General features: G+C 45.1%; 3 protein-coding genes across 5 annotated transcripts; 1 reads left to right on the forward strand and 2 right to left on the reverse strand.

The window, feature by feature from the left end:
- Window positions 1-5,392: 5,392 nt before the first annotated feature.
- MEIG1 (meiosis/spermiogenesis associated 1) lies at window positions 5,393-126,324 on the reverse strand. Of its 2 annotated transcripts, none has more exons than XM_069230062.1 (3): window positions 126,198-126,324; window positions 47,702-47,867; window positions 5,393-5,601 (listed from the first exon to the last, which is right to left on the reverse strand). In XM_069230062.1, the coding sequence occupies exons 2-3, from the start codon at window positions 47,861-47,863 to the stop codon at window positions 5,473-5,475; spliced, it is 291 nt and encodes a 96-aa protein (XP_069086163.1). In that variant the 5' UTR covers window positions 47,864-47,867; window positions 126,198-126,324; the 3' UTR covers window positions 5,393-5,472. The 2 variants fall into 2 exon arrangements, with proteins under 2 accessions (XP_069086163.1, XP_069086165.1); XM_069230064.1 differs by lacking the exon at window positions 126,198-126,324 and adding an exon at window positions 126,015-126,191.
- A 694-nt stretch (window positions 126,325-127,018) lies between these two features.
- Window positions 127,019-471,774, forward strand: DCLRE1C (DNA cross-link repair 1C). The gene is made up of 14 exons (XM_069228721.1): window positions 127,019-127,254; window positions 130,272-130,323; window positions 130,419-130,503; window positions 130,819-130,878; window positions 166,751-166,806; window positions 188,133-188,234; window positions 234,555-234,627; window positions 259,179-259,319; window positions 294,077-294,178; window positions 321,262-321,398; window positions 369,921-369,975; window positions 410,979-411,067; window positions 452,850-452,950; window positions 470,603-471,774. Exons 1-14 carry the CDS (start codon window positions 127,146-127,148, stop codon window positions 471,628-471,630), a joined length of 2,190 nt encoding a protein of 729 aa, XP_069084822.1. The 5' UTR covers window positions 127,019-127,145; the 3' UTR covers window positions 471,631-471,774.
- A 73,222-nt stretch (window positions 471,775-544,996) lies between these two features.
- On the reverse strand, window positions 544,997-888,204 carry SUV39H2 (SUV39H2 histone lysine methyltransferase). Of its 2 annotated transcripts, XM_069228722.1 has the most exons (6): window positions 888,151-888,204; window positions 763,652-763,797; window positions 683,140-683,811; window positions 655,491-655,637; window positions 571,629-571,758; window positions 544,997-545,342 (listed from the first exon to the last, which is right to left on the reverse strand). In XM_069228722.1, exons 1-6 carry the CDS (start codon window positions 888,167-888,169, stop codon window positions 545,236-545,238), a joined length of 1,221 nt encoding a protein of 406 aa, XP_069084823.1. In that variant the 5' UTR covers window positions 888,170-888,204; the 3' UTR covers window positions 544,997-545,235. The 2 variants fall into 2 exon arrangements, with proteins under 2 accessions (XP_069084823.1, XP_069084824.1); XM_069228723.1 differs by lacking the exon at window positions 655,491-655,637.
- Window positions 888,205-1,084,361: the final 196,157 nt, after the last annotated feature.

A 1,084,361-nucleotide genomic window follows, 5' to 3' on the forward strand; every position in this document is an offset into this window, starting at 1 on the left:
TCTCTGACAGGTACAGAAGCTCCCTGTATTGCTACTCTTGGACGATACTGTGGGAGAGACAAAAACAATATGAGATAAAGCTCCTTCATAATACTGTTTGTTATTCTCTTTCTTCTGTTTTCGAGTTAGCTTCATCTTCTCCTACCTGGCTCTATAGCCTCCCAATGGAAAGGCCCTCTAACAACCATTGAGAGGATTTTTTTTCTGCAATAGCTTTATCCAACAATAATACAAAATCAGTGTAATCAGTACCAATTATGAGGTCCTGTATTAAGCCTGGTATCCCTCCCATGTTAAGTATTTATATACAACCTCTCTATTCAAGGGGTACTTGGGCAAGGTGATACGCTCGGGTCTCTCCATGTACACAGGTTATGGCTGTTTTCTGGTTGTGTTTCCATTGTTCAGGTGCTACACTTTCGGCTTTGATAACGGACTGGCAACACCCTGCATCTATCAGTACTTGGGTGGGTTGTCCATTGACTTTCAAACTAATGACATATTTAGTAGGGATACCCTCCATGCACAGAACCCTCACTTTTGTGAACCCAATTTCCATGGGTTCAGGACTCTGAACCCGCTGGGGACAATTTTGGCTGATGTGACTCCAATCGGCACAATTATAGCATCGGGGTTGGGTTCCGATCTCTCTTCCCTTCAGGTCTGGGGAGCCTAGTAGTGTCCAAGACTTCATGTGAAGATATTTTTTCTCCTGTCGGCTTACCTGTTGGAAGCAGAGCCCAGATGTTTCGAGGAGGATAGATTTTATAGTCCATGGTTCTACGATAGCCATTGGCTAAATCAATAGCCTCAGTAGTAGATACGTTAGGGTGCTGTCTTATCCGTCTAGTGGTGCTGTGTAGAGCTTCCACATATTGTTCTAGTAATATATTTTGTACTGTTTCCTCTTTAGTGGACTCCTCGGGTTTTAACCATCTTAATCCCAGATCCTGAACTCAAAAAAATAAAGCTCTGGCATTGTCTTGGTTACCCCATTTCTCCTGTCTAAATTGTACCCTGTAATGTTCACTGTCCTATCCTAATCTTTCGAGTATAGCCTTTTTGATCTTGTCATATGGGATAGTCCCACCCGGGTTGGCTGCCTGATATGCGTTTTGCAATTCGCCTGTCAACAGAGGGGCAACATACTGACCCCAACGTTCTTTGGGCCACATAAGCAGAGAGGGCAACCCTTTCAAAGTTAGTAAAGAAAGAGTCAAGGTCTTCTCTCGGCACATATTGCTATAGGACAGAGCTAGGAACATTTGGGTGTGCCTTGGAACTTGCAATTGTCTCAGTCAGCTTTTGTATTGCTGTTTCATGAACTAACTGGTTGTTAGCTGTTATGGTTGCCTGGCTTTTTTATGCTGCCTGCAATTGTTCCCGATCCTTTTCAGCATTTTTCACTTGTTCTTCGAAGATTAACCGTAAGTGTCTCTGTCCTTCTGCTAATTGGCGCATCATACCCGCTAGACTGGTATTGGCGTCCATTTTCTAGTAGGTAACGACCTAATATAAACAACGGCTAATAAAATCCCACTTCTGACACCACTGTAGGAGGCCGATATCATAAATAATTATGGGTAACACGGTCTGTAATTGGGATTTTAAAGTGTATTTGTTTTATTTCCTTTTAGAGGTGTTATAGATATATATATATATATATATATATATATATATATATATATATATATATATATATCAATCTAGTAAAGTTCTTTCGTCCTTCTTTTCTTTTTCTTAGGTTGTTTCTTCGATCCTCTGGATTGCCTTGGGTGGGAATTGGCAGCCCCGGGTAAAGCTCCTGACCGATATGCCTCGGAAGGAAGAGATGGAAACCAGGTATCAGGTAAGTGATTTTATAGTAAAGTATAGTGTAGGGTTCACCAGGGAGGGAGTGAGTGGAGGACGTGAGGTAGGGATCACTTCAGGTGCATCACAGGTGCCTTGCATGCATAGGTGGTTTATGGGGTCTTCCTTTCCCACCTGACCCACTGTATCTAGGAAGTTATCCCCCCTCGGTGTTCCCGTACCCTTCCCTCGTGTCCCCTAATCCCAATAGGAGTTCTTTTACTGAAATATGCCCGTACCTTGTGGAGCCACGTTCTGCCAGGAACATGGCTTGGTCTTCTCGAAGTGGGCTCCTCTTTGTGTGGTTCCCTGCCCGTCTCTGCCTCCGGTGTTGTGTCTGTTCTCTCTGCTTCTCTCCGTCATCACTCTTCACCATGTCTTCTTCCTCTTCTTCTCTCTCCACCTCTTCTCCCGCCTCTTTATCTTTGTTGTGCTTCACGTCTTCTCTCTGTTCCACCACGATCCTCTCCGTGTCTTCTCTCTCCTTCTTGATCTCGGGACCCCAGAAGTACTCTGGTTTCAGCGGATCTCTGTCTGTCGAAGTGCCCCCGGGGCACTTCTTCGCGAAGTCGTTTGCATTTGCCCTGGCAACAGTTGCTGTTGCGAGTAGCCCTGTAATGGGACTCCTATTACAGGAGTATTCCGTCCACCAAGATCATAATCAGGCCCTAATACTGGATTATCATATTACATTTAATAAGCGATAACTTCAGTTTTGGAACAGTTCGAGCAATACTTCTCCCATTTATTTGAATGGTATTGTAAAATGCTCTTTAATGTTAACATCGTATTTTAAGTCACTGTCTTGGAAATGCCACCTCTAGAAAGTTGGTATTTTCCTGCCAAAACCAAATATAGCTTTCTGCCAGTGCTGTGATGTATATTCCTCAAGACAGGAGACAAAGGGGCCTTGGGTGGGAGAAGGGTATTTCTCTACTAAGCAATATGGCCTTGGGGTTCTACCTAGGCCTTTCCTGAGCTTCAAAGGGTAGTCTGAGGGCTTTACCCAGCTCCCTCCTGTCTCAGACTTCAGAATATTCCTACCTTTTTACTTGCAAATGCAGCTCACACCTGGTGTTGGCTGTCCTCTGTTTCACTAGGCAGACTGGAGCCAAACCCAGGGAAAATGAAGAACTGTCCAGAACTAGTTTTAGGGTGAGACAAAGGGGCAATCCCCACCCACAGGCTGGTACTTGGTATAAAAGCAGCAGTCTCAGAACCTGAAATCAGGTACACTCCTGGACCCGAAAAGATTCAGAAGGACTGCCCTGATTGCTGAAGAGGGAAGACGGGACCTGCTGGCTTTGAACCCAAGACCCCAGAAGAGTCAGTTAGCTAACCTCCTGTTAAAGCTACAGGGAAACAACAAGCTTCCAGATGCCTCTCCTGCTTTCCAGCTAACCAGACCAAACTGGACCTGACCTGGTCCTTTCTGCTGGCCTCTATGGAAGTGAGCCCTGACCCTCCAATTCCTGGTCCCTAGGCTGGAGTCAAAGTCTACCCGCCCCTGCTCAACTGAATGTTTCACTGGATTTGGAGTGGCGCAGACAGATGCAGGACCTTGTAACGCAGCACCTCGCAGCTCCTGGTCGGCAACTTCACTAGATCCGACTCAGAACCATTCAAGATGATGCAGGGCCTTGCACTTCAGCACCACTGAGCCTCTTTTCAGCAGATTCACCGGATCCGACACAGAACGACACAAGAGCTTTGAAATTGCAGCACTGTGCAGCTTCAGACCGATGGCTTCACTGGATTCAACGCACAGCCTCACATTACAGCACCACGCAACTCCCGACTACCAGCACAAAGGACCTGACACAGAGTCCCACATTGCAATGCAGCCCTGCACCAAGGACAAAAGTTACAACTTCCAGTGGGACAATCCTGCTCACATACCCTGCCCCATCTTGGCCAGTCTGAACTTGTGACTTTGTCCAGGTCGAGTGCCACCAGATACCCGCATTAGACGCTATGTGCCCTTTGGCACTATTTGTTTATCTTCATCTTTAAAACCTCATAACTCTGGTTCTACTAGTTTTGCTGCCATTTTATTTATTAAAATATTCTCTATTGTTCTAAATTTGTTTTGGGGACTTATTGGCTGCTGTATTCGTCCAGGAATCATAGTGTTATGTATATGTGACATGTCCATAGTATACCATTTAATCTTAGTCATCAGATTCTAAGTTAAGTAAGTAGTCTCACAGAGGTTGCCAAATATCTTTAGCCCTATAGGTATGGAGTTGTAACTGTGCATAGTCTTCACTGATCTTATCACATTGAGTCACGTGTTTGAGCCAGGCAGAGTCCATGGGACAGGATTCGCCACCACAATGCAGTGCCAGTTCCCACCTAGCAAGGAGGAGCGCCACAGAAACAAATCTATGGACAGACTTAGGAATGTCATGGCTGTATCCCAACCGTGCCACTAGTGGGTGATTGTGGTATCTGTCACAGCGGAGAGTATGGAAATAAATGGTGGTCCAGTATCGCCCTATAAGGGGATACATCCAGGTTCAGTATGCAAAGGTTGCGTCCAAGGCATGACACTTGGGACATTTGGACGAGTGTGTGGGGTTGAAGCGTGTGATATCTGTAGGGGCTATGTATATGTAGTGTAGGAATTTCACATGTAGAACCTTGTGTTTGTGATTTATAAATTGTTTGGGAGTGGCAGTATGACCAAACTTTGTCGGAGAGTGGATAACCCAAGTCTGTCTCCCAGACCTCACTAGCACGCTTGGAGGAGTCAGGTTTCATGGCCAAGCAAGCGGGATATAATGTAGAAACTATCCGTCTTCCGTCACTGTTGGATATGATAAGTGTTAAAGGTGGGAAGTCACCTGGAGCTAAAGAGCATATTGCAATACGGGAATGCAGAGTGTTATAGAGCCCCCGTGGGACAAAGTGGTCAATGTAGGAGACATGAAAGTGGGTGTCATCTGTATGTGCCAGGACATGGCCATCAGGGAATACATCCCCTAGGGTATGCTGGTCATGGCAGTGTAGGGTGCGTCGGACAGTTTCTTGTGCATGAGAAGGAGCTAGGGGTTATCAGCCAGGGGCAGGGCAGGGCAGGTGAGAAGAGGATGCCCCCTCCCAATACACAACAAAGTTTTTGCTATGCCCAGGAAGTGGTGGGTAAAGTTTGTATATTGGTAGGGTCCATGGGGATGCCTTTCGGTAGCACAGAAGAGAATGTACTTTTCCAAGCTAGTCACTCTCTGTGAGGTAATAAAGGTGGAAGTCTGGGATTCTGAAGTCGCTGCACTTGTAAGGGAGAGTCAATGTGTCCCAATGGATACAGGGCTTTCGCCCGGCCCATATGAGTCACAGTAGAAGACCCACCACTTACCTCTGCCTCTTTCAATCTCTCCACGGTGCCTGCTGCCATTAACTTTGGGTAACTAGCGAAAAGGATAAAGGCGCCAGCAGCGACTAATGGCCATCAAGAACCAGCCCCCATGAGAAACTATGGGAGAAATGGCCATGGTTGTATATCATGTATTAGAAAGACATTTAAAAACAACACAATTAATAAACTTTGTTTTAATTTTATTTTTTACAGCCATCAAAGACATTAGTGAGCATACATAATGATAAAAACTAATACATGTGTTAGTAGGCGTACACTTTTACTTTATTAACTTCTTTGTCTTCACATTCCCGTTGCTTATTATAGTAATAGAAAGTGTTGTCCTTCCGCTGAAGTTTCTTCACGTACCCTGTTTCTGGCCAACGATCCACCTGCAGAAAATTAAGAAAGAACATTTAATGTGGAATTGCCCTGTAGCTATGAGATGTGGTGGCATCAAGGTTTACCTCTCTCATAGTGAACTTTATTGGGATCTTCAATTTAACTAATGCAATGCATGAATGCCAACATTTTAGAAGAGGAAAGTGAGAAAGTAAAAAATAATCGGGAAAATGTCTTTGCCTCCTTGACTTATATTGAAGCAGAGGCAATTTCAGGAGGGAGACAACCAAAATAAAGTTATTTTTGGCTTCAAAACTGCCGCTTGGATGGAGTCTATTGCCATGTATAACAATGTGTGTTTGTTTCAAATCGAAGTGGTATTTTCAAATTCCCTTTCCAAGGAGTTGGGTTTGTGATTTTAAGTTAAGACCACACAGTTCTGTTGAGAGGTTTTGGAATCATAACTACTTGAACAACCATAGAGTGCGCCAGGCAACAAACAACCAGAACTGAGACATAAATCAGAGTTTGAGTACACTGAAATGCATCTGTTTTACGAGTTTACACTTAAAAAAACATACTTCCAGATGTTTAATATTCTTGAACCTAATGAAGGTGTATATTTGTTTTAAATAGTCCTAAAGTGTCCAATGAGAAGGTGATCACAAACTACATATCATCATAAAGCAGTTTGAAATATTCATCTAGGTTACAGATCCTTGAACTGGTACTGACCACTAAGGTAATGAATGATGTGCTGAATCTGCACAGCAATGAGAGCCTTTGTTTGCATGAGTAATGTCCAATTTAGATGCATTGTATGTGACTCCATTCTACGGGCTACTAGTTACGAATAACTTCATGGCTTGCTGTGCTCTGTCCCTGAGTTCTGTTTGTATTGAGTATCATCATGCTGCAGTGTTCCTCATCACAAAAAGCCCCTGTTGTAAACCTTAGACACAGTGGTTATGATGGTGTCTTTACGAGCCTTCTTTCATGGTTTATATGCCTTCTCCAACTGTAAGAAAGCAACCAATAAAATTGGACAAGTCCACAAACAGCCACCAAAAAGAGAAAAAACATGTTTTAAAGCAGTAGTTAAACCAGAGCTGAAGAATACATCTTTGAAGATAATTCCTTTCATGATGTTATCTTTTCTAACCTCAGACATGGCCAGCAGTAACAGCAGAAACGAGAGTGCAGAGGTGAGAAAATGAAGAGGAATTACACTGCAGACACGTCCCACCAAAATATTAACCAAAAAAGCAGTTGTATTGCTGTTTCACTAGGTATATTAGGTTTGAGACCTTGATGGAGAGACTACTGAAAACAATATCTGAGAACAGTGTTTATATCTTGACAAATTTGCATCAAACTCATAAACTGGACTTCGGTGTAATAAGAGTTTCTCTATATGTAAAAATGCATCTCTCTCTCTGTTTTTATATTCTCTCGGTCTCTTCATCAGAGTAATAAGGAAACTACATCTGTTTTGCGTTTGTGACCATGTAACTTGAATTCAAAGAAGTCCACCGTGAAACATAAGGTCATAAGTGAGATAAGCATTTATGTTCTCTAGAATTGTATTTTATGTCAAGACCGGAGGCTCGTATTATGCTTCTCTATCTTGCTTTATTTTAACAGCAACAGTCAAGAAACTACAACTCCCATGGGGCTTGAAAAACAGGAAAGCCAATGGGAGGTCAAGAAGTAATAACTAATGCACCAATCACAATGTCAGGACATACGTAACCACTAAGCTTGACTAAGACCAGCCCTCTTTCTTGCTGCTCGTAGTCAAGATAAGTGGCGTTTTATTTTTCTTTCATGTTTTTCCTCTATTTACATGATGTTTTAAGTGCTGTGGCTTCGCTATCGCTACCGCTATACTGTTCTTTACTCCTGTGGGTTTAATGTGCTATTTTTAGCTTCAACGCTCCAGCGCATTTACTTTTCCCCGGGGGTTCGGGAACCCCGCTTCCTTCCTCGCGTGCCACCCGAGGCAGTTTTATGCCTCTTCCCTAACGTTCTAACGGCAGCGCTGCCTACCGTTCCACAGCCATTATCTCGGCGCTCGTGCGTCTCTGCGCTCCGGCTGCCTTGGCTTTCTGTTATAAGCCGCGCCGCTCCCCTGCTTCGTTTCTCTGCCCTCAAAACTCTTCTCATCGGGCAGACACGCCTCAGGCGTGTACTACAGTTTTAGCCAGCACTTCCTGGTTTTCTTAACCCCTTCAGTAAGGGGAATTGGCTTTCAAGGATTCTGCTCTGTCTTTTTTATTGTTTTTTCTTGTTTCTTTGGCAAAAATGGATTGTCAGGATTCTTCTTCCTTACCGGAGTTCAATGAAATTGGAACCTCTATTAATGAGGTTGTGGACAAGGCTGTTTCAGCCACTATGACCAAAACGTCAAAGAATACTGAGACCACTGTCCATAACATGGTCTACTAATCCTTTCTGGCCCATTCTGCGGGGGATAGCAGAAAAAGAAAATTAAAGGATTTGTATGTACAAAAAACATCCAATGGCCTTTTCTGACTGGTGAAGTTTCTTCACCCATGACTGAGGACGAGTTACTCCCAGGCCTCCTTCCCAGGAGGGGAATTTAAAAGTTATTTCTGGGAAATGTAAATCCAAAACAAAGCATACTGTCTCTGCGCCAAAACAGATTGTGATTTCCCACATCTCAGATTCTGATGATGATATCAGTGATGCGGATGAGGCGGATGACGTCTCGGATATATGGGGTTCGCAATCTCAGGCTTCCCCTTCAAAAAAGCCTAAATTGGAGGTTTCTGACCCTTTTTTGGCCAAAACTGTTCTTGATTCGGATGGTAACCCCATGTTTGATCCTTCATTCCTTCACCACCCTAATTCCACAGAATGGACCCGTTCTCATGTGGGCAAATACATTGCTTCCAGATTGAGGCTACCCCTGGATAAGCAGACAAGAGCCAAATTAAGATTGGAGTGTCCCAGACCGTCCCTTTTTTCCAATATCACGGCAACTCCATCCATTGATCAACCACTTCTTACCTTTTTCTCCAAATTTGGGAAAGACCCTCATAAAGGGGTAGACAAGGCCTAGTCAAACTGCCAGGATAAACTCATGGATTTGGTGGGGCCCTTGGCCGTATTTTGGACCTGGCAGAATCTGCAAAAATGGACGAGGCAGAAATTGATCCTGCAGAACTTTCCTTATGGACTCAGAGAGCCTTTTGTCTCCTAGGCAATGCGAATGCCTCCATTATTCATGAAAGGAGAAAAGGATTGCTCCTAAAGTTAGACCCCAAGTTGTCTAATCTGGCAACCATGGATCCCGGAATTAAGGCCGATGGTCGCCTTTTCGGCGATTCTTTCATTAAGGACCTAGGAAAATTTGTTTCCACATTTGCCTCTATCGACAAGGCGCAACAAAACATTAAAAAGGTCTTCAACCAGCGTGTTTTTGCCAAGGCCGGTACAGGCAGAAGCCGCTCTACCGGCCAATCCTTCCAGGGAAACAGAGGCTCCTCATACTCCTCCTATGGGACTCAATCCTACAAACCCCAGTTCTACCCCCAACGAAGCAGAGGTTACAGGGGTCGTGGTCAACGTGGATTCCGGTCCAACAACAATCAAGGTAAGCCCTGTTTCTGGCCTTCCTCCAATTGGGGGTCGGCTTCGTTACTTCATTCAAAAATTGCGCACCCTAACTTCAGATCCATGGGTTCGCGACACAATTCTAGGTTATCAAATAGAATTCTATTCAAATCCTTTCCAGATTTACCTTCCCCCTCCTATACGTTTTTCCTTGGAGATGTCTGCTCTCATTTCAGAAGAAGTTGGCTCCCTTCTTACAAAACAAGCCATTCAAATCCCTCTCCTAGATCCCTCCGGTTTTATCAGTTCTCTCTTCTTGGTTCAGAAGATAAACAAGAAATTCAGACCTGTTATAAATCTCAGAAATTTCAACCAGTTTGTTGCATATCGACATTTCAAAATGGAGACCATTCTACATCTAAGGGGCATTCTTCTTCCCTTCGATTTCATGGTTCGTCTGGACCTTCAGGATGCGTACCTTTCAGTCCCCATTCATCCAAATCACAGAAAGTATCTTCAATTTCAATGGCTAGGTCAGACATACCATGTTTTCTTCCATTCCATTCGGCCTGTCTTCAGTACCTTGGTGTTTCACCAAGTTAATGAAACAGGTCACAGCTCATCTCAGATCTTTGGGCATCAGACTGTTGATTTATCTGGACGACATTCTCATATTCCATCAGGATCGTTCCACTCTTCTATCGCATTTACAAATAACTTCTTTCCCAACTAGTTTTCTTCTCAACGAAGCAAAGTCAAACACTCTCCCATCTCAAAGGATAGACTTCTTAGGGTTTGAGATAGATTCCTCTTCCTCTACTCTCCATATCCCTCAACAAAAAGTACATACTATCAAGACAGAGATTCTAAAAACACTCCGCAGATCTCAGATTTCTCTCAGCGCTCTGGCCAGGATAGTGGGTCTTCTGTCTGCTTCGATTCAAGCCATTTTTTCCGGTCCGCTGCATTACCGAGCTCTTCAGAGGTTCAAAATCCGTCATCTCAGAAGAGGACTTTCCTATTCGGAGATGATTGCTCTTGATCACGAATCTCGTCTAGAACTCCAATGGTGGTTAGACCATTTAGATGCCTGGAACGGCAGGGCTATTTTTTCATTAGCCCCCGATCTTGTGTTGGAGTCCGATGCAAGCCTGACGGGTTGGGGCGCCCGCTGTGGTACAATCTTGACTGGAGGTACATAGTCACTAGAGGAGTCTAAATTGCACATCAATTATTTAGAGATGCTTGCCGGGTCCTTTGCAATCAAAAGCCTGGCAAAGGACAGAGTGCAGTGTACCATCCTCCTCAGCATGGACAACTTTTCGGCTGTTTGTTACATAAACCATCTAGGAGGAACCAGGTTGAAACCGTTAGCAGACCTGGCAAAAAACCTATGGGAGTTTTGCCTTCTCAACGAGATATCTCTTTCAGCAGAATATCTTCCAGGGTCACTCAACCAAACGGCGGATTGGCACTCGCGCTTCCTCAGAGATTACGGCGATAGGAAGCTTCATCCCTCGATTTTCCGTTCTATTTTTCACAAATGGGGTCCTTTTGGCAAAGACCTATTCACTTCCCGCCTCAATTCTCAGCTACCTCTCTTTTTCAGTTGGCACCCGGACCCCTCAGCATTAGCTTCGAAAGCTTTTCTTCAGGACTGGTCCAAAGCGATCAACTATGCCTTTCCTCCATTCATAATGATCACCAGAGTCTTGGCCCAGATCAGATGCCAGAAAGCAACCGTAGTGCTGGTGGTACCCTTTTGGCAATCACAGATTTGGTTTCCCCCTCTCTTGGAATTGACAATCGACTTTCCCATTCTTCTCCCCCTTTTCCCTTCCCTTCTCCGGGACCCTCTAGGGAACCCTCATCCCCTTGTCATCAACAAATCTCTCCAGCTTTCTGCTTGGAAAGTGTCGGGACTTCCCGACCTCCCATCCCAATTTTGGAAGAAGCTGCGGACCTCATCAGCAAGGCCTGGGCTCCAGGTACCAGGAAGGCATATAATTCCGCCTGGTCTCTTTGGTCAAGCTGGTGTGTGGGAAGGGACCTCGATCCAGTTTCAATAGACATAAACTATGTAATTAATTTCTTGGCCGCACAGGCCAGGTACAGGTATGTCACACAGGACGATCAATCTATGTAGGTCGGCAGTTTCCATGCATCATGCTTACGTCAATGGGAAACCCGTGGGGGAACACCCGCTACTCTGCCGTCTGTTGAAGGGAGTAAAATTTTCGATTACTCCTTTGCCTGAATACTCAAAGCTATGGTATGTCAATGTAGTACTGAATTTGTTCTTATATTGGCAAGAGAATTCTGAGATTTCTTTGAAAATGCTTTCTGCCAAGCTTACTATGTTGCTTTGTCTAGTTTCCATTAAACGGTTATCTGACGTTAAAGCTCTGGATGTTTCCTCTCAACAGTTCGCCCCTATGGGGGTTTTATTTTCTATTAACAAACATACCAAAACTAATTTGCATACAGTTTTTTATCCATATTTCCCCAATCAACCTAAATTATGCGTTGGACAATCTCTTAAATGTTACGAGGAACACGCAGCCAATCTCAGAACGTCTTTTTCCCAGTTACTTATTTCTATCCACAAACCCCATAAGCCCGTTTCTTCGGCAACTCTTGCCAGATGGGTTCGCTGGGTAATGTCATTGGCGGGTATAGATACCTCTGTTTTTGGGGCTCATTCCACTAGAGGGGCTATGGATTCCAAAGCTTTATGGGTTGGTTCCAGGTTGGAAGACATTCTGAGATCGGCTGATTGGTCTAATGATAATGTTTTCAGAACATTCTAATGCAAGCCTGTGCATACTGCGACTTCTGTGGTGATTAACATGCTTTTAAAAAGCATAATGCGAGCCTCCGGTCTTGACATAAAATGTAGATTTTCCTAGTAAGTTATGACGGAAAGTCTTAATTTTATTGAAGACACGGAGGCGAGTATTATCCCGCGTCAAGTAGGACAATCTCCTGATTTTGTCTTCTTTTCCCTCCCTCAAAGCAACCTCCACAACATCTCAACCATCTACCTGATCGGACCGTGGTTCTACCGGTTCCAGACATTTCTTCTGGATATCCAGCTTTGTTCCAGCGGAGTCTCCCGACCACTCTCCGGATTTCTCCTCGTTTCCACATTTACATGAACTTTATCCAAGAACTCTGTTCATTAATTTTGGCAGTTGCAATTGTTCTCGCTATTTTTCCATTGTTTTCTCACATTGGAGTAACTTCTTGCATCAAGAAAGAGGGCTGGTCGCAGTCAAGCTTAGTGGTTACGTATGTCCTGACATTGTGATTGGTGCGTTAGTTATTACTTCTTGACCTCCCATTGGCTTTCCTGTTTTTCAAGCCCCATGGGAGTTGTAGTTTCTTGACTGCTGCTGTTAAAATAAAGCAAGATAGAGAAGCATAATACTCACCTCCGTGTCTTTAATAAAATTAAGACTTTCCGTCATAACTTACTAGGAAAATCTACATTGTTTCCCTTTGAAATTGTGCCTGCATTTAAAATACGCGAGAAAAGGGCAGTTAAGCAAGTAGCTGTGGTGGCACACTGCAGAGTAATGTACACCAGAAATGTTTCAGGACTCTTCTTAAATGTTTGCCAGTTTGGATGCAAAGCCGCAGAGGACAGGAAAAAACTTGCTGGCAATAACAGTATTTATTGATTGTAGGTGAGGCAGAAGTTGAAAAGCAAGGCACCTAAACCGCTATGTAATCAGGGTTGGGAAAGATCCCTGTATATACTCTTCTAGAAGAGAGACTCCAGAGGGATTCTGCAGCAGACAAACAGAGTGAAAAATCAGGGAATAAAAAAAGTAACTGAGTGGGCAATGAACGTGACGAAAAATCAAGAAAACAAGTGTGTTGAGACACAGCCTTCTCTAGCCAAAGTCTCTTTATACATGATCTAGGGAAAAAACAAAAAAGAGGCTGACACCATTTTGACTTGGGAACTTCAGGCAGAAAACACTGGGTGGGGGACCAAATATGAGACTTGTCATGCCTCCTCTCCCAGGAGAATGTTGTTTTCCCAAAATAATGGGCAAAGGAAGAAGCACCCCCATCTTTGACCTCCCTTGCACCAACCACCGCCAGGAATCAACGCTGCTGAGCAGCGAACACTTGAAAATGTCCAATTTATCCAGACACAAGGGGAAATCTCCCACCACATGTTAGGCAAATAATCAAATACATGTCGCCTTGTAGCTGGACACAAGGCCAGAGGAGCATGCCACATCTGTTGAGTCCAGTTTCTAAGATGTAATATTGGGTCAACTTAAAATGTAAGTGCTACAAATGTATGGGATACTTGGATTACACCTTTCTAGTTTAGTTTTAATTTGGCAGATTAAGCCCTTTATCCTTCAAGTGAAGTTGAGTCAGTATGCAGCTCCCGGAGTTCAGTTCTTAAACTAGGACCAGGCAACGTTGTCAAACAGCTGTTCACCTCAACCAATACCTTAATATTATGTTAATAAATCTTCTATAACCCACATTTGGCCTCAAAGGCTTTTACATTCAGTTAAGAAACAAAAGATTCCAGTTCTGAGTATCTATTATACACAGTAAATAAATGGCTATTTAAGTTTTTACAGAAATCCAAATGACTTTTGTTTTCTTTCGAAGGAGAGTATTTCACGTTTATGCAGCGTGTGGTACAAAAGATCTGCCTCGTACTCTCACCTTTCTACATTTTGGAGCATTAAGAATGTTTAGAAGACTAGGCCGAAGTTTCCTCCCTGAAACGCAAATTAAACGTGCCTTTCAGAAACAGGTTTGCCTCTAAAAAAAGTGTATTTAAGTGCCAGGCACATTATCATGAACGGGATTCTTATTTTCACTGCAACCAGTGTAATCTGACAAACACTAGTGTAATATGCTCCAGTTTCTTTAGACCAAATAAACACTGGCAGTTGTTTTTTGCAACTGTTGTACTCAACAGAATAAATGAATGATGAATCAGTCCTAGTTAAGCCCCACATGCATAGTCTATCCTTGAGGTCACAAGGACCAATATTGCTTGGACATTATTAACGCATTCGAGCTAAGGAAAAAACAATGCTTATAACTTTAAAATCCTAAACTTCAGTTTTAAATTAAATATCTGCTTTTAAAGAGTAAGTCTGATGCCTATTATAAAACCTACATTTTCACGGTTCAAACAGTAGACAGACAATCCCCAGTTCACAAGTTACATTTCTTATGGCCAAGATGCCACTGACATATTGAAAATTCATTAAACCCAAATCGATTTGCTGGTTTTAGTTCAAAAAGAGTTGTTTGTTTTTGGTGTAAGTACACACTAATATTAAAATAATGTAACACATTCATCGAGGTGAGTACGTAGATATTAAACAATAATTCTCCCAAAATCCCATTCATCTACGCTGACAAACTACCAAATTGATACCAAGTTAATAGTATATTCAGAATTCCAACTACGGTGCAGGTGAAGGGTATGGTAATGGCAAACCCTATAACAATTTCTTCACAATGCAACCACTTGGTTGGTTAAGTCTTTCCGTGCACACAATCCACCAAAAATGATTTTTCTTTTTGTCGATTTCAAATAATATTTTTTTGTTCTTTATTAGTCTATGATACAAACAAAGTTATATTAAAGACTAATAGAGAAGACAAAATACAGCAAGATAAATCATATTCATGGGGTTGTGTGCGGTCAAAGACGTAACCAATCGAGGGTTTGGAGTGTGAAGAGTTTTAAGCAATGTTAGGGATATCATTAATACATTCTCAACTCCAGAGAGTAACCGAGGGTGGTTGAAACGAAATTAGATAAAACCAAACTCGGAATTCTTGAAGTATGAAGTTAGCTATTTCACAACTGAGACTTCTAGTCATATCTCACTCATTATAGTAACCAAACTGTTTTAGTTAATAGGGTCAAAGCTGGCCCCTGGCAGTGTTGCTATCCAAAGCCACATTCAGATCAACTACAACAGGTAGAATAACTCTCTCTCTTCGTAAAAGGTGTCCCGTGCCTCGTCGGACTCCACCCAGTTCCCATGCAGCAAAGCTGCTTGAACTCCATACAGTTTTACTATTATTGTCAATAAAATAGTCTCAGTTGGCTCCTCACCACTTGTTATAATACCTTCAACACATATAGTACTTTTGCGGTTGGTTAATATTTGGTAGGATCGAAAGGGTGTGATTGAGTATTTTCAGTAATGACCTCACCATAGCTTGCTTTACTTTTGCTGACATTGCCCGAGGCAAGACTTTTTCAAATACCCTAATATCATTTTTAATTTTGGATTAGTGACTAATATATTTTATAATGCAGCAGGGCTATGGCGACAGCGCCATGCACTCGAACGACAATATATATTTTTCTCCGCACTGCAGCAATCCTATGCTAGGATTGACTATTTTCTCTTCTCACACCACCTGAGCACAGTCACTACTATAGCGGACATAGGGGTGGCGGCGCTCTCTGACCATGCACCTATCTCAGTGATCTGTCGTCTACCAGACTCCATGACATGTCACCACACTTGGCACCTTAATCCTACCTTCCTGCCTCAGGACACAACAGTTACAGAAATAACATCAGCTATGACCGAGTTCTTACACCTTAACAACACTACAGAGGCTGCAGTAGCACTACTCTGGGACACTTTGAAGGTTGTAATCCGGGGAGCCTTTTATTGCAATAGCGTCCCGCATAAACAAAGTTAGGAAAGATAAGAGAATTCACCTGGAGACTGTAGTTCAGGAATTAGAAAACAAACACAAACGTAAGGGGAACCATCAGGGTACGCAGCAACAGACAACAGCTCGCAAACAACTTAAAGCTCTGGACGTGGGCAGGGCTGAATGCGCCCTGCTGCGCCTAAAGCAGAAATACTATATAGAGGGCAACAGAGTGGGGTGACTACTGGCCCATAGACTACGCTCACACACTCCGCAACAGAGAATAGTGGAGGCTGACGACTCCCAAGGCCATCAGGTAAGCCAAGATGAGCTCATAGTGCAAGCATTTGAACACTGTTATACTACACTCTACAAAGCTGAAGATTTAGATATAGGCAATGCAGAAGCATACCTAGCACACTTACCCCTAAACTGCCTCCCTGGGCCAGATTCTACAATCCTTGAGAAAGGCATCCACATCACTGAGGTACTGCAGGCCATACTAAAACTGATGCCTGGCAAAGCTCCGGGGCCAGACGGCTATACGGCAGACTTTTACAAGACCTTTGTACCCGTATCAGTGCCCATCTTAACTAGACTTTATAACTCCTTTAGCACAACCCGCTCTATTAATGACACCACGCAGTTGGCAGCCATTACTATGATCCCCAAGCTGGACAAGGACCCTCCCAGCTGCTCACCATAACGTTCCATCTCTCTACTAAATATAGATGCAAACATTTTTACGGGAATCTTGGCGACCCGCCTGGCCCCCTATACTCAATACTTGATCGACCCCAATCAAGCTGATTTCATACCAGAACGCAACTGCAGCGATAATACAAAGCAACCCTGTTGTCTTATTGCCCTCTTGTTGGTAGACACTGAAAAAGCGTTTGACAGAGTGAATTAGTCATTCCGTCAGATCGTCCTTACTAAAATAGGCTCGGGTCCAAGGTTTTGTGACTGGGTGGGGTGTAGTTACAAACACCCCAAGGCAGTGGTCAGGGCCAACAGCCTCCTATCTCAGCCATTTGAAATTTTCAGGGGCACCTGCCAGGGATGCCCCCTTTCTGTCCTGTTATTTGCTCTCTAATGGAGCCTCTAGCACAGCGGGTGAGTCTTAACAACAGCATCAGGGGTTTACCGATGGGGGGCAGGGAGCATAAGCTGGTGCTTTGTGCTGACGATGTAATAATCGTGCTGACGAACCCACTCACTTCACTCCCCCACTTATGCAGAAACTGGAGACTTTTAGGGATGTCGTGGGTTTTAAAATCAATTTCTTGAAATCTAGCATGGTCAACCTCACTTTACCAATGGCGAGCCAAACATTATTGGAGAGCCTCTTCCCTTTTACCTGAGCAACTCAGGGTGTGACATAATTGGGTCTGGAGATACTGTCAATGATGGGCCGCACCATCGGAAGCAACTGCAAAAGGCTACTGAAGCTCGCCAGAGCGGACCTCTCTGCTTGGAAAAAATATACACTTACATGGCTGGGTTGACTGGCGGCAGTCAAAATGACACTGCTCCCAAAACCGGTCTATGTTATGCAGACCTTACTGCTGCAGCCCTCCTTCCATCCTCACCAAATTCCAACGCCTCATCAATGACTTTATCTGGGGCGAGAAAAAGGGATGCATAGCTAGGAAATATGCACAAATGACTCTTGCAGAGGGTGGCTTGGCCATACCCCACTTCACAAAATATTACCAAGTGGCCTAACTGTGCTACATGGTGGAATGGGCCAGGCCCTCCACAGAGAAGCACTGGTGCTTCATTGACCAAGCAGTGGCCGGCATCCATATTTGGAAACTACCTTGGCTACTCAAACCCCTGCAACCGCCCAGGGTATACATCTCACCTGTCCTATGAGCAACCATGGGCATTTGGGACAAGGTACAGCTCAGCCATAAGCTATCTTCTCACATTTCATCCTTGACACCCTTTACAGGCAACCCAGCATTCCCACCAGCAGCCCAAAGCACTTCCTTTGACACCTGGCAAGCAGCCGGTTGTAAGAGGCTGGGAAATGTTTTTGACCTGGAGGGCTTCATGGATTTGCCACAACTTCAAGACCACTATGACCTCCCTCCAATGCTTACTGGTTATACATAGCGTTGAGACACTGGCTGTTGGAACCCCACATTCACCCCCATGCAAGTCATCCCCTTATGGTCTTTGAAAAGTGATTGATCACCCACGCATCAGACAGGCGCATACTTTCAGACATCTTTAAACTCCTTATTGCGCACCTAAACCCCAACAAATCCCCAGTGCAGAAACGATGGGAGCAAGAGTGTGAGCGCAAATTCACCGCCAAAGAATGGAGTGATATATGGCACAGGGCCCGCATATCAGGGCACCAAAATGATGTTAAAGATTGTGCACTACTGGTACTACACTCCAACTAGAATAGCCAAGTGGAAGAGAAATAGCGATGGGAGGTGCTGGAGGCAAACGGGCATGCTCACACATATACTATGGTCATGCTCCAAGATTCAGCCATTCTGGGAGGCAGTCCTATCTGACATCAATCAAATATGGTCCACAGATTTACCGCAATTTCCCAGCTATATCCTTTTAGGACTCCCCAATCACATACCTCTTACAGTCTCCGAAAAGATGGGCTATTACATTTTGCATTTGGGGCAGCAAAACAAACTATACTGGCACACTGGGGCGCTGATGAGACACTTACACACCTATATTGGCTATATAAGCCATGGCACCTGTTAGGCATGGAACAGCTTACAGCGACCACAGCCTTTGTGAAAATGTTGGGGGTTTTGTGTTAGCTTTTTAGCAGATGAATTCCGAGAGCTCACCTTCCCGTTTATCTGTGAATACTAGGCCTCACTAACATGCTCCATGCGACCTCTGATCCATCGACGGAGGGCCTCCTAGTCTCTTATGGCTCAAATATAGAGACACATACCAACAAGTCTGTAGGACCCATTGGGAATCACCCTCCACCCCGGGACCCATTCCCTCTCCCCCTCCTCTACCGTTCTTCCCACCCCCTCCTTCTTTGTTACTATGGTCTATCGTTACAGTTAACCCAACGGCCTTTGGTTGTAGGTGGAAGTATGTTGTATAATTTTATTAAGAAATAATAAACAGATGTAAACCATAATGCAGCAGGGCAGGAATCTGGTTTTGTGTCAGTTCTAAGTTCAACAATTTTTGGTTGATTGCATATTTTCTCCAACTCTCATCATAAATCTCTTGCATTTTAGAGTCAAAGAATGCTGACATTGCATCATACCATTTCTGTGATTGTTCCAGGACGTTCAGGATTTTCCACAGCTCCTTATAGTGCATTTAGATTGCTTTATTCTTAAAAACTGTTTTGTCTTCACAGTTCTAATCAAATATTTATAACTACGACCACTTCTAGTTACTGCACTTTCTGTTCCTAATAATGGTCTGGCCATCCTTTTGTATAGCCTTGCTTACTTTCAATTCATAGGTCTTTTCTTGCTCTTATGTGATCTCTTGCATGGTCGCTTATGTGGTTGGCACCTTTTACTAGGTGCATCAATAATAATCTGACTAAATTTACTAATAAGTTATTCAATCTTAGTTGAAGCCATGTCCTCTAATCAGATATGCACATGTTTTTGCGTGGTGAATGTTTTTATTCAATTTAGGAAGGAGTACAATCCACACAATGCCTTAACCAGGTCACTTATGTCATCTGAGAGCGAGAGTAACCTACGAATATGGGCCCCCCCCCCCAACATGTTATTTAGGGATTCAACTTCAACATGTTAAGTGGCTGCTTCTCTGAATTAGAGTAATTACTTGGAACTTCAGGGTGATGAATTCAATGACTAAGCGATATCGCTGCAGAGAAGATACAACCCTACTCCTCCCTGCTTGTTGATGTACCACATCTCAGTAGTGTTGTCCGTCAAGACTCGAACTGACTGACCGCGAAGAGACAAGAGGAAGGCCTTAAAAGCCAGAGGTATTGCCCATAATTTTAACAGATTGATGTGAAACATCTGTTCTACTGGAGACCAATGACCTTTGATTTCCAGGTCCCCCAGATGAGCTCTACACCCTAGAGTGGAAGCATCCGGTATGACTGTGGCCACCGGAGAAGGTAGACAAAACCGCCTTCCTTGGGAAAGGTTGCCGTCCACCGCCCACCATCGTAGATCCGCTGCAGCATCTAAGGAGATCGTTATCGACTCCTCGAGATCCCCTTTGTGTTGAAACGACTGCGACAGACACCAGCCAGTCTTCCTTGTTTAACGCCAAAAGCACCTGTGCTAGAGTCAGCATTTTGAATTTCTCCTGTTTGAGGATCCAATTCAAAATCCTCAGGTCCAGGATAGGCCTCAATCAACCATCCTTCTTGAGAATCAGGAAATATCTTGAATAGCATCCCTGACTCTTTTCCTGCTCTGGAACCAACTCCACTGCACCCTTTAACAAAAGGACTTGCACCTCCTGCTGAAGCAACAGGAGATGATCTTCTGTGCAAAACAAATGACGGGTAGGGATGAGAGGGGGAAACTCCCGAAAAGGAAGGGCATAACCTTTCCTCACAATATTCAGCACCCAAGAGTCCGATGTGACTAACTCCCTCTCGTGGAGAAAATGAAATAGCCTTCCCCCTACGGGAGAAGTATGATTCAAGATGGAGAGAAAACTAGGGCTGTTTTCCTTGTTGGGTTCCCCCAGAGGAAGAAGATGAGACGGGAGGCTGCTGAGTGGCTCCTTGTGTTCTAACCCTCCCCCACCCTCTATAAGACCTATAGAGAGGGTTAGCAGGCTGCTGCATGCTGGACTGTGGCCTTCCACGAAAAGAGGACCCACGGCCAAACCCCCTGAACCTCCGAAAAGATCTAAAGGGTGTGGACACTGAAGCCTGGAGTCCCAAGGACTTTGCAGTAGCCCTGCTGTCTTTAAAATGCTCCAAAGCAGAGTTGGCCTTGGATCTAAACAACTTCTTGCCATCAAACGGAAGGTCCACCAAAGTTGTCTGAACATCCGTGAAAAAGCCAGAAGACCTAAGCCACGCATGCCTCCTGGTCACCACCGAAGTGCCAATTGCCCTGGCAACTGAATCAGCCGTATCTAAACCAGACTGGATAACCTGCTTGGCCGCTGCTTGAGTGTCCAACAGGAGGTCATCAAACTGCCCCTGCACATCCTGAGGCAAGCTAGGCACCACAGCTCTTGCCGTGTCCATCAGGGCATGAATATATCTCCCCAGCACAGAAGTAGCATTGACCGACTTCAAGGCCATACTGCACGAGGAGAAACCCTTCTTTGCTGTTTGCTCCACCCGCTTAGGCTCTCTATCCTATGGAGTAGCAGAGAACGAACCAGGTGCAGACCGGGCAGAACAAGATGCTTGCACTACCAAGCTCTCAGTTGTTGGATGCTGTGATAAAAACTGTGGATCCCCTGGAGCAACTCTATACCTCCTAGCCACAGTCCTAGAAACCGCTGGAGTCATGACAGGTTTCCTTCAAATGTCTAAAATGGGCTAAGTAAGGGAATCATTAAAAGGGAGTAGGGGCTCCGCAGACATAGAGGAAGGATGCAACACCTCAGTCAAGATATTTGTCTTCACCTCCAATGCTGGTAAACGAAGTTCCAAGAATTCAGAAGCCTTTCTTATCACACTGTGATAAGAGGCTGCCTCCTCTGTGAATTCGCCAGGGGATGAGAGATCCCAGTCAGGGGATGTATCTAGGCCACTTGCAGAGTCCAGACCCTGAAATTCACCCATGGGCTTAGGAATCTCCCTTTCCTCCAACAGTTGTTGCTGATACTCCTGCTCCTCCAAACTGTAAAACTGTAAACTGTAAAAGACCAGCACCTCCAGCTGGATAGAAGGGTACAAACAGGGCCCATTTGTACGGGGCCAGCAAACCCAGTGTGAAAGCTAATGGACCCGTGGGACCAGCCGGTGCACCAGCAGGGGCCACAGCTCTGTTGAAAATGATAAACAGCATTAAGGAACACTGCTGGATCTGCTCCTGGAGTCGGGAAGGCAGGAAACCTCTGCTTGTCCTGAGGCACTTGAGCTAAATCCAAAGCTTGTTCCACTGGCTCTTGAGTTGGCACAGGAGAAAAGTGAAACAGAGGACTCTCCAGGGCTCGAAGACCTCTATCAACGACAGCGCTGGAGAAGCCTGTGGACTCTGAGGCTGTGGAATGACTGTTGGACTGACCTCCCACGCCGTACAGCGCCGTCTCAGAGGGAACGACACTGAGACCAATCCCTGGAAGAACAGCCTCGAGAATCGTGCCGGCGCCGCATCTTATGTGACCTCGAGGACTTATGTGAAGAAGAGTCCCTTTCCTTAGATCTTCGATGACCCTTATGCTCCTTCTTAGCTTTTGCCAAGCAGAGCTTAGCCTCTCTCTCCTTCAAGGCCTTCGGGTTCATCCACTGGCAGGACACGCACCCCTACACGTCATGGTCCAAGCTTAGGCACCACAATCAGTTCTCATAAGGACCCGTGACTGATATGCGACCCCCGCACTCATGACAAGGCTTAAAGCCCAATTTCTTCAGTGGAGACATTGTAACTAGACAACAAGAACACCTCCAAAACAGTAACTGTTCTAGAGCCAGGAAAAAAACGCTAGTGTCGAAGGCACGGAAAAAAGGGAACTGACGTCAGCACGCCGGCAAGGACTTCTTATTGCCACAATGACATCAGATGGAGTCGCGTGCAGAGCCGTGCAGTTGTGACGTCCTCGTCGACGTGAAGAGCTAAGAAGAAAATTTCCGCAGATTGCTGGAAAATTGGGAGAATATTGGTGGAGCAAAAGCCCCTCCTTCCTTGGTGATCCCCAAGCAGGGATCCATTAGGGAAAGGTACCAACGATACCTTTCCAGTCTGGATTGGTGCTCGGGGGCTGAGACAGCACCGATGCAGAGAAAGTCAAATGAGCTGATGGCTCATTTCACTTTTTGTTTTCATTGAAATGACATCAGCTCGCTGCATGCGCTGATCGTCATTTTAATAAAAACAAAGAAACAGCCTCAGAAGTTGGGGAAGCTCTCCCCCAGCTCCTGAGGCTGTTTCTTTGAAAAAGAAATCCCTCTGGTACCCGCACCAGACTGATTTCAAGTGCCATGCTGCAGGTGGCCAGGAGTGGTCAAACGCACAGGAGCACTGCAGTGTCAGACGGCTCCCGGCTCTCCGACATACCAAACCAGTTAATATAACTTGAGTTCATAGCTGTATGTTAAAAAGCGCGAGCAAAGGAGAAATGAGGAGCTAGGGAAGAAGGAAAGGAAGGTGAAGAGACATGCAAGAGAAAGAATAAGGCAGAATAAGTCATAAAAAGGAAGAAATGTCTGACATGTCCTGGAGTACTAAAGCTACTGCACTTACCGAAGCACCCCCTTACTGCAACTGTCCCAGACCAGGCAGCCTTTTAGAGGCACTGGCCTAACATGTACTGACTCTTCCAATAGCCTTTGCCCAACTTAGCAGTCATTCTACTGAGATGGTGCTTCATTTGTGAAGAAATAAGTGCATAGCTAGACGCCCAGCATTTGTCGATTGCATCTGATGCCCCTTTTATCCACAACCTATCCTCACTCCATTAGGTTCTTTGTCATCCCTGCCATGTACCCCTTCTGCCTTTCTCTTGTTCTGGGTCAAGGTCCAATGAGAAAGCCTTTGGAAGTGCGGCACACTTTTTTTAGTGATCTATACAGGGGTTGTGGTCTGAACCAAAGCAAGCACCAGCAACAATGTGCGCCTTGCTGCAGACCATTTAGACCATTTTTGTTTTTGTGTATGTATGTTCATACATACATTCATACATCTTTGCCAGTAGGTGGTTATAGTTAGGCCCTAGTTTTCATAGACAAAGCATTTTTTGTTTTGCAAATAACTTTGGCGCCATTTGACAAATCCTATTGAAACTTTCACAACTAATGTACTAGTCGCTGCTGTGTGGAAAGTTTCAGGTGATTCGTCAAGTGAGGGCTTAGAAAAAAGGGTCCCAAAATGCGTTTCCCTCATGCAATTTCCCATAGGGATTTTATAAACAACTACAGCCCGAACCGCTGGATGGAATTACACCACATTTGGCAGAAAGCTAGCTCTTGGTCCAGGAAGAGCCCTTTTGTGATTTGGTGTAAATCCATTCAGTAGTTTTGAAGTTGGTAAAGGAAAAAAATATATAGATAACTAGGGACATGGAGGGCCGAATTTTGCTATTTATTTCACTGCGGTTTTGCAGAGGATCTTGTGAATCTGTGGTAAAAATTAAAAAAGACAAATGCGGGCTCCCGCACTTGTTTGTTATATGCCTTCTGGATGGGCTAGGTCCCAGGGGTGAATTTATTTATATAATTTGGGGAGCGGGATGCATACCAGGTATCAGAAGCTCGGAGCACTTCATTGACTTCAATGGAGCTCTCAACATTCCAATGTTCTAATAATATTTAAACAAGTAGCACTTGGCTTGAAAGGGGCTAAACTAGTTCTTGACGATCCCAACATTATTGCCTTTAAGCAGGGCTACCCGTCATTAAAAAATTACTTGAAAGGGTTGTGTAAAGGCAATTTTGGTTGTGTTTGCTATTTGATCCTACTTATGAGCATAGCTAGCCTTGGCTAAGATAGACAGCCATCCTAGAAAGTCTCCTAGGAACCCCTGATAAGAGACACCTTTGCAATGCAAGTTTCAATTGACTTTCTAAAGTTGACTATTCTCTGCTGCTCTACAGTCTGTATTAAGGCTATTAAGGGAGACAAGTTACTGTCTAAGTAATTTTACTTCCATTATTTCGCCACCACTGTTCACCTTGAACCTTGTTTAGTCATTTCTACACAGGTTGATTTTTGGGGTGCCTTATGATACCTTTCACTTTATCTCTTTAGAGAGTATATCAAGCCAGTGGTCAGAAACATCCTAGGTTTTGGGGCTGCTTTGTCAGTCATATATTGATTATTGAACTTTTCACCATGAGACGCACTAGATTCTTATTTGTGTTGCAGTTAATAATGTTGGGTACATAACTATACTTTGAGCCAACAAATTCCCACTATCACATCTTCTTTAGGTTACACTAGTTCAGGAGTGCAGAGTACTTAGAATTTCCACTTAAGGGTATAACTTTGAATACCCTGGTCTCAGTCCCACTATTTCTTTCCTTCAAAGCTTTTCTTAGTCTCCTATCCTACTTTCCTATTATCCTAAAGTAGTAACTAAGAAAACTACACATGCTTCTTGTTCCCACTCCCCATCTTCTATCTGTTCTTCCCATTTTAAATCTTCCTGTGGTCCTGTCTCCCTCCTTCTCCTGCTGGTTTCTGGCACTTCAATGTCATTCCAGCTTTGACACCTCTCTTGGAAATTGTTGCAGTTTGCCTACAGGTATTTGTCTGGCTGGGCCCATCCGAGCTAATCCTTTAATCGTCCCCCTCTCCTTCCTTTGTTTATCTTCTTACAATTTCTGTATTGATGAGGAACTGCTGCTGTTGCACACAGCAACCCATCTTCTACAGCTTCCTTTTCTATGCATCATCACCTGCCCTGCTAGGCACAATCTTGAAATCCCTAGCTGTACTTGCCCCATTCCATTAGCCGCCTATTTCCTGCATGGCTCCATTGTAACACTGTGCTGAAATCTGCCATGCTCATCACCCAGCCCTAGGTGTACACACCAGACGACTGCAGACTGGGCACACCGCCCACTTAGAAAAGCAAGGCAAGCCTATCTGCCCTGGGACTGTGCTATCAGCCTTAAATGTGCTGGAGCTCTCAAGACCCACTCTGCCCTGAACACCCGCACCTTTTCCTTTCCCCGCACCCTGGTCAAAGAGACTCACTTGATAATTATCATTATTTCATAATTATTATTGTTATCATTATCAGTATGCATCATTAACGTCACACAAGTAGGTTGCGATGATAATGGTTGGGTCACCTGACTAGTAATCACAGTCTGGAAGCACGGGAGACTTAGAACATACTCCATTCTGCAATACTGTCCGAAAGGAATCTTCTGCAAGAGAGACTGGAGAGTATTCTCAGTTTCATTAAAGATCGTTTACAGAGCTGCGAAGGGTACAGTAAACCATTGAGTTTTACGGATTTTTCTAAGGTGTTGAAATGGAATATTCATCTAACAGGAGAATCCAGTTATTTTCCAAATTGAAGCAATATTTAGCTTCTTCTGTTGACTTTCAGATCCTGGCACATAGACAGAAATGGCTCGTTTTCTATGTTTTTCATTCCAACAGAGCAGTACTTAGAGCAACGGGCTTCAAACTGTTTTATGCCGGTGCTGCATGAGTAATCAGAAAAATATGGCCACATTCACCGGGTGTCGAAACCTGCTAAAGTGTTTTAACAGTGAAAGTTAAATATTGATATCCGACTGTTTGAAGTTAATGGATGTTTGTTTCGGGCTAAACTCAAAGATGGCTGAACAAACAAGGAATTTAGTAGTACATGTTCACGCAATAATTCTCAAAAAATTAACTGTAAATTGTACCAAAGCCTGGAGGCAGCGGTGTATATTTCCCTCACATACACTGAAAAGGGATAGCATAATAGGGAGCAATGCAAAGCAAGGCCCTTAACACTCGACAGGTAGGACGAGGACAGCAGCAGTGCAATCTTCTCGTTAAAAGAGTGCAAGCTTCCCTAACACACAACAGGCAGAAGTAACGCAAGCTAACCTCAGAGACCAAACTGCTGTAGCATAGGTAGGCTAAAGCCAAGCGTGGAGGATGCAAAGATCTTATAGTGAGGGCCTCCATTATGCAGGCATTTAGTTGTAAGAAAGGCCCAGCTATGGGGTCCTCATGACCATAACAATGTGTGTCTGCTCCAGGGTTCTTCTGCCGTCAACAGTATGTGGGGTAATGAGCCTTCTTGGTGAGTTGAGAAAAGGTCCTCTATCCACCCCAGAACTCCTCTACCACTACTGCTAGTCCTTCTACAGGCCATTCAGCCTTTTAGACTTATACTGGTCCATGGAAATCCAGGAGTCGTTACTCATTCTGCTGTTAAGAGGGTTATTACAGATCATCTCCTGCCTCTCATACCCCCAGCCAGCCCCCATAGACCCTCATTCAGCCATTAAATAACCTCAGATCACTGTAAGTTATACCGTAGCAGCCAGACGCTGTTCCTCGCCAACTAACAGACACCTAGATAGCTGACAGTCCTCAGAGGTCAGCATTCCGTAGCTGACACTCAATCCTTCCACTAGCCCTCCATCATGCATAACTCACCTTCAGATACACTCTGCAGGTGCTCAAAGTATTTCTACCTACTCTTCCAGCCCCCATCTTTCCCCAGACACCCTCAGCATACTCACCACATCTTTTCTAGCTCACAAAAATCCAAAAGACCCTTAATCATCCTGACAGATCCTGTCCTAAGCTTGAGAACCCTCACAGATCATCAGCCACACCCTCCCAGCAACGAGACCTCCCAGGATCCTTTCTAATGATTCTTAGAATATATCAATCAATCATGCAGAGGACAACAGCTGGCACTCGGGCCCTTTATGTCATTTATACTTAAAGTACCTCTCGTAGTCCCTATCCTCATGTTAAGACCTAACAAAACATCTGTCTCTACCATGTGGTCCTAAAAATCCTTCGGACACCCTCCACTAACCCTCAAGCGCCCATTTCCCAGCCTTCACTATAGATAGAACTCCCTGAGAGGCTACACTTATCCCCCCAGACCACTGATTCCCCAAGCATCTACACTGAATGAACAGACAGGTTCACCACTAATCTGCAGCTCCTAGGATACTATTGTTTCTTCCAGTAAAATCCAGACATTTACTCCAGCCAGGCATAAAGTGCTTTTGCAACAACTTTTATAAAACAGTACATAAATCGCCAATAGTCGTTACCTGGCCCCTCTGCAGGCCACATTCCACGTTGCAGCAGATTCTTATCCTTGAGAAAGTATGATGCTATTAAACCCAATCTTTCCGCTCTTCACTGGCACTCAGTTGATGCAAGATGTAAGTTGGGATGCCTCACATACAAATCACTATATCTTCACACCTCGCACACTTGGTCAAAATCTCCATTAGTCATAGTGATATGTGCAGTAACAATACACTGCTCTTAGAATGCCTTAGTTTCAGAAAATCCCATGCTCAACATCATTCATTCTTAGGTGTCACTATAATCTTCGGAACTAAGACTGAACCTCAGCTTTATGTCCAATCACAGACAATTAGAAACGTTTTTTTCAGAATATATTGTCTAATGAATGGTAGTGACCTTTGGTAATTCAATTTAATGCACACTTTTGGATTCTTTCCTATCATGTTCAAATATTCCTGCTGTTTCTCCGTTAGTATTGATTCAAACTCTATATTCTTTTGAGTGAGGTTACCCGTTTATTTGTTTTATTATCACTGCTGCTATTAAATGCATCCGATTTTTCTGTGGGCAGAGCGCCCACTCGAAAACACTCAAATAATGAAATGATGATATATATATATATATATACACAGACACACATATAGATACACACACACACACATATATATATATATATACATACATTTTATTATATATATATATATATATATATATATATATATATATATATATATACACATACTCAAATGTCTATTGGTTTTCCTACACGTAACTTGTTTCCAGAATCGTGTAGTTAATAACCATGTTAATGTGCTTTTGGCACAGCACTGCATATAGCTGCTGGCTACAGGCTCTAACCCTAATAAAATAGTTCAATGAGTTCATGGGTTTATTACAGAGATCCTTGTGTGAAGTGCATGCCACAAGTTTCAATCCAGGAAAATATCACAGTGGGGTACACCGGCTGCAGACATCTGCATGAGCCTAGCCTATTGCTGAATTCTTGCAGGGTTAGGTCACATTTTCATGGGTTAGTCATCGAAAGAAGGAGGAACCATGTGGTTACTACCCGTAAGCTCCTGAAATAAAACCCAAGTAACCTCCCATCATAACACATCAAAGGCAGAGTAATTCAACAAAAAATGTAATATGTAGACGACATGAAGGATAACTGTTTACTGTGGCCGTTGGCGAAATATTCAGGACATATTAAAACATGAGAATAATGCATAGTCCCTATTTCCATGATGCATCAGCCTGTTCAGTGCCTCTGCAACATGCAATATCATAACAGCAGACAGGCCACCCCACCCCATCCTTATCCAATGCCTGCACAACATTGGAATCCAAGGACATACTCCAATGGATCTTGAAGGATCCATTCAATCAGCCTGGCACCGTACACTTTGCCAGTGACCTCACCTGCGGTGTTCTGCAAGGATCCGCTCTGAGCCCGACCTGTCAATGCATACATGATCCTTCTAGCCAGCATCATCCACTCTTGTGATATTGACGTCATCTCCTATGCCGAAGACACACAACTCATTCTCTCCCTCACAGACAAGACACCCAGCACCCGGCTCAAGTTCAATGCCTGCATGACTGAAATCACTCACTGTATGAAGACCAACTGTCTAAAGCTGAACACTGACAAGACCGAAATCATGATCTTTGGGAAGAGCACATCACTGTTGGACTCCACCTAGTGGTCAACAGAGCTAGGAACAACATCCACACCCACCACCCACGCCAAGAACCCCAGGATCATCATAAAAAGCAAAGTCAACATGACTACCCAGTGCCAACACCACCTCATATCCTGAAGATGCTGAGGAAGATTTTTAAATGGCTCCCAATCAGCACCTGGAAAACTGTAACACATGCATTGATCATAAGCAAGCTGGACTATGGGAACACCTTCTATACAGAGATCAACACAAAACTCACCAGAAGCCTGCAGAACATTCAGAGCGCGGCGGCCGGAATCACTCACAACCTCCCACACTACACTCACATCAAAACACACCTGAAGCAGGTCCACTAGCTCCCCATTCACAAATGAACTCAATTCAAACTCCATACCCAACTTTAAAGGCACTACATAACACTGGGCCAGCATACCTCAACAATTGCATCTGCTCTTCCAGACCTTCCAGATACTCCGCTTGCACAAATCCCACATGTACAGAAAGCCAGATACAGTGGTCAAGACTTCTACATTTCTCCTAAAGCTTGAAACAATCTGCTGCTAAGCATAAGAGCCTCCTCCTCATTTCCTGAATTCCGCAAGAATCTGAAGACCTTGCTTTTCGAGTAGACCCCTAGATCATAGGTGTGCCTAGACTCACACCTGCTTAGCACCTGTGGACCCCACCCAGATAATAGTGCGCTCTACAAATCTGTATGCCATAACAGGTCCGTTGGGCTTACTTCCGCTCTCTGTAAGATTTTATCATTACCTGTATACCTGGTCCAAAGAGTGTATTACTGGGTGCTCTTTCTGTCCTGAATCTCCAACTGTTTTAGTCAAAATCTTTACAGACGGTCCAATGTAAGCTGAAAGACGCCTATTCTGCCTCATCAATCTAAACTGGAAGAACCGATGTTCAAGGTTCTTTTTTATTCAATGGGAGGGCTTTTACTTCCAACAGCAAGCCTTTGCTGATTACCACTGAAGAGCTGAAAAGGGTAGTTATGAAGCTGTGCCATTGTACTGGTATTTCAGGACACAGAGGAGTCAAGCACAAACAATGGTTTAAAACTTTAATAATGGCATGTTTTAATTCATGGTTTTCCGAATACCATAATTTCTGATATGTTATCTCAGACTAGCAGCCAGATGGCAATGGTGAATCATTGTCTGAAACCATATCTACGATGCTTCAGTAACTGAAAAGAAATGGTCAAAGTACGTGGCTACGGCTGAACTTTCGTAAAATATTGCCAAACATGGTGTCCTCTGGGTTTCACTTGTCTATTCTATCCAAAGGCTTCATCCTTCAACTTTTTCACACCCATATCTTATGGATCCAGTGATTCAAGTGGCTACACCATTTTTAAACCATTCCAAGATTCAAGGATGTTCAGTTGTTGAAAATCTGAACAATACCAAGGATTGCAGGGTTAAAGAAGCCAATCATTTCCACGGTTTTCGTCCCTACGTTTTCTCCTTGGGATCCTGTCTGGTTGCTTTCTGATTTTTGCCAGCTTGTTCCCTACCTTTCAAACTTAAACCATGTTCCATTTTTTTTGGACCCTTCCGAATTGTTAAATACATAAACACAGTGACTTATCGTGTTCAATGACCTGCCTCCTGGAAGGTCCATCCAGCTTTCCATGTTTCCCAACTTATGTCATATGTGGCTGACTCTTTGCAAAGGGAAGATCCAGAGGGTCACCCAGAATACAAAATCTATCTGTTCTTCCCAATTGTTTAGTTCTTGGTTGACCAGAAGGGTTATCCTCCCAGTAAATACTCTTGGATGGTGGCCTATTCTGTTCCTGTTCTCCTTTATTTCATGATTTTTTGTCAAGTTTTTCGTGATAAACCTGGAGCTCCTAGATAGGGATACACTGCATTGCCACACATTTGGTGGGACAGTGGGAGAGACCCCCGGGTCGACGATACCCTCTCAGGTGACTAGTGCACTATACAAATCAGCATAGCACAGCATACAATATAACATAACATAACATAACATGTGTCATCATCTGGGTGTTGCAATGCTTATGGGCGTGACTCACTGTTGCAGGGCTTGGTTTTGCAATCAGGACCAAGGCCTGCTCCGATGGGGAGAGTGGGGTGTCTATCTTTCTTTCTCTGTTCTAGCATGTCGGAAAGATTCTAAATATTATTGCTCCCTCTCATACAACAAATTCTGTTAAAAGGCTGTTTGGGGAAAATCTTTTCTGTCCACTAACACCCTTACCTTAGAAACGTCTTTATGAAACTGGTTCCAAGTTCACACACAATATGGCTCCATTCTCTGTTTCCTCTGGCCATGAAATAGGAAGTGACACAAAAAGACTGCCCCAGTCCAATTCAGACTCCTCCACTAATACCTTGTCTGTGGGTTTCCCAATCCGTCATAACAGAGCAACTTCCTGTATGTCACTTCCTGCTTCTTCTTAGTCTTCATTTCAGGTATCTCCCTTTATAAGGAACTGGAATCACCAGTATTATGTGCCACTAATGACTGTGGTACCTGTGGTAATGGGTTTCTCCCTCGTGGTTGCTTTGCTACTTGTTTCCTGTTTTTTCTGCCCTTCGGATACTGGTTCTCTTGAGGGAATTTCTTCAGCTACAGCTCAATCGTTCTCTACCAGGATCCAATTTGATCTACTCCAGTTCAAGTTTGTGAGTGCCAGATTATCTACTTTGGATTTCTCCTGTCTGCCTGGAGGGTTTTTATATCGCTTGGCTTTTCCCTCCCTTTAGTGGCCATTCAAGGAAGCATCTGTTGCTTCTACACGATAATCAGAAGCGTTACGCAATACCATGGTTACAAGAAGGAATAACCCTTACTTCTGGCAGCCTCGACAAGAGAAGACAGTAGGATTGTTGCATCCAGTAGTAGACAGCTTACACTGTTCAGAGATCAAGATGAAAGAATATGCTCCTCTCGTTTTGTTTCTGGAATTAAGGTTTGGCTTCTCATTTTGTCCAGTGCATACACTGTGGGTCAAAATTCGACCATTACTTTTTGGTCCACTTGTGTTCAATAATCACATCAGTCCTTTCAAACGTCCTAGGCGCTAAACTATATTCAGAACCATTTCCCATTACTCTCTAAGGACGATAGAGGGCGCTGACTCCACATTTGCTCTGGAAATGACACCATTATGACAGCACTAGAGCCATAACGCACCCATCAATGCACTTCAATGCCTGTCGCCTTTTTCTGCGCTTAGGACAAGCTCACTTTATTAAAATGTATCTCTCTCTCTCGCATAGTTTTTGCTTCGATTTTCCTAGGTGATTTGCTATCATGTCACCTACAAAATGGTCAGGTTTCAAACCCTGCCAGGACTGCGATGGACAGATTTTCATTGCCAACCACAACCACCAGTCATCTGTCTCTGAGTACGCGACAAAATCATGAGAGTCATGCCAATACATGCACTCTTATCATTGACGTCATTTAGGGGTAGCCAGGGATCACACCTGCGACCCCTGGCTTCAAATCAGCAGCACAGGGAAAGGGTAGGCTAGATAGGGTTAGTTTTCTGAAAGAAAAGCGCAGCACAGCTTGAGTTTTTTTAATTTGTTTTTCTAAAGTGTTAAAACTGTGTAGACATAGCAATAATAAGTGAAAAAGGAGGAAAAGAAAATAAGTATTTCCAATGCAACGGGTCTCGCATTTGCAAGAGTTATTGGTGATGTGAATGACAATGTATTTAACTCTTGTGTTTTGGTTTGGAGTCAAAGCCACTGACTAACCAGACCGTTAGCGCCTCCCTGTTCCAACAGCTCACTCCAAGCGCTAGGACCACACTCCTCCTATACCGCACTATAAACAAGGATATTATCCCTCCCTTGAGTGAGAAAGGGATGATCAAAAAGGTAGCAGGACACAGCTATTGACAAAGTTTAACGACAGGTTATAGTGCTGTAGAAATATGGCCCATTGATCTGAATTCTACCGTAGAATAGCAGGTCCGAGCTTCCGAGCCCCGGCAGAAGGGGGACGCGCTGGCCGCAGGCGCTCCTGAGCAGCCGGGCCTCTGAGTGAGAGCACTCATGGAGTGAAGAAGCCACTCAGAGCGCTGCTGGAAAATAACGTCACCTTTTCTACGTTTCAAAAAGAATTGCCACTTATACCTTTGCTGCCAGACTTGAAACCCCATCACAGGGAATAAAGATATAACCAGGTACCAGTTTGCAAGTCGCCAAAAGATAAACTGCAATTTAAAAGTCTTTTTAACAATCTGGCACTCTTTATCGATGTCAGATACATAGGTCTGTGTGTTCTCTGGGAATTTCAGGGTAGTGGGGAATTGCACTAATGTTAGCCATTAAGATAGCTTAACAGAAATGTGAGTTGCTTGTTCCCCTTAACTTCCTGAATGCCCCATTGATGTGAGTATGTATACCTCTAAAGGGTGTGCCCAGTATGCCCTCATGGTATATATCCACATATCATGGGCATGGGGCATGAATGTCAAGTGAAGTGCCCCTTCCAGTTTGTACAAAGTCTGTGCAAACATCGGGGACTATGTCTGGCTCAAGGCCGCGCAGGCACTTTGGCAACAGTGTTATTAGTATCTTTCTAGAACTCAATGGAACCCATTCTGTCACTCTTAGAAGAAGAAAGAAGACAGAGTTCAAACTTTATTCTTGTAACTGCTGTATAGCAGATTAAACATTTACTATGATTGTAACAATCCACAATAAAAGGCTGACTGCCAGGGTTATGAAATATAGCCTTAAAGCCCGCCGTAACAGGCTATACCGGCCATTAAAGGCCCGCTCCAGCATTTCAGATCAAGTCTTTAACAAGGGAGCAGTACTTTAATTGTCCGTATAGCCCAGCTACGAAGGGACTAGATCGCACAATGTCCTAATAAATAAAACAAAGTCCTCACGGAGCCTGAGAGGTTTAAAATCTCCTTGGACTCCGCGAGTCCTTTGTTCACAGCTGTTGTGAACACTGGAATGTTGACGCTCCAGCCAGTAAAAGCCCGGAGCACTCCACTGTGTCCAATGAAGCCAATGAAGCCCCCAACATTCTAATGTTCTAATGTTCTAATGATGAGTCAACACCTGCCCAGAGATTACACACAGATAGCTCCAGCAAGGGAATTTTATGTCAAGAACGGAGGCTCATATTATGCTTCTCTAACTTGCTTTAATTTTCAATAGCAGCAGTCAAGAAAACTACAACTCCCAAAAGGCTTATAACAGAGAAGCCAATGGGAGAGAAAAACGTAATAATAAATGCACCAATCAGAACCATGGATGCTATGTATACACTAAGCTTGACTGCGACCAGCCCTCTTTCTTGCTGCTCGAAGTCAAGATAAGTCACGTTCTTTTCTCTCCTATGTATTTGTACTCATAATGCATGTCTATTATACTTATTTTCTAATATTATTGTATGGTTGCGATGTTTAAAGAGTATCGGCGTTTTATTGCTTGTTTCCTAAACTTCTTAACACCAGCGCTCGATGTTTACTCGGGTTCCAGGACCCGTTTGGGCAACGCGCTCGCGCGCGTCTGAGGCAGCTTTGCTGCCTCGAGCGTTCTAATGGTCGCGCTTCATTGAAGACACATCCGTTGAACTGTTTGGTTTAGCGCATACCTCAACTCGCCTCAGACTGCCGTTTTTCTTCATTTCTCTGGGTGCCGGCTCATCGCTTTTACCTCCGGACCTCGTTTTACGAGGTGAAGAGTTTCCGGTTTCCTTCCCTCGGTGTTTTAGGGCTGGGCCACACCTCTTAGGGCGTGTTTATAGTCTCCTTCAGCCTTGCTGATAATTTAACCCCTTCCAACCAGGTTTTTTTTCCCCCCTTTTTTCCTTGTTTTTCTTTCTACATTATGGAAGGGCAAGACCCTTTTTCCGAATGATCAAATAATAATGAAATTGGAGCCTTTATTAATGAGGCTGTGACGTAGGCTGTGTCAGCCACTATGAACAAAATGTCAAAGAACATTGAAAGTTCTGTACAAAATATGGTTCTCAAATCCTTTATGGCCCAATCTGCGGGGGATAGCAGAAAGAGAAAAAATAAGGATTTGTCACTACAAAAAGACGGCGCTTTGTTGACTGGTGAAGTCTCTTCACCCATGACTGAGGATGAAATGCCTCCCAGGCCTCCTTCTCAGGAAGGGAACTCTAATAACGTTTCTGGCAAACGTAAGTCCAAAACAAAAAATAATTTTTCAGCGCCAAAACAGGTTATAATTACACATATGTCTGATACCGATGATGACATCGGTGACATGGATGACTGTGACGATGATTCTGATGTATGGGGCTCGCTCTCGCAGGTTTCTCCCCCCAAAAAGCCTAAATTAGAAATTTCTAACCCTTTTTCTGCAAAGATTGTTTTAGATTCAGAAGGTAACCCCATGTTTGATCCCTCCTACCTCCACCATCCTAACTCCACTGAGTGGTCTCCTGCGGGTCATGTGGGTCAATATATAGCTTCCAGGTTTAGGCTTCCCCTGGACAAGCAAACAAGAGCTAAGTTAAGGTCAGAATGCCCCAGACCCTCCCTCTCTTCCAACATCACTACGACCCCAGTGATTGATGAATCACTCTTGACCTTTTTCTCTAAATTTGGCAAAGACCCCCGTAAAGGGGTAGATAAGGCCTGGTCAAATTGCCAGGACAAGCTCCTGGATCTGGTGAGTCCCCTAGCTCATATTTTGGATCTGGCAGAATCAGCCAAAGCGGACAATGCAGACATCGACCCTTCAGAACTCTGCCTCTGGACTCAGAGAGCATTCTGTTTGTTGGGCAACGCCAATGCTGCCATTACCCATGAGAGAAGGAAGGGATCGTTACTTAAATTGGACCCTAAGCTGTCTAATCTGGCTTCCATGGACCCTGGGATGAAAGCAGAGGGTCGTCTCTTCGGAGACTCGTTTATTAAAGATTTAGGAAAGTTTGTTGCAACCTTTTCTTCTATCGACAAGGCTCAGCAGAACATCAAAAAAGTGTTCAATCAACAGGTTTTTGCCAGGGCCGGTACAGGCAGGGGCCGCTCTACCGGCCGATTCACTCATCCTCAAGGATTCAGAGGCTCCTCATACTCATACTCGAATTATGGATATCAATCCTACAAGCCCCAGTTTTACCCTCAGAGAGGCAGAGGTTACAGGGGCCGTGGACAACGCGGTTTCAGATCCAACAAAACTCAAGGTAAGCCTTACCTCTGGCCCTCCTCCAATAGGGGGCAGACTCAGCTTTTTCATTCAAAAATGGCGCTCTTTAACTACCGATCCATGGGTTCTGAATACTATTCAGGGATACCAAATAGAATTTTATTCACAACCTCACCAAGTTTATTTTCCTCCACCGCTAAGTTTCTCGACGGAAATGTCTCTTCTTATTTCAGTAGAAGTAAATTCTCTCCTTTCCAAAAATGCCATTCAAATTTCACCTCCAGATCCCTCAGGGTTCCTCAGTTCGTTATTCCTGGTTCAGAAGAAAAACAAAAAGTTCAGGCCAGTCATAAATCTAAAGTATTTCAACCAGTTTGTCGTCTACCGACATTTCAAAATGGAGACAATTCTTCATTTACGGGATATTCCCCTCCCGTTGGACTTCATGGTACGATTAGATCTTCAGGATGCGTACCTTTCAGTTCCCATTCACTGGGGTCACCGCAAGTGCCTTCAGTTTCAGTGGCTCGGTCAAACTTACCAGTTTTCTTCCCTTCCGTTCGGTCTGTCGTCAGCACCCTGGTGCTTCACAAAGCTGATGAAACCAATAACGGCACATCTCAGATCTTTGGGCATCAGGCTACTGATTTATCTCGACGATATCCTTATCTTACATCAGAATCGCAAGACTCTTCTTTCCCATTTACAATTAACTTGTTCTCTTCTCTCCTAACTAGGGTTTCTAGTCAACGAAGAAAAATCAAGCATGGTTCCTTCGCAAAGAATCCAGTTTTTGGGGTTCGAAATAGATTCTTCTTCCTCCACCCTTCATCTTCCCCTACAAAATGTGAACTCCATCAAATCGGAGATCTTAAGAACGCTCCGAAAAACCCAGATCTCTCTAAGATTTCTAGCCAAGATTGTGGGCCTCTTGTCCTCTTCAATTCAAGCCATATTTCCCGGCCCCTTACATTATCGGGCTCTTCAAAGACTGAAAATCCGTCATCTCAGAAAAGGTCTAGCCTATTCGGATATGGTCTTTCTGGATCAAGAATCCCGCCTAGAACTCCAATGGTGGATAGACCATTTAGATGCCTGGAATGGCAGAAGTATCTTTCCATCAGCCCCAGATCTTGTGTTAGAGTCCGATGCAAGCCTGACGGGTTGGGGCGCCCGCTGTGGACCAATCTCGACTGGCGTTACATGGTCGTTAAGGGAGTCCAGATTGCACATCAACTATTTAGAGATGCTTGCAGGTTCCTTTGCAATAAAGAGTCTGGCAAAAGGCAGGTTTCAGTGTACCATCCTCCTCCGCATGGACAATGTTTCGGCTGTCCGATACATAAACCATCTAGGAGGAACCAGATCAAAGCCGTTAGCAGACCTGGCAAAAAGCCTGTGGGAATATTGTTTGAGCAACGAAATATCGCTCACATCGGAATATCTCCCGGGCTCCCTCAATCAGACGGTGGACTGGCATTCTCGTTTCCTCAGGGACTACAGCGATTGGAAACTTCACCCCTCAGTATTTCAATCTATCCTCCACAAGTGGGGCCCCTTCAGTATAGACCTTTTTGCCTCCCGCCTCAACGCCCAACTCCCCCTCTTTTTCAGTTGGCGTCCGGATCCTTCGGCATTGGCCTCCGATGCTTTTCTTCAGGATTGGTCACAGACGACCAATTACGCCTTTCCTCCTTTTATTATGATCACCAGAGTTCTGGCCCAAGTCAGACGTCAGGAAGCAACTCTGGTCCTCGTGGTACCTTTTTGGCAATCTCAGATTTGGTTTCCCCCTCTTTTGGAATTGGCAATCGATTTTCCCTTTCTTCTACCCTCTTTTCCTTCCCCTCTGCTAGATCCCTTAGGGAATCCTCATCCCTTGGTACTCAACAAGACACACACTCTTTCAGGATGGAAGGTATCAGGAATGCCCCATCTACCATCCCAATTTCGGAAGAGGCCACTGACTTCATCAATAAGGCCTGGGCTCCCGGCACCAGGAAAGCATATTCTTCCACCTGGTCTCTTTGGTCTAGCTGGTGTATGGGAAGGGACCTCAATCCCATTTCAGCAGATATAAATTATGTAATTAACTTTCTGGCTGTGCAAGCTAGTGCTGCTAAGTCTTACAGGACAATTAATTTGTAAAGGTCTGCTATTTCCATGCATCACGCCCATGTCAGCGGGAAACCGGTAGGTGAACACCCTTTACTTTGTCGGCTGTTGAAGGGAGTAAGATTTTCAATCCCCCCATTACCTAAATATTCAAAGTTATGGGATGTCAATTTGGTTTTGAATTTGTTCCTGTTTTGGCAGGACAATGCTGACTTGTCTTTAAAAATGCTTTCCGCAAAACTTACTATGTTGCTTTGCTTAGTTTCTATTAAGCGTTTATCTGATGTTAGAGCTCTTGATGTTACTTCTCAACAGTTTGCCCCCACAGGGGTACTATTTTCCATTAACAAACGCACCAAAACCAACTTACGTACAGTCTTTTATCCATATTTTCCAGATCAACCTAAGCTCTGTGTGGGACAATGTCTCAAATGTTACGAAGAACGTACAGCTAATCTCAGAAAGTCCTCTGTTTCCCAACTGTTAATTTCTTTCCAGAAACCACACAATCCCGTGTCTGCTGCAACTATAGCCAGATGGGTTCGTTGGGTGATGTCCCTTGCGGGTATTGATACCTCCATATTTGGAGCTCACTCAGTTAGAGGTGATATGGCTTCCAAGGCCTTCTGGGTTGGATCCAGGTTAGAGGACATTCTGAGATCGGCTGATTGGTCCAATGATAATGTTTTTAGGACATTTTATTGTAAACCAGTTCATACTGCTACATCAATAGTGATTAATATGCTTTAAAATAGCATAATATGAGCCTCCGTTCTTGACATAATATGTAGATTTTCCTAGTAGATTATGACGGAAAGTCTTAATTTTATTAAAGACACGGAGGCGAGTATTATCCCGCCTCAACAAGGAGATATTTCTGATTTGTCTTGTTTTTTTCCCTCCCTTGCAGCTACCTCCACTCCAGATCAAACTTCTACCTGATCAGACGGCGGTTTTGCCGAACATGAACATATCGGCTGGACAGTCGGATCCTTTCCGAAGCACTCCCTCTTCTCCCTACCAGATACCTGCTTCACTTCGTTTTTGTCTGGCACTGATCCAGGACTTTTGTTCTTTGACTTTAGCAATTGCTATAATCTTTGCCATTTTTCCGCTGTTTTCTCGTAATTTCTAGCCTTCTCGCATCAAGAAAGAGGGCTGGTCGCAGTCAAGCTTAGTGCATGCATAGCTTCCATGGTTCTGATTGGTGCATTTATTATTACGTTTTTCTCTCCCATTAGCTTCTCTGTTATAAGCCTTTTGGGAGTTGTAGTTTTCTTGACTGCTGCTACTGAAAATTAAAGCAAGTTAGAGAAGCATAATACTCACCTCCCTGTCTTTAATAAAATTAAGACTTTCCGTCATAATCTACTAGGAAAATCTACATTATATGGATGAGCTATTGTACCAGTGTAATACCCTGAGACTTGCTTGGTGCACATTTTAAAATGCGTTATACTCAACTTTGGGTGAGAGCCCTACGGTAATAGTAAGATCGTTTAGAATGACATAATTTATATATTTTTTTCTTTAGGGCAGATCCCACACCTGACGTCGGTTTCGTGCTTAATGGACCCACAAAATAAAAGTGCTAATAAGTTTTAAATGTTATTAAGCTCAAAACGAAATACTGTTGCGCAGACTATTCTGCAATTCTGCCAGCAGGTGGCAGTAGATAATAAACAAACAAATCAATGGAAGATTTCGTGCTGTCCCTGGTTGCAGAACCTGTGTTAAAGATAAACAGTTTAAATTATAAAATTCGCTAGAGTACAAATTCACCCTTTTAAATTGCATATGGTGATTTTGTAAGTGCAAGTAGGATTTCTCACAGTCTAAGTAAATCTAATGACGGGGACAGGTGTAGCCTTTCCCAGCGCGTTTGCAGACTGTTTTCCACACTGAAAACAATCTTCTCAAGCGGAGGACAGAAAAATGTGATTTCAAGGTCAGAAAATAGGAAGTGTGGAGGACGTGAAGCAGTCACTGCAAGCCTAACAAAAAACAAACACAAGTGGGATGTATTGGTTCATAATTCCTAGAGGGTGTGGTGTAACATTCAGCACTGCCGACTTTGGCACTGGGGAACCAGGTTGGATTAAACAATGTCAATCTAAACAACAAAATCCAGAAAGTAAACAAAATTACAAATAAATGCCGATCAGTTCTGGTTGATCTGTTCTGAAGGCCACATTGAAGAAAACAAGAGAGCAGCAGAAAGGGAAGTGGGTGTTCACATTGGGAAGGAGCCGGGGCAAAAGAAACAAACATTTTCAATGCAACGGGTCTCGCATTTGCTCGAGTTAGAGCTATTACCATTGTAAAGCAAAAAAATGCGCTGCGTGTAAAATAAACAGATAAAGTAGTCCGGACTCCAGGCTGAAAACATCGAGCCTCATGTTTTTGGTACTTTACCAGTGCTGTGTAGGTGGGCTAAACACCGGAAAAGGCATGACGCATGCATGTCTTTCACAAATGAAAGCAATCGGATTTTAAAAGGAAAGCCCACAAACCAATGTATGTAACTGATGTGGCATGGGCGTGGTTTTAAGCCCAAATAGAGATTACAGAATGGACGGAGCACTTTGTGCTCGCTCATGAAAAGTAGTGAGCTGCAACTGACATAAATGGCCAAAAGGGAACTGATCCATGTAACAGGGCCAGTCTCCAGGGTGGAACAAAACAGCCAAAAGGCAGGACAAATGTAAGCTATTCACCAAAGGTACAACAGGAAGCAGAGGCTTGAACCAATAAAAAGTGACAGGCATGGCCATGCCCACAGAGAAGATAACAGCTTCTCTTGTAGAGCTTTAGGCTCGACTTAAAAACACGTTGGCAGGCAGAAAGCAGAAAGAACTTGTTGCATCTTTCACCATTAAGTTATATCCAGTATAAATCAGTAAATATGCAAAAGCCAAAAGCCACATTGCATTGAGTCAGTGTATTTTTGGCAAGGGGCACAAGTTCAGATATGTAATACCTTACAAAGCCTTGATCACCTTCTAACTGCTTGTTTTTCTCCTTCTTGGCAAAGTATACTATGAGAGGGCCCCTGCTATTCCAGGTACAAAATATGCTGGGTTGGAGCATAACATTGTTCCTGCACATTCATCTCACACCACCACATCTCTAATCCCCTTTGGGAGTTGGACTGCATTAATAACATAGTTACTGTTTGTTTAGCTAGCAGTAATGAAATAGTAGCCAGTCTTCTGAATGTCTGGGATTTCTTGCACACAGCTCAGCAGGGCCACTGGAGGCATTGTTGTGTGTCTACATCTAATATCCTTAACTTAATTTCCTTTTAAATAATATAGGTCAAATATCATGTAATGTCACTTCCTCTGAAATCATGAGGGGAGGGATTAAAGAGAGTGATGCCACTTCCGCTACTCGTAGCATTTTGTTGAATTGATGCCTATGACTCTAATGCCATTAAATAGCAGAAAGCTGAACTCTTTAACGCTAAAGCCCAGGAGGACTGCCATGCTAGACAAAAATCCGGACCTCGGTTGAAGTGCAGGACTCCTCCTCTTCTAAGAAAAACACCAAAAGCACAAAATGAAGAGGAGATACAACAGCTTCTTGAAATGCCATTCCAAAAGTAAGTCTCCCAGGTAATCCTCAACCCTAGTCTGTATATGTTCTGGAATTAGAAGAGAATCCAATTCTCTAAGATTTGGCGCCTGAGGCTCCACTGGATCTAATGCAGTCTCTGGGGCCTTAGATGCTTCAGGACCCAGCTCTGAGGCCCCGGGTTCCTTCAGCCTGCGTGGTGTTCTCTTTTTCAGGGTGAGACCCGACACGTTTTCTAAACCAAGTGGTCAACGTATTTAGAAGGGCCGTGGTCCCCTTAGCAGCACCTCCAGGCCCTATGGTACCCCGAGAATGCCTTTCCTCTGTGTCGTTCACCCCCTTCGTGCCCTTGCTTGAGGTGTCTCCTCCAATGCTGGTGGTAGCTGACTCTTTGCTGACCCCGACTTTGGTGCTGGTTCTTATTCCTCTGGCTCAGACGAGTCTGGCACCAACTTGAGTGTCTTTACTGGCTTCGGACCCCTCTGAATTTCAGTCTGGGGCTATGAGGATCATTTCACATACGGATGTGCAAAGGCTGGAAGATTAACAGCAATTCCAGCACAAGTCAAGTCAAGATACAGTGAAACTATGCATGCTCAGTTTGGTAGCGACTTTGTTCTCCTAGAGGATGACAATTGGGATGTGCAGTTACTTTCAGCCACTGACCCAGACATCTGGGCTCTAAGAGGTGCTAGTGGGATGGCCACATCTCCCAAGCTGGAAACTGATGTCCTTTCTATATCTCCTCTGCCAGATGCAACATTTTATCACAGTGGAACTGAGGGTCAACATTTTAGGCCTTGAACCAGCTAGCCAAACGTCTGAGCCCCTTTAGTCATGCTCTGCTGAACTTAGTAATAATAGCCAGGGAAAAAACACTTCGCCTGCACTGAGCAGGATAGTGGCTAGGCACTACAGGCCTGCACCTGCACTTGGCAATCCACCTTTTCTGTGCCTCACCTTTCGCCAGGTAGCTTGATTGTTCAAATTTCATGCTCTACAAAGCTGTTACTTGGGGCAGCCATTTCCACTCCTGCAGTCAGAGAGTCTAAAAAGCATTAGGCTTTTGGGAAGAAAATGTTCTAGGCTGAAAGTCTAGCTCTCAAATCTTTAAATTAACCTGCTGTTAGGGTGTTACACACACACCTTGTGGGACAGTGACCACCGTATAGTTCCATACTTGCCAGATTATCTGCAGACATGTTTCACAGAACTAGTGAGGTATGGGCAGGTGGTGGCAAGGCAAGTTATCTAATCCAACTTCCATATGGCGGACTCAGTGGCGAGAGCCGTGGGATATCCGTTGCCATGCGTGGCTCCGAAACACTGGATTATTCACTGGTGTCCAGTTCGCACTGATGGGCTTATTATTCGATGCTGCCAAATTGTTCAGAGAAAAGGACATATCAGCCATTGAGTGTTTCAAGGAAAGTAAAGTGACTGCAAGGTTCCTTGGTTTACAACCTCCCCAAAGGAACACCAAGGCATGTTTTGAGGCTTCACAAGAGGTTTCACTTTTCAACAACAGCAGCCCTCTCAACCATAACAACAATAATCTCAGAATTTGCTAGTCAAACAATACTGGGGTTGCAGAAAAGGAAGAACATGTAACATGTAACGTGTCCAATGGTCACCCTGTTCCTCCTCTTCCCTTGCCTCAACCAGGAATCACTCTAGTTCCATGTTATTGAGCTACAGGGCAGTTGTGGGAGGTTGGATAACCATGGACTAGTGGGTCATTCATATTGTGGTAAGGGTGGTAAGCCCTACCCTTCCAGCAGCCCCCACTCCAGGTCCTTCCTCCCTATTCCTGTGAGAAAGAAGAATACCTACATATCCTATAGCAGGAGGTTCTGGTCCTGCTGCAAAAATGGGCAGCTGAGTTGGTGCCAGAGCAGGAAAATGGGCATGGACACAATTATCAGTACTTCCTAGTTCCTAAGAAGGATAGCTGTTTTTCTTTGATCTTAGATCTCAGGGTCTTGAATCCTTTCCTCTACAAGGAGAAATAATTTAAAGATCTGTCCCAAGTTCAAGTTCCTTTTGCGCTGGAAAAAAAGCCAGGTTGGTGTCCCTAGGCTTACAGCACAAATGTTTCCACATACTGATCTTACTGTTGTACCGGAAGTACCTGTGGTTCGTGGCTGGATCCAATCACTATCAGTTAATGGTCCTTATCTCTGAACTAACATCAGTACCTCAAGTTCTTACAAAGATGATGGAAGTGATGGTGTCCATTTCAAAAGGTCAAGACTCCCATTATTTCTGTACCTGGACAACTGGCTGCTGAAAGCAGAGGACCCAGACATGTTGTGCCATTTAAAGTCGAAAGCAGCCCTGCTGGTGGAGCTGGGATTTTTCATCAATGTGCCCAAATCTCACCTGGATCTCTCTCAGAGCCTTCTGTTCATATTGCCACCATTGGACACAACATTGCTGCATAGTTTTCCACCAACTCAGAGGATCTGAAATATTCAAGAAGTGATTCAGATTTTTCTAGAGAAAGCACGGATTCCAATGTTGAAGGTTTTATGCCTTCTAGGTGCTTCAGCTTCTTGCATCCTTCTCATCATATATGCACACTGGCTAGAGGAGCAACTAGCTAGTATATGTAAAGATTTGCTATTCTTTTTCCACCACATGCACATGCCATGAAGATATATAGGTAACTTACCGATATATATTTATTTTTACTACCTTCACAATATAGTCTTAGTCAAAATCCTGCACCCAGTGTCTTTGGAGGACAAGTAAATACTTAATACTGTGCTAGAACACAACTAAAATACACAGGGCCAAACTGATTAGAGCTTTGAACATCTCTTACAAGATAGTGAATGGGTCAGTAAAAATTCCTGCCATAACATTGCTCCTAAAAACAGTTTATTTTTCTAATTAGACATCCACCCATGCCTAACATAACCTGGAAGCCGGATTTACTAAGGGCTGTGTGGGGCAAAGGCATGCATAGTGACACAAAGGAGCACAAACCTCGCTAAGGTATTTATTTTCCAGCCCAAATATTTTTTTGCACTAGAAAGGTGCCCTTTTCTCAGCAAAAAGAATGCTTTGCTTCATTCTTCGTGTGGGGGTGAGTGGTGGGGGGGGGTTACTTGGGTGTAACTTGGCCAGATCCGCACAAGCACCCACAGTCTTTCATGCAAAGCATGATCGATTAACATAGCCTTACCAGACACTGAATAATAAAATAACACCTCCTTGAAACAGGCACTAACATGAAGAAATGTTTGAATTTATCCAAACATTCCACACTCTTCATATGTGCTGTACTGTACAGCACACTTACAATGTGGAAAATATTTAAGAATTTGTTTTGGCAAAGTATTTTGCACTGGAACGGTATACTCCCAGTACAAATGCTTTGTTAGACAGAATACACACACCTCTGCACCATTACGCCAAGGTTGCATGTGGGGGTAAGCAGTCTGTGCGCCAGCTATGGGTAGTGAGCAGCAGCAGACCATTTGTAATTGTAATAAATATGGCTCTTCTTTGCTTTCTACTCTAGCAGAAAGCAGCACACTAACATGGTTGCTGCACTGCGTTGTACTAAAAAACATAAATAAACATGCCTGTTAATGTGAATGCCTGGCATGCCCATCCTTAAACATAGCAATCTCAGGCAGCTGGTGGCAATTACATTGAAAAGTAATCTTTCTGTGCATTTTTCTCTACTTACTTCACCTCTTCACCGAACCCTATCCCTTTCTCTTAACCTCTTTCAATCTCTACTTTTCTATGTACCTTCATTCTGTCTATCTCAACGCTATACTTCACCTTTGTCTACCTCACCTCTCTCAATATACCTTATTTGTCTTCATCTCTTTGTATCCCTCTGTCCTGACAGATATTTTATCATGTTTTAATTCATTCTTATACATGTATTGAATAAAAGTAACCTTGACGTTCATATACAGGTGCTACATAGTTACCCAAGTATCCCCAGGCTTCCAAGCCCGTCCATTATCTAACGTGTTAAGCTATTGGGCAATAGCTCTGTTAGGGACTGCTTGTTTGCAAGTATGAAATTATAGCTCCATAGCCTTTTGGTAATATTGGTAAATTGTGTATTTTGTTGCTTATTTAATGATTCTCTCTAAAACCATGACAAATACTCAAGGGAGGCATGGTTCAACTTAGGGTACCATAAAAGTCTACACCAGTGGCACTGGTGCCCACACGGACTGCACCAAGCAAACATTGTGGGAAGCTGCACCCGCTGGCGCTGCCCAAGGTAAAGTGTGACACAGTACATATTCTGTGGGAATACCGAAGCTCTGCCCCTTCTGGAGGCGCATATGGAGGGAGGTACAGTGCATGGCTGAAACAGGGAGGGGACTGGGTGCCCTCGGGTTTGCTCCATAATTTCACTCACTATCCACAAATTACTCCTGGACATGGGCAATGGTGGGTAACAACGCTGCCTGTCGCCTAGCTTTGCATCCTTCGTCAATGGAAATCGGACACTGTTCCCATGACAGAGATGTGGCTTAGGGAAATGATTCACACAGCCTCTTACAAGAGGCTCATATATAAACTAGAGGAAGTGTTTGAACTGACATGGGTTAATTTATTGGATCAAGGCGAGTGCCCAGTCAATAAATGGGGATGGCAGCTCCCTTCCCCTTTATTGTTTGCCGAAGGGAACTGTGTGCTATTTCAACCCAACAACTTCCCCTTTACCACTATACACATGGGCTCTAGATGTCATCCCTTACCGTCCTCTAGTAATACCAACAGGGGTTCACACACTATTTTACAGCAATAACACCTGGACAAATTATATTATTAGTCTTATTGTGCTGGCACTGTTGTACGTTTCCTATCTGAATTCCGTACAGGGGACGGGGAGTACATGATTTATCAATCCCCATTGCAAATGACACCTGTATTACTCCGGCTGTGTATTTCTGAATTGGCCTTCATCGCCGATATATATTGGGTGCTCTTTTGTTGTTTTTCATACCCTTGGGTTGGGGTATTGTTTCTTGAGATGTATGCTAATGTTCCTTTCCTTCCACTATTCTGTGATTTTATTTATTTTAAAACCCAAAAAGAACCTATATAAAAAACGATTACATTTTAAAAATTTACCTTCTCACCTTATGAGGTCGAACAGTATTAACATTCTCTCCTTTTCAGTCATTAATGATATAACTCAGTGGAATATATTTTTTTCGATTTGTAAGACTCTTCACATGTAGTTGTATTAATGCCAGAAAACACCATTGCTTGATCAAGGCAATATGTCAGTATTTGCAATTTCTGTTGGCTGAACACTCCTGTCTGAATTCCGAGTTCTAATGATACAATAACATGTCAGTATTTACAGTTCTTGAACACATTACAGGATGTTTATGCTCATGAAAAAAAGAGAAAATCTAGCATAGTCACTTTACAACAAATCCTCAAGAACTGCAGGATAAGCACACTAAAGACTGGTGTTAGCCAAGACCTGTCCATTTTACTACCAGTTCAGTTCATTTTACTTACCAGTTCTACTTGTTTCACCTGCTTATATTCAATTTCATCTCTGTAGCCAGCTTGTTGAAACCGGTAGAGATTTTCTATTTCATCAGACCATTGCTTCGCACGGCTCATTGATTTGGGTTTATGATCAAGAACAGCCATGGCTCCAATATCTTCCTCTGACATGTTTCTGAAAAACAATTGATTTAGTGAATATAGTGGGTGTCTTTTGAGCATGAAAGCTATCCAAGCAATATTAAAAGCATTGTGTAATGTAGGGTCTTGTATCATTTTATTTGAGTGAATGACCTATCAATAGTGTATTTGAATTTTGTAAATCAGTATTAGTGCTTTTGTTGTACAGCGCTACATTTGCCAAGTTTGGCTAGGTAAGCCCTTTATTAAATACCCCAAATTAAATATTTGAAGAACATCGTACATTTGGTTACACACTGACCATTGTTCTTTTCTGAGAACCACGTGCAAATATGTGGTATCTTTGTAGGGACAGAGTTATTTAATCTTTCAGAATTTCTACTGTATTTTTAAACAATATTATGCAACAATGAAATTAAAATTACCGCTTTGAATGATGAAGTAATACTTCAGAGCCCTCCCCGCAACCTGTACATTCTTTTCTCTTCGACTTCCTTCACCTCCTCTCTCCACCTCCCTCTGGCCTCTACAGAAATACCTGTCTGTGCCTTTGGGTACATATTTGGGGCACGTTAGTTTTCTGCACTTTGGATGTTACCAGGCCCCTCATTCCTTACCTTCTGATATGTGGCTTCGCATGGGTACCCTAAAAGAATCATATACGGGCATTGGGTTATCTATGACAGGTATATATGTATGCTAACATATCAGAAGTTTGTTTATCTTTGAAAAAGTCTAGAATATATGAGTTATTGTGGCCCTGTTTTGCAGCCTCTCCAGCATGCACCTCAACGGGTTTGACAAAAAGATTTGGAGATGGGCTGGAGTATAGTGTCACAGAGACCTGCAGAGAGGCAGTGCTTGAAATGGGAAAAACTAAGTGCAGGTACTCATCAAATTGAGCTAGGGGTGTGGCTAGTAGGATGAGCCAGGGGTGGGACAACATGATACAAAGGCACTTGTGCCACCTGTTGAGTATTCATTTTGCTCTTGCATTGTCCTTGTTAGTAGTCTCAAATTTCCCACATCTGCAGATTTCCTCTGCACATGTAGCATAACACATAAATAGTAATTAATATCCCTTTTGCTGCGATGACACACTAAAATATGTATGCAGCCCATTACACCTAAGATGATCTTGAACTAGGCTGTGTGAGTTTTGGACAGAAATGTGTGCACTGTATGATTTTAAGCCATCCTCGTCAGTGCTTTATTTGTAAAATAATAAGTGCTGGTGCCCAAAGTGGTGCTCAGACACAGCAACTGGCACTATAAGATGCCAAAGCCGCGAATAGCAAGGGTAAGCAGTCCCAAATCCACCTTAGGCTTCTTCAATTCACTGCCAGGCACTCCCTGCCCAGTTATCTCACTTTTAAAGGTGTCTGCTTGCTCCCTTGGTGACGGATTTTCTGTAATTCTCTTCCTCCGTCTTTTTGTTTTGTTTGTTTTTCCCTCTGTTGGTCTTGGGGAATGTCTGATGTGGAGAAATAAGTGCCGGTCCTCACAAATAAGTGCCAGTGTCCCCCACTGGCTCAAATTAAGCACTGATTCTTGTCTGATCTTCAGCCATTGCTGTGATTTAGACCAGCACTCAGTGATACTGGAATATCAATGTAGTATATGTGCAAGTGATGTGGGGTCTTGATTAAACCCTGTCTGACCTTGCCTCTGCCGTTTCAGATCTCTGCTCAGTGCTTTGCTCACCAGAGGACACAGACTAGGAAAAGATCAAGGTGAGCTCACGAACAGTACCACTTGGTTGCTAATGGTATATAGTCAAAATCTCGCATTATGTGCAGGGAGACTTTTAGCTTAAAATGATATTCTAAATGTCTCACAATCTTTCCTTTATTCTCAAGAAAGTTAGCATAAAATAAAATTATTGAGATGTATCTCTCTAAAACCTAACTCTTAGGTATCCCCATTATGTTTCCATGTATGGATCATTGAAAGAATATCGAAAACACAAAAATCATGTGGACTGAATATCGTGTCAAAACTACTGAGGACCAACATTTAGAGAAGTTAAGTGCAAATAGATGAGCAAATGTTTACTATTTTAACTCCACATCTATTTACCTTGAAGATATATTTATCAACAAGGTACATATATGTGGAGTTATATACAGTAAAACTTTACTTACCTATAGAAACGTATCTTCACAATATTTTAGACCTCGATATTTTTGACAGATATTCTGCCCCATGATATTTGTGTTTACCTTATTCTGTCTAAATACTGCTGTGTATACAATGGGGTCTGTTATGTAAGGGGTCGTGGTACTTCTGCCCATCTTTACTACATGGAAGGAGATTGAAAGGGGAGCACTGGCAGAGCAATTTCAACATGCACACTCATGGACTACTGATTTAGTTATTTTTCTTTTGATCAAGGCAGACTATCTGTTCAGTTCCGCGCACTGCCCCTCCTTCAGCACCATAGTTTTCAAGCTATCCTGATTTTAAAGGTTCATCCTCATTTTCTCTTACATTCGGAATGAGTATATTCAGGGCCACTACACTTAGGCGACAGAGAATAACAAAATTATGCAGCAAGAAAAGGCAACTATGCAATCTAATGCTGCACATTCTGTGATAATATATTACTTAATAATATAAGTATCCGTTTAACATCCAAATACAGTACGAAGCAATGAAAGATGACCAATCAATCTTTGCATTGGGCCTTCCACTGCAAAGCAATATGGGTAGCAGCAATTTCAGTAATGTCTGGTTCCGTCTGCAGATTATGCAGCAGATGATGGATTATGTGGCAAAGCAGCAAAACCATAATTAGATGTCAAATGCCGCAGGTGTAGAATTGCATAATTCCGGTTGCCCTGGTTATATTCAAGTAGCCTATTCTATTTATATTGACAGGCCAGATCAGACCATGCCAAATAATCCTCAGAACAAATTTGACAACTAACATTATAAACCTTGCACATTGGTCATCACTGTGGGTGAAGGTAAACTTGCATGGTGTTGTAGGCCAGCATTATGTGATCTCAGCACTGTGAGATATTGGGTGTTGGCAGTGTAGTATGTTAATTTGGGCCACTGCACTTGTCCATTATACAGTTGTATAATGGACAAGTGCTGTGTCATACTGGGTCTTCAATGGGTGTGTTGAGAGGCGAGGCAGAGCTGGGTGTGTACAGAGAGAAGCAGTGACAGGGATGAGCAGTGTCAATGCCAAGCCTTTTTAGGGACTGGAAGGGGATGTCAAACATCTCAAATATGTCTCTTTATGAGCCCTGTATACGTAAGACCAGGGTTGGCACATTTAGGCGTGAAGGCAGACGTATAGCTGCATCTCCCATCCCAACTGGTCTTCTTACATCCTTGTTAGTTGGATCAGGAGGTGAGTCGGTAAATATTCTAGAGTAGATCCTTTGAAACACCATGCAAGTCTCATAATCTGAGTGCAGTTATCCCAAAAGATGCTATCACATTCTTTGAACAGCATTATTAGTCATGCATTCCTGCCACAACACTATATAATGCATGCCATCTGCCACCCTCTGCATGAACCCACCGACCTTCCAGGGACTTTTTGGGCCATGGTTTTAGCTATACAATGTAGCACATGGAAATATTTTTGAGGTCTCAAATAACCAAGAATGACTGAGTCATGGTCTCTTCTGGCACAGAAGGAATCTCAGCAAAAACCCCCAAAAACGCAATCCTTTTTTTCAGGCTAGCAATTTAAAATAGGTGTGTTGCCCGGAGTGAAAGGACAGTTTAAGAAAAGAAGTCACTGGGTACAATGGACATATTCTGCAAGTCTCTCTGTTGACTGGACATGTCTTGGAAAAATATTTCAGCCATTGCTTATCTTAAAGACCTGTTCTATGACATTATAAACCAAACGATCCTTACCATACAACCTACCGAACAGGCATGCCAGATTCTATTATATATTTATGTCCAGAGATTTTCATTTTTGATTTGTGTTTTTCTATCAATAGAGAAGTAATTTAGCTTGAGTAAACATTGCTAATCCGGGCTGATTTTTTTCTGGACAACATTTTTTAAAATGGCGGATGTGTTTCAGCGATGATGTAATATTTCAGGAGCCATGAGACCTATATACTTCATTTTGGTGTCAGAACATAGGTTCTCCGGGTCAAGTAGTCTTAGACAGAAAATAATTTCTCAGAGCAATCCTTCCGCCATTTTCCAAAATGGCGGCTCTATAATTATATGTTTTAGTCATCATATTGGTAATTTATTTTAATATTGTTTTTGTTTCAGGTTTTCTGTTGATTCAAATTTGTAAACATGAACAAAGCAGGTGGCAGCAGAGGATCTTTACCTCGTGACGGAGTGTTGCTAACTGCAGAACCTGAGGACTCCTATAACAAAGAAAAATGTGTCATATGCCAAACTAATCCAAAAGAAAAGCTAACATCAACTGCGGCTGCACAGATGAGAGTTTGAGATGCTGCGGCAATTCAGCAAGACAAAGTTCACAAAAGACTGAAACTGATGGGTGAAGCGTATGAAATAGTTTATCATTGTAACAATAAGTGCTACAAGTCGTTTACAGTGGGGAAAAAAACAGAAAAAAATAGTCAAAAAAATATCAGAAACCAGTAAATCTCGACATGAATCCGAGTCTTCTGAGAAAGCGACGAGAACCAAACCCAATGCCCATCCATATAGAAGATCGATGCCTACCCCTCGTCCACCTCCAACAACTGATCAGAAAGTAGAGGCTTTTCAATGTGTTATCTGTGGTTTAGCTAGAACAAGGGTCAAAGGGATCGATGAAACAACGAAGTGCAGAGTATGTGAGTCTCGAAGGGCAAACATGTTTTTATATGCAGCTAGTTTCTTCCAAGATTAAGTTTTCAGCTAAGTAGCTGAAAGAAACAGCAAGATGAATATATTTGCAGTGGATTTGTATGCCCATCCGAACTGCATGCATGCATGCATGCATTCATTAAAAAATATAAATGTACAATGAGCTCCCAGCAGCAACATAACCACCAGCCTTCAGTTACGTTTGCTCTCTTTGAAAAAGCAAATGTAGTTTTGAAGCCACTCGGGTGCCTGCTATGGGTTCGCACTCAGAGAGATCAGAGAAATAATGGTCAACATCGATGAAACTGTATTGATCCATAATAATTAAATTAAGATTTTTTTGAGTTGAGATTGTAAAATTATAGAATTCATTTTTGTCAGTCTAACAAAAAGAATTGTTTTCAGCTGATTTAACTCCTGAAGTTCTTGCTGCCAAAGTAGGATCACAGGATGCAGTAAAATCAGCAGGAACCATTTTAATAAATGTCCTGAAAGATATCGGTTTTGGACTAAATGGCAAATTTTGTGATGCCCCAGAGTACCGAAAATCACGGGAGTCAACAAGAATGCCTGACGTTGTCTTATTTTTCCATCATTGTTTGATATCAACAAAGCAAAACTGTTACAAATTAAAGTTCTTGAGTTCAAAACAGACTCCAACAACATCAATGATGGCTTTGAAGATATAGGCGAAGAAGTGGAAGACAATCCCATGAACCGACAGGGTTATGCTGTGCAAATGTACTGTCTTTTCCACATCATGTTTTAAAAATTACATCACAGCAAAAAGAAAACTCCGCTGATGAATGCCCACGCAACCTATGACAAGTGCAAAAGGAGAGAGCTAATCACTTCAATAAATAGGCTTGCTGTATCAACAAGTTATAATGACATAGTACGGAGCAGGAACTTCTTAGCAGGTCATGCTGTAAAATCTTGTGAATCCAACAGCACACCATTTCCAAGTCACTTTATCAGAAAAGGACAATTCCTGCTCTTGATAATTTTGATTTTGGAGACAGTTCTTCCTTGTCTGGAACATCCAGCACACATGATAATGATATGGTGCTTTTTCAAGTCTGTACCAATGAAGTAGCTGCTGGAAAACAAGCTGTGTCAGCTGTAGACATAAACAAATGAAGCTGCAATTTATAACCCAACTGCCTTGCCAACGTGTGCAAAATCGTTACACGTCCCGGTCTACCAGAGAGTTTCAAAGTGCCTGAGGACATGGATCTTCAACTAACTGATGCTGCGGGCCGCAAAGCTGATTTAAATGAATTGACTGAAGTGATGAAGAAAAGCCATTTATTCTGTGGGCTGGAATTCATGGTGTGATCTACCAGAATACTGTCCCACTGAAGACGGTTGAGTGTTTACCAGTAATACCATTCCAGTCACAAACTACGCAACAGTGTACACAGCTCTAAATAATTTCCAAAATGTGTGTGCTCAGCTTGAAGATCAGCCTATCCCACCAACTTTCTGTGATGAAGGTGTTTTCCACATGACAAACGTTGTGTTGCAGTGTGCAGGAAGTTATCTCAGTGGATATGGTATAGACGATGCACTTATTGAGGTTGAAATCTTTAGAAGCAAAACTGTGCAGTCAGTATTGAGCGGAACTCATTATGTTTGTTTGTTACAAGGTATGCTCATCATATCTGAGGCTAAAGAAACATCGCGTTAGAATGCTTTCTGGAATATGAATTACAAATTAGGTTTTGCATATATTATCTCAGAAGTGAACAAGGCCCAGGGTGCACTTCATTCAAAAGACATAATGCAAAGCCAGGCAATGTTCAATACACTCAGTTCAAAATCCGAAAACCTGAAAACCAAGTTTGTAGAGTTTGTCAAAGAATGTGAAGAAAAATCACAACTTTGCAAGTACTGGGGAAATGTTTTACACATGATTGCTCTAAAAAACGTTCTACATGCTGATTGAGAGCTGCACGTGAAGACTATGGAGTCAATGAATACTGTGTTTCACAAATTTATCTGCATAAACTACCTGAGATATGGGTCCTGTTATTTGGAAAGAGTGAAGAAGCTAGCAGTGGAAACATCATACATTTCATCCAAAGACATTTTGTGGTGAAAGACAGAGAGGGAAGGGTTCAGTGCTGTGTCTCCAGATATGAAACTGGAACAGATGATTCAGAGATCAAAGAAAAGTTCCAAGAGATCTGTTGGTCAGACACATAAAAGTGAATATGTTGCTCAATGGCAGCTAGTTTACCAGGAAGTTCTTTCTATTTTAAATGTTTTCAGAGAGATGACAAATTCAAAATTAATGGATCATCGTGAAACTGTTACTCACCACAAACTTGTGGGAAAGAGAGGGGGAATGTTTTAATAAACATGTTGACACCCTTCTTCATTTCATGCAGCAGCAAGGAAAGCCCTTTGAAATGACTGAGCCTGTGCGACTACACAACTTTGTGACCAAACAATATGTGGGTAATGATATAAAGACACGTCTACTAGATGTCCTGAAACATGGATCAAAACTACATGCAGAACTGAAGCAGTAGAGATTTATATTGAAAGAGAAAAGGCTGTTCTTTTCACTAAAGCTAAACTTACACGCTTTAATTGCCTTGGTAAGTTTCATCCAACCAGCCACTACAAACAGGTTACAAAAAAACAACTTCCGCAAGCACATAGAGAGATGTATGTAGCAAACAAAAAGGGGTGAATTTAACAAGGACATTCTGTTGCATTATCTTCTTTCAACAAACATGTTATTTGATGGAGATGCTACAACCAAACCAGTGAGGCAAAAACTTGAACAAGAGCTTGAAAAAATCTTTCACCTGAAGAATTTCGATTTGAAAAGGTGTCCTCATTGAAAACTCGTCTTGTTGTGGACTGCTAGACCTGACAGCCTCAGGGTGGCCACCCCTAACTTTTTGCCTGCCTCCCTCCACTTTTTGGATACTGTTTTTGCTGTTTTTAAGACTCTGCGTACCTTACCACTGCTAACCAGTGCTAAAGTGCATATGCGCTCTCCCTTTAAACATGATACATTGGATCATACCCAATTGGATTATTTAATTTACTTATAAGACCCTGGTAAAGTGCACTATATGTGAACATGGCCTGTAGATTAAATGTTACTAGTGGGCCTGCAGCACTGATTGTGCCACCTGCATAAGTAGCTCCTTAACCATGTCTCAGGCCTGCCATTGCAAGGCCTGTGTGTGCAGTTACACTGCCAATTCGACTTGGCATTTAGAAGTACTTGCCAAGCCTAAAACACCCCTTTTGCTACATATAAGTCACCCTTAAGGTATGCCCTAGGTAACCCATAGGGCAGGGTGCTGTGTAGGCAAAAGGCAGGACATGTACCTGTGCAGTTCACATGTCCTGGTAGGGTAAAACTCCTAAATTCGTTTTTACACTGCTGTGAGGCCTGCTCCGAGGCCTGCACCTTTCATAGGCTAACATTGGGGCTACCCTCATAAACTGTTTGAGTGGTAGCTGCTGATCTGAAAGAAGTAGGAAGGTCATATTTAGTATGACCAGAATGGTAATACAAAATCCTGCTGACTGGTGAAGTTGGATTTAATATTACTATTTTAGAAATGCCACTTCTAGAAAGTGAGCATTTCTCTGCACTTAAATCCTTCTGTGCCTTACAATCCACGTCTGGCTGAGTTCAGTTGACAGTTCCCTTGTGCATTCACTCAGACAAACCCCAAACACAGGATGCTCAGCCTCACTTGCATATTTCTGCATTTTTTAATGGGTCTTCCTGGACTGGGAGGGTGGATTGCCTGACATTTACATGTCAAAGGACAGTAGCCTGCTCTCACACAAAGGACTGCCACACCCCCTACTGGGACCCTGGCAGACAAGATTGAACTGAAAGGGGACCTTGTGCACTTCTAAGTCACTCTTTGAAGTCTCCCCCACTTCAAAGGCACATTTGAGTATTTCAACAGAGCCTTTGCCCGTACCAACTCAGACACTTCCTGGAGAAGAGAACCTGAACCAGAATCTGCAACATGCCAAGAAGAACTGCCTAGCTGCTCAAAGGACTCACCTGACTGCTTTCTTTGAAGGACTAATATCTTGCTGTTGCCCTGCTGCCTTGCTGCTCTCTGGCTGTGCTGAGAAGTGGTCTCCAAGGGCATGGATAAGTTTGCCTCCTGTTCCCTGAAGTCTCAGGACCAAAAAGACTTCATCTCTACAAGGACTCCTTGTGCGGCGAAAATCGACGCACTGCGTGCCAGAAACGATGCACAGCCTGCATCGCAATGAAAAATTCACTGCACGCCAAACCGGAACTACGAAGCCCGACTTCGCAATGAGAAGATCGACACCGCGCCACTATAGCGACCGGAAATGTGACGCATGGCCCACTGGACTGACACACAGCCGAGCCGGAACAACGCAGCCAGACTTCCAGAGAGGAATTGACGCAGCGCCTGCCGTGCACTAGAAATTTCCATGCAACGCCCACCGGATCGACGCAGCCCCTGTGACTTCGTCCTGTCAGCGCCGGATTTCAACACATCGTCCGAAAACCCCGCAACCTGAAGAGGATCCACGACCGAGCGCCGGAAATCAGCGCACAGCCGTCCCTGCGTGGAAAATAAACTTCGCATTCGTACTGTGTGGTGTATTTTTGTGGTGCTATACTGTGTTATTGCATGATTTATTGCACAAATACTTTACACATTGCCTTCTAAGTTAAGCCTGACTGCTCAGTGCCAAGCTACCAGAGGGTGGGCACAGGATAATTTGGATTGTGTGTGACTTACCCTGACTAGAGTGAGGGGCCTTGCTTGGACAGGGGGTAACCTGACTGCCAACCAAAGACCCCATTTCCAACATGGATTAACTGTACATTGTCTTTGACAGTTATCTTGAACTAACTGTCAAAGAATGGGAGAAAATCAGACGAATATCTACAAGTGGAACAACTGATGTTGCCAGCATCAAAAATTAAACACCTATACTTGTGAAACTTGATACATTCTGGTCATCAACATCGAACAAGATGGACTTGGAGATGTTAACTTGCCAAAACATTGCTGATGCTTCAGTGAACACAGAATTTCTGATTGTTGCAAATGGAAAAATTGCCGGTGAGGAGTTGGTGTCTGCAGAGATGTATTCAAAAGGTACAGGCCATATTGTTCAACAACTTAGCAGCAAATTGGAGAAAGATGACCTTCGTGCTGTGCCACACGTTGAGTGGGCTGTTTGAAATGGTTCCAATTGAGTCACTGTACCGTCAAATGACACAGATATCATTATTGTGCTACTTTGATTTGTTGAAATGTTCGTAAGCCAAAGACAGTCAGTGTTATAGATATGTTATGGAATAGGCGAGAAAAGACACTTAAATCCACTTCAAATTCTGTACAAGAAACTTGACCCAGAGATGGCCAGTGTTCTTATCAAGGTACATATTCTTACGGGTGATGACATTGAGCAAAATTGGAAGACTGCTGAACCTACGAAGTTTTTGAAAGGATCTGCTGGGACAGAAGAAGAATGTGACCTTAGAGATGTAGAAAAATACCATCTGCACATGTGGAAAATGAGTTCTGACTGTCACACATTTGATAATCTTCGGTACAGGGAGTTCAAGAGATCAGTCCCACTAAGTGACCATCATCCAACGTCATATTCTGTCCGTGGATACATTAAAAGACTGTTCTACTGGATCAGAAGATGTGTAAATGTCATGCATATGTAGAGAAAGATCTGTGTGAATTTGGTTGGGAAGATATTGATGTGGTGTTAAAACCTAAAAAAATTCTAAAGCCTCTACCCACAGAACTTACACATATGGGTACTTGCAAAACCTATGCTACAAAAAGATGTCCCTCTTGATATCTCTTCTCAAATGTTAAACATTCTGCGAGTGTACCACGAGCGATTTGCCGAAACAAATAAAGTGCACTATGAAAATATGTCTAAAACAGGAATAATAAACATTATTTTTTCCCATATTCAGATCAAAAACATTGTTTTGTGTATACATAAAAGGATTAAAAACCACTACTATAGCCCCCATTTTGGAAAATGGCCGAAGGGTTGCTATAAGAAGTTATTTTTTGTTTCTATGATAATTGACCCCTAAAACCTATGTTTAGACACCAAAATGAAGTATGTAGGTCTCATGGTTCCTGAAATATTACATCATCACGGCAACACATCCACCATTTTTGAAAATTTCGCCCAGAAAAATTCTGCCCAGGCCAACGAGGGAAACGGCCTTTTCTACGCGGCCAGACCAATGAATAGCCACACAAGTGTTACCACGTTTGCCTGAACGACACATGTGCCTGAACCAGGCAAGTAAGTGGTTAAGGCACCATGCATATGCGTGGTTCAGGCACACAGCAGGAACTGCCAGGAGAGGAACGCAGCAGCCGGGTAAGTAGGGCTGGGGTGGGTAGGGCTTTATTTTAAGGACAGGGTGGGGTAGGCTAAAAGTTCAGGGGGGGTCAGGGTAGTTTTTAGGACAGAGTGGGGTAGGTTTTAGGGTTCAGGGAGGGGGCAGGGGGTCGGTGTAGTTTTTAGGACAGGGTTGTGTAGGGTTTAGGATTCAGGGCGGGGCAGAGAGTCAGGGTAGTTTTTACAACAGGGCAGGTTAGTTTTTAGGACACTGTGGGGTAGGTTTTAGGGTTTAGGGCAGGGTGCCAGGGTAGTTTTAGGACAGGGCAGGGTAGGTTTTTGGGTTTAGGGTGGGGCGGGGTCAGAATATTGTTAGGACAGGGTGGGGTAGTTTTTGGGACATTGGAGGTTTTAGGGTTCAGGGCGGGGTCCTGGGGTTGGGGAAGTTTTTAGGACAGGGTGAAGTCGTTTTTAGGACAGGTAGGTTTTAGGGTGGAGGGTCAGGTAGTTTTTAGGACAGGGTGCAGTAGATGTTAGGGTTCAGGGCGGGTAGTTTTTAAGACAGGGTGGGGTTGTTTTTTAGGACGGGGTAGGTTTTAGGGTTTAGGGCAGGGGTTTGGGTAGTTTTAGGACATCCTGGGGTAGGTTTTAGGGTTCAAGGTGGGGGGTTGGGGTAGTTTTTAAGACAGGGTGAGGTAGTTTTTAGGACAATGTAAGTTTCAGGGTTCACAGCGGGGGTCGGGTAGTTTTTATGACAGGGTGCGGTAGTTTTTAGAACAGGGAAGTGTAGGTTTTAGGATTTAGGGTGGGGTGGGGAGTTAGGGGAGTTTTTAGGACAGGGTGGGGTAGTTTTTAGGCCAGGTGTAGGTTTTAAGGTGTGGGGGGATCGGGGTAGTTTTTAGGATAGGGTGGGGTTGTTTTTAGGACAGGGTAGGTTTTAGGGTTTAGGGTGTGGGTGGTGGGTTGGGGTAGTTTCTAGGACAGCATGGGGTAGTTTTTAGGACAGGGTAGGTTTTAGGGTTTACAGCAGGGTCGGGGTAGTTTTTAGGACAGGGTGGGGTAGTTTTAAGGACATGGCAGGTTTTAGGGTATAGGGCAGGGGTCTGCGTAGTTTTTAGGACAGAGTGGGGTAGGTTTTAAGACAGGACAGGGTCATTTTTAGGGCTTAGGGTGGGGGTGGGGTCAGGGTAGTTTTTTGGACATGGCAGGGTAGGTTTTAGGGTGGAAGCTGGGGTACTTTTTAGGACACGGTTGGGTAGTTTTTAGAACAGGGTAGATTTTAGGGCTTAGGATGGGGGCGTAAGGGTTGAGGGGGCTTTGTATCACACAACCATGCATGGTGTTACCACCTATACCTTTACTAAGCATGCTTTTACAACAAATTTCATTTTAAAGGCATGTGTGGTAAAGGCATGCGTGGTAAAATCGTTGATGTGATTCCGACTACATTGTGTGGTTCTGTCATACAACCGTTTAGAAATGTATACCCATACTAAATTACTTCTCTAATGATGGAGAAACACAAATCAAAAATGAAAATCTCTGGACAACGTTTTTTTAGAGAGGTATATCAGGGGGCCGGGACTAGAAGGTGAAATTCCAAACACAACCGGATATCACAGACATAATGAAAAAGAGCCGCTACTCAAAGTTTCAGAAGCCGCTCAGCACAGGGCTACAGATGTGCCTCGGCTGTCAGAGTATTCTGCAGACAGGTTCCACCCTCACAACTGCAGCAGTACTAGCAATAAAAGAGCTAAAAAGGCGGAGAAGTGCCAGTACTTAAACAGTTAAAAATAAGAAGTGACGGTACTCAGTACCTGTAAGCACTGGCCCGTTTAAAGCGCTGCACAGAGCCTCTTCACTTTGTGCATGTTTGAAAAATGATTTTGCTGGAAAAGTTATCTTATAGCCTATTGTTCCTCATCCAGTGGTATACCCAATTCCTTCTCCCACTTAAATTGATAAAGAAGTTTATTCCCTGCTGGTGTGGACCTTGATCGGCATTTTAAATGCCAGTAAGTCACAGACCCCCTCTGCCTGAACTATTAAGGAACAAACATAATGTTGCAGTTGTAAATAAAATTGCTCCATTTCTGGCACTCAAAAGTCCTCTTGAGCTTGTGTAAACATTTTATAAGAACATTTTATTATTCTTTCGATAAACATACAAGTAATGCGCAGACATCACCGGCCCTCGCAGGGAACCCTCAACAAATAACCGTATAAATCCCTTTGCACTGTTATTCCCCGCCATCCCACATTAATCATAATCCTTGCCCAGTCAATAGTAGTGACATCATTGTCCCGCTTCCTTATCATGTTTTCTGGGGCATCCTCGTGCTATGCAAATAGGTTCCTCCACCTTTCCACATTGATCCATGCCTGCCCTCTAGTCTCTCACAGGCTTCTTCCAATGGTTTGCCACGAAAGTATTTGAAAGATGGCGTGCTAGTATCGCTGAACAATAAGAGGACATCCCCCCACAGTATGGAAGAAATATCCCATGCCATCCCAGAATCTAGTGGAGGTGGGTTCCAAGAGTCTTTTAGCTTTCCACTGACGTCTAGGTGTGAAGTATGTACAGTGTAAGTAATTCAGTTGGATGAGACATAATCTAGTTTGAGGTTTATTGATTCTTTGAAAGATTAATTTAACTCATTGCAAGTCATACATTTGTTGTGCAATAAGAAATAAAAAAACAAAAAAAAACAAAGGGCAATCATGATAAAAATTAAGCTAGCTGATATTGCCTGGGTTCATGGGGCCATACATGCTTCTCTCCAATCTGCATCCTCGAGAGGACCCCCAACTAACCCTCCCACTGTGCTCTCAGATTTGATATGCTGTAAGATGAGTGGAGGACCAGGGCTCTGTATACCTGTGAGATGCCCCCCTAACCAGCAGGCCCAAGAGTATTTGTGCCTCCAAGAGGTTGTAGTCCAGTGGCACAGCAAAGGCCTTCCAGTGGCCTGCTGGCGTATGTCTGAGCTGTAGGTAGCAGCAGAGTTGAGATGTGTGGAGAAATAATTCAGTTTGAAGGCTAAGGCCGCCCGGTGGCCTGCAAGGGAATGTCTGAGCTGTAGGTATTAATGTTCCAAGCCAGGGCTGGTTCCTAGGTCATTTGGATCCCCAAGTATTGGAAGCTCAAGCGTTTGATGGGGAGGTCAGGGTGCCAGGTTTCTTCTTTGTCTCCTCGCAGAGGGATCAGATGCAATTTATACCAGTTTACCTGTAACCCTGACACGGACCGATAGGTGTCCAACAAAGAGATTAGACGGGGTCAGGTATCTGCCGTACACGCCATAACCATAATGACTTTGCCCGCATTGGGAGCTATCCTATCCACTAGGACCGTTTCCCAATTGAAACCCTTGCCCTTGATGTCACATCATATCCAAGTCATCAAGGGTTTAATCGTCAGGGCAAAGAGAAGGGGGAACAAAGGGCGACATTGTCTTGCGCCCCATCAGATCTGAAATCTGGGGGAAAACGTCCCATTTACCCATATATGACCCTGTGGTTTAGCATATTAGACACGGATATAGGACTGAAATTAGGTGTCAATGCCCATTTTATCCAGGACCTCACATAAGAAGGCCCAGTCTAACTAAACAAAGCCTTTTGAAGGTGAGAAACATTAGTGCTGTAGTGCAGTGCAGCGCCCGGAAGCCGGCCAGGGTGAGATGAACCCTCCTGATGCAGTGTTTTGATCTGTGGTGGGGATAAAGCTACACTGATCTGGGTGGACTAGCTGCTTCAGGAAATCAGTGAGCCGTCTCTTCAGCGTCTTTGCAAATACCTTAACTTTATCATTTATGAGGGAGATAGGCCGGTAAGAGGCACACTGGTCAGGGGACTTACTAGATTTTAGCAATACCACAATGATGGCTAAGTCTGCCTCCGAGGGAAGTGGCCTCGTTCAATGGCTTTGAGGTATACGTTTAAAACTAGAGTTATAATGAATTGGTGCATTTTGTGCTAACATTCTGTTGGGAACCCATCAAGGCCCGGGGTTTCATTTGTGTTGAGTTTTGATAGAGCCTCGTTAATCTCCTACACAGTCAGTGGTTGGTTAAGGGTCTCCTGCCCCACAGGGGTTGGTCTGGGCATGGGAATATCTGAAATTACAAAGGCTTACATCTCTGACTCAGGGCATGTGAATTCTGCATATAGGAGGCCATAGTAACTCACGAATGCAGAGGCTATATCAGGACCAGTCACTGGGCACCCCTCTAGATTCTAGCTCTTTAGTTGCAAGCTAGTGAAGGCGCTTGCCAGATTAATCACCCCATTCATACAACCGTCTAGTTGAAGTTTCCCAGTTTTGACTGGCTTCAGCAAGCATTATTGTCGCTGGTTTCCATCTCTATAGCCAGTTGCTGGCCAAGCAGTTCCATCAAGTTATCCCTGATCCGAAAACTGGGGGAAAACGTCCCATTTACCTGTACTTGCACCTGTGGTTTGGGCATATAGGACTGAAATTAAGTGTCAATGCCCAGTTTAACCAGGACCTCATGTAAGAAGGCCTAGTCTAACAAAACAAAGGCCTTTTCGAAGTCGAAAAACATTAGTGCTGTAGTGCAGTGCAGTGTTTTTCTACTCTCTAGGGTAGAATAGACCTTTCTAGCTGTGGTGCTTGATTATGGCTTGCGGACATGCCCTTGATACAGGCAGTGCTTTAAATGGAAAAATAGAAGTGCAGGTACTCTGTGCCAGAGTACCTGCTTGTTTCTGAGAAGTGCCGGTACTCTCCAATTAAAAGTATTATGTTTTTCTTGAGATGTGCCAGTACTCTCCCTCTCAAAATAAAAAAGTGCCGGTACTCAGTACCGGACAGTACCGGCCCATTTAAAGCACTGGATACAGGAGCTTATGTTACTGTGCATAGTAGCATTGCACCCGCCCCAGAGCGTTCCCGTGGAGTACACTGTTTCTTGATTGACACTCAAGAAGGCCTTCAGTTAGACCTGTAAGGTCAAGGTGAACGATCTAGCTAGGAAAAACCAGGAATTGAGGCACCACATCTGTTTCTCCCTCTCCGATTTCCCGTCTTGTGCAAAACCAGTGCGTGATTTGAAATGCCTCATGTAAGGATACGAAAGCCTCATGTGTGAAGAAGGTCTGGAGCTGGTAGCAAAAAGAGGTCAATACAAGATAAGGAGCCATGTGCTGCCGAAGCGCTTGTAATCCCTTGCACTGGGATTCTATACTCTCCATGTTTCGCATAACCCAAGGTCCAGCATCCAGTTGGCCGATCCCTTTCCCTCTCTGGCATCGGTTCTATGAGTGCACAGGGAATCAAGAGACCCTGAATTTCACTAAATTATCCACCTATATGCATACTGCTGGGGGGAAGTGATAATATAGAGGGACATAGACACTTAGGGAGTCGTTATGATCCCAGTGGTGAGTGGAAATGTGGTGGTAGTACCGCCAACAGTCTGCAGTACATACCGCCATATTATGAGAATGGCAGGTTGGCTGCAGCCAACCCGCCACTTCTCTACTCATACCGCCATGGCGGTATCAGCCGCCGGGCCAGAGATGTCAATCTTCAGCCCAGCGGCCGGCACAGTACAGCCGGCGGCATTATCAGCCTGCCTACCACCATGGCGGTAGGCCCTACTGGTGACAGGGAATTCCCCCAACACACACCTGACACACCTGACACCCACTCCCTCCTCCATCCAAACCCCCACGCCCTCCGATCATCACCCCCCACCCCCTCCGATCATCACACACACATGCCCACCCCTTCCGAACGCACACACCCGCAGACACGCACCAAACATACACCCAATCACTTACAATGGCATACACGCATACTTCCAGACATGCTCGCACACATTCTTGCACACAATCACACTGACATAGACACGCACTCACTTCACCATTCTTACACGCATTCACTCAACGAATAGAACCACGCAAACAACACACACAGACGCATTCACACACGCACTCACATATTCATGCACACAACCAGTCACACACACATACAACACGCCCACCCCCCTCCCCTGTTGGAAGCCCGACTTACCTTTGTCAAGGAGGTCTTCCGGCAATGAACAGGAAGTGGTGCTGCTACCGCCCGCAGCGCCCGCCAGCAGAACACTGCCAGGCTGTATTACAGGTCATGATACGGCTGGCGGCATTCAACTGGTGTGGCGGTGCTGGTGGTAGCAGCGCTAGCTTACCACTGTCCGCCAGCATGATCACTGCCGGATTTCCGCCCTTCCTGTGGCGGAAGTCTGGCAGTGATCATAGTATGGCGGACGGATGGTAGCTGCGGTGACGGTATTTTGGCGGCCGTCACCGCGGCGGTAGGAGGTTTTTACCGCCAATGTCAAAATGACTACCATAGTAAGTTTTAGAGGGTCCCATCTAGCAGACCTTCCAATAACACATATCTCCCCGGAACATCACAGGTGCTCCTAGAGATCTCCACCAGAAGTGATTTATGAGTGCCACTTCCCTGGATCCATGGTTAAATCCCGCATGATATACCTTAATGAAGCTATATTGCATTAGGAAAGAGCAATTAGTCCCCAGGAGGTGGGTTTCATAGACAAATACAACATGGGGAGGTTGACGGTGCAGGAATTATAGAACAGCTCCTCTTTGAATATGCTCAGGGAGGCCATGCACATTCCATATCAATGCTGTAAGTTAGTCATGGCAGCCTAAACAAAAATACATGTGTGGGGTCATGAGAGGCAGCGAAGGTGGTCCTGGGCCCTGATAAGCATTGGGTGGTTTTGTTCACCCTGGGTCTCAGCAATATGAATTTAAGGTGTTTTGGGTGGTGCCAATCATGTGTGGCGCAATGTGTATCCTAAAAACTAAAAACAAAGCAAACAACATAACACTGCAACCCTATATTTCCCTCCTATAGAAGCATCTGTCGCCCAATCTTAAATTGCAAATCGTAACTAGGCTGTAACATAGTCTTCTTTTGGGTCGCCCTCATGGCTTCCAGGCTGTGAAGGGCTATGGTCAGGATACAGTGGTGCTGACATGCAGAAATTCGGTATGGCCAGTACAGCCGAATGTCATAGGAGAATTAATGGTCCATCCCTGCTGGGGCAGTGGCCCCTGGTGACACCAGTCTCTGGAGTTTGTATGACGTCTCTTCCCTTTCTGAAGCAGCTGGTGTCTCTAAGTGGCCAGACATCATCTGCAGGATCATTTCCTATTACTAGGACCTGCCAGCCATCACAAGCCATCGGGTCCTGTGTGGTCTGGCCATGGTGGCGTCTGGGCTGCCTACATATACCTCTACTCTGTACTGTTAGCCAATCCCAGGCCCACTCCATATTATCAAAAAGGAGTGATTTGCCTATATGAACCACTCTTAGCCTCGCTGGGAATAGGAGCACATAATGTAGTCCCATAGCTTTAAGTTTTTGTATTACCTGGTCGTATAATTTTTGTTCATTTTGAACTTCATGCATGTAGCCCGGGAATATATTCACAGAACTGGACTGGTATATGAATTGCCATTTTACCCTCGCTCCTTGCAGGACAGCGCCCCTATCATATTAGTTAAGGATTTTGATGATCATCAGGTGGGGTGGGGCCCCCAGAAGGGATCTCTGGGCCAGCGATCTGTGGGCTCGTAAACCAATAAAGCAAGCTGACAGGAGATCGTCATCAGTCCATGATTTCATCCACCGCTCCAGGAATAACTCAGATGTCAGCCCTTCCACCCCATCTGAAAACCCAATGAAGGGAAGGTTACTTCTGCAGGCCCTGTTTTCAGCATCCTCAGCCCGATCAGTTAGTGTTTTCAAAGTCATAATCAGGTGTGTTACCTCCATTTTAAGGTCTCGAACCACGACCTCCACCTCAGGGATGCATCCCTCCGTTTCAGAATTCTAGCTGTGGTATTTCAGAGATTTTGTCACAGGAGTACACCATTCACCCGAACCTATCCAATCTTAGATTAGAGGGCACAGTGCAAGTCCTGAATCAACTGTTGGATCGCTGTGGTATCCCCACATCCTTGTGTGACATTGCCCGGGGGCGACCTCTCCCCACATGCCCCTGTTTTCCAACTGGTGCTGTAAATTTATCAATTCTAGTTTGGGATGGGCCTCCGGGGGCATGTAGCAACCCATCTTGGGTAGTTGGGACTTTTTGACAGTTTCAGCAAATGGGGCCTGTGGAACTATGGGTGGTGCGGTTCCTTGCCCACCTACCCCGCCACAGTCTTATTGCAGGAACAAGCAGCCGAGGTCCAAAGATACGAGGGCCCACATAGAGGGAGCCAGCTCCATCTGTTGCTCCCAGTGGCAAGTAGATCACCCTGGAGTCCTGCCTCTGGTGCACCTTTTGATGATTTCAGCAAGTGGGCCTGTGCAAACTGTGGGTGGTGTCGTTCCTGCCGGCCTGCAATGCTATAGTCTAGTTCCAGGTGGCATCAGCAGCCAAGGCCACAAGGCCCACAAGGGGGTGGGGGACTAGGCGGGGGAGCCGGCACCAGTCAATGCTCCTGATGGGAAGTGGATCACCCCACACATCGGGTTCCATCTCAGCACGCTGCAGGCCTCCAGGCCCACTCAAATCGTCAGATTCCAACAGGTGTATTTTTTGCAGGCCAGGCCGCCTAGTGTGTCCGGGGTTCCCTGAATGCCTCTGCATTCCCGGGGGAACCCTTCCTGCAGGTCATGGGCCCACCGGGGGGAGATTATCCAGATAGTGGGCAAGTAAAATGTGAGGCAATTACTCCTAGACAGGTGCGCAGGCAGTCTTAACTTGTTGGCAGTTCCCCTCATGGCTTGATCCTTGTCCTGCAGGATCGCTGAAGGCCTAAGAGACAGGCAGAAGCTGTTGACTGCAACCTCCACCAGATGGGGGGATGCAGGCAATCTTGCCTTGTTCGTTGTTCTTCTCACTGCTTAATAGGGGGCAGAAGAGCTGTTGAGTAGGCCTGGTGGGTAGTGTCCTCCAGTCCCTTCACGTCTCAATGTAGCAGCCATAATGCAGCCACGATGGGGCTGCTTTCCCCAGGGACCGGTATCCCACAGGAGGCACCCTCCATTTTGTGGGCCCCCAAGCACTCAGGCGTCCGGCATTGACCGCCAGTCTCTCTCTCCACTGGGTAAGGGCCAGAAGCATCGGCCATGGTCAAGATCATCTTGCCTTCAGTGCCGCGTACCCGGCCCACGCAGTGGCCTCATCATAACCCCTGGCAAGGTCAACACAGCCCCGTCCATCTGCCCCCTGAACCAGGCAGCCCGCAGTGGCTTATGAGGGCTGCGCCGCACACCAACATGCCAATGTATAGTTCTGTCCTGGGGCCGAACAGAAGCTCAGAAAAGATCACTCTGCATCTTGGCTGTCCAGGCTCCGCCCCCTGTGTAAACAATTTTATACCACCTTTTTAATACAAGTCCCTCACTGTCATGCATCCACCTCTATTCAAGCTGCAAATTCCCCTCTGTTTAACCCTGGAGAGATTTTTTATTGCCAAAGAGTGGGGTACATGGGAAAGCATAACTAGTGAAATGTCTCTTACATTTTAATTTGTCCCACACCACTCAGGTTGCCTGTGTTGCTAGTGCTAGGTATAGTTTATCTACCATTTAAACTTTCAGAATCCAAGCTACCTCCCAGAGGGGTGCCCTGATACGGTATGATCAACATAGAGACATTCTTTATCGGCCAAATGTGTAACCACTTTAAGAGATGCAGAAGGTGTCATGGTTGATATAAATGTCTTAAATGTGGTGTGATAAAACCCATCTACTCCAATTCCACCCTACTTAAATCATAAGCAAAGTTCTTGTAACATCTTACTATCCTCCTTAGAAATAGAGAGTGGCACTTTTCAACACAACAAGTACTTCTTGGAGGATGGTCATCCTAATCATTGAAGTCCTGCCTACCCATGGAAACGTGTTTGTGCTAACTTAACAGTTCTGCTTTTATAATTCATATATATGAGATATTTCTCATTATAATGTTGGGGACAGATGATGATAGATGGATGTACAGATAATTAATGGACTCTTTTGTCCATTTAAACAGAGTCTCTGCTTCTAACTTCTGCAGTCTTTGCTTATGTTCATATTAAGTCTTTGCATTTGGAAATATTGATCCCTAAATCCCAAGCCTTCTTGGAATGCTGTAAATTTGTCCATGCTAATTCAGTTTTAATTGGGGATTCAAGTTCTTCCCTCTCCTATAGAGAGAGGGTAGGTAGAGTAACCATTAAGAGATAGTGACTTCTACTTTTTGCTTGGTTCGGTTCAACTGTGTACAATTCTTCATAAAAGCGAACAAAGCAACTTAATTTTTTACTTCTCCCCAATAACGCAATCTTAGTTTGTTTTCCTGACTTCCAACATAAAACACTGTGCTCATCTAGCCCTCAGTTTATTAGCCAAGAGCTACCTGCTTTGTTTCCGCATTTGTAATATTTTAGATCCAACTTTGAAAGCAATCGTTAGCTCTATCCAATTCTAGGGTTTTGAGCAGATCTTAAAAACTCAATCACTTTGCGCACACGTACATTTTTGGTTAGATTTGGCCACTGCAAGGTCCATTCTTAATTTCTGTGCAAGTACTTTCCTCTTAGGTTGGAGTCTTGTTGCCTCTGATCAAACTGAAGCCACACCACTGCAGTTATTGCACCCCAGAACACTACCTTGCTGACTTTCTTGTTATTGGTTAGGCATTATTTAATTTGATTTTTTGATTTGTAAAAAAATGTTTGATGATAGTTTCTGTTAGTAATGAGTCATTCAGTTTTCATGCACCTATCCCCTTCTACATGTCCCTTGTGCTGGAATATACTGGTAAAATGCCATGGTTGATGAAGTTATCAGTCCTCGTTCTAGCTCTGTCAAGTAGCGAACAAGTGGTTTGTTGACTACTGGTAACATAACAATGATGAGCTACTGAGAAGCAAAATAAATTAAACCTGAACATATGCCTGCATCCCCAGGTATCTAAGAATTCTGAGTCCTCTAACCACTGGATAAATGTATATTTTCAGAAACAGAAGATTTGACTCATTTGCCCTGGAGTGGAAGATAAGTATGCAAGGAAGAAAGGACTCGAGAATGAGCCACGGTCATGTTTCAGAGCCTTGACCCCTTTAGAACATTTTTTGACTATTTTTGTCTTTGTTACCCAGTTCATATGCAATGCTGGGGCCACAGCAAAGCTGAAAAGAATTAAATCTATCACTTTGTTTTTATTAAAACTGTATTTTAGTATTTTTGGCAATAAAGGTAAAAATTTCACTTAACCAAAAAACAAATGTAAATGCATGGGTCAACTTGAGGCGGGCCTTAACAGTTGAGATTGTTTCCATAAAACATGATAGAATATTAACTTTTATTTTACCTAAGCACAATTATATGGTGCCATTGGATGCACTCCATTTTGCCAAAGAAGTATAGCGATCAAATAAAATACTGCCAGTGCATGGATGTCAGAACAGTAGCCAGAGGAAGTAAACATTTGTTACAGAGTCAACAATATCAACTTTGTATTTATGGTTCAGTTGTTCTTGCCATAAAAAATGCATTTTTGATTTGCTAACAACATTGGCACCATTGGATGTATTTGCATGAAATTTCACACTTGTTGGCACATAAAGCCAGGTTTTGGCATGAGACGGGTTGTACACATCTGTCGGGAGACTGAGTTAGGAGAGGGCCAATAAAGAAGTAGTTTTCATTCAAGCCCCTATAGTAGATTTTGGTCTTTGCTACAGCCCAAGCTGGTGAGAAGATTTGCATGGAAATAGGCAAGAAAATAGAACTTTACTCAGAAAATGTGTTTCTGGGTAAATCTATTTAGTTGTTGTTAGAGAAGGTCCCAATCAGGCTTCGAAGGGGTAGTATTATGAGATAGCTTGACAACTGACTTCACAAGCACAATCCATGCAAGTTCTGTCAATCACATTTCATTTGAATTTTTACTGAGATGTGCTTGTTTAATGAAGAACTTCATTTTTTCCACTAATATTAACAGAGACACGCAGGTATTATGATTGGTTCTGAGCTATAGAAGGTGGATACGTAAGCAAATAGATGCTGAGGAAATGCATGTGAATGCCATTTTGAATTTGGAAAACAAGAGCCGAATTTCTAAACTATTTCCAAACTCATGAAATTGGCAAAATGTGCAAGGATTAGGAGGCCAAAGCAGTAACAAAATACACATTTAAGGCCCCCCTGCAAGAAAAAATGAAAGACAGAGACAGTGGGGGTGAATGATGAAAGGTACAGGGCAATTATTTGATTATCATAAATAACAGGTTCATGCAGAACAAACGTGCTTATTTCCTAAAAGTCACAAGCTTGGAATTAAGAGTTTGAAGAAATTCTTGAACTTTAAAGAAAAAATGAAAAAACAAAGTTTGGCAGAGGCTGTGCCTAACTTCCAGGCGCTACACTCTACCCACTCTGTGCTGGTTCAAAGGCTGTGCTCAGTGCGGCTGGTTACAAGACCAGTGGTCCAAAGTCTAATTACTAACGTTCTTTTTAAAACTCAGAAATTCAATTAAATAACTGAAGTTAAAATATGGTTGAATAGACACCTTCAATAGTAGCCCTGTATCTACTCAGCCTGACTATGGGGGTCATTCCAACCCAGGATGACCACGGAAGCACCGCCAACAGGCTGGCGGTGCTTCCCTGCCCATTCTACCGCCGCGGTCAGAAAAGGGGATCCGGCGGTTTCCCGCCGGATTTCCCCTGTCTGGGCTGAATTCTCCATGGCGGCGCTGCAAGCAGCGCTGCCATGGAGATTCCAACCACCTTCCCGCCACCCTGTTTCTGGCGGTTTTTACCGCCAGGAACAGGAAGGCGGGAACGGGTGTCGTGGGGCCCCTGGGGGCCCCTGCACTGCCCATGCCACTGGCATGGGCAGTGCAGGGGCCCCTAACAGGCCCCCAGTATGATTTTCACTGTCTGCTTAGCATTCGGAGCCGGCTTCTATGTTGCAGGGCCTTTCCCGCTGGGCCGGCGGGTGCTCCTTTGGCGGGCGCCCGCCGGCCCAGTGGGAAAGCCAGAATGGCCTCCGCGGTCTTTTGACCGCGGAGCGGCCAAATGGCGGTCACCGCATGGCGGGCGGCTGCCGCCGCCCACCGCGGTCAGAATGACCGCCTATGTTTCTCTGTGGGTGCCTTCGGAGCCTTAATAAGCCGGTCTATTGTTATATTGTGCCTGTTTTTCTCTGTTTGCAGAGCTCTGATGTCCTGACGGGTCATGTTCGCGCTATATAAAACTCCCAAATAAATAAATAAGTAAATAAATAAGGAAGCGCAAATACTTTAAAGGAGAAAAACTACAAATTTCAATAGAAAAACAAGGTTTTCAAAGTCGACTAATGTCATGCATTCACAAAGCACTGAAAGAGGACAGACTACCAGTGGCGTTGAAGGAAAGGCAGGCATGTGACAGAAACCTGCAGATTTTTTTGATAGATGCAGAATGGATGGAAACTTGTGCTCAGATTCAAGATGTTATGTACTGCTATTAACAAATGAATGCTTTATCTGTTTGCATAGGCTAGTAGGTTTGTCGATGAATTGCATAACTGTCATGTTGAACGGTATAATCACAAATAAAGATATTTTCTAAAACCATTTTCTCTGTTATAAGAGACCATTGCTCCCTCTCAAGATATTTGCTCTTTAGTAAAATGTCATCAACACCTTGATCATGGTGAACCAAAAATGAATATAATTAGTTTTCATTTAAATACTCAGAAAGTACAGTTGCCTACATTGGAAAAGAATCAGCTCTCTGCACCAGCTGTCACTCGTTTTTTTTACCCAGTTGTCTTTACTGGATGATGAAGAATTCCATCTACTAACAGAGAACAGTAAGCCAACATTTTTTGGGAAATAATACTAACGAGTACTCACTAATGTCTCTTGATCACAGGCAGCGTACTTGGAGAATTGAAAAAAATAAACAGTTTGTTAGATTACAAAAGCAAACGGCCTTAGATCCGGAATGTGTTGATAACTGGCAAAACTCCTCCAGTACAAATTTGCAAAGCACAAACCTGATCCAATGGCATTACAGTGCTTTATATGAAAACCAAATTACATTACACGTTTTAGGCATGGTGAGGTTAGGGATTCGAACTTGTTTCCCCGGTTACAAAGTCTGCACCTCTAGCTATTAGGCAACATATTTCAGTCTCTAAACTTACTGCATCCTTTGCAAGGTGTTTTTGTGCAGAATGCAGTACCAAGACTGTGGTGACAGCAGCTCTAACCTGTGCTGGCCATGAAGTGCCCGTGGCTTTGAGCCTGTTAGCTCTCTTTGCAGCATTTAATATTATGTACCCTCGGCCTCTTTTGGACAGCCTGGAAGAGCTAGGCATCAAAAGCGGGGCTATCTTATCGTCCAACAGTTTGTTTGGAAAGCACAGGTGACGATGAATACCTTCTTGTCAGAACGTAAAATGTCGATTCGTGGTATGCTTGTACCTTTATTTTTTTCTTTGGGTTGTCCTTACCCAGTGCTTAATTTGTAAATAAAAACGTGCCGGTGCCAAAGCCCCCCCTCTTAAACACGCGGCTGCTGCATTTAAATATGCGAGCACAGGATACTGAAGCATCGTAATCCTGAAACCATCTCGGGCCTCTTCAATCCATTTATCGACCCTTCCTGTACCTTTAGCTCACTCTGGCAGCTTTCTCCTTTCTCCTATTGTGACGCTTTTTCGTTTTTCTCTTCCTCAGTCTTTCTCTTATGTGTCTTTTGCTCTCAGCAAATGTTTTAGGTAGAAGAATAAGCACCGGCCCTCAAAAATAAGTGCTGGTGCTCAGCACCGGAAACAATAAGCACAAATTAAGCACTGTCCTTACCTATGTATGCTGATAACATCTAACTTATTTTTAAGCTCGATGGAGATCGCTGTGTTAGGACAGAAAGTTTATATAACTAATAATATGTTGTGTTCTGGATACCAGTGAGCGAGCTCTAACTAAATAGAGGCAATACAGGGAGTGCAGAATTATTAGGCAAGTTGTATTTTTGAGGATTAATTTTATTATTGAACAACAACCATGTTCTCAATGAACCCAAAAAACTCATTAATATCAAAGCTGAATATTTTTGGAAGTAGTTTTTAGTTTGTTTTTAGTTTTAGCTATGTTAGGGGGATATCTGTGTGTGCAGGTGACTATTACTGTGCATAATTATTAGGCAACTTAACAAAAAACAAATATATACCCATTTCAATTATTTATTATTACCAGTGAAACCAATATAACATCTCAACATTCACAAATATACATTTCTGACATAAAAAAAAAAAAAAAAAACAAATCAGTGACCAATATAGCCACCTTTCTTTGCAAGGACACTCAAAAGCCTGCCATCCATGGATTCTGTCAGTGTTTTGATCTGTTCACCATCAACATTGTGTGCAGCAGCAACCACAGCCTCCCAGACACTGTTCAGAGAGGTGTACTGTTTTCCCTCCTTGTAAATCTCACATTTGATGATGGACCACAGGTTCTCAATGGGGTTCAGAGCAGGTGAACAAGGAGGCCATGTCATTAGATTTCCTTCTTTTATACCCTTTCTTGCCAGCCACGCTGTGGAGTACTTGGACGCGTGTGATGGAGAATTGTCCTGCATGAAAATCATGTTTTTCTTGAAGGATGCAGACTTCTTCCTGTACCACTGCTTGAAGAAGGTGTCTACCAGGAACTGGCAGTAGGACTGGGAGTTGAGCTTGACTCCATCCTCAACCCGAAAAGGCCCCACAAGCTCATCTTTGATCATACCAGCCCAAACCAGTACTCCACCTCCACCTTGCTGGCGTCTGAGTCGGACTGGAGCTCTCTGCCCTTTACCAATCCAGCCACGGGCCCAATCTTCTGGCCCATCAAGACTCACTTTCATTTCATCAGTCCATAAAACCTTAGAAAAATCAGTCTTGAGATATTTCTTGGCCCAGTCTTGACGTTTCAGCTTGTGTGTCTTGTTCAGTGGTGGTCGTCTTTCAGCCTTTCTTACCTTGGCCATGTCTCTGAGTATTGCACACCTTGTGCTTTTGGGCACTCCAGTGATGTTGCAGCTCTGAAATATGGCCAAACTGGTGGTAAGTGGCATCGTGGCAGCTGCACGCTTGACTTTTCTCAGTTCATGGGCAGTTATTTTGCGCCTTGGTTTTTCCACACGCTTCTTGCGACCCTGTTGACTATTTTGAATGAAACGCTTGATTGTTCGATGATCACGCTTCAGAAGCTTTGCAATTTTAAGAGTGCTGCATCCCTCTGCAAGATATCTCACTATTTTTGACTTTTCTGAGCCTGTCAAGTCCTTCTTTTGACCCATTTTGCCAAAGGAAAGGAAGTTGCCTAATAATTATGCACACCTGATATAGGGTGTTGATGTCATTAGACCACACCCCTTCTCATTACAGAGATGCACATCACCTAATATGCTTAATTGGTAGTAGGCTTTCGAGCCTATACAGCTTGGAGTAAGACAACATGCATAAAGAGGATGATGTGGTCAAAATACTCATTTGCCTAATAATTCTGCACTCCCTGTATAGAGAGTCTCCTGTCTTGAATCTCCTTTTTAGCCTCCTTCCTTAGGTGAGCCAAATATTCAGTCCAATGCGAGAGTCGAGTTTCACATGCATCTCACTATAGCTGATCAGAGCAACTCTGCACTCAAAGGCCGTTTACTTCAGTTGTGATCCTTGTAACGGATCATGCACCTTTCTTCTTTGCTGCAAAGGACCAAATTCGAAATGCCTTTGTTTCACTCTTAGACTATTGTTATGCCATATAACTTGGCCTATCTGCCAAGGCATTAAACCAGCTTCAACTTGACCAAAATTCAGGAACTTGACTCGTTTTGAACGTAATAAGATTTGATTATATTTCGCCTGCATTAACTACATGTCATTGGCATCCAGTAAGGCAAAGAATTATGTTCAAATAGCTCTGCTTGATCTATAAAGCTCTTTTTGATATGGGTTCAATCCTATTATTTCAGAGATTTCCTCTTTACAAACTGAGGGCCAGATGTACAACGCATTTTACCAGTCGCAAACGGCCGTTTGCGACTGTTAAAATGCATTTTGCCATGTACCAAAGGCAAAATGCGAGTTGGTAACTTGTTACGGGCTCGCATTTTTCTTTTGCGATTCGGTATTAGGAAGGGGCGTGTTTAGGGTATCCCTTCCCGTGGCGGTGCAGAGGGCCCCCTCAGCACAGTACACTGTGCATGGGTGGCAAGCCCCTGACTGGATCCAGGGGGAGGAGGCTCCATTTGGGTACTTTGCGAGGGGGGGGGGGCTTTAAGTTTTGTTACGCCATTGATCCATTCCCAATATCAAATCGCACTGACATGTATGAATGTTTTGTGACTGACTCTTTGAAGGAGGTGGTAACCCATTTGCAAACAGGAAGGGGTCCTCAAGGGACCCCTTCGCCTTTGTGAATGGGGCCGCCAACATTTTTTTCAGAGCAGGCAGTGTTCCCACGGACCATTGCCCACTCTAAAAAACATGAAAAGAAAACTTTTCATTTTTATTTATGAAATGCATCCCATTTTCCTTCAAGGAAAAACGACTGTATTTCCCCAAAAAATGCTTTACTTAAAAAGCAGTCACAGACATGGCCACCATCCCTGTGAGTGCCAGCCATTCCCAATGAGTCGCAAATTGCGACCTGCCCCATGAACATTGATGAGGCAGGCCCCTTGCGACCCATTTGGAAATCGCAAACAGTGCCTCTGACACTGCTGTACATCAGTGTTTGCATCTCGCAATTTGCGAGTCGCAAACAAATGCAAATCGCAAACACTGAGGGACGTATACCTGGCCCTGAATCGCTTCTTAAGGTCCAAAAATGCTTTTCTGGTAAATGTGCTAAGATTTCACCAAATCAACACTTGTGGTACATGGGGGCAATGCTTTCCCAGCTGCACCTGGGGACAGTGGTAACAACTGAGTAACAACAATTCAGGTAACATCTGAAAACCTGGCTTTTTCCAATTTGCTAATTTTTGTGCTACAGAATTTTGTATGGGATAACTTCATTTTCCAACTAGGATTATTTTGGAGTGCCAAAATACCTTCATGTGATTGTTAAGTAATCCCATGAAATTTGCAAGTTATGGTCTGCTACATGAACCGAAGTCGTGCTTGCCCCATATTCTGTTTATGAACTCACATATGATTGATGCCATTTTAATATGAGATCACATATCATCTTACCATTAACATTATCGTTGACTTAACTAAAGATTCCATTGCAAAGTAGTTTGAAAAATACGTTTTATTATTCACAGTTTTTGATTTGTATTACAGGGAAGCAAATTGAAGAATGTATTAAAAAAATCCCAAGAGTTTAAAGTCTGCAAAATGAAAAACACAAGTAAGCCTTTGTAGGTTATTTCTCTCGTTTCAGCAACCCATTTGCACCCTGTAGGCCATAGAATCCTAGCAGGTCTACTTAGTTGTTTACTTGAAATGATACAGTAACACTTAGGGCCTCACTACGACCCTGGCGCGGTCTGACCGCCACCAGAGCAGAGGCCTGACTGCCACATAAAAGTGGCAGTTGTGCCATGGTCAGACCACCAGCACTGCCAGTTTACCTCCTCAGGAGGAACTAGCGGTCCTAATCCTCCAGGGCAGCGGCGCCCTGGGGATTACGACCCCCCCGTCCGCCAGATTTTATATGGCGGTAGCGCCACCATGCAAAAGCTGGCGGAAACGGAGTGCAGAGGCCGCAAAAGCAAGCCCCATCGCCCTGTTCACTATCTGCTTTGAACAGCGCGATACGTGCTGGTGCACCCTACGCACTGCAACATTGCCACTGGCTTACTTATGAGCCAGCGTCAATGTTGTAGGATGTTCCCCGCTGACCCAGTGGGGAACTCGCAATGGGGCCCGCAGGGAGGTGGCCTCTCTGGTGGCAACCTGACCACGGGAGATTGGCTATATCTGTCCACCAAACTCATAATGACCCCCTTAATGTTTACACTGTTATGTACCACAATTTATACTGAACATTTTTCAATCACAATTGTACAGCTGAAATGCATTGAAGTATGGTCCATGGGTGTTCCATGTTGTACATGCTTCGCTGTTTTAAGGACTCCCTGGTGCTGTTGTTGCGTAAGCACTTGGAACCATTATGAGGAAGCAAAGCCAGCTCCTTCAGATTGCCAGAGAGCAATCTTGTGGTCAGGTAACAAACAAACAATGAGAACAATGCAGGCATAGGTTTACATCATTGTCTGTATTATTTAGAATTCTAGGATGTTAAGCCCTGCCCCATCACCAACCCCTAATAAAGAAGGCATCACTAGATTTTGATATCTTGCAAAATTAGTAGCCTACAGCAGGCCTTCTATGGCTGCCTAAAGTCCTGGAGAGATTTGTGGTACTTCAGCTGTAGGATTTTCTGCACCATCACTGTAAATTAGGCACCCATCAGTTGGGTTTCAGATATAAACTTTGAACAGAGATCAGCGTTTTCTACCTGCTGGAAGATACGCTTGCAACAGCAGATATTGGAGACAAATCTCTGCTAAAATTGATTTGTAAGTCGCACTTGAAATGGTGGACTACAATGTATTAATTAACTGTGTAAAGTGTGAAGGCCACCATATCGGATGCAGCCCTTAGTTGGTAAAAACCTTTTATAACAGGAAAACCACAGTGTGTCAGGCTTGGTCCATACCAATCATCTGAAATCAGAGTTAAGTGTAGTATACCCAAAATATCTTTCAAACTACTATTTCCTTCAATAAGTGTACATGAATGAATTTTCAGTCCTATTTATTATCTATATTGTAAAGGTCAGCATGATGACTTCTCAGTCATAAAAGGAGGGCTAGGTGAGGTGGCCACTGGGATGAATAGCAGCCTCACGGAAAATGGGGCAGACACTGGGGTGCTCCTAATAGGATCTAGTCAAAAACTCTAAATTGCTGATAATCTGCATCTGCCCGCATTCTTATCTGTGAGTTTAACAGCTTTCACCAAAACTCCTAGGGCCAGATGTAGCAAGTCGGCAATTTGCGACTTGCAAATTGCGAGTCCCTGCGACTCGCAATTTGCAAGTCGCAAATTGCTATGCAGTACGGTGTCTCAGACACCGACTGCGACTCGCAATGGGCTCGCAATGACCCACCTCATGATTATTCATGAGGTGGGTCGCAAATTGCGGCCCCATTGCGAGTATAGGCACTCGCTAACATGGAGGCCTGCTGTCGTCAGCAGACCTCCATGTTTGCGACCTGCTTTTCAATAAAGCAGTTTTTTTTTTTTTTAAGTGTAGCCCGTTTTCCTAACAGGAAAACGAGCTGCACTTCAAAAAAACCGAAACCTTTTGTTTCGTTTTTTTTTCAGGGCAGGGAGTGGTCCTTTGGACCACTCCCTGCCCTGAAAAAATATTTTGGGGTCCAGTCACAAACTGGAAGGGGTCCCATGGGGACCCCTTCCAATTTGCGATTGGGTTACCATCCACTTGAAGTGGATGGTAACTGCGATGCCATTTGCGACCGCATATGCGGTCGCAAATGGTATTGCATCCCAATGCGACTCGCAAATAGGAAGGGAACACCCCTTCCTATTTGCGAGTCTGAAATGCATTTTGCGAGTCGGTAACGACTCGCAAAATGCATTTCTGCATTGGGATACGCATTTAGCGAGTCGCAAACGGCAAATTTTGCCGTTTGCGACTCGCTAAACGTTTGCTACATCTGGCCCTTAGTGCTTAAACCTTCTGAGTGATTTCAGGTGCAATTCTCAATTTTAAGGCCTATCTCAGCTCAGTAGCTCAAGGAGAGTTCTTTAGCCTTTGATAACTGAAACCTACTCTGCCATATATTTATAGGAAACATCACAAAAATATAACAGGCAAACTTATCAATTCAAAATTGGAGTAGACAGATGCACTAAGGGAAAAGGCATATAGCACAAGCAAAATATAGCAGCATGTTTTATCTCAATCTGGGAAAGTGACTAACAATTGCCTGCAACTGAATGCTAGTAAAATCTATCATGATGTTTTGGAAAGCCCAACAGTTCTAGTCGGTTGATTGGTGGCTCAAGGAATTAATTAGGCCCTGTGCCTATACCTAAACAGGTAGTGAAAAATTACCGAGTCTGCCCAGACCTCATGCTAACCTTGAAAGGACAGACTGTATCCATGGTTGGCACATGCTTTCATACGCTGCGCCTTCTGAGAAAAGCTCTCCCCTTCCTACCGCTTTCAGCAAGGAAAACCCTAGTACAGGGTCTCATAATCAATATGTTAGACTACGGCAATGCTTTATTGGTCTTCGCAAATGAGACCTTACCTGAAAAACTCCAAGTTGTGCAAAACACAGCAGCATGTGTTATTTGCAATGTCCCAGCTGTCACTTCATCAGCACCCCTTTTGACAACATTGCACTGGCTGCCGATCAGAAAAAGAGTAATTTTTTTAATCTGTTGCCTTACACAGAAAGCACTATTAGGAAAAGATCCCATATACCTTGCCCAAAAGCTTAAATCCTACTGCCCTATGAGACGCCAGAGATCCAGTGACAAAGCCTTATCGACTGATCCCTGCATCAAAAAGTCAAGAGTAGGTGGCAGATCCTTCTCCTACTTTGCCCCTGTATATTGCAATAAACTACCCTACAACATTCAAATATGCACAGACCACCTTTAGCTCAGGAAAAAACTTAAAGCAGCCTTGTTCTAATTGTGTCTCGCCTTCTGACTACCTAGGACGCACCGAGATATCCCTGGTGAGTGTGATTTGTTCTCAATATCAAGTGATATATATATATATATATATATATATATATATATATATATATATATATAAAATCTACTGGTGGTAGCCAGTAGGTAGTTATAGTTAGGACCATGTTTCCATAGAAAAAGCCTTTATTTGACTTGCCTATGTCTTTGGCACCGATTGACGAATCTTCACTTTTTTTTTTCTCCCCAAAAAGTGCCCCGGTGATTCTTGTAGTGCACAGAAAGTTTTGAGGTGATAGGTCAAGCAGGGGCTGAGAAAAAGAGGGGGGGGTCCCTGTTAATTCCCTTGGGACCTTTAAACACAACTACAGCCCCAACCACTGGACGAAAATTACACCAAATTTGGCAGAAAGATAGCTTTCCGTATGCAGATTGTGCTTTTGTTTTTTTGGTGTAAATCTGTTCAGTAGTTTATGACAAATAAAGAAAATTTAAATTTGTATATCTCTGGCCGCGAATAAATCGCAAATATTCTCAAATTTTCACGAATGAGCACGCAAATAGAAGCGTTATAATTGGCTGGCCACAATCTGACTAGAAAGTTGTGGCTGCCATTTTATGTTATGAGAGAGGGTCCCCAGTTATAAAAATAGAAGTGATAAATGGTATAAGGGGTCAGGGTAGAGGTACCCTGACTCCAGAGGTGTGATATAGTGAAGTTTTAAGGTCCAATTATGGGTTTAAAATGATTTTTCTTCAAGTAAATTTAGAACCGAACTATAACGTCCTTTGTTTTTTTTCAGTGACTATATATATATATATATATATATATATATATATATATATATAGTGACTGCATTTTGATTGAAGGTATTTACATTGGCAACATTTTTAACATAGCATGTCTGGTACTGGTACATACATGTACCAGGGAACTGTCCCAGTCTATCTGCAGCAACCAGTGCTAAATAGTTGCTAAAATGTACTATTCGATGAGGCAACGTTAGGAAGAGGTTAATAAAGACGTGTTTTTCATCTACCCCCCACAGTACAATTTACTCTGCAGCAGAAAAACTGGTTAAGATATTTACACCAAAATAGGCTAGCAAGTAGAACTTTACTTAGGAACTGTGCTTTGATGTAAATCCATTTAGAGGATTGTGAGATATTTGTTATTGAGAAAGACGTCAGTCGGTCTTCGAAGGGGTAACTTTATGTGTATCTTGACAGTTAACTTCACAAGCACGAACCTCAAAAGCTTTGTCAATCACATTCAAATTTGTACTCAGATGTGGGAGGGGCAGATAAACTTACAAAAGATGAGGCAAAATATTCCACACAAAAAAGAGACAAATGTGTTTTGTGTATAGTAAACTTGCACATTCCTGAAACGTTGCAATGCATATGGACGACATTTTAAAATTGGAGTCATCTTCCCGATATCACGCGTTTGGCAGAATTTGCATGTTTTCCGAGGCCTTAGTAGTAAATGAATACACATCTAAGGTGCCGCTGCAAAAATATCAATAACAGAGAGTGTGAGGGTAAATGATGAAAGGAACAATCATTGGCTGATCATGAAAAAAAGAGGTAGCTACAGATTAAGCTTGCACATTGTTTAAGAGTGGCAAGCATTAATACTTGAGTTGGAAGAAATTCCTGAATTAAAAAAAATAAAAAACAAAGTTTGACAGGGGCTGTGTCTAAAAACTCTTTAGGATGTAAGGATGAATAGGCATAGGGGGCCGGTGACAGGCCATCCCAAGCCCTGCTTCCTGCTCCCACTGCACAGGGCCAGAGGCTTTGTGCATCAGAGGTTGGTGATCTTAAGTCTAACTGCTAATGCTCCTTTTAAAAAATGAGCTTAAAAAACATAGATCCGGAAAAATAGGTTTGCCTTGATTATATCTAATTCTGAAATGGTGTAGAGAAACTCTTCCACCCTAAACATTCAGTGAAAGCCACCTTCTTCAGAGACCGCTACAACACACGCAGAATTATCAGCCTATGAACTATAGAATTCTGTTGATAACTACAGAGAGAATAAATTGGGCAAACCTAGACACCAACTGCCCCTTATCTTGCACCAATCTGGTTACACTTCCAAAATGCAATTTTTCCTAGTGCTGGACAAGCACAGCAATTTCCCACCTCCACCCCCGCGCAAGGGTTAGAGCAGTGGTCCCAGGGTAGTGAGGTGAGCGGCAAGATTTTTGTCCCTGCCCTTCCTGTTGGATCGCCCTAGACCATTAGAGGCATGTAGCTATCCTGTCAATTAGCAGATCTGGAAAAACAGACTGGAGTCCATTGGCCGGACGCCGAGCTAACCAGCATAGGGTTACCTTTTTATGCACTGTTACCCTCTAGAAATGTGAGAAATGTATTTGTCCCCTCCGTCACACACTGCGTTAGAAGCCATAGTTCAGTAATGAAAAAAGTAATGACATGGCACAGATGTACTGGCAAATATGAATAAGGTTAATTCCAGTGATGTATGAGTCTAGGAATGCGTGATGTATATACGGAATTCAAAACTGTTATAAACCAACAGCAATATTATATTATGAACTTTTAGTACACGGCCACTTTGTTACTCTAGCTTGGAGCATGGATTATTGGTCAGAAATAGTGTTGATACATGACAGTAGCTATTACAGAGGTTGTGGAACCTAACAAGACAGCTCCCTTCTAAAGATTGTTTCAAAAATTAATCATAAACAATTGAAAAATTAAATAAGAAAAATAATGCTGATAGAAAACTAGGTAAATCACTTCTAAAAAAAAATAGCAAGAAAACATTTACTTATATCTAAGGTCAAGCCTCAGATACACAAGATCAGAAGCAATATTTACAGTTAACAGCTGGAATATTTAAGCATTAACTCCCTTCTTCGGCTATTTATTCCTCTCTCTAAGTTATGGGCCTGAGCAACGGGCACGACCTAATAACAAGGGTGGGTAATTAACAGCTGTTATTGCCCTGCCAGTAAGGGTAATAACAATATTATATTCCCTGCCCTAAAAGCACTGTGTGATAGCAGCAGTCTCTCACCTGAATGACTGGGTACAAATCACAGCTCCATTATCGATGGTGCTCCTTTAGCCGCTTCTCAAGCACCAGTTCACAGATGAGGCCCTCCTCTTGCTTTTGCTAGTGGAAGCTCAACCAGCCAATGAAAATGAGAAAAGTATATTTACATTTTTTGCTTTTCTTTGGCTGATTGGGGAGAACTGACAGGGCTTAAGAAGAAGACATGGGAGCACTGCAACAAGCTGATATGGAGTCTGTATTCCGCGGGAGACCAGAGGCCCCTGATCTCTGCCTCTCCCAGATGGCCGCCCCATCCAGAAGTGACGTATCTGTCACTATTGTGAGAACTGTTTGGGGAAGGGAGAGGAGTCTGCCTTTGACCCAGTCGCAGTTCACTAACCACCAGTGCAGGTGTTTTGCAGTTCCCTCAGAGATCTGAACCGTGTCTGTAAGATTTTCCTAATGCTGTGCCCACTGGAACTTCCGGTCTCACTGCAGAGTCCTCATATGTCATCTGGCATTTTTGACTAGCAGGATGCAGGAAGCTATGAGTCCCAACAGCCTCAGATTCTGTCTCACGGAAATCCAGGATAGAGGCCGAACATCGGTATCATAACCTGAATATCCTGGACTCGCTGCTCGAGTGGATAAACCCGAAACTGCACTGTAACCAGAACAGCTCCGATGAAGGGGCGCCTCTGAGAGGGAATCAGGTGTGACTTCGGTTTGTTTATAGTGAACCCCAGCAAATGCAGGAGGTCCACCGTAGTCTGAAGGTGGGTGACTAGAGCCTGGGGTGTAGGATCCTTCAACAGCCAGTCGTCGAGGTAGGGGAAGAATGAAATCCCAAGCCTGAGCAGATGAGCTGTTACCACCGCCATCTCCTTGGTGAACACCCGAGGGGCACTGGTGAGACTGAAAGGGAGCATGGTAAACTGAAAGTGCTCGTGGCCCATCTTGAACCGCAAGTAATCCCTGTGGGCGGGCAGGATGGGGATGTGGAAATACGCATCCTGCAAGTCCAACGCTACCATTCCGTCTCCTTGGACTAGGGCAGACAAGACCTGAGCTAGAGTGAGCATCTTGAATTTCTCCTTTTTGAGGAAGAGATTGACGTCCCTTAAATCCAAGATAGGACAAATACCCTTGTTCTTCTTTGGAATCAGAAAGTTGCGGGAATAACAACCACTGCCTACTTCTGACATCAGGACCCTTTCTATGGCTCCCTTGGCCAAGAGAGCCGTAACGTCCTTGCGGAGCAAGATTAAATGATCCTCGATCAGCCGTTCTTTCAATGGAGGGATAAAGAGAGGGGAAGACTGAAAGGGGAGGGAATAGCCCTTCTGTATGATCTGCATGACTCATTTGTCCGCCAGTGAGGGAGGTGAAATCGAATCCTCCCTCCAATTGGATGAATATGGTCTTGCAGAACCATACTAGGAGGGCTTGGGCATTGCGGAAGAGAGAGGCGCGGTGGTGGCAGACCTCTGGCTAGACCCTCTGGGTCTGAAGGTACCACAACCTCGTCTTCGCACTGGATGCTGTGAAGCTGGAGGATGGTGGCTGACTTGTGGTTGGCATGGTACCCCACCCCTCCCAAAGCCTTGAAAGGGGTGGTAGGCGGACTGCTGGCGAACGGGCAACAAGAGGTCCAAGGATCTGCCCATGGCTGGAGAGTCCTTGAACCGCTCAAGCACCGAGTCTGCCTGCTCACCAAAAAGGCATGAACCATCGAAGGGCATGTCCATCAGATTTTCCTGGACATCCCCCGAAAAGCCAGTGATACTCACCCAGGTGTGTCGACCAAGGACCACTGTTGAAGAAATCGCTTTGCCCAGCGAATCAGTTGTGTCCAAGCCATACCGAATGGTAAACTTAGCTGCATCTCCCCCATCCTTGATAGCTTGGGTGAGAGTGTCCTGTATGCCCTCCATGACCTTGGGCTGCACCTGTGCCACTGTATCCCATAAAGTATGGGAAAAATGGCCCAAGAGGCATGAGGTGTTTATGGACCTCAATGCCAGGCTGGAGGACAAAAACTTCTTCTCCCCAAGTTGTTCCTACCTCTTGGATTCCCTATCCGGGGGAGTGGAAGGGAAGGCACCACAGGATGTGGAGGCTAGGACCACCAAGCTCTCTGGGGTGGGATGTTGGGTGAGGAAACTAGGGTCTGTAGGAGCTGGTCGATGGCGGCGGCCAATTGTCCTCTTCACAGGAGCCCCTGTAAAGGGTTTGGACCACGTCCCCAGCAGGAGATCAATAAGGGCCTCATTAAAGGGTAACATCGGCTTCGATGTAACAACCCCCGGCTGAAGCACATCTGTCAGGAAGTTGGGCCTGACCGGCACTGTAGGCAACTCCTGGTACAAGACCTCGCCTGCTCTACGCACCACCATGACGTATGATGCCCCCTCCTCCATAGCCACAGAAGGAGGTGAGAGCATACCAGCATCTGGAGAAGGATCCAGTCCACAGGCTTCCCCTAGATCCTCATATCCATATTCCAAAGAGTCCTCAGACCCTTCCCATTCCTCACCTGTGCCTGGCTGACCAAAATAAGCCTCAGGCACCGATCTCGATCGAGTCGGCACTGTCGAAGTCAGAATCGGTGTCGTACAACTTTGTTCCAGCTCTGGATCATCAGGAATGAGGATGGGGCTTCCACCACTGTGGAAAATGGATTTCTTAACTTGGCGCGAGGGCTCCATTTTGTCTAACATTTCAGTTCCATTTGTTCTGTGCTACGAGCAAAATTGTATGTCTCAGCCCTGCTCAATTTTTATTTCTTGCAAAGGTGCTGGTTTCTTAGAGTTGCTTTCGAAACTTTGCAGATGGGCTAACGACCCCATGTTCTTAGAAATGTTATCTCTGTGTTTGAACATCCTGTTCTTGTGGTTCAAAGGTGTTACAGGAAATGTTTGCTTGAACGTCTTTGGAAATTATGACGCATGAAAAGTGTGGTAAAGTGGGTTTTTGCAATAAAAACATCAAAGCCTCTCAGAGAGGTCAGTTGCCTTGGCCAGAGAGAGTCAGTCATTGACACTCTTTGGAGGTGACCCACTGCAGTGAATAAAATGCTATCTTGAAGCATAATCCAAATCCTTGTATTCTATCTTGTAGAAAATCAGACTCTTACAAGAAGAGACTTGTAAATTTATTTCACACCACCAGTGGGTGCCAGTGGTGGGGGGAGTGTCGACATAGGGCATGGCGCTGGAGGAGGCTGACTGTGAGGAACCGGTGCCGGTCCGGATCCGATATCGGACCCTGGGGTCCCCAATGGTGCCGAGGCAGAAGCTGCCGGCGTTGAACCCGATGGGGCATCTGCTGACCCCATCGGGTCCTAAGACCTACCCGCCGGGGCAGCCTGCTAAAAACGAGGCGTTTGGCTTTGTAAAATTCTTTTATTTGAGCAGGGGTCACTCTGGCTCCCGGATAAGGGGAGAGACCCGAAGTCGGCCCTAGCAACAGCTCTGCAGAACCATGCTCGGAACGTCGTTGTTCCCGAAATGCCTCGTCTGCCGATGGGCTTGGCAAAGTCGAAGTCTGCTTGGACTTCTTCTTCTTGTGTCTCTTCCCTAAGTGCCCAGAGGACCTCGAGTAGGAAGAAGAGGACTTGGGGCTCCTGGAGCGGTCCTGCGACCTCCTCCTTGAGCAGGACCGTGACCTCCAAGGAGTCGCGCCGACCAAAGTCAACTGCCGGGCCACCATTAGCTTTAGAGACCGCTCTCTCAAAGCGTTCGGGCCTTGGCCCAGCAGTCGGAGCACGACTTTGAGTTGTGGTCCCTGTCGAGGCACCAGAGACATACTTGGTGGGGGTCTGTCACCAACAAGGCACGATGACAGGCGCCACACAGCTTGAACCCCATCTTCCTAGATGAAATTCTTCAGTAAAAGGTCGAGAAAAGGGCTTGCCAAAAAAGGCAAAGGGTATCTCGATCCCGGACCTGTGCTTAATCGGCACGGAAGGAAAAGAACTGACGTATGCGCGCTGAGGCGGTGCCTTTATAGGTGACTGTGATGTCGCAGATGGCTGCAACAACACTGACAAAGCCACGCGGAGCTGGACGACGCACACGGATCCGAATGACACCACCCGATGGCGCGCGCAGGGTATTGCTCAGGAAAACGATTCTGGATTTGAAGCTGATTCCAGGGAATTCAAAGGTAAAGGATCTGCAGCTAGAAGTCTCTATCAGATAAAATGTTCAGAAAAAGAATGGAGGTAGGGGAAAAAACATTTTGCTAAATTCTTGCAAAATTTTAGGTACCAATTTTTTGAAGTATCATTTAGTAAAACGTAAGTGTTGATTATGTTAGTATTTCCAAAAAATATTCAGAATGGATAACCAGTGTAACCAGTTTCAACAAGATTATGGGAAACATGAAAATGAACAAGCATTGGAAAAGCCAACCAATCCAACAATGGTAGTCAGTCTTTTGGTTTTGTTAATGCTTGTCTTGTATTGACATGGCTTTTGTAAAACTTTGTTGTGGGAGCTGCCATGCCCTCATCATTGTAACAAGGATTGGCAAAAGCCAAAAACAAAAAAAAAATGTTTTGCCTTTTTAGAAAAAGCACACATTGCCACATTAGTTCCAGGCACTGAACAAAACTACTTTGTGTGCCATATGCTCTTCGTGAAATAGCGGAATATTATCTATTACTCACAGTAAAGCCAGACGATAGATGGACAGAGGAATAGAATTTTAATAGAAACAAAAGGTCATGGTTAATGCCAGGCCTTATTAGGGGCCCAATTCTTTAAGAAAGTCATAAAAGTGCACCCATGGTATATATCTTTGCATTAGTGTAGAGTTATGGCTATCATGAATTCACAAGAAATTACAGAAGATCGGGAAATCATACTACTAGAAAATATTTGTGAACTGTATTTTAGCATGAGCAAATGTGCACATGTAGATTTGCTCATGCAAAAATCTATTGATTGTTTATAAGTTCATTTCCCTCCAACCACTTATTTCCTAACCCTAGAAGAACTTCTACTTCTGCTCTTGTCAGGAGTACATTTCCAGCCTTTCTCAGCATGGGAAAAGATTAGAGAAAAGTTGGTGAAAATCCTCAAAGCATGCAAGTTATTATTTTTGCAAACACTCAAAGGCATTCAAGCCCTGGAACTATTGCTTACTGCTTCCTCAAGCCCCAGTATATAGTTCTGTGGGAAGTTGGCAAAATAAGGAAAATCCTCGTACTCAAGCCCTACTATAGTATTAGCCCTGGCATAATCATAGGTTATTATCAGAGCTCTTATATAGTGAGACTGCTGCTATAATATGTCACCACACTACATGGAGCAAAGGGACAAGTAGATGTTTTTATAGGCCAAGTGGAGATTTATTAAGCAATCTATGCCATGGACAAGTGACTCCCGATGTGACCACAGCACACCAATGGGTTCTGCTAGCCACAGAATGCTCTCTTTGGCAGATTTTAACATGCAATATAGCCACTAGACGCCAAGTACTGTTAATAACTCTAACAGAGAACAATGTTAATTTGGGGCAGTAAATGCAATTTCTAATACAATACAAGAGCCAACAAAGAGAACTACTCGCTTTTGCATTGCTGCCTTGGATTAAAACGGTCCTGGTTTAATATTACAATAACAACATCAAAAGCATTAGAGGTTCCTGTGCAGAAACCTCTTAGCCTCATGGGTCATAAAGAAATTATGATGATGCTGCTGGAGGGGGCTGGCGAGAACTGAACCCTTGATGATCCATTCATGAGTACAAAGCTATGTGGCGTCTCCATACTTCCTAGGCAAGGTAAAGCAGGAATTATTAAATCTTTTGTTACAATGCAAAGATAGTACTAATATCTCTGTAGGAAAATGCCTCTTTTTGTATGATCACACCTATTGTTTTGGACTGATGCTTCTATTTTTAGACCCTGCGCCCTAGGAACTCTGCAAACCAGGCACTAGTGCATATGCTCTGACCCATAAAACACACTGAAATCAGTTATTCTATTGACTAGCATATTTAACTTACCTAGACATTCCTGGTGCGTACAAAGTGTACCCAGGGCCTGCAATTAAATACCATTAGTTGACTGCAGCACCCATTGCGCTACCCACTACAGTGACAGTGCAAACATGACTGTAGATCTACCAGTGCAGCCTGGCTTTAGCAGATTAAAACTGCCATTCGACCTGTCAATATAACCCTTTTTGACAAGTCAAAACCTTATACACCTTAAGGTAGGTTGCACGGTATTTAAAAGTAGAGCATTTAGAAATGTTGTTATAAATGTCCTTACGGTGAAAAATCCCCAAAATATGTTTTCACTGTAGCAAGACTGGCTGTTCCATAAGAAAGCACTAGATTACATTATTACATTTAATAATGCTAATTCTGGTTAGGAAACATCTAAAACTATAATTCAAAGGCTCTTTTTAACACTTTTTTCAAATTCACTTTCAAGGTAAAACAGAATTTGTAATAACTAATACGGATACTTTTAGAAAGGTACCTTTTTCCTCCCTGAAGCATCTGGAAAACCCTTAGTATGAGCTCCAAATGTCACCTGGCAGCTGAATAACCACCTTGATGAGGTGTAAAACTGCTCCTAGAACAGGAAAAAGCCTGGAGTGTGGGGAGGTATTTCTGTTCTTCTGGCAGGATGAGCATATGAGTTGTGCCCAGGAAACTGATTAGCCAAATATTAGCTGACACCCGGGGAGAACCCTTGTTTTGTCATCCAATCACACAGGCACCAATCCCATTGGAGAGGAACTGCCACCAGAACTGGTTTGAAGTGACTAAAGAGAGTGGGCTTCTCACTGCCCTGGACACACTTCTGGGGTGGGCACACAGGTTCTACCCAGAGGGAGAAGGGTCTCGCCCTCTTGGATTTGGTAATAGAGGAGCACTGTGATATTATTTGTAGTAGAGCACACAGAAACTGCTGAAAAAGAAGGTAGGTTTATCCTGGGAACTTTTCCCCTATTGGGTAGGGCAGGGCCTGGAATCAACCCCACCCAGAGGCTAGGGAGAGGTATAAATGTGGTACCCCAGGCAGTCTCTGTGGAACATACCATGGAAGACAGGAGAAGGACTGCACTTGCTACTGAGACCTGTAGGGGGACCTGAAGGGCAAAACCTGCCCCCACATGTACCCAGGACAAAGAAGTGGACTCTAAGGGTCAGTTGGCTGACCTTCTGATAAACAAAACAGGCTTTCAAAAAGATGCAATAAGTCCCTTTTCCTGAAGAGCCCATCTGACCAGTTCCAACTTGACTTGCTCTGGACTGCTCTCGGGCTTCTGCACTACTTATTCCCATGTGCTTGTCCTGGAACCCTTGGCTGTGTCAAAGTGTACTCCTAACCTTCTGAGAAACCTGGTACTTAGAAACCTTTTGGCTGCAAAGACAGTCAGAGGACCGAGACACACCTGTGAAGTCAATCCGATGAAGGAGCGTTGCTGCTGGGCCACAGATTAAGGTTGCTCCCACTTGGAACTTTTCCGCAGCAGCAAATTCAGTTCAGCAAGACATTGCGACGAGAGTATCCAGCCTCATGGACCCTTATTCGGCTATAGCTTGCAGCCTTGCTCCACTGCAGTGTTAGAAATTAGGTCTCTAGTTGGCAGAGGTATACACCCTTGTCCAAGTAGGGACCACAATCCTACTCAGGGTAAGCCACACACAATCCAAATTATCCTGTGTCCACTCTCTGGTAGCTTGGCACTGAGGAGTCAGGCTTAACTTAGAAATAAATGTGTCAAGTATTTGTGCAATAAATCATACAGTAACACAGTGAAAACACCTCAAAAATACACCACACAGGTTTAGAAAACTAGATATTATTTATCTGAAGACAATAAGGTCATAATGATAAAGATCCAATAAGCACAAGTTGAAATACCACTTTTGAAACACTGTAAAAGTCTTAATCCTTCAAATTAAAGACTTGTCTCTTTGTTACATACATTACCTGGTATGCATCAAAAATAACGACTCGCAGAGACTGCAGAGGAGGAGATGTGTGGAAAAATAAGGTGCGCAGCGAATTTTCTGGCGTGACATAGACAATGTGTTGTTTCTTTCCTCGATACAAGGGGCTTTCTGCATTTTTCGGCGTGCAGTCTTGGTTCCTCATTGCGATGCGGGGATATTTGGATGCCCAGGGACGATGCGGGGGAAATCCTTGGCGCGCTGGAAGAAGGCACGGGCACTGTGTCAATCTAGTAGACGATGCATCGAATTTCCCATCGCAAGGCAGGTGCTACGTCAAACTTCCACTTGGGAAGTTAGGCTGCATCATTCCGGTCTGCTTTGCAGCAGTTTCTAGGTCACAAGGCAGGCTTTGCGTCGTTTTCGGCATGCGTTGCATTGATTTTCGACGTACAAGGAAGTTCTTTGTAGAGATGAAGGGGGTCATTATGACCCCAGTGGTGAAAAACGCCTACCACCGCGGTGACAGCCGCCAAAAGACCGTCGCTGCAGCTACCAGCTGTCCGCCGGATTATGACCACAGCTGGATTTCCACCAGAAGGATGGCAGAAATCCAGCTGTGGCCATGCCGGCGGTAGGTGGTAAGCTGGCACTGCTGCCACCAGCAGCACCACACCAGTAGACCACCGCCGGCTGTATTATGAGAATAATACTGCCTGGAGTTGTTCTGCTGACAGACGCTGCTGCTGGCAGCAGTGCCCCGTCCCGTCTCCTGCCAGACGACCCCCTGACTACAGGTATGTCGGTGCTCCGACAGGGGTGTGGGGTGGGGGTGTTGTGCTTGTGTTTGGGGGTGTGTGTTTATGTCTGTGTGTGCGTGAATGCGGGTGTGTGTTGCGTTTTGTATGTGTGTGCATGTTTGGGGGTGTGAGTGCATGTATGTTTAGTTGTGTGAATGCGTGTATGTATGTAAGTGTGTGCGGATGTGTGTGTGAATGGATGTATGCATGCGTGGATGAATGTTGGAATGGGTGTGTGTATGCGTGTGTGCGTGTGTGAAGGGAGGGGCGTGTATGAAGAGGAGGGTTTGGAGAAGAGAGGAGGAGGGGAAACTGGGGAGTAGGAGGGGGCGGGGAAGACCCTATCAGTGACAGGGAAGAGATTCCCTGTCACTGATAGTACCTACTGCCATGTTTTTCGTGGCGGTAAGGATGCCACGAAAACCATGGCGGTAGGCGGGCAAGTGACGGCCGCCGGGCTGGAGATTGAAGTCTCTAGCCCAGCGGTCGTTACCGGTATGGTACATTGGCCATTGTCATAATATGGAGGAGAGTACCGCCAGCCTGTTGGCAGTACTTTCCTCCATATTAACGCTGACCGCCGGGGTCATAATGACCCCCATAGTCTTTTTGGCCCTGAAACTTCAGAAAACAGGAGGCAAGCTCAATCCAAGCCCTTGGAGAGCACCTTTGGGGAAGGCAGAGTCCTTTTCAGCAAAGTCAAAGGCCAGCAGGGCAGCAGGGCAACGGCAGGGCAGCAGTCCATCACAGCAAAGCAGTCCAGATGAGTCCTTTGGGCAGCCAGGCAGTTCCTCTTGACAGGATACAGGGGTAGCTCCAGAAGTGTCTGAGTTAGTGGGGAGACACAGTTTATATACTCAAAAATGCCTTTGAAGTGAGGGAGACTTCAAAGAGTGGTTTTGAAGTGCACAAGTTCCCCTTTCAGTGCAGTCCTGCCTGCCAGGGTCCCAGTCAGGGGTTTGGCAGTCCATTGTGTGAGGGCAGGCCACTGGCCTTTGAAATGTAAGTGTCAGGCCCTCTGCCCTTCCAGCCCAGGAAGACCCATTCAATATGCAGATGAGTGCAGGTGTGACGGAGTGTCCAGTGTTTGTGGTTGTCTGGGTGAAATGCACAAGGGAGGTCTCAACCAGCCCAGCCCAACCCAGATGGTGACTGGAGACAGGCTGTAAGGCACAGATGGTTTTGAGTGCGGAGAAATGCTCACTTTCTAAAAGTGGCATTTGTAAAATAGTAATATAAAATCCACCTCACCAATAAGCAGGATTTTCTATTCCCATTCTGGCCATACTAAATATGTTCAAAATACTAAATATGACCTAGTTACCCCTTTCAGACCAGAATCTACCACTCAAAAAGTATATGACGGTAGCCCTAATGCTAGTCTATGAAAGGAGCAGACCTCACAGTAGTGGAAAAAGAATTTAGGAGTTTCTCACTACCAGGACATATAAAACACATAGGTACATGTCCTGCCTTTTACCTACATTGCACCCTATGGGTTACCTATGGCACCACCTTACTGGTGACGTCTTTGTTGGATGAGGGGGGTTTATGGCTTGGCAAGTATTTTTAAATGGCAAGTCGAAGTGGCAGTGAAACTGCACACACAGGCCTTGCAATGGCAGGCCTGAGACATGGTTAAGCGGCTACTTATGAGGGTGGCTCGATCAGTGCTGCAGGCCCACTAGTAGCATTTAATTTACAGGCCCTGTGCACATGTAGTGCACTATACCGGGGACGCCTAAAGTATCTGGCCAGAGACAGACCTTCCTTGGGGTGAATTTTGAATGTCTCCAGCTCTGAGCTTTCTCACCAAAAGGCAACAACTTCACCAGGACCTCATCCAATGACTATACAGCCTTATGTAGCCCCCCCTGAGCCACATTCTGCTGCCTTGTCTTGCAAAAGTATATTTTTAATTGCATTAAAGAGACCAAGGGCCTGATTTAGAGCTCACCGGAAGGGTTACTCCGTCACAATGATGATGGCTATCCTGCCTGCCAAAATGTAAGTCCCAGAGAATATAATGGGATTTCGATTTTGATGGACGAGATATCTGTCACCGTTGTGACCGTCCGCCAAGGTTCAAACCAGGCTCTATGTCAGAAGGTAAAATTTCTGACTGGGTCTTACCTCATTTCTGCAGCCGACCCCCACTACATCGTGATCAGCATTAAACTGGTCCCTGTCAGGCTCAACCACTTGGCCACAGTTGGCGGATAACACTCTTTGGCGCTATTTGTATTTAAAATTGTAAAAATTCCTATCTTAGTTCCCTTACAGGGTTTTTGTTGCTTTGGTGTGTATTCATTTTTTTCTCTATTTTTATAAATTGTAGTGGGACTTTCATTATGATTTGTCTTTGGCTTTTTTTTTACTGTTTTCATACTTCCAAATGCCTCATGTTTTCTTAAATTGAGCCTGTCTGCACTGTGCCATAGTTATGAGGGGTTGAGCTCAATTTTAAATTACTGAAGCCTTTACTGCCCCTAACAAGTATATTGACATTACTACTAGTGGTAGACTACCATCCACCCCAACTAATAATCCACTTTCTCACAATCTCCTTATTAAGGGGACAACCCAATGCGGCCAAAAATATACTTTGTTTGTAGTTTAAGGATATCGGTTATGTGAGATACATGATATCCTTAACCAAGGAATATTTTAAAATTGCTAAAGGCACATCATGTAAAGATATAAAACCCATCACATTCCTCTCACAATCTCAAGGTGGGCCTGGTGAAATTACAAATGTATGTGGGTAACATAAACAGCCAATTATGTTTTTGAAAGACACTAAGGGCCTGATTCTAACTTTGGAGGACGGTGTTAAACCGTCCCAAAAGTGGCGGATATACCACCTACCGTATTACGAGTCCATAATATCCTATGAAACTCGTAATACGGTAGGTGGTATATCCGCCACTTTTGGGATGGTTTAACACCGTCCTCCAAAGTTAGAATCAGGCCCTAAATATTTCCTTTTTCAGGAGTAAAGATAAAAGAGGTGTATTGTCCACACTAGCATATGCATTAATCACAAACAAGCGGAATAAATGCAGCAGAATGATGGCAGCAATCTGGCAGAAACATTAGTGCCCCCGCCTCCATCTGGATGCATGCTCAGGGTGCCAGCAGGGATGCCTTCAGTTGTGAGGAAGTGTGAAGATCCATTGGAACATTGTAAGAGGAAAGCATTGCACTAACTTTGCAGATATTGCAGTACATTTGACTGAGACTGCTTGGCTACTGCTCAATGTTCAAACTCAAAACCTTTAGTCTAACTGAGGTATGTCATGTCAATCATCTAGTAAGGAACATACAGGAGAGTCATTACTTACTAAGAGGGAATATATAGCGGGGCTTTATAAAGTAAGAAATGATTAAGATTTACTTGATTTTTTTACTCTTCTTGGTGTAGTCTGCCTTCAGGAAACATGAGCTCAGGTTTCACTATGCCTCCTAAGATAACATAATAGCTCCCAGACAAAAATAGTGGGTTGATATCTAGGGGTTTAGCAACATGTGGCATCCCACCTGAGCACAACTGTTACATAGACCCCAGGGATGAATTTGGACATCATAGCGAGGGAAAACTGAAGGAAATCTATATCCTTGTAAAGCACTCTTCCCTGTTAGAAGTGAATATGTATGTCAATTCTAATTTTTCAACTAAACTGGCAAGACTGAAAGAGTGTCTTAGAAGTATAACTCACTTAAGACTCAATAATAATGAGGTACAAGTTATAGTCACAGGTGACTTAGATGAAAACATGATCCCGAGATGACAGCGTATGTGTGAATGGAAGAACAGCCCTGGAACCCTAAGTATATACATATTGAACATCATGGAAGCGTGTGTTAGATTATACTTTGCTCTCTCTACTTTTCTTTCAGTCATGTAGGTATTTTAGGATATCTCCAGGAGATGAAAGTGACCATTTAGCTAAATATGCTGAGATCTGCCCCAAAATCAGCATGCTCCAAATAATCAACTAGACTGCCAGGTGGGGACCCAACAGTAAAAACAGATTAAATGGTTTAAGAGAACTAATGTGTGGAAAGACACGCTTCGGGCTATGGCCATGCTGGATAAGCTTAAAGGCAGAACAAAGGCCCCAAAGGGCAATAATAGCTGGGATAATGATGTAACAGAGTTGAGAATTTATGATTTATGAAGTCAAGACCTTTAAAGAATACGCCACAAACTGGCACAAATTGAGGTATACTAGGTTCACAGTGTCCCAAAAAAGACCTAAAATGAATTTTAAGAAAATATGGGTTCATTTGGACTGAACACAAAAAAAGAGGGCGTTGACCAACAGGAAATATTTTTTAAAAGGCACTCTTGCTGGCGAAGCGAAGACATTAAGGAAGACAAAGGATACAAATCTTTCAAATATGCAAAGGAGACCCCAAAAATGTTGTTTGTATATTACGTTGGAAAGAGGGGCCACATTGTACAGGAACAAAAAAGTCCCTCAACAAAACAAGATTGCCAGTATCACCTACCTGTATGACTTGCCTAAGAACAACAAATTGACTTTTGACCCAGTACTCCACATTACTGTTTCTTGTGAGAGACTCTGACTGATTATTAAAGCTAGTCACTTATCAGCAGCCACCAGCCCAAATAGCCAGCTGGGCCTTGTCATATGTGCTGTTTTGCACCCCTCCCCTTTGAAAGAGCAGATCAGCCTGTCCATTAATCATGCAATTAGATGGTGAACCTAAATTCTAGTAGTCTGAAGCAATGGTTGAAGGTGCAAACCTAATTCCATGCTACCAAACTGAATCCAGACAACACTACGATAGAGCTAATTGTATCTTAATATTATTCCTAATGGATTGTAACTCTTTCTAGTAGTCTGAAGCAATGGTTGAAGGTGCAAACCTAATTCCATGCTACCAAACTGAATCCAGACAACACTACGATAGAGCTAATTGTATCTTAATATTATTCCTAATGGATTGTAACTCCAAGAAGGAATCTCGTTTTTCTTATCTTATTGACTTTAAGGTGGCCTTGGATGGAGAGGACAGAGCTTTACACTGGCATATACATAACTAACAGACTCATGGACTACGGTAAAATTATGTTGTGCTATTCAGAGCCTTTCTCTCCGAGGCATAATTTATCAATGTCTTAAAAGATTTCTTTAAATCAGGGCAGGACCAGGAGTCCAAACTAGCACAGATACTTAACCTCTACATGGCTGATTTAGAGTCAGAGCTGCATAAAGGAGGGACTTTACGGTTTTAACCGAGGCTGAGTCGTAGCCTGACAGGCAGTATGAGCATGACTTGGCCTATACCATTGGACTATACCATTATCAGCTTTCAAAGATCACTATCTCCCTTACTTGAAATACAATGAAATGAACAAATTAGTGATGAATGTATTGCAGACCAAAGGGCTGGCATATTGGAGGCAAAGGTGTAATTTGTAGGATAAATTAAACTGAACAAACTCCCATCTACAACTACCTTAGTATCTGGTTGAACGACAGGGTAGCTATAAGTGCCATCGGGCCATTCAGAAAAGCAAGGCAGTGTTCCCTAAATGGAAAAAAAAAAGAGCCTCTTATTAACGAAATCTAAATAAATGTGGACCCAGATAATCCTGGGAAGATGACCAAATGGCAGAAGTTAGCTCTGTTCAACACTGGAAGACAATTGCTCAACCTTCCTGTGACGCCCAGTCAAGCACAAATCATCCTGGAATTTAGTTTCAAGTGTTTGCAGTAAAGGCCTTAGCTACTCCCACATGAATTGGCCTGCTAATTTCGGGGCATTAAAAGTACTGATCTGGCATGAAATGAGGAATGGTGGAGGACAACACCCTGGTCCGTTTTTTGGCACAAGCGTTAAACAATGTGAACATGTTAGGAAAAGGAACGGAGGGACACTGAGGAATCGTTCAACAAATCCTTATGATTACCTCGATTCGTGACATACAAGGACGAGCTGCCCTGAAAAAACACAAAAAAATAACCCTTTCAACTATGAGATTGGTAAATATCTGGAATACCTGTTTACTGCAATTTCGGTGTCAGTAAAACCCAAATATATTTGACTAAGGTATGGTCTAAACACTTTTGTTTTAATTCAGGAAATTTTGGAAGTCCCTCTGGTCAGGGGTGGCCCTCCTACTGTAAAAGTGAACCCTTATTGCATATTTCGTCCGCATGTTCTGCCTTCAAAGTGGATCTAGCATGCACAGTTTTTCTTAAAATGGGAATACCTTACTTGTTGGGGAGCAGAGGGTTATTTACTCAAAGCAAAGATTCCCAGCTCGCTTAGTCAAATACATTTACTATATAATGTAGTGTATGGTGCCCTGGCCTAATGCGATGAGTCTAATGTAAAAGAAAAGATTTAATTAGCTATTGATTGTTAAATTGAGCTTACTTTAGTTTCTATGCATTAAAGTCCCAATTGCCGACCTTCAAGACATTACCGTGCAACCGACCTTATAAGCTACCAAAGTACACAAATCTTTTGCATCCATCCTGGCTTTTTGTTAAATAAATTGGTTTTATTTTTTTGCAAATGAGAGCCCATCTCCCTTGGGGTTTTGCAGCCCTTGTAAATTGGTAATGTACGCTCTAAACGTGCGACGGTTGTGATAACCCTGAAAATAAAATTTAATTTGACCTTTTGTCAAATGTGGTCGGTGTTAACCAGTCAACTACTTATCGTTTCCTATTTTTTGGGCCAGAGTCACTGGTTCCCACCATCTTAATGTGTATGATTAATCACATCTGGTAACAACCATTAGTAAAATCAGTAGGTCTGGCCCTGGTAAGTTTCTATTGTAAGAATATGCCACAAAAATAAAAAAACAGTATAAAAAAGATGGCGCTGCCATGGCGAACAAGTGATTGCAATAAAAAATGTAAGGTAAAAAAGTGAACAACTCCATATGGTGTTAACAGAACAGTATGAGTGCTTCATAGCAGGCATGCGTATTTAAAATTGATATAGAAATCTCATGTAGAATCCCATTTCGATTTTAATGCCCATCACATGGAATTGCTAGCTCAAAGCAAAAGTTAATGTTGGCTTTGAAATACTAGCCTGAAGACGCCGTTTAAACCCAAAGATGGCTAAAAAAACAGAAGAAACAAGAGAAAAACATTGGCAAAGTGAAGTATTGCCTAACAAACCCCGGAAATAAAGGGCACAACTTTTTAGGCTGATGTGCACGCCTTCAGGCAAAATACCTTCACGCACAGTGCAAGAATGCCACTGGCTGAAATGGACATAATAATTGCCCCAGGCTGTATGCTGTAGTGGATGAAGAGGGCAGCCTCAAAGCCCTTTCATGTATGCTTATATATATTTTGTTAATGAACTCTTATTATTGTATGAGGTATTGTGAGACAGTAAAACAATCTCATGGCCAGACCGTATCATTGAGCAATTCTCCAAGGCACATTGTGCAGCATACACCTCAGGGCCTTGACTGGCATTGGAAAATTATGGAAGAATTAGCAAAAAAAGATAATTGCCTTAAAATAACTTTCCTAAGAAAGGTTCGCAGGTGCTTGTATTCTGAAGAATAAAACATTCTTTAGTTACTTTTCTATTTGAACTGGAAGCAGCAGTATACAGTAAGTGCGTTACGCTGAATTTCAGTAGAAGACATGAATCTCTTGCTACCAACGATTGATAGTCTCTCATGATACAGGTGTTCCCCCAGACTCTATGATGCACAGAAAGCTGAATTTGTGAGCGGTTATACAGCATCTTTTGATACAGCCACACTACTAAGCGCTTCTTAATAGTATACATTATAACAGCGTATTCATGCCTATTTAATTCACAATCAGTATGAGCACTTACCACTAAAATTGTTCCCATTAGTCTTACATCTTACATTAAACAATGTTACTTGTGCAGTGTGCTCCAAAATTCACAATTTGTCACAAATTTCCACAAAACGTTCTTGAGGAGAAAGGAAAAATGTTTAGAAGCAAATAACTGCAAGAGAACCCTTGACCAATGCTACTGAACGAATGTAATTAAATGTTATCAATTACAATATATTTCTCCGTAATCACCATGGAAGCGTCACTTTTATCAATGTAAAGTTCATTTTAGAAAACTATTTAGATTTAACTAATAGGAATGCTTGCTTGCTTCAAATGTATATCAATTCTTCTCATAAACACGTGAACCAATCCTTCTTCAACTTGGCAGATCACCTCAGCATGAGAGGGAAAACATCCAGCCTCCAAGCTCAGGGGCCAACTTCCCACCATATACACTGAGAAGAGCCCCTACCTCCAGCTCGGCAGCAGAAGCACCAAGACAGACCAGATCTCCTATCATGAAGAGACCCTCCACTCTCCCTGCCTACTACTCACAGTGGACACTTGTTGAGTCTTGGCCCTGTGCATTGTCAGTACCTCAGGCACATTTCCTGTGATTTCAGTTCAGGCATTGAGGAGTCTAGTGTAAGTGACCTTGTTAAAGTCACACACATTACTGAAGCACATCTGTTAACCAAGTGGGTATCTTACATGATCTTTTTTTGGCTCAACGTGGCTCCCAGAGAAACTAGACATCTCTCTAATGAAATCTTCATGCATTTACAAATCATTCATTTGACAAGAACTTGCCCACAATAAAATCTGAGTTTTAAAGGACACAACTTTTAAGCACCAGTTTGTAACGGATATGTGGTATTTGAAGAGGAAAAACAGCATCTAGGGTTGCCCCAACCTGACCCAGATGCAAATGAGAGAGCGTAGCTTATATAATCTATATTAACATGAAATGTTTATGAACTAAGGTATGATGCTGTCAAATAGAAACTATAATAATAGTAATTATGCTTAGACGTGTGCTTGAATAGTGACCACGATGAGTGGCCACCAATGTATATATAGACTAATAATAATGACCAAAGTGATTATATTATGTTTAAATAAGTTTACACTAACATTTGCGTTATTAAATCTGTACTGAAAATCTCATAGGCCTTAAGTTAGCATGAGCCGAAGCTTAGCTGCCTGGCTTTCATATTAAATGCATTTTTCTATTTTCCAGTGTGCTGACTCACAAGGGGCCATGACCCTGTTTATTCTTTTTCTTCGACTTGGAAGATAAATGTAATCATGTTAGATCCGTTCTCACCATCTCCCCTCGTCCACCGACTAAATGTTAAAAGTGAATTGAAACAATGTAGATTAATGTAATGTACAAGGTCATTCAAACCGGTGAAGACAATGGAACTGCTGACCAAAAGATGTGCAAAGAATTACAGAAAGATGAAATCACACCGGACGTACCGCCTCTGAAGACGTCAATTACGGAGACCAATCAAAGACTTGTAAAATAATATGGGGTGAAGAGTAGGATTACCTAATGTGTTCTATGATAGGTTAAAGATAGTGGGGTATAGCAAATGTCCAATAGAATTTTGGGGGAATGTACAACGAAAAAGGGATAAAAACCCATGTCACGGGGAGTCATTTAGAATTAGGTAGGGAATGCTATTGATTTTATCCAGAAACTCTGTCACTCTGTAAGGTGACTTGGTGGGTTACTTACAACCATACTTGCCCTTAGACTTGTCCATTTTACACTTTACCTCCTTATGAGGAAAGTGCCTTTTTGCCCCAGAGCTGAGTTTGACTGATGGCGAATTGACTGATGTCCTGAAGACGAAGAATGAACATTGAACATGTGCGCTGACCTAAACCTTGGAGGGTAATTATGACAATGCATTTGTAATTTGTCTGTTTGCTTTTCCTTTCTAGGTACCAACTGCTGGTTTTGACAGAGGCCTTAGCTAGATGTTTTCCAAATTGGTGTTCTAAATTGTTTGCATGAAGCCCAACATGCAAATGCTAATCAGTGGGTAGGACAGGTGTTCATCAAACTGATGCAAATAGACAAATGACTGAGATTACGCTTTGTTGAACTGACGCGTTGTTGATACTCTGCTAAATTGATCTATGTTCACGCCGTGTTATGTTCTGATGTTTGTGATTCTCGCCTTATTGAAAGCTTACCAAAATTGCCATATTGTGACTATGTTATTATGTTTCTTGGTGTTGAGATTAACGCATTTGCTATTAGACTGTAATTAATAGGGAATAAAACTCATAAAATTCTACTAAACAAGGTGTAGTCATTCATGGCTGAAAGGTCATGGTAGCGTCTTTGAATTGATTAATGACTTTGACTAAAGTGAAATGCATTGTCGTGATAAATACTGATGATATTATTGATGTATTGATTGATATATTGATTAGCTATCTCGTCCTAAGGTGTTCTCTCAACTGGGTCAAAAGATTCACTGGCCCTAAACGAGTCCTGATGTGTGATAAATTATCATAAAGGGACGCGTTAACAGTTCTGGTAGCAGAGCAACGGTTTGGCCCTTTGGGGCCCTAGGATGGAGAATCATTGTTTAAATTGTTTTCTGAGATAATGCAAATTGGAGGTATGTTGTGTTTCTAAATTCACCATGACTTTCCCGGGATCTCGGAGCCTGCCTAAGTGAGTTGGAAATGTTCTTGGCGTCATAGCATGTGCGGTGTAGGATTTGCGCTTGCTCAGCTTATGCGTTTTGCAGGTGAATTGTGAAGTTTGTGTGTATCTAGGCCAGGTAATGTTGTTTTAGTAGGAGTGGGCGTACTCTGCAGTATGAGAGTAGGGAAGTCGGCGTACTTCATATGAGTGTGGCGCTTTGTGCTCAAAATTATCCACGTGGTTGGTTGTTCATGTACAGACCCGTCGTGGTCTAAGACTCCGGAGTATATTGACAAATGTGGGAGACACTTGGGTTTATGTTGTAATTTGTGCGGTTTAAATAGGTCAATCGGGCGTGGTTGACAAGTCGAGTTTGAGTCAAATTGTATGTGTGAAACCTTCGATGGAGATTTGGCAAGTTCTAAAGTGCACTAGAACGAACCACTGACAAGTCGAGAGTAGGATTTGCGGGTCGAATTCTGCTTGCGTATGGGGGAATTGAGAAGGAGAGAGTAGCGGCTGAGGCTTCAAGTGAAATCTCTGTAATGTTCTGAAGCGAATGTGTTACCCTTCCTGTAGTAAACCGGCAAATTTGTGTTGTTGTTAAAGGTGCTCGCAGTAATTTTGCATTAGTTTGGTGTGAATCTAGTGAGGGGCGGACGAGCCGCAAGACTTTGTCAGCTGCATTGTGTGAGTGTGACGTCAATGGTGCTGCGCTGAGATAGGTCAGTTGTCGAGAGGGGTCGCGCACGGATTGGCAGCCGTCCGTGAGAGGCAATAGGTTGAGGAAGGTGGGTGAAGAGTGTCCTGGGAACTAAAGTCACTTTCTGTTTAAATACAAATAAGAGAAAACGCAAAAATGAATTTTGTCAAGGCTTTTAAGAGTGCTCTGAAAGGAGATGCATACATTATGGCGAGTGAAGGGGAGCCTACACTGCCTGAGGGAACTCCGGCTTACATAGTTATGGAGGAAAAAGGTGTCGCACCTTGTTTATGGATGAAACAGTGGCGCAAATTGACAGAAAAAGAGGGATGTTTGGCATTCCCAGAACATGGGACGTTCAATACGAGAGTGCTAGAAAATCTGAGGTGGATGTTAAGTGTACAGAAACCACCTCCGAGGCCAGCTCAGTATGAAGCTTTACCGATTTGGGATTTAATGGCCCTTAAACAGAGACAAGAGAAATTCCAAAGAAGAATAAAAAGGGCAGAAAAGACTTATGCGGAAGCTAGATGGGATAATGAAAGCAAAATTTGGAGACCGGGAATAGTTGATGGGTTAAAATTATTCCCAGCTATTACACAGGGAGATGAGACACAGGGAAAGAAAGCCACCTGTAAAACAGACAAAGACTCTAGTAAGCTTAAAGAAACTAAGAGATCTTGGGAAGAAGAGGATGATTCAGATGATGAAGAATTTATGGATCGGATATTACATGATTGCCCGCCACCTTATGCGGTAAGCGATAATGTCCCGAGCACTAGTACGGGTCCTGGGAACCAGACGCAGGAGAAGGGAGTTACTGATACAGCACAGACTAGTGATATGGCTTTGATACAGAATGGTGTCAGTGTACCCACTGCGCCAGACATGCAGATACAGTTGCAACCTCCACCGCAGATACAGAGAATCTATCCAGACGTCCCGGTACTAGAGACTACTACAAATCTGATAGTGCCGCCAGACCCGATATATACAAAATTGAGGTTAGTGCAGATTGAGTCAACTCCGCAATTGCTGCCCCAGCCGCAGCCACAACTGATACCGGGATATAACCCAGCAGCTGGACCTCCATTAATACCTGCCCCGGCTTCACTAGATCAGACCTTTGGAGTCGCTGCTCCACGAGGTTTGGGACCAGGTCAGACACCAGCTGCAGTATCATTGCCAATTACTGTTGGTCCACCGGTGCCATTGTATGCACAAGGTAAGCCTGGTGTATGTGATCAGGGAGTAATGGCCCAAGATGTGCTAAGAGGAGGGTCCATAGGAACCCCTCAGTTAATGGCCCCAGGAGAAGAAGCGGTTGAAAAACCAAGGTCTTTGATAGACCTTAGCCCAGTTGAAGCACCATTGGAAGCAATGAGACAGGCAGGGCTAGGGGTGTTAACCCCACAGACAATAAGTACGAACGCTTCACAGTCACCGATGATGCATGCAGGGAACATTTCACTGCAAGGTTTTACGGTACAACAATTGAATGAGTGGTTAGAAAAGACCTATACTACGCAAAAGACTACAGTAACAGCAGTAGAACCAGAAAGGTCAGAGAGAGATGATTACCTGAACTTTGTGAGACTGGGCGTGGAAGCTGCTGAATTAGTGGAAGGAACAATGGGGGTGAACAGGCTAGAGTCATACACAGAGGCAGAGTTGATATACCTGTGCCCTAAGATTACTAAAGAAGTAGGCAAAGTACATCAGAAATTAGCGAACCTGGCAAACAAATATGATATTGACATTAAGAACACTAAACATTTGAAAAGAAGTTACAGGTTAGATTTTGATTCAAAAGACTTCGAGCATATGAGATCTGCCGGAATGAAAGCGCATTTAAAGGAAATACTGCAAAGTGCGCAAATCTGGGGAGCGTTAGAAAAGTGGGAAGGCAGATGGGCTAACAAAAGAGACAAGGAGAAAGATGACAGCCCAGGAACTAGCAAAGCCAAAACTACACCAGATACGGAATCAGTAAAGATACTACCAATGAGAGAAACAGCTGGTAGGGTTTTAATTCATGTACCGTGGTCCCGAGGAGACATCCTATCTTTTACTAATGATTATCCCAGGTTGAGGGAGTAACCGATTGAGTGGTACCAACAAACAGATCGGTTTGTGAAGCTTGCAAAGTGTCTCTGGGAAGACTTGAATTCCCTGTTTGAGATTATTGTTCCGCCCGACTTATGGTTCGAGTGCAAGAGAGGTGTAGACTGGCCGACGAAGGAGCCGGCAAGGGACAAGGTGACCGGAGCACCCTCTGAGGAGGTGATGAAGTACTATCATAAAGTGATTGAGTTTTTGAAGCAGAAAGTGTTGCCGAAAGTGACTGATTGGCAGAAAATCGACCGGACCTCACAGGAGGTTAAGGAATCAATACATGCCTAAAATGAGAGTTTGTTAAAGGCATTCAAACATCACAGTGGCACTGAGACCATTGAGCCGAAAGATATGAACCATCTCGTGTTCAGATTTGTTGAAGGTTTGAGACCAGAAGTTAGAAAGATGATTAAGAATCATTTGATCTGTTGGCAAGCGAAGCCGATTGATGAGGTGTTGCAGTATGCAAAATACTGTAGTGATGAGATTGAGCTGAAGCAGAAAAAGTTAAAGGAAAAAGTGATGGTGATGCAGATAAGGGCTGCGCAGGCAGGAATGCAGGGAAATGGAGTTCAACAAATGATACAGCAGCAACCGCAAGGGAATGACATGTTTCTGGCGCAACTAAGAGTTCGAGGTCGAGGTTTTGTGAATCGCAGTCCAGAGTTGAATACTGTTGTGGTTCAAAATGACGTGCAAGGGATGAAAAGGATGTCACCATGTCACGCGTGCGGGGGTGTGGGGCATTGGAAGCGGGAATGCCCGAATGTGGTGCAGGATGGTGTAGTTCAACAAAGCACTAATGTCGGTACATTGCAAAATAGGAGAGGTCCAAAGTTGAGAAATCAAAACCCGAACTTTCAAAATAACATGGTTCAGATGCAAGGGTTACAGCCCATGCAGCAAATGCAAATGCCGTGTGTTCAGCCAGCGCAAATGCAGCAAGTTCAACAGCAGGTTCCCATGGTACCTAGACTGCAAATGCAATTACCAATGGCTCCGATGGGACAGCAACAGGTGATGCTTCCTCAGCAGGTCACAGGTCAAGTGATGAGTCAAAATAATACAGTACAACAGTTCCCATTGCGAGGTGAAGATGGAATGAATGAGGAATGGTCAGATGACAGCTCAGACAGCGAAGAGTGCAGGCTTGCAGCGTCCCTAGAAGTAATGGGTCACAAGGTTTCATTCTTGGTTGATAGTGGAGCTACACGCTCTACAGTCAGAAGTGCAGAGGTTCCGAAATTACCACTTTCAGGGCGTACCATAAGGGTGGTCGGAGAAGCAAACCAGTACCTGACAAATCCGATTACAGATCAAGTACAAGTTGAGATCGGCAACTTCCAGGGACTGCATAAGTTTGTAGTCTGTGATTCAAGTCCGGTATCCCTACTGGGAAGGGACTTACTGTGCAAGACGAAATGTTCGATTACATGTTCCAATGATGGAATTGAGGTGCAGACAAACAGTGATGATGAAGGAGATGATGGTCAGTTTGCAGAGTTAGAGACAGGAACTACAAATGAAGATTACCCTTTGATTACATTGTTCCCGATGCTTACAGTGATTGACCTACCTGCCGAGTTACAGGGAACGGTGACAGAGAAAGTGTGGGATTGGACAGGAAAAGAAGTGGGACTGATAAAAGGAGTAGAACCAGTTAAAGTACAAGTGAAGCCAAATGCAGTGTTTCCCCAGGTGCCGCAGTATCATATGGCACAAGTTGTTCTTATCCAGGTGGCACAAATGATTGCGGACTTTGTGAAACAGGGAGTCCTGAAGGAGGTATTGAGCAGCCCATGTAATTCACCGATAATGGGTCTGAAAAAGCCTTGTGGGAAGGTTCGAATTGTGCATGACTTGAGAAAAATAAACGAGATTGTGGTAAAGTGTTGCCCCATAGTGCCCAATCCAGCAGTGATTATATTTCAGGTGCTGTGTGATGCTGAATGGTTCACCGTTGTAGACCTGTCACAAGCTTTCTTTTCGATACCTCTTCATGAGGACAGCCAGTTTTTGTTCAGTTTAAAATTCCTGGACAAGGTGTACAGTTGGTGCAGAATTCCTCAAGGGTTTTCTGAATCACCGTCCATCTTCAATCAGATACTGAAAAAAGACTTAGAGTCCCTAGTACTGCCTTTCAATTCAACTCTAGTACAGTACATTGACAATTTGCTGATTGCGTCCAGGACAAAAGATGACTGTAAATATGACACAATTGCCTTACTGAATAATTTGGGAAAGAACGGACATTAAGTGTCGCCAAAGAAACTGCAGTACGGTCAGAAAGAGGTGAAATACTTAGGACACTTGTTTGAGAAAGGGTCCAGGAGAATATTGAAGGAAAGGGTGACTGCTATTTTGCAAATGAACCCTCCGACAACCAAAAGAGATGTCAGGATGTTTTTGGGAATGGTGGGCTACTGTCGCCAGTGGATACCCAACTTCTCGATTATCTCAAAACCATTGATAAAGTTGACAGGCAAAGAGATTAAGGATGAGCCGTATACCATAGCTTTATCCAAGGAAGAGCTTGAGTCATTCATGGAACTGAGTGAGTGCATGTGCAGAGCACCAGCTTTGGGTATGCCTGATTATACGAAGCCGTTTCTGCTGTTTTGTCATGAACGTGATGCTTGTTCTTTGTCTGTCTTAACACTGGTCCATGGAGGTGCAAACCGCCCTGCAGCACACTTTTCAGCTACCTTGGACCCCGTTGCAGCAGCCTTACTGAGTTGTTTGCGGGCAGTAGCAGCAGTTGGTCAAAGCCTCACGCAGTGTGAAGGCATAGTGATGGGACATCCCTTGACAGTAATGGTTCCTCATTCAGTTGAGATTTTGTTGACTCGAACCAAAACCCAGCACATGACAAATGCCCGTCTTACCAGATATGAAACAATCATATTGGGGTCACCTAATGTTTCATTGAAGTGATGTACTGTATTGAACCCGGCAACTCTACTTCCTGTTGAGAATACCGAGATTAATAACGAAGAGGAAGTGGAGCATGATTGTCTTGAGGTAACAGAACTATGTACCAAGCCCCGACCCGATATTCAAGATACGCAGTTAAAAGAAAATGACTGCATCATGTTTGTTGATGGATCCTGTTTGAGAGATTCAGTCGGAATGCTGCGAGCTGGTTACGCTGTATGTACCATAGCTGGTATCATCAAAGCTTCCTGGCTTGAGGGTGTATTCCACACAAGTGGCAGAGCTAATTGCCCTTACTAAGGCATGCCACGCAGCTGAAAATCTGAGGGTCACTATCTATACTGACAGCAGATTCGGATTTGGAATTGTACATGATTTTGGCCAATTATGGTCGCAGAGAGGTTTCATGACCTCCTCTGGTTCCCCTGTGAAAAATGGTGAGCAAATTAAGGATTTGTTACATGCGATTCAGTTACCTCTTGAAATTGCCGTGGTGAAATGCAATGCTCATGTTAAGTCACAAGACTTCGTGTCCATGGGAAACGGCTATGCAGATCAAGTCGCAAGGTTTTGCGCATTGAACTGTATATCGTTCAAGGATCAGTGGGAATTGTTACCGCAAACTGAAAATGACACATGCCTGAACCTTGCATTAAGGGTGGTTGATACACTAGATGAGCTAAAAACACTACAGGGTCGTGCTAGCAAAGAGGAAAAACTCTCCTGGCAGAGAATGCAATGTGTACAAAGAGCTGACGACTTATGGGTCTCAGAGGAGGGGAAACTGGTTCTGCCAAACAGTCTTCTGTCACAATTTGCGAGGCTCTATCATGGACAGGCTCATCTTGGAAGAGATGCAATGATCAGGTCATTTAAAAACGATTGGTTTAACCCAAAGTTCAGACACGCCCCAGAGGTTACCTGTCACAGGTGCATCATCTGTCAACAGATGAATGCCTTAAAAGGGACTGTGGTAACTTTGAGCCACATAGGGAGAGCTGGTGGTCCATTTAGCAAGATGCAAATGGATTTAATTGAAATGCCTGTTTGTGGAGGATTGAAGTACGTATTGGTGATTGTATGTGTTTTCAGCCACTGGATTGAAGCTTACCCCACACGTAGAAATGATAGTCTCACGGTTGCAAAGCTACTGCTTAGCGAACTGATACCTAGGTTCGGGTTTCCGGTCTCTGTAGAATCAGATAGGGGCAGACACTTCGACAATGAGGTGATTAAGCTCTTGTGTGCTGCATTAGACATCGAACAGAAGTTGCATTGTAGCTACCGCCCCGAAGCATCAGGATTAGTAGGGCAAATGAATGGTACTTTAAAATCGAGAATGGCAAAGATGTGCGCAGCTACCAATATGAAATGGCCAGATGCATTACCCTTAGTGCTGATGTCAATGAGGAACACCCCTGATAAGAAGACAGGACTATCACCACACAAGATCCTTATGGGTAGAGCTATGAGGCTGCCCGCAGTACCTGCAAATGCTCTTGTGAATATCACAGATGATATGGTGTTGGACTACTGCAAAGGTTTGGCTGATGTGATTCGCTCTTTTTCTCACCAGGTGGAAGCTAACACATTGCCACCCATCGGTGATCCAGGTCACACCCTGCAAGCCGGTGACTGGGTGGTTGTCAAGAAGCACGTGAGAAAGTTGTGTTTGGAGCTGCGTTGGAAGGGATCATATCAAGTAATCTTGACAACAACCACTGCTGTGAACTGTGCAGGCGTTCCAAACTGGATACATGCCAGTCACACAAAGAAGGTAACGTGTCCAACTGATGAGGAACTTGAAGTTCCCGGCTCAACAGTTCTAGAGAGGGAGGTTTCAGGGCCCGAAAACAGCCAAGAAGATACTGAGACTGCAGGAGAGCCCACTGAGAACAGCCTTGTCCCTCAAACAGTAAACAAGTTTGAGAGAGGTGACAATGTGCCTGTCTCAGTAGAGGCAGCAGGAGAACTAAATCAAGGAGAGGTTTTCCCAGACGCAGACGGATACGGGTTAGAACTTGAACCCGTTACAGATCCAGAAGAAGAAGAAGAAAAAGAAGGCGAAATAGTAGAAAGAGATCAAAGTACACCAGCATCCCCTGAGCCAATTTCAGGTCCATCAAGAGAAAACACCATATTACAAGAGGAGGGTGCTGTTCAGCATCCTGAAAAGACAAGCCGGAAGAAGACGCATAAGGGAGATAACTGGCCAGAGAAACAGGCTGCAAAAGCAAGAAGTATACCAGGTGAAACAATAACAGAAGAAACGGATACATCCCGAATAGAGGACCTGAGTGAAGGAGAATTGCAAGGTGAACGCAGACTGAAAAGAAAGAGAATCGCAAATAGAAGGTACGCAGGTCCTGAATGGGCATATGCAACAACATCTGAATGGCAACAAGAATTCTTAGCATTCTGTTTTGATCGAGAAGTACCAGGCCAATACTACGGTACCTGAAATCAATTAAAAGAGAGAGACTTTGTTAAAATTGAGATTGAAATTGAAAGTTGAGAAGCTAATACATTACCGGATGTGACACTGATAACCTGAATTGACTTTGAAAACCTGATTATGACAAGCTGCTAACCTGATTTGACAAAAGGGGCCTGGAGTGAGTGAAACGCTGTAAATACACGCACAGAGAGAAAGAGACTTTTTGGATCAAAAGAAAAAAAAAGAGTTTATAATCATCCTCAAGTTGATTGTTCTGCTATCTGTCTCTTTACAGACATGGCTTATAATAGAGGTAGTAACAAAAAGGGTAAAGTGTGTGGTTGGTTGAGTCTTATATTAGGTATTGTGTGTGTAATAATAATTGTGGGAGTGATTGTGGGAATGCCGTGGTTGGATAAGAAAGTGACTAACAATGCTTCAAAACCTGAGACTACAACACTAACACCGTGGGAAAAGTTTGAGCAGGATGCAAAACACTTGCATGAGGGGACTAATTCAAAGGGGGAACTTTCCACTAATGTCTTCTATCGTTTGCTGAATGAGTATTTTGAGACCATGGAATACGAAAAACTGTTATGTGTGCACAAAGATTCCTTCATCAGTGCAAGAAGGGGTCACTTACCATAGCCTTCCACTAACATATGGGATATGTTGTAGCTTGCTATTAACAAGATTCTATAATCAAGAGCATGGGCAAAACTTTTATTCAAATCTGGATGTTGTGTTTTCTTTTGTGCCTGTGATTGAGTTTCTGAACAAGCTAGCTAAGGAGCATAGTATAAAATTAGTCAGAGGTTTCTTTGAACCAACGCTTACATTTGGGACAGCTTATGCACACCGCAATAATCTGACTTGCTTACTGACACCTGTAGAGAAAAGCTTTTTAGATCACACTGATGATAGACGCAAAGCATTGAAAGAAAGATTAGAAAAGGGGCTAGAGAAACGCACATATGCAAATGATTATGCTTACACTGCAATAAAGACACAAGGCAAACTAGCTATCGATGCATTACATGTAGGAAGACTTTGTATATATAGACCGAAATCTGAACATGACACTTTATTTGTGGGAACGAGTGAATGCAGACATGTGTTTTTGTTTCAGAGTAAATGGACATTCATGTTAAATGGACAGGATCCAGCGATCCCTGGGATTTATTATATATGTGGACTTAATGCTTATTACCATCTCCCTAAGGGATGGTATGGGACATGTTATTTGGGAATAGTTTTCCCAAAGATTTATCAGATTGATGACTTAAAGCAAATACCTAAAACGTCTGAATTACAACATGCTAGACAAAAACGAGAGACAGCGGCTGCTGTCGTTGGAGACATATTTGGAGCCATAATTCCTTCAGTAAGGGTTATTTTAAACTCCATAAAGATTCAAAAGTTGTCTACTATTGTGGATAACATGCTGACAAATTTTACAGGGCCTATACTCCTGATGGATACTGAACTTGCTGCAGAAAGAGCTATGACTCTTCAAAATCGGATTGCTTTAGACATTCTTTTAGCAAAGAGTGGCAGAGTCTGCAAGATGCTCAACGAGCATCATTGCTGCTCATTTATACCGGATAATAGAAAAAAGATTAAAGGTATGCTTACTAACCTAACTAAAGATAGTGCAGATCTGAAAGATTTGAAGGAACCCGGAGTGTGGGAGAGATTGGGAAAAGGGATTGCCAGAGAAGGGAGCTGGTTTAGCAATATTTGGAATGGGGTACTTGCAAAAATATTAGGGGGTCTATTAATCGTTCTGGCCTGTCTATTAGGATTATGGGGAGCATGCAAAATAAATGATAAAATCAAAAGAAATTGGATAAAGAGAAGCAAAAGGAATGTGGAAAGTGAAAGGGAGAAAATGTTTAATGAAATTTGGGAGAGTTCACACAAGGGAAAAGATGTTGAAATGCGCATTAAGCGCAAGGTGAAAAACTAAGTGAAAGGTTGCAGGGAAAGGTTTGTGATGACGAACGTCATCAGAGGAGGGACTGAGAGAGCGTAGCTTATATAATCTATATTAACATGAAATGTTTATGAATTAAGGTATGATGCTGTCACATAGAAACTATAATAATAGTAATTATGCTTAGACGTGTGCTTGAGTAGTGACCACGATGAGTGGCCATCAATGTATACATAGACTAATAATAATGACCAAAGTGATTATATTATGTTTAAATAAGTTTACACTAACATTTGCGTTATTAAATCTGTACTGAAAATCTCATAGGCCTTAAGTTAGCATGAGCCGAAGCTTAGCTGCCTGGCTCTCATATTAAATGCATTTTTCTATTTTCCAGTGTGCTGACTCACAAGGGGCCATGACCCTGTTTATTCTTTTTCTTCGACTTGAAAGATGAATGTAACCATGTTAGATCCGTTCTCACCATCTCCCCTCGTCCACCGACTAAATGTTAAAAGTGAATTGAAATAATGTAGATTAATGTAATGTACAAGGTCATTCAAACCGCTGAAGCCAATGGAACTGCTGACCAAAAGATGTGCAAAGAATTACAGAAAGATAAAATCACACCGGACGTACTAATTCTGAAGACGTCAATTACGGAGACCAATCAAAGACTTGTAAAATAATATGGGGTGAAGAGTAGGATTACCTAATGTGTTCTATGTTAGGTTAAAGATGGTGGGGTATAGCAAATGTCCAATAGAATTTTGGGGGAATGTACAATGAAAAAGGGATAAAAACCCATGTCACGGGGAGTCATTTAGAATTAGGTAGGGAATGCTATTGATTTTATCCAGAAACTCTGTCACTCTGTAAGGTGACTTGGTGGGTTACTTACAATCATCCTTGCCCTTAGACTTGTCCATTTTACACTTTACCTCCTTATGAGGAAAGTGCCTTTTTGCCCCGGAGCTGAGTTTGACTGATGGCGAATTGACTGATGTCCTGAAGACGAAGACTGAACCTGTGCGCTGACCTAAACCTTGGAGGGGAAATGCATTTGTAATTTGTCTGTTTGCTTTTCCTCTCTAGGTACCAACTGCTGGTTTTGACAGAGGCCTTAGCTAGATGTTTTCCAAATTGGTGTTCTAAATTGTTTGCATGAAGCCCAACATACGAATGCTAATCAGTGGGTAGGACAGGTGTTCATCAAACTGACGCAAATAGACAAACGACTGAGATTACGCTTTGTTGAACTGACGCGTTATTGATATTCTGCTAAATTGATCTATGTTCACGCCGTGTTATGTTCTGATGTTTGTGATTCTCACCTTATTGAAAGCTTACCAAAATTGCCATTTCATGACTATGTTATTATGTTTCTTGGTGTTGAGATTAACACATTTGCTATTAGACTGTAGAATAATAGGGAATAAAACTCATAAAATTCTACTAAACAGGGTGTAGTCATTCATGGCTGAAAGGTCATGGTAGCTTCTTTGAATTGATTAATGACTGACTAAAGTGAAATGCATTGTCGTGATAAATATTGATGATATTATTGATGTATTGATTGATATATTGATTAGCTATTTCGTCCTAAGGTGTCTCTCAACTGAGTCAAAAGATTCATTGGCCTAAAACGAGTCCTGATGTGTGATAAATTATCATAAATGGGACGCGTTAACACAAACATTCTCAGGTCCAGGAACCTGGCCTGATCATCCAATGCCTTAAGCTATCATCCTGACTCACATATACACAGCTCTGCCACACACTGATGCCCACAGACTACCCATCCCTATAGTGGAAAGTCAAGGTGCCCTTTGCCCTGGGCTACCACTAGCCAACACCCACCTACCATGAACTCTGCTGTCAGTCATCAACCCAAGCCGCAGTTCCAACAAAGCCACCATTGAAACATTGATCCCTTTATGGTCTATCCCCAGTAAAGACCCATATACCGCTATACCTTTGAAATACAACAACACTGTGTGCCACTGAAGCCAAGAGATCATGCTTGGCCCTGATTAGATAGGAACAGTCTAACCTGAAGTCCCAGGCTAGGTCCCCTCCAAATGGGAACACAAGCAACCCACGACTGGTTTTAATCTACTAGGCGTTATCAGGCAGGTATAGGTTGCGTCTTGTGGCATAGCGAGCATGCGATCCAGATCTTAGCATAAAAACATAGTTAAGGAATCTACTGCAGAAACAAAAAAGTGATGGAGGGAATGCTTGAGTCAAACTCAGCCATTCATGATTGCTCGGGTCACGCTCCAGTCTATTACTTTTTGTCTACCATATCGTTCGATACAGAGACCAGCAACATGAAAATCTGCTTTGGTGTTTCAGGACTCCTCCAGATGGGAAGGCAAGCAGCTCTAGATAGGTTTCCATCTATTTATTTCAATAATTTGAGTGCTGTAGTACTCAAATTATTTAGTACTATAATTTGAGACCCACATTCCGGCATACCTGTCAAAATTAAGCTTCTTCTGTAACAAACAACCATGTGATGGAAGGGATGCTTGAATTAATCTCTGACAATCATTCGAGAGGCATCACACAGCTGAGTTCAACAATGAAGGAGTGCCCAGTGTTGAGTGGTATTTGTGGGGAGGAGGATTTAGGAAGGTTCACTGACAAGCTGATGACATCCATGGATAGGGCATGACTATGTAACACAGCAGGTTGCCTATTTAGCCTTTTCCGGCACTCAGAACCTAATATGTGGCCTCTAGGTTTAATGATTTGTCCCTGCTGGTGGTGAAGAGGGTGACGTTAGTGGCCTGGAAATCCCCTACAGCACCTCCTCTTTGTAAATGGAAACAATGGTTTGAGAGAAAGGCAGAGGTCGAAAGTATGTCCCTACACAGGGAGGAGAGTTGGGGAACATGAAGGAAACGGACAGCGAACATGGGAAATAAAGTGCTACTCTTGCTTCTAACAGACAGAAGTGATGATGGCAACTCGAAAAGTCAAAATATCACGCACCTTACACAACCAGTGCCTATTCCCTGACTATGTAAGGAGTGTTCATAATGCGACTGGGTGAGCATGGACTGGGATTGTGAGTGGGATGAGACTCCTTAATATTGAAAACTCTATTAGAAATAATGGTGGGCGGCATACCTTCAAGCTTCCTGCCTGCAGCATTATTTAGCTTAAGTAGTAATTAAACAAAGATATATGGATGACTCCATTGTGACTTAAACAGATATGAAATCAATTACTGGCGTTATATACAGATATAGAGTAACTTGATACCCAGAAATATTTCTTCAAGCAATAGGAATAGAACAATAATACTATAATAACAATAAGAGGAGATTGATTGTTTGTCCTATCTACTGTATAAATCCTATCCAGTGGTCACTGTAACAATATCTGATATGTGAAATTTGAAATGGCAAAGCCGAATTTAAAAAAAAAAAAAAGAAGAATCAGATGAATAGCCTATAATATTCCAGAAGACATTCACCATCACCGAGAAATCAGAAGTCCAAGGTTGCAACAGCTTCAGCGTGGCTCTTCATCCCAGCCCCCTTGTAAAGCTTTATTTTTTCTTTAAAACTTACTGAAGTCTTTCATTTTCAGAAATACAGTCTCATACGAATGACAACTGTTACAATATCGTACATGATAATAATCTGTAGGTTCCAGCCCACTGTAGGATGTGAGGGTTTGCCGGATCTAGGCGGAACTGTAATGAGGTATACTCTTGTCAGGGCTGGAGGTGAGTCTGGTGATCGCGCGGCATATGCCTACAAAACACTCCTTCACAATGTGACACTGTGTGAGTTGCATGTGCTATCAAAACAGTAACTCTGGAGCACGGGGGAAGTCATGTAGCAACATGAGCGTGGGTAGTGTACAATATGTTAAGGGGGGAGCAATGACCGGTGGGCGGAGCTTCGAGTGACCAGCAGTCACCCCGTCTCCTATCCACCCAAGACGGTGTATGTGTGGGTGGGCTAGAGGCATGTGCATTCTCGGGGTGGTGATCAGGTCCGGCAGAGCGGGCTGGGTACATAAGGGGGGGGGCATGTTTGTGGGGGGGGGGGGGCTGGTGGCAGCATTGGGTTGTCATGATGGGGGAGGCATGTCATCTTCACGTACACATTCTTGGAACTGCGTAAGCATAGTGTCCCACACCGTCGCTATGGGTCTTTTTCGAAGGCAGCACGCCTTCTACGTAGAGTAGATAGGTACATTCGTATCTACCTCAACAGAGAAAATCCTTGTGCCACTTTACAGAGGATAGCGGCTGGGGAGCTCACCGATGTAGTGTAAGGGTGCGTTTGGCAAGCAGTAAGGCCAGGTTCGCAAAGCAGGCCCGGACTACATGTTTCTTATCTTGTTTACAGATCCCAGGGTGGTCGACGCCCATGTGTTCAGATGAGTAAATTGAGTGACTGTGGCGAGTGTATTGTGGATGACACACCAGTAGTGTGTCTGGGCGAGGCACACCCAGAGCATATGTTGGAATTTGGCCATGTGGTAATAGCATCTTGGGCACAAGAGATTGGTTGCTGGGAATATAGGGGGTTATTCCAACTTTGGAGGAAGTGGTAAAGTGGAGTCCCAAAAGTGACGGTAAAGTGACGGATATACCACCAGCCGTATTACAAGTCCATTATATCCTATGGAACTCGTAATACGGCTGGTGATAAATCCGTCACATTTGGGACGGATTACCACCTCCTCCAAAGTTGGAATAACCCCCATAATGTTTAACTTAGAGGGTGTTAGGTAGCCCAGTATAGTACCTTAAATTGAATACTCTTGAGTCTTGCATTATGGGAGATATTTTGAGGTGACTTAAGCACCAATGTCCATTCTGAGTATTGGAGTGGGCGTCCAATATCATCCCCCACACCTGTCAAAGGGGCGCTAGAGAGATCTCTGTGTGTTCCAGGATGGCTTTGTTTAGCCTTGTAATCAGGTGTCGTCCAGAACCTATGGTGTACAGGGTATGTATGTATGTATGGCTGAATGAGAGAGGGGTTCCTCATCAATGATATGCCATAAGAGATGGCACATAACAATAGCTGGCTGTGGAGGAGGAAATGGCCAGGAGGGATATTATTATAGTCAATCAGTCAGTCATCAATGAAATATTTGTAAAGCACAACTACTCACCCGTGAGGTTCTCAAGGAGCTGGTGGGGGGAGGGGCCTCATACAAAGAGCCACGCCTGGAGGTTCTTCCTGAAGATGGTGAGCAACGGGCTTTGTCTGAGCAGGGGGAGGTTGTTCCAGCTCTTTGCTGCAGCATAGGTGAAAGATCATCCTCCAGCCGTTGTTTTTCTGATGCGAGGGCCATCTGGGCGGAGCAGAGGGATTTGGCGGGGGTGTGGAAGGAGACACGGTGGTTCAGGTAGGCTGGTCTTGCGTTGCGTATGGCCTTGTACGTGTGGGTGAGAAGCTTGAAGGTGATTCGCTTCTCGACCGTTAGCCAGTGGAGGGTCCTCAGGTGTTGGGAGATGTGTTCTTGGTGAGGGAGGTCCAGAATGAGTCTGGCGGCGGTGTTTTGGATGAGTAGAAGTTTTTTGATGTTCCTAGTTGAGGTGCCAACGTAGAGGGCATTTCTGTAGTCGAGCTTGCTAGTGTCCTGCGACAGTCTGCTGGGATCCATCTGAAGATCTTCCGAAGTTTGCAGAGTGTGTGCCAGCAGGAGGAAGCAACAGAGTTTACCTCGCAGGTCATGGATAGGGAGGAGTCGAGGATGATTCCTAAACTGCGGGCGTGCTCGGTTGGTGCGGGAGAAGGTGGTGAGGTATGTGGGCCACCAGGAGTCATCCCAACCTTGAGGCAGCTTTCTCTCATCCAGGTGGCGACGGCTTCCATTCCTGAGTGAAAGTTCCTTTTGGTCATGTCTGGGTCTTCAGTGAGAGAAATGATGAGTTGTGTGTCATCTGCATATGACACGAAGTTCATACTGTGGCTTCTGAAATTAGCAGCAAGAGGGTCTATGTATACGTTGAACAGTGTGGGACTACGCAGTTGACTCCTGTGGGTCTGGAAGTGTAGGGCAGGAGTCTGGCCCTCTGCATCCTCCCGGTGAGGAAGGAGTGGACCCATTCCAGGGCTCTTCCACGGATTCCTATGTCATGGAGTCTGGTGCACAGAGTGCTGTTGGAGACCATGTCGAAAGCTGCTGAGAGGGCGAGGAGTATGAGTGCTGCGGTGCGGCCACAGTCTAGGAGTAATCGGATGTTGTCGGTGGCTGCCAGGCATGCTGTCTCCATGTTGTGATTGCTGCGGAAGCTGGACTGGGAGCTGCCCAGGGAGTTGTTGGCCTCGATGGAATGCCGTAGTTGTGCGTTCATTGCTTTCTCCAGTACTTTGGCGGGGAGGGTAGCAGCGAGATGGGCCGGAAATGTTTTTGTTAGTCTTCTTGCAGCTGGTCGAATGTCAGTTGGTGATGGAACTGAAATAGATTTCCTATTGTTTCAATGGACCAGTCTTGCTAGGGAGCTAATTTCTCTAAGATGAAGGACCGGGGAAATTGTGGCAAGCCTTGTAGAGGGATCACGAGAAAGAAGGGGGGGGTGGCATTAAAGTTGGAAGATCCGGGTTAGGCATCTGCGAGCCACCCAGACATGCAGTGACCATGAGCGATGCATTTTAACTGAGGGTAGCAGGAGTAGGCGGAGGATATCTAGCAGTAGAGGCCCATCGCCGGCAAAGGTTTTGTATATGTTGCTGCCTGCCAACCAATGTGACACCCACTGGCGCTGGGCCATCGAGTAATACGATTCAAAGGAAGAAGCTCCTAACCTGCCCTGTCCCACCGGTAGTTGGAGTTTACTGAGAGCTATTCGATTTTGTTAGTCAGTCCATATGAGCTTGCTTAGCATAGAGTCCAACTCACAGAAGAACAACGTGGGTGGGCATACCAGTACAATGACAAAATAGTATATTAGGTGGAGGAGAATTACTATCTCGTAGAGGGCCATTTTATCTGTGTTGGTCAGGGGTAGCCATTTCTGGAACTTGGTCTGGGATTTGAGGGCCCACTTTGTATTGCCCTCACAGAGGTTGTTCTGTGAATGGTATAACTGGATTCCGAGATATCGCACAATTACCTCTGCCTGGGTCAGCTGGGTGTCACCTAATCAAAGGTCCGGTGGTGGTTCATCCCATCGGAGGGGGAAGGCGTGTCTTTGTCCACTTCACTCGCAGGCCTGCTGCCTCAAACTCTTTAAGGGTTGCATGTATCACTACAATGCAAGTATTAATGTTGCATAAATACAACAGTAGATGGTCGGCTTAGAGCGACACTAAGTGGGTTGTCCCATACAGTGGGATCACCCAGTGTTCTCTCTCCAGTCTAAGGCAGATGGCTTAGGGTTTCATGGTGATGGCGACAGGATGGGGGAGAGAGGGCAACCCTGAGAGGTGCCACGGCCAATTGAGAAAGGAGTGGAGATTAGATGTCTGACTCGCACTCAGGCTTTTGTACAACAAATTTGTCAATGCTAGGAGACGTTTACCGATGCCCAGTTTGGCCAAGACTTGGAAGAGCTAGTCCCAGGGGAACATGTCAAATGCCTTTTCTAGATCTGTTATGAGACTCACAGCATGAGGGAATTTCAACGGTGCCTGGTCTATTACGTAGAAGAATTGTCAGAGATTATTAGATGTACTGAGGACGTGGACACATCCATTCTGATCAAGGTGTATATTATTTGACAGTATCTGGATGTGGACATCGGCTAGTATCTTGCCTAAAATCTTATAATTGGCTCCCAGAGTGGCTATGTGCCGGTAGGAAGACAGGTGTGTGGGTTTTCTCCTCGCCCTCAGCAGGGGAGAAATAATAGATTCCCAAAGAGACAGTGGGAGTGTCCCCATGTCAAGGGCTTCTTTGTATATGTCAGTCAGTTTGGGGATCAGATGAACTGAGATGTGATCGTACTATTCTAGTGGTTGTCTGACCACACCTGACGTTTTATTCTGATCTAGGTCATGGTTTTGCTTTCTCACCTCTTCTACAGTGATGTGGACATCAAGTTCTTCACGCTCGATTGCTGATATGCTTGGAAGGGTGAGATTGGCCAAGAAGGACACAGTCGCTGGCAGGTGTGCAGTGGGGGTGCTTGATATAGGATGGAGTAGTAACCATAAAACGCTGGGAGTATGCCTTTTTGTGTGTGGGGGGGCTGTGGCCTAGGTCTATCTCCGTGATGGAGGCGTACTGACTTCTTGTTGCGCCAACCATGCCTTGAGGCGGTCCGTGTAAGCCTCTTTTGCTTTCCTTCTCTTATCTTATGACCGAGCTTACAAAACTTCTCTGGAATGCACTTCTTAGTTTAAAGAAGACATTTATTATTATTACTTCACCACGAAGTTCCTGAAAGACGATATTATTAGGTTGGAAGCAAACGTTTAAAAGTAGTCGCAGCAATGAAAGCAAAATATATCAAAGTACTTCTCAATTGCAATGTACACAACAAATACATGTGATTATATTATAGCAGAACTTCAAAGCAAAGAATAAAAGTCAAAATGTCATCACCGTAGGGCGTATCACTGCTCGTCATCCTTCTCATGCCTGCCAGTTGTTGACTCCTGTTCAACTGCGAGAAGGTGATTTTCCACCCAAACAGGAGGCCAGGCGGCTGACGTCCGCTCCTGATTGAAGTCCTGGAGAATCTCCCCTTGCTGCTGCCCAGGGACACCGTTAAAAAAGCCTGCCCCTTCCTCTCAGACTCGGGAAATAAAACAAGGCATTGGAGATTGGCCAGATCTCCTAAGCCTCTCCTCTTCCCGAGGCTTACAGAAAGGAAAACACCAAATATACGCTCTCTTATCATGTTAGGGTTCGTGTGAATTCAATTTGAAAAACACAGCTTGCTCTACCATGTAGAAAAACACAGCTTGGAAAAACAATGCTCATCTGCAATGTCTCAACTGCAATGTCTAACTCCACGTTAAAGCCAATAGGCAGCTAAACTGAATACCAAATGTAATGTCTAATGCCATGTTAAAGCCAATAGGCAGCTAAACTGTATACAGAATGTAATGTCTAATGCCATGTTAAAGCCAATAGGCAGCTAGCCTAAATACCAAATGTAATGTCTAATGCCACGTTAAAGCCAATAGGCAGCTAAACTGAATACAGAATGTAATGTCTAATGCCACGTTAAAGCCAATAGGCAGCTAAACTAAATACAGAATGTAATGTGCTCCTGATGAACATTGAACAACTAATATGCGCAGTGGTGAAACACAAAGTCATTGGTCAAACACAATTAATGGCATAACAAAGCTGCAAAGTTATAGCAACGGAGGCGCCCGAGAAGTGTAGCGTGATGGTCTCTGGCTTCACTGAGGGCTGCACAGGCGTCAGCATTGTGCGTGGCTCGCCATTCAAGATCTGCCAACGCGGTCTCTGTCTGGGTCAGGTCCCTGTCTAGATTGTGGCGGACCCCTACAATGTTTTGAATGGAAGTCGCTCTTGTGATGACCTTGAAAGAGTCCCATTCTATAGCCCGTGGTGGCTGTTGCATGTTTCTCAGCAACATAATGGCTAATGTGTGCAAGCTGGGAGTCACAGAAGGTCAGGTCATCGAAGACGTCCCAGGGGAGCCTCCAAGTGGGGGCCGCTGTAGGTGGTGTGCTACAGTCCATGTCACTGATGTGTGTTGCGTGGTCAGAGACTATGGGGGTCATTACGACCCTGGCGGAAGGCGGAGAACCGGCGGTAACACCGCCAACAGGCTGGCGGTCTTACCTTGTGGGATCATGACCATGGCGGTTACCGCCATGGTCATCCGCCGGTTCTCCGTTCCGCCCGCCGGGCTGGAGACCTGGGTCTCCAGCCCGGCGGTCGTCACAATACCGCCGGCGGTATTTGGACCCGGCTGACCGCCGTGGATTTCCAGCGGTTTGAACCGCCATGAAATCCATGGCGGTAAGCACTATCAGTGCCAGGGAATTCCTTCATTGGCACTGATAGGGGTCTCCCCCACCCCCCACCCCGACTCCCTCCCCTACACCCCCCACCACCCCTGCCACCCCCCAAAGGTGGCAGGGCCCCCCTCCCCACCCCGACCCCCAACATCACATAACTCACACACACCCGACACGCATGCAGGCACCACCAACACACACACGCACACACCCCGACATACATGCCAACATCCACACACACACACTCAGACATGCACACCCACATTCAAACATACACGCACACATCCATACAGACATACCCACAGACATACATGCACTCATTCCCAAACACGCATCACCCTCACAAGCATACACGCACTCACACACCCCCTCTACACACTCAGACGCACACCCCCATGCATGCACACAACGCACAACACCCCACCCTACCCTAACGGACGATCGACTTACCTGTTCCGTCGATCCTCCGGGAGGGGACGGGAGCCATGGGGGCAGCTCAGCCAACACCACACCGCCAACAGAACACTGCCACGGCGAATCACAGGACGTGATTCGCTGGGCGGTGTTCTGTTGGCGTGGCGGTGGAGGTGAAGCAACCTCCACTTCCCCGCCTCCTGCCAGTATGGCTGTTGGCGGCTCTCCGTCCGAAAAAGGACGGAGAGCTGCCAACGGTCATAATAGGCCGAGCGGCAAACCGCCTGCACTGGCGGTCTTCCGCACGGCGGTCCCTCGGCGGTCTTTAAAAAAGACCGCCGAGGTCAAAATGACCCCCTCTATGTCCAAGGTAGTCGGAATATTTAAGTTGTGCGAGGATAGAGGCAGAGCAGAGGAATCAATGCGGATGTATGAATTGTGGGGGCCTGAATAATGTGAGTATTAAGGGTGGAATTGTGTGTTCTCCAGGCATCTAACAACACCCAGTGCCGGACCCAGCAAGCAAATTGCGTGGAGTTAAGATGTGCAGGTGCTTGGAGGAGAGGCGGGTGTGACCCATTGAGGTGGATGGCTAAGACACTGTTATAGTCTCCCCCTATTATCCACGGTATTTCTATCCATTGTGCCAGGACCTCTGACGGAGAGGCCTAGAAGGTAGGCTGCTCTGGGGTGGGCGCGTAGACGCATCCTTGGAGCACCTGGGTACCATCCAGGTGGCCCTCTGCAAAGGCGTACTTGCCTTCGCTGTCAATGACAGTAGAGAGTGGCTGAAAAAACGTGCCAGGACACAGCCAGATCAGAGCTCCACGTGCATATGCAGAGCATGTGGTGCCATGGAAAGTGCCACCCCAGCACTAACCCAATCGCTGAAGTTCCCCGCTGGTGAGATGGGTTTCCTAGAGGAAGCATATGTGCACACTTTGCTGCTTAAGAAAGGAGTATATACTGAGTACCGACGGTGCACTGTCTGCATTCCCCTGATTTTGAGGGTCAAGAATCTTGTCTGCGGTCTGTGCGCCATTTGTTGGGGGTATTATTGTTGTGGATTCTGATATTGCCACTCCCGCTGGGCTGCCCGTTTCCCACTCCCCCATCACCACCAGGCACTCGGTTGGTTTCAAGGGATACAACTGCTGCTATTCCCCTTGTAGCTCCTGCTGAGATGGCGACCTGGGATCATCGGGGAAGTTGTTTGGTCTGTGACCTCGATGGCCGCGCTTTGGCTTGTTCCTTGGCATACCTCCCACGCCTGTAATAGGCCGAGGAGGGTTCCTTCAAGAAGTTTGATGGTCTTGAATGATCTTTAACGTTGCCAAGTACAATAGCGGGTACTGGAGATGAAGGTCCCACAGTTGACTCCTAACTCCCAGGAAGGAAGGTCGCTGCCGCTGAATCATCATTGTGTGGTCTGGGAAGATGGAGACCTTGGAATTCTCGATTTCAAGTGGGCCTCCTAGTATAGCCGCTCGTAGGATGGCATGCCTGTCTTTATAATGGAGGAGTCTGGCCACAACAGTGCGTGGCAGTTAGTTAGTCCGGCGATGGGTGACGAAAAGGACTCAGTGTGCCGGCTGAAAAGAGAAATATGGTGACAGGTCTTGTGATGATCGAGTCGAAGTCTTCAGAACATTCCAGGCCCATTTGTAATGATTTATAATTAACATTTACTCCAATTGAATAGTCTTGATCCAGTCAAATGACAAAAATCTTTCAATCGTAGAGGATACTTTTCATAAACTGAATACAATCATACAACACACTTGTTCACCGCCAGAATCCTTTACATCCTAACCTCAGCTTATATGCGGACAACCAAAGGCACATTGTAAACCACATTCCAACACATAGCTTCTCATGGTTTCATTTGCTGATATCGCAAAGGTTTGGTCAACAAGGATACAAATGCAATATTAGATCTTCCCCATTCCATCATTCCAAGAATTGCAAGTGAACCATCCTTTCGTTTCATCACAAGCTGGCATCTCCAAAACAATACTTCTCATCAGCAAAATAATTCTGCTCGTTTCCTGAAGTGCCAGATTTCCCTTTACATTGCTCTAGCACTCCATGCCAGCACAACTTCTCAGCGTCATTCAAACGCACTTAAAAACTGGAGCATATCAACATTCACTTGCTGTACAAAAAAAGCTTTAAGAACCCAGGACCAACTGTGAAATCAAGATACAAATGTTGCCTAAGAGAGACACTGATCACAGTATACACAAACACAACTTTCCACGGCCTCCTCCCCACAGGATTCAAAGTCATTCACGTAAAAAAACAAGATAGCTCCAAATCACACTTTTGAAATAACCAACATTCACAGAATTTGAGTGCATAATTATGAACTGCACCATTAGCACTAACAGCGTATTCATCGCAGTAGTAATCTACAAACTGATGTTAAGGCTCGTAGAGGCAAGACAAACCCTTGGCTCGGCTCTCAATTTGCTCGGTAGCCCACCTCTAGGTGCGCGCAGTGACTAAACACCACGAAGACATCTGTCCAGAAAAAAACGAGTGCTCAGTGTGTGGTTATCTAAACCAATGTGCAAAAGCGTACTGATCCTTACCGCGTTGTGTGGGGGGCGAAGGGGATCAGTTTGCTCCCAATTTGAACTGTTCCACGAGACTCGGTTATTGTCTGATTCGTTTTATAAGAGGCTGTCGGTCTGCATTGTCTCAGTTTGAGAGATCTGTCCCTTGTCTCTTCACCATCCTTGCATTGCAGTATACAGTTTAAATTAATAATATACCTGCTTCAGAGCCACTGCTGTTGTTGACACGTGGACCCCTCGGTGCTTTGGACCCTCCGGATCACAGGCTAACCGACTCTTCGGTTGCCTAGGTGCCGTTGACAGCCGTCACCTTAGCAACGTGACGCAAATCGAAACCCAAGTGCGGTCCTGCGTAGCTTTAAGTGTCGGCCATCTTTAAGTCTTCAGTGATCGAGTGGTTACGTTCGAGGAAGAAAAGATAAAACGATATTTGAAAAGCATGAAACGCGAATTATATTCGTAGCCGATACTGCCCCCTCATTTATGAGAGGCGGGGGTTTGAATTACAGAGGCTAGACTATTGCGGCTAAATAACAGAGCCAGTGCCACTGTCTAGGTTTGTACGCAGCAATCGATGGCTAACTTCCGTGATTCTACCAATGAAATTTTCTAAGCTACGGCACCTTGAAATAGTATGATAATTCCCTGTTTGTTACGTATATGTTGGAGAAACTATAATCACTTTCCTTTGAAGATGGCAGTCACACTTCTCACAAAAACATACTACATTCAAGCAAATATCAATCCGAGAATCTGCACATGCGCACTGAAACTAAGAGCAGCCGTTTCGAAGCACGTGACAGGCAGGGGGGCCTACTAGAAGCTGGTAAGAGAGTAGCTATAGGGTGAACTTTGAATGAGGATGAGTGCTGCGGACATCTTGGGCTGGTCACGTTAGAAAGAAATACAGAGCATTCAGCAAGCCCCAGCTTTGGGATCTGGGCAGGAACGTAGGGTTGCCTGCGTGTGGTTGCTGTGTCTGGCGGACGTAGAGTCTACCTGGGGCTTTGTTCTGTATGAAAACTAAGAAACCCCGATGAGTTTGGCCGTGTTGTGTATTTCCTCCGCCTCTTTAGGGCGATGCGTTACTTCCGGACACTGAGATGCAGGTTGACGGCGGAGAGGTGATATGTTACTTGGGGCATCATGAGCACTTTTCCCGGTCGCATGCTGGAGTTCCCCAGCATCTCCATAGACTGCTTCGACAGGGAGAACCTAGCGGCCAAAGCCTACTTCCTCTCCCACTGCCACAAGGGTGAGTCTTGGAGTCCAAAGGAAATCCGTTGTTCTCCCTGCCGGTTGAGGGAAGCGAGCTTCCTTAACTTGCGGGCTCACTCATCACCGACGAATCTAACTGCCATTGTATAGTTTGATTTTAACTCCCCTCAAAGGCAGCTTTCATCATTTTGCAGAAACGTAACGTCAAGGCTTGGATTGTAGTGCGTGGTGCACGGACGTGTGTTCAAAACATTTTCAAGTGAATGCTTTAATTTAGGATCTGTCAAGATTGCTCTAAGTGACACCGGTCAAATATCGTTAACGTAGTATTAGTAACGCTTTTTAATGTGTGAAAAACTAAAGAATCATTTGAAACGTGTGCAGTTTACACATACACCAGAAACTTTAGGTATGCTTTTTTTTGTAATGGAATATCTAGGCACCGCTCACTTGAAATCTTGAATTCACAACTACGCTGATTAATATCTACATTCCTCAGCGGGACCTCTGGTCAGTTTTGCCTCGTGCAATGCAGCTTTGTTTTAGTTAACTAGTAAAAAATCTGAACAAGAATGATGGTTCATTACGTGCACTGGAAACATAAGCAACAAAACTATTACTGGTGTTCTTTTCTGTGTGAGTGAGACAGTGAAAGGTGGTGGAAGAAACAGAAAGTGAGAAAGCATGTGGGTGTGAAAGAGGGAAAAGGTGTGAGGGTAAAGGAATTTAGAGAAAGCAGCCGGCGAGGGACACTTTTAGTAAAACAGAAGGATGTAAAACAGTATTTGCCAGAGAGGTTAAGAGCCAGGGTTGAGAGGAGTCTTAAAGGATGTGAGAAGGCAAGACTAGATGTGCGAAAGAAAGTTGTGTAAGAAAAAGGTGTGTAAGACTACGGTAAGAGTAGCTGTGCGTGCGTTTGAGGAGAGCTACAGGAAGGTAGGGAGGAGAAAACGTTTCAGGAGGTTGGAATCCGTTGATGTGTGTGAAAGAAAAGTATATGAGAAAGAAGATGCGAGAGAACAGTATATGATATAATAAGGGAGTGAGAAATTAGAGGGCGTAGGGACAGGGCTGGCTTTAGGGCGATGCGACAGGTGCAGCTGTACCTGACGCTGACTTTGTCTGGGGGAAGTGGTTTAAAAGCATGTGCTGCAGAGTTCCTGGTGTGTCCAGCAGTTTTCAGGCAACAATAAAAATACCAAGATAACTGGTGATTAATGTTCTACATGGTGAGAGATTGGAATTTTGTCTAGAGGCAGTTTTGACTCATAATAAAGTAACGCAGAATGTTAAGGGGCCTGCTGCAACGATGATTTACCACGCAGATCACAGAACAGAGTGTGAGTGAACTATTTGTGTCGCTATACCGAATGAAATGTATGTCAGAGAAGGGGTTGCGGAGAGATGAGGAGCAGTATTGGAGGGGGGAAGTTGAGAAGGAGGTCAAGCAGGGTGCACCAAAAAAGACTATTGCATCATGCACCAGCGATAAAGCCAGCACTGCGTGGGGAGAATGTGCAGAACGTGAGGAAAAATAATGAGATACGAGGAAAAGTAGGATTGTGTGTGAGACAGATAAGGGAGTATTGAGGCGGTACTGTCCAAGTTGGATGAACCTTTAGTACTGTACCGATGGGAAACTTCTGTTCTACCAACGTCTTGTGGCTTATTTCCTAAACAACACCACTCAATAAATAGTGTGAAAATTCCCAGTTTTTTGTCACTTTTAAAGCGGACATGCAGGCACTGTAAACCCTTAATTAGAAGACACCGGTCACTAGGGTAGCCAACCTTAATTATAATTTTGCAGGACGCAGTGTATGTGCGGATACACAAAAGAACGTCTGTTGGGGTCAAAGACAACCGAGTCATGAGGCACATTTTGGGGCTTTTTCATAACTACTTACTCTAAATTATGCCCTTTCAGATAATATAACTTAGCTGGATAATACGAGTATTGAGTATGTTTATTGTATCCTACTGCATTTGAGTTCCACTGTCATTACTGCCTCCAGGAGTATTCCTTACTTGCTGGCTACTGCTGTCTATAGTGAGGGAAGTTTACAAAGTGAATAATTTTGTCATCCAAATGGAACAAAAGTCTTTATTGAAACACCAGTGGTAAACAACAGTATCCTCCTCACATACTGCAGAGTAACCAACAACTGCCCAAGACCCATAGGAGAAGTCTCATAATCCACTTCTGGGATTTTCTTTCCTCTATATGAAATTATTAGGCGAATTTAGAAATAGGCTCAGAACATGTGGTCTAGTAGGTATATTTAAACCATGAAATTAAGAGACTTGTCCTCTAATCCCAGCTTTACCATTTTGCCTAAATATTCTGGAAATAAGCACTGTATTCTAAATCCGGAAGTGCCTCATAACACAGAGACAATTCCCTGGAAAGGATATTCCCTTGGCCTTGCCATCAGAATCCCTGTCACCCCAGTAGTGATCTACTCAGATAATTGGAAACTGTAGAACGAGGAGACATGGTTTTTAATCCTGGCCTCCCCATTTGGCCAAATAGTGTGCTTTTGGGCACTTACTATTTGAATTTATTTTCATGCTGTTATTTATTTGCCTAACTTGGGACTCTTCGGGATTCATCTAAAAGCTCCTATTACGGGTGTGGTTACAAAAACACTGGACTGGATATTTACCTCACTGTGGGTGAAGGCAAAGTGGTGGGGGGGGAGGTTGTAAATCTCCAAGTTTCACGGTCTATTCATCAAAATGAAATATAATGGAAAAGTTGTCCTTTTTTTTTTTTTTTAGTAAATAGTACTGTGTTGTGGTCTATTATAAGCAGCTGTTAATGAGCAACTCATGCGGTTGTTTTTTTATGTAATCCGAAAACTTAGCAAAATCAGTGCCTCGCTTACAATAGGTGTAATAAGGTTTTGAAAAGTAGACATGCATGGGAACTCAAAGAAAGATTTATTGATTCAGAGATTCTGAAAAACGTTTTTCTTTTCGGCTAATTATGTTTGTTAATGTAATCGCTCTATATATATTTTGTTATGATGTTCTTTATTTTATGTTTTTAAGATCATATGAGAGGACTGCGAGCCCCTTCATTGAAGCGAAGGCTGGAATGCAGGTACAGTTGTCGCAACTATGTGTTTCTTGCTACGACTAGTTTATAGTATTTGAAAATAACTACTCTCACTTCCTCTTTTGTTTCTTTACTTCTAGTTTGAAGGTGCATCTCTACTGTTCTCCGGTCACCAAGGAGCTGCTTCTTACGAACCCAAAGTACAGTTTTTGGGAGAAACGTATCGTAAGTTTTCTTGCTCAGGCAGACTATTACTGTTCACATTGTGGTAAACCAGTTTCAGAACATTGAGGTCCATATTTGTGAGTCATAACGGGGGTGGTAGAATGTCATACAAGGGTAGATTAATTGAATCTGTTTCATAGTTTGGTGTAGTGGCACTGGAGACTGTTGACTTTTTATATGATACTGTTATTATAAGCACTCCAAGCCATGCAGCGTTTGCAAAGTCTATAATTAACTGTGAAAACTCATTTTCTGTGACTGTTCAGAAGTAGCCCATTAATTACGTTTCTTATATTTTTTAAAAACAATTTATAGGTTACTATCGAAGTTAATACACCAACTCAAATATCTTTGGTTGATGAAGCATCTGGAGAGGTAAGCATTAATAAAGATTTTGCTCTGGTATCACTTAACTTTACCCACCTGCTAACGTCATGGGACCCAGTTGATGTTTAGGAAGTAGAAAATATGTGCCCTTAAAGGAATCAAACGGTTCATATGTGTTTTTTAATCACTCTCAAAGTACTTCCATTTCTCCTGCCACTCCTTTTATACTTTCTATTGCTTTCTCTATTCATGGAGTCTTTAGGTGCTCTTTACATCTCTTTCTGGCCATTTCTATCTCACGTTCTCTCTCCTGTACTCTCTTGAATTCTCTATTTTGCTCACCCTTTCTTGTTCTTCGCATGATGGTTGTGCATAGGTAAAAAGTATAATGCATGTGGATTTATGGCAGTACTTAAATATAATCAGCTTAGTTCCACATCCTCTATGTGACAGGAAACATGTAGTTGTCTTTGAAGGTTCTGCTTAATTGAAAGAACTCTTAAATTTTTTTATTATAATTTTTAATATAGAGATATAAAGCATATATTTAAATACACATTTTATATGTGCTCATGTACATACACATAACCCTATTTAAACCCTCAATATAATTCCCCAAACAATTGCATTGTACTTCAGTGCAAAGTGTATCCTTATTGCTCTTTCTATTCGATAACCATTTTGTATGCTAAAGACAGGAGCAGTTTTAATAAGGGTTGGCCAAAATTGTGTATTTTGATGTGGTGAGTTGCTGTACAGTTAATCATTAGTAAGGTGCTTAAAAGGACACCTGATAATTTGTATTAGATACCAGAGTGGGAGTTGAAAAAGACACATGATGCTTACATTCTGCAACATTTATTGCTGTGGACTTTATTGGTCATGTGAACGATTTGGGTTTACGCCTGATTGGGGCAAAATCCTTTGAGGCCAAAGTTATTGTTGCTGTAGTCGCCTTTGATGAAAGATCTGCGATCTTAGACAACTTGCTGCTGAACATTTGGGAATGCAGCAAGTTGAAAACTGTGACATTGTGAAAAGCACGTCTAGGCTCCACCCCGTCATGCTTTTGTGATGGGTGTGGTCAGACCAGTGGAGATATGAGGTCAGATATTGAGAGCAGCAATGGAACAGAAAGTGGTGAAATAGAGAGTTGTGAGCTTGCTGCTATTTCCAGACTACAGCCTGCAAATATTGGCTAGGAAAAAAGCATTTATGAATATTCAAAGGCAGCAGATAGAGGAATACCGCATTGGTGGGCTACCCTGAGAGATCAAGATTAGAGCAGCAGAGGAAGACGTGTTTTCCTATGTTGACTGTAAAAACACATTACCTACCATTATGGGTTATTTGCTGGGCTAAGTCCTTCTGTTGTTCACTACAAAAACAGCTGGGATGTCTTCTCTGACTTGACTTTCTTTTGGCTTTGATTTCCGATTCCACATACTCTCCTATGGGAGAGATGAGATGATGTTAATATTTGTTTCATTTTTGAATGGCCACTTTTGTATACATGTGGCCAGCCTTGTGTTTTTGTTTTGGAACCATTAGATACAGCCTGATGTCAAATATTAATGTTGTGATGTAAAATGTTACTTTCTGACTTGTTTGAATCTCAGTAAAGCAGACCTAAACATACACTTTATCTTGCAATAAATGTGTTCATACTACATAAGAACGACACTGAATCTAATCCAGTGAAGATAGTATTTAAATGTTACTCTGAATTTTGTTTCAAAAGATGCCAAAAATGTGTTTGATAGAAATTGCTGGTCTTATCTGTAAAAAAAAAAAAAAAAAGTACAAAAAAAGAAATATATTCGACACTAGCAAAGCCACTGAAACTAGAAAGTGGATTTCAGTTGTTCATCCTCTGCTTTTTTATTCTTTTAAGGCCTCTAACTTCTTTAATTGGAGCTTGGAGATTGTTCTTTTCCCCTGGAGGTGCACACTGCAAAGGAATGCTTTGTGTTTAAATTACATAATATGTGTTCATGGTAAATGTGCATCAAACTACCCTTGATTATATGATTTGGAATAACAACATTTCAGGCACCATTCTTGATTTAAACCTGCACCACTTCTCATCTAAGATCATTGGCCTGTACCTAGATGTAGCTAACTCCTGTGTTGATGCCCCACATACGCTTGTTGTCTTGTACTTTTTGCCAGATTTACCTACCTTGGAGAAAACTGTATGTTAATTACCAGCTCTTCAAGAGTCCTACTCAATATACAGGAATATTCCCTGGCACTGGGGTTATTTTATCAAAACAACTGAGATAAGGAATTGGACATCATACACGTTTTGACCTCTTCTCCCATGAAATCACTAGAGATAGCCTTATATGACTTTTGATGCAGTTGGCATCACAAGAAATAAATCACTCAACCTTTTACAGGCCTTGAGACGTCTATTCGCCCATTCACCATGGATATCAGGTCAAGCTATAGTCAGGGCCTACTCGCCAGAACAGGCGAGTGAGCTCTTGTTGGCAAATTACAGCGGTTATGTTAATTCAGAAAATTAATAAGCAATAAAGATGCCTTTAAATCTTGTTTTTAGCTTGTCACTTTTGCTGAGATTCCAAGACAGAGGGCCAATGTCAGCTTATGTATTTAAAAAAAAATGCTGCTTATTTTATCCTGGAGATTCGTGTTTACTTTTAATCTCTGACTGCAAAGTTAGAGGATTGTGTAAAGTGAACTGTCTGACAATAGTGCTGGGGTACATGGAGTGTAAAATAAAGTCTTTAAGATGGCAGTTCTTAAACAATACCTAAGTAGATTGTAAATGAACTGCACAAATATCTGAAATATGTTTTATTAGTTAGGAAAGGACTTTTTTGTAATTCTGAGGTGTGATGGAAACAAACATTTTAATAGGGTCCAAACAAATTGGAATAATTTACTTGGGGAGGCCAAGTGATAAATATTTTCTGAAACCCTGATTTCCACACATTATCGTTTGTAGACTATATAGTTTTATAACTGAAACTGCATGTCATTGGAAAGACTTGTCACCATTTCAATGTAAAATGAGCCGTCTGTAAATGACGGTGTACTACTGCATTATGCTTTGATATATTTCTTAAAAATTAGAGTTTTTAAACAAGAACTGAGTAACATTCCTGTCTCTGCCCTGATGACGATGCTGCTAGTGAACTACGAGGCAAGTCACGGTTTATTTGCTTCCCATATATGAGCTAGATTTTTATAATACACAGAACAAAAGTTTAGTCTATTAACTCAAACAAAAGAGACTTCCCATTGGCGCGGGGTCAAGACTGATTTGCATATGATTGGGTTCAAGCTGAGGTAGAAGGGTGGGTGAAAAACAATGCACTGAGTGACTGAGATCAATTCAGGCATTCCACACATTACCTTAGTGCAGAGGTCTCCAAACTTTTTAATGTCGCGCCCACCCCAGTTAAAAAATAAAAATCATTGGGCCCCCCTTAGAATTTTTCACAATTATTTAAACATTGCCATGTTTATAAAATATGTCTAAACCTATTTAAACATTTCAGTTAAGTACTGTTACCTTTTTAAAACTGCAATAACATGCTTCTGCTTAAAACAAAGGCCTGTTATCTGTATAATATTTATTTTGGCCAGAGTCTGGAGCCCCCCCTGGGATAACTTCAGGCCCCCCTAGGGGGGCCCGCCCCACAGTTTGAAGACCTCTGCCTTAGTGTGTTGTAGTGAAGAGACAAGTGACTCGCTGAAATAAAATATTGGTCTAGAATCACACAATTCATTTCGTTCTTTTCTTGTCGCATTTGCTATGTATTCAAAGAATGAGGTCAAATGTTAGGCACTGTCTTCCGAGGGCACTTGTTTACTTTTTTCTTTGACCTCTAGGTGAGAGGATTTATGTGACAATCTTGCTGATTACTGTACTAGGGATAGGAAAGAGGCTTTTTCTAGCAGACAACATTTATATAAAAGTGTGTATTTCAGAGCATATCAAGATTAGGAACACAAATGAAGTACGTTTTTTTGGTATTTCTGAAGTGTGGTGGAAACAAATACTTTAATAATATAACCAAAACAAATCATTACATTAGGTGATGCAATTTCCACACATTTTTTCGTGCACTGTATAGTTTTATTATTAAAACAATGTCTTTGCAAATGCAATGGCCATGTCAATTGAAAACGTGTTGTTGATAATGGCAGTGCGCTACCATACCATGCATAATCCGTTCTAAGCCACTCCCCTTTACTCTACACCACTGCAGTATACTCTGCAGCACTCCCTGCCACTGTACTCTGCCACTTCACGCTGTTCCTCTCTACTCTACCCTGTACCACTCTCCTCTTTGCCAATGCACTCTTCACCCCCTCTACACCACTGGACTCTTCGCCACTCTACTCTACAGAACTGCACTCTTCTCCACTACATTCTACAACACTCCAATTATGCCATTCCAATCTACTCTGCATAACTCCACTCTAAGCCACTGTACTCCGCACCAGTCTGCAACACTGCACTGTAGGCCACTGCAATCTATGCCTATACACTCTATGCCAGTGTACTTTACACTGTAATACTCAACTCTGTGCCCTTGTAGTCTATGCCAGCCTACTGAATGCCACTCTTATCTACTCCACTACTGCACTCTATGCCACTGCACTATACATCACTTTATTCTATGCCATCAAACTGGGCCAACTGCACCACTCCACTCTATGGCCCTGCACTCTACTCTGAGACAATATACTCTACGCCATTCTACTCCACTCCACTCTATGCCAGTGCACGCTGCGCCACCCTACTCTTAACCACTGCACTCTACGCCCATGCATTCTATGCCCATGCACTATACACACCTGCACTGTCATTGCAGTCTGTCATTGCAGTCTACTGTGCATCACTGCATTCTACACCTGTGCTCTCTATGCAACTCTACTCCACTCAATACCACTGCACTCTGACATTCTACTCTGCAACACTGCACTCTGCTACTGAACTCTATGCCACTCTACTCCACTCCTCTTTACCCCACTCTGCACTCTGACCCACTGCAGTATATGGCAGCATACTCTAGTCTGCACCACTCCGTGCTACTTTACTCTGCACCACTCTACGCCACTGCACTCTATACCACTTGACTCTACTTTGCACTCTATGCCATTTGGCTCTACTCTGCACCACTGCCCTCTGCATCACTCTACACTGCTCTATGCCACAGCACTCTACTCTGCGCCACTCTACTCTACCATGCACCACTCCAATCTATGCCACTGCATTCTACAATGCTTCATTGAATGCTGTTGAATTCAGTGCCAGTGCACTCTGCATCCATGCACTGTACACAACTGCACTGTCACTGCACTCTATGCCACTGCAGTCTACTCTGCATCACTGTACTCTACACCGCTGCTCTCTAGGCCACTCTACTCCACTCTATACCACTCCACTCTGACACACTACTCTGATACTGAACTCTATGACACTCTACTCTATGCTGCTCCACGCTACTCCACTTCACTTTGTACCACTGCACTCTGTGGCACTATACTCTACTCGGCAACACTCTGTGCTACTCTACTCTGCACAACTCTATCCCACTGCACTCTATACTACTCGACTCTACTCTGCACTCTATGCCAGTCAACTCTACTCTGTGCCACTGCCCTCAGCATCACTCTGCGTTGCTCTATTCTCCTTCACTCTACTCTACTATGCACCACTCTAATCTACGCCGCTGCATTCTACACTGCTGAATTAATTGCCACTGCACTCAATGCCACTGCACTCTCTGCCCCTAACTGTACTCTGCAACACCCTATGCCAATGCACTCTACACTAGCCCACTCTACTGTTTGCCACTCTAGTATATGCCATTCTACGCGACTCCACACTATGCCACTCCAAAACATGACACACTCTGCCACTCCACAACACTGTACTCCACTGTTTGCCAATCCACTCTGCAACTCTCCACGTGAATCTCCTGTACGCCACTAAACTTTAACTATACTGAACAGCAGCCATGCTGGTGTACAACATGGCTAAGATACATTGGCAAAGTCAATGGCTCTTGCATAGGGGAGACCTATAATGGCTTTGCCAATGCTTGTTGTTAAATTTGCTTTAATTTAATTTAAATAAGTTATAAATTACCCCTAGTGTTTTCTTCAATGCTGTAATCAATTTTTATTTAACCCTTACTCTTAATTTAATTGTATTACTCACCTTAGTCATTGTGGTGGTCATCCTTGTCCTGTCAATATAGTGGATTTTGGAATGTGCTTATAAATATAGTATTCCATCAATGTAATGGGGTTGGGTTATTCATATTAAACTTTGAATGACACTATAAACCTTACTTCAGGAAAAGTCAAGTTGTTTGCTAACGGATTCCTCAAACACATGTCTGGTTATATACTGCAAACAAGCATTGGCAAAACCGATAAGTATTGCCTATGAAAGAATTATTGGCTTTGCCAACGTCTTTTAGCCATGTTGTACAGCACCGTGGCTGTGCAGCATGGCAAAAATTAAAGATAGAAAAAATAACAAAAATTAGCAATGGCGGGTGGGGAGAAGGCAATACAGACAATAGGAGAGTGCAAGTGGGAGGGATGAGGCAATACGGACAGTGGGGGTGGGACGTGTCCGGGGAAGAAGCAAAGCAAAGGGGAAGAACAACAGGAGCATGTGGGTGGGAGGGGAGGAAGCAACAAGAGCATTGGAGGTTGGAGAGCAAGAAGCAACAGGAGCATGTGGTAGGATGGGAAGAAGCAAAAGGAGCACATGGGTAGAAGGGAAAGAAGCAAGACGGAGCATGGTGGGGTGGGAGGGGAAAAAGCAACACGGACAAAGGTGAGGTGGTGGGGGAAGAAGCAACACAGGTAACGGGTGGGAGTGGAAAAAGCAAATAAAGAAATTAGTACCTGAATCACAGCACAAGCAGTGGGTAGACAGCAGAAGGGCAATAATCAAGCTAAATCAATCAGTTGTTGGTCCATGCTCCAAACAAAAGATGAAGGGCAGCTGGCATGTACTGGGCATTTAGGAGGCAGCAAAGAAAAGTGACAAAGATGCCAGTGAATGGTAAGCAATAGGTGGGCTCCAAGCCCTTTATAGTTAAAAAAAAAATAAAATAAAAATTCCCCTAGTTGCAACAGCATATGCATGGTTGGCTGGTGAGACCTAAAAATAGAGATTTTTAGTAAATTGTGCTTAGATGAAGTTTGGGAGACATTTTATCTCCTGTTACACTCTGCAACTTGTTGCTCCATTTAAATACTCTGACTTGATGTTAGACCTTACCATCCATATTCTTACAAATGTAATGTACTTGAATGGAATGTGCTCCTGCATAGTCCCATTGAGGCCTCCCCCTCAAATTCAATCCAATTTATAATATTCCTTCACAGAAGGCACACAGTGCCTGGTCACCAGAAAAATGTTTTATCACAATGCTGGCCTCAGCATCAATACTTCAAAGTAAATCTATTAAAAAAGGAAGACTGTGTGGCACTGATAGAGTATAGATGAGCACTTCTCAATTTTTACCATGGGTCACAAATTAGTTACTTATAAATATTGTATATAGCCTTACTGTACCTACAAATTAACAAAATGGTATTCAATGAAGATATTAGGAACAGACATTTTCTTTAACTTTAACTTTCCACCGATGGGGGTGGCGTGGCCAAGCCCAAGATGATGCTGGATGTGTGAGTGCAGATATCTGTCCCTGGTGCATATAGTGTGCCTTTGGTCATCCGTTGTTAGCCATGGATGTGTGTATGTGGGGGGGGTGTATTGATCCCATGGTACCACCAGGACCGGGCTGCCACTCCATCCATTTGGAAGATGAGCAGCTGGTGCTCCGGCTAGGAGGCAGATAGTAATCAGAAGTAGGCCAGTATGGCGGCAGCCTACCTGCAGTTCCTTGACCCTTAGTGAATGCGGAGACTGCAGCTTGGGGCGTACAAGACCCTCAAATGAATGTGCCGTTTGAGAGACCAGGAGCGACGGCCCTGGTGGGGACTGAGGAAAACCGGCACCCTGGATGCACCCTGGGACAGAGAGAAGCACAGAGTGACAGACGAAGCAGCAGGTGGATGACTGAAAATTGCTTGCCGGGTGGGCTGGCCATGGGGACAGTCTGGAAATCTGTGGAGGCATTCTTGATAGGCGACACAGTGAGGAAATGTGCTCATTCCAAATGTCCAAAGGCAAGAGGAAGAGGACTTGGACACTTGTTGGACCTGCAATGAGGAGCAGGACTGGTGGTGAACGTTTTTTGGCTGCGGCCTGGGAGCTCCCTTTAGGTGTGGGCTTTGTGGGGATGGCAGAGCCCTCCACCAGCAGATTAGGGAAGGCTCGCTATACTGATATACTCGGCCATCGCTGGTCTGGTCACTTAAACATCCTCCCCCCTCCCCCAGGGGAATCCTGAAAGATCTGACAAGGAGGGATGCCGTCTAAGGTTTTGTGGTAAGCCTGCGTCCTGCCCCAAACCACACCCCCCTCAAATCAAATAAAACCACCAAATTTCCTTCTGACATTCTGGTCTTTAATCGTCGCTTTGAGGACAAGGAAGTTATAGTGGAAGTGCCAAGAATGAGGGCTCCATCCACTGTAATCGGGATGAGCTACAAATGTTTCAAGATTTCAAAGACAATAATAGCATTCGATATAGGTAGGACCATCCCTTCCGGCAGCTATTTCAGTGGCAGGGAAAACAACTTGTTGTCAAATCAATCCAGAAAGCATGTTTGGTTTTGGGCCTGCCTTTCAGATATGACAGAGCCTTACACTCACTTGCCAAGACCTACTAGCCTATTATGGACAACATTGAGAGTCTGCGGTACTTGGAGGACCCCCAAGCAAGAGGAGATCCATGCGGGCCATAAGGCTGCTTTGGACCAAGTCCAGAAGGTCAGTAGGGTGCTGGAGCCTGGGTCATCTGGATGGTTGATCATAAATAGGCCACCCCAGAGAATGGGATCAGGTCCGGAGCAGCGTAGGTGTCCGTTGGAAGACTACTGACTGCCGCTGGCCAGGGCATAGTCCTTTTTATGCTACATTTGTCAGAGGTCTTAACTCCGCTACTCTTTTCACACTACTAACTACTTCTTCGCTCTGTCCCCTTTGAGTAGTATGTGAGATCATGAAGAGCTATATTCTGTGTAATGGTGTTATATTTCTACCTGTTAGTTGTTACTGTGAACCATATTATTGTTGCACACTGTTGTAGGGATGTTGGGGGTCTTTGGAAAAGGAATCCACCTCCATCTTGCTACACATGGCACGCCTCACACACTGCACAACTAGCACAAGCACTTTCTTACCCACCCTTATACAGGGAGTGCAGAATTATTAGGCAAATGAGTATTTTGACCACATCATCCTCTTTATGCATGTTGTCTTACTCCAAGCTGTATAGGCTCGAAAGCCTACTACCAATTAAGCATATTAGGTGATGTGCATCTCTGTAATGAGAAGGGGTGTGGTCTAATGACATCAACACCCTATATCAGGTGTGCATAATTATTAGGCAACTTCCTTTCCTTTGGCAAAATGGGTCAAAAGAAGGACTTGACAGGCTCAGAAAAGTCAAAAATAGTGAGATATCTTGCAGAGGGATGCAGCACTCTTAAAATTGCAAAGCTTCTGAAGCGTGATCATCGAACAATCAAGCGTTTCATTCAAAATAGTCAACAGGGTCGCAAGAAGCGTGTGGAAAAACCAAGGCGCAAAATAACTGCCCATGAACTGAGAAAAGTCAAGCGTGCAGCTGCCACGATGCCACTTGCCACCAGTTTTGCCATATTTCAGAGCTGCAACATCACTGGAGTGCCCAAAAGCACAATGTGTGCAATACTCAGAGACATGGCCAAGGTAAGAAAGGCTGAAAGACGACCACCACTGAACAAGACACACAAGCTGAAACGTCAAGACTGGGCCAAGAAATATCTCAAGACTGATTTTTCTAAGGTTTTATGGACTGATGAAATGAGAGTGAGTCTTGATGGGCCAGATGGATGGGCCCGTGGCTGGATTGGTAAAGGGCAGAGAGCTCCAGTCCGACTCAGACGCCAGCAAGGTGGAGGTGGAGTACTGGTTTGGGCTGGTATCATCAAAGATGAGCTTGTGGGGCCTTTTCGGGTTGAGGATGGAGTCAAGCTCAACTCCCAGTCCTACTGCCAGTTCCTGGAAGACACCTTCTTCAAGCAGTGGTACAGGAAGAAGTCTGCATCCTTCAAGAAAAACATGATTTTCATGCAGGACAATGCTCCATCACACGCGTCCAAGTACTCCACAGCGTGGCTGGCAAGAAAGGGTATAAAAGAAGGAAATCTAATGACATGGCCTCCTTGTTCACCTGATCTGAACCCCATTGAGAACCTGTGGTCCATCATCAAATGTGAGATTTACAAGGAGGGAAAACAGTACACCTCTCTGAACAGTGTCTGGGAGGCTGTGGTTGCTGCTGCACGCAATGTTGATGGTGAACAGATCAAAACACTGACAGAATCCATGGATGGCAGGCTTTTGAGTGTCCTTGCAAAGAAAGGTGGCTATATGGGTCACTGATTTGTTTTTGTTTTGTTTTTGAATGTCAGAAATGTATATTTGTGAATGTTGAGATGTTATATTGGTTTCACTGGTAATGATAAATAATTGAAATGGGTATATATTTTTTTTTTGTTAAGTTGCCTAATAATTATGCACAGTGATAGTCACCTGCACACACAGATATCCCCCTAACATAGCTAAAACTAAAAACAAACTAAAAACTACTTCCAAAAATATTCAGTTTTGATATTAATGAGTTTTTTGGGTTCATTGAGAACATGGTTGTTGTTCAATAATAAAATTAATCCTCAAAAATACAACTTGCCTAATAATTCTGCACTCCCTGTATCTATGACAAATGACAATTGACTATAACCACATACAATGTCATGGGCCTTAACAGCCCTATTAAATGCTGGTCAGTCTTGCACGAATTAACCCTCTTAGATGACGAGGTGGTACTCAGTCAAGTGACCCACCTCTTAAAAGAAGACCAAACCCACCTGAAATCGAAACATTTTCCTTGCTAATATTTCTTGTCAAGCAGGAGAAAAAGCCAGCATGTGGATTGTACTCCACTCTAGGTGCCCCCTAACAGTACAGGAGATCCTCAAAGATAAAATGGGCTGCTAGGTTGCCATAAATGGACCCCGGAGGTATAAGCCATTGGCATTAGTCGCTGTATGCAGCCCAAATCAGGGATGGGAGTGTAGGAAATTGGGTTGTTATTTGTGTGGTCTGCACAATATATGTTTGTAATTAACTAGTTCTAAGGCACTTTTTCTGACTCATTGCATTGATTGCTGCTATAACGTTTCCCGGCCCGTGCTGATTTTTAATGTGGTTTTGCCTGTTGCTGTCTTCCTGGTCCGTCACGAAGTGTGCCGATTAAACGGAAGGAAACAGCCCATGCACTCTGAGGCTTGGTAAGACGACTGCAACCACCATTTTATAGTGTGGTTGGCAGTCTAGTCTTCCGTACTCTTACCTTGTTTCCCTGGTAGTTGAGAGCTACTTAAGGGGCGTCCTGTCATGGACGTGCAGCCTGCATGCCAAAGGCGCACCAAATACAAGCCCACCTGTGCCTGTCCTCACCCGAACACCGCTATCCACCAGAAACCCTGCTCCTTTTCTACAAAATGGTAAGCCATTGCCTGCAATATCATATTCTAGTAAAGTCTCAAGAGTATTGGGGGGAAAAGTATATTCTTTCTCAGACTCCCCCTATGCTGTGTACTTCAGTACTCTCTTTAAAACATGTTGCCCCTTACACCTGTAGAACCAGTAATTGTGTGTGCTCACTCTCTACCCCCAGGAAAGATACAAGCCTCCTAGTAACAAGAACTCCTGTCAGTTAGAGCATAAAATAGGCAGCTCTATTCTGGTCGCTAAAATAGATACACTGCTATCACAGAACCGTGCAAAAACCCAGCTATATGGGGTCTACTGCAACACCCAACCTGTTCCCAAATATGCCATGGAACTGTGGGATCTTCTTGCTACTGACAAACCAGATATCTGCTTTATCTCAGAATCCCTGTATCTTAATAGCGTTTCCCCCCTGAATGCAGTCTAATTAGACAAGTCAGAGGTTCCAAAATTGGTGGTGGAGTTGCCATTGCCTTTCATAAACTGTTGAAAGTCACTCTTTTGGACTCGTTCCTAACTGATTTGGGGGATCTTCTTGCTACTGACAAACAAGATATCTGCTTTATTTCAGAAACACAGCTCTATCCTGCGGGACATCCCTGTACCTCGGTAGCATTCCCCATCTGAATACAGACTAATTAGACAAGTTAGAGAGTCCACAATTGGTAGTGGAATGGCTATTGCCTTTCATAAAAAGTCATTTAATTGTACTGGCTTCTAACTGATTGGGGGAGCTCTGTCTTCAAAATGGAAACATTATCAAAGGTAATTTGGAAGGATGCTTTAGTGTATTGCCCTCCAGGTCCTAAAAAAGATTTCAGTAACAAATTGATTGAATATGTGGCACCACATTTTCTGGCATCAGATAATTTCATGTTGGTTGTGGATTTTAACTACCATGTAGACTTGGAGTTGTGATCCTGATACTATATCCCTGGTTTCTGACCTAGTATCATTAGGCCTTTATCAAAAGGTCTTAGGCCCAACACATATAGCTGGGTACACGATGGACCTTATATTCATAAACTCTCCTAAGATACAGGTGGATCCCCTCCCACCACCACAGGTTTTAGGCAGACCATTTTTCTATTACTTTTTATCTCCATGTATGAGAACCCTCAGGCCTCAAGACAGTAGCACCTAGAAAGGTCAGACCATAGAGAAAGGTGTCTCTTCAATTTTCTCCCCTTCCCTACCACCCACTCGGATATTAATCTTACTCTGGTAGATTTTGAGGAAGCATTTATCCAGGCACTAGATACCATCGCCCGAAAAATACAGCCACCACAAAACAAAGAAAGCTATTTCTCCCTGGATTGATCTATAATTTGCAAGTTCTAGAAGATCTGCCATGGGTTTCTTTAAAATAGGTCTAACCTGATCTGCTTACCATTTTGTAGGAATGGTTCCAGTATTCGGCGGCTAGTTAAACAGACCGGTAATTGTGGGAAGAATGGGGCTAAGATCGCCATGATGTAGGGAGGCGCAGGATCCTCTGGTGAGCCCGATTTGAGCTTATTAATCAAGACCAAGATTTGCTCAGGAGTCACTGTGCCAAAAGATTCCAAGAGGGTGAGATAGTTAGAGGATGAAAAGACAGGTGAGGAAAGCCCTTCCTGTGTGAGGCCATTTGACAGAGGGTTATACATTTTGGATTTGTTTTCTTCAAAATTGTTCGCAAGGTCATTACAATGAGACTGAGATGCTGGAATAGAAGAGGCACAAGCCGAAAGCTTGGTAAATTCTTTCAGAACCTTATATAATTCTTTTGTTGCATTTTCTGCATTACTGAGTCTGTCCACTATATGGGTCTTCCTAGCTATTTTAATGTTTCTATGGTAGGTGCCTAAGACTGCTTTAAAAGTAGGTAAGAAGTAAGGCTACCTGCAGAAAGTTGGAACACAAGTGGCGAACCACTAAAACTCCTGCAGAAAAACTCCACTGTATGCCACTGTCCTCTACACCACTCTACTCTACGCCAATGTACTCAACACCACTTTGCTCAAAACCACTACACTCTACTTCATTGCACGCAGTGCCCATCTATTGTCCTCTGCGCCACTTTATTGTAGACTGCACCACTCTATTGTAGTCTGCACCACTCTATTCTACTCTTTGCCCCACTGATCTGTGACATTCTGCTCTGCACTGCGCCACTCTACAGGACACCACTCTGCTCTGTTCCACTCTACTGTGCACCACTGCACTCTGTGGCACTCTACTCTGCAAGACTGCACTCTCAGCCACTGAATTTAATTTAATGCCACTGCACTGTACACTACACCGCTGCAAGCTACTGCACTCTACACCAGCATTCTACGCCACTCAGTTCTACTCTGCACCACTGTACTATACGTCACTGCTCTCTGCACCTCTCTACTCTGTGCCACTCAAATCTATGCCACTCTACTGCACCCTATGCCACTACACTCTGCATCACTCCATGCCACTCTAATCTATTCTGCACCATTGCATTCCATGCCTGTCTACTGTACACCACTGCACTCTACGCTACTCTACAACCAGGACTCAACCCTGCACCACTCATCTCTCCGCCACTTCACTCTACTCTGAAACAGTCTACTCTATGCTATTGCTCCCTACTATTCCATTCTGTTCTGCACCGCTCTACTCTGCGCCATTGCACTCCACACCAGTGTACTTTGCAAAACTGCACTCTTGGCCACTGAACTCAACACCACCTTACTCCGCAGCATTGAGCGCTACACCACTGCAAGCTATGCCACTCTACATCATTGTACTCTGCCTCTGCACTCTATGCCCCTCTGTTCTACTCTGCCTCTTTATACTCTGCGCCACTCTTCTCTGCACCACTTTGCACTGCAAGACTGCACTCTTTGCCACTGAACTCAACGCTACTTTACTCTGCACCCCTGCAATCCACACCATTGCGCTCTACGTCACTGCACTCCACACCATGCTATTGTATTGTGCACCACTGTACTCTACACCACTGCTCTCTGCACCACTGTACTATTGCACCACTCTACAACACCGCACTCTACTCTGCACCACTTAGCTCTACTGCACTCTAAGCCACTACACTCTGCATCACTCCACACCACTCTAATCTATTCTGCACCACTGCACTCAAAACCATTGCACTCCACACCACTGCACTCTATGTCAATCTAAGTACTTTACAGCACTTCAATTTAGGCCACTCTACTATGCTCCACTGCCATGCTCCACTTGATGACACTCTACTCTATTTTACAACACTGTACTCTAATCTATGCCACTCTACAACATTTCACACTACTACAACACTGCATGCAACTCCCTCTTTGCCAATTTACTCCACTCTGTTATATAAAACTCAACTCCACTCTGTGCCCTTCCAGTCTTCTACACCACTCTATTCTATGCCACTCCACTCTGACAATGTACTCTGCTGTACGCCACTCTACCCTACAACCTCTATGCTAGGCCACCACTCTGCTCAACACTACTTCACAACACTCTCCCACTCCACAATACTCTGCTCCACTCTGACACTCTAGCTACCCCTTTTGGCTCCCTGCACAGGCAGCATCTTCTCTGCTGCCCATTGGCAGGCTGTAGCTCTTCTCCTGTGCCCGCAGGACCTTTCTTGTGTTGGCTGCCTGCTCCCCCAGACATGGGCACGGGGAGTGGAGGGGAGAACTCATCCTGCTCTATGACCCAGGGTTGGATGCAGATATGGTTTTGGTAGGGGAGAATCGACTGAAGGCCATCTCCTGCTAGATGATATGGGGCTGGTGGATGCATGGAGAATCAAACACCCTGAAGCAAGACTACTCACACTATTCTGAGGCGCACAAGATCTGTGCTAGAATAGACTACTAGACTACTTCCGCCTTGATGAGCGACTGGTCCCAAGCCTTTTAGAAGTAGTCAAACATCCAACTATGCTTTTGGAGCATGACCCAGGCTCTTGCAGATTAACTCTCAGAGGGTCTAAACTCAGGGGGCTGGGGAACTCATGGAGACTACAGGATGCCCTCTTGCAAGACCCTTTGATGATCTCTAACATAAGAACTAGCATTATTGACTATATCTCTCATGACACTGGGGACATAAAGGCGCAACCCTCTGGATAATCTTACAGAAACTGCATCATGGCATTGAGAACAAAACTCAGACTAGCTTAGTGCACTAAAACAGACTCATACGCACACTCACTGTAAAAAATAAAAATAAAAAATAAAAAAGAAATCGAAAGGAAAATTCTTATGATACAAGGCCATGTTAGGACTTTAAGGTAAAGCGTTGTATCAACTGGCCCAATTTGACAATAAATTATATATGGTAGGAAATTAATCTGGCAAATTAATTTGACCAACATCCTCCAAGCTCACCAGGCCAAAGATTCAATTGCTGAAGTTAAATCAATTGATGGGCGAGTACATATTCATGACCCGGAAAAGGCTGGATGCTTTCATGAGTATTACACCCAACTCTACACAAAAGAAACTACAGTCCCACAAGCTTGAGCCAGTTACCTAGCAGGAGCTTAATTAGGCATATAGGGAAGGCCTGAACAGACCCATAACAAAATGCACCCATCTAAGGCTCCAAGCCAAGATGGCTTCAGGGTCAACGTCTAATAACGCGTTGAGCTTCCACTTCTCCCACTGTTACACAAGGTCTATCAAGAAATTATTCAGGAGGGCCACATGACCCCCCTTTATGACTGGCGACCACCTCTTTGAAACTTAAGTCATGCAAAAACCTTGGGAATGCAAATCATTCCCCAGTACTCCCACCTAAGTGCTGCTGCAGACATATTTACCAAAATAGCAGCAATGTGATTGCAGCTGTTGATGGGGAAAATAGTTCATCCCTACCAGTCGAGCTTCATTTCTGACCAGTAGGTGGAGGATAATGCCAAAAAGGCATTAGACCTCCTGTACATTGGGACAACTGGGACTAAGCAGTCACTCCAGATCATCCTGATTGCTGAAAAAGCGTTTGACAGTGTAGACTGGCAGCCTATGGCTGACAAACTAGGGATGATGGATGGGATTAGGGGAGAACTTTGTTGACTTGCTTCTAGCAGGTGCTTTGAGCATATGCCCAGGATTTGGGTTAATGTCCTTCATTCTCACTGGGTGACTATTTCTCATGGCACGAGGGGGAGGTGCCCTTTGTCTCTACTTTCTTTGTTCAAACTCTGAAACTGCTGGCCCAGCACATTTGAGTCAACCCTGACATTGTGGGTATCATGTCTGGGATTCAGGAATTTAAAATGTTTGTACACAACGTCTTCATTTCAATCACACACACACACACCCACAGCTGTTTCCCTGATGTACTGTAGGGAAAGGCTGCTCATCAGAGGGTCTCTGTATTTAAAATTAATATCGTCAAGTGAGAAATCCTAAATATCTTGACTCCTAAAGCAGTAGTCGACCAAATACAGAAGGTAACCCCACTTCGATGGGCAGCTGGCCATATTAACTACCTCAGACTGGCCTTGGCCCCAACCCTGTCCAAGACTATAGAACTTAATCTCCAGCAATTGAAAAGATTGATTAAAAACTGAACTCACCAGCTAGAAATACAAGACACTCATTAGTTGGCCAAAAGGCAGCATACAAAATGTCCACTGTTACTAAGATTCCTTATTGCTCCCAAACACTATCCCTTCATATACCCAGGAGTTACATCGGGGACCTCCAATTGATTTGTTACTCATATATTTGGGCAGGCAAAAAAGAAGAGCTGACTAGAAACCAGTGTTCACTGGGTCCAGGTCAGGTGGGACTGGAATTTGTGACTTGGCTATTTAATATGTGGCAGCCCATCTGTGGTTCTTGATACACTGGATACGGAGGGAGACTAGAAAGGGACGGTGGCGGCAGCTTGCCTCTGGTAGGTGCCCTGGCAACCAAAGGCACAGAGCACCAAAATACTGTATAAATGCCCAGTTGTGAGGGTGACATGGAAGTTTGGAATAGGGTGAAGGTTAGATACAGGCTTACTTCTTTCCCATCCCCATTCAATCTCGTCTGGGGGTAACCAAGAATTCACTCCAGAGTTGACCTGGGTTCCTTACCAGAAGTGGTTGGAAGGCTGGTGTAAAACTGTTTGAGACATGTTTGTCCAGGATACTACCAAAACATTTGAACAACTGACGGAGGAATACACACTTCCGGAGTCAGAACCCTATTGCTTCATGTAACTATGTCATTGGAAGCTCAATCCAAAAGTTAAACAGGGAGCAGCTAGAGTTCTTACCCCATTTGAAAAATCTCTCTTACATTGCACAGGGCATCCCTGCCACTTCTAGAATATATGCCATTTTAAATGCCAAGCAGGAGAACCGAACATTTTCATTCCAGAGCTCTTGGGGAAAGGAATTGGGTATAACCTTGTACCAGGGGAATGGGAGAAAATATTGTAATGAGGTAATACTTCTGCCTCCTGCATGAAGTAGGGAATCCTGCCTGAAGATTCTCGTATAGATAGCACTAAATCCTGGTGTGATTGCAGAAGGTGGGAGGAGCTTGGAGTCCTGTATGAAGGGGGGGGGAGTGAAAGCTGACCCACATACTCTGGTTTTGTCCCGAATTGGCAAACCTTTGACTATGGTATTGACAGCTGTTGAAGCAGTCGCTGGATTTGCCTTAACTAAATAGCCTGATGTGATATTGCTGGGATGCTGTTTTGCCTGTTTCAGACTGAGCGAAGACAAAATGAAAGGAATGCCATGAATTCAGCACTCTTAGTCCGAGTAATAGATTTACTAAGGCACTACCCAAAAGGTTCGTAAATGGGAAGAAATAAAGTGAACGTTAATGTCAAATGCAGCAACACAAGTGCACTTCTGAAAATAATCACAGCAGTAGAATAATAATGATCATAGAAACAAAGACAATACACTACTTCAACCATGGATAATATATCTATATATAGTGATTATATATTCATGCACAACGCAAAGATAAACATAATTAAAAATGCATCACCATGGGGCGTGACATAGACATCTTCTCTTTGCCAGCTTCAAGCTGTGAACCCAAATGACAGCAAAAAGAGAGAACCACCCACAGTGGGATCCGAGCAAGGTGTCCCTTCACAGAACTGAGTTCTGTCTCACCCCGTCATCAAGCTTCCCTCATATATACTTTAAACAAGCTGGGGAGGAGAATTCTAAAAACTCCCCCTCCCTTACAGTAAGTTGTTGTTCAAGCGCTAGATGTACCAGGTCAGGGTTGAAAGATTGGCCACATTCCAAGGAGCGCTCCCAAGACCAAACTGTTCCCTGCCATACCATAAACATAGTCTGGTACATCCTTATCGTTCCCTCAGTCCACCATGTTCTGTCCCTGCTTTGGTGAGAAAGAGTCTGAGAGGAGCGAAAAACATGTTGACCATGTTGTGCGTGGAAAAATACCTGCACCACCAATATGACAGTATTTGAAGCTAAGCTAAGCACAAAATGGAGTCAGTGGTCAAGATGGAGCTGGGGGTAAAATACAGAAAGCATTACACTCCACCCTTTGACAAGTGACTCTCATAACATACTGGTGTAAAATTAACTCTTTGGTTTAACTATTGTGAGCAAATTAGGTATGCATTGTATACAGCAACATATCAGAATTAGTGCACAAATCGCCATGAGCATCCCGCCTAAAACTTTGCGTAAGTGCCCAAAATCTGGCAAACACTGAAACAACCAGTCCCACCATCCTTTATCCACATCTTGTTTTACTCCTTTCACCAATTCATGAAAAGTGTCAATCTGGGACTGAATAGATTTAGAGTGGTCTGACTAATTGAAACAGCACAAGCCCTCAAAGTCATAGCAACCATGATCATGCTTTAGCAGTAAATAGTCAATAGTTGCTCTGTTTTGCAATGCAGCTTTTCTAGTACCATGTATATCTAGTTAAAATTCAGAGAAAGCAACAGAAGAATGATTAATATTCTTAGCTATTAAACATGCTAACCTATCGATCATTTGAGTATTATAAACGGCTAATCCGGGCACACCTACAATAGAGACACTCAAGATTATATATTCTTATTAGCATAGTAACTGAATTTCAGAGTCCTAGTCCTCACTTAATTGAACCGTGTCCCGGGGATAGCGAGTATGTACAGAATCAAATGTAAACATCATGAGTCCTAATCATGTAAAGGTACATGGTTCACCGGTTATATTGGCAGGAATGTATGTAAAAGTGACATTTTCACAGGAGAACAATCATCCCAGTCACCATGTGAAGACAGGACATTGGATTATCAATCCTTTTGCAAAGATTATCTGTTCGGTAATGGCAGAGTATTTGTTGTTCCCCCAGTATCTCTTGAGGAGATCGCGTTGTGGTCTAGAGGCTCAGTTGAGCGCATTTTCTCATTTGATGTCAATTGCAGGTGAAATTAAAACACTCCACCAGGAGCAATGCTGTAGGTAATTATTTGTGTAAGGTTATCCCACTTTTCATCAGTTGTTTCTTGGCAAAACCTACAATATTCATGAGGGGCAAAGTGGGATGTCCTATCACTCTGTTGCACATTTCTATCCTTGTTGGTTACATTAAAAATAGTTAGTAAAATTGTTGCAGGCGTGGGGATAGCCACCAGACAGGTGGATATGACGTCCACCATACTTTGCATGGCTGGAGTGGGACTCCATAATATAACATTAACAGGTCCAGAGTTTTGATAGTATTGTACTGAGTGTCACGTTTACAGGGGATAGCAATCAGAAAACCAGAATAGGTGTCTACTGCTGTGCAAGTGTATGGACACCCGTGACTAATCGGTAGTAGTCAAATGTAATCAATTTGCCATATCTTGTGTCTCCCTGAATCATCATGTCATCAGTGTAATGGGTCAATTGTACTCCTGGAATGACAAATATTTCATCCAGGTGCTCTGCCACCAGCCAGTGACAGATGGTGGGGCTATGTGTATACCCCATGGGCAAAGATAACATTCGGAATTGTCTGCCAGCATGTTAAAAATCAAATTGTTCTTGACATTCAGGGGCCAATGGAATAGAAAAGAAAGCATTAGCAATATCAATGATTGTATACCAGGTCCCTGCATGCTTCTGTATTCTTTCAATCAAAGTGATGGTGTCTGGTACCGTAGCTGTCAATGGGGGTGTATGTTTATTCAGCTCATTGTAATCAATGGTCATTCTATAGCGCCCATCAGGTCGGCGCACGGGCCACAGAGGATTGTTCCATTCAGTGGTGGTTGGAGCTGTTACACCAACCTCAGTCATTTCTTAGATTGGTTTTACTTATTTCATCATGCCCTCCTGGAATGCGATACTGCTTCAAGCGGATTACCTTTGTTGCTGGGGGCACTTCCACTGGGGTTGTCTTCAGGTGGCCCACCCTCACGGCTGCCACTGAAATGTATCTTTTTTATTCAAACTGATAACCTTCATCCAAATACAAAGTCATCCCCTTTAAAATGTCAGTTCACAGTATATATTCCAGAAGGGGCACAATCAAAACAGTTTATTCTCTTTTTGGCGTTCTCCCTATTTTCCTGTGAACAGTAGTCTACACAACAGTGGTTTGTTTTCCACCCAACCATGTGATGGTAAAGGGCTGACCAGTGAACATTTTAGGATTTCCATAAATTAAAGAGGACTCTGCTCCGGTGTCAACTAATCCCCAGACTCTTTGCACATTTTTGTGTTTCCAGTGTTTTTCTAAAGCAACATGGGGTCTGTTATCTTTACGAGCCCATCCCTGTACTGGAGCTTAGCCAATTTCCTAGTCTGAATTAAACCTGTCAACTTTTGCCCAAGTCAGGTCTGGATATATACTTTCATATCTGCAAGCAGATTCCACTTCGGGTCTATTCTCAGCAGTTAACCACTCGCTGTCCAAATCTTCCTCCTCTTTCCCTCATGAAGAAACATTTTTCTCCCTTTCCTTTCCATCCTTCTGCAGCTGTGGCTGACTCTGAGGTGCACATTTATTATCTTACTTGTTAACTCGCCTGTTACCTTCTTTTCGGTCCAGGCTTCTTTTACGGTACATCTCCCACAAGCTTTTGGTATCTATCCCATTAATCTGCTCCTTGCTGACACCATACTTCAGTAATGTCTCTCCTAGATACTCTGTTGTTATCTGTGTGACCCTCAGACCCCGAGGCTCTCTCTGGTTTACTCCAATCTCCCAGCTCGCAAACTGCCTCCAGCACCTATTTTATTCTCTGCACTGTCTGATGAATTAGGAGAGTCATTATTACTTGCCTGTAAACTGTAGGAGCAAGACAAATTATTTTATTTCATACTGAAATGGTCAGTGGAGCCTCTAACAAATTGTGAGCTTCATCTAATAGAATAGCAGTTTTAATGCTTTCTTCTTTAATTCTTTGCATATCATCTTTCAATGTGTACCCAGGCTTATCATTTGGCGGCCAATCTGATTCAGTATGGTATTTTTGATTACATCCCATGACTGCCAATTGCAATACATTGGTCGCTCCTTGATTCCCATAACTCCTGAATTGTTCTTGTACTAAGAGGACAAAACGTCCTTGAATCTTCTGAATCTAATTTCACCCTTGAAGCACCTGTGTCAAATAACCGCACCATCCACGTAAGCAGTGCTTCCCCCCTTTTATGTTTAAATCTGCCCATAATATGATTACCTTCTTGTTGAGTGTCATCTTCTATGAATGCATGTCAATTCCTTCTGGGTTCTGTGGAGTGCCCTGTATTTTTCATCTAAATATTGGTTGTGCGCGAACCACTCTTGGCTCATCTAGCTCACACTGGCCCCCACCTTTTTTTAACCTCTTCATCACTGGAATTTGAAAAATCAGTACCCTCCCACACAATAATGTCCCCTAAATCCGGATTCCAATCTAATCCTGCTTTGGCAATGGCTAAATTAACTTTCTTTTGATTTATTTTAACTCTGCATTTTTGAAATTTGCTCTTTGCAACTTTAACAGCAGCATTCTCTGCAACTGACTGATAGGTATCGACCTTATCTTGCAATAGCTTATTCTGACAAGACAGCATAGTTACAGTAATTTTAGTTTCAACTAACTGCCTTTCTAATTGCTGATTCTCCTGTTCTAACTGCTTGCATGTTTCTATAGGCAGAGAGCAGTATCCAGCCCCTTCTGCCTAGAATAGATAAATCACCATTCTGTTCAAAAGGTAGCTTTTTAAACATAGAAGCACATTTTGGGACTCTGCGTCACCAAGACATTCATCCCAGGACTCGGAACACCCTGAAAAACAAGACCACTTGTTCACCAAAACAGTATAAGGCTCTTTGATTCACCCTGGAATCTCACTGGCAATTTTAGAAATGGTTTGTGCAGCTGCTTTTGACTTCTTGCCAAACATATTTCACTCTTGAATCGTACACTTCCAACCTTTTTTCCCCTTTCCAAGTATGCCAAAATGTTTTGCCTGCTTCAGACTGAGAGAAGACAAAATGAAAGAAATGCTAAGATTTCATCACTCTTAGTATGAGTATTAGATTTATTAAGGCACTTCCCAAAAGGTTCATACTGGGAAAAAATAAAGTGAACTTTTATGTCAAATGTTGCAACAAAATTAAGCTTCTGAAAATAATAACAGCAGTAGAATAATAATGATCATATAAACAAAGACAATACACTACTTCAACCATGGATAATATATCTATATATAGTGATTATATAATTCATGCACAACACAAAGATAAAAATAAGAATTAAAAATGCATCACCATGGGGCGTGACATAGACATCATCTCTTTACCAGCTTCAAGCTGTAAACCCAAACAACCGTGAAAAGAGAGATCCTCTCACAGTGGGATCCGTGCAAGGCATCCCTTCCTGGAAATGAGGTCTATCTCACCCCAGTCGTCAAGCTTCCCTCTTATATACTTTAAACAAGCTGGAGAGGAGAACTCTAGAAACTCCCCCTACCTTACAGTAAGTTATTGTGAAAATGCTGGCTCTACAATGCCAGTGTTGAAAGAGCATGTTTAGAGATTAGCCACATCCCAAGGTGTGCTCCCAAGACCAAACTGTTCCCCGCTCTATCATAATTCTTATCTTGCCCTCACTCCTCCATGTTATGTCCCTGCCTTGGTGAGATTGAGAGCGAGAGGAACGAAAAACATGTTGACTAAGTTGTGTGTGGAAAAATACCTGCACCACCAATATGACTGTGTTTGAAGCTAAGCTAAGCACATAATGGAGTCCGTGCTCAAGATAGAACTGGGAGTAAAATACGGATACTATTATAGATGCTCAGCACAAGAAGCATATTGAATGCATGGTTATCAAAGTTGCCTCATATCCCATTTGTTATTAGCGGCTAAACAGTTGATCTGGGGCTCCGGGGCAACAACAACCCCTTAGAGCATAAATGGCTGGAGAAATTGTGGTGGTTGGAGCCGCTTGCTGGCCTTCTTTAATACTGATTATAAAAACTCACTTGCCCCAAGACTACGATCACTGAAAGTGATAAACTAGGTAGCTTCTACTCCACTATTCAATAAAATTTGTCTGAACTGTCATGAACGCAAGGGATGTGCTCCCAAGATCTGGAGATGTGTTATAATCAAAATACTTTCAAGATCTAAGTCAAGTGAGGTGTCAATGGGAGGGGGAACACGGGTGGAGGGACGTTTAAGCGTGGATGGGAGAAGCAAAGTTTGTTCTTCTTTTTCAGTTTTTTGAAAAAATTGCCTTACCCCATAAGAGTCTGTACTAATTGTGCTGGTGCAGCTAAATGCTGATCTAAACATAAATGTACCCTTCTTAACTAAATATCGTAAAATAATGCAGTAGGCAGGCCTGATTTACTGTACTCCTCATGTGAAATGATTTTTTAGTTACTTCACATTGGAGGTGGTAACAAATTAAATTAGGAAAATTTAAGAACAAGAACAAAGCTGATATTAAATACATATTAAAATATATATGCAAAACATATTCTAAAATTGAGTGTATACAGTTACATTAATGCGGTTCATAAGAAATTCTGCCAGTGGCTGTGATTAATTCAAGCATCTCATCCTTCACTTTTTGTATACTTCAGTGCGACGTGCCTGAGATTTATTCAAGCATTCCAACCATCACTTTTTTGTTTTGCGGGTCCCTAATGGGACAGGTATGCCCACACATGGAACCCTTGCACACTACCACTGGAACCAAGCGATACCCGACTGATGAGCCCTAATAAGGGCAAAAATGGTGTTGAATTGATTGTGTTCCATTTCAGGAAGGACATGGCCTGGCAGTTTGGGCTGGACTGTTCCTATTGGAGCAGGGTCAAGACTGGTTGCATGTGGCTGAGTCCAGAACGATGGGCCATGGTATGCAAAATACTGATGGACTGGAATGCGTCCTGAGTAACTACCAGTGGCTGTGTTTAATTCAAGTATTCCATCCATCACTTTGTATACCTGTGGACTGCAGCACCTATTGTGCTCCAACACCTACTGCAGCCTGTGCTCAGCCCAGAAAGAGGTGTGAAATTCCTCCCAGGAGTACACAATAGGCTGACCTGAATGGGTAGACATTACTCCTTTAAGGTCAGTAGAATCTGCAGGGTGAGGGCTGTGGGCGTTCTGTTGACACCCCGCTGTCTAATCCTGCCTGGCTAGTTCTTTGAACCTCATATAACACATTTGGCACAACTGAAAGGGAGTGAATTGTTATTGTATTTGTATGGCGCTTACTACCCCTGCGAGGCATCAAAGCACTTTTCGGCAAGTAGCACGCTACTGTGGAACCCAAAAACAATTACTGGTGGATTAGTATAGGGAAATGGGAGTTGTTAGTTTAAGCAGTGGGCATTGAAGTCTGTTAGTTGGATTGAATAGAATAATGGAGGTATAGAGGAGGGAAGAGTCTAGAAAGTGTTACTTGGGAGATCACAGTCGTAAGATGAGGTTTGGAATGAGCCAAAGGAGAGGTGGAGGAGGGAAGAGTCTAGAAAGGTAATAGGGAGATCATAGTAATAAATGAGGTTTGGGATGAGTCAAAGGAGGGGAATACATGACTGCTTTCCCAATCTTGCAGTGGTAGCTGAGAGGTGCTTGTGCAGCCCATGGAAATCAGACATGTGCACACCACAGCGACAGATGGATGTTGCAGAAGGTCTTTACTGTCTCCATTGACCCTGTTCCGTTCTAGTCCCAACGTGAACACCAGGTGTGTCCCCTTCTGCTCAACATGTTTCTCCTCAGCACAAATTCATGTAACCCAAAGTTCTCGGGTTCAAATCAGTGAGGCAGATTTAAATTTTCATTTTGTGAAGTGGATACAAAAGATACCTTTTTACTGGCAACAGGGACACCTAACATTATTGCCTAGAGACAATTCAGTTTGTGAAGTACAATACCCAGGTGTTTTACTATTTCAAAACGATAGAAATGTGACTGTCTGAATTAAAAACTGTAGGTCAAGAGTGAACCCAAAATAGGAGGCAATATAGCAGGAAGTCACCAGAACAGAGCATATATTTCAAAGAGGCTTACTAAACGAGGCAGCACTCCAGAGGAGGCCTCCAATATCAGACAAAACCCCAGAAGGCGCCTCTGGATGTAAACACACTACTCGGATAAAAACGTATTTTGATGTTGGGGAAGCAACAGCATTTGTAAAGTTTCTAAGCGCTCTAAACAACAGGATTCATCATTATCCATTTTAATGGTACAACATTTACAGACCACATAAGGATGGAAGTCTGAACTGACCTTGCCTGGATTTTAATTTGTGACCTTCAGATTACTCCAGATGTCAGCAACAGGGATTTATTCACTGAGCCACTTGCCTGAACAGTGACTTTCAGAACTGAACAAAGCATGCAAAGGCAGTCTCCAGAAGTGGCTACAATGCACCCAAAACAGACAATGCTCTAAATGAGGCTTCTAGAAGCAAACAATGTTTACGATGAGGCCTCTGAGATGAACCCAACACGCCAGAGGCATCCTCAAGAAATAAACACATGCCAGTGTTGTTTATAACTGACCAATTCTGCATGTGAGCAATCCAGAAGTGCCAACAATTTGAATGAGTCTTCTAGAACAGCACTGCAGGACACTTTTTGTAGTAGTAAATTTATTGTACGATTATTTAAAACCTTTACAAACAAGCAAAGTAATTAAGAGTGTTCAGCATACAAAGTTGAAAACGCCATATTATACAAACAAACAAAACTGAATTCAGGCCAGAGACATTCAACTGAGCCATTATTTAAAAGATAAAACAAGAAAAAATGCAAAATGCTTTCCCTTTTCCTTCTCTTTTATGTTTTTTGATCAATGTCACATAAAACAGGATGGATCTTTTGACTCAGTTGGAAAAACAATGTGCAAAATATGCCAGGCCAGGTCCCGGTGCAGGGCAAAAAGATCCAATCAGCACAAAAAAGAGGCATATTACAGGATTGTCTTGCTCCCAGACTAACCACTTGCAGGAGCAAGCAATGCAGTTTAAAGGACACTGGTGGAAAGAGTGGTTTTGAACAATGATATATTATAAAAACACTAAACAGCGCCCAGTGCCAAAAATGGAAAAGCAGATTTGGTCATTTAAAGCAGTGTGCAGTAGCAGTTACGACAGTAGGGTATCCGACGTTAAGCAATGTGTATTGCCACTAAAGTGTGATGTGCGCAACGTGCTGGCAGCATAACTGAAGTTTCTGAAGAATTTGACAAGTAAAGATCACCCACTGTCTGATGGGGGGTTACGTTGGGCTATGAATACATTAAATTGAGCTCTTATCCATGGCAGAGCTTCTTAGCTGATTTCATTGTCCCATTTTAGCCTTTCTAGGTTTTTAGTTCGCACCCCAGTGCTGGTGGAAGAAGCAGCTTCCAATTTTGATGGACAGATGGAGACACTGATGTACTGCGTTCAGTGATCACTGTCAAAACAAGACCCTGAGGAAAAATCGTCAATGTATTTGAAAAGTCCAACTGTACAGAGGCTGAAGTCAATAAAAGAGTAACTTTTCCTCAGCCCTTGTTCAGCCAGAAGGTACATTTAGGAGCCTAAGACCTAGGGGATCACACTCTGTTAGGAAGAACTCTGACGATTTACCACTGGTAAATTTGGGACTGGGAGGTCATACTCAGTGTCCAGGTAATTAGTCTCATGACCTGTTAATCCCCCAAACAGGTTGGTATTGAACTCGCCAGCTAACAGAATGTTTACTAGCAGTAATTTTTGCTTGAGTTCAGTTAGGATTGATACTAAGTTTCTGAGTTTGTTCTCCTTTCCAGACCTGGTGGGATTGATATAGACATTAATAATCAAAAGCAAATGCTTTCCGTAGGTGTTAAATGTGGTCAGGTGGATTGCTTGGGCCAAAGGTACTCTTCTGTCGAGTAGCGCAGTGGTGTGGAAATTCAGACTGTTAGGCCACCAATTGCGACCATGTCTGTTAATTTTAATGGCTGGTTTCTGGAACTCGACATAGCCAGTCAAAGGGACGTTGTTTGAGCCCAAGTTTCTTGTAACGAGATAAGGAGATCAAAGTCCCTCCAAAGTAGTGCAACTTCACCATCTTCCTATTTTTGTGTGAGACCATGTACGTTCCATCAGTATAGACTAAGTCTGGCCCTACCTGAGTGCTGTCTAACATAGCTTGGATTACTTTGTCACAGAGAATTCCTTGTCAAAGTAGGGAAAAGTAGCAGGGTTGCCAGTTGCTGCCCAACCTGGATCATAATGTGGTTACCTACGGGACCCCACTATTTCTTGATGTTTCTTGCTGTTTGCTTACTGTTTCCTTGCTCACTGGGGGGGCACAGAAGTTATCCTCGTCAGATAGCGAAATTGTGAGAAGATGCGAGTAGGGCATGTCAGACTTAGCTGCACCTGGATTTAACTGGGCCACCTCTGTGGGTTCCTGGGCCCTCAGTTCGTGTAAGCCGACTATGGCCGCAGCACTCGTTCGTAGCTTAAATGAGAGAGACTCCACAAGCACTAAGCGTTAGGCTCATGAAGCAGCCCGGTGGTTCTTCAGATGAGCCAAAGTAAAATGGGGGAAAGTCAGCCCCAGCAGCACCACAGCGGCACTTTGAAGGTAGCGCCAGGTCTCCGACTCTCGGGGGCTGGAGTGCACAGCATTCCCAGCCTCCTTACACCCTCACTCCTTGCTCCTATGGAGATACAGAGTTGCGCTGGTAGACGTTTTTTGTATATCTCCTGTCTGGCTCCTGAAGGATTCTGCTTTGGGCATACCTGACTTCTCTGTCTGGTTTTGCTGTGGGTACATTATTTGCTTCAAATTGGATTTTAGTTTTAGATGTGGTGGCACCACTGATTTCTAAAGTGCACTTCCCTCAACACCAGAAGCGCAACAAGCCCAAGTTTAGTGTGGTTTTTGCCATCTTGAAAAATGCCGTGACACATGGCATTTTTGGCCTATTTGCTGTACAGCAAACTGAAACTATTTAAAAAGTGGGTAGAGTTTCCCCCAGGAACTTTTACCCCATTGATTAGGGAGTATGTAGGAGTTACCCCCGCTCCCTATCAAATGCCAGGCATAAATGTGGCACCACAGAGCACCTTGACAAAACACTTTTTGGACCTGCAGTACAACAGAAGAGGACAGATCTGCTGTCTCAGAACTGCGAAGAGCTCTGAAAGACTGGACCTGCTCCCCTTTTCTATCCAGGACAAAAAAGGAACTTTAAGTGTGAAGTCGCTGACCTCCTGTGTTGCTGCAGTGAAACAAAAAGCTGCAAGAGTGTTTTTTTCCCTACAAATCCCAACTGATTAGTGGCAACGGAACTTTGCTGGTGGGCTTTGCCTGGTACCTTGAGAGTCTTAGTGCCCCCCCCCCCCCCTTAGGACATAGAGGGCTTAAAAGTGTACTCTAGTTGTTGCTTGGTTACCAGGAAAAACATTGGAAAATGTGAACACCTTTGCTGCTGAGCAAAGGGGACCTACCACAAAAAGTGCTCAACTGGCAGTTCCACAGTGTTGTTTTTAAGTTCATGTTCATCCCACTGAAAGATTTCAGTATCTCCAGAAAAACAACAAAGTTCCTTTCTGTTTTGAGACTTAGAAACTTTTTCCTGCTAAAAGCTCCAGGACTTTAGCGGGACCAACTTGTGGCAGGTGTACGACCGGCAGTTCCACAGCTGCAGCTACTATTTCAGATTTGCCCCACAGGGAGAGAACCTTTTCTAAAAAATAAATAAATGCCAAGTCCCTTTTTGAATTAGGACTTTGAAAATTTTTCAAACTTTTTGACTTTTATACATTCACAGGGACCAGGACTAGTCCACTTGTTTTATCTGACTAGGGCACCATTACGGTCACATTGCATACTGTTTACTACTATTGGCGCTTTCCGCTTTTTTGCGCTGTTTCCACCTAAATCTTTAACAATGCATATCTCTGGCTCCCTTCTATTGATCTTTATCATTTTGGTATCATTTTGTTTTCCTTTATTATTTCTAATCCTGATTGGGACTTGTATTTGACTTTATTACTGTTTTGGTACTGCATAAACATTTTACATTCTGTCCTAAGTTAAGTCTGTCTGCTCGATGCCATAACTACCAGGGGGTTGAGCTCTGGTTAATTTAGTAACTTTGGGGGTTCAGCCTGACAAGAGTTGTGATTATTACTTGACATAGCCAGTCACACACCCCAAATAATAATCTGATTTCTTACAGGAATCATCTCATGAAGATTGAGTTTAGTTGCTCAGGGTACTAATGCATCCTCTACAGGGACCTTTGTTTCATCTTATAGACACAGGTTTTAATCCTGGTGAATACACTTACCCTTTTGTTCTTTTGATTTCAATAACATGAGGATTGTTAAGTTGGGTGTGAATGAACATCTGTTATCTGTCAACATCTTGGATGGTGAATGTACCCTCCATAAATATGCTTGGAGTGGTCTTAAACTGATACATACCCTAGGAGATTTGATTAGTCAATGGCTCATCCCACTTGGATATTTTTTCAATCAATACTCCCAACTTTCCCAAGAGCTCCAAATGTGGACTAATCTGTGCAATCCTCCTGACACATAAAATAACTAAACACTTATTTTATTGTTAAAAATTCTTGACACACCATGCAAAAGTGGAAGCACTACAGTGAGATGAGTCAATGATAATGCACCAATACCCTGTTAGTATTTCTTTAACACAGACAATTGTTTTAGGCATTTATTTGATCTATTTCCAAGTGTCTGATAGTCTTATTCTGTGACATACTTTTTAAGCAATGGGTATGATTATTTCAGCCAAAAGAAATGGAGACTGCAGGGATAATTGTGCTCCGGATATAGGCTATCTTCGGAGTACCAGCAGTGACCAGACTGCACACTTTCTTGTTCAGCGTCATCAGAGGATATTGTCTTGATCACAATCTAGTCTGATGGGAACATCACTTGGGAAGCATGACCTCTTTTTACTTGCCCCTCTGCCGCCACCAAAGATCCTATAGTAGACAGATTATATGTTTCTGAGCTTCATCCTGTGTGATAGATACACTTCAGCCTAATATATGAGCGAGGTTCTCTCGGATCATTTTCCCAATACTTGGCTTGTTCGCAGGGTACATATCCTAACCTCAGACTTAAAGCAGAGATGCTACTTGACAATGCATTTGTACAAAATGTGGTTGAAGTCCTGCACACCTATTTCAATACAAACCAGAGCACCACTTCTTCCAAGAGGATGAAATGGGAAGCTATGAAGGTTGTGGTTAGAGGAGCTTATAACGGAAGGGTGTGTCGAGTGAGTCAGCAATTAAAACTAGATATTTGAGAATTGAGGATACTTGGAGACTGGTATGGCACAGAGGGCAGACCTGTGTACGGAACTATGACCACAAATGTCAGTGTGGTGACGGTACACAGAGCTGGATACTTTTTGACATACTTCTTCTAGACAGTGGCTGCATAGAGAGGGAGATAAATTGGGTATGATTCTTGCTCAGCTCCTGGAGCTTTATAAGAACAGGGGCCACTCGTATTGCATGTAGTAGATGAGGCAGGAGTAGCGGAGAGTACCCAATTCATAGTTAATGGAATGTTCGGTGGATACTTGCCACTGCCTTTTTCCCAGTTGTCCACTCTAGATATGGAAACGAGTTAGACTTTTCTGTTTCGCCTTGCCGTAGTGCAGAGCAAAGTACTGCATGTCTACTTGAACTGCAAAGTTTGAGTGACCTAATTTACAAAGACATTGAGGGAAGACACCGCCCCAAGTAATGATAGGCTTTTGGTTGAGTTTTACAGCTGTTGCTCAAAACCTGCCCTGTCTAAACTACTACAATTTTATGAGGAATCACCCACACATAGCGAACTTTCTGATTCTATAAAAGAGGACATAATAGTTGATCCTAACACAGGCAAAGACATGTCTGACTTCAAATCATAATGTACCTTGCAAAACGTTCCAATGAAATTCTCATTGGAGCTATGGCGTGTGAAATACTGTGGGTCTCAACGAGGTTAACCAGTTAGAAATCATACCCTGGTAGGACACTATTGTAAACCTATGTAGGCTAGCAATGTTCAATATTTCCTTGATCTTGATGAGCAGGAAAAGTATGTGGTGGACTCGATTTATATTGAAACGTCCTTTGACACACTGGGGTGAAGTTCAGATTTCGCCCATATCGCCTCACCTTAACTAGTATAATTTTTTCAAAGCCGTCTGCAACTGTGAAAACAGGCTCGGAAGTCTGTGAGTGTTGACCTATTGAGGGAGGAACCCAACATGGATGTTCTCCCTCATCCTTCTGTTTTGTTGTCATCAAGCCTATGGCTGATATTCATATAACGCACTTGAGGAACTGTGGTATTATATTACCACAGGAAATGTGTTCCACATGCTGTTCCTCTATGACACCTTTCTTTATTTAAGAAACCTTTTGTGGTACTCATTTAAACTACGGAATGAATATGGTGCCCTTTCTATCTGTGTACAGTTTGGTCCAGATTACGGTTGTGTTCGTAGGGTGCAATGGTGGGTAGACTGTTAGCTTATCTTCTAGAGCTGGTACTTTGTTAGCAGGTGGGAGTGTTGATTTTTTTTTTTGTTGTATGAGTGACACATTCAAGAAAAGTATCTAGAATTAAATGTGGGAAGAAACCTGACCAGGATCTGAGAGTCGATATGGGGTAGACCCCATAACCAATAGCGGGCAGAAGAGCATTAATTGAAATGGCAATCCAACCTAAATGCCTTTAAACTTTCCAGGGCAGTACTTCCCAAACATTTTAGAACCACAACCCAATTTTTAGAGGGACACACTTTCACAACCCTCCTAGTTTTAATAGACATAAAGCAGGTGATTTATAATGTAACTGAAACATCATGTAGTAGTGCAGTAATTTTCAGACAGCACATTTTGAAATACCCATTAAATTTGCACAGACACACAGTTTAACTGATAAAACAATACAGAGCACAAGTGATAAAGTGTCTATATCTGGATTCAGTGAATAGTTATTATTTATGCATCACAAATTAAAGTGTCTTGATTTATTTTGGTCCTATTAAAATGTTTGTTCCATCACATTTCAGAATTAGAAAAAAAATAGCTTTTGTTTCGCTTTCCTAACTGCTAAATGCGTACGATCCATTTACAGTCATTTACATTTTGTTGTGTGTAAACAAAACAAAAAAAATGCCACCCTACATCCTTTCCTTTCACATACTTCACTTTACTTTTCTTTCTTTGACTGCAAAATGAGATGTTTTCCCCATGCTAAAAAATAGCAATTTATTAGGAGACATAGTCTGATAGCTGTCCTCTGTCTTTGTAGCACAGAAAATGTGACCAGATGTGATACAGAATTTAAAGGCCTCTCTATTTATTGCTTGGACTTTTGCAGCCCACCAGAAGTTGGCCTCAGTTTGGGTATCATGGTCCCAGGGTGGTATCGGTTTGTTGCTGAGGCATATGTTTGTTTGAAGAACTTGATGCGTATTGACCTTGATCTTATCTTGGTGGGTAATCATCCTAGAGTCAAATTGAATAGTTTGAAGTTGCCATACGAACACAGTGGACTAAATGTCCCAGACCTGGAATGGACCTGGTACCCCACAGCTCCAGCATCTGGTGGGGTGGGTGAAAAAACAATTTCTTGTTTAGGGGTTGCCATGGGTCTTTGACCCAAATGACCAAATTATGAGTTTGGTAAAGGTGAAATAGTGCATGTCTTATCTGGTGATATTAATGTGCAGAAATTGTGGTAGGGCAACTAAGATAACCACAAAGGTAGCACGGTTTTCTGTGTATTGCCTCGGCCAGATGAGAGATAAAGATGAATGGATGGAGGGTTGCTGTATGCCGATGAATTTAAGTCCTTTGAGAATTCCAGGGTACAGTTTGCGGACATGCTGGACAATTAATTTTCTCTTCCAAATGCTGACTGCCATACTTGGATGAGATATCCAGGACACCCCTAACCAAGGAAACCAGTATATTCCCTGTGATTGTTTTGCTTGTGAGAATGGTATGCTCATTGGCCTACATGTACCACTGCACCAATAAGATTAAACCGGAGTGTAATCGAGACAGTGTGTATCATTTGGGCGAGGCTAAGTTGAGTGCTGCCTGTTGTATTCTGAGAAGGTTTCTAGTAGTGCCAATTTTTGCCGCTCTTTAAAATTGTGCATGGTGTTTACTCAATTTGCGATACATAAGATATACCCAAAGCGTCCAGACTCCTACCCACATTTCAAACAAGATGGCAGTAACTTCTTGCACATTGTCTGGTCATGTGAAATGGTGGAGGTGTATTTGACTAAAGTGGTGCATCAGCTGAAAAGAGCAGTGGACAACTGGTTGCTATATTATTGAAGCAATGCCCCCTGGGACTGTATCAGAGAATTAAGAAAGTCACCATTAATTATAGGTTTGCAGCACTTGGCCTCTGACTCACAAATAGAAGAAAAGAGAGGCATTGATTGCAGGAAGTGGGAGGAGCCTTTTAATTTAATCCTGGTCTGAGGAGTAACGAGAATGGGTTGTGGCTGAGGAGGCTCATTTAGACTTTGTACTGATGAGAAATTAGTTGAAGATTTGAGAAGTTGGAAAAGTATGCTTGATCTGATAATTGACATAATAGAGTAGGGCGGCTATTGGGGATGAACAAAACTATTGCTCTGTGTATCATTGTAGAGCAAAAATCTTAAGATGTATCAACCACAAATCAATATGATATGGGTTGAGTGTTGTAAACTACTGAATAGGTCACTGGTAGAATGGAATCTTGTGCCATTTTTGAATTTTATATTGCTACCTGAGCAATATTAATGTTTGTGTAGTTTGTTTGGGAAAATTAAACTTTATTTAAGAACATTTTTGTAGGTGGAAGGACGTGTATTTTGTATTCCAACATTTGCATTACCAAATATGTATTCTGCAGAAGTAGACATTGTTTCATTTATGGAGTTTTTTCTTTAGTCAAGACCAGGCTTAGAGATCACTGAATGGGGGATACACCGAAAAATAGTTGAATGGAGCAAGAACCCTTTAACGCACAATACATAATTTACAAAAGCAAACTTTACGATTATAATAAAACATGAGTGGAGAGTAGTAAGAATAGGATAGGTGCTGACAGGATAGAGGATGTAAAATATAACTGGCAGTTAATATAATTGTGTTTTTTGGAGGCTAAAGGGATGCCTGTCAGAATATAGCAGACTAGCCATAGGCACAGAGGAGGTGAACAGTTCATTGATATGACATTGAAGACCAACAAGGGAGCTGACGTTAGTGACACTAGTGTAAATGGGGAGGGAAACAGTTGATGGGAATTTACATTCGTAGAATGACAGCCAGTGATTGCATGTCAAAAAAAGTAGACACTTCATTGGTCTATGTTATGTTATGCCAGGATCCAGTTACTTGGACTATTCAAGGTGGGCTGGTGCCAGCAGTTCAGCCATCAGGGAATGCTAGATGGGTACATAATGTTTTGAGGAGCGATTAACGTATAACATAAAGAGATATTTAAATGATTGTTGATTAGGCAAGGAGGTGGAGGTGACATAGAAAGGAGAGATCATGTGCAGAGTGGGCATGCAGTGTAGCCAAGTCCCAGCTAAAAATTAAGGGACTATAGAGAGGTCAGAAAGGTATGTCAACAGAATGTGCACTTGAGTACACTGAGCATTCTTATTTTGCCCATTGTCAAGACTGACATTAGATTAGGCTTATGTAAACTGAGGTATACTATGCAAACCCAACATTTGGAGAAAGACAGTGATTTTTTTATTCTCTTCCTTTTCAGAAAGAAGATCTTGTGGTCACCCTTTTGCCTGCTGGTCATTGCCCTGGATCAGTGATGTAAAGTATATGAATTCATGAACATAGAAACACAAATTGATTATAATGCTCAAGTTTTCTTAAAACCAAATGATTCAGAAATTTAAGGTCGCTTGTCATAGTTACATTACTTAAATGTGCAAAGACACTATGTTATTTCATAACTTCATGTTATGAAAAGGTCTCTAATGAAGAAGAGGTCTCCTAAAGAAGTTGTCACAGAAAAGACAAATCAGAATAGTAATGGCTTAAACTTTGTCAGAAAATGATTGTTTAATAAAATTGAAATGGAAGAATTTAAATTAAACATAGTTTAACATATTACACATGTTTTGTTATGTTATGTGTATTTGTATAGTGCACAACTCACCTGAGAGGGTATCCTGGTGCTGAAATGGCTGTATTGGCTCAGCTAGGGTTTGGACTAGGTGAAGAGCAAGGTCTTGTGGAATTCACAAAGTGAGGAGTAGGCTCTGGTGTAGGGCCAGGTCATTGCAAGCTTTAGGAGAGACGTAGGAAAAGACACGACTACCAGATCTATTACTGCCTATGTGGGGGTGGTGGTGTGTAGAGGGGTCGGAGTAGGAATGTGGTTGAGTGGAGGTGACTGGTAGGTTTTCTGAAAATTAATGCGGTGGGTGAGGTATTTGAGGTCCCATGTTATGTAAGGCTTTATATATGTGAATGAGAATTGTGAAAAGTGCTTGTTTGTGGTTTGGCAGCCAGTGGAACTCTTTTGAGGTGCTGGGTGGGGGCGGTTGAAGGTGCGCCTGGCTGCTGAGTTTTGTATGGTCTTGAGTCTTCTTGTCAATTGTGTTCATTGCAGCATGGAGTGCATTGCCGTAGTCCATCTTCCTGGTGATATGGGCTTGGGTGACAGTTCTGCAAGTGTTGGTGGGGAGCCATTTGAAGATCTTCCTGAGCATCTTGAGTGTGTAGCTACATGAGGCTGAGACTGCATTCACTTGGCCGGTCATGATGAATTGGTTATCGAATACTATTCCGAGGTTCTTTGAGTGGATTGCTGCAAGGGCTGTGGATTGGAGTTTGGCAGGCCACCAGATAGTCCCTCGAGGGGACAATTGTTTTTTATCCTTCTCTTGAGGCAGTTGTTTTTCATCCATCTGGCGACTTGAGTCATGACGGCGGAGTAATCGGTCCAGACGTTTGGTGTCTTGTCAAGAAAGAGCTAGTATGAGCTGGGTGTCGTCAGCATAGAATATGATGCTAATTCCGTAGGCGTGGTTGAAGCTGGTGAATGGGGTCATGTAGGTGTAGATCAGTGGAACTGAGTGAGAATCCTTGTGGAAGTCTGCATATGACATTGGAGCATCCGTGGTCAAAGCGGCCAGGGTGATCGACTGAGTGTGGACTTTCAGGAAGGGATAATGTTTTTTTTTTTGTTTGGTTTTAAAAAAAAAATAATTGTTCACAATAATTGTTAAAATGCTCTAGGGTTAGTTTGAGTCATGCAGTATGGTAAGGGATGGGGTTTGGAATATGAGTTGGTGTTACAGTAAGCTTTAGGCATAGGTTAAGGTAATTGTCGAACTCTGTTAAGGGTTTTGATAAGATATAGGATTAGGGGAAGGGATGGTGCTCCAATTAGGACTGATTAGTGGTGATCTAAGGGCACAGCAGGGGATGGTGTAAGGCCCAGGGTAAAGGTTAGGATAAATGGTAGGATGAAGATTAAAATGATACCGTTAAGGTGGTAGTAACATTTAGGGGTTAGCTTAAGAGTTACATTTTGTTCAAGAGACAAAGATATTACCGCAGAGCCATTATTAAGGTACTCTTGTTCTGCATATTTCACACAGATCACTACAAAATGTCATGCTCATTGTTGAGACTTGTTACTTGTTTATTGAATAAAATGTCAAATACATAATGAAAGGCAAGGAATATAACATTTTACTTGTTAACACTACATTTTTGTAATTCATACAGTAACACAATAGCCATTACTTTTTTGTAATTTTTTATTTGCCCCTATAGTTTGTGATACAGCTTTTTTTAATGGGTTTATTTTTACATAAAATCTTGAAAGACATCCAACATTAGAGATTAAACCCTCTTGTCTGCTGTTGGACCTGGCATTTATTTCTGGGTCACCCCCTGGTTTGTGCCTTCTGTTCCTGGACTTGTTTGTGTTGGCATTAGGACGTTTCCCTCCTAACAAGTGGTAAAGTGCTTGTGCTCTCTCCCCAGCACATGGTAAAACTGGCTTACAAGTAAATTAAATGTGGCAATAAGGTGTAAGTCCCTAGTCAATAATATTACATGTGCCCAGGTTTTGTAAAATACTGGTGGGCCTGCAGCACACATTGTGTCGCCCACTAAAGTAGCACTTCAAAACAGGTCTCACTCTGCCACTGCAGCCTGTAGTGCTGTTTTAAAGTGCCATTTCGACCTAACAAAATAAACCTTTTGCCAGGTCTAAGTCTTTCTTATTGATACTTATAAGTCAACCCTAAAAATTAACGTGTACTTAAATCATACATTCTCTGGGAGTGAAAACTCCTAAAATAGTTTGTTCACTGTTGTAAGGCCTGACTTGCCAATTAACTGACACTGAGTTACACTAGTAACTTTAATAAATGCTAACATTGTATTGGGAGCAGGTCGAGGTATCCTGTTTACAATCCAATTAACTATAATTTAATATCGTCTTTACTAATAAAGTCTGATTTTAAGTTAAAATACTGAAAATACCACTTCTGGAGAGTTGGTATTTTCTTGTTGCAAAGTACAAACAATGAGATCCAAGTGTTTCATGCAGAGTACACATTTGAAACAACTTTTTTGTCATGCTTTTGCTGACCGGACTGGGGGTGAGAGTGCGTCGGCATGTATTAGTATACGTTTCATCTTTATACCATTTTCTGGTCTTTACTACTTCTTTCATTTTTGTATTTAATTTTCCTACATGGGTGTTTCATCCTGAAGAGGCCATGTAAGGAAATGCCTCCTTGGCATGGTTACCCCCTAACATTTTGCCTTTGCTAATGCTTAGTTATGATTTGAAAGTATGCTGGGACCCTGCTAACCAGGCCCCAACACCAGTGTTCTTTCCCTAAACTGTACCTTTGTCTCCACAATTGGCACAACCCTGGCACTCGGTTAAGACCCTTGTAACTGGTACCCCTGGTACCAAGTACCATGATGCCAGGGAAGGTCTCTAAGGGCTGCAGCATGTCTTATGCCACCTTAGGGACCCCTCACTCAGCACATGCACACTGCCTCACAGCTTGTGTGTGCTGGTGGGGAGAAAATGACTAAGTCGACATGGCACTCCCCTCAGAGTGCCATGCCAACCTCACACTGCCTGTGGCATAGGTAAGTAACCCCTTTAGCAGGCCTTACAGCCCTAAGGCAGGGTGGACTATACCACAGGTGAGGGCATATGTGCATGAGCACTATGCCCCTACAGTGTCTAAGCAAAACCTTAGACTTATAAGTGCAGGGTAACCATAAGAGTATATGGTCTGGGAGTTTGTCAAACACGAACTCCACAGTTCCATAATGGCTACACTGAAAACTGGGAAGTTTAGTATCAAACTTCTCAGCACAATAAATGCACACTGACTGTCCCGAGCTGAGGTGACCCCTGCCTTGAGAAATCCTCCATCTTGAGTTTGGAGCATTTCCCCAATAGGATTAGGGATGTGCCCCCTCCCCACAGGGAGGAGGCACAAAGAGGGTGTAGCCACCCTCAAGGACAGTAGCCATTGGCTATTGCCCTCCCAGACCTAAACACCCCCCTAAATTCAGTATTTAGGGGCTCCCCAGATCCCAGGAAATCCGATTCCTGCCACCTGAAGAAAGAAGAAGGACTGCTGACCTACAAGCCTGCAGAGAAGGAGGAAGACGACAACTGCTTTGGCCCCAGCCCTAACTGTCTGTCTCCAACTTCGAAAAACCTGCTCCAGCGACGTATCCGACAGGGACCAGCGACATCTGAAGCCTCAGAGGACTGCCCTGGACTACAGGACCAAGAAACTCCTGTGAACAGCGGCCCTGTTCAAAACCAGCTACTTCTTTGCAACAAAGAAGCAACTTCCAAGGACTTCACGTTTCCAGCCGGAAGCGTGAGACTCTACACTCTGCACCCGACGCCCCCGGCTGGACCTGCAGAAAACCGACACCTCAGTGAGGACTCCCCGCCAAATGCGAGCCCGTGAGTAACCAGAGATGAGCCCCCACAGCGACGCCTGCAGAGAGAATCCAGAGACTCCCCCTGACCGCGACTGCCTGTAACAAGGGACCCGACGCCTGGAACCAACACTGCACCTGCAGCCCCCAGGACCTGAAGGAACCGAACTTCGACGCAGGAGTAACCCCCAGGTGACCCTCTGCCTTGCCCAGGTGGTGGCTGTCCCGAGAAGCCCCCGTGCCTGCCTGCACCGCTAGAGTGACCCCCGGGTCCCTCCATTGAAACCCATACAAAACCAGACGCCTGCTTTGCACACTGCACCCGGCCGCCCCTGTGCCGCAAAGGGTATGTTTTGTGTGCCTACTTGTGTTCCCCACCCCCCCTCCCCCAGTGCTCTACAAAACCCCCCTGGTCTGCCCCCCGAGGACGCAGGTATTTACGTGCTGACAGACTAGAACCAGAGCACCCCTGTTCTCCGTAGGTGCCTATGTGTTTTGGGCACCTCTTTGACCTCTGCACCCGACTGGCCGAGCTGCTGGTGTGGTACCTTTGGGGTTGCCTTGAACCCCCAACAGTGGGCTGCCTATGCCCCAAAACTGAGACTTGTAAGTGTTTAACTTTCCTCCTAATCTAACCTTTACTTACCTCCCCCAGGAACTGTTGATTTTTGCACTGTGTCCACTTTGAAAATAGCTTATTGCCATTTTTACAAAGACTGTACATGAAATTGTTTTCATTCAAAGTTCCTAAAGTATCTAAGTGAAATACCTTACATTTAAAGTGTTTGATGTAAATCTTTAACCTGTGGTTCTTAAAATAAACTAAGAAAATATATTTTTCAATATAAAAACCTGTTGGCCTGGAGTAAGTCTTTGAGTGTGTGTTCCTCATTTATTGCCTGTGTGTGTACAACAACTGCTTAACACTACCCTCTGATAAGCCTACTGCTCGTCCACACTAGCACAAAATAGAGCATTAGAATTATCTACTTTTGTCACTATCTTACCTCTACGGGTAACCCTTGGACTCTGCGCACACTATTTCTTACTTTGAAATAGTATATACAGAGCCAACTTCCTACAGGCCATAATTTGATAAGCCGAAACGCCTAATTGCAGTCTAGACCTCGTATTCTTGGTTGTCTCATGAGAAACCTATATATTACATACAAGGACAGTGTTTCATGTGCCAAACATTTTGGAACTTTTTTGAGTTACAAATGGATCAAATAAATTGCTTTTGAAATGATGATTTGTATATGCATGAGGTATTCAGGCATTTTGAACATCTCAGGAGGCGGTATCTATCTATGACTATCAGATTAATGCATTGAAATAATGCTGCACATGTCCAATAATTGATGTATTATTATTGACTGAATAGATTAGAGAAATGTGTTCTGCTGGTGTCCTGGGTTCATTTTAGCACCTTGCATGGGCACACATTTCAACTTGGGTTAGGCCTGCGATCTGTGCCCTTTTACCCAAACATATGCTATGATGTCATTTATTAATTTTAGTCAGCTTACTTTTAAGCAGGGATGCTTTATTTTTATAATAAGTTGTGATTTTGCGAAAGCATTGTTATTTTGTGCTTGACATTTCATCATGTACTTCTGTCCAAAGCTGAGCATAACAGTACATGATAAGCTATCCTTTTCCCTCCTAACAAGTGGTAAAGTGCTTGTGCTCTCTCCCCAGCACATGGTAAAACTGTCTTACACCTAATTGCCACATTTAATTTACTTGTAAGTGCCTAGTCAATAATATCACATGTGCCCAGGTTTTGTAAAATACTAGTGGGCCTGCAGCACACATTGGCCCTCATTCTGACCTTGGCGGTCGGCGGAGAGGCGGCGGTCGGACCGCGAACAGACCGGCGGTCAAAAAAATGGCATTCTGACCGCGGCGGTCACCGCCGCGATCGACCGCCACTTCCCCACTCCGACAGCCACGGCGGTCATGACCGACGGGCTGAAGTCTGCGCACTCCGGCCCGGCGGTCGACCCAAGACCGCCAACGGTATCATGACCCTGCTTACCGCCGCGGTTTCTGGCGGTCGGGAACCGCCATGCGAACCATTGCGGTAGGCACTATCGGGGCCAGGGAATTCCTTCCCTGGCACTGATAGGGGTCTCCCCCACCCCCCACTGCCCCCCCGAGTCCTCCCCCCACACCCTCCACCCCCCTGCCACCCCCCAGAGGTGGTACGAACCCCCTCCCCCACCCCGACCTGCACATACACGCACCCCGACATGCACACACCCCCAACATGCACATATACACACCCCCTACACACACACATACACAACGGGGACACATACCCGCACACATACATGCCGACATGCGCACCCGCCGAACTACACACATTGCCCATAGGCACAGCAGCACCCCCCGCCCGCATGCACGCACTCACACACCCCCTCTACACACTCACACGCACACCCCCATGCACGCACACATCACACAACACCCTCCCACCCCCTCCCCTCACGGACGATCAACTTACCTTGTGCGTTGGTCCTCCGGGAGGCGACAGGAGCCATGGGGAGGTGACCGCCAACAGAAGACCGCCACACAGATATGTGGGTCGTAATTCTGTGGGCGGTGTTCTGCTGGCGTGGCGGTGGAGGTTGACCAGTCTCCACTTTCCCGCCGACCGCCAGTGTGGCTGCTGGCGGTTTTCCGGCGGAACGCTCCCAGCGGTCGGAATGCGCACAGCGGCATACCGCCGCGGTCGGCGGTCTTCACCGCGGCGGTAACTCGGCGGTCTTGCGAAAAGACCGCCAAGGTCAGAATGACCCCCATTGTGTCGCCCAATAAAGTAGCACTTCAAAACAGGTCTCACTCTGCCACTGCAGCCTGTAGTGCTGTTTTAAAGTGCCATTTCGACCTAACAAAATAAACCTTTTGCCAGGTCTAAGTCTTTCTTTTTGATACTTATAAGTCAACCCTAAAAATTAACGTGTACTTAAATCATACATTCTCTGGGAGTGAAAACTCCTCAAATAGTTTGTTCACTGTTGTAAGGCCTGACTTGCCAATTAACTGACACTGAGTTACACTAGTAACTTTAATAAATGCTAACATTGTATTGGGAGCAGGTCGAGGTATCCTGTTTACAATCCAATTAACTATAATTTAATATCGTCTTTACTAATAAAGTCTGATTTTAAGTTAAAATACTGAAAATACCACTTCTGGAGAGTTGGTATTTTCTTGTTGCAAAGTACAAACAATGAGATCCAAGTGTTGCATGCAGTGTACACATTTGAAACAACTTTTTTGTCATGCTTTTGCTGACCGGACTGGGGGTGAGAGTGCGTCGGCATGTATTAGTATACATTTCATCTTTATACCATTTTTTGGTCTTTACTAGTTCTATCATTTTTGTATTTAATTTTCCTACATGGGTGTTTCATCCTGAAGAGGCCATGTAAGGAAATGCCTCCTTGGCATGGTTACCCCCTAACTTTATGCCTTTGCTGATGCTTAGTTATGATTTGAAAGTGTGCTGGGACCCTGCTAACCAGGCCCCAGCACCAGTGTTCTTTCCCTAAACTGTACCTTTGTCTCCACAATTGGCACAACCCTGGCACTCGGGTAAGACCCTTGTAACTGGTACCCCTGGTACCATGATGCCAGGGAAGGTCTCTAAGGGCTGCAGCATGTCTTATGCCACCCTAGGGACCCCTCACTCAGCACATGCACACTGCCTCACAGCTTGTGTGTGCTGGTGGGGAGAAAATGACTAAGTCGACATGGCACTCCCCTCAGAGTGCCATGCCAACCTCACACTGCCTGTGGCATAGGTAAGTAACCCCTCTAGCAGGCCTTACAGCCCTAAGGCAGGGTGGACTATGCCACAGGTGAGGGCATATGTGCATGAGCACTATGCCCCTACAGTGTCTAAGCAAAACCTTAGACATTGTAAGTGCAGGGTAACCATAAGAGTATATGGTCTGGGAGTTTGTCAAACACGAACTCCACAGTTCCATAATGGCTACACTGAAAACTGGGAAGTTTAGTATCCAACTTCTTAGCACAATAAATGCACATGCCCCAGAACTGAGACTTGTAAGTGTTTTACTTTCCTCCTAATCTAACCTTTACTTACCTCCCCCAGGAACTGTTGATTTTTGCACTGTGTCCACTTTGAAAATAGCTTATTGCCATTTTTACAAAGACTGTACATGAAATTGTTTTCATTCAAAGTTCCTAAAGTATCTAAGTGAAATACCTTACATTTAAAGTGTTTGATGTAAATCTTTAACCTGTGGTTCTTAAAATAAACTAAGAAAATATATTTTTCAATATAAAAACCTGTTGGCCTGGAGTAAGTCTTTGAGTGTGTGTTCCTCATTTATTGCCTGTGTGTGTACAACAACTGCTTAACACTACCCTCTGATAAGCCTACTGCTCGTCCACACTACCACAAAATAGAGCATTAGAATTATCTACTTTTGCCACTATCTTACCTCTACGGGTAACCCTTGGACTCTGCGCACACTATTTCTTACTTTGAAATAGTATATACTGAGCCAACTTCCTACAGGCCATAATTTGATAAGCCGAAACGCCTAATTGCAGTCTAGACCTCGTATTCTTGGTTGTCTCATGAGAAACCTATATATTACATACAAGGACAGTGTTTCATGTGCCAAACATTTTGGAACTTTTTTGAGTTACAAATAGATCAAATAAATTGATTTTGAAATGATGATTTGTATATGCATGAGGTATTCAGGCATTTTGAACATCTCAGGAGGCAGTATCTATCTAGGACTATCAGATTCATGCATTGAAATAATGCTGCACATGTCCAATAATTGATGTATTATTACTGACTGAATAGATTAGAGAAATGTGTTCTGCTGGTGTCCTGGGTTCATTTTAGCACCTTGCATGGGCACACATATTTCAACTTGGGTTAGGCCTGCGATCTGTGCCCTTTTACCCAAACATATGCTATGATGTCATTTATTAATTTTAGTCAGCTTACTTTTAAGCAGGGATGCTTTATTTTTATAATAAGTTGTGATTTTGCGAAATCATTGTTATTTTGTGCTTGACATTTCATCATGTACTTCTGCTCAAAGCTGAGCATAACAGTACATGATAAGCTATCCTAGCATTGCAGTCACAAGGGTGCAGAAACATTCCAACACTTAGGCACATGCCAACGTCAGACCTATTTCCCAGAACTTAACTATGGTTTTGAATAAAAACATCATACAGGCCAGGGAACGGGAGGGCAGTCATTCGGGCCAGGATACCCATCCACGCTGTATGCCATTTTACTGCTTACCCCAGCCTTGCCTCTAAAATCAGCCAAGAAGATGGCGGGCAGACCCCTGTTCTCAGGTAATGGGGTTGGGTGCTCCTCTCATGGACTAAGTATGGGAAGATTAGGCTATCACCGCTATGCTCTCGCTAGAAGCTAGGGGTCAGGTAGGATTCCTATTTACATTTTATTCCAATATGCTTGGATTGGTTATTTCCTTTTCAGTGATCATAACAATATTAATTTTGCTATGTCTCATTGCCCTAATAATTGCAGCTCATATCATTTATTGTAGATTGCGGGCTTTTCAATAAATGTATTGAAAACCATCCAGCATTCTTTCTTTGGCCCATGTGTGTGTATGAGACCTTTGCTAATTAGAGAAAGGGATGAGATTTGTTGACCACAACTTCCCTACGAGGTCATTGAGAGTCATGCATCAGGCTGCCACAAGTCACATTTGCTTTCAGTGTTCAGGTGAGGTGCTGCTAGCCAGCTGAAAGGGTTGGGCTGACAGCTGCCAACCGGTGTGCGATTGACTTAGTTACCCACAAGCAGTGGTGCTGCTTCCCCGAATCCGGCAGTCTTGTTCCAATAATAAGAGTCCTACGACACTAGAGTGACTTTCCTTTTTTCAGATGACCGCGAAAGTCTCTTTGTGCTGTTAGGTGCTATTTTCACTAAAAACCTGAAAATTGAATATCCGTGGTTCTACTAGTTGGATTTTTGTTTTTCTGTTTTTTTTTTTTTTACTAAAATTCCCTCTATTCTTAATTGGTTTGGGATTTTTCTTAAATTGTTTTTTCAATTTATTACTGTTTGTGTGCTGCTTAAGTACTTTACACATTGCCTCTAAGTTAGGCGTGACTGCGTTTTTTCAAGCTACCAGGGAGTTAAGCATAGGTTAATTTAGTGACATTTGTGTTTCACCCTCACAAGGATTCTGGATGTTGCGCAAGTGGGGATTTCCCCCACCCTCAACCAATAAGCCATTTCTTACACCTTCTAAATCATCTGAATACATCCACCTTTCTGTTTAATATTTTACATATCTGACCAGGTATATAGTAGTGTTTTTTCAGAGAAGTAGATGACCATCTGTAGAACCTTTCTCAACAGTTCTTTTCGTGGCTGATGTTTTGTGCCAGATGATAGCAACATTTAAAAAAGAAAACTAGACATAATCTAGAAAATGTTAACATAATGTTCCAGTGTCATATTCTGTGTCTCTTTTAAAATTACCAGTATTGTAAGAATCATAATTGACACACAGTTGCTTTCTTAAACCTTCAGGATTCCCAAAATGTCTCACTGAAATACATGAGAAATATATGCAGATACTGTTTTACTGTTTTTATTTGTTCTGTAACTTCATTGTGGAGGAAGAAAGCTGACATGTGACTGGGTTGTCACAGACCCAGCCAAACAAAAGGAAGACATTGTGGCCTACCATTTTAACATCCAGTTAGAAACAAGAATGACCATAAAGAAAGACAGCCACAAATGATAATTGTACAGATGTATTCACAGGACAATTCCCCTTGTGAACTAAGCAATAACAGGGTCTGCCTTTTTATCTGTTGATGGTGTTTTAGCCCTAACAAGGATACCAGGGTCTCATCAGGACACAGGGTATCCTGTGGAACTAATATGAGGAGATGTGTTAGAGGAATGATCACAGACTGAGTGCCTTGAATTGTAAAAAAAACAAAAAAAAAAGAGAAAAATACATACTGGTTTTCTTAATGCAAGGTTGAGAATGGCAAAAACAGAATCCTGAAGGGACAGCCACATTTAAACAGGGCCAGAAGTGCCTGAAAATTAGAAAGGTGGCATATGAGTGTTGAAAGATTCTATTAATTTGTAAGAGCACAAAAACATTTTCAATGAGGGGAACGCTTATCCAAGTTAAAAGTGTGATACATACCAGAGTGTGAAAGATAAAGTAGTCATGGAAAGGCCTGTGATAATGCAGCATACCATTGAATAGAAAAGATTAAAATATATATATTAAATTGGAATAATCACGTTTAATACAAAGATCACAATAAATTATAGTGCGTAAAAACACTGATTTACCCATGAGTAATGGCAAGCAGCTGGAGGCCTGATGATGCAGGGAAGCTAAGCCTACAATGAGGTGAAGCTGTTCACGTGCACAGAAGAGCATGTCCTCCAGGTAAGAGCAAAGTTGGAAGAAGAGCAATCCTGCTCATCTTCCTGAAATAAATAAATAGGCGGAACCTTTGTAGCCGTGCTTGCCCAGGGGTATGCTGGGGAAATTGATTAGAGACAGCTGAGAACTGGCGCGAGCGGTCGTAGTCAGCTTTGCGCACAATGTGTGTTACCTTCGGGGAAACCCTGCCTCTTGGCAGTGACTATCAACTGAATACGTAACGGGGGGGGAATGCCATAATAAGTGAAAATGAAAAATGAATGAAAATAAAAAATAAGGAAACCGATGGTAGAAGTACATATCTGCTTCCTTTGTCCGGTCATTACCAAGTTCTGGGATAAAATCTTCCAGTCAATTAGTGCACAACTCCAGGTTCCGTTTACACCCTGAACCTATTGGGGCCCTGCTTGGCATATCTAGCTATCCTGAGTTGTCAATACAATCAAAGGAATTCTTCTTTATTGCATCTTTGATTGCAAAATCTTTGATCTTGCAGCAATGGAGAACACCTTTGCCTCTGTCAGATGATCTCAGGGAACACAAAATTAAATTGGTCCAATTCAAATAACGACTCTATGCTCAAAGAATGCTCTCAGAAATGTCATTGTATATGGGATAACAATATGCTAACCTCAGTTTAAATAGGTTACAAAGAAGCGTTAGAGAATTGAGGTTTACGTTAAGAGTAAAACAAAGTGGTCCTTAATCACAAGACATTATTTTGTAAGTTATTATGATCATTTAAAGGTTTGTATCTGTAATTTTGATGCTTCAATATGTATACCTGCTCGTATATGCACATTAACTAAACTTCTTCTTCTTCCAAAAAAAAAAAAAAAAAAGATAACAAAGGTAAAAAAAAAAAACATAAAAAAAATAAAGATATAAAAATAAACATAAAAATAATAAAAAGATTGTATCTTTGGAGAGTTCACGAATGGAACCCTGGTGAATTAGGTATTGAACAATCCTATACTTAGCTATTGAGCTACCATGTCTACTTCTGGTGAGGGACAGTTCAGAATTATATCAGGGGTGGCTTCTAGCATATAGACCCCAAAACATCTTTTATATAGTTAAACAAAAAGATGGAGAATGTCCATATGGGACTTCCTGTAACATAGAAAAGAATATGTTTGAAAAAAACATATGGAAAATACCAGAATTGGTGAAGCATTAAGAAATCAAACAGAAGAAGCACAATCTATGTGTGCAGCAAAGCACTTATATACATGTGAGCTCATTTGTTTACAGAGGGAGGCAATCTTGTTAATGTCCTTCTATAAGGCTAGGGCGTTCCATTGAGAGCACACGCCCGGGAGAGGATACTCTACTTGGGGAGAGGTTTCTATCTCCACATGTGCCGTTCAGACCAACCATGATAAAGTTAAAAAAAAAAAAAAACGACCAAATTATTGTACTACATTGGGAATTCTAGGGGTGCATCAAGGTTTCTGTGCGTGGAGGCTCAAAATCATCTAAATTATTTTAAAAAGTGGGGTTCTAACATGGCACTGTGAGGTGACACAATTGAAGCACATTCACGGTTATGGGAGGGATTTGTATAATTCATGTATTATTTTTGCAACATAAGATCAATGTCTCATACATACATACGTAGAAATCAAAATGAGACCACAATGAGGAATGACGGCCTAGTGCATCATTTCAAGAGTGCACTATATTTACACCATTCCTTCATAGTGATCAAAACCTTCCTTAATGAGTCATTTTTATCACTTCATTTGCATTCCAGTCTCTTTAAGTTTTCTGCCGTGTTTCTTCCTCTTGGTGAAGGTGTGGCATTTTCAATTACTTGTCATCTTAGATCCTCTATTGTGTACTGGTGTTCTTGAAAATGTTGGACCATGTCTCCATATGACATCTGATGAGGCTCCTGTACTTACTGATCCTTGTACGTACTTGTTGGATTGTCTGGCCAATATAATATAAGGTCACAGGGACACCAACACAATAGGTAACATTGCTAGAAGCACAGTTGGTATGCTTTTGTAAAGGAACATGTATATTGCCATGTACAAACATTTTTGTGTTAAATGTGTATTTGCATGCAGCATTTGTAGTGGACTTTAATAGGGTCTAGACCCATTAAAGAGAGCAATGTGTGGTCTGTTCTGTGAAACCTGGAGTCTGCATGTACTAAGTGACCTTTAATATTTCTCCCTTTCTTGTGGGGAAAAAGGGGGTATCATGGAGAAGTTACCATTCAGATAAACCTAAGTTCTCTATTGTGTTTGGCTGTTTACGAGGAATACGCAAAGTCCAGCTGCCAACTACACCCAGTCATGTGACCCAATAACATGCCTCTGGCACTATATGGCCCAGGCAGGAAAATACCAACTTTCTAAAAGTGGCATTAAAACCCCACTTTACCATAAGAGAAGATAGGAACTGGTTGCCTATTCCCATTTGGAAGTTACAGTTTATTAAAGGTACTAAGGCAACTCCAGTGTTATCCTATGGGAGAGGTAGGCCTTCCGGAAAAGAAAAACGAATATGATTTTTCACTCCTAGGGCCTGTAAATCTTAAAGGTATGAGTTCATCTTTTTTAAATACTCTCAAAGCTCGTACTGGACCACTCGGTATGGCGAGTCGTATTTGATCAGGTCAAGCTATTTTTAGGACTTACTCCGTCCTTCTGGAATGTTGACAAAGAACAGGTGTTCTGTTCAGTCAGAAAATGGAGGGGCCTCTAAATCTTGTTCTTCTTTGTCACATTTGCTCTGTGTTCACAGGCAGAGGTCAAAAGTCAGTTTGTCTTACAATTAATTTTCATTCTGACTGCAGAGTTCCAGGATTTTGTAAGGTGAACTGTCTTGCCTGCTTTTTATAGTGTGAACTAAAAGGCTGCAGGGTGTCAGGGTTTTCCTAACACACATTTAAATGACTAAGTCAACTGTACAAACATTTCAAAATGTATATCAGTAATTGTGAAAGGCCATTTTTTGTAATTGTGTGTGTTCAAAAAAATATTTTAATAGGATGAAAACAAATCAGAAAAGCTACGTGTTGATGTGCAAAGGATATGTTTCCTGAAACCCAATGTACACAGATTATTAATACACTATATAGTTTTATCAGTGAAGCTGCAAGTTAGTGGAAAGGGTTTTGACATTACTTGGAAATGTACTATGTGTAGATGACAGTATGCTACCACATCATGGTTTAGTAATATATTTTTTTAAAGTGAGTGTTTAAACAAACTGAGAAACACTCCGGCCCTGATGGCAATGCTATTAGTAAACTAAAAGCAAGTCATGGGTCATGCGTCCCCTAGATGTAGGGCTAGATTCTTGTGATACAAGCAGCAAACTTTGGTCTACTTAAAAAAATAGTTTTTTTGTACTGCAGAAATGCTGAGCTCACATATTTGAAGGTGCAATCATTTGTCAGAATGAAGAAAAAGGGAACTCTAACCTATTTGCCTGGGATCACACGATTTGAGACCCATTTACGAGTAAAGTCCATTACAGTTAGGTCGAGTAAATTATTCAGGTTACTCGACCTGCAGGTCTATTAACATTTGTATGAGTTTTCGAGCCCTGACTCTGCACCCTGTCTTCTTGGCTGTTCAAGGCCTACCATAGGAGTGACTTATATGTATCAAAATGGCAGTTTAAAACTGCACTCGCAGCCTGCAAGGGGCAGGCCTGAGACATGTTTGAAGGGCTACTCAAGTGGGTGGTACAATCAATGCTGCAGGCCCACTAGTAGCATTTAATTTACAAGCCTTAGGTACACATAGTACCACTTTACTAGGAGCTTCCAAGAAAATTAAATATCCCAATCGGGTATACACCATATTTTAAGGAGAGAGCACAATCACTTTAGCATTGGCTAGCAATGGGAAAGTGCTCAGAGTCTAAGGGTTCAGAAAATAGCAGGGTTAAGGGATGACCCTGCAGAAAGAGCCAAGTTAAAGATGTAGCCTCCTAAATAAGGCAGTGCTTAACATTTCGTTTTTATTAGTTTGTGAATCTGTACATGTTTTTGTGATACCTCAATGTCTTTCACAGTCCTTACGTTCTTTATTCTGAAGAGTCGGTGGCACTCTTTTTAACTTGTCCCCGACATGCCAGTTGTAACTCTAGCTGTTCAGGCCTAGCCCTTGATATTATGAAAGTCGACAAATTTAATCTTCCTTTTGGATGTTTTTATCTGGGCTGTATTTGATAAAACAGATGACATTCAATAAGTATGTGGTGAACCTAAACACAAAGTTGCTTTGTGGTCAGTAACCACTTGCACTGGATGAATGATGCCTTAGGGGTAGCAGTGCTAATGCTCAAAACCTTGCTTGTAGTTGAATTCAGATGGATGTAGTTTTAGACCTAGTTGAATTCAGATGGATGTACTTTTCTGAAGTGATAGCCAATAGGGTGTATGATGGACTGATTTTTCTCTTTAGACAGAATGGTACCGATGTTGCATTGACAGTATCTCTTTCCTGGATGTAAGGTTTATCAGTATCAGGTTCTGACATTGCAGGAGCTCTACACAAGTTTTTTTCAAGGCTGCATAGTTTTTATTGACCAAACAGATTAATTTTATCTGGTAAAAATAGTCAGAGTATTGCCTGTTTGAACATTGTTGAATAAAACATCTATTGAAGTTTCGAACCCTAAACGTCCTTGTCTTTCTTGCGCATTATTTGGTTGAAGCAAGCCATTACCGTATAGCTTGAATGTTCTCTACTGGCCATTGAAACCTCATTTAGAATAAGCATATCTTCTAGGAAATCAGCCTGTTTGCTGTGAAAAATAGATTTTCTTCCTTGGCGTATATATTATAGTTTGCGTTGCCAAAGTCACTTCCCCCCCATCTTCACTTTGTGTTATACAACAACTTGTGAACTTACGAGTATGTTGTTTGTGTGGTGTTAAATACACTTTTATCAGATCTTACAAGAAGTCACTGACGAATTCCACAGATCAGAGGGAATTACCAGACTCATGTCCATGTTAAGCTTAAAAAAAAAAGTCTCACATTGCCAACGTTTTTGAACAAATACTTCGGCTGATGTTAGGACTTGAATTTCCCATGTGGTATTTGTTATCATGGCAGGTGCTTCATAGCTGCCAAGTTACCCAGATCCATGTGCGACTAGCTATGCCAGTCCCGGTTTTAATTAGAATTCTGGGATTTGTAGTCTTGATTTTATACATGGATATTAACTAAGACTATAAACCTCAGAATTGTAAGAAACAATCAGAACTTAATTAACTAGTGACACAAGGACCTGAGAAACTTTGTGGCTGTGGCTAGTGATGGCTCAGTTGTAGGGTCCATGACGAGTGGCCCCTGTGACAGATGCCTCTCTTGCGTTGTCTTTGGCGTAGCAGCCAGCTTGCTGCCTCTCGCTGACCCGCGGCTCTCCCCGACACGCCGCTTCTGCCCATGTGCTGTTGTATCTCCCTGGTAAATCCTTTTTTCTGTGCTGCCATCTCTATTATAACTCCTCTGTCATTATTATTTGTTTGTATAGTGCAATTGTGTAGCATAGTCCCCATATATTAACCCCATTGTCACTGTATTTGCATTGTTTGTCATTGTATTTCGCTGTTTTTCCCCCTGCTCCAATTTCCTGACCCTTCCTTCCTGCCTGTTTTGTCACCTGCCGACCCCAGCCACTGCCATCTGCACCCCCCGGTCCTACTTAATGGAAGCTGCAGCGCGACTGCACAGTGGACGCATGCAGCCGGCGTGCCACAATAGCGCTGGAAGTGCGCCAAATGCAAGCTTGCCTGTGCCCGCGTGCACCTGGACCCCATCCAGTGCCAGGAACCCTGCCCTTCCTGCCACCCACTGGCATTCCACTACCTAGCTCCAAGCCCTGGCCTCCAGAGGCTACAACAACAACTGCTGAACCTCCTCCCCCAGATTAACCAAAGGACGTTTTACCTGGCAATACTGCCGCTTCTCCTGCAACACAGAACCATCCGCCCACACAGGAACTCTGTTAAAACTGATAACTCTGTTAAAACTCCTGTTGCCTCTGTAAACATGCCACAGAAATCTGGGACACCATCACCCCACTGTTCCCCAACATAATCTTCAACACTGAGACATGGCTCAGCCACTACGCAAAGCCCGACATAGCCGCTGCAGCACCGAACGGCTACAAGATGATGCAGTGAGACTGCACAAACCAACATGGAGGAGGCATTGCTATCATTTCCAAGGAAAACCATCTGATGCATTGCTACTGAAGACAACTCCACACATATCATGGGACACCTCAACTTCCAACTTCTGGCCAACGCTAAGACGACCATTAGAGACACCCTTGCATACCGACTCCCTGGACCCCTGCCCACCTTTTTCAAAGTCATCTCCAACTTCATCTAACCCCTCCCCTGCCTCTCCCCCCACCCCCACTATCGACTTCAGACACTACATCCTACCCGTTGACCTCAACTTCCATCTCAATGACTTTCACGACACCAACAGCACCACCCTCCTGGAGATCATTAACAACATCAGCAGCACTAAACTGGTTAACAACCCCACACACTAAACAGGACATACACTAGACCAAATCTTCACATCTAGCAACAGTCGGATATAGCCATGCCACATATCTCATCTGGTCCAACCATGCTGTCATCCACTTCACCATTGCAGTCGCCCAGGAAAGAACAGCCAAGCCCCCCAGCACCTCTCACTGCAGTTAGAGCAAAGTGATGGAGACCCAGTGGATGCAGGCCCTCAGCACCATCCAAACCAAAGCTGCGTCAGACCCAGAGCAGACTGTGCAGAATTATTTCACCTGGATCTCCGAATGCGCTGACATAGTCGCCCCAGTGAAGCCAGCTGGTATACCCTAGAACTCTGAACCATCAAGTACAACTGTAGACGACAAGAGAAACAATGGTGCACCACCAAAAATAACTCTGACTGACACACCTACAAATCGGCCCTCAATAAAGACCACCAACGCATCAAGGACACTAAGAGAGCAGCCTGCACTAACTGCATCAAAACTAGCATTAACCACACAAAGGAACTCTTCAACACAGTCAAGGAATTTCCACCCTGTCAGCCACAGAGAACACTATTTGCCCTTCCCAAGAACTCTGTGTCACTGTATTGGACTATTTCCACAGCAAGATAGCCACCATCTACAATAACTTCAACCCCCAACTCACCAAGGTCAACCACAACCCACCCATGCACCTCAACCAAACTATCACCATTTGGACCACTCTCACCACGCAGGCCACCGCAACCATCAAGTCTTCCATCCACTCCAGGGACCCCAGTGACTCCTGCCCCCTCACTTTTTCAACCTGGGAACTAATGAAATAGGCACAGAACTCACCAGCATCCTCAACACCTCCATCACCACAGCAGCCTACTCTAGCAGATGGAAACATGCTGAGGTCTCACCCCTCCTGAAGAAGTCCTCCGATGATCCCAGTGAACTCAAAAATTACCACCCCATCTCACTGCTCCCATACCCCCCCCAAAGTGGGCCATCAACCACCAGCTCACAGAACACCAGTAAAGAAGCAACTTGCTTGACGCCTTGCAATCTGGCTTCTACGTCAACCATGGCAGGAAATGGCCTTGATCGTGGCCACAGACAACATTGGATCCCTCCTGTACTGCGGGGAGACAGCAGCCCGGATCCTCTTCAACTTATCAGTGGCATTTAACACTGTATCCCATCACATCCTCATCAAGAGGCTCAACAGCATCGGCATCCAGAGCAAAGTCCTCAAGTAGATTGCCTCCTTCCTCACACGTTTACAAAGCATCTGCTTACCACCCTTCACCTCCAACCAAAGAGCATCATCTTCGGCATACCCCAAGGATCTTCCCTCAGCCCCACACTATTAAACACCTACATGACCCCCCCCCCCCCCCCTCGCTGACGTCATCAGCTCCCATGGTCTCAACATCATATCCTACGCGTACAACACACAACTCATTCTCTGACTCACTGAATTTCTGCAACTCCATGAGCAGTGTCAGGGACTGGATGAGAACCAACTGCCTTAAGCTCAACTCAGAGAAGACTGAATTGCTGATCTTTGGGAAAAATACTTCCATGTGGGAGAACAGCTGGTGGCCATCTAAGCTCCGCCCTACACCCCACCCAAAAGACCACGCCTGCAATCTTGGCATCTTACTCATCAACAAAGTTGCTGTGAAGCACCAAATCAACGCAGTCTCCTCCTGCTTCGACACCCTCCGCATACACTGCAGAATCTTCAGATGGATCTTCCTTCACACCAGGACAAACCTCACCCAGGCCCTCGTCATGAGCCAGCTAGACTACCACAACACGCTCTTCACCGTCATCTCCACCCAACTCCTCAAGAGGCTCCAGACCATACAGAACCCAGCAACCAGACTCGTCCTAGACCAGGTGCTCGCAACGAGTAGCTCGTGAGCTACCCATTAGTAGCTCTCCTGTGTGCAGCTCAGCCTACAAAAGCCGAAAAGTGTATATTCGAAACAACAATTCTAACTTGTCTAATGTGATCAGTTTTAAAAGTCTAATATTCATACCTCTGGATGATTTTCATTGAACATAAGTAGTTTTTACTACAGAAAAGGTTAGAAACCCATGTCTAGACCTTCCCAAACGGGCCCATATTACCCCCACCTCAAATGACCTCCACTGGCTCCCCATCCAGAAGAGATGCCAGTTCAGTATTTTTACACACGCCTACAAAGCCTTACACAACCAGGGACAGGCCTACATCAACCACTGCATGATCTTCCACAAACCCTCCTGACATCTGCACTCCACCTCCCTGGCCCTCGCACCCACGCCCCTCACATTTGCTGCAGCCACAATGGTGGTTGTTCCTTCTACACCACCGTCACGACACGGAACATCACTCTCCCTAGCCGACTCTGGAACTGTCTCTTTGACTGAGACCGTAACCTCAACGCCCAGATACCCTCAGTGACGATAAGTTGTGCTTTATAAATACTGATTGATTGATTAACTTCAGTGGGAGAAAGTACACCTTGAAAGTCTTTGAAAGTATTCAAGGTAGCCATTGCTACCTGTTTAGTAAGAACAGATACTTCTTCTAAAGAAACAGTGTTATAAGTGGTAATTAAGAAATAGTTGGGACGTTTTATCAGACAGATTTGTGAATTGTTTTATTGAGGTAGGGGATCCACATAGTTAATGTAAAAAGTGGTATCTTATGTCAAAACACATGTACTTGACATGATCAAGGGAGTGTATTTGTAAACGTATGTTCTTGTGTGTAGTGGTCTGGATGTTAAAATTGACCTTTTCATTACAGTGCCACTTTTACTTTACATAAACCACCTGAAAAAAAATGAAGTATTATATGATGAAAAGTTATGCGTTCCTTTAAAGCTTATATCACATGGTTCTGGAAGGTATTTTGTTAACATCAGTGTGACAGTAGAGTTATATTGCTGGAGTCCCCTATCCTGTCTGTCACTTTATGGCTCATGAAAAGGACTTATTTAGAAATTTGGTGGAAAAGATATTTCTGGGGCCAGACAGATGTTAGTAAAACGTGAGCATATCAAAACCACTGGTGGCTTGGTGGGAGGGGGGTTAGTGGGTGCAAAGTATTTTTTTATATATATTATTAAGTGTGTGTTTTCCACACTTTGGAGTGTACACATGCTTACTAATATAAAAAAAAAAACATTGTGATTATTTATTGAGGTGATATTAACTGTATTGTAATGCAATTTCTGTTTGACAGGTTTTTGTTTCAGGGCAACAATGGAAATGTGCTCTATACTGGAGACTTCAGGCTTGCCAAAGGTGAAGCGGCTCGGATGGAGCTCTTGCATTCTGGTGACAGGTGAATATTTCCATGCCATTTTAATATCCGTTACAAAGACTTCACATGAGCTGAAATATGAAAGCATCTTTTAAGTTGTTGCTCAATGCCAGGTTTCTGCAGTGTCCAAACCTTCTTTAACCAGGGCCTGGTGTCTGGGATGACTAATACATCAACTACAGGGATCTTTGTTTGACCTCAAAGCCACAGGTTAAATCATGGCATGTCTGCTCAAATTTTCATTGTTTGAAGTCGATAAAATTAGTACCACTAAGAAGGGTAAAAGTAAATATCTGTTATTCAGCACCAATATGCCCCAAGGGATGAACATGCTCTTTACAAGTACGTTATACTATGTTTTCTGGTAAAAGCCTTGAAGGCAATAAATGGAAAAAAGAAACTTGCCAAACCACCTCTCCTGAAAAAAGTGCAGTTTTTGTATCAAGTTGAACATTTTTCCATCTGCTGCATGTTGACTTACAGGATACCACATTAATCAAAACTGTTCCTTCTATTTTTGTTTTTTTGTTTTTTAGAAATTCTTTTTTTTATGCATTATTTTGATTATGGTAACTTGCAGTATACTGGATAAGAGAAGGGTTGTACATATTTTTACCATTGTATTTCACACATGTGAACCCCCATGAAGGCATGTACATTCTGTTTACTATTGGTTTTCTTACTCCTCTCTCACTTCTCTCCACTTAGACCCAGACTTCTCTAACATTGTGATACTGCCAACTCAACTCAAACCACTATATCTCTGACGTTTTGGTGGGCATCCTCTATTCACATACACTGTTCTTCTCTCCATTTTCATTGATTCCTCTTTCTGTCATGTTCTGATATTGAAGGGGTGTTTTGCTTCACTACGGACCGAGATGAAACACTCATGCACTGACAAAAAATCTCTGGAATGCAACTCTTAGTCCAAGAAATACATTTATTAAACCACTCTGCAAGGTTCGTAGAGGAAGATTAGCATGCTGAAAGCACATGTTTAAAAATAGTCACAGCAATGAAATAAAAACATGTACAAATGATTCTCCACTGCAATATACACAGCAAGTGTGTGTGTGTGTGTATGTGTGTGTATGTGTATATATATATATATATGTTCGGTGGCATGTGTAGCTGCAGATACACATGCTGTGCATTATCCCTCTGCGGGGGAAACAATCTAAGATGGAGTCGACGCCCATGCGCAATGGAGCCGAAAGGGAGGAGTCACTCGGTCCGTGACTCGAAAAAGACTTCTTCGAAGAAAAACAACTTGTAACTCTCCGAGCCCAACACTAGATGGCAGGATAATGCACAGCATGTGAATCTGCAGCGTCTCATGCCACAAACAGATGTACACTGGGTAAGTCACATTTTCCATATATCTATAACTATATATATATATGTATATATGTCACATTGCAAAGTAGATAACAAGAATAAAAAATGCATCACCATGAGGCACGGGTAAATCTGCATCATCTCGCTACTTATCAGCATAATTCCGCCAGATCCCAGAATCGATCGTGGAGAGAGAGATCAGTTATCCTCACAGGAAGAATGACACACCTCACCGTCCTGAGCATGTCCGATATCTGAGTCACTTTCCGGTCCATCTGGTCTCGGCCTTTTATATACTTTAAACAAATCAGAGAGGGGAATTCTAGAAACCCCCTCCCACTCCGTAAGTTTATTATTAAAAAATGCTGGCTACTTCAGGTCAGTTTTGAAAAGAACACGTCAGGAATTGGCCAAGATCCCAAGGTGACCTCTCTCAAAATAAAACCGTTCCCTGCGTACTATAAACATAATCTTAGTACGTTCTTATCAGCCTAAGCCCTTGGTGAGAAAGAACACACAGAATAAAAACATGAACGCATTATTTATCATGGACATGGAAAAATACTTGCAGCTTTTAACGTGGCGGGGGCTAATGCTTAAATAAAGTCAATAGGCAAAATGAATCTGGTGGTCACTAATGTGACTGTGTGTTGCTAGCCTAAGTGCAACGTGGAGTCAGTGGTCAAAACACAAACATCATTAAAAGGGGTACAACATATTCATTTGGTTGCAAAAAATATTTTTGCTAGTGAGACCCTGATTAAGTGGCTACAGGTAACTGTGGGTGTTGGCAAAATATGGCCCTTTATGTGTTGGGCCTGATAGTTCACTAAGAAATTAAGAATTACCCGGACAATTGGTGGGTCTGATCAAGCCATTATTTCCACATTTCGGGCTTAAAAAAACTCTGAGAGTAAAAACAAAACCTCATAATTCCCATGGGGCTGGTAACTGCTGTTACCGTTCTCATCAGAATTAAGAGGCCACTGGAATGGAAGCCCAGTACACCTAAAATGAGATGGCTGGTGTAAGATTCCAAAATGTCTTGCTAGCACAAATTCCACTCTTCTGAACAATTCCAAGTAGTATGGCGGAAGGCCTCTTCTTCAGTCCCTTCCAAGGGGAAGTGTTCTGGGAATCCCTTGCTTTTACTTTAGTAGCCCTCCACTGCATGACATAAGGGCAATCTTTTATAGAATTTCTTGTCATGGAGTTGAAAGTCTTCTTTGAACGTCATGTATACTTGAAAACCCTTTGGCTAGGTCATCTCTTTCAAGGTTCTGCTTCCTATATTAAGATCAACATTCCAGCTTATTTTACCGGCTATGACAGTGGCTCATTTGGTAATGAAAGCTTCTTTTACAGGTTTTTCATGTACATGAAGTTGATTCAGTATTCCTTCCCAACAAGTCTCTTTGAAGATTAACAGATACCTAGTTGGTTTGTGTCGCCAGTCCATAATACCCAGTAGCTGTGAGACTTATAGCATTTTTTTAAATTTGGAATACTGATTTCCACCTAAAATATACATTTCAATAGATGTTTTTAATATTTGTTTTGTTTTTATTATATATTAATTATTTCAGCACTTTTCTAGAGTCCCGGTCCTCTTATATGCCGGCAATGCCGTTTTTTGGCACTAACTGCAAACAGCTCACAAAATATCTTAAATGAGTTCAATGATTTCATGTTAAAATTAAACCTTAATTTTAAACATCAGAACTCATTTGTATTGATTGGCCTGTGAGCCTAAAAATACTAAAACTGAAAGTTTAATTATAGGGGGATCTCAATAAAGAAAGTAACATTGTTTTAGTTATATAGGCATCCTGTTTGATGCTAATGGATCCTGTGAGAGGCTTATTGCTCAAAGAACACTGAAAATGGGGGCAGCTTTCGATCAGATATTTAGATTTGCTAATAGGCGGGGCTGCAAACCAATCAGGCAATTGACCCAGTTATACAGGAGTGAATCTTTCTCGCTTGGTGTGTATGGAGGAGGTGTTTGGGGCTGCGATACGCCAGGGAAACTACAGGCTATTGAGAAGAAGTTTCTCAGCTGCCTTTAAGCAATACCACATAGAATGGCAAGTTTTATTACTCACCTTGAACTTGGAATGGAGTTCTTGGAGGATTTCATCGGCTTGACTCCCCTGCTGTTATGGTTTAAAATTTGGAGTACCCCCAAGGCTGGATTTTCCCGGGAAGTAATAGCGGATTGCCTAAATCTTGACAATGAGCATGCCATCTCATGGTTGGCCAATGTCGAGAATAATTTTTAAAGTCTTGGTCTGAGCTCACTTTTTGATTCCGCTGAAGAGATAGTCCCCCAAATAAAGGAAAGAGTTAAAAAGTGTTTTCTGTCTCATAGAGAAGAAGGAAGAATTGAAAGATCTCTCAATATGGATTCTGTGCTCCGCTATATGCAGTTTTTTAATGCCTTTGGTATGAATTCTTATTTGTCACGGTTAACTAATACCCAATATAGATTTTACCTGATAAAAGTAAGGCTTAACATAGTTTATCATTTAGCTTCTTTTCTCGTAGCTGGTGTGATAACAGCCTCTTTCTCCTGTTGCCCATGTCAACTGTGTACTTTATGCTTTTCTGCAAATTGTATTCTTTGTTTAGGGCTCAGTTTCTTCACCCCATTTTAATGCACAAGCACTTTACGTCATATAGAGATGGCCTAAGATATTTGCAATCTGTTGCTACTCTGGAAATGTGTTCTTCTGTCGTGAGCTACATCAGGGTTGCTATAAAACTACAGAGAACATATGGTACTTTAACCAATTATTAAGGATGTTTTAATATGATGTGTTTTTAAGTTTTATCTGAGGTATATTTTTTGGTGCTGGGCAGGGGGCTGAAATTGTAGCTCATTTTGCCGACCCTCTTGTAATGTAAATATTGTTTGATCTAATTTTGCTATTTGTTGTGAAAATGTATCATTGTATGTGCTTTTATAGTCAATAATTGGACCAAATAAAGTTTTTATGATAATGAATAGTATTCTTAGGGAATCGTTGAGTTGTACTTTGTAGCTAATTCCCCGTTTAGTTTACGCAATTAATATCTTTATTTAAATTATATATCTGTATCATACATTTGAGAACTAAAACTGAAAATGCAGAACTCTTATTAAGAAGATCTACACAAACATAATCATGTCTCTTCTAATGTAATTTTGTACAACCAAACTTAATTGTGAAGTTCCTGAGTCCTCCAGATCTGATGATTAAATGTAATCAACAACTCAATCTGATTTATCCACATGTATTAACTTGATAAACTTTTCAGTGCACCACACCGGTTGTTTATTAGCGCAATGGAATAATGTAGTCTTTCTTGTTGAAATAATTTTTATTCAGACTTAATCTGCTTTAGGCTCATCAATGAACACAAATGAACTAATGCTAAAAGCAAAGATAGAAAACAAGCAACCACCCTTTCTACAATGTCAGAGAAAATATTTTAAAACCTTTTGTCATACATACTTTACACAGTCATACTTCCATCACCCCAATAGTCCACTCCTATTTAGTAGTGAACAACTAAATGTCCGGCTGGTGTTGGGTTCTTTCAATATAAAAAAAGCAACAAGATTTTACATTTGTCATCAATCACACAGGGAGAGATGCAGGTTGTACCATTGCATATTGTTAAACCGGTCTTCCCCCCCCCCCCAAATGTTTTGCCTTCTCGCCTCCTGTTCTACTGAATTTGGTTTTGTTGGCCTTATGACTCTGTGCTGTTTATCAGTGCTAAAGTGCTTGGGCTCGCTCCCTAAAACATGGTAAAATTAGCTTACACCTGACATGACATATTTAACTTACCTGTCAGTTCATAGTGTACCATCTACAAAATGCCGGTAAAATTTAATGCTATTAGTGGGCCTGCAGCAGTTATTGTGTCACCCAGTTAAGTAGCCCTTTAAAACCTGTTTCAGGCCTGCCGCTGCAGCCTGTGTGCAGTTTTAAACTGCCAATGTGACTTGGTAAAGTTACCATTTTGCCAAGCCTAAAACTCTCATTAATATATATCCCACCACCAGGGTAGGTCCTAACTAGCCCATAGGGCAGGGTGCATTATATTTAAAAGATTGGACATGCACATTTAAAGTTTCATGTCCTTTTAGTTAAAAAGACACAAATTTGTTTTTCACTGGGTTCCCTAATTACATTTAATAAGTGATAACTGTTCTTTGGGAATAGGTAGAAATATTGGATTTGGTGTGTAAAGACTTGTAATTTAAAATCATTCTTAATGGTAAAGTCAGACTTTTGGTGCCTTTGTCCTCAGTCACTTGATAATGTGTAGCTGGCAGTTAGCCTTTGTGTATTCCTATTAGACTGTATCACAAAGAGGAACTGGATTTTGGCAGGATGGGGTGACATGATGGTGTCACCTACCACACTTGCATTTTAATAGAAGTTACCTTCTGTACTCACAAAGGATTTCGCATTGATGCCCACGCTCACAACAGTAAAGAGCTCTTCGGCATCATCAATAAACTCTCCACCCCCAGGACCTGCTCCAACGAACCCCCGCCATCACAAGAGTTCGGCAACCCACTTCCATCGAAAGATAGAAGAAATCCATAATAGCTTCATACCCCAGACCCACCAGCTGACTACTAACACCCAAGAACCCAACGCTCCAAGCAACACCCACTTCTTCCACACCTGGACCCTAGTCAATATAGAGAACACTGCCACCACCATGGCCTCCATCCACTCTGGATCACCATCTGACCCCTGCCCACACCATATCTTCAATAAGGAAAATATCATCATCGCCCCCCACCTCTGCAAAAACCATCAACAGCTCCTTCGAGTCAGCCACCTTCCCAGAAAGATGGAAGCACGCAGAAATCAATGCCCTGCTGAAGAAACCAAAGGCAGACCCAGAAGACCCCAAGAACTACCGGCCTATCTCCCTCCTCCCCTTCCCAGCCAAGGTCATCGAAAAAATTGTGAACTGCCAACTATCCTGGTTCCTGGAAGACAACAAGGTACTCAACACCTCCCAATCCGGATTCCGCAGAAACCACAGCACCAAGATCACACTCATTGCTGCCACAGACGACATTAGGACCATCCTCGATGAAGGAGAAACAGCAGCACTCATCCTCCTGGACCTTGCAGCTTTCGACACAGTATCTCATCACACTCTCCGCACACGCCTACACAACGCTGGAATCCGTGACAAGGCACTTGACTGGATCTCGTCATTTCTCTCAGGCAGAACCCAGAGAGTCCGCCTCCCACCGTTCCTGTCAGAAGCTTCCAGAATCATCTGTGGCGAGCCCCAAGGATCTTCGCTCAGTCCCCACGCTCTTCAACGTTTACATGGCCCCCCTCGCCAACATCGCCAAACCCACCACATCAACATAGTTTCCTACGCAGACGACACTCAGCTCATCCTCTCCCTCACGAAAGACCCTACAACTGCAAAGAACAACCTTCACAACGGACTTCACGCCATCGCCAGCTGGATGGGATCAAGCCACCTTAAGTTAAACACAGACAAGACAGAAATCCTCATCTTCGGCACCAACCCCTCAACTTGGAATGACTCTTGGTGGCCCACCTCCCTAGGGACCGCGCCCTCACCCACCACCCACGCACGCAACCTAGGCTTCATCTTGGACTCCACACTCAGCATGACTCAGCAGGTCAATGCCATCTCATCTTCCTGCTACAACACTCTCCGCATGCTCTGCAAAATCTTCAAGTGGATTCCCGTAGAAAGCAGGAAAACTGTCACCCACGTCCTGGTCAGCAGCCGATTGGACTACGGAAATGCCCTCTATGCAGGGATAACAACCAAACTCCTAACAAAACTGCAAAGAATCCAGAACTCATCTGCCCGCCTCATTCTGGACATCCCACGCCGTGACCACATTTCCCCCACCTCAGAGACCTTCACTAGCTACCAGTATCAAAGAGGATCACCTTCAAACTCCTCATCCACGCACACAAGGCCCTCCACAACACAGGCCCAGCCTACCTCAACGACAGACTCACCTTCCACACCCCCACCCGCAATCTTTGCTCCGCCAGCCTCGCCCTCGCCTCCATCCCCCGCATCCGCCGCACCACCACACCACCGCCAGAGGAAGATCCTTCTCTCACCTAGCCGCCAAGATCTGGAACTCCCTACCGCTCCACCTTCTCCAGACCCAAGACCTCTTGACATTCAGGAAACGCCTCAAGACATGGCTCTATGACCAGTAGCTCCCTCCCCCCCAGCGCGTTGAGACCCTAACGGGTGATTAGTGCGCTCTATAAATCCTTGATTGATTGATTGATTTCAAACTAGCCTTACCAGGGCAGGGAGGTGGAATTTCCAGAACCATCTGAGGGGAGTGGGGAACTCCATACTTTTCTTCCACTTCAAAGCTGGCACCTGGTATAAAACAAGCATTTTCAATGCAACGGGTCTCACATTTGCTCGAGTTAGAGCTATTAGCGTTGTAAAGAAAAACGCAGCGCGGAAAATAAACAGATAAAGTAGTCCGGACCCCAGGCTGAAAACATCGAGCCTCGTATGTTTTTAGTAGTTTACCGGTGCTGTGTAGGTGGGCTAAACACCGGAAAAGGCATGACATATGCATGCCTTTCACAAACGAAAGCAAGCGGATTTTAAAAGACAAGCCCACAAACCAATGTAAGTGACTGACGTGACATGGGCATGGTGTGAAGCCCAAAGAGAGATTACAGAATGGACAGAGCGCTTTGCGCTCGCCCATAAATAGGACCTTCAGACCCACTCTTCAGTACACTCTTTGACCTGTGGATAATACAGAAGAAAGACTGCCCTGCTGCTTGAGGCCTGGCCTCCTCTCTCAGAAGGAAGACACAACATGCTCCCTTCGTTCCAGGCAGAGTGACTCGAAGTGTCAGGTGGCTTACCTCCTGCTCTAAGCTATAGGGACACAACAAGCTCCAGATGCCTCCCGTCAACTATCCAGCTGACCTGCTGCACTAGACCTGCCTGAGCCCTGTTGGCCTCTGCCGCAGTGAGTGCCTGATCCCCATGAAGTGAATCCTCAGGTCCTGGGCCCTGGGCTGGCAGCTGAGCTTTTCCGGTGAAGAAACATTTTGGGCTCTTTGTGACTGAGAATGAGGCTGTTTGTGCCAAGATCTCGCCGCCCGCAATGACCACCAGTGCAAATCTCTGGTGGATCCAACTCTTTGCGCTACAGCTGCTGCCAGTGACGACCGGCGACACAAGATCTGAACTTAATGTTAAAGCATTGACAGCATGTGGTGACCGCCAATACGAAACTCCAGCTATGACTGTGCGCAATGCCCAACAGGTTCTTCCTGCTACAGCTATGATCATCTGCGATGCCTTGCCTACCCTTCGCGCCACAGGGACTACCAGCACCAGTAATCTCCCTACTCCTCACAACCTTCTCCACTGCCAACTGGACTGTCTGTGCTGAACTTTGCAAAAGTAACTTTTTCAGGGAAACTTACCGGTCTGTGTGCCTGGCCTGTGCTACATCACGGTTGGCCTGAACTTGTGACTTTCTCTCAATCTAGAACTACCAGATAAATGCGAGGGGCGCTCTGTGCTTTTGGACACTATATTTACCAAAATCTTTCCATACCTCTGGTTCTACTGATCGGATTTTTATAGTTTTGGTCTCAAGTAATTTATTCACCTTTACTCTAGTTTTCCAAATTGGTGTGGAATGTTTCATGTGTTTTGTTTTCACGTTATTAATGCTTGTGTGCTGCATAAATGCTTTACACATTGCCTCTAAGTTAAACCTGACTGCTTTTATGCTAGGCTACCAGAGTGTTAAGTGCAGGTCGATTTAGTGATGTGTGGTTAACACAGGCAAGGATTGTGGTTAATGTTTGGGAAGGGCTCTCGCCCCCTCAACCAAAAAACACATTTCTCACTTTGATGCCATTGGTGGTATTTAGTACTTATGTAATTTTGATGCCAGATTCAACCTCCATTTTAAATTCTCCTTAAGTGGCTATTTTTCAAACTCTCTCCCATTTTGCCCAACTGTCTGTGCCTGTGACTCTACCTGCAAACATAGAGTTTGAGCTCAGCAACCTGGAAAGCTACACTGCATCTAAGCGCAGAGCATCCTGCAGTAAGATGAGGCTTCTATCAAATAGGGGCTCCAAGAAGCAGGAGCTTCCAAAGGCTTTCATGGTCTGGGAGGAGGCCCACCAGTCACAAGCCTTAACAGAGGAGGAGGCTGTGGAGGATTTGGAGGAGGACCTGGGCACAGGTCCAGAGCTGAAGCACTCATTGGAAGAGGACAACTAATGCCCAGAAGTGGAGCCCCCTGTCAGGGCAGAGTATGTCTTCCTGTGGTCTGTCCCCAAAGGAGCTGGAAGACAGAATGATTGAGAGGGAGTTCAGGCTGCAGCTGGCCAAGCTAAAATTGGACAAAGCCATGAAGGAGACTGGTGCCAAGAGGGTGACTGAAGAGGATGTCCACGTCTTTGAGGAAAATAAACTGCCCTTAAAGAATGTGACAGCTCAGGTGGAGAGAGCCTTGGCTGAAACGAAATTGCCCTTAGCTCATGAGGGAATCCTGAAGTAGCTGGACATCAGAGCAAAGCAAGCAACAAGGTCCAGCATTAATGGTGGCAAAATTCATGCAGTGTCCTGTAGAGTAATGAGTCTGCATACCACAAGAACTGGTACCTAGCTGTGTGGTGGAGGATGACCTAGACAAATGGCTTTCTGCCTATGAGGTAGCGCTTAGAATGTTATGGGTCTCATAGGAGGATTGGGAAGCAAGCTTGTGGAAACGCATGCCCACAGTAGCAATGGAGATCCTTCTGACCCTCTGTGGGAAATTAGATGAAGTGTGGTCATATGATAGTCATTTTACCACATCAGGTTTTGGAACAGCCAGAAACTGCCTAATCAGTCTTGGGTTGAATTATTTTAGACTACTCCAGCAAGTGAGTGGGTGAGGGGCAGCAAAGTAAATGATTTACTGTGCTGTACAGCCTCAGTTTGAGGGAGCACATCCTCAGTACTTGTTTATCATACCTGGGTCAACATTCACTGATACAGGGAGCTTGCAAAGGAGGGAGACTTCTGGGCCAGCACCAGAGTGTCAAAAAGGGCATCTGTGCGGAATTCCCAAAAGGGTAGTCAGGCTCCCCACCAGAAGAAAGAGGGGGAAGAGAACAATAAAAACAAAGAGTTAACATAAGGTCCCAAAAATAGTTCAAGGGGAAGGAGCCCAACACCAAACTGGCCAAAAGAAAAAATATTTATTTGCTGAGAAGAAAGGTACATTTGCACCAAAGTGCCAGGAGTGTTACAAATATGGGCACATGAAGAGTGATGCCTAGGGTCCCAAGCGGGCACTGCCAGCCTCTTGATCTCTTCCCCAAGAGTAGGTCAGTGTTGCTCTTGGGAAAGAGATTGCCCCAGATAGTGTAGGGGGGATAGGAGAGGTTACCTTAGTATCCCTGGGTGATAAAGAAGTAGTGCTTAAAACCCCCTTAACCTTCCTATACTTCCAAATACAGGCAGTGGGACACAATTAATGGGCAGAGGGTGCAGAACTATTAGTGGCCAATGGTATGCCCAGACCTGGGTCCTGTTCTCACTGTGCCACTGGAACCAAGCTACACCTGACTGAGGAGACCCAATCAGGGAAAAACCCTGATTGGGTCTTGGGTTGCTTGTGTTCTGGTTCAGACTTGGGTTGTGTGTGTTCTGGTTCAGAGATAATCTGGCTTGGCAGTTCGGACTGGACTGATCCAATTGGAGCAGGGTCAAGGTTGATTTGCATATAGCTGGGTATAATCTGAGGTGGTATGGTTTTCAGAAGAATGATGGGTTGAAATTCTACCAGAGCGATTGCCAGTGGTTAGACTTATTGCCGCCTATCACATTTTGTATGCTTGAGTTCACACAGGAGAGTCACTACACAGTGGCTCTGGTTCCACTGGAGTGTTTGGGCGAGGGAGAGTCTCAGGTTCTCTAAATGTAGCTGAGAACCCTGCAATGCTCGTAGACTGTCTATTAGGCAATGATCTGAAGCACAGTATCTGGCAGTAAGTGGCACTCAGGTCACTTCTGGAGATTTTGGTGTGGCTAAGTGGTTGCACCTGACTCCCAGGTCCATGGCCACCCAAGAGGGGACTCAAGAAAGCCTGGAGACTCTTAAAAATGGCCAAGGCAGGTGCCACAATAGAAGAGGGCAAGAGGTGTAGGAACCTAGCCCCTGAAACTCCTACAGTCCCAGTTGAAGGGGTGCCTGGGAGGGGCCATCATGGACATTACTGCTTTGGGGGACCTCCCAGTTTTAAACTGCCAATTCGACTTGTCAAAGGTAACTTTTTGCTAAGCCTGAAACTCTCAGAGCCTATGTGTGCAGTTTTCAAGTGCCATTTCAGCCTGGTGAAATGAACCTTTTGGCAGGTTCAAACCTTCCTTTCTAATACATATAGGTCACCCCTAGAGTAGGGCCTGGACAGCCCCAAGGGCAGGGTGCAGTGTAGTTAAGAGGTTGGACATGTACATTTAATTTTTGCATCTTAAATTTGTTTTTCTCTACTGCAAGGCCTATTACTCCTATAAGATAACATTGGGGTTGCCTTATTGCATTTTATAAGTGTACTGTCCAAATGGGAAGAAATAACCAGGTCGTGTTTGGTGCTTTAGAATCCTAATTTAAAATCCTAACATGGTGAAGTCAGATTATAAATTACAATTCTGAAAATGCCACTTTTACAAAGTTGCCATTTTCTTGCTTTAGCCATTTGGTGCCTGTAGCCTGTCTCTGATCACATGAATGGGTTTAGAGGACAGTTGGTCTTTGTGTATTCCACCTAGACAGCCACACGCAATGGAAGCTTAAGTGTGACTGGATAGGACATCTGGGTATGACTGGCAGGATGGGAGGGAGGAGCTGGGCACAGTCCCACTTACACTTGAATAGGCTGTGTCCTACCTCCACACAAGGGCTCCTCACCGCCAGTAGGTAGTCTAAAACTAGGGCAGGGAAAGGCAGAGCATCTGTGCACTTCAAAGGCAAGCCTCTAGAAGCTTCTCCCCACTGCAGAGGCACAACTGTGTATAAAAGAGGGACCTCAGACACCACCGCTTCAGTACACTTCTGGACCTGTGGATACTGTGCCAGGAAGAGAAACTGCTGTGCTTCTACAAGGACTGCCACTCTGCTGGACTCCTGCTTTGCTGTGCTGACCTGCTGACTTCTGCCTGGGTGAGAGCAACTGGACCTTCATTTCTTGAATCTAGAATTGACACCAAGGGCTAGTTTGCTGGCCTCCTGGTCAGAAGCCTCAGGGACAAAGCAGGCTTCTAACAACCTTGAACCCAGCACTTGAACTCTGCCTTCTGTTAGTCCTGCCCTCCCAAGTGGTGCCACCCCAGTCCTGGCCCCTTGGACGTGGTTCTGCCAAGCTCCGCTGTGGTCTTCATCTGAACCGACTCGAAGCTGCGCCCTGTATCGCGGCACAGCTGCCAGTCTCATTGAAATTTACACTGAGCGGTGCAAAGTCTTGCTGAACCACTGCCTGCCCTTCGGAGCCGATGAAAAGCGACACCAAGCCCTGCAAAGCCTTGTCACACAGCTCTTCGGAGCGACGCAAAGGGACGCCAAGCATTGCAAAGCGTCACCACACCGCTCCCTCGGAACCGATCCCGGACAACGTGAGATCTCACAAAGCAACGCTGCACACACTGCACCCTGGGATTTTAGATACTGTGTTAGGAAAACCAAGATGGGGCCTGGTAGCGGGACTGCACTCCATCGCAGTTGACCTGAACTTGTGACTTTGTCCCAGACCAGCACACAGTTGGCACTTTGTAATTTTATGCACTATTTGTACTTTAATCTTTAGAAATTCATAACTCTGGTTCTACTGATTTTTTGTTGTTGTCATTTTGTTTTTGTTTTATTTATTCAAGTCTGCTTTATTTTCTAACTATGTTGTGGGCTCCTTTTATGGTGTGTTTTCACAGTGTTCTCTTTTAGGGGAGCCTTATCAATAGTCACAAGCACTGAATATTCCTGCCCACGTGCAGGGACCCCGGAGCACTATACATAAAAAATAAAAATAAAACTATATATAAATGCAGCCTATAGAAAAAGGCAAAAATTGGTAAAAGTACATTTACTTTTTCTTTTAAATCCTGATAATCAATACAATTCAAGATGGAAAAAGACTGACAATAGGAAACCTTCCACAAACCTTTATTTAAAATGAAAGAGAATATAAGGCATTGTTAACCAATGGGCTGCATTAAAAGAGGAAACACAAAAAACTGGCACTGTGCCTTTAAGAACCTCACAGTACCCCCTGTATCCCAGAATGATCCACAGGCGACATTTAGGTTAGTTCATTTTCTGGCTCCTTCAGTTAGGATCCTGGAGCACTGAGCTCTCCTTTTTTTTTGTTGTTAAAAAAGTCAGAAAAATCTCACTAGAATTTAATAACAAGGTTTTCACTTGAGGGATGCCAGTACCTGCTGTGCTGACAATCTGTTTTGTGATAGAAAATATGTTTTTATTCTGTCAAAAAATGCCTTCACTGTTTGTGTGGAAAAACTAATGGAGGACCTGACCAGCAGCTTTATATGGTCCTGCTCTAAAACGCAGTGAGCGTTTCGGTATTTAGTACTAACAAGAGTGAGAGGGGGCTGGGCACTCCCCAGCTTTAGGCTCTATTATTTGGCGGCTGTTCTACAGTATGCCCAGTCTTTATACTCATCTCGGTATCTTGGCAGAGTATCAACAGAAACTCTTCCCTCTATATACATATTGATCTGGGGAGACATGGCTGATGCTGCCTTGTTGAGAATAATTGAACCTAGCTATTTTAAGAAACTTAAATTTTAAAACGATTATGGCTGCATTTCTAGTCTTGGCCATGACGAAACAAAGGGTTGGCATCGGGCGGGTTTGTTATTATATGCCATTTTGGAATACTCCTATGCTTCCTGGGATTTTTAAGGATAACTATTGTTTAAAATGGCTTAATTGATGGGCTCCGGAAGCTGGGATATTTTTTCCTCGAAAAGAAGGACATTTAAAGGCATTTGAGGACTTGAAGGAGGAGTTTTCCTTGGATAGCAGGGACTTTTTTAAATTCCTATAGATTAGAACTTTTTTGCTAACTATATCCAAGGATAATCCTTGTGGGGAAAAGATCAGGTTAATGGAAGAATTAGGGAATGCTACTAGCTGTACCATCAGAATCTCTATCCGTTACTATGAGGTGTTATGCAAGATGATCTGGGAAACCAAGCTAAGAATTGGGAACGACGGATAGGTGCCAGCGAAAGGGCGTTTTTAGACTCTTTGGATATGGCTCAAGGCGTGTTACTCTCGGCTGGACCTCAAGCTCAGCATTATAAATTATTATTTAACTTATATTATACACCTGCTAGGTTAGCTAGATGGGACTAATATGAATTGGGAAGTTTTCACAGAGTATAATGGCGCTATCTGCCCTTGATTCACTAAATTACTAGCCCCGACGGTGCACTGAACAGGGTGAACACCTCCAAAATGCCCTATAATCAGAAACACAGTTCCTGATAAATTACTGTTAATTGTTCTCAGGCACTCGTCCAGCTAATGTCTCACAAATAGTATACTTTGCAATATATATTCAATAGTTATAATAACTTTATAATATTCACAACAATCCTTGTAGCTTTTTAAAAAGTCCTCTAGATATCCATCCAGGTTCAAATCATGTGAGTTTCGTATCGAATATTCAAAATATTTGGCCTAATATCAACTTACTCAGCCGTTTTAGATATGCACATAACATCAGCCAACACGTTTTTCGTCAGGGAAATCTCCCAATAAACTTCATCAGGGCATTGTTATGTTCTCCTTTCTCATATTTGATCAACCAGCATGACGTCTCTCTGTTTTTTCTTCATTTATCTAATTGCCAGCCAAGTTGTGTTCTCTTTCCTTACTGTGAGTACGCTTTAGATTAGCTAGATGGGGGAGGACAGAGGGTATCACTTTCCTACGATGTAGTAGCACGAATGCGGATTCATGCCATATGTTTTTTGGATGTGAACATTTTTTAGGCTTTGTGAACAACATCCCAAAATGTTTAGGCGAACTTTTGGGAAATGATAAAGTTCTTACACCACAATTGGTGCTGCTAGGGGTTGATGAGTCAGTTAGCTAAGAACAGAAAGAATTGCGCTTGTTCTCTGCTATGTCAGTAATGCGCAGCTGTATTGCGTCAGATGCGCTGGAACCCGACCCCACCTTCTTGGAATCAACGGCTGGCGCGACTTTTATCTGTATTCCATATAGAAACATGCCTTTATGCGGCTAAAGGCATCGTTGGGAGAAAAAAAGGACTGAAAATATGGACCCTACTGTTTTCAAAGGGTCTAGAGCAAAGGTCTTCAAACTGGGGGGCCTCAGGTGATCCCAGGGGGGGCTCCAGACTCTGGCCAAAATAAATATTATACAGATAACAGGCCTTTGGTTTAAGCAGAAGCATGTTATTGTAGTTTTAAAAAGGTAACAGTACTTAACTGCAATGTTTAAATAGGTTTAGACATATTTAAACATTGCCATGTTTATAAAATAATTGTGAATAAATCTGAGGGGGGGCCCAATGATTTTTATTTTTCAACTGGGGGGGGGCGCGACATTAAAAAGTTTGGAGACGCCTGGTCTAGAGATTAATCTGTAATTTGTAATCTTTAATGAATTGGAGTTTGGTTAATTGTATTGTTTCAACTGGTGTAGCATTAAGTCGTTGTCTATACCCTGCTGTGTCAATACATTCTTTTTTTTTTTTAAAAGAACAATGCTATGCGTTAAGGTCAGCCTCATATAGTAAAATTTTGAGGCTATGGGAAGGCTCTGAATAGATAAACCATTCAAAAAAAGGCTCATATGAGACAAGAATATTGTGTTCAAAAGTAAAGCCGGTACATAAAATGTGAAGATGTTTTTCTTCTGTATAGAACTGCTTCTAAAAGATAAGATGAACTGATGTTGTGATTTAACTGGTTTGTTAAGTTTATGTAAAGGTTTGTAATAAGACCACAGAATTATGCTGGAAAACGAAGTCTCTACTTGAACTTTTGAATAATTTTGGCAGCGTATAAAATTGTTGCCTCATTCAGTGAAAACGATGATAGTTTGATGTGGTGTCATAAATTAAACTGTACGTTTTGAAATATGGCGATGCAAAGGATTGCTGCTAATAAGTAATATGATGAATTCATAGATTTTGCAAACTCTTCCAATAAATGTTTAAACAAAAAAATAAAAATGCCTTCACTGTTTGTGAAGTGTCCTTCATGTGGTAAAAAGAATGCCCAGACTGATCCCCATGCAGTCTGTATTGTTTGCCTCCCTGATTCTGGCCGTCCTGACTCCTATCCTCATTGTCAGAAATTATCATAGTGCACTCTGAGGAACAGAGAAAAGCTAAGGCTTCATGGGCTTATGGAGAGAGGATGATCCATGAGAAGCCTTGGGGAACATTGTACTTCATCCAAAGAGCCCTCCTGTCATCCAAAACAGCACCAGAGAGGCAGATCCAGTGCGAAACGCTATGGCTCAAGGTCCCGGTCGATGTTGAGAGGTAAGACGTCAAAGAAAATACCGTTTTGCTTGCTGTCAAAGACAGGAACAGGCCATCCATTGATTTTGGTGCACACCTGCCATTCGTTGTCGAAGGCCACATCGCCAGTGCAGTACCATCCATCAACGTCAAGACATTACACGATGTTGAGGCACCCTACATCGCCAACGTAACACCCACTGTCTATGTCAAGGCACTCATTGATGTTGATGCACCACACCATCAAGGTCAACATCAATGGCACAACGTCATGCAAAGCACACAAAGCCGAAACATACATCGCCATCAAAGCATTCTGCTCTTCCAGTATTGATCTTGAGGATGCAGTCGGAGACACCGTCAAGGGATACAAAGTTGAAAAACAAGTCAACAGAGGGACAGGTACCAGTGTCACTGATCGTATCAGCACCTCTAACTTCTTCAAGTTACAACTCTCAGTCACCAGAACACCTTTCTTCAGGGTAGAGGGGAAGCTTGATGAAAATGGCAGTGCCTGCTACATAAGACTCGGAATATACACAGGTATATTTGCCTTCCAGGACTCATAACATCATCTCTAAAAACAAACGCATTCACCTCATTTTTCGCCAAGTACTGTCTCTGTACCACCTACTCCTACACCAGAATTAATGCCATCTAATAGGCATTTATCCCGAAGTCAGGAGCGGCACCACAATAGATCAAGGTCTAGCACAAAATCTAGACGCCAAGGGTGTTGTCACACCAAATCAGAATCTAAGGCAAGTCTAGGAGGTCTTGATCTCGCAACAGGCACATAGGAACACCATATTGGTCCACAACCTCAAGATTGAAGTGAGGGATAACTCTCTCCTACTCTCTGATACCTCCCCAGCATGAGGGTCACCTGTGGATGACCTACTAATGTTTAATGAGGCCTTGATCAGAGGTGCCACAAAGTTGAATATAGACATTCCGACTTCCACTGCTTCATCATCTGTGATTTTTGAAACTTTGCATCACAGGGTGGCGTTTCGACCACTCCTTCCTCTTGTGCCTGGACTGCTAGAACCTGCAATTCAGTTGTTCATTACACCAGCAGCCTTCAGATCCAAACCATCTTGTATACTTAAAAAAAGCTCCAGTTCAGAACTCTTTGTTCCTCACAGCAGATCCTCCTCAGGACTTTTTCATAATAGCAGCTGCACAAGAAGCACATAATGGTGCCACGTCTTCATCCCTAACTCCACCAGATAAAGAAAGTAAACCGATTGATGCACTGGGAAAGAAAATGTGTGGGGCCTCGGCATCCTTCATGAACGTAGCAAGTTCCTCGGCTCTCCTTGGTCTCTGAGAGATCGCTGTGGATTCACTATCAAGATTTACGGACACACTGCCAAAGGAAAACAGACAGAACTTCCTTGAGGTCCTTAATGAAGATGGTTTAGTGGCTAATCAGATCATAAGTGCCACTGCAGATGCTTTAGACTTAGCTGCACCTGGTTATGCACATGGAGTATGTGCAAGGGAGTCCTCCTAGCTACGCCTCACAGGACTGAAGCCTGAGGTGCGACACCACATTTTCTTGAAACGCCTTCTTCGGCTCTCACACAGATGAAGAGATGTCATGAATGAAAGCAGAACTTGACACTCTGAAAGCGGTGGGTCTTGAGAAACAGAGAGAATTTTGAAGATATAACAGGCCCTAGGATAGACGGTTCTACTAACAGAGGGTTCAAACTGCTCATTGCCAGGAGCATCAAGTGCCAGCAAGATCTCACGGTCAACCTCCTAGATGATCAAGAGGCATTTATGCCATTTTGTGTTTACCACAATCTTTAATCAAATTTTTCTTCAGGATGAGAAATGCTGAAACGGTTTAAAAAAAAAAAAAAAAAAAGATCCTGAATTTAAAGACTATTGAAGAGCAGCTCATGTAACTCTTGTTCAGGTGTAAATGGCAACTATTCATTAAGCAACTGACTGCTGCAGAGCTATACCCTCACATAAAGTGCTTAGATGGTCATGTTGAGGGTTTTCTCTAGCATCATCACAGGCACACAATCTTTGTCATTTCTAGAGCTTAGAAACACACTTTTCTTAAAATAAGCTGAGAAACAAGCTTTTGTTAAGAGATCTACAGCTATTTTAGAGAGGCAGCCTCATTGTTCCTCATCTCAAGTACATCTTTAAAAGTCTTTTGTCAAAAAATGTTTGTTACTTTTCTTGAGAAACGTTGATTCCAAGTATTTGAAAAATCCCTGACTTGCTTATTCAAGTCCGAAGTTAATTCAATTGACATGTTCTGGATCACATGCATAAATCTTGTTAGCGGGATTAACCTAAATACAACTGTTCCGCTTAACAATCCCTTCCAGTGTTTTGAAGCCCCTAAATGTGATCAGGCCTCTCTTCATATTATTAAAAACTATACGTTGATGTCTGGCTTTTATGCCAGTACCCAAATACCTGAAATATTCATTTCCTGTTGAGGGACTATTGATTTACATCAATCAATATTAAAACTTGAATGCATGCTGTATGCTATTTTTTAAACCAATTTTATTAAGTTTTACAATGTTTAGTAATAATGATTCATAGCTTCACCAGAACCTTTGTGGAGCATAAGGATATGGTACATCATTAACATTTACACATTAGTTTGATTTCATTGTGGATGTAAAGCTACTTCCATGTGAGGTGCTGAGCCCTGCCAGATAGTGGCTCGGGTGTGATGTAAATCCAGATTAGCAACGAGGCTGACATTTTAATACATAAACCAGAAACATAAGTGAACAGTAAAGACTTGCACTGTGATGGGGTAATGTTAACAAGGCATACAAACACAATGTTGTATACATTTTAGTTCTGTTACCGCAGTGCTTAAACCCCCATTTAACCTCGGATTTCTATAAAATATGTCCCCAGCTTCTGTAACTTTTAGTTGTAGGAGAGGAGAAGAGGCATGCTGTAACTGATCGTTGTGGATCGTCCATGTAAATTAAAATGCCCTTCGCATAAAACAAAATATGGTCTTTATCCCATTAAACCTGATCAATCCCTTCAATACCAGCTTTGTCCAGAACAAGACTGGCAATATTTGTAGCAAAAGGTCACACAAGAGTAGGGACAGAAGGTATACCTGTCTTGTCCCTGCTGCAGTTCTTTAACTTAACTGATGCTGGTACTTCATAATATATGAGACTTGTCCACATTATAAAATCCAGACTTACGTTAATTTTTGCCATTTCTTTCAACATGTGTTTATTCAGGGAATGTCGCATCAAATCTGATGCCAGAACGTATAGCCTTGAGAAAGGTGTCCAACCCAGGAAATGCAATTAAAAAGCACTTGAGTATGACGGTGAAGACATGCATGGCTGTTTGCTCAATTGCCTGTTTTCATCTTTTGGTAGGGTGGAAGTAATAAAGAAGCACTTTTTAGCTCTCCCACACAATTGTACTATAGATCTCACAGTGAAGTAAAGGGAATGTAAACACCAGGACACAAGGGGAAAGACACCTCCTAAACTAGTACTGTGTGTAGTAGACTGGGTAACAGGTGAACGGCAGTCCAGCTGCATCACTGGGCTACATGGGAAACCCCATGATGACCCATGAGACACTGGATGGAAGATGGTTCTTTATTCAGTGAGACAGTATGTACCAAAGGTAATTCCTTTCATGACTGTAGAGTTGCTTCCAACAATGTTGTAGATTTTGTATGATCTATGTCTGTGTGGGAATGTCATATGGCTGTCATTTAACTCCCCTTCTCCTGACAGAATAGTGATACAGAAAAATGCAAACACAGTTAGCTCAAAAAACAAAACAAAATTAAGACAATTCAAAGTGGTCATTCAGATTACAGATTAACAAGAATAATGTTTGTGTTTTATGAAATGCCAGATGATTGTGTGTGCATATTTGCCACGTTTTTTCAGATTGTAGGGAGCTGGAGTATGTAAACTATTGTAGTTCATGGACCGCTGAGGATCTTTTTCAGAGCCTGGGGCCTAGGTATAGAAATGAAAGCCCTCAAGCAAGGTTTGCATAATTGCTGCTGGTTTTCAGATCTTAGAGAGTGGGCCTTTTGTGCACTGTTAAAGTTCATTAAGCACTTAGAATCCTTCCAGTCCAGGAAACACTCTGTGGGTTATGTTGAGGCATTTGAACTACACTGTACTCCAGTTATCTTGAGACCTGTCACACCTGAGTGAAGTTGCGTACATATTTGATAACTCAAAACTCATAATTTTGTTTTCATAAAGAAATAATAGGAGATAAACCGGCCTAACTATAACTCTAATCTGTGCTTGATAAGAACCTTGCATGGACTGTGGAGGTGAGCATGTGTCTAGGGAGGAATTCTTCCAGTAGGTGGAGACTATGAAAACAGGAGGTAGCTTGCCACAGTTTTGTTTTAACCAAACTTTATTAGGAAGCAAATCATATAATGTACCATAAACAATGAAATAATGTTCTGCCACTCTGCCATGTTATATCAAACTCATTAGATCTATCCATAACCCATTTTACCTCTGGATATGCCACCCCCCAAACCCTGTATGACCATCCCACGCCCTTACTCTCTAACAAATGGACTGCATTCACGAGGGGCGTGGGTTATCTGGCCTCTAACTATCAATACAGTATAAATTAAAGAACAACATAAACCCAAAGGTATGTCAGTCGTATAGTAGATACACGACTGTACAACTTGAAAATAATAGGCAAGGAAGGATAGTTGGAAGAGGTGAAAAATAAAGGCAGTGAAACGCAGGATAAGACTCCAAGATAGTGTCAGCGTTGATCCTTGAGTGCACCCAATGGCACTGCTAAAGTGAACTTATCTCAAAACCATCTTTCACATGCAGTTCAAAATGAAACTCAGACTACATTTCAAGGGTGGCATTGATCAATGAAAGAATCACTAAAGCCCACAGTCTCTGCATGTATGTGATGTCTGTACAAACTCCAGTCATGTAATTAAGTGCTGGTAGCCAGAGTAGCAAAAACACTAAACCATTGTATAGCTTGTGCAAAGGAGGCTCCATAGCCATGACTTGTCAAATTCGCAAGACTGATTTCTCATATTCATTAGAGCCAGATCTCTAGAGAAACAGCCTCCACCTTGTTCCAGAACCTAGCTGTCACCAATTGTGCTGAGCACAGTAGTTGAATAATAAGCTTCCAGCTAGGCCATTCCATTTGTTTGCACTGCATAGTTTTTAATACCCAATACTACTAGTCCTGGGCTATTTGAAAATGGCTGGAATTGCCTACTATATCCTTTGTACCTGCCTGCAGCTCCTTATGAAAAATATGTAATTTGGAACATCTCAAATAAATATCCGTCATATTCTTTTGTTATGATAGCGACTTCTAGCCACAGACCTCTCACCTTTTGAATAGTCTCCAAGCGTCATACTGGATCGGGAATCTTTTCAGCAGTACCTCGCATTGCAGTAGGTGGTGGTGTGCAGCTCTGCACAGACACCTTTTCCGCTCTGGAAATGATGTGCATACCCAATAGAGGCACCACTTAGGTGCTCTAACTCAGTTCCTATTTTTCCATGCCACCAGACATGGATCCGGAGCTTCCGCCCACCTCTTTAAGACCCTTAAGTCTTCAAAAACTTTCAGTGTGCAAGGGAAATGTCACCTCCTGAAATAGCAAGTTTCAAACCCTATAAGGCTGTCCCAAATGAATGCCTGTGACAGATCCTCATCATACCTGCCTGGGGTCGAGTCACAACTCTGAGGCCTGCAGATATAGTGCATCAAGGAACCCAAAGGGCATATGAGACTGCAATTAGAAATTTGACATTGCTAAGCACCAAACGACTCTGCAATAAGATGGGTCCCATTCAAAAGTTCCTTCCCAGCCCTGTTACAGAGCCACAAATTGCAGGAGTTGCTCCAGAGATCAGTCTTTGTCTTTTTCAAAGTAATTTATTAAGTCGAATAAAAAGCACAAGAAATCTAAGCAGGGCCTCTGCCACTTTCTGCCACTTAGATCCTACTGAGAAAATGATGGGTAGCACCATACATCTTGATCACTCACCCAAAGTTGATTAACATCTGAACTTATCACGTAACTTGTTCCAGTACAAATCAAGTTTCTACTGCAAAACAGATTGAAGAGTTCTAGGAGGCCATGATTCGTCTTTTTGAATCCTTGCCAAGTTCCTCTGGTGTGCCTTTCGGCCCCACAGAGCACAGAGGCTCTCCATATAGAATACCACCTGCAGGTTTGCCCTCGCGTCAATTGGACTCTCAAAGACTATCATTGGGCCCCCCCCCCTCTCTATTTCCAACTCCACCTCCTGTTTCACGGTACACGCCAGTTCATGGAACTTGAACACCAATACCAACTCCGTCGTCACCAATAGGCAAGGTACCTATTATACCCTCTAACTCTGTGCCAATTTGACCTCAGTGGAGGCCCACCCAGCTACTGTTGAAGCACCACTTTCTCTACTCGGCATGCCGCCTGCACAACAGAGAACATATACCCTGCATTCCTTGTTTGGCACAGATTTGAACAATGGTTACGATGTGGGTGATGAGATTTGGCATCCATACCAGGCCTTGGAAAATGATAAACATTTCACTAGACCTGCAGGTCAAGTAACATGAATAATCTACTCAACCTAATTGTAATGTATTTGAGCCGTAAACTGGTCTCAAATTATGTCATCATTTGCAAATATTTTATTTTGCAGAGTCGCCTTTTTCTTCATTTTCACGAGTGCACCTTCAAATATGTGAATTCAGCATTTCTGCTGTACAAAAAAACTCTTATTTGATTAAATAGACTAAACGTTTGCTCCATGTGTAATAAGAATCTTGCCCACATATAGGGTACGCTTGATCCCTGACTTGCCTCCCAGTTTACTAATAGCATTGCCATCAGGCAGGGCAGGATGTTTCTCAGTTCATGTTTAAACACTCACTTTTAATAAATATATTCTTAAAGCATGATGTGGTAGCGCACTGTCAGTTACAGACAGTAAATTTCCAAGAAATGGCTAGAACCTTTTCACTACCTTGCAGCTTTACTGATAAAACTATAGAGGGCCTGACTACGACTTTGGCGGAGAGGGTTAATCCATCCCAAATGTGACGGATGTCCCTCCCGTTGAATTACAAGTCCATTATATCCTATGGAACTCATAATAGGGCGGGCTGAATATCCGTCACATTTGGGACGGATTAACCCTCTCCGCCAAAGTCATAATCAGGCCCATAGTGTATTAACATTAGTCTGTGAAAATCGGGTTTCAGAAAACATATTTATCATTTGCACATCACCAAGTAAGGTGTTCTGATTTGTTTTTCATCCTATTGAGAATGTTCAGCACCCAGTAATACAAAAAATGGGCTTTCACAAACACAGAAATATATTTTGAAATGTTTGTACAGTTGACATATTAGCTATTTAAATGTATGTTAAGAAAAACCTGATACCCTACAGGCTTTCATTTCACACTTTGTACATCAGATCAGAAAGTTCACTTCACAAAATTCGGGACCTCTGCAGTCTGAGAAGGAAAAGTATTTGTAAACTGACCTCTGTCTCTAAACACAGAGCAAATGTGACAAGATAACAACAAAATCAAAAGGCATCTTTATTGCTCCTTCACTTTCTCCTTTAACAGAACACCTGTTCTTTGTCAACTCACCAGAACGGGCGAGTAGGTTCTAAATATATTAACCTGATAAAATCTCACTTGCCATAGAGAGTGGACGAGGAGATTTCTTGAGGCCTGCATATTATGAAGAGAATTGGTATACTGACCCAAAAAAAGCTAGTGGCTTTGATACCTCCATTGTGTCAGGGTCCCTCTCGCCCTCAATAGAGCGCTTCCTGCACCATGGTGATGCATAGGGCGGTTGAAGTACTTGATCTCCAACTCCCCACTTTGGAGGTCAAGACCAGTGTTCTGAGAGAAGTCATACTGATCCCTTTGTGCCTTTCAATAAAGCACTTAAGGATGCCTTGGTATGGGGCATGGGGCAAACCTTGTGCTGCCCCCCCCCCCCAGTTCTACCACTAGATCACTAGACTCCACCAACCTGTCCCAGGTGATCCTGCATTTTTATCTCAGCACCCTTCCCCTGAAAGGTTGGTTTTGCAGGTGTCTACAACCCAAACACAATTCCAACTACTCCCCCCAAAAGGGAGTCAAAATGGGTGGAGGTGTTTTGAAATCGAGTCTTCCCTTCCGACAGCTTGGCTCTTACATCAGTGAATGCGAGATGCCTCCTTGGGTGCTTTTCCCATGCTTTTTGGGATTTGGTAGTTCAAGTCCTTCTTGGTGTTCCTGAATATCTCTGACAGGCCTCGCCTAGGCTATACAGGATGGACATGATACGGCCAAGTTCACAATTCGTTGTGGCTTAGATGCCACCAATTCCATTGGGTGGGCCATTGGAACTAGTGTAGCCTTTCGCCACTACGCTTTGCTGCGATCAACCAGTTTTTCATGTGCCATCTAGTCGTCTCTCAAGAACATGCCCCTTGACAGGACTTGCCTGTTTAGAGGCCAGGCAGATTCTGCTCTAGAGCCGTTCAAGGAGAGTAGGGCCATGGCATGCTCCCCGTGCTTATATACCCTGCCTTGCCAAATGCATCAGCTCTATCACTTCTTTTACGCTTTCAACAGAGGCACTCTGTGCAATCAGCTGATTCTAACTCAAAAACATGCCCAGCAGTTTTGCAGTCGCGTCCATGGTGCCCACCGCCCCTGTGGTCAAAGTCAAAGGGCCGCCTAGTCCACTGAAACCCCCCCTCCCACAACCCCACTTACCAAACACCTTCAGCGGTTCCTTCGGGGAGTGCAGGCAACTGGTGGGAGGCAGGATCCAATGAGTCTTGACAGGTTGTCGAGCCATAACATTGGACAGTTGGGTCTTGCAAATTGTATGCCCTACCCTTCCTTTCTATGTATCTGCACCTTCCACCATCCGCCCCAACGACTGTCTGAGAACCAGTTTTTCAGCAGGAAGTACAAGCCTTTTTTTTCCCAAAGGGGCTATTGGGTGAGATGTCTGCGCTAAAAGTAATTTATGGTTGTTATTCCTGCTACTTTCTGGTGCCTAAAAAGGACTCACGCTTGCGTCCTGTTTTAGATCTGTGTCCCCTCAACGCCTTCCTCCGGAAGGAAAAATTCAAGATGCTCATGCTGGCCTAGGTCTTGTCTACACCTGACCCTGGAGATTGTATGGTGCCATTGGGCCTGCAGGACTTCTGTTTCTATATACCTGTCTTGCAGGCCCATCAGTGCTAACTTTTGTTCATGGTTGGACAGGAACTTTTTCTGTTGAGGTTAGGGGTCAGAGTCTTCCCCTGCCTCGACAATTGGCTTTTGGAGGCTGGCTCACCCAAGGCAGTAATCTGCCACCTCCAGATGACAGTGAACATGCCAATGTTACACCTGACTCCTTCTCAAATGATCCCCTTCTTTGTAGCCATTCTGGATTCACTTCAGTTTCGTGCCTTTCCCCCGTAGAGTCAAGGACATTTCAGGCTATGATTCTGATCAGTCAGCCCCTGTCCCGAGTTTCAGTGAGGTAGACTCTGTGGCTACTGGGGCTAACGGCATCATGCTGGTTAAGTATGTCAGATGGCATATGTGGTCTGTGCTGTAGGATTTGAAATCCCAGTGGCCCCAACATCAAGGGGATCTCTACGACCACGTCCAGATCTTAGAGGAGACTGGGAAAGATTTTAAGTGGTGGTTCCTAGACCGTGATTGTGTCAGCAGCAGACCCCTTTCACTACCCCACCCATAGTTGACAGTGGTTACCGATGTGTCCCTTCTTGGTTGGTGTGGCCATCTCAGAGAGTTGGAGATCAGTGACCTCTGATTTTTGAAGGAGACCCAGCTCCATATCAACCTTCTGGAGCAGAGGGTCATCCTCTTGGTGTTGAAACCCTTCCTTCCGTCCATCAAGGGGAGGCAGGTACAAGTGCTCATCGACAACACTCCCGCAGTGTGGTACGCAACAAACAGGAAGGGGTGGAATCACAGACCCTGTGCCAGGAGGAAATGGCTGAACCACATTACAGAATCATTGAATGCATAGACTGATGAGTTTAGCCTTCTGTGCGCAGGAGATCATGAGATACAATTATAGACTGAGGTGGTGCAAGATCTCTACAGCTTATGGTAAAACTGTGGCTCAATCTGTCCGCTATCTCCAAGAATGCACAATGTCAGCACTTCTGTCCATTGGAGTTCTCAAGGTATATCTCGCTCTGAGGCATGTACCATCTCAACTGTGGGAGACATGGAGGAATCGTCTTTAGCAAGATGTGTATAGCACTAACTTGCTGATAATATAGGGTTGGAAACATTGGAAAGATTGGAGGATAGGCATATATGGATCATTATAATTTTTAAATGCACTGCAACCCAGAAGGAAACATGACCAAATGCCAAATGCATAGTATAGTCTGGGTAAAGCGCACAGTGAGTTAAGTTCCCCATATAGAGTATACCTATACCTACACCTGTGCACTGATATATGTTGAATGCTAGATTTATTGTTGCTTTCTGTATAGTTAAGCCATGGCCCAATTGCTATTGTTAATGTATTGACTGATTATTAGTAGTGCAACATGTGAATATTAATTAAAATGTGTTAAAAAAATATTTTATATACATTGTCCTAACCTGGCTGTTTTCTCCATTCATCCGCCCATAGCCATCCCCACCTGTACAAAGAAACTATTATACTGAACTCCTTTTGCCATGTGAACATATATAACCACCTCTGCACAGAGTTCAGGGTGGTGGTAAATGTATATGTGGTTAATACCCAAAATGATAGTTATACATGTTTCAAACAAAGTCCATTCCCTAGTAGCGACTTTTTGAATCAACAGTGAAGAATCCAAGTGTTGCAATTGCCTATGCCAAAACATCTTGTCCTCCCTTGATGGGATTGCCTCTTACAGTCCTCAAGCGACCTTAGTGCAGATCCCGCCGACATATCCACATTTATTCTGAGGTTGTCCAGCCTCCAATTATCTTTCACCTGCCCCTTGCTCACTGGTAAAAACAGTGGGTTATAATGAACTTGGTTGACCAGCAAAGGACAGCATGTGAATAATGTTTTTAACTGCCAGTGTATGCCATACCTCCAACTTTGTACTTGTGATCTGATTGCAATCAAGATTGGGGATCCTTATTCTTCCTCTGAAGGAAAAGGACATCACATATATCCCTACCTTGCAGGGTGTGCACATTTCTTGTCCGTACCCGCTAAGTCACCTAGGATTCATAGGTAGGCAGTCCTATATTATGCAAATAAGTTTGGCAAACCCAATTCCCATCTGTTTCAAGCGACCTTTACCAGGCAAGCAGGCCTCCTCAGTGGTTTCATTTGCTGTAAAAACCTGTGAAAAATTCTCTGTAAGCCCTTCTCAAAATCCATCAAGATCAGCCTGAAACACATATGGAAGATGAAAGACTATATTCATTTTGATAGACAATACCATAAGTCACCAAAAGATAAACCTTTCACGTCATCTGATCAAGTCCAGCCAGATGTCACTCTGCAGAGCAGGTATATTAGATTGTAAAGATACTCAGAGCCCCATATACTTCACTGATTTTCCATGGTTCTGAAAGGAATTGCATCCCTAGCCATAGGCTTGCCTTCTTAACTTAGTTTACTGAAGAGCACTTTGGTCTTATCAACATTAACCTAGAAACCTGATGCCTTGCCATAAGAGCAGAGCGATGACATCAGTGGAAGAGGCAATTCTATATCTGCAAGAGTTAGCATGACATCCACTGCAAACAATGAGATTGTGCACATGCTCACAGCTTTCATTGCATCATTGTGTCATATTCAGACAGCCAACAGTTCGATAGTCAAAACAAAAAATAAAGGGACCAACAAACATTCCTGCATCAGGCCCCTGTATAATTGGATGCAATTCAAAATGTCAACACTAACCATAACTAAAGCTTCTTCTTAAGGTTCAGTAAGTATGCTCTCAGACCTGTTGATCAGTGGTGTGTTAAATGAACCCCTGTCTTCAGTATATTGCTATAAACTATCTGGTAGAATTATGGGTTATAAGTCCTTTGGCAGTAGCCAGAATTTATCACACCAGAAACCTCAGTAATTTCAATGTTAAATGGTTTACAAATTTCAGAGAACACCTTAATATGTGTTTTACTTAAGATTCTATAAACCGATTCCTTCAATGTATGTCTGCCCATTGTCTAAGTCTGAACCCTTAGGGCACTGGCTTCAATATCAAAGACAAACATCGCTTACTTGTGGTCTAACAAAGTTATTGAATCCATCTATTTTCCTCAAACATCTTGATAGCCTGGCTTATACCATAACCTAGTCAATCCTGGAGAAAGAGCAGTGAGCATGAGAGGAAGAACAACTATATTGCCACACTCCATGTCTGCCAGGCCAAGATCACCAAAATGTTTTTGTCAAACCTGTAATGCTCTCCAGGCACCTGAATGGACCACTCCAAGGTCATCACCCAAAAGGACACCTCTGTGAACCCAGTGACTATGAATAGCTACTTCTCCAAAAACCTATCCTGCCATTGCTTTGGTTTAAACCACCTCCATCAGTATTATCTTTTCACCTCACCATTTCACCCTGGCTAGAAGGTATCTAATCCTCTTTATCCAATGTGACATCCTTAATCATGGAAATACCTATTTCTAGAACTGTAGAACACCGTGATAGTTTTAACTTGGCATTGAAGGAAATTGGATGCTCTTCTTCAAGGAGACTATAGCTGTGTCATGTCTCGGTAATGAGTTTCCTGCAAGGCAAACACATCTGCTTTCTCTGCCCTTATAAAGGAATGTATCCAGGGCCTTTTACATAGAGAATTGAACTATTTAATATTCAACGTTTAACCTGGAATTCACATGCTCTAGGACATCTCAGTCACCAAGGAATCCATTGACACATCCCTAGACACCACAAGCCAAACCCCCACATCCAAGAAATTCTCACCGCCCCCCAACCCCTGTTCCCTTAAAAAGGAAACATATAACAGCATAATTACACACTTAAAATAAAATATGATATCTGAGCCAACCCTCCAGTACTGTAGCCTGACTTCTCCTATGTAGGAAATCGTATGCAGGTCAGTCCTATGCCCAAGCTCCACCCCTGGACCAGGCTTCCTGCCACTCCCACTATGCTCAAACAGTGATCCCAAAAGTGTAAAGTATCATCTAATGCATTTCAGCTTGCTTCCCACAAGCAAGGAAAGTGTAAGTATCAGTGTACGATTGTGTCAGTACTTATAGAGTTTTGTAAAAAAAAGAATATATATCTTTATTATCAATTTAAGTGTCATCAATTCTAATACCAAACATGTTCCACTGCATGCCATATGTGATTTATAGTATAGTTGGATACAATGGAATTGCCGGATAGTGTCTTTATTGCATTCGATTATCTTAAGTTAGCTACTAATCATAGTTAACCCAACATTACATTGCCAATAATTAATAAAACCAACTGGTTACCCTTGGATGTGCAGTTACCCTCCCACCCCACCTTGAGGTAAAAGGGAGTGAGGGAGGGTAATGCCAGCTTGCAGTCCAAGTCAGGTCAGTGCCCACCCTGTGATGTGGCTATATTAAATGGTGGGGGGAGGGTCTTTAGATATGTGCGAAGTTTGCGACGGTGTCTCGGCATCGGGGACAGGAGCCAGCTGACCCCAAATACATGTGGGCTAGTCTCTCAGGCGTGAGGTATGTATGATGCAAATAATTAAATTGCGGATATTTGAGTTAGACATTCATAGAGACTGTTTTGGGCATCGCTAGACACTGTGCCCATTGTTTATCCGTACATGTAGTGTCAAGTACTTCATCCCAATAAGTACAAAGTGAGAGAAGTGGCATAGTCTTGTCGACATGTAGCGAGGTATACATTCACGTGACAGCATGGCAGTTAGCCCCATGAGCCAGTGCCACCTGAAGTGACTTTGAGGTGTCTGGTTCATCATGTGTTCTGCGCCAGACCATGTAGAGATGTCTTGTTAGGGAGGCGTAGATTCAAAAGGAGCCCGGGGGTTTACCATAATCAGCCTCCAGAATGTCAAATGTTTATCATTGAAGAGGAGGTCGCCCCATGTTGTGAGCCCCTATTCCATCCATCTGTGCAAGTCCGTTTGGGAGTAAAGCTCTACGCATCCTGCGATTGCCCATAGAGGTGCTTGGCACCAAAGTACAAATGCCAGTCGTTCAATGGCCAGTGCGAAGATGATCAGCGACATGGGACAACCCTGGTGAGAGCAGCGCTCAATAGTGAATGTATCTGATATAGTTGCACCAGTTTTCACTCTGGCAAGAGGCGAGTTATATAACAATGATACCCATTTCAGCAATCTGGGGCCAATCCAGAATCTACGGAGAACTTCCATTAGGTATCTCCACCTCATGGTATCGAACGCCTTTTAAATGTCAAGGGATGCAACCCAGGGGTGGGTACCTGATGTTTGTGCCCAGTCCATCAGTGAGATCAGGTGGCGAAGGCTGAGGAATGTGTTCCTCTCAGATATGAACCCATTTTGGTCTGCGTGTATCATATGTTGTACTACAAGGATCAAACGGTTGGCAAACACTTTACCAAGGATTTTGTAGTCTGTATTTAACAATGAGAGCAGGTGGTATAAGCCCAGGTGCAGCGGGTCTCTGTTTGGTTTAGGTAATACCACCAACACTGCCTCCCTGAGAGTTGGGGGCAGCCCACTGCACAAGCCTCTTTAGAGCCTAAGAAGGTGTGGGGCTAGCTGGGACTGAAAGGTGGAGTAGAATTCCACCGGCCTAGCATCTTTCCACGTGCCATCTGTGCTATTGCTTCAGTTATTTCAGTGTCTGTGAGGGGTGTTTGTAAGTCTATTCTTGTGTGTAGATCATGTAGGCCCGAATAATATGAGTATTCCTTGGTGTCGGGGTGTAGTCTATGCCAAGCATCCATAGCTTGGTTATTGGTAGCCCATCTGCATAAGTGTGGTATAAGAGCAGTGGATTTTGCCCCTGGAATTGGTGGTCGGGACCGATCCAAGTCCGGAATGCAATTAAAGTCTCCAACCCAAAATTAAGGGCCAAGGTGTCTTGGAGAAGTGCTGGGGTTAAGGAGTGGAGGAATGATGCTTGGTTACTGTTGGGGTCATATAGGGAGATTAGTGTACTGAGGTGTCCATCTAAAAGCTCCTCCTGTATTGCATACCCCCTTCTGGGTCAACTTTGGTGTGCTGTACTAGTAGCACCCCTTGGGCCAACATATCAGGACAACCTCTAGCATAGCTGGAGTAAGTAGTTGTGATTAATGTGCCTTTCCAGCATTTGCGCCTGGCCTCTAATACTGGGGCAGTGAGGTGCGTTTCCCCGAGTAACGTTATCTGGATCCCACGCCTGCGTGAGTATTGATGGATTTGGTCTCTTTTGTTATAACTGGCCAACCCCAGCACATTCCAAGTCATGACAAGGACTGATGCCACCTACAAAACGTTATCAGTGGCCATTGGTATTGTATTACGTTTCTGTTCCCTGTGTCAGTCCCCCCTTTACCCCACCACTCCTCACCTCGTTCCCACCCCTCCCCATCACATCCAATACAGTTACATAATGATAAAGAGAACAATAGACAATACAAATCTATGGAAAACTCCCAACTCCCTGTCCCAGGCCAGTCCGGTCCGCCAATGGGCGATTAGCATTTGTGATGCAATAACAACTCTAACAGAGCTACTAATCTACTTTAGTGTGACTGCACCCTTCTGGGGTGGGGGGAGGGGTTGCAATTTATGTATGCATAGATCTATCACATTGCAGAGATGAGCTTGCAACCTCCAGCCAACCTAGAAACTGTAGATCCTGATGGTTGATCCCCTGCATATATAATCACAAGTAGTAGTGCAAAGGGTCAATACCAGTCACTACTCAGCTGTCTATACCAAGTCCTCAGCTGTGTGAGGGTTAACTGCTGGTCACCCTTTCGGTAAAATGATGATCAAAGATTCCAGGGGCTCCAAAGGCGCTTTGAAGAGTCTTCCCATCTCAGACCCTTCAGTTGGAGTAGTTGCCACTCGTTGTTCGACCTCAGCCTTCACTTTCACTTTCGCTCTGTCCTGGGCAGCTTGTCCCATGGATTGTCCAATTACACGACAATTGGGGTGAGGCCTGCGTCTGCTTTGTGCGGTCCATTCAGCAGATGCATCATTCCCCCACCGGGAGTGAGTGAGATGCCTTTGTGCTCCAGCCAGGTCCAGCCATCTTCAGGCGTGGGACAAAAACTTGTTGTCATCATGCATGATTCTGAGTGTGGCGGGAAATTGCAATGCATATTTAATTCTGTTGTCTCTAAGACTTTTCTTAATGGCCAAGAAGGAGGATCTTCGTTGTTGCACTTTCATAGTAAAGTCAGGAAAAATTTTCACCTGGGAATTGTTGATCATCCATTGGCCCCTGGCCCATGTCACCTGCAGGATATGATCCCTGTCTCTATAATTAAAGCAGCGGGGAAGCACAGGTCGGAGAGTAGCCCTTGGGAGGGCGGCGTCTATCCTGGACGTGTGGGCACGCTCAACTGAAAAAGAATGTTGATTGTTTGCCTTGTAGGATGGTGTTGATGAACCAGTCTTCGAGGTACAGCTCCATGCATGGGCCCTCTACTCTTTCGGGCAGGCTCACTATCCTTCCATTATTGAGCCTCGATCAACCCTCTTGGTCATCCATCCGTCTCTAGAGGGAGTTGACTTCATCTTGTAGCGCCTGCAAATGTTTCCCAGTATCTGTGACCATGGGGTGTAGGGTGGCCAACACAGAGTGTGTGTTGTCCACCCGCTCCTTCAGTTTTTTGTGGTCCTCATGCATGTGCCCCATATCTAAGTGCAATGCATCAATTTTCGATCCCAATGTAGATTTAATATCTAAAACTGCAGATAATAGTTTGTCAAACTTGCGTGTGTGCACTCGCCTCTTTTTCTCCCACTTGATTTTTCTGTGCTATCCACGCTGAGGACTTGTCACCCTTTGTGCGCACCATTGTAGAGTGTGGTATTCAGTGGTGCAGTTGTTAGGCAATGTGTGAAACTGTGGTGGGTCCAGACCCGGTTACGAATTTGGGAACCACTGTACCTTGGTCTGCTACATGTGGCGTGTACTCAGTAGCTAGGTGGTAACACCCCTGCAGTCTCTTGCTTCTGGGTCTCCTCCTTAGTGAGGTTTGGTCGATCTTGCCATCAACAGTTAACACTAAATCAAGTCCTTGTGTGCGTGACTAGTCCCAAGTGGAGGAGAACAGGGGATTAATATGAAGAGAGACGCACAGTCCTCCTTTGAGTGAAATCTTTGCAGACTTTATGAGAGGCAGTTGTATGTCGTGGTTGGGAGTCAGTTCCTGGTGTTCTGGTATCCTGGTATGCCCCAGTCCCTTCACTCTACTGTCTCTGGGCGGTGCTTACAGTCCCAGGCCGTGCAGCTTTAAACTTTAAAAGGAGGCTTCATGTGACGCCCTCTGTGCCGCTCCCCATGTAATTCGATTAGCTTGGTTGCAGGCCTGTTTTCTACTAGCCCTCCACAGTAGTAGGGGAAGAGAGGAGGGGCATTGCATGTGCCTTAATAGAAGTGGTAGCAGGTACCCCTTGCTAGCGCTAGCGAGTCTTACCAGGGGTCCTTGCATGCAATCGGGAAGCAGTCCAGGTCGTCACCTCCTCTTCTCCGGCCCCCAAGCTCTACTACCCTGTGTCTGGGTCGCAGGTTGCCGCTGATGTCTGAGGCCTTCTTCAGGCCATGCTTATTGCCTGAATGCCAGAACGGCTGGAAAGTAACTGAGTGCTCCATGTGCAAGCACGCCTGGTGGTGGGGTCGCAGCGGGTGAAAAGAATCAGCATAGGCTTCACAGCGATGCCAGCTGGATGTCTGATGATCGCACGGTAGACCGTGCCTGCCGCTCATATGCAAAAACGGTTGGAAGAGATATTAGTTTGTTGTGTATGTGACCTCGCCTGGGCACCACAGCGGCAGAGAGGAGGCAGACTAGGTCTCGGTTATAGTGCTGAGTCGTCCTCTTGCGGCCCACAGTGTAGGCCGCATGTGTTACCTGATTATGGGGACGGCTGCAGGATAGTAGGCTGCCCTGCGGGTGAGTACTTTCAGGAGCCGCAACAGCCAAAAGGAGGCGAGTCAAGGTCTCGGTGTGTCACCAACTGGTCCACATATTCTTGGGTGAGCCAGCTCCGCGTGTCTGGCTTCTTGTGAAGGGTACAGGATTATTATTACAGGGCTGAGGGCCACAGAGTGCTGAGTACTGTGACTTACTTGGTTGCCATCTTGGCCACGCCTAGTGCTTATAGAGTTAATAACCAAGTTTCTTTCCTGCAATCTAGTCTTTATTGTGCGTCCACCCACCCTTCCATCCTCAGCTGTATTGTTAGCCATTGCTCATCCCGACTCCCCACCTGTAGTGTCTCGATATATTGCACTGGATTCCAAATGAGTCTTTGGCCCTCATTACAACCCTGGCGGTCAAAGACCGCCAGGGCTGTTCTGGAGTTTGTACCGCCAACAAGCTGGTGGTATAAACTCGGGCATTAAGTCGCACCACAGGGACCAGCGGTTTCCCGCCACTTTTGTCCCGGCAGTTGTAATCCCCCAGGGCAGTGCTGCTTTCAGCGCTGCCCAGGGGATTACGAGTCCCCCTCCCGCCAGCCTTTTCATGGCGGTATGAACCGCCATGAAAAGGCTGGTGGAAAAGGGAGTAGCATGGCCCCTGCCACGGCCCCATGGAGCTTTTCACTGTCTGCACAGCAGACAGTGAATAGCGCGACGGGTGCAACTGCACCTGTCACACCGCCGCAACACCACAGGCTCCATTTGGAGCTGGCTCCCGTGTTGCGGCCGACATCCCCGCTGGGCTGGCGGGCGGAAACCAGGTTTCTGCCCGCCGGCCCAGCGGGGATCTCCAAATTGGCCTCCGCGGGTGTGCGGGTGCATTGGCGCCGCCCGGCGGGTACAACTTGGCGGGCGGCCAATGTTGTAATGAGGGCCTTTTACTGGTATTGTCAATGTGGCGTTAAATCAACTAAGTCTACTCTTAACCCTACATAGGCTATTCTCATCAGTTTTGTTTCCATACAATAGTCTGGGCTTTATGTTTTATGGCCCTCATGCAGGAGTTACCACCGTTTTTTTTTTTGTTTTTTTTACAGCAGGCATGATGACCGTGGGCCCACTCCTTTGTAACTTATTAACCACCGTTTTTGAAACTGGCTTGGGTTTTGACATTGGTTTGTGTGGAGATGTTTGCATTATTAAACATTGTGGGAATACATTTCTTCAGTAATTTCTCCAACACTATTATAAGTGTTTGTTTGCAAGACAGCATGCACACATTGTTCCTTCAAGAAGAACTCTCTAATTCGATCTCTTTGGTCCTCTGGTGCTTGGAGTGCAGTTACTACTCGTGTGTGGCATGAAAGCATTTTGTTACTACTAGTAGTCTGTGATCAGTCTCGGTCATCTCTTATAATAATATCTTGCTCTGTTGGACCTGGCCCTTTCTGCAGGGTTATCCCCAAACCTCCTATTTGTTTTTTTCTACTGTTTTTGATGGCTTTAGGACTCTGGCCACTTTACCACTGCTAACCAGTTCTCAAGTGCATATGCTGTCTGTCTAAAATGTATTAGTGATTGGTCTCCCCATGTTTGGCATATTTGATGTACCAGTAGGTCCCTAGTACAGTGCACAGTGTGTGCCCAGGGCCTATAAATCTACTTGTGAGCCTGCAGTACAGATTGTGCCACCCATATGAGTAGGCCTGTAAAAATAGCTCAGGCCTGCCATTGAAGTGTCTGTGTGTGCAGTTTTAACCTGTCATGTCAGCCTGACAAGTGCATCCACTTGCCAGGCCTAAACCTTCCCTTTAGTTACCTGTACGTCACCCCTAAAGTAGGCCCAAAGCAGTTCCATGGGCAGGGTGCAATGTATTTAAAAGGTAGCACATGTACATGTCCTAATAGTGAAATACTACTAATTTTGTTTTTTACTTTTGCAAGATCCATCTCTCCCACAGCGTAACATGGGGATTGGCTTGAAATATCTTTTAAGTGTAATTTCCTATTGGGAGCAGAAAGAGATATGGAGCTTGGGGGACTCTGAACTCGAACAATTAAAAAATACATCTTTTGGTGAAGTTGGTTTTTTAATTATAAGTTTGAAAATGCCACTTTTAGAAAGAGTAGAAAACTCACGCAGGTGCCGCAGGTGCCGGGTGGCTCACGTCGGAGTGCAGAGCGGCGTGGCGCGGAGTACGGACGCTGCCGCTGCCGCCACCTCCACCTCCACCACCGCTACTGCTGCATTTGGGGGGGCGCGAGGGCCCGTGGGGGGGAAAACCTCGCCAAGGATAATCTCGGTTGGCTCGAGGCGAGGAGCTTGGAGCTGGATTGAGCGGCTCCATACCGGCGCGCGCCCCCCAGCGCGGCGAGATCCCCTGCACGCCTCTGCAGCACCCGAGAGCGCCAAGGGACGACCTGGGGGCCCGGTGACTGAGAGCAGCCGAGGGGCAAGCCCAGGGAGGCAGAGGCCCCCCCCCGCTATAACCTGCCCCTGCCCCTGCTTCTCGTCCCGCCTGTTGCGCTCCCCGCCATGAATCACTGAGAGGGAAGCACTAGGATCCGAGCCCGCAGGTAGTGCAAACCCGGGAGCAGGGGAGGGGGCAGAATCAGGAACCCACCCACTCCTCCCGCTGCAGCCTGCGCAACAACACCGGCACTGGAGCCCGCAGCCCCCGCCGAGGGGACCTCAGTGTGAGGTACGGCGAGAGGGGCAGGGCCTTGGGGGTATCGGAGCAGCAGCGGCCCCAGAGCTGAGTGAGCCCGGGCGGAACAAGTGCAGTCGCTGGGTGGGCGGGTGTGCACCGCCACGAGAGGAAGTCTCCCGCTAGCGAAAACTAGGAAGTTATCCTGTTCTATTTTGGAAAGAGGAAGGAACCGAGGGTCCCGACAGGTAAAAGGAACGGAAGTAGCGCCTCATGGTCTGTGTGTTGCGGAATCTCCCTGATAGTCACAGGGAGTCATTACCACGAAGGCAGAGAATGCTATGTTCTGGCTGATGAACCATTGCAGTGGATTCAAACGGGGAATAAATCGAGATAACCGGCTGACGTGTATTGTTGTGGGGGCACTTTGATAAATAGGCAACCAGTTGATTTATTGAGGAATATTTCCATTAGATAATTGACGACCCTGCTGTTCCCATCATGTCCAAACTGAGGTCCTCTAAAATGGCTACAAATAATGACTCAAAGACCTTGGATAACTATCTGTTTAAAGTAGTTAGTAAAATTAACAAAGATAGGAGATCATCATTAAGTAGGGTTAGTCCAGAAACATCTCCCATTAGGCAGTGCTTACCCCCTACATCAATGTCTCAGAGTGTCTCGACTATTTCCAATAATGAGAACGATTTAAATATTGATGTTTCTGTGGTAGAGCAGGCTTGTTGTTCCGAACCAATTCAAGTACAGGATTGGGCATTACCATCAAGGTCTCCTCTTATTCAATCTCCCATTAGGAGAGCGGTACGTGCCTGTAGGAAGGGGCCTGTCAAGAAAGCAGGGTGTCGGAAGCCAAAAAAAGCTGGCCCAACAGCTACCAATAGGGGAAATGTCCCTGAGCCCACCAATATTACTGAGGGGACTAGTCTGCACTCAAGTCAAATTGATCTTCTGGTTACAATTCTTGAATCTAAATTGGAAGCATTTGTCAGTCCCCTGGTGGCCAAGGTAGAATTAGTGCTTCTTAGGGTTACTAGACTGGAGGGCCTTGTAGAATCTTGTCTGACTCGGTCTACTGTTCCACTGAGTACCCACTTAGACTCAATAGGCTCTATGGATAACCGTTCAGTGGGTTCAGTTACACACTCTATAGTCAGTAATAGGGTGGAGGGCCTGGGGGTTACTGTTCAGGCCCCACCGACTGTAAGTGTGCTGACTGCCTCATCCTCGTCTACATCGTCAGTAGGGTCGGCTAGTGTACAAAATACATTTAGTCAACCACGATCAATACAAAGGAGTACTCAGGATTCTATACGAGGGACAGTCATTGATAGAAGAAGTATAACTAGGTGACATAATTCTATTAATCTCCCGCCAGAATGTGCACCATATACTGTGGTTCTAACAAATGTCCCAGAGGTTGATATGTGCTTGAATGGTTCTGGGGTAGAAACGTATCCTGCTCTTAAAAACAAGACGCTTGCTTGGTTGAATAAGAACTGTGGATTTCCTTGTGCCCTTGCAAATGACATTTTATTTACCCGCAGAGTTAGCTGGATTGGAAATGGCCCTAAAAATAGAGGTGGAGACTGTATTATTATAAATTTTAAATACCCACAACACGTGGCAACAGTGCTTCTGAGAGCTGCAATTTTGCCAACTCTAGAAAATGCGGTTCTTGCTAGACCTCTTGGCTTCTTTTACAATTATGGGGCCAATATTCAATGTCGCTCGGTGTATGTGCAAGGGCAATGTTCAAATGAGAACGGAAGAGGTATGGATGCCTGTACCCCGAATGTGTTTGCGAATATGTCCCGGACTCAAATTAGGGGGGAGCCAAGTCATTATCGGCTGAATTACAGGCAGACCGTTAACACTTTACCTCTTCACAATCGGTTCGTTGCCTTATCTTCTATGGAGGAAAATGATTGACTGCCAAATGTCTTGGGAAATTCTTCCCAGTCTTCAGCATCGTCCATCAGGATTGCTACATGGAATATTGCTGGCTTAAAGAGCAAGTCTGGGATAGCCGAATGGGAAAGGACATTAAAATCTTTTGACGTCATTGCCTTACAAGAGACCTGGGATCAAACGAATAGCTTTTCCCTAGATGGCTTTTGTCATTTTTGCATTCCAGCTACAAACAGTGTGGCAGGAAGACCTAAGGGGGGTTTATTAAGCCTTTTCAAACTGGATATGAAAGGCATCTTAACTCAATGCCCCTCGGGCTCAGTAAATTGTCTAATTGTTGAGCTTTCCACCCAGGATAAGGGTAAGATTCTTTTTATAAATTTTTATAATTCGCATGCTAATGATTGCACCAGTCAAAACTTGGATGACTTGGATACATTTTTGTCAGTCTATAGTATAAATGTTAATACTTTTGAGTTAATATTATTAGGGGACTTTAACATACATCCATGTACCCTACCATGTATTAGGAAGGATGAGGAAGGCCCTCCCTTTTCCTCAACTGCTCATCCAGAACATACCAGGCAGGGGGATTATCTTGAGCTTTTCCTCGCTAAATGGAACTTATATGGGTCTGGCTGTGGAGACGGGAATAGTAGGTCCCCTACGTTTAAGGGTAAAGAAAATGGTACTATTATAGATTATATTTATCTGTCTTCCTTTTTGTTAAATAGTGTTTTAAATTATTGTACGGAGGTGTCAGTTTTTAGTGATCATAATCCTGTTGTACTTGTTTTTAAGAATACTGAACTGATTTCTTTAAAATTAGTCGCAGAGCGTGGGGGCTTGAACCTTAAAGTCAAAGACCAGAATCGTAGGTTGAAGTGGACAAAAATAGTCCCTGAAACTTTTTTTCAGGAGGTCTTATCTAAAGTGGAGGATGAAATCTCTATATGTCTAGCGGAAAATCCAGATCCCAAGGAGGATCAGATTTGCTTAGAAATTAATCGTAGTCTCCAGGCTAAATCTAGCCAGAAGGCGCTAGAGGGCAATAGATGGTTTGATAAGGAATGCTCTAAAGCACATGGTGTATTACTAAAGGCATTAAAAACTATTCCTAAAGATCGATCAAAAATAATAAATGCTAGGAAAGTGTATAAAAAAACTATTCTAGAGAGGAAAAGGACTCTGAAAGATAACGCCTTGGCCCAACTTTTGGATCCAGATACCCTAAAAAACAGTGGTTTATTCTGGAAAATAATAAATCAGCCCTTTCTTTCTGATGAAACTAATACTCCTTTAGAGGCAAACATTCCAGATGAGGGTTGGATAAAACACTTTAGTCAGATATACTCTAATATTGGTCCTCCTGGTGGAATTTTAGCAGATGAAGTTGGGGAAATTTCCCCTGACAAGGTTGCAGTTATTTTTGCAGTCGCAGATGTTGAAAGGGCTATAGACCTAACCACAAAAAACAAAGCCCCGGGCCCAGATGGGGTACCTGGGGACGTTTTTAAAAGTTTTCCAAAATTTTGGTCTAAGGTATTATGCAAGGTTTTTAATAATCTTGCATTTGATAAAATCCCGCCTTCCTGGAAGAAATCTATAATTATACCAGTGTTTAAAAAGGGTAATAGGCAAGACCCATCTTGTTACAGGCCGATTTCACTGATTGATTCCTCAGTGAAAATTTTAGGTCGAGTTATCTTAAATAAATTGAACGATTGGTTAACAGAGAAAGGGGTCCTAGCAGATGTGCAGTATGGTTTTAGACCCAAAAGGAGTACTATAGATCAAGGCTTGAATTTGTATTTATTAATAGAGAAATACACGAAGGCGAAGGAGGGTTCCATGTATCTGGGGTTCATGGACCTCTCGTCAGCCTTTGATCTTGTAAATCGATCTAAATTATGGAAAATCTTACTTGACATGGGACTGGACAAGGCTCTTGTTAACCTCTTAGTAGATTTACATACTGACCTAACAGCTTCTGTTAGTTACTACTGCGGGGCGATGCACTAGCCACTTTAACTCAGAAAGGGGAGTCAGGCAGGGGTGCATTCTGGCTCCCCTCCTTTTTACTATTTATATAAATGCCTTGGAATCCACACTAAAAGATGCTACCCAGGACACCCCACGGATAGGAGAACTCGGTATTCCGGTTCTCCTATACGCGGACGATGCTGTCCTGCTTTCTCGTACTGGTGTTGGTCTTCAACGATTATTGGACGCCTTTGAGGTTTTTATGACTTCCCTGGATTTAAAGATTAATGTTAAAAAGTCCCAGATTATGATCATGGGTAAGGGTAATAAAAATAAACTCCCCAAAACTTTTACTTGTGGGAGGCAAGAACTGTGTAGAGTAGCATTATTTCCATACTTAGGGATCACTTTCGATGAGAAAGGCTCTTGGGGCCCCCAGATAAAAAATAGAAATGTTGCCCTTGTAAAGTCGTCTTCTGCTCTTCGGGGTTTTATGAATAAACTCGGGGCGAGGCCAATTGTTAGTTTGCTAAAAATGTATGAAGCAAAATGCCTTGCAATAGCAACGTATGGAAGTGCGATATGGGGCCACTGCTCTATGGAAAGTATACAGATCACGGTAAATACATTTCTAAGATCGGTTCTCTCTCTTCCCCAGTCTACTTCCACACACATTGTCCATACTGAATTGGGTGTGGGCTATATTTCAGACTTGATCAAACTGGCCCCCGTTCTAGCCTGGCTAAAGATTTGGCTGAATCAAGAAATTCCGCTCAACCATTCCATTTTAAAAGATTGCCTGCAGCTGGATAAAGTAAATAAAATAGCGTGGCTAGTTTATATCAAAAATTGTTTTGTTAGATTAGGGAGATCGGATCTTTTTTATTCCCCGGAATCAATAACTGTTAAAGATATTGGACTGATTAAAACTATGATGAAAGATCTGTTATGTTTAGAAAGAGAACAAGTTGAATATGAGAAACCATTGGTGCGGGCCAGTATCATTTTGAGTACTTATGTGGGCCCTGAATTATATTTGTCTATTGTAAATCAACCCTTTCACCGGTTTCTACTCACACGCTTTCGGTTTAACCTGATCCATTTAACTCTTGGCTGTTTTCAAACCTGGTCTCCTCCGGAAAAAGGAACGCCGTGTAATTGTGATAATTTTTCGATCCAGAATACAATGCATTTTATGTTATTCTGTGATCATTACGCGGCCTTAAGAAAGAAATTTTTGTTCCCAATTTTAAAGGAGGAGGGGTTTATACAGGTTAAACCTGCTCTCTTGTTTTTACAGTTATTGCAGACCCCTAGGATTATGTCCCATGTCGCTAGTTTTTTAGTGGGAGCTGTTAGGGTTAAGAAAAAGAAGTTCGCCATCAATCCGATTATTTTATTGTAATGAATTGAGTGATTACTTAACTTTTTATAGGAAATGTAATTTCTGCGAATTTGGGAGAATATTAATGATTCACGTTAAATGATGCTTCTAGGATGTTTTACTTTATTGACCCTCCTCTTAAACATTGTAGATAATATGAATTGTTGATTGCTTGTAATTCTTGATTGTCCCGTTTTTATGCCTTTTTATGATATTTATTTATCGAAATAAAGTATTTTGACTGACTGAGAAAGTGGGCATTTTCTTGCTTAACCATTCTGTGCCTTTGCCTGTCGGCTGAATACACGTCTGGGTCAGGATGACATTGAGCTGTTTGTGCATTCACTGTAGACAGTCACACCAAGGAAGCTGAGGTGTGCCCTGCATATCCTAATGGCCCATCACCAGGCTGATGGGTCTTCCTGAGCTACCTTGTTGGAAGGAGCTGACACTTGCACCTGAATAGGGCTGTGCCTGTTCTCACACAAAGCAATCTCCAACCACCTGGGGTGTGTATGGGGCCAGGGCAGGGGAAGGGAAGGTCTTGTGTACTACAAAGACTTTTCTTTGAAGTTTGCCTACTTCAGAGACAGAAATTGGTATAAGTGCTGGACGCTGAAGTCCCGCCACAGTATGAGTCCAGAGAGTCATGTCCGTGGCATCCGACTCCTTCGCATCATGTGTGGCCCTGTGGTGTGATTGTGACACCACGAAGTTGACCCCTCTTGTCTTGACCGGCTAGATTCATCGGCCCAGCCATAAGGAACCGACGCCTCGCTGTCAATGCTGCATCACCTCCTCTGCAACTGTAGGGAACTGACGCCTCACCTCCCCTGCCTAGCTGTGAGGAAACGATGCCACACGGGCTCCAGCAACGCCTCACTTCCCAATGACAGTGTCTTAGTTTTCTCATTGTTTTCCAAGGTACTGTAACCAGCGTCTATACAACTCCATAGTCAGCACGTGCTCCCTCACAGGTGGCACCGGACTAATGGAAGCAACTCTGTCAAGCTGCTGTGAAAGCCCCAGTTGGAGCTGTTGTGTTTCTAAGCTTTGTACTACATTTAATCTTTGAAAATTCGTATCTTGTGTATGTTGTATTTTTGTCATTTTGGTCTTGTTTTCCCCTGAAATATGGGCTATTTTTCTAAACCGGTGTGGAGTACTTTTGAGGAGGGGTTATCTTAGCTGTGCGACTCCCTTATCCTGACTAGAGTGAGGGTCCCCTACTTGAACAGGGTGCAACCCACTATTAATTAGAGATCCAATTTCAAACAGACATATATTGTAGCAGCACTTTTTATATGTATTTTATCCTGGTGTGCTCCCTGAGACTTTTGTTTAAGGTTATTGAACTTCTGAGAGGTGATATATACCACAGACCAGATGACCATCACTAGTGACCTGTATCATGGTGTTAAATACCTTTCACACTCCAAACATCCCCCTATAGTTATGTTTCTGAGTCTGGAAGAGAATAAGATAGCGACCACTCGGAAACATCTTGCTCTATCAGTGGAATTTCTAGTGGACTGAGTTCGAAATGGGTGCACTCTGTTTTTTCAATTGCTTAACTGTACAAATGGAGAACTCTAGTTAAAGAGAAGAGTGTTTTATTGCAACCACAGCACCATATTACAGCATAGCCAACTCCGGTCATCATCTCTTTCATCTAAGGACATTCTCTCTCTCGCTCTCACACAAACACACCTCTAGAATAAATGTTGACAACTGTATAGATGCTACTGCAGTCGATATATGATTACCTTTACTATTTTTGTAGTATGCTATGTGTAGCGCTTTGAAACCATTGTATGTGGCGTGTTTACTAAATGAGACAAATAAAAGAAATATCACATCACCATCTGGCTACGTTTTTTGAATCAAGGTTAGTTGTGCATCCCTGTCCTGTCAGCGTTTTTGTTGCACTGCTAAGTCTGGGACTCGTGACATTATACGAAGCTCTTGTCTATGATGCGTTTTTTTGCCTGAGACAACCAGGCAAAAAAACTGCTTTTCCTCGCTAGCATATTTTTGCTTTATTTCTCTATCCAGTGACGCATCGTTTCACCCAGGTCGGCTTCATCTCTCCTCACTTTAGCAACTAATGAGTTTTTAAGGATTATTATTTATGAATTTTCAGGGTTGAAAAAAGTTGGAAATGTACATAACCCCACAGTTTTTCACAGATGTGTAAATACAGAGGTGCTTTAAGTTCTGTATTGCTTAAATAAATCAAACATTAAAGCTGTGTTATCATTTTTTAGTAATACTAAAAGAGATTGGGAGTGTACTTAGAGGCGCACGAAGTATTTTATTCCACTTAGAACATCATGTACTTTGTATTGTACCTTCTTCCATTGCTGCCAGGAGGGTGTTTGTGACAAGGTGTGCCACTGGAACTGTAGAGTTTTCTGAATTTGGACAACCTCCAACCATCCTCTGCTCAATTCCGAGCCTAGTAATTTGTGTGTTAGTTTGTCGGTGGGGAAGAGTTATAGAGCAGCCGTGTTTCCAAAACAGTGCCAGTTTTTTTTTTTTTAGGATACATGCTGATCATGAGAGTTAAATCTATTTAGATTAATTGTATGCACATTTATCTTAAACTGTATAGCCTGATTATTTGGTACAGATCATGTCCTTAATGAGAAACGTTAGATGCACTGTATTTAATATTTAGACTCTAATATACCATTAAAGGTGATTGTTTTAAAAATGAAAGTAAATCCTCCTGCAGCTGTCATAGTTGGGCTTCACGCTGGTGAACTTTGCTCCAGGGTTCATGTCAGTCCCAGACAATGAAGTGGCTGCTCTTTGTGGAAGGATCACAGAGATGCCCGAATAAGCCCCATAGTAGATCTCCACTTAGGTTTCCCTCTCCTGGGAGTTTAGACATGCTAAATAGGTCATGTGAAGGTTGCAGGTAGGTGAAAGTTCTGACTATGAGTTAGGGTTTAAGAGACTATGGGGGTTATTACAACTTTGGAGGAGGTGTTAATCCGTCCCAAATGTGAGCCATATTACGAGTTCCATAGGATATAATGGACTCGTAATACGGCTGGTGGTATATCCGTCACTTTACCGTCACTTTTGGGACGGATTAACACCTCCTTCAAAGTTGTAATAACCCCCAAAATGTTTTAAAGCAGTTCCCATTCAAGCACTGTGGGTCTAGCCAGCTGTATCACGATTTGTGTATGTAGGTCCCTTCACCCAAGTTCCCGCAAATAACAGTGTGTATTTCTACGGAAATGCCATGTTAAAAACAACTTCATCTCAATAAGAATTTTACATAGTTGTGATATAATTGATAATTCGAATCTGACTGCTTTACAACAGGATGACAACATTGTGTCTTTCAGAGTCAAGGACATTCAGAGTGTATATTTAGATACAACTTTCTGCGATCCCAGATTTTATCAGATCCCGAGCAGGGTAAGCAAATTCAAAAATCAGTTGTCATTTTGCTCTTCTTGCTTTAATTCCTCCCTCTCTGTCACCACCATTAACTGTCTTTCATTCAGATTGTTTATCTGTAATTGATTGACGATTTTGTTTTATTTGCTGAGCAAATGTCCTTATTTGTTTATGTGAGAGTTTTATATAGTGTACACGTCAGCTTGCAATATGAATCCATATTCTAATGCTGATCTTCCTAATTTCTTGAGCTTGTAATGAACAGCATTGGCATTATAAAGAGTCAATGTCATAATTTTGCCAAAAATTAGCAAATAGCTTTGACTGTTGTAATAGTCTAATGCTAACAATTAACTGCTAAGTGCAGAGATTGATGCTGCCCCATGTTCTCGGGATCACTGCTACTCCAATGCCTGAAGTGGATACCCCCTAACTGCTTCTCCAAAAACTGTGAGGGGTGGTTTTGAAGAGGTGGTACTGCTCCTGAAGATTATATGATATATATTATATATAATTTATTTATAGATCATGCATACACAAATATTTCTTTCTGGGCAGTTTAAGAAGACAAGCCAACAGTGACTGGTGGGAAAAGGCTCGAAGATACTCCGTGCTTAATTTGGAGCTTGGCACACTGAGACTCTGTCACAAATGTGGCAGATATGCTGTCTGCCTTATTACAAATTCTGCAGATAATAATGTGCTTGTAATAGGGCAGGCAGAATATCTGTCAGGCTTGTGACAGAGTAACCTGTCTGCCAAACTATAAATCAGGCCCTTAACCATTAAAAAGACAGGTTTTTTTGATGACTTATATAACAAAGTACATTTGTTTCTGCCTTCAGACTCAAAGTAAGAGAGTTCCTCAGTTTTGTTGCTGCTGTAGAAAATGCACTATCTGCATAAGTAACCTTTCTGGCCCTAGTGGTAGAATGGACATATTTTAGGGCTATCAGTGGTCAAATAGGAAGTCAGTGTGTGGAGATTGCAGTACTGGTGACATATGCAATCTTTTGGCAGTTTGTAAGGCACTTGTGCTGCGGCACTCTGAGGAAATTGTGGTTGGCGTAAGATTTAAGTCTGTAGATTCAAGGTAGAGTTAATTAGCACAGTTAAGACAAGATAGCTTTCATTACTGGTGTGTACAAAGAAGATTAAACAAGGGGAAAAATCATCTTTAGAAGGCTAAGATGAGTAAAACTGGTGCGGGCGTATTTACTAACTGGCCTTCCAGAGAAAAGGTGTTGTTCATCAGCACTGTTGAAGGACCTAGGGAGTTGCCCATTACATGTAAGCTTGTGTCCTATTATGCTACTAATAAAGAGAAGGTAATTTAGAGTTCATTTTCGGTTGAATTCCTTTTGAGGAAGTCGTTGACCAACCATCGACTAACAATGAGGAGAGCCTCCTTTAAACTACAGTTTTTTTTCTTCAATTAGGACACTCATGAGCGTTAGATCGCTTAAACATAAGCTGAGTGTTTATCAACTTATTTGTAATAGCATACCCATGCATGGTGGAACAATTTGGCAAGGGACTGCATGTAAACGAGAAAGAGCAAGAGGATGGGTACTGCTGCTCAAATGCCAGAGCTGTTCAAACGAGAATAGTGCTATAGAACCACAGTGTGTTGCCCAAGTTCCAGATATGCTGTTGCCGCTCAAATTGCAAATTAGCCAGTTTCATCCTCGATAAAAAGCAGAATCTCTTGTTCTTCCACTGGACTTCACATCAGTACAGATAAAGAGTACATCCTTGGAACTGCAAAGGCTGTGTTTCAATCTGCATGGAGGCTGATTTTTGCCACATGAAAATATAGCCACATCACTAGCATCCGTGATGTTACCCTCATTCACTTCCACTTAGTCATCATCAAATTGCTTAATAAAAAGTGTCTTCCATGAAACCTTGCCTTAGTGTCTCATAGATAATTAAGAAATAGATGTAGGAACTAGAAATCTAAGAAGTCACTTTGGCCCTCATTATGACATTGGCGGGCAGCGGAGTCCGCTTGCCAATGTCATTCTGCCATCAGGCCACACAGGCGGCCTGAACTCAGCCGGCCCTAATTTGAATTCCCCGCTGGGCCAGCGGGCAGAAACATTGTTTCCATCTGCCGGCCCAGTGAAGAACAGGGCCTTAATATTGCAGCCAGCTCCTTATGGAGCTGGCGGCACTGTGGCGGTGCAGTGGGTGCAGCAGCACTCGTTGCGCATTCCACTCTCCGTAATTCAGGCAGTGGAATGCACAATGGGACTGTGCATCAGGCCTTTGCACTACCCATGGCAAGTGCATGGGCAGTTCAGGGCCCACCCTGAGCCCTCCATTCTGGCCGCCTTTGGCGGATGGGGACTCGTAATCCCCAGGGCAGCGCCGGGACTGCCAGGCTGCAGGCTGGCGACAGACTGGCGGTGTCTGCGGTTGGACCGTGGTGGCCCCGCCATGGTCATAATGTGGCAGTCGGACCACCACAACCACGGCAGTTCGACTGCCACCAGTACCCTGGCGGTCTGGTGACTGCCGGGGTCATAATGACCCTGTATGTCCTTTATATTAGAAACTCGTTTGCTCAAAAGTAGACTTACTGCAATTCAATCTCTAGCAAATACGTCCATGTGTAAAGTTTTAATGTCCTTTTGCAGAACCTAGTCAATGCACCACATTTCTTCGCTTCAGGGAAAAGGTATCTCTTTTCAAGAAATATTTCAAATATATTTCAATACACAGACTTTTGGCCCTACCAACTATTCTTTAGTTCTCCATTTCCATGTTCTTTATGCCATCAGTGTTGATGAAGGAAATGTTTTTGTATTTCAGCTTTACATTTGTGATACAAAAGCCTTTAATATCTAAGTGGACATTAAGCATACTTATGAATTCACAATATATAGTGCATCAATATGCTCCTGCTTCTTCACATTGAAAGACGGACATGTGGATTCATAGCAAGTTAAAAGGAACCTGCCTGAATAATTGCATAGCATGCTTCTTTGTTTTAAATTTGAACTGTGGTTTGCAATGCAGGAAAAATCGTTTTTGCTCTTTGAGCTGTTGTCGAAGATAAAATATTAACAGATTTAACATAGGGGTGTAGCTAGCCATGCACTGAGATGGCTGCCTTTCTTAGGTGCTCTGATATGACCTCTTTTCAGAGTTTACCTAGGGCACTAAGAGTGTGATTGGGTCCTAAAGCCCCTAACCCTAAATGACAAAGAGGTGCTTACACCCCTATGTACTGGTGTCTCAGATGGAACTTGATGTCCTGAAATCACTCCTCTCCTGGTGACTGCAAGAGGACTCAAAGTGGTAGGTGCATGGGACTGATACCTCTGAGTTGCCATGCTATCCAGTGTACCAGAACCAATAGAGTTGGGCATGGCAATGAAGAGAGCTGTGGCAGGGATCCTTCACAGAGGTAATGGTGGATCTGCACTTCACTGTATGGCTGCAGAGACTGCAGAAGTGAGTTGTGTAGGAATCATGTTGTGGCAAATGCAGGCAAGTACTTGTGTGCTGAGCACTGAGTGAATGTATCCGGTGCACTACCATTTTGCCGAAAGAACTGAAGTAGAGACACACTAAAGAGAAGCACAAGTTTGTGGCACCTTAGGCAGTGGCATCTAAAGAACGACTGTGCAAAGAATGAGAGGAGACAGATTTCCTCAAACTCTAGTGTCCCAGGCAAAAACAATTATGATGGTGGTGCTGAGATACTTTGAAAATGTGACCCAGCAATTTGTAGCAAGAATGGCTTCAATAAAGGGGGTAGTTCAAAAATTAAATGACTGCATGGCAAAAATAGCAACATAAGGGCTTTACAAGCTTCAGCTACAAGCACACAGTTACAAGGAGCTTTTCAACATCGTGAATGAACTCTCCAACCCCGGCTCTAACAACAATGACATCCCGCCATCACAAGACCTCTGCGACTCCCTAGCCACCTTCTACCGCAAGATCGCAGACATCCATAACGGCTTTAATACCCAGACCCCCCCATCAACCACTGACACCACAGACTCACCGCCCCACAGCAACACTAGCCTTCTGCTCTCCTTGGACCCATGTCAACGACAACGACACCATCAAAATCATGAAAACCATCCACTCCGGCTCACCATCCGACCCCCTGCCTTCACCACATCTTCAACAAAGCGAGCTCTTTCATCGCACCCCAACTCTGGAAGATCATCAACAGTTTCTTCGAGACCGCCACCTTGCCGGAGAGCTGGAAACACACCGAGATCAACACCCTCCTCAAGAAACCCAAGGCGGACCCAAAGGCCCTCAAGAACGTCTGGCCATTCTCCCTGCTCCCCTTCCCGGCAAAAGTCATTGAGAAAATTGTCAACAAACAACTGACTTGCTTCCTCGAGGAGAACAACACTCTGAACCCGTCCCAATTCGGATTCTGCAGCAACCACAGCACTGAAACCGCCCTCATCGCCGCCACCGATGATATCAGGACCATACTTGACAGCGGCAAAACCACAGCCCTCATCCTCCTGGACCTCTCAGGCGCATTCGACACCGCCTGCCACCACACCCTATGCACACGCCTCAACGACGCATGGATCCGCGACAGAGCCCTGTACTGGATCACCTCCTTCCTCACTGGCAGAACCCAGAGAGTCTTCCTCCCTCCATTTAGCTCTGAAGCCACCAAGATTATCTGCAGCGTACCCCAGGGATCGTCCCTCAGCCCGACCCTCTTTAACATCTACATGACTCTGCTCGCAAACATCATCCGATCTCACAACCTCAACATCGTCTCATACGCCAATGACACCCAGCTGATCCTCTCCCTCACCAAGGACCCCACCACGGCCAAAACCAACCTCCACAAAGGAATGAAGGCCATCGCCGAATGGATGAAGAACAGCTGCCTGAAACTGAATTCCTACAAAACAGAGGTTCTCATCCTCGGCTCCACCCCCTCCGCCTGGGACCACTCCTGGTGGCCTGCCACACTGGGAATCACACCGATACCTACCGACCACGCATGCAACCTGGGATTCATCCTGGACTCATCACTATCAATGACCCAACAAGTCCATGCCGTCTCTTCCTCCTGCTTCAATACCCTCTGCATGCTTCAGAAGATCTACAAATGGATCTCCACTGGAACCAGAAGGCCGGTCACCCAAGCCCTCGTAAGCAGCAGACTGGACTACAGCAACGCCCTCTTCGCAGGAACCACGCTCCAGAAAAGACTGCAACGCATACAGAACACCACGCACTCCTCATCCTGGACATCCCCCACCACAGCCACATCACTGCCCACCTGAGAGACCTGCACTGGCTTCCCGTCAACAAGAGAATCGCGTTCAAATTCTGCACCCACGCTCACAAGGCACTGCACAACATCGGACCTGAATACCTCAACAGACGGCTCTCCTTCTCCTTCCAGACCCGACAGCTTCGCTCCGCTGACCTTGCCCTTGCCACCGTCTGACGCGTCCACAGAACGACCGCCGGTTGCAGATTGTTCTCCCACCTCGCCACCAAAGCGTGGAACACTATTTCCATCCATCTTCGACAGACACAGGATCTCTTACCTTCAGGAGACACCTCAAGACTTGGCTGTTCGAGCAGTAGAGCTCCCCCCTGCCCAACCTCCCCCCCCCAGTGCCTTGAGACCCTCACGGGTGAGGAGTGAGCTTTACAAATGCTTTGATTGATTGATTGACAAGTGTGTTTGTGTCTAAAATGGAGAAAGTAGAAGCCAAGATGCAGTCAGTGTGTTTTTAAGAATTGTGTCACAGCTTGGTGGTGCGCAAAGACACAAGGTTTGCCATTATTGTAGAATTGCAGACTTGCGGGTATAACATTGCTTATTTAATATTCTGTTCCTGTAGCTTCTTCTTCACAGGTGTGAATTTCTGAATGATGTCTTGCACAGCCTGGCTGTGATCTGGGTAGAGCAGTTTGTTACCTTCAAGTGTGTTTGTTTTCCATTTGTTCTCTGGCTAAGGCAAGTATGGTGTCTCAGTCTTTTTAGTTAAGTAACTTAGTAAGATTGGGTGTGGTGGAGCCCTTGGAACCGGTTCCGGTCCCAGGGTGTTGTGGGCTCTTCCCACTGCAAATTCAGTATCTCAGCCATAGATAGTAAGAAGTAAATGCTCTAAATACTCTTTCAGTTTCCTCATTGCCGTGGTCTCCGGGAGTCCCAAAATGTGGATGTTACACCTCCAAGACCTTGGCTCTAAAACCTTTTTTTTCCTCTTTATGGCTTCCATTTCAGTGGCCATGCACTTATAATCCTCCATTACTGTGTAGGATGTCTTTGCAAGGGTGTGCAATTCCTGTAGCCCAACACCCAGGACATATTGTTTGGGATCAAGGACAACAAGTTTTCATATTTATTTTGTCTTTGGTACAAGTAGACCCAACGCCTTGCAGCACACACCCTTTGGCTGTCAATTTACAGTTCCACATTATCACCCCTTTGCTGCCAGGCCTTTTCCTCCTCCTGTGCCGAGCCTTTTTTTGGCCATTTGGGGCAGTTCGCGCTTAGGCCCTCATAACTTTTTGTTCACATAAGCTACCCACGCCAAATTTGCGTCCTTTTTTTCCCAACATCCTAGGGATTCTAGAGGTACCCAGACTTTGTGGGTTCCCCCGAAGGAGACCAAGAAATTAGCCAAAATACAGTGAAAATTTGTTTTTGTTTTTTAAATGGGAAAAAGGGCTGCAGAAGGCAGCTCGTGTTTTTTCCCCTGAAAATGGCACCAACAAAGGGTTTGTGTTGGCATGATCACCATCTTCCCAGCTTTCAGGAACAGGCAGACTTGAATTGGAAAACCCAATTTTTCAATACAATTTTGACATTTTACTGGGACATACCCCATTTTTACTATTTTTTGTGCTTTCAGCTTCCTTCTAGTTAGTGACCAAAATGAGTGAGAAACCAATGCTGGATCCCAGAAAGCTAAACATTTCTGAAAAGTAGACAAAATTCTGAATTCAGCAAGGGGTCATTTGTGTAGATCCTACAAGTGTTTCCTACAGAAAATAACACCTGAAATAAAAAAATATTGAAAGTGAGCTGAAAAAACAGCAATTCTTCTCCACGTTTTACTCTGTAACTTTTTCCTGCGATGTCATATGTTTGAAAGCAATATACCGTTATGTCAGCTGGACTCTTCTGGTTGCGGGGATATATAGGGCTTGTAGGTTCATCAAGAACTCTAGGTACCCAGAGGCAATAAATGAGCTGCACCTTGCAATGGGTTTTTATTCTATGCCGGGTATACAGCAATTCATTTGCTGAAATATAAAAAGTGAAAAATAGGTATCAAGAAAACCTTTGTATTTCCAAAATGGCCACAAGATAAGGTGTTGAGAAGCAGTGGTTATTTGCACATCTCTGAATTCCGGGGTGCCCGTACTAGCATGTGAATTACAGGGCATTTCTCAAATAGACGACTTTTTTTACACACTGCCTTACATTTGGAAGGAAAAAATGTAGAGAAAGACACTGGGCAATGACACTTGTTTTGCTATTCTATGTTCCCCCAAGTCTCCCGATAAAAATGGTACCTCACTTGTGTGGGTAGGCCTAGCGCCCACGAAAGGAAATGGTCCAAAACACAACGTGGACACTTCAAATTTTTTCACAGAAAACAGAGGTGTTTTTTACAAAGTGCCTACCTGTGGATTTTGGCCTCTAGCTCAGCCGGCACCTGGGGAAACCTACCAAACCAGCGCATTTTTGAAAAATAGACACCTAGGGGATTCCAAGATGGGGTGACTTGTGGGGCTCTGACCAGGTTCTGTTACCCAGAATCCTTTGCAAACCTCAAAATTTGACCAAAAAAACAATTTTTCCTCTCATTTCGGTGACAGAAAGTTCTGGAATCTGAGAGGAGCCACAAATTTCCTTCCACCGAGCGTTCCCCCAAGTCTCCTGATAAAAATGGTACCTCACTTGTGTGGGTAGGCCTAGCGCCCACAAAAGGAAATGGCCCAAAACCCAAAATGGACACATCACATTTTTTCACAGAAAACAGTGCCTACCTGTGGATTTTGGCCTCTTGCTCAGCCGGCACTTAGGGAAACCTAGCAAACCAGCACATTTATGAAAACTAGACACCTAGGGGAATTGAAGATGGGGTGACTTGTGGGGCTCTGACCAGGTTCTGTTACCCAGAATCCTTTGCAAACCTCAAAATTTGACCCAAAAAACACTTTTTCCTCTCATTTTGGTGACAGAAAGTTCTGGAATCTGAGACACATGACATTATTTCACAGAAAACAGAGGTGTTTTTTGCAAAGTGCCTACCTGTGGATTTTGGCCTCTAGATCAGCCGGCCCCAGGGGGTGCACAAATGGCCTAAAATAAATTTGCCCCCAACCCCCCCGGGGAGCGACCCTTGCCTACGGGGTAGCTCCCCCTGCGTGAAATTGGCGCAAAAAAAAAATCCCCCGTGCCTAGTTGTTTCTGCCCCCCTTGGGGGCAGATTGACCTAAAATCCGCCGATCTGCTCCCAAGGAGGGCAGAAATGGTCTAAATACAATTTGCCCCCCAGGGGAGCGACCCTTGCCTAAGGGGTCGCTCCCCATCTGTAAAACAACAACAACAAAAATCCACGGTGCCTAGTGGTTTCATCGGCCTAATTAAAATAGGCTGATCTGCCCCCCAGGGGGCAGAAATGGCCTAAAATAAATTTGCCCCTCAGGGGAACGACCCTTGCCTAAGGGGTCGCTCCCCATCTGTAAAACAACAACAACAAAAATCCACGGTGCCTAGTGGTTTCATCGGCCTAATTAAAATAGGCTGATCTGCCCCCCAGGGGGCAGAAATGGCCTAAAATAAATTTGCCCCTCAGGGGAACGACCCTTGCCTAAGGGGTCGCTCCCCTTTCGTGAAATTCACAAAAAAAAACAAAAAAAACTCCCTGGTGTCTAGTGTTTTCTGTCCCCCTTGGGGGCAGATTGGCCTCATAAAAATAGGCCAATCTGCCCCCATGGGGGGCAAAATGGCCTAAATATAATTTGCCCCTATAGGAGCGACCCTTGCCTAAGGGGTCGCTCCCCACCTCTAAAATCAAAAACAAAACAAAAACAAAACAAAAAAATTATCCCTGGTGCCTAGAGGTTTCTGCCCCCCCCCCCCCCCCCCCGGGGCAGATCGGCCTAATAATAGGGGGCAGGGGGTGCAGAAAAGGCCTTCAAAAAAATGCCCCCCCCCCTCCCCCCCCCCAGAGCGACCCTTGCCCAAGGGGTCGCTCCCTCATGCCAGTTTAATTTAGAAAAATAAATCCCTGGTGTCTAGTGGGCGTTTCAACGCTGAGAGAGACTTCAAAGGGAAGGAAATTCCTTTCCTTCCTTTTGAAGCCTCTCTTGCCTCCTCCACGTGATCGGAAGAGAAATGCTTTGCATTTCTCTTCCGATCGCACTGGAAGCTGAGATTCCAATGCGATGGAGGAGGCCCTCTGTGACAATCAGTGCGCGATCGCGCGCTGACGTCACGGGGGGGAGGGTCGGGGGTGGAAGGGGAAGGTCTTCCCCTGCCTTGGGGGGTTGGGGGGAACCCCGCAGAGGGAGTGCTAGCGCTCCCTCTGGGCTCTGTGCCCAGGACGTAATGGTTACGTCCTGGGCACACGAGCACTGTGCCTCAGGATGTAACCATTACGTCCTGGGCACAGAAGGGGATAAAGCAGAGAAAATAATTGTCTGCATTTGAGGTAATATTTGTGTCCATGTATTATTGCTGTTTAAACTTGCATTTATGGTTCATCAATGCAAAGCCTTTATTATTAGGGTGAGGGTTCTAAATAAATGTATGCTCGGACTGCACTACTGACAGTGGTTCTAGTGAAAAACGTGTACACGTTTGCAAAGTATAAAATATGAGGCTACATCTTATGCTCCCAGAATGTGCTCTGATTAAATACAAATATTTGCAGAAGCTTAAATGCATGATTGGTGATTTTTTGCTTTCAAAATAAGGTGTTCACAAAAAATTTAACTAGAAAGAAGATAGTTTTGCAAAACTACTGTGAAATGTTAGGTACCATTTCTTTGAAGCATCATTTAGTAAAATGTGTTTATGCATGCTAGTATTTCCCCAAAAAATGTCTTAATGAAAAGTCAGTGTAACCAGTTTCAACAAGATTATGGGAAAAATGAATATAAACAAGCATTGAAAAAGCCAATAGGTCCAACATTGGTAGTCAGTCTTTTAGTTTTGTCAATGTTTGTCTTGTTTTGACATGGCTTTTGTAAAACTTTATTGTTGTGGGGGCTGCTGGGCCCTCCCCATTATAAAAAATATTAGCGAAAAGCAGTAATATGTTTTGTTTGCAAAAAGCACACATTGCCTCAGTAGTTCCTGGCACTGAACAAAACTACTTTGTGTGCCAATATGCTCCTAGTGAAAGAGCAAATTGCGATCATTATAATGTAATGTATCTTGGATTTGTAGAGCATGAAACTTGTCACAAGTGAGTGTGTCCTGGCACTGAGTAGGAACACGTTCTGCAAGCAGGATCAGTCACAGTGACGCCAGCCGATAGATGGATAGAGCGAGAGAGAGAGAGAGATTTTTAATGAAACAAAAGGTCTTTATTAACACCAGACCTAATTAGGGGCCCAATTCATAAAGAAAGTCACAGAAGTGCACCCATGGTATATGTCTTTGCATTAGTGCAGATTTACGTATTCCATGTTTTCACAAGAATTTACAGAAGTAGACCAATAAATCGTAGTCCTTGAAAACATTTTGGAACTCTATTTTAGCACAAGCAAATATGCAGGTGTAGATTTCCTCATGCGAAAATCTGCTGAGCGTTTACAAGTTTGCGTTCCCTTTAACCACTTTTTTCCCCCAACCCTTGACGAAGTTTTACTTATGACCCTTGTTAGGAGTAAATTTGCAACCTTTCTCCGTATGGGAAATGATTAGAGAAGAGTTGGTGAAAACCCTTAAAACATGCAAGTAAAATAGCTTTGTACAAACTAAAAAAGGCATTCCAACCTTGGAACTATTGCTTACTGCTACCTCCTGCCCTTATGTGTAGATCTGCAGAAAGATGGCAAAATTAAGAAATTTCTAGTATTCAAGCCCTCCTAAAGTACAACGCCTGGTATAATCAGACAGGCTATTATCAGAGGTCTAATATAATGAGATTGCTGCCGTAACTTGTAGACTACTTGTGGACTACATAGCACCAAAGGGGACAAGTAGATTTTTTTACAGGACAAGTAGATTTATGAAGCAACCTGTCCCTTGGACAAGTAGATATTTTATTAAATTTCACACCCCTGCTTCGGTATTTGAAATCGGGTGCTTAGCCGCCATTAGCCACTGATCGCACCCCTCCAGCTTTTCCTCCATGGAGTCTAAGCGCATCGATCTTGACCAAACTCCCTAGCATCGCCATTAGCAGTGTCTTCACCTTCTCATCAGTGTTAGGTTCTGCAGCTGAATCCATTGCCATGATAGGGTCTGGAGTTAAGTGTTTCTCCTGAGAGCGGGTTGCCTTCTTAGATTCAAATGGTAGTCGGCCTTGTCTAAGGTCCGCTTTGCGATTAGAAATTTGCTGGGTCAGTCCAGCCAGAGATGCAGGATGTGGCTCCTTAATCTGCACACATAGTCTACAGTAGTAATTTGCAGGCCCCTCAGGATAGACCAGTTCACACAAAGGCCACATTAAGTTAATCATTTAGAGCCCAGGAGCAGCGCCATTCATTAATCCTAGTGAAGCTTGTCACCTCCTTGCTTCAGCTATCTTGCTCAGAAGACACCTGGAAGTTCTTGGAGGACATTGGTTGACCATTTAGCAGTATGTGTAGCTAGAGGCTATCAAAGCCAGTTGGGGCAACCCAAGGAGCACCAAGACCTATTATCATGATGGCAAGGCATCATGGCGTGAGTAATATGGAAAGCACTACGCTCTAGAGACTTTAGTCCCGTGCCCTAACTGACTGTGCCATGTAGTTTCCCAACAGTAATACCTAGCAGGAGTTATGGAGGACTCATCTGTTGCATGCAGCCGGTTGATGGTTAGGCACTCCCCTTCGCCATTGCCTTCTTGGTGCGGTAGGGGGAAGGTGCACAGGCACCTTCCTATCTCGAACTGCAGAGGGGGGTGGAGAGTTGTGGCCATCACCCGTCTGCTATGCCATCACTTCCGTTGCAGCTTGTGGCACCTCAGGCAGCCCGGATGTGATTTGTGAGGCCAAGGATGCAGCTGGCGTGTCTTGCTCCTGCATCCCTCACTCCAATGCCACCTGTAATTGCACCCAAGTCTGCTGAGCGGGCAAAGGTGAGTTTATGCCCTCATGGGCAACCATCTGTGTAGCAGGATAAGGTACTGGCATATTCGCCATAACCGTTTTCACCTCATGCTTGCTGGAGCTCGAGCAAGGTGTGGCCATCTTGCTGATGTTCCAAGCCATGCCCCCTTCACCCACCACTTTGCTGCGCCAGCACTATGGCTGGTCCTCTCAACGTATCATAGGGTGTTTAGTATGGGCCAAGAAATAGTTGACTCGACTCCAAAAGCAGATTGCTGCAGCTTTTGATCCCATAGATTGTACTCATGCATTCCCCTTGGAGTACAAATGTAAGGGCATCCCTTTCAGTAACCTTAGTGACAGTTGACCCCCAGTTTTTTTCAAAATAGGAACTGATTGTTGAACCTATCCCTAGTATCACTCCAGGTCCTGTAGGGAATGGGGTAGTAAGCGGCATGTAGGGATACTAGTGCACTCATGTGCCATTTTATACTTAATTAGAAGTGGGGAAAGGTTTGGAAGTAATCTACACAGGTGTTAAGCAATATCAGTTGTGGTCTCTTGGCTGTTTGTGACCTAAATACTGTCTAACCTGCTGTTCCTGTTGTGTACTAATGAGTGGTTGAATACTCCCTAAAGTCAGAGTGCAATAGTTTCCATATATTAATGCATCCAAGGTTAGTCATAGCATCCTCTAACACCTCAGTCAATGTGTGGGATGGGGCTTGAATAGATGTCTATCAATGCTGCCATCCAATGTGCAATTAAAATCACCTGCTCCCCCTAACTAGGTGGATTATCCACATAAGGAGTAATCACACCATATATAGATCGAAAATGCACTTTATCGTCAATGCATGGAGCATAGTTGTTCAGTAATCAAACTTGTGCCACTACTAATAGGTCTTATACCAGGGCATAGCCACCCTTCACACCGGTTCTAGAGCAGCAGTGCTGAATCAGCGCTTGGGGCCATCCAGATAAGAACCCTTCTGGTGTAAGATGAATCAGTGATGCTGGAACAATTTTCAGAGTGGATGTGATACAATCGATGTTACATCACTGAACTCGCAAGGATTGTGAAAAAATACAATTGTTACACAAAGAAAAAGTGTAGCAAATGATCGGAGCTGGTTGTGGTATGGGTATAGTATGTAGCTTGTGGTCATTTTGGAGCATACTGTCAGAAATATAGAACTAAAGCATGATGTGGTAGTGCACTGTAATTTACAGATGTCACATTTCCCATTGAAATGGCCATTATATTTGCAAAGACATACATTATTATCAGGGCCACTGGAATTATGCGATTGTGCAGCTGTGGCGCTTTTTGCATACTTATAGATTTGCCCCATTTGCCACTTAATCCATCATCTGCAGCATATTCTGCAGATTTGACCAGAAATAAATTTTGTCTGTAGCTCATACGGTTCAAAAGATATTATAAACACAGTGACGTGTTGCTTCGCAATGGAATGCTTTTGCAAAGTTGTACTGATAACCTTTCTATTATTTATTGCTATATTTAGATGTTAAAATGGGGCTACACTACTGAGGTGCAATCAATTCCCAGACAGTGTTACTAAGTTTAAAAATCACAAAATAATGAAGCAATACTATGACACAATGTGCTGCATTATGCTGCATGATTTTTTGCCTTTCGTGCCTCATACTTTACTCAACCCTTCCGCATAAATTTGACCCCCTCCTGCTGCATAATTCCAGTGGTCCTGATTATTACTGATCAACTATATAGCACAAAAATGATAATATGTGGAAGTCATGTTTCATTAAAAATTTATCATTTGCGTGTCACCAAGAAAAGTGTCTTGATTTGTTTTGATCATATTAAATTTTTTCTTTCATCACACTTAAGCATTAAAAAAAGGTGCCCCATTTGTCCTTTCATAAATGCTGATGTATTTTGAAATATATACACAGTTCATATATAGGTGTTTAAAGTTTGTGTGTTAGATAAAATGACACCCCCATCCTTTTTCTCACAGTAAGATTCACATAATTCATTTTACAAAGTCCTCTCACTTAGTAGTTAGAGAAAAAAGTCAACACCAATTTCCATGCTAAAATAAAAAGCAGTAATTTTGTAGAAGATACAGCCTGGCATTTGACCTCTGTCTTTGAACGCACTGCAAATGTGACATGATAAAAACTAAATTTAAAAACATCACTATTGCTCATTCATCTTTGGAACTCCAACACAGTGATTCTGGGGGTACTGCTACACCCCCCGTACCCCTACTTTTAGCGCCTATGTGATGAATATGTAGCAGAAAATGTCTGCCCCTCCATGTTTTCCCAACATAGTTACTTCTTCATCCAGCAATTTTCATCCGTTTCAGAAATGTGTGCACTCTATATCACTTAACATATCTGTTATGGCCACGGACATGCTATGTAATAAATGTTACAGGTGTGCCCATTCTAATGTCCCAAAGTTATGCTTGTCTGTATCCGTCTGTGAGGGTATCAAGCAAAGCAGTCAAAATCTGGTGTGCTGAGCAAGTGGGTGCACAATCTTAAAAGAAAAACAAACAAAAAATCCTGACCACCAGGAATACGCCAATACAAACCAACAGCGTGTGTCTCCTTGTTGTCCCCATCAGCAGGATCCCAAGTGATTTGCAAAGTGTTAGATATGAACTTAGCAAGACACAGCGTAAACTGTTAAATCTTGATCAATAGGCGAAAGAGTGCAGTGCCAGGCGATTGACCTCTCCACAAATTTAGGCCAGATGGTCTTTCACTCAACTCTGCCCTTGACTCCCTCAGCATTCCTAATAGAAGGACATGAAGTGGTCCCCAAATCACTGACCAAGGACTCAAATTTGTAATGGATAACAGCACCTCTAAACCAACCGTTTTCCCCCAGTCTCCCATTGATTGATACCCCCACCCCACTGAAATTCTAACCACAGTGAATTGGGCTGCAGTCTTTGTCTTCATAGCATTCATATTCAGTGTCTAGTGTGGACATGTAAATGGCCTTGTGATGTTATTTGACTTCAAAGCCCCATGTTTCAGTTTCAGCATCCCACAACAGGTTAAAACATACATACGTGGGGGAGCCCCATCTGCTCAGACTCCCAGTGCAGAAGTATTCAAGGTTGGAGTGTGATCCAAGCACCCCTTGGGTTGCAATCTCCATGTCGTGTTCTGGTGTGGCTGCATCAGTATGATGCTCAGTATCTCAACTAGCATCATCCTCCACCACCACTGTCCGCAGAAGGATGCGAAGAAGGGGCCCAACCTCTACCCCTCCTCACCCTGCCATTCCATCTGCAGCCTCCTCATGGAATCTGCAATCCTGCTGCATCCTGCTAGTGCTCAAGTTCGTTTGAAAACTTTTAACCTGTCCCAAACATCCTCAGCAGGTGTGAAAAAATGTAAATTACCATTGTGAATCACACTCAGATTAGCCAGATACAACAGCATATACTGCATGTTCTTAGCCCTCAACTTCTGTTTTACATCTTCAAAGGATTTCCTTATGTTCTGGACTGGTTGTCTAACCCAGGAAAACTCTAACAATTTGATTCTTGTGTCCTAGGTCTCCAGGGTGTGTCCATCTCGATAATCTAGTTTCCCCAGTATTGGATCTTTCATAGATTCACATGCTTGAATCATTCCCCATTGTCTAAGTGGGCGTCCAACTGTAACATAACAAAGCAGTACATAACCTTATAATAAGCTATATTGACAATGAACAATCATTGCCAAATAGTAATTTGTTGTTATTGTCTGGAATCGCTCCACCCTCCCTGTCATTTTCAGATGATGAGGGAATATCTCCAAGAAGAGCTGCAATTTTGGATGCAGAAGTCATCCTGGGTGTCACGGGTGGCGGAATAGGCTTCAGCGTTCTTGGAAGCAGAGGTGGGGCATTAGGCTGTGTCTGGGATGTTGGTTTTGTGGGCTCAGGAAACCTATTACAGTAGCTGTGCAGCATCCTTTGGAGGTCTTGGAAAAGAGTCAAAGGCATCTGTATCATACTTTCTTGTGAAGGATAATGGCCATGTTGTTGGAAATGCTCCCCATAGTGTCTGGGTGGTTCCGCATATTCTGTCTGCTGGGGGTTGTAGTATTCCTGGTAATACTGTTCATCTTCCTCATCCTGAAATTTTACCTGGCGTTCAGAAGGGCAGTGGTCAGTCCCAAATAGGCGTTCATCGTCCGAATCTTCCATATCCAAAAGATAACTAGGAGGGAGAGGAGACACCTTACTTGGGGAAGTGTGTTCAGTAAGAATTAATGATTTTGTTATTTTTGCTATCATTGACGACATCGTCTATGACATAGTTGTCGAATCCGTGGTTGTAGCTGCCAACTGCAAAGGCTTATTGGTAGCCTTCAGCGTTGACAAAGTTATTCTAGTCAGTAATGTCATCGACAGTTGTACAGATGTCATTGACGATACTTCCATCTGTGTGATCGACCCCAGCAATGATATGGTTGGCATCATCACTGTAGCCAATAGCGATTAAACTGTGGAAATATTCACTGCTTTCGACTATGGTGTTTTCAACTGCAAGGTGGTGGTTGTCGAGAGTCTTAAAGCTGTTTTATGCTTTGTCTTCAATGGTTCTTAGGAAGGCTTTGGAGTATGTAATCCAGGTTTGCAGATGAAGTGGTAGGCTCAGACCTGGCAGCTTTGAGATTTTTTTCTCTTCTCCCCTTTTTCAAATTGTACTTCATAGAATCATGGTGAGTACTCTTTAAGGCGGTGGTTCCCAACCTTTTGATTTCTGTGGACCCCCACTTTAACATTAGTGGAACCCAGGGACCCCCACTGAATCATCATTGGAATCCGGGGACCCCTGCCTGAATCATTACTGGAAGCTGGGGACCTAATTCATCAATATTTGTTAATATTTTTTAATTTTCTAAGCAGTCACGGACCCCCTGAGAAGGCTTTGCGGACCCCCAGGTGTCCCGTGACCACAGGTTGGGAACCACTGCTTTAAGGCTTTCCTGCACTCCTCTGAAGTCCCCTGGTCATGTGAACTCTCTCTCTTCTGTGACCTTTTGTGTGAGGTTATTAAAGTGATTGTTCATTGCCATTAAAGTCTATTATAATGTTTGCACTGCTTTAATAGGGTACTGTGTGATTCCCACGTCCACGACAGAGAATGATTCAAGCATGTGAATCAATGAAAGATACCAATACTGGAGAACTACAGTTACAAGTAAGTAACTAATTTTCATTTGGACTATTTTAGCCCTTGGTGGTGGGGGTGCTCCAGCCCCCTTTGTACTCGTTCAGTTATAAACTGAGGGGACAGACCCTTGGTCTTCAGGTTCTGTTTGATTCCCAGTGCAGAAATGCCCCCTCAGCACCCCAAATTGTAAATTGTTGTGGTGTGATCTAACCTACCCATCCGCAAGTCAGTCTGTAAACCACTGTGCTAGCTCTGCCAGAGAGCAAAGTATCTTTAAAGTATCCACAGTTTTTGCCATTTCCATTGTCCTCTTTTTGACTTGTTAAATACCTTCCCTGAGAAGGTTTTCCTCCATAGAGATGGTATCAGTAATAGTCCCCAGGTCCTGTCGGATCTGCGTTATCCCCTCCAGAATCTGGCCACAAGTAGGGTTAGGTGTCATGGCTGTAGCTCAAGGCTCGCCTCCCTTCCCCTGTCTGCCAGCGGTTTAGTATATTGATTGATTTTCGTTTGTTGGGACAATCTGTCTGTTCTGTCTTTCCCCATGTTTTAATTTGTGATAGAGGTAGGGACTGCTCTAGTTCTCAGTGTGACTCACGCACTGATGTGCCTTGCCCAGAATCTCTTTTTGAGATTGAAATGATTACTCATGCTAGGTGGAGGCACTCCAGAGCCCTAGGGAGGTGCCCATTCAGTCTTGTTTTAGATTGATCCATCAGAGAACTCTCCACAGGGCATATTATTCCAGGGTACTCCTTTATTGGATGAATAGAGTGGGGGACTCCTCCCTGTGTCTGAGACAATGTGGACAAGTTAGGTACCAAGGTACTCCTTTATTGGATGGATAGGGGGGACTCATCCTTGTGTCTGAGACAATGTGGACAAGTTGGGACCTTTTATCATATCCTGTGGTCCTGTCCGGGGATTCAACAGTATTGGAAGGGAGTAGTCGGGATCATGACCTGGGTGCTTGGGCACACAGTCTCTTTGAATCGTAAACTTAAACTGCTCCTTTTATCTATTAGTGACAAGGAAAGCTGGCCAAAACATCAGCAAATGTGGTTAGCTCTTGCTGTGATAGCTGCGAAGCGAAACATTGCAAAAGCCTGGTGAATGGAACAAACAACCGGTGTTGTGGCATGGAAGTCTGACTCAGACTGGTCCAGTGGGGCTAAGAGGGTAGTTTATCAAAGTAGGGGATACCCAAAGAAAGGGATAAGCTGTGGGGCAATTGGAGTTCATATAGAGAGGAAGAGTGGGTTGATGGTTCAATGGGAAGTGGTATGTAACATGCTTAGGAGTCTGAGGCACAATCGATCCTTACATGCGTCTGTTGTCACGCTGAAAATGTATGGCTTGTACCTGACTGAACAAATGGTTATATCCTTTTCTAGTAACACTTTGAATCACTTTGTGAATCGTGGTCAATTGTTAAATGCGAGCTACAATTGTTTAAGTTTACTAATATAAAGATTTTTAAAAAATGTATTATTCATGTTCTTTTGGGCTCTCAGCCGTCTGTCACATTGGCAAGTAAGAGTAAGACAGAAATGCCACCCCGCCTCACGTTTGAGCACGCTACGTGTGAAGATATGAGAGTTTTGCAGGCCCACAAACAGCCCATCCACTCATGCTCCATGTGTAAGGAGAAGCTGGTATTGTTGAAAAAGAATTAAATATGTCTGCCTCCTCCTTGCAGGGGAAGTAAAGACACCAGTCTATCGCCTTGCGCAGTTCCCAGGCTGCCTCGGATATTTAGACAATCATCAGTCATTATGGGAAAATTAATGTTTAACTGTTACTTATGTTACGGCAGCAAGAGCCCTAGGGCCATGCATCTTGACGCCTCAGTATGGAATGTCAATAGTATGCCTTTTAAGCAGTTGTCAAGGTGGACGGGACCTGAGGGACACGACGTGGCCATACTTTTTTAATTTAAGAAGAAGACGACAGTCCTGGGACGGTTAATTCCAACAGTTGAAATGTTTTAGCGGAAGTGTAAGGCAGGGAGGTTCCTGTGCTGTGAAACTGAGGGAGGGGCAGACAGCTAAACAAGCTTCCTTTTCAGGTTACCTGCATGCCGAACGAAATTGTAAATGTGCAAATGTAAAAGGTGATTAAAAGTCGGTATTGGCTTTATTTGATTAAACCACTTGAAGCTTCCTGGTGACACATTTATTTTTTTCTGAGTGATATTGAGAGTTACCAGCTCAGCTGAGAATTGTGTGCTTTTAAAGAACAGTTTTATAAAAAAAATATCTGTACTGTATACAATCTAGATATTACTAAAATCTCGATTTTGGAAGCACTTTTTAGATTAAACCTTTTTGTGGCAGCCTAATTTGTAATATGTGTAATGCAAGTTGAAAATAATGACTTGCATATTCATAGTGCTGTCTGTCACAGTCTGTGACTTCATAGCACTTCACATACACAAGTCACTATTCTTTACTGCACCAACCAGAATTCAATTCTGTGGCTCTCTGCAGACGCACACAGACTTCTGCAGTGCACTGACTAATAGAGGTCTCATTATGTACAATAGTGCATTTCCCACTGATTAACTTAACTTGCATCTGTTTTTCATTTAAGCTGTGCAGTGTTTTATATATAGTTACCTGAAGGTGAAAGACTGAAACAAATGACAAAATATTTTGTTTTTTAGCTATGCCTTTGACCCCGGCCCCACCTTCACTCACCCAGCCCCTACAGGTGCACCGTTCCCAAACTTTTTTTAATGCACTTCAACCACTGCTTTTAAGATATAAATGCACGCATGCCAACTCAGAAACTGCTCCCCTGGACTCTACCTGCAATGTTGCTGCTCCTGCAAGCCTCAGGAGGTCGAAATCCTAAACACTAGCACTGTAAACTTCAAGCCAGGTGCCACTTGTGTCCTAGATATCCAAAGCAGTGCTGCAGCTCTATGGCACAGATGAGGCTGTGCTGCTCTCAACTGCAGGCCCTGAGGTGCTCTCACCGGTGGCTCTAAGATTAATCCACACACTGTGATTCTCTCAGGTCTGTCGTTCTTAGTCCCACCTTACAGCCTCGGGGTCAATCCATGCTCTGCAGACCACTGCAGACACCTGCACTCTCAGGCCAATCAGAAGGCTGGCCACACACCACACCAGTGGGCCCTGCATTTTTGGCTCCTCAGACTTTTGACTCTACTACCTTTCCCAGGCTGCTCAACTCTGTCACCGGAGGTCACAGGCATTTCCCAATAAGCCAATTGCTCCAGCGTACCATGGCCAGCCCGGCCATGCACTACACCAGCACGTCCTGCCATTCAGACCCATCAGGTCTCTCAGCACACTGTCTCCCCAGACTGCTTCTTTTCACCTCCATAGCGCTCCAGTCTGCCCTTGGACATGGATCACCTCACCTTTCCAGGCAGTGGCGGCTGATAATTTTAACAGTGTGGGGGGGGGGGGTGGGAAACGAGACGCATACATACATGCACACACACCAATACATTCGCACACACATATACACACAAATTAATTCACAAAACTCACTACCAAATATTCACACATACATGCATGCACCAAACAATATATTTTTTTTAAAAATAACCCATACCTGCAGCTCTACCTCGGAGATCCCAGGAAGGTTGGGGCTGCTACCTTCTTTCTTTGGCTGACCTTAGGTCAGCCAATAAGGGGAGGCCTCAATCCCTATTAGTCACAGAGTGGGATGGGGCCATCGAAAGTTGCTAACCCCTCCTCACTTTGTGACCAGGTGTCATTAATTGGCACTTCACTCTCGGCAATTCAGGGCTTAAATCTAAAGTGCCTAGGTCCGAGGCAATCAGTGACGCTCCCCTTTGTCACAAGGGGGAGGGCCTTGAGAACCTTTGCTGTTCTGAGGAGGTCACTCCCACAGGAGCTGTGACATCCTATCAAAGTCCAGCTCCGGCAGCATGTGCATTTGGCACATGTCTAGCTTCTGGCTGCCTGACCTGAAAATAAAGAGTGTCTGTTAGGCTGACCTTTGCTCAGCCTGACAGACGCTCTTCTTGACTGGCAAAAGGTGAGGGGTGTGGCCCCCTCATCCTCTATGGGCAGGCCGCAGCAGGTCCCGGGGAGGGCAAGCAAGGCCAGAACTGTGGTTCCCAGTGCGGCGCGCTGCCCTGGACCCGCTTCCTCAGCTTTACGAAAGAATGGAACCACACGGACACAGGGTCAGCGAGGCCGCTGCAGATGTCTGCCAACCAGGCCAGTTATGTTGTTATGGGTGCATATTTTTCTGTGCTCCTATCCCACAATTCAGCTAGGATTTATTTTCTTTAGTTTCAATAAGGTCCCGGGAGTCAAGGACGAGCATCTCCTGTCGGTCAACTTACCATGCCACGACCCGCTTTAGTCTGCTTTCTTTGATGAAAACAGCTACCCACTACATTTACTCTGTTTTTTGCTCCGACATAGCTTGTTGTTCTTGAAAGTCTGTTTGTCTTGGGGTGGGCACCTCTCCCAGACTTCCTTCCATGATTCTTTCATTCCTGGGTTCTAACAGAGTTTCATTAACACAAAGATAATTAATGACAATAATTCAACAATACAAGAATTCAGACTCGAGATATTTCATGCTCATTTCAATAGAATCCGCATCAAGGACATTTCAAAGACAGATTCTCGTTACAGACATTTGTAGGGCGGTAACGTGGGTCTCGCTATATGTTTTCGCTCGGTATGTTTTTGCAACCATACCCCTCTGAATGCATCTGGCAGGAAAGGAAGTTCTGTGTAGCGAGGCCGCAGGCCGCTTTGGGCCTGGACGGATATATCCTGACTCCTGTCCCTCCTAGCTTTGGGAGCTTTTGAAGCACCTGGGGCAAGAAAGGAGACGGGAGCTAGAGCAGTGCTCTAAATGGGCCTGTACTGTCCGATACTGAGTACCGGCACTTTTTTATTTTGAGAGGGAACGTACCTGCACTTCTCAGGATAAAAAGAATACTTTTAATTGGAGAGTACCGACACTTCTCAGAAACAAGGAGATACTCCTATACAGAGTACCCGCACTTCTATTTTCCATTTCAAGCACTGAACTAGAGTAATGAAAAAAGTACCCCCTTTGTGATTTCATTACTCTTGGTGATTGCGCACTGTCCTTCAAAGCACCGACCCGGCTGTCCCGTTGTACCGGTGTACATGTAGGGACTGGGTGTCCTGCCGTAGCAGTATTTTCTCACAGAGGCTACTTCCAACCAGTTTTATAGGAGGGAGAGCGACGACTAAAAGCATAGAAACACCCTGAAGGACATTTTTCAGAATTTGCATACTGAATGCAATATTTGTTTTGATTAGTTGATTTTTTTTTTTTTATTAATTTTTTTTTTTAATGTAGCAGTAGTTGCTCTTTGTAAGTGATGTGTAAAATGGCAAGACGTAGCCGTGAGAAGAGGGGGGAAGGCGGAAAGGAAATACAGAGGTTAGTTAGTTAACATGCAAACGTTTTCCTTTTCAGTATTATCATGAGTTGTTTAATGCGAATGGAGCAGTCTGGACTACTTTCTAGGCGAAGAGGGACTGCGCCCCACGAAGCTTCTTGTTAGCTAAAGAATTTCACCAGCTGGGGCAGGATTCTTGAGCCCCGGGGTCTGAAGCGTGTGCATGTGTATAGGCCGGTTTATACCTGCAGGTGTTCGGGTTGTGGGTTAATTCCAGAGAAGTCCATTCTGGAGAAAACCGGGGGAAGACCCGACAGAATGGGTAGGGATCGAACATTTTTATCCAGAATAAGAAGTGAGTCTTCCCTGGTGTCAAGGTGGACCTGCTGGTGAAAACGGATCGGTGTAGTTATTGCAGTTTTAGATGTTCAAAATGACAGTAAACTTACTGAAAAGGTCAGCGGTGCCTTCTCAACAGCTAAGATCAGAAAAACCGTAATCGACCACCATGATAAAAGAAAGCGTTGTTAAAAGAATAAACTTGGGGGACCAGAATTACTTGACCCCTAGCGCAAAGCTAGACATAAAAGCCTTGTTAATGAGCCAGGACAATTTATGTCATAGATATTACATCCATAAACATACAGCTCACATCTTTTTTAAAAATCTAGAGAATCTTTAAAAAAAAAGAAAAAAAAAAAAGATTGTTCCTACTAACTGGAGTATCAAGCAAGTTGATACCAATGTTTTGGGAAAGCCTGTGAAACGTCCGCTTCACATTACATTTGTTTTTAATTCACAATTAGCTTGGCTATTACCCTTATAATTAGAGGGTGCTTGTTTCGCCCATTGGTGCCTACCACTATACATACGTTTCATCCTCTAATCAGTTGTTGTACACGTAAAATGTGTTGTTCGTGTGGTACTTGAATTGAGAGACTGGAGCGCAGGTAGTAGTTATACCTCAGGCTCTAGAGACCTCCCCCTTCGCATACGCTTCCCTGCAGGTTGTAGTCCCAGCTGGTCCTCTCAGCCAGTGTTCTACTCATAGCGCATCGTGGATGAGTTGCTGCTTCCGCAGTAAGACTGTTCTGTTAGGCAGATGACTGCTCCTGTGACATAGGTTTATGCTGCATTAAATACTTAAAACCAAATAATTCAAATGTGACAGGGTGTCGTCTCAAAAGAAGGTGGTGACAGGTTCTCATCAGTTGGGAATAGGAAGGAGCTGGGACTCTAGTGGCTTTGAAGCTTGACAGCGTGATCACTATCGAGCTCGGCAATGGTAACAAAAAGAGACAGGATTCATACTCCATTTGTAAAATGGTCACACATAGCGTGACTTTCATTACGTGACGTATCTTAGATTAATCTGTTTCTTGGAATGGAATTATTCCGGTATTTGTAAATCATTGCTTATGAAACAGAGAACAGAAACAAAGTTCTGCGTTTCCTGAGGTGGAACGATCCTTCCTTGGCATAAATAGCTCTCAGTACAGATGATAGATTGGGGGTTTATGCATTGCCATGAACTAATTTCTTGGAGATTCATTTAAGGTGGTTAACATCTCAGATACACTTTCTGTTTATTTTAAAAATAAATATTTCTGCTAATTACCTCAAAAGAACTAAACGTTTCCCGATGCCAAATCTGTTTGTAGTCAAGTTGTTTAGTTGTAATGTTAATTTACTTAAATGTGTTATGCTTGATCTGTTCATTCATTCAAGTTATTTTCTGTAATTCCACTTTTCGTGCTCAGGAGGAGTGCCTGATTGGAATTTTGGAGCTGGTCCGAAGTTGGATCAGTCTGAGTCCATACCATGTTGTGTGGCTCAATTGCAAAGCGGCTTATGGATATGAGTATTTATTTACAAACCTCAGTGAAGAATTTGGAGTTAAGGTAGGTTTGCATTAATAATATTTGTTTAATGTGTATTCTTCAGCACATGTATTTAGTAGATACAAAAGCGGTAATGGGCCAGTTTTACACCATTCTTTCCTTATGAAGTTACATTACATTGTGGCCTACTATGACTGTGGATATTAAGTAGTCAAGTTTGCGCCTTAGGGGTTGTATATAAATATATTGACAGTCTCAGAACCTTTAGCTAAATCTAAGCCAATTCCAGTCACCACTTTTCACAAACACTTCTTAAATCCTAGGCCAGATGTGTTCACCCTAAGTTACAATGGGTCCGATCCATGACACATTTTCCACATATCCATGCAAAACAAGTGCACGTATAATGATTCTAAATGGAATTCACTTATATACTTCGTGGGTACCCCCAAATATTGCCTGAATCTGGCACTACTGTAGCTGCATTTGACACCAACCCACAATGCAGTGCTTCAGTAGCTCTAAATCCTGGACAAAACCCTCCCTGGTTTTCTGAAAATATATTGTTTTCTGCTGTCTGATTCACATTGGGTTTTGTGGGAGGCTGACCTTGACAGTGTAGTTGCACATTCTTGCTGGCCTTGACATTGAATGTAAACATAAAAGCTAGGGACCATGCACTAATGGTCACAAGGGAGCTGGTTACTAATGAGTGCTGCCATTTGAACTGAGTAACAAAAAAGTGATAAATGAAATGCTTGAATTAATCTCAACCACTGGTATTTACTTGCAGCCACATCCCAGACCATCACTTTCTTTTGCCCACCATGCCACGTCAGATTATATCCAGCCATATGCAAGTCAGTCTTATTCATGTTCCAATAAGACAACACTCCAGCCTGAACTGCCAGGCCAGTTCCTTTCTGAACCAGAACACAGCAACCCAAGACAATTTTCCCCCTAGTAGGGGTCTTCAGTTGGGTGAAGTTTGGTTCCAGAGACGCACTGACCACAGGACTCATGTCTGGTCATAAGTCTCGCATTTATGGCAGATCTCCTTCCATGTTGTAGACTCTATTGTGATTTCCAGGGAATTGTCTTGAGTGGGTGGAGAACAGAAAACAACCTGACTCGAATTAAGATGTTCCATCCTTGGCTTGCAGTTACCACTATGATGATGGGGGATGCATATCTGGGGGGAGCTGAAGTTCGGGGCTGCTATTCACTAGATGCACTCAAAATGCACATCCGTCTGCTGGAATTCATGAAAATTGGACTGACGCTTTAAAGTCTTCATCAGGTTCCTTTGTCGTCAGCCTGTCCAGATCTTGATGGATAGCATGACCACAATGTAGTACGCCAACAAGCAGGGAGGAGTGGGGTCTCACTTTCTCTTTGTCCGGAAACTTTGAGACTCTGAACTTAAGCACACTTACAGGTACTGAGGATGGTTGCCAACCATTAAGGTTCGCGCTGCGTTAGTGCTGACAGTCTCAGTCAATATCATCTTGCCAACGAGTGAAGTCTTCATTCAGAAGGGGTTCAGGACATCTTTACATAGTGGGGCATGCTTAAGGAGGACCTTTTTTTGCCACTCACAGCAAAGTCCATTGTGCAGTGTTCTGGATCTTCCAATATTTATTCGCATGGAACATTTGAGGATGCACTGCAAGTGGAAGTTTCTGCTTCACAATGCATTTCTTCCTGTACCCTTGATTCCACTGGCTCTGAGGGATATTCAAGGCCCAATGCACTCTCCTCACTCCATACTGGCTGAGAGGGGCGTGGTACACAGACTTCCGGCACCTGTCACTGTACTCTCCCTTTGTCTCCCACTCAAAGAGGATCTGCTCTACCATTTGGCTGGTCGGATCCTGCACCCCAGTCTCAAACGGTTACACCTTCATACAATGATATTGAGCTGGACCATCTGAGTTCCTTTCAGCTTTCACTGGAAGTGGCTGACATGACCCTGTCAGCTTGTTGGCCATCACCTTAGTCAATCTATTCCGGGAGATGCAAAAAGTTTGTAGCCTGGTGCACAAGCAGGCACTTTGACACCTTGAAAACAACCTTAGATATATCCTCCAATTTGTATTGTCCTTGGACCAGCAAGGTTGCATGGTTTACACAGCCAATGGGTATTTTGCAACCTTCTAGGTCTTTTCATGTCTTCCAGCCCACCAACCTTTTTTTGTCACCATTGGTTGTCCGTTCTTTAAACGGTTTGACAAATTTGTTTCCGTCAGGTCCACTTGTCATACTCCAATGGGACCTGAATTTAGTACTGACATTTTTAATGCATGCTCAATGTGAGCCACTTTATATTTGCATGTTGAAGTTACTTATTTAAAAGCTGTGTTTCTACATGTAGTGACCTTAATTTGTCCTGGTACGATTTGCAGGCTTTGGGTGTTCTTCAACCTTTCACATGCTTCTTCCCGATAAAATCATATTGTCAATTAAGGCAGATTTCCTACCTAAGGTGATGGCTCCTTTGCTTCTGGGACATTCAGTTACCTTGTCTACTTTCTGTCTGCCACCTCACTCCTACCAAGGAGGAGGAGGAGTGGTTGCAGAGGCTGGGCCCCAGGTGCATGGTAAGCTATTACGTCAGCTGTGTGAAGGATGATGACCAGCTTTTTTTTCTTGGCACACAGACAATTAGAAAGGCAAGGCGGTTCAGAAGAGAACACTTTCCCACTGGTTACGTTATGCATCAAGGTCTGCTATGCTCTAGCAAAGCGAGAACCTTGTGAGGGAGACTTCCACAATGCCTTGGCTAGAGGCGTGCCAGTGGTGGACAAATTGGAAAGCAGCAATGTGAGCGTTCCTCCACACTTTAGCAAAACACTATTGTCTGGATTTGAAGGCTGTATGACCAATTCACATGCTCAGTTCTGCAGGATTTCCTTATTTGAATTTTCGTTCAGGCTAATCTAACGGGGGCATTACTGGGTAAACTATTCAGAGGTCAGGAATCTTCAGGTAGATGAATCCATCAGAAGAAAAAGTTGTCTACCTTATGTAATGATCTTTCTGGTGGGTACTCTACTTGCAGATTCTTATCTAAGCATACTCTCCTCCTCTTCCTAAAGGAAATTCTTATGTGTCATAAAAAGATGCCAATTTAGTCTGTTGCATGGCACCTATTTGTATAGAAGTTTTTCTCATGCCAGCTGAAAGGCGCAGCATGGAAAACAGATGAGAATTGAAGTCAGGGCAGTAAGGTATGCACTTTATAGCCCTGGTGATAACACCATGACGCCGTTGACATGACGCCAGCTCCACCTACCGGTGTCAGAGAGCTGTGTGAGAAGTTCCCAGATGCAGACTGGCACATGGGATATTTAGAGGTAAGGAATATACAGGTAGAGCTTCCATCAGATCGTTCCAAAGCTGATTAACTTTGTTTTAACTCTTACTGTAAAATGTTTGGAAAATAAGAATCATTCAGACATTGCTTCCTCCTTGAACACTGATTTTTGAGATGATGATATGCTTGTGCCTGTATTTGCAATTCTTTTTACTTTGATTTTTTTATTCATAGTTTCTCCTCACACTGATTTCAATGTATTCTGTTAGTATAACCACTTTATCTAGTGAAATCGCTGTATTTGGTTTCTTCCAGTGTAAGTCTAAGAAACAGTGCCAAAGTGAGAGTTTTTAGGAGCAAAGAAAGGAAGTTATATTCTTCATGCAGGGCTCTGCTGCTTCTGGGAGCTACATATATAGTATACCAGTGAATATTAAACATGGCTTGATCCTTTACATCAAACAAGTGTCCAGACGGCATGTTTGGTACAAAAAGAATGCTTGTATTTGAATGGGAATTTCTTAGCTCTGTCTTCAACCTTTCTGCATCATTTGAACTTGGCATTTACATTGAGGACTTGAGACCTGAGAATGCATTTGGGAATATTGTCAGTTTACGTTTTGAGCCTAGAATCAAATGCTACCGTGGATACAGAATGAACTTTTGATGTGATGCTGATAAAAGCAGCCCCACATGCAAAGGGACATTTTATGCCAAAGGGGTAAAATATGACTAGTTGGAGTAGCCAGAAAAGGTTGTGGATCTGTGCTACAGAAGTTGTAAGATGGGGCTCTACATTGAATGGCAGGCATACTGTGTTGAAACTGCCTAAAAAAAGTGGAATAAAATTGTGAACACCCACAGAATTCTGTCTGTGCTAGAGATTTAGTTCATCATAGGTTCCCTTGACTTGTAGACGAGCATGAATAATGTACAGTCACGGCCTGATGAGATACGTTTTAGAAACCTTGGTTTTAAATATGGAGATGTAGTTTGAATAACTATTTGGATAGACGTGAGAGTAGTACAGATGCGTGAAAAGTAAAGATGAATTGTATTTGTGATTATAAAGTTTTTATGTGTAATATAGGAATCTTTTGTATTTTATTCGAAAAATATGTAAATGAATGAAAGGCATATGTGCCAGATGGCTATCAAAACGCAACTGAAAAAGAAAACACATTAGTCAAAGTTGTAGCCCCTGTTACTAAACAGAGGGCTTTTGTTAGAAAGGTAAAGAGTTGCAAGTTCGTGCTGTTGTGCTAATAGTTCAAATTTCACTTAATAATAGTTCTAATTTCACCATGGCAATATCAATAGTATGTCTTTATCTGGACTTGGGAAGTCTTCTACCTCTTATCCCTACCCACACCCAGTGTTATAAGTTGCACATTTTGCAAAGCTCACTTTTAAGAATCAACTTTCTATGGTTTCTGCCAGGTTTTTGTAGATTGAGTTTTGGCAGATTGTTTCTGGAATATGCATTTTAAGTAGGTAAGATTTTTTAGCAAACTGATTGTGGAATGATTTGGGTTATATTGCACTTCTGATGGCGTGGAAATTGCTCTTGCACCTCTAAATCAGTCTGTATGTAAGATTTTGTTTATCAAACTAACGAGGGATGAAAAATGTCCTAGCTATTGTGAAGGGAAGTTTACATTATATTAAGGGCACTGAGATGAAGATTATGCTTTACTTTGTTTGATTCAGTAGCCGAACCACACATAACCATACCAATGTGAGTGAGTCCAAATCCTATGAGCCCAAGGAAACTTGAAAGTCCACCAATGAGATGGCTCAGGCACCCCCATAAAAAGGTCTTTAAGGAACAGCACCACCTCTTTCTTCGTGCAAAATCCCACAATAGTATAAAATCTTAATTTGGAATTCTTTCTTGTGGTCATTACCTGCAAAAAGAGACTAGTATTGGACTTTATCCCAAGGAACATATTGTCAGTCATCAGCATTGCTAAAGAGACACCATCTCAAATCAAAACAGCAACATAATTAGCCATGGGCATCTTCATTTGCTTGTCAGTGCAAGATTAGCATTCATAATAAAGAACATACTAATCCCAAATTGAATCCTAGGACAGACAGCATAAGGGAGGGAAGGGTGACACCAGTGTCCTGCTGGGTGGGATAATCTTAGCCTCTATGTCTTTTATAGAATTGAAACTTTCCTTCACCAAACCTAGGGAATTTTTCATTCTATGTCAGGACCATTGCCTTCAGATTATGCTTGTTTAAAGCTTACTTACAACAATAGCAGCTATGCCCACCACTGGTTTAAAATAGAACTTTTTAAGTCTTGAATCCAAAGACCAGTCTACCGCCTTCAGTATGTCTTCCATGTGACCTCCCACTTCAAAAGCTTTGGAAGCCATAGTACGTCTTCCCGAATGTGCCCCCAAGGGATGGTATCAATGCCAGCCTCTAGCGTCACCCATCGAACCTATCTGGTGATGTTGAGTGAAGAAACCACGTTTAACAAAATTGGCAACTATTGGGTACCTACTAACCTCCTCTGTGAGAGTTTCATAAGCTCTTAAGCATCTGACCACACAAAGTTTAGGATGATCCAGAAAAAGACAGACCGAAGACTGTCATACTGCTAGTCTTGGTTCTGCGCAACACTGTAAGGTTAACAGCCTCCTGTGTAAATATTCTAGAAGACACCTTTAAGACTCTCACATCAGAGACACGTTTGCAAGTGAGCAAGCATAAAAGCATCAACAACTTACCTACAAGCTCCTTCTGAGTTAGGTTAGCATTGTCCTGCCAGGGATCTAACAGGCATATCACCACATTAACGTCTCATAAATGGGAGTATCAGCTCTGCGGAAGGTTAGAGAGGTGCACTTCTCTCAGTAAATTACAAACCAATGGGTGTTCCCCCATCGGAACACCCTACCGTGGTTCATGACCAGCTGAAATTGCCAACTTAATTGTGTTAATTGTAAGATAAGCTATTCTCATCTGGGCTAGTCCAGAAAGAAAATTCAAAATGTGCACTAGATCCACTGTCACAGCTTCCAGGTTCCTTCCCACGCATCAACTGGACCACCTTCACAAAGCCGAGCCACACTGTGAGGAAGTAGAGTCCACCCACGCTCATCTGATAAGGTCCAAAGCTTGCCTAGAAAGGCCCAGGAGACCCAAAGTCCCATGCAATAATCCAGGCCATGAGACTGGAGTCCATTGCCAGCTGATGTAAGTTGTCATCCGTCAACATGTACAGACTCTGGGGAAGTTGGAATGGAGAATTCGTAGAAAGTTTCAGAAAAACTGGAAACCTGGCTTCGGACCTCTAAATCAGAGTAAAATGTTTCAAGGATGCCTTCTAGCATCTGATCTGCGCTCTAACTTGGTGATCATTTAGAATGACGTAAACACATAGCCCCACACCCCGCTCTTGTCCTGCCTGAAGGCTTCTCTCATCAATGCTAAGTGATCTGGCCACCAGCTGACAAATAAGGGAGCTGATTGTCCAAGCAGAGCGCAAAAAGATTCATGTTGCATAGACCCCACCTATCCATTATCCTGAAGACTGTCAGATCCAGCTTTTAAGAGCTGAAGTTCTTCGGGTGCTTGGAGTTCCAATCCGCAATTAGGTTTAATTTCCTGGGGCGGGATTCTGCCCTTACTGCAATTACCTTTCCAAACAAAAGCACCAGAAGCACTTCTTTAGCACTGCATGCCTTTGAAATCTCACCAACTAGGTGATTGATGTATCTGGCTGCCTACACATTGTCCATCTTCAGCAGGATGGAACACAAAGCTTTGTTTCTGGTCACAGATTGCACTGTGAAGGAACCTGCAAGCATTCCTAAGCAGATATACAACCCTTGTTGTTGCTCAGGCCAAGGACCGTCGGTGGTGACTTTTCTGCAACACACACCTCTACCTATGAGGCTGGTGTCCAACTTGAGGACCACATCAGGAACTGACCCAAAAATGTCTCTTTCGTTTGAGGCCATCATGTGATTGAGCTGCTATTTCATTTTGGTCTTGGCCTCCTACAATAGCTGGACCAAGATGGAATAAGACAACCCTTTCCTTAGACAAGCTGCTTTGTGTCTCTGAAGTGCCCTGTTGTGCAACAGACATAAAAAAATCGCCTGGATGGAGGATGCCAAGAGTCCTACAATCCAAGCGAGATAACAGAGAGAGATGTACTCTTTCACTATTGTATGTTGTAGGAGGCTGGCTCTGTACGTACTATATCAAAGTGAGATGTAGTGTGCACAGAGTCCAGGGTTTCCCCAGAGGCTTAACAGAGGATAAAGTAGATAATACTAATGGTCTCTTTGTGGTAGTGTGGTCGAGCAGTTAGGCTTATCAGAGGTTAGTGCAAAGCATTTGTTGTATACACACAGACAATAGAAGAAGCACACACTCAATGACTTAACTCCAGACCAATGGTTTTTATGTATCAAAAATATATTTTCTTACTTTATTTTTAGAACCACAAGATTCAAGTTGCAGGTAAGTACTTTAAAAGTATTATATTTCACACTGGTATCAACAGTACTTGAAATAAGTGAGTAATACAGTTTTTGAGTTATTGGCAATAACCTGTTTTAAAAATGGAAACTTCGTACAATTTTCAGAACACTACCTGGGGGGAAGAAATGTTAAGTCGGTTTATAGGTAAGTACAATACTTAAAGTTTCAGTCTCCTGATTTTAGGAAGTCCACCAGTTGGGGTTCAAGTTAACCCCAAACACCCACCACCAGCAACATGGGGCCGTTCGGGTGCAGAGGTCAAAATTGAGCAAAGTTAACGTGGGCCCCTATGGAGACAGGGGGCACTCGGAATCAGGCCTGCCTGAGTACCCGCGGCTCGGAGGGCAGACCAGGGGGGTTTGAAGGAGCACTGGAGGGGCCACAAGTAGGCACCAAACACAAACCCTCAGCGGCACAGGGGATGCAGGGTGCAAACAGGACGTCTGGTTTCCAGTGCTGGTCTAGGAGGAGACCCCGGGGGTCGGTTTCTCCAAGGCCTGGGGGCTGTGGGTGCAGTGTGTTCTTTGTCCGGAGCTTCGTGGTCAGGGGAGCCCTCTGGATTCCCTCTGCAGGTGTCGTCTTGGAGGGGTGGAGAGGTCAACCCAGGCCAGGCACTTGCTAGCAATCACCTGGGGACCCTCTCTTGCTGGATGGATCACCTGGACACGGGCCGTGGGCATCGGGTGCACAGGGGTCAAGACTCAGGCATCCAGAGTGAGGTGAGAGTCCTTGGTTGTAGGTTTTCTTTAGACAAAGCCGCTGTCCTTTGGAGTTCTTGGTCCTTTTAGGTGCAGTGCAGTCCTCTGGAGTTGGCAGAGGTCGCTGGTCCCGCTGGATGCGTCGCTGGTCTTTTTGCAGGTTCTTTGAAGCAGGAGACAGGCTGGTAGGGCTGGGGCCAAAGCAGTTGTCTTCCTTCTTCTCTTCTGAGGGTTTCAGCTTAGCATTCCTTCTTCTTCTTGTAGGTCGTCAGGAATCTGGTGAGCTGGTTTCAGGGAGGCCCTTAAATCCTAGATTTAGGGGCGTTTCAGGGGTCAGAGGGCAGTAGCCAATGGATACTGTTCCTGAGGGTGGCTACACCCTACTTGTTGCTCCCTTTGGGGAGGGGAGCAGATTCTCATCCCTATTGGTCTCTGTCCTCCAAACCAAGATGGAGGATTCTGCAGGGAGGGGGTCACCTCAGCTCTGGACACCTTAGGGGTGGTCCTGGCTGAGGTGGTCACTCCTCCCTGTTTTCTCAAATTTTCCTGCCAGACTTGCTGCCAAAAGTGGGGCTTTGCCCGGAGGGTGGGCATCTCCAGTAGCTGGGTTTGCCCTGGGGCACTGTAACCCGAGGCTTGAGCCTTTGAGGCTCACCACCAGGTGTTACAGTTCCTGGAGGCGGGAGGTGTGAGGCACCTCCACCAAGGACAGTCTTTGTTTCTGACCACAGAGTGCACAAATACACTCACCCCGTGTGGTCAGAAACTTGTCTGAAAGTGGCAGGCTGGCACAGACCGGTCAGTCCTACACCAGCAGCTTGGCTAACATTCAGGGAGCATCTCTAAGGTTTATTGTCCTGAGAAATTTGAAACCAAACTTCCCAGTCTTCAGTGAATTCATTATGGAGCTGTGGAGTTCGTAATGACAAAGTCCCAGACCATATACTCAATATGACTACACTGCATTTATAATGTCTAAGAATGGACTTAAACACTGTAGGGGCATATTGCTCAGGCAGCTATGCCTTCACCTGGGGTATAGTGCACCCTGCCGTAGGGCTGTAAGGTCTACTAGAGGGGTGACTTACCTATGCCACAGGCAGTGGTTTGTGGTTATGGCACCCTGAGATGGGTGCCATGTCCACTTTATCTTTTTCTCCCCACCAGCACACTCAAACTGCAAGGCCGTGTGCATAGACTGAGTGAGGGGTCCATAGGGTGGCATAATACGTGCTGCAGCCCTTAGAGACCTTTCCTGGCCACAGGGCCCTCGGTACCATGGATACCTTTTACAAGAGACTTAACTGTGTGCCAGGGCTGTGCCAATTGTGGAAACAAAGGTACAGTGTTAGGGAAAGAACACTGATGCTAGGGCCTGGTTGGCAGGGTCCCAGCTCACTTTCAGTCAAAGTTGGCATCAACACTAGGCAAAAAGTGGGGGGGTTGGTTAGGGGATAACCATGCCAACAGTCGCATTTTCCTATATAAGTCTTAACTCCTTCCTGAATGGTGGTAATTTCTTGTGAGGATCCTTGCTGGACCGAGTGTAACAAAGCCCAGCAAACACATTGACTGAGTAGGAGAAAACTCCGACTTCTGATCATTGTTAATGAAATCCAGAGATTGAAGAAGAGACCCGGAGCACTCTACGTATTGGAGAAAGGTCTCCGGATCTTGGTCGAGGAGCTGAATAAATGATAAGTCTGTCAACCTTGTAACACAGAGGTTTCACCACTGGGAGCATGACCCCAGTGAAGTACCCAGCAGTGCAGGATAGCCCAGACAGCAGTGCCACAAAATTGTAAACCTGGCGATCTCAGATGAACTGTTAAAACTGACGTTGTGGAGAGAAGCTCTGGATAGGGAAGTACATGTCCTCGAAATCTAGGTGCATCATCCAGTCGTTCAGTAGAAGAATGTCCTCTAGAAAGATAGAGGCATCCATCTTGAAATAACAGTACACCAACTATTAGTTGAATGCTCACAAGTTCATCACTGGCCTCATGCCTTCCACTTTTTTTCATCAACAACAGATTGCTGAGGAAACGCCTGGGATGTAAGACCACAGGAGCGATCACTCCTTTGTCTAAGAGGGCACTTACCTTTGAGAAATCAATCAACAGTCTACAGTGGAATGGACAATAAGGATAGGGCTTCAGACCTAAACGTGAGTTCCGTAGAACTCTATCTCGAACCCCAACATGGTTTGCAACATCTTAGCATCCCCCATCGACTCAACATGTGGAGAAACGGACGCAGTCGCCCTTCAACCTTTGGAGGGGAAAATGGGTACTCCTTACCTGATGCTTCACCTGGAGCGTTAGATGCTCCTCAGAAGCTGTCTCCACCTTTGCAACTCCTGCCACAGATCGGGAAGAAGCCCCCAAACTGCGTCCGGTCCAGGTATTTCTGATGGCTGCTGCTTGGGAATTACTGGGAGACTTGGGAAAAGGGGAAGCCCGAAGAGCGCCCCCTTGCATCTGCTGGCCCCTCCAAAAATGTGTTTATTGAACACCCATTTCATTGATTGCTGGGCCTTATCCAAAGAGGAGAAGGTTGTGAGAAACTTGTCTGATTATTTTGTAAACAGGTCTCCAAAGAGATCCCCCCTCTACCAGCGCTCCCGCCTTGGAGTTAGTCAGTTGACCTTGATTTTTCTGAGGGGACATCTTTCAGACAAGAGAGCACAATTTACATTCCCTAGATAGCATATAGCTCTTTGCACCCAGCCTGACATGACCTTCGGAGGTTTAAGGTTGCCAGAATCCTAGGCCTTTTCACCCATGTCCAATATTTTAGTCAAAGGGCCTAGAATGTCTAGAAACTTATCCTGGCAGTCCTTCTAGTAGCAGTCAATGACCTTTTAAGAGTCCTTGAAAAATTTGGTGATAAAGATGGCCTTTTTCCTGTAAATCTCTGGCGTGACAGCCACTTTCTTTCCCAGACATGGATGACAGCATTCCGACTTGAGGCGGCCACTGAGCTCCTTATTTAAAGGCTTCCTTATTCAGTTAGCTACATATTGGTCTACTCTATATCCTTGTACCCATTCTGCCGAATCAGGTGGCAAATATCATCCAGGTCTAACATTCCTTCTATGTCACTGACCCCAGAAGCCCCATCTATATTGAGTCTGTCCACCCTAGGAGGCTTGGGACCACCTTTTGACCTCCAGGGTCAGTGGGCCCAGGTTCAATGCCCGAACAGTTGTCTTGGTGTGGGTGCCTTACATCTTCCCTGTCACCTACCCTTCCATTAAGGGGGAAGCTCTTGGTTGTTGGTGAGGCTAAGCCCAAGTTGGTCAGGATTGCAAGGGTAGGTAGAGGCTTGGCTTATCAGGAATGCCTGTCTAAGCTAAAAAACATCAGAAGTCAAGGCACTCGTGAATGTACAGGGAATTATTAATGTTTAGAAGTCCATTAGATCATGAGATTGAATCATCTTCAAAACAATCAGGATCCGAAAGGCCGTGAATGGTTCACATAGTTCCATTTTATTCTCCGAAGTGAGTGTTTAAACTTGTTGGAACAAGCAACAGCCAACACGTGTTTCGTCGTGGGGCGAAATATTCCCAGTGACTTCGTCGGGGCTGCAAGAGATACAATCACAGTTCTTTTTTAAAAAACAGCATAAATTGTGTTTCTAATAAACAGAGTTCTTGACATTGTTTAAACAATGGTGAAGTGCACCAAAACCTAGTGAAAACCCTGTTCTGTATTTCTTAACAAAAAACTGTGAAACACATATGGTTTTGAAGAGGAAGGAACCACAAAATTTAACAAGCAAGTGATAATTATTATATACAGTGTGTGAATTTCACATTAAATTAATTCACCTAGACATAAAAAGTTTTGAAGTGACAATCAGATTCGTGACACAAACGTGAAAAGTGAAGCCTAAACTACTAAGAAGAAAGGAATCCCACGTTAAAAACCAAAATGGTTGTGATCAGAATAAGCAAAGCCTAAAAGACCCAACTAATTATAGTTTCAGGGTATCTATAAGGAGCGGAACGTACCTCTGTATTGTAAAGAAATCAAATGCGAAATCAGTATGTATCTCCAAAGAGTTGTGAAAAGACAGCTTTTCTAAATAGATAATAAAATAAGGAATTTATGAGAAATGATCCCGATCGGGATAATGGCTCTAAAGTCAACAGTGCTTGTTGGTAAAATTACCTGCCAATACTAAACTCCTCGTGTGGAACGAAATATTCTTATGTGGTGTGTGTATACACTTAAATGCCTAGAGAAACCGAAATATGAAAGAATCAGTGAGAGACCATAAATTAATGGTCCCATCCCCAGGTTAGAAACCTCACTGGAATACAAGATACGGCTTACCTGTATTGTGGAAAATTCACGCGTTAGCGTGAGCAGGAATCTGAATACGATTCCCTTCGGCAGTTTCAGCGCGTCAGCGTTAGGCTCCATCTTGCTTATAAGCAATGGGATGGAGTAAACAAAATAAACAACGGACTTAGAAACCTATCTCAGGCGCCATGATGGCCTGAATGGGCTTGAAATCGTGAGCCCCATATTGTAGTGTATGAGCGGATTGGATCAACCCACCGAATAACTAGAGCGATTCCGTAATAACGTGAGTGGATAAAATGACCCCAGAGCCATACTGCGAAATCAGAGTACCCATGAATTGAAGCGCTATAATTGATGGAAATTCAGAGTAAGAATTTGAATAACTAATTAAGGAAAAAAGGGAGTATATAACAAAACTAGCATCTCTTTTAGCAATCATTGGCCCAGTGTCCACAATAATATGAAAATTGCCCCTGTTGTGAGATATAAGAAAAGAAAAATAGAAATACCCCTATCAAACAGAGAAACAATTCTCAGCAGATTCACGTTAGTGTCATTACTGAAATTTGACCACCTCAGAATTTCTTATGTTTACATCACATGATTGAGATAGCTGCCCATCAATACATAGAAATCACAAGTATATAGTGTAACATTGTAATGCAACAAAGAAACATAATTACATGTTATTATGTCCCATGCTATATACAAAAAAACGGTAACCAGGCTTAGTAATATCCGGCGCAAATAACGTTTCAGAGGAATCCTTGACAAAACTCATAACACAACCCCTAACGCTAATAAGTACAAAGTATGTGAATACAAGTTAAGAACATCATTGGAGGCAATTTACATTTTATTATCCCAGAAAATACTCCATTTCATGGTTCGTATTGAGACCTGCCTCAACAGCCCTCAATAAAAATCCAATAGCACTCACGTTTCCTGAGTGCTAGTTCTCTATTGCCACCCTGGGAATCCCTGGGTACAATTTCGAAACCGAAAAATTCAAACGTTTGAGTATGACCCTGCCTTGGGCACTGGCTCATATGAGTTACGATAGGGTATCTTTCGTCTCCCTGTCTTAGAGCCCTGTAATGTTCACTCGCTCTCGTTCTCAGTGCTCTAATTGTGCTCCCCACATAATAGAGTCCACATTTACAGACAATCATATAGATGCCATAGTTACTGTTACATGTGATATTTGAAACGATGTGGAACTGGTCACCCGCCCAGCCATTAAAAATAGATATTCCTGATCTGGTCCATTTACACATCCCACAGTGACCACATCTGTAAAATCCTTTACTGCGGTTAGTGAGCCAATTCTCGCGTATGTGTGCGACAGGGTAGCTTGGGCACAATATGTTCTTGAGTGTCCTGCCCCTGCGGTACGTGAAGGTTGGGTTATCTGTGATTAAACCCCTCAGATTTGTATCTGCTTTAAGCACATGCCAGTGTCTGGTCATACATTTCCGTAGTGCTGCTGAGGTATGTGTGTAATTTGTTATACAGTGCAAATTGGTATCAGTGCCCCTAGTTCTTTGTTTGAGAGTGTCCTCCCGATTCAGACGCATAACTCTACTGCGTGCTTTCTCTAAAATATGTGATGGATAACCACGTTGCCTGAATCTAGTTTCCATGTCCTCAATACAAGTTGTAAAGTCTCCTTCCATACTACAATTCCTACGCGCCCATACCATCTCACCATTAGGAATTGAAATTGATCTGGCATCTGGGATGAGAGCTTGTTGCGTGTAGTATCGATTTGCATCCTGTGCTTTTTCTAAATAGAAACTCTCAATCCTGTCATTAAGTACGAAAAGTTCCACATCTAAGAATGTGATAGTTGAGCTATATTCCCAAGTGAATCTAATGTTCAGGTCATTAGAGTTCAAATATGTGACAAAATCATTGAGTTTGTGAGTATCACCCGTCCATATCATAATACAGTCATCGATATATCTACCCCAGAAAAGTATATCAGTATTCCAGGTGTTGCCTTCTATGCTCCAAATCACCTTCTGTTCTAAATATCCCATAAAGAGGTTAGCATAAGCTGCTGAGAATCTTGAACCCATAGCGACTCCCCTTTTCTGGCGATACCACTCTTTCTTAAAGAGGAAAACATTATTTTCCAGAATCATTTCCACCATATCAAGTATCATATTGGTGTGTCCATATAAACTGGTTGATTTTTGGCTAAGAAAGTGGCGTAAGGCCATCATTCCCAAATTGTGATTGATACTGGTATAGAGTGATGTCGCGTCAAGGGTCACTAGTTTCATCCCTGGCTCCCAATTGATATCAGCGAGGATACTCAGAATGTGTTTGAGATATATCGATGACTGTATTATGATAGGGACGGGTGATACTCACAAACTCAATGATTTTGTCACCTATTTGAACTCTAATGACCTGAACATTAGGTTCACTTGGGAATATAGCTCAACTAATATCACATTCTTAGATGTGGAACTTTTCGTACATAATGACAGGATTGAGAGTCGTCTATTTAGAAAAAGCACAGCATGCAATTTGATACTACACGCAAAAAGCTCTCCTCCCAGATGCAAGATCAATTCAGTCCCTTATGCTGGGAAACGGTACGGGCGCGTAGGAATTGTAGTATGGAAGGAGACTTTACAACTTGTATTGGGGACATGGAAACTAGATTCAGGCAACGTGGTTATCCATCACATATTTTAGAGAAAGCACGCAGTAGAGTTATGCGTCTGAATCAGGAGGACACTCTCAAACATAGAACTAGGGGCACTGATACCAATTTGCGCTGTATAACAAATTACACACATACCTCAGCAGCACTACGGAAATGTATGACCAGACACTGGCATGTGCTTAAAGCAGATACAAATCTGAGGGGTTTAATCACAGATAAAAAAACCTTCACATACCGCAGGGGCAGGACACTCAAGAACATATTGTGCCCGAGCTACCCTGTCGCACACATACATGAGAATTGGCTCACTAACCGCAGTAAAGGATTTTACAAATGTGGTCACTGTGGGATGTGTAAATGGACCAGATCAGGAATATCTATTTTTAATGGCTGGGCGGGTGACCAGTTCCAAATCGTTTCAAATATCACATGTAACAGTAACTATGTCATCTATATGATTGTCTGTAAATGTGGACTCTATTATGTGGGAGCACAATTAGAGCACTGAGAACGAGAGCGAGTGAACATTACAGGGCTCTAAGACAGGGAGACGAAAGATACCCTTTCGTAACTCATATGCGCCAGTGCCCAAGGCAGGGTCATACTCAAACATTTGAATTTTTCGGTTTCGAAATTGTACCCAGGGATTCCCGGGGTGGCAATAGAGAACTAGCAGTGCTATTGGATTTTTATTGAGGGCTGTTGAGGCAGGTCTCAATACGAACCATGAAATGGAGTATTTTCTGGGATAATAAAATGTAAATAGCCTCCAATGATGTTCTTAACTTGTATCCACATACTTTGTACTTACTAGCGTTAGGGGTTGTGTTATGAGTTTTGTCAAGGATTTCTCTGAAACTTTATTTGCGCCTGATATTACTAAGCCTGGTTACCGTTTTTTTTGTATATAGCATGGGACATAATAACATGTAATTATGTTTCTTTGTTGCATTACAATGTTACACTATATACTTGTGATTTCTATGTATTGATGGGCAGCTATCTCAATAATGTGATGTAAACATAAGAAATTTTGAGGTGGCCAAATTTCAGTAATGACACTAACGTGAATCTGCTGAGAATTGTTTCTCTGTGTGATAGGGGTATTTCTATTTTTCTTTCCTTATATCTCACAACAGGGGCAATATTCATATTATTGTGGACACTGGGCCAATGATTGCTAAAAGAGATGCTAGTTTTGTTATATACTCCCTTTTTTCGTTAATTAGTTATTCGAATTCTTACTCTGAATTTCCATCAATTATAGCTCTTCAATTCATGGGTACTCTGATTTCGCAGTATGGCTCTGGGGTCATTTTATTCACTCACGTTATTACGGAATCGCTCTAGTTATTCGGTGGGTTGATCCAATCGGCTCATACATTACAATATGGGGCTCACGATTTCAAGCCCATTCAGGCCATCATGGTGCCCGAGATAGGTTTCTTAGTCCGTTGTTTATTTTGTTTACTCCATCCCATTGCTTATAAGCAAGATGGAGCCTAATGCTGACGCGTTGAAACTGCCGAAGGGAATCGTATTCGGATTCCTGCTCACGCTAACGCGTGAATTTTCCACAATACAGGTGAGCCGTGTCTTGTATTCCAGTGAGGTTTCTAACCTGGGGATGGGACCATTAATTTATGGTCTCTCACTGATTCTTTCATATTTCGGTTTCTCTAGGCATTTAAGTGTATACACACACCACATAAGAATATTTCGTTCCACACGAGGAGTTTAGTATTGGCAGGTAATTTTACCAACAAGCACTGTTGACTTTAGAGCCATTATCCCGATCGGGATCGTTTCTCATAAATTCCTTATTTTATTATCTATTTAGAAAAGCTGTCTTTTCACAACTCTTTGGAGATACATACTGATTTCGCATTTGATTTCTTTACAATACGGAGGTACGTTCTGCCCCTTCTAGATACCCTGAAACTATAATTAGTTGGGTCTTTTAGGCTTTGCTTATTCTGATCACAACCATTTTGGTTCTTACCATGGGATTCCTTTCTTCTTAGTAGTTTAGGCTTTGCTTTCCACGTTGGTGTCACGAATCTGATTGTCACTTCAAAACTTTTTATGTCTAGGTGAATTAATTTAATGTGAAATTCACACACTGTATATAATAATTATCACTTGCTTGTTAAATTTTGTGGTTCCCTCCTCTTCAAAACCATATATGTTTCACAGTTTTTTGTTAGGAAATACAGAACAGGGTTTTCACTAGGTTTTGGTGCGCTTCACCATTGTTTAAACAGCGTCAAGAACTCTGCTTATTAGAAACACAATTTATGCTGTTTTTTAAAAAAGAACTGTGATTGTATCTCTTGCAGCCCCGACGAAGTCACGGGGAATATTTCACCCCACGACGAAACACGTGTTGGCTGTTGTTTGTTGGCTGTTGCTTGTTCCAACAAGTTTAAACACTCACTTCGGAGAATAAAATGGAACTATGTGAACCATTCACGGCCTTTCGGATCCTGATTGTTTTGAAGATGATTCAATCTCATGATCTAATGGACTTCTAAACATTAATAATTCCCTGTACATTCACGAGTGCCTTGACTTCTGTTGTTTTTGTGTTGGTTTTCCTTGGAGGAAGCATTGGAGGAGGGGGGAGGTCCTCTTGCCAGGAGCACCGTGCCTTTGAACAAGTGTGTTACATAATATTCTGGAACTAATTGTGAGCGCTTCTGTACTTTTACATCCTTCCCGGTGTCGTCCTAATGCCTGTCTAAGCTGTTTACCGTCATCAGAGGGAGGGAACACTAGGGCCTTTGCCCCCTCTTTGCTTGTAGCCTTTCACTCATCGTTTAGCTTAGCAGCCTCATGAGGTTCCAGTGGCCTCCAAGGAGCCGAACTTCCCAAGCAGCGGATTTATACTGCGCTGAGCATCCACTAGTAAGATCGATCTGCTCAAGGGCTGCAGGACAAGGGACAGAGCTCTCTGCAGTGTAACACCCAATTAGGCAACAAATGCATCATCCAGGGAAAGATGTTCCTCCCCACTCCAGAAGCGCTCCCATCCCTGGCACCAGCCTTTGCTGGTTAGAGCCCATTGCGATATTTAGCCTAGCTAGAGAGATCGCTTGTATAACAGGCCAAAGAATAAACACTCAGGTGGGTAAAAGTAGCCAGTACCTCTGGAGCCCTGAACTGCCCGGACTGTACAAACAGTTGACTGAGAATGAAAACCGCTGTGCGTAGCCCTGCAAAAAAAAAAAGGGATTCAGGGCCTAAGTGCAAAGAATCAGATTTTGAACACGTTGACTGGCGCTGATCCCCTTTGTAGTGACTGGGGGAACAAGGCTGGGAGGGAGCACAAGTTCCGGCGCCTTCTAGTGGTGAACTACCAACACTGTCTGGGCGGGATCTCTGAGACAGCACAACAGTGCCACTTAACTTGCTGCTGTGGGAGTTATGTGCTATCTGAAGCTTCCCAACAAATCCCTGCTGGGCAGGACTTGCCTGCCGCTTGGTGAGTGGATACACATGGCAGCCCGGAATCAGGAGAGAAGGTTGACCCTTAAGAGGAGCCTCCTGACAGCCCCCAGGGGAAAACTCACCTGGAAGCAAGCATACACAGTGCCAGTACACAATGAAATTACATGAACATTTGTAACAGAAAAAACACATATCTGGCTGCTGAACAGCAAAGAAAGGGAATATGCTGTAACTTGAAGAAGGTTTTATGGGGTGCCTTAGCCACCTGATTGGTGAATTTACAAGTTTTTTTGGACTCCTAGGATGTTAAGTCCTTTTCATTGTTTTGTTTTATTTCTTTAAAAAAAAAAAGTTTTGATTGACACACGAAAAAGCAGACATAATAAATACAGCATTAGTGAGAATTATGTTTACAGACAGCAAATTGGAGGGTAAATCCGTGTTTCGGGAAGGCAGAAGAAATCTGTGTGCCCCGGGGTTCGTCAGGGAAGCTCGGTGTTCTCTGTAGCCTGTGTTTTAACATACAGAAAATGAAATAAACCTTACACAAAAAGAAAAGACCACCCCCACCTTGGAAACTCTCTGGAGCAACAGTTGTAAGGATTATCACCAACTAGAAAGAGTGTAAGAAAGCAGTCTTGCTGCTGAGAAAAAGATGTAGAGGGTTATGTCTGCAGTTAGGTAGATGGGGGCATAGGTGGGCAGTAGGGCCCAATGGTCCTTCCAGGTGATTTGGTAAAGGGCCGGGGATCGTCCCCTTCAGGCCTATGAGGGGTGGGAATCATCTCCTAACTGGGGCAGGAGATCGCAAAGGATCAAGTCCCAGTAAATTGCTATGGGGAACTTTCGAAGACCCCGGAACTCTGTGTAGAGCAGTGCTCTCCGTCTGTGGCTATTTGGACACCATGGCGCAGCAGTGTGTGGTGGAGGGAGGAGTGGCCGACCCACTGCATGTCTATTTCTGTTTTGGCCAGAAGGGGCACCAGGTCCGTGAAGCAAGCTGTCTTGAGGCGAGGGTGTAGTCCTAATAGGCAATGCTGGGCAGTGATCAGACGCTCCTTTCTCCTGGCCTGGGCTGTGTCCTCAAGGGCCGTGTCCAAAAAATGTTGTAGTGGTCCACAGGACCAAAATGTATCAGCAAACTTAATTTTACATTTTATTAATCTGGGACGGAGGGTAAATGGTATGGAGCCGTTAAAGGCGTGAGGTAGTCCTTGTGGAGGAGGCAAACTGTATATATTTGATGCATTCTTGAAATTTAGGACATCCATACGTCCCACAACAGGGGGCAGTTGCAGTATGCGCAGTGCCACCATTCGCCTCCTGGAGCCCCACAATAGATATAAAAGCGTGGAATCGAGGCGCCGCAGGATGGGGCCCAGGATTGTCTCCGAAAGATGAACAAAGCGGTATACCAACCTGAGGAGCATCATTATTTTGGACAGGGCTGCTCTGCTCGCTGCTAAGAGTGGAAGGATGGTTAAAAATTATATCTGTGAACGCAAAGAGCCAGGCGTCCTGCCGATGTTTCCTTCCAGAAGATCATCAAGTCATGTGTGATACATTTGGATCCCCAGATATTTAAAGGTTTGTGGGGCCTATGTTCGGCACCTGAACCAACTACCACCTGCTCGGGGAGATGCTCCGAAAGAGGGAACACCAGGGATTTTACGTAGTTGATTTTGAGGCTCGAGTGCTTCCTGAAGGTGACCAAGATGTCAGACAGGTCTGTCAGGTCCCTGTAGGTGTCCCGGAGATAAAGGATTATGTCATCCCTATAGAGGGAGATGATATGCACATGAGCATCTAATGGGATACCCCAACCAGTACCTCTGGCTGCAGTTGTGCCAACAGCAACTCCAATACTGATACAAATAGCAGGGAAGACAGAGTTCAGCCCTTTTGGGTGCCTTTTTATATTGGATATGAATCCAAGATAAGATGGCCTGTCCTGGTCCTGGCAGTAGGATTAGTATATAAAAGGTAGATCCCTCCAAGCATCAAATTGCTGGAGGACCCAAAATATGTATTCCCATTGCAGCGTTTCAAAAACCTGCTCCAAGTCAAGAGGTGGGCACGCTGAACGGGCTCACAATCGTCGGATGCCCTCTAGTATAATATGATTGGGTCGGATATTTAACAAGATGTTGGGACAGGGGGCAAAGCTGTTCTGATCCTAATGGTCCAGGTGGGGGAGGAGGGGGAGCATGCAGGCCATGAGGATCTGGCTAAGAATCTTATAGTCTGAGGAGAGAAGGGAGATCAGTCTGTATGAGGATAGAAGCGTTGGGTCACTGCCCAGTTCCAGTATCTGCACAACATGCTTCTCTTTTAGGGAGGGGTTAAGGGTGTCCAATTCCCTCACCACCTGGAACACCTGTAGTATTTGGGCTGCATAGGAAGGAGTAGTATTATAGAATACTGTGCTAATCCCCTCCTGGGTATTCTGTATAGTACCCGTCCGGTCATGTATCCTATGACTTGATGGGTCTATGATAAATGAACGTCCAGGGGACCGGGTACTACCAAGCAGGCTAAAAGTCTGCCATAGTGGTTTACTTTTTTGTAAGCATCCAGTCTAAATTTCGAAGGTTCTCTAACAGGGAGGCATGCGCTTTTTTCACCTCTGCCAGTTCCTCTTTTCTCCCACAAGCCCAGTTTCTCCTCTGCATCTGCCAGCTGGTGCTTAAGTGTCTGATGGGCATTTACCATGGTCCTACCTCACACCTCACATAGCACGGCCTTGAAGGCCTCTCACTCCACTAGGAGGGGAGGAGGCCAAACCTGTTACATGCAAAATAGCAGGGGAAAGTATCATGGATGGTATATTTAAATATTGGGTCTTCTAACTACTGGAGTTGCAGCCTCTACATGGGGACGGGGATGGGCACTCTCCCCCAGTGCGCTTCTACATAAAGAGAATTAAGGCCTGAGAAGGTCTTGCCAAGGTTAGTTGCAATTGCAGTTTAAGTGCCATGCTGTAAGCCGAGCCATGTCCACACCTCTGCTGGACTTTCAAAAAAGTGTGTGGTTATTTACCACCACTCGCAGCCATGAGGGAAAAGGAGGACATATTTCAGGCCGAGTTAGCATTGTGCACCATTGGCCTCGCGATTAAACCCGGCACCCTGATATAGCTCCGTAAAATAAATTGCTGTCCAGAGATTTTCATTTTTGATTTGTGTTTTTGGAACATTAGAGAAGTAATTTAGCTTGTTTAGCCATTGCTGATCTGGGCTGATTTTTTTTTTTTCTTTTTTCTGGATTACATTTTTAAAAATGGTGGATATGTTGAGGTGACGTTTTAATATTTCAGGGCCTATGAGACCTATATACTTCATTTTGGTGTCATAACATAGGTTTTGGGGGTGAAGTAGGACTATAGAGACAGAAAATAACTCCTCAGAGCAATTCTTCGCCATTTTTCAAAATGGCGGCTGTAATAGTGGAAGAGAAGACATATATAGAAATGAAAGAAATAATAATGATTTTCAATCCTTTTATGATGTATACACCCAAAAATTTCTATTATCCGAATATGAAAAAAATAATGTTTATCACTCCTGTTTTAGATTCCTTTTTATAATTCACTTTGGTTCGGCAATCGCTTGTGGTACATTAGCAGAATGTTGAACATTTGAGAAGAGCATATCAAAAGACACATCTTTTTGTAGCACAGCTTTTGCAAGTATGTGTAAGTTCTGTGGGTAGAGGCTTTAGAAATTTTCTAGGTTTTAGCACCCCATTAGTATCTTCCCAACCAAATTCACACAGCTCTTTCTCTACATATGCATGATCCAAAACCTTTACACATCTTCTGATCAAGTAGAACACTCTTTTAATGTGTCCATGCACAGAATATGACATCAATAGAAGGTCACTTTTGCTCTTAGTATCATCACCCGTAATAGTATGTGCCTTGATAAGAACACTGGGCATCTCTAGGTCAAGATCCTTTCACAGAGTATGAAGCGGAATTAAGTGTCTTTTTTTGCTTATTCCATAACATATCCATAACTCTGGCAATCCCTGACTTACGAATATTGCAACAAATCTAAGTAGCGGCATAATAACATCTGTGTCAGTTGACAGTACAATTACTGGATTGGAACCATTTCAAACAGCCCACTCAGCATGTGGCACAACACGAAATTCAGTTTCCTCCAAATTGCTGTTAAGTTCGTGAACAACATGCCCCATAGCTTTTGAATATCTATCTGCAGGCACCAACTCCTATGAACAATCTTTCCACTTTTCATAATAGGAAATTTAGTGTTCACCAAAGCATCGGCAATCTTTTGGCGACTTAATGTCTCCAAGTTCATCTTGTTAGATGTTGATGACCAGAATTTATCAAGTTGCACAGGTATATGTTTCCAATTGTTGATTCAGGCAACGTCAGTTGTTCCACTTGCAGACATTTGTCTGATTTGCTCACATTCTTTGATAGATAGTTCAAGATAACAGTCAAAGACAATGTGTAGTTCTTTCAAGGTGCACACTTAATTGGATATCCTTAGAGCAGTCTGAACGACCCCTCCGAAGATTTGCATGAATAAAATGTTGATCTTTCGCAATTATGACACGTAGTCCACAACAACAGCAGTTTTCAATGAAGAAACTTTTTCGAATTGAAATTCTTCAGGTGAAAGTAGGAGTTTATGCTTCACTAGTTTGGTTGCAGCATCTCCATCAAATAATGCGTTTGTTGGAAGAAGATAATGCAACAGAATGTACTTGATAAATTTACCCCTTTTGCTACAACCATCTCTCAATGTTCTTGCGAAAGTTGTTTTTCTGTAACCTGTTTTGTACCGGCTGGTTGGACGAAACGCTTACTATAGCAATTAAAGCGTGGAAGTTTAGCTTTAGTGATTATGTCAAACGTTTTTTTTCACTTCCAATACAAACCTCTCCTGCCTCAGGACTGCATATCATGTCGATTCATGTTCCAGGACATCTAATAGATGTGTCTCTATATCGTTATCCACATATTGTTTAGTCACAAAGTTGTGTAGTCGCACAGGCTCAGTCATTTCAAAGTGGTTTCCATGCTGCTGCATGAAATGAAGAAGGCTGTCGACATGTTTATCAAAACATTCCCCTCTCTTTTCCACATGTTCGTGGTGAGAACAGTTTCACGATGGTCCCTTAATTTTGAATTTGTCAACTCTATGAAAACATTGCAAATAGAAAGGACTTTATGGTAAACTAGCAGCCATTGAGCAACATAGTCACTTTTACGTGTCTGACCAACAATTCCCTTGGAGCTTTTCTGTGATCTCTGGATCATCTGTTCCAGGTTCATATATGGAGGCATAGCATTAAACCCTCCCTCTCTGTCTTTCACCAGAAAATGTCTTTGTATGAGTTTTCTGTAGCGTTTCCACCTCTAAAGTCTTCACTTTTTTACAAATACCAGGACCCATATCTCAGTTAGTTTATTGCAGTTGAATCCTCGAAAAACAGTAATCAGTGACTCCACAGTCTTCATGTGCTGCTCCCAAACACCTTTCCGATCAACATGTACAAAGATTTTTACTAGAGCTATCATGTGTAGTCGCAAAGTTCTGATTTTTCTTCACATTCTTTGCCAAACTCTATGAACTTGGTCTTCACGTTTTTTGATTTTGAACTGAGTGTATTGAACATTGCCTAGCTTTGCATTAGGTCTTTTGAATGAAGTGCACCCTTTGCCTTGTTCCCGTCTAAGATAAGATATGCAAAACCTAATTTGTCATTCCTGTTCCCGAAAGCATTAGAACACAATGTTTCTATAACCTCAGATATGATGAATATACCTTGCAACTAATGAACATAATGAGTTCCACTCAAGACTGACTTAAGTTTTGTTTCCAAAGATTTCGGGCTCAATAAGTGCATCGTCTTGCCACATCCACTGAAATAACTTCCTGCACACTGCAACGCAAATTTTGTAATGTGGAAAACGCCAATCATTGGATAAAGATAATCAAATTCGACTGGCTTGCTCATAAAAATATCAGCTACAATACAGAAAACACCTCAATCACGGAAAATTGGCTGGATTGCCTGGATGGCCTGATCTTGAAGCTGAGCACGCACATTTTGGAATTTTATTTAGAGGTGTATCTACTGTTGCATAGTTTGTGACTATAGATAGATTACTTGTAAAAACCCAACCTTCTTCACTGGGGCTGTATTCTGGGAGATTGAAGGATGAATTCCAGCCCACGGAGGAACTGACTTTTCTTCATCCTTCATTCTGCACCAAATAAGCAATATGATAAGTTCAGTTAAATCAGCTTAGCGGAAGGCAGCATCAGGTGCAAAAAGATCTATGTCCTCAGCCACTTTGAAACTTTCTGGCAGACTGGGACGTGTTGATGGCTTATAGAGATTTTGCACACGTTAGCAAGGCAGTTGGGTTAAACGTTTGCATCTTTGTTTACGTCAACAGTTGTCACAGCTTGTTTTCCAGCAGCTACATCATTGGTGCAGTCTTGAAAAAGCACTGTGGCAGTATCATGTGTGCTGTATGTTCCAGACAAAAAAGAGCTGTCTTCAAAATCAAAATTATCAAGAGCAGCAATTGTAAATCCTTTCCTGGCAAAGTGACCTGGAAGTGATGTGCTTTCAGATTCACAAGATTTTACAGCATGAGCTGCTAACAAGTTCCTGCTCCGTACTACTTCTTTATACCTTGTTGATTCACCAATCCTATTCATTGAATTGATTAGCTCTCTACTTTTGCACTTGTCATAGATTGCGTGGGCAACCATCATGGGTAGCTGCGTTTTCTTTTGGCCATGATGTAATTAATAAAACATGAATTGGAAAAGACGGTACATTTGCACAGCATAAACCTGTTGATTCATGGGATCATCAGCCATCATCAGTGTTGTTGGCTTCTGTTCCGAATTCAAGAACTGATGTAAAAAATGTTAAGACAACATCACGCATTCTTGTTGACTCCCATGATTTACGGAGCTCTGGGGCACTACAACATTTGACATTAAGTCTAAAATCTAAATCTTTCAGGACCTTCCTTAAAATGGTTCCTGCTGATTTTACTGTATCCTGTGATCTTATTTTGGCAGCAAGAAGTTCAGGAGTCGAATCAGCTGTGACCACCATAAGTGGCTCATTCTTTTTGTTAGACTGACTAAATCGAATTCGGTCATTGTACATTCTTACCAGAAAAACCTAAATTTCATTATTATGGGTCATTACAGTTTCATTATCATTGACCATTATTTCTCTGATCACACTGAGTGTGAACCAGTAGCTAGTACTCAAGAGAGGCTCTAAAACATCATTTGCTTTTTCAAAGAGCGCAAACTTAACTGAATACTGGCGGTTAAGTTGCTGCTGGGAGCTCATTGTACATTCATATTTTTGAATGCGTGTATTCATGCAGTTCGGCTGGGCATTAAAATCCACTGCAGATACATTCACCTCGCTGTTTAGATCAGCTTCTCGACTGAATACTTCACCTTGGAATAAACTAGCTGCAGATAAAAACATGTTTGCCCTTTGCGACTCACATACTCTGTACTTAGTTCTTTCGTCCATCCCTTTGGCCCTTGTTCTGGTTAAACCACAGATAACACATTAAAGATCCTCTGCTTTCTGATAAGTTGTTGGAGGTGGACAAGGGGTAGCCATTGAGCTTCTAAGTGGATGGGCATTGCGTGTGGGTGTCGATGCTTTCTCAGAAGACTCGGATTCTTATTGTGATTCACTGGTTTCTGCTTTTCTTTGACAATTTTTTCCAGGCTTTCTTCCAATGTATATGACTTGTAGCACTTGTTGATAAAACATTTGATCCTCTTCGCCCATCAGTTTTACTCTTTTCTGAACTTCGTCTTATCGCATTTCTGCAGCATCTCAAACTCTCTTCTGTCCAGTCGCAGTTGATGTTAGCTTTTCTTTCGGATTAGTTTGGCATATGACACAGATATTTTGTAGTTAGCAATACTCTCTCAGGCGATACAGATCCTCTGCTACCACCTGCTTCAGTCATGTTAACGAATTTGAATCCACAGAAAACCTGAAACAAAAACAATATTAAAATAAAATCCCGATATGATAGCTAAATCACATCCTTATAGAGCTGCCATTTCGTAAAATGGTGGAAGGGATGCTCCGAGCAGCTATTTTCTGTCTCTGTATGACCAACATTAGGTATTGAGGTCTCATGGTTCCTGAAATATAACACGACCACTACAACACATCTGTCACTTTAAAAAATGTCGTCCACAAAAAATGTGCCTGGATTAGCAGTGTCTACCCAAGCTAAATAACTCCTCTAATGATACAAAACAAAAATCAAATATGAAAATCTCGGGACACTATTCTTTTGATGGAGGTATATCAAGGGGCCAGGACTAGATAAGATGCCCTGGATTTTTTGACTGCCAAGGTAAAATCTGGGGAGAGCATCAGGGAGCAACGGGTCGGGACCCTGTGTGCCGCTCCACTGCGTACTTAGGCGAGAGGCCTGCTGGGTCTACCGGCTCCGCCAAAGCCAAGACTCCACATAGTGTATTGCATCTGACCTATCCACTCCTATTGAAAGCCCCACCAGATGAATGTTGTTACGGTAGGCTTGACCCTCAGGGTCTTCAGCCCAGTGTTCCAGGAGCTGCAAAGGTTTTGTCAGGCAGATGAGTTTGGTAGAGTGGTCGTCCACCTTTGTGGTGATGTCCTGTAGGGCGGAAGAATGATGGAGAGGCCTATCCCATAGTTTGCATAGATTTTCTCTAAGAACCCTCAGGATCAGGGGTAGGGTGTCAGTTTGATGACAGATCTCTGCCAGCACCAGTTAAAGCTTATTGCGCCTGGGGCCGGCAGAAGCGCGGCAGCAGATGTGGGGTCAAAAGAGTCACTGGGGGAGCCCTTCAGCTCCATGATCTCCTCCATGGCTGTGAGGCATGGTGCTCCGCTGTTCATTGGTTTGATCCGACCCATTGTGCTATGAGGCACATCAGGCAGTTGGACTGTCACAAGCAGCCTCAGGATCTCCCTCAGCATCTGGTTATCTGGGCTCTGTCAGGGTCGGCAGGGACCATCTTTAGGTAGGACAGGGTGGGTCTAAGGTCCACTCTGGCCTCCTGTTATGTCACTGTATTTTTAGGGCCTACACTTGAACCCCCCAATGGCATTGTCCCCCTCCATTCACACCTCCCAGAGTGTAGCTTTAAAGCCTGTCAAGTGCTCCCCCCCCCCAGCTGGGAGGAACCAAGCAGCCTTGGGTCCCCGTGCCACACTTTTTTATGCAAGGTCCCTGTCTGAGTCAGTGAGGGGCAGTCGGTTGGGGCCAAGGGAGGAGCCATTGTCTAATCAGGACCCACCTGCAGTCACCAAATGTCCCAGGGCTGATGTTCAGGCTTCTTCAGAGGCTCAGGGGGAATCCCCCAGGTGTGTGGCTCACTGCAACTCTCCCTGCCTCCTCTGGCAGACCACCAATGGTGTGACTCAGCAGAGAGGGACCCCCACCGTGCCACTTTCCAGGGCCCCATTCACAAGAGCAAGGGAGGGAGGGGACCTCCCTCCATTGCGCCACTACATTGGGACGCTGTGCAAGGCCACTCACTGCCACATGGCTCGAGCCCTGGCAATACAACTCCTCCTCCCACGGCTCACAGTTGCCAGTCCAGTACAGCACGGGCGGGAAAGGAGCAAGCTCGGTAAAGCCCAGGCCTCAACAATGCTCAGGAGACTTGGGGCTGCGTCTGGCTCCTGCAGCCTTTCCTTGGCCTGGCACATCAGTGGCAGGTCTTTTTTCTCAGGTCTCTCTGATCACAGCCCACAGCAGCAGCCCCAAGAGTTCAAGGCAGCTAGCACTGGGGCAGGTTGATGCAGGTGGTTCCCCTGGGATTTTCTGGTCTGTCCAGGCCCAAGGAAAGGTCCAGGTCCAGGCAGCAGGTTGTTTTTCTCAGGACCAGGCAGCGGAGCTCTCCTAAAATGCTGTTGCCATCTTGTAGCACGCACAACCTTCCAGTCCCTCACATTGATATGGGGATGAACTCTATGCTGCTTGGGGACCCCAAACCACAAGCCCCAGACTCCTTTGCGGCATAAGAAGCCTACAGTTGCCATCTTGCGCCCGGAGACGCGGTGAAAAGGTCGCTCCACTCCTGCTCTGCAGGACGAACTCTATACTGCTTGGGGGGTCCAAACCACAAGCCCCAGACTCCTTTGTGGCATCAGAAGCCGCCAGCTGCCATTTTGCACATGGCGGTGCGGTGAAAAGGTTGCGCCACTCCCGCTCTGCAGGACAAACTCTACGCTGCTTCGGGGGCCCAAACCACAAGCCTCAGACTCCTTTGTGGCATCAGAAGCCGCCGGCTGCCATTTTGTGCCCGGAGTTGCAATGAAAAGGTCGCTCCACTCCCGCTCTGCGGGACGTGCCCGGGCGCATGACTGGGCCAAGAGCGGGCCTGTCTACACCCATCAGAGCCCGAGGAGGCTGAGCTGGACATACTCTCTTGGTTTTTTGGTCTGTAGATTAGTATAACCTTGCTTGATTAGTAAAGATAACTCTATTTAGCAATCTATAGACCATATTAAACCATGGGGAAAAGGAAGCAGAACCAAGTAGGGCATGGCATTAGTACAATACCCTCCAGTTCTACCAATATGATCACTAACTATCTTACAGATGCAATGAGGAAACTAAGTGAAGAGATTATCAATGATGAAGCTCGCCTGGTGGCCACCAAAAGTGTTTTACATGAGCTCATTATAGAAGCGAGCACAGAAGCTGCTAACCAGATTATTGAACTAGAATCTCCAAAGGAAGGTACCCTTGGTGTGGTCTCTAAGCCTCCTTTAGACCCGTTTGTACCAACAGATTCAGCAGTAAGAATAGAACCCCTGATTAGCATAGATGAATTAACTCCCCCTCCACCCAAGAGGAAGAGGAGCAGACAGATAACAAAATCTAATCTCATACCGTTATTACAGCCAACCAATGGAGGGAAAATAACCCATGAAACACATGGAGGAAAATCATTAGCCGCATCAACAGCCTATGCTGGTCCTGTATTAAAAAGCATGGAAACTTTGTTTAAGAAGCTCCATAGTAAACTAGACCAGTGGTTCCCAACCTTTTGGCTTCTGTGGACCTCCACTTTATCATTACTGGAGCCCGGGGACCCCCATTGAACCATTATTGGAATCTGAGGACCCCCCCACCCCAACTGAGACATTAATGAAAGTTCGGGGCCTAATCTGTTAATATTATTTGATTTTGTAAGCAATTGCGGACCCCCTGAGGAGGCTTCGCGGACCCCCAGGGGTCCCCGGACCACAGGTTGGGAACCACTGAACTAGACAATATAGAATCCAGAGTATTTCTGGAAATTAAGGAGATAAAAGAATGTGTAAGTAATATAGAAAAAAACGTTAATGTGGCATTCAATGCCAAAAATCCTGTCTGGCTGTGATATGGCGTTGAGTGAGAATCAAGTAGAGATAGGTACCAGGGATATTATTATGACAGGGAATATGGACTCTAACAAAAGTAATATGGAAAACCATCACTCTGTATAGTGGGAACTATCTCAACTAAAGGCACCTATAACTAACCAGGTGAGACAATTAGATGCAAATCATAGGGGGAGAGGGTGAACAGAGATAGATCCGCGAAAGAGGCTCTACAACTACCTCCAGACGCTACTCCATATACAATTATACTTAAAAATGTACCTAAACTAGGACCAGACATTGTTGAGACCTGGCCAGAACTACGTAACAAAGCATTACACTGGATGTCAATGAATATATGCACACCTGATATATTGTCCCATGAAATCCTATATCCAAGACGAGTTCGGTGGGTGGGATATCTAAAAGAAAAAGAGGGAGATTGCATTGTGGTCAAATTTCGTGACCCTCGCTTTGTGGGAAAATTATTGTCAGATTTAGATAAAAGACAAGAAGGGAGATAATGGCTGTCCCCTTAGGGTATTTCTATAGACTGCTGAATATTCAAGGTGTAAGGTGTTCAGGGGACACGAGGGAAGTAGCCAGCAACCTGCATAAGTATGACAATCTAAAATATTTTAATCAATACATCTTCCTGAGTAATAGTGAGGAACTGGTCTGACAGCAGGAGGATACAAATAGAATAGGGTTGCTTGCCCCAGATGAAACGTTAAATATCATTACAGAATCAATATCCAACATTTCAAGTCACAATGGTAGTGTTGAGATTGAGGGGAGGCCTCTAACAAGGGATTTAATTACCCTTATGTCATGGAATATAGCTGGGGTAAAAACCAAACTGGCTGAAAAGGAATGGCAGTCAATATTAAACTTGTCACACATAATCTGCCTACAAGAGACATAGCATACGGGATTCTTTTTCATTGAAGGATACTCCACACATATTACACCAGCTTCCCCCTCACCTAGCGGGAGAGCTAAGGTGGGGTTAGCCATACTGATTCCAACATTAATCCCGTCCATATTGGTAAAATATTTTCTTAGCTCTCCCTATTACCAGTTTCTATACCTTTTGTATAAATGGTACTATAGGTATTGTGCTAATCAACTATTACAATAATAAATTTGATGATACAAAACAGGTTGTGCCACTAACCCTTCAGGATGATCTACACCTATTCCTAAATTATATTATATCTCCATATATACTGATATGGGCTAGAGACTTTAACATTGGGACGTGCCAGATTACTACAGATAAGGCATGTAGACACACTGATGACCGGGTAATTGCCCAACCTCCTTTCTTACATAACAGCTATGGAACTACACTGAAGAAGATAATATTTAGATACGATCTGGAACTGGTGGAACAAGAGGGGGCGAAGGGAGAGAAGCACCCAGCGTTCAGAGAAGCACCCAACGTTCAGAGGAGGAGGGCATTTCTCAACTATTAATCACATATTAACCTCTAGGAATAACTTTGCCATGATAGAACCACTAAAGATTAAGCCAACTGCATTTAGTGATCACCACCCACTGGTACTTACCCTGAGATTAGCTGAACCCTACAATATAGGAGAACAATTAGCAACAAATATAGGAATTAAATGGGAAAATTAAATTGCTATAAAATGGACTGGGATAAATGAAATAGACTTGATGAAGAAAATCGTGACTGGGTATAAACAAGAAGTTTTAACATGCACAGAATTTTATTAATGTCCATTAGAGATCTTAGTGTCCTTTAACAAACTCAGCAGTGCCATTTCCGGGAGTCTAAAATTGACATCCGGAAGCAAAAAGGGGGTAAAACATGGCTGGTTCGATCGCAATTGCTCACAAGCAAGTCAGGAACTCAAGCAAGCCTTACAGGCCCGACCAAGAAAAAGGGAAGAACTTTCCATCAAACTCTCTAATTATAAACATGCATTGGAGATGAGAAAGGCCCAATTGAGAGGGAGGGCATGGGATAAACTTGAGCAAGCAGCGGCCCTGAGAGATAGTACCCTATTTTGGAAAACTATTAACCAGCCATTCCTTAAAAGTACAGATGTACATGAAATTACTGCACATGTTCCATCAGTGGACTGGCTCTCCCATTTTGATACAATATTTAATCCAGATCATTTGGTTATGCACTCATTGAATGTTGGAATAACTAAGATAAAGCCACCCTTTCTGAATATGATTAGTTTAGAGAAAGTAAGACCTGCCCTGGGAAGATGCTTGAAAAGGAAGGCACCGGGCCCCGACGGTGTGCCAGTAGATGCTTATCTGACATATACGGAATTATGGTGCTCCATTTTGACCCACTTTTTTCTTTAGTGTGATAAATGGATATATTATAACTTCGTGGCAGAAAGTATAATTGTTCCCATTTTTCAAAAGGGAAACAGGGGCGACCTTAAATGTTACCAACCTATCTCCCTTTTAGACTCTTTGATCAAACTATTAGGGAGAATACTTCTAGAAAGATTAGAGTCCTGGGCAATTGATAACCGGATACTTACAGAGGCCCAATCGGGATTTAGACCCGAGGCTGGCCCTTTAGAACAGTTTATAAATCTCAATTTAATAATAAGCAAATACACATGAACAAAAAAGGGCCATGCATTTCTCTGCTTTGCAGATCTTAGCAGTGCTTTTGTTTTAGTGAATCATGCAAAGCTATGGAACGTTTTAACAGACTTGGGTGCACCCCCAGATATAATCAGCTTTCTGGCACAATTGTATAATCATTTAACAGCCCGAGTGCGGTACGGGGGAACGGTGAATGTACCCCAGGTCTCAGGATTGTGAGAGGCATACAACAGGGTTGCATTTTAGCTCCCCTTCTATTTTTCCTTTATATCAATGGGGTAGATGCCCACCTAAAACATACGGCAATTGATACACCTAAAATAGGGAAATGCCCGGTGCCAGTCCTTCTATATGCAGACGATGCGGTCCTACTGTCAAGAAATGCAAACGGGCTGCAGCAGTTGATTGAGGGTTTTGTGGAGTTTATGGAGGGGAGAGTTATGTGCCTGAACCTGAACAAAACAGTTGTAATGACATGTGGCCTGGGTAAGGCTAGAAAGAAAACATATTTTATTAAGGGTCATAAGTGTGAGGAGGTAAGTAGTTTTACATACCTGAGTGTACAGAGGCCGTTTTTAGATTTTCGAGAAAAATTGGCAATAAACCCCTCAGGGAAATGGTACAAATTTATAGAAGTAAAACATTAGCATCACATATGGTTCTGCCCTATGGGGTTCAATACCCGAGATCCAGTCGTTACAAGTATTAGAGAATACATTCTTCTGCAGACTACTTGCTATCCCTAATACCACCTCGACATACATGGTCCATAGGGAATTAGGTTGCCCCTATGTAGAAGACCTACTATACACAAGTGCCCTATTGGCATGGCACGGCTTCTGGTCTAAAGAAGGGACACGATTTACAAAAGAGATTATTAAAGATTGCTTAACACTCGAACATTGGGATAGAATCCCATGGTTTGTGCATCTAAAACATTTTCTGAAAAGTATAAATCTGGATTTACATGACCCAGGTACCATTCTTCAATTCAGTAACAAAGAACTAAAATACCAACTAATGGGGCAAAGAGAAAGTGACAGATTTAGTAGAGAATGTAAGAAATCGACAGTAGCACATTATATGATCGAAGCTAATGAGACTATTCGAAATTATTTGTTAATAGTACCAAATCAAGAAAGATTTTATTTAACCCGAATGCCTTTTAGGACATTGCACTATGTAGTAGCTTTCCCAAATATGGGGACATGGAGTAAAAACCTACCGAAGGGTCCCTGTGCCGGATCCAAGATGCTTTTTATAATTTCTTGCAAACTATACCATGATTTCAGGAAACACTTTTTAAAACCTTTATTTATTACTAACAAATTGTTTTATTGTATAGAAGCTTTTAATAATTTATGTAAATTGGACACCAAAGAGATATGCTATGCAGTGACAAAATGTGTGCTATGAGCTATAGAACAGAGGAAAACATATATGCATTTAGAAATCCTCCATTACGAGATTGAATAATGGTTAATCTCATTAAAATGAAAGTTTTCATCTATTTATTATTAGTGTGCAGATATATTTTATTGAATGTCATTTTTTTGCCTTCTAAAGAAGCTGTACATCTTTTATGGGGTAAAATCTGAATAAAGATTGATTTGATTTGATATGGTTGTTATATGTGGTTAGGCTGCTGAGCCAATAAAGAAAGTAAAGCATAATCTGAAGCCTCTGGTCCTGACTTAAAAATATATCTCTTCTAAATATTTGCGTTTGCATGAATATTTAATATATGAAATTTTATGTAACAATCTACATCCTTTTCAAAGCACAAATAGATGATTAATAAGAATGTTTTAATTTACATTGCCTTTCTTTAGGTGCATGTCAATAAATTAGATATGTTTAAAAACATGCCTGAAATCCTCTACCATGTAACAACAAACAGAAACAGTCAGATTCATGCGTGCCGCCAACCAAGGGTATGTACTATTTTCAGAATATATTTCATTTAGCAAGTGGTATTTAAAACTGTTATATTTTTACTTTCCAGACTTAGGGCCAGATGTAGCAAAGGCTTTTACCCATTCTGTGTCTATGGGAAAAAGTGTTCGTACATATGGCCCTTGGTTCTTAAAAGTGTGTAGACTGCTGATATTTAATCTAAATGGGTTGAGTGAGACAAATAGTATAGAACCATTCGAACTTTAATATTGCAGTACTTTTGAAAGCACCCCCACAGAAAGGTACATTTTCACAACGAATGAATAACAACTGTCCTTTTATGTCCCTTCGTACATCCAGTGTTTGATTTTTATACAAAGCACCATTATTTCATATGATGCCCTGAATCATACAGCTGATTTACAACATATGCTATTGAGCTTCAGTTTGTACAGCCTGTAGCCAGCTAAATAAAGGAAACCAGAGCTAACTGGAAAGTCAAACGCGTGTGGCAATACCAGAACAAAGTTACTGGTAATTCTTATTGATTTTTTTCATGTTATATTCAGGGGTTTGGAAATTAATAAAATATCTATGTGCCCATGGGACAGGTTGCTTCTTAAATATACTTGTCCCTTTGGTGTCATGTAGTGCAGCGACAAATTGTCAGCAATCTCATTATGTAGGAGCTCTGATAATGTCAGGGCTAATACTATAGTAGTGCTTGAATACTAGCAATTTAAAGCCCTGCTACAGCAATTTCCGTAATTTGCAACACTTACACAGATCTACACACTGGGGTTGGAAGAAGCAGTAAACAATAGTTCCAGGGTTAGAATGCCTTTGAACCTCTGCAAACCTACTAACTTGCATGTTTTAAGGATTTTCACCAGCTCTTCTCTACTCTTTTCTCATACTAAAAAAGGCTGGAAATTTACTTGTGACAAAAGCAGAAGTAGAAGTTTTTCCAGAGTTGAGAAAATAGTGGTTGCCGGGAAAGTGACCTTATAGACACTCAATAGATTTTCACATGAGCAAATCTACACATACACATTTGCGTGTGCTAAAATGCAGTTCACAAATATTTTCTAGGAGTACAATTTCCTGATCTACTTCTGTAACTTATTATGAATTCATGAAACCACTAATTCAAACACATATACCATGGGTGCATTTTTGTGACTTTAAAAATTGGGCCCCTAATTAGGTCTGACGTTAACCAAGACATTTAGTTTTGACAAAAATTCTATTGATCTATAACTAGCTTTAATGTGAGTGATATCATGCTGCTCTTCCATAAGGAGCATATTGACACACAAAGTAGTTTGTTCAGTGTCAGGAACTACTGTGGCAATGTGTACTTTCTAGGATCAAAAACATTTATTTGCTTTTTGCCAATGTTTGCTAAAATGGTGATAACCTGGCAGCTCCCACAATAAATGGTTACAAGACCCATGTCAAAACAAGACACACATTGACAAAACCAAAAAACTGTCAGATCAGTTGGCTTTGCCAGTGCTTGTTTATTTTCATGTTTCCCATAATCTAATTCAAAAGGTTTACACCGCTTTTCCATAATGAATGTTTTTTTTAGGAAACATTAGTATGCATCAACACAATTTACTGAATGATGCTTCAAATAAATAGTAGCTAAAACTAGACCTTAATTTACTAAAATGTTTTTTTCCTACTTGCATTTTCTTTCTGAACATTTTATTTCGGAAGGAAAGAATCATTAATCTTGCTCACAAACTTCTGCAAACATTTACATCTAGTCAGAGAGTATTCTGGGACCATTATAAGTAGCCTCATAATGTTGAACTTTTCAAACATGTAAGCACACTTTTTTTTCTTTTTTTTTTTTACTTGAACAACTGTCAGTAGTGCAGTGCGATCTTACAGCGTTTATTTAGTGCGATCACCCTAATGATAAAGACTTTGCGTTAATGAACCATAAATACATGTTCAAACAGAATTAACATACGGACACAAAAAGTACCTCAACTGCAGACAATTCCCCTTCCTGTAAACTGGTAGCCAAAGGGTTCGTGCTGCAAGGGGTTAGTACTACTTGTCCCAATGACAAAATAAACAACAAAACTTGTTGTCCTTGACCCAATACAATATGTTTTGTGTGCCAGGCTATAGGAATTCCACACCCCTCAACATTTAATTTGTCTATTTTTCTTGGCTTTTGAATACAAGGAAAGGAGCAGGTCATTGCATAACTTACAATTATGGAGCACTTATAAAAGAGTACTGACAAATGTCATGATGTTACGGACACAGCTAGAACCTTTTTGACTGCACTAAGCTTCTTATAATTGTTACAAAATCGTCTAAAGCTAGACCATGTACTAATGTCATGAGGCCTATGCATGGACACTATAGTTATGCCTAATATTTTAGCACTCTAGAAACCACTGTGTCTTTTCCTTGCATTGTTGCACATTGCACATTTTTCTTTTGTGCCATTGTTTTAAAACACACTTAATTTCACTTGCTCTGCAGCCTCTTTATAGGGGTTCTGTCTGTACATTCTCTGACTGTTCATTGGGCATAATAAGTGCCAGGTTTTGTTTTCTGTCCGTTCATCAATCATTTTCAGGCTTCTATAGACATATCACAGTAGCTCTTCACTGTAGAAAGCTAATGTTATAAATGAGGTCCTGTAGTGTTTATTTTTAGAGTGGAGGATTCCAGCATAGTTGACAAGTCTGGGGAACTGATGCCCACCGGGCGTGCAGCTTGTGTAAACTGGGTTTACACTTCCCTGTGAGGACCACTTGACTACGCAAACATAGGTATGGGGTTCTCCACTCCCGGAGATCATGAATAATAATAATAAGCCTTCCTGCACATACAATTACAGGGTAGGCTCAGGCCACTAAATTTGCATTATGGTGTGGCACTATTTGTTTTATACAGTTTTCTAACTGCTATTCTGGTTTTCAGAATTATTGCTAGTATTGTAATCCCATCAACTTTGCTTCATAATAGATTGTTAGTTGCAATAAATATATTGTGTACTTTCGTTGTGTCTTTTTTACTGTTCCTATGGATATGTGTGTCTGAGATAATGTATGAAAATGACTGACCTATTTTCCACTGTTCCCTAAGAGAGGGGGCTAGAGTGTCATGCCTTTCAGGTTGCCACAATTGCTTGTCAATGTGCAAGGTTAGAAGGACAAGTACAGCACTGTGGGCTAGTCAGGTATTTTGGTATGATAGTACCGAAGTGGTGCAGCCCCTGCATTCTGACGTTCTGTTGTTCCAAGGCACAGTTCTGCAAATGCAGACTCCCTGCAACACAAATTCCTATTCTTTAAACTTTTATCTGGCTCATCTTAATTCTATCTTTATGTAATATCTCTTTGAGTGAAAGTCATTACCATCTTCGATCCTTGCTGTTATGTTGCTCTTACAAACAACTCTTGAAGTTAAAAGCTTCCTAATACCCTTGATAGCTATGCTAAAGCTAATTTCCCACTTATAACTATTTGGAAAATACAATATTGAGAAAGGTTTCAATACTGTCAGCTGGGAGTATATGAGGGAGGTGCTTGCCCGGGTAGGACAAGGTCAGGACTATATCAGATAAATCAAGCTATTGTATATGAATTTCCTGGTAAACGTGCAAGCTGGTCTGGTGGTCTCAGTAAGGTTTAGTTGGAGCGGTGAGCACACAGGGATTTCTCCTCTCCTCTTGGCTATTTTCCCTTGTGTTGGAGCTGATGGCTGTGCAGTCTATAGAGATTATGGAGGATTTAGGTGGGAGGAGACCACTCATGTGGTGTCCCTCTATACACATGATGCTTAAGTCTACATACGCCATCTCACCTATTTGATCCTAATTCAATTACATACATTGGAGGAGTTCAGGGATTTGTCATGTCTGTGTGTCAACTGAAAAGAAAAGAAATTATTTCCACTCTGATGCCTCGAGAGACTGCAGGTCAAGTGACTTCCGGTGGTGGGGCAAGACTGGGCTGTCACACATTTTAAAAATTTAAGAATTTGTGGCATTCCACAATGCTACTAAGAATTATCAATTTAATATGGAACGGTGCTGACCTAACTTCCTGACCCCAAAAAGTTGTGGAATACTTTACAGTTGTCAGTCATGGGCAGAGTAGCTCTGACAAAAATGGTTTTCCTGCCATGATGCTTATATGAGTTCCAAGAGCAATGATTGGGTTGCCACAAAAGGTGTTCACAGAATTTAACACACTCCTAGTAGACTTAAACTGACCAGGCTGAAGAGGGAATCGGCCAAGGGTGGTCTGAAGTTGCCAGAGTGGAAGCTTATTACATTGTGGTTCAGCTGCATCATGCAGTGCCCTCATTGGCAGATGGAGACAATTGGGGTATAGGATTGTTGCTGGCACAAATGGGGTTTACTCTCATCTCCTGCTTATGTGACAGGTTGTCGAGTATGGTTCAAAGCAGTTAAGAGACATGGGTAGTGCTCCGTCTGGGACAGACCTGAGGATATGGAGCATTCACCCTTTTGAGCTCAAAGTGTCAGTTAAATGCTGTGAGCAGGGAGGTTGTCATACGCTGGCGGATTTGTACCCTGATGACAGATTTGTACGTTTTGTGGATGCACAGGTGACCTTTATAACGACTATTACATTTTTAAAATATACAAAAATTGTGCACACGGCCAGATAGATGTGGCCCATGTTTCTAGAGGCACTGATGCCAACTTGAAGTATGAAGTTTCAAATGGGAGATAGATCTCCTTCTTATACCGAGCTCTCCAAGCAGGTAGACCATTGCAGCGACTGGTGGTACTTGACATTGGCAGAAAGTTGTCCAGGACAGCATTACTGATGCGAAATGCTATGATGTGTGCACAAGGGTACGACAGATATCTAGCTTTGTGCTTTTCAAATTCAGTTATTATAAATATGTACATTTGGCTTCTCTAAACCCTATTAAACTCAATAGGATTTACCCTGATGTTGGTTCAGTTGTCCACATTGTTATACAGAGAGATTGGGCTTTGAGCATCTTGCCTGGACATGTCCGGAGTAAAGGATTTCTGGTCAGATGTACACACTAAGCTTACACACTGCACTGGCCACGAGATCCAGAGTACAATTCAGCATTGTTCCCTGGGATTACTGCCTAAAACAAAAAAAGGAAAAGTGGCTAGGAAATTGTGACTGTTGGGATTGGTACTAGCAAAAAGGATAGTAGCCATGCAGTGGCTTACTACCATGTCACCACAAATAGATGGACTTGAGATAGGTAGAGTTGGAATTTGTGGAGTCTCATGTAACAGAACTTCATACAGGTAGTTTCTTTTCATTGTTAGGGTGCAGGGTGCTTTCGTCTCAATTGGGGTTGGTAGTGCACCGCAAAGTTTCTGTCAATGATATATTTAACATGAATATTATTGTGGAATACAACAGGGACAGTGTGAGTGGTGGTTGAGGGGGGGCGTCGAGATGGGGTAGTATGGTGCACTTTGGTTTGTGTTCTAGTTGTTGTCAGGGCTGTGTTATACTATATTGTGGCTGATCTCCCTATTTATGATGGGACAGTTTCTTACTGCGTTAACATGTAGGCATTTTATGGCATCTTTGAACTGAAACTTGCTAATTCTCCTGATAATTGATCTCATTTAGCTACTGATAAGAACTGTCAAAAAGGCAGTCTCCCATGAGAAGGCACAACACGTAGTTTTATCTCTAGTTTAGGACAAAGTCCTGACACATCCAGGGAAGAGTATATTTTATAATAGCTAGAATCATCAGGTCTCCTTGAATATGAGTACTCCAGATATTCTTTAAAAAACGTTTTCTTTATTCTTCCCCGTCCTGGTGTGTAAGTCTCAATATGCGTTTCCAACTCAAAAGTCAGGTTTTGGTTAGGTTTGGGCAAGGGTAACTAGGTGACTATGGCGAGGGATTGTAAAAGGTCCTGGCAGCAGTGGCATTAACAATGCTAGCTTGAGTTGTCCATCCTAAATGCAGCCTTTCTACCTCTACTTCCATATCTTTCCATTCTTCTTCTTGAGGAATGGCACACTACTTCTTTGACTTTGATTTTTATTTTTGCAAAGCAAAGTACCAATGAAGTGATGGATAACATGGCTTCAGAAGACATATCCTTGACTTTATGTTCAAGGATGACATCTGGGATTCATTTGTTCCTCTGGCAGCACATTCAATAGCTTTAAGTTGAAGTGTTTACTTCATATATCTTGGTGTAAAGTTTGTATGTTGTGCCTTCCATAAACGTCTCCCGGAAGATCTGACCTTCAGTAAGAGAGGCTAGATCTAGGAGTGTCGCAATCTTTGAACATGTTGGCTGTAGAATAGTCATAAAGGATAATTCTAAACTAGTAGGTGTCAGTCCAGGCATTGTCAATGTCTGGATTTATGTTAATCAATATTCAAAGCACATGGAGCAAATACTGAGTGAGTCAGGCACCCATTTAAGAGCAACAAATTTTGTATTTATGGAACACATGTTGCTAAAGAATTGACTAGAATATATTCTACTTATGAAATTTTACTTGCCAGGTTTCTACTTATTACAGCATTGATCAATGAAGTTTAAGCCAATGTTTCTTCCAATTATGGAGAAGGTGAAATGGGTAGAGATATATGATATGTTTCATTATCTTGTTCACAGTGAATGCCCTTGTCTAAAGCTCAGGCCTGTCTTTTCCAATGTATTGACATACGCATTTTGTTTAAATGGAGTGTATCTGTAGTTCTGTTCCCTATCCAGCAGGCCATCCTCCAACCACTGCCAATAATTTACTTCTATTGTCGATATTTTTCAGTAATTCAAGATGAAACCATATTTCATTAGGAAACATTTTAACACGGTTAATGGACTGGAAGAATGCATTCTGGATCAAGTAATAATGTTGCCCAATGAAGGTGGTCATTGGTTTTAAGGCCTGGTTTAGAGTTTGGCTGAGGGGGTTACTCCGTCACAAACGTGATAAATATCCCATCCGCCGTATTGCGACCCCATGATAGCCTATGGAGATCATAATATGGCTTACGGGATATCCATCACGTTTATGAATCAGTAACCCATCCTTCAAACTCTAAATCAGTCCCTTGGTTCGTAAAGTACACACAAGATTTGTCCCTTGTAGTGTACTCCTCTGGCTCAAGTCCATGCACAGTTAAATTTTCATGGCATAAGCTCTATGTATTTTTGAGAGAATGATTCTTATTAGCCAAAAGTATACTTTGCTTTTGAAATCTCCACGTAGTAGCTCTTAAAAGGAAATGTACCAAACTTGAAATCTAGATGCCAGAGTGGTAACAACTGCACACACCCACACTGTTTAGAAAGTGGAATGCACAGTTTGCCTCATGAGTTAGAGCTACTGATCATTTGCACAATGGGGCAAATATTGGAGAATTTACTGGGGAATCTGTCATTCGTTAATGAATGACTGAATTAAATAATACTTGTGGAGCTCAAAAGCTGCTCCAGAGAGGCATCCTGGCACTATTGTAAATCCGTTCACCTAAAAATGCTGCTAACCAGGATGGAATCTAAAATGTTTTCAACTGTGTTTTTTTAAACTCGCTTCTCCTGTGATGGTTCCCGGAGAAAATGGTAAGTCATTCTAAAGTTTGAAAGCGCGAACCAGGAAAGAACACCCTCCCTTCCTCGTTCGATGCACCTTAGAAATTTTAAACAGATGCACATTAGAGGAGCAAAGATTCTCTCTAGATGATAGTGAGGCAGTTTAACCCACAGATGTTGATGGCCCCTCTTGCTCTTTAAGGTAATGTCAAGCATTTTAAGTAAATCGTTTTGTACTTACTACCAGTAGAATACCAGTACAGTTGTTTCAAATGAGGGATCATTGATTGCAGGCTAGGGGTATGAAGTCTTAATCAGACTGCTGCATTTTGGATGACCTGAAGTCAGAAAATAGGGCTGACTGAAAGGCCAAGGTATAAATCACTGTTGTAATCCAGCCTAGTTGTAAGCAGATGCCAGGAAAAAGGGAAGAGTGGTGCCTGAAACACATTTTTACAACCAACAAAACGGATGATTAGAAAAACACCAGATTGTGCAGAAGGCTAGATCTTTACCCAGAAAGCATACTTTTGTGAGTTTGTGTAAATCTTTTCATTAGTTTTTGAGAATTGAAGGGGGGAGGGAAGGGGGGTAGAGGGAGGGAGAGAGAGAGATGTTTTAAAATTGAGGTTTAAAAAAAAAAATTATATATATATCCATCCACATAGTTGTCCTTTCAAACCTTGATGAAAGAAGTCACCGGCACTCCAGATTTCTGCAAACCAACATCTTTTATTGCTCTATAGAATCGTAAACATCATTCAAGGCTGATGCGTTTCGACCATGTCGGTCTTCCTCATAGCCCATAATTCCATAAACAAACAAGCCCCATTGCCCCTAAAAAATACATCCTCCTGTTTAATGGACATAGAAAAAATACTCAAAACATTTACATCGCAGCCAAATGGCCTATAATTGTTTCTCCTTCTCAAACAACCTTTTCATTCATTTCCTATTTTTCAACTAATTATACTATGCCAACAACTGTTTTTACATTATCCACTCCCTGGGCGATAGGGAACTAATCAGTTATGTTTTCCTACACCAACGGAGTCCTGTTACATGTCAATATCAACATATTATCCTTGTCCCTTTTTGAAGAGTTCTTCTATTAACCCACATGTACAAAAAGATCTTTGTCCTGATTTAAACCCCACGGGAATTTACTATTTAGTCTGATTGTGTATTCAGATTCCATCCTCCTGAGAATACGTTCCCTGTCTCCTCCTCTTTATGATGGCAAGACCCTGTCAATCCCAAAGAAAAGCATGCCATCAATTTTACCATCATGCGCCTGTCTGCAATGTCGTGCTTCTGGATAATTAACATCATTATTTTTAATTGCACGCCAATGCTCCAAAATCCGTTTCTTAACAGGAAAAATTGTATTCCCCACATACCTCAACTTGCATGGACGTGAAATCACATACACTACAAAAACTGAATTGCAATTGATACATTTCCAGTGATCATTTCTTCACCGTCATTCCAGTGTGATCCTACCAGTGGTCACCCTGGGAACTGCCGACGAGCACATCTAACAAGCTATCCCGGCGCCACAACTAACAATTGATCTGAGAGGCTGGAGCAGAAACAGAACTCTGTTTTCACATCACCATTTTGCTAATGTAGTAGATATTCCCTGTGGAAAAATTACCAATGCATTTCTTATAATAATATGTACCACTGTGGGTTGGTTGGGTGCCTGAGACGCCTGGAGCAGAGCACTGCAGATTGCCGGGACTATCACCCCACAGACATTAGCCTAAGCTTTAGCATGCGTGAACATGTTTGATGGTTGGTTGTCTGAAAGTTTGGGCGAATGTGTCGCACCACTTGTCCTGAGGATTGGGGGTTGGCACATGTTTATTTTATATAAATATGGTATTGTTTTATGCTGCATATGCCTGCCGCACCCTAGACTTGCTGGTATGGGGATGTCCCTCAGGATGGGCCTGGAGACGCCAACTACTATCCATACACCACTCACTACATGCTCAATAGCTACCATGCTAGATTCAAAGGTACTACCATGGAACATTAGAGGCTTGCACTTGATGATCAAGCATCACAAGGTACTTTCGCATCTCACTTGAAGAGGGATACTTATAGCTCTTCTCCAAGAGACCCACCTGGATGCCAAGGAGACCTAATCATCGAGGCCCAAAAGAAAGTGGCAGTAGAGGTCGAAAGTCTGCACTACTACAATACTAAGGCCTATGTAGTGCATACACATGCCAAGAGCGATCGAGCGAGCTCCCTAGTGGCGTGGTTGGCGAACCCAGCTAAAGGAGGGTTGATCATAGTCAAACTGCGCAAATCTTCGAGTCACGCAGTCTATCACCAGGCTGAAATTAATCAAGAATCTTGCAGCTACTATGCGGACCTATACACAAATAAAGTCCAGCCATCCATGGCAGACATCCAAGGGTTCTTGTCATGTATCATCCGTCTGACGTTATCAGGTCAAGAGTCGGATGCCTTAGGACAGGCAATCACGCACCCTGAGGTGAGAGCGGCCATTTCAAGCATGGCACAGACTAAGCCAGGACTAGATGGTTTTCCAATTGAATTTTACTCAACATATATGGCAACATTAGGCCCGAGGATGGTCAGCATGTACGACGAGGCTAGGAAAAATGGGGACCTTATCGTTCCTCTCCTGAAACCGGGAAGACCGGCTACCGACGTAACAGCTTATTGACACTTGTTGATGCTGTTGGTAGATTACAAGATACTTAGCAAAATCCTGGGCACACGCCTACTACGTCACATGTCCCATCTGATCCATCGAGATCAGGCAGGATTCATCCTAGGACGGCATGTGGGCCTCAACCTCCTTTGGCTATTCTCACTACTCAATGATGACACCAATGATAAGAATAGCACAGCGATTTTCGCTGTAGTCTTCGAGAAAGCTTTTGATAGCTTGGAATGCCGTACCTATATGAAGTGCTACCTAAGTTGGCCCTTGGAGACCACTTCGTAGCCTGGACCCAATTGCTCTATACCATGCCGCGAGCGATGGGACACAGTTATGGGATAGAGAGAAAACCAGACAGGCTGCCTACTATACCCCCTTCTTATTGCGCTTGCCATCGAACTGCTCGCATGTATGGCTCGAGCGGGAAATGCCTAAAGAGGCCTGCGTGCAGCGAAGTGTGGTCATTACATTGCATTGTACACAGATGATCTCCTACTATTCTAGGAGGCAGCTGCAGGTGCCCCCCAGGGAGCAAAACACCTATTGAATCATTTTGGCTCACTATCTATCTGGGCTCTGAGTCAACTGGCGAAAAACCAGTCTCTTCCCTATGACAGCTGACTGAACACCCCCCACCCCAGACATTGGAGATCTACAGTGGGAGCCGCGCTGCCTGGCTTACCTGGGAGTGCACGTTTACCTTAATCAAGTGGACCTTCTGGAGGGAAATGTAGGATGGGCACTGCGTGAACTCCGTAGCAAAATGACCTTTTGGGGGTCATTTTCCTCTTGGTGGCAGGGCGAGCCGTCCTCCTTAAAATGATTGCTCTGCCTCAACTACTTTATTTCTTTCCTACTCTTCCACTATGTATCCTGGATGCATTCTTCAAAGATTTGCACTTGTTGATTGTTGGCTTCCCATGTGGGTCTGGTAGACGAAGGCTGGCACTAGCAGTGCTTCAGAGGCCTATGGGGGAATGGCCGTCCCTGACTTCAAGACCTATTACTTGGCGGAGCAGTTGCAGTGGCTAACTCAGTGGATAGCTAACCGCACAGTGTTGGGGAGAGAGGTTGCACCCTTTACTCGTAACTATCACACTTTAGCCAGAATAATATTTCACCTTGGCCCTCCTGCTGCGTCCAGTCCCACTGAGCTAAAGGTGCTGCGTAGCTTTTGGTTGCATTATCTCAGCATTTCATGTTGTTGTACACCTTACTCTTCCTGAGATCCCACTGCAATTCCTATCAGCATTGCCTTATGGGGGCGATTGGAGGGGACTCTCTAGTTGGATAGAGGTGGGGGTGACCTCCATGGGAACCTTATTCGAAGCTGACACCCTCCTACCATTTTAGGAATTTAGAGCTAGCCATGACATACCGCAAGGACACTTTCTCCTTCATAGAGTGGTCAGTGAGGCAATCACTAAGCATTGGCAGAAGGGGCGTGCGAAGCCTCCCCATTCGGGTGTCTGTCAGTATCTGACAACTGCTACTGATATATATAAAGTGGTGACATGCCTTTATAGGAGGATACAAACAGACCTCTGTCAATCCCTTACAGCCCTTAAATGAAAATGAGAAGAGTACTTGGGTACATTAGTTTCGGATGAAAATCGGGGCGACATACTGACCTGGGTACCTGAAGTCTAAGCTTATAAACCTATCCGTCTAACATAGGGCATACATGACTACATATGTTCTGGGTTTGTCCAGTTCTGAGGGAATTCTGGGAATTCATTGTCGACACGCTAACAGAGGTCATCAACTGTGAAGTTCTCTATGTTCCCAGACATTGTTGGCTCAGTGATTATTCTCTTATAGCTCGGCATAAAGTGTCCATTTAGTTCCGGTTCATAAGACTTCTGCTGGCTAAGAGGGAGATAACTAGGAATTGGAAAGTGGCAAGGGGTCCCCAGAGCGCAGCCTAGAGGCGGGAGGTGTTGAGGTTGGCGAAGGCAGAGGAGGTGGTGAGATACCAGGAAGACAGGCGTGGCAAGAGTTTGACCGAGAGGGCCCAGGTCTGGGGCACCCTATTGTGCATCCTAGAGCATTTGGGCAAATCGCTTCTAGATGGTGCTTCATCCCAATCATCTAACACCCACACGTCGGAAGGGAGATCAGGGGGCAAAAGGACAGGACTCACCTGGAAACACCTGACACAGCAACAGACCCCAGTTGAACTTAAATATTAGCAGATTGAGGTGGTTTAATGCGCAAGGGGGGAGGGTAGGCTCGCTGACTGGGAGCACCTATGCTGTGGTGTGGCATGAAGAGAGGGGGAATATTGTCACTGTAATTATGCAGACGTGGAATACATTCAATGACATGTATCAATGATTGTATTAAAAGTACTCCGGTATTATAAATGTAAGATACTGCCATTGCTGAGACAGATATCCCTGTAATAAAGAAATGATACGCCACAACTGGAGCGCCCAATGTGCCTTTAATGTAAATATTAAAGCTCAATAAAGTATGTTTTAAAAAAAATCTAATAGAAGATACAGTCTAGAATTGTTGCCACCATTTTCCCATATCTGCAAGGGTTCATCCGTCCATGCCGCTAAACCATTCATTGATTGTTGGGGTGCTAGTTGCCTGCCAATATCGACTGATGTCTTGCTACTGGAAGGCCTGTAGTCAGTAACATCTTATCTCCCCCTGATTTCCTCCCTCCCTCTGTCCACTAGCCCCTAGGTTCTATCCCAATCTGTCTGGATTGTAAAAATGTGGAATATCTCTAGTTTTGTATACTCAATTAAAGTATTTAAATTGCATAAGACATAATTTTGTGAAACTTTGCAACATCATTTCAGTCATCTTGGCTTCCAGGTTTTCGTCATCATTGATTTTTCCCAGATCTATGGTCCACCTATCACTGGAGGGCTTAAAGGGGTCTGGTGTGTTAACAAGTGCACAATGAAGACTTGAAACACCCATCCTGTCAAATTTCTCCTCTAATAGATTGGATTCAACGGGGTTAAAGTTGGGGATGGGGTGCAGCCTGATCTTATAGCACCCAGCATATTCCTTAATTAGTTAAAACAAAAGAAATGTGACTTGTGTAGGGCATATTCTGCACTAAGGTTGGCACAGGATTTCCAATGCCCGTAATTCACCTAGCTTAGATATGCCTATATTATCCTAGGATCTGAACTACTCCTATTTCGTCACAGCATGAATCAATATACCAGCCCATAAAGATGTGTCCTTTTCCCCCATGCTGTCCATCTTAAGGCACTGAACCAACTTTTAGTCGGAATCCTTGGGGTGGCAGGAACGTTGTGGGTGTTGTACTATGCATCTGTGCCAAGAACTCCTGCAATTCCAACTGTCTTAATTGTAACTGAGTGGCCAGGTGCACCAAAAAATCAGTCATTTATAGGATCATCTGGGGAACCCAGTAATATAGTTGTATATCTGCCACCCCTAATGTCCCATCAGGAGCTGACTGGAAGTATTTGGCAAATCTGAATCTCTTGGTAGAATGCCTTCCCAAAGATAGGAGGACAGATTGGATTGGAATGTTTTAAAAAATGTTGGGTTTTGGGTGTGGATAATTTTACCCCTCCCACTCAAGGCATCTTCCCAGAAGCTCTCAAAACTGGTCGGCTCCCCCCACTTCTAAAGAAACCTACACTATACCCTGATTGCCTCGCTAACGACCAGCCCATCACTCACCTACCATTCATTGGCATGATCACTGAAAAAGCAGTCTGAGTACAACTCCAGATAACATTAATGCAAAACCAACATCCCACATGATTACCAGTCTATCTTTAGATCACGCTGCAGCACAGAGACAACCTCCTTACACATCCTGGACAATGCCCTCTTGACCACAGTTAAAGATGACCCTTGCCTCCTGATATTTTTGATCCATTCAGCTGCCTTGAACACAGACAACAATCCCTCCTTTGTACACACCCTTGAGTCGCAAATAGATTTAATTACTATGTCTTTCATTGATTCACCTCCGACCTTTTCAACAGACAGTAGGTACTATATTCAGGTTCCACAATTCTGTCGGATCTTGTGAAATTTGGATGCTGTACATTGAGAATTACTGTGTATGATCCAAAGTGTGTGATTGACTACAGTCATGTCACCCTCCACTCAGAGCTGATTTGTGCAATTGACTGTAAGCCCCAAGGTGTCACCATAAATGTTAATCATGTGTATAAACCAGGGGACTGATAGGTGTAGCTTTTGCAAACATAACAGTATATTGTTGGCATAATAAGCTTTGCGGTTCTTAGCCAACTTCCTCATATCTCCCCCACCTCCAATCTGTACCTCAAACTTGGGTGACTTCTCTAATACAATTTGCCATGGGTTTAGTTACTAAAGAAAAGAGGTGCTGAGACACCAGGAAACCCTGCAGCACCACAGTCATGGTCTTAAACTGCTAGTATAATACTCCATTGATGCAAACTCTTGCCTATGGTGAGGTGAGGTGTAAGCAGATGCACGCATGCCATAACCCTGGGGCCATATCTCATTTTGCTAAGTACCATATATAGGAATGGCCATTTAATTGAGTTAAATACTTTTTCAAAATAAACAGAGACTAGTGCTATAGGTTGTTCTATTTTGTCTAGGTTTTCTAAGGCTACATGCAGCCTTCTCATGCACTGTCTAGTTCCTCCATGTGGCATAAATTCATTCTGATCAGTGTCTACTAAGGATAAAATTGCGTTTGACAGCCTTATAGCCAGAACCTTCATCATAATTGTAGCCTTCATATTGATTAAAGATATGAGCCTGTAAGAATCGCAATCTGTGGCTTGCTTGTCCAGTATTGTAATGACCGCAGTTGTAGCCCCACATAACTTGTGTGGCGGTTGCTCAAGGTGCAAAGCTTCCCAAAACATGGCCCCCAAGAACTCCAACAAGTAACTCTCATATCACTTATTAAATGTGGGCTGGGTCTGGCGGAGTGGTTGGGGCTTCTAATATTTCTTCATCCAAGATCATAAGATCTAAATCCTCTTTATTTTTACTTTTAACCTGGCTACCAGGAGGTCTCCTATTGCTTGATTCTTGCTTTCAACTTGAGCTAGAGGTACATCTCAATATAAAATGTTATTATAATCTGTGAGTACCTCAGTAATGCCCCTGGATGTTGTGACATAACCTTAGTTTGGGTCTTGTATTTTACCAATTATCCTTAGTTCCCTTTAGTGATTGTCCAACCAGTAAATTATCCCCCACATTTTATCTCCTAAATCGTATGCTCTGTGCTATGTTGAAACACAAGTTCTTTTGACTTTTTCAAGTAGCTTTTACTTAGGGCATAATCTGGGCGCTTCCATTTGCCAATATGTGTACCCGCCTTGGGTATGGGAATAGCACCTTTCTATGGGATGGATTAGAGCTCCTGACAATGATCTGGTCCCTATCTCAACTCTAGGAGATTATAGTGCCGGGAGTTGTTGACCGCATTATAGCTGAGGGTGGTAAAGGTTTATTTAACTCATGGTACTCCCCAGTTCCATCAAAAACACAATTGGAGATCCAGCAACGCTGAAGCATTCAAATGCCATTGGCCACCTGGCTCTTGCCTTGATTTACTTAATGTGATTTCCCACAGGGAGTGGTCTGAAAGGCATCTAGAAACAATGTTATAACCCTATGTGCCTGAAAGCTCTACTGCCGAAACAAAGACATCAATTATGGAGTGTGACTAGTTTGCCCCTGAGTAAAAGGGATAGTCCCAGACAGTTGGGTGTCCAACTCGCCAAGCATCACATCCCATCACGACTGTCCTGCCTGGAACTATAGACCTCAGTTCAGAGGAACCTCTAAGGTCCATCCAATAATCTATTATCGGGTTAAAGTCACCTTCTGTATACACTTTGCTTACTGGGACACTAAGGATGGGGTCAGTCACGTCTTAGTAGTGTGGTCTCAACCAGCACTGATGGAACATAAACACTTATGAAGGACCACTGAGAACCATCTAACCAACCAGAGACCCCCACAGCGACCCAGTGCATTGAGATGCACCTCCTCCAGAGAAACACTGTATGGATCAGTATTACTACTCTTCTGGACCCTTTAATAACACCTGAATGGTAAACTGCCATAACCATATCTGCTCAAGAAGCAGCAGAGTTCCCATTATATGGGTTTCTTTTTAAAGAAGTTCATTGGCATTGGCGCCAAAAAACAAATCCACTGTGCCTAGTGGTTTCTGCCCCCTTGGGGGCAGATTGACCTAAAATCGCCCAATCTGCCCCTAAGGGGGGCAGAAATGGTCTAAATACAACTTGCCTCCCAGGGCAGCGACTGTTGCCTGATGGGTCGCTACCCATCTCTAAAAAACCAAACAAACAAAAAAAAAACACCAAAAAAAAAATTGTGCTGGCGCCTAGAGGTTTCTGCCCTCCCCCCCCCCCCGGGGGCAGATCGGCCTAATAATAGGGGCAGAAATGGCCTAAAATAAATTTGTCCCCCCAACCCCAATCCCCCCCCCCCCGGGAGCGACCCCTGCCTACGGGGTCGCTCCCCCTGCGTGACATTGGCGCCAAAAAACAAATCCCAGGTGCCTAGTGGTTTCTGCCCCCTTGGGGGCAGATTGACCTAAAATCAGCCAATCTGTCCCCAAGGGGGGCAGAAATGGCCTAAATACAATTGGCCCCCCAGGGCAGCGACCCTTGCCTGATGGGTCGCTACCCATCTCTAAAAAAAACAAACAAACAAAAAAAAAAACACAGAAAAAAATTTGCCCGGGCGCCTAGAGGTTTCTGCCCCCCCCGGGGGCAGATAGGCCTAATAATAGGCCGATGTGCCCCCAGGGGGAGGCGGAAATGGCCTAAAATAAATTTGCCCCCCCAACCCCCATCCCCACACCCCCGGGAGCGATCCTTGCCTACGTGGTCGCTCCCCCTGCGTGACATTGGCGCCAAAAAACAAATCCCAGTTGCCTAGTGGTTTCTGCCCCCTTGAGGGCAGATTGACCTAAAATCGCCCAATCTGTCCTCAAGGGGGCAGAAATGGCTTAAATACAATTTGCCCCCCAGGGGAGCGACCCATGCCTGATGGGTCACTCCCCATCTCTAAAAAAAACAAACAAACAAAAAAAAAACACCATTTTTTTTCCCCCCTGGCGCCTAGAGGTGGGGGCAGAAATGGCCTAAAATAAATTTGCCCCCCCCCCCCCAACCTCCCCCCGCCCGGTAGCGACCATTGCCTACGGGGTTGCTCCCCCTGCGTGACATTGACGCCAAAAAACAAATCCCCGGTGCCTAGTGCTTTCTGCCCCCTTGGTCTAAATACAATTTGCCCCCCAGGGGAGCGACCCTTGCCTGATGGGTCGCTCCCCATCTCTAAAAAAAAAAAAAAAAAAATACACACAATTTTTTTTTGCCCTGGTGCCTAGAGGTTTCTGCCCCCCTTGGGGGCAGATTGGCCTCATCAAAATAGGCCAATCTGCCCCCAAGGGGAGCAGAAATGGCCTAAATATAATTTTCCCCCAAGGGGAGCGACCCTTGCCTAAGGGGTCGCTCCCCACCTAAAAAAAAAAAAAAAAGAAACGTAATTTTTTTTTTTTATCCCTGGTGCCTAGAGGTTTCTGCCCCCCCTGGGGGCAGATCGGCCTAATAATAGGGGGGACAGAAAAGGCCTTCCCGAAAACATGCCCCCCCTGGGAGCGACCCTTGCCCAAGGGGTCGCTCCCTTATGACAATATCACAAAAAAATAAAAATAATCCCTGGTGTCTAGTGGGGTTGCAAAAGCCGGATTGCAAGCAATCCGGCTTTTGAAACCCTCGGAGAGACTTCAAAGGGAAGGAAATACATTTCCTTCCCTTTGAAGCCCCTCCGGGCCTCCCCCACGTGATTGAAAGAGAAATGCCCCTGTGACTAATCAGCGCGCGCTCGCGCGCTGACGTCACAGGGGGGGTGGGGGTGGGGGGGTCGGGGTGGAAGGGGAAGGTCTTCCCCTTCCATCCTCGCCTTGGGGGGGAGGGGTGTGCACGGGGGGGCACAGGGGAACTGTAGCCTTGGACGAGATCATCTCGTCCAAGGCACAGAACAGGTTAAGGACCTCCTCCTCTGCCGTGAATCTTTCGTCTTCGTGCTCAAAGAAGCCAGTAGTTAGTTGATGGGCCTTTGTTTATCTAACTTATGACATTTTGAACTGACCTGGCATATCCGTCCACTTTGCATATCAATCATCTGGAGTTGAAAGATGTTCATCTAGCTCTCAAGCCTTCCTTCCTCACTCTGCACTCTCTCACTTAGCCCAGACCATTTGGAGATGGGCTATCAGATACAACATTCATCTGTTAGCAGAGTACCTGCCGGGATCGGACAACAACTTTGCAGATCTCCTCAGAGGAGACATCAGCAAGTCCACAAATGGAAGATCCACTCGCAAGTCCTCCTCTAATACTTTTGGCTTTGGGATCACCCAGACATTGACCTTTTCGCCACAGCAGAAAACACAAAATGCCCATACTTCGCCTCCAGGTTCCCACGCCAACACAGTCCAAGGGCAACGCGCTATGTTTGAGTTTCTCAGGGATATTTTCTTACGCTTTTCCCCCTCTCCCACTGCTACGTTTGTGGTTCACACACTTCGGCAGACATCTCTTACCCTTATCCTAGTAGCTCCCATGTGGGCAGGGCAACCATGGTTCTCCATTCTCCTAGAACTCTTAATAGTCCCACACGAGATCAGGCAGGACCTTCTCAAGCAGAACCATGGCGAAATCAGGCATCCGGAGCCCAATTCCCTTAACCTTGCAATCTGGCTCCCTCAACCGTGTGATCTGGCTCCTGAAGACCCAGAATTTGTTTTTTTTAATCTACCACAGACCTGAGACCTGGACTTCCTTTAAGAAGCATACAGACCGACTACTTGTGCTTGTTATGCTGAGAAGTAGAAAAGTTTCATCCAGTGCTGTCTTTCCACCAAAAATTGCAAGCGTTTAAAATAACTTTGCAGTTAAAATACGTCTGAATAGAAATGGATAAGAAGAAAGAACCTTTTTGGCAGTGTTGCTGTAAAAAAATCTCATTCACCCCTCATTCTGGAGTGAAAGAAGAGAGGGAAGAGAAAATTGAAATGGGTTAGAGACAAAAGGAAATGAGAGACAGGGAGAGGTGCGGGGAGACAGAGTGGGTGAGAGGAAAGATTAAGAGAGAAGGTTTGAATGATCTCTTGGTATAGAAAGAGAGAGTGAGGATTGGAGATGTCAAAGGGAGGAAAAGAGTGAACAGCGAATGCTGAAGCAAAGTGTTGATGGAGATGAGGATAATGATGTTTCCTGCTCATTGAGACTAAGGAACAGGTGGATTAGTGTCTTATACAGACTCCTTAGTTCTCTAATGGCCCAAAGTCTGTGGCTTGATTTAGAAGTTGACCAGCACTTAGAGAAAGTACTGAATCCACAGCAGAACCCACCAATGGAGTTTCCTTCAAAAAAAGATGGAATGGTAAAGGAAACACAACCAGTGGATTCTGTTGTATTTTTAACAGTTCCTCCAGGAATAGGTGGCTTTTCTGCTATCGCCCAACTTAAAATCAGGCTCTTGGTCTGTCCACTATCAGAGCCAACACAATGCCCCTCCGTGTCGTTGAATAACCTTTGGAAGACTGCAGAACTCAAAGTACTCACTAGGACTGAAATCCATTGAATTTCTATGGGGAATGGTGGTCTTCTGGAAATGTTGAGGTTTTCTAACTGACTGCAGCAAGTCAATAAATAGAACACAATAAAATATAACATTAGATGTAGTACAGGACACACTGGAGTTCAATGTATGGATGAAAATGAGTGTGGGTGACACAAAAAAACACAGCATAAGAAAGGAAAAAATCTGCAAGGCAGAAAATAGACCTGAAGTATATCTCAAAGTGGAGACAGAAATTGAGAGAATGGGGAATAAGGACATTAGAGTTAGAAAAAGAATGAAAGTAAGTGTAAATGGCAGACAGAGGAGTGAGAGAGAGTAGCTTTATTGACAGAGAAAAAACGTTAAAGTGGTAAGGAGATTGGTTGAGGGAAATGGGGAAATCAAAGAGAATAAGGGGGAGGGAGACAAGACATAGGAGATAAAAAACGAGAGAGATGGGGAAGAGTGGGAGGGAGAATAATAAAATGATCGAATAAATGGATAAAGGGGAATGAGAGCAAGGCTGAAGCAGGGAAATAGAGTGAAAAGTTGGCATTATAGCTGAATAGACATAGAGAAACAGAAAATCCAATAGACACACTGCCTGAGAATGGAGGTGAAATGAGGAATGAGGGAGTAAAGAAAGGAGAGAAAGAATTGTTCATATGTGTGGGTCAGTGAAGGTGAGCAAGGGTACAATAAAATATAGAAAATGAAATGAAAGGTTACAGTTCGAGTGATTTCATGTAGCATGTCAAGCAGATTCAGATCATGTTTTTTCTCACAACATAAAATTCATCAAGTAACAAACTGGCAAATACTCCCCCCACATATCCCCTCTGTGAGGCTTCCATGTAACATCCAAAAGGGGAATTGATGAAAGCCTTAGATATGTGCAACCATCAATGCCTGAGGTTTAGCAGGTTTTTTTTTTTACCACTAACGATTGGCAGAAGCCACAGGGACATCAGGGTGACCTGGAAAGTCAGTATTTAGAAGTTAAGCAAGAACTGTTGGATGTCCTGGAAATGAGCAGGGGCCTAAGGTTAGCCAGAGCATCGATGATCAGTGTCCCTGAGAAGGAACGTCTGGGCTGTTGAGTAGGAGAAGGAGCCACAAGTAAATGTCAGTGAGAAGCATTGGGCAATGCATGGTGGGCAGTAGTCATTGGTGCTTTCAGGAGCCCCTGAGAGTGAGCAAGACTTTGGGGAACTAAGAGTGAGCACAAACCTCAGGAAGCTGAGGGAGAGGTGTAGGCTCAGGACCATAAATGAAGCAATACCTCTGGAGCAAATTTTCACCCCCAATGCCCACTGAGAGTAAACTGGAGCTTTAGAGATCTGGCGGTGACAATGTGCCAAGCAGCAAGGTACCTGCGTGGAAATATAAGCTTTACAAAATCTTTTTGTAAACATGGCTTTCAGTGAACTGAGTGTGTTCTGAAGCCTTTAGGTATGAGTGAGCAGGAGCTACTGAGCCTGGGGGTAAACTTGGGGATGAGCTGAAATCTAAAGGCACCTGAGAGTGAGCTGGAGCCTCAGAGATCTGAGACTGAGCAGGATCCTCGGGGGACCAAAGAGTGGAAATGAGCTTAAGGGTTCTGTTAGTAAGTGAGTGGTTTAGGGACTAGCTGAAATGGAGTAAGAGCCTCAAGGCCTCAGGATGGTCTGAACCCAGGCATACTTGAGGTAGGCAGATGCCTAAAGACTTGAGGGTGAGTGTGAACCTCTGAGGCCATATTGGTTAGAAGTGACTGATAATCCCTTAGAATTGACCAATAATTTTTGGGCCTGACATGAGGGTCCAGAGATCTGAGGATGAGCAAGGGCTTGGGGATGTAAGAGAGACCTGATGCTGGGAGCTTTCTTGACCTGAAGGTATGTGTCAGAAGACAAGTGGGTGAACTGTAAATGGAATAACGATGTTTTCAGTCTTGGATGATGCTTCTGACCTTTGAAACTTTAAAAAAAAAAAAAAAAATTACCACACAGTTCTCCCCTAAAAAAAGGCCCCTGATTTTAACCACACAATGATTCATGAAAGTTTGCGATCCACAAATTTGGGCTCCATTGTGCCTAGCCTGGGCTGCTAACTTGCCTCTGAGTCTTTGCAAATACCCAGGCTTTGGACAATCAGGGGAAGTGCCGAACCACACTGGCAGCTCTTCTCTCTTCGGTACGGTGTGCTGTGGACAGCACTCTGCCAGCTTGGCCTGCGTATGCTGCCCTTCCCCCTTCTCCCTCTGACTGAGGAGCCCTAGAGCGTAGCAACGGATTATCTAGGGCCCTCATGAGAACAGAAATCACTTAGGTAATACAACTGTCGGACCATGAGTGATGAAAGCACCTGGGGGGGGCACTGTGTGGAAGAAGGTGACCAAGTCCAGAAGTCACAGTGAAGCACCTATCAGAACGTCTTCTCCATACACTAGCCCGCCATACCCTCTGAACATCCCGATACAGGGAGTCTTAAGACGAGGCTTCCCCTGGAGATGTTATCATGAGTCCTAGCTCAGCTGGGATGATTTTCTGAGTGGTTGCTTCAGAGGATGAGCTGTGACAGAATTAACTACTGTTCTTTTTGCATTCTTTCTCCAAACTCATTACTGGAAGGTTCTGCTTATTACTGTAAACAATTTTATCAGAGTATGGTATTGAATTATTTGTGTTGTGTTGGCTCACCATAGGTTCTAGTTACTAAGTTCTCCCTAGCTAGAAGAAAGATCGCATAGGCAATGTTCCTCCCTAAAAAATAATGTAGAGTTGAGTCCAACTGCATAACTAATATCACGTGCATTTGCCTGTGGATATGCATCTGAATACATCATTGTGATTTACAGCATCAGGGTTTAGGGCATCGATGGGGGGATAAGTGCCAGGGCAGTATTTCTGGTTGCTTTATGTTCTATTTTTCTACATTATGTAATGCTGGAGCATCACACTAAGGGGGTTATTCTAACTTTGGAGGAGTGTTAATCCGTCCCAAAAGTGACGGTAAAGTGGCGGATATACCACCAGCCGTATTACGAGTTCCATAGGATATAATGGACTCGTAATACGGCTGGTGGTAAATCTGTCACTTTTCCGTCACTTTTGGGACGGATTAACACCTCCTCCAAAGTTAGAATAACCCCCTAAAAAGGTTAAGCTGTATTTTCCATATGCTAAAATTCTGTCCTTGTGGGCCCTGACCTGTTGGTGGCAAATTATGCAAGGCAGCGACCGAAGTGGGTGGGATCTGAGGTCACAATGTGCTCATAATTTTTAACTGTAACAAAATAGTTTCTATGAAAAGACAACCGTCCTGGGACGCTTAAGTAGGAGAGCTGAAATGCTTCAGCTGAAATGTAAGGCAAGGAGTCTCCTGTGCTGTGACACCAGAGGAGGGGCAGACAGCCAAATAGGCCGCCTTTCCACAGTGCCTACATGCCTGAACGCAAAGTAAATGTGCGCAACTGATCAATTTGCAAATGTAAATGGCGCTTGGAAGCTAGTAAGGGTCTTAGTTGAGAAAATCGATAGAAGCTTCCTGATGACACAGATGTATTCTTTTGAGTGGTATTGCAAACGACTTACAATCTGAGCTGTGAATTGTGTGCTTTTGAAAGAGTTATGAAAAAAATGCAATACATACTGTCTGGGTATCCCTAAAATCGATATTTTTGAAGACATTTTTTGTCATAAATCTTTTTGCACATTTTGTAGCAGCCTAGCGTAATGTTTGCAATGCAAGTTTAAAATAATGACTTACATATTCACAGTGCTTTCTGTCACAGACTAACCTCGTCTCACTAGACATATGCAAGTCAGCATTCTCCTGTGCACCAACTAGGCTTCAATTCTGTGGCTCCAGAGAGCAGTGCATTAACATAGGAAGTTGGCCTGGGATGTGGTGGGTACCTAAGTTACTTACACCTTATAGCAGGTTTGCCCTATTAGTGTGGTGTAGGCAGTGTCTAGAAGACAGGCTCTCTAGAGGTAGCTGTGGTGGCGCAGCCAAGGCTAATCTAAGGGACATGCAAAGCTCATGCAATGCCACTGTAATCACACAGCGCTTACACACATGAAAGAAAACACTCAGTGTTACAAAAATAAAGGTAGTTTATTTTAGTGAGACAATTACCAAAAAGGACTAGAGAGGCAACCCTCCAATAGGAGGTAAGTAACACACTAGATATGTACACTAGTAATCAGAATTAGGCATAAATAGCAGTAGAATACAGTGCAATAGCAAATAGGCAATAGTGACTCTAGGGGGAGTCCAAACCATATACAAAAAAAATTTAATGCAAATATGGGACCCCCACCTAGGTAAGTTGAATGTGCCGAGGGAAGCTGGGGGTACTAGGAAACCCGAAAGGTAAGTATCACAGTGCCCCCCAGCGACCAGGAAGAAAGGAGTAAGTTACTGGATTTTCCCCAAACCACCCAGAAGGAAGGAGAAGAACAAAATGCAACACCCAGACAAGACTGCAAGAAACCAGCAGTGGATTCCTGAAGGTGAGAGACCGTGTGGAAGAAGGGGACCAAGTCCAGAAGTCACAGAAGAGTCTAGTGGGGGCAGGATCCACTACCCACCCAACTGTTGTTGCAGGAGTTGGTCTACGGTAAGACAAATACTGTAAGGAATGCAGCCCTGGAGCAGGTGAAGAGTTCCTGGAGGTGCAGTTGACGTCCAACACCAGATGGATGATTGCAGTCAGTAAGTGGCATGGAAAAGCCACCAACAAGTCTTGGGAAAGGCAGAAGTCGTGGTGAAGCAAAAGTGGAGCTGCCGGGGATCAGCATGGTCCAGGAGAACTCAACCCACTCGAGGAGTCCTGGGGGGGCCGTCAGCAAGCCAGAGAGTCCACAGAAGAAAAGGCAACCCCCACAGGAGACCCAATGGAAGAGGAACCAGGAGTCACAGGAGAGCCCACACAGCACAACTGAAGATGGGTCCCACGCCACAGGAAAAGCGCGCAGAACGCCGTGCTTCGCAGGAAGGAGTGCTGGGGGCTGGCGCTACGAGGAGCCTGAAGATTCCTTGGAGGAGATGCCAAGAAGCCTTGGTAGCTGGAAGAGACACGGTGCACAGGAGCACTGTCCTGTGTGGGAAGGCAGGGGCTTACCTCCACCAAAGTTGGACAGCTGGCAGAGAGGACCAAGAGGATTACTCTGGACCACCACCCGTGATGCAGGATACACGCAGCTCAGGATGAGAGGAGATCCACGCAGCCGGTCGTCGCTGAAGTTGGTGCCTGCAGATGCAGGGGAGTGACTCCTTCACTCCAAGGGAGATTCCTTCATCCTTCTTGAGCAGACTGAAGACTTGCCACCCTCGGAGAATGCACAGTCGGGGAAATGTTGCAAAAGCTGGAAAGAGCCGTAGAAACAATGTTACAAGCAGAGTCTTCGTCGTGGATACAGATTGTCGGTTCCTGGAGGTTCCAGTCATGGTTCCAGCAGCTACAAGTTAAAGTAGAAGTTGCAGAGGTGTCCTGCTGGAATCTTGCAAGCTGAATCGGCAGACCTACCCAAGAGTGAGACCCTAAATAGCCCTGAAAGGGGGATTGGTCACTGAGGCAGGTGACCACACATCAGGAGGGGTCTCTGATGTCACCTGCCTGACCTGGCCACTCCCATGCTCCCAGAGGTCACTGCCAACCTTGGATTCAAGATGGCAGGACCAAGGGACCCTTTGGAGGAGCTCTAGGCACCACCCCTGGGGTTTGTGATGGACAGGGGAGTGGTCACTCCCCTTTCCATCGTCCAGTTTGCACCAGAACAGGGTCTGGGGTCCCTGAACCAGTGTAGACTGATCTATGCACAGAGGGCACTAAATGTGCCCTTCAAAGCATACCCGTAGCTTGGGGAGGCTACCCCTCCCAAGCCATGTACCACTTATTTGCAAAGGGCGAGGGTGTTACCCACTTCTCCCAAAGAAAATCTTTTGTTCTGCCTTCCTGGGCTTGATCTGTTCAAGCAGCAGGATGCCAGAAACCTGTCTGAGGGGTGGCAGCAGCTTGGCTGCCCAGAAAACCCAAGGCGCTGGTAGGAGCAATGCTGGGGGTCCTCTAAGGAGTCCCCAGAGTGCATGGAATCATACTTCCAATACTGGGAACAGTATTGGGGTATGATTCCAACATGTTTGATCCCAAACATGCCTAGGTTTGATGTTACCATTATGTAGTTGGATATAGGTAGTGACCTATGTCCAGTACGGTCATAAAATGGCTTCCTCACACTCACAAAGTCCATGAAAATGGAGCTGGAGCTCGTGGGTTCACCTCTCATAGTGCAGGGGTGCCCTCACACACCCCACACTTGCAACCTGCCCTCTGGGTTAGGAGGGCCTGCCATAGGGGTGACTTACAGTGACCTGGTGCCCTTTCACGCTGGCTGCAATGGCAGGCCTGCAGATACACCTTGCATGGGCTCCCCATGGGTGGCAAAATACATGCTGCAGCCCATGGGGATCCCTTGGTACCCTAATGCCCTGGGTACCTTATACTAGGGACATGTATGGTGGCACCAGTATGCCAAATATGGGGTGTATGTGGTTGTAGTAACCAAGTTTGAAGGGAGAGAGCATAGTCACTGGGGTTCTGGTTAGCAGGATCCCAGTGGACACAGTCAAACACACTGACAAAGAGGCAAAAATTGGGGGTAACTATGCTAAAAAGAGGCTACTTTCCTACAATTAACTTTTAGAGATTCCATAATGTACAGTGGTGCATTTCCAACGGATTAATTTAACTCACATTTGTTTTTTATTTAGGCTGTGCATTATTTTATATGTAGTTTCCTGAAGGTGAAAAACCGAAAAACGTTAAAGGATATTTTGTTTTTTTAGCCTCACCTTTGACCCCACCCCCATTGCAAGCAGCATCACAGTTCCCATAACTTTTTTTAATGCACCTCGATCACTGCTGCAAGAAGATAAGCCTTTTGCAGTCTCCACCAGCACACAACAAATTTTGGTTGATTTTCAGAGTAGCAGGGCACTTAATGACGCAACTAAATATTTAGTGAGGGCTAGTTTATGGTTGTTTTATCCACTCTCCTTTGGACCACCTTTAGCAAATGTTCAGGTTATGACTTGGAGGAACACTTGGGCCTCCTGTCAGCTGTAGCAGTGTCTTATCTTCACCAAAATCTCATTTGAATGTAAATGATTTGATTAGTACTATTGCCATATGTTATTTAAGTTACCATAATAAATAATAACCTTCCTTTGTTTTAGGGTGAAGAATTCTTGCGTGGTAACAGGTTGCCCTGTGGAATGGTGTCATTGAATGGGACACCACTACGTGTCATCAGCATCAAGCCTTCCACCATGTGGTTTGGCGAAAGAACCAGAAGGACGAAGGTAATAGTGAGGTAAGAAATTGAGCCAAGTTTTCTCTACTGGCATCTTATGTAACAGAGGGACCTACCTTGATGAAAGAATCTCATTGTGATGAAAATATATAGTTTTCATTACTGCTTTGTGTGAAGAGAGTGATGATGGTTGATATTTTGTAAGTACCAGATTCACCAAGTGATTCCTTGTGTCATCCCATATATCCGACAAAGTAGGCCACGGTGCGGCAATGGCTGCAGAGAAAAACAGGTCTTCATGATCTTGGCTAAAAGTATGGTATAATTACCTGGAGCTCTCACAACCATCTAGCTCACATAGAACAAAAATAATTGAAAATGGAAAGCAGATTTGTATTTGCAAGACAAAGGCCCTCATTACGACTTCGACGGTCTTTTCCTAAGACCGCAGAAGCCGTGGGCGCCAGAAGACCGCTATATTACGAGTACTGAAGGATTTCTGCCACAATTTGGGCAGAAATCCTCTAGTAGTCGTGCTAGCGGTCGGAGGTGCAGAGGCGGTTCCACCGCCGGCCCCGCCCCACCACAAGGACTCCGCCTGCTGTATTATGACCTGTAATACGGCCTGTCCGTGGCTGTTGGCGGTGCGCTGCTGGCGGTGGAAACACCTGTTCCAGTTCCCTGGCGGATGACCTCCTCACCGGACACGGTAAGTCAATCATCTGATACGGGAGGGAGGGTGGAGGGGGTGTTGTGTGAGTAGGTGTTGGCTGTGCGTGTGAATGTAAGTGTGTATGCGTATGTTTGTATGCATGTATGATTGTTGAAGTAAGTGCCTGTTGGAATGTTTGTGTGAATGCGTGTATGGTTGTTTGAATGCGTGTATGATTGTTGAAGTGAGTGCGTATTGAAATGTTTGTGTGAATGCGTGTATGTATGTGTGTGACCGAATGTGTGTATGTATGAATGTGAGTGAATGTGTGTATGTATGCGTGTGAGTGAATGCGTGTATTGGGGAGGGTGGGGCGGGGGAGGTGGTGCTGGTATGGAAGGGGGGTTAAGGGGTGTTGGTATGGAAGGGGTGTGGGGGAGGTGGGTGCTTTTATCGAAAGAGGTTGTGGGGGGGGCTATTGAAATAGCAGAGGAGGGCTTGGGGGTGTCGTCTGCTGGTGACAGGAAAGAAATTTCCACTGCCACGAAATCCCTGGTGGAAAGTGGACTTGTAATACCGCCAACGGTCGTTGGTGGACCATCGGGTCGGAGATGCTTATCTCTGGCCCAGCAGTCTGACAGCCCTAGAGGTAGGAACGGGAAAGTGGCAGTTTGGCACAGGCCAAACCGCAACAGTCGTAATGTGGTGGTCTTCACTGTCGGCCAGCCGGTGGTGGGGCTGACACCACAAGTCTGGCGGTCTACTCGTAATGAGGGCCAAAGTCTTGAGAAACCAATTGGTGAATGTCTGTTAATGTGGGGATGTCAAATTATCAACAAAGCATATTTTCATGCTGCTTTTTAATAAAGTCAACCAATGGAGAAAAGACTAGTCCGGAGTTACATTTTCAAATTAGATTAAGCAAATCTGATGCAGCTATAAAAGTCCAGCATCTTGGAAAATGTTTTAACAATGCTCTGCCCACCATTGATAATGTGTATCGCAGTTCTTGCAACACATTTCAAGAGTGCTTTTTATTAAAAGCGTTTTAAAACCTGAGATCAGATTGAAAAAATTGTAAAAATTTCATACCAACAACTGCTAAAAATATTTTTTGTTGATTTTGATTCTTATTCTGAATAATCATCCTTAGATATTCAAAGATGCACACTCACTCTTTCATACATGAAGCAAGTACAGTGGACTCCCCTCCTAACATCTCCTCAACTTGAGATAACATATAATTCACAACTTGTCTCACCTTGTTATGTTTTCTTAGATTTGCTTTGTGAGATTGTGTGCTATATTAAATGTTTTTAAATTTACTGGCTTTGTCAGTATTTGTTTTAGTATTGCAGCCTCTCTCCAAGGGACAGAGTTAAAGTCCATGCACTTTTTCATAGCAGATGAAGGCTTGTTGTCTTTTGCAGGCCTCGATTTATTTATTTGCAGCCAATCTCAATCATTTCAAGAATGCATCCTGCCTCGGGGGGGGGGGCAAGATGGCCTTCGGCAAGATGGCCGTCACTCTGTGAGGCTCTGCCGGGCTTTGGGCCTGAATCCTTTATTTCTCCTTTAAGAGTGGCCGATTTTATCCCGGGGACTCCTGGAGACCTGTGTGCCGCCATCGGTCTCGGGCGGCGGTCCCTGTGTGAGCCGCGGGCTTTGTTTCTCGCTGCCGGCTCCCTGGGGACGGACCTCGCAGACGGGCGGGGCCTGCAGCGCTGGAGGCCACGCCGCCCCCTGGCCTCGCTGGCTTGGCTGGCGGGCCCTGTCAGGCCGCGTCATTCCCGGTGGCGCTGCAGAGAGTTTGAGGGGAGGGCGGGTGCCTCCCTCCCGAGGCCTGTCCTGCGGTCGGGTCAGACCGCGGCCTCATAGTCGTAGGGGCGCTGGAGCGCGGCGGCTACGTTCCAGTGGCACAGGTGAGGCCGGTGAGAGGAGGCCTCCCTGGTTGGCCCGCCTGCAACTGGGTTCCTGCGGCGCGTGCCTGGACGCCTTGATTTGGCCCCGGATTTTGCTGTGTTGCGGGGGTGCGGCGGGCTAGCTTCTCCCTGAGTGGTCTGCGGAGGGGGGGGGCTGGCCTGCGGGGCCCTCCGCGTTGTCTGGGCGCCGAGTGGGCCTGCTGCTGTGGGGGACGAGAGGTGCACCCTGTCATTTGGGGGTCTGCCGCCGGTTGGATCAGACTAGAGAGACTAGACTGCAAGACCTTGGCACTGTTTGGGCCAGTGGAATCCTTGGTGTGGCTGTTCTCCGGTCCCATGAGGGCTTTTTTTTTTTTTTTTTTCTTGCCGGCCGCCTGGTGTGGAAGAGAGTGGACCTATTTGGAGAGGGCCCGGGCTGCCGGACGACGGACTGTTCAGGCTGCTGCCCCTTTGCTGTTTCTGTTTGCACTCTGGCTGTGGGCACTGGTCGGTGCCTGATCTTGCCTGGCGGCTACGACTGGTGCACCTGAGATACGAACCTGCGGCCTGTTCTTGCTTTGGCTGGACTGTTTCGTATGGTTTCCTGGAGGTCTGGTGGTGCCCGCTGACGTGAGAAGTCTCTGAGTTGACCCCTTCAGGGGTTGTCTGGGGCTGGGCGATCTGCGCCGACGCAGGGCGGCTGCTGGATATGGGCAAATCCGATCAAAGACAGTCAAAGCTCACCTTCGATGGTGGGGGGAAAATAGAGGAGGTTCCTCTGCCTCTCTGCCTGGCGACGGGCTCGCGGCTCAGTCAAGGCTATGTTCCAGGATCTCAAGAGCAGCCTTGCAGGCATAGATGCTAAGCTAGACCATATGACTGAGCAGCTGGACCGCATTAAGGCCAGGGTGGACGACCATGACTCTAGACTTGATCATTTGGAGTCACGTGCGTCTGATCTGGAGGACCACCATAATGGCGAAAGGGAACGACTGCTCCAAATGGAGGGAGTATTGGACATTATTCGCAGTGAAAATGAGGATTTGGAGGCGCGATCTCGCCGTAACAACCTACGTATAATTGGTCTGCCTGAGTCCACGGATATGGGACGCATGGAAGATTTTGTGGAGGTCATGCTCTCTGAACTCTTCCCCAGAAAGCTTTCCCGGTTGCTAGTGGTTGAGAGAGCGCATAGATCCCTGGGCCCTCGGCCCCCGCCTGGTACTCCTCCGCGTCCCATAATAGCTCGCCTGCTAAACTATTGTGACAGGGATGCTGTCCTCATGTTGGCCCAAGAGCGGAGACCGGTGATATACAAGAATACTGAACTTAACTTTTTCCCAGATTACACCCCGGGGGGTCAGGCTGCGAGGCGTGCCTTTTTGCCGGTTAAGCGCTCGCTGAGCCAGACAGATGCTAGATTTTCTCTTGTTTACCCTGCAAAGCTCAAGGTCCAGCATAAAGGGAAACTGTTTTTCTTCACTGACCCGAAGCTTGCGGCTAAATTTGCTAAGACGGTGCCGAGACTTCTGGGCCGGAAGGTTATGGGTCTGAGCACACTGCCTTGAGTAACAATGACTGATTGGGCCCGGCTATGTTGACTGAGGGCTCCTGGAATGCAGGCTGGGGGCTCTCGCGATTTGCTCCTTGTTCTTTGGCTGCTCCAATGCACTGTGTTCATGTATGGCCCTTCGCCCTCCTTTCCCCAGTCCTCTTGGGATGGTGGGATGGGTGGCTTGGCTCCTGCCCTTTGGATGAGTCCTTATATTAATCTTCCTGTTTTGTATGGGCCTCTTGTTGTTTTGGGGATGGGTTCACTGCTTTGACCCAGTTGGGGGGGGGGGTCAGAGTTGGTGGGGGCAGGGTGTGTTTGTGTTCTGTTCTTCCCTTTCCTGGTGTTCTTCCCTATTCACCTTTCACTGTTGGCTACCTGTGGGCGGGTATATTTGGTCGTTGGGTCAGTGCTTCACTTTTGTTGGGAGGTTGCGATGATGTCGAGCAGTGTGACAACGGTTCGTTGTCTCACCTAGAATGTGCGTGGCTTGAATGATGGACGGAAGATGCGCCTCATGTCCGCTTATGTTAAACGTCAGGACATCGATATCTGCATGCTACAAGAGACTCATTTGGTGGCTACTGCGCAGCGCAGGCTGAGGGCTGGCTGGATCGGTGAATATCACTGTTCGGTGTTCTCGCGCAACGCACGTGGTGTGGCTATTTTGCTGTGCAAGGGGCTGCAGTGGCGCACGCGCAAGGTTGTGATTAACCCTAATGGTAGATATGTCTTGTTGAGCGGGACGTTGATGGATAGAGCCTGTTGGCTGGTGTCAGTCTATGGTCCAAACACGGATGACCCCAAGTTCTGGCGTGGCGTTTGGTGGAGTCGATCCGCAATGGTGCGGTGATTTGGGGGGGTGATTTCAATGTGATTCTGGACCCGGTTTGCGGACCGTGAGAGCTTGGCAAGGGTGCAGCATGTTGCGTCTGTGATGGATGAGGGTGCTCTGGTGGATCTGTGGCGGGTAAAACATGGTGCTGCGCGGGAGGGCACGTGTGTTAATTATGCCCACAGCAGTTGGTCCCGCTTAGATCGCTGGCTGGGCACGTGAGATGTGGAGCTCTGGGCACTGTCAGTGGAGCATCTGGCCCGCTCTGTCTGATCACTTGCCAGTGAAATTAGTTCAGGCGGTACCCGGTGGGTTGGAGCGCACGTTTATGTGGCGGCTGCTGCATGGGGCGCTTCGGGATCAGGTATTTCGGGAGGAGGTTTGTGAGGCTATTGTAAATTTTTTCGCTGAGAACAGGGGATCTGTGAGCTCTATGGGAGGCCTTTAAAGTGGTCATCCGGGGTGTGTGCCTCTCGAAGCAGCATGGTGTACTGAGGGCGCTATGCCGGGAACTGGCTGATCTGGAGGGGAGGATAGCGGATTTGGAGCGGCACTTGGTGCTGGACTGGTCGGGTGCGGTGCTTGCGGCTCTTCGGAGTACTGACTTCATATGAGGAGGCCTTGCTTCGGGAGATCTGTTATATGGGGAAGTTTGCCAGGGCGAGACGATATGGCGAGGGGGGAGGGCCAGAAGCACATTGGCAAATATGCTGCGGAGGCCATGGGCCAGCAATTATGTCACTGAAATAGGTAGTGCGGAGGGCGATCGCGTTGCTGGGACGCAGGGTGTCATGAAGGTTTTCTCCTCCTTTTTTGTGAATTTGTATGCAGAGCCTTCCGGGCTGGATGCTGCTGCGGCTCAGGATTATTTTTCAGAGATTGCCCTGCTCTGGATTGATGATGCGCACCGTTCTTATTTTGATGCCCCCTTTTCAGTAGAGGAGGTCACTGCTGCAATTCATAGTTTACCTGGAGACAGGTCTTCTGGGCTGGATGGCTTGACTCCTGTGTTCTAGAAGGAGTATTCTGAAATTCTTGCTCCTCATCTCTTGGAGGTATACGCGGAGGCTATGGAGACTGGGATTTTTCAACCCTCCCTGCGAGAGGCCTTGATTGTTACAATCCTTAAACCTGGCAAGGACCCATAGAGCTGCGACTCGTATTGCCCGCTTTCTATGATTAATATCGACAACAAAATCTTGGCTAAGATGATTGCGGCGCGGCTACAGCCATTTTCTCCCGAAGTTGGTGCTGCCAGATCAGTCTGGGTTTGTGCCTGGCCGGTCCATGTCACATAATTTGCGAACGTTCTTTGCGGTGGTGGGTTCTATTGGGGCTGAAGACGATGTGGTGGCAGTGTTTTTAGATGCTTCCAAGGCCTTTAACTCGCTGGCTTGGGAGTATATGTTTGCGTTGCTTGCCAGGGTTGGGCTGAGTGCGAGATTTGTGAAGTTGATCCAATTGCTGTACTCGGCCCCCACCGCTAGGCCTCGCCTCAATTGGACTATTTCTGACCCTTTCCTGGTTGCTCAGGGAACCCACCAGAGATGCCCTTTGTCCCCATTACTTTTTGCTGTGTCCATGGAGCCTCTTGCGGTGCGGCTGAGACAACATCATAGTGAAGTGGGACTGCTGTTCCGGCAGCGGCCTATTTTAATATCTATGTACGTGGATGACATTGCGCTATACGTTCGTAACCCGCGGAAGAATCTTGATTTTTTGTTGGATGAAATTGGGCGCTTTGGTACCTTCTCTGGGATCGCGATTAATTGGTCTAAGTCTGTGGTGATGCCTTTGGCGGCTGGGGTGGCAGACTTCCCTTCCCGGTATCCGATTGGTTGGACAAGTGGCCCAGTGCGTTACCTGGGGGTTGGGTTGAGCTGTGATGTGGAGACTCTCTGGTCGGCCAATTATGGTAAGGCGATGATGTGGCTGGAAGACAGAGTCGAAAATTGGGCGCTTTGGTACATTCTCTGGTATCGTGATTAATTGGTCTAAGTCTGTGGTGATGCCTTTGACGGCTGGGGTGGCGGACTTCCCTTCCCGGTATCCAATTGGTTGGACAAGTGGCCCAGTGCGTTACCTGGGGGTTGGGTTGAGCTGTGATGTGGAGACTCTGTCTTCCAGCCACATCATCGCCTTACCATAATTAGCCGACCAGAGTCGAGGCGTGGCACTCACTGCCGCTCTCGCTCATTGGGCGTATAGCTAGTGCAAAAATGGTGCTCCTGCCAAAATGTTTGTATTTGTTTGTCAACCTCCCTCTTACTCTCCCCGTGAGTTTCACACAGCGTCTTCGCTCTACGTTGATACGTTTGGTCTGGGCTGGCCGGCAGCCCGGAATTGCCTGGGAGAAGCTGACACTTCCGTTTGAGCTGGGTGGCCTGGCTTCCCCTGATCTGGAGCTCTACTATCTCTGTGCTCAGGCTCACTTTGCGTATTATTGGTTGCGCCCGATCCGCTACTTACAGCATCTTGCTCCTGAGACTGACGCGGTGTGGCCTGATGGCCTGTCTCGTATACTTGGGAACCCTTCCCGGCCTAGGACACTCGGTGTTGACACTGTGACGTGTACCACGCGTGCTTGGGCTACATTGATGCATCGTTCCGGGGTGGGCGTGCCCTTTGCCCCCTCGATGCCGGTTCTCTCGGTCGCGGACACGGAGATGTTTCGCGATGTGAGGCTGCACGGCTTCCTTCATGATTCGCATCTAGCTGTATTGGATGACTGGTTTGTGGATGGTCATCTGATTTCTCCAGGGGAAGCGCTTGGGGGCGGCGGTGCCACTACTCTGCAGCGGTTGTATGTTTTGCGTGTCTGTACCATGCTGCGTGCCCGCTTTTCCGGTTCTTCTGATACTCTATTGGTGTGCCAGGCTTTGGAGGTGCTGTGTTGCGCTCAGTCGCGGGCTCATTACTAAATTGTACAACTGTATGCAGGACCAGCAAGGTGGTGTTGTGGGGTCAGCAAAGACTCGCTGGGAGGTGGACCTTGGTGTGACTATATCGGAAGAGGAGTGGCGGAGATGTTGCGCGCACATGAGAGTTTTGTCTCCCAATTATAGGTTGCGTCTGATCCACTTCAAGTTTCTTCATCCCCTCTACTACACTCCACTAGGCCTCTGTTCTGTGGGCCTTCGCATAGATGCGTGTTGTGAACGGTGTCGCGCCCCTGATGCTGGATTTCTCTACCTCGCGTGGGAGTGCGCCGATGTCCACGCTTTTTGGATGCAGGTCATTCATATGATGGAGGAGATGACTGGTTTGGTACTGCCCCTGTCACCCAGATTGGCGATGCTTGGATGCGTGGATGAGGTGCGGCAGACATATAGGAGACTGGTGGGCCTGCTTTTTCTGCTGGCGAAGTGTAGGGTTGCTATGTGTTGGGGCCAGGCCCCTCGTGGATCTGACTGGTTTCGTGACGCTTCCTACTGCCAAGAGCAATTGATGATTTTTTGGGAGTTTGCTCCTGAGGGGTCTCGTCCTTGGGACATATGGGCTTCACTGCGTACTTTTCTGGAGTCTTTATAGTGCAGATGTGCATGCATTCTATGTGTGCCCAGGCGCTGAGCGGTTCTGATCTCCAGCGCCCTTCAACTGTGCTGTGCTTACAATACATAGCTGATTGGATGTTGCACTCCACTGCACCTTTTTTCTGCCCGCCCTCCCCTATTCTCTCTCTGTCCCTGTTGGTATTGTGATAGTTCCTAGCCCTATGAATGCCTAGTTTCATGACATAAGTTCCTGGGTTTATGTTTTACACGTCTGCACTGCTGTGGTTGGAGCTCTTTTGGTAGTACTGGAACGGTTTGATGTTGCACATTGGCTGGCATCCTTGTGGGTGCTCCTGTGCCATGGCTTGGGACCCTAGATATAGGCTGGAACGCTTTTACATTGCCAATGTTTTTCTGTTCATTGGGCTTGTCTTCTGTTGGGTTTTATTGTACGTTTTCATATAATAATCAATAAATACATAAATAAAAAATGTTTAAAAAAAGAATGCATCCTGCCTCATGACTATTAATGGATCACAATGTATTTGGGTGTTTGTGAAAGTCCCCTTTTGTACTATGCAGGATTTATACATCCATGTCAGTACAGACATTTGGTCAGTTCGCATCACTGATAGTGTGCAACCAAAGGGCAGAGATGTGTCCTGGACGGTGAATATATTTGCTCCTTATTTTCTTCTGTGAAGTGCTCCAGGTTAGGATGTTGGCCTGCTCATTAGAAGTATACATATGTTTTTGTGAAAGTAGGACATGAAATTTTATTTCTATAATTTCTTTTTTTAAATATTTTTAAAAAATATTTTTTTATTTGCATTTTAACCTAGTTTAACAACGTGCCCTCATGGGCCAACAGTAACATTAGCAGCGGAGTGGATTCAGCTATACGTTCATAACATTGAATGGCTATGGCCGGACCTTACAACCCCAGTTGTAGCAGTCTGGTATTCACCGCGCATTATATCCCCACCCCTCCTCATTTCTGTCTTGTTTATCTTAATAAGCCCGCCAGGGTCCTTAAACTTAAACTTCTCTGGGCATCCTTTTTTGCTTTATAGGGTACTTTTTCAGCCATCATATAAAGATCCATCCCTGTCTGCCACTCCCTCAGTGTAGGCATCTCTGGGGCACCCCAATATTTTGCCATATCCCTTTTGGCTTCCACCAGTCCTAGATTACTGAAAAGCAGCTTGTGCCATGGCAAGTCTACTGGTAGGTATCCCTAACAGGGCATATGTCGGATCTGCAAGGATCTCTACCCCTAATATTGCCCCCAGCTCGCCCAGGACCTCCAACCAATATGACTGAATTCTTGGGCAGTCGCAGGTGCTATGTAAATATGTTCCCTTGCTTGTCTCACTCCGCAGGCAGCTTGGTGATGGTGCTCTTCCGAAGCTATGGAGCCATGGCCTATCATAGTACACAGGGTGTAGGATCTTAAATTGTATTAAGCTCAATCTTGTTTTAATTTCCACTTCGCGTGAATGCATTAGGCTTCCTCCCAGTCTGTGTCCTCCATCTCCCCTAGTTCTCCTTCCCACTTTCCTCAGGTTACCTAGTGTATGTGGTGCCTTGTTGTTAATTGTTTTATATGTCTATGCAATTGCTTTCTCTTCCAACTGTCCCTGTAGTAACCTCCCTTCTAGAGGTCCGTAGTCGGGGAGATTTGTGAGGTCTATCCACTCTGCCTGCAAGGCATGCCCTAGTTGCATGTACTTGTAGTGCTGTGTGGGGGTCAGATGGTGTTCGGTCTGCAAGGTGTCAAATGACTTGAGTCCCTCATCTTTGATCAGGTCACCCAATCTGGAGATCCTGATTGTGTACCAGGCCTCAAACCCCTGGAGTTTCCCAATTTCCCTCAGTCAAGCACCCTACAATAGTGAGGTTTCGCATGTAAGTTTCACATGCCATCCTATCTTTTTCCCTGCTTTCGTCCAGGCTTCTATAGTCTCTTGTGTGGGTGACAATAGTCTTTTTGTTACTTTCCCTCTATTAAGGTAGTGCAAATGTAAGCGGCCCCTGAACTGGTTTCTCTCTAGCTTATATGTGGAGTGGTCGCCGACGCATGTTCCCAGTCATTAATGGCAATAAGATGTGCAGCCCACTAGTACACCCAGATATCTGGGAGGGCAATCCCCCCATTATAGAGGTTGCGTTGGAGTGTTTGTAGGGACACCCAGGTGTATTTTCCATTCCGTTGGAGCTGATGGACCACCCTGGTGAAGACTTCCTCTGGCACCCTAACCTATGTGTTCCGCAGGGTGTACAACATTTTCGGTAGGATAATCATCTTGTACATTGCGGCTCTGCCAAACAACATCAGGGGCAATTTCCTACATCTCTCCACTTCCTTATGGAAGTCAGTGAGGGTCGTTAGGATGTTTTGGTTAAGGCATCGCTCCTTGTCTAGCGTCACATAAATTCCCAGATATTTAAACCCTTCCTGGACTTTACATAGTTGACTTGGCAGTTCTAAAAGTTCTTAAGAGCGCTCCACCTGCTATAGGCACGACTTGGACCAATTAATCCGATAACCGGAATGGGTGCCGTAGTATTCAAATGTTTTGAGCACCCGGGGCAGTCTCTCTTCTGGACAAGTTTTATATAAAAGGACATTGCCTGCTTATAACAATATCTTTTCATCCTCTTTCTCCCCCTCTTGGATGCAAAAGCTTGAGATTTACGGATAATGCCGGACCACACATGCCAGTGGTTCCAATGTAAAAGCAAACAACAGTAGGGACAGGGTGGACTCAATGGGAAACTCGGCTGACATTGTCCTATTGATGCGAACTGCGTCCATCAGTCCGTGTACAGTAGCGTTATCCATGCATGGAAGTTGGGCCCTAGCCCAAATCTCTCTAGCATCTGCATCATGAAGGGCCAGTGGAAAATGCAAACAAGACTATGTGGGGTTCTTCCCTAGTTCGCACTTCTTACAGCCAATTGTGGAGTCTACGAAGGTTAAACCTTGTTGACCTCTTGGGCAGAAACCACGATTGGTCTTGGTGGATCAAGGGCGATATGACTGCCATCAGTCTGATGGCCAGTTTTGTCGCTAGAATCTTGTCTCAACGTTGAGGAGGGAGATAGAACAGTACGAGCCACATCCGGTGGGCGGTTTCCCAGCCTCCGGGATCACCACTATTGTGGCTCTGCGGAGGTCAGATGGGAGCCCCCCCCCTCACTCTGGCTTCATTAAACATGTTCAGAAGATAGTGACTGAGAATATCTGAATTTTTATTGGAGAGTTCCGTGGGGATACCATTGGGGCTGGGGGTTTTGCCTGGTTTCAATTTGCACATGGCCTCCTTTACCTCAGATAACTCCAACTCTCACTCAAGTGATTCCCAGTCTCCCACTGACACGTGCAAAATCTGTACAGCGTCTAGGTATCTTACTATTTTGGGCGTGTCTGTGAGTGAGCGCGCTTGGTATAATTCCCTATAGTATCTAGCAGACTTGCCAGCTATCCTCTGGTCAGTGTCATAATTTTCTCCCTTGGACCCACAAATCTTGTGCACCCATCGCAACTCCAACTCTTGCCTCCCCAGCCAGGCCAGGAGCCTACCTGCCTTGTTTTGGATGGATTAAACCCAGATCTGTGACTGGGGGTGAATGTTTGACAATGTTCAGCATTCCGTCCATCACTTGTTGTTTTTGCATTTTTCGCCCTAAGTGGGAAGGGTATGCCCAGACGTGGGTCCCGTGCTTCCCATGCCACTGGATTCAAGCTAGCCTGGCTGATGAGGGGTGAAACCCCGAAACCGGTCCCAGGATGCTTGTTTCCAGTCCAGGGAAGACCTGGCCTAGCAGTTCGGGCTGGACTGTTCCCACGGGGAACAGGGTCAAGACTGATTTGCATATGGCTGGGTCCAAACTGGAATGGCATGGGCAGCAAAAAAACGATGGATTAAACCCAGATCTGTGACTGGGGGTGAATGTTTGACAATGTTCAGCATTCCGTCCATCACTTGTTGTTTTTGCATTTTTCGCCCTAAGTGGGAAGGGTATGCCCAGACGTGGGTCCCGTGCTTCCCATGCCACTGGATTCAAGCTAGCCTGGCTGATGAGGGGTGAAACCCCGAAACCGGTCCCAGGATGCTTGTTTCCAGTCCAGGGAAGACCTGGCCTAGCAGTTCGGGCTGGACTGTTCCCACGGGGAACAGGGTCAAGACTGATTTGCATATGGCTGGGTCCAAACTGGAATGGCATGGGCAGCAAAAAAACGATGGATTAAACCCAGATCTGTGACTGGGGGTGAATGTTTGACAATGTTCAGCATTCCGTCCATCACTTGTTGTTTTTGCATTTTTCGCCCTAAGTGGGAAGGGTATGCCCAGACGTGCGTCCCGTGCTTCCCATGCCACTGGATTCAAGCTAGCCTGGCTGATGATGGGTGAAACCCCGAAACCGGTCCCAGGATGCTTGTTTCCAGTCCAGGGAAGACCTGGCCTAGCAGTTCGGGCTGGACTGTTCCCACGGGGAACAGGGTCAAGACTGATTTGCATATGGCTGGGTCCAAACTGGAATGGCATGGGCAGCAAAAAAACGATGGATTAAACCCAGATCTGTGACTGGGGGTGAATGTTTGACAATGTTCAGCATTCCGTCCATCACTTGTTGTTTTTGCGCCTACCTGCCTTGTCACCTGCCTCTTAGAGGTGGTGATGCATCGCTGATGCCAGGGATTGTGCTTCGCCTTAAGCTAGCCTGTGATATTCCTTGCACAGGAGCATAATTTTGCATGCGCTGGAAGGGTTGGTGTCTGCCCCTGGGCCCCTTTCCAAATAAACCATCTGTTTTTTCTAGGGAGTTCACATGTTTCCCTTTTCTTTTTGTATGCTATAATGTTTTGGGACTTATCTCTTAGGATTGTTTTGTAGTCTTCGCAGATCATAATTGCAGATGTGGCAAAGTCCTTATTTTCCATAAAGTACAGGTCAGTCTCTGCTCTGATTTTGTGTGGCTGCTTTCTCATCCCTCAGATCCCATGTTTTCAGTCACCAGCCTGTCTTTTCCTGGCTGGGATTAGTCCCTATTGCAAGTCATAAGGGTGAGTGGTGTGATAGCCCTCTGGCTAGGTATTCCACCTCTTATACCTCCCCTGCCGATGCCAGAACATTGTCCAAGCAAGAAAAAACCCTGTGGGGACCGGAGAAGTAAGAGTACTGCCTCACTTCTGGGTGTTGGCAGCACCAGAGTTCGGTCAGCCCCAGTGAATTCACAAAACCATCTAATGTATTTACCCATTGTTCATGTGCATCCCTATGTGTGCAGGTTGTGCGTGATGATTGCGTCCACCCCATCTCAATGTTTTGTTGCTTATTGTTCCGTACTATACCCCCCAACTCCCTCCATAAACTAGAAAGAAACCCCATTCCCTTGTCGTCCCCATATCACATCCCATTTTCCTCCGTGAGTATAGCTATCCTCAAACATGACAACTTCTCAACAGAGGGGTTGGAGAGGTCTGCCGCCCCACTCCCCTTCAAACTGTTCTTAGTTCCGCCTAGCTGAGGCCAGGTACCCCAGTGGCTGGTAACTCAATGTTCATTGCCGTCGGGTCGGTCCAGTCCCAAACGGCGAGTCGGGTTCACCAGATGGTACTCGTCTGTTCATCGGCGTGCCTGGAATGTGGTAGGTGTCTCAGGATCACAGGATTCTCGTTCCAGATTGTTTATGGCCAGTGGATGCCAGGTGTCAGGTGCCATGTCTTGTTCCGTTTCAAGTAGGGTCCCATGTGATGACATCAACTTGCTAGTCACTTTACTTTTCTTGGTGGTGAGGGTGACGTATGTTGGGTCATTGATTGGGACCGTCACCTGTTCGATTCATCCCTGCTGGTTTGGGAGATTTGACTCTTTCGCTTTACCTTGAACTTCTCCTTTGGGTGATTTTGTTTCCCCTATGTCTGTACGTGGCCTGGCCCGGTCCCACCAGTGGCACCCAGCTGGGGACATTCCTCCAGCCATTCCCATGCCTCTTGAGGGGTCTGGAAAAAGTATTCCTTGCCTTGGAAGAGGACCTTCAGCTTTGCTGGGAAGAGGAGCATATATTGGAGCTGCAGTGTGCACAATTTGACCTTTAAAGCGTCAGAGGTACCTCCCAGATGTAGTCTGGAAAATTTTGACTCTGGGAATTGTCATTTTGTATCTCTTTAATTTTTCTGGCTTCTGAAAGTATCTAGTCTCAAGTTCAGGAACCTTGCTATGACCGACCACGGAGGGGCCCCATGTGGAGGCTTGTTGCTCAGAGCTCGGTGGGCTTGCTCTATGATGAAACAAAGGGAGAATTTATATTGGGGAAATGTTTACTTGAGCTAGTCGCCCAGAAAGTGCTGCATATTCAGGCCTTCCATGCCTTCTGGGAAGCCCACAAAGCACAGATTATTTCTCTGGGCTTGATTCTCCGTGTCTTACATACTCCATACCACATCTTTGTTGACAGCGCGTATTTTTAGAGAGTCCTTCCTGAAGATTTGTAAAGTGTATTCGAGTTCTGCTGATGTGACCCTTTCGGCCACGTTTCTCAAATCCTGTTGAAGGAGAGAGACTTCAGACCTCGCCTATTCCCCCTTCCGGGCCGCCATGAGACTGTATAGCCTGCAGCAGGGTGGCCTTGTCGGGCACAGTTGGTGCAGATGTTGGCGTGGTCTCATCCATAGGTAGGGTGACTACTCTGGCGTACCTGTCCATCTTCCCCTGTCATGATGGCCTCTGTTCTTTCTCGCAGGTAATGGCGGCCACACACTCAGGGGTCGACCCCAGGGAGTCCCAGTTGTCTGATGCGAGTTTGACAACTTCTTGCGGGTGAGTCGTAACCCTTACTCTCTGTAGTTGTGCCTTGCAAGGTGGGGTGATGGAGCTGGTAAGCACCAAATCTACATACCTTCCGTACTCTTGAAAGTATGTAATATCCGGTGTTCAGGGGTGTTCCCTCAGGGCTTCCACGGTCCTCCCGCTCTCACGACTGGTTAAGGGGGACGGGGCAGTCACTACCAGTATGGTATATGTCTGTCACAGGGCCGGTTCAGGTGGTAGCGTGTACTTATAAGTGCAAGTCCGGAGCTATGTGAGTGAGGGCTGGCCCGGTGGAGATTGACTTGGGGATAGGACTGTCCCTTGTACGCCTCCAGTTTCACTTGCGACCTGAGTTTGTCACTCAGCACAGATCTGCTCATCTCTCTGTGCCGAGGCTCTCTCTTTATATAGGTTGCAGATGCAAGCAAGTAGGGGTTCTGTCTGTAGGTCAAAGGATCTACTCGCCCTCCCAGCATGAGTCTTGTAGGCAGTTCTCCAGTGTTGCCGGTCTCTGACTGCACCTCACGGTCCCATTAGTGCTGACGATTGGCTGCTTTTTCCCCCTACAAGACTTTTGTACCTTCTGTAAACCTGGCGTCTAGTTCCCTTGTCTCACTAGGTTCTCCTACTTTACCAAGGTTGAATTGCTTGTGTGCCTGGATCCTTCTTAACTTTGGGACCTTCAACACATCTTTGCCGGTGGTGGCCTGCCTGGCCTTAGTGTATACCTCTTTTCATGCACTTCACTCTTGTTGGTGAGGGCCTTACTGTTTCTATGTGCCCCTGTCTCGCTGCTCCTCACCGGCAGCTGGAGCGTCTTTGACTGCTCGGCGTAGGTCTGGGCCTCTTGTTCTTCGCCACCAGCCTGTACAGCCGCTCACTGCTCCAAGGCACTGCAGGGCCCCACAGGTCTCTTTATGTGGCCTTTCCCTCACCACCGTTGTCGTGGGAGGCCCTCCATCCCCGGTAGATTTGCACAAGGTTCCTGAAGTCCTCCAGGAGGGGCTCCGTGGAGGCATCCCCCGCCCCAGTCACCAGGTAGTTTCCCGGCTCGTCATCTCTCAGCTTCCTGGGCCGCAGTCCGGCGGGCCCCCTTCCCTCTGCCCCTCCTCTCTCCGAGACCCAGGCAGGCTCTGCAGTGCTCACTGACTCTGGGAGAAAACTGGGAGGGGGAGAGAAGTCATCCAAAGCCACACATTATCACCTTTCTTACTGCGCTGACCATCTCTACTGCTGCGTGATGGGGCCAGGCCTCAACCACTGTCCAGCTCAGCTGCTCTAGTGAGGGCGATGTCCAGCTCGCCTTTTCCTGGGTATCACAGCCAGAAACTCCCTCTCTGGATGTTGGCCAGCGCAGGTGAGTGTCTGGGCCCAGGCAGTCCCTCCACACTCTGCTGCCACCGTCCCAGCAGGAGCGGGAGTCTGGCCCACCAACGATGCAGGAAGGTGAGGCCCGGGCCCGCTGCACTTAGCCATTGCCTGTCGAGTGCTGCATTAAGTTTTACCCTAGGGGCAGAAGATCTGAAACGGTAGGGACCACACAGTTGCCTGTCCCCGCTTCACTTCGTGATGCCGCTCTGTAGATCGATCCGAATTGTTAGGATTTTGCAGGATTGTGTTGGGGCTTACAGTGGAGCTCTTCACCGGGCATCTTACATCTCCGCCATCTTGGATCCTCCACCAATATCTACAAACTTGTAAGCCATTTCAGTTTTTTGAAAGTCTATATGCCACCTTGCTTTAAATGTTGTCAGTAAACGGCAATAATTTGGTGAAGCGCAAGGAAGAATCATAGTTGAAGAACATTGAGGGAGGAAGAGACAGAAACTCAAGCTAGTTTAATAATACTTGGAGGATCCAAGTTTGAAAGTGATATTTAAAAAACACTGCAATCTATGGAAGTGTTTAATGTACTGGGTCATGTTTGGCAGTATTATTTTGTCTTTTCTTGAATGATAACAGTAAAAAGAGGTTATCCAAGACTTTAGGGCACTAACTACGGTTAGCTACTAAACTTTAGTGTAACCCAAGCTACTGTATGTTGACATGGTGTGATATGAGGGAAGAGATGATTATGTTTTGAATTGGTTCCTAAAGGGTCCTTGTTGTCTCATGATAAGTTTTCATCCAGACCCTGTGGGTTTATGGATTACCCTCTGTGGTTTATTAGATACCGTATGTTGACAAGCAGGATTCCTCCAAACAAGCACTGCATCAAAAGAACTTATTTTTCAACCAACTTGGCTTTATTGCTTTGAAAACATTTCTTTTCAAAACAGAGCCTCCAAAATGTGTCAGACTTAGTGACTAGCAAATTCCTCACCTTCAAAATACTCCTGAGCGGCAGAATGAATGTGGAATATTCTTTAGCTGTGCTTCTATGCGCGCCACTAGGTGGCGCAATGTTCCTCCACATTGACTTTGTTCTGCGCCGGTTGTGGCGGAGTGGAGCTACATATGAGTACCACCCATGCATGCTGACATCAGTCCCTCTCTTTCTATAGCAACCAGCTGCATTCTGAGTTATGCTTCCTTTTTTTTCATTGGTTTGATGAGCTTTTCAATTTTAATCTTCAAGGGCACAATCTCCCTACCTAAAACTACAGGGTTCAAACCTTGCAATCACTGTCAAACAGATATCGGTGACGGACCTGCATGAGGTGTGTCTTCGGGGTTTGAACTCCGGGTATGACTTCAAGTGGTGGGATGATTGCACCCACATGCACCGAAGGTGATCCATCAGCATAAGTGAAGCTGTATGTCACCAAACATTAAAAAAGTCACAGACCTCGCATAAGTCCTGCTCCAAGTTGTGGGCACAGACTTGTTCCTGCTTTCAAGGCCAGTCCAAGCGACATGTCTTCTTTGTGGTTGAAGTCATCTGATAAGTCAAAGTTTAATTGAAACAGAAAACACAAGAAGGCGAAGCGGGGCTCAATGCCATCCCCTCCATTCTGTATTTAAAGAGAAGTCGTGAGGGCGTCAAAGGGCAACTCGTTCTTGCTCCCGATCTTTGATTAAGGAGCTGATCCGCTAGTTGAGTCTAGTGCACCTCTAGTTTCCCGGGCCACCTGTGACCTCACAGCAGGTCAAGTCCTTTAAGGAAGCCATGCTGTATGTATTTGATTCTCTTCTGGCTCCCTCTGGTGCGCCTTTGGTCCCCATGAATACGCAGAGGCCTCTGCACCATCTCTGGTGCCAACTTCCATTCTGGCTCCAAGACCTGCGCTGGTCCCTGTTTCCTCAATGCCAACATCGCCTGCTCCAGAGGGGAGTCTGCTGCTGACTCTGGTGTCTGACCTGAGCGAAATTCATCTTGACGCCGACCGATGTCACGCTTTGACTCCACTCTGGCACACCTGGTTCCCATATAGCCTTATTAAGACAACATACACCCATTAATACAGAGCAGCTCCCAGGGGCTCAAACAGCTTTTTGGTTCAGATAGTGACCAGAACTTACCACCACACTGAGATGACACAGTGATGACGGGATGGTGTACCCCCAGGTTATGATCATGATAGTTATACATGAATTTACAGAATGCCAGTGGTATTGCCACTTCCCCTGATACAAGATTTATTTCCCTGGGACTGGCAACGGAAGAGAGTGCTTCCTTTGCTGTAGTAATCAGATGTGTTGCTGCTGTTGTCCTGGACCTACAACTACCTTTTGTTGAAGTTAAGTCAATGTCCTTGGTGTAGTTCTGTGACCTGGACCTGCTCCCTCTGGGCCCTTACTCCCATTGAACCAAGCCATAAGAGAGACTCTTCTGGTATTTGGTCTAAGCTTTGCTCTAGCCCACTGATGAACAGACAGATGCCCAGGTGCCACAGACCGGCGCCTGGCAACCCAGATTTTCCTATGCAGCATCCTACTCCAGTGAACATTGTGGTCCAAGTTTCCATATGGTGGACCAAGCATCCACTAACAAGGTCATTTGGGAAATCCATGTTCTCTTTGGCTAGCTGAAACCTGAGTTTGGCAAATGCTGTTTGCCTACTAGCTTCTTATGCGCACACCCTGTGGAACTTGGTCAGTGAGATCTTACCAGCAGTCCTGGAAGAGTGATGGTGTCCTTTGCTCAAATGATTCAAGATGTTAAGGATGCTGCCATATATGTAGTTCATGCTGGTCTAAATACTACTGATTGTTTGGGGTGAGCAGTTGGCACTAGTGTGAAGCTCCATCGCCTTGCGTGGATGCGATCCACATTTTTTTTTTTTTTTGGGAGATGTGCAGTCATCTTTATGGTATGCCTTTTGATGGAGCCAGTCTATTTGGCAAGAAAGTTATTTCTGACCTGGAATGCTTCAAGGAAAGCCAGGCCACTGCATGGTCTTTGGGCCTTTTGACCTTAGTCAGACAGTTTCTTCATCAGTTTTGGCCCTTCTGAGGGTACTTCAAAGATTTGCATATATGCAGTGATAGGTCCCACCACCCCTTCTGTAGTCATCCCAGTGCTTTTGTGGCCTGGGTCAGGCAAGCAGCGCTCACATCACCATGGACTCCTATCTTCCCAGTCACCTCCCCTGCGGCATCAGCCTCCAAGCCGGTTTAGTTTGTCCTTAACGGTGCCCAACTACCCTGTGGGAGTTAGGATCCAACATTGTCTCCCAGATGTAGCAATCCACCACATGTGACATATGGGTCCTCCAGATCGTCCAGCTTGGTTATGCCCTTCTGTTTCTTTCCAACCCACCACAGCTTCTTCCTACATCAGGATGATTTTCAGAGGAGTACCTGTTCGTTTCAGCACTGGAAGTAAGATCGCTACTGTCCAGAGGGGCTATTGACTTTGTGCCTGACTCTGAATTAGAGACAGGATGTAACTCATGTTATTTTCCTTGTGACGAAGAAGGATTTTGGCCATTTTCCTATTTAAGACCTTTGCCCTCTGAATGTATTCCTTTGGAAGGACAAATTCAAAATGCTCACACTGGCCCAGGGTCTGTCTTGCCCTGCTTCTGGGCGACTAGATGATGCTCTTGGTCCTGCAGAATGCATACTTTCTTGTGGCTGTCTTGCGGTCCCATAGAAAATACCTCCAGTTCAGGGTTGGGCAAAAGCTTTTTCAGTTTGCGGTGGTCCCCTTTGGCCTTACCAGCACACTTCAAGTGTTGATGATTGTGATCACATCGCCACCCATCTTCAAAGGTTGGGGATACCAATTTTTGCTTACATTGACAATTGGCTGTTAAAAGCAGCCTCACCACTGTCAGTCGAAGACTGCCTCCACAGGACAGATGTTCTACATACATCAATGGGGTTTGTGTTTAGTGAGTGGAAGTAACAGGCAACTCCTTCACAGAGACCTCCTTTTATAGGAGCTGTCTTGGACACAGAGAGGTTCAAGGCCTTTCCTCCATCTCAAAGAGTCCAGATCATTCCAGCTATGATCCCGATGTTTCAGCCTCAGGCCTGGATCTTAGTGAGAGCAGCTCCAAAGTTTCTTGGCCTATATCATCCTGCTTGGCCACTTTGCTAGGTGGCATATAAAGGCTCTGCTAAGGGATCTAAAGTCTTAGTTGGCCCAGCACCAAGGAAACCAATTGGATGTAATCCATTTTCAGAGGAGACTACAAAGGATCAGTAGTGATGAATGCTCAAGCACAACCTGACTAGTGGCAGACCCTTCTCCTTTCACCACCTAGAGCTGATGTTGGTGATGGATGTGTCACTGCTTCATGGTGGAGGTCATCTGGGAGAGGTGAAGATCAAAAGACCCTGGTCTCTGTTAGATGATCACCTTCAAATCAATCTGTTGGAGTTGGGGGCCGTATGCCTGTAATTGTAGGCCTTCCGACTGCTCATCAAGGAGAGTCTGCTATAGGTTCTCACATAAAACACCATCGCCAAGTGCCACTGCGAAAAGCAGAGCTAAGTGTGGTACTGGGTCCTGTGCCTGAAGACTCTGCACCTGTGGAGGTGGTTGGAACATCTGGGCATCTCCCTGATTGTGGAACCTCCTGGCGGGATCATTGAATATCAGAGTGGACGAGATCAGCCCATGGGCAGATCACAAAAAGCTGCTACACCGCGGGGTGTAATTGGGCATCTCTTGATAATGTTGAGAACTCTGGCTAGATTATTTCACCACTGCGGAGAGCATACAGTGCCCAAATATTTGTGCTTTGGAGTTTACACTAAGGTATTCCTTAGGAGATGCATTTCGATTGGTGGGGACATGGAACTCATGTATGCATTCCTGCCATGAGTCCAGATGAAGATCAGGAGCACTTGGGCTCAAGTCATCCTAGTGGCCCCTGACAAGGCCAGGAGAATAAGGTACCCAGAACTTCTGACCATGTGCCTCTCCCATCAGGCTACCTCTTCAGGAAGATCTTCTTTCTCAAAAGTGGGCAGTGTTCTCTACTCAAACTTCTGTAATTAGCACCTTCAGGCACAGAGATTGAGTGGTGGCAGTTGATGGCGTTTAAGTTGCCATTCAAGGTTGTGGATGTCATCCTGGCTGCCAGGCACCCTTCCACATGGTCTTTTAACGTTGAGCCCTGTGACAAATTTGTGGTCTGGTGTGGGAAGACCCTCTGCAAGCCAAGCTGTGGAATAGTTTTTTTTTTTTAAATTGGGTTGTTGGTTGACTGTGGTGTGAGCCCTGGTCAAGTAACTGGCACATTCACTTGCAGAGTGAACCACAAAAAGTCACTAACTTGACCTGTGCTTAGCCCTGGATAACTTAGCACAAATAGCAGTCAGGCTAAACTTAAATGCAATGTGTTAAGTATTTATGCAGCACACAAACAGCAGCACAGTGAAAACACAATAAAATCCCAAACCAATTTAGAAAAATAGAGTACATTTTAATAAATTGATGCCAAAACCATCAAAACCCAATTAGTAGAACTAGGGTTATGAATTATTTAATTTTAAGGTTTGAAATAGCAAGTCCTCAGTTGTGGACAAATGGCCACCTGGGCACCTTTAGCACCACAACCAAGTGTCCAGGAGTGTAGGAAGACCCCCTCGGGTTTGAGACTCACTCAGACTGGATCCAGATGTGGGTTCAAGATGGTGGGAACCTGTTATGTCCCTGTGGCTTTGAACAGGGGGCCAGCAAACTGGCCCTTAAAGTCCCTTCTGGAAGTCCTGGATGCAGGTGAAAACGCAGGGCTCAACAGCATGGCTGGCCTCTGACAGGCCAAGGCATACTCCAGATAGCAAAGCATGCCTTCTAGGTACAGCAGCAGTCTGGTAGAATGCACAGTAGGTGACAGCAGCAGGCAATCCTCTGATAGTCCTTCCGCAGGTCCAGTAGTGATCTGGGGAGCAGGTCTGAGAGCCCTATTTTCATACCTTGGTCCCCCTGCTCCTAGAAGTTGGGAGACATTTCCAGAAAGGTTCTCTGAAGTTCCAGGAATTTCTTACCTCCTAGCTGGCTACACTGACAATACAGGGTTGGTAAACCTATTGTGTGGTGGCAGAGCCCAGCATATTGAGTTGCAAGAAGGGCTGTGCTTAGCTCCGACACACAACCCCACCCCACCCCCCCCATCAAGTAAGTTAATGGCCCATTGAGGCACTGTGACTGTCTGGGGTGAATTCAAAAGTCTGAACTGTCAGTTACACCTAGTCATGTGACCTAAGGCAGGCTGCGGGCACAGAGGGCCAAGGGTAGGAAAATGCCAACTTTCTAAAAGTGGTATTTTCAAACTTGTAATGGTAAATCTGACTTTACCATTAAAGATGACAAAGTCATGTATACCAAACATGACATATCTACCACCTCTGGTTTAGAAATTACAACTTATTGGTTTTAATAAGGAGTGCCTAATGTTACCCTAAGGGAGGATTAGGCTTCTTAGTAGTGAATTTAGGAGTTTTTCACTACTAGGACATGTAAAACTAAAAAGTACATGGTCTACCTTTTAATTAGACAGCACCCTACCCCCTGTGTCACCCCTAAGGCCCTAAGGTAGGACCACCAGGTCCTACCTTAGGGCCTTAGGGGTGATGCATGTAATAAAAGGGGAGTTTAAGGCTTAGCAAAGGGTTTTAAGTGCCAAGTCGACTTGGCAATGGAACACACTGCCTTCCGGCTGCAGTGGCAGGCCTGGGACATGTTTTAAGGTGCTACTTAAGTGGGTGGCACAAGAGGTGCTGCAGACCCACTGATAGCATTTAATTTAAAGGTCCTGGGTATATGGTATGCCACTCTACAAGGGACTTACATGTAAATTAAATATGCTAATCCGGTATATGCCAATTAAACCATGTTTAGGGGAATGGGGACAAGCACTTTTGCACTGGTTAGCAGTGGTAAAGTGCACAGAGTCCTAATGCCAACAAGCTAAAATCCAGTAGGAAGTAGGACAAGGAAGGCAAAATGTTTTGATGTGACCTGTAGAGAGGGCCATTTCCAACAGTTTGTTATTTGTTTTGTCTTTGGCTAAGCCGGGCCTTGTGGTGGAGATGATTAAAGATTGTTAACTGTCTTTTTCGGTCTTTCTGCATTTATGGGACCAACAGTCCTTGTTTAAAATGTCTATTGTTATGCAGAATTTTAAAGGTTTAACACTCTTATGCCCTACCAAACCATTTCAGATGCCACAGTGGTACCAAAATTTGGTTCTGAAATTTCTCATGTGTACTCCCTTAATGCCGATATGCAGCTGCTCGCTGTGTCTGTTGACATTGAAGAATATCTTTCTTGTTGTGATAAACTCAGCTCATCGTATGAGTAAGCTCTAGGCTCTATTGGTACACTGTCCTACACCACATTTTTTTCTAGACAAACTAGTGCTGAGGACCGGATGACCTTCTTCCCGTAAAACTTGACTCCTTTTCTATGTTGGGCAATCCATCACCCTTTCAACGTTCCTTGCCTCGTTTCACCCCTCGAAAGAGGAGAGATTCTATCAGTTAGACCCTAAGGAGATATTAGTTTTCACATTGATAGTACCAAAGTCCACTGCTATCTGTGGCGTAGCAAAGAATGGCAGTGAAGAAAAGGACTCTGTCGTTGTGGATGGCCCTCTGCATTAGGATCTGCTACATTTTGGCCAAAAATGAGCCTCTGGAAGGGTTGAGAGGCTTTTACACTATGGGTAAGTCTGCTTCCACTGTGTTGCCACTAGGAGTGCCTGTCCTTGACATATGCCAGGCTGTGACTTGGGCGTCGGTGCACACTTCCATGAAGCACTATTGCCTTGACAGCCAGGTCTGCAAGAAGGATTTTATGCCCATTCCGTCCTGAAAGATTGTTTCGTCTCACTCCACTCCACCTTTGAAAGGTACTTGTTAGTATCTATTCTAAAGATAAGGAGTCTTCAGTAAAAAGTATCCGTCAGAAGAACAAGTTGCTTACCTTCTGTAACACACTTTCTAGTGAATATGCTGTCCAACCGCAGATTCCTGTGAGCCCTCCCACCTGCCTGTTTGGTGGAGTGGTCTCCTTATGCCATCTAAAAAGATCCCATTTTAAAGAGATGCACACTGGTAACTCTGAATGTTTTCCACTCTGTGTTCGAGACCACAGAAAGAGTCAAGCAAGAAACTGACATTGGCACTCAGGAGTGGTACTTTTAAGTGGGTCCTCTCCATCACTTCCAGGGCAGAAAAAAAAAGTCAGCATAGAGCTGCACAGTGCCACCTAGCGGAGTGCTGCAGCACTGCTATGAATTCTTACGGATTCAGTCTGGCATCTGGGGAATATTCTAAAGGTGAGGAATTTGCTGTTAGATAAACTATCAACCAGATAGACATTGCTTTTCAAATTCATTTTACCTTCTGAGTCTCATCCTAACACAGTCTTAGCTTTAAAAGTATATATTTAATTCATGCAAGTCATTTTAAAATGTTTAAGTGTACACCAATTCATTTTAATTAGGAATCTCATAATTTAACTATATTGTTACCCTAGCCAGCCAATGCAGTTTGATTTGTTTTTTTATTTTAATTTTTTTGTGAATTAGATTAAAGTGATTTACTTTAATTATAGTACGGTACTCTGACATTAACAATTAAAATCAGCCTTAAAAAAACTAAAATTATTAAACTTTAATGCACCTACATGTATGCAGACTATGCAATCGGAAATACCGTTTAAAATGGGCAAAAGAGATCTAGAATGTTTAAGAATAACTATAGCTAAAACTGTGTCTGAATTAACTTTCTATGGGTGTGAAGCTGGTTACCCTCACACAGGAAGGGGTAACTATCGAATTGGCGATTACAGCATATATTGTGGCTGGGTCAAGGAGTAGTTTTGCAAATAATAATCCTCCCAAAAATTCTATATTTTATTCACGCTCTCCTTCTTGCACCGTAGAAAGGTGATATTAAGACAATACAAAATGTATGCTTGAACTATATATGGCATGGCAAAAGAGCAAGGATGAACTGGAAGCAGGGAACTGTAGCATCTATTGAAGGAGGCCTTGGACGTACCGCATTTACTTAAATATTATCAGGCGGACCATTTAGGGCACTTACTGGAATGGTTGCACACAGAAGCACAAAAAGAAAGGTGTTATGTGGATCACACAATAGGAACCCGTTTCCTATGGAAGGTTTTGTGACTAGCCAAGAAATAGAGAGGACTTAGTCTTTATATTTCCCTTGTAACTAAAGTCATGATGAAGGTTTGGGACATCCTGGGGTCAAAAGGAAACTTTACCTCATATCCAGCACCTACTATATTCCTTTTAAATAATACAGATTTCCTTTAGGAAGGAGTAACAGATACTATGCATACTAGAAAGAAAAGGTTTGCATTATGGTGGGGTATTTCTTTTTTTACAAACGTTAAATTAAGACTTTTCCGCAACTAAAGTAAGAGTATGGTCTTTCAGAGGAAGAAAGATCTTGGTATCTGCACTAGAGACACTGGCTTATTCATCCCAGAATAAGGGAGTCTGGGTCTAGATTACTGACACCATTTGACACACTGATTAAAACCTACACTTCCCTGACTCAAACCATCGCTACAATTTTTTAAATATTGATGAAGACAAAGGAAAGTATGCAGTACCCATTCCAAAAACAATGTGAAACAAAAGCTGGAAATTACACTACAGGGAGATGAATGGAATTAAATATTGCAAAGGCATAAACCCTTCGCAAAAGACACATTGTGAAAAATGGTGCATGGGAAGATTGGACTGTATAACCTGTGCAATAGTTATTACCTGGAATCTGCTTGATATGAAGCTTGTGGTCATACTGTGAGATATGAGAACTTTACATGTTTCTTGTTAGGGTATTGTTTGGATTGATATGTGCCGATACAAAAGTGTTTAAAAACAACAAAATTTATTATGTGGTGTTTCGGAGGAGAATTTAACTGTTGATGTTAGAAAGATTCTGATATGTAAAAAGATTGAAACTAGATCCTACTAAACAGTGATTTTCCAACAGTACTACACTTTTGTGAATGTGTCCATATACAATCAGTCGTTAGCCATTTAGTTGTAAAGATCCTATTGTCACACATTTACCTGTAAATGAAGCAGGAAGCCCATTTTTCAACTGCATGTTGTGAATAATAAGTAATAAAAAGCACACAAACCTGAAACTGCAGCCCTCTCAGGACCTTGGCAAGAAGCCCCTTTCAGTGTTTCAAAACTCAATTCAAGTATTCCCTGTCCTACCAAGTAGTCCTCAGTTTAGCTGGGTAGTGCAGTCACGTCCTGTGCCCCTTCCCAAAACAACACGTTTTGACTGTGTTATCTGCAGTCCTTTTTAAACACTTTTTCTCTGGGTTAATGTTAGAGAAGACTTTAATTTTGCTGTATCCTACTGTGGCTGTTATGTATTCCAGTATAAACATACAGGATGGACCCATATACCAAGTATGAATCCTTGGTCGGTAAGTAGAACACAGACAATGGTTCATTGGTGTCAACTTGCACACTGATCCACACACCTAGAAATATCACTTGTACTTCGGCGTTATAGTAAAACAATTGCATGGCAAGGCCACTGTTGATACTTCATCTGATTGTATTATTTTAACATCAGACTGCACAGTGTGACATAAAATGCTTAATATGTGAATATCTACACATGTACAGCAAAGTCAGAGTGTCAACATGATGTAGATGTTACTGGTTAAAAACACAGTATTTGAATTGAAGTTAGATGTAGCTTCACAACAGGCACCCCTGAAATTATATAAATGTTTCAACCCTATGGAGTGTAGTCATTGTTTTTTCGCAGGACTTTGCTGTCTTTTAGCAACCTTAAAATGGATAGACTGGCCCTTACTTTCAGACTAGTTGAAAAGAAGGGATGTTCTGGAGATTCATACGTGGTATCAACATAACTCAGGTGAAGGAAACCTTCCTTTGTGCTGAGCTGGTCCAAACCACAGTCTACAACTTCAGTTGTGAATTTGGAAAATGTCAGTACTCCAGTTAGAGTTTCTGATTGAAACTATGGTGGGTTGGATCAACATCATGTGCACTGCCACCACCATGCTACTGGTGTGCCAGTGGTGAATCCTGAGGGCCATCAACATGCCTTAATATATAACCCAAACCCACACCCAGTGTTGTGCTTATCCCACTACATGCGCCAAAGTATCTGTCATCTTCATCATATCAGTTTAGGCTGAATTTCTCAATTACCTGTTTAGTATCTGTGGGGTCTGTCTTCATTTGGTGTGGTGCACCAGTGTTTATAACCACTTCTGTGTGGTCATTAGTGCTGTTGCATAATGGATGTGTACCCTAGGCATGACAAGAGTAAGTGTCGTGCCTTAATACTCAGGGCTGTTCCCCTGTTTGATCCTCATCAGCAAATAACTTTGAGGGCAGTCATGAGTCTCCTCGTGATGATGGCTTCATGTATAGCCATAGTTCTTTATGCCAGATTGAACTTGCGTCCATTGCAAAAGTGCTTAGTGTGCCTAATGGTCTCAGGCGGAGGGTCGATTTGAGGATCTAGTGTTGGTCGGCAGTCAAATTTGCCACTCTCTGCAATGGTGAAACACCAACAATCTCCTAAAAGGACAGCCTTTCTTGGACCCATTTCCACAGAGAACTATAACAGCGGTTGCCTCCCTTATAGGCTGGGGAGTGCATTCACAAGGTCTCACTGTCCAGGGACGCTGGACGCTCAGCCAGAAACATCTCCCTATCAGTCACCTGGAGTTGCTAGCTGTTCTTCTAGCACTAAAAGCCTTCCTTTCTTGCCTGATCGCTAGGGTAGTCCTGATCAAACCAGACAACATGACTGCCATGTACTATCTCCAAAAGCATGGGGTCACCACCTCCCCTCAGCCCTCTCACCTAGCCCAGACCATTTGGAGATGGGCTGTCAGATAAAACATTCACCTGCTGCGGAATACCTGCCAGGAGCGGACAACAACTTTGCAAATCTATTCAGCAGGAGGTGTCGGTAAAACCATGAATGGGAGCACAACCCTCAATTTCTCCTCCCATACTTCCAGCATTGGGGTCACCCAGAAATAGAGCTTTACGCCACAGCAGAAAACTCAGAATGCTCAAACTTGTCTAGATTCCCACAGTCCAAGGGCAACGCACTATGGATGAGTTGGTCAGAGATATTTGCTTATGCTTTCCAACTCTCCCACTACATCCATTTCTGGTCCGCAAACTTTTGCAGACATCTCTTAGCCTCATCCTACTAGCTCCCACATGGGCATGGCAACCATGGTTCGCCACAATGCTAGAACTCTCAGTAGCTCCCCATGAAGTCCCGCCATACAAGCAGGACCTTCTCACGCAGAATCATAGAGAAATCAGACCCAAATCCCTCAACCTCACGTTCTGGCTCCTGAAATTTTAAAGTTTGGTTATTTTAACCTATAACATCCCTGTATGGACATTCTTAAAGAAGCACATAGACCAGCTACTCATGCTTGGTATGCTGCAAAGTGGAAAAGATTGGTCCACTACTGTCATTCCAAACAAGTGGACCCTTTGCATCCTAATGTTCAGGACATTATTATCTATTCTATTTACATGCTACTGGTCTAGCTTTTACATCCATAAGGCTACACCTAGTGGTGTGGCTGCTTATCTACAAAACAGACAACACTTCTCTAGTCAGGATTCCTGTGATTTAAGACTTATTAGAAAAACTTAAAAAATGTATTCCTCCTACAGTGCCGCTTGCCCTTACTTGGAATCCTAATACTGCACTAACTGGATTAATGGGCCCTCCACTCCTGCCCCCTCCAGTTTCTGTCCTGGAAAGTATCATTTCTACTTGCTATCACTTCACTGAGACATGTCAGTGAGCTTCAGACATTAACCTTAAAAGAACACTTCTCTCAACTGTCAAGAGATAGGGTGGTTCTTTGTAACAACCCCAATTTTGATATCAAAAGGTGATATCTCAGGTCCACTTTAATCAGCATATTGAATTGCCATTATTTTTCCCCACCCTGAATCAGTTGCAGAAAGGTCTCTACATACTTTAGATGTAAAATGAGCCCTTATGCATTATACTGATAGAACCAAGTCATTTAGAAAAACACAATTGTTTGTTGCCTTTTGAAAACCACACAAAGGAAAGGGCATTTGAAAAGAAGGCATTGCATGTTGGATTGTTAAGTGCATTCATCCAGGTTATGCTAAAGCTAAAAGTACTTTACTTATCCCTCCTAGAGCTCATTCCTCTCAAAAAGGATCTTCGGTGGCCTTGCTAGGAAATATACCTATATATTAAGGCAGCTACGTGTTCTACACCACATACATTTACCAAACATTGCTGTGTAGATGTGCTGGCCGTCAGCAAGCTAATGTTGGTCACGCTGTTTTATGCTCACTATTTGAAACCACTGTAACCTCCACAGGTTAGCCACCACTTATTGAGAAGGATTGCTTTTCAGTCTATGCTACCCATGTGTATCTGCAGCCACACATGTCTTGAACAAAAAACGTTACTTACCCAGTAAGTATCTGTTCGTGGCATTTGGTGCTGAAGATTCACATGGGCTCGCCCTCCTCCCAGGACATGTGTGTATTGCAGTTACCTTTATAAGTTATCACATATTCATTACAATGAATGGCTTTCTATACTACACTATGCTTCCACTCCATCCTCACCTGGCTTGTGGGAAAATAATCTTACAATAGAGTTGTTGCCCATGCACATTACAAGCAAAAGGAGGAGTCACTCTTCCTCATGACTCCAAAGACTTTCTTTGAAGAAAAACAACTTGCACACTTCCGAGCCCAAATCTAGATGGCCGGATTATGCTAAGCATGTAAATATGCAGCACTACATGCTGCAAACAGATACAGACTGAGTAGGTAATATTTTCCTTATTTTATGTGGTCAGAATATTTATACATAAAACCCCTTAGCAGCAAAGCTCAGAATATGTCAATATCCAAGTGTCCTTGTGTGCTCTCGTAGTCATAATTATCTCATCAGAGTGATAATGACACAGTGTTCTTTAGTTCACTTTAATCATTCAGTCCTAGTTCTTAAGACTGTCAGTCCACCCGCAGTCACTTCTTGTTAGGAGGGTGTTGATGTTACTTCAATGCGAGTCCAACTGCAGCATGTACTTACCACAGTACTTCAAGCGCTTACTATTTCATTTGAAATGGAAAGTGCTGAAATTTGACGCCCACGTAACCATTGTCTGTTATGCTCTCCAGTGCATTAGGAACTGTTTTGTCTCCATCACACTTTGTTACCTGCTGATGCTTCTCCTGTTATACCCCTTCAGTTGTGTAGCCAAGCTTACAGTGTTGGCAGATGACTATCTTTGAATGGTTTGAAAACATTCTAAGATGACTACTGTTATATTTACTGAAATGTTCATCATCCATTTTTATGCATTTATTGATCCCTTTATCCCTTGTCTTTACCTCCACCCATCCCACCTTGTTTTGTGGTTTTATGGTGCATTCCATAGAATGATTGACAGTTTGCATGCTCCATTGCCGTTATTTTGGATGTGCTCTTCTGTGAGTTTATTTCTGACTAATAAACGAATTTTACCTGACAACTAGATTCCTGTACTGCTACATCCTCGATTTTGCAACCAGAAACAGGATGCACCTGTGTCTTCTTGACTGGTACGCCCCCTACTAAGCCTGAAACAGTGCTGCCATCCTTTTGAGAGCTTCTCTCATGTCAGTTGGGGCTTTCCTGTTGTCTTCTGCGGGCCTCATAAAGCGTTGACGTGGGCTCTCCATCTAGACACAGCACCCTAGTGAGTCACATCTTGTGAGCTGAATCCTCTGTCACATTCACTGCGCTCCTGATGCTCAACACATCTCTTTGAGGCTCCTGCTATACCTGCCTACTTCTTACTAGACAGAGCATAGTGGTTTAACCATAAATGTTGACTCTCGCGGAACTCTTCATGCCCCAGCTGACACCTGACACCATCTGACAGCTTTCAGTTTGCCCTGGCTAGTTGATGCCATTCCCTTGGGAGGGGGGGGCGACTTGCATCAGACAGAGTTTGCAGTCAGGGGGGTTTCCCTTCTATGTTTTCCTCCCCTGGATACACCTCCTCTTTTTCAAAATTCGTAATTTCTACAAGTCATATTTTGGCATTTGCTCATTCCCACATAGTTTTGAGTGCCTCTGTCGTTTCAGTGACCTCATTCTCTCACTACTACTCATATCTGACCTTGATTTTAATGCTACTTTTCTTAAGGCATTTCTGAGATCAACGTTTCCTTTTTGATGAACAACATACAGTTTGCACCACCTCAGAAATTCTTACAGAGTAAAGGGGATCCACCTATCTCTTGGAAATGATGAGAATAGAAATTCCAGATATATCTGACATATCTGTTGGCCTTTGATTCCAACAGAATGAAAGCTGGGCTCAGAAAAGGCATCATGTTTAGAGGGCCCGGACATTTTTCGCATCCTGCACAAAGTTGAGGCGTCTCAGGGTCAAGGTGAATGTGGAGACTTTGAGTAGACATTGATGAGAGTGGAAAGAAGATTCAAGCCCATAATAATGCTTATGATTGAAAGTTATCATGTTTATACTGCAAGCCAGAGGGAAGGAGAATTAGTTGATGAATTTATAACAGTGTTGTAAGGTTCATGTATGACATGTAACTTTGGGGGAGTCAACAAATTAAATGATTTGTGACCAGTTAGTGGTCAATACCAACAGCAGGCGAATTCAGGAAAAGTGGTGGGTCATGGGAGATCCCACTCTTGAGGAAGTTGGTAAATATACAAAATCCATTGAACAATCAGTTTCCCTGGTCAGCACGGTTAATGATGACAAGTCCAACAATAAACCTGGTGACATGTGCAGTATTGTTAATAAACATTGTAAATTAGAGAAAGACAAACTGAAGAAGACTCCAACAAAATTGTGTTTCAATGCGGCAGATTTACACACATTGATTCATACAAAAAGTGTCCAGCCCTGGGCAATGATTGTATTGTCTTCAAGCGCATTGGACATTTCAGCAGTGTGCGCAAGGTAGGCTGTTGTTCGCAAAGACCCAATGTTGCTGAGATCTTGACAAACCATGACAAACAGAAAGCAAAAGAGCCTGAGCAAAAATAATTCCAAGGAATGGTTTTAGTGGTCAAGGAGGTGGAAACTATGCATGAGAGAACCATAGATAACCTCCAAGAATGCACTTTGCTTGTATTAAACAGTGATTTGGAAGTTATGGTGGATTCTGGATCACCTTATGCCAAAGTTCCGGGGGAGATATTAAGGTCAAAATGTGCACCTCTAGTTGGCACTCCGATGAAACTTGACGTTCATGCTGTGACCTTTGATGGGAGAACCATTTACTTTAATTAATATTTTTGTGCCAGTGCAGCGTTCAAGGAAAGAAACACAAATATATACCATTTATGCCACACATAGGGATGTGTGTGTGCTAAGTTGGAAGGACCATAGGCGTTTTCGAAATGTCCTAAACCCTAATGCCTCAGATCCAGTGTTGGCTATTCAGGAGGATAAAATGGCTGCCACTCTCATCTGAGAGTTCCCAAAAACATTCAGTGATAAACTGGGAAAACTGACACGTTTCATGCAGCATATCAAATTAAGGAACTGATATGTACCAGTGAGGTAGAAATTAAGGAGCATACCTCTGCCTGAAAGAAAAAAAAAAAACAACACATCCAGTCTGACCTGTATTTAAGGAACCATCATTCTAAAAGACATTCATCTCAAAAGGAATTATGGTTTAAGAGACGTATTGGGTGGGTGGATTTACCCGTTACCAATGATTACTATTAACTGAATTGTGATTAATATCCTGTGATTATTAGTTGATGGTTGTGAATTTACAACCCTTAGCAATCATTCAGTGAAGGTTCATATATATATATGTGTGTATATTGTATTCAATCATTGTCTTTATTGTATAAATATATTGTTTATATTCTACTTAGAATAAACCTTATTATACTGATCCGTTTACAGGAGTTATTGCAAGCTTATTAGAGGTTGGATCCATTTGATACCTACCACATAAACTGATTTAAAAAGTTCAAAAAATTCAGTGTGGGTTATTCCTTCAGGAGCTTCTTGTTTGGTTACTCTAAGTCTTTAGCCAGTTTCCTGGGGAAGGGGGTAAATGGGTAGCTCTATTTTATTAACAAGAAAAGTCTTGCAGAATCTATTGTAAGATCTCTTTTCTCAAAGGATAACCGAGGAGGCTGAATCCTCTGGGTATAGCCAATTGTATTGTCTAAGAAGAGCAACAGTAGCTTCTGTTTGTCTGCAGAGCTCTGAATTCAAACATTGTTATAGAGAGACAACCCCTGCCAAAGTTTATGTCCATTCTTAATGAAGCTACTGTGTTCTCCACTCTGGATTTACGTCAGGTGTGTTATCATGTTTTTGCTCATTTCCAGTATAAGTGGATAACCTTTGACCTGGCAGCCGCCTCTTCTGTCTTCCAGAGGACACTACAGTATATCACATTGTCAGGGACATATCAGGTGATTCCAAAATTATATTCTTGTCTTTCCCAATGTTCAGTTACTTATTGAGATTTTACATATGGTCTGCTCAAAACTGGAAGTCCAGGAGTTGACTCTCTCACCCTACAAATGCAATTTGTTCAAGAAACAAGTGGAATATTGTGGCCACAAATTATCAGCTGAAGGAATTGTTCTCAATGATTCCTTGGTCAATGCAATCAACTACGCACCACACCCAAGTTGGAAGGAACAATTTATACACTTTCATGGCTTATGCAAATGTTATTCAAGGTTCACCAAAAATGTCAGCACAGTCATGGAACCCCTAGGGTGCCTCCTTCACAATGATCAAACATATGAATGGAAGGAAGAAGAAATGTTCAGCTTGATAAAGCAAAACATAACCAACACTCCCACCTTGAGGTCATTTACTGTTAGTAAAGAATGCACCATAGCCCTGGGTGCCAGTGCCTACAGATTGGGCGCTGTACTGTCACAACAGCAAGGACATAATAAATGGGTGGTTGGCCATGGTTCCAGAACTCTTATACCTACAAAAAGGCACTATGCTGCATTTGAACAAGAGCTGTTAACCTGTGTTTGTGCACTAGGTCATTACTAACACTTTATTTGGGGGAAGGCAATTAAATATACAAACAGATCACAAACCCCTTGTCCCCTTAGAGGGGGGCTACATTCTACAACATGTATTGCTTGGTTGAGCGTGAAATACAGTAGTGTTGTTTCAAGGCTGTGCATGTTCCTGATAAAAGCAACAAATGGCACGTTTTTCTTCATTACCATGCCTTGTAACCAGTAACAAAGAAAGTGATGAATATGATCTTGATGAGGTTGAGAGGGTGGGTAAAATTTGTACCATGTAGAGTATACCATTATCAGAAGATATGTGGTTCAAATAAGATTCCAAGGACAAGATATTGTGTAAGGTCAAAGAATACACTTGTTCTGGGTGGCCACCAATCGGGCGGATTGCAGATGAATGTGTAAATAATCATATTTTTTCAGGAAGGACCGATTTATGCCAACAGAATCTATCAGGATAGTTATCATGAAGGCCGTCCACCAAGGTCACATTTCTTGTCAGCCCAGTTATGGAGGCCTGATACAGACGAAGAAGTTGATCATTGTGTGAGGAGTTGTGCGATGTTCTAATTACGAAAGAAAACTTAAATGTATTACCCACCCCCATGCAGCCCCACTCCCTTGGCCTCAGTTACCAATGCAGAGACTTGCTTTTGATGTGGAAGTTCCCTTTAAGGGATTAACGGCTAATATGCAGTATGCCATCGTCATGGTGGAATATTTCTTCAAGTTGAGAAATTAGTAGACTGGTTGACTACTGATGAAGGTATAAATTTCATGAGGGAAATATTCAGTAGGGAAGATTTTTTCCTAATCCATTGTTTCTGACAATGGCATTCTACTTACATCTAATGAGGTGATGATATTTTGCAACTTGCATAATTTTAAACACAGCTTTACTACCGTGTATAACCCACAATCAAATATCCTTGTCAATAGGTTTACCACTATATAAAAGTTAGTGTTCAAATGGCTTAGCAAAACAGAATTCTAGTCCATAATTTAATAAGGGAAAGATTGTGGGCATACCAAATTAGTCCTCACTCCACTACTGGGATTCGTCCCTTCAAGTTACCAAAACAAAAAACCTTCCACATCTAATTTTTTTTCCATGGCCATTACTCAAAAGTTGTTGTACTAAACAATGCATTAGTGGAATTGTGGATTATGGTCATATGAAATAAGGGTGGGACGGAAGCAGTTAATAGGCAAAAAAAGGTAGGACGATGGCAACAAAGCCAACTCTCAAGACCTGTCTGTTGGTTATGTAGTGACACAATGCTGCCAGTAAGAGTGTAGAAAGGCAGGTACAAGTTTTCCAAAACTCTAAAGGTTGGAAAATTGAATAAGGGGAGTGCTGGCACTCAAGATGGCAAGTTCTGGAGCGCAGGAGGTTATCTAACTGTATAAATGGTGGAGGGCATCCTCATGAGGAAGGTAAGATGGATGGTTGCGGCAACCATTCATATCCTCACTGATTTCACACTTTCATCTGTACGACATATCATGTCCACTGAAGATGCTGCCCTTGAGGGAAATTCATACCTTCTTGGAAAATTTGAAAGCAGTCAGGAGCATGTCACAGCCTTATAGTGGCAAAGAAACTATTGCTAATAAAATTAAGGTATCTTCTAGAACAAGAACACCAACATGGAAGATCCTGCATGGACAGTTTATTTTGTAAAGGGGAAGGATGTTTTATGTTCACAGAAATGTTCATCACATGTATATGCATGCATATAAATTCTCCTTCCCCTCCCTTCCCTCCTCATTTCATGGTTTTATGGTACGTGCCATAATATGTTGGTAATGACACTTAGCACACTTCATTACTATCATTCTGGATGCGCTCTCCTGTCAGTTTGGTTTTAATAAACTTGTTCTACCTCATAGCTCAGTTCCTACGTTACAACTACTCATGTGATTGCACTGCAGCCAGGCACCAAGGCTGGCATTATCTAAAGGAAGTTATTGGTTCCCAGTAGTCCTCTAATTCTCTTAGTATTCCAGCTGACCTATATTCCAACCACTTACTAACATTCCAGCCACTTACTAACATTCCATAACACACACACACAAATACACACACACAGTATAGGATGGCAGTAGCTTATAAAGCACCTCCTTCCGTAACAAATAATAAAAAGAAAAACAACAGATGCTAGCCCTCATAAGGCGGAAAAACTGATCGGTAATCTTAAACACTGCCTCATCCACGTTAAATCGTAAGGACGTATACACACTCAGCCTTTTATTGTACATATGACTAAGAATTTCAAATTCATGAGCTAGTGGAGAGATATACACAACACTCCTTCACTTACCCTCCCATTCTCCATAATATAAGACCAGAATGTTGATCTCTACTTGTATTAGGACATGCTTACTTTTCTCCGGTTTGTTGCACTCTTCTGCATGTTTCCCCTTCTTGTAGTTATTCTATCCATTTGTTTCTTCTCCTACTATCATTCTACCTCATGTGGCCCTCTCTTTTTACTCTGTCCTTCACATCTTCCTTGTCCTGTGGTTCTCCTCTTCATCTCATATCCTACCACTCTCCTCTGCCCCCTCTTCCATGCTCTTTTTCCTTATCTCTCCTCCATTCGGTTATCTGACTTTTCCCCCCTGCATATTACTCGTCTCTGTGCCACCTGTTTTCCTCTCTCAGCTCTCTTTCCTATCATCACCGCTCCTTTTCTCTGTCTGTTGTTTCTTGATTACATCTCTCTCTTTATTGCCTCTTTCTCCCATCTTACCACTCTTGCTCAGCTCTCACATAATTATCTCTTTTTTTGTTTGAATCTGATCATTTCAGCAAATGTCAACATTAATAACCATAATGATAATAATAACAGAAATAATCTGTCCGGCCATAAAATCCCATCCCCTTCCCACACAGTCAGGGACAACTCTAGTTGTCTCGAAAAACTGGTGCCTAGGGATGCCATGGGTGCCCCCAGTGCTCAGGTGGATCCTGGAGTGGGGTGTGTGGTTGTGGAGTGGGTTTTGCTATGAGTCTCCTCCGCAATGGATGGTGCAGATTGCATCCCTTCTCCCATCATGGCACCCCCAGGTAGTGGTGCACGCATGGCTCTAAGGTGACATGCATATTAGTGTATAAGTCAGCCATGATGGCATCCCAGTTTGCAGCTATGGGGTATTTGTGTATTCCCAGGTTGTCCTCCTTTTGTAGAGCAGTACTTTGTGCCCAGACTGCCATTGACGGCAGCCACGCCATATAGGGTGGTGGGTCAGGTGATTTCCACCTACGAGTAATGAGTCTTTGGCCAATAGGAGTCCCACGTCAAGAAATGGAGACGTGACCCTGTATTTCTTACCCCTACTGTATAAGCCCAGGATACAAGCCTCTAACATTTAGACCTCTCTACCAGCGCAGTGAGACAGACGATGTGTCACTCCTTGCCAGTATTGTTACAAGCAGGGGCAAGCCCAGAGCATATGAAGGAGATCCACATCTACCAGGTGACAGCGGGACATTTTGGTTTATTTTGGCACAGGTGAGATGGGCTCTATGTACTATGTGTAGCTGAATTCAGCGGAATTGGACACTTCGTGGAATGTGAACGGGGCGTACTGCTGTAAGAAAACCAGTCAAACAAAGAAGCACATGGTCCCTGACCTCATAGGGAGAGAGATTCAGGGAAACGTACAATAAGTAAAAAGTATATCTCTCTCCTAGAAAGATTAAGAAACAATTTAAAATGCCACAAAAACAGCCTTAAATTATATGTGCAGAATGTTTTTATTTGTTTAAACATCAAACCATAAATAAATGAACAAAAATCGTGTAACTCATACAAAATATGTTAAACAAAATTATCCATAGAAAACCCCCTTAACCAGATCAAAACACAAAATAATTATTCAAATATACTGACAAGGGCCATATATGACTAAAAACACGTAGAACATGTGACAAACATAAAGACAACATCAAGACAACGGAAACACAAATAATAACACATAACAAGATATCTCATAAACATAAATAGTAAATTGTAAATCTTCTCTCAAGACACATTTAAGTCACATATGTAAATCATAACAAAAAAACAATTAATATGTAAATCATCTCCAAATAGTCTCAAATGATAAGTGGTTTTAGTCGTATATGGTCCTTGTGGTTTGATCAGTAAAAAAATTAAAACATTCTGCACGTATCATTTAAGGCTGTTTTTGTGACAGATTAAATTGTTTCTTAATCTTTCTAGGAGAGAGCTATACTTTTTACTTATCATGTGAACGGGGCGTTCCAGCAGAGGACCACTCTATCTGTACAAGGGTGACCCATATTGCTTTCCCAGTGGATGCGGAAGGGCACAAGTGATGGTGAAGTATGTGTGCACAGTGAGTCAGCTAGCAAGCACACCAAGTGTCTTCCCCTGCTGAACATGTGTAGATACTGTAGAATAAGGTGTGTAGGGGGTTCCTGGGCCATGTTTCTCCATGCCTACCCTAGTGCTCCAATGAGAGAGTTTTAGAGGAGAAAGTGTCCAGAGGCAGACCACTTCTCCCATCAGAGCTCTGTATAGGAGAGGCGCCCCATTTCCAAAGCTATCCCCCGCAGTGTGGAGCCCTGCAGCATGACAGGCACATCGCTCCGCTGTGGAGGTGTTGCGTTGCCACATGGCGTTCCCAACACCACTATTGCTGGGGGGGCGTAAGTGGTTATCATTCTCATAAGGTATAGGCAGCGACGAAAGCAGCAGTGTGCTACCCACAGAAGCAAGGGTTGGGGTGGTGGTGTTCTGGCACAGGGGTGGAACAATTTTAGTATATTTGGGAGACTCCATATGGGCAGCATCGTGGCAGTATCAGGCAGTTGGAGGGCAGCAAACCACCATGACACCCATTGTAACTGGGGCGCCAAGTAATGTTCAGAATTGGGTACTGCGAGCCCGCCCTGGTCAGCAGGTTGGTCGTTTTTTGAAAGCGGAACTGAACAGCGGGAAGCATTCTAGGTAAAGTCTCTCATTAAATGATCGGAACAAAGGGGTAGGTATATATATTGGAAGGCTGGCAAAACAGTACAGGAGACGGGGAAGAGCAGCCATCTTGAGTAGTGCTACTTGTCCCTCCACCGATAGGAGCAGATTTTTCCAGAAGAGCCACCTGGGTCCGTAGCGATGTGACAGCACATGTCAGATTACCATTGAACAGGTCTGTGGGTGAATGAAAGTCACAAAGATATCTAAATGTAGTGTATTGCCACATGAGAGAGAGGAGCTGGCAAGGGCGAGGTCAGGATTGGGTGTTTTAGCAGTCAACGCAAAGAGACAAGACTTGGCCCATTTGACCTTCAGGCCAGAAAGGGCTGCATAACTGTAAAGGGTAGGAGCAGTTGCAACAGGGACTGAAGCGATATCTCTAAGAAAAATTAGCAGATCATCTGCATAAAGGGATACAGCGTGTCTACCGTCCCTTGCGTCTATACCCCAGTCTTGTCCCTGGCAGCACTTCCATGGCTAGAGAGAAAAGCGGAGGGCAGAGGAGGCAACCTGTTCTGGTCTGGATAGACTTAAGGGGGGAGTAAAGGCTCCAGGCAATATGCTTACATTTTTGCCAGAATTTTATAGTCAGAGTTGAGTAACGGCATATATGAATTCAGAATTTCTGGGTCTTTACCTAGCTTAGGTAGCGAGATTAGGAGTGCATCGCGGAGATAGTCAGAGAGGTCAACAGGGCCTTTTCATATATCGCTAGCCGGCGAGGTGCCAGAAGCAGAGTGTAGGCTTTGTAAAATTCTGCTGGTAATCCATCACGACCCGGGGTCTTCCCAGTGGCAAGTGTGTGGATGACCTCTTGTATCTAAAAAGGCATAACTGGCTCATTGAGCTCCGCCTGTTGCTGTGGCATAATACGAGGGAGGGTCACTGTGGAGAGAAAGGAAGTAATGTCTTCTGGAGTGGCAACAGATACCGACTGATATCAAGTAGTACAGTGGAGTACAAATTTGCTATGTATCTCACACTGCATGTAAAGTAGGGTACTCCCAGCTGATCATAGCACCGTAATGGGGCTATATGGTTGATCTTGCCTTACTAACCATGTGAGGAGAGAGCCCGCTTTATTAGTTGTGATGTGCGTCTTATCAGAGTGAGCAGCGTAATTCAGCCAGCGTAGCATCTCTAGGAGCGTGATGTGTTCACGCTGTGCTTCTACCAGTAAAGGTCTGCTACTCGAGTTGTGTGCCACCCTGGTTTCAAAATGCATAAGCTGATGCTTGACATATGATCTCTCCTTGTCTAGGTTGAATCCAAATCAGCACCCCACGAGCGCAGCAGGAAAAGTCAGCAGTAAAGACCTATCCACGCCACTGCTTCCGTAGTTTAGTTGCTTCAAGAAGCGTCAAATGAGACTCCTGTAGTAAGGCAATATGCACGGACTGGTGTTAAGGTAAGAGTAGGTAGCATAGCAGCACATTCCAGGTTAGCACTTTAGTGTGGATCATGTGTTTCATAACAGGTGTGGTGGCACCTGTCCACTTGCAGCACGGTTAGGGCCTCTCAGGGGTGGTGAAGTAATAGGACATAGGTGGAGGGAATACCTTTGGGTCGCCTATCAAAGAACATTTCAAACAGAGAATACATGTCAAAAGCAAAAGTAACGAAAACCGCAACGACTACCACAAGAGCAGTGCACAGACTGAGTGTCTGCCCAAACCGTGTAGTAGTGTGTGTCAAGGAAACAGTCTGTGTAGGTAAGAGGAAGGTACAACAGTCAGAGCTTAATCAACCCCATATTACGGATCATAGGGAATGCCAGCACAGTAGCCTACATGCAAGTAGTGGCAGCAGCCCAGAAGCAAATGCACAAATCAGGTAAGCACACATTTAGCTCCAAAACCTTAAATGGATTTGTATGCAGAATAAATACCTGGGAAGTAAGAGAGCATGGTTAGACAGTCTGCAAGCAGAGCATGACAACATTACTAACTCTAGCCCAGAGAAACATTTGCAACCTGAATCAAACAGTGGTGTCCGCTGTTTGTGGAGTCACTGGTTGGGACACTGAGTCCAGCCGAGAGAGCCAAATGGTGGTGGAACTTTAATCACTGGAGGTTCAAGATGATTCTTTATCAGGACTGGAGTGTTGCATTGTCTGCATGATAGCGACAGCCTTTTCTAGTGCCCTTCGGGGCAGCCTTCACAACCTGCAAACTCTGCAGGCGAGGCCTGCTCTCCGACAATGGCCCCCAGATGAGACACTGCCACTCCAGCATCTGATTGCAACCAACGGATTTTCCGAGTTCCAGATGCCTCCAGCCAACTTCTTGCATCTTCCAGGGAGTCAAAGAAATGTGTAGTTCCATCCGCAACCACTCGTAACTGCGCTGAAAAGAGGAGCGAGTAGCACAGGTCCAGGTTGCGTAGGCGGCACTTCACAGCAAGGAAGGACTTTTGCTGCCATTGTCCTGCAATTGTATAGTCTGGAAAAAACATAATACAGTTATTGTCCACTTTGATGTTGGTGAGCTTCTGGGTTTTGTGCAAGACAGAGTCTTTGTTGCAATAGTGTACGATTTGGATTACCAATCAGCAAGGGTTGTAGCCAGGTTGGGGGGGGGGGGGTTTCTGTGCCGAGACCCAGTGTGGCCCCTTGACAAAGAAAAATTGCAATAAGGCAGCCAAAAGGAAGATATCATACAGCCAGGTCTCAACAATAAGCAACAGCATCACGACCCTCCACGCCTTCCGGGAAGCCCACCACGTGGACTTTGTTCCTCCTGGACCCCCTCTCTGCATCCTCAGAGTTTGAACGCGTTTCAATAAAGTCTGTAAGGATGATTTAATTTGCTGAATCTTCAGTTGCAAGTCTGCGAGGGTCTGCTCCACCGCTACTGCTTTATCAGCCAGCTTGCAGTGGTCCACGTGCAGCAATGTGAGGTCCGTTGCCACCTTACCTGCCTTTCCTTCCAGAGAGGATCTGGAGTGTTCAGTTTCCTCGAGTACTGTGTCCAATATGTCTTCAAGCAATAGGGAGCAGTCTGAGTGGCTCTAGGGACACGGGCTGCAGCTGCCACAGTGAGTGCCATCGATGGGCACAAATGTGTGCTTTGGGTGGTTGAGTGTAAGCGCCCCATTGCAATGCAAATGAGGCAGCAATGTCCTGGTGTGATAGGAGTGTACAACACGCACAAGGGCCCGCTTGTCAGTGTCCAGTTGTCTCTGGGACACTACAGCATGAGCTGCCCAGCGCTGTGAGCAGGGTGCCTGCCTGTGAAGCTGCGTCAGGCAGAAGGCGGAAGTTGGAAGGCTTCAGAGTTGTCTGACTCTAGATCTTCGGGGGGAACCGTCTAAGGCACAGGTGGGGTAGAAACATGTATGGTGTGCGTGCAGCAATTCAGGAAGGCGCAGGCTGGTCCGCCATGCAAAGGCCCGCCTCAATCACATTCTCTGCAAGCGACCCACAGCAGTCCATCAGGCATATACAAAGGGGAATCTCGGACCAGGGACCATGAACGCGGTTGATGCGTATGAGGAAGGGAACAAGTTGTATACAAGAACAGGCTACAATATAAGCCCACTTCTGCAGGAGGAGATTGGCCACCGTTACCCCACTCAGTCTTTTCTGTGAGGTACGAGAGGAGTCCACCTAGGTTATGAGTAGGGGTGAGTGCGATCCGAAGGCACAGGGTGAATTTGGCCAAACACCGCTCTTCAAACCCACTGGTGACCAGTTGCAGGAAAATTAGCAGCCATGTATCGTTGCACAAGAGGGGATGTCAATCAGAGCATCTGAACTTTCACTGAACCAGTCTGCGAATAGATAATTTCAACAGGAGTCTGATAGACTCTGCCCTCTCCAGGGCCTTGTGTCCCTCCTCTCTCGTGGCCCAGACCCCAGTGCCCAGGGTTAGCGGCAGACGCGTATTTAAGTTGCCAGTTGGGAAGCAGGGTCCACTGTCCAGTCTGGGTAGTCCTTCGCTGCAGTGTGCGAGCGGTCACTGGCAGTGAGGTCTGGACACGATCAGACCCCCAGGCCTCAGAGCTGCTGCACAGCAAAGTGGATCAGATTTATTATGGGCCTGCTCCTCTCGGGTCAGCTAGTGCAGTCAGGAGAGTTTCCAGGCTCCCCCCCACGCGTCGCGTCCTCCAGTTACTTCCGATGGCTTCAGACAGTGGCGTCCGGCAATGGCAAAGACTAATACAGAGGCCCCTAGATACAGTACGTGGGCACCCCCTGTGCCCTCACAGCTTCCATGTGCCACAGCAGAACATCTGCACCTGGGGGTGATCTGGCATTTCACGCTGGGCTACCGATTCTGTGGGTGCCTCTAGTACTGAGATGGCATCCCTGGTCTGCCTGATAGTCAGAGGCAGGTGCTGCTGCTCTGGTGTTCAGGAGGCGTACCGCTAGAGCAATGCCATGTCTCCATCTCCATTGGTCACTCCAGCCCAGGGTCAGCTCACTGTATGTGGAGGGGACTCCTAACTCTCCCGGGGCACAGCACAGTCTCTGGCAAGTGACTTCCCCATCCATACTCAGTCACTTTGCCTCACCACACGGGCATAGGCCATACTCCGGCAAAGGCTTGTTCAAGGCCCCAAATGTCATCCAGGCTCCGCTGGTCGGTAACGAATGGGGCCAGGACTCCAGTAAAGCAAATGTAGATGACAGATTACAGGCAATTCCAAGGAATTTTTGCAGACAACGGGTTTAGTTGTGCAAAGCCTCCCTACGGTGCGTCTGTCATCTTGACTTCACAGGCAATGCCCCCTCACATAATTATCTCTCAATATCTCTTTTTTTACCTCTACCCCCTTTGACACAACTGGTCTGGGTGGGTGGGGGCCTGAGCTTCTGATGGGACATTTTGGTGCTCCCATATGAGTGTTGGGACTTTGGTGTTCCTCATTTCCAACTATATTATTTAATAGATCAATGCCACTACACTTACAATTGGTATCGCCCTGACTCGCAACTGCCCTACGCAATCCCAGAAAGGGGCCTAGTGTATCGTACTCGTCTAAAAACTCTGCTCCTGACCGGTACGCCACTGGACCCCGCTGACATTTAACCCTTAGCCAAGACATGTTGGGCGGGCACAGGCTGGTGTTCCTCCTGGAATGAACCATGCTCTATTCTCCTGCCCTCCCTTTAAAGGACAACGCGTGGCTAACTCTCACACTTAACTGGTTCACTCTAACTTTGACACACACACTTTGGTCACTGTGGGGGATCTTTTCCAAGACTGTCATATTTTCTCACGCACGGATGGCACTCGGTTTCATAGCACAACCACGATGGACCACTTCGTCCTGAGTCACCTGCTGAGTATGTTGCACGTGCGGATTGCCACCTACCTGCTGGCGATGGCCGACTTCACCCCCTTCACTCTTCTGATCACTGCTGACTCGAGCCGCAATCTGGTCTCTAAACTGTAACATGCCTGTCTTGCTCTGCTCCTGGTCCGCGACAAGGGGGTTTAGGGGGCCTGGGAAATGGAGATGGGGCGGTCATTACGACAGTTTTTGGTATGCCTGTTACTCTGTGAACTGTACTGTATCCCCAAATCATAGACATAAATTGCTTCACTACAAATTCCTTCGCAGGATCTACATGACACCCGCTGCCCTGGCCAAATTCGATCCTCCACCTGCCCGAAATGCATTGCGGAGAATGCAGATTTCGTCCACATGATATGGACTTGCCCCTACATATCGGCATATTGACACAACTTATTTATGACCTTATCCTCAATGCTGGAAAACCCAGGTCTCACCAGCCCCCTACTGAGGTACACAGAACCCATACCTCAGCCCCTGTGGTGCTATGCAGCCATGGTGCTGCTGTTGGCCAAATGCGAGATAGATCTACACTGAGGCTCCAAGACCCCCCTCACAAGCAAGCATGGCTCAGAAGCCTTATATATTGTGACATGACCAGCAGAGTGTATGCCTCTCTGCAGTCACCTACTTCCCACCATAGAGATATCTGTTAGCCCCTTTGTGCTTACCTCCTATCACTACAGGACCCAGAGCCACCAGAAGGCTCGGCTCTGCGCTTACCTCACTCTTTCTCCCCATTATCTCTTTGTCACCTGTCTCTTTATCATGTCCATCACTCCTTCCCTCCTCCCCTCTTTCCCTCTCTGCTGCCCCATTCTCACCTGTCTGTCACTTAATCACTCACTTAATCACCTTTTTTAGCTTGTCCTTTTCTCACCTCTCTCTCTCTCTCTCTCTCTCTCTCTCTCTCTGTCTCTGTCTCTGTCTCTCTCTCTCTCTCTCTCTCTCTCTCTCTCTCTCTCTCTCTCTCTCTCTCTCTCTCTCTCTCTCTCTCTCTCTCTCTCCTTTGTCTTTCTCATCCCTCTCCTTTATGACTACTTGTGCTCTCCCAGGGTAGTTACTTTCTCAGCTGTCTCTTTATTACCTCTCTCGTCTGCCACCCTTGTTACCTCTCTTCGTCTCCGTCAAATTCCTGTCTCCTCCCTATCTTTCCCTGTCTCCCCTCCTCTGCAGTCCTTTTTTCGCTTTTTTTCTCGCTTTTTTTTCTTCATCACCCACTCTCTCGCTTATCTGTCCTCCCCTTGCAGCCCTTCTCCCTCTTCCGTCCTCCTTATGTGTCTTTTTTTACTGACGTTTTCCCATATGCCCCTGTCTGTATTACCTCTCTCACGAATCTCTCATATCTCTCATCTGTGCTTGTTATCTCCCTCCCAACAAGTCTCTCTCTTTCTTAACTGTCTTTCTTACTGTTCTGGCTCTCACTTCTCTCCCCTGCTGTCTATAACCGTCTCTTACCTGTGTGCTAGCTCTCTAAAATCTGTCTCCTCCACACGGTTATCCTCAGTTGTCCTTTATAACGTGTCTGTCTCTTTACCAACCCCATTTCACTCTCTCTTTCTCTCTCTCTCAGCTATTTCTTTTTCTCCTCGCAGTATCTTGTTTTGTACCCCTTTCACAAGCCTCCCTTTCTATCTCCGTGGGCTTTAACCTGTCTCTTCTGTCTCTGTGCCCTGTTCCTTTCTTACATGCCTACTTCTTTATCACCTCTCTTCTCAGTCTCTGGCAGCTGTCTCTCGCCTGTTTCTGTCTCACACTTGTCTCCTCTCTCATCTCCCTTTCTCACCTCTCCCACATGTCTCCGCCTGTCTCTGTAACGGTGTAACCTGTTCTTTATCACCTTGCACTTCTCTCTGTCGGTTTCCCCCGCTCACCTGTGCCTCTTAAGTGTCCGCTTCCTGTCGTTTTCCTTTCTCCCTCCCTGTGTTCCCTGGACTCTGCTGTAGTTTCCTTCCTCACCGACATCAGGAGACTTGGTGGTGCCTTTCCCCTGGGGGGCCCTCTCTGCCAACAATGATGCATTTTGCAAGTTTGCTGTGGGTGTTTAACTACGCAGGGGTATCCCATCCCATTCATCTGGCTTCAGTCAGGCAGCAGGTGCTGTGTTTTGTCCTGTACCCTTTGTGAGGAGGTTTTGTAAGTGGATGGGGGTTCCCCCTCAAGGGTTAAGGGTACCTGGAAACCCCCTCTTCACTGCTGGGCCTTCAGTGGCCTGTATTATGCCCTTGTAAAAAGCTTCTGTTCACTACTGATCACTACACAGTATGCTGCCACCACCACTCTTGTGCTGCTTAACTCCTGGTGAGGGCTGTAGCCTTCCACCACTATGAGGGCAGCACTCTGGGTGCCCATCCTGGTCCAACAAGACCAGAATCTGTGAAACAGGGCTATTTCATGGTGCACACATGTGATCTGTGTTTGTGACAAAAAAACAGCATTAGGAATCCAGACAACTGTTCAGTTCGGCACTCAGTACTGTGCTACAAAAGGGGCGACCCTATAACTCTACCTGACCTGGGTACTACAACATGCAAAAACAAAAAGTGGTCAGCAGGTAGGAAAAAATTCAAACTCTAATTTAAGAGACCAGACCAGACAAATATCAACTTACATATACACAAACAATTTGACTAAAAGTCAAATGACATATTGTTGCGAGATTGAGGTTTTTAAGTGATTTAACTCAGATAAAGAATCTAATTTGCACTACATAATACCTTTCAAAAAACAAATAGGTATTTGTTAGTTGGTTGCATCTAAACCTTTCATCATCGCATTCCAGTGGATTACAATCACAGTAACCACAATGTAAAGAAATGGTGCTGGGCATTACCCTCCTCTGGCATTTTGCCAACATTGACTTTTAGTATAATTGTTTGTGTATATGTAAGTTGATATTTGTTATGTCATGTTCATATTTATGTTGCATTTTCCATCGACGAGCTACTGTTGTCCTTGTATAAAAATTATTTAAATAAATAAGGGAAAGTAATTGACCCATGAGGACAGGATTTACCACTGCAATTAGAGTTTTAATTTTTTCCTACCTGCTGACCACTTTTTGTTTTTGCAGTTCGGCACTCAGGGCAGGGATGGCTGCCTTCAAACATGCAGAGGACTTCTTCATCCCAACAAAGTATCTTTACAAGTTGAAAACTTCCTCAATATGCAAACATGGTACTGACGGAGTTGCCCCATAAGGAATCAAAGTTTAGAAAGTGAGAAACAGTCTCTAGGTGAAAACAAAAGCTGTTTTTTATTTTTCCTTTGCCACTGGGTCTTTACCGCAGATGAGTGGGTGCATGAGATCGATTTAATGGGCCATTGTGCACCACCTCACTCTTTGACACACTGAATTGCAGTATTATGGTCTCGCAGGTGTATTTTTTCTGCACCAACTGTGAAGCAGACTGTTTCATTGTGCTGCAAAATGTATTTTCTTTGTCAGTTTGTGCAAATACTGTGACTTGAAAGTCCCAGCTTTGCTAGCAAATATTTTAAGGCACTTAAAAAAGAATAATTTGATTAAGTTCACTGTTCTCTTTTTCAGAACTGGAGAAAGTTCATATAGAGCATGCTTCTCGTTTCACTCTTCGTACAGTGAGGTATGTATGTGTTTTTAAACTCTTGGAGGTGTTCTGCTGTTGTTCTTCAGTTGTTGTACTTAGGCTTGTGCTGCCGTACATTATTTATTACAAACGACTTCACCACCATTGTTTAGAAAAGGCAGTCAGAATTAGACATCATTTACTTCCCTTTCCTTGTAAATATCGATCTGCATCGCATTTTACTTAGCGGTGGCCGATAAGTATTATTTGGCTTTAGATTGCTACTGATCGTTTTAGGTCTCGCCATTTAGTACAGAATAGTCTCATTCTTTGAATACATTTATGCCGCAGGAAGCGAGTAAAGCGTACTTTTATATTTTATGGGGGGAAGGCCCATTCGTCCGACCTCTATGGAATGTATACCCAGGGTTTTTACAAGCCCTTTCAGTGGTGTTCCCAAAGGTTTAGCCTGATAGCAACCCTCATTTTCTTTATGGGGGAACAACTGTATTATCTTCCTCAGTGGTAAATGTTTTCAGTGACTGAGGCCTAGTTCCCCTTGAACGGTAGTTAATAAAATTAAAAGTTAGTGGTCGGAGGGCCGGAGCAAGAGGAAAAGGGGAAACTAATGTAAAGTGGAGGGGGACCAACTGAAGCTGAAAATCAAGGAATTAAAATAAAAAAAGTCACTCTCCAAGCACCATCCTTGCTAGTGTCAGGATGAAGACAAGAGTTGCTTGTCAGGGAAGCCTTGTTTAATAAGCCTTTACATTGAATTTAAACTATCAAAAAATTAACAAAGGTAGATGTGGTGGTCTACTGGCTGACTTATCGACTTTTGAGTCAGAAAAATGTCACTTATAAAAGTATATCAATAAAGAAAGAAGTCTGTGAGGTACTAAAATTGTTATCTCGCACATTGTTATAATGTTCTATGGTTATATTAAATAAGTAGCTACCTATGTTATTATCATATGAAATCCCTTTATTGATGTCATAATTACACTTTCACAATTGCTTTATTTAACCCCTTGGGCTCCAAGGACGTATTGGTTACGTCCGGTGTCGCGGCGCTGAGGCGCCACGGATGTAACCATTACGTCCTTGTACTGACCCTCGGGGGCTGCGCCCCCACTACCCCATGGCAGGGCTGGAAGGGGAATCGCTTCCCCTGCCACCCCGACGCCCCCAGTGATGTCTGATGACTTCATCAGAGGCAGCCCCACCGTGCTGGAAGCCCAGCTTCCAGCGCAGATCGGAAGAGAAAAGCATTTCTCTTCCGATCATGTGATGTGGGCCTGAGAGGCATCAAAGGGAAGGAAAGGAATTTCCTTCCCTTTGTCTCTCAGAGCATTTCAGCAGCTGGATCCTGAAGCGATCCGGCTGATGAAATGCCCACTAGACACCAGGGATCATTTTTAGAAAGGAAATTAGCATAAGTTGAGCGGCCCCCCAGGCAAGGGTCGCTCCACAGGGGGGCAATTATTTTCAAGGCCTTTTCTGCCCCTCAGGGGCAGATCGGCCAGGGGGGACAAAAACCCCTAGGTGCCAGGAACCTTTTTTTTGTTTTTTTTGGTTTTTAGACGTGAGGAGCAACTCCTTAGGCAAGGGTCGCTCCCCGGGTGGCGGAGGGGGTGGGGTGGGGGCATTATTTTCCTTGACACCTATTTTTGACTCTATATATTTTACCAACTAAATTGCTGTACACCCAGTATATAATGAAAACCTATTGCAAGGTGCAGCTCATTTATTGGCTCTGGGTACCTAGGGTTCTTGATGAACCTACAAGCCCTATATATCCCCGCAACCAGAAGAGTGCAGTAGACGTAACGGTTTATTGATTTAAAAAAATCTGACATCACAGGAAAAAGTTAGAGAGTAAAACATGGAGAAAAATGGCAGTTTTTTTCACCTCAATTTCAATATTTTTTTATTTCAGCTGTTATTTTCCTTATAGGATCCACACAAATGACCCCTTGCTGAATTCAGAATTTTGTCTACGTTTCTACAATGTTTAGCTTTCTGGGATCCAGCATTGGTTTCACACCCATTTCTGTCACTAATTGCAAGGAGGCTGAAAGCACAAAAAATAGTAAAAATGGGGCATTTCCCAGTAAAATGCCAAAATTGTGTTGAAAAATGTGTTTTTCTGATTCAAGTCTGCCTGATCCTGAAAGCTGGGAAGATGGTGATTTTAGCTCTGCAAACCCTTTGTTGATGCCATTTTCAGGAGAGAAAAAAACACAAGCCTTCTTCTGCAGCCCTTTTTTCCCTTTTTTTAAGAAAAAGAACAACATTTTCGCTGTATTTTGGCTACTTTCTTGGTCTCCTTCAGGGGAACCCACAAAGTCCGGGTATCTCTAGTATCCCAAGGATGTTGGCAAAAAAGGACACATATTTTGTGTGGGTAGCTTATGTGGACAAAAAGTTATGAGGGCCTAAGCGTCAACTGCCCCAAATAACCAAAAAAGGCCTGGCACCTGAGGGGGAAAAGGGCTGGCAGCAAAGGGGTTAACCTCCTTGCTTTCTCAAATTTGCTTGAAAATGCACCATTTGCCCATTCTTTTTTTTAAAAAATTATCGAGGTTAACCCCCCGTAACTCTCTTATGTTAGTCAGGATGGCTCGCTAAACTCGCTCATCACCGTGCACTCACCAGCAACTCTTACGCCTTTTACTTTCAAATGTCACCCGCCGCCACTGCCCAACTGTGGTCTTGCCCTGAATATCATTCTGATTTTCACCCATCTTCATCTTCTTATAGACGGAAGCTCTGCATGTTGCACGTTACCTACGGGGCTTGAAGTCTTGCTGTTACGCCTTCTACTCTTAAGACTTCACCATTTTACAGAGGTTTATGGTGCGTGCAATGAACACTGACTGTGATCTACTCTTATTAAACCATCATGCTATTCATATTTGTACAGTCCTTTGCTCCCAGTACCTAAAGTTCTCCAAGGTGACCTAACTCAATTGCCTATACTTCTCATAAATATGAATTAGTAAATACATTCTGTATTGTCTTACGCAACAGCTTGGCTTCCGGATGCACTTTGCATTATGAATTAATCATTTATATTTCTTTGTCAGAGTGACTTTTCTATGGAGTCCTCAAAGGCTCATGCGCACTCTTTAATCAGTTTCTAAAATCTACAATGCCACATGCTCTGCTGCTTTCTGAAACTATTTGAGTTAACACTTTCAGAAGCCATCTTCACAGAGGGGAAGTCAGTTATGTTGAAGTGTAATATACCCCAGCAATTGTATCATGGATATTCAAGGTACAAAAAAGGATTTATGCACGTCCCTCCTCTGTGGCACTTCCACCTCTCAAGTTAGTTTTTCTAATCAAGAGTTGTGTTGATATTAGTGGTGCATTTGCAGTAAGTACATCCGAGAGACCTATTGACACAAGGTCTCACTTAAAATCCGTTGAAATATATAATTTAACATTCACAGGATCTCTATTATAGTGCTAAACATTGGTGCATCTCCTTACATGTGCGGTGTCCCCTGGTACTTTAATGGACAGAAAACTCTCATAAAAATTATTTCTTTTTTTTGTGTTACAGAAAAAGGAAAATGCAAGTATTTGGGATCAGATAAACAACAGTCTGAGAAGACTAAAAACAAACACAGCTCATTCAACTCCCTAACTGCTGGGGCATTCCCCTTGCTGCCCCCAGTACTGAACCCTTTTTTGGCTGTTTGTGGTATCTTCCACATAAGGTATCCAAACCAAATTAGTGTCATTTTTTATGACATCCTGGAGTTTCTAAAGGTACCAAGGGTTTCTGGATTCCCCTGGAAGGGACCGAGAAAATAGACAAAATATAGCAAATTTTCAGCTTCATGCGCAAAATAGGAAAAGGGTGCTCCAGATAAGTGTCTTTATATTCCCTAAAAATGGCATCAACAAACGGATTACTCTGATAACGTCTCCATATTCTCAGCTTTCAGGAACATGCAGAGCTGCATCAAAAAACTTAATTTTGTACCACAGTTTTAGTATTTTTCAAAGAGGTAGCATTTTCCCAATTTTTGTGTGTTCGCAACCTACTTCCCGTTTGTGGTGGAAACCAGTGTGAATCCATGAATAATCCAGAAAGGCTATAGATTTCTAAAAAGTAGACAATATTCCGAATTCAGCAAGAGGCATGTGTATAGATCCCCCAGGGTTTTCCCAAAGAAAATAACTGCTGAAATAAAGAAATATTAAAAATTAGTAGGAAAAGACAGCCATTTGTGACGTTTTTATCTGTAACTTTTTGTCATAATAGCTGGGTTACAAAAGCAGTATATCGTTACAACCCTCTTGGTTGCAGGGATACATAGGATTTGTAGGTTCTTCAAGAACCCAAGGTACCCAGAGCCAACAACTGAGCACCATCCTACTGTGGTTTTTCATTGTGTACGGAATATAGAATTTTTTTTATGGTGAAGTATGTAAAGTGGAAAATGGATATCAAGGAAACCTATGTATTTTTGAAATGGGCACAAGATATGGAGTTTAAGAGCAGTGGTTATTTGTGCATCTCTGAATTTCTGGGTACCCATATTAGCGTATAATTTAGAAGGTATTTTTCAAAATGTCTTCTTTCTTTCACACTGTCTTAAATTTGAAAGGCGCAAATCCACTGGCATCCAGTTGGTAATAACAAATGTTCAGCTATTCTATGCTCCCTCAAGTCTTCTGATAAAGATGGTTTCTCAGTTGTGGAGTCTGGAGCCAGGGCAGGAAGGGAGGACATCTGTGCACTTCAAAGGTCTTTCTTTGAAGTCTCCCCCACTTCAAAGGCACAATTGGGTATAGGTACTGGACCTCTGACACCGCCAGCTTAGTACACTGTAGGACTTGTGGATACTCTGCTAGGAAGAAGGACTGCTGTGCTTCTACAAGGACTGCCACTCTGCTGAGCTGCTACTCTGCTGAACTCATGCTTTGGCCTGCTGCCCTCTTGCCTGGGAGTGAGAACGACTGGCCCAGAACCCAGAGCGACTCTAAGAGCCAGCTGACTTGTCTCCTGACTCCTGTTTCCTGAAGTCTCAGGGACACAAAAGGCTTCAATTCACCCTGCTACAGCACATGGTTTTTGCTTTCTGCAAGCCTTGCCCTGGCAAGTGGTCCAAACCCAGTCCGGGGATCCTGGAAGTGGGTATAAAGGGCTGCTTCAACCAGAACCCAAGCATCCTCATCAGAATCGGTGCATCTTCACCTTTGCATGGGTCAGAACCAGTGCATCTTCGCTGTTGCAGAGAGTGGACCCGGTGCATCACCCACGGAACCAGTGCATCACCTTCAGAATCAATTGCAGGAGCAGCAGCCGCGCACTGCATTCCTAACCAGCATATTGCACTTGGAACCAATGCATCGCCACAGTTGCGTGGGGAAAATCAACACATCTCATCCACTGCGTGGTTCGATACAGACGCGTCATTTTGGCTACACCTTGCATCTTTGTCGATGATGATGTATCCCAGAGCAAGATACTTTGGTTCAGCGGGCTCAATTGGGTCCCTGTATCCAGCCCGTGCTCCATTGTGGTCTGCCTGAACTTTTGACTTAGCCGCTGTCCAGCACAACCATTTTAAGCACTTATTGCTTTTTAGCACTATTTTACGTTTATTCTTTAAAAAGTAATTTCTTGACTTCTACTTGTTGGATTATTTTGCATTGGTCTTGTTTTATTTATTAAATTAAGCTCTGTTTTTCAACATAGTGTGGATTATATTTATGTGGTATTTTCACTGTTTAACTGTTTGAAGTGTTGCACAAATACTTTACACATTGCCTTTTAAGTTAAGCCTGACTGCTTTGTGCCAAGCAGCCAGAGGCTGAGCACAGGTTTACCTACGGTTTATGTGTGACTTACCCTGACTAGGATTGTGGCTCCTGCTTGGACAGGGTGCATACCTCTGCCAACCAGAAGCCCCATTTCTAACCACTCATTGTTTTAAATAAATGTGCGGTTGGCAAACAATTGACGGTATCGACTTTACATCCAGTGGTTCCAGTGAAAGTCAGTTTTTGGGTCTGAACTAAATTGGTGGGCAGCCAATAGAGCACTTTGTCTGTGCTTGCTGCTGCATGTACCTGTTTTCTGGATTGATCTAACTAGCAATGTTGCTCTGCTGCACAAACTGTGCTTATGGAGGGACAACATAAATGCCATCATCATGTCCCTCAGAATCACTTAAAAATATGAATCATCGGATATAACTCCGCCGACTGAACAGTCACTTACAGATTCTGCTCCATTTTTCTCTCCCTCAGATGCTGTCTCAGTATTTGCTGTCTCAGTATCAGATGTCTCAGTCTCTGATCCTGTCCTCCATAACCTGAGTTAGGGTATGGGAAGCAGGCATCCACCAAGACGCCATCTTTGCCGACTGGCCTACGTGGAAGCCATAGGTGTTGGTCCAAATCAATCAAATACCAAATACACTAATACTTTTGTCAAGGCAAATACTCCAGAATTCCTTTGTCATGGCTTATGCAAAACTTTATTGTTGGGGGCCTGTTGTGCCATTACTAGTATAAAAGTAATTTCCTGAAACCAAAAATCTACCTTTGTTGTCAAATAGTGCACATTCATGCAGTAGCCCCTGCACCTTTATGCGCAGGCGTGCTCCTTGTAAAAACTCACAGTACTATCACCAGATTCACTGTTAGTATGTGGTGGAACAGCACCAAATTATGCGACAGGAAGGACATAAATTATGCAGTAAGAAAAGACAAATTATGTGACACAGTGCTGCACTTTTTTTAACAGTAATACTCTGGTGATTAAATTTATATAACGAGATAAACGACTTTGTAAACAAAAAAAGACTAATCAAAACGTGTCAGATTCGCCTTTCTCAGTAAAAGCACTTACAGCATACCACTTGTGTGAATATGTATCTTGTTATGGAGTAACAACTTTAGGTGGTAGTGAAGAGCCATAAGATATATTCTTTCTTATACATGCCTTATATACAGAAAACAAATCCCTTTACTCTAGTATTGGAACTTTCATAGATTCACATGCTTGAATCATTCCCCGTCATCGAGATGGGAGTCCCCGGTACCTTAAAAAAGACAATGTCCCAATGACATAACATTTATAACAAACAGATTCTCTTCATTTTAGCAACCCATCCAAGTCTTTATGTAAAAAAGGACCAAACCTGAACCTCAGCCAATCAGAGGGTACTACCCTCCTGAGAGAAGCTCCAGCACCTCAGATTTTCTACCGCACGTCGTGCTAAGGAGTCTCATCTGAGCTCTGCTCACTTTGTTCTTGTGAGAGAAGATTTTCTTAATATATCTGAATTCCTTTTGCTTATTGGGTGTCTCTGATTTACACTCATACCTTCTGGAGCCTGTTATACCAGCAGGATGTCGTACAAGGAGAGGAAAAGTCTCTTTAGAGCCTCCAGTACTTGTGGGAAGAAAAGGCTCCATTCAGAGGACCCTCATACAGAGTGTATGTATTGCCTCAACCCTGAACACTCTGCTGCTGATTGTAAGGTATGTCGTACCTTTTCATCAAAGACTTTGAAAGATAGAGAGGGGAGGCTGTTGATATGGCTCCAAAAGCTGAAGACCAGAAAAAACCCTGTCTCAGACTCGGACAGTGAGGAGTCTTCATTCTCTTCTAGGAAGTCACAAAAGAGGTATAGATCACCTCAATCTGAAAAGGGTTCGAGCCAACACTCAAAGACTTTTAAAAAGACCTCACAGGGGTCTGGTGAAGGCCTCTGTCTCATCTTCACCTCAGGAAAAAAGATCTTCCTCTAAATCCAGCCATCGGCCTTCAGCATCGAAGGAGGTCCCAAAATCCTCCTCAGAGCCTTCCACACCCCCTCCAAAGGTGTTGACGATGTTTAGAAAGCCTACTTCAGCCTCTGAAGATAGACCGTCGATGACAATTCCACCGTCGACGAGGTCACCGTTGACGATGAAGATGTACACGGCAGCTACATTGGCGGTGACGATGGTAACCTGTCTGGAGATGGTGACTTCTTCCTCGTTGAAGACGTCCACAACGACGGTGACAAAATCAAGACCGTTGACTCTGAAGATCAGAACGTAGTCAACGATGGTTCCCACGACGACTCCGTCTACGACACTGTCGACAGTGAGGATACCTTTGTCTACACTGTCATCGATGACACCGTCAAGGGGAGCACTTGGATTGCCGGAGACAACTCAGTCGACGAGCTCGTTGACGGTACCGTCGTAGACACCGTCGACGGAGAAGAAGAGAATGCAGTCTGCGTCTGGATGGGGAAATATCACTCCAGGAGCTACATCCCCAAGTAAGATCACTCCATTGATCCCGACTCATCTTCTAGAAGAAGATTCAGATGATGATGGGCCGTTCGGGGCAGCCCATACCCCTTTGCAGCTTTATGTAAAGTGATGAAGAATATTATCACCAGTATTATTCTCCTCAGAGGCAGCAGACTTATGTTCCAGAGGAGATGGTTTGTGTTCCGAGTTCCCTTATATCTGATCTGCAGTCTATGTTGTCAGATTACAAAAGGAGATTTCTGTCAGTGCTGCAACCGGACATTCGAGACGGCGCCTCCTCCATCCATACCTGCCACTCCACTGCCACAACCTAGAGCATCCCCTAGATCGGCCAGAAGTACCCCGCAAAGGTCCTTCATACAAGTTACAGACTCTTCGGAGGAAGAGAGAGAAGAAGGGGAATCGCAGGACAACTCGGATTGGGACAATTATATAGTGCCGACACCCTCTTCTCCGTCGCCTACCCGAGTGGATTTTCCCCCTGGAGATATTGGGGGTTTCCACAATTTGCTTGAGAGGGCAGCAAGAGATTTGGGATACCCATGCCATCCAAACAGATGGACTGTTTTTTATACAACTTCAAGGCTCCAGCGTGTCTTGCTAGTCACTCGAAACCAGATTCTGTTATCACCCAGGCAGCGCAGAGGCGTTCTAAAAATCCATCAACGCCACTTTCAGCTCCTCCGGACAAAGAGGGTAGAAGACTAGACAACATTGGGAAGCATTTCTCTTCCATGTCTGGCCTCATAGTGAGGGCAGCAAATTCGTTGGCAATCCTGGGGAGGTACGACAGACAGCTGTGGGCTATGATCATGTCTCGGAATAATCTAAGGCGGAGGTAAAGAAGATTCTCTTGGAGGGTGAGCGCACCTCGGCTGAGGTGATTGACTGCGTTATGGACATTGCAACAACAGCTTATTGGCAACTAGCTGGCGGAGCAGTGCTGCGGCGTCGGGGTTGATTAAGAGCAACATCCTTCCGTCCAGAGGTTCAGAACAAGATGTTGAACCTCCCTTTTGATGGAAAAGCATTATTCGGCAAGCATGTGGATGAAGCCTTGCAGGCTATAAAAACAGATACAGACACTGCAAGGTCCTTAGGGACACTTCAATTTAAGAAAGTTCCTTTTCGTGCTTCCAGAGGTCGGGGAGTCTCGACTTATCAAGGGGGTTACCAGACTTTTCGTTATCCCTCCTATACTACACAGCAGTTTCAGCCTCAATATACCCAAAGGCAACCACCTCAGGCATCATATTCCAGACCCCCTCCTAGGGGAAGATCCCGCCAGGGTAAAGAGGCAGCCAGACGCCAATGACAACTTTCAGGCTCTGGCTACAGCCTTGCCACAGAGCAGGAAGATAGGAGGAAGGATATCACACTTCTACAAGAAGTGGGGTAAAATTACATCAGACCAGTGGGTCTTAAACATTGTTCGATTTGGCCATACTTTAGAGTTCGTTCAACACCCACCTTCTTGTCCTCCTCATACCTTCGTGCAGAAACATCTAAAACAACTCCGGCTGGAGGTTGTGACCATGCTAAAAAAGGGAGCAATAGAGAGAGTTCCTTCTTCGGAGAAAGGCAAAGGTTTTTACTCCCGCTTCTTCCTGGTACACAAGAACTGGGAATCTTGGTGGCCCATTCTAGATCTCAGGGGCCTAAACAAGTACCTCAAACTCCAAACCTTACGCATGGTCAGATTGCAAGATATTTTTCTCCGCATGAACCACAGAGATTATATGACATCTCTGCATCTGCAGGACGCATACTTTCATATTCTAATCTCACTTGCTCACAGGACGTATCTCCGTTTCGTGGTAGCCGGCAGCCATTTCCAATTGAAAGTCCTTCCATTCGGCTTGAAGTCCGCCCCAGGATCTTTACCAAGTACCTAGCTCCGGTGACGGCTTTCCTAAGAAAGAAGAAAATGCAAATTTGTCCCTACTTAGACGATTGGCTCATCAAGGTGCAGTCGTCTCAAGCAGCTCACGACTCAACGCCTTGAATAGCATTATTCGGCGAGCTGAGTCTCACTCTGAATCACAACAAGTGAAACATCTTACCTTTAAGGGTAACAACCTTCCTAGGAGCAAAGATCGACACCATCAGAGACAGAGCTTTTCCGTCAATAGAGAGACTAGCGAAACTAGTTTCCTTGGCAAGCAGAGTGCAAAGAAAAACGTCTCTTTCTGTACACACTTACAAAGCGCTTCTGGGGATGATGTCTTCTTGCATACAGTTAGTCCCCTTTTGTCACCTAAGAATGCGTCCCCTGCAGGAGGAATTAGATCTCCAGTGGATACAGAGAGACAACTCGTTAGACGATCTGATCATTGTAACTCCTCGGATGGTCCAGGCTCTCCGCTGGTGGAAACGTCAGCGAAACCTCGCAGTAGGTCTTCCTTTCCTACCACCTCGGCCTCCATTGGCCATCACCACGGACGCTTCCCTAGAGGGGTGGTGAGCGCATCTTCAGGATCTTCAAATCAGTGGGAAGTGGAAAATTCCTTCCAAAAGTATCATATCAACTTTCTAGAGTTGAGAGCAATTTTCTTGGCCCTACAGGCTTTCCTTCCAAGGATAGAGCACACAACAGTCTCATAAGGAACGACAATACTGCAGCGATGCATTATTTAAACAAACAAGGGGGAACAAAATCTCTCCTCCTGTCTCGGGAATCGCAGATGATTTGGGATTGGGCCATTCGCAATGGCATCAGTCTACGAGCAGAACATCTACCAGGAAGGCAGAACGAGACAGCAGACACTCTCAGCAGACTGACGTCCTCCTGTCACGAATGGGAATTTAATCAGGACGTCCTCGACCAGGTCTTCAGAAGGTGGGGGAAACCAAAGCTGAATCTGTTTGCAACCCCGCAGAACACCAAATGGCGCTATTATGTAAGTTGGATTCACCATCCAGGGTCTTACGGGAATGCGTTTTCGATGGCATGGTGCAGAATATTTGCCTACGCTTTTCCACCCATTCCTCTGATATCAAGGGTGCTTGCAAAGCTCAAACAGGAACATTGCAGACTCATCCTGATAGCTCAGTTTTGGCACCGCCAGCATTGGTTCTCGGAGCTCCTCCTGTTTTCGGAGGCTGATCACATTCCGCTGAAAGTGTCACCACAACTCTTGACGAGGAACGAGGGCCAGATTCTACACCCAGACCCCAGATCACTCAAGTTATCGGCCTGGCTCCTAAACACAATGAGTTCGCCCATTTAGACATTCGCCCTGAGTGTTGGAATATTTTGGCAAAGGCCAGAGCAGAGAGCACCAACAAATCGTACTCAGAGAAATGGAAGAGAGTTTGTTTGCAGTGTCAGAAAGAGCGCATTGATCCACTATTGGCACCTCCGGAGCCAATACTACCCTATTTTCTCCATTTGGCATCTACAGGCTTGGCACATGCATCCATTAGGGTGCACTTGGAGGCGATATCTTGCTACAGACATTCTCCTACGGCTCCATCTCTGTGGTCATCTAGATTAATTAAGCAGTTTCTCAAAGGGCTCTTTCGAGTTTTTCCGCCAGTAAGGCCTCCTCCACTGTCTTGGCAACATAACACGGTTCTCTCTCAGCTTATGAAACACCCATTTGAACCGATACACAAAGCGGATCTGAAGCATTTATTGTGGAAAGTGGCTCTGCTTCTAGCCCTTACTTCTTCCAGGCGGGTAAGTGAGATCCAGGCATTGACTATTCAGGAGCCTTTCCTCCAATTTAAACAAGATAGAGTCATACTTCGTATGAACCCCAAGTTTGTACAAAAGGTGCCATCAGACTTTCATATTAACCAACCAGTGGTTCTAAAATCTTTCTTTACGAACCCAACGTCTCCGGCGGACAGAGCTCTCAATTCGTTGGACATCAAAAGGAACCTCAAGTTTTACTTGGAAAGAACCAAGAGTTTTAGGAAGTCTACTCAATTGTTGCATAGAGTGCCCCTAGGAAAGGACAGGCCCTTTCTAAAAGAAGTATAGCCAGATGGATAGTAGCGGCTATAAACTTTTGCCACCAAGCAGCTGGAAAACTTTTACAATCCTCAGTAAGGGTGCCTTCTACGAGAACTGTCTCAGCATCCATGGCACTGTTAGCAGGTGTACCCCTGCAGGACATATGCAGAGCAGCCACCTGGAAGACACGTTTACGAGACACTATTGCCTGGATGCTATTCTTAAGGGAGATGCAGCAGTTGGTCAGGCGGTCCTGTAACATCTGTTCCAGTAACGGTGAGCTCACATTGCCTCCCTCCATCCCTTTTTTCTTCTTCGCACATTGCATGGTTTTGAATTTGCCTTGTATTTGCATGTTTCCTTATACCATAATATATGACTGTCTGTGAAAAGTTAGGATATTATGTATACGAAACATAATGTTTTCATGCTGTTAAGAACTGCTCCACAATCTCTGATTGAGGGTTTTTTGGATGTACGTTTAATGCAATGTGCTGTTAATATTGCTTTTTAGTCTGATTCAAGCATGTGAATCTATGAAAGTTCCAATACTGTAGTAAGAAAATAAGTTACTTACGTGTAACTATAGTTCTCCAGTATTGGAATCTTTCATAGATTCACATGCAACCCACCCGCCTCCCGGGGGAAGCTCACCTTTGCATATCATATGTTTAATCGTCAATTGGTGCACTAGTTCTTAGAAAATCTGAGGTGCTGGAGCTTCTCTCAGGAGGGTTCTAAAAGGTGGTACTCTCTGATTGGCTAAGGTTCAAGTTTGGTCCTTTTTTATATAAAGACTTGGATGGGTTGCTAAAATGAAGAGAATCTGTTTGTTATAAATGTTATGTTTTTGGGACATTGTCTTTTTTAAGGTACTGGAGACTCCCATCTCGACGACGGGGAATGATTCAAGCATGTGAATCTATGAAAGATTCCAATACTGGAGAACTATAGTTACAGGTAAGTAACTTATTTTCTTCAGTTCTCGCTTGTCTGTTTCCCACCATTGTTTGGCTTTACTGTCACTATCATTTGCTTGCTTTTCATTCGTTACCTTTTGTGGACTTCCCTATTGTGTTTGTTTTGTCTCTCCCCTGGAGAATGGACTCATTACTTGTGGCTTTCCACTTCTTGCTTTTCAATCACTACTTTTTTCATTTTGAGAGTTCACATATTTACCAGATGTCTCTCTTGTGTACTTCTCTCAACATCTGTCTCGTGCCCCTTTGTTCTTCATTGTCTGTTTTCATATAAAAATGCTCTGCCAAAGCCAATAAGTAAATAAATCTTACTATAAAATTGAATCAGCTAACACATGTTGGTGAACGTATTTGTGAATATAATATCCCGCTCACCTTGCTCTTCAGTTTTAGCAGAATGGAGACTGCATGGAGGGAGATGCCTTTGTTTAAGTGCATCTCAGAGTCTACATGCTGCAAATGTTGACGAGTACGGAAGCAAAATCTCAAATTCACACTTCAAAACGGCTCATATTTGATAATTAGTTTTACCCGATGAGTTTTTCCGTGATGACGTGTACAACTGTCATGAACACGATTTAAAAAAATTATCATTTTAGATAAAAATACTAAAGAACGTTATAGCATCGTATATTCAAGGATAATCATTAAGTAATAAACAACACTCACTTTCCCCCTTACAGGTCTTTAACAACTCGTGTGGTTCTAAAAAAGCTGAAATGCAGTAGCAAATCAATCAGGGGTCATCCACACAATATAAACCAAGGGAGGAAAATTCCAAAGCGAAAGGCTGTTCACAGACAATATACATAAGTTAGTTCACATTTTGCTGCACCGCTTGAGCTGGCAGTGGATGTCTTTATAGCTATGGTAGCAGAAGAGGAAGATTGAAGAAGCTTCTTGGCAGGTCTTTTTTGTCTGTTCCAGATTCTGAGGCCCGTGACAGCCAGAGGCTTCATATTTCACTGTGCCCATAATCCTACTTCAAGCCATCATTATGACTACTTGCTGCGAGAACCATCACTTTGCACAAAAGCTGCATCTGCTTTGCCAATGGAAAATTACATTTGAAAGGGAACCACCTGAAACCAGATCCAAGACACATCCTCCTTCTAGAAAGTGAGTGTAAAGTTGGGATCCAAACCATCCCGTTTTGTTCCAGTTCCAAACTGCTTGCCTGGCCAAGGTTTGGAGTGCTCTATACAGTACTCTGAGGGCTGCTGTAAGACCAGGCTGGTATCTACATGACTGACAACCAGTTTCATATAGATGAGATGACATCTTCGAAAGTCCATGCAAATTGCTGGAGAAACTGTCACTCTATGTAGCACTTAGAAGCTATCTGCCTGTCTACACAGAGAGGGAAGGAGAGTATCTTTCTCTACAGGAGGACAAGCTCAGTAGTGTTCCCAGTGTATTGAGCCCCCAGAAGAAACTGACTGATATAGGGAGCACATCCAGCACTGACCAAGAAATGGTCTTCTAACAAATAGCGGATGCAAAAAAATGTTTTAAATGTCTGTAATGTCCAGCCTATGATGCCTTTGCCACTAATCAAAGAATTAGGGGCATGATGTATGGACACCTATTTTTAAACTAGGATGTGCAATTTGCACAACAACTGGTTTGTGAATGGTGGTGCAATTTGCAAATAACCTATATGATGTTAGGCCATATTGCAAATTGTCTATTTGCAGGAGTCACAAAATGATATGGCTAGTGAATAATAATTAGGTAAGTTGAAATTTGTGACCTCCTGTGATTGGATGCGAACACATGGATGGAGACCTGCAAGGGGCAGCAGACCTCTGCCCATGAATTTGCATTCAACAGGAAACATTCTTTAAGCATCTTGGGTCCATTATAGAGACAGGTGGTGCTTTCATAAAAATGTTTCCTGTTTAGGAACACATGGGGGTTCTTTGGAGGGGAAGTATTGCCTGCGCCTCATGAATCCTCGGGCATGATTCCCAAAGTCAAAGTTATCATCCTGGGAAAGTTTTCCCTTTGCAGTTCAGTTACTACCGCAACTCAGGCCTTGGTAACTGTTCACAGGATCTGATAGAGACATCTAGCTGCAGATTCCTTACTTTAGAATCCTCCCCAGGCACAAGCATTGATCCAAAAACTTTTTTCCCATAGCACGTCTGTGCGTTGTGCAGTTCTGTATTGAGGTAGTCCACTGGATGTGACGTCAGCATAGTCCATATAATCCACCCGCCAATGTTAGTTCCTTCTTTTCTGTGCTTGCAACGCAGATCGGGTAACGGTTAGTGGGGCCGTTTGGGGCTTACTTCGACGTCTTCGGCATCTGGAACAGTGTGCTTTTTCCATGTTTTTCGGGGTTCAAACCCTGTGAGTCCTGTGGACAACAAATGTCTGCTACAAACCCCCACTTAATTTATATGTGGTGCCTGGGTGAGTACAATGACACCAAAGAGTGTGACTCTTGTTGTCAACTTTGGCCAAAGACTCTGCAGGAGCGGCATAGTGGCAGCGCAGATGTAGGAGCCTTCCCGGTTTTCCCGTTGATCAAGGTCTCCTTCTCGAGCTGACGTTCGTTCTCTGGCCTGTTCAAGGAGTCGTTCTTGTGGATATCATTCTCCATCAATGTCAAGGGCTAAGTCTCAATGCCAGAAATCAGTCAAGAAACTTGACAACTTTACCTCATACTACCTCCCACCATTCCTCTGTTGAGGAAACAAGATCAGAGTCTACCCTGTGCCTCCCTCAATTTCCAGGGGATGTGATGACTCTTTACCGGATTCGTGAATATTATGCTTCCCTTATGCAGTCATCGGTCAATCACCTTCCTTTGGAGCACCTGTGAGTCCCAAGGAGGTGTGAAGTGCCTTGATTGTGTCCACGCCAGCAGGTTCATTCTAGGCTACATTTAGACCTTCAGCATCAATTGTCAGCTGATATGGCACTGGTGCACAGCCCTTCGGGGTTTCCACCTTCGGCGCCGGTATCCGGTATCCAAACAGCTGACTCCAGCGACTCTGCTAGTGGCGCTGATCGAAGTTGAACTCCTCTCTCTGTCTGAAGTTGAAATCGACATTGAGGAATCACCTTCTCAATGCTAGTTGACCTCAGGAATGCTACCAGTCATGCTTGTTATCCCTGATATTCCTCCACAAGAATCCCCTCATGTTTATCCTACTGAGGGAGATGGTGAACAGGCGGTAGACGAGTTTGAACCTTATAAAGAGGGCAGCTAGTTAACTGACCTAGCTGCGCATAGTGACTTGGATTCTTCTCCCGCCTCAGGCCTACTTTCCCCCCTGGACTTGCTACAGAAGTTAGCTCCTCTTTTGCAGACATGCTGAAAAGGGTTTCAGTAGTGTTGGATCTGACTCTTCCTTCAGTGGAATTAACTTCAGACCCCCTAATTGAAGTCCTCCATCAAAGCCAAACAAGGGTTGAACCAGTGCTTCCCTAGAGCAAATCCCTACATTGTTTTGTTAGGGGCTTGGGCTAAGCCTAATACAGGTGCCCCTGTTGACCGGGCTATATCCCACAGGCACCAACCTGCTACTGGTGATCCGGCTTGTCTAATAAGACATCCTTCTCATTGAAGTTTGGTGGCACAGGCCAATTTGGCCTCCCATGATATTGAGTCCCATCTGATAGAGAGTCCAGGAGTGTAGACATCTGTGGCAGTCATATTTTTCCTCCCCAGGTTCTGCTCCACGCTCTGTGAATACAACTTGTGTCCTTGGATGTTTCACTCATTCTTTATGGGACTCATTAGCAAACATCTTGCCTACATTTCTGGAAGAATCCTATGATTCAAGATGGCCAGCAAGCAGCTAAACTAATCATTTGCTGTGGTACGGATACTACTGACTCTCTGGGTCGAGCTATGCCTTCCTCAGTTGTGCTACGTCGCCATTCCTGGTACATTCCTTAGGGTTTTCAGAGCCAGTCCAAGCCACATTGATTGACATGCCATTTGATGGTGCCCACTTATTTGGTACACAGACAGACTCTGCTTTAAGGCGTTTTCATGACAGTAAGGGTGGAGCAGCGAATTAGCGTGGTTCCGCTCTACCTTTTGGCCTAGTTCATAACTCCTGTACTGACTAGTAAGGTGTTATTTGTTCTTACTTATTCCACAGAAAAGCCATGCATCAGAAGGGCCGTGAGGGTTTTTCAGTTATATATCTGTTAGAATCTAAGTGTGGCACCCAGTGGTTGTTCTTGCTTTCGGCAGGCGCTATTTTTCCTTAAATTGTTATTGGGGTGTGTAGTGCCTTGGAACCCTATGGGAGTTTTCATACCTGATTTTCAACTCTACTTTCATGATCGTCATTACTTGGTGTAAAGTGATGACTTTCCACTTCACGTTTGTCATTAACAGACTCTTAGAGGGTTATCAGTTTTTAATACATCTGATATAAAGGTGTTATTGTTTACTTTAGTCTGAAGAAAAGCTTGTGCTTAAGAGTTATTACCCTCATGGAATATATCATACTCTAAGTGGAGTATTTGCTTGTATGCTGGTGGGTATATATATATATGTATATATATATATATATATATATATTAGTATCCCTTATAGGGAACTTGTAATATTAACAGCTTCTTGGGTGTCAGTATATTGTTTAATCTCTGTTCAAAGAGGTTTCTTTATTAGGATTCTACAGCAATATGGGTGACTGTTTACTAAGTCCTTTTTGTACTGTCAAATAAGGTAGCTGTTGATCTACCCTAATTGTGGTGTACGTCTACTTTGACCTATGATATGATAGTATCAGTTTTTCTACTTTTGGTAGATTGAGCCCTTTAGAAGCCAGAAAGTATCTTCTTGTGGACTTTAAGACTTTCCTTGTTTGGCCTTAAAGGTTTTATAGTAGATAGCCATTACAGTTTGGTGGATTTTCTACACTTTGGTGTAGACATTGGTATGGTATTGACACGTTCTTTTAAAATTATTCTTTTCTTTTCCTGGCTTATATCAATTTATCATATGCCTTAATTAAGATGTATCTCTCTGTAGATTCTATTCTGTCTGTTGTATAGAATGATTAATATTATTGGCTCTTTACGAGTTGTTCTGCGCTTGGACATTTCCATTCAAGACTTCTTTTTGGAAGGGTTTTACCCTCTTCAGGGGGTACTTCTTCTTCTCTATGAGGATATGTATATCTGTTGCGCTTGAGGAGGTTATATGTTTATACCTCATCTAGGTACAACTGTTTTCATCGTTTACCTGACTCTAGTTATTGTACTTTGGTTCATACTTTGAGAAGTGTTGTCATAAGACAGAATATACAAAATTGGAAGAATTATTTTTATTTCAGCATCTTGTAAACGTTCAGTTTTTGCATCATCAATACTTTTTCTAGTTAATCTGTAGATGAGTCTTAATCATTATAAGAGTCACATAATCAAATTGCTTTCCGCCACACTACCAAGGTCCCTTTTTAGGTTTCGCCTGCATACGCTTGCAAATCTTTTGTTTCTGAAAAAAACTAAATCTTAAAAAGGGCTTGGGCCCCACTCCTTACTTACCTGAACTTACTATTGGCTTGGCCCAATGTTGCTTTTATTTATGTGCTTCTGATTGTCCAGCACGTCGTCTGCTTCACTTCCTGCTCTCTTCTTTGCTGTCCATTCCGCCATGTTGCCTCGGGCCAAATACTCCTTACGGTCACTTGCCATTGGACACTGACCAGTGTCCTTTCTCTTGGCCGACCTTGCAATTCAGTCTCTTTTCAGTAGTGTCACTCAAAGTGTCCACTTGAAGTACACAAATGTCATACATAAGCACACTAGCAATAGAAATGTCACACATACACATAAGGCAAAGTAGTAGCTATGTTCATTGCACCATGAGTATGAGGCTTCTTTACATCTGCCACCTAACCCAGTGCACTTATTAAGCGAGAAGCTGCCATCTTGATCAGCGTGGGTGAGTTCCCCCGACTGGGTTGTCTTTCTCTTTCAGGGGCAGGGGCGGGGTAGGCTGCCTGTACAGCGGGCTGTCAGAGGGGGTTGTCAGGAAGAAGAGGGGAGTCATCCTCAGGCACTTCTGCCTTGCACGCATGTCATGGTTTGCATCCTCCAGCATTAGGGCTGCCCGGTTCCAAAGACTCACCAATGAAATGCTATTTTAGCCTTTGAGATGAAACCTAAGACGCTTCTCTATGTAACATACTTGAAAGGAGCCCTTTCACTCTGTAACATGTGGAAACCTACTTGTGGGTATATCTTCTGAGGTATAACTAATAACTAACTGAACAGGACACATGCATGCTGCTCCTCCCACCTATTATCAAACTTTCATCAGGAAGTTTTAAACTATGCAGAAGATACATTCATTACAGTAAAACTGTTCTAGCAGTGAACCACAGTTCTCTGTCTTAAACCTAAAGCATATGCCAAAAATGTGTTTGCCACTAGAGTTCAGGTAAATATTCATGTTATATTTCTTTCTTTATATTTGAAGTCTCAGAGGGTGATACAATTGGTGCCTCTGACCTCACACTCTGTGCAACATTAAGGCCCTCATCATGACATTGGCGGTAAATCCCGCTTATCTCCGCAGTGACGTCCGCCAACATACCGCCGCGGTGGCAGATATCAGTTTGCCATATAATGACACACACATACACCAATCCGACAGAATACTGCCACATACACATATCCGCCAGCCCAAAGGTCAGTGTTAAAGTGGCGGTACCAACACCCATACCAGTACGCCAACAAAACAACGCCCACCACATCATGACCCACGAATCACTACGGCGGACATTCAGTGATGGTAAACCATAGGCGGTACACACCAGCGGGCTCAGAATGGACACCCAAATACTAAACTACACAACATTAGCCAATATCAAATACACACACCTGACACTCATACACACACACACACCCCCCCCCACAGCACTATAAAACACTCACCCACAACCCAACCACAGTACCAAACACCCACACACTTACACACCCCACACAACACCCATGTCCCCACAAAGGCAAGCCCGTTTAACAGATTAGGAGTTGCGGGTCATGGTGGAGGAAATAGTCAGGGTAGAGCCACAGCTGTTTGGAGCACAGGTACATCAAATATCCATTGCCAGAAAGATGGAGCTATGGCGGAGAATCATGGACTGGGTGAATGCCGTGTGACAGCATTCACGTACAAGGAACGACATCAGGAGAGGTGGAATGACCTACGGGGGAAGGACGTTCGTGGCAGCAAGGCACCAGCTCGCCATACTGTGGACTGGCAGTGGACCCCACCTCCTCCCCACAGCTCACAGCATGGGAGGAGCAAGTCTTGGCATTACTGCATCCTGAGGGACTCACTGGAGTTGCCGGAGGACTGGACACTGGTGAGTCAACATTTATTACTTATCACCCCCCATACCTGCATGCCATCTCACACCCTCACCCTCCCTCCCATCACTCTACTCCATCCCACACACTGCACCTACACAAATGACTAACCCCAGGGCCAAGCCCTGCATGCTATACCAATGCATGGACAGCCCTCCCATCCCTGCATGGACACCCATCACAAAGCATGCACAGCATAGGGGAACTAAGAATCCCACAATACATCACCATACCCAAACAAAGGTGGCAGGGCAACAGCAACGATAGAAGGGAAGCGAGGGGTTTTACAATATGTCACAGACATGAAGCATAATACATCACTTACATCCCCACAGGTGCCCCAGCCAATCTCAGCGGAGAGGAGGTGCCACGACTAACCAGTCCCCCGCCAGAACATGCCCCCAGTGATGACAGTAACTATGGACTTCAGGATCTGGATGAACTATCTGGCCCATCAGGGACCACTGATCAGTTGGTCACCCCAGCCCACTCCCAGTCCACCACAGAGCCTCCTCCATCAGTATCCAGCACCACAGCACCCACCCAGCATCCCCACACCTCTGTCCCCAGGACACATTAATCAGCAATGTGCCCACCTCTACAGGGACCCCAGTCCACACCTCACACCCAAGACAATCGGTGACCTGGGGTCAGTGGCAGTGGTCACACCGTTCAGGGGACGGAGGCACAGGCACACTGGGAGGACCGCTGTGCGCCAGAGGGAGGACCGGCCCAGGGAACCGACTCTCCAGGAGGCACTCACCAGTGCCCTGGGGCGCTACCAACAATCCCAGGACACAATAGGCCAGATCCTTAGCAACATGCAGGAGAACAAGCGGCTGCAGGGGGAACACCATCAGGAAGGACTTGCAGGCTCTCAATACAACCATGATCTCCATAGCAGGGGTGCTGGCAGACATGGCCAACAACATGAGGGAATGGACAGCATATCAGCGCGGCCCTACCACTAGCCAGTCTATTGACCACCCCTCCACTTAAGCTGCAGCTAGTGGACAGGAGGTCCCGCCACAGGACCAACAGGCCACCAGCACCTCTCCCCCTGTAGAAGGTGACCCCACCCCTCAAACGTTCCCTGTGATCCAGACAGAAGCCTGAGACAATTGCGAAGACCAACACAACCACTAGGAAATGAGACTCTGATTGTCCCCCTTGTGTCCCACCCAGTCACCTTGTCCACTTTGAACTGCCTTTGCCCCCTTCCTATGGCCCCTTGGTCACTGGACCTGTGCTACAAACAGACTGGAACAATACTCTGGACTTTCCTCTACCATCACCCCCATTCCATTGCACCTTTCCCTCAATTATTTGCAATACAATGAACACCCTTGAAAACAATTTGAGTGACACCGTTTTATGTGTTGAAATTGTGCATTTATGGGAACAGTCACATCTAGTGCAAATGATCTAAACACTGTGATAGCATACAAATAATGGCCTGTAGCTGTTTGCAGTAAACACATCAGGACACTGTTGTCATATCACCAACATCTGTAGATGGACAAGCCATAGGTGACAGTAAGTTGAGATGCAAAGGACGTGAATGCCTTCATGCTACAGCCACACAGAAAACATCAATAGTCAGAGTAATGGTCAGTTGCACTGTCTCACCTGCGTGTCATTAGAAGTATTGACTTATAACTGATGTTCTGTTGTCCACATCCTCATCCTCTGCCTCCTCATCCTCACTGTCCTCAGGGTCCATTGCTGCCACTTGGGCATCTCCAGTCTTCTCCTCCTGCAGAAAAGGCACATGTCGTCTGAGGGCCAGGTTGTGCAACATGCAGCATGCCACTACTATCTGGTAGACCTTCTCGGGTGAGTAGCACAGGGATCCACCTGTCAGATGCAGGCATCTGAATCTGGCCTTCAGGAGGCCGAAGGTCCTCTCGATTATCCTCCTGGTTCGCCCATGTGCATTTTATAACGGTTCTCAGCCCCTGTCCTGGCATTCCTCACAGGGGTCAGGAGCCATGATAGGTTTGGGTAGCCAGAGTCACCTGCAAATAGTGAGGGACAAAATGTAGCCTTACTCAATCTATGGGGATAACACTTGAAGACATACACTGACATAACGTGGGTGGGGACTCTGGCTCACCTATTAGCCACACCCTGTGCCTCTGTAGTTGGGCCATCACATTTGGGATGCTGCTGTTCCGTTATGCACCGAACCAGGATACTTGGCAGTGACGTGGGGAAAGAACTGGTCCTCCAGGCACACCATTTGCATATTCAGTGAGTGGAAACACTTGCGATTCCTGAACACCTGTTCATTCTGGCGTGGGGGACAAACGCAATATGTGTACCGTCAATCGCCCCAATAATATTGGGTATATGTCCCATTGCATGGAATTCGGCCTTCACAGTGGCCAAATCTTCCACATGGGGGAAAGAAATGTAGCTGCACATGTGTTTAACCAAGGCAGACAATGCCCTTGCCTGCACGATTGAGAACATTGGCTGTGACATTCCTGCTGCCAAGCCCACTGTCGCTTGGGAAGAACCAGTTGCAAAGAAATGGAGCACAGTTAGAACCTGCACAAGAAGGGGGATCCCAGTGGAATGACGGATCGTTGATATCAGGTCAGTGAACACAGCTCTGTGATTGTGACATGTCCAGTCTATAGGTGAGTATAATGTGCCTGTCCTCCAGTGTAGCCAAGCTCACAAAAGGTCTGTATACGGGAGTTTGTCTCCTCCTCCTATTCATCCGCAGTGGTAGGTATCTAAGGGGCACCTGAGTGAGTAGGCCATCAAAATTTTAACAATGGAACCACCACCTCAGTGTGCATACAACAATAATCTGATGGGACAGTGGGAATGCCAATGTTTGTGCAATTTTCAGAAATTACGCAGTTATGGAAGATATGTATGTCGTCCACCACCATGAAATGGCGACCGCCTGTCCTGTACCTAGGGACAGGTGGAAGTGAGGTAACTCCGCTGACATTGGGCGTCGTGGCACAAGGCGGTCTTGCACCGCCGTGCAATTCCTCATTGGCTAATATGGGTCTTATGGAGTACAGTAGCCAATGGGGATCAGCGTCGGTGATGACTGTGTACACTGCCGCGGACGTGACTGCCATTTTCTGTCTATAACCCCACTTAATTCCTGACTTTACACAGGAGAACACCTACACTCCGTGTGCTGCTGTGACCTGTGTCTGGAACCTACCATGGCCCATGTGACCGGGGAGAGGGCCCCTGCCTTTACTTCGGAAGAGTTGGAGCGCTTGGCGGATGGGGGTCCCACCCAAGTATGGACAGCTGTATGGGCCTTCAGACCAACAGGTGAGTACACATTTTTGGCAAGATGCATGTGGGAAGGGTTGCATGGAGAGGTGTGTGCAGGCATCATGTCATTTGGGGAGGGTGTCTATAGGTAGTGTACATGGTGGGCGCCAGGCGGTGTGTGCCAGTGGATTTGGAAACGGGATTTGTGGGCTATATGTTTGACAGGCTGGATTGTACGTGTAATGGGGTCCTCCTGTCTGCATTCCCTCTGCAGGTCAGTGCCCATCAAAAGAAGGGATTGTGGCGTGCATCGCCAAGGACGTGCGGACCTTGGGGGTCTACAGAAGGTGGAGCACCCACTGCAGGAACAATGGAAGGACCTGAGACGCTGGGCCCGGAAGACCGCGGAGGCCCAGCTGGGGATGGCCTCCCAACAAGGAAGGGGTGCTGTTGGAACATGACCCCGTGATGGCCCGCATACTGGTGGTAACCTACCCAGAGCTGGATGGGTGTTTGAGCAGCCACAAGGGGGTGAGTACAATGGGCATTACTACAATAAGTGGTAGATAGCATGGGATCCGGGTGGTGCGTATGAGTTAGTGGGTGCCCCTTAATGCCAGACCAGACATTGCAGTGTGATCCAGCTCAAGGGTAATTGGTGTATGGCAAATGCAGGTAACCTAGCTCGTTTGCATTCCATGTCAGTCAGGGCTTTGTGGGTCGCAGGAGGTGTGCAGTTGGTGGGGTTTGGCCCTCATCTTGCTGTGGCATCTAGCCAAATCAATGCCAGTGCAATGCATAGTGCTCAGTCCTGATCCCTGTGTGTGACAGTGCTGTGAATGCCAACTGTGATGTTGGTGCTGTAATTGACCCAGTGCTCCCTTTCTTTCCCCCCTCCCCTTTTTCCTTCTGTCATCCTGTCCATGTGTGCATTAGTATCATCTGGCGGAGAAACAGGGGCATTGGCGACAGAGGGAGATACATCCCACAGGACCCAGAAGGCAGAACCCACCGACGCCGAGGGAACCAGTGGGACGGAGGGCGAGGGGAGAACCACGGCGGAGACAGGTGATGACAACACTGACTCAGATACCTCCTCTGATGGAAGCTCCCTGGTGGTGGCAGACACCTCTGTTACCACCCGAGCTGCAGGTACAGCTGGCACCCCCTGTACCAGCACCGCCCTCCCAGTAGCCCTCAGCGAGTTGCCCATACCCGCTCACCCAGGAGGGTGGGCATCTCCTTCGCCTCAGGCCCTGCCCCAGTGAGCCCTGCTGCCCTGAGTGAAGAGGCTATTGACCTCCTGAGATCCATCTCTGTAGGGCAGTCAACCATTGTGAATGCCATCCAGGGGCGGGCATCCCAGATGCAGCAATGCAGTGCATTCCTGGAGGGCATCCACAGTGGATTGGCGGCCCAACAGAGATCGATTCAGGCTCTGGCCTCCTCTCTGATGGCAGCCATTGTCCCTGTTCCTATCATCCCCCCTCCAACTACTACTTCCCAGTCCTAGTCTCCTCAACCCCAACCCATCCCATGCACAAATACAGACGAGCATGCACACAAGACATCACACAAGAGTGGCACAGTCAAACACAGGCACCCCACTTCAGTCCACAAGCACTCGCACAAACAGACAGTTGCACACACATCCCCATCCACTGCCTCCACTGTCTCCCCTTTCTCCTCCTCCTGAACCTCCCTCAGTCATGTCCACACTCACACCTGCATGCACTGCTTCAACAGCCACCACCAGCATCACCACACCAAGCAGCACACACACCTCACTAGCAGACACCTCCACAACATCCATCCATGCGCCCCCTGTGTCCTCTCCCACCCTGTCTGACCCCCCCCCAAAGGACACAAACACAGACACTCAGACACCCAACAGCCATCCACCTCACATCAGCACACTGCCCATGCACCTGCACCCAAGTCCAGCAGACGTACTCCTCCAACAACCTTTCCCTCAATCTCCACTCCCTTCCCTCCTACCACATCTGCCCCAATGGACCTAAGAAGCTTTTCCTTGCACATCTTGACCTCTTCCCCCCCTTCCTGCCTGTAAGAGCAGGGTCCCAATGACCCAGCCCAGCACCTCAGCCAAACAGTCCACGGGGACACAGCAGCCCTCACCTCCAGCAGAGGCTGCCCAGGTGACACCTCCCCCAGCAGAGACAATGCAGCCCTCACCTCCAGCAGAGGCTGCTCAGGTGACACCTCCCTCAGCAGAGACAATGCAGTCCTCACCTCCAGCAGAGGCTGCCCAGGTAACACCTCCCCAGCAGGTACAATGCAGCCCTCCCCTCCAGCAGAGGGCACGTAAGCCACCATCCAGCGACTGTTGTACAAGAAGCCCCCTTCAGGATCAGTGGGCATGTTCCCCACCTCAGTGACTGTGACCTTGCACTCCCCAGCATAGGGAAATGGGCATGGAGCACCCTCCAGAACCAGTGGGCAAATTCCCGATTTCAGCTGAGGTGTCCCCCACTCCCCTTCCCCCTGAGGTGCCAGTCCACTTCCGTGATGATGCCCCTGCACAGTTTTTTGCGTAGTTAGGATCAAGTTGGGGCTTCGACTGTGCACTGTGGCCATGTGGGGCTTATGTACTTTGGACTGGGCATTGGCCCTTTCTGGACAATTGTTTATGTCTATCTGTTCAAAATTGGTTCATATGGAGACTTTTGCCTTGCAAATACATTTTCAGTACTTCTGACCTCTAGTCCTTGTATTATTATGCTGTGTATTGTGTGTCATTGGTTTTCTTCTGCAGCATGTTGTGTGTATGGTGTGTGTTGTGCGTGTGTGTGTGTGTGTGTGTGTGCGTCACTCTCCTTTTCCTCCCTCCCTCCCTTGTGTGCTAGGTGGCTGTAGCCACCGTCGTAGTCTTCGTCAGCGTTGGTGTTCCAGGTGGAGCATTGGGTAGAAGAGCATCGGGAAGACTTGAAGTTCCGGTTCCAAGGCGGCATTGAGCTTCTCTGTGTCTCTGTTGGTGAGTCTTTGGTCTTCCGTTATGTGTTTCTGCCAGGCTTTTGATGGCGTTGGTACCGCCACGGAAATTGTGGCAGTGTGGGGTGTCATAATGCGGTGGGCGGTACCTTGTCTTCCACCTGGCTGTTGATGGCTACCGCCGTGGTGTATGGTGTTTACGCCCTGGCGGATGGTGTGGTACATTATCTGTGTATGGGAGTTATCACCGCCATGGTCATAATTTGATGGTAATTACCGCCAGCCTGTTGGCGTTATTCCCTCCACTTTGACAGTCATTGCCAATGTCATAATAACCATCTAAATCGTTCTGGGGAAGGATATAACCAAAGTGTAACCCATGTGCTGTTTTTGGCGTAACTGGGTCAAGGAAGCTTAGGTCAAGCTACGGCAATATACACAAACCATGACATTTGATCTTTCAAATTGTTTATGCCTCTTGTAGACACGTTTGTCCGTTGAGTATCGTTAGTCGGGTAACAAAACCACTTTCCAAATAGGCTTCAAACAAAGAAAACACACTGCCAACCATAAAGCCCACACGTTTTAGCGTATACATATACAAATGAATGTTAGTAAAATACAACTTGCAGTGTTTAAATTATTTAGTTAAAAGTGATCCTAACATATATGTGTTCCATGTCATATTCAGAGACATTGGCCACTGCTCAGTGTAGTCCCATGCATTCTTCCCGAAGTGTTTCTGCTCTTGCATCCTTAGATCAGCATTATACCACACACCATTGGGCTCCCACTAAGTGGTGTATTCATGCCATTTCATGGCTTTATCCCAGGTCTCACCTGACAAAAAGTTGATAATGGCAGCCTGCAGCAGGAATTGCTATCTAACTGGATTCTAAATATTAGAAAAATGTCACAATAATGTTTGTTTTAAATATGATAAACCATTAATAGTTGTTTGTTATTGTTTATTAATTCAACATTAATTCTAATATTTATAATCCAGTTAGATAGTAAGAAAGAATGCAAAAGAAAAAACAAAGGTGAAACCTATTGGCATTGCCAGCGCTTGCTCATACTTGCTGTTTTATTCAACCTTTTAAATAAAAAAATATATATATATATATTTTGTTAGTTACTACATATATGTTTGTTTGTTATACGCCTATGTCAGTAGATATATATATCTGGAATATCTTGAAGGTTTTTTATCATCTCTGGCTATTTTTTCTAAGGAAAAGTGTATTTATATTGTATTGTATTGTAATAGTATTTATATAGCGCTTACTACCCATGACGAGGCATCGAATCGCTTTTCCGGATCCCAAAAGGAATTAGTGGTGGATTAGTATAGGGAAATACGAGTACAGTATTAGAATTATTATGAGTTAATTTGAGCAGAGGATATGTGAATTTGTTACTTGGATTGACTAGAGTAAATCGAGGGATAGAGGAGAGAAGAATACAGAAGTGTTAATTAGGAGTTTATACTAATAAGATGAGGCTTGGGATTAGTAAAGGAGAGATGGAGGAGGAAAGAGTCTGTTGAAAGGGTTAGGGAGGTGATAGTAGCAGGAGGGGTTTTGGATGAGTCAAAGGTGAGATAAATGAGGGAGAATTTAGTAGGGTTGTTTGGGAGCTCATGGTAGTAAACTGAGGTTTGGAGTGAGTTAGATATAGTAGAGGAGGAGAGAGCTTAGGCAGGGTTATTTTGGTGATGAAAGTAGTAGAATGGGCTTGGGGTGAGTCAGAGTGGGGATGGAGGATAGATTTATAGAAACATAGGGTGATGGGGAGACAGAGTAAAGCTTACAAGGGAGTACATTTATATGTATTTGTTTTTTATTTTTTCATATACATATAAATATTTTATTATTATTTTAATTTTTCTTCTATTATTATATATATATATATATATATATATATATATATATATATATATATACATACACACACACACATATATATATATATATATATATATATATAATGATCATTACAATGTCAAAGAATTACATTCCCTCATTGTATTCAAACCTTTCATGATACTGTCAAAACTAAGGATCCAAAGGCATTCATAGGTGGGGAGTCTCTTTATAAGCAAATCTTGCACCAAATTCTGCTTTTGGATTGTGATAGCTGTGACTTTTTTGTGTCTGGCCCACGTAAATCAAATTGCACAGGCACTAAATCATATATACAGCATTCTGGGAGTCGCGATTAATGTGTGGAATCATGCAATTCCCACATTTAAAACGTCCCACAATCTTATTGTGGCCCCACAGGGAACCCAAATCAGAAGAGATTATTTTAAGCATACCTGCAGGGGAGAAACCCTTGTTTTTATTAAAAATGTTGCCCCCACAATTGGGGACTGGCCACTTAAACAGGGGGCCAACCTCGCCAAACAAGAATCCTGGGGCCCTGGGCCGTTTCCTGCGATCCATGGCAAGGAAACTGTGCCTGGAAAGCACTGATGGAAAGGGGTACTCTCCCCTTTCCATCAATGTCTTCCTGGCATCTGGGGAGGCCGTTTAGGCCATTTTATGTTTTTTTTTATGTTGTCAAGCTGGAACTGTGCATTACTAGAATAACTGATGTATTCTAGATGTTTAGGAAATTCTCATGGTTTCATATAAATTGCCATATGGTTGCGATTGTTGTCTTCAACTTCTTTGTAAAGAGGGCAGTTGTGTGATTTCTCTGCACGAGATAAACATTCTATGTGGATCTTATAGTGTAGGTCTGGTTAGGATATACCATTACATGGTAAGAGATATTGCTCAATGACATGTTATTCTGCTCTGTGTTCCAACAGGGAAGAGCATGCAGTTTCAGTCTGCATATAAGAACAAATAGATTTGTCTTCACTAACTCTTTTGGCAGTATTGTCCTACAGTCATGAGTAGTGTTTCTTACCCATGTTTTCTTTGTCTTTATGACTTTCATTGCTGTGGTCTTTTCCACAGTAATTTTGAACAAGTTACTTACCTTTGTTAACACATTATCTGGTAGAGACAGAGCCGCAGATTCCTTAACAACCCGCCCATCCTACCTGCTGTGTGAACTGAGTCCTCTTTCAGTTTCAGAAGATTTTGTTATGGAAATCAACACCTTGAATTAAGAATTGGGTGATTATTTGACACAGGGTTGTCTTTTGTGCTAGCACACTGTTTCAGTTGGCAGTTTCTATATGTAGCTCCACGTTTTGAATGGAGAAAATAGTCACAGACGCAACTGATGTCCGCGAGAGGTTATATGGACTCCGCTGAAGTCACATCCAGTGGACTATGTCGATAGGAAGTTGTGCGACGCCCTCTTCTCATGTGCAGACGTGCTATGGGGAAAAAAGTTTCTGGATTCAGGCGCACACATAGGGATGATTCTAAAGTAAGGAATCTGGAGCTAGGTTGTGTCTCTACTAGATAATGTGTTACTGAAGGTAAATAAATTGTTATTTGTGACCATAATTGTGGTCACATACAATTGATACATGTCATTGCAACTTGTATATGTGATTGGTCTGCCCCTTTGATGTCCCCGCCTATTTGCAATTCTGAAAGAGTCCCAAAAGTCATTTTAGATATCGTAAAGACTTTTCTGACCCATATAATCACTTTTACATGTGTGGGAGTAATTGACTCCTCATTTCTCCAGAGTATTTATTGCCTTAGCACTTCTCCAGGGAACAGAACTGAGGGTAGTCAAAAATGTTGAACTGTAAAAGAGTTGCGCCCTCACTTGAGTTTATATTGAAAGTGAACATCTGATGGAGACTTCTAGCTGCAAATTCCTTACCTTTGAATTTCCTAGACATCAGTCTGGATCTGGAAAATTTTCGTGAGCATTACACTGCATGCCATCAGGTATTGTCGATCGACTCTCCATGTGTTGTCGACATCGTCTGTGCCAGAATGATGATGTTGTACCTACATAGGCGCCACCCAAGCGTACTGACATCAGTACTTTTCTTTCCACCCTAGCCAGCGCTCATCTAGTGAAGAGCTACCCCTCAGTCATTTTTTGACTGGCTTTTTTCAACGTTTTGTCAATAATTTTTGGGGCTTTCCCCCTGGTGTGTAGATAATGTCATCTAGGAAGACAGAATTCAAGCCCTGCGGAACCTGTCATCGGCTGATGTCTGTAATGGACCCCCACTTTGTCTGCTTGTGGTATCTGGAGCACAACCAAGACTCGAAGTCTTGCTCATATTGCCATGCCATACACCAGAAGGCTTTGAGGGAGCAGTCCCTAAAGCTCATGGCGGCCTGGCATGCTACTCCACACAAATCGCTGTCCCAGTCTAGAGGAAGGACCCGTACCGGTCACAAGCTTGAAGTAGTCATTGTCCCACTTCAAGTCCTCAGGATGGTCCGGTAAGTCGAGGCACAAGAAGAGCAAGAAGTCAAAGAGGTCTTCGACTTTGCCTCATCTGTCAGCCGACGAGACAAGGGAGCACCGACATTCAAGGCCAGGTTCCTTGGAGCCTGCGCCTGTGCCAACTCTGCTCCACCCAGCAGAAGGAATATTATGAGGCCATGCACCTTTTTTGGGTGGCCTTACCCCATTGGTGTTCCTTTGGGCCCCGTGGGATCAAAGGGGGCCCCATCTCAGCCTCGGCTCTAGTGGGCCCCCAGTGATCCATTTTTGGATCTGGACTGGCGCTGGTTGTACCAACTCGACATTCCTGCTCGAGTTCTGAGCAATTCGACTGACATTGAAAGCCTTTCTACTCTCTATCAAGGGAAGGCTAGTGCAGTTGTTCATGTACAACACTACTGCCCTGTGGTACTGCCGCAAACATGGTGGGGTGGGGTCATGGACCCTTTGTCGCAAGGCCCTGCATCTCTGGACTTGGCTGGAAAATTAGGGCATTTCCGTTGTGGTTCAAGACCTGGCAGGGTCTCTGAACACCAGGGCAGACTAACTCAGCCATCTGTACCTAGTGGTTCACAAGATCTCTTTCAGCAGTGGGGAGAGCCATGGTTAGATCTGTTCTCCGTTGCTGATATTGTGCAATGTCAGCAGTTTTACATGCTGGAGTTTCGAAGGTGGCTCTCGCCCGAGATGCTTTTTGTCTCGACTGGAGCTCAGGTCTCATGTATACCTTTCTGCCCATACCACTTCTGCCAAGATTTCTCAAAAAGACCAGGAATGACCGGGTACAGGCAATTCTTGGGCACGGAAGAGTCTGGTGCCCGAGCTACTGAACTTGGCCATTGATCTTCTGATCAGGCTGCCTTTTCGGGAGAATCTTCTGTTATCGCAGGAGGGGAGAGTTCTTCACCTGAACCTGTCCATTCTCTGCCTCTTTGCACGGATATTGAGCGGCTGCAGATGACAGCTATCGACCTCCCTCCTGAAGTCTATCACGTTATTCTGGCTGCCAGGCGTCCCTCCACCAATATGGTATACGCCAGCTGTTGGAAATAATTTGTGGCCTGGTATACAGAGAAACATGTTGATCCTTTCTCTGCCCCACTTTCTAAAGTCCTACTCTTTATTCTTTCCCTTGCCCAGCAGGTCTCTGCTCTGGGCACTCTTCAGCGTTCTCTATCGGCTCTTTCTGCGGCTGCCTGACCAATCCTCCTTGTTCAAGTCACCTATTATACATAGCTTCCTAAAGGGTCTTTTTAATCTTTTCTCTCCTTCACCATTTGTAATGCCTCAGTCGGATCGCAATCTGGTGTAACATTCTTTTTTTTTTTTTATACCATGTTTTATAATAATACAAAAATAGTACAAAGAAAGAGAGCATTTTTTGATACAGAAGACCTCCTTCCAGTTCATAGAGCTAAATACAGTATCATCACACCAAAAAGTATACAGTGCGGGAGACGATACCTGTAATTGTTCTTCCGGGTGATTAAAAACCATCCCATAGAGCCACTATGTCAAGTGCCATACCAACAGTAAAGTGCAGAAGTGTGACCTTCTTTATCAGCTGTTATAATTTCAACTTCCATAGTACCCAGCAAAACAAAAGGACATTGAGGGTAGTGCAATATTCCTGCTATAAAAAAAATAAATCCTAAAAAGGAGACATCAATCCACCTAAAATCTTAGTCAGTAAGCAATACCCTGACAACACTCAGGATATTTCAGAGGGAGGAATTTGTGCCGCCTCCAGCATGGAAATAGGTAGGTGCCATGCTGAACCAAGGAACATGAATAAATAATATACATTTTGTTTAGATTTCCCACTATTATTCCCCTTTTCAGAACACTTCAAGCTATAAATAACCCAAAAATTCCAGATGTGAGCTGGGGTATTAATACAACCAGCGGGCTACATCATACTTAGTCATCAAGCAGCCCGACATATTCAAGTTACAATAAGCCCTGTTGGCCGGCAACCCAGTCCAACAGAGGCACCCAGACCTGCTTACCCTTCTTGCTAGATTTCTGGCCTTTGTGCGAGTACAAGGACATTTCCAAGTTACACATCGCTAGCGATAACCATTGGTGAAATGTCAAGAGGTACGGTTGAGCCAGGCTGATGCAATACACAGAACTATGGCCATAGCCACAAATGTAAACAACTGGAAGGGCCCGAGAACCATGTCACTGTGCACCCCCAACAAGATAAGCTTGGGATTTAAGGTAATATTAAAATGTAACCTAGTGTCAAAAAACGTAGTGATACTCAACAAGTTCTTTGCAATGCTCACTGCAGACCTGCCTGCTCTCATGACTTCATTGGTCCCTGAGAAGTGGGGGACTGGGGAAGCAGCCTCCCTTAGCCCTCTATGGTTGGACTGTGACCTTGTCCATTAGCCTATCCCCTATGCCTTACATCCCCGGAGGGTGACACCTCCAGCAGGATGCAGGGCAACGGTTTCAGTCTCCGCTGGATGAGGACGTATTTGTTGGATCCTGTTGGTCCATTATATTTTGTTTGGTTTTACTTGCCTTTTCCTTACAGATCAAACACTGCCGATACTTCTTACAATAACAATGTTCAGGCCTTCCTAGACACTCCTTCAGCTTTGATGGTGGGGCTTCTACTATTCTCTTTCTCATCACTGACCTCATGGGATACCCTGTCCACCGGGAATAGCCCCCGACCCAATTACCAGTTGTTCGTAAGGTTCGGGGTACCTGGTGTCTGTCTATCTCTTCTACTAATATTCCCTATCTTGCATTGCTGAAGCCATGCTATTCAGTGGTTGTCCACTTACTTACTCTCGATTATGGCATTGGGCACTAAGATACTCACCCTCAATGTCCGAGGCCTCAACTCCCTGAATAAACGCAAGCAGGTTTGGTGATATATCCTATGCCATAACCCTTCCATTATCTTCCTCCAGGTAACTAATTTTATAGGGACGGACATACACAGAATGGCACACTCAAAATACCCCGTACGCCACTGGGCATATACTGACACAAAGACACTGGGGATGGGCATCTTATGCAAATCTGGCATCAGCTCTGCGATCCCCAACATAGTAAGGGTTACAAAGGTCTACTATCTGACACTACACATGCTCTGTGGCAAGCGACAACTCGCACTCCTTAACAATTACGCCCTGAACACCACGCAGGACACCTACCTGCGACAGATCCTGCAAGAGCAATTAACAGGGGTAGAAGGTGACATCATTGTTTTAACAGTTATTTCAATCTGGTATGGATCCTACAGTGACATCATACCAAGGTACTGGCTACATGTTGGCTCAGCTTACTAGGGACATTGCAGAACTGGGGCTGGTGGATGCCTGGGGATATAAACACCCGACATGTGGAACTATACATTTTATTCTTATGTACATAACTCATTTTCCCACATTAACTATGCCCTGCTTGCACACTCCCTCCTGTGTCACTTGGACACAGCAGAGTTAGCTGATATCTCCACCTGTGACCATGCTCATATTGAGCTGACCTGGTTGGGCGCCCTAGCACCTCCTAGGTCCTCCCTGCTCTGGTGCTTACCCCTAAGACTCCTTGCAGTCCCAGTTAATGTAGAAGAGATCCACAAGACGATTTTTAAATACTTCACACTTAAATCCCTGACTTAAACACCTCTTCACTGATTATGGGACGGGTTGAAGGCTACCATCCAGGGGTGATCACATCAGTGGCTATTGCATGGGGGAGGGAGACCTGCCTGGTGGAAACTAGTTTGACAGCTGAAGTCTGGGCACTTGAGCAACAGGACAAAGCCACACCCTTTGGGGTAATAAACAGAAACTTGACATTTTGTGATGGTAACTTTGAGACCATAGGGCTAATAAGGGCTGAGCCTTCCCTTTTGGTGCTTCAGCAGCGATATTATGAAGGAGGAAATACGGTAGGGACTTTTTTGACCCAGCGTCTGCACCTGGTGCACACCAAGACACATATTGCAAAGGTCAGGAGGGAAAATGAGACCTGGGCGATCTCTGAACGAGATAAACAACAGGTCTTTCACAAATATTACCTGAACCTTTACAGCAAAGACTTACTTTCACCTCCGTTGATTAAAGACTTATCTGACTGCATATTAGTGGGAACTCCTTAATCCTCACCATGCAGAATACCTTTTTGCCCCAGTCACACCTGATGGGATTCGAAGCTCCGTTCAAGCTCTACTGCTCTGCAAAACACGAGGTCCAGATGTGCTCCTGATTGGTTTCTATTGCCTTTACTTGCCTTAATTGACAGAGCATATGTATGGAGTGACTGTTTAACTCCTTCACACATGCTATGGGCCCTACACCCTCCATGGCGGCAAGATACCAGGAAAAGACACCACGCTGTGTTCCTCCTATCTCCCCTTTGCTCTAGTAAACACTGACGCTAAGATCTTTACTAAGATCCTGGCTACTAGACTTGAACAGTACCTACCAGGCTTTATTGACCCTGACCAGGTGGGCTTGATACAGAACAGGCAGGGAATGAATAACGTGTGCCAAGTGGCGCACCTTGTTGAGAAAACACATCGCTATCATATCTTGCCTGCCTTCTATCTCTTGATATGGAGAAGGCATTTGACAGGGTGAACTGGTCCTTCCTCCGTGTGGTGTTACGCAAGGTGGGGCTGGGTCCGGGCATTATAGCTAAAAATCATAACTTTGTTTGTTGTCTCTGTTGCCCCACTCCGCATCAACAGGCGACCCTCAGACCCCATAGCAATCAGAAGGGGGAACCCAGCACAGTTGTGTCCTGTCACCCCTTCTTTTCGCCCTAGATGTCGAGCCCTTGGCCATTACTATCCACTGCACTGCTGACATAAAGGTTTTCCTTTTGGGGGACAGATGCATAAGCTTAGTCTTTATGCAGATGACCTGCTGCTTATCCTCTCTTAGCCCTCTACCTCCCTTCTGGCAGTGGTAACTAGCCTGACATATTTTGAAGCGGTATCTGGCTTCAAAATAAGCTTGTCCAGATCAAGCGCTCTTAACCATACTATAACGAACCACGATCTCCGTGCCCTTCAAAATTTGACACCTTTCCGTTGGTCCTTGGATACCCCTAAATACCTTAGGCTTAATTTGACACCCACACTCTCTACCTGGACATGGGCAAACTGGCCCCCTCTCCGCCGCCCCATCCTGGAAGTTATCAGGCCCTTCCTACTTCAGTCCCTCAAGATGACATTATTTACCTGCAGCACAAATCCTGTGCTTTCATATGGAACGGAAAATGGCCCAGGATCTTACATGCCCTTTTAATGCAACCCACGGACAAAGGTGACCCCGCATGCCCGAACCTTCTTGAATACTACTGGGCTGCCCACCTCCGCTATATTTTTGAATGGGTAGCGAGAGAAAGTGAGAAACAGTAGTTTCATATGAACATGGCGGTCATCTATTGACCCTTTCGGGATTTGGCCTGGCCTGCTAAACAAGTTAGGCCGTGCAGTGCCTACATTGCCACCCCTGCCAGCCCAGTTCTAGACATCTGGGACAAACTGAGCATCATGAGAGGGTTAACTACCTTTCTCTCCTCCAACACTCCTATAGCACACAATACAGCGTTTACCTCGGCGCTCCCCCCCCCCCACTCCATCTAGGGCTGGACCGATGGTGCCTGCAGGATACTTCATGATCTCTTCACGGGGAGCACCATGAAAACTTTTAATCAGTGCAAAGAGGAATATAACCTTACCAAGGCAGCTAGGCTTCAATACCTTTGGCTGCCCCACTGACTTATCTATTCTTCCGTCTACCGCCAGGCCATACTACCTTATACACGCTTTGAGAAACTGGTAAGGACATATGATGGCTGGTGAGGGCTTATATCCAAAACATACAGGGTACTCAACACTCCACACCCCCAGGCCTGCATCTATATCAGACCTCCTGGAATTCCATTAACAAAGGGAATATGGCCCAAACCTTGTGAAACATCACTAAAACCTACTGCAGTATCCCTCGTCGGGAAACAGCCTACAAGCTCATGTTCCAGTGGTACTACACCCCTTTCCACCATTTACCCAGGTATATCCCCACTATGCTGGTGATGCAAGACTGATAAAGCAGAAGTCTGCCACGTTTGGTGGTCCTGCACCCTAATCGCTACTTTCTGGAAGGAGGAAATTTTGTGTCACATCCGAGCCACTGTAGGGTACCCTCTGCCCTCCTCCTACCGTACGGCCATCCTTGAGACTCATCTCATAAACTTGAAAGCAATGACACATGCTGAGTAGGCCCTTATTAGCTATGTGCTCCATGCGGCAAAGGCAACTGGTGACCCTGCAGTGGAAAAAAAGAACCCCCCTATCCACTGCACAGTGGTTCACTTGCCTATGGCATATAATGGCTATGGAACAAGTCTCACACAGACTCCACCAAATAACACACAAATTCCGAACTGTTTGTCAGCCCCTGATAAACTACTGTAACGGGATAGAAAATTCCTGCTTCATCCCACCTAGGCTCCGATCACTTCAGCTATTTGACTAATCCACCCCCACTGACAATATTCCCCACTTGCCAAGAATATCATTCTCACTATCCATGGCACACCTGGGACACATGTTGGGATGACACCAACTCACCAACATCCCCGCAGGCTCCCTGTCTTGACCTGTTGTGCTCCTTCTCCCTCACCGCCAGTTCTAATCCCTGACTCATTCATTATAATGGAAGTCTTCTGTGCCAGACCGTTTGCGAAGGTATACTTTTACTGACTTCTAAGTTGACTCTGGTGTACTTTGTATTGTGTCTCTAATATTGGATGTGGCTACTGTGTTTCTCGAATGCCATTTATAATGTGCCACCTACAGTGCTTCCACTGCATAATGCTTTATTGTTCTGACAATTTCTCAATAAAAAGATTTTAAGTTAAAAATAAATGTAGTGATCTCGCTTCTGAATGGCTCAATCTCGAGAGGCAATCAGGGAATTGGCTAAAGAAGCTAGGGTCCTCAGACTGCTCCTCTTCAGAATCCCTCGAGCTAGCTCAAACTTTATTGCTCTCAGCTAACCTGCAGGCACAACATTATAAAACTATCTTCGACGTATACACCTGGAAAAATTGCCAAGTGGGGAGGGTCCACAACCAGCATGCAGGGGCAGACTTGATACATATGTTTTGCAGATGTGCTGCGCTTGGTCTTAACATTCTTAATGTGTGCTCCCTAAGAACCTCTCCACAATTGTCCCCTTAGGCTTCTGACTTTGAAAACAGCCTTCCTTGCGGCAATTACATCTGCCCGCAGAGTAAGTGAGCCGCAGGCCTTATCCACGAAGCCGCCTTACCTCTCTTTCTACCTTGACAAATTGGTGCTTTGCACATGTGCCTCCTTTCTGCCAAAAGTTGTGACCCCATTTCATACAGGCCAGTCAATTACACTGCCTACTTTTTTCAGTCCTCCACATCCCGCTAAAGAAAAAGAGTGACTCAACTGGCTGCACCCAAAAAGAGCATTATGGTTCTACATTGATCCCAGAAAAGAGTTTCGGGTGGTCAGCCATCTCTCTGTGGGGTATATTGATGCCAAGAAAGGTCGAGTGGTGCCGAAGCAGACCATCTCTAAGTGGGTCGTGCTCTGCATTACAATCTGCTATGCATTGGCTAAGAGTCATCCTCCTGAAGGCTTGCAAGCTCATTCTACCAGAGCTAAAGCTGCAACCACTGCATTAGCAAGCGGAGTTCTGATCCTGGACATCTGCCAGGTATCTGCACATGTTTACCAAGACTAAAGCCTGGACAGTCACGTCTGTAGGGATAGGATCTTTGCTTGTTCGGTCCTACAAGACTTCCTTTCTTGAAATTCGTCCACAGACCTACCTCCGGGAGGTATTGCTTGGGTACTATTCATAGGTAGGGGATCTGCAGCTAGAAGTCTGTCAGATGAACAAGTTACTTACCTTTGGTAACGCCCTATCTGGTAGAGAAAATGGTGCTCATTATGACTTTGGTGGTATTTGCCACCTACTGCCGTGGTGACAGCCGCCAGCATATCGCCGGAGAGGCGAACATCCGTCCGCCATAGTATGGATACTGATGGATTTCCGCCACACTTTGGGCGGAAATCTGGCAGTATACATCCCGGTGGTCGGTGGTGTTCTGGTGACTCTTTCACCAGCCTCGTCAGTAGAACGCCACCAGCTGTATTATGATCATTAATATGGCCTGGCGGTGTCCTGGTGGCTGGGCAGTGCTGGCGATAGCAGCGCCCCTTCCCGCTCCCTGCTGGACGACCTCGCCAGACAAGGTAAGTCGGGCATCCGACAAGGTAGGAGGGTGGAGGGTGTTGTGTGTGTGTAAGAATATGTGTGTACGTTTGTGAATGGTGAAGTGAGTGCGTGTCTGCATTGCAGAGTGTTTGCGCGTGTGTGAATGTGCGTTTGGATGTATGTGTGTATGCGTGCCTGAATGCGTGTAAGTATGTGTGAGTGATTGCATGCATGGATGAGAGTAAGTGGATGCGTGTATGGAAGTGTGAGTGAATGGGTGTATGCGTGTGGGTGTATGTGTGCATGTAGGCGGAGAGGGGGTGCTTTGTGTGTCGGGGTTGGGAGGGCTGTGACCGTAGGGGGGTGCAACGTGTGGGGGGTGGGGATGGGTGTGACCGTAGGGGGGTGGGGGATGCAGGATGCAATGTGTGGTGGGGGTAGGGGAAGCAATGTGTATAGGGGGGGTCAGGTGTTTGCTGGGGGTGGGGGAGCTGTCTACCGGTGACAGGGAAGGAATTCCCTGTCACTGGTAGCCCTACAGCCATGGTTTTCATGGCAGTGCTACTGCCTCTGAAAACATGGTGGTAGGCTGGCTCATAATGCCGCTGGCGGTGTGCTGTGGTCAGAAGACCGCCACAGTCATAATGAAGGCCTATATCTAGCTACAGATTCCTTACCGACCCACCCATCATTCCTGCTATGTTAACTGATGTCTAGGGATAGGGCTGACCCCGTTCACACCAGTGGTCAGTGCACTTCATGACATACCAAACACTACTGCCTGGTCAGACAGGTCTGTAGGGATGGGATAGGATGCACTCCTTAATAATGTAAATGAACACATTTAAAAATTCAAGAGACAAGATTTGGTCAGTTAGATACTGATCTTTGCTTGGCATTGGACGCTTTAACCCTCACTATTGATATTTTAGTATTTATATAGCGCTCCAGGACCTCTTTGGTGTGATGGTTCTTTATATTGGAACAGTTCCAATTGTAAAAAAAAGTTTACATTGAGATGAGGAATATAACAGAAAAGACCAACAGTAAACAGTGCCTCGAACAATGAATGATAAAACATTTGGTGATTAAGTTCACAGATTCACTGTGGGACAGAAGAGCAGGACCTGTCTGATGGAATTTAATTATTTCTGGAACTTGGTCATTGATGTCAGTATTATGACACAGGGAGAAGAGACATTGAGACGTTTCGAGTCTACATGCTTCTGATAGTTATTAAAGGTTACTGTAAGACAGTGTTAGACATAACATACATACATACTTTCATTGTTCTACTACTGTGCCTAAATGGCTATATTTGTAAAAAGAAAGACGGCTATTTTCCAACATATTTATACTCACTAAGAAATACAACCCAGATGCTGGCCTTTGGTGAACCTAGATTCATAGGCTCTATGGCGCTTAGAGTGGGTAGCTCAAAAAATAATTTCCAATAGACCTTTCATATTCTTACCTTGTATGTGGTTACATGTTCTGTTTTAAATATGTAACTAATAACTATCCTAATGAGCTTTTATTTTTGTTATGAGAAAACAGCATTTTGTGAATTACTTGGAATGGATATGTTTTGTATCTGTGAACTGTGACAGTTGGAAGCACTAAAATCATGCTGATCTTTTCCTTCCTATTTTCGTTCAGATTAAAGATTTCCTCAGATACCTGCATCCAGTAAATGCATATCCCAACGTGATACCCGTGGGCAGAACAGTGGGACATGTAGAAAAGATGTAAGTGCACCGCTGAAAACAATTGTTAGTACTAATTGCAGAACCTGTTAGGATATATGTGCATTTCCTTGCCGCGTTTGGCTCCGAAAGAAAGCCGTTATCAGGAACATGAAGGACGAAACATGTTACTCGGTACACTGGCATGATTATGAGATCCTCCGCGCAAACTCCTGTTTGCACAGAGCAGGAATTCCGGGTTAGGTAGTATTTAAAGCATCCAGTAATCGCAGGGTGCGTTAAATACCTCATCCGTTGTTAAATTTCGATAGGTCAAGCTTGTAGACATTCAACGGGGGATGAGTGCACAGTCTTTACCGTACCATGTGGATTTTGGTGCGTTAAACAGCAAGACCTGCATGCTATTTCCCAAAAACGTATAATAGACTCTACTTATCTCACCTGAATAATAACATACCCCGACGCATTGTTATTTATGGGGAGCGATAAATAGCGCCTTGATTCCGACAAACTCGGAAGCAGGGCCTGTGACAGAGCAATGAAAAAGCAGGCTCTGAAACTGGGTCTGTGCAGACCAGCAACAGACAATCGATTGCCTTGTCTGCTGATTGTGGCTTTGTTAAAATTCATGGCGCTGGATCTTCTTGAAAGCAGGGAACACACCTGAGGCTTGAAGGCGAGGCCCAGACTGTTGTGGGGAAGGTGGTACGGCACCAGATATTTAATTAAAAAATTATTGAAAGAATGCTTGCATGATGCGTCAGTAAGTTAACTCTCACCACCGACTTCTGGGTATGATTTAGGAGTTATGAGATTGAATTCCAGCGGAGCCAGATGAGTCCTCCATCCTTCTCTGGGATGCAAATTTGAGTATCATTAAATTAGGTAATATTAGCAATATCTACAGCACTTAGTTACCATAGGAAGCACTATAAAAAAATCTAGCTTATATAGTGAATCATTGAAGGAAATGAATGCCTGAGGAAGGTCGTAAAGTGAGGCAGGACATCGGGTTTGATGTGAAGGGTGATGGAGTGCTTTGTGTGTGTGACTACAGCATGACACAGCCCCCACGCCCCTCTACGAACGGATCAACTCACATCAGGATTTCTATTGGCAGGGTCATGCACATCATACACTAATAGATGGAGTATATTTCATTATTTTGGAGATTTTTACCTCATGGTTCCGAAGTGAAAAACATCTCTGTTATTGATGGATAGTCATCTATAATTCTAAATACCATACATTGATGTATACAACTTAGTGCTTAATTTGAGCCGGTGATTTCCGGCGCGGGGCACCAGCACTTATTTTTGAGGGCCAGCACTTATTTTTCTGCCTCAAGCATTTACTGTGAGTAAAAGACACATGGGAAATACAGAGGAAGAGAAAAACAGAAAAGCGTAAAAAAGGGAGAAAGCAGGAAGCTGTAACAGTGAGCTGAAGGGACAGGGAGTGGCTGTAAATGGATTAAAGAGGCCTAAGGTGGCTTTAGGATTACGCTGCCTCAGTATTCCGTGCTAGCACATTTAAATGCAGCAGCCGTGTGCCTCACAGCTAGTTATGGACGCCGGCACATAGTTATTTACAAATTAAGCACTGATGCAACCCTAATATAAATATCTTTATCTTTCATTTCAGTCTAGTTGTGACATCACTAGTTGCCAGTAATATGAACATGTCATAGCCATTTTACAGTAGAATTGTAACTTCATGATACCTCCAGCCAAGCCCAACAGTTAGAGTAAAAAGCATAGACACAAAGAGAACGCTCCGAGGGACTTCTGCTATGCTGCTAATTGCTTTGACAAGTAGAAGGACCTTCGGATTAATTTGACACCGCATGCTCACATCAGTAGGATTGCCCGCAACTACCATAAGAATTTTTGGGGAGCGATGCAAGATTGCGAAAGGCTCATACTTACATATTTGGTGGGTATTTTGTGAAGGGAGGTGGTCTATAAATTGAGTGACTTGACAGACATGCCAATACAACCAACAGTGCAGCTGTCGACTGTGGCTTGTACCACGATCAAAACATACCAAAAGCAAAGTGAAGGTATTGGAGCTGAGACTAGCAGTGGCCAAGAAATGTGTCTCTATGAGGTGGATGACGAATAAGATACCTACCAAAAACATTGCCTGTGAGAGTTTGCCAAATGGACACGGGTGGGATGTCGTGTTCGACACAGATAATTATGTAGGGGACTATCCCAGGGAGGCCTAGCTGAGTGGGATGTGGTGGAGGTGCGATTGCAGGGAGAACAGAGGAGTGCGCAGAGACTGGGATGCCAGACCGGGTGAGAGACTAAGGAATTGATTGGAGATAGACAACAAAGGAAGTGACCTACCTATGTATGGAGCGGGAACAGTGAAACTGCATTGATTGAGGGCTAATACCCAAGCTATTACATCTGTATTACAAGTGACTGCTGTATTTGCTCCTGTTTGGGGGGGGGGGAAGGGACATAACACTGTTTGCTGATGTCTATTCGGTTGTTTTTGAAAACATTTAAAAAATATGTAAAGAAAAATAAATACATTTTGGGGGAGCTAACAGAAGGACGTATGAAATAAATGATCCAAACCCCTGATAATGTGTAAGGTTTCCCCAGATTTCATTAAAGGCGTCTAGCTGCGGTAATTCCTTTGTTTAGTATTTATTTACAATCCTGATATTACTAAGAGGACACATATATATTTAATTGGTGGTCCACGTACATCGCCCACAAATTATTTCATCCACCAAGTGGTATATATATATTCTTTCCAGACTTTACCGCATTCTTCTTTAAAAGGCTAAATCACAAATAAATTCAGCCCTGACCAAGTCCCGGGCACGACATAAGGGCCAAAATGCATGTTGGCTTTCACACTGGCTACATCTTCAAACGTTACCATTTTTATCAGTTCTATGAACTATAACTGGATTTAATAAATACAAACTGCAGAATCATAGTATCTTGTTTGGGCTTCTTTAATTAAGAGTTGAGATAAGATAAAAATTATTAGGCAATTGGGTTTTTGTCATACGTTCTTCTGCAATCTCCCAAAAAAATACTGCACAAAGCAGGTTTCTTAGAACTTTTAACTGCTGTCTAAATTATTACAGTAAGCACTAGCTTTCTAGATGCCATTCTTCTACACCTTCAGTCCTGAAAATCCACAGCCTTAGCTATATGGTGAGCTGTGTATTCTTTTTTTTTTTTTTTAATATGTTTTTTATTGAGTCAAATACAATAACATTAACGTAACATTGCCAGGACAGAGATATGCAGTTGTGAATTTATATGCATAAAGAATATTGTACTTATAAATGCATATTAAACATGTAAATGAATTAGGCATATACAGCAATATAGTATCAAAGACTCCAAGTTTGAATAAAGCAAGAAGAAAGAGAAATGGAGAGGGAGAAGAGCTATAGGGATAGAAAAGGGAATCAAGTGATAGCCATATGGAGAGAGCGGTAATAGACATTAGTTACAGCAAATGTAAGATGAAACAAGTATATTGAGAAGAAAAACAGGAAATATATTGACATTTTTAAAAAGGAGGAGAAAAGTCAATTTCCTTCGCAGTGCGTGAGAGATAGTTACTTAATGGCAACCATAGCTGATGACGTTTGAATAAAGTTCCTGTTGAATCAAGCTTGTAGCTGTCAAGTCTATGATGATAACATACAGAATTCCACCACTGTCTGAGAGTAATGTTCTCCGAAGATTTCCAGTTAGAAGTAATAATAGAGATTGCAATAGAAAGCAAAAGGTCCACCAATTTCCCAAGAGGCCTGAATGAACTCCAGATATCGTGTATGCCACCCAAAAACAGTAATTCATATGACATTGGTAAGGAGATCTGAGCTATTGCTGAAATGCGAGACCATATTGAGGACCAAAAAGTAGATAGGGATGGACAAGAAAAAAACATGTGAAAGTCAGTACCCTGCTGAGTGTGGCAGCGCCAACAGTTGTCATTTTGTGCAAGTTTGAGTTTGTAAAGGCGTACAGGAGTGTAGAAAAGTCTATTATAAAAAATAATATAGGGTCTTTGTGAGGCTTGCAGTGCGTGCAGTGGAACGTATCTTATACCATATTCTATCCCATAAAAAAGTTGGCCAAACAACACCAAGATCTGATTCCCACAATGTCTCAATAGGTGATTTGAGTCTAGGTGAAACAGACGTTCTTAAAAGTTTACAAATTCCAGCTGCCCTAGGATAATTAGAAGTTACGATCGGGTGTGGAGATGATGCAAGAGAAGAATGATTATGATGTATAAGTTTATTGAGGGTCTCTTGGACCAGAGTAGAAAGAATGATATATTGGGATTTCATGAGAATAGGGAGATTATAAATTGCTGAGAGAGTAGTAAAAGGGATGAGAGAGTCTTTATGATATAATTGGGAAATGAGAAGAATACCTTTAGTCATCCAAGCCTTCCAACACAAGGTTTTACCTTGTTTCCTAAGAGAACTATTGTGCCAAATATGACTGTTAAAGAATTGATTAATGGGGGTAAGATGCAAAAAAAAAAGGTTTCAGTAAGTTAACTGAATGGGAGATAGTGCTGGGCAACCAGAATTTTGGGGGGTTAGACATAAATATAATGTGTTTATGGGAAAAGGGAGAAATACATGTTTCTTCCAAAGAGAACCATAGCTTTTGAGGGGCATCATTGAATGTAGATAAATAAGGTTGTATTTGCTTAATGCCAAAAGATTTGTGATAAGTTAAAAAGTCAGGAAAATTAACTCCACCTTGTACTTTAGGAAGTTTTAATATCGAAAGAGAGATTCAGCATTGTCGACCGTTCCACAGGAACTTGGATAGAATTTTATCAGTTGAATTAAAAAATAGTCTAGGTATCTTAATAGGAAGCATCATAAGGAAGAAGTTAATGATAGGGAGAAGCATCATCTTAATGGTGTCCAAGCAGCACCACCACGTGAGATATAAGGGAGACCATTTCTGTGTGAGATTTACAAGCTTTGCAGATAAGAGTTCTAAATTAGTCTTTAATGTATCCTTGAGAGTAGTGCAGTACCATACCCCAAGGCATTTAATCTTAGAAGAATTCCAAGATAATCCTGCACCAAGGAATACAGAGCCAGTGCAATGAGCATTAAGTGGTAAGACCACTGTTTTGGCTATATTAAGTTTATAGCCAGATACATCAGAATATAAGTTGAGCTCATGCAGGAAGAGAAGTGTCAGGGTGAGACATGAACAAAAGAATATTATCAGCATATGCCATAAATTTGATGTGTGCATTATTAATTTGAAACCCCGTAAATTGTTCAGACGTTTTTAATTGGTATAGAAAAGGTTCGAGAGCCAAAATAAATAGTAAAGGAGATAATGGGCATCCCTGAAGAGTACCCCTTTTAAGAGGGAAAAAAGGAGATCGGATACCATTTGTTACAACTGAGGAACATGGTGAGGAATAAAGAATGGATATAAAATGTCGGAATTTAGTACCTAGTCCAGTGGTTCCCAAACATTTTCGACCCACGGCTCCCTTGATCTATTGGCCACTGGCTGCGGCTCCCCATTATGTTACTTTTTGTTGGTGGGTGGGGGATGTAAGCCTGGCCTAGGGAGTACATCCATTTTTCTCCCTGAAAAGAATTGGGATGACGCCAATGAAGGTATTGTAATTCTATATATAACTGTAAAAAATAAAAATGTAACAGTTGTTTAATTACAGCATGCATAGGGTTTTTTAGTAAGGGGAAAATATTGGTTGACGTAACCCTAGTAAAATGGGCAGGTCTCATTTTTATGTAGTTATAACATAACTGTTTAAATATTGTGAAATGTAGAATCCCTTTAGTTGTGTTTAACCACCAGAGGGCGCTCAAGGACAAAATTAAAAAAGAGCTGCTACAACTGAGTAGTTTTATTTTGTACGAACTGGCCCAAGGGCTATAAATAGCTCAGTGGTTCCCAAACTGTGTGCGGCGCCCCTGGCTAGTTTTGATGGCGCACCAGCGAGCCGCGGCGCACAGATTGGGAACCACTGACCTAGTCCATGCCATTTCAATGCCTTTGACAAGAAACCCCAGTAGACCCTATTGAAGGCCTTTTCCTCATCCAATGATAAAGCTGCCAGAGGAATCTTAAGTTTAGATGCCTTGTTAATAATATTTTAAAAAGTACGGGAATTAGCTGCTACATTTCTATTAGGGATAAAACCAGATTGATGAGAATCAATAAGGTCAGGTATTTATGGGAGTAAACGGAGGACTAAAACGTTGGCATAGAGTTTACAATCAGTATTAATTAAAGATATGGGTCTATAATTTTTACATTCAGTCGCATCCCGATCTTTTTTGGGAATAAGACAAATCATGTCCTCCGTAAATGAGCCAGATGTAGAACCTGACATTATAAAGTGATTAAGTAATTGAAAGAGTTTGGGGAAGAGAGACTTAGCAAACTGAATAAAGAATTCTATTGTGAAGCCATCTGGGCCTGGAGCCTTGCCCTTGGGAAGCGATTGTAAAGCTGTGTATAGTTCGGTAAGTTGTAGGGGTTGGTCTAAAAATGAGAGGTCAATCTGCAATGGGTCTCTTGGTTTGAGATTAGAGAAATATTGGTTGAGAGATTCAACTGTTGGTGTGTGTTCTGGAGTGTACAGGTCCTTAGAGTAAGAAGCGAAACACAATGCTATATCTTTATCTCTAAAGTGTGTAACACCATTGTTATCTGTGATAGATTTAATAGTTGTTTTTTCTTTTCTTTGTTTTGAATATCGAGCTAGAAGAGAACCAGCTTTATTGTGACCACCATAATATCTGGCATTTATTTTCAGGAGGGTGCTGCATGCTTGTTCAGTGGTATATTGGTTAAACTCCATTTTAGCTGAGGCTAGTGCTTTAAGATGTGATTTACTAGTTTTGTGAGTATAGTATTTATGTTCTGGGGACTTTATATTTTTAAGGATGGAAGTTGATTTTTGTTGAGCAGACTATTTTTTTGAGTGAGCGTAACTTATGATGAAACCCCTAGAGGCTGCTTTGAATGCATCCCACACAAAATGAAATGATAGTTGATCACTATCGTTGATGTGGAAGTATTCTTCTATAAACTTACTGTAGGAAGCAATAAAAGTAGCATCTGAAAGTAGAGAGTTATTAAACCTCCATGAAGATGTTTTAGAACCATTAAGAAAAAGATCAAGGTCGGTAATCACATGTGTGTGATCTGAGATCAAAATAGCACGATTTCAGAGTTGACCATATGTTGCAATAAACCTTTACTCAGAAAGACATAATCAAGCCTAGAATGGGAATGGTGGGTAGGAGAATAAAATGAGTATTCCAAGAGGTCGGGATTGCATATTCTCCAGGAATCAGAGAGAGAATGCTGTAAAATAAAGTTTTTAAAAGCTTTGTGAGAGGCATGTGGAACGAAACGTGACGTGGAACATCTGTCCAAAAATGGATCAAGAATTTGGTTGCAATCACCACCTATTAGTAAATTGTTTGAGGAATGTTCAGAGACAGTATTTGAAAGATTATTCCAAAAATTTGGATCTGGATGTGTGGGGCCGTATATATTTAGGATAGTAAGAGAAATATTGTCAATTGTAAATGGAACAAGTACCCATCAACCTTCTGTATCTTGATGCTGTGAAATTATGGTAGGTTTGAGAGATTTATGACAGAGTATAATTAGCCCATTTTTGTTTGTGGTGGAAGGGGAGTAGAAAATGTCCCCCACCCATTGTTTTTTAAGCTTAATTGCCTCAGAGTCGTTGAGGTGAGTCTCTTGCAACAAAGCAATGTGGCATTTCAAACGAGCTAGGTGAGATAAGACACGCTGTTGTTCGTTTAATGGGGTGTTTAACCCCTTAACATTCCAAGTAACAGTTCTAAATTGCATAACAAGAAGTATTAATAAACAACTGCTGTAACAAGGAAAAAACTAGGCATATCAATTGTGCAAAAGCAAAGAAATGGGAAAGAAACAAGATAGTAAAGAAAAAGAAAAGGAGCAAGATTTATATACATGGATGTGGCAATACAGGGACTAAAGTCCATGAAAGCTAAAGAAGACAAGATAGAAAGTACATACCCTGAAAGGTAGAGGGACAGCTAAGAACCTGAAAAGACAGGCAAGAGTGGCTTCAGCACAAGAAAAGTGATATTGGATATTAAAACATATGAAGGCGAGTTTCATGGAAGAAAAAAAAAACATACAAACCAAAAATATACCATTCAGGAGACCAAATAACGTAATAACTACAGTAAAGGAGTGTGACATGAAGAACAATAAAAATCAAACCTTACCAGTGGAATGTGTAGGAGAACAATTTGGATGGTGAGAGAGGGATACGGTTGGGAAAGGAACATGAGGATTGCACAAAGAACACTATCTAAAAAAAAAAAAAAAGAAGTAGATGCAGAGAAGGAAAACCATGGATATAAATACTAAACATAACCATTACTATTAAACTGTCCAGAAAAAAAAAGAAAGGACATTAAAGACAACTTAAATTATATCTTCTAGTAATTGCAGATGCTCCTAGTTCCATTGCTTCTGTTTTGTGTTGGTTAATAAAAGTTTGTAGTGCCAAAGGTTCCTTGAACGAGTAAGATTTGTCCTTGAATGTAATTTTTGAAATGCATGGGTGAAGAAGACCATATCGAATATTCAAGGATTTGAGTTGTGGACGTAAGTCCAAAAACTGTTTGCGACGTGCAGCTGTAGCAGGAGAGAAGTCTTGTGTGAAAAACACTTTATGACCTGACCATAGCAAAGAGTCCATCTTTTTGGCTTTCAAGAGTATTTGCATCAAGTCAGTAAATTGGAGAAAGAGAATAATAATGCCTCTAGGATGTGCACGAGGGCCAGTTGAAGTCTGTGGACCTAAACGGATGTGCCCGTTGGATAGAGAGGGGAGAGGTAGAAGGCAAGCAAAGAATTGAAGGTATTGCTGTTTGAAGGAATGCAATCATGTTAGAGCCTTCCAAAACTTCTGGAATCCCAAAAAGGCGAAGATTATTTCTCCTATTTCTATTTTCTAAGTTTTCAGTAAGCCTTTTAAGTTGAGCTATGTCCTTGGAGATCTAAGGATTGACAGTGTTGCAATCTTCAAGGTTACTGACTCTCTGTTCCAGAGTACAAATTTGTTGTTCGTGTTGGGACCATTGCTCCTCACTACGTTGCAAAGAGGCATTAGTGTCCATCATAAAGGACTTTAATGCACGCAATTCCTCCATGACATCATCTAGAGTAAGATGTGTAGGTGATTTTGAGGGAGAATCAAGGTCTTTTTTGGGGCGCTTGACGGAGGAGGTGTTAGATGTTTTTTTCGCAATTGCGCCAGCAGCATAAGATGAAGAGGCGCTATCCTTTAAAAAGTCTGTAGCACTATCCATTGTTAAAGCTGGTGGTAGAGAAGATTTAGTTATATGTGTGCACACCACTCGAAGAGGATTATTAGACTTGGAGGAGGAGGATGACTGGTTGCTCTGAGGATTATGTGGTCTCCCCATAAAAGCCAGCAGCAATTTGGTAATAGGAGGCCAGCAATGTGAGGTGATGATGAAATTATATTACAATGAGAAGCTGCTGCGAGAAGTTTCCACAACAGAGCAAAATATAATAAAAAATTTATAAATAGAAAATCCTAAATTATTCTCTCAGAACAGGCATGGCAGAATACCACAAGAGCAAAGCACTTTACTGCACATAGTCAAACAATTGGTGACTAGTTTTAAGGGAACCTTCTGAAAAGGAAAAATCCCCTTTGTCAAAGCATTTACCATGTTATGAAGAGCAATTTGAAAGAGCTCCTTGACAGTAAAAGCTGCCAGTGAATACTGAAAGTTGAAAACCTCAGCTAAATGTGTTTGAAGAGAGAGGTCAAAAGTTCAGCTGGCTGTCAGAAGGTAATAAATATTCCATTGCAGAGGAAATTAGATTTGTAGAATGACATCCAGGCAAGCAGTTAAAAGTCAAATAGAAACATCTCTGTGAAAGTTTAGGTTTGTGCAGAGGCTTATGGAGTGAAACGCAAATGATGCAGATAAACAATTACCTTAGGCCCTCACATGAAGTCTCTGAAATGACTTCAAAACTCAATGTCTCTGTCAGATAAAGGCATATTTATGCAGCGGCAGAGATCCAGTGCTAAAAAATGCTGGAGAAATTAATCATTTTGATGTGAAAACATCTCCTTCCGGGAAGTGCTGAAGCCTCACTGAGCTCTAAAGAGCAGCGACCATCTTGCGTGACCTCCAGCCACACTCACCAAGCTGTGTATTCTGATGGATGCTTCTAGCACCAGATTCCTCACCTTTAGAAGAACCCCTGGTGCCAGGCTGCATCTGGATTTTAAAAGTAATTGCTCCCACCTCCAGTAGATGGTGCCTTGACTCTGCCATTGTCTTGCGCCACCCTGGAATTGACAGTGTAGAGTTGCATAAAGGTACTTTCCATGTCCTTTGACGCAGAACCGTAGCTCTACTCCCAACTTTATTGGTTCTACTGACACCAAAAAAACAGAATAAGTATGACAGGTAAAATGCCCTTCACCCCCAAAACAACAGGTTTTAACCTGTGCTATGACTGCAGAAAGCAAATGTGGGTCATAGTCTGCACAGTGTTTCCTTGTGGTGCCTCAGTTCTGGTCACAATTAAAGTTGTCTGACAAGTTGGCTTGACGCACTTGAAGGTGATTGGGCAGGGCAAAGCAAAACTCTGCGTTGCGGAACATAAGAGGTAATGCACAAAACAACGTTTCCGATCCCACTCCAAATCACAAGGCCACTCCCATGCCAGATTCCATTCTCAGTCCAAGTCCTTGGGTAAGTTCAAGTCATTCCACAAGGGCAAGAAGGCGTTGTACCACTCCACATGAGATGAGAAGCTGCACAGTCAGCACTCCAAGGGCTTGAATCCGTTAATCTCTTCCAAGCTCATTCTCAGGCTGGTCCTGGTGGACCTCAAGTTCCTCGGACCTTCACTGACCCACACACATGATAGAGGTCTTTAAGTACACAATGCTGCAAATCCTCAAGATGATGCTGGCGGACTCTGGAGCGCCTTCTGGCCCCATGGAGCCGTGGGCTTCACAAGTCGCACTTCAACTGGCAGGACTCACCAACTGACCCCATTGGGTCTCCTTACCATTCCGTGCCAGTGCCGGGCCATTGCTCCACCCTGGTTTGGGGGTGCCACACTGGTTGCAATTATATTGGCACAGACCACAACTCCAGTAACATTCAGGCTAGAGCCGATCCCGGTCTCCATCCTAGAGCCAACATCAACTCCGCACCAGACCACAAGATCACCAAAGTGCAGCCCTCAACCTTGGAAACAAATCCCCAGCCTATTTCTCAGCACTATTACTAAAGGAGGCTTGGGGCCCTGCTCACCTACGATTAAGACACAGTTCAGTGGATTTAGAACACACCACTTGATGATGAGGAGGCAGACAACTTGCTCCCCCTCATTATAATAATGCTTGATTGTACACGGATGTACAAAATGCTGGTTGGTTTTGAATGTTCTCCTGAGTGAGTTAAAATCTCCACCAAGCCTGATCACAGAAGAATGTGTCTACTTTAGGTGGCTGTCCGCAGGGCAGTAGAAGGTCTTGATTTAAAGTTTTCCATTACAGAAACAAAGGCTAATATGTTAAAATAAATCTTGCACCCAGGCCTGCCATTTTGGAGTCCTTGCTGGCTTTCATTGAGGCTTTAACAGACACTTTGATGGCTACTAGGACAATCCCATTCTCGGCTCCCCCAGCCACCTACCCAGAGGATAAACAACAATGATCTTCTGCTGTTTACCTAGCTATTGTCACACAACATCCACCCTCATAAGTCCTGGTGTAAAGACACCCACAAGCAAAATCAAGGAGTCAAAGTGCATTGACGCCTTCAGCATTACCGAATTTTCATCTGTCAGTTTAGCTCCATGGTCTGTGAATGCAGTCTGCCCACTGGACCTTTATACAAATGTTTTGGTATATGGCCAGCAAGATTTTGCTGGATGTGTCCACAAGGCATTTAGGTCAACCTTTACCAAAATTATTCTTGAGTGACAAGACACTGTCAAATATGTACTACAGCCTGACCTGAAAACAACAGACTATGTTGAATTTGCCATAGGCACCGGCATTGAGTTCAGCTATCATTCCTGGATTCCTGGGCGTAGATTGAGAATGGTATCTGGCATGGGAATGGCTTGCGATTTGGAGCTGTAATGCAACATGACTTGAAGTGTGATTCGAAACGTTGCTTCCCGCATGACCTCTTTAATGTAGAGTTTTTCAGGCGCTGTCTGGGCATCTCTAATGGACGTGGCTTTTGATCCATCTGCCTTTTTGGGGAAAGGGATGCTCAAGACAGCTGCATTACGGCCTGCTACCAAGACTTGCTCTGGCTGGCCTGTTAAATTTACCAGTAGTACAGAAAACCTAGAGGCTACTTGCAGGGTCTGGCCTATTGACATCTGCAGCCCTCACAGACAGTTCAGCGCTGGCTAAGACTATTCCTGGAGGACATGGTGGTGACGTGAGTCGCAGACACTACCAAAGGCATTATTCTTCCACCTCCTCCTCAGCATCCGCAACAGCCTCCAACCCACTCTGATTCTCTTACAGGACAGCACACAGCTGGTAGGAGCAGGATTTGATTTTTCTTACCTGGTTGGAAACCCATTACCTCAGATCTATGGGTGCTACAGTTTGTTAAGAAAAGTTCTGTCCTGCCATTCATTTAATCCCCTCTTGTGTCCCACCCTTGCCTTCCCTAATTTTGGCAGTTCATGCTACTATCTTTCTGCAGGAAGTCAAGGTGCTTCTGACTAAAGGGGCATTCAGGAGAGCACTGAGATATGAGTGACTGGTGATACTCCGGCTTTAGAAAGGACAGGACTTGACTTGGATGCTTTTAGTTGCCTTGTTGGCCTGCATCCCTTTAATGGTTCTGTCTCTTTCTCTTCTCTTTTTTGCATATTTTGTTTTTCATTTATGTACGGGGGTCCTGTGTACTTCCAGCTGCTTTTGTCTGTCCTCACTTTTATGCCCAAAGGCATTTAATTGGCTCTTTCTCCTGTTTTGATCTGTTGTGTGGTGCAGTGCACAAGGCAAACTGTCCTAAGATAAAGGGTACATATAAGTAAGGCTGGATATCATTTCTGGGTTGGGAATATCATCTGGGAGTGGTCTCTGGGAGAGCAACTGCTCCACATCAACCTCCTGGAGCTTTGTTCCATCCAGTTGGCTCTGAAAGCTATTCTCCTGTCAATTAAGGGAAGGCCGGGTGCTGGTCTGAACTGACAACACAGTTGCTGGTTGGTATTGAAATAAGCAGGCTAGAGCGGGGTCTGTGGTCTTGTGCCAAGAGGGATTGTGCTTCTGGGGGTAGCTGAATTGACAGGGGATTCCTTTGGTAGCCAATAGCTTCATGGGGGTCCCTAAATGCCCGAGCACACAAACTTAGCAGATGTCAGGTGGCAGACCATGTATGGTGTCTTCATCCAAGGGTAGTTTAGGAAGTCTTCGACCATTGAGGCATGTCTTTGCTTGCGATGCATGCCCTAGCTGGTCTTTTCACCATTGCAGAGAACGCACAGTATCAAGATTGCTGCATGCTGGAGTTTCTGGCAATAGGGTCTCTGGGGTACATATTCCTATTGCAGTTGAGCATGGGCATTTTGTAAGTGTTTCCACTGCTACCTTTCCGTACTTGAGTTCTTTGAAAGATCAGAACAGACTGGGAGCAAGTCATTATGTCTAGGCCTAGACTGGGACTGAAGTGTATGGTACTCCAACTGTTTGACCCTGAACAATTGCCTTCTGATCTGTCTTCCTCTTTGGTAGAACCTCTATCTCAGCAACAGGGCAGTCTGCAACCAAATCTTCACAGACTACACCTGAGCAGTTTCAATATGCCAGCTGAGGTAGTGGATGTGGCCCGGTGTTGTGACCTTACAGCCTAAATTATCAGATATTGTACTATTTGTGTTGTCTTTGGCTTAGCCAAGGTTTTGCGATGGGCACAGTTAAAGGTTACATGTTTGCCCCTTCAGCCTTTTTACATTTGCCTGGCCAACCTTCGTTATTGAAGTCACCCGTTGTGATGAGGTTCTTAAAAGGATTAGCATACATGTTTCTGCAAAAGCACTATACCATGCCTCAATGGAACCTCAACTTGGTCCTCATTTTCTGATGTGCAAGACTTTTGAGCCCATGCACAACTGTGTTCTACTGCTCCTCACCATCATGAAGGTTTTTCTGATCGTAGCTACTTCTCTGCACCTAGTCAGAGAGCTGCAGGCACTGTCAATGCACCCTCCGTACACTAATTCTTGACAAATTGGTGCTGAGAACCTGGGATTCCTTTTTGCTAAATTTTGTCCGACCCTCCTACGTGGATCAGTCTGTCACTCTTCCTGCTTTTTCTCTCCTCCTCATCCCTTAAAAGACAAGGAGAGACTCAGTTGATTCAATCCAAGGACGGCTCTCAGCTTTAACATTGAGAGTATGAAGGAAAACTGTGTACTGTGAACAGCCCCTCATGGGCTTTGCGGGTGCCAAGGAGGAGAATGCAGTGCAGAAAATGATCCTGTCCAGGTAGATCCTCCTGTGTATAAAGATATGCTATGCCCTGACCTAGAAGGAGCCCCTTGAGGGCCTTTGCTGATTCCATTTGCCTTGCTTTCCTCCATACAAACTCAGTCTGTACCCCCATATGATTTTAAAATATTGGACTGTCGTTTAACCACGTTTGTTAAAAATAGTTTATTGACCCGAAATTTTGAAGTAAAACAATTATTACATCAAGATCCTCATACATAGAATCCTTCCCTTTCATTCAGTCTGTCAGCACTAGTGAAGGTTTTCACATATTTTATTTTGGACCACTAAAGGTTGTTTATCCAGATGACCATGTTTAATCAACTTAATGTAAACTATTTGGACACACTAAGTTATCTCTTTCATGACAAATTAACCTATACAAGGATGTACATGTAATGTTGTGATTTAGCCACTTGACACAATAAATTTAATTGTACTGTATGCACAGTGTCTTGAATGTAATAGCAGAGCATGCATACATTTTTGTATATATTGCTCACAAAGTCCCGCCTGTCTTTGGAGGGCTGCACAATCTCGCTAAAACAACTTGAGTGGCTACTGAATCATTGCAGGATCATTGTCCATCAAAAACAATGAACTTGGTTTATTTTTCTTGATCCGTCAGTAAAATATATATTTTCCTATAACAAGGAGCACATAAGAAAACTATTGGCCACCACTTTCCTTTTTCCCAACCACCAAACCTTCTTCTGTATCTAAAACCACAATATGAGGAACATCAATTACTGAGGCTCAAAAATAAACATGTACAGACAGAATTGCATGACCACATTCTCCTTAAAAATCTCAAGGCAGGCACCATACCGTTTGGTCTACAAGCCAAAAACATCCTGGTTATGTTTAGTGAAGACCAGATCTATAAAAAAAAGACTTTTGTTGCATTGGAAAGAAATGTAGCAGAGATGGGATGGTCTCCTCTAAACAAACAGCTCAACTACCTGTAAACAGGAATTGTTGGAAACTCCAAAACTCGAAGAGCAGTTAAAAAAATGTGAGATTCTAGCAGAAAGCAAGGAACTTTAAGCAAAGATTTGTAAAATTGAAGACAGAAACAATTGATTTCTTTTGAAAAAATGTATATTCATGCTTACTTTCAACAAAAGAAGAATTGACAGACATTTGATAAAACATCTACTTTTTTTCCACCCAACTCTGAGATACCAGGTGAAATATTGACATTTGAAAAGTCAGTACTTCCAGCTACCAGACAATGGTGGTCATTAAACCAGTGGACAAAGGAGGAGCAATAGTGGTCCAGAAAAAAGAGGAATACATTTTGGAAGGATGTGGGCAGGTATCAGAACCATAAGAAATTAGTCTCCTAAAGAAAAATGGGCACTTGGAAGGTTGGATTGGGCCAAAGAAATTCAAGTTCCTGTCCAATAAGACACCAAGAATACCTGTTATATCTGCTTCTCCAAATACATCCTGAAAAGCCTCCAGGAACACTCATGGTCTCGGATTTCACTTTATCCTTAAACAATTATCCAAATACATTGATTTGTTCCTGAAACCATTTCCGAAGACCATAAGATCAAATATCCTGGACACAATTGACTTCATTAATTGCATCAAAGGATTACTATTCAACATGCAGAACCAAATCTTGGTCACAATAAACATAGTCTCCCTATATACCAATATTAACCAGGATGAAGGCTAAGATATAGTCAAACTTTACCTTGATAAACGGGAAAGACCCAACTGGGTTACCACTGAATTGATTGTAAATCGGGATAAAATAGCACTGACTCGTTTTTTTCCCTATTTGATGGCAGTGTTTACTTACAAATCAAAGGAACTGAAGTGGGCTGTTCTTTCACTCGAGAAGTGGCATTCCTATACATGGCTGAATATGAGGAAAGATACATCTACTGTAATAATCTATTTGCTGAGATTAAAAACCTCTTGGTAAAGATACATTGACAACATCGTTTGCTTCTGGACCTGGGACTCCAACAAACTACAACAATTCTCTCAATGGTTGAATGATAGGTCACCTGACATCAAATTCAACATGACCAGCAACTACATTATATATAAAAGCCACAGGCAGGAACAGTCTCCTTTGATACAACAGCTTTCATCCGAGAAATTTGCGCAACAATTTATGTAGACAGTTTCTAAGAATTCACAGAAACTGTACAGATAAGGAGTGTTACTTTATCCATTCAGAAGAACCTCACAAAAACTGGGGGGGAGAGACTCTCCTAATAAACCATGCATGCAGGACATCCTGGTTCCCTCTATAGCAAACACTACTAGAACGAAAACTGAAGATTAGCCAACAGGCCATGGTATGCATCACTATATTTAGCTCTCTTCCAATCTTTTAAAAAATAACATACACCAGTATTGGCATGCTTAATCCACATTGAACACTCATATCCTTCACTACCTGCTCTTAAGAAGACAGAAGAACATTAAAAATCACCTTGTAAGGGCTTACACATAACGTACCTCACATACATGGAGGAGAATCAGACATGAAAAAACCTAGAGCCCATTAGGGACATCACAGATGTATGCTCATTGAAGGGACTGTATTATAACACATGGGCAAAAAGCATACACAAGACATTTTCTAACTGAAGAATACAAATTGTCATCTGAAGCATCATCTGCCCCTGTAACAAACTGTAAAGAAGCAAAACAAATGAAGATGTAGCAAAAAGTATCAGCCAACCCAAAACATGTAATTCACATTGTAATGTCCTTGCAGCACCCATGGTTAAACCTTTCAAAGACATGGATAACAATATGGATTTAAAACGGTTCGTAACGGATGTGGAGACCTCTAAACCAAACAAGGTTGAAACGCATCAATACAGCATCTCTAGAAAAACAGGACAATAAACTTGACCAGCATATGACCATCCAATCTTAATGTTTTTTTTTATCATAAAAGCAGCTTTTAAATCAGTGATTTGCTGAGGAAGACTTCTTATCGCAGATTTCTCCCTTTTTTAATATTCCCCCAGGCGTCAGACTGGATCTGAAAAATCTTTAGCAGTACCCCTGTGCACCCCGCAGGTGATGCCACAGGCTCCATGTCAATGTCATTCTGCACCACTTATGATGTGTGCAAGCCTTTGTAGGTGCCACTCATACGCTCTGCCATCAGTTCCTGTCTTTCCATGTTAACAGATGTGGATCCGGAGCTACCCATCTTCTCTTTTGAAGCCGTTAAATTGACTTTCTAAGAAGATTTCAGTGTGCTAGGGACTATGTGACCACCCCAAATCTATAGTGTTTAAACCATTTGTAGAATGTTGCAAACAGATGTCTGTGACTGACTCTCATTTGGTTTGCCTGTGGTACTTAGGGGTTGGACCACAACTCCGGGGACTGCAGAGAGTGTGTCTTGATGCACATCATGGCCATCTGGGACTGGGAAGCGAAGCTTTGTCTTGAACTACTGCAACTTAACACTGCAACCAGTTGAGGTCAAATGCAAAGTCACTGTCCTGTTCCTGAGGGCGGTACCCCGACCGATCGTTGTCAAGATCTAAATCCCCAGCTAAGTCCAAGAAAAAACACAAGGTGTCCAAACGGGACTTGTCCCTTCCTGTCAGTCTCTATATCCTGAAAGGACTTGGTGTTCTCATGCCTCAAGGGCTTTCTTTCGAAGCTGTTCCACTTCAGAGCTGATTCTGACCCTTGTTCTGCGATTACTGGGATTCCCAGGGCAATTGGAGATATACTTAAACAGATTCAGGAGTTCGGCAAAGCCATGCTGTGGCCCTTTGGCATGGTACTGGCTCTCCCTGACGCACCTGCAGGCCCAAGGAGCCATGAGCTGGGATTTTGCCAGTGGGTTTGATTTGGTGCCAGGTGGCCCCCCTGGGTTTGTTACAGGATCCTGACCAACCTCATTACTGGGTTCTTCTCTGGCATCACTACCCACTCTGAAAACCCACCCCTTCAACATAGATGCTGGTGCCGTCGACTTCGGAAGGCGACGGTCAACCCATAACGCTGTTCCACATCGAGACGGCGCCGCACCAACAGAGGCCACACACAGATTTGACTGACCAGAACCCTTTAAGCAACCTTCCGAGGTCTGACTGATACAGTGCCTTTGTCCTTCGGCAGTGCTCAGGTCCTACACAAATTGTTTGGCATAGACCTGGAGAATGATTGCTATGGAGTTGGGGACGAACTTGCCCAACCCTAACAGGAAGCCAACTGATATGAGGACCTCCAGGGCACAAGAGGCCTGGAAAACTCCTCAGATACTAGATTGGTTTCGCCTTCAGGCACCGCCACTAAAGAAAGCACCTTGTTCGATCATGAGGAGGGCGCCGAGGTCTTAGGTATTCAGCGTCTTGGCCAGGAAGTGAAGGCCAATGTTTTAATGGTGATGCTTCAGTGGGCCGTGTGAGTACTGAGCCCCTACTTCCTTTTAAAGAGGCTTTTAGAGATATGCTTTTGGGAACCTGGACAAACCCTGTTTAGTGCCCCCTGTCATTTGCCTGGATGCCAGGCATCATCAGCCAGCTCCGGGTTTTCTCACCCAGCACCCTATCCTGAGTGCCTAGTAGTGCAGGCCTCAGCCACAAAAATCTAACTGAATTTGTCTCCCACTTCACCCCATTACCGGGACTCAAAACGAATAGAGATCTTTGGAACAAGCACTGGCAAAGCCAACAGGTCCTAGCTAAGAAAGAGCTATTTGGTTTGTCAAATGTTGCCATTTTTTTTAGCAATGCTGTTCAGCAGCATGGCTGCTGGTTCAAAAAAAAGTACTATGAGGAGGCCAGCTCTGGCCTCCTCGCTCTGCCATTGCTTGCTTAGGATAGACACATGATAGGAACTGCTTTTATATCAAATTTAGCTTTTGTGACCCTGCAGGGTCATGGTTAGCCTCCTCATTCTAATATTACATAAAAAAGGATAATTAAATGCAGTGTTTTTCCAAATATTATGTAAAATTGTGTTAGGTTGGTACCATTTTTATTTACTGATTTTTAAAGTTGGGCCAGTGCTTCCTGTGTTTTTTATGCATTGTTGAATCTATTTCCCTGATAAAGGTATTTGCCAAGCATTGCATTTAGACAGTGAAAACACATTTCTTGTCATTTGATGCCATGTAACTTTACTTAACTTAATTTCTGAGTTATAAACTTTGACACTAGAATCGGGGACCTGTGTGATCTCGAAGGATTATGAACAATTCTGACTTTATTTGGGTTACCTCATGAGATGTGGTAATGATGTCTAATCAGTCAAAAAATCTAAAACCTCCTAGAATGGACAATTATTCAGCACATTCGAGTTTAAAGGCTGTTTTGGTATGTGTTGGCCTGATTAAAGTTACACATTGTGACGGTACTGTGCTTGGTTTTTTTAATCTGCTGGCACTGTCGCTGAACGTGCCAACTATGGACTTTCATGGACTCTAGTTTCACACGCCTCAGCAAATGATGCTTTCACATGCGGACCGGAGTTCGATTTGAACCCAACATTCTTTTAAACAAGCATTTGCACAGTCGCGGCTTGTTCTAATTGAAAGGGGCGGGGCGGCATATTCTGTCTCCAAAATTGTGCAACTGTTTTGCCCATATCATGTAAGAACTGTTACATGACATGTCAAACTCTGACCACCATCACCACATGTATCACCCCTTCACAGAGAAGTAGAACAGAGTTAGTGTCCCCAGGTCAAGAGACGATTTCGCAGGGTTATCGGGTAATTTTGTGTCATCAGCGGCACAGCATTCAAGTACAGCTTTTCTCCTTTTGTAACATCTTTTCAATCACTTCACTTAAGGTAACCCAGTACTGCAACTCCCAGAATGCTTTGTATTTATTAAACACAAGCCGATGGCTAGAATAAGATGTCCCCATAGCTCGGAACTAGTATAGTAACCCAATTACTTTTGATGTGGGCACAATGCACACTACAGATCACAATATTGCAAAAAAAAAAGTCAGTTGCACATGTACACCCGAGCAGCGATGAACAATATAGCTGTTTTTAGAAGGGAAGAACCAGTGGCTGTAAAAACTGAAGGGCGCGTGCAGATCATTTTTTATTTTAATTATCAGCTTACACAGGATGCTGCAACACAATGTCCTGCATAAGCGATAATGCAGAAGGTTACCAAAGGTATTAGTACGCACCACACGACGAAAGCTGCCACAGGGTCTCCGCAGTCTATGGGAAGACGGAAGCAGATTCAGTTTTCAGCCGCCCTGGGACAGGAATTCAACCCAGCTTGCACCATGGCCCAGCCCTGCTGCTGGGTGCAGGCTCGGCAGCCGCAGATGCTCGTGGGCTGTACAGAGGAAGTGCAGAAACTGCACAGAAGGAATGCGCCTGATCAACCTCGCGTACTTATCTTGTAAAGCCTAGAGAGCTAGCCGAGCAGAACAAAATTAAGGCAGCCTCCCGAAGCGGCAGCCATGATTATAGATGAAGCGCGGCGTTCGTGAATCGAAGATCGCGCTGATGTTAAAAAAAGTAGTAAATACTAATGAAATAAAAATGTCAGCAACATGATAACATAATTTACAAACCTGTTTCCTGAAGCAGCCTTAAAGCGAAGATACGCTGAAAGCAAAAATCAATGCTCTGCAAAGAAAAAAGGCAGCTTTGGGAAACACAAGCAGGAAACCAAGAAAAAAAAACTCAAACACTGTAGTTGGTCCCTGCTCCCAAAGAGAAAAAGGAGGGATAAAAAAAGCACAACTGACCACTAGAAAGCAAGATTTTATGAATTACACTTAAACTGACAAATGAAATTGCTAGAAGCCCAAGAAGTATACTTAAGTATACAAGAGGTCGAACGCTTATGCTCAAGCTAAAAATGATGTCTTTGATCAGCTTTTACAAGAGTCATTTGAGACAAGACAGTTTTTGAGTTGTGTGTTGTTTTTTGTTTTTGTTGCTGGCTTTCGGGATGCAGCATGGGGAAGAGGGCATGTGCGGGTGGGAGGACAACAAAGTCCAAGGGTGTGGGGGGAAAAGGGAAAAGTTGTAACACAGCCTCTCATGCTTTATCGGACTCAGTGGCCCAGGTTCTATCCATGGTTGTGGAGGAAGCCTATGCTATTCTTCTACAGGCTGAGCAGGATGGCTATGATGCAGACAAGTTCACAGTCTGCTGTGGATTGGACTCAATGGACTTGCTAAAGAGAGCCATAAGCATCTGTATGGTCTTTCCCAGACAGGCCTGGCTATGTTCCGCTTGATTTTCCGGGAAAGTTCAGGAGACTCTTACGGACATGCTAAATGACGGTTCCCATCTTTTTGAGGACAAAGCAGATTTTGCCCCGAGTATTTCAAAGACAACATAGCCATGGCACTCTTGTGGGGCCTTTCTGTTCTCCCGCGGTAGTCGTGACTTCAGATTCGTCCCCTCTGTGGCCACAGTAGCGACTTCCAGTATTGCCAGCAACCCCATCTGCTGCAACCCTCCCCGACGAGTCTTTTTGTGGTCGCAGCACCCAAAGGAACCTCTGAGTAATGCCAGAGAAGAGGTGCACTGTGACTAGTCCTATAACCCCTTAAAGCAGTGTATGTTGTGTGAAAAATTAGAACATTCTAATGGTGCATGACGAATATGTGTGTTCTCAGATACCTGACAGAGCGTCCTCCAAAGGCACAAGTAAAGTTGTGTCTGATACACATACACATGCACATCACCATGGAATACCAACTGCTAAGCCCGGATATAGGTAGTTAACTAACCAAACTCCAAAATCACACTGCTGTTAGGTGAGCTAAGTCAACCACTGACCTGAGCTGTCACTCTAAACAAGCGTGGAATTAATTGATGAAATATGTAATTACATCGAAATACCTTCACCCATACAAAATATGACTGAGTGCATCTGAGGTCGCCATAAATCACAACTGACCTGCCATGTAGGTAACCTAATACCATGACTCCTGAACAATTCTACATTACATGATCATAAAATTAGACCGCTTCAGTCATCTCTATAAGAGTATATGTACACCAATGCAAAAAGCACTCACCCAGAGGTGATTCATACAACATGTACTGTGCTCATCCACCACTGCGGTCTGCATGAATGCTGAAGGACGATGGGCGGGCAGATGTTGCATAACTTGAAGATCCTGTAACTTTTTGATCTATTTACAGATTTTTGTAATATCAGCAGGTATCTGGCATGTTTTTACCGGCAAGGACATGTAAAACTTAAACCCACATATTCTACATTTTAAATACCATACACCCTCCACTAGGTGCCTTTAGAGCCAACTTTAGACATGACTTATAACTAACTATTAAAATGGAAGGTTTAGGCCTGGCAAAAGTGTTAACTTAGTTTTAACAAAGGTTGCAGTGCACTGTAAATATACAATGTAAACAACAACAATATACAAATTATATTAAGTGGAAACAATTTTAGCATGCAGTGTTCAAACGAGCCCTGCCTAGCTTGTGAATACTATGAATGAACTATGACACCAAGGTGTACTAGAATGGACACACACACAGCATGTAACAAAGTTAAACAAAGCAGTAAACAAGCCCACTAAATGTGACCAACATGACACAAGAAAAGTGACACAGCAGAAAACATATAGTTGACTGAAATTCATTTAATTGCTTGTAGATCAGTCGTATTGCTTCAGTATTAATTCACACATTATAAATCACTTAGCACTGGCAGTCCATATTTGAAAATGTCAGGTGATTATAAAAGCAACCCAATGCATTTCGGGTGAAACCATCCTTCATCATGGGTAACTGCAAATAATAAAACAGCCCAAATAAATATTCAAATAATGGCATCACAGGTTCAGTAATGAATAACAACCGAGAATATCTCACCAAAATAAGTGCCACCCATGGAAGTACAAAATGTAATTCTTGAATAGACCCTGTGTCCTACACAGGAATATGAAAGATCCTCTCCAACTTGTTAAGAACCAAGCAGAACATGACCCATGTAAAAAGTAACAAGTCAAAAGTGGCCATGCACCCATAAATGAGTAATAGTCACCACCTTAAAAATAAATCATGCGTGCTATCCTCTGCACCCATTAAGCCCCATCACTACTATTTGCATGTAAACAGGTTCAAGCTACCTCAAGCACTCCTGTAGTATGTTGATGGAGGACTCCTGTGTAAATACCAAAACCAAGTCACAGTTTGCAGTTTTCTGTGAAACATAGTCGATTGTCATGCCAAAGAAACCAACAAGAACAGTTGCTCAACTGCACAAACAAACAAGTCAATGGCAGTTACCTGAAATCACGAAAAACGCCCAGTCCTCGTGAGAACGCCTCCTCATCGGGAGAAGAAAGTAATGAACTGTGCTTACCTGATGTTTAAAGTACTGAAACAAAAAGCAGGAAAGCTCCTTTATGCGTGATAGTGAAAACAAACAACAGACTATGGTTCGTGTATGCTGATTATGGTTCCATCCGCATGCTAAGACCGCAATCACAAACCCCAGAGAAGAAAAAAGAAGTGGCAATAAATTAACAAAACTAAATGATATAAAAAGTGAAAAATGGTGAAGTGAAAAAAACGAAAATAATAATGATTCGCGCAATGTGTCATATTAAATAACCGGATGAAAACCATGTGAGTACAAAACTAGAGGCAGTAGGATGCAATGTGACACTACTAATTATGTGGTCATTCCATCACATTGTTACACCCTACATCAGAACCCACCGGGGCACAGAGGTTAAATAAAAAATGTTAAATGACCTTTAAACAAGAGTGGAACACAATGGCGATAAAAGTGACAATGAAAATGACAGTAAGAAATGACCCAGCGGCATTCGGATACTGAATCAACACGATACGTATGTGATTAGAGCATACAACCAAAGATACACATGCTAATTGACATCTATACATAATTAAACACCAACAAATGTTGAACATGAAAATATAGGGGTGAAATTAAGGTACAATGAAACAAGCTCAGTGATCCACTTGCCACTGTGAACATGTGTGATTCAACAAGTGTCAAAATAGATGTGTAGTTGGATCCCCAAGCAGTGTGTCGTGAGCGATTTTTGCTGTATTCTCAATGTTGATTGTAACCGAAGAGAAAATAACTCAGAAATCTATAAGAAGCATGACATTTCAAGTTTGTCATTCAATCCTCGGGGAATAAGGCTGCTCAACTGCCTGATCCAGTACATTTTTCATTGGGATAATCGCTTCTGAGCGTTCAACTCAGTATGATATCTAATACTGTAAAACGTAGTTCAGCAATATTATGCTGATTATCAGCCCAATGAGCTACAAGAGATGCATTTGTTAGCATAAATCACTGACTGGGTATTACAGTCTGTAGTGTGTTTAAATTGGATTTTTTTCCCATTTGTGGGTGAGCGATGGAATCACCCACTATCACATTGTTACAGTCTATACAGTTGTAACACTGCCTCATGCCTTTCTGTGACGTCTCGTTGTAGTTTAGACGAAAAAAGAAACTCTCTCAGATTGTATGTGTGTTCATGTGCAAATAAAGGTTTGTCTCATAAGAGTCCTCTAAAGTCAGATTCTGCTTTGAGAATTTCCCAAAGCTGGTTGATAATCCGCTTTATGATGGAAAACTGAGTGGAGAATTTAGAGACGAAAACCTCACGTGGGGAACTGACAAATTTCTTCTTTAGCAGTAGACTGGAACAATCAAAAACGTAATAGAGCAGAATTCAAAACCTGCTCAGGGTAACCATGCTCTAAAAAAAAATGTGTTTTGAATGTTGAAAGTGACTGGTTGCAGGTTGCAGCATCAGGCGTGATCCGTTTCACCCATGTAAATTGTAAGAAAGACAGTTATTGCTTCAGTGACGGTGGATGAAATCTGCTGTACAATAACAGGTTGTTACTGCTTTTGTCACAAATATTTTTTGTTACTTTGCAGTTCATAAATTAATCCTAATCTAGCACAGTGAACTATGAACTGCCATCAAAGAGCTGCATGGAAACTACATGGAACAAATTAGAAAGTTATGTTTTTACCCCAGTCTTTTATTTTCCTTATGCTGCTAAAAAGGTTTGCTTGCATAGAGATATAGTCTTATTATTAAAGTCAACACTAACCACTGTGTTATTTTGTGTATCCAGAGTTTGTGCTTCTCCAGACCAAGCAATCTTAGAAAATGCCTACCAGTGTGAATGACATGTGAATCCTACTTCTTTTAGTCCAATGTAAAGTGCTCCGACGCCTTACACTGGTATGAGAGGTGCTGTAAAACAAATTAATTACATGTGACAGAGAGGCTATGTAGAGATGAGAGGCTATTATGGTTCTACTTCCTTTCCCCACCACATATTTATGTGAAAAAGCTTTCTCAGATCTTATGTACCTTAAAATAAAAACAGAAATCTCTTGGGAAATGTAGATTCTGACCTAAGGATTCAGCTTTCCGAATATAAAACCAAACATTGAAAAGTTAGTCACCGAGATGCAGCTTCAACCTTCCCATTTAAATTTTTTTTGATTTAAAAAAAAATAAAAAAAATTCAATATAAAATAATTGTATCTTTAGTAATTTGAGTATTTGTTTGGTCTGTACTTGTTTGTGTATTTTTTGCAAATTACTGTTTGAATGTTTGAATTTTAAATTGTACAAATTGCTTGGGGGTCCCCCGCTTCCAGTAGAGATTCAGTAGGGGCCCTGAGGAGTCAAAAGGTTGGTAACCACTGCTCTAATCATATATGTATCGTGTTGATTCAGTATCCGAATGCCGCCGGGTCATTTCTTATTGTCATTTTTAGTGCCACTGTTGTTTAAAGGTCGTTTGTTACTTATGATGTATAGGTTTCAACCTACCTATATTCGTGTTTGTCCTTTTTATTAGGATGCATATGTTATTCGGTTTCCTTTTACATTTGTCATTTAGCCACTATGCCCTGGTGGGTTTTGATGTAGGGTGTGAGAATTTGATGGTATGACCATGTAATTAGTAGAGTCAAATTTCATCCTACTGACCCCAGATTTGCACCCACATGGTTTTCGTTGGGTTATTTATTATGGCACATTGTGCGGATTCATTATTTACTAATGAATAATAAATATGTTTTTTCACTGTAATTTTTCACTTCACTTCACAGTTTTTCACTTTTTATATCATTTAGTTTTGTGAATTTGTTGGCATTCTTCTCTAGGTTTTGCAATTCCGGTCTTAGAATGCAGATAGAACCATAATTAGCATACATGAACCATAGTCTGTTTGTTTTCACTATCATGCATTCGGGGACTTTCACCCTTTTTGTTTCACATATTCTGAACATAAACATGAAAAGTTGTCTCCAAATCCAGAGCAGGGAAAATTGTTTCTAGGAGTAAAAATCAGTTCAATACTAGGGAAAGTATATACCAGCAAGAAGAGAATAGTGTCACTGCTTTAGGAAAGTCTCCTTTACCAGAACGGACAATCTGACAGTGAGTTCTGTAGTGAGGACTGTGTTGAAAATGTTGGGGAAGGTGGCCTCATGCATCCCTTTGATTCCATATGCAAGATTCCATATGAGACCAATTCAGCAATGGCTCTAAAACCAATGGTCACAGGCAACAGGGGGTTAGGAAGATCTAGTGGTTGTCACACAGAAAATAGAGGAGGAAATGGCACGGTCGAACAGATCACATATAACAGAAGGACGGAAATTTGCACCACTAATTCCAACTGTAACCATTTTAACAGATGCTGGGGAGCTCACATCGGCTCTCTCAAAGTCAGAGGGGTCTGGAAGGAACAAGATACAGTCCAGCATGTCAATGTCTTGGGACCTAAGATAGTGTTCCTAGCCTTAAAAGCCTGTCAGAAAGAGTTCTTAAGGGGAACAGTATTGATTAACACAGGCATGTCAACAAGCAGGGGAGACCCAGTCCTTCGCGCTATTGAGGCTAGCCCAAGAAATCTGGAAGAGGTCAGTGCAGAGACAGATAGATATAACAGCAGTCCATCTAATATTGAAGCACAATGTAGAAGTGGACAGACTGAGCATACCACCAATAGCCTCTCATGAATGGGGAACTCAATCAAGCAATACTCAAACAGATTTTTCAGAGTTGGGGAACGCCAAATATAGACCTGTTTGCAACACCAAAAAACACAAAATGTCAAAACTTTGCATCCAGGCAACCACACCACCAATCCCTGGAGAATTTTCTATTGATAGACTGGTCAGGGATATTTGCATATGCTTTTCCACCGATACCACTGTTACACAGAGTGATCAACAAATGCAGAAGGAACAAAATCCCTCTAATACTAATTACGCCTCAGTGGGCTAGGCAGACATGGTTTTCAAAACTTATAGAAATGGCACAGAGAAACATTCTGAAATTTCCAGGACAAGACCTGTTGTTAAGGGAAGAGGGGAGGGCTATATACCCAGTTCCAGAGTTTTTCAGCTTGGCAGCCTGGTTCCTCAAGACTGAATTTGGTCATGTAGGGCTCCTGGAGAACATAATGTTGCCTCTTAGAGAAGCAAGAAAGCCAACAACGAAAAGCTGCGACAGAGAAAGAGATGCTCATTATGGTGCAATAAAATTAGCTTATTAGAGAAAAACACTAAGGCCCTTGTTACAATATTGGCGGTAAGTGCCGCTTACCGCCATGCTGATTGCCGCCAACATACCGCGGCGGTATACCGCTATCTGTATTATGACCCACACATAGAAATCCGCCACTGTATAGACACACACACAAGTCCCCCAGCCCAAAGGTCAGTGATAAAATGGCGGTACCAAACCCACACTGTTAAGCCAACAGAAATACGCCCACAGCATCATGACCCACGAATCACTGCGGCGGTCATTCAACCGTGGTAAACCATTGGCGGTACACCACACACTAACAAAACACCACCACATTGGACAAATCAAAATACACACACCTGATACTCATACACACACCACACCCACACCAATATAAAACCCACCCACGCTACCTACAACCCTTTACGACCCAAAGATTTTGGCAAGTGAGAGAGAGACAAGCCAGGAGCACCCACTGTATCTGTGACACAAAACACCATCACCCATACACCATCCACGCATCTCACAGCACACACCCCAACACATCACCCCACACTCCCTCACACATACCACTCACACAACACCCATGGCACCACAAAGACACCCCAGGTTCTCAGAGGAGGATCTAAGGTTCATGGTGGAGGAAATCATCCGGGTAGAGCCACAGCTATTCGGATCACGGGTGCAGCAGACGTCCATTGCAAGGAAGATGGAGCTATGGCGGAGAGTCGTGGACAGGGTCAATGCCGTGGGGCAGCACCCCAGAACAAGGGATGACATCAGGAAGAGGTGGAACGACCTACGGGGGAAGATGCGTTCCGTGGTTGCAGGACACCAGATAGCTGTACAGAGGACTGGCCGTGGACCCCCAAGCCTTGGCGATCATGCATCCTGAGGGCCTGGCACGAGTAGCAGGAGGACTGGACTCTGGTAAGTCAAATCTTCACTACTTCATCCCCCACCCTACCTGCATGCCATCACAAACAACAACCCCTACCCTCACCCCCATCACCCCACCATCTCACATATACCCCACCATCACAACCCACCCATCCCAATACCAAGCCCTGCATGCAATAACAATGCATTGACCCCCATCACAGACCTGCATGGACACCCGTCACCACAGCATGCACACTAGTGACAATCACTTAGCCAAACCAATCACAACTCACATAAGCCAAAGCTGCCTTGCTAATAACAACCATAGAGGGAAGCATATCCATGCATAAGATGGCACATGCCATACAATAACACTGCATTTACATCCCCACAGGACCCCCACTCAACATCACCGGAGAGGAGGTGCCAGCCACATCCAGTCCCCCCTCCCCCCCAAGAAGTGGCCCACAGTGATGACAGCAGCTCTGCACGCCTGTATCACGACGACCAACCTGGCCCATCAGGGACCTCTGGACAGTCGGTGACCCAAGCGCAGTCTCAACCCACCACAGAGCCTCCCCCCTCAGGAAACACCACCACAGCACCCACCCAGCGGGCCCATCCCTCTGTCCACAGGACACATCAATCAGCAGTGTGTCCACCACTACAGGGACCCCAGGCCACCCTACAAACACCAGACGATCAGGGACCTAGGGTCAGTGGCAGTGGGCACACGGTTCAGGTGACAGAGGCACAGGACAAGAGGGAAGCTGGGAGGACTGCTGTGCGAAAGGGGGAGGACAGGCCCAGGGAACAGACTCTCCACGAGGCACTCACCAACATCCTGGGAGCATACCACCATTCCCAGGAGACCATGGGACAGATACTGGCCAAGTTGCAGGAGACCCAGTGGCTGCAGGAGGGACAGTACCTGGGGATCAGGGAGGACCTGAGGGACATCCACACCACCCTGGTCACCATTGCAGGGTTGCTGGCAGACATGGCCAACACCATGAGGGAGGCTGTGGCACACCAACGGGCCCCTGACACTAGCCACACCGAAGAACAGCCCTCCACCTCTGCCGACGCTAATGGACAGGAGGACCTGCCACAGGAACAACAGGCCACCAGCACCCCTCCCCTGCAGAAGGAGAACCACCACACAAAAGGTCCCTGCGATCCAGACAGAAGCCAGAGAACATTGCCAAGACTCCCCCCAGGAAATGAGACTCTCCTGATTGTCACCCTTGTGTCCCACTCTGTCACCCTGTCCACCTTGAACTGCCATTGCTCCCCTTCCTATGCCCGCTTGGACAATGCACCTGTGATAAAAATAGTCTGGACTCCATCCTAGACTTTCCTCCATCAGCAACCCTGCCCATTGCAATACCCACTCCACTTATTAGCACCAAAATCAACACCCTTGGAACAAAATCAAATATGGAGACTGTCAATTGTTTGATAAATGTATTAGTTTCACAAACTGTAAACATTGCAATTCAAATGCACTGTAATATTTACATAGGTATGACCTGTAGTGAGCAGCAGTAAACACACCAGGAGCCAGAGTGGGGCACAGAGATCTGAAAATAGAGATGCCAAAGGGTACAGTAAGTGGTTATAGAAATAGGGAATTCAGGCTGCCATGTTGTCAAACACAAAACTGCAATGGAAGGTAAAGTTACTGTGTCTTACCTGTTTGTCACTGGAAGTACTGTTGAATTAGTGTAGTTCTGTTGTCCACGTCTTCTTCCTCTGCCTCCTCTTCGTCACTGTCCACAGGCTCCACAGTTGCCACACGACCATCCCCAGGCTCATCCTCCTGCAGAAAAGGCACCTGGCGTCTCAAGGCCAGGTTGTGCAACATGCAGCATGCTTCGATGATCTGGCACACCTTCTTGGGTGAGTAGTACAGGGATCCACCTGTCAGATGGAGGCACCGGAATCTGGCCTTCAGGAGGCCAAAGGTTCGCTCAAATATCCTCCTTGTTCGCCCATGTGCCTCATTGTAACATTCTTCTGCCCTTGTCCTGGCATTCCTCACTGGGGTCAGTAGCCATGAGAGGTTGGGGTAACCAGAGTCACCTGCAAATATCGAGGGATACCTGTTACCCACACACTCACCCTTAGGGCCAAGGGGGGGACACCTGTGGGGTGGCAGATAGCTGAGATCAGGTCTGGCTCCAATTGGGCACACAGTTCTTGGATTGTGGCCCTATCACATCTGTAGGTTAGGATAATGTGCCCGTCTTCCATTGTCGCCAGGTCCACCAGGGGTCTGTACACGGGGGATGTCTCCATCTCCTATTCATCCTCAGTGGTTGAACTCTAAGGTGAAAAATGGTGAGTTGAGGGTCATATACACACATATTCCAACATTAATATGCAATTTTTTCTTTACAGAAACAGTATGTGAATTTGTAAGTCAGTTGATGTGCCAGTGCCTGCTGTGACGCAGTTAGGTGCCATGGCCTGTGCCCCCCTGAAATGGCAGCTACCTGACCTGTGAGGAGGGACAAGTGGAAATGAGGTAATTCCGCTGGCGTTGTGCGCCATTGCAGTCGACGTCCGCCGTGCAACACCGCATTGGTTATCATTGGGCCCTATGGGTTCCAGGAGCCAATGGTGATGTACGCCGGCTGTGACGGTACGCACTGCCGCAGACGTGACCGACATTTCCTATCTGTTCACTCCCTTGCTACCTGACCTTCAACAGGAGAGGACCTACACTGCATGTGCTGCTGTGACCTGTGTCTGGAAGCGACAATGGCTCGAGTTTCTGGAGAAAGGGCCCCTGCCTTCACTTCAGAGGAGTTGGAGAGACTGGTGGATGGGGTCCTACCCCAGTACACTTTACTCTATGGTCCTCCTGACAAACAGGTGAGTACACTGTGAGCATGGTGCGTGGGACATGAATGTATGGATTGCTGTGTGTGTAAGCCTCATGTAGGGGGGGTCTGAGGTGTCCCGGGCAGAGTGCTGCATGTATGGTGGGCAATGTATGTGCATAAGGGGATGGGAGGATATATTGGGCCATGAGTATAACAGTCTGGACGGTATGACTAATACCTTTTCTGCTGTTTATTTTCTGCAGGTCAGTGCCCATCAGAAAAAGGCTATTTGGCGTGCCATCGCCAAGGAGTTGCGGACCCTGGGGGTCTTTGACAGGTGGTGCATCCACTGCCGTAAATGGTGGGAAGACCTGCGCCGCTGGGCAAGGAAGACGGCGGAGGCCCAGCTGGGGCTGGCCTCCCAACGAGGAAGGGGTGCCCGTCGTACCCTGACCACCCTAATGTTCTGCATCCTGGCGGTGGCCTATCCGGAGTTTGATGGGCGCATGAAGGCATCACAGCAGCCACAAGGGAGTGAGTACAGATTTGGAATCATGACTTTGCGCGTTTTAATGTATTACCTGGGTGGGGGATGTGGGTTGTGGGTGCCCCTAGGCCAGGGCGAACATGGCCTGGTATGTTCAAAGATGGGCAAGCTCAGATGCACTCCCACCCCAATAATGTTGGTGGGCATCTACTACTGGGCAGGGTCCTGTGGGTTTCAGGTGTGCAGCTAAAGGCGTTAGGAATTGTACCCCATTGCCTGGTGACTAGCATTGTAACTGGTAGTGCATGGCCTAGTGCATAGGTCTGTTCCTTGTGAGTTGTGTACGCCATCGGTAGTGTTGTTGCTGGCATTGACTAAATGTATCCTCTGTCTCCCCCCCTTTTTGTTTTCTCACCCTGTTCTTGTGTACATTAGCATCATCTGGCGAAGGGGCAGAGGCACCGGCGACAGAGGGAGCTGCATCCCACATGGCCTGGAGGCCGAATCCACGGACGGTGAGGGCACCAGTGGAACGGAGGGCGAGGGGAGCACCACGACTGAGTCAGGAGGGGACACTACCGACAGCGACACCTCCTCCGATTGAAGCTCCCTGGTGGTGGCGGACACCTCTGTGGCCAACCCAAATACAGGTACATCCGCCACACCTCATACCAGCACCGCCCTCCCAGCAGCCCCTCAGCGAGTTTCCCTTGCCCGCTTACCCAGGAGGGTGAGCATCTCCTTCTCCCCAGGCACCTCAGGCCCTGCCTCAGTCAGCCCTGCTGCCCTCAGTGAGGAGGCTATTGACCTCCTGAGATCCCTCTCTGTTGGGCAGTCAAACATACTCAATGCCATCCAGGGTGTAGCAGGGCATTTGCAAAAAACAAATGCATACCTGGAGGGCATTCACTCTTGCGTGGCGGCCCAACAGAGAGCATTCCAGGCTCTGGCCAATGCACTGATGGCAACCATTGTCCCTGTCTCCAGCCTCCCCCCTCCAACTTCATCCACCCAGTCCCAATCCCCTCAACCCCAGCCTATCCCAAGCACACCTTCAGACCAGCAATCACCCAAATCAACACACAGAAGTGGCTCAGTCAAACACCAGCACCACACTTCATCTCAAAGGCACTCACACCAGCACCATCCACAGGCAGACACACCAACATCCACTGCCTCCACCGTGTCCCCTCCTCCTCGTCATCCACCTCCCTCCCAGTAGTGTCTCCACACACACACACACATGCATGCACTACATCCTCATCCACTACCTCCATCACTAGCACGCCTATCACTACACGCTCCTCACTGGCAGTCACCACCCCCACATCCATGCACACGTCCCCTGTGTCCTCTCCCACTGTGTCTGTGACCCCTCCTCCCAAAGTACACAAACGCAAGTACACAGACACCCAACAACCATCCACCTCACAACAGCATCCAGCCCATGCACCTGCATCCAAACACAGCAGACTGACACCTCCTACAACCACTCCCTCATCCTCCACTCCCAAACCTTCACCCTCAGTGTCCCTAAGAAGCTTTTCCTCGCCACCCTTGAGCTATTCCATACCCCTCATCCCCCACCCATCCTTCACTTCGAGCCAGGGTGGCCAGAACCCAGCCCAGCACCTCAGCCACCCAGTCAACGTCCACTGTGGTTTCTGCAGCTACTGCTGGTGTGAGAGGCTCTAAGGATGCACCCGTCAGCCCAGCAGATGTGCCAGCACCACCTGCCAAGGCCAAGAAGGGGCCACCACTTAGCAAGGGCAAGAAGGGGACACCAGCCAGCAAGGGGAAAGTGGCACCACCAGCCAGCAAGAGCCAGAGAAAGACACCAGCTGGCAGAAGCAAGGCGGCACCATCTGCCAAGGATAGGAAGGGGCACACAACACCAGCCATGGCACTTCAGCCGTCCGAGGCTGCAGGTGAAGGTCTGGAGGCTACCACCACCACTGGCAGCACCACCACCTGCACCGCCTCCAGCACCGCCACCTGCACCGCCTCCAGCACCGCCATCTTCACCGCCTCCAGCACCGCCACATGCACTGCGTCCAGCACCGCCACATGCACTGCCAGCAGCCCAGTGGCTAGCCGTCCGAGGCTGCAGGTGAAGGCCTGGAGGCTACGACCACCACTGGCAGCACCGCCACCTGCAGCGCAACTGGCATCCACTGAGCAGGCGTCAGCGAGCAGTGTGTAGTGGTGACTACATGGGCTGCAGTGCGTCCTGGCCCCTGCAACACCTGTTGGTGTAACACACAGGTGAGAGACTGTGACCTTGCAACATCCAGGATGAAGCACACAGGGCACCAGGCCCCCTCCAGAAGCGGTGGAAGAAGGCATCCACTCAGCCCCTCCTGGGCAGGATGAGGCACACTGGGCACAAGGCCCTCTCCAGAAGCAGTGAAAGAAGGCATCCACTCAGCCCCTCCTTGGCAGGATGAAGCACACTGGGCACAATCCCCCCTCCAGAAGCAGTGAAAGAAAACATCCACTTGAGAGACTGTGGCCTTGTACTCCTCAGGACCAAGCAGTGGGCAACCCACCCACTTGAGAAACTGTGGCCTTGCACTCCCAAGGACCAAGCAGTGGGCAAAGGACCCACTTGAGAGACAGTGGCTTTGCACTCCCCAGGACCAAGCAGTGGGCAACCCACCCACTTGAGAGACTGTGGCTTTTCACTCCCCAGGACCAAGCAGTGGGCAACCCACCCACTTGAGAGACTGTGGCTTTGCACTCCTCAGGACCAAGTAGTGGGCATGGAGCCCCCTCCAGGCCAGTGGCGTTGTACCATCTTCCGGCTGAGGTGCCCCCCCATTCTCCATCCCCCTGAGGGGCCTGTGTGTTTTCGACCTGATGCCCCTGCCGTGTTCTCTCCATATTGAGGCAGGAGTCAAGTGTGGCCTTGGCGTATGTGTTTTGGCCCAGTGGGCCACGGACATTTTGGAGTGGGCATTGTCCCTCCTCTTGTATATATTGTACATACTGTTTATTGCTTTCAGAACGTATTTTTCTACATTTATATTACACTCACTTTAATCAATTCCTTTTGTCCTTGTTATTCCTGAGGGTTACGGGGTGTATATGTAATGTTGTTGCATCTGTTTGTGTGTATGGTGTTGGGGGTGGGGGTGTTGTGTGTGTGTGTGTCACTCTCTTTTTCCTCCCCCTCCCTTGTGTGCTAGGTGCAGTACTCACCGTGGTCGTCTTCGCCGGCGTTCGTGTTCCTGGTGTATGAGAAGGTACACCATCATTGGGAAGAAGTGCAGCTCGGGCTCCATGGCATTGTGGTTCTTCCTTGAGTGTCGAGAGGTGAGTCTTTTCCCTTCAGAGTACTGTTTCCGCTGTGCTTTTGATGGCGTTGGTACCAACCTGGAGGAGCTGGCAGATAGGCGTGTTGTAATGCAGTGGGCGGTACATTGTCTTCCGCCTGGCTGTTGGCGGTTACCGCCGTGGTGTTTGTTGCTACCGCCTTGGCAGTCGGTGTGTTAAAGTGGCTGTTTATGATTCCAATTTTTTTACCGCCACTTTATCACCGACCGCCAGGGTTGAAATGAGGGCCTAAATGTGCAACAGTACTAAAATATCTCACACACCTACTGCACTGCAAGCTGACGTCTGCATCTTTGAAGGTACATTTAGCATCAATTGTGGCTTAAACAAGGGTTCATAGGAAGACTTTTCTTCAAAACTTCAGTAATAAAGCATTTTTTAGAGGGAGCAAAGAGAATTGCACCACCAAGTAGAGTACCAGCACCCACATGGAATCTAAATGTAAATCTAAACTCAGCTAATTAAGACACGCTTTGAGCCTTTACACAAGGCCACATTAAAGACACTAGAGGCAGCATTTCTGGTGGCTATGACTTCACTTCGCCAGGTTAGTGAAATACAAGCACTCACAATTCAAGAACCATATTTACAAGCCCACAAGGACAGGATAGTCATGAGGACAGAGACACCGTTCTTACCAAAGGTAGTTTCACATTTACACATAAATCAAACAATACAAATTCCACGCTTTTTCCAAAAGCCAAAGATTCAAATGAATAGAGCATTTCACATGTTGGACGCAAGACAAGCATAAATGTACTATAGTGAGAAGCAAAGACAAACAGTTAAACAAAGCAACTATTTGTTTCCTTTGCAGACAACAATGTGGGGAAACCAGTAACTAAGGGCACCATTCAACTTTGCCATATAAGTGTCTGGATAAAACTAAACTTTGGCCCAAAAGTGTGCTCTACAAGGAACAAAGGAGGGAACATATCCTTTTTAGCAAAAACACCCTTACATGACCTCTGTATGGCAGCTATGTGATCATCAGTAGACATGTTCACAAAACATTACTGTATAGACATTCAAATGAACAAAGAAGCTCATGTCGGACAAAAGGTGTTAAAACATCTGTTTACAAATTTAAGCTCATCTTCAACACCGCCACCGCAAAACTGACAAAACTGCTAAAAAATCTTTGCACAGCATATGAATCTAGAAAAGATTCATGCTGCAAAACAAAATATTTTCTTACGGAAAGGTGTCGTTTTGCAACTTGAAGAATTTTCTGAATTCACAAGAGACCCATCCGCCTTCCCCTAATAGATGGGAGCAGAAAAAAGTAGGAAAAGAAAAAGAAAGAAGAAGAACAATTCTGAAGAGCTTCTGGGGGAGAGCGTATAACATCGCAGGAAGCACCATATGGTAGATCTGTCAACACCCAAAAAAAAAAAAAGAGAAGTAGAAAATAGAAGGAGGTCTACGAAAAGATACTAACTGTATAACTTGCGCCCTCACTATGCACAGTTTTCTCTTCAATAATTTGACTGCTAGTGTTACATTGATGTCATGAGTTCTTTAATATCTGGGGTAATTAGCAGTGCATGGTGAGGGTGCAAGTTATAGTTACCTTAGAGCGTGATTTATAGTTACTTGAAATAACTAACTGTAACTGCTGAATGGTTTTGTGCAAGTAAATTCGGAACCTAACTATCACGTCCCTGTAACCTTTGTTTTTTTTTAATTAGCTTCTATGGAGTTTTTTAACGTAAAGTAATTTTAATTACAATACGTTAATCCAACTACCACCGTGCACGGCCTTTGGCCGTGCACAGCGGAGGTTGATTGGAAGGCCAGGCCTGCAGCCAGACCCTGCAGACAAGCCCCTATAACCACCCAACCCTGTGCACAACCAGACGACATGCACGGGAGGGGTTCGTCTGAGGGCCTGGCCTGTGACCAGGCCTTGCCGCTAACCCCTATAACCACCCAACGTGTGTCATTCATGGCCTTTGGCCAGGCCCTGCTGCCAACCCCTATAACCACCCAACCCCATGATGCACACGGCCTTTGGCCGTGCACAGCAGGGGTTGGCTGCAGGGTCAGGCTTGTGGCTAGGCCCTGTAGCCAACACCTATAACCACCCAACTCTGTGCTGCCTTCGGCCTGGCGTGCCTGGGGTTGGCCGCAACCTCTGGCCTGTGGCTAGGCCTTGTGGCCAACTCCCTGTAACCTCTCAGAGAGTTTTTAAACTTTAATTAATGATATAGTTACAATGATATATTTGAGGACAAATTGATAAGAAAAATGTAATTGTCAAGTTAAGAGTGAGATCACCTTTCAGTATATACCTTAACATTTGAAGTTGTAAAGAAATTAAATTAGGCAAACCACCAGAGACACACTGAGACTGGAACCCTCAACCTCAGTATGAGGGTCAGAGACCTTAACCAATAGTCCATAGATGACTCGTTTGTGTAAAGCATCCAGACATAACTTTGACATTCAATCCAAAGATTGTTTTGGTGAAAAAGACTTAAAAATTGCATCGCTAAGAATGTTTAACATTCAGAACACTAGTAAATAAACAGACACACTGCATGAGATACCAGGACTTGAACCTTTAACCTACTGAGTGTCTGTCCAATAGCTTTACCAGTAGGCCAAAAGTAACGTCATTTAAAAAAAATTTTTTAAAGCTACAGGACTGCGAGGGGAGCCTGCTGCCTAATCCTGCACTGGCCGGCATTTCTTCTGGAAGCAGGCAGCTGCTCGAAATAGCAGCTCCCTGCTTCCGGGAGCAATGTTTTCATGTTTCCCTGCACACATATTTGCCTGCAGGGAAAAAGATGAAAACTCCACTTTCTGCAAGCAGGAGGTGTTTGACAGCTCCCACTTGCAGAAAGCAGAGTTTGTTTGCTTTTGTTTGGTGAGAGTTGTCAGCTCCCACCAAGCAAAAGCTAACAGCTATGTCCCAGGGGTGGGCACACCGGGACATAGCAGGAGCCGGCCCTGGGGGGGGGTGGCGGTCCCGTGGGACTTCATTGGCTCCTTGAGGGGGACTGCGTGGCTCCCTTCAATGTGAAGTAGCCCCGAGGTGGTGGTCCCCGGGTCTGTGACGGACCCCCTTCCTTCTTTCAATTCAGGCTCGGGGAGTTGGCATCCCTGGGGTTGCTAGGGTGCCCCCGGTATTCATTATGATTAAAGCCCTGGGAGGTGGCGGTCCTCCAGGGTTGCAGTGGGCCACACCACCCGCATTCATTATGATTTAAGCCATGGGGAGGTGGCGGTCCCCAGGGCTCCAGGGAGGCTGCACCCCCCATCCCCAGATTCAATGTTATTGAAGCCCCAGGGAGGTGGTGGCCCCCGGGGCTGCGGGTGGCTGCACGGCCCCACGCATGCAATGTAAATGAAGCTGCGGGGAGGTGGTGATCCCCGAGGCATGGGCAGGCCGGCCGGCCTGCATAATTATGATCCCTGGGGAGGTGGTGGCACCCGGCATAAAATGCCTTAGGAGGGTGGCCCTCCCCTCTTTATTTCAACAGGCCCATAGGACCTGGCCCTCTCAGGGGGATTCATAAAAAGAAGCACGAGAGCTGGTGTATTTTTTATTTTTGTCGTGAATTTGCATCATTGTTGCAAACTTGCAGCAAAAATTTTAAAAAAATATGTAGTTTTTAGCGCTGGTGGGGTCCCAGCACCAGAGCTAGGCGGTCACGGCGTACTTACCTTGGCCCCTTTTATTCATTTTTTACCTTTTTTTTCTGGGACTCAGCTGAAGCCAACTCCCAACATGGCTGCCAACACTTCCTGTTTAAAGTGTTGGCAGCCAGTCAGAGCTCTGCAGATCTCTGCACAAGCTTGTTATTATCTGCGAAGTCGTAGCGGCCACAGATATACAAACTTGGATTTCCTTAATTTTCTCAACAACTGCTGAAAAGATTTGTACCAAATAATGTGAAGCACAATCTGCAGAACAAAACCTAGCTTTCTGCCAGATTTTATGTAATTCCATCCAGCAGTTCGGGGTCTAGTCATGTTCAAAACTCCTTTGGAAATTAACATGGGAAACGCATGTTTTTTGACATCCTCCTTTTTCTCTTACCTGCTTGACAGATCACCTCAAAACTTTCCATGTGCAACAAGAATCACAGGCACAGTTTTTTGGGAACATTTTGTCAAATGACACCAAAGATATAGGCAAGTAAAAAAGTCCTTTTTCTATAGAAACATGGTCCTAACTATACCTACATACTGGCGACTGCCACTCCACCCCACCCACCCATCCCAAGTGGCGGTCGCCACTAAGTAGTTATAGTTAGGACCTAGTTTCTATAGAAAAAGCATTTTTTGTTTTCCTACAAACTTTGGCGCAGTTTGATGATTCTTTATGAAATGTTCCCCAAAAATATGATGCTCGCTTCAGCGTCTGTCTTGAAAGTTTCGGGGGGGATCCGTCAAGCGGGGGCTGAGAAAAAAGGGTGGGAGGCCCAAAACTCTTCTATCCATGCATTTTTCCATAGGGATTTTCAATAGGAATAGCACCTGAACCACTGGACGTAATTACACCAGATTTAGCAGAAAGGTAGCTCTTGGTCCAGAAAGCGACATTTTTGCTATTTGGTGTAAATCCGTTCAGTAGTTTTTGAGAAATAAAGAAAATCCAAATTTGTATATATAGGGATGCAAAGGGTCCACGAACCCTTCCAATCTCGTGCTGAGATCTGATTCGCTGACAACACTGAAAGAAGAAAGTGTCGGCAGTCATATTGGGACTTGGCTTCAGCCGAGTCCCAGATATAAACATAAAAAATTAGAAAAGAGGCCAGGGTAGGGACACCCTGACCCCTTAGCCCTGGTGCTGAAGTCCCAAAGGGGCACCCAAGAGCAAAAAAGCTTTATTTTATTTTTTTTAAATAAACTTTTCAGCAGGAGTCGTGGCCAGCACTTATGGGAGTCATATTAATATAATGCAAAAATAGTTCAATATGCAAATCGGCTCCTGCTGTTCATGCAAATACATGATGCTGCTACTGGTAAGTTCTTATCACCATTTATAAAGCACTGCCATAAGGTTCTTCATTCATTATTTTTCATGTCCTGCTGAGTACTGAACCACAAGTCCCACAATGCCTTTTCACTAATATAAGGAGAGTTAATTGAAACACCGTGTGTATGCGGACTTGAATCACCTGAGGAAGACTGAAAAGTTGAAACACGCTGTGGTGATATGGAGCCTGTAAATTGATCAAATGGTATTAAATGAAATTTGCAAAGAAAACCCCCCGTGGTGCAGCCTTTTCTTTTGTTGAATAATGCTTAGTGGTGTTGGTCCTAATCCCCCCCACTGGCACAAGCTGACGAAGCGTGCCGCTTCTTGGACCAATTTGTGTTAATGTGTATATTTTTGTGTGTGTGTATTACAAATTTCTGTGAACCGCAATTTGGACAATTAGGTCCTACACTTGTGGCATGCCACTGCCTGCAACCAGAACCAGCAGACATCAGAGACACAACTCCCTCTGCAGAATGGCAATTGCCATGAAAAATGTAAAGGGGGGGACTAGCTTTTCAAATCACCTTCCCTTGCAAATTCTCATCTATAAATCCAAACTGTTGAGGATTTATTTGTGGTAGTATGTTTATTGCACTGCTGGTAATATCTACAGAAAATCAGAAATCTAAATACATATACCTACACATCATTGACCACAAAGGTGCCTTTAAAATGGACATTCATTAAACTGTTTAAATATTTTTTAAACCAATTATAATTTGTACTAATGTATTTATTCCCCAAGTACAGATTCCACAATCATTCCAGTTGCCATCTGCACCATTATAATATTTTGCATTAGGGGAAGCAAGAAACCATACATTCAAATGAGGGGAATGGGTGGATGATGATGTGAGTATGTAGTATATGGAATAAAGTACCCCTGCCATACATACAAAGAATATTGTAATCCCCATTGTTTCTCAGAATGATTACCTGTGTCTTTCTAACCCACTGTAATCACTGCTGTGTCCCATGCATAAAAATCCTCATGCAGTTCACAAAACTGCACCCTTAGTATGATAACCTTTAATAAAACATATTTATTACAGTGTATGTTGCGTCAAGGAGGTATACTTAATTTGAGATATTGAAATGTTCTGGTTGCTCTACGCACAATGTTGCTTTGTGAGATTGAGTTGTCAAGTGTTTCTCCTATTTCTTTTCAGTCTGAAACCACTATGTAGGTCACATTCAGGCAGCGTTGAGCCCATGTATAAACCACTTGGTGCACTGAAGAGATCCAGAGGAATGTACTTAAATGACACAGGTACTAAGCATATGATTTCAGCTTTATTTTGTGATATCTGTTTTTTAGTTATTTTAGAATATTAGTTAAGTATTTAATTCTGGCACAAACAAAGCATTGATGAAGCCATCATGTCTGAATTTTTAAGTGTATGTTATATATGTATGGGGGCTTGGCTTGCTATCTGCACAGAATGGAGGCTCTTTCCTGAGCCCCAGTGAGCCCATTGCACTAACTCCTCCTATGCCCACGCTTGCACCCACAGAGTGATTGGAAGGGTAGTGGCAAACCCATGGAGCCTCTGACTCTCGATCAATGCCGGCTCTGATGCTGGGGGACACTTTTTGCAGAGGCCCCTCACCCCGTTTGCTTGAATGCGTGACCCACAAGATGACGGTGCCCCATGAACTCCAAAGTTCACACAGCTCTCCTGATGCCAGTGACTAGCGACTACGCTCATCAGATGCCTGGGTGCCCCGAGTGGCACGTCAGCTGTGTTGGCCTCCCTCTCTGGTGCTTCATTGTTGCCTCCTATGATGATGGACTCGCTAGCCTTGTTGTACTTCAGGTACGCCTTTTGTGGTCCAGTCCCTTACGCTTCCCGGGAGCCTAGTATTGAGAAGGCTCCCTTGGTGAATCTTGAAGGTGGTGAGGAGAGGGGGTAAAGGACTATACTCAGCGAGCTGATACCTGTGCCTTGGGTTGCCTGTTTCTTGGGCCACTGTATTCCATGCAACAGTTCCACCTCCAGGAACACGCAAAGGTATGAATAGTTCAACATGCGCCTGAGCTGGAGTGATTCCAGCCATTATGTCCCATTTTGGGCAGCCTGCCCATCCATGTGTAGGAGGGCTTACCTGATCTTGCCTGTTCTGCATTACACCGTCCCGCACTGGATGGTCCCTCGCTCCATCTCACCCATCACCACTGCTATTGTTCAGTGTCCGTGAGAGATGCTTCCATATCTGTAACGGTGGAATTCAAGGACATCAAAGACACCAAGGGCAAACTAAAGAGGTTCAAACACGATCCCCCAATACCCAACTTACCCTTTGAGAACAAAGCAGATAACCCTTCAACATTGGAGCCTATTTTGAAGAAATAAAACACTTGACCCTTACTGTCACTCACCTCTACATTTACCACATCCACATGGTCCGCCATGATGACCACTTTAAAGGTGGTTTCTCTTAATACGAAGGTCCTTAACTACCCAGTAAAACATTTAAAGATTTCCTCCTGTTGGTGTTATCATATTCCTCCAATAAACTAAAATTGGCTACAAGAAAGCCCTGTCAGCCCTCATTGCAGCTACCGACGACATTCAACCCCTCCTTGACCAAGAAGAGACTGCAGCTCTGATCGTCCTAAACCTCTCTGCAGCTTTCGATAGGGTATCCTACCACACACTCATCACAAGGCTCCACAACATAGGCATCCAAGGGGCTGCCCTTAGATGAATTGCCTCTTACTTTACTAGAAGAACACTAAGAGCCTGCCTTCACCAAAGATCTTTGCTCAGCCCCATCTCCTTCAGCACTTACATGGCACCTCTGGTCATCATCACCGAAACCTGCGAACTCAACATCATATCTTATGTCGACAACAGATAACTCATCCTCTCCGAAGACACCACCAACACCACAACCAACTTCCACAACTACATGACAGACATCACCAACTGGATGAAAGACATCTGCCTGAATCTCAACAAGGACAAGACAGAGGTACTAATGTTTGGAAACCAAAGCTCCCCATGGGATGCATCCTGGTGGCCCTCAGAACTCAGACCTACTCCTACCCCCACTGACCACTCTAGGAACCTAGGCATCATTCTGGACAACAAACTAACCATAACAACTCAGGTCAACTCCATATCTTCCTCCTGCTTTTTTATTCTCCACATGCTTCACTGGATATTCAAATGGCTACCCCCAAGGGTCCAGGCGCACAATCACCCAGACCCTCATCTCCAGCCAGCTGAACTACTGCAATGTTCTCTATGGAAGGATCACAGCTCACTTCCTCTCACAACTACAGACCGTACAGGACAATGTAGCTAGACTCGTCCTGGATCTCCCTCGACGAACCCACATCAATTCCTACCTCAGGGAACTCCATTGGCTCCCTGTACAAAAACGATGCCAGTTCAAGTTCCTGACCCATGCATACACGGCCCTACACAACTGCGGACCCGCCTACTTGAACCACCGCCTGAGTTTTCATCAGCCCTCCAGACACCTCTGCTCCCTGCCCCTTTCCTAACCCTAACCCCCGCATCTGACGTAGCAGATGTGGAGGCCGTTCCTTCACTTACCTAGTAGGGAAGACATGGCATAAGCTACCTTTTCATCCAGGGACCTCCCTAACGCTTACACAGTTCTGAACGTCCCTGAAGACCTGGCTATTCGGCTTATCAAATGCACCCTGGCAGCGCCTGGATACCCTCACGGCTGACAAGTATCGTGCTCTCTGACCTGGCCTGCTCCCCCACACTCTCCAAGAAGAATGGAGTAGTTATACTTATAACTAAATGCTTAGGTCTAAAGATAATCGCAGCAGGACAAGACAACAAGGGTAGTTGGCTCATAGCCAGACTGCCACAGGGGGAGGAAGAATTATACGCAACTAACATTTATGCTCCCAGTAATGGCAGCCCTCGTTTTTGTACTACCCTTAGTGTCAAACTAGCTTTCCTGCCCCAGTCCGCTAGGTTATTCTTGGAGAGTAATTTTAATCTCTGATTGGATGTACTCTTAAACAGACAGTCGGCCTTTAAATACAGACCTCTTAAAGCACATAAAACAATGCTTAACCTCTGTTCAGCACACACACTATTTGATATCTGGAGATTCAACTTTTTTCTCCCCTCCTCCCAATTCCTTCTTGAGAAATATTTACTAGTTAATGCAAATCTTATCCAGGATACATTTGACCCCTCCATTGAGCCGGTACTTGTCTTTGACCATGCTGCGATCACTGCATCTATTACTATCTCTCTAACCTGCACCATAAAAAACACATGGTGCATGAACACTGAACTACTTGAGTCTGACAAAGACAGACAATGACTTTGTAAGGAACTAGAACTCTTTCTCATGGAAAGCGTGAATTTGGTTTCCTTTTTGGTTACCCTCTGGGACGCACTAAAGTGTGCCTCGAGAGGTTTTTGTATCGGTCGCATGTCCAAAAATAACTAACAAAGATATATAAGGGATCCGCTGCCTAACTAGAGAAGGAGATCAAGAATAAAGCTGTACTCCATAAACAATCTAACAACTCTTCCCTTACGATGGAGATCAAATGCCCTAAATATGAATATCTCAATCATCAGCAAAAGAGCTCATATGACGGTTCAGGCTCAAAAAGTAAAAAGCTATTTTATCTGAATAAGGCAGGGAATTCACTGGCAGCGTATATCAAATTCAAGCATAATAATTCCCTTGTCACTGCAAATACGGGTCGACAAGGAACCCATAAAACTATAACCCCTAGTATTTTGGAAGTTCTTTTAAATGGTAACGCTTCGCTGTATACACTTAATATTCCGGTAACTAAGGAAGTATGTCTTGATTTCCTTCAATCCATCCCTATGAAAGCGCTACCAGAGTCTGATAAACTAACCCTTAACAAGCCAATTGAGAGGGGGGGGGGGGAAAGCTTGACGGCAATTAAGCTAATTCGGGAGGCAAGGCCCCGGGTCTGGATGACCTTCTCACCAATTTTTATAAAACCTTTGCAACTACTATTTAGCCCCACATGGAAGCGCTTTTCATACAGTTTTCAGTTTTTGGTAAACTGACCGGTTCAGCAGCTGAAGTGACTATTGTATTCATCCCCAAAGAGGGGAAAGATCAATACCCCTAAAAATGTCATTCCTATTGCTCTACTGAACATGTAAGCGAAAGTATATGCAAACATTTTCGAAAACAATTGGAGCCGCTGATCCCGAAATTAATCCACCTCTCCCAATAGGGATTGTCCAAGGCAGGTTAGTTAGCGACAACACCTGCTTATTTTGCAATATAATTTGAAAAGCTTCCCTCTTCCAGTTGTTGGGTACATTCACCATCGCTTTGGATGACGAAAAAACATTCAATAGTGTTTTGGCCCTTTCTTGAGGCAGCCCTTAGTGAATACATTCAAAATGGCTGCTTATGCAGACGATATACTAATCTTCTCAGAGGACCTTGGGGCGACAGTTCCCGCTATCATGTATACAATTCATGCTTACTCTGGTTTTTCTGGCTACTTGCTAAATAGAGGGAAGGCAGAGCTCTTGCCTCTAAACATTTGCTGTCTCCCTTCTTCTGTTGGGCAAACGGGATGGAGACTTTGAAAATGATGATAACACCCCTAGTGAACTTCCTATGAAATATACTCCCACTCTGTCTCTCCAACCATTTCTTTACTGATGTGACTAGAGTAGCCTAAGAATTTCTCTGGTTCAAAAAGAAACCCAGAATGGCCCTCAGGAATCCTCATTTACCCTATGCTAAGGGAGGTTGCAAATTACCAAACTAGTATTACCAGACTGCATTTTTGGTGGCCCACGGCGCTCTTTTCATTGGCTGGACTCAGTCTCCTTTTCTACGGCTCCATGACACCTAATTGAACAGCACCTTATCAGACCTTACTCATTGCCTGTGTCCTTAACAATGTCTAAAAGAACTTTACTACATTCTAGACACATTATTCTCAACATGATCTCTGCCCTACATTTAGTCTCATCCAATATTGACAAATCCTAGGCCCTGTCGCTTTGGAGTAATAAAAACTTGAATACAGAATTCACCCACTATTGGCCTTGGCCGATTAGGCAGCCAAGAGTATCAATGTGGTATCTGATCCCTTTGCAGATGGGGAACCCCTTTCCTTTGAAACTTTACAGGGGAGGCATTCCCTACTAAACATAGATATATTTTTTTAACTTCTTAAGAATTCAAATAAAACTCTCCAAATTGGGCCCTTTCCAGCCCACTAGCCTGTTCTATTCATCCAGGCAGTCAGATGTGGAGGCCTTCTTGCTTCTAAGATATACAAACGCTTAATCCCTCCCATTCAAAAACTATGGTACAGACACTTTAAGCGTGTACACACAACGTCCTTGCATGATAGCGTCTGGTCCAAAATTTACATTAATGTCCTTTTATGGTATAACTGATTCCCTCCTTGTTCCAGACTAGATTCTTTGGCTCATATTTCCTACATTGTACCCCCTTCCAAGCTGCTTTTTAAGAGATATTTTTATTGACCATTTTCACAGTTACACACATTTGTGAACCAGAAACAATAAAGCAATGGCAATCACAACAGCTTGGTGTTCACTCGTCTGAAAATCCAATACCCTGTGCCAAATTAGAGTCCTCCCCCCCCCCCCCAACAAGTGTAACGTAGAATGCATTCATTTCCAGTAAACATGGATATACCAGGGGCCCCTTTAGGGCCATGCACACCACACATCTTCCCCTCATCCTTCCCTTTTGAGGCCTACAATCCATCCCATCCACCTCCACCTCCCATTGCCCATATGCAGGTGAAGGTGCCATCAGGAGAGTCCTGTGCTTGTGTCCCCAGGGGGTCACCCACACCCCCTCTGTAGCCTGCCGTGCCATCAGCAGCAACGCTCATATCTCAAGGTCCTCCTGCAGTCTAACATCCTGTCTGCTACCTTTCATTCATACCTCCTCTGCTATTACCTAGTCTGCTGTGTCCCTGTACCACAACGTGACTGAGGGAGTTCTGCAGCCCAACCACTCTGTTGCCACACACCGTTTGCCATGGACTAGTGCCAATTGCAAAACTTTCCAGTGCATTTTCTTCCCTCTAGGTAGCTTTATGATTCCCAGTATGCACTGTATCAGGTCTTGTTCCAGAGCAATACCATCACAGCCCTCAACAGGGGTACTACTGCCATCCAGAAAGCATGCACTCCAGAACATAGCCACACCAAGTGCAGGAAAGAGGCCCGCCAATCCCGCCCATCAGGCAAACTGCAGTTCTGTCCATATACATCCTACTCAGTTTAATGGGAGTCAAGTACGTATGGTGAACATAGTTAAAATGTGTCAGTTTGAACCTGCTTTACATGAAACCCTTTTCACAAGGGTACAGGTCGTCTGCCTCTCTCCATCCATGAGCGGGACCTCTAACTTATCCACCCAGGCCTTAGGTCTAAACGCAACTCTGTCAAGTTTAAGGGCCTTGTAAAACAGAGATACTAGGTGGTAGGCCACTCCCACAGTCAACACCACCTGCAACATTTCCATCTGCTGGGGCATTTCCAGGAACTCCGTCCAAATCTCATGCACCTACTTGCAATCTTATCATACTGCAAGACCTTGCCACTCCTCACAGAAAAGGCCTTGAAAGCCTCTGCAAAGGTAAGGAACTGTTCCCTGGGATACAAGTCTCCCACTGTTTCACAGCCCTATCTCATTCCACCGTCTAATTGACATACTGTACTGTTTGAACGGTCCATTCCACCAGCTCTCAGGCAAAGGGGTCCTTCGTCAACACCTGCTGATCACACTCTCCCAGATCTCAGTGGTCTGTTGAACTATATCGGGGAGGTGTCCAGCCACTTGCGAACCCCTCATAAGCGACTCCATCATCTCCACAGGTGCCCTTCAACAAATGATTCTCCCAATTATCTTCTTAACGCCGCCCAGTGCACTGTATGCTGTAGCTTACTGGAGTAGTAATACAGTTTGGGGTCAGGCAGGCCCATGCCGCCCTCATCCAAGTCCAATTTAAGAACCAGCAACACAACTCTGCTCACTTTTCCCCACCCACATCAAAGATATCAAAAGGCTGTGTAGTACCGTAAAGATCTCTGCACGGTGCTACACAGTGTGCAGCAAGTTCGGAATTATATATAGGCATGTGAGCAGCGAGTTCTGAATTATACATAGGCTCCTGGGCAAGAAGACTATCTTTGCTACTCCTATCTGTCCCTCTACGGATAGCGGCAGCGTGTTCCAAAACCAGGTCAACTGCATCATTCCTCCTAACCGTGGTTCAATGTTGTAACAGGGCTGCCCGTCCAAGAAATGCACAGCAGTGAGGCCCAGAAACTGAAAGGATTCCTTCTCGCGTCACAGTCCTAGCTTTGGCAATTCCCTCTCTGGGGTGTGACACAGTGGCCCCAATGGGAACAGCAATGATTTACTTTTGTTGATCTGAAGACCCTCCACTGCACCAAAGTCTGGATGACAACAAATGTAGCACTGCATCTCTCGGTCGCCACAGATAAAAAAGGACATCATTGTCAAACAGAAACATTAGGTGCACCGAGTGCCCGATTGCAATGCCAAAGGCATTCATAGTGTTTCTAAGTTTCACCGCCAACAATTCAAGCATGAGGGTGAACAGCGGGGGCACTGGACACCCCTGTCATGTACCACGATTCACTACCCAGCCCCAAGAAACCACACTGTTGTAAGAACCTCTTGAACCCTCGTTGGCCACCCCTGTTTTAGCTTCGTTTTATATTTTTACATTTTTTTCATTTTAGTTAAGCTGCTTTTGGCAATGATTTACACACATTTCTTGCATGATAGGTTTCTAGGAATCTATAGTACGACTTGCTTGTTTAGTTAGCCTTTCCATGACATCAGTACAATCAGTACTTTCTCCCAATGCTAAGAACATTGTACATGATATGCTGGTTTGTGTTAGTCATTCAGGGGACAGCTTCTAACACCTAGACACAACATTGCATCAGGACTGTAATTCCAACACAGTATGGTTTATTATATAAACGATGCACTGACCCGAAATGGGTAGAGGGCATTCCAGCTAGGACCATTCTGGGAAGCATTCTGTGCAACATGCACCTTGCTGGCAATAATTTACCAGCCTCCTGATAGGATTGCAGTCTATACCACAGGCCAACTCCTGACACTGTCTCCAGGTATGATGTTAGGGCTAATCCCTTAGATGAGGCCAGGCAGAAGAGTACACCCACTATGCTCCCAGCATAGGCTTAGGGTTAGGTAGGGACTTCGAGAATCTCTAGACTGTCTAAAACCACATACACCATGCATGGATTGTTTATCTTCTTTACCATGTTTGTAATGCTGATTGCTTTGCTCTGTTTCATCTGCCTAATTATCGCAGCTTACTCTCTATAGGCCAGATTGCGACTGTTTCAAATAAATGTATTGAAAACTTATCTTGCATCTCTTTGTGTCTTGCCTTGGCATGCATGAGTAATATAACGAGAGGGTAAAATCTGTTTCCACGCATTCCTTGGGGAGTCAAGTGTGTCCTGCTCAGGGTGCCACAATCATCTCCCCCCCCAGTAGGTATTGGGGGTACGGTTGAGGCACTGAGATCTAGCCACGAGTTGGCCTGACGGTCACTGATGGTATGGACGGTCACTGATGGTATTAATTGACTCAGTATCCTACATTATGAAGTTCTGTTGTTCTAAATACACAGTCCTATTATCTGAGTAGGAATCGTATAACAATGCTGCCACTCTGGACCCTAGTTCTGGGGGTGCCGTACAGGAATCTCAGCCAGACGTTCTGCCCGAAATCCATCTGACACAGAGCCTGCATCAAGTATGCGCAGTTGAGCGTGTTAGACTCCTCTCAACAGTGTTCCACCGAGTGTAGAGCATGTGAAAGCCTCCTCGGGTTCGTAGCGATGCAATGACCAGAGATAAAGCCACATTGATCCTTGTGGACAAGGGTCCCCACCATCCCACGCAGTCGTTCTGTTAAGATTAAAACAGCACTCAATAAAACAATGTGTTTTCCTATCATTGAGCATTAGAACCGATGTCCCAGAACACCCTATCCCCATTGCAATGAATATGGCAGCCCAAATGGAGAAGACCAATAACCACTCAAAACACTAAACTAACCCCTGCAATATGCAGGAGCGAGGTAACCCCGTGCAGCTTCCAACCCCAAAGGGGCAGACTGCTATACTAGACCTCCCTCCGGCTGTCCTAATAAGCCCCACTGTATGCGCCCACTGAGACCCTACTTTACATGGATACCTAGGCCTTGCTGCACAGTGAAACAGTTTCTTCCAGTGCCCCTCATGCACAGCTTGTCCTCTCCCCATCCACCCCTCAAACCTAGTACATACAGTGTGCTCTCCAAAGCACCACACCCCAGCCAAGCCAACGTTCATGAATCAGTCCTGTGTGGGTTCCCCATCTATGGACTAACCAACCTCTTCACAGTCCATTGGCTCGCCCGCTAGGTTGCCAACATGTTGCATCACAACTCTGGGCTTGGGCCTGCTCAGAGAGTCCATCGACAGCCCACTACCAACACTCCCAACCCACATGCGCCTCCCTGCGCAACCGGTGCGTGAGGCCTTCCTGTTGTGCCTAGGAACATGATTCCACATGTCCAGCCAGACCCCTACATCCTCCAACCTCTTGAAGAAATTTGCTTTTCCATTGGCCAGCACAAAGAGCTGAGCAGGAAACATCAATATGAAGGGCAGGTTCATGGCTCTGAGTTTTTGTTTTATGTCCAGAAACCATTCCCTCTGTGTTTGCACTTTGCATGTGCAATCATGTGGTTTCAAAGCGTAGCACTCCCCACTTCACGGACAGCACACAGGATACAGTCCCTATCTCTGTAGTTACATTTCCTAGCGATCAGGTCCTGCGGAGGGGCCCCCAGTGGTGGACTCACTCTCAGGCCCCTAGCACACTCTCAACAGTGAACATGTACGCCAGCCCCTTCGGTTGCAGGGTACGAGTAATCCTGTCCTCCAAGAAACTTTCAGCCAAGTCACCCTCCACTCTTTCCTGATCAACCAGCATTGGCCCTGTCTGTCTCGTATTTCGTATATTTCAAGAGGTGGGGCCCTGTGGTGTAACGTACTGGGTAATAGTATAACTCTTCTGACCGCTGGCAACCCTGTCCTTCCCCATATTGTACCATCCCTTTGCTAAGAGGGGCCCATCCGTCACACACCAGAACTTTTTGGAGGGATCTGGAGAAGAGGAGTCCTAGCGCCAGCCACTGTTCACAAGCCCCCAGCGCCTCCATTCTCACAGCACAGTAGGCCACACTTGGGCGGCCAGTTCCCTTCACAGAGCCCCCGGCTGTGCACTCTCTCGACAAGAGGGGCAATGTCGTAGGCAATGATTTTTTTTAAAATCTGTTTATTGATTTATTTATTTATTATTTATTTTTTTATAAAGAAGTTTTTATTGGTTTTGCAAAAAAGTAAAACAATGGTACATACATGTAACTAGGCGCCAACGGGCACCGAACAGTGGTCAATCCCAAGTCCTAGACAGCACGTTGAACGAGTAGATTGTGTACCTCCCTGTTGGAGTGTCTCGTGAATGCTTCAACCCATCGGGGGGAGGAAAGGGGCTTGTTCCGGCTCTCTCCAGTGTTGAGCCAGTCAATAGTGCAGGGAGGTTGATTGTTGCGGCCTCCCACTTCCCCCACACCTTATTATATTTATTCGGGCACCCTCTAGCCTCGTATATGAGTTTTTCACGCTGAGCACACCAATCCACCCCTCGCGTCCATTTAGTCAAAGCCGGTGCGCTTTTGGTTTTCCAGTCTGTCATGTCTCTTTTGGCCACCAGGCACGCCACCCCTAGAAAGGTTCGTTCCCCTCTCCTCAGTCCAGTATCTCCCATGATCCCCAGCAGGAGTGGCAATGGTGTCAACCCCATGTCTACCTGTAAGGCCACTGAGATCTCCTGTGTAACCGCCCCCCAGTAGGCTTTAATAGTTGGGCAAGTCCATACCATGTGGAAGAAGTCTGCATCCGGGCCCATACAACGGGGGCAGTCAGCTGCGGATCGGAGACCTGCCCTGTGCAGTTTGGCGGGTGTAAGGTAGGCCGCATGGAGATAGTAGGTCTGTATTAGTCGGAGTCAAGTCGTCATCGTTAATGTGTGTGGAGCTGCCAGTGCTTCGTTCCAGTCCACCTCTTCCATAGGACCCACCCATCCCTCCCATCTCTGATGAAGCCCCCCCAGGGAACAGGCAGTGATGGCGATTAACGTACGATATATCTGGGAGACGCCTCCCCTACCCAGGTTCCCCATCAGTGCTCTCGCCTCCATAGGGCTATATTCAGGTATGTTGTCCCCTGTCTGGACTTCTGGTAGTAGGGCGTGGTGGATCTGGAGGTATTTATGGAATTGAGTCTTGTTTAGTGAAAAGATTTTCTGGAGGTCTTCAAAGGAACGCATATGTGAGCCATCCCATACATCGCCCAGTGTAGAGATACCTATGCTGTCCCATTTCTGGAATCCTTCCAGACCCGCTACTTCCCTTAAGTGCGTCCCCTGCCATAGTGGGGTCTGCTGGGTGAGGCGCCCCCATCACCCTGACACCTTTTGGGCCGTCCGCCAACCCCGTATTTATTTTTAATCAGGGTGTTAGCAAAGCAGTCGAACAGCATAGTCAGTTTTGTAGTAGACAATGATAAGGCACCACTCACCGCGGACCCACAGAAAATGTGTCACCAGTGTAGTCCACCAGGATTGCTGTGTCTCTGCCACTGTTATCTCCGGGGCTTCAACTACCAAACAACCGGGGAGAAGCACCTCTGTTGCATCGCTATTGCGGCCTAACTGCTGTCGCAGCCGATCCCCTCTACACTCGCACCACGATCAACTGACCAGGCACTGTGCTGCCGCTGTTCGGGGCCTTCAGGGGGGAGAAGGAGGGAAAATGCCCCGCAGCTGGATCACCACATCCGTAGCCTCCTCGCTCCTCAGGCCACCTCAGGCCAACTCTGTCCCCAGCCAAACGTGTTCCAAAGGCCACTGTGGCAGGATCAACCATCCAGGCAATGCGCCACCCCAGATCTATATGGGAGAGTAGAGAAAATGCCCCAGCGACCTGCACACCACATCAGTAACTTCCTCACTCTTCAGGCCAGCTCCCTCCTGAGCCAACTGTGGCTGCGTCATCAGAAGACAGGCCAGTGCCGCCTCGGCAGCTCGACCGCTGCCCCCACGTAGCCTCAGGATACAGGGAGCCTTCGCCATTGGCTGACCACACAGCATCATCGCCCTGCTGCACTACAAGGCCCCAGCTTTTGGCAACAGGCCCAGCCACCAGCCACGTTGATGGAAATTTTCTGCCTTCAACCAGGCACCAAATATGCAAGTAGCACACTGCACATCAGGAAATCGGAGCCTGAGGGCTCCTACAAGCAAGGTTTAACAGGGTTGAGACTTGGGGCTATGGAACGCGGGCTTAACACATCCAATTGGTCATCTTGGCAGGCCGCGCCCCCTGGATAACCCTTCCAAGCAACTTGTGGTCATTTTCAACTTGAACATTCCCCTAAAATGACCTTCATATTGTTAGGTCCGTCTTCTACTATCGCCCCACTAGGGCTTATGGATAAGGATATGGCTCTCCTAAATCTGTTTCTCACAGAGGAATTCATAAATTCTATTGGAATGGAAGGCACACATTAATGTATCTTATCACACTTGGTGGCCTTGCTAAATCTAATGTGAATCCCAGCACTAGACAGTCAATCTGGCATACCCTTGACAATTCATGTCCAACAAATGAGGCCAAATACTTCCACCCTGCGGCAGATGTGAGCTCCCCCACCCAAACCCATACTGTGCTTAGTGGTTATATGGCGTTTTCCCCTCTCCCTCGTTTCACATTCCTTTGCGCCTTTTTTCCCTCCCCCCAACCCCTGAGATACAGCTGCCTACGAACCCCCCCCCCCTCGCTATTGACTCACAATTCTGTCCTATTACTTTGAAATGGGGATTTATCCACTTTTCTAAGCGGCAACCCTTGTTTTTTGTACTTTAGACTGTCTACGGACTCCATTATTGTAGGAAAGTACCATCTTGCCTGGCATGTTACCCCCATTTTTCACTGTATATATGTTGTTTTAGTTGTATGTGTCACTGGGACCCTGCTAGTCAGGGCCCCAGTGCTCATAAGTGTGCCTGACTGTGTTACCTGTGTTATGACTAACTGTCTCACTGAGGCTCTGCTAATCAGAACCTCAGTGGTTATGCTCTCTCATTTCTTTCAAATTGTCACTAACAGGCTAGTGACCAATTTTACCAATTTACATTGGCTTACTGGAACACCCTTATAATTCCCTAGTATAGGGTACTGAGGTACCCAGGGTATTGGGGTTCCAGGAGATTCCCTATGGGCTGCAGCATTTCTTTTGCCACCCATAGAGAGCTCTGACAATTCTTACACAGGCCTGCCACTGCAGCCTGAGTGAAATAACGCCCACGTTATTTCACAGCCATTTTACACTGCACTTAAGTAACTTATAAGTCACCTATATGTTTAACCTTTACCTGGTAAAGGTTGGGTGCTAAGTTACTTAGTGTGTGGGCACCCTGGCACTAGCCAAGGTGCCCCCACATTGTTCAGGGCCAATTCCCCGGACTTTGTGAGTGCGGGGACACCATTACACGCGTGCACTACATATAGGTCACTACCTATATGTAGCTTCACAATGGTAACTCCGAATATGGCCATGTAATATGTCTATGATCATGGAATTGCCCCCCTCTATACCATCCTGGCATAGTTGGCACAATCCCATGATCCCAGTGGTCTGTAGCACAGACCCTGGTACTGCCAAACTGCCTTTCCCGGGGTTTCACTGCAGCTGCTGCTTCTGCCAACCCCTCAGACAGGCTTCTGCCCTCCTGGGGTCCAGCCAGGCCTGGCCCAGGATGGCAGAAAAAAGAACTTCCTCTGAGAGAGGGTGTTACACCCTCTCCCTTTGGAAAATGGTGTGAAGGCAGGGGAGGAGAAGCCTCCCCCAGCCTCTGGAAATGCTTTCATGGGCACACATGGTGCCCATTTCTGCATAAGCCAGTCTACACCAGTTCAGGGACCCCTTAGCCCTGCTCTGGCGCGAAACTGGACAAAGGGAAGGGGAGTGACCACTCCCCTGACCTGTACCTCCCCTGGGAGGTGCCCAGAGCTCCTCCAGTGTGCTCCAGACCTCTGCCATCTTGGAAACAGAGGTGCTGCTGGCACACTGGGCTGCTCTGAGTGGCCAGTGCCATCAGGTGACGTCAGAGACTCCTTCTGATAGGCTCCTTCAGGTGTTGCTAGCCTATCCTCTCTCCTATGTAGCCAAACCCTCTTTTCTGGCTATTTAGGGTCTCTGTCTCTTGGGATTCCTTAGATAACGAATGCAAGAGCTCATCCGAGTTCCTCTGCATCTCTTTCTTCACCTTCTGCCAAGGAATCGACTGCTGACCGCGCTGGAAGCCTGCAAAACTGCAACATAGTAGCGAAGACGACTACTGCAACTCTGTAACGCTGATCCTGCCGCCTTCTCGACTGTTTTCCTGGTGGTGCATGCTGTGGGGGTAGTCTGCCTCCTCTCTGCACTAGAAGCTCCGAAGAAATCTCCCGTGGGTCGACGGAATCATCACCCTGCAACCGCAGGCACCAAAGAACTGCATCACCGGTACCTTGGGTCTCCTCTCAGCACGACGAGCGAGGTCCCTTGAATCCAGCAACTCTGTCCAAGTGACTCCCATAGTCCAGTGACTCTTCAGTCCAAGTTTGGTGGAGGTAAGTCCTTGCCTCCCCACGCCAGACTGCATTGCTGGGAACCGCGACTTTTGCAGCTACTCCGGCCTCCGTGCACTTCCGGCGGAAATCCTTTGTGCACAGTCCAGCCTGGGTCCACGGCACTCTAACCTGCATTGCACGACCTCCTAAGTTGTTCTCCGGCGACGTGGGACTCCTTTGTGCGACTTCGGGTGAGCACCATTTCACGCATCCTCGTAGTGCCTGTTTCTGGCACTTCTGCGGGTGCTGCCTGCTGCTGAGAGGGCTCCTTGTCTTGCTCGACGCCCCCTCTGTCCCCTGATGCAATTGGCGACATCCTGGTCCCTCCTGGGCCACAGCAGCATCCAAAAACACTAACCGCACGATTTGCAGCTAGCAAGGCTTGTTGGCGGTCTTTCGGTGGGAAAACACTTCTGCACGACTCTCCACGGCATGAGGGATCCGTCCTCCAAAGGGGAAGTCTCTAGCCCTTGTCGTTCTTGCAGAAACCTACGCTTCTACTGTCCAGTAGCAGTATCTTTGCACCCACAGCTGGCATTTCCTGGGCATCTGCCCATCTCCGACTTGCTTGTGACTTTTGGACTTGGTCCCCTTGTTCCACAGGTACCCTCGACTGGAAATCCATCGTTGTTGCATTGTTGGTTTGTGTATTTCCTGCAGAATTCCCCTATCACGACTTCTATGTCCTTTGGGGAACTTTAGTGCACTTTGCACTCACTTTTCAGGGTCTTGGGGTGGGCTATTTTTCTAACCCTTACTATTTTCTAATAGTCCCAGCGACCCTCTACAAGGTCACATAGGTTTGGGGTCCATTCGTGGTTCGCATTCCACTTTTGGAGTATATGGTTTGTGTTGCCCCTATCCCTATGTGTCTCCATTGCATCCTATTGTAACTATACATTGTTTGCACTGTTTTCTAATACTATTACTGCATATTTTAGTATTGTGTACATATATCTTGTGTATATTTGCTATCCTCATACTGAGGGTACCCACTGAGATACTTTTGGCATATTGTCCTAAAAATAAAGTACCTTTATTTTTTAGTATATCTGTGTATTGTGTTTTCTTATGATATTGTGCATATGACACTAGTGGTACTGTAGGAGCTTCACTCATCTCCTAGTTCAGCCTAAGCTGCTCTGCTAAGCTACCATTATCTATCAGCCTATGCTGCTAGACACCCTATACACTAATAAGGGATAACTGGGCCTGGTGCAAGGTGCAAGTACCCCTAGGTACTCACTACAAGCCAGTCCAGCCTCCTACAATTATTTCCTATCCAAGGTTCTTTTCACAGGACAGGATACAACCAGCTGTTTTAGCCACTTTCGGGTGGCTAATGATATGTAGGCTCTATGTCAGTTGTGTTACTTGTACTCTGTTATGTTTGTTATTTACAAAGTCAATAAAATTGGTTAGAACAAAAAAAAAGTTATATGTATAGGTGGACAATAACTGTGTCTGAAAATGTGTTTTTGTTTATTTTTTGGGGGTGTATGATTTGTGCCTGTGTGAGGGTAGCATGTAGGGTTGGAGTTTTGCACAAAAGTGTCTATCAGTTTTACAATATACTTAACGTGATTATTATTATTAGAACATTAGAATATTGAGAGCTCCATTTAAGACGTTGATGTGACTCAGGGTCATTTATGGCTGGTACAGACTTACTGCTCCAGCATTTCAATATTTGTCTGTTTCTCCCTTTGAATGGAATGTTCTAACAGCTTTACAGGCCTTTACCCTGGGGCTGTAACTCTTGTTAACGACCCTACTCCTGGTTATAGGCCCTCCCTGGCGGCTTGAGCTCACAATTCTGGTTTGGGACATTTAACAACCAATACTGACCTTGACAGCACGGTATAATGCTTAATTAGTAGTACCATAGCCGAAGAATCGTATGCCATCGCTACAAGACTGCAACGTCGTTCCATTTTTTAACCAACAAGATCATGCACAACATTTTCGTACAAGTGTCTCTACTGCTTTTCTCAAGCCTCGTTGTTGGCAAATTGTACCTTCTCTGGATTCAGCGAGTAACTTCACTGAACCAACTGAGGTAACAAGTTGTTCACATTGTCTTGACAAATAACGTTTCTCGTGTTCACACCTCCGTTCTCCTGCTATTAGACCACGGTATTCTGATTAAAAACTAAAAAAAGGTAAAATGAAAAAACACTTAGACCGTATTTCTCTTGTAATTTGTTTTGTTAGCCGTGTACACTGACAAAGTCAGCGTCCCCTCAAATAAGGGGACACCGTGAGTTTCTCATTAAGATCAAGCCCGAGTAATACAAAATAAGAAAGGCTACAGACGTGAAGGCGTCTGTGTCTAAGAAAACTACAAACGCTGTGACCTACTAATTACCAGACCAACACCAGGAAAAATAAAAAAATTCAAAGTTTACTTGGAGTACAATGACTTGAGGGGTAGACAGATCCGCAGGTGAAATGCCAAGGTAATAATGCAATTGCTCTGTTATGTTTTTATATTGTTGTCGTCATGCGAAATCCACTTCCATGCGGAGAACTTCATTCGTTTACGCCCATGAAAAAATTAGCTGTTTGGAGCTTTCTCCCCACAGTTACTGAACAAACTATGCCCACTTGAATTTGGTGTAGATTTAGGGATTACGTGAGTTTTTGAAATGGCAAAGTGAAAGTTTGGAAATGCACACAAAATTTCAATTTGGTGAGTATTGACTAGTTTTTTAAAACAAGTTGATATAAAATCGTACTACTCCATTTCCCACACTTAGATAACATTTTAGGCCGTGCAGAATCTGTACATCTGGTGGATTTTCCAATGTTGTAAATGCAATCTACTGTTTGAAATCATGAATGCGGCTGGTACGAAAGGAAAACAAAGTCCTGAAAAGGTATAGCTGCCTAAGGATCGCTTCTTTCCCGTAACATATGTTTTCTTATACCTGATACCTGCTCCTTTAAAGAAAGGAACGCTTATATAATTGCAGCACTGGATATGAGCTGAAAACGTTTTTTGCTTTATCCTTGATAAAACATTTTAATGTGAAACCTTAGCAGCATTGTTATTCACAACAGCTTTAGCAACTTGTTTCATCAAATTTCGAAAAATGTTACATTAATTTTTACTTCTTTTTCTTTTTGCAAGATGAGAATATTGTCGAAGAGCTGTTTGAAGACTACCCCCTCACTCTAAGGCACAAGCTACCTGCACAACAAGAACTGAAGTCAGAACCGCTTCAAACTGAAATTACCCCCGAAATGGACCGAGAAATGTGTGGGAAGGACAAGGACGCATATGAAGCAAGCACATGGGGGTTTTCATTACCCGTCAATTGTGTGGACTGTGAAGAGTCGAACGACGAGGAAGAGGAATCCGAGCAAACAGTAACAAATGAGGATTGCCATATACTTTTCTCTGAGAAGATCGACTCACATGAAAATAATATGCGTAAAAATGCGATGATCAGCGATGAGCATGAGTCTACTATAAATTTGCCAACGTGGGATGTCTTCTTTAAACGAGATGCAGTATTAGACGACACTGTGGAAAAAGAGGATTGTTCCATACCTTCAAAAGAAGAAATTGGATCACAGTCACCCAACCTCTTTAGTGACTCTGATGGGGAGTCAACCCATATATCTTCTCAAACTTCTTCTCAGTCAACTCATATATCAGAACATGGCAGTCAAGGGTGGGACAGCCAGGCTGACACGTTGCTGATATCTTCTCAGGAAAGAAAAGCTGCTGAATGTGGTAATGTAAACAAAGCTGATGGTAGGTTAATATTCTCACCAGCTCATCTCTTTCCAGTTGAGAACCAGGATGATGGCCGCAGCTGGGCCGCTTTGCAAGTAGATGAGCTCCATTCCAAAGAGGATAACCACTTGTACACCAGTGCTGAATGGAAGACTCTACAGTCAGGTTTGACCAGTCAAGAAAATGGTCAGCGTAAATTGGGTTGTGGCGAATGCATAACAAACACAAATGCACAAAACACAGATCAAGAAAAACTGAAAGCTTTTGCAAAAGCGGACTCCCAAGGATCCTCTGATTTTGAAATCCCTCGTACTCCTGGTGCAGAGTCACCGAGGCAAGATAAACTACAGAATCTGTATGAAAAGTTGGCAACCGGGGAGACTGTGCTGATGGACAGGAAACTGGACACTCTTTGATTAGTGCACATACCAGTTGAATAGAAAACCTTTGCCTTTTTTGATAAACAATTTTCTCTGCACAGTTGTAAAATCATTCCATCCTAGAAGATCATTCTTAAACTGAAACTTTCCCTACTCAGTCATGGCGAGACAAATGGGACTGGCCCCATTCCTGTTTTCTCTTGGAGGTTTGTTATTTTGATGGAGATTGGGATTGCTGTTGCCATTTTGAAGGTTACCTGGATATACAGAGGAGTCAGAGTACATATATTTTAAGACCGATCAGGACTGATACCCTTGTTACCTTGAAGAAAAGGCTCTACTATTTATTTGTTGGACTAAAACTGGGTAGTTTGCTAAAGTACAGCTTTGTAATATATATATGGCCAGTTAGTTTTTCACAAATTATGCAAACATCCTTCCTTAATGTGTCGTTATCCACAGGTGTGTAATTTAAGAATTTGAAAAGAGATATCCCACTTCTCCCTTCCATAGACAGTTAGCAGACTTCTGCCTCTCTCAAGGTCTATACATACTCAAGATGGCCCTTCTTGTTATCAGACTTGAGCAGCAGTTGCTACCTTTTTCCCTTTCTCCTTTCTGCCTGTAAATGAGAAAGAGAAAAAGGCCCACCCTGGCCATGCCGGTATCCTTAAGAAAGTCTTCCTGCTTTTTGGACAAGAAAGTTAGGAGGGGCAGAAGATGCCACATGAAGGATGGAGTATGGGGCAGAGAACAGGAGAAACCACTGTCTTTTTTTATTCATGCTTATGAGCCATGGTCATTCACATTGCTGACTACCCTCCCCACCTCACTCGGGCAATTGGTTTATGATCCTTGACGACTCCAAAAGGGTATTTTGTTGCTCTCGATCTGTTAGGAGAAAACAAATCAGGGTGACAAGAGGATTATGGCATATGAGATTTAAATGCTCACCACCTAATCAAATAAAATTGGGAATTTAATTGTCAAGTTAATCATTCTCATTAACATTCTTTTCTAGTAAAACACTTTTAGGTCAGTTTACAAAGCAGAATTGTACATTTATTCAGTCAGCATGCTGTAAAAATCAGGATATTTTATAACTGCATTGGTTTAAAACCAGTACTTTAATGGCATTCTTTGAAATTGTCAGAAAGAGTGCAGAATTAATTGTTATAAGTTGGAACTAGATTTTATCTTATTTCAGAGGATTTATTTTAAGATTTGAATCTTTCTTTAGCTTAAAGCAAACTACAGCATCAACTTAAACATGGTGGCACGGGACTAGGCCTACCCACACAAGTGAGGTACCATTTTTATCGGGAGACATGGTGGAACACTGGGTGGAAGGAAATTTGTGGCTCCTTTCAGATTCCAGAACTTTCTGTCACCAACATGTGAGGAAACTGTGTTTTTGTGGCCAAATTTTGAGGTTTGCAAAGGATTCTGGGTAACAGAACCTGGTGAGAGCCCCACAAGTCACCCCATCTTGGATTCCCCTAGGTGTCTGTTTTTTAAAACTGCACAGGTTTGGTAGGTTTCCTTAGGTGCCGGCTGAGCTAGAGGCCAAAATCCACAGCTAGGCACTTTCCAAAAAACAGCTCTGTTTTCTTTGGGAAAATGTGATGTGTCCACATTGTGTTTTGGGGCATTTCCTGTCGCAGGCGTTAGGCCTACCCATGCAAGTGAGGTACCATTTTTATCGGGAGACTTAGAGGAACGCTGGGTAGAAGGAAATTTGTGGCTCCTTTTAGATTCTAGGACTTTCTGTCACCAAAATGTGAGGAAAAAGTGTTTTTGTTGGCCAAGGTTTGAGGTTTACAAAGGATTCTGGGTAACAGAACCTGGTGAGAGACCCATAAGTCACCCCATCCTGGATTCCCCTACTTTTTAAAAAAGCACAGGTTTGGTAGGTGTCCATAGGTGCCGGCTGAGCTAGAGGCCAAAATCTACAGCTAGGCACTTTACAAGAAACACGTCAGATTTCAATGTAAAAATGTGATGTGTCCATGTTGCCTTTCCCGTCACGAGCATTAGGCCTACCCACGCAAGTGATTTATTGTCCCTTTTCTTTCTCCACATTTTGTCCTTCCAAATGTAAGACAGTGTGTAAAAAATACATCTATTTGAGAAATGCCCTGTAATTTACATTCCTGTGTAATGCTAGTATGGCACCCCGGAATTTCGAGATGTAAAAATAACCACTGCTTCTCAACACATTATCTTGTGCCCATTTTGGTTTTCTTGATACCTATTTTTCACTCTTTATATTTCAGCAAATGAATTGCTGTATACCCGATATAGAATGAAAACCTTTGCAAGGTGCAGCTCATTTATTGGCTCTAGGTACCTAGGGTTCTTGATGAACCTACAAGCCCTGTATATCCCCGCAACCAGAAGAGTCCAGCAGACGTAATGGTATAGTCTTTTCAAAAATCTGACATCGCAGGAAAAAGTTACAGAGTAAAACGTTGAGAAAAATTGCTGGTTTTTTACCTCAATTTCAATATTTTTTTATTTCAGCTGTTATTTTCTGTAGAAAACCCTTGTAGGATCTACACAAATCACCTCTTGCTGAATTCAGAATTCTGTCTACTTTTCAAAAATGTTTAGCTTTCTGGGATACAGCATTGGTTTTATACCCATTTCTGTCACTAACTGGGAGGAAGCTGAAAGCACAAAAAATAGTTAAAATGTGGTATGTCCAGTAAAATGCCAAAATTGTGTTGAAAAATGTGGTTTTCTGATTCAAGTCTGCCTGTTCCTGAAAGCTGGGAAGATGGTGATTTTAGCACTGCAAACCTTTTGTTGATGCCATTTTCAGGGGAAAAAACACAAGCCGCCTTCTGCAGCCCTTGTTTCCAATTTTGTTTAAAAAAACGAAACGTTTGCTGTATTTTGGCTAATTTCTTGGTCTCCTTCAGGGGAACCCACAAAGTCTGGGTACCTCTAGAATCCCTAGGATGTTGGAAAAAAAGGATGCAAATTTGGCGTGGGTAGCTTATGTGGACAAAAAGTTATGAGGGCCCAAGCGCGGACTGCCCCAAACAGCCAAAATAAGGCTTGGCACCTAAGGGGGAAAAGGCCTGGCAGCGAATGGGTTAAGTATGCAATGTGTTCTCTACTGTTCTTGTCACTTTTGATTATGCTTTCTTGTCTCTTTTCCCCATGCAGAAAAAGTATCAGAAATGAACAATGATGCCTTATATATCTGGCATTGTCACATTCTGATTTGGAAATGCCCCAACTGAAGCCACTAGAATGCAATGAAGAGTTATTGTTAGGGAAAAGTTATTCATAAGCCGAGGAATCTTATATCGACAAGAAACTTTGTTACCAAATGTAAATAATGTTTTTATTTAGCATACTTTCTCTGAAGTCTCAGTACTGGCTCAGCAATGCTAGTTTATCCCAAGGTTTATGATACAAAATAAACTCCCTCATGAATGTAAACACCCCTTCTATAGCCAGTATTTGGGGTAGGTGAGGAAGGACAAAATTAAAGGTTTGGGGAAACATCATGTATCTGTACAGAAATCCTGACGTTCCTTAATTAGGCCAATTTTTCTAAATCCAAAGAAACAAGTCCCTTGTGTTCTGACTTTAAAACTGGCTTGCAGTGTCACAGTCAAATGATTCCAGGCCTTGTATGTCTCAGATGGCTGTACACTTGTGACCTATACAGAGGTAGTGGGATATCTGGCTGAGTGACACTGAGCATATCATCTCGCTATATGCGGATGACGTTGTCACGTATCTGCAACACTCAGAGACATCAGTGCCTCGATTGCTGGAGGAGCGGCAGATGTTTCAAAACGCCTCAGGTCTTTACATGGACATAGGGAAGTCACTAGCATTTCCCCTAGCTGGAGTGCGTGGCAGACCACTTGAACAGTTACCTAATGTGGGATTGTAATGGGAACTGGAAAGTTTTGATATTTAGCAGTACTACTATAATATGGCCTGAGTCTATACAGGTCTGCAAGCCTCTAGTGACTTATGGAAGAAATTATCACTGTGGGTTGCAGGCAGGATTACAGTAGTGAAGATGGTGTTTCTACCAAAACTCCTGTATGTCCTACAAAACGCACAGTGCTCAATACCTAGGACCACATTCAAAAATTAAGATCGTTTTTTAATCTCTTTGATATGGGCAGGCAGGAGAAGCTGAAGTTAGATATGGCTAGAGGTAGGCTTGGGGTCCCTGATTTAGAATTGTACTACCTGGCAGCACAACTCTAACTCACAGCCAGATGGTGTGCTGAAGATTGGTGTGTCTTACGGCAGGAGCCGGACAGAATAAGCACTGCCTGCGCATAGTATGGCAGGTGGTTCAGGCATAGGAGATTACGGTGAAGGCCATAATTCGTAGATCTCGGGTGCCTAGTTGACTCCCACTGTTTGTTGCAACCCTTTTTAAGAATACATAATAGCATGTCCATGGCTAAGCGGAGGGAGGATAGATGTGACACCCTGGGAGACCTATATGTAAGAGATAGCTGCATTACATTTTTAGAGACAGAGGAGTGTTTTGGGATAAGCCTGGGGCAGTTTCTTCAATTTGTCAAACTGAGAAAGGCTAGCTAGGGAGATACAGATACATTTCCCAGAGACACTAAGAGAGATGCACACACTCGAGGTCCTGTCAGATATGAGCTCCTCCCAAAGGCTGAGTTCCCGACTTTAGGAGAATCCTAAAGGTAGAAAATGTTAGCCAGATCTCAGTGGAAAACGGATCTAGCAGGAAAGACTGGATTAAGGCTTGTGCACAGGTCCAAAAAAGTGTTTACTAACTTTTTCTAAAAATATATCCGGCCAGGTAAGATGAGTGTCCGAGATGGGGCACGGTAAGGGCAAGCAGGCTTCTTACACATGCTCTGAAGTTGTCCCAACCTAGAGCAGTGCTGGTGTGACATAGTTTGGCAAACAAGAGGCATCACGAGTTAAGGTGTAGATTTTCATGAAGCATCGCCTACTTGGTGGCATTCCGGGCCTTAAAAAATTGAAAGGTGCAGTATAGATTTGCACTATTGGGGTTGGCCCTGGCAAAAGAACGGGTTGCAATCCGGTGGAACAAGGCGTGGATTAGAGAGACATGGCTGAGTGGGCAGAGGAGAGATGCATGTGGGAAAGCCGGGCACATAAAAAGGTAGTGGAAGATTGCCTGGTTTGGGTTTAGGTGCTACATATGTTGTGGCACCTGAGGTGGCAGGATCCTCCCAGGGATGCTAAAGAAAACAGTTTACATACCCATGAGAAAGGTCGATTAACATAGGCCTTAGGCGAAAACTACAGGTGACCCATCTTGAGCAAGAGAGAGAAATACTAGTATTAAATTGTGAAGAGGGGAGGCATCATGTGTTATTACCAAGTGTTCTCTCTTTTTCATTGAATAGCAGGCTATTGGGAGGCGGGGAGGGGGGGAGGGATTGCCGATAAGATTCCAGCACTGGTTAGATGTGAAAAAGTATATATATGGTGCCTAAATAAATATTTTACAATAGTATTATGTACGCCCCTCTAATTAAAACTGTCATGATGTACGGGCCAATTACTTTAGCCCTGGCAGCCGTCATAATTGTTTGAGACAAAATGAAAAATAAAGATTTTTTTAAAAGTGAAAATTTGCTTTATGCTTGTTTTGGCCAAAGTATGTCTGCAATTAAATATAAATAAATACCTTTCACACTGCTGCCTGCAGAATGGCTTAAGCAGTCAATATGGACAGACATTTCAGAGACTCATCCTTGCACCAGGCTGTACAAGACTAGGTAAATAATTTACTTTCATAAATCCTTTAGCTGTGCATGTAAGATGTTGTTTTCTAACAGTGCATGGCAGGTGCTTTCACAGCTAAGATTTTCCATCACAAACACCCATCTGAACCGTTCAGAGTTTGTGAAACATGAATACAGACTACCTCACAATCAAGGTATGCTTTGACAATAAAGATCTATTTTCATGATATGAAAAGGGTTTGGTTCGGAGACCACCCCTCTGCCTCAACCCAGAACTCGTCCAAGAAATCAACTGGACTAACCAGGGTCCTAACCTAATTTTTATTGATTCAACCTAAACCAATTTCTTTTGAACCTTCTAAACGACTACAGTAGATCAGTTCTTAGCTATCAGAGGAAGACAGTCCTTACTAAAATTGTCGAGATTTTAACACACGCTATCAAAAAGAATGTCGATTTTTTCTTTGTAGCTCCTCTTTCACCAGTGTCTTGTTTTTGGTTACTCATTAAGCATGCACCAAAGCTGGTGATACTGCAGGGCATGTAATCACGCCTGAAGGGGGTTATTAAAGAAAATACAGTAAGCAAACGCTAATTTGAAGGTCTGATGCACTCGTAGTCCCAGGAAGAGAACCGTTAGTAAAGTGGTATCTTAATTTGACATAGGTTCAGAGTATATATGACCTTTCCGGACCGACAGAATTATGTAAGTTTGACCTCCTGACATGGAAAATAATGTTTTTATCACCATAACACTGTCAGTAAGCTTAAGAGCCAAGGAGCTGTACAGTAGATTCCAAAAAGATAAGTAATGCAATATTGTTTATTTTTTATGAAAGCTTTTTCGGATTTTCACATTAATCAAAAAACCTTCCTTCATGTTTCCATCTCAGATGTCACATTTTTTGCAGAATTCAATGATAGAACTGGCGGCTCTGATGTGAAGGGAGAGGTTGTTCCAGGTTTTGGGGGCCAGGGACCAAAAGGCTCAAGCCTTTTTGGATGCAGTGGACATGGGTGAGCAGGAAGCCGGCCGAGTGGTGGTGTTTGGTCAGTGTGTGCTAGCCGATGCAGCTGTTCAAGTATGCCGGGCCAGGTCTTGCTTTGTCTGATTGCAGGTAAGAGAGACTAGATACATCTCAATGGGAGAGAAAGATCTGTTCGTCTAATGCCACCCAAGAAGAAAGGAAAACGCAAAAAAGATATTGTGGAATTGGGTTACAGTAAAAAAAAAAAAAAAACATAAAACGGCTTAGATTGTAAATCTCAGGTTATGGTGAATCCATATTAGTTTTTATTGGGAAGCAGATTAGCTTAGCCCTTTTGACTTGCAGGCTTGTGTCCCGTCATCTAGGGAATTTTAACCTACTTAGCGTGCTCCGTTTTAGTCAATTTATTTTATTATTTCTATCTGATAGAGACTTCTAGTTGCAGATTCCTTACCTTAGAATTTCCCCTAGGCATCAGACTGGATCCAGGGATTTTTCTTCGAGCAATACCCTTGCGCATCATTGGGTGGCACCGGAAGTCTCCACTGGGCGTCGTTGGCGTCGTAGTCACCATGTTGACGTCGGGAGTAGTATATAAACATCGCCTCAGTGCAGCGACGTCAGTTATTTTCTTTCCATGCCATGCGCTGCTCTGGAGAGAGCTTCCCTAGTCATTTTTGACTGCTTCGACCTTTTTTCGTGTTTTTGGTGAAGTTTTGGTGCATCAAGATCCCCCCTGAAGACTGGCTTCAAACCTTGCGAGGGCTGCCACCGCATGATGTTGGTGACGGATCTGCATCAGGTCTTTTGTTGTGCCTGGAGCGCGACCATGACCCGAAGTCGTGCTCGGGGTGCCGGGTCATGCACCCGAAGGCCTTGAGGGAGTGGTCCCTCAAGCTTATGGTGGTCCGGCACTCGACTCCGCATCGGTCCCAGTCTTGCTTGAGAGGAAGGTCTCAAGACTGTTTGCATTGCCACCACCATTCATCGTCCCCCAAGTCTTTGGGTCAAGGTAAGAAGAAGAAGTCGAAGAAATCTCATCATTCTTTGACTTCACCCCGTCACTTGGCTGATGCAACTGGGAGGAGCGTTGCCGCTCTAGGCCTCTGTCCTTTGAGCCTGCTTTTGGGTCCACTCTGCGCCTCCCTGAGTTTCTGTGAGCCAGGTCGACCCCTGCCCAATTAAAAGAATTCTATGAGGCCATGCGCCTCATTTTTAGGGAGTCTGACCCTGCTAAGGCATCTTCGGGCCCAGGGGGTGCGGTTAGAGGGCCTTCGGGTTCAGCGCCAATGGCTCCACTCCCAGATCTGTACTGAAGCCGGTCATACAATCGAGACCTTCGACGGCACCAGTTCGACTGTCGACACTCCCGACATCGGTTGTGCCCACTATCGACGCTGACCCAGTCCTGATCCCCAATGACTCAGAATCGGAACGGCGTTGGTCTACGCTGCGTCCTGCTTCGATGGGGTCTATTCGCCCCAGGTTGGATTCTGACCTTTATATTAATGGGTGTGAATACGGGGAAGGATTGGAGGGGTCCCTGGACCCTTATGAATACCAGGATGATCCTAACATGGACTTGGCACAGGAGTTGGGCGAGGCCAGTGGTCTGGATACCTCCTCAGACACTGGTATGCCGTCTCCTCCTACCGTGGCTACGGCAGAGGGAGCTACTTATTCCAAGGTGGTCAGTAGGACATCTGAGGTTCTCGAACTTGAGCTGCCTACTGTTCAGGTCAGGTCCAATCTCCTGACGGAGGTGCGTCAACCAGGGGCTTCCACCTCTAAGCCTCTCCTTCCATTCAATTAAGCCCTCACTGATGTCCTTTTGAGTACCTGGTCCAGACCAAACAAGGGCTCCTGTGAACAGGACAATCGCACACCGCCATCTGCCCACCCCGAACAACCCTAAATTCCTGTGCCAACACCCCACACCTGAGACCCTTGTTATCCAGCGATCCTCATCCTCTGGTGCATTCCCTTCCGCTCCTCCGGACAGGGAATCAAAAAGACTGGACCAATTTGGGAAGAAGTTGTTTTCTTCCTCCAGTCTAGAGCTGTAGTCAGTGAACACTGCATGCCTTTTGGGCCTTTATATTCACTCTCTCTGGGATTCGGTCGCGCAGATACCGGTGGAGGCCCGTGCTATCGTCTCCCAAGCTGTTACTGATGGGAGAGACACAGCAAAGTTCACTATCATATGTGGGCTGGACACAACCAACTCTCTGGGTAGATCGGTTGCGAAGACAGTGGCCTTGAGGCGCCATGCCTGGTTTAGAACATCTGGATTCTCAGGGGATGTCCAACAAACCCTTATGGATGTGCCCTTTGATGGCACCCGTCGCTTTGCAGACAAAGCGGACTCAGCGCTTGAGAGGTTGAAGGACTCTCGGGCTACGGCTCAATCCTCTGGCCTTTCGTCTGCTCCTCGTCCCCAACAGTCCGCCTTACGTGGACACGGAAGGGACTTCCTGGCGCGTCCCTTTCCCAGCCACCGTACCACACATGCCGTTCTGCCCATGTGTGGCAGGGGACGCAGAATCCCATGTGGCCTTGGGACAGGGAACCAGAGGTCTGCCCAGTCTACCCCTGCCCCTACTGCAGCCTCAAAACCCTCCTAGTCCGTCCCTCCACTCCGGACCAGTTGGACGTAGGATTCGCCATAACCTGCCCCACTGAGAATCCATAACTATGGACAGGTGGGTTTTGCAGATCGTTCGGAGGGTCTACTCCCTCCTCTTCGACACTGCCCCACCAGCCATGTCTCCATCGTACAGCCGTATACCGGAGGATCATTTGGCACGTCTCCGCCAGGAAGTTGTGGCTCTCTTGGCTAAGAGAGCCATAGAGAGGGACCCTGCACCAGAAGTAGGTTGTGGTTGTTATTCCCACTACTTTCTTATGCCCAAAAAAGACAAAGGCTTACGTCCTGTCTTAGATCTTCATACCCTCAATCTCTTCCTCAAGAAGGAGAAATTCAGAATGCTCATTCTGGCCCAGGTTCTGTCTGCCCTGGACCCAGCAGACTGGATGGTAGCGTTGAACTTGCAAGACGCTTATTTCCATATCCCCATCTTGCCTACCCATAGACGTTACCTACGATTTGTGGTAGGTCACAACACTTTCAATTTACCGTGCTCCCCTTCAGTCTTACCAGCGCCCGTCAGGTGTTCACCAAAGTGATGGTGGTGGTTGCAGCTCATCTGCGCAGGTTGGGAGTTTCAGTCTTCCCCTACCTCGACGAGTGGCTGTTGAAGCCGGACTTGCCCCAGAAAGTCGTCTCCCACCTTCAGACTACACCAAACCTCCTGCACACGCTGGGGTTCACTATAAACGTGCCGAAGTCAAACCGGACTCCCGAAAAGCGAGTCCAGGATATTTAGGCTATGATTCCGATCTTTCAGCCTCTATCCTGGGTTTTGGTGAGAATGACTCTGAGGCTGCTGGGTCTCATAGCCTCCTGCATTCTGCTAGTGACACATGCCAGATGGCATATGCGGGCTCTGCAGTGGGGGTTGAAGTTGCAATGGGTACAGCATCATGGAAATCTCTGACATTGTCCAGATCTCGGAGGGAACTGCGAAAGACCTGCAGTGGTGGCTTTCAAATCGGCATTGGGTCAACGGCAAATTCCTCTCCCTTCCCCAACCAGATCTGTCCATAGTGACAAATGCGTCACTTCTTGGATGGGGCAGCCACATAGGAGGGACGGAAATCAGAGACCTTTGTCTCAAATGGAGTCTTGACTCCATATCTGTCTTTTGGAGTTCCTCAGGATCAGGCTTGCATTGAAAGCATTTATTCCCTGTCTCAAAGGAAAAGTGGTGCAAGTGTTTATGGACAACACTACTGCCATGTGGTACTGCAACAAACAGGGAAGAGTAGGGTTCTGGACCCTATATCAGGAGGTGCTCTGCCTCTGGACATGGCTAGCACATCAGGACATCACCCTGGTGCTTCAAAATCTGGTGGGCTCGCTGAACGCCAGAGCGGACAAACTCAGCCATCAATGCATAGCTGATCACGAATGGCGTCTCCATCCGGAGGTGGAGCAAGATCTTTCAGCAGTGGTGAAAGCCTTGGTTAGATCTGTTCGCCTCCGCAGAGAATGCGCAATGTCTGTCTGTTCAGAGTTCTCAAGAAAATCAAGTACGACCAGGCCCAAGTAATCTTGGTGGCTCTGGACTGGGCACGGAGAGTTTGGTATCCAGAGCTATTGAGCATGGCCACCGATCCTCCAGTCAGACTGCCCTTTCTGGAGGATCTTCTGTCGCAGCAACAGGGGACGGTTCTCCACCCGAACCTGTCCAGTCTCCGCCTTCATGCGTGCAGATTGAGTGGTGACAGTTGACAGCTTTTAACCTTCCATCCGAAGTCTGTGATGTAATCTCGGCAGCCAGGCGTTCCTCCACCAAAATGGTATATGCCTGTAGGCTTATCATAGTGTAGTGTTAAGCATTTCTTGTACACACACAGGCAATAAATGAGGAACACGCACTCAAGGACTTCTTTTCCTAATTTATTTTTAGAACCACAAGATTCAAATTCGAGTTAAGTACATAAAATGCAAGGTACTTCACACAGGTAAGTATAGAACTTTGATTTAAAACAGTAGTACACACAGTTTTGGTAAAAATGGCAATAAGCTATTTTAAAAGTGGACACTGCAAAAAATCAACAGTTTCTGGGGAAGGTAAGTTTGGTTAGGTTTCTCAGGTAAGTAGAACACTTACACAGTCAGTCTCCTGGGCATAGGCAGCACACTGTTGGGGGTTCAAGGCAACCCCAAAGCCACAGCAATAGCAACACAGGGCCGGTGAGGTGCAGAGGTAAAAGGAGGCCCCAAAACACATAGGCACCTATGGAGAACAGGGGTGCTCCAGTTCCAGTCTGCTAGCAAGAAAGTACATGCGTCCTCGTGGAGCAGACCAGGGAGGTTTTGTAGAGCACTGGGCGGGGGGACACACACAAGCACACAAAACACACCCTCAGTGGCACAGGGGCTGCCGGGTGCAGTCTGCAAAGTAGGCGTCGGGTTTGCTATAGAAAGCAATGGAGGGATCCGGGGGTCACTCTGGCAATGCAGGCAGGGCACAGGGGGGCTTCTCGGGCCAGCCACCGACTGGGCTAGGATGAGCACCGCGTGCTGGTCACTCCTGCACTGGTAGGTGGTTCCTCTTGGTCCTGGGGGCTGTGGGTGCAGTGCTTGGTCCAGGCATCGGGTTCCTTTGTAACCAGGCAGTTGCGGTCAGGGGGAGCCTCTGGATCCTCTATGCAGGCGTCACCGGGGGGTGCAGGGAGGTTGACTAATGGTGTCCACGTCGTTGGAGTCACCTGGGAGTCCTCTCTGCGGTGTTTGTTGTCCTAGACTCGAGCCGGGGCATCAGGTGCAGAATGTGAAGAGTTGCGCTTCTGGCGGGAAGTGAGATTCTCTTTAAAGTTGTTTCTTTATTGCACATTTGTCGCTATTCTCGGGAGGTTTTTGGTCCTTTAGGTGCAGGGCAGTCCTCTGAGTCCTCAGAGGTCGCTGGTCCCACTGGATGCGTCGCTGTGCAGGTTCTTTGACTCTGGAGACATGCCGGTAGGGCTGGGGCCAAGACAGTTGTCGTCTCTGCGGGGCTTTCAGGTCAGCAGTCCTCCTTCTTGTTTCAGGTTGCAGGAATCTGATTTCCTGGGTTCAGGGTCACCCCTAAATACTGAATTTAGGGGGGTGTTTAGGTCTTGGGGCAGTAGCCATTGGCTACTGCCCTGGAGGGTGGCTACACCCTCTTAGTGCCTCCTTCCTGATGGGAGAGGGGAACATCCCTATTCCTATTGGGGGAATCCTCCAAAACCAAGATGGAGGATTTCTAAAGGCAGGGGTCACCTCAGCTCAGGACACCTTAGGGGCTGTCCTCACTGGTGGGTGACTCCTCCTTGTTTTTCTCATTATCTCCTCTGGACTTGCCGCCAAAAGTGGGGGCTGTGTCCAGGGGGCAGGCATCTCCACTAGCTGGAGTGCCCGGGGGCATTGCAACACAAAGCCTGAGCCTTTGAGACTCACTGCTAGGTGTTACAGTTCCTGCAGGGGGAGGTGTTAAGCACCTCCACCCAGTGCAGGCTTTGTTTCTGGCCTCTGAGGGCCCAAAGGCTCTCACCCCAGGGGGTCAGAAACTCGTCTCAGTGGCAGGCTGGCATAAACCATTCAGTTATGCATTGAAGGATTGGGTTAAATACAGGGGGCATCTTCTAAGATGCCCTCTGTGTGCATTTTTTAATAAATCCAGCACTGGCATCAGTGTGGGTTTATTATTCTGAGAAGTTTGATACCAAACTATTCAGTGTAGCCATTATGGAGCTGCGGAGTTCGTTTTGACAAACTCCCACACCATATACCTAATATGGCCACACTGTACTTACAATGTCTAAGAATAGACTTAGACTCTGTAGGGGCATATTGCTCATGCACCTATGCCCTCACCTGTGGTATAGTGCACCCTGTCTTAGGGCTGTAAGGCCTGGTAGAGGGGTGACGTACCTATGCCACAGGCAGTATTTTGTGTGCATGGCATCCTGAGGGGGATGCCATGTCAACTTTGCCATTTTCTCCCCACTAACACACACAGTCTGCAATGGCAGTGTGCATGTGTTAGGTGAGGGGTCCCTTAGGATGGCACAACACATGCTGCAGCCCTTATGGACTTTCCCTGGTCACAGGGCCCTTGGTACCACTGCTACCCTTTACAAGGGACTTACCTGTGTGCCAGGGATGTGCCAATTGTGGAACAATGGTACATTTTTAAGTGAAAGAACACTTGTGCTGGGGCCTGGTTAACAGGGTCGCAGCACACTTCTCAGTCAAGTTAGCATCAATAGCAGGCAAAAGGTGGGGGGTAACTGCAACAGGGAGCCATTTAACTACACCTGGTGTACCAACACATCTGTTGATCTCCTCTCTGCTCCTCTATTTGAGGTGCTTTCTTTCTTTGGCCCAGCAGGGCTCTGCTTTGGGGACCCTTAAAGGCTATTTATCAGCTATGTCAGCCTTTCTTAGGTTACCTGATCAGCCTTCAGTCTTTAAGTCTCCTATTGTTAGTAGATTCCTAAAGGGTTTCACCCATTTATTTCCTCCCACTCCGTTTATCATGCCTCAGTGGGACCTCAGTCTTGCCCTTACCTCCTTAATGTGTGCTCCCTTTGAGCTGTTGCACACTTGCCCCTTACGCCTCCTTACTTTCAAAACAGTTTTTCTTGTTGCCATTACTTCTGCTCACAGACTGAGTGAGCTTCGGGCTCTATCTTCTAAGCCCCCATTTTTGTCTGTGCACCCTGACAAAGTGGTGTTACACAGTAGGTCCTCATTCCTTTCCAAAGTAGTTTCACCTTTTCATGTAGGCCAGTCCATCACTTTGCCTACTTTTTACGCACCTCCTCATCCTTCTCATGAGGAGGAGAGACTCCACCGCCTGGATCCAAAAAGAGAGTTGGTGTTCTATCTCAGTCATACTACAGATTTCCAGGTGGACGATCAACTCTTTGTTGGATATGTTGGTGCGAACAAAGGGAAGGCGGTGCAAAAACGTACCATCTCGCGATGGGTCCTTATTTGCATCAAGATGTGCTACACTTTGGCAAAGAAACAGCCCACTGAGGACTTTCGCGCCCATTTCACCAGAGCAACTGGTGCTTCCACAGCGTTAACATGGAGTTCCTGTCCTGGATATCTGCCAAGCAGCAACGTGGGCATCCCTGCACATGTTTACTAAACATTACTGCCTGGACAATCAGGTCCGTAGGGAAGGCTGCTTTGGACGTTTGGTCCTGCATGACGTTCTAGTATGGTCTTGGTCCGCAGCCCACCTTCCAGGATGGTATTGCTTGGGGGTATCTGTTCTAAGGAAAGGAATATGCAACTAGAAGTCTCTATCAGATGTACAAGTTACTTACCTTCTGTAACAATATATCTGGTAGAGACATATTCTAGTTGCAAATTTCTTACCTTGGAATTTCCCCCAGGTGTCAGACTGGATCGGAAGATTTTTCCTCAAGCAGTACCCTTGTGCGTCATTAGGTGGTGTCGGTCAACTCTGTGGGCGTCGTTGGCATCATAGTCGCTGTGATGAAGTCAGGAGTAGTACATAGACGCCGCCTCAGCATAAGTAACTTCTACTTTAAGATGGCTGCCATTGTATGTTATAAAAATGTTTTGATTTGCGTTATCAGTGCCACTTTGTGGAGGCATCACTATCAATGTCAAAATCAAGTGATGTGCTTAGGTATTCACATCATGTCCCTTTACCACTTACAGGTGACAAGAACATAATGCACTTTTGTTGGGAATTGTTTACGTAATTGCTGCCACAAGACTACCCCCTTATCTATTGTTTGGGAACATACCTACATCAGGGGTCCTATGAGATCTGTATAAATGCATCTCACACAGACAGTTATCAGAGGGATTCCTATCAGATGCCATCAACGCCGTCTATGTTGCATGTCAGCATGCTGCAGAATTCAACTTTCATGTCCCCACGGAGTCTGACCTATACCACATTGCAAGCTAACGAGGGTTGGGGAGGCTCTTCTCATCAACACGGTACTCGCAGAATTAGGTTTATCACACCTAGCTCTCATTAGGTCAGGGATTAGGTTCTCCATATTAGAGATTTTAATTTTCATGTTTATTGCAAGATGGTGGGGGTCTTTGTATTCACAACACTCATCTTTACAATCATGCTTCTTTTATTATGCATTATCCTAATTATTGCAGCTCATGCCTTTATCTGAGATTGCAGTCCTTTCAATAAATATATTAAAAAACTCTCCTGCATCTCCTTCACTGCCTGTGTGTGACTGAAACTTGTTACAAACGTGAGGCATGGGTAACTTCCGTTCCACCACAACTCCACTGAGATGTTGCACTTTAGAGTCCATGCGTAAGGCTGCCAGAAATCACCTTTTACTGTTTGGGTTTATGGTGCAGTACTGCTTGTGAGCAGGGAGGGTTGGGCTGACCGTTGAGATTTGTTGTAGGATTGGCCTAGTTGCCTACAAAAAAAAGTTCTGTCATCCCTAAACTAGCACTGTCACCTAAGAGGGAGAGTCGAATCTACAACAAGGTGGATTGGGTTGTACTTCTGAAACCCCTAAAGTACTCCAGAAAAGGCAGGACGGCCAAGATGGCGGACGCCCTGTGCTGAGATCTGGGCTCTCCTGGAGGATCATTTGTCGTCATTCTCTTTTCCAACCTTCGTACAGAGCCCAAAAGCCAGGCACACCAGAACAGAGATACAGCAACAGTGGGGCCGGTATTGCATTGTGTTAGAGTGGCAATGCAGCTGATACCATGTTCTCTTTCCTAAAGGCCGAGCTGCAGTCAAGTTGGTGGCGAGCCAGGGCTGGGAGAGCTACCAGAGCCGCAACTCAAGGGAACTACAGCAGAGAGCGACCAGGCGACTTAGAGGGGGAATGCTCCTGATATCGCTGTTGCTGAAGGGACGCCAGAGGGGCACAGGATAGCACAAGAGGAGTAACGCGCCTTGCAGCAGCAGTGGCCTGCCTTAAGCGTTCAGACCCTAGTCTCCCACTGGCTAGTCTGCCCTTGCATCTCTCTGGGGTCGAGTGTTGTGGATGTTGGCCTAACTGAGCTGTGGAACCAAGGAACAAGCCTGGTGGTGATTTGGGGCCCCCTGTCTGGGTCTCCTCGTCACCCCCCTGAGCTAGCACCAGGGGAATCCCCGGTCAAGGAGTTCTCAAGGCTGCGGACCGGGATGTTATAGAGGGACATGGGGTCTGAATGCCTTGTCCAAACAAGGGTTCGACTCGGGAACTCTTCAGAAGAGACCCTGTGCTAGCCAGAGCTGATGCTGTGCCTGCTAAAATAGCCCTGATTCAGGGTTCAGCTGTGACTGTGCCGAAGACTCGCAGCTGTGGTGGGTCACAGATGGCTTTCGGGGTTGGTGCTAGCTGCCCTGCTCCTGTTTGGAGACAACTGCAGGGCGAGGTGTGCTTGTATGAGGTGTCATTGGTCTTGGCCCTTGTGCGGCCCAGGGCGCCCTCGTACTACTTTAGGCTGCCTGGGACAAGCGGGTTGGTGGACTGGGGTGAAGGCCCATGTGTGGACACAGCTGGCCAAATTGGGGGAATATGGTTTAATCAGAGGCACTGAGACAACAACTTAGAGAACTGAAGGCCCACATTTTCCAACCGGTGATCCGAGAGTTGCCAGCTCTGCCTCTCCCCCACCCCCAATACTTTGTGGTTCCAGACAACCAGATAACTGGCCATGGGACGTGACAAACCTTCTGGGTCTCATACACAGACTAAAAAAGATAAATTCACCACCCCTACAACCAATATGAACAAACCTAGCAGAAATACAGGTGCACCCTGGCAAAGCTGTGAGCCTGCAGAAGTTAACTCCATTCTCCAAACTATTCAGGTGTCACAAATAGCACTGGAGACCAGAATTGAAGAGGTGGGGTTAAGTGTTGCCCTTTTGAGACAGGACCTACACAGCAGGGTGGACAGGGTCTTGGGGCGGACATATTTCTGAGCCACAAGACACCATTCATGACCTACAAACCACTGTTGCTTGCCTGTCTACAACCTCTTGTGTTCTGGAGGAACTTTCAGAGGATGCTGAGAATATGGGTCAAAGGAGTAATCTGCACTTATTCGGATAACTGGAGAGCTCTGAGGGCAACTCTTGAGAATGGTTCCTTGAGGACTGGGTCAAGTCTTGGATACCATTGGAGAAACTCTTGCCCTGTTTTATCGTGGTGTGAGCACACAAGCCCCTTGCGGTGAGACCACTGACGGGCATACTCCCCCACCCAATGATTGCCAAAATCCTTAACTATAAAGACCGGTGTGATCCTCCGAGCTGCCCGAGATATAGAGGTGCTCCTGTTTCAGTCCTCCAAGATTGTTTTTTCCTGATTATAACCAGCAGGTCAATCAGCAGCACACACCTTTCGATGCGGTTAAGCAGAAGCTAAGGTCTACGAAACAACAATATATGCTTATGTTCCCCACATTGCTTCAGCTCATCTACACATTCAAATCCTTTTTCTTTGACATGCAGGAGGCAATATTAAATAAGTAACAGAGCAGAGGCCCTGGCTGCCTTCTCCCCCACCTCCCGGCTCAAGGGCTGACTGGTTGGGGTGAGTCTAGATCCGCCCTGCCTGATCCCGGAGACTGAACAACAACAAGGGTTCTCGGAGGAGGTGTATGGAAATGTGGGAGGAGGGGTCGCCTGAAGCATCAGAAGCGGACTCCACCAGAGACTGGGGAAAAAAACCCACCTAATTGCATCTGACAGAGACATGTTCTTATCACAGCTTTCAGAGCTGACGGAGGTGCTGGCGGCTGGTGGCATGAGCTTGGGTGGAGGGCTCCTCTCCCAACTGGAAAGGTGAACTGAAGGCTTAATATGTAATACAGGCTAATCTGTTTATTTCCCCTTTACTTTACGAAGCCAGAAACGCCATACTCATTTTAGGATCGAGTCTGCGAGTGCGTGTGCTATCGCATGCGTCTCGCTTGCGAGACTGTTGTGTACAGTAAAGAGTTGTAACCTGCCTGTCACTCCCTATTTGTTGGCTTGTGTGGCACTCTTCTTTACAGCCTCGTAATTCTTCCATGTAGGAAAATGCCTCTCATGGCATGGTCACCCCCTAACTTTTTGCCTTTTGTCGATGCTAGTTATAATTGAAAGTGTTCTTGGATCCTGCTAACCAGGCCCTAGCACCAGTGTTCTTTCCCTAAACTGTACCTTTGTTCCCACAATTGGCACAGCCCTGGCACAGATAAGTCCCTTGTAACTGGTATCCCTGGTACCAAGGGCCCTGTGGCCATGGAAGGTCTCTAAGGGCTGCAGCATGTATTATGCCATCCTGGGGACCCCTCACTCAGCACATGCATACTGCCTCACAGCTTGTGTGCACTGGTGGGGAGAAAATTACTAAGTCGACATGGCACTCCCCTCAGTGTCGTGCCCACAACCCACTGCCTGTGGCATAGGTAAGTCACCCCTCTAGCAGGCCTTACAGCCCTAAGACAGGGTGCGCTATACCACAAGTGAGGGCATAGTTGCATGAGCACTATGCCCCTACAGTGTCTAAGCCAAATCTTAGACTTTGTAAGTGCAGTGTAGCCATAAAGAGTATATGATCTGGGAGCTGGTCAGACACGAACTCCACAGTTTCATAATGGCCACACTGAAATCTGGGAAGTTTGGTATCAAACTTCTCAGCACAATAAATCCACACTGATGCCAGTGTGGGATTTATTGAAAAATGCACACGGAGGGCATCTAAGAGATGCCCCCTGTATACCAGTCCGACTCCTAGTGTTAGACTGACCAGTTCCTGCCAGCCTGCCACAACCAGACGAGTTTCTGGCCACATGGGGTGAGTGCCTTTGTCACTCGGTGGCCAGGAACAAAGCCTGCATTGGGTGGAGGTGCTTCCCTGCAGGAACTGTAACACCTGGCAGTGAGCCTCAAAGGCTCATGCCTGTTGTTACAGCTCCCCAGGGCATCCCAGCTAGCGGAGATGCCCGCCCCTCCGGACACAGCCCCCACTTTTGGTGGCAAGTCCAGAGGAGATAATGAGAAGAACAAGGAGGAGTCACCCACCAGTCAGGACAGCCCCTAAGGTGTCCTGAACTGAGGTGACCCCTGCCCTAAGAAATCCTCCATCTTGTTTTTGGAGGATTCTTCCAATAGGAATAGGGATGTTCAACCTCTAAGGGGAACCCTTTTACTTTGTGCACACTATCTCTCACCTTGAGATAGTATATACAGAGCCAACTTCCTTCAGTCCACTTTAGCACTGGCATCATTTCCGTTCCTCTCTGTGGAACAAGGACCAAGCAGTTATTAATTCAACTTAATCAGTGCCCTCCCGCTGCTCCCCACATGACTGAGGTAGTATTTTGTATTTTTTTTATGTCTATTGCTATGCAAACAGAAGGTGTGTGACTGTCAAAAACGTGCCCAGCAAGACAAACAAAATTGCAGAGTTTTGTTATCGCTATCTTTCTTTTATTTCACCAAGTCGTCTTTTCTCATTTTCATGTTTTCTTCCGTTTTTGTTCATGAGCGCTTTCCTCAAAAGACAACGATTATCATGTTCGAAATATTGCAAAGCGACATAGTTTCTTTATTATGTGTAATTTCTGGAATTATGCTTTAACACATAATCATGCAGTACACCCCACTCCAATCCACCCCTCTTCACCCCTCCCCAATCCACCCCAATACAATCCACTCCAATCCTCCCAATCCACCCCATTCTAACGTGCCCCGCTCCAGTTCACCCCAATCCAATCCTAAACGATCTCACCACTCCAATCCAAAACAATATGCCCCACTCCCATCTACCCCACTCAGATCTGCCCAACTCCAATCCAAAACAGTCTGCCCACTCAAATGTGCCCCACTTCAATCCCAAACAACCCACTCCAATCAAAAACAATCTGTTCCACTCTAATTGGCCCCACTCCAATCCACCTCACTCCATTCCAATTCAGCCCACTCCACCACATTCCACCCACCCCACACCAATCCATTCGAGCCCAGTCCAATTTACCCTACTCCAGTTCAATCCACCTCACCCCAATCCAAACCACTCCAATCCACCCCACTCCAATCCAATCTAACCCACTCCAATCCATCTCAACCCACTCCAATCCAACCCACACCACTCCAATCTAATCCACGACACTCCAATCCAATCAGACCACTCCACCCACTCAAATTGACCCCACTCCAATCAAGGCCACTGCTACCCAAACAACCTCACTCCAATCCAATCCACCCACACCACCCCAATCCATCCCACTTCAATACAGTCCACTTTAATCCAACCCACCCACCCCACTCCACTCCACTCCAGTCTACATTAATCCACCCTACTACAGTCCAATCCACCCAACTCCAAAAAACCTTAATCTACCCCTCTCTATTCCAGTCTACCCAACACCAAATCAGTCCTCTCCACTCCAATCCACCTCAGTCCACTCTTCATCCCACTCAAATCCACCACAATCCAATCCACCCCACTCACTCTGGTCCACCCCACTCCACCTCACCCAATTTCAGTTCATTCCACCCCACTCCAATCCACCCAGCACTACTCCAATTCACCCAGCTGTACCGCAATCCAGTCCACCCCACTCCATCTCAGTCCACCACACTCTAATCAAATCCATCCAACCTGCCCACCTCCAATCCAGTCCACTCCACCCCAGTTCAGACCACCCAACTCAAATACATCCACCCCACCCCGCTCCAATCCACCCCTAAATGGAACCAACTCCTGCTTAATATTTAGGGATGGACGGCACTCATTAAGATGCTTGTGCTGCCAAGATTCCTTGTGTTCCAAAACTTTACATTGGTGATTCTTCAACAACTGGTCGGTATGATCTACGGCAGTCCTATTCTTTTTGCGCCAACCAACACCAATCCAGAAAGAGCTACCCCTTCAGTCTTTTTTTTACTACCCCTTTATCAAAGTTTTGTCAAGACTTTTTTTTTTGGTTTTCCTCCTGGTGGGGCAGATATATGTAATCTAGAAGGCCTGCTTCAAGCCCTGCAGTGCCTGTCACCAGCTGATGTTGGTGATGGACCCGCATCTTGTTTACGTGTGGTGTCTCGAGCGTGACCATGACCCAAAGTTGTGCTCCAACTGTTGTGTGATGGATCCCAAGGCTTTGAGGGAGTCATGTGACTCTGTGCCCGTCGAGTTTGCGGTCGAAAGAAAATTCCTGGGATCAGTTGCAGATTCCAAGCTTGTCGTTCCATTCTAAATCTTCAGAACATTCAGTAAGTCAAGACACAAGAAGAAGTCGAAGTCTGTTGACTGACAAAAAGCATTCGAGGCCTAGGTTAGCGGTCGAGCCTGCACCTGGGCCAGCTCTGTATTTCCCCGACTTTCTGGAAGTCGGAGCGACCCGAGCTCAACTCTAGTTTTATGACACCATGTACACCATATTTGGATGGCTTGACCCCCCTGGCGCCCCTTCTGACTCAATGGGGTCGGCAGGGGCCCCTGCTGGTTTTGCACCAATAGGACCACAAGAATCCACTTCTGGATCTGGACCGACGCCTGTCATGCCCCTTAGACCTTCCCTGGCGCCGATCCCGATGTTGGTGCTCCTGAGGCCCACCAACAGTGCCAATCCCATTTTAATCCTGACAATCCTGAGCCGGGGGGTGTAGCTCAATGCCGTATCCAGCGCCATAGGGAGCTTTGGCACCCCCAGATCGGAGCCTGAGCACCCAGGGAGGCATGGGAGGGGTCACTGGATCCTGAAATCCAGCCTTATGAACAGGATATTGACTGGTGTGAGGGACTGGGTGAAGCCAGTAGCCTGGATACTTCCCCAAAGGCTGGCTTTCTGCTTTCTTACCCTACTGTGACTATGGAGGAGAGAACATCTTTTGTGATGGTAGTGTAGAGGTCTGTTGAGGTCCTCGATCTATAGTTACCCTCTGTGGCAGTCGAGACTAATATCTTGACGGAGGTGCTTCAGCTGAGCCCGAGTTTCCTTACCCAACTCCCCACCCCTGAGAGTTTGCTGGTCCACGCTTCCACCTCAGCTCAACCTTAGCGTGTTCCCTACCGCTCCTTCGGATAGGAAATCCATGCGGCTGGAAATACTTGGGAAGATGATGTTTTCTTCCTCTAGCCTAGCATTGTGGTATGTGATCTCTGAATGTCTCTTGGGCTGCTACTCCCACAGTCTGTGGGATATGGTTGCGAAAGTGCTACCCACAGTCCCTGAGGAGGCCCGGGCCATGCTCTCCCAAGCTGTAGCAGATTAGAGAGATGCAGCCAAATTCATAATTCTAGGTGGACTCAACACACCTGACTTGGTAGGCAGAGCGGTTTTGTCAACAGTGACCCTCAGGCACCATGCCTGGCTTTGCACTACTCTTTTCGGGGAACTTCACGTCTTCTTTGATGGACATGCCCTTTGAGGGGTCCTGCATCTTCGAAGACAATGCAGACTCAGTGCACAAGAAGTTTAAGGGCAGTCTGGCTGTGGCCCAGTATTTGGGGTTATCATCCACCCTGCGCCATCCTAATCCGCTTTTCACCCTTTTCATGGCTACAGAAGGGGCTACCTACGGAGCCAGTTCCTGCCCAGCCACCGTGATGCGCATGCTCCACAGCCCCTATGCGGCCAAGGGCACGGTATGCACAATCCAGGTGAATCAGGCAGTCAGAGGTCAGTTCAGGCCACCACCCTTTCTGCAGCCTCTAAACCCTACTAACCTGCCCTTATACCATCACAGGCGCCCAGTTGATGGCAGAATCTGTGATCACCTGCCCCACAGGCAGTCCATAACCTTGCACAGGTGCGTTTTGCAGTTGGTCTAAAAGGGATACTCCCTCCTCTTCATGACTACGCCTCCTCCCCCATGCCACTATCTCAGACAGGTTGACGTAGGATCGTCTTTCTCTTCTCTGCAATGAAGTTTCGGCTTTCTTGGCCAAAGGTGCCATAGAAAGGGTCCTGACTCCAGAAGTATGTTGTGATTGTTATATCCGCTAATTTCTAGTGCCAAAGGAAGGAACCATTCGTCCTATTCTAGACCTGCAGCTCCTCAATTATTTCCTCAAGTAAAAATTCAAAGTTCTCACCATGTCCTCAGGTTCTGTATGTCCTGGACCCAGGAGACTAGATGGTAGCATTGGACTTGCAGGATGCATAGTTTCATTTTCCCCATCCTGCCTGCGCACAGACACTACCTGCAGTTCACGGTCAGCCACAAACATTTTCAGTTTGCTATGCTCACTTTTGGCCTAACCTGCACCCCTCGAATGTTCACCAAGGTGATGGCGAAGGTTGCAGCTTATCTGTGGGGATCAGGGGTGTCAGTCTTTCCCTAGCTCGACAACTAGGTATTGAAGGCGGGCTCGCCCCAGGCTGTTGTCTCCCAACTCCAGACCATGGCAAACCTCCTGCACTCACAAGGGTTCACTATAAACATGCTGAAGTGATACCTGACTCCCTCTCAGACGCTCCCTTTCATCAGAGCTGTTCTGGACACAGTGCAGTTTCTGGTTTATCCTCCCAGGTGACGAGTCCAGGATATTTAGGCTATGATACTGATATTTCAGCCTCTATCCTGGATTTTGGTGAAACTGACGCTGAGGCTGCTGGGACTCATGGTCTCCTGCATCCTGCTTGTGACACATGCCCGTTGGCATCTGCGGGCTCGCAGTGGGACCTGAAGTTCCAAGGGGCACAGCATCAGACATGGTTCAGGGAACTACAAAAGATATACAGTGGTGGTTGACAAACCACGATTGGGTCAGTCGCAGATGCCTCTCCCTTCTCCAACCAGATCTCACAGTAGTGACAGATGTATCACTCCTGGGATGGGGCGGCCATTTTGGAGAGATGGTCTGAGGACTCTGGTCTGGCAAAATCCAGACTCCATTTATTCTGCTAGATTTACAGGTGATCTGACTGGCATTGAAGACCTTATTACCTTCCATCAAGAGATGGCTGGTACTGGTGTCCACGGACAACACCACCACCATGTGGTACTACAACACACAGGGTGAATTGTGAACCCTATGTCGAGAAGCCCTGCTTCTCTGGACATGGCTGGAACATCAGGGCATTTCCCTGGTGGCTCAACACCTGGCGGGCTCTCTGAACACCAGGGTGGGTATATTCAGCTGCAGATGCTTAGAGGATCACGAACGGCGACTTCATCCAGAGATAGATCAAGGTCTCTTTTAGCTCTCTGCTAAGAATGCACAATGTCCACAGTTTTGCACTTTGGAGTTTCCAAGGAGGCTTTCCCTCTGCAACGCTTTTCATTTAGAATGAAGCTCAGGCCTTCTGTATGGCTTTCTGTCCATACCACTGCCCAGAGTTCTCAGATCGAGACCGACTCAGCCCAAGTCATCCCTGTGGCATCGGACTGGGAAGATAGTTTGGCATTACGAACTACTGAGTATGGCAGTAGATCCTCCGGATCAGGCTGCCTCTTCAGGGGGATCTTCTGTTGCAGCAGAATGGGAAGATTCTCCACCTGAACCTGTCCAGTCTGTCTTCTTACATGGTGATTGAGCAGCGGAACTTGACAGCCTTTGACCTTCCCCCTGAAGTTTGTGATGTTATCTTGGCAGCCAGCCGTTTCTCAGCCAAGACGGTATATGCCTGCCGTTGAAAGAAATTTGTGGCTTGGTGTTCCGACAGAAATGTTAATCCTTTTTCTGATCCTCTTTGTCAGGCTCTTCTATTCATTCTCTCTCTTGCCCAGCAAGGCTCTACTCTGGGCAATCTTAAAGGTTATATTTGTGCTGTCTCTGCATTCCTCAGATTACCTGATCAGCCCTCATTTTAAATCTCCTACCGTACACAGGATCTTGACTGATTTAGTTAATCTTTTCCCCCTTCTCCTTTTATCATGCCTTTTTCCCTTTCTCCTTTTATCATGCCTCAGTGAGACTTGAATCTAGTGCTTACATTAGTAATATGCTCTCCCTCTGAGCTGCTTCAAAATTGTTCCCCTGAAGTTACTCACCATCAAAACAGCTTTCCTTGTGGCTATAACTTCTGCAGACGAGTTAGATGCCTTATCTAAGCCCCTCTATTTATCCATCCATCCTGAAAAAGTGGTGCTTCGCACACAGGCCTCCTTTCTTCAAAAGGTGTTCACACCCGTTCATGTAGGTCAGTCCATCACCGTACCTGCTTTTTATGCCCCCTCCCACCCTTCAAAGGATGAGGCGCGTCTCCATCGTCTGGACCCCAAACGACTGTTGCCGTTCTACCTTAACTGCACTCGGGAATTCCTGGTGGACTATCAACTTCGTGGGGTATGTTGGAGCTAAGAAAGGTTGTGCTGTGCAGAAAAGGACCATCTCCAGATGGGTTGTTCTCAGCATTAACATCTCCTATACATTGGCCAAGAAGCAACCCCCTGAGGGCTTGTGCGCTCATTCCACCGGAACCAAAGCTGTGACTACTGCATTACACGCACAATTCGACTCCTGAATATCGGTCTGGCAGCAGCGTGGGTCTACCTGCACATGTTTAACAAACACTACTGCCTGGACAGTCAAGTCCGTTATGACATGCATTTTTCCCCTTTGGTCCTGCAGTACTTCCTCATCTGAAATCGGTCTGCAAACCCACCTCCGGGGATGGTATTGCCAAGGTATCTGTTCTAAGGTCAGGGATCTGCAGCTTGAAGATTCAGATTGAACAAGTTACTTACCTTCAGTAACTCCTTATCAGGTAGAGACTATATCTAGCTGAAGATTCCTTACCGCCCTAACCATCCTCCCCGCTCTGCGAATGGATTTCTAGGGATAGGGTATATCCCTATCCACACCTGTTGTCAGTGTTCTTCATGGCTCTGCGCTTCTTGCGTGGAATGTTGTTAAAAACTGATGTCAGGGTGCTTGGGTGGTGCCTATTTAGGTGTCGCAGATGTCACTTCTAGAGCAGACACTGACTCACGCAGAGCCCACTGAGGCCACCTGCTGGCGCAAAGGGGTACTGTTCATGAAAACGTTTCCGTATCCAGTCTGACGCCTGGGATAATTCTCAGGAAAGGAATGTAGAGCTAGATATAGGCCCTCATTACGACCCTGGTGGTCGGTGATAAAATGGAGGTAATACCGTCAACAGACTGGCGGTAAGTACCGCCAAATTATGACCATGGCGGTGATATCTCTGAAAGACAGCCAATGTACCACACCGACCGCCAGGGCGGAAACAACAGTCACCACGGCGGTAGCCGCCTACAGCCAGGTGGAAGACAAAGTACCGCCCACCATATTATGACATGCCAAACCGCCACCTTTTCCCTGGTGGTACCAACGCCATCAAAAGGCTGGCAGAAACAGAGCACAGAAGTGAAAGAACTCACCATTGGAGACACAGGGAAAAACCACGCTGCCATGGAACCAGAACTGCAAGTCTTCCCAATGATCTTCTACGTTATGCTCCACCACGAACACCAACCCCGGCGAAGACGACGACGGTGAGTACAGCCGCCTAGCACACAAGGGAGGGGGGGAGAAAAGGGAGAGTGACACACACACGCATAACACACACCCCATACACACACACCATAAACACAACCAGCTGCACGAGAAAAACAATATATCCCTGTAAATCGGCTGAATAATGCAAGGACAACAGGAATTGACTACAGTGATTGTAATAAGATCAAAATCAAAAGTAATAATTTGATTTGTCAATGCAACAGATATGTACAAATGTACAAAAGAGGGACACTGCCCAGTCCTCAGTTCACAGGGGCAACATGACCACAGGGCAAAGTCCAAGGCCCCACTCATTCCCCGCACCAGTACGGAGAGAACACTGCAGGGGCATCAGTTGGCAAATAGGCAGGCACCTCAGGCAGATGCAGAAACAAGACCACTGGTTTTGAAAGAGGCAACATGCCCTGTGCTTGGTCCTGGGGAGCGCAAGGCCACAGTCTCTCAGGTGGGTGACTGGCCCACTGGTTCTGGAGGGGGCAACATGCCCATTGCTTTGTCCTGGGGAGTGCAAGGCCACAGTCTCTCGGGTGGGTGACTTGCTCACTGGTTCTGGTGGGGGCAGGCCGCACAGCAGCCCATGGAGGCTGGATCATATGACGTCTGCCGGCGGTGATGGCTGCAATGTGGTGGTGGTAGTGGGAGGCTCCTGCTCAGCCCCTGCACCCTCTGATGGCTGCACTCTGGTGGTGGTGGTAGTGGGAGGCTCCTGCTCAGCCCCTGCACCCCCGATGGCTGCACTGTGGTGGTGGTAGTGGGAGGCTCCTGCTCAGCCCCTGCACCCTCCGATGGCTGCACTGTGGTGGTGGTGGTAGTGGGAGGCTCCTGCTCAGCCCCTGCACTCACTGATGGCTGCACAACCACGGCTGGCGGTAGGCGCTCTGTGACAGCTGCTGGTGCAGGCTCCTTCCCCTTTCTGCTGGCTTGTGCAGGCTTCTTCCCCTTTCTGCTGGGTGGTGCAGGCTCCTTCCCCTTTTTGATGGCTGGTGCAGGCTCCTACCCCTTTGTGATGGCTGATGCAGGCTCCTTCCCCTTTTTGCCGGCTGGTGCAGGCTCCTTCCCCTTCAGTATTTGTGGCCTGGAATCCTTTCCACCACGAGTAGGTGCTGATGGAACTTGGCCCGTGGACTGTTTGGCTGAGGTGCTTGGCTGGGTTCTTGATACCCTGGCTATACGTGCAGGAGGGGAAGGGGGTAGGGAAGAGGTCAGTGGTGGAAAGGAAAAGCTTTTTAGGGACATTGGAGCGGGAATAGGGAGAAGAAATGGGAGTGGAGGATGAGGTAGTGGTTGTTTGAGGTTTTTGTCTGCTGGATTTGGGTGCAGGTGCATGGGTTGTATGCTGTTGTGAGGTGGATGGCTGTTGGGTGTCTGAGTGCTTACGTTTGTGTACTTTGGGGGGGGCAGACACGATGGGAGAGGACACAGGGGACGTGTGCATGGATGTTGTGGAGGTGTCTGCCAGTGAGGTGTGTGTTCTGCTTGGTGTGGTGATGATGCAGGTAGTGGATGATGATGTAGTGCATGCAGGCATGAGTGTGGATGTAACTGGGTGGGAGGTGGAGGAGGAGGAGGGGGAGACAGTGGAAATAGTGGATGTTGTTGTGTCTGCAACTGAATGGTGTTTATATGAGTGCCTGTGGGATGAAGTGTGGTGCTTGTGTTTGCCTGTGACACTCTTGGGTGTTGTCTTGTGTGCATGCTCATCTGGCTGTGTGCTTGGGATGGGTTGGGGTTGAGGAGAATGGGACTGGGAAATGTAAGTTGGAGGGGGGACGGTTGAAACAGGGACAATGGCTGCCATCAGAGAGGAGGCCAGAGCCTGGATTGATCATTGTTGGGCTGCCAATCCAGTGTGAATGCCCTCCAGAAATGCATTAGATTGTTGCATCTGGGCTGCCAGCCACTGGATGGCATTCACAATGGTTGATTGCCCTACAAAGATGGATCTCAGGACGTCAATAGCCTCCTCTCTCAGGGCAGCAGGGCTCACTGGGCAGGGCCTGAGGTGCCTGGAGCGAAGGAGATGCCCACCCTCCTGGGTGAGCTGGTACGGGGGGTAGCGGCTGTACCTGTAGCTGGGGTGGTAGCAGAGGTGTCTACCACCACCACCAGGGAGCTCACATCGGAGGAGGTATCAGAGTCTGTATTGTCCCCTCCAGTCTCCGCCGTGGTGCTCCCCTCTCCCTCTGTCCCACTGGTGCCCTCAGCGTCGTTGGACTCTGCCTCCTGGGTCCTGTGGGATGCAGCTCCCTCCGTCGCCGGTGCCTCTGCTCCTCTGCCAGATGATGCTAATGCACATAAGGACAAGATGACAAACTAGAAATGGGGGGAGAGAGACAAAGGATACACTAGGTCAATGACTGCACCAACAACACCGATGACGCACACAGCACTCTCACACACAGGTACTCCCATTGATATTGCTAGCCACAAAGGCATGAGGAGGAGCACACACCACCAACTGCAGCACACCTGGGACCCACGCAGCCCTGACCAGTAGTGGATGCTTACAAGCTAGGTAGGCAGTATTTCCCCTTCAGACCCTTAGCCACCTGAGGACCTATGCCGCTATGTCTGGCCTGGCCCAGGGGCACCCACTGACACACACCCACCACCCGGACACCACCCCTCCAGCCGCCTCGTTCAATGATGGTGTAGGAAGTTGGCTCTGTATGTACTATCTCAAAGTGAGAGATAGTGTGCACAGAGTCCAAGGGTTCCTCTTAGAGGTTGATAGTGGCAAAATTAGATAATGCTAATGCTCTATTTTGTGGTAGTGTGGTCGAGCAGTAGGCTTATCAGAGGGTAGTGTTAAGCATTTGTTGTACACACACAGGCAATTAATGAGAACACACAAAGACTTAACTCCAGGCCAATAGGTTTTTAAATAGATAATATTATTTTCTTAATTTATTTTAGAACAGTAATGTACACAGTTTTGGCAAAAATGGCAATATGCTATTTTAAAAGTGGACACTGCAAGAATCAACAGTTCCTGGGGGAAGTAAGTATTGGTAAGTTTCTCAGGTAAGTAAAGCACTTACAAGTTCAGTCCCCGGGGCATAGGCAGACCACCTTGGGGGGTTCAAGTTAACTCCAAACACCCAGCACCAGCAACACGGGCCGGTCAGGTGCAGAGGTCAAAGTAGGGCCCAAATAGCATAGGCGCCTATGGAGAATAGGTTCCAGTCTGCTGGCAGGTAAGTACCTGCGTCCTCGGGGAGCAGAACAAGGTTTTTTTTGGAGAGCACTGGATGGGGGGGGGGAGTCAGAAACAGGCACACAAAATACACCCTCAGCGGCACAGGGGTGGCCGGGTGCAGTGTGTGAAGTAGGTGTCGGGATTCAGATAGGAAACCATTGAGAGACCCCGGGGTCACTCTGGCGATGAAGGCAGGGCACAGGGGGGCTTCTCGGGCCAGCCACCGACTGGGCAGGGATGAAGTCCACCTGCTGGTCACTCCTGCCCTGGTAGTTGGTTTCTCTCTGGCCTGGGGGGTGTGGATGCAGTGCTTCTTCCAGGTGTCGGGTTCCTTAATTACCGGGCAGCCACGATCAGGGGGAGCCTCTGGATCCTCTCTGCAGGCATCGCTGTGGGTGTGCAGGGATGTCGACTCAGGTTGTCCACGTCGTGGGAGTCGCATAGTGGTCCTCTCTGCAGTGTTGGTTCTTCTGGACACGGGCCGGGGGCGTCGGGTGAGAGTTTTGGGGACTTACGCTTCCGGAGTGAGGCTGGAGTCCCTTTAAAGATGGTTGTTTCTTGGTTTATTGGACAGAGCTGCTGTCCACAGGAGTTTCTTGGTCCTTTGGGTTCAGGTCAGTCCTCTGAGTCCTCAGAGGTCACTGGTCCCGCTGGATGCGTCGCTGTGCACGTTCTTTGAGTCTGGAGAGAGGCGGGTAGGGCTGGGGCCAAGTCAGTTGTCGTCTCCGTCGACTCTGCGGGGCTTTCAGGTCAGCAGTCCTTCTTCTTGTTGTAGGTTGCAGGAATCTGGTTTCCTGGGTTCAGGGTTGCCCCAAAATACTCAATTTAGGGGTGCGTTTAGGTCTGGGGGGCAGTAGCCAATGGCTACTGTCCTTGAGGGTGGCTACACCCTCTTTGTGCCTCCTCCCTGTGGGGAGGGAGGCATATCCCTAATCCTATTGGGGAGAATCCTCCAAAACAAGATGGAGGATTTCCTAAGGTAGGGTCACCTCAGCTCAGGACAACTTAGTGGGGCTGTCCTGACTGGAGGGTGACTCCTCCTTGTTTTTCTCATTAGCTCCTCCGGACTTGCCGCCAAAAGTGAGGGCTGTGTCTGGTGGGGGAGGCATCTCCACTAGCAGGAGTGCCATGTGGTGCTGTAACACCAGGTTTGAGCCTTTGAGGCTCACCGCCAGGTGTTACGGTTCCTGAAGGGGGAGGTGAGAAGTACCCCAGTACAGTCTTTGTTCCTGGCCACAAAGTGACAAAGGCACTCACCCCATGTGGCCAGAAACCTGTCTAGATGTGGCAGGCTGGCAGAAACTGGTCAGCCTCACACTAGTAGTTGGATTAGTATACAGGGGGCATCTCTAAGATGCCCCCTGTATTGCATTTCTCAATAAATCCCACACTGGCATCAGTGTGGATTTATTGTGCTGAGAAGCTTGATGTCAAACTTCCCAGTATTCATTGTAGCCATTATGGAACAGTGGAGTTCGTGTTTGACAGACTCCCAGACCATATACTCTTTATGGCTACCCTGCACTTACAATATCTACGAATTAGCTTAGACACTGTAGCGGCCTAGTGCTCATGCAACTATGCCTTCACCTGGGGTATAGTACACCCTGCCTTAGGGTTGTAAGGCGTGCTAGAGGGGTGGCTTACCTATGCCACAGGCAGTGGGTTGTGGGCATGACCCTCTGAGGGGAGTGCCATGTTGACTTAGTCTTTTTCTCCCCACCAGCACACACAAGCTGTGAGGCAGTGTGCATGTGCTGAGTGAGGGGTCCCCAGGGTGGCATAATACATGCTGCAGCCCTTAGAGACCTTCCAGGGCCACAAGTCCCTTGGTACCAGGGGTACCATTTACAAGGGACTTATCAGTGTGCCAGGGCTGTGCCAATTGTGAAGACAAAGGTATAGTTTAGGGAAAGAATGCTGGTGCTGGGGCCTGGTTAGCAGGGTCCCAGGACTCTTTCAATCATAGCTAGCATCAACAAAAGGCAAAAAGTTAGGGGGTAACCATGCCATCAGAGGCATTTTCCTACAGATGGCCACTGTACTCACCCGCTTGTGGCTGCTGTGATGCCCTCAATTGCCCATCCAGCTCTGGATAGGCCACCGCCAGTATGCGGGCCATCAGGGGGGTCAGGGTTTGACAGGCACCCCTTCCTCATTGGGAGGCCATCCCCAGCTGGACCTCCGCGGTCTTCTGTGCCCAGCGTCTCCGGTCCTCCCACCGTTTCCAACAGTGGGTGCTCCGCCTGCCACAGACCCCCAGAATCTGCATCTCCTTGGCGATGGAACGCCATATACCCTTCTTTTGATGGGCGCTGACCTGCAGAGGCAATAAAGACAGGAAACCCCATTAGACAAACAATCCAGCCAGTTAAATAAATGGGCCAACATACCCGTTTCCATCACTATTGGCACACACATAGCCCCACACTCAATATGTACTCAGCCAGGAGGACATTCCACCCACCTTACACGATGCATACACACACACACCTCCATACATGCATGCCACATGCATTGTGCCCACAGTGTACTCACCTGTTGATCTGGAGGCCCATACAGCAGTCCGTATTGGGGTAGCACCCTATCCACCAGTCTCTCCAACTCCTCTAAAGTGAAGGCTGGGGCCCTCTTACCGGTCACACGGGTCATGGTAGGTTCCAGACACAGGTCACAACAGCACATGCAGTGTAGGTCCTCTCCTATGGAAGGTCGGGAAACAAACGAGGAATCAGATAGAAAATGGCGGTCACGTCCGCAGCGGTGCATACCGTCACCGCTGGCGTAGATCACCATTGGCCGCTGTACCCCATAGGGCCCAATTTTAACCAATGATGAATTGCACGACGGTTACCGATAACCGATTTACAAGCAATTAGTAAACTTTGCTTGTAAATAAGTGCTAAGAACGGACGCTTACGACTTATCAAGGTCTGCTTTGCATCTGATGTGTATCTGGCATTATAATTTGTCTGGAGTACATAGGAAACCGACACAGAAGTATATTAACGGTTCGTTTAAGATTATACATTTTGGCCTTGAGAAACTCTTATTGACAACACGTGTCGGCTGTACTCTCATTTGAAGGAACTATTTCTCATACGGAGTAGCTGGTGTTCATATCGGAGATATATGAAAGCGAACAAATTAAAACCTTCTTGATGAACCATATTACAGTGCCATACGTTTCTGTATAAGTATACAAAGGACTGAGCCTTATGGACTTTTTGGTGTGCCGTGGTACATCGTTGTTATGAAATTGGGTTGTTTTTCAACCAACATGTATGCACCTGAAGTGGTTGGGTGTGGTACCGCTTGGCACCCTTGAGACATTGCAGCACAGCATATGACTAATCTTGTTACTAAAGGAAGTGCGAACCTTTGAGCGAAGCCACTAATGTTTGTATAATATAGCCAGCTACAGATCATTAATTCTATGCTCATTCTATGTACAGTTCATTTGCAATGTTTGTACCTGTTTCAATCAATACATATTTGAAATATATGGCATACTCAAAATCAATTTTTATCAAAGGGTGTTTATTGAAGTGCTAATATATAGAGGGGAAAGTGCAATGGGATGGGGTGATGATGGAGGAAAGTCCATGGTATTGTTCCAGTCTGTTTGTAGCACAGGTGCATTGTCCAAGGGGACATAGGAAGAGGAGAAATGAAGCAGGCAGTCGCGGTCAGGGGGAGCCTCTGGATTCCCTCTGCAGGCGTTGCTGTGGGGGCTCACGGGGGGTCAACTCTGGCTACTCACGGGCTCGCAGTCGCCAGGGGGTCCTCCCTGTAGTGTTGGTTTTCCGCAGGTCGAGCCGGGGGCGTCGGGTGCAGAATGGAAAGTCTCACGCTTCCGGCGGGAAACGTGTGGTCTTTAAAAGTTACTTCTTTGTTGCAAAGTTGCAATTTCTTTGGAACGGGCTGCTGTCCTCAGGAGTTCTTGGTCCTTTTAGATGCAGGGTAGTCCCCTGAGGCTTCAGAGGTCGCTGGACCCTGGGGGACGCGTCGCTGTTGCAGTTTTTCTTGAAGGGGGGGGGTGGGGAAACAGACCGGTAAGGCTGGGGCCAAAGCAGTTGGTGTTTCCGTCTTTCTGCAGGGCTTCAGGTCAGCAGTCCTTCTTCGTCTTCAGGTTGCAGGAATCTAGTTTCCTAGGTTCTGGGGAGCCCCTAAATACTGAATTTTAGGAGTGTGTTTAGGTCTGGGAGGGCAGTAGCCAATGGCTACTGTCCTTGAGGGTGGCTACACCCTCTTTGTGCCTCCTCCCTGAGGGGAGGGGGGCACATCCCTATTCCTATTGGGGGAATCCTCCAAAATCAAGATGAAGGATTTCTAAAGGCAGGGGTCACCTCAGGTCAGGACACCTCAGGGGCTGTCCTGACTGGTGGGTGACTCCTCCTTGTTTTTTTCATTATCTCCCCTGGACTTGCCGGCAAAAGTGGGGCTGTGTCCAGGGGGTGGGCATCTCCATTAGCTGGAGTGCCCTGGGGCATTGTAACACGAAGCCTGAGCCTTTGAGGCTCACTGCTAGGTGTTACAGTTCCTGCAGGGGGGAGGTGTGAAGCACCTCCACCCAGAGCAGGCTTTTGTTTCTGTCCTCAGAGAGCACAAAGGCCCTCACCACGTGGGGTCAGAAACTCGTCTCTCAGCAGCAGGCTGGCACAGACCAGTCAGTCCTGCACTGAACAATTGGGTAAAATACAGGGGGCATCTCTAAGATGCCCTCTGTGTGCATTTTTTAATAAATCCAACACTCTCATTGTGTGGGTTTATTATTCTGAGAAGTTTGCTATGAAACTTCACAGTATTCAGTGTAGCCATTATGGAGCTGTGGAGTTTGTTTTTAACAAACTCCCAGACCATATACTTAATATGGCCACAACTGTACTTACAATGTCTAAGAATAGCCTTAGACATTGTAGAGACATATTGCTCATGCAGCTATGCCCTCAACTGTGGGATAGTGCACCCTGCCTTAGGGCTATAAGGCCTGCTAGAGGGGTGACTTACCTATGCCACAGGCAGTATTTTGTGTGCATGGCACCCTGAGGGGGATACCATGCCGACTTTGCCTTTTTCTCCCCACCAACACGCACAATCTGCAATGGCAGTGTCCATGTGTTAGGTGAGGGGTCCCTTAGGGTGGCACAACATATGCTGCAGCCCTTAGGGACCTTCCCTGGTCAATGGGCCCTTGGTACCACTGGTACCTTTTACAAGGGACTTATCTGTGTGCCAGGGGTGTGCCAATTGTGGAAACAATGGTACATTTTAGGTGAAAGAACACTGGTGCTGGGGCCTGGTTAGCAGGGTCCCAGCACACATCTCAGTCAAGTCAGCATCAGTATCAGGCAAAAAGTGGGGGGTAACTGCAACAGGGAGCCATTTCCTTACAAAGGTGGACAGGGTGACTGAGTGGACACAAGGGAGACAATCAGGAGAGTCTCATTTTCTGGCAGGGGTTTTGGCAAGTGTCTCTGGCTTCTTTCTGGATTGCAGGGAACATTTGCAGGGTGGTTCACCTTCTGGAGGGGGAGGGGTGCTGGTGGCCTGTGAGTCCTGTGGCAGGGCCTCCTGGTCACTAGCAGCAGCGGAAGTGAAAGGCTGTTCAGATGACTGGCTAGTGGCAGGGGCACGCTGGTGTGACTGCCTCCCTCATAATGTTGGCCATATCTGCCAGCAACCCTGCTATGGAGATCAGGGTGTTGTTGATGGCCTGCAAGTCCTCCCTGATCCCCTGGTACTGTCCTTCCTGCAGCCGCCTGTTCTCATGCACGTTGTATAGGATCTGGCACGTCGTGTCCTGGGAATGTTGATAGGCTCCCAGGATCTGAGAGAGTGCCTCCTGGAGAGTCTGTTCCCTGGGCCTGTCCTCCCCCTGGTGCACAGCAGTCCTCCCAGTGTCCCTTTTGGCCTATGCCTCTGTTCCCTGAATCGTGTGCCCACTGCCACTGACCCCAGGTCCCTGATTGTCTTGGGTGCAAGGTGTAGCCTGGGGTCAGAGGTTTGGGGATGCTGGGAGGGTGCTGTGGTGTTGTTTCCTGATGGGGGAGGCTCTGTGGCGGGCTGTGACTTGGCTTGGGTAACCGGCTGACCAGTGGTCTCTGATGGGCCAGGTAGATTGTCCAGATCTTAAAGTTCAGAGTTACTGTCATCACTGTGGGCCTCTACTGTTGGGGGACTGGATAGTGCTAGCACCTCCTCTCCGGTGACACTGGTTGGGGTACCTGTGGGGATGTAAATGATGTGTTATGGTTAATGTGTATGACATATTGTACATCCCTGGCTTCCCCTCTATGGTTGGTGCTGCCCTGCCAGCTTTTACTTGTGTATGTTGGTATATGGTGGGATTATTAGTTCTCTATGCTGCGCATGCTTTAGTGATGAGTGCCCATGCAGGACTGTGAGGGGTGTCCATGCATTAGTACAGCATGCAGGGCTTGGCATTGGGATTAGTGAGATGTGATGGTGGGGTGTGTGGGATGTAGTGGAGTGATGGGAGTGAGGGTGAGGGTATGTGTTGGCATGCAGGTATGGGGGTGATAATTGTTGAGTTGACTTACCAGATTCCAGTCCTCCTCCGACTCCGGCCAGGCCCTAAGGATGCAGTATTTCCAAAACTTGCTCCTCCCATGCTGTGAGTTGTGGGGGAGGAGGTGGGGGTCCACTGCCAGTCCTCAGGATAGTGAGCTGGTGTCTTGTTGCTATGAAACGTACCTTCCCCCGTAAGTCGTTCCACCTCTTCCTGATGTCGTCCCTTGTTCTGGGGTGCTGTCCCACGGCGTTGATCCTGCCCACGATTCTCTACCATAGTTCCATCTTCCTGGCTATTGATATTTGCTGCACCTGTGTTCCAAACAGCTGTGGCTCTACCCTGATGATTTCCTCCACCATGACCCTTAACTCCTCCTCAGTGAAACGATATTGCCTTTGTGGTGCCATGGGTGTTATGTGATGTGTGTTGGTGAGGGTGTGTTGAGTGATGTGTTGGGTTGTGTGAAGTGGGGTGCGTGAGGGATGTATGGGTGTATCTGGTTTGTGTATGTAGTTGTGTCAGTGGCCTTGGTGTCAGTCTTGTGCCAATGAATTGTATTCGTAAAGGGTTGTGGGTAATGTGGGTGTGTCTTTAATAGTGGTGTAGTGTGTATGGGTGTCAGATGTGTGTTGCTTGAATTGTCCAATGTAGTGTTGTTTTGTATGTGGGTGTCCATCGTGAGCGCGGCGGTATGTACCGCCAATTATTTACCGCCGTTGAATGTCCGCCGTGGTGATTCGTGGGTCATAATGTGGTGGGCGTTGCTCTGTTGGTGTAACGGTGTGGGTTTTGATACCACCAGTTTATCACTGACCTTTGGGTGGCGGATTTGTGTCTGTGGCTGAATTCAGTCGGATTGGTGTGTGTGTGTGTCATAATATGGTGAACAGATATCTGCTGCCGCTGCGGTAAGTTGGCGGTCGTCAGTGTGGCGGTAAGCGGGATTTACTGCCAGGGTCATAAGGAGGGCCACAGTCTTTACCAGATAAGTTGTTACCAAAGGTAAGCAACTTGTTCTTTACTGATAAAACTATATTGCACACAAATGGTAATGTGTGGAAATCGAGTTTCAGTGAATAAATCTCATTTGTGCATCACCAAGTAAAATGTTCTGATTTGTTTTGGTTTGATCCTATTAGAATGTTTATTTCCATCACACTTCAGAATTACACAAAAAGTGCTTCCCTTTTGCTTTCTCAGCTGCTGAATAAGTACATTTTGTTGTGGGTCACACAAAAATGACATCCTACAACCCTTCATTTCACAATCCCTTTACCCGAGCAAGCCTGTCACATAATTTACTTTACTTTTCTTTCACTGAATGAAAAGTGAGAGGAGTTCTGTAAATAAAACAATTTGTCAGAAGACATAGCCTGACATTTGATCTCTGTCGTTGAAGCACAGCATATGTTAACAAGATATATACAAAATGTAAAGATATCTGTGTTACATCAACTTTTGCAACCCACCAAAAATCGCCCTGCTACCCACAGTTTGGGTAACACTGGGTTATAACATTTCTTCATCAGGTCTTGGCCAGCCTAATGTTTTTATTGCCTGGTTCATGTATTGTGCCACCAACTTCCTGAGGCCAATCTAATTTTTCACCACATTCTTCAGACTTGATGTAGTCCATTTGTTATGGAGCGTTTGAGGATACATGGTGGGCCATAGAAAGCAGTGCAGAAGTTGTCTAATGTGAACTACGTGCTGAACACAGGTGTGGTAAGCAAACTTAGGAGTGTGTTTCCTGTAAATTTACTGAAGCGTTACCTCTGGAGAGATCACATAATGAACATCATAGCTATGGCAAAGGAAGACAGCTGCTTCTTTCTTACCTGTTGAATAGATCTGTGGAAGAGCTACAGCTTGCCTCTTAGTGGACGCCTGTGCAGCAGAGAGGATGATTTTCCCACCTGTTCTTCTGACTCCAGGGTTAACATCTGTCTCTGTTCATGAAACTGACACAGGAGTCTGCTTGTCAAAAGCAAGACATGCACATATCTAACTGAATCCAGTAATACATTAAAGGGGCAGGGGTGGCTTAGATGCTGGACTTGCAGGTAACCAACACCTTGTAGTCCTACACAGCCCTTAACAAAGTCACATCAGATCCACAGAGCTGATGAGGTTGTTTACTGGCTGGGTGTCGTAAGTTACTCGAGCCACTGTGATCTGACTAGGGACAGATTACTGAAGCACCTAGTGCCAATGAGAAGACTGCATTTTCTACAGTAGAGGGCCTATTTCAGTTAAGAGCAATGCACACTTGGTTGTAAAATTCTCCTGCCACTTTCCAGCACCTGGTGAACCATATTATGTCAACACTAGAGGAGTTCTGTAGGGCCTACCTGAATTACAATGCAATATTTAGCAATTCATGGGAGAACGACCTAAAGCACTTAGAACACATGTTGTCAGGAGATAGGAGGATAAAACTGACCATCAAGGTAACAAAATGCCAGCTAGAGCACTCCACTGTAGTTTATCTGGGGCATCAGCTGAGTAACAAGAGGATGTGCCTGTTGAATGCCACGATTCAGTCAGTCTAACCAATTGCAATCATTTCGGATAGCATAACAACCCATCATTCTTTTGCATACCATGCCAACTCAGTTTAGACCCTGCTATATTCAAATAATTCTTGACCCTGTTCCAACAGTAACAATTCAGCCCTAACTTGCCAGACCTTGTCCTCCCGGAACCGTAACACATGCAACCCAAAACCAATCTTTCCTTCTTTGGGGCTCATCATTTCAGTGTGGCTTGGTTACAGTGGCACAGTGGGCATAGGACCCACATTGGGTCATACCCTTGCCACTTAGAAAATTGCATCAGGCACACAAAAGGTAATGGGAGGGATGCCTGCAGAAAGTCTAACCGCTGGCAATCACTCTGTGTAGCATTCCCACTCATTATTATTTTAGGCACCATGCCAACTTAGTTTGGACCCAGACATATTCAATACAGTATTGACCCTGCTCCAGTAGGTACAGTTCATCCTGAACTGCCATGCCTTGCCTTCCCTGAACCAGAACACAAGCAACCCAAGACCAATTTCACCCTGATTTGGGCTTGTCAATTGGATATAGCTTGGTTCCAGTAGCACAGTAAGAATAGGACCCACATCTGGGCATATTCTTGCCTTTCAGGGCATTACATCAAACACACAAAAAGTAATGGGAGGAATGCTTGCATAAAGTCTAAGACTGGCAATGGCTTGGGGGTAGCATTCCAACCCAGCTCACCATGCCACCTCATTTTGGACCCAGCCACATGCAAATCAGTCTTGACCCTGCTCCAGTAGGTACCGTCAAGCCTATGTCATGCTATCTACATGACCATAGTGGCCCCTTTGACTACTAACATCCAAGAAGCAGCCCAAAAAGTGATTCAGAAAAAGGAGTGTCAAAAAGCTTTAGAGGAACTGAAGAGAGCACTATGCAGTGCATCTTTACCTAAGCCCTCCCTGTCTACAGTCTAGCCTTCATTGTACAGACGGATGCCTCAGACAAAGAAATGGAGTGGGATTAGCTCAACCGGATAAGAGAAGAGAGCATCATGTGATATTTATTGCTCACAGGTGACTACCAGAGTGTTTTGCCATAGTGTGGGTTTTAATAAGGTTCTGGACATATCTATTTAGTTTGATCACAAAGCACTCAAGTGGTTGATGGCAATGAAGGGTGAAAATCCCAGGTTACAGAGATAGTCTGTTTTACTGCACACTGTTGATTTCATAATAGAGCAAAATGGGGGGATGAAACAGGAATGCAACTGACAATCATATGTCTCCTATGGTGAAGTAAGGGTCTGGGTAGCTTGAACCGGGGAGAGACATTTTTTGGGTCAGTAATGTCCCATGCACGGTGTACATTGATGTTCCCTTGCTGTGAGTATCTTGTTTCCTGTTTTTTTTGTCAATTTTGTTATATTTTGTCCCCAGTCTCAACTAAACTAGTGTGTGCACCAAGGCTTCAACTTATCCCTTGACATGAGTGAAATACTGGACCTGGATGGGCGCACAAAGCATGCTCTCATTTGTTTGACAGTGGACTATGGTCCCTGTCAAGAGTTTAACATGTAGAGCGGTGGTGACAGCATACCGTGTTTTGTCAGTAGTTGTGACCAGACCTTTCTATGTCACTGGAGTCTAGGCCTGCTGGTCCATGCACATAACGTTCCACTGCTAACAAGCCACTGTATGTTTACATGTATCTATGTGTGGCACCCGTGTGATGTATTGACAACATTCCTGAAGCTGGAGGAGGAGCATCTAGATACTGAAGTGGGGAAAGAGGAGACAGGGTCAATTTAAAAATGTAACTAAGTCCTTTTGCTGCAACAAGCTGCTGAGTAGTCTTCCTGAGCACTACCATTTGTTAGACTGTGAACAACAGAGATTAAAACCCCGCACTTTACTAGCAGATTGTGAAGGGTCCTTTAGGGGAGGCCACCCTTTTGTCTCTTTTCCTGATCACTGTTCAGAATGGCTGTTGACAGGAAACTCACATCTCTGTCACTCAGTTGTGGGTGCTCCACATTACAGACCACCCTGCTGTGAAGAGCATCTCGCTACACAAAGGTTGTGTCTGGAAGACAGCTGGAAAGAACAAAAAAAGAAGAACTGAACCAACCTGGTTCTGAGAGTGCAAATAAGACTCCACATCCTCTGATTTATCTGTATAAAAGTGTGAGTGCTTACCCACCTGTTTTTCTAGTCTTGTGTGTCGTTGTCCAAGGAAAGGGGTGCTCCCTGCAGAGTACCCAGAGGTGTGCTGTGCAGCCAGAGCTGGTGTCAGCCTGACAGCTTGCTTCCCAGAGGTGAGAGGACATCTGCTGGAGTCTGACATGGAAGGAAGTGCTGTCTCCCTGTCCCTAAGCAAGTTGAGGCTGACCAGCCTAAATGGAAGGAAGGAAGGAGTTTTAACCATGAACGAAGTGCCAGCTACCAGGGTGGGCAGAAACAGCTGATCCCAGAGCCGATGGTCAATCAGCCCAGAGAGGCTTCCAGATCAGAGAATCAACTCTCTTGCCTGAAGCATCTGTACTGTGGTGCTACCAAAGCGTGCCTGGAACAACTGTGCCGTTATGACCCTGTAAGTTGCCTGTACTATGGTACTGTCGTAAAATATGCCTGGGCACACAGTACCACTTTGAAACTGAACATTTGTGCCCAATGCCGATGATACCACTGCAAGCCAGGAAACGTGACCGAAGCAGACTACCATTCTCTGATGACAAAGTTTGAGGCGGTTAACATGGAGGACCCTTAAGGGGTTCTTGTGGGTCTTGAGGTCCATCAGGTAGGTTACCTCCCCTTTCTCTCCTTCACCTCAAAAGGCCCAGACCAGCAGAGTTGTAGGGCCCAGAGCTCCACTGTCTCCATCATCTACACATTTTGGCATGGTTGAAATGTGACCCAGAGTGGCCTTTTGGTCATGCCAGAACTTTATCACCTCCTGACTGGCTTCCAAGTTTGCAGAGGTCTGAACTCAACTTCTTTCTGTGGCACCTTTTTGTAGGCAAAGAGGAGGCATGGCAAGAGGATGTCTTCCTCACAGGCTCTGGCAGTCCCATAATCATGCCTTTAATGGTTTTATTAAACCTTTCAACAGGCCTATTGGTCTGGAGGTGGTAGGGTATGGAGAATGTAGTTACTCTACACTCATCCCACATTTACTTGATGTAGGCTGACATGCAGTTTGTACTCCTTTTAGACACTACTTCTGTGAGGAACTCCACCCTGGTAAAACTCTCCATTAGGGCCCTTGCCACTACAGATGTTATCACAGTCCTCGGAGGTATAGCCTCTGGGAATCTAGTGGCATGGTCCACAAAGAGTAGGATAAACCTGTTGCCTATGGCAGTCTTGGGGTACAAGGGCCCAACAATGTCAATGTCCACCCTTTCAAATGGGGTGCCAACAAAAGGTAAGGGAACCAGGGCAGTCTTCAGTGTTTTCTCTGACTTCCTACTTACCTGGCAAGGAGCACATGACCTACAGAATGTATCTGAAGTCATCCTCATCTGGGACCAATCAAAGTGACAAGCCTAGTAAAGGTCTTACCCTGCCCCAGATGCCCTGCTAAGGGAAGATCACGAGCCAGACCTAACAGGAAGGCCTTGTAGCACTGGGGGGACCACCAGCACATGGGTTGCCCTAGGTTTAGTAACCTTATGCTCACTATACAGGAGGTCATTCTCCCAATAGATGAGATGATCTCCAGAGATGTCATCAGGTACCTGGGCCTCAGCCTATCACCTGAAACATTCAAAGATAAGGCACTCCTGAGCCTTGCACCTTGCAGAATTCTTTCTTGGTAGGTACTCCCTCAGCTTGCAAATCAGCCAGCTCAGGCAAGTCTGCCAGGGCAGCCATGTCCTCCCCTCCAGATTCTGCAGTGTTGCCCTCAGACTTAGGGCCATTCTTCGAGGCTTCGTTGACTATCCTTTCATGCTGCCATGGACGTTGGTGTCAGGCACACCCACTCAGGCAATCCTAACATCTCTAGTTCCAGATGGTATGCTCCAAGTCATTCCCAAGCAGATAATGTACATGCATAGCAGGACTCACAGCTACTTTCAAAGAATCTGAGACACTCCCCACCCAAAGGAACTAGAGCCACAGGGTAGTGACTCTCACGGTTGTTTGCTACTACAACCTGGTGGGTTGTATTGTGAATTATCTGCTCTGAGGACACCAGATGACATCTTACAGTAGTCATACTGGCTCCTGTGTCCCCTGAGAGCCTCTGTCCGCTGCCCACTGATGGTGACCCACTGCCTGAACCTGGATGGCATTTGGGCTTTTGGCACCATCTCCTTCTTACCCAGGGACAAAGGGTAACTTCTGCTGTACCAACCTTCTCATCTAAAATAGGACATCCTCCTCCCCAAGCACTAGCTAACCCACGTGTCTGCCCATCAGTGGAGAGCTGCACCCTCTTGGGGCATATGGCATCTTTCTTCATGTGCCCATAGTTATAGCACTCATAACATTTGAGGTTGGACTTCCCTGACTTATTTTCAGGGGACTTCTTGTGATCAGATTGATACTGGTAATTCTTCCCCAGATAATTGTTTTGGAGGACTTTAGAGAACTTCTTGTTTTTATTTTTGTCCCCCCCCCCCTTTTCTTCTGTTGGAAACCCTGTCCACCTTTTGGGGCTCCCCCACCACTGATACCTTGGTGCTGAGCTAGTGGTCCGCCTCCTCAGAAAAATCCCTAGGGTCAGTGAGCTTACTATCCACTAGGTGTTGGTGCAGCCCTGTAAAACAACTTCTGAAATCGTGTTCTCTGGCAATCAAATTGTATATCCCTTTATAATCACTGCCCTTCACTCAACCATCCAGTGCCTTGCAGTAGTAATCCACAACTCTACCCAGGGCTGTTAGGGCAACTTCTGGCTGCCCCTAAACCTTTGCCTATACCTTTCAGGGGTGAGACCATACTTCCTGAAAAGGGTGTCACTCATGAGGCGCTAACTCATCCTATCTCCTTTCTCTTGGGCTAACAGCACATCCCTCCCTTTACTGGGAAGGTGCCTTAGGAGACTGGCACCCCAATTGTTCGCAAGGACCCTCAGCCTCTCTAAGGCAATCTAAAAGGCCTCAAACCACTTGTCAATATCATCGCCCATGACAAAGTTAGGCACCAGGCCCTTATGGGGTGTGCACCCACCTGTCTCTACTAGGGTATCACTGCTACCAGTTACTAATGGACCTTGTGCATTGCTTAGCTTTAAGCCCCTCCTCCTCCAGGCTCCATTCACGAGGGGCATGGCCAGGACACAGACTCAGAAAGATGTGTCTTGTCTGAGCTCCAATACTCAAGCTCCTGCCATGGGTTAATGCACTGAGTTCACAACACCTGCACGGAGCCCTTGATTGGAGAACCAGTGTAGGGACCAGCGGTGAGACCAGCAGTCTTAGGGCTCTTTGATTGATGCCAGGAAAAGGCACATAGCTCCATCTGATTGGCACACAACTCTCTGATTTGGCAGCTGAGACAGGATGCGGAGCCTTCAGCAGACAGAGGTGTAACATGGTCCACCCCCAGAGGTTTGCACATTGCTAGTGGCAGGGGACCACATTGCACAGGCAGCATCCAGGGGCTGACTGGTGAAAATCTCCTCTCTTACTTGCCGAGTTGTGGCTATGCGTCAACTGAGCATTGGCCCACTTACAGCACCAAGGAGGCCACTTAGACTCACTGCAGCTGCTGAGGAGCCCCGAGATGGGGCAGTGGCCCACTTGATTCTTTGATCCTTGGTGTCCACAGAAGGTCAGGTTTCAAGCATTGGAGCTCTACAAGGAGGGGCCACTAACTGGTACATGTCAGGGTCCCGTAAATGGTCAAATGCGTGTGCTCTTTCATTTCACATTATCCATATCCATTGGCCAAATCATGAGAGGTGCCCTCACTGACGCTCCCTACATCAGCCACAACTAAGAAGGCAGTGCCTCTGCCTGACCATGCAGTACCTCACCAACCTGTCAGTAATCTTGGCCACAAAAACGCAACCTTCCTCTATTACTCCACCTAGAGAGTTGAAAACACACTGAATCATGTGGAGAACATAGTGACAGGGGATCACAACCAAGAAGATTTCTCACGATGATTCATCACATTAGACTCTCGCCACCAGCTAAACAATTTGGAGAACTGATTTAGGCCAAAAGACATCTCATCTAAAGATCTGGCGGAATGCGTCAAAGTCTTTTTTCACCAATTAATGCCAACCCCACTTCTCAAGCCCATAAAACATGACCACACTCACGCAAGGTGTTTTTGACATTTCAGCAGTGCCAGACCTCAGCCTGAACATTCTCACTTGGGTCCACTTCTATAAAGACAGGTAGGCAATCATGATGGCGTCTGGTAATCAGGGCTCAATCACCTATGGGGCCTACCCTTATGCCAGTCCAGAAACATATCAATATCTAGTTCCCCAATCTTCAACACCATGATTCGAAACATAACTACAACAGGCAAGGTGGGGGCTTGCTACAAGTCAACCTCACTTGACCCCTTCAGTCGAACTAACCATGAAGGAAGACTGGCAAAGACTACCTTAATAAAGTCAATAAGGTTTTTGTGTTACTAGTTGTTGTTTTATTCAGTTTTGCTCGCACTGTTTGTTACTTAGAGCACATAAACATACTGCACGGACTGTACTACATTAACACTTGTTGGCTATCGTGCACCTACAGTGGTCACCTCAGGCGCAGTTAAGGGCAGAGCTCAAAAGCCTGTAAGAATTCTCCTTTCTGACTCACTTTCAGAGGAATTACACCTCCCAGTACCAGAACAACAACTGCATTCCTCACATTGAACATACGGGCCTCAATTATCTGGATAAGCAGAGGGCGCTGTTGCAATGGCCTAAAACAAAGATGGTTGATATACCCTCCTCCAAGAAAGCCACATTGTCTCTAAGGACATTCCTAGACTATGCTCTCATTGGGGCCCATCCCAATTCAATGCTACTAATGCCATGAAAACAAAGGGCACAATTACACTTAGGAGCGTACTGACCTTTCTGAAATACAGGCCCTAAGGTTCCAACTCCATTTTAAATAGTCTCCACTCCATCTTAGTTAATCATATTCATCATTTTCTCAATTTTAGACAATGGGAGTCACAAACTTTCCCGATTCATGCAGAATTATTGTCATGTGTGCCATTTGATGCAGATGTCACCTGACCTTATCTAAGAACTGTGCAAATGTCAAGTCATTTGGCTAATGCCATAGATATAACACCTGATGCAACATCAGTCTGGACAAGTGTCTACTTATCACTATATCATGGTCAAATAAAACCAAAAACATACATATAGCCAAAATATTGTAGTATGAATTGATGTCCTCTTACCTTAAATGTTCATACAGAAATGTCTGGGACACACATTTTAATGGACATAACCTATGTCAGCGCAAACGCAGTTTTGCCACAAAAAGTATAGCGCCGGCTTGCGCAATTCCACAGCGCCAGTCGGGTGCGATATTAAAGGAATGGTGCAAACCGGTGCTAAAGTTGGGCTAGCGTCTCAAAAGAAGATGCTAGCCGGGTGGGGGTGGCAGTAGGGAAGGAGGGGGTTGTGCGTCAAGAAATTACGCTAGCCTAGTTAGAGGCAAAAAAATGCCTCTAACCAGAATAGCTCTATTTCCTGGTGCCCAACAACCAAAAACATGACTCCTGTCTTGTAAAAGACAGGAGTCATGCCCACCACGCCAATGGCCAGCACAGGGGGCTAGTGTCATGGCACACTGTGCCATGCAGGGGCCCCAAGTTGGGCCACAATGGCATTTTTATTTAAAATTTAAATAATACTTAGCTATACGTACCCTACTTACCTGGGATGGGGTCCCCTATCCTCTGGTGTCCCTCTGGTTGCAGTGTACCTAGGGCTTGGGCAGGGCACATGTGGACCCTTTCCATGGTGTCTGACCATGGAAATGGTTCCACAGGTCCCCTAACGCCTGGTCTGACCCAGGCGTTAAGTAATGGTGCAAAGTTATTCAGCCTCTCCTCCCACGCGTGCGTCATTTTAGCATGGGGGATAAATATGGGGCTATGGGGATAGCACCATTTTTTTTAGATGGGAATGCCTACCTTGCATCTTATTAACGCAAGGTAGGTTCATGCATCTAAAAAATGGTGCAAACTCCAATATTTTGACGTTAGACGTGTCTAACGCTGAAATATAAATAAGTTAGTTTTACGTTGAATTTGCGTAAAAAACCCCAAAAAAGACGCAAATTCGTCGCAAATGCCCCTTAGTATATAAGGACTACCACTTGCCAGGAGAGCTCCTTTGCCCAGATTATTGCACAAGATTCTGATAGAGATTGTCTTACCTACTGCCAGCGCACTCCGGAGATGCTACATCTCGTCTGCTGCTGATAAAGCTGAGTCCTGGAGGAAGGTTGTTACTGCAGTGTGTTTGCCCTTTGCAAGGAACACAGCCTTCACGATCCACTGATAACGAAGGCTCTTGCTGTCAATAAGGTGTGCAGTGCATTTCTTCTCCATAAGAAACTTTAGATCGCAGGTTGCTCTACTTTCCATGCTCTCTTAGAGTAACGCATAGAAGTAGGTTTTAGGGTGATAAGTTTCTTAGATGACATTTTAATCATGTTAGAAATGTTCTTTTTATTCTTGTTACAACATGCCTTCTTGCTGTTTTTAGGATATCCTGTGTAGTTATTTTAGATGGGCTGAGAAACAGGTTTGCACTGTTTTAATAAATACTTTTAGTTAACAGTGGTTTCTTCTTAGTGCAGTGTGTGATACTGTGAATAATACAAAATAGGTTTCTTTCGGTTAGCACAGTGCCCCTGATCTCTTTGCAGGGATTGTAAATAACCCAAAAGCAGAACTCTTCTTCAACCATGTACTGGATGGGGTTCTTTGGGGCTGCAATAACCTATCTTTCAGATTCAGCATTGGTGGAAGTATTTTTGCATGCATTTATACAGGTATACACAGCAGGCCTTCACTGGCAGTTCTCCCTGACGTACTGAAGAAGGTACAGAATGAGCGTCGAGCTGCACCAGCTCTGGCCTTAGGAATTAAGTTAATGGGGAAATTCTCCACAGTTTCCTCCATCATCCTAAGCAACATTAAGAGAGAAGCTTCAGTTCTGGTTATACCGCAGAGTTTGGAAGCGGTTCCAGTTCAAGACCGCAAAGGGGAATTACCAAAAAAGAATCACAGAAGTTTATACCTCTGTAGGGCGTGATACCTTGGGTACACAGCCTGTTAAACCACATTTGAAGCCTAAAAATGACAGTGAGAGTTCTGTTAAAGAGAAATCTGCAATGGCAGGGAAGAAGAAACAGTGGGGTGGAGAGAAAGAGCAGGAGCAGACTTAATTGCCTGCTTCTTGGGAATCCAGTAGGGGTGGTTACAACTAAAAGGACAGCAAAAAAAATAAAAACCCTGAGTGGTAGCAGTATTCTGATAGCCGCTTTTCAGGACACTGACGGTAAAGAACAGACATTGCAGAGATGTGAAGCAGGACGTAAGACTCACGTCAGGAAGAGAAAGGATTGGACTCAAACTCCAATAAAGAAGAAGAAAGTAGCAGGACTTTCTAAGAAACATGGTGCCTTCCTGCACAAAAACAATCTTTCAGGCATTTTCCTCTTTCTATTTGTGCTGCAGAAAGCAGCACACTTAGAAAGAAGAAACAATGAGGAGAAATAAAGATATTTTTCCTTGTGCTTCTGGTGGGAGAGCGTACAATTCTGACACATTCACAGGTCTATCAGTGTTGGTGAATGTGTTAGAATTAATGGCTGGATGCATGGAAACACCCACAATCTCTCACTGAACACCTACCTGCTGCAGAGAAACACAAGGCAGCAATTTATGGTGACTTGTGTTACTGTAGATTTATCATGTCATACAGGGCCACATAAGGTGGCCTTGCTTGACTTGATAAACCTAATTTAGGGTTTGTGTCACCCTTGTGCCCCGTTATGTGAAATCCATTTGTCCTCATTTACTTCACTTGGCAGCAGTCTGACAACCTTACTCTCTCATGCCTTATATTGTTCCACACTGGCTATGTGCAAGGACCAGGACTAGATGCTTGAGCTGTCTTGCTGCCCTCATGTTCTACACACCAAAAAACACTATTAATATACATAAGTACATAAAAAGAGGAACTTTTAGTCAGTCCTCTTCATCCATTGATCAGTTCAAATGGCATTCATATTTTACTGCCACCCACCACGGAGCACTTGTCTGCTACTTCATTTGTTGGCTGGCTTGCAATGTGCAGCAACAAATTTCCTGATCACATGTGCACAGCTGCCTGAAAGAGTGCACTTTGGTGCCAAGGCTGGTGTGCCTGGACTACTCCTTTATTTTTTATATTTACTGACGTTGTTCCACGTTAGCAAATACAAAGTTTGTACTTGCCAAGGCCAGTACTAAAATGCTGTATGATCTTGGATGCCACTTTGCTTAAGGCAGGACAGACCCATAGAAAACCAAAGTGTTTTGCTCAGTCATATTCCACCTGTATATCAGTATGTAGCCTCTTAATTTTACAACATTCCAGAGAGTGGTTCCTGCTTCATAAGTGTCCTATGTAGCCTTGCCTTTCTACCCTTTGGACTGTGTGGCCTCACCCCATGCCTTTAGAACTGTAGTTGTAGAATGCCTGAAGGGATATAATTACCCTAGTCCCAAGTGAAGGTTTTTTAATTGCATCACTGTATGGGGCAGATGGTGTCCGACTAGCAGCTACCTCTTCACAACTTCCACCGCACTATGAACTAAATAAGCATTTGTTGTTCTCCCTTCTTTCCTCCTACGCCCACTGGTGCAACTGCAAACCATGCCAGTGATAAAATCACCTATGTGTGGCTTCCCATCCCTCTAAAAAGGTATTGGATTAGGCGATGTGTAACATTAATTTAGTGGATAATTCAGTTAGGGCTATTTACCACAACTGTGGGACAAACAATGTAGATGATGAGAAGGAGAAGGTTCCAAAGACCAAGTGGAGTTGGTGGACCAAGTTTCACACTTCTTGAGTTTGGTTTTGCCAAGTTGGTTCAACCAGCTGTCGGGTCTATCAGACGTGGACAGTACCAATTTAATGAATTTGGGAACATTATTAGGATTTTCAAAACCTTGACTTAAATTGCCTTATTATTGAAAACAGTAAGCAATCAATTGTAAAAATAGACACACAAGATTTTACAGTAATGTTGATAAGCCACGATCTGGACAGATACAGAAAAAGATGGAAAGAAGAATATCAGAGACTGTGGATAATACTAGTTGCCCTACAAAGGTGTTTTCTGAGCGTAAGGCACCCTTGAAAAATCCAACAGAGAAGCTGTTTGACTTCGACAGGCTGTGCAGAAATAAAGTATGGTTTCATGTCTACTTGAGGGAACTAAAAAAGGCATCATGGTGGTCTTCCTGGAGTCATTTGATATGATTTAAGGTTCACAGACCTGGAGCCCATATGTAACATCTGTACTGAGAGTGCTATTCCCCAGGGCACCCCCAATAAATAATTTGATGGATACTTGTAAATGCAGATTCCTTTCCTTGTGAATATCCTTATGAGACAGGTTGGATCAAGAATTTTCTCAGCAATTCCTTCACACACCAGCAGATGGCTTCACATCAGATAAGTCCTGTCCCAGAAGTGACATAACTACATAGCTGCCACTGCCATGTGCTGTCATCAGTTCCTTTTTTTCCACAACTTCCAACACATATGCAGAGCTCATTCCCTCAAGCTTTCATGCCAGATTTTCTAATATTTTTCCATTGTTAGGATAACTCGAGGTCTGGGTCTCCCACCTGAGAACCAATCCCGGCTTTAGCCCTGATCCAATTCTGGGTCTATCTGCAAATGCTGCAGCAGATGCAGACCTTCAAGGAGGCCATGTTGTGGATTTTGGGTAACCCGCCGGATCCCTCTGGGGCACCTTTTGGGCCACGAAGGGGAGAAGACCTCTAGTTGGTTACCACCGGCTCATCCCATCCCTGATGCCAACTGTGCTTCTTGACCCCATTCTGGGGTCAGTCACAACTCCAAAGTCAGTGCAGAGACTGGTGCCAGGCCCTGAGGATAGATGCAGGCAGTGACACTTCTGATGAGGGAGGAGGAGCAGATGGTGATTTCAGGCTCAGAAGCAAATCCACTGCAACCTGGATTGAAGGCCCTCCCATCTCGACCTCTCACTGGCCTCAATCGAATTTGGATAAGCTTCCTATAAATGGCAGGCACTCAGACCAGAAGCCACAGGACAATGATACTGACAGTCTTAAATTTACGATGATGAAAATCTTTTTCTCGACCTACAAGACACCTGTTGGCTTGACAGATCACCAGATACTGGACTTAATTCACTAACTCCTGGCTCTTCTACTGAAGAATCTACCTTTTTCACCATGGTTAGAAGGAGGACAGCCGAATTGCAGGACTTACAACTTCCATCAATTAAGTTAAAACAAATGTGCTTACAGAGGTTCTGCAAACATGGCAGACGTACCAGGACCTCTCCTACCTTTTAATGAGCATTTAGGGACACACTTGTGGGTACCTGGGCAAAGCCATGATCTTGTCCTTCAGTTAACAGACAAATTACTGTGAGACACATACTAGCTCCTGGAGATCCATACTTTCTTCTGCAGCATCCGCCACTTGAAACCTAGTAGTTCAGGCTTCAACCAGCAGGCTGCACCTTAATGCATTTCCGACCGCCAGGCAGACAGTGGAAACACATTAAAGAGTCTCATCTGCCAGTCTTGCCCCCAGGTCCATCAGTTCAAGTTGTGTCCTTGGGCATTATTCACATGCGATGTGGGTATGATGGTAAAGATCTTGGCAGCGGTTCCTGACAATCTTAAGACCTACCTGCAGCGAATAAATCAGGATGACGGGACGCATTGGGCCTGGACACCACAGACTGCTTGGGTAGGGCAGTTGATACCAGTGTGGTGCTTTGGCAGCATGCTTGGATTCAGTCTATCGCACTTTCTAGTGACAACCAACAATCGCTGATGGACATGCCATCTGATGGCACCCATCTCTTCGGAAGCAAGCCGGACTCAACTCTGGAGCACTTCAAGCAGAGTAAAGAAGCACTCTGCTTCCTCGGGTTAGCACTTACTACACGTGAGTTCCCCTAACAGTTTTTGCCTGTTTTGAGGCGTCAGAAGGGGTTTCTAGCAGAGGCCTCAACAAATTTTGCTTCAGCAACAGATTTTCAAGGCCTTTTGAGGCAGAGGTCTGGGATCTGGCCACCAACATCCAGGCAACAAACCATCCATTCCCCCGCTAAAGAAAACACTTTAATTTGTCATCAGGGGTACACTGTCACCCGACAGGTCAGATCAGCTATCATCTCCACAGGTGATAAATCCTCACATGAGTGCTTTAAACTGTCCACAATGGTTATGCCCTACCTTCCCTCCACCCCTCCGACATTACAACACCCTTTCGGAGGACCAGTTGTCTATTCGGCAGTAGGAGGTTCCAGCTCTTGGACAAGTTAGTCCTAGAGAGGGTCCAGCGGTAGAAGTCGTGCCTGGTTGTTACACCTGTTGCTTCCTGGTGCCAAAGATTAAGGAAGGACTTTGTCCTATTTTAGATCCCTGCCTTCTGAAACTTTTTCGCAAGAATGACTAATTCAGAATGCTCACCCTGGTGCAATTTCTGTCACCCCTGAACCCAGGAAACCAGATGGTGGTGTTGGATCTGCAGGATGCCTATTTCTACATCCCCATTCTGCAGTCCCACAGGTGCTGCCTGTGGTTTCAGGTAGGCCACAAGCACTTTTAGTTCTCAGTACTCCTCTTTAGCCTTACCAGTGCACCTCAGCTGTTCATGAAACTGATGGTGGTGGCTTCCCTACTTCAGAGGTTAGGAATACCAGTTTGTGGGAACATGGTGATCAGCTGCTGTCAATCATGCACAGCACCAAAACTCATACTACACGACAAGCAATACGTTCAGGTCCACTTTACCCACTACAAGATAAGGTATCTGTTGTCATCACAAAAAAACAAAGTAGCAGAGGCTGCCACCTTGGCCAAGTTATTTAGTGCTCAATAAATACAACTACCAACTAAAAGGGCACCTGGCCAAAGTGACTCCTAACAGATCCTAAACAGATTTATGTAATCAAGTGCTTTATTTAATCCAGTGCTGGAGAAAAAAGGCTTTTCTTATACAAAGGTTTGTTTGTGAAATCTCATGCTCAGATTGTCTGTATTACTAATCAATAGAAGAAGTCTCATATGTTCATATACATGCTTGTTTGACACCAATCCCAGTAATTTTTGTAACTAACACCCATAGATAATCCTTAGAGGTGTGCCATTGACCCACCTGTAGATGTGTAGTCCTTTTCCCCAAGTAAGGTTTATTATATGAACGTACGTACTTCCTGTTTCGCTGGCAGTGGTGCTTGATTTACGAAGGACAGATGGTTGAATGGCATCCTAATTTACCACTAGATTAATTTTCTGTGGACTTGTTATGTTGGTACAGATGTTAATTATAATGCTGCTGTTTTTTACTCTGCTATCTAGGCCCCAGTGCATGTGCTTTGACACCTCAAAAATGTTGTAATTGGCTATAATTCTGATTGGCACATTTACCTTACCTATAATTTTCTTGTATATGGTAAACAAAATGTACACAGGGCCCGCAAATTAAGTGTCACTAGTGGACTTCAGCACATGTTGGCTGTGCAGGTTGATACTGCAAATTACACCTGGCAAAACAACCACTTATGATAGGCCTAAATTCCACTTTTAAATGTTAACAAGTCGTCCCTAAATAGCCCTTGATGTCTATAAGGTATGGTGCATGATATTTAAATTAAAAGTTGAACATATTCTTGTGGTGAAAATGCCAGAAAAGTTATTTTCATTGTAGAAGGGCTAGCTGTTCCATGGTAAAGCACTGGGATACTTTATTAAAGTTAACAAAGTTATCACTGCCTAGGAACCAGAAATTTTCTTGGACTTTTTAAAATATGTATTACAAATCCAGTTCACTTTTCGAATTTGTGACAAATATTTTACAAAAGGTACTTTTGAAAAGTTACCTTTTGCTTGCTTAAAGTTTTTTCTAGAATCAAATTTGCCTGAGCTTCCAGCTGTCACCCAGGTGCTAAATAGCTCCCTGATTAGGTGTAAATTGGCTTCCAGAGCTGGAACTAATGATCTATGTTTAGGGAAAGGCCCTGTTCCTTTGATAGGATGACCACCTAGTCAAAGTTCAGAAACTTAATTATCTCCAAAGGGACATGCCCTATCACAGGCAGATGTAGCTTTCATCTGCCCCTGCCCCATTTATTGTCCTGCTAGCCAGCCAATCGCCAATGGCAGTAGGTGAGGAGCTGCCCCTAGAAACAATTTCAGTTTCCAAAGGAAGGGTTGGCTCATTTCCCTGGGCACACCCCTAGGGTGAGCATGGGATCTCTGTACAGGGTAGAACATTTCTGCCACGTTTAATTTAAGTTAACAAGGTACTCTGGGATTGTTTGTAGTAAGGCACACAGGAACTGCTGCAAAAGTGGGTAGTGTTACTCCTGGGAATGTATTTCTTTTTGGTTTGGGAGGGGCCAGTAGTTACCCCCACCCACAGGCTAGTGCCGGGTATCAATGAGCCACACTGGGCACCCTCTTCAAAACTCTAATGGATCTGTGGAAGGCAAAGAAGGCATAGAAAGGACTGCACCTGCTGTTGTGACCTGTGCAGAGAACCCTCAGGACTGGACCTGCTCCCGTCTATACCCAGAACTGAGAAGTGGACTCCAAGGGTAAGTTGGCTGACCTCCAGTTACAGAGACAAAAGCTGCAAGAAGACAACTTTCCTGAAGGTGCCCAGCCGACCAGTTTCAACTAGGCCTGCTTTGGACCCAGTTGATGGCTTCTGTGGAGTGAGTCCTGACCTCCAAGTGCTATTCTTGCGGTGCTCCAGCCTAAGCCTAAACCCTGGGACTTGGAAACTTTTTCAATGATTTGTACCTGGAGAGGTGACAGAAGACAAGGACCAACCTGCCAAGCCAATCTGCGACAGGTGCATCGTCTCTGGGCCTCACTTCACCACAGTACCCGTTACAGCCTTCACTCCAGCTGCAAATCTGATTCAGCAAGCCTGACGTTAATTGGCATCAGACAACATTGAACCCTTTCTGGTTATAGCCTTCAGCCTTCAGCCTTGCCAGGCTGAAGAAATCTGACTTCCAGAAAAGAGACTAAGGGCCTCGTTTATATTACGGTGGGCAGCCCGTTTCTCCACCAGGGTTACCAAGTAATTTCTTCCATCTCCCTGATGGAGGTGCCACCCACCAAATTTAGAAATGACCACCAAGCTTGTGATAATTTCTAAAGCACTGGCAGGATCTGCCATCATTGCGGTTCCTGTATAAGCTGTTTAAAGTTTGGTGCAGGGCTCCGTCAACAAGAAGGAGCTCTGCGCCAAACTGTTTTCTTTTGTATTTTCAAAAAAGAAAATCCTGAAGTGGGATTCTATTTTTGAAAATTAAAAAGAATGCCCCCCTTGCCATGGGAGTCCTCTCCCATGGCGAGGGAAGCATTCAGCTGTTTTCAATGCCCCTGAGCACCAGGGTTTTCCCTGTGTTGATGGGCATTGAAAATGGACCTCTAATTCCACCCACACAAATTAGGTGGGTGGAATCAGAGGTCTGCCTGGGTTGGCCCTTATTCCATAGTGCCGTTGGAGGGGTTTAAGTACAGCAGAGACAGAGTAGTCACCTCCATGATCAAACCTGTGGTTTGCCCATATATTAATGTGGCAGGCGGACCATTTTCTTGGCAGTATAGATACTCTGTTGCTATTATGATGGAGTATCTTTACTGCCAAGATATACATTGGCTCCGAAGTCTGAAAGTAGAAATCTTCAACGGACCCAATACTGAGCAGCATCAACAACTGCCTGGGCGCAAACTCTGGATAATTCTTTCGCCAACCTGGTCCTTGGATCTGACTCATGCCCCTTCGTGATTGGCCTTAAACCTACTTTTGCCCCGGTCTACTGTGACTAGCTTCTTGCGGTTCTTTGCTTTTTTGGCGCTATTTTTAATTAAAAATTCATACCTCCAGTTCCCTTAAAGGATCTTTGTCATTTGGTACAATTTTGTTCATTACAATAGTCTATGGCCCGTATTTATACTTTTTGACGCTAAACTGCGCTAACGCAGTTTAGCGTCAAAAGGTTTAGCGCCGGCTAACGCCATTCTGAAGCGCCATGCGGGCACCGTATTTATTGAATGGCGTTAGCCGGCGCTAGCAGACCGGCGCTGCCTGGTGTGCGTGGAAAAAAACCACGTACACCAGGCAGCGCCGGCGTTGGGGAAAATGGCGTTAGGGCATCTTAAAAATGGTGCAAGTCAGGTTGACGCAAAAAAATCGCCTCCACCCGATTTGCGCCATTTTTAACGACGCCCAGACGCCATTTACATGACTCCTGTCTTAGTAAAGACAGGAGTCATGCCCCCTTTCCCAATGACCATGCCCAGGGGACTTATGTCCCCTGGGCATGGTCATTGGGCATTGAGGCATGTAGGGGGGCACAAATCAGGCCCCCCTATGCCAAAAAAAAATATAAAAAAAATAAAAATGTATACTTACCTGAACTTACCTGAATGTCCCTGGGATGGGTCCCTCCATCCTTGGGTGTCCTCCTGGGGTGGGCAAGGGTGGCAGGGGGGGTCCCTGGGGGCATGGGAGGGCAGCTGTGGGCTCATTTTGAGCCCACAGGTCCCTTAACGCCTGCCCTGACCCAGGCGTTAAAAAGAGGCGCAAATGCGGGGTTTTTTGCCCCGCCTACTCCCGGGCGTGATTTTTGCCCGGGAGTATAAATACGACGCATTTGTGTCGCAGTCATTTTTTTGGACGGGAACGCCTACCTTGCATCTCATTAACGCAAGGAAGGCGTTCACGCAAAAAAATGACGCTCTTTCCTCATACTTTGGCGCTAGACGCGTCTAACGCCAAAGTATAAATATGGTGTTAGTTTTGCGCCGAATTTGCGTCGAAAAAAACGACGCTAATTTGGCGCAAACGGAGTATAAATATGCCCCTATATTTTTCTAAACTGGAGTGGGATTGTTATTGTGTTTGACGTTTATTTAAAAACATTTTGGTACTTCTAAATGCTTTAGACATCTTCTTACGTTAAGCCTGTCTGCTCAGTGCAAAAGCCACCAGGGATTGGCACAGGTTTAAATCAGTGATCCTTTTACTGGAACGAACAAGGATATTTCCATCGTTACTTGTGATGGACACCCCAACAAATAGTCCATTTACGTACATTAATGTTATCAAATGGTATTCTAATCCAGGGAGTTCACATTCTTGAAACCTACTACTTTTAGTACATCAGCACATTAATAGAATTGTACAAACTCTGCAATATCATATGTAGGGACAATTTTATCACAATGTGCAAAAAAAACACACTTTGAGACATTTACATAAAATAGTTGGCCTTTTTCATCACATGGATTAAGTCAAATGCATGTATTTTACATTATGTAAAAGAAAAATAGTACAACATTAGTGAAATGCACACAGGGTATATTTTTTATTTGCAGTGAATCAACAAATTCCTCAATGAAAGAACACAAGATTGACAAGAACATAAAAAATACTCTTTTATTGAAAGTATCAACTTTTATTCAACTGTTTACTGATCTTCTACAAACATGGCAACTTAGAATATTGGATTATTAGCTTTTTTTGGTTATCTTTACTTTTTGTGAATGCCACAATTTTGTCAAACAACTTTATCATAAAAATAAAATATTTGAGGCACATTTTATAACTAGCTTATGGGAAATTAAATTTCTTATACAAATGACTAGTCCATCAATTGAAAAGTCAATTGAGATACCCTCGGCAATGTGCTGACCCACACTTGCAAGCAGTCCTAACTCTCCTTCTTGCTGGACTAATATCTATCAAGTCAGAACTTAGTTCACCAGAACCTACACATAGGAAAACATAAATTTGAAGAAAAAAAATTGAATGTTTACTTGAATGCATGTAAGTGAAACATTTACAAGTACAAATTACAGTGTATTAAGTTGTAAAAAACACAGAAACAATTTGATATTTTTTTGAAGATGAATTTGTGTTGTGACTGTACAATTAGGAAGTGAAAGGTGACAACTTTAAACCAACTTTAACTGTCGTAGTTCAGTACCAAGATGCCCTTCAGGGTGAACATGTGCTTTATAATTACACGTTACAATTTGAAGTAAATAATACGATTTTCAATAAGTTTTGATTGTTGTGAAATGTACAAAACAACCCTAAATTTTACCCACCCTTGCTTATACCACTTTTCTTACTGGGCATCCCTGGCACAGCATGAGCAAGACTGATCTTGACTCATAAGGAGGCTTGGACGGAGGAAAATAAACTTATTTCAAAACATGAAGTTGATCATGAAAACTGATTTATTTATGGGTATTCAATTCTCACAGAATTATCCCTTAATAATACTCAAAATGCATGTATAACTTTACCCCATCTTTAGTTTGAACAAATTACTATGAATTTGGAGGGAGGTTTTGCAATGATCTATTCACGTTTTAAAATATTTGAGTAGCAGATTTTCTATTTTGGGCCATGGCAAAGTACCTTATGAAGCAAAATAATTGGACATAAATTATTCTATGTGTTTGACAGAAGTGTTACGAATTTCAAAATTTGTATTTTTCCTGAGGTAACCAAATTAGAAAGTTCTAGTTACCAATCAGACAGACCTCCACATTCAGATCAATGGAGTTTGCTGCAGCCCTATTACGTAAAGTCAATGCTTTGCCAAAATGTTGTTAAAACCTCTGAAATGCTAATGTTACCCCTTTATAAGTCAGCTTCGCTACATATTTTTGTGCTTTTATCTACAACTTACCAAATGCTGATTCAAGTATAATTTTACACTGTAGCATGGTACATGGAAATTTCAAAGTAAGGTTATATAAAACACTACACAGGCATGAAAAATTAGATGAATGCATACTTTTTAAGACACCCATTAAATATCTCCTAATAGAAGGTCAATATTTACCTCACCAAGTTTTCCCCAAGGAATTATATCACATGCATGATTCACTTCAAATTGCACCATTTTATTAAAATTAATAATGGACTTCTTCAATTATGTTGTTATGCTGTATTGGATTTAATACAATATTTATTTAGTAAAATACATTTCAAACAGAAACCCTGATGGAATGGTGCAATTTAGAATAAACAATAAAATATATTGTTTTTCTTTTACCCTTCATGCATTGTTGATGGGTTTCACATTTCAAACGGAAAGCCTAACTGAAGTGTGTCATTTGGAACAAAGAAGTAGACTTCCTTAATCCTTCATAAATTGTCAGTGGCCTTCTTGGCCCATTATCAAAATACATCCTGAACATTCAAATGAACACCAAAATTGTGGACTTGTTTAGGCTAAAATAACTAAAGGTTGTAATGTTTAGGCTCAGAGCCATACTTCGATCAACAACATTTCTTTATAAAATACTGTTTAGGAATTGAAAAGGATACAATCCATTCCTACATCATTAAATACTGAAAAATTGCAGGGACTCTTGAATTTCCATACATTGGCCCTCATTCTGACCTTGGCGGGCGGCGGAGGCCGCCCGCCAAAGTCCCGCCGTCAGGTTACCGTTCCGCGGTCGAAAGACCGCGGCGGTAATTCTGACTTTCCCGCTGGGCTGGCGGGCGGTCTCGTTCAGACCGCCAGCCAGCCCAGCGGGAAAGAGGCTTCCACGATGAAGCCGGCTCGGAATCGAGCCGGCGGAGTGGAAGCTGTGCGACGGGTGCAGTTGCACCCGTCGCGTATTTCACTGTCTGCACAGCAGACAGTGAAATACATGTAGGGGCCCTCTTACGGGGGCCCCTGCAATGCCCATGCCAGTGGCATGGGCACTGCAGGGGCCCCCAGGGGCCCCGCGACCCCCCCTACCGCCATCCGGATCTCGGCGGTCCGACCGCCGGGATCTGGATGGCGGTAGGGGGGGTCAGAATCCCCGCGGCGGTGCAGCAAGCTGCGCCGCCGCGGAGGATTCAATGGGGCCGCGGTACACTGGCGGGACCCCGCCAGTGGTGCCGGTCCGACCGCGGCTTTACCGCCGCGGTCGGAATCCCCATTGAAGCACCGCCGGCTTGTCGGCGGTGCTCCCGCGGTCCTCCGCCCTGGCGGTCAAAGACCGCCAGGGTCAGAATGAGGGCCATTGTCTCTAAAATTAACTTATTTAAACATTTGCTGTCAATTCAGTAAGTGTTTTTTCTGATGGATACTTCTATCTGCAGACACGTCACTTGTAGAACAAACCTCAGGCGTCAGACTTGATCCAGAAACTTCAAAACAAAGAGGTCATTGTTACAGGGCACTGGACTAAGCTGGCATCGTAAGGGATGTCGGGCAATGCCACAGAGGACATAAAGCTCCTGTCCGGGTGAATTAATATCAGTTCCCTTTTTTTCTGCATCTTTGACGCAGAGAGCTTCACTCTCTGAGGAATTTGCCTCACCAATTTAACATAGGACGAATCCCAAAATGTCGCTCTACCCACACAAAAAGACAGTTTTTCACTCCTGTAGGGATTGTGAAGGGCAGAGGTCCTTTACGGACCTTTATGAGGTCTGTCTGTAGTTGTTGGAGTCTGACCATGACTCGAGGACCTGCTCCTCATGCCTCTGTATGCGTCCCAAGGCCATCAAGGTGTAGGAGACTAGGTTATTTATGGACGAAGGAAGGATAAATACAGTCTAGAAACTTTCCCGGCACCATTGCCGCTCCCTGTCTTTGGCCAAGAAAAAGAGAAAACATAGGAGGAAGGAACAGAAGCATTCAAAAGGTAAGTCGCCCCTTCGCTCTCAGTCCTCCACAAGACCTTCATCCTCAGAACCAGAACTTATCACTGTTGGATCGTCTGCACAGCCATGCTCCATCTACGGACCTGGCTCCAGACAGACACCCATACTCAGCCTTTGGCACTAGCACATCAGTCAATCAAAACTTCGATGCTGACTCTAACCTTCCACAAGTTCCTGGCTCTGGCATCGGAACCAGTAGCATTCCTGAGCACTATACATACCATTTTCACCTTAGAGCTTGACAGCCCCACCGCATCTGCCACTCTTCATGCCATTCAGCTGATGCTGTTTCGGCACCACACTGTCAGAACCAGTGCTCAAATGCTTTAACCTGGCGCTCTGCTTCTCGGTGCCTCCACCGCCTATGGCTTCAGACACAATGCCTTCAGTGTCATACCTCGTCGAGCCTCAGATTCACTCGTAGGGAGGCCCAGAGGCTGCTTGAAGAGGATGCTTATCAAGCACACCTCCATGATTTTTTTGGGACAGATTCTCACCCAGTGGAGTATTTCACTAGTGTTGGACCTAATCATGAACCCCTTGATTTTCAGGGCCTGTCTTCAGCCAGTTGGCTAGACACCTCACCAGCGCAGGCTATCCACTGGACAGCCAATGGCAGAAATCATGCCTTTACACAAGGTCATGCTGAAAGCCGCAGAGGTGTTGGACTTGCAACTTCCATCAACGAAGACAAAGACCAACGTCCTCAATGAGATTCTCCTGCCCTCAGCGACCTCTTCGGAACCTATTCTTCCTTTCAGTGAGGCTTTACTAGAACCTGTTATAGGAGTGTGACGGGAGAAGCCTTCCTCTGCTTTGGTAGTCAGTCGCCTCATAGCCCACCGTTATTGCGTTGCACCTGGTTATCTGGCCTTTCTTTCCATGCACCCTTTGCCAGAGGGTTTGTTTATCCAGGCCTCCCGTTCAGGGTCACAACTGGGTAGTGTTTTCCCTACAGCCCTTTCTGACAGGGAGTCAAAACGGTTGGAAGCCTGGAGCAAGAAGGCCTCTTCTGTAGACAGTATGGGCTTGAAGTAAATCAATTACAACTGCCTTCTCAACTGCTACAGCCACGCCTTGTAGGACATGGCCCTAATGATCCTTCCGTTTTTTCCTGCCTATATGAAGGAATACTTTCAGGAGCTCATCGCGGATGCCTCCTGCCATATTATTAACAGTAGATTGGACACCGCAGACTCAGTTGCCAGGGCTGTCCATGACAGTGCATCCCCACGCATGGTTCAGGACATTCAGTTTCACATGCAATGGCCAGACTAACCTGATGGACTTACCCTTTGATGTCGTTCAGGGACAAGGCTGCACAGCACTGGCGTGGCTTAAGGCCTGCATAGCCATGGCCAGGTCTTTGAGCTTTCAGTTCCACCACAACCAAGAACTTAAGGCCTATTTGCTGCTGTTGCGGTTGTGATCAATGCTCCTCTTTTCACTCCCGGCAGTAGAAACCAGCGCTTCTGCAGCAAAAACCAATCGCCCTGCAGTACAGAGGCCGTGGTAGACGTAAATGCCATAGACCCACCTTGCAACTCTTCTCCTCTTCTTTTTCCCCCACCCCACAAGGAAAGAAGGCCTAATTTGCTTCCCCAAGCCCACACACAGCCTGTGGGAGGGCGTTTCTCATTTTCTTCTTGCCTGGAAAGCCATTATTTTGGACCAATGGGTCCTTCAAACTGTAGAAAAGGACTACACCCTTCCCTTCATTCAGGTTCTGCCCCCAATTCCTCACCTTTCTTCTTCTCCACCTTCCAACCATTTGGTCATTCTGCAACAGAAGGTGCCAGTGCTCCTCCTCTAAGGAGCAGTGGAGTTAGAGCCAGATGTGAAACGAGGCCTGTGCTTTTACGTGTGTTACTTCCTATTGCCTAAAAGGTACAGCAGTCTGCATCCAATTTTGGATTTCAGCAATCTGAACTTCTTCCTCAAAAAGGAAAAGTTAAAGATGCTGGCCCTATCTCAAATTCTACTGGTGTTGGAGCTTGGAGACTGGATAGTGTTTCTGGATCTGCAGGATCTGTATTTTCACATCCCTATCCCCATCCTGTGAACTCATCAGAAGTACTTGTGGTCTTTAGTGGGTTCTACACACTACCAATTTGTGGTACTACCCTTTGGCTTGACATCTGCACCTCAAATTTTCATGATGGTGATGTGGTTGCTGCCCATCTCAGATGGTCTAGTATCTCCATTTTCCCATACTCCTCAAACCCACCTCACCGGAAAAGGTGTTGGGCCATTTGCAATCAACTGTATCTCTGCTTTTCAACCAATAAACCCAAATTTTCATTCTGGCCCTCCAAGTGACTAGTTCATAAGGTCGACACTGAGACTGGGATTCTTGTGGGACCACTCTTCTCTGCACTTTTTCACTCACTCAAAGAATCAGAGACATCCAGGAGATAACTCCATCTTTCCAGTGAGGCGCGAGAATCCCAGTCCTGAGTTCTGCAATTCCTAGGTCTGCTGGTTTCCTCTATTCCCCTAGTCACACACACATGTTGGCACAAGGGTCCCTGCAGTGGTGCCTCTGCAGGCAGCGGCTCGAGTATGGGGGAGATCTGTCAGATTCCACTGTGATCTCCCCTTTGCTGCATCGGCAGTGCCTTGATGGGGGACCAAGGTGAAAATGCACTCGTGGGATGGCCTGCACTCCCCCTCCATCCGTTACTACAGTGGTAAAGGATGCCTCCATCTTAGGGTGGGGTGCCCATCTGGATGATTAGGGGCCCCCTGTTCCACAGAAGATCATGTTCTTCACATCAACCTGTTGGAACTGCGGTTGACTTGGCTGGTGCTCAAGGGTTTTCTCCCCTCTATCATGGATTGGTCTTTACAGATCCTGACCAACAACACAACTGCGATTTGGTACATGAATAAGCAAATCCTGACTGACCACACAACGGCGATTTGGTACATGAATAAGCAAGGAGGGGTAGGGTCTCATCACCTCTGCCTAGTATTTAGACTTTGGTCTTGGGCACAACACCTAGGGATCTGGCTCATTGCCACTCACCTAGCGGGGGCTCTGAACATCAGAGCTGAAAGCTTGAGCCGGCATCACCTTGTCGATCACGAGTGGCATCTTCTGCTAGAGGTAGTCCAGGAAATCTTTGCCCAGTGAGACACGCCTTACGTGGACTTATTCACCTCCCCTGAAAAAGCTCAGTGCCAGCAGTTCTGCACCCTCCAGTATACGTTAAGGAGAACCTTTTTTTTGTGTGTGTGTGTGAGAGAGAGAGAGAGAGAGAGAGAGAGAGAGAGAGATAGAGGGGCAAATTTCAGTTGAGATGGAACTTTTGAGCTGCATTACGCATTTACCCCATACTCTTGATTCTTCGAGACCTCAGCAATATTCGCCAAGACCGGTCCCAAGCCATTCTCATTGCACCGGATTGGCCGGGAAGGGTATAGTATGCAGACCTTCTGCGTTTCTCTACGTGAACCTTCTCTCTTATTCTGTGGGACTGGTTATGCACTCCGATCTCAGATCTCCACCTACATGCTTGAAGATTGAGCGGGGACAACTGAGTTCATTTCAGCTACCACCAGAGGTGGCTGAAGTCATTTTGTCTGCACATTGCCCCGCCATTAAGTTGGTTTATTCCAGTAGTTGGGGCAACTTGGTTGCATGGTGTGCGGGCAATGGTGTTGATCCTCTGCAGGCCAAACTAGTAAGTGAAAGCGTATAGAGTGAGCAAATGTCTGAAGGTGTCTTGGCACTAGCATCTGAAAGAGAGGCAACAAAACACAGAGATCTGTTTAGGAAAGAAAAAAAAAAAGCCAGGTTTTAAACTGTTTCTGAAACCTAAGGCGCTGGGGGCACCGAGAAGCGGAGCACCAGGTCAAAGCAATGTAGCACCGGTTCTGACGGTGTGGTGCCCAAGAGCATTGGATGAAATGGCATGAAGAGTGGCATACGCAGTGGGGCCATTGAGCTTTAAGGTAAAGATGGCATACACAGTGTTCAGGAATGCTACTGGTTCCTATCCCAGAGCTGGGAACTCTGGAAAGGCTGGAGTCAACATTGAAAGTTTGAGCTACAGATGTGTCGGTGCTGAAGGCTCTAGGTATGGCGGTCTCTCTGGAGCCACGTCTATAGAAAGAGCAGGGCTTTGTGTAGGATCCAACAGCGCCAAGTCAACAAGCTCTGGTTCTGAGGATGAAGGACCTATGGGAGACTAAGAGTGATGAGGCGACTTACCTTTTGAATGCTTGTTTTCCTTTCTCCTATGTTTCCTCTTTTTTTGGCCGAAGATGAAGAGAGGAAGCAGCAGTGGTGCCTGGAAAGTTTATGGCATCTGTGTTCATCCTTCGCTCATCCATGAATGACCTGGCCTCCCGCTCCTTGATGGCCTTTGGACGCATACTGAGGCATGAGGAGCAGGCCTTCGAGTCATGGTGAGACCCTAATCACCAGACTGTCAAGTGTTGCAATTTTCACTTTTTCTTCCTCAGAAGTGGTGTGCTATTGACGATGTGAAGGATTAATTAGCTGCCTTGTCTGCTTTACTCTGTCTGCCAGGTCAACCGTCCCTGTTTAAGTCCCCTTTTGTCATGCATTTTCTTAAGGGCCTGACCAATATTTGTTCTCCCACTCTATTTCTAGTTCTTCAATGGGATTTAAATCTCATTCTAACTTTTTTGATAGGGACTCCATCTGAGTCCTTTCAGAGTGGTACCCTTTGTATGTTGACCCTTAAAACGGTATTTGCAAGTCCTTAGCTACATCCCCCTACTTTTCACTGCCTTCTTTCCAGACAAGTTGGTGTTGTGAACTAGGGCTGCTTTCCTCCCTAAAGTGGTCACTTCTTTCCATCTTGCCCAATCCATCACTTTTCCGACCTTCTACTCTCCACCTCTTTTCACAAAAGAGGAAGGACGGTTGCATTGGTTGGATCTTTGTGGGGCAGTTAACTACTAACTGGACCACACCAAAGACTTCTGATTGTGGAACCAGCTCTCTGTCGGCTAGTGTGGTGCCAAAAAGGGTTAGGCGGTACAGAAGAGGACTATCTCATTGGATTATCCTCTGCATCAAGATCTGCTATGCCTTAGCCTAGAAGGAGCCTACAGAAGGCATTCAAGCCCATTACACCAGTTCTATGTCAACCACTTCTGCACTTGTTCGAGCTGTCTAGACTGCAGAAATCTGTAAGGTGGCAATGTGGACTTCCTTGAACACCTTTGTGAAGCATTACTGCCTGGATGTGGAGGTGGGCAGGAATGGACACTTTGCCAGGTCCGTCTTGCAGGATTTCCTTGTTTACTCATCCATCAACTATCCTCCAGGGCAGGGTATTGCTGTGAAATATGTTCTACAAGTTCGCAATCCACAGGTAGATGTATCCATCAGAAGAAAAATGTAACTACTAGTAATCGTAGCTATCCTTCTGGCAGATACTCTATCTACCAGCAGATTCCTCGCTGACCCAGCCACTTCCCTGTTTCATAGACAAGGTAACAAGGTGTAGGGAAAGTTACGAATACTCTATCTTGTATTTTTTGGTGCTGCAATCCTTCATCATTGTCAATCTTTCCAAATCCTGCCTTGAAGGCTAGGTAACAATGGAGGGAGACTGACATTGATGCACCGGGGTGGGCACTTTACTGGCTCAGTGGCACTGCATGATGTTTCTTCTGCAACTGAGTCCAGCTCCCTTTACCGGCAGCGATGTTGCCTTGAAGTTTCTGGATCCAGCCTGACGCCTAGGATTTGTTCTACAGATGAGGAATCTGCAGGTAGATGGAGTATCTACCAGAAAGATTGTTACCGAAGATATCAACTTTTTTGTTTGATACAGTCTATCAAACAGTGTGTACAATATTAAAAGAGGGAAACATTATTTCAGTATATCAAGGGTCATTAAACCTAAATGAGCTGAGTCTAACAAACCTAAATAACAACCCAACCCCAAAGCAACATCTAAAAAGCATGTGTTTACTAATGAATCACTAGCAGACTTGCGAGTGAAGGTACCATACTTAAATAGCCAATGCAGATGTATGTGTAATTAATAACAAAAGGTGTGATAGGCCTGAACTCCTTGAGGAAGTTAGGGTAGTACCTATAGTAAAGAAAGAACTATTTCTTAAAAGAATGCAAGACCATCACCCACCCAGATGGCATGCTTCACCATAGGGGTCTCTCCTCCTTCGCATGACCAATGGTTCAGGTGAGAGTGGGCCCCAGAACAACAATATTCTGTGTATCTGTTTATCTGCTCTAGTGTTTAAAAAAAAAATCGAACAGTCCAATACATTTCTAGCTGGAACAAAAACTGTTAAAAATACATACTACAAAAACTGTTAATATTACATAGCACGAGTCATTATTAATTTATGAAACTCTCCCTTTGGTAGTTGTATAACAAATGGCTTGGACAAAGAGGGGGCAAGGTCATCCTTACTATCCTTTCGCTATCCTTCTGCTAATAAGTGCACACGTCAAAAGAGGGTTAAAATGGCCCTGACAAATAAAATGTAAAAATATAAACTGTTTTTATTTTGCAAACATTAAATTTCCAGGAGAATTTGGATTTGGCGCTACCAAATTCTACTATTCTCACCCTCACCATAATATGGTTCCAGGTACAGTACTACACCAAAACCTCAAATTCACTTTGCAAACTGATTAGAGTTACATCAAAAATTACATACTCAACTGTGTACAATGAACAGGGAATATTCACTGTAGGAGAAAAAGAGTGAGCAAACCACAATATGTTAGGAAGGTCTGCTAAATAAAGGTCAGGCAATAAAGGAGCAAGGACTCAACCTTTTTTTGTTTTATCCATTAAGTACCTCTATTTGCCTCGTAAGAAGACTGTGGGAATAAACTCCCATCCAAGCAAAATTATCATTATCCAACATCTGTAAAAGAAAGAGCTCACAAGGTGGAATGTTCCAGTACTCTAGTTTGCACCAAGTTCTCTCTAACCACTAGGTCAAACGTGCACGGAAGTTAAGGAAACAAAAAAGAGCACCCCCTTAGGCTCCATTGACTTCTATGCGATAGCCAAAAAAGAAAATGTGATCTGTATTGCATTGTCATTGGCTGAAAACTCACCCATCACCTCCTTGTTGTACAGCAATCATAGTAATATCAGTCACCAACTTGAACAGGGAAGACAGAAAGTGCTTGGCATAAACTTTAGCAACAACATTAAATATCCTAATTAATCGATAGTAGGGTTAGCTGGACCACCCAAAATAGTTTTTACAGTGTGTCCTTGCTTAACGTAAAGTCCCAAGGTCTGACTCTATTTTTGAGTAGGCCCAGACTCTCTTTTACTGCAAGTCACCATCTTTTCCCAATCTATGCAGAATCATTGCCAGGTCTGCCATTGACACAGATGTCATATAACCTAATCTATCTAGAAACTGAAAGTGTCAAGTCTGTCCGCTAATGACATAACACCTAATGTAACATGAGTATGAGACAAGTGTCTACTTATCACCATGTAAAGGTCAAATAAGAGCAAATACAGACATACAGCCAAAACATTGTAGTCTGAGTTGATGTCCTTTCAACCAATATGTTCATAAGGAAATGTCTAGGCCATGCACCTTAAAGCACATGACCTATGTCAGCCGTACCTAAACTTATGTCAGAAATTCCAATCTCTGATAAGATTTAGTATATAGGGGCTGCCACTTGACCACTTGTCAGGAGAGGTTCGTTGCCCAGAATATAACATGAGATTCTGCCAGAGACGGCCTAACCTACTGCAAGCGCACTTTGAAGTTGCTGCATCTCGCCTGATGCTGATAAAGCTGCGTCCCTACAGCACAGGATGCTTGCTGTTTGCAGGGAACACTGCCTTCATGCATTGTCTGATAACTTCAACTCTTGCTTTCAACAAGGTATGCAGTGCGCCTTCTCCCTAAGAAACTAGACTGCAAGTTGGTCTACTCTCTATGCTTTCTTAGCGTAGTGCATAGAAGTAGGTTTTAGTGTGTTAGGTTTTATACAACAGCTTAACTTTGTTTGAAATGCTAAATCACAATGTACCTTCTTGCTGTTTTCATCACAATCTGTGTAGTTATATTTGCTGTGCTGAGAGGCACATTGAACTGAGTTCTCCTGAGTCACCTGTAGAACTACACCAGAGTTGCAGTTTACGTAGCATTCCAAGATTATGGTAGTACACCATAAATAGCAATCCAGTGACATAACACACATTTGGACTTCATAGTTAAAGGTGTTCCTAATTAGTACATCTGGGGAATTGTCAGGGCTGTCAGCCTGATTTAATGTCATATTTTTCATATATTATAGGATTAAGATAACAAAATGTTGGTAATCCTTGACTGTAGAGGTAGCTTTAACATGAACATAAAGGTTTGCATAGTGAAGGATCAGTTTGTGCTCGGGCTAACGCATTCAAATGACGTTATCATCCCTGGAAAACACTCATTTACTAACTGCCCAAGTTTTTACATCCCTAGAATAGATCACATCACACCTTCGCCCCCAATTATTCTGGTAATAGTCATAATTCTTCCCTCTCAATACATTTACATGTTTCCAAGAAATAACGTTTAGTGTCTGAATTAACACTTCCTTTTACTAACTGATCCACTTTAGGCAGTTTCCATTGTAGTTTAGAAAATCTTTATGAAAACAACAATTATGAAATTTGGTGTTGGAGGCAAGTAACATTTTACTGTTGGTGTCACATGCTGTGCTTACAGTACACAAAACACCAAAAGACTAATAGGACATACCAACCACACAATTCAAGGGGAGAACTAAAATAAGAATTAGAAGTAAAAGTATAATTAGAACTAAGATGACAATCTGAAATTTATTGAACACAGCAAGATGACCCTCATCTAATCTACTATGGATTCTTTAGGGATAATCTACTTTTAATATGACTACCCTATACACATCTGTCAGACAGAAGGTCTTGGTTAAAGCAAGTGGTCAGTCATTACTACCATCAATTTTGTTAAAGCTAAAATCGCCGATATACATAAAAGGAAATATAGATACAAATATAGAGTCCATAGGCTAAATTTGAAAACGTAATCTAATATTATTTTGTGCCAGTCTATCTGCGGGGAAACGCTCACTAAGTAGACCATACCCAGACCAGTCAAATACATTCCAGGTAACTGAATAAACCATAGCCTTAGTGCTACTAATAGAAGAAAGTGTGCTTCTTGTACTAAACTTTATACAACATGCCAGCATGAGGAATGCTTCAGGATCCAAATAGCTTAACGTATTTTCCTCACATCTAGCTTTGAACCATAAGAAATCCCCACAGTTGATAATGACTTTGGGCTCTTGATAGGTACTAGCGTTATCAAACTACCCGAGGGCTGTCCATAAGGGTTTGAAGAGAAGCCATCATAATCAGGCAAAACAGTAAATTAAAAGGGCTTGCATCTTCGATTTATTCCGTGAACATTCCAGGACTGGAACCTCAGACTTTTCAGGAAGCCTTGACAATTAGGAATGTGACTTAATTACTCACAGTCATACACCTGCAAGACTGATGAACGCTGCATCTGTTATCATTTAGGGAGATCCTGACAATACTGCCAGTGACTGCTTTGCGTTGTACAATCTGAAATCAGTACTGGTATTAATTCTTAGGTCTCACTTGGGTATAAAGAAACAACTCCCTTTCCCTCTTAAAAAGTCCTGCCTATTGTTTTCTGAGTAATAATGCTTTGGAGAAATGCCCAGGCTCGCCTGATGATGAGCTAGTCCTGCATGTTTCCTTCAGCAGGACGGATTAAAAAGCAGAAGTTACAATCTCCTTATCAGGTATCACCTCTTCTGATTTCAGTTCTGTCAAAGCGGAACTGCCACACTGAACTAACAAGCGAAAGGTAAAACCTTTCCTTTGGTGTTTTTGCGGTAAGATGTGCTCTCAACAAAACCCGCGTGATTGATTTCTATAGGTGAGAGCTGATAAATCAGGTTTTTTGTTAAACAATCATATTTTTGAAACGATAAACTGGTTGTACCTTAAGTGTTTTTTCCCCAATCCCGAGTCACATCTAGATGTAATGTTAAGGGATGTTCGCCTTCACAGTTCTGTTCTGTCAAGCCTGATCTGATCAAGGGTGAGCTTTGTAGATATCCAGGACACCACAACTTAATGTTTTGTTGCCATCCATTCGAAATGTATCTGATTTAGAAACCTTGTTTCCTGTGACCTATCCCCACCTCTCTAAACAAGAATCTTGATTGAGGGTATAGAAGAAAGTTTAGACGGAGATATCTTTAAAACTTTTTAAAGTGCTGGAACAGTGGGGATTTTCATTATGCTACAATCATTCTTCCCTGTCTTTTGCACTGTTAGCCTGTGAAGCTTGATTTGGTTTCCACAGAAAACTATACAGATAGTGCTTTTTCCCCAAATTCCGGGCTTTCTTTTTATATATTAATATAGGTTGACGCTTATAAAATATCCAACATGTGCAGTTGAGGGTGATGACTGGAGATTAGTATCTATTACTGATCAATGACCAGCCGCCTAGGCGCCCAAGCTGGAGGTAAATTCGGCTCCAGCTCAGAAGTAATGTTGACCAAATTCGGGAGATGGCTGTTTAACTAGGAGGTTTGATAGTATAGCTACCCACCATTAGTGGGGCCAATGATAATTGAGGACAGGAATCAGGGGACGGGTGGGGTGGATACAGAAGAATTAACACCCTATTTGAAGAGCCCTGTATGTTGTGTACATTCTTTGAAGCCCTCAACCCATAACACCTAAACCATCCATTCCAAAAATTAGAATGCTTAGTTACAAACGTCTTCATAGAGGCGGCAAGCAGCAGGTTGGAAGCGTTCAGTTGCGGCATTTGCTCCCTATTTAGCAACAAGTTATATTTCATCACTGCAACACCACTGAAATCACTGGAGACAGAACCAATATGCAATACATGTTATACCCCCCCACTAACGTCATTGGGGGTAGTACCAATATTCCATAGCATTTTTTAAACTGTATCTTACATTGTTAACCATCAACATTATGAAAAATGCACCGAATTCAATAACACATGTCCCAGAGTCTCTTTTCTACTTTTACATTGCTGTCATTGCAACTTTAGGACCAACAAATAGAGGTTTCTGCATTCCAGAGCCTCTGAATCAAACAATGAGGGTCCGGGAGGGCTTTGGAATAAACAAAAGCCTCTCCCACGTTCACCCATTCTACTCCCCTGAGAGACTAAGGAAGATGTGCTGAGGGCAACTTCTAGGTGACTTCTCTGCAGCCCTTCCCCACAACAATGTTCAAATGTTCAAACATGCTGGTTTCGCCTCTACTCATCCTGGGGCCACCACAAATAAAATATGCAGATTATCATTCTCCTGTGGGTGATTACAGGGTGCTCCATGCCCTAGGGCTGGAAAATTGAATGAGCAGAAAAAGCTGCTCTTCTCTTTTAAAAGGCCTTTTTAAAATTAATTATGTATTTATTTTTACACACCCAGGTGTTGCCAGAGTCATTAGGGCAATGGAAGGGGGGTTCAGCCCCCTGCAGTCCCTCACACCACCTGCATTCGCTGTGCTCCTATTCATGCTGTTTCCAGTAGTCAGGAGAAGAAACCAGTGTTCAGCTGACTGCGGGTGAGAGGCTTTCAGCAGGGTTGTAGATGTATACCCACCCCCCTACTTTTCCAGTAGTGAGGAGCAGAAACCAGCGTTCCACTGACTGTGGGCAAACAAACTCTGGGTAATTCTTTCGCCAACCTGGTCCTTGGATCTGACTCATGCCCCTTCGTGATTGGCCTTAAACCTACTTTTGCCCCGGTCTACTGTGACTAGCTTCTTGCGGTTCTTTGCTTTTTTGGCGCTATTTTTAATTAAAAATTCATACCTCCAGTTCCCTTAAAGGATCTTTGTCATTTGGTACAATTTTGTTCATTACAATAGTCTATATTTTTCTAAACTGGAGTGGGATTGTTATTGTGTTTGATGTTTATTTAAAAACATTTTGGTACTTCTAAATGCTTTAGACATCTTCTTACGTTAAGCCTGTCTGCTCAGTGCAAAAGCCACCAGGGATTGGCACAGGTTTAAATCAGTGAACCTTTTACTGGAACGAACAAGGATATTTCCATCATTACTTGTGATGGACACCCCAACAAATAGTCCATTTACGTACATTAATGTTATCAAATGGTATTCTAATCCAGGGAGTTCACATTCTTGAAACCTACTACTTTTAGTACATCAGCACATTAATAGAATTGTACAAACTCTGCAATATCATATGTAGGGACAATTTTATCACAATGTGCAAAAAAAACACACTTTGAGACATTTACATAAAATAGTTGGCCTTTTTCATCACATGGATTAAGTCAAATGCATGTATTTTACATTATGTAAAAGAAAAATAGTACAACATTAGTGAAATGCACACAGGGTATATTTTTTATTTGCAGTGAATCAACAAATTCCTCAATGAAAGAACACAAGATTGACAAGAACATAAAAAATACTCTTTTATTGAAAGTATCAACTTTTATTCAACTGTTTACTGATCTTCTACAAACATGGCAACTTAGAATATTGGATTATTAGCTTTTTTTGGTTATCTTTACTTTTTGTGAATGCCACAATTTTGTCAAACAACTTTATCATAAAAATAAAATATTTGAGGCACATTTTATAACTAGCTTATGGGAAATTAAATTTCTTATACAAATGACTAGTCCATCAATTGAAAAGTCAATTGAGATACCCTCGGCAATGTGCTGACCCACACTTGCAAGCAGTCCTAACTCTCCTTCTTGCTGGACTAATATCTATCAAGTCAGAACTTAGTTCACCAGAACCTACACATAGGAAAACATAAATTTGAAGAAAAAAAATTGAATGTTTACTTGAATGCATGTAAGTGAAACATTTGCAAGTACAAATTACAGTGTATTAAGTTGTAAAAAACACAGAAACAATTTGATATTTTTTTGAAGATGAATTTGTGTTGTGACTGTACAATTAGGAAGTGAAAGGTGACAACTTTAAACCAACTTTAACTGTCGTAGTTCAGTACCAAGATGCCCTTCAGGGTGAACATGTGCTTTATAATTACACGTTAGCAATACGTTTCTGAAATAAGAACACTGATCCTAAGCTTGTTCTATTTGATATACAATTTGAAGTAAATAATACGATTTTCAATAAGTTTTGATTGTTGTGAAATGTACAAAACAACCCTAAATTTTACCCACCCTTGCTTATGCCACTTTTCTTACTGGGCATCCCTGGCACAGCATGAGCAAGACTGATCTTGACTCATAAGGAGGGTTGGACGGAGGAAAATAAACTTATTTCAAAACATGAAGTTGATCATGAAAACTGATTTATTTATGGGTATTCAATTCTCACAGAATTATCCCTTAATAATACTCAAAATGCATGTATAACTTTACCCCATCTTTAGTTAGAACAAATTACTATGAATTTGGAGGGAGGTTTTGCAATGATCTATTCACGTTTTAAAATATTTGAGTAGCAGATTTTCTATTTTGGGCCATGGCAAAGTACCTTATGAAGCAAAATAATTGGACATAAATTATTCTATGTGTTTGACAGAAGTGTTACGAATTTCAAAATTTGTATTTTTCCTGAGGTAACCAAATTAGAAAGTTCTAGTTACCAATCAGACAGACCTCCACATTCAGATCAATGGAGTTTGCTGCAGCCCTATTACGTAAAGTCAATGCTTTGCCAAAATGTTGTTAAAACCTCTGAAATGCTAATGTTACCCCTTTATAAGTCAGCTTCGCTACATATTTTTGTGCTTTTATCTACAACTTACCAAATGCTGATTCAAGTATAATTTTACACTGTAGCATGGTACATGGAAATTTCAAAGTAAGGTTATATAAAACACTACACAGGCATGAAAAATTAGATGAATGCATACTTTTTAAGACACCCATTAAATATCTCCTAATAGAAGGTCAATATTTACCTCACCAAGTTTTCACCAAGGAATTATATCACATGCATGATTCACTTCAAATTGCACCATTTTATTAAAATTAATAATGGACTTCTTCAATTATGTTGTTATGCTGTATTGGATTTAATACAATATTTATTTAGTAAAATACATTTCAAACAGAAACCCTAATGGAATGGTGCAATTTAGAATAAACAATAAAATATATTGTTTTTCTTTTACCCTTCATGCATTGTTGATGGGTTTCACATTTCAAACGGAAAGCCTAACTGAAGTGTGTCATTTGGAACAAAGAAGTAGACTTCCTTAATCCTTCATAAATTGTCAGTGGCCTTCTTGGCCCATTATCAAAATACATCCTGAACATTCAAATGAACACCAAAATTGTGGACTTGTTTAGGCTAAAATAACTAAAGGTTGTAATGTTTAGGCTCAGAGCCATACTTCGATCAACAACATTTCTTTATAAAATACTGTTTAGGAATTGAAAAGGATACAATCCATTCCTACATCATTAAATACTGAAAAATTGCAGGGACTCTTGAATTTCCATACATTGTCTCTAAAATTAACTTATTTAAACATTTGCTGTCAATTCAGTAAGTGTTTTTTCTGATGGATACTTCTATCTGCAGACACGTCACTTGTAGAACAAACCTCAGGGGTCAGACTTGATCCAGAAACTTCAAAACAAAGAGGTCATTGTTACAGGGCACTGGACTAAGCTGGCATCGTAAGGGATGTCGGGCAATGCCACAGAGGACATAAAGCTCCTGTCCGGGTGAATTAATATCAGTTCCCTTTTTTTCTGCATCTTTGACGCAGAGAGCTTCACTCTCTGAGGAATTTGCCTCACCAATTTAACATAGGACGAATCCCAAAATGTCGCTCTACCCACACAAAAAGACAGTTTTTCACTCCTGTAGGGATTGTGAAGGGCAGAGGTCCTTTACGGACCTTTATGAGGTCTGTCTGTAGTTGTTGGAGTCTGACCATGACTCGAGGACCTGCTCCTCATGCCTCTGTATGCGTCCCAAGGCCATCAAGGTGTAGGAGACTAGGTTATTTATGGACGAAGGAAGGATAAATACAGACGCCAGAAACTTTCCCGGCACCATTGCCGCTCCCTGTCTTTGGCCAAGAAAAAGAGAAAACATAGGAGGAAGGAACAGAAGCATTCAAAAGGTAAGTCGCCCCTTCGCTCTCAGTCCTCCACAAGACCTTCATCCTCAGAACCAGAACTTATCACTGTTGGATCGTCTGCACAGCCATGCTCCATCTATGGACCTGGCTCCAGACAGACACCCATACTCAGCCTTTGGCACTAGCACATCAGTCAATCAAAACTTCGATGCTGACTCTAACCTTCCACAAGTTCCTGGCTCTGGCATCGGAACCAGTAGCATTCCTGAGCACTATACATACCATTTCCACCTTAGAGCTTGACAGCCCCACCGCATCTGCCACTCTTCATGCCATTCAGCTGATGCTGTTTCGGCACCACACTGTCAGAACCAGTGCTCAAATGCTTTAACCTGGCGCTCTGCTTCTCGGTGCCTCCACCGCCTATGGCTTCAGACACAATGCCTTCAGTGTCATACCTCGTCGAGCCTCAGATTCACTCGTAGGGAGGCCCAGAGGCTGCTTGAAGAGGATGCTTATCAAGCACACCTCCATGATTTTATTGGGACAGATTCTCACCCAGTGGAGTATTTCACTAGTGTTGGACCTAATCATGAACCCCTTGATTTTCAGGGCCTGTCTTCAGCCAGTTGGCTAGACACCTCACCAGCGCAGGCTATCCACTGGACAGCCAATGGCAGAAATCATGCCTTTACACAAGGTCATGCTGAAAGCCGCAGAGGTGTTGGACTTGCAACTTCCATCAACGAAGACAAAGACCAACGTCCTCAATGAGATTCTCCTGCCCTCAGCGACCTCTTCGGAACCTATTCTTCCTTTCAGTGAGGCTTTACTAGAACCTGTTATAGGAGTGTGACGGGAGAAGCCTTCCACTGCTTTGGTAGTCAGTCGCCTCATAGCCCACCGTTATTGCGTTGCACCTGGTTATCTGGCCTTTCTTTCCATGCACCCTTTGCCAGAGGGTTTGTTTATCCAGGCCTCCCGTTCAGGGTCACAACTGGGTAGTGTTTTCCCTACAGCCCTTTCTGACAGGGAGTCAAAACGGTTGGAAGCCTGGAGCAAGAAGGCCTCTTCTGTAGACAGTATGGGCTTGAAGTAACTCAATTACAACTGCCTTCTCAACTGCTACAGCCACGCCTTGTAGGACATGGCCCTAATGATCCTTCCGTTTTTTCCTGCCTATATGAAGGAATACTTTCAGGAGCTCATCGCGGATGCCTCCTGCCATATTATTAACAGTAGATTGGACACCGCAGACTCAGTTGCCAGGGCTGTACATGACAATGCATCCCCACGCATGGTTCAGGACATTCAGTTTCACATGCAATGGCCAGACTAACCTGATGGACTTACCCTTTGATGTCGTTCAGGGACAAGGCTGCACAGCACTGGCGTGGCTTAAGGCCTGCATAGCCATGGCCAGGTCTTTGAGCTTTCAGTTCCACCACAACCAAGAACTTAAGGCCTATTTGCTGCTGTTGCGGTTGTGATCAATGCTCCTCTTTTCACTCCCGGCAGTAGAAACCAGCGCTTCTGCAGCAAAAACCAATCGCCCTGCAGTACAGAGGCCGTGGTAGACGTAAATGCCATAGACCCACCTTGCAACTCTTCTCCTCTTCTTTTTCCCCCACCCCACAAGGAAAGAAGGCCTAATTTGCTTCCCCAAGCCCACACACAGCCTGTGGGAGGGCGTTTCTCATTTTCTTCTTGCCTGGAAAGCCATTATTTTGGACCAATGGGTCCTTCAAACTGTAGAAAAGGACTACACCCTTCCCTTCATTCAGGTTCTGCCCCCAATTCCTCACCTTTCTTCTTCTCCACCTTCCAACCATTTGGTCATTCTGCAACAGAAGGTGCCAGTGCTCCTCCTCTAAGGAGCAGTGGAGTTAGAGCCAGATGTGGAACGAGGCCTGTGCTTTTACGTGTGTTACTTCCTATTGCCTAAAAGGTACAGCAGTCTGCATCCAATTTTGGATTTCAGCAATCTGAACTTCTTCCTCAAAAAGGAAAAGTTAAAGATGCTGGCCCTATCTCAAATTCTACTGGTGTTAGAGCTTGGAGACTGGATAGTGTTTCTGGATCTGCAGGATCTGTATTTTCACATCCCTATCCCCATCCTGTGAACTCATCAGAAGTACTTGTGGTCTTTAGTGGGTTCTACACACTACCAATTTGTGGTACTACCCTTTGGCTTGACATCTGCACCTCAAATTTTCATGATGGTGATGTGGTTGCTGCCCATCTCAGATGGTCTAGTATCTCCATTTTCCCATACTCCTCAAACCCACCTCACCGGACATGGGTGGTCATTCTGACCTCGGCGGTAAAAGGCGCCTACCGCCGGTCAGAAATCCTCCATAATCCCGCCGCGGTCGCGGAAACCCGCCACGGTCATTCTGACCCGCAGAAGGCAAACCTCCGAAAATCCGACCGCCACAACAGACCGCCAGACCAGCGGTCGGCGGAAAGGTGGAGGTGACAAAACCTCCACCGTCACGCCAACAGAAATACGCCCATGCCATTACGACCCACGAATCCACGCGGCGGTCATTCAAACGCGGTATTCCATTGGCGGGACACACCGCCGCGGTCAGAATACACACAAACGAACAAAACCCAGCCACATTGGACGATTTGAATCCCACACACCTGATACACATACACACACCACTCCCACACACACAATACAATATAAAACACCCACCCACATCACCCACAAACCCCTAAGCTAAAAAATTCGTAAAGAAGGCAAGAGCGAGACACCAGCATCCAAAAAATAACAGCCACAGCCACTCAACACCATCACCCACACACTATCCACACACAAAACAAGACACACCACCACACTCAACTCACTTAAATACACATACTCCACCCCACACATCATACACACCACCCCATGGCACCCCAAAGACAACCCCGCTTCACAGACGAAGAACTCAGGGTCATGGTGGAGGAAATCGTTCGGGTAGAGCCCCAGCTGTTCGGCACACAGATACAATACACTAGCATTGCCCGGAGGACGGAGCTATGGCAGAGGATTGTCGACAGGGTGAACGCAGTGGGACAGCACCCCAGAAATCGGGAAGACATCAGGAAGCGATGGAACGACCTACGGGGGAAGGTGCGTTCCATGGTATCCAGGCACAACATCGCCGTGCAGAAGACTGGCGGAGGACCCCCACCTCAACCCCCACAATTCACATCATGGGAGGAGGAAGTCTTGAACATCCTGCATCCTGACGGCCTCGCAGGAGTCGGCGGAGGAATGGATACTGGTAAGTTGAAGCTTCAATACTGCTTCCCCCCCACCTGCATGCCAAATCAGACCCCAACCCTCACCCCCATCCTCGAACCCCACCCTCACCCCCACCCCCATCCTCACCCCCACCCTCACCCCCACCACCATCCTCACCCCCACCACCATCCTCACCCCCACCCCCAGCACACCTATTCCCCGCCAATGTCTCACCATCACAACCCACACATCCCAAAACCTAGGCCTGCATGCGTCCACTAAGCATGGACACCCATCACCAAAGCATGCCCAATGCATATACACATCCCCCCCACAAGCCACCCTCACCAAAGCCCCCACACACGAATGCCAGCACTTGGGGACACGAGAACCCACAGATACACCCATATGCCACACATTGAAACTATAACCATACCTCTATACCCCTGCAGGACCCGACCGTCAACACACCGCGGCGGAGGGTCCAGAATTATCCACACCCCCCACCCAAGAGGCCGTCAGCGATGACAGCAGCTCTGTCGACCTGGACACCGATGACCAGCCCGGACCATCGGGGACCTCTGGACAGTCGGTTCCCCTCACACAGGCCCAGGCCACTACAGACCCTAACCCCTCTGGGAACACCAGCACAGCTCCCACCCAGCGGGCCCATGCCTCTGTCTCCAGGGCGCGTAAATCAGCGGTGTGTCTACCACTACAGGGCACCCAGGATAACCCACCACCCCAACAACAACAGGGACCTGGGGGCAGTGGTAGTGGGCACACCGGCCAGGGGGCAGAGGCCCAGGGAAACAGGGGAACTCGGAGGGCAGCTGTGCGACAGGGGGGGGAGGAGAGGCCCAGGGAACCCACTCTCCACGAGGTCCTCACCACCATCATGGGAGCATACAACCGCTCCCAGGAGACGATGGCGACGGTACTGGCCCGGTTCCAGGAGATCCAGGCACTGCAGGAGGAACACTATCGGGGGTACAGGGAGGACATCAGAGCCATCAACACCACCCTGGTTACCATGGTAGGGCTGCTGCAGGACCTCGTAAACACCAGGGCGGACACTGAACAACACCCAAGGGCCCCTGCCACTAGCCTGGACCAAGAACAGCCAACCACCTCCGCCGGCGCTAGTGGACAGGAGGCCCCCGCACAGCAGCAGCCCACCAGACCCCCACCTCCTGCAGGAGAAGAACCACCCCGCAAGAAGGCCCTGAGATCTCGTAAGAAGACAGAGTAGGATGTCAAGACCCCCGCCAGCAATGGATACCACCTGATGTCATCCCACTGTCCCACATTGTCACCCTGTCCATCCTTGAACTGCCCATGCTCCATCTCTCCACAGGCCTCTGGACAATGCACCTGTGTGACTGTTACTCTGGACTCTGCCATGGACATTCCTTCACCATAGCCCCCACCCACTTGAAACCACCCATCCCATTTTGAGCACTTCAATAAACACCTATTTTGCACCAAAATATCTGGAGTCTGGCTGTGATTTCAATAGATTGTAATTGACATGACAGTGCAAATATGTCCTTGTACATGGTGAAGTCAACAAACAGCTGCCACAAAGCTGTAGTCCATGGGGAAACGAAGCACAGGACTCGTAGTGGGGACCCCAGATCTGAAATAGGGAGGGAAAAGCCAAAACTCAGTCATCATACACTGGGGCAAATAGACAGGCAGCAGAGATGCTGGAGAGTAGTTAACATTTACTAAATTATCTTTGAAATGTTACCTGTGTCCTATTGGAAGTACTGTTCAATGATTCTGTCCCTGTTGTCTGTTTCAGCCCCGTCGTCTTCCTCCTCGTCACTCTCCTCAGGTTCCACCGCTGCCACAACACCACCGTCTCGACCATCCTCCTGCAGGAAAGGCACCTGGCGGCGCAAAGCCAGGTTGTGAAGCATGCAGCAGGCCACGATGATGTGACACACCTTCTTAGGTGAGTACATTAGGGATCCACCTGTCATATGCAGGCACCTAAACCTGGCCTTTAGGAGGCCAAAGGTGCGTTCGATCACCCTCCTAGTACGCCCATGGGCCTCATTGTACCGTTCCTCTGCCCTGGTCCGGGGATTCCTTACTGGGGTCAGTAGCCACGACAGGTTGGGGTACCCAGAGTCCCCCACTAGCCATACACGGTGTCTCTGTAGCTGTTCCATCACGTAAGGGATGCTGCTATTCCTGAGGATGTAGGCGTCATGCACTGACCCTGGGAATTTGGCATTTACATGCGAGATGTACTGGTCAGCCAAACACACCACCTGGATGTTCATTGAATGGTAATCTTTTCTGTTCCTGTACACCTGCTCCCTGTCTCTTGGGGGAACCAAAGCCACATGGGTCCCATCAATGGCACCAATTACGTTGGGAATATGTCCAAGGGCGTAGAAATCACCCTTCACTGTAGCCAATTCGCCCACCTCAGGGAAAATGATGTAGCTCCTCACGGATTTCATCAGGGCAGACAACACTCTGGATAACACCTTCGAAAACATGGGCTGAGACATCCCTGAAGCAATTCCCACGGTTGTCTGAAATGACCCACTTGCCAAGAAATGGAGTACTGACATGACCTGCACCAGAGGGGGAATCCCTGTGGGTTGGCGGATGGGGGACATCAGGTCGGGCTCCAGCTGGGCACACAGTTCATGGATAGTGGCACGGTTAAGACGGTAGGTCAGGATAATGTGGCGTTCTTCCATTGTCGACAGGTCCACCAGCGGTCGGTACACGGGAGGATTCATCCGTCTCCTCGCCCAACCCAGCGGACGGTGCCTAGGAAGGACAACATGGAGCACACAGTCAAGCAACCCACAGGTACGTACTCACAGCTAGCACAGTATACGATTCTCTATGCAGTGAATGGCGTGTCTGAGTGGCTATGCAAGGCCTAGGCCTGTGTGACGCAGTTGAAATTGAGCCATGTGGGCCCTGGAAATGGCGGCTGCCTGACCTGTGAAGTGTGACAATGGGATGTGAGGTCAATGCGCTGGCGTGGCACACCGCGGCGGGCGGCGGGCGAAGACCGCGGCGCAAAGCCGCATTGGTTAACATTGAAGCCTATGGGTTTCAGGAGCGAAGGGCGCCGGCGGTGGCGGGACGCACCGCCGCGGTACGCACCGCCGCGGACGTGACCGCCATTTTCTATCTACTTATCCACTTGCGACTTGAACTTTCACAGGAGAGGACCTATACTGCAAGTGTTGCTGTGACCTCGGTCTGGAAGGGACAATGGCTGCTGCACCTGGGGAAAGGGCCCCTGCCTTCACTGGAGAGGAGTTGGAGAAACTCGTGGATGGGGTCCTCCCCCAGTATGCGCTACTCTACGGTCCTCCAGACCAACAAGTGAGTTTAATTCAATCTGGATTTGGGGACACTGGCTGGCTTGGGGGCCTGGCGGGGGGCCTGGCGGGGATGGGGGGCATGTTGGGCCTGGCGGGGGGCCTGGCGGGGGGCCTGGCGGGGATGGGGGGCATGTTGGGCCTGGCGGGGGGCCTGGCGGGGATGGGGGGCATGTTGGGCCTGGCGGGGGGCATGGCGGGGGGCCTGGCGGGGATGGGGGGCATGTTGGGCCTGGCGGGGGGCATGGCGGGGATGGGGGGCATGTTGGGCCTGGCGGGGGGCATGGCGGGGATGGGGGGCATGTTGGGCCTGGCGGGGGGCCTGGCGGGGGGCCTGGCGGGGATGGGGGGCGTTGAGCCACTGGCAAGGAAAATGCTGACAAACTTGAACGTGGTATTTCTCCCTCCCTGTACGTGTCACATAGGTCCGCGCCCATGAGAAGATCAGGATTTGGCGTGCCATCGCCAAGGAAGTCCGGACCCTGGGGGTCCACCATCGACGGGGCACCCACTGCCGCAAGAGGTGGGAGGACATCCGCCGCGGGACCAAGAAGACCGCCGAGTCTCTGCTGGGGATGGCCTCCCAACATAGGCGGGGTGCCTGCTGTCAACTGAGCCCCCTGATGTTCCGGATCCTGGCGGTGGCCTACCCTGAATTGGATGGGCGCGTGAGGGCAGCACAGCAGACACAAGGGGGTGAGTACAAGCATTATCTACTCTGTTGTCGCGCAGTGGAGGTGTCTGGTTGGGGGAGGATGGCTGGGGGTCCCCCTAGGCCAGGGCGATATCTGTAGGCTGGGCACCCCCGTAAGCCCCTGTGTCCCCAGCCACCACCCTCAGTAGTTTGTCAGTACAGCCATCCCTGGGCCGTGTCATCCATGGGTGCAGTTGTCAACTCTAGGCGTGTAGGGCATGTTCCACGGAATGCGTAGCGGACCCCAAGTGCGCAACTTAGTGCAGGGGGCATCTGTGTCTGTCATGTCCGCTAACTGTACCGGAGATCCATGTACTCAATATCCCTTTATTTCTCTCTCCCCCCCCCTTTTTGTTTGTCTTTCTGTGCTTGTGTGCATCAGCATCATCAGGCGGAGGAGAAGTGGCATCGGGGCAGGAGGGAGCTGCATCTCACATGGCCCAGGAGGGCCATGCCACAGAGTCAGACTGGACCAGTGAGACGGAGGGCGAGGGGAGCTCCACGACGGGGACGACTGGAGCCTGCAGCGACACGGACACGTCCTCGGAAGGGGGCTCCCTTGTGGGGGTGGCACCATCCGTGCCCCCCGCCATTACAGGTACAGCCGCCACCCAGCGCACCATCTCCGCCCTCCCAGCAGCCCCTCAGCGTTCGCCCCGTGCCCGCTCTGCCAGGAAGCCGGGCATCTCCTGCGCCCCAGGCACCTCAGGCCCTGCCCCTGTTACCCCCGCTGCCCTCAGTGAGGAGGTCATTGACCTCCTCCGAACGCTCATTGTTGGGCAGACTACCCTTTTGAATGCCATCCAGGGGGTGGAGAGGGAGGTTCATCGCAGCAATGCGTACCTGGAGGGCATTCATTCGGGTCAGGCTGCCCATCAGCGATCGTTCCAGGCTCTGGCCTCAGCACTGACGGCAGCCATTGTCCCTGTCTCCTGCCTGCCTCTACTAACTCCCTCCTCCCAGTCTCCTGTTCCTCTGCCTGTCCCACCCACACCATCAGACCAGCCTGCACACACCTCAACACCCAAGAGAAGCTCATCCAAACATAAGCACCACAGATCACGCAGACATTCACACACGCAACATTCCGATGCAGACATGCCAACAGTCACTACCACCTCTGTGACCCCCACCTCCTCGTCTCCCTCCTCCCTCCCTGTGACGTCTACACTCACACCTCCATTCACCTCACCATCAGCCAGTGTTTCCATCACCAGCACACCCTCCACTCCAGTCCGCACACGTGCAGTCACCACCCCCACTGCCATTTACACGTCCCCTGTGTCCTCTCCCACTGTGTCTGTCACCCCCTCTTCCACACCACACAAACGCAGCCACCCACCCACCCAACAGCCATCCACCTCACGACAGCCTATCCCTCCTGCACCTGCACCCAAAGACAGCAAACGTGACTCACCTACAACCACATCCTCTCCCTCCACTCCCATTCCCACTGTACCTACCACTCTCCATTGTCCCAAGAAGCTCTTCCTCGCCACTACTAACTTCTTTCCTGACCCTGAGCCCCCCCTCCTTCTCGTCGGGGTAAGAAGAGCACCTCAGCCACCACCAGCCCTGCAGCCCCCTTGACAAGGGTGCAGGGGTATTGGAGCCCGCCAGCCCGCATGTCTGGATCTTCGCCCAGCAGCAAGGGGACAGGCAGCCCACCCCCTGGGAAGAGGAGCAGAAGGCGGAAGGGGCGCTGCAGGAGCCTGCCTTCTACATCCCCCCCGGACACCACCCAGAGACAGTCACCAGCCACAGCTCCAAAGGGAGGAAAGGGCCACAGGCCCACGACTAAGGAGGGCAAGGGCAGCAAGTCGGAGAGGTCAGGCAGCAGGCCTGCTGCCCAGGAGGAGCCCACAACCCCCATAGCCGCTGCCCCGGGAGGAACCGGCACAGCTGCCCCGGGAGAGCCCACCACCCCCATAGCCGCTGCCCAGGGAGGACCCAGCCCAGCTGGCCAGGAGGGCCCCACCACCCACAGCCCAGGTGGGCATTGAAGGAGCACCATCCCCGCTGCCCAGGAGGGCACCACCAGGCAATTAGCAGTTGGCCATAGACCGGCCGCCGTCTCAAGAACCGCTGAACTGGGCCCCGCCGTCTCAAGAACCGCTGAACTGGGCCCCGCCGTCTCAAGAACCGCTGAACTGGGCCCTTCAAGGCAAGTAGCGCTGACCTGGGCCCCGCCGTCTCAAGAACCGCTGAACTGGGCCCTTCAAGGCAAGTAGCGCTGACCTGGGCCCCACCGTCTCAAGAACCGCTGAACTGGGCCCCGCCGTCTCAAGAACCGCTGAACTGGGCCCCGCCGTCTCAAGAACCACTGAACTGGGCCCTTCAAGGCAAGTAGCGCTGACCTGGGCCCCACCGTCTCAAGAACCGCTGAACTGGGCCCCGCCGTCTCAAGAACCGCTGAACTGGGCCCCGCCGTCTCAAGAACCGCTGAACTGGGCCCCGCCGTCTCAAGAACCGCTGAACTGGGCCCCGCCGTCTCAAGAACCGCTGAACTGGGCCCCGCCGTCTCAAGAACCGCTGAACTGGGCCCTTCAAGGCAAGGAGCGCTGAACTGGGCCCTTCAAGGCAAGTAGCGCTGACCTGGGCCCCACCGTCTCAAGAACCGCTGAACTGGGCCCCGCCGTCTCAAGAACCGCTGAACTGGGCCCCGCCGTCTCAAGAACCGCTGAACTGGGCCCTTCAAGGCAAGGAGCGCTGAACTGGGCCCTTCAAGGCAAGTAGCGCTGACCTGGGCCCCACCGTCTCAAGAACCGCTGAACTGGGCCCCGCCGTCTCAAGAACCGCTGAACTGGGCCCTTCAAGGCAAGGAGCGCTGAACTGGGCCCTTCAAGGCAAGTAGCGCTGACCTGGGCCCCACCGTCTCAAGAACCGCTGAACTGGGCCCCGCCGTCTCAAGAACCGCTGAACTGGGCCCCGCCGTCTCAAGAACCGCTGAACTGGGCCCCGCCGTCTCAAGCACCGCTCCGCTGGGCCCCGCCGTCTCAAGAACCGCTGAACTGGGCCCTTCAAGGCAAGAACCGCTGGCCCTTTGGCAGACGTGGCAGGGCAGGATCTATCTCGGGCAGGGCTGCAGGATGTCCTCTGGCCAACTTGCCTCCTCCAGTGGCAGTGGGGTCTGTTATGGACTGTATGGACTGTGGCTTTGCTCTCCCCAGGATGGCCCAGTGGGCAGGCCACCCACTGTATGGACTGTATGGACTGTGGCTTTGCTCTCCCCAGGATGGCCCAGTGGGCAGGCCACCCACTGTATGGACTGTTTGGACTGTGGCTTTGCTCTCCCCAGGATGGCCCAGTGGGCAGGCCACCCACTGTATGGACTGTTTGGACTTTGGCTTTGCTCTCCCCAGGATGGCCCAGTGGGCAGGCCACCCACTGTATGGACTGTATGGACTGTGGCTTTGCTCTCCCCAGGATGGCCCAGTGGGCAGGCCACCCACTGTATGGACTGTATGGACTGTGGCTTTGCTCTCCCCAGGATGGCCCAGTGGGCAGGCCACCCACTGTATGGACTGTTTGGACTGTGGCTTTGCTCTCCCCAGGATGGCCCAGTGGTCATGGAGTCCCCTCGTGGATCTGGCGTCGTGTACTCAAGTGGCTGAGGTGCCCCCCCTTCCCTTCCCCCTGAGGTGCCTGTCCGATTTTCTTTCTGATGCCCCTGCAGTGTTCTCTCCGTGGAGTTCTTGTCGTGGGACTGGGCCTTGCCCCTTTGCACAGGAACCCTGTGATCCACGGACAGTGGTTGGACTACATTTAGTAGATGTATATATTTTGTATATAGTTTATTTATTTATTGGGATTACTGGTGTCCATATTTCAATATATCTGCCCGTTTATGATCTCTTCTTTTGGTCTTTGCATTATTTCGGAGGGGGGTGGTTTGTGGGTTGTGACAGTGATCTGTGGGAATGCATTGATGTGTGTGTTGTAGTGGGTGTGGGTGGGTGGGTGTGTGCCGGTAATCTTTTCCCTCCCCTGTGTCGTAGGTGCAGTACTCACCGATGTCTTCCGCGCCGCCGGGCGTGCTCCTGGTATATGAGCAGGAATAGGAGTGCGGGGATGACCTGCAACTCTGGTTCCATGCTGCCGGAATCTCGCGTGGAGTGCGTAGAGGTGAGCGTTTTCCCGTTCGTAGTCTGTTTCCGCCGTGTTCTTATCGGCGGTGCTCCCGCCCCGGAAAAGGTGGCAGATTGGTGGGTCGTAATAGGGTGGGCGGTACATTGTCTGCCGCCTGGCTGTTGGCGGGAACCGCCGCGCTGTTTGTTTGTACCGCTGTGGCGGGCGGAGTGTTAAGTTGGCGGGCTGTGTTGGCGGTTCCCGCCAGGGTCAGAATTGCATATTTTAGACCGCAGGCCTGTTGGCGGCTTGGCCGCCGCTTTATCACCGACCGCCAGGGTCAGAATGAGGGCCATGGTGTTGGGCCATTTGCAATCAACTGTATCTCTGCTTTTCAACCAATAAACCCAAATTTTCATTCTGGCCCTCCAAGTGACTAGTTCATAAGGTCGACACTGGGACTGGGATTCTTGTGGGACCACTCTTCTCTGCACTTTTTCACTCACTCAAAGAATCAGAGACATCCAGGAGATAACTCCATCTTTCCAGTGAGGCGCGAGAATCCCAGTCCTGAGTTCTGCAATTCCTAGGTCTGCTGGTTTCCTCTATTCCCCTAGTCACACACACGTTGGCACAAGGGTCCCTGCAGTGGTGCCTCTGCAGGCAGCGGCTCGAGTATGGGGGAGATCTGTCAGATTCCACTGTGATCTCCCCTTTGCTGCATCGGCAGTGCCTTGATGGGGGACCAAGGTGAAAATGCACTCGTGGGATGGCCTGCACTCCCCCTCCATCCGTTACTACAGTGGTAAAGGATGCCTCCATCTTAGGGTGGGGAGCCCATCTGGATGATTAGGGGCCCCCGGTTCCACAGAAGATCATGTTCTTCACATCAACCTGTTGGAACTGCGGTTGACTTGGCTGGTGCTCAAGGGTTTTCTCCCCTCTATCATGGATTGGTCTTTACAGATCCTGACCAACAACACAACTGCGATTTGGTACATGAATAAGCAAATCCTGACTGACCACACAACGGCGATTTGGTACATGAATAAGCAAGGAGGGGTAGGGTCTCATCACCTCTGCCTAGTATTTAGACTTTGGTCTTGGGCACAACACCTAGGGATCTGGCTCATTGCCACTCCCCTAGCGGGGGCTCTGAGCATCAGAGCTGAAAGCTTGAGCCGGCATCACCTTGTTGATCACAAGTGGCATCTTCTGCTAGAGGTAGTCCAGGAAATCTTTGCCCAGTGAGACACGCCTTACGTGGACTTATTCACCTCCCCTGAAAAAGCTCTGTGCCAGCAGTTCTGCACCCTCCAGTATACGTTAAGGAGAACCTTTTTTTTGTGTGTGTGTGTGAGAAAGAGAGAGAGAGAGAGAGAGAGAGAGGCAAATTTCAGTTGAGATGGAACTTTTGAGCTGCATTACGCATTTACCCCATACTCTTGATTCTTCGAGACCTCAGCAATATTCGCCAAGACCGGTCCCAAGCCATTCTCATTGCACCGGATTGGCCGGGAAGGGTATGGTATGCAGACCTTCTGCGTTTCTCTACGTGAACCTTCTCTCTTATTCTGTGGGACTGGTTATGCACTCCGATCTCAGATCTCCACCTACATGCTTGAAGATTGAGCGGGGACAACTGAGTTCATTTCAGCTACCACCAGAGGTGGCTGAAGTCATTTTGTCTCCACATTGCCCCGCCATTAAGTTGGTTTATTCCAGTAGTTGGGGCAACTTGGTTGCATGGTGTGCGGGCAATGGTGTTGATCCTCTGCAGGCCAAACTAGTAAGTGAAAGCGTATAGAGTGAGCAAATGTCTGAAGGTGTCTTGGCACTAGCATCTGAAAGAGAGGCAACAAAACACAGAGATCTGTTTAGGAAAGAAAAAAAAAAAAGCCAGGTTTTAAACTGTTTCTGAAACCTAAGGCGCTGGGGGCACCGAGAAGCGGAGCACCAGGTCAAAGCAATGTAGCACCGGTTCTGACGGTGTGGTGCCCAAGAGCATTGGATGAAATGGCATGAAGAGTGGCATACGCAGTGGGGCCATTGAGCTTTAAGGTAAAGATGGCATACACAGTGTTCAGGAATGCTACTGGTTCCTATCCCAGAGCTGGGAACTCTGGAAAGGCTGGAGTCAACATTGAAAGTTTGAGCTACAGATGTGTCGGTGCTGAAGGCTCTAGGTATGGTGGTCTCTCTGGAGCCACGTCTATAGAAAGAGCAGGGCTTTGTGTAGGATCCAACAGCGCCAAGTCAACAAGCTCTGGTTCTGAGGATGAAGGACCTATGGGAGACTAAGAGTGATGAGGCGACTTACCTTTTGAATGCTTGTTTTCCTTTCTCCTATGTTTCCTCTTTTTTTGGCCGAAGATGACGAGAGGAAGCAGCAATGGTGCCTGGAAAGTTTATGGCATCTGTGTTCATCCTTCGCTCATCCATGAATGACCTGGCCTCCCGCTCTTTGATGGCCTTTGGACGCATACTGAGGCATGAGGAGCAGGCCTTCGAGTCATGGTGAGACCCTAATCACCAGACTGTCAAGTGTTGCAATTTTCACTTTTTCTTCCTCAGAAGTGGTGTGCTATTGACGATGTGAAGGATTAATTAGCTGCCTTGTCTGCTTTCCTCTGTCTGCCAGGTCAACCGTCCCTGTTTAAGTCCCCTTTTGTCAAGCATTTTCTTAAGGGCCTGACCAATATTTGTTCTCCCACTCTATTTCTAGTTCTTCAATGGGATTTAAATCTCATTCTAACTTTTTTGATAGGGACTCCATCTGAGTCCTTTCAGAGTGGTACCCTTTGTATGTTGACCCTTAAAACGGTATTTGCAAGTCCTTAGCTACATCCCCCTACTTTTCACTGCCTTCTTTCCAGACAAGTTGGTGTTGTGAACTAGGGCTGCTTTCCTCCCTAAAGTGGTCACTTCTTTCCATCTTGCCCAATCCATCACTTTTCCGACCTTCTACTCTCCACCTCTTTTCACAAAAGAGGAAGGACGGTTGCATTGGTTGGATCTTTGTGGGGCAGTTAACTACTAACTGGACCACACCAAAGACTTCTGATTGTGGAACCAGCTCTCTGTCGGCTAGTGTGGTGCCAAAAAGGGTTAGGCGGTACAGAAGAGGACTATCTCATTGGATTATCCTCTGCATCAAGATCTGCTATGCCTTAGCCTAGAAGGAGCCTACAGAAGGCATTCAAGCCCATTACACCAGTTCTATGTCAACCACTTCTGCACTTGTTCGAGCTGTCTAGACTGCAGAAATCTGTAAGGTGGCAATGTGGACTTCCTTGAACACCTTTGTGAAGCATTACTGCCTGGATGTGGAGGTGGGCAGGAATGGACACTTTGCCAGGTCCGTCTTGCAGGATTTCCTTGTTTACTCATCCATCAACTATCCTCCAGGGCAGGGTATTGCTGTGAAATATGTTCTACAAGTTCGCAATCCACAGGTAGATGTATCCATCAGAAGAAAAATGTAACTACTAGTAATCGTAGCTATCCTTCTGGCAGATACTCTATCTACCAGCAGATTCCTCGCTGACCCAGCCACTTCCCTGTTTCATAGACAAGGTAACAAGGTGTAGGGAAAGTTACGAATACTCTATCTTGTATTTTTTGGTGCTGCAATCCTTCATCATTGTCAATCTTTCCAAATCCTGCCTTGAAGGCTAGGTAACAATGGAGGGAGACTGACATTGATGCACCGGGGTGGGCACTTTACTGGCTCAGTGGCACTGCATGATGTTTCTTCTGCAACTGAGTCCAGCTCCCTTTACCGGCAGCGATGTTGCCTTGAAGTTTCTGGATCCAGCCTGACGCCTAGGATTTGTTCTACAGATGAGGAATCTGCAGGTAGATGGAGTATCTACCAGAAAGATTGTTACCGAAGATATCAACTTTTTTGTTTGATACAGTCTATCAAACAGTGTGTACAATATTAAAAGAGGGAAACATTATTTCAGTATATCAAGGGTCATTAAACCTAAATGAGCTGAGTCTAACAAACCTAAATAACAACCCAACCCCAAAGCAACATCTAAAAAGCATTTGTTTACTAATGAATCACTAGCAGACTTGCGAGTGAAGGTACCATACTTAAATAGCCAATGCAGATGTATGTGTAATTAATAACAAAAGGTGTGATAGGCCTGAACTCCTTGAGGAAGTTAGGGTAGTACCTATAGTAAAGAAAGAACTATTTCTTAAAAGAATGCAAGACCATCACCCACCCAGATGGCATGCTTCACCATAGGGGTCTCTCCTCCTTCGCATGACCAATGGTTCAGGTGAGAGTGGGCCCCAGAACAACAATATTCTGTGTATCTGTTTATCTGCTCTAGTGTTTAAAAAAAAAATCGAACAATCCAATACATTTCTAGCTGGAACAAAAACTGTTAAAAATACATACTACAAAAACTGTTAATATTACATAGCACGAGTCATTATTAATTTATGAAACTCTCCCTTTGGTAGTTGTATAACAAATGGCTTGGACAAAGAGGGGGCAAGGTCATCCTTACTATCCTTTCGCTATCCTTCTGCTAATAAGTGCACACGTCAAAAGAGGGTTAAAATGGCCCTGACAAATAAAATGTAAAAATATAAACTGTTTTTATTTTGCAAACATTAAATTTCCAGGAGAATTTGGATTTGGCGCTACCAAATTCTACTATTCTCACCCTCACCATAATATGGTTCCAGGTACAGTACTACACCAAAACCTCAAATTCACATTGCAAACTGATTAGAGTTACATCAAAAATTACATACTCAACTGTGTACAATGAACAGGGAATATTCACTGTAGGAGAAAAAGAGTGAGCAAACCACAATATGTTAGGAAGGTCTGCTAAATAAAGGTCAGGCAATAAAGGAGCAAGGACTCAACCTTTTTTTGTTTTATCCATTAAGTACCTCTATTTGCCTCGTAAGAAGACTGTGGGAATAAACTCCCATCCAAGCAAAATTATCATTATCCAACATCTGTAAAAGAAAGAGCTCACAAGGTGGAATGTTCCAGTACTCTAGTTTGCACCAAGTTCTCTCTAACCACTAGGTCAAACGTGCACGGAAGTTAAGGAAACAAAAAAGAGCACCCCCTTAGGCTCCATTGACTTCTATGCGATAGCCAAAAAAGAAAATGTGATCTGTATTGCATTGTCATTGGCTGAAAACTCACCCATCACCTCCTTGTTGTACAGCAATCATAGTAATATCAGTCACCAACTTGAACAGGGAAGACAGAAAGTGCTTGGCATAAACTTTAGCAACAACATTAAATATCCTAATTAATCGATAGTAGGGTTAGCTGGACCACCCAAAATAGTTTTTACAGTGTGTCCTTGCTTAACGTAAAGTCCCAAGGTCTGACTCTATTTTTGAGTAGGCCCAGACTCTCTTTTACTGCAAGTCACCATCTTTTCCCAATCTATGCAGAATCATTGCCAGGTCTGCCATTGACACAGATGTCATATAACCTAATCTATCTAGAAACTGAAAGTGTCAAGTCTGTCCGCTAATGACATAACACCTAATGTAACATGAGTATGAGACAAGTGTCTACTTATCACCATGTAAAGGTCAAATAAGAGCAAATACAGACATACAGCCAAAACATTGTAGTCTGAGTTGATGTCCTTTCAACCAATATGTTCATAAGGAAATGTCTAGGCCATGCACCTTAAAGCACATGACCTATGTCAGCCGTACCTAAACTTATGTCAGAAATTCCAATCTCTGATAAGATTTAGTATATAGGGGCTGCCACTTGACCACTTGTCAGGAGAGGTTCGTTGCCCAGAATATAACATGAGATTCTGCCAGAGACGGCCTAACCTACTGCAAGCGCACTTTGAAGTTGCTGCATCTCGCCTGATGCTGATAAAGCTGCGTCCCTACAGCACAGGATGCTTGCTGTTTGCAGGGAACACTGCCTTCATGCATTGTCTGATAACTTCAACTCTTGCTTTCAACAAGGTATGCAGTGCGCCTTCTCCCTAAGAAACTAGACTGCAAGTTGGTCTACTCTCTATGCTTTCTTAGCGTAGTGCATAGAAGTAGGTTTTAGTGTGTTAGGTTTTATACAACAGCTTAACTTTGTTTGAAATGCTAAATCACAATGTACCTTCTTGCTGTTTTCATCACAATCTGTGTAGTTATATTTGCTGTGCTGAGAGGCACATTGAACTGAGTTCTCCTGAGTCACCTGTAGAACTACACCAGAGTTGCAGTTTACGTAGCATTCCAAGATTATGGTAGTACACCATAAATAGCAATCCAGTGACATAACACACATTTGGACTTCATAGTTAAAGGTGTTCCTAATTAGTACATCTGGGGAATTGTCAGGGCTGTCAGCCTGATTTAATTTCATATTTTTCATATATTATAGGATTAAGATAACAAAATGTTGGTAATCCTTGACTGTAGAGGTAGCTTTAACATGAACATAAAGGTTTGCATAGTGAAGGATCAGTTTGTGCTCGGGCTAACGCATTCAAATGACGTTATAATCCCTGGAAAACACTCATTTACTAATTGCCCAAGTTTTTACATCCCTAGAATAGATCACATCACACCTTCGCCCCCAATTATTCTGGTAATAGTCATAATTCTTCCCTCTCAATACATTTACATGTTTCCAAGAAATAACGTTTAGTGTCTGAATTAACACTTCCTTTTACTAACTGATCCACTTTAGGCAGTTTCCATTGTAGTTTGAGAAAATCTTTATGAAAACAACAATTATGAAATTTGGTGTTGGAGGCAAGTAACATTTTACTGTTGGTGTCACATGCTGTGCTTACAGTACACAAAACACCAAAAGACTAATAGGACATACCAACCACACAATTCAAGGGGAGAACTAAAATAAGAATTAGAAGTAAAAGTATAATTAGAACTAAGATGACAATCTGAAATTTATTGAACACAGCAAGATGACCCTCATCTAATCTACTATGGATTCTTTAGGGATAATCTACTTTTAATATGACTACCCTATACACATCTGTCAGACAGAAGGTCTTGGTTAAAGCAAGTGGTCAGTCATTACTACCATCAATTTTGTTAAAGCTAAAATCGCCGATATACATAAAAGGAAATATAGATACAAATATAGAGTCCATAGGCTAAATTTGAAAACGTAATCTAATATTATTTTGTGCCAGTCTATCTGCGGGGAAACGCTCACTAAGTAGACCATACCCAGACCAGTCAAATACATTCCAGGTAACTGAATAAACCATAGCCTTAGTGCTACTAATAGAAGAAAGTGTGCTTCTTGTACTAAACTTTATACAACATGCCAGCATGAGGAATGCTTCAGGATCCAAATAGCTTAACGTATTTTCCTCACATCTAGCTTTGAACCATAAGAAATCCCCACAGTTGATAATGACTTTGGGCTCTTGATAGGCACTAGCGTTATCAAACTACCCGAGGGCTGTCCATAAGGGTTTGAAGAGAAGCCATCATAATCAGGCAAAACAGTAAATTAAAAGGGCTTGCATCTTCGATTTATTCCGTGAACATTCCAGGACTGGAACCTCAGACTTTTCAGGAAGCCTTGACAATTAGGAATGTGACTTAATTACTCACAGTCATACACCTGCAAGACTGATGAACGCTGCATCTGTTATCATTTAGGGAGATCCTGACAATACTGCCAGTGACTGCTTTGCGTTGTACAATCTGAAATCAGTACTGGTATTAATTCTTAGGTCTCACTTGGGTATAAAGAAACAACTCCCTTTCCCTCTTAAAAAGTCCTGCCTATTGTTTTCTGAGTAATGCTTTGGAGAAATGCCCAGGCTCGCCTGATGAGGAGCTAGTCCTGCATGTTTCCTTCAGCAGGACGGATTAAAAAGCAGAAGTTACAATCTCTTTATCAGGTATCACCTCTTCTGATTTCAGTTCTGTCAAAGCGGAACTGCCACACTGAACTAACAAGCGAAAGGTAAAACCTTTCCTTTGGTGTTTTTGCGGTAAGATGTGCTCTCAACAAAACCCGCGTGATTGATTTCTATAGGTGAGAGCTGATAAATCAGGTTTTTTGTTAAACAATCATATTTTTGAAACGATAAACTGGTTGTACCTTAAGTGTTTTTTCCCCAATCCCGAGTCACATCTAGATGTAATGTTAAGGGATGTTCGCCTTCACAGTTCTGTTCTGTCAAGCCTGATCTGATCAAGGGTGAGCTTTGTAGATATTCAGGACACCACAACTTAATGTTTTATTGCCATCCATTCGAAATGTATCTGATTTAGAAACCTTGTTTCCTGTGACCTATCCCCACCTCTCTAAACAAGAATCTTGATTGAGGGTATAGAAGAAAGTTTAGACGGAGATATCTTTAAAACTTTTTAAAGTGCTGGAACAGTGGGGATTTTCATTATGCTACAATCATTCTTCCCTGTCTTTTGCATTGTTAGCCTGTGAAGCTTGATTTGGTTTCCACAGAAAACTATACAGATAGTGCTTTTTCCCCAAATTCCGGGCTTTCTTTTTATATATTAATATAGGTTGACGCTTATAAAATATCCAACATGTGCAGTTGAGGGTGATGACTGGAGATTAGTATCTATTACTGATCAATGACCAGCCGCCTAGGCGCCCAAGCTGGAGGTAAATTCGGCTCCAGCTCAGAAGTAATGTTGACCAAATTCGGGAGATGGCTGTTTAACTAGGAGGTTTGATAGTATAGCTACCCACCATTAGTGGGGCCAATGATAATTGAGGACAGGAATCAGGGGACGGGTGGGGTGGATACAGAAGAATTAACACCCTATTTGAAGAGCCCTGTATGTTGTGTACATTCTTTGAAGCCCTCAACCCATAACACCTAAACCATCCATTCCAAAAATTAGAATGCTTAGTTACAAACGTCTTCATAGAGGCGGCAAGCAGCAGGTTGGAAGCGTTCAGTTGCGGCATTTGCTCCCTATTTAGCAACAAGTTATATTTCACCACCATCAACGCCTAATGGATTATGAGTGGCAGTTACACCCAGAGGTGGCGTAAGGTCTCTTCTGTGAATGGGGAATAACACTGGCTCAATCTTTTTGCCACCACCAAGAACGCACAATATCAGCATTTTCGCACGCTGGAGTTTATAAAGGGTCTTTCGCTCAGAGACACATTCTACCTCGAGTGGAACATTGCAACTCCTGACTGCCTTTCTGCTGATACCACTCCTGCCATGAGATCTCAAGAAGGTCAAGGCAGACCAGGCTTAAGCCATCCTAGCAGCTTTGGACTGGGCACGCAAAGTATGGTATCCAGAATTCCTGGGCTTGAGCATATGTCTTCTGATCAGGCTGCCCTTTAGGAAGACCTGCTGTCATAGCGACTGCCAAACACCTTCGACCTTCCTCCGGAGGAGGTTGATGTCTGCTTGGCAACGAGGTGTTCAACAGTGAAAACTGTATACGGCTGTCGTTGGGACAAATATGTGGCATGGTGCAGTACAAGCCAGACTGGCGAAGTTTTCTGACATGCTATTTGTTTTGTCTCTTCCCGGGCAAGGCTTTGCTTGGCTTTGCTTTGGGCACAGTTCAGAGTTATCTTTCAGCCCTTTCAGCTTTCTTGCGGTTGCCAGATCAGACCCTGTTGTCTAGGTCACTGGTTGTGATGTAATTTTGTAAAGGGGCACAACACGTTTCACCTTTCTGTTTTTGTCATGCCGCAATGAGACCTTGATGTGTTCCTGACTCTTCTGATGTATGCTCCGTGTGAGACGCTTCAAAGCTGTCCTTAATAGCTCTTTACTATCAAGACTGTGTTCCTCATCACCTTGGCACAGCGTGCGAGTGAGCTTCATGATCCTTGTGTCAATCCTCCAAGCACTTTTTCCATCCCAGACAAACTGGTTCTGCTTACTCTGGCATACTTCCTACCACAAGTTGACACTCTTCCATGTCAGTCCAACCATCACCCTACCGGAGTTCTATGCTCTGCCTCACCATCTAAGTAGGAAGAGAGATTCCATTGCTTACACCCCAAGCGAGCACCAAGCTTCTACAAAGATCATAGCAAAGACCACCTTCTGGACAATCAGCTCTTTGTGGAGTTCTCTGGAGGAAAAAAAAGCAACCGGACCAAAAAGAACCATCTCTTGCTGGATCGTGCTCTACATTAAGATCTGTTACATATTGGCCAAAATGCAGCCTCTAGGAGGACTGTGTGCTCACCCCCCAGGACCAAAAGCATGTGGAGTACTTGTCCTACACATTTGCCAGGCAGCTTTGAGGGTGCCCCTCCATACGTTTACAAAACACTATTGCCGGACAGCTTCACAGAGAGGGACATTTTGCCTGCTCTGTTCTGCAGGACTTTCTAGTTTGAGTTGTTTCACAGACCCACCTCCAAATAGGTATTGCTTTGGTACCTATTCAAAAGGTGAGGAATCTGCAGCTAGAAGTCTGTATCAGAAGAACAAGTTAATTACCTTTGGTAATGTTCTTTCTGTTAGGGACTCTGTCTAGACACAGGTTCCTCCTTGACCTGACCGCCTACCCATTGTGTGACTGAACTCTATCCATTAATAAGATCCCAAATCTAGGAATCTGTACAGTGTCTACCAATTGCTTTTGGGGCTCTGCCTCTGGGGGCACTGACATCAGCACGTGGGAGTGGCGCCTATATGGCATGGCACCACCGTCTGACACACAGTGTTAATGCTGAAAAGTTTCTGGATCCAGTCGATGCCTGTGGAATATTCAAAAGGTGAGGAATCTACAGCCAGATAGAGTATCAGAAAGAGCATTTCTGAAGGTAAGTAACTACACTTGCGCTGCCACTGGGGGCTTGGCCTCTTCCAGGCAACTGAAGAATTTGTAGCTTTCATAAAGGTAGTTTTATCCATTTTTAGCTCTGCAGAAGAGGTATATAGCATTTTTTTTTTAAGATTTCTATTTGATGGCTTATGTACCACGAAGAGCTAACATCTATAGCTTTCACTCAAAACAAGTATCTTAGCCATTCGTTTTCACATCTGTTTTTTATACCAGATACAGAATCAAAGAGCTTGTTTTTTAACTACTGGATGGGTCAAATTGTTTTAATATCAAGAGTTCCACAAACTTCATGGTCTTGTGGCTGCCAGGAAATGTTCCACTGGATGCCCGCGGAGGAGCAAAAGGCTTTAATTAAGCCAATGGTCCTTCCTTAATGTGGCAATGACATATCTTTCTCTAGGCAGAATTGGGCTTTCAAATACAAAACATGCAAAACCTATCTGGGACCGATTTCAACACAAAGGGGCTGTGCATTGAGGGATCCTTTTCCTCCACTAGCTTGGCCATCAAATGTCAGGCAACAAGACTGGTCCATATTTTGCCACTGAACAGAATGCCTTTGTCCCTTGTGTTCCACTATTTTTTGCATAAGCCATTTGAATCGCAGACCTTGTGTGACTTAAAGTTAATTTCTTGAAAGGCAGTGTTTTTAGCCAACAATACTTGCCTTGGTGAGTTATAGGTCCTATATGCCTCAGACCTATACGCTGTCTTCTGTGAAAACATGCTGATTCTTCAAAAGGACACATCTTTTGCCCCAAAAAACTTTGTTAATATTTAAATTGATCAGAGATTATTCTTTTCATGCCCTCCAGCTTCCCCAGCAGATGAGATCAAATTACATTTAATGAAGTGTGCACTTGATTTTATTGTGACAGGTACATTTACCATCTCTTCATCTTGATTGGAACTGACCCATGAAGGAAGATCTCCATCACCGTCTGTATAAAACATTTCTACGCTTTGCAGGTGCTCAGGGTTAACTAAAGGAATGGTGAGGACAAGAATCTGTGCAAGGGAAGGACGTGTATACTGTGCACATATATTTGGTATTGGCCATTCAGAGCTCTGAGAAGCAATTTCCAGTCTCCGCAATAGGAAAGGCTATGGGCTAGTAGCACCAAAGCCACATAAAAGGTAACTTTTTCCAAACTTTCATCCGAGAGCTTATCCTTTTACTAATGAAAGAGTGACATAGTTCTTACTTGAAATTGGTAGCAGGGATTCTCCATTACCCTCTCATTTTCCAATTGGTTTTCTAACTTCTGTTAGTCAAGGTTAGAAAAGCACCCAACGATGCGTGCATCTTACCAGGTAACTCCGGTATTACATTCTCAATTTATGCATGTGTTGCTAATAGCTAGGATTCCATCATGAATTATGTTTTTACATAAACAAATCGATAATGCAAAGACTTCACAATTTATCTCTACGTTTTATATCTTGGAGACGTCCCTTTTTGTAATAATGTGATCCATAAGCCTGCAGAGTCCCACAGAGAATGAGTGCACTCCTGAATAGAATACAGAATGGGATCACTGTTGGAGTCCTCCCAAACTACTTCAAAAACATTAATGTGGCTAGAAAAGAGAAATGCACTGCAGGAGTCCTACTGGTGGAAACAAAGATTTGTTTTCATTCTGGAAGATCTCTTTTCCTTGAATAAACAAATATACTGTTCTAAATTTGTATGAATAGTAAAAGTATTTGAAATTAATGGATACAAACATAGCATATGTAATTTAGTTAATATTTTTAAAATATTTAGAAACAATTTGAAATACAACAATAAACACATGATATCTCCAGTACGCAGAAATATATATGTATATATATTAACAATACCTTTCATTTGATAGTCAAAAGTAAGCTCTTCACCAGCCTTGATTGGGCGGATGGAAAACAGCGCAATCCGAGGAAGACGAAGATCAAGATTTTCTATGAAGACATTAAATACCTGAAGGTTTGGGTCACACTGAAAAATGAAATGATAGTTTAAGAACGAACAGAACTTCATGCAATGAGTTAATCTCAATATTGATATTTGAGTGTTACGCCACAGAGAAGACACAATAGTGAAATAATTGTAAGCCTGATGCCAACGCATATAATGAGGTTTCAATAAGAACAGAAACTGTCAAGATTGCATCGGTCACAGAGTCATCTAATGCTGAATTTGATCTCTAAAGGTCATCTTGAGCATACTGAGGAATTCAGTAGAGGGTGTACTGTATTATATCCTAACATTAGTACAAAATTCATTCTAATAGTACAGCCCGAAGCATGGTGCAACCAGGAATTAGGCTAACCAGCTTGCAATATAAGGTTGGAAGAGTGTTACAGTATGACCTAATTTGGAAGCACTAGGTGTCGTCCATGGGTGCTAGAGGGGTGCTCCATTTGTACCACTACACCCTACGGTCTGGGCATCTGTATGCTGTTTCACTTTCAGAGGAGAAGAAAGATAGACTTCTCGGCCCAGCCTGGAGTAATAATTGGGAATGTAGAGCTCTGGCGTTTAGCTGTTTCCCAATTTCACTGCCAGGCCACCTCCCTTTTAGTTGCAAACACATACTTCAGCTAAAGTCACATTCTAACAGGTAAAGGTCTTTGGAACGTTTCACACAAAAATATACACTCTTTGACAGGATATTTGCACACTAGGTGCAGAGGTTTTCCACCAACATTTCACTACGACCTAGTTCTAACATATTTCCTTACTTTGCTCATACGTGCACTTAGTCAAAAGAAGGTGGATCCAGACACCTTTTCTGCTGGGTTCCGCGGAGCTGGAATTCAATACTTGTAAAGTTATCAATGGGCGTCCATCCCAACTCATGCAGAGGTGGAGGCTTGGGGCTACTTTTCTTTAGTGCCAGAGTCAACCTCGGGGTTACATGTTAACTGAACAAGCGCATGTTTTCTAACTCTATAAACCCTCGAACTATTTTGCTTGGTGTCAGAACACTGCAAAGAAGGGATGTTGTGAGGCTTACCATGACATTATCCGAAAATTGACAATTTCCTTACTTTCCACACACAGAAATACATAAATGGGTGCGTTTGGCACAAATGGTGTACAAGGCGTATATAGATTTTAAAAAGAAGCATCGCAGCAAGCAATTGTCAGAACACATTTGGGAAGTTTCTCTTTTGGCGACAGAGGCCACCCCAAGACTATAGGAAAAACACAGCATGCTAAAAATGCAGTGTTTGTGAACACAAACCTCATACAATTTAAGTAGGTAGGTCTCTCAAAGAGGAACGATTTAGCAGGACAGAAGTGGGGCAAAGGTTTTATCGACACAGTGGAGCAATGCTAGGTGGTAGGAACTTTGTGGATTCTGGAACTTTCCATCAAAGAAATGTAGGGAAAATTAGTGATTTCGGGCAAAGATGGAGTTTTGCGGGGTATTGTGGGAAAGAAAATGGTGTGGGTGCATTTGAAGCACACCACCCTGAACTTCCCCAGATGTCTGCTTTTGAGAAGTGACTAGGTCCGGTAGGTTTTTCCACGTAGCAGCCTACCCAAGCCCAAAAAGTGCAGCTGCTCAGCACTGCAAGTGGGGCAATATTGGGAGTTAGCCAAGCTCTGCTGGCTCATATCTGAAATCAACACCCAAGAGAGTCAACTCTCCTTCTCCTTGCCACTGTGATGAGATGTTTTAGTTTGGGGGGTGGATGGGGGATTTCCAGCAGAAAGACTGTGCCAATTTTTCTTGAGGGTGGAGGCCCATACTGGTCAGCCCCAACCCCATCATTAATAAAAAAAAAAAAATTGTACCGTAAAATTAATGGGAGAGCAAAAGCCTTTGCCCAAGGGGCTGCTCCCCCTCCCTGGGGTTTAGTGGGTTGATCCCTGCTTGGAGATCACCTTCCTTGGACAGGGATCCATTTGGGAAAGGTAACATTGGAAAGGGAAAATTCTCCACTTTTTCCAACGATACCTCTCCCGTCTGGATTGGTGCTGGGGTGGGGGGCTAAGATAGCACCAGTGCAGAGAAAGTGAAATTAGCTAATTGGCTCATTTCACTCCATAAAAACATTATCGGGAGGCGGGGAGCCTTTCTCCCACCTCTCGAGGCTGTTTCTTATTAGAGGAAATCCCCCTAGTGCCTGCACCAGAGGGCTTTCCAATGCGGTGAAGGTCGGACGGCCGGAAGCCGTCCAACGCACAGGGCACTGGGGCATCGGATGGCTCCTGGCCATCCGATGCATGGAATGGGTTAAAACTCATTTGCAGCACTGTGTAAGCGGTATGTCTCTCATTCTATGGAAAACACCACCAGAACCATTGGTAGACAATGCAAGAGCATACGTTTTCCGACCTTCTATATGCTAAGTAATTTTGGCGAGTTGGTAGCCATGAGACCATGATAAAAATGTTCTCTGTTTGGAGTGGAACAGTGAACAAAACAGATGAACCACAGCCAATGGTAGGTACCAGTGACTAAATTAATTTACGCAATTCATCAGTACATTTTTTGCTTTTCTAAGTGGGATTCTTCAAGACTTAAGAATATGCTCAGACAAGGCACCGGTGCACAGTGTACCACAGGACCAAAGCTTAAACTCACAGATAAGACTTGAAAAGCCCAATAGTAGTCTTCAGTTGCTTGTATTTCCAGCTGGAGGGGACCAGACCTGGAGTTTCAGGATGGACTTTTTTATTGGATCCCAACCAAGTCAGATTTGCATATGGCTTGAATATGGAGTGATATTGTGGGTAATAAATGATGGCCTGGCATACGGCCCAGAGTATTTAACACTAGCTGAGATCAATTCAATCACTTTTATGTTATTCAAAGTGAGACGCCCTAAGTGTGATAGATCGAAGGCTCACTGTGTCATAGGACTCACACTAAACCTCACTGATGAGGCCCCTTAAGTTTAACGTGATCAGAAGTTGCTTGTATTCCTGCTTCAAGGCAGTTTAGGCTCGATATTTCCTACTGGAGCCGCACCAGTTTAGGGTTAAACATGACTTGTCTCTGTCTGTTGTAGCATAGTGGGTAAAAAAAAAAAGATGTCCTGGAATGCAGCCCGGAGCCATCACCAGTGGCTTTGAGTAATTCAGGCATTTCAGGACTATGCACAAAAGTACAAAGTCATATTTTATTGTCTTTGACCATAATTAGGATTCTACAACAGCTGCTATTAGAAGGCACTATGCCTTTTTCTCACCTAGAAAGTTCTTTATGCAGATACATGCATGTGCTATTTTGGGACCAAAATAACTACTGCTCTAGCGCACCAAACCCCTGTATGTAACTTGGCCACCAGTTGTCTCTTTTAAACTTTAGTAAATGCAGCTTTTCCTGTGTAAATTTGATTAATTGCTTGTAGTAGCCCCTCGACAGTCATATTCTTTAAGGTCAAGAGTGTTAACTCTTTCAGTATGCCCATCTGGCTTTTCAAATCCTGTGAGTGCTACTACTTCCTCATTAGGCACCTGTCCAAGTTCTGCACCCGGGCTGTACCTGTCCCACAAAAGACTTGGGGCCATATTTATGAGGGAGTTGCGTCCCTCTTGCACTTCGCAACGTGGTGCATGTGTGATGCAGCTCCAATTACGATTCATCGAGCCATGCTGTCGAGGAAGAAACTGGCATAGCGCATTGGGGTGGTGTCTATATGCCATGCAAGGCCACTTTGCGTGGCCCTGAGTGGTTTGATAAATCAAGAGTAGTGCAACGCAGCACAAATTGGTGTGTTGCTTTACTCTGCCCCAGGGAGGCGTTCCATTGGTGTTGCACGGATGCTCCACACAACCCCCACGGATTCTGATGCCTTCCCATATCTATCAAAAGTGGTAGACCTGGGAACATGCCAAAACTACTATGCCTCCCCCAGTGAGGCGTAACGAGGAGAACTCTGTGTATTTCTCCTTGTATTTTCCTCTATGTGTACTGCATTCTTTAGAACAAATAAAAAAGTGAAAAATGCCTTCAGGGATTTGTTTTGTACAGGAAGGTGCCCATTTCTGCACGAACACAGTCTTCCTTGCAATGCAGGCACCCTCCGACGGGCACCAGCGCAGGAAAATGGCAGAAATGTGCTGTATTATTTTAAATACACCACATTTCTGCCCTTTACCTGTCATGGAGACCAGCAAGGCGACTTACTGCGCTGCATAACTTTCTTATAAATATGTCCCTTAGTTTCTCTGCAACATGAAAAGTAAGGTCACCATTTTTCAGCTTTACAAGGCAGACCTACTGATACAGCTTACTGATGATTTCATCTTTGAAAATCACTGGAGCTACTGTTCCACTTAGTGTCTTACTCTTCCCCATGTGCACTCCTTATCTGATCGTCTCTGCCTTGCTGACATGCTGGGAGTGCAGAAGCTTTTGCAGACTCCTAGAGTTTCCACCGATATGCGTACTTAGGACTCATGCAAATCTATGTAATAAACAAGAGAAGATTTTCTATTGAATATCCTGTTCTTCAACCCTTACGCCATTTGTGTATGTAGCATGTCTAAGGCTAATCAAACTATTATGGTGTGCATTATTATTAATTATTCACTTACATTATTTGGTATACTCCTCTTTAAAGGGTGGTTTGTTGCTGTGCTTGAGTACCTGCAGGCCAAGGGAACAGTACCAACTGGGTTCTTCAAAGAGACATTTTATTTTCTTATACATGAAGCATTACATGACACAGGGAATTTTCATGTAATACCAAACAATCCTGGGTGCCGATTCAGAGGCTTACCTTGCCTTCCTCCCTGCAGCACCATACATACTAATGTCTCAGTCCCTTCCTTGATCCCTTGCAAGGGTTGGTGTAATTTGCAACTGCCCTCTGAATTACTATTGGGGCTTTGTGCTATCCCGAAGCACCAGTAGACCTGACATCACCTCTGCTTCTTATGGTGTGTCACTTTTTTCTTTACCCACATCACATCTTTTTGGATGTCCCTTAGGTTTATACCCAGAGACCAAGTTACGTACCATCAATAACACTCTTTCTGGTGGATACTCTATCTAATTGTATATTCTTCAACTTTAGAATATCCCCAGGCACTAGACTGCATCTGCAATATTTTTTAGCATAGCACTAGTAGGCAGCTTCATGCAGCACCACAACGAATCTGCTTCACCTTAGATTTAATTATTTGAGTGCTTATAGACGCCACCCCAATGCGCCATGCCAGTCTCGTTCCTGGACAGCGTCTGCACCCTCTGACACAGAGCCCAAAATCCAATTGTTCATGCCACGGCAGACCTCTAAATTGGGTCCCCTTTAGGTAGAGAAGAGTCCATCCCATGGGAAGGCAGGAGGGTAGTGGGGAATCGAGTATCCACCAGAAAGAGCATTATCCAAGGTAAGTAACTTGTTCTACTGATGGATACTTCTAACCGCAGATTCCTCATCTTTAGAATAGATACCAAAGCAGTACCTCTGTAGGTCAGTGGAATCAGACCAAAAGGTTCTGCAGGAGCAAATGGCCAAAATTCCTTTCCGTTGGACTTACCAAGGCAGTAATGCTTTGAGAATGTGTGTACTGACACCCACACTGCAGTTCCAGAATAGTCACTCCGCGTGCTAGCACATTTATTGCAGCCTTGGCCTGGGTGGAAAGGGCTCTCAACCCTTCAGAGGCTGCTTTTTGTCCATTGTGTAGCAGATCTTAATGCAGAGGACTATCCATCTGGACTAAATGCGTTTCTGCACCACCTTGCCTTTTTTGCCCTTGAGAACCCCACAAAGAGCAATGGCCTTTGGTATGATTGATCTAAAAACTGAGTGCTATTTTAGGGTCCGAGCGATGAGGTCTCTCCTACTCTTTCAAGGAATGTTATGTGGTAAAAAAACATCAGAAGAGAGATGGATAGCCCAACCTGAAAGGATGTCACAACTTTCAGAAGAAAGGCTGCTCTAGACCTCAGCACCAATTTGTCTGGAAAGAAGGTGGTGTAGGGCAGCTAAACTAACAGAGCTAGAGGCTCACTCATGCAACAAGCTGAGGTTATCACAATAAGAAAGGATCAGGAGACGCAGAGAGCAACTGCGCGAAGGCTCAGCTGGAGTACACATTACGAAAGCATGGAACAAATTAAGCTCCCACTGTGGTATCACAAACATTTGAGGAAAATTGGACCCAACCTTTTAGAAAATGCATCACAATAGGTGATTTGAACAGGGATGATTGATCCAGTAAAAGCAAACAGGCTGAAAGGACTGACAAATAACCTTTAACGGTGTCCACTGCAAGACCTTGCTGGGCCAAAGGCAAAAGAAACAATAACACATCCAAGAGTTTCGCTTGCACTGGGTCTGTTAGGGGTGCCACACCAAAATATGAACTAGTCCTAGTATCCAGGGTAAGCAAATTTTGTAGAAGGATGCATAGCCACCAGAAAAACATGCACTACTTCTGGAGGTCGATCAAATGCAGTCAACTGTTGCTGCTCAATCTCCATGCCTAAAGGTGTAAACTTAGCAGGCCTGGGTGCAAGATCCTGCCCTACGGCTGCAATAGAAGATCCAGCCGAAGCAGCACCCTTATTGGAGGAAAGATGCTCATACTCAGAAGTTCTGGGTACCACACTATCCTGGCCCAAACTGGAGCCACTGGGCTGACTTGGACCTGGTCGCTCTTGATCTTCTTCAGATCTTGGGAAGGAGAGGTTGCAGCGGGAAGGCATACATAAGTCTTGGGCTCCGATCTAGGCAGAATGCGCCTCAAAGAGAGTGTGTCTTCGAAACTCCAACTAACAAAAGTGTGGAAACTGGGCTTCTTGGCAGTGCCAAAGAAATTGAAGCAGGGTTCTCTCTATTTCTTTAAGACACCCTGCACCACCTCCAGATGTAGCTGCCATTCATGGTCTGCTAGGCATCAGTGGCTGAGCTCCTCCACCCTGAAGTTCAAAGATCTTGCAACGTGGTGTATGGTCAGTAAGATGCCCTGACAATTAAGCCAGGTCCAGAGGGCAGGATCTCCTGTATAAAGGCCAGGATCCTTACCCTCCCTGCTTGTTACACTATGACATGGCTGTTGTGGTGTCTGTGAGGACCTAAACAAGCCTCCCCTTTGATGAAGGGCAGCAGGAAAGTCTGTAATGCTAAACTGATGGGCCGCAACTCCAGCAGGTTGATGTGGAGGCTGGTCTCCACAGAAGACCAGAGTCCTCTGATCTCCATAGTTGTCATATGATCTCCCCAAACCAGCAGTAATGCATCTGTCACCATCGTTAGCAATTAGTGGAGTAGGTAGAGGGATCTGCTCCTAGTCTAATTAGGGTCCAATAGCCACCATAGTATATCTTTTGCAGTCTCCTCCAGTACTGGGATGGAGTAAGACAGGTTCCCTTGGTGTTGGACCCACTGATATTCCAATCCCATTGAACAGCTTGCATGTGCCACCTGGCATGGTTAGCGAGCAGGATGCATGAGGCCAGCAAACCAAGAAGCCTCAGAGCCATCCTCACTGAGACCAGGATGGATGCTGAAACATCTGAATCATACTATGAATGTCGAGCGCTTATTGTTCGAGAGAGAAGGCCCAAACATAAACCACATTCAGGATAGCTCCAATTAAAGAGTGCCTCTGCAAAGGAGTCAGGTGAGACATTGGCACATTAACAGTGAACCCCATGGATGTGAGGAGGTTTGCAGTCATATGGGGTTAGACCGCGACTGACAATGGTGAGCTACCTTTAAAAGCCATTCATCGAAGTAGGAAAGACTGGTACCCCGACCTCCAAAGGTAAGCTGTGACCACCACCATCACCTTCATAGAAACCTGAGGGGCTGTGTTGAGGCAGAAAGAGTATGGCACACTGAAAATGTTTGTAGCCCACCTCAAACCGCAGGTAGTACCTATGGGGCTAGCAAGATAGGGCTATGGAAATTGTTGTCCTGCAGGTCCATCACCACCACCACCCCATCTTCTGGATCTGTGGCAGATACAACCTGGGCCAGAGTGAGCATTTTCAATTTGTTTATCTGAAGAAGAAGTTGAGGAGCTGAATTCTAAAATGGATCAAGCGCCTCTGCCCTTTTTCGCACTAGGGATAACAGGAATAACACCTAGTTCAGATCTATGTTTGAGGCTTGTTCTCCCTCTATGACTCCTTTTTCCAAAAGAGCCTGAACTTCCAGACACAAAATTGACAGTTGGTCCTCCGAAAGCTGCTCGGAAGTGGGTGGAATAGGTGGTGGGACAGAAAGAAATGCCATGGCATAGCCATGTAGGACTATCTGAGAGATCCACCTGTCGGATGTTATGATTTGCCACCTGTGGAGAAAATGAGTGATCCTGCCTCCCAGGGTGTGGTTATGTGCGACTCTAAGGACAATCTAAAAGTGACTTGGAGACTGCTGTTGGAGAGGCTGGAGACTGGGAAGTCTGTTGCCCCTGCTACACTGGACACCGTCTTCCTCATCCCCTTTTCCGACTCCCAAAGGGCTGGGGTGTGGGTGCATGGGATGCCAATTAAAAAAATTAAACCAAATCCCTCTTGCTTGAGTCACGTGAACGCATTGCTACAGCGCTAATACATGCTCTAGCTTCAGCAACTAATACTTTAGGATGTTTGACAGAGCTAAACTCCGAATGGTATAGGAAGACTAGGGAGTGACATAGGATTTGATTGTTCTGGCATTGACCTTGCCTGCGTTAAAAATTCGACTGCAACTTGATAAATTCTGGTCATCAATATCGAACAAGATGAACTTGGAGATGTTAACTCACCAAAACATTGCTCATGCTTCAGTGAACACTGAATTTCTAGTTATTGCAAATTATTGTCAATGAGAAGTTGGTGCTTGCAGAGATATATTCAAAAAGTACAGGCCATGTTGTTCAAGAACTTAACAGTTAACAGCAAATTGAAGGAAGCTGACCTTTGTGCTGTGCCACATGTTGAGTGGGTTGTTCGAAATGGTTACAATCGAGTCATTGTACTATCAAATTACACAGATATTATTGTGCAACTAAGATTTGTTGCAATGTTCATAAATCAAGTGTTGTCAGAGTTATGGATACGTTATGGAAAAGGTGAGAAAATACACTTAATCCCACTTCATATTATGTACAACAAAGCTTGAATGAGAAATGTTCAGTGTTCTTATCAAGGCACATATTCTTACTGGTGATGACAATATGAGCAAAATTGGAATTTAACTGCTGAACCTGTGAAGTTTCTGAAAAAAGATTTGCTGAGACAGAAGAAGAACGTGACTTTAAAGATGTAGAAAAATACCTTGTGGAAAACAAGTTCTGGCTGTCGCACATTTAACAATCTTCAGTACAGTGAGTTCAAGAGATCAGTCCTGCTAAGTGACCTTCCACCGACGTCATATTCTGTGCATGCACACATTAAAAGATCTGTACTTTATCAGAAGATGTGCAAATGTTTTGGATCATGCATATGTAGAGAAAGATCTGTGTGAATTGGGTTGGGAAGATATAAATCGGGTGCTAAAACCTATACATTTTCTAAAGCCTCTACCAACAGAACTTACATGTACTTGCAAAACATGTGCTACAAAAAGATGGCCCTGTCGATATGCTCCTATTAAATGTTCAACATTCGCAAATGTACCAGGAGTGATTGGCGAAACAAATAAATAAAGCGAACTATGAAAATGTGTCTAAAACAGGAGTTTTTATTTTTTTCATATTCAGTTCATAAACATAGTTTGGTGTATACCTAAAAGGATTAAAAAGCACTATTATTTGTTTAATTTCAATATATGTCTCTTCTTCCTCTATTATACTCGCCACTTTGGAAAATGGCGAAAGGGTTGCTCTGAGATTTTAATGTCCAGATTCATGAAGGTTAGCGGCTAATAAGAACCGAAGCTCTGAGGGTCCTTACAGAGTTTTAGTAATACAGTGATGACCGCCACCCATGCTGTGGGAGTTAGCATTCCCAATTCCAGAGACATCCGATATAAGTCAGCCAGCTACCATGCCACAAAAGCCTTGTATGCATTCTGAAACTCCAGAGCTACCCCATCAGATCCAGGGGCCTTTCCCACTTTCAGGCCTTCTTTAGCAAGTATGATCCCTTGCATGTCAATGGGTGTTTTCAGAAAGGGCCAAGAACCTCCGGTCCACAGAAGTGCAATGTCCTCGAGAAAGGCATTAATATCAGGCTCACATTTAGTCAGTTTGGACCAATACAGACTTTCACAATAAGAGTTGAACTCTTGCAGTTTAGCAGCACTTCCTCCCACCAGCTCACCAGTGGGTCGCCTAATTGAATTATTGACTATATTCGGACAGTTGTTCAAGAACAACGAGAGGGTTTTACTAGGATGCTCCCTGGCACGCCTACCTCTGCCCAGATAGCTGCACTGACTGTCCGCTAGCTTCCTAAAAGCAAGAAGGACTTCATTTATATCAGCCAGGAGGTCTGTCTGTTTCTTGGTTTTATACTTCTCATCTAGGTCTTGCAGTGCTTTTTTGGCAGTTATCAGCATAGAGCAGATAAATCGCAGTACAACCGTCTACCTCCTTAGGACATACATACCCCCTCATGTATACTTTGAAGATTTCCAGACAAACGAGAATTTTTCTAATGAACCAGTATTTATGTCGAAGAATTCAGTAATGGCAGTCTTTAGGTCCACCTGAAAAACTGCATCAAGGGCTTTAGTGATGAACAGCCACATTTGCCTCACCCCTTGCATACTGAGGAAGCCCAACTGTAGCAGGACTGGTGAATGGTCAGACAGAGTCCACTGTAGGTGTAAAATATCAGTGATCCAAGGCAGAATTTCCACCAAGATAAGCCAAAATGCGATACGTGAGTGGATATCTTCGGTTGTGTATTAACAGGAATATACCTTATCAAGTCCTCTCCGAACACTCCAAACATCATGCAGCCCGTCCATGTGAAGCATGTGACGGAGGACTTTGGCAACTCAAGGGTGATTTGCTCCGGTGGGGTTAGTGCTGTCTAAGTGAGACTAATTTAAAATTGCTCCCCCCCCAAAAAAGCATACCTTGTGGTCCGTGCTGCCGAAAGATCATGACCATGTTTTAAAAGAACTCAGGGGAGTCAATGTTGGGCGCACACACAATTTTATTGGTTAATCATGTAGAGTGCCCATCAGCATGTCATATCCGCCATTCAGAGCTCAATGAAGGTATAACAGCTAAAATCATAGGCCCTCATTACAACCCTGGCAGTCGGTGATAAAGCGGCAGTAATACCGCCAACAGGCCGGCGGTAAAACAAATGGAATAATGACCACGGTGGAAACCGCTCAGACAGACAGCCACTTTAACACTCCGACCGCCACGGCGGTAGCAACAAGCACCACGACGGTAACCACCAAAAGCCAGGCGGAAGACATTGTACCGACCACTGTATTAAGACTGGCCTATCCGCCACCTTTTCCGGGGCGGTACCAACAACATCAAAAGCACGGCGGAAACAGAACACAGAAGTCAAAGCACTCACCTCTGGACACTCAGGGAACAACCACAACGCCATGGAGCCCGAGTTACACATTTTCTCCATGCTCGTCTACCTTATTCTGCAGTACGAGCAGCAACACCGGCAAAGACGACCACGGTGAGTACTGCTGCCTAGCACACAAGGGAGGAGGGAGGAAAAAGAGAGTGACACACACGCAACACTCCAACCCCAAACACCACCCCCAACATCATACACACAACCAGATGCAGTAACATTACTTATTCACCCCCTACTCCTCAGTAATAATGCAAGGACAAAAAGATTGGAGGAAAGGGAGTGTAATACGATAAAATAACATGAATAAGTGCATCAAAATACAAACGTATATACATATTTACAAATGGAAGGACACTACCCAGTCCTCAATGTCTGTGGGCCACAGTGCCACACTACATAGGCCAAGACCCCACCTCACTCCTGCAGCAACGCAGAGAGAACACTGCAGGGGCATCAGGTCGAAAACACACAGGCACTTCAGGGGGACGGGGAATGGGGGACACCTCAGCCGGAAGACGGTACAATGCCACTGGTCCTGGAGGGGGCTACATGCCCTGTGCGATCTCCTGGGGAGTGCAAGGCCAAAGTCTTTCAAGTGGGTGGTTAGCCCACTGCTTGGGCCTGAGGAATGCAAGGCCACAGTCTCTCAAGTGGGTGGTTTGCCCACTGCTTGGTCCTGGGGAGTGCAAGGCCACAGTCTCTCTAATGGATGGCTTCTCCACTGGTGCTGGAGGGGGCTTAATGCCCAGTGTGCTTCATCTGGGAAAGGATGCAGTGAGTGGATGGCTTCTTCCACTGGTTCTGGAGGAGGCCTTGTGCGCAGTGTGATTCATCCTGGGAAGGATGGGGTGATTGGATGGCTTCTTCCACTGGTTCTGGAGGGGGACTTGTGCCCAGTGAGCTTCATCCTGGGAAGGATGGGGTGAATAGATGGCTTCTTCCACTGGTTCTGGAGGGGGCCTTGTGCCCAGTGTGCTTCATCCTTGGAAGGATGGGGTGACTGGATGGCTTCCTCCACTGGTTCTGGAGGGGGCATTGTGCCCTGTGATGCAGATCTTGGGGAGTGCAAGGTCACAGTCTCTCACCTGGGTGTCACACCTACAGGATTTGCATGGTCCAGGACGCACTACAGCCCATGGAGGCAGGACTACACACTGCCCGCAGGCGGTGACAGCTGTTCAGTGGTGGCAGTGGCGGATCTGGTGTCGGGGCTGGCAGTGGTTGGGGGAGGCACCAGCCCATCCCCTGCAGCTTCAGACGGCTGCCCACTGGGGCTGCTGCTGGTGGCGGGGCTGGCAGTGGTGGGGAGGCTCCAGCCCTTCCACTGCAGCCTCGGACGGCTGCCCACTGGGGCTGCTGCTGCTGGTGGCAGTGCAGGTGGCAGTGCTGGCAATGGTGCTGGTGGTGGGGCTGGCAGTGGGGGGGAGGCTCCAGCCCTTCCCCCGCAGCCTCGGACGGCTGAACCGCCATGTCTCCGAATGAGTTTCAGCACCAGGCCTGCTGTCCTTCCTGCCTCTTGGTGCTGGACCCTTGCCCTTCCTTTTTGCAGCTGGTGGTGCATCCTTGCCCTTCCCTTTGGCAGCTGGTGGTGCCTACTTGCCCTTCACTTTTGCAGCTGGTGGTGCCTCCATGCCCTTTCCTTTGGCAGCTGGTGGTGCCTCCTTGCCCTTTCCTTTCACAGCTGGTGGTGCCTCTTTGCCCCTCCTTGATGCACCTGGTGCATGCACACTTCCAGTACTGCTGGCTGGTTTTGGGGATCCACTCCCATCTGCAGTAGCTGTCAAAACTACTGTGGCCGTGGACTGGGTGGCTGAGGTGTTTGCCTGGGTTCCAACCACCCTGGCCCGACGTGAAGGACGGGGGGGAGGGACGGGGGTTGTTGGGAAGAGGTCAACGGTGGAGAGCAAAAGCTTGTTAGGGACATTGGGACGGGAAGAGGGTGAAGGTTTGGGTGTGGAGGAAGAGGAAGTGGTTGTAGGAGGTGTCTGTCTGCTGTGTTTGGGTGCAGGTGCATGGGCTGGATGAAGTGGAAGGCTGTCCGGTGTCGGAGTGGTTGTGTTTGTGTACTTTGGGAGGAGGGGGCACCGACACAGTGGGAGAGGACACAGGAGAAGTGTACATCGATGTGGGGATGTTGGCTGCCAGTGAGGGATGTGTAGTGATAGGCGTGATGGTGATGGAGGTAGTGGATGAGGATGTAGTGCATGCAGGTGTGAGTGTAGACGCTAGTGAGAGGGAGGTGGACGAGGAGGAGGGGGACGCAGTGGATGTTGGTATGTCTGCATCTGGATGGTGTTTGTGTGAGTGCCTGTGGGATGATGTGTGGTGCTTGTATTTGCCTGAACCACTCCTGTGTGTTGTCCTGGGTGCATGCTGGTCTGCCTGTGTGCTTGGGATAGGTTGGGGTTGAGGGGAATGGGACTGGTTAGAGGAAGTTGGAGGGGGAGGCTAGAAACAGGGACAGTGGCTGCCATCAGAAAGGAGGCCAGAGCCTGGATTGATCTCTGTTGGGCTGCCATGCCAGAGTGAATGCCCTCCAGAAATGCATTTGTTTGTTGCAAATGACCTTCCAGCCCCTGGATGGCATTCACAATGGTTCACTACCCAACAGAGATGGATTGCAGGAGGTCTATAGACTCAACACTCAGGGCAGCAGGGCTAACTGGGGCAGGGCCTGAGGTGCCTGGGGCGAAGGAGATGGCCACACTCCTGGGTGAGCGGGCACGGGAAACTCGCTGAGTGGCTGCTGGGAGGACGGTGCTGGTACGGGGGTGGTGGTTGTACCTGTAGTTGGGGTGGCCACAGAGGTGTCTTCACCACCAGGGAGCTTCCATCAGAGGAGGTATCACTGTCCAAACTGTCCCCGCCGTGGTGCTCCCCTCGTCCTCCATCCCACTGGTGCCCTCCCCGTCAGTGGATTCGGCCTCCTGGGCCTTGTGGGATGAAGCTCCCTTCGTCCCCGGTGCCTCTGTTCCTCCACCAGATGATGCTAATGCACAGAAGGACAGGGTGACACAACAAAAAGAGGGGGGAAAGAAACAAAGGATACACTGGGTCAATGGCTGTTCCAACACCACTGTTGGTGTACCCGACACACACACACAAACAGGGAACAGCCCTACGCATTGGGCAATGCGCTGACAGTCACAATGCTAGTCACCAGCCCATGGACAGTAATACCTAACACCACTAACAGCATACCAGAGACCCAGAGACCCCTGCCCAGTAGTGGACGCCTCCTAGCTTGGTTGGAGGTGGTTCACATCATACCCTCCCCAACATGGGAACTACCCTGCAATGTCCAGCCTGGTTTAGGGGCACCCACAGGCCCACACCCCGGAGACCACTCCACCATGCGCAAGTAATATATTTGGAAACTGTACTCACCCCCTTGTGGCTGCTGTGATGCCCTCAAGCGCCCATCCAGCTCCGGATAGGCCACTGCCAGTATGTGGGCCATCAGGGGGGTCAGGGTTCGTCTGGCACCCCTTCCTCATTGTGAGGCCATCCCCAGATTGTCCTTCGCCGTCTTCTTTGCCCAGCGTCTCAGGTCCTCCCACCGTTTCCGACAGTGGGTGCTCTGCCTGCCATAGACCCCCAGGGTCTGCACGTCCTTGGCAGTGACACGCCATATACCCTTTTTACGATGGGCGCTGACCTGCAGAAAAATACACATAGAAAAAAGGTATCAGTCAGACCGTCCAGCCTGTTATACTCATCTCCCACCATAGCCCTGCCATCCCCTTACACACAGACATTGCCCACCATACATGCAGCACACTGCCCAGGATCCTTCCGCCAACCCCCCTTACACGAGTCCCTCACACACAGCACTCCATGCATTCATGCCTCATGCATCGTGCTCACAGTGTACTCACCTGTTGGTCTGGAGGCCCATTCAGCATTCGGTACTGGGGCAGGACCCCATCCACCAGTCTGTCCAGCTCCGCAGTGGTGAAGGCAGAGGCCCTTTTCCCAGTCACACGAGCCATGGTCGGTTCCAGACACAGGTCATAGCTGCGCTTGCAGTGTAGGTCCACTCCTGCTGAAGGTCAGGTAGCAAGTGGGTGAACAGATAGAAAATGGCAGTCATGTCCGCAGCGGTGCGTACCGCCACCGCCAGCGTACATCACCACTGGCCACTGTAACCCATAGGGCGCAATGGGATCCTATGAGGAGTTGCACAGTGGTTTTCGACCGCCTCCCGCAACGGCGCACGTCATCAGCGGATTTACCTCATTTCCACATGTCACTCCTCACAGGACAGGCGGACGCCATTTCAGAGGGGAGGGTAGGCCATGGCACCTAACTGCATCATTGTACACATATGCACCATCTGGGCCTATACAACAATCTTGTGTTACAGTCACAACATGCAATGCAGTGTAGTGTTTTGAAACATGGGATACTGACCAGCTACTCACCGTTTGCCCCCTAGATTGCAACAGCTGCGGATGAATCGGAGATGGAGGTATCCCCCCCATGTACAGGCTCCTGGTGGACTTGGCAACAATGGAGGACAGGCACATTATCCTCACCTATAGACTGGATAGGGGCACAATCACAGAGCTGTGTGACCAATTGGAACCTGACCTGATATCTGCTATCCGTCAGCCCACCGGGATCCCCCCCTCTTGTGCAAGTCCTATCTGTGCTCCATTTCCTGGCAAGTGGCTCCTTCAAAGTGACAGTGGGCTTGGCAGCAGGAATGTCTCAGCCAATGTTCTCAATAGTGCTGACCAGAGTGTTTTCTACCCTGATTAAACACATGCGCAGCAACATAGTTTTCCCCCAGATGGAGGATTTGGCCACAGTGAAAACTGATTTCTATGCAACAGGACATATCCTCAACATTATTGGGGCTATTGGTGGTACACATATTGCATTTGTCCCCCCCTGGAGAAATGAACAGGTGTTCAGAAATCGAAAGAGCTTTCACTCCATGAATGTGCAGATAGTGTACCTGGCGGACCAGTACATCTCCCATGTCAAAGCAAAGTATCCTGGGTCTGTACATGATGCCTTTATCCTAAGGAATAGCAGCATCCCATATGTGATGGCTCAACTCCAGAGGCACAGGGTGTGGCTAATAGGTGAGCCCTGGTTCCCACCCAGTGGATGGTGGTGTATGCGTATGGTGTGGGCCCTAGGGGTTAGTGTGTGTCTAACAGTTGTCCCTATATATTTTCAGGTGACTCAACCTCTCATGGCTACTGACCCCTGTGAGGAATCCCAGGACAAGGGCGGAGGAACGTTACAAGGAGGCACATGGGCGAACAAGAAGAATAATTGAAAGGACATTCGGCCTCCTGAAGGCCAGGTTTTGTTGCCTCCATCTAACAGGTGGATCCCTGTACTACTCACCCAAGAAGGTGTGCCAGATCATCGTGGCATGCTGTATGTTGCACAACCTTGCCTTACGTCGCCAAGTGCCTTTTCTGCAGGAGGATGAGGGTGGAGATGGGCGTATGGCTGCAGTAGACCGTATGGACAGTGAAGATGAGGAGGCAGAGGATGAGGACAACAGAAGTGCTTTTATAAGACAGTATTTCCAATGACACACAGGTAAGACACTGTAATAACACTTTACATTGACAGGTTTGTATTTGACATTGCCACTGGCAGGCAAATTTCAAAATTCTATGCCCACTTACTGTACCCTTTGGCATCTCTATTTTCAGATATTTGTGTCCCACTATGTGTTGACTGCCGCCAACTACAGGTCATTCCTATGTATACAATACTGTACAATTAAATTGCAGTGTTTAAAGCTTGTTAAACAAATACATGGTTGAATGATTTTACAAGACTCTATACATGTATTTTTTTAAATGGTGTTTATTTAAGTGCTAATGATTAGAGGGGGATGTGCATTGGGCTAGGTTGATGATGGAGGAAAGTCCAGGATGTAGTCCAGTCTATTTGTATCACAGGTGCATTGTCCAAGGGGGCATGGGAAGGGGAGCAATGGCAGTTCAAGGTGGACAGTGTGACAGAGTGGGACACAAGGGTGACATTCAGGAGAGTCCTATTTCCTGGTGGGATCTTGGCAATGCTCTCTGGCTTCTGCCTGGTTTGCAGGGACCATTTGCGGGTGGTTCTCCTTCTGCAGGGGGAGGGATGCTGGTGGCCTGTTGGTCCTGTGGCGGGCTTCCTCTCCATTAGCGGCAGCGGAGATAGAAGGCTGTTCATCGGTATGGCTAGTGTCAGGGGCCCGGTGGTGTGCCACTGCCCGCCATCATGGTGTTGGCCATGTCAGCCAGCACCCCTGCAATAGTGACCAGGGTGGTGTTGATGTCCTTCAAGTCCTCCCTGATCTCCAGGTACTGTCCCTCCTGAATCCGCTAGGTCTCCTGCAATTCGTCCAGTATCTGGCCCATCGTCTCCTGGGAATGGTGGTATGCTCCCAGGATGTTGGTCAGTGCCTTCTGGAGAGTCAGTTCCCGGGGCCTGTCCTCCCCCTGTCGCACAGCAGTCCTCCCAGCTTCCCTGTTGTCCTGTGCCTCTGTTCTCTGAACTGTGTGCCCACCGCCACTGACCCCAGGTCCCTGATCATCCTGTGTTTGTGGGGTGGCCTGGGGTCCCTGTAGTGGTGGACACACTGCTGATTGACATGTCCTGGGGGCAGAGGTATGGGCCCGCTGGGTGGGTCCTGTGGTGGTGTTTCCTGAGGGGGGAGGCTCTGTGTTGGTATGGGACTGTGCCTGGGTAACCGACTGTCTGGAGATCCCTGATGGGCCAGGTTGGTCATCCAGATCCAGGCGTCCAGAGCTGCTGTCATCACTGTGGGCCTCTTCTGGGGGTGGCCTGGAAGTTGCTGGCACCTCCCCTACGGTGACGTTGGTTGGGGGACATGTGGGCATGTAAATGCAGTGTTATTGTTTCTGTTTGTGTCATCTTGTGCATGGGTGTGTTGCCCTGTATGGTTGTTATTGCCCTGGCAGCTTTGCCTTGTGTGAGTAGTGATTTTGTGGGCTAGGTGATTCTCTCTAATGTGCATGCTTTAGTGATGGGTGTCCATGCAGGTCTGAGAGTGGTGTCCATGCATTGGTGTTACATGCAGGGTATTGGGATGAGTGTGTTGTGATGGTGGGGTATGTGGGAGGTGGTGAAGTGATGGGAGTGAGGGTAGGGGTGGATGTTTGTGATGGGTGATAGTAATAGAAATTTGACTTACCAGAGTCCAGTCCTCCCCCTACTTCTGCCAGGCCCTCAGGATGCATGATTGCCATGACTTGCTCCTCCCATGTTGTTAGTTGTGGGAGAGGAGGTGGGGTCCACCGCCAGTCCTCTGTACAGCCATTTGGTGTCTTGCTGCTGTGCAACGTACCTTACCCCGTAGGTCGTTCTACCTCTTCCTTATGTCATCCCTTGTTCTGGGGTGCTGCCCCACGGCGTTAACCCTGTCCATGATTCTCCGCCACAGCTCCATCTTCCTTGCAATGGACGTCCGCTGCACCTGTGATCTGAATAGGTGTGGCTCTACCCGAATGATTTCCTCCACCATGACCCTTAGCTCCTCCTCAGAGAACCTGGGGTGTCGTTGCGGTGCCATGGGTGTAGTGTGAGTGGTGTGGGTGAGGGTGTGTGGGGTGCTGTGTTGGGGTGTGTGATGTGGGGTGCGTGTATGGTGTATAGGTGATGGTGGTGTGCGTCTGTGGTCTTGCTATCTCTCTTGTGGCACTTGTTTGTAATGGCAAAGGGTTGTGGGTAATGTGGGTGTGTGTTTTATAGTGGTGTGTGGGTGTGGTGTGTGTATGGGTGTCAGGTGTGTGTAGTTTGAATTGTCCAATGTGGTGGTGTTTTGTTAGGTTGTGCCTATTTTGAGCACGGCGGTATGTACTGCCAATAGTTTAGCACCACTGAATGTCCGCCGCAGTGATTCGTGGGTCATAATGCTGTGGGCGTAATTCTGTTGGTGTAACGGTGTGGGTTTGGTACTGCCAGTTTATCACTGACCTTTGACAGTGACCAAATGTACAAGGGATCCATGTCTTGGCATACCGTCCCACCTACGGCAACACACTAAAGTATACAAAAAAGTGATGGATGAAATGGTTGAATCAATCTCATCCACTGGTAACTACTCGGGCCACCTAGCTGAAGAGCCCTAATACATTGCTCCATATGCAGAGTTCAGGCCTCAGTGACAACATGGTCCCTGACCCTGTCATGGACAAAATGGAGGAGAGAAGCCATTAGCCAAACCTCAAACATCAGCGCATCTTAATGACTATCAGCAGCGCCCCCAGATACCTGGGCTTAGTGTCTTTAGTCACAGCCTTCAGAAACTTTGCCTTCTTGGGGTTGTTGAATAACTGAATCAAGTCTCTACTCTGCACTCGGAGATGGGAAGATATAGCATGGCATATATGATGTAACAAGAACTCAACAGCGTTTTTACATCAACAAATGTCCTGCAAGCTTCCTGGACCACCACTGTAAAGTCAGGGAAGATGGAGAGTTCGGTGCCCTGGTGGGGATGGAGGCTTTTTTTTTCTGGTTAGATGAAGTGCAGTATCAGAATTCCAATAGTTTATAAGTCTGGCTATCAGGTCTTGGGTGTACGCCACGTGGAGGTCTAGGCGCAAGTGATCGATGAACCCTTTCAACCACCAGCAAGTCTGATAAGTCACAGTTATCGAATAGGTCCACAAAGAGTTGCTCGAAAAATATATTGGGTTTTCCTATATTGGTCAATTCTCTGATATTATTTCTGCAGGACCGCAACTCCGGCCCTCGTTCTCATCATTAATTTTCCTCTTCAGCCTTTTGAGAACCTGTGAGTATCCACAACGCCACTCAAGGGTTGGGGGTAATGTGGGTGTGTGTTTTATAGTGGTGTGTGGGTGTGGTGTGTGTATGGGAGTCAGGTGTGTATAGTTTGAATTGTCCAATGTGGTGTTGCTTTGTTAGGTTGTGTCTATTTTGAGCACAGTGGTATGTACTGCCATTAGTTTAGCACCACTGAATGTCCACCGCTGTGATTCATGGGTCATAATGCTATGGGCGTAGTTCTGTTGGCGTAACGGTGTGGGTTTTGGTACCGCCAGTATATCACTGACCTTTGGTCTGGCAGACTTGTGTGTGTGGCTGTATAGTCACAGATTGCTATGTGTGGGTCATAATATGGGTGGCGGTAATCCGCTGCAGCGGCAGACAGCATGGTGGTAAGTGGGGTTTATCACCAAGGTTATAATGAGGGCCCTAGGGTTCTTATACCAATATTACAAGTCTTCTTGCATATCTACTATGTGATGCAAAGTATCTGCACTGACCTCATCCGTCCGCAAAGGAGCCAGCGTCATCTTGACCTACATAGGTGAGTCTCCTAAAGCAGGGCTATCTCAATGCCATGCCTTTCGAGGTATGTCATAATTGATCCCCGCTTTTTTGGAATGCCCAATCCTCGCACATTCCAGGTTATAATCTTGGTGACCCTATTAGGACCACTCATAACAAAATAGCATATGGTACCATAATAATTGTGGTTTACCTAGCGCCATGGTGGAGCAATAACGAATGTAAATTAACAAGAATAGTATAGCATTATTACATGCACAACAATTTTCCCACCACCCCATCCCACAAAGAAAACTCCAACTATTACTGAAATCCCCATCAACATACAATCAAAACAACCATACTAAGAGCATGTTGCTTTCATTGGGGGTAACAATCTCCAACAATCTCATAAAAGCCTTTGCCCTGGAAAATCATGTTTCAACTGTAACTAGGCTTAACAAGGTCAGGGAACCTGACAGCCACAGTCACAGCTAGGACAGTGACCAAATGTACAAGGGATCCATGTCTGGGCACACCCGTCCCACCTACGACAACACACTAAAGTATACAAAAAAAGTGATGGATGAAATGGTTGAATCAATCTCACCCACTGGTAATTACTCGGGCCACCTAGCTGATGAGCCCTAATAAGGGGTAAACTGGTCCTGAGTTGCTTCTGTTACGGTTCAGGGAGGACCTAGCCTGACAGTTTGGCCTGGACTGTTTCCATGAGGAGCAGGGTCAAGATTTATTTGCATATGGCTGGGTCCAAACTGATGTGGCATGCTGGGTGAAAAACAATGGATTAGGAAGTGGCCTAAGCAATTTCTAGTGGCTAAGATTAATTCAAGCATTCTATTCATCACCTTGCTGTTTTTGCATACATTGCTCCATTTGCACAGTTCAGGCCTCAGTGACAACATGGTCCCTGACCCTGTCATGAACAAAATGGAGGAGAGAAGCCATTAGCCAAACCTCAAACATCAGCACATCTTAATGACTATCAGCAGCGCCCCCAGATGCCTGGGCTTAGTGTCTTGAGTCACAGCCTTCAGAAACTTTGCCTTCTTGGCTGTTGAATATCTGAATCAAGTCTTTATTCTGCACTCGGAGATGGGAAGATATAGCATGGCATATATGATGTAACAAGACATCAACAAATGTCCTGCAAGCTTCCTGGACCACCACTGTAAAGTCAGGGAAGATGGAGAGCTTGGTGCCCTGGTGGGGAAGGAGGCTTTTTTTCTCTGGTTGGACGGAGTGCAGTATCACAATCCCAATAGTTTAGAAGTCTGGCTGTCAGGTCTTGGGTGTATGCCATGTGGAGGCCTACGCGCAAGTGATCGATGAACCCTTTCAACCACCAGCAAGTCTGATAAGTCAGAGTTATCGAATAGGTCCACAAAGAGCTGCTCAAAAAATATATTGGGTTTTCCCATATTGGTCAATTCTCTGATATTATTTCTGCAGAACCGCAACTCCGGCCCTCGTTCTCATCATTAATTTTCCTCTCCAGCCTTTTGAGAACCTGTGAGTATCCACAATGCCACTCAGCCTCATCTAATCTATCCCTATAATTGTCAAGTTGATCTTTCTTGAGATCCATATGTGCTGTTAGGTGGTCTATTTTGGAGCCAATAGCTCTCAAGCTGATCTTAATTTCTAAGAGGATAATTCTGAGGTAATCATCAGGTTGATCCAGCAGGCTAGTCATTAAGTGCCGTTCCAGCAGAGTACCAAGTCTTGAACGCAAAGTGGCAGTCTTCTTTTGCTCATTCATGACCTTGCCTGGTCGAGAATCAGGTTATCCCATGTTTACAAGGGCTGAGAAGGCTTGGTTGCAAAAGTTGAGAAAACACCCCAGTAGAATCAGTCACCCTGATAGTGCCTACCACGCCATATATATGTTGAGATGGTGAGGGTCCGAGCCATGTGTCATGCAAAGGTAGACAGCAAGCTCTGGACATGATTAGGCCACGGGGAGGCCAAACAGCATCTACCCGGCTGCACTCGTCACATTGGGACATCATTGGCACCGCTGGGCTGTGGGCATACACTGTGTAATCTCAGAGGGTCCAGGTTAGCCAAAGAATCTCAAGGCAAAGAGAGTCAAATGTGCAGCAGGGGAGCCACAGAAGGAGTGCCTGTAGGAGCCAGAAATGTTGTCTGCCCACATCGGGGGAATCTGGCCGAGTGCATCACAGCAGGACTCAAGGGCACCATGCTGGGCTGATAGTTCATCGAGAGCACTGGTCCTCTCTTCCCATCCCATCGCTCTGTGAGCCCTTAAGGGGGCTCAAGGAGGGCCTAGAGCACCCCACAGGGAACAGCCCACCACAAGGCTGCTGGGATCCTCAAAGGGCAGAACTGCCCAGGCCACTCTGCTAATGGAACAATGCTGGGTTAGTGCCTGTGGGCGGTGGATGGTGCCAGGGGAAATCCCACCCCACCCACTAGCCGTCCAGATGCCAATAGCAGGTGTAGTGCCCTGAGTCACTAGCAAAGAGTCCAAACAGTGGGTATCGACAGCCAAACAGCGTGAAATCTCAGCCAGGGAACGAGAGCTTTGCTACTATGCTGTCATCTGGGACGGCGGCTAGCCACGTCCCCGGTAATTGAGAACCTTACTGTTATCCAGGTAATATCACAGGAGGAGGAGATATACAAACTATAGCAGTTTCATCATCAGAGGTTATGAGTACAATGTGTTTTGGGAGGGGTGGTTCCCCTCTGGGTCTGAGTGCAGAAATATTTTATGAGGGTGATTCCCCTCCAGGTGTATGCGTTTCAAGTTCCTCACGAGAAGTCATGGGCAAGCATAACAGTAAAGGCAGAGTAGATGAGACACAGCCAGCCTGCCGCCAGAGCAGGAACGCTAATGCGTAAAATATTGATTAAGTTTCGAATGCATGCTTGATTGAGGTTGAAAGAATGGCATGAGCTCACCAAGAAAGACTCAAAAATACAATTTCCTGAGAAAGGTTAGTATGGAATTAAACATTTGAGGTAATTGTGAAGATGCATGAATTAACAAAAAAAGCCATTTTGACCAGCAGAAGCTGATGTGCTAAATTAATGGTAAAAGAGAGTGACTGATAAAGCTAGTGAAAGTAAGGTGGAGGGACAGGTATGCAAGGTAAAGGCGGTATAAAAAAGAAGTTTTGCAGAAGCAAGATTGTTGGGGGAAGGGTGTGGTGGAAGAGACTGGATGCCTCATTTACAAGGTGAAAGCACAGGGCAGCGCAAGTGCCTTGCTGTGCCACCCTGTGCCACTGTAAAAATGCCAGAAATGCGCAGTATGTTAAAAAATGGCACATTTCTATGGCACAGTCCTCTCCCACTGCACTGACGCACAAATTGCTGCCTAGCTCCAATGCAGACAACCTTAAACCATGGTGCAAAGATGCCTGCGTTGTGGGGATTATTGTTTTTGTGCAGGAAGGTGTCCCTTCTAGTACGATGTCTACCAAAAGAATGACCATGCAGTTTACAATTTAAAGTGCCATTGTTCCTGGGCTCAGTCTACTTAATAGCAGAAAATTGATACAAAAAGTGCAACATGTATCTTACTAGCCTTTCAATTTGGCCTGCCCTGTTTCCATCATAGACCGCAATTCAATTTCTGTTATTCATGACGTTTCCCAAAGTGGTGAAAGATACCCTGTAAGTATGAGACCATTGCTTACCCTGGGCTGACACAATAAAATGATCTTATATTGTTCTTAATAAGCAGCGCTAACAACTTTCAATGTGATGAAAAAACCGCAGACCTGCCAACTTAAAAATAACTTTTGCTGTGTGAGACAGGGTATGCCTTCCAGGGGGGTGCAGGGCTTTATGCTGAGGTCCTTCTGCTCCCATACCATGCCCCCATCAACATCCTTCCCCCTCAAATAAAAGAAAAAACACAAAGATTACTGGGGCTGCAGCCAATGTCCTGGGGTGTTTTTACACCTCTTAGTGGACTTTGCTGATTACAGCCTCCAAAGAGGAGCTGGACATCCACACTGTTCAGTGGTTTTCAGCTCCGTATGCCTGCCACTGTGCGCTTTTAGCTCTCCACACTGGATGACAGTGTTAAGAGAGCCAAAATAGTGTGACACACTGTGGCAACATGTGAGTTGGCAGGTCATGGTTCAAATAGCAATAATGTATTTTTTGCCCCTGTATCCACCAGGTTCAGCTCATTCAGATATTTCCTCAAATGTAATTTTGTGTATTTCCTTATGAAGTGCTGTGATATTTTCAGTGTGGAATGAGCTGGCATCTAGGGGGTCATTCCGACCCTGGCGGTCGGTGTTAAAGCGGCGGCTAACCCGCCAACAGGCAGGCGGCCAAAAAAATGGAATTCTGACCCTGGCGGGAACCGCCAACACAGCCCGCCACTTTAACACTCCGACTGCCACGGCGGGGCAAACAAACAGCGCGGCGGTCACCGCCAACTGACAGGCGGCAGACAATGTACCGCCCACCCTATCATGACCCACCAATCCGCCAACTTTTCCGGGGTGGGAGCCCCGCCGATAAAAACACGGCGGAAACAGATCACGAACGGGAAAACGCTCACCTCTATACACTCCACAAGGAATCTGGACAGCATGGAACCCGAATTAAACATCCTACCAGCGATTGTCTACCTGCTCCTCTACCAGGAGCACGAACGCCGCAGCAGGAGACAACAGTGAGTACTGCACCTACGACACAGGGGAGGGGGGAGGAGAAAAGATTACGGGCACACACATACGCGACACCCCCCAAATCCCCACACACCAATGCAGAGCAGATTTACACCCCCAAACCCCCCGGAATAATTCAAAGACAAAATAAAATGATCATTAAAATAGAAGTATATTAAAGCATATTTGAACTGAAGTGAAATATTAGATTATTAAAACAAATAAATCACAACATGAAGAATATGAACATAGTCCAAAAGTCCGGCACATATTGGCTACATGCCATTGTCCGTGGGCCAATGTGCATAAACACATGGGCAAAGCCCACACACGAAACCCGATTCCATTGAAGAGAACACTGCTGGGGCATCAGATAATAAAACCACAGGCACCTCAGAGGGAAGGGAAGGGGGGGCACCTCAGCCACATGAGTCCATGACGCCAGATCCACGAGGGGCTTCCATGCCCACTGTACCATCCTGGGGAGTGCAAAGCCACAGTCTCACAAGTCTTTTCAGTGGGTGGATTGCCCACTGTACCATCCTGGGGAGTGCAAAGCCACAGTCCATCTGGTAGATTACAGACTCCACTGGTTATGGAGGAGGCATGGTGCCCAGAGTGCTTCGTGAAGCCCTGCCCGACACAGATCCGGCCCTGCCAATGGGCCAGCGGTGCTTGAGATGAAGGCCCCAGCGGAGCGGTGCTTGAGATGAAGGGCCCAGCGGAGCGGTGCTTGACAGGAAGGGCCCAGCGGAGCGGTGCAGAGACGGCGGGGCCCAGCGGAGCGGTGCTTGACAGGAAGGGCCCAGCGGAGCGGTGCAGAGACAGCGGGGCCCAGCGGAGCGGTGCTTGACAGGAAGGGCCCAGCGGAGCAGTGCAGAGACGGCGGGGCCCAGCGGAGCGGTGCTTGAAATGAAGGGCCCAGCGGAGCGGTGCTTGAGAAGAAGGGCCCAGCGGAGCGGTGCTTGAGATGAAGGGCCCAGCGGAGCGGTGCTTGAGATGAAGGGCCCAGCGGAGCGGTGCTTGACAGGAAGGGCCCAGCGGAGCGGTGCTTGACAGGAAGGGCCCAGCGGAGCGGTGCAGAGTCGGCGGGGCCCAGCAGAGCGGTGCAGAGACGGCGGGGCCCAGCGGAGCGGTGCTTGAGAAGAAGGGCCCAGCGGAGCGGTGCTTGAGATGAAGGGCCCAGCGGAGCGGTGCAGAGACGGCGGGGCCCAGCGGAGCGGTGCTTGAGAGGAAGGCCCCAGCGGAGCAGTGCTTGACAGGAAGGGCCCAGCGGAGCGGTGCAGAGATGGCGGGGCCCAGCGGAGCGGTGCAGAGACGGCAGGGCCCTGTTCAGCGGTTCTTCTCACGGCGGGGCCCTGTTCAGCGGTTCTTCTCACGGCGGGGCCCTGTTCAGCGGTTCTTCTCACGGCGGGGCCCTGTTCAGCGGTTCTTCTCACGGCGGGGCCCTGTTCAGCGGTTCTTCTCACGGCGGGGCCCTGTTCAGCGGTTCTTCTCACGGCGGGGCCCTGTTCAGCGGTTCTTCTCACGGCGGGGCCCTGTTCAGCGGTTCTTCTCACGGCGGGCCCTGTTCAGCGGTTCTTCTCTTGGCGGGGCCCTGTTCAGCGGTGCCTCTCTTGGCGGGGCCCTGTTCAGCGGTGCTTCTCACGGCGGGGCCCTGTTCAGCGGTTCTTCTCACGGCGGGGCCCTGTTCAGCGGTTCTTCTCACGGCGGGGCCCTGTTCAGCGGTTCTTCTCACGGCGGGGCCCTGTTCAGCGGTTCTTCTCACGGCGGGGCCCTGTTCAGCGGTTCTTCTCACGGCGGGGCCCTGTTCAGCGGTTCTTCTCACGGCGGGGCCCTGTTCAGCGGTTCTTCTCACGGCGGGGCCCTGTTCAGCGGTGCCTCTCTTGGCGGGGCCCTGTTCAGCTTCTCTTGGCGGGGCCCTGTTCAGCGGTGCTTCTCTTGGCGGGGCCCTGTTCAGAGGTTCTTCTCACGGCGGGGCCCTGTTCAGTGGTTCTTCTCACGGCGGGGCCCAGCGGAGCGGGGCTTCTCACGGCGGGGCCCTGTTCAGCGGTGCTTCTCTTGGCGGGGCCCTGTTCAGCGGTGCTTGTCTTGTGTTCCTAGGGAACCAGATCAGGGCAATCATTCCCGCTCAGTCGCCATCCGACCTATCGCTTGCGGGGCCCTCCTGTGTTGGACTCCTGGGCCCGTGGGTGTCCTCGTCACACCCCAAATGGGGCTGGTGGGGCCCTCCTGGGCAGCTCGCCTCCTGCCGGACTTCTTCGCCCTGCTGCCCTTGCCCTCCTTGGACGAATCTCTGGGGCCCTTGCCTCCCTTGGAAGTATCTCTGGGGCCCTTGCCCTCCTTGGACGAATCTCTGGGGCCCTTGCCCTCCTTGGAAGTATCTCTGGGGCCCTTGCCTCCCTTGGACGAATCTCTGGGGCCCTTGCCTCCCTTGGACGAATCTCTGGGGCCCTTGCCCTCCTTGGACGAATCTCTGGGGCCCTTGTCTCCCTTGGTGGATGGGCCAGGTGACGGTGCAAGGCTGGTGTCCTTGGGGGCAGCCGTCTCAGGCCTGTGGCGCCGGCCCTTCACTTTTTTGCTTCTTTTCCCAGGGGGTGGGCTGGCTGGCCCCTTGCTGCTGGCCGATGCTCCTGCCCTAGGAGCTGGTGGACTCCAATAGCCCTGAACGATGGTCCTAGTAGGTGCAGGGCTTGTGGTGGCTGAGGTGCTGGTTGGACTCTTACGAGATGGAGGGGGTGGGTCAGTTGTTGGAAAGAGGTCAAGGTTGGAAAGGAAGATCAATTTCGAAAGACAGGGACGGGTAGTTGTAGTGGGTATGGGAGTGGAGGAAGAGGATGTGGTTGTAGGAGAGTCAAGTGTGCTGTCTTTGGGTGCAGGTGCTTGTGACGGAGGCTGTCGTGAGGTGGATGGCTGTTGGGTGGGTGGCTGCCTGCGTTTGTGTGGTTTGGAAGAGGGGGTGACAGACACACTGGGAGAGGACACAGGGGACGTGTAAATGGTAGTGGGGGTGGTGACTGCACGTGTGCGGACTGTTCTGGTGGGTGTGGTGGTGATGGACGTACTGGCTGATGGTGGTGTGCATGCAGGTGTGAGTGGAGACGTCACAGGGAGGGAGGATGGAGACGAGGAGGAGGGGGACACAGTGGAGGCAGTGGGTGTTGCTGTGTCTGCATGTGGATGTTGCTTGGGTGAATGCTTGTGTGATCTATGGTGCTTATGTCTGGATGAGCTGCCCTTGGGTGTTGATGTGTGTGCAGGCTGGTCTGTAGGTGTGTCTGGGATAGGCAGAGGAACAGGGGAGTGGGACTGGGTTGAGGAAGTTGGAGGGGGGAGGCTAGACACAGGGACAATTGCTGCCGTCAGTGCTGAGGCCAGAGCGTTGAACGATCGCTGATGGGCAGCCTGACCCGAATGAATGCCCTCCAGGTATGCATTGCTCCGATGCACCTCCCTTTCCACCCCCTGGATGGCATTCAAAAGGGTAGACTGCCCAACAATGAGCGTCCGGAGGAGGTCAATGACCTCCTCACTGAGGGCAGCAGGGGTAACTGGGGCAGGACCTGAGGTGCCAGGGGCGAAGGAGATGGCCGGCTTCCTGGCCGAGCGGGCACAGGGCGAAAGCTGAGGGGCTGCTGGGAGGGCGGAGCTGGTGCGCTGGGTGGCGGCTGTACCTGTTTTTGCGGTGGGCACGGATGGTGCCGCCACCACAAGGGAGCTCCCTTCCGAGGACGTGTCGGTGACGTCTCCACGGGTCCCCGTTGTGGAGCCCCCCTCGCCCTCCGTCTCACTGGTTAAGTCCGAGTCGGTTGCAGGGCCCTCCGGGCCCATGTGAGATGCAGCTCCCTCGTGCGCCGATGCCACTTCTCCTCCGCCTGATGATGCTAATGCACACATGAGCAGGAAAACCAAAAAATAAGGGGGGGAGAGAAGAAAGAAAGACATGTTGAGTGCATGCATTGGCGGCACCGTTGGGGGAGAGGACAGACACAGAAGTCCCCTGCACTACGCCGCGCACTCGGGGTACACTACTCAATTATTGTGACTTGGCCTACAAGTCTATGGACGACAAATGCACACATAGCTGAGCCCGGGCCATGGATAGCTGTACTTAGCACCCTACAGAGGTGGGGGGCGGGGGCACAGGGCCATGTCTAACGGAGGGGCCTAGCCTACAGAAACCGCCCTGGCCTAGCGATAGCCACAGCCCTCCTCCCCCACCCAGACGCCTCCACTGTGCGCTAATATAGCAGAATGTGCTGATACTCACCCCCTTGTGTCTGCTGTGATGTCCTCACGCGCCCATCCAAATCGGGGTAGGCCACCGCCAGGATCCGGGACATCAGGGGGGTCAATTGATGACTGGCACCCCTCCTACGTTGGGAGGCCATCCCCAGCAGAGCCTCAACGGTCTTTCTGCTCCCGCGGCGGATGTCCTCCCACCTCTTGCGGCAGTGGGTGCCCCGTCTGTTGTGGACCCCCAGGGCCCGGACGTCCTTGGCGATGGCACGCCAAATGTCGATCTTCTGATGGGCGCTGACCTATGTGACATGGACAGGGTGGAAAAAAAAATATCATCACTTTTCTGCATGGTCGATGTGAGTGGCCCCCCCTCCCCAACCTTGCCATGTGGCACATGCTCTCATCTGTTGTGCGTTGCTATCCTCATACGCTCCCCTCCCCACCATCTTACATCCACCCCACTCAACACAGGCATAGCCCATACTACGTGCTCCCAGTGTACTTACCTGTTGGTTTGGAGGACCGTAGAGTAGCGCATACTGGGGGAGGACCCCATCAACGAGTTTATCCAATTCCTCAGATGTGAAGGCAGGGGCCCTTTCCCCAGTCGCAGCAGCCATTGTCTCTTCCAGACCGAGTTCACAGCAGCACTTGCAGTATAGGTCCTCTCCTGTTGATGATCAGGTCTCGAGTGATTAAGCAGATTGAAAATGGCGGTCACGCCCGCGGCGGTGCGTACCGCGACCGCCGGCGCACATCGTCATTGGCTCCTGAGACCCATAGGGTTCTATGTTAACCAATGCTGCTTTGCGCCGCGGTCTTTGACCGCCTACCGCCACGGTGTGCCACGCCAGCGCATTGACCTCACATCCCATTGTCACACTTCACAGGTCAGGCAGCCGCCATTTCAAGGACCCACATGGCTGAATTTCTACGGCGTCACACAGGCCTAGGCCTTGCATTGCCACTCATACAAGCCATTCAATGCATAGCGAATCGTGTACTGTGCAAGCTGTGGTTACGTACCTGTGGGTTGCTTGACTCTGTGCTCCATGTTGTCCTTCCTAGGCACCGTCCGCTGGGACTTGCGAGGAGATGGAGGAATCCTCCCTTGTACAGACCGCTGGTGGACCTGTCGACAATGGAAGAACGACATGTCATACTGACATACAGACTTGACCGAGCCACTATACAGGAACTGTGTGCCCAGCTGGAGCCAGACCTGATGTCCCCCATTCGCCAACCCACAGGGATTCCCCCTCTGGTGCAGGTTCTGTCAGTACTCCATTTTTTGGCAAGTGGATCATTCCAAACAACAGTGGCCATATCATCAGGGATGTCTCAGCCTATGTTTTCTAAGGTTTTGTCCAGAGTGTTGTCTGCCCTGATGAAACACATGCGGAGCTACATTGTTTTCCCTGAGGTGGCCGATTTGGCTAAAGTGAAGGGTGATTTCTATGCCCTTGGACATATCCCCAACATCATTGGGGCCATTGATGGGACACATGTGGCCTTGGTTCCCCCCAGTGGCAGTGAGCAGGTGTACAGGAACAGAAAAAGTTATCATTCTATGAATGTCCAGGTGGTCTGTTTGGCTGACCAGTACATCTCCCATGTAAATGCCAAGTTCCCTGGGTCAGTGCATGACGCGTACATCATGCGAAATAGCAGCATCCCTTATATGATGGAACAGCTACAGAGACACCGTGTGTGGCTAATAGGTGACTCTGGTTACCCCAACCTGTCGTGGCTACTTACCCCAGTGAGGAATCCCAGGACAAGGGCAGAGGAACGCTACAATGAGGCCCATGGGCGGACTAGGAGGATTATAGAAAGAACCTTCGGCCTCCTGAAGGCCAGGTTTAGGTGCCTGCATATGACAGGGGGATCCCTAATGTACTCACCAAAGAAGGTGTGCCATATCATCGTGGCCTGCTGTATGCTTCACAACCTGGCTTTGCGACGCCAGGTGCCTTTCCTGCAGGAGGATGGTCCAGATGGTGGTGTTGTAGCAGCTGTGGAGCCTGTGGAGAGTGAAGAGGAGGAGGACGACGGGGAGGACACAGACAACAGGGACACAGTGATACAACAGTATTTTCAGTAGCACACAGGTACGAATCAACCACGCCATTTTACATTTACTTAAAGTCTCCTGCCTCTCTACTGTCTGAGTTCCCCCCCAGTTCCTGTTAACTGAGTTGTGACTTTCCCTTCCGTTTTCAGAGCTGTGGGCCCCACTGCGTGACCTCTGCTTTGTTTGCCCATGTACTACAGCTGTGTGACAGTGGTATGTTGTCATCACAATGTAACTGAACATTTTGGCACCGTTATGTCTAATACATTTGTTCAAATTACAAGCAGACTCCAGATTTTTTTAGTGCAAAAAGTGATTTAATTCAAGTGCTAAATTTATGGAACATGATTGTAAAACGGGGATGGGTGATGGTGGAGTAATGTCCATGGCAGAGTCCAGTTCTCAGTCGCACAGGTGCATTGTCCATATGCCTGTGGAAGGATGGAGCAGGGGCAGTTCAAGGTTGGACAGGGTGACAATGTGGGACAGTGGGATGACATCAGGGGGTATCGTTTGCTGGCGGGGGTCTTGCAATCCTACTCTGTCTTCATGTGAGATCTCAGGTTCCGCTTTCGGGGTGGTTCTTCTTCTGCAGGAGGTGGGGTTCTGGTGGCCCGTCGTTGTGTGGGGGCCTCCTGTCCACTAGCGCCGGCGGAAGTGGTAGGCTGTTCCTGGTCCAGGCTAGTGACAGGGGCCCTTTGTGGTGCCACATGGTCCCGCAATGTGGTGACTATCTGGGTTAGGGCCACAACAATGGTCCCCATTGCGGAACTAATGTTCCTCAGTTCTTCTCGGAACCCCATGTACTGTTGCTCCTGCATGACCTGGATCTCCTGGAACCTGGCCAGTACCGTAGCCATCGTCTCCTGGGAGCAGTGGTATGCTCCCATGATGGAGGAGAGGGCCTCTTGGAGAGTCAGTTCCCTGGGCCTGTCCCCCCCCCTGTCGCTCAGCAGCCCTCCCAGTTCCCCTGGGCCTATGTCCCCTGGACGGTGTGCCCACTACCACTGCCCCCAGGTCCCTGTTGTTGGGGTGGTGGGTCAACCTGGGTGCCCTGTAGTGGTGGACACACCGCTGATTGACGTGTCCTGGAGACAGAGGCATGGGCCCGCTGGGTGGGAGCTGTGCTGGTGTTCCCAGAGGGGGTTAGGTCTGGTGTAGCCTATGGCTGTCTGTGGGGAACCGACTGTCCCGAGGTCCCCGATGGGCCGGGCTGGTCATCAGGGTCCAGGGAGACAGAGCTGCTGTCATCACTGGGGGCCTCTTCTGGGGGTGGGATGGACATCTCTGGACCCTCCGTGGCGGTGTGGTGGCGTTCGGGTCCTGCAGGGGTATAAGAGTATGGTTATTGCTTCTGTGTGTGGCATTTCGTGTAATGGGTGGGTGGCCGTGTCCCCCAGTGCTGGCATTCCCTTGTGGGGGCTTTTGTGACGGTGGCTTGTGGGGGTGATGGGTGTGTGCAGTGGGCATGCTTTGGGGATGGGTGTCCATGCTTTGGGGAGGCATGCAGGGCTGGGTTTTGGGATGGGTGGGTTGTGATGGTGAGCCATTAGCAAGGAGTTGGTGTGATGGGGGTGGGGGTATGATTTGGCATGCAGGTGGGGTGGGGGGAATGAAGTAGTGAAGATTTGCCTTACCAGAGTCCATTCCTCCGCCTACTCCTGCGAGGCCCTCAGGATGCAGGATGTGCAAGACTTCCTCCTCCCATGCTGTGAATTCTGGGGGAGTAGGTGGGGATCCGCCGCCAGTCTTCTGCACCGCAATGTTGTGCCTTGATACCATGGAACGCACCTTCCCCCGTAGGTCGTTCCACCGCTTCCTGATGTCGTCCCGATTGCGTGGATGCTGTCCCACAGCGTTGACCCTGTCCACTATTCTGCTCCATAGCTCCATCTTCCTGGCAATGGTGGTGTGCTGCACCTGTGCCCCGAAGAGCTGGGGCTCTACACGTACTATTTCCTCCACCAGGACCCTGAGTTCTGCGTCAGAGAACCTGGGGTGTCTTTGGGGTGCCATGGGGTGGTGTGGATGAGGTGAGGGGTGGTGTATGTGTTGTAGAGTGTGGTGAGTGTGGTGGTGTATGGTGTTTTGTGCGTGGAAAGTGTGTGGGTGATGTTGTGATTTGCCTCTGTGTGATGGTGTACTCTATGCTGTGCTCTCTCTCTCTGTCCTTCACTCGCAATTGTGGTCGTAGGGGTTTGTGGGTGATGTGGGTGTGTGTTTTATACTGTATTGGGTGTGTGGGAGTGGTGTGTGTATGTGTCTCAGGTGTGTGTATTTTGAATTATCCAATGTGGATGTGTTTTGTAAAGGTGTGTGTATTTTGAGCGCGGCGGTGTGTACCGCCAATGGAATACCGCGGTTGAAAGACCGCTGCGGGGATTTGTGGGTCGGAATGGCATGGGCGTATTTCTGTTGGTGTGACGGTGGAGGTTTGGTCATCGCCAGTTTCCCGCTGACCTTTGGTGTGGCGGAATATTGTGGATGTCGGGTTTTTGGCGGTTTGCCAGTTGCGGGTCAGAATGACCATGGCGGTTTACCGCGGTCGCGGCGGTGTTATGGCGGCCTTCTGGCCGGCGGTAAGTGACTTTTACCGCCGAGGTCAGAATGACCCCCCTAGTCTTTTCCTCAATTAGGGTCAGCAGACTGAATCTATAAGTGCTTCTTGCATCGTGGTAGTCACCCAGATTACATCTTCCCTAACTCAAGGGTGAAACCGGTTCAGATTCCTTTATTACTATATTTACCGTTCTGATTCCAGAGCTGACACATTTTTATTCTGGAGATATTTTACTACTGCACAGTTCAGCCGAATATTTTCCAGTTTAAAACAAGCTACTGCTGCCTCTTTGCATGACTTCATCCCCCATTCGTTGACTTTCCTTCTTACAGCTGCTTGTTGGTCTTTTAAAGTAGCTTTACACGGATACAACATGTGGACAGCATCTTCAGTCTCCTGAGCAAAAAGCCTACAATTCACCTGCCCTTCTCCATGGTGGAGCATACTTCAGTACGGGCAGGACGCCCAGCCTATATTTTAAGAATTTTTCTTTTATCAAATTGTTAAAGAGCTCTCCTAAGTACAGCTGTGGCTTGAGCTTTGTGTAGTTATTGAGAGTTAGCCAATTGTGGCTGTGCCTGGATAGAGCACTTTTATCCTCCAGGTGGGAAAGTGTTTTAGTGCTTAGTTTTGTTATTATGTTTTTTTAATCAGCAGCGCTCAATGACAGATTCCATGCTGGAGAGAGACCGAGATTAGTAATGGCTGAATTCATGTAAGCTCTTGCTAGGGAACAATCCCTCCCCTCCCCTTGTATTTTGAAGCCAAAGGTGATGACTGAGGGTATCTTTGCTTACTACTTTAACTGTATAGCAGCAATTCACATAAGCTGCCTGCTGGGCCAGGAACTGCTTCACAAGGACAAATTCCAATCCAATTTGAGCAGGGGACGTGCATGTTGGTAGTTTGAAGATGTTCCTAAGAGTTTTTTTTTAATGTTTTTATTTCCAGTGTGATGTTGTCCCGACCTCTCAGGGTCTCACTCCCATAGGTTAGGCTGGAAACGATCTTTGCTTGGGGAACTTGTGGGAATGGAGTTAACATTTGACCTTTCAGTTTTGTATGCAGGGCTCCAAAACCTACTATAAGGGCATTGCCCTTGCTTTTGATGCCTTCCAACTGATTGCTGAACCTTCCATTGGTGTTAAGCAGCACTCTTAGGTACTTGTAGGCATCGTTGAGTTCTAGCTTCTCTCTTCCCAGATGCCATGTATGGGGTTTCAGCCCTTTTTTGTTAATGATTAGGGTTTTGGTCTTTTCATAGTTATTGTCAATCCATTTAGCTCAGAATAAGCTACAGTTGCACCCAGAAGCTTTTGTAAGCCCATCTTCATCTAGTTGATTAACACTAGGTCGTCAGCATATAGTAGATTCAAGAGTTGGATCCCTTCCAGTTTTGGGGAGTGACTATCAACGGAAGATCAGAAAGGAACACATTGAAAAGAGTTGCAGAAAGCACACATCCCTGCTTTAGACCGTGCATTGTTTCTATCTCTCGTAATAGCCGACCCCAACTTGACCCAGATCCACGTTAGTATAAAGCATCTGTGTTGCCTCTATCAGGCTGGAAGGGATATTTTATATTACTAGTTTATTCCATAGTTTCCTGTGATCCACCCTGTCGAATGAAGCTTTATAATCTATGAAGCATTAATGGATTACTTGCTTGTGCGTCACTATGTAGTCAGACAGCAGGGCGAGGACATGATGTTGGTTATTTTTCCAGTATACCTGGTAAAGCCCAAGACAAATGTTTTTCCTGAAGGCTCCGGCAAAATATTTCACCTCGTCTATTAAGGCCACCAGTCTGTAATTTTCAAGTTAACTTTCATCTCCCCCTTTATGTTAACATGACATGTTAACATGCATCTTTCAGAAGTCACTGAATCAAACAACATTCTCCACCCCACGCAAAATGGCTTCTGGCCCAAACATAGTACGGATGTCGCTCTACTGGAGGAAACTAAAATACAGCTTGATCAAGGTGGCACAGTAGACATTATCCTTCTTGACTTAAGTGCTGCCTTTGACATGGTGAATCATAATACCCTCCTTGAAAGGATTTACAAGGCTGGAATTGCAGGAGTTGCTTTGGACTTGCTTAGGTCTTTTCTTTTTACTAGATCCTTCCACATTTTTGAGAAGTCCTCCTCCTCTGACACTTCTCCTCTCCACTGTGGAGTCCCTACATTCTTCAATTTGTATATGCAGCCTTGCGGACATTGTTAAACCAATTGGTATCTCCATAATATTGTACATGGATTATACCCAATTGGTGGTCTCGCTGACACCCTACCAAGAGCAGACTGCACCCGCCCCTGGACCTTGTATGGCAGCAGTCACCAGGTGGATGAAGACATCCTGTTTGAATAAAACTGAGTTGATGATTCTGGGGAACAATGGTTCTCCCCAACGGTCCTTTGTTTGGCCGGACAGCTTAGGTCCGTCACCCACCCCTAAGACATCTGTAAAAAGTCTTGGTGTATGTTGCATAATACTATTTGGATGGAGACTCGGGCCACAAAACTCTCAGCCTGCTGTTTAGCAATTCTCAGAATTCTCCGGAAAATCTTTCTGTTACTTCCTATAACATCCAGAAGACTAGTTATACAGGCACTAATACTTTCCCACCTGGACTACAGTAACTCACTTTTTTCAGGAGTGACCAAAGCTGTTATTAACAAATTCAAGTCATACAGAATGCAGCAGCACGTATTCTGTTGCAAATACCGAGATGCATGGCAGTGAGGCAAAGGCTCAGGGACCTTCACTGGCTACCAGTTTTCCAGAGAATTAAATTTAAAACATCTGACAAAGGCATCTAGCCGCTGATTTCTTACTTTAGAATCCCCAGGCGCAAGATTAGATCCGGAAATGTTTTTCCCCAGCACGTCTGCGCGTCAGTAGAGGATGTTGCATGACTCCATACCAACATCGTCTACCAGAAGTGACTTCAACGGAGTCCATATAACTTCCTCTCAGACATGTCGATATCAGTTCCTTCTTTTCTGCGCTTGCAACACGGATCCGGTAATGGTTTGTTAGGCCGTTTTTGGCCTACTTCAACGTCTTCGCTGATTGAACAGTGTGCTTTTGCTTGCCTATGTTTGTAGGGTTTAAACCATGTGGGTCCTGTAGGCGACAAATGTTGGCAACTGACTCCCACTCAATTTGTATGCGGTGCCTGGATGAGCACCCCGACTCTGTAGAGTGAGACTCCTGTCATCAACTTCAACCTAAGGTGCTGCAGGAGCACCTTTATGAGGTTATGATGGCAAGCTGTTGGAGCCGTCTCAGACTTCCCATCGGCCTCGGTCTCCTTCTCGGACTAAGGTTCATTTTTCTATGTGTGCAGAATGCAGCACACATAGAAAAAGCAAAAAACAAGAAGGAATAAAAGTATTCCTCCTCATTGCACCTTGCTAACGCCACCCTTAGATTTTGGCGCAGCCTCAGGTTTAAGAAATCTCGTAAATCTGAGGCAGTGCCAAAATGCAATGGGTGTTGCTGTGGCACGCCCACAGCAACACCCATTGTACACCCCTCTGATGCAGATAACTGCGTCGGAGGGGCCTATATTTACAAGGAGGTGTAACGCCACAAAAAGTGGAGTTACACCTCCTTGTAAATAGGGGGCAGAGGTTAGCGCCACTGGAGCATCACGTAAAGTGACGCTGCAGTGGCGCTATGGGCTCATAAATATGCTCCTATGTGTTTCTGTCCTTCAGGTTCTGTCATATAGCCTTTTACAGTTTTGGAGGCTATTCTATACCCTTGTGTAGACATTGTTGGTTTATACATTTTCTTCGAACATTATTGTTTCTTTGGCTAGGAATATGTCATCCTCTTATAGGTCTCTAGGTTTTCTTCACTCCACTGTGAAAAGTGCTTAATACATGTAACTATAACGCCTGCCCTCGTCATGCACTACTAATTACCCAGATATTACAGCACTCATGAAATCTTTTATAACATCATTGATAACCTTACTGTAACATTTGTAGAAAAAAAAAAAAAAAAAAATGCCGGGGGAGCGAGTTATAGTTACCTTAGGGCATGAGTTATGGTTAACGTTTTGTATGAGTAAATTCAGAAACTAATTATAACGTCCCTGTAACCTTTGTTTTTTTAAGTGAAATTCTATGTTCTTTTAAATTCTATTTTCAAACTATATTGTCCTTGTAACCTTTGATTTTTTCAGTGAAAATATATGTAGGAAAGTACCCTCTTTTTGGCATGGTTACGCCCATCATTTTTTTCTGCTGTCAGTATGTTTTGACTGTTTTCACTGGGATCCTGCTAACAAGGACTCTAGAGATTGTGCTGTCTTCCTCTAAATTTAGTTGCTTAGGACTTTGCACACCTCTCAATTGGCATACTGGTGCCCCCATGTAAGTCCCTAGTATGTGCTGCTTAGGAACACAGGAATTGGGGCACAAGGGGTTCCCCATGGGCTGCACCTTGTATTGTGGCACCCATGGGAGCCCATGCAAAATGTGTCTGCAGGCCTGCCATTGCAGCCCACGTGAAAAGGTGCATGCACCCTTTTACTACAGGTCACTACACCAAGTTTCTATAAGTTACCCCTATGGTAGGCCCTCCTAGCCCAAAGGGCAGGGTGCAGGTACTTGTGTGTGAGGGCATCCCTGCATGAGCAGAGGTGCCCCTACAAGCTCCAGCTCCATCACACTGGACTTCATAAGTGCGAGGAAGCCATTTCACCCATATACTGGACACAGCTACATGATGGTAACTCCGAACATGCGCATAACTGGTATCAAAATGCCAGAATGATACCCCAATACTGTTGCCAGTACTGGTTGTATGATTCCATGCACTCTGGGGGCTCCTTAGAGCACCAACAGCATTTCTCCTACCAGTCTTCTGGGGTTTTCTGGGCAGCCCGCGCTGCTACTAGCCCCCAGACAGGTTTCTGCCCTCCTGCTGCTTCACCAGCTCAGTCAGAGGAAGGCAGAACAAAGGATTTCCTGTGGGAGAGGGAGGTAATACCCTGTCCCTCGCAAATAGGTGTTACATGGCTTGGGAGGCCTGGTATGTTTTGAAGGGCACATTTGGTGCCCTGCTTGCATAAAACTGGTTTGCAGCAGTCCAGGGACCCCCGGTCCCTGCTCTGATGCAAAACTGGACAAAGAAAAGGGGAGTGGCCACTCCCCTGTCCATCACCACCCTAGCGGTGGTGCCCAGAGCTCTTCCAGGTGACCACTTGATTCCGCCATCTTGAATCCAAGGTAGGCAGAGGCCCATGGGAGCATCTAAGTGGCCAGGTCAGGTAGGTGACATCTTAGGCCCCTCCTGATAGGTGGACACCCTGCTAGATGACAAATCCCCCTTCCTGGGATATTTAGGGTCTTCCTCTTGGGTGGGTGCTCAGATTCGACGTACAAGATTCCAGCAGGACTCCTCTGCATTGCTTACTTCATCTTCTAGCCACTGAGACTGCAACTGGACTCTCCAGGAACCGACAATCTGCAACTACAGCAACTCCGCTCTGAAACTTTGTTTCTTCAGCTCCTTCCAGCAACTGCAACATTTCCCCAGCTGTGCATCCTCTGAGGGCAATAAGTCTTCAGCCTGCACAAGAAATAATCTCCCTTGGAGTGAAAGAGTCACTCCCCTGCATCCGCAGGCACCAACTGCAATGACGGCTGGCTGCATGGATCTTCTGTCTTCCAGAACTGCCTGGATCCTGCATCACATGTGGTGGTCTGGAGTGGTCCCCTTGGTCCTCTCTACCAGCTGTCCAACTTCGGAAATGGTAAGCCCCTGCCTTGCAGGACAGTACCCCTGTGCACCACTACTCTTGCAGCTACCAAGGCTTGTTTGCTCCTCCTCTAAGGGATCTCAGGTTGCTGAGTGGGCCTCACTGCAAATCCCGTGCCTGCTGCCAGTGGATTGCCTGTGGGTCCTGCCTCCTCTTCTTGTGACTCCCCCAGTTTCTGAGGGTCACCCCAGACTCCCCTCCTTGGGTCCACTCCCCTGGACTTTGCTTGTCCTCTTCAGCCTTGCAAACCGTCTTCTCCGTCTCTTCCATTTGCTAAGGTTTGTTGGTGACTTTCCAGCACCACTGACGGACTGCATCTCGACCGCCAACCAGGGACATCACTTGTATCACTTCTGGGACTTCTCTTCAGCTCCTGTGCTGCAGTGCTGACCTTTGTCCAACATCGACCTGGTCCGGCATCCACAGAAGGGTGGTCAGTGGCTCCTGCCACCACCGGACTCTCCAACGTGAACTGGACTTAGTCCTCTTCCTCTGCAGGCCCTCTACTGTCAGAATTCACCTTTCGGTTCTTCCAGTCTTGGTTGTGTCTTGCATAATCCTTTTTCAAAGTCCTCCTGTTATTTTTGGGGAAAATCACGTAATTACCTTTGCTCTCCTGGTTGGTGGGGGTCACTTTGGTACTCATCTCTTGCGGTTCCTAGTTCCTCCAGCTCCCTTCTACTGATCCCACTTCCTTGGGTGGGGGAACTGCCTTTCACATTCCACTGTCTTAGTATATGGTTTGGCCCTCCCCTAGAGCCCTCACTATTGCTTTTACCAATGCTTATTGCTTTCTATGCAATTTACTGATTGATAATGTGTATATGATAGTGTGTTTACTTACCTCCATTTGGGGGATTGCCTATTCAGTATTCTAGTATTTGTGTTACTATATTAAAGTACCTTTATTTTTGTAACACTGTGTGGTTCGTACATGTGTGAGAGTGCTGTGTGACTATAGTGGTGTTGCATAAGCTTTGCATCTCTCCTAGATAAGTCTTGGCTGCTCATTCACAGCTACCTCTAGAGAGACATGACTTCCTATACACTGCTTACACCTCACTAATAGGGGATACCTGGACCTGGTATGAGGCGATAACACCATAGGTTCCCACCACACACCAGGCCAGCTTCCTACATTGGTGGTGCAGTGGTGGGATAAGACACTTTGGGTGTTATTCTAACTTTGGAGGAGTGTTAATCCATCCCAAAAGTGACGGTAAAGTGACGGATATACCACCAGCCGTATTACGAGTTCCATAGGATATAATGGACTCGTAATACGGCTGGTGGTAAATCCGTCACTTTTCCGTCACTTTTGGGACGGATTAACACCTCCTCCAAAGTTAGAATAACCCCCTTTGTCTTACCACTTTGTCACTAGTCACTTTCCACAGGAAAGACCATTACTAGTTGTTAAGTGCACACTGCGCTTAGTGTCAGGACTTCTAGTTTCCTTAAGTTTGGGTAAGCTAGCGGTCTAACATAGCCCTTGCTCCAAACCTTTCTAGGGAGCCTAGTTGTTAAAGTAGTGAGGTGCATATCTTCAGTAGAGCACACTTCTCAGGGCCCAGTCTCTCACTATGAGAGTCTCACTTTCCAAGAGTTGAGGGCGATGTATACCCCTAGAAAATTAAAGACAGGGAAAAATCCCAATAAGAGTCTGCTTCTGGGGTTACTTCTCCAGGCTAACCAGGAGAATGCAGGCACCCAGAAGGAGGAGGAAGTAGAAACTGACCCGCTAGTCATAGACAGGATAGATTTAGGCTACACTAGGGAGGGTCAGGGAGAATCTGGGGAACACCGCAGCCCTGTTAGGAGCACTGCAGGTAGTGAGAAGGGGGGCCATTCTTAGGGTGTTGGTTCAGAGAGCTCCCAGATGGAGGGACAGGCCCTCCTCTGTCAAGACCCACTGCTTCAACTCAGTGGAAAATTCCTTGGACAGGGAACTTAGGAAACTGAGGTTGGAGGAGGCCAAGCTGAGGCTGCAGCAACAACAGCTAGCCCTAGATAGGGAGGCCTTAGCAGTGGAAAAGGAGTGACAGGAGTTGGAGTTAGTTCCCCATGGTGGCAGCAATCTTAGCTTTAGGGACTTCAGGGTCAGGGAGGATTCCTATGATTCTAGGAACCTGAGCAAGATAGTCCCACCTTACAAAGTGCGAGATGACACACATAAGAGGTGCACTGCTTTGGAGAGGGCCTGTAAAGTACAGAAGGTCTCCCAAAGATAGTGGGCAGCAATCTTGTGGCTCTCATTCTCTGACAAAGGCAGAGACAAACTCCTCACTGTCAGAAAGGAAGATGCAGACAATTATACTGCACTAAAAAATGCACTGTTAGATGGTTTTGACTTGACCACTGAACAATATGGAATTAATTTATGGGAAATCAAAAAGGAGTCCTCCGAAGATTGCATAGATTTTGTTAACTGCTCTGTTAAAGTTCTGGAAGGCTGGCTGCATGGGAGCAAAGTGAGTGACTACCAGGGCTTACACAATTTGATTCTAACAGAGCACATTTTGAATAACTTTATATCTGATCACCTGCATCAATACCTGGTCGACTCTGATCTGACCTCTCCCCATGAACTGGGAAAGAAAGCAGACAAGTGGGTCCGCACCAGGGTGAGTAGAAAAACTCACACAGGTGGTGACCACGAAAAGAACGAAGCAGGTAAGCATTAGTATAAAGGTGGGGACAAAGATAAAACTAAAGAGTCTTCATCAGGCCCACTAAACTCTTGTGGGGATGGGACTAAATCCTCTTCCTCCACCTTTAAGAAACCTTGGTGCTACATTTGTAAGTAAAAAGGCCATAAGGCAGGAGGTAGCACCTGTCCAAAGAAAGGCACAAAGTCTTCTACCACTACTAATACCACTTCCACTCCTAGTGCCCCTAGCAACGGCAATAGTAGTGGTAACAATAATAGCAAGTCAGTTCAAAAGTGTAGCTGGGCTGACCTTGGGGACTATAGTGGGCTCTGGGCTAGTCAGGGAAACCACTGAGGCTATGTTGGTCTCTACTGGGGCCACTGACTTTGCCTCCCTAGCTGCCTGTCCCCTTAATATGGGTAAGTACAGGCAGCATCCTTTAATAAATGGTGTTGAGGCTGAGGCCTACAGGCACACAGGTGCCATTGTCACTATGGTGACTAAAAAACTGGTGTCACCTGAGCAACACCTACTTGGTCACACGTACCAAGTTGACTGATGCTCACAACAACACTTTGTGCCACCCTATGGCAGTTATTGACTTTAGCTGGGGGGTGTTAATGGCCCTATAAAGGTTGTAGTGTCCTCTAATCTACTTATGGAATATCTGCTAGGTAATGACTTAGAGACTTCAGCTTGGGCTGAAATAGAATTGGAGGTCCATGTAGCAATGCTGGGCATCCCTTGGCATATCTTTGCCCTTACCAGAGCACAGGCCAAGAAACAAAGGGAACAGGAAGCCATGGGGCCTAGGACAACGGCCCAGGAGGCTCCTAAAAGAAGAGCAGAGAGGGTAAAAAGGTACCCTCTGCTCCAGCCTCCAGTGAAGATTCAACTCCTGAGGGAGAAGAATCCACTCCTTGGGTGGAACCAACACCAGACGAGCTCAAAGCTGACACAGTTGAGCTCTTGGATGCAGTGGGGCCCACCAGGGAAGAACTCAGTATGGAACAGAACACCTGTCCCACACTGGAAGGCTCAAGGCAGCAAGCTGCAGGAGAAGAGATAGGGGATGCCAGTGGCACACATAAGGTGTACTGGGATAACAGCCTCCTTTACTCAGAAACAAGGGACCCTAAACCTGGGGCCACCAGGAGACTGGTAATCCCTCTGAAGTTCAGGGAGTTTCTGTTAACTCTTGCACATGACATTTTCCTTGCAGGCCACTTGAGGCAATGCAAGACTTGGGACAGGCGTGTCCCTCACTTTCACTGGCCCCATATGTCCGAAGACACTAAGGACTTTTGTCTCTCCTGTGTCACTTGCCAAGTCAGTGGCAAGACAGTTGACACTCCAAAGGCCCATTTAATTCCACTACCACTAGTTGGGGTGCCCTTTGAGAGTGTTGGGTGGATATTGTTCGGCCCCTGGACCCTCCAGCAGCCTCCGGAAATAAATTTATACTGTTGGTGGTGGGCCATGCCACCTGGTATCTAGAGGTCATTCCTGTTAGGACCACTACAGCTGAAGCAGTGGCCAAAGCCCTCCTGAGATTTTTCTTAAGGGTGAGTTTTCCTAAAGAGGTGGTATCAGACAGAGATGCAAACTGCATGCCTACTTACCTTAAACCCATGTGGAAGGGGTGTGGTGTTTAACAAAACACTCAAATGCATGATAATGGGACTCTCAGAGAAACTCAGAAGGAGGTTACATGTCCCATTACAGTGCCTCCTCTTTGCCTATAGGGAGGTTCCTCAACAGGGTGTGAGCTACAGCGTCTCTGAACTTTTGTTTGGACACCATGTTAGGGGTCCCCTTGCTCTTGTGAAAGAAGGCTGGGAGCAACAGTTCAAGCCTCCAAAACAGGACTTTGTGGACTATATTAGGCCTCAGATCAAGGATGACCAAACACATGACGAGGGCTTCAAAACATCTTCAGGCGAGCCAAGAATTGCAAAAGCAATGGCAATGGCATGACCAGAAGGCTGTGCTGACTGTTTATCGGCCAGGAAAGAAATTGTGGATCCTGGAACCTGTGGCTCCCAGGACACTCCAAGACAAATGGAGTGGACCTATTGTGGAATGAAAGGGTGAGGTCCCCTACCTGGTTGACCTAGGCACTCCTAGAAGCCCCCGCAGGATGCTTCATGTGAACCACCTGAAGCCCTTCTATGATAGATCTGACATGGCATTGCTTATCATGGCAACTGAAGGTGGACAGGGAGAAGAGAGTAACCCTCTCCCTGACATCTTCTCCCACAATACAGTTGATGGCTCAGTAGATCGGTTGTGCTTGCAGACTGCCTCTCTGAGTCATAATATGATGACTGCAGAAATTTCCTAGGCTAGTTCTCTGAACTGTTCTCTCTGACCACAGCATTGACACAGGTGACAGCCTGCCTGTCAAAAGTAAAATATACGTGCAGCCTGATCATGTCAGGGAGTCCATCAAAGCTGATGTGCAAAAGATGCTAGACCTGGGAGTTATTGAGCCTTCGTACAGCCCTTGTCCTGTAGTCCTTGTCCCAGAACCACACTCTCAAAATGGTAAAAGAGAGATGAGGTTTTGTGTAGACTGCAGAGGTCTCAATACTGTAACTAAAACAAATGCTTATCCTATCCCTAGGGAAGATGACCTAATAGATGCAATGGCTTCTGCCAAGTATCTGAGCACCTTTGACCTGATTGCTGGCTAGTGGCAGATCAAATTGTCAGAGGATGCCAAACCAAAAACAGCATCCTCCACTACTAGTGGGCACTATCACTTTACAGTAATGCCCGTTGGACTTAAAAATGCCCCTGCAACATTCCAAAGGCTGGTGAAAAAAGTGCTTCAAGGCCTGGAAAGCTTCAGTGTAGCTTATCTTGATGATATAGCTGTCTTTAGCTCTACCTGGAAGGATCACCTGGTCCACCTTAGGAGTGTAAAAGGAAGGCCTCATTGTCAAGGGATCAAAGTGCCAGATAGGCCAGGGAAAAGTGGTTTACCCGGGCCACCTGAAATCAGGTGAAGGCCTGATTCAACCACTACAGGTCAAAATCCAGAGACTTCCTAGGCCTGACAGTGTCCTATAGAAGCTTAATTAGAACTATGGCTCAATTGTAGCCCCCTTAAATGACCTCACATCCAAAAGGAGCCCAAGAAAGTGTCATGGACAGATAGCTGCTAAAAAGCTTTTGATGACCCCTAATAGGCCATGTGCTCTACTCCTATACTAAGAAGCCCTGATCACTCCAAGCACTTTATTGTGCAGACAGATGCTTCTGAGGTAGGGATAGGGGGAGTACTGTCTCAACTGAATGAAGAGTACCAGGACCAACCTGTAGCTTTCATAAGCAGAATGTTGATCCCCAGGGAAAAGATTTGGTCAGCCATAGAGAGGGATGCCTTTGCTGTGGTCTGGGCTTTGAAGAAGCTGACACCATACTTGTTTGGCACTCACTTCCTTGTTCAAACAGACCACAAGCCCCAACTATGTTTAAAACAGATCAAAGGTGAAAATCCCAAACTTTTGAGGTGGTCCATATCCCTACTGGGAATGGACTATACAGTGGAACATAGACCTGGGAGTAACCACTCCAATACAGATGGACTCTCCAGATTGTTCCACTTAGACAATGAAGACTCAACTGGTCAAGGTTAGTCTTATTGTCCTCTGGTTGGGGTGGGGGCTAGGGGTTATGTAGGAAAAGTACCCTCTTTTTGGCATGTTACCCCCACCTTTTGTCTGCTGTCGGTCTGTGTTGACTGTTTTCACTGGTATCCCAGTGACTGCTCTCTCCCTCTAAATTTGACTGCTTAGGACTTTGCACACCCCACAATGGACACACTAGTGCCCCCATATAAGTTCCTAGTATATGGTACTTAGGTACCCAGGCATTGGAGCACCAGGGGTTCCCCACAGGCTGCAGCATGTATTGTGCCACCCATGGGAGCCAATGCAAAATGTGTCTGCAGGCCTGCCACTGCAGCCTGTGTGAAAAGGTGCATGCACCCTTTCACTACAGGTCACTGCACCAGGTCACTGTAAGTCACCCCTATAGTAGGCCCTCCTAGCCCAGAGGGCCGGGTGCAGGTACCGGTGTGTGAGGGCACTCCTGCATGAGCACAGGAGCCCCTACAAACTCCAGTTCAATTGCACTGGACTTTGTAAGTGCAGGGAAGCCATTTTACCTGAGTACTGGACACAGGTCCCTGTGTCCAGCTACATAATGGTAACTCCGAACCAGGGAATGTTTGGTAGCAAACATATCTGATAGAGACTTCTAGTTGCAGATTCCTTACCTTTGAATTCCCCCAGCCATCAGTCTGGACCCGGAGATTTTTCTTCGAGCAGTACCTCTGCGTGCCATCAGTTATCGTCAGTTGACTCCACGGGTGTCATGTTCACCGCGATGATGTTGCAGTCGTACATAGGTGCCACCCCAGCGCGCTGATGTCAGTTCTTTTCTTTCCACGCCAGCCTGCGCGCAAATCTGGAGAGAGCTACCTCAGTCACTTTTTTGACTGCAACATCATTTTTGTCTGACAAGGTTGTGGATGCGTCTAGGGATGTCCTGCAAGACCGGTTTTAAGCCTTGTGACTCCTATCACCGAATGATGTCGGTGACGGATCCACACCTCGTGTGTCTGGAACGAGATCACAACCCAAAGTCGTGCTCTAAGTGTCTGGCTATAGACCCTTAAGCTTTGAGGGAGCTGTCCTTAAACCTAATGGTGGCCCCACACTCGACTCCGCGGCACTCACGGTCTCGTTCGCCAGGAAGGTCTCAAGACCAGCCGAAGAGTCACCACCACTCTTCGTCCTTAAAGTCATTGGGACATTCGGGTCATAAGGAAAAGAAGTTGAAGAAGGACAAGCGTTCTTCGACTTCACCCCGTCACTCGGATGATGCGGCGCGGGAAGAGCGCCGATGCTCTAGGCCTCCGTCCTCAGAGCCTTCATCTGGGTCCGCTCCGCGCTTCCCCGACTTCCCGGAAGCCAGAGTCACCCCTGCCCGGCTCAAAGAGATTTATGAGGCAATGCGCCTCCTTTTTGGGCAGACCGACACACCTTTGGCACCCTCGGGCACACATGAGTTGGTGGGGGACCCCTCGGGTTCAATGTCGTCGGATTCAGCCACGGATCCGGAGGGCTCCTCTGGATCCAATCTCTGACCTTCCCCAGTGTCGGGTCAGACGTCAACGCTCTCATCCGTTGGGCCCACAATCAATGTCGATTCCATTCTCGTAACCGCGGAGCCAGAGCGACGTCGCTCGACGCAGATTCCATTCTCTATGGGCTCTCCTGGGCCCAAGTTTGATCCAGACCCTTATGCTTATGGGTATGGATACGGGGGGAGTTTGGAGGGGACACAGGACCCTTTAGAATACCAGCTTACCCCCAAATAGACTGGGTGCAGGATTTGGGTGATGCCAGTGGTCTAGACACCTCTCCTGACACTGGTATGCTATCTCCTCCTACCGTAGCTATGAGGGAGGGTGCCTCAGACTCCATGGTGGTGTGAAGGGCGGCTGAGGTCTTGGACCTTGAGCTACCTTCTGTGGAGGTTATGCCTAATATCCTAACAGATGTGCTTCAGCTGGGGTGTTCCACATCAGAGCCCCTTCTTCCCTTTAATGAGGCACTGACGGACGTCCTTTTGGGTACTTGGGTAATTGGTCCAGACCCGTGAATAGGACGATCGCCCGCCACCATCGGCCTGCGCCGACAGACCCAAAATTCCCCACCCAACACCCCACGCCTGAGAGCCTTGTCATCCAGGCTTCCTCTTCATTGGGCGCATTCCCTGCAGCACCTCCGGATAGGGAATCAAAAAGACTGGACAACTTGGGAAAGAAGTTGTTTTCTTCCAACAGTCTAGCGCTGCGGTCCGTGAATACTGCATGCCTTTTAGGCCGTTATTCCCATACTCTCTGAGATACGGTCGCGCAAGTGCTGCCTAGAGTTCCAGAGGAGGCCCGGACTGTCCTTTCCCAAGCCGTGACGGGAGGGACGCAGCAAAGTTCATGATTCGTTGTGGATTGGATACGACTGACTTTCTGGGCAGATCGGTTGCATCGACGGTGGCACGGAGACGCCACACCTGGCTGAGAACATCTGGCTTCTCAGGGGATGTCCAGCAATCTCTGATGGACATGCCCTTTCATGGCACATGTCTTTTTGGAGACAAGGCGGACTCTGCACTCGAGCGCCTCAAGGATTTCCGAGCCACAGCCCGGTCCCATGGCCTTGCACCTGCTCCTAGACCCGAGCAGTCCACCTTTCACCCCTTGAGTGGCTACGGAAGGGGCACCCACCCGCGTTCTTTTCCCCTTACCATCAACCCGCGCATGCTGTGCAGCCCCATCGTGGCTGCAAATGCAGGATCCCACGTCCCCGGGGATCAGGGAGCCAACAGGTCGCCCAGTCCACACCCACCCCTTCCTCAGCCTCCAAACCTTCCTAGTCTGTGGGTAGACCAGGAACCAGTTGGTGGCAGGATTCGCCTTCCCCTGCCCTAATGGCAATCTATTACCTCGGACAGGTGGGTTCTCCAGATTGTCCAAAGGGGCTACTCCCTCCCCTTTGAGACACCTGCTCCAGCCATGCCACCTTCATACAATCACATATCGGAGGATCATATGGCGCTTTTATGCGAGGAAAGCCAAGCCCTTTTGGCCAAAGGAGCTATAGAGAGGGTTCCGTTGCCAAAAGTAGGTCGTGTTAGCTATTCCCGCTACTTTCTGGCGCCGAAAAAGGACAAGGCTCTTTGTCCTATATTAGATCTTCGGTCCCTCAACCTCTTCCTCAAGAAGGAGAAGTTCAATATGTTGACATTGGCTCAGGTGCTATCTGCCCTGAATCCCGGAGACTGGATGGTAGCGTTGGACTTGCAAAACGCATACTTCCACATTACCGTCTTGCCGGCCCACAGACTTTCCCTACGATTTGTGGTAAGTCACAAGCACTTTCAGTTTACTGTGCTCCCTTTTAGCCTTACCAGTGCTCCTCTGGTGTTCACGAAAGTGATGGTAGTGGTGGAAACTCATCTGTGCAGGTTAGGGGTCCTAGTCTTCCCCTACCTCGACGACTGGCTGTTGAATGCAAACTCTCCCCAGACAGTCATCTTCCACCTCCAGACTAAGGCAAATCTTTTTGAATTCACTGGGATTCACTATCAATGTGCCGAAGTCACACCTGACTCCTTCTCATACGCTACCTTTCATCGGGGCTGTTCTTGATAGAGTGCAGTTTCGGGCATATCCTCCCGAAAAGCGAGTCCAGGATATTTGGGGTATGATACCGGGGTTTCAGCCTTTATCTTGGATTTTGGTGAGAATGACTCTGAGGCTGCTGGGCCTCATGGCCTTCTGCATCCTGCTAGTTCAAAAGGTCAGATGGCATATGCGGGCTCTGTACTGGAACCTGAAGTTCCAGTGGGCGCAGCATCAGGGGAATCTCTCCGACAAAGTCCATATATTGGAAGGAACTGCGAGAGACCTGCAGCGGTGGTTAACGAATCAGGATTGGGTCAAAGGCAGATCCCTCTCCTTTCCCCAACCAGATCTTACAGTAGTGACAGATGCGTCAATGCTGGGATGGGGAAGCCACATGGGAGAGGTGGAGATCAGAGACCTCTGGCCTCTGGCGGAAACCGGGCTCCATATCAATCTTCTGGAGCTCAGAGTGATTCGACTAGCATTAAAGGCATTCCTTCCCTCTCTCAAAGGGAAAGCAGGGCAGGTGTTCACAGACAACACCACCGCCATGTGGTACTGCAACAAATAAGGCGTAGTGGGGTTGTGGACCCTTTGTCAAGAGGCTCTTTGCCTCTGGACTTGGCTGGAACATCAGGGCATATCCCTGGTGGTTCAACACCTGGTGGGCTCCTTGAATGCCAGGGCAGACTAACTCAGCCGACGATGTGTGGTAGATCAAGAATGGCCTCTCCATCCGGAGGTGGTGCAAGGTCTCTTCCTTGAGTGGGAAGAGCCTTGGTTGGACTTGTTCGTCTCCTTAGAGAACGCAATGTCAGCTGTTTTACACATTGGACTTTCCAAGGCGGCACTTTTGTGGCGCTTTTCGGCATGAGTGGAATTCAGGCCTCCTGTACGCCTTTCCGCCCATACCACTTCTGCCCAGAGTTCTGAACAAGATCAGGCAAGACCAAGCCCAAGTAATCCTCGTGGTTCCGGACTGGGCACGAAGAGTCTGGTATCCCGAGCTGTTGAGCATGGCCATAGCTCCTTCAATCAGACTGCCTCTTCAGGAGGATCTTCTGTTGCAGCGGTAGGTCAGGGTCATCCATCCGAACCTGTCCACCCTTCGCCTCCTTGCATGGAGACTGATCGGCCAGTTGACGTCTTTTGACCTGCCACCTGAAGTCTGTAACATTATCTTGGCAGTCAGGCGTCCCTTAACCAAACCCGTATACGCCTGTCATTGGAAGAAATTTGTGGCATGATGCATCGACAAATCTGTTGATCCTCTATCTGCTCCTCTTTCTCAGGTCCTCCTCTTTATTCTTTCCCTTTCCCTTGCCCAGCAGGGCTCCACCCTGGGCACCCTTAAGGGATATCTTTCTGCTATCTCTGCTTTCTTGAGGTTACCAGATCAGCCTTCTTTATTTAAATCTCCCATGGTTGGGAGGTTTCTTAAAGGCCTCACACATCTTTTTTCCTCCTATCCCATTCATCATACCCAAATTGTATCTAAACCTAGCATTAACATACCTTATGTGTGCCACATTCGAGCCGCTTCACAACTGCCGTTTACGGCTCTTAACCATCAAGACTGTCTTTTTATTTGCCATCACCACTGCCCGCAAAGTAAGTGAGCTTCAGGCTCTTCCATCTAAGCCACCTTTCCTGGCAATACATCCTGACAAAGTGGTACTTCGCCCAAGGGCTTCTTTCCTACCTGAAGTAGTGACACCCTTCCATGTCAGACAGTCCATCACCTTGCCTACCTTTTATGCACCCCCACATCCCTCACATGAAGAGGAGAGACTCCACCGTCTGGACCCAAAAAGAGCGTTGGCGATCTATCTTGATTGTACCAAAGACTTCCGGGTGGACAATCAACTCTTTGTGGGATATGTGGGTACAAAGAAGGGGAAGGCGGTGCAGAAGAGGACCATTTCACAATGGGTGCTTTTATGTATTAAAATGTGCTACGCTCCGGCTAAGAAGCAACCTCTTGAAGGTTTGCGTGCTCACTCTGCCAGAGCTACTGCTGCTACCACAGCGCTAGCACGGGCCGTTCCAGTCCTGGACATCTGTCAGGCAGTGACGTGGGCATCTCTGCACACTTTTAGCAAACACTACTGCCTGGACAGTCAGGTCCGCAGGGACAGCTATTTTGGCCGTTCGGTCCTGCAGGATGTCCTGGTGTGATCTTGGTTCGCAGCCCTCCACTGGGGATGGTATTGCTCGGGTATCTATTCAAAGGTAAGGAATCTGCAACTAGAAGTCTCTATCAGATGTACAAGTTACTTACCTTCAGTAACGATATATCTGGTAGAGACATATTCTAGTTGCAGATTCCTTACCGCCCGGCCCATCCTTCCCAAACTGCGTACTGATTTCTAGGGCAGGAACTTCCCATTAAGGGCCCTAGGTTTGGCGCACCACTCTAAGTGTTCTTCATGGCTCCGCGCTACTGGTGTGGAAAGTCGTGAAAAGAAACGGACGTCAGCATGCCGGGCTTGCGCCTATATACGACGGCAATGTCATCAAGACGCCAATGACACCCGCAGAGTCGACCGACTCCACCTAATGGCGCACAAAGGTACTGCTCAAAGAAAAATCTCCAGATCCAGACTGATGCCTGGGGAAATTCAAAGGTAAGAAATCTGCAACTAGAATATGTCTCTACAGATATATCATTACCAAAGGCAAGTAACTTGTATGTCAGAATCATACCCCAATACTATTGCCAGTATTGGTTGTACGATTCCATGCACTCTAGGGGGTCCTCCTACTAATCGTCTGGGGTTTTCCAGGCAGCACACGCTGCTGCCACCCCTCAGACAGCTTTCTGCCCTCCTGCTGCTTGACCAGCTCAGGCAGAGGAAGGCAGAACAAAGGATTTCTTGTTGGAGAGGGAGGTAACACCCTCACCAATAGGTGTTACATGGCATGGGAGGGGTAGCCTCCCCAAGCCACCAGTATGCTTTGAAGGACACATTTATTGCCCTCCTTGGTTAAACCGGTTTGCACCAATCTAGGGACCCCCGGTCCCTGGTCTGGCACGAAACTGGACAAAGGAAAGGTAAGTGACCACTCCCCTATCACCACCCTATGGGTGGTGCCCAGAGCTCCTCCAGGTGATCATTCTACCATCTTGAATTCAAGGTGGGCAGAGGCCTCTGGGAGCATCTGAGTGGCCAGGTCAGGTAGGTGACGTCATGGCCCCCTCTTGATAGGTAGTCACCCCGCTAGGTGACCAATCCCCTTCCTGTGCTAGTTAGGGTCTCCCTCTTTGGTGAGTCCTTCGATTCAAAGTGCGCAACTCCAGCAGGACTCCTATGCATCGTTTACTTCATCTTCTGGCCAGTGGGACTGAAACTGGACTCTCCAGGAACTGACAATCCGCAACCACAGCAACAACTTCACTCTGCAATATTGTTTCTTCGGTTCTTTCACGTAACTGCAACATTTCCCAAGCTGTGCATCCTCTGAGGGTGACAAGGCTTCAGTCTGCACAAGAAGTAAGAAGGAAACTCCCTTGCAGTGAAGGAGTCACTCCCCTGCATCCGCAGGCATCAACTGCAACAACGACCAGCTGCGTGGATCCTCTCTATTCCACAACTGCTTGGATTCTGCATCACAGGTGGTGGTCTGTAGTGGTAAGCCCTTGCTTCCCCTTGCAGGACAGTACCCCTGTGCACTGCGACTCTTGCAGCTACCAAGGCTTATTTGCTCCTCCTACAAGGGATCTTCAGGCTCTGTGTACCCCCAGCACCCAGCACTTCTTCCTGCAAAGCACAGTCTCCTGCCTGCTGCTCCAGCGATGTGGGACACTCCTCCAGGTGTGCTGAGTGAGCATCAGTGGGACTTCTGTGCCTGCTGCCAGTGGGTTGCCTGTGGGGCCTTCCCCTCCTCTTGTGACTATCACAGCTGCTGAGGGTCACCATGAACCCCTCCTTGGGTCGAGTCCCCTGGACCTTGCTTGTCCTCTTCAGCCTTGCAAACCATCTTTTCCACCTCTTGCAGTTGACAAGGCTTGTTGATGGTTTTCCAGCACCACTGACCGACTGCATCTCGACCGCCGACGCGAGACATCACTTGCATCACTTCTGAGACTTCGTTTCAGCTTCTGTGCTGCACTGCTGACCTTTTTCTTCCACTGTCGACCTGGTAATGCATCCACAGAAGGGTGGGTAGTGGCTCCTGCCACCACCAGAAACTCCAACACAAACTGGACTTGGTCTCCTTCCTTTGCAGGTCCTCTTCTGTCAGAATCCATCTTCTGGTTCTTCCAGTCTTAGTTGGGTCCTGCATAATCCCTTTCCAAAGTCTTCGTGTTGGTTTTGGGGAAAACCAGGTACTTAAGTTTGCTGTCCTAGTTGCTGGGGGTCACTCTGGTACACACCTCTTGGGATTCCTAGTTCCATCAATCAATCAATCAGTACATTTGTAGAGCGTGCAAATCACCCGCGAGGGTCTCAGGGCGCTTGAGGGGTGGTAGGGGTGGGATAGCTGCTACTGCTTGAATAGCCAGGTCTTGAGGTGTCTCCTGAAGGTCAGCAGGTCCTTGAACTGCTGTAAGTGGATGGGGAGGGTGTTCCAGGTCTTGGCGGTGAGGTAGGAGAATGATCTGCTGCCTGTTGCTGTCCTGTGGATACGTGGAACGGGGGTGAGGTCGGCGGAGCGGAGTTATTGATTCGGGGTGCAGAAGGTGAGTCGTTCATTGAGGTATGCTGGTCCGCCGTTGTAGAGTGCTTTGTGGGAGTGGGTGAGGAGCTTGAAGGTGAAGGTCTCTCAGGTGGGCTGTGATGTGGCTGAGGTGGGGGATGTCAAGGATGAGGCGTGCGGTGGCTTTCTGTATGCGTTGAAGTCTTTTCTGGAGATTGCCCGTGGTTCCTGCGTAGAGAGCGTTGCCATAGTCCAGTCTGCTGCTGACGAGGGCCTGGGTGACCGTCCTTCTGGTATCGGTGGAGATCCATCTGTAGATCTTGCAGAGCATGCGGAAGGTGTTGAAGCAGGAGGATGAGACGGCGTTGACTTGTTGGGTCATGTAAAGCGAAGAGTCTAGGATGAAACCCAGGTTGTGTGCGTGGTTGGTGGGCATCTGTGCGGCTCCCAGTGTGGTCGGCCACCAGGAGTCGTTCCAGGCGGAGGGGGTGGGGCAGAGGATGAGGACCTCTGTCTTGTCCGAGTTCAGTTTTAGGAGACTGTTCTCCATCCAGTTGGCTACAGCCTTCATTCCTTCATGGAGGTTGGTTTTGGCAGTGGCGGGGTCCTTGGTGAGGGAGAGGATCAGCTGGGTGTCGTCGGCATATGAGATGATGTTGAGGTTGTGAGATCGGACGATGTTGGCGAGCGGTGCCATGTAGACATTGAATAGGGTCGGGCTGAGGGAAGATCCTTCGGGTATGCCGCAGATGGTCTTGGTGGCTTCAGATCGGAAAGGAGGGAGGCAGACTCTTTGGGATCTGCCAGTGAGGGAGGAGGTGATCCAGTCCAGGGCTTTGTCACAGATCCCAGCTTCGTGGAGGCATGTGCTTAGGGTGTGGTGGCAGACGGTGTCAAAGGCGGCCGAGAGGTCCAGGAGGATGAGGGCCGCGGTTTTGCCTTTGTCCAGAAGGGTCCTGATGTCGTCGGTGACGGCGATGAGGGCGGTCTCTGTGCTGTGGGTGCTGCGAAAACCGGATTGGGACGGGTCCAGAGTGTTGTTTTCCTCAAGGAGTGGGTCAGATGCTTGTTGACGATCTTCTCAATGACCTTCGCCGGGAACGGGAGCAGGGAGATGGGCCGGAAGTTTTTGAGGTCCTTTGGGTCCGTCTTGGGTTTCTTGAGTAAGGCGTTGATCTCGGCGTGCTTCCAGCTTTCCGGGAAGGTGGCAGTTTCGAAAGAGCTGTTGATGATCATCCAGAGTTGGGGGGCGATGATGGAGCTTGCTTTGTTGAAGATGTGGTGCGGGCAGGTGTCAGATGGCGAGCCGGAGTGAATGGTGTTCATGACTTTGGTGGTGTAATCGTTGCTGATGTGGGTCCAGGAGAGCAGGAGGTTGGTGTGGCTGGGGGGCAGTGAGTCTGAGGTGTTGGGGACTGCCGGTGGGGTCTTGGTGTTGAAGCTGTCGTGGATGTCTGCGATCTTGCGGGGAAAGAAGGTGGCAAGGGAGTCGCAGAGGTTCTTCCAGATCCCTTCTACTGATCCTACTTCCTTGGTTGGGGGACTGCCTTTCACACTCCACTTTTTCAGTATATGGTTTGGCCCTCCCCTAGGGCCCTCACTATTGCTTTTACCAATGCTTATTGCTTTCTATGCTATTTACTGACTGCTAATGTGTATGTAATAGTGTGTTTACTTATCTCCTGCTGTGGGATTGCCTATTCAGTATTCTAGTATTTGTGTTCCTATCATAAATACCTTTATTTTTGTAACATTGTGTGGTTCTTTAATGTGTGAGAGTGTTGTGTGACTATAGTGGGTTTGCATAAGCTTTGCATGTTTCCTAGCTAGGTCTTGGCTGCTCATTCACAGCTACCTCTATAGAGCCCTGGCTTTCTAGACATTGCCTACACCTTACTAATAGGGGATACCTGGACCTGGCTAGCTTTTGCTTTCCTGAATGGTAAGGTATCCACTATAGGTGTCATACTGTTGTATCAGTATGGTCTGACTGTTTAATCAGTTTTTTTCTTTTATCTATAAGTAATAATTTACACTAATTAGTACGTAGGTGTTTTCTTATTTTAATCCTATGTCAGTAAAAAAAATATATATATATATATATATATATATATATACACACACAGACACACACACACACACACACACATACATATCCTAGAGGTATTTTGGATTATCTCTTATTATGTTTCCTATGGAAAAATCTGATTCCATGCCAAACGTTGCTATTGTTGTATTCAGCTACTTTTTAATAGAGCATTTTTGATGCTTTGTCCATGAGAGATGGACCTTTCTCTGTGCTTTTTACAGAGCAGGTCTGGCTAGGATAGACCTTAATATAGCATAGAGGTATTGCTCAGTGGCATGGCCTACTGATCCATATTTCACAAGTATCACACGTGCAGTTCCGGTCCGGGTAGGATATACGAGCAAATGAATTTATATATATAGAATATTTTGGAAAAATTATACTGGTGTCAGGGATAACGTTTTCCCCATGCTTTCTATGTCTTTGTGACTTTATTACTGTGGTCTTTTCACCAGTTCTTAGAGGGTGAGCATGCTGGGATTCGGACCCCATTAAAGGTGCAAATAGTTTTATAATCATATTGTTGGGTCAATCCTGGCACACAGTTGTCGTACTGTTGTGTAGCCATTTTAGTTATAGCTTCATGCACATTATTTTAGTAAAACCAGGCCTGCAGCTGTGCACTTTAACCTAGATATATTTTATTCAGCTTTGTTTATTATTTTAACAATAGCCACATTTGTGGTTTTGTTTTATTTCTCTCTATCTAGCTGTTGTTTGCCTAGGCTAGTACTGCGTTCTTAAAAAAAGACCTTTTGTTCACTCTGTGCTTCTCTCAAGGCTGCAGTAAGATAGGTTGCCTGTAAACGTGGGAACACTTCGTCTCTGGTATTCATAGAAACATACACATCCTTACGTAGGGACATTTTCTTAGAACATCAGCTGTGTTATTATAAAAACTCTTCCCTGTCCCATACACGTAGGAGGGAGATTCCAGCCAGATGACCAAGAATGTATGCTGATTGATGAACGCTTTGCTACTGTTGCTTATGCAGACTTGAGGCCTTCGCTCAGGTATGGCGGATGATGTCTTCCCAGGGGAACCTGAAGGGCAGAACTAGAGCTTAACATGCTGTGCTCTACTATAGCCTAGGTAGGAATTAGTCTATTGACTCTAGTGACAACATGGTAGCGTTATTTCTATGCTTCACTTTGCTTGTCACAATTTTAATCCAGTCATGCTTTATCATCCTGGTTATTGCAGTATATGCTTTAGTATCTAAGACGCAGTCGCTTTATTAAAAACCTTATTGAAACATACTGCCTCTGCTTGTCCCTATATATGTGGGACTAATGTAACTGAGAAGAAACGGATGCGATCTGAATGACCATGATTTCCCTAAGGAGCCAATTGTGTCATGCACTTGGCTGCCCAATCATCCCTGCTCTTGGGTAGAGATGAGGCACTGCTAGTTAGCCAGAGCAAAAACCCCGGATTAGGCCAACAGGTGTCACCCATAGTGGGTTAGACTCAGTCCCCCACACCGCAGGCGATTCTGCCACTCACATCCAGTAGTCTCATTAGAATAATGAGAGCCTATGCGACAGTACTAAAAGATAATTTTATTCCCATGTTTTTTAATGTCTCATGGCTTTATTTACCTGTGGTTCCTGCCACAGGTTTTTATGTTGTAGAGGATATTATTGCCCACCTAAATTATTATGAATGTCCAGTCTTTTCCTCTTGTTCGAGAATGATTTATTTCTACTTAGAGACTTTTAAAGGTCTCAGTTCGCAGAACCTCCTTTGGAAAGGGTATGACTTTAGTATCTGATTTTAAAGTAAGGAATCTGCGAATAGATGTCTCTATCAGATGAACAAGTTACTTACCTTCTGTACCGCATTATCTGGTAGAGAAATGATCTATCTGCAGATTCCTTAATGACGCTCCCATTCTTCCCGATCTGCGAAATTAGTAATCTTTTGTCTTAAAGATTATGTTATGGAAATTAATTTCCTGAATTGAGAATCCAGTACCTATTTGAGACAAGGGTGTCTTATTTTAACATACTGTTTTGATAGTCAGTTTCCTTATGTGGCTTTATGTTTTGAGCATAGAAAAATAGTCATGGATGAAACTGACGTCGGAGAGGAGGTTATATGGACTCCGTTGACGTCACGTCTGTTGGTCTGTTGCGCGACTCTGGCCATCAAAAGCAAATAGAGGAAAAAAAGAGAAAAGGTTGAAATAAAAAACTTCAAACTGCCAACCGGATAGCTGAATATTCTGTTTATAATATGGAAAGCAAGGCCTTCTCTCTTAAATCCGAACCTGATGGTGATAGCTCACCTGGGGCGCCGGGCTTGGCCCCAGTTAAACTGCCAGATGCTAACAAAGCCATCTAGGCCAAGGGCCTGTCAAATGGACAGGACCAGTGATGAACTCATTAGAACAACTATCCGCTCCAATTGCAACAAACAACGGAAAGTCTTCACCAGTCTTTCTTCTAAACATAAATGTTTGATTTTGCATTTGTACAGCAAATTGACGCTGCAACAGGAGGAAACATGACATAGTGTGATGGCCAAAAAATTTTTTCACTTGGTGAAATCGCCTGGGTGGGAACTCAGCACAGAAAGAAGGGACATATAAAATGCATCAATAAAAATTAAGCATTAAACAAGCACACCAAAGAATGAATAGCAAGAGTGAGCGTGGTTAAAAGCCCACAGAGAGATTGCAACAGGCCAGTGCACTTGCATGCTCGACCCTAAAAATAAATAACATGATCCCCAAGACCAGCGGGCACAAAACCCCTCCCACTTCTGTGCCCAATAAGCTGATTTTCAAAGTGACCAACAAAGGAATTAGCCAAGAAGTGCAAGTAACAATGAAATGTTGTCGAAGGTGTTCTGAATTTTTTGTTTCTTGGTGTGTAAGTAAATATTTGGTTTCAATGGATTGCATCCTATAATGTCTCTGTTCAATATTTTCCAAAAGACTGTATTTATTTGTCTTCTTACACACATATATATATAACTGCATCTGTGTTTCCCTTGTTTAGATTGCATTTACATGACTTCATTCTAGTATGGTATTAATTACACACAGCTTCGGAGTGCTCCACATGTTTTTCTATTTTTGATTCTCTATACTGGCTAAAGTCTCTTTTCCAGTAGACATATTCGGCAACAATTTGTACATGTGTTATGAGCACCCACAGGACATTATAATACTATAGAATTATGCGGCCAATCTTAGCTTTGTGTTGCCACACTGATATTAATTTTCACAACCCATATTTGATTTGATAAGTAGTTGTTTGTTCTTGCCCTGAGGAGCTCCTGTAAAACTGCGATCATTCAGTAGTTTTTCTGGATTGTCCAGGAGCCTGTTTCGGTCAGTACCATTTCTGTCCACCGCACCTTGGACTGAGGAGTGTTATTTGACAAGAGGCTTCCTTTAACCCGTTAAGGAGCAAGGTGAGGGTCTCCGGGAGGGTCGCCAGCTTGTCCAGAATTGGCGAGCAGTTACATGTTTGCCTGAAGCCGGGTGCTTCCAATTGTGCTTGTTTTAAGTGGCTATTTAGGTTGTCTATTTTCTCATCAATACCAGAGGCGTACATTGCCAGCGTGTTTAGAAGCCTGATCTGAATGTCCATTTTATTGCTTGATAATTCATCGCATCTACTGAAAGCTGGAGAGTTTTAAGTAAGGTTGGCCAGAGCCCCTTGTCGGCTGAATGATAGAGCATTTTTGGCGCTTTCTTTCACGTATGTGGCTATCATATTTTCCAACTCTTGAGTGCCCAAGGATCGGTTGATGCTTGTCGTGCAGCATCCTCCAGTGGGTTTATCAGATACGACAGATCATCCATTTCCATCAAGGAAATTAGGGAGTTTGATGGCGTTACCTTGCCAACCCAATTTAAGCACTCCATCTTCTGATTACTAATTACTTGATGCTCAAGGCTCGATGGTTGCTCAATTAGTGAGCTAAAAAGTTTTTTCATTTTTGTCAGTGTCGGATGCCCAGCAGTGCTGTTACAACTCTCTTTTGTTATTGTTTCCAGTACCTCGTGATAGAGCTGGTGCTCTCTGGGCTAGCAGATTTGTAACCCCTTCATTGAGTGGAAGGCCCTTCTGCATTTTCTCTTGTTAATGAAAAATCACAATTTGACCGAGCGCGGGGTGGGAGTTGGGGGGGGGAATGGGGTGGGATTGGGCGGGGGGTTTAATGCTTGAGTAGATTGCTGTTTCCTGCGTCCTTCAGATATTTACACTTTGCTGTGATTTTAGGTTAGATTCCAAGTCGAGCTAAACTTTTCTGGCATTTCCAGTGTGCTGGATTGTTGAACGTCTTTTGTTGTATCCAGCAGTGACTGGGTTAGGATCCTGCCCATTATCAGTACTCCTTTTGTTCTGCACTTCAAATTCACCACAGGACCCTGATTTTCCCAGGACATGTTGCAATAAATTGAGGTGGAAAGGCTTGCTGTTTGTGTTCCTTTGTTGCATTAGTATAGTTTGCTAGTCGCTATTTTTATATTAGCTTGATTACCGGTCACTGTGTGCTGCCTCAGGTTCCGGCGATTTTACCAGATTTGAAAAAATTGTTTTCTAAAAAAGGGCTACCAGATGGCTGGGTGCGATTGTCCAAGTCAAAAGCCTTGTCTTACTCAGGGCGTTTCCTTTGCCTTACTGCTGGTCTTGGTGGGCAGTGGGCAGCAGTGAGCAACCAGGAATGACCCACCAACAAGCTGGTGGTTGTCTTGTGTCTGGTGAGGCCCTTCTGACATGCAGGCATGTGGTAGTGTAGGCGTGTGCTGATGCAGGCACTTTTGCTTGGTAGCAGTGCGGGTGCCGGCTAAGCAAGGCAGGACAGGACAGGCAAGTACATGTATACCGAACGAGCTGGTGGGAGTGCAGACTCATTGAGGCACAAACCGCAACAGCCTATCGTTGGCTGGCGGGTTCCCCTTAGAGGTAAGATAGTGGCAAAATTAGATAATTCTAATGCTCTTTATTGTGGTAGTGTGGTAGAGCACTAGGCTTATCAGAGAGTAGTGTTAAGCAATTGTTGTACACACACGGGCAATAAACGAGGAACACACATTCAAAGACTTAACTCCAAGCCAATAGTTTTTATATAGAAAAATATATTTTCTTAATTTATTTTAGAACCACAAGATTCAAGATTTGAAGTAAATACATAAAATGCAAGGTACTCCACACAGGTAAGTTAGGAACTTTAAATTAGAGCAGTAACATACACAGTTATAGTTAAAATGGCAATAAGCTATTTTAAAAGCGGACACAGTGCAAAAATCAACAGTTCCTGGGGGAGGTAAGTAATGGTTAGTTTTTCAGGTAAGTAAGGCACTTACAAGTTCAAGATCCTGGGCATAGGCAGCCCACTGTTGGGGGTTCAAGGCAACCCCAAAGTTACCGCACCAGCAACACAGGGCCGGTCAGGTCCAGAGGTCAAAGGCGGGCCCAAAACACATAGGCGCCTATGAAGAACAAGGGTGCTCCGGATCCAGTCTGCCAACAGGTAAGTACCTGCGTCTTCGGAGGGCAAACCAGGGGGGTTTTGTAGAGCACTGGGGTGACACAAGTAGAAACAGAAAACAAACCCACAGCAGCACAGGGGCAGCCGGGTGCAGTGTGCAAAGCAGGTGTCAGGTTTGTAATAGAAATCAATGGAGGGACCCGGGGGTCACTAACGGTTCAGGCAGGGCACAGGGGGGCTTCTCAGGCCAGCCACCACCTGGGCAAGGCAGAGGGTCACCTGATGGTCACCCCTGCACTGGAGTTCGGTTCCTTCTGGTCCTGGGGGCTGTGGGTGCAGTGCTTGGTCCAGGCGTTGGGTTCCTTGTTACAGGCAGTCGCGGTCGGGGGTCCTCTGGATTCTCTCTGCAGGCATCGCTGTAGGGTTCCAAGGGGGTCATCTCGGGTTACTCACGAGGTCGTAGTCGCCTGGGAGTCCTCCCTGTAGTGTTGGTTCTCTGGAGCTGAGGGTGCAGAGGGTGAAGTCTCACGCTTCCAGCGGGAAGAGTGAGTTCTTTAAAAGTTGCAAGAAAGTTGCAAAGTTGTTGCTGTTTTTGAACAGTGCCGCTGTTCACAGGAGTTTCTTGGTCCTTTGGGTTCGGAGCAGTCCTCTGAGGCTTCGGAGGTCGCTGGTCCCTGTCGGATGCGTCGCTGTGCAGGTTCTTTGAGTCTGGAGACAGGCCGGTAGGGCTGGGGCCAAGTCAGTTGTCGTCTCCGTCGTCTCTGCAGGGCTTTCAGGTCAGCAGTCCTTCGTGTTGTTGTAGGTTGCAGGAATCTGATTTCCTGGGTTATGGGGTGCCCCTAAATACTGAATTTAGGGGTGTGTTTAGGTCAGGAGGGCAGTAGCCAATGGCTACTGTCCTGGAGGGTGGCCACACCCTCTTTGTGCTTCCTCCCTGAGGGGAGGGGGCACATCCCTAATCCTATTGGGGGAATCCTCCAGTCTCCAGATGGAGGATTTCTAAAGGCAGGGGTCACCTCAGCTCAGGACACCTTAGGGGCTGTCCTGACTGGTGGGTGACTCCTCCTTGTTTTTCTCATTATCTCCTCCAGCCTTGCTGCCAAAAGAGGGGGCAGTGGCCAGAGGGGAAAGCATCTCCATTTGCTGGGAAGCCCTGGGGTGCTGTAAGGAAAGGCACGAGCCTTTGAGGCTCACCGCCAGGTGTTACAGTTCCTGCAGGGGGAGGTGAGAAGCACCTCCACCCAGTACAGGCTTTGTTCCTGGCCACTGAGTGACAAAGGCACTCTTCCCCATGTAGCCAGAAACTCGTCAGGCTGGCAGAAACCAGTCAGCCTAGCACTAGGAGTCGGACTGGTATTCAGGGGGCATCTCTAAGATGCCCTCTGGGTGCATTTTACAATAAATTCCACACTGGCATCAGTGTGCATTTATTGTGCTGGGACGTTTGATACCAAACTTCCCAGATTTCAGTGTAGCCATTATGGAACTGTGGAGTTCGTATTTGACAAACTCCCAGACCATATACTCTTTATTACTACCCTTCACTTACAATGTCTAAGGTTTTGCTTAGACACTGTAGGGGCATAGTGCTCATTCACATATGCCCTCACTTGTAGTATAGTGCACCCTGCTTTAGGGCTGTAAGGCCTTCTAGAGGGATGACTTACCTATGCCACAGGCAGTGTGAGGTGGGCATGGCACTCTGAGGGGAGTGCCATGTCGACTTAGTTATTTTATCCCCACCAGCACACACAGGCTGTGAGGCAGTGTGCATGTGCTGAGTGAGGGGTCCCCAGGGTGGCATAAGACATGCTGCATCCCTTAAAGACCTTCCCTGGCACCAGAGCCCTTGGGACCAGGGGTACCATTTACAAGGGACGTATCTGGGTGCCAGGGCTTGGCCAATTGTGGGAACAAAGGTACACTTTAGTGAAAGAACACTGGTGCTGGGGCCTGGTTAGCAGGGTCCCAGCACACTTTCAATGATAACTGGCATCAACAAAAGGCAAAAATTCAGGGGGTAACCATGCCAAGGAGGCATTTCCTTACAGCGGCCCCTGTGCGAGTAACACTGTGGGCCCGTGCTGCCTAGATTGCCTCCCACTTCGCTCCAGGGGATCTTAAAGGACCAGGGGTACTGGATGTCACCCGAGACCATGACAGCAATTGCCATATTCAAAACTGGGTGCCTGGGCACCTGCTGGGCCACTGAGTAAGTAATTCTCGGAGTGGCTTTCTCGGCACCCTTGGCAGTGAAAAGTTGAACTAGGGGCTTGTGATCCGTCCTAACAGTAAATCTAGAACCCCAGACAAACTGTTTAAAATAATTGACACCCCACCAACATGCCAGGGCCTCACGTTCGATCACAGAATACGTTACTTCAGCACCTTTCAAACTTCTTGACGCAAATGCTACAACCCCATCCTTACCATCTCTCCTCTGCAATAACACGGCCCCCAACCCTTTTTGGCTAGCATCTGTCATTATAATAGAGTGATCCCTGGTGTTGAAGGGTTTTAAGGGAATCGCTTGGGCAATCTCTTGTTTCACACTCTCAAATTCACGGTTGCAATTAGTATCCCATACAAATGTAACATTCTTCTTCAATAAGTTCCTTAAGTTATAAGTCTTTTCCGAACAATTTGGTACAAATTTGGCATAAAACTCTATCAACCCCATGAAAGACCTCAATTGGTCCTTGTTTTCTGGACACACAAAATCCTGAATGGCCTTAACTAAACTTACTTTAGGTTTGATACCATCAGCTGTTAATTCGAAACCTAAGTAATTCACAGCAGACACACCAAATCGGCCCTTAGCAGAACTGAGAGTTACACCTTTCAATTTCAGTATATCTAGTACGCGACTTAGTCTCTCGTCATGCTCAAACATGTCTTTGCCATAAACTAAAATATCATCCTGAAATGCCTTCACCCCACTCAACTCTTTAAGCATGCTTTCCACTGTTCTTTGAAATACAGCTGACGCAGACGCTAACCCAAAAGGCATACGCTTGAACTGAAATAAGCCAAAAGGTGTGATAAAAGCTGTGTAATGTCTCGAGCTAGGATGCAGACTAATTTGATGGTAAGCAGATGTCATGTCAAGTAAGGAAAATACTTTACCATTTTCAATAGAAGATAGCATTTCCGAGATGTTGGGCAGAGGGTATTGATCCATCCAAATTTGGTCATTGAGATCGCGCAAGTCCACACACATTCACAACGATCCATTTGCCTTGCGGGCTAAAACTACAGGTGCAACCCAATTCGAAGACTCTATTGGTTCAATAATGTCTAGGGTACACAATTTGTCTAGTTCTTTCTTAAAATCATCTTTTAAAGTGAGGGGAACCTTCCGTACCTTGTGTACTTTTGGTTGCGCATCCTTATTGATCTTAATCTTGTGGGCAAAACCCTTGAATAGACCCACATTGTTATTAAATATTTCCAGATAACGTGATTCCCATTTTTCACACATGACTGAAGCCACCTGCATATATTCATTTCTCATCACAACTTGTTCAGGATTATATGGATCTAGTACTAACTTTAATTTACCCTGATCACACCATCCTAAAAGGCATGTGTCATCCTTGGCTACATAAATTGTAGCAGGCGTAATATTATCTTTAAATTTGAGTTCTGCATGAAATTCACCAACCACCTCAATTGACTTCCCTCCATATCCAATGGGATGAATTAGTGAAGGTTTTAAGTTGACCCCTCGGGCACTAAACAGATCATTCCACATGGTCTCGCTCAAAAGTGTGAAAGGAGAACCTGAATCAGCCATCATGTGAACCAGAACACCATCTATCTCAACCAAACAAAATGGTCTTCTCATACCAGAGTCCCTTACTTCACCAATCAGGGGTTCTTTGTCATACACCATGAATATTTCCCCTTCCTCGCTACTAGAGGAAGAGTAATTATTAGTAACAACACTTTTAACCTTATGGTTAGGTTTGTCTGAACCGTTGGACACGCTGGATTTGCATACCCTCGTAAAATGACCTCTCTTGTAACAATTGGCACATATCTTATCCAAAGCTGGACAAAATTTAGCATTACCCAAGTGAGTAGTACTACCACACCTATAACACTCAAGAGGTTTCGATACATTTTTCCCAGTCTTGCTACCTGTAGGCAGCGGTGCACTCGCACTCTTCATGTTCCTATTTTTGTATTTAGACTTAACTGCTAACACCTCCGAACGCAGCAATTGGTTTCTGCTGTCCGAGATTGACATTTGTTCCATGAACGACACAGTGCTTTCAATTCTGGTGGCAATCTCTAATGCTTTCTGTAAAGTTAAGTTGGGGGTGGACAATAATGCTTCCTGTATTTTCTTAATATTGTTTTTGTCTACAAGTTGGTCTTTTATCATTTCTTCTTCAAATTCTTTGTAATCACAAGAAACAGCCAAAAGTCTTAAAGCCCCTACATAACTGGATGCAGATTCACCATCAGATTGGACCCTTTTGTAGAATTTATGTCTTTCCAAAGTGACATTCCTGCATTTTTTAAACCTCGAATCAAGTGAGTTGATCGCAGTTTGGTACTTATCCTCTATACCGTCACCTTCCCCTTCAATTGCTAATACAGGTACTTTAGGGCTATACTTTAAAATTTTACGTCTTTCACTACCCAAACAATGTCTTAAAATCGCAAATTTCCGTTTGTGGGTAAAGGTTTCACCCTCCAAGGCGTCCAAATACGCTTCAAATGCCTCTTTCCACTGCTCCCAATCTGCATCAGGTAAAGCCGGATCGGGAACAAAAGGAGGAGGGGGAGCGATGGACTGCTGCATAATGGTAAAGTCAATCACAACTAGTAATAAAATAAATAAATATATGACTGAAGAAGAAGAAGAAAATGCACAAAATGCACAAAAGAAAAGAGTAAAAGAGTAAAAGGTGTGCGTTACAGGCTGTGAAGTGGCGGCTCCATTAATATACAAGGCATTTAAACAGCTTGTCAAGGTGTGCGTATCACCGTAACACGCAAGCAGAAGATAGGGAACAAAGTGAAGCGCAGCGCAAAAGGAAAGTACACTCCAAATGGTTGCCGAAAATTTCCACAGCTCGTAGGTTAGATAGGGTGTGCGTGTCACAGTGAAACACACGTTGAAAATGCAGTGCAGTATACTCAAAAGATGGCCGCCGAAGTGCCAATGAGATGCGGATGCTGAGGTCTAGTTTCCAAGAAAATTTATTCCCAAAGCGTCTGCTCCTAAGATGGCCGCCGAGTGTCTATGCGATGTGGATGCTGCGGTCTAGTTCTGGAAAAACCCACATAGTGTGTCTGAGACGTAGAAAATCCCAACACGATGAGGTACAAGGTTCAACAGGACCTTCGGCTGAATATTAGTACAGCTGGCTGTACAGGAACACTCGACCGACACTATGTACAAACAAATTCCTGTACACGGAAGAAGAGGCTGACGGCTGGAAACCCTTGTCACCACTGAAAAGGCCTGCCGGACTCCGGAATCAGGTAAATGCAAGTTTCCTCTTTATTCAAAAGATCTAATCTTACAGCCTCAACTCCCGTCCGCCCACACCGGCCTCCGCTCCGCTCTCTGCCCGCAACATTCAAACCACCCATAAAATTCCACGTTCCAACCCCACTTGATTACCCGCATGGTCGCGCGGCAGGACGCATCGCGAGTCCATCGCGTGGTACATACCCAACACCTTGCTCTCTCTGAGAGAGAAGTAAGTTGTAGAGATACTCAGAAAATAAGAGCTAGCTGTCGTAAAGTTAGAGGAGTACTAACACACAAAGCCCATGTAAGCCTCCAGAAGTGATGTGGTCACCAGCATCCAGTCAATGGTATGCAGGCATACAAGGTTACTCTTGAGCAACTGGGTCAGATAGGGGAATGCAGGGTGGGGGGGTTAAGCAGACACATTGTGGTAGGGAGTGATTGGGGTTCGGCTTGGACAAACAGGTTCTGTGAGAAGCTGGCTCTCTATATGGTGCACTAAAAAGAAGTACACTGTGCAGAGTCCAGTGTATCCCCAATTGGTTTGCAGAGGCAAAAGTAGATAGGACTAATGCTCTGGTTTTGTGGTAGTTTGGGCGAGCAGCTAGGCTTTTCAGAGAGTACTGCTAAGCATTTGTTGTACTCACAGAAGCAATAAATGAGACACACACAAAGATTAAATCTGAGGCCAATTTAGAAAAATACAACTTTCTTATATATATTTTAAACCCAAGAACCTTGTTATAAGGTAAGTATGTTTTTAAGCATAAATGAATTTCAGTTGCAAAAATCGACAGTGCAATTTCAGAATTGTTCAATGTTAACCTATGGAAGGAAAACACATTCAGCAAACAAGCATTTTACGATGACTCACGGGACCAATCTTGTACACTTAAGATGAGTATTGGCCAGGGGTCAGGACCATACCAGCTGGTCATTCCAAGCAGCACTGGGGCGGCCGGGTGCAGAGGTGTAGTTCGGCGTCGGGAGCCCAATGTATTTCAATGGGGATTGGTTTCTGTGGATTTAGGCTGCAGGCTCTGGCTAAAGGGCCAGTCGGAGACAACCAACAGGTAGGTCACAAACGTGGGGTGCTTCGGGATGTAGGAGCACCTTTGGTCCTCTTCACCATGGCCCAGGGGAAACCAATGCAGGGTTGTCCTTTGGCATCAGGTTTTCTTGTCCAGGAGCACTCACAGTTGGGGGCCCCTGTGGTCTGAGGCTGCAGGTGTCGTCGTGGAGCCCAAGAGGGGTGAAACCACAGTGAACTCGAGTTTAGGAGAGCTGGGGGACATCGTTGACACCAGGGGTCCACTTCAACTCCGAACTGCAGTGATGGGTGCAGTGGTTGCTTGAGGCATCTGGTTTCCCGCACCACAGAAGCAGCAGAAGAGGGGGCCTGGGTGCAGAGGCCACAAACAACCTCAGGAAGTTCAGGAAGGGTGAAACCATGATAGACTCTGTACAGCTGGGGGACCTTGTTAGTACCGGAGATCCATTCCCACTCGGGTCGGTGATGGCAGGTGCAGTGGTGACTTCAGGTGTTGGATCTTTGTGGTTCCGGTTGCTGCAGAGTCCTTTCTCTAGGGCTGGGTGTGGGAGCAGGTCTGCTACTTACAGAAGTCTTGTGTCTTTTTCTAAGGCAAGCAGTCCTCCCAGGTTTCTGGAGGTTCCGCTGCAGGACGAAACGTGTTCTAGTGCAGACAGGCCAGCGGAGTTGGTACCAGGCCCAATGCTGCTTCTTCTCCTCTTCTGCGGGTGTGTCTCTTCTTTGTCCTTTGTCTTCTTAGGTTGTCGGGATCTGAGTTCTGGGGTGCCACCCAAATACTCAATTTCAGGGTGTTACAGTGAGTGCCGGATGGCAGCCAATAGGCTGCCCACCTTTAGGGTGGCTACACCATTTCTATGACCACTTTCGTTGGAAAGTGGGTATAACCCTGACCATAGTGGCCTAATTCCTTCCAAACCAAGAGTGAAGAATTCAAAAAGTGGTGTCCACTTCAGTTAGTGGGACTGGCATGAAGTGGGCACACCTCCTAATATGACTACTTTTCCCACCTGTCTGGCCATCAAAAGTGGGGTCAGCACAGGTTTTTCATTGCCACCATTTGGGGAGTCCTGGGTTGCATTACAAAGGTGGTTAGGCCTTTGAAGCTTCATGCCCTGGAATGTCCATCCTGCCTGGAGGAGGTGTCAAAACCCTGGCCCAGTGCCGGCCTTTTTTCTATGGACCCCAAGAGCGCTGGCTCTCACCTTAGGGGATCAGAAACATGTCTTAGGCGGCTGAAGTGGTAGGGACCAGTCAGTTAACACCCTAGTAGCTGGTAGGTTTTCAGGGGGCACCTCTAAGGTGCCCTCTGTGTGCAGGTATTAGTAAATCTAACACTGACATCAGTGTGGGTTCACCAATATGAGATGCTTGGTACCAAACATCCCTATCTTCAGTGAAGCCATCATGTAGCTGGGGAACTCATAGTGATCAGCACATGTAGTTAAAATGGCTTCCCTGGTCACTTTCTATGTCTGAGAATCGACAAAGACATAGCAGATGCATATCTTGTGCAGATATGCCCTCACATGTAATATAATGCACTATGCCTTATGGTTGTAAGGCTTGCTCGAGTGGTGACGTACATATATTATATGCAGTGTTAGGGAACATGGCACACAAGCTGTTTGCCATGTCGTGTTTTCACTTTTATCTGCACCAACACATGCCGCCTGCTATGGCAGCCTGTCAAGTGCTTGGTGAGGGGTCCCTTAGGGTGGCACAATTTGTGCTGCAGTGCTTAGGGACCCCTCTTCAGTACCCCAGGCTCTAGGTACAAGGGGTACCATTTACTAGGGACTTACAGGGGTCCTAAAAGCTTTGCCAATTGAGGAAACAACTGTGCAGTTTTGGGGAAAGAGATCTGGCACCAGGGACCTAGTTGGCAGGAACCCAGTACACTGCCAGTTGAAATTATGCCTGATGCCAGGCGAAAAGTAGGGGGCGAACCATGCCAGAAAGGGTACTTTCCTACAGGTTCCATCATTCCAGGGGGACACGTGGGGTAGCCACAATTTGTCTCATTTGCTGGCTGTGTTGTGTCTGTATAGACCACAGGCCTCTTCTCGGTGAAGGACGATGAATTCAGCTTCAGCCCAGTGTAACTGTTTATTGCCCCATTTATCTAAGGAGTGTTGGGTTTAGCACCATGTGCTGGTGATGCCACGCTTCGCCAGAAAGAGTGCTAAATCGAGCGATCTTTGCATTTTAATGCCAGCATGAAGATTCCTAGCACGCCTCCCACCCATGACTCCAACTTTGGGAAACCCATTAGTACAGCTATCTGGGTGAGGACTCATGACCAAAACAGTGACCTTGTGAGGCAGCCCAATATCATATGATAGAAGTCAATGGGTGCGGAACACATCAGCTTTGGGGAATAAGGCAGTTGATCTTTGATGGAGAAAGGTAGGCTCTATGCAGCAGAAAAGTTTTTATTAACTTGAACTGAGCATTATGAGATACCTTGTGAGGTATTCCCAAGCTTTGTTCCATTCCTTCTCAGGTAGAGGTCTGTACAGCTCAATTTACCAGTGTTGGACCTGACAGCCTTAGGGCGGTCATCCCCCACCTATTTGCCTGCCTCCCTCCACTTTTCTGACACTGTTTTTGCTGGTTTTAGGACTCTGCACACTTTACCACTGCTAAAGTGCATATGCTCTCTCCATTAAACATGGTAACCTTGGTTCATTCCCAATTGGCATATGTGATTTACTTGTAAGTCCCTAGTAAAGTGCACTACATGTGCCCAGGGCCTGTAAATTAAATGCTACTAGTGGGCCTGCACCACTGGTTGTGCTACCCACATAAGTAGCCTCTTAACCATGACTCAGGCCTGCCATTTCAAGGCCTGTGTGTGCAGTTTCACTGCCACTTCGACTTGGCATTTAAAAGTACTTGCCAAGCCTTAAACTCCCCTTTTTCTAATACAAGTCACCTCTAAGGTAGGCCCTAGGTAACCTATAGAGCAGGGTGCTATGTAGGTAAAAGGTAGGACATGTACATGTGTGTTTTATATATCCTGGTAGTGGAAAACTCCTAAATTCATTTTCCACTACTGTGAGGCCTGCTCCTTTCAAAGGATAGCATTAGGGCTCCCCTCATATACTGTTTGAGTGGTAGATTCTGATCAGAAAGGGGTAACAAGGTCATATTAAAGGTGGCCAGAATGGTAATAGAAAATACTGCTTATTGGTGAGGTTGGAGTTTATGTTACTATTTTAGAAATGCCACTTTTAGAAAGTGAGCATTTCTCTTCACTTAAAATCCATCTGTGCCTTACAGCCTGTCTCCAATCAACGTCTGGGCTGGGATGGTTGACAGCTTCCTTGTGGATTTCACCCAGACAACCACAAACACAGGATACTTAGTCACACCTACACTTATTTGTATACTGAATGGGTCTTCCTGGGCCGGAAGGGTGGAGGGCCTGACACTTAAATGTCGAAGTCTAGTGGCCTGCCCTCACACAGTGGACTGCAAACCCCCTCCTGGGACCCTGACAAACAGACATGTACTGAAAGAGGAACTTGTGCACTTCAAAACCACTCTTTGAAATCTCCCCCACTTCAAAGGCATTTTTAGGTATATAAACTGGGTCTCTGTCCCCACCAAATCAGACACTTCTGGACCTGAACCTGCAACCTGTCAAGAGGAACTGCCTGGCTGCCCAAAGGACTCATCTGGACTGCTTTGCTGAGAAGGACTGCTTCCCTGCTGTTGCCCGGATGCCATGCTGCCCTCTGGCTTTATAAAGTCAGCTGACAGTTCTATTCCACTTTCTATTGTATATAAGGACTTTATCAGAGAGTGGGTGCCACTTTTTAGTCAGTAATCACCCAGCAGGACCAGAGAGTGTGGGCCATATGTCAGGAATTGCCACGTGTGTAATCGGAACTGTTCGATGAGTGAGGGGTAGACAAGGGGCTGTCAATCTTGAAGGAGAGCACTCAAAGAGATTATGCCACCTTCCTCCTTCTCTGAGTGACATAAATTCTGTACTGAAATACAGCCCTGAAAGTAAGGGAGACACAGCTGGGGGATTAATGGAGCATATGGGATGAAATGTTTGGTCATATATATGGTTTTCGTGAGGCATTGAACTGTGACCCTAAGGAGATGGGGTGCATTATGAGGGAGCCACACTTTAGGGAATATGAGGCTATAGAGTATCTGGCGGTCTTTGGTGGTTACAGGTGGTAACAAGGGTTGAAAGCAATTCTACATCCCATCCAACCAGTCAGCGAGAAAGCCACTGCAGGCCTGCTGCCAGGTAATAATGATAAAACTTGGGGGCTCCCAATCCTCCTCAATCAGCCTGGAGTTTGAGTTGGGGTAACGGCACTCGCCCATGTCCCGGATGCTAGATCAGGTCATTCAACAAATGGATTTGCTTTCAGTATTCTTAGGGTGGGGAGTGGCAGAAACAAATAAGTTATTTACCTGTAACTGTAGTTCTCCAGTATTGGAAACTTTCATAGATTCACATGCTTGAATACTTTCCCGTCATCGAGATGGGAGTCCCCGGTGGAATATAAAAACTAGGCCTGAAGATGTATATACACAATACATGAACTAGGCCTTAACAGAATAACCTATCACAGTTGTTTTGCAAAGTAGACCCAAACTCAAACTTGAACCAATCAGATTGCCTCACCCCCTTAGAACCTCCTGTGAGGAGCTGCCTTCCCTCAGATTTTCCGAGCATAAGTGCTGTAATTATAAAGAACACTGCGAAAAGAGAGAAGGTGGGTGAGCCGCATGTGAATCTATGAAAGCTTCCAATACTGGAGAACTACAGTTACAGGTAAGTAACTTATTTCTTACTCCAGTATTGGAACTTCCATAGATTCACATGCTTGAATACTTTCCCGTCATCAAGATGGGAGTCCCCGGTGGAATATAAAAACTAGGCCTGAAGATGTATATACACAATACATGAACTAGGCCTTAACAGAATAACCTATCACAGTTGTTTTGCAAAGTAGACCCAAACTCAAACTTGAACCAATCAGATTGCCTCACCCCCTTAGAACCTCCTGTGAGGAGCTGCAATTCCCTCAGATTTTCCGAGCATAAGTGCTGTAATTATAAAGAACACTGCGAAAAGAGAGAAGGTGGGTGAGCTGCATGTGAATCTATGAAAGCTTCCAATACTGGAGAACTACAGTTACAGGTAAGTAACTTATTTCTTACTCCAGTATTGGAACTTCCATAGATTCACATGCTTGAATAAGAGTAACAAGCAGTAACTAATACATTTTCTGTATTAACGGTACTTTGGGGATAAATCTGGGGTTTGTCCGCAGGATGACTTTATTGTCTGCAAACTTCATGAAGGGTTACTGGATGGTAAATGCTTGGATCTCGCTTACTCTACGAGCAGATGTTGACACTAAGAGGAGCACTAACTTCCAGGTGAGATACGTAAGGTCTGACTTATGAATAGGTTCAAATGGTTCCTTCATCAGCTGACCCAGGACTGTATTCAGTTGCCAAGCTGGAGGTGGTAGTTTGACTGGAGGAAAGGATCGGAACAACCCTTTCATAAACTGCTTGATAAGCCGATGAGACCAGAGGGATGGTCCTTTGGTAGCCGTCTATATCTGGAGATGGCAGCTAGGTGAACTTTAATGGATGCATGCGCGAGACCTGACAGCGCCAGATGGAGAAGATACGGTAAGATCTGCTCTGGATCAGATGTAAGCAGATGAATGCCATTTGCAGCACACCATAAACAAAACCGTTTCCATTTTAATGTGTACGTTTTATTAATGCTATCAGCACGTGCTTTAGCTAAAATGGTTTGGAATATTCATATGTCCAAACTCATTGAACTCAGGAGCCATGTACATAATCTTGGGATCTGGATGTCTCACTTGGCCCTGGCTGATGTTAAGCAGCTCCGGTATAGGTGCTAACCTGATGGGAGGACACAGAGACAGCAACAGAAGTTCTGTGTACCACGTTTGACGTTGCCAGGATGGAGCAATTAGAACTAACTGGCAGGGCTCCGATTTGATCATGCTGATTACACGTTAACAGAAGAGGTATCAGAGGAAAGGCATAAGCATAAATCCTTGACCATGCTATCGAAAGGGCATTTCCCCACGACCTTGGTTGGTGATGCCAGCTTGCATAAAACCGGCATTTCTCATTCCGTGACATCGCAAAGAGGTCCAGGTTTGGTTTTCCCCACCTGAGAAATATTGCGTCCAGTGTCTCTGATTCAGCTCCCACTCGTGAGAAGATGTGCCGAGCCTGCTTAGTGAGTCTGCTGTGGTGTTGTTCACTCCAGGAAGATGTTCTGCTCTTATGTGCACTGAATGCTGAATGCACCAGGTCCAAATGGTTTGAGCTTCTGTGGACAGTAAATGAGACTGAGTTCCTCCTGGTTTGTTTATGTAGTGCATGGTGGTTGTATTGTCCGTCCGGACAAGCACCGATGAGCCTCGGATTCTCGGCAGAAAAGCCTGCAATGCCAGGTATACCACTCTGAGCTCGAGGAGGTTGATGTGCAGAGTAGCATGAGCGTGGGGCAACCTGCAGCTGACTTGAAGATCCTGCAGACATGCACCCCATCCCTCCATCGAAGCATCCATTGTAATCGTAAATGGAGGGACCTGAGCTAAGAATTCTAGACCCTTGGAGATGTTTGCCGGTGTTGACCACCAATGGAGGGAGTCGACAATCTTTGCCTTTATCTGTATGATATCCCCGAAGAAACCTTGCGTCTGTTTCCACTGCTTGTCGAGAGCTTCCTGAAGAGGGCGCATCCGAAGGCGACAGTGGGGAACTAGATTGATACAGGAGGACATCATCCCTAGTAATGATTTGAACTTTCGAACTGAAAGACATTTTTTTCTTCTAACTGTATCCGCTAGGGTCAGAAGCTTGAGTTGACATTCCTCCACTGGGAATGACATTACTTGAGTCATGTCCAATAGCACCCAGAAAGACTATTCTTCTGGTAGGCTGAAGATGGGAATTGTCTCTGTTGAGAGTGAGACCTAGTTGCTGGAAGAGGCGTAACGTGGTCTTGAGAGAGTGGCGTAGGGTGCAGATGTCTGGAGCCTTCAGCAACCAGTCGGCCAAATATGGGAATATCTGGTGTTTGAAACGTCTCAGAGATGCTGCAACAGGAGCGAAGCATTTTGTGAAAATCCAGGGAGCAGATTTGAGTCCGAAGGGTAGCACTTTGAATTGAAAGTGCCGGCCGACTACAATGAATCTTAAGAATTTTCTGTGTTTGGGGTGAATGGGTATGTGGAAGTAGGCATCCTGCAGAACTAGGGAAGCCATGAAATCGCATCTGTTGAGAAGTTGCAAGACATCCTTCAATGTCACCATGCAGAAGGATTGCCTCTTGAGATATTTGTTGAGCTGCCTCAGATCCAGGATGGGTCTCCACAAACAAGACTTCTTTCTGATGAGGAAGAAGCAAGAATAGAAACCACTTCCTTTTTTGCAAAGAAGGGACTACCTCTATCACCCCTTTGGATAATATGACATCTAGTTCCAGAAGGAGAAGATGTAGATGTTGTTGACGCTCCCGGGAAGGTGGAGTCTCGGTGGGCATGCAAGTGAACTCTAGCAGATGACCACTTGTCGTTTGTGATCTGCCGCCAAAGTTGCAGGTGACGAGTCAGAGAAGGAGAGGTAGCCTGCTCTTGGAGGTTGTCATTGTCTGCATGAGGCATCCTTAGATTGTCTCCCCGACTTTCCTCTAGGAGGGGGTCTGTTGTATGCCGCCATCTGAGGTTGCCTCCGGTGGTACTGGGGTCTGGAAGATTGGTACTGGGAGGAATAGGTTGGGTATTGGAAAGATTGGTAGCCACCTCAAGAGGAAATGTGTCCTCTACCCCTGGCTCCTTGAAAGGGTGTGCGCCTATACTGCAGCGACCCTAAAGACCTGGCAGTATCCGTATCCGCTTTAATCACTTGAAGAGACTCATCCACATGCTTACCAAACAGATCTTGCTCATCGTAAGGGAGGTTCAGGATCTTAGTTTGGACATACGGTCTAAAATTTGTGGCCTTAAGCCACCCTAGACGCCTTAAGACGGCTGAACCAGCCAGTAGCTGAAACCCCATAGCTGCAGTGTCCAGAGCACAGTCAATCACCTCTGCAGACGTACACTGACCTTACATGAGGATCTTCCTTGCTTCTGACTTGCTGGAATCCGGAAGCTCATCAACAGAGTGCGAGATGTCCAATCACAGCTGTCTGTCATACCTGCCCAGGAGCACCAGGAAATTTGCGGCATGACCACAATGGCAGACATAGAAGAAAACCTCTTACCGATGTTGTCAATGCACCTTCCGTCTTTGTCCAGAGGTGCCGATAGAGGTGCTGAAGGGTTTCTGGAGCTTCGCTGGGCAGCTTGAGAAACCACTGAGTCATGTTTTGGATGACCCACCAGGCAAGCAGGAGCGTCCTCTGTTGCTTTATATTTTTTGTTCAACTTTGGTAATACCGCTGGAACTGTTGCTGGATTCTTCATAATTTTAGGTCCCTGATTCCAGACATGGTCAATAATAGGAATTGGCCTGACCAATTTCCTATGCGGCTCTTTAAAGTAATATAAAAAGCAGTCCTGCTGCGTAGATGGCATTTGCAGCTCAAACTGCACCGCCGCTTTTTCTAAGAGGTTGTGAAAAGAGCCAATATCCTCAGGAGGAGATTCAACTGCCATTGGCTCCGGTGAAGGGGGTGCTGGGAGCACGTAATCATCCCATTCATCCTGGTCTGAAAGAACTTCTCCTTACTCAGCCGCTTCATCCGAAGGGGCTTGGACTTGGGGACTCTGGAGCCTGAGGAGGAATTTGCGGCGCCACAGGAAAAACTGGCAGAGGTGCTGGAGTAGCTGGAGCAGTCACTGTTGGCGTGGGATCCTTCACCGACTGAGGATGGAATCTCTATAATCTGCCAGCATGGCCTATAGGTCGGAAACAAGACCAGAAGGCAAGCATACCATTCCCTGTTGTTGCTGTGGGACTGGATCATAATACTGCTGACCATAATAGGAGTCATCATCCAAGTACTCCTGACATTTAACGTGCAACTGGGAAGGGCTCTTAGCCACCCCAAACAATGCGTCCTGATCTGAGTCTTCGTCATCGTTGCCATCTAAAAACCTAGATGGCAAAAGCCTTGACACCTTGCTTGGTGATATGACAGACAGTGTCAAATGAGTCTGAGAGGAGTATGCTATGCAGATTGATACATAGGCAATATGGATGGTCTTTGCCGCTTGTCTGGAAAAATTGTCATAGTTGATGATAAGAAACCAGTTGTCGTCGACGGATACTGTCGTCACTGGAAACATCGTTGACAGAGGCGTCGTCGGAATTGTCGTCGACGAGAGCATCTTAGTAGATGCCCCTGCTGGTTTTCGCACCATTTTCTTAGGTGGCTCCTGAATATCTGAGCCTCCCTGTTTTCTCTTCACAGGTGTTTTAGGGGCAGAAATGGAAGAAGAGGCATTATCCTCATCAGAGGCAGAGTGTCCAGTCTTGCCTCTCTGAAGCCACAATAGCAGGAGACCCTCTCTGTCCTTCAAGGTCTTTGTAGAGAATTTTCTACATATTTTGCAGTCCTTTGTTTTGTGGCTGGGATATAGGCAATAAATGCATTTCTCATGTGGATCCTCCACATATAGGCCCTCATTCTGACCTTGGCGGGCGGCGGAGGCCGACCGCCAAAGTCCCGCCGTCAGGTTACCGTTCCGCGGTCGAAAGACCGCGGCGGTAATTCTGACTTTCCCGCTGGGCTGGCGGGCGGTCGCCTTCAGACCGCCAGCCAGCCCAGCGGGAAAGAGGCTTCCACGATGAAGCCGGCTCGGAATCGAGCCGGCGGAGTGGAAGCTGTGCGACGGGTGCAGTTGCACCCGTCGCGTATTTCACTGTCTGCGCAGCAGACAGTGAAATACATTTAGGGGCCCTCTTACGGGGGCCCCTGCAATGCCCATGCCAGTGGCATGGGCACTGCAGGGGCCCCCAGGGGCCCCGCGACCCCCCCTACCGTCATCCGGATCTCGGCGGTCCGACCGCCGGGATCTGGATGGCGGTAGGGGGGGTCGGAATCCCCGCGGCGGTGCAGCAAGCTGCGCCGCCGCGGAGGATTCAATGGGGCCGCGGTACACTGGCGGGACCCCGCCAGTGGTGCCGGTCCGACCGCGGCTTTACCGCCGCGGTCGGAATCCCCATTGGAGCACCGCCGGCCTGTCGGCGGTGCTCCCGCGGTCCTCCGCCCTGGCGGTCAAAGACCGCCAGGGTCAGAATGACCACCATAATCTTTTTTTCAAACAAGAGGCACAGGATCTAAAAAGGCCTTTCCTTGGTGTCTTTGACATGGCAGCCAGTTTGAAGCACCAGAGAAGAAAGAAATGTCCCAAAACTGAAGTAGTAGATCTTCTGAGAGAAAATATTGAGCAGAGCTCAAAGGAGACTCCTCAGCAGAACGTGCGGTGGAAATTCTGAGGGAAGGCAGCTCCTCACAGGAGGTTCTAAGAGGGTGAGGCAATCTGATTGGTTCAAGTTTGAGTTTGGGTCTATTTTGCAAAATGACTGTGATAGGTTATTCTGTTGAGGCCTAGTCCATATATTGTGTATATACATTGTCAGGCTAGTTTCTATATTCCACCAGGGACTCCCATCTCAACGACGGGGAAGTATGCAAGCATATGAATCTATGAAAGCTCCAATACTGGAGTAATAGCCATTTACTTGTGCTCATTCCTAATCAGGGAACCTGCACTTGGGGTGCGGATTGCTGCCCTCATTCACCTCAGCTGAATGCCAGGTACTGCCATGCCAATGAAACCTCATACTGTCTTCATTTCATCTCTGCTGCTGTTGTTTGTGGATGAAAGAGCAGGTGTTGAAGCTTGGCAGTGCAATTGAGATAGAGTGAGAGTTTGAGAGATATTGTCAGTCTCCTGCAAGGTAAGACAGAGGCGAGGCAGCCAATCATCAAGATTCATTGAATTCAGTTGGGCTTTAGATGAAAATTGCTCTAAAGTACACCGAAGTGGATTGCTGGAGAGTGCCTCTTCAGGACCATACTAGAACTGGAACCTATATAATGCTTTAAGCTGTCTAAGGCTGTAGTAGTGTTAGGATCCAGCACCTGGGTCACTGTGTAGGTTCTGTCTGGGCTTAGTAGTGAGCTATAACAGTGAGTCGCTATAACAGAGAGTGATTCACCAGAGCTCCTACTCCATAACAGAGAAGAGTGATGGAAGACAGGCACTTCAGCCAGTCCACTGTACAATAAGACCAGGTGTATGATGGTTGTAGGAGCTTTATTATTCAAAGGTAAGTACAAAGGCCAGTACCCCAAACCCAAAAAAAAAAAAAAATTCTTCATCTGGATTTGAAGGATCCTGTTCCTGAGAAAGAAGATAACAGACGTGAGGCTAAATGGGAGCCCACAACTGCCACGCCCCTCAGCTCATGCACAGATCCCGACCTATACAATGTACATAATGTGGCTTCTTCAAGCCAAAGTGCTCAAGATGCTACTATCTTGCTGGACAATTGTTTGTTTGCAGCTGGAAGGTTACTGATGATAATCATAATATGGTTCAGTGTTATGCCTTAACACCTAGCTAGCCCATCCAGAAATCTGGTGGGTAAGGAGGGAGCAGATTCACTAAAAGTAATGCAATGCAGCAAGAGAACATGCTGCAGTGTGTGACAGAGAGAAAGCAGAAATGTGACATATTTACTAAGATATGGTGCATTTCTGTTCTCTACCTGCGCTGGTGACTGTGTGCTGCCTAGCGCCTATGCAGGCACCCTTGCACCATGGTGCAAGGGTGCCTGTGATATGCGCAGGATTGTTTTTGAGAAGGGACACCTTCCTTCACAAAAAACATATTTAAGGGCATTTTCCTCTGTGTGCTGCAGAATGGAAAGAGGAAATAACAAGGAGGAATAAAGATAATTCTCCTTGTTACAGCTGGGTCTGGGAAGCGCACCATTTTGCGGCAATCTCCGGTTCACGGACTTTAGTAATCTGGAACTGGGTCTCAAAATCTATGGGTGGATACATGGGAACCCCCATACTCCAACCATGGAATGCCTCCATAATGCAGGGTAACATTACTCTGGATTTACTAAATCATACGGAGCCACGCAAGGTGGCTTTGCGTGGCTTAGTAAATCCCATTTAGGGGCTTGCGTTGCCTTCTTTTGTCTTGGGTGAAACATGGAGAATGCAGGCCCTTAGTAAATCTAGCCCTCAGACCTGATCACTTACCCCATCTAAGCCAACCTCACATGACCCATATTAACTGATCTGGACAGTAGCCAAAGATGGAAAGGAGACTGGATTTGAAGAAAGCAGGGAAAAGAACAAGGGTGGCATACAAAAGAACATATTCTTCCTCGTATCTAATTAAAGATATTTGGAGATCGGCCCTTAGCGAGAAAGGCCAAAAATGCAGAAAAAAGACTGGCCAATCTGTTGTTCAGATGCCTGCTTTATTTCTATCAACCCCAAATGGAAAGCAGAGGAATTCCTGTTGGGCATAAAAACATAGAAATGTCCTTCCTGCCGAGATGTTACTCCACCAAAGTGACCACATTTTGTGACTTAGTCTCGTGCAGATGATCCTCCTAGTGCGACTTGCAGAGCCTAATTTCTACCCAGGGAAAACAATAAAAGTACCAGTATTAGCTAGAATTGGAGACTTAGGAGGTCATTATGACCCTAACGGTCTTTTGATCACCAGGGTTAATGTGGCAGTATCACCGCCAACAGGCTGGCGGTGTATAGCGCCACATTATGAGTGTGGCGGATTGGCCACTGCCAACCCGCCACATCACCACTCATACTCCACTGGGCCGGAGATATTCATCTCCGACCTGGAGGCCCACAGAGTACCGCCAGCTGCATTATGAGCCAGCCTACAGCCATGGTTTCCGTGGCGTTAGTAACACCACGAAAACCATGGTGGTAGGGCCTACCGGTGAAAGGGAATTCCTTCCCTGTCACTGGTATGTGGCTCCCCACCCCCAGCAAACACCTAACCCCCCCACCCACCCCCATCCAAACTCAGGCCTCCACCCCCCAATTCACACACACACCACCCCCGATTCAAACACACACACCCCATGCCCCCATTCATTCACAGACACCCCCATACATGCACACTCCCGCAGACACGACACCCATTCATGCACACGCAGACACGCACCCACCACACAACTGACCCCACCCCCACAGCCATACAAGCAAACAGCCACACACACTCACATCACCCCCTACAGTCACAGCACCCCTTACCCCACAGCCCCTCCCCGCATACATGCACACAGACACCCACACACAGCACGCATACACCCATTCACCTACACTTACATGTACGCATTCACTCATACATACCAACATGCATTCAGGCACACATTCATACAGACATACTTACACGCATTCATACACGCAAACAGACATCCAAACGCCCATTCAGGCATGCATACACACTGACATGCAGTGACGCACTCACTTCTACTTTCATACACTTATTCATTCACACGCATACATTACGACACTCACATTTACACACAGATACATACGCACAGGCGGTCACCACACACTCACACAAAACACAACCACCCTCCCACCCCTCTCCCCGTCAGACACCTGACTTACCTTTTCCGGTGAGGAAGTCGTCCGGCAGAGAACTGGAAGGGGCGCTGCCACCGCCAGCAACGCATCGCCAGCAGGACACCGCCAGGCCTTACTAATGGCCTTAATACAGCTAGCGGCATCTTACTGGCGGGGAGTTGCTGGTGATACCAGCACCAGGGCACCACCGTCCACCTGCATGGCTACTGCAGGATTTCCACCCCTATTGCGGCGGAAATCCTGCAGTGTCCATAATATGGCAGGCGGAAGACTGCCAGCACTGGTGGTCTTCTGGCGCCTTTGTCATCGGCGGTATTCTAAGAATGCCGCCAATGTCATAATGAGGGCCTAAGTATAAAAATGGTGAAAGTATTCTAACCATAGACACAAAGCAAACAGTTATGGAGGACCTGGCAACCTATCCCCCAGAAGAGACCTCCACCAATCACCATGTGTCTGTGTCTACGTCCAAACTCAATCCAAACATAAAAGTACTCAATCACATACTCCCCCACCAATCTCGAAGTTCATACAACTCCAAAGTGATGCATGCGAATACAAGCCAGCCGCTCATTTCACCAGTCCCCATTTGGAACCAAAACGAATGCACACAAGAAATCTGAAAATGTTTTTAAATCCAGGAAAGGGATGCCAGTAGTGGCTATCAGCACATTGAGGGCCATCATGTATGAAAAACAAAATATTACAATCATCAATGTCCCCTGGATTTCAAGGCATGAACCATGGGAACTTTTACTGCACTAGCTGATGTGCTTGGAAGAAGCGCAGGGCCTGGCCTTGTCTGGTGAAAGGACTCAGATACTGAGAAGGATTTATATCCTGAATCGGCAGGGAAAAGCAACTTCATGGTTAAATTCCATTTGGTTGTGGTAATGGCAATTTACTTGCGACTGTGTGGAGACATGTTAAGAAAACCAAGAAATATTCCATCTGTGAAATCATTTCTGCCCTTCTTCTCACTGTCCCTTGCCTCAAAATATCCAAGTGTAAATGGAGTGTCGCCCAATTCCATCAAAACTGTTTAGCATGGACCAAAATGTTAGTGTAAATACCCATGCCAACTTCTTCTCCCCTCTCTCCCTTAAGTCTTTGTTTTTAACATAATGCATTTTATTTTATTTAGAGTGTTCTATCGTTTTTATGGGCAACTTTTATTCTTGCCTTGATGTTGTCCTTCTCAATTTTACTTTTGAAAACCCTGCAAGAGCTACAAAAAAGGTGTTGGAATGGAACATGTTTTAAGGCCCAGTGTCCTTTCATGCTGCAAGAAACAGCTTTACATATATCGTTATGCATGGCCTTTAAACAATTCTTCTCTTTAGGACACTTATCCACGCTTTTTTGTTTCCAGCGAAATTTGAAAAGAAATTTGACAACTCGAGCCATCACTTAATAGAATTTGTCACAAAAAGTCCTTACGCTGTGATTTAGAAAGTGCGATGCGTTTCCATAGCGAGCAGCATCCACTGTGAATTCATCAGATTCATAGTCCAGATCAAAAAGATAAGTAATGCCTTTATTATCATATTGGTGCCCTCTTCTCTCAGCTTCCTCGCTTGTGATCACCTATAAATATAAAACTAAGACACTTTAGCTTCATATTAAAGGCAATCAGAAATAATTACAAAAGCGATACAATGTTCGTTTTAGCATACATTTAAAAGAATAAAATCACTTCAGGTGTATATGATCTCATACAGGTAAAACACACAGTGGGAAATTAACGGTGCGTTCAGTATGAAGACAAAACAAGCATTCGCAAAGTCTTTTGACTGGCAATTCTTCTTTTGTTCTGCCATCGTTTTTGCAAATCATTGTTGGGGAAGCTGCGGTGCCCTCATCAATATAAGAAAAACTGAGTGAAGGGAAAATAGTTTCGAGTCAAAAAGGCACACGTTACCTTAGTAGTACATAGCACTTAAGGGAACTACTTTGTTTGTGGAAATGCACCTTGTGAAAGGAAATCATGTTGTAACTTACAGTGAATATGGATGAAGCCTGGAAAACTCCTATATGGAGCTATGTTATAAACATTAATTGTAGTAAAATCAAAAGTTCAAACTAACACCCCACCTAAAGAGCACATCAATCTGGCATTGACTGCCAAACTCTTGTCTTTGCTAATGATTGTTTGCAATACTTTTGTAAACCTGTATTACGAATTGATAGAGAAGTTTGAAAAGATAAATGGAAAGGCTTGCAAAACAGACAGAGGGTTACGTAAATATAGATACCCTTGCAAAGATAAATATACCTGCAGAGATAGAGAGAATGATAGCTTTGCAAAGATAGAAAGAATGATAGACGCGCAGATAGAATGATAAACGTGCAAAGATAGCCAGAATGATATACTTTCACAGATAGATAGCCTGAGAGACAGACGGCAGAGCACAGATTCAATTAGCAACCACAGCGGCCACCTGGTAAGCTGAACCCCACCACCGCAACGGATGACAGAGAGGGCAGTTGAGCCTCCCCTCTTCTTTCCCCCTGTCGGCACCCGCTGCCAAGCCGCATCCAGGATGGCCTGACGACACAGGCGGGGCCACACTACACGGACCACTCTGCAGCCAGCATGGCCTCCCTTCTACTGGGCTGCACGGACTGCCACATGATCTGGCGGGGGCCCTGAACTTGCCCATTGAACTCAGCCCCCCCCTTACCCCTAGGGACATTGCTTATCGCTTGGCCCTTAGCCTGCATGGGCCTCACCGCACACTCTGCACCAGCGCACTGGACATGCACCAGGCACAGACCTCATTGCTGCATGCTACCTGCGGCGGACTCCTCTATGCTGCGATTGGGCATATTCCCTCAAAGGTGGTATCTACATGGCTCTAGGCACGCATGACTCCTAGGATCTATCACCCCCTACCTGGCTTACATGTCGACGGACACCAGAGGCAACTATAAGGCCTGTAGCACCCGCCCAGCCGCATTACCTCCTTGGTGACTGTGCCACCCTTTGGAAGGAGAGGTCCATCAGAAGTATACATACTAGGATCACAAGTTTCACTGGATGCCACCCCCCAGCTTCAGGTTAAGACCTCTCTTGCCTCGGCTCTCTTTGCGGCTAACTGCCTCTAGCCTGTCTCTTCTCCAGCCAAAGCTACCGGGGTGAACTCCACGGGAGGCACCCTTCCATCGTCCCCCACAATAAAGTGGTCGTACCAGGGGCCTAGACTCTATGCCACAGCCTGGACAACGCCATTCGGGCGCTTGACTGCACCTGACCAGACTGCTCTCTCTTGTTGCCCACTGCCGCAGGAGGTGCTACCCTCCCTCCTACATCTTGAGGTGACACACAACACCGCCCTCACTCCCCCGTCTAAGAGACCAGACCTTTGTCATTTGGGGGGACCTGGTGCGGTGATGCCCGCTGGCAAGTCCTCCAGAAAACCTGCTCGCCAGTTGCTTTTCTCAGAGGTCCTCTCCCAACAACGTTCCATGACCTCTCCACAGGTCCAAACTGACTGGCCCAACAGACGCCTCTGCAGGCCTGTGACAAGACATCACAATGGAGCGTATACTACAGGAAATCCCTGCAGTCTGCAGACAGCTAGAGGGCGTGGACTCCAAAATCTCGGACCTTGCTGAAGAATCTAGAGCCATCCGAACTGATACTGCTGGATTTTAGGATAGGGTGACAGGGATGGAACATCTCCTCACGATCGTAGAGAACAGGCTTGATGCTGCTCTGGAGAGGGACCAGGAACTGCTGTACCTCCACAACAAGGTTATAGACCTTGAGGATAGAAGCCGTAGAGACAATGTCTGCTTTTTTTGGATTCCCAGAACAGGCGGAGGGCACGGACACCAGGACCTTCCTTAAGGATGTCCTTTCCACCCACCCTCACTGCCCTCACATATTACCCCATGCCCCCCTAGAGTTCCAGTGTGTTCCCCAAATGGGTCCCCCACGTCATGACGCATCAGGAAGAGCCTGCTTCCTTTTACACTAACAGGTACGGCAACTGCTGACTGCGGCCCGCACTCACAGCCCTTACGACTTCGAGGGACACAAAATCTGCATACCTTCCAACTTCTCCATAAAAACCAACGGCAAAAGGAAGGCATTCTTTGCCCTCTCATCCAACCTCAGAAACTGGTCATCAAATTTGGGCTGTCTGAACATGCTCGCATGTGGATAACGAAAGACAGCAGATCCAGAGACTTTTTTGATCCGAATGCACTATGTATCTTCGTGGAAGGCCTGCTTGTCCAGCCGATGGAACATGCCCCCCACCCCGGCCGCAATTGACTCCCGCTCTCTTTCCGAACACAACCTCTCCTCCTATCGCCTCCAGCTTCCTCTGGAGCTCTGGTGGGAAAAATGAGGCAGGGTCTGGAGTGACCACCTTCATCACAGGATGGCAGGGAAACAGCTTTGCAAGTGATGGCGGCCCTCACTCAGGACCAGGGGGGAGACAAATCCAGATCCCTGCTGAAACCCTCTCACCGGAGAGATGAGGCTCGACTTCGACCGATGGACAATGTCCTTTTGTATCAGCTGCTGACTCTGGAGTCCTCTGGCACCCACATGGCTGACGGATAAGTATATCCCATGCGCCTACATCACCATTGTCAATGCTTTTTATCCACTTAGCCCTCTTGTGACCTACTTGGGGTGAACTACTGCCGGCACTACCAGCCTTACCTTTGAACGATGATATAAAGTTGATTGCATTACTGTGTCCTTTTGTGCAGATGCGGGGGCTAGTATCTAGTATCCTGTGTAGCTCTGCCCCAGAGCAGTTTCCGTTGCTATGCACAAGGCTGATAAGGTTCTGTTTTCAAGTTTCCCAGCTCTACTACTACATGTACCACAATGTTTGCATTGTTGTGGGGCCTGTTGCCCCAAAATGGTTAGGTTTCTTGCAACTGCACTTTATCCAGTGCTGGACAGATAATTAAGCCACTGTTATGTTACCTTGTGATGACCGTTGCATAGATTGGATTGGCTGGCCCTAGCTGTTGCCACATACCCCTTGTTCCTCCCTCTTATCCCCCTCTTTCCCTGGGGGGGAGAGATAGGCCCACTTAAATGCCACCCTGTGCCCCACCACCGACTCCGCCACCCCACCATCCTGCAACAGCTGAGCATTACGAATGGAGAAGTGTGGCACAATGGTTAGATCAGCAGACCCTGATGCAGAGATCTGGCCCGGGACCAGGGTTCAATTCCCACCTCGCGGGTCTTGGGCTCAATTCCCTTGGACCAGATAATTCTCGCCTCAGTGCCTAATCTAATTAATGAGTCCCACTCTGTAACTCTGGGCAATAGCTTGCTTAATCTCCACAACAGCCCTCACAGCGCTTGAATGCCTGGCTTCACCCTGGGGCTGTCTAGGAGTGGGCGCCTTACAGGGAAAAGCCAGGAGGGGTTCCACAGCGGTACGCGTACAGCACCTTGAGACCCTAACGGGTGAGTAGTGCGCTATACAAGTGCCAAGTTTACAGTTTTTTTCCCAAACATGAAGATGGACCATTGTGCGACCAACGCTCGCTTCCTGGCACACATGTACGCACCTAACCCGCACACTCTGGTACGTCCTCTAGATTCCTGAGACCTCTTTCCCCTTCCCCCGGGGAGCAAGTTATGGTTGCCCCGCCCCTTCCCCGGCTCCACTGTCGACCTGGTTCCTCATTTCCCTCTGCCTGCCCCTCCAGTGGTGGCCCACAGCGCGTGGGTTGCGCAAATTTAGACCAGAAGTTTATAGCTCCCGGCCCTGCTGAGGCCACCTTCTTGGCTCAGTGCCAACTCATTGTTACCTTCCTCCCTCCCTCTCCCCTCTCTTTTCTTTCTTTTTTTCATTTTCATCCATGTCTCTCACTGTAGCAGACACCTCCCTCTTCACTGCGACAAAGGGGTTCCTGCCACACCACCCCTCTCCCCACTCTTTCCCTCTCTCTGCCTCCCGCATCAGCCCTCCCTACCCCCGGGTCCCATCCACTTTCATCTCCATCCTAAAGCCCACAACACATACAACCCATTTAAAGTCTGGATGTCTATCCCAGAGCCCACGGCTTCCTCCTCCCTGCCTACCATCTCCTGGAATGGTAATGGTCTAACTATATTAAGCAGAAAAAATACGGTCCTATGTGCAATCTAAGTGCGTGCATGTAGCCTTTTTGCAGGAAACCCATATTTCCGACCTGGAATCCGAGAAACTGCGTCTTGACTGTGTGGTTCAGGTACTACATAGCAGCTGCCCAGCGACATCAACAGCAGAGTCCGGACCTTCTAGGAAAGGTGGAGTCGCAATCCTTTTGCGACAATCACTGACATTCACTGCCCTCAAGACCTGGTCAGACTAGAATAGTCACTACATCCTTGCCAAACTTAAAGGTAGCAAACATATATTGTGCGACTGTTATATATACACACCTCTATGGTCTCCAAATGCCTTTTCTTCCTTCAACTTAACTGCCTCCTGGCAGAGATGAAAGCCTCCCACTTCCTTCTCAGAGGAGACTGGAATCTGGGCCACGATGCAGTGCTTGACCACACCGGCCCTCTAGACCTTAGCAACAGTACCAACAGGGCCCTCCTAGGAGACATTCTGACAGATCATGATCTGGTGGACCATTGCCATCTCTCCCATCCGGAAGACCAGGAAGATACTTTCTTTTCACTGGTCCACTGTACTCAATCTAGGTTAGACTACTTCCTGACCTCCCACCGGACGGTAGCCCTCATCAGGGAGTCCCGGATCATTATGGCTATGCTCTCGGACCATTCCCCTCTCCTCCTTGCTCTGGACATGGTACTTACCACACTGGGACATAAACCATGGCGCCTGAAGATTTCACTGTACCGAACAACCAAAGGCAAAGCCCAATAACGCTCCCACTTTCTACCTATTTAGATAACAACAAGGGGTCAGTTTCTTCCCATCGGGTTCTGTGTGCAGCTGCAAAGGCAACCATATGCAGACAGCTCATGAGGGACTAAGCCCTCGCCAGTGCTCAGTGACAATCTCATCAGAAGGACCTGGAGGGTTAGACAGCGACTCTCACCCTCCACTACTCCACAGGCCCATGCCCCTCTGCCTACCATCGTCTCAAACAGGCCAGAATGGATCTAAACACCCTCTATACCTCTCAGGTGGAATATGCCCTTCAATGGCTTAAGGGACTTCATTACGAGCAGGGGAGAGGGCAAGCCGCTTTTTGGCAGTAAATTGTGACAACAGGAGGTGATGCTAGCCATCTCAGCTATCAAGGCTGCAGACGGCATTAATCCTTACCCACCTCCAAGATATTGTCTGAGAATTAGCAGAATTTTACCGGCCTTCTACACCCCGGAGACAGAAGAGAATCTTGCCCGACTCGCTGCGTTTCTTGATGGCATACCCATACCCAGACTCAATGTTGACGGCAGGAGTTTACTAAAGGGAGAAATAAGCAAAACAGAGATAGCCCAGGCCATCTCTAGACTCCCCTACCATAAGGCCCCAGGGGAAGACAGATTCTCTGTGGAATTCTATAAATTGGAGGGTGAGGATGTGGTTGATTCATTGTACAAGACCTTTCGGAAAACAGAACCCGGGGCTCATTAGGTTGCATCTCTAACAAGGCACTGACCACAGTCCCACCTTGCTCTGTGGGAGCTACAGGCTCATCTCTCTGCTCACTGGGGATTTTAAGATTCTGGCAGGCGTCCTAGCAGCCCGCCTACGGAAAGTGATCCCAACCCTCATACACAACACTCAGGTTTCCACCCAGTCGCTCATCCAGGAACCATCCCCGTACACTTGCGCACACCCTATGGTCGGCCAAAGACGTACAGGATGAAGCCCTTGCTCTTTCCCTGGACACTGAAAAAGCATCTGACAGGACTGAATGGTCGTACCTTTTCGCGATTCTGCAACGCTTCAGCCTGGGCGATGACTTTATACCCAAAGTCCGCTGGCTTTACAAATCAACGGGTGAACTGTGGAGGCTTCCTGTCCAACCCGTTCCCTATCAGACGAGGGACTCAACAAGACTGCCCACTGCTGTTCCTTTTGGCTATGTAACAGCTGGCGGCCTCCATCTGACATGCGTTGTTCATATTGGGTGTCCCCCTACCAGGTGGCAAGTCCACAATCTATCTTTATGTGGATGATGTCCTGGCCACCCTCACAAACCTCCCACACTCACTCACAACATTACGTTTGCATCCTTGCAGACTTTGTGGCGCTGTCAGGTTATAAGGTAAATTGGGCTAAGAGCGAAGCGCAACCCCTATCATGTGTGACCACGAGCACGGCTATAGCTTACTTCCCAATCCGATGGACACCGTCACATCTCAAATACCTGGGGATTTATTTACATATGTAGATAAGTGTATCCACTCCTTCATTTGGGGGTCCTTCAGGCCACGTCTAGCTAGCACAAAACTTATGGTCCATCGCTATAGCAGCAGATTGGGTTTACTCTCCATGGAACATTATGCATTATCCCTCCACTTCTCTCAACTTGCCTACATGCTCCCCAAGACGCGGGACCCACAGCTGCGGGGTCAGGCAGGACACATGCTACTACGTACCCTCAGGGATAAAGCCCGCTCTATGGTGAGGGGAATTCAACGTTACGCCCTGCCAACCTGATGGTGCAGGCCATGATGAAATCCTGGCAACAAGCTCATTACCTGTTTGGGTGGACCCCTGCGAATCGGTGGAAAGATGCTGGAATGGGAAGGCTGGCTCTCAGCGGGATTCATCCACCTGGACCAGGTCCTAGTCGACGGTACCCTTAAGCCCTTAACTGCGCTCCACAATGAGTTCGGCCTCTCCCTTCAACAAGCCTGGAGGTATTTACAATTCCAACACTGTTTTATTCATTGCATGGGAGCATGCCGATGGACCCTGAGGTCTTCCCCTGTGGTTTCCTAACTCAGGACAATGGGCCAATTCCGTTGAGTGATGTCAGGTTTTAACAACCTCCTGATCCGTCAAGCGCTTCCTCTGCCTCTCTTCAACAACCTTCACACTAAATGGCAGACAAGGCTACAGGTAGACTATGAAATGGAGGTTTGGGCAGATTTATTAGAAACCTGTGACCATGGAGCAAGGGAGGGTCGAATGAAATTGTGCCTCTAAAACTCTCTACGATTGGCATTGGACGTCTCTGAAACTGACCTATCGCAGATCTTATGTGACTGCCCCTCCATTCAGCCTTATTGGGTTGCAGTGGGAAATACGCTAAGAAAGACCTCGCCATTCATGAATCTCCTCCTCCGCCTCTTGATCTTTTTGCATGACACAGAGGGGTCCCTGGACCTATCTTACCGCACAGACCTGCCTCCTACCCCACCACTCGCGCCACAGCCAAGATATATATACTTCGACACTGGCGTTCCCCCCACACCCACCTCTCACGATGAATGGCTCATGGCAATGTATCTGAAGGCCTCCCATGAACAAATCATCTACAACCTGCAGGATAGGACTGAGGCCTTTTTTCAAACCTGGGCACCCTTCCTCCATGCAGATGTGCACCAATCCTAGGACCCCCACTTTATGTGCCGACTCCTCCACCCATGCACCCCCCTGCTTGCCTCAACCGACAGCCATACACAGCAGCGTCGACTCACCCCCCTCTTAGCCTCCTCCATCCTCATACTTACCCTTTTTAATTTCCTTTTACTTCCCTCTCCTCCTCTTTCCTCCCTTCCTCACTCCCCTCCTCCAGTCTCTCCCCTGTGAAGATACAGGCAGACACCTGAAAAATGTCTGTTGATTGTCCCCTTTACCACTGCACCTAGGATCCAACATATCTTTGCACACCCCAGAGCATCCTTCCCTCTGACACCAACCCGTCGTATTAGGGGCCCCCTCGAGGGATACAAGCTTTTGTTTATGCCTTAGTCCTCGCCTTATCATAAGTACAGAACCGTGTTTCGCCACTGCACTACAAACATTGTGCCTTATGAACATGTATAGGTTTTGTAGCAAAGTACGGTCTTTCTGGCATGGTTACCCCCACTTTTTGCCTTTTATCAGTGTGTTTGACTGTGGGCACTGGGATGCTGCTAACCAGGAACCCAGTGACTGTGCTCCCTCCCTCTAAATTGGGTTGCTTGGACCACACACACCCCACATTTCGCATACTGGTGCCCCCTTGTAAGTCCCTAGTATATAATACCCAGAGCATTGGGGCACCAGGGGTTCACCATGCAGCATGAATTATGCCACCCATGGGGAGCCCAGGAAAGTGTATCTGCAGGCCTGCCATTGCAGCCTGAGTGAAAAGGTGCATGCACCCTTTTCACTATAGGTCACTGGACCGGGTCACTGTTAGTCACTCCTAGGGTAGGCCCGCCTAACTCAGAGGGCAGGGTGCAAGTACCTGTGTGTGAGGGCACCCCTGCATGAGCAGAGGTGGCCCCATGAACTCAATCTCCATTTTCATGGCCTTTGTGAGTGCGAGGACGACATTTTACACAAGTACTGGACATAAAGGTAACTCCGAACCTAGGCATGTTTGGTATCAAACATGTCGGAATCGTACCCCAATACTGTTGCCAGTATTGGAAGTATGATTAAATGCACACTGAGGGCTCCTTAGCGGGCTCCAAGCATTGCCCCTCCCAGCCTTCTGGTGTTTTCCGAGCAGCACAAGCTGCTGCCACCCCTCAGACAGGTTTCTGCTCTCCTGCTGCTTCATCAGCTCAAGCCCAGGAAGGCAGAACAAAGGATTCCCTTTGGGGGGGGGGGGGAGGAACACCCTCTCCCTTTGGAAATATGTGTTGCATGGCTTGGGAGGGGTAGCCTCCCCAAGCCACTGGTATGCTTTAAAGGGCACATTTGGTGCCCTCCTTGTGTAAACCAGTCTGCACTGGTTCAGGGACCTCCAGTCCCTGCTCTGGCGCAAAACTGGATAATGGAAAGGAAAGTAACTACTCCCCTCTCCATCACCACCCCAGGGGTGGTGCCCAGAGCTCCTCCAGAGGGTCCCTTGATTCTGCCATCTTGAATCCAAGATGGGCAGGGGCCTCTGGGAGCATCTGAGTGGCCAGATCAGGTAGGTGACATCTCTGCCCCCTCCTGATAGATGGTCACCTGGCTAGATGACCAATCCCCTTTCAGGGCTATGTAGGGTCTCCCTCTTGGGTGGGTCCTCAGATTCAGCTTGCAATATTCCAGCAGGACTCCTCTGCAACCTCGACTTCGATCTTGGCCACTTGAACTGCGAATGGACCCTCCAGGAACCGACAATCTGAATCCATGGCGAAGACTCTGCTTACAAGATTGTTTTGACAGCTCTTTCCAGCTTCTGCAACATTTCCCTGGCTGTGCCTCCTCTGAGGGTGGCAAGTCTTCAGTCTACACAAGAAAGAAGAAGGAATCTCCCTTGGAGTGAATGAGTCACTCCCTTGCATCTGCAGGCACCAACAGCAACGACGACTGGCTGCGTGGATCTCCTCTCATCCTGAGCTGCGTAGATCCTGCCTCATGGGTGGTGGTCTGGAGTGGTCTGGAGTAGTCCGCTTGGTCCTCTCTGCCAGCTGTCCAACTTTGGTGGAGGTAAGCCCTTGCCTTCCCATGCAGGACAGTACCCCAGTGCACTGTGTCTCTTACACCTACCAAGGCTTGTTGCCATCTCCTCCAAGGAATCTTCAGGCTCCGTGTAGCCCTAGCCCCTGCACTATTCCCTGCAACACACAGCCCTCTGCGTGCTTCTCCTATGCGTGGGACCTTTCTCCAGTTGTGCAGCATGGGCTCCCCTGTGACTCCTAGTTCCTCTTCCAGTGGGTCTCCTGTGGGGGCTGCCTTTTCTTCAGTGGACTCTCCACCTTTCTGATGGTCACTTAGACTCCCCTCCGTGGGTTGAGTCCTCCTGGACCTTGCTGGTTCCCGGCAGCTCCACTTTTGCTTCATCGTGACTTCTGCCTTTGCCAAGGCTTGCTGGTGGCTTTTCCATGCCACTAACCGACTGCAATCTTCCATTCGGCGTGGGATGTCGACTGCATCCTCCAGGAAATCTTCTCCAGCTCCAGGGCTGCACTGCTGATTGTCTTCGTTCTACCTTCGACCAACACTTGCAACCACAGACAGGTGTGTAGTGGCTCCTGACACCACAGACACTCCTGCGACTTCTGGACTTGGTCCCCTTCTTCCACAGATCTTCCTCTTCAGGAATCCACCGCTGGTTTCTTGCAGTCTTGTCTAGGAGTTGCATTATCTTCTTTTTAGTTGTTTTGGGGAGAATCCAGTAACATACTCCTTTCTTCCTGGTCACTGGGGGGCACTATGGTACTTACCTTTGGGGTTTCCTAGTTCCCCCAACTCCCCTCTACTCATTCCACTTCCCTAGGTGAGGGTCCTGCATTTGCATTCCATTTTTTTAGTACATGGTTTGGGCTTCCCCTAGGGTCACTATTGTCTATTGCTATTGCACTATTTTCTATTGCTTTTTATGCCTATTTCTAATTGCAAGTGTACAGATAGAGGGGGTCATTCTGACCCCGGCGGTCATGGACCGCCGGGGCCAGGGTTGGCGGGAGCACCGCCAACAGGCTGGCGGTGCCCCGCAGGGCATTCTGACCGCGGCGGTTTGGCCGCGGTCAGAAGTGGAAAACCGGCGGTCTCCCGCCGGTTTTCCGCTGCCCAAAAGAATCCTCCATGGCGGCGCAGCTCGCTGCGCCGCCATGGGGATTCTGACACCCCATACCGCCATCCTGTAGAGCCGCCAGGAACAGGATGGCGGTATGGGGTGTCGTGGTGCCCCTGGGGGCCCCTGCAGTGCCCATGCCATTGGCCCATTGCATGGGCACTGCAGGGGCCCCCGTAAGAGGGCCCCACTTTGAATTTCACTGTCTGCATTGCAGACAGTGAAATTCGCGACGGGTGCAACTGCACCCGTCGCACCTTCCCACTCCGCCGGCTCCATTCAGAGCCGGCGTCCTCGTGGGAAGGTTGTTTTCCACTGGGCTGGCGGGCGGCCTTTTGGCGGTCGCCCGCCAGCCCAGTGGAAAACCCAGAATCACTGCAGCGGTCTGACGACCGCGGTGCGGTGTTCTGGCGGGGGTACTTTGGAAGGGCGGCCTCCGCCGCCTGCCAAGGTAAGAATCACCCCCAGAGTGTGTTACTTACCTCCTATTCGTGGGCTGCCTCGCTAGTACTTTTTGGTAATTGTGCCACTGAAATAAAGTGCCTTTAGTTTTGTAACACTGAGTGTTTACTTTCATGTGTGTAAGTACTGTGTGACTACAATGGTACTGCATGAGCTTTGCATGTGTTGCAGCAGATATGCTAATATGAGAATATGCTAATGAGTTGCGTATAATGACTCATGAGAAAATTTGACATTTGATTAACAATAACTGAAAATAACGTATAATGTGAAAAATGTGCCCATGGGGAGTGGTCACCATCTGTGTTAACAGTACTAAATAATGTGAATGTTTAATAATTTTACTAATGTGTTATAATGAGAGATATAAATTTATGTTATGATGCTTCATATCCTTAAATTAGCTCTACCAGACGCCTAGTCGGCACTGGGCCTTGTTTGCTTAAACGTGGAGACGCGATGAGCTGCTGCAGACTGGAACTGGAGAAAAGAGACCTTGAACTGTACAGAGTTCACCATGAAACACTGCTAGAAAAATCTGTAAACTCACCAGCGGACAGGAGACGATCAGAACAAATTGATACAATTATGTGTAGAATAGGCTAAATGTACTTTCCCAGGACTCGAACAATAGAGCTACAGACTAAGAGTTGGGAGAAACAATTTTGTTACCCGAAGAACCGGATGATGTACTCATTGACAAGAGGACCAATCATGTTAATGGAACTTGATGCTCTAAATAAAGTAGACAAGTGGTAAACAAAAATTATAGGCTAGAGTCATAAATCCTGATAAGGTTGACCAATGTGCAAATTGTGGGACGGACTGAGAGACCCTAATAAAAAGTCATGACATGAGGGGAAAAATCAGAACGGAGAGGCGAAAGTTGATGACGTCAGGAGACGCTGTCCGAAGTGCTAAAACTTGGGCTTGCTTCCTGTGAGCCCGAGTTTTATTGATGACTGATGACCTGGAGACGAAGACTGACTCGTTGCTGATCTATCTTGGATAGGTAGCTATAACCTGACTGACTAATGAATGCTTTTTCTTTCTGGGTACCAACTGCGCTGTTTTAAAATGTTTTTCTCTTCTAGATAGATTTTTCCAAATTAAAGATTTTGACTAAATTGTTTTCGCATGAAGACCCACATGCTGATGCTAATTTGGAGATAGGTAAGCTGAATAGGGTGACTTCGGGTGACTTAGATTGACTGACTGATATTGCTGAATTATTCGGTTGCTCATGAATTGCAATGCTTTGTTTAACGTTGGTTGCATATTAATAAAGTGCTGAGAATTCATTGCTTATGTTGCTAATAAAAATTGGAAATCATGATATTGTTGAATAAAGGTTTATGATTGGAGTTGTAACTAATAGGGAATAAACAGAACTAAGTTTCCTATGAGTGATGGTGGTTTTTCTGATTAGATTAGTTAATGGTATTGTAAGTTGATTGGATTGATTTGTTGTAACTGTCTTTTACTTGCTTTACTTGACTAGGATACCCTATGCGATCCAAAAGATTCATCGACCTATATGCGTCCCCTTGTAAGTTTACTTACTAAGGACAAGGTGTGCCAGCAGTTTTTGGTAGGAGCTTGATGGTTAGTTTCCTTAGGGAACTAGTTCAGTAACAAGTAAAGGTTATGGTGGTAGTATAAATTTGAATATAGTTGTTTAGGTTTCATTCGTAGAACTTCATATGTGTGTGGCGCTTTGTGCTAAAAAATTATCCACTTGGTTGTTGGTGATGTACGGACCCTGCGTGGTCTAAGACTCCGGAGTATATTGACAAGTGTAGGATACACTTGGGTATATGTTGTAATCTGTCTGGTTTAGTAGGTTGATCGGGCGTGGTCAACAAGTCTGAATGAATATACGTTGACTAAAAGAAGCTTCGACTGAAATTTGGTGAGTCCTATGTGCACCAGGCCAGACCCAAAGATGAGTTGAGAGTAAAGTTTGCAGGTCGAATTTTACTTGCAAACGTGGGGGACTGAGAAAGAGGAATAGCTAAGGTCCCAGAGAGTGCCTTTTAGTGAAAATCTGTAAGGTCCCTGAAGCGACCGTGTCCCTTCCTGTAGTAAAACCAGTGTATTTGTTTCAGTTATTATTTGGGGAAGACGCTCACAATATAATTGCATTAGTCAAATGAATTTGAGTTGAGGAGGGCGAAGCCGCAAGACTTTGTTAGCCACTGTGTGTTAGTGTGATGTGAAGGCTTTTAGGAGTGAGATGAAGGGTGAATCTTACATTAATGCTTCAGTGGAGGAACCAACCCCCCCGGAGGATAGTCCAGCACATTTTGTAATGACAGAAAAGGGCATAGCTTCTTGTCTTTGGTTAAAGCAATGGAGCGCATTGACAAAGAATCAAGGAACCTTAGCATTTCCAGAGCATAGAACATTTAATCTAAGGTTTCTAGACCAGTTGCGATTATCATTGTATGGCATGAGACCATTACCGAGACCAGCATAGTTCGAGGCTTTAGCAGTTTGGGAGCTAGTGGCCAGACAGCAGCACGAGCTGAAGACCAATAGAAGGATAAAGAAGATAGAGAAATCACTAGCCAAAGCTAGGTGGGATTGGGAACAAAAAAGATGGAGAATGGCAACCATGAAGGAGATTAAGATGTTCCCTGCAATCACAGAAGGTGACGATTCGGATAAGGGAGACGATAACAAGGAAAGCGAGAATGAGGAGAAAAGAAAAGGGGAAACGTCTTATGTAGTTGATGACGATTCTGATGTAGAGGATTACATTACGCAGTTGCTGAGGGATAGACCTCCACCTAAGACAACTTATGCAGTTGGTCCAGGGAATATTGCTACAGTCCCTCCTGCTACTCCTGGAACATCCCAGGGAGCCGTGGGTGCTGTACAAACAGAAGGAGGACAGATACCAGGGGTAGTGCAGAATACACCAGTTGCAAGAACGAGAGCAGACGCTCAAGTGTAGGTACCTACACCTTCAGCACCAGCGATTTACCCGAATGTACCAACTCTTGAGACTGTTTCAAATGTTGTGGTGCCGAGGGAGCAGTTGCATCCGCAGCCAATACTAGTTCAGACAGACCCAACACCAATGTTACTGCCGCCAGCACAGATACAGAATATGCCAAGGCCTAATCAGTTAACTGGGACATCAGTGGATCTCGCACCAGTTATGAATCAGGCAATGGGAGTACCACTTACACGAAGCGCAGGCTCTAGTACAGCTCCAGATGCAATATCGCTACTGATTACTGTTGGTCCAGCTGTACCCTTATATGCTCAGAAGAAATCAGAAACAGGGGGACAAATTGAGATATCACAGAAATTAGGGAGAAGGGGAGCTGGAGACTCAGCAGCAATTACCAGATGCGAATCAGAGTATGAGACTTTTGACACCACAACCAGTGGCGACAGGGGTACAACAGTTGCCAGTGGTTAGTGCGAGTAACATTTCATTACAAGGGTTGACAGCACAGCAGTTAAATAGTTGGCTGGACAGTTTAGGTTCTTCGCAATGTGTCTCAAGGTGGGAAGAGCAACTGAATTGGTTAGGACTAAATATCGAGGCAAATAAATTGGTTGAGGGAACAATGGGATTGAACAGATTAGAATCCTATACTGAAGAAGAGCTAAGGTATTTGTGTCCGAGGATTACAAAGGAAGTGGGAAAAATACACCAGAAATTAGCAGAAGTAGCAGAAAAACATGACATTGATCTTAAGGCAACGAAACATTTGAGACAAAACTACAGATTAGATTTTGAAGCGAAGGATTTTGAACACATGAGGTCAGCCGGAATGAAGGCACATTTTAGAGATTTGCTGCAGAGTGCGCAGATTTGGGGAGCATTAGAAAAGTGGGAAGGCAGATGGGCGAAAAGAAAAGATAAACAAAAACGAGATTTAGAAGGGGAAACAGAGGGAGTAGAAAAGGCAGAAGCAGTTAAGATGTTACCGATGAGGGAAATTCCAGGAGGACAGTTTGTTCATGTTCCTTGGCATCGAAGTGACATAGGGCCAGATGTAGCAAAGGTTTTTCCCCATTTTGTGTCTATGGGAAAAAGTGTTCGTACATATGGCCCATACTGTCTTTTACCAATGATTACCCTAAATTGAGAGAAAAGCCAGTTGAATGGTACCAACAGACTGAGAGGTTTGTGAAACTCTCCAAATGTTTGTGGGAAGATTTTAACACTTTGTTTGAGATAGTTGTGCCAGCTGACTTATGGGTTGAGTGCAAAAGAGCAGTAGATTGGCCAACGAGTGAACCTGAGAGTCACAAAATTACAGACGCACCGCCACCTGACGTAATGAAAAATTACCAGGTGATTGAGTTTTTGAAAACTAGGATTTCTCCGAAAAACATAAATTGGCAGAGAATTGACAGGGCGGTTCAGGAAACCAAAGAGTCAATACATACCTATTATGAAAGATTGCTAAAGGCTTTCAAGGAGTACAGTGTTAAGGAAGCAGTCGAGCCAAAGGACATGTTGCATTTCATGTTTAGATTTGTTGAAGGGTTGAGACCTGAAGTAGGGCAGATGATTAGGAATCATTTGATTTGTTGGCAGGCAAAGCCGATTGATGAGGTGTTGCAGTATGCAAAATATTGTAGTGATGAGATTGAACTAAAGCAAAAGAAGTTGAAGGAAAAGGCGATGGTGATGCAGATTAAGGCAGCACAATCAGGAGTGCAAGGAGCTTTAGTGCCGCCGATGCCGCCGCAACAGAGAGCTATCGCGTTTCAGCCTCAGGTGAGGGGTAGAGGATGTGGTATGGATGTGATGCGTGGTCCGGATCTGAATAAAGTGGTTGTTCAGAATGACATGCAGGGGATAAAAAAAATGTTGCCATGTCACCTGTGCGGAAACGTGGGACACTGGAAGCGGGAGTGCCCGTTATTGGTGCAGGAAGGAATGATTCAGCAAGTTGATGTCAGTACAGTACAAACAGTGAGAGTCCCCAGAGTGAGGTGCCAAGTCCTGAATGTTCAAACTCGAGGTCAAAACTTTTTACCAGTTCAACAGATGCAGGTTCCACAAGCACAATTTGCTCCTTTAGCACCGGTACAGCAGCAGATTTCTATGGTGCCTAGACAGCAAATGCACATACCTCAAGCCCCGATGGAGCAGCAACAAGTTATGCTTAATCAGAAGGTCAATGGTCAGAGATCAGATAACAGTAACAATACAGTACACCAATTCCCATTTCACAGTTCGGATGAAATAAACGAATGGATGAGTGACAGTTCGGATGAAGGAGCTTGTATTCTTGCCGCATCACTAGCGGTAGATTGGAGAGGGCCTTTTGTGAAAGTAAAGGTAATGGGACATAAAGTGTTATTCCTGGCCGACACTGGAGCCACGCGCTCCAAAGTAAGGAGTATACAAGTACCAAATTTGCCCCTTTCCGGAAGAACAGTGCAGGTTGTGGGAGTGGAGAATAGGCAATTAACGAATCCTATCACGGAACCAGTACAGATTGAAACTGACAACTATACAGGACTGCATAGATTTGTAGTGTGTGACTAAAGTCCCATATCTTTGTTAGGCAGAGACTTATTATGCAAGACTAAATGTTCCATAAATTGTACAGATGCAGGAATAGAAGTCCAGACAAACAGTGATGATGAGGAAGAGCAAACATCAGCCATGGTTTTTAATTAAGCATTTGAAGAATATCCCTTGATTGAGGTTTTCCCAATGTTCACTTTGAAGGAATTGCATGCATATTTACAGGGAACAGTGAAGGAGAAGGTTTGGGATTTGACAGGGAAGAAAGTGGGTTTGATCAAAGATGTGGAGCCAATTAAAATCACTTTGAAGCCGAATGTTGAGTTTCCAAAACTTCCACAGTACAATATGCCACAGGATGTGTTGATGAAGGTGGCACAAATAATTGGGGATTTCTTGAAGCAGGGTGTTTTGAAGGATGTGTTGAGCAGTCCATGTAATTTACCGATAATGGGATTGAAAAAGCCCTGTGGGAAAGTGCGAATTGTGCAGGATTTGCGAAAGGTGAATGACATGGTGGTTAAGTGTTGTCCGACTGTGCCCAATCGAGCAGTGATACTGTTTCAGATTCCATGCAAGGCAGAGTGGTTCACAGTAGTCGATCTGTCACAAGCTTTCTTTTCAGTACCACTTCACGAGGATAGTCAGTTTCTTTTCAGTTTCAAATTCCTAGATAAAGTCTACAGCTGGTGTAGGCTTCCACAAGGGTACACAGAGTCACCGTCCTTGTTTAACCAGATTTTGAAAAATAATTTGGAGTCATTGGAATTACCTTGCCAGTCGACTCTTGTACAGTACATTGATGATTTATTGATGGCGTCCAGGACAATGGACGAGTGTAAACATGATTCAATTGTCTTACTTAATCATCTATGAGACTTTGGTCATAAGGTCTCAATTGCAAAACTGCAGTACTGTCAGAAGCCTGTGAAATACTTGGGTCATCAGATTGAGAAAGGGTTGAGAAGAATCCCCCGAGAGAGAATTACAATGATTTTGCAGGGGAAATTAGCCGACTTCCCAGAAGGTTGTACGCAATGTTTTGGGGAATGGTAGGATACTGCAGACAATGGATCCCGAATTTTGCTGAGATGGCCAAACCTTTACAACAATTGACACACAAGGGAGTTATAGACCCAATCACTCTTGATGTAGATCAAATGAGGGCCTTCACTGAATTAAGAGAAAGTGTGTGCAGAGCTCCAGCGTGGGGAATGCCTGATTACACAAAGCCTTTCACATTGTTTTGTCATGAACGTGATGCTGATTCTGTTTTGACACAGGTCCATGGAGGTGCTTATCGCCCAGTAGCCTATTTTTCAGCTACCTTGGACCCGGTTGCAGCAGCTTTACCAGGTTGTCTGCTAGCAGTTGCCGCAGTTGGTCAAAGTCTTTCCCAATGTGAAGGGGTAATCATGGGATACCCAGTGACGGTAATGGTGCCACATCATCAGAAGCATCTGCGGCGTCCCCCAAGGATCCTCCCTCAGCCCTACTTTGTTCAACGTCTACATGGCCCCCCTCGCAAAACTGGCCCGCCAGCATCACCTCAGCATCATCTCCTACGCCGACGACACCCAGCTCATCCTCTCCCTGACCAAAGACCAACTCACCGCCAAAACAAACCTCCACGAAGGACTAAAATCCATCGCCGAATGGATGAACAACAGTCGCCTGAAACTCAACTCCGACAAGACGGAAATCCTCATCCTCGGGCGCTCTCCTTCGGCCTGGAACGACTCCTGGTGGCCCGCCGACCTCGGACCCCCACCCACCCCTGCCAGCCACGCAAGAAACCTCGGCTTCATCCTGGACTCTGCACTCACCATGTCCAAACAGGTCAGCACCGTCTCCTCCTCCTGTTTCAACACCCTCCGCATGCTCCGCAGAATCTTCAAGTGGATTCCAACAGAGACCAGAAAGATGGTGACCCAAGCCCTCGTCAGCAGCAGACTTGACTACGGCAACGCACTCTACACAGGCATCCCAACCAAAGACATCAAACGACTCCAGCGTATCCAAAATGCCTCCGCCCGACTGATCCTCGACATACCCCGCCGATGTCACATCTCCCCTCACCTGAGGGAACTCCACTGGCTCCCGGTGGAGAAGAGGATCACCTTTAAACTCCTCACCCACGCTCACAAGGCACTTCACAACGCCGGACCCTCCTACCTCAACTCCAGACTCAATTTCTACGCTCCCACACGTCAACTTCGATCCGCCAACCTCACCCTCGCCGTCGTCCCCCGAATCCAGCGCAAGACCTGCGGTGGCAGATCCTTCTCCTTCCTCGCCGCCAAGTCCTGGAACTCTCTCCCCACATCTCTACGCCAGACCCAGGACCTCCTCGCCTTCAGGAGACTCCTCAAAACCTGGCTCTTCGACCGCTAACTGCAGCACACCTCCACCCCCCCCCCCCTTCCCCCCAGCGCCTCGAAACCCTGACGGGTACATAGCGCGCTTTATAAATATCGTGATTGATTGATTGATTGATTGAGGATTGGTAGAACAAATGAATGGTACCCTGAAATCAAGAATTTCCATAATGTGCGCAGCCACAAACTTGAAATGGCCAGATGCACTGCCTTTAGTGTTGATGTCAATGAGAAATGTACCTGACAGGAAGACAGGTTTGTCCTCTCACGAGATTCTCATGGGAAGAGTAATGAGACTCCCAGCAATACCAGCCAATTCTCTTGTCAATATCACAGATGATATGGGGCTAGACTACTGCAAAGGTCCAGCTGATGTGGTTCGATCTTTTTCTCTGCAGGTAGAAGCTGTTACTCTGCCACCTATCCATGATCCAGGTCACAACTTGAGGGCCGGAGACTGGGTCGTGATCAAAAAGCATGTGCGAAAAACCTGCCTAGAACCGCGTTGGAGAGGTCCATACCAAGTGGTGTTGACAACTACCACAGCTGTAAAGTGTGCAGGACTGCCCAATTGGATACATGCAAGCCATACGAAAAAGGTAGTGAGGAAGTGTTGCTGAGAGCACCAGCAGCAGTGAAGCGAATAATTCTGCCTGAACCAGAGCCAGAGCAAGTTGAGCCGGAAGTGGACCCAGAACTGGCAGAAGAAGGATCGATCACCCCAGTAAAAGACGAGGGTGTGGAAAATCAAGAGGCAGAACGTGCAGACAGTGCAGAAAAGACGTTATGAGATCTATGCACAGGAGAAGTGCTAACGCAAACAAAAGGGACTAAAAAACAAGGAGACTCAGTGCCAGAGCCTGAGGGGGAAAGAGTTGAGCCAAGTCAAAGCAAAAGTGATCTGACTCCTCCTGAACCCGTTGCAGGCCCATCAAAAGAGGGCACTTCAGACAAGGTCAAGGGGAAAAGTCCTATCTTAAAGAGATTGCTGACAGAAGATGTAAGAAAAGGGGATAATTGGCCTGAATCTCAAATCGGCATGAAGGAGGACTTGGTAATAAATGAAATAGAGGAAGAACAAGATACCACAAGGAAAGATGAACTGAGTGATGGAGAACTGACAGGGGAAAGGAAATTGAAAAGAAAGAGAGTGGCAAGTCGAAAATACACAGGACCAGAGTGGGCATACGCCACAAAGTGTGAAGAAAGAAGTATATTTTTGATTTTTGAGTTGCATATTAATTAGGAGTTGAAAATTCTGCTTTCTGATTCTTTACAGAACATGGCTAATTTAGAAGATAACGTGAGGCATATTAGGTATTGTAGATATTTGAGTGTAGGAAGGGCGATTGTGTGTGGAATATTGTTTGTGATAATGATTATGGAAATGTCAATTCACGACTTGAAAGAAAGATACATCTGTGCATGAAACTAATACACTAACAGCTATAGAGAGGTTTAAATTAGATGAGCAATATTTGCATGATTATACTAACGCAAAGGGAGTGTTGTCTTCTAACGTCTTTTATCGTTTATTGAGTGAGTATGTGGAAACGATGGATGCAAAGGATTGTCTTGTGTGTAGACAAATACCTTCCTCTGTGGAAGAAGGGGTTACTTATCATAGTTTATCACTGACATACGGTATAACTTGCAGTCTGTTACTAACACGCTTTTATAATCAAGAGTATATACAGTACTTTTATTCCAACTACGATTTAGTATTTTCCTTTGTTCCTATAATTAGATATTTAAGTAAGATAGCTAAAGAGCATGATATAGTATTTGTTAGAGGATTCTTTGAGCCTACACTAACATTTGGCACAGCTTATGCGAATCGTAACTATTTGACTTGCTTATTAACTCCTGTGGAAAAGAGCTTTATTGGGCATACTGACGATAGGAGAAAAGCATTGAAAGAAAAACTAGAAAAAGGGTTAGAGAAAAGGATTTACAAAAATGATTATGCTTACACTGCTATTAAAACACAAGGGAAGCTAGCTTTAGATGCATTACACGTAGGGAAGCTTTGTATATACAGGCCAAAATCACGCACTGACACTTTATTTGTGGGAACGAGTGAACGTAGGCATGTGTTTTTGTTTCAGAGTAAATGGATGTTCATGGTAAATGGTGCTGACCCTGTGATTCCTAGGATCTATTACATTTGTGGACTTAGGGCCATATGTACGAACACATTTTTCCATAGACACAGAATGGGCAAAACTGCTTGCTACATCTGGCCCTAAATGCTTATTACCGACTCCCTAAGGGATGGTATGGGACATGTTATTTGGGAATAGTATTCCCTAAAATCTATCAAATAGATGATTTGAAAAAGATACCGAAAATGACTGAGTTACAACGAATGAGACAAAGAAGAGAAACAGCCTCTACAATAGTAGGGGATATTTTTGAAGCAGTAATTCCTTCAGTAGGAGTTATACTGAACGCAAACAAGATACGAAAGTTGTCAACTATAGTAGATAATATGTTAACTAATTTTACAGGAGCTATATTATTACTAAACACTGAGTTAGCTGCGGAGAGAGCTATGACGCTTCAAAACAGGCTTGCTTTAGACATAATTTTAGCAAAAGACGGAGGAGTCTGCAAAATGATTAACGAAAAGCACTGCTGTTCTTATATCCCTGCAAATGAGAAAGAAGAAAAAGAATTGCTTACTAATTTAACTAATGCAAGTAAGGATTTAAAAGAGTTGAAAGAACCAGGAGTTTGGGAAAAAGTGGAAAAGGGATTTGCGACGCTAGGAAATTGGTTTAGTCAAATTTGGGGTGGAATATTGTGGAAAATCGTTCAAGGAATATTAATTGTGATCTTTTTTATATTAGGATTATGGGGGGCATGCAAATTATGGCACAAAATTCAATTAAAAAGAGCTAAGAACAATCAGAGGAGGGAAGAATCACCTAGAAGAAGAATCTATAGGGAAAATGGAAACAGAAGAAATCAGAATGTAACTGAAAGTAATTTGTAATGTTTGACAAGGAAAGGTGTGATGACATATTTAGTTATCAGAGGAGGGGCTGTTGCAGCAGATATGCTAATATGAGAATATGCTAATGAGTTGTGTATAGTGACTAATGAGAAAATTTTACATTTGATTAACAATAATTGAAAATAACGTGTAATGTGCAAAATGTGCCCACGGGTAGTGGTCACCATCTGTGTTAACAGTACTAAATAATGTGCATGTTTAATAATTGTACTAATGTGTTATAATGAGAGATATAAATTTATGTTGTGATGCTTCATATCCTTAAATTAGCTATACCAGAGGCCTAGTCGGCACTGGGCCTTGCTTGCTTAAATGTGGAGACGCGATGAGCTGCCGCAGACTGGAACTGGAGAAAAGAGACCTTGAACTGTACAGAGTTCACCATGAAGCACGGCTAGAAAAATCTGCAAACTCACCAGCGGACAGGAGATGATCAAAACAAATTGATACAATTATGTTTAGAATAGGCTAAGTGTACTTTCCCAGGACTCGAACAATAGAGCTACAGACAGAGTTGGGAGCAACAATTTTGTTACCCGAAGAACCGTATGATGTACTCATCGACAAGAGGACCAATCATGTTAATGGAACTTGATGCTCAAAATTACGTAGACAAGTGGTAAACAAAAATTATAGGTGAGAGTCATAACCCCTGATTAGGTTGACCAATGGGCAAATTGTGGAACGGACTGGGAGACCCTAATAAAAAGTCATGACATGAGGGGAAAAATCAGAACGGAGATGCGACAGTTGATGACGTCAGGAGGCGCTGTCCGAAGTGCTGAAACTTGGGCTTGCTTCCTGTGAGCCTGAGTCTTATTGATGACTGATGACATGGGGACGAAGACTGACTCGTTGCTGATCTATCTAGGAAAGGTAGCTATAGCCTGACTGACTAATGAATGCTTTTTCTTTCTAGGTACCAACTGCGCTGTTTTAAAATGTTTTTCTCTTCTAGATAGATTTTTCCAAATTAATGATTTTGACTAACTTGTTTTCGCATGAAGACCCACATGCTGATGCTAATTTGGAGATAGGTAGGCTGAATAGGGTGACTTAGGGTGACTTAGACTGACTGACTGATATTGCTGAATTATTCGATTGCTCATGAATTGCTATGCTTTGTTTAACGTTGGTTGCATATTAATAAAGTGATGAGAATTCATTGCTTATGTTGTTAATAAAAATTGGAAATCATGATATTGTTGAATAAAGGTTTATGATTAGAGTTGTAACTAATAGGGGATAAACAGAACTAACTTTCATATGAGTGATGGTGTTTTTTCTGATTAGATTAGTTCATGGTATTGTAAGTTGATTGGATTGATTCGTTGTAACTGTCTTTTACTCGCTATACTTGACTAGGATACCCTATGCAATCCAAAAGATTCATCGACCTATACGCATCCCCTTGTAAGTTTACTTAGTAAGGACAAGGCGCCCCAGCACATGTCTCCTAGATAAGCCAAGGCTGCTCATCCACAGCTACCTCTAAAGAGCCTGGCTTCTAGACACTACCTATACTACACTAATAGGGGATACCTGGACCTGGTATAAGGTGTGAGTACCTTAGGTGCCCACCACACACCAGGTCAGCTTCCTACAAGTTTTGTTCATGATATCCTGATGTCCCATACTCATTTATGACTGTTTCTCTCTGCAATAAAGAATTGCACAAAAAAAGAAGTACAGTTCTAAATGGTTTTCATTGCAAGCATTCTAAAAACAAATTATTTTATACAGATTTAAACAGACACACTCAGGTACTCCGAAATAGCAGCAATCAGATAAGCAAAGGCAGCTCCAAAAAGAATTTACAACATCAAAGCAGAAGGCAGCAACTGATAAAGCAGCAATGTGTACTGTGCTGTGAAGAGCTGGTAGAAAGAAAAGGCTAGAGCTATGAGTTGTCTGAGGACTGGAGAACTGAGTTGTCTGGAGTTGTCTGAGGAAATATACCATAAGAGGAACAGGAATACTGATGAATAAGTAGAAGAATTTGGGGAGGATAATCATTTTAGGAATGACAATCCTGCCCGCCATAGATAATGGCAGCCTGGGCCAGAATGGGATTCGCTCCTCCAGCCAGGTCATGTACCTATCATTGTTCACCCTCCAGAGTTCTTCTACATTTGCAGTTATCTATATTTTAGATAGTGAACTGTCTCAATTGCCGATTGTAGCAGGTATTCAGAGTCAAACGTTGAGAGGGAAGATCACAGATTTAGACCAATTTATGAGAATAACTGCATTGCTACCAAAACCAATGATCTCAGAAATCATGGGGGAGATGTTTGTCTAGGGACCACAGATACAGAGCATAACATCTGCATTCATTGAGACAAGGTATCCTTCTGGCTGTAAAGGCAAGGCATATATTTGAGTGATGCTGCTGTAACCGGGCTGCCAGGGTTCCATCGCAATGGCTAAAAGAATGGGCGGTAGGGAGCATCCCTTTCTAATAGTTCTGGTAATGGGGAAGGAGGAAATAGTTTCACCATTGACGTATAACCTAGCACTGGGGAACGTGTTTAGGAGTTTAATCCAGCCAAGGAAACAAGTACTAATCCCAATCCAAGTCAGCAATTGGAACAGATAGGGACACTTTAAATAATTAAACACCATAGTGGTGTCAAGTAGGATAACAGCAACACTAATTGGGGATCTACAGAATGAATGAGTGTGAACATTGCGCGCAAATTGTGAGCGGTGCTGCACCCGGGTATGAATCCGTATTGGGCCAGTCAGACAATACCTGATAGGAGTGGCAGTAAGTAATCAGTTTTACAAGGATTTTATTGTTGACACTGATTGAAAGTGGGCAATAGGAATCGGAGGGGTCTGCTGGTTTACCGGGTTTCAATAGGGTGACAATTACAGCTTCACGCAGGGAGAGTAGCAACTCACCTGTTTGAAGAGCCTTTTCGTACACTGCCAGCAAGCGATGGGCAAGAATCTGAGCATATTCTTTATAAAAGGAAGTGGTCAGGCCGCAAGGCCAAGTGCTTTATCCCAATGCATACTGTGAATGACCTGCACCATATCATTGACAGTGAAGGACATATCAAGATATTGCTGAAGTGTGTCTTCCTACTAGAAGAGTTGGGCAGAGTCAAAGAACTTGTTTAAGTGTTTGTGGTCACGTACCGCCGTAGAGCTATAGAGTGATGGTATTGGGATCACTGTGAATATTCTGGTGATCATGTGCCAGTTCCATAATGCAATCACTGACCCATGTTCTACGAAGAAGCCTGGAGAGAGTTTGGTCAGCTCTATCTAACTCCTCCTAATGCTTACCCATCCCCCTCTCTCCATGGTCGCTCTTCTTTCATAGTAGGTTTTTGTCCCCAGAATAAAAATGCTAGTTCAAATGAACGAATATCAGCTTCTAGTTGGGTCAACTGTGTTTGTAACTCTTCTAACACTCATGCATGTTTGGATATACAGGCTCCACTAATAAAAGCCTTCAACGCCTCCCAAAGCTTTGAGGCTGAACTCACTGACTGGGCATTGATGGAGAAGCGCTCTAGGATACCTGATTTGATTTTGTCTCGGAAAACAGATCCCTAAGTGTGTAAATAGGAAGCCTCCACTAGACGGCTTGTCCATGGGTGTCGGGAAGAGTAAGCTCCAAGAGGACAGAGGCATGATCTGCCAAATTTCTAGGGTGGTGCTCAATTGTAGTAGTCGAATGGGGCACATCCTTGGTGACCAACCAATAGTCAATCTTAGACAAAGTGTTGTAAGTAGTAGCTATGTATGTGCCATCCCTACTCTGAGTGTTCTTTAGTAACCAAATGTCTACAGGGTTATAAGAAGTTGAAGTTGTGTTGCAGTTCCTGGATGTGGACTTCTGATGTCACTGGATCTAACTACAAATTGGTCAAGAATTACATTGAAATCTCCCCAGATCACTATCCAGGGACCAGCACACATCTAGAAAGAACTCAGGGCTATCTACATTAGGCCCACATATGGAGGCCAGGGCAATCAGCAGCCCTGGAGCACACTGTGCAGTATGACAAATCTGCCCTCTCTGTCTCTTGATGTTATGCGTGTGTGCCACAGTATACCTTTTTGTATAAGGATAGCAACACCACAGGTATATCTGGAAGATGCAGCTGTATGAGTTTCTGCCAGCCAGTCAGCTCTCAGACAAGGCCCCTGACATTACTCAAATGAAGCAAATTTCAATTTGATGTCTGCTAAGATAGTTAAAACCCTGTCTCACCTTGAGCTGATTATTCACCCTGCAGACGTGCCAAGTCAAGCAGCTTCAAGGAGCTGTTGTTGTTGGAGGACTCATGTGGCCTAAGAACAATGCATTGATGATGTGTGTTTTGCATGTGATTGCCATTATGTGTGCATTTAAATGCCAGTATGCCCTGTGTGGAACAACGAGCAGGAGAGAATGCAACACCCACCTCCCACCCACTTAAACACACCTAACTAGCTAAAAAAAAAAAAATATCTTAAAACCAAAATCCCAACTCTCTGAACACACAGAGATATATCCAGGGGTGAACAGTGGGCCAAGTGAAAGGCCCAGTTAGTACGAAACTGCATGGCCAAGGGAAGAGGAGGAAAGCAAACAGGGTTTAAATAGCACTCTATGAAAGGAAGGCCAAAGATCGGCCGACATCCAGCAGTTGCAGACAACCATAGTCTAGGGTTACCAACCTTACATAGGTGAGAAAAGTGTAAAGTGGCAGTATTTAATGCTTTAGATACACACATTTCCAATATGACCAACTGCATATTCCATGTTACATATGATTCAAGTACTCAACCACTTTGACCATATCCAGCTAAGATGATGAAAAGGAGAACCAATACAGACCCTCACTGTGTGTAGCAGCTGGATGCTTCAGGGCACCATCTTACACAGCTGCATTCCTAGGCTGCAAATGCCAACTCTGAAGAGTCAATAACATTTTCTAGAAGTGCAAACACGGCCTTTAACCGAAGTGAGCCCGAACCAAATGACAGCACAATGGGTTTTCTTTACTAGAGTCCTCAGGGAAATATTTACGAATATATTTGTGAGGACTTGGGTTTACAATGCATTTTGGCAAACAGCTTTTGTCAAAAGTATTTCCATACCTCTCCAACGTATTCCATCACAAAGCTATGTTGTCTAATGTTCTGTAGCGTTTTCACGCCCCAGCCGCGACCATTGTTAGTCCTGAATATGCAAAGGGAGTAGGGCGATCCTTTCTGAACAACTCTGTTGGGACAACTGAGGTCGCATTTGCAGGCTGTGTTGCACTCGAAGATGGGGAAACCGGGCTTAATTTTGAGCCGCCGGTGTTCGTCGTACGGAAAAAGAACTCCGGCTGCTGCTGGGCAGCAAGCGTCAGAAAAGCAATTGGAGCAATCACAGCCAACCAGGACTTCAGTATTTAAATTAATTTTGTAGGAAGCCTTATATTCTTCAATATAGTGAAAGTCCAATGGGGGACCTTCAAGATCCACATTATTTTCAACAAAAATCATGCTGTTCTGTTTCTTTTTGCTGTTCAGTTCTTTTTCCCATCTCCGGAGAGCTATTCTTTGCTTAGCTTTCTTAACGACGAATTCAGCAGCAGCTGGCTTTAGGGTCCTGACACTGTTTTTTGTTACGAATACCTTTCCTTGCTTCATTGTTGATGCGAACATTGTCAAATCATTTCGAAACGCTTTAAGCAAGAGTGGACATTTCAGGTTTTTCCTTGGCTCCCAAGTGTTTGTAGATACTGGCCATCCTCTCCATTTTACAAAGTAGTAGTCGTGTCCCTTAAAAGAAGGAATAGAAGCTTTAGCAAATCACACATTACAAGAAGAAGCAAATAATAACATACTTAAACTACAGAATAATTCCTTGCCAGCTATCAACATTGTTTTAGAGGCATACAAAAAAGCAGCTAGTTTTACGTTTTAAAGCATTTATAGCTGTAGGTAACTAGTGACTATACAAATCATGAATCCATTATCACTTCATCTCCCTTTCTTAGCACAGTCCTTAGTGTGTGAGAAAGAACATGTGTCCGGGAGTCAAAGAACTCAATTTTTCCCATAAAATACCATCAATGAGAGTTTCTCCTCTCTGTAGGTTTGAAAATGATGTTTCTTGTGATTTTCAGCGCCGTTGATTCTGCTCTTATTTTGGATAGGCCATGATGTAGCAGACTTGTTTTTTGTCACAGTTTGCGAATCTTATGGTACTTTCTGTAACGTACAGAGAGTAAAGCAATGGGGTTCTGGTTTCTCTTCTGTAAGGACTTGCTGTCAACTATTATTCGTTTCCAGGACGTCACCCACACCTTCTATGTGTAAAGGCTGGTCTCGGGCTTCTGTCTAATACAAATTTGTGCATAGGAATATGGCTTACTCTGTGTGCAGATTTGTCACTTTTACTCGCTAAGCTCCCTCAAGGTTTGGGAAGGCAGGGGTTTGCTTCTCTGTAGACGTGACCAAGGGACACAACACTCTTTGGTGGTTGAACCCATCTCAGCCTTCCTTTGCTACTGCTAACAAAACTGACTTCCTATAGGTAACAGTATGCGTCATTTCCCACTGTGTCCTGCGTGCTATGGGTCCTAAGGTAAGCATGGAAAATGGGCCTCCTGTTGGCAAGCTGAGAAGCAACAACATATAACTGGGGTGCAGTAGGCCCCTGGCAGTCCTGGGCGCTGGTGCCCCTCTACCTGTTGCACCACCGAGAGCTACAAGCCTGAGTCTTTGGTCTGGTCCTCATGTACTTAGTGGATGCTAGGTTGTTTTTTGATGTGGCACTTCCCGCCCTCTCGCTTCCCAAGGCAAACCTGCCTCGAGGTTGGACCTCACCACTCACTTATGGGAGCCAGAGTTACCTAGTGTAAATTATACATTCATTAAAATGATGACTTTAGGAACCTATTGTTCCTGAATGTACGCTGTCATGCTTCTAAGATTGGCAAAATTGACTTCAGGTTCTTCAAATAGATATCCAGCACAATGGCACTATGGATAGGTCAAGATCTCACAACATGAAGGCAGAATGAAAAGCCAGTTTGTGAGCTATGTTTAAGAACCCGAATGGTGAAAAACAACTGCTGGTCTAGGAATGGCTATAAGGCTGTGTTCTGCGACAGCCAAAGATCTGCAAGTTGTGTCTTGGGTGTGAATACATGGTGCGGCTTCATGTGTCATGCCAAGTATTGCGTTAATTTGATCACTTGTTTAAAGTTATTTTACCGGCAGTTATAGAAATGTGGCTGGGTAATGTCTGTCCAACAATTGTACTCGCTCTTCCTCAATAATTTAGTGTACTGCATGAGAACAGAGACTGGATAACGGGGAAGTGGTGTCATAACCAGTTTCCTCGAGAGCAGCGCACGGTTAAGATGCCCACTTTCCACCAGCACTGCGTCTGTATTTGGAAATCGAGCAGACAGACTTTCAGAATGGCTGATCAGGGACCTTGAAGAAGTGTGCAGCAGGGAAGTAGATCGTAGATCGCATGTGTGCATAGAGTGGAAGGACTCCTATTTACGTTTTTTATTTAATCATTGTTTTTCACCAGCGTGCATTACATACTACAAGAAAAATAACTTTAAGAAAAAAGTAACACAAACTAATTTAAAAAAACAGGGCCAACATTGCACAGGCTGCATATTATATACGTTCAGAATTGTTTAAGAACAGCATAAGATTCCCAGCTCTTAAATAAAATTGCGAGTGGGCCATTATTGAAGCCAGGAACAGGTACTGTGTGGCACAAACTTTGCAATATAGTTCTTCCCCTCAATCGTACACTAAATTATCTTTATAGGGAATCACGACCGTTAAATGTTCCACAGTAATCGAATAATCGACCTCCCTGAATATTCTCTGTGCAGTATTAGTAACCTTGCATGTCCCACTGTTTTTTATTTCATGGGCTGCCCATTTCTTTCAAACCGTACAGCCTAAAAGGGGCTTATACATCCCTTCTTTTGGGCATGGGATATATCTTGATCGCATGTCTCTTCTACTTGGTAAAATGTGTGATAGATCGTGCAACCAGTCTTTCAGTCTGGGTAGGGTACAAGTCGGGGTACACGGCGTGCACCCATTATTTTCACAGGGTGGACTCCGTCCACTCTGCATGAAGTGCTCCCCGCTGAATTATGCAGAATATGTCCCGGTGACATTTTCAGAAACGGGACACATTCAGCAGCGCCTGCAACTTGTCTGCTATCGTTTCGAGCAACAGAGTGCAGGCTCCGAGGGGGCTTTCATGTTTCAGACTCCTGCTGAGCCCCATCACAAAGGCCGAATATAAGGGGCCACCAGCCCCCCTTTTGTTTCAGTGTCCTGACTGAGATCTAGCGGACTCTCACACCTAGATACAAATGCAAGGGACGCATAGCTTGTTATCTCCTCACAAATATTTAAGAGAAGCATACTTTTTTTGGTAGTCAGTCCCTATATATAATAATATAAGAGATATGCATGCACTGTAAGAATGTCAGATGTGTTGGTCTGTACAATTATTTAGACAAATAATTTAAATACCAATATTTTGTTTTATTCCTTTTATACAGCTACTCATCCAGGTGCAGTGTGTCAGGGCTTTACACCAGCAGTACACATTATACATTGACAATACATTCTATAAATGTGTAAATCAATGTACAAGATGTTACATAAGACAGTGAGGTTTACAAGGTGTAGCTGTAATATTTCCTTCACAGCTTGCTGTGTTATATTAGAAGAATTGCAATTTAGGAACTGCAAGTAATCAAAGAATGTCTTTGTTAATTGCAGTAACTCACTTTGTGACATAAAATAAAAATTTGTCATCTGCAGATGCTTTGCAAGAGACACATTAACCCTCTACGCTACTTTGATTTAAAACTGGGACTAGAGTAAATACAGGTCTCTCCAGCAAATACGTTAGCCTCCAAAGTTATCTTACCATTATTATTGTTCCCTGGGATTGACTGAGCACACTAATATATTTGCGGCAGGTGCCTTAACCGCATATAATATTTTTAAATGCACATTTTGCCACTAGTTGGCAGAACTGATCTACTGCAACGTTTCTCCTTGTTGCAAACTTCTTTGTTGCAGAGTTAAAAAAAAGAAAATGTATAAATTGAGGTCCACATATTGTGAAGGGTTACATCATCATTTTGGCACAAACCAGACAAAATCTAATTTGATAAATCTCATAATGCACTCAAAAGTACTCATGGTTGACCTGCAAAACATGTGAGAAGAGTTCAGATCTAATGTAATTTCTTGTGAGGTCACGTCCTCTGAGGTAATGAGTTGTGATATAACTTCCTGTGATGGCGCGCTGTGATATCATACACCATGATGTCACTTGCATGCTGCCTAATTTCGTTAGTCCCCTACTTATTTTTTTTTTTTTTTTTACTTCTGCCATGAGTCTGGGTGAAGCTCCTTGTACCATTGCACTACTGCTCTATGCTTAGCCAGAAGCAGCCTTACAGCAACAAATATTCAATATTCGAACAACAACATCTATGATGTGGCCCAACAGCTCAAACAAGCAGTCATTAGTAGTGTCTTAACCACCACCCTGGTCAGTTTTTGCATCATTAGCCCCCAAAACACATCTATATATGTGCAGACTCTTGCTAGGTACAGGGAGCCCGCATTTTCTTGCCTGCAGTGCTGGCAGTGACTCCCTTTTCCTGGTCCAGTTTGCTGAGCATTTTAAGCGAGTGATAGACCGTATGCAAAAACGTAAACTGACATAATTTATATTATCTATCTAGGAAGGTTTCCTTTATCTGCGTACAGCAACATTTCCAGCATTGGTCCCACAGTTCTATGCCTCTCCGCAGACTAACTCATCTAAACCATCCCAACCTGGGCTGGCCTGAGTAGCTGAACCAAGAGAGACTATACACGCAGTATCAGGTGGGTAAATATAACCCCAAAAAATGGGAAGCAAGCACTGGTAATGCCAGCAGTTTTGGCTTATGAATGAAAGTGCCTTTCGTGTCATTGATGGGTTGAGAACTGTGTTGTCTTTAGAAACATTACAATAAAAAGAAGAGAAGCAAATAAATGCAAGGGGAAATATAAAAGACAACAATTTAAAACTAAATGACTGGACAATCAGCCTTGATACTAAAGCTCACTTATTTTCAGGTGGATGTACAATTGATCAGAAAATGGCATAATTCACAGGGCAAAAAGTCAATGACTGACTATTGCAGACTGACCAAATATCCCATGCAGTTCACTGTCATGGATGGAAGTAGAGCGTAAATGACACTCAGAAAGACCAAAGGCAGAACAGAGTGGACCCAAAAGCTCTCTAGGTATCTATATGGATATATATTTATATACATGGATGTATGGAGCATTTCTTTCTTTCTTTTCATTATATGATCCTGGCAGATACATACGAAGAGATTCTAGCATGAATTATTACAGTGCAAATCTTCTCAGCCTATTGTTTGTCATAGGCAGTGACCAACACCAAAATCATTCCCTATCAAGGTAATTTGATATTTTGTCTAACAAAATATCTATATGTAGGCTTCAATAAAGCGGAATAAAAATCCACACTTAAATGCCTGTTGACCTTCACATATGCTTTTCACAATAAATATGGCAAGCAAAATGTGCTTATAGCTTTTCACAATAAACAGATCAAACCTATGGAAATATTTTCATTGTGAACCAATCAGGCCTGCAGCTGTTATCAATGACTTATCACCATAATCTACTGATACAACCTGTACTGAGCAAATAGATTCCCACAAGACAACCATTCGGCATTCAGTCATAAAATTCCATAGTATAATTACAATTGGCAAAGCACATTAATAAATCTCCTAAGAGGGCGTAACAATGATTCTGACAGTAAAAATACTCTTTACCCACAATTTCTCAAAAGGGGTAACTAGCAAGGTAATCTGTGAGGTTCTGTGCAACAAAATACTTATCTGTTGACTTTATTATAAAGTAATAACAATCCACACCAAATGTGTATCAACTTTAACCAATTCCGTCCTGAGGACGTAACGGTTACGTCCTCTGCACACAACCAACAAATCCCTCTGCTGTTTTCAGCAGAGGGATTTGCTTTTTCTAAAAACAGCCGTAGGAGCTGGGAAAGATCTTTCCAAACTCCAGAGGCTATTTTGAGTTCTCAGTGAAAAAATGAGGAAAATTTGCTTTAGTCAAAGTTTGTGGTTTGCAAGGGATTCTGGGTAAAATAACCTTGTGAGAGCTACACAAGTCACCCCATCCTGGATTTCCTTAGGTGTCTAGGTTTTAGAAATATACAGGTTTGCTAGGTCTTTGTGTTGCAAGCTAAGGTAGGGTTCAAAAACCCCAGCTACCCACTTTGCATAAAAGCAGGTCAGTTTTGAATGGAAAAATCTGATGTATCCATGTTGCATTTTGAGCAGGTTCCTTTCGGGGGCACCAGGCCAACCCACACAAGTGAGGTACCATTTTTATTGGGAAAATGAAGAAAACACAGAATAGTACAGCAAATTATATTACCAATTGTATTTCTCAGCATTTGCACCTTCCAAACGTAAGGCAATGTGTAAGAAAAATGTAATTTTGAGAAATACTCTCTAATTGACATGTTAGTATGGAAACCCACAAATTCAGAGATGTGCAAATAACCCCTGCTTCTAAACTCCATACCTTGTGCCCATTTCGGAATTACACAGGTTTCCTTGATACCTACTTTTCAATATTTATATTTTCCCATATGAATTGTTGTATACCAGGTACACAATGGAAAACCATAGCAAAGTTCAGCTCAGTTATTGGCTCGGGATGCCTCGGGTTCTTGGTGAACTTATTAGCCCTATCTATCCCTGCAACCAGAAGGGTTCAGCGGACGTAATGGTATATTGCAATTAAAAATATGCCATCGTTTGAAAAAGTTACAGATGAAAACGTAGACACAAATGGCTGTTTTTTTCAACTCAGTTGCAGTATTTGTCTTAATTCAACGGTTACTTTCTATAGGAAAACCTTGAAGGATCTACAAAAATGACCTCTTGCTGAATTCAGACCTGTGTCTATTCTTCAGAAATGTAGAGCTTTCCCTGATCCACTATTGGTTTCACATCCATTTCTGCCTGGAACTGGAATGAGGTTGAAAGTACAAAAAACAGGAAAAATTGAGTATGTCCCTGTAAAATGCCAAAACTGTGTTGAAAAATGTGTTATTCTGATTCAAGTCTGCCTGTTCATGAAAACTAGAAAGAGGGCGATTTTAACATTGCAAACCCTTTGTTGACACCATTTGCAGGGTGAAAAACAGATGATTTCTTCTGCAGCACCTTTTTCCCATTTTTCCTAAAAAACTCAAAATGTAGTTATATTTTGCCCATTTACTCGGTGTCCTCCAGGAGAATCCACAAACCCTTGGTACCTTTAGAATCCCATCCCCAGGATGTTGGGGAACTAAGGACACAAATTTGGTGTGGATACCTTAAGTGGAAAAAAAGTTTAGGAGGCCTGTAGTGTGTTCTTGTTCCTAGTTAGAATGCTCTCAGATGATGTCCTAAGGAGATTCCACGATCTATTATGTGTAGTCTCCTTGTGTCAGTTGAGCCTGAGCTTCTCTCCTCAACGGACCTGTTCCCGTGTACTCCTGTACTTAATAAAGCGTGTATTTTTCTAACCAAGTCCTGGTCTTGAATACGATACCATTTCAATCTGGCGACGAGGTGATTACCTGTTATCCGACGATCGCACATTGGATTGCTGATTTTTTTCTGGACGCATCCTGCAGAATCTTCGAACGACCATCAAGGGATAATTTTGTCTTATTCGTTCTCTCTCGCTTACTGCCATCTTCGTTGTCGCTGAAGATTTAAAATGTTTTGTTTTTGTAAACTTTTTTACCCATTTTCTTTGTTGGGATAAAGCGCGAGCGCACGCACAGACCGTTGCTGGCGCACGCAGTTCCTGGAACAGCCGCGAGCGTCTCCTAGGTAACGGAGCACGCTGACGCATCTTCCAGGAGACAGACGCCGCTACCGCGAGCGTCTCCTAGGAAACGGAGACGCTAACTCTCGCAGACGCGTATCCAGGTAACAGACGCGATTCCGGCACCTGCGACGGGGATTACGTAGTCTCGTTGGCAGCGGAGACGCGATCCCTGCACCAGTAACATGGACGACGTCTACACGCGTCTCTTAGGGAACAGAGACGCAGCTTCGGCAGCAGTGACGCGTGTACTATCCCAAACAAACATGCGTCACCCTACGTGCTTCTACCACAGTATTCATCGGGAATTGCTCGGCATTCTGTACGCTGGTGTTCTGGACACGATTGGAAAAAAAAAGGGGGGGGGAAAAGGAAAAACGCTGGTAAATCATTTTTATTTTCTCTCCTTTGAAGGATAGTAAAACAAATACTTAGCATACAATTGAGAACAGGTCCGGGAAGGGGGAGTATTGAAGAAGTCTTCAAGTTAATTGATATTATAAAGGAGTACTTCAAGTTACCTTGCATATCTGATTTTACCTCTGATATGGCGCAAACCAATTTTACCATCGTTTCTCCGCAAGTATTTTGGGCCATGGGTAACACACCACCCATCAAGTGGTTGGAGTGGAAGGATTATTTCTTAAACTATCTAGGTGCTATTGATGTAGATAACAAGATGTCTGCTGAACAGAAAAAAAGGAGTTTGTTGCATTTGTTGGGTCCTATTGGTTTAAAAACATATAATAAGATATCCAAAAACCCTGTAAGTGGCGATATTTGCACCTTTAATGCTGCAATGCTAGGTCTCGACAAATATTTTGCACCAAAAGTTTGTATTGGAATTGTCCGATATAAATGTTTCCAGAGGAAACAGGAGAAAGGTGAGCTGGTGGATGACTACATTGCCGATTTAAAGAAACTGGCTCTTGACTGTAAATTTGGGGCATTTCATGAAGAACTTATTAGAAATCAAGTGGTCATGCATTGTAATAATCAATCTATTCAAGAAAGGCTATGGATAAATGGCGACTCTCCACTGGATGAAATTTTGGCCATAGTAAGGAAGGCTTAGATTTCTGAAAGATGCATCTCAGAATTGAAATCTACTGAGAAAAATGAGGATGGCATTTATAAAGTGACAAATCGCAAAACCGGGAAGGGCTTACAGAGTGAAGAAAACAAAAGAAGATGCTATAGATGTGATAACAAGGATCACCTGGCATATTCCAAATTGTGCCCGGCTTTAAAATTGAGATGCAGCAAATGCAGAGTTGTGGGCCATTTTGCAAAATTTTGCAAAAATAAAAAGAAAGTAGTCAAATGTATCTATGAAGGTGAAAATGTTGTCAAAGACGATATTGAGGAGAAAACAATCGAGCCTAGAGGAATGGCTGAGGATAAGAATTTCATTCTTAACATAACGGAGGTGAACACCAAAGGGAAACCTATATGTGACATGGAAATTGGAGGGGTACCCCTTATGATGTATGCAAACTCAGGCTCACCTTTCACAATTGTGAATGAGGATGTATGGAACAAATCTTTAGTGGAAAAAATAGGCAAACAACTAGCCCTACCGGACATTCAGCCAGAAAGCTACACCGGGGAAAAGATTGATCTTTTGGGGTTTAGATGCCTGGTATTTACATTAAAAAACAGGAGCGCCAGAGGAAAACTATATGTTGCTAAAAAAGGACCATCTGTTCTGGGTTGGAAGGATCAGGGACAATTGCAGATGATCCTGGACCCAAATGGCAAAGAAAAAGTATTGATAGTAAATGATAAACAATTATTGGCGTCCAAGATAGAAACAACATTTCTAAAAGTCTTTGATAAAGGTTTGGGGAAACTGACTGGATTCGAGCACAAAATTATATTAAAGAAGGAGGCTGTACCCAAAATTCATAAAGTTAGGGCAGTTCCGAACATGATAAGGGAAGAAGTTTCAAAGGAACTGGATAAATTGGTGTTAATGGATGTAATAGAACCAATTGAAATTTCGGAATGGATTTCGCCTGTAGTAATTGCCTGGCGAAGCAACGGGAAAATCCGTTTATGTGTAGACTTAAGATACTTGAATGACAATATTCTGATCTATCATTTTCCTCTACCGAAGATTACGGAAATGGTTTCTAGCCTTGAGGGAGCATGCTGGTTCTCCACTACTGACCTGTCGTCTGCTTATCATCAGGTTCCCTTATCTGAGGATTCAAAAAAACTAACGGCCTTCATCACACCTTTTGGGTGTTTTCAATACAAGAGGATGCCCTTTGGGCTTGCGTCTGCTGCAGCAGTTTTTTAATAACTAATGCACAAATTGTTTGGAAAGGCCAAGGGGGTTATGTGATTCCAGGACAATATATTAATTTTTGGGAAAGATAAGAGTGTGCATGATCAACGGTTGGAACATGTGTTGGAACTGTTGGGGAACAAAGGGTTAACGGTGGAACTAAGTAAGTGTAAATTTGCGGAAAGAAGTGTGGAGTATTTGGGACATGAAATAATGGTGGTGTTAAACCAAAGGCATAGTTGGTGAATGCTATTGTGGGTGCATCACCTCCTATGACTAAGGAAGAGGTAAGATCATTTTTGGGCATGGCAGAGTTTTGTGCCAAATTTATCCCAAACTTTGCCAGCAAGGTTTATAACTTTAAAAAAAAATCTCAATTTACGTGGAGTGAGGCATGTAATCAAGGGTTTGAGAACATTAAAAGGGATTTGAGCAAGGTAGCAAGTTTAGAAAATTTTGACCCCAGGTTAGATACCTTTGTTACCATGGATGCAAGTAACAAAGGCCAAGGGGCTGTTTTATCCCAGAAGGATAGGAATGGAAAGGAAAGGATTATACTATTCGCTTCCAGGTCATTGTCCCCATCTGAGGAGAAGTACTCAGTTATTGAGCAGGAAGCCTTAGCTTGTGCTTGGGCTCTGGAGCACTCCGAGCGTTTGTGTGGGGTAAGGACATTACTATTCGGTGCGACCACAAACCTTTAATTAAATTACTTACATGTGAAGGTAGTGTACTAGCTGCGGCAAGAATTTCAAGGCTATCCATGCGCTTAAAGGATTACATATATCGTATTGTGTATGTGCCTGGTAAGAATAATGTAATGGCAGATTGTCTATCCAGGTTACCTAATCTACTGGAAAGGTGTGTTGATGATCCATGGTATGAGTGGAGTGTTGCTCTTGTACAGGATTCTGGTAGCCCTGCACTTAGTAAGGATTGTTGGAGGAAAAAAATGGAGGAGGACACCATTTTACAGTCTATTTTGAAATATGTTCTGGAAGGGTGGCCTAAGAGAGATCAGTTGTCTGAACAATGCAAAAGCTTTTGAGAGGTTAGGAAGGAACTCTATGTTGTGAGGGATGTTATTTGAAGGGGTGATAGAATTATTCCCCCATTTGGGATAAGAAAAGCAATTTTAGAATTGTGTCACGAGGGCCATTTTGGCAACGTTGAAACTAAATCGGAGGTGAAGGAGTTGTTTTGGAGGCCGGGGGTAGACAAATCAGAGGAAAGATTTGTCAGAACCTGTTGTGTGTGTTCTTCCACTGACAAGAGTTTTTGTACCCTAAGACCAAATATGCAGCAAACATTCATACCCAAGCAACCATGGGAATATGTCGCTGTGGATCTCTTAGGGCCTGTGGGTAACACTGAAGAATTTGTGGTAGTTATTATTGATTTATTTTCTAAGTGGCCTGAGATTGGTATTTTGGAGAGAGCAGATACCACCAGTGTGTTGGAGTTTTTGGATAGGGTATTTCTTTGTGAAGGCATCCCTTCAAACTACTGAGTGATAATGGTGTACAATTTATGTCGGAAGCAGCTAAGAAGTATTTTGAGAGAGTGGGAGTTGAGCACAAGACTACTTTCTAGTACAATCCTAGTGGCAATGGCGCTGTAGAAAGGTTCAAAAGAGTGGTCAAGGGTGTAATTCAATGTGCTATGGATGGTGGTAAGGATTGGCACATTGCTATCTTTAAGGCATTGTGGCATATCGGATTGCTGAGAATGCGACAACAGGACTTAGCCCTTTCGTTATTTTGAGGGGAAGAAGTCCGAGAAGCAAATATAACCCAGCTTGGTTGGTAAAGACCGGTATCCAGCACTGGTCTATGGAGATGGTAAGGGACAGTTTGGAAAAGTCACTAGTGAAGTCGAAGTCTTATTATGACAAACTTCATCACGTCAAGTCAGTGTTAATTAACGTAGGAGATTGGGTTAGGGTTAAAAAACCTTATAAGGTAAGAAAAGGTGAGAGCCAGTACTTTAATCCTGAAAGTGTTATGGAGGTTTTGCATAATGCCGTCTAACTGAGTGATGGTAGGGTTTGGAATCTTAAGCAAATAGTACTACTTAAGGACGGACAGGAATCTAGTTGTAGTGAAGATCACGTTAACGGTAAGAAGTATGAGAAGGGAAGGGCAGAATGGTTGGAGGATGAAGTTAAGAATCACAATTCTTCAGGTATGGATGCGCCTCCGTAGATGCTGGATGATCATGCCTTGTGTGAAGAGGAGAATGTGGTGAGTGGATCTGGAAGTGGTGGTTCGAGGGAATCCGATCAGGAGGTTGGGTTCCAGGAAGGAAAAAGGAAAGTGACACCTCCTGGTTGGTTAAAAGATTTTGTGTTAGGACACATAGCTATTTCTTCCGATTTACATGGGGGTTCCATGTTCATAAATCATAATTATTTTTCTTGAATATATATTTTTTAAATTTATTTATTGTTTGAGGGGTAAAGAGGGGGGATATGTAGTGTGTTCTTGTTGCTAGTTAGAATGCTCTCAGATGATGACCTAAGGAGATTCCACGATCTATTACGTGTGGTCTCCTTGTGTCAGCTGAGCCTGAGCTTCTCTCCTCAACTAACCTGTTCCCTTGTACTCCTGTACTTAATAAAGCGTGTATTCTTCTACCTACGTCCTGGTCTTGAATACGATACCACTTCAAGGCCTGAGTGAACTACCCCATATAGCAAAAAAAGCCTTAGCACAGGGGGGTGCTGGGTAAGCCCTAGCATCAAAGGGTTAAACATAAGCTTTTCAAAATAAATACATTAGGCCTAGCGCCTTTATCACAACATTTCATAATTAACACATCAGGCCTTTAACATTGATCACTGGCTTTGCTCCATACCAAGCTCAGTCCTGCTGCATGGATTATAAACTTTGCCACAAGCCAAAAATGAGACCAACACCTTGGTGGGGCCTAAGCCCTTAAGCGCCCCATCCCTCAGTAGGAATCTGAACGCTCTTTGTTTGTTGTCCACAGCCAGATATAAAAATCCATGCAGGTCAATGACTGCCCTCCTTCCATTTGTGCTGTAGCCAGAGAAAAACACCATAAATGGTCTAATCACCTATGACACGTTAACAGCTTCACAATATTGTGTGTGCCCCTGAAAGCTAAAGCTCAGGCAGCTGGATATATGAACAAAATTATCACAGCTGGGTAAAGGGAAAGCACGTTTTTTGCTGAGGCACACAACTTCTGCCCAATCAAAATATGTAGTCCTGGCACCCAACATGTGAGCAGAGCCAAACTCTATCTCCTGGTGATTCTCACATAATTGTCTGGCGAGAGCTGTGCTATCAAGTCAGACAATAAAAAGTATACTTCATGATAATGTGTTTCTGTTAGGATTGCAATACATTGTCTCTTGGGCGGGAGTATAGAACGTTCTAAAAAGCTAATCAAGGAATGGAAGAATTTAATGGTCACTAACTTCTGTCCTTAAAATACGAGGGAAATATGAGGGAAGCCCAAGACAGACACCTCCACTTTGTGAGCCTCAGCATCTTCCCTGTGTCCTAATACAGGCCAGTGTTCAAGGATTGCAAAAAGACCTAGGTAAGGAGCCCCCAGAATTTTCTGGGTAAATAGTATTATTTGTTGAAAAGTGTTGATTTCAGCTACCTGTGTCTGTTTTACTGTGGACTCTCTGTTTTTTTTTAGGCAGCCTGTCCTTTTTAATGTGGTGTTTTTTTGTATTCGTTTTTGCCGTGACTGTGTGAATTACCTTGCTAGTTTGTGGCACATGACTTCATAAACCCTCCACCCCCACTCTTTTTCTAAGTAAAAAGGCTACATACATCTTGCAGTGTGTTTTTAGGAGACTGTTTTAATCTGTTTCTGTGATTTAAATTGTGTTTAGAAACTGTCTGCCTCCCCTGGTTTTTTTTGCCTTTAAAAAAGCCACATTTCAGAGGGCGCGACCAGCAGTATTCCAGTGTTTGTTTTTAAACAATCTCTCCCTTACCTGGAAAGTAGACTCTGCTAGCTTGGAAGTGTGGATTCAGCCTGTCTGTATCCAAGGAGATTCTGAATAGAGCAGAAGCTGCCTCCTCCCTGCCCACAGGGACTGGACTCCAGTTAACTTGCTCCTTATATAAGTTCCTATTGGTTGTTGCATATGTTGTTGTGATAGGTTGTTGGGAGCTGGTCTTTCCATTGGTTGCTGGCTCCAGGGCTGGGGTTATGATTGGTGGATAGGGCTGAGAATCTGATTGGCTGTTGGTTCTAGCGCTGTGATTGGTGGATAGGCCATGGATTCTGATTGGTTGCTCATTCTAGGGCTGGGGCTGTGATTGGTGGTCAGGAATAGGGCTATGATTGGTGAGTAGGGCTGGGTCTCCCATTAGTCGGTTTGAATCAGGCCTAGAAATTGGATTGGTTAGGGTTAGGACGAGGTTCTTATTGGCCAGTAGGGCTATTTAAGCCTAGGACTAAGGGTGGCTCAGCCCGGGCTGAGAGGACAAGAGCAGTTGCCTGTTTCAGCCTGTTCGGGACAGGTAGGGACTAGGGACTAGGGCCAGAAATGCTGCCCATTTCACTATGGACCAGGAGTGATTTCAGTCCCTACACATCCATCAACACGCAAACACAATATCTGCAAAGACATCCAACTCATGCATCACAAACTGACCGCATACAGATTGCAATGTCCCATCACCCAACACAATACCCTTTATACAACACATATACACATATGCTCCACAACTACAACAGTCAAACACCTTCACTCTCACAGCAAACACTACTCTGTCCACTCCCACTAACACAACCTGCCATCACCCTCACGACACAAAACTACAGTATACATTTCTCTCAATCTCAGCCTTCCAGATACACACTCTCTGCTCATACTAACCAACAACACTATCCGCTGTTTGCTCCACACAGACCACCTTTCATCATAACAATGCCAAAACCCAGCCTTCCAACACGCCATCTACAAACACCCTTCCCCTCTCTTCACCAATTACACACAACCATACAATCCCCACATTTCACTCCACCACACATAATACCTCTTCCAGTCATCACAACTAACACTAACTCCCCTGACACACATCCATCACCTCTTACACACCTTCTACATTCATCTCCAAAACACATCAACACCCCATCTAACACTCTAATTCCACTCACCAGCACTAACTCAAAAACAAATCCCTCACCTAAAACAACTAAACCAATATCCCCTCTCACTAGTCCACAAAAACAATACAGTCCACACACATCAGCACATCAAATCAACACAAACTTTCAATACACTTATCATCATACCTACTCCCACCATCAGGACTACATAAAGAATACAGATCCCATCCTATCTTCACCCCTACTTTCTCACTCTTCACAAACACCTACCACAAGCACCCCAACCCAGCAACTTTCATTCACTCGCCTCCATTGCACAATTTAGAGCCTTACATCATGATCCACATGCTCCTCCACCACCCCTAACCCATACTCCATCCACACTAAACAAACGCAAACAAAATAAAAAACATGCCACTCTTAGCAACCTCGCATCCCCTTGTCTATTACATAATATGAATACCCTACAAAAAAAGTACACTCTTCATGTCTCTCTCAGCCACCAAGTCCACCACCCACACACACAGACCCAACAAAATGCCTCCTTAACCTGCTGGAAGAGGAACACTATATTGAAAAGCAAGACTATTTTGAGCCTCAAACAGTTATCACAACTAGCAACACTCCTGCTTCAAGTTCATATTATACCACTTACCCTTCTCCTAAACAAAACAACACTACAACTAACACACCTTTTCTAACTGCCAACTCATAAATGCTCGATCACTCTAAAAAAACAAGCACCACATCTACGACCTGCTCACAGACACACAACCTGACTTACTATTCATAACGGAATCCTGGTTGAGAGATGACATGGCCCCAGTATTGCACGAAGCCGTTCCTCCAGGCTATCAAACCATCACACAAAACCGTATAGGCAAGGGAGGAGGTGGAATAGCTATTATATTCAAACAGGCAATGAATCTCAGTAAAATAGACAACATCTCCATACAAGGTTGTGAAGCCCTCCTCACCAGATGCCACCCTACTCCAACTTCCTCCTGTAACTTTCTCCTCCTTTACAGACCTCCACCTAACAACTCCACATTCCCAGATGCTTTTCTAGATACAGTCTCAAACCTTATTACACTATACTCCAACCTATACATTCTTGGGGATCTAAACATTTGGTTTGACAAACCCAATATGCCCCATCCAAAAGCTATCACGACTGGCCTAGTCGCATTGAACCTTCATCAGATTGTACACAATCTCACACACATCGCTGGACACATCCTAGATGTAATTTTTGCTAAGCCTGAACTAGTTACCGTTCATAGCATCACCCCAATCACTTGGTCAGACCACCATTTGATAACTTTCCGACATACAACTCCACAAATCAACACACCCCACAACTACTTACATACATGCATCTATCGACCATGGAGCAAACTTAATTTTGATGACTTAGAAACACAACTAACAGCCAACACAGATTTAGATACAATTAATTCTGTGCCAAAACTTTGAGTGGCTACAGGAACCTTTTGATATCCTAATACCACTCAGAAAAACTAAACAGGACAAAAGAAAACCAACACCTTGGCGAAACACAGAACTTAAAAAGATAAAGCAACAAATCAGAAAGTTGCAACGGACCTGGTTCAAAACAAACAACAGTCAAGACAAACAGCAGCTACACAAACTTAACAGAATATACAAATCATCAATCAAAAAAAGCTAAAAAAAAGTACTGCTCAGACAGATTTCAAAATGCTCAATCTACATCCAAGGAATTTTATAAAATTCTCAATGAATTTCAAAAACCTACATGCATGGAAGGAAGTCATCCCACTACTCAAGATTTCACAAACAAATTGGCAACTCACTACACAACCAGGGCAGACACATTGGACTCCTATTTAAAACAAAAAAAAAACCATCAGCACCAACCCCTTTCCTAAAATACCCTCTAAGAATAAACCAACCCAACCTCTATAGTCCTTCCAACAAATATCCCAAGGTGGATTTATGGATTTGGTCAAAGCAAGCAGACCTTCGGGTTGCCCTTCTGACCCTTGCCCACCACAAATCTTCAAGAACATTCTTCTAGCTACTTCTGCTGCCACACCTTTAAGAAGAATCATCAACAACTCTTTAACTACAGAAACTTTTCCTGTAGACTTGAAAAAGGCATACATATGACCATTATTAAAGAAAACAAACCTAAACTTGCAAGACCCCAACAACTACAGACCAATCACAAATGGACCTTTCCTGGGCAAATTGATAGAAAGAGCAACATTCGCCCAGATGTCACAATTCATTGAAGACAATTCTATACTTTCAGACTTCCAAACTGGATTCCGCCCAGGAAGAAGCACTGAATCGGCACTCATAGCAATCTGGGATGATCTTAAAAACACAGTCGAACACAATGGAGTTGCTGCACTACTTCTCTTGGACATCTCAGCTGTCTTTGATATGGTTGACCATGACACCCTAATTCAAAGACTCCACGAAGCTGGCATACAAGGGACTGCTCTCGACTGGATTACTTCCTATCTTCCAAAAAGATTTAATATCACCTATTCATCCCCCTTCTCGTCCAAACCCTACCTCACAAAAGCAGGGGTCCCCCAAGGATCAATCATCTCCCCTTTGCTTTTCAACATCTACGTGATATCATTACCAGAACTGATCAATGATTTCCATCTCACATGCTATAACTATGCAGAAGACACACAAATACTACTTAAATTAGAATGCCCTAAAAACATTGAAAAGTCAGAAATCTTCAGTTGCCTCAGAGCCGTTGATCAGTGGATGACCTGTAGCCATCCCAAACTAAATACCTCCAAAACAGATTTACTCATATGTGGTGACTGGAAAAGTTATGACCCTCTGTGCGTCTGGCCTGACGATCTCGGACCACCTCCTCAATTATCCATGGAAGTTAAAAACCTTGGAATCACTATGGATTCCAAGTTAACTATGAATGCCCAAGGGGACAAATTAGCACAAACAAGCTTCATCACCTTAAAGACTTGACAACGCATCTTCCCCCACCTCGGATTTCCACCCAAAGTGCAAGCTACTATCTCGCTTGTACTATCCAAACTGGATTATGCCATCTCTATCTACTATGAAAAAACTACAACCTATTCAGAACTCCGCAGCCAGGCTACTATTACATGTAAAGCCGCAAGCCCACATCTCGCCTGCCTTGAGAGCACTACACTGGTAACCCGTTGCCAGAAGATGCACTTTCAAGCTGCTTTGTATCACCCACAAAGCTATACATGGAACAGGACCGCGTTTTATCAGAAACAAAATAACCAAATACATCCAACAAAGAAACTTCCGCTCAAGCCTGGCACCCCGCCTTAGAACACCACCATACAAGATAAAGACTATAGGTGGTACATCCTTCTCTGTTCAAACAGCCACACTATGGAATTCATTACTCCCAACTATAAGACCCACAGGTAACTTTCTTGTCTTCAGAAAACTACTCAAGAGTTGGCTCTTTCCTTCATAACTACCATATTCAAACAACTATGGACTGCATATGCCTATGTTGATAAATATTTTTTCTGATTATGTGTCTATTTCTAGTTATGTATAGTTCTTTAGAAAATATGTATCGCTACTATGTCATAACAATAAAATACACACACACTCTATAAAACTGTTTGACTAAGTATATTTACCCATGGTTCTAATTATGTATTGCATGTACATATATGTGTGCATATGTGTGTGTATTCATGTGTGTTTGTGTATATATATATATATATATATATATATGTATATGTTGTGTCTGTGCTTGACATGTTCGTGGGTCATTGCATGGCTCCTGGGTGGGTTGTTATACTAGATATCTATGAATGCCTGCTCTCATCTTATCACACTTACCTACCCATCATCATATTTCATGTCTCAATCAAACTATCCCCCTTTCCCACTCTGACTCATCCCAAATCCATTCTACTACTTTAATCTCCTAAATAACTCTGCCTAAGCTCTTCCCTCCACTTCCACATCTAACTCACCAAACCTCACTCTACTACCATGACCTCCCAAACAACCCTACTAAATTATCCCTCATTTATCTCACCCTGCTACTATTATCTCCCTAACCCTTCCACAGAATCTCCCCTCCTCCATCCCCCTTTACCCATCCCAAGCCTTTGGGATGAGTAAATGAGGGATATACTCCCAATTAACACTTCTGGATTTCTTTCCTCCTCCACTCCTCCATTACTCCAGTCAATCTAACTAACAAACTCTCATATCCGCGGCTCAAATTAACTCATAATAATACTAAAACTGTGCTCATATTTCCCGATACTAATCCATCACTAATTCTTTTTGGGTCCCGGAGTAGCGTGCTACTCGCCGAAAAGCGCTTCAATGCCTCGTCAGGGGTAGTAAGCGCTATATAAATACTATTACAATACAATATGTAAACCCTTGCACACAGAGAATACAAGATTTTCTCATAAGTATGTGGCAGATGCCTCTAACTGGGAGTATCTACACTGTACGATTACAGCAATTTAATGTGCATGACAAAGGGCTACCATGCAAACAAGGTTTAAATCATAAGATTGAAAATTGATCAGAAAAAACCTCTTTAGCGATGGGACTATCCATAGACTGATAAATGATAAAAGCAGTTTTACTGTGCACAAGTGAATAACAAGACTGAAAATAATTCAAACATCGACTTTCAAAAGGGAAGAGTCATTAAGGTTTCTGATCTAGTGTTCTTTTGATATATTTCTCACGTCTGCAGTAAAATATTTCAATTTTGAGAGAGAATGGAAATAATTAAACACAGCTCTTCTTAAGCAAAATGTTTTTCAGTTTCATGGTGTAGGGTAGCAAAGTTGAATTGAAAGTACTGATTAAGTTCCTTCTAGGTTTGCATGCGGACTGCGGTTTCAGAGACCACTGGGCGAGATGGCTGAGAAAAACAACTAGATCTCTATAGGGAAAACGCTGGTCCCTAATGGATTTCCAGGGTATTCTATCTCTCCACAGCAACTATAAGAGATGTTCGGATCAACCATGGCTTAAAAGTTTTGCAAGTCCATGTGTGATGTGCTGCTCAGGTTCAGGTTTTTTTCTTTTGAATTCCGGGGCTCGAAGTCTTGTATATAATGTAATCAACAAGACTACAAGTCCCAGAATTCAAAGAAAGAAAAAAAAATCAGATTGGAGCAGCACATCACACATGGACCTGGGAAACTTGGCAGGGCCAGTCGACCGGCCAACTGAGTTTACTCTTGTAGAAATATAGAGCTTATCAATGTTGTGAATGTCCCTCGCCCCCCATCCCAGGAAGCATCACGGGCCCCACGTAACGGAACCAACTACATCATCGGGCAGAGACTTCCTGTTGCCCACCCTCTAGGGGTGCTCCCTCACCCCAGCAGGCATCGAACTAGCACCAAGCCGTGATTGAAACTATGACCTCAGCCAGGAAGGAAGAATTGCAGCGGTCCCAAACCAGCTCATCAAGCTGTGCCGCCTAAGACTCAGACTCCAATATGAGAATGCCTCTCTTCCCCACAGTAATACTGCAGACATCGGATATTGTAATATGACTTCCCGGTAGTCCACATCCACGTACAGAAAACATACCACTGTTTGTGAAAGAAAACAGAGGACACTCCCAGCCCTTCTCGCTTCTCCCCCGGATTTACGTATCGTGTTTGCATAGTGCTTTAATGTGTTGTTCGTATGTATTGGTTTCCTTCTCTATGACACCTTTATATAGATTTGTATGTAATAGCTTATCTCACTTTATTGATTTCTATGGCCACCCACCACAGCAGTTGCTCCAGTTTATGTTTATCTGACAAATTTGTGTTTTATTGGTCCAACGGATGTTTCCCACTGGACCTAGTATTGAAGATTGTTTATGGGTGTTTTACAACTGTCATGTGCTGTGTGGTTGCAATTTCACTGGAGCAGGGGTGGGGGACACAACTATTCTTATTACTGTTACAAATAACTGTTATAAATGTCAACAGTGACAAATGCTTTTGAGATATTGATGTGGAATATCAGGGGGATGGGCTCAGCCCATAAACGTCATCATATTCATTCCCAAATTAACAGCCCCAAGGCCCACGTAGTCTACTCGCAGGAGACTCACCTATCCTCCACTGAGTCCCATAAGCTGGGAGAGGGCAGTTGTTTGCCACCTCCTACTCAGCTTTTGCGAGGGGCTCTGCGGTCTGGACATGAGCAGGAATACTATTTGATGGGGTGGATACCAAAATAGATACAAAAGGCCATTATGTATTTGTTTATGGAAACCTAGATAGTAGGCCTTTAGTACTGGGCAGTATCTATGCCCACAACTCAGACCAGGACACCTTTCTCTCTCATCTCTCCTCTGTGCTAACCAGCTGGTCCCACTTGCCGTGGATTATTGGAGGTGCCTTTAATGCAGTACTGAAAACACAAATGGACTGCTCCCACCCTCCCTTACCTAGAGCCCCCTCCTCTAGACAGGTAAAGGCACTGCAAGACTGGGTATTGGGGTAGTCACTAGTTGATGCATAGAGGGAATTAAATGCAGGGATGCATGAATACTCATTTTACTCCCCACCCCACAAATTACACTCCTGCCTAGATTGTATGTTATGCCCTACGCATATGCTTCCGACTATCACTGATTCCACTTATCTAGGCAAAACTATATCTGATCACAACCCCTTGGAGATTATAACATTATGGGGCCACATCCCCACCTCTGTCCTCAATTGGCGATTATAGCTTCTTAATTTAGAAGATGTGGTGTTTAAGGACACTCTGGCCACAGCCATTACTAATTATTTCACAGAAAATACTAACACATCTTCCTCATCTTTGAAGGAATGAGAAGCGTCTAAGGTGGTTGTAAAGGGGGGGGGGGCGAGGGGGGTCTATATCCACAACAGATGTGGCTCACCAAACAGTCCTGAGAGATCTTACTTCCACTGAAACACAGCTAGGGAAGCTTAAACAAGAGGCTGTCGAGGATAATTCAAAAGCAGAATAGTTACAGGAATGTCACATCCGATATTAGGAACTCCTGGAACACTTGTGAACTATGGATTACAACACATATACACAAAGAATGCACACTGAAGGAGACAAAGCTGGTGCGATTTCAGCACACATGATCCGCCCCCAACTGTTTCCCACTCCCATCCTATTTGTCTATTTGCACACCCACAAGCACCTGATACACAACACAACTAGAAATTAATAACACTTTCAGAGACTATTATGCCCATCTTTATGGACTTTGCCCACCTCCATCTCCTACCACTCTTGCCACCTTTCTGGCAACAGGACCACATCGTGCTGAACGTCTGGCCCCCCTAACACAAGAAGAAATCTGAAGCGCAATATTAGAACTTCCTCACAATAAGACTCCAGGACTAGATGGACTACCGTCTGAATTCTATGCCACATTTTCTGCCCACCTGGCACCACTCCTAGATAAACTCAGGGGTGTGGAATTTATTAAAATATCTACTTGTCCAGGGGACAGGTTGCTTCTCAAATCTACTTGTCCTGTAAAAAGATCTACTTGTCCCTTTGGTGCCATGTAGTGTGGTGCCAAATTATGGCAGCAATCTCATTATGTAAGAGCTCTGATAATAGCCTCTCTGATTATGCCAGGGCTACTACCATAGTAGGGCTTGAATACTTGCAGTTTCAATCCCTACTGTAGCAATTTCCTTATTTTGCCACCTTTCTGCAGATCTGCATACTGGGGCTGGAGGAAGCAGTAAGCAATAGTTCCAGGGCTGGAATGCCTTTGAGTCTGCAAACCTACTAACCTGCATGTTTTAAAGATTTTCACCAGCTTCTCTCTAATATTTTCCCATAATAAGAAAGGTTGGACATTTACTCCTGACAATGGCAGAATTAGAACTTCTTCCAGGGTTGGGAAGAAAGTGGCTGGAGGGAAAATGAACTTGCAAATGGTCAATAGATTTTCACATGAGCAAATATACACATGCGTATTTACCCATGCTAAAATACAGTTCACAAATATTTTATAGGGGTACGACATATACCATGGGTGCACTTTTGTGACTTTCTTTAAGAATTTGGGGCCACATGTAGGTAGATTCAGATTTGCGACCCGCAAATTGCGAGTCGCAAATCCGAATGTAGGATGGTGTCCCTGACACCATCTGTGATTCGCAAGGGCTTCGCAAATGCCCACCTCATGAATAATCATGAGGTGGGTCGCAATTTGCGACCCCATTGCGAATGGCGGCCCTCACAGGGATGGTGGCCTGCTGGACCACCATGTCTGTGACTGCTTTTCAATAAAGCATTTTTTTTTTTTTTTTGTAATGCAGCCCGTTTTCCTTAAAGGAAAACGAGATGCATTACAAAAACGAAAAATTAAACGTTTTCGTTTCATTTTTTCAGAGCAGGCAGTGGTCCGCAGGACCACTGCCTGCTCTGAAAAAATGTTTACAGTGACATTCACAATGAGGAAGGGGTCCCATGGGGACCCCTTCCCTTTTGCGAAAGTGTTAGCACCCATTTGAAATGGGTGCAAACTGCGATTGGTTTGCGCCCGCGTTCGCAAAACAATCCTACATTGCACTGCGAGTCGCAATTAGGAAGGGAACACCCCTTCCTAATTGCGAGTCGCAAACCCGTTTTGCGATTCGGTAACCAGGTTACCGAATCGCAAAACTGGGTTTGTGCATCGCAATGTGCTTTTTGCAAGTCGCAAACAGCGAAAGTCTCTGTTTGCGACATGCAAAAAGCTACCTACATGTGGGTCTTGGTCCCTAATTAGGTCTGGTGTTAACAAAGACATTTTGTTTTTATTAAACTTCTATTTCACTCTCTTTCGGCTGGCTTTACTGTGAATGATCGCATTCTGCTCTTCCACAAGGAGCTTATTGGCACACAAAGTAGTTTTGTTCAGTGTCAGGAACTACAGTGGCAATCAGTGACATAACGAAACTGGAGGGTGCCCCTTTGCAAAGAACATGGAGGAGCCCCCTCTCCAGACTCACTCAGGGCAGGTGCTCTGCTGAAGGGGCCCCCTGGAGGGCGGCTGCGGGGCCTTTGTTATGCCACTGGTGGCAACGTGTGCTTTTAGAGTTCAAAAACATTTTTCTTTTTTTTGCCAGTGTTTGTTACAATGTTGAAGGCCTGGTAGCTCCCACAACAATAAAGTGTTACAAAAGCCATGTCAAAACAAGACACGCATTGATGAAACTAAAAGACTTATAAAAATATGTCAGATCAGTTGGCTTTGCCAGTGTTTGTTTATTTTCATGCTTCCCATAATCGTGTTAAAAATGGTTACACTGATTTTCCATTAGAAATATTTTTGGGAAATACTAGCATGCATCAAAACATTTTACTAAATGACACTTCATTTGCATCTAATCAGAGAGCATTCTGGGAGCATTATACTTAGCCTCATAGCCTAAACTTTTCAAACATGTGTATACACGTTTTTTGTTTTTTTGTACTGGAACCAACGTCAGTAGTGAAGTGTGACCTTAAAACATTTATTTACAGCACTCACCCTAATAATGAAGGCTTTCAAATAATGAACCATAAATACAAGTTCGAACACCATTATCTTTTGAAAACACATTACCTCAACTGCAGAGAGTTCCACTCTCTGTAAACAGGCAGCCAAAGGGTTTGTGCTGCAGAGGGTTGGGCCTACTTGTCCCAAGGACAAAGTAAACAGAAAAACGTGTTGCCCTTGACCCCAAACAAGATGTCCCGGGCGATAGGAATTCCACATCCCTGTAAACTGTTTGATACCTCATTAGAACTAGGCACCCTTCCTGCTACAACCTATGAGGCCTTGTAATGTTTTTACCCAAACGTAGCTGGGACCCTGAGGACGTCTTCTTACAGGCCACAATCACCACTGTCAACAGAATATAAAATATACAGCAAGGTGCTGGCGAAGAGACTGCATCCTATACTCTTAGACTTAATCCACTCTGATCAGAACGGATTTGTCCCTTGTTGTAGTAACTCCCTGAATATCAGACGCCTAAATCAAGTGATGGAGGCTGCCAGGAATACCCACCTTAATGTGGGATGCTTCTCCCTTGACCTCCAGGCTTTCCATGCCTTCAGCTGGAAGTATGTTTGCAACTCTAACCAAATTTGCAATCCCCCAACATATATCTAATTGATAAAACTTTTATATACAGACACAACAGCATGGGCATGAACTGGACATCATATATCATCTATCTATCCTATTTGTAGAGGCACCAGGCAAGGTTGTCCCCTGTCCCCAGTATTATTTGTCCTAGGGATGGAACCCCTGGCACAGGGTATCAGACAGATGGCTGGGATATAGCGCAGGGGCTACAATGCCATGCCATGTCACTATAAGCAGATGATATCATACTTCATAAACAGGTCTTGACTATGGCTCTTACCCCACTCAACACCCTCTTTAGCTATTTCAGAGATCTCTCTGTCAACCAGATTAATCATATAAAATCCTATGCATTTTCCTTTAGGGAATGAGCCCTGGGTGATGTCTTACCCCTGGATACCGCTACAATTCCAATTGCCATTTATACCTTCCGTTATCCCCCGGCTAGGTCCCTGGCTGATCTATTAGATGGTAACTTCATGAAGACCATCAGTTCTCTCCACACACAGGTCCGGTTCTGGGTCACTTTTCTATTATCAGTGGTGGGCCGCTTGGCACTTTCTAAAATGGTAATGCTCCCCGACTACTATACTTCTTTGTAAACTTACCTATAGTAGTCACCATGACCTTCTTTAGACAACTTAATACCCTACTCACTGACCTAATATGGGGTATAGGAAGACACAGAGTGAGTCTCTCTAAACTACAATTACCACTGGATGAGTGAGAGATGGGCGCCCTCGATTTTCAGGCCTATTGCTATGCTGCTCAACTACAGTGGTTAGCATACTGGCTGGCAGGTTTCCACCTGACTGATATAGGTTACACCTCCGGAAGTTACAACAGGGCAAACTACAAACACTATTATGACCAGAGGTATCACACCCTTCCCACTTACCACTACTCTTAAGTAACGCACTCACATACTGGAGAAAAGATCTTAAATACATGATGCCCTCTCCACATTATGCTCCAAACATATCACTGCACGGTTTACCAACATCGATGGGCCCGCTCACCTCAGCTAAACTGGAACCCTGGCAATCAACTGTAATTTACATACTGGGGGATCTATTCGCTAATGGAGAACTAATGTCCCATCAAGACCTTACTCAAACCCACGAACTGACCACATCTCTCTTCTTAATACATGCAGTCATTTCCCAATATATCTCGAAACATATGGCTCCCATGGGCACGGAACCTATGACACACTGCTTTATTCAGGCAATACATGAAATGAGTGCGGGGGGATACTTTGTCAAATGGTTATGCAGAGGTCTTCGTGCAGATCTACTTTTCCCCCTGATGCCTCTCCGCACAACTTGGGAGAGGGACCTTGGTCGAGCCCTAAATGATAAGGAATGGCACTTCCTAACAGCATACTACACAATGATTACCCAGCCTACCTTACAACATAAAAATTGCATAAACTGTTCCCGGCGGTGCCATCCAGCTGCCCTAGGTGTTCCCCCGATCAGGCAGACTTGACGCATATGATCTGGGCATGCCCCTACGTAAGATCCTACTGGAATGAGGTTCACAACTCCTTGACTGAACTAGCAGGGACCCCACACTGGAATACTGTGGAACACTGCCTCTTGGGCTTATACCCACATTCTAAGCAGAATAAAACCTTACCAAGCTTCATCAACTTGGCCCTTTTGTTGGCCAAACGGCAAACCAGGAGACGCTGGAAGTCCTCTCATGGTCCGCACAGGATCAGTTGTCGGGAGGAGGTCTTACACTGAGGTACAGCAGAAGGACATGCACTGTGACTAGAGGAATTCAGAGGGTTGAGGAAGCGCCCAATCACCCTGACTTGGGATACCTATTTAGAATCCTTCAAAGCCCAGACAAATGAGGACCATAGACTAACAGACTTAAGGAGACCCTCACCTTATAGCTATACTGGGTAACATCTCTGCATTCCAATACCAACTCCCACATAACAAATCATAACTAACAGCACCGACTGATGCTCCCTCCGAGCAGATTACATACATGCTTGGGGCTTTTTACCCTTGCCCCCCAACCCCCTCCCCCCCACCATGCTCCTGACATTATCTTTTAATGACATCCACACTTCGCAAGGCACGTGACAGTAAACCAGTTGGGGTTAGGACAGGGGATGAAGTTTTGTTTCAGTGTTCTGATTTGGACTGATTTAATGGTATAGCAGCAAAGGATCCAGGATTATTATTAGTTCACGGTATCAGACTACTGTACATTGTGGTATATGATTTATTGCTTATGATCCCTGGTGCCTAAGTGGTTTCTGCCCCCCCCCCCCCGGGGGAAGATCGGCCAAATAGAAATAGGCCGATCTGTCCCCAGTGGCCTAAAATAAATTTGCCCCCAGAGGGAGCCACCCTTGCCAAAGGGGTCGCTCCCCTTGCGTGAAATTGTCGCCAAAAAATAAAAATCCCTGGTGTCTAGTGGTTTATGCTCCCTTTGGGGGCAGATTGGCCGAAGACAAATAGGTCGATCTGCCCCCATGAGGGACAGAGATGGCCTAAAATTAATTTGCCTCCCCTCCCGTCCCACCCAGGGGAGCGACCCTTGCATAAGAGGTCGCTCCCCTTGCGTGAAATTGACCTAGAAAAAAAAATCCCTGGTGTCTAATGGTTTCTGCCCACTGAGGTTAGATTGGCCTAATACAAATTGGCCGATCTGCCTCCAAGGGGGGCAGAAATGGTCTATAGATAATATGCCCCCCAGGAGAGCGACCCTTGCCTAAGGGGTCCCTCCCCGTGTAAAAAAGTTTAAAAAAACATCCTCCCAGGTGTCTAGAGGTTTCTCCCTCCCCGCCCGCCCGCACTGGAGGCCGATCGGCCTAATTACAATAGGCCGATAAATGGCCTTAAAATAATTTGTCCCCCTGGGGAGCGACCTTTTCCCAAGGAGTCGCTCCCCTCATGCATAAATATAAAACCAACAACCATCCCTGGTGTCTAGTGGGCATTTATGCTGCCTGAGTGTGAAGGCCTTTCCTTTCCTTCGATGCCTCTAACACCCCCAGCCTGTGATCGGAAGAGAAATGCTAGTGCATTTCTCTTCCGATCCACCCTGGAAGCTGAGCTTCCAGCGCGGTGGAGCCTCTGATAAGGTCAGCGCGCAATTGTGTGCTGACGTCATCAGATGTCTCTGCTGGGGGGGGGGCCGGGGTGGTGGAGGTGGAAGCGATTCCTCTTCCAGCCCTGCCCATGGGAGGGGGGTGCGAGGCCCTGGTGGGGGGGGGGGGGGGAGCTCTAGCTCTTCCCCTGAGGGTCCATTCCAGGACGAGGTGGTTACGTCCATGACAAGGTCGAGACCACCTCGTCCTGGGCACCCAACGGGTTAAAACGTTTGAATTTAACTTTGTTTGTTCACGTGGATGAACTTTATTAATCTTCTCATTTGTATATAATTTTATAAACAGTTAAGGAATGGGTGGACAGAAATTGCAGACCCCTAAGGGCTTGGGGACCAAAGGTTTAGAACCACTGATCTAAGTTATTAACACCTTCTGCCCAGGCACATTGTGGCAAGAAAGCATTAAATACAAACAGGAGGTTTAAGGGCTCACTATCACTTTCACTTCACAAACATTTTTTGGAAGGTAATATCAGACTATTTGCCAGCTGGATAGGTCCATCAGTGTATAGTCAATTATGCTCCTGTTCATCCCATTATTTTAAGTGTGATATCTAGACAGATCTGATTGTTTCTGCTATTGCAGGCCATCAGATCATTCACTCAAAGTATCCAATCTAGAAGCAACAGGTAGGCCCATCCACTTGAAATTACTATACAGAGCAAAGACCAAGACAGGGCCATTTAAGCAACTAGCCTGGAAGTCCAAACCACAGAAAACAAAATGTTACTTACCTGTAAGCATCTGTTTGTGGCATGTAGTGCACACAAACGTGGCATGTAGATTCATGTCCTCTGCACACTCCTGCCATCTAGAATATTCAAAGAATAGTGACTCCTCCCCCAGTTAGCAATGCATACGGGCATCGGCTCCATTGTTAGATTGTTTTCCTACATGGTGGGTGAGGATACAAATAGAACACAGATATGAAAGGTGGTCATGCAGATTGATAAGAAATTAATTAAAGGAAAGGCATCTGCAACAACTGAAGGCTTCCAGGGCGGAGGGTAGGCACATGTGAATCTACAGCGCTACATGCCACAAACAAATGCTTACAGGCTAAGGTTTGTCACATGTGTAGCTGTAGATACACATGCTCTGCTTAGACTGTAAAACAGTTCTCCCTTAAACGGTGGTTAGCCAGAGGATATTGTAGAAGTTTGGAAAAGTGTATGTAGCACAGCCAGGCCAAATTGGGCTTGTAGGTTTGCCAGAATGTCCACACAATAGTGTTTGGTGAATGTGTTTGGGGTGGACAAGAAGCTGCTTTACAGATATCAGCTACTTTGATATTACCCAGAAAGACCATGGACACTCCTTTATGGCATGGCAAGGTTGAGTAGCGAGATGCCTTTTGGCTTTGGCATAGCAGGTTTGGATTCAATTGAATAGCCAATGAAATATACCTGCCTTTGAAATGGCACAACCTTTGTGTGGTGTAGCGAATGCGACAAAAAGTTGTTTTGTCTTATAAAATTATTTTGTCCTATTGATCTAGTACATTAGAACCTTTTTACCATTTAGTATCTGGAGGGCCCTTTCTGCAACTGAGTCTGGATGTGGGAAGAACACCGGAACTCAACTGTCTGATTGAGGTGGAAACGAGAGACCACCTTGGGAAGGACCTTGGGGTTAGTTCCGAGAACTACATTGTCATTGTGAATCTGACAGAAAGCTTCTTCCAGAGTAGGGGCGTGAAGCACACTTACACACCTGAGGGAAGTTACTGCAACTATAAAAGCAACTTTCCAGGATAGAAATTGGAGAAGGCACGAGTGAAGGGGCTCGTAAGGGGGCCCACAAGTCTAGTTTAGGCTATTTTGATATTCCATATAGGAGCTTGGACATTTTTAAGTCCTCCCATAAACGCTTTAAGGAGGGGAATTCTGAAAAGTGAAGTGTCTTCCCTGTTTTGTAAGTAAGCTGCAACAGCAGCTAAATGAAAACTGGTGGAGGTATAAGCAAGGCATTCTTGTTATGAGTCAGGTAGCAAAGTATGTCTTGTACTGTTGGATTCAGTAGCTCAATGTATTTAGGTAAGCAGTAATAAACGATTCCTCCTTATTTTGCCACACAAGTGGAACGGGGAGCCTTTTTTGAGGATGGATTTACATTCTAAAGTTAAGATAACCAAACTCTAGGAAGTAGTGGGAGAGGAGGAAAAGTGTAGGCAAAATGTTTAATTCACCCATAGTGCATTGCCCATGGACAGTGGGTGTGGAAACCTGGAGGTGAAGCTTGGGCATTTTCGGCGTTTGCGAACAGATCTACTTTAGGGAATCCCTAAGGACAGTTTCAAGTTTTTTAATCAAATGCATAGTTAATAAAAAACATTAAACTGTAAAATAGCAAGAAGTAAAAAAAAAAAAATTGCATTCATCCATAAAAACATGTTTTTATAAAACAGATCTATTTCATGCACCTCCGGCCATACTGCTGCTGAAAATGAATCCCGCCAGTTGAAGTGTGTCTTTAAGCATATGTGCAATACTCATGCAAGTGAAGTGAAATGGTGTACAATGTTTATAAAATTCTCTCCCTCCCAAGCCACAGGCATATCCGCTAGCATGAGCTTTGAATGACACACCTGACACAAAAACTTGTTTACTAGATTCATGACTCTTACTCCTCTGCAAGCCAAAGAGATCGATGTCCGGTCCAGCCATCTTATAACTGTTTGGCGGAATCTTTGTACCTTAAGAGCAAGAAAAATTGGCTTCAGCATCGTCTTCCTTTGACCCGAGACCTTTGGGCACCTGTAGATAAGGCGGCTTATTGATTCCGTTTTGTAGCACGTAGTTGACATCCTGGATCTGGGAACTTGCCCTTCCATGCTGGTAGAAAATCATTAGGTTAAAAAAAAAAAACAGAAGAGCAGGAAGCTCTGTTTAATTGCCTGGTGGAAATGCGCTTTGACATATGGTTGTGATTTCAAGTTAGTGTATGAGTTTATCACTGCCCAGGCGTGCCTTTGCTTTGGCAATATGATCCTGTCTTGCATGAAGGATTGTTTTTTGGATGAGAGGTTGCATATCTTTGTGAAAGCCAGCCGCTTGACCCATTTTACAGCCCCATGCTTCCTGGACCTCTAGTGCCGTTAGAGCACCATCTAGGTGTGTGCCCCTTAGTTTGGGCATTTTTGTTCTAGCTGGGCTTTTATCTCTGACCAACACAGGCTGCCCAGGGTTCCTTGCTCCATGGCTCTGAGGTCGCCAACACAATTTCGTAAAGATGTTAAGGCGTTGATATTTCTGATTTTGAAGGCCAAACTCCAAACAAACCTGGGCCGGTGTGGAAGCTTTTCGGAGACCACTTTGTACACTTTTACTTGTAATTGATTTAATAAAGTTATTTCCTTACCTTGCCATATTTCCAAGCTATACGTCAATGAAGGTAACAATTGAACTACATCACGGTTAGTAGATGAGTATATGCAGCCCATTCAGATATTTTTTCAAAAGCTTGAAGACTCATGTCAATGACTGGGATTTTGCTTGCAAATGCACAAAGTGGTTTTTACATGACAGGTGGGGCCCAAGGGTAACACCAAAGTATTTATACGGTTGAACTAACTCCACCTGCTCCCCTTTGATAAACCACTTACATGCCTTATGTTTGGAGTCCACTAACCGGACGATTTTGGTTTTCCACAAGTTCAGCTCTAAATCTTGTTTCTCAATGCAACTTGCCAGCACATTGATTAGTCTTTGCAGCCCTGTTGGCGTTTGACTCAAGATCATTATGTCATACTGTAGACAGGTAATTGTTTCATTTGCCAGATTTAGAGAGTGGCCATTGACTTCTTTTGGATGACTAGTCATGTCAGCAGGGTACAGATTAAATAGGCTTGGGGCCAGGACACACCCTTGTTAACTCTACTAGTGCTTATTTTTGTGGTCAAGGTACTGCCGTCTCCAATGTTTACCTGGGCCTAAGTGTCGGAGTATAGGGTGGTGATTGCAATAAGCATGTCTCCTGGGATACGCCATCTTTCTAGTTTTGGCCATAAACAATCGTATGGAACTCAGTCAAATGCTGATTTAAGATTGACAAAACAGGCAAAAAGCCTGGATACCCTCCTCATTGCATTTTCAGTCAGAATCCCAAGGGTCGCTAAATTGCTTGATGTTCCCATACCAGGCCTGAACCCTGTTTGTGTTTTCGGTAGTAGCCGTTTTTCCTCTGTCCACGCGAGGAGATCTTGTAGTATACAGGAGGCATAGATTTTGGCTTCCATATCCATTAGGGCAAATAATCTGTAATTAACTGGGGATGAGTAACTTCCATTTTTATATATTGGATTAAAGATGCTTCGTTTCCAGGATGTTGGCACAATGCTGTGTGCTTGAATAAAGTTGAAGATGGGTGCTAAATACTCTGCCCAGTATTTCACGTTTTGTTTAATTAGAGCATTTGAAAGCCCGTTTGGGTCTGCTGCTCCTTCTGACTTAATTTGTTCAATTATCTCCTCCAGTTGTTTTGCGTCAGTTAAATTCTCAACGGTTTAGTCCTCCGGCTACTGTCTCTTAAAGGCCTGCCCAGGGTCTCTGACCACCACGTGCATCCCTGCCTTCCTTTGGGTTGTCAACAGTTTTTGAATTGGTCATCTCACTTCCTGAGTTGTGGCCAAATGCCACTTCTCCTCTTGTTCTGACAATTGGCTGTACACCCTCGTTCCAAAGCTTGTGCTGGGAGACAGGTACATTTCCTGTATGTATGCTGTCGACATCTCCTCTGCAATTCCTGCATTTAGGTACCTGTTTTCACCCTTAGTTAAGCTGTTTATTAAACACCAAAAAAAGTTTACCATTAGGTTGTTTTCTGGCCCATAGTATTTTCAAACACAGCTCATCTGAATGTCTTCTTTTTTCCCTGCAGAATGCTTTTTTGTATGCTTTCCTCCTTAGAATCAGTTGTGCTTTGTCTATGTTCACGTCTTTCTTTGCTTCAGTTGTAACCTTCTGGTTTCCTGTGCAATCTTTTGTTTGTGATCTCGTAATGCTTTGTTAAACCAGTGATTCACCCCTCTTCCCACACTAGAATTACCTGCAGCGTTCCTTTGCTGATCATACTTTACTGAGAAATTATTTTGCAAGACCTTAATTAATTCTAACCATATCTGGAGTATTTGAGCTTCATAAATTACTCCTTGATTGGGTCCCTGTAGAGAAATCATTTCCATTATTTGCTCAGGAATTCCTCCAGGCCATCTCAGTCTTTTTAAGCCATAGCTTCCTGGTTGCTGGATTGAATCACAATTTGCTCCATTATTTTGCAGATGGAACACAATGCTTGTGACCTGTGGGAAGTGATCACTTTCGGGCCTGCTTGAATTTTAAATGAGGAAACTCAGGGGCGGATGTCATTGCTGATGAAGGTGTTGTTGATTGTGGATTGGAACTTACCACTTGAAAACGTGATTGCTGTTGGGCAATCTGCCTTCACTTTCCGTTCAGGATTGTCAGCCGCTGATCCTCCAGTAATTTTAGCAAATTGCCCACCTCTATTAAGCCCACATGCTTCCTGTGCCTGGTGGATTTCCCAGGACGATGATGATTGTAAAAATGGGTGGTAAAATCTCCTGAGATGGGAATTGGCCGCCCCTTGAACAGGCTTTGCCATAGCTTTAATGTACACATTAAAAGTTCAAACCTTTCTTGATTTGTTGCGTTGTCTGTATGAAAATATATATTTATTATTAACAAGTCCAAGCTTTCTTGTTTCTCTGTTTTACCTGACAGTATTATGGCTTGGAGCCAGTCTTCTCCTGAATCAATGACTTCAGACTTCCACTTATAATTTGTGGCGATGTAGATAGCCATACCCTGTTTCGGATGGCTGTGAGTTGCGGCCTTTACGGCGGGTATATGGTGTTCCAGAAATCCAACTAAGGGGTTAGGCATTAAACTGTATGTCTCCTGAAGTAATATTATTGGAATTTATGAAGGAAGCATATTGTCTCCTGATCTTGCCACATTGCTCCAAACCTGTGGACGTTCCATGAGCAAATACTGATGTGCTAATTTTTAACTATCTGTGGCTTTGTGTTTGTTGAGACAATATCTCTTTTTTAATGTGCAAATCCTTCAGGAGCGACAGGTGTCAAGGATCGCTGAAATCCAGGACCAATCCTGCTTGTCGAAGTCCAGCTGATTATACTGAATTTTGAGGTGCCTGCCATTTTGTTGGATGATGTCTTGTATTGCCAGCCGGCCTGGTGAGTAACTTCTTGCGTACCTCAAGACCGATTTTGTCTCTAGATCTTTAGTTGGAATTGGCAAAGTCAAACCCATCCTATGCGACAGGGGTTGCAGATATTTTACTGGCTGTGATCTTTTCAGTATAATTCCCCAGATCTTAAAGTGCTCTGCGTGGGCCTAAATCTGCTCAACTATGTATTCACATTTTTAGGTTATTATTCTTAGTTTGGGCTGTTGCCAGGTCTCTGCTGGCCTAAATTCCACTGCTAATAGGTCTGTAGATCTTATGCCTCCTAGCTCTGGGATCTCCCTGAATAACTTGAACAAGTTTCCTCCATTCAACGTGTCATTTGATCCTAGAGAGGCATATTCAGGCTGGAAGAGGAGCTTGGTCAGACTGTTTTTGGTGCTGCTGGGTGATACTGGTCAAAGAAGTTCAGGTGCATGTTTTTCATAGGAGTTACTTGTCCGCCCTTTTGATGAATCTCTAAGGGCAGACGTACGGGAGTAGGACTTGCAGGTGGAGTTCCCACTCATAGACTTGTTGCTACATCCTACTGAACAGGTTACAAAATCGCTGCCAGCTCCCAGAAGGTACTCAGCTACCAGATTTACTTTGTGGTAAATCACTCAAAGGCAAATGCTCTATGCCAACGCAGACAACTGGAGAAAGTAGGTGGTCCCTTGTTTCTGGAGGTAATACATGGCAATCATATTGTCTGTTCTGATTACGACCACCTTGTGGCGCCCCTGGCAGATGAAAGCTTTGAAGGCCAACTGGGTGCTAGTAGTTCATGGAAGTTGATGTGGAAGCCCAAATCGAGGGGGGTCCTCATGCCCTGAAGAGTGATGTCTTGCAGATGTGCCTCTACCACCCTGTAAGGGAGGTGTCTGTGGTAATGGTCACTTGGGGGACTGTGTCTAGAGAGGGCCTGCCCTGCAACAGGTTATTGCTGTTCCACCACTGCAATGAGCAATAAGTACTGGCCCAAATCAAAACTAGATCTTCCCAGTGGCCCTCTGCTTCCTATTATTGTGCTGTAAGGCACTCCTAAAGTGAGCACATATGCAGTTGCGCATTGAGGCCATCATGCTGCAGAGGTGCATTACTGTTTTGACTGTTAACTTGCAATTTGGCTGAAAAAGGGCCACAGAAGCTTGGAGCTTAAACCCATTATGGGATGGGGTAAGTTTTCCTAGTGACCAAATTGAGAACCACCCTGAAAAAGGACTGCATTTGAAGGGGTTAGAGGTGGGACTTGACCACATTGATGGTGAAATCAAGATCGTATAAAAGATCTAAGGTGATCCAAGTGTGGACCAAGCACTGATGCCTGCTTGCACTTTTGATCAGCCACTCATTGAGGTAAGGGAAAACGTGGATTCCACTCTTCGTAGATGAGCAGCTACCACGGCAAGGCATTTGGTAAAGACTGTGGAGGCGGTAGTGATCCCAAAGGGCACTATTTTGAACTGGAAATGGTGTCCACTTACCACAAACCTTAGATAGTGGCAGTGAACAAGGTGGCTTGGGATGTAGAAATAGGCATCCGTCAGGTCAAGAGTGGTCATGAAGTCATGTTGCTGCAGTAGAGGAATGACATCCTGGAGAGCGCGACCAGGTGGAAGTGCTCAAAGGATGTACTTGTTGAGGTGCCCGAGGTCGAGAACAGGCTTGAAGAACCAATCTTTTTTGGAAATGAGAAAGTACAGGAAGTACACCAGTTTTCCGCACTCTTGTAGGGGAACAGGGTCTATGGCGCCTTTAAGTATCAGCGCCTGTACTTTCTCTTGTAGGAGGCACTGCTGTTCTGTGGAAATTGAGTGTTTGTGGGGATAGTGATTGGTGGTTGAGGCGTGAATTCCAGGCAGTAAAACTGCTCCAGTATGAAAAGGACCTATTGATCTGGTCTTTTTCTAGTGTGAGAGGAACCCTTGCAATCTTCCCCAAGAGGTGTTGTGTGGTTGTGGGGAAGGAAGAGAGTCACAGTTTAGCAGGTGCGGTTCCTTAGCTGCACTCGCCTCTGCCCCTGTCGTTGGCGCTGTTTCCCCTCTACGCACCTCTGGAATATCCCCAAGAGGATTTCAGATAACGCTGCTGCCATAGATACGAGGTGGAAGTGTCCTAGAGAGGTGGCTTAGGCACTACCACAAAACTAGATTCTACAAAAGGACCCACAAGGGCAAAGGGGACTGGAAAGCTCCCATTGCGTTTGCAGTGTCTGTGTCTTTTTCGATTTTTTTCCAGTATCTGATTAACTTGTGGCCCAAAGAGGTTTTCCCCCCTCAAAGGACAAGTTGATCACATGCTGCTGGACTTCCAGCTTAAAACCCAAACTATGGAGCCATGTGTGGTGCCGAATAAGAAAACTAGTGTAATTCCTCTTGCAGTGGTGTCAGCAGCATCTACAGCATGCCTAATGGTGGTATTAGAGACAGTCTTGCCCTCGAAAAACAACTTTTGTGCCCACTGCTTATACTGATCTGGGAGGTGTTGGATCAGGGCCCACATCTCATCTCAGTGGGCCCTGTCATAATCTGGAGGGTAAGCCAACCAAGTTGGTAATGTGCCAGTGGTTGGCTGACTATGCAACCACAATTTTGCCTTCTGCGTTGATCTTCTCAATCTCTTTGTCTGACTGCAGGGTATCGCCTCTACCCTGGGCATTAGCTCGCTTATGTACACCATGCACTACCAGTGAATCCAGTGGGAGTTGGCCTCATGTGTAAACTGTGTCCAAGAGGGAGAGTTTATACTTTTTATCTTACCTTGGAGTGACCACTCTGTCTGGCCTTCACTGGGCCTTTAAAGATCTCTGCAGCAGATTTTAACATGCCCTTGAGTAGTTGGAGGTATTGGAAAAATGCTGGGTATTAAAAACTGTTTCAATGAGGAAGTTATCCTCCTCAGGGATTATATGTAAGTCTACGTTATGAAAGGTGTCCCCACTGTGAAAAACCTCATGATAGGAGGCAGTGTTGTCATTGGGGATGGGTGGGGAGGTAGCTTGGCAGGGTAGAAATGAGGGTAATTGTTGCCTGGGGGTACAACATTATAGTTGTTCCATGGATCATCCCTAGGCTCAGGGTCATAAGGAGCCTCATAAGGGTCCAAAATTTATGAAGGGTTATCCCCCTCATAGGATGAATATGGAGAGCCCTCTTGTGAAAGTAGCAGGGGTGGTCTATGTGGTGGAGGTGGAGGAGGCAGTGATGATGGAGGAGGTGAGGAGAAGGAGGAGTAGAGGAAGGTAGAGGACTGGTGCCCCTGTCCTGGTGTTTCTTCAGCTTAAGACGTGGTGACAACTCCATGGCGACTTGCCATTCAAAGGTGAACTTTCTCTTTTTGGGGAGATTGTAGTGCACCTTTGGCGGCTGTTTTGCTGACATTTTTTTCATTTGTGGGTGAATTAAAAGTATTCTCTGTCGGGCATCCAACTCCTACTGGAGGCAGAGTGCAAAAGGCTGCTCGCCCTCCTCCAAGTCCACAGAGGAAGGAACCTTGGATGGTCAAGTTAATGTCAAGAGAGTTTTCGGCATCAATGGAGGTCCCAGTCCTGAGTGGTGTGTCCGCTCTGGAGAGGACATCGGCTGAGACGATAAGGGACCTGTAGACGTCGAGGGAGCTGATTGCACTGAGGAAAGCCGGGTCTTGTGCATCTGTTTTGGTGCCGGGAGTGGAGTCGGAGTCAGCTCTGAAGCCTTGAACTGGTGCCAGCCATGGCTAGAAGGCAGTGGCGTACAGGAAGGCTGTTAAGGGGATTGTCTGCTCAACACCCAAACCCAGACGAGGCAGTATTGGTTTGTGTACAAGGTTGATGGGTAGCAGGTTTTAGAAACGGTCCTCCTGCTCAACGCTCTCTGGGGTTGTGCCAGCTGGGGCTGGTCTTCTGAGCCCGAGAGATATCTTGCCTCCATTCTGAAGTGAAGTGGCTGGCCACCTTAAAGGCTGGCCTCAAGCTCCTATTAGATGCCCTTGCTGAAGATGTCTGGAGTGTCACTGTCCTGTCAATGAGCCATTGTGCGTCCAGCCAGTCACTGATCACAATGGTACTCGAGGGTCTTCTTGGACCGAAGGCGATGCAGGCTGAGCATGAGGTCTTGCTGTACTCCTGTGAAGGACACAGGTTGCCGACCTGGTTGTGGTCTGTCCATGGATACTTTGAATGACACTGTAGACAGTACTGAAAGGGAGTACTTTCTATCACGATGTCTGCACTGTCAAGGGCACCCCGGCCGCAACACTGATGGAACCACGATGGAGGTGGACCGAATGCAAAAAAACAAATGTTGCTTAGGAATGGAAGAACTGAAAGCCTGCAACAGCAATCACCACACAACGTCTACCCAGAGCTTCAGCGATGCACGTCCGAACTAGACAGAAGAAAAATAATCTACCACTTAACCAGATGCCCATGCTTATTACCAACTACCAAAGGAGTTATTATACCTTGTGACACATCAGTCCTTGGTAATCTCATCGCCCAACCTAGACCATATCATGGCCTATCGCAGACGAGCCCTACAGGCGGCGCCTGACCTGGAACTTCTGCCAGAAACCACAGAAAAAGAAAAAGGACTCCATATCTTCTCCTCTGATAAGGACACCATCCACTCACATGATTTGCAGCAGGTCTCAAGCCCCTCCCCCATGGTGACATCACAGACTGCAGAAAATATAATCTAGTTGCATACTTCACAGCCTGCTTCCTGATTTTTTGTTAACTTTTCATGAACACCATATCATAATACCTAATATAACATGCACTCACAATTGTGTGATACGAGGTACACTCGCACGGGGAGGAGGGGTCGATGGCCCTCCTTCCCTCTCTGCTGGGGTCCCCTCCTTTTGTGCTCCACAGCTCCTCCACTCCTGCAACCGACATGACTCTGGGACGGAATTCTTGGGAGGACCCCTATCAACTCCTTTTCTTCCCCATGTCCCCCTCATTTCCACTCTCCCCCATGAGAGGCCCAACTAATTACAAACATGCATGTTATGAGCGAGATAGAGACAACCCAGCTCTAGTCTTTGGATGTCCACCACGAAACACTGGATCATGAAGCTAATGCTCCGTTTGGACATGTCCCCCGCTGGACTAGGTCCCTCGCAATTGGGTTTGTGATATCCTTTTCTTGTTGTTATGCCCCACTACAGATGTTCTCCTCTATCCACACATTCACTCCCATCGAAAGATCTCACCTATGGTTTACGAACAAGCCCCAGTAATTGCACTTAGACTACACCAGTCAGCAGTGACTATCCGCATCCTGCACTCCAACACCCTCCTCTGTACTCTTGGCATGACTTAATAATATTAGATTCCTCACATTAAATGTCAGAAGAATGCAAAAAGCTAGAAAGCAATACGCCGTATATTCTTACATCAAGTGTCAGTGGGCTCAGATTATCCTGCTGCAGGAGACTCACAAAACACACTCAGAACTGGGCCGACTCTGCAAGCGATGGTGGGGACAACTCTATGCCACAACCTACTCTGCATATGCCAGAGGCACGCAGGAGTGGATTCGCCCTAGTGTTCCATTCCAGTAACTGTGATCCACTGTCGACAAGGAGGGTCACTACGTCCTCCTTGAAGGCCATCTTGATGGGCAACCCCAACTCATAGGCAGCATCTACGCACCCACCGCTGACCAAGGTCCCTTTTGGGACTTGCTCTCCACAGTACTCACACACAAGCCCATCTTCTGTGGATGTTAAGTGGTGACTACAACTACATGCTCAACCTCGCCTTAGAAAGATCGCACCCCCCACTGCCCCGATCCCCCCCAAGGATACAGATGAGCCACTTCCGCTCCAGGGCACAACACTGGGCACTGGCTGATGCATGGCGTACGCTGGAGTGTACTCTGTTCCTTTTATTCTGCAAAACACAGTCTCTACGGTCGCCTCAACAAATCCCTATGCTCCCCAACGTTCATACCCTTACCCCGACATTCTGACTACTTTGGATGATTTATCTCAGACCACAACGCACACATAATTGATGTCCATTAGACCTCCCCGCCCCCACTAGTTCCCACGTGGAAACTCCCTAAAGACTGCCTTGAAAATCCGGTTTTCCAGCACCAACACGCAGATCACATTAACTACTTCTCTGAAAACACGGGCACTGCCTCGAATATGGCCCTTTAGTGGGATGCATCTAAGGCTGTAACTAGGGGAGCCTGCATACAAAAAATTGTGAAAGTCCGCCGTTCCCTAGAGCAAGATATAATGCGGGCTGAGCAGAAACTTGCCAACCTTAGTAAAGAGGTGGATGCCTCCCCGGAGATAGGCCCTGACTAACAAAGGCAAAGACCGCATACACAACAATCATAGAAGACTTGCAATGCTACAATTTTAAAGCGTTTGACTCCAGAGTACACAGAGAGGGCGACAAAGCCAGCAGACTGTTAGCCTGGCTTGTATGATAGGACTCAATGGCCCCTCCCATTACCGAAATAGTAGACCTCAGAGGTAACAAGGTATGCACCCAAGTGACATCTTGCAGGCCTTCACAGACTATTATTCCTCAATATATATATATAGCACCACCACTCCCCGATGGTATCTCCTAAGACATTCCTTGTGCATATTCATTTCACGTCCATGCTAAACTCCTGTAGACTTTCACTCGATGTAGCCATCACTGTTACAGATGTTAATCAAGCAATTTGGGCCCTCCCCGCAATAAAACACCAGTCCTCGATGGTCTGCCTTTAGAATACTATAGCGCCTTCTCATCTTTACTCGCGCCCTGCACGTGGATCTATGCCAAGATGCGCTGCACACAGGTGAGCTTTCTCACATTACGAGAATCTTTCCTTGTCTCTAGTCCTAAAAAGGACAAGAATCCAACTAGTCTGGCTTCATACAGGCCCATTGGCAACCTGGTCGCAGACTATAAAATACTGGGCAAAATTATAGCTAACAAATATGCCCAAATCCTCCCTCGTCTAGTGCTTACGGACCAAAATGGCCTTGTGCCAGGGCGCACATCTCACAAATTATCTGCCGCCTTTTTCACATACAGGACGGGGTTCAGGGCCTTCATCCTGACTTCCCCTGTCTAAATCTTTGCCTGGAAAAGGCCTTTGACGTGCTGACAAGGCCATACCTCTTTGAAGTCCTCACCAGAATGGGCATCAAACACAAACTCTTAGCATACACCTGACTGCTTTACACCAATCGAACCTCCCTGTCTAGGCCGCCTTGTCTCTGCTACCTTTCCAGTAAGTAGAGGCACGAGAAGAGGTGCCCATTCTCTCTCAGACGTTTGCCCTGGCTAGGGAACCTCTTGCCATCCGACTCTGTGCATAGGGCCAGGAGTGGGGTATTCCACTTGCAGACGGAGTACATACAGTGTCCCTCAACGCGGACGACTTGCTTTTATACCTCAGAGACATTACTATGGTTCTCTCCCTGATGAAGCAAACCTTAGCAGACTTCGCCTCTGCCGCTGGGCTCCAGGTGAACTGGTCAAATTCAGCGGTATACCCGCTGTGCCCAGGACATTAAACTCGTGACGGGAGTTTGGGCGATGCTCATCTTCATTGGCACCCGCAAACAGTTCGATATCTGGGGTTTCATCTATACCATGCTCCTGCCAATCTTTTTTTTAAAAACTTCCAGAGAGTTGTGAATGGGATTAGATCCTAAATGCATTTCTGACAGACCCTCCCATTGGCGCCAACTGATAAGATTGCCTTTGCAAAAATGATCCTCCTGCCTGTCTACGCCAGGTCACTCTAACTAAACTGCAACTACCAGGGAGGCCTCGGGGCTCCGACCTTTGAAGCCTATTTATTGGCAGCACAGCTCCAATGGCTTTCCCAACATGTGAGAGGCCCCCACTACTCAGGTGCCCATTCGAATACCAGCATTGCGGGCCTTTTCCTGAAGAAGCTGCAACCCTCTTACACATGGCCATTTCAGGTGACGGTGGCTCTACGGTGTATGACCCAAGTGCATCCTCTGTCCCGCAACACTCCATTATACATCCAGAAACCCCCACTAATAGGGCTGCACACCGCACAGCCCGATGCCTAAAGGCGTGGATAACTCGGTGCACACCGGAGCGACCTTTTCCTTGAGGGTCATCTTCTTCCGTTTATGCAGCTGGCTGGGGTCAACAGCCTCCCAGCTGGGCAGTTTCTCTGCCACAGGCAACTTGTCCTCACATGCCACACTATGGTACATGACAGAATGAGAACCACCTACACATCCGGTACTTCACTCCATCTTACTGATAGGAACTGGCTGCCATTTAACTACATGAATATACAAGGCAATCTGCGAGCTTATGCACTCCCCCGGTTGACACTCTGCGCCAGTGGGAAGATTACTTTGGTAGGCCATTATGAGAGAACAAGCGGACAGCACTCCCATTCCTTAAGACCATGTCCCGAAATTCTTGATTTAAAAATATACAGTTTTTTTTATCCACCATAGAGGCTATCTCACCCAGGCGTGTCTACACCTCTATTTCACAGACACGCAATCCTGCTGCCCAGGTCAAGAGGCTGATCCCACCCACAGGCACTGGTCCTGCCCAGCTCTCCAGGACTACTGGCGCTCTGTCCACTCCATGCTGCAATCCGTAACAGACCTCAGAGATCTTGGTTCGTGGAAAGCCAGCTGGTTATTTTTAAGCGCACCAAGCAGAGGACGGTACGGGCCTGATTCACATCTCTAGCACTCCTCCTCGCAAAGCGAACACTGACACTGCACTGGCGCTCCCATGCGGCTTCCCACCCCGTGTCTGCCAGGCACGGCGATGCACGCAAGTGGGGTACAGCGGAAGAAGATGCTCTCTGATACGAGAAAGTGTGGCGCTTGCGCAGGCGTCCGATATCCCCCAATGGGCCACGCTATTGAAGCATTTTCAACAAGAAGTGACTGCCATGGCCCCCACTTCATAGCTTCGGGAACCTAACCCAGTACTCTGGTCTCCCTTATACTCTGCGACTGGAAGGAACATAACCATACACTACACCTCATGCTCACGCAGCAGCCTTCCTGTCTCTTCTATTAAAATGATGTACTTCTGACTGCTCTTTCCCTACCACCGCCCACCATCCCCAGTTGTAATTCCCATATTTATCGGTAGTTCTTTATTTTGTTAGATCAAGACACACAATGTTAACTACCAAATCGACAAACGTCAGAGACAGTGCACAACTCCTCAGCGTGATGTTGTTGTTTTCACTAAGCGCATCTGAAAAGTTCTTCCTGAAACAGTTTGTGTAATCTTGTATAGCTGAAAGTCTATTATGCATTCTGTTTTCTCATGTTTGTAACCTATATTTGAAACCTTAGTAAAAAAAAAGTTAAACAAAGAAAAAAAAAAATCACACTCAATTCTACTCCCCAGTCACTTTCCTGCCCACGCTCACACATTGTTTTTGATGCATTAAAGTTGTAAGAAATGTTTTCTTCAAGTACATGTCTCTGAAGCATAATCTGTATCAATGTGTAACACCATTCCCTTGAAGTTTTTGATGTTCCTCTGGCTCACCTTGTGGCTCTGTTGTTGCTGTAACAAAAGGGCCACAATAAGAATTTTGTGTTAATCAGGAGTGATAGATCGGAAATCTTGTGCTTCTTGTAGATGTGTATTTCATATGACAAATTAGAATTGTGTGTGTGATTCCTGGGGCCTAAGGCACCTCTCAAGGCAGCATACACGTTTACAGAATTAACTCAATGTTACGGTTGTGGCTTGACCACACAGAGTTGGCTTTGCAACACCACCACCACCTCAAACCTGATTTTCCAAATATTCTGTGAAACTACACAGCACCTATGCTGATGTCACTGCTGACAGTAGAAGCACGACATGCGTAACAGGTACCACTCCATGAAACTCTCCTATTCAAGGAGGAAATGAAATAAAAAAAATCTATATTCAGTTGTCATGCACAAGGAACCTAGGACCTAGGTGAACAAGGGCAGCCTGGCCCGTGGGGGCGTTTGGTAAATCCTGGCTCACATTTAGGACGTGTGAAACTGTGCTTCAAACACAATTCACACAGACTGAACACAGAAAGAAATTATTATGTGTATCAACAGGTTGTTCCATGCTTTAGGACCGATGTAGGAAAAGTGTCGACTTCCGGATCTAGTTTTCTGTATGCGTGAAATATGTGCAAGTATGAGTTCAGACAAACTAAGGTGTCTGAAAGATTTGTGAAATCAGATGTGATTGTTCAGATATGCTGGGACAGTGTTATGTAATGTCTTGAAACTGTTGGTAAGGAGTTTGAATTGTGCTCATTTGGAAGCTTGGAGACAATGGAGCTCCTTCAGGGGTGGTGTGATGTGAGTGCGGCGTAGGAGGTTGAGGGTGAGTCTGGCCACCGAATATTAAATGGTATGCAGCCTTCTGGTGAGAGTTTTGTTGATCCGGGGATAGAAGTTGCTCCTGTAGTCTGGATTGCTTGCGACCAGGGTGTACTTCCCCATCTCGGAATTCCACCTATTTTATTTTATACCATTTATTTGTATTGTATTGATTTGTATTGTATTGTTTGATCTGTGTATCTGATTACTTTGCATGTGCAGTTTTCATTGGTATAGATGTCATCAGTCTGACGGTCCCTCTAACAGCATCCTATGTCTCTGGTACATACAGTCCTAAAGTTTTAACTGCTATGTCTTTCAGCTACCTCTTTTCTTCCCTCTGTGGTTCCAAGAGCTGCTGTGGCTTTTATCCTGCTAGTTTACAATTCACAGTGCTTTAAACTACCTTAAATGGTGATTTTTTCATATGGTTCACTATTGATTTTGTAACCCAGTGTTACAGTATCACTGGCAACTGTACTGATACAGGATTCCTAAATTTAAATAACGTTTTTTTTCCTTAAAAAAATATTTTACTGAAGACTGGCCCTAGGCGGCACTGCCGGGGGTCACATCAGTGGTTTTATTAGTGCATATTTGTACAATTACCGCATCACTGTAGCGATTAGCAATTTTCATGTGAAGATTGAGCAGATAAGGTGAGAACTTGTCATAACTTCTCAGTATTGTGCAGCTGCTTGGTCTAATTTCTTTACCCCCCTACCACATGCTGGCAGTGACATGTGGAGGCTGGTTCACTTCTGCCAATCCTGGTTTGTCTCAGTGCTCACCTTCACTGTAGGCTCCTACTATTGTCCATAATGTTGGTTTGGCCACTAGCCTTTTAATTAGTGAATCACATATTTTGCGCCACATAGAACGGCCTCTTACCATAGCTATTATCTATCCCAGTTTCCTACCATGCTTGTGTGTGTAATTGTGGAGAAAGAAGTCTGAGGCAAACAAATCCTAGGCGATGGGATGCGCTGCAGGACTTGCAGTGACAGACTATCCATACTGTGATTCTGAGGTCACTGCACAACCCAATGTAAGAACAGACCAGATAGTAGTTTGCAATTGAGGAAGACCGCGTGGACAGCAGCAGCTCCCTAACCAGCAGCCTTTCTGCAGACTCGGCCTTGATGTTTTCTTCCACAACACTGCACTAAACTAATAAAATGTTTTTGTTTTGACCTTGTGCTTGCCTTTCTTGACTCCTTCTCTGAATCACCAACTCTCTCTCCTGGACTGAACTATGATGGATCCTGGTGGTGTCCTGAAAGGATATTCAATGTGGTTTTCAGGTTTCGCTTGCAACAATGCATGCGCTCTCATCTGTAAGAGATTGTTTTCTACAAGGGGTTTTGGAGCATGCCCACGGCTTACCATTTGTGGGCTTCATTGTCACTCTCATGTGCGACCAAATTCCAGCTTCACTTTCTCCTCTTTCGTTTGAAGATATGGACCAAGTACTGAATGCTTCTTCTTGATTAGGGCACTTCTGTTGCTGGATCTGTGACTGGGATGCTATTTTTCTTTTTAGCTATTGCAGCCATTCTTGTTGCTTCTTCCTTCATATCCCCAAACCTCCCTCTTGTCCGTATTGCTTCTTCATCCCCCTCATTGTTGTCTGTAGTGTTTCTTTCCTCCCAACCTCCTGTTGTCCATGTTGCTTCTTCACCTCCAACTGTCCATGTTGCTTCTTCCCTCCCACTTCCTGTTGTCAGTGTTGCCTATTTCCTCTAACCACCCCACCTTCTCATTGCGTTGTTACTATTTTGCTCCCACTCTCCCGCTGTCTGTGTTGCCTCTTGCCTCCCACCCTGCCCTCTAGGAGACTGTGTTGCCTGCCACCCCCAACTACCATAAGAAAACAAAAGCACTATGACATAGCCAACAGGAGTGGCTCGTGGGTTGTGGAAGGGGCGGTGTGGTGCGCAGGGGAGGAGGGGTATGCAGGCTCTCTGCAGCCAAGAAACTGTGTTGCTGGGCTGCAGAGAGCACACTGCGCATGTATGTTTGGCCGGCCCTTCAGGAGGAGCTGCCCCTGATAGCCAGCACTGCCGGTGTCTTAGCATTTTATATGGCTGAAAGACATTGGCAAAGTCAATAGCTCTCACATAGTTTAGGCCTATTGGCTTTGCTAATGCTTGTTAATGAAAGCCCTGGTCTTTTTGGCATACTGGCTAACACTGACCGGTTTTCCCTTGTCACAATTATGTGTTTATTATTTATAGAGGCCATTCTCTATAGAAAAGGATCACAGTTCGCTCGGCTACTCACCAATCCATTCTCTGGCTTCGGATAAGTAAAAAGTCCTGCTGTTGGGTCGATATTACCCTCTGCTTCTAAAAGCTGTCCTTGTCTGCATAATGGCTGCAACTGCCTGAGATTTGTTCAGCTCTATACTCTCCCAGAAGGCAAGATGATCTAGAGATGCAGTGAGCTCTACCGTAGAATGTTTGTTACTTAGCAGTAAGTTCATTACTCCAAGTCTTCTCTTCCTCATTTCAGCTGTGAAAGATATTTTTATACTTAAGTATAGTCTGCTTAGTATACTGAATGTTTTGCATTAAAAACGATAATGCTGGAATGGATAGAACCATTCCTAAATAGGCTTTGGCTCCTTTTGTTTTCAAGGTAGTTGTGTTTTCATGCATGCTTTCATTTCCCATTGAAAAAACATGCAGCAAAATGTGCACTGATGCTTTATGATGACGTGCTGTTTTTGGAGAGCTTCAGAGGAAACCATCTTATAAATCTGTATCATTTCAAGGTCTCTAGATTTGACTGGTCGCATCTGATGACAGTTCAGAGTGGAGTTCACTATTATCCATTTACGGCATAGTGCCAGGATAATGAATCGTTAAGCCTTGCTCACTCTATGCAGAGTGTGCGATTTCCATTGGTTGCTTTTGTAAATTTTGTTATAAAAAAACATGAATCTGGGACTTTTGTCTTGAGCTTCTCGGGATGCCGATTTCTTATCATATTGATTTGCTGCATACCTTGAGCTTAGATTATTTTGCAGCTTTTGCTCATGCTCCATCCATTTTCCGAAATATTTCTGGCCTTTATGGCAACGGATTTTTGTACCCTATGGTAATTCCCTACATTAAATTTATTATGCTTTTTGACTGATTTTGAGACGGATCATATATTTTTGCGTTCAGCAATGCATTTAATACTTTCAATAAACCTTTATGGTTTCCAACTTTTACTTATCTCGAGCCTTCGTAATAATCAAGGCTTATTTAATTGAATCCCTTTTGAAATGCTGTTAGAAAATATATTTTTAGGGACACATTACCTCATTTATTCTAGAGGATAACACTGCCCCGATTCAACAAAGACGCTGTATCTATTATCTTATACGATTATCAAAGATATTATTAACATTGCCGTTTCTTTCTTAATCGAGGATTGTTCACATCCACGCCTCTGACAGAGATTCTTTTGCCCCATATCCATTTTATAACACAAAAGGAACTTCAAAGTAGTTTACATTCCACTGGTGGATAAACATTTACTACCATCCAGAAAATATCCTGTGTATTCAAAACATCCTAAAACATAAAAACCTACAACTGCCAGCCACACAAGGGTTGGGGTGTCTTAATGGCTGAAAAGTGTAAGAAAAGAACTCAGGCTAATGGAATTACCAGTAAGTAATTGCAAAATGGCCTCTGCTTTCACTTTCTCATTTCAGTCATTACTTAATTGAAGAATACCCAAGCTATAACATGGCAATTAGGGCAAAATACAACCTGCACAAAACTAACAAAAAAAAGTTATTGATGCACACCCATGAAAGTTTTATTTAGGGCTATTCAGAAAACGAATCTCCTTAGTGTACAACATCTTAAAGGAAATTCGAATCAAACTCACCACAACCTGTATCTTCACAATGGGTACGATAATGGTTTACAAATGTCAAAGGGGGGTTTGTGGCTTGGCAGCAGCCAAGATGTCCGCACTTTAAGGGATCTCAGGTGACCAAAACCAATTAAATCCATCATCCGTCTATAATTTAACTGCATCGGCACAGTACAACTGTCCACATAGACAAAATTTAAGCCTGATACACCGCATAAGTGCAGAAGTCTTCCAACCGGTCGGCGGTCTCATGCGGCAGCTGTGGTGAAGGAGCGGGCCTCGCGGTGCTCCGGAAATTGGCGGCTGGAGGTGCTGGGAGGTGAGGGGTGCCGGTGAGCCCTCCAAGAAGCAGGCTGGATGGCGCTGGACCGGCACCTGGTGGCGGCTGAGAGATCGGGTCTGGGAGCAAGTAGCTCAGCCCGTGAGACGTGACAGAGGAGGCTGGTGAGGTGTGCGGGGCCTCCCGCGGCTGAGTGAGAGGGTGCAGCGGCCAGCGAGGGGAGTGGAGCCTGAACCAGGGTGGCCCGGAAGGGGGGCATAGGACCTCTGCCCCTCCTTCCTCCCCCGGTGGAGTACGTTGGAGGTGGGGGGAGGTGTGGGCTGCGGTGCCGGGGCCTGGGGGCACCCCAATTCTACTGAGGTCAGTAGACGGTGAGGAGAGAGTGTGGGCCTGCAAGGAGGTGTGAGTGGTGTGGGGCTGGGCCAACTAGGTCGAGACCCAGAAGTGAGTCGCTGAGCCGGGGCATGGGGCACCCCCAATTCTACTGAGGACAGCAGACAGTGAGGAGAGAGTGCGGACCTGGCAAGGAGGATGGCTCGGCCCGCTGTGGCAGGTGGTACCTACCCTGACAGCAGGCGTCAGCTGGGATAAAGGCCTAAACGGCGGAGGAGGCCGGAGTGGAGAGAGCGCACTGCAGGGAGTGGTGGGACTTGGTCATAACAGGCGGCAGAGGGTGTGGGCCAGAGGTGGAGTAGCGGGAAACAAGGTGGAATGGCGTAAGGAGTAAGGAACTGTAGCGCCCTATCTGTCTCTGCGGGGGCTGCGGGTAGGGCACAGGGGGTGTGTTGAGTGAGTGTGGGCCCGCCAAGGCCTAGGAGCATTTGCTGTGGGCGGTAGATTTCTACCCCACTTCTCCCCCGCCCCCAACACCCTCACCTCCCTATGAAAGGACATGGAGGGGGAAGGAGGAAACCGAAGAGTCACCCACAGACAAATAAAGTGGACATATACGCAGTGGCGAAGCAGCCGACGGCGGGTGCCGCGAGTGGGGGGAAGCCGGGGGATTCAGAGCCCTTGCTGAGAGCCATAATGGATGCAATACTAGATCTCAAGAGCTCACTTGAGCCCAAGTTGGACGCTGTGACATTAGATGTCAATCTCCTGCGAGCGGATTTTCACAAGATGTATGAAAAGGTTAAGTCCGCAGAATCACACATTAATCTTTTGCAATCCACAACAAAAAAGCTGGAAGACCAGGTGCAGTACCTAAGAAAACAGCAGGCTCAGATGGCGGCCTGGCTGGAGGACCAAGAAGGTTGGGCGAGGAGAAACAATATCTTGGTGGTGAGTGTCCCGAAAGGGGCGGAAGGGCCCGCTGTAGACCTCTTTCGAGAAAACTTGATAGTCAATCACCTCCGTCCGAAGCGACTCTCCAATGTTTTCTCCATCAAGCTGGTGCCGATTCCACCACCCAGGCCTCGGGTCCCACTAAGGACTATCATAGCTAGAGTGTTCAACCACCGAGATGCCATTCTGCAAGCAGCCTGGTCGCAGGGAGACCTCATTTATGATATTACTAAAGTGCGGTTCTTACCAGACTTTACACTGCAAGTTCAGCGTCAGTGGTGGAGCTTTTATGAGGTCAAAAGGGCCCTAAGAGCGAAAGATATTAAATACATCTTGCACTTCCCGACGAGACTACAGGTGGTGGCGGAGGGCAAATCCTAGTTCTTTGCAACACTGGCAGAAGCATGGGACTGGATCAAGGGATGACTCCTGGTGGGAAAGCGTTCCCCGAGGAGTGGGAAGTCAGAGCCTGGAGGGCGACCAACAGATTTCCAGGTTGGGAGGGGAAGCTTACAAATAGAACTCCACTAAGGGACAGTGCACTGCTGCAGGAGGTCGGGAAACTCCAGGGGTTCAGGAAATGGGAGCTCACTGGGATAGAATGCATGAGGAATGTATAGAGGGTGGCTCTCCTGACCTTTGAGGACCTTGAGCGGGAGTATAAGATGGAACAGTCGAAACGCTATAGGCTGTTGCAGCTTGGGCACGTACTACACAGGCACATATTTGAGGGGGAACAGCTACCAGAGTCATTGCCCCTGGAAGATAGAATGTTGACAGAGCCCTTGACGAGTAAGGCCATCTCCCAGACCTATAAGGAAATTATGAACAACTCCCCAGACCCTATGAAAACCTTGCGGGTCGCCTGGGAGTGCAATTTTGGAGCACTCGAGGGTGAGGATTGGGTGGAGGTAGTTCAGAGTCCTAGGGAGGCATCTATAAGGGCCCGCTTCCATCTCATACAGTTGAGGGTTCTACATAGAGCATTTTACTCTAGATCATTACGGCACAGAATGGGACATAGTGACTCCAACCTGTGTACACGGGGCTGTGACGCAGTAGGATCCTTTTTCCATATCCTGTGGGGATGTCCGGTGATTTAGGTGTTATGGGGAAGGTGATACAAATCATGGGTAAAGTAACCAGGCTACAGATAACACTGGAGGCAAAATGGTTGCTCCTGGGCATTACAGGAGACGAAGGGTGGGCCAGATACTTGAAGATCGGGTTACAATTAGCGGCTGGGGATGGGGAGCGAGAGACCCTCTGCAAATTGCGGTTTGGGAGAGGGACCTGGATTGGTGTCAAATGGTGGAACAGGTGGTCTACAAAAGCAGGGGTTGTATAAAGAAATACCAGAAAATATGATCCAAATGGGTGATATACAGAGACACAGTACGATAATTGGGGGGGGGGGGGGGGAGTGGGATACCATTCCGGTCCCTTGGGAGGGGTATGGGAGCCACAGGGACAGACATAAGAGGCGGTGTAAGTAAAGTGGTTGTGCAATGTTGGCTAGTTTCTGGATACTATTGTGTACCACGCATGAGCTGTTATTAATGTGAACCTGATATGTGTTCCAACTGTATGCTGAGCTTTGTTTGCAATAACAAAAATAATTAAAAAGAAAACAAATGTCAAGGGAACTGCCCTTATAGCAGCTCTACAAATCTCCAAAATTGACACACCCTTAACCTCTGCAGAAACTGATTTCCCTTGAACTCAACCAGGTCAAGGTAAATTGTTCTCCTTATATGCTAAACCAATGTCTCAGAGGAGGAGGAGAAGGTTTCAAAACTCTCCTAACCAGGCCATAATTTAAAAATAAAACACCTTCCTTGATGAGAAACTCTTTCCAGAGAAATCAGTACAGCTCTTCTTATATCTATGAAATACAACCCTTCCTGTTGTGGAGACGCTGGATAGGGTAAGAACTCTGGCACAATTACCTCATGATCTAAATGAACAGGAGAATGAAACTTGGTTGTAAGAGAAGGATTCATACTCAATATCAAGCTTGTCACAAATATTATCATGCAGAAAGGTAGTGGGGTCCTACCCCCTTCCCCTTCTCTCTCTGCCCAATTTAAAGAACACATCCTACAGAACCGGTTTCCTAGCAGACAGCCATTTTGGGGACTTCGTGTCTGGCATCCAAGGCCGGTGTGCTCCTGCCTTGGCCCTGCTTCAGCCCACATGTACGTCCATCCTACAGCCCAAACTGCATATCGTGGGCCCAAATGACCCAGAGACACTGTGCACATCTGTGCGACACTCTACCTGGCAGAGGAGCAGCATGCTGAGTCGCACTCAAGATGCCTGGCTAGACTCGAGGGGTCTTGGGATGAGCCCTGAGGTAGATGCTGGGTGGTTGAGCCCTGAGAGAGGCAGCACCGTTGTGGCCCCCTAGGAAGATGTCCTGAACCTGGTGATTCTTTCCTCAGTCAGGGACATCTTGAGGATTTTGGGGATCATGGGCCAAATGTATTTTGGGGTCCCCTGTTCAGAATATCTTTGAATTTATGATCATGCCGTCTTCAGCCAGGTCACTGACAGCACACAGGCATCTCTAAATTTTAAATTTATTTACATCTAAAATTCTGTGCTAGTGACATTTTCTTTTAATACTGTAACACAGCAGCAGCTAACTATTATTACTGCAAATAACCTCTGTGATGCCCTCAAATTTCTCATATGTGAGGTCCTCTGTTTTAAACTAAAATAACGTTTTTTACGGATTTTGCATGAGACATAAACACAACATTTCTCCAAACTGTCTGTAATAGACCCTCACACATCACTCACATAAAAAAAAAGTTCAAGGAAAACTGTATTTTAACAGCACTACTTTAGAATGATTCAAGTTAATCGTGGCAAGACTCTGCAAAACAGAGCAGGCTCTATCAGGGGACTCCTTGAAAGGCTGGGGACCCTGGGCCAGATCCCACTTTGCCCATGCCTTAAAACGTCTCTGTCCTCAGCTACACCCCACCTGTTAATACCCCAGAGTGGGGCTAAGGACAGCCGGTACTGATAAGTAGTGGGAAGGGGCCCTTAGAGTTTCTCTGGGCGCCTGCAGGACTGGGAATGCTCTCCCCCCGCCTAGAGTATCGCCTTCCCTTGGGAAATAGCGGCAGCCTTCCTAGACGTCCCACGGTGCCGGGCCCTTGATTGCACTGCGGAGGGAGGCAGTGGTTTCTCCCTACATTTGAAACCTAAGATCAGGCGCACCAAGTCAGGTACTATCAATCCCCATTATCACTGGGATAATCTGCCACCCCTGCATCTCTGGCTATCCACACTGCTCCTCGCCAGGGGTAATTTACAACAGGGGTGCTCCTTGAAAGCTCTGCCAGGCTTCCTTCCAGTTACCCTTACAATGACGTGGGTGGCCTGGGGATGAACCTACGTCACCAGTGATGCAGTGTCCTGGGAGGACTCACCCGAAGGCCCCAGGTGCTATCAGTTTTGTGCTCTGGCTCCTTCCTCCTCCATGCGAGTGCCTGAGGCATTTTTATAGTTTGTGCACTTCAAGCATTGGATAGGTAGTGGCCTGCTTGAAGAGACTGGTTCCGCCTTCCCACTCATGAAATGCAAGTACAGTGCTGTTAGTGGAGGCATAGAATGGCACAGATTCAATTACAGCTCTGCGGCACACAATCATACAAGAATTCAGGCACCTGCAACCTGAGTTATTTTGGAGCTGCTCATTCTACATCCCTGAGAGGCTCTCATCTGCTCCACCCAACCGAGCCCCAAACAGCATTGTAATTGAATCTGTACTTCCAGAGCGCGCAGCTGTGAGTTATCAGCTAGACCCACAATCATACTCCTGCAGCAACAATGGGACAAACCAAATCAACACACGCCGAAACCTCATCTTGTGAGACTTCTTTACAAGCGTCTGACAAGCAGCTTTGTTTCCATATATGGATACATTTGACACTATTCTACAGGCCATTAGTTCTTCTTGGGCGGCGCAAAAAGTTAAAGCAGACGCCATGAATGTTGGTCTTTGTTGGTTTTCTACATGATGATCAAAGAAAACGGGAAGAGCGAGTATCCCAAACAGAGTCCTCGAAGTCGGACTTGACCCTAACAATACAGAAACATCGTCTCTAGCTAAAGGACCTGACGAAATGTCTGCGGTTCCAGGATGGTTTAGCAGACGACGCATAAGGTTGTTAAGGCAGAATAACCTCTGCTGTGTTGGACTCGCAGAGGGTGCAGTGGGAAGTGACAGTTTAATGAACTAAAGACTGGCTGAAATCATACCTCCCTGCAGAGAATCTTACCTTTTTATTTTCTCAGATGAACAAACTCATTGAGTGCCTGGCAAGTGCTCATCTCTGGGTGAACCCCTCTGTTCTTACTTTATCCGCCTGCTGCGTTTCCATGACAGAGACAACATGCTATGAGTAGTGCTTCACGGCAGTGTGCACTGAATAGCTATTTCCGGATTACACCCTTTTTGTTGTACAACAACAAGCTTCTCTCCTGGAAGTCAAAAAGAAGTTCAGGGTGATGGGTGTTAAATATTCCCACCTCTTTGCTGCAAAACTGAAGGTTATGCCTGACGGTTCTACTTTCTTCTTGGCCAAGCCAGCAGCAGCAAGGGCCTGGGCCTGGGCATAGGGGAGGAACTCTGCTCCGCAGCATTCTGATCAACCTGTTGGATGTTTCTGTTACCGAGAAAACCAGCAACATCATTGGAGACCGTGATCCTGAGTTCGGATGGTACCCTTCTCTATGTCTCCCCCGGAATATGCCCATAACCTCAGAGGGGTGGCCCTGGTAACTGAGACCACCTTCAGATACATAGGGCCTGATTTAGAACTTAGCGGACAGGTTATGCAGTCACAACGGTGATGGATGTGCCGTCCGCCAAAATGTAAATCCCATGGAATATAACTGGATTTAGGTTTCGGCAGACAGGACATCAATCACCGTTGTGACAGACTAACACATCCACCAAGTTCTAAATCAGGCCCATAGTTTTCCCCTCTCCCCGACTCCTTTTCATCATATGAAGGAAGCACAATCTCATCGCCAGGTCCCCTAGATTATCCAATCTTACCACCTTTTTTGACTCCTCAAACAGCAGACAACCTTTTCTGATAAACAGTACCTGCCCAGGAGCCACATTTCTGACTTCCACTCACTCAACCAACTCAAAGCTACCTACTACTCCAGAGAAAATGATTATAATTGTTTTTCTGCTTTAACAGCGTTCCCATCGTAGGGCCATGATCCCCTTCTCCCTCCCAGAGGTCAAACTGAAGCCTATTGAACCGCCTGCCTCTACTGCTCGAATTCCCAGCCTCTCACCGGTCCATCTTGCATTTCCTACACAGCACCATTTGTTAAACACTGGGTGGAACTGAGTGCTCCCTCACCCCTCTCATAATATTGCCTCACTTTTCCAACCACCTCATCCATGCACTTAACAGTGCTTACTCACCAGTTTGGGCATCCAGCTGTTCGCTTACCGACTGAGTTTGTTGTTTCCCCTTTAACTCCCCTGCTAGTCCCTTTACTGCTCCTAGCAAGACCCGAAATCCCACCCAATGCTTTGTGGTTAAGGACTGAAATAACCTGCTTACACTGCAGCACCTCTATCAGCAGGCTCTCACCGAGCCCTGGCACCTACTCATACCTGACTCCTCTGCTATGCAATCTACCACTGTGCAAACTTATCACTTGGGAACAAACCTGGGATGCATACCCGTAGGTACCATAAAATACACTGCCTCCTTATCCGTAAAGTAGCATGCGCTTCCATCTTTACAGGAGATAACCTCCTCCCACTGGTAAGCTCTCACCTCCAGAAACGCTGGTAAGGAATGGCATACTTTATAGGCTGTTAAGCATTTGCCAGGGAAGGTATGATATGGATACATGCTGTTGTCAAATTCACCACACGCCCAACATTCTCATACCCTGAGGGTAGGTTTGTCCTAGTGGAGGATTCATTAAATGGCGTACCCTAGTACTCAGCCGCATTTATGCCCCAAATTCGGATCTCTTAGCTTTTCTCGGTAGACAATCTGGGTTCTTAGGCCCATCTCCCCTGGATCCAGGGAGGGGACTTTAATGCTGTCTTGTTCATAGCCCTGTACAGAACATTTTTCCCACTGCCACAATCTTCCACAACTGCCAATACCCGCTCCTTCATGGAATGCCTGTACAACTGGCCACTAACTGACATTTGGAGACAACATAATCTTACCCTGAGATTATATTCTTATTTTTCGCCCCCCACATGAGCTCCATGTAGAGCTTGACTGCTTTGTCTGCTTAACACATCTTTGTTCATCTTCCTCCATCTCTGATTAAGTGGGAAGGCATAGCTCAGACCACAGCGTCTGATATCCTTGTTACTCTGGGGACCAAAGCGGTCTCCTATTCCAATTTGGCATTCCTGTAAATCGCTGGAACGAGAACTGAGATACTAGAGTTGGTACGTAAATGGATCAAACAGCTTATTACGTTATTAAGTCAAATTTGATGCCAAGTCGAAATTAAAACAACTTGTTGCTACATGCAACTTTCAGAAAGGTTCCACTCTGTTGCCCAAGTGCTCCAGTGGCCATTTGCCTGCCACGTGATAGACTTCTACCCGCCTGGGGAGAAGAGTAAACGCCTCCCAGGACAGGTATCAATAGAGGTCTGCCACTGGAGAAAGTGTTACCTCCTCCTGAAGAAAGCCATACAGGGTGTTAGCCCAGCAGGTGAGCTTCATAGAGAAGCCACTTTTGAAAGGCAAATAGTGAACGCACTCAAGAGGGGCTGCTTTTTTGTCTAGGTAGACAAGCTGACGTCGGGGACAGAGAGGGAGAAACATTGGGTGTAGGAAACGGGGGGATTATGCAGTGAGGCAGGTTAGGTTTCAATATGCAATACCTTCACGTTACCCCAAATAGGTACTTTAGATTCACACTAATAAATCCCTAGTTCAGTCCGGGTAGTGGGGCATGGAACAGTCAGGTTTTACTAGAGGAACATGTGTTAAGAATTTGAAAGGACTAAGAAGGACGATAAGTAACTGATATGACAAGAGAAATTCAACACCAATTTATTAAAATAAAGCAGATTTTTATATAATTTTAGACACCCAAATGAAGACAATCGGATGGGTATAACCAGAGTTATGGATTTTAAAGGAAAAATAAATCAGTGCATTTAATGCTTGGAAAACGATAAAGTTGCGGTAAAAGGGAAAACACACTAGTGACAAGCGGTCACTTGAAGGTCGCATTCAGTAGAAACCACTAGGTGGTAAGGTGAGGAGGGACCCAGGACCAGGCTCCGACAGTCAACGGAATATTACCAGGCTGGGAAGGCCGGGCGCAGAGTTGTCCTGGCTGTCCTTGGTGCTGAACGCAGGAGTGGCAGATGCTGATTTTGCTTCTTAAACTGTGCTGGTAAGGAAGGGTATGCAAAAGCTCGACAACTGGACTACCGGGATGTCAGGGTGAAGGCGCTGCATGCTTCCCTCAGGGCACAGTATCAAACAAAGAAAGTGGTAGTTGGACTGGGCTGGCCAGCAACAAGCCTTGGTAACAGCATGCTCAACCTTTTGTCACTTCAATGTCCTGGAGAAAACAGTAGCTGCCTGAAACTCTCTGGACATCAGGACTACATTTCCCACAATGCACTAGATCATTTACTTTTTAGTAATCCCTCGGTGGGCCTGATGGTCTGGGATTTATTGGTTCCAGGGCTGCGATTTGCCTGCGGGACACAGGGGAGTAGTACCTCTAGTCCAACTGAGTTCTAGAGTTGTCTTTGGCTTGATGAGGGGTTCCTCTTTCCTTTGGAACTGGTTTCTAGTCCAGGATGAGTCGCAGTTCTGCTGTTGCAGGGTGGTTACCACAGGTGTAGATACTTGCGCCTTTGCATTGTGCAGGTCCTGATGTCGCAGACTCTGGTCTCTTCTTTGTAATTTGCTGTAAGTCGACCAGATTTGAGGTCCTGGTGCTGGGGGAGCCCCTTAAATCGTAGACTTAGGGGCATTAGTGATGTGGGTACTAGTAGCCAATGTCCTAAAAGTTATAGCAGCTAATCCACCCCTGAGGTGACCCCATTTGGGGATGTATGCCACCTTTTCTACCCAGAAGCCTCTATTCTGCCATTTTTCAAAATGGCAGAACTCATCCTTAGCTGTATAGACCACCCTAGGGGTGTGGCTAGCCTTCTGGGGGTGTATGCCTCCTGACTACCTCATTTTCCCACCTGCCTGGGTTGCAAATGTGCCTGGGGGCAAGGGGTGGCTCTTTTCCCCTCTGGGGGAAGTCTCCATGCATATCAGAGGTGATGGAAGCTTTGAAGCTCACTCCTTTGATGTGCCACTTCACTAACTATCCTGCCAGGGAGGGAGATAACACCTCCTGCTCAGAGAGGCCTTCATTTGTGACTCCTGGGAGTATTCATACCTCCTGGCGGGCGATTGCTATCTCAGTGGCAGCAGCTGCAGGCTGTCAGCCAAGGCACAGGCAAGGCTAGGGCAACACCTAAGGTATCCACTTGGGTGCATGCCACATCAAATCCAACTTGGGGAACAAGTCTGGTTTGATCAGACAAGCTGTTTGATACCAAACATGACACTTTTCAGTGGGACCATAATGGAGCTGGCAACCTCGGGATGCCCAGTTGCCAACCCATGTTTGCCTATGGTCCCCTGAACACTTTTATTAACTCTTAATAGAAAGAGGATACAATAGGAACAAGCTTGCATTTATATGTCCACACCATAATATAATGCGGCCTGCTTCCTGGGATCAGGAGACCTACCTTAGGCATGATTAAAGTACATTAAAAATAGTGCTGTGACCTTGCTACTCATGGTGAAGGCAAAGTCGAGTTTGAGCAGTTTGCACTGCTCAAGCAGACTGCAGTGGCAGGACTGCTGTTATCTGTTTACTTGGGTCACTCACGGCGGCACAAGCAGTGGATCAGGCCCTGGTGACCCTTTTAACTCCCTTGTCCTGGGTATCTCTCACCATGGATTTATAAGGGGGTTAAAGTCCTTGCCAATTGGAGTTACCAATTCATATATTTCTCATATTTAGGCAGACAGCACTGGGGCCTGGTCAGCAGGCCCAAGTACACTTTCAGAGTCATAACCATCGGTATCAGAGAAAAGAAAGGTAGGGGTGACCATACAAAAGAGCACTTTCCTATAACGGGCAAACCATTGTTACACGGGCATGTAGCCCCATGGTAGCCTCACTTCTATGGTCGGTTACAGAGCTCCACACACCAAGAGAAGGGTTCAGCCATTTTGGGAGTGGGCAGAATAAAGCAATCTAGGATAGTTAGATGCCGCACTTCACACAAAATTGTGGTCAGGCAGGAGGGAACTATTAGACTTGTCAGCCTTAGGGTGGTCTTCCCCCAAACATTTTGCCTTACTCTTCCTGTTTTTGCTGAATTTGTTTAGTTGGCCTTAGGCCTCTGTACTCTTTACCACTTCTAACCAGTGCTAAAGTGCTCTCTCCTTTCAACATGGTAAAATTGGCTTACACCTAATTGGCACATTTAATTTACTTTAAGTCCTTAGTAAAGTGGTACTACCTATACCCAGGGCCTGTAAATTAAATGCCCTTAGTGGGTTTGCAGCAATGTTTGTTCCATCCAATTAAGTAACCCTTGAACCATGTCTCAGCCCTGCCATTCCAGCTTGTGTGTGCGGTTTTAAACTGGCACTTCAACCTGGCAAATTAAACCTTTTGCCAGACCTAAAGCTTGCTTTTTAATAAATATAAGTCATCCCTAGTGCACACCCTAAGGAGCCCCTAGGGCATGGTGCAGTGTATTTGAAAAGTTAGACATGTACTTTCTACTTTTACATGTCCTAGTAGTGAAAAACTCTTACATTTGTTTATTACTTATGCAAGGCCTGCCTCTCCCATAGGATGACAATGGTTTACCTTATTACTGTTAGTAAGTGATAACTTTCAATTGGGAGCCGGTAGGAAAATTGTGTTTGTTGTATAAAGAATTGTAACTTAAAACCCTCTTGAACGTCAACACTGGATTTTAAGTTACAAGTCTCAAAAAGACACTTTTACCAAGTTGGCATTTTTTTGCCCCAACCATTTGGTGCCTGACAAATGTCACATGACTAAGTGCAGCTTGCAGATGGTCTTTGTGTATTCCTCCCAGACAGTGAGATAAATGGGGAATAGGTGTTGACAGGATGGGACATCTCTAGCTTGATTAGGGACGGAGCTGTCACCTACCACACTTACATATCATAATGACTCTGCCTCAGCACACTCACAAAGGGTTTCACACTAGTGTTTGTGTCCCCAGACAAGCTAGGCTCAGGGTAGGTAGACAGGAAATTCCAGACACCTATGTAGGGGAGGATTATAGAAACTAGACACCAAGTATAAATAGTGGACCATCAGACTAACTCTTCGGTACACAGCTGGACCTATGGAAGACTCAGAAGGAGGACTCCTCTGCTGCAAGAAGGACTGCTACTCTGTTGACCTGCTGCCTGAGTGGGAAGGACTGGTCCTACATCTTGAACCCAGGACCACCAGAGTGACTCCAAGGACTGGCTGGCTGGCCTCCTGTTCAGGGCCTGAGAGACAGAGAAGGCTCCAACCACCTTGAATCCTGCACCTGGACCTTGCCTGCTGTGAGTCCTGCCCCTCAAGTGGTGCCACCCCAGTCCTAGACCCTTGGCAGTTGGCCTGCAGGTGCTCTGCCAGGCCAGTTGTGTTTTTTTGTGCAGAACCGACACAGTGCAATGCATTTTCTCACAGCTCTGCATCAGACCTACAGCTGTGTAATGCATCCTCGATGCAGGCCCCCGCTTCTCTTTGGAACTTCTGCTGTGCAATGCCACCTTGACACAGGACCTCGCTTCACAGCCATGCAGCTCCTTGGAAGCACCACTGCTCAATGGACCCTCAGCGCCAGACCTCGTATCACAGCCCTGCAGATCTCTAGAACCACTGCTACACAATGCATCCTTGACGCAGGACCTCGCGTCGCACCTCAGTAAAACCGCAACAGCAGCTTATCAGAACCATTGCTGCAGGATGCATACTCAACGTGGGATCTTGCAAAGCTCTGCAACCAGGATTTAAGGTAATTTGCTCAGCTAGCCTAACTTTGTCCCTGCATCTATGGTGATGAATAAATTCCACACACAAAGATGACCCCTAATGGTTAGTGGTTATGAAAGGAACTCTGGAGTTAAGTGCATGTGCTCTTGATGTGTCCTCCTTTACATGTAGGATGGCCTCCAAGGCTAGCGGTCTAGTTGGAGGAGCGCAGCAGTTAAAATTCAGATGCTCCCAGTGCGTCCTCCTCCATTTCCCGGGCTTGGATGCAGATGCATGAGAGTATTGCGCTGCTGAGTGTTGTACCATGGAGTGATTGGGATTTTGTTTTCCTCACGATTTTCAGAAACGTTAGGTGAGATGTGATGCTCATTAAGCTGCGCACACAATAGTTATTTTGGTGTTATATTATTAAATCAGTGTGCAAAGTACACATAACCATTTGATTATTGTTTTGCATGGGATAGCACAGCATTGTTAGATATGGCGTCTCATTGTCAGTTATGGGTCACGGGCCACTGTATCGTAGGTGATAAAAACATATGCCTCATGTCCACTGTTATGAGCAACCTGACAGAGCCGGACAGTATCCATGGAAGGGCTTCATATAGTTTATAGAATACTCAAACAAGATTATCTATGCCTAATATTACTTATTATCTCTACAGTTGGGATCCAGAGGCCAGCTATCAATGACCAGCCCTGCATTTGAATGATGTACACTGTGCTGAGGTAGGTCGACATGTTTCATTCATTGGTCTATCAATACAGAAATGCCTGATATATGCATTAAATAGCCTATCTCTAAATTCTACTCAACAGTGTTGTGCCAGACGGCACCTTTATGTCCTGAAGAGACCCTCGTAAATCACACATAGGGTTGAAATGTTAATATTGCCAAAAGGGATTGTCTGATATTCAAAAATATCCGTATTCATATACGTATAACGTTTCACACAATTTCAGATCAAAGACACAAAATACAGCAATTTTACAGGAATGTGCTCCTGTTTTTATATATTTCACATATATCAAGGTGAATCATATGGAGTTATGTGGATACATCTCATAAGGTGTCTATAGTTATGTTAGGTGTTTTTGTGATGTTAGGTTTCCCTTGCTCCAATGAGGAGCAACATGAGCACATGGTATTGAGCTTGCATAAATACAATTTTGTTAATTTATCTTGGTGATAAGTACACCCAAGTACATAGGGCCTGATTCTAACTTTGGAGGACGGTGTTAAACCGTCCCAAAAGTGGCGGATATACCACCTACCGTATTACGAGTTCCATAGGATATAATGGACTCGTAATACGGTAGGTGGTATATCCGCCACTTTTGGGACGGTTTAACACCGTCCTCCAAAGTTAGAATCAGGCCCATAGTGTTTAATTTGTGTTCTCACCAGTGATTCAATCTACTGAATAATTTGTTCCCACATTATACCAATTTTCTTTTCTTTTTTGTCATATATATGAATGCCCAAGGAATGTGGGGTTTATTTGGGCAAACCCCATCAGTATTTTAACCTAAATACAACATAAGGCTGGGCGACAAATAAAGAAGTATCATCAGATCCAAAACAAACCATTTTCATTGTGAAAATTAATGACCGCAGAAGAAAACGATCATCACTGCAAGTGAAAATACTACATATCCAACTACCTCAGACAGATTATGTGACAAGAGCACTGATGATTGCACAGATGGATCAGTATATAACCTGGCACTTGCAAGCAGGAGGGCCAGACGCGCCATTAAAGGTGATCACTTATAAACCGACCTGAATGAGTGGGACAACACCAAGGAGGACAGAGCAGTGAACGAAGAGGTATTGCCAAGTAGCATGGTACCCATGGGGTGGTGAGTCCAAATGAGGTTACCCATGACAAACAGCAAAAGGTGTAAGGGTCTAACAGTACTAACAAGTGCCCTTTCATTTTCCTGTTCTGACACTTTACCTATATTGGCATGTCCCCGCCTCTCCTATTAGAACATTATTCAATACCGGTAAGGATAAGCTGGTCTTTATTGTACAGTGTGTCTCTTTTCAACTTGCACAGTGTTTTGAACAGCTTGTAGTGCAAGACAAAATACACCCACATGATTGTTTTTAAATGTATATGCTACACTGAATGCATAGTGACCCTGCAAATTGAGGAAACAAGATGCATCATTTGCTTGCAAGAGTGTAGTGTACATTTGTCGCATATATGTTTTATGAATAACTGAATCAAATGCTATTATACAAAATACTCATCTCCTTCTGCCATGTTTTCCTAATACAGGCATTAATATATGCCTACCAAGCCAACAGTCAAGTAGGTCTCACTATGTGTTTTATGTTTTATGTGTGCCTATTTGTCTGACGAAGACTCTAGTTTACTAAAATATGACATTAAGAAATTAGGATTAGGGGCTCGGGCTTGCCAAGATGGCCGCTGAGAAATGAATCCCCTCGGCTCTGCTGTCATTCGCAACAAAACTGGGCACATCGATGATAACCGAAGGGTGAATAACGCCTAAAAGGGATGTGAAGGGTGGTGAAGCAAGACAGGCCCCCGCCGAATCTGAAGGAACCGTGAAGTGCAAACCTCAGTGTGGGCCTTGACTGCAACGAGGGTAGCGCCGGACTTCGAAATAAGCAAAGAAGGTGGGTGAGGTGGTGGAGAGAAGCCCTACCATCCCTAGAACGCCCCCGCAGCATGGGAACAGGCAGCGACCGGTGCAGGCAACGACTGGAGTGTCATTAATGGGGACCCCGAAAGTAAGGTTAGGTGAGACTATTCCTGACCCTAAAATGGTGACCACACAGAGGCACTGAGACATGCCGACACGAGACGAGAAGGCCCAGCAGTTTTCGAAAAGGCAGAAAAGAGTCTGGACCCTGAGATTACCCTCACCCCATTATAGAACGGGTGCTGACATACTGGTTTAACTTAAATCCATGAACTCTTCCAGATCGTGACGCGGTAGAAAACTAAAGGGCTGCTGAAAAGATCCCCCTCGGGTGAGGATTGGAGAATAATAAGCGGATGAGAGACTTTGTGTATCCAGAGACCATGACATTACAGTAAAGTAGCCCAGATCAAAGACCAAAACTGCAGAATTTGCAAAAAAGAGAAACCATGACAGAATGAGGCAACAAGGTTATGTATGGGAGCAATAGTTGGGAGCTATGGCGCATCCCTCACACGGGATGCCCTCATGGCCTCCCTGAAAGACTTTAAAAAGGAGCTAAGACAAGAATTGAAGACAGATATGGCCTCCTTACTCGAAAGATTCCAGGCAAAGCTCAATGACAAACTATCCTCACTGCGGAAAGATGTAGACTCCGTGGGCTCCCGAATCTTAGACGCAGAGACAAAAACTGAAGAAATGGAGACCCTTCTCAACCAACTAGGTACTCTCACGCAGACACTCCAGATGGAACTTCAAACAGCGACACAAACAGGAAGACATGATAAACAGGGCTCGGCGAGACAACATCAGAATCAGGAATCCTGCAGAAGGAGCAGAGGGGCCTGACCTTGAAGCATTAGTGACGGGCCTGTTCCAAGAGATAGTGAAGAGTACACAGCTCAAAATAAAGATAGACAGAATCCACAGAGTGGGCAGCAGCACCCTCACTGACAAGAGACGACCAAGAGATAGTCTTGTCAAGCTACATTCCTTAAAGGTCAAAGAAGCCATCCTCCAAACCTCACGAAAAGCTTACAAGATAATGTTTCAGGGAGAAACTTGCTCCTTGTTCCAAGACATTGCACCAGTCACGCTTGCCCGGAGGCAACAATTCAAGCCCATCACGGATAGATTAAGGGTAGACCGTATAAGATACAGCTGGACCTTTCCCTTTGGCATGGCCTTTGAACTGAACAATATATCTTATCATGTAACAGACCTCACAAAGGCATTGAAGATACTTGGAATTTCCCAGTCTGGACAGGATGGTAAGGAAGGTCCTTCCGAAACAAGTCGGAAAAAAAGCAACTGGACCCGGACGATGGCTGCCCCAACAAAACCCTCGAACACACAAACACAAACCGATAGAGGAGGTTCCAACAGGATAACGAAGACGCACACCAACGGGAACCACCCACGTCAAAACTCAAACAAAACGAACAACTCGAACATACCCCAATAATGAAGCCCAATAATATCTAATTGTATAGCGACAAAGCGGAATTAGGCTGTGACCGGGTGGCCCCGATCTCCGTGTCGGATCAAGAGGCCTCCCCCATGCCGGAGGAGACCGGAACATCACTTCCGCGTTCCCACGTCACCATGGGAACGCGTTCACAGCGAGGCACGCATCGGGAGGTTACCGGGGCAACCTCCTATGACGAGGAGAGTTCGGATTGGCCAAGAGGGGAGGAAGGAGGCCAAAAGGGGCGGAATTCCCGAGAGAGAGGAGAGGAAGGAACGCGAGGCGGCGGCGAGGAGAAGCAGAGAGACGGAGAAAACTACCAGAGAGAAGAAAAGCCCCAAGAAACCCAGGACAAAGACAGCGGACCGCGGAGGAGCAGATCCGGTCTCGAAGACGGGAAGCCTGGACCGATCGGCAACCATACCGGAGACCGACGCGAGGAACTCCCCAGAGCCAGCCACGACCCCGGAGGGTCGTGGCTCTGGAAGGTACGGTCTTTGTGGGCAAAACGAGGGGCACTTTAACAGAAGAGAGCTGGGGAAGGGAGGGAGGAAGGGTGAGGGGAGGACAGGGAGGGAACTAAGGGACACCTAAAGAGCACGTGGAAACCACAAAACCCCACCGCGCACGAGTGAATAAGATAATAAGCACTTACCTTCCAATCCTCACGGACACAGAATCACCCCCCCTTCCAGTATCCCATTCCCCAGTAGTTAGACTAAGAAAGGACGTGAATGCATGTGGTCATCCCACTTACAGTAGATATTTGTTCCTTTTCCCTTTATGGTTGACGGCGGGATCCTACGAGGACGACCACACACAGTACCAAAGGAGAAGAAGAAGAGGGACATACCATTAGAAGGGAGAAACTCACCACCCAAAGGAGAAACGGACCTTAAACCATCTAACTGAAATATCCATAGTACCTTTTTGTCAATAACCAATAAAAATACTTACCGTAAAACCAAACATACCTCTCCCGAGTATCTATACTGTGGGGACTGTTACATAGGCCTTCACTCACATTGTCGTTAATAGACTTATGGAGATCTTTACACTCAGGACATGTTGTCCTTACTTTGTTCATTGTTAGTTTTTTAAAATTTTTAGGAGATGGGAGACCACATATACTAGACAAGAGTTGAGACACAGTCTGAGGACTAGGCACAATAGGCACTGATCCAACTCAGGAACGTTAGCCTCAGAGAGAGGATCGCACGCACCCATTGTTGATGGGCTGGTAGTGACAATACTCACCTGGAATGTAAAAGGACTAAACGCACCAGCGAAGCGCCACAAAATATGAAAATATTGAGCAGATCACCACTATGACATAATAGCACTACAAGAGACCCATCTTAAAAAAGGAGAAGACCACAGGCTCAAACGCAAACAATACGCACAAACCTACAAATCATCAGCTACGACGAAACACAACGGAGTAGCACTCCTGTTCCATCAAGCCCTACAATCCCCACCTACAGGCCACCACACAGACAAGGAAGGATGCTACGTTATGGCAAAAGGAGTAATGAGAGGTCGTCAAGTTACTTCGCTTCAATATATATACCCAACACAAACCAAGACCAAGTCCTATGCAGGTGCCTAGAGGCACTGGGAGCCTTCGTGGAAGGGGATATATTTATGATGGGGGACGTTAACCTTACTTGGCACGCAAACCAAGCTAGTACACACCCCCACTGTTCGCCAACAGGGAACTTCTCGCAAGCAATGAAACAGGTAATGATGGAGACTGGCCTAGTTGACACCTGGAGGAAACTTCACCCCAACGACAGAGGCTACACTTTTTTCCTTACACTCAACGGGCATATTCAAGAATTGACTATGTATTCGCTAGGCAGGGGTTGACCCAGGAACTTCTTAAAGCAACTATACATTCCATCACCCTCTCAGACCATGTCCCAATGGAACTAACAATAGACTGGAGAGAGAACAGCTCAAAAACCCCTGCAATAGTACTTCCCACCCTCCCTGATCAGAGATAAGCCTTCTAGAGAAGACATACGCACCACCATTAGGGAATACTCTACACTCAACGACCCTGCAGATACCAATCACATGGGATGCCTTCAAAGCAGTACTTAGAGGGAAATGTATCTCCCTAACTGAGTCACTAAACAAACAGAAGAGGCAGGTGCATCTAGCATTAAAGACAGAACTACGGGCTACCGAAGAAGCTCATAAAGCCCACCCGACCCTATCCCTTCAATGCACAATGACGGCCTTGAGGGGCAAATTAAATTCTATATATGCAAGTAGAGCAGAACTCACACTACTACGTCTACAGAGAACGAGGTATGAACAAGGGAACAAGGTGTGTTCCCATCTAGCTGGACAGTTACGGGTGAAAAGGGTACAGGAACACATAGGGGATATACGGCACCCCACTAATGGACTGACTGAGAAGGCAAATATATTTGGCAGGTTCTACCGCGATCTATACACGGTGACACCCACCTCAAATTCCGCCCAACTGGCATACTTAGAAAATACTGACCTGCCCAAAGTCACAACAGCACATAAGGAGCAATTGGGGGCACCCATCGAGGAGACTGAGGTACAGACGGCAATGAACCGCCTTAAACAATATAAGTCGCCAGGGACTGACTGTTTGCTCAATTTTAGAAAACCTATAGCTCAGAATGGACGCCCTACCTGACCAACCTATTCAACTATATAGGTACATCAGGGATCACCACACACACAATGGGTGAGGCTACCATCTTGTCATTCCCAAACCAGGGAATGACCCCCAAATTTGTATCTCCTATCGACCCATAGCTCTTTTGAATCTAGATGCAAAACTCTACACCAGGAGATTGACTTCCCGACTTGAAGAGCTACTTCGTGATCTGATACACCCAGACCAATCAGGATTTGTAAAAGGTCATCAAACACACAATAAAATTCATAGGGTGATACACCTACTGGAAAAAACTCATAAGAAAATGGTCCCAACCATCCTCTTGGGTTTAGACGCCGAAAAGGCATTTGATCGAGTAGACTGGGCCTTCATGACCCCAGTTCTAAGGGCGTATGGGTTCTGCAAAACACATCAAGATGATAAGAGCCAATTATGCAGCTCCCTACTCCAGAGTGTTAATAAATGGCACTAGTTCAGCTCCATTCCCATTGATGAGGGGGACGAGACAGGGATACCCTCTCTCCCCCTTACTATTTGCTCTTAGTATAGAGCCCTTAGCTGCGCGCATCCATGCATCACCCACCATACACCGGATCACCTTTGGGACGACAGAACATAAAATATCGCTATTCGCGGATAATATTCTCCTAACACTGACTGATCCAGCCTCCTCATCCTCTGCCCTGCAGGAGGAACTATGTCACTTTGAAGAGGTGGCAGGACTTAAAGTAAATCATTCCAAGTCCTATATGATGAATTTGACCATGCCCCCACTGGAGATGGAACAACTGGCGGCCCCCACACCGTACCAATGGGCAAAAAAGGAAATAACTTATCTGGGTATCAAAATCACACCACATATAGCAGGCGTCTACAAGGCCAACTACTCCCTGCTACTGAAAAGCATAAAAGACACGCTGAAATGTTGGCCCCATCTTATCTCACATGGGTGGGGAGGATCATTAAAATGACACTTTTGCCTAGGATACTCTATATATTTCAGAGCCTCCTGCTGGAAGTGGATCGTGCCTTTTTTTCAACCCTCCGCACCCTTCTAGTGCAGTTTATATGGCAGGAAAACAGAGGCAGATTATCTTACAAAATGTTAAGCATGCCTAAGGAGAGAGTCGGTCTGAGAAGGCCAGATTTACAGTTATAAGGCTGCCCAACTAAGAGTAGTCACAGAAGGTCCCTTAGAGAATCCGATAAACACTGGCTCCACATGGACCGGGCTGTGGTGGGGAGAGTGATCTGGGATGTATTGCGGAAGCCCAAAGGAGACCGCCCCCATAATGCATTCCTTAGCACACCAATAAAAACTTGCTCAAGGTCTGGGATGAGGTAACAAACACAAGAGGCTGGACGACTTTCCCTTCACCACACACACCACTACAATATAACCCAGCCTTTCCCCCTGCCCTACAAACTTGACCATTTGACAAATGTCGTGAGGGAGGATGCTTGGTATTAGCAGATTTATTCCACAATACTGACATAATGATGTTTGAGAACTGTAAGAGAAAATTCAATCTTCCACAAGCTGAATTTTATCAATATACTCAACTGCGCCACTGGGCACTGAAACCTGAAAATCAACAGGCAGAGAGAGTTCACACCATTCGAAAAATTCATTCGCAGGGTAGGATCCCCGAAAGGGATTATCTCCCATCTCTACGCTTTATTAACAACCACAGGTCACTTGACGAGGCCATACCACCAGAACAACTGGGAGCAGGTGTTGGGGGAAGAAATTCTTGACACACAATGGGATAAATTATACCAGGATATTCGGAGATACAATCACTCTATGTCCTTGAGAGAAGCCCACTATAAGATTATGTACAACAGGCACCTCTATCCTACCAAACTGAAGAACATATTCCCGACCACATCAGATTTATGCTGGAGAGGGTGTGGAATAGAAGGCGATTTCAAACATATATGGTGGGATTATCCCACGTTCTGCCCTTTTTGGAATGATATCCTGGCGCACATAAAAGATATACTAGGATACCCCATAACGAACATAGACCGGTACGGACACCTAGGATTGAGAGATGACACTCTCCAGTTTCTAACAGGAGCAGATAGGGCCATTATGTGGCTTTGCATAGGTGCTGCTAAAATGGCAATGGCAGTGTCCTGGAAAAAGAAAGATGCTCCAACGCTCACCCAATGGCAGGCTCGTCTTTGGAGAGCATTGACTATGGAAAGGATGGGGGACATCTTTGGGGATGACTTTAAAAACTTTGAATATAAATGGGGACTATTAGTGCCCTATCTGTCCAGAGGCCTCCCGTTGTCTGTGTGCCCAACTAGAATTAGAGCACTGCACCGAATTCAAATCTAGAATAGTAACCCATCTCTCAGGAGATACACCTACTCCTGTCCAAAAAGTTGAGACGTATGAACTGCAACCGTCTCCAACCCCCATCCTCTTGAAAAAAACATAAATGATGCTTGTCTGGGGTAAAGATACAATTAACTTGATTTAACATTAGAATCTCCCAACTCAAATTCAAGTCTATACATGGTAATATGTCCTATACGTTTTCTTTCTTTCTCTTTCTATCAATTAACAAAATTGGTTGTACCTGTCTATCACGACTAAGCTGATGTTGATACTGTCTCGTACTATAATGTGAGTTTAATTAGCAACCATACTCAGACGGTTCATACAAGGTTCATTGACTAATGTAATGCCTGCACGGAATTCAACCTAATAAAAACAAGTTTGATAAAAAAATAGAAATTAGGATTCACCTCAGAGGGCCCTGACAAAGGTCTAGATGTAAGCCCTGTATCCTAAGTGGCCTACCCATGAGTGCTGAAACATCTTAAGAAATACTAGTGTGTAAGGAAACTTTATCCTCTGTATACACCCACTGATACAGGTTTTAATCATACCAAAGACGCCCAAAAATAAAGGGATACTGGGGTGTACTTTAGATAATGTCCAAAGTGCTCCCCGGAAAATGGTTGAGCCATCATGGTTTATCAGGACCAGGAAGAGACCAGATGATAAAGCACGACACCAATAGGGTGTGTGATGGACAAGGAAACATCCGTCCAGGTCTTTGGTTGTGGCATGAATACATCCGGAAGGGGAACAGGCAATTACCTGTTGTAGAAAAGGTAAGTCAGAGAAAGTGGTGCAGCACAATGAGAAGTGTTCAGCAAAAGTATGTGATTGGAACAGAAAAAATAAGTTTGAATTTCTTGACTTATTTACTGGATACTGTTGGTGAAGTAGTACAGTAGGTTTAGTTGCAGCTAGCTGCCTTTTCTTTGTTTTCCTATAACTGGATATAAAATACTACTGACTGAGATCTTTGTTGTTATTGCCCAAAGTGGGTAGCAAAAAAAAGGGACTACCAATTAATGCAATAATTAGTGTTCTGTGGAGCAGCCAATGCTTAGTGAATTTTTTACCTGGAGACAAGCTGCTAACGATCTTATTTTGTCAAATCGGAAACTGCTGTACAGTGGGGAAGGAGGGGGGAGGGAGGTTAATGATGGTTCACTCTGAAACACTTTCTATAATTTAATATGCGCTTTACTATTCAAGTAGAATATGAATAAAACAAATTAATTTATTACATATTGCACATTAAACCTTGAGGGTAATATGAAGATATTTGTTTACAATAAGGTTGAGATATGTTATAACCCTCTGTTCCAAGAAAAGAGGAGAAAGTCAAGATTGAGGCAAGAGAAGTGAAGGGAAGTTAAGCCAAGGAAGGGCAAAGCAAGGCCCAATTAAGAAAATGTAAGAGGAAGGAAGGAAAAGAACAAACAAGAAAGGAATAAATATGATTAACAAAACATAGAAATCCACTGAAACAAATCACAGGTTAAAGTGACGATAAACTTACTAATAAGACCCTAAAGCATTTTGCAAGTCAAGTCAATGAGGTCTTTATTCGATATTTCATCATAAAAGACATGCTACACGTCATAATACTTATAAAATTATCAGTGCTAACGATTATAACAATAAATACAATATTTCATAAAAGCTACTAAGAACGTATTAAATCTATCTAATGCTTCATTTGTTAAATATTTTAACATATTAAAAAAAAGAAGTACATTGCTTTAAAAACTCAGTTCTAAAGTTCAAGATAATTTACTTATCTAAAACATGTAGCTGTTTTAGTAGTTCAGAACGAATTATCCATGCCCACCCCAGGAATTTGGCCACCCCTATTACTATAGTAGGTGAAAGATCAGTTTTAAGGATTCTACAAGCAGTCTCGGCCGATTGTGTGCCCAGACTTTTGCATAGGGGTACCAACCACTTCTTCCTTGGGGCAGCATATAATGGACAGACAAAGAACAAATGGCTCACATTTTCCCGCATTTCAGTACACAATGGGCATTTATCTGGGCCTCCAGTGCCCCAGGTTGAGGTTAAACACCTTAATGGTATTGAGCCCACTCTAACTTGGTGATATAGTTTACGGTCCATAGGTTTTGTAATAACATCCCAGTACTTTTCAATTGCAGAGGCATCTTTCACGTGTACAAATGTTGTAAGGGAACTACCTATAAGGGATGAGTGTCTTATGCCTACCACCCATTCCCAATATAGGTGTTTCAGCTCTTTTTTAGAAGGAAAAGTAGCTGAGTCTGGGTTGTGCCAAAGGGCACCTAGACCCATGGCACAAAGGGTGGTTCTAACACCCTTAAACCAACCAATCTTATCGGATCCTAGGGTGTCCCTTACCTCTAGGCATGCTTTCGCATATAATAACAGCTCTGGGGTAGACCACAACCTCCGCCAGAAGGCCAAGGGCCGAAATCTGGCTTGATCTTCCACCGGTTGGAGCCCAAGGTCATAAAGGAGCGGGATACGTGGGGATGACCTCGGAAGACCAACCGCCCCTCTTGTAAATCTGTTTTGGGCCAGCATCAGTCGGTCCAGATTGCTATAACCCCAAAGCTCTGCCCCATACAAGACTGAGGGAAGAATTTTTGACCCATAGATTTCCATAAGTGGGGACATCGGGCGGGTAAATGATCTTTTATATTCCTTAAGAAGGGCACCGCCTAGTTGAACATGTTTAAGTGCTTGGATATCAATCTGGGGTTTCCAACTAAAATTATCACTAAAATGCACACCCAGATATGTAAATTCATTAGTTTGCTCAAGATTAGCACCACCCATTTTAACCCTTGCCACAGTTTGTGTTCGACCTCTTAGTACCATAAATTTTGTTTTAGAAACATTTACTTCTAGCTCATGCTCGTCACAAAATAACTCAAATCTGAGTAGGGCCTGCTGGAGCCCTTGCCTTGTCTTTGATAATAACAAGGTATTATCCGCGAACATGAGCAATGGTACTTTCATTCCCGCTATCTGGGGAGCATCCGTGGGATGTGTTGCAAAATATTTGGTAACCCCGTTAATAAACAGGGAAAACAAAGTGGGAGCCAGGACACATCCTTGTCTAACACCTTTCAAAACATGGAACCTGTCCGTAACCTCGCCAGGCTTACCCCAGCGGTCTTGGGCATAAGTGTATGCATGAAGATTCATTAAGAGTCGCACTAGAGCCCTGGGCATTCCCTGTTCCAGTATGCAATCCCATAAGTTAGTCCTAGGGACCAAGTCGAATGCAGATCTTAGATCCACAAAAGCTGCATACAACTTGCCCTTACCCAAAAAAACTGTTTTCCAATATAAAGGGCAAAACGAAAGGCTTGATCAAGGGTGCTTACATGAGGTCTAAAACCCGCCTGCAACGGAGTCAAAATATCTGAGTCTGTTATCCATTCCTGTATCCTCCCTAAAATGAGGCGCGCTATGATTTTTTGGATCGCATTAATAAGGCTGATTGGCCGGTAATTTGAGGGTACTGAGCGATCGCCTTTCTTGTATATAGGAAGGATTTCTGCCCCATACCATGAGTCAGGAATTTTAGCGCCTGCTGCAACTGCATTCACCAGGTGGAGTATATAAGGTACCCACAGGTCCTGGTCTTCCAAAAAAATGTCAGCTGGAATACCATCTGGGCCAGGGGCCCTCCCTTTGGGAATGTTTTGCAGGCAATTGATAACTTCAGTAACTGAGAATATTAACGGCTCGACGGGCTCAAGACAGTAGGGTATAGTCACTTCTACTGTATGACACTTAAACTGATCCTCAAAAATTTTTACCCACTGATGATTAGAGACAGATGCTGGGCTATAGTGGGCGTCCTGCGAGATACCCCATTTTATGAGGTACCAAAACTGTTGCATATTGCGTTTACCACAGGCTTCTGACAGCATAAGCCAGCGTTCCTCGTCCCACTTTTGTTTTGCTTTGCGTTTAGCCTCATTAAAGAGTTTTCTACAAGATCTAATCTGGCTATGATTTTTGTTTTTAATAGCCTCAAAGAGAACTCTTTTTGACTTGCTACACTCTTTATCAAACCAGGTAGTGGATGAGTATTTCTTGGTCCTAGGTTGTTTAGGGATAAATTTGATGAACATCTTTTTAAGTTCCTGAAACAAGTCAGAATGGGTACGTATAAGTTCGCTGTTAATCTCGTCCTGTGAGCCACAATTGTTTAAAAGCTCCACAGAACTAGACACTAAGGTTCTTATCGCCCTACGGGCCCCAGCGTCCACAGCTATTTTGGGCCAGCGTACCCTGCGCGTATCATTGCTCACAATGACCTCTTTTTCTGTTATATTAGGACCACTGCCCTCAGAACTCTGAAAGCTGGAATCCCTTAAGGTCAAACCAGCGGGTCATGATCGCTCTCTGGGCGTTCCGTAACTAGCATATCAACAATTGCAAACCACTGCCTCACATCGACCAAAATATAGTCGATACGACTACTGTGTCTGCCGTTGTTGAACGTATGCCTGCCCTTCCTATCTGACTTGACCCTTCCATTAACAGCTCTTAGACCCATATCCAAGCATAGCCCCTTGATATAGGTGGCTGAGCTCGACCGCTTAGCAATCGGAGGTATCTCGAGTTGGGGAATACCCCAGGATAGATCCTCATCCTCGGTGAGCGGGCCGTCCTCAATACCCAAAGGCTCAAAACAAGTATTAAAATCCCCCATCACAATCTTGTGGCCATCGGTCGTTGTTCCTGATAGAATGTCATCCAACAGGAGGAGGGTCGGAGAGACCCTGCCTCCCTGGAGGCCCCTGACATAAATGTTAACCAACAGGAGGTTTGTACCTTGGTTGGACTTTATCTTTAGGGCAATTATGTCTGGACTATCAATTGTCACTTCTTCAACTCTTACACCCGCACTTTGACGGACCCAAATTGTAAGACCTCCAACAGGACGCCCTTTCTGGCCTCTAGTTGCTGGCTTGCTAAAGTTCAGATACCCCACCCGAAATATCGGTGTGATAGCCCATGTTTCCTGGAATGCAATTATATCGCCCTGATCTATGAAGTCCCTCCAATCAGGAATACACTGGCTGGACTCCAGACCGGCTATATTCCAGGATATATACCTTGATAACATATCAACAGGCTCCGCTAAAGCAGAGGGTGAGTCTGTACTAAAATTGGGTAATGCAGACAATGTACCAACAGGGGTAATGTCAGGATTATTACTTTGATCTGTGGCAATAGCCTTCCAACTTATATCTTCTATGTGGGGGGATTTCAATAAAGTTAAATTAACTATTTCTTCTCTACCATTGAGTCAATCATTCTCATCAAGGCAGGATAACGGCCCATATCTCCCGGCAGTAATCAAGGGTTCAATGCTTTCTGGTGCGAACCAAACCCTGGGAGGGTTAACGACATTTTTGTTAATCTGGGAAGGCACCTTCACCTCGGGATACACCGTAGGATAAAAATCTGGTAATTCCCACGTGACTATTGGTCCATCTGCAAGTTGCGGGCACCAGCCTCTCAAAAATGGGACCACATTAGCATTTTAAAAAACACTCACTGAAAAAAACGAAGGTTAAAGTAATGTTATAGTTAGGTGTGGAAATGAGACAATTATTTAAATTTTTTTTTTTTAAAACACTGACATTCACCAGTTGTTTTAGTTATTGAGTTTTCAGATAACCAGGACAAGTAAAAATTCACCAGTTATAGTTTAGTGAACTAACTATAAATTGAGCCCCCATCAGGCAATGCCCGTGATCGCATATATCACATCACTCAGGACTTATTAAATGACATGACCGATGACATCACAAATTACATTATCCAATGATGTCAGTGCTTTGTGGGAAGGGAGCAATTCACCTAATTAAAAATTAGACCAATCCTTTAAAAATAATTACCAGAGAATGTGCATTACTTCTGCTTATGTTCAATAGAGATCAAGTATATGTCAACTCACCCATAATTAGTGAAGGGCACCCTCTTTTTACTTCTATTCAGTTGCCTAAAAATACAAAAAGTCTCTATAAAGTTAAAAATGTTCATACACTTTATAAAGTTTGACCTACTTCAAAAAAAGTGTTTGGTTACTAATTCAACTAAAATTGAATCACCCACCAAAACATTTCACAAGACTCACAATTTACAATCAAAAGACTGACATGAATGCATTAGTTAAAGATAAGCCAACTTCAGCTAGGTGCAATGGACAACCCTCTATTGTTTTGTAAAATACACTACACACATTCCTAAGATGAGCAGAATGACACACAACTTTATAAACATGCATAAAATAACACTACAAGTTAATACTTGTGTAAGTGGTCACCCCTGCATTGTAAATCTTGAACAATGTTATGTGTAATTGTAAAGTGCATTACAAAAGAGGCCCAGCTAAAAGAACTACCACAGGACAGACAGGAAAAAGGATTTTCCTGTTAGAAAAACCCTCACCCACTAGGGTTAGCCCTTGGTGGCATGCTTCATCATTGGGTTTCTTCCCGTTCCGCTATGGAGAGGGGCGTGCTACGACCTACGGGATACGTGGGAGCACTGAAGTAGTCTTGTCAATGTGAATCACAGGAGGGATAGGAGTGGCGGGGACTTGGGTGAGTTAAAAATACCTGTCTCCTAGTAATTCCAGTGATTTAATGGATCTCTTGGAGGCGGTATGATTAAAAATGGGCTGAGGAAGTGGGGGATGCAATGTAGCTGACTTCCTAGTCTACATGTTTCGGAGCCCTACCCCTTGGCTCCTCTTCAGGACCAAGGTGGACTCCCTGGTGCCACTCCTTGTTTGACTACCTCTAATGAAAGCATAAATAATACATGCTCTGTGATATGGTGCAATTCACCTTACTAATGTGGTGTCATAAGATGATATCTATTATTTATGGTGCCCGTCATTGATACCTCTGGAAATATCAGAGAGGCGTTAAATCAAATAATAAGTGAATATGAGGTATACCTTAAACAAACAAAATATCAAAAACTTAGGGAGGTTGGTTAATTGAAAAGCTGAGGTTTTAGTTTCTCGCGGAATTCAATAAGAGACGGGGAGGTTGTTCTATGCTTTAGGAGCGATGTTAATGGAATACTTGTCCTCTTGATCTGGTTCTGTGTTTGCATTCGATGTGTGCAAGTAGAAGTCCTGTGGATCAGGTGTCTGGATGGTTGATGGAAGAAAATGTGACTGTTCAGGTAGGTGGGGCCTGAGTTGTGTAGGGCCTTGAATGTGTGTGAGGAGTCTGAATTGAGCACATTTGCCTTTTGGAAACCAGTGTAGTACCCTGAGGTGTGGTGTGATGTGAGTTCTGTGTGTGGAGGTTGAGGATGAGCCTGGCTGCCAAATTCTAGCTGGTTTGCAGTCCTCTAGTGAGTTGCAGGGTGATCTTGGCGTAGAGGGTGTTCCTATAGTCCAATCTGCTGATGACTAAGGAGTGGGTGACAGTTTTTCTAGTGTAGCTTGAGAGCCAACTGAAGATCTTCCAGGTATGTTCAGGGTGTGGGTGACAGCTTCATGTCCAGTTTGCTGTCTATGATTATTCTGAGAGTCTTGGTGTGGGATCTACCTATGGGTATGGGTCTGCATTTGGCCAGCCATCAGCTGGAGTTGCATGGTGAGGTGTTCTTTGCCGAAGAGCATTACTTCTCGGTGTTGAGCTTGAGACAGTTGGCTTTCATCTAGTTAGCAACTTACATCATGTAGACAGTAAGTTTGTTTCTTGTGTTAGGGGTCTTTTTCTAGGGGGAGTATATAAGTTGTGTCTCGTCTGTGTAGGAAAAGATGTTGATGTGGTATGCAGGGACGACTTTGGTTAGACAGATCATTGAAGAGGGTGGGACTGAACAATGAACCTGGAGCTCATCGCTCAGCCCCCAACATATGTTAAGATCTTATTAGTTAGCCTAATTAGGTGCAATGACTCAAAATCTTCAGGACGCTTGGGATTTAAAAATGAACACATTGCAAACCTTCAGTTCTTAAGCAATTTGACTAAAGCTATCTAAGACAACTGTAACTGCCACACGTGCAGAGATGTATAATCTTTTGTTAACAGAATCTTTGACATTCCACACAGGTTTTTGTGATGAGCTTTGTCAAAAGGCAGAACCTACTTTCAAATGTGTCTTTTCCCACACCAATACTTACAAACCAACATGAATGAGTGGACAACACCGAGGAGGACAAAGCAGCAGCACTGTACCCTTGGAGTGGAGAGTCCAAATTATTTTGCCCACAACTGAACAGCAAAATGTTTAGGGACATAAAATACGAGCAAGTGCCCTTTAATTTTCCTATACTGATATTTTACCTATATTGGCATGACCCCACCTGTCCTATAAGAGCATTATTCAGTACTGGTAAGGAAAAGTCAGTCTTTATTGTACAGTGTGTACTGCCTCTTTTCACCTTGTGCAGTGCTTAGAATAGCTTGCAGTGTAACATAATATACACACACATGACTATTTTTAAATGTATATGTATATATTATACTGAATGCATAGTGACCCTAAGATTGGGAACACACTCATGCATCGTTTGCATGCAAGTGTGTAGTGTGCATGATATATCTCATAATGTTTTATGAATAACTGCATTAGATGCAATCATACAAAATACTCATCACCTTCTATAATGTTTTTCCTAATACAGGCATTAATATATGCCCACCACGCAAACAGGCAAGTAAGCCTCATTATGTGTTTCTTTTATATTATATGTTGCCTATTAGACCTACGAAGACTCTAAGATATTATGTTCAGCCTTTAGACTTGTTTAAAAAGCAGTACTGCCTGCACCCAAATCATTACTGGTAGGTAAACCACACACCATTTGACTTCTACCATGAACAGTCACATCTTTTACTTTATGTCTTTCATGTGCATTAATAAATATATTCACAGTTATTTTAGCCCGTTCATGCCTGTACACCTTTTTTAGGAACCATTTTCTTTCTTCAAAAAAATAGAAAGGATTATGGACAAATGTAAATACACGTATCATGGACGGCCATCAATTATGTCATTTTACATATGTGATGTGAAACGTAAGGTCTTAATATTTAATAGTTTTTGTTTTTTGAACACACGTTCATGTCTCATTTGCACAATTAACTATAACATCACTTTAATCTTTGTTTATTTAGTATGTGTTTTCACACACCAGATTATCACTATTGGGATTTCCAAAGAATTGAGGCTGAGTTAGCCCCTCTCCATTCCATTGCTGAGAGTGAGAGACCCCAGTTCCTTTTTAGCCCAAATATAATATAAAATGGAGGAGTTTGCATCTGCTACTGACACAGTATAGTTAGTGGTAGCATACAAAATACTGTCAAAGAAAGGTGGAGATTGAGAAGCCCATGTTGCGGACATGCGATGTTCGGGAGGGGGTATGATGTCAGTACAGAAGAAATGAGAGAACACTGCACTGGTTCTATACCTAGCTTTGAGCTTCACACCTTTTGAAGCAGCTTCTTAAGTTCTTGGTGGATAAGAACAAGAGAAAGACAATTCTACAGTACAGCAATCATGATCAAGTTGTCTGACCATAAAGAGATGAGCAAAGTTTTCAAGCACAGAAATGCAATATTTATGTGGGTTAATATCTATACAACAATGTGCATATATAACAAAGCACTTAAATGCACTAAACCTACTAACATAACAGTGCAAATTACTAGACAATCTATCACAAAATTACAACATTTTCACTCTTTTATACTCAAATATGGAGGTAGGGGATACTAGACATTAACCTTACCTCTACTATCATTTGGTCACACAAATATTCCACTTCGTATCTGCTCTGAATTTTTGCCTTGATTCCAAGTGATGGACACATGAACTTTTCCTTCCTGCACATTTCCTGCAGGGTATCACAGGAGACTAGGCATGGGACATAACATCCTACAGGAAGAATTCAAAATATTTCATATATGATGTCAGAGCTAGTAGAGGTTTAAGCAATGCAAATCATGAACACTTTGAAAACTGCTCTCATTCTGCCTCTGCACGTAAACAGCCAACACAACAACCGCAATTTGTATTTATACAGGGAACTCCACTTAGAAAGCTAGGTCACAGGCCTAATTTAATTCAAGAAGTGATGTGGCAGGTTAGTATGGAATAGAAAATTCAAACTAATACAACTGCTTCACTGGATCAAACTATAACTGGTCTTGAGAGGGTCGTTGCTGCACCGTCCATCTACAGCCGAAAGAATAATTTAAAAGTAAATATGGACAAAAACAATAATGGGCATCTTCCGAAGAGGGTGTGAAAACAGGGCAAATGGCACTTTAGGACAAATGAAGTTAAATGGGCGTGGCTGGGGTTATCCTAAAGGAAGCTTTTATGAAGGGTCACCTTACCGGTCATAGAGGACTCCAGGTCTGTCAGATCCCTCCAGTATACATTCAGGGCACTACAATTACAGACCATGTGAATGAAGTGATTGTTTCTGACGGCTTCTAGGGAATTTACCCCTGACTCCTGGGAAGATGTACTCAGGCATGTTAGCGTCAGGCATACCCGGTGTAAGTAATTAAAATATGAATATTCTAAACATAGCATTCCTAGAAACTCCATCTCCAGTTTAGTGTACTATTGCCACCTGTGATTCAGACACTGTTGCATCTTTGCCAAGGTCTGCCACTAGCTTCTCTCTTAAGAATGTCTAATCATTAACTTAATAGCTCCTTTGGAGAACTCATTTTGAGAGTTGCTTGCGTGAAAGTATTGCCAGGAATGTCGTTTGGCTTGGCAGTATGACGAAAGCCTTATATATATATTTTTAAATAAGATAGAGGAGCTAGTAATGATCTTTAAACAGTGGAATGAATTAGGTCTGCATGCACTCCCCCTCCACTCTCTCTGTAACGCTATCCTTAATAAACTGCTAAATTGTGGAGGGGGCGGGTTTGTGAGGAGGTGTCTGGGACGAAGCCAGGGCATCTCAACCCGTACTAGGCTCATTTACTGAGACCATAATTGCATCCCAAGCTCTGGCGATATCCATCTTATCCCTATCCCTTTTTCGCATCCCTAAGGGGCATATTCTCATATCCTGTCTATCTCAGCAATTCCCTTCTCTAGCTACTGATGCTCGGCCCTGCTGCTGCCTTTCACCTCATAGTTACCCGTCTTTTGGCAAACACCAATGGCAGATTTATGCATCTACTCGTCATCTTTTTCCTCCTAGGTCGCTGGTACATTCTAAGAATACAAGTCTTAGGTGTTGCAGGAAGCTATCTGTGGGTTATGATTGTAGAGATCACACCATATGATAGAGATCTGCTACTTCCTTGCTATTTCTGGGCATTTAGAATGAGCCCCTGGGAAAGAATTACTGGTTTTGTAGGAGGGATGTATGCCCTGTCTATGTGGTAGTGCTAAACCAGTTTGAATAGGGTATTCCGAAATATTAATGAGTTATAACTGAGTATACGATCCCACTCCTCCTTACTAATCTACCTTTTCATGTCCTCTGCCCATCTCTCTCCCAGCCACTTTCACTAAACCTTACCTGGTACAGTAATGTGATTGCTTTATATTTACCACTGCAACTTCATGTCCTGATGTGTGGGCGGCTCACCATTCCCTGCCTTGCATGTGTGGTTCAGTATAGATGTAAAATGGAATACCCCCCAGGGCGGTTCTAAGTTGATCAACTTCCTGAACTCCAGTAATGTATACCTTGTATAATTCACCTATCTTATCTATTCCCTTTTCCCACCATGATTTAATTTCATTCCAGCAATGCACATGGTGGAAGGCCTGTTGTTGCAAAGACCCCCAAAGACTTCCTTTTGTGCCTGTTAAGGTAGCAGGTCTACCCCTGGCCCATATACCGCATATCCTTATCTTTAGAGGAACTTGTGAAAAGTGCCAAATCACCCAAACAATGACTCTGATAAACACCTAAGTCAGCTACAAGTTCCCTGATATTTACATCTCAGGGTCGGACAGTAAATGTACACCATAAATATGTAGTCTGAATTTACGTACTTTTGTCATACAGGTTCATACCGACTACGTCTTTGACTAGGTGGAAACTCCCCTAATGTACAGTAAAGGGCAGTGGTCAACCCTACAGAAACCCCATGAAGAAAATTATTCGGAGAGTTATTTGCTTCAGGGGTTATCGCAAGAGGTTCTGCCAGTCTGTCGCAGCCTAAAGCCCTGTGCTGAAATCCAGAACGGAAAGAAGAGCTGAGCCCAGCTGTGTTTTCCTTCCAAGAGAACAGTCTTTCCCAGCTGAAGCGGATAACCGCAGCTTCTCTGTAATGAACAGGTATGCAGTGCGCTGAATCCCAAGAAACTCTAGAGGCAAGTTACCCTGTCCAAGATCTCATAGTGGAGCACACAGAAGTAGTCTTTAGGGTATTTGGTTGCTAATGACATTCCAACCATGTTCAAAATGCTCAAATTATTCTTGCTGCTAGCGACATGCATTCGTGCTGTTTTAATTATATTCTGTTGTTATTACTCATATAATAAGTAATAGCATGAGGCTGTTGAAATAAAAACTTCTGTGTCTTTTTTAACATAGTACGTATATTTGATATTCTAGAGAAAAAAGCTCGCCCTGACACATTAACCCCTTTGCTGCCAGGCCTTTTCCCCCTCCTGTGCCGAGCCTTTTTTTGGCTATTTGGGGCAGTTCGCGCTTAGGCCCTCATAACTTTTTGTCCACATACGCTAGCCAAGCCAAATTTGCGTCCTTTTTTTCCAACATCCTAGGGATTCTAGAGGTACCCAGACTTTGTGGGCTCCCCTGAAGGAGGCCAAGAAATTAGCCTAAATAAAGTGAAAAGTTAGTTTTTTTGCAAAAAAATGGGAAAAAGCGGATGTAGAAGAAGGCTTGTGGTTTTCCCCCTGAAAATGGCATCAAGAAAGTGTTTGTGGTGCTAAACTCAGCAGCTTCCAAGCTTTCAGGAACAGCAGACTTGAATCAGAAAACCCAATTTTTCAACACAATTTTGGCATTTTACTGGGACATACCCCATTTTTGCAATTTTTTGTGCTTTCAGCCTCCTTCCAGTCAGTGACAGAAATGGGCATGAAACCAATGCTGGATCCCAGAAACCTAAACATTTCTGAAAAGTAGGCAGAATTCTGAATTCAGCAAGGGGTCATTTGTGTAGATCCTACAAGGGTTTCCTACAGAAAATAACAACTGAAAAAGAAAAATATTGAAATTGAGGTGAAAAAAACATCACATTTTCTCTACGTTTTACTCTGTAACTTTTCCCTGCAATGTCAGATTATCGAAAGCAATATACCGTTACGTCTGCTGGACTCCTCTGGTTGCGGGGATATATAGGGCTTGTAGGTTCATCAAGAACCCTAGGTATCCAGAGCCAATAAATGAGCTGCACCCTGCAGTGCGTTTTCATTCTATACCGGGTATACAGCAATTTACTTGCTGAAATATAAAGAGTAAAAAATAGCTATCAAGAAAACCTTTGTATTTCCAAAAAGGGCACAAGATAAGGTGTTGAGGAGCAGTGGTTATTTGCACATCTCTGAATTCCGGGGTGACCATACTAGCATGTGAATTACAGGGCATTTCTCAAATAGATGTCTTTTTTACACACTCTCCTATATTTGGAAGGAAACAATGTAGAGAAAGACAAGGGGCAATAACACTTGTTTTGCTAATCTATGTTCCCCCAAGTCTCCCGATAAAAATGATACCTCACTTGGGTGGGTAGGCCTAGCGCCCGCGACAGGAAACACCCCAAAGCGCAACGTGGACACATCCAATTTTTTGAAAGAAAACAGAGGTGTTTTTTGCAAAGTGCCTACCTGTAGATTTTGGCCTCTAGCTCAGCCGGCACCTAGAGAAACCTACCAAACCTGTGCATTTCTGAAAACTAGAGACCTAGGGGAATCCAAGATGGGGAGACTTGTGGGGCTCTGACCAGGTTCTGTTACCCAGAATCCTTTGCAAACCTCAAAATCTGGCTATAAAACCACATGTCCCTCACATTTCTGTGGCAGAAAGTTTTGGAATCTGAGAGGAGCCACAAATTTCCTTCCACCCAGCGTTCCCCCAAGTCTCCCGATAAAAATGATACCTCACTTGTTTGGGTAGGCCTAGCGCCCGCGACAGGAAACGCCCCAAAGCGCAACGTGGACACATCCAATTTTTTGAAAGAAAACAGAGGTGTTTTTTGCAAAGTGCCTATCTGTAGATTTTGGCCTCTAGCACAGCCGGCACCTAGGGAAACCTACCAAACCTGTGCATTTCTGAAAACTAGAGACCTAGGGGAATCCAAGATGGGGTGACTTGTGGGGCTCGGACCAGGTTCTGTTACCCAGAATCCTTTGCAAACCTCAAAATTTGGCTAAAAAAAAACACATGTTCCTCACATTTCTGTGGCAGAAAGTTCTGGAATCTGAGAGGAGCCACAAATTTACTTCCACCCAGCGTTCCCCCCAAGTCTCCCGATAAAAATGATACCTCACTTGGGTGGGTAGGCCTAGCTCCTGCGACAGGAAATGCCCCAAAGCGCAACGTGGACACAACCAATTTTTTGAAAGAAAATAGAGGTGTTTTTTGCAAAGTGCCTACCTGTAGATTTTGGCCTCTAGCTCAGCCGGCACCTAGGGAAACCTACCAAACCTGTGCATTTCTGAAAACTAGAGACCTAGGGGAATCCAAGATGGGGTGACTTGTGGGGCCCTGACCAGGTTCTGTTACCCAGAATCCTTTGCAAACCTCAAATTTTGGCTAAAAAAACACATGTTCCTCACATTTCTGTGGCAGAAAGTTCTGGAATGTGAGAGGAGCCACAAATTTTCTTCCACCCAGCGTTCCCCCAAGTCTCCCGATAAAAATGATACCTCACTTGTTTGGGTAGGCCTAGCACCCGCGACAGGAAACGCCCCAAAGCGCAACGTGGACACATCCAATTTTTTGAAAGAAAACAGAGGTGTTTTTTGCAAAGTGCCTATCTGTAGATTTTGGCCTCTAGCACAGCCGGCATCTAGGGAAACCTACCAAACCTGTGCATTTCTGAATACTAGAGACCTAGGGGAATCCAAGATGGGGTGACTTGTGGGGCTCGGAGAAGGTTCTGTTACCCAGAATCCTTTGCAAACCTCACAATTTGGCTAAAAAAAACACATGTTCCTCACATTTCTGTGGCAGAAAGTTCTGGAATCTGAGAGGAGCCACAAATTTACTTCCACCCAGCGTTCCCCCCAAGTCTCCCGATAAAAATGATACCTCACTTGTGTGGGTAGGCCTAGCGCCCGTGACAGGAAATGCCCCAAAGCGCAACGTGGACACAACCAATTTTTTGAAAGAAAACAGAGGTGTTTTTTGCAAAGTGCCTACCTGTAGATTTTGGCCTCTAGCTCAGCCGGCACCTAGGGAAACCTACCAAACCTGTGCATTTCTGAAAACTAGAGACCTAGGGGAATCCAAGATGGGGTGACTTGTGGGGCTCTCACCAGGTTCTGTTACCCAAAATCCTTTGCAACCCTCAAATTTTGGCTAAAAAAACACATGTTCCTCACATTTCTGTGGCAGAAAGTTCTGGAATGTGAGAGGAGCCACAAATTTTCTTCCACCCAGCGTTCCCCCAAGTCTCCCGATAAAAATTATAACTCACTTGTGTGGGTAGGACTAAGCGCCCACGAAAGGAAATGGCCCAAAACACAACGTGGACACATCACATTTTTTCATAGAAAACAGTGCCTACCTGTGGATTTTGGCCTGTAGCTCAGCCGGCACCTGGGGAAACCTAGCAAACCAGCGCATTTTTGAAAACTAGAAACCCAGGGGAATCCAAGATGGGGTGACTTGCGGGGCTCTGACCAAGTTATGTTACCCAGAATCCTTTGCAAACATCAAAATTTGGCCAAAAAAAACCTTTTTCCTCTCATTTCGGTGACAGAAAGTTCTGGAATCTGAGAGGAGCCACCAATTTCCTTCCTCCCAGCGTTCCCCTAAGTCTCTCGATAAAAATGGTACCTCACTTCTGTGGGTAGGCCTAGTGCCTACGAAAGGAAATGGCCCAAAACACAACGTGGACACAACATATCTTTTCACAGAAAACAGAGGTGTTTTTTGCAAAGTGCCTACCTGTGGATTTTGGCCTCTACCTCAACAGAACAGGTTAAGGAAATATTAGTAACCCAGAAAGCATGGACACTACACCCACAAGTATGTCAAGTGGGGGTTGTATGCAGCTACAACAACCTGGGATTCACGATTAACCACTGGTGTGCCGATCTAAGTTTATGCACCTGTTGGTGGGAAAGCCAAACCCTGTATAACTAGGCCAGAGCCTTGTTTACACACCATTATGCCCAAAGTCTGCATTCGCATTTTTTGGACATTTGAGAAGTCTTTGAATACACACACACACAAAAGAAGTATCATTACAAGAACATAGCAACATCTGTTGTAATCATGCTTTCCTCTTACATGGAATAAGGAAGCAACGATTAGTATAGGTATGTCAAACTCCACTCTTAAAAGGTTATTTGCCATGTGTTGTTTTCCGTGTTTTTTTAAATCTCATGTTTATTCAATCGATTCAATTCAAATGACGGCTCCAGTTGCAAAATTGGTAAATTAATGAGAGGCAGTTACACATCAGCTCAAAAATAGAGGTGTCGCCGGCAGTTACATTTGTAATAGCTGCACATGTAGTGCAAGCCTTTTGATACACTTTACTCATGGGCAGAGTACGAGGCTATAGATGGTGCCTACAGGCAGTTTCAGGTTTGCAAACAGCAGCACTGCCTGCACACTATAGGGCATACCAGTATCTGGAAATCTCTTTAACTTACCAAGAGCACCAAAATAGTTTTTTTCCTTTCTCTCTCACTCTCTCTCTCTGTATGTTAGATTGGGTGCCTTAATTGATGAAGCAGCTACATGGCCAGTACTAGCTGGGTATCCAATCTTTCCACGTCCTAAGACCCTACCACTAGCTGACGTTGTAGGGATCATCAACTATACAGTCTCCTTATACATGAAACTGATTCAATATGCGCTATGAACAGTGAACACTAGACCAGCTATATCAGACAATAACAATAAATGTGATCATGGGAAAGATGACCAAGAAACCTGGTGAAATTGAATTCTAAACACCAACTAGTTAGAAGCCTTTTATCCTCACACAACACTCCAGGACAAACAAACAAAAATAACTGCAGAATGGAATGGTGCCACCCAAAGAGGAGTGCAACACCTGGGGAAGTATATTTGCATGTGTTTACACTAACATGCATGGCACACCTTCGCTAGCAGTTCTACCTAAGGTATTAAAAAAAGTACAGAATGGGCACCGGGCTGCCCCAGCTATGGACCTACATATGAAGTTAATGGGAAGCTCATCTACATTTTCCTCAATCATGCTATGCAACACAAAGGGAGAAGAATCGGATCTGGCCACACACCAGAGACTTGCAGCAGTTCCAGTTCAAGATCATGAACAGGAATTACAGAGAATAATTTAAGTTTACACCTCTATGGGCTGTGATACTGAGAGAGTGTAGCTTATATAATCTATATTAACATGAAATGCTTATGAATTAATGTGTGATGATGCTGCATAGAAAACTGTAGTAATAGCAATTTTGCTTAAACGTGCACTTGAATTGTGACCACGATGATTGGCCACCAATGTATACGCAAACTAATAATGATGACCAAAATGTTTATGTTACGTTTAAATGAGCTTATATTAACATTTGCGTTATTAAATCTGTATTGAAAACCTCATAGGCCTTAAGTTAGCATGAGCCGGAGTTTAGCTGCCTGACTTTCATATTAAATGCATTTTCCTATTTTTCAGTGTGCGGACTCACTGGGGGCCGTTCTTTTCCTTCAAACTTGGACGATGAATGTAACCATGTAGATCTGTTTCTCACCCGCTACCATCGTTTTAAAACTAGAATGTTATAAATGAACTGAAACAGTGTAGATTAATGTAATGTACAAGGTCATTCAAACCGAGAAAGACAGTGGAATCGCTGACCAAAAAAGATATACAAAGAATTACAAGGGGATGAAGTCACCGGATGTGCCACCCCTGAAGACGTCGATTATGAAGACCAATCAAAAACTTGTAAATCAATATGGGGTGAAGATTAGGATTACTTAATGTACTTTCTGATAGGTTAAAGATAGTAGGGTATAGTAAATGTCCAATAGAATTTTGGGGGAATGTACTACGAAAAAGGGATAAAAACCCATGTCACAGAGAGGTCGTTAGGGAATGCTATTGATTTTATCCAGAAACTCTGTCACTCTGTTTGGTGATTTGAGATTATATTAAAACCATCCTCGCCCTTAGACTGCCCATTTACACTTTTCCTCCTTATGAGGGAAGTGCCCATTTTTGCCCCTTAGCTGAGTTCTGACTGATGTCCTGAAGACGAAGACTAAACCTGTGCGCTGACCCAATCCTTGGAGGGTAATTATGACAATGCATTTGTGATTTGTCTGTTTGCTTTTCCTTTCTAGGTACCAACTGCTTACTTTTGACAGAGACCATAGCTAAATGTTTTCCAAATTGGTGTTCTAAATTGTTTTGCATGAAGCCCAACATGCTAATGCTAATCAGTGGTTAGGACAGGTGTTCACCTAAACTGACGCAAATAGACAAACGACTGAGACTATGCTTTGCTGAATTGACGCAATATTGACACTCTGCCAATCTTGATCTATGTTCACGCCGTGTTATGTTCTGATGTTTGTGTTTCTCGCGTTTATGAAATCTTATCAAAGTTGCAATATCGTGACTATGCTATTATGTTTCTTGGTGTTGAGATTAACGCATATGCTTCTAGATTGTTATTAATAGGGAATAAAATTCATAAAATTCTACTAAACTGGTGTGGTTATTCATGGCTGAAAGGTCATGGTAGTGTTTTGAATTGATTAATGACTGACTAAAGTGAAATGCATTGTCGTGATAAATATTGATGACATTATTGATGTATTGATTGATATATTGATTAGCTATCTCGTCCTAGGGTGTCTCTCAACTGGGTCAAAAGATTCATTGGCCGAAAACAAGTCCTGATGTGTAATAAAATATCATAAAAGGACTCGTTAAAAGTTCTGGTAGCAGAGCGACGGTTTGGCACTTTGGGGCCCTAGGACGGAGAATCATTGTTTAAATTGTTTTTGTGTGATAATGCAAATTGGAGGTATGATGTGTTTCTAAATTCACCATGACTTTCCCGGGATATCGGAGCCTGCCTAAGTGAGTTGGGAATGTTCTCAGCGTCATAGTATGTGTGGTATAGGGTTTTGTGCTTGCTCAGCTTATGCATTTTTGCAGGTGATTGCGAAATTTGTGTGTATTTAGGCCAGGTAATGTTGTTTTAGTAGGAGTGGGCGTACTCCGCAGTATGAGAGTAGGGAAGTCGGCGTACTTCATACGAGTGTAGCCCTTTGTGCTAAAAAATTATCCACGTGGTTCGTTGTTTTGTACGGACCCGTCGTGGTCTAAGACTCCGGAGTACATTGACAAGCGTAGGAGACACTTGGGTTTATGTTGTAATCTGTGCGGTTTAATAGGTCAATCGGGAGTGGTTGACAAGTCGAGTTTGAGTCAAAATGTATGTGTGAAATCTTCGATGGAGATTTGGCAAGTTCTAAAGTGCACTAGTACGAGCCATTGACAAGTCGAGAGTAGAATTTGCGGGTCGAATTCTGCTTGCGTATGTGGGAATTGAGAAGAAGGAGAGAGTAGCGGCCGAGGCTTCAAGTGAAATCTCTGTAAAATTCTGAAGAGAATGTGTTACCCTTCCTGTAGTAAACCGGCAGATTTGTGTTGTTGTTAAAGTGCTAGTAGTAAGATTTTGCATTAGTTTGTGTGAATCCAGTGAGGGGCGGACGAGCCGCAACACTTTGTCAGCTGCAGTGTATGAGTGTGACGTCAGTGGTGCCGCGCTGAGATAGGTCAGTTGTCGAGGGGGGTCGCGCACGGATTGGCTGCCGTCCGTGAAAGGCAATAGGTTGAGAAAGGTGGGTGAAGAGTGTCCTGGGAACTAAGGGCCATATTTACGAACACATTTTCCCATAGACACAGAATGGGCAAAACTGCTTGCTACATCTGGCCCTAAGTCACTTTCTGGTTAAATACAAATAAGAGAAAACGCAAAAATGAATTTTGTTAAGGCTTTCAAGAGTGCTCTGAAAGGAGACACATACATTATGGCGAGTGAAGGGGAGCCTACACCGCCTGAGGGTACTCCAGCTTACATAGTTATGGAAGAAAAAAGGTGTCGCGCCTTGTTTATGGATGAAACAGTGGCGCAAATTAACAGAGAAAGAGGGATGTTTAGCGTTCCCAGAACATGGGACGTTTGATATGAAGGTGCTAGAGAATCTAAGGTGGATGTTAAGTACACAAAACCCACCCCCGAGACCAGCTCAGTATGAGGCTTTAGCGATTTGGGATTTAATGGCTCTTAAAGAAAGATTCCAAAGAAGACTAAACAGGGCAGAAAAGTCTTATGCAGAAGCAAGGTGGGATAATGAGAACAAAATGTGGAGACGGGGAATAGTTGATAGATTGAAATTGTTCCCAGCAATAACACACGGAGAAGAGATGCAGGGAAAGAAAGCCACCTGTAAAACAGACAAAGACTCTAGTAAGCCGATCGTATATTACATGATCGCCCACCACCTTATGCGGCAAGCGACAATGTCCCGAGCACTAGTACGGATCCTGGGAACCAGACGCAGGAGAAGGGAGTTACTGATACAGCACAGACTAGTGATACGGGTTTGATACAGAATGGTGTCAGTGTACCCACTGCGCCAGACATACAGACACAGTTGCAACCTCCACCGCAGATACAGAGAATCTATCCAGACGTCCCAGTACTAGAGACTACTACAAATGTGATAGTGCCGCCAGACCCGATATATACAAAATCGCGGTTAGTGCAGATTGAGTCAACTCTGCAATTGCTGCCCCAACCACAGCCACAACTGATACCAGGATATAACCCAGTAGCAGGTCCTCCATTAATACCTGCCCCGGCTTCGCTAGATCAGACCTTTGGAGTCGCTGCTCCACGAAGTTTGGGACCAGGACAGACACCTGCCGCAATATCATTGCCAATTACCGTTGGTCCACCGGTACCATTATATGCACAAGGTAAGCCTGGTGTATGTGATCAGGGAGTAATGGCCCAAGATGTGCTAAGAGGAGGGTCCATAGGAACCCCTCAGTTAATGGCCTCAGGAGTACAAGCGGTTGAAAACCCACAGTCTTTGATAGACCTTAGCCCAGTTGAAGCGCCATTGGAGGCAATGAGACAGGCAGGGCTAGGGGTGTTAACCCCACAGACAATAAGTACGAACGCTACACAATCGCCAATGATGCATGCAGGGAACATTTCACTGCAAGGTTTTACAGTACAACAGTTGAATGAATGGTTAGAGAAGACCTATGCTTCGCAGAAGACTACAGTGACTGCAATAGAACCGGAGAGGATAGGGAGAGATGAGTACCTGAATTTTGTGAGACTGGGAATGAAAGCTGCTGAACTAGTGGACGGAACAATGGGAGTAAACAGATTAGAGTCATACACAGAAGCAGAATTGAGGTATGTGTGTCCTAAGATTACTAAAGAGGTAGGCAAGGTACATCCGAGATTAGCGAACCTGGCAGACAAGTACAACATTGATATTGAGAACACTAAACATTTGAAAAGAAGTTACAGGTTAGACTTTGATTCAAAAGACTTTGAGCATATGAGATCTGCCGGAATGAAAGTGCATTTAAAAGAAATACTGCAGAGTGCGCAGATCTGGGGAGCGTTAGAAAAGTGGGAAGGCAGATGGGCAAAGAAAAGAGATAAGGAGAAAGGTGACAGTCCGGGGTCGGGTCAAGCTAAAGCTTCAACCAATACAGAATCGGTAAAAATACTACCCATGAGAAAAACAGCTGGTGGAGTTTTAATTAATGTGCCGTGGTCCAGAGGAGACATCCTATCTTTTACAAATGATTATCCCAGGTTGAGGGAGAAACCGATCGAGTGGTATCAACAAACGGATAGGTTTGTGAAGCTTGCAAAGTGTCTCTGGGAAGACTTGAATACTCTGTTTGAGATCATTGTTCCGCCAGATTTGTGGCTCGAGTGCAAGAGAGGGGTAGATTGGCCAACGAAGGAGCCGGCAAGGGATAAGGTGACCGGAGCTCCCTCTGAGGAGGTGATGGAGTACTATCATAAGGTGATTGAGTTTTTGAAGCAGAAAGTGTCGCCGAAGGTGACTGATTGGCAGAAAATCGACCGGACCTCACAGGAGGTTAAGGAATCAATTCATGCTTATTATGAGAGGTTGTTGAAGGCATTCAAACATTATAGTGGTACTGAGACCATTGAGCCGAAAGACATGAACCATCTCGTGTTCAGATTTGTTGAAGGGCTGAGACCAGAGGTTAGCCAGATGATTAAGAATCATTTGATTTGTTGGCAAGCGAAGCCGAGATTGATGAGGTGTTGCAGTATGCGAAATACTGTAGTGATGAAATTGAGCTGAAGCAGAAAAAGTTAAAGGAGAAAGTGATAGTGATGCAGATAAGGGCTGCACAGGCAGGAATACAGGGAAATGGAGTTCAACAGATGATACAACAGCAACTGCAGGTGAATGCAGTGTTTCAGGCACAACCGAGAGGTCGAGGTTTTGTGAATCGCGGTCCAGACTTGAATAATGTTGTGGTTCAAAATGATGCACAAGGGATGAAAAGGATGTCACCATGTCACGCGTGCGGGGGCGTGGGGCATTGGAAGCGGGAATGCCCAAACGTGGTGCAGGATGGTGTCGTTCAACAAATCACTAATGTCAGTACATTGCAAAATGTGAGAGGTCCAAAGTTGAGAAATCAAAATTCAAACTTCCAAAATAACATGATTCAGATGCAAGGGTTACAGCCCATGCAGCAAATGCCGCACGTTCAACCAGCGCAAATGCAGCAAGTAGAACAGCAGGTTCCCATGGTACCTAGACAGCAAATGCAATTACCAATGGCTCCGATGGGACAGCAACAGGTGATGCTTCCTCAGCAGGTCACGGGTCAGGTGATGAGTCAAAATAATACAGTACAGCAATTCCCATTGCGTGGTGAAGATGGAATGAATGAGGAATGGTCGGATGACAGCTCAGATAGCGAAGAATGCAGGCTTGCAGCGTCCCTAGAGGTAGATCAGAGGGGACCCTATGTAGAGGGAAAGGTAATGGGTTACAAGGTTTCATTCTTGGTTGATACCGGAGCTAAACGCTCTACAGTCAGAAGTGCAGAGGTTCCGAAATTACCACTTTCGGGGCGTACCATAAGGGTGGTCGGAGTAGCAAACCAGGACCTGACAAATCCGATTACAGATCCAGTGCAGGTTGAGATCGTCAATTTCCAAGGACTGCATAAGTTTGTAGTCTGCGATTCAAGTCCGGTATCCCTACTGGGAAGAGACTTAGGCCCTCATTCTGACCCTGGCGGTCAAAGACCGCCAGGGCGGAGGACCGCGGGAGCACCGCCGACAGGCCGGCGGTGCTCCAATGGGGATTCCGACCGCGGCGGTAAAGCCGCGGTCGGACCGGCACCACTGGCGGGCTCCCGCCAGTGTATCGCCGCCCCATTGAATCCTCCACGGCGGCGCAGCTTGCTGCGCCGCCGAGGGGATTCCGACCCCCCCTACCGCCATCCAGATCCCGGCGGTCCAACCGCCGGGATCCGGATGGCGGTAGGGGGGGGTCGCGGGGCCCCTGGGGGCCCCTGCAGTGCCCATGCCACTGGCATGGGCATTGCAGGGGCCCCCGTAAGAGGGCCCCTAAATGTATTTCACTGTCTGCTGCGCAGACAGTGAAATACGCGACGGGTGCCACTGCACCCGTCGCACAGCTTCCACTCCGCCGGCTCGATTCCGAGCCGGCTTCATCGTGGAAGCCTCTTTCCCGCTGGGCTGGCGGGCGGCCTGAAGGCGACCGCCCGCCAGCCCAGCGGGAAAGTCAGAATTACCGCCGCGGTCTTTCGAGCGCGGAACGGTAAGCTGACGGCGGGACTTTGGCGGGCGGCCTCCGCCGCCCGCCAAGGTAAGAATGAGGGCCTTACTGTGCAAGACAAAATGTTTGATTACCTGGTCCACTGATGGAATTGAAGTACAGACAAACAGTGATGAAAAAGGGGATGATGGTCAGTTCTTAGAGTTAGAGACAGGAGCTGCAAATGAGGATTACCCTTTGATTACATTGTTCCCGATGCTTACAGTGATTGATCTAATTGCCGAATTACAGGGAACAGTGACAGAGAAAGTGTGGGATTTGACAGGAAAAGAAGTGGGACTGATAAAAGGAGTAGAACCAGTTAAAGTACAAGTGAAGCCAAATGCAATGTTTCCCCAGGTGCCACAATATCACATGGCACAGGATGTTCTTATTCAAGTGTCGCAAATAATTGCAGATTTTTTGAAACAGGGAGTCCTGAAGGAAGTGTTGAGCAGCCCATTTAATTCACCGATAATGGGTCTGAAAAAGCCTTGTGGGAAAGTCCGAATTGTGCAGGATTTGAGGAAGATAAATGAGATTGTGGTAAAGTGTTGCCCCATAGTGCCCAATCCAGCAGTGATCATGTTTCAGGTTCCATGTGATGCTGAGTGGTTCACAGTTGTAGACCTGTCACAAGCCTTCTTTTTAATACCTCTTCATGAGGACAGCCAGTTTTTATTCAGTTTCAAATTCCTGGATAAGGTGTACAGTTGGTGCAGAATTCCTCAAGGGTTTTCTGAGTCACCGTCCATTTTTAATCAGATACTGAAAAAGGACTTTGAATCCTTAGTACTGCCTTTTAATTCGACTCTAGTGCATTACATTGATGACTTGCTGATCGCATCCAAGACAAGGGATGACTGTATGTATGACAGAATTGCCTTACTGAATCATTTGGGAAAGAATGGACATAAAGTGTCACCCAAGAAGCTGCAGTACTGCCAGAAAGAAGTGAAGTATTTAGGACACTTCATTGAAAGAGGGTCCAGGAGAATATCGAAGGAACGGATAACAGCCATTTTGCAAATGAAACCCCCAACAACGAAGAGAGATGTCAGGATGTTTTTGGGAATGGTGGGCTACTGTCGCCAGTGGATATCCAACTTCTCCATTATTTCAAAACCATTGATAAAGCTGACAGTCAATGAGATCAAGGATGAGCCGTATACCATAGCTTTATCCAAGGAAGAGCTTTGAGTCATTCATGGAATTGAGAGAGTGCATGTGCAGGGCACCAGCTTTGGGTATGCCTGATTACACGAAGCCTTTTCTACTGTTTTGTCATGAAAGTGATGCTTGTTCTTTGTCTGTCTTGACACAGGTCCATGGAGGTGCAAACCGCCCTGTAGCATATTTTTCAGCTACCTTGGACCCCGTCGCAGCAGCCTTACCGGGATGTTTGCGCGCAGTTGCAGCAGTTGGTCACAGCCTCACGCAGTGTGAAGGCATAGTAATGGGATATCCCCTAACAGTAATGGTTCCGCATTCAGTTGAAATTTTGTTGACTCAAACCAAAACTCAGCACATGACAAATGCTCGTCTTACCAAATATGAGACAATTATACTGGGGTCACCTAATGTTTCACTGAAACGATGTACTGTGTTGAACCCGGCAACTCTACTTCCTGCTGAGAGTACTGAAGTTAATAATGAAGAGGAAGTCGAGCATGATTGTCTTGAGGTAACAGAACTATGTACCAAGCCACGACCTGATATTCAAGATACCCAGTTAAAAGAAAATGACTGCATTATGTTTGTTGATGGATCCTGTTTGAGAGACTCAGTCGGAATGCTGAGAGCCGGTTACGCTGTATGTACCATAGCTGGTATCATTGAAGCTTCCTGGCTCGAGAAAGTGTATTCAGCACAAGTGGCAGAGCTAATTGCCCTTACTAAGGCATGCCACGCAGCTGAAAATCTGAGAGTCACTATCTATACTGACAGTAGATACGGATTTGGAATTGTACATGATTTTGGCCAATTGTGGTCACAGAGAGGTTTCATGACCTCTTCTGGTTCTCCTGTGAAAAACGGTGAACAAATTAAGGATTTGTTACATGCGATTCAGTTACCTCTTGAAATTGCCGTTGTGAAATGCAATGCTCACGTTAAGTCTCAAGATTTTGTGTCCATGGGAAACAGCTATGCAGATCAAGTCGCAAGGTTTTGCGCATTGAACTGTATATCGTTTAAGGATCAGTGGGTATTGATGCCACAAACTGAAAATGACACATGCTTAAACCTTGCATTAAGGGTGGTTGATACCCTAGATGAATTAAAGACACTGCAGGGTCGTGCTAGCAAAGAGGAAAAACGCTCCTGGCAAAGAATGCAATGTGTACAGAGGGCTGACGACTTGTGGGTCTCAGAGGAGGGGAAATTGGTTTTGCCAAACAGTCTTCTGTCACAATTCGCTAGGCTCTACCACGGACAGGCACACCTCGGGAGAGATGCAATGATCTGGTTCAATCCAAAGTTCAGACATGCCGCAGAGGTTACTTGTCACAGGTGCATCATCTGTCAACAGATGAATGCCGGAAAAGGGACTGTGGTAACTTTGAGCCACATAGGGAGAGCTGGTGGTCCATTTAGCAAGCTGCAAATGGATTTCATTGAAATGCCTGTTTGCGGAGGTTTGAAATACGTGTTGGTGATTGTGTGTGTTTTCAGTCACTGGATTGAAGCTTACCCCACACGTAGAAATGACAGTCTCACAGTTGCAAAGCTGCTGCTTAGGGAACTAATACCCAGGTTCGGGTTTCCGGTCTCTATAGAATCAGATAGGGGCAGACATTTTGACATTGAGGTGATTAAACTCTTGTGTGCCGCATTAGACATTGAACAGAAGTTGCACTGTATCTACTGCCCTGAAGCATCAGGATTAGTAGAGCAAATGAATGGTACCTTGAAATCAAGAATGGCAAAAATGTGTGCAGCTACCAATATGAAATGGCCAGATGCATTACCCTTAGTGCTGATGTCAATGAGGAACACCCCTGATAAGAAGACAGGACTATCACCCCATTAGATCCTCATGGGCAGATCTATGAGGTTACCCGCAGTACCTGCAAATGCTCTAGTGAATATCACGGATGATATGGTGTTGGACTATTGCAAAGGCTTGGGTGATGTGATTCGCTCTTTCTCTCACAAGGTAGAAGCTAACACATTGCCACCGATCGGTGATCCAGGTCACACCCTACAAGCTGGTGACTGGGTGGTCGTCAAGAAGCACGTGAGAAAGTCGTGTTTAGATCCGCGCTGGAAGGGGTCATATCAAGTAATTTTGACAACAACCACTGCTGCGAAATGTGCAGGCGTCCCAAATTGGATACATGCCAGTCACACAAGGAAGGTAACGTGTCCAACTGATAAGGAACTTGAAGTTTCCGGCACAACAGTTCCAGAGAGAGAAGTCTCAGGGCTAGAAAACAGCCACGAAGGAACTGAGACTGCAGGAGAGCCCACTGAGAACAGCCTAGTCCCTCAAACAGTGAATGAGTTCGAGAGAGGTGACAGTGTGCCTATCTCAGTAGAGGCAGCAGGAGAACTAAATCAAGGAGAAGTTCTCCCAGAAATAGACGGTTACGGGTTAGAACTTGAACCCGTTACAGATCCAGACGAAGAAGAAAGGGAAATAATAGAAAGAGATCAAAGTAATCCGGCATCCACTGAGCCAGTTGCAGGTCCATCAAGAGAAAACACCATATTACAAGAGGAGGGTGCTGTTCAGCGTCCTGAAAAGACAAAAAGAAGACACATAAGGGAGATAACTGGCCAGAGAAACAGGTTGCAAAAGCAAGAAGCGTACCAGGTGAAACAATAACAGAGGAGACTGATACATCCCGAATAGAAGATCTGAGTGAAGGAGAATTGTAAGGTGAACGCAGACTAAAAAGAAAGAGAACCGCAGATAGAAGGTACCCAGGTCCTGAATGGGCATACGCAACAACATCTGAATGGCAACAAGAATTCTTAGCGTTCTGCTTTGATCGAGAAGTACCAGGCCAATACTACGGTACCTGGAGTAACTCAAACAAAGAGACTTTGTTAATATCGAAAGCTGAAAACTTATGAAAAGAGACTTATAAATTACCGGATGAGACATTGATAACCTGATTTGACTTCGAAAACCTGATTATGACAAGCTGCTAACCTGATTTGACAAAAAGGGGTCCTGGAGTGAGTGAAACGCTGTAAATATACGCAGAGAGAAAGAGACTTTGCATCAAAGAAAAAAAAAAAGCTTTATATCGTCCTCAAGTTGATTGTTGGTTTGCTATCTGATTCTTTACAGACATGGCTTTTAATAGAGGTAGTAACAAGAAGGGTAAAGTGTGTGGTTGGTTGCATCTTATAATAGGTATTGTGTGTGCAATAATAATTGTGGGAGTGATTGTGGGAATGCCGTGGTTGGATAAGAAAGTGACTAACAATGCTTAAAAACCTGAGACTACAACATTAACTCGGTGGGAAAAGTTTGAGCAGGATACAAAACACTTGCATGAGGGAACTAATTCAAAGGGGGAACTTTCTACTAATGTCTTCTATCGCTTGCTGAATGAGTATGTTGAGACAATGGATGCAAGAAACTGTTATGTGTGTACAAAGATTCCTTCGTCAGTGCAAGAAGGGGTCATCTATCATAGCCTTCCGTTAACCTACGGGATAAGCTGTAGTTTGTTATTAACAAGATTCTATAATCAAGAGCATGTGCAATACTTTTATTCAAATCTGGATGTTGTGTTTTCTTTTGTGCCTGTGATTGAGTTTCTGAACAGACTAGCTAAAGAGCATAGTATAAAATTAGTTAGAGGCTTCTTTGAACCAACGCTTACATTTGGGACAGCTTATGCACACCGCAACAATCTGACTTGCTTACTGACACCTGTAGAGAAAAGCTTCTTAGATCACACTGATGATAGATGCAAAGCATTGAAGGAAAGATTAGAAAAGGGGTTAGAGAAACGCACATATGCAAATGATTATGCTTACACTGCAATAAAGACGCAAGGCAAATTAGCTATAGATGCACTGCATGTAGAGAGGCTTTGTATATATAGGCCAAAATCTGAGCAAGACACTTTATTTGTGGGAACGAGTGAATGCAGACATGTGTTTTTGTTTCAGAGTAAATGGACATTTATGTTAAATGGACAGGATCCAGCGATCCCTGGGATCTATTACATCTGTGGATTTAATGCTTATTACCGTCTCCCTAAGGGATGGTATGGGACATGTTATTTGAGAATAGTTTTCCCAAAGATTTACCAGATTGATGACTTAAAGAAAATACCTAAAACGTCTGAATTACAACATGCTAGACAAAAACAAGAGACAGCGGCTGGTGTCATTGGAGATATATTTGAAGCCATAATTCCTTCAGTAGGGCTTATCTTAAACTCCATAAAGATTCAAAGGTTGTCTACTATTGTGGATAACATGCTGACAAATTTTACAGGGGCCATACCCCTGATGGACACTGAACTTGCTGCAGAAAGAGCTAGGACTCTTCAAAATCGGCTTGCTTTAGACATTCTTTTAGCAAAGAGTGGCGGAGTCTGCAAGATGCTCAACGAGCGTCATTGTTGCTCATTTATACCGGGCAATAGCAAAAAGATTAGAGGTATGCTTACTAACCTAACTAGAGATAGTGCAGATTTGAAAGATTTGAAGGAACCTGGAGTGTGGGAGAAATTTGGAAAAGTAATTGCCAGAGTGGGGAGCTGGTTTAGCAATATTTGGAATGGGGCACTTGCAAAACTTTTAGGGGGTCTATTAATAGTTTTGGCCTGTCTATTAGGATTATGGGGAGCATGCAAAATTAATGATAAAATTAAAAGAAATTGGACAAAGAGAAGTAAAGGAAATGAGGAAAATGAAAGGGAGAAAATGTTTAATGAAATTTGGGAAAGTTCACATAAAGGACAAGGGGCCTGATTCTAACTTTGGAGGACGGTGTTAAACCGTCCCAAAAGTGGCGGATATACCACCTACCGTATTACGAGTTCCATAGGATATAATGGACTCGTAATACGGTAGGTGGTATATCTGCCACTTTTGGGACGGTTTAACACCGTCCTCCAAAGTTAGAATCAGGCCCAAGATGTTGAAATGCGTATTATGCGTAAGGTGAAAAATTAAAGTGAAAGGTCAAAGGGAAAGGTTTGCGTGATGACGAGCGTCATCAGAGGAGGGACTGAGAGAGCGTAGCTTATATAATCTATATTAACATGAAATGTTTATGAGATGTGTGATGATGCCGCATAGAAAACTGTAGTAATAGCAATTTTTCTTAAACATGCACTTGAATTGTGACCACGATGAGTGGCCACCAATGTATACACAAACTAATAATGATGACCAAAATGTTTATGTTACGTTTAAATGAGCTTATATTAACATTTGCGTTATTAAATCTGTATTGAAAACCTCATAGGCCTTAAGTTAGCATGAGCCGGAGTTTAGCTGCCTGGCTCTCATATTAAATGCATTTTCCTATTTTTCAGTGTACTGACTCACTGGGGGCCATGACCCCGTTCGTTCTTTTCCTTCGAACTTGGACGATGAATGTAACCATGTAGATCTGTTTCTCACCCGCTCCGATCGTTTTAAAACTAGAATGTTATAAATGAACTGAAACATTGTAGATTAATGTAATGTACAAGGTAATTCAAACCGAGGAAGACAGTGGAATTGCTGACCAAAAAAGATATACAAAGAATTACAAGGGGATGAAGTCACCGGATGTGCCACCTCTGAAGACGTCGATTATGAAGACCAATGAAAAACTTGTAAATCAATATGGGGTGAAGATTAGGATTACTTAATGTACTTTCTGATGGGTTAAAGATAGTGGGGTATAGTAAATGTCCAATAGAATTATGGGGGAATGTACTACGAAAAAGGGATAAAAACCCATGTCACAGAGAGGTCGTTTAGGTGGGTTAGGGAATGCTATTGATTTTATCCAGAAACTCTGTCACTCTGTTTGGTGACTTGAGATTTTTTTTAAACCATCCTCGCCCTTAGACTGCCCATTTACACTTTTTCTCCTTATGAGGGAAGTGCCCATTTTTGCCCCTTAGCTGAGTTCTGACTGATGGCAATTTGACTGATGTCCTGAAGACGAAGACTAAACCTGTACGCTGACCCAATCCTTGGAGGGTAATTATGACAATGCATTTGTGATTTGTCTGTTTGCTTTTCCTTTCTAGGTACCAACTGCTTACTTTTGACAGAGACCATAGCTAAATGTTTTCCAAATTGGTGTTCTAAATTGTTTTGCATGAAGCCCAACATGCTAATGCTAATCAGTGGTTAGGACAGGTGTTCACCTAAACTGACGCAAATAGACAAACGACAGAGACTATGCTTTGTTGAATTGACGCAATATTGACACTCTGCCAATCTTGATCTATGTTCACGCCGTGTTATGTTCTGATGTTTGTGATTCTCGCGTATATGAAATCTTATTAAAGTTGCAATATCGTGACTATGCTATTATGTTTCTGGGTGTTGAGATTAACGCATATGCTTTTAGATTGTAATTAATAGGGAACAAAATTCATAAAATTCTACTAAACTGGTGTGGTTATTCATGGCTGAAAGGTCATGGTAGCGTTTTGAATTGATTAATGACTTTGACTAAAGTGAAATGCATTGTCGTGATAAATATTGATGACATTATTGATGTATTGATTGATATATTGATTAGCTATCTCGTCCTACGGTGTCTCTCAACTGGGTCAAAATATTCATTGGCCTAAAACGAGTCCTGATGTGTAATAAAATATCATATAAGGACGCGTTAACAATACCTTGGGTATGCGAGCCGTTAAACCGCATTTGCAACCCAAAATAAATGAGAGTTCTATTAAGCAGAAACCTGTACCAGGAGTTAAGAAGAAACAGCGGGAGAAGGAGAAAAGACAAACTGGATCTCAAGTAGCTCAGGAGTCTAATCAGGGTGGTTACAATTTAAGGGACTGCGATAAAATTTAAAAAACTGAACGTTATCACTATTCTGATAGCTCCTCTTCCGGGTATTTTCAGGACTTAGACGGTAAAACGAGCAGCGAGGGAGCCAGCCCGAATACCGAAGAAAAGAAGAATATAGCAAGCATAAAAGGTGAAACCGGACGAGATACTTAAAGGTTCGAACTCTAAAACTCGATATAAAAAGAAGAAAGTAGCAGGACCTCCTCAGAAACATGCTGTGTCAGCTACGGATATTTTTGCAGAAGGGGACTTGGGCAAGAGCGCTTCTAGACAGCACAACAGAAGTAGCAACAGTGCATCAGACTCTCCAGACAAATTGAAGGGGATATACTGCACACAATTAAAGCAGTCTTCTGGCCTCATTGATCTTAAGAAAATTACATCATACTAGCTGAAGAGGACTGGCCCCCAGTCTTCATTAGGGGAGCCCAGAGGAGAGGGGGTAAAACGAGTAGCCTTTTCATCTACAGTACCTGAGGGCCTCAGGGAAATTTTTATAGCGGGTGTGCTGTTAAACAAGCTCCACATTTATACAGAAACCTAGTGGGGTGGGATAAACATGCAATTCCACATGTCATTCTCTTGCAGAGTGAGCCCCAAGTACAGGCTCAATATCCCTTTACGCTGGAAGCAAAGCGCAGTATAAAAGCAATGGTAAATCAATTGCTATCTCAGGGCATGATAGCACCTTGTCTTTCAACAACGAACACTCCTTTTTCGGGTTTCAATTCCAGAGGAATCCTATAAAATAGTTTTAGATTATCGAAATCTAAACACAAACGTATGCAGTTCAGGATGCACACAGCATGAGTTTAATGACAAACCTAGTAGAGGAAAAAATATAGGTCAACTCCGGACATTTCCAATGGCTTCTTCAAACGGAATGTAGTGCCCAAAAGAGAATTCCATCCACCTTCAGTTTTGATGGAGAGCAGTACTTGTTCAAACACTTGACTATGTTGACTATGGGGTATAAGAACAACACTGGCCTATTCTCAGCATGCATAATGAAGATCTTACAACCACATCCTGATGCGCTATCATGCATTGACATTTACCTTACACATGATGACTTAGATGCACAACTAACTAGGGTGGACGGAATAGTGATAATACTAACATCACATGGTTAAAAAATTAACTTCAAAAAGTATAAAATTGCATGACGGTGACTTTTCTTGGGTACGAATTATCCAATGGCACCTGATTTCCTTGGATAATATACTACCTTGCATTCTGTCAACGCCATGAAGTTATAATCCCTGTTGGGGTTTCTTAAATTCAATCAAGCTTACTTGCCACACTATGCTGAGTAAGTGAAGCCCTTGTTCAACTTGTTTTCTCCTACATTTTCTGCAAAATAATGGACGAGCAAACACACATATATCTTGTGTGCCCTGGAAACAGACATACTTGAGGCAAAATATTTACAGACCAGGGATAACAAGACAAACCTAGTATTAAAAGTCGTACCAACGTATTCAGGTTAAACATATGTAATCTACAATGAGGGACATAATTTTCCTGTACTGTAAAAGTGAAACTTGTAGTCTCTAGCTAAAGCATGTTTTGCTTCCATCGTGAAAATCCTGGCAGCTGTACAGATAGCAATTTTGAAAGAGAACCTGAAGACGCAGGGAAAATCAATAAATGTTGTTTCTCCCATGCAGGCACTAGAGGCAGCCACTAAGGCAAATATTCCTAATGCTCAAGCTCTACATCCAAGATGGGTGCAGAGTCCCTCTTTGCTATTTGGAGTGGATGTATGGTTTCAGTACACACTGACCCCTCAATCACACCTTTACTCCAATATAAACAGAATATCACCATGGAAGAAGCAGCCAACTTCCAGGGAACCATCCATTCCAGGGCCCGAGAGACCCCTGTCTCCATCACATCTTCAACATGGGTGCCTCCGCAATCAGCGAAACACTCACCCGTATCCTGAACTCCTCCATCACCACAGCAATGTTCCCAAAGGCCTGGAAACATGCAGTGGTAAACACACTACTGAAGAAACCTTCAGCAGACCCGTCCAGCTACCAAACTACTGTCCGATCTCCCTTCTTCCCTACTCAGCCAAGGCAACGGAAACAATTATCAACAAGCAACACATTTACCACCTGGACATACACCAACTCATAGACACCACTCAATCAGTCTTCGGACCAAATCACAGCACCAAGACTGCCCTCATTGCAGCAACTGACAACATCAGGATGATCCCCAACTGAGGAGAACCACCGACCTTCATCCTGCTTGACTTCTCAGCAGCCTTCAACGCGGTCTCCCACTCCACCCTGATTAGAAGACAACATGATACCCACATCCAAAGACCCACCCTAAAATGAATCTGCTCCTTTCTCACAGGAAGAACAGAAAAAGTCAGGACCCTACACCCTACATGTCGAAATCCAAGAACCTTATCTGTGGAGTCTTCCAAGGATCATTTCTTCCTATGCAGACAACACCCAACTATTACTCTCCCTGACAGACAAGACTCCTGTGACAAAAAACAACTTCACCACCTACATGACCACGGAAGCCACCTGGAAAAGATCTAGCTGCTCCAAGCTCAATTAAAAAAAACCTTCTGCCTTGGATTCAACCTGGTGGTCAGCAGACCTCGGCTCCTCACCAATTCCCCACCGCCCATGCCAAAAACGTGGAAATCATCCTAGACAACAAGTTTGACATAACAGCCCAGGTAAACACAGTGACTGCAATCTGTTTCCACATCCTGTGGATGCTGGAAAACATCTTAAAGCAGCTACACCAGAGGACACCAGAAAATCAGTCACAAAGGCCCGAATAACTAACAGATCTGACTACATCAACACATTCTATGCAGTAATCACCAAACAGCTCCTGGACAGGCTGCAACCCATCCAAAATGCCACCACAAGACTTGTCCACAACCTACCTCGCCACACCCACTTCATTCCATACATCAAGGAACTCCACTGGTTTTCCATATACAAACGCACTCGGTTCAACCTCCCCATACATATATACAAAGCAATAGACAATATCAGCCCTGCCTACCACAACAGCTGCATAATTTCCACCAAACTTCCAGACACCTCCATTCAGTGAGACTCTCACTAGCACAAGTACCCCACATACACAAAAAGAGCGCCAAAGGTCCTACCTTCTCGTACATCACCCCCAAAGCATAGAAAGACCTTCCACAGCTCATCAGAGCCTTCTCAGTGCTTCCTGAGTTACACAAGAAGCTGAAGACCTGACTTTATGAATAATCATACCTTGGGAGACCATCACCTACCCACTTGTAAAGCGTCTGGATACTCTTATGGATGATTAGCGTGCTATACAAATAGGCTTAACATATAACACACAACATAATACATGAACAAATGGAAGGGACCCCATTTTCTGTTAGTGAAAATCCACCTGTTAACCAGCAGATACAAGGAGTTATTTCCCTGCCAATTACAACTTTTCATTTTCATGACTGCCAGAAATATACATTATTGGGCTGGTACGAGAAAATGCACAATTCACATTTTTCATTTGTGGTCATTTCTTTTCTACTATATGTGCTTAAATAAAGAAGACCCCGTCTTCATCAGTTTTGCCAGCTGCACAAATACTCTAAGCCGTTCACTACTGTGCAATTCAATATCTTTGCATGGAATGTTTAACAAGATATAAGGACTTAACTTTTTGTTGTCAGTAACTCTCACTTCATTCATCTCTACACATAACGTACTTTTAAATAATGGTTCTGATTTAATGTTAACCATCATCAGCTGCTGCAGGTTGGAACAAGGCTAACTTTATGTGATTACTGTTTCTAAAACAATACAGTGTCGTGGAAGAACCTTGTCCACACCACGTAATCCAAAGTGTCACTTGACTTCTGCAGCAGAGCCCTACGAATTGAAGACAACCACTGCGGATATCGTACATATGATTTTTAATGCTTCGAGTACAACTTGTATTATGCACTTTTCAATAACATCTGATATGGTCTGGTGACTGGATTTAAAGCTGTATTCAGACTAATACCATACTTTTTCGATTACCTTTTTTCAAGTCTTTTGGGAGGATTCCCCATTATCCTTCTGTTTATCAGCTGTAGTATTGTCATCTTCCTCCTGATCCACTAAGGAAATCAACAACATGTAGTATACATATCGAGCAGAGCAAAAGTGCTGAGAAACCATGGGGCACTATCTGGGACATACGTAGCTTCCTGAACTCAGTGAGAGCCCGCTGTTGTTGCTTCACAAAATAGATGCTCTGCAAGTAAAACTGATCTTTTGGGACATGAAATTTACAACTGAAATCATCCTGGAACTACATTTGAGGGAGCCCCTAGTGGCATTTCTAGATGTGGAAGTGCTTCTGCAACCACTGCAGTCACATCAGAAGCAGTGTCGAGCAACGCATCTGCCAATGCTGCGAAATGCTCGCTATGATGGGAAAGCATCACACTTTGAACAGCATCCTGAGGACTGGCTCACAACACTAGTGACATTTGAACCATTGATCAAAGCACTCTCACCATTTCTGAGTGCTTTGTAACTGCAACAACTTTTCCAGTTCTCTGGTCTATCCACCTAGTAGGCCACAGGTAACATGACTGTGTCTCCCATCTGTGTCACCGATCAGTCATATGCTGCCTGTGATCCAGACTAGGAGTCTCCTCCAGATTCGACAAGAAACCTGCACAGAATATTGAATCAACTATCATGACTGTGTCAGGCAAAAGACATGTTATTAAAGGATGTAATTTTCACCCATTCTTTCTTTTTTCACTTCCATTTTTTAAGTTGCATTATTTTGACCGATTCGACATATTCAATATCATGCCTAATCTACTTAATTATCAAAATGCACCTTGACAGACAACAAAACAGGATAATGTCTTTTATATAATACAATGTTCATTTCTTATGACTTGAAACATGCAAGGCTTAAAAGAAATACTTATGTAAAGCATATTGCATTATTTTATGCTATTTTTCATATTGTATGATATTTTACATACATTACATTTATGTTTAAGCTGCTTTTATGGGTTCATTTCAAATATGAAATGTTAAGTCTCCCTTCCAAAAACATGGATTTTTCTTAGTACTCCTGTGAAATGGAATCCCTAAAACAATACACATGCATTTTATTCAATCAAGACATATTCAGATGTACAAGCCGGGGATGTCAAAGACCCCAAAGCCAGACTCTAATTTGTGCTCCTGTACTTTGAGAAACTCACGAAAAGTGTTGAATAATCCAAACAATGACTGATAAACAGACTTAAGACAACATACGTCTGCTACAAGTTCCCCAAGATCTACATTTTAAGGTCCGACAGTGAATGTACAAAATAAACCTGTAGTTGGAATTGACATTTTTATGTCATATTGGCTCATACCAGTTATATCTTGAACTAAGTGGAAAGACCACTAATGTAGACCAAAGGTCAGTGGTCAAACCTATAAAAACCTTATAAAGTAATCACTAATTCACAGTGGTCTTCGTCCCAGGTTACTTCAAGAGGTTCTACAAGTCTGCCGTACTCGAGCAGCATCTAGATCTAGTCCAGTTAAACCCTGGTATGCCCTCATACAGATTTCCCTTCCTGATTGTACAGGCCAGCGTTTCTACGGCTAGTGCAGAGAGGAGAGGTGAAAAAGGTAGCATTGCCTTGTCTCTCCACTGCATACAAGCTCATGATGATTAGACCGATTCAGACACAGGCAGTGGATTTTGTATACAGTAGTTGCATCCATTCCCTAAACTCACTCATTAGTCCTGTTCAACCCAGAACTCCAAAAAGGTAATCCTATCTGATAATGCTGAAGGTTTGTTCTATATCTACCCACATTAATAAAGCATCTAGAAAGGCATCAACAGGGTAGGAAAGAACATCCATCACCCTTCTGATGTCCACTGCGGTGTTTCTCCTAGGGATAACCACACTTTGATCGATGTGAATCAGTCTCTCTATTAGTGGCAGCAGCCGAGCTGCTAATAACCTACCTTGTGTTTTATAATGAAGAGTGAGCATAGAAAGTAGTGTACATATGCTGATATTTCCTCCTATTCCTGGCCCTATTAGGGCACTCACACCTCCCTCCACTAATATTGGAGCCAGCTGACTAATATGTTGAATAAAATTTAACTCAGAGGAAATCTGAGCCCAGTAATTTCCTTCTAGTCATCACATACAAGGAGGCCCTAAAATCAACTTCCGACATGTCCCCTTCGGTATCTCTGCCTCATCAGGCTGCTGTGTGACAATATCAAGCTCTTCTAGAAATGAAGGAAGATCTAACCTTTCTTCCTTAATTGGGTCAGAGAGGGGCCCTTAATATCTCAAGATTACTTCATTTATTTCACCATGCAAATGGATCAACTCTACCCAGCCTGTGGGGATTCCTAGTACTAGTGTGCTTTTCGTTTTGAGGTTGGCGAGCCATACTGACAGACTCCCTGACTTGTCACGCTCATCGTGGGCCCTAGTCTCTTTGTAATTCTAACTTTGGAGGCTTTCTAGTAACCCCACCAGCTTCTCCTCATTTGTGAGTGCAGCACATAGCTCTGGGTGTGTCTTCTGTAGATCAAAGACTGCCTGTCTTATATATGCCCTGCAACAGCATCAACCCGACACCATAGGGTGTCTTAATACAATGTCCTTGTACGACCTTAAAGCCCGTATATTCTACAAGTCTGAATGAGTCTTTGACCGTTTTTCAGAAAAGCAGCTTTGTATGCCCTCAACAACTGCCTGTTGGAAGGCTTGGATGTCAAGTGAATCAACTTTTAATTTGCCATTGGGAATATAAACTTTGGTAACTGCCCCCATTTCCGGGGCAGGAGCAAAAGGTGATGGTCTGACAATGCTCTAGTCAGGTATTCTATATGTTCAACATTGACATGTACCTGGTTGAGGCCCAAGTTAATCCAACCTCAGATGTAAAACCTGCATTCATGAATAAAATGAGTAGTCTCTAGTAATCGGGTGATATTGTGGTTTGGCTCCCGGTAAATCACACAGCAGGGGGAATAGATCATCCAAATTCACTTAAGCTGCACAATTAAAATCTCCCCCTACTATCACAGGGTAATGAATTAATCCCACAATCTTCTTCAATACTATATCCATAAACCCCCAATGGTCCACATGCAGAGCATCCTTCCTAGAAAAATGTATGTTTCTTTGCTATCTTTCATTCCATTTGCTAACTAAAAGAGAACACTGGATATAATCAATATAAGTAACCCACAGATGATGAAAAAATAATGTGTAAAATACATCTGCCCTCTACTGCTTTTCTGCAGTAAATCCTCCCTTCCCCAGAGTTAGGCGAGTCTATTGCACACGAGCATTGTGGACTTCTTACTTTGTATATGATTTACACTATATATGTTTTAGCCATACCATTAAGCCCCCAACATTCCAGGTACGCAATGTGATCTTTGGGAATTCCTTAGTCATGCTGCAGTGAAACTAATAGATCTCCCCATCCCATTGGCAAAACCAGAAAAACGGAACTCCAGAAAACAGGAATTCCACCTTCATTTCTCCCACTCATGGTTTTCCTTTGCTAGTTTCCCCATAGTGAACCTCTCCAATGTCTGCCTAGTACTGTCTTATTTTCAATATAGTTACCGGTGCCGAAGAACCACTACTATGTAATCATGCATAGTCTCAAACCTTTTCATCTGAGGCTCTCACAGTAATCATCCACAAATTACACTCAGGAGGGGGGTTAGGGGGTAGAGGTTCACCCCCATCTTCTCTTCATTGCCTCGTCATCATAGGGTGTCATGCCTTGATTTTTCCTCCACCTGACACTCACTGCTAAACTTAAGTTCTTTTCAATGGGGAAAGGAGCTTGTGCAGCTCACAGAAGCCCTCCACTTCCTGTTACTGCTGGTTCCAGCCACCATGCTGTAGCAGGTGATTTACTCGTCAGCCCTTGGGCCTAGGCGCTGACACCCTAGCCCATCAGAAAAAAGGTAGGACGCCCTGGCCATCCCCCACCAGGCCTTCAGTCCTCGAAGTCAGATAGGTCTCTATGAGTTGGACTGTACGGTCCAGGCTGCAGCAGCCACCATCTTAGCTCCTCCTCACAGATATTCATCAGAGTTAACAAAGCTACCATTGAGGCTTGACCTATTTCCTGGGCTTCTTGTGCCACCCTAGATGCCTGCACTCCATTTGGCTCAACGGATGGCCTAGGACCACTTTAAAATGTCAGCAATGTGTTGGCCGGCTGACAGCAGAGCAGTCTGCAAGCTGTTCCATCAGCAACAGGGTACACCCCACCTCTGGAAAGCATTTGATTTGCTACGACGCACAACAGTTATAAGTTTGTTCAAGCTGCCACGCTTGACCAGGCAAAATAAAATAGATCAAAATTTGGTTTACTGCAGCAGGATTTCACCTACACTGTCCACTTTGTTAAATATGACTTTAAACTGAAAGAGGCATCTAGAGTACTTTAAACGCCTTTTCTGGCTTTACATCTCTAGTGAAGCAAGCAAGAGAAGGATCAAACTAGTGGTCAACCACTACATAATCTACAGCTACATAATATTTTGTCACTATTACAAATTGGTAAAAGCTGTTAAGACAGGAAACCTCCCATGATATTCAAGAGAACTGTCAACCAGCAGCAAACCATCCTGTCTAGAACTATGAATGTTACAAAACTTTCTACAATAAAAATTGCATATTATGATGCCCCGGGCGCGACTATTATATGTCCTGAGAAACTGTGCCAAGCACCCGTTCTGCATTTGGACTCTCAGTGGTAGCGTTAGTCGAACAGTCCAACACTTCTTGGAGAGGAAGTAGACAGAGGGGGTGATCACAGGCACACAACTCAAAATGTGAGCTCAGGGGCTAACTGAACCACTTTCACACTGCCATCCTTCATGTCACTATGCAGCAAGGCCATAGCCATGCCATTCACTGTATAATCTCTCTTGAGTTAAGGCTCAAGCCTACTCACATGAAACATCCTCTAAGGTTCCCTTGAGGCATCTCTCTCTACCAAGTAGTAAATCTCAGGAACCTTCTGAACTATGTTGGATGGCCCACACCATTTGTCCTCCGCAGCCATGGGACAAACAGGATTTAGCGCCAACACTTCCTAACCTTCCCGATACCCAGTCAGGCTAGCTTTCTGGTCGTAGCACTACTTCATTATCGCCTGGCTAGCCTAAAGAATTTCCTTTGCCTGACTCAAGTATTGAGGCATCAACTTCCTGAGGTCAATCACATAGTCGCCACATTCTTCTGTGGAGACTGAGGTTCCTTCCCACCCCTTGCAGACTAAGGTGAGTAGGCTTTATTCAGAAGGGAAACGTCCTCTATGCCGACTCTGTAACAACAAAGTCCTGGTTAACGAAAGCGGAACAACGCTTTCCTTAACCACAACTTCGTTTTTTTGTGCCTTAACCATGCATGTCCTGAACAACGAACATGCGTGGTTAAGGCACAAACAAGGGAGTCGGCTGAGGAGGACGGCGCGGACGACCAGGCAGCGACGCAGGTAAGCGGGGGGTCGGGGGGTTTTAGGTTTTGAGGTGGGGGTGGGGTGGTCGGGGTTTTATGTTTTGGGGCAGGGGATTGGGGGGTTTTAGGTTTTGGGGTGGGGGGGTCGGAGGGTTTTAGGTTTTGGGGCGGGGTGGGGGTTTTAGGTTTTGGGGCGGGTGGGGGGTTTGGGGGGTTTTGGGGCGGGGTGGGGGGGGTCGGGGTTTTAGGTTTTGGGGCGGGTGGGGGGTCGGGGGGTTTTAGGTTTTGGGACTGGGGGTTTTAGGTTTTGGGGCGGGGTGGGGGGGGTCGGGGTTTTAGGATCAAATCTGTTTATTGTTTTTAAAAAAAAGCAAAAAAAATATAAACATACAAAACACAACTCATTGTGGGATATAAATGCAAGATATCAGCACAATAGCAATCTCATATCTTCATGCAGAAGTCTCTCTCGTAATCAAAAGACCACACCCAGAGGAACCACCCAGCCAGTCTTCTCGCTGCAGAATCATATGTCCACCAGCAGTGTCCAATAGTCTTCCAAGGTGCTAGTCCCACAGATGAGAACACATAAACATATAAACGCAAACACTTCAACTATGCCTCCCTCAGAGAAACCAAGTCATCTTCCTGTCTCTCCACACCTCAACCCCTTGCATCGTCCAAGCTCATCCCCCCATCCAACCTCCCCCCCAGCCCTCCAACCAAGAATTCAAATCAGCCTCAAGACTCTCAGGTAGATCGGGCATGTCAGCTCAGTAAATTCTGCGGAGAGAATCTGAAGGAACGGCTTCCACAGCTCGCCTAAGTTTCCTGCCCGCTACTGGGAGGCTAGCGTAACTTTCTCCATAGCTAAGATAAACCACAGCTTCTGGAGCCATGAGATACGCGTCGGGACTCTGTACCCCAGAGAGCTAGGATCAGTTGCATCGCTGCTTTAAGTGCTAGAGCCATCTGCCTCCCTTTTAAGGACTGTAAAGGAAAAGTACGGGAATTAGGCAGCCCCAATAAAATATACGATGGGAGTCTTGGGATCTTAACTTGAAATGCTACATCAATATCATCTATAATGCTTTCCCAATAGTGGTGCAGCTTGGGGCAGTGCCAAAGCAAATGCGTAAGCGTACCTGTAGCTCCACACCCCCTCCAGCAAAGGTCCGACTTATCACGATTCCATGCATGCAACCGCGCTGGAGTGTAATACCAATATGAAGCGACTTTATATGATTTCTCTGTCCCAGCTGCTGTGTGGTGTATTCTATAGAATATGCTGTCCCATTCCTCATCTGAGGAGTTCTCTCTCCAGCTCTCTCTCCCATCGCAACTGACCCTTCGACTTAGGCGGGTGGTTTTCCCCTTGCAGAAGCCGATAAAGTTCAGAGATAATTCTCTTATCATCCTTCTTTAGGAACAGCCATTTCTCAAATGGCGTAAGAGGCCTATCTATCAGAGCTCTGTTCGCCGGCAAGAGAGCCCAGTGTCGAACCTGATAATACATCAATTTACCCGCCTCCACTAGGCCATAGGCCTCTCTCATCTGGTCGAAGGACAAAACCTCTTGTTCATCAAAAAGACTTCCTACTCTCCTACAGCCCCCTTCATACCAACGTCTCAGGCCATCCAGACGAAGTTCAGGCTCAAAGTCAGGGTTTGCGCCTATGGGGGTCACAGGGGACGGAAAGGAAGTCAGCCCTAGACGGCAAGCAACCGCATCCCATACGCGTAACGTTGTTCTGGTAATCAGGGAAGAATAAAGACCTCCCGCCCTATGCCGGCGCCGGAGCCAAGGCTACTTCCATATATGAGAGCCCGCCTGGTCCATAAAACACCAGTGTTTCTCCGTGAGTGGGCGACTCCACTCCACAAGAAAGCGCAACTGTGTTGCCTGAAAATATCTCAGAAGACATGGTATTGCCAATCCCCCACTGACCTTGGGACGATATAAGGGCGATAGACGCGCCGGATGACCCTCCCATATAAATCTCAGGACCTCCGATTGTAGGGTGGCAATCGTCCGAGGAGGTGGGGCTAGTGGGAGCGCCTGAAACATATACAGTATTTGCGGCAAGACTGTCATCTTGACCCCAGCCACCCTACCCAGCCAAGACAGTTTATGGCTCCCCCACAACTACAGGTCCGGCTGTACATCGCGAACCAACTTCGCATAGTTCAAGCTCGCCGTTTTAACGGCAGACATCGCCAACTCAACCCCGAGATAGGAAAGGCGTGAGGACGACCAAATAAAGGGATATCGAGCCTTCAAATCCTCCTCGTTATCAGCACTCAGAGACAGACCAAGGACCTGAGATTTCTGCATATTCACTTTAAATCCCGAAACCTGGCTAAACTCAACTAGTATCTCCATAAGCGCAGGTAAAGAGGTCGCAGGCTCTGCAAGTGTAAGAATAAGATCGTCAGCCTATAAGGTAATAAGATGGTGATCTCCGCCAAATTTCACCACAGAAACCAAGGGACTGTGCCGCAAGCGCTGTGCAAGGGGCTTCATATATAACGCAAACAAAAGGGGGGAAAGCGGGCACCCCGGCCTGGTCCCACGCCCAACCAGGAACGGCCTAGAAAGCACGCTATTAACTCGGACCGCCGCTCTAGGGGACCGATAGGCACACTGGATCCAAGATCTAAAGCCCGGGCCCAGACCAAAGCGCTCCAGGACCCGGAAGAGATATGGCCAATGGACCCTATTGAACGCCTTTTCGGCGTCGACAGAGAGAAAAAAGCGCCTCTCTGCAGGATCTAGCAGATGCAGAAGTCGCTTCTTATTATCGCCACACTGTTGATTCGGAATAAAACCAGACTGATCCGGATCAATAAGACCCGGCATATAAGGATTAAGGCGGTAAGCAAGAATCCCTGTAAATAATTTAGCATCAATATTCAGAAGCGAAATCGGCCTATATGAAGCGCACTCCTCCGGGTCTTTGCCCGGTTTATGTATAATAGTAATGGTAGCATCCAGCATACTCGGCGTCAGGGTTCTTGTCGTCCGAAAGGAATTAAAAAGCCTCACAAGAAGCGGGGCGAGCTCAACACAAAAGGTCTTATAAAACAATGCTGTGAACCCATCAGGGCCGGGGGACTTCCCGCTCTTTAAGCGGGAGATAGCCGATATAACTTCCTCCGGCCTTATCTGTTGGTCCAGCAGGGACGCCTCTGCTCACAAAGAGGAGTGATTGCTATGCCCTCTAGGTAAGAATCCAGGCCCGCGTCAACTAGCTCATCCGCCGCGTATAACCCCCGGTAAAACCCCGCAAATGCCTCTGCAATCTGATCGCTCGTGCAGACCTCTTCACCCGAAGAAGAACGAATCAATTTGACCGCCGACGCCGCACGCTATGCTCGCAACCGGTGCGCCAATATCTTTCCACATCTATTGCTCCCGATATAGTATTTGTGCTTAAGTCATGCTACCGCGTACTCAGCCCTATCCCAGTCCAGTCGTTTCAACTGCTGCCGTACCTTCTCTAATTCTCGCCAGATTCTAGGCGCGCCAGTGGATTTATGGGAACGCTCCAGGACAGCTACCCTCTGCTCTAGCCTCTCCCTCACCTCTCTCCTTGCTCTATTATCCCTCGCCGATAATGCCATCACCTCGCCCCGCACTACTGCCTTCAGTGCCTACCACACAGTCTCCACAGAGGTACTGCCCTCATCGTTGAAGCTAATATAATCCCTAATCGCACGACGAAGCAATTCCACCACTATCTCGCTCTGAAGCAGGGAGTCCCTAAAGCGCCAGCTCGGTGTGTCAACGCGACCTATCTCCATGGCCAGCTCAACCGTAATAGGGGCATGATCAGCCAGGGCCCTGGGCTCAATCGTAGCCTCCCTGACCCGGGGCATAAACTCATGCGAGGCCAGAAAAAGATTGAGCCGTGCATATGTTTTGGTCGCTGCTGAATAAAAGGAATAATCCCGGAGTGTGGGATGCGACTTCCTCCATACGTCCTCCAGCCCACACTCAGCCTGCCATTGACGCCCCATCTCCGACAAGGCTCCAGTCTGCCCAAAGCGCTGGCCTGAGCGGTCAAGCTCGTTATCCATCACCAAATTCAAATCTCCCCCTACCAAAATGGCACTATCAGGCGAACTAAGTATAGGGGAAACTGACTGTCTCAGGAAGGTCTCCTGCTGGGATTCGGAGCAAAGAGGGAAGCAATGGTAAAAGAGAAGGCCCCAAGCCTTATTCTAATAGCCAGGAACCTACCTGGGACTTTGTGTACCTTCCCAACTATCTCCCCAGCAAATGTCCTCGAGAGCAATATTGCCACCCCGCATGTTTCATAGTTGTTGAGGACCAAAGCTGCCTAGGGAACCATCTGTATCCCTATGTAACAAATGGGTCTCTTGTAATAGACAGATATGGCGCCCAGATTTCTCCAGAGCGGACAGTATCGCTAACCGCTTGGTTGGGTTGTTAAGCTCACGGACATTCAAACTTAAGCACTTAATTGTCATACCATCAAGGGGAGAAAATCGCTCAGGGGGGGAGAGAATCCACAGAGGGGCCGGGACTCAGAACAGCATCTCCGCCGCTCCAAGAAACATGACCGACCCATTGGGGCCCATGATGACCAAACCCGCAGGGAAGCATACAAACATATATCTAAAACACACAACAGGTGCTCATAACAAAAAAGTCCTCTCACACACATCCCAAAGAGGAAAAGTCTCCACAGGGCCGCAGAACCACACCAGATCGCCCGTTAAGTCCACCGACTCCGCCGCCCAGGCCCGCTCACAAGGGCACAAGCCCGCCATAAGCGACCCCTTGCTGAACAATGGCACTCCGTCTTCCTCGCCTAGGCACTTGTCCCAGCCGCTACACTGCTCACTGCCGACTGACAATAACCGCTCCGACTCCGTAGGGCGCTGCTGCTTCCTCCTTCTCTCTTTCCTCCTCCAGCGCGGGCGATCTCCTCCCGCCGGACCTAAATTCGAGTCCGAGCCCTGAGCGTCTCCCTCCAGGCCCAGAATCCGGCGAGCCTCAGATACCGTCTTCACCAGGCGAAGCTGGTCCTCCCAGCGGAAAACAAGGCGGAACGGGTGACCCCATGTATAGGACACAGCATGCGCACATAAGTACTCTGTGATAGGCTTAAACTCCCGCCGCTGCTGTGAGGTCCGAACCAACAGGTCCTGGTATAACTGCAATTGATAGCCTCTAAAGTGGAACTGCGGGGTACTGCGTGCCCACTGCAATTTTTTTTCTTTCAGTCCATAATTGTGGATGCATGCCAGGATATCCAGCGGGCGGTCCCCGGCTCCTCCAGCTCGGCCCACACGATGTACTCTGTCCAGGACAATCTCCTGGGATGCCTCCAGGTCCAGCACTGAGCGGAACAACGCCACCACGAAGTCTCTAATGACATCCTTCTCCGCTCCGATCGGCACTCCTCTAATGCGGTTATTGTGTCTGCGCGAGCGGTTCTCCGGGTCCTCCACTGTCATCTGAAGGACGTCCTGCTGTTCCCGCAAGCGCAGAACCTCCTGCTGCAGGACCGCTACCTCCTCGCCGCGGGCCACCTCCCCATCCTCAACCTGGGTTATCCGCTCACCCAGAGACGAGAGCTCCACCCGCAACTCCTTCACCTCCTGCGATATATCTTTACGGAGTTCTTGCAGGTCCCCGCGGAGCGATTCAAACAGGGAGGTGAGGAACCCCTTCGTAACCAGGGCCGCCTCCTCCTCCGATGTCTCCTTCCTTGCTTCAGGGGACCTTGCGGTCGGCGGATCTTCAGGGGCCCCTCCAGCACCGGGCGTCCCCCCGTCAGCATTTCTCTTACCGTCCGGTCTCGCTTGGGCTTGGAGGTCGCGATATCTACTACCTCTGACAGCTACAGTCCAAGTATTCAGCCAGACCTCTGCGCACCAACACCAGACTCCGTACACCCCAGGCGGGCCCCTCGCCTGCAGCCGTCAGCCTCTTCTCCGCAGTGCACTCCCCGGGGCCACTGCCAAAGACAGCTCGTTTCTGCGCCAGGCAAAGGTCACCACAGGCCGCTTACACCTCCAACTGGCGTCCAGGGCCCCCTGCGTCACTACCGCAGCAGAGCACAGTCACTCAGGAGGGTCCTCGCTCCTCCGTCGTCCTCTCCGAAGGGCCAGCCCACCGGGCCCAGCCAGCGGGCCCGCCGCCTCTCCTCTCTGGCGCCGAGCCCACCAGCGAGGCCACGCCACTGGCCCGTCCTTCAGGGGGTCTTATCCCCCGCTAAGGGCACCGCCGCACCCCTGCTGCCTCCTGGCTCGCCTCCCGGCTCCAGGCCAGCCGCCCCGGGGGTGGGGGGGTCGGAGGGTTTTAGGTTTTGGGGCGGGGTGGGGGTTGGGAGGTTTAGGTTTTGAGGCGGTGGTGGGGGGTTTTAGGTTTTGGGGTGGGGGTGGGGGGACTGGGGGGTTTTAGGCTTTGGGGCCGGGGTGGGGGGTTTTAGGTTTTGGGGGGGCGTGGGTTTTAGGTTTTGGGGCAGGGTGGGGGGGGTCAGGGTGACGCGTGCAGGATCAATGGATGCCTATTACTAATGCCTTTACCAGGAATGCCTTTACAATGAAATATCGTTGTTAAGGCATTCGTGCTAAAGGCATTAGTGGTAACAACGAGGTCACACTAGCTTACTCCCATATCTCTCTCATGTAAGAGGAGATGAAATTGGTTCCCAGTCAGAAATTACCATTCCCAGAAATCAAATCCAAGTAAAGATCCCCAGTAGAGCTCTTGCTACCACCTATGTAGCCATGCTCCTCAGACATACAGCTTCCAGATCCCACAACCAAGATATGCTTGTTGCCGGACTGTGAGTGGAGAAGGGACCAAATAGACCAATTATTTCCATTACCACTAACTTAAAGGGAACAACTGGTAGAGACACTAACTGGGCCTTTGTCCTCCCTCCTGCCTTACCACTCATCTGGCAAGCAGGACAAGTTCTACAGAACCTCCATGTCTCAGCGCATCCATGACTAGTAGAACACAGGGTCCAACATATCCTTGGTTTTTCTAATTCGCAAGTGTCATGTGAAGGGCACTTTGTGGGCCAGTGACAGGACACTTGGAAATTTCTGTGAACTAATGGAACCACTAGCCTCCTTATAATTGCTGCCTCAGGATTCACTGGCTCACTGTAAAGAATGCCATCCTCCTAGCCCACACAGTGTTTCCCGTCTACTCTTTTGCTGACCTGTTCCTGGGCTTCTTTTAGAGTCCATCAAGCATACGGCTTGTGGAAATCCACCTGGGTCGGCCCTCCAGCAATTATCAAACCCTGCAGCTCTGGAAGTGACCCAGACTCAAGCACCCGATCCACTTCAAGAGCCTCATCTTCCTCTCCCTTTGGAGCAGAAGCGCTGACCTCCACAGCCACTGCCTTCCAGGCCAGGAGTCTGCCCTTTCCTGCAAACTACCTTGTCCTGGTCCCTGCGTATCAGTATATGATCCTAGTCCCACTCAGAGACTGATGTGCAGCCTGTGCTCTGGTCAACACAGCTGACATGGTTCAAGCAATTAAGGCTTCTGGTCCTGGCAACAAGCCAGGGACAATCAAATCATTGCCCAAGAGACATTCAGCACCCTGCTTTTCCCTTACCCTGACATAAAACATGGTCACATTGCCACTGAGCTCCATCACAACCCTAGCAAACGGATACTCCATGCCCCCTCCACTGGCTACCACACCTATATCCTTGAACCCCTTGGTACCAGGGAGCATCTCCTTAGGCGTAATGTACTTCCTCTCAGCCATTGTGTGGAAGGCTCCAGTATCGCTAAGGCAATGCACTTTCCTCCGAAGGATATCAACTTCCTGCACAAACCCCATTGTGTTAGGATGATTGTGCTTTAGAGCATCCAGGTATCCCTCCCACATTTCCATAGCTAATAGGCTGAGCGCAACTGGGCCCTTTCAGGTTCCTTCACCCAGGTGTAACATGCTTCCTATCATGGTTGAGCTGGGTCAGGATCTTTCGCCTGACAATGTTCTTTGAAGTGTTCCACCTGATGTCACTTGTAGCAAGTCACCACCTTGGACGTGGAACAACTTCCATGTCTCTCCTTCTTATGATGTTTCTTTCTGGACACACCATCACACATTCTTCTGGACTCTCCTCGAGTCCCATGGATATTACCCTGGCCCTTGCCCTCTGGTTTGGAACTAATCTGTGGAGAGTTCCTCTCCCACTCTGGCTTAGTTCCGTGCTATTCTAGCCCCTTGTGAACACTGTTAGCAAACCACTTGTCGGCCAACACTGCAAGCTTCTCTTGATCACTCTCTGTCAGATCAGACAGGTATTGTCTGAGGACGTAGAGCACTCCTCCCCAAGTTGCTCTGTCACTATCAACTGGTTAAGGAACTAAAAGTCCTTGGCCTTCATCCTTCAGACCTACTCATTCTAATTATGCAATATTCCATCAATCTAAGTCTTATAACGAACATCACCCCCTTTCTTGCAGTCCTGGAACTTCTAAAGGCACTGAGCTGGCTTTTGCCCAAATTGTCTAATCAGAGTCTCATTCGTTCTCTCATAGACTGGCTGGTCTGCCAGAGGTCTCCTTCCAATTACGGTTATCCTTTCTAATGACATATACCCACTTTAAAGAGGCTACCTTAAACATCTCATTCAAGGCCTGCGTCTTGCAAACAACGTCAAAGCTCACAAACCATTCCAAGATGTCCTGACTTTCCACATACCCAATATCTCTTGGAACCTTGGTCACAATTTGGACTGAACTGGTTTTAGAGCAGTATTTGCTGCCATTCTACATTTCTCTCTTTCAAGGGCTATCATTTCCCTCTCTAGCTTTCTTTACTTTTTCTACTCTTTCTCCTCCCACTCTTTCTGTTTCACCTCCCGTTCTCCCAATCAATATCCTGATTTAATCTGCATTTTAAAAGATTCCGGATTTGTGAATAGCACATTGAAAGGCATAGGGCCTCATTATGAGTTCAGCGGGCTGTGCATGGGGGCCCCTGCACTGCCCATGCCAAATGCATGGGCACCCCAGGGGGCTCCCAGAGTCACCTATTCTGCCAGCCTTTCCCTGGCATTGTAAACTGTCATGAAAATGCTAGCGGAAGGGCACTCATAATCCCGCCACCCTGGAGGATTACAAACGTTGAGACTGCCACGCTGCTGGCTGGCAGCAGCCTGGCGGTGTATTCAAGACTCATTAAGAGGGCCATAGTATATACTCCAACCTACATTGTCCCTCCTGTAACAGTTAATCTACAGTATCATCCTTGGCTGAGCCTTGAAAAAGCACTAGGCCTGCAAACCCTAAAGGGGTGTAACACGTGTTGGCAGAGTTCCCATGTAACTCGCAATGAAGCTAAAAGGAGGGTTTAAATATGAGTTGTTAAAATAACTGTAAACAGCAACCACCTTACAGGATGTAATTTGTAAAATCTTGTGCCTGACTTATATTTCAATATGTACAAATGTACTCTGCAATAACTAAGAAGCAACTTAAGTTAATTTAGAATTGTCATGAAAACATAATGTCTGGTCTTGTGCACATATTTGTGTTGCAGTCACTTATGATGTTATCAACGCTAATTAACCTGTATCATACAGTTTACATTTTATGGATCAAATCTGTTTGTTGGTTTAAGATGTAAGAAACACACTACACAGCTCTGCACCTACAACCTTCTCGGCCGGCAGCAAATAATATCATCTGTCCCATAGTCCCCAATAAGGGTTCCAGTAGAGAGAACTGATATAGCCTGGACTAAATGCAATATTGCCCCTCTCACATCAGACAGTAGTAAACAAGAGCAGGTATCATAAAACAGGAAACCAGCAAGAAAGAAAAAGAGAATAGAAAAGTCGAATAGAACAGAGAAAAACAAAATAGAGCAACTTAACTCCTCCCATCAACACTCAGCCATATTCCTCCTCTTCGCCCACCCGTGCTCCCGCCCCACCATCCACCAGGGTTGTCACATGACCCCCCCAATCCCTGGCCACCTCCATCCCGATTAGGTGTCGCTAAGCAACCGCAGCACTTGTAAAAATGCAGGACAGGTACGTTTATTAAATTCCGCGGATAGAATCTGAATAAATGGTCTCCACAGAACGGCTGTTTCTTCTGCTCTCTGACTGGCCGATAAGGTTCATTTCTCCATCGCTAAGATATACCAGAGTTTATAAAGCCAGGAGGTATAGCTCGGAACCTTATCCGTGCACCAGAGACTAAGAATCACCTGATGTGCCACATTGAGGGAAAGAGTGGTCTGTCGACCCCTCAAGGACCGGAGAGGGAAGGTGAGAGGGTTGGGTAAACCCAAGATAGTATATGTCGGTAACCTCGGGATCTCTGTGTGGAATACTCGGTCTATGTCATCCAGGATGCTACTCCAATATCTTGTCAGCTTCGGGCAGTGACACAGTAAGTGAATGAGTGTGCCGTGTTTCCATACCCCCTCCAGCAGAGCCCAGATTTAGTGGGGTCCTACTCCCGCACCCTCACAGGGATGTAGTACCATGAAGTAGCTATCTTGTAGGCCGTTTCAGCCCCTGGTATATTGTGAGCTGTGTGGTGTGCCCTGAAATATATGTCCTCCCACTCCTCTTCTGTCAGTTCTCTCTCAATCTCCCTCTCCCATTGTTTCTGCCCCTTTGTCTTGGAGAGTGGTATGGCCCTAAGGAGATGCACGTAAATTTCAGATATCAGTCTCTTATCATACTTTTCCCCTACCAGCCATTTCTCAAATTCTGTGAGCGTTCTAGCCACTAGGGGTTTAACCGTTGGCTGCAGTACCCAGTGTCGGACCTGGTAATACGGCAATCTATCTGCTTCCATTAAGTCACAGGTCTCCCTCAAATGGTCAAAAGGGATAATACCATCTATGCCTAATAGACTCCCTACTCTTTTACACCCCTTTTCCTGCAGATGCTGAAAGCCCCTGAATGCAGACCGGGGACAAACTCAGGATTCTCACATATCGGCATCATTAGAGAAGGGAAAGTCGTCAGGCCGCATCTGGTCACCACCGCATCCCACATCCCAAGAGTCGCACCAGTGATAGGGGATGAGTAAAGTCCTGTCGCTCTGTGCCTACGTTGCAGCCAGGGTTCCTTCCAGATATGGGACCCGGCAACCGCCTGGTCCATGAAGCACCAGTGCTTCTCCGTCAACGGACGGCTCCACTCCAATAAAAAGCACAACTGAGCAGCCTGGTAATACTTTAACAGGCAAGGAACCGCAAGTCCCCCATCTGGCTTTGAACGGTATAAAATGTGTGGATCCGCGCAGGTTTACGGCCCCAAATAAACTTCAGAATCACCTTTTGAAGCGTAGCTATGGTGTTAGGCGGCGGAGTCAGAGGAAGCGTCTGAAACAGATAGAGTATGCGTGGCAAAATGGTCATCTTGATTGCTGTGATCCTGCCGAACCATGATAGTTTGTGCTTCCCCCATAGCTCTAAGTCTTTTAGTACCTCTCTGGAGACGGCAACATAATTCAAGCAGGACGTCTTTGCCAAGACTATGCCCAGGTATGGGATGTGCGACAATGCCCACAGAAAAGGGAATCTAGAACGCAGTTCCTTCTCATGGTCTGGGGGGACTGACAGATTTAGGATCTGAGATTTCTGTATATTCACTTTGAACCCCGAGACCGTTCCGAATGCATGCAAAGCGTCTAAGCACTGGGAGCGAGGTCGTGGGCTCTGCCAGTGTAAGGATCACATCATCAGCATAGAGACTGATCAGGTGGTGGTCACCCACAAATTTGATGCCTGTAACTCGAGGGTCAGCTCGAAGTCTTTGTGCCAAGGGATCCATGTAGAGAGCGAACAGGAGCGGGGAGAGCGGGCACCCCTGCCTCGTTCCTCTTCTTATCGGAAACGGCAGCGATACCTTTCCGTTTACGCGGACTGCCGCACTGGGCTCATGATAGACACATTTGATCCAAGCCAGGAGTGTCGGCCCAACCCCAAAGCGATCCAGCACCCGGAAAAGGTAAGGCCAATGCACCCTATCAAACGCCTTCTCCACGTCAATAGTAAGAAGGAGAGCTTCCCTATGGGACCTGTGCGTTTTATCTATCAGGTGTAGTATCAGTTTCGTATTATCCCTACATTGTCGATGGGGTATGAAACCCGCCTGGTCTGGGTCAATAAGCCCGGGATAAATGAGTTGAGACGCTGCGCTTATATGCAGGTAAACAGCTTGGCGTCTATATTTAGAAGTGAAATAGGCCGGTATGATCCACACTCCTCCGGGTCCTTCCCGGGTTTATGAAAAACCGTAAAGAGGGCTTCGAGCATACTGGGAGCAAGGGTCTTGGTCTCCGTAAAAGAATTAAACAGCCGGGTGAGTACGGGGGCCACCTCCGGACAAAATGTTTTGTAAAAAAGCGGGGTAAAGCCGTCCGGGCCGGGCGACCTCCCCACCTTCAGACATGAGATAGACAAAATCACCTCCTCCAACCCAATAGGCAGGTCAAGGAGATCTGCATCCTGCTCCCTGAGTGGCGTAGCTTCGCAATCAGAAAGGTAGGAGGAGGGGTCGAGAGCAATGGTCGTGTCCTCCATATAAAACACCCTGTAAAAATCTGAAAAGGCTTCCACAATTTGCATGTCAGTGTGCACCTCCCCCTGAGAGGGGGAACGCACCCACGCACCATCTTAACAGCAGAGGCGTACCTCTGAGCCCTTAACTTCTGAGCCAGGAGTTTCCGGCATCTATCGCCCCCTATGTAATACTTGTGTTTAAGTCGCGCTAAAGTATAATCTGCTCTATCCCAGTCCAACCTCCTCAGCTGCAAACGCGCACCTTCTCTAGCTCCCTCCAAACTCTGGGAGCTCCTGTGTGCTTATGAGAGCGCTCCAGAGCAGCCACTCTCCGCTCCAGAGCAAGAGGGATATCACCTCCCCCGTATGACCCCTTTAAGTGCCTCCCAAAGTGTTTCTAAACTCGTTAGCACATTATCATTCTGGTCAAGATAGTCTCTGATCGCTCGTCTCACAGCGTCTGCCATATCTTGGGACTGCAAAATCGTGTCCCGGAAGTGCCATCCCGGCCGCCAGGCTCGGCTAAGACCCAGGTGGACCATGACAGATACAGGAGCATGGTCTGCCAGAGCCCTGGGCTCTATCGAAGTCTCCCGAATCCTTGAACGGAATTCTGAGGAGGCTAAAAAATAATCTATACTTGCGTAAGTTTTCTTGGCAGCTGAATAAAACAAATAATCTTGGAGGCCTGGATGGGCTGTCCGCCAAATATCCTCCAATTCACAATCAGCCAGCCAATGTAACCCGAACGATGTCAAGACCCCAGACTGACCATATCGCTGCCCAAGTCATTGTCCATGACAATATTAAAATCCCCTCCCACAAGTAGCGCCCTGTCCGGGGTTGTGAGTGTCGGGGATAAAGCCTGCTTCATAAAACTTTCTTGTTGAGTGTTTGGTGCGTATATAGTTGCAATTGTGAAATGGAAAGAGTCAATACGGACTCTGAGCCAGGTATCTGCCCTTCACCTAAAAAAATCTTAGCAATGACTTCCCCAGGGAAGGACCTCAAGAACAAAATCGCCACCCCACCATGCTTAGTGGGAGCGGAAGACCAGTACTGAAGGGGAACCATCTAGAGCGCATACGATAAATACCAGTAGCCAGCAAATGTGTTTCTTGTATCAAACAAACGTGGCACCCAGAGCGCTCTAAGAAGGATAAAACTGCTAGCCTCTTCGAAGGATTAGTCAAGCCCCGGACATTGAGGCTTAGACACTTAAAATTCAGACGCATAGAAGAAAGCGAGAAGCCCTGACAGCTGACCTCCACAGTGGGGCTGGGATCGGGAACAATCCCGGGTAGCGCAAGCACAGGGTGTCATAGCGGGCTCCAAAAGAGAGTGTGATTCTTGCAGGGGGGATAAATTAGAACTAGACAAGAAGGCACAACAGGTGCATAACAACGAACATTCAAGTCCTTTACAGAAGGTCCATTGCGAGGTAGAGCTCCAAACCAAGGTCCGGAACTTTCACGAGGCCCATTCCTGGGATCCAGAAGTCCCACCACCCAGGCCCAGTTCTAGTGCTGTGCACATCATTTCCGCAGGATGGTCCACGGGCACCCCCACCGACTACCAACCGTAATCAGAATCTATGGGCCGGTACCGGCAGTGACACTATTCAGAACGGCTTGTCTCTCTCAAGCCTGCTCCTTAGACCATGGGCGTGACGGCCTCCGCTTCCTTTCTTTCCTCTGCCATCCCGAATGACGCGCAGCAGGGCCCCCTCCGGGGGACCCCGTCCGCTTTTCTAGCTCCTCCAGACCCAAAACCTAGCAGGCCTCCTGCAGCGTCTTCACCTGTCTCGTCTGGTCTCCCCATCAAAAGACGAGTCTAAAGGGATGACCCCATGTGTAGGGTGTTGAATTGGCTCGGAGGTGATCCGTAATGGGCTTGAGCTCTCTACGCCTCTGCAGTGTCAGCACGGAGAGGTCCTGATAGATCTGCAGGCTATGCCCCCAAAACTGGATCTAAGGAAGTTTCCCTGCTCGTTGGAGAATAGCTTCTTTGACCATAAAATTGGGTACGCACGCTAAAATATCTGGAGGGCGTGCACCCGCACCCCCTGCCCGGCCCACCCTGTGGACCCGATCCAATGTAATCTTGTGTGTGTCTTCAGAAGCCAGGAGGGAGCGAAACAAGACCGTAACAAACTGTCTGATGTCATCTCCCTCGGCCCCGTACAGCACCCCTCTGATGCGTATATTATGGCGCCTAGATCGTTTTTCCAAGTCCTCGGTCGCGATCTGCAGTTGTTCCTGGTGTTCATGCAATCTGAGAATTTCCTGTTGAAGTTGTTCGACCTCCTAACCTCTGGAGATCTCATTATTCTCCATGCTGGACACCTGTTCCCCAAGGGATGTAATATCAGTCCGCAGCTCCTGCATCTCCTGGGAGATATCTCTACAAAGTTCTTGCAGATCCACCCTCAGCGAGTTGAACAAGGAAGTAAGGAAGCCTTTCGTAACCGGGGACTCTCCATCTGCCTCTGTATCTCCCTGACCCTTGGCCCCCCATCCCGGGGCTGCGACCTCAGCCTGCTTGCCCTGCGACGGGTGCGATCTCGTCAGCATCTCCCTGACTGACTGCTCTCTTTTAGGTTTGGCGGATGTCATCGTCGCTCTCAACGCTCTATAAAACTTCCGCTCCATCCACCACAGGTGACCACGCTCCACTGATCCGCCTGCCGCGGGCCAACTAGTCCTAACGAGCACATCAAGCCAACTCGTCACCACGCTTCTCAGCTTCGAGGCCGCCGTTTCACCGCCGCAGGCAGAGCCAGGAGGGCCAGTCACCACATCCCAGCACCTTGGGACCCCGCCAGCCAAATCCGGACCCATTAGGTCTCTCAGGTCCGGCAGGCCCCAGCCGCACAGCACCGCCTCCCGCCGACACCTCTCAACACCGCGGGCCGATCAGTCCTGCAGAGTTCTGAAGGTGCACCAGGGGCCACAGGCCCGCCACGCCATAGGGCAGCAGGGCGGCCCAGCACTCCAAATTGGCCTCTCCGGGTCTCGCGGGCCCACCCTCCAGCAACTGCCAGGCTCTCTTTGGGCCGGGGGGCTCAGGGCGCGCACCGTCCATGCGCACTCACCCCTCCCCTTCCCAGCCCATTACCTGCGCGGCCCTGTCCTTGCCACCCACTCTGCTCCAGAATGTGGCAGCTGCCGCCGCAGGCAGACTCAGACCAAGTCGTCCACGTCATCCGTAGCCCTCAGGGCCGAAGGCACGACCGGCCTCCAGCGTCAGCCACACGCGGCCCTGACTCCACTCCACAGCCCACCTCGCAGGACCCGGGCACCCCACCCGGTCACAGAGTGCCGCCGGCACTCACAATCGCCCGGGCCGCTCAATGAGAGGGGACCCGGGACCACCGGGCGGCCATTTGCAGGCCCAGGCGACGGACCTCCAACAGACGCGTCCTCCTACTCTGCCATCTTGGCCACACCCCCACATTTTACATTTTAAAGTGTTGGCACCTCCAATCAGTTTTTTGTTAATTTTATCCTGGGTATGAGGGATATACCCAGTATGGCCATACCACAAAACACTACCAAATGTCTCATACAAACCTAACAGGCCATCGGATTGTCTTGGAGAGATAGGTAGACCTTCTCAACCTATAAGCCAAATTTTGGAATTGCAATGCATTTTTTTAAATGTCGTTTACGATTAGCACGCCGGAGACTGCTAATCTGATTAATTTCAGTATATTATATATTCAGATTTTCTTTAGTTTCATATTACTTACCCTGGAGTACAACACGGTTCCTTATGATTTTGCTCAATCAGAGGTCTTAACTGTTGCTTAGCTTCTGTGACATAGGGCACTATGAGGTTGGCCTAAAGTTATTGTAACGCATTTAACTGATCTACAATAAATTACTTGTTAATGCATCTCCCAGAGGATAAACCACCATGGAAAATTTGGAAGGAACCAATATAATAGGACCTGGGAGTTAAGACAGGTTGAAGTATGCTACGTTCAAGGGTTAAATGAAGCACAGGACAATGGTACATCATCTGTATTGACCCAATGTATATTTTCCACGTCAAGTGTACCTTTGTGAAAGAATGGTTAATTAAACTACAGCAAATTAGAAAAAATACCTGTTGCAGATCAAAACCAATCACACTAACCTACAAAGTGCTGTGCTGAAAATTGCCTCTGTCAAAAAACAAGCAACTTCAGAGTGGCTAATTTGCAGTACTTATCAAAAAAGTAGCTATATTTCAGCAGCAAATGTTACTCTAACGTGAGTTCTTTATTGCATACTTGGTTAGTATTTCTTGTTTTATGTTTCCAAGACGAAACAAAACCTGGGCATAATTTACAGAAATACACTGACCCTGTGATGTGATGTAATATAATAAATATAGAAGCATACTAGGTGCTGTAACCCTTCTACGGATGAACAATATTAACACACAAATACAGAAAGCTCTTTAATTTTAGTAGTCTAGTCAGCTTCCCCCACTGGTGGGATGTAAGCCATAGAAGAAAACACACGTTTGACAGTGCATGGGCCTGTACTACCAGGGTAAACTCCAGAAAACATAACTGCCAATAGCTACTTGTCTGTCCTTAGTGGTATTAGAAGTAGCAGACCACAACATGGAGTTGTGCATTGAAATAATAGCTCTTCATGTCTGCTAGTGTAGTCGGCCTCCATTTTATCTAATTTTCAAAGTGCTTAGTTTGACTCTGTAATGCCTTCCAACCCACACCAAGCACATTCGTCACCTCCAGTAAAACAGATCTCCCGTCAAGGTGCATGTAACCAAGAAAGATACAGAGGCATCAAAGTAATGTTACGTTTTTTTAGAGTCCCAGTCCACCCTTAGTAACTGTTGCACCCTGCCAGATCTCCAATGACTTTTTCAAGTTTTATCATCACCTGTAGGGATTCAGCTTGCCAAAATGAGTTGCATGCTACATAAATGGTGCAGAGGCACAAGAATGCCACTGTTAACTTTTGTTGGGGAAGTAATGGGTAGGCACTCACATTTCTGCATTTTGAGTACCAATAGGAAATAGAACCAACTCGTCCACTTGCCCACCTGCAGCAATGAACAGTGACATAACATGCTCTTTCCCTGTGCTGAATTTTGAGCCTGTTGATACAGTGTGTCTTTTAATAGTGTTAAAGCAGATTAAAGGCAGCACGTACAGTACATTATGCTACTTAAATCTACTATTTCTGCACAATAAAAGGCAATGCGTTTATCTTGTTTAAACTCCTAAAGTTCAAACACTGATAAAGAACCAGAGATATTTTTCAAATGTATCTTTTTAATTTAACAATAAAAATGGATTTCATCAGGAGATTTCTTAAATCTCCGTGGGGTTCTGCTGGGGTTCTCTGACCCTTATCAATCTCGTCAAATTCACTGTCATTACTTTATTTTCTCTAAAAGCCTTGTATTGCTTCCTCTCTGCCAAATTTCTCCCAAACAGCTGATTGATGGGTATAGGACACCTGTTTGCTTCACAGGGATCATTGCCCAGAGAAGGTAAGCTATCTGCAGCTATATATCTAGATGTATGTATATATGTTACACAGTGGTGTTCACCAGTGTAGTTGTAGCTAGGACTGTGAGTCCACAGGTAATGGATTTTTGTTTTACAAATAACTCTGGTGCTATTTGACGACTCCTCACAAAAGAGTTTCCAGAAAAAACTGGTTCATCTATCTCAGCTTCGTCCTGGAACGTTTGGAGGGATCTGCTGTCAAGCAGGGGCCAAGCAAAAAAGAAAAAAGTGTAGAGGGGCCCAAAACACATTTTCTCTATGCAGTTTTCCGTAGGAAAGGTTGAACAACATAATAGCCAAAAGAGCTCAACAGAATTAAACCAAAATTGGAAAAGGTTAGATCTTTACTCAGAAAGTGTGCTTTTTGTGCTTTGGTGTAAATCCGTTACGTAGTTTTGGAGAAATTAAGGTTCAAAATTTATAGATATAACCAAGCCATGGTAATACCATGGGACTAGAAGGAAAAAAGGTAAGATATGATTGGCTGCCTTATATCACACATCAACAATGATGTTTGGCAGCCATTTTAGGATTCTGAGCCGTACTGCAGTAAAATTTAAAAAAGGGCATGCCAGGGGATCGGCGTGCATGTTTAAGGGGAGGGAGCATAAAGCCCTGCCCGCCGAGCCAGTAAATGGCCTGTGTACACCATCACCAAGGGCCTGATGTGTTATTTGGGGGGAGGAGAGCATGGGGCCCACTCCCCGAATCGTAGGATAGCACCAGGTCCCCATTCCCGAGGGCCTGACGTGAGCTGGTGTCCCGGGAACCCCTTCTCCTAGGACACTGCCTTGTTCCCTCCCCAGGAGCAAAGCAACACCGCCCGACAGGAGCAAAGCAATATAGCCAGCTCCCACAGGCATTGGGTTTACCCTGCAGCCCCCAACGTATATGGATCTTTTGGGTGGCCCTGGTGGGATCAGAAACAACACTTGAAAACTTTGAAAACAAAATAAAAAATAAAAAAGGAACAGGAAGTGCAGGCGTGGGCTCTCTGCACTGCCACTTAAAAAAAAGAAAAAATAGGCTGAGAGTGCCCAACCTAAGATAAACAAAAAAAAAAGAGGCCGCTCATTGACATTCACAGCTCCTTTCCAGAAGCGCCCCATAATGTCTAGCATGGGCTTTATTTTTTATATAGTAGTTATGGTGATACAAAGAAGGTCAAGGGGCACCGCCAACAATTTACAAAAGCGTTGTGAAAGGCTGCCCCGGGAACACCAGTCCTCCTGGAAAGTTTCAAACAGAACACAGTCTCCTGGGCCACTGAATGCATGACCCAGGAAAGCCTTCCATTCTTTTTAAAGGACTCCAAACTGGAGCTGTGCACTCCTTACCGCTAGATTGTGAGGACCCCTTGTGGTTAATTATGTGGCTGCATTTTGTGGCCTGAATAGTTGAAAGAGACTCAAACACAGTAATGGTTTTTGAATAAATATTTTGACTTTAAATATTTTTTGGGACGAAAGTTGTTGCACATTGCTATGTGCGTATTTATAAAGATTACTTGGAATATGGATAATGATAAATTATTGTTTGGTGAATGGTTTATATAGGTTGATGTGCTGACCCCTTGCTGAAGGAGGTAGGCCAGCCTTTTATATTTTGGTGTTCTGACACTTTGTAAAAGCCAGTATGTCTGCCTTACTTAAAATGAAATCTCTTTATAGTATTATGTTAAAAGAAAACCTCACAAATTCACTGAAAAAAAATCAAATGTTAAAGTGATGCTATAGTGAAATTGTCAGTTAAAAATCGAACATTTTTAATTCTAAAAACCCTTGTCTATTTTCTACCAAAGATTCATAAAGGTGGCCAGTTACCTCCAGATAAGCAGATAATTTCAGGAATTGGTTCACATACAAAACAAGTCTCAGAATAGGTCGAAATACATTTAGCACCATTTTATTTAAACATTACCTTCACATATCAAACACTCTAAGGATCTTTTGAAACAGTTGCTACAAATACCAAGGGAGCCAGGTCACAATCTAGTTACTCTGGATGTGACAAGTTTGAATGCAGATATTGATCATGTTCAGGATCTGAACACTATCTTGATTTTCTGTAGATTAAGTCAGCCGGCTTCCTTCAACACTATAAGATGGTGCTTGACCTAACTGAGTTTGTCTTGACAAACATTTTTTCTTCATTAGAATGAGCTATACCATCAGAATAGAAGGACTGCAATGGGTTCCAGCTTTCCTTCCTCTTAAGTGAACCTCTTTATGGGTCTGGACCAGCCCACACTATAAAGTTGGCAAAGTTGGATAGTGTGGAAAATACATAGACAATATTCTTCTAATTTAGAATGTCACAGTTGAAGAGCTGAAGGAATATCATCAATACTTGAATGACAACACTTTTAATGTACAATTGAGTTTAGAGTATGCAGAGATGAATATCTGTTTGCTTGATTTAGAATTGCTAGAGGACCCTGTAATTATAGTCTCTAGGATCTATATAGCCTACTTTTGCAAATGCTTTAACATGCAAGATCAGGTTGGTCCAGAAGACAAAAAGTCTATATATTTGAGGAATTTCTCAGAGCTGAAAACAACTGTCACTGCCAGTTGAGTACCCGAAAGCAGAAAACAATATTGTTGAGAGATTTATGAAGAGTGGATATGAACCTTCTGTACTCAAGAAAACAAGAACTAATAAAATCTGCAGAGAGGAACTACTCAAAGGCAAGAAGAAATCAATATTGAAACAAGATGAAGTGATCAGAGTCATCACAAGGTAGAGCAATGCAAATAACATGGTCTATAATAGTCTTAAGAAACATTGGGGCATGTAAAGCTTAGACAGAGACTTGGAAAAAAATATACCAAGACAACCTCATCATTACCTACAAAATAAAAACCCACATTAAAAACAATATTAAGCCCCAGTGATATGTTGAGATTTCAAGTTGACAGCAGATATTTAAGAAGAGGTACCAATTAGCTAGGTAAGCAACCATAAGGCAGTTACAAATGTGGCGGTTGTGTCTGTTGTAAATTCGTTAAATATTACAGTAAAATGCTTCACAGATCGCAATCACAGTAAAACGTACAACATATTATTCATTCATGAATAATATGAATTGGGAAACCGCCAACTGTGTCTATATATTAGTTTGTTTGCACATGTGGGAAAACAGTACATTGCCTCGACTACCAGAAAACTGAAGAAACGGAGAGAACACATAAAGGCACTTAAGAACTGTGATACAAAATATGTTTATGATACACAGTATTTTAGAGAGCACGTACTCCAAAAAGGTTTCATGGTGCTAAATAAAAAGAGGGGAGCCCCCAATCGAGACTCAGCCATATGGCTGTTCAAAAAGCAAAGTTTTTAAAAGAGTCCAGAAACTCACATAAATGATTGTGGCTCCAATATCAGGGGGGAGGAGTTCCATATACATGGAGCAATCATGGAAAATCTGGTCCCACCCTGTCTCTTCCTGTTGAATTTAGGAACCACTAACAAGTTATGGTGGGCTGATCTGAGGTTACGTTTAGTAATATAGCTCTGGACTCTGGAGGACACAAAAATCTGACTTTTGCAATGGCGAGAATGACAAATTATACAACCAGTTTTAAAAATTGTCCTCTGAGACCGCTCAGAAGCCAATGCAGCTTTCCCATTAAAGGCTTAATTTGGCAGTATCTTGGCTGCTGCCAAGCCAGCCTAACTGCCTGATTTTTAACCATCTGTAGCCTCTGACTCAATTCTTTTGGCAGTCCCAAATAGAGGGAGTTTGCATAATCAATCTGGGACATGAGGATGGCAACTTTAATCTGGATAATAGCCTCAAAGGTGATTTTCTTGATTTTACGGAGCTGAAAAAACATGAATAGATCAATGCTCTTATCTGTGGCTTCACAAAAAGATCCTCATCAACACAGATCGCAAGACTTTTAACCGCTTTTTTAGGAGTAGGAGGTGAGCCCGTCTCCGATGGTCAGAAGGAGGGGTTCCATCTATGAAGTTTATTTTTAGTGATCACAATTTCTGTTTTGTGGTAGTACATTTGATTATTATGAGGACACAAAAGATACGGAACACAGGTTTGATTCCTTTCATCATTTGCCTTCCTTTTTTGATTTGTAATGTTATGCATAACACTTATTAAATAATGGCGGTTTATATTATTTTGTTCACTTATTTCAGTTTCTTGATGGGTGATTCTATTATTTGTTCAGATTTTCACAGAGTTAAAATTAGTCAATGTTATAAGAAAATAGAATGTGTCACTTAAATATCCTTGCAATACTGGCAGAAGGAGGATAGATATAGTGGAAATACTTTTTAAGACAGAGGAAGTGACAAGGTTCATTCCAGGTTGCGCTGCATGGTCTGCTGCTTGGAGGGATTTCTTCACAGAACACCTACAGTGGCGGCCATTCATTTGCTGACTTTATCGTGAGAGCTGAGATTGAGACTATGCTCAATTAATATTGGTAAGAGAGTGCTTTTTGTTTGGGTTGTTATTCCTTTGGATGGATATAGCTTTCTATTGTGCCAATTAGTACCATGGGAGTAAGAAGTGTTTTATTTATAATTCCAATAACCCTAATCAAGGGAATAAAGATCAAATCGAATTTAATTTGAGAAGTTACTGAGTTATGCATACAAAGAATAGATTTTATTATTTTAGATTTGGTGACACTTCAATTTATCTTTCAATTTAACAGCCACCCTTGGGGATGAATACTCTGTAGAATTTAAGTCAGGAAGATATCCATGTATTCTTACTAACTGATTAGATTACTTTAAGTGAGTGCTTGAGAATATAGATCTCTCTAGTGATGCTAATGAACTATAGACAGATCCAACTCCGGCAGGGGTGGGGGAGGGATGGATATAGCATTGCATGCATAATCAGGGCAAGGAAACACAACAATGATGAGTTGTGGATGACAACAGTAGGTTGTTCTAGTTCCTACAAATTAATTTTCTGATCAACAGACAGGCCTTATTTGAGAGTTTCTATATAACTTCTGTGTAGAGGAATGTATTAAATTTTCTATGGTGGCTCAATACTTGACTTTTTAGTATGGGTGCTGGGGTTTTATAATAAATACTTTATGGTTTTGTTCAAACATAGATCAACTGTGGGACAACTGCGAACCTTCATATTGTCTGTTAGACACTACAGGCTGAATAACAATATTACATGGTAAATTTGATGACATATATTTGAATATTTCCAAACGTCATAAGAGATACCATCTTCATTTATAGCGAAATGTAGTCACTTTAATAATGTGAACAGCATAAATGAAGGCTTTCCCAATGCTTTATAACTTTAGATAGCCCAATCAAGGGGCATGAGCAACAAAATTATTTCTCTTTACTCATGGCAATAATAAGTGGTTTATTAATTTTCGCTTCTGCCAAGCGAGATCGCGCTGCGAAAAAAAGATAAAAAGTAGACCACAAACTGGACGGAAAACAGCAAGCCTCGTATGTTTTCAGTACTTGGTCGCTGCACTCGAGGAGGGCTAACCACCGGAAAAGGCATGACGTATGCATGCCTTTCACTAAGGAAAGCAAGCAGATTTTAAAAGGCAAGACCACAAACCAATGAAAGACACTGACGTGACATGGACAGTGCTCCGAGCCCTTTTCTAACGACTAAAGCGTCTCGCAAGCGATACGCATGCGCAAGCACATGCTAGCGCAGGCTCAACACTAAAAATTTAGTGTCACCATTATCATCTTAAATCTTGATTTGAAGTTAGGGTTAGCCATGTAGTGATTGAAGATATTAATTTCATAATTATTTTTTCCATTATTGAATATAGAATCTGAGATACAGATTAGTTGGATTTAGAATTAGTCTTTTTTAGGGTTCAATTAAATAACTCAAGAGGATAAAATGGGAATGGAATGACAACAGGAGACATTTTAATGAAATTGGAAGCTGATCTTAATATTAAAGTGGTAGCTGGGGGGGTAATGAAGGACGAAGCCACACACATCATATATCATATATTGATATATCTATTTTGTGATATTATGGATTTAAAGAACAAACCTAAATTGTAGAGACTTGGACTGTCAGATGTTCAAAGTAAAGTGTGATTATCTCCTCTCACAAAGTCATTGGTGTTTTTATATGATTGCTATTTTCAACTGCTCGGAAGAAGCGACTGTTCTTAAAAAACATCTGTTGGTTGTTTGTCGCAAATTGTTTTTATGAAGTTATAATAATCAAGATCAAAGACATTCATGAATAAAAAGGACTTCTCCTAACAAATATAACAAGAATCACAAGTGTGTTATTTTCATCTCTCAGGGAACAGTTGATACACTGATGTACTTAAACTGTGCTGGACCGGTAACCAGAACATCTGAGAGGCTAAGTACTAAGTAATTCTGCTTATCTGTTGAATAAATAAATATTATATATATATATATATATATATATATATATCAAAGGTTACAGTGAAAGTCTAATTAGATAGCTAGGTGTGGTAATATCTTACATTGCATTAAAAACATCTTAGAAATTCACTGAAAAAATAAAAATCTCAAGTAACTATAACTCATGCCCCTATCAAGCACAGTCTTGATATCAATGATGCCATTCCAAATGTTGCAGTGATATTATCAATGATGTCATAGAACATGTAATGAGTGATGTAATACATGGGGTAATTAGAAGTGCATCGCGGGGACAAAAGTTATAGTTACCTTAAGGCACGAGTTGTAGCTACTTAAGAGAACTATAACTGGTGAATTTCAACTGGTTTTGGTTGTTTAAAACATTACGTTTTGTAACTGACATTTTTACCTAACTATAATGTCAGTTAGCCTTCGTTTTTTTCAGTGAATTTCTAGGATTTTGTTTAACAGTAAGTAATACGCCAACCGCATGTTGCGCATGAACTTCCGTTTCGCCCTGCACCCACCCTCTTGCACAAGAGCCATGCGCTGCAAAGGGTTAGTAGCAGGGCCTGGGTGTCATTTTAGGGAAGGCAGACCTACTAACTTTGTCACAGAGTCAGAACACCAACATATATAAGAAAGTGGGGCTACTGGCACTAGGAGGGGGTCAGGATATCGACATATATAAAGAACATGTATTATCGTTAGGAAAAAAGGACCAATAATTAAAATGATTTATAATGAAATTTAGTTTTATTAGTTCACACACTGCAATGTTTATTCAAAATAATTGTCCTTAAAAAAGTAATGAAGTTTGATTTAAAAAAACCAAAACACAAACATGCCTGAGTTTCTTTTTTCAGCATTTTTTAAGCTTCAAAACATAGCTGTAAAAACCCCAATAGGCAGCACCTGATGAAGAGTATAGAGACCCAGCTTTTCAAAAATATAGTAATCTCTCCTGGGATCATGGATTTAATGATCCAGAAGACTTACTTTTTTAATGTTGCTGGTGGGCTGCTGAGCTTTTTGCAGCCCCCCCCCACAACATTAAACAGAAATGTTTGGTGGTGCTCCCCATGACTCACTGAAAGTGCCCCATTTCATGGGACCATGCATGAGTCAACATTTAAAAAAATACATTTTTATTCTGGGGGTCTGATGTCTACATGGAGGCACCCCAAAGCATATTTTACATTGGGGAATGCGGGCGTAGCACCAGGACCCCTGCAGCCCCCTGCTCCTTCAGGAGCCGGCCTCATTTTTTTGTGGGGCACACCACAATAGTTCTCTCACTGGGGAATGCGGGGGAAGGCCCATGGTCCCCGCAGCACTCCGGACTCCCCTGCCTGCACTCATCCCAGGTGCTCCTAGCCCATCCCATCAGTGTGATTTTTTTTTTTTTTAAATAGCTCGGGAGCCTGCGTTGTGTTTTTTTTTTTCTTAACATTTTTATAGCAGATCCACACTGAATTTGCGGCAAAAAAAAAAAGCCACAGGGAACTATCCCCCACCCCCTAACACCAGACCTAGGGGGTCAGGGTAGGGATATCTTGCTCCATTCTATGATATCATTTTGAGATCTGTCAGCTACGCGGATACTCCACAGTGTGAAATATACAAAGTTTTTAAGGCTTAGTTAATCAAAAATTACTAAACATATTTACACCAAATCACAAAAAGCATACTCTCTCAACCAAGATCTTGCTTTCTGCCAAATTTGGTGTAAATCCATTCAGCATTTTTGGCTGTAGCTGTTTAAGTCCTTATGGAAAAATTAAGAGGGAAAACACATTTAAGGACCCCTTCCCTTGGCACCCACTTGAAGGATCACTCAGAAACTTCTCCGTTAGGGGCTGAGGGGGAAGAACAGTTTTTGTTTCATGAGGGTCCCAGAGATCTCATGCGGAGATCGGATTGGCTGAAAATTGTTGTCAGCCATTTTGGGACTCGGTTTCAGCCAAGTCCCCCCAAAAAAATGCCCCCCAAAAAAAGAAACTGGGGTAGGGTACGAATTTTGGGAGAAAAAAAAATAATAATCAGTGGAGGATCTACGGATCCGACGAAAATCGTTTAAAAAAAAGCACAAGCGCAGTCTCCCAGACTTGTTGTTTTATTAGCCCCCGGGTGGGCCAGGACCAAGGGCAATTTAGCTAATAAAAACTAAATGGAGGGGGTGCATGCCCCCCCCCCCTTCCAAAGGTTTATTAAAACTTTGTGGACCATCACCTCCCCGGGGCTGAACATAGCATTATGCGGGGGCATGCGGACACCCCCAGGACCCACCATCTCCCCCAGGCTGTACAAATAAAAATAAATATTAGGAGTAGCACGCGGACCCCCTACTGGGCCAGGGCAACCACCACCTCCCGGGGCCTTTCAAATTTTTCAAGAAGGGAGGGGGGCCATGTGGCACCCCTCCTGGGTCATATACGGCCCAGAGACCACCACCCCCTAGGGCTGGCCCGTCCATAAGATTGGTGGGGGGCTGCGTGGGCCCCCTCCTGGAGCCGTATATGACCATGGAGACTGTCATCCCCCAGGCCTGGCTCCTGCTGCCTCCCAAGGTGCCCACCCTCGGGAGATAGAGGTTTGCTTTTGCCTGGAAGGAGTTGTGACAGCTCCCGCCAAGCAGAAGCAAACACTCAGCTTCCAGCAGGTATGCGGGCAGGGAAAGAGATAAAAGTATTGCTCCCGCACACAGGGAGCTGCATGTCCAGCAGCACCCTGCATGCCGGCCCGATGCCGGAGGCAGGAAGCCAGCTAGTGACTGTGACAAGGTCGTCCTTTCTTGTCATCTGGTGCTGAGACCAGATATTGTATTATCCCTTTTAAAAAATACAAGTATGTATATTGGCCTAAAAGCCCCACCCTTTTGGCCCTGCCCCATATACATTAGTGATATGCAACATATTCCATCTATTGTTCAAGTAAGAGGGACAGCTTACTAAAAGGAGCCCCCCGAACAAGTTTCCCACCAATTTGGAGACAAGTTCTTGATGCACAAGATTATGATCACATCTCCACCAAACTAAGAAGCACTTAATGAGTGCCGTGGGGTAGGTCCCTGCGGCCAACCAATGCCATGCATCGCCAAAGTGTGGCATGGGGTTGGGTGATTATAGGGGTTGGCCGCAGGGACTGACTGCAGGTCAGGGCCCTGCTGCCAACCCCAGCTGTGCACTGCCAAAGGCCGTGCTTGCGCGGGGTTGGTCGCAGGGCCTAGCCGCAGGCCCTGCGATCAACTTCCACCAAACATGGCCAAAAATCAGTGGAAATGCATAAAGGAGGCCAGAATCCCACTGAATGTGAAACGTGTCTCCTAGAGACCCAGGAGGAGGCGACTCAACTGTACAGAATGCTCCATTGGGTTGCTATTTGTGCCAGTTCTGGGTGTAGACATCACTTGTGATCAGCTGGATGACGTCTGCCCTAATGTGGCATTCTGCCACACTCTAAGGACTTCCAAAGATAGGGCACAGGACCCCACTCCAACCCGCTTGTTGCAATATCATATGCTGGTGGGGCCTCTCAACACCTGTACATATTTGCCCTTGATGGAAGCAGAAAGGCGCTGAGGGTTAAATGGATGGTTCACAGCTCCATAAGGCTGGTATACTAGCACTGATCCAAGGAAGGATGGAGACCCCTGATCGTCATGTCATCCAGGTGACCTCCACGACCAAATGTGGACACTGTAACCTCCTCCAGAGGAGAGAATAGTTGGCCAGATGGCAGGTTGCCATCCAGCATCCACCACAGAAGGTCCGAGACCATTTAATCAGAGATGCAAATTCTGCCTGTAATGTATCCCCAATGCTAAGCCTACTACTAACAAAGATTCCATGTGCTAATGAGCATGAGATACCAGAAGGGTGCAACACACAAGAAGATTAACCAGTCCCAGAGTTGTCAAGACTGGGACAGTAAATCGCGCATGAAACATCAGGACTATAGTAAAACAATGGTCTTGAAATTCTGCGATGGTGGAGAAGCCCTATACGCAACTGGGACCAGAATTGCCCTAGTGAAGGGAAGCCCTGAGGCTGCAGAAGTGGGGGCTTGGGCTCATTGGCGGAAAGTCCCAGAGTAGACCTTAACACCGTAGTCGGAGTCTAGCTGAGTCAAACCTGCCTTTAACAGCCAGTCAGACAGGTATGAGAATACATAGACCCTAGACCGATGAAGATGGGTCACAGCCACTAGCAAGACCTTGTTACGGATTGCAGGCCAAAGGTAGGACGATGAATTGAAAGTGATCCAACTCCAATACAAAGAGAAGATATTTCTTGTGGGACTGCATGACTAGCACATACAAGTAAGCATACTGGCCATTCAGCTACACTATCCTGTTCACTGGATGTGAGGTCTGCAGAACCTGATCAAGTGTCATCATCTTGAACTTCTACTTGAGGAACAAGTTCAATGCTTCAAAAATCAGTTCAAAGGAGACATCCTTCTTGGTGACCAGAACTACCTGGAATATCCACCCATGTCCCTTTCTGCCTTGGGTACAAGCGCATTCTTGGCAAATAATATCTTTGGGAACAATAGCAGCATGTTCCGCTGACGGGTTAATAACTAATGAGGGGCATTCAGAAAGGACGGACATAGTCTGGCTGAACAATTTAAAAGCCCCATCTGTCTGATGTAACGTAACAGCAGTTTAATAGACAACTCTCGATTAGATCCACTGGCTCGAAAAGTAGGTGGAGAGAAAACTGAAAGGGCTTGACAGCTGTAATGCCGGACAGAGAGGAGGAGGCAGACTGCTGGCGTTGGTGACCTGATCCTCTACTACTGCCCCTACACCTGGAGCCTAGAAAGGGTTGGAATGACTGCTAAACAGGCTGCCTCTGATGTTGGGCAATGCTCCTTAAGTATTCCCCAAACTCACAATATTGCAGATGGAATTAGTGGGCAGAAGAAAGCAACTTTAATGTACATGCCGCAGCTCTGCTGTCCTAAAACCTTCCAGTGAGAATCTGCCTTTCTGCTAATCAATCCAGCTTCATCAAACAGCATACCCATGGGAGAAGCTTGGATGTCTCTGGATATCTTAGTGACACACATCTAGGCGTGGCATCTGATGATAACATTGGCATCCATAGCCCAATAAACAGAATCAGTGGTCAGACAGTGAAATATATTTCACCATGCCCTAACCATTCTGAACTGACTGGGTGAAGAGGTGACCCAGGCCATAAACAGAATTAAAGGATTGAAGCGCTACACTAGGCCATGGATAAGACTCTTATCCAAAATATCCTTTCTCTACCTGGAAGAGCAGTAGGAAGAGAGTTTGGAGTAACTTTTCTCATAGACGCCTGTACTACTATTAATGCTTTCAGGAGTAGGGAGCTGAGTCAGAAGAATCAGATCACTTGGTGCAGGACTGTGTTGGTTCACAATAGGGCAACTCACTGGCAGGGTTAAATAAGGGTTAGACTAGACTTCCATGAGGGACTCATAATGGCTTTGTTAAATGATAATAAGGCTTCAAAGTGAAAGACCCAGGCTGCAAAATTTCTGTCAGGAGGTTAACCTAAGTCTCCACTGTATGGAGCTCTAAATACAGCAGCTCTGCGAACACCAGTGCAAAAGTAGCTTTCTCTTCTGTTGAGAGCCCAAAGGGTGAATTCCATTTCGTTCCAAATTAAGTGATCAAGCCAGTGACATTTTGGAGATCAATATACAAGACAGTTTCTGTATAATGAAAAATAGGCAAGTGCTCCACCTCCTCACCATTGCTTCATTATGCTGAACATGCATCAACCTTTTAGGAGCATCAGAATAAGAGTAAAAATGCCTACTATTATACTCCTGAAATAAAGCCTGCAATACAAGGCAGAAGAATAAGTCTTCCTCCATCTAATGATGGGCTTTGTTGTTTGTATAGTACAACATGATTAACTACACAAAGCCAGTTCCAAGTCAGAAATCTAATCTGAATGGAATCTGTACACCTCCTCTGGAACTAGGGGTGGCCCTATACAGGACCAAAAGGTGGAGCCTGCAGCAAATGAATTGAGGAATGGCCCGGCACTACAGGCTCAGTCAGCATCAGGGAAGAACCCAACAGAGGATGCCTGAATGGAGGGCCCTGATGATCCATGGGGCTAGAGGTGATCCAGAGAGATCCCGAGCCACCCTAAGAAACTCGAGCATAGCCTCCTTAAATGTTGCACTTTACTGCAGTGTCAACAATGGCCCAGGGAACCCAAATCACTTCTGCTTCAGAACAAGAATATGTCGGAATTGGTCAGTGTAGTTGAAGCTGGGTCTTTAGCATGTTGCCTAGGCAACTTCTCCTTGGAGCGGTAATATCAAAAGCTGAAGAGTTTGGTTTGGACTTGTTGTGTTTTCTTCCCTAATGAAGGGAAGCAGGACTGGGAACAGCACCACCATTTGGAGTTGGTTCAGTCCCATTTCTTGTGCCCAGCGACATATTTTAGCTTTTCGTGCTTTTCTCAGCATACATCAGTCGATCACCAAATATAATGGTGCTGCTGGTGCAATAGACATTATTCTAGTGCCAACCCTTGTTATACTGTGAGCATAATATTGTCTGGTATAATGGTCATGTCAAGTTCAAAATGCTGTTGTACAATTCATGAAAATCATTGCAATGATGCGCAAACCCTAACAATATAAAAACAAACAATAGAAAATCTAAAAGCAATAAAAACTGCAATTACTTATCATTCTACATTACAGGGCCTAATGCAAGGTTGTTATCTTGTTATCTGCACTTGGACTGGGCATGGTGGGTTCCTTAATTGCCATATTACAAACAAATGTAAGAAACTGATGATGTTGGTTGCAATTCTAAACCTTTCAAAGATTGTATTATAGCTTCAGTACAACTCCTAACTATACTGTGGAACTAAAATTGTCTTATAAGAACAAACACATGCCAAGGAGTCCTTCACATAAAGGAAGATCATATGTGATTTCTTAGCACACACTGTAGGGTCTCAAGCGTCTCCAATTTATGCCCAAGGCAGCTGAAAGAATCAAATGTTAAATGTGTGTCTTAATATATGCTATAATGGTGTGGTTAAAAAAATAATTTACAATCTTTATCACATGTAGGAAGCGTGTATTCACTGTAGTTTGTAATCTTCCTGGTGTAATCAATGACTCGGACTTCATAAATTATCTTTAAATATCCTCTTCAGTGTACCATAATGTCTCCTTTCTTCCCAATGTACTCAAACCTCTAGCTGTCTTGAGTAGTGCTTAAACAAGCTGTCTTGGGCCTGGTGTAACCAGAGTTCATTAAGCAAATTTCAAGTTCAATTAAGTATTCTATACTTTCTATAGATTCTGGAACCCACAAATGACAACTATGCTCAACAAGCATTGGCATAGTCAAGAGGTCTCACATTTTAGATGTGAATGCTCTGTTTTTGCATTTCTACTGTGTTTTTGTTTAGCATCTTGCATTGCCACTACGAGCGAAAATACACTGCTAGATATATGTGTTACGCAGTACTCACACTCATCGAAAATATGAAAGGACAGCTGGGGGCTGTGTTCAGATCATTTGCCAGCCTTATATTAGACTACCAATATGCTTTGTGAATGAGATACAATCGGCTGCTGTGTCAGAATCAGTAAGCATGGGGGGCTGGAGGGGGTCGGGCGAAAGGGAGGTGTAGAATGGTAGAGGTAGAGAGAGAAGGGTAGAGGAGTAGAGATAGAGAGGCAGAGAAAAGACGTAGAGGGGATAAAGGTAGAGATAGAGAGAAAGGTAGAGAGAGGGGTAGAGCTAGAGAGACAAGCTGAGAGAGACATAGAGGTAAAGGGAGAGAGGTAGAGGTAGAGAGAGAGGAGTACAGTTAGAGAGAGAGAGGGGTAGATGTATAGGTAGAGGTGTAGAGAGGTAGAGATCGAGAGGTGGAGGTAGAGAGGTAGGGGTAGAGAGGTATAGCTAGATATGTAGAGAGGTAGAGAAGTAGTGGTAGAGAGAGAAGAGAGAGCTGCGTAGAGATTTAGAGGTAGAGAGGGATAGAGCGAGAGGAGTAGACAGAGGCAGAGGTAGGTAGAGAAAGAGGTAGAGGTAGAGAGAGGCAGAGATAGTGAGAGAGAGGTAGAGAGAGACATGGTATAGAGAGAGGTAGAGAGAGGGGGTAAAGGTACAGGTATAGAGAAAGGGGTAAAGGTAGAGAGAGAGACACAGAGAGGGAGAGGTAGAGACAGGCAGAGAGAGAGAGCGATATCCAGGAACAAAGCTCCATTGCCACGCTCGAAGTGCAGAGAGCGAGAGATATTCAAGAACAAAGCACCATCACATACTAAACCTGAAACGTTCGGTGTGTTTTCACTGGTGTGGTGTCAACACATTGCTATGGACAACCAAAAAAAAAAAAACACTAAGGCTGCAACGCCCAGATGGAAGGAGGTAGGAGGGGCCACACGTAGTGTGATGGCCAACAAAAATGTTCTCTTAGTGAAATCACCTGGGAGGGAATTAAGCACACAAAGGAGGGACATTTAGAAAATGCACCAATAAAAAAGAAGCATTTAAGACAAGCACAACAAAGAACGAAGGGTAGCAAAGGACAAGGTTAAAGCCCAAAGATGAAATACAGCATGTCTTGCAGACAGCGCATGCACGCTGCCTAGGCTTGACCTAAAAAGTGTGCTATTGCACAGAAGGTATAAAAAAAAAAAAAAAAAAAAAGTCATAATTCCAGTCAGATTGGACACTGACCATTAGATGGTCAGAGATCAGACATAAAACAAAAAAATGACACTGTGTTCTTTATCTGCTGCACTAGATATTGCTTGTAAGTCATAAGCTAATGATGTCAAAATATTGCTTTTAAGCAACTGCATGGCAGGCTAAATATTCAGGCAGGTACCTTCAAACATACTGGCATAATTGTGCTCATCCTTGATATACGCTTATAATTGTAGATGGCTGTGGTATGATGTTATCCCGCCTTGACATAGTGTGGAAATTCTTGACACACTGTGGCAATCCGTGGCGTTATATATGCCTGAGTAAACAAAATGAGCTATCCAAGAAAGGAGTGACTCAAACAGATGAAGCCACCAAAGAACAAAAATATATTTCCATTACAACTTTTTGGCTTCCACCTCCTCACGTAGTACAAGATGCACATACATATATAAACAAATAAATACTCTAAACACAGATGACAGCAGGCTACAGATCACCGCATCTGATCCCTGTTTCCTACTATATAGCTAAGTATAAGTTTCTTTTGTGTGCACTCATTACCAACACCTGTTGCCAAGCTGCAATCCTCAACGAAAGGAACCAAGAACACAACTTTAAATAGAAACGGTGCACCACAAATAACAATATGAAAGTCCCATTCTTTGTTTGTATTTTATTTTCTTAAAACAACACACATTTACAGCAGAAAACGCCAATGCGTTTTGTCCTTAAAAGAGGACTTTTCTTCAGGGTCCAATGTAGTAATCCAATACTTCAACTCAAATAAACTGGGTGGGCTGAACTGGTGGTCTTAGACATTGACTTTAAATCCATATTCCATATCCGTCACCATCCCCATATTCAGGCAGTAGTGCAAGCAAATATACATAATTCCTACCCTACATTATTCAATTCGTTTCCATTCCTCCCGTCCTCAGGCTGTTAACCACAATACAGATATGGGCCAATATGCCCAATTACAGCACCTTTCGATTTACGGACGTACCAAGGGAAGAACTAGTATGACTTTTGGCATGAGTAGAACATCCCTGTATCCTTTGTTTTTTCCAGTAAACTTCTACGTTTTTTTAAATGCTATTTCCTAACTATAACCAGGGCCATTGGTATTATGTGGCAGGAGTGGGACAAGTTATGGAGCAAGGTTGAGTAAATTATGCTCTAAAAAAGGCAAATTGTGTGGCATAACGTGGCAAATTTTTTAGTAGTATTACTTCATTATTTCATCATTTTTAAACTTGATAACACTTAAAGGGTATTGGTTACACCTCATTAGTTCCAGTTTAACACCCAAATATAGCAATAAGCAACATAAAGGTGACCAGCTCATCTTTGCAAAAGGCCTTCCACTACGCTGCAACACGTGTCGCTCCATTTTTAGTAAAATGTAACCGTCTGAGCTAGAAACATTTTTTTTGTTACAAATCTGAAGATTATGGAGCAGATGATAGATTATGTAGCAAGTCCAGAAAATCTATAGCCAAAATAGCCACGCCTGCACAATTGTATAATTCCAGTGGCGCAAATTAGAACGTCCTGGTAACCTTTCTTTTTTACTGAATATCACCTTTTTTTTATATAAATTGTACTGAAATTTGACACATAAGTTAAATGTATTATATACACAAGTTTATAAATGCATTTTATTCACACATTGATTCTTATTATATATTTTAAAACTAAACCTTTTTAAAATTAAAGGTAAGGTAACTTATGTAGTCTTCTTATCAATGCAATGCACCAAGTCTGTCTGTTTTTAAACTCATTTTGTGGCTCCACTGACCTGTTATGAATACTTGGACAAATAATGGGGTTCCCAACCGAAAGCACACATTCAATACTAAAACAACACATTTAACACAAACATATGCTACTGCAATTTCTCTAAGTGTATCTCTGCTGAGTGTGGGTGTGTGAGTAGCTGTGTCAATGACTGTGTGGGTGTATAAGTCGATGTGAGGGTTTGTGAATGGGGTGTAAGTGGCTGTATGGGTGTGTGTGTGGGTGTTGAAGTGATTGTGTGGGTGTGTGAGGGGCTGTGTGGGTGAGTGGTTTTGTGCGTCTGTGAGTAGGTGTGTGAGTGGCTGAATGGGTGTGTGAGTGGTTGAATGGATGTGTAAGTGAGTGAGTGGGTGTGTGAGTGCATATGTGAATGAAGGCATGGGATTGTGAGTGGGTGCATGAGTGGTTTTTGTAGTTCTGCAAGTGGGCGTGTATTTGGCTGCATGAGTGTGTGAGTGGGTGTATGAGAGGTTGTGTGGGTGTGTGAGAGTTACTGTGTGGGTGTGTGAGAGTTACTGTGTTGGTCTGTGAGTGGCTGTATGGGTGTGTGAGTGGTTGTGTGGGTGTGTAAATGGGTGTGTGAGTAGATGTGTGGGTCTGTGAGTGGGTGTATGTGTTTTCAAGTGGGGGCTAGATCTGCAAATTTGCTGTGGATCACACAGGGAGTCTCGCTGAGCGTGCAGTAGATCCACAGATGCTCAGGCAAAAAAAATGTTTTGGGACAATTTCTTGTCCATGAGGGCTTACAGACTCGTCCATTTGTCCCATGGAGTCAGGGTGCCTCTACCCTGACCCATTCTATCAATTTTAAATGTTATTCTCCCCCCTGGAAACCGAGCCCCAATGCACAAAATGTTAGCCACAACTTTCCTGTCAGGTTGAGGCCAGCCAATCACCGCATTGCTCCGCAGTGGCTCTACGGATTTAAAAATCTTTTTTATTTAATTACTCCAAAACTACTGAACAGATTTACACCAGATTACAAAAACACTCTTCCTGGACCAAGATCCATCTAGCTTTCTGCCAAATTCTGTGTAATTCTGTTCAGTGTTTGGGTTGTAATTCTGTCTATGATCCCTATGGGAAACTGCATGGGGAAAACCCTTTTTGGGACCCCCATTTTCTGAGCCCCTACTTGATGGATCACCTCAAAACATTTCACACAGCAGCTGAAGTGACTGGCAAAATAGTTTTGCAAATTTTGTAAAAATTTGTCAAACAGCGGCAAGCTTGTTAGCAAAACAAAAAACACTCTTTCTATGGAACCTAGGTCCTAACTATAACTACCTACTGGCGACTGCCAATAGGTAATATGAAAAAAAAAATGAAAAAAAATAATAATATATATATATATGCACACACACACACACACACACACACACACACACACACACACACACAGATAGATAGATACAACTGATCTGACGATGTCCATGTGCAGCAGAATACAACAGTTCACATCATCTTGATTATGGCAAGGAACTTGTGAACAGCTCTGAGTAATTTATATGACATTGAGCTTTGTTTGTAGACTACTTGAACTCTGTTATGATGTCTCCATGCCATGGCCCCACTCCAACTTGCTGGCATTTGCTCCAACATGATAACTAGCACTACACGAAAGAGAGTTTTTTCTTTCCATGTCTCCATCTGGGAAAGCCACCAACTCAACTCCTTGTGCCTTTGCAAAGAGAAATTAAAGGAGACTTTTCTGCAGATTCAGGGCCTTCAGGGAATTGGGAAATTGCCTGATTGGAGGTGACCAACAATCCTACAATCCTGGCTAACCACCTTATAGGGAATTTAGCAATTCTTTAAGGCTTTGATTTCTGAACTAGGCAGAAAATTAGAAACCTTCCCTGAAGTCTATCACAAACACTAAAATCGAATCATCTTGGACAGAATTAGCTCTGACTTTTTTTTAGTTGACCACAATCCCAAACATTTGTAATAGACACTCAATCGTATCTGATTTTCCAATGTTTTCTTGTTGTGAGACATAGCCAATGTATTATCCCGTTAGGCAACCATCTGAATTCCATGAGACCTAAACAGATGGAGATCGGATCTAGATGGGGTGGATGCTTTCCTTTAGCCATAGAAGTCCTTTAAGAAATATGTTTTCTCCTGCTATTGCCATGATCTCAGAACACATCTGGTGAGGCAGAGTCAATATGGTGTTGATAAATCCATTTCAGTTGGCTCATCTTGGTTACTCACATCTCCTGAAGCTCTCAGTAGACTATCCTAGACTTCAGTTTTTTTCAGTAGTTTCTTTGCAGTCTGGTGCGAGATCTTCACAAGCTTGTGTTGCAGTGCCATATCCAGCTGACTGCCTTGAGCATCCCCCCATGTGACACTGGACAGTAACCAGACTTTCTTAGAGGGCACTGCCAGCTATCAAGGATTTTTTAACTCTGTCCACAAGGTCAAGTTACAGGTGTGCCTGATCTAGCTGGGTTGGCTGGTGTGTGGACCAAATATTTGATGTCATGTCCCTCCTTGTTCATTTTATATGTTTTTTTCTCTAAGTAGTAACGCTTACAGGACAATTAATGCCTACAGGTGAGCCAAATTGGCAGGCCACATTCTAGTGAAAGGTGAGCCAGTTTTTAAACATGTTCTTGTGTGTGGGCTTTGTTATGTTATGTAGATTTGTAGAGCAGACTATCACACGGGAGGGTATCCTGCCACAGAACAAGTGGGAGTCTATCCACACCTAGGGCCTAGTGGGACTACTCGAAAAGCCAGGTCTTCAGCTTCTTGTGGAATTCAAGTGAGAAGGAGGCTCTTATGTGTAGCAGCAGGCTGTTCAACACTTTAGGAGTGATGTAGGAGAAAGCTCAACTGGGACACATATATCATAAACATTGAAGCCAAGAACGATAAGCGCCCACCTTGACAAGCATACTCCATGCTTAGAATACCAACACTGCCCTACAGTAATACACTTGACACTTGGGTCTCTCAGGTTCTGGCAGGTTGGCAGGTGGGGGATGCTAAGAGTTCCTGTTGAGCCTTGCCCCTCATGCTCACTGACTCCTGTCTCCACATCCGCGGAACGGTTATGTTTGCTCTCTCCTAGGTTCCCTGCGTTGCTCACTGACGATTCCATTCTGCTCCACATGACCCTCTGTAACAAAGACGTTACAGGGAATGTACTTATATCGATGTATGTGCTATAACTGTGGTTAATGTTATGCCAAAGTACTACAACTGTGAAGACCCAGGATATATGTTATTTGACTGGCTTCACTTTTTGTTGTTGCAAAATAATAAAAACATATTTTTTTTAAAATGTAGGAGAAAGCGCAACCACCGGTTCTGGTTTTCCATAAGCATGGGATTTGTGCAAGTAGGAGTCTGCATGAGCTGAGGTGTCTGGAAAGTTTGTGAAAGCAAAAGATTGTTGAGGTATGCTGCTTCAGTGTTATGTAATGCTTTTAAGTGTGGATGAGGAATTTGAATTGTGCTTATTTGTGAAGGGAGAGCCACTGGAGTTCCTTCATGTGTGGTGTGATGCGAGTGTGGTGTGGGAGGATGAGAGGGATTCTGGCTGCCAACCTACTCTTTTTGAGCTTATGTCTGAAGTATAAGATATTTGTTATGATGTTTGATCTCTAGTTTTACCCTCCCAACCTCCTCTTTCTCCTGTGCATTCTGGTCTAGGTAATCACATGGTCACATTCCATTATGGCAACTGATTTAGAGTATTACCTTTCAAACAATTTTCCATGTCAGCTGTTTACCAGTTTCTCTTCTGTCTATTGGCCAAAGGCTACATGGTGTGGACTCTTCTATTAAACAATACATCTATACAAGAATGAAGCATAGGCATCATCCTAACACTGGCAATGTGATCTTACAGTCTAAGAGCCCAAAGACGATCATCGTTCTGCATCTACTCTTTTCCACGCCACTGCTTGTATTGTGTTCCCACAAGGAAACATAGTATTGCAACTATCAGCACAAGAAATTCAGTGATTATCATCAACCTGTTGTCCTACTAATGCAAGCTCACCTATTACTGCTGGATTTTACCTAAAAGAAAAAGTAACCCTTAAATATGTGCAGACCGCTAAAACTGCGATCAAGCTTCAAACCTGCAGCACCCAATGCCACTTATTACATTCATGGTTCTGTCCATCTACCTGACAGGCAGCATCAAGGTCAGGCATATGGTCACGTTCAGAACATTGCTTGTCACTGAATACTATTGTCACCTCACCCATATGACCTCATCACTCCTCTGTTGGCCATACTGTTTTGCAAACCAATAGAGAAGCCTGAGCTGAGTTAGAGTAGTGCTGTACTGCAACCCCAAACAACCATTTTTCAGGCCGATAGTAGAGCAAGCTGAATAAGGGCAGAGAGTTATGCAAACTTCATGCAACCATTTTAAGGCTTTTTTTTTTTAAACACCCTAACTAAATTGTTTTAAGGGTTATCATAAACCTTTACCTCTTGTCTCCCAGTCTTGTTGGCTGAATGTTTTCAAGTCACCTTTCTTTCACTCCTGCATTCCGTCAGATTCCATTTGTACAATTACCCAATCAGACCCCAAAGCGCTGGGACAGGTGGCTGAAGCATTTAAAAAACGATGTTGGCTATAGCTGCTGATGCATTTGACTCCGTTAGTAACAAAAGCATTTCATTACACTTACTGGGCATGGAAGGTGCAACAATATTTTTGCACATTTATCAATTGTTACTCCACCCTGAGGTGTAGATCTGTGTGACTATGAAGTATTCACTGAAGCTCTGGACTGCTTAAAATAGTCAATGAGGATCCACTTTTAGGAGTGGAGCAATACAAATATTTTACCAGACACCATGCGCACAACAAACCTGTGGATTCTTACATTTCATCCAGGTGAAGAAGTAGGGTGTATTATATGGTGCGGTTTAATGATCTCACCAAGTAATACACTTACCAATCCCTTTAGAACTAGTAGGTTTTGTTTGTTAAACCCTTAGCTCAACCCTGGGTAACTGTGGTTCTGAGCAGTCAGGCTTACGGAGTGTTTAAACACCACCAAAACAGTTAAAGAAGGAATACAAGAGACGGTCTAAAAACCCAACACTAGGTTATAAAAATGGACAATATTTGTATGCTTTTTTAGACACCAAATTGAAAAAGATCCACCAGAGGGTTTCGGAGATACATCATGAATAAGGTAGAGGAAATATGGATAATGCGAAACAAGCACTGTCAAATTCAACAACTCAGACACTTAGAAACTTTTTGAGCAAAATCTTTGGCTAGCTATATTGCGGTCAATTAATTACTTTTGGTGACCAGCTCCGACAGGGTGACCAGCAAGGTCCTCAGAAAAAAATTACTTCAGAGGATGAAGCAGCCTTCAGTGAGTACCAGGCACTTTTATCTCTTTGCCGTAGAGGCCTATGGAACTGGTTCTAATGCAAGGGACACAGGATGGTGACAATGCTTAATGATGCTCTGGATGCGATGCAGTTGATGGATGTCTTCCTACGGCTACTCCTCAGTCAATGGGTTTGGTGAGGCGATCCTGGCCACAGGGGTCAACGTTCCTCGAAGTCATCTCTTCCAGCAGAAGTCCAGTCGCCACTAGGCTACGTCACCCGTATTACGGTCCTTCCTTGGATGACAACTTGCCTTCTTGGCAAACAAGCTGTGCTCCGACGACTCTCCCGGGTTCAGCAAACCCGGGGGCAACATTGAGCGTCATGTCATGGTCCCTGGCACTGCACAGCGAGGAGCGGCGGTAAGAATATCTGAACTACCATCTCACCCCAGCAGGAGTCTTTAGCTGTTGTGGCACTCTGCTGTGAACAGGAGGTCAACCAACAGACCCTTGGAGCCTCCTGCTTCAGCTGGGCTCGGAAAACAACTGTTTCACGAGCAGGCCATAGCAGGGACAGACCATTTTCCTGTGCTAGCCACCAGGTGCAATTGATGTCGATATAATCTCTCTTGGCTAGGTCCCTGATGCAGCAGGGAAGTCCTTATTCGTTCCTCTTCTCCAGCCAGTTGAGATCTGAGTATTGGGTGCCCTTTCTATGCCCAGAAAATGTCCACGGGTGGACGTGGTCAGTTGCCAATGAGCTACTAGGTTACCTCTCTCTTGAATACCACTTCCTGGAAAGTGAGGCATCTAGTTATCCCAGAATTGCCCACTTCCAACATGGCAGAACCCCACTTGTGGCATGTAGAGCTCCCTAGCTCAACCCAGAGGTGTGGCTACCAAGGGAGCTACACGCCGTTGAGAAAACAGTTTGCCACTGGTTTCCCCTCTCCTTCCCGAGCACCAGCCTTCCTACACCATAGAAGCCCCTTTCCCAAATGTTCACTATTTGCCCTTCAAAGGTGGCTTCTCCTTCGAAGCTTGCCTTCTGGGCTAACACCTGTGTGCAGTCTGCCAGGGATAAGTCACATATCTCTCCTGTGCAGGCATCTATGGTCTCCTTTCCTGGCAGTGGAAAAGGGCATAAAGCTTTCTCAGGGACAGACCCGGTGTGCAACGGTGAAGGGGCACAGGGGATTTAGTGTGCTAACGCGTCCCTTTATGATATTTTATTAGACATCAGGACTCGTTTTAGGCCAATTAATCTTTTGACCCAGTTGAGAGACATCTTAGGACGAGATATATTGATTAGCTATCAATCAATACATCAATAATGTCATCAATATTTATCACGACAATGCATTTCACTTTAGTCAAAGTCATTAATCAATTCAAAGACACTACTATGACCTTTCAGCCATGAATAACCACACCTTGATTAGTAGAATTTTATGAGTTTTATTCCCTATTAATTACAGTCTATAAGCAGATGCGTTAATCTCAACACCAAGAAACATATTAGCATAGTCACGATATGGCAACTTTGATAAGATTTCATTAAAGCGAGAATCACAAACATCAGAACATAACACGGCGTGAACATAGATCAAATTTAGCAGAGTCTCAATAACGCGTCAGTTCAACAAAGCATAGTCTCAGTCGTTTGTCTATTTGGGTCAGTTTAATGAACACCTATCCTAACCTACTGATTAGCATTAGCATGTTGGGCTTCAAGCAAAACAATTTAGAACACCAATCTGGAAAACATCTAACCATGGTCTCTGTCAAAAGTAAGCAGTTGGTACCTAGAAAGGAAAAGCAAACAGACAAATCACAATTGCATTGTCATAACTACCCTCCAAAGTTTAGGTCAGCGCACAGGTTCAGTCTTCGTCATCAGGACATCAGTCAATTCGCCATCAGTCAAAAATCAGCTCCGGGGCAAAAGAGCACTTTCCTCATAAGGAGGCAAAGTGTAACATGGACAAATTTAAGGGCAAGGATGGTTTTAAGTAAACCACCAAGTCACCAAACAGAGTGAAAGAGTTTCTGGATAAAATCAATAGCATTCCCTACCTAATTCTAAGTGACTCCCCGTGACATGGGTTTTTATCCCTTTTCCGTTGTACATTCCCCCTAAATTTTATTGGACACTTGTTATACCCCACTATCTTTAACCTATCAGAAAGTACATTAGGTAACCCAACTCTTCACCCCATATTATTTTACAAGTCTTTGATTGGTCTTCATAATTGACGTCTTCCGAGGTGGCACGTCCGGTATGATTTCATCTTTCTGTAATTCTTTGCACATCTTTTGGTCAGCAGTTTCATTGTCTTCACCGGTTTGAAAGACCTTGTACATTACGTTAATCTACACTGTTTCAGTTTGCTTTTAACATTTACTCTGCACACAATGAAGAATGCTTGAGACCGGATCTAATATGGTTACATTCGTCTTCTAATTTGAAGGAAAAAGAACACGCAGGGTCATGTCCCTTTGTGAGTCAGCACACTGCAAAATAGAAAAATGCATTTAATATGAGAGCCAAGCAGCTAAGCTTCGGCTCATGCTAACTTAAGGCCTATGAGGATTTCAGCACAGATTCAATAACGCAATCATTAGTACATACTTATTTAAACATAATATAAACATTTTAGTCATTATTATTAGTCTACGTATACATTGGTGGCCTCTCCCCGTGGTCACAATTCAAGTGCACGGCTAAGCAAAATTACTATTATTATAGTTTCTATGCAGCATTATCACACATTGATTCATAAACATTTCATGTTAATATAGATTATATAAGCTATGCTCTCTCAAGTGCAACAAATTTTTACCTTTTACAAAATTGCACGCTGCAACAAGTTATATTAATTATGATTTGGGCATCAGATTGGGCTTAATGTAACAAGTTGTTTTATACCTTACAGTATCAACTTCAGCAGTCCCAGACAGAAGTTAGCAGTACTGATATGGCAACCTGCACTTGTAAATGGAGAAACTAGCCTTTTCTACAGTAAAAACGACAATTGCAGGTTCTTACTGTTGGTACAATATAAAAATTAATGTTCCACTTCTTAATACACAGCACCCTTCCTTAGGGTTTGCTAGGCCTTCCTTATGGGTGACTTCCATATATTAAAAAAGAGGGGGATTCAGCTTTGCATTACTTTAAGGGCAAAGTCAAGGTAACCGTTTTAAAACTGCCCTTTTAGTCTGCTGAGGCAGGGCAGGAGCCATGAAGTATCTCTGCCACACAGCACTTTAGCGACAAACTGAATTTGGGAAGATTGTGGATGCACAAACCAGGTCATTAAAGGTGTTCAAATAAGAAAATAAAAGAACAACTCTTGAGCCACAGACATCCAAAGTTGAAGCAAACCAGAGCTTTATTTTGCATAGAGTGGAATGCTCTACTGCTTCATTTTAAACTCTCAATGCAGAATCATCTCTTGCACATAGCGTTGCTAGTATTATCAAATAAAATATACTTTGACAGAGAAATGCCAGGTAAGCATAAGGAGAAGCACATAAAGTATCATGTTAACTAAAAGTGTACAAAAATGTGGAAACAAATGGAATATTGCTTTAAAATAACTCCCCGGCAATTGACAAAGAATAATAAAAGGAGATGGCAGAGGGTTTTCAAATGCATGTTTAAAGAAATGTGCCGGGAGAATGAATATCACTCAAGAAAAAAAAAAAAGATTGAGAAGAGGGGAGTTAATGTAATTTTGACTGTGTAAACTTACTGATAGCACAAACCCAGCCAAAAGCCAGAGCAGACCTGAATAAGGTCATAGACAAGCTTGAAGTCAACGAGTAATTAGACAGGAAGGTGAAGTGTGGACAGTTAATGCATGTGAATGTAGTGTCCTTTAAAGAGATATTAATAATGTATGCCAATTCACACTGTCAGCACACAGATTGCTGCATATTGTCACCCTCTTCTTTATAATTAGCAGATTGCAGCTATGTTAAATGGAGCAAAAATATTCAACACACTAGACTCATGGAATGCTTACCACCAATTTGAATTAACCAAAACATCTTGACACATTACCACTTTTTATACTGTAAGTGGAGCTTTTAGGTACACCAGAATGCCCTTTAAACTGCCGTTAGCTGTAGCTCTTTGAAAAACGAATGCCTGAAAGCAGAATTAATTACTAATAAATTTGCATTGATAAGTAACCAAGAATCTGTCATGTATTATGCTTAAAAAGTGAAATCAAGTGTTTTTGAGAAATGTGCCCACTTAGATGGTAACCATAATGTGCACAACATTAATAAAAATAATGTTAACAGTTTCGAAATAATATTCATACGTGTAACAAAATGTATTAGTGGATCATATTAATGTATTAATAAAATGTTTTGCTAAATTTACTAGGCATAGAGTAATGGTGAAATAATAGGCCTAATCGACAAGGCCTTATGTTAAGCTTCATGGCATAAATAAATGTTTGTAAATGCTTCTATCTAAATAGTGAGAACACACTTGTTCATTGTTCCTTGTTCACACCGAGCTGACCAAAATGTAATACTGCAACGTTAAACAAACTGCTTTCTCAAATTTTCATGTGAGAACCAGGGGTGCTATGTCCTAACAGTAGATACATTTGTATCTTTCGTGCATGGAAGGCAAGCGAAAAGGATTTCAGGATTTAAATCTATTCCCTGATTTTATTGAAGAGTAGTTTAGAGCTGAAATGGCATTTTTCAAAGCATTGAAGAGGGCCCTAAGGTGAGATGCGTTCATTCTAGTTAGAATAGGAGAAATTACACTGCCAGAAGGTACACCTGCATATATTGTATTTGAAGAACAAGGTGCTGCACCATGTCTTTGGTTAAAACAATGGTGCAAAGATACAGAGAAAGAAGGGAGCTTAGCGTTCCCTGCTCATGGAACTTTTAATTTGAGAATATTAGAGAAGTTGAGGAGAACACTGTATGATTCAAAGCCTCCTCCAAGACCAGTACAATTGGAAGCATTAGCTATTTGGGAGTTAGTGGCCAGACAGCAACAGCAACAGAAATTTGAGAGGAGAATGAGAAAAGCTGAGAAAACTTTAGCTGAGGTGAGATGGTACTGAGAGCAGAAATTTTGAAGAACCGAGACTTTACAGGGAATAAAGATGGTTCCTGCAATTACACAAGAGAGTGAGAGCCATATCAAACAGAATACGAAGAAGAAGGGTTCATATCCTTCTGAGGAAAAAGAACAGAACGTGAAATAGTCGAGAAAATCTTTAACCTATGAGGAAGAATCAGATGATGATGATGAGTTCATTTTGCAATGATTGAGAAGTCGTCCCCCGCCATATGCAGCACAAGAGACAGGTTCAAGTACTAGTGTTGATCATACTGCTCCAGTACCTACTGAAGTCAAGTACAGGTTAGCCATAATGTTCCTACCTTTTCTACAATTCAGACTCCTATGCCGCAGGTTGACATACCTAGGATAGATCCAGACGTCCCTATTGTAAATTCCACACCAGTTTTAATAGTGCCGACAGGACAAGTGTCCCAAAATAGACAGGTTTACCAGAAGCCGACATTGATTCAAATAGAATCTACACCTAATTTGATATCTCCAATGCAAGCCCAGACAATCCTGAGAAACACACCCATAACAGTGTCACAGACAAATACATCTGCATTGACAAGTCAGAATACAGGAGTAGTGTGCACTAGATTTCAAAGCATCCAACCAAGTCTAGACGCTGTATCAGTACCTGTTACTACTGGTCCTGTTATACCATTGTTTGCTCAGGGAAATATTAGAAGCAATTAACAGAATATTTTGAATTCAAGTGCAGAAATGGAGGGATTCAATGTAAATACAGGAGTAATATCTCCGATAAACAGAACTTTCCACATGACAAGTACATTAATTGACTTGAATTATTCCAGACTCCACCAAACATTTTGGGGAGACAAGACATAGGTCCTAACCCATTTTTGATGAATCCAGAGACTCCATGTTTAACTTTACAACAAGTGCTCAGGGAAGGTAATAACAATATCTCATTGCAAGGTTTGGCAGCCCAGCAATTAACCAAAGGGCTGGAAAAGCTGAGTAGCATACCAGAAGACTCCAATGCAGGAAGTCCATTAAATTTGACTAGGCTTGAATTAGAAGTAGAAGAATTAATTGAGGGAGCAATTGAATTAAACAGAATTTATTCACATAGTGAAGTCGAATTGCGCTTCTTGTGCAAATTAATTACCAACAAGGCAGGATTGGTGCACCATAAATTAGCAGACCTGGCAGACAAATATGACATCGAGATTGAGAAAACAAAACATTTGAGAAGAAGTTACAAGTTAGAATTTGAATCAAAGGATATTGAGGACATGAGAACACAGGAATGAAAATTCAAATTAGGCAATTAATCCAGAGCATTCAAACATGGGGGCAATTAGATAAGTGGGAAGGCAGATGGGTAAAGAAAAGAGACAAAAAGAAAAAGGAATCTGCAAATTTAATCACTGGTGTGCAGAAGACTGACAATCCAGTAACAATACTACCAATTTGAAGAATTCTTGGAGGGAATTTTGTACATGTCCCGTGGAGCAGGACTGACTTTCTGTCATTTACCCATGACTATCTGAGATTGAGAGAGAAACCAGTGGAATGGTACCAACAAACATACAGGTTTATGAAACGTGCAAAATGCCTGTGGGAAGATTTGAATACCCTGTTTGAAATTGAGATTCTAGCCGATTTGTGAGTTGAATGCAAAAGGAGTATAGATTGGCCAACTACAGAGGCCCCCACAAGACCCGTCCACAGGTGCTCCTTCTCAGGATGTAATGAAATATTATTTCAAAGTGATTGCATTTTTTAAAACAAGAATTTCTCCCAAAAATATCGACTGGCAGAGAATAGATAGGACAGCTCGAGAAGGAAAAGAATCAATACAAGCATACTATGAGAGATTGTTGCAGGCATTCAAACGTTACAGCGGTACAGAAACAATTGAGCCAAAAGACATGATTCATTCTGTGTTCAGATTTGTTGAAGGATTGAGACCTGAAATTAGTCAGATGATTAAGAGTCACTTGATTTGCTGGCAAGCAAAGACAATTGATGAGATATTGCATCATGCCAAATACTGTAGTGATGAGACTGAATTGAAGCAGAGAAAGGTGAAAGAGAGGGCATGGGTGATGCAGATTAAAGCGGCACAATCAAGGATGTAGGGAATTTTTCCACAACAGCAGGGAAATATGTTGTTTCAGAATCAGGCAAAAGGTAGAGGTCATGGTGGAAATGTAAATGTGAATTGTAGCATCAGTTTGGGCACTATGGTCCCTCAGAATGATATGCAGGCAATGAAAAAGATGTTACCTTATCACGCTTGCGGTGGCCTCTGACATTGGAAAGGGGGGGGTGTCTGATGCTAGGACAGGAAGGTGTTGTCACACTTACGAATGAAAACAATACTTTTGTAAACATGAGAGGACAAAGAATGAAAGAGCAAAACTTTAATTTCCAAAATAATGTGAATCAGGTGCAAGGTCCTCAGCCCCTGCAACAAATGCAAATGCCACGTTTCAGATGCCAGAGTCAAAGCAAACGCAGTCCCAAATTCAAAGGCTACCTAAGCAACAAATGCAGATACCTCAATCTCCAATGGAACAGCAGCCGATGATGCCTCCTCAGTGGGGCACAGGTCAACAGATTAACACCTGTAATAATGAAATACACCAATTCCCAACACACAGCGAGGATGAATCGAATGATGAGTTGATGAGTGAGAGTTCAGAGGAAGAAGAGTGTGTGTTAGCAGCTTCATTAGAAGTAGACCAAAAGGGTCCATATGTGAAAAGAAAGGAGATGGGTCACAAAGTTTTATTTTTAGTCGATACAGAAACTACATGTTCTTCTGTAAGAACTGCAGAAGTCCAAAACTTACCCCTTTCAGAGAAAACAGTGCAAACTGTGGTAGTTGCAAATCAGTATTTGATGAACCCGATTACAGAACCAGTTTCAGTTAAAACTTGGAAATTTCAAAGGCTCGCACAAATTTGTAGTTTGTGATTCAAGTCCGGTTTCCTTACTAGGAAGGGATTTGCTATGCAAAACAAGATGTTCAATTACCTGTTCAAATGATGGGATTGCAACTCAAACAAATAGTGATGATGAAGATGAATAATCTGGGGGAACCGACTGTACCTCAGTAAGTGAAGAGTACCCATTGATCAGGTTCTTTCCTGTCTTTACAGTATAAAATCTTCCCTCTGACTTATGGGGAACAGTTAAGATGAAAGTGTGGGATTTTTCAGGAACAGACATCGATCTAATCAAAGGAGTTGAGACAGTCAAAGTCACAGTCAATGAAATGCAGTTTTTCTCCAGATTCCCCAATACCATATGACACAAGACACTATTGCAGAGTTCATGAGACAGGGTGTCCTAAAAGAAGTACTGAGCAGCCCATGTAACTCACCTATCATGGGTTTACGAAAACCCTTTGGAAAAGTTTGAATAGTTCAAGATTTGAGGAAAGACAATGATATTGTGGTTAAATGTTGTCCGGTGGTACCAAATCCAGCAGTAATATCCCATGTGACGCTGAATGGTTCACAGTAGTGGACCTACCTCAAGCATTCTTTTCTGTACCTCTTCATGAGGATAGCCAATTTCTTTTTTGCTTTAAATTCCTTGATCAAGTATATTGTTGGTGCAGAATCCCACAAGGTTTTTCAGAATCCCCGTCTATCATTAATCGGATACTGAAGAAGAACCTAGAAACATTGGAAATTCCTTTCCAAGTGACTTTGGTTCAGTATATTGATGATTTGTTGGTCACTTCAAAAACAAAGGAAGCATGTAGGCAAGATACAATTGCATTACCAAATCATTTAGGAAAGAATGGACATAAAGTGCCCCGCCAAATTACAATACTGCCAGAAAGAAGTGAAATATTTGGGACATCAGATTGAAAAGGGAGCATAAAAGATTTCCAGAGATACAGTCACTGCCATATTACAGATGAATCCCCCCGCTACACAAAGAGATGTTAGAATGTTTCTGGGAATGGTGAGGTATTTCGGCCAGTGGATTCCCAATTTCTCAATCATTTCCGAACCACTGCAGAAGTTGACTCACAAAGAGGTTACCGACCCACTAGAGTTAGACTAAGTTTGTATGAAACCCTTTACTGAGTTGAGAGAAAGTCTGTTCAAAGCTCCGGCTTTGGGAATGCCTGACTACACGAAACCATTCATGTTGTTTTGTCATGGACATGATGCATGTTCTCTCTCCGTTTTGACACAGTTACATGGTGGTGTAAACCGCCCTGCAGCACATTTTTCTGTTACTTTGGACCCAGATGCAGCAGCTTTACCTGGCTGTCTGAGAACCGTGGCAGCGGTTAGACTGAGCCTCACTCAGAGTGAGAGCATTGTGATGGGACATCCTTTAACTGTTTTGGTCCCCCAGTCCATTGAAGTTTTGCTTACCCGAATAAAAACCCATCACCTCACCAATGCTAGACTGACCAGATATGAAACCTTAATTTTAGGTTCCCCAAATGTTACTCTGAAAAGGTGTGCAGTGCTTAACCCAGCAACTTTGCTACCAAAAGAAAATGTTGAAATTGACAAATTGAAAGATGTCTAACATGACTGTCTGGAAGTTACTGAGTTGTGCACAAAACCCAGACCTGACATACAAGATACTCAATTGGAAGAAAATGACCAAATTATATTTGTTGATGGTTCCTGCTTAAGGGATAACATTGGAACATTAAAAACAGGATCTGCTGTGTGCACAATCTCTGGTATACTCGAAGATTCCTGGCTTCGGGAGTATTTTCTGCGCAAGTAGCTGAATTGGTGACCCTTACTAGAACACGCCATGTCTCTCCACAGCTTAAGGTTACCATTTATACAGACAGACAGTATGGATTTGGAATAGTGCATGACTTTGGACAGCTGTGGTCAGAGAGGTTTCTTGACCTCTTCTAGTTTGCCAGTTTTGAAATGGCGAAAGAATTCATGATTTGTTACAAGCTTTGCAAATGTCAGAAAAGATTGCTGTGGTGAAATGCAATGCCATCTGAGATCACAAGATTTTGTTTCAATGGGAAATGGATATGCTGATCAAGTTGCAAGGTTTTGTGAATTGATTTGTATATCCTTCAAGGAAAAATGGGAATTGTTGCCAATAGAAGAGGTTGGCACACATTATGCAATGAATGTTGTTGATACGTGGGAGGACTTGAAGAGCCTCCAAGAAAACGCTGATAAAGAGGAAAGAAAAACCTGGGTGAAATTGAAATGTGTACAAAGAGAAGACAAGGTTTGGGTGTCTGGGAAGGGACAAGTAGTTCTTCCTAACGGTTTGCTGACACAAATGGCTAGATATTATCATTGTCAAGCACATGTTGGGAGAGATGCCATGATTCGAGTGTTCAAGCAGTCCAGGTTTAACCCAAAATTTCGACAGGTTGCCGAAGCAGTTTGCCATTGTTGTATCATCTGCCAACAGATGAATGTGGGAAAAAGAACAGTTGTTAACATGAGCCACTCTGGAAGAGCTGGAGGTCCATTTAGGAGAATGCAAATTAATTTCATTGAGATACCAGTGTGTGGAGGATTGAGATATGTGTTGGTGATTGTTTGCATTTTTAGTCACTGGATTGTACCCCACAAGTAGGAATGACAGCCTCACAGTAGCAAAATTATTCCTTAGGGAGCTACTACCATGTTTTGGTTTTCCAGTCTCTTTAGAATCAGACAGAGGAAGTCACTTCAGTAATGAAGTAATTAAAATACTATGTTTAGCCTTAAACATTGAGCAGAAGTTGCACTGTAGATATCGCCCTGAAGAATCAGGACTCATAGAGTAAGTGAATGGTACATTGAAGTCATGTCTTGCAAAAATGTGCGCTTCCACAAATATAAAATGGCCAGACACACTGCTATTTGTTCTGATGAGTATGAGAAAAACACCTAACAGAAAGACTGGACTGTCACTGCACAAGATCCTTATGGGCTGATGCTCTTATGAACATAACAGATGATATGGTGTTCAATTGTTGGTTTGCTCTTTTTCTCATCAGTTGGCAGCCACCACTGTGCAGCCATCACAAGATCAAAGTCACAACCTGAGAGCTGTAGACTGGTTTCTGATCCGAAAACACGTGAGGAAGACTTGCCTGGAGCCCAGGTGGAAAGGACCCCACCAATCAGTGCTAGTCACTACTACTGCTGTGAAGTGTGCAGGAGTTCCAAATTGGGTACACACCAGTCGCACTCGAAAAGTACCCTGTTCTTTGGACAATGAAGAAGAGTTGTTGAGATTACCAACAACATCCAGACAATTTCCAGAAGCTGAGAAAGAAACTGGAGAGTCAGAAACAGACTCTGCACCGACAGAAGAAAATCTAGCTACCTCTGTAAGAGACAAGACAGAGGAATTACACGAAGTCGACATTGAGCAAGTCTCAAATGAGACAGCAGAAGAGTCTAGTCAGAGCTGGAGGGCTCTCCCAGAAGCAGACGATCCCAAAATACAGACAGAGCAGCCCACCGCCCCTGTGGAAGGAGTTGAGTTGGATCACAGTCAAACAGATCCGACTCCTTCAGAGCCAGTCGCAGGTACATCAAGTCAAAATCCTGCAGAACAAGGAGAAGATACAAGTCCAGCACTAAAAAGAGCACTGACAAAGGGAACATGAAAAGAAGACAAGTGGCCAAGATCACAAAAGAAGGTAAAAGACTCAGGCACATTGTCAACAAGTGAAGAAGAAGTGGACACCACAAGAAGAGAAGATGTAAGTGATAAAGAATTAAGTGGAGATCGAAGACTGAAAAGAAAACGAGTTGCAAATTGAAGATATTCAGGACCTGAACGGGCATATGCAACAACTAGTGATCAACACACATTTTTGTCATTTCGTTTTGACTGAGAGATTCCAGGTCATTACTTTGGTATCTGAAGGTGTTTACGAACTGAAGTTTGAGCTTAATTCTGTGAAATTGACAACCGAAAGAGACACTTCAATAACCTGATAAGACTTTTATCAAACTGATAAGCTGCTATACCGATTTTGAAAACAGTTACCGATTTTGACAGAAAGTTGTGGAAAAGAGACTGAAAGCTGTAAATAACCGCAAAGAAGATTGAATAATTTCTGTTTTGTCTTGTTGCATAGTTGAATATTTTCCCTTTCTATTTTCTGATTCTTTCCAGATCATGTATAATCACAACAAGCAGGTTAGAAACAATAGGTGCTGTAAGTACATGTGTGTACAATTTGGTTTACTATTGATTGTGAGGATAAGCTTTCTCAAAAAAGCTTAGACAAATCTCACGACTCTTTTAAAAGTTACTCCTACACTTACAGAATTAGACAAGTTTATACAGGATGAGAAATACTTACATGTAGAAAACTCACAAGGAGCTCTTTCCTCCAATGTTTTCTATCGCTTGCTTCAAGAATATGTCGAGACAATGAATGTAAAAGAATGTTATGTGTGCACGCAAATTCCTTCATCAGTGAAAGAAGGAATAACTTACCATAGCTTGCCATTAACGTATGGAATTAGTTGCAGTCTTATATTAACAACGTTCTATAACCAAGAATACATACAATATTTCTATTCTAATCACAATGTAGTGTTTTCTTTTGTTGTAATTAGTGAGAGGCTTCTTTGAACCCACACTAACCCTTGGTACCGCTTACGCTCACCATAATAACTTAATATGCTTGCTTTCAACAGTTAAGAAGAGTTTCCTGGATCAAACTGATGACAGGAGAAAGGCATTAAAAGAGAAGATAAGGGCTTAGAAAAAAAACCATTTAGAAATGATCATGCATTTAGTGAAACTAAACCACAAGGGAAGTTACCAAGGCGCCTCATGTAGGGAAGCTTTGTGTATATAGACCACAATCCAGAGCTGAGACTTTATTTGTGGGAATGAGTGAATGCAGACATGTGTTTCTATTCCAGAGTAAATGGACTTTCATGCTAAATGGACAGGACCCAGCGATCCCTGGGGTTACTTTATTTGTGGACAGAATGCCTATTACTATCTTCCAAGAGGATGGTATGGCACATATTACTTGGGGATCTTATTCCCAAAGATTTACCAACTTGAGAACCTGAACGAGACACCTTAATTAAATGAATTGCGACTTGCCAGAACAAAAAGAGAATTTTACTCTGGCATAATTGGAGATATATTTTGAGCAATCATTCCCTCAGTGGGAATTATTCTAAATTCCCTGAAAATCTGCAAGTTATCTACTATTGTGGTTAACATGTTAACTAGTTTCTCAGGAGCCATGGTCCTAATGGACACTGAAATGGCTGTGGTACGTTCTATGACTCTTCAGAGCCCCCTTGAGGTAGACATCCTTTTAGCAAAGGATGGCGAAGTCTGTAAAATGCTGAAATCGCAACATTGTTGCACATATATTCCTGACAACAGAAGATTAGTTAAATGCTTTATTAATAATATGACTGCCACAAACTCTGATTTTAACATTCTAAAAGAACCTGGGATATGGGTAAAAAATTGGCAAAAATGTTACTGACCTGGGAAATTGGTTGGGCAAACTAGGATAGGGTATCATTGGGAAAATATTATAATCAATTTTAATAATTGTCATCTGTATCATTTGCATAATGGGATCCTATAAATTGTACACTTTAATCAAAAGACAGAGAATGAAAAATGAACAGAGGAGGAAGGGAATAAAATTGGAGAAGAGGAAAAGTAGATATTTTGACGAGTACTGGAGAAAGAGGGAAAATGTCAGGCGTCATGAGGAAACACAATTTTAGATTAACAAAAATCTGTGTTATGTAATGTTAAATTGATGTGACACATTTAGTCATAAGAGGAGGGATTGTGAAAGCTGAATTAATTACTAATAAATTAGCATTGATAAGTAACCAAGAATCTGTCATGTATTATGCTAAATTAGTGAAATTGAGTGTTTTGGAGAAATGTGCCCACCTAGATAGTAACCATAACGTGCACAACATTAATAAAAATGTTAACTGTTTCGAAATAATATTTACACTTATAATAAAATGTATTAGTGGATCATATTTACGTATTAATGAAATGTTTTTCTTAAGTTTACTAGACATAGAGTAATGGTGAAATAATAGGCCTAATCGACAAGCCCTCATGTTAAGCTTCATGGCATAAATAAATGTTTGCAAATGCTTTTCTACCTAAATAGTGAGAACACACTTGTTCATTGTTCCTTGTTCACACCAAGCTGACCAAAATGTAATACTGCAACGTTAAACAAACTGATATCTCAAATTTTCTTGTGAGAACCTGGTGCTGTACTGCTATGTCCTAACTGTAGACACATTTGTATCTTTTCTGCATGAGAAATTGATGTTCCCAGGACATGACAACAGAACTACTGACTGGAGTTATGTTTGCAACAAAATGTTACCTGACTACAACTGGTGATGGGAAGGCAAGAATTGGGGCCAATCACTGACATGTGAAAGACTGTCCAACTATATCATAGATTTAAGAATTCATGTTTATTGATTGTAACGAAAACACCCTATGTATGGTCCAATGGAAGAGCAAGAAAATACTTTATGACTTGGACTTATCCGGACTGCAGATAGGCAGAATGAGCAGAGGAGTTAGCAGAATTCCAGATGTCTTTCCTTCTTAACCTCTAACTTCATTGTGTAATTGATTGCTCATGCTATTGATGCTGTTTTCCATAGTTTGATGCCCTTGCTAAGTTGGTTCAGTTAACTTAGAACCCCACCAAGGCTGAGCCAATCCCCTTCACTCTCCCTTGTCAACGTTGACCAGACGGATGGCCAACTGAGGAAGAAGTCTGTTCTTGCTGATGCATACAGGAAAGGTATAACGACTACAAATGTCTTTGTTATAGGTCTGTCTTTCTTTATGTACCAACTGCTATTTTTGTAGATCCATAGTCAGATGATTTCCAAATTACGTTTCGTCTATTTTTCTATTTGCATGAAGTCCAAACATGCCATTCGAATTAGAGGTTTAGTTTGTGTGTCACTGTCATAATGATTATCATTAATAAGGGACTGTTCTATTCGTCTGTTGACAAATATATGCTATTTCCCCTCACACAGTTATTGGTGATTTGTACTGTAACCCTTGAATGTTTAATGATAAATGCTTTAGCTAAATTGAGATTCTTCCGCTGTTTTGGTCAGCCTGTGTTGTTTGTGTACGCATAATATTTAGTATTGAGATTGAACTACGTAATCTAAGCATTGTTAATATAGGGAAATAAACTTTCTAATTTCACCAAAAGGTGTGGTTATTCATGACCACATGGGTAATGGTGTGATAGAAAATTTACTGACTCCTGAAAGTTGATTATGTTTTATTAAGCTTGTTGCCGCATTGTTGGTTAAGGTTATGAATAAGATTTGTGTCTATGGTGAGTCACTCTAAGTGCAGTCAAAAGGTCCATCGACCCTCTAACGCGTTCCATATCAATAAAGTATGAGACCAAATAAGGTCAGAAGTGCTCACAAATGCACATTTTATTTGAGAGCATGAAGGGTGAAACTCTATAAATGAACAACAGAAATGATGTCCCAGTTACTGGACTGAATTTATATTTAGACAAATGTAAAGTTATGTCCAACGTATTTGGGTCACAAAATTAAACACAAAGGTATTCACCCCCAAAAAGATTCAAATTAGAAAGCCTCCAATTAAATCCAACATAGGAATATGCGAGTTTCATTCCAGATTTATGAACAATTTCTCTATGAAAGCTGCAGCAAGTCAGCTTCTTTAAAAGAAAATAAAAGAGATTTTCAAAGGAGAACTTGTTAAAGCAGATAATTTTCACCCTTATTCTCACTTGGTAGATAGCAGACCATAGGGTTTTTACGATGTTTTAAGTCAAAAGAAAAAAAGGCTAAGCATTTACAGTTGCTTCTGCATTCAAATAGTTATCGCTGGCTAAATCTAGTTATTCGACAAGTGAAGAAGAAGCCTTATCGTGTTCGTTTTCACAGTGCAGCAATTAAACTTTTTACTTGGTCTGTTTAACAGCAATTGTAGAGGGAAAACATGATCAAGATTAATTTGCATATTATCTAGTCTCTATGACGACTGTTTTCAAGTAAATTAAATTCCTGTAGGTCAGGTTTGGTGGTACAGACTGCCATTAAGATAAAATATATTTCTTCCCTCCGAAACCATAGGAAAATGTGATGGTACCAAGGTTTGTGATGCGTTAGGTGTAGAATTAGTCAAGATTCGTGAAAGGAAAGAATAACAATAAGGCTTTAAACAATCTTAACGAGTCTACCGATGTAGGGTAACCTAGAGAAGCGTGTATCGTTGCTTAAATTGTGGTTTTCTATATAGTTGCAGCAGATCTTTCTGATGATGGTGACATGATTAAAAAAAAAGCAGGCTGTTTTGTTCCTACTTTGGTTCCAGAAAGCAAATTACTAAGTTAGCTCTTATTAGGTGTTAGACCTGTTGGCTCTTGGCATGGTTTCCTCCGCCTTTTTGCTTCTGACCTCCTGTTTTTGATCCTGTGCTAAATTTTGTTCTTGTTGGCTTTAGTATTGTGGGCCCTTTAACATTGCTGACCAGTGCTAAAGTGCAAGTGGTCTCTGTCTAATTTGTATTGGTGATGGGTTTACCCATGATTGGCATATCTGATTTACTAGTAAGTCCCTAGTATAGAGCATGGTGTGTGCCAAGGGCCTGTAAACCAAATGCTATTAGTGGGCCTGCAGCACTGATTGTGCCACCCACATGAGCGCCCTGTAAACACATCTCAGACCTTCCACTGCAGTGTCTGTGTGGGCAGTTTCAAACTGCCATGTCAACCTGGCAAGTGCACCCACTTGCCAGGCCCAAACCTTCCCTTTTACTACATGTAAGTCACCCCTAATGTAGGCCCAAAGCAGCCCCATGGGCAGGGTGCAGTGTATTTAAAAGGTAAGACATGTACTGGTGTGATTTAAATGTACTGATAGTGAAATACTGCTAAAATCGTTTTTCACTATTGCAAGACCTGTCTCTCCCGTAGGATAAAATGGGGGTTGCCTTGAAATACGTTTGAAGTGCAGTTTCCTATTGGGAGCAGATGGAGATGTGGAGTTTGGGGTCTCTGAACTCACAATTTAAAAATACACCTTTTGGTGAAGTTGGTATTTGAATTGTACGTTTGAAAATACCACTTTTAGAAAGTGGGCAATTTCTTGCTTAAACCATTCTGTGCCTCACCCTGTCTGTGGAATACAAGTCTGGGTCACGATGACAGTTGAGCTGTTTGCGAATTCACTCTGGACAGTAACCCAAAAGGAGCTGAGGTGTGTCCTGCATATCCTGATGGCCCATCACCAGGCTAATGGGTCTTCCTGAGCTAGAATTGTGGGAGGAGCTGACACTTGCACCTGAATAGGGCTGTGCCTGTCCTCACACAAAGAAGTCTCTAAACCTTGGGAGTGTACCTGGAGCCAGAGCAGGGAAAGGCAGGGTCTTGTGCACTACAAAAACTACTCTTTGAAATCTGACTACTTCAAAGATAGAAATGGGTATAAGTACTGAACCTCTGACACCACATGGTCAGAACACTTCTGGACAGATGACATTCTGTCAGGAAGAAGAGCTGGATGCTGTAGGAGGGAATGCCAATACTCTGTCTGTTGCTTTGCTGTGCTGGCCCTGCTGCTTGCTGTTTCTGACCTGGGAGTAAAGGGACGGGACTTGGCTTTCTAGATCCTGCTTTCTGAGGTTCTCCAAGGGCTTGAACTGAGATTGCCTCCTATTAAGAAGTCTCAGGGATATCAAATACTTCACCTGCTAGTACCTGGGCTCTCTTGCTGAGAGTCCTGACTTTCCAAGTGGTGCCAAATCCAGTTCCTGGGCCCTTGGAAGTGAGCTCTGGTGCAACCAAGAAGAAACTAAGCACACTGACTCCAGAGCGACTTCGGAACCAGCACCGCTTTCTGACTCTGCAGTGCTGCCTGCACCGGAGCCGTGGTCCCCGCTGTGTGCAATGACCGTGATCTGCAACACAGGAATAATGCTGCTAAAGTGCCTCCTAAGTCCCACCACAGTGTGAGTACCCAGTGCTGTGTCACCAACGCCCGTGACTCCAGACTCCGCTGCAGCACCTGTGGCCCCGTGGTGTGATCGCGACATTGCAAAATCAACGCCTCGCACATTGACCTGCCAGATTCATCCACCCCGTCTTTTAAGGAACAGACGCCTCGCCACTGGCACTGCATCACCTCCCCAGCAACTGTAAGGAATAGATGTGTCACCTCCCCTGCCTATCAGTAAGGAACTGATGACTCACTTCCCCAGAAGCGGAAAAGAACCTATACGCTGCACATGCTCCAGTGACACCTCACTTACCCACCTCCGTGCAATTTCTTTGCTTCCTCATTGTTTTCCAAGGTACTGTACCCAGTGTCCATGTGACTCTGTGACTGGCCAGTACTCCCTCGCGGGTGGCGTCGGACTGTTAGGAACGACTCCGTGAAGACGCTGTGGTAGCCCCTGATGGAGCAATTGTGTTTCTAAGGGCTTAATCTTTAAAAATATGTATCTTTCCTTGTGTATGTTGGATTGTTGTCGTTTTGGTCTTGTTTTACTCAGATAAATATTGGCTATTTTCTAAACTGGTGTGGAGTTATTTTGTGGTGTTTTTATTGTTACTGTGTGTGTGTATGTGTACAAATGCTTTACACATTACTTCTGAGATAAGCCAGACTGCTCGTGCCAAGCTACCAAGGGGATGAGCGGGGGCTATCTTAGCTGTGTGGCTCCCTAAACCTGACAAGAAAGAGGGTCCTACTCGGACAGGGTGTAAATCACTTTCAACTAGAGACCCCATTTCTAACATTAGGCATCTTGGATAAACTCCTTTTGAATGGAAGGAAAACAGGTTCAGGATTCATTCCCGAATGGTTAGCAGGTGCTTTAAAAATAATACCATAAAAAATGTGTATGATCAAGTCAGAAAAAGTGAATAAGAAAGGTGAAAAAAGCAGGGATATTTGTGTTTCTCCAAGAAAAGATATTTCGTCTCATCGGAAGGCTCAAGACATCAAAGTTTCAGTGGAAGATTTTTAAACGTTAAACTACCAATGGGGTTAAGAAAGGAAAATTCAAGTTTTCAAATGATTTAATGCTCTGTGTATAGGAATAGACTTCAATTAATTGAACAATAGCTCTTGGGGAATATTGGAGAATTGTAAAATACTTCGTCCCTAAGTCTGATTTTCACAGTAACCAGAGAGCATGATAGGAAAACAGTGTGTAGTGGCTAGTTGGGCAGGCTCCTCAGCATCGAACACACAAAACACTCTAAATGCTGATTTAATTAAGGTAATGTGGTTGGTTTGAAAGGTCTGCAAGGGAGTGTGTAATTGGCGATGACCTGGAGACCACGGAATTCAACAGTCACCCCCCCACTGAGTTTTGTGTTAGAGCAACGCAGGTTTACAGTTAATCTGTATATATCCAAATGGGGTGATGGTAACAATGGATTATTTTACCATTCTGTCATAGGTAGGCACTGCACCTTCCTTGATCAAATGTGCCCACTTAACTGTTCCTCCAGATTCAAGGGGCATACAAAGATATTCCTTCAATAATTCTGGTATACCAGGTGAGTCCCAGATTGGTGCCATTGCTCCATAGGACGGGATGCCTATAAATCTCCTGATTTCATACAAGAATCTTGCAGTCGATCTCAAAACCTTCAACCTTATTTTTTTTTTATTATTTTGGTGTCTCAAACTTAAAGAAACCTTTATCCATAGAACCCTGGGATCATTTCCCGAAGGAGTAATGCCATCTTGGAATCCCTTAGAGGCCCAAATAAATGTCTAAAAGCCTTAATCTGAATCGTCCAACAATAAAGTTTTAAATTAGGGAGTTCCAGCCCACCTTTGTTGTTCTTTTTTTCAGCTTTCTCACAGAAAGCCTAGCTCCCTTGGAGCTTCATGTCAAACTATTAGTTTTGAATTGAAGCCGACTTGTCACAACTTAGTGGGGAGTTATTAAACATGTACATAATTGTAGGAATAATATATATTTTAATGTGATTTGTCCTACCCTATACGGTTAGTGCAATATTTTCCCACCTTCTCTGGCACCAGCAGATAACCTTGCTTATTTCTCTAAATTGTTTTGCAGCAATGACTTCCATCTTCTGTGTAATGTTGATGCCTAAATATATTTCCTGTTTTATTCAAGGATCAGAATTATGAAATTTTCACTACATTATTTCAATTTTTTCCTCATGTTCCAGATAACCTGAAATTTCTCCAAACATACTAGGTATATGTTTTATTTTAGGTAATGATCTGTCCAGGTCTGCAGTCCATATAGGTAGATCATCTACCTATAATGCAACTTTAGCACATAAACGTTCTTTGATGATTAAATACTTAATCTACTTATAGAGGTGTTCAATTATATTCTTAAGTGGGGAGGAGCAACCCCCTTTCATTTAAGAAAGGAATTTTAATTTGCTCTCCTCGTAAGAAAAAGAACCCGGAGCAGGTGCATTCTTATTGCCCCATCACTTCATTAAATGCAGATTGCAAGATTTTCATGAAGATCATAGCTAGAATATTGGCAGTAACAGTGGATCTGGTGGCAGTAGATGAAAATAGTTTGGGGCCTACCCACCAATTATTCTTAAATATGTATTTCTTAATTGAAGCCATTTATTATGTGTCTAACAAGACCCCAGCAGTAGTTTTTTTGTGGGTGCTGAAAAAGCTTTTAATTTTGTGAAATTTAAGTTTTTATTTAAAACTTTGGAAATAATTACATTTCCGGGCCTTCTTATTAAGATGATTGCTCGTATATATCAGGGCTCTAAGGCACAATTGGCATTAAACGGGGACAATCTCAATCCCTATAAATCTCTGTCAGGGCACTAGGCAAGGGTGTCCATTATCACCTTTACTATTTGCGTCTTTTATTCAACCCCTTGCATGTGCCCTGAGGAGGATGGAAGGTTTTCGAGCTCATGTACCATATTATCCTAGGCTTAAGCTATAGATGGGTGACCTGGTTTTATGGTTTTAAATATTCAATCAGGCCCGCAGCTATTAAAACACTGTTTGAACTTTTAGGGAATTTTCCAACTGTTGCAGGCTATACAATATCTCAAAGACAAGAGATGCTGCTTTTCAGCACTGACATGAACTTGCCTCAAGACCTTCAGAAAATCAATAGCAGCCGTCCTATTAGGAACTTGGGGATTAAGGTTAGGAAGGATTTGGATGAGCCCTATAAACTGAATTACATCCCCTTCATCAGGAAGATTAGGGATAAATTAGACAGGTGGCAGAAGCTCCCAATGTCTATAGTTCATAGGGTTGCAATGATTAGGTTCCATATTTTGCCCTTAATTAATTTTATTATTACCAGTTCACTTAACAAATGCCTTTTTTTTTTCCGAACCTTAATGCAAGGATCTCTGAGTTTATATGGCATAAGGGCAATCCACAAATACGTCTATCAAAGTTAAATCTTCACTGGAAAGAAAGAGAAATGGCACTTACAGATTGGAAAGTGTGTTATTTGGTGGCTTTTTTGGTTACGCACACTAGGATTCCCAACATATCTAAGGCGCTAGTAGTAGATAATTTTTATATGGAAAAAGATGCTGAAAGAGGTACCACCACATCAAAATGTTGTCAAGCCTTTTGAGAGAAACCCCAAGCTGGTTACATACAAGACAGTGTCATTTTTTAAGCAGAAGCAAAAACAGTTATGGAAATATCTTGGCATTCCACAGATTCATGCAGCGCTCCCTCTCAGATCTGCATGACAGCAAACTGTTAGACAGTGGGAAAAACTTAATCTGATAGGAGATTGACATAATAATTCATTAACTTCCTGGGAAGGAAGGCAGACAAGATTACCCTCTGCTTAGGTCTCCAACATTCTGGAATATTTAAAAAATACAAAGTGTACTTAAGAAATTCCTCCTGCTTCAGATAGAGGAATCAAGGGAGAGAGTGATGGTAACATATGATCATAAAACTACCAGAAAAAAGCTTGGGCAATGTATAGATGGCTTCATATCTGTCACAAAGATGCTGGTTATATGTTTCGCATTGCTCATGAAAAGTGGAGGATGGAAGCTGAGGGGTACTGATCAGAAACTTTGTTCTTCAATACTCAGATGTTGAAGAGAGCAAACTTTAAACGGATGCAAATGTATTCTTTATGGTTAGTATACTATACCCTCCCAAAAAAATTACTTGAATGGAATACAGACATCAGACATTTCAAACAGCTGTCCTAGGCATAATCTAATAGGTATGTGGGAATACATGATTTGGAGATGTAAAAAATTCTTTGGAGTTTGTGAAAAAAATCTTAACATATGTTCAGAAGGTTCTAGGAGCTTTGTTTGCACCGGATGCTAAAGCTATACTTCTAGGGAGTTCTAGCCACTTGAGTATGAAGATTAGGAGCATACGAGCTTGGAGGTACATGAAAATCAAGGGACCCGCCCAAATTTCAAATATGATAGAATAAGCTGCTGATTGTTTATAACAAAGAATACTTCCATGGCAAGAGGGTGGCGAGGGGTAAAAAGGTTTTTAAAGTTTCGCAACGTTTATTCATTATAGGGAAAGCACTTTAGGAGGGAGCATTGAAAGCACTTTATAACAGCAATTTTTAGAAAGATGAAATTAAGATGAATGGACTTTGGTTTCTAACACTTTATATAGTAATGAGGAATGCACTTTCATTGCAATATATGGGGGATCATTAGATTGGAAATGTGACCATGTTTCTTGGTAAGCTTATTTTAACCTCTACTTTTGGAAAGGAAATTAAATGAATGTGTTGTCCGGTAACTACAAATAAAATAAAATACAAAACATAGGAGCCCTCTTTTAACCCCTCGGGTGCCCCGGACGTAACGGTTACACCCTGGGCAGCACCGCTCAGGTGCCCAGGACGTAACCGTTACGTTCATGGGCAGCACCGCTCAGGTGCCCAGGACGTAACCGTTACGTTCAGCTAGGGGCCCATGGAGGAAGCGCTAGCGCTCCCCCGGGGGCCTAGAACACCCCTCCCCTGGGCAGGGATGGAAGGGGAATTGCGTCCCCTTCAAACCCCACCCCACCCCCCTGTGGCGTCTCATGACATCAGCACATGATCGCGCGCTGACCTCATCATAGGCCTGCCCCTCCGAGCTGGAAGCTCAGCTTCCTGCACTGATCGGAGGAGAAATGCTTTTTTGCATTTCTCCTCCGATCACTGGAGGGGCAGAGAAAGGCATCAAAGGAAAGGAACAGCCTTTCCTTTGATGTCTAGTGGGCATTTCTGCTGGTAATTGAATAAGGAGAGTGGCCCCTTGGTCAAGTGCCGCTCCCCAGGGGGGCACCAGGGATAATTCTTTTCTTTATGTATGTGGGGAGCGACCCCTTAGCCTTATTGGCTCTGGGTACCTAGGATTCTTGATGAACCTATAAGCCCTATATATCCCCCCCAACCAGAAGAGTCCAGCAAATGTAACGGTATATTGCTTTATAAAATCTGACATCACAGGAAAAAGTTACAGAGTAAAACGTGGAGAACAATGGCTGTTTTTTACCTCAATTTCAATATTTTCTTTATTTCAGCTGTTATTTTCTGTAGGAAACCCTTGTAGGATCTACACAAATGACCCCTTGCTGAATTCAGAATTTTGTCTAGTTTTCAGAAATGTTTAGCATTCCGGGATCCAGCATTGGTTTCACACCCATTTCTGTCACTAACTGGAAGGAGGCTGAAAGCACCAAAAATAGTAAAAATGGGGTATGTCCCAGTAAAATGCCAAATTTGTGTTGAAAAATGTGGTTTTCTGATTCAAGTCTGCCTGTTCCTGAAAGGTGGGAAGATAGTGATTTCAGCACCAGAAACCCTTTGTTGATGGCATTTTCAGGGAAAAAACCACAAGCCTTCTTCGGCAGCCCTTTTTTCCCATTTTTTTGGAAAAAACGAAATTTTCACTGTATTTTGGCTATTTTCTTGGTCACCTCCAGGGAAAACCACAAACTCTGGGTACCATTAGAATCCCTAGGATGTTGGAAAAGAAGGACGCAAATTTGGCGTGGTTAGCTTATGTGGACAAAAAGTTATGAAGGCCTAAGCGCGAACTACCCCAAATAGCCAAAAAAGGGCTCAGCACTGGGGGGGAAACGGCCCAGCAGCTAAGGGGGTTAAAGGAATTGCTACTAAGAAATCAGTTTTATTCAGAGCTAGATAAGAAATGCAAGATCAAAAAGAATGTAGTATGTTAGGAACTTTTTGATGATTGGTGAAAGACATATCAGGCCCAATGATTACATCATTAAGGGCTTTTGGACCTTCTGTCTCACACAGCAGGTCTCAAGTCGGCATTATATATTATTTTGGAGAAGGAAGTGGACACATGGTCTGTATTGCCAAGATGAGGACTTAAAAAAAAAAAAACTTTGTATTTAAAAAAAAAATAAGTGTAGACTGGAGGAGATAGGATTGTCTGATTCCTGTCCATCAAGCACAGAAGCTTGTAGTACACCAGCCACAAAAACTCAAGTGATCTTGAAAGTGCTTCCATGGCTGCTGACAATTTCAACTTTTCCAGTCTTCCTCACTGCTTTACTTTATAAGAGAGCACAAAGTCATCTGCTTTGCTCATCCTCACCATTCCCCATTCATTGAAGGACTTCCAAGGCGATTAGAGGATTTTATTGTTGACAAACCCTGGATATACTTTCTACTTCCTCATTATAAAAGGGGAAGGTATGTTATCATGTCTGACGGCTTGATCTCATCACTGGTGTAATGAAAAAAATGGGACCTTCCTGAGGGTCTAGTTCATAGCATTATGTGGTTAAGTTCCTTTTTATCAAATGCTTTAGAGCCCCACAAGTCACCCCATCTTGGATTCCCCTAGGTCTCTAGTTTTCAAAAATGCATAGGGTTGGTAGGTTTCCCTAGGTGCCGGCTGAGCTAGAGGCCAAAATCTACAGGTAGGCACTTTGCAAAAAACAGCTCTGTTTTCTGTCAAAAAAATGGGATGTGTCCACGTTGTGTTTTGGGGCCTTTCCTGTTGCGGGCGCTAGGCCTACCCACACAAGTGAGGTATCATTTTTATCGGGAGACTTGGGGGAACATAGAAAAGCAAAACAAGTGTTATTGCCCCTTATCTTTCTCTACATTTTTTCCTTCCAAATATAAGAGAGTGTGTAAAAAAGACGTCTATTTGAGAAATGCCCTGCAATTCACATGCTAGTATGGGCACCCCGGAATTCAGAGATGTGCAAATAACTACTGCTCCTCAAAACCTTATGAGGAGCCCATTTTGGAAATGCAAAGGTTTTCTTGATACCTATTTTTCACTCTTCATATTTCAGCAAATGAATTGCTGTATACCCAGTATAGAATGAAAACCAACTGCAGGGTGCAGCTCATTTATTGGCTCTGGGTACCTAGGGTTCTTGATGAACCTAGAAGCCCTTTATATCCCCACAACCAGAAGAGTCCATGGCTGCTGACAATTTCAAATTTTCCAGTCTTCCTCACTGCTTTACTTTATAAGAGAGCACAAAGTCATCTGCTTTGCTCATCCTCACCATTCCCCATTCATTGAAGGACTTCCAAGGCGATTAGAGGATTTTATTGTTGACAAACCCTGGATATACTTTCTACTTCCTCATTATAAAAGGGGAAGGTATGTTATCATGTCTGACGGCTTGATCTCATCACTGGTGTAATGAAAAAAATGGGGCCTTCCTGAGGGTCTAGTTCATAGCATTATGTGGTTAAGTTCCTTTTTATCAAATGCTTTACAGCACTACAATGTTCAATGTCACTTGTTTACCAGATTCTCTTCTGGTTGCTGGTTCAACTATACAAGTGTCAGGAGTCTTCTTTCCAGAAGTCATGTTTGATGTTTTCCGTGTGCGTTTTCTTTGTGGCTAGAGACGTTCAGTAAAGAAGTGATGTCATATCCATCATCTCCATCTCCGTACTCGAATTAAAAAAACTTATATCACGTTAGAGGGGAAGATTTCACATTCTAAGTTATACCATACTAGAAAGGGTAAAAAGAAAAAAAAGAAGAAAAAAAAATCAAAGAATGTTGCATGCTGACGATAAAAAAAATATAGCTATGGTCGCAAAAATGCTAGATCAGGTGGTGCTGCAGACACAGTTTTTCCTTTTAACTACCTGTAGCTGTATCGCTAACTTTAGGGAAATAACGTTCAAATAGCATCAATATGCCAAAAAATTTCCAAGGTGTCTTTGGAGATGATGAACTAGGTTTAGGGTGGCCATGTCGTCAGGGACAGAACTGAAAACTCTATTGATAAGGCTAGGAGAGCCAAAATGAGGGCAGAATGTCCCATGCCCATGAGAACAGATAAAATGGCATGTACCCCACCGCTTGATGTGAAGATTGTGACTTTTCTCAGTAGAGGAGGGAAGGATCCCAGAAAAGGTCTTGACATTGCACTGGGCTTCGTGCCAGGACAAATTTCTAGACAATTTGGGGCCTCCGTCTTAAATTTTGTGTACTGCGGAGCAGGTAAAGACTGGGGGGTGGTGAGTTCCTAGAATCTCTATATGTTTCCAGGTCGGCCCAGAGGGCAATTTGTTTCTTGGGTAATGCTAACCCTTGTCTTTCTTTTAAGAGAAGGGTATCTTATTACCAGCTGATCCAAAACTGTAGGAGCTGGCTAGATCTAAGATTTTTGATGAATGTGCAGGGACCCCTCTTTGTAGCTAAATCTATAAAAGAGATAGGTTGCTATGTGCAGGTTTTCTCCTGTTTAGATAAAGCTCACTGCTAGAGAGTTTTTGGACAGGTTTCCTGCAGGGCCGGCGGATAAAGGATTTGCTTCACTGGGCGATCATCATTCTTCACAACCTGCTATAACTGCCAGTTCAGATACTGCCGGCCAGTGTTCTTCCTGCCATAGAGAAGTTGTGGACGGTTTAGCATCTTTGGCAGACAGCTGAGGGTGGGGGAATACAAGATAAGAGTCCTCTCCTACCCTCTTGCAAAAAGGTGGGGGTAGTCTTGCTCTTTTTGAGCACAAGTGGTCGAGTGTTTCCAAGGATCCTTGGGTTCTTCTGACAGAAAGGAGTTCAAGATAGACTTTTATAACACTCCTTTTCAAAGCAGTCTGCTGGCTCCAATTAGGTTATTCCAGGAGAGATAAGTTTGTTATTTGTTCAAAGAATTGATTATGAAAGGGGTGACAGAGTACTGCTCCAGACATCCTGAAGGTTCTTTCAGTAATATCTGTTTGGTCCAAAGAAAAAACAAATAATTCAGATCAGTAATAAACTTGAGCAATCTCAATCAGTTTGTTCTTTACTGCCATTTCAAGACAGCAATTTGTTTAATTGATATTCTGTTTCCAAAGGTGCACTTGGATTTAAAGGAAGCATATTTAATACCCATATACCACAAACTCAGGAAATAGCTCCAGTTTCTTTGGCATGGACAGATGTACGGAGTCAAATCTCTTACCTTTGGCCTCTCCTCAGCATCTTGTTGCTTCACCAAGCTACTGAAAGCAGTGTTGACCGAAGTAAAGTCCCAGGGACTGAGGATGATAGCCTACTTGGATGATATGGTTGTCTTAAATAAGAACCAGCTCCTATTAAATCAGGTTCAGGAAGTGGTGGATTTGAGTCAAAGGCAGGGGTTTATGAAGAAAGAAAAACTGGATTTTTGTTTCAGCCTTGGAAAATAAATGTTTGGGTTTCTTTGCAGATCCGGAAAACTGGAGTTTTGATGCTACCAGAACAAATTCACAAGTTATTTGAATAGGAGCTGAGGAAGATATCAGTTTAAACTTAAATTTCCCTAGACACCTAACAAGAGTGGTAGACTTGCTATCTTCATCCATTCAGGCAATATTCCCAGGGCCCCAATATTAGTGGCGTGGGCTATTCACAAATGGTTCCATTAGACACAGAGGCAAAAGCAGAAGTGATTAGGTGGCTAATTCATGTGAATGCATGAAACACTGGGCTATCTTCCCTACATTTACAGATCTAGTCTTGGAAACAGATGCAGTTTTCTGAAGATAAGAGCCAGAGGTCATACCTTCTCAACTGAAGGAAGATGGTCCAAGAGGGAGTCCTCAATGCACATACATTGTTTAGAGCTTCTTCCAGACTCCTTTGCAATCCAAAGTCTGGTAAAAGGGTAAAGTGTGCAGTTATCCTTTGTATAGACACACTGACTGTGATCAGGCACATCAACAGGTTAGTTCGAGTTCGCAGAGTTAGCGAAAACTCTGTGGGAATTTGGTTTCAGACAGGGAATCTTGCTGGTTGCAGAGTATTTTCCCAGGTCATTCACCAATGGCGGCAGACTGGTATTCAAGACATCTTTGTGGCAGCAGTGAATAGAGTTTGGATTGGCAGATTTGCAAGGCTCTAGAGGAGGCATTTCATCCCTTTGGTATAGATCTAGTTGTGTTCAAAATGACAACTCAGCTGGAGAAATGTTTCGGCTGGAGGCCCTAGCAAGAGATAATTTTCTTCACAATTGGTCAGGGAGAAAGCATTTGGCCATGATCCATCAAGTGTCTTACTAAGATATGCAATGATGTTGACACCATTGTGGAGGGATCAGCCCTAGTACCCCACTGTTAGAACTGCCATACTGTTAATCCAACTGTTGATCCTTCCACAGATGTTGAGAAGCCCCTATGGTCAGACTCACAGTCCAGTGTTGCAGGAAGATGTACCAGGACTTTCAGGCGGAGCTTCAGGATACATCAGAGCTTTAGGGTCCAAGGGCACCGTCAGCCTGCAATGTATGGAATGGCTGGTGTTTGGAAAGGGGTATGAATCCTGCTTCATTAGATATCACAGGTGTGTTGAATGTCTTAGTGTCTCTATAGGCAAGGCAGAAATCTTAGAGGATGTTTAATGGTTACTGGTCGGCAGTGTTGACAGGTCACCAGAAGGCTGATGTGAAAGAACATCAATTATCCCAAGCCAAGGTATTCCACTATGCAGGATGCTAGCTTAGTCTTACGTTTATTTGAATCATGGGAGGATGCCAAGGATCTATCGGTAAAGTTGTTATCTGCTAAACATGTGACATTATTATGTTTGGGTTCTTTTTCTTTGCTTGAAATCTGTTTATTGAAGGTTTTCATAAAACAATACATCATATCATACAACATGGGTGTTGGAAAATGGGTTATTGGTAGGGCAGGTAGGTACCTACACCTAGCAACAAGCCACTAACCTCCACCTAGGTACAGTTAGGTCTCAGTAAATTAATCCCAGCTCAACCCTTGGTAGCTTGGCAACGAGCGTCAAGGCTTAACTTAGGAGACAAAGTGTAAAGCATTCAAATATCACAAAACAGTAATTAATTAAAACACAGGAAACAGTTTAAAAATCCAAAACCAATTTATAAAAATAGTTTATATTTTTATCTTTAAAATGACACAAAACGATTAAAATCGGTTCAGGGGAACCGGAGATATGAATTTTTAAAGAATTATTACTTTTCTAGCGCTTAGAAACAAAAAGCGCCAATCGGGTCATCTGGTTGCACCTCGACCGGGGCAAAGTCAAACTTTCAGGCCGACCGCGATGGAGCCCTGCTCGGCTACAGGTCGCGGGAGGCCTCGGTTAAAAAGTTACCTTCTGACTTAGTCTTTATTTTGAAGTTTTTCTTCACCGGGACGAACCTGCCAGTTGAATCCGACCTCCTGGAGCCCTTGTCCGGATATGCGATGTGGGTTTCCTCGGTGGAGACTTTTACCTTCGGACTTAGTTGTTTTTTCGAGATGAAAATCCTTCGACTGGGGTAAACCTGGATCTTGATCCGACGTCCATGGAGCCCTTCTCGGATACGATGGCTGGGAGGTCCTGGTCAACTTTTTACCTTCGGACTTAGTCTCTTTTTTGGATGTTTTTCTTTACCGGGACGAACCACGAAGTCAGGCCGGGTCGCGGTTGAGGCAAGCCGGCTAGAATTTCCGCGGCGGGTCGGTCCCTCTCTGGAGCTTTTTTCCAAAAATTCTCAAATCTTTTCCAAACTTCTGGGGCTTCACCCAGATGTTCTTTTAATGTTCTTTTGGGGTCCACAGCTCACCCCAAGGGTCCAGAAGTTCTGTGATGGTCCTTGGGGGGTGCGGACTTCAACTCCCAGAATGCACCTGGTGCAAACTCCTTTTTGGCCACTGGACAGTGGTCAGCTGGTCGCTTTCTTCAGGAGTTGGTGCAGGGGACTCTGGTTAGCAATTTTTCACCTGTAGCAAACAGGGAGTCCCTCCTTGAACCAGTTGAAGCCAGGCAAAGTCCTTCTTGTGGTGAAGCCCAAGTGTGCAGCTGGTGCAGTCCTTCTGAGTGCAGGTTCCAGGTGCAGGCCAGGGGTCCAGCAGGGCAGTCCTTCTTCTCCTTAAGTTCTTTCTTCTTGAAATTTGGTGGGGATCTGAGGTGTGGGGGCAGGTCTGCCAGTTTTATCCTTGTTCCTGGGTGAAAAGCACGGGGGCCCTGGTTCTCCAATCAGGGACAGGGACATCCCCCTGTGATGACCACTTCCTGGGAAGTGTGGCAAAAATCCATCCCAGAAGGCAACAGTCTCTAAAAATCCAACATGGATGAATCTGATTTTTGGAGGTTACATCTGGCTCAGCCCACCCACTGGTGTGGCTAAAAATCATAAACACACCCCTCTCCTGCCCTCTCCTAATCTAATCAAGGGGGCACCTAATTGTCTGGGGTTGCAGGATGTGGGGGTGTTGCTGGGTGCTCCAAATGTCCTTCTCTGCCTTTGAAGACCAGTTTGGCAGCCCTCCCCCTTCCTGCCTCACCATCTGCTGAGGGGAGATTCTCTCCCCCAAGCACATTCCTTTGTGTGAAGCCAGGCCACTTCACACCTCATCAAGGCAGCCTGGCAGAAGCTGCTGCAGGCTGGCCAATCAGAGCACAGCAGCAAAAACAATGCAGAGCTGAAATTGGCAACTTTTTAGGTAAAGTCTAAACTTTTTACCTGGACAAGTTATATTAAATCCAACAACTGGAAGTTGTGGGATTTATTACAACAATCAATTTGATACCAAATTCTTGGTATGTAACATTTAAGGAGACTTTAAAATTTAAAATAAAGTCTGCCCATTCTAGCCTATGAAGGCCATTTACTTCAATGAGGGAAAAACGAATTTGGCTGTTTTTACCTCACCAGGGCTTATAAATCTATTTTTATAAAGTCCCTGCTTATAGTTACATGGCACCCAGCCCTAGGGGCACATAGGGCACACCTTAGGGGTGACTTATATGTAAAAATAAGGTAGTTTAAGACTTTGGAAGTACCTTTAATTCCAAAGTCGAATTTGCATATAACTTTAATTTAAAAGCAGCCAGCAAAGCAGGCCTGCCTTTAAAATGACACTGGGCACCTCAGCAGTGCACCTAGGTGTGCACCACCTATGCTGTGGTCCCTAAACCTACATGCCCTACCATATACTAGGGACTTATAGGTAGGTTAACTTAGCCAATTATAATTAGCCTAATTTGCATATTGATTTTACACAGAGCACAGGCCCTGGGACTGGTTAGCAGTACCCAGGGCACCATCAAAGTCAGGAAAACACCAGCAAAAAGAGGAAAATGGGGGCAAAAAGTTATGGGGCCTCTGCAATCAGCCCTGTTTTCTCACAATGGGCATCAACAGAAAGAGGGCACCGCATTAACATACATTGCTATGTTATAACCATAATGAGCTACATTGTGCAATGGGCTTAGGTGCACAAGGGGCAGTGTAAACACAGAGCGCCCTACTGGGGAACTTTGCGAATGAGGAATCATGTCATGTGTCTGAGAAGGAAAAGAAAAGAACAGTTTAACCAAACACTGGAATAAGTATGGGTCAGAGGTGTGGCTTGTGTGACTACCAAACTGGGTGGGTGCTATGGGTCTGTATAGGCGGGGGTGTCGGATGCAGGGTCCTAGATGTTTCTGCCAAGCAATTTTCCCAGGTTTATGTTAATGTTCATATTAGGAGGATTAAAAACACACCTACATATGTGAAGTTTTCAAGTTTTCAATGATGAAGATGAGAGAGAATACTTGTAGAGTGCTCAAATGCCCGAGGGCGTCTTGGTGCAGAAAGTACACAAGAAAAGGAGGTACCCACTATTTCCTTAACCCCTTCGCTGCCAGGCCTTTTCCCCCTCCTGTGCCAGGCCTTTTTTTGCCTATTTGGGGCAGTTCGCGCTTAGGCCCTCATAACTTTTTGTCCACATAAGCTAACCAAGCCAAATTTGCATCCTTTTTTTCCCAACATCCTAGGGATTCTAGAGGTACCCAGACTTTGTGGGTTCCCCTGAAGGAGGCCAAGAAATTAGCCAAAATACAGTGAAAATTTAGTTTAAAAAAAAAATAAAAAAATGGGAAACAGTGGCTGCAGAAGAAGGCTTATGGTTTTTCCTCTGAAAATGGCATCAACAAAGGGTTTGCGGTGCTAAACTCACCAGCTTCCCAGCTTTCAGGAACAGGCAGACTTGAATCAGAAAACCCAATTTTTTAACACAAATTTGGCATTTTACTGGGACATACCCCATTTTTACAATTTTTGTGCTTTCAGCCTCCTTCCAGTCAGTGACAGAAATGGGCATGAAACCAATGCTGGATCCCAGAAACCTAAACATTTCTGAAACGCAGACAAAATTCTGAATTCAGCAAGGGGTCATTTGTGTAGATCCTACAAGGGTTTCCTACAGAAAATAACAACTGAAAAAGAAAAATATTGAAATTGAGGTGAAAAAAACATCAATTTTTCTCTACGTTTTACTCTGTAACTTTTTCCTGCAATGTCAGATTATCGAAAGCAATATACCGTCACGTCTGCTGGACTCCTCTGGTTGCGGGGATATATAGGGCTTGTAGGTTCATCAAGAACCCTAGGTACCCAGAGCCAATAAATGAGCTGCACCCTGCAGTGCGTTTTCATTCTATACCAGGTATACAGCAATTCATTTGCTGAAATATAAAGAGTAAAAAATAGCTATCAAGGAAACCTTTGTATTTCCAAAAAGGGCACAAGATAAGGTGTTGAGAAGCAGTGGTTATTTGCACATCTCTGAATTCCGGGGTGACCATACTAGCATGTGAATTACAGGGCATTTCTCAAATAGATGTCTTTTTTTACACACTCTCCTATACTTGGAAGGAAAAAATGTAGAGACAGACAAGGGCCAATAACACTTGTTTTGCTAATCTATGTTCCCCCAAGTCTCCCGATAAAAATGATACCTCACTTGTGTGGGTAGGCCTAGCGCCCACGACAGGAAACGCCCCAAAACGCAACATGGACACATCCCATTTTTTTTAAAGAAAACAGAAGTGTTTTTTGCAAAGTGCCTACCTGTAGATTTTGGCCTCTTTGCAAGCAATCCGGCTTTTGAAACCATGGGAGAGACTTCAAAGGAAAGGAAATACATTTCCTTCCCTTTGAAGCCCCTCCGGGCCTCCCCCACGTGATTAAAAGAGAAATGCTGAGCATTTCTCTTTCAATCGCGCTGGAAGCTGAGCTTCCAGCGCGATGTGGGAGGCCCCCTGTGACAAATCAGCGCGTGCTCGCGCACTGACGTCACAGGGGGGGTGGGGGGTGGAAGGGGAAGGTCTTCCCCTTCCATCCCCGCCTTGGGGGGGGTGGGGAGGGTGGTGCACAGGAGGGGAGGGGCGCGCTAGCGCTCCCCCAAGTTCCCGTGCTTTGGATGGGGTGACCTTGTCCAAGGCACATGGAAACTGTAGCCTTGGACGAGGTCACCTCGTCCAAAGCACAGAACCGGTTAATAACCAAGTATTTAGGGATTTCCTAACTGCCAAAAGAGAAGGCATGGATTTTAAGTGTGGTGGAAGACTGTTCTAATTCTCAGCAGTACACCTACCAAACCTCCTGCCTCCCCACAAGCAGCGTTTAAAGGAGGGGACAACTAGGCTGTTTGCTGAGATAGACGGATTTCTGATGGGTAGAAAGTGTTTAAATCTATTTTTTCAGGTATTCCGGACCCTGATCATGCAGTGCTTGAAACGCAATAAAAAGAGCTTTAAAAACAATTTGTTGTGGAGTAGATCTGGTCACATTAAGGAGCATCCATGCTGCCAAATTTTGCAGAACCTGGAGTTTATTCAAAACTCTTTTCTGCAGTTTCTGGTAGAGACCACTGCAATAGTCTAGTCTAGAAAGTAGAAGTGCAGTCACAACCATTTTTTTTTTTAAAAGGCTGGGAGAATACATTTAGCAATTTTCTTTATGATTCTCAGCATATAATAGGAAGCAGATGTAACTGCACAAACTTGATCTTTAAAATTTTGTTTTTAATCCACTACGACGCCTAGATTTTTGACCTTTTTGATGGGCAGAGGGAGCGGCCCTAGCTCCAGAGGCCACCAGGACAGGGAACAGAAGAAGACATTGTTGCAGAATAGAATAACCTCAGGCTTCGAGGAGCTCAGCTTAAGGCTCCATCCATTTGCCAACAGCACTCATGCAGGACCAAAACGACTCCCCTGTATTCTGGCTACCGTCAGATAGTGATACCACTATCTGCATGCCCTCACCATAAGATACTAACATCAGGCCGCAGGACTTAATGAGGCTCGCCAGACGGTAATGTATAAGTTAAATGGGGTTGGGCTTAACGATGATCCCCGAGGGAACTCACAAGGCAGTTTCAGGACTCAAAAAATTATTTTAAAATGTTACTAAACCTGCAGGTCGAGTAACTTGCATAATCTATTCAACCTAACTGTAATATACTTCACCCCTAAATGGGCCCTCAAATTGTGTGATCCTAGGCAAATATTTTAGCTCACAGTCCCCTTATTCTTCTTTCTAAAATATGAGTGCACCTTCAAATATATGAGCTTCACATTTCTGCTGTACAACAAACCTCTTTTGTTTGATTAAATAGACTAAATGTTTGCTCTACGTATAATAAGAATCTAGCCCACGTATAGGGGACATATGATCCATGACTTGCCTCTTAGTTTACTAATAGCATTGTCATAAGGGCAATCCAGTATTTCTCAGTTTATGTTTAAAAACTCACTTTTAATAAATATATAACTGAAGCATGATGTGGCAGCACGTCTTTTCCAGACAATAAATATCTTGAGAAATGTCCAAAAACCATTCCACTAACTTGCAGCTTTACTGATAAATATCATATAGTGTATTAAAAATAATCTGTGAAAACTGGGTTTCAGAAAACAAATGTATCATTAGCAAAGTGGTGTGATTTGTTTTCATCCTTTTAAAATAGGTTTTTCATCACACAGAAGTATTAAAAAAATGGGATTTCACAAATACTGAAATATCTTTTTTAAATATTGCACACACAAGATTTAAATAACTCTTTGTGCAGCAGGTCAGAGAGTTCACCTTACAAAATCCTGGAACTCTGCAGTCAGAAGGAAAATTAATTGTAAGACAAATTGACTTTTAACCTATGTCTCCAACACAGAGCTAATGTGACAAGATCACAAGATTTAAGGGCATCTTTATTGCTCCTGCACTTTCTTACTGAACCAAACACCTGTTCTTTGTCAACTTGCCAGAAGGGGGAGTAGGTCATAAACATAGCTCTACTTCAAAAAATATGATTTGCCATAGTGAGTGGGCGAGTAGAATTTTTGAGGCCTGAGTTTAAAAGGTTCAGAGGTAAATTCCTTAAGGGAAACTGTTTACATACGATCATAAGAATGGAGTGCAGCAGTGCCAAGGCAGCATTCTTAATTCCAATCCTCTGTAAGCGGTCAATCAGTAAAGTATGATTGACCGTTTTGAAAACTGCAGACGAATCAAGCAAAATAAGGGCTGCATTGCCACTCTTATCCAATGTAATCCTCATTTCCTCTGTGGCCACAATTTGCGCCGTCTCAATGCTATGGCAGCTTCTAAATCCAAATTGGGTGTTATCCAGCAGCTGGTTCTGGCCTTCTCCACCAGCTTAGCCGAAAAAGGAATCTGGGATACAGTCAAATAGCTGTTGAGGTCTTCTGGACTTAGGCAGGGTTTTTTCAGTAGAGAAAGAATCAATGCCTGTTTCCATTGTTAAGGGAAAATCCCAGAAGTGAACATGGCATTAAAGATCTTGATCAAGTGGTGGGAAATAATATCAACAGCTTTCTGGAAAGTCTACAGAGGGCAAGGATCCAGTGGGGATCCGGTTTTAGTGGACAGAATGGCCTGTTTCACTTGTTCCACTTTAAGATGAGCGAATTCACCAAAAGAGGATTTTAGTGGGAACAGTTGCAAAAGTCTCGTTCCCTGGACCTATGGAATTGTTTGCGGCACAACTGTGGCAAGTGAATTGCAAAAGGCCTGGTTACAATCTGTGGCCTTGCCTGTGGGTGTAGTCGAGAGTTTAAGGACAGTTTGAAAAAGCTCTTCAGTGGCGTTAGCGGCAGATTCAAGTTTTTTAGTGAAGTATTTAGATTTGACTTTTAACAGCACATCTTTATATTCTGCAACACAATGCTTGTATTTGTCCCTCTCTTGCAAGTCATACTCCTTCCTCTATCTCATCTCCTGCCTTCAAACAATTTTGGTTGACGGCCCTTAGTTCTTCATTGATGGTTTGCTTCTTTGGCGAGTGCTGTGTTTAGGAGGTGCAAGGGTATTAACTGCAGATTTCAGTCGTTCGATAATTGATTCATATAATTTGACCACTCTAATTGCCACTCCATTAGAAGCCGGTTAAAATCCAACTCCTGAATTTTATACCAGACCTGGTAGACTGATATCTTGAGAAAAGTCTTGAGCGGTGGTTAGTGGCGAAAGTTCAATTTCCCAGGTCAGCGCTCTGTGATGGGTCTACACCAGCTGTAGAGCTGATGGACCGGAGATAAAAATATTATTAGTAAAAATACCAACAAGGGTATGCCCCGCCACATGGTTGGAGCAACTACTATCAAAGCAACCCCAAATCCGGACATAGCATCAATTACATTCTCAGAGTCATGGTCTGCCTGATCCTATAGATCATAGTTAAAATGACACAAGCATATCTACAAGGAACATAAAATGGGCAGCACAAATCTGATGCGCTGTGAGGCTGAATATAAGTATCATATCATAGAGAGGGGCGTGTCTAAAACATGCCGCTTACAGCATGAAGAGTTTGAAAACAGGTAGGGTAAAAGAAATGTCTAACTGCAACCCCACTCCCTGGCCTCAGGCTCCCCTGGTACTGAGAGTACTGGTAACTGAAGATTTAAGGCAAATCAAATGGGAGAACAATAAATTGTTTAAAAGGTATTGAGCCCTGTACAAGATGGCGCCCACGGAAACAAGCGTGTCATCTAGGAACATAAAATGGGCAGCACAAATCACACTCAAAGCTTTGTGTAGCGGAATATCTTGAATAATAAGTCCTCATAACAAGAGAGGTAAGGACATCTGCATCTTTATAGCTAGCTTTCAGAAAACCATTTGCTCTAGTAACATCAACAACGTTCGGTAGATGGGTAAAAAAGATGATATAATTGGCAAGTGTTGACACGGGGCAATTTGGGAAGCATTCAGCTGCGGGGGCTGTGCTCTATCATAGCCTAGGTAGGAATTGGTCTATTGACTCTAGTGATAATATGGTAGCATTATTTTTAAGTTTTACTCTCCTTGTCACAATTTTAATCTTGTCATGCTGTATCATCCTGGTTATTGTAGTCCACGCCTTGCTATCTAAGATGCAGTCGCTTTATTAAAGCATTATTGAAATATATACTGCCTCTGTTTGTCATTGTGTATATGAGACTAATGTACCTGAGAGAAACGGATGAGACCTGAGTGACCACAGCTTCCCTGAGAAACCAGTTATGTCATGAGCTCAGCTGCCCAATCATCCCTGCCCTCAGGTAGAGATGAGGCACTGCTAGTTAGCCGGAGCAGAACCTGGATTGGAGCGATAGGTGTCACCTGCAGTGGGTTAGACTCAGTCTCCCACACCGCAGGCGATTCTGCCACTCGAAATCCAGTAGTCTTATTATAATATTGAGAGCCTACGGGACAACATAAGTATCAGGCCTGCTTGCCGGTTCATCGTGTTTATTAAAAAAACTGTACTGCAAAAACAACAATTGTCCCCCATTTTTTATTAATTCTACAAGGAAATCACTGGCAGTTGGAGTACACAATGATGTACGCAGTGGTCCTAGTACGCAGGTCAGTTAGTTGGGTTATTTTGCTTTGTGGTGCAGACCGGTATGGAGTAAAGTTTTACTCTGACAGGCAAAGGTAGAAACGTTATTATGAAGGAAAATGGGTCAATGGTGAGGGAGGCGTGGAAAGTCTTGATGGAGGCTGGGCGGGAAGACCTTATGCTCCCCAGGGTTTTATCTCAGGCCTGGGTGGAGCTTACACATCCCAGAAGAGAGGCAGTGAGCAGGGTTGGGACCAAGGTTTTGGGCTTCTCACCCCCCAAATCCAAGGTGAAAAGCAAAGCTTTTGATGCTGTGAGGAGTGGAGGGCAGATAGTGGTATCCCAGCAGGAGGCGTCATGGCAGCAAATTAAGCCTTATCTCAGCTGGGACCTGGGGAAGCAGGTCCTACATCCAAAGGATGGGCTTGCACTCCCCGTAGTAAAAGGAAGTGGCTGGCCAGCACAGGTGGCATTGAGGGAGGAAGTGCTCGGCAGCGGACACTCCTTTGGGCGGAGTTGGCTTTGCCTGGAGTGCCTACGGTGAGAAAGGTCAGACAGCAGGTGGCGCAGCAGCAGGCGCCAGTATTGAAGAGCACAGGTTCATTAAGGAGCCAGCAGGTGGCTCTTGAGTGTGTGCATGATAGAGAATCTCAAGCAAGGTACAATGACAGCACAGACTTGCAATTCAAGTAAATAAAAAACTAAAAGTTTATCAAATGAGGAAAGCAGTGTGCAGGGATGCCACACAGTGATACAGTGAGTGGGGTAGTCTGGCAAAGGGTGCATGGAGGAAAAAAGGAGGCATTTGCAAAAAGCAGGAGAAGGTTGGCAGGCATATACTGTGATTTTACAGACTAGTACAGTTCCCTAGGAAGCAGCAATAAAAGAAGTAGTTGAAGAGGCGGACGGAGATCGGATTGGGTACCTGGGGCAGATGACCAGATGCAAAGGAATGATAAATAGGCAGACAGAACCATTGTCCCATCAGGTTGGGGGGCACTGAAGGCCTACGTTAGGAAGATGTTGGATATTGAGGCGAGCGTGGTTTGCAGTCTCTGGTAAGGTTTAATGCTGCCTGTAGGCATTGGATTGAAGACAGGGAGCGTCCAACCCGACATCATGGGAGGATAGAAGGAGCAACTACGGCACTCCATCTGATATAAATTGGAGATTGTTTGATGATGGTACGGGCGTCTGTGAGCGACCCAGTGGGAGTAAGAATGAAGGCATTTAGGGTATGGAAGATGTCCTGGAGTTGGACTATGAAGGAGGTGAAGAGGAACTGGAGGGGGGAGAAATTCCACATTGGCAGTAAGAGCTCAAAATAACACCTCCAGAAGGCGTAATAGTTTTCAGATATCCAGTGACAAAGAGCAACATGCAGGGTTATAGAGAAACTTGAAAAGAATGATGGATTGGAACAGGGACTTCAAGGAAGGGGAACGACTAGTTAAACCAAGGTGAGGCTGGTAGGTGGAGTTGCTGGGAATTAAGGGGAAGAAAACAAGAGTGCACAAATGGTGAATAAAGGTGTGGGTACAGCTAGGGTAGACTAATGGGTGGGTACAGAGGAAACGCAGGGCTTAAACAGAGAATGGATATGGGGGGACACAAAAAGCAAGCAAGCAGGTAAGCTGGAGAAAGATAGGAAATTCAGGAGCGTGAGGCCCAGGCTAAAGAGTTTGAAGGTAAGAGAATATCAGATGGGCTAAAATGTTTACCCTATATGGGGTTGCCTATGCCATTTGGAGCCAATCTTTTCTTAGCCATGAAATAAACACAATGTGAAAGGGAGAATTTGTAGATGTTTATAAGCTATTACATGGAGAAGTTAAAGCTAAGTGGGGGTCTAAGGGAAAAGCATGGGAGCTAGCGAAAAGGCCTATAAGTACCTATCACCACTGACACATGAACAAAAGCATTTTTTTTATATACATTATTGTCTACTGTGAGAAATTCCCAGACAGGTCAGTGTCTAATTTTAAATACATAGACACACTACAGAAGGGAAGGTACTTATGGATTTTAGGGGTTACACTTGGTTACATTACGATGAAAATTCAGAGCTAGGTTAAGCTTGAAGCAGACAAGCCTCAGGGTGGGGGTGTGGATAGTGAGCTTTGGCTACAGTAGATGTAGAACTCAACGGGCCCGCCACCCACGCTCCACACAGCAAGTAGTTTGGCAGTGCAGTACCGGCTTTATCTTAGTCCACCCACCAGGGGAGGTTTCGTTCCTGGGGTAGATTTCAGACACCTAAATCAAGCGCATGTTGAAACTCCAACAGACACTATTGTCCCTGAAATCCAAGCAAGTACAAGCATGAAAGAGTAAAATGCAGAAGTAAACACGCAGTGCTACAATGTTTTGGGGAAGAGGCCAATTTCGGTTTAGGAGGGCAGGGAGGACAACGTAAACCTGGTCAAAAAGCTTCTACACCCATTAAACTGGAGCTACTGATTTCGTGATTGGTGTTTTATCCATGTAAAGAAAAGGCTTTGATTCTGGAATGGGGATTTATAGAAGGAATTTGATTAGGTTACCAACGAAAATGCCAACGAAGATTTTTTTTGTAGTAGTATTTATTATTTGCTTTTAGTATAAACAATAACAATGAATAAATATTGCATCAATACAAACTCAGGATATCCCCTCCACCGTAAAGATCAGCTTCAACCCACGCTGCACCCCCTCACCCTCATGCTCGCCATCCTGCTGTGGTTACTTCAGCGCTACAGCTGCTAAACGACAAACATCTGTTTCTATACCCCCAGGAACCGTGCACCCCAAATCTTAGTACATTTTTTCTCACATCCCCTACAACTGTAGACCTCATGCTTCACAATTTTACAATGATGCCTCCCTTCCTCCCATTGCCGGAAGGAGGGTGTTGTCTTACTACCCCACTTCTGGGCTATATCCCTTTTGGCCACCAACAGGCCCAAGTTCACTAGTATTTTTTGGGTATCTGGTAAGGTCTGCGGTTGGCCATATACCCAGCAGGGCCAGAGGTGGTGATAGCTCTATGGTGCTCCCCCCCGTCTCTCACAACGATTCCATTACTCAGTCTCAGAAATGGTGTATGTGTGGGCAGTGCCACCATGTGTGGATAAGGTGCCTTCCATCCCACAGGGTCGAAGTCAAAGGGCATTCTCCACCTTACCAATCCTGTGTAGTAATGTTCTAGTGTTGTATACTCCGTGTAGTAGCTTCAGTTGGATAGGCCTATAGCTCACCTTTATCGCCCCTTCAGCTGGGAAGCTTGAGGTGTCTCACCAGTCCTCTTCCTCAATTTCTGCCAACGAAGATTTGCTGACAATTTGAAGTCTGCCAGAGTATTTGCACAATTAGTATGGGACAAATTAAGTAAAGAAATTGCAGAAGGGTGGAATGCTGTTCCATTTAATTATTGGCCACTGCAGGACCTAATGGTCTCAACTTTGAGAGTTGTGTGCAAGAAAACACCAGGGAAATTTCAGCTGGTACACCACTTGTGGGCAGAAGGTTCCTTGGTTATTGATTTCATTGCAAAAGACGACATTGCTGTGCAATTTGCCTCAGTGGATGTGGCTATGAGATTTACTAATCGATGTGGTGCAGAGGATAGATTGGCCAAACGTGATATAAAATCAGCCTTTAGACTACTACCAGTACATCCGCTTGATTTCTCTTTGTTAAGTCTACAGTTTGATGGGAGTCTCTATGGTGACAGCGTTGCTTATGGGGTGTGCAGTATTTTGTGGGCTGTTCGAGACTTTCAGTACATTTCTGTATTGGTGATTTGTGGTTACGTCAGGTCACATATTTGTCACGTACTACCTGGATGATTTTCTATTTTTAGGAGATGGCGGTACTAGAGTTTGTGGTCTTCTGTTTCAGAAGTTAGATTGGGAGCTTGGGGTGCCCCTAGCACCAGAGAAAACAGAAGGTCGAAACACAACATTCGTTTTCCTACATATTGCGATTGGCAATACATATGTAAATTAGATTGTCTGAGAGCAAAATAAGAGGACTTGCAGCTTCTGGAGGAGGCAACTGAAGTACCTAAACTGCAGCTTAGGAAGGTGCAGAGACTGTTAAGTCATCTTAACTTTGCATAAGGGTCTTCAAAGCTGGCAGATCTTTTGTGGTGGTCTGGTTACACCATGGCGGGTGCTTATCTTTTTCACCATAGGATCAGGGTTTCAGCAGCTTCAGCAGCAATGAAGGCGTACCTGGAGGTTTACAGAATGTTTTTGAGAGCTTTAAATGGTGTAACCATGGGGTTGATGGATGATGATTTTCACTGGCAGATTGAGATTTTTAGGGGCGAGCGCAAAGCGCTCTATCCCCTGCTGTAATCTCTCTTTGGGCTTCTAACCACGCCCATGTCACGCTAGTCACTTTAATTGGTCTGTGGGCTTGCCTTTAAAAATCCGCTTGCTTTCATTAGTGAAAGGCATACATACGTCATGCCTTTTCCGGTGTTTAGCCCTCCTCGAGCGCACCAACCAACTACAGAAAACATATGAGGCTCGCTGTTTTCCGTCTGGTTTCTGGACTACTTTCTCTCTTTATTTTGAAGTGCGATCTCGCTGGGCAGTAGACGGGTGCTTTGCATGACATCGATCCTGTTACATAGGTAATTGCACTTTTGCCGGTTACATGGATAATTGCACTTTTGCCGACAGGTTTCACTGCAAGCGAACTTTTATTTCCCTTTGTGTGTCTGCTTTGCGCTGATGGCGGCCGTCGGCTCACTTATGTGAAACTGTTTTCCTCTTCCTTTTCAGTTTATGTGTTGAAGAAAAGTCTGGTTAGTATAGAATGAAAATAGCTCTAACTCGAGCAAATGCAATACCCACTGCATTGCAAATGCTTGGTTTATTTGCAGGGAATTATCTTGCTTTTATTTGTTAAGACAGAGCCCAGATATAGCAAAATTAGATTTTGCGACTCGGAAATTGTGACTCACCATTTCCGAGTCGCAAAACCATATGCAGAATGGTGTCTCAGACACCTTCTGCGAGTCGCTATGGGGTCGCATTTTGCGACCCCACAGTGAGTCCCTGCACTCACAGGGATGGTGGCCTGCTGAAGACAGCAGACCTGCATGTCTGTGACTGCTTTTTAAATAAAGCAGTTTTTTATTTTGCAGCCCGTTTTCCTTAAAGGAAAACGAGTTGCAAAATAAAAAAAATAATGAAACCATTTGGTTTCGGTTTTTCGGAGTAGGCAGTGGTCCAATGGACCACTGCCTGCTCTGAAAAACCCTTTTTGGCAATATTCACAAAGGGGAAGAGGTCCCATCGGGAGCCCTTCCCTTTTGTGAATGGGTTACCACCAGTGTGACACTGGTGGTAACTGCGAATTGCTTTGCGACCGCATTCGTGGTCACAAAGCAATTTAGCATAGCGATGCGAGTCGCAAATAGGAAGGGAACACCCCTTCCTATTTGTGAGTCGCATTCACAATTTGCGAGTCGGTACCGACTCGCAAATTGCGAATAAGCATCCCAAACGGCATTTTGCATGGCGCAAACTGCGATTTTCACAGCTTGCACCATGCAAAATGCTTGCTACATCTGGCCCCAGGTGTCAGGACACGCCTTTGAAGGTGGATGTGACGTAGCCACCTGTTCTGTGTTTGTATTGACAGGCGGTGGAGGGGCAAAGGATCACCCTCAACCTGAGGATCCCAGATTGACAAATCTCTGTGACTCAGGTGGGTGCGGCGACGGTGCAACAGTACCCATGCGAGAGTAGCTGTTAAGCTGCCATGGGCACAATGAGCCCTTGTACTCGGACCAAACAATCATTACCATTTCTGCCGAACACTGTATCTGGAGAGTAGTGGCCCTATGATGGGCCCTGTCAGACGAATAATAACTACAATGTTATTGATTTTGGCCGCAAAAGCATCAATATGTGCAGATCTTGCCCTGGGGTGGGATGTATATGTCTGGCTTATCTTTACAGCCCTGGTTGGTAGGTCTTAAATGTCGTGCATAATGGGCGCTCTGTGTGTGTTGCAGGCAGTTGTAGTGCTTTCTCTTTCCTTAATCTGTGTAGGTGACAGGACTTCAGGCTCCCGGCCTATGGTAGCGCTTATTGCTTGTCAGAGCTGTCAACTTTTCGGTGTGCTTATTGTCTATTCTTGCAATAACGTGCACAAAGGCAACCACTCTTTGGCCCGTCGTCGACAACTGTCAGTGAAACAGGCTTTCCTGACCGCTTGCAACTTTCCAATGTCAATATATGCATTCTGTCATACTGATTATTTTGCATATTGGTAACTCTGCTCCCAAATCTGTATCAGGAAAGAAACACGGTTACATGTATCACACTGTAAAGATGAAAAAAACATGCGGATGACTCGAGTACCGTCAAAGCTCGGAAATTACAAAACCTATTTTGTACTTAGTATAGCAGCTGAGTAGACATCCTGGTGTTGCTTTATAATCATTGAAAGATGAGTTCCTGTTGTAGTTCAGTGACCTAAAGTAGTCTGCATTCTTTTTTTTTTACTGTGCAATATTAACCTACGGACAAATGGCCATCCTTTGTTTTGTATTTGCGCTGATCAAAGGGTGGATTCTTCAGTGGCACAGACTGCGATGCACTAATGTAAGCTAGTGATATGGCAGAGTGGCTAGGTTATTCTTTTCCTGTCTATCACCTGACCTCACTTGATTCTGTGAGCGATCTGTATTTTTTAGGTACTCTTACATAAAATATTCTTGTCGAGGTTGATCTGCCTGTATGCTTTGAGGGATGGATGCGTCAGGTTGGCAAAAATGTTAGCTCCTGTCAGCGTTGTCCACGCCAATAGTTAAGGAGGCACTTAGGGTTGTTCCAGGCTTGTGTGGGGCTAACACCTAAAATATGAGGTCGACCCTTATGCCCTAAGTCAAATCACACACTGCACCTTACCACTGCCACAGTCAATACAGCAATTCATAGAGCAGGCTTGGTTTGCACGTTAGTTTGCATGTCAGTAAAACAATGGCCCACATGAAGTCAGTTCAGGTACCAGTACAGCTGTAAACCCACCTGCCATTCGAACTAGTTTCATGCATTACAGTTAAATGACTTGATTGTAGCAACTTATTCTAATGTTAATATGCTGTTCATGTATTTAAACATTTGGGACATTGCTTCTTCCAAAACCTGCAAGTTATTCAAGAGGCTTTATTTACTGTCAGTGCATTCTCCCAAGGAATTATACTAACAGATTTCGTTATTCACATCATGTGGTAAGTGTGGATTTCTTGATGGAACACTCTCCTTGAAAGGTAAAGTTGTCTGCTTGCCTTTCCCACACACCCCATTTTACCTCTCCACCTATCGCCTGAAAGAAGAGCTATTAAAAGTCCGGCTGGACTCAATTAATAGGACAAAACCCTATTCCAAAAATGGTCAATACAGATAGTCCATGATTCTCAGCACTCTCAATAGGCATGACCTGCTTTTAATGACTTCTATGCAATTTATGCAAAGTATATATGGCGCTTTGAAACGACTCTTATTTCAAATTATGTTTTACTTTTCATTTTCAATGAATGTGGCAAGAAAAGTCCAGTTAGGAATTCACGACGTCAAAAGCTCTAACTGGAGCAAATGCGAGACTCATTGCATTACAAATGCTTGTTTCAGATGTGGCTGGTGCAGGTGGATTTGGCCTGTTTTGATAAGGCAGAAGGAGTTTAAGCATTGGTCAGCGACTTTAAAAAAAGAAGGATGAAGCATTGCATTCTTTGAATTCTTTCCGCCCCTGATAGCACTAGCTTTGTGGGGTGCAGAATATTATTTTACTGGTAGCTGCACTACCTTTGTGTGGGGCCATTTTTATGTTGACAGCAGGAGCTTTGATGAATGGCCAAATAGTAAGGGATAGCAGACTGCTGAAGTTGTTGCAGTGCTTCATGCTCAGATGTTTAGTGTTTACCACTGTTTTAGAGCCAATCACGTACGAAGTGTGAGCATAATTGCAGATGCACTGTCTTGTTCACAGTGGCAAAGAGTCTGTAGTTTGGCACCCGGAGCAGATCTGCAGAAGGCTGAGGCAACAACAAATCTTGAAAGTGGGAAAGTGAGAATACTGGAATTGGTAGAGAACTCCATTGCGAATAGTACCAGAATAGCTTACAGGCAGGCTTGGGAAGAATATTTAGTTAGCGAGGCAAGAAGAGGGCAAAGTGAGAATTACATTGCAGCCAGAAGAGAGGATGTGGTGAGATTTATCATGTATAACATTGACAGAGGCGTTTCAGTCAGTACAATTGCAGGAAAATTGCCAGGGATAAGTTATGATGGCACATATTTCTGGGGATAGGAGGGCGAATGGGAGGAGGCACTGGAGGCACCCAGAGAAACAGCCCTTGAATCTGGTTTTAGACAGGTCAAACTACGCCTACTGCACCGCTCCTACTACTCCCATACAATCCTACATGCCATGAGCAGATGCCCAACAGCGGTCTGCTTGAGGGACTGTGGGGAGGAAGGGACCTACCTACATGTGGTCTGGGATTGCCCACGCATACAACATTACTGGCCGTCCATCAGGGACACAATGAAAAATGTGATGGGATATCCCATCTCGGACATAGTCAAATGCTGCATACTAAATGTTTGGGGTGATGATCCTCTATCAATATCTAGCAAATTATTGTTGTCCCTTGGCCTAGGAGTTGCTAAGAGAAATATAGCACGAAAATAGGGAGGACTACGGCCAAACCATCAAATCTACAGGATTGGCAACAAGACATGGACTTGTGAATGCTAGTAGAGAGGACGAATACTGCATGTTAGGAGAATGTTGATTTGTACAATCATGCTACTGCATTCAGCACAGTTTTATACCTATGATCAATTAGGCCGATCTTTGCCTGCTGCACATTATTAGTGTTTGTTTGTGTATTCTTCATCTGAAAACGAATAAAAATAATTTGAGAAATATTTCTGGGGATATGAGTCAAATGCAGGGGAAATGGGGCAGAGAATGCTTCAAGAAAAAGACGAGGCAGGAGCTACTAAAGATGGAACCTGGGGATATGCTGAGGTTGGTACATTTGGTAAGAGGTCTACACAAGGAGTTTTGGTCGGCTTTTGAAGCTACGTTGTTTACGTTAAGCATGTTATGATTATACTGTTTCGCTTTTCACGTTTCAGAGTTGCTGGTTAGGGGTTCAGAGAGGGTGATAAAGGTTGAGGACATCAAAATAAAGGAAGATCAGTTAAGGATATATTTACAAAAATCTAAGACAATCAAGTTGGTAAAGGAGCAAGATTTGTCATACATAGGATACAAGGCAGTGTGCGTCCAGTAAAGGCTTGGCAGAATTTCAATGAGGTAGGTGGAGCCAGGCAGGTTTTTATTTATTTTTTCAATGAAGATGGAGAAAGATTATTAGCTTTACAATTGCTGGCAGGAATAAGAAAAGTGTTGATACGTATGGGAAAAAAGACCAATGGAGATTGGTACCCATTCCATTAAGATTAGTGCAGCATGATGAGATAATAGATTATCTTACTGAATAAAGGAAGTAATGAGATTGGGCAGATGATCATCCATCTGTTATACATGTTATATCAGGCACACTGAAGGGTTGTAATTACTTTATCCTTGCAACAGGTTTCCTTTTTGATTTCAGGCTGGGTGTAGTGGGACCCAACATGACGATTTTCTGCGTTTGGATTATCAATCATCCCTTTGTTAAATGGGCAGCAAAGCAGGTGGAGGCTCATCCTTTTGGGAAGAAAATGTGAATCAGAACAATGGAGATTAAGACAGAATGGAGGGCCAGAGGTGGTATGAAGTGGGAACAACTACTGCCTAGCAAGAGCAAGACCTTGCCCGGTTGTTCTGTTGACCCATTTGGGGGAAGATGGTTTGGTGCAGTTGTCTGGTTCGGGCTGCTGAAAAAAGTGTAGAGAGACTTCGATATGAGATGAACTATGTGGTCGTGGACCTTTATTTTTTGGACAGATTTGAAGGCAAAGCGGATTTGACATGGGCAAGTCAAATCTGGTGAAGTGGACAGAGACAGGTGTAAGGTCAACAGAAAAATCAGTTGCTTTTGCCAGGGCAGGGTAATACAGATAGCAGAACATGGAGCTATTAAAAAAGAGGGTTTCATTGTTTTATAGATAAAATGGATTGGAATTAGGATATTGCTTGTCAAAGAAGTTGTCAGTCTCAAGATGGTACTAATGTGTTTCAGGCTGCTGGGGCAACATCCTGGTTGGTGGTTAACAAGGGAAGCTGTTATGGTGACAGCAATAACACAATAGCTTACTTAGAATGGAGGGGGCACACAAAAAAACTGTCCTGGGGTTTTCCTGGGTGGCAGAAAAGCATAGGGATCACAACATGGGCCAGAAGGTTTGGGGCATGGTAGGGGGGACCTTGCAGAGGGAGTACAGGGGAGCAATTGTTGATGCACATGTCCATGGACTGTGAATGAAATGATAGGAGGGTGGTGAAAAAAGTATGACAAGTTATTAGGAGTTTGTTCATGTTGGGGGGCTTAAGGGTGAGGAGGCGATTTAACATTATGTTAGTGAGGTGGGGCAATGTTAATGTATGCTGGAATGAACTATAAGTCTCAGTCCCATACCTGTCCTAATAAAGCAGCATTTTGCTCTAAAATTGCACTGGTTATACTACACCATTGTTCCCTATGTGGGCTCCTGGGATGACATCCATATGGATGTTGTTAGACCTGACAGCATTATGGTGGCCATCTCCCAACTTTTTGCCTGCCTCCCTCTACTTTACTGACTCCGTTTTCCCTGGTTTTAATACTCTGCGCACTTTACCACTGCTAACCAGTGCTAAAGTGCATTTGCTCTCTCCATTAAACATTTTAACATTGGTTCATCCCAAATTGGCATATCTGATTTACTTATAAGACTCTAGTAAAGTGCACTACATGTGCCCATGGCCTCTAAATTAAATGCTACTGGTGGGGGGCCTGCAGCACTGATTGTGCAACCCACATATGTAGCCCCTTAACTCAGGCGTGCCACTGTAAGGCCTGTGTGTGCAGTTTCATTGCCACTTCGACTTGGCATTTAAAAGTACTTGCCAAGCCTTAATCTCCCTTTTTTCTACATGTAAGTCACCCTGAAGGTAGGCCCTAGGCACCACATATGGGCAGTGTGCTATGTAGGTAAAAGGCAGGACATGTACATATGTGTTTTATACGTCCTGGTAGTGAAAAACTCCTACGTTTGTTTTCCACTACTGTGAGGCCTGCTTCTTTCATAGACTAGCATTAGGACTGCCCTCATATTCTTTTTGAGTGGTAAATTCTGATCTGAAAGGAGTAACCAGGTCATATTTAGAATGGCCAGAATGGTAATGGAAAATTCCACTTATTGGTGAGGTTGGATTTTATATTACTATTTTAAAAATGCCACTTTTAGAAAGTGAGCATTTCCCTGCACTTAAAACCATCTGTGCCTTAGAGCCTGGCTCCAATCAACATCGGTGCTGGTTGACAGCTCCCTTGGCTCCCCAAAGGACTCATCTGGACTGCTTTGCTAAGAAGGACTGTTCCCCTGCTGCACTGCTGCCCTGCTGGCCTCGGACTTTGCTGACTTCCCCAAAAGTGGTCTCCAAGGGCTTGGATTGAGCTTGCCTCCTGTTTTCTGAAGTCTCAGGGACAAAAAGACTTCATTTCTTCAGGAAACTTTTGGTGCGTCGAAAATCAATGCACCACCGGCCGAAATCGAAGCGAAGCCTGCATTGCGACCGTGAAATTGCAGCACAGCCGACCAGAAAGACACAGCCCCGACTTCCCGTCTGGAAATTCGATGCAGCGCCTGCCTTGCGATGGAAAATGTAACTCATCACCTACCGGATCGATGCAGTGCCCTGCCTTCCTCCAGCGCGTCAAAGATTTTCCCTGCATCGTCCCTGGGTGTCAAAATATCCCTGCACCGCAGTGAGGAACCAAGAGTGCGCACTGAAAAACTAAGCAAACCCTTTGCAGCATGGAAAGAAACAACGCATCTTCTGTGCCAGGTCAGAAAATTCAACAGAACACTATTTTCTATGCATCTCCTCCTCTGCGGTCTCCGTGCATCGTTCTTTTTGACGCATGCCATGTACTGTGTGTAACAAAGAGACAACAGATTTTTTTCTAAGGATTGACACTCTTTTAAACCTTTTAAAAGTTATATTTTATCTTGTGCTTATTGAATCTTTGTCATTTTGGCCTTATTTTATTGAGATAAATATTATCTATTTTTCTAAACTTGTGTGGTGTATTTTTGTGATGTTTTCACTGTGTTACTGTGTGATTTATTGCACAAATACTTAATACATTGCCTTCTAAGTTAAGCCAGACTGCTCAGTGCCAAGCTACCAGAGGGTGGGCACAGGATAATTTGGATTGTGTATGATTTACCCTGACTAGGACTGTGGTCCCTACTTGGACAAGGGCTCTGCCAACAAGAGACCCCATTTCTAACAGATGTCCACCTCTGGGTGCCTTGGCAGGTGGCACAATCATGGCCCAGGGTGGCACTGTATTAGCTGAGGGGTACCAGAGGAAGTGCTTAGGAGGCAGTTAGGTTTCTAGAAGGCAATTGGGGTATGCAGTGACGTATGCTGTGGTCTTGGTAGGCAGGTCAGTTAGTGGGGTCATTTTGCGCCTTTCCTAGTTATTTGTAGTTGCTTGTTGGTGTAATTAATTAGCTTACTTCATTGGTTGGTTTGGGAGTAGATGAAGCTTACATTTGCTGCTTAGGACAGGTGGCAGAAAAGCATAGGGATCACGAAATAGGCTGGAAAGGTTGGGGTATGGCAAAGCAGACCTTGGCAGAAGGAGTATAGGGGAGAGATGGTTTGGGCACGTGTGAATGAATGGTGAATTAAATGATGGGATGGTGAGAAAGGTTTGGATATTTTATTGAGAGATTGTTTCTGTTTGGGAAAGGTGGGCTTGAGGGGAGTTAATTGGAATATTGTATTAGTGAGCTGGGGCAATCTTAGCATATGTTGTAACGTATGTAAGTTTCAGCTGCATACCCATCGTAAAAAAGCAGCCTTTTGCTCTTAAACTGACCTGGTTATTCTGCGCCATCTTGCTGGATTAACGTTCCCTCGGGGTCTGCCAAAGCAAAGTGTTGATACTTGAATAATAACTGCGACTAACTCTCCTGTCATAATTGTAACACGGAAATATTCACACTAGTTTTAGAATACGCAGGAAGTGCTCTAGGGCCGTGCGACTGGTGCAACCGCACCATGCGCTGACCTCGGGTGCACTGTGTTTAGAAATAACACGTTTAAAAAGCAACTGATGCAGAGTTCCTTGTTTATTTTAGGCGGTATGAATATGCCAATATAACTCTGGTGATTAAAGTTCCTGCTGGAGTGCGAACTTTTGTCTATTGGCAGTTTCCACCCGTGACAAAGTAGCGCAGAGGCTGAATATGCCTGTAACAAAGAATGTGTACCGTAGGGAAAAAAACATAACTGGCTGTTACGTGGATAGCTCAGTGGGTTAATTCATTTGTCATAGAGATCCTTGCAGTTCGTAAATTACAATCTTAATATAGCAATGTGAGCTATGAACTGTCAACAAAAACTGACGCACTGGGCACCACGAGCGGCAAAACTGGCCCTGATAATTCAGATTAGGGAGCAACTGATACGTCTGAGGTTCTCTTAGGGGTGTTATTTGTCCGTTTTAATATTATTATTTTTTTTACCGGCCTTCCATGTTGATCAAACCTCGTTTGTTCCACGCCTGGCAACAACGCAGAATTGTCACTCTGCAAAAAACACATCAGCAAGCAGTTCTGGCATCACGCGGCAAACAAAGCAAGCATGCCCTCATGAGGAATGATTCTCACCTGCCTCCATGGGTTTGTTTTAACTAGGCAGCAGGTGCTCTTTCATTTTGAGGCATGTTAAGCCTTCCATTCAGGACAACGTGCGGCGCAGAAGTGAAAGCCGAGGCCGCTAGGGCACCTTCTGTCCACAGGCTTTTTTGGAACATGAGTTATAGCTCCAAATCACTGCGTAAAATAAACAGTCCAATGCCCAAGCGGTTTGCAAGAACTCTATAGCTCGAGTCTGCCAGGTGCAGCTCGGCAGGCGCACTCACGCTCCGCCACAGCTCCGACCGGTTGCACACTGCATTGCACCGGGCAGAAATGGGTCGCTCTTAGAAGTTCGAACAAACACACATGCGAGGCAGCGCGCAGTGGTCCTCGAAGGGAGCAACTACACAACTCCAAAGCGCGTGACAGATGTGCTAAAAGCAAACAATCCTCACCTCTTAATTTCTCGGCCATCTTGCAATAGTCCAATACTATTTACATCACAAGCTCCGCCCACAGAAAGGAGGAGCCCAGCACGCGCTTTATAGTTTGTACCCGCAGCACTACCCCGCTCGTGACTTCAGTAGCTGGAGTAGCTGGAGTCCGTTTGCACCGGCACTACACCGTTATGTATATGGCGGTGACTGGGTGTCCGCATAGCTGCCAAGGTTTCAGATTGCTGTGTGTGACATTTTCATAATTTCAGTGTAATTATGAGTGACATTTGCAGAGGAGGGAACCATATAAATATCGTAATATAAAAGTATCCCATTCCTTCGTTGTACACCAGCACCACCTTGTGGCGTTTGATAAACACTACTTATCAAAGTGAGAAACTGGAACAAGAAGATTTTACTGCACTTCGTGACTTTCCTGACAATCTTAGTCATTACGGTAATGTTCTTGACAATCTTAGGCATTACGGTAATGTGGAAAATGACCGAAAATACGTTAGTCTAACGTGAGATGCGTGACACTTGGCAGGGCTACTATGAGTCATACATTCTCGCCAGCAAAATCAAGCAATGAAGACGAGGGGAAACATAAATATCATAAATTAACCCTAATCAATTTATTGTGCCAGCTTTAACCAGCCTACTAGGCAGACTCAGTGAGCCTCTAACTACTTCCTGGCAATCAATCACATAAATGCAACAGCTGCCCTAGGTAGGGACCAGACCAGACTCATAGCTGCCACGTTTTCAGTTTGCATATGCGTAGCATTTCCATGGTTTCAGTGTAGTTAGACGGGACATTCTACAGCCAAATGTGTGACACTTTGAGTGATACATCTTTTAGTGTGTATTACAATCACTTGCTTAGCTAAAGTGCTTTCTCAGTCTCAGAATGCGACCTCGTAGCACTATGAATAGATAAAGTCACTATTCCCTACTGCACTAACCGGGATTCCATTCTTTTTCTCTGGGGTTAAAGACAGACATCTATAGAGAGGCTACATTAACCAATTGAGGTCTCGCAATGTAAAACATTACATTTTCCATAAATAACTTGCTCTTGCATTTATCTTTCATTTAAAGTGCATGTGACTGTGCTAGTTACCTAAAGTTGAAACCGCAATCAAAATAAAGACGGGATCATTTTGTCCTTTTTAGGCTGAGCATAGCAGCGCGCAAGCGCTGCTTTTTGACGTGTTGTGATCTATTCTGTGGGCTTTAACCACACCATTCTCACGCCCATCACGCTCATCACTTTCATTAGTTCATTTTAAGCACCACTGATGGGGAAGGTGTGGTTAAATCAAGTGAGTTTAACAGAATCACAGCGATTGGCCATTTGAGGATTGCTTCCAGCGAGGTTGTGGTGATGGCACTTTAGGGAATCAATTAATCTCTCTCTCTCTCTCTCTGTCTCAGTGATGGCGCTTTAGGAAAGGAATCTCTCTCAATCTTTTTTCTTTGCTTCAAGCATTTTATAGTGTTTACGAGTGATTCAGTTTGTCACATGATAACATCTTGCTGTTTAAACAGCCAGCAAGTCAGCCCACCTGTTTTCTCTTTCCTCCATTTTTTTAACCTATTACAAACAGGTGCTGAATGCTGAGGCAGCATAATTCTAAACTTATTTTGAGGCTTTTTAATCCATATATATATACACTTCCTGCGCTTTTACCTCCTTTTTGCACGTTTTTGCTTTCTCAATTTGTGATGCCTTTTTTCGTCTCTTTCTTACCCTGCCTATCCATATTTGTCTTTTGCTCGAGGTAAAATGCTTAATGCAGAAAACTAAGTTCTCACCCTGAAAAAGAAGTGCTGGTGCCTGCACCGGCTCAAATTAATCACTGCTTACAAGTAAAACAAAGATGTGCCTTTCCCATGCCCAGCTGTAAGTCTACACAGCACGTTGATTTTCAGCTTGGGAGCGATGGCATGCGTTATGAGGCAGCGTAATTCTACAGTTATGTTGGGGCTCTTTAATTAATTCATACTCACTTCCTGCTTCTTTACCTCCTTCTTTGGAGGTTTTTGCTTTTTCAATTTGTGACACTTTTTCATCTTTCTCTTCCCCTGCCTATCCTATATTTGTCTTTTGCTCACAGTAAATGCCTAATGCAGAAAACTAAATGCCAACTTGCACAAGTAAGTGTTGACAAAGCCAATAGGTTTCGCCTCAGCAAAATCTATTTGTTTTGTCAATGTTTTTTAGACATCTTACATAGCAGCACTAGAAACTATGCAGCATGTCTTAAAGTTTAAAAAAGCAGAATGAGACAGTCAACGCTATCTGCGTCATAGCTTTAAAAAAAAACTTTAAACCATGTTGTGCAACAGCTAGCGCCACTGTGCAACATGTCCATGTGTTGACAGCGCCATTCTGCGATTTTGTTAACTTTAAGACATGCTGCACAATAGCTAGCACTGCTGTTTAACATATCTAAAAGCATTGACAAAACAAGAGTTCGCAGAGGCAAAATCTGCTGGCTTTGCCAATGCTTGATTTGATGTTTACCACACACTTAAAAGATTTTATTTATTATGATACGGAACTCCTCAGTAGGTCAACATAAAACAATACAAATTTAAGAAGAACCATTCGAAAAAAGTAAAAGAATTAAACTTTCCTAGACAGTTAACTAAATTAATACAATGATAAAAAACACTTCAAATAATTAAAGACTCTGACACAAAACATTTCATTTGGCGGAATAAAAAGCGCATGTAATAACTCAGAGGCAGTGCTTAAGGAAAGAGTGAGACAAATAGCGTGCAGCCACCTGCGGCAATGTTGCGATAAGGCCGGACAAATTAATTCAACATGTTTCAGGTCTGGGGTGCCGTTATGGCAAAGATTACAAATAGCAGAGGAACCAAATCATCTGGCCTGTAATGTATTAAGGGGAAGCAGCCCCTGTCTCAGCAGGAGCCAGTATCTTCTCACCCCAGGGTGCAAGTTCCAAATGAGGTAGGGCTGTGTAACCCTCAGCCTTACGGTGTCAGATATAATGTCAAACCTCTGCCTATGTACGCAAGCCTGGCTGTCCTGGCAGAAACTTTCCGCTCAAGTTGCGTTCCTGAGTATAGATTTGAGCAATGCTGGAGAGAGAGAAAATTGCAGAAGGGTCTAATTGCAGAAGATCTATGGCATATAGAAAATTCCTGCAGATGGTATATTTTGCTCTGTGGCCAGCTAATCTTTCTATTTTTTAGCAGTGACCGCAAGGAGTCATCATTGCATGTCATCAGGCTAACCATCCAGCGAATAACCGTGGCCAATCCTTGAATTAAGGAACTGCGCAAGCCCAACTCAAGTCTTAATGTTGGTGCCGAGAAGGCAGAGTCTACAGATGAGAGATTCCTCATGAGACGTCCCTCGAGTTTATCGAGAAAGACCCATTGGAAACAACAATGTGCTCTATACCGTAGAGTAGGGACCGGGGTATCTTTGCCCCAAAAACTTCTAGGAGATGTTTGAAGTTCCTTCTGCCAGTTGCCCTATATAGGGCATTCAGACCATTAGCTTGGGATTGAGCCTTCCCTTGGTTGTGCTCAATGTGCTATCTATCTTTAAGGTTCCCATAGATGATTTTACCCAAAAAGGCATATACGTTCACTCTTTTGAGTTGTTCAGCTCCCAAGGTCCAGCAGAAACTGCTGTACTTAAATCTTTTTTTCCTATGAAAGCACATCATTTTGCTGTTAGAGCAATTTACCTTTAAAACATGGGCTTCCGTGTATTGCTCGAGGGCTTGAAGACGATTATTAAGCCCCTTTGGGGTGCGATCTAATATAATTATGTCATCTGCGTAAAGCAGACAACATAACAGCCTACCTCCTAATTTAGGGGCAAAACCCTCATACTGAGTTAAATGTGTAAGTAAGTCTGAGAGATACAAAAAAAATAGCAATGGGGCCAACATACACCCTTGTTTTAGGCCATTTTTAGTTGGAATGGCATGAGATAGGCCTTGTTCACCACCTAGCAATACTCTGCACCAGGTGGAGGAGTAAAGGGCTACCACAAGGTCAAGGAGAATACCAGGCATGCCTAGTCTTAAGAGCTTCTTCCACAGCGAGACACAATTTACTTTATCAAATGCTGTGTAGAAGTCTACAGAGGCTGCGTAAACCACTTTCCTTCTCAGAGAGACGTATTTCTCATTAATTACTTGCAAGACTGAGATATTATCAGTTGTGCCATGATTTCTCCTGAATGTTCCAAGGGGATACTTTTATTCCTTTCTGCCCAATCTCTGATCTGTGCAAGCAAAAATTTGGTAAAAATGGTCCTGATCGCATCCAAAAGTGCCATATGGCGATAATTCTCAGGGCAGCTACAATCCCCTTTTTTATACAGGGAACGATGATGCTACCCTTCCAGGATAGAGGGACATTCCTGGCTTCGTAGCAGTATTGATACACCAGGAATAAAATCTTACACCAGGAGGTTATGTTGTGTTTTATTAGCTGTATGGGGATTTCATCTGGGCCCATAGCGGCAGAACTACACATTCCTCTTGTAACAGCCTCAATTTCTTTTAGAGTGGGATATGAATTTAAGGACTCTATTCTGGTTTGGGGGAGTTTCACGGTGGTCCCATTAGAGGCACAGAGGCCAGATAGAAAGGTCGACTAGCTCAATTCAATGATGGACATTGGGAGGGGCCTTTGTTCTCGTACCGCACCCCTCTGCAATCAGTGACCAGAACTGTCTAGAGTGGCCGGTGGAGACTCTTATTGCAGCCCAGAATCTGTCTATAGCATCCTTTTTTAGGCACACTCTTAACCTCCCCCTCCTTATTTTTAAAATGCCTAGCTGGGATTGCCTTGCGGGTGTATGTTCCCTATACTGTTTACAAATAAGAGCATTAATTTCTCTATTCAATAGAAGAAAGGACCGAGGTTTTACTATGTGGTTACTCTGGGACTTCTGGTGGGGGATCAAAATAATCAGTTGCATAAATACAGTAAAACTCTCCATTACTTTTCCTGCCCAGCTACCAAAATCATTCAGGGTACTATCTAGGATACCTTTGAGCCCCTCAAAACTTCCAGGTGACCAATGTGTTCTTCCTGTTTTGACATTAAGCCGCCGCCCCCTACAAGTTTTTATGTTTACTTTGTCCTTGGGACAAGTAGGCCCAACCCCCTGCAGCACAAACCCTTTAGCTGCCTGATTACAGAGAGTGGAACTCTCTGCAGTTGAGTTAATGTGTTTCCAAAAGATAATGCTGTTCGAACTTGTATTTATGGTTCATTATTTGAAAGTCTTCATTATTAGGGTGAGTGCTGTAAATAAATGTTTTAAGGTCACACTTCACTACTGACGTTGGTTCCAGTACAAAAAAAAAAAAACGTGTATACACATGTTTGAAAAGTTTAGGCTATGAGGCTAAGTTTAATGCTCCCAGAATGCTCTCTGATTATATGCAAATGAAGTGTCATTTAGTAAAATGTGTTGATGCATGCTAGTATTTCCCAAAAATATTTCTAATGGAAAATCAGTGTAACCATTTTCAACACGATTATGGGAAGCATGAAAATAAACAAACACTGACAAAGCCAACTGATCTGACATATTTTTATAAGTCTTTTAGTTTCATCAATGCGTGTCTTGTTTTGACATGGCTTTTGTAACACTTTATTGTTGTGGGAGCTACCAGGCCCTCAACATTGTAACAAACACTGGCAAACCCCCCCAAAAAAGTTTTTGAACTCTCTAAAAGCACACCAGCGGCATAACAAAGGCCCCGCAGCCGCCCTCCATGGGGCCCCTTCAGCACAGCACCTGCCCTGAGTGAGTCTGGAGAGGGGGCTCCTCCATGTTCTTTACAAAGGGGCACCCTCCAGTTTAGTTACGTCACTGATTGCCACTGTAGTTCCTGACACTGAACAAAACTACTTTGTGTGGCAATATGCTCCTTGTGGAAGAGCAGAATGCGATCACTCACAGTAAAGCCGGCCGAAAGAGAGAGAAATAGAAGTTTAATAAAAACAAAATGTCTTTGTTAACACCAGACCTAATTAGGGACCAAGACCCACATGTAGGTAGCTTTTTGCATGTCGCAAACAGCGACTTTCGCTGTTTGCGACATGCAAAAAGCACACTGCGATGCACAAACCCAGTTTTGCGATTCGGTAACCTGGTTACCGAATCGCAAAACGGGTTTGCGACTCGCAATTAGTAAGGGGTGTTCCCTTCCTAATTGCGACTCGCAGTGCAATGTAGGATTGTTTTGTGACCGCGAACGCGGGTGCAAACCAATCGCAGTTTGCACCCATTTCAAATGGGTGCTAACACTTTCGCAAAAGGGAAGGGATCCACATGGGACCCCTTCCCCATTGTGAATGTCACTGTAAACATTTTTTCAGAGCAGGCAGTGGTCCTGTGGACCACTGCCTGCTCTGAAAAAATGAAACGAAAACATTTCATTTTTCATTTTTGTTATGCATCTCGTTTTCCTTTAAGGAAAACGGGCTGCATTACAAAAAAAAAAACTGCTTTATTGAAAAGCAGTCACAGACATGGTGGTCTGCTGTCTCCAGCAGGCCACCATCCCTGTGAGGGCCGCCATTCGCGAGGGGGTCGCAAATTGCGACCCACCTCATGATTATTCATGAGGTGGGCATTTGCGAAGCCCTTGCGAATCACAGATGGTGTCAGGGACACCATCCTACATTCGGATTTGCGACTCGCAATTTGCAGGTCGCAAATCTGAACCTACCTACATCTGGCCCCAAATTCTTAAAGAAAGTCACAAAAGTGCACCCATGGTATATGTTGTACCCTATAAAATATTTGTGAACTGTATTTTAGCATGGGTAAATACGATGTGTAGATTTGCTCATGTAAAAATCTATTGAGCATTTGCAAGTTCATTTTCCCTCCAGCCACTTTCTTCCCAACACTGGAAGAAGTTCTAATTCTGCCATTGTCAGGAGTAAATGTCCAACCTTTCTTATTATGGGAAAATATTAGAGAGAAGCTGGTAAAAATCTTTAAAACATGCAGGTTAGTAGGTTTGCAGACTCAAAGGTATTCCAGCCCTAGAACTATTGCTTACTGCTTCCTCCAGCCCCAGTATGCAGATCTGCAGAAAGGTGGCAAAATAAGGAAATTGTTACAGTAGGGATTGAAACTGCAAGTATTTAAGCCCTACTATGGTAATAGCCCTGGCATAATCAGAGAGGCTATTATCAGAGCACTTACATAATGAGATTGCTGCCATAATTTGTCGCCACACTACATGGCACCAAAGGGACAAGTAGATCTTTTTACAGGACAAGTAGATTTGAGAAGCAACCTGTCCACTGGACAAGTAGATATTTTAATAAATTCCACACCCCTGTCCAGGGATTGGCAGATTGTTTTGTATGGTTACCTCCAACGTTTTGGACTGAGGCTGCTGTTTTTTTCAACTCTGAGAGTACACTGAGGCCTGCTAACCAGATGTCAGTGCCTGTGCTCTCACCTTAAGCTGTGCGTGTTTTAATTGGCTTATAGCTAAGTGGCATCAGCTACTTCTTTTGTAACTTGCAACTCATAGTGCTGTGCTTAGAAGTTCCTGCTTATGTTGTATGTTTGTTTTAGTCTGAATTGTTTGTTTAACACTGTTGCTGTTTTTATTTTATTTTTCTTGTTTTGCAAATAAACTCTACTGGTTATTTTTTAAAGATTTAACAGTTTCAGGACCAGGGCGTTTTACAAAGTAAAGCACTTGGTTGTTAAATTCCAATGGAAAATAAACATGCTTTTTTTTCTGTGTTGGCATCACTGTAACATAGTACCTTATGTGGCCAAAAGAGGTCCCAGAGAACACCTAAGATCAGCATTTGGTACTGCACCTTTTCCCTGCTTTGTGTGCATTACAACAGTAAATGTTGCAGGCTTTTTGCAGCCAGCATATTACATGTATAAAAACGTTAACGTAAATATGTTGCTCCTGCTTACATTACACATACTTTCCTATATCTTGCATTCTCTATGAGTGTTTGCTTTTTCCAGGATGTTTTTACTTATTTTTTTTTTACAGCCAGCATATTGGTCTTGTCTTCCCTTCCTCATAATCTGTTTCCTATTTTCTGGTTCTCCAGCGCCGTAAGGTAATATGAATGGCAATAGCGCTATACAAATATCAGCATTCACTGCATAAAAAAAGAAAGTAAAAGTTTTCAATGCAAATACCTCTAACCTTTGCAAATGCAAGACCTAATGCATTGTAGATGCTTGTTAAACATGTCTTTACTTGTCTTTACTTCACGCCTTGGCACTGCCCCTATTGCTCCAGGAATCACCTGTTCCAACCAGAAGTGACTGTAGGGCGGGCTGAGACTGTCAATAAAGAAGATTTTGTAACTGGGGTAGCAGTGCATGACTAGGGAGGGGGGCAGTGGGTCATGCTACATAGATTGCAATCTGTTTCTAGTGCTGCTGCAAGGCTCTAGTGTAATCAAGCCACACTGCCATGGGTGCTATTTGAAGAATGGTTTATGACACTTGAGGGCAGACTGACGCTCAGCCACTGACATGGGATTAGACTACAGGGACCCCACACATGACTGGAGGCAGGAGGGCAGGTGAGGCTTAATATCCTGCCTGCAGTTGGACAGAGTGAGCTCACTCCCTGCCCTCCAACACACATGAATTGTCTGCCAGTGCTGGGGGCTGCTGAGGCAGGCGGGCCAAGGCTGCAGGACGTTAACCTGTTGTGTGCCCAGGACGAGGTGATCTTGTCCAAGGCGCCGGTTCCCTGGTGCCTTGGACGAGATCACCTCATCCTGCTGTGGGCCCCCGGGGGGAGTGCTAGCGCTCCCCCGATGGCCAGGCACACCCCTCCCCTAGGCAGGGATGGAAGGGAAATCGCTTCCCCTTCCACCCCCGCCCACCGTGACCCCCCTGTGGCGTCTAATGACGTCAGTGCGCTTTTGCGCGCTGACCTCATCAGAGGCCTTCCCTCCGGCGCTGGAAGCTCAGCTTCCAGCGCCCGATCGGAGGGGAAATCGGAGAAGAAATCCGATCACTTGGAGGGGGCAGAGAAGCCTGGAAGGAGAGGAAAGGCTTTTCCTCTCCTTCCAGGCTTCTCTGAGCATTTCTGCTGCCCGATCGCAATGCGATCGGGCAGCAGAAATGCCACTAGACACCAGGGATTTTTAATTTATTTATTTACTTCACAAGGCCTAATACAATTAGGCTGATCTGGCCCGGGGGGGAAGAAACCCCCCTAGACACCAGGGAAAATATTATATATATTTTTTCTTATGTTTGGGGAGCGCCCCCTTGGGCAAGGGTCGCTCCGGGGGGCAAATTATTATTAGGCCATTTCTGCCCCCCCGTGGCAGATCGGCCTTGCGATCTGCCTGTAGGGGGGGCAGAAACCACTAGACACCAGGGAATATAGTTTTTTGTGGGCTATTTGAAGTAAGGGGAGCAGCCCCTTGGGAATGGGCTGCTCCTCAGGGGGCAAATTATTTCTAGACCATTTCTGACCCCCCCGGGGGCAGATCAGCCTAATATTATTAGGCCGGTCTGCCCCCGGGGGTCGGGGCAGAAATCCACTACACACCAGGGATAATTTTTGTTATTGGTTTTTTTATTTTTTCATGTTTGGGGAGCGACCCCTTGGGCAAGGGAAAAGGTCGCTCGGGGGGGGGGGTGAAATCATTATTAGGCCATTTCTGCACCCCCTGGGGGCAGACCTACTTGCGATCTACTAGACACCAGGGAATATTTTTTTGTGCGGGCTATTTCAAGTAAGGGGAGTGGTCCCTTGGGCAAGTGCCACTCCTCGGGGGCAAATTATTTCTAGGCCATTTCTGCCCCCCCCGGGATAATTTTTTTTTTGTTTACTTTTATTTTTTTATGTTTGGGGAGCGACCCCTTAGGCAAGGGTCGCTCCCGGTGGGACAGAAACCACAAGACACAAGGGATTTTTTTTTTTTTATACTAACGCGTAAGGGGAGCGGCCCTTTTGGCAAGGGACTCTCCCTGGGGGGGGCAAGATATTTTTAGGCCTTTTCTGCCCCCCTGAGCCAGATTGGCTTAATATAATTAGGCGGATCTTCCCCCGGGGGGGACAGAAACCTCTAGACACCAGGGATATATATATATTTTTATTTACTTTATGTATGGGGAGCGACCCCTTAGACAAGGGTCGCTCCCCGGGGGGGGCAAATTGTATTTAGGCCATTTCTGCCCCCCCTTGGGGGCAGATCAGCCTATTATTGTTAGGCCAATCTGCCCCCAAAAGGGGCAGAAACCTCTAGACACCATGGATTGGTGTGTGTGTATGTATGTGTGTGTTTTGTTTGGAGGGGGCAGCCCCTTGGGCAAGGGTCTCTCCCCATGGAGACACATTACTGTTGGCCATAACTGCCCCCCTTGGGGGCAGATTGGCCTATTTTGGAAGGCCCCTCTGCCCCCAAGGGGGGCAGAAAGCCCACCAGAGACCAGGGAAGATTTTTTTTTCAAAGTAAGAGGTTGGGTGTATGGCTATACCCCCACCCCAAATAAATGGGGCCATGGTTGTTCTGCCCGCCAGTGGGTAGATTGGGCAACTACCCCCGATCCACACCCCGGGGGGACAGAAAGTCTACTAGATGCCAGGGAATAGAAAAAATAAAAGAAAATAGTGGCGTGGTGGCTACCAACCAGTATGGGCCTGGTTATGCCCCCACCCGAACTGAAGGGGCTAACAGTCTTTCAGCTCTCCCCCGCACACTAAAACATCTTATCCCATGGCAAGCAAGAGGACATTTGATTATTTTAGTTTTTTGTTTTACATTTGGGCCATAAGAGCTTGGTAACTCTGAAAATCATCCCACTTGGAATGGTGAGGGCTGCACTTTTTTTTACTTTGGGACGTTGCCATGTAGAAAAATCCCCAAGACCTAGACACATCTAAATATCTAGTTGATTCCAGAGTTGTGTGCTTCACATGCACCCTGCACCATTTCCTTACCCACAATGCCCTGCAAACCTGCAACTTTGCTGGAAAGCACACATTTTTCCCACATTTTTGTGATGGAACCTTCCGGAATCTGCAGTAATCCACAAAATTCCTACCACCCAGCATTGTCTCATCTATACCAATAAAATTTCTGTTGCAATTGTCAGCCTAAAAATGTTTTTTTTCAAACTGCCCTTTTGGACCCACTTTAGTTCCCCCTCAATTTCGACATGTTTTTGGCCCACCTACACAAGTGAGGTATAATTTTTACCGGGAGACTGAGGGGAATGTTGGGTGGTAGGAAATTCGTCCCGGTGCAGTGATCCCACACAGAAATGTGGGAAAAATGAGATTTTTTAGCTAAATTTGCGGTTTGCTGAGGATTCTGGGTAAGGAAATATTGGGGGATCCATGCAAGTCACACCTCCCTTGACTCCCTCGGGTGTCTAGTTTTCAGAAATGTCTGGGTTTGGTAGGTTTCCCTAGATGGCTGCTGAGCCCAGGACCAAAAACGCAGGTGTCCCCGCAAAAACAGGAAGTTTTCTATCTGATAATTTTGATGTGTCCACATTGTGTTTTGGGGCATTTCCTGTCGCAGGCACTAGGCCTACCCACACAAGTGAGGTATCATTTTTATCAGGAGACTTGGGGGAATGCTGGGTGGAAGGAAATTTGCAGCTCCTCTCAGATTCCAGAACTTTGTCACCAAAATGTGAGGAAAAATTGTTTTTTTAGCTACATTTTGAGGTATGTAAAGGATTCTCAGTAACAGAACCTGGTGAGAGCCCGACAAGTCACCCCATCTTGGATTCCCCTAGGTCTCTAGTTTTCAAAAATGCACAGGTTTGGTAGGTTTCCCCAGGTGGCGGCTGAGCAAGAGACCAAAATCCACAGGTAGGCACTTTGCAAAAAACACCTCTGTTTTCTTTGAGAAAATGTGATGTGTCCACTTTGTGTTTTGGGGCATTTCCTGTCGCGCGCACTAGGCCTACCCACACAAGTGAGGTACCATTTTTATTGGGAGACTTGGGGGAACGCTGGGTGGAAGGAAATTTGTGGCTCCTCTCAGATTCCAGAACTCTCTGTCACCGAAATGTGAGGAAAAAGTGTTTTTTTAGCCAAATTTTTAGGTTTGTAAAGGATTCTGGGTAACAGAACCTGGTGAGAGCCCCACAAGTCACCCCGTCCTGGATTCCCCTAGGTCTCTAGTTTTAAAAAATGCACAGGTTTGGTAGGTTTCCCAAGGTGCTGTCTGAGCTAGAGGCCAAAATCCACAGGTAGGCACTTTGCAAAAAACACCTCTGTTTTCTGTAGAAAAATGTGATGTGTCCACGTTGTGTTTTGGGGCATTTCCTGTCGCGGGCACTAGTCCTACCCACACAAGTGAGGTACCATTGTTATCGGAAGACTTGGGGGAACATAGAATAGCGAAACAAGTGTTATTGCCCCTTGTCTTTCTCTACATTTTTTCCTTCCATATATAAGATAGTGTGTAAAAAGACGTTTATTTGAGAAATGCCCTGTAATTCACATGCTAGTGTTAACGCGTCCCTTTATGATATTTTATTACACATCAGGACTTGTTTTAGGCCAATGAATCTTTTGACCCAGTTGAGAGACACTTTAGGATGAGATAGCTAATCAATATATCAATCAATACATCAATAATGCCATCAATATTTATCACGACAATGTATTTCACTTTAGTCAAAGTCATTAATCAATTCAAAGATCCTACCATGACCTTTCAGCCATGAATAACCACACCTCGTTTAGTAGAATTTTATGAGGTTTATTCCCTATTAATTACAGTCTAATAGCAAATGCGTTAATCTCAACACCAAGAAACATAATAGCATAGTCACGATATCGCAACTTTGGTAAGCTTTCATTAAAGCGGGAATTACAAACATCAGAACATAACACGGAGTGAACATAGATCAATTTAGCGGAGTGTCAATAACGCGTCAGTTCAACAAAGCATTATCTTGGTCATTTGTCTATTTGCGTCAGTTTGATGAACACCTGTCCTAACCACTGATTAGCATTCGCATGTTGGGCTTCATGCAAAACAATTTAGAACACCAATTTGGAAAATGTCTAGCTAAGGTCTCTGTCAAAAGCAAGCAGTTGGTACCTAGAAAGCAAAAGCAAACAGACAAATTACAATTGCATTGTCATAATTACCCTCCAAAGTTTAGGCCAACGCACAGGTTCAGTCTTCGTCTTCAGGACATCAATCAGATCGCCATCAGTCAGAACTCAGCTCTGGGGCAAAAGGGCACTTCCCTCATAAGGAGGTAAGTGTAAAAGGACAACTCTAAGGGCGAGGATAGTTTTAAGTAAACCACCAAATCACCAAACAGAGTGACAGAGTTTCTGGATAAAATCAATAGCATTCCCTACCTAATTCTAAATGACTTCCCGTGACATGGGTTTTTATCCCTTTTTCGATGTACATTCCCCCAACATTCTATTGGACATTTGCTATACCCCACTATCTTTAACCTATCATAAAACACATTAGGTAATCTAACTCTTCACCCCATATTATTTTACAAGTTTTTGATTGGTCTTCGTAATTGACGTCTTCAGAGGTGGTACGTCCGGTGTGATTTCATCCTTCTGTAATTCTTTGCACATCTTTTGGTCAGCAGTTCCATTGTCTTCACCAGTTTGAATGACCTTGTACATTACATTAATCTACATTGTTTCAATTCACTTTTAACATTTAGTCTGTGGACGAGGGGAGATGGTGAGAACGGATCTAACATGGTTACATTCATCTTCCAAGTCGAAGAAAAATAATAAACAGGGTCATGGCCACTTGTGAGTCAGCACACTGGAAATAGAAAAATGCATTTAATATGGGAGCCAATCAGCTAAGCTCCGGCTCATGCTAATTTAAGGCCTATGAGGTTTTCAGTACAGATTTAATAAAGCAATTGTTAGTGTAAACTTATTTAAACATAATGTAAACACTTTGGTCATTATTATTAGTCTATGTATACATTGGTGGCCACTCATCGTGGTCACAATTCAAGCGCACCTCTAAGCATAATTGCTATTATTATGGTTTCTATGTGGCAGCATCACACCTTAATTCATAAACATTTCATGTTAATATAGATTATATAAGCGACGCTCTCTCACTAGTATGGGCACCCCAGAATTCAGAGATGTGCAAATTACCACTGCTCCTCAACACCTTATCTTGTGCCCATTTTGGAAATACAAAGGTTTTTTTTATACCCATTTTTGACTCTTGATATTTCAGCAAATGAATTGCTGTATACCCGGTATAGAATGAAAACCCACTGCAAGGTGCAGCTCATTTATTGGCTCTGGGTGCCTAGGGTTCTTGATGAACCTACAAGCCCTATATATCCCCGCAACCAGACGAGTCCAGCGGACGTAACAGTATATTACTTTCAAAAATCTGAGATTGCAGGAAAAAGTTACAGAGTAGAACGTAGAGAAAAATTGCTGTTTTTTTCACCTCAATTTTTTATTTTAGTTGTTATTTTCTGCAGGAAACCCTTGTAGGATCTACACAAATTACCCATTGCTAAATTCATAATTTTGTCTACTTTTCAGAAATGTTTAGGTTTCTGGGATCCAGCATTGGTTTCACACCCATTTCTGTCACTGACTGGAAGGAGACTGAAAGCACAAAAAATCATTAAAATGGGGTATGTCCCAGTAAAATGCCATAATTGTGTTGAAAAGCTGGGTTTTCTGATTCAAGTCTGCCTGTTCATGATAGCTGGGAAGCTGGTGATTTTAGCACCGCAAACCCTTTGTTGATGCCATTTTCAGGGAAAAAACCACAAGCCTTCTTCTGCAGCCCTTTTTTTTTTTTAAACGAAATTTTCACTGTATTTTGGCTAATTTCTTGGCCTCCTTCATGGGAACCCACAAAGTCTGGGTACCTCTAGAATCCCTAGGATGTTGGAAAAAAAGGACGCAAATTTGGCGTGGGTAGCTTATGTGGACAAAAATTTATGAGGGCCTAAGCGCGAACTACCCCAAATAGGCAAAAAAAGGCCTGACACCTGAGGGGGAAAAGGCCTGGCAGCGAAGGGGTTAAACACACTGAGAGCAACCCACCTGACCTCCTCAATGTCCATCTCATGCACGCCCCCACCCCATCCACTTGGGGCACTCTGCCAGGCCTGATGAAGCTAGCGCTAGTGACATGAGAATGGCTTAAAGTGCTGTCCAAATGTCAATAATATAATTTCAAACAAAGTAAATGCTTAATGCTGATTCGATGTCTGTGGATTTAGATTTATTGTCATAAGAAGCACAGTGCATGAAACAACTGTTAGATTCTGACAGTAATGGCACCTTGAAGAGCGCGACAAAGAAATGTGGTTCACGGCAGACTCAGTGTGCATATTAGCATGCTTTGAGGAGGTTTCAGTAATTCAGTAATAAGCTTGTAAAGTATTAGCAGCCATCGGTAGCCTATCAAAGTCAAATAAAGTCAGAAAAGAAATGCAAGTAGCCGTAGTAATCCTCATTTAGCACAACAGGTCCCTTACTTCTTTCTGCAAGTTTGTTCTTGGTGGAGACGCCAAACCCCCCTCCCCCCGCTCTGATGCATTTATTTTCACCTCACTCCTAGTCTTCAGCCTGAGCAGGAAGTATACTAAATGTAAATCAATGGAGAAAGAAACACACCGACAGATACAGGAAGGAACATGAGAAGAGTGATGGAGCCGATGTCAGAGAACTGCAGCAGACCATGCCATGGATATAGAAAGCGGGCACACGACAACGACTAGATGCTCCCACAAAGTACTGCTGCTGAATAAATTAGAGAGTTGATCGCTGTACAGGGCGCTTATTGCCAGTGCAATTCTTGTTTTAATGCAGCTCCTCGTAGAGCGCGACTCGTGGGATGCTCAGGGGGTGCCATAATTGCATGACTAATGCATGTTAGTGTGGTGATGTGGACACCAGCACTAAAATGCGTTACTCTCACCCCTGATGCGTGGTACTTGGCAGGGTTGTGTCCATACCTTCAATCAGAGCCAGGAAAACTTAACTGAGCTAAGCAAGAGGAAATAGTTCCCTCACACAGTGTAAGCATTACTGTTACCTGGCATATTGACTTCCCAAACTTGCCAAGAGATTGTCACCACTCAAACAGGGCCGGAAGGGGAACCCAAAGCAGTCCTTGCAAATTTTGTCACACCAGCTGCCCATAAGATTCATAGCGAGCGAGCGTGACCATTACAATGGAGCTTGGGAGCGTTTTTCCCCCATAGAGAAAATCTCTGTATTTCATTTTTTATAGCACCTCTCTTACCAGCTTAGGGTGTTGGAGCACTTCACTTCACATCACACACACATACAGAGAATGAATCATATGTGTGTATATCAGTGTATAGAAAATGTTGTATAAGACAAAGGGGACTACAAGGTGTGGGATGCACATGTCATCCATACTGGGAGGCATCCTTTTTAAGAGTGCTTGGTCTGGGGAAGCATACACCCTGGATTCAGAACATAGCACAGTGATTAGGGTTTACTTTACTAAAACATTACTTTCTAACTTTACCATGCAGTTTGCATGCAGCTCTTTGATGTCAGTTCATAGATCAGTGTGCTAGATCACAGTTGTAGCTTAAAAACTGCACAGTAAAAAAAGAATCTCTGTGACAAAAGCAGTAACCCAGTGTGCTGTGCACATAAAATAGTGTTCTTTGTCATGCATGATACACATTCTTTGCAGCAGGCATATTAACCACCTGCGCTACCTTAGATGAGTCAAAACTGTCACTAGACAAAATTCCGATTTCTCTCCAGCAGGCACATTAATCACCAGAGTTCTTGACAGTTTTAGTGTTGCCTGAAAACTGTTGGATATGCAAAGAACTCTGCAGTGCGTTTAAAACTGCTGCATTGCTGCAAAGCCGGCCCCACAGTAACTAAAGCAGCTCTCACCCTTCCAGCTTCTCCGGGAAACGCTTAATGCCTGGTACAGTTTGTCCAGCCTTGCTCTCAAACTATATAACAATATGAATCAAAATTACAGTTGAAGATGCTGCGTATAACGACTATTTTTTCTGATTTTCCTGCTCGTGAACAAATGTAATTTATTCACTACACCATTTAACTGAAAGTATTTAAATAAGCAGCAGTTTTGTAATTGCACATCTACACTCCAATTACAGAGCCCTCAAGTTTAACTCATCACGAGTGAAAGAGACTCAAACATTCAGAGGGCCTGCTAAGGTTAACTGGCACTAGAACTGTAAGTGTGACTTTTCTCAGACTGCTGCTCCTGCTATCTGTCGAGACGGCGCAAACCCAATAAACTGCTAATGCAAGTGTGTGCAAAAGCCTCTTTCATGAGACAAGTGCACATCCAGTGCTGGAACTGGAATAAATTTACTTTGGGAACCCAAAAAAATGGGGATCAAAATGTGGCAGCTGAAAGGGGATAGAGTCAAGAGAGGCAGAATCATGAGACCAATCGGGCAAAACAGCGTGCAAAGACGCGACTCGACTCCAGTTATAAGGGTAAAAGGGTGCTCTAATAGAACAGGTCTAGAAACTGATCATAGCCCAAACAAAACCTTAGAAAATGTTACAAAAGGCAAAGGGATTGTGAGGTGTGGGATTCACGTCATCCATACTGGTAGGCATTTTCCGATGATGTACGCTATGCACATGTCTCACCTTTATGAATTCCCCAAAGTGCCCACTGTTTGTTTATCAACATTAAACACCACCTTCCTGATTTCCAAAAATTATCAACACAAAACCATGACCACTACTAAGGGAAAGAATTCCAGGAAAGCAATGCTTCTCTTTGAAGCCAATCCTGAGGCCAAGGCTCAGTAGTCCAATGCCCGTCCCCAAAAAAAGCCAAAGCCATGGGCACCTGCAGCATCTGAAAAAAATAGCAAAAAAGCCCCCAACTACCTCATTGTAACTCTATTAAAGTCTTTCAAAAAGGTAATCCAAATCTTCATACCTTCTCTCTCATACTTTCTTGGATGCGCACCCTTTGATGCTATAAATCTGTGCCTGAAACTAAAAAAAACAGCTTCCTGCAAAATGCTGTGCCTGCTCACATAACCCTACAAGCAAAGTTGAAATTCCCAAGCATCCTTGGCACTTTTCTCAATTCCAACTTCTGAGAAGTTACTGCTTCCTCCAACAAATCAATCAAGCTACTGACTTTTCTTTGTGATAACTGAACCTCCATGCATATAGAATCAAATTCAGTAATCAAAATTGTCAGTGTAGTTACCGGTACTTCTGTTTTTTCTGTGGCTAATGGCACTCCCAGCTCCTCCATTGCGCTCTGAAAATCCTGAAGGGATCTCTGACATTCAAGAGTTTGTCTTCTCCCACCAACATAAAATCATCCAAATAGTGAATAACATGGTGAAAGCCATATCCGAAATGGAAAAACCATTGTAACAAGGAACTAAACATCTCAAACAAAGAACACGAAACTGAACATCCCATCTGAAAATATCTCCATCAAATTGCAACCCCAACAATAAAAAAAATCATCAGAATGAACTGGTGGGAGTCTAAAACTAGATTTGATATCTGATTTTGCCATTTCCACACCTGTCTCACCAAAGCAATGGCCTCATCCACTGATGACTATCTTACCATGTTGTCTTTATTGTCAATAACTTTTTCAACAAAATCTCTTTGAGGCCATGGCTGGTGATGTATCACTCTGAACTCACTTTGTTGTTTCTTAGGGCACTGCTGCTAATGGTGAAATTGTATAATTTTCTATTGGCTATTATTGGTACGGGACTACAATCCTGCCTTTCTTGACTTTTTTCTTTAATTTGTCCCTGACCAAATCTATGCTAGCATCCACTGATCTCATATTGTCTATCCAACATCTGTGTCGTAGTCATTGTTAAAATAACCTGAAACCTTCTGTAAAACCCCAAAACAAACATTGTTTTTCTGCATGCCTGGGATAAAATTGAAGTCAATAACCCAGTATATCCAATTCAATTGGAGTAGGACCCTTCTCCCACCACCTGCTGTTGACCTCTCCCTCAGTTGCTGCCCCTGTGTTGTCCACTTTTCCAACTGAACACAAAGGGGGTCATTCCGACCCCGGCGGGCGCCGCCAGAAGACCGTACCGCGGTCAAATGACCGCAGCGGTCATTCTGACTTTCCCGCTGGGCTGGCGGGCGACCGCCAGAAGGCCGCCCACCGGCCCAGCGGGAAAGCCCCTTCAACAATGAAGCCGGCTCCGAATGGAGCCGGCGGAGTTGAAGGGCTGCGACGGGTGCAGTGGCACCCGTCGCGATTTTCAGTGTCTGCTAGGCAGACACTGAAAATCATTATGGGGCCCTGTTAGGGGGCCCCTGCACTGCCCATGCCTGTGCATGGGCAGTGCAGGGGCCCCCAGGGGCTCCACGACACCCGTTCCCGCCATCCTGTTCCTGGCGGTTTTTACCGCCAGGACCAGGATGGCGGGAAGGGGGTCGGAATCCCCATGGCGGTGCTGCGAGCGGGACGAACCACGAAGTCAGGCCGGGTCGCGGTTGAGGCAAGCCGGCTAGAATTTCCACGGCGGGTCGGTCCCTCTCTGGAGCTTTTTTCCAAAAATTCTCAAATCTTTTCCAAACTTCTGGGGCTTCACCCAGATGTTCTTTTAAGGTTCTTTTGGGGTCCACAGCTCACCCCAAGGGTCCAGAAGTTCTGTGATGGTCCTTGGGGGGTGCGGACTTCAACTCCCAGAATGCACCTGGCGCAAACTCCTTTTTGGCCACTGGACAGTGGTCAGCTGGTCGCTTTCTTCAGGAGTTGGTGCAGGGGACTCTGGTTTAGCAATTTTTCACCTGTAGCAAACAGGGAGTCCCTCCTTGAACCAGTTGAAGCCAGGCAAAGTCCTTCTTGTGGTGAAGCCCAAGTGTGCAGCTGGTGCAGTCCTTCTGAGTGCAGGGTCCAGGTGCAGGCCAGGGGTCCAGCAGGGCAGTCCTTCTTCTTCTTTAGTTCCTTTCTTGTTGAATTCTGGAGGGGATCTGAGGTGTGGGTGCAGGTCTGCCAGTTTTATCCTTGCTCCTGGGTGAAAAGCAGGGGGGCCCTGGTTCTCCAATCAGGGACAGGGTCATCCCCCTGTGATGACCACTTCCTGGGAAGTGTGGCAAAAATCCATCCCAGAAGGCAACAGTCTCTAAAAATCCAACATGGATGAATCTGATTTTTGGAGGTTACATCTGGCTGAGTCCACCCACTGGTGTGGCTAAAAATCATAAACACACCCCTCTCCTGCCCTCTCCTAATCTAATCAAGGGGGCACCTAATTGTCTGGGGTTGCAGGATGTGGGGGTGTTGCTGGGTGCTGCAAACGTCCTTCTCTGCCTTTGAAGACCAGTTTGGCAGCCCTCCCCCTTCCTGCCTCACCATCTGCTGAGGGGAGATTCTCTCCCCCAAGCACATTCCTTTGTGTGAAGCCTGGCCACTTCACACCTCATCAAGCCAGCCTGGCAGAAGCTGCTGCAGGCTGGCCAATCAGAGCACAGCAGCAAAAACAATGCAGAGCTGAAATTGGCAACTTTTTAGGTAAAGTCTAAACTTTTTACCTGAACTAGTTATATTAAATCCAACAACTGGAAGTTGTAGGATTTATTACAACAATTAATTTGATACCAAATTCTTGGTATGCAACATTTAAGGAGACTTTAAAATTTAAAATAAAGTCTGCCCATTCTAGCCTATGAAGGCCATTTACTTCAATGAGGGAAAAACGAATTTGGCTGTTTTTACCTCACCAGGGCTTATAAATCTATTTTTATAAAGTCCCTGCTTATAGTTACATGGCACCCAGCCCTAGGGGCACATAGGGCACACCTTTGGGGTGACTTATATGTAAAAATAAGGTAGTTTAAGACTTTGGAAGTACCTTTAATTCCAAAGTCGAATTTGCATATAACTTTAATTTAAAAGCAGCCAGCAAGGCAGGCTTGCTTTTAAAATGACACTGGGCACCTCAGCAGTGCACCTAGGTGTGCACCACCTATGCTGTGGTCCCTAAACCTACATGCCCTACCATATACTAGGGACTTATAGGTAGGTTAACTTAGCCAATTATAATTAGCCTAATTTGCATATCCATTTTACTCAGAGCACAGGCCCTGGGACTGGTTAGCAGTACCCAGGGCACCATCAAAGTCAGGAAAACACCAGCAAAAAGAGGAAAATGGGGGCAAAAAGTTATGGGGCCTCTGCAATCAGCCCTGTTTTCTCACACAACCCCCCCCCCCAGCCCACACGCCCAGGAGACTCAGCCCAACCCTGGGAGAGTCTTCCTGGCTTGTTAGGCGAGGAAGACAGTGAAGAAAACTGGCTGTCCCTTTGCAGGGCCTACTCTGCCTTATATCCTCCTGTCAGGGTCACTCCCTATGGGTAGTGAAGCCATCCCAACAGTAAAAGGACCCAACTCAAACTGAAACTTTCCTCTAGGGGGGTCTTCCTCCTTTCTCTCTGCCAACTTGGGTAGTGAGGTGCCCACCTCCCCTACTCCAAACTTTGCTAGGGCAACACCTAGCTTACTCAAAGAGGTCACCCAACACTTGAGCAACCCCACCATGACCAATAGGGTCAGTGGGCCTACTTTGCTATTGGCCCTGGGGTCTGCCTCCCAGGCCAAGTACAGTGCTGCCAGGAAGGCTAGCCCCCAGCAGAGGCTACTGACAGCTGTCAGTACCCAGAACCACACCCTAAGCTCTCCACTGACAGGTGGCTGAGCTGCTTTAGGGGCAATTGTGAGGTCCTGGCACCCCTCTTGCTGTCTAGAGTGGGGGGCTACCACTTCCTGTGGCAGACACCCTCCTTCCACTCTCCCTTCTGTCAGTGCAGGGGCAACACCTTGCATCTGGACAGCTGCCTGACTACTCAGGACTTCCTTGGGGTCAGGTGAGGCCTCACCAGTGCCAACTCTGGGCTCCCCCCTACTGGGGCAGAAGGCCCTTGGCTCCCTGGAACTCTCTTTAAGAGTGGCCTACCCTTCCTTTTCTTCTTTCCTTTTCTTGGGGACCCCTGTCTCCTAACTGTAGGGACTGACTCCCCAGGACTTTGGGTTGGGGGGGCGCCCTGGGCGACCACCCCATCTGGGACCAGACTCACCTCTGGGAGGTCATTGCCCAGGATACAATCTAGGGGAAGGTCAGCACTGACTACCACCCTAATCCAGTCAAGGATACCCTCCCTCTCTAGGGGCACTATGGCTACCGGTTTGGAGGTGACCTCCCCTGTGGCTATCCTGACTTTCTTTGTCTTTCCTGGGACATACATGTCTGGGGTCACTAACCGGTTACTCACTATAGTGTGACTGGCACAGGTGTCTCTCAGGCCAGTGGTAGGGATCCCATTCACTTGAATGTGGTGGAAGTGCCTACTCCCACCCTCAGGGATCACCAGCTTACCATCTGGTCCTGTCTCCCAGCTTAATGCTAAGAGGACTTCATCATCTGAGGAATCCTCCTCTATGGCTACACTGGACAGCCCAGTGCTAACCACCTTCCTTGGACAGGCTGCATCTCCTCTGAAGTGACCTGTCTGCTGACAGTCAAAGCAAGCCCTACTGTCCAAGAGTTTTTTTAACCCTGGGTCTCCCTGTCTCTGCTTGTCAGAGTGGGAGTGGGATTTACTCTCCTCCTTCTTAGGGTTCTGGGGTACAGAGGGAGTCTCTGTGGTGGGCTTACCACCTCCCTCCTTAGGTTTTTTGGGACCTGTCCCCTCCTTCTTGGAGTCTCCCCCCTGGGACTTGACAACCACCCTGGTTCTCAACCACTCATCAGCTGCCTCCCCTAGCTCTCTAGGGTTGGTCTGCTTAGAGTCCACCAGATGCTGGCGTAACCTTTCTTGGATACAATTGGTCAAGATGTGCTCTCTCATGATCAGATTGTTTAACCCCTCATAAGTATCTACTTCGTTACCAATAATCCAGCCCTCTAGTGCCTTTAGTGAAATGTCCACAAAGTCAACCCAAGACTGGGTACTGACCTTCTGGGTGTCCCTGAACTTCATTCTATATTGCTCTGGGGTCAGACCAAACTTCTTGGCTAAGCACCTCTTCATACTAGGGTATGAATCTGCCTCCTCCCCCCTTAAGGTCAGAAGCCTATCCCTCCCTGAGTTGGGGACCAACTCCCACAAAAGGGAACCCCAGTATTGAGGCCTAACCCTTCTCATTTGGAGTGCCCTCTCAAAGGCCCCCAGCCACTTATCTATGTCATCCCCCTCTACATAAGCAGGAACTACCCCCTTGGGTAATCTGGGGCAAACTCCCCCACCCATGGACACCTCAGCTTCTTTATCGCTGCTTCCATCTCTTTTCTCTTTGTATGCCCACTTTTTCTTTTCTAGGGCCAGCTTCTCTGCTTCCAAAGCTATGTATGCTAGCTGGGCCTCCAGCTCTCTTTCTCTGATGGATGGGTTCTCTCCTCCTGAAAGGACCCCCTTCCCACCACTAGCTTTGGATCTGTCCCTAGTGACTGTGTTTACTGAGGACCGTTCTTCCTCATCCTCACTTGGGCTCAGATGCCTTCCCTCCCCTGAGTGGTTAGAGCTTGCATCCTCCCTTCTTTCTCCCTCCTCTGGAGCTTCTTCTGACTCTACCTCTTGGGCCTCAGCCCATGCTGTCAGGGATGTGATCAGGATTTGCTTCCTGAGATCAGTGGTTGCAGGCAACCCTCTTTCAATACACAACCCCCTAAGCTGGACTACTGTCAGTGTGGGTAGGCTAGCCAGATCAAGCTCCATGGTTCCCTAGTTTTGTGTCAACAAAAACTCTTTGCAAAAATTGGAAACAAGAATTTAGAAAAATTACAAAAATTCAATAATTGAAATTAATCCAAATTAAAAATAAAAAACAATTTTTGCACTAGGACAATTTAAAGGATTTTTAATTTGTTTTACCCAAAACTGTAACGTGATATTGAACACAAGTACAGGATCCCGTCGCTGCTTCCAATTATGTTGGAAAATGGGTTATTGGTAGGGCAGGTAGGTACCTACACCTAGCAACAAGCCACTAACCTCCACATAGGTACAGTTAGGTCTCAGTAAATTAATCCCAGCTCAACCCTTGGTAGCTTGGCAACGAGCGTCAAGGCTTAACTTAGGAGACAAAGTGTAAAGCATTCAAATATCACAAAACAGTAATTAAATAAAACACAGGAAACAGTTTAAAAATCCAAAACCAATTTATAAAAATAGTTTATATTTTTATCTTTAAAATGACACAAAAACGATTAAAATCGGTTCAGGGGAACCGGAGATATGAATTTTTAAAGAATTATTACTTTTCTAGCGCTTAGAAACAAAAAGCGCCAATCGGGTCATCTGGTTGCACCTCGACCGGGGCAAAGTCAAACTTTCAGGCCGACCGCGATGGAGCCCTGCTCGGCTACAGGTCGCGGGAGGCCTCGGTTAAAAAGTTACCTTCTGACTTAGTCTTTATTTTGAAGTTTTTCTTCACCGGGACGAACCTGCCAGTTGAATCCGACCTCCTGGAGCCCTTGTCCGGATACGCAATGTGGGTTTCCTCGGTGGAGACTTTTACCTTCGGACTTAGTCGTTTTTTCGAGATGAAAATCCTTCGACCGGGGTAAACCTGGATCTTGATCCGACGTCCATGGAGCCCTTCTCGGATACGATGGCTGGGAGGTCCCGGTCAACTTTTTACGTTCGGACTTAGTCTCTTTTTTGGATGTTTTTCTTTACCGGGACGAACCACGAAGTCAGGCCGGGTCGCGGTTGAGGCAAGCCGGCTAGAATTTCCGCAGCGGGTCGGTCCCTCTCTGGAGCTTTTTTCCAAAAATTCTCAAATCTTTTCCAAACTTCTGGGGCTTCACCCAGATGTTCTTTTAAGGTTCTTTTGGGGTCCACAGCTCACCCCAAGGGTCCAGAAGTTCTGTGATGGTCCTTGGGGGGTGCGGACTTCAACTCCCAGAATGCACCTGGCGCAAACTCCTTTTTGGCCACTGGACAGTGGTCAGCTGGTCGCTTTCTTCAGGAGTTGGTGCAGGGGACTCTGGTTTAGCAATTTTTCACCTGTAGCAAACAGGGAGTCCCTCCTTGAACCAGTTGAAGCCAGGCAAAGTCCTTCTTGTGGTGAAGCCCAAGTGTGCAGCTGGTGCAGTCCTTCTGAGTGCAGGGTCCAGGTGCAGGCCAGGGGTCCAGCAGGGCAGTCCTTCTTCTTCTTTAGTTCCTTTCTTGTTGAATTCTGGAGGGGATCTGAGGTGTGGGTGCAGGTCTGCCAGTTTTATCCTTGCTCCTGGGTGAAAAGCAGGGGGGCCCTGGTTCTCCAATCAGGGACAGGGTCGTCCCCCTGTGATGACCACTTCCTGGGAAGTGTGGCAAAAATCCATCCCAGAAGGCAACAGTCTCTAAAAATCCAACATGGATGAATCTGATTTTTGGAGGTTACATCTGGCTGAGCCCACCCACTGGTGTGGCTAAAAATCATAAACACACCCCTCTCCTGCCCTCTCCTAATCTAATCAAGGGGGCACCTAATTGTCTGGGGTTGCAGGATGTGGGGGTGTTGCTGGGTGCTGCAAATGTCCTTCTCTGCCTTTGAAGACCAGTTTGGCAGCCCTCCCCCTTCCTGCCTCACCATCTGCTGAGGGGAGATTCTCTCCCCCAAGCACATTCCTTTGTGTGAAGCCTGGCCACTTCACACCTCATCAAGGCAGCCTGGCAGAAGCTGCTGCAGGCTGGCCAATCAGAGCACAGCAGCAAAAACAATGCAGAGCTGAAATTGGCAACTTTTTAGGTAAAGTCTAAACTTTTTACCTGAACTAGTTATATTAAATCCAACAACTGGAAGTTGTAGGATTTATTACAACAATTAATTTGATACCAAATTCTTGGTATGCAACATTTAAGGAGACTTTAAAATTTAAAATAAAGTCTGCCCATTCTAGCCTATGAAGGCCATTTACTTCAATGAGGGAAAAACGGATTTGGCTGTTTTTACCTCACCAGGGCTTATAAATCTATTTTTATAAAGTCCCTGCTTATAGTTACATGGCACCCAGCCCTAGGGGCACATAGGGCACACCTTAGGGGTGACTTATATGTAAAAATAAGGTAGTTTAAGACTTTGGAAGTACCTTTAATTCCAAAGTCGAATTTGCATATAACTTTAATTTAAAAGCAGCCAGCAAGGCAGGCTTGCTTTTAAAATGACACTGGGCACCTCAGCAGTGCACCTAGGTGTGCACCACCTATGCTGTGGTCCCTAAACCTACATGCCCTACCATATACTAGGGACTTATAGGTAGGTTAACTTAGCCAATTATAATTAGCCTAATTTGCATATCCATTTTACTCAGAGCACAGGCGCTGGGACTGGTTAGCAGTACCCAGGGCACCATCAAAGTCAGGAAAACACCAGCAAAAAGAGGAAAATGGGGGCAAAAAGTTATGGGGCCTCTGCAATCAGCCCTGTTTTCTCACACTCTGTGTATCCTCCTCCATCTGTCTTCTGTTGTCCTTAAAATGAAATACACCAAATCTCCTTTCTCCATTAGAACCCTTTCCTGGTTTGTGTGACACTTCTGCATGCAGAGTATGTTTTCCAACCCTCACATCCTCCATCATTTCCCCTTCCTCTAGCTAAAGCTCATCATCTTCATAATCCAACAACTCATCAGTCCGTTCAATCCATGTATCTGTGCATACATGACCACTCATGCTCAGATGTTTCCCATCCCTCACACCACCATCATCCATCCAATGAGAGGACTGTTGATGTCTCGCCGTCAGGAAGGCCACTCCAGACCCATGACCCGTCCCTCTGTTCGGACCGATGACCCCAAGTTGCCCTCTACTTGATCGGTAACTGGAAACATTCGCTGACCTCAGAAATTAGCATTGAACTGGCCGTACCACTCTGGCCGCCCAGCTTAAACAGTATGGCACACCTAGGGGGCCCCAGCTGCTCCAAGCTGTCCCTTTATTAGCTTATCACCCTTCAAAAACACCAAATCCTTGCTTGCAGTCCCTATATCACCCTCACCACTAAGGTCAGGCTGGCTTATTATACGTGAGACCGACATGCCTCTTGCAGCACTCTTTTTTTGTACCAAAGTTGTTTGGAGTAACCTTCTTGTTGTCTGCTTCTAACTCTGTGCTTTGTTAACCATCGGACTGAAATGTCTAGCTACCAAAAATACCTCCACTTCACCTTGCTCTTCAATTCCTCCAAAACGGTGTTCTCCACCAAAATTACCCATATTCTGTAATGCCTATTCATTTCCTGATGCGCTGTTGCTCACAGCTACAGTCATTTTTGTGACCAATATGATTATATTCCTGTCATCCTTGCTTCTGTTAGCGCGCCCTTGGCTTATCTATTTCATCATAGTGAGTGGTTGGACACTGCTTTAAGGTCGATTAATCTTTTGACTTGTTTAAATTATGTATAGATTATGGGGGTCATTCTGACCTTGGCGTGAAATGTGCGAGCTACTGCTAAAGTCCACTAAAGGTTGTGGTTTAAAGGGATACCAAGCAGGGATTGCACTATCAAAAAAGTTTTGATAGTGTGTTGGGCAGCAGGCATGGTGAAATGAGGAGCAGCAGGCCAATGGTAAGGGGACTAACAGACTATGACGACGTGAGTTGCAGGCTGTAACAGCGTGAAGTGCCGCAGGTGTTGTTCAAACAAGGAGCCGATGAACAAATGAGAGGTGCAACACATTACTTCTAGGGTACCACCTTTAGGAGTTTCCAGATTGCCATGGGGTGTGTTAGATCTTCAGCAGTCCAAGCTCAGGCCAAACCACTGAACTGAGACTGGGCTCGGGGTTCTTCGCAAGGACGTGGTAGCTGCAGTTGATGCGGGTGATCTCTCAGCACTCCTGGTGGACCTGTCTGCGACATTCATCATGGTGGGTGTCAGCCTGTTGCTTCTAGGCTGAGTTCAGAGGCTGCAACGCAGGTCGCATCACCAGATTGTTTGAGTCTTTCTCATTCAGCTGCTTCGTCGGTGAAGCTTTGTAATATTCTTTCATCTGAAATTAAGATCCCACGAGGACCTTGGGGTCTGCTGATGTAACCGCTTCTTGTTAACATCTTCTTAAAACCTCTATTTACTGTAATCAAAACAAAGGTCCACTCTGCCATTTGGTAAGCAGATGACCCAGCCCAGCGGGAAACCCCCTTCCATGAGGATGCTGGCTCCGAATGGAGCCGGCGGAGTGGAAGGGGTGCGACGGGTGCAGTTGCACCCGTCGCGATTTTCAGTGTCTGCTTGGCAGACACTGAAAATCTTGGTGGGGCCCCGCGACACCCGTTACCGCCAGCCAGGTTCTGGTGGTCAAAACCGCCAGAGCCAGGCTGGCGGTAAGGGGGTCGGAATCCCCATGGCGGCGCTGCCTGCAGCGCCGCCATGGAGGATTCCCCAGGGCAGCGGGAAACCAGCGGGACACCACCGGTTTTCCGTTTCTGACCGCGGCGGTACCGCCGCGGTCAGAATGCTCATGGATGCACCGCCAGCCTGTTGGCGGTGCATCCGCGGTCGTTGGCCTGGCGGTAGTCTACCGCCAGGGTCAGAATGACCCCCTATATGTCATGTAACACAACAGCATTAAATAACAACAATCACCAAAGAGTCAGTAAAGAACACACCATGACCAATCTGGCTATGAATTCTTTAGTATCTAATAACATGTTTATTTCCCTATATTAACAATGCTAAAGTCACAAAAATTATTCTCAACACCAAATGGTACAAATAAAGAAGCATCATAGGTTGTCGGATTGGCCTGAAGAATCTTACTTTAAACAAAGCAAATAAAACAATAAACTCAATAGTTAGAACACTAATCAATAATATCAATATTTGAACGTGAGATAAGATACATTTGATTCAGAAATAAAACAACGTCAAGTCATAGGTATAGAAGAAACACCTCACTAACTTCAGATTAGCATTAGCATGTTGGGCTTCATGCAAACGTTTTAGTAACGTAAATTTAGAAAATATCCAGCTATGGTGCTATCTAAACAATTAGCAGCTGTATTAAAACAGTAGCAGCTGGTACCTGGAAAACAAAAGAGAAATAACATTGCACAGAGCAGTATAATTACCAACCCTAAAGAAATCAACAAACAGCATACCTTCATCAGAGGGTCAGCAGCATCAGCATCAGGACGGGGGACAGGGAAAAGGGGTGACAGTTCAGAATTTGGACTCTAAGTTCTCTGAACTATCAAATTAATTATCTAAGGCAGGCACCAAAACACTATAGGCTGTAAGCATTGAGCGCTACAGTAAGCATCAGCATCATTGCATGGGAAATAACTCAAAATAATAAAGTACTAGAATGTCAGTAGACTGCCTGGCAAAGCATGATATGACAAAATGACAGATCACAAGAATGAGAAGTGAAGTCTCTGGAAACCAGGAAGCAATAAACCCCAAATGTCTGATTCTCAAACAATAAATTAAACTTGCTAAACATTTGCTATTGGCTAAAAACTTCATATGGAAAGAGATCACCCAATGATGAAACATCAACTCATCAGAATTACATTTAAAGTATCATAATATTAGTTTAAATGCTTTCGATTTGCTTCTTTTTCCTTTTGCGTAAGACTAAACGATATTAATTGTTGCATCTGAAGCACACTTCCGAATGTTTTAGTAGAGTCCTTTGTTCAGCCACTCCAAAATACACTGCTGCCGGACGATAGTTACAAAGAAGTAGAAACATTTTCAAATCAGTTCTTTCCCTTGAGAGAAACACATTCCATTAGTATGAACACAGAATAAACTCATGATTCAAATAAAAGAAGCTTGTAATTCTACTGCGATGATCTCATGCAGTTGATTCTTTATAGCTACACACTATGGCCTTGCTAAGCTTCTGGCCCAGCAGAGAACAAGAAATACTCATATCAAAAGAAATACATTTCATTAATAAAAGTTTTATACAAGTTTGAGATTCAAACAAAGAATGTGTTATACAGCGGACATGAAATCATTCTACTAATGTTGCAGTTTTCAGTGCTTTGGCCGACGTTCAACATTAGCTGTGGCCTTGCTCTGCTAAAGACACAGCAGAAACCCAAGAAACACTTTTATTATTTCAGCAATTATTTTTGCAGAGAATATGTTCTTAAAAAGACAGAATATGTTCTCATCACAGTGTTAGTATATTGGTATAAAACATGTGCAGGCCTTTCACTTGATGGAGGCCACTAAGTAAGGCACAATTTTCATGTTAACATTTATTTTTTAATATAAAGCATTTCTCAAATTAGTACATCAGTAAGATTGCATAAAATGTAATTATTTTTGTCAGAATATCTGCGCTGCCACTTCTGGGTGCTGCCGTCTTAGGCACTTTTAACTGTCTTTCTTCTAAAGCATGACAAACACCGCTAACCGTCGGCAGCACCTCTGCTTCACTGTCACAGGCATCATGCCTACTTGAAAAGTTGCTCCTCACCCCAAACCACCCATACAAACCTGTAATGACCCACCTCTCCTGCGTGGTAGATTCTCTTCTTCGAATCATGGGAAGCACAGTAACTCCCTCAACCGCTTCCCTGTTACCGCATCGAATCGGGGAAGTTCATGACCTGCAGTACGAGTTACCGGGGTCTCTTTTTTAAAATTCTGGTTTTTTTTGTATTTTCCACCTTTGCTTGTGGCATTGAAAAAGCTATCACCGCCACGGAAACTTCTTCCAATTACACCCTTTTAGGGTGCCTTAAGCCCACCGTGCTTTCTCTAGGACCACTGCCTTAATTAGATCCTCTCTTTCTTCCTCCTGAAGCATCCTAAGCTAGTTTGTTAACTCCAAACATACAGGATTATTATCACTAAGTACAGAACCGTAAAAAACAAGAAACCCACCTATGCTAAGACTAATCCCACCTCTTGGCCCATCAAACAGAGGAGATGCTACTGTAGCTGACCTTCTCCTGGGTGTGACAACCGGCAAAGAGGCCATCTCCACCACCTTTTCCTCCCTAAATCCACTACCTGCCCCGCCCCCTAACTCCTGCACCATTAGGGGCCCCGAGCATCCTCTGGACGCACCACTGGCCTGACAAGCCCGGAGGTAGACCAATGAGCCCTCAGTCTGACAGTCAACTTATACAATTATATTTTATAAATTCTGCCAAAGATATTGGCAATAAGGAGAAACGTGACAGTAAGGGGGTTATTACAACTTTGGAGGAAGTGGTAATCCGTCCCAAAAGTGACAGTAAAGTGACGGATATACAACCAGCCGTATTACGAGTCCATTATATCCTATGGAACTCATAATACGTCTGGTGGTAAATCCGTCACATTTGGGACGGATTACCACCTCCTCCAAAGTTGTAATAACCCCCTAAATCTGTTCTGGCCTAACTAATTGGTCACAAAGAGGCAGCGTTTTAAAACAACTTACATGGTTAAGGCATCTGTTGCAGATATCTTTCTGTGCTCAGCAATTTTCAAGGGATAATAATAATGGAAACATAACTGGTGGTTAATGCACTTGCTAGAGAGATCTGTGTTAGGGGGTTATTACAACTTTGGAGGAGGTGTTAATCCGTCCCAAAAGTGACGGTAAAGTGACAGATATACCACCAGCCGTATTACGAGTCCATTATATCCTATGGAACTCATAATACGGCTGGTGGTATATCCGTCACTTTTGGGATGGATTAACACCTCCTCCAAAGTTGTAATAACCCCCTAAGTCTAGTGACAGTGCTTACTCAAATTACCATAGAGGGTAATGTCCGTGCTGCAAAGCATGTCACTTAATATTCAGATGACAGATTTGTATTTTATGTGGAATAGATAAGTGGGTTAATGCTTTTGATATAGAGATCCTTTTGTTCTTTGCAGTTAATAAGTTCCAGTCTTCCTAATATAGCACAATGAGCTTTGGTCCAGCATGAAGGAGCTGCATGCAACCTACAATGCATGGGTTTAGAACCTTTTTTATCTTTTTTATTTTTCTTATTCAGTTTCATTCAAAAGTGCATATCCAACACCAAAAATATAAGAACAATAGAAAGGCCTAGTAAAATTACATTACCACTTCTGCTTGGGGTGACATTCGATATGGTGTGGAACCAATGCTACATCTTGATTTAAACAAAGGTCTTTTCAGAACAGTCAGCACATCAAAGGAAAAAAATATATACACCATAAAATGTTATAACAAATAGCAACCATTGCATAATAGACATTATGAGCATTATGAGGACATAGAGAGGTAAGTGTGGTTCATGTCTATAGGGGCAAAGGTACAATAGGCAAGGTATATTAGCCTCAACAGTATCATTTGCTGGGTGGGGGCAGTAAGCAAACATGATTTTAGAGGGGACCAGATATTTTTGGATCTAGATGTAGGCGGGAGCAAATCTTTATACAGTTCGAGCTGTACTCCGCATCATGTTTCACCCATGTAAGCCCTCCAAATGTTATTTGTGCTTTTCTTTTGATGTTAATATATTTGTAAATCAACTCTCTTAATTAAGTTTTCAACATAATTATATTCACTAATTTCAGCCAAGTCGTAGTATCCGTGGCACTGCTCATCTCCTGCCCCACCGTATTACAGATATATAAGAGGCATGTAGTAGGTACTTGAGTTGGCTCAACCACAGTCTCATTGAGACAGCTAGTACTCTGGGGGCCATGTTTGCCCCCACCCACTCCTCCTCCTCTAAGGCGTCTACATCACATTCCCATCACTCTCTCAATACTATCAGGAGGTATTCAGTATTATTACCAGTGTTCAGTAAATCTTCATGATCCCTTTCCTCCCTTGGGGGACATCTGGGAGGATTCCTGGAGGCTTCCTTGGTGTTGCTGATGTGCATGTCTAATTTGTAGGTAACTGTTAGAAATGGGGTCTCTGGTTGGCAGTCAGTTTGCACTTTGTCCAAGCATGGACCTTCACTCTAGTCAGGGGAGTGGAGATACACACTTAAGATAACTCAGGCTTATCTCAAAGGCAATGTGTAAAGTATTTGTACCATCACACACAGTAACACAGTGAAAAACACTACAAAAGGACTCAACACCAGGTTAGAAAAATGGCCAATATTTATCTGAGTAAAACAAGACCAAAACAACAAACGTCCAATATACACAAGAAAAGTTATGAATTTTTAAGAGATTGAACTTCAATACAGCACTTAGAAACACAAATGCTTCAAACTGGTGATATCACGGCGTCGTGATGGAGCCGCTCCCAACAGTCTGGCAGTAATGGTGTCTGTCAGGAATCACATGGAGCCCCAAGTACAGTACCTTTTGGAAATTAGGAAACAAGCTGGGGTGAGGAGTCAGGGATCATGGCGTTGCTGGATCCGATGTGGCATCGATTTTGGTTCTGCAGAGCGAAGGAGCGGAGTTGCTGGTGTGAGGCGTCGGGTCCTTGCTGCAGAGCTGTGGAGGTGAGGCAGCAGCATTGCAAAGGGTTGGATCCGTGCACTTCTGCTGGGGTTGATATCCGACGGTCACGATGTGGTGCGTGAAGTTGGGTGCCACGGATATTGGTGATACAGCACTTCAGGTCTCACGGAGTCGGGGGCTTCAGCGAGGCTGCAATGGCATTGGGCCTGCAAGATCGTTGCACTCCAGCAAGGACCATGGCTTCAGTTGCAGGTGGCATCGCGGGATCATGCAGTGGCGTCAGTCCAGAGCCTTCCAAAGTTGGTGCACTTGGTTCTTATTGGTTTTTCACCAGCTTCTCCTTTCAAGGGCCCAGGGACTGGATTAGGCACCACTTGGCAGGGTAGGAGTCTCAGCAGAAAGTCCAGGTTTAGGCTTGGCAAGTGTTCCCACTTGCCAAGTCGAATTGACAGTTTGAAAACTGCACACACAGACACTGCATTGCCAGGTCTGGGCCGTGTTTTCAGGGGTACTCAGGTGGATGGCACAAACAGTGCTGCAGGCCCACTAGTAGCATTTGGTTAACTGGCTCTAGGCACCACTAGTGAAGTTTACTAGGGGCGTACTAGTAAATCAAATATGCCAATAATGGTAAAGCCAATTACACATATACAATTTCACATAGGGAGCACCTGCACTCTAGCACTAGTCAGCAGAGGTAAAGTACTCAGAGTAACCAAACAGCAAAAACAGAGTCCAGCACACAGCAACAACCTGGGAACTAGAGGCAAAAAGTTAGGGGAGACCACACGAAGGATGCCAGGTCTAAATGTAACAGTAATATTGTGACCTGCTTTGCATACATGTCTTTGAGATATTGAAATGTGCATATTGAGCTGCCTCCCAGATGTCGGTCAGCTCAGAAACTTCTGGGTGGTAGCCCAAGTTCGTAATTCTTCAAAAGTGGCTGTGTGTTTCAGCTAATTCCCAATCCATAATGGTGTTTCCCCAGGGGGAACACCATGCCAATTGATCCACCTCAACCCCTGGTGCCAGCAGGTAAATGACTTCAGTGTCACTGAGGAAAGATTAGGGTGTTTGGATGCCCAAAGTTCTACAGCAATTGCTGGATCTGAGCGATCCACAAAAAGCCAATCATTGATCGGGATAATATGGCTAGCCCAGTAGTACAGTTTTACCTCTGTGATTCCAAGGCCCCCATCATACACAAACACAATTCTCAGTTGCCTCCCCTGACAAGAATTTCACTATCGCCGCTTGCAAGGATTGGAAGAATGCAGAGGGTATGTCATAGGGATGGTTTTGAAGGGTGTATGGCAGTCAGGGAAGAGTAACCTTTTTAAATAGGCCTGCTGCATTTATAGGCAGGTGTTCTCACATGTTCATGTCTCACTTCATGCAGGAGATTCGGTCATACCTATGTCATCCTGCACTCCGGTTTAATGAATGAAGGTGGACTTGGAGTAGTTTACTGTAAGACCTGCTGCGTAAGTATATATTCATCGCATTTGCATTAGACGGGTAAAGAATGACATCCTGTCCTGTGGTCCCCCAGGCCACCGAAGGCCACTTAACTGAGCATCCCGACTGATCCTTTCAGCAAGTGGTTCCATGACCAGTGTGAAAAGAAGGGGCGAGAGGGGGTGAGAGGGGGCATCCCTGTCTCATTCCTCATTCAATGGAAAACGCAGGAGACAGTTCTCCATTCCTCTTGGCCTTTGTCCATGGTAGGAGTAAAGTAATGTTAAATATTATCAAATATTATCTTAAGTAAGGGCTGAAGTTCATGCGTCCCAGCAATTGGAACATAAAACCCTATTGTACTGAGTCAAATGCTTTCTCAAAATCTATGGACCCCAAAGCCCGGTGGTTCCTCATCTCGGCAGACAGAGCCATTGCCGTTTGAAGTCCCTTAAGCAGCGTTGGTTGTCACGTTCTGGCATAAAACCATTTTGATTTGGGTGTACCCCCGTTCTGATTGCTTTGAGTAATCTATATGCCAGTATTTGTGTGAGCTTTGTCTCTGGGTTAATGAGAGAGATAGAACTGTAGGATGTTAGCCAGTTTCCCAAGTTTCAGAAGCACTGCGATATTGGCCCCACATAAGCTGTGTGGTAGCTCACTGGAAGCTAGAGCTTTGGTGTACATTCCCCATTAACAGTGGATTCAACTGCAACACCTATTTCTTAAACAGCTTGGGTGGGTACCCATTAGCGCCGGGGGGTTTTGATGCAGGGAGTGATTGAATGACTATTTCGAGTTCCTCTCCACTCAGTGATCCCTTTAGTTTCTGCCTATCCATATTAGAAAGTCTAGCTATAGGAGCGTAGTCATCCAGTGCGCGGGGTAGGATTGCATTGCCATAGTGGTCTTTACAGAAGGTAGGAAGAAGTAGTTGAGTGTGGTGGAGAAGCTGTGTGAGTGGAGTAAAATGTGTATTCTTTAATATTGGAATGAAATACACACCATACATCTATAAGGGCCAGGGAACTGGCCCAAGCACTTAAGATGGTGTATTTGCGAGGCTGGGTGCTATTTTTGTTGAGGGTGGGGCTCCTAAGGCTCCTAAGGCCCTCTGGAGGTGTGATATATTCTAGTATAGCCACCATGGCATGGGATGAGGCACATATTGCCTATTAGGTAAGTCTTCTGTAGTGGTATAACAGGTGGTAAGTGTCTTTTCATATATTGAAATACCGTGCCCATTTTAATTTTGTTTGATCTATTAACACAGTGACCTATTGTTTTTTTAAGGTGTGGAGAGATGACCAGTGTGCCATGGTGTGAAGTGTGAAGGAACATTTAAACTGACTAAACAATATCCCAGGTCCCTCCTTTCCTACACTTCTAAACTTAAAGTATCCATTGCCCATCCTGAACATTTGTGTATATATTCTATTGGGTGTGTTGGACCTGGCCATTTTTGCAGGGTTATCCCCGAACCTTTTGCCTTCTTCATCCTATTTGTTTCTGACTTAGTTTGGTTGGCTGTAGGACTCTGAACACCTTACGACTGCTAATCAGTGCTAAAGTGCATATGCTCTCTGTCTAAAATGTATTGGTGATTGATTTATCCATGATTGGCATATTTGATTTACTAGTAAGTCCCTAGTTTAGTGCACCAGGTGTGCCCAGGGCTTGTAAATCAAATGCTACGAGTAGCCCTGCAAACATGTCTCAGGCCTGTCATTGCAGTGCCTATGTGTGCAGTTTTACACTGCCATGTGGCCCTGGCAAGTGTACCCACCTGCCAGGCCCAAACCTTCCCTACATGCAAGTCACCCCTAAAGTAGGCCCAAGGCAGCCCCATGGGCAGGGTGCAGTGTATTTAAAAGGTAAGACATGTACGGGTGTGTTTTACATTACCTGAGAGTGAAATACTGCTAAATTCGGTTTTCACTATTGCAAGGCCTATCTCTCCTGTAGGGTAACATGGGGATTGCCTGGAAGTATCTTTTAAGTGTAATTTCCCATTGGGAGCAGTTAGAGATGTGAAGCTTGGGGACTCTGAACTAACAATTTAAAAATACATCTTTTGGTAAAGTTGGTTTTTGAATTGTAAGTTTGAAAATGCCACGGTTAGAAAGTGTGTTTGTGTATTCACTCTAGACAGACACACAAAGGAAGCTGAGGTCTGCCCTGCATATCCTGATGGCCTATCACCAGGATGATGGGTCTTTCTGAACTAGAGTGGTGAGAGGAGCTGACACTTGCACCTGAATAGGGCTGTATCTGTTCTCACACAAAGCAGTCTCCAATCCCCTGGAGCGTGACTGGGGCCAGGGTAATGAAAGGCAGGGTCTTGTGCACTGCAAAGGCTTCTCGTTGAAGTTTGCCTATTTCAAAGACAGAAATGGGAATATGTGCTGGTCCTCAAATACCAGAGTTAGGCCATTTCTGGAATGAGGGCATTCTGTCAGGAAGAAGAGCTGGATGCTGTAGGAGGGACTGTTACTCTGCCTGTTGCTTTGTTGTGCTGGCCTGCTGCTTGCTGCTTCTGTCCTGGGAGTGAAGGGACTAGACTCTGCTTTCTACATCCTGCTTTCTAAGGTTCTCCAAGGGCTAGAGGTAAGCTTACCTCCTGTTAAGAAGTCTCTGGGACATCAAAGACTTCATCTGCCAGCACCTGGGTTCCTCTGCTGAACAGCCCTATCCTGCCAAGTGGTGCCAAATCCAGTCTCGGCCCTTGAAGGAGGTTTTTGGTGCTAAAAGAAGAAAATCCATGCAACAACTCACTGCTTCATTCTGAACTGACGCATCGCTGCAAGAATTTGACACATCACCGCTGCCTGCACTGCAGCGAGGTTGCCGCTTGATGCAATTACGACGGTTTTCCATGCGGGTGCTAGCTTTCCATCGCAGTGTGTCAGAAGAACCACCGCTGCATGAGTTTCGGACACTGCATCACTGAATTCCATGACTCACTGCCCTGACTTCAATGCAGTGCCTGCTTCATCACTGTGAGATCGATGCATCGTGGCTTGACTTCTGACGCATCACAGATGCATCATCCCTGGGCGCCATTTTCTTCATCAACACCCACCACAGTAAAGAACCAACACTTCATGTCACAAACAATGCATTACCTCCCCTGTGGAAGTAAGGAACTCCTCTGCCTAGCAGTAAGCAACCAACGCATCATCTCACTTGCAACAGTAAGGAACAAACGCATCTCTGAGTCTTTTGACGCATCACCTTCCGTGCGGCCCGTATTGTCTTTGTTTTTGGCGCATCTCAAATACTTTGCCTCAGTCAAGCGCTTCATGGTTTTTAAGTAACAACAATTGCATTCAATCTTTTTAAAGTGATATCTTTCCTTGGGTATGTTGGATTTTTGTTGTTTTGATCTTGTTTTACTCAGATAAGTATTGGCTATTTTCTAAACTAATGTGGAGTACTTGTGTGATGTTTTCACTGTGCTACTGTGTGTATGTGTACAAATACATTACACATTTGCTCTGAGATAAGCCTGACTGCTTGGGTCACGCTACCAAGAGGGTGAGCAGGGGTTATTTTAGCTATATGACTCCCTTACCTAGACAAGAGTGAGGGCTCCTACTTGGATAGGGTGCAAACCACTGCCAATTAGAGACCACATCTCCAACAGGGTGTATGCCCCTTGTGGAATTTCGAGCCTAGGAAATGAGTATGCATAGCTCTTTGCACAGCCGACCCAGCTGATTCTATGTTCAATTTGTGTTTAATCGTTGCATGTCCCATTGGTTCACTGCACCCTGCCACCCCCACCCCCACCCATGATCTAACTAATGGGTATCTTTACCAAGAGTATATATAGATATCAGGTAGTGGCAAGATCTGATGCTCTTGGAGGATCTTCTGTGATGTTTATGTCAGCAGTGGAGCAGCCCTCACTGCCTCTGGCCCTCTTATTGGCGCTGTCATGTGAAGGAGAACAGTCCCTGCTGTCTTCTTTCCAGGTATGTAGTCTCAGATGCGACTTCTTTGATCTGCTCTTTCTCATTGGGTCTGAGTCCCTGTGCTCACTCTCCCTCCCCCACAATTGTCTTGGATTCAAAATTTCCCAAACCGCTTGAGCTGTTTCAAAGAAATGCATTTTTCAATTACGCATAACTTTTCTTTTTGCCTCACAACATAAGAATATAGGTCAGCTGAATTGCCTTTAACTTTTGTTTGAGTGCTAGCTCCAATCTCCTATAAGGCTGTACCTGTATGATGTAGTCTGAATAAATACTGATTCATGTAGAATCTAGTTGCAGAGTGGCATGCAGTTGGGTATAGTTCAGAAACCAGGCAATCATCGAACTTTGGGAGAAGGGAGGCCTCACCATCAGGGATCTGTGCACCCTCCTGATAACAAAGCAGGGTGATAGGGCTTCCACATTTAACCCATGAATTCAGCCAAGTAGTAAGGAAGGCCTCCAGGTTTGACTCTTTCACTTCCTCCGGTATGTCGACGAAGCATGGGTTATTCCTTTGTGACCTTCCCTCCACATCTTCCACCCTGCTTTCAAAGTGGGCCACTCTCTTCCATAAGTTGTTCACTTCTGCAGACAAGCTCTGAACCATGTCCTCTGCAGTGGATATCCATTTTTCTGTATCTGTGACTCTGTCTGGTATTTTTTTCACATCCTGGTAGAGCAGTCCAACCTCCAAACCAACCCCTCCAACTTTTCTTTCCATATTAATGCACAGATCACAAAGGCTTGGAAATTTTACTTCCAGATAATTGGCAGTATTCCCTGATGAGACTGCCCGCTTGGGAGTCTTTGCAGTGGTTTGGGCCTATTTGCCGATTATGTTCTGTTGAACGGTGGGTGTTTGCAGTTTCCCTAACAATTGGGCAGGGGTTTGTGGCCAACAGGTTCAAGTTTGTCCCTTCTTCTCCCCAAGTCATTCTTAGTTTCTTTTCCCTCTTGCCATCGGGGAGGGAGGTGGAAAGGGGGTGTTTTCAAGGATGTTGATGTGCTAATTATCCCTTTTTTTAGAGCCAGGGTCCCAAACACGAGGCAGGCTCCAACCCTTACTGGGTGCCACCAGGCACCACCAGGGTGGGGGGTGGTTATTCTTTCCCATTCACACACTCCACAGGCCCCTCCATTGGCTCAGACCAATGTCCCAGAGTTGGTCAACATGGCCATAGAGTCTTTCTACTCAGCTCACCTTGGTGGCAGATGGGGGCTTCACTTTGCTCCTCCTTGGGTGCCGGAGCCCTGAGCACCTTGCTCAGGGTCCAGTGTACATGTGGCTGAGTCAGATGCCTCTAACAATCTCCAGGCCTCCAGACCGCTTCTCCTTATATGCTTAATTGGGCTCCCTCAAGGCCGGCGTGCAGTCGCAGCCCCCCCTCCTTCCAGTTCACCCATGTAGGGTCACTGAGCTTTCCCTTCTCCGCGGGTCCTTGGGGGCTCAGGCTCCGGAACACTGCATGTCTCCCTCACAGTCCACGCTGCCAGTCCTCAACAAAAAGGCCTTGCCGACCACAGAGGGCAGCGTCCCGCTCCTGCCACAACTCACAGCCCAGTGCACTTGTGGGCGCTGTACTTCTGTTCTGCTACTGCTCTTGAGGGGTAGCTTTTTGCACTGGTAGCAGCACTGGGTCAGCCGTGCTTTACAAGATTCTGGAAGGCTCCCCAGAGCGAGATCACAATGCTTTTGTGATTGTGTGTGGCTGGCCATGTCGCCCCGTTCTAGGTATTTTTCACAATATATGCTGGCATATATTAAAAAGGCTGCTTTCCAATTCTCTTCCGTTACCTGCATCTTCAGTCATCATGCCAGATAGCAGTCCTATTCCTTTACCCTGCTGTGGAAGCCTGCAACAATAAAGACACAACACAGTAAGATTTGAATGTTGCTTTATCATTTACAGTTGCGAGGAGCATCTTGTTTGAGGTCAAGGGCTACAAGTTTTTATGTTTACTTTGTCCTTGGGACAAGTAGGCCCAACCCCCTGCAGCACAAACCCTTTAGCTGCCTGATTACAGAGAGTGGAACTCTCTGCAGTTGAGTTAATGTGTTTCCAAAAGATAATGCTGTTCGAACTTGTATTTATGGTTCATTATTTGAAAGTCTTCATTATTAGTGTGAGTGCTGTAAATAAATGTTTTAAGGTCACACTTCACTACTGACGTTGGTTCCAGTACAAAAAAAAAAAAACGTGTATACACATGTTTGAAAAGTTTAGACTATGAGGCTAAGTTTAATGCTCCCAGAATGCTCTCTGATTATATGCAAATGAAGTGTCATTTGGTAAAATGTGTTGATGCATGCTAGTATTTCCCAAAAATATTTCTAATGGAAAATCAGTGTAACCATTTTCAACACGATTATGGGAAGCATGAAAATAAACAAACACTGACAAAGCCAACTGATCTGACATATTTTTATAAGTCTTTTAGTTTCATCAATGCGTGTCTTGTTTTGACATGGCTTTTGTAACACTTTATTGTTGTGGGAGCTACCAGGCCCTCAACATTGTAACAAACACTGGCAAACCCCCCCAAAAAAGTTTTTGAACTCTCTAAAAGCACACCAGCGGCATAACAAAGGCCCCGCAGCCGCCCTCCATGGGGCCCCTTCAGCACAGCACCTGCCCTGAGTGAGTCTGGAGAGGGGGCTCCTCCATGTTCTTTACAAAGGGGCACCCTCCAGTTTAGTTACGTCACTGATTGCCACTGTAGTTCCTGACACTGAACAAAACTACTTTGTGTGGCAATATGCTCCTTGTGGAAGAGCAGAATGCGATCACTCACAGTAAAGCCGGCCGAAAGAGAGAGAAATAGAAGTTTAATAAAAACAAAATGTCTTTGTTAACACTAGACCTAATTAGGGACCAAGACCCACATGTAGGTAGCTTTTTGCATGTCGCAAACAGCGACTTTCGCTGTTTGCGACATGCAAAAAGCACACTGCGATGCACAAACCCAGTTTTGCGATTCGGTAACCTGGTTACCGAATCGCAAAACGGGTTTGCGACTCGCAATTAGTAAGGGGTGTTCCCTTCCTAATTGCGACTCGCAGTGCAATGTAGGATTGTTTTGTGACCGCGAACGCGGGTGCAAACCAATCGCAGTTTGCACCCATTTCAAATGGGTGCTAACACTTTCGCAAAAGGGAAGGGATCCACATGGGACCCCTTCCCCATTGTGAATGTCACTGTAAACATTTTTTCAGAGCAGGCAGTGGTCCTGTGGACCACTGCCTGCTCTGAAAAAATGAAACGAAAACATTTCATTTTTCATTTTTGTTATGCATCTCGTTTTCCTTTAAGGAAAACGGGCTGCATTACAAAAAAAAAAACTGCTTTATTGAAAAGCAGTCACAGACATGGTGGTCTGCTGTCTCCAGCAGGCCACCATCCCTGTGAGGGCCGCCATTCGCGAGGGGGTCGCAAATTGCGACCCACCTCATGATTATTCATGAGGTGGGCATTTGCGAAGCCCTTGCGAATCACAGATGGTGTCAGGGACACCATCCTACATTCGGATTTGCGACTCGCAATTTGCAGGTCGCAAATCTGAACCTACCTACACCTGGCCCCAAATTCTTAAAGAAAGTCACAAAAGTGCACCCATGGTATATGTTGTACCCTATCAAATATTTGTGAACTGTATTTTAGCATGGGTAAATACGATGTGTAGATTTGCTCATGTAAAAATCTATTGAGCATTTGCAAGTTCATTTTCCCTCCAGCCACTTTCTTCCCAACACTGGAAGAAGTTCTAATTCTGCCATTGTCAGGAGTAAATGTCCAACCTTTCTTATTATGGGAAAATATTAGAGAGAAGCTGGTAAAAATCTTTAAAACATGCAGGTTAGTAGGTTTGCAGACTCAAAGGCATTCCAGCCCTAGAACTATTGCTTACTGCTTCCTCCAGCCCCAGTATGCAGATCTGCAGAAAGGTGGCAAAATAAGGAAATTGTTACAGTAGGGATTGAAACTGCAAGTATTTAAACCCTACTATGGTAGTAGCCCTGGCATAATCAGAGAGGCTATTATCAGAGCACTTACATAATGAGATTGCTGCCATAATTTGTCGCCACACTACATGGCACCAAAGGGACAAGTAGATCTTTTTACAGGACAAGTAGATTTGAGAAGCAACCTGTCCACTGGACAAGTAGATATTTTAATAAATTCCACACCCCTGGTTTTATAGATTACAATACAAGTTGCACATATTGCACAAATTATACACAGCCAATGAGAGCCAGTTGATCTGTGAAACAGTAGGTGTATCCAATCATTAATCAGAATAAAACCTTTGGCTAATATTGGAATTGGTTTATGAGATCAGCGAATAAAGCATCGCAACAGTTTGTCATTAATACTTGATACATTATAATTTCTCAAGACCTCACAGTTACAGCATTGTTACAGACAGTTCAAGATACACTTAGAGGCCAACAGTCCTTTGCACATTCTGCAGGCTCGCTTCTCCTGAGTGTCACAAAATGGAACCTGAATCAAAATAAATTCCACTCCTTTGACACTTGATAATGTCATTTAAGTAAGCTCAATGGCCTTCATTTTCCTTGTTTCTCACTCACTGGTGGGAAGCTGTGCTTTATGCTTTCTGGGCCTACACATTTTAGGGATTTTAGTTGGGATGCACTCTGGCACCATCGTTATTCTTATGCAAAGAAGTACTAAGACACCAAGGGCCTGATTATGACCCTGGCGGACGGCAGAGGCCGTCCGCCAAGGTACCGCCGCTGAATGACCGCACCGCGGTCAAAAGACCGCGGCGGCCATTTCGACATTTCCTCTGGGCCGGCGGGCGCTCTCCAAAAGAGCGCCCGCCGGCCCAGAGGAAATGCCCCTGCAACGAGGACGCCGGCTCAGAATTGAGCCGGCGGAGTTGCAGGGGTGCGACGGGTGCAGTTGCACCCGTCGCGTATTTCAGTGTCTGCTTAGCAGACACTGAAATACTTTGCGGGTCCCTCTTACGGGGGCCCCTGCCGTGCCCATGCCACTGGCATGGGCACGGCAGGGGGCCCCAGGGGCCCCGCGGCACCCCCTACCGCCAGGAACAGGATGGCGGTAGGGGGTGTCAGAATCCCCCATGGCGGCGCAGCAAGCTGCGCCGCCATGGGGGATTCTAAGGGCAGCGGTAAACCGGCGGGAGACCGCCGGTTTGCCTCTTCTGACCGCGGCCGAACCGCCGCGGTCAGAATGCCCTGCGGGGCACCGCCGGCCTGTCGGCGGTGCTCCCGCCGACCCTGGCCGCCAGAATCACCCCCCAAGTCCCACCAATATTGTTTCCAATATTAATGTTCCCAATCCGTCCAACCAGGCGGCCAGGGAATTTCATAATCCTCCTTTCTGTATATTTCCTACTTCTTTACTTATCTAATGGATCATAATTCTTGCCTGTCTAATGTTGCCAATGTTATCCGATATGTGGCACAACACTTTTGTCTCACCGCCTGGCACAGTCCACCTTCTGTACCAAGAAAAATATATAGTGATATCCTGATCTGAATAACTATTGTCCTCATTGTGGTAATTTCATCTATGATATTTCCTAGGGCACCCGTGGTGACATCAGACCAATCCTCAATCAACTTTGCTAATTGTTTTGTCGTATGACTATTATGAGATACCCCTAGTGGTGGTATTATTATCCCTCGATCTGTTAACATATTACTAATCTAGTTGGCCATTCTCCAGTGCCTTATCAGCTCTCTATTTACTCCAGGTCTCATTTCAAGCAAATGCTGGACATGGGACACCCTGGGTATAGAAAAGGGTAGCTAATGATGTCCATACCAACCTCTGGGCAGATGAAAGTAAGCTGATTATCTATACACAAAATGCATCCCTTTGTAATCCAATTACTTCTGGAGACAACCCCTCAACTTTTCTTAGTTTCCCACTGAAAGTGTGTAAATGCATGAAACATTGGCAGGTGCTTTTCCCCTTGTATGTATTTCTATCTTGATGTGTCTTTCCTGTTAAATGCATCAGGTAATCAATAATATTGCCTTTCTTCTATTCTTTGTATCTTACAATCAGCCTAAAATTGCGTATTGCCCCCACAACCTCTGGTAACCAACATGCCAACTTAACTCAACTAAACATTCCTTGTAATGCCATAAATATGTTAATTCGTTTTCACTCTTAAACATTTTGACGATTTGGGTGCTTTGCTTTTACTTAATGGCGAAAAAAATAGAACTTCTCTAATTAGTATAGATGGATGTAAATAAACCCTTGTTTTAACAGACATTAACATATGAGCAGGTGCCTAAAACTGGTGAATAGATGTTTTGGAGCAAATGCATCCTTTTAAGAATTGATAAAAATGTATTGAGTAGTTAAGTAGGTACATGCTTGTGCACTTTGAAACAGGTGATGACCGCTCTCAGACTCGGAGGACCTAGCGGTTTTCCCCTCAAGCAGCCTTTGGTGAAATTGGGTCGTACAGTGCCCTTTACAGCACAGTTTTGCACGAACATTAGCTATAAAGTCAAGCATTTTACAGACAATTTGGAAAAGGGCTCATGACCACAATACTTGAGGATCTGATGAGTCAGCTGCACCCTTCCTATGGCAGTTCGGAGGAGTTCCTCTTCTGCGTTATCTTTTTTAGAACTCTGTGTTATTTAGTTTATACCAAGAAGAAAAAATAAATAACATACAGCGTACATATGTATCATTATAGTAACTGATACCTGAGGAATCAGAATCATGAATGATCCTAATGCTGCCTGTTGTATCATTATTCAGACACTGGGTCTTGCGAGTAGTCTCACCAACACCCCATACCCAGTGGCTGTAGTTAGGTCAGCTGTTCCCTGGAGGTAGATGGAGTACTCAGGGGTCTTAGAATTGATACCATTCCCTCCTATGAAAATCCTGACCCTTTATTGCTACAAGAACGAGCACACTTTACAGCAGCATCAGCAAAAGAGATGGTGGAAATCCTAGTTAAATATGCTTGGAGCGACAGAGACAAACACCTAGAGGAAATGAAAAGATTGGAGGAGCACATTGCACAAGATCAGGATGTGCGAATGAGTGAGGAACTGCGACAGCAGATAAAAAGTAGGCTGGTGACTTCACCAAGAGCGTTTCAATGATTACGGCACTGGGAGGGTATTAATGTTCTCCAAGAAGGTTGATATCCCTAGGAGAGAGATCAATAACCCCAGGAAGTTACAAGCCCAGCCCAACAAAGAAACCCCGGAAATGGAAGTGGGAACAGATACTGACATTTCAGAAGGAGAAGCATCGGGGACACCGTCTAATCAGCCAATTGGGAATGTGCTTTTTTTCAAGCTAATAAATCTAGGTTAAAGCAATGTGGGACACAGAGATTTGCAATTGCATACAGCATGCTTCAAGCTCTTGCAGTATGTTTGTGTTTAGATGGCTGCTTATTCACTCATATCTTGACTGAGTAAAGATATGACAATATACATTTCTCTCCTAGTAAGTTGTATGGTATCATTGAGTCAACTAAAAGCTGAACAATGCACAATGGTGGCAGAGCTGGCACACAATATAGGAGTTACAATTTGACCTGGGCCTCTGTCTGGATGTACTTAAAGTGCTTCCAGTTTGCCATCTAGTTGTTCCCCCTAGGTGAGTATATGACATTATTAGGGAGCTTTTCTCAGAAGCCAGTTTGATAGGGGACACAGCGGTAGCTGTGATTTGATTGTAATGGTACTGGTAGTGGGCTATTGCATAGTTGTCATTGCCACATTCAGGATGGCTTACTTTGATTGTTAGTTTCACATGCAAGACATTTCAAATTTAGTGCACTGTTCTGGTTCTCTTAATGGTGGAACAGAGTCTTCTGTGAGTTGTAGTGCTGTCTGTTCCCAGTACTTCACATGCCCTTCCCAAACACTGTGGACCAAGGTTAGCTTACTTGACATGTGGCATGGCAGAGAGGGGTATTTGGAGATTTGGATAGAGGTATGGTGGGTGGTTTTAGTAATTGGAGTGGCGAAAGGTGGTAAGTGAGCATGCAAGGCAAAACTGTTTGGTAACATGAATGTTGTTGTTACTTACCCAACTCCGCTCCCCCAGTTATTCCTGTCAGGCCCTCAGATTGTAGGATGTCCAAGACCTTCTTCTCCCATGATGTGAACTTTGGGGGAGGAGATGGGAGCTCACTGCCAGTCTTGAGGACTGCCAGCTGGTACCTGGAAGCCATGAAACGTACCTTTCCCCTGAGGTCGTTCCCCTCTTCCGTATGTCCTCCCTCGTATGTGGGTAACTGCCTACAGCATTCACCCTGTTGACTATCCTTTGCCACAACTCCATTTTCCTGGCTATTAATGTTTTCTGGACCTGTGATCCAAATCGATGTGGCTCTACCATGACAACTTCATCCATCATGACCCTCAACTCATCATCAGTGAAATATGGATGTTTTTGTGTGGACATGGTAGTGGTGGTAACGACAGTGAGGTAGTGAAAAAAGTATGTGGGTGCTGTGATGTGAGGGTGACGGTTGTTGTGTATTGTGTGTGGTAATATTTTTTTGTTGAGTATGTTGTGCAGGTGTGGGATGTTGCGTAGTGAAATGCGTATGGGTGCCTATTCTTGCTTTTTTATCTCTCAAATTGTTGCTTGTGTGTGGCTGTGTGTGGCATTCTGCTTGCAAAGGATTGTGGGTCATGTAGGGGTGTGTTTTATAGTGCAGTGTGTAGGTGTGTCGGGTATGTGAATGTGTATAAGGATTGGGGTATTCAAACTATCCAATGTGGTGTAATGTTCTGACTGATGTGAGTTCAGACCAGATGATTTTGTTGGGCTGGCGGTGCTGGTGGTCGAACTGCCTTTTTTCTATCCTCCAGTGTCCTGGCGCTTTCAGGAAATTGGCTGTTTTTGGAGGACTGAGCTGTGTTCCTCTTAATACTGCGGTCTGATGACCTCCAACATGACGGTCAGTTGGTGGCCACCACCGTGGCTGTCCTACCTTCAGACCAACAAACTCGTAATGAAACCCTAAATGATTTCCCCAGAATCACAGGATGTCGAGCTGATGCTGAAACTCGAGGTTCCCCAGTTGCAAAGTCTGCAGCATTGGCCGTAACACCACATTCTGTCCCCTAAGTGCAACATATAAGCAAGTGATCAACTGGATAAAAAACATCTAGATAGCAAATCATTTAAAAGTGCTTTGTTGCTATTTGATAACTCAGAAAGTATGTCTTCATTTTAGTTTTTTAGAGCACTAACCATAATTTCTATGGGAATAAGACCTCTTAATTTTTATCATTTCTGAAGAAAATGCTTTAGGTATTACATTTTTGATTACATCAAGATGACATCAGCTGTGCCACTCTTTTCTAATAAGTAAAGAATGCAATCTGGTTGTTCGTTAGAATAGTGTGGGGAGGCAGATGTCAGGGGCACAGACTCGGATAATTGAAGGCAGGGTGGAGAGTGCAGAGGCAACAAGTTGGCCACGCTGGACAGGCGGGAAAGTTGCAGCATAACAGGCCATGAAGGGCAGGAGGGATTGAGCAGGGGCTCAACAACGGACAACACATGGCAGGAAGCAAGGCATAGGGGTCTGCACATGGAAAACGGGGGGCAGGATGCAAGGAAGGATGGCTGTAGCAGCAAGCTAACTATGGAGGGCAGACAAGATGGGCCCTGGAAACAACATACCATGGAGGACAACAGTGAGATTATAATGGCATACACAGAGACAACAGAGGGATGGTGGGAGGGGGTCAGTGGCAGCAAGCTGACCACATGGAGCAGGTGGGAGGGGTTGTTGCAGTACAGAAGGCCATGCTTGGCAAGCAGGAGGGTTATTGGTAGCACAATGGTGTTGTTGGCATGGATTAAACACTGTGATTTCTCAAGAGAAACGGAGTGCAGTGGTTTCTTTCTTTGGAATTATTTATATATATATATATATATATATATATAAACACACAATTGTGGGCAGTATGAGGCTTCAACTGCGGCGGTCTGAGTGGGCTCCAGCACTCCCTAAATCGCAAGCAAGAACACCCAAATCAGAGTGACTACTAAGACGCTCCTGGCAAATGCACAATACCATTTATTCGAATGGCTACTCTTCTCCCAACGCGTTTCAGCCAAACAGCCTTTCTCACGGGCTACAGGAGTCCAGCCTCTTCCAGTCAAATATAGTGCAGTAAACATTGTGGAAGGACTATCTTAACATAGTTACAAACAGCACAAAATTGCAGGTACCATATTGAACTGTCAATTGCACATAGTATTGTATGCCAAATATCAACAATAAGACTTAATATAACATTGTACAGCCCCCCAATTCAGCATATTATTTCTCATATTTACAAAATATATTCCACACTGCATCCCAATACCGCTAAAGTAATCAAAATAACAATTGCAACGATGCCATGAAGTTATAATGCTACTCAAAAATACCATACCTCCAACCATACATATTCAATACAGCCCTTGTGGGCCAACTTATCCAAATACATGAGTAAGCACAGTACTGGACACTACAAATAATAGGTTCCAATTGCATCCTGAGAATAATATGTACCAAAATAAGGGAGTAATATCATTATCAAATTTCCTCATCCGATTAAACAAAACAAGCCTGCCCACTGTACACCATCAAAAGATTCAGCCCAAGTGGGCATATAGAAAAGGATACATTTAATTTCCACGAGTGGTATAGTTCATACCCAACACCACATAGTGACCTAAATGGAAAAAAAGAAATGAAATGCAATTTTAAAACCAGTACATACCGAACTCTATTGGAACAAAAGGAAGGATTACCAACAATAAAACATCATCATTACTGTAGATGTACTGCCATCTCATCATCAGAATTTAAATCACAAGGTATGAGGATTTCAAAATCCAGGATATACCTGGATTCCAATTTATATAGCTCTTTCTCTCTATCACCACCCCTAAAATTAGGTAAGACACTATCAATCACTACAAAGCGGAGTAAATTGTTATTACTGAAATGGGACTCCGCAAAATGTCTCGCTTCAGGATATTGTGTGTCATGATATTTAATTGCTCTCATGTGTTCTAAGACTCATTTTTTTGCTTTATGAATGGTGCTTCCCACATAAATCGATTACAATGTCAAATCAAGCAGTAAATGAAGTATTCATTATTGCAAAAATGTAAATTTCCTGATAGTAAACTCATTCGGAATGAACTAGTGTCCGTGATGAGATTCTTACTTAGATTATCTTTCAGTGAGCGACACCTAATACATGTAAGACAGGGTGTATTGTCAATATATCTGCTTGGAGTTTCATCTCTACAAAGTGTGTGCCAGTGTTTTGTAAGAAGTTTCTTGACCATATGAGCTTGAGTAGAAAACATAGTAATGAACCGGATTAACTCAAGCTCATCCTTGCATGCTTTATCTGTTGGCTACAACAAGTTCAATCTAGTGACCTCCTTAACCTTCTTAGCAGCTTGTTTGATGATCTTCCTAGGATAACCCTTCTCTTCAAATCTGTTCTCTATCACACTTGTCTCCTTCTCAAAGGCAGTTGTAGAACTGCAATTTCTCTTCACTCTCAGAAGTTGCCCATATGGAATACTGGACACTAGATTTGTTGGATGAGCGCTAATAGCAAAGAGGGGACGGTTCCCTGCTGTAGACTTCCAAAATAACCTACTTTCCAATTTATCTTCCACTACCATAACTTCCACATCTAAGAATTGAACACTGTGTCTATTGATGTTACCTGTAAAATGTAGATTATGGCTATTCTGATTTAGGATTTCAATAAAACACCTACCAGCCTCCTCATCACCTTTCCAGATCGCAGAAACATAATCAATAAATCTCAGCCACAATACTATATGTTCAGTAAGTGCGGCAAGACCACTCAACACCGGCTCCTCCCACCAGCCAACCACCAAATTGGCATAGCTCTGGGCAAAGAAGGTGCCCATCGCACTGCCCTGCAGTTACTTATACACCTTGTTATCAAAAATCAAAACAATATTGGTGAGACAAAATTGAATCATCTCCAGTATCATCTCTGAATGCATTAGATAGGAAAGAGATCTTGCACTCAGAAAATGCCTACAAGCATTAAGACTAACTTCATGTTGAATGCTAGTATAGAGCCTTGTGATGTTTCAAGTTAACAAGATAAAATCTTGTTCCCAATGAATACCTTCTATAATGGTTAAGAAACGGTTGTATCCTTCGAAAAGGCCGGTAGTGTGTAAACAAATGGCCTTCAATAGCGATCTACATTTCTAAACGTGTTCTCAGGAGGGGACCCAATTGAAGACACAATAGGCCTCTCTGGAGGATTTAGAGCATCTTTATGAAGTTTGGGAAGCAGATAGAGAATGAAAATCCTAGATTTCTCACATTTGAAGAAAAGATACTCCCTTTCCAACAAACCCCTTTCACCCCAGTCAATAAGCATTTCTATGTAGGTATGTCAGACCTAACTATAACCTTTGTTTTTTTCATATATCTCTTTCTCTCTCTCTCTCTATATATATATATAAATATATATATGTAGATATATACATTTATTTTAAAATGTATAATTCCTTGGAAGTCTTTGGGAGGTTGTACCACAGAATATCGAGAAGAACAATATCGACATTCTAGAATTTGTAAACATTTTTGACTCAATATTTTTTCGTTTACATACAAAATGTTTTGTATAGTTTACATACAAAGTATAAAAACAAAGTATGAAAACAAAGTATGAAAACTCAATATTTTTAGACAATATTTTTACACAATTTTCTAGTAAGTCTAGTATGTCGTTCTTGATATTCTGTCGTACAACCTTTGGAACATCCGGAAGGCTTATATGGCATCTAGAAACCTAGAGTTCTCCTCTGTTGCTGATCTTTCTTGTGCACTCCAAATTAAATCTGGAAACCTCTGCACATCTTACTAAACTCTAATTGGCCTCCAATGTATTATGCTCATCATCATCTCCTCACAATACTGTATGAATTATTTTTATCAATTTTGTCCGGCACTCAAAGTGACCGGAAGGTGGCACTGTATAGCATTACATTGAATAAATTAACTTGTATCACACATAATAATATTTTTATCTTTGAAGAACCTACAACTTGGATTTAAACTGAATCAACTAAGACATGACATAAAATGTGGAATCAAATGTTCAGTTTTGGCAAATTTTTCAACTTTGCATTTCATATGTGAAAAGCATGTTGGCTTGCAAATCCTTACATTAGTTTGCATGCAAAAACATTTATCTGCATGACCCGCACCTATTTAACCACGCAAAATGTTTATTAAGGCATACCATCCAATGTTCAACTTTACATTCGATACATTTTATGGATTTACATCCAGATCAGTAAAAATCCCTTTGGTGCAAGCTGGGGATTCTGTCCCTCCTGAGAAAGACCTGAAATACTTCATATACTGATTGACAGTCACATACCTGGCCATAGCTGCACACACATTCATTCAGTGGATGCCCATGCGTTTGGTACCATGTTTCTTCATAAATACTGTTTACCAAAGAACCATTACAAATTTGCTGTGCAAAGTAATAAAAATAGCAATGATTTTGGGCTAAGTTTAAAAAACTTTACTTTTTAGATATAGGTATTCATTGGGTAGAGAATGTTTTTAGCAAAAAGGTAGTTGACAGACTAATTCCACATGTATTACGTGTGGTGAGGTTTGTATAAATAATGATATCAGGATGTGTAAGCCCATTTGATTTTATATATGAAACATAATTACCTCATGGGGCATAACCATTAAACCGAGGAGCGCAAATTCGGGAGCAAAATTCAAAACAAATACGGTTTGTCTCAAGCAATCTGCACAGGAGCAGATGTGACATTTATAAATAACAATATTAATATTTGTGAGTCAATTTGATCTTTGTGTAGGAAATTATGACTACTTATTCAAATACAATTCCATAGAAATCCTTTGTCTTGATGGTAGCAAATCTGGTGCCTTGTTTTGGTTAAAATGTTGTTTTATGCCCAATGAATGGGCAAACTTATTCGGCATTAATGGTGTGTTTTTGAAAACTACAACCAGGAAGCCTTCTTCAACTCTCACAAGAGCATGTAAAACAGGCTTTGAAGATGGTGCACAACATAAAAGGTCACTTTATCTGTGTTGTCTAGTTTTTTCCTTGGGTGGAGGAGGAGGTGAAGTGTTTAGCAGAATAAGTCTACCAGCAATTGAGGCCTCGGCCTGAGGCCTAGCTAGGTCGCAGCTTCAGGCAGGCTAGAGGGTTAGATGGTGATGAAACCTCTCAGAGCCCTGAATGAGTATCATTTCTGCGGCGTTAGGGAGTAGTGTAGGTTTAAGTTTGAGGGCCTAGGTGGAGTACAGGTATTTTTGGGGGTGGATACATGGACGTCGATCATCTAAAATGCTAGGGGTAGTGGAAGTGACATCACATGGCCTTTGACCTTGATGTTTCGTAGGAAATGACATCATGTGACCTCTGACCCTGCGTTTTTCTTGGAAGTCATTTTTTATTAACTTAACCCTGATGAAAGCACAATCAATAAGTGACATCACTTAAGTTCCATTATAATTGTATGATAAAAATAACAAAGCAACACAAACAAAAGTCTCTTTGAGATACCACCTACATTAAGGTGTTGAAATGATTTGACATTGATGGAACAGACAGCCAGGTGTGAAGTGTAGCGAGCAAGTGAAGTAAGTTAGTCAGACCTCTTGTAGGTGGTTCAGGGGGTCTCCCTCTGAGAAAGATTGAGGTCAGATAGTGCATTTCAAAATACAACTGTCACATAGGTTTGCTGAAAAGCCATAAGCTCTGAAGGGGCACTCCTTAAATATGAAAGTCTTTTCATAGTGTGTGAAGAAAATGAAATCTAACTTTCTCTAGGAGTTGACCCCATTTAAAAAACAAAATGTGATAGTTGTGCCCCCATATGGAAAAAAGTACCTGCATTGTGCCAGGGCCCTCATATGTAACTGGTGCCCCCATTAGTCCAATGATTACATATAGCATACCAGTGCCTGAATGTTGCCATTAATGTCATCCATATACCATGGGGGACCCTTATGTAAAAAAATACTGCTTCATATCACAGCATCATTTTTTATGCTTCTCCTCCCTCTTGCCAAAAATGACTTCTAATGTTGTAGCTCCAGCATGTTGCCATGGGTAGCCCCATGCCACTAATTTACTCAAACATGACAGCATTGTTCCATGGGTGCCACATACTGCAAGAAGTACCTCTAGTATGCCAGACCCATTATTTTACTATGGGTGCCCATTATGCCAAGTATTATCTCCAGTATGTTAATGCCAGTATTTTGTCACAGGTGCCTGACATGCTGAGAATTTCCTCCAGTATACCAGCACCAGTATTCTGCCATAGGTGCCTTTATAAAACAAGAATTACCTGCAGATTACCAAGACCAATGTCCATTATGCCAAGCATTATCTCCAGTATGTTAATGCCAGTATTTTGTCACAGATGCCTGACATGCTAAGAACTGCCTCCAGTATACCAGCACCAGTATTCTGCCATACGTGCCTTTATAAAACAAGAATTACCTGCAGAGTACCAAGACCAATGGGAGTCTTGCAAAAAAACTTTTAAATTCTTACTCACGCTGACTTACTTTCACTCACTCCCATTCACTCTTGTGCATTCTGTTAATGTCCATTCCATGGATCATGAATCAAACAAGTACAGCTTTTCCTGTCTGTAGCTGCTGGAGCACACATGAAGGTCTTCCTCCCACCTAGGGTTAAAAAAACACAGGCGCTCTGGTGAGACACCACAACTTCTCTCACCTACACTAGTGAGGAGTGTGGTAATTGGATTCATTCAACATAAATTATTAACATGCAAACAATTTTAAATACCATAATCAATTTGACCACAGAATAAAACTCCAAACTGAATAAGGTTTTGAAGCTTTATTACAACCACAAAATCAATGTAAAGTAAATGGTGCACAAAACTAAGTTATAAATATACTTGAAAACCACAGGCCTAAGCCTACTAAACATCAATGCTGATGAACACTCCAAGAGGATAACACAAATTAACAAAACTATAATATACACATCAAAATCAGATTTCAAAGCAGATGATGGTGACATCAGTAAATCAACAAATTCAATTAACAATCAGTTTTTCGGGCTGGGCCATCCTTCTCCCTAATACGAATTTGGACTTACATGTGTGGGGATGGACTAACACATGAGGACAAAACAAAAGAAGAGACAAAAATAATTTGAAAAATCATCTAACTAGGGTAACTTACTATAAAAATACACTGGTGTAATCATCTAAGCTGAAAGGGAAACAAGAAGAACCACAATACAATTTATATACCTCTCCTCATGGGACAGCAGACAGGAAACATTTGTTGATCCAAAGTGCTCACAGCTTCTCAGCATCAATAGACAGCAGCATGAGGGGCAGTGCAGAACACAAGCTGCACATAGGGCAGGTCAGCAATTCAGAATTATTGGGCATATTAGTACTGGACAGGTCAAGGGTCATCATCAAGGTTCAACTAACTAAAAGTTTCAAAAGTCTCTTCCTAACTAGAAATGTCCATGAAGTTCAGATTGGTTGACTGTGTGGGCCCATCTCACACAAATTAATCAATATCCAATGGAAAATCATTGACAATACCACATTTGCAACTATTCTGGATTTTCTCAGGGAGTGTGCAAAGTCATCTTGATGATTTCATACAGTTCCGCCAAAATATAACACTTGTTTATCAATTGAAACTTTGCGATTCTTTCCCACAGTACACAAGATGATTCTAACTGTTCTCATGTGATTTTCAATAATTCTTTATGCCTTGTTCGGCAGCTGAAACAAATACTGTTACATTTGTGATTCATTAAACACGTTCACTGTCTTTAATACAATAGGACATTCACCAACACATCAGCAACCTAGGAATTAATTCAGGTCAAAGGGAACAGAATGAATTAGCACTTTTCCTCTACTGCTGAAAAAATGAATTGTCAGGCCTAGTCTAGTTAAGAAAACTTAAATACATATTAATGCAATTATTACATATAAATCTGTTGGAAAATGGATTATGGATAGGGGCAGGTAAGTACCTACACTTAGCAATAGGCCACTAACCCCCACTAGTTCCAGTCAGGTCTCAATAAATGAATCCACGCTCAACCCTTGGTAGCTTGGCAATGAGCGACAAGGCTTAACATAGGAGACAGGCGTGTAAAGCATTCAAAAATCACAAAACAGTAATAAGTAAAACACAACACACAATATAAATCCAACACCAATTTATAAAAATGGAGTATATTTGTATCTTTAAAATTATACCAAAACAATTAAAATCGAATAAGGGGAACCGTAGATATACATTTTTATGTTTTCTAGTGCATAAAAACTAAAAGCCCCTATCTGGTCATCTGGTTGCACTAGCCCGGGGCAAAGTCAAAGTTTGAGGCCGACGATGATGGAGCCCTGCTCGGCTACAGCAAGCGGGAGGCCTCGGTCAAAAGTTTACCTTCGGACTTAGGTCCTCATTACGAGTTTGGCGGTCTCTGGCCGAGACCGCCGTGCAGAATACCGCCACCATACCGCCAGTGCTGGCGGTACATAGGCCGCAGTATTATGAGTCACAAAGTAAAAACTGCCAAAATACAGCCAAAGGCCAACCGACGGCGATAGATTGACTGTTTCACCACCTGCCCCGCTACGCTGACACCAATTTGTCTGCCCAATTACGTGTCAGTACACTGCTCAGCGGGATATACACGCCGGAACACCATTGGCAGTGCAGACCGCTGCGGTCCAATAATAGTGTAAACACATTGGACAGTTTGAATACCCCACACCTGTGATGCTATTAATAGTGTTTGACCAATGACTTTGTGTTTCACCACTGCGCATATTAGTTGCTTAATGTTCACCAGTAGCACATTATGGGGGTCATTCTGACCCCCGCCGGCGGCGGAAGCCGCCCTCCTGGCAGGAACCGCCAGAAGACCGTACCGCGGTCAAAAGACCGCAGCGGTCATTCTGACTTTCCCGCTGGGCTGGCGGGCGACCGGCAAAAGGCCGCCCGCCCGCCCAGCGGGAAAGCACCAGCAACGAGGAAGCCGGCTCCGAATGGAGCCGGCGGAGTTGCTGGTGTGCGACGGGTGCAGTTGCACCCGTCGCGATTTTCAGTGTCTGCTAGGCAGACACTGAAAATCAATGTGGGGCCCTGTTAGGGGGCCCCTGCAGTGCCCATGCCATTGGGATTGTTTCTCTAAACAGACATGTGAAGTAGCCAAGTAATGGTCAAGCGTGACTAGTAAGACTCACCTCAAGTGCATGAGTGCAATTGTACCTCCATCAGCATTTCACATCCGCATAGCTGCAGTTTCCCCCATGGTGTCCCACTGTTGTAGCATGTATAGGTGAGGGCATGGCGTGCCATGGCATGGCAGCAGATGATGATGTTACTCTGTGTGACTGTTGTGCTGGCATTGACCAATTGCACCCTGTCTCTTTCCCACCTACCCTGTCCCCCTCCCTCTCTTTCTCTCTCTTTGTTTGCAACAGCATCATCAAGCGAAGGACAAGGGGCACCTAGCGAGTGGGAAGCTGCAGCCCACGGGACCCAGGAGGCTGATTCCAGCAGAGCCGAGGGGACCAGTGGGACAGAGGGCAAGGGGAGTGCCACGGAGGAGACAGGATCGACAACACCATCTTCTGATTCCTCCTCCGATGGCGGCTCCCTGGTGGTGGCGGGCCCATCTGGGACCAGCCCAGGGACATCCTTGACCGCCACCCACCTTTTCCAGCACCGCTCCCCCGTAGCTCCCCATCCAGTTGCCCTTGCCAGCTCACCCAGGAGGGTGGGCATCTCCTTCACCGTAGGTACCTCTGCCCTTGCCCCAGTCAGCCCTGCTGTCTCAATGAGGAGGCTATTGACCTCCTGAGGTCCATCTCTGTGGAGCAGTCAACCATTGTGAATGCCATCCAGGGACTGGTATCGCAGATGCAGCAGACCAATGCGTTCCTGGAAGGCATTCAAGGTGCCTTGACTGGCCTGCAGAGATCGTTTCAGGCTCTGTCCTCCTCATTGACGGCAGCCAGTGTCCCTTCTTCTTCCGTCCCCCCTACACCACTCACGCCTGCAGCCACCACCTCATCAGTCTCAGATCCTGCCACATGTGCCCTCACTGCCACATTCACCACAATATCAGACCTGCATACATGCACCCCATACACCCCATACACCACATGCACACTCAGCGTGACTGTCAACACCCCCACATGCAGCACACCCACCCTACCTGCAGACACCACCACAATATTCACTCACACATCCCCCTACCATCTCCCTGCATCTCCTCCCCCCTCCCACTACAATGAAACGCCCACAGTCACCCACCCAACAGTCACAAAACACACACATGGCATCCATGCACGCACCTGCACCCAAATCACCTCCACATACACGGCTCCTAACCACTCCCTCTCCCTCCTCTCCCATCCCTTTTTGCCATGATCATCCCCGTGCCCCCAAAAAGAGATTCCTGAGAGATTTTTCCTGTTCCCTCTCGGTGACCTGGTCCTTGCCCCCCCAAGCATCCTGTCGCCCTCCCCACACCCCTGCCTTCCACCTCCCAGTCCTCCCCTGGTAGTCAGTATGCCCCTCCCCCACCTAAGACTTCCATCCCCACCAAGTCCACAGTCACCCCTCCCAAACCTAAAGCCAAGCCCACTCTCCCAAAATCCAAGTTAAAGGCCCCCCTAAGCCCAAGGACTCCCCTCCAAACCCAGACCCAAGGACCACTCTCCAAACCCAAACCCAAGGATCCCCCCTCCAAACCCAAGCCTTCCTCCCCTCCTGAGGTGCCTGCATGCCCCATTGATGCCCCTGCCCAGTGGAGGCCAGCAGTTTGCAGTCAGGAGTCAAGTTGGGGCCTAATTCTATGCCCTGTGTGGGGTGGCCCAAAATTGACTTTTTGGACTGGCCCTTGGCCCTCTCTGTACATAGTTCCCATAGTTTTAAGTTATTTATTATATTTGCGTGTGTGTGTGTGGTCATAGCTTGCCATGCCATGTGTATGTGTGTGTGTACTAATGTCGTTCCCTCATGTGTGTGCAAAGTAGGTGCACTTACGGTTGGTGTCTTTGTCGCCGTCGCTGGTCCTGGAGTTCAATGGCCAGCAGGACCATTAGGAAGACTTGCATTTTGTGCGCCATGGCGCCTGCGGACTTGCCTGGGTTCCTGAAGGTGAGTGTTCCCTTTTCTGTGCTCCATTTCTGCCAGGCGACTGCCTTGGAAATCCTGGTGGTGTGCAGCCTCGTAGTAGGGTCGTGGGAAACAGCCTCACCGCCGGCCTGGATTTAGCTACCGCCAGCTGTGGCGGTCCGTCTGCAATGGCAGTTCGGGTGGCAACTTGGCTGTGTTCTGTTGGTTCCATTCCTATGATTATTATATGGCAGTCCGCACCGCTGGGGCTGCGGCAGTGCGACCGCCACCTCCACCGTGGCTGTCCACAGACCGCCAGTCTCGCAATGACCACCTGAGTCTCTTTCTCAAAGATTTTCTTCAGCGGGACAAAGTCACCTATCCATTCCAACCTCCCTAGAGCCCTCTTCGGATATGTGAAGCAGGAGACCTGGGTGAAGAATTCTACCTTTGGACATAGATGATTTTTCAGGACAGAAATTTTCGTCAGGGCCAAAGCTGAATCTTGATCCAACGTCCCTGGAGCCCTCCTCGGATATGCTGCGCTTGAAGTCCGGTCAACTTTTTACGTTCAGACTTTGTCACTTTTTTTTAGCTGTTTCTTTCCGACGGCAGTCGACCCTCCACAGCAAGCCAATTTCGATGCAAAGTCATCGCATCACCTTTCTAGGAGCCCCTGGTGAAATCCTAGAAGTCTGGGGCTCCAGAGCTTTGTAGCGGGACAAACCTGGAAGTCAGGCTGGGTTGCGGTTGGCAAGTTGTTGCATTTATTATAACAATCAGTTTGAGACCAAACTTGCCATATCTAGCTCCTTTGGAGACTTTATTAATTAAAATAAAGTCTCCCCATTTTAGCTTATGGAGCCTATTCACTACAATGAGGGAAAAACGAATTTGGCTATTTTTCCTCACCAGGGCTTATAAAACATATTTTATAAGGTCCCTGCTTATAGTTACACTGCACCCAACTCTGGGGGCACCTAGGGCACACGTTAGGAGTGAGTTATTTATAGAAATGAGGTAGTTTAAGACTTTGGAAGTATTTTAATTCCCAAGTCAAATTTGCATGTAACTTTAATTTAAAAGCAGCCCGCAAGGCAGGCCTGCCTATAAAATGACACTGGGCACATCAGCAGTGCACCTAGGGGTGCACTACCTACACTGGGGTCCCTAAACGTATATGCCCTTCCATATACTAGGGACTTATAGGTTGGTTGACACAGCCAATTATAATTAGGGTAATTTGCATACTCATTTTACACAGAGCACAAGCCCTGGGACTGGTTAGCAGTAACCAGGGCACCATCAGAGTCAGGAAAACACCAGCAAAAAGTGAAAATGGGGGCAAAAAGTTAGGGTGCCTCTGCAATCAGCCAGATTTATCACAAAATCCTATTGTGCACCTTACAATTTGAATCCAATACACAAAGTAAATTATTTAATTGCAATCATTATGCATGACATTATAAACAGTTTAAATGGGCATTTATTTCTCTGCACACATGTAACTCACATTAGTAAATTCATTTAAATTTATATGAGTATGATGAATTCATGTTCGTTTAATACTCATAATATACTTCATCTCTACTGTTGATCTAAGAATAATATGTTAATATTAATTCATCTAAATAGTTCACTCGAATAAAAATAAACAACATCTTCCATGGCAAAACGCAACCTCAAAAGATATGGAGGTCACAATGTCCATCATAATTCAAATGTGCACATTTTCACACTTTGGGGGTCATTCTGACCTCGGCGGTAAAAGGCCCTTACCGCCGGTCAGAAGCCCGCCATTCTACCACCGCGGCCGCGGTAAACCGCCACGGTCATTCTGACCACCAACTGTGAAACCGCCAAAAACCCGACATCCACGGAAGGCCGCCTCATCAGCGGGCAGCGATAAACTGGAGATGACCAAACCTCCACCGCCACGCCAACACAAACACGCCCATGCCATTCTGACCCACGAATCCACGCGGTGGTCTTTCAACCGCGGTATTCCATTGGCGGTACACACCGCCGCGCTCAAAATACACACACAGCTCCAAAACACAGCCACATTGGACAATTTGAAATACACACACCTGATACACATACACACACCACTCCCACACACCCAATTAACTATAAAACACACACCCACTTCACCCACAAACCCCTACAACCACAAATATCTGAGAGAAGGCGCAATACACTGAGAGAGAGCACAGGGAACGCAAAGCACAACACACACAGGAACACAACATCATCACCCACACCACATCTACACACACATCACCACACATCACCACGCACATCACCACAAACACCACCCCACACCACCCCATGGCACCCCAAAGACACCCCAGGTTCTCGGACCAAGAACTCAGGGTCATGGTGGAGGAAATTATAAGGGTAGAGCCCCAGCTCTTCAGCACACAGGTGCAGCACACCACTATAGCAAGGAAGGCTGAGCTATGGCAAAGGATCGTAGACAGGGTCAACGCTGTGGGACAGCATCCCAGAAATCGGGAAGATATCCGAAAGCCATGGAACGACCTACGGGGGAAGGTGCGCTCGATGGTGTCGCGACACAACATCGCTGTGCAGAAGACTGGCGGCGGACCCCCACCCACTCCACCCCAATTCACCGCATGGGAGCAAGAGGTAGTAAACATCCTGCATCCTGATGGCCTCGCTGGAGTACACGGAGGAATGGACTCTGGTAAGTCGAATCTCAACTACTTCACCCCCCCCCCAACCACCAGCATGCCAACCCCCACCCTCACCCCCAATCTCAACCCCCCAGCACACATCCTCCCTGCCAATGTCTCACCAGCACAACCCACCCTAAACAACACCAACCCCTGAATGCCAACACAAACCATAGACAGCCATCACCAAAGCATGACCATTGCACATACCCATACACCCCCCCCCACCACCCTCACAACACCTCCCACAAGGGAATGCCAGCACTGGGGGACAAGGGCACTCAAAATGCACGCCATGGCACACACAAAAACAATAACCATACTCTTTTACCCCTGCAGGGCCCGAACGCCAACACACCGCCACGGAGGGTCCAGATTTGTCCATCCCACCCCCAGAACAGGCCCCCAGTGAGGACAGCAGCTCTGTCGACCTAGAACCTGATGACCAGCCCGGACCATCAGGGACCTCTGGACAGTCGGTTCCCCACACACAGACACAGGCCACAGCAGACCCAACCCCCTCTGGGAACACCAGCACAGCTCCCAGCACAGCTCCCACCCAGCGTGCCCATGCCTCTGTCTCCAGGACGCGTCAATCAGCGGTGTGTCCGCCACTACAGGGCACCCAGGCTGACCCAACACCCCAACAACAACAGGGACCTGGGGGCAGTGGTAGTGGGCACACCGTCCAGGGGACAGAGGCCCGGGGAAACAGGGCAACTGGGAGGGCTGCTGTGCGACAGGGGGGGGAGGACAGGCCCAGGGAACCGACTCTCCAAGAGGCCCTCACCACCATCATGGGAGCATACCATCACTCCCAGGAGACGATGGCGACGGTACTGGCCAGGTTCACCGAGATCCAGGCACAGCAGGAGGAACGGTACATGGGGTTCAGCAATGAACTCAGGAACATCGGTACCGCTATGGGAACCATAGTCCAGGCCCTCAACCGGATAGAAACCACATTGCGGGACCATGTGGCACCACAAAGGGCCCCTGTCACTAGCCAGGAACAGCCTACCACCTCCGCCGGCGCTAGTGGACAGGAGGCCCCACCACAACGACAGGCCACCAGAACCCCACCTCCTGCTGAAGAACAACCACCCCGCAAGAGGAACCTGAGATCTCAGAGGAAGACAGAGTAGGATGCCAAGACCCCCGCCAGCATAAGATACCCCCTGATGTCATCCCACTGTCCCACATTGTCACCCTGTCCAACATTGAACTGCCCCTGCTCCATCCTTCCACAGGCATATGGACAATGCACCTGTGAAACTGAGAACTGGACTCTGCCATGGACATAACTCTACCCTCACCCATCACCGTTTTAATATCATGTACCAATATCTAGCACTAAAATAAATCACTCATTGCACTGAAATCATTCAGGAGTCAGCCTGTATTATTTACAAATGTATAACACATTACTGATCAATAATGTTCAGTTAATTTTGTGATGACAACATACCGATGTCAATAAGCATTAGTCCATGGGCTAACCAAGCTGAAGTCACGCAGTGGGTCATACAGCACTGAAAAGGGAAGGGAAAATCAAACATCAGTTTAAAAGAACTGGGGGGAAATACACAAAGTAAAGATGCAGGAGGCTTTCAGCAAATGTTAAATGGCGTGGGTGATTCTTACCTGTGTGCTACTGAAAATACTGTTGGATAACTGTGTCCCTGTTGTCTGTGTCGTCCCCGTCGTCTTCCTCCTCTTCACTCTCCACAGGCTCCACAGCTGCTACAACACCACCATCTGGACCATCCTCCTGCAGGAAAGGCACCTGACGTCGCAATGCCAGATTGTGAAGCATACAGCAGGCCACGATGATCTGGCACACCTTCTTTGGTGAGTACATCAGGGATCCACCTGTCATATGCAGGCACCTAAACCTGGCCTTCAGGAGGCCAAAGGTTCTTTCTATGATCCTCCTAGTTCGCCCATGGGCCTCATTGTACCGTTCCTCTGCCCTGGTCCGGGGATTCCTCACTGGGGTCAATAGCCAAGGCAGGTTGGGGTAACCAGAGTCACCTATTAGCCACACATGTTGTCTCTGTAGCTGTTCCATCACATAAGGGATGCTGCTATTACGCATAACATACGCGTCATGCACTGACCCAGGGAACTTGGCATTTACATGGGAGATGTACTGGTCAGCCAAACAGACCACCTGGATATTCATAGAATGGTAACTTTTCCTGTTTCTGTACACCTGCTCATCGTCTTTTGGGGGTACTAAAGCCACATGGGTCCCATCAATGGCACCAATGATGTTGGGGATATGTCCAAGGGCATAGAAATCACCCTTCACAGTGGCCAAATCAACCTCCTCAGGGAAAACAATGTAGCTCCGCATGTGTTTCATCAGGGCAGACAACACTCTGGACAAAATCTTTGAAAACATAGGCTGAGACATTCCAGATGACATGGCCACTGTTGTCTGGAATGAGCCACTTGCCAAAAAATGGAGGACTGACAGAACCTGCACTAGAGGGGGAATCCCTGTGGGTTGGCGGATGGGGGACATCAGGGCTGGCTCCAGCTGGGCACACAGTTCATGTATAGTGGCTCGGTCAAGTCGGTATCGTAGTATGATATGGCGTTCTTCCATTGTCGACAGGTCCACCAGCGGTTGGTACACGCGAGGATTCATCCTTCTCCTCGCAAGTCCCAGCGGACGGTGCCTAGGAAGGACAACATGGAGCACAGAGTCAAGCAAATCACAGGTACGTTCACCACAGCTTGCATAGCACACGATTATCTATGTTTTGAAAGGCGTGTATGTGTGTCAATGCAAGGCCTAGGCCTGTGTGACGCAGTACAAATTATGCCATGTGGGCCCTTGAAATGGCGGCTGCCTGACCTGTGAAGTGGGACAATGGGATGTGAGGTCAATGCGCTGGCGTGGCACACCGTGGCGGTAGGCGGTCGAAGACCGCTATACGAAGCTGCATTGGTTAACATTGAAGCCTATGGGTTTCAGGAGCCAATGACGAGGTGCGCCGGCGGTCGCGGTACGCACCGCCGCGGGCGTGACCGCCATTTTCTATCTGCTTAATCACTCGAGACCTGATCATCCACAAGAGAGGACCTATACTGCAAGTGCTGCTGTGACCTCGGTCTGGAAGAGACAATGGCTGCTGTGACTGGGGAAAGGGCCCCTGCCTTCACGTCTGAAGAGTTGGAGAAACTTGTGGATGGGGTCCTCCCCCAGTATGCGTTACTCTACGGTCCTCCAGACCAACAGGTAAGTACACTGGGTGCACATTGAATGGGCTATGCCTGTGTTGAGTGGGGTGGATGTAAGATGGTGGGGTGGGGAGCGAATGAGGAGTGCAACGCACGACAGATGAGAGCATGTGCCACATGGCAAAGTTGGGGAGGGGGGGGCAATCACATCTAACATGCAGATAAATGATGAATTTTCCATTCCCACCCTGTACATGTCAAATAGGTCAGCGCCCATCAGAAAGTCGACATTTGGCGTGCCATCGCCAAGGAAGTCCGGGCCCTGGAGGTCCACATCAGACGGGGCACCCACTGCCGCAAGAGGTGGGAGGACATCCGCCGCGGGACCAGGAAGACCGCCGAGTCACTGCTGGGGATGGCCTCCCAACCTAGGAGGGGTGCCAGTCGTACCCTGACCCCCCCTGATGTCCCGGATCCTGGCGGTGGCCTACCCTGATTTGGATGGGCGCTTGAGGACATCACAGCAGACACAAGGGGGTGAGTATCAGCACATTCTGCTATCTTTATGCGCAGTGGAGGCGTCTGGGTGGGGGAGGAGGGTTGTGGGTGACATTAGGCCAGGGCGTTTTCTGTAATGTAGTCCTCTCCTTTAGGCATGGCCCTGTGCCCCCGCCCCCCACCTCTGTAGGGTGCCAAGTACAGCTATCCATGGTCCTGCATCATCCAGGTGTGTATTTGTTGTGCATAGACCTGTAGGCCTGGTCACAAGTACTGAGTAGTATACCCCGATTGCGCAGCATAGTGCATGAGGCTCCTGTGTCTGTCCTCTCCGCCAACGGTGTTGACATTGCATGCACTCAACCTGTTTTATTATTTCTCCCCCCACCCTTTTTCTTAATCTTCTTGTGCATGTGTGCATTAGCATCATCAGGCGGAGGAGATTTGGCATCGGAGCACGAGGGAGCTGCAAGTCACAAGGCCCCGGTGGGCCGTGGTACAGACACTGAGGGCACCAGTGATCCGGAGGGCGAGGGGAGCACCACAACGGGGACCGGTGGTGACACCAGCAACACCGACACGTCCTCGGATGGGAGCTCCCTAGCGCACCAGCCCCGCCCTCCCAGCAGCCCCTCAGCCTACGCTCCGTGCCCGCTCGCCCAAGAAGGCGGTCATCTCCTTCGCCCCAGGCACCTCAGGCCCTGCCCCTGTCACCCCTGCTGCCCTCAGTGAGGAGGTCATTGACCTCCTTCAGACCATCATTGTTGGGCAGACTACCCTTTTGAATGCCATCCAGGGGGTAGAAAGGGAGGTGCATCGGAGGAATGCCTACCTGGAGGGCATTCATTCGGGTCAGGCTGCCCATCAACGATCGTTCAATGCTCTGGCCTCAGCACTGACGGCAGCCATTGTCCCTGTTTCCAGCCTCCCTCTTCTAACTGCCTCCACCCTGTCTCTGTCTCCTGTTCCTCTGCCTATCCCATCCACACCATCAGACCAGCCTGCACACACCTCAACACCCAAGGTCAGCTCATCCAGACACAAGCACCACAGATCCCACAAACACTCACCCAAGCAACACCCAGATGCAGACATGCCAATAGTCACTACCACCTCTGTGTCCCCCTCCTCCTCGTCTCCCTCCTCCCTCCCTGTGACGTCTACACTCACACCTGCATGCACACCACCATCAGCCAGTGCTTCCATCACCAGCACACCCTCCAGTACAGTCCGCACACGTGCAGTCACCACCCCCACTGCCATTTACACGTCCCCTGTGTCCTCTCCCACTGTGTCTGTCACCCCCTCTTCCAAGACACACAAACGCAGGCAGCCACCCACCCAACAGCCATCCACCTCACGACAGCCTACGTCACAATCACCTGCACCCAAAGACAGCACACCTGACTCTCCTACAACCACATCCTCTTCCTCCACTCCCATCACCACTACTCCCACCCTTTACCTTGGTCCTAAAAAAGTTTACATCTCCAATCTTGACCTCTTTCCCTCCCCTGACCCACCCCCTCCATCTGCTAAGAGTCCCAAGAGCACCTCAGCCACCACCAGCCCAGCTTCGAGTGTCACTGTGGTGCATGGGTTCTGGAGTCCACCCTTTGGCAGCAGTGACACTTCTATCAGCAGCAAGGGGACAGCCAGCCCCCCCCAGGCAAGAGGACCCGGAAACTCAAGGGCCGCCGTGAGAGGACTGACACGGCTGCCCCCAAGGACCAAAGTTCGGCCACTTCACCTGCCACAACATCCAGGGGAGGCAAGGGCCAGAGAGCCTCTTCTAAGGAGCGAAAGGGCAGCAGGGCGGAGAAGTCAGCCAGCAGGAGCGCGGAGCAGGAGGGACCCACAAGCCCCATCCCGGCTGTAAGGGAGGACACCAAAGGGCCCAGGACTCCGTCACCGAAGGGTCCTGCAACTGCACGGTCGGAGGGCGACTGAGCAGGGAGTCCAGGCCAGGTCTGGCTCCCGTGAATTACTGGACAAGCACCGCTGAACAGGGCCCCGCCGTGCAGAAGAGCACCGCTGAACAGGGCCCCGCCGTGCAGAAGAGCACCGCTGAACAGGGCCCCGCCGTGCAGAAGAGCACCGCTGAACAGGGCCCCGCCGTGCAGAAGAGCACCGCTGAACAGGGCCCCGCCGTGCAGAAGAGCACCGCTGAACAGGGCCCCGCTGTGCAGAAGAGCACCGCTGAACAGGGCCCCGCTGTCTCAAGCACCGCTCCGCTGGGCCCTTCCTGTCAAGCACCGCTCCGCTGGGCCCCGCCGTCTCAAGCACCGCTCCGCTGGGCCCTTCCTGTCAAGCACCGCTCCGCTGGGCCCCGCCGTCTCAAGCACCGCTCCGCTGGGCCCCGCCGTCTCAAGCACCGCTCCGCTGGGCCCCGCCGTCTCAAGCACCGCTCCGCTGGGCCCCGCCGTCTCAAGCACCGCTCCGCTGGGCCCCGCCGTCTCATGCACCGCTCCGCTGGGCCCCGCCGTCTCAAGCACCGCTCCGCTGGGCCCTTCCTGTCAAGCACCGCTCCGCTGGGCCCCGCCGTCTCAAGCACCGCTCCGCTGGGCCCCGCCGTCTCAAGCACCGCTCCGCTGGGCCCCGCCGTCTCAAGCACCGCTCCGCTGGGCCCCGCCGTCTCATGCACCGCTCCGCTGGGCCCCGCCGTCTCAAGCACCGCTCCGCTGGGCCCTTCCTGTCAAGCACCGCTCCGCTGGGCCCCGCCGTCTCAAGCACCGCTCCGCTGGGCCCTTCCTGTCAAGCACCGCTCCGCTGGGCCCCGCCATCTCAAGCACCACTCCGCTGGGCCCTTCCTGTCAAGCACCGCTCCGCTGGGCCCCGCCGTCTCAAGCACCGCTCCGCTGGGTCCCGCCGTCACAAGCACCACTCCGCTGGGCCCTTCCTGTCAAGCACCGCTCCGCTGGGCCCCGCCGTCTCAAGCACCGCTCCGCTGGGCCCTTCCTGTCAAACACCGCTCCGCTGGGCCCCGCCGTCTCAAGCACCGCTCCGCTGGGCCCTGCCGTCTCAAGCACCGCTCCGCTGGGCCCCGCCGTCTCAAGCACCGCTCCGCTGGGCCCCGCCGTCTCAAGCACTGCTCCGCTGGGCCCTTCCTGTCAAGCACCGCTCCGCTGGGCCCCGCCGTCTCAAGCACCGCTCCGCTGGGCCCCGCCGTCTCAAGCACCGCTCCGCTGGGCCCTTCCTGTCAAGCACCGCTCCACTTGGCCCCGCCGTCTCAAGCACCGCTCCGCTGGGCCCTTCCTGTCAAGCACCGCTCCGCTGGGCCCCGCTGTCTCAAGCACCGCTCCGCTGGGCCCCGCCGTCTCAAGCACCGCTCCGCTGGGCCCTTCCTGTCAAGCACCGCTCCGCTGGGCCCCGCCGTCTCAAGCACCGCTCCGCTGGGCCCCGCCGTCTCAAGCACCGCTCCGCTGGGCCCCGCCGTCTCAAGCACCACTGGCACAATGACAGTGCCGGATCTGTGTCGAGCTACTGTTCACGGTTCACTGTGCCCACCATGCCTCCTCCTTGACCAGTGGAGACTGTTATCCACCTGATGGACTGTGGCTTTGCACTCCCCAGGATGGTCCAAGGGGCAAGCCACCCACTGTAGAGACTTGAGAGACTGTGGCTTTGCACTCCCCAGGATGGCACAGTGGGCATGGTGGCCCCTTCGTGGATCTGGCGTCGTGGACTCATGTGGCTGTGGTGCCCCCCCCTTCCCTTCCCCCTGAGGTGCCTGTAGTTTTGTCATCAGATGCCCCTGCAGTGTTCTCTCCAAAGGACTCAGGTCTCCTGTGTGGGCTTTGCCCTTGTGTTGATACACTTTGGCCCACGGACACTTGGAATTTCGTTAAATGTGCAGGACTAATTGCCTCGGTTTATCGATTGCACTAAATATTGAATTGATTTTTAAAATTTTTTATTGCTATTTGACCATGACTTATCAGAGGCTATTTTTTACATAAATTTTGATTCACAATTTAATTATGTCTTTGCATTTTTCACGGGGGTTTGGGTGGTGTCACTGTGACTTGTTGCTCTGCATTGGTGTGTACATAGTTTGGGGGGGTGGGGGTCGCATATGTGTGTGCCGTAACCTTTCCTCCTCCCCCCTCCCCTGTGTCGTAGGTGCAGTACTCACCGTTGTCGTCTGCGCCGCCGTTCGTACTCGTGGTAGATGAGCAGGTAGACGAGAGCAGGTAGTATGTTTAATTCGGGTTCCATGCTGTCCTCCTTCCTCGTGGAGTGCGTAGAGGTGAGCGTTTTCCCGTTCGTAGTCTGTTTCCGCCGTGTTTTTATCGGCGGTGATCCCGCCCCGGAAAAGGTGGCGGATTGGTGAGTTGTGATAGTGTGGGCGGTACATTGTCTGCCGCCTCTGCCGCCTGTCTGTTGGCGGTGACCGCCGCGCTGTTTGTCGGAGTGTTAATGTGGCGGGCTCTGTTGGCGGTTCCCGCCAGGGTCAGAATTCCATTTTTTGGACCGCCGGCCTGTTGGCGGGTTGGCCGCCGCTTTATCACTGACCGCCAGGGTTAGAATCACCCCCTTAATGTTAATTTCTCTATTAGGCTTTTAAATGAAAGTTTATAAATCGCCATAGGCTAACTTTCTATGTCACTAATCTGTTAGTAAAATTTGATCTCTATCAATCCTTCCTCTGACTGCAATTTGTGCCATCACAAAAGGGCATTCTTATTTACAATGAGACAACTCAAAGCCTTGTAGTATGATACCACATAGGTCTAGATCTGCAGTAATTTTCAATATTCTTTAGGTTCCTGTAGTATCTGTTTCTATTATTCTCCATTTCAATCTCTTCATTCCTCTGTTTATTCTTTGCTCTTTGTATCTTCCAGAAATGTTAAGTCTTGCAAAGTCCAAGTGCACAAATTATGCACACTGTCACAATCAATAAAGGTTTCAGGATCATTCTCAAAAATCTATTTCCTAAATCTCCAACTGAGGATCCTACTTTAGAGAACCCTTCACCGATTGTCTCCCAAATCTGTGTCTGTTTCAGGTCATTCAAGTCATTTTCCAGATGCGTCAGGTTAGAAATGTATCTCCCTATCTCTTTACTGTTGTCAGGTATGTAAGTGCAACAATGTTGCGTCTTTAAAACTCGACAGACTCCACCTTTTTTTGCTAAAAGAATGCGTAACGCAAGGCGATTCTGCAAAACCATTGATCTTACCTCAACCATTTCCGTGTCCATTAGAAGAATTGCACCAGCATAATCAGTTGACATCTTATCTATAATAGTATATGGTATATATATAACTTCTTTATCTTAATGTCATTTAAGATCACACCAACTGATGGAATAAAAGCTCAAAAAATATCTCTGGTAATCTCTGAACTACTTGCTCCTCTTTTAATTCTCATATTAGGTTTCTCATTCCCTGCTGGATTGTCAAAATTGTCTACTTGACACATTTATGGAAAAAAACACTCCTAAATAGCATGTGCCATACCAACCTTTTGGTAACCTGTAATAAGCTTTATTCCCACAAATATAATATACACCAGGCACAGCAAGGTCTTGTCCATTTAACATAAAATCCCATACATTCTTAAACAAAAACACATGTCTGCATTCACTAGATCCTACAAACGTATTTTCAGATATTGACTGTGGCCTATCTATACAAAGCTTCCCTACATTTTGCCAATCTAAAGCTAAGTGCCCTTGTGTATCAGGCGTGTTACGAGCTGATTTCTTTTTATAATAATGTGATCCTATGCCCTTTTCTATCTTTTCCTTCATTGCTTTCCTTGTTATCAACTTGATTAATAAATTCTTTCTCTACTTGTGTAAGAATACATGCTAAATTATTTCTATGTGTGTACGCTGTGCCAAAAGTTAATGTAGGTTCAAAGAATCCTCATACTCTATCTATGTTCCTAGCCTTTGCAAGGCTGCTCAAATGCTGATTAACGGAAACAAAAGAGAAAACAAGGTCAAACTTTAAATCAAAATACTGAATTTACTCTTGATTGCACAAACATGTTAGCAGTAAGCTGCAACTAATGCCATATCAGTGGTAGGCTGTGATATGCGATCCCTTTATGTTCTGCCGATTAAATCTGTGTGCACACATAACAGTCACGCACATTCATTGCTTCCACACACTCATACAGCAGCCTATAATAAACTTTGGAAGATAAATCTCCCTTTGTGTTGTCTAAATGAAGCAATCTCTCATCCTTCTGAACCTTATCCAGCTTAAAAGGTATTATTCCCTGCACTGGAGCTGTTGTGATTTGCATATCTTCTTTCACTGAAACACTTGTTCCTGCAGTCAATAAAATGCACACAATCATACATATGATGACTAAACCAATGCACACAACTTTACATTTACTATGTTTGCGTGGTTCTGGGTTCATGGCTTCTGTAGAATCAGAGATGGAAAAGAAAAGGGAAAATTCAAAAGCAAAAGCGAGCAAAAATCAAATTCAAAGTGGCTATTCAAAAGTCTTTTGCACTTATTTACAAAGTTCTTGATCTTCTAGAAAGTTCATCAAGTTTCAACTAAAAAGGTTCTCAAAAATAGTTCAAAATGTTCCGTTTTAAATAAGTCACAGTATGATGATCACTTATTGTCACTTCCAGTGTGTAGTGTCTCCGTTGGTCAATTGGTAAGGTTACTTCAAAACTCTGTTCAAATGCAATTTCAAGTTCCAGAATGTTTAACTGAATTCTCAATGTCAAAACAAAAGCCCATAAACTCGTTCTCCCATTCATTTGCACAAGATAGATCCATTCAGGGGAGGAGTATTTGCTGCTTGGCACTCTTTTCCTTTTTGGTCTCCTCACAGCACAAATTTCGTCTTCACTTTGATTCAATTCTTCAACTGCTTCTGTTATAGTTGGGAATTTATCAGCAAACAGGTCAGGTGTGGTTGCGGGCCATTGATCTCCTTTTACAGTTCTCTTTTTGGGTGCGACTGGACTCATTACATTTGCTGTGTTGGCAGGAATCAGTTGGCTTTGACTTTGCTCTCCTGTATCTTTATCTGCATTTGGGATGCTTGCATTTTTGCCATTTTGCTTAAGTTCTGCTTCAGCCACTTGTTCAGTCCTCACAGATTGGTTAATCTGAACCCCTTTTCCTTCTGGATTCAGTCCTCGGGGGTTAGACCCTGTGTCTTCAAGAGGTCATGGACCTTTGTGTGTGTGGTTTGCATGAATCCAGTTCAGATGAACAGCACACTTCACAGTAGTTGTTGTCACTAAGATGACTTGATATGGTCCTTTCCACTTTGGATCTAGGCAAGTCTTCCTCACGTTTCTTGATAAGCACCCATTCACCAGCCTTCAAGCTGTGACACTACTCTTGAGCTGTTTGAATTATTGCTGCTTCAACCTGATGAGATAAAGAGTGACCCACATCAGCTAGACCTTTGCAATAATCCAGCACTAAGTCAGCTGTTATGCTCACAAGTGCATTGACAGGTACTGCTGGTAACCTCATTGAACACACCATAAGGACTTCATGCAGCGACAATCCTGTCTTCCTGTCAGGCGTGCTACGCATGCTAATCAGGACAAGTGGTAATGCACCAGGTCACTTTAAAGCTGTGGAGGCACAAACCTTTGCCAATCAAGCTTTCGGTGTTCCATTAATTTGTTCCCCCAATCCAGATGCCTTTAGTCTGTCACTGCAGTGCAATCTTTGCTCAATGTTCAGTGCTGCACACAGCAATTTATGATCTTGTTATTAAAATGAGATCCACGATCTGATTCCAAAGAAGCCAGTAAACCGACCCAAGGTATCAGTTCCCTGAGCAGCAGCTTAGCTACAATCAGACTGTCATTCCTGCATGCTGGATAGGCTTCTATCCAATGTGAAAACACACACAGAATCACCAGCACATACTGCAATCCATGACAGGCAGGGATTTCAACAAAATCAAGTTTTATCCTGCTAAATGGACCTCCCGATCTGCCTATATGGCTCAAATTAACCACAGTGCATTTTCCTACATTCATTTGTTGACATATAACACATCTGTGACATACTGCTTCAGCAAGTAACCTAAATCTGGCGTTGTACCATGTCTGTTTAAATGTGTGAATCATTGCATCTCTACCATGGTAGACCATGGTAATATCTAGCCATATAGGTCAGTAAACAATTTGGCATCACTACTTTCCCTTCATTTGAAATCCAGACATCACCTTAATCTCTTTGTTCACAAGCTGCTGTACTTCAACTTCTGCGTTCTTTCTCTGTGGCCTGTTCCTGCGCTCTCTTATTTTCCTCCCAGGTGTCAACCACGGACAGGTGGCTTTGATTTGTCTCACCGATGTCACTTCCACCACCCCACTCTTTATTGAAGGTGGCGCAATGGAGTGCACAATATCTGGCAATTTGGTCAGCATAGACATTGCCCAACGAAATATAATCATTTAATCTCTGATGTGCAATACACTTCACAACAGCAGTTTTCTCAGGTAATTGTAATGCATTTAATAAACTATGTATTCTTTCACCACTTCGAATGGATGATCCTGAAGAGGTCATAAAATCTCTCTGGTGCCATAACTGCCTGAAATCACGCACAACAACAAATCCATATTTGCTATCTGTTAATATTGTCACTTTAAGATGTTCAGGTAAACAGCATGCTCTTGTAAGTGCAACCAATTCAGCTTCTTGGGCTGAAATGAATCCTTGAAGCCATGAAAGTTCGACTATTCCTGAGATGGTGCAAACTGCATAACCAGCTCTCAGAGTTACCTCATTGTCTCTTAAACAGGAGCCATCAACATATACAACTTGATCATTCGCCTCTAATGGAGTATCCTGAATATCAGGTCTGGTTTTGGTGCATAGTTCAGTGACATTGAGGCAGTCATGTCCCACTTCGTTAACATCATTTGGATCATCAACATTGACAGGTAACAATGTGGCAGGATTTAAAGCTGAGCACCCTTTGATAGACACACCGGGAAAACCAAGAATTAGCCCATAACGGGTAAGTCGGAAATTAGTCATGTATTGGGTTTTTGTTTGGTCCAAAAGGACCTCAACCATATGAGGGACATAAACAGTTAAAGGATGTCCCATCACGATGCCTTTGCAATGAGTAAGACTTACACTGGTGGCAGCCACATTCTTTAAGTAGCTGGGCAAAGCTGCAGCACCAGGGTCCAATGTGGCGGACAAATATGCCACAGGTCTGTTTGTTCCTCTATGCAACTGTGTTAAAACAGAAAGAGCACAACCATCATGTTCATGACAAAACATGTGAACAACTTTTAGCGTAATCAGGCATTCCCACAGCCGGAGCTCTGCATAAACTCTCCCTCAACTCTGTAAAAGCTTTCATGCATTCTTCATCAAACGGGACTGGATCGATGTCTTTGCGCAATCATTTCTGTAGAGGTTTAGAAATTACTGAAATATTTGGGATCCATTGGTGACAGTAGCTCACCATGCCCAGAAACATTCGAACATCTCTCTGTGTAACTGAGGGATTCATCTGCATAATAGTCACAACTCTCTCTCTTGGCACTTTCCTTGCTCCTTTCTCAGTCTGGTGACCCAAATGCTTTACTTCCTTCTGGCAATACTGTAATTTAGTTGGGGAAATCTTATGTCCGTTTTCGCCCAAATGATTCCACAATGCTATGGCATCTTGTCTACAGGCTTCATGTGTATTGGATGCAACCATCAAATCATCAATGTTTTGTACCAAAGTGGACTGAAATGGCATATTTAAGGACTCTAAGGCTTTTTCAGGCTCTGATTAAAAATGGAAAGTGATTCTGATAATCCCTGTGGAGTACGACACCACAAGTACACACGGTTGCCAAATTTAAATGAGAAAATAAACTGACTGTCTTCATGCAAGGGCACTGAAAAGAAAGCCTGGGACAAATCAATAACAGAAAGCCACTCTGCTTCACATAGAATCTGAAATATAATAACTGCTGGATGTGGCACCACTGGACAACATGATACCACAATTTCGTTCACCTTTCTCAAATCCTGGACTATGCAATATTTCCCACTTGGCTTTTGCAACCCCATAATAGGAGAATTACAAGGGTGAACCATCAGTTCTTTTAGAACTCCCTGCTCAACAAAGTCTGTAATTATTGGAGTAATGCCCTCAATCACTTCTGGGGTCATGTTATACTGTGCATTTTGGGAAAGACTGTATTTGTCTTTACAGTTACTTTGACTGGCTCAACACCTTGTACGAGTCCAATATCTTTTCCGGAGATATTCAAAACTCTCAAAATTACTGTGTCCTATAATTCATCAGGCAAGTCTCAGACTGTCATGACAGGAAACAATGAAATGAGAGGATACATCTCATCGATTTGGCTGGAAGTTTCATCATCACTATTTGTTTGAATTGCTATCCCGTCTTGAGTACAAGTGATGGAGCATTTTAATTTGCATAGCAAATCTCTTCCTAACAGACTCACAAGACTTGAATCGCAGACTACAAATTGGTGCAAATCCTCAAAGGTTCCTATCTTAATCAAGATGTATTCTGTAATGAGGTTTATCAGATGCTGGTTTGCTACTCCTACCACCCGAACTGTCCTTCCAGAAATGGGCATATTAGGGACTTCTGAAGCTCTGACAGTGGAACAGGTTGCTCCAGTGTTAACCAGAAATGAAACATCATGACCCATAACATTTGCATTCACATAAGAACCACACTGATCTAATGAGGCAGCCAACACACATTCTTCCTCTTTTGAACTCTCACTCAGATATTCTTCACTCACTTCATCGTCACTGAAATCCATTATTGGGTATTGTGTGATTAACTGATTTACATTTGCATTTGCTCTTTGGTTTGTGTTCTGCTGATGAACCATTGCCTATTGCTGTGCCATCTGAGCTTGTGGAATCTGCATTTGCTGTGGGGCCTGATTTTGCCGTTGGGGGAATTGTACTTCTTATTGGGGAACTTGCATTTGTACTGCTTCTGTAGGAACATTTATGTTTTGATTTTGGGGCCTCTGAAATCTTTGATTTTAAAATTGACTGTTGTCAACCATCTGCACAACACCACCACCTTGCACCAAATTATTTACGCTATTATATGGACACTCCCATATCCAATGTCAGACATTCCCACATGCATGGCAAGGAAGCATTCTCTTCATGTTTTGAACATCAGCCACATTGACATCCTGATCTACTCGAATTCCACGACCTCTACATCTAAACGAAGGCATCATATTGCCCAGCTGTTGTACTTCCTGCATTCCTCCTGTGTTTATCATCCTTTGCGATTCCTGCATGCCTGCTGTTTGAACAGATTTAATTTGCATCACCTTCGCCTTCTCCTTTAATCTCTTCTGCTTCAATTCAGTTTCATCCCTACAGTATTTTGCATAATGCAGTACTTCATCAATAAATCAATCGGTTTACCTTGCCAGCAAATCAAATGATTCAGAATCATATTGCTAATTTCAGGTTTCTGAACGCAAAATGAATCATATCGCTCAGTTCAATAATCTCTGTACCACTGTATTGTTTAAATGCTTGCAACAATCTCTCGTAATAAGCATGAACTAACTCCCTTGACTCCTGAGCTGTTCTTTCAATCCTCTGCCAATCAACATCTTTAGGGGAGACTCTAATTTTGAGAAATACAATCACCTTTTCACCTCTTCAGATGGTGCACATTTTTCTGAATCCCTTGGAGGTTCACGAGTTGGCCAATCAACACTCCATTTACATTCAACCCACAAATCTGCTGGAGCCACAATTTCAAACAAAGTGTTCAAATGTTCCCACAAACACTTTGCAAGTTTAACAAACCCCTCTGTGTGTCGGTACTATTCCACTGGCTTCTCCCTCAACTTCAGGTAATCATTAGTTAATTGCAATATGTCACTTCTACTCCATGGGACATGGACAAAATTCCCGCCTGGAATTTTTCTCATTGGCATCATTTGTACGCTTCCCTCAGGCTGCTGAACACAATTTGAGGGTGCAGTCGGCTTTTTCTTCTGATCTCTTTTCTTAGCCCCTCTGCTTCCCCATTTATCCAATGATCCCCATGTTTGGATGCTCTGAATCAATTCCTTAGTGTGAATTTTCATGCTGGGCAATCTCATGTTTGCAATGTTTCTAAAATCGAATTCTAATCTGTAACTTCTTTTTCACTGTTTGGATTTATTTATCTTAATTTCATATTTTTCCACCAAATGGGATAATTTCCCATAGATCTGTCCTGCAAGATGCATGACATCCTTACACAGAAAGCGCAACTCGTTTTCATTGTAAGAATCCAATCTGTCCATTTCAAGTGTTCCCTCATTCATTTCATTCAATTCTAATTTTAGGTTAGCCATATTCAATGTTTTCTCTCCTTCTGGTGTCTTTTTCAAACCTGACACTTCACTTAGACTGTCTAACTATTCAGTTAATTGTGGTGCTGATAATCCATGTAAACTAATATTACAACTTCGTGATATGCTCTGTGGAGTATTACATGGTGCTCTCATAGCTTGGTCCTGAGCCAACACAGATGAACCTGTAGCGAATAGTGGACATGTCATATCAATCAGCAAACCTACTTTATAAATTTTTTTGTGAGAATTGGAATAATTAATTGGGTTCATGGCTGGCACAATAGTGCTCAGTCTTTCCATTTCTGCATTTGTTCCAAAAAGAGAATGTACTGCTGATACCAGATTTGAAACCTGTGGACCACTCTCATTATTACCCTTGACATTCAACGGGACAACTGGACCTATTGTCACAGGAATTGTCAATGCATGTGGTCCTGACAAATTTGTTTGATTTTCTGAGAATCTCAATCCTGTACCTTCACCAGTTATTACTGTACCAAAAGTCTGATTTGACTGTTTTGGGGCAACAGTCTGTGGTGTTGTTACTGAGGAATACATGGGCATTGTCTGCGTTTGATTCACAACTTGTGCAGGTGTTTTATATGAGGCTTAGACTCCAGTTGAGCACTCCTGATTTGGCTGTGGCATAACTGGAACTGTGACATTCTGGGCTGTATTAACAACTGGAACTGCAGGATAAATCACTGGCACCTGCGCGACAGTAACAGTAGATACGGTTGGAGCTACTTGAACCTGGCTTTGCGCAACTGGGGCTGTGGCTATACTCTGGGCTACATTCTGATTTACTGATTCAACTGCATTTTGCGGTGGGTGACGATTCTGCAAAAGCTGGGTTATGAATTCATCATCTGAATCACTTTCAGTAGCTATTGTCTTCTTATGTTCATCTAACCTCTGCTCTAGATCTTCTTCGGGTTTCTTTTTGACTTTAGATTTAACACTTCCATCACCTTCCTGTGTTATTGCTGGGAATAATTCACTCCATGTAATGTATCTGCACTACAAATTACCTGCTCCTTGTCCCATCTAGCTTCTGTAAGTGTCTTTTTTTCTTTCCTCACTCTCCTCTCAAATTTCTGAGCCTCTTTCTACCTCGCAACTAATTCCCAAATAGCAAGTGCTTCAAAGTGTGCAGGTCTAGGAAGGGGGTTTCATTCATACAACACCCTCCTCAGATTCTCTTAAATTGAAAGTTCTGTAACATGGAAAACCTAAGTTACCTTTCTTCTCAGTTATTTTGCACCACTGTTTTACCCAAAGACATGTTGAAATTCCACTTTCCTCCATTACTTCAAATGCTGGTGTACCCTCAGGTGGAGTAGGTTCACCCTCTCTAACTAGAATAAAAACATCTCCTCTCAGTGCACTCCTTAAAGCTTTGAAAAACCTAATTTTTATACAACTTTAATTCATAAACACAAATTCTAAAAATCCAGGAAGTTTTTTCAATTCTACTAAACCTTTTGCAAGCTGTCCTCAACCTATAGCAGCGCAGTCTTGTCCACCAAACTGTACGCCGAGCTTCTCACTAATCAACCAATCCCAGTGCAGGCCACATGACATCACACTCACTTCACTCTGCAGCTGTGACTCACTTCAGAGCCGTCTCATACACCTCTCACACATACACCCTAAATACAGATATTGCGAGCACAAAAAACAAACCTGTCTGCTCACTACGGGTATGACTCAAACAATTTGAAAGCTGTACAGTTACACTTCTGACTGTGGCTTTTGTACTCAGACCAGAGAATCAAACTCCAGACTGAATAAGGTTTTGAAGCTTCTTTACAGCCTCAAAATCATTATTACTTAAATGGTGCACAAAACTAAGTTATAAGCATACATGAAAAAACCATAGGTTGACCAAAACATCTAAAGAGATTAAACTTACTAAACATCAATGCTATTAGACACTCCAAAAGGATAACACAAATGAACAAAACTATAATTTGCACATCAGAATCATATTTCAAAGCAGATGATGGTGACATCAATAAATCATCAAATTCAATTAATAACAATCAGTTTTCGGGGCTGGGCCATCCTTATCCCTAATACCAATTTGGACTTTCATGTGTGGGGATGGGATAACATGTGGACAAAACAAAAGAAGAGACAAACGTATTTTGGAAAATCATCTAACTAGGGTAACTCACTATGAAAATACACTGGTTTATTTCTAAATAAAAAAATGCAGCTTCGTTCTAATGCAGCTGAAATGCGACAGGCACAACTAATTATTGAAGTCACTGTACAATAATGTTTTTCCGGTTTCCTTTGCCTAACTGATGCCCTTGCCATGCAAATTTTTTAATGAATAATTTTACAACGAATGTTACAGTGATATTATCAATGATGTTATAAAACATGTAATGAGTGCTGTAATATCTGAGTTAATTAGCATTGCATGACAAGGGTGCAAGTTAGAGTTACCTTAGGGCACGGTTTATAGTTACAGGTGAACTGTTATGGTTTTGTAAGTTTAAAATGTGAGCCTAACTATACCATCCCTGTAACCTTTGTTTTTTTTTAAGTGAATTTCTATATTTTGTTTTAATTCTATTTCCTAACTATAACGTCCCTGTAACCTTTGTTTTTTTAAGTGAATATATATAAATGCCACTACCCACCTCATAAGCCTTAAAATTTCTGTTACCATCCTTTACCACTACCAAGCCCTGAACCATTAAATTACCCTCACCACCCCTATACTCTAAAATTACTTTTACCACCTTTTACCATAAATATATATATATTTGCCTCAAACGCATACAGCGATACCATGGGAACCATGGGTGTATCTGTGCACTACTCTTTACCCTATCATCCAGAGGGAAATTAAATAGTGGAAAGGAAAAAAAACTAAGACTTAAAGCAATCCTTAATAGCATGAGTATTAGGTTCAGGTCGTAGTTGGACCCATCAGCTGTATGACATCCAGAGAACATTAAATAATCTACCTAGAAGATCTTTGGGTGGCCGTACCCAATGTGAAGTCCTATTTGGCATCCCAATGCGTGTCCCAGGTCATGATGGCCCTGGCGCAGTGGCGGCAGAAACTCCTTATGAAATAAATGAACATCTCACTGTCGTACAGGAACTGCAGGACTTTCTGAGATGAGCATTGTACTACACATGCTACCACTTTGGGAATGAGGAATACACCAGCATCCACAGGCTGGATTCCTAAAGTTGGGGATCTAGTTAGAGAGAAGATTGCGGTGAAAAAGGAATTCAGCCCACCATTCCATGCACTGGTGCCAGTACTTGGAATTCAAGTCGACATTGACGACTTCTCTTCAGATTCAACCACCTCTTCTCTGCATGCTATACATAAACTTTTTCACTGGCTTAAAAGCACTTATCTGATCCGTCCATGGATTTATTTGTGGATTATACTGACTTGCTTACTCTCTTTTTGTGGATTGGATTTCTGATTGTCATCTTCTTGCTTACAAATGGGCATTATTGTCCTGAATGCTCTGCTCTTGAACTGGTAGATAAGGTACTGAAGCCTCATTTATCTTCCCACGAAGTGCAAAGAGACTTGTCCCTAGTGAACATTTCTCCAGTTCCTGATGGGATTGTTTAGGGCAAGGTTCACTGTATTTGGTTCTATAGAAACTATTCAGACATGATTAAAATTTCTGTGGACAATATCATGACACCTGGTGTCATGTCTGTTGATTGGGATGTGAAAATAGTCTCTTTAATGCTTTCTGAGCTTGAATATTATTCAATATTTGAAAGTGAATACATGTACCTGAACTACTCAAATTACGGTGGAATGTTTTGTTATAATGATAATGCACACTATTACCTACACAGATCTAGTACCCCACATACATTTTTAATTACAGACAATCGGAACATTGTCCTACTTCACCAGTCGGGAGTTCTAAAACGTATTCAGATAAATTGATATATTTTTCTGGACATGATGCTAAAGATCCGTTATCATATTATTTTAAATTCCCAGCAACAAAAGTGAGAAACTATCTGCTGACCGCAGCTAAATTAATTTATTCAAATTCATTTGTTTCCCAGCTAGCCATCAAGGGCTATGAATATTGGAAAGGAACAATTGATTTAAAATCAGTTTGGGAAGTGAAAGATTAACAAGTATAGGACATGGATGCCTTATTTAAAGCATGTCTGATTCCATTACAGATGATTTTTCTTAATCACACTATTCAGCAGACAACTTGCCTAGGCCTAGCAAACATTAAAGGTGTGAATGTGCCCAGTATCCATTCAATTGCAAAATTCAACAATTCGCAAAGTTTAGTAAACTACACGGAAGATCAGCTCAATGATATGGTCAGAAATGGTAGCTTTAATTCAACACTTTCCGGTCCCAACGGGTGGTTATTGTGGCCAGTGGACACAAATGGTTGTCATGCACATTTTATAAACTCTTTGCAGGGTTTTAAAGCAAGCAGGACAAACCCTCATTATATTGAGCCACAACCTACAGGGATTGTCACGACATACAGTGTGGGCAAGTTATGTCAGCAATGGTTGCAACATTCCACTTTGACAGCTGTAAAAGAACACCTGTGTCTCCTCTCTAAGGACATGGATTGGCAAGATTTCTTGTTGGGTCCCAGATCACCACACCCCAAAAGATTCTTGTTTGCAATTTACAATGAAGTATGTAAGCTTTCTCAAATGGAAACGGCTGCTCGCTTAAAGCAAATAGATCAGGTAAATTTAGAGAAAGTATTAACCATTGTCGATACTGGGATGAATACATTATCCAATCAAATTTACACACGTAGGACCTGATTTAGAGTTTGGCAGATGGAGTTACTCCATCACAAATATGACAGATATCCTTTCCACTGTATTATGTTTCTGTTATATCCTATGGACATCAAAATACGGCAGACAGGAAATCTGTCATGTTTGTTTGTGAAGAGTAACTTGTCTGCCAAACTCTAAATCAGTCCCTTAATAACATTAATAACATTGTGTCATCCGCAATTGATATTATACAAAATTACGTCATTTTTATAACATGGACAGAATCAGCTTAGATCTATAATGCAGCTAAGATGGACATTACAGGTTCTAAAAGCGACATGCCCTGGAAGTAACTCTAAAGAGTTATCCTTGCCCTTCAATTTAACACACAAACATCAAATAATATCAACGAAGGATGCAACGTACACAATGCTTAATATAGAAAAGTTGCCTTTCACAGTGGCTTGGTTAGTACATGACGTTATCTCCCTGACAATCTCCTCCACGTTTAAATTCACATCATGTTTGAAACATTTTCCAGTAGGTAGGTTTGAAGCTTTAGGGGAGAGTTTTATACATGAGGTGTGAAATCTGCCTTTCGATTATAAATATATGAGTGGGGAAAAGGAAGTGTTAATGATATTGATTGTGAAACGTCTGTAAGCCACTTATTGTTTTGTTAACAGGTGACGTTACAAGGCATATGTTACATGTTGGTTGATAACTTAGCTTGTGACTTGAAGGGATTTCCAGTCCCCTTGATTCACCCAGTGTTTCAGTTACTTTTGAATGGAAGTTACTTTATGTGAGTGATCAAGGCTGCTGTGGGATGAGAGTAGATGTTCCGTATGTGACCTGTTGTGGTAATGTGTTATTTCCCCCAAGAGCGTGAGATTGGGTAGCACCTTTGTGGTCTTCCACTCCTAACTTTAATGTTAACTTTGACAAGCTGAGCCGACTGAAAGCACTATTGTTTCAAAAACACATGGCGCTTGCATCTGCCCATGAAACCTTCAGATTGCAAATGGAAAGGTCATCCGCTAAGATACAGTCGTTCTTAAATACTAACTTTCCAAGGCACTTAGGTGAACTTGTGAGCTGCATTGTTAGTGGTTCTAACAAGTGATTGGGTCTGGTTTTGTCAGCACTTTCCATACAGCCTTTGGAGTAATTTCATCCTTTATACACTCCCTTTTTTCAAGAATTTCTGGAGGCATGCCGCTTTCATTGGAATTAAGTGGCGGTATTTTACTATTATTATTTTTGCTCCGCGATGGATGTCCCACTTCAAAGCTGAATCAGTGGTGAAACTATCACACGTCCAGCTGTGTCGTGAACGCATGGTAGCACACTTTAGAGTATCTTTGTTGGAGGAACCAAACAACAACTGGTCTTTTCAACCAGTATGGTTCTACTGTATGCAGCCTGTGTTCCGCTGTCTTTGGTGCCCCTTCAAGTGCATGCTGGATATGTGTCTTGCACAGCAAGTGGTGCTATTAACAGACATGGATCATGTGATGTTCCCATTGAGGGTTCATTTCTGGAGTTGTCCTATGAGATTACTGTTGCTTCAAGATGCCTTTTATGCACCATACTACATGGATATGAATGCTACACTCCAATTATGTTCCTGTCTAGGTCAACAACTGTGGGCATTCAGCAGGATGATTGTTCCTTGGTGGGTGCTGAAGCTTCGGATCATGCCTGTTCCTTTGATATGTTCACCAAGGCTTTAATGGTTTTGTCACCTGCAGATGCAGGATTCTCCTTGGACTGCCTTTCCATTGATGTGTTGGATGACATCTTTGATGCCACCAATGAATTTAAATTTGGCCTTTTGTTCATAAGCAAATTGATTGTTTTTAATTGGCTAATTATAATTGTTTTCACTACTTGTCGGTGTGAACATTTTGTTGCCTTTAGGATTTTAGACATTTTATTGTTTCTAGTATTTCAGAGGGTTTTTTAGAATTTGTCTCTAACTGGCAAAGGGAGGGTGTTGTGAGGACCACTTGGTCCAGAGTTGGTCACCCATGTTTTAGCTTTGTTTTACAGTTCATATTTAATTCATTTAGTAAGACTACTGTTAGTGATAATTGTTACATATTTTTATCAACTTGCTTTAATTCTAGGAAAGTGAGGAACAAACTGCTTGTTTAGTTAGCCTTTGCACAACATATAATCCTTACTTTCTAACCAAGGCTGAAGAACATGGTACATGATATGCTAGTTTGTGTTGCCATTTCAGGAGACAGCTTCTACCACCTAGGCACAGCATTGCTTCTGAATTGTACTTCCAACACAGTATGGTTTATTATTTAAATGGTGCATTGACCCCGAGGGATCAGAGGACATTCCGGCCATGACTATCCTGGGACTCACGCTCTGTGACATGCAGCTTGGCTGGCGCTGATTTACCAGCCTCCTGAGAGGATTGTTATCTACACCACAGGGTGACTCCTGACATTTTCTCCAGGTATGGGGGCTGGGGCTAATCTCTTAGATCTGGCCAGGCAGAAGGGTACACCTGCTATGGTCTTAGTGTAGACATAGGGTTAGGTAGGAATTGCTAGACCTTCTAGAACCTCTAGAACAACATACATCATGGTCAGATTACTTATCTTCTTTACCATGTTTGTAATGCTGATTACTTTGCTTTGTTTCATCTGCCTAATTATTGCAGCTCATTCTCTATATGCTAGATTGCGATTGTTTCAATAAATGTATTGAAAACGTATCTTGTATCTTTTGTGTCTCACCTTGACATGCATGAGTAACAACACAAAAGGGGTAAGATCTGTTTCCACTGCTTCCCTGGGGATTCTGTGAGCTAGCCAGGAGTTAGGCCAACAGTCACTCATGGTGTGGACAGACTCAGTCTCCCATACTTTGCTGTTCTGCCGTTCTAAAACATGCAGTCCTATTACCTAAGTAGGAACTTCATAATAGCGCCTGGAGACAGTATTCCAGGTAAAACTAAATGGGCACCAGTGCCGAAAATGGAAATGGAGCTGCCTCTGGCCCTGGAGTCGAAGAGGAGGTTGGCAAATGGGCGTGACAACAGGCAGTGAACTAGGTGCCAGAGCCAGCAGTGCAGCCTGGGAAGGCTCCTCTGGCATAGTGATGTCCTCAAACTTCAGGTCTGAGGAGAGCACTGATGTGAGCTACCTCAGGTCCATCTTGTGCGTCCTCTTTTTCTCTTTGAATAATTTTGAGAATAGAGAGCATAGGCCCTTCGGGGCTGTCCTTGATTGGCATTGAAAAAGATGCTTATCCCACATGTGAGCCATGAAGAGTTTGGCTTCTCTCTCCTTGATGGCCTTGGTATGCATGACGCTGCATTTGTTGCACAATTTTAGGTTGTGCTTTGGCCTCAGGCACCACAGATATACCATTTCTTAGAAGGAGACATCCTAAAGCACAGCAAAATGTAAACATTTTGGAAAGAGAAATTGTTTGAAGGAAACATGAGAAACCTACATAGAGCAGTTACTGATCAGCACTGAAGTGCTTGGGGAAAACTCAGAATGCATGTCAGTGCACTGTGGTGGACCTATATGGCTCAAGTGACATCATACCTATGCCATTTGGTGGCACCTGAACGGAGCCATTACCATCTATTGGCTGAAGACCTATGATAGGCAGTTTCCAGATTCAGTCAGAGATATTCAAAAGGTGAGGAATCTGTAGGTAGTAGTAGCCACCAGAAACATAAGGGGATATCATGGGTCAGGTTAAGGAGCAACTTTCTATATTGTCAGGGGATCACTAGTCTTCTGTTTGCCCTGGTTTTAGGGTCCCTCACCTCGCTATACAGAAGATCCTCCCCCCAGTATAACTTATGGGGTACCACTAGCATCCCCTTGCTCCTGTTCGACAGCTAACTGTTGCAGGTACTCTAGAGAGGGGCCTGCACTTTGTCCTTGACTGAGGTCCTCTCTGGTGGGACCCCACTGCTCCCTGGAGCTCTGCCAAGTCTGGCAGGTGTCTTAGGGGAGCAATGTCCTCCTCGGGTGCCAAGCTTTCCCCCTGAGGGTTGGGCTCCTTCTGTATCTCAAACCCTTTGGGAGGTAGATTGTTAGCCTTTGCACTCCTTTTCTTGGCTCTAGAGGCCTGAGCTAAAAAAAGGACCCCTTGACTCCCCATCTGGGCCCTCTGTGGTCTGGTAGTTGCACAAACCTGTTCAGGAAGACCTAGCATTGCTGCATGGATTCTTCTTTCCACTTGTACCCAAGCATAGGTTTCCAGGTCCATGCCCAGCAGAAACTCTACTGGGATGGCTAGGAACACAGCTACTTTCTTTGGGCTAGTAACTCCTCCCCCACTCAAAGTCAACCATAGGGTGTGACTTTGTGACATCAGGTATGCCCAGACGTGGGTCCCGGGCTCACTATGTTACTGGATTCAAGCTAGCCTGGCTGATGAAGGGTAATACCCTGAAACCGGTCCCAGGATGCTTGTTTCCGGTCCAGGGATGACCTGGCCTGGCAGTTCAGGCTGGACTGTTCCCATGGGGAACAGGGTCAAGACTGATTTGCATATGGCTTGGTCCAAACTGGGGTGGCATGGTGAGTAAAAGAATTGATGGATTAAACCCAGAACTGTGACCGGGACTTAGTGGGACCAGACCTTCTGGAGCTGTATGAGGAAATGGAGCAGGAGGGAGTCATGCCCCACGCATTAAGGGAAGGAATGATTGCGCTCCTGTATAAACATAAAGGAGAGAGATGTGACCTCAAGAAATGGCGTCCCATCTCTCTCCTGAATGTGGACTACAAGATCCTGGCAAAGACAATGGTGAATAGACTCAAGGGCGCTATGGGAGAGATAGTTCACCCAGACCAGACCTGCGGGCTTCCAGGACGCAGGGTCGCGGACAGCCTAGCACTGATCAGGGACACGATCCAGTACATCACGGACCGGAATATCTGTGCTGGTCTGTCTCGATCAGGAAAAGGCCTTTGACCGTGTCTCCCATAAGTTCATCAACAGGGTACTGCAGGGCTTTGGGCTGGGGGAGCGGTTCTGAAATTATGTTAAAAAAAATTATACAGACATCTTCAGTTCAGTCATGGTAAATGGTTGGAAAACAGACCCCTTTACTATCAGGTCTGGGGTAAGACAAGGCTGCCCGCTCTCGCCCTTTCTGTTTGTTTTGGCTATAGAGCTACTCGCGGAGTACATCAGGAAGAACCCGAACATCAGAGGGATCCCGACACCAGGAGACGCAAAGAAAGAAGTCAAGTGCACGCTGTATATGGACGACGTCACCCTCTTCTGCACGGATGGGAAATCGGTCCAGTCCCTGCTGGAGGCATGGAAGGACTTTGGCAAAGCATCAGGAGCAAAGATCAACATGAACAAATCACAGGCAAAGGTCTTCGGCCGCTGGGACGTATATGTAGCGAGCCTATCCCTTTCCCCTTTGAGGCAGGACTGGTAAAGATCCTGGGTATCTGGCTTGGGGGAACAGAAGCAGCAGCGATCGCTGGAACGAACACCTGGCCAAAGTCAAGCAGAAACTGGGATTCTGGAGCTTGAGACACCTGAGCATTGAAGGAAAGGCCCTAGTGCTCAGGAACGACGCACTACCCATGCTGCAGTATGTGACACTGGCCACTTCTGGCCAATGTAGCACGGGCTGTGAACAGCATGGTTTTCCACTTTGTTTGGCACTCAAAGATGGACATGGTGAAAAGGTCATTCATGCACAAGGAGCATTGCAAGGGAGAGAAGGCAGTCCCTGACATCCCAACAATCCTCAGAGCCTTCTTTATGTGTGGCTGCGTCTGAATAACCCTGCTTAACGAGAACAAGGACCACTCAGCCTACAAGGTCTTCCGCTTTTTCCTGCTCCCGGTATGGAGAAGACTTGGGTGGGATAAGTGGGAGAGTGCAGCAATGTTCAACTGGGACCTCCCCTGGTACTACAAGGAGATTGATAAGTTTGAGGTGGAATTTGGGTTCAACTGTGTCACACCAAGCCTATGGAAGCCCAGGACAATCTACAGACTAATCAGGTCCAGGGACACCACAGAACCAGTGAGCGACCTACCACCTGCGTGGGAAAATGTATCCTCCCCATCCCTGACCAACAGACACAAAGACATTGCATGGATGGCCTTAAAAGGGGGAGTGCTAATTCGGTCATTCATGCACAGCAGGGGCCTGTGCCCACACAGAGAATGTCCAAGGGGATGCCCGCAGGGGAAACTGCATATCATCTGTTCTGAGCCTGCCCTTTTGCCCAGAGACTGCGGGCAGCCTTAAGACAAGAAATGGACGCGCACATCCCATACCCAAACATCACTCACCACTCTGTGCTGTATGGGCTGTTTCCAAAGACACCTTCAGGTAAGGCTATCCAAGGATGCTGGAATATTGTCTGCTGCATTAAGGACATCCTCCTGAATGCCAGAACCCGACTGGTGACCAACGGGGAGGTGGTGAGCAGGGAAGCGTGCCACAGAATGGTACACAACCTGCTGAGAGATTACACAGACAAGGACAACAAGGAGAGTGAGAAGGAGGAACTGTAAACCCTAACCCCTCTTTCCCACTGAACTCCTCACACTGCCCCAAGAAACAAAACACCCCCTTTACTACTACTTTCACATGTAAACCAACTGTATTGTTAAAGTATGTTTTAAACAATGTCGAAGTGGACTTGCTCTTCCTAAGGGAAAAGGTAGCACTCTTTAAAAAATGATGTATCGCCTAATTTAAGCACTTACTAAAGGTATTTGAAACAAAAACAAACAAAGAAAACAGTCCCAGGATGCTTGTTTCCGGTCCAGGGAGGACCTGGCCTGGCAGTTCAGGCTGGACTGTTCCCATGGGGAACAGGGTCAAGACTGATCTGCATATGGCTGGGTCCAAACTGGGATGGCATGGTGAGCAAAATAATTTATGGATTAAACCCAGATCTGTGACTGGGGTGAATGTTTGATTTGTTCCGCATTCCGTCCATCATTTGTGTTGCTTTGCTTTTGTTGCCCTCAGTGCGCTGGGTATGCCCAGACGTGGGTCCCGGGCTCACTATGCTACTGGATTCAAGCTAGCCTGGCTGATGAAGGGTGATACCCTGAAACCGGTCCCAGGATGCTTGTTTCTGGTCCATGGAGGACCTGGCCTGGCAGTTTGGGCTGTACTGTTCCCATGGGGAATAGGGTCAAGACTGATTTGCATTTGGCTGGGTCCAAACTGGGGTGGCAAGGTGAGCAAAATAATTGATGGATTAAACCCAGGTCTGTGACTAGGGGTGAATGTTTGATTGGTTTCGCATTCCATCCATCATTTGTGTTGCTTTGCTTTTGTTGCCCTAAGTGTGCCAGGTATGCCCAGATGTGTTTCCCGGGCTCACTATGCTACTGGATTCAAGCTAGCCTGGCTGATGAAGGGTGATATCCTGAAACCGGTCCCAGGATGCTTGTTTCCTGTCCAGGGAGGACCTGGCCTGGCAGTTTGGGCTGGACTGTTCCCATGGGGAACAGGGTCAAGACTGATTTGCATATGGCTGGGTCCAAACTGGGGTGGCATGGTGAGCAAAAGAATTGATGGATTAAACCCAGATCTGTGACTTGGGGTGAATGTTTGATTAGTTCCACATTCCGTCCATCATTTGTATTGCTTTGCTTCTGTTGCCCCAAGTGAGCCGGGTATTCCCAGACGTGTGTCCCGGGCTAACTATGCTAGTGGATTCAAGCTAGCCTGGCTGATGAAGGGTGATACCCTGAAACCGGTTCCAGGATGCTCGTTTCTGGTCCAGGAGGACTTGGCCTGGCAGTTCGGGCTGGACTGTTCCCATAGGGAACAGGGTCAAGAATGATTTTCATATGGCTGGGTCCAAACTGGGGTGTCATGGTGAGCAAAATAATTAATGGATTAAATCCAGGTCTGTGACTGGGGATGAATGTTTGATTGGTTCCACCTTCTGTCCATCATTTGTGTTGCTTTGCTTGTGTCGCCCTAAGTGCGCTGGGTATGTCCAGACGTGGGTGCCGGGCTCACTATGCTACTGGATTGAAGCTAGCCTGACTGGTGAAGGGTGTTACCCCGAAACCGGTTCCAGGATGCTTGTTTCCGGTCCAGGGAGGACCTGGCCTGGCAGTTCGGGGTGGACTGTTCCCAAGGGTAACAGGGTCAAGACTGATTTGTATATGGCTGGGACCAAACTGGGGTGGCATGGTGAGCAAAAGAATTGATGGATTAAACCCAGATCGGTGACTGTGGGTGAATGTTTTTATGGGTCCGCATTCCGTCCATCATTTGTGTTGCTTTGCTTTTGTGACATTGTTCAGCATTAATTTTTTTCTTGTACACTTCTTCTGGTAGGATCTGGTCTGGAGAAACCAGTTTGGTCTTCACTATGGTGACACTGGCACCTGTATACCAAAGAGCCTTCACCTTGACCCCGTTGATTTTCGGCCTCTGTTGTATTATATTTTTCCATACCTGAAGACCAGTGAGTCAAAGGTTCAATATTCTCTCTACCCATGGAGACTAAGACGGCCTCTGTGTACCCTTTGTGGAAAATAGATTTCTTAACTTGGCATGAGGGTTCCATTTTGTCTAACCTTTAACTCCATTTTTTATATGCTACAAGCAAATTTGTATGCATTCAGCAGCCGTGCTCGTTTTCGTTTCTTAAAGATATGCTGGTTTCTCAGAAATGTTTTCGAAACTTTGCAGATGGCCTAACCGCCCCTCTTGTTCTCAGAAATGTTGTTTTTGTGCTTGAACATCCTGCTCTTGTGGTTTAACAGTGCTACAGGAAACGCTTGCTTGAACGTGTTTGGAATTTATGATGCCTGTATAGTGTGGTAAAGTGGGTACCGCAATAAAGACATAGGAGAGGGGGAGATGGGCTAGCTGCAATTGGCCAGAGAGAGAGAGCCATGGACACTCTTTCGGTGTGACCCACTGCAGCCAAATAAAATGTTATCTTGAAGCCTACTCTGAATCCTTGTATTCTATCTTGTGGACATCAGCCTCCTACACAAAGAGGCTTGTGAATTTACTTCACACCTTTTGCAATCTCTAGAGGCAATCCCCCACCTCATTCCTACACTTGCCGAGCCCCTGGGACTGGTCACCGGTGGGTGCATTCCTTGTGCACACTACATCTCCCCTCTTGTGTCCTGGCTGATTATAGTCAAAACACACCAAAGCCCTTGAAGGGTTAAGCGTCTTCCGCAGGTACCCTCTCCCTTTGGACTGGGATGTGGCTCTGCGCTTCCCCACTTTGGCATCTTTTGAGGTATCTTTGGGATGATCTTTCTTTTTAAATCTAGCCCCTTCCCTGAAGGGGGGCCTAACCACCTGGTAACTTCCCAGGAACATTTTGGGAACCCTGGTAAGAAACCACTCATCAGCTGTCTTGCCCTGTTCCCTGGGGCTAAACAGCTCAGAGTCCACCAATGCGGAGGCAACTGCTCTGAGTGACAATGTGTCAAAATGTGTGCATTAACAATTAACAATTACATTGTAGAGCCCTTCAATGGTGTCTGTTTTGTTGCCTTTACTACAACCATCTAGTGCCTTACTTGAAGTATCAACAAAGTCGACCCATGTCTGTGAAGTTCTCTCTTTGTTGTCCTACATTTCTGCCTATACTCTCCAGGAGTCATACCAAAGAGCTCAATCAGTGCTGCCTTCAAATGTGGGTAGGACTCTGCTATCTTATCCTTCTTTGTGAGTAGTCTGTCCCTACTATGCCACTTTTGTGTGATGTCTTGTGTGCATTCTTGTCTGTATGTGTGCATGGGATGGGATGGGGTTGACGAGACTGGGAAGTGGTAGTAGGAGGGGGATGGTAGGAACAGGGACAATGGCTGCCATCAGAGAGAAGGCCAGAGCCTGAAACAATCGCTGTTGGGCCGCCAATCCACCGTGGATGCCCTCCAGGAATGCACTGCATTGCTGCATCTGGGATGCCAGCCTCTGTATGGCATTCACAATGGTTGACTGCCCTACAAAGATGGATCTCAGGAGGTCAATAGCCTCTTCACTCAGGACAGCCGGGCTCACTGGGGCAGGGCCTGAGGTGCCTGGGGCAAAGGAGATGCCCACTCTCCTGGGTGAGCAGGTACGGGCAACTCGGTGAGGGGCTACTGGGAGGGCGGTGCTGGTAAGGGGTGGCGGCTGTACCTGCAGCTGGGGTGATCAAAGAGGTGTCCGTCACCACCAGGGAGCTTCCATCGGAGGAGGTATCTGAGTCAGTGTTGTCACCTCCTGTCTCGGCCGTGGTGCTCCCCTTGCCCTCCGTCCCACTGGTTTCCTTGGCGTCATGGACTCTGCCTCCTGGGTCCTGTGGGATGCAGCTCCCTCTGTCTCTGGTGCCCCTGCTCCTCTGCCAGATGAGGCTAATGCAAACATGAACAGGATGACAGAAGAAGAAAGGGGGAGGGGGAGGGAGAGAAAGGTAGCACGCAGTCAATTTCAGCACCAACACCACAATTGGCATACACAGTACCGTCACACACAGGGATCAGGATTGAGCACTATGCATTGCACTGGCATTCAATTCTAGATGCCACAGCAAGATGAGGGCCAACCACTGCCAAATGCACCCCTCCTGGGACCCACTAAGCCCTGTCCAACATGGAATCCAACCTAGCTAGGTTACCTGGATTTGCTATACACCCATTACCCTTGAGCTGGATCACGCAGCAATGTCTGACCTGGCATTAAGGGGCACCCACTAACTCACACCCACCACCTGGATCCCATCCCACCTACCAATTATTGTTGTAACACCCACTGGACTCACCCCCTTGTGGCTGCTGTGATGACCTCAAGTGCCCATCCAGATCTGGATAGGCAGTGGACCCTGAGGACAGTGAGGATGAGGAGGCAGAGGATGAGGATGTGGATAACAGGACATCAGTTATACGTCAATACTTCCAATGACACACAGGTGAGACAGTGGAACTGATCATTGCTCTGACTATAGATTTCATCTGTGTGACTATAGCGTGATGGCATGCACTTCCTTTGCATCTCAACTTACTGTCACCTATGGCTTGTCATTTTACAGATGTTGGTGATAAGACAACAGTGTCCTGATGTGATTACTACAGACAGTTACAGGCCATTAATTGTTTCCTATCACAGTGTTCAGATCATTTGCACTTGATGTGACTGTTCCCCTAAATGCACATTCTCAACACATAAAATACTATTAGTCAATTTGTGTTCAAGGGCGTTTATTGTAGTGCTATAAAATTGAGGGAAAAGTGCAATGGAATGGGGTGATAGTAGAGGAAAGTCCAGGGTATTGTTCCAGTCAGTTTGTAGCACAGGTCCAGTGTCCAAGGGGCCGTAGCAAGTGGTGCAAAGGCAGTTCAAAGTGAACAGGGTTACAGGGTGGGACACAAGGGGGGCGATCAGGAGAGTCTAATTTTATGGTGGTGGTCTTGGTCTTGGCAAGTGTCTCTGGCTGCTGTCTGGGTCGCAGGGAACGTTTACGGGATGGTTCACCTTCTGCAGGGGGAGGGGTGCTGGTGGCCTGTGGGTCCTGTGGTGGGGCCTCTGTCCAGTAGCTGCAGCGGAAGTCGAGGGCTGGTCAATAGATTGGGCTGTGGTAGGGGCCCCCTGCTGTGCTGTTGATTCCCTCATGATGTTGGCCATGTCTGCCAGCACCCCTGCTATGGAGATCATCGTGGTTTTGAGGGCCTGCAAGTTCTCCCTGATCTCCTGATGGTGTTCCTCCTGCAGCCGCTTGTTCTCCAGCATGTTGTCAAGGATCTGGCCCATCGTGTCCTGGGATTGTTGGTAGGCCCCCAGGATCTTGGTGAGTGCCTCCTGGAGAGTCTGTTCCCTGGGGCTGTCCCCCCCTGGCGCACAGCAGTCCTCTCAGTGTCCCTGTTCCCCTGTCCCCTGAATCGTGTGTCCACTGACACTGACCCCAGGTCCCTGATTGTCTTGGGAAAGAGGTGTGGACCGGGGTCCCTGTACAGGTGGGCACACTGCTGATTGACGTGTCCTGGGGACAGAGGTGTGGGGATGCTGGGTGGGTGCTGTGGCGTTGGATACTGAAGCGGGAGGCTCTGTGGTAGACTGTGAGTGGGGTGGGGTGACCGACTGTCCAGTGGTCCCTGGTGGGCCACGTTGTTGATCCAGATCCTGAAGTCCAGAGTTACTGTCATCACTGGGGGCATCTTCTGTTGGGGGACTGGATAGTTGTGGCACCTCCTCTCCACTGACATTGGCTGGGGAACCTGCAAGGATGTAAGTGATGTATTATGCTTCATGCCTGTGACATATTGTACATCCCTAGTTTCCCCTCTATCGTTGCTGTTACCCTGCCACCTTTGATTGTGTATGGTGATGTACTGTGGGATTGTTAGTTCCCCTATGCTGTGCATGCTTTGGTTATGGTTGTCCATGCATGGCTGGGAGGGTTGTCCATGCATTGGTATAGCATGCAGGGCTTGGCATTGGTATAGCATGCAGGGCTTGGCATTGAGGTTAGTCATCTGCGTTGGTGCAGTGTGTGGGATGGAGTGGAATGATGGGAGTGAGGGTGAGGGTGTGAGATGGCATGCAGGTATGGGGGTTGATAAGTAGTAAATGTTGACTCACCATTGTCCAGTCCTCCGGCAACTCCAGTGAGTCCCTCAGGATGCAGTAATGCCAAGAGTTGCTCTTCCCGTGCTGTAAGCTGTGGGGGGGGAGGAGGTGGGGGCCCACCGCCAGTCCACAGTATGGCGAGCTGGTGCCTTGCTGCTATGGAACGTACCTTCCCCTGTAGGTCATTCCACCTGTTCCTGATGTTGTCTCTTGTTCTTGGATGCTGTCCCACAGCGTTCACCCTGTCCACGATTCTCCACCATAGCTCCATCTTCCTGGCAATGGATATTTGCTGTACCTGTGCTCCAAACAGCTGTGGCTCTACCCTATTTCCTCCACCATGACCCGCAACTCCTCCTCTGTGAAACGGGGGTGCCTTTGTGGGGACATGGGAGTTGTGTGGTCTGTAAGTGTGTGGGTGTTGGGTCCTGTGGTTGGGTGTGCATAGTGGGCTACGTGAGGGAAGTATGGGTGTGTGTGTCTAGTTGTCGCAGTGGTCTTGATGTCAGTCTGGTGGCAATAATTTGTATTTGTAAAGTTTTGTGGGTAATGTTGTGTTTTTTATAGTGGTGTGAGGTGTGTATGAGTGTCAGGTGTGTGTTTTTGGTATTGGCCAATGTTGTGTGGTTTAGTATTTGGGTGTCCATTCTGAGCTCGCTGGTGTGTACTGCCAATGGTGTACCGCCATGGAATGTCCGCCGTGGTGATTGGTGGGTCATGATGTAGTAGGTGTTGTTTTGTTGCCATAATGGTATTGGTGTTGGTACCGACAGTGTAACACTGACCGTTGGGCCGGCGGTTTGTGTATGTGTCAGTATTCTGTCGGATTGGCGTGTGTGTGTCATAATATGGCAAACGGATATTTGCCACTGCAGCAGTATGTTGGCTGCCGTCACCATGGCGGTAAGCGGGATTTACCGCCAATGTCATGATGAGGGCCTATGTTCTCTATGCTAGGGACTTTACATTTCATGTTTACTGCAAGATGGTGGGGTCTTTGTATGCACGACTCTCATCTTTACAATCATGCTTCTTTTATTTTTCATTATCCTAATTATTGCAGCTCATGCATTTTATTGTAGATTGCAATCTTTTCAGTAAACTTATTGAAAACTCTCCTGCATCTCCTCATGTTCCAAGACCTCCGGCCCTAGTCTACGGTTCTCTCCAAAGAGATGCAAGACCTCATTTGTATGCTTCTTGGAGGGCAGCATGGAAGGATACTCCCAGTGAAACATTTGCACTGTTGGCCTTCTAGAGGGCTTGGAGGGCTCTTTACCTAGAATGCACCTACTGATCTCTCCACCTTCTTTGCTGTTGAACATGCCCACCAGGTGCCTGCTCTAAGTACCCTACACAGAGCTCCTCCCAGTTGATGGTTGCCAAGGTTTTACATTTCAAGGGTATGATCCTTACTGTAGCAAGACGGGTGGGCCAGCTGACCTGTGACAATGCCCACATCATGATTTTCCCTACCCCTTTTTCCCGCTCCCGTTCCTTGTTGCCATTTTCTTACTCCATTGGAGTATAACCTTTTACCGCTGCTGCTGGGAACTACGTTTCCCAGCAGCCTTGGAGCGATGCTGGGTCACGTGACCCTTGCTGACGCTGCACTTCCGGCCCCGGATCGGACCGTGAATCCAGCTCGGGCCAGCGGCGGTGAACGAGCCCGTCTCGTGCCGGGCATTCCATAGGCTTGTATAAAAAGCTCGCCCCTACCATGGCTCACTCCGTCAAGCGGTACAGAGAGAGGACAGAGTAGGCGCACAGTGAGCGCCCCCTTTGGAGTTGTGAGTCGACACTAGAGGATCATCACAGCACAGATAAGATCTCCCCTGTCTTTTCCCTTGTTTAATTCCCTGATGTGACTACAACTATTTAAATTTTTGCCTGTAATACCGCCCTTATTGTTCACCATTAGTTCAGAGTACTTGCGACTTTTCCTGGTACATGGTACAGCCCCTAGGCACATATTCTGTATCTTCTGACCTCTTCCCATTAACAGCGCACTCACCATTAGGCACAGTTTCGGCCAGGCACCAGCCAGGTTTCTTAGTTAACCCTATATTTGATTAAAACATCTTTTCAATGGGTGTTTATTGTTTGTATCCTTATCCTTAGTGTGTGACTTTAAGGGGACACTCCCTCTCCTGGTTACCTCAGGCTAGTAGCCTTCAGGGATAGGGTAAGATTAGTTCCCTCCTATGCATTTTTAGATGTGTTTTTTACACGTGTGCTTTGCATAAATTCTTGTTATGTCACATGTGTGCGTGGTTTGCTCTGTTGTGTTACACAATCCAACCATTTGTATATGTGTTTTGTCTTCCCTTAGGCCCCCACAAGGTATTCCCTTGCTTAAGGTAGGCCCATTATCACTGTTCCTTTACTCTCCATTCCTTTGGAGTAGGCTCTCATATACTAGTTTGAGACGTAGGGATCCAAGGCCCTGACGAATGCCCTGAGACCTTCCTTGGCTCATTTTCGAGGGCAGAACCACGTTGGCAATCGACTTTTAGATAGGTGACCCAGTGAGTGCTTGTTCTCACGGAGGTGTCCCAATTTTTTGTTTTTAATCACACAAACAAACACCATTATTAAATGTCTACTTTCACACCGGTGGCTGTTTAGGTGTTTTTAATTATACCCTAGGTTAGCTGGATCCCATATCTTTCCAGATCAGAACAGATTTTCGCACTCCCCTCTGTTCTTTTATCAGGGAGGTTGAGTCTGCCCAGGTGGCACTATCCTACTTGGGTGGGGCTAGGTGGTCAAATGATGAAGCATGACACTATATAGTGTGTGAGACCATCTAGTCCGTAAAGGAGACTCCCCCGCTACAATCAACATCCGTTTCCTCACAGCATCCATCAATCCTAATATGGACTGAGAGCGGCAGGGGTTTAAATACATCCCCTGTTAGCAGCCCCCCCTGTGATAAGTGAACCTCGTACTCCTTTGTGTGATTTTCGGTTATACTGATAGGGAGTTGAGTACGGCTGAGTTCCTCCTATAGTTATCTTTTTATTCCCCTACTCTCCACATGTGTTAAGAGAGCCTTTTCACAGGAGACACATCTTGCTAGGAATGAGGAGCCCAAGCTTCAAAAGAGGGAGGGGGCAGTGTCACAGTACCAGCTTCTCTGGCTATGACGGGGGTACCTTTATGGATTAGGCCAGCTATAACCAGAGTGACTGACATAGAGGGGCATTATGTGTTTGTAGAATGTGCCCTATACGGCGCTAGAGTTCTGCTGGGCAGCGTCTACTCCCCCAACAGAGGGCAACCTCAATTTCTATTGGGCCTATCGCTATAGCTCGCACAGTGGGCCCACCTTCCCTGTATTATGGGAAGGAACTTAAACTGCATACTAGATGTGCTTGTGGAACGATCCCACCCTCCGGTCCTGCGCACGGCCGCAATTAGCACTGCTACCTATTTTTCACAGTGCCTGACACACTGAGCTCTCGCTGACATGTGAATGTCCCCCACCACAATGAAAGAGAATTCTCCTTCTACTCACCATCACACGATCTTCATTCTGGTTGGACCACTTCCTGTGCTAACAGTCTGTACAGCTCACTACATATCATGTGGAATACCTCGGGAAGACTGCTTTAGACCATAATCCCCTGTATTACACCTCACCTGGCAAGAACACACCTGCCCAATCCTCACATGGCAATCTCAGCCCTCCACCTTAGAAGATCACGCTTTTCATGAGACTGATCACAAGTCCATCACCCTATATATTTTTATGAGAATAGCAGAGCTGGGCACCAGGGAGTGTACTCTCGATGGGCTAGATTGGGATGCACTATTAGATAATAACACCAAGCGGGAACACCTCCCTGCTAGGGCAAAACATGCACAGCTAATCATATCCCTGTGCTGCCTGAATTATAAAGCACACCTAGCAAAACCACATGCAGAAGGAGATAAATTTATTAGGCTCCTTGCCTGGCTGATAAGGCGGGACATTGCCAATACTTCTATCACTACTATCCGACTCTCCCCGCACACTTTGCCGCACTCACAGATAGCAATACACGCTGAATTTTGTGCCCACTACCAAACTCTTTATAGTCCTGAGACCTCCCCCTTCCTGTCCTACATCACAGACTTTTTAAAGGAAGTGAACACGCCCACCCTGATAGCTTCTGAGCCCCATTACGAAACAAGAAATTTGCAATGCCATGCAAGACTCTGCATCGAGTAAAACCCCTCGTGTAGATGGCCTTCCAACAGAATTCTCTACTAAAACATGTAGGCCCTCATTACAAGCCTGGCGGTCGGTGTTAAAGTGGCGGTAATACCGCCATCGGCCACCTCGTTCTGCCCAAGCTGTTCTGCCTTGCAGGCAACATAGCCAGCCACTATAACACTCCGACCGCCACGGCGGTACAAACAAACAGCACGGCGGACACCGCCAACAGACAGGCGGGAGACAATGTACCGCCCACCCTATCACAACATGCCTATCCGCCACCTTTTCCGGGGCGGAACCAACACGAATAAAAACACAGCAGAAACAGTACACAGAAGGGAAAACACTCACCTCTCCACACCCCACGAGGAACCAGGACGCCATGGAGCCCGAATTGCAGATACTGCCGGCGATGGTCTTCCTGCTCCTCTATCAGGAGCTCCAACGACGGCGGCGATGACCACGGTGAGTACTGCACCTACAACACAGGGGAGGGAAAAGAGAGTGACACACACACGCAACACGCAACACCCCCACTCCCAACACCATACACACAAACAGATGCTGCAACAATACATATACACCCCCCACCCCCCCTGGAAGAACGCAAGGACAAAGGGAAATGATTGTAACGATTGTAATCAATAAAAATCCATTAGTCAAAAGTCAAAATCCAGGATATACAATTATATACACCAACTACACAAGTCCGGATAGTGCACCAATCATTGTCACATGATACCTGACTCCAAACGGAGGGAACACTGGAGGGGCATCACATAGAAAATATACAGGCACCTCAGAGGGAGAGGGAGGGGGGGCACCTCAGCCTGATGAACGCACAACGCCACTGCTCCACAAGGGGGCTCCATGCCCATTGATGTATCCTGGGGAGTGCAACGCCACAGTCTCTCAAGTCCTTTCAGTGGGTGGTTTGCCTACTGTTTTATCCTGGGGAGTGCAAAGCCACAGTCTCTCAAGTCTTTTCAGTGGGTGGTTTGCCCACTGCTTTATCCTGGGGAGTGCAAAGCCACAGTCTCTCAAGTCTTTTCAGTGGGTGGTTTGCCTACTGCTTTATCCTGGGGAGTGCAAACAAAGCCACAGTCTCTCAAGTCTTTTCAGTGGGTGGTTTCCCTACTGCTTTACCCTGGGTAGTGCAAAGCCACAGTCTCTCAAGTGGATAACAGTCTCCACTGGTTCATCCTGCCAAGGACTGAGGTAGTGGATGAGATACTCCACTGGTTCTGGAGGGGGCTTTGTGCCCAGAGTGCTTCATCCTGCCAAGGACTGAGGTGGTGGATGCCTTTCTCCACTGGTTCTGGAGGGGGCTTTGTGCCCAGAGTGCTTCATCCTGCCAAGGAGTGAGGTAGTGGATGCCTTTCTCCACTGGTTCTGGAGGGGGCTTTGTGCCCAGAGTGCTTCATCCTGCCAAGGACGAGGTAGTGAATGCCTTTCTCCACTGGTTCTGGAGGAGGCTTTGTGCCCAGAGTGCTTCATCCTGCCAAGGACTGAGGTGGCGGATGCCTTTCTCCACTGGTTCTGGAGGGGACTTTGTGCCCAGAGTGCTTCATCCTGCCAAGGACTGAGGTAGTGGATGCCTTTCTCCACTGGTTCTGGAGGGGGCTTTGTGCCCAGAGTGCTTCATCCTGCCAAGGACTGAGATAGTGGATGCCTTTCTCCACTGGTTCTGGAGGAGGCTTTGTGCCCAGAGTGCTTCATACTGCCAAGGACTGAGGTAGTGGATGCCTTTCTCCACTGGTTCTGGAGGAGGCTTTGTGCCAAGAGTGCTTCATACTGCCAAGGACTGAGGTAGTGGATGAGATACTCCACTGGTTCTGGAGGGGGCTTTGTGCCCAGAGTGCTTCATCCTGCCAAGGACTGAGGTGGTGGATGCCTTTCTCCACTGGTTCTGGAGGGGGCTTTGTGCCCAGAGTGCTTCATCCTGCCAAGGACTGAGGTAGTGGATGAGATACTCCACTGGTTCTGGAGGGGGCTTTGTGCCCAGAGTGCTTCATCCTGCCAAGGACTGAGGTGGTGGATGCCTTTCTCCACTGGTTCTGGAGGGGGCTTTGTGCCCAGAGTGCTTCATCCTGCCAAGGACTGAGGTAGTGGATGCCTTTCTCCACTGGTTCTGGAGGGGGCTTTGTGCCCAGAGTGCTTCATCCTGCCAAGGACTGAGATAGTGGATGCCTTTCTCCACTGGTTCTGGAGGAGGCTTTGTGCCCAGAGTGCTTCATACTGCCAAGGACGGAGGTAGTGGATGTGATACTCCACTGGTTCTGGAGGGGGCTTTGTGCCCAGAGTGCTTCATCCTGCCAAGGACTGAGGTAGTGGATGCCTTTTCTCCACTGGTTCTGGAGGGGGCTTTGTGCTCAGAGTGCTCCACGTGCATTGTGGCCGGAACAATAAACTCGCCTGGGTGTGTGTGCCACGAATTTGCTGAGGTACAGGTAGGATGATACGCCGTGGAGGCAGAGACATACCCCACACTGCTGCGGCTTTGCATTCCATATGCAGGTGACAACTGTGATGACAGTGATGCTTCATGGAAGCTGCCCAAGGTCCTGGAACTCACCACCAGCCTCGGACGACTGACCACTGGGGAAGGTAGCCATATCTGCGGTGGTGCCACTGTCTGAGGATGTCGTGGGGCCGCTGGCGGTGCTTGCGACAGTGTCAGTCACGGCGGTGCTGGCTGTGGGGTCTGTGGCGACAGTGCTGGTGGCGGGGTCTGTGGCGACGGTGTTTGCGGTGGTGTCAGTCACGGCGGTGCTGGCTGCGGGGTCTGTGGCGGCGGTGCTGGCGGCGGGGTCTGTGGCGGTGGTGCTTGCGGGAGTGTCAGTCGTGGTGGTGCTGGCTGCGGGGTCTGTGGCGGCGGTGGTGGTGGTGGGGTCTGTGGCAGTGGTGCTGGCTGCAGGGTCTGTGGCAGTGCAGGTGGCGGTGCAGGTGGCGGTGTTCTCCGCCGTACAGGTTGGCATCGACGTAGACAGAAGGTGTGACACTGGTCCCTCAGTTAGTACCACCATGCCCTCTCCTGACCTGCCCTTCAGTTTTTGGCCCTTCCCCACCTATGATGGTGGCGCAGCTGCCTTGCCACTATCCCCTTTCGTTTTCCCTGACCCCTTGGTGGCAGCTGTTTTCAGCTTCTCCCTCTGGGATGTGGGCACCTTTTTCACCTTGGCAGGTGGCGGAATGTCCTTGCCCTCGCTATGTGGCACACTGGCAGCCCTGATGGCTGAGGTGCTGGGCTGGGACCTGGAAGGCCTTAGGGGAAGGACTGGGGCAGGGCCTGAGGTGCCTGGGGCGAAGGAGATGCCCACCCTCCTGGGTGAGCGGACACGGAACACACGCTGAGGGGCTGCTGGGAGGGCGGTGCTGGTAGGGGGGGTGGCGGCTGTACCTGTTGATGCGGGGGGCACATAGGGGCCCGCCACCGCAAGGGAGCTCCCATCAGAGGAGGAGTCGCTGTCACTGCTGTCTGCTCCTGTCCCCGCCGTGGAGCTCCCCTCGCCCTCCGTTCCAATGGTGGCTTCAGACTCCATTGTTTAGCCCTCCAGGACCAAGTGGGATGCAGCTCCCTCCTGCTCCGGTGCCAATGCTCCTCCGCCTGATGATGCTATTGCACACAAGAACAGGGAGACCACAAAAAGGGGGGGGGGAGACAGAAGTAAGACATGTTCAGTGCATGCAACACCACTACCGTTGGTGGACACTACAGACACAGCAGCCCTCTGCACTATGCCATGCACTTATAGTTCCTAGATTAATCACATGCCCATGGTGTACAAGGCCTAAGCCCGATTGCTGCACACATGGAAGTCACAGAAGCCTGACTAGGTGTAGATGGCACTAACCACTAGTGAGGTTGGGGTGCCATATAGCCTGCCTCACATGGGACCTTGCCTTCCAAGATCGCCCTAGCCTAGGGGAACCCAGTGCCCACCTCCCCCACCCAGACACCTCGTAATGCGTGCAGAGTCAGCTGAATGAGAGTGTACTCACCCCCTTGTGCCTGCTGTGATGCCCTCAAGTGCCCATCCAAGTCCGGATACGCCACCACCAGGATCCGCGACGGTGTACAACGCCAGCGCAGTTACCTCATATCCCCTTGTCCCACCTTACAGGTCAGGCACCATTTCAGGGGGCCACATGGCATTAATTTTTACTGTGTCACACCAATGTAGACCTTGAATACACACAGTAACAGGCACATTGTAGATTAATAAATGTGTGCAAATGACATATTGTGATACCTCATTGTTGGCTGACTCTCTGCTCGCTGTTCTCGTCCATAGGGCACGTCTGCTGGGGCAGGTGATGAGATGGCGCCATCCTCTGGTGTACAGACCGCTGGTGGACCTGTCGACAATGGAAGAGAGACACGTAATAGTCACCTACAGAGTTGATCGTGCAACAATCCATGAACTGTGTGCCCAGTTGGAGGCAGACCTGATGTCAGCTATCCACCATCCCACAGGAATCCCCCCTCTAGTGCAGGTCCTGTCAGTACTCCATTTCCTGCCAAGTGGTTCCTTTCAAACAACAGTGGCTATTGCATCAGGGATGTCCCAGCCAATGTTCTCTAACATGTTGTCCAGAGTGTTGTCTGCCCTGCTGAAACACATGCGCAGCTACATCCTGTTCCCTCAGGTGGAGGATTTGCCCACAGTGAAAGGTGACTTCTATGCCCTGGGACATGTCCCCAACGTCATAGGTGCCATTGATGGGACACATGTGGCCTTGGTACCCCCCACAGGAGTGAACAGGTGTACAGAAACCGGAAGAGCTACCATTCTATGAATGTGCATATGGTGTGTTTAGCCGACCAGTACATCTCCCATGTGAATGCCAAATTTCCTGGCTCAGTGCATGACGCTTACATTCTGAGGAATAGCAGCATCCCTCATGTGATGGGGCAACTCCAGAGGCACCGTGTGTGGCTAATAGGTGAGGACAAGGACCCTATACAGTGTGAATAGTTGTCTGGGTATGGGGTTGTCCCTATGGGTTAGTGTGTGTCTAACAGTTGTCCCTCGACATTTGCAGGTGACTCTGGTTACCCCAACCTGTCATGGCTACTGACCTCAGTGAGAAATCCCAGGACAAGGGCAGAGGAATGCTACAATGAGGCACATGGGCGAACTAGGAGGGTGATTGAATGCACATTCGGCCTCCTGAAGGCCAGGTTCTGGTGCCTACATATGACAGGTGGTTCTCTCTACCACTCACCAAAGAAGGTGTGCCAGATAATCATGGCCTGCTGTATACTGCACAACCTGGATTTGCGACGGCAGGTGCCTTTGCTGCAGGAGGATGGTCCAGCTGGTGGTCTTGTGGCAGCTGTGGAGCCTGTGGACAGGGAAGAAGCGGAGGCAGAAGAAGAGGATATCGACAACAGAAACAGCATAATCATGCAATACTTCCAGTGAGATACGTAAGAAGATGTCACTGCCTCCCACATCTCATACTATTGTTGGAGCTAGCATAAGTCTGTCATTTTTACTCAGTGTATGGACCCTGACTTGTCACTTTGCCTTTCCATTTCACAGCTGTGGGTCCCACTTTGTGTCCTCTGCTATATTTCCTCCAACCCTACACCTGTGTTACATCAGTATGTGAACAATTAAATTGACATTGCTATATTCCATGGTTATTGCAATTACACGTTTGTGAAAGCACAGACTGACTCCAGATGGTTTTGTGATTGAAGTGTGTTTATTTCTGTGTAAATAAATAGAGGGGGTTGTAAAATGGGCAGGGGTGATGGTAGAGGAATGTCCATGGCAGAGTCCAGTCTATTTGTTTCACAGGTGCATTGTCCAAAGGGGCATAGGAAGTGGAGCAATGGCAGTTTAAGGATGGACAGGGTGACAAAGTGGGACAGAAGAGTGACATTCATGGGGGTCTCATTTCCTGGCTGGGGTCTTGGCAATGTTCTCTGTCTTGTTCCTGGATCTCAGGGACCGTTTGCGGGGTGGTTCTCCATCTGCAGGTGGTGGGGTGCTGGTGTTGTGTTCCTGTGGCGGTGCCTCCTGTCCACTAGTGCTGGCGGAGGTGGAGGGCTGTTCATCATCCAGGCTAGTGTCAGGGGCCCCTTGTTGTGCCACAGTGTCCCTCCTGGTGTTGACAAGGTCTTGCAGCACCCCTGCAATGGTGACCAGGGTGTTGTTAATGGACTTCAGGTCCTCCCAGATCCCCAGATAGTGTTCCTCCGACAGCCGCTGGGTCTCCTGAAACTTGGCCAGTACCGTTGCCATAGTCTCCTGAGAATGATGGTAAGATCCCATGATGTTGGAGAGGGCCTCATGGAGAGTGGGTTCCCTGGGCCTGTCCTCCCCCTGTCGCACAGCAGTCCTCCCAGTTTCCCTGTTTTCCTGAGCCTCTGTCCCCTGAACCATGTGCCCACTGCCACTGCCCCCAGATCCCTGATTTTCTTGGGTTGGTGGGTTTGCCTGGGTTCTGTGTTGTGGTGGACACACTGCTGATTGACATGTCCTGGGGACAGAGGGATGGGCCCGCTGGGTGAGTGCTGTGTTGGTGTTTCCTGACGGGGAGGGTCTGTGGTGGCTTGTGCAAGTGTCAGGGGAACCGACTGTCCCGAGGTCCCTGATGGGCCGGGCTGGTCAACTTGATCCAGTTGTGCAGAGCTGCTGTCATCACTGTGGGTCTCTTCTGTGGGGGGACTGGATATGTCTGCTACCTCCTGTCCGGTGACGTTGGGTTGGGGTCCTGCAGGGGTGTAAAGGCATGGTTATTGCATCTGTGTGTGCCATCGTGAGCAATGGGTGAGTGACCCTGTACTCCAGTGCTTGCATTCTTTTCTTGGTCCTTGTGTGATATTTGGTTTGGGGTCTGTGTGGGTATCTGTAGTGCACATGCTTTGGTTATGGGTGTCCATGCTTTGGTGTTGCATGCAGGACTTGGTGTTGGGATGGGTGGGTTGTGATAGTGTGGCATATTTGAGGTGTTGGATTGATGGGGTGAGGGTGAGGGTGGGAGTATGTGATTGCATGCAGGTATAGTGAGGGATATAATAGTAAAGCTTTGACTTACCAGAGTCCAGTCCTCCTGCTACTCCTGCAAGGCCCTCGGGATGCAGTATTGCCAAGACCTGCTCCTTCCATGTTGTTAGTTGTGGGGGAGGAGGTGGGGGTCCACCGCCAGTCCTCTGTACAGCAATCTGGTGTCTGGAGACCATGGAACGCACCTTCCCCCGTAGGTCGTTCCACCTCTTCTGGGGTGCTGTCCCACTGCGTTGAGCCTGTCGACGATTCTGCGCAATAGCTCCATCTTCCTTGCAATGGAGGTGTGCTGCACCTGTGATCCGCAGAGCTGTGGCTCTACCCGGACGATTTCCTTCACCATGACCCTGAGCTCCTCCTCAGAGAACCTGGGGTGTCGTGGAGGTGCCATGATGTGGTGTGAGTGATGTGTGATCTGGTGTGTGTTGTGATGTGTGAGGGGATATGTTGTTGTGTGTTGTTTGAGGTGCGTGGATGTTGTGTAAGTGATGGTGTTGTGTGTCTGTGGATGCTGGTGTTGATTATGGTGGTGTCTCTCTCTAGCGTGGTATTAGAATTCTGGTAGTAAGGGTTTGTGGGTGATGTGGGTGTGTGTTTTATATTGGATTGGGTGTGTGGGTGTGGTGTGTGTATGTGTATCAGGTGTGTGTATTTTAAATTGTCCAATGAGGTTGTATTTTGTAAATGTATGTGTATTTTTAGCACGGCTGTGTGTACCGCCAATAGAATACCACGGTTGAAAGACCGCCGCGTGGATTTGTGGATCGTGATAGTGTGGGCGTATTCCTGTTGGCGTGACGTGGAGGTTTTGTTATCGCCAGTTTATCACTGACCTTTGGTGTGGCGGTCTTGTGTGGGTGTCTGTATTATGGCGGATTCCGAGCTGTGGGTCGTAATAGCTGTAGCAGAATTCCACGGCCGCAGCGGTATGTTGGTGGTCTTCTGCACGGCGGTAAGTGGCATTTACCGCCAGGGTTGTAAAGAGGGCCATATTGTCTTACTTGCACTGAAGCTCACTGAACTATACAGCTTGGCCGCTGTAGAGGAGCTACTATCCTCTTCCACATGGGAATCGCTATTGAGTTCCATACCCAAGCAAGGTTGAGACTCCTTGGAAGTCACATCTTATAGACCATTGATGATGCTGGGCTGCAGCTATAAGTTCTTTAATAAAATTCTAGCATCTCGACTGATGGGTGCTATGGCCAAACTGATCCATTCAGGCCAGAACAGATTGATACCCGGAACATCCACGTCCCTCAATATACCCAGCTTACACAGGATCCTGGAGGAAGTGCTGTAAAACTGGCCATACTCCACCTTAGAAAAAGTTTTTGATATGCATGATTGGGAGTGTAAGTCTACTGTGCTGTGCAAACTAGGACCTGGCAGTAAGATACTATGATTGATTAAACTTCTGTACTTCAAACTAACGGGCAGAGTGGAAACGGATGGGTTCATCTCTGTTTCCTCCCCCGTACAGAGGGAAATGCATGAGGAATGCCCTTTTTTGCTTTTGCTTTTTGCGTTGGAAATTGAGCTCCTAGCTCAGGGGAGACAGGACAGGGGCATATTAGTGGGTGATGAGAAGCACAGTGTCCCTTCATGAGGAAGATGTATTGATCTATTTTAGGGATATCAAGGAGGGGTTTGGCTCAGCACTGAACATCCTACACACATTCAAACTGGCTTCGGCCATAGAGTTAACTGGGCAAAATTATGTCTGTTCCCCCGAACCCTGCATGTCCCATGCAGGCTTTAACTAGATGAGTACACAGTACCAGAAAGCGTTTCTACATTTCGCTACCTCAGCATAAATATCTACCATTCTAGTAGGGATATGCTAGATGGGTGCCGTCCCTTTCCCTTCGAATGTAAGCCATGTTTTGGCACTCCCTTCCACTGATAGTGCAGGGTGACAAAAATGGTGATGCTACCAGGATTGCTTTATTACTTCACCAACCTAACCATCTCAGGCCCCAAGAGCCTGTGTTGTACCCTGAATACCATAATAGGTGACCTTGTCTGGAGTGGTGGGCTGCACAGGGTGTCCCTTAGAAAAACTGAATCTCCCAACAGAATTGGGAGGCCATGGAGCGCCAGACCTTGAACATTGTTACTTGGCAGCAAAATGTCAATGGCTGACCTACAGGCTTACCCACTGCCATAACCTTGAAGTGGGTCACACTGCCAGGAGAGCCACACATAGTCTCATCCATGAGCTATTTATCCCCAGATTGAGCCTAATCCGCACATCCAACAAGCTGGTGCGCATTGCTTATGAAAGCTATGCTGAGACCCCAAAAGTCACACCCTCCATAACACTCTACACGTCACTGAGCCCTTTGAGGAGCATTCGCAGCTTTCATCAGACTATAACAGGATGGGGTTAGGAACAACAAATGGAAAACACTAGGATTACATGTGTAGGATATCTATTCCATGATGGAGCATAGATCCCCTTTAAATCCTTGATTGACCAATTTGGCCCACAGGCTGGCCAGTTTTTGACCCATAGATATCTCACTGCAAAACTGGAACACATCTAGAGTATTATTGACACAGAACCACCCCACATCCTCTGATTCAGATACTCTACTCGACTGGCTGTGGGAGTTGACTGATTACCTGGTTAGTTCTTGCCATTCCAGACAGCATGCAACCCCAATTCACCTTTGGGCTCAATGATAGATTGACTTGAGATGCCCATTCACACAGATAGCATTGGACAGATAGAGCCCTATCTCTCCCCATAAAATCTCCAGTAATGCCGGGTTTCAGTATATCCAATATAACATTCTTCATCACGCATACCTTACCCCACATAGGTTCAGCAATATAATTGCATCGGCCACCTCGTTCTGCCCAAGCTGTTCTGCCTTGCAGGCAGGCATTAAAGATATGTTCTAGGACCGCCTCAACGCCCAGACCTTCTGGACGCCATCTGTAAAACCCTCTCTACAAAAGCAGGTTCCCAGGACCTGAACAAACTGGAGTGCTGTCTACTGGGCTCTATAGATATGATATTCTCTGATAGGAACTTAAAAAGCATGCGAATGCAGAGAGGTGTCTTGGCGCTGCAACTTTTGAAAGGATCATAACAAGAGCATATCCCTTCTAATTAGCAAATAGCCAGGTTTTTAAAGCCTTTCTGAAACGAAAGAGATTGGACATGGATTTAACATTTAAAGGTAGGCTGTTCCATAGTTTAGCAGGGCAGACAGTAAAACTTCTGCCGGCCCACGAGTAGCGCCTGAACGTGGGGAAGAGATTTATCTAGCAAATATATGAGCCTGTGACAGTGTTGGGGTTTTGCCTGTGACTTGACTTTTGTAAGTGCTATATTGCTGATATGGGAGCAGTTGTACTGTAGGGGCATGCTTGTTACTTAATAGTCTAAGGGTTATTAGATTCGCGTGCACCCTTTTGTGAATTATTTTCACACATTTATAGGTGATTGCCTTTTCTGATAATATTTCTAACTGTAATGGTTCATAGTATGCCTTAAATATTGACTGGGAAGAAAATATTCTCAGTGCCAACAAACAGACGAAAAGTGTTGGACAGTTATCTGTCAGATATAATCGAGTTACTGCTGTTCGGCATCGAGGCCCGTCACTGAGTGCTTGAGAGACAGTTAAACTTTCACTACTTTTTTATTTTTTTAACAGAGCTCAGCCCACTCAACTCTGTAAATCAAGTGTTTGCTAGGACAACTAAAGTCTATCCTATCTCAAGTACCAAATACTTCACATCTGCAAGTATTACGTTCAGAATTCTAGATGTTTCTATACTAATTTCACTTTAGATTTTTAGAGATTTGGATATGCTAGCAATGACTGTAACTAATGTTACAATTCCAACTGCTGTACCTTGCTCAGAACTGTCAAATAGATTCTTGTTAACATGTGGACAACAATCAGCCAACTCAGGATTTTAATTTCAACTGAGTTTCCCCACGCTGGGGAAGGCGTAATAACTACAACAGTTAGTGTTGTATGTCAGTATTCTGAGAGAACTGTAGAAACTGTCATTTCAACATATGTTTACTATTTTATTGAATTGTGTTGGTACTTTTTATGCAAAAAATGTTATTTGTGTTTTTCGTATTAGGTATGCAGGCATAGCAAATACCACACTGCAGCAGAAACTGAAAAAGAGAAACATATCCCTGGACAACGCTGATGGGTTAAGTCGCAATATATCATAATCAAAGGTATAAGAGACATATACAGCAATGAAGATTTGTGTGACCAGATGAAGGATACGAAAGTAGACAACCAAGTAAAACAACAGCAAGAACAGTAATGTTAATTGTGAAAGGCATGGTCCCATTGTGTAGTGGATGCAAGGTCGTCCATTATATGCATTTGTGCAGATTATGCGTTGTCTGCCGCACTGGTAGGGTAGGGGCAGCCAAGGAGGACTGGGAAGAGGACAGTGTGTTCATGAAGCAGAAGGGGTCATCAGTGTAAGTTCCTCTGCGAGCCTATAGCGGTAGCAAGGATATATTAATTTAAGGTGGTCTAGTGTCATTTTTATACAGTTCCTGAAGGAGAGGACAACCTCATGCCACAGCGATACGATGGGACATTTGCAGAGTCCTCTGGCTTCCTCATCCCACAAAGACACAGCGAAGTACCTCAGCATGCCACTGCGTTGGTCCAATCCGCATGGCCACCTTCCAAAACATCCTAATTAACGGTCATGAGATGAGAAAGTCCAGCTCTAGACACTTATCATGGCTTGACCAGTCTTGGGGTGTCTATAACATTGGGATCAAAGGGGCGGCCCTGGCTCTAAGAAGATCTTTCCTCTCTGGCCGAGAACAATTTGCCACTCTAAATGAGTCTGTCTCCAATCCCTTTTCGCTGCCTGGTGGGGCCCCTCAGGGGTCATCTCTAAGTCCAATCTTATTCAATATTTATGTTACATCACTGGCCAGTTTGATCAGAACATTTGGGTTTTCCTTGGTGTCATATGCTGATGACACACAGATTGTCGTCTTGCTCTCTAGTAATGATAACAATACTGGTACTAGATTCCGCAACTGCATGCAGGCAGTGGGTGACTTGATGAAAAATATTTGCTTCAAGTTAAATTCTGGGAAGATGGCGTTGGCAATGGCATTTCCTTTTGGTTCCCCTCTTGGTGGCTACAAGAATTGGGGACTCTCCCTACTCTGGTCAGGAAAGCATGGAAGTTAGAAGTTATAGTTGACAATAAGCTCCCCTTTGGAGATCAAGTTAGTAATGTCTTCTCCTTGAACTACAGAAGACTGTGGTGATGACTCTAGTTGTTTCCAAAATAGATTACTGTAACTCCCTCTACTTGAACACACAACAGAGATTGCTGAACAAGCTTCAGACGCTGCAGAATGCAGCAGCTTGTATGCTCTTAGGGATTCCCAAGTTTCAATCAGCATTCCAAGCTCTACTTAAGCTACACTGGTTACCAATCAAGCAACGTATCACCTTTAAGGTGGTGTGAATCGCCCACAAAGCGCTTCACAATATGGGCCTGAACTATCTAAAAAGTAGCTTCCAATGGTATTTTCCAAGCAGAACACTTCGATATACATCTTCCAAAAAAGGCCCATCTCAGCCTGGACTCCCTTAAACCTCTTTCCTAGACTTCCTCAGACTTGCAATCCTCTTTACCATACCATACATCCCCGTTCCATGCCCTTTTGCCTCCTCCCCCCACTAGCATGCTCATGCCATTACCCCACTGAATTCCACCCTTACACCTTGTGACACCTTTAGCATCCTAGCTCTGTTTGCCCGTATATGTTCGCCATATATCATGTTTCTTACTCAGCACTAATTCTACCTCTCACCTTTCTAGTCCCACTCTCTCCTTCCTGGCACCGCAGTTGAGCTTTTATGCAATAGCATACCCTGTTCCTTCCTCCGGGCACACCCACTTGCATGGCATCCTTTCTAGCAAATTCATTTCTCACATAAAAAGTCTAATCCAGTCAGTGGCCCCTTCTTTCTAACTACAGCTCTCCCCTACCTGTCTTTCTTCCAGTATTGCCTTTCCCATCTTTCTTCTCCCACCCTTAGAACATTCCTGCTCCACAAGGAGATCCATGGATGCCCTAGAGACCATCCTAGGGCCTACTGATTCAAACTCCAAAAGCTCACCCATCTGGCCAAATGCAGTAAAAATCTATCTTCAGACTAATAAAAACTAAGCCAGTCCCCTCCTTTGCATTGGGGGTTTCCCTTTTCTCTCCTAAGCTTCACCCTTTGCAGGCCATTAGAACGTTTAGAATCCACCTTCTTACTGCAGACTACAGCTGAGCCCTTGCTTCCATGCTCGTTAAAGCATGATCATAAGAACTAAGACCTGTTGCAATATTTTTGAACACATCGCTGAATCCAGTTTGGACTTTATAGTTCATTACAAAAACACAGACTTTACTAGTAACTGACAGCTGTTGTTAAATGACTGCACAGTCTTCCTACTGTGTCTAATGATCTCAAGTGCAGAGTGGTGCAATGCTACCAGAACAGACACCAAGCTGCCAGAAGGGCTCCACGTCCCAGCAGCCACAGAGAGCTGCTCAGATCAACAATGTAATTCAACAAAGAGATCTGGAATGCATGCTGATTTATACATTCAAACACTTTTGTAATCAACCAAACTTAGTTGATAGTCCGAGGGCACAGTGTTTCCCACAATTACAATAAATGTAATCAAATTCAAAAAACAAAACAAAAAAAAAACACAACCGTCACAATTCTCCTAATTGTGTACGTAGTTTAATACAGAACAGTCAACACGTTTCACCCATGAACACATGGGATTTCTTCCGGGTACGAGTAACATATGCAAAACAAAAATCAAGGCGAGGGCATCTGATCAGGTTGTTGACGTTGTCTCGTTATATTGCAATGTTGGGTGGGGTTGACAGCTACGATACTATAATGTAAGAGTGACCAGGGCGGTTCTAGGGATCCTGTAAATAGTTATAAGCCCATTCATTTCTTGTGTGTTGATTATACTATTAAAAAAATCAATAAAAATATTTTAAAAGACAAAAATCAATATTGATTACACAATTGCTCAGAATGTTACTCACGAGCAGTAAGGAGTGGAATAAAGCATGTGAAGCTAAGGTCCTGAGTTGTCTGTTTGTTGAACACATATTAACAAGAATCGGTTTGACAGTCCAGAACAACATAACAGCAGCTGAAATTGTAACATTATTTCCAGTCGTTGCTAGCATTTTCAAATCTCTAAAAAACGAAAGTGACAAACAATTGACTTACAGAGTTTAGTGGGCTATACCCTGGTAAAAGGTAAATAAAACAAGCATTTGCAATGCAATGGTTCTCGCATTTGCTCGAGTTAGGTCTATTAGCGTTGTAAACTCCTAATCCGACTTTTCTTGCCACGTAAATGGAAAATTAAAAGTAAAACAGTTTCACATAAGCGAGCCGATTCACAGCGCCACGGCCGCCATGAGCATCAGCAATAAGGAGAGAGACAAAAGGAAAACAAGCATTTGCAATGCACTAGGGTCTCGCATTTTTATGAGTTATAGCTATTATCAGTTGTAAACTCCCAACCAGATTTTTCTTTCCACGTTGAAAGAAAAAAACAGTGCGATTGTGCTGCTATTAGCAGTTGTAAACTCCCAACCGGATTTTTCTTTCCACATTGAAATAAAAAAACAGCACGATCGTGCTGCCACAGTTCACTCGTAATGAAACCTATCGGCAAAAGTGCAATTATCTACGTAACCGGCAAAAGTGCAATTAACTTTGTAACATCGTCAATATTATGCAAAGCGCTCGACTTCTGCCAAGCGAGATCGCGCTGTGAACAAAAGATAAAAAGTAGTCCACAAACCGGATGGGAAACAGCGGGCCTTGCATATTTTCAGTACTTGGTCACTGCGCTCGAGGAGGGCTAACCACCGGAAAAGGCATGACGTATGCGTACCTTCCACTAATGAAAGCAAGCAGATTTTAGCAGGCAAGCCCATGAACCAATGAAAGACAACTGACATGGCGTGAATGGGGCTCCGAGCCCTTTTCTGACTCCTAAAGCGTCTCGCAAGTGAAACGCATGCACAAGCACATGCAACGCAAGCTCGACCCTAAAAAGACGTTCGCTCACAGTCAAACTTGTCGGCAAAAGTGCAATTATCCATGTAACAGGGGCGATAGCAAAGGCGGTAACAAACCTCCCAGCAGCCACAGAGAGCTGCTCAGATCAACAATGTAATTCAACAAAGAGATCTGGAATGCATGCTGATTTATACATTCAAACACTTTTGTAATCAACCAAATTTAGTTGATAGTCCGAGGGCACAGTGTTTCCCACAATTACAATAAATTAAAATAAAATAAAAAAAATATTTTTCAAAAAAAGTTCAGCTATCTCTCAAGCAGTCAATGACAGCCTCGATGCTGAACAACACCAGTAACGACTGCATTTGACAGATAACTGCACAACACTTTTCATCTGTTTGTTGGCGCTGTGAATATTTTCATCCTAGTCAATATTTAAGGCATAGTATGAACCAAAGTGTTAATTTATGAAGAATCATTACAGTTAGAATGTCATCAAAAAAGGCAATCATACATAAATGTGTGACAATAATACACAGAAGGGTGCATAGGAGTCCAGTTTTGTTGTTTATAAAGAGATGGTAGCTTGTAATGCTTCATTCGCATTAAAGTGTAATTCTCCTCACAAAAGGTTTCCTAAGCAAAATGAAACAAGCATTGGTAAATGCATTAGGTTTTGCCTTTCTAATTCATAATAAGTTTTTTTTTGTTCTAAGTTGTAGCTTTGCTAATAGTTGTGCAATGTAAGTTACTGAAATTCTGGTCAAGTGTTATGACTTGTTTTTTAAGAAAGGCAATATATTGTGTATTCCTCTCTAGAGTCTACGCAGAAAGTTGTGCACCGCTAAAAGCAAGATGTTCAGCTTCTGGAAGCACATGCTAACTCTTTTTCAAAATTTAGGAATGTATGGCTGCGATCAAAGGTGCTACGTATAAACTGCATCAAAAGTAAAACTGCGTGTGTATTTTAGATTTTGCTTGTATTTGTAAGCGTACAGGGATAGAGGCAAACAGTAGTGCGACGGCAGAAGGGGCTCATCTGTTTAATAAAGTGTGTTGAGCTGATTCTATGCATATATAAATAAAAATATAATAACTGTTGGTCGCGAGTTTGATGAGTAACATTGAGTAAATGCGTCCTGTTGATATGAGATAAAGGGCAGAGAATAAGATGTGAGCTGAGTCTGCCTCCTCTGAGCAATGCTTAATTTGAGCATGTGTTGCTGGTGCGCCCAGCAGCCCTTTTTTTGGTGAATGGCGCTTGTTTTTTTTCGTTAGACACCGACTGAGAGAAAGAAAGAGAAAAATAAACATACTGAAATGAATGACCAAGAGAAACATGAAAAAACGCCTGAAATTGAGAAATCAGGAACTTGAAAAAGATAACAATTGGGGGAGTATGAGTAAAGAGGCATAAGGTGGATTTAAGACTATACATTCAGTGTGCCAACATGTCATAGTTCTGGTTTGCTAGAGCTGGCACTTATTCTTTTACGAATTTAAGCAACACGGAAGTGTGTGGTCTATCGTTTGCTTTCTGTAATCTAGAGAGGTCCAAAGCAGCTGCCTCCTGGGTTTTCTAACTTACTCATCAGAGATGCAACACTAGCTTCAATAATTAGCTTAACCCATTCCACAAGGTGGGCCGAAATGGAAGCAATATATTACCGGCCACCATGAGTCCCTTTAACAAGGGAATCAACATTGGAACTATTTGAGCCATTCACAGTCCGTTTCAGGTGTCTTTTCCTTTTTGTTGGGGGTCTAACATCACCCACTGGTGAAGTTACTGCACTCTCCAGTCTTGCCCCCACTATCTGACAGTCCTGGTCTTCCAAATTAGACCTGTGTCCCTCCTCAGGATCCAGGGCCCCACCCAGAGGCTAGGCCACCTTGTGAAGATGGACCAGCGATAGCCTGGCACTCGCCCAGTTCAAGAAAAAGCCGGTGTTCAACGAGATCCAGCTCCTTACTAATCACCCCCACAGCTCCAGCCAAAAAGGAGATAAAGGTGGTACCATGGCCCTCCCAATGAGAACTAACATGGTCCTTAAGCCCTGGTGTTTTTCTTCCCCTATTAAAAACTGATATTAGGCTTCTCCGGGTGGGCAACGACCTCCCTTATTAACACAGCAATCAAGTGGAAGACACAGCTCACCTGAATGCAGTGCACAGTCCCGTTCTTCAGCCACGAGGAGTGGGTCTGCTTCCGGCTGATGACAGGAAAAGATGGGCCCGGTCTTGGCCCAGGCACGCCCGTGCTCTTCTCACGGGAGTCTGTCACCCTTAAGAGCATGGCTGCCAGGCTCAGCCCCTCCTCCTGGGCCAAATGCACTCTGGGGCTTGCAGTCCCCCACCACACTGCGTTTCTCCTGCACCTGATCCAGTTCTCCCTTTTCAAGGTCTGTTTAAAGTACTAATGTCTGCAGTTCTTTCACCTGGCGTTTGGCTGTACTCTGGATGCCGAGCAGCTCAGACAAAATGGCACCTCTCTGCAGACAGGTCACTTTCTGGATCCTTCATACTGTACTAGGGGTGGGTGGTGAACTCTGCTGCTCTGCTGGCGCAGTTCACACAGTTTTGGCACTCCAAGCGGAGCACTGAGTTTGGCAAAAAAAGTTCCAGCATCCAGCGGTAGAGCAGAGTTCACTGGCCCCTGGATATAATTGTTGTATAAGTTGATAAATTCACACACCAAAATCGGCCTCAGCTCTGCGTACCCAAGGAATGGAAGGAACATAGGGTTAAACCCTGGACCATCAGTTCTGTGAAGGACAGAACAGACAGTAGGCTACAAATCTGACACCATGGTAACGCTAGGTCAAACCAGGTGGCTCTCGGCATCGGGTAGTCCCAGAGGGTCTCCTGCCAGAACAAGAGAAACTAGGGCGGCCTGGGGTACGAGCAATGAAACAAATAAATTTACATATTAGGAAGTCCTCCCACTGACAGAAGGTGGGGCTTAACAGCAGGTGAATTCTGCAATGAGCACATGTACTTTCTGAGATACCACAGCCAGTAGATAACAGCCAAGGGGTCCATTCGCCAAGCCCGTAGAACCAAAATAAACATTCACTATATCTCAGCCAATAAATAACTGATAGTATTTCCATTAGCCAATCCGCCAAGAGTTCGTCCAATGAATCACAATATTTCTTACTTTCCCACCCTGAATAAGAATTTGTTACTAGTAACTTGATTGGGTGACCGCACTGTGTGTTTCAGACTCACTTTAGTGCTGCCCATCCTGAGCTCGGTGCATGTTGTTGTCCTACCTCCCACTGACCCCCAATGAAGGTCAGTGCTGGAACTGCTCTTGGTGGGGGTTCACGCCGGCTTTTGCGTGGGGTGCTGCAGACTCTAAGTAGTTGCAAACCCAGGCTGTTGTGTGAGCTGAAGACCAGCTATGGGACACCCGGGTGGAGTCTAAGATCTGCAGCCTCCTTTGTCTGCTCCTCGCCGCTCCTTTCCGGCTCGCACTGGGTGAAGCTCAGAATCTGAACGGTGCATATGGATCAGTGAGCAGTGGCACGAGCGGTGCACGAGAGCCTGGGGTGGAAGCCGGAGACACAGGCTGCTGCTGCAGATCCATGCATCGAAGCAGAGCTCGCCAGTGCAGCCTAGCCCTCCACGGTGTCAGAAATGGGGTCTTTGGTTGGCAGTCAGGTTACCCTCTGTCCAAGCAAGGACCCTCACTCTAGTCAGGGTAAGTCACACACAATCCAAATGATCCTGTGCCCACCCTCTGGTAGCTTGGTACCTAGCAGTCAGGCTTAACTTAGAAGGCAATGTGTAAAGTATTTGTGCAATAAATCATGCAATAACACAGTAGAACACCACAAAAAAACACCACGCAGTGTTTAGAAAAATATATAATATTTATCTGGTAAAATGCACGTCAAAACGAGATGCAATAAGTATATTTTGGAATATCACTGTAAAAATGATATTAAGTGCCTTTAGTCTATTAAAATTAATAAATGTCTCTTGCAAGCACAAAGTGCCTGGTTTGCGTTCAAAATCTTTGCAAAGAACCGCAGAGGAGGAGATGCGTGGAAAACAGGGAGGTGTGCGTCGATTTCTCGGGCCACACACAGCGATGCGTTGTTTATTTTCCACGCAGGGACAGCTGTGCGTCGATTTCCGGCACTCGGTCGTGGATCCCCTTCTGGTTGCGGGTTTTTTAGATGCCCCGGGGATGATGCATTGAAATCTGGCGCTGACAGGACGAAGTCACAGGGGCTGCGTTGAACCGGTGGGTGTTGCATGGAAATTTCTACCTCACAGCAGGCGCTGCATCGATTCCTCTCTGGAAGTCGGGCTACGTCGTTCCGGCTCAGCTGTGCGTCGATCCAGTGGGCTGTGCGTTGAATTTCCGGTCGCTACGCTGGCACTGTGTCGATCTTCTCGTTGCGAAGTCAGGCTGCGTCGTTCTGGTTCTGCGTGCAGTGAATTTTTCACCGCGATGCAGCCTGTGCATTGGTTCTGGCAGGCTGTGTGTCGATTTTCACCACACAAGAGTTCTTCTTGTAGAGATGGTCTATCCAAGCCCTTGGAGAGCACTTCTCAGCACAGCCAGCGAGCAGCAAGGCAGCAGGGCAACAGCAAGGCAGCAGTCCTTCACAGAAAGCCATCAGGTGAGTCCTTTGGGCAGCCAGGAAGTTCTTCTTGGCAGGTTGCATGTTCTGGTTCAGGTTCTCTTCTCCAGGAAGTGTCTGAGTTGATAGGGACAGAGGCCCTGTTTAAATACCCAAATGTGACTTTGAAGTGGGGGAGACTTCAAAGAGTGGCTTAGAAGTGCACAAGGTCCCCTTTCAGTTCAATCCTGTCTGCCAGGGTCCCAAAAGGGGGTGTGGCAGTCCTTTGTGTGAGGGCAGGCTACTGTCCTTTGACATGTAAGTGTCAGGCCCTCCACCGTCCCAGCCCAAGAAAACCCATGCAAAATGCAGTTATATGCAAGTGAGGCTAAGCATCCTGTGTTTGGGGTTTTTCTGAGTAAATGCACAAGCGAGCTGTCAACTGAACCCAGCCAGACGTGGATTATAGGGCACAGAAGGATTTAAGTGCAGAGAAATGCTCACTTTCTAAAAGTGGCATTTCTAAAATAGTAACTTTGCCAGTCAGCAGGATTTTGTATTACCATTCTGGCCATACTAAATATGACCTTCCTACTCCTTTCAGATCAGCAGCTACTACTCAAACACTATTAAGCCCTAATGTTAGCCTACGAAGGAGCAGGCCTCACAGCAGTGCAAAAACGAATTTAGGAGTTTTACACTACCAGGACATGTAAACTACACAGGTACATGTCCTGCCTTTTGTCTACACACCACCAGGGGTTACCTAGGGCCTACCGTAGGGGTGACTTATATGTAGAGAAAGGGGAGTTTTAGGCTTGGCAAGTACTTTTAAATGGCAAGTGAAATTGGCAGTGAAACTGCACACACAGGCCTTGCAATGGCAGGCCTGAGACATGGTTAAGGGGCTACTTAAGTGGGTGGCACAATCAGTGCTGCAGGCCCACTAGTAGCATTTAATCTACAGGCCCTGGGCACATATAGTGCACTTTACTAGGGTCTTATAAGTAAATTAAATAATCCAATTGGGTATGATACAATTTTATCATGTTTAAAGGGAGAGAGCATATGCACTTAAGCACTGGTTAGCAGGGGTAAAGTGCACAGAGTCTTAAAACCAGCAAAACAGTATCTAAAAAGGGGAGGGAGGAAGGCAAAAAGTTAGGGATGACCACCCTAAGGCTATCAGGTCTGACACACAGCATGCACTTTCCCCACTGCAGCTTCATCTAATGGGGAAGGAGAGAAAAAGGCAGCCAGGCGAGCAGTTTCCTCTTCCTTTTTTGGGATCTGGACTGGAGCCAAAGTCGCAGCAGCATGATCAGACAGGAAGGAGCGGGATGACTGCAACTCACAGCAGCATGCAGCTGGGGGGCGAGGGTGAGTACTTGTGACGGGCACAGAATCTCTTCATTTGATTACCACTCTCTGTCATTCTAGCCCATTTTCTTTCTTGATTACCACGTCCTTGCCTGTCACATGATAGAAAGCTGACTCATTACTAGAGGGATTCAGATAGGACTGGACTGGGCGGCATTACCCTGCATGTGGAACTCCACTGAATTTAACAGAGTTTTTAGATAAATCTGTGGAATTCCGTGGAGTAGAACTCCGTGAGCTCCACCCACCCCTAGTGGATAAATTGCTCAGTACCTGGATGGATTATTGGTAAGGGCAGGTAAGTACCTACACTTAGCAATAGGCCACTAACCTCCACTTATGTCCAGTTAGGTCTCAATAAATTAAACCCAGCTTAACCCTTGGTAGCTTGGCAACGAGCGACAAAGCTTAACTTAGGAGACAAATGTGTAAACCATTTAAAAATCACAGGGGCTCTGGGTTGCCTATTGAGGTCCGGGACTACAACTCCCACAATGCACCTCGTCAACTTATGGAGTTGGTCTAAACATCTCCAAACTTCTGGATCTTCTTGCAGAGGTCCTTTTTGGGTCCTTTAAGTGTCCACAGCTTGATCCAAAGTTCCAGAAGCTCTGCGTTGCTCCTTGGGAGTTGGGACTACAATTCCTTAAATGCACCTGGTCAGAATCCTCAAATGGCCACTGGACGCTGGTCAGCTGGGCTCTGCTTGCAGGACTTGATGCAGGGGACTCTGGGAAGCTCCTTAGTACTTGTAGAAAACAGGGAGTCCCTTCTTGAAGCAGTAGAAGACAGGCAAAGCCCTTTTGGTGGTGAAGCCCAAGTGTGTAGCTGGGCAGTTCTTCAGAGTGCAGTGTCCAGGTGCAGGTCAGGGGGCCAGCAGGGCAGTCCTTCTTCTTCTGACGTTCTTCCTTGCTGGGATCTGGCAGGGAACTGAGGTGTGGGTGCAGGTCTGCCAGTTTTATCCTTGCTCCTGGGTGAAAAACAGGGGGGTTCTGAGTCTCCAATCAGGTTGAGGGTGCTTCCCCCTGTGATGACCACTTCCTGGGAAGTGTGGCAAAAATCAATCACAGGGAGCAACATTCCTCAAAAATCAATCATGGCTGAAAATGATTTTTGGAGGTTACATCTGGCTGAACCCACCCACTGGTGTGGCTAAAAATCCTAAACACACCCCTCTCCTGCCCTCTCCTAATCTAATCGGGGGGGCCTAATTATCTGGGTGTGCAGGATGTGAGGGAGATGCTGGGTTGCTCCAAATGTCATTCCCTGCCTTTGAAGACCAGTTTGGCAGCCCTCCCCCTTCCTGCTTCTCCATCTGCTGAGGGAAGATCTCCTCCCCTAGGCACATCTCTTTGTGTTGAACCAGGCCACTTCCCACCTCATCAAGGCAGCCTGGCCAGGCTGCTAAAGGCTGGCCAATCAGAGCAAAGCAGCAAAACAATGCAGGGCTGAAGTTGGCAACTCTTCATATAAAGTTTAAAACTCTTTACCTGAACAAGTTATATTACATCCAACAATTGTAAGTTGTGGGATTTATTATAACAATTACTTTGATACCAAACTTAAGGGGACTTTATAAATTAAAATAAAGTCTCCCCCATTCTAGCCTATACAGGCCATTCACTACAATGAGGGAAAAACAAATTTGGCTGTTTTACCTCACCAGGGCTTATAAAACTATTTTATAAGGTCCCTGCATATAGTTACATGGTACCCAGCCTTAGGGGCACATAGGCCACACCATAGGGGTGACTTATATGTAATAATAAGGCAGTTTAAGACTTTGGAACTACTTTTAATCCCAAAGTCAAATTTGCATGTAACTTTAAAAGCAGCCAGCAAGGCAGGCCTGCCTTTAAATTGACACTGGGCACTTCAGCACCTATGGGTGCACTACCTATGCTAGGGTCCTAAACCTACATGCCCCACCATATACTAGGGACGTATAGGTTGGTTGACCTAGCCAATTATAATTAGCCTAATTTGCATACTGATTTTACCCTGAGCACAGGCCCTGGGACTGGTTAGCAGTACCCAGGGCACCATTAGAGTCAGGAAAACACTAGCAAAAAGTGAAAAATGGGGGCAAAAAGTCAGGGGGCCTCTTCAATCAGCCCTATTTTCTCACAGTATCTCAGCATCAAACCACCTCCATCTTGAACCCCGTTTAATTCCCGGGCGTTGATGTCACAAAAAAACCCAAAATAGATCTAAAGCAACATATCTCTTTCCCTGCTTGTCATGTTTATGAGGCATTTTTTCTGTTTTGAGGGACTTACAACCTGATGAATTAAATAACCTTGATTGCAGCAGTCGGCTGGTGAACTGGTTCAGGCACTGGCCCCAACGAGTTGCAAATGTTGTTATTTTTGCAAGCAACTTTGTTGCCAATTCTATCTTTACTCTCCTCTCGTCCTCTGCACTGCCCCCTTAGTGCCAGGATGAACCAATTGGAAAGAGAAATGGCAATTGTTTTTAGGCCTTGCCTAACACAACACATGCACTGTATCTTATGAGCCTTTGGTTATCTTACAGGGGATTCTGAGGCTACCAATGGCTTACCATTAGTCAGCTTCTTTGTCACTCATTTTCTTGCTTCTTACTGGTCATCTTCATAGGCATCCTTCTCTTCATGTAGTTGTACCTCTCTGCTTTTTACCCCCAGAACCTCTCTTCCACTCTGAGTGGTACATCTTATTGCCAAAGCCCCTAGCGCCCTCCCACTCATCATTGTCCATGTGCCTGTCCAAAGTCCATTCCTCCCACCCTCTGTTGTCCATTTGCTTGCCCACAATCTGTCTCACCCAATTGTATTGTACATCTGATTGCTCCAGCTCCTTCCACCCCACCCTTCATTGTCAATGTGCTTACCCCATATCCTTACTCATACCCTCTGCTGTCTGTCTGCTTGTGTCCTGCCTTTCCTTAACCACCTGTGTTGCCCGTGTCCTCCCTCACTCGCATGCTTGTCTTCCATCCTCCATGGTGCCTCCCTCACTCCTTGCTTCTTGCCTTAGATGAGCATTAAAAAAGCAGTATGATGCTCCCAACATTCTGTGTCATTGTGATTTTATTTTGCATTTTTATACCCCATCCTTGCCCATTCGTTTTGCCTCAGGAGAGCAAATGAAACAGTACGACACAGCCAACACTGGCTTTGACATAGTGCTATTTCATTACTTCTTTGCATGCTGCACAGTGGATTTGCTGTTGGACAACACGACTACAAAACACTGAGAAAGCCACATATCCAATAGCTCTCATAGGTGATCCCATTTGGCTTTGCCAATGCTTGTTTTGGGTGGAGATGCGAGTTTTGTTGAAGTGTTGAATACTGAAGAAGTATTTGTCATTTGTTAGTATGAGCATAAAGTGACATTGTTCGTCATAAGGAACTGCGCATATGTCAGCATATGAAACTACTTGGTGTTGCATGCTTTTGGTATTCATTCATATGTAATTAGTTTCAATGAAATTCTGGAGATTGCAGATTTAATAATCAATATTATGAGTGTGAAAACATACCTGATGTTGCTAAGAGTTATGGAGGGTTGAATGCTTTGGAATGTTTTAACATTCTACATACACTGTGATAAAAGTACTTTGGGTATATTCTGCTGGTATTACATGCTAATGTCCTTTAAAGTTTCAGTTTCACTCATGAGCAATTGCTCTAGATTGCGTACAGTGCTGTTCTGTGTGTGAAAATCTGTTCAAAACAGTGTGAGGGAGGTAAGGTTGGGTGTTAAGGAGGACCTGGACAGCTGACACATGCCCGGTGTCCTGTTCATAATTACAAATAGTGCATCAGAGTAGATGCCAGCTGTCCTGGTCCACTGTGTCACAGAATTATGCTGGTAAGAGAGGAGCAGGGCAGCACACAGCTGCTCCGATACAGTCTTCCCAAATTAAACTAGACATCAGGATAGTTGGGGTCATTGGCAGAGCAGGGGTAGTGGAGAAGCACATGAACAATGCAGACGCAGCTGAAAAAAGGACACACCAGCAGTCTTTTTGTAATCCCATTTTCCACTTGCCCATGCTCCTTCTTCACATTGATTGAGGGGTAAGTGTGCCCATCCTTTTTCCCCATAGCCCATTACAGGCCTACCAGCTGCTCCTTTATAGGGCGAAGCTTGTTTGGTTGCAGATACATGCTGAAAGCTGACCTAAAAATCAGTTACGGCTCACTGTGCTCATGAGGGGCGGGATGGGGGCGGCGCGCGGGGGCGGGTGTTAAATTTAATTTAAAAAATAAAAACTTACCTGCGCCGCTCCTCTCTCTCCTGTCGCTGCAAGCAGGCACAGGCTCCCAGCCTGCCCTTCGGTCAATCCTGACACTGCTCAGAGCAGTTTTAAGATTGGCTGGGAGCGCCCAGGCAGGGCGCTCCTAGGCAGACTTGGAGCCTGTGCCTGCTCTCTCCAGCCTGGCAACACACCGAAGGCCGTCGATCAAGGAATCCCAATAGGATCTACCCTCACCCCTACCCTGTTCAACGTCTAAATTGAAAATCTAGGAGTCCTTCTAAGAAAGGCTGGGATCCTCTACTATCAATTTGCAGACAACACACAACTCTACTTAAAGGCCTCAGCTACTAATGATATCTATCATCCTGCCAAAACTTTAAACTCCATTCAAGACTGGTTGACCTCTCACAACCTAAAACTGAACCCTTCCAAAACCAAATTCCTTCTCATTTCCCCTTTGAGTTCAATCCTGGATGGATCCACTCAAAATCCTTAACCTCAGACTCAACATTGTTGATAGTGGCTGACCCCTGGAAGTCACTCGGGATAAAAAGCTCAATCTTCAAACCAAAATTAGCGCCATGGCCAGGAATGTGTCAACTATGTCTTTTTGGGGAATCGGTGCTACATCCCTGAGCAAGACCTGACATCTTTTTGTTCAATCACTGGTTTCCCTCCCAGGATCAACAACTGTAACTCTCTTCTGGCAGGCCCCCCCAAAACCCACCTCAACCCTATGAAATCTGTTCTTCGTGCAACAGCATGTTTTGCCTAATGGACGAAAAGAAACAAACATATCTCGCCTATGCTTGTCACTCTTTGCTGGCCCCCTCATTGAAGCTAGGGCAATATATAAGACTGGCTATATCACCCGCAAGGCCTTATTTACTTCCACTCCTCACTACCTAGTGAACAGACTGAAAATATCGGGAGGCACCAGACCATCAAGAAATGCTGAAGCTATGTTACTAGACCTTCTGACCTTTAAAAAGGAACGGCTTGTGGCACAATCTTTCTTGGGTAGTACTACCAGAATATGGAAATTCCTACCCCTGAAACTATGGTCCACCACATCACTGCCGATCTTCAAAACAGAGCTGAAAGCCCTTTGCCTACAAAGACATTTGGACCAATTATTACCTTGATGACTGAGATCTACTACACTACTACTGTTCCACTCGAACTTACTTTGCTGCTACCACCATTACCATATATTTCCACCAATAACTGTATATGCTTTTGTGGTGTTCTACACTATTTCTTTATTGTGTTTATCTCAGCATGGTTTCTCTTTATATGTATTGAGTTTCTTTTAGTTATGTATTTCTCTTAGTTGGTTTCTCCCACTGCTTCCCCTGCTTCCTTTTATGTTCTTAGACTCTCTGGAATGTGGAATGTTGGGGGGAGTCTGAGAAGCTGAGTGGGGAGATTGGAGGCTCTTTACCTTGGTGGTGGATGAAGTTTCTTTTATGCATCAAACTGGAAATAAACTTACATTGAATCAATCTACTTGTGTCAACTTGAATCTCTACCTTGGATGACAGCTTCACTACAGCTTTCCTTTGTAACAGTGCTTAATTTGTAAATAAAAACATGCAGGTGCCCAAAGCCCTCCTCTGAAACACGCGGCTGCTGCAATTAAATGTGCGAGCACGGAATACTGAGGCAGCGTAATCCTGAAGCCATCTCTGGCCTCTTCAATCCATTTGCAGCCACTCCCTGACCCTTCAGCTCACTCTTGCACCTTTCTGGTTTCTCCCTCTGTGATGCTTTTTCATTTTTCTCTTCCTCCATCTTTCCCATATATGTCTTTTGCTCACAGTAAATGCTTGAGGTAGAAAATTGAGTGGCAGCCCTAAGAAATAAGTGCCAGTGCTCGGCACCAGAAACCACCAACACAAATTAAGCATTGCTTTGTAACAATTTATACTAACCTCTATCCCTATGTATATACCCACCACTTTGTGTTTTGTAAAAACCATAACTAATAACCATTTTGTGAAACTCTATCTCTTGTAAAGAAACCTGTTCTTTTGTAAAACACACTAATACGTTTAGAAAGTGTCTGTGCTATATAAAATGCATAAATAAATAAATAAATACACGTATCCCCATCCTTTAGTCAAGTTTTGGAAGAAAAGAAAACAACCCTTGCAATTCACCATGGTTGTGGCATGTTCAACTGCTCCCTCCATGGTTGCTAGGCAGGAATATGGAGTGTTAACAGGCTGCAGTGTAAACGTGACCTCCTGGCCACGTAGCTTGGGATGAAATCCATTTGTTACTCTCTTCCTGACCAGTGTTGCCTGTTAGAGAGCGATCTCAAAGCCTACTCTCTTATGCACTGCAGCTTCAACATCCCCTCTATGCTGCATTTTGTTTCCTTTTTAGGGCAAGCGTTAGCGTTCGGCCTGCTGTATACAAAAGTATGCAATAGAGTGAGTTCTAGCATTCTGATTTGTTAGTTGCAGTGTCCTTCAAAAATCCTTGCTTGCTAGTGGTCAGTTTGCCTCTTAGTCCTGCCTTTTTTCACTTTGGGAGCAGCACAAAGTACTGTGTAATTACGCTATGTCCTGTTTATCTCTTCTGTAAGGGACTTTTTTTTTGTCATTTGCCTGTTTCACCTCAACAGTGTGGGTGCATGTTCAGTCCCTCCTCCCCACCAGCTCCCTCTGTAAACATAAACCAACAGCAGAGGGGTTTTTTCCAGGGCCAGCACCCTCTCGCTCTCTTCCTTTTGTTGTTTTCAGTCTGTGTGGCAATAAAAGTCCAGTCAGTAATTTACAACGCTATGAGCTCTATCTCGAACAAACACAAGACTATTGGATTCCAAATGCTTGTTAAGGCCTGCCATAAAATGATGCATGCCTTTGGAAAATTAACTGAAGATAACCAGCAGGAGGCTTTGGCCTCGTCCGCTGTCGGGATTCAAATATTTTCTAGCTTACGCGACAAGAATTTTCAATTCTATTAAGGACACAGAGGCGAGGATTATGCTTTATCTCTTATCTTTACTGCAACATACAGTAGCCAATCACAAAGTAAAAAAACATGAAAACTACATTTCCCATCAACATCAGCCTTGCAATGACCCTACAATCAGGCTGCCCTATTACTCATAAAGTCTAAAGCAAGCAAAGTCCTTCCTCTTTCTTTGTACGTCTCCACCAGATGACTGAACCTTATTATCCTCGAAATCCAAGTCCATTAAACATAAAGTCAACTGGAACCAAGACCTAAATGCACAACGGTGCATGAAAAACTCAGGGAGATTTCCAGAACTCTTAGAATGAATCCATCAGGTAGATTTCTCATCTAAAAGAAGAAAAACAAACGGTAAAATCCTGAAAATACCAAGATTTGAAAAACATATGAACCATAAAGTGCACTTGACTATTAGTACATATTATATGATATATTGGGTGGGAAAAAATACTTTGATTTTTAGATAACAATAATCAACATTCTCGGGTGGGATAATCCTCGCCTCCGTGTCCTTAATAGAATTGAAAATTCTTGTCGCCTAAGCTAGACATTTTTTGATTCTATGTCAGGACCAGAGGCTTTGGATTATGCTAGTTCAAATCTGAGCGATCACATTAGAAACAACATCAACAATCAGTTTATGATAGAACATCTTAAAGGTGGAATCCGATGACCAATCAGCTGCTGTCATGATATCTTCCAATCTGGACCCTGTATTAAAAGCCTTAGAGGCCATAGCACCCCAAACAGAATGAGCCCCAAAAAATTTAAACATCTATGCCTGCTTCTTGCAGCAACCATCTGACCCATCTCGCCAGAGTTGCTGAAGAAACTGGGCCAAAAGGTTTCTGAAAAGAAATTAACAATTGTCCATGTACATCTCTTCTCAACTCTCTAGTAACATCTTCATATGACTTTAAACAATTTACTACACAAAGTTTGGAATTATCGCTGAAGGCTGGATAACTAATACATTTAGAATTCGATTTCATGCGTTTAGAAATGTGAAAGGATACTCCAGGAGGAGTAAAAACTCTACCTGCAATGTCCAAGGCCTTGACATCCGAAACTCTCCTGCATGGAATTAAACAAAGCAGCATAGTCAACTTTGCTGATAGTTGCTTTCATGAAAGGGCTTAATTAGCTGGCCAAGCCATTAAAAAGTTTAAAATGACATTTACATCCCAAAGAGATGAATATTTTGGAAGAGGAGGTCGAATCATACGAACACCACGCAACAATTTACAAATCAATGGATGCTCCCCTACTGGTTTGCCTTCAATATGATGATGTTTAGCCGAAATGGCTCATCTGAAATTATTCACTGTCTTATATGCCAATCCCTGAGCTGCAACGTGAGACAAGAAATTCGCTATCATTTGCACTGGGGGCCCCATGGGATCCACCTTCCTTTGATCGCACCAATCCAACCATCGCCTCCAGGCAGGGGCGTATCTTTTATGTTTACTAGGTGCCAAGGATTGGGAAAGGAAGAAACTAGTGTTGTCTGAAATTTTCGTACTTTGAGAAGATTCCCCGAGATTCTCCAAGCCATGAGAATCAATTGGTTCTCTAGGATCAGGGGATGAGGATTCCCCAGTGGATCTAATAAGAGGTCCCATGATGGGAGGATTCTCACGAGAGCGGCGCAGCACAAGCTCAGAGCCATCGGAAACCAAGCTTGAGTTGAGAATCAATTCTGCCTCTTGTCGAATGGTTTGCGAGAGGACCCGTTGAATCATGGAGAACGGGGGGAATGCAAATTGCACATCCCCTTTCCAATTTTGAAGAAACGCATCCGAGCTGAGGGCATTCGGATCTGGTCTCCAACAAAAAAAGAGTAGGAGATGAGTGTTCAGACGGGAGGCAAAAAGATCTATTTTGCAAGGACCGCAGAGTTGATTCAGAAACTGAAATATTCTGGGTTGGATCTGCCAATCGCTGGCATCTCTCAGATGTCTGGAATTCCAGTCCGCCACTAAGTTCACCTTCCCCGGAATATATTCCGCCGTCATAGAGATCTGATGAGCTAGGAAAAAATACCAAAAGTCTTTGGCAATCGCCGCCAACATCATGGAACGAGTTCCCCCCAGCTTCTTGATATATGAAACCGCTGAAATATTGTCCATCTTGAGGAGAATACAGCATTTTGATTTGGACGGGGACAAGGTCTTGACTGCGACTGATCCCGCTAGGAGTTCTAGGCAATTGATATGGAGTTTGAGTTCCTCCGGAGACCAACGACCCCCCGTCTCTATCTGGCCCCCCTAGCCCCATCTGCTGGCATCTGATTCTATGATCACCTCTGAACAGAGGCAAATATTTTCTTGCCATTCCAGGCGTCCATATGATTCAGCCACCATTGAAGCTCTGATCGGGCTTCGTGGGAGAGAACAATCGATTCAGAGTATGCCAAACCCTTCCTTAGATGAAGGATCTTCAGCCTCTGCAGGGCACGGTAATAAAGAGGGCCCGGAAAGATGGCCTGGATAGAAGACGCTAGGAGGCCCACCAGACGGGCAAGAACCCTCAAGGAAATCGAAGGAGCTAACAAGGCTTTCTTCAACTCTTTCTTTATAGCAAGCCTTTTGGTCAAGGTAACTTCAAAAGGGCTGCAATGGAATCTATTCTGAATCCTAAGAATTCTATGTTCTGAACAGGGAGAAGTTGAGACTTTTCTAAGTTTGTAATGAAGCCGAGATCTTGAAGGAGCTGCATCGTCCAAGACAGGTGGAGATGAGCAAGGCGTTCTTCTTGAGCCATAATGAGAATGTCATCTAGATAGATAATCAGACGCACTCCTTTCTCCCATAACCATTGTATCACTGGGCGCATTACTTTCGTGAAGCACCACGGCCCTGAAGAAAGACCGAAAGGGAGGGCTGAAAATTCGTAGCAACGATTTTGTCAAAAGAATTGAAGAAATCTGCGATGTGGAGCATATATCGGAATGGTCAACTAAGCGTCTTTGAGATCTAGACGGACCATCCAGTCTCCCTCTTGTAAAAGATCTCTGAGAAGATGGATACCTTCCATCTTGAAGTGTCAATATATTATCCAAGCATTGAATTGTTTCAGATTGAGAACTAAATGGGATCCCCCTCCCTTTTTCTGGACGAGAAAAATTGTGCTGATGAAGCCCCTTGGATGAGGACACGATTCCACAATAGCGTCTTTTTGTAATAGCGCCTTTAATTCTTGATCTATAAAAAACATCTCTTGTTGGGAAAAAAGGAGAGGAGGGGGAATCTCGGATTGCTGTGGTTCGGAGTAAAACTCTAGGTGGTATCCTGAAATTGTGTTTAACACCCAGGAGTCCTGAGTAATCAAAAGCCAATTTTGAACAAATAGACTCACTCTGCCCCCCAAAACCCCCTCTGAGTGTGGTATTAGACTCACCTGTTTGAGAGGTATTTTGTCCATAATAACCTCCTCGGCGAGGTCCTCTACGGTTACGACCCCTGTAGCCACGACTTCTGTTGGGGTAGAAGTTGGGATTAGGTTGGTAGCTAGACTCTCCCTGGTTTCTCTGATAAGGGCGTGAGGTCTGCGAAGAAAAACAGCCTGACGAGGGACCTCTGAAACGCCCGGCCCTATGAAAAAGGCCACTGTTAAACACTTTTTTAATCGAAGTCTGGGCCTTATCTAAAGCTGAAAAGGTAGCGACGTATTTGACAAGATCTTTCACAAACTTGTCGCCAAACAAAAGTCTTTTAGCCGCAGTTCCAGCGTCCGCTGAAGCCAGCTCGGACAATTTTGGGTCAATGCGAAGTAGGAAGGATTTTCTGCGCTCGGTAGACATTGAACAATTTGCGTTACCCAACAGGCAAATGGCTCTCTGTGCCCATTCCAGCAAGGTGTCAGGGTCGATGGGCTCCTGTGATTCCTTAGCTTGGATTGCGAGATCTAAGATCTTGGTAAGGGGACCCGAGATGTCCAACAGTTTATCCTAGCAACCGCGCCAGGCTCTATCAATACCCTTTTTTGGGTCTCTGGAATTTTTTAAAAGAAATAGGATCATATGTGGATCCAACTCCGGAGTCTCTGCTACCTTTCCCTCGAGGGCTGGTTGAGGGCATTCTGACCTTAGAGTGTTACGAATGTCTTTTTCAAAACTCTTCCTGAGCCTGGATTGAACATAGGCTGCCACTTCTGGGCAGGGGGGTCCACTCAGTAGATTTAGGGTGAATGATATTGTCCGGATTGAAGAGCAGGTTCTTCGGCGGAGGAGAAGAGGGGTCAGATGTATCCAAATGGCGCTTTTTGCATTTGCGTTTGGCCTTATGCTTATCAGGGGAGGAGCACTCATCCTCAGAGACCGTAGTGGAAGAAGTATCCGAAGAATTACGTCCTGACTGTAGTGTGGGATCAGAGTTCTGTTAAAAAAAGGCACTGTATTCATGGTAATTTAATACTGCATTAATGGTATGCTCAAAGGGGTCTGAATCTGACCGGCCAGGCTCAATTATTTCGACCTCATTTGGGGTGGGGGTCCCCGAGCCTGCGCCAAATCGCCTGCGGCCAAAATTAAATATAGGCTGGGCAAACAGGCGTAAAGCCTTCACTAAAGCCCTGTTTACAGAGTCTTGTACATAGAAATCAAGAGCCTCTACCAGGCGTTCTTCCATCTGATGGTCTTCAGAATATTCCCATTAATACTCATCTTGTTGGGCCATGGTGGCCGTGGGGGGTATGATATTAAGAGGTCCCAAGTCAATTGCCAGTCCACAAGGAGGGGGGAGGGAAAACCCTGGTGCCCAATAGGTCAAAAGACGTTTTTGCCGGTGAACAAAACAATTTTGGTAACAATATTTTGGTAACAATATTTATACTGGCATTGTTTGAGGGGCCTGGCACCTGTCCTCCTAGAGCCAAGCTCTATCAGTAGTCTCACAGCCCCTCTGGGCCTACGCGGGAAGCGAGGAGTCGGCAGAGTTGGAAAACTCCTATTTTGACGATCGCGCTACTGCAAACCCGATAATTACAGGGTTGCGCATGCGCGAGCGCCGAAATAAAAGAGAGACCAGTCTCTCGAGCCCGCACACTCCCGAGGCCCCTCACCGACACTGGAAGAAGGAAAAAACGATTGGAGGTTGTTTCCCCGCTCCGTGCTGAAACGCTGCACCGAGCCGCGAGGCATTGATGATGAGCGCTTGAAGACTGAAGCCACGCTCTCACATTAAGTCAATCAAATATCAGTAATGTAAACAAATCAAGAGCAATATAGAGTCACTTATCTCTAGTGGGAAGCAGCAAAGAAAGAGGAAGGACCTTGCTTGCTTCAGACTTTATGAGTAATAGTGCAACCTGATTGGAGGGTCATTACGAGGCTGATGTTGATGGGAAATGTAGTTTTCATGTTTTTTACTTTGTGATTGGCTGCTGTGTGTTGCAGTAAAGAAAGAGATAAAGCATAATCCAAAGCCTCCAGTCCTGACATAGAATCACAACTGGCAGATAGACGGTTCTGGACAGCCTATCTCACATTTCAACACTAATCTGACAGAAGATTTCCTGCAGCGTTCATTTTAACACAAGTTACAGGTGCACCAGGCTTATGGGCTTTAGAGAATTTTTTTCCTTTTTTTATTATTTTTGGCAACTAATGGTACAACTAAACTAGAAAGCAGAACAGATTTTGTATCTTTCTAACAAACATCTTTTGAAGTATCGTTTCCATTCTGTTCTGCTTGTCCGTTGTGGAACTGAAAATATCGGCAGACTCATAAAAAATTGTAAGACATTTACCACAAAATACAGAACAGGGTACACTGATTGATTTGACAAATCTGGCTAACGCGGTCTTAAAAAGCATAATACACAAAGGAATAAATAGCAAGAACAATATCTTCGAACTGCAATAAAAATAATATATCAAAACCTAAGATGTTTACTCCAGTCCTGGGAGTCCTCTGACACAGGGGATAAAAAACGCACTCGACTGTGTGAGCAATCAGCATGCTAAACAAAAAGCGAGTTTAAGGTCCGCTCTTCGATCGAGAGTTCTTAACCCCTTCTGTGCCGCAGACGTAATGGTTACGTCCTGCGGCACAGTGCTGCTGTGCCCAGGACGTAACCATTACGTCCTGGGCACACAGCCCAGAGGGAGCGCTAGCGCTCCCTCTGTGGGGTTCCCTCCCCCCCCCCCAAGTCAGGGATGGAAGGGGAATCCCTTCCCCTTCCACCCCGACCCCCCCCCACTCCCTCTGTGGCAAGGGTCGCTCCCATAGGGAGCAAATTATATTTAGGCCATTTCTGCCCCCCTTGGGGGCAGATTGGCCTATTTATATGAGGCCAATCTGCCCCCAAGGGGGGCAGAAACCACTAGACACCAGGGAGTTTTTTTTTTGTTCGTGAATTTCACGGAAGGGGAGCGACCCCTTAGGCAAGGGTCATTCCCCTGGGGGTCAAATTTATTTTAGGCCATTTCTGCCCCCCAGGGGGGCAGATCAGCCTATTTTAATTAGGCCGATGTGGGGGCAGAAACCACTAGGCACCAGGGATTTATTTTGTTGTTGTTGTTTTACAGATGGGGAGCGACCTCTTAGGCAAGGGTCGCTCCCCTGGAGGGTCAAATTGTATTTAGGCCATTTCTGCCCGCTTTGGGGCATATCGGCCGATTTTAGGTCAATCTGCCCCCAAGGGTGGCAGAAACCACTAGGCACCAGGGATCTTTTTTTTTGCGCCGTCACGCAGGGTAGGCAAGGGTCGCTCCCCGGGGGGGTGGGGGGCGCAAATTTATTTTAGGCCATTTCTGCCCCCCCTGGGGGCAGATCGGCCTATTGTTATTTGTTATCTTGGATTCCCCTAGGTCTCTAGTTTCCAAAAATGCACAGGTTTGGTAGGTTTCCCTAGGTGCCGGCTGAGCTAGGGGTCAAAATCTACAGGTAGGCACTTTGCAAAAAACACCTCTGTTTTCTGTAAAAAAAATGGGATGTGTCCACGTTGTGTTTTGGGCCATTTCCTTTCGTGGGCGCTAGGCCTACCCACACAAGTGAGGTACCATTTTTATCGGGAGACTTGGGGGAACGCTGGGTGGAAGGAAATTTGCGGCTCCTCTCAGATTTCAGAACTTTCTGTCACCGAAATGTGAGGAAAATGTGTTTTTTTAGCCAAATTTTGAGGTTTGCAAATAATTCTGGGTAACAGAACCTGGTCAGAGCCCCACAAGTCACCCCATCTTGGATTCCCCTAGGTCTCTAGTTTTAAAAAATGCACAGGTTTGGTAGGTTTCCCTAGGTGCCGGCTGAGCTAGAGGCCAAAATCTACAGGTAGGCACTTTGCAAGAAACACCTCTGTTTTCTGTCAAAAAATGGGATGTGTCCACGTTGTGTTTTGGGGCATTTCCTGTCGCGGGCGCTAGGCCTACCCACACAAGTGAGGTATCATTTTTATCGGGAGACTTGGGGGAACGCTGGGTGGAAGGAAATTTGTGGCTCCTTTCAGATTCCAGAACTTTCTGTCACCGAAATGTGAGGAAAATGTGTTTTTTTAGCCACATTTTGAGGATTGCAAAGGATTCTGGGTAACAGAACCTGGTCAGAGCCCCACAAGTCACCCCATCTTGGATTCCCCTAGGTCTCTAGTTTTCAAAAATGTGCTGGTTTGGTAGGTTTCCCTAGGTGCCGGGGCCAAAATCTACAGATAGGCACTTTGCAAAAAACACCTCTGTTTTCTGTAAAAAAATGGGATGTGTCCACGTTGTGTTTTGGGCCATTTCCTTTTGTGGGCGCTAGGCCTACCCACACAAGTGAGGTACCATTTTTATCAGGAGACTTGGGGGAACGCTGAGTGGAAGGGAATTTGTGGCTCCTCTAAGATTCCAGAACTTTCTGTCACCGAAATATGAGGAAAATGTGTTTTTTTAGCCACATTTTGAGGTTTGCAAAGGATTCTGGGTAACAGAACCTGGTCAGAGCCCCACAAGTCACCCCATCTTGGATTCCCCTAGGTCTCAAGTTTTCAAAAATGTGCTGGTTTGGTAGGTTTCCCTAGGTGCCGGCTGAGCTAGGGGCCAAAATCTACAGGTAGGCACTTTGCAAAAAACACCTCTGTTTTCTGTAAAAAAATGGGATGTGTCCACGTTGTGTTTTGGGCCATTTCCTTTTGTGGGCGCTAGGCCTACCCACACAAGTGAGGTATCATTTTTATCGGGAGACTTGGGTGAACATAGAATAGCAAAACAAGTGTTATTGCCCCTTGTCTTTCTCTACATTTTTTCCTTCCAAATATAAGAGAGTGTGTAAAAAAGACGTCTATTAGAGAAATGCCCTGTAATTCACATGCTAGTATGGGCACCCCGGAATTCAGAGATGTGCAAATAACCACTGCTCCTCAGCACCTTATCTTGTGCCCATTTTGGAAATACAAAGGTTTTCTTGATAGCTATTTTTTACTCTTTATATTCCAGCAAATGAATTGCTGTATACCCGGTATAGAATGAAAACCCAAGGCAGGGTGCAGGTCATTTATTGGCTCTGGGTACCTAGAGTTCTTGATGAACCTACAAGCCCTATATATCCCCGCAACCAGAAGAGTCCAGCAGACGTAACGGTATATTGCTTAAAAAAATCTGACATTGCAGGAAAAAGTTACAGAGTAAAACGTAGAGAAAAATTGCAGATTTTTTCACCTCAATTTCATTTTTTTTTTTTTCAGTTGTTATTTTCTGTAGGAAACCCTTGTAGGATCTACACAAATTACTCCTTGCTTAATTCAGAATTTTGTCTACTTTTCAGAAATGTTTCGGTTTCTGGGATCCAGCATTGGTTTCATGCCCATTTCTGTCACTGACTGGAAGGAGGCTGAAAGCACAAAAAATCGTAAAAAGGGGGTAGGTCCCAGTAAAATGGCAAAATTGTGTTGAAAAATTGGGTTTTCTGATTCAAGTCTGCCTGTTCCTGAAAGCTGGGAAGCTGGTGATTTTAGCACCGCAAACCCTTTGTTGATGCCATTTTCAGGGAAAAAAACACAAGCCTTCTTCCGCAGCCCCCTTTTCCCATTTTTTTGAAAAAAACGAAATTTTCACTGTATTTTGGCTAATTTCTTGTCCTTCTTCTGGGGTACCTCTAGAATCCCTAGGATGTTGGAACAAAAGGACACAAATTTGGCGTGGGTAGCTTATGTGAACAAAAAGTTATGAGGGCGAAAGCGCGAACTGCCCCAACTAGCCAAAAAAAGGCCTGGCACAGGAGGGGGAAAAGGCCTGGCAGCGAAGGGGTTAAAGGGTTTTACTAACAGCCGCTGAAGTAGATCGGGAAGCATGAAGCGCCATCGAAAATTAATGGACAAGGGAAATTCCTACGAGATTATTTTACTCGGGCAAGATTTTCATTTCAGTAAATTTAAACTAATTGTTTTCTAGCCTAAACACAATTTGCTAGATATGAATGCACAGATTATAAAGCAATCCTACACACGTAGAAACTCCCGAGCAAACCTGGCGGTGCTGAATTCCATCATGAGGATGCAAAACATACAATTTCATTCACAGACACAGCTTAAAGGAAATGGGCAATTAAAAATGCGAGGAACAGCTATTATCAAGATCACACTGTTTGACGTGGGAATCTTGCAGCGTCGCCTGCATTCTATACACCACCCGCCTATCCTAAGGATCTAAAAACGAGCCTAGCAAACTCTGTGGTGTACAGGCACTCGGGGTCGGGATTGCATGTGCTGGTAACGCCAGGCTAGTACATTGTACCAATAAACGGACTTTTACATTGAATTATCCTTTTTTTAAAACTACTACTGATAAGTTCAGTACATTTACTTTTTTAACAGCGACACACCCTAGTGTGGTGTGTCTGAACTAAAAAGAAGGTAGGACACCAGGGATTCAATCTCTCAAAGAATTAGAAGACACATGTTGGTGTAGTGTTTTGATCTTGGTGTTTTACTCACAATGGCATGGCTGCACTTGACCCATGGCAACAGGGCTTTTGATGTGGTAGGACGGTTGGTGCTCCAGTCTCGTTGCAGGCCTTTAAAGCTACATATATAGTTGCACAGGTGTAGAGTTGTGCCAGTATAAGATTCACTTTTGGAGGAGAAGTGTTTCCGTCGTACAATTGTTGAACTGTGCAGATAAAGAACTGTGCAGAAGCAGTTGTATAGCTGCATTCATGCAGTGTTGCTGTAGTACTACCAATAGAGTTGTACGCCCATGTTGGGAAGCGCAAAACATGCTGTTTGTACAGATGCAGAGTCGTAAATGTGCAGTTGCAGAATTGTTGTAGATTTGCAGCGGTAGTGCTGTTGGAGATCTGTGTGGCTGCTACTTTGCCTGGTTGCAGATTTGTAGTGTATGAGCATTTGTAGTGTTGCAGTGTTCATGGAGCTGTACAGTAGTAGTGCTGTAAGCATGCATTTCTGGAGTTTTCTTGCCACTTTGGATTCATAACTGTGATGCTATTGAATTGGGCATCCGTAGGTTTAATGAGGATGTGCTGCTGTTGAGTTGCAGTTGCATAGATGGTGTTAAGTATGCAAATTAGTTGTAGGGTTGCATCTATGTGGCTGTAGTGAGTCAGTTCAATACTCTGAGAGCTGTTCTTGAGATGGAGTTCAGAGTTGTAAGTGTTTTTCATGATGCGCAGTTCTCATTTCAGATGTGCAGTTTAGCTATGTGCATTTATACCACTGCACAGATGCACAGCTCTAGTTGTGCAGCTGTAGAATTGCAATGCTACAGATGGTCACTGTTGCACCTGTAAAGTGTTTCAGATAAGCCATAGAATAGTTTTCCTTGTAGTAATAGCAAATTTGTGCAGCTTCAGAGGTAGTTAGTTATAGTTGTGGTGGTTGTGTTTCAACGAAATCGCTTCTGTTGTTATGCAGTTAAGTTCTGTGCTAGAACTGCTGTGCACTTTTTAAACTGTGCACCTCTAATATATGTGCACAACTGTAGTGCACTAGTTGGGCAGTTGCAATATTGTAGCTGTGCAGTTTTACAGATAACTATGCAGACGTATAGTTGTACTGCTGAGTGGATTTGTGTAGCTGCAGAATTTTGAAACTGGAGTCAGGTAGTTGTTGTAATTGTGCAGTTGCAGAAGTGTTGTAGATGCACAGCTGTGCACTGGTGATCTTGTTATTGTACAAGTGTAAAGTTGTGAACTGTGTACTTTTAGCATTGTGCAATTGTAGTTTTTTTGTTGGTCAACAGCAGATGTACAGTTATAGTGTTGTTGAATTGTGCAATTCTAGTGTTGTAGTTGTTCACTTAAAGTGCTGTAGATACAACAGCAGCTGTACAATTTTAGTGCTGTTGCAATTATCCAGTTCTAATGTGGTAGTTGATAATTTGAACTGTTGCAGATGCACATTTTTACTTGTGCTGTGGTCGATGTTTTATACGTTTAGCTGTAGTGTTGATGTAGAGATGTGACATGATACAGCTGTGCAGTTGTAGTGTTTAGGTCGAGCACAAGCACTTTGACCTCTTGTAAGTATTGTGGGCTTTTAACCACGCCCACCACATGCCCATCACTATCACTCGTTCGTAGGCTTGCCTTTCAAAAATCCTTCATCATTGGTAAATGCTTTATGTTTGTCACTCCTTGGGGTGGTTTTGCTGCCGCCTGCCAGGCTGCCCCTGTCACATGGATAATTGCACGACTGCCGATACGTTTGACTGCAGGCACACTTCTTTTTCCATTTGTGTCTCTCCTTTGAGCTCATGCTCAAGGCGGCTGTGGTGCTTCGAATCGGCTCGCTTATGTCAACCTTTTTGCTTTTCATTTTTTTCAATTTAAGAGACAAAAAAGTCCTGTTGAATTTACAACGCTAATAGCTTGAACTCGAGCAAATGTGAGACCCATTGCATTGCAAATGCTTGTTCCCCTTCCTTCTTATGTTCACATACATGGAGAGGAAGCAGCCGGTAGGGGTGTGGCGGGGTATTTACTGTGCGTTAGCACATGTTTTATGCCCGCAATTGATTTTCCTTTGTTTTGGGGAGGACTACAACGAAAAGATAAAGTATAAAATAATTGCATATGCCTTATATATAAGCAAAGGCTGGATGAAAATTCACAAAACGTAAAAAGGCAATGAACATTGGAAAGACTACCATACCACGAAAATTAGTGATCTTAAATTCAGCAATTGTAGAATTTTGTGCATCGCCTTTCTGCTGTGTAAAAAACATGACCCCTTGGTCTATATTTGGCATGCTCACACGTTTGCAGTTGAACTTCACTTTCCACAGGTCTGGGCTGATTCTCATATTCATGTCTTTCGAGAACAGAGTGAGTGACTCATTGAAAGCCTCAAAGTCTCATAGTCACTTATTCCAAAATGGTTTGAGACATGACTAAGTGAAAAGCAAACCCCAAGCGTCAAAGGATTTGGATTTCATAAAGGTGATTGCCCCCAGTAAGGAATGAACCTTATTGCAATAATGTTCTACTGACCTTTGCTTGCTGAATGTATTAATAAGTATCTCTGGGCCCAGGTGCTGTTGAACCTCAATGAGCCTAGGCAGTAATAAGCATCATTGGACCTGCTGAAGCAGATATGCTAATTAGAAAATTATTAATGATGTTTACGTTTTTTGAGTAATGAAAAGTTTGTAGAGAAATTAATTGTAGAGAAAATAATGTGCACGTTTGAAAATGTGCCCTTGGGGCATGTCATCCATTTATACGATATTGCACTAAAATAACTGAAACTGTGTGAAATAATGAAAATGTATAAGAATAATGTAGTAATATGTCATATCAAAATGTATAACCTATGTTTTGCATTAACTTGTAGCGCTAACTTAACTGAAATTAAGGCCTAGTCTTTCTAGGCCTCGCACACAAAGAGCTGAAATATTAAACGCGTTGCAAGAAGCTGAATGTATGACCCGTCCTTGATTTACCTGATGTTAAAGTTAATTAGCTGGAATTTTCTGCAGTGTACTGGCAGACAGGAGATGATGAAGACATTTTGATACAATTATGTGTAGAGTAGGCTAAATGTACTTTCCCAGGACTTGAACAATGGAGGCACTGACTGAAGAGGAACATGCAACTATTTCGATACCTGAAGAGCCGGATGATGAGGACACGTATAGTGGACCAATCCGTGACTTGTGAAAGGACTGATATTAAAATATGTAGATTTGATAAACAAATACTATAGGTTAAAGTCATATCTGCTGACTGACTGACCAATTGGGAATTAAGGGGATGGACTAGGAGAACCTAATAAAAAGTCATGACAAGGGGCTCAGATTTCAGATGCGAGGGGAGGATTGATGACGTCAGGAGATGCTGTTCGACATTCTGTCATTGGGCTCATACTCTTGAGAGCCTGATGCTAAAGCTGATTTATTTATGACCTGAAGACGAAGACTGACTGTTGCTGATCCATTCTGTGGATAGGTAGCTATGAAAATGTGACTGACTAACTTGTGCCTTTTCTTCTAGGTACCAACTGCGCTGTTTTTATAGATTTTCACGTAGAAAGATGTTTTACAAATTTATGTTTTTTCCTAAATTGTTTTGCATGAAGCCCCACATGCTAATGCTAATCTTGGTTAGGTAGGCTTCTTAGGGGTGACGTTGACGGTGACAAATGACTGACGAGCTAACTGCTGAACTCTGCTATTGATGCTGAAAATCTTTTATTGGCTATGTAGAAGCATTCAAGCATATGTTTTCTTCTAGTTCTGATTTGATTATGACATTGACGTTTCATTAATGAACTAATAATTGAGCTGATTAAATAAAGTTTGATCTAACAGATGATTTAGTATTGTAATCAATAGGGAAATAAAATTGTTTAACAATTCACAGAGTTGTGGTTATTCATGAATAGATGGTTTTAATTGTTAATTGAATATTGACGGTTGGTTATGTTGATTACTGATTGTAGTAGTCACTACAGGACTAGGATATTCCATCGATCCAAAAGGTTCATCAACCTATATGCGTCCCCTTGTAAGTTTATATACTAAGGACCAGATACGCTAGCAGTTTTTGGTAGCAGCTTGATGGTTTGTTTCCTCGGAGAACTAGTTATGTGGTGATTACTGGTTATGGTGGTAGTTTGAGTTAGGGTTAGTTGTTCGTATTTTTTTATGAGGTTTGAATTTTGTTTTTCTGAAATGGCAATTGTAGCAAAGATGATGTCCCCTTAAACCCAGAAATGACTTTCCCAGATCCTGGATCCCGCTAGTAAAGACAAGTGTGTTCTCGCGTGTTTTGTGAAAGTATGAAAATGATAGGTTGCGCTTGCAGAGACTTAAGCAAATCGCAGGTGAATTGTGATGTATGTGAGGTAAAGTAGGGAGTTTGCGTACTCCAGTTGAGGTTAGTAGGAGTGTGCGGACTCCGCAGTATGAGAGTAGGGAAGTTGTCGAACTTCACGTGTGTGGTGCTTTGTGCTAAAAAATTGTCCACGTGGATGTTGGTGATGTACGGACCCTGCATGGTCTAAGACTCCGGAATATATTGACAAGTGTAGGAGACACTTGGTTATATGTTGTAATCTGCCTGGTTTAGTAGTGTTGCAGGGTCAGGAATAAAAGAACGACAAGACTCAGTTTGGCAATTAATATGAGCATTTATGAATAACGGCCGGGAGGGCAGCACAGCTCTGTGACTGAGACCGCACTCGACTCTATCAGTTCAAACAGCCCTTTTTATACATTTTCGGCACCTTGAATGTGTCTTATCACTTGTCATGCATTTTGATTTAAGTGCTTGTTTGGTACATAGTACCTCTACCTACGTCAGCATAAAGCCACATTTCTCGTGAGAAAGCATCCAATTATGCGTTTACAGGAAAGCGAAGGTTACACATCTGTCATGAGCACATTTGTTAATAAACAGCAATGTCTTTTATCTCACGCTCTAAAGGATGTCTGTACTTCTCCTTTGTCTAACTCCAGGCTTGGAACCATGTCTGTCTGGCCTCCCTCGCGCAGCTGCTGGCCTTCAAGCATCAAAGCTTATTGTGTTCCCTTCCTAAACTCCTGTGGTGTGTCCTTCCCTTGTGAACGTGGATTGGAATGTGCGCCTTTCCTGTGTGTATGTTATCAAGATATGATTCAAGCTTTCTATGGCCTTCTGCTTGCAGCTGCATTATGAATAAATGTTTCTGCTTGTACTTGTCTTGCTTCTATGCTTCCTGCCCTGAGCTCTCTATTTGGATGCCCTGAGCATTCTGGGCCTGTATTCTTCTCTGATCATGTACGACTCTGCACATCTTCCTCCTAATTCATGCATTAGCAAAATGGGACTTCACCTTTTCCTATATTTTCAGTAACATTCCCCCCTTTAGTTGAACTTTCAACTACTTCTTCACCATCCCTGCCACATACATTCATTTGAGTATATATGTTGTCCTCGTCCTCCTGCACTTTCCTGGCTACCCTAATAGTGAACATTCCACCTAACTTCTGGCTAACCCTCTTGCAGAATTCTATCACTAGCTGAAAAATACAGAACATCAATAAGATCACCACAAGTATCGGGAATAACCCCTTGACCAGTCCTGACAACCAGGATGGTATCCACACAAACCACCCTGAAAACCATTTGTCGGGGGCAACCCCCTCACCTGCCGTCTTCTTCCGTAGGTTATGTAGAGTCTGTATGGCCTCTGTTATTGTTCCATTGTCTGCATCGTTGGCTGGCACGTATGTGTAACAGGCAGTTCTGATTTTGGCACAGACCTCACCCTCCATGGCCGTCATCAAGTCTAGCTCATACCTATGTTGCATAAGCAGCATTCTCACAGCCCGCATCTCTTCCTTGACTGCATTGAACCCATCTTCAGTTGCATTAATGGTCTTCACCAGTTCCCATCGGGTTATTTGCAGCCAGCGGGCAGTAGCCTTTGCTTGGACAAATGGGAAGATGCTTCAGAAGAACAATTGGGCATCATTAAACAACCTGTGCTCTCGTGGAATGTCTCCCCAAGTTGTAGTACCCATATATTCTGCATATCTCTTCTTCCGATGATGCAATAAAGTCGTTGGACGACTCATGGGGTGATCATGTAACTTTGAGATGTCCACCCCTGGAATCAACAGGGAGGGGGTGTGCACAGTCACTAAGGAACAAAGACCTCTCCATCCGGAAGGAAGTCGCGAGTACAGCCATTCTCCACATTGCCAATAGTAGTCCATCAGACTGGAGGTGCCCCATTGCATATCGGCATTGTACTTTGTGGTGATGCAATTGATGTTTCTCCCTACGGGGACTGTTCCATTCCCTCTGAAACATAAAAAGAAAACAATTGGTGTTCTACCTGCTCGAAGAGTGGTTGGCGTTTCTACCCAAGTTAATCTAGATATATTTTCATCCCATATAGCCTGACACTTCTGCTGTGTGCTATTATCAGTCTGATTTCCCATCCATAGAGAGAGAGCTCTACATCCAAATGTTGCACTGTGGTACCACTGACCATGGACATATACTGATCCATTTACTCGAAAATATGGCCTCTCCTGACAATCTTGAGGCATAGGTGTGGCTGAATAGTTTCTACAGAAAAGTGTAGATCGTGATATTCCCAGGAATCCCTGCTCTAATATTCTATTTTTCCAATTTTTACTCTTGTACTTCATTACCCCTGTCTCAGCCATTTTCCCTAACTTCACTAATAACTCCTTGCGATCTGTCAGGACATCTGTTATATCGGCTAACTCCTCCTCATATTGTGTGGTGTTTACTATGAACGCTCCCTGTCTTATCTGTAAGGGTTGCATCCAAGCTCTCATTCTGCAAAGGTACAAGTGTAATAAACATTGAGTAATATTTGGAGATACCTCTTTTGACGAGTGTGTCACTAGCATGTGGAATTAGAGAACAAATAAAACATGATTCATTAGTAGTCTGCATACCTATCTCGGTCATGTGCTGATACCATACGTTGTCTAGTAAGCTAGCATGAATATTGTGGGATACATTTTCATACTTATATACTTCTCTCTGCAAGCGCTTAGTATACTGACACATTGCCACGCGTGGACTAAAATACCATTGAAAGGTAATTGCTAACATAAGAAAACATGAACAGAAAAACAACATCGAAATACATAACTGTCCACCAGCAGTGTCGAATAGGAGCTCCGCTGACATCTTTAGGAAGGACGTTGTCCTTCGTCTTTGCCCTCCTCCAAAAGTTCCTGTGAAGATGGTGATGTGTGACATGAAGCCGCGGACAATCGAACGTCTGACAGATGTATTCATGGCTTTTTACCCTCCACCTTCACCGCTGTGGGGGTGCTCTGGGTAACTAAGTAAGGGCCCTCGAACTTGCTGTCTTTCCATCGTCGTACAAAATTGCGGATTTACACTTGCTGGCCCACGGATATTGGACTGGTCTGCTGGGTTGCAGTGGTGCACTTTTCCTGTCTTGCCACCTGTTTAGAGAAGAACTTGACAGACTTCAATAACTGAGAAGATAACTACTCATTTCCTGTCCCAAGACTTCAGCTGTCTTTTGAGCATCTGTCCTCTGTTGAGCTATTGTTAAATGAGTTGGCATGGGCCGTCCTGTTACTATCTGATGAGGGGTCAAGTGATGATCACTTCCTGGTTGGTTCCTAAGGGCATATAAGGCTAGGGGAAGGCAGTACAGCCAGTTTTTCTTCATTGTGACACATAAGTTACAAATTTTGTTCTTCAACAGGCCGTTAAGGCGTTCCACTATACCATTACTTTGGGGATGATAAACAAATGTGCTGAAACATTGCATTAACAAAATGTTTGCCGTTATCTGAGCGGATCGCTTCTGCGATTCCCCACCTAGGTATGACCTCTCTTATCAAAAAGTTGGCTGCTGCTTTGGCATCATTATGTACACATGGTCCTGCCTCGATCCACCTTGAAAAGGGGCAGACCACCACAATAAGGTATCTGTAGTTATTACATCTCTCAATCATGTCAACAAAGTCTATATGTAAATTTTGTAAATGGGCCTGTCGGACGTGGTATGGTTGATGTAATTACTTTTAGTGTGGGCCTAGGGCTGTACTGTACTGTTGGCATACTGCACATTCTGCAATATACATCGTAATCATTTCAGATAATTGTGGAATGAACCAGTCTGTCTGTAATGTGGCAAGAAGATATTCCTTGGCAGTGTGTGCAGGGAGGTGTAGTTGCTCTAGGGCTGTATACAGCAAGGCTTGTGGCATCAATGGCTTACCTGTGCTTTCTTGCCTATAGATAAAATCTGTTGGTGATTGTATACACCCTCGCTGCTGCCACAGCTCCCTTTCATGAGGTAGTGCTTGTTCTTGCAATTCGCGTAAATGTAATCGTGCTGTCATAGTGTATGGGGGTGGTAACTCAGTAGCACTCTGTTGTCTGCTTGTCATCATCCCTAACGTGTGTTCATTCTGTTCACTATAATTTGGAGATGTTTTAGCTGCTTCTTTTACTGCCCAGTCTGCCAAGGAGTTTCCCCTGGAGACAAAGTCTTGCTGATTGGTGTGTGCTGCACATTTTATAACTGCTACCTTAGATGGCAGAGTTAAAGCATTTATCAATTGCGCCAATAGATCTTTATGCATTCCAGGGGATCAATCAGATTTGAGAAATCCCCTCCTTTCCCACCGGTGAATGCTAGAATGCACGGTGGTGGTGACATATGCTGAATCTAAATAAACGGTAACCTCTAGTCCCTCAGCGTGTTGCAGCGCTTCAGTTATAGCTACTAATTCTGCAGCCTGTGCTGAGAAATGGGATGGAAGTGGTATTTGGCTCACGATCTGTAAGGTATCAGAGGATCCCTGCAATTCGGCTTTTACAACAGCTGCTCCTGAGTGCCGAATCCCAGTCTCCTGATCTATAAAAGAAGACCCATCAACAAAGAGCAGCATGCTCCCAGGGATGGGGTCTTCTCCTATCTCACTCTCTTTTTCTGGGGTGTAAGTGGCACAGTCATGTACTTGTTCATCTTCAGAAACTGGGTGTGCAAAGAATGTCGCTGGATTAACTGTGTGACACCGTACCACTTGCAAAGATGGTATTGACAGTATTACTTCATATCCAGATACTCTCTGAGTTGTAAGAGTGCTCTTGCTCTTTTGTAAAATAGTGAATACCGCATGCTCTACATACAGTGTTAAAGGTGATCCCATCACTATGGTGGTGCTCTTTTGAACCGCAAAAGCTGCTGCAGCCAGAGGTTGCTCACATGGGTAATGCCCTTTCATGACGGGATCTAGCAGCCCACTGTAGTAGGCAATTGGTTTGTGTCCCATAGATGTCTTTTGAGTCAGTACTGCTGTCATCGTTGTTCCATTACAATGACAGAAGAGGTAGAAATGTTATTATAATCAGGTGTAGCTAACACTGGAGCATTTGTTATTGCTCTCTTTAGCTCCAGGAAGGCTGTCTCCCTGTCATCTGTCCAGTCTACTCTGTTTGCGTTTGCGTGGGACTCTTTTAAGGCAGTGAGAAGTGGTGCAGTCAGGGTGGCATAGTCAAATATCCACTGTCTCACATAATTACAGAGTCCTAAAAACTTCTGGATTTGTTTTGTGGTTGTGGGCTTAGACGTGTTCCTAATACTCTCTACTCGGTACGGTGTCACCCTCCTCCCATCTTTAGATATTATCTGTCCCAAGTAGTGGACCTCTGTCTGTACGTACTGTAATTTGTTTTTGTCCACTTTGTAACCTTTTTCTGCAAGCATGAAGAGGAGACCAATGGTGTCATCTCTACATATGTCTTCAGTGGCACTGCAAACCATGATATCATCTATGTATTGTAACAATGTAATCCTGCAGCTTATGTTTGCTAATTAATTCTTCACTGTTCTGTTAAAAATACTTGGCGATTCACAGTAGCCTTGAGGCAAACACCTGTAGCAAAACTGAGTCTGTTTAAACGTAAATCCAGTCAAATATTGGCTGTCAGAATGCAGTGGAATATTGAAAAACACATTCTTGAGTTCGACCACTGAGAAGTAAGTGGCCTCTTTGGGAATGTTTGTTTGTATGATTGATGGGTCAGGTACCACTGGAAATTCTGGTATCACTACATCATTAAGAGAGCGGAAATCTTGAACCATTCACCAAGTTCCCCCCTTTGCCTTGCGTATCGGGAAAATCGGCATGTTGCACGGTATCGACCTCTCATATATTACTCCCTGCTCAAGTAATGCTTGTATTGCGGGGAGAATGCCCTCTTCTGCCTCCTTGGACAAAGGGTACTGGCGTATCATGGGCATAATTGCTCCAGGTTCCAAGGTAATCTTCACAGGCTCAGCCCCTTTGATCAGTCCAACATCATATGGACCTTTTGTCCACAACACCTCTGGGACTTTTGCCAAATCTCTCTCAGTTATTGTTGGGTCTCGTGCGTGTCTGGATGCTGTTCTGTATTGTAGCTGCACTCTAATATCAATGTCCATCTCAAACACAACTGTCTCAGTTAGTGGGCAATCATCAAATAATTCTTCATCTGATATATCTTTCAATTTAACACCAGGATCTGTGAATATTATTGATGCCCACATCTCCTCTCGCCTGTCAGTTGCCAGCAACACAGCATATGTTGGTCTTATTTCAAGGGCAGATATTTCCAATATCATTTCACGTTCTTTAATAGGATCCACAGGCTCGTAAGGCCTGAACAGCAGTTCCTTTGGTAACTGTACTGTTTTCCCTTGCAGTGCTGGTGTGTGTGCTTTCAAGGCATATACACTGCACAAAAAGCTTCTGTGTCGACAGGAACTGCTCTGACCTGTTGTCCTAGCTCCTCATGAGCTATGAGGGACAATATCCTGCTTGGTGTGACACCTGGTGTGTAACATACCATTGACCCATCCTTCAAGAAGGAGATGGTCATATTCAGTTTACTCATTAAATCTCTCACGAGAAGATTGACTGGTGACTCTGGGGAGTACAGTGGTGGTCCTTCAATTTGTTTATCTCCCACAGTCATGTTCACTGATTTGGTGAATGGAACCCTGCTCACAGCCCCAGAAAACCCTTGTGTCCATTGAGTAGCAAGAAAGAGGTAGTTTCCCTTCCTTAATACACAATTTGGTGGCCCCAGTGTCGATTAAAAACCTATAGGGGCGACCTTCTATGGCTACCGTCACAGTGGGTTCCTCATCTGACCTGCGGGTTACCGATAGTATTGGACACACAGTGGCTATCTGCGGGCTCTGTCATTGCGTATCATTTTGAGTTGGTGTTCCCCCCCGAACATTTGGGGTGATGCCTGGAAGGTGTTGCCTCCTTGCACTATTACCCCTCCCACCTGTGCCTGTCCTCCCATAGGATTGTTGACGCCTTGGGGCCCGCCTTGTGACATTGGCCCTTGAGGTGCAGCCCACTGGGCTTGGGGGCCCTGTGGGGGTCCCTGCATTGCTTGCTGCTGGGGCACCCATTGCATTTGTTGAGGCCTCATCTGCCCCTGTGGGGTATTCCAACCTTGCGCTCTCTCATCGTTTTTCCTGGCTCTGCATTCTCTTGCAAAATGGCCCATCTTACCGCAATAATAACATTGCTGTCCTGCCCTATAATTTCCCTGTCTTCTCCCTTGTGTTGTCCCTTGCTCTCCTGTAAAACTCCCCTTTCCCTTCCTTGTATCATTTGCTGATTGTCCGCCTGGTGTCTGTACCTGCACTGGCATTGTGACAGACATTGGTGGTGCAGTCACAAGTGCCCCTTCTGTACTCGGCTTCTTAAGTTTTTGTTGCACCAACTTCGCTGCGGCCCTTTTTGCCTGCTCTGTCCTCTCCTTGTCTTTTTCTTGTTTTCGCTTAAAATAATGTATTATGTGGGCCTGTATTTCGGGCCATGGCTTATCCTCTATTCCCACCACTCCATCTAGATTTGCTTGGATATCAGTGGGAAGGCCTCGCTTTAATACATTATAAAACAAAATTGCATTTCCTCCTGTGTTTTCCCAGTTACATCCTACCTCCTGCACCCATCATTCTTTCATTCTAGTAATGAATTCTGCAATATCCTTAGTTGGCTTTATACTTTCTGCCATAAGAGCTCCAATGTCTGGCCTGTCTGGATACGTCTGTTGGAGCGCATCCCAGATATTGGCGGACATTGTTAAAAGATGACCCGTCAAACTGTGTAATTATTAATGTTACTTGAGGGAACCCTGCCCTCACAAAAATTGTGTTTACTTCATCTCCCACTAATGAGCTGAGCAGGCTTTTGACATCACCTAAGGCAAGGTTGACCCCGGCAGTGTGTTTTTCAAAACATCATATCCATTTCCCTGCACCTTCAGACAACGGGGGTAGTGTTTGCTTTAAATTCTCTTTGTCCATTTGTGGGCAGGGTACGTACGTTGGCACTTGCCCTCCCTTAAAAATAAGGGGCAACTGAGTTATTGGTCGAGGGCTTCCTTTTCTGAGGCTTAACCTTGGATCTGGTCTAGTACTGCGTGTTATTTGAGTTGGTTTGTCTATGGCATACTTTTCCCAAACTGCAAGGCATTCTTGCATGTAAGGGTAATTCCAACTTTGGTCACCCCGTCCCTGCCGTATGCAATCTTCTGCAGTCACTAAATCAAAGGGTTGAAAAGACCCTTGTCGGGGCCACGGCTTCCTTCCTTCTCTTTTAGTCCACCTTGACAGTTCCTCTGAGAAGGGGTAACAATAATAACTACCCTCCTCTTGCTCTATTATCTCTATAGGCGTCAATTCTGACCTTGTTTTGAGGATTGACCGTCTTTCTGTAACTGTGTCATCTCTGGCTGTCATTACTAGTTCTCGTGGAGGGCGCGGATGAAAATTGTATAACCTTCTGTTAACTCCTTGCTCATGCGCACCCCTGTTAAACCCATTGTCCCACTCCTCATCATCTTCTGCCCCTGTTACGACCTGTGAGCCATCCGGGGGCTCCTCGTATTGTGGCGTGTTTACACCTTCTTCCCATTCTTCTTCCTCTTCTATCCACTCCTCTGCTGCCTCTCTCAGTGTGTCTGGTGATGTGCCTCCAAGCCTAAGAATAACATGCCCTGTAGTCCATTGTCCCCGAAGGGGGGCAAGGCTCCTAGATTGCTCTGCCTGTCTCACTGTGTGTTGCAATTCACTTACTAGCCTGTCTCTTCCGCTCTGTTCGGGGTCATCTCGAGGAACTGATGGGACAGGGGCGGGGGTTGCCTCAGCTCCCTGTGCCTCTAACCTCTCCTGCTTAGGCTCAACATGAACAGGATCCTGGTACCCTGCAGCTGGCAGGATAGGGTACAACCCATAAGGTGGGGGCTCCCCTAGTGATTCCCCTGGGGATTCTGTTTGTGTTTGTGCCACTGCCTCTTTGGGCTCAATAGACTTTTCCTTTTCTTTTTCATGACAGAATACTCGACATAGTGACAGAATAGCTTCCCTCTTCTGTCTTTTCTTTTTCTTATATGTTGAGCGAATGTAAGTTAATGTGTGTTCAGTTATGTCGTGGTCAAATGTCCCTTCTTTTGGCCATGGTTGAGCGTGACCCTCGGTGCCTTTATGCCACTGCTTGCAATATTTTAGTATTCTTTTCTTGTCTGAAGGGAACGTTTTCATTATATGGTCCAGAGGGGTAACCATGATCTCCATAGGACGGGTGTTTCCTATGCGTACTTCTTGCAGTGTAACCGATGCGCTGTGTATTTCTTTTCAGCTTCTTGTCTCTTGTCTTGTGTGTATTTTAGCTTTATCACTGTTGCTAACCTACAGCGGTATTGTGTAAGGACAGTCCTACTCAGTATTGCCTGACATCACATACATGGTTGTGAGATCGTTTTGGTGAACATCAGCCATACTTATCGCCAGTCTGTGTAACACCTCTTCTATGGTAATGTCTGGGGCAGCTGAATTTATGGGGGGTCTGAGTGGATTAGTAGCTGACGCAATGCGTGTTATAACGTTGTCATGTATGTAGATGAGTATTTGTGGTGCTCTAGGATGTGTTGAGCCATTCATTGTTTAAGGCTGTGAAATTACGAATATCTGTGAGAAATGCATCAAGAAGAGCCTCTAATACCAAGGGTGATTGTGTTTAATATTTCAAACCACGGGGTGTGGCATGGGGGTTGCCCGTGAGCCCATTTAAATACAAATTTTAACTCAAGGGTATCTGTCTTCTGCCACAGAGAATCATCAACCTCACTCATAAGGATTAATCATCAACCTTTACTTACTTTGGGATTGTTTATTCGGGCCTCCTGTGTTTTTATTTACACTAATTATTTCCCCCTTACTGGATGCTTTAAGGATGTCTATTGGGATGTCAAAAATATGGCAGAGATATTGCACCCTCACCTCCTCACCTATATCTGACTGCGTAACAACTGGTGGGGACACCTGCCATTTCTCTATAACCTGACCCTTATGATTGTAAAACACTGTACTATTTTCGTCCTCTTTTTTACTCATTACTCATGAAATGCATTAACATGTCCCTATTGCGCTTTGTAGGTTTGCAACCAAGGGTCTGACTGTACTTGGACTTCCACTGATATCTCAGCCCTGGTTGCTCTCCCTCAAAACCGCCTTCCAGATGTTACTAAATCTGGGAATTTGGTGAACCGGGCACCTGACTCAGTCAGGGAAAAGTGTGCACACTTGCTACTCGGTCCACCTCACTATTTGTACTCTGACCCTCCGGTTCTAACCGGGATACCTGGTAGGCATTCCCAAATGAATGTCTCTTCCAGGGGCTGCCCCCGGGTAATGCACTGCTACTTGTCGCACTAGCTAGTCTTCCAGTCTGACCGGGAAATCACAATTCATTTATACTCTACCATCAAAACATCGCATTAACCCCCTTACTAGTCTTCCGGTCTAACCAGGAAATCACAGTTCATTTTTAGCATAACAACATAGTATTGTACTTAAATCCCACATAAATCATGCATGCATTTGTCATATTATAGTTGCCAAAAAGAATCATGCAATTAAAAATAATAAGGTACAAGCCCAACCTCTCTCCACCCTCTAGGACAGCAACATCTGGAATCCCCGACTGCCTGTTTGAAAGGGCAGGTGCAAGCTCAAGTGTTTTTGTTGCTCGCAGTGTTCTATTCAAGCAGTGCAGGCGGCGCTTCCTTCAGCTGCGGTCCGGGGAAGAGAAGGATGGCTTCTGGCTGGGTAAGCCAGATGTTGCAGGGTCAGGAATAAAAGAACGACAAGACTCTGTTTGTCATTTAATATGAGCATTTATGAATAACGGCCAGGAGGGCAGCACAGCTCTGTGACTGAGACCGCACTCGACTCTATCAGTTCAAACAGCCCTTTTTATACATTTTTGGCACCTTGAATGTGTCTTATCACTTGTCATGCATTTTGATTTAAGCGCTTGTTTGGTACATAGTATTGCTACCTACGTCAGCATAAAGCCACATTTCTCGTGAGAAAGCATCCAATTACTCATTTACTGGAAAGCGAAGGTTACACATCTGTCATGAACACATTTGTGAATAAACAGCAATGTTTTTTTTCTCACACTCTAAAGGATGTCTTTACTTCTCCTTTGTTTAACCCCAGACTTGGAAACATGTCTGTCTGGCCTCCCGCGCGCAGCTTCTGGCCTTCAAGCATCAAAGCTTATTGTGTTCCCTTCCTAAACTCCTGTGGTGTGTCCTTCCCTTGTGAACGTGGATTGGAATGTGCGTCTTTCCTGTGTGTATGTTATCAAGGTATGATTCAAGCTTTCTATGACCTTCTACTTGCAGCTGCATTATGAATAAATGTTTCTGCTTGTACTTGTCTTGCTTCCATGCTTCCTGCCCTGAGCTCTCTGATTGGATGCCATGAGCATTCTGGGCCTGTATTCTTCTCTGATCATGTACGACTCTGCACATCTTCCTCCTAATTCATGCATTAGCAAAAATGGGCATTCACCTTTTTCTATATTTTCAGTAACAGTAGGTTGATCGGGCGTGGTCAACAAGTCAGTGTGTGAGTTAAATTAGTAAGAGAATTTTTCGACTGAGATTTCGCGAGTCCCAGGCGATGTGCACCAGGACAGACCCATTGATCAGTTGAGAGTGAAATTCGCGGGTCGAATTTTGCTTGCGAATGTGGGAGACTGGGAAAGAGGAATAGCTATATGAGAGAAAGGGCAATTAGGGAATATCTGTAAGGTCTCTAAAGTGATTGTGAACCTTCCTGTAGTAAACCAGCAGGTTTGTTTTAGCTATTGATTTTTGGTTAAGTGCTCGCAATATTTTACATTAGTTTATGTGATTTGAATTCTAGGAGGACAAGCCGCAAGACTCTGTGAGTGTGACGTCAGAGTGTGCTGGGATAGAGTGATTAGTAAGAAGAGTCGCGAGCGGATTGGTAGCCGTCCGTAAGAGGCAATTGGTTGAGTAAGTGGGTGAAAGGAATCTTGGGAGTAAAAGTCATTTCATTGTTGAATCGAAGTACTTACAATAAACAAGATGAAGTTTTTCAAAGCGTTCAGAAGTGCTATGAAGGGTGATTCTTACATTAAGGCGATAGTGGGGGACCCAACCCAACCGAAAAATTCTCCGGCGTATATTGTGATGGAGGAGCGAGGTGTCGCACCATGTCTTTGGTGTTGCAAGATGACAAAGAAGTTGGGAGCTTTAGCATTTCCAGAGCATGGAACGTTTAATTTGAGAATTCTGGATGAATTGCGAATGACATTATATGAGACAAAGCCATTACCGAGACCAGCACAGTTGAGGCTTTAGTGGTTTGGGAGCTAGTAGCCAGACATCAACAAGAGATGAAATTTAAGAGGAGACTAAAGAAGGTGGAAAAGTCATTGGCAGAAGCCAGGTGGGATTGGGAGCAGAAAAAGTGGAGAACAGAGACACTACATGGAATTCATTTATTTCCTGCAATCGCAGAAGAAGATGAGTCAGAGAAAGAAGATACTGCTATGAGAGTACAGGGACAAAGAAAAAGTGAAATCCCTATGTAGACAATGAAGATTCAGACATTGAGGATCTGATTACATAGCTGTTGAGGGATTGACCTCCTCCATATGCAACCCATCCAGGGGGTCCAAGTACTAGTTCTGCCCCAACTGCTCCAGCACAAGCATCAGGGATAGTGGGACCAGCGCAGATAATGGACAGGTACAAAGGGTAGTACAGAGTACTCCTAATGCAGGGACTACTTCTGTGGTCCAGGCCCAGATGCATCCACCATCGATACAGAGAATTTATCCAGACGTACCAGTTCTTGAGACAATTTTTAACTTAGAGGTGCCATCGGAACAAGTGTTTCAGAGGCCAATGCTAGTTCAGACTGAGCCTACTCCAATGCTATTGCCTCGGGCACAGTAACAGGGTTTGCCGAAGTTTACACCGATAACAGGAACAAGGGCAGATGTCACACCAGTGATGAATCAGGCTATGGGGGTAACTTTTCCACAAGGTGCGAGTGACAGGGCAGATCCAGATGCAATATCACTACCGATTACTGTTGGTTCAGTGGTACCTCTATTTGCACAAAAGAAAGTGAGTGCAGAAGATCAGAGTGAAATGTCACAGAGCCTCATGAGGAGGGAAGGGAGTGATCCTGTGCAGATGATGTCATCTGTGAGTCAGACCTTTAATGGATCTAGACCGCTAATGGATCTTAGTCCACTTGTAGCGCTCCCAGAGGCAGTAAATGACCCGAGTGTAAGTCAAAGTTTGAAACTTTTGATGCCGCAAACTCCAGGTGCAGCAATGCAACAGGTACCAGTGCCAAATGCAAGTAACATCTCGTTACAGGGATTGTCAGCTCAGCAATTGAGTGAATGGTTGGGCAGTTTAAATACACCTCCAAATACATCCAAGGGTGAAGAGCAGATAAATCGTGTAAGGTTAGCTACAGAAGTAACAGAGCTAGTTGAGGGAACAATGGGAGTGAACAGGTTAGAATCCTACACCAAAGAAGAGCTGAGGTACTTGTGTCCAAGAATTACAAGGGAAGTGAGTAAGATACATCAGAAATTGGCAGAGCTAGCAGAAAAACATGATATTGAGATTGAGAAAACAAAACATTTGAAACAAAGTTACAGGTTAGATTTTGAGGCAAAGGATTTTGAGCACATGAGGTCAACAGGAATGAAGGCTCACCTAAAAGAATTACTACAGAGAGCTCAGATTTGGGAAGAAATAGAGAAGTAGGAAGGTAGATGGGCAAAGAAGAAGGATAAACAGAAACGAGACTCACAAGAAGGGTCTGAAGGTGTTCAGAGAGAAAGAGATCCAGTAAAAATATTACAAATGAGAGAAATTCCAAGAGGCAGTTTGTTCATGTCCCATGGCACAGAAGTGATATATTGTCATTCACAAATGATTACCCGAATCTGAGAGAGAAACTTGTTGAGTGGTATCAGCAGGCAGACATGTTTTTAAAACTCTCTAAATGTCTATGGGAAGACTTAAATACATTGTTGGAGATAGTGGTTCCGGCCGATTTATGGGTCGAGTGTCAGAGAGCAGTGGATTGGCCGACAAGCGACCGGAAAGGGATAGAGTTACAGGTGCACCCTCACCTGAGGTGATGAAACATTATTATAAGGTGAGTGAATTCCTGAAGACGAGAATTTCTCCCAAAAATATTGATTGGCAAAGAATTGACAGAACAGTGCAAGAGACTAAGGAGTCAATACATATCTACTATGAGAGATTGCTGAAAGCATTTAAAGAATACAGTGTTAAGGAAGCAATTGAGCCATAAGACATACTGCATTTTGTGTTCCGATTCGTCAAAAGGTTGAGACCAGAAGTAGGACAGATGATTAAAAGTCATTTGATTTGTTGGCAAACAAAGCCGATTGATAAAGTGTTGCAGTATGCAAAATACTGTAGTGATGAGATTGAGTTGACGCAGAAAAAGCTAAAGGAAAAAGCAATGGTGATGCAAATAAAGGCAGCTCAGACAGGAGTGCAAGGAGCTTTAGTGCAACCGATGGCACAGCAGCAGAGAATTATTATGTTCCAGCCTCAGATGAGAGGTTGTGGTCGTGGAATTGACATGACACATGGTCCAGATTCGGGTACTGTGGTAGTTCAGAATGACATGCCGGGAATGAAAAAGATGTTACCTTGTCATTTGTGTGGAAACTTGGGACAGTGGAAGCGGGAGTGTCCTTTGATAGTGCAAGATGGTGTTGTTCAGAAAGGTGGTGACGTCAGTACATTTCAAACTGTGAAAGTCCCAAAAATGAGAGGATTTATTCCAAAAGTTCAGAACCTGAGTGCAGAATTTTCAACCCATGCAGCAGTTGCAAGTGCTGCGTGCACAACTAACACAGTTGCAACCAATACAGCAGCAGGTTCCTAAGGCACCTAGACTTAAATGCAGATACCTCAGGCCCCGATGAAACAGCAACAGCTATTGCTTACTCCGCAGGTCACAGGTTAGAGACAAGACAGAAGTAATGACACAGTACACCAATTCCCATTCCAAAGTGAGGATGAAATAAACGAAGAATGGATGAGTGACAGTTTGGATGAAGGACCGTGTATGCTTGCAGCGTCCCTAGAAGTAGATCAGAGAGAACCTTTTGTGAAAGGAAAGGTGATGGGTTCCAAGGTCTAATTTTTAGTGGACACGTGAGCTACACGCTCTACAGTAAGAAGTGCAGAAGTTCAAAATTTACCTCTTTCAGGCAGGACAGTTCAAGTTGTGGGAGTAGAGAACAGACAGTTAACTAATCCAATCACAGATCCAGTGCAGGTGGTGATTGGTAACTTTCAGGGACTGCACAGGTTTGTAGTCTGTGACTAGAAAACAGTATCCCTACTGGGAAGGGACTTACTGTGCAAGACAAAACACTCCATTAGTTGTTCAAACACCGGGATTGAGGTACAAACTAACAGTGATGATGAAGAAGAACAGGTATCTGAGACAATGGTCAACAACATTAATGAGGAATACCCATGATCGAGTTTTTCCCAATGTTTACTGTGAAAGAATTGCATGCAGATCTACAAGGAACACTGCAGGAAAATGTGTGGGATTTGAAAGGAAAAGAAGTGGGTTTGATTAAGGGAGTAGAACCGATTAAGATCACTTTGAAGCCAAACGTAGTATTCCTGCATTTCCACTGTATAACATGGCACAAGATGTCCTAATGAAAGTGGCGCAAATAATTGAAGTTTTTCTGAAACAGGGGGTTTTGAAACAAGTGTTGAGCAGTCCATGTAACTCACCGATAATGGGCTAAAAGAAGCTGTGTGGAAAAGTGCGCATTGTACAGGACTTGCGAAAAGTGAACGTTTTGGTGGTCAAGTGTTGTCCCATGGTGCCAAATCCAGCAGTGATACTGTTTCAGGTTCCTTGCGATGCAGAGTAGTTCACAGTGGTTGACTTGTCACAAGCTTTCTTTTCTGTGCCTCTTCATGAGTATAGTCAGTTTCTTTTTAGTTTCAAATTCCTAGACCAAGTCTACAGCTGGTGCAGGCTTCCACAAGGGTATACGGAGTCACCATCACTGTTTAATCAGATCCTGAAAAAGAATCTGGAGTCGTTGGAATTACCATACCAATCGACTCTAGTGCAATATATTGATGATTTGCTGATTGCATCAAGGACAAGGGACGAGTGTAAGTACAACTCGATTGCCCTGTTAAATCATTTGGGAAAATCTGGACATAAGGTGTCACCTATAAAACTGCAGTATTGTCAGAAATCAGTGAAATACATGGGATACCAGATTGAGAAAGGGTCAAGGAGAATCTCCAGGGAAAGAATTATCATGATTCTGCCAAGAAGTCCCCTGAGTTTACAAAGAGATGTCAGAATGTTTCTGAGAATGGTAGGGTATTGTCAACAGTGGATTCCAAATTTTGCTGAGATTGCCAAACCATTACAGCAGTTGACTCATAAGGAAGTTACAGATACCATTACCCTAGATGAGACTCAGATGAAGGCGTTCACTGAACTGAGAGAGAGTTTGTGCAGAGCTCCAGCGTTGGGAATGCCTGATTCCAACAAACCATTCATATTGTTTTGCCATGAACGTGATGCTTGTTCTTTGTCCCTTCTAACACAGGTCCATGGAGGTGCTTATCGCCCAGTAGCCTATTTTTCAGCTACCTTGGACCCAGTCGCATCAGCTTCACCAGGTTGTCTGCGTGCAGTAGCCACAGTTGGTCAAAGTCTCAATGTGAGGGGGTAGTCATGGGATACCCTTTACTGTCACTGCTGGTTATGCTACCACACTCTGTTGAAATCTTACAGACAAGGACGAAAACACAGTATTTGACTGGTGCAAGACTAACAAGGTATGAGACGAGAATATTGGGTGCTTCAAATGTAACATTGAAAAGATGTACAGTGTTGAATCCAGCGACATTGCTTCCAAGTGATACTGTTGAAATTGAAAAAGAGGAAGACTTCAAGCATGATTGTCTCGAGGTAACTGAACTGTGTACAAAACCAAGGCCTGATATTAGAGACACGCGATTAGAGGAAAATGACCAAATTGTCTTTGTTGATGGTTCCTGTCTCACGATGCAACAGGGACATTAAGAGCAGGATATGCAGTATGTACAATCACAGGCACATTAGAAGCTTCCTGGCTTCGAGGTGTATATTCTGCACAAGTGGCACGATTGGTAGCTCTTACTAGAGCATGCCATATTTCTGCGAAACTAAGAGTCACAATCTACACAGACAGGCAATATGGGTTTGGAATTGTTCATGATTTTGGTCATTTGTGGTCACAAAGAGGTTTCCTGACCTCTACTGGTACACACGTGAGAAATGGCGACAAGATAAAAGAGTTGTTGTACGCAATATAATTACCTGAAGAGATCGCAGTGGTAAAATGCAGTGCACATCAAAAGACACAGTAATACATTTAATTGGAAAATGGATATACGGATCAAGTCGCAAGGTTTTGTGCATTGATCTGCATATCGTTTAAAGACAAGTGGGAACTGATGCCTGAAGAAGATAGTAATTGCACAAGTTTTGCAATAAAAGTGATTGATACACTGGAAGAATTGAAAACTGGATTTAATTGAAATGCCTGCATGTGGAGGTCTGAAGTATGTGTTGGTGATTGTGTGTGTCTTGAGCCATGGATTGAAGCATACCCCACAAGGAGAAATTACAGTCTCACAGTAGCGAAGCTGTTGCTTAGAGAGTTAATACCACGTTTCAGATTTCCGATCTCTTTAGAATCATATAGAGGAACTCACTTCAATAACTAAGTGATTAAACTCTTATGTGCAGCACTAAACATTGAGCAGAAGTTACATTGTAGCTATCGCCCTGAAGCATCAGGACTAGTAGAACAAATGAATGTTACCTTGAAATCAAGAATTGCCAAGATGTGTGCCGCTACCAATCTGAAATGGCCAGACGCATTACCTTTGGTGTTGATGTCAATGAGAAACACACCTGACAGGAAGACAGGGCTGTCGCACCATGAATCCTCATGGGCAGAGCAATGAGATTGCCAGCAGTTCCAGCAAATGCACTTGTCAACATTACAGATGATATGGTGTTGGAGTACTGCAAGTGTCTGGCTGATGTGGTTCGCTCTTTCTCTCAGCAGGTTCAGGCCACTACCCTGCCACCCATCCATGACCCAGGTCACAATCTGAGAGACCTGGAGACTGGATTGTCATAAAAAAGCATGTCCGCAATACCTGTTTTGAACCGCTTTGGAAGGGTCCTTATCAGGTGGTGACAACGACAGCTGTAAATTGTGCAGGTCTCCCCAACTGGATACACGCAAGTCATACAAAGAGAGTGGTGTGTCCACAAGAGCATGAAGAAGTGTTGTTGAGAGCACCAACACAGTGAAACAGGTAACTACACTTGAACCAGAACTAGAGCCAACAGAACCTGAAGTTGAACCTGAGCTTGTGGAAGGTGGGTCTATCACCCCTGTAAGAGACAAGACTGAAGAATTACAGGAAGGTGTGCAAGAGCCTATCTCAAAGGATACAGCAGGAGAGCCAAGCTCAGCGGAGGTTCTCCCAGAAGCAGACAACGCTGAGAAACAGACAGAGCAAGTGCCAGATCAAGAGGGTGAAAGAATTGAGACGGATCAAAGTCAAGGTGATTTGACTCCTCCTGAGCCCGTTGTAAGTCCATCAAGAGAAAACACCATAGAAAAAGAAAAGAGTCCAATCTTGAGGAGAATACTGACAGAAGGAACGAGAAAAGGAGATAATTGGCCTGAATCACAGATTGGGAAGAAGAAGGAATTGGTCATAAATGAAACAATAGAAGAAGAAGTGGACACTATGAGAAAAGAAGAACTGAGTGAAGGAGAATTAGGTGGTGAACGAAGGTTAAAAAAGAAAGAGTATAGCAAGTCGAAGATACGCAGCAACCAACGAATGGCAACACGAGTTTATGTCCTTTTGCTTTGATAGAAATGTTCAGAGTCAGTACTTTGATATAACCTGAAGATGATCGAATGACTGAATTGTTGAGCTGATCAAAGAGATCTAAGAAAGAAACTGTTGAAATAAAACCGAAAGAGACATTGATAACCTGATATGGCAATTGAAAAACTGGATGTGACGAGCTGCTAATCAATTTTTGACAAAGGAGAAGGGTTCCTGGTTGTGAAACTGAACTGTGAGAAAGTATTTTTTTATTTCCTTTATTCTGAATTTGTGCTGTTATTATCTAAGAGTTACTTCTGCTTTCTGATTCTTTATAAATCATGGCTGAGCTAAATAACCAAATTAGAAATATTAGGTATTGTAGATATTTGAGTATCGGACTGGCAGTTATGTGTGGAATAGTGTTTGTAAAAATGATTGTGGGAATGTCTATTCATGATATGAAAAGGGCTACTATTGCTTTTGTTCCTGAAACTACTACACTAACCGCTTTAGAAAGGTTTAAGTTAGATGAGAAATACTTGCATGATTATACTAATGCTCAGGGAGAGCTTTCTTCTAATGTTTTCTATCGCTTGTTGAGTGAGTATGTTGAGACGATGGATGCGAGGAATTGTCTTGTGTGCACGCAAATTACTTCCTCAGTAGAAGGAGTTACATACCATAGTTTGCCTTTAACATATGGCATAAGCTGTAGTTTGCTACTAACAAGATTCTATCACCAAGAGTACATACTTTTACTCAAACTACGACGTAGTGTTTTCATTTGTTCCTATTATTAGATATCTGAGTAAAGTAGCTAAAGAGCATAACATAGTACTAGTTAGAGGTTTCTGTGAGCCGACATCAATGTTTGGGACCGCATACGCGCACAAGAACAAGCTAAAGTGTTTGCTTACACCTTTAGAAAAGAGCTTTATAGGCCATACTGACGACAGGAGAAAGGCATTGAAGGAAAAGTTAGAGAAGGGATTAGAGAAAAGAACCAATAAGAATGATTAGGCTTACACTGCTATTAATACGCAAGGAAAGTTAGCTCTAGATGCATTACACGTAGGGAAGCTTTGTGTATATATAGGCCAAAATTACGCACTGACACTTTATTTGTGGGAATGAGTGAATGTAGACATGTGCTCTTGTTTCAGAGCAAATGGACTTTTATGCTGAATGGTCAGGACCCTGCGATTCCTGAGATCTATTATATTTGTGGTCTGAATGCCCCCCAGTTTGAAGACCCCTGTCCTAGAGGATGGTATGGGACATGCTATTTGGGGATAATTTTCCCTAAAATATATCAGATAGATGATCTAAATAAGTTTCTGAAAGTGACTGAATTACATCATAAACGACAGAAGAGGGAAACCTCTTCTGCAATTGTAGGAGATATTTTTGGTGCAGTAATTCCTTCTGTAGGAGTTATTTTGAATGCAATCAGGATACGGAAGTTGTCTACTATTGTGGATAACATGCTGAAAAAGTTTACAGGGGCAATACTCCTGTTAGATACTGAATTAGCTGCGGATAGAGCTATGACGCTTCAAAATAGGCTTGCTTTAGACATACTCTTAGTGAAAGACGGCGGAGTCTGTAGGATGATTAGTGCTAGGCATTGTTGTTCGTACATACCTACTAATGATAAAGAGATAAGGGACTTAGGGCCAGATGTAGGAAAGGTTTAGCGACTCGCAAATGGCGAAAAACGCCGTTTGCGAGTCGCTAAAGCCCATCTGGCATGTAGAAATGCATTTTGCGAGTCGGAACCGACTCGCAAAATGCATTTCCGAGTCGCAAATAGGAAGGGGTGTTCCCTTCCTATTTTCGAGTCGCAATGCTATGCAATTCCATTTGGTCGCAAATGGACTCGCAGTTACCATCCACTTGAAGTGGATGGTAACCCAGTCGCAAATACCCTTTGTGTCTGGACCAAAAAATAATTTTTCAGAGCAGGCAGTGGTCCAATGGACCACTACCTGCCCTGAAAAATACCGAAACAAAAGGTTTCGGTTTATTTTTCAAAGTGTAGCTCGTTTTCCTTTAAGGAAAACGGGTTGCACTTTGAAGAAAAAAAAAACTGCTTTATTTAAAAGCAGTCACGGACATGGAGGTCTGCTGTTCCCAGCAGGCCTCCATCCCCGTGAGTGCCCTGAGTCGCTATGGGGTCGCAAATTGCGACCCACCTCATTATTATTAATGAGGTGGGTCTTTGCGACCCCATAGCGACTCGCAGAAGGTGTCTGAGACACCTTTCTGCATCCCAAATTGCGACTTGCAATTTGCGAGTCGCAGGGACTCGCAAATTGCAAGTCGCAATTTGGTTTCTTGCTACATCTGGCCCTTACTCACTTGCTTAACTAATTCAAGTAAGGATTTGAAGGAGTTGAAGGAACCAGGGGTTTGGGAGAAGGTTGGGAAAGGATTTGCTTCAGTAGGCAATTTGTTTAGTCAACTTTGGAATGGGGTATTATTGAAAATTGTACAGGGAATATTAATTGTGATTGCTTGTATATTAGGATTATGGGGCATATACAAAATATGACAAAAAATACAATTAAGGAGGTCTAAAAATAATCAGAGGAGGGAAGAACCACCCAAGGGAAAAATCTATAGAGGAAATTTGAGAAGAAGGCAAAATACATCCGAGACGGAACTGTAAAATGTTGGTAATGAAGGGTGTGATGACTTATTTAGTCATCAGAGAGGGACTGCTGAAGCAGATATGCTAATTAGAAAATTATTAATGATGTTTACCTGTTTTGAGTAATGAAAAGTGTGTAGAGAAATTAATCGTAGAGAAAATAATGTGCACGTTTGAAAATGTGCCCTCGGGGCATGACAGCCATTTATATGATATTGCACTAAAATAACTGAAACTGTGTGAAATAATGTAAATGTATAAGAATAATGTAGTAATATGTCATATCCAAATGTATAACCTATGTTTTGCATTAACTTGTAGTGTTAACTTAACTGAAATTAAGGCCTACTCTTTCTAGGCCTTGCACACAAAAGAGCTGAAATGATAAACGCGCTGCAAGAAGCTGAACTTATGACCCTTCCTTGATCCACGAGATGTTAAAGTGGCTTAGCTAGAATTTTCTGCAATGTACCGGCGGACAGAAGATGATGAAGACAATTTGATACAATTATGTGTAGAGTAGCATCTTCCCAGGACTTGAACAATGGAGGCACTGACTGAAGAGGAACATGCAACTATTTCGATACCTGAAGAGCCGGATGATGAGGACATCGTATAGTGGACCAATCCGCTAATTCTGAAAGGACTGACATTAAAATTTGTAGATTTGGTATACAAATACTATAGGTTAAAGTCATATCTGCTGACTGACTGACCAATTGGGAATTAAGGGGATGGACTGGGCGACCCTAATAAAAAGTCATGACAAGGGGCTAAGATTTCAGATGCGAGGGGAGGGTTGATGACGTCAGGAGACGCTGTTCGAGATTCTGTTGTTGGGCTCATACTCATACTCTTCAGGTCATCGAAGCTGATCGATGACCTGAAGACGAAGACTGACTTTGTTGCTGATCCATTCTCTGGATAGGTAGCTATGAAAATGTGATTGATTAACTTGTGCCTTTTCTTCTAGGTACCAACTGCACTGTTTTAATAGATTTTCACTTAGAAAGATGTTTTACAAATTTATGTTTGTTCCTAAATTGTTTTGCATGAAGCCCCACATGCTAATACTAATCTTGGTTCGGTAGGCTTCTTAGGGGTGACGTTGACAGTGACAAATGACCGACGAGCTAACTGCTGAACTCTGCTATTGATGCTGAAAATCTTTTATTTGCTATGTAGAAGCATTTAAGCATATGTTTTCTTCAAGTTCTGATTTAATTATGACATTGACGTTTCATTAGTGAACTAATAATTAAGCTGATTAAATAAAGTTTGATCTAACAGGTGATTTAGTATTGTAATCAATAGGGAAATAAAATTGTTTAACTCTTCACTGAGTTGTGGTTATTCATGAATAGATGGTTTTAGTTGTTGTTAATTGAATATTGATGGTTGGTTATGTTGATTACTGATTTTAGTAGTCATTACATGACTAGGATATTCCATGCTTTCCAAAAGGTTCATCGACCTATATGCGTCCCCTTGTAAGTTTACTTACTAAGGACCCAGAGCGCTAGCATACCCATGGCAAAGAATATTGTAAAGATGATTCCACACACTTAGAAATTACGAGTCCATATTTAGTGTAACTTCAACACACATGAGAAGAGTGGTCAGGAACACTTTGCCATGGCGTCCTCTCTTGTCAGTCCCAAATGCACGTTCCCCACATTCCAGAACATCCAGATGATGACAATGACATGCAGGTGATGACATCTAGTAGGGTGTTCCAGTAGGTAATTACCCACATCATAACACATCTCCCCCTTTATTGACGACAGGTGTGCTGATACTCACATTTACTTGGTGCAAGGAATATTCAGACTGCAACATATGTATATGTCAACTTTACCAACAAAATTTCATTAAAACCATGTAATTAATATAATATAAAGCATTTCTACTAACAATGAATCGGATTGATACAAATTATACAACATAAAAATTACACTCCGGTATGCTGTCATGTTTTGGTACTACTCACAAATGTAATCCTGTAGCCTCCTTGGTTTGACTAAAAGACGGCAAACCCTGCTCACTTTATTGCTCGTAGTGGCAGCGTCATTGTCTGGTAGAGAGGTACCACCAACATCCTGCTGATGTTGAATTGATGATTCTGATGCCCAAGTTTGTCGGACAGATCATTTTCATCCTTTTACCACCACTCAGAATTCTGTCTCATACCACTATCCTTCCTCTTTATTTGAGGATTGAAACTCATATCCTTTTGTTTACAAACGCCATACCTTCCCCTCACTTAGTAGCATTGAATTGCAAACAATTTCCTCTACTGTTAAAGGTTATGAAAACCTACTTTGATTCTTCCCAATGTACCCACTTTTTACCTGTACTTTATCATAAATTTGTATTTGCATGGCCTTTCTGTTATGGTTTAAGTCATAATATTTGTTTTACATACTCTCTGTCCCTTTAACTATTTTCCTTTAACCACTTCTGGAGACTAGTCTACCCTTCTTGCTGCTTTTAGACCACCAATGTTATCCTTGGACATCGGAGTTCTCCCCCTCATAAGTTCCAAGGGACTTCATTCTGTGCTACCACCTGAAGTGATCCTACACAGTTTTAAGTAATTCTCTCCTCCACAATAGGCTTTTACTACTAGCCAATTGGACGACTCCTTTGATCACATGGTTAAACCGTTCAACTGTTCCTTTTTCTGCTGGATGATATACAGAAGTAGTCTTGCCCACAATTCCATTTATTTTTAAGTACACTTTAAAACATTCAGATGTGAATTGAGAACCATTATCACTCAAAACACTCTTGGGTAACCGTTCTCTCATGAAAACCATGTCAAGAAACTTTATAATACTGCTCCTGTCAGCTTTTGGCACCATCTCTACTTCTGGCCACTTAGTAAAGAGATCAATCAAACCAATCACATACACCTGTTTGTTTAGTTTACAAATAGGCCCCATTATGTCTACACCTACCTTTTCTCAAGGCATACTGGAAGTAGAGATGGGATGTAAAGATGGTCTGAGCATAACCTGGTCTTTGTCAGAATTTTCACACTGTATACCCTCTGTGACCTTCCTTTCTATTTCCCTATCCACTCCCGGCACCAATACCAACTCTTCACCCTGTTCTTGGTTTTGCCTACTTTTAAATGTCCTTCATGACATATTTCCACATTATTTGCACCTGGTACATACTGTACATCATAGTTGTAATCAAAAAGACTGACTGAAAAACGGGCTAACCTTGGAGAAGCCCCATATAGTCCCTTGGTGGTTGGGCCTTTGGTACGAGGTTTGTGGCAACTGTGCAGCACAAAGATTACCCCCCAGATGTACTGCGTGAAGTGTTCTAACTCCCACTCCCACCCCCACGCATGCGAGTGCTTCCCACTCAAACACAATTGTATCCTCCTTTCCTGAATCATTCTATTGAGTGAGGACTGCGCAACTCCTCTGCCACTAGCATCAATGGTGACTATGTTATGTGAGACAGAGTCAAAACCTTGCAATAAAGCTGCATTCCGAATATCTTCTTTAAGGGAAAGAAATGCATCATGACATTTACTCGACCATTCAAATTTATCAGCTTAAGAAGCTGTCTAATTTCATGTCTTAGCAGAAAAGTATTTTTAAAAAATTGGAATAAAATTCCACTAGTCCTAGGAACGCACATACCTCATCCTTGTGCTTTGGCGTAGGTGCATCTCTAATGACATATAATAGCTCTTTCTTTGGTTTAATGCCATTGCCCGTTACTAGATGTTCTCAATATGTAACCTGATTACATGCACATTTACATTTACTGTATTCTGCTGTTAATCCTCTACTCTGTAGAATAATGAGACCCTGAAGTAATTTAAGATCATGCCCTTCTCTAGATCTACCCATTACTAGGATATCATCCTGAAAAATCAACAGGTTCTTAACTTATTTAAAAACCACATGCATCAACCTCTGAAACATTGCTGCGGCAGAGACCAACCCAAAGGATACTCTTCTAAACCTGTAGCACGCAAATGGTGTAATGAACATGGTTAGACTTCTGCGGTCAGGATTCAAAGAAACCTGATGTTAGACAGCCGTAAGGTCTATAATTGAAAACCATTTGACACCCTTGGTGAGGGCTAACACTTCGTTGATGTGCAGCAAAGGGTATTGGTCAATAAGAATATTGTTATTAAGATTGTGAAGAGCTATACACAACCTCAACTTGCAATAAGCTTTCTGGACCACCACCAAGGAGGCCCCCCTCTCTGAGTACTCCACTTGTTCAATGATCCCCTTCCTTTGTAACTTATCGAGCTGAATTCTCGCATCACTCTTCAAAGAAAAGGGAATATTCCGGACTCTATGTATGTGGGGTTTAGCATCCTGTTTCAATTGTATTTTATGTCTGAAACCTTAGTTTCCCCATGTCCTCTGAAAATACTTTAAGAAACGTATTCAGTACTATCCTCCCAAATTCTTTCTCGGGTTGAACCATTAGTACTGGTTATGGACTATTAGGTTTCAATGTCATACCAAGTTTACCTTGGTCTATCCAGCCTATACAGATGGGTCTGTAACCGAAACAAAGTTTACCCATGGTCTCTCTGTTCTTAAATTGGAAACTTAATATTCTACATCCAAGAACATCAATAGGTTCACCTGTGAATGTTTTGATCGAAATATCGAATGTTCCAATTCACTTCCCAACGCCTGCACAAGTGTCTTGTCCCACACATCTGTTGTGTTATAATAATGAGACTGCTGGATTCGGGTGGCATCACCACTGAATTGTGGGGAACAGAGTCTAATTCCACACCGTGTGACAACTGTTGGCCTAACTCTTCTGGCCAGCTAGCAGTAACTTACCAATACCCAAGGTAGAGGTGATTTGTGGCAGCTGAGCGCATGACATTCTGATTTCTCAGGGCAATCGTGGTGTAACAGATCTTGCCCTTTTCTTTCAGTTAAGTTCATCTCACACATGCAAAGACAAAGAGAAGCAGGAGTTGGTTCAATGAATTTTATTGAATCAGCTGTATTCTAGATAAAAAGGCATGTACTTCACAATAATAAGGATAATAAAACATGATAAGAGCAGAGCGGTGATTTAAAAAAGTGAAACATAAGGAAAGTCCCACCACAGTGTCACAATGCTAGGTTTTGGAATTCCTACCTACACCACTAAAGTTCTATACTAGAGCACTATACTAGAACACAGCAGTGTTAGCCCTAATCCTCTCTTCAGGACCCTTGGGAAGACACCAACCCCCATACCTGAATATGGTAGTTGCAAAGAGGGCTGTTGGTCTACCGAGAGTCTTCTCCCATGTAGGCAGAAAAGATTTCTAGTCTCAAAAGACAGCTGCAATGAAGCGAACAGCATGCAGAGGCAACTTCTGACTGGAATTTCCCTCCAAAGTATAGGGGGCAGAGAGGTGTTTTATAATAAAAACATCTAGTGTTCTAAGAAAACTGCCCTAATGTAAAAACATGTATGCTTCCAGGAAATGACAGGGAATAGGATGTTCTATTTTGTACCAACAACATTATCGTTTACAGCCTTGAGCAAAGCACAAAGTGAAAACAGAGCGGACAACAGATAAAAGAATAAAAACATCCCTGCAAAAGAAAGCTTCTGCTAAAAAAAATTATAAAAAAAATAATTATTATTTTCTAGGTTAAAGGGCACAAGCTGCAGGCCTATGGCTAAAATAATGTGCCCATAGAATGCTGCTAAAATGACCTCACAACACATCATTACTCACCATTGTGTAAAGCGAGCCTGAATCTGCAGCAATTGTCTACCCCACCAATTTACATTTCACATATAGGTTTTTTCTTCCTTCCATTCTCCTCATTGTCAATGTGCAACAACTGAGTATCCTTCACACTAAGCACTCTCATGTTTAGCTCTTCATCCTCTAATGCACTAGTATGACAGCGATCATCTTTGTTGACTATTTCTACCATACCACCTGACCTTCTTTGGATTTTTCTTCTTGTAAACACTTGAAGATTTAGTTCCACTTATCTTACCCACCACTGCCTCTCCTTTCTTTTCTTTGTTTTACCAGCAACATTGCTTTTGCACACCTTCCAGTCAATTCCACTTTTTTGACTATTTCAATGATTTCTTGGAGAGGGCTTTCCCCTTTGGCCCATAGATTATCCTGTATGCTCGGATTGGTAGCTTGCATTACTATTTGATTTCTATTGAGTTCATCATGTAGGTTTCCAAAACGACAAGCGAGGGCTACATTTTTCAATGCAGATACATAGTCCTCCTTTGATTCCTCTTTTCCTTGTTTCCTGTGGTAGAACTCGTAGCAATCCACAGCAACACAGAGCAAGTTTGTAGCAGATATTTAAATCCTCTAAAGCATTAAACATCTCCCTGGCCAGATGGTCTCTGTTTTTTGTTATGTGTTTATATACCTTTAGCCTACCAGAATTTTCTTCTGAGCAGTAAAATCTTCATCGTCATCAAACGTACATGCTTTACAAAGTCCTCTTTGAAATACACTTGCAAGGTAACTTTCAAGGCAATTCTATGTCAGGACAGGAGGCTCAGATTATGCTTCTCTTTCCATGCTTTTATTTAACAGCAGCCAATGAAAACCATCAAAACAAAAACTACATTTCCCAAAGTCTCTACATCACCATGACCATAGAGGAGAACTCCTATAAAGTGCAACCTCACACGGATCAACTCCTCTTTCTTTGCTGTTTCGCAACCAGTTAAGTGCATTCCTATTTACATAGTTCGTTATTGCCTTGCAGCATTTTTCTCTGTGCGATTTAATATTGGGAGCGGTTTTGCCCTCCCTGGGGCGACCGATCGTCTCGCACTCCTTACTCAGTGGAATGGGAGCAGGGGCGTGAAGACGTGCGCGTCTCCGTGCAGTCCTCTTTTCATATTTGGCTTTTGGTTTCAGTTTCTATTTTTAGCGCTCGTGTTGCAGAGCGTCATTGCTCATTCTAATTCAGCTTCTGAACTCATTGAGTTCTATATTTAGCGCGCTTGTAAATTGGAACGCTTTGCTTTGCCACAAAGAGACGCGTGTTCTTTCGTCTCTTGGCCAGATTAGGTGTTTTTCTCCCCGTTTACACCCCGGTGCTTGTACACTGGGGTTGCAAAAAATAATTGGTATTCAAGCTGGGCCTGTGATTATTTTGTCTGTTTGCTTCCAGGGCAGCTCCCTCCCCACCTTAAAATTATTTGTTCTGCTCTGCATATATATATATTTCTGCTCCCCTGGAGCCCCTCTGCTGTGTTACATCATGGCTGGTTATGAAGACCAGGCTGATGACGAATATTATTTAGAAGAACCTGCTGGTTCTTTTGAACAGGACTTAGTTTATGCCCTGGACGGTGAGGTGCGTCATACAGTTAACCAAGCCCTTGCACAGGCTATCAAACCAATTAAGCATCACCTTCTTGGTTTTGCGGAGCAACAGGGCTTGGTGGCCCCTTCGGGCGTTCGGTCTATTATTGAACCCTCCCTATCTGCTGGTACCCAATCCAATAGGCAGAGTCATAACCCGCATTTGGCAGACATTGAGACCCTTACCAGGGCCATGGCCAAGGAGCATGATTATAATACTTTGACATAAAAGAAAGCTGCAAGTGACCCGGCTTCTTCTTCTTCTGATCATTCATCTGAGCAGGGGGATGACCCCCCGTAAACACAAGAAAAAGTCTCATCATCAAGAAGCTCCTACTCCTAGAGTCTTGACCTTTGAACCGGAAGACATTGTTCACCCCTGTTCGTCGCTGTGGTTGCCACCTCCTGAGGTAGCGGATTATGTGGAATCCCACATCAGACATAGTTTTGATAAGGAGGTTAGCTCCAGACTGCGGTCTGAATGTCTTCCAAGGTGACAGAGACCCCAGAATTGGATCCTACCTTAGTCACTTTTCTTAAAAAATCTGCCAAGGATCCAAAGAAAGGTATAGATCGTGCCTGGTGCAGGTGACAGGACAAACTTTTGGACATTTTGGCCCACTGACAAAAATTTTAGAGCTGGCTTTTCAAGCAAAAGAGTCAGGAGAGGCAATTAACCCTGATATTGTGGGGGGTTGGGCTCAGAGAGCACTTTGCTTCCTGGGCAATGCAAATTGTGCCATATCTTCGGAGCGTTGTCGTTCCATTTTGATGAAGTTGGAACCCAAGTTGGCAGATCTAGCTACCTCCGAGTCAGGCCCTGTAGCGCAGGGCTTATTGATTGGTTCTCCTTTTATCAAGGAACTTTCAAAATTTGTAGCGACTTATGCAAGCTTGGACAAAGCCCAAGGTTCGATTAAAGGGTGCTGCATCCACTTTTTCGAGGGGCCGGATGCTACAGAGGGCGTGCCTTCAGCCGCTTCAACCAGCAAGGCCCTAAACATGGGTATTATCACCAAGGAAGAGGCGGCTTTCAGGAGTATGACTCCTCCTCTTCAACCTTCTACCCATCACGACCGCGATCAGGTCGCTCCAGGTTCCGCAGAGGGAGATCCAAAGGCCACCAATCTTTCTCCCAGGAGTCAGGATCCACAGGTGAGCTTGATTGCAAGTTCAAATGTAATGTTGGGGGGGGCAGAAAGAAGAGTTTTCTGCAAGCATGGTATCAAATTACTTCCGATGCTTGAGTCTTGGAGACCGTGCAGGGGTTCAAGCTAGAGTTTTACGAGTTCCCGTCCCAACAATGCCTTCCCTGTCCAACATATTTTTCCCTTCAAGAGCGCAGTTTCATCTCCGCAGAGGTTTCTGCTCTGCTAACAAAGGGCGCCATTGTCAAGTTATCAAAACACCCGTCCTGGTTTCTCAGTCCGGTGTATCTGGTAGACAAAAAGGTAGCGGTTCACGTCTTGTTCTGAATTTAAAAGAATTCAACGGTTTCTTACTGTACCGTCATTTCAAGATGGAGGGCATTCACTTGCTGAGAGACATTCTCCAAGAGGGAGATTGGATGGTCCGTTTAGACTTGAAAGATGCTTATCTGACCATTCCTATTTTTCCTCCTCACCGGAGATTCCTTCAATTCCTTTGGGAGGACACTTATTATGAATACAAGGTTCTCCCATTTGGCCTGTGATCAGCCCCTTGGTGCTTCACGAAGGTGATGCGACCAGTGGTAGAGTCCCTGCGTTCTCGGGGGTCTGACTAATAATATATCTAGAGGACATTTTAACCATGGCCCAAGACCCGGACCTTCTTTCTTCCCACCTGGCGTGGACTGTCTCTCTGCTTCAGGGCTTGGGTTTCATAATCAATGCCCAGAAATCTATTCTGATCCCATCTCAACAGATGGACTTTCTGGGATTCCAGATAGACTCCATCCGGTCTCAACTGGTACTTCCCGCGGTGAAAATTCATTCAATCAAGAGGGAGTTGAGATCTCTATTGTCCAGACAGACGGTATCATTGAGGGCGATTGCCCGCATGGTGAGCCTGCTTTCTTCATCAATCCAAGCGATATTTCCAGGCCTTCTCCATTACAGAGCCCTTCAGCGGTTGAAGATCTTCCATCTTCAGAAGGGCCTCAGTTATGCGGACCAAGTTCTCCTCTGGGAGGAGACTCGGTCAGAAATGACTTGGTGGCTAGAGCACATGGAAGCGTGGAACGGCAGAGCTACCTTCAGCTCTTCCCCAGACGCCGTGATAGAGTCCGATGCCAGTTGTTGGGACTGGGGAGCCCGTTGCGGATCAGTCTCCACGGAAGGCCGTTGGTCCAGTACGGAACTGAGTCTCCATATCAATTGTTTGGGGCTTCTAGCGGGCTCGTTAGCAATCAAGAGTCTCTCCCCTCTCAAGGCAAACTGTTGTATCCTTCTGCGTATGGACAATATCTCGGCGGTGAGGTATGTCAACAAATGGGGGGGAACCCGTTCCTGCATTCTAGCAGAGATTGCCAAGGATTTTTGGCACTTCTGTTTACAACACAGGATCTCGGTTATTGCGGAATATCTGCCAGGGAGCAGCAATCTCGTTGCAGATTGGCATTCTCGGCATCTGAGAGATTACAGTGATTGGAGACTTCATCCCAAGGTATTCCGGGCACTCTATGCCCGGTGGGGCCCATCTTCAATAGATTTATTTGCATCCTGCCTCCACCGGCAGATCAAACGTTTTGTCAGTTGGAGGCAGGACCCGGAAGCATCAGCCACGGATGCTTTTCTTCAGAACTGGTCTCAGGAGCGGGGGTACGCTTTTCCGCCCTTCTTGATGATCCCCAGAGTGTTAGCGCAGATCAGGCGTCAACAAGCGGATCTGGTTCTAGTGACACCTCTGTGGAGGTCTTAGGCCTGGTTTCCGCTGGCTATGGAGTTGAATTGCGATCATCCAATGCTACTTCCTTTCAGGAGGAACCTACTCCAGGACCCTCTGTGCCTTCCTCATCCATTGGTTCTGTCGGGTCAGTTGTCCCTTGTGGCGTGGCGTCTTTCAGAGAAAGATGGAGTATCCCAGGACTTTCGCAGGAATATTCCGATTTCATTGCGGGTTCCTGGTCCTCCAGTACGCACAAAGATACGCTTCTGCTTGGAAACAATGGAGTGCTTGGTGTAGTGCTCGGGGTGCAAATCCTTCTTCAGCACATTGCAGTCTGGTCCTAAATATTTTATCTTCTTTAGCTGCATCAGGTCTAGCTTATCGATCAATTAATAATTATCGATCTGCTATATCGGCAGGTCATTTACCTACTGAGGGCAAACCTATTGGGGAGCTTCCCATTGTTTGTAAATTGTTGAGGGGTATCAGATTGGCTAATCCACCTCGTCCACGTTACTCTACTTTGTGGGATGTAAACATTGTTCTATGTTTTTTGGAATCATGGCCGTCCAATAGATTTCTGTCTAGAAAGCAACTTTCGGCCAAACTCACGATGTTATGTTTAATCTCTTGTAAGAGAGTTTCGGATGTTAGAGCTCTGGACTTGGCAGGCAGGGTTTTTTCTCCCAAAGGAATGACTTTTTCCATTTCTCGAAGAACTAAATGTAATCTGAAATCGGTGTCTTATCCCAGTTTTGTGGCTAATCCTAAACTGTGTGTGGTGCAGTGTCTCAGAGCTTATGAGGTGAGTACAGAAGAGTTTCGGTCTGATATGGGGGGTCAATTACTCATTTCTTTGGTTAAACCTTATCACCCTGTTTCATCAGCCACTCTGGCTAGATGGATGCAATGGTTATTGAGTGAAGCAGGCATCGACGTATCTAAATTTGGTGCTCACTCCTCCAGAGTTGCTATGGCATCGAAATCTTTTGCTTTGGGTTCACGTTTAGAAGACATTTTAAGGGCAGCATATTGGTCTTCCCCATATACATTTAAAGCATTTTACTGTAACCCTATTGTTGATATTGCATCACTGGTGGTGAATCAGCTTTGCACAAGCATAATCTGAGCCTCCGGTCCTGACATAGAAAAAAAAAAATTCTAGCATTCGTGTTAAGAATTTTTCTATTCTAGTAAGGACACGGAGGCGAGGAATATTCCATTGCACTGTTGATATATATTATTATGATTGTGCATTATGATATTGTGAGATTTTTTATGTACATGATTATTGTATTTCAGTGCTTTTACCACCCTCATTGGTAGTATGTTTAGGGATCATTTTATGATGTTCAGTTTTTATGGTCCGATTTTTGTCTCCGTTTTCAAGGAAATGAAGAGAAGTAATTTCTCACGTCGTTCTTTCATTATCAGTTTCCTGGATGGATGAGATTTTCTCCGGCTGGTACTCCAGGTGGTTCCTTGCTAAGGAGTTTCAGGATTCATGTTTAAGACTGGAACTGTTATATCTGTTGTTATTGTTTTGGCAAAGAAAGAGGAGTTGATGTGTGTGAGGCTGCACTTTATAGGAGTCCTCCTCTATGGTCATCACGTGATGTAGAGACTTTGGGAAATGTAGTTTTTGTTTTGATCATTTCATTGGCTGCTGTTAAATAAAAGCAGGGACAGAGAAGCATAATCCTCGCCTCCGTGTCCTTAATAGAACTGAAAAATTCTTAACGCGAATGCTAGAATTTTTTTTATTGCAGCTCCCTACGTGACCATACAAATAAAGACTGCACTACAAAATATGGTAGCGACAAAGATAGAGGCATACACATTACGTTGTGCTTATGAGTTCTAGTTGCTGCACACTATGGATTCAGATAGGAAAACTAAGATGGTGGCACACTGTGAGGTAGCAAGAAGCATGTTACGTACGTAAAACGTAACACGCTCTGCATTCCATGCACAATGAATTCCAGTGACAGCCAGGGAAGGAGCTGTTGAAGCAGTTGAACTGTCATGTAAGTTCATTAGTATTACACAGTACAGCTTGAAGATTAGGTTTAACGGGCACTCAGTAATTTCTCACGTCAAACCTCTCATGCAGGGTAGGAATTGCCAGTACTTGACAGTAGGAAAAATAACTGGAGTCAAGTAAAGCTCAATTACAATGGTTTCATACAGCGATGTACTGCACAGGGTTGCACGCTGACGGTTCCAGTGTGTTGCAGATCGTCGCCAATTATGTAAAGATGACTCCACACACTTAAAAATGACAAGTCTGTATTTATTGCAACTCCAACATACGATAGGAGTGAACAGAAACACCTTGCCATGACGTCCTCTCTTGTGAGTCCCCAATGCATGTTCTCCACATTCCAGAACGTCCAGCTGGCAACAATGACATGCAGGTGATGACACCTAGTACGGTGTCCCACCAGGCACATGAATAATTATCCACATCATAACAAATATGAAAGGTAGAGTTATACATATCAATGCCCGAGGGAGTAACAAGTATTAATGATAAGCCTGTGGTTTAATCACCCTCATTGTCCTCTGCAACTACTGAGTGCCCAAGCACCAAAAAGCCTTAAGGTCAAGGCACTAATGATCAAAGCTTTTTTTCTAAATACTGGGAGGGTTGTTACCCCCTCTTCCTGTCCATTCAGAGCTGACCCTATGTCCTTTGGTCCTTCCAGCCTTGATCAGGGACTGGAAGAATTGGCTGTCTCCCCCAACATGCCTAAGGGCCAGTGGCTGAAATCCATCATATTTTTGTTTTTTATTTATGTATCTTTGGGGCCAGTCCCATCCCTACGCATAGGCAGAGAGCATTACTTGGCTACTACCAGCCCACAACTTACACAAGGGTTGCATGTTGCATACCACCTAAGCAACGACAGCCCTATCACACAGTCCCCTCGCCTTTCCGAGGGCATGGGACATGGGAGGAGAGTCCCCAATGGAATCCTACTGTATCATTTACCTTTTCTTAGTTAGATTGGTCCTCCTATACTGTCACATATGTGGTGGTGAAGGAGAACTAGGACAGGCTCTGTGAATACCAAGGCGGTATGACCTGCCTCCGGTAATTAATACATTGTTTTAAAAAAGTATACGCCTCGCCAGACCACCTTGGGACCACTGGTATGTAATCAATCAATCAATCAATCAATCAATCAATCTCTCTCTCTCTCTCTCTCTCTCTCTCTCTCTCTCTCTCTCTCGATGGTGTGGGTTAAAAGACAAGACTGTAAAGCATATATAGAGATAAAATAGAGAACTTCTTGCTCAGATGTATCTGAATAAATATTCACAGCTGAATAAAAATACACCACACCAAGGAAAGGCATCCAATGGACGTTTTATTCTGCCGTTTTTCTGTGTTTTAATGGCAAAATTGTCTTCAGAATTAATTATGTAAAATTTAAAGCACTTTTTTCGGGAGGGGGTTTACACCTTTGCCCCCTCCATCACTCTGCACCATCTGTGGCAGTCCCAGGAGAGAGGAAGAAAATCTAAAGATTGTGGGCACCTACTGAATCATTATGGGTGTGCGGTCAACATCATCAGTCATACAAACTATGCCTAGGGTTGATGTTCAAAATAAAACGTTAAAAAAACATTTTAGTAGATTAATAAACAGCATGTGAGTAGAATATCATCCATTATTTGGCAGCATGGAAGCAATATGCTTGACTTTGGCCTCTTGGTAAAAGGGGAGATGAAGGAACCCTAGAAGGTATACAGAATCACTCCACTGGTTTTGGTTTTAGCGTAAGAGAAACCCAAACAGATTGCCCTTGATAAAGTACTATGGATCCCTTGAATAATCCAAAGGATACCAGTGACAGTAAGAAAATTAAAAAACATAACTATTGGCCCTTAACCAACATATAGAAAACCATACTTTCATCTAAGAACCCGTCTCAGCTCTCTTCAGGTAGTAACATTTAAATATGGGTTGATGACGTGCAACCACCAAGAAACAATGAAACAATATTACACACGTTGACTTAATGTGGACTTTAAAAAGCTGAAACACAAAAGTAGATTTTAGACAACTCAAGCTGCTAAATATGTCCTTCCTATCTAAAATTAGTCATTAAAATACTCATTCTACAGAAAGGGTAAAAAGGGCTGTTTAGGCATGATGTGAAAAACGTGGCTAATAAATCAGTGCCAAAACTGAAAGAAAAACTAAGTAGGATAAAAATTTTGAAAAAATATATTCTCTCCTCATTCTATATTAAGCCCATGAGGAGAGACCAATTGTCACTGTCAACTCAAGTCAATTTGTGAAGGAAGCGGATATACCTAGGACATTAGGTTTTCTTGCTAGCATCCATTATAATGTGCATCTGAAGGCTTTCCTTAGATTGTATCAAGGAAGAGAAAGGGACAGGAGTGCATTGCTTTGTTATGCACTTCCCACCTCTTTAGAACAGACCCTCGAAATGTTGCCCTAATTGACCATTGCAACTTAAACGTAGGCTGTATCAGGATGTTCACAAATCATTCCCAGCATTATAGGGAGAAATGGGTGGTAAAAGCTCCAAGATAATTGTATGCTTGTGGTTTTGGGCTGAACTTCTTGTAATGTGTGTCAGTAAAACTAATAGACCCCAAACGTTGAAAATTCTTTGCAGTTTGGCATCAAATCTCGCCAAGACATTCCCGGAAATGGCAGCTTGGCCGAGTATAAAAGTATGTTATGAAGGCATCGTATCAGGTGGCTGGGTCCTTGAAGGAAAAAGGAACCTTTATTCATATCCTAATTCAAGGTTAGGATGTATATAAACAGTCACACAATCCATTCTCCGATATAGTAAGATCTAAGATATCAAGTCTCTTGAATTATAGAGCAAATAAGTGCTTCCCTCTTTTGCCCGATGTGACCACGATCCTGATAATTTGCTGGCACGATGCACTGAAACATAAGTGGCATGGCATCCGAACAGAGGCCACCAGCTCTAGAAAAGAATGTAGTTGGCTCATGCGGCGCAATTATCTGGATTTCGTGCAGGGGGCACGATAGACATATCCACATTGGGCAATGTGTGGTCTTGCATTCACATGAAATCACATATAGCGGAGGAATTTCAGTTACATAAGTCTCAGTTTTTCCGCTATTTACAGCTGAAGCACACCTTGGTCCCAAGATATAATCCGCTGGAGCCTAAATTGGTAATTGAGGATTTGGAAGACAAGGACATCTATAGGCAATCTCTCATTGTTTATTAATTCCCCAGACCCACTGCTTTCCCTAAATGCCAAGCAGGAAAAATATACAGACCCAAATAGATGATGATGACCGGTTGGGACCCAAAACAATGGCAAGAGCCTTGGCGATTTCTTCCCGCCTGAGGTTGATGCAGTTTAATTACCTTCATAGAATTTACTATACTCCTGTCCTCTCACTGAAGATGAGCAAAATCTCAGACTCCTACCTTACATTCTGTAAAAACCACTGGGCCGCATATTTTCACGTTATTTAAAAATGTCCAAATACAACACAATTCTGGCTAGAGATTGCCAATACTATAGCAGCTGTGGTTGGGCGAGATTGTTCTGAATCCCAGAATGCTAATGTTGGACATTATGGAAGCACAATGTCAGAACCTTTATCCAAATGGGCATATTAATAGCCACAGACACATTGCTAGACATTGGTTATCGGAGGTGGCTACAGGGGCACAACAAGCTACAGGAGGCTTTTTTCTTGCAACTCTCAGCTGACCACTTCCAACTGGACCGGAAATAGACCCTGTTATTGTCCTCTGCTAGAGTGAGTCCTGACCTCCTAAGTACTGATCCTGATGTCCTGGAACCCTTGACTGTGTCTTTCTAGACTTCCCCCATCCCTCAAAGAGGGACCAGAAAAGAGGAATTTACTGTGCTACAGCAGAGGAGTCTGTATACAGAGCACATGGATATCCCAAAAACATGCCAAAATATGGGGCAACTAGGGTGACGTCTTCAGTATGCAAGTAACAGCTTTTACATATTTAAAATGGCCTCACACGTATTTGACCCTACTTCATAATGTGCCTATGAATAAATGGCTTAATACAGTGTGACATGAATGTGAAGAGGATTTCTGTGATGACCTGTGCATGTGTACGTACTACAGTTAATAAAAGTAGTTCAATAAAAAAAGACTTAAGTCTCTTGCTAAACTTTCCACATTATACAGTCATGTACTTGGAGATTGTAGGTTCAAAAAATTAGTACTTCTAACAACTTTGCCATGGCAGAAACCGGATGAATCCCTTGGAGTATCTATGATTAGACACTGAAGAGACAAGGACAAAGGCTTTGGATGGTAATGGACCTGGACATCCCTCTGTTCATAGAAAAGCCGTAAGTGACTCTATACTTCCTTAACTTTCCAGGAAACTGTCATTATCAGCTAGCAAGGGTCCACAGGGTTCCTGACTGTTAGCTTTAAAACTGTTCCCATCTCTTTGTGTATTACCTACCGTCAATGAGCTTTAAAGCTACCTAGCCGTAAGACCTTCAAGCTACAGGCTCATATTAACATATGACCTTTGGAACTCAGGGGGCTGGACAAGTAGTTTATAGTTGTCAAACCCTTTCTAACTTTATGGACTGACAGGCTTCTGCTGAGTGCCTTAGTTGGGTGCATCTATTTGTGTTGTAGTCACCTGATGAAAAGTTCCTTTGGAGCCATTGTTCTCTGAAGATGCTATCCTCTAGAAGGGCCATTGTGTTCCAGCATAGGCGTCAGGAAGAGAGACTTTGAATTTGGAGGCACCTTTGTGTAGGAAGTTGGCTCTGTATGTGCTATTTCAAAGTAAGGAATAGCATGCACAGAGTCCAAGGGTTCCCCTTAGAGGTAAAATAGTGGTAAAAAGAGATAATACTAATGCTCTATTTTGTGGTAGTGTGGTCGAGCAGTAGGCTTATCCAAGGAGTAGTGTTAAGCATTTGTTGTACATACACACAGACAATAAATGAGGTACACACACTCGGAGACAAATCCAGCCAATAGGTTTTGTTATAGAAAAATATCTTTTCTTAGTTTATTTTAAGAACCACAGGTTCAAATTTAACATGTAATATCTTGTTTGAAAGGTATTGCAGGTAAGTACATTAGGAACTTTGAATCATTTCAATTGCATGTATACTTTTCAAGTTATTCACAAATAGCTATTTTAAAAGTGGACACAGTGCAATTTTCACAGTTCCTGGGGGAGGTAAGTTTTTGTTAGTTTTACCAGGTAAGTACGACACTTACAGGGTTCAGTTCTTGGTCCAAGGTAGCCCACCGTTGGGGGTTCGGAGCAACCCCAAAGTTACCACACCAGCAGCTCAGGGCCGGTCAGGTGCAGAGTTCAAAGTGATGCCCAAAACGCATAGGCTTCAATGGAGAGAAGGGGGTGCCCCGGTTCCAGTCTGCCAGCAGGTAAGTACCCGCGCCTTCGGAGGGCAGACCAGGGGGGTTTTGTAGGGCACCGGGGGGGACACAAGCCCACACAGAAATTTCACCCTCAGCGGCGCGGGGGCGGCCGGGTGCAGTGTTAGAACAAGCGTTGGGTTCGCAATGGAAGTCAATGAGAGATCAAGGGATCTCTTCAGCGCTGCAGGCAGGCAAGGGGGGGCTTCCTCGGGGAAACCTCCACTTGGGCAAGGGAGAGGGACTCCTGGGGGTCACTTCTGCAGTGAAAGTCCGGTCCTTCAGGTCCTGGGGGCTGCGGGTGCAGGGTCTTTTCCAGGCGTCGGGACTTAGGTTTCAGAGAGTCGCGGTCAGGGGAAGCCTCGGGATTCCCTCTGCAGGCGGCGCTGTAGGGGCTCAGGGGGGACAGGTTTTGGTACTCACAGTCGTAGAGTAGTCCGGGGGTCCTCCCTGAGGTGTTGGTTCTCCCCCAGCCGAGTCGGGGTCGCCGGGTGCAGTGTTGCAAGTCTCACGCTTCTTGCGGGGAGATTTGCAGGGTTCTTTAAAGCTGCTCCTTTGGATAAAGTTGCAGTCTTTTTGGAGCAGGTCCGCTGTCCTCGGGAGTTTCTTGTCGTCGTCGAAGCAGGGCAGTCCTCAGAGGATTCAGAGGTCGCTGGTCCCTTTGGAAGGCGTCGCTGGAGCAGAGTTCTTTGGAAGGCAGGAGACAGGCCGGTGAGTTTTTGGAGCCAAGGCAGTTGTTGTCTTCTGGTCTTCCTCTGCAGGGGTTTTCAGCTAGGCAGTCCTTCTTCTTGTTGTTGCAGGAATCTAAAATCTTAGGTTCAGGGAAGCCCTTAAATACTAAATTTAAGGGCGTGTTTAGGTCTGGGGGGTTAGTAGCCAATGGCTACTAGCCCTGAGGGTGAGTACACCCTCTTTGTGCCTCCTCCCAAGGGGAGGGGGTCACATCCCTAATCCTATTGGGGGAATCCTCCATCTGCAAGATGGAGGATTTCTAAAAGTTAGAGTCACCTCAGCTCAGGACACCTTAGGGGCTGTCCTGACTGGCCAGTGACTCCTCCTTGTTATTCTCATTATTTTCTCCGGCCTTGCCGCCAAAAGTGGGGGCCGGGGCCGGAGGGGGCGGGCAACTCCACTAGCTGGAGTGTCCTGCGGTGCTGTGACAAAGGGGTGAGCCTTTGAGGCTCACCGCCAGGTGTTACAGCTCCTGCCTGGGGGAGGTGTTGGCATCTCCACCCAGTGCAGGCTTTGTTACTGGCCTCAGAGTGACAAAGGCACTCTCCCCATGAGGCCAGCAACATGTCTCTAGTGTGGCAGGCTGCTGGAACCAGTCAGCCTACACAGATAGTCGGTTAAGTTTCAGGGGGCACCTCTAAGGTGCCCTCTGTGGTGTACTTTACAATAAAATGTACACTGGCATCAGTGTGCATTTATTGTGCTGAGAAGTTTGATACCAAACTTCCCAGTTTTCAATGTAGCCATTATGGTGCTGTGGAGTTCGTGTAAAACAGACTCCCAGACCATATACTCTTATGGCTACCCTGCACTTACAATGTCTAAGGTTTTGCTTAGACACTGTAGGGGCACAGTGCTCATGCACTGGTACCCTCACCCATGGTATAGTGCACCCTGCCTTAGGGCTGTAAGGCCTGCTAGAGGGGTGTCTTACCTATACTGCATAGGCAGTGAGAGGCTGGCATGGCACCCTGAGGGGAGTGCCATGTCGACTTACTCATTTTGTTCTCACTAGCACACACAAGCTGGTAAGCAGTGTGTCTGTGCTGGGTGATGGGTCTCTAGGGTGGCATAATACATGCTGCAGCCCTTAGAGACCTTCCCTGGCATCAGGGCCCTTGGTACCAGAGGTACCAGTTACAAGGGACTTATCTGGGTGCCAGGGTGTGCCAATTGTGGAATCAAAAGTACAGGTTAGGGAAAGAACACTGGTGCTGGGGCCTGGTTAGCAGGCCTCAGCACACTTTCAATTCAAAACATAGCATCAGCAAAGGCAAAAAGTCAGGGGGTAACCATGCCAAGGAGGCATTTCCTTACACAACCCCCCCCCCCCCCCCAAACGAAAGAGGATGAGACTAACCTTTCCCAAGAGAGTCTTCATTTTCTAAGTGGAAGAACCTGGAAAGGCCATCTGCATTGGCATGGGCAGTCCCAGGTCTGTGTTCCACTATAAAGTCCATTCCCTGTAGGGAGATGGACCACCTCAACAGTTTTGGATTTTCACCTTTCATTTGCATCAGCCATCTGAGAGGTCTGTGGTCAGTCTGAACTAGGAAGTGAGTACCAAAGAGGTATGGTCTCAGCTTCTTCAGGGACCAAACCACAGCAAAGGCCTCCCTCTCAATGGCACTCCAACGCTGCTCCCTGGGGAGTAACCTCCTGCTAATGAAAGCAACAGGCTGGTCAAGGCCATCATCATTTGTTTGGGACAAAACTGCCCCTATCCCATGTTCAGAGGCATCTGTTTGCACAATGAACTGCTTGGAGTAATCTGGAGCTTTTAGAACTGGTGCTGTGCACATAGCTTGTTTCAGGGTGTCAAAGGCCTGTTGGCATTCTACAGTCCAGTTTACTTTCTTGGGCATTTTCTTGGAGGTGAGTTCTGTGAGGGCTGTCACAATGGATCCATATCCCTTCACAAACCTCCTGTAGTACCCAGTCAAGCCAAGGAATGCCCTGACTTGAGTCTGGGTTTTTGGAGCTGCCCAGTCCAGAATAGTCTGGATCTTAGGCTGGAGTGGCTGAACTTGGCCTCCACCTACAAGGTGTCCCAAGTAAACCACAGTTCCCTGCCCTATCTGGCATTTGGATGCCTTGATAGAGAGGCCTGCAGATTGCAGAGCCTTCAAAACCTTCTTCAGGTGGACCAGGTGATCCTGCCAGGTGGAGCTGAAGACAGCAATATCATCAAGATAAGCTGCACTAAAGGATTCCAGCCCAGCAAGGACTTGATTCACCAACCTTTGGAAGGTGGCAGAGGCATTCTTTAAACCAAAGGGCATAACAGTGAACTGATAATGCCCATCAGGTGTGGAGAATGCTGTCTTTTCTTTTGCTCCAGGGGCCATTTTGATTTGCCAGTACCCCGCTGTTAAGTCAAAGGTACTTAAGAATTTGGCAGCCCCTAATTTGTCTATTAGCTCATCAGCTCTAGGAATGGGATGAGCATCTGTCTTTGTGACAGAGTTGAGACCTCTGTAGTCCACACAAAACCTCATCTCTCTCTTTCCTTCTTTGGTGTGAGGTTTGGGGACTAAGACCAGTGGGCTAGCCCAGGGGCTGTCAGAGTACTCAATTACTCCCAATTCCAGCATCTTGTGGACTTCCACCTTGATGCTTTCCTTAACTTGGTCAGACTGTCTAAATATTTTGTTTTTGACAGGCATGCTGTCTCCTGTGTCCACATCATGGGTACACAGGTGTGTCTGACCAGGGGTTAGGGAAAAGAGTTCAGCAAACTGCTGCAGGACCTTCCTGCAGTCAGCCTGCTGTTGGCTAGAGAGGGTGTCTGAGTAGATCACTCCATCTACTGAGCCATCTTTAGGGTCTGATGAGAGGAGATCAGGGAGAGGTTCACTCTCAGCTTCCTGGTCCTCATCTGTTACCATCAACAGATTTACATCAGCCCTGTCATGGAAGAGCTTAAGGCGGTTCACATGGATCACCCTCTTGGGGCTCCTGCTTGTGCCCAGGTCCACCAGGTAGGTGACCTGACTCTTCCTCTCTAGTACTGGGTAAGGGCCACTCCATTTGTCCTGAAGTGCCCTGGGAGCCACAGGCTCCAGAACCCAGACTTTCTGCCCTGGTTGAAATTCAACCAGTGCAGCCTTTTGGTCATACCACAACTTCTGGAGTTGTTGGCTGGCCTCAAGGTTTTTACTTGCCTTTTCCATGTACTCTGCCATCCTTGAGCGAAGGCCAAGTACATAGTCCACTATGTCTTGTTTAGGCTCATGAAGAGGTCTCTCCCAGCCTTCTTTAACAAGAGCAAGTGGTCCCCTTACAGGGTGGCCAAACAGAAGTTCAAAGGGTGAGAATCCTACTCCCTTCTGAGGCACCTCTCTGTAAGCGAAAAGCAGACATGGCAGGAGGACATCCCATCTCCTTTTGAGTTTTTCTGGGAGCCCCATGATCATGCCCTTTAATGTCTTGTTGAATCTCTCAACAAGGCCATTAGTTTGTGGATGATATGGTGTAGTGAATTTGTAAGTCACTCCACACTCATTCCACATGTGTTTTAGGTATGCTGACATGAAGTTGGTACCTCTGTCAGACACCACCTCCTTAGGGAAACCCACTCTGGTAAAGATACCAATGAGGGCCTTGGCTACTGCAGGGGCAGTAGTCGACCTAAGGAGAATAGCTTCAGGATACCTAGTAGCATGATCCACTACTACTAGGATGTACATATTTCCTGAGGCTGTGGGAGGTTCTAGTGGACCAACTATGTCCACACCCACTCTTTCAAAGGGGACCCCCACCACTGGAAGTGGAATGAGGGGGGCCTTTGGATGCCCACCTGTCTTACCACTGGATTGACAGGTGGGGCAGGAGAGGCAAAACTCCTTAACCTTCTGGGACATATTGGGCCAGTAGAAGTGGTTGACTAACCTCTCCCACGTCTTGGTTTGTCCCAAATGCCCAGCAAGGGGAATATCATGGGCTAAGGTCAGAATAAACTCTCTGAAACCCTGAGGCACTACCACTCTCCTAGTGGCACCAGGTTTGGGATCTCTTGCCTCAGTGTACAGGAGTCCATCTTCCCAATAGACCCTATGTGTTCCATTTTTCTTGCCTTTGGACTCTTCAGCAGCTTGCTGCCTAAGGCCTTCAAGAGAGGGACAGGTTTCTTGTCCCTTACACAACTCTTCCCTTGAGGGTCCCCCTGGGCCCAAGAGCTCAACCTGATAAGGTTCCAGCTCCATAGGCTCAGTTCCCTCAGAGGGCAGAACTTCTTCCTGAGAAGAGAGGTTCTCTTTTTGGTGTTGTGTTGCAGCTGGTTTCCCAGCTGACTTTCCTTTTCTCTTGGTAGGCTGGGCCATTTTTCCAGACTCCAGCTCTACTTTTTCACCCTGTGCCTTGCACTGTGCCCTAGTCTTGACACACACCAGTTCAGGGATACCCAGCATGGCTGCATGGGTTTTTAGTTCTACCTCAGCCCATGCTGAGGACTCCAGGTCATTTCCAAGCAAACAGTCTACTGGGATATTTGAGGAGACCACCACCTGTTTCAGGCCTTTGACCCCTCCCCATTCTAAAGTTACCATAGCCATGGGATGTACTTTAGTCTGATTGTCAGCGTTGGTGACTGGATAAGTTTGTCCAGCCAGGTATTGGCCAGGGGAAACCAGTTTCTCTGTCACCATGGTGACACTGGCACCTGTATCCCTCAGGCCCTCTACACTTGTCCCATTAATTAAGAGCTGCTGCCTGTATGTTTGCATGTTAGGGGGCCAGGCAGCCAGTGTGGCTAAATCCACCCCACCCTCAGAGACTAATGTAGCTTCAGTGTGACACCTGATTTGCTCTGGGCACACTGTTGATCCCACTTGGAGACTGGCCATTCCAGTTTTAGCTGGATGGGAGTTAGAAGTGGTATCTTTCTTGGGACAGGCCTTGTCTCCAGTTTGGTGTCCAGACTGACTACAGTTACGACACCAGGCCTTTTTGGGATCAAAGTTTTTACCCTTGTACCCAGAATTGTTTTGTGAAGAGGCTCTGGGCCCACCCTCCTGTGCAGGTTTTTGGGGGCCTGTAGAAGACTCTTTACTATCTTTGTTTTTGGCTGTCTCACCACCTTTCCCCTGGGGAGGTTTTGTGACCCCTTTCTTTTGGTCACCCCCTGTGGAAGTTTTGGACACCCTAGTCTTGACCCAATGGTCCGCCTTCTTTCCCAATTCTTGGGGAGAAATTGGTCCTAGGTCCACCAGATGCTGATGCAGTTTATCATTGAAACAATTACTTAATAGGTGTTCTTTCACAAATAAATTGTACAGCCCATCATAATCATTTACACCATTGCCTTGAATCCAACCATCTAGTGTTTTTACTGAGTAGTCTACAAAGTCAACCCAGGTCTGGCTCGAGGATTTTTGAGCCCCCCTGAATCTAATCCTATACTCCTCAGTGGAGAATCCAAAGCCCTCAATCAGGGTACCCTTCATGAGGTCATAAGATTCTGCATCTTTTTTAGAGAGTGTGAGGAGTCTATCCCTACACTTTCCTGTGAACATTTCCCAAAGGAGAGCACCCCAGTGAGATTTGTTCACTTTTCTGGTTTCACAAGCCCTCTCAAAAGCTGTGAACCATTTGGTGATGTCATCACCATCTTCATATTTAGTTACAATCCCTTTGGGGATTTTCAACATGTCAGGAGAATCTCTGACCCTAGTTATGTTGCTGCCACCATTGATGGGTCCTAGGCCCATCTCTTGTCTTTCCCTTTCTATGGCTAGGATCTGTCTTTCCAAAGCCAATCTTTTGGCCATCCTGGCTAACTGGATGTCCTCTTCACTGGAGTTATCCTCAGTGATTTCAGAGTTGTTGGTCCCTCCTGTGAGGGAACCAACATCTCTGACTATTATTTGTGGAGTCAGGGCTTGAGAAGCCCTGTTCTCCCTAGATAGGACTGGTGGGGGGGAATCACCCTCCAAGTCACTATCATCATCCTCTGTGTTGCCATCCTCAGAGGGGTTGGCTCTTTCAAACTCTGCCAACAGCTCCTGGAGCTGTAGTTTGGAAGGTCTGGAGCCCATTGCTATTTTCTTTAGTTTACAGAGTGACCTTAGCTCTCTCATCTGTAGATGGAGGTAAGGTGTGGTGTCGAGTTCCACCACATTCACATCTGTATTAGACATTATGCTTCTAAAAGTTGGAATACTTTTTAAGAAACTAAAACTAGTTCTAGAATCTAATTCAAACTTTTACCAAACTTTTAAACTCTAAACGAAAATGCTAACAGGGACTAACACAAGGCCCTAGCAGGACTTTTAAGAATTTAGAAAACTTTTCAAATTGCAAAAATCAATTTCTAATGACAATTTTGGAATTTGTCGTGTGATCAGGTATTGGCTGAGTAGTCCAACAAATGCAAAGTCTTGTATCCCACCGCTGCCACCAATGTAGGAAGTTGGCTCTGTATGTGCTATTTCAAAGTAAGGAATAGCATGCACAGAGTCCAAGGGTTCCTCTTAGAGGTAAAATAGTGGTAAAAAGAGATAATACTAATGCTCTATTTTGTGGTAGTGTGGTCGAGCAGTAGGCTTATCCAAGGAGTAGTGTTAAGCATTTGTTGTACATACACACAGGCAATAAATGAGGAACACACACTCAGAGACAAATCCAGCCAATAGGTTTTGTTATAGAAAAATATCTTTTCTTAGTTTATTTTAAGAACCACAGGTTCAAATTTAACATGTAATATCTTGTTTGAAAGGTATTGCAGGTAAGTACATTAGGAACTTTGAATCATTTCAATTGCATGTATACTTTTCAAGTTATTCACAAATAGCTATTTTAAAAGTGGACACAGTGCAATTTTCACAGTTCCTGGGGGAGGTAAGTTTTTGTTAGTTTTACCAGGTAAGTACGACACTTACAGGGTTCAGTTCTTGGTCCAAGGTAGCCCACCGTTGGGGGTTCAGAGCAACCCCAAAGTTACCACACCAGCAGCTCAGGGCCGGTCAGGTGCAGAGTTCAAAGTGATGCCCAAAACGCATAGGCTTCAATGGAGAGAAGGGGGTGCCCCGGTTCCAGTCTGCCAGCAGGTAAGTACCCGCGTCTTCGGAGGGCAGACCAGGGGGGTTTTGTAGGGCACCGGGGGGGACACAAGCCCACACAGAAATTTCACCCTCAGCGGCGCAGGGGCGGCCGGGTGCAGTGTTAGAACAAGCGTCGGGTTCGCAATGGAAGTCAATGAGAGATCAAGGGATCTCTTCAGCGCTGCAGGCAGGCAAGGGGGGGGCTTCCTCGGGGAAACCTCCACTTGGGCAAGGGAGAGGGACTCCTGGGGGTCACTTCTGCAGTGAAAGTCCGGTCCTTCAGGTCCTGGGGGCTGCGGGTGCAGGGTCTTTTCCAGGCGTCGGGACTTAGGTTTCAGAGAGTCGCGGTCAGGGGAAGCCTCGGGATTCCCTCTGCAGGCGGCGCTGTGGGGGCTCAGGGGGGACAGGTTTTGGTACTCACAGTCGTAGAGTAGTCCGGGGGTCCTCCCTGAGGTGTTGGTTCTCCCCCAGCCGAGTCGGGGTCGCCGGGTGCAGTGTTGCAAGTCTCACGCTTCTTGCGGGGAGATTTGCAGGGTTCTTTAAAGCTGCTCCTTTGGATAAAGTTGCAGTCTTTTTGGAGCAGGTCCGCTGTCCTCGGGAGTTTCTTGTCGTCGTCGAAGCAGGGCAGTCCTCAGAGGATTCAGAGGTCGCTGGTCCCTTTGGAAGGCGTCGCTGGAGCAGAGTTCTTTGGAAGGCAGGAGACAGGCCGGTGAGTTTCTGGAGCCAAGGCAGTTGTTGTCTTCTGGTCTTCCTCTGCAGGGGTTTTCAGCTAGGCAGTCCTTCTTCTTGTTGTTGCAGGAATCTAAAATCTTAGGTTCAGGGAAGCCCTTAAATACTAAATTTAAGGGCGTGTTTAGGTCTGGGGGGTTAGTAGCCAATGGCTACTAGCCCTGAGGGTGAGTACACCCTCTTTGTGCCTCCTCCCAAGGGGAGGGGGTCACATCCCTAATCCTATTGGGGGAATCCTCCATCTGCAAGATGGAGGATTTCTAAAAGTTAGAGTCACCTCAGCTCAGGACACCTTAGGGGCTGTCCTGACTGGCCAGTGACTCCTCCTTGTTATTCTCATTATTTTCTCCGGCCTTGCCGCCAAAAGTGGGGGCCGGGGCCGGAGGGGGCGGGCAACTCCACTAGCTGGAGTGTCCTGCGGTGCTGTGACAAAGGGGTGAGCCTTTGAGGCTCACCGCCAGGTGTTACAGCTCCTGCCTGGGGGAGGTGTTAGCATCTCCACCCAGTGCAGGCTTTGTTACTGGCCTCAGAGTGACAAAGGCACTCTCCCCATGAGGCCAGCAACATGTCTCTAGTGTGGCAGGCTGCTGGAACCAGTCAGCCTACACAGATAGTCGGTTAAGTTTCAGGGGGCACCTCTAAGGTGCCCTCTGTGGTGTACTTTACAATAAAATGTACACTGGCATCAGTGTGCATTTATTGTGCTGAGAAGTTTGATACCAAACTTCCCAGTTTTCAGTGTAGCCATTATGGTGCTGTGGAGTTTGTGTAAAACAGACTCCCAGACCATATACTCTTATGGCTACCCTGCACTTACAATGTCTAAGGTTTTGCTTAGACACTGTAGGGGCACAGTGCTCATGCACTGGTACCCTCACCCATGGTATAGTGCACCCTGCCTTAGGGCTGTAAGGCCTGCTAGAGGGGTGTCTTACCTATACTGCATAGGCAGTGAGAGGCTGGCATGGCACCCTGAGGGGAGTGCCATGTTGACTTACTCATTTTGTTCTCACTAGCACACACAAGCTGGTAAGCAGTGTGTCTGTGCTGGGTGAGGGGTCTCTAGGGTGGCATAATACATGCTGCAGCCCTTAGAGACCTTCCCTGGCATCAGGGCCCTTGGTACCAGAGGTACCAGTTACAAGGGACTTATCTGGGTGCCAGGGTGTGCCAATTGTGGAATCAAAAGTACAGGTTAGGGAAAGAACACTGGTGCTGGGGCCTGGTTAGCAGGCCTCAGCACACTTTCAATTCAAAACATAGCATCAGCAAAGGCAAAAAGTCAGGGGGTAACCATGCCAAGGAGGCATTTCCTTACACTTTGGCAGAGAGAATTCTATATAAAAGAATCTAAGATAAGTAGTTGACTCCGGGGGTAACTATGCCTCTGACCTCACAGTCTTCAGAGGGAAAAGGCTCCAGTGATATTGCTCTGGCATTATGTTGGAACATCTGCTTTAGATGCAATGTTGTGGAGTGCCCTACAGTGTTACATAACACTTATGAAATAATGCGACTACGACAAGGATCATACTCTGGTATTCTATTATAAATAGAGTGGGAGACAATGCTGCATAGTAAATATATGGCCTTTGTGCCATTGTTACCAGACAAATGACGACATAATTGGTAATATCCTCTTGCTTTGAGTCCACATGGACTAGTCTTTGGCTTTAGATAAAAATATCCTGTGGTTGAAGACATCTCGAAAGACACCCCCATGGGAATCAAGGATACACACTTCAACATCAATGTCACCTTCCAAATGTCAATGAGAGAGTCTTGACATAGAGGACCTCTGTCAGACCTTAATAATATTTTGCCTCAGCATGCACATATTTGAAGAAAAATACTCATATTCATCATCAAGTTTCCCTTTGAAATGATCCCTGTCTGAAAAACAGGATCGTCACCGATAGAAAAAGAAGAGGGAAACAGTTCTCTTCTGACACTTACCTGTCAAAAATAATTTACCTCCCATGACCATGTAAAGGATAAGAGGCATCTAGTGAAGCCAGTCAGAAAAAAACACATGTGAAACAAACAGCGGAATGGTGGAAGCACTGTGTTCAGGAGTCTTTCTTATAGACACAGAGAAAAGAGAAGTGACGGACAGTCATCGTGGTTACTATGCTGCAAGCTACGATCGTGGAGATCCATGGGAAGCTTTAAAGCAACGGCGCATTTGTTTTTAGAAGGCGGTACGCCTATGGGAACATTTTCATTTAAATGTTTCTTTTTGTAAAAGGAGCAAGCTGAAAAAGGGTTAAGGTCAGCAGTGCTGCTCTGTGTCTTTTAGACCTATTTTAATGTATTGTTTCTATTTTTTATATACATTTGCATTCAAATATAAAAATGGACAGCAAACATTCTTTAAATAGGCATTGGTTTTGCTTTATTTGGAGATTTTTCTTTCTGCTGTAAAGGTGCCCCGCACTTGAGGGATGTGATCAGTGCTTATAAATTTAATATTTATGATCCCATGAGAGACTAAGAAGGGACAGGGGGAAACTTGGTCTTAGTTGCTGTATAAGTCAACTAGCGTTTCCAGGAGAATTAGAACAAGAATTCGACGACTAGTTGATGAACACGTAATGATTCAGACAAAGAAGATGGAATGCAGGTACTATGAACATTACGTTTGTGTTTTCAAAGAATGCTTTGGTTACGTACGATTGAATAATCTGATGCCACTGCTCTTGAAGAAATCATTTAGAGCATGAACTGATTTAATTTACAATAAGTAAAATGTTACTTACTGGGAGACATCTGTTCATGGCATGTAGTGCTGTAGATTTGCATGCTCTGTATGCTCCTGCCATGTAGTTTTGGGTCCGGAGTGTTGCAAGTTGTTTTTCTTCAAAGAAGCTTTTCGAGTCACAGGATCAAGTGACTCCTCTGTCTCGGTGATACTGCGCGTGGGCATCCAGTCCTTTGGTAGACTGTTTTCCCGCAGGCGGGTGAGAAAGATGACTGGAGTAAAGATGTGTAGATAGAGAGAAATGTCCATGTAAGCATATTTACGTATGTACAACGATATGCAAATATTAATTAACTGCAACGGCCAAAGGCGTCCGGGGAGGAGGGTGGGCGCATGTGAATCGATAACACTGCATGCCACAAACAGATGTCTACTGGTAAGTAACATTTTCTTTTCAATGGCATGTGTGGCTATAGATACACATGCTCTGCATAGACTGTAAAGAAGTCCCTCCAAAAAGTGGTGGCTAGCCTGTGGAAGTTGCAGTTGTTTGAAAAAGTGTTCTTATAATAGCTTGTCCTACATTCTCTTGCTGTCTAGCTTTACGCAGTAATGCTTTGTAAAAGTGTGGGGTGTAGACCAGGGGAACTGCTCTACAAATATCACCTAAAGGAATATTTAGCTGAAAAGCCATAGTGACATCCTTCTTTCTAGAGGAAAGTGCTCTAGAAGTTTACGACAACTGCCTTTTTGCCTTAGCATAACATGTTTGCATGCACTTTACAATCCATCTGGTTATACCATTTTTTGAGAGTGGATTGCTTTTAAATAGGAAAGCAAACGCTACATAAAGTTGCTTTGTTTTCCTAAACTCTTTTTTGTCCTGTCAGTATAGTACACAAGTGTTCTTTTGACATCTAAAGTGTGTAACGCCCCTTCTGCCACAGAATCAGGTTTTGAGAAAAAAACAGGCAATTCAATTGTTTGAGTGATATGGAATTAAAAAAAACACACTTATGGAATAAATTGTGGGTTTGTGCGAAGAACTACATTGTCTTTATGTATTTGAAAGCAAGGTTCTTCTAGGGTTATTGCCTGTAATTCACTGACATGTCTAAGTGATGTAATAGCAACTAAAAAAGTTACTTTCCAGGAAATGTACTGAATTGGGCATGAATGGAGTGGCACAAAAGGAGGACCCAGGAGTCTAGTGAGTATAATATTAAGATTCCATGATGGAACTGGTGGAAGTCTAGGTGGAATCACTCAAGTCCTTCCATGAAGGCTTTAGTAACAGACATTTTAAACAGACGTTTGTTGGCTATTTTGTAAATATGCAGCTATAGCTGCAAGATGTAACCTAATTGAAGTTTAAGCTAAATTTGCTTTTTGTAATTGAAGCAGATAGCAAATAATGACTTGAACTGATGCTGTAAGTGGATCAATGTTTTTGGCTTGGCAGTAATAATCAAAACGTTTCCATTGCGCCCCATAGCAAGCTCTAGTTGTTGGTCTGCGGGCTTCCTTTAAAAATTCTGTACACTCTGAAGGTAACATGAGATACCCAAATTCTATGACTTCGGGAGCTATATTGCAAGGTTGAGTGATTTGGTGTCTGGGTGTCTGATCTGTCCTTGTTTCTGTGTGAGAAGGTCCAGCCTGTTGGGGAACCTCTTGTGGGGAACTTCAGAGGTGCAGAAGAGTTGTGAACCAAGGCTGATGTGCCCAGGTGGGAGTTACAAGTATCATGGTTAATGGTGTCTGATTGATTTTGCATACCAGTAATGGAATGAGTGGGACAGGTGGAAAAGCTTAAGAAAATATCCCTGACCAGTTCATCCACAGAGCATTGCCTGTGGATAGAGCGTGTGGGGACCTAGACACGAAGTGTGGGCATTCTGCATTTTCTGGTGTGGCGAACAAGTCTATTTGATGGGTTCCCCGCTTATGGAAATATTTTGTGGAGGACATGTGGGTGGAGTTCCCATTCTTGGACTTCTTGATGCATCTTACAGACCAGGTCTGTAAAGTCGTTGTCCGTTCCTGGGAGATACTCTGCCAGTAAGTGAATGCAATGGTGATGTGCCCATTTCCATATTGTTTGTTCCGGTTGTGACAACTGGAACAACTATGTCCTCATCCTGTTATTTGTAGATAATACATTGCTGTCATATTGTCCGTCCAGACAAGGACAACTTTGAGTGAGAGAAGAGAAAGGAAAGCTTTCAAAGCAAGAAATACTGCTTGAACCTCTAGATAACTGATGTGCTTAGAACGATGATTGAAATCCGAAAGACCATGGACTGGGAAGTCCTGAAGATGTGCTCTCCATCCTGTGAGGGATGCATTTGTGGTTAGAATGGTTGAGGAAGAGGGGCTCGAAAAGGCTGAACTTTTAATAGATTGGTAGAGTTCCACCACTGAAGAGAGTGGTAGGTTTGGTGGTCTATTACCACTAGATCTTGGAGGTGAGCCTGTGACTGAGACCACTGACGAGAAGGACCTTCCTGTAGTGGATGCATGTGGAGCTTTGCTTGGGAACGATGGCGATACAAGATGCCATCATGCTCATAAGATGAATGACAGTTTTGACTGTGGTAGTATGATTGTCTTGGAAAAAAGGGAGAAGCTGTTGGAAACCTTGTTTGTGAGCTGGGTTGGGATATGCCAGCCCTATCTGCGCATTGAGAACGGCTCCTAGATATGGGTGAATTTGAAGGGGCTGTAAGTGAGATTTTGTGAAGTTGAGTGTAAACCCCAATTTGTGTAGAAGGTTTACTGTGATTTGGGTGTGAGCCTGACATTGTTGTAATGTGCTGGTTTTGATGAGCCAGTTGTCTAGATATGGGAAGACATGAATTTTCTGTCTTCTGAGATGCCCTGCAACAACTGCAAGACATTTTAATGAATACTTTTGGGGCAGTTGTGACTCCAAAATGAAGGACTTTGAATTGATGTTTTCTCTGAATTACGAATCTTAGGTATTTGCGGTGTGCAAGGTGTGTGGGAATGTGGAAATAGGCATCTTTTAAATCTAGGGCCGTCATGAAATCTCTGTGTTGAAGGAGTGGAATGACATCCTGAAGAGTGACCATGTGGAAATATTATGAGTGAATGTATTGGTTTAGGTGTCCGAGATCCATGATGAGTGACTTGTCCTTTTTTGGGATGAGGAAGTATAGTGAGTGTACTCCTGTTCCTTGATAGTCGAATGGGACATGTTCTATGGCCCCTTTGTAAAGAAGAGTGCACTTCCTCTTTGAGGAGGATAATGTGCTCTTGAGATAATTTGTGAGTGCGAGGAGGGATGTTTGGAGGTGTGGAAGTGATCTCTATTCAATAAACATGTTGGATAATGGATAGGACCCATTGGTCCGATGTTATATCTGTCCATTTTGTGTGGTAGTACTGAAGTCGACCCTCAATGGTGTTATATGGGATTTGGGTATTTTTAAGTAGTCAATGTTTTGTTGCGGAGGCTGAGCCATGAGAGTTATTGGTTTTAATCCTGGCTCTGAAATTGTTACCTCTAAATGAGCCTCTAAAGGAACCTCTAGTGTAGGAGCTTGAGGCCTGTTTGTTTTGGGAGGTAGACGGATCGGAAGCTGTAGGGGACCTCTAACCCTGTGTAAAAGGTGATGAAAAAAAACCTTTGTGCCAGGGACTGAAGCGCTCCCATGGCCTTTTATAATTGTTCTAATGTAGACTCAACGTGTGGGACAAAAATATGTTTATTGAACAACATATTTAATACTGCTTGTTGTACTTCTGCCTTAAACTCAGAGCACCTAAGCCATGCATTCTGCCTTATAAAGACAATAGTATTAATGCCTCTTGCTGCTGTGTCAGCAGAATCTAGTGCACAAAGAATAGAATTATTAGCAATGGTCTGACCCTCTGACACAATTTGCTGG

Source organism: Pleurodeles waltl, chromosome 4_1 (assembly GCF_031143425.1).
Source record: "Pleurodeles waltl isolate 20211129_DDA chromosome 4_1, aPleWal1.hap1.20221129, whole genome shotgun sequence".
Lineage (NCBI taxonomy): Eukaryota > Metazoa > Chordata > Amphibia > Caudata > Salamandridae > Pleurodeles > Pleurodeles waltl.

Excerpts from the sequence above, each read along its gene's own strand:
- MEIG1 (XM_069230062.1), bottom strand. The coding sequence starts at position 47,863 with ATGTCAGAGGAAGATATTGGAGCCATGGCTGTTCTTGATCATAAACCC. Across the intron at positions 5,602-47,701 it reads AGGTGAAACAAGTAGAACTG|GTGGATCGTTGGCCAGAAAC; the intron begins GTAAGTAAAATG and ends AATTTTCTGCAG.
- DCLRE1C (XM_069228721.1), top strand. The coding sequence starts at position 127,146 with ATGAGCACTTTTCCCGGTCGCATGCTGGAGTTCCCCAGCATCTCCATA. Across the intron at positions 369,976-410,978 it reads TTCACTCTTCGTACAGTGAG|ATTAAAGATTTCCTCAGATA; the intron begins GTATGTATGTGT and ends ATTTTCGTTCAG. Across the intron at positions 411,068-452,849 it reads GTGGGACATGTAGAAAAGAT|TCTGAAACCACTATGTAGGT; the intron begins GTAAGTGCACCG and ends ATTTCTTTTCAG.
- SUV39H2 (XM_069228722.1), bottom strand. Across the intron at positions 683,812-763,651 it reads GTGACCAAATGATAGTAGAG|GGACACGACTACTACTTTGT; the intron begins GTAAGGTTAATG and ends CCTTCTTTTAAG. Across the intron at positions 655,638-683,139 it reads TGATGGAATACGTTGGAGAG|GTGATCACAAGCGAGGAAGC; the intron begins GTATGGAAATAC and ends TTATATTTATAG.